Here is a 1,063,167-nt window from a genome sequence, read left to right as displayed (position 1 = left end):
TTCAAGCAAATCTGGGAAACAAGCCAGAAGAGTATACAATTATTGTAAGAGCTGTGGTATTCTAAGCATTCTGCACAAAACCACCCACCCAGTATACCAGAATCACTCCCATAGTGTTTAGCCTTAATGCAAAACCTTAATTCAATGCAGTAAGCAAATTCTGAATTACACCATTTGTAGCTGAAAATTCTGGGTTAGGACAATTCTCACAGTAAGTAACAGAGGTCATTGAATTTTGGCATCAACAATTTATGTGGTCAGAAACATGAAGTCAACATTTATGAAACATCTAGAATACAATGTATTGTACTTAGTAACTTCTGAGAAGCTAATCTAGAGTATTTAAGATAAATACATTTAGTTTCATCCTTACTATTCATCTGGTAGTTACTCCTTAGGTTAAAGAGTTAAAGTAGCAGGAAACTTGCAATGCTTCAGGCTTTCAAATAGAGAGGGAGACTGAAAATCCATTTTGGGTGTGAAAATTCCAGGAGTTTGAGAGTATGGCATTTACAGACAGGTTGGGCTGCTCTGTAGAGCAGTGGTTGAGGAACCGTTGGGATTCGGAGGTTGTTTGCAGCACCAGTGCACGAGCAAATGCTTGGGGTTCATGAAGAACAGGGACATGGTACCTGGCCCTGTGGCACCCTAATGGCAGGAAAGACCCTACCGTTTAAGGGTCTTGGATATCTAGAAAATATATTCCAGTATTAGAAACTTAAAACTGTTCCCTCAGGGCTTCCCTGGTGGCGCAGTGGTTGAGAATCTGCCTGCCAATGCAGGAGACACGGGTTCGAGCCGTGGTCTGGGAAGATCCCACATGCCGCGGAGCAACTAGGCCCGTGAGCCACAATTGCTGAGCCTGCGCGTCTGGAGGCTGTGCTCCGCAACAAGAGAGGCCGCGATAGTGAGAGGCCCGCGCACCGCGATGAAGAGTGGCCCCCGCTCGCTGCAACTACAGAAAGCCCTCGCACAGAAACGAAGACCCAACACAGCCATAAATAAATAAATAAATTAAATTTTAAAAAAAATCCTTATGTGATTTATAAAAAACAAAAACAAAAAAACTGTTCACTCAGGGAAGTAGATACAGTAATACATTTTTAAAAAATTTTTTAATTAATTAATTAATTTATTTTTAATAAATTTATTTATTTAGTTTTGGCTGTGCTGGGTCTTCGTTTCTGTGCGAGGGCTTTCTCTAGTTGCGGCAAGTGGGGGCCACTCTTCATCGCGGTGCGCGGGCCTCTCACTATCGCGGCCCCTCTTGTTGAGGAGCACAGGCTCCAGACGCGCAGGCTCAGTAGTTGTGGCTCACGGGCCCAGTTGCTCCGCGGCATGTGGGATCTTCCCAGACCGGGGCTCGAACCCGTGTCCCCTGCATTGGCAGGCAGATTCTCAACCACTGCGCCACCAGGGAAGCCCCAGTAATACATTTTTAAAAGATTTCTCTAGAAAATGGAGCATATTATTCATAATTCCATTTACAGAATCATCATTATAGCCATCAACTATTTCTATTTCATGACGCTTTTATAAAGACAAGTCATTAGGGGACACTAAATGGCTCCAAACAACTGCATTTTCACACTTCTTCCCTTGGCCCGAGACGTGGCCAGGCCCCTGCCTCTCTTTCCGTCCCTCTCTTCCACTTGAGAGAAACCACAGTGGTTTCTTTGCTATTTCTGGAACAAGCCAAGCGTGCCTTTCTTTTTTTTTTTTTTTTTTTAAGTAGACTTTTTTTTTTTAGAGCAGTATTAGGTTCATAGCAAACTGAGGAGAAAGTACAGAGATTTTCCATATGCTCCCTCCCCGCCACACACACAGCCTCCGCATGGACACATCATTATCACCCGAAGTCCATAGCTCATGTTAGGATTCACTCAGTGTTGTACATTCTTTGGGTTTGGACAAATGTATAATGACATGTAGCTACCATTATATTATCATGCAGAATAGTTTCACTGCCCTAAAACTCCTCTGTCTATTAATCCCTCCCTCCCTCCCTCCTAACCCCTGGCAAACACTGGTATCTTTCCTATCTCCAAAGTTTTGCCTTTTCCAGAATGTCATGTAGTTGGAAGCATACTAGCTAGCCTTTTCATATTGGCTTCTTTCATTCAGTAATATGCGTTCAGTTCAGCAGTACAGTCAGTTACCAGAAACCTGTACTTGTCAGAGTCTTTTCCATGGATTCCTTGAAGATGAAACCCTTTTATAGGAACATTTTTGCAAAAGCATCAGAGTACACCCAGAACTGTCTGTAAATGACAAAAGACTTAAAAATGACCACGGTTAAAGATTTGATGAAAGTTCATAATAATGCAATTGACAAGGAAATTTAGTTATTTCTGAGATATACATTTTAAAGTAATAACTAGAATTATGACTTATATTTATTTATTTATTTATTTTTGGCTGTGTTGGGTCTTCGTTTCTGTGTGAGGGCTTTCTCTAGTTGTGGCAAGCGGGGGCCACTCTTCATCGCGGTGCGCGGGCCTCTCACTATCGCGGCCTCTCTTGTTGCGGAGCACGGGCTCCAGACGCGCAGGCTCAGTAGTTGTGGCTCACGGGCCTAGTTGCTCCGTGGCATGTGGGATCTTCCCAGACCAGGGCTCGAACCCGTATCCCCTGCATTAGCAGGCAGATTCTCAACCACTGCGCCACCAGGGAAGCCCTAGAATTATAACATTATACCAGAACATATAAGATTTTTAGAAATTTCATGTAATGTCTGAAACATTTATATTAACATATTTCCATACAAATAACCCAAAGAAAGTTTAGCATTAGTTGTTTTTTGTTTCTTGGTTTGTTTTTTATACTGCAGGTTCTTATTAGTCATCAATTTTGTGCACATCACTGTATACACGTCAATCCCAATCGCCCAATTCAGCACACCACCATCCCCACCCCACTGTGGTTTTCCCCCCTTGGTGTCCATATGTCTGTTCTCTACATCTGTGTCTCAACTTCTGCCCTGCAAACCGGTTCATCTGTACCATTTCTCTAGGTTCCACATACATGCGTTAATATACGATATTTGTTTTTCTCTTTCTGACTTACTTCACTCTGTATGACAGTCTCTAGATCCACCCACATCTCAACAAATGACTCAATTTCGTCCCTTTTTATGGCTGAGTAATATTCCATCGTATATATGTACCACATTCTTCTTTATCCATTCATCTGTTGATGGGCATTTAGGTTGCTTCCATGACCTGACTATTGTAAATAGTGCTGCAATGAACATTGGGGTGCATGTGTCTTTTTGAATTATGGTTTTCTCTGGGTATATGCCCAGTAGTGGAATTGCTGGTATGGTAATCATATGGTAATTCTATTTTTAGTTTTTGAAGGAACCTCCATACTGTTCTCCATAGTGGCTGTATCAATTTACATTCCCACCAACAGTGCAAGAGGGTTCCCTTTTCTCCACACTCTCTCCAGCATTTGTTGTTTGTAGATTTTCTGATGATGCCCATTCTAACTGGTGTGAGGTGATACCTCATTGTAGTTTTGATTTGCATTTCTCTAATAATTAGTGATGTTGAGCCGCTTTTCATGTGCTTCTTGGCCATCTGTATGTCTTCTTTGGAGAAATGTCTATTTAGGTCTTCTGCCCATTTTTGGATTGGGTTGTTTGTTTCTTTAATATTGAGCTGCATGAGCTGTTTATATATTTTATTAATCCTTTGTCTGTTGATTCATTTACAAATACTTTCTCCCATTCTGAGGGTTGTCTTTTCGTCTTGTTTATGGTTTCCTTTGCTGTGCAAAAGCTTTGAAGTTTCATTAGGTCCCATTTGTTTATTTTTGTTTTTATTTTCATTACTCTAAGAGGTGGATCAAAAGAGATCTTGCTGTGATTTATGTCAAAGAGTGTTCTTCCTATGTTTTCCTCTAAGAGTTTTATACTATCTGGTCTTATATTTAGGTCTCGAATCCATTTTGAGTTTATTTTTGTGTATGGTGTTAGGGAGTGTTCTAATTTCATTCTTTTACATGTAGTTGTCCAGTTTTCCCAGCCCCACTTATTGAAGAGATTGTCTTTTCTCCATTGTATATATTTGCCTCCTTTGTCATAGATTAGTTGACCATAGGTGCGTGGGTTTATCTCTGGGCTTTCTATCTTGTTCCATTGATCTATGTTTCTGTTTTTGTGCCAGTACCATATTGTCTTGATTACTGTAGTTTTGTAATATAGTCTGAAGTCAGGGAGTCTAATTCCTCCAGCTCCGTTTTTTTCCCCTCAACACTGCTTTGGCTATTCGAGGTCTTTTGTGTCTGCATACAAATATTAAGATTTTTTGTTCTAGTTCCATAAAAAATGCCATTGGTAATTTGATAGGGATTGCATTGAATCTGTAGATTCCTATGGGTAGTATAGTCATTTTCACAATATTGATTCTTCCAATCCAAGAACATGGTATATCTCTCCATCTGTTGGTATCATCTTAATTTCTTTCAACAGTGTCTTATAGTTTTCTGCATACAGGTCTTTTGTGTCCCTAGGTAGGTTTATTCCTAGGTATTTTATTCTTTTTGTTGCAATGGTAAATGGGAGTGTTCCCTTAATTTCTCTTCCAGATTTTTCATCATTAGTGTATAGGAATGCAAGAGATTTCCGTGCATTAATTTTGTATACCAAATTCATTGATTAGCTCTAGTACTTTTCTGGTGGCATCTTTAGGATTCTCTATGTATAGTATCATGTCATCTGCAAACAGTGACAGCTTTACTTCCTCTTTTCCAGTTTGTATTCCTTTTTTTTCCTTTTCTTCTCTGATTGCCGTGGCTAGGACTTCCAAAACTATGTTGAATAATAGTGGTGAGAGTGGACATCCTTGTCTCATTCCTGATCTTAGAGGAAACGCTTTCAGTTTTTCACCATTGAGAATGATGTTTGCTGTGGGTTTGTCATATATGGCCTTTATTATGTTGAGGTAGGTTCCCTCTATGCCCACTTTCTGGAGAGTTTTTATGATAAATGGGTGTTGAATTTTGTCAAAAGCTTTTTCGGCATCTATTGAGATGATCATATGGTTTTTATTCTTCAATTTGTTGATATGGTGTATCACATTGATTGATTTGCGTATATTGAAGAATCCTTGCATTCCTGGGAGAAACCCCACTTGATCATGGTGTATGATCCTTTTAATGTGCTGCTGGATTGCGTTTGCTAGTATTTTGTAGAGGATTTTTGCATCTATGTTCATCAGTGATGTTGGCCTATAGTTTTCTTTTTTTGTAGTGTCTTTGTCTGGTTTTGGTATCAGGGTGATGATGGCCTCATAGAATGAGTTTGGGAGTGTTCCTTCCTCTGCAATTTTTTGGAAGAGTTTGGGAAGTATGGGTGTTAGCTCTTCTCTAAATGTTTGCTAGAATTCACCTGTGAAGCCATCTGGTCCTGGACTTTTGTTTGTTGGAAGATTTTTAATCACAGTTTCAATTTCGTTACTTGTGATTGGTCTGTTCATACTTTCTGTTTCTTCCTGGTTCAGTCTTGGAAGATTATACCTTTCTAAGAATTTGTCCACTTCTTCCAGGTTGTCCATTTTATTGGCATAGAGTTGCTTGTAGTAGTCTCTTAGGATGCTTTGTATTTCTGTGGTGTCTGTTGTAACTTCTCCTTTTTCATTTCTGATTTTATTGATTTGAGTGCTCTCCTTCTTTTTCTTGATGAGTCTGGCTAATGGTTTATCAATCTTGTTTATCTTCTCAGAGAACCAGCTATTAGTTTTATTGATCTTTGCTATTGTTTTCTTTGTTTCTATTTCATTTATTTCTGCTCTGATCTTTATGATTTCTCTCCTTCTGCTAACTTTGGGTTTTGTTTGTTCTTCTTTCTCTAGTTCCTTTAGGTGTAAGGTTAGATTGTTTATTTGAGATTTTTCTTGTTTCTTGAGGTAGGCTTGTATAGCTATAAACCTCCCTCTTAGAACTGCTTTTGCCGCATCCCATAGGTTTTGGATTGTCGTGTTTTCATTGTCATTTGTCTCTAGATATTTTGTGATTTCCTCTTTGATTTCTTCAGTGATCTCTTGGTTATTTAGTAACGTATTGTTTAGCCTCCATGTGTTTGTGCTTTTGACGTTTTTTCCCTGTAGTTGATTTCTAATCTCATAGCGATGTGGTCAGAAAAGATGCTTGATATGATTTCAGTTTTCTTAAATTTACTGAGGCTTGATTTGTGACCCAAGATGTGATCTATCCTGGAGAATGTTCCATGCGCACTTGAGAAGAAAGTGTAATCTGCTGTTTTTGGATGGAATATCCTATAAATATCAATTAAATCTATCTGGTCTATTGTGTCATTTAAAGCTTGTGTTTCCTTATTAATTTTCTGTTTGGATGATCTGTCCATTGGTGTAAGTGAGGTGTTATAGTCCCCCACTATTTTTGTGTTACTGTCAATTTCCTCTTTTATAGCTGTTAACATTTGCCTTATGTATTGAGGTGCTCCTATGTCCGGTGCATATATATTTATAATTGTTATATCTTCTTCTTGGATTGATCCCTTGATCATTATGTAGTGTCCATCCTTGTCTCTTGTAACATTCTTTATTTTAAAGTCTATTTTATCTGATATGAGTATTGTTACTCCAGCTTTCTTTTGACTTCCATTTGCATGGAATATCTTCTTCAATCCCCTCACTTTCAGTCTGTATGTGTCCCTAGCTCTGAAGTGGGTCTCTTGAAGACAGTATATATATGGGTCTTGTTTTTGTATCCATTCAGCAAGCCTGTGTCTTTTGGTTGGAGCATTTAATCCATTCATGTTTAAGGTAATTATCGATATGTATGTTCCTATTATCATTTTCTTAATTGTTTTGGGTTTGTTTTTGTAGGTCCTTTTCTTCTCTTGTGTTTCCCACTTAGAGAAGTTCCTTTAGCATTTGTTGTCGAGCTGGTTTGGTGGTGCTGAATTCTCTTAGCTTTTGCTTGTGTGTAAAGATTTTGATTTCTCCATCGAATCTAAATGAGATCCTTGCCGGGTAGAGTAATCTTGGTTGTAGGTTCTTCCCTTTCATCACTTTAAGGGTATCATGCCACTCCCTTCTGGCTTGTAGAGTTTCTGCTGAGAAATCAGCTGTTAACCTCCTGGGAGTTCCCTTGTATATTATTTGTCATTTTTCCCTTGCTGCTTTCAATAATTTTTCTTTATCTTTAATTTTTGCCAATTTGATTACTATGTGTCTCGGCACGTTTCTCCTTGGGTTTATCCTGTATGGGACTTCTTCCAAGCCCCACACTCTTTTTAAAATACGTTTTGGATGTCTCTCACAGAATTCCTGTCAGTTTGTCTTTCCTTCTTTGCTTCCTTCCATCAAGCAAGTAGGTACTAGGATATAAAGAAGACACCTGCTTCATCCTTCAGGGAGCTGGTGGATGAACTTGGAATGAAAGCCATATGCTATGAGCTATGGTTAGGATGTATGCAGGAAATTATGGAACTTAGCAGATCTTGGAGGGATGTGGGGTGGTAGTTAGGGAAGTCTTTCTGAAGCAAATGGTGCTTGCTTTGATTAATTCAGACCAAAGTGGGTTGGGAAGAGTGTAGAGAATGACTTTTATTCCAGGAGGATTAACAGAACTCAGAAACCTAAGGAGCCAATCTGCCTCCTTCATTTGTTATACCAGTACATGTCTGCTATGTGTGGGCCACTCACTGTGTTAGTGGTAACCAAGATGGACATGGTCCAGTGGAACTTAGAATTGAGAGGAGCCTGGGTAACCAAGTGGATAGAGGGGTCATTTGCTGAGATGAGACATACATGAGGGCAGTTTTGACTTGGGAAGATGAGAGTGTAGTTTCAGATACTGAGTTTGAGGTGCCTACAGGACACCCAGGTGGAAATGTTCAGTAGGCAGTTGCACAAAAAGGTCTGGAACCCAGAGAGAGATGAAGGATGCAGACTTGGAGTCAGGAGTCACCAGTTCATAGGTGGTAATTGAGGAGCTGTGAAATGGGAAATTACCATAGTGAGAGAGTGTAGACAAGAGATAGGAACTGTAGCCAACCACAGATAACCTCCTTCAAACACCCCTTTTCTTCTGCATGCCTGAGAAGGAGGGATCAGATAGGTAACAGGAAATTCAGGAGAGTCATGTCTTAGGAAATAGAAAAAAATTCACAGAAGAGAGGGAAAAAGTCACATTGGCAAACGGAAATGAAGAACATCCATTTGGATATAGCCACAGAGGTCATTCAATGGGGTCACAGTATCCAAACCCTGCTGGCTGACCCCAGACCTGCCCCCTCCTGGGTTTTCCTCCTCTGGTGATGGTGTTAGAGTACAGAGATACTCCCAAGATGGAAACTTCAGTTACCCTTAACTCCTGTTGCTCCTTCCTCTCTCACCTGTATCCTGAGGTTAGCCCCTCTCCTCCATCTATTCCACCACCACCTGAGTTTAGGCTCATTTCTTACTATAATGGACTGTTGCAAATGCCCTAGTATTCTTTACTTTCCACTTTAGCCATCCTAGCTTTCCCACTGTTTCCTCAACAGGCTATGTGCCTGTCAAGACTTGGGACTTTTACACGGGCTCTTTCCTCTGCCTGGAGCACCCACCTCTCTTAGTCTGTTTGGCAAAACTGTTGGTCATACTTTGAAATCCTGTTAACCTTCCCCCAAGAAGCTTCTCTTGGCAAACCTGGCAGAATAATTTATTCCTTCCCTTGTGTTCTCACAGCATTCTGTTCATATCTGTTTCATGGCATCTATCCCATCGTGTTGTGGATTTGTTACCAATCTTCCCCCTTTGCATGGATTTCGGAGTGAAAATTCCAAGAGTTTGAGGTGATGGTTCTTACAGAGTGACATTATCCTTGGTTCACACCTATATTCTCTGTGGCTATCCTAATGGCAGGAATACAGGAGGTGCTGAAGTAGTTCATGTTGGAAGTCAACAAATATGTAGCAGCTATAGGAAATATAAGCATGTTACAAAGTGGACATTAGCCAACTTTGGGAGAAGAATCAAAGGAGATGTTTGGGATAAATACAGTGAGTTTCAGTTCCTGGATATGGAAGTAGGAAGAGTCTTCCATTTTCATCCTTTAGCTCAGAAAAGAAAAAAGTCATTTCTAAAGTTAGACTATATGAGATCAAGAAGAGAAGAGGAACAGAAAAAAGAAAAAAAGCATCCTGTTGAGAGAAGCCCTTGATTTCCTCAGACGAGGGTGGCTTTCCCTGGAGCAGCTGTGTCCTTCTCTCTTGCCTATTAATTCTGATGAAGCCTTTATCTCATTACTATTTCAGAACTGCATTCATCTACCTTTGCCTGGAGGTCAGAAATTGCAGGAGACTCTAAAATTCAGAGAAGTAAACCAACAAGCAAACCTAAAAGAAGAAACTGCCAAACAAAACGTAAGTGAAAATTTATTCAGGATCAGTTTTCACAATATCTTAACAACTCCCCCAAGACACCTATCAAAACACACTAACAAATGTCTCTAAGACGAGGAATTGAGTTGGAAGGGAAATGAATATGCATGCAACAGACAGAACATTCATCACCCTGAGAACTTAATATAGCATTCTAGGAGAGCATTGCCATTTACAATACAATCTAAGGGTAAAACTATGTGCTAATCCAGTAATCTGACTTACGTGAGGTGGGTTCAGAGCAGACCTATTATTTAAATGTGAAAGATAGATGCTTAAATATGAGAGAAAAATAACATTTTAAGTAAGAAGTCATCAATTCAAATGCCCATGTGGGAAAGAGAAGTAACATAAATGGGACTGGTGGGGACGGGGGGGGTGGTGAGTGGTAGGAAGTTGGGGGCCTGTGGTGAAATGAAGAGAGTTCGTCCCATCTAAAGGGGACATTGACACTCAGCACTGTCCCCTGGGGACAAGCCGGAATATGGGCCCTGTATTGCCATATGCCTTAATTTTTCTAAGAAACCAGAAACCCTGATTTGTATGTAAAATGTCCTGATTCTGAAAACATTATGTGAGTCTGATAACATGTTTCCATGGGCAACATTTGCTCTATTGGCTTCAATTTGCAGCACCTGTTTCGAAAGTCCAAGTTACTTCTTACCTGCCTGAATCCTGGAGGGAGAAAGAATATCTGAGCCCTGTGAAGCAAAGCTGTAGCATGAACTATACTTCTCCTGGAACATATAGGTATGTATTTATATCTGTATCCGTGTGTGTGTGTGTGTGTGTGTATACAGCTGACTCTTAAACAGCACAGGTTTTAACTGCAAGGGTCCATTTGTGCATGGATTTTTTTCCAATAAATATAGTACCTGTATTTTCATTTTAAAGATCTTTATTTTTTAAATTTTGTATTGAAGTATAGTTAATTTACAATGTCGTGTTAGTTTCTAACGTACAGCAAAGTGTTTTAGTTATATATATATATATATATATATATGTTTTTTTCATATTCTTTTCCATTACCGTTTCTTATAGGACGTTGAATATAGTTCCCTGTATTATACAAGAGGACCTTGTTGTTTATCTATTTTAGACATAGTAGTTTGTATCCACTAATCCCAAACTCCTAATTTACCCCTCCACCACCCCCTTCCCACTTTGGTCGCCATAAGTTTGTTTTTTATGACCATTTTACAGATCTCTAAATGAAGTATGGGGACAAGTTTGTTTTCAGTTAGAAATCACAGCATCTGGAATCAACCGAACTAGGGTTTGAGTCCTGATTCTATCCAAACTGTTTCAACTTTCTGCCCCTGGGTGAGACATTTATCAATTCCTTTGTTTTTGAGGCAGAGATAGCAGTACTTGGATTAATGATTGCATGGGGTTTCAGCGCCCCTAACCCCCATGTTATTCAAGGGTCAACTATGTGTGTGTGTGTGTGTGTGTATACATGTATATACACAAACACACATATGTAGGTATATGTAAATATGTACGTATAAAATGTCAAGTGCTGATTTTATATAAAACATTGTGTTAATTACATTACAAACATTATCACATTTAATATTCATCTAAAAGGGTTGTTTTGAGGGTTGTTATTCCCAAATTATAAAGGAGGAAATTGAGACTCAGAGAATACATGACTTTCCTAAGGTCAAAAAGCTGGTAAGTGGAGGCATGGGATTAAATCCAGGTTTGCGGAATGCCACGCCTCTGCTCCCAGTCACCACACTGGACTTCCTCTCATATGAAGGAGACATAAAGGAACAGAGGTGCTGCTTGAGGTTTTGGTTTTTATTTTGTTTTTGTTTTAAGTCTTTTGAATAACTCATCTAATTCAAAACTCAACAACATAAAATATACAGTGGAAAGTCTTGCCCATATACTGTCCTCTCTACTTCCAACCCTCTCCACTATCCCTGTCCAAAAGCAAAAGCTTTTATAATTTCTTGTTATCATTCAAGAGTTTCCTTACACAAATATATTTATCCCTCCTCCTCCTTTACACAAAGGTGGCATATTACATACATTGTAAAGCAACTTTTTTAAACAACATATCTTAGACATATATCCATGTCAGGATACGGAGAGTGTCCTCATTCTCTTTTAATATACTATAACATCACACTATATGGATGTACCATAATGTATTGAAACATTCCGTTCCCTATTGGATGGATGTTTCTGGGTACTATTTTGACCAGACTACCTGACTGAATTCTCTTATTGCTTATAGTAATTTTTCTATTGATTGTTTTGGGTTTTCCTGGTGTATAATATCATTTCCAATTTTATACTCCTAATTTCCTTTTCTTGTACTGCATCATTGGCTATTACCAGACCTGAGTTTTTAAAGGAGTAGGGCTTAGTCATAGAGAGGATTGGCATTCCAGGTAGGAAGAACATCAAAGACCCAAAGATGTAAAACACCATGGTGGGAGCTGAGAAACACAAGAAGTAAGTAATAATAACACAAGGTGAGGTGTAGAAGGACTTAAGGAAAAAACATGCTGTAAGGAGATTGGACTGGACGAGGATGAGAGGTATTTGAAATGAGGGAAATGAAAAGACCAGGCAGTAAGACGGTTCCATTGAAGGGTGGTGAGCCTGATGCTAGAAGCTCCCGAGGGAACTATTGAATGATTCCAGGTGGAACATGATAAACATGAACAATGTCAGGGAGGAGAGTGAGTAGAAGATGATAAGAACAATACTACTTAGAAGGTAAAGCTGGCAAGCCTGAGACAGAGGCATGGAGGACAAGAATCTGGACAGGCAGATGGTGTCCCTACGTAGGGTAAAGAATGCAGGAGGCAGAGGAACACGTTTTGGGAGGAGGAGAAGTGTGACTTGCAAAATGATGATCTTGAAGTGTACTTCAGTAAACAAAGGGAAGGTACTATGTTAGCCCAACTTTGAATTGCCTGATGGGCTTGTTGGTCTCGTGTTTGGTAAACGGTAGCGCTTGGACCTAAACCCAGCTTTCTTAATGCCAGGATCAGCAACCGTGCCACTGCGCACGCTGCTTTCAAAATCAGCAGAGCATGCAAAAGAGCAGAATTGAAAACAAGCACAGCTGGTTGAAAGGAGGCAGCGAACTTCAGGAGAGAACAGTGGTGGAAGCCGTGCTAGCTAGCCGGACTGGGTCCCCCCAAATAGCAGAACCCTAACAAGTGGGGCTTTGACCCCCATTGTTGGAGACTACAAATGGAAAATAATAATCTTTTTAAGATTATACACATTTTAAGTTATCCCCCAACACCACCTCTGTGGGGAAATTTATTCTACCATGAGCCCTGAGAGGCCCTGTGCATTCTTGCTGGGTGTGGCAAGAAGGCAGGGCCACGCTTCTCCTGGGTCTTTTCTCAGGGTTGTGTCTGCGAAGGGCAACCTTGAGGAATGAGATAATGTGTCCCCCTGGGACAAAGGGGGGGCTGTTTACTGCTGGCTCTAAAACACTGGACTCCCCAAGCTCAGCGTCCTCTCCTGTAACGCAACTCACTGCATGCGCAGGTGGCCATCCCAGGCCCCCTATGTTACCCCCAGGGGACTTGCCGGTGGCAAGAGGAGTCCATGCCAATGTGGCAGTGGTCATGCTGTGCCATGAGTGTGGTCATGCTGTGCCATGAGTGTTAAAGTCCCTTCTCTCTGAATAACAAGTCGATGTCTTCTGCCAGCATTCGTGAAATAGTAACAGGCTAATTTATTAGCTTAAAAATAGGATAAAATCAAATCCCAGATCCTGGACATCCCCACCCCTGCCAATTTTTATTTTATACTGTAGTATAGTTGATTTACAGTGTTGTGTTAGTTTCAGGTGTACAACAAAGTGATTCAGTTCTACATATATTTATACTTACTCTTCTTCAGATTCTTTTCCCGTTTAATTGAGTAGAGTTCTCTGTGCTATACAGTAGGTCTTGTTGATTATCTATTTTCTATATAGTAGTGTGTGTATGTCCATCCCAAACTCCTAATTTATCCCTCCCCCCCCACCCTTTTCCATTTGGTAACCAGAAGTTTGTTTTCTCTGTCTGTGAATCTGTTTCTGTTTTGTAAATAAGTTCATTTGTATCTTTTCTTTTTTTTGGATCTTAGCTCCCTGACCAGGGATCAGACCCGTGCCCCCTGCGTTGGGAGCGTGGAGTCTTTTTTGGGGGGGCGGGGCACACAGCGTGGCCTGCGGAACTTCCCCAACTAGGGATCGAACCCACCCACCCTGTAGTGGAAGTGCAGAGTCTTAACCACTGGACCACCAGGGAAGTCCCTGTATCATTTTTTTTAGATCCCATATATAAGTGATATCATATGATATTTGTCTTTCTCTTTCTGACTTACTTCACTTAGTATGATAATCTCTAGGTCCGTCCATGTTGCTGCAGGTGGCATTATTTCATTCTTTTTTATGGCTGAATAATATTACATTGTGTATATGTACCACATCTTCTTTATCCAAATTACCTTCTTTAAGCTAATTGATTATTAAAATAGGATAAAATCAAATCCCAGACCCTGACCATCCCCTCCCCTGCCAATTTTGAGTCATGGCACTCAGTTTGCCTTCTGCAGCTCCTGGGACCCCCCTTAGCAGCCAAGAGATGGTCTGGAGGGAAAAACAAGGTCAGGGAGCCCACTGGCCTGGGCCCTTTTGTGCTTGAGCAGGGACCCTCCTCCCACCCTCATTGTCTCTTCATGATGTGACAGGATGTCACAGTTTGTGGTACCCTCATTACTAATGTTCACTCTCTGAAGCGGAGAGTGAGGTTAGCTTGTTCAGGGTCTTTCTGAAAGCTCAGCGTTGAATTTCCACTCATCCATTTCTGTACTTCTCTGTCCAGTTTACTGGTTGTGTCCTCACCCTGATCTTTCACCTTGCCACCTGCCTTGGTCCATAGCCCAGAATCACAGGAGCTGATAGGAGCAGAGAAAGCAGCCATCTGAGAGGAAATGCAGAATCAACTCTTGATGAAAATAGCAATCCTTTTGTTGCTTTCTCATTACTTTTATAATATTTTTCCATGGTAGGTAATCCTTTGCTTTGGCCTAAGACCCAAAAGGCCTCTCCCACAACCAGAGGAGAAAGAGTAAATCAGAAATAACCCAGATCATACCAGGCTTGGTTTATCATCACCTGGTAGTTCAGAAAACCTCAGGCCTTGAACTTGAATTAAGCTGATCCCAGATTGCCAGCACTCCCCAGAAACAAACAAAAGTCTTTTTCTGAGGAAGATTAACACAAGTCTAGGCTTCAAAATATTTCCATAACTTATTTTTCATATACAACCCCACCTCTCAATGATTTGCCAGAAACATGAGGAGACAAGGCCCTGAGTAAGAACCAACAGAAACAACAGACAACAGATCCACAGGGAATCTCGCTATTGGAATCATCAGACACAGACTGTACAACACAGCGTTCCCCGCAGAAATGCTCAAGCTTGGCTGATGTCATGTTAATGTAGCAGAGACTTTCTCACAGAGCCAGTCACTTGTCCTCTCCTCTCCAGCCCTTCCCATCTCCTTCTAAGAGCTCCCTCCCTCATTTTATCTTTTCCAGAAACTTCTCTCATTCCCCAAAGACATCTTCTCTTCTTTTTTGTCAAGGTTCTTAGATTTGCCCATAGTGGTTAAACAGGCAGGCTCTGGAAACAGCCTGCCTGGAATTCACTCCTGGCTCCACAATTTACCCAGGGCAAGTTACTCAACCTTTAAGCCTCAATTCCACATCTATAATCTGCACCTACCTCATAGGGTTGTTATGCGGGTTAAATTAATTGACATAGGCAGTGTATATAAGAGGGCATGGAGTTAGACAGTGTTCAATAACTATTAGCTATTAACACTCCAAATCACTAGGCTTACTGTTAGGGTTATATAGTCAGGGCACATGAACAACTGCTTCCCTACCTGAAGCTTCTATTATGGGTTTCACTTCCCCTTGGGCTTCAGTCATGTCAATCCCCCATGACCACCGGCCCCAGGGATCCACTTTCTCTCTAAAGCTATGGCATAAGCTTGGACAGAAATCCACTCACCCCACCCAACATCGTAACACCAGTGTCACATGTAGGGGTTTCAAATGTCTTTCTTAATTTATCAAAATACTGAAAGAAAACAAAAGAGAAAGTATATGAAACATGTACACCCTCTGGCTTACATGGTAGAGGTCTCTATTCCTACCATAACTCAGCCTCCAGCCTGCCTGGCCTTGTTCCACTCTGCTCCCCACCTCAGTATTTTTCTCGCAGCTTCTAAAGGGTGTTGGGAGGTGCTCATGGGCTCCTCTCCCTGACCCTTCACTCTCTACCTCTCAGCCCGCCTCCCTCCATCTAGGAGAAACCGTGGGGCCTACCACACGAGAGCCGCCATTAGGCGTCTCGATTCTTCTGCAACTGAGGCTGAAGAATGAGTCTAATTGGTTTCTGGTAGAAATGACTTCACCCTCAGGTGGGCCTTGGCTCCTCTGTACAAGGAAGAGACCATCCCCATGATGGGTCAAATGTTATAAGAGCACCGAGCAGGTCTGGGACATGTTTGCCCTCAGGTGCCCCCCTGGCCAGTCCCCTGCTTTGCTCTGTGTCCTGGGGCCTGACCGCTCCTGGGTGCATTTCCCAGACTCCCCTGTCAGCGGATGTCCGGCTGGACTTGGCCATGGGAGGTGCTGGAGGGAGACTGGAGTGGGCGGAAGGGAAAAGCTAGAGTCTATCCGCCCCGCTATTCCCGGGATGCTCGGGCAGCAGCTGCACCTCTTCTTCAGCCAGTTTTCCCGACAAGCCCACCATTCCCAGTTTCTACAGGTGAAATTGGCCTCTGAGTTCCAGTGATCTGGCCTCTTCTCTTTGACCCTCTAGACTTGGCAAGGAAGTGGTTTCCTGCTGTTGCTAATTTCTAGGTTGCCTCTCTGTCCTCAGTTTGGCTTTTTGACTTTTTCTGTCACCTACATAACAAATTACATGCATTAAATCCCCCTGTTTCAAGTAGTCATAGTGGTTTCTGCTTTGCTGGTGGGAACCGTACTGATACAAAGGTCTTAATAACATAATCACGGAATTTATATAGGAAGGATCAAACACATATGATACCATGGGCTGTGTGTTCTGTTAAGTTCTATCTTAAAACACCTCTGAAAAATCTGCTTCCCTTTCCTGATTTCTTTTTATTGCCCAGCCTCTCAAAAGTGTACCCCCTCACCACCACCACATCATCTTAGCCAACTTAAAAGATGCCCTGTGCCCTGGGAGGGTGGAGAACAGTCAGGAGCATGACAGGAACCAGGTGTTCCTTTCCTTACCCAATGTACTAGTGATGTAGGGAAGAAACCAAGCTTCATTTCCTCTCTTCAGTACTTTTCAGCTCACTGTTAAATCTCCCGGCTTCGTACCTGTCCTCATCTTCTACCACCCCTTTAGAGTAGCTGACCAGGAACTTCTTACATTGTGCAGATCAACTGACTTCCACAGCACTGGGTTGCCCAAATTTCCTCTTCCATCAGTATTTCTCTTCATACTCCTTCAGCAACTTTTTTTCAGGGGGCTTCACACGTCGTGGTTTCAGCTCTTAAATATATATGAAATCTCAAACTCATACTTCCAGCCTTGCTTGTCTTCTAGGCAGACAGTTGGAAGGCAAGAATGAATGAGGCCCCTAAGGAGTCATGAACACAGGGGTGAGCATCCAGTAACAGATTTTGCAAGTTATTGGAAACAGAGAGCCAGTACATATAAACCATCACGAATGCATGAGAATGTCTGGTGCCCTGTGAGATATCCTAATGACAAAAGCTCTGTTTTAATGAAGACAATTTGAATTAATCTGATTCTTGATATCTGGAATTGCAATTTGAAATTACAGAAATATTCAGGCAATTAGGAGCAGTAACTAAAAGGGAGAAGCTGCACTGAAAGAGGCTTTGAACAAACAAAAGTTAAAATTAAGTTGAGTTATGCAGTGAGAGAAACTAGTAGTAATCAGAGCTGTTAGGTAGAAGAGAAGTTACACAATACACACAGTGAGGAAGCCAATTAACAGAAGGAAGAGAAGCAAGAAGACACACAAGGAAATGCAGAAACCATGATAGTAGCTGAGTCCATTAACGACTGTGTCCAAATGACCATCCTAGATATTCTACTGCTCGGGTCTGTAAAAGCCCCAGAATCCAGGTCTAAACTCCATCTGGCCTTGCTGGATCTTCTTTTCCCAGGAAGCTGTCTACATAGCTAAGAATCCCATTTTTCCTCATTCCAATAATAACCTCCCGGTACTTGAGACAACTTGAAGGGTCTTCTACTCTTTGCAACCAAAGTATCTTAAATTAAATATCCATATAAAAATATGAAAAAAAAACAAATTAGGAAGGAAACATAATATAAAGTAAGATGATAGAAGACAAAAACAGAAGTGGTTGAGAATTCTTGACCCTTTCCTCTCTCTGCACCTGGGTGATTGCCTCCTCCTCCAAGAATTTAGCTCCAAGTTCTGAGTTACTGACCAGCAGCCCTATGGTTCCTCCTCAGAGTTCTATCCTGTGTTCCAGACTCTATAGCTAATTGCCTGTCAGACAACTCCACCCAGATATCCTCCAAGTGCTTCAAATGCAACCTCTCCAAAATTTCCAAAGTCAGTTTCTCCTACAGTACTTATCATGTCAATGAATGGAACCCATCATCCTTCCAGTTTCCGAAATTCGGGAAAACGGAATGGGTGAGTAAAGAGGAAGTTGGTATTAGCCTGGATGCAGTCTCCTTCGTCTCCCGTATCCAATCAATCATAAAGTCCTGATGATTTTACTTTATTGGTATCTTTAGAATCAGTCCAATTTTTTTCATCTTAAATGCTACTCCATCATTCTCTCCTACTGAAATATTGTAACAACCTCTAATTGGTCCCTTTGCGTCTAGGCTAGCCCGGATCCTATCCATTCCTCCACGCTATCATCAAAGGAATCACTCAAAAGCAGATCCAGTCATATCACTGAACAGCTTAATAAAAAAAAAAAAAAAAAAAAAAAGAATGAATGAGGACGTGTTTCACGGGCCCTGCCCATGGGTGGCCCAGCCGATGCACAGAGGGATCAGGTGCTGGTTTTGTTCTGCCATATCCTCATATTTACGTCCTGTCCATTCAACCAAACTGAAACCCTTGAAGCCTTCTTTGGAACTAATATGATGAGCAATATAGAATTGTTCTTGAGTGGGCGGAGCATGTTAGGGTTAATCCTGCCTTTTCTTTTTATCTCTGCATCCAAACCCCTGGCTTTTCAACCCCTCCATCAACCAGTCCCACCTACCTCTCAGCCTCCTGTTGCAGCCTCCAAAGTCCAAACCTTCACTCTGGTCAGGCTGGTCTCTTTACTGACCACCTTCACAAGGAAGGATCACCCCAAACCCCTCCCTTGGACTGAGAAATCACAAAGCAGAGTGAGGTGAGAGAATGGAGTCTGGGGTCAGACTGCCTGGGTTCAGACCCCTGTTCTATCTCTTACTGATATTGAACAAATTACCACTCTCTGTGCTCTGGTATCCTCAGCTGTAAAGTGGGGGACATAATAATATCTAGATCATAGGGTTGTTGTAAGGAATAAGTGACTAATATGTGTAAAGTACTTAGAACTTTCCCGGCACTTGGGTCACGTGATTGGAAAATCAGGCAGCGAGGAACTACGTCACCTGTTTCTCTGCCACAGCTCGGCTATGGCACCATGTAGTCATCAAACAGAAAATGACTTTCTAATTTTAACCAATATTTTATATTTTATTCCAATTGCATAGAAGTGCAAATTGCTGCAAGTTTTAGGAAAAAATTGCTCTGCTTGCAGAAGGATTCTTTTTTCCTCCCTCCTCCCACCCAAATTCTATCCCATTCTTTAAGAGCCAGCATAAGTCCCGTTTCCATGAAACACTTTTCTGTTGCTTCAACCTACACCAGATTCTCATTTCTGGACAGGTTTATATGGTAGGTCCACACCATACAGGTTAGGATTGAATTGCTTTTATGGATCAGTATGTTCTGTTGGGGTCTCCAAGGGGGTCCCCTCAATAAATAGCTGTCCAGTTCTCAGACTGAGTTCTGAACAAATGGAGACCTAGACCAAATGGTTGGCTGGCAGAATCCAGTCATCACCTGTATTGTTGACCGAGCTAAGTTGGAGGATGTGCTATAGAGTGAGGGTCAAATGAGCCTGTACCTGCATTAAAAAGCTGCACCACTTCCTCATGGGGTTGCCCCCAAGGTCACCCCACTCCAACTGAGTCACTCCACTTCTCGCGGGGAGGACAAGAATATGAGTGGCCCTGGATATGTTTCAGGAAAAGTCCTCCCCTTGCAAACCAAGAAGTGGGGAAAGACCCACCCCTCTAACAAGGTCTTCCCATGTAAATCATAAACTCTTTGTGGGCAGGGTCTGGATCTTAAGCTTCTGATGCATTCTGTGTAATACTGAGAAGGATGGGCACATAAGAGCTGTGCAATAATAGTAATTCCAGGATCTGTTCTAATCACTTCCCACATATGAACTTAATCAATCCTTAGAACAACGCTACGAAGCAGCTGGTATTAACACTGCTGTTTTCTTGATGAGAAAACTGAGTCATAGAGCTGAACCCAGCCTGGCTTCAGAGTTCTTGCTTTTAACCACTAGCTGACACTGCCCTGATTGAATTTCAAGGGCAATAGTGCTGGTAGAAGTGGAGATTCTGAGAGTTCAGGAGCTAGATGGGAGCAGCTTCGTTAATGTCCAGTTAAGGGAAGTTCTGTATCAACTAATGCTTAGAGACAATCATTGGAGAAGATTATATGGCCCAATTCCTGTTTTCTAAACTGTCAGAGACTACCAGAAATCCTGTGAAACAATCAGTTATGTACTACAACATGAACTTGGAAAGAAGTCTGTTAATTCATCCTACTGAACTAATTTTTTTATGTAATACTTAGTCATGAGTGCAAAAATGAATCAAAGTGGTCACCTTTGATTGAAAAAGAAAATAGTTTCTGGCTCTGATTCTTTTGTTGCTCATATGATTAAACTGCAATTTGTTTTATAATAGATAAGGAGCTTTTCCTTCATTTCATTGTTTTATAGGATGGTGTGAAAGTTAAAACCCTATCCAAATATTAATTATATTTGACCCCATGGTTTTACATTCTAGGTATTTCTGTGATTTCAGTCTGAATCCAAGTAAAAAAATAAATGTCCTTCACGCGTTTTACCCGTTTACCACGAGAGGGCACTATCTAGTCTTTTATCTCTGAAACAAGCCCTAAGTGTTCTGCTTTGTTTCCCACATGTTTCTCACATATAGGAGGAGCCATAAAAGGCTGTTATCAATCTGTCTCAGACTTATTATCGGGAAATCATTTAAAGTAGGAATAAATTTCAAGTCAAGCCCGCTGATATGCTTTATTTGGTGGAGACAACTATTGATTTGGGGCCTATTATGGCCTAGCACAGAAGTGCTAGGTGCTTTAGATACATTACTTCTGAATCTCACATTACCCTCCTTTTACAGATGAGGAAATCGAAGCTCAGGAAAGTCATATAACTTCCCCAAGGTCACACAATTGCACAACAATGACTCAGTTTAGGCTCTGAACCTAAATCAGGATTGAATACAAAAGGAAAACTTCCATGATGCCACTGACTGATTTCCTGAACTGAGGCCCAGAGAGTTTCATCCACCTGGCGGTTCACTCTGATGATGGGAAGTTATAAGGAGTTGAAGATAAATGATAGTAACAACTCAAAATGTAATTTATAGCTAACAGATTCTAACAAAACAGCCATGGAGATGCGCTACACCCTTTGTTTTAAATTCCACACAATCTGTCCCCACCCTGCTTGCTTGAATGTAATTAGTGGGATCGTTTAAGGGGCCAGATAAAACAAGGCAGTTTATTTCATAAAGGAATCGTGTTTCTGCCTTAGACCTGACCTTCTGCTGACCTTCATCAGCTACTCTTTCTTGGGTGATCAAGATACAAGTGTAAATGCCTAGGAAAGGGACCATTTTTAGTGGTGACATCTATGGGTCTTGATAGTACAATTTCTGTTATGAAGCAGTACTGTAATGACTTCCTATTTTTCCACAAACATGGGTGCATTTGACAGTGATGTGCATTAAATTTATCTCACACTAAATAATGACTCCATTGAAATTGATCAGGCATGCACTTTATAATCATTTCCGGTATTGTCCTGAATCTAAACCTGTTCACTAAGATCATAATGAGCTTAGAATTATTATAACGCCCTTGCATTTCCTGGTCTAGGTGCTGTTTAATAAGGTGCTTATATTATTTTCTATGAGGAGAGGGAAAATGAAATTTCAGTCCTGACTGTACCAATTATATATAGAAAAAGGCATCCGGAGTCATCCTGTATGAAGCACATCCTACCCAGAGATAAAACTACTTAAACCTTAATCTTCAAGGAAAAGAATAAAGAGCACACACTATCAGTGAGAGTTGTTTTGTATACAGGGCCAAGAATTAACATTTTTGTTCTGTAACCTTAGGCTACCAAGCCATTCCATATTTAGCCTGTGAAATGTAACATCATAGAGCTAAAAAATCTGAAGAAAAAAAGTACAAGGAAACACTATACATTCCACACACATTCCAAACACATTTCAATTGAGTTAGACATCAGGCACTTTCAGTCTAGAAATGTTTTCAGCTGGGATCAGGTTTTTAATTCCCCCTTCTCCTCTGGAATCTTGGAGCAGCTGTCGTTTCCCAAATGAGCTTGTTAGTGTAGATTTGTTTTTTTAAATTACTACTTTATTCTAATGACAAATAAGCTAGTTAATTCCATTAACTGAGAGCCTCTGAAAGGAAGCAGTAGCATCTAAGGATTTTTTATTATTGAAATATAGTTGATGTACAATATTGTTAGTTTCAGGTGTACTACACAGCGATTTGACATTTGCGTATATTACAAAACGATCACCATGATAAGTCTAGTAACCCTCTGTCCCCATACAAAATTATTACAATATTATTGATCATATTCCTTATGCTGTATATGATATCCCTGTGGCTTATTTATCTTATAACTGCAGGTGTGTTCTTCTTAATCCCCTTCACCCTCTGGCAATCTAAAAAACAAACAAAAACAGACTCATAAACACAGCATCTAAGGATTTTAAGATCTGTCTGTAGAAGCATGGCCTGCCGTACAGAGCTGTTCTATCACAATATCAGCGCAAGAAGTAGACCCAAGTGTGCATGTGAAACAGACCCAATTGTGGTCTATTTTGGTCACTGGCATTCCGGGGCCTCAGGCCCCTCTCCTGGGCCTGAGATTCATTCTTCCTTATTCAAGGCAGCAACAGCTGCGTTCAACAGAAGCAAGATCCAAATCACAGCAGATCAGGTGACTCAAAGTTTTCATTCTGATGAGATGAGAATGCAAACTAGCTCAGTGATTCCTGGGGAACTCTGCATCACTTTTAAAGCTTCAAGTTCAATGATCATAAGTGGAATGAGTGGAATATGAATAAGGGAATGTGATTTTAATTGCATGTTTTATTTTGAAATGATTGAAGATTCACATGCAGGTGTAAAAAGTAGTTCTCCTGTACCCTTTTCCTGTTTACCTCTGGACATCTTGCCGGACTCTAGCACAATGCCACAGTCAAGATACAGAGCTGAATATAATTTCCTAGGAAAGTAATACTCCGGGAATCAGACCCGTGGCCTCTTTATCTACGATCCGTCAGTGGCATCAGGGACACTATGGGAGAAGACAGGAGTAGTTTCTCTCAGATATCATCCTTAAAACCTAAGTATACCCCAACCTTTGCAGTTATTTTAAATCACTTCTAAGAGGGAGCTGGTCATGAGCACATCTAATTCTTGTCTGCTGAACACCTTTCACTTTTGCCCTTGCAGAGCCACTTTCCAACCTCCTCCGCCCTGCCTTGTGCCGCCGGGGGCAGCCAGCAGGGAGCTGACTTGTGTGGGCTGCACCAACGGACTCCTGGACCATGTGGCTCCCAGGTGGGTTTGGCGGAAACCCAGAGGGCAGGAGGAGAGTGAAGCCAGCATGTATGCCCTTGGCCCTGCCAAGCGTCCTTGGAGCGCTGGGTCCCTCTCGGAAGGCCACGGCTCCTGATGGGCAGCTTTCTGCACAAAGATCCTCCCCTGCGTGCCCTCCCTGCCCTCACCCCTGCAGGCCTGGTGGCAGGTCCCTATTGGTGCTCCCCCCATCCCTGACCACAGTTCTGTCAAGAGTCCCTTCATCCAGCGTTTTCTGTCTCTCCCCTTGAGTCTGTCGTCTGTTTTCTCCCGAGACCCCAACCGTTACATTCAGCGACCACCATGTTCTTCCTATTTATCTCCTCCTCCTTGCTTTATGGACACCAATCTCCCTGGTTTTTCTACTCAGAGATGTAGAGGAAGTCAAGAGTGACACCCCAGGAAACCCCAACATTTAAAAGGAGAGCAGTGGTAACGAAGAGAATAGGGTGCATGGCGGATACTCCCAGACCCTCAAACTCTGAGTCCTAGCTTACCAGCACCTTTTTTGTGCTCCAGAAGCTTCTTTCTGGAGGCCCACAGAAGCCCCACACTAAACACTTCACAGCATTCACCATGATGAGCCGCCCAGATCCCTCCTGAGGAACAAAGGACTGAATCACCCAGCGGGTGAGAATATTGTTGGTAAACAGCCTCCAGCGGACTGCCCTCTTTGGGGGCTGCCTTAGCTGAAGAAAAAGGCCTCATCCAAGTCATCCTCCTTCGAGGAGCGGCCTGCACCCCAGGACTAGTCAGCGAGTCAGATATAAAGGCCTGGCCTCCTTGGCCCAACTCAGGACAACTCTTATTCCTTATCTATGGGCACATGATCTCAAAACTAGCAACTTAAAACAACACTTATTATCTCACATTTCTGGAGGCTGGGAATGCAGGAGGGCCTTAGGTTCTGTCTCAGGATTTCCCACGAGGCCGCAGTCATCTGAAGGGCCCACTTCACTGTTGGCAGAGGGCTTCGGTGTCTCCCTACCTGGGTCCCTCCTCCGGGTTGCTCACGACACGGCAGTGACTGCTGCGTCAGAATCCCCTTTCCCATGGAGAGTGGGCTTCCTTAGTGATTTCAGCCCAATGCTCTAACTCTCTGGCCCCCTCAGTTCTTAGAACAGTTACTTCCAGCTGTTAAAACAATGACTTCCTACCCCCAGGATTCAGTGATCTTGTCTCAAAGCTCTAGTTTCATCCCCAATCACTGTCTCTCTTCTCTCCCATCTCCTCTCCTGACCCTGCAGCAGAACAGGGCTGTGGATGCGGTCTGGCCCCCACACCCCTGCCCATGTCTTTGCATCACAAAGATGTCCTTTGCTCTGGTAGAGCTCAGGAGGGAGGGTTAAGGAAGGGAGAGGGGCCTTGCGGGACCCAGCTTGCTGTCCTGGTGCTCAGTGTGGGCACATGGAGGCTGACAGCTTCATCTGCCGAGGAATTTGCTCCCAAGCAGCAGCTCTGGGTGTTAGGGGTCCCTCATGAGAGAGCTTCATTCTCAGCTTCAGGCCCAGCCCCTGAGCTGGCAGCCATATATCCCTTTCCTCTTTGCTGTGACTTTCCCAGGTAAGAACAACGCTCCAAATGTGATCTACTCACCACAGCCAACTCCTGCGTCTTCAGGCACATGTGGGATCCATCTTCCAAACCGCTTGGGGTTTGAGTGGGGACGGTCTTGGCCCTGCTTCACCCGGCACCCCCGCACCGTAGCATCTCTTCCCCAATGTGCATTTCCTCCACCCTGGTAGCACGGGGGCTGGACAGTAAGCCTGTGCCCTCTAACTGTCCAGACAGGGGCGGGCACAAGCAGAGACCCACACACCTGTGAGCGGTTCTCTTGTCAGCTCCTTCCCGCAGCTCTGAGGATGAGAGGCAGCCCAGAGCCACCCTGCCCTGTTCTGGAAAATAAGCAGTTCTACATGAGTAACGTACTTCTACAAAAGGCAACAGCCTTCTCCCTTTCAACCTCATCTTATATTAGGGTGTGAGGTGGTGGTGCTTATTCTGCCTCCTGGTTTCCCTTAGCAAGCCCTGCTGAGGATGTATGGCCCTAACAGCTGTGATTCTAGGAATTTAGAATGTGGGGTATTTAGCTCATTTGATCCTCAGCTGTGAGCTTTAGGACAGCCTTAGTCACCAATACTTAGCAGCTGTCACCCATGTTTAAAATTAATCATCTTTCTCCCAGCCACACTCTGATGCCTGTTACTTATTTTGGTAAAAGTTATCACTGTCCTTCCTGTAGGGTGATCAACTGCCCTGGGACGAGGGAGCATCCGTACTGAAAGCATGATACTCCAGGGAAATTAGAAAGGTCAGTCGCCTTACTTCCCATGTCAATGACTCCAACCAGAACCTGTGAGTAATTCAATTCCTCCCTGTCTTCACGGCCCCTGCTCTGTTACTTAGTGGTGTTGTTCCTCTACCTTTAATAGCCCGAGTATCTATGCCCCCTTTTTCCATTCTGCAACCGTCTCATGCTACTGATTCTCAACTTCGTGTCTCACCAGAATCACCTGGGACAATTTATAACTACTGATATCTGGATTCCATCTCCAGAGATTCTGATTCAAATGGTCTGGGGTGGGCCCTGGACAGTTACCGGGCAATGCTTGTGTGCATTCTCCCAACTGAATGACTGCTAATCTGCATGATCTTCCCTACTCCAGAGTTTCCCCCTCTAATCCATCCTTCACGCTGCAGCCAGAATTATCTTTCTAAAACACAAAGCTGACCATGTCAGAGCCCGACATAAAACTACGCTCTGGGCCCCCCCCTCCCCATTGCTTTCAGGATAAAGCCTGAACTGCTCAGCATGACAGAAGGGGAGCAGAGCATGGGAGATGGCAGCTGGAGAGGGAGGCAGGGCCCGATCGTGCAGTACCTGGACCCTTTGGCTGAACTACTTGCATCGTTTCTGTGCACATCCACCACACTTTATGGCAAGACCATCTTTTGCTCATTGAAAAACTATTTAGTGAGCACCTACTAAGTGTGAGGCAGTAGAGATCAATGATGAATAAATCAATCACAGTCACAGACCTTCTCCTCCAGAGCTGGTAGGCTAGATCTCTACAGGGACCACAGCCCAGGGAGAACGGACTACACCCTTACCTTGTAACCTGAATATGCTTTGACTCTAGCACCTGTCACCTTTATTATTCATATGTATGTAACTTTCTAAAAGCCATAGCATCCGTGCCTTGAGGTCAAGAATTATACTGTTTTCATCGTTTTATCTACAACACCAAGCAGAGTGCTCAGTATGTACTAAATGCTCCATAAGCGGTTTGCTGAATGAAGACGAGGAGCAATGGTTGCGTCTGACTTCCCCCAGAAGTACTTGAGAGTCTTGGATTTCACTCCCTTCGTCTGTTAAGAATCTCACAGTTCTGTGCTTTCGGCTAGAATGAATTAATTACGGAAGAATAAGTCATGTATTCAAAATTGTCTAATTTGTCAAACAGGCCTCGTGTGCGCCTGGAAGCAGGAATCCTCTCTCACAGGGGAAGTGAAGAGGTGACAGAGCTGCTCTTCCTATGGCTCCTAAAAATAAAACAAACCCTGGGTCATTGGTTAGCGTCGCAGTGGGGATGAGTTATAGTAGGGCCTTTGACTAAGGATACTGGCACGTTCAAAGACAATCTGAAGGTAAAAGAGGAATGGTCCTTTTCATGGTAGAATGACAGGGGTGGTGAAGCTTGTTTTTTTTTTTTAAAGGGAACGCTATTTATTTATTTATTTATTTTTGGCTGCATTGGGCCTTCGTTTCCGTGCGAGGGCTTTCTCTAGTTGCGGCAAGCGGGGACCACTCTTCATTGCGGTGCGCGGGCCTCTCACTATGGCAGCCTCTCTTGTTGTGGAGCACAGGCTCCAGACGCGCAGGCTCAGTAGTTGTGGCTCACGGGCCCAGCCGCTCCGCGGCACGTGGGATCTTCCCAGACCAGGGCTCGAACCCGTGTCCCCTGCATTGGCAGGCAGATTCTCAACCACTGCGCCACCAGGGAAGCCCGTGAAGCTTGTTTTTGGTCAGACATTTTAGCCCCTAACTACTCTAATTAGCTCTGAGCCAGAGCACTGCAGAAAGCCACAGAAGGCTGTTCGGGGCTCCACTGAGCCCCCGAGAGAACTCCCGCTCAGCTCGCCGGTGAGAAGTCTCTGATCCTGCAACTCAGACTGGTAAGACTCAGCCTCCACAATGCTTCCCAGGAACAGGAAGAGCCATTTCTGCCTCTTCAATGCGTCCTCCCAATTTGTCCGTTACTCTGGAATAGACTACGTCATCAGTGGGTTGTACTCAGCTCAAACATCTCAGTGCCAAAGCTATCCTCTTTTCTCCACAGGCAGGGCTACACACGAGCTTCACAGCCAGCCTTCAGCTCTAAAGACCAACTCAGTCTCTCACACTGATCTTCCAAGTCTCTTTTAGTCACATACTTGGTTTCTCTGGTCCTTCACAGAAAGGACCAGAGAAACTCTTGCTAATAATTGGTTCTGACCCCTATTTGGTTTATTTGCATTTGCATGCTCTTCCAACAATCACTAATTTAAAAACTACAGCAGCCCAGCAGGGTACTACCAATAACAGTGTTACTCCTCCCTCCACCTGGTGTCAGTGTATTATTTCCCTAGGTTACTGGTGAAGTGGAGTGATCAGCCATCCTGGTTGGCCTGGGACAGAGGGGTCTTAGTACAGGGCAAACTGGGACAGCTGGTCATCCCACATCAGGCAGCTGGCCTGTAACATCCAAGGAATAATACAGGCACTAAAGGTTCTAGATCAAAAGGCAGGAGGGAGTAAATGCTAGAGAGAAAATGAAAGAAAGAGAAGTAGATGGACAGAAAGTAAGCACAGGGGAAATGAAGGTACTTGGGGAAGAAGAAAATACAAGAAGAAAACTTAAAATAGGAGAAGACAGAACCCTAGGAAAATTAAACCTTCCATGTATAGAGAACTATACTTGAGAACCACTGCAGAAAGAATAAAATGGTAAATAGAAGGACAAGCATTATTCATGCCATGTTGATGAGCGGTAAGTAGGAAGGGAATGAAGAATAAGACTTGTTAAAGAATATCTTTTTACACATGGTTGTTTCTTTTCTTTCAGAATGTCCCTTCTGAAAGGAACAGTACTCTCTCTCCTGGTGTTACATATAAAACATAGCATTATATAATCTTTGAAGAAAATAAGAACAGGAATAAATCAGTTTAAAAATAATTGCTTGTATGAAAGTAATTTTCCCTTATCCCTCAAGAGGGAGATGTTATCATCTGCTGGAAAATTACCAGGTCAGCCTATAGTTAGTCTAGCTCCTTGGGATATTGATAATTTTGTTAAGTTAACAAATGTTAATGGAGTGTCTAAATGAAGTGTAGAGTTCCATTTAAAATTCTATACAGTGGTTGTCCTGTTTCCAGGGTTTGTTTTGTGTATTGTGTTGGCTCAAACACTGTGGGATGTTTATCATCCTTGGTTCCAGGGCATTAAGTGCTTGGAGACCCCCAGGCATAATGACAATCCCTGGTTGAGAACCATTTCCAAACTTGCCCCATCATAAATGTCTCAGGGGACACCAATCAGTTACAGGTTCAAGGGCTCGCCACCCCCTCTCTGAATCAGTATCGCTATTGGAGGAACCCGGAAATCTGTATGTTTAACAAGAGCCCCAGGTGACTCTTAAAACCAGACAAACTTAGAAAACAATGGCTCTGCATCCCTTTCCCCTGATTTGTCAATGTGATCCCAAGAGCTTTTGGTCAGCCAGGAGTTTGCCACGATCTGAGGTCACCTGATAAGCTCCCTCCTAGTCTCTGCAATGCCAGAGAATAAGGACAAAAGAGAAATTTAGGTCATTAAATAGGATTGACAGGTAGGAGAGGACTGATAAAGAAGTATGCTCAGTAGGTCGTCTTAACTAGAAATGTTTCACATGGAAATATTGTATCCAAAAGCTTGATGTTCCCTAAATGACTTTTTATTCGTTGTACTAAAAAGATTATTCTACAAGTCATTTCTTATTGTGACAAAGCTTCTTATCTTGCCACAGTGCACTTTTGAAGAAATATGTACTTACATACTACTTCACAGAGCAATGTGAGGTTTTTCAAGACTTGGTGTCAGTAAGCAAAAAAATAGACTTGTAGAATTTTAGAAATAACCGAGTAGACCTTAAAAATGGACAGTGATGCTGACCTACTAATGAAGCATTTTTTTTTTTTGTTATATGTTTTAGTCTTTTTATAAAGCGTAAAGTCGAGATGTGTCTAATTAACCTATGTAGAAAACATGTCCATGAGAATATGCTTAAAGATATTTGTAATACATAAAATAATGGCTATAATTTATGGATACCAGGCATTATATAAGTACCTGACCTCTTATAGGGTGACCAGCCATCCTAGTCTGCCCAGAATATCTCAGCTTTAGCACTGAAAGTCTTGTGTCCCAAGAAACCCCTCAGGCCTGGGCAAAAACCAGGCCTGTTGGTCACCCTATATCTTCATCTCATTTAATCTTCAAAACACATGTGATCAGTACTATAATTATCCCCATTTTACAGGTGAGGAAACTGAAGCATAGAGGGGTTAAGCAAACTGACCAAAATGACCAGATTATAAAGTTGCAAAGTTGGTACTCAAACCCCCGTCTGTCTATATTTGTTTGCTTTCAAAGTCTACTTTCCTAATTACTCTGTTTTTTTTGCCATGAAGTTACAATCCTTAGAGGTTTAGTTATTTCTTCCTTGTCCCAAGAATAAAGTTTATTCATAGACTTAGCACCAAAAGAGCCTATTTAGAATTTCCTGGCAAATTTAAAAAAATCAGTTCCACAAGAAATTAATTGTATCCCATTTGATAGCAACTGAAAATTAAAGCCACACTGAGTTCTCCAAGACTTTGAGCGTTTCTTGGAGAATATTTGAGAATACTGGGCTTGAGGAGATGAAACAAGAGCACAGGGAAATTCCACCCTTTCAAAGCGTAGTGTTTCAGGAGAATAGTATGTGCTTGGCAGCTGCTTTGAAGAGCCTGACACCCCCAGTGTAGCATTTCACAGAGGGACATGATGGTGGCTGTCCCATCCAGTCATATCCACCAGGGGAAGTGAGGAAAGGAGACATGCTTTCCTGGCCTGCCGTTCGGCCAAAACAGCTCATTTGATCTCCCCCACTAATAAACTCTGAGCTTAAATGAAGTTCTGGGCTGCGTCTACAGTTCAAATTGGAAAATAATTTGCAATGCACTGAAAACTAGGCTTTTAGAAATAAAAGTGATCTGTGCTCATTGCATTTTATAGCTCATAACCTCTTAGGATTTTGGGTCCTAAAAATGCTGATTTCTTCAGAATAATCCAATAGAATCGAGATGGGACATGTTCATTGAAAGAGTAGAACACTTTTGCCTATGCTGAACCATCCTTGTGACTCTGGAATAAATCCACCTTGATCATGGTGTATGATCCTTTTTATGTATTGTTGGATTTGCTTTGCTAATATTTTGTTGAGGATTTTTGCATCTATATTCATTAAAGATATTGGCCTGTAATTTTCTTTTTTTGTAGTGTCCTTGTCTGGTTTTGGTTTCAGGATAATGGCCTTGTGAAATGAATTTGGGAGTGTTCCTTCCTCTTCAATTTTTTTGAACAGTTTGAGAAGGATAGTATAAGTTCTTCTTTATATGTTTGGTAGAATTCTCTTGTGAAGCCGTCTGGTCCTGAACTATTGTTTGCTAGGAGTTTTTCTTATTACAGTTTCGATTTAGCTTCTAATGATCAGTCTGTTCAAATTGTCTGTTTCTTCTTGACTCCTTCTTGGTAGGCTGTATTTTTTTCTAGAAATTTGTCCATTTCTTCCTGGTTGTTCACTTTATTAGCAAATACTTGTTCATAGTAATCTCTTGTGATCCTTTGTATTCCTGTGATGTTGGTTCCAGCTTCTCCTTTTTCATTTCTGATTTTACTGATTTGGACTCTCTTTTTTTCTTGATGAATCTGACTAAAAGTTTATCAATTTTGTTTACCTTTTCAAAAAGAAGCTCTTGGTTTCATTTGATATTTTCTATTTTTTTAATCTCTATTTTATTTATTTCCTCACTTTATTATTTCTTTCATTCTGCTGACTTTGGGCTTTGTTTGTTCTTCTTTTTCTAATTCTTTTAGGTGACAGGTTAGGTTGTTTATTTGAGATTTTTCTTTTTTCTTGAGGAAGGCCTGTATCACTATGAACTTCCCTCTTAGAACTGCTTTTGCTGCATCCCATAGATTTTGTAAGGTTGTGTTTTCATTGTTGTTTGTCTTGAGGTATTGTCTGATTTCCTCTTTGATTTCATCTTTGACCCACTGGTTTTTTAGCAGCATGTTATTTAATCTCCTTGTGATCATTTTTTTCCCCTGTTTTTCTTTCTGTGGTTGATTTCTAGTTTCACACCATTGTGGTCAGAAAAGATGCTTGAAATAATTTCTATCCTCTTAAATTTGTTGAGGCTTGTTTGGTATACTAATATGTGGTCAATCCTAGGAAATGTTCCATGCATGCTTGAAAAGAATGTGTATTCTGTTTTTTTTTTTTTTTTGTTTTTTAGATGTACTGTCCTATAGGTATAAATTCAGTCCAACTATTCTATTGTGTCATTTAGGATCTCTGTTGCCTTATTGATTTTCTGTCTGGAAAAGCTGTCCATTGATATCAGAGGAGTACTAAAGTCTCCTATTATAATTGTATTCCTGTCAATTTCTCCCTTTATATCTGTTAGTATTTGTTTTGCTCCTATACTGGGTGCATGTATGTCAATGAGTGTAATATCCTCTTCTTGTATTGATCACTTTTATTATGTAATGCCCTTCTTTGTCTTTTGTTATAGCTTTCCTTTTAAAGTCTATTTTGTCTGATACAAGTATTGCTACTCCTGCTTTCTTTTTGTTTCCATTTGCATGAAATATCTTTTTCCATCCCCTCACTTTCAGTCTGTGTGTGTCTTTTACCCTGAAGTGAGTCTCTCATAGGCAGCATATTGGAGGATCTTGTTTTTTTATCCAGTCAGCCATCCTATGTCTATAGATTGGAACATTTAGTCCATTGACATTTAAAGTAATTATCGATAGGTATGCACTTATTTACTCAGCTGGAACTGGGGATCGCAGTATATGTGGGGGAATCTTTCTTGCAGCCTTGGTTGTGTAGGAGTTCTGCCAGTTTCCAGTTAGTTTTCTGTGAGAATTGTTCCACATGCAGATATATATTTGATATGTCTATGGTGGGAGGTGAGCTCCATGTCTTCTTACTCCACCACCTTGATCCCTCTCCTCTTTTGGCATTTTTAAACTTAACCTTTGATTCTTCTCGGCATACAGTAAGTTTTGGCATATCCATATTATGAAGTACAATACTGCCATTAGAATCAGGTCCTAAACAAAAACTTATTGACATGGAGATATGCCCACTGAAAATAAAGGTGGGAATTTTATATACCTTTTGTAACTTGCTTTCCCTCCTTAAATTTAGTGAGCATTTTTCCACTTCACTCAATATTTTTCTGGAAGATGATTTTTATTGACAGTATAGTGTTTTGTAATATGGATAGACTTTAGTTTGCTTAACAAATTTCTTAAATTTTCAATACTTCAAAGTAAAGAATGCCTCACAAATTTTTGTGCAAGTTTTTATTGTATCATTAGAGTAAATTCTTTAATTCTTGCTCTTCTACTTCTAAAATTATATTGAGCCTTAACATACTATCTGGCAGAAAGATTGTGCTAATTTATGGTACAAATCAGCAACAAAGAGGTATTGTTTACCATACTCAGCAACACTGAATATCATCATACTTTTTAGTCTCAAACATAGACTAGACAGAATCCAAAAAATTGCAAATATTCCTTAATTTATAAAAATTTCCTTTTATGTTCTCCTATTTTTTTGTGGTCTTTCTGTTTGTTTGTTTGTTTAAAGATGCCTTTTTTGTGCCAAAGGAAGAATATATAGGTGGATACATCATTCAGAGTTCCGAGGGGAAACAAAAAGCATACTTAGCTTGGATTTTTTAAAAATATATAATAAAGTGATTATTTACAGAGATGTGGGCAGGGCTGAGGGACCAACAAAAATGTTGAGACACTGTGATATTGGGATTTCTAGTAAGAAATATATAGTTGGTCTTAGTCTCCATTTCTGTTACAGAGCTCCTAAAATCCTTGGAGTTTCCTAAGTGGGGAGAGTGACAGAATCGTCTTCTGTTAGGCTAATGGTGACTTTTGGAAAGCCCCTTGGTAACCTAGGATGGGGGCTGGTTGCCAGGGGAGCCAATCATGTGGTTAGAGGTTTGGAAAATTTTCAGTCCTTATCCCTGGAAGAGGAAAGGGGCTAGAAATTGAATTCAATCACCAATGGCCAAGGATTTAATTAATCATACCTATGTAATGAAACCTCCATAAAAACCCAAAAGGAAGGGGTTCAGAGAGTTTCCAGGTTGGTGAACGTGTGAAGATTCGAGGAGAGAGGCACTCAGAGAAAGTATGGAGGCTCCTCACCCTTTCCCCATACGTTGTACTATGCATCTCTTCCATCTGCCTCTTCCTGAGTTATATACCCTTTTATAATAAACTAGTAATCTAATAAGTAAAATGTTTCTCTGAGTTCTCTGAGCTGCTCCAGCAAATTAATCCAACCCAAGGAAGGGGTCATTGGAATCGCCAGTCTATAGGCAGTTGATCAGAAACACAGGTAATAACCTGGGCTTGCAACTGATGTCTGAAGTTGGGGTTAGGGGAGCAATCTTGTTGGACTGACCCCTTAACTTGTAGGATCTATGGGTAGATAGTGTCAGAACTGAGTTGAATTTTAGGATACCAAGCTGGTATGGCAGAATTGCTTGGTGATATGGGAAAAACTCCCACACATCAGAATTGATGCAGACTTATAGGCATCCAGAGACCAGTAACAATGGGAAGTCATTACCCCCTTGAGCCTGAGGAACAGGGAAAAGGAAACAGAACTATTGGTCCATTGTGGGCTGGAGCCAGAGGAGAGAGGGAAGCCTCATCAGAGCTGCTGACAGACGGAGGCAACCTCTGCCAGAACCTGGAATAGAAACAGCAAGAGTCAAAGAACAAAAATACTCCAATCTGTCTGTCATTCCACAGGCTGCTGTCTTGCTGGTGCCGTCAGTTGGGTAAATCAAACTTGAAACCAGAGAGCAGTCTCCTGGGGGCACAGAACAGGGCAGTGAAAGGTGAGAGAATAAAGAATAACCAGCACAGTGGATATTTATGGCATTTTTTTGTTTTTTACATTTAGTACTTTTAAAATTCACTTGTAATTTTTCTTTTTGATTATAGTGTGTAATAGGGATAAGCTTTTAATTTAATTTTTCTAGATAACTACCCAGTTATCTTAGGTGCATATATTGAATCATACTCCTATTTATTTTATCAGCTACCGTTATCAAACTAAATTTTTATAATGGGATTCCGTTCAGTGTTTCCTACTCTGTTCCATTGATTAATTTATTCTTGTGCAATAACACAGTGTTTTAATTATTGTAGCGTGACAGTATGTTTTAACATTTGGTAGCACAGCTCCCAAGTGTTCTTAAGTTCTGATGAAAATTATTGGGAAAGAATAGCCTTGAAAACTGAGGGGAAATGTCAAATATAAAAAGCTTTGTTATTCAGATATGTTTTGAAATGGATACTGCTAAGTGGTATGTGCAAATTCTAATTCTCTAATATGGGATCTTAGTATATATTACTAGATAATACAAGGAGGTTTTTTTTTTTTTCTGTTTCGTTATATTCATCAGTTTGTTTTATTTTTTAGATGCCACATATAAGTGATAACATACAGTATTTGTCTTTCTCTATCTGACTTATTTCACTAAGAATAGTACCCTCCAGGTCTATCCATGTTATAAATTGCAAAATTTCATTCTTTTTTATGGCTGAGTAGTATTCCACTGTGTATATATACCACATCTTCTCTATCCTCTCATCTGTTGATTGACACTTAGATTGCTACCATTCTTGGCTGTTGTAAATAATGCTGCTGTGAACATTAGGGTGCATGTATCTTTTCAAACTAGTGTTTTTGTTTTTGTTGAATATATACCCAGAAGTAGAATCGCTGTATCATATGGTAATTCTATTTTTAGTTTTTTGAGGAACATCTGTACTGTTTTCCACAGTAGCTGCACCAATTTGCATTCCCACCAACAGTGTACACATCCTCGCCAACATTTGTTATTTGTGATCTTTTTGATGATAGACATTCTGACAGGTGTGAGGTGATATCCCATTGTGGTTTTGATTTGCATTTCCCTGATGATTAGCAATGTTAAGCATCTTTTCATGTGCCTGTTGGCCATCTGTATGTCTTCTTTGGGAAAGTGTCTATTCAGGTGCTGTTTTTTTCCCGTTCTACAGAATTTATTAGGTTTATAACTGGACGAAGTCACACATGTACAAAATGAAGCTCACACTATCCCAAAGCAGAGTAGGAATTGAGGGGTGGGTATCCATTACTGGCCTTTGGGGGAGCTCTAAGGTGAGGGGCAGCCAATCCTCCCACTCCAGAGAGATGTGGCCACAGGGGAGGGGAGCAGATGGGGCCCACCTGGCTTTGGTCGCAGAACTCAGAGCCTGACATTGGGCTGGGGCAGGCAGATGCATGGAGGAGCAGGAGCCTCAGAAACCACCCTGCCCAGGGAGCCCCGCTTGCAATGTGGTTGGTCCAGACCTAGACTCGGGCTGGTGCAAATGGAAGGCAGCAAAGCAGGAGGGAGGAGACACTGATGTGTGGTGGTGGAGGGCACCCAGACCTGTGGAAGAGGGGGGTGCGGAGGCAGGCTAGCTGCCACTAGGCAGCTGGCAGCGGGTCTCATAAATGCCGCTGCGGCCAATGTAGTGCACCCATTTGATGACATCGTGGTCGCTGTAATCCAGCTTCGGTTCAAACACCTTCAAGTAGAGCACCCTGAGGCCAGAAGGCGCGAATGGCACCTCAAAGGTCATTGAAATGGGGGGGTCGAGCCCACCTCTTCTTGTTGTTGGTGGGCAGAAGCTCAATCTTAGCACTGATCTGCTATTTCTTCATGACTTCCATGCACTTGATCTTCCACATGATGGCGTTCTCGCTGGCCTTGTACTTGGCCTTCCCCTTCATACAGATCACCTGCACCCCACTGGTGTTCAGTGGGGTTGGGATCCTCACCTCAATCTTCTGAGCCAGTAGTGAGGGCTTGAAGTTGGACTTAATGACCACCTTGACCTCCAGCTTGGTGCGTCCCACTTCCCGAACTAGCGGGATCACTCGGAAAGGAAGGGTGATGTCCTTGGTGGTGCCATACCTCATGACCTCAAATTCTTCATCTGGTGGGATGAAGCTGATGCTGCGCTCCGAGTCAAACTTGCTGAGTCACACACACTGGTGGAAGGTGCTGTCGTCAATGGCAGTTGATTGCTTCCCGCTCTTGCTTGTTTCATCAGCTGTGCCTTTGCCCTGCTTCTCAATGACAGTCTTGTCATTCATCCCAAACTTGCACTCGGGCATGCTACTCGGGTTAGCTCTTCATCACCACCCGGCCTGACACATGGGCACTCAGCTGCTGCCCCTGTGGAATCATGAGGAGGTTCACACTCTTCAGTACATCCAGGAAGAGCTCGTTCTGGCGATACTTGATGCCCTCCCGCTGCCAGACAATCTGCCCAGTCACCTGGCTGGTGATCTGAGACTGCTCTTTTTTGTCTCATGCTGGCTCTTGATGCCCTGCTGGGTGATGAAGGTTTTCAGCGTGCCTGTCTCTGAGTTCTCTGGGTAGCCAAAGTCTAGGATCTCATCCAGCAGCTGATATATGAGCACAAGATTGTTCTTGACGTTCTCTTCGCTGATCTTGCCAAAGTAGGCAGCCATTATGTCACACATCTTACAGAGGAATTCGAAGACCATGGCAGCATTGACTGCTTGGTGACAGTTGCCAGCCAGATGTTGGACCACTTAACATGAAAGAAACTGGTGCGAGCAATGTTGGTGACGGGGCTGCGTACCTGCTGCCGGGCATGGATAACATTGACCCGAAAGGCAACCGCTGCGTTCCTCCCAATGTCATCTCGGTAGACTTGGGAGATGAGCACCTCCCCCTTGTGATTATAGATGAATAAGCCTCCAGTCATGGCGGCAGCTCAGTCTCCACGGCCCATCACTCTGAGAACAGACCTGCTGTCCGCGGCTCCCTGCTCGGCCGGCCTGGCCACTCTTCGGATCCCAAGATGTCCACCCGCCCCCTGCTCGCCTGCCCGCTGTCTCGGCTTTCACTGCAGTCTCTATTCAGGTCTTCTGCCCATTTTTAATTGGGTTGTTCGGGGGATTTTTTTGATATTGAGTTGTATGAGCTGTTTATACATTTTGGATATTAACCCCTTAGTGGTCATATCATTTGCAAATATTTTCTCCAATTGAGTAGGTTGTCTATTCATTTTGTCAATGATTTCTTTTGCTGTGCAAAAGCTTTTAATTAGCTCCCATTTGTTTAGTTTTGCTTTTGTTTCCTTCCTTAGGAGATTGTTCATATATATTCTCAAATAGAAAATATACACATGGATTATTTTCATATATACATAGTGCATTTAAGAAAAGTTACTACATACTGGGTCATGAAGATCTCAACAAATTACAAAGAATGGTATCATAGAGACCATTTTATCTTACCACAATATGTTTTTTTGTATTTGTCCTTGAAGTTAGAAAACATTAATAAACAGGATTTTATAAATATATACATGCAAACATACATGCTCTTATATATTAAACGATGCTAAGGAAATATAGAAGAAAATAGTTACTTAGAATCATTTACTTTTCAAATTTAAAATACTGTCTCTGTTATTTTGTGGAGAACATCTAGCCAACTCAATTGCTAACACAGAGTTATTTTCAAAATATAATGTCTAAGCTATAAGTCAGCATACTGAACCAACATTTTAATTCTTCTTTCCAACTAATAATTTGAGAGCCTCTAAAGAGAAGAGTGGTCATTATTGAAAGATTGATTTTTCTTAAGCTTGAGTAAATGATTATTAGGTATTTTGGATTTTTTTTTTTTTACCTGAAGTTGTTATTTGTATTTTTTGAAATCACTCTTTGGGTGTGCTAAGGCCCATTAACAGCAATTTTCAGATCATCACAAGTAGGTGAGAAATAAGATAAGGGCAGTTTGGACTTGGGGAGATCAGTGGAATCAAAATCTTCTGGACTTCCAGGATTGGTCCACTATCTTCAGAAAAAGAAAAATCCAGAGAAGTTTAAGAGGACTGACTTTGCACCTAAGCAGATTAAAAATTAGGTCAAAATATAAGGTGATATTACAGTCCATAGTTTGAAGGCAGTGTAGATGCTGTAAGACTCTGTGATTTGCCTGGCACCCTCTTCCTGCAGTTCTGGATCTGAGGTTGTTGTGGCTACAGACCCTGTGTACCTTCTCACCTGTCTTTTTTTTGAAAGTATCCCCTGCCTCCCAGACCGTGATGCTGCCGCCTTTGCCAGAGCCTTTGCCTAGCCTCCTTAGGTAGCTAGAGTCCAAGTGGAATCCCCGAGGCTGCACTCCTCACCCTGACTGAGCCCTAATCATGCCGAGTCATCCTTTTGCTCCCAGCCTGGATGAAATGTCACACCGTGGGGCATGGGGTCTGATTTTCTGAGCAGCCACTAAGGGGTTGGATGATATAACTCAGAGTGTAGGAAAGTCTACTCCCTGTGAGTTGAACCTTGACTGATGAGATACAGGATATAGTACGGAATGGGGCAGACAAATTCCCTTTCCTTTCTTCCCTGTGGATTGCTCTAAGATTTGATTTCTTCCTGAAAATTTTCTGGAGAAGTTCCAGATGCTGAGCCAACATCCCTGCCCAGAGGCAGAGTCTCTTTGTAGTTCATTGTGAAACAGTGGCCAGCATGGCAACACATCGCATCACTTTGTTTCCCATTTTTTCTTGCTTCCTTCCCCTTATTTCCTCACCTTTACCATCCTGGGCTTGCACGCCCCAAATAAACTGTCGGCTCTTCAATCCTTGTCTCAGGCTGTATTTCGTAGAAAAGCTTTCCTAAGAGAGAGCTATGGCAACAGTCCTCACTTTACTGAAGTGCTGGAGTTTGCCCCTGGACCCCAGGAATCACTCTCCACTTTTCTCTGCCCTGGGAGGTTGTTGAACTGTATCTACAGGAAGCCCACACCCTCTGGCTACCAGATAAGTCCAGCCAATGGGGTGCCCTGGTAGGAGACTGGAGGGAGAAAGTATTTATTCTCCCGGTGCCTATGAGGTCACCTTGGCCTGGTTGTGTCCCTCAAATGAAAGTTACAGCTGATGGTCTCCTCTATCTGACTTTCTTTTTAATTTCTGAGACCTGCTTCCTCCTCTCATCCCTCCGGACCAGGGGACCTAAGAGCTCCACAATGCTACCCTCAGGTTATGACACTGCCTTGTAGCTCCTCTCCACTCTGCTCTCTCCTTTGTAATTAATCTCTTTATAAATAAATTATTCTAATTTGAATTATTCAAATTTAACAGTGCCATCTGCTTCCTGTTGGAGCCAGTAGTGAAAAGGAATGGTTAAATTATAATACTGTTTATCTGTGTTGCAATAGTGCATAGCCATTACAAATCAGTTCATGTTTGCTAGCAAAAGAAAGTAATGTACTATTTTTTTTAAATCACTTAAGAAGTAAAGCAGGGGAAGGGATAAACTGGGAGATTGGGATTGACATATACACACTACTGTATATAAAATATATAACTAATAAGGACCTACTGTATAGCATGGGGAACTCTATTCAATACTCTGTAATGGCCTATATGGGGAAAAAAGTCTAAAAAAGAGTGGATATATGTATATGTATAACTGATTCACTTTGCTGTACAGCAGAAACTAACACAACATTGTAAATCAACTATACTCCAACAAAAATTTTTTAAAAAATAAGAGAAGAAGAAGAAGAAGTCAATCAATCAGGGTTCTGGCAAAAACAAACAAACAAACAAAACCAGCCAGAATTCCATCTCCTGTGTTGATGAAAACAATCAATAAAAAAATCTATAATAGGAATAGAAAAGAGTTTTATTTGAGCCAAACTGAGGACTATAGCCTGGAAGACAGCTTCTCAGATAACCACTCCAGAGAACTGCTCCAGAGAAGCACGGATTTCAACACAGTTTTATATCTTGTCAGAACCAAGAACATCAAATAAGTCAGGAATCCATTCCTTCAAGGTTTCAGAAAAACAGATACATAGCGAGTCAGTATGGCCTTGGCACCTGGGAAGGGAGTCTTATCATCAAAGGAGTTCCAGCACTGGCAGGCCAGGAAGGGAGGCATTTGATCTTTATGTTTAACATGGACATTCTTTACTTCTAGTCAATGTGCCTTTTTCTTTAATAATTAAAGTGGATGTACAATGTACACCTGATAGGCTACAAACAGGCTGTTTTAGTTAGCAGTTAAAATTCAGGTAAACTGATGTATTAGCCAGAATGACTTCACCATACCTCAATATGTGAAAATTTCTTTTATCTCCTGAAAAGGACTTTAATGAAGGAATCACTTATGGGAGAGCAGGCAAAGTAAAGGGAATCAGTAGAAGTTCGTGAAGCACCAGGAACAAGAAAAGGCAGAGAACACCACCACCCACAAGTGCTGAAGGGGCAAAAGGATTACAATGCCGGCGTCCAAGTCCTGGAGGAGAGGCTGTCTCTCCAGAGTTCCTGTCCTGGGGGGATGCAGGTCCTGCCACAGCCTCCGTCTACAGCAGGCTGGCAATGGGGAAAGAAATGCCCTGACTTTTCTCCCCTCCTGCCCACCGACCACCTCTCTCCAGCCCCTCACTGCAGTCAATGCCTTCCATTGGCTGAACCCAGTTGGCCCATAGGGGTCAGCCTGCTTGGGCTCAGACTGGGGCTAAGAAGGGCAGAGGATGGGTCTGGGTTAGTGGGAGGTGGGGAGGGCAACAGACAAGAACCAGTATGATCAGGATATCAAACTCCTTGCAAAGACCCATATATATGCTGTCTACAAGAGACCCACTTCAGACCTAGGGCCACATACAGACTGAGAGTGAGGGGATGGAAAAAGATATTGCATGCAAATGGAAATCAAAAGAAAGCTGGAGTAACAATTCTCATATCAGACAAAATAGACTTTAAAATAAAGACTATTACAAGAGACAAAGAAGGACACTACATAATGATCAAGGGATCAATCCAAGAAGAAGATATAACAGTGTAAATATTTATGCATCCAACATAGGAGTACCACAATATATAAGGCAAATGCTAACAGCCATAAAAGGGGAAATCAAGAGTAACACAATCATAGTAGAGGACTTTAACACCCCACTTTCACCAATGGACAGATCATCCAAAATGAAAATAAATAAGGAAACACAAGCTTTAAATGATACATTAAACAAGATGGGCTTAATTGACATTTATAGGACATTCCATCCAAAAACAACAGAACACACTTTCTTCTCAAGTGCTCATGGAACATTCTCCAGGACAGATGTTATCTTGGGTCACAAATCAAGCCTTAGTAAATTTAAGAAAATTGAAATCGTATCAAGTATCTTTTCTGACCACAACGCTATAAGACTAGATATCAATTCCAAGAAAAAATCTGTAAAAAGTACAAACACATGGAGGCTAAACAGTGCACTACTAAATAACCAAAAGATCACTGAAGAAATCAAAGAGAAAATCAAAAAATACCTAGAAACAAATGACAATGAAAACATGACAACCCAAAACCTATGGGATGCAGCAAAAGCAGTTCTGAGAGGGAAGTTTATAGCAATACAATCCTACCTCAAGAAACAAGAAACATCTCAAATAAACAACCTAACCTTACACCTAAGCAATTAGAGAAAGAACAACCAAAAAAACCCCAAAGTTAGCAGAAGGAAAGAAATAATAAAGATCAGATCAGAAATAAATGAAAAAGAAATGAAGGAGACAATAGCAAAGATCAATAAAACTAAAAGCTGGTTCTTTGAGAAGATAAACAAAATTGATAAACCATTAGCCAGACTCATCAAGATAAAAAGGGAGAAGACTCAAATCAATAGAATTAGAAATGAAAAGAAGTAACAACTGACTTTGCAGAAATACAAAGGATCATGAGAGATTACTACAAGCAACTATATGCCAATAAAATGGACAACCTGGAAGAAAGGGACAAATTCTTAGAAAAGCACAACCTTCCGAGACAGAACCAGGAAGAAACAGAAAATATAAACAGACCAATCAGAAGCACTGAAATTGAAACTGTGATTTAAAATCTTCCAAAAAACAAAAGCCCAGGACAGATGGCTCCACAGGTGAATTCTATCAAACATTTAGAGAAGAGCTAACACCTATCCTTCTCAAACTCTTCCAAAATATAGCAGAGGGAGGAACACTCTCAAACTCATTCTACGAGGCCACCATCACCCTGATACCAAAACCAGACAAAGATGTCACAAAAAAAGAAAACTACAGTCCAATATCACTGATGAACATAAATGCAAAAAACCTCAACAAAATACCAGCAAACAAAATCCAACAGCACATTAAAAGGATCATACACCATGATCAAGTGGGGTTTATCCCAGGAATGCAAGGATTCTTCAATATATGCAAATCAATCAATGTGATAAACCATACTAACAAACTGAAAGAGAAAAACCATATGATAATCTCAATAGATGCAGAAAAAGCTTTCGACAAAATTCAACACCCATTTATGATAAAAACGCTCCAGAAAGTGGGCATAGAAGGAACTTACCTCAAAAAAAAGGCCATATATGACAAACCCACAGCCAACATCGTTCTCAATGGTGAAAAACTGAAACCATTTCCTCTATGATCAGGAACAAGACAAGGTTGCCCACTCTCACCACTATTATTCAACATAGTTTCGGAAGTGTTAGCCACAGCAATCAGAGAAGAAAAAGAAATAAAAGGAATACAAATCATAAAAGAAGAAGTAAAACTGTCACTATTTGCAGATGACATGATACTATACACAGAGAATCCTAAAGATGCTACCAGGACACTACTAGAGCTAATCAATGAATTTGGTAAAGTAGTAGGATACTAAATTAATGCACAGAAATCTCTTGCAATCCTATACACTAATGATGAAAAATCTGAAAGAGAAATTAAGGAAACACTCCTATGTACCATTGCAACAGAAAGAATAAAATACCTAGGAATAAACCTACCTAAGGAGACAAAAGACTTGTATGCAGAAAACTATAAGACACTGATGAAAGAAATCAAAGATGATACAAATAGATGGAGATATATACCATGTTCTTGGATTGGAAGAATCAACATTGTGAAAATGACTATGCTACACAAAGCAATCTGCAGATTCAATGTAATCCCTATCAAACTACCAATGGCATTTTTCACAGAACTAGAACAAAAAATTTCACAATTTGTATGGAAACACAAAAGACCCCAAATAGCCAAAGCAATCTTGAGAAAGAAAAACGGAGCTGGAGGAATCAGGCTCCTGGACTTCAGACTATACCTCAAAGCTACAGTAATCAAGACAGTATGGTACTGGCACAAAAACTGAAATATAGATCAATGGAACAGAATAGAAAGCCCAGAGATAAACCCATGCACATATGGTCACCTTATCTTTGATCAAGGAGGCAAGAATATACAATGGAGAAAAGACAGCCTCTTCAATAAGTGGTTCTGGGAAAACTGGACAGCTACGTGTAAAAGAATGAAATTAGAACACTCCCTAACACCATACACAAAAATAAACCCAAAATGGATTAAAGACCTAAATGTAAGGTCAGACACTATAAAACTCTTAGAGGAAAACATAGGCAGAACACTCTATGACATAAATCACAGCAAGATCCTTTTTTACCAACCTCCTGTAGAAATGGAAATAGAAACAAAAATAAACAAATGGGACCTAATGGAACTTCAAAGCTTTTGCACAGCAAAGGAAACCATAAACAAGACAAAAAGACAACCCTCAGAATGGGAGAAAATATTTGCAAGTGAAGCAACTGACAAAGGATTAATCTCCAAAATATACAAGCAGCTCATGCAGCTCAATATCAAAATAACAAACAACCCAATCCAAAAATGGGCAGAAGACCTAAATAGACATTTCTTCAAAGAAGATATACAGATTGCCAACACACACATGAAAGGATGCTCAACATCACTAATCATTAGAGAAATGCAAATCAAAACTACAGTGAGGTATCACCTCACACCGGTCAGAATGGCCATCATCAAAAAATCTACAAACAATAAATGCTGGAGAGGGTGTGGAGAAAAAGGAACCCTCTTGCACTGTTGATGGGAATGTAAATTGATACAGCCACTATGGAGAACAGTATGGGAGTTCCTTAAAAAACTAAAAATAGAACTACCATATGACCCAGCATCCCATTACTGGGCATATACCCTGAGAAAACCATAATTCAAGAAGAGTCATGTACCACAATGTTCATTGCAGCTCTATTTACAATAGCCAGGACATGGAAGCAACCTAGGTGTCCATTGACAGATGAATGGATAAAGAAGATGTGGCACATATATACAATGGAATATTACTCAGCCATAAAAAGAAACGAAATTGAGTTATTTGTAATGAGGTGGATGGAGTTAGAGTCTGTCATACAGAGTGAAGTAAGTCAGAAAGAGAAAAACAAATACCATATGCTAACACATATATATGGAATCTAAAAAAAAAAAAAAAGGTTCTGAAGAATGTAGGAGCATGACAGGAATAAAGACACAGGCGTAGAGAATGGATTTGAGGACACGGGGAGGGGGAAGGGTAAGCTGGGACGAAGTGAGAGAGTGTCATGGACATATATACACTACCAAATGTCAAATAGATAGCTAGTGGGAAGCAGCTGCATAGCACAGGGAGATCAGCTCGGTGCTTCATGTCCAACTAGAGGGGTGGGATAGGGAGGGTGGGAGGGAAATGCAAGAGGGAAGAGATATGGGGATATATGTATACGTATAGCTGATTCACTTTGTTATACAGCAGAAACTAATATACAATTGTAAAGCAATTTTACTCCAATAAAGATGTTAAGAAACAAAACAAAACAAAAACTCCTTGCAAATATAGTCCTAATTTTGTGAAGAGTGATACATGTATTTATGTGTAAGAGAAGATTGAATTAGGAATTAAAAGTAGCTCTCTCATGGTCGTAGAAGAATATTAATGGGTTTTTTTTTCTTTTTTTTTCACCACTTCTATCCCCAACCTATAACCACAAGCATTTATACTTTAGAGCAGTATTTAAAGTAAGGAATGGTGAAGATTAGTTGAAAATGTTATCAACCAATAAATGGTTTTTATTTTTGATAATGTTTGATCTATTTTCCAAATCAAAAAACTGGCTGTGTATTACTTTGAAATTTATCTTAGAAAAAAGAAATGCTAATTGAATGATGTGTTTATTTTAATTTTAATTTTTAAACATTTCCTCAGTGGCTCCTGGTGGTAAGAATTTCACTTTCTGAACTTTCTCAGAAGATCTCATCTAGAGTAAGATCAAGGCCACATGAGAGGGGTTTTTGTGTTTGTTTCTCAAAGCACTAGTTCATGTTCACTCTATTCTGTCCAGCAATGGGGAAGAATAATGTGGGACAAATGGTATCTCAGTTCTAATCATATTAGTAGATGCAATCCCATTAATTACCATTAACTTTGTTATGTAGCAGAGGTGGTCTGTAATATTCACTTTGTCAAACAAAATTTGTGATTCTAGAGTTGCATGCACAAACATCACTGCATGGGCCGTAACCTCATATGAACATGAAGCTTCAAAACCCTTTCAATTTAATTAGACCGTAAACAAACATCTCTGTTTTCAAAACCACTTGCATGACTGTCCGATTTATTTTTCGGTTGTTTCATGTCTCTCGTGTTTGCATGTGAACTACGAATAAAGCGCCATAGAGGAGTTCAGCAGTATTGTCAGCAGTCAATAGCTACCCTGGTGTCTTCCACACCCGAATTCCTCTTCTATTCATAGCGCTGTCCTCAGCCTCACATGGGGTATGGGGTAAAAGCAGCTACTTCCTCAAAGAAATATTTCATATGTACAGAATGAGATAGCAAATCTTTGGAATGTCACATACCAGCTGTTGAACACAATATTCCTAACCACCAGTGTGTCAGGCGCTCCCTTGGGCCAAAGCAGCAGTAGGGGGAAATAGAAGCAGCCCCTGTGCTGTAAAAACTCAGACTCCCATGTAAGTTCGGGCCTCCGAACTTCCACTGCCTGCCAGGCTATTTAAAGCTAAGGATTATGCAGTGAGGACAGATGCAGTCCATTTTGCCATCTTCCGAAATCTAAAATTTTAAGTAACATTTAAAAAGCATAGTTTAAAATTTTTTGAATTCAATAATTGTACTTTTTAAAGTGGTTTCCTAAACTCAATTTATGAGTAAGAGTTAATACATCTTAATGTTTCATAAATATCCACAGAACATACGCTGTGCTTTAGAAAACACTGCAGATAAGATCCAGTTTGGCTTAAAAAAAAAAAAAAAGAGGTACGTATTTGCAACTTTAAAAAATCAGATTTATATCTGAAAATTCCAACATAAGTTTAAGGCAGTAACAAATGTAGTGAATCATAAATATATTTCAGACCCAGTTTTCAAATACTATATTTTAACCTTCAGACTCTATGTTTACGAAGTTCCACTCCACTGTAATAAAATACACTGAGAATAAAAGCTTATCAAGAGAAGGGGATCACAGCTCTTTTCAGCGATATAAAGTTTTCATAAAATGGATAAGAATTTCTTAAATTAGTGTGGCTCTTTTGCCATCAATTGTTAAAAATGCAGCTTCTCTGGCATTGTTGGAGTAACGAAGAAATAATTCTGAGTCGTCTCTGCTATCAGACTATGGTCTCCTAAACTGTCAATGTTTCTCAGGTGTAAGAATAGCAACAACTTGAGCTGTAGGAACATATTTAACAATTTTCCTTTCTGAGTAAAAGTAACAAAGACAACCTCAATATGCCAGGAACTATGTCTATATTTTTAATCTTCATAAAAATCATTTCAAATGTAGGTAATACACACATTCTCGTGATACCATGGGCTGAACTAGACTCTTCCTCGTGCTGCATGAACAGGCACCGATAAGATATCACTTGGTCCCAACTGAATCCTTTACTTCCACCACCAGAATTCCATCGTGACACAGGATGGCAGACAAATCTTTGGTTTCAATGCCGTCGGGCAGTTTATACTGTCGGGTGAAGCTTCTTGAGATAAAACCGTGCTCGTCCATTCTGGTTCCATGTTGAGCCTTAATCAGCAGCCAGCCTTCGAAGGTCTGAATGATGATATCTTCGGGTTGGAACTGGACCACGTCCAGCAGGACCTGGAAGCGGGATTTGTCTCTCTGGGGCGGCATCTCTGCGGTGTCCACCGGCGCAGCCTGGGCCACCCTGGCTTTCCCCAGGTCCACGGTGGTTGGCCCGGGCAGTTCATATAAAGCGTGATCCAGCCTGCAGTCTTCCAAACCTCGAGCTTCAAACTCCTCCTCGTATCGCACTGGAGTCTCTATGAGATGCCTCAAGATGATTTTTGCCATAGTGGAGGCAAAGCCAGCATCGAACGCCTTCCGCCCCGGCTACGTTGTCCGCGTTGAACCCTCGCGGTTGCCTACTGACAAGAGGATCTGTTGGAGCCGCTCTTCGCTTATAACCCTGCGCAGATGCAACCCTTTAATTAGGCCTGAATCACAGCGCCCGCCGCACACTCCCTCTTGTGTTTTCACTCCTGCCGACAATGCACGGCTATTTTTAGAGCGTGTTTCGAAGTTGCTTTTAGCACACAGCCTGCTCGAGCTGCCGAGTCAAGGATTGCCCTTACATTCTCAGTTATCCTTGGCAAGTGTGTCTGCCTTGCTTACCCCCAGAGAAAAAGAGAATCAGAAACAGTGTTTGAGAAATATCTGAGGGAGTGCTCTGTCCTCGTGAACTACAGTGATCTAGCGGATCAGAACAGCCCAGAGACGTGCACTCTCGTCTTATGATATGAGCTAAAACTGCATTAATTCTAGTCGCCAAGTGCAAAGCTGGGGGGAGGTGAATTTAGCTGTAACTGATTAGGAATTAAGATACACACGCACACACATTCAAATATCAAACATTCAACAAACCCTCAACCCTCTGTCCTATACATTTACTTTCACTTCATCCTTTAATCTTTTATACTTAAGGGACATCTGAGCCACGCCATCTGGGTTTATTACATTTGACTCATCAAAAATGAGATCCTAGGACTAAACCAGACAATGATGTCGAACCTCAGGTGGGAGTTGGACAGGCATAGAATGGGGCATCTTAGCAAGGAAAATAGAGCCCCGGGGGAGAGAAAATGTTAAAGCTTTGAACTATTTGATACTAAAGCCCAGAAAACTAAGGATTAATCTAGTTGCAGCTCTGCTGTTTCATTGGCAAAAATAAATAACATATAATTTCTTAACTGTAATACCTTAACATTAAACTTACATTGAAAAAGCATGCGGCAACTCTTTATCCACTGCTATAGAAGGATCTCCAAGACATGTTAGGTATGAAAGAAAAGTCCAGAACAGCATATTATACACGACAATTTATCTTTTTTATAAGTAGGTATTTGCTTGTACAAATAGAATCTCTCTGAAAGCTGTGTCATGGGGAATGGCAGGTACCTCCTGAGAGGGTAACAGAGTGATCAAGAGGCAGGGGCTGGGGGGAGGCTTGCTTAGCACTATAGACACATTTGTGCTTTTCATTTCTGCAGTGTGTATGCAATGCGCATACACTCAAGAAGGTTCTAAACATAGAAAACTTCCTCTCCGCAGAGGTTAGTATTTTCTAGAATGGGTAGACTCCGGAATACCTTTCCTTAAAACGCATATCCGTTTTCTTAGAATGAAAAAAAAAAATCTACAAAAAATTAAAAATCTGAAAACAGAAGGGAACCATTTCCTTTAGTTCTTTTCTATTACTCTAGAAATCTGTGTGGACATTTTGGTATATATTTAAGAACATGCCCTAATCACGTTCACACTCAGCTTTTTTGACCTTCATTTCGTAGGTTGGTGACCCTCAAGGGAAAAATGTACTCTTTGAGAGGTTAATGTCCTCTAGCTCATAAAATATTGAGAGCTGTTTTCCTCAGTGCCTCTCTGAGTGGTAAGTCAAAAACAGAACTCACTGCCAGTGGCAGGAAATAGATAAGGTACTAAGGATTTGGCTTTAAATTCCTAGAAAGAGTCCCAGCAAAACTGAGAAGAAGATACAGAGATCTTTCCATATACTCCCTGCCCCTACACATGCATAACCTCCCCTATCAACATCCCCGCCAGAGCGGTACCTTTGTTACAACTGATGAATCTACATTAACACATTATAATCACCCAAAGACAATAATTTCCATCTGGCCTCACTCTTTGTGTTGCCCATTCTATGCATTTGCACAAAGGTATAATTGCATGTATCCACCAAAATAGTATCATACAGAGTGGTTTCATTGCCCTAAAAATCCTTTGTGCTCCACCTATTCATCTCCCCTCCCCCCAACCCCTGTTCTAAAAAACTGCTGTAAAAAAATGTCTATTTAAAAACCTAAAACTAAAACTCCTCTAAAAAATAAACTCTGTTAAAAACTAAATACTGGAAAGATGCTGGTAGGGTGGACAGAGAAAAACATGTCCAGTTAGTCTTATAGTTTCTTTTTTTTTTTTTTATTAATTAATTTTTTTTTTATATTTATTTTTGGCTGTGTTGGGTCTTCGTTTCTGTGCGAGGGCTTTCTCTAGTTGCGGCAAATGAGGGCCGCTCTTCATCGTGGTGCGCGGGCCTCTCACTATCGCGGCCTCTCTTGTTGCGGAGCACAGGCTCCAGATGCGCAGGCTCAGTAGTTGTGGCTCACGGGCCTAGGTGCTCCGCGGCATGTGGGATCTTCCCAGACCAGGGCTCGAACCCGTGTGCCCTGCATCGGCAGGCAGATTCTCAACCACTGCGCCACCAGGGAAGCCCAGTCTTATAGTTTCTTGCCTCCAGGGGTCTCTAAAATGGGTGAGGAGCAGATATGAGCGGTGTTTCCATGTTGCTGTTTCTGTGTTTCTGTGTGAGTTGCTGAGGTTAAAAAGGAGTATTCACATTTCCCACAAAAACACCCGAGATTTCTACTGTTTTCCCAAAACTGCCCTTTGACCCTAATCCTACACCGGAACTGCCTTCCTCCTCATAACTACCTTGACCCTTTTGGAGAATCTCCCAGGCTTCTGATCTGGTCTCCCTACCCCCACTCTTACCCTACTGTCCATCCTCCCCATTGTAAGCAGAGCCACTGTTCCAAAGCATAGGATAGAGTATGTCACTCCCTTGCTTAAAAATCCCAACCAGAAGCTTCTCCTTGTAACCAGAATGAAATCCAAAATCCTGACCACGGCCTTCAAGAACCTATTTCTCGGCCCCTGCTGACCTCCTCCCCGCCTCTCTCCCCGGATCCTATATGATTCAGCCGCACTGGCCTCCTGTCTGTCCTCGAATACTCCAAGCTTTTTTCTTCCTCAGGCCCTTTGCACTTGGAGTCCCTTTTGCTTTGAAAGCTCCACCCTCAGAATGGCAGAAGCCATTCAGGATTCAGATCAGTTGTCATCTCTTCAGGCAGGTCTTTCCTGATCATCTAGCCAGAGTCTTCCTCCTGTCACTTCCCTATTTTATCTCCATCGCCATTATCAGCATCTAAAACTATCTTACTTCTGGCTTCCCTGGTGGGCCAGAGGTTAAGACTCCGTGCTCTCACTGCAGGGGCCACGGGTTTGGTCCCTGGCCGGGGAACTGAGATCCCACATATAAGCTATGTGGTGGAACACCCCCACCCCAGAAAAAAACCAGAATCCAAACAAAGTCTTGGGGACTTCCCTGGCTATCCAGTGGTTAAGACTCCGCGCTCGCACTGCAGGGGGCTCGGGTTCCATCCATGGTTAGGGAACTAAGATCCCACATGCCCCGCAGCCAAAAAAAAAAAAAAACAAAAACAAACAAAAAAACTATCTTACTTCTGGATTTAAATTCCAGCTGGGGAAGACAGACAATGGCACTTTGAGGTCAGAAACGTAGGGTTCACTGCTGTAGCCCCAGCGCCTAAGACAGTGCCTGGAAAGTGTTAGGAAAAAGAAAAAATCCAACTGCTACAAATTTTGTGCTTTTCATTCAGCTGGCCCTCGATGTCACTTGGCCATCCTTCTGCGTATTTTGATCAGCTTCTCCTATTTCTCCAGAGTGAAGATGGCAAACCTCTTCCTCTCCTCAGGCCTTCCCTGTGCCCCGGGTCTCTCTCTCCCAGCTGAGCGGACTTGCCTCCACGTTCACGCCCAGACGTCTGAGCGGGGAGAAGCTGGCTGTGCTCCCACCCCCTCTGCTCGGGATTCCCTTGTCCCCTCCATCCTCCTCTGGGCTTCTGTCCAACCACTTACCCCTTTCTCGATGTTCTCTAGTCTCTCGGTGTCCACAGCCTCCTCTCCATCAGCCTAAAGTCCGGTGTGCCCCATCTTCCTAAAACAAAACAAGACCTTCTAGACCTTATGTCATCCCCTAGCTAATTATTCTATCCCCTCCCAGCCCAGCTCCTTGAATGGTAGCCTGTATTCAAGGGTCAATCTCCACGTTGCTGCAAAATAAGTCTGCCCTCAATGAGGTCAAAGTCAGCCTCGTTGCTAAATCTATACTTTAACCTTATTTTCCTTAACCTCTTCAGCATTTGACATAAGCCTCTTATCAGGAAAGATTGTGAACTATTTTTGTCTTAGTGCTGTCAGGAGGACAAGTAGAGTTTTCTCTTATCCTATTCCATGCATTCTCAATGGGGCAAAAATTTGTTCTTATGGAGCAAAAAAAAAAAAAAAAAAAAAACCATATTATCTAAGATTTTATTTTGAATTTTATTTATTTTTTTATACAGCAGGTTCTTATTAGTTATCTATTTTATACATATCATATTATCTAAGATTATACCAAATCTTAGCTATAGATAATGGATTATGACTCTCCAAAGGGTCCAAGTACATAACAGACATAAAGAATATCTGTGGTATTCAAATTTCATCAGGGAGAGGGAGGAAAAATCAGGTGAAAAATGTCTTGAAAGACTCCTGGGGGTGGAGGGATGGAGCAATAATAAAAAAAAAGGTGAGAGACACAGTTCTAGTCAGCTTCATGAATTGCTCATCCAGACCCCAATGGCCCAGGGGCTCATTTGGGGGATTTCAGTAGCAACTAAGCTTGGGGTCTGAGAAGGTTCCCTAAAGAGAGTGGTATCTTAGTCTGGATAAGCTGACAGAGGGGGACAAATGGAGCTTTGGAAAGGGAAGGGGGATTTGAGGGTTCCCAGCAATAAAATGGCACATTCCAGGGCCTGGAGCCAGAAAGGAACCTGTGATTGGAGGACAAAAGGACGAGGTGTAGCCACAGTGCAGACCACAGAGTAGGAAGCAGGAGAAATGAGGCTGGAGAGGTGAGCCTTGTACGTCATTTTTATTTTCAGATATCTACCAGTTGCTCTAAGAGTGATACCAGAATCCTTGTTTTAGAGTAAACACTAATCTTTCTCCTTGTAATCAAAAGGCCTATTGAAGTTTTTGGGGTTTTTTTTCCAAATTAAAGTTTAAATTCTGTTCTGAAATATAGAAGCTAACTTCATGAAGACCCAGATCAGTGAGTTTTTTACTTTTCTGACTATACCCACAATAAGAAACATACTCAGCACCACCAGTGAACACACATATACACATACTGCGTACAAAACCCTTAGCTTTACTACGTGTGATGCACTCTGATGGTCTCTGTTTAATTCCGTTTAGTTTAACAGTGAGCCTTGCAACTCACTAAATTGATTTCACAGCCCACAGTTTGGGAAACACTTAGTTAACTTTTTCCATTATTAAGTAAGGTAGTTTATCATCTTTGTGGGGTGAGTTACCCCTCTACGGGGAGACTGTGATGGTCTAGACTGGTTTTTCTTCTGCAGCTGCAGTGAGACATTGAGTAGGTAGGAAAGCAAGAGGTGTAGTGAGACCAGACAGCATGGCTTGTGTCAAGGGCTGAGAGGTTAAGGGAGATAAGGATGGAAGCACAGACTTAGCAGTGAGGGTGTCTTTGACTTAGGGAGAGTCAGAGGCAAAGTTGGGCAGAGGTTGGACTGCAGTTGGTTGGGGAGTGCATATTGCAATTTCAAGGAGCTGGGTGGGAGGGGATGGAAAAGATTCACTAGAGGCTGACATGAGGTCTGGAAGGCTTGTTTTGTTTTAATAAGATGTTTTTAAGAAAAGTGACTGTTAGTTTGATGGAAAGGAGAGAACTGGTTAACAAGGGGCCCCGAGGGGCCATGGTTGATCGAGTCTGAGAGCTAGATGGCCAATATCCTGCTTTAAATAGTCCTTTTAAACAAAGTAATTTCCTTATGTCATCCTCAAATCATGAATAAGATTTTTGTTCACCATTTCAGCCTGGTGTCAACTAGCCTTTGGGGGAATTAAGCAAGGGATTGTACCAGGCTTTAGGGAAATAAGTGCAAAGGGCCTCCAGTACCTGAGGAAGAAGTAATGAGACAGAAGCAGATGATAGCAGCAGTCTGGAAAGAGATAAAAGTGACAACCAAGTTAGAACGTAGACATCTGCCTAAGGGAATCCTAAAAATATTTGAATGATAATTTGATTGGACCTTGCTGCAATCTTGGAGGCCAGAGTCAGCTCTGGAATGTTAGCCTTACGGCCATGAAGGAGATCACATTTTAGATAGAAGCCATAAGTGCAAACACATTTTAACAGGGTTGAGAGGATGGAGGAGGTCATCTTCCCGAGACACCACTTCCATCACATCACCCTTTCTTAGGTCAAATACTAGCAGTGGTTCTAGGCTTTCTCACATGAAAACTGTTTGGTTGTACATTCTGATCTCGACTATTCTTTCTAAATCTACCTTTATGGAATTTCCTCCATCATATATTCCTAACTCTTTGGTCTGGGGGTCATATTCCCCACCAATATGACCAAAAAGGTAGATGTGGAAGCCATATTTTCTGGGGCTACACTGTATGATCCCTGTCCTCTAGACTCACTGTTCTGCTGTCCTCCAAACACTCCTGCTTCTCTCTTTTTCCCCCTCATGCTATTTCTTGTAGTCAGGATGCTACAGTAGGCTGAAGAATATCCCCCCCCACAAAAAAAAAAGATGCCCGTGCCCTAAACCCTGGAATCTACAAATGTTCCCTTATATGGCAAAGATTTTACAGATGTGATTAAGGATCTTGAGATGAGATTTCCCTGGATTATCTGGATGAGCCCCAAATGTCATCACAAGAGAAAGAAGGCAGAGGGAGATTTAGCACACACAGAGGAGAAGGCAGTATGAAGACAAAGCAAAGAGAGATTTGAAGATGCTGGTCTTGAAGACTGGAGTGATGGGGCCACAAACCGAGGAATTCCAGCAGCCACTCTAAACTGGAAGAGGCAAGATTCTCCCGTGGAGCCTCCAGATGCAGCTCGTCCTGTTGACTCCTTGATTTTGGACTGCTGGCCTCCAGAACTGTGAGAGAATAAGAGTCCATTGGGTCAAGTCATGCAGTTTGTGGTAACTTGTTACAACAGTCATGAAACTAATACAGATGCCCTCATGCTACTTCTGATGCTCAAAATCTGTCCTTCCCTTAAGGCTCAACTCCACGCTCCTTCTGCCTGTGAGTGCCCGTATTGCTTCAGTTGAAAGCAATTTCCCTCTACTTGCTGGGTATGAGGTTCACCTGGCACCTTATAAAACCCCTGGATCTAATTTTATGCATTATTAAGCAAGGATAGAGCAGGTGTTCAACAAGTGGTGAATGAGAAAAGCTTTGAAAGATTCTACTAGTTCAATTGATTCATAACGTACTTGTGAAGCTTCAGGTCCATAACTCTGAACTTGTAAGTTGCTTCCTGGTGGCAGTGTTGCAGTCAGGTTCATCTGGCACTGCCCATGGGGGACCAGGAGTGAGCCCACACTGTGTTCACTCTGCCTTCCCTGAGTCCTTCCTGTGGGGTTCACCAAGGCACCCACATTCAGGATTGGCCCTGCTCCTGCTCCCGAGTCCATTATAACCAATGACTCATTAACAGCCTCAGCTGCTATCACAGGGATGCACATCAAAGCTGACCTTCCCAGGGCCTGTAGCATAGCCAACAACCGGGAGTCTGCCTGTCCTCCTGAGTCTCCAACCAGATTTCAAATTAGAGTTGGAATCAGCCGGCTCTTGGAGTTGGCCCAATTCGTAAAGCTGAACATTGGCCAAGATTTTCTCCTCCCTTTGCTTTGCTCCCCTGCCAAGTTCCACAGGCCCTCTTCAGGCCTGGATCCTGTTCTGGATCTCAGCCGGTGTCTGGGTCCAGGGGACCCATGGAGAACCCACCCTGTTCATTCTGTAGGCATGGGTCCTAGTTCCTATGCCCTCACCTGCTAGCTAGACTCATACCAGGCTGTCTAAATTCTGGCTTAAAACAGCACATGGGATCCTCACCTACCATGGAAAGATGGTCTGTAACCATCGCTCAAGCAGCTATGCCTTTTGACTTAGTGGTGGAGCCTGCAGTGCCACCGGCGAGAGCAACCAGGTAGCTTCCTATTTACCCTGCCTCGCCCTCCTTTTCCTGACATGGATTTTCCGAGCACCAGTGGACCTCACTCCTGAACTTGGTGCCAAGTCTCTGTAATTGGGCCCAGCACATCTCCAACAGATCCACTGCTTCATGGTGCTTAAGAATATAAACTAAGCATGTATTCTTTGGCACATTGCTTCACCTGAGTATGTTTCAATTTCCTCATCTCTAAAATGGGCAGAATTAACAGAACATACCTGCCAGGGACGTTGGGAAGATTGGATCTGATTCTGGCCATAAAGCATTTTCACTATAAGGCATTGTGCAACGTGATCAATAAATAGAAGTGTTTCTGGTGGTCTCTCCAAATCATAAGCAGACTGGACACTTGAAGTTATTTGCTGTCTATCAAAAACGTTAATCCTTTTTCTCAGCTACTCTTTGGAATTCTCATGAAAAAGCATATAAATCTAATTTTCTAGGGCAATACAAGTTACTGAAACCCAGATGGTATTTAAATGGAATACATTATAAAATCTTGGAAACAGAGGAATGCTTTTGACTGTCACTCAGTGTTTGGTGCAAGGTTTCTCCCTCCAAAATAGGACCAAACCAAGCAGCTATCTTGGCTCATGTTAATACTAGGGGTGGTTTCATATTTTCATGTGATAACTGCCCTCTGGTGGGAGAGATTAGAATTATACTCATAAGAGACTAATAATAACTGAAATTCTAAATGAGCAACTCTTAGTCCTCTTGCCTTTTGACTCTGTATTCCAAATAAAGGTCCTCCTACACTGAGCCCATTTATTTGTCCTAACCCTTGCAGCTTTTAGATCATTTGTATTGGGGTAGGGGGCGGGATAAGGATTGGGAAATTTTTGAAGAATAAATTTTAAACCCTTGCTTTCTGATTGAAAACTACCAAGCGTAAACTATGCTAGTTCTATATAAAAGTACCTAAAGAGGCATCGTAACGGTGTGATTAAAGGAACAGTTTTCTTTTAAATGAATTTATTTATTTGTTTGTTTGTTTATTTATTTATTTATGGCTGTGGTGGGTCTTCGTTACTGTGCACAGGCTTTCTCTAGTTGCAGCAAGCGGGGGCTACTCTTCGTTTCAGTGTGCAAGCTTCTCATTGTGGTGGCTTCTCTTGTTGCAGAGCATGGGCTCTAGGTGCGCAGGCTTCAGTAGTTGTGGCACGTGGGCTCAGTAGTTGCGGCTCGTGGGCTCTAGAGCACAGGCTCAGTAGTTGTGGTGCACGGGCTTAGTTGCTCCGCAGCATGTGGGATCTTCCTGGACCAGGGATCGAACCTGTGTCCCCTGCATTGGCAGGCGGATTCTTAACCACTGTGCCACCAGGGAAGTCCTGAAGGAACAGTTTTTAGGGACATAAAGACCTAAATTTGAACCCTCACTCTGCCCTTTACTATCTGCTTGACATAGGGCAAGTCACAACCTCTCTGAGGCTTAATTTCTTCTTTGCCAGGAAAATGGGGAAAATACATATGTCTCTTAGGGTTGTTGTGAGGATTAGAAAAGAGATATAAGACACTTAGACTAGAACCTGGCACATAGAAAGTCTTCAGTAAATATTAGATATTATTATTTGTAATACACAATAGGATTAAAGTTCTTTGGAGAAAAAACTGACCCATTTCAACTCAGTAGTGGCTATTTTAAAAGAATAGCATGTGGCATTGCTCATGTTTCTTTAAACATTAATCAAGGCCTTGGCAAATGTGAGATGTTACTGGGTAACTATACAAGCCACTAATTCTGTGCAGGTAAGGTTCAGACCAAGCCAGACCCTGGGAGGAATGTATTAAAGCTTCCCTATCATGCCAGAGTGTCTTTATCAGCTATGATCAAATGATTTTTTTTCTTTTTCCACAATTTGCTTTTAAGCCCTTTGGTGGTATTAACATTACTTTTTAGTTGCTGAACTACTAAGCTTGAGAAACTCAAGTCTGCTTTTTTAACCTGAGGGAAATTCCAAGGAAATATACCTTGCTCACAACCGGTTCTTAGCAGGGGGTGGGGGAATGGGTGAGGGTGTTATGAGTTATTTCTTCCACAACATAGTTTAACTGAGAGGTCAGATAAGGATGTCAGGTTAAAGAAAATGCAGGATTGGAGATAGTGGGGCAGAGAGTAGAGTGAAGGACCAGCAGTCAGGGGCAGAGAAAGAAGCCGGGAGTCCTAACCAGCTCTGTAACCCCAGGTAGCTCATCATCACATCCATGAACCTCAGTTCTCAGCTGGAAAAGTGAAAAAAGGACTGAACTAAATTTATAAGGTCCCTTTTGAGTTAAAAAGAAAAAAGATGGAGAAGAAAAGAAGACACACTTAGGTATGATGCTGATTCCATACAGCCTGCTGAAGCGTTCTCCAAAACATTATCATTTTCTTTTTTTGTGCACCCACTTCCCAGCCCTGGCAACTCCCTTTCTGTCCATTTCACACTCATGACCTGGCAGCTACCATGTGGCCCGATTCCCAGGCCAGGTGAGTGGACCCAGGGTGGACCCCTGACAAGAGCTGAGCCAATCAGATTTTTTAGGGGACGGGGAATTGGGATTCTGAGACATCAGGCCCTGTTGGCCCTTGGGCTGAGGTGTGCATGGCGTTGAAATGGCATTTCCTGCCATGACAGGGCCAAAGCAGAGAGGACCAGTCCTCGCGTTCGCCTCACTCTCCTTTCCCTGTGGGGAATTGCACTGAAGGGTGCTCACGCAGCCTCAGCGAGAATATTTGTCTTGGAATTAGGAATTCCCTAGAAACCAAAAAATTGCTTAGAACCAATTCCCAAGCCACTTTCTGCCCTTGTACTTTGGCAAACAACACTTGTATCATTTGGATAAAATTCTCTTTATTTCTAGAGCTAGTGTGAGCAGGTTTCTGTTAGCCTTTACAAAGCAGATACCTATTGGCAAAGGAGCTTTGAGGAGTTTATTCTGGGGCTCAAGACCCCAATGAATCCATGACTTGAAGGACTAACTCCAAGAAGGGGTATTTCAGACACAGTCCAAGCTATTAGAGACATATTTGGGGGCAGAAGGATCTTCTTATGGTTCCTCAAACCCATAAGCATCTTCCTGTGCTATTTTCCTGGCCTTGATGGGAATTCCAGAGGAACATACTTGACTAGACTTTCTATGTTGCTTGCAAAACAAACAACAACTAGGATCTAAGGTGAAAGATCTTGCAGGTGAAAAAAAAAACTCAAGTTGGTATTTTTATAGCCTAGACTCAGAAAGTCCTCTTTGGAGGTCCTTTTGGAGGAAGAATGAAGGCTTACCCAACTGATGCAATCTACTCACATGCTCATGTGGCCCACCCATTCAAACCGCAGGAGAGGCCATGTTGCATGACGGTCAAGAGCATAAGCTACAGAGCCAGTTGCCTGAGTTCAAATCCTGACTCCACCTCTGACCTGGACATGTAACTTAGTATCCACCTCATTGAGTTCTTCGAACATCAGATGAGTTCATATATAGAGCATCTAGTACCAGCCACTGTTCTAAGTAGTTTTACATAAAAATAAAAGGTGGCCTGTGTGCATATAAAGTGCTCAGTTTTTTGGTCACAGGAGGAACTAGAGAGACAGCTAAGAAACTGGGTGCGTGGATTGTCTACATGTGCGGAAGCCATGCTTAGTGTTTTGATAGTAATTCCAGTGGGAATTAATTAAAATTCATATTAGAAACTCACCACCCACAGCAATTGGTCAGTAATAGTCAAAAGGCAAAACAAACTCCAGTTGTTTCTTTACCTCTATATATGTCAGCGGGAATCCTCACAGCGGACACTATTCTGAAGATGTCTTTTTCTAAGCCCCAGAGCAAGATGCACTATCTCATGGCCAGCTCATGGGCTTCATAGCTTGAAGGAAGCAAAGTCAATAGGCTTGTCTCCTTGAGTGAAATGTTATGTCAGGACACCAGCACAGGGCAAATACTCAAGGGTTGATTTCTTTCTTTCCTTCTACAAAACATTAACTTTACTGTGTCACCACATCTCATTGCAACAATCTAGCCATCTCTTAAGCACCTCCTTGTGATAACATCATGGTAGTTACAGGATGTGCTTTTATGGAATGTATTACTTTCATTTCTCACAACACTATACGATACTTTCCCCAACCCCTGAAAAGTGTAGACTTCGATACTCTACTGCCTTCAAGACTGTAACCTCCAAGGAACCTATCTTTACAACTTCACTGCCTGCATCTCCTCCTTCCTACCCTTCCCACAAACACACACACACACACACACACACACACACACCGCTTGACATTTACCCACTGAAACTTTTTCCCAGATTTCCAAAACACTGTCCCGGGTCATTGCCTTACATGTGTCAGTCAAGTTCCCAGCAGGAAATGTGGCATCTGCAAGCTGAGTCATTTAAGGAGAGTTCAAAAAATAGACTGCTACAGAGGTGGGCAGAATTGAGGAAAAGTATAGAGTAATGCAATGCCCCCAGGGCTACCAGAGCAGAAAGTTATTACAACCTTTAGGAATAGTCTTAGTTTTGATTTGCCATGACAAGGAAACATTTGATTTCTTGATGGCTGTGGCAGCCACAGAAGTGTACCATTCAATTTCCCCTCCAAGACAGAGCTGGGAGATGCAAGTGTGGAGTTAGCTGATGACTTCCAGAAGTGAGAACTGTGAGAGCCTTCAGCTTTTGAGCTGAGGCCGCACTTGTTCTAGGCAACCCCTCCCCCATGACTAAGCATCATGGGGGCTCTAGAGCCTGGATGTTTCTGTTAACACGGATCTCTTACAGATCATCTTCGCTCTGGAGCCCCCATCATGTCTGCATCCTGGTCTGAGGCTCTCCCTGCCTGATCCTGTTTCCTCCCCACTTTCCTATGGCAGGGGTCAGATCTACATCATGCTGTGAAAGCTTTCCCTGTCCAATCCCCCTTCCTCTTCCTTTTCTCCTTCACAGGAATTTCATCTCAACAAACTGCTTACGCTCCTAACTCCATCTAAATCTCTGCTTCCCAGAGGACGCAATTAACTCAGTGGCCATACTTGGCCATCCATGGGGGTTGAAGAGAAGAGGAAACCAGTCTATGTAGAGATTGGGTGGGGGCGGTATTGTTGGTTTCCCTCTACCTGTTTCCACTTCCTTCCGGAGATCTGACTTCTTTTTCATCCATGACTTCCATGGGACCCTATTAATAAATTATCTTTTCTTGAGTTAACGTAGGCTTTTACTCTTTTGCCACAAGAACAAGTAATTCATAGATTTTTTACATCATCTTCAAAGAAAGGGGAGAGTCAGGGCCACAAAACCACCATCCTCATTATACCCCTTACATAGCTCTACCAATACTCACCCCCAGCCCACCCGCCATCCACAACATTAAGTCTGAAAGGGATGGAAAATCACCAAGAAAATTCCCCAAGACAACGTGGAAAAAGGGAGCCGGGGCAGGAGATCATTAACACTAATTGAGAAAATCCTCTTATTCTATGGAGGAAATGGGCATTTCTGCTAAATTAACCAAAAAAGAAAAATATGTAAAGGTATAACTTTGAAGCAATTAAAAATAAACTGTTTTTTTTGTTTGTTTGTTTGTTTTTAATGTGCTTCACTGGCTCTGTAAGCAGTAGAGGGAATAAACTACAGAATATATTTCCATGTTTGGTGGCCTCTAATGTTCAAATATATTTTAGCAACATATATTAATTGAATACCTACTATGTGCCAGGTCTGGAAAAAGCACTGGCTATACAAAGATAAAAGACTCATTTCTTAAAATCTCAGATAAGTGCAGGAGACAAATAATGAAAAAGAAAACTAGAGATAAACACTCAGAATAAAATTTCCTTGACTTGGTTTGTACCATTTTTTAGTAAAGAAAGGCAGTAGCCAGGGACAAGAGAAGTTTTCCAGTTACTGAAGCTTTGGAGCAATAAGAAAATAAAACATTTTTCAAAGAAGAATGGGAATTCTTTGAAAATTAGGCACATTTTGAAATGACGAAGAAGAATCATATACTAAATGTAACTACTGAGATCTATCAAGAGAAGAATGAAAAAGATCGGGTATCAATGTCAGCAGGAAATTATCCTGAGCCGTGTCTCCTAAGAGCACCAGCTCCAAGCCTGGTCTAAATTCCTCCTGAGAAGTGTACGTGGGCTGCACCACTGGTCAGGTTACCTTGGAAACTGAGCCCTCTACGGACCTCTCCATATCAATTCCTTCCAGCCTTACTACCGGAGACACAATCTGGCCACCGTGATCTACCTCCTCTGTTTGAATTCCATCTCAATTTCTTTTGATTAGTGTGGTAGTCAGCCACCAAAATGGCTCTCAGAGATCCTTGACTGCTGATAATCTGTCACATTCAATCCAGCTGCCTTGCGTAACTAAGAGCGCATTGCAGAAATGACAGTGTGTGATTTCCGAGGCTAGATTACAAGCGGTGATGAGGCTTTCACCTTACTCTCTCTTCAGTTGCTCCCTGTGAGGGAATCCTGCCACCGTCCCACATTGGGAGGAACTGAGACCTCCTTTCAACAACCATCACCATGTGGATGAACCGTTTTGGAAGAGAATCCTCCAGCCCCAGTGAAGTCTCCAGACGACTGCAGCCCTGATCGCACCTTACCTGCAACCTCATGAGAGAACCTGAGACAGAACCACCCAGCTAAGCCACTATGGAACTTCTGACCCACAGACACTGGATAATAAGTGTTTTAAACCACTGAGTGTTGAAATAATTTGTTGCAATTAATAATTACAGGAGTCTGGGTGTTTTAGTTTTGTATCATGATTACTTTTGCTTTCCTTCTATCTATCCATCAAATATGCTGTAATAAAAATATTTTTAGAACTCATTCTTCATATAATACTGGAAAGATCTATTCATTTCTTTTTTTTAAATTTTTTTATTGAAGTATAGGTGATTTACAATCTATTCATTTCTGAGATCACACAACGTATCTTTCTATTCGTGTTTGCCTCAGAAAGATTAAAGAGCCACAGTAGGTAATCAGCAACTCCACAGAGGGACTCTCAAGTGATCAAAGAAGAATGACAGCCAGAGCCCACCGGCATTCATCCCGGTCACCTAGAGGAGCAGAAATTAACAAGGCACCTCAGTCAAGGCCAATCTGCAGACAAAACAAAAGCTTTCCTGTTTAGGAAAGTCATGTTTCCAGGTTACACTGCCCAGAAGGAACTGGCCTCAAAAATCAGGTTTGGTTTAAGAATTGGCAAATTAAATGAAGGATGCAAAAGCAGGAGATTCATCATATGGGGCAATCATTATGGAGGCAAGGCCAGACTCTTCCAGCCAAGAGGAAGGTGGCTGTGTTCTACCCAAATTCTGCTTCCACCTCTGCCTGGCCCTACAACATTAGCCCAACCTGGCAGAGATGTCTGTCCCTACTGGTAACCCAGCCTAAACTTCTCTAGGCAAGATTCCTCAATTCCAGCCTCATCCTCTGATCGTTATGATAACCCTGAATCAGGGATCTCCAATCAGGAAAACCTGTGCTTGTTTCTGAGGCCTAGAGGCCCAGCATATCTTTTAGCTACTTTTATCAGTAATCTGGCAAATCAGGGTCCTGCCCTGAGCTCCTTTAATGCCTCAATCCTGGCTTCTCTGAGCTCTAACTAGGGCTTTGCAGCCCACAGCACAGGAGAAAGTCAGGAATTCTAAGAGCCCATGTTGAGCCCATGCACCTCAAGGCCAGAGCTCTGGGTCATCCCAGACCTTGTAGAAGAGGATCTCTTCACACTTTTCTCCCTGTTCTTCATTTTGTCTGATTCTTTATTCAAATACTTAGGTCAGAGACAACCTCCTGCTCCCTTTGTGGGGTGGGGGTAAAACACTGAAATAATAGAGTTTTTTGCAAGGAATCTGACCTACCAGGTTACATATTACAGTTACACTTATGTGTATACATGTAAACAGATCTACATACATGTACACACATATATATCTGAGTGTGTAGATATGTATGGGTGTGTGTAAATGCACAGAGGAAGTAAGTTTAAAGAAGAAAATTAGTGTCGTTCCTGATACTCAGGGTCTTGGTTTATCTCATCTGTAAAATGGGCATAAAACAGGCCATATCACAGAGGGTTGTTTCGAGAATTCATTGAGATGTCTAATAACAAAGGGCCTGGCATATATTGGTTGCAGAGTAAATAAAATCATGTTAGTATTGTTAAAATAAATCTAGCCACCTCTCCTTTCACATCTTGTGTCATGGGAAGGGGTTTTTTGTTGCTGTCCTGAGAGTGCTGAACAAACAAAGCCTGCACAGCCAGCCCCTGACTACCTTCCCAGAATCATCTACTTAAAACATAAGAGGTTTGTATAATTTGTCTCAGTAACGATAATACCTAATGCTCTATGGCCCTCAAAATGTCTCTGGCACTGTTCTTAGGATATTATATCAGCTCATTTAATCATCACTCGAATCCTATAAAGACATTTTATTATTACCTAATTTGAGGAAATGAAACAAGGGCACAGAGAGGTTAAGTAATTGGCCCAACACACACAGCTGAAAAGGGACAGAGTAGAATTTGGATCCTTACAGACAGGTCTGTCTGTGCTAGAAATAGCATATGACAGGAAACACTCTGCTCTGGAGAAGCAGTTGCTCACATGTACAAAGAGGAGCGTACAATTATGTTCACCACAGTACCGATAAGTGAAATCTTAGAAATCGTCTAAGTGCCTATCACTAGGGAACTGATGACATTTGTCAGGGTACATTCATACTGTGGAATAGCATGCTGAATTTTTTGGTTTACTTTGGTTTGGTTTGGTTTTTAATGTGAATGTTGTGGAACAATGTTCCAGACATATTGGGTGAAAATTTAAGTGGCAGAATATGTGCAATATGACACCATTTATTTAAGATGTGAAAAAGCTCCATATTTTCAATAGATACTTAACTGTGTAATTATAGATACATAAAATGCAAAAGTATTTTAAAGATCTGAAAATGGAGGCCAAGTTACAGCGAATTTTGGTGTTTCTGCATGTTTAAATTTTTTTAACAATGGGAATCCCTTAGTCTCTTACCTGTGTATTTATTTATTTATTTATTATTGAAGTATAGTTGGTGTACAATATTATATGTTACAGGTGTACAATATACTGATTCACAGTTTTTAAAGCTTATACCCCATTGATCATTATTATAAAATATTGGCTATATTCCCTGTGTTGTACAATATATCCTTGTAACTTATTTTATACATAACAGATCGTACCTCTTAATCCCCTACCCCTATCTTGCCCCTCCCCCTTCCCTCTCCCCACTGGTAACCACTAGTTTGTTCTCTATATCTGTGAGTCTGCTTCTTTTTTGTTATATTTACTAGTTTGTTGTATTTTTTACATTCCACATATAAGTTATCCGTGTACTTAAATGATTCATGTCTATACTTTTATTTAATAATATGAAATAGGCATTTCTCTTCACTTCTTTTTACGTCTTTCAGTTTGTCCATCTTGGAAAAACGGGTTCCCCTGTGCTGTGCTTCCACCTATCATCCCTGGAACATTGGCTATCTGTTTCTGCAGTAATCAGCTTTGGAAAATGGGTCCCTGTTCCCATGCCTTCCTGATACCCCATATTTGAGTCCATATATTTGTGGACTTAAACTCTAACATCCTAACTTGTCTTTCTTCCTGGGCTACAGACAAGAAACTGTCTAGGAAAATATGTAGGCTTGAGGGAGAGATGAGTATCTCTGATATCAAACCACCTGAAAACCTGACTTAAAAAGTTAACTTATGGGTGCTTCCCTGGTGGCTCAGTGGTTGAGAATCTGCCTGCCAATGCAGGGGACATGGGTTCGAGCCGTGGTCTGGGAAGATCCCACATGCCGCGGAGCAACTAGGCCCGTGAGCCACAACTACTGAGCCTGCGCGTCTGGAGCTTGTGCTCCGCAACAAGAGAGGCCGCGACACTGAGAGGCCCGCGCACCGCAATGAAGAGTGGCCCCCGCACGCCGCAAGTCGAAAAAGCCCTCGCACAGAAACGAAGACCCAATGCAGCCAAAAATAAAATAATTAATTAATTAATTAATTAAAAGAAAAAAAAATTTTTTTTTAATTTAAAAAAAAAGTTAACTTATGTATGTTGGTGGACACATACTAAGAATGCAATAAATGTAAATTATGATTACATGGAACTAATTAAAAATACTTGTGCAATAATAAAATCAATAAAATGGTAATTTCCATACTGTTTCTCCTTAGCAACTTCATGTCATTGAAGGGCATTAAACTCTCAAAACGGCCTAAAGACTTAAATATAAGACATGATACCACAAAACTTCTGGAAGAGAACATAGGCAAAATATTCTCTGACATAAATTGTACCAATGTTTTCTTAGGTCAGTCTCCCAAGGCAATAGAAATAAAAGCAAAAATAAACAAATGGGACCTAATCAAACTTATAAGCTTTTGCACAGCAAAGAAAACCATAAAAAAAAAGAAAAAACCTACAGACTGGGAGAAAATATTTGCAAATGATACGACCAACAAGGGATTAATTTCCAAAATATACAAACAGCTCATACAACTCAATAACAAAAAAGTAAACAACCCAATCAAAAAATGGGCAGAAGACCTAAATAGAGATTTCTCCAAAGAAGACATACAGATGGCCAATAGGCACATGAAAAGATACTCAACACTGCCAATTGTTAGAGAAATGCAAGTCCAAACTACAATGAGGTACCACCTCACACTAGTCAGAATGGCCATCATTAAAAAGTCTACAAATAACAAATGTCAGAGAGGGTGCGATGAAAAGGGAACTTTTTGCTCTGTTGTTAAGAATGTAAACTGATACAGCCACTATGGAGAACAGTATGGAGGTTCCTTTAAAAACTGAAAATAGTGTTGCCTTATGATCCAGCAGTCCCACTCCTAAGCATATATCTGGAGAAAACTATAATTCAAAAAGATACATGCACCCCTATGTTCACAGCAGCACTATTTACAATAGCCAAGACATGGACAGATGAATAAAGATGCCATATATATGTATGTATATATATATATAAATAAATTAAAACATATATATATATATATATATATATATCTCGAATGGAATATTACTCAGCCATTAAAAAGAATGAAATAGGGACTTCCCTGGTGGCACAGTGGTTAAGAATCTGCCTGCCAATGCAGGGGACACGGGTTCGAGCCCCAGTCCAGGAAGATCCCACATGCCACGGAGCAAGCAAGCCCATGCGCCACAACTACTGAGCCTGTGCTCTAGAGCCCGTGAGCCACAACTACTGAAGCCCACACACCTAGAGCCTGTGGTCCGCAACAAGAGAAGCCACCACAATGAGAAGCCTGCGCACCACAGCAAGGAGTAACCCCTGCTCACCACAACTAGAGAAAGCCCTCATGCAGCAACAAAGACCCAACGCAGCCAAAAATAAAAATTAATTAATTTTAAAAAAGAATGAAAAAATGCCATTTGCAGCAATATGGATGGACCTGGAGATTATCATACTAACTGAAGTAAGTCAGACAGAGACAGACAAATATCATATGATATCAGTTATATGTGGAATCTAAAATATGACACAAATGAACTTATTTATGAAACAGAAACAGACTCACAGACATAGAAAACAAGCCTATGGTTACCAAAGGGAAAGAGAGTGGGAGAGGGATAAATTAGGAGTTTGGGATTAGCACCAGATACAAAAAAAAAAAAAAAAGGCATGAAACCCAACGGCTTTCCCATCTAATTCTATGAATTGTTGATGTCTGCTCCCACTTGGTTGGAGAGTGGGAACATAAGAACATCAGGGGATATTTTTACTGGGCTTTACTTTCTTGATTTAAACACACATGAATGTCCCAAACCCATGAGTGGCTGCTTGCAGGCTGTCTGTCCCTCCCATCCACTCTGGAGTCCTTTGAGATGCTATTCAGGTTGTCCTCTGCTAACTCTGTCCCTTGATGGGACCCCTGGGGGGTTTCCTGACCCCATGTCTCTTCACTATCACCTCCCTATTTCCTATGTAGGGGAACCTTGCATGTTTTGATTGTCCTTCTTTTCCTCTTGGGTTAAACTGCTTAGGCTAAAGTTGTATCAGTATGGAGATCTTTCTTTTAGTCCCTTTCCACTTCTACTTCTGGCTTTTCAACTCACATTCTTCCATTTATTTTGTTTCATTTATTATAATGTCAACAAAAAATTAATCAGTAGACAATCTAAAAAAGAGAAGGAAAATTTTATTTGACCCAACCTGAGGATTATAACCTGGGAGACAGTCTTTCAGAAAGCTCTGAGGACTATTCCAAAGAGGTAAGGGGAGAGGCCAGTATATATGTGATTTTGACAAAAGGGTACATGCAATCGGGCACACATCTTGGTAGAAGGTTACTGCATTCGCAAGGAACAGATATCTTAGTTAATGGCTTTAGTGCTTTTCTAAGTATGGGAAGATGCAAGAAACTGGATTCCTAACACTTTTTCCTGAAAACACCTAACTATCTGAGGGCCAGTTCTGCTGTTTTCCTAGAGCACAAAGTGTATCATCCTGATCTTCACCCTGAATCCCTTTCTGGGTTACTGTAGGTCAGCAACTGCATTGACCAATGACTTGATTCTTATGGAACTGGATGGTGGACAACATTCTTTATTTTACAATCCTTTCCCTTTCAGTCTTAATTTTGACCAAGGTTTGGGAGGCATTTTGTTATGGGTTTGTGCCATTGTGCTAAGAATGTTCATTCCCAGGTCAGGCAAGGATTTTATCAGTAGGCCACTCAATGTGCTATTATTGGACTAAGCCCTGTTAACAGTAGCCAAAATCCTGTGGACTGCCTGTCTTACTAGTCTGTTATGGTCCAGGAAATTGTTCCCTCTTGTTGCTTCTTTCCATACCTAGAGTTACACTATTACATTCGTTGATCTTACAGAACTATATATTTGGTCAATCATTTCAAGTCACCTAGTCATCATTATTTTTATCAGAGACTCAGTCACACATTTGGTAATGCAAGAAACAATAATCTTGTAAAATAGGCAGAATACAAGCAATATAGCTAGTAACATTAATAAAGTCATAAGTAAGTATTTAAACTAAGAACTTCCATTAGATGTGGTCCAGTATCTCCCTAGATAGTCTGCCAAGTCTTTTCTGCACCAATTGCTGTCTTTAAGGGAAATGATATATTATCATTGTATAAAGTTCACCAAAGATGTGTGCATGTGTGGTGGATCATCGTGATCCCTTACAGGAGTGAGAAAGGAATGTTATCTCCTAAGGAGTTACATGGCTGGTGCCGGAAGAAGAAAATTCAATCTTTATGGTTAGATAGGTATTTCTGCCATGCGGAGGTCTGGTTAATGCATAATGCAGATTCACAATGCACACTAGAGGGGAGGAAGGAGGTCCAAATGGGCAAAGAAAAACTTTATGTTTAAATTTTTCTTGTCTTGCCTTAAAATATGAATTTTTTCATCACTAACAAATCGATTATTTTCTTCTTTCTTATGGCTATGTTTATTAGTAGCATAGAAGGATTAGAAGTGCCTGAGCCATCAACACGTAATGGGATGAATTGTTTTGAAAATGTCTAGAATTTTTCTTTACATTCTTAAATATTTCTAAGACTCTGAACTCCTTCAAATTAAACCTGCTTTAGTTCAACAGTGGGATCTTTGGCCAATTAGTTGACAGACTTTCCATTAGCATGAATTTGTTTTATTTAGGTAATAGTATTAACAATTTTGTTGTGAAATAATAATTTCATACACACATATATATGTGTATATATATACACTCATCTCTGCTCCTGTTTCCTGACACAGACCTCCTAAAACCCTTGTAAATTTCTAAGTGATAAGAGCACTAGAACGATCTTTTGTTCTGTTGAGGTGACTCTGGACAGCCTTCTGGATGGCTCCTGGATGGGGCTGGTCACCAGAAACTCCAAGCCATAATTAGAAGCTTGGAATTTTCAGCTCCCCCTCACACATATACTCTTTCAGAGAGGGGAGAGGGGCTGGAAATGGAATTAATAATTGATCATGCCCACATGAGGAAGGCTTCATAAAATTTCCATTGTATGGGGTTCAGTGGGCTTCTAGGTAGGGGAACACAGCCACGTACCAGGAAGGTGATGCACCTCAGCTCCACAGGGACAGAAGCTCCAGTGTTATGACCCTCCCAGACCTTCCCCTATGTAGTTCTTCATCAGGCTGTTTATCTGCTCATCCTTTAATAAACTATAAACATAGGTAACTATTTCCCTGAGTTCTGTGAGCCGCTCTGGCAATTAATCGAATCCAAGGGAGGAGAAAGTCATGGGAACTTTTGATTTGTAGCCAAGTCAGACAGAGCTGTGGGTAACCTGGGAACCTACTACTTGATACTGACATTTGAAGTGGAGTTGGGGGGCAGCCTCGTGGGACAGAGTCCTTAACCTATGGGGTCTGACACTATCTCTAGGCAGAGAGTATCAGAATTGAGTTAAATTATAAAACACCCAGCTTGTATCACAGAATTGCTTGGTATGGGGAAAAAAACCCACACATTTGGTGACTAGAAGTGTCAGAAGTGAAGTACTCTGAGTGTAGTAATCATGTGAGAATAAAGGGAAAACTGAAGAGGGAAGACTGGGTTTTTGTAACTCATCAGTTTTACTGTATCCTGTTACATATGTGAAGTATTTCAGCCACTTTGAGGTAAACGAGTTTTTGTACCCTGGACTTTGTTATATTAGAACTTGAAATATATTGTGAAATAGACACATTGCTTCTAATTAATTGTATTAGATAATTGAGTAAATGAATAACATTATAGAAGGTATTCGATTTATAAATAACCTAGGTACTAAATGCTTGGTTATATGTAATTTAACAAGGGTTAACTCTTCCTACCTTAAAAATTAATAGAATGTTAGTAAAATTGACATTTAAGGTGTCAGGCTGCTCTAACAGAATACCATAGACTGGATGGCTTAAACAATAAACATTTATTTTGCACAGTTCTGGAGGCTGGGAAGTCTAAGATCAAGGTGCCAGCAGATTCAATGTCTGGTGAGGACTCACTTTTCACTTTGTTCTCACATGGTAGAAGGGGCACAGGCACTCTCTGGGGTCTTTTATAAGGGCACTAATCCTATTCATGAAGGCTCCACCCTTACGACCTAATCACCTCGCAAAGGCCCCACCTCCAAATACCATCACATTGGAGATAGGTTTCAACATGAATTTTGGGGACACAAACATTCTATCCATTGCATAAGGATCCTTGATTCATAAAGTACAGTAATTTCATGTGTTTTAATCTAGGTAATGTCAGAGGTTTGGTTTTATAGAAGCAGATGCTGAGACAGAGTCTGGGGTACAAGGTGTTGATTGGGGATCAAGACCTGTGGAAGGAAGATGAAACAGGATTGGGCAGAGGGAGAAGTCAAACAATGATGCAGACTTGACAAAGCCTGGACCAACCCACTCAGGAGCTCTGGAGCAAATATTTACTGTTAGGATTGACGAGAGGATGGGTCCTTTATACCCACCTTGCTCAGCCACTGGATGGGTTGCTCATGGAAGGGTAAGGAGGCTCTTTGCAGCTGAGGCAGAGTCTGGAGAAGCAGACAGCTGAAGACAGTCTGCTATCACATTTCTTGCATCTGGGCAGCAGGTCCTACCTTAAAAGGGGATCTGGGTGGTGGTGGTCTATAATACGTGGCATTTTCAAAATTATGTTCTAGAGCACCAGCCTTCTGCAAGATATACTAACAGTATCCCAAATGTATCTGTCCATGAAGTGCCCATTCATATTCCCTTATCATGGAAGTCAGACTACCTACATGAGCATAGTCTCTGGGAAGTAATCTTGCAGTAATCAAACCCGTTTGACATTATCTAACACATTGGTTACCACTCATTTAACCATAGAACACTTTTGGGGACACTAATGATTCTTGCAACACCAAAAGAAAAATGCTGTCCAGCACAATAGACTTAGTGTGTATCTAGGCTTTTATTTGGATTGAAACCTCAATTCTTTCTAATAATGGGGATAATTCCATGGTTAAGAAGGAAGTCAAAGCTTTGTTTTATATATCCTCTAAACCTCTAAAGAGAAGTATGGCTTATATTTTCTCCCATCTGAATTTTTTTTAAGTAAAGTGGTAGTGGGACTTCCCTGGTGGCACAGTGGTTGAGAATCTGCCTGCCATTGTAGGGGACAGGGGTTCAATCCCTGGTCCAGGAAGATCCCACATGCTGTGGAGCAACTAAGCCCATGCAGCACAACTACTGAGCCTGTGCTCTAGAGCCCGTGAGCCACAACTACTGAGCCCACATGCCACAACTACTGAGCCCACACAGCACAACTACTGAAGCCTGCACGCTCTAGGGCCCATGTGCTGCAACTACTGAACCTGTGTGCTGCAACTACTGAAGTCTGCACTCCTAGAGCCCATGCTCCGCAACAAGAGAAGCCACTGCAATGAGAAGCCTGCGCACCGCAACGAAGAGTAGCCCCCACTTGCTGCAACTAGAGAATGCCCACGCGCAGCAACAAAGACCCAATGCAGCAAAAAAAAAAAAAAAAAGTGGTAGTAAATTAAAATGAGTTGGCTAACACCGCTTTCTATAACTAATCATCATAATTATAGCTACTGACTAAAACTTGGAGCTCAGGAAGAAAGCCCCCATGAAAATAAACCAGACACCCAGTAGAGCTGCCCAAACCCACACAAATGAGTTGGTTCCACATGGGATCATCATAATCATGCATGATATTCACTGCTGTTAGCTAAAGGATTAAAGGGAAGTTAATCACCATTTATTCAGCTTGCTGGAAGTTGATTTCTTTTGTGCCTCTGATCTGCAGTTGGAGAGTGCTAAAAGCAGAAAGAACAGGAGTTAACAGAAAGAGAGACAGATTTTATGACTTTCATTTAGTGAAATTGCTGAGGACATGATATTTTTCTGATTGCAACCGGAATATTCCAGGCCTCCTATATTCAAGTCTCATCCTTATGCTGCCAAGCTTACCCTTCTCATTTTGCTGGCTCACCGGCCCCAACCTACCCCTACAGGACGTGAGTCTTGAGCAAACCTAATACCCCTTGGACTCTCCCACAACCACCTTGGAGAAGTGAGTGGTGGTGGGCAGGTTCCCTTTTGCCCTTCCTAGCTCTGTTTGCTGCTTCCAGCTTCTTCAGGGAGGCCTCTCCCACTGCCAGAGCCCTCCTGAGTTCCCAGAGCTGCAAATCCCTCCACGTGCTAAAGGGATATGTGGCTTCTGGCTCTTCTTTCTCCCTAGACACTGTACAAGTCACAGCACAGAAACAGAGAAAACATCTCTCCAGCTGTGTCACACTTGGCCCTCTAAAGTTATAGATGCAGTGCTTCATACCCCAAGTCTCAAATCCCTAATATCAACAGCTACTTCAACTGCCACTGACTACCTGGAAACACAGGAATCAGAGCTAGTCCCTGATGTCAGGCTGGGAAACAGGGAAATGAAGAAGGTAGTAATCTTGCCCTATTACCCCCTCAGAGAAACGTCTTCTTTCCCCTTCTTTCTCCATGCAAATCACTCATGTAATTTGAGGCTGTGGGACCAGCAGTAGCCCAAGCAGAAGCATAGTGGAAAAGCTGTACCCCTGACCAAGTGGTTCAAAAAGAGTTTTTTCTACCATATGATCCAGCAATCCTTCTTCTGGGTGTACACCCAAAGGAAATGAAATCAGTACCTCATCTGAGCTCCCATGTTCATTGCAGCATTATTCACAATAGCCAAGGTATGGTCGACAATGAATGGATAAAGAAATTTTAGTATGTTACGTGTACAATGGAATATTATTCAGCCTCAGAAAAGAAGGAGATCCCGGCATTTGCAACAACATAGATGAACCTGGAGGGCATTACGCTACATGAAATAAACCAGACACAGAAAGAAAAAAAACTGCCTGACCTCACTTATAAGTAGATTTCAGGTCCTCTCACCATACACACACACACACACACACACACACATACACACAAAAAATGGTAACTATGTGAGATAAACCAATTAGCTTGACTATAGTAATCATTTCACTCTGTATAATAAACCATCATGTTGTACACCTTAAATATATGATTTTGTTTTATTTTTTTAAAAAACAATCTCATCTCAATGGGAAGGAAAATCAAACTTTTTTCTTTCCAGAGATTCAAAGTTGTTTCCAGTGTCACTGGGAGCAAGGATGGATCTTCCAGGCATGTCAGCCCAATGTTTCTGTTGATACCGTCCTGCTGAGGTCTGTCCATGAAGAACATGGGAAATTCGGGGGATGATGAACCACGTGCTTACTGTGGAGAGGATTACAAACCCACACATGGTGACAGCAACTCCGGATGCCCTGATCCCATCTTCCTTCCTATCATGAGACACAGCTGGTAGGAAAAGTGGGTGGGGAAAACACATTTTTCAAAGCTTCAAAAGATTAACATGCTACCTTTTTTTTTTTAATTTTTATTTTTTAAAGATCTTTGTAAGTATTCAAGTCCGTTCAAATCCAAGGAATTTTTATTTATTTATTTATTTATTTATTTATTTTTAATTTATTTCTGGCTGTGTTGGGTCTTCGTTGCTGCGTGCGGGGAGCAGAGGCTACTCTTCGCTGTGGTGCGTGGGTTTCTCATTGCAGTGGCTTCTCTTGTTGCGGAGCATGGGCTCTAGGCGCACGGGCTTCAGTAGTTGTGGCACGTGGGCTCAGTAGTTGTGGCTTGCGGGCTCTAGAGCACAGGCCCCGTAGTTGTGGCTCACAGGCTTAGTCGCTCCGTGGCATGTGGGATCTTCCCGGACTAGGGCTCGAACCTGTGTCCCCTGTATTGGCAGGCGGATTCTTAACCACTGCGCCACCAGGGAAGTCCCCATATTTTTAAATTGCACTATTCTTAGAAAAGAATATTTGTTTATGCTTCTTGGGAAGAAGACAATAACTAATGCTGACACGGCCCAGGCCAGAACTCAGCTGCAAACAATTCCCTCGGTGATGATGGGCTCTGCTTCTCTGCCTGAGGGCGTTCTCTGGGTGAGGGGGCACCTTTGTGCAGGGCTGCCTAGAGATGCAAGGGAATTAACACCCCGGCATCTACCGTCAACCACAGAGGGGCAGGAGTTTGTAGATAAATAGCCCAACTTTCTCTTCTCGGCAGGACAATTCTGCAATTCTGAGGTATGTTCTGCGAAGTTTCTCAGTCACCCCCAAGAGGATGACACTCCAGTGCCCACAGCAGTAACCTGCTCGTAAATGCATTGTATATATTTGGGGTTTTTTTTTCCCGTCTCTGTCTCACCCACTCCATCACCATTTTTCCTGGGGTCACCTCTCAAATTAATAACCTCCACCCAAATCTTCATTTTAGGGTCCGCTTTTAGGGGACCCCAAAGACAGAAACCATATATAGAAATCTGGGATTTTATTTCACATTTTTACATGCAGTCCTGCTGACCTCCTGCTTCTGAAAGGTTTTAACAGCATCAGCATTAGATTTACCAACCTCTGGAAAAATTCCACTGTCCTTTCACAGACCAGGAAAAAGTAGTGGATTGACTAGCTCAGAATGACCTTCAGCTGACAGTAGTGGGGAAAGATGGTAAGACCTCTCTCTAAAGAGAGGGAGGTGGTTTAACAAAATGCCCTTAGGCAGTAGAACCCTGGAGATCCTGGAAGGACAGGAGGAGATGGGACCTTCTTCTAGTCCTTATGGATGAATCCAATTCAGCTAATGTCTTGTAGTTTATGGGCAGTTGCTTAACATCATGGGAAGATATGGAAAAAAGAATTCAGCAGCCATTAAAAAGAGAGGAAGGTTGCCTTTTGCAAACCTGTTGCAGAAAGCAGCAGAGGAGGGAGCAATAGAAAAGGATCAGACAAACCAGGCCACGTGGGAGCACCTTGGAGAAGCTACCTGTAGTCACTGTGGGATCTCCTCCTTAGAATGCAGCCTGCGAATCCTCACTATTCAGTGCAACCAAGAGAGGAGGCCCCTCTGGAATCAGAAGGCCACTGGAGGAAGACCTAGGGGTCAGTGCTTTGCCACCAGAGCTGTGAAGATGGGCTTAAGAACATCAGCTCTAGCTGCTTAGGTGATCCACTTGCAGGACTTGAAGACACCCAAGAAAGATGGGGCAGATCTGGAAGAGAGCCCAGAGCTTGGGCAGGCAGAGCTGCAGCTACATTTGCAAAGGGAATCAGAAGCCTCAGCGTGGGTCCTGCTCTGAGCCTGGGGGGCCTGGAAGTCTAGAGGAGCCGTCACCCAGTCCTGAAAGGGGAAAGCCCCAAGACTGAGGGCAGTAGACCTGGCCACCATTATTTTTTTAACTGTCATTGAGAGGAAGACCAACCATTATGTGGGAAAATCAGTGCTGCCCTGGATGATTCAGAAGCTAAAAGCTTCTCATTCGGCATGAAGAATACCAGGTAGGGCCAATACACACCCACCTGCTCAACTTTGAATAAGATGCTAAAATGGATACCTGTTGCTTTTTTCTTCCTCATGAGCTGCGAGGGCCCTGAATGTGCCAGATATCTTTGGTTTGTCCCTCCTTCCTGCTCCTGCCGGGACTGAGCAGCAGGCATTCCATCAACAGGCATCCAGGCTCTCTGGCTTCCACCTGGGTTCAGCCAATGGGAGCCGCTGGCGGGAGATCAGAGAGAGAGAGAGAGGAGCAGGGAGGAAGGCTGGGCTCTTGGTTCCCCGGCTCCGTCTCTGCAAGGTCACCCGGGCTGGCTGCGCACCTCACCGAGCATCACTGCCTCTTCGAAGGGGGCCTGCTCAGCAGGACCCCCTCCTTCCAGGCTTGAATCTCCTCTCCCTCCCCTTGTCTGGTCGGGCCTTGGGGTGGGGCGGGGGAAACGACCCTGTTGCTGCTGGTACTGTGGTTCTCATGCATCCCGCCCACTCCTATGTATTTGGTCCTTTCGTGAACAAGTCCTCTTTGGATTATCTTAATTTGATATACCATCTGTGTCCCGCTGGGGACCCGGCTGCTACAGTGGCGGCGACTGGTGGGGAAAGGATGAACTAGCAAGGGTGGCCACAGGGACATGATCGGGGTAGAGAGACACGGCACCTTGTCCACACCTGGGCTTCTCAGAGTCCTTAGAGCTGCAGACAACTCCATGTCAGACCCAAAGCAAGGACCTGGGACATGGGCCTAAGCGGCAGCTCTGAAAAGGCTTTTCCCTCCAGATGGTGGAAGTGGGAGAGGTGAGAGCAATGCCAAACCTGCGGAGCAACAGGGTGGGCCCGGAGATAAGAATGGAGGAATCAACCCAGCCAGGTGGCCAGACCTCAGCTCCAAACAGGCTGCTCATGAGAGCCAACAAACTCATCCCGGTCTTGCCATACCTTCCTCTTGTACACACACACACACACACACACACACACACACACACACACACCTTACCCGGGATCAGGAGGACCCGTGAAGGGCTCAGTGTAGGAACAAAATGGCCCAGGGTAGGGGTCAGCTTCTCACAGGGGAAGCTGTGAACTTTCCTCGTAAGGAGACTCACACGGTCTTGGAGATTGGGAGAGTCTGCGAGCCGCTGACTGCGCAAAGGAAATGCCCCGGGTCCAGCTGAGGAGCAGCACGGTGCCCGAGTTATGGACTATCCATCTAGGCGTCCTCTGCGAGGAAAGCCATAGGGGGTGGAGAATACACCAGAGGGGCACTGAAGGACTCACTAGTGGGACGAGTATAGCCGGGAGGGAAGGCTGAGTTGAGTCTGGCCATGGGACTGTGGGTCCACTTCCCGGGCAGGTATTTGCATGAGTGGATCTCACAGAGGGGAGGGAGGTCCTGAGAGAAGGATATTTGATGGTACAGGGACCCTGGGGGAGAGACAGGATAGTGGTGAGTTCATTCTGGCATCTGGTGCCCAGCCCAGCATCACGGACCAGGTCGGAACTCCACGGAGAGTGGCAGTCAGCCCATTTGTGGCCCAATAAGGACTGACAGGCATGACTTTCCATTTAGCATCTGGAAGCTCTTGCAGCCCGAGACTCAGCACCCTGGGCAGGGCAGCAGTGTCCAAGAGGTCACACATGACAAATGCGCAAAACAGAACCCACCCAAGGCAGCCCAGCAGACACAGGCTGATTTGTGAACAAATGAGACACTGCCTAGGGTTCCCTCAGAAGGTTTGGAAGAGGGGGGCTCTTTGGGGGATAAAGACTTCCCTTAGTGAACAAGTAAGAATAATGATTCAACAAATAGCGGGTATAAATGATAACAAAACCAGTTCCCATAGGCTGCTGATACTTAGACATGCCATGTGAGAAAGGGGTTGCTTCCTTTTAGCCCTTCTAGCACATTGGCATGGATAGAAAATAATTGGGGAGAAAGGCATGATGGAAAAGAAATACGTAATAATAACTCAGATCTTTTCGAATGATAGGTGAAGTGAGTGGGGTCCTAAGGGAAAGCCCCTGTAATGGGCCGCTCCAAAGGCACCGAACTTCCGAGGATTCTCATTAAGAGGAGCTCATCAAGAACTTCAGCTATTCTAGCTTCCAGGCACGGAGCCTCCACTAACACTGAAGGGGGAAAGGTAAGTAGCCCAATCACTTGTTACCCTATAATTGCTGTAGACAAAAGTTCATTTTTCTAAAACTTTGCTGCCAGTTTCTACCAAGCACACAGAGAATATAACTGACCTCCAAATCAAAAGTTTACTGCCGTGCCATTTTTTAAAATCATGTCTAGTGTGGTTTCCCATTTCTATTACTCCTGTTTTGGAGCTCTGTGAGAGAATGAAGTCTTCTCAGTGGCTAAAAATAATGTTGTAGTAATAATAGCAGCTAACTTCTGAGTGCGTCATACGTGCTAGCCATATACAAAGCTCTTTATTTGCAGCTCTCTTATTTAATCGTCACAACAACCCTATGAGTATGACTATGACCAAGCCCATTTTCCAGATTAGAAAACTGAGGCATGGGGAATTGAAATCGCTTGCTTATAGGTAGGGAGCTGGGATATGAATGGTGGAGCCCTAGAGTCCAAGCTCTTAACCACTGGGCTACATACATGGTGGAGCTGTCTGCTCCCCACACCCCGCCACCTCACTGAGATTAGAGGACTATGTCTGGAAGCGTTATGATGATGGGGAAAATTCATGGAAACTTTTGGAAGTAAATAAGGGAGAGTATAAATTAAAAATGCACACACAAAACCAATTTTAATCTAGCAAAGGCTGGTTGGAAACCTTTTAGAAGAGCCCTCATTTCATGCCTCTGTGGTTGCAGTTCCTGAACTAACACAGGTGCCCCAGGTGAAGAAAAGCCCACCAGAGCAGATGCCTCCAGAACTTATGACTTCCATTCTCAATATATTTAAATGTCATTTCATTGCTTTGTCTGGAACAAAATGTATTTACACCTTGGAGTCTAGCACACAATATGAACTATTAAAAGAGTAATTAAGACCCGTTGTGATCGATGTAAACAAATATTGAATCATGTTGTACATCTGAAACTAATGTCATATGTCAATTATACTTCAATTAAAAGAAACCAGTTTTGACCAGTTAAGCGAGGGAAACCACCAAGAAAACATGTGAAAATACTTAAGCCTGTAGCAAGGCCAGAAGTATGCTGTGAGGCATAACGAACAAAGTCAAAACTTTGTTTAAACCGGTTCTTCTCCAATTCTCCTTTTTTGAATTTGACAGAAAATAGTAAAAGAAATATGAAATTAATAATAGATGTTTTGTGGACATAAAAATCTAAATTTACCTCAAATCATTATCACTAGGAGTAAAACATACCTACGGGGCAACAGTACCGTTTTCTCAGAATTAAGTGCAAATTTGGAAATATTCCTTTCCTCCAATTGTGGCAGAAGAGAAAAAAGAGAGTGACTTGTTGTCAAGAGTCCTGTATCATATTTCTGAAATACAGCCTTAACTTCTCTGCTTTGGTTCTTTGATCTCCTAGACTCCATTTCCCCTGTAACCATTCTGCATCTTCCCTTCTGCTTATGCACCATCGCCCTGCCAAAGGGAGCAATGAATTGGTGAAGATTTAAAGATTACATTCTTCTTTCTATCTCATTCATATTAAATACTGAGCTAACAAATTGTACAGTAAGTGATTTATAAAGAAAGAACTAGGTTGAATTTAATAAAGAATCAGTTCATGACCAGAAAAGAAAAAACTAGAGATATTAATAGCATATTTAACCATAAATTTTAATCAAAATATTAACGCCCAGAAAATATAGATGGCATCTAGATCATATAGGTTTGCCTGATTATTTACATAGGAACAACCAGGATATTAATTTATGATATAGGCCTTCTTTTTTTTTTAATAAATTTATTTTTTTTAATTTATTTATTTTTGGTTGCATTGGGTCTTCGTTGCTGTGCACGGGCTTTCTCTAGTTGCGGTGAGCGGGGGTTATTCCTCGTTGCAGTGCGTGGGTTTCTCATTGTGGTGGCTTCTCTTGTTGCGGAGCACAGGCTCTAGGCGTGCAGGCTTCAGTAGTTGTGGCATGCAGGCTCAGTAGTTGTGGCTCATGGGCTCTAGAGCGCAGGCTCAGTAGTTGTGGCGCACGGGCTTAGTTGCTCTGCGGCATGTGGGATCTTCCTGGACCAGGGCCCGAACCCGTATCCCCTGCATTGGCAGGCAGATTCTTAACCTCTGTGCCACCAGGGAAGCCCTATGATATAGGCCTTCTGAAGTTTGCTTTCCTGGAAGTATCATAAGGCGTCTTAGATGGACTTTTATAAGGCTGTCCTGGAGGTTAGACACTTAACCAAGCTGAAAAATCTCCCTCCTCCAGATTTCACTGGCAACACCCATATTGTGAGCAAATTCCTCTGTTCCTCTGTTCTTCAGGTCCCCCAAATATCCCAAACTTCCTGGCCTGCCCAGAAGTGGCCTTCCTTAACTCTCCTGAAGGCTAGGTCCTGTAAGCTGGGTAACAGACCAGTTTTTTGGGGAGGACTACTTTAGTTCCTCAGAAGTCTCTGGTCATATCTGGTTAAATGGCATCTCTCCCAAATAGGACATTACAGGCAAGACCTTGATTGCATAATTAATTTTTCCAGCTATGGGCTGGTAAAAGGAGGCCAGATTCTTGTTGAACCTTTGCAAATAACTCTATTGCTGTGAAAAGTAAGGATACTCACTAATATTTTCTGAATTCAAGTCGTAGGAGGGAGGGGAGTTCAGTGAAAAAATATACCATTTAAAAATGTTTTATTTCATTTTGTAAAAGCAAAGTCTACTAAATTGTTATGGGATACAGACAGATTAAGAGGTAAGGGCTTTTTTTTATATCCAGAAAGTATGACGTTAAAACAATATCAGTGATATTCCAAACATATAACCACATCATGCCTCAGGAGTTCATTTGTCCCAGGTAATTAATTCTTGTTCTATTGTAGCTCGGGTTAGCAGTTTTATCACACCATCTATTCTCAAATAAAGAGTTCTGGAAATCTCAACTCAGTCTTCAGTGATAGACTAAAAGCTGTCTAAGCAATGCCAACAGGAGTCTACTGCCAAAAGTCTGTTCTTTGAAGTATCATTAATTTAAAGTACCTGGTAGAGTCTTTTTCTGTGGGATTCTGAGACAGTATTGTTTGAAGACACAAACTCTGATCTGTAGCTGATTGCAGAACCTTCAGGAAAGCGTTAGAGTAAAACACAATCTATTTGTAGATGATAAAGACTTACAACAGCTGTGGTAAATGTATTATTGACGGTTTTCAAAGTAAAAGGTCTGATGAGAGTTTATAACAAGAATATTGCAACTGATAGGTAAATTTGGTTGTTTTTGTGGCATGTAAAATAAAGATAATGAAGTCATTTCAAAAACATTTTAGATAAAATGTCTATAAGAACAATAATTAGTCAATTTTCAAAGTCAGTATATGTTTTATCTGATTCGTAAAAATGGATGAATCTCATTTTTACATATAATAATCTTGAGACATAAGGTACATAACATACCAAGGACATACCCAGCATTTTCTAAGACTCTCTGGAGAGTATATCAAGAAAATCAAGTAAAGAGAGTCAGTAAGTCTGGAGTAAGTCCTAAACATCTATATTTTCATAAAACTTCTTAGGTAAGTCAATTAAAAACCACTGGCCAAAAAGATGCTAGATTCAAATTAAAGAAGTAAGGTTGCAACCAAGTTTTAAATAATAAGTGAAATTATGACTGATAACCCTGTAGTGCTGTCAACCAACATCACCAGACAGGGAACCACCACAACTCTGATAAATATAGAAAACCTCATCAGAACTATTTCATATTATTTCAGTGTTTTCCCTAAGGTTCAAACATATGATTGAAAATGAGGGCATTGACATTTCTCCAAGGACTTCCTGTGAAATACAACATTTCTAAAGTATTATATTGATAACAGTTTACTTATACAAATTTAATAGATTCAACCTACAGTTAAAAAGAAAAGCATGATTCTTTCATAAATAATTATTAATTATTAATGAATAATAACATTGAAAGCCAATCACTCTGGAATTGCTCATATCTGCTTAATAATAAAAACAAAGTTCATTGTATGTTTCATTGGTATGTTGGAAAATGTATACAACACATAAAGTGAGGTATCGCATTAGAGAAGGGTGCAGAATTGCCACTAGAGGGCACTGTAAACAGATTACAGAACGAACCTCTGTCTTTTCGTGATACGGAGCGTGACTGCATTTGTCTTATAAAATCTCAAACCATTAGTAACAAAAGTGAGAAAGTACCTCTCTTTGAGACTTGGAAAATGTGCACTCTCATATCTCGTTGCCACACTAGCTTCATGGATATTATGCAGGGGATTTCTGCTGGGGTGGAAGTGCAGAAGGTAAGGTTAGAAGGCTGCTCTGGTCCATTGCTAAACTAGACCCTTCACGTCAGATTCATTTATTTCAATAGCTTTTCAAATGTTTTGTTATACAACATTAAATTAAAGAATAAACGCATCTATGTACTCCTCCCAAGGTTTAATAGGGAGATATAGGTACTTGCTTCGGATGTTTTCAAGAAACCGAAAACAGTACAGGTAGAGGCGAAGCCTTTTTTAACCCCCTCCCAGTTCCATTTGCTTCCCTCCCTCCTTATATGGAACAATTCCAGAACAAACCACTATTCTGAAACTGTGTCCATCCCACCCTGTGTTTAATACCTATATTACATATAAGGAATATACCATTCATATTCTATTGTTGTGTTCCAGGGGGCACTATTCCTTCCCTACCTTTGTATTCTTGTCTTTATTCCTGCTACTGGGTTAGAAAATACGTTTTCTTCCTCTTCTTTTAGTATTGTATTTTCAGGCCAGTATACATGCTACATTTAAGGACCTTAGAATCTTAAATCTGATCCTCCCAAATCCCATACTTCATGTCATCTATCATATTGTTCTTTTTTTACCATCATTGCCCATCACCCGTTAATATTTGATCCCATATTTCTGAGTTTTGGTAGTGGGAGGAGCATCTGTCTGCATTAGTTCAGATTATCATGCTGCTGGAAGTCCACAAAAAACCTTCTAATTGGTCTTCCTTCCAATTCATTTAACCACTATTATCAGATTAAATTTTTTTTATATTTATACTTAATTTAATTTAATTAATTTATTTATTTATTTATGGCTGTGTTGGGTCTTCGTTTCTGTGCAAGGGCTTTCTCTAGCTGCGGCAAGCGGGGGCCACTCTTCATCGCGGTGCGCGGGCCTCTCACTATTGCAGCCTCTCTTGCTACGGAGCACAGGCTCCAGACGCGCAGGCTCAGCAATTGTGGCTCACGGGCCCAGCCGCTCCGCGGCATGTGGGATCTTCCCAGACCAGGGCTCGAACCCGTGTCCCCTGCATCGGCAGGCAGACTCTCAACCACTGCGCCACCAGGGAAGCCCTAAATTTTTAAAATTGAGGTATAATTGATTTATAATATGTTAGTTTCAGGTGTACAACATAGTGATTCTATATTTTTATAGATTATACTCCATTTAAAGTTATTACAAAATATTGGCTGTATTCCCTGTGCTGTACAAGATATCCTTGTAGCTAATTTACTTTATACATAGTAGTTCGTATCTCTTAATCCCTTATCCACTATATTGCCCGTCCCCCCACCCATCTCCCCACTGGTAACCACTAGTTTGTTCTCTATATCTGTGAGTCTGTGTTTTGTGTCTGTTAATATTTGCTTTATGTATGTAGGTGCCCTATGTTGGGTGCATATATATTTATGATTGTTATGTCTTCTTCTTGTATTGATCCCTTGATCATTATGTAATGTTCTTCTTTTTCTCTTGTTACAGTCTTTGTTTTAAAGTCTATTTTAAAACAAGATCTATTTTGTCTGATATAAGTATTGCTACCCTGGCTTTCTTTTGATTTCCATTTGCATGGAATACCTTTAAGTCTTTTAAGTCTTTTAAGTCAGTAATCCTAAAGAGCCTTTGGCCTGCTGGTGTGCTGGCTGGGTCCTGACAAGGCAGACTGTGGAGCTGCGGTGGTCCTGGAGGCTGTGTCCACCCACTGGTAGGTGAGGCTGTGGTCCAGGAGATCCTGGAGTGGGTGCCCACCCACTGGTGGGTGAAGCCAGGGGTGGGTGAAGATCTGCAGGTGGGTTTGATCCAGGCTTCTTTCAAATTACTGCTTCTGCCCTGGGTCCCGTAGCGTGTGAGATTTTGTGTACGCTGTTTAAGAGTGGAGTCCCTATTTCCCACAGCCTTCTGGGACTTCCAAAAGCAAGCCCTGCTGGCCTTCAAAGCCAAATGTTCTAGGGACTCAAATTCCCCTTGTAGGACCCCCCAGACTGGGGAACCTGATGTAGAGCTCAGACCCCCTAGCTCCTTGAGGAGAATCTCTGCAATTGTAATTATTCTCCTGTTTGTGAGTTTCTCACTGGTGGCATGGGCCTTGACTACACTGAGAATTCGCTCCTCCTAGCCATCTCATTGTGGTTCCTTTTTTATATCTTTAATTGTAGAAGATCTTTTCTGGTAGATTCCGGTTTTTCTCATCAGTAGTTGCTCTGTAAATAGTTGTTGTTTTGGTGTGCCCATGAGAGGAGGTGAGCTCAGACTTCTCCCTCTGAAGTCTTCCTACTCCACCATCTTGGCCCAGATCCTCTACTGTATATATCACTATCAGATTAATTTTTTAAAAAATATATACCTATATTGTATTTATCGTATTCTTAGTATGTAATAAATATATCATTATTAGGAATGAAGTAGACTTTTCAACAAATACATGAAAAAGTGTACTTAAAAAAATCAAGTCAGACCATTGTTATATCCAAAACACCCAAACTCCAGATGAATTAAAGTATTGAAAGTAAAATACGTAAACAAGTGAACAATAAACAAATGAATTAAAAATGTAGAAAACACTGATCTCAGATCAGAAAGAGTTTTTCGAGCCTTCTAGTTCCTGAAAATTATATTACGAGGAAAACACTGATAAATTTGTTAGATTAAAATTTTGAAACTATTTTGATGTTAAAATACCATAGAAAACACTTGAACATTCAGAAACATATTTAAAATAAAAGTGACAAAGAAAGAGGATGTAGAAACATGACTGAAGCCCAGACACTGGGCAGTGGAGTACAAGTTATAGAAATAACTGACTGGCAAGTATTTTGTTGATAGCATACTATAACTAAGCACCAGGATTTACAGAAAAGCCTTAATTTCAATTTATATAGGACTTACAATTGGCAGGTTTTACACTACACTGATAGTTTTCTCAATATGGACACATCTATGACATGTGCATAATTTCATCACCCTGAGTTATATTAAATCATGGCTAAAATCCCATAAATTCTATCAGATTAATTTTTGCAAAGCATTGCTTTCTTTCATTATACCTATGAGCTCTATATTACTTTCTAGATCAAGTGCCCACTGATAATGTTTGAAACCATATAGTTTGTCCTATCATGTTTTTTTCTAACTTCTCTCACTGTTTCCAGACTTCACATGTTTCCCTAATTTAGATCATGACCCTTCCTCACTGGCCTGCAATACCTTCTGTGTTCATTTCTACATCTGTGCTTTTCATTATCTTTGTAAGCAAGTTTTCTCTTCTTTTTCTCTATCCAAATCAGGTCATTCCTCCTAAATCCACTTAGGGACCCATTTGTGAGAAAGTCTTATGCCAACTACACCATTTCTATCTTTGTCTCTTGCCTCATCTCTTAAAACTCTAAAAGTCTATCACACAATTTAACATTGATCATACACCCTCTCAAGCCCTCTGTATTCCTTAAAGGATCATTTCCTCTTGGTTGGAAAGTAGGGTTGGTTGTTTATTGGCTCTTTCATTTAACTGACAGATGCAATAGCATTTATTAATTTGAATTTGACTTCAAAACACCTTAGTGATTAAATGCAAAGCATTCGTATCCTATGTGTAGAGACTTTGCTGGGCTAGTTTTATGAAAGAGATTTTATTAAACCAGTACCCCGTTTCTTATTATTTAACATCACTGTTACAGTCATACAAGTATTTAATGAGAATGTATGTGCAGGTCTTTGTGCCACACATCATGGGGAAATGCAGAGACATATGATACAAAAGCTTACCTACCCACTAGAAGTCATGCACAAGAGATGGTAGACTGGACTGCCTGAGTTCAAATCTCAGTTCCACCACCTATTGGCTATAAGACTTCGAAAGTTCCTCTCCATGCTCTAGTTTATTATGGGAAAAAAGTGGCAAATGGCAACGTTCTGAAGCAGCGTTCACTGGGAAACACTAGAAGATAGGGAAACGACTGGGTGTATGGGTCTCTAGTTACTCATTCTAGGACAGCACACAGCAATCTGGCAGATTTGGATTTCAGATTTCAGGAGAGGGGCCCTGTACTTACTACTGGGTTGTGGAGCTTTTGAGCTGCATGATCAGGAAAGCTCAGGCTCCTCTCTGGAGTCATCAGGGCCCAGAATTACAGAAGCAGTACGGTGGGGTGGGCTCTTGCCTCCAGTTCTGTCCTTCCAGCTCAGCATTGGTGATTGAGGGTAGCACTAGTTGTTCTGTCTGCAAGATCAGGGAACTGGGGTACAAGCCAGTGGCAGGATCCATCACCTCAACCTTCATGGTCGGGGAAGCACCAGCTCTTCCTAGTAAGAAGAGGGGGTGAAGGGCAAGACGTGTGTTTATCTATGGTCCATGGTTTAAGGCAATCAGTCCTGATCAGTTTCCATAGAAATCTGCAGTAAGCCAGCACCTTTCTTCTGTAAGATCAGCCTGTAGTGGATCAGTTTTACATAAGTCATTCTTACCTCTGATTGTCCTCATCTGTGACAGAGGAATAATAACAGTACCTACCTTCATGGAACTAGTGTGAGTTTAAATGAGTTAAATATAGTATGTATAAAAGAGTAACTGGCACATACTAAGGGCTCAATAAGCAGCCCTTATTAAATGTGCATGTAATTATAACACAAGTGCATTTCAAGTGATACCATGCTATAGGAGTTCAGAGTGAGTCACTAACTAGAATTTCCAGAAATGATAATCTACATCAATCCGTAGTTTGCCTCCTCTCAGATCTCTCATATCTTGTGGTCAGCCTCCCTGTCTGGATTCTGCACTCTGCCTTTTTCTCCCTGCTTGTTTTGATCCCTGGACCCTAAGACCTGTTCATATCTGGACCTCACTTCTGCCTGTGAGCTAGCTGGTCTGGATGGCCAAACACTGCCTGACTCTTCCTTACTGGTGGACATCCCAGACCTCCTGGAGCTTTAGCTCCACCCAAGGTCCTGCTGCTATTTGCCTTCCCACACCTTATGGCCTCTCATTCACGCTAGATTGAACTTCACTGAGAGTCAGCCATTTATTCAGGCTTTGTCCTTCAGCCTCTCTCCCTCTGAAGCTCTGTCCTTTACCTTCCTCTCTCCTTTATGAAAGTCATTTTTTAACTTTTAAAAAAATTGAAGTATAGTTGCTGTACAATATTATATTTATGTTACAGGTGTACAATATACTGATCCACAGTTTTTAAAGCTTATACCCCATTTATAGTTATTATAAAATATTGACTATATTCCCCATGTTGTACAATATATCTTTGTAGCTTATTTTGTACCTAATAGTTTGTACCTATTACTCCCCTACCCCTATATTGCCCCTCCCCCCTTCCCTTTCCCCACTGGTAACCACTAGTTTGTTCTCTATATCTGTGAGTCTGCTTCTTTTCTGTTACAATCACTAATTTGTTGTATTTTTTAGATTCCATATATAAGTGATATCATACAGTATTTGTCTTTCTTTGTCTGACTTATTTCACTTAGCATAATGCCCTCCAAGTCCATTCATGTTGCTGCAAATGGCAAAATTCTTTTTCATGGCTGAGTAGTATTCCATTGTATATATATGCACCATACCTTCTTTATCCATTCGTCTGTTGATGGACACTTAGGTTGCCTCCATATCTTGGCAATTGCAAATCATGCTGCTATGAACTTTGGGGTGCATGTATCTTTTTGAATTAGTGGTTTTGCTTTTTTTCAGATATATACCCAGGAGTGAAATTGCTGGGTCATGTGGTAGTTCTATTTTTAGTTTTTGAGGAACCTCCATACTGTTTTCCGCAGTGGCTGTACCAATTTACACTCCCACCAACAATGTACGAGGGTTCCCTTTTCTCCACATCCTCACCAACATTTGTTATTTGTGTTCTTTTTGATGATAGCCATTCTGACAAGTGTGAGGCAATATGTCATTGTGATTTTGATTTGCATTTCCCTGATGATTAGCAATGTCGAGCATCTTTTCACGTACCTGTTCGCCATCTGTATGACTTCTTTGGAAAAATGTCTATTCAGGTCTTCTGTCCATTTTTAATTAGGTTGTTTGTTTTTTTGGTGTTGAGTTGTATGAGCTGTTTATATATGCTGAATAGTAATCCCTTATTGGTCATATCATTTGCAAATATTTTCTCCCATTCAGTAGATTGTCTGTTTTGTCGATGATTTCCTTTGTTGTGCCAAAGCTTTTAAATTTAATTAGGTCCCATTTGTTTATTTTTGCTTTTATTCATTTACTTTAGGAGATGGAGCCAAAAATATTGCTGCAATTTATGTCAGAGTGTTCTATGTTTTCCTCTAGGAGTTTTATAGTATCTTGTCTTACATTTAGGTCTTTAATCTATTTTGAGTTTATTTTTGTATATGGTATTAGAGAATGTTCTAACTTCATTCTGTTACATGTAGCTGTCCAGTTTTCCCAATACCACTTATTGAAGAGACTGTTTTTTCTCCATTGTATAGTCTTGCCTCTTTTGTCGTTGATTAACTGACCATATATGAAGGTCATTTTTGACAGTTAAATCAGGTGTGTCTTAATCAGTTCAGGCCGCTATAACAAAATACCATAAACTGGGTGGCTCAGACAACAAACATGTATTTCTCACTGTTCTGGAGGCTGGGAGAGCCAAGATCAAGGTGCTGGTAGATTATATGTCTGGTGAGAGTCCTCTTCCTGGTTTGCACATGGTTGCCTTCTTGCCATGTCCTCATATGATCAAGAGAGATCATCTCTCTCATGTCTCTTCTCAGATCCCATCATGAGGGCTCTGCCTCACGACCTAGTTACCTCCAAAGGCCCCACCTCCAAACAGCATCACACTGGGGCTTAGGGCTTCAATGTGTGAATTTGGGGGGCGGGGAACATACCTTCAATCCATAACAAGGCTCTACCACCTGATATAACTTCTGTTCTGACTTCTTCTAGTTTCTCAATCTTGTCCCCTCTCACAGCATTTCTTCTGTGAATGATAGAACCAGATCATATCATATTTTAGAGGAGACCATGAGGCATACAATAGGTGCTCAAGGATGAATAAAACAAAAACCCTTGCTATCAAGGAACTTTCCTTGCAGGAGAGACAAAATATGTGATATGTTTATTTATAATAGAAGTGTATGTAGGGTAGCCAGTAAATATGATTATCATTGAGAAAGAGATGTCTGGGTCAAAATTCAATTTTTGGCATCTACTGTATGCCAGATGCTGGGTTTGGGAAAAGAGAGAAAGGACTGTTTCTTCAGGCATGACACAATTGGAGCTTGAGTGCACAAAGCTGGTAGCAATAAAGAAAATCCTATCAACTTGTTTCCATATTTGCTTCAAATATCTATTCTATTTATCTACCTATCTTGTTGAACCAGTTCAAAGTAAATGAGTCATCATGACACTTCATCCCTTAGTACTTCAATGTGCATTTCCAAAAAAAAAAAAAAAAGCAAAACTAAGGGCATTCTCTTATAGAACCACAACACTATTATCATCTAGCAATTAACAAGAATTGTCTACTCTACTCCCCAGCTGTGCTTTATTGTGCCTTCACTCCCCACCTGCAGATGCATTATCCACCTTCTGCGCTCTGAGCCCCAAGAGGCTGATTTGTACATACTGCCACAGCCAGGCTTCCAGTCGGGTTCAGCCAATGGGAGGTGCCCACAGGCACCAGAGGACAACAGAAGCACCAGTAGGAGATGAGTGTGCAAAATAAGCTGGAATATTTTTCTCTGCTCCGCGCTGCCAGGTTGCTGATCTGGCATTGGCTGCACCTACCACTGTATCTCCTGTGAAGCAGCATTCCCTTCCAGGGCCCCAGCCATGACTGGGCTCTCCTAACTACACCCATACCTGCTCATTAAGGTCTAAGAGAGGCTGGCAATGACTTCCCTATTAACCCTGGGTTCCTTGGCATCTTTTGTTGGTTCCTTTAGCCCTGATCACGCCTCTCAATGGTCTTGTCACTAAGTGCTTCATGAGTAAGTTCTTTTGAGTTTGTGGTCTGTTTCCTGCAAGGACCCTTCTTGACATTTGAATAACCCATATTCAAATGTCACCATTGGTTGAAACTGTTTTTAAAGATTTTTTTATAACCAAAATCCAATTAAGTATCCTGTACTGAACTTGGTTCTGCCTCTTTATTTCTTAACCTAGCAACTACTTCCTTTTTTCTTTCCTTTGACTTTTTTAAAAGAGACCAGACCAGTTGTCTTCTGCAAGTCCCACATTCTGAATATATCCCATTGTTTTCTCACAGTGTCACTTAATTTGTGCTTCTCCCCTTTGTATTACTTTAACTTAAATCTAATCAAGCCTTCAGATCCAACTTCCATTTAAACACTGTTGGTTAGAATACAGGTGATGACATATAATTTAAGGGCGTTATCTCAGGAGTCATGTGGCATCATTAATAGTGGGACAATTGGATAGTAAATTTAATTACCAAGTGATAATAGCCATATTTGTCTATTGTAAAAGGCACTCCACCCCAATTGCTATTAGCAAGTCATCTGTGGGGTGATACTTTGGTACCATGTGAATACCTATTTCTCTGTCAACTCAACCCTTCTGCTAATAGTTTTAGCATTCATTATTGATTCTTGCCTGCATCAATTATTTCATTATGTCTTGCAAACCTATTATTTTCTATTCTAATCATCACTTCTACATTTATTAGCTAGTATTCTTCTATAAATAAGAACTTTAATGACAGGTATTTTTTCTTTTTCCTGACTACAGTTGCTACAATAAAAGCAGAATAAACCTAAGTGATTTCCCCTTCAATTATTTACTCTAAAATCAGATAATCAATATGATACTATTACTAGTATAAACACTATACTGTATTTCATTAATGAGTTCTCAGAATTCTGTACTATTAAGCTTGAACTGGTTATCAGGAAAATTGAATGCTAAACCTTCTGATACACAATATATTCAATTCCATCTGCCTTCTTACTTTTAATGATTGCTTCAGAGTTTCCTGCCCCAGCCCTGGTCATCCATACAGTTTTAGCACTAATAGACACAGACTTTGCATAGCACAAACCGTAGGAACAAAAACCATTGTCCATAGCTGGCAATTATACCACAATTAGATTGCACTTCTCATAGGAGCACTCAAGATGCATTCAAAAGGGCTATTATCTCTCTTCTGTGTTATCTATTAGTTGCACAAATCTTTGATCACAAAACCTTGAAGCTTTGCTCTACTGTGACATTGCTTTCTCTACACGTATACTGAAATAAGCCATTTTGCTCCTCTACATGCTTCTGTCTGGAAGAAATAATGGATTTTTTAGAACTAGGCAGTGAGACTTCTAGGTTCTGTTTGGATTTTCATAAGCGATCTTTGGGGGCTGGCCTTTGGTTATCTGAGCGCACATTTGGATGTCTCCATCACTCCCTGTGCTGTCACAGGTACTTGCTGCAGGTAGCAGCAGCTGGTTACCAAGCTTCCTGTCGGGAATACTCACTGCTCTTCATCTGTATGGCCCTGGGCTTTTTTTCTGCAGCGCCCCCTCTTAGTAGCTGTGCCTTAATCATAAACATCAAAGCAGAAGGAGAGAACCAGTCTGAAAAAAAGGCTAACATGGCCATCATCAATTAATAAAGTCCTTCTCCAATAAGACTAACAAAACTTAACTGAAATTTCTAACATCCTGTGGTTCATCACAAATGAAGCCTCCCTTGCTAGTTGATGAAATCTTTATCATCATTGAGAAAACATAGAGTGATGCATATATGCCAAAAGCCTTTAAGGATGTACTAACAAAATTATGATATGGTCTGTCTGGTCATTGGCTTCTTTGCTCTTAGATCCATTCTTTGCTACCCCCACCCCCGCCCCCAGGTCTGCTCTAGGTTACAGGGACCGTCCCCTGCAAACACCAGTTCCCAGTGTATGCATTTTCTATTGCTGTATGACAAAGTACCACAAACTTAGTGGTTTAAAATAACAGCTAGTTATTATCTCCTAGTTCTGTTGTTCAGAGCTTGGGTGAATTTGGCTGGCTGTCTGCTCAGGACCTCACAAGACCACATGGAGATGGCCGCTGGGCTCTTACCTGTAGGCTCTGGGGAAGCAGCTACTTCCTAGCTCCTTCAGGTTGCTGGTCCAATTCATTTCCTTGCAGCTAGAGGACTCAGGTCCCTTTTCCTTACTGGCTGTCGGTGGGAGGCTAGACCTTGCTCAGTCACTGCCTGGGAAGAATAGCATAACTAGGGCTCAAGTTGAGGCGAAGCAGGAGGAAGCTAACTCCTTGAGGTTGTTGGACAATAATCCTCAGAACCGGGCATTATTCCTTTCTTGCAGGAGGATCTGAGCCAGGGTTTGACAAACTGCAGCCTGAGGGCCAAGTCCAGCCGGCCACCTGTTTTTGCACAGCCCTGGGACCTAAAAATGGTTTTTCCTTTTTTAATGGTTACATTTTAAATGTTACTCAAGTAGCTACATAATGTCTTGATTATTTTGCGGCTTACACCCCAAAGGCTAAAATATTTACTATCTGGCCCTTTACAGAAAGAAGTAGTGGGTCCATGAATTCTATCTAGATTATACTTCAAACCTGGCAGGTCAGAAGAGAGGGCTTGGGGGAGGGGAGTTCTAATAGTGGGGAAGGAAGGAGGTAGAAGATACCCCACATGGAAAAGAACCAAATCTCATGGGATCATGAGAGCAGAGCAGGTCTAAAAAGTGAGACTGTAAATCTCCCTGGAATGGAGTATAATTTTTTAAGTCTTTGCTAATTTGTTGTAAGAAAAATGCTCTCCTTTAAATTTGCATATCATTTGGTTACTAATAAAGTTGGAGTTGGATTATTTTCATATGTTAATTTGAAGAATTGCAAACGACTGCCACAAATAAAATGAACAGATTTCTGAACCAAGGATGCAACCAAAATAGTTAATATCTATAAAGCTAAAATAATCTATAAAATGGAAAACATATTAACGTTCCAACCAAAAAAGGAGCAAATGTTTACTCTTTTAAATGTGTTAATATTCAAAAATAAAAATAACTTTTGAAGCATAACTTCTGAGTCCAAAATTCCATAGCTGGGCATTTGGAAATACTTAGGGTAGTTTCGTAGTACTTGCTACCAGTCTACTTCCCTATCAATTTAGCTAAAACAAATAATTTTATTCCTAAGACTCATGTTATCAAAGAAGCAGAAAAAAATTTTTTTCATAGGGAAAATGGAATCAAGACTACTGAGTTTAGATTTGCAATAAGGATATTTTCTCTTGAAGGAATTGCAAACGTTTTATCAATATTAGTGCAGAGTTAGAAAACCTGTCTGATTGCATCTAGCTCTTGTTCAAGAGTAATATCTCCTTTCATGACCAGAATATGATCTTTAGATATCATTCTCCACTAAAAGAAGCTCCTTTAGGAAGTAGTTGATTTCAAGCCCACATCAGGACATTTACAAAATGAGTCAGATAGGTTTTTGTGCTAGAAAGCAAGGAAACAATCAAACTCTGAAGAGGTCGTGTCAAAAGTACACAATCACTAAACTGAAAAGGCTCCTGTTGCAAAGTTGGGACAATTCGAGTAAAAAAGCATGACATCGGTGATATAAAAATTCAGTAGTTTACAATGACATTCATGGAAGGACTCACTGGTCACCATCTGAGTTGGCAGGGTTACCAACTCTTTGCTCTCAAAATTGATAAAAGAGTCAAGACTTCACTTTTCCTGAACGAGCTGTGTTTCAGCTCATCCAAGAGTTGATGAGGTCAAGTTCTTCACAAAAAGAATTCTAGCTAATAATTACAGAAGGAATGATAGACTTAGAAATTTTCTATTTTTCAATCTCGGTGAAACAATGGATCTAGGAAGTGATCAGTGGTTGATAAATCATTAAGTGCTAAGTTGCCGGGGACTTTATAACAGAGGGATCCGCTTGCCACCTCCTAATACACTAAACAATCTTGGCATCACTAAAATTAGGCCTCAACATTGTGTTTCAAGATATGAGGCAACAGGAACCATACAGCTCCGTTTATGACGTATTCTTACCAATAAAATTGAACCTGAACCTAAACCAAGTTTCCAGGTCTAACAATCAGTTTACCAGTAATAAATATGGAGAATAGAGGAACTGCTTAAACATCATGAGAAAGCAATCAGCCAAATTCAAAATGTGGCATATTCTGTAATATAGAGGACTGGTTTCTCCAACAAATGAATTGTATCAAAAATGGGCAGAAGGTATAGAATAAAAGGTGTAGTCAATAAACAACCAAATGCAATGTTTGGAACTTGTTTGGATCCTAATTTGAAAAAAACAGCTATAAACAGCATTTGAGGTTCTCAGAAATTTTTAACATGGGCTGACTATTAGGTGAAATGAAGAAACCACTGTTAATTCTGTTAAGTCTGATCTGATCAAGACATGGTAATTGTATGAGGAGAAAAAAACTGGTCCTTAGTTAGAAATGCTCCAGCCCGTGTAAATGTTTCCAATGAGGCCTCTCCAGAATAGGGAAGAAATCTCATGGGCTTTCAATCAGGAATTTTCAGTCTGAAACCACACTTGTTTCCTTGATGCAACATACCTCCTAAGTGACTGGCAATCTGGGGAGTGAAGAATGTGTTGCAGAAGTTACATTGGTGAATACGTGATTTTTACCAGCACATCGGTGGAGGCAATCAGGGTGAGGTTTCTTACGTTTAGGGAGAAAGTCTTAGAAATCTAGGAAGACTTTAGGAAAAAACCTGAAGTCTACACAGTGAGGACCTTCAATAAAGCAGTGGTTCTTGAAACCCCTAACCAACCACCAAGTTTTCTATTATATTAAACTATCTGATGAAACAGTGAGTATAGATGAAGATGCTTCAAAGATGCATCCCTCTGCATTAAAACCCCGTATCAGGTTGCTAACATTGATGCAAGTGTTCTGTGCTGGCAGTGAGTGCCCCAAGGTCCCACATCCCTGGGAAGAAGCCTGAGCCCCAAAATTTAAGGCTGCAAAGGACCGGCTGTGATGTTAGGTGCAAACGCTGATAGAGATTCAGATGTGCTTCTGTTTCTATTTGTATTGTTATTGGGTTTTTTAGTTTCTAATTATAATGTTTTCTAGCACCAACTGCATTTCTCCCATAAGCCCTATTTTTGTTTCACTATTTTGACAACTGTGAGGTTTATTTAGGAATGCATATGCATTATAGCAAAAATAACTGTTCAGGCATACCTTACTTTATTGTGCTTCACAGATATTGCCTTTTTTTTTTCCAGTTGAAGGCTTGCGATAATACTGCATCGAGCAAGTCTGTCGGCGCCATTTTTTCCAACAGTATTTGCTCACTTTGTGTCCCTTTTTGGTAATTCTCACAATATTTCAAACTTTTTCATTATTATTACACTTGTTATGGTGTTCTTGCATCAGCGATCTCTGATGTTACTATTGTGATTGTTTTGGGGCACCATGAATCCTACCCACATAAGACAAAATTTAACCAATAAACATTGTGTGTGTTCTGACAGCTCCACCAACGAGTCATTCCCCCATCTCCCTCCCTCTCCTTGGGCCTCCCTATACCCTGAGACATAACGATATTGAAATTAGGCCAGTTAATAATTCTACAATGGCCTCTAAGTGTTCAAGTGAAAGAAGAGTCACTTTAAATCAAAAGCTAGAAATGATTAAGCTTATTGAGAAAGGCATGCTGAAAGCCTAGATAGGCTGAAAGCTAGGTCTCTTATGCCAAACAGTTAGCAAAGTTGTGAATGCAAAGGGAAAGTTCTTGAAGGAAATTAAAAGTGCTACCCAGTGAACACACGAATGATAAGAAAGCAAAATAGCCCTATTACTGATATGGAGAAAGTTGCAGTGGTCTGGAGAGATCAAACCAGCCACAACATTCCCTTGAGCCAAAGCCTAATCCAGAGCAAGGCCCTAACTCTCTTCAATTCTATGAAGGCTGAAAGAGGTAAGGAAGCTGCAGAAGAAAAGTTCAAACCTAAGGTTGGTTCATGAAGTTGAAAGAAAGAACCATCTCCATAACATAAAAGTGCAAGGTGAAGCGGCAAGTGCTGATATAGAAGCTGCAGCAAGATATCCAGAAGACCTAGTTAAGATCATTAATGAAGGTGGCTACATTGCATAACAGATTTTCAATGTAGATGAAACAGCCTTATCTTGGAAGATGCCATAGCCAAAGAGCAGAAGTCAATGTCTGGCTTCAAATCTTCAAAGGACAGGCTGACTCTTGTTAGGGGCTAATGCAGCTGGTGACTTTAAGTTGAAGCCAATGCTCGTTTAGCATTCCCAAAATCCTAGGGCCCTTAAAAATTATGCTGTATCTATTCTTCCTGTGCTCTATAAATGGAATGACAAAATCTGGATGACACACATTTATTTACAACACAGTTTACTGAATGTTTTAAGCCCACTGTTGAGACCTACTGCTCAGAAAAAAAGATACCTTTTGAAATATGACTACTCACTGACAGTGTACCTTGTCACCCAAGAGCTCTGATAGAGATGTACAATGAGATTAATGTTGTTTTCATGACTGATAACACAGCATCCATTCTGTAGCCCATGGATCAAGCAGTCATTTGGACTTTCAAGCCTTATTATTTAAGAAATACATTTTGTAAGGCTATAGCTTCCATAGGTAGTGATGCCTCTGAAGGATCTGAGCAAAAACCTTCTGGAAAGGATTCACCATTCTAGCTGCCATTAAGAACATGTGTGATTCATGGGAAGATATCAAAATATTAACATTAACAGGAGTTTTGAGACATTGATTCCAATGCTCATGGATGACTTTGAGGGGTTCAAGACTTGATGGAGGAAGTCCCTTCAGATGTGGTGGAAATAGCAAGAGAACTAGAATTAGAAGTGGAGCCTGAAGACGTGACTGAACTGCTGCAATCTCATGATGAAACTTTAACAGATGGGGAGTTGCTTTTTATGAATGAGCAAAGAAAGTATTTTTCTGAGATGGAATCTACTCCTGGTGAAGATGCTGTGAAGATTGTTGAAATGACTACAAAAGACTTGGAATATTACATAAACTTAGTTGATACACCAGCAACAGGGTTTGAGAGATTGACTCCAATTTTGAAAGTTCTACTGAGGGGCAAATGCCATCAAATAGCATTGCATGTTACAGAGAAATCGTTTATGAAAGAAAGAGTCAATCAGTGCAGCAAACCTCACTGCTGTATTATTTTAAGAAATCACCACAGTCACCCCAACCATCAGCAACCACTGCCCTGATCTGTCAGCAGCCATCAACATCGAGGCAAGACCCTCCACCAGCAAGATGACAACTCTCTCAAGGCTCAGCTGATGGGTAGAATTTTTCAGCAATAAATTATTTTAAAATTAAGGTATGTACACTGTTTTTTTAGAAATAATGCTATTGCACACTTCATAGACTACAGTATAGTAGAAACATAATTTTTGTATGCACTGGAAAACCAAAAATTTCATGGTGACTCACTTTATTACGATATTCACTTAATTGCAGTGGCCTGGAACCAAACCTGCAAGGCATGCCTGTATACCAGAGTTGAAATGTTGACCACTTACTAGAAACCTGATGTTGAAAAAGCCACTAAATTTCTCTGGACTGCCTGGCTTTTCAGTTTCACAAATGGGAATACCCATTAACTCTAAGGATGTGAAGGTTGTGTGTGCAAAGCCCCTAACGTGTCATCAAGCACATAGGAGGCACTGAATAAATAGTGGCTGTTATTATCCAGGTATAAGCTTTGATTGTCTACCTACCACCTCTCAGCCAGGCAGCTCAAAAGTAACCAGGCCAACCAGACTGCAGAGATTCCCACACAAACACCCAGTGATTTATCCTAGGCCTCTTCCCCAGCTCTGCCAAGCCACAGGAACACAACAGCCTTTCATTGTCTCTTCCTCTGGTCTGCAGGTTAAACCCTAAATGGAGCCACACCCTGAACCATCGTCCTGATTGTTACAGACAAGCTGAGCTAAGTTCATAAAACTCTGAGTTCCTGCTTCTTGCAATGGTAGCTTTGGTTGGTATTTGGTATGTTGAAAAGCAGTCCTGGGAGTTGACCAGTGGCTTTTCCAAGCATCCCATTGCTGGTCTGTGATAAACCAGGACTTGACATAGTTCCTCAGAGGAAATCCAACTTCAGATTCCAGTGACCAGGGCCTCAGTATCCATCTCCCCACCCCTGTGCCCTCCTCATTGCTTCTGGCTGCAAAAGCTTGGTCAAAGGGAACCCCAAAGGGAATCCTTTCCACAAAAAATCTTCTGCCAGAGGAAAAAGCTCTAAAAGGAATCTGGTCAGAAACTCTAAGAGCCCTTTGTCCCTATCCAATATGGCTGTCCATATACACTTGGTCAGATCTGAGGAAAGTTTAAAAACACAGTGCTGAACCGAAAATAGAGCTCTGATCTCTCCTCATGGCAGCTCTCCTAAGACTCAAGAACAAACTGCTGGGAATGAGGCCTGGGGGCTTCCCCTGTGAGACTTCTCAGGTTCCTACCCTCTCTCCCCTCTATGAGCCTAGGGAAGGACCAGCCTGTTTAATGATGCCTCTCTCCCCCGCTCAGCCCCTTCTGACTCCGGGCACCCCCCAGACTGCATCCATTACGAGATCCCACTGAAGGTCCTTTTCAGAATGATGGTGCAGTCCAGGAAGGGAAAAGGAGAAAAAGAGAAGTGAGTGAAAGAAGTAGGAGAAAGAAAAGTAGGAAGAATGCTCAAGTGCTAAGAAACAACAAAGAATTTATTCATGTCTGGAGCTGTCACATATTGATATTACCATCATATATTTCCTAATATAAAAAAAGTCTGAAAATATTCAGAAAAAAATTACAGGGGATGGGGGAATGGGAGAAATGAATGAAGGTAGTCAAAAGGTACAAACTTCCAGTTATAAGTCCAGGCATATAACATACAGCATGGTGACTCTAGTTAACAATACCATATTGTAGAGTATTTGAAAGTTACTAAGAGGGAAGATATTGCAGGGCTATATATCCTGAAAGGATTCACAGTTTTGTTGTGAAAATTTGCCTTTTGGGGCTTTTGTTTTCCATGAATATGCATGAATTATGAGGGTAGAAATTTTTTGACCAACTAGGAGATCTTCAGGGTTATTTAGGTATCAACCTGCCTCACTCTCCTTATTTTTCCAAATGCAGTTGATCATCTAGACATTTAATGTTAATGAATGAAGTGACATTCAGTGCCGTTGCTGTTGTCCCTGTAGAATTGACTGCTACCTACACAGAGCTTTCTTTCCAGACAGTGTAACCTTCCCATAGAATGCACTAACAGAACAGACAGATCTCCAGCTGTTTCTCACAAAGTGCTTCCAGACTTGTATCCTCAGAGAGAGTGCCTTGCTTTCAAGAAGTCTGAGAACACACTCTTACATGTTCTAGAAGGGAAGACTTGAAAATATAGGAGCAGCTTGTTTTCCAAAAGAAAGAAAAACAGATGTCTGGCTGATTGGACAAATTAGTTCTAGGTAGAAAAAAGAATGTGAAAAGCAGATGATGAATTATGATCACTGTGTATATGCTTCATGGAAGGAAAGTGTAACTATTAGAGTCAGATCATTTAAAAATTCATTGGTTTTCACCAACCTTCTCTACAAGAGTAAGTGGCAAAATGCAATATTAAAATTCATGCAAGAGCTTAGAAAAATAGATAAAACATGGACAAATAGAAGTTATGAGTGACAATTTCTATCCTCAGCGTCTAGAGCCCATTTGGGAGTTTTAAGGATACCTTCACAAAACTAAACCTTAAAAGAAGAGAATTTCCACCAACCTACTAAGCTCTTTCAAAAACTAAAGGAAATCGAGTTTATTGCTTAGAGTTTTGGATAAATTCTAAGAATATTCGGATCACTAAAATTAAAGCCAGCCCAACGTAAACGTTTCATAAAAAACCTCAATTCGTATTGTTTCTAAATTAAATCAAATAAAATGTTCAAGTTGATTTTGTCTACTTAGAATTGTCTAAAATAAAGGAAAAGTGTGAGCAATATCTCTTAGGGATACTGCCAGGTTCAAGTTTTCACTTCTGTCAAAAGGATTCTACTGAAAGAAAAGGAACAGCCTTCTTTGCTCTTTCATGCATGAAGAGCTTGCTCTGAAGATATAGATATCAACTATCTATCCAAGCAAATGTAAAAATTGCTCTTCTGTGAGACCTTATGGTGTTTAAGTACACTGAATGCATTGGAGGTGTGTATCAATTATCTATTGCTAAATTAAAAATGACCCCCAAATTTAAGAACTGAAAACAACATGTAAACATTATCCCATACAGTTTCTAGGGTCAGGAATCCAGGATAGTTCTGAGTCATGAGATTATAGTCAAGCAGTCAGCTGGGGGCTGAAGACTTCTGAGGGCTCGACTGGAGCTGGAGTATCTGCTCAAGCTTATTCCTGTGGTTGTTGACAGGCCTCAGTTCCTCATCCCTTGGGATTCTCTATAGGACTGTTCATTGCATGGCTGCTGGCTTCCCTCAGAGATCAATCCTGATACAGTGTGGGAGGGGGCTCTACAAGGGTGTGAATACCAGGAGGAGACCACCTTGGAGGCTGGCTCTCACCATCTGCCATCTGGGCCCCAATGATTCATGTCTCCCCTCACATATAAAATATGCTCATCCCATCCCAAGACCCCTAAAATTCTCATCCCATTACAGCATCAACTCAAAGTCCAGAATCACGTCATCTAAATTAGGTCCAGGTTCATGTAAGTCTCCTCAGGTAGAGTGCCTTGTGTATGGTTCCTTGAGTACTGTTTCTCTTAATCTAAAAGCCTGTGAATTAAAGAGGTAAGTCATCTGCCCTCCTCACAGCCAACATACAGTGGTGGACCAGGCATAGGATAAACTCCACAGACATCACTATTTAAAAAAGGAGGAGAGAGTGTCATGGACATATATACACTACCAAATGTAAAATAGGTAGCTAGTGGGAAGCAGCCGCATAGCACAGGGAGATCAGCTCGGTGCTTTGTGACCACCTAGAGGGGTGGGATGGGGAGGGTGGGAGGGAGGGAGATGCAAGAGGGAAGAGATATGGGAACATATTGTATATGTATAACTGATTCACTTTGTTATAAAGCAGAAGCTAACACACCATTGTAAGGCAATTATACTTCAATAAAGATGTTTAAAAAAAAAAAAAAAAAAAAGGAGGAAATGGGAGGCACACAGGAGTCCCCATATCATCTCTGAAATCCAGCCAGGCAAATGTTGGAAGCTCCTTAGGACTATTCCTACCCAGGAATGATTCTCCACGGTTCTTGGTTATACTTTCTGAGCCATCCTTTCTTTTTCATGAAACTTGGTACATGTATAAAGCTGAATAAGTTTCCAAACCTGCAGTAGAATGGGGGGTGGGGGGAAAAAGCCTCTTTTCATTTGATGCTCTTTCCGTTCCTTTCAGTTCTAGTTGGCAATGTTTCTGCCAATATAATTCTTTAAAAATTTTTGCAAAACTGCTGGAAGTTTTATCAGGTCCGTTCCATTAGACAACAGTCATGCTCACAGGTCTCTTTGAGATGATCCCTTTCTCCATCTTGTGATTCTGCTGAGAAGCAATGCTCTTAATACTCAGATGCGCTATTGTTTGAGAGGATCTGTGAGCCTCACCCTAAAAAACTTCAGAAGGCCTTTTATATGACTAACCTGGTACTCTGATGTGCCACTTTTGATCTTTCTGAGGTCATAACAAAGGATTTTTAGAGTCACACTTTCAGCTTCTTCTTTAGACCGTGATGGTGCCCTGGATTTGACCTTTGCTCTGAAGACCTTTCTTAATTTTAGCATTGTTAGCCGCTGGTAGAGGCTGGTATCTTTACAACTAGTGAGTCCTGGCTCCTTTTGCTTAATAGTTCTTCCTTTAGCTTCTCTCTCTCCTATTGCATTTTATGATAAAAAGCTAGAAGAAACCAGGTGGATCTTCAACATTCTGGCTAGAAATCTCCTGGGTTAGATCGCCCAGTTTATTGGATACACTTTCTACCTTCACATTGCTAAAGACAATGAGGTTGCTAAATTTTCTGCCAGTACATAGTAAGGATTCACTGTCCTCCAGTTTTCAGTAAGGTTTTCCTCACTTTCTTTTAAATCCCAATCAGCAGGCTGCTCAAAATCCTCCTAACAGTCTATTCAAGGCTATTTGGGCTTTCACTAATGCATTCTTTAAAATCCTTCCAGCTACCGCCCACTGCCCAGTTCCTAAGCCATGCCTAAATTTTAGGTATTTGTTACAGTAGCATCTCACTTCCAGGTACTAAAATCTATATCGTTATCTATTGCAGAATAACAAATTACTCCCAAAATTTAGCGGCTTAAAGCAACAAATATTTATTAGCGGCTTAAAGCAACAAATATTAAAATGGCTCATGGTCTCTTGTGAGGTTGCAGTCAAGTTGTCAGCCAGGGCTACCATCTTCTGAAGGCTTAAGTGGGGCTAAAGGTCCCACTTCCAGTCTCACTCACATGGCTGTTTGTCACGTGGGCCTCTCCAAAGGACTGCTCACCACACGACAGCTGGCTGCCCCAGTCAGTGATCTAGGAGAGAGAGAGAGCCCACAGTGTCTTTTATAACCTAATATCAGATGTGACATAGCATCACATCTGACACATTGGAACTACGTGGGAGGGTGTGAATACCTGAAGTTGGGATTTTGGAGGCAATCACAGGGTATAATTAGAAAAAAATACTCCTATTTTTTTCCTTCCCAGAACCAATTGAAAAGTAGTTGCTATGCAAGAATTAAGCAGAGATCAAAATATTAATATTGTCATCCATAGAAGCTGAATTAGAGGAGGTGGCTTAGATGTGTGGCCACAGTGAGCTTCACTAGTGGACCTCAGAATTAGACGGACCCACCCAGAAAGAAAGGGACATCTTGCCTTCCCCAGGTCAGCTTATCACGTAATCAGCAAAACAAAAAGCCCAGTTTCTGTGGCTTGGGGAAACCTAAGAGAGTGAAAAAGCACACAGTCAGAGTGAGGAAAAGGAAGCAGACAGAGTGGGGGAAAGGACATGTGGGATCCTGGAGGACAGAAATGAAAGCATCCACTGTGGGCTTCTCCGGGGGACTCCGCTCACAGGGCCTCAGAGAACAGTTTCAGGAGGCCCTTGTGCAACACATCTACCAAAACCTGCCCTGCCTCTTTTTTTTTTTTTTTTTTTTTTAATTCTTATTGGAGTATAGTTGATTTACAATGTTGTGTTAGTTTCTGCTATACATCAAAGTGAATCAATTATACATACACATATATCCACCCTTTTTTAGATTCTTTTCCCATATGGGTCATTACAAAGAGTACTGAGTAGAGCTCCCCGTGCTATACAGTAGGTCCTTATTAGTTATGTATTTGATATATAGTAGTGTGTATATGTCAGTCCCAATCTCCCAATTTATCCCTCCCCCCCTTCGCCCTTGGTAACCATAAGTTTGTTTTCTACATCTGTGACTATTTCTGTTTTGTAAATAAGTTCATTTGTATCATTTTTTTAGATTCCACACATAAATGATATCATATGATATTTGTCTTTCTCTGTCTGACTTGCTTCACTTAGTATGATGATATCTAGGGTTAGGTTTATTACTCAGCCATAAAGAAGAATGAAATAATGCCATTGGCAGCAACAGGGATGGATTATCATACTAAGTGCCCTGCCTGTTCTTCATCAGCTCAGAGCAGGTCTAACACAGTAGTTCTCACACTTGCCTTCAGATTGGTGGGCCCTACACCTGGACAATTTGCATTTCTTTACAAGTCCCCAGGTAATGCTGATGCAGCTGACCTGAGAACAGACTTGGAGAACGTCTAACACTGGTCTAACGTAGGCCAAGTGCCCAGGACGTATAGGTGCTTTATATGCACTTCATGTCTCATTCACATGCTTATTAATCTTCATAACAGTGTAAAATAGATTTCATTAACCCTTTCCCTGCCTTAGATGGACAAAGAGACTAAGGCACAGAAGGGAAACATTTGGCCAAGTTTACCTCCTGCTGGCCATGCAGACCCAATTTTCAAACCCAGATCTGACTCCAAAGCCTGGGATCTTTCTTCTACACCAGTTTGCCCAAATATTGGTGAGAACCGGGATGTAGCCTGAGGCTAAACAGTAATTTGCTTTCCACTAACTCTGCTTCTTATCTTCTTGACCTGTGGTCTCAAGCACAATTTTCTCCATTTTCTTTGTCGAAATTAATTGTATACTAGGCAATTTGGTCCATGTCCATGTATGTGAATCTTAGAGGTGGATTAATATGTTCACCTTTAAGGATACAGATTAAGACTATCAATTTACAATGTCCTAGCATTCTAACAGGTCCATCAAAGATGTTAGCAAGTGGCCAGCACAACAAATCTCTGGCCGTTTGCCCTCCAGGTCCACCCTCCACCCTCTCACAGCCCAGGAGGTGGACCACCGTGAACTACAACAGGCTCCCTCGCCCTCAGGCTTTCAGATGAGTCCATCCTCCCCAGCAGTGAGGAGAGGGAGGAAGGAGATTTCCCCAGCTCCCTCCCTGTAGGGTCACTTGGACAGGCTGCATTCTTCCACAGAGGACTCCAGCCTTCAAAGCAGATGCTCTGAGTGACCTTTGCCTTCCAGGTTTCAGGAACTCCTTCCTCCCCTGTCCCTTTAGGCCTAGGGACAGTAATAGCTCTCAGAGTCCCGCACTGTCCACACCTTTGTAAACAATCCCCTCATTACCACCTCTCTGAACTATACTAATTTGTGCTTGTTCCTGCTGGGACCATCGGTGAACACTGATTTAGGTACATTTACAGTTTTGCTTTCTGGGAGCTAGCCCAGGCTCCGGTCATCCTCCTAGAAGCCAGCAACTTTCCAGGATTCCTCCTACTGCCCACACCGCTACTCTTGGTTTAAAGGTGTAAAACCCCACCTCTGGCCCTCCTGTGTCCTGCCCTGTAGGTAGACCAAATGGCAAGAGGCCACTTGGCAGGTTCTGCTGGCAAAATTCCTGTCACCAAAATTGCTGCTGCATTTCAGAACACAATTTTCTCCCTTGGACTAGGCATTTATTCCAATAGGAGGTAAATTATCCCTGGAAGAAAGCTAGAGATAAAGTTGGCAGTCAAAGACATCTGTGTTAAATGAGTTTCAGATGTTTTCTGTTTTGGCAGCTAGCTGCAAGCCTGGGTTGAGAAAGGGGAAAATAAAATTCATCTAGATTCTAGATTTTAGAACAATGATTCTCAAGGTGTGTGGGAAGGGTGGTTTACATTGTCTCCTGGAAGGCATTTTGGAAATTGTGGGGAGTCTTTGATTGTGGGCCGTGGTCCAGGGATGCTAGCCTGCCCGTGATTAAGAGATGGTCCCGTACAACAGATACTAACCCCGCAGGACTTGAATGTCCTGAGAATGTTTACGTTGCTGAAAAACCTGTTTGTAATTATCTAGGTGAAAGACTTGTGTTATCTTTTACGTGGAAGGAAGGAAGGGAGGGAGGGAGGGAGGAAGGAAGGAAGGAAGAATTTGTATATGGCTTTAATATTTACTCAAATTTCCCAGAATGCAACTACCACATAAATTAAGGAACTATTTTACATTGTTTTGTTTGGATTTTACAAAATTGGTCATGATTTGGAAAAACAACACAACTATCTGCATTTGTATCTGTAGTTTCCAAAGTGATTCTACAAAAATATCCAAGTGCCTTACAGGTGACTTCATTATGTCTTCCAGGGCAGTTGAGCCCTACTGTACACACTGAAATGTATAGAGAAAATCTCCCTACATACAACTTAAAAATATGTGTGTAATATGATACACTAATGGAAATATAAAAGATACAAAGAAAGTAGTTATATTATAAATGTTTCATTTGAGATCATCAATGGAGTATAGCAAAGTACTTTAGAAATGGGTGTTGCATCTGATAAATGTGAGACCTACAGATCTCACAGCAAGGTGTTCTGATGACTGAGGATGTCCACTGAAGGAAAAATCCCTCTTTGGGAGAAATTACCATGAAACAAGCCATATGAAGAGAACTAGAAGGAAGCTTAGGTGTCTAAGCTACACCCTGGGCCTTATCCTTACTGATAATACTATTTTTCTTTTAACTACCAATTCCTTTCATCTCCCTTTATCATCTGGCATGTAGAAGATACTCAGTGAATGTCAAAAAGAGTCACTCAACAAAAATCCCCTTTAATAAATTAAAGATACTATCATTTATTTCTTGAAACACTGATCAAACAAGCAACAGTGATTTGTAACTTCCATGCAAAGAGATTCTGTAATAATTTATCACATTTTGTAACTTTAGTGAGTGTTATTTCCTAAATAACTTCAAATCTAAATTTGTAGTGTGATTTGCCTGATGAAAGTTTATCTGGCCAAACTGATGGCCTCAAGGGCCTGAAGAAATCAGAAGCTGATATATTTTGTTATGGACATTATATTTCACTCGACAAATTAGGAAACATCTTGGGCATTTTTTAATGCCCTGAGTGGAATGATAGAGATCAGCAAATCATCTGGAAACAGAGCTCCTTTATTAAAAAGAAAACTCAATGAATGCTGTACCCTAAGCCCCACTCCCTTCCCCTGACATACTCCTCCTATTCATGCTTTAGGTCTCAAGACCTTTCCTGACACCCCAAGTTGAGGGTAGAAGTCCTTCATCAGCTCCCATAGCATTTAACACACTATCACAGAAGTTACAACAAGGGTAACTGTTTAATTACTTATTCACTTTTCCAACTAGAATCCAAGCTCTGAGTGGGCAGGGATCAAACTTATTCATTGTTGTGTCTCATACCCAGCACACAGTAGGTCATCAGTGCTTAGTCAGTCATTCAACAAGTTAATTAAGTGCTTAGCGTACTGCCAAATGGCAGTGTTGGCTTCTGTATTGTTCCACTGGGCAGTCAAGAAGGACAGGATGCACCTTTAAGCCTCCTGTGGTTCCCACTGAACACCATCAGACTCAAGTTCTGTGCTTTCTACACCTCCTCCTGCAGGCTCCAAGGCTCTTGTGTTTCGTCTATCAACTTCACCACCAATTAAGTTGGAGTGACAAGGTGTGGGAAGCTCTGTTCTTAGTCATTTGTTTGATTGTTCAGTTGTGCTAAAATTTTAGCATGCTGGGCCTTGCCTCCAGAGTTTCTAATTCACGAGTTTTAGGAGGAGGGGCGGCAAGAATCTGCATTACTAACAAGTCCCCAAGTGATACTGGTACTGCTGATCAAAAGACAATACTTTGAGAATCACTGGCTGAGTAAGAAGTTTCAGCCACTGTTATCCCCACACCAGATCTTTAAAGACATCTCCAATTTTGAATTTAAAAAATGTGTCCCTTGCTGTGAAAGAGTTGTAGATAGCAAGAAGTAGGCAGAGAGAATACTGAATACCAAAAGCCTCCTGAATATATTCCAAACACCTTAGGATGAACCTGGTTCTGGCTTTTTGGTTAGGCTAGGGAAGAGGGAGAGAATCAGAATAGAGAATCAGAGAGAATCAGAAGGCCACTTCCCATGGAGAAGCCAAGCTGAGACCTGGCAAGATAGAAGATGATGGGCCAGTAAAAGTTTCTAGGATCTGGGGCCTCAGTCATCTTTGTGTAGGTCTGCCCACAGCAACCATAGCCACCTGTTATCTCTGCTTGAATGAGGACCTCACAATCCTAACAGCCTTAGCTTAATCTGAAGATATTCCAATGCACCTGTGTTTTAGTCTGTGCAGGCTGCTATAACAAAACACTATAGACTGAGTGGCTTAGAAACAACAGACATTTATTTCTCACAGTTTTGGAGTCCAGATCAAGGCACTGGCGGATTTGCTATCTGCCCATTTCCTGGTTTATAGATGGCTATCTTCTTGCTGAACCTCACATGGTGGAAGGGGGCAAGGGAACTCTCTGGGACCTCTTTTATAAGGGCACTAATCCTGTTCATGAAGCTTCTCACCTTATGACCTAGTCACCTCCCAAAGATTCCCAAATATCATATTGAGTGTTAGAATTTAATATATGAAACTAGCAGGGGTCAGGGAGAGACATAAGCATTCAGTCTATAGAAAATCTATTTTTCAAAACCTTTGTTATTTAGTTCAAATTTAACAGTTAGCATTTATTATCTATTACCTAATAGGAGCAAAGTTTCTGACAAGATGTGGAGTTGAAATATGTATTTTTTAGCTGTCTTGCAATATGTGTGCTTTTTCTTAAATAAGTGAGCTCCTTAAAATTACTGATCAGATAATTAACTCTTGCCGTATTTGCCTAAGCAGCTACTTTTTTTTTTTTTTTTTTTTTTTCCTGTATGTCCTTTTTCTTTTGGAGAGAAGGAAAAAAAAAACTTTTTCCTCTATCCTTATATTCAGTACCTGGGACCCTGCAAATGAAATTGACAAAAGACAGATTAACAGGGGAAAAAAACATACAAATTTTATTTGATGTTAACACATTTATGCAGCATGGGAGGGCTTCACAAAAAAGAAATGAAAAAACCCAAAGTAGTGATTAGACCTGAGAGTTTACATACCATTATATCAAAGAGCAATAGATTATAGAGATGTGACAAGACAAAGGAAAGGAGTTTGGCCTTTTATGGGCAGCAAATATGGGGAAGCTAAATAGACGTGGGAAACTAATAGAAGATGAGGGTTATTTCAGTAAGGTTTGTTTATGCAGATTCAGGTTGGTGCCATCTCCAGTGATGAGATATCTCCTCTTCCTGGTACAGGAGAGAGGAAGGAGGACATCTTCACAAAGGGAAATTTGTGCCCTAATTTTAGACAGAAAAGGAGAAGGTAGAGAGCTTTTCCTGTGTCTGTTGTTTATCCGCTCCCTGTAGCTCAAAATAATCCTTATGCCAAAGTGGCATATTTTGAGCTTGCATATTCTAATCATTTTCACTTTCTACAATGTAAGATCCCTTAGAAAAGGTAAGGATCTCCAAAATAGAGTTGATCCAAAACTAAATGTCTTCCTCTTTCCCATACATGACAAGGCCCAAATAGTGGCCTGAAATAGAAAAGACATTGATCTTTATTAAAATTAAGAATTATTTCCTGCTCCCCTGAGTTTGGGGCCAATATCCACACCTACTGCACACACAAGCTTAATAACCGTTAGTTATAATGTTGATACCATAGAGTTTAAGTTGTAACTTTTTTTTTCTTTAATCACCAAAGTCTTATCATTCAAGTATTCTTTGGAAGGTAACCAACCAACTGTTCTTTATTTCTTGATGAAACATTTTGAGCATCCAGACTATGTATAATGAACACCTGTGAACCCACCATTCTGCTAGATAAATAAAACGTTTTAGATATTTTTTAAACCTTTTGTGACTTTTTCTCCTGAATCTCATTTCATTCCCTGAAGTATATGAAACAATAAATGTTTTTTATAACTATCTACATATGTAAGCCCCTAAAAACAATAAGTAGTATTATTTTGCTTATTTTAAGCCTTACGTAAATAGCATATTGGATATCCTTCTGCAACTAGGTTTTTACCCAGCATTATTTGAGACATATTCATACTGATATCCACAGTTTTAATTCATTAATATGTAGAACTATACCACAACATGCTTAGTATTTTTCCAATTTATAGCAATTTTGTTTACATCCTTGCTTCTATAAGGAATACTCAATGGATATTTCTATAAATATCTCCTTGCATGCATGTGCAAAACTTTCTCTAGAATACATGCTCCAAATCACATTGCTGGACTAAAGGATATGCACACCTTCAACTTTTCAAGATATTGTCAAATTACTTTCCAAAGAGGTTGTTCCAATTTCATTCCCATTAGCAGTGTTTGACAGCTCCCATTGTTCTCATGATATCATCAATATTTATACTTTTTGCTAATTTGATGGGTGTGAAATAGTATATTACTTTAAAAATAAATTTTCCTGATTGTTGGAGAGGCTGAGCATCTTTTCACATGTTTATTGGAAACTACAGTGCCCTTTTCTGTGAAGAATAGCTTGTTTGCATTGTTTGCCCATTTTTCTTTAGGTCTCCTTGCTTTGAAAGAGCCTTCAATTTTATCACTGTGTGTTGAAAATATATTTCCCAGTCTGAGATTTTTTGTTTAATTTTGTTTTTCTCTCTTAATATATAGAAGTTTTACACCTTGTGCAGGCAACTTTCAGTGACTTCTCTTGGTGTTTCTGTTTTATCTTTTGACCTAAGGGTTGGAGGATAATTTATATCCTACAATTTTTCTAAAAGTTTTACTTTTCACATTTAGGTCTTTAATCTTCTTGGAATTGACTTATTTATTGGTGTGAGGTAGGGATCTAATTTTATTTTATTTTTTATGTATAGATAAGCATTTTTCTGGTAAGATTTAACAAGCAGTCCTTTTCCCCACTGATTTGTAATATCATGTCTGTCATGTCAGATGTATAGAGATGTATGGAGTCCGGTGCTGGGCTCCGTTCTGTTCCATTGGTCCATTGTCTGTTATCATATTTTAAAATGATGGTAAATAAAGCAAACCAGTAAAGTGATCCTCCTCCTCTCCACCTTCTTGTTGGTCTTTAACATTTTGACCACAGGTAGTCCTTCATTCTCCCATATTTTGACTACATGCAGTCTTTTGTTTTCCCATATAAATAAAATATCAATTAGTCAAGTTCAGCCTTAAAACTGAATAGATTTTTTTTTAATAAATGTATTTATTTATTTATTTTTGGCTGTGTTGGGTCTTTGTTGCTGCACGGGGGCTACTCTTCGTTGCGGTGCATGGGCTTCTCATTGTGGTGGCTTCTCTTGTTGCGGAGCACGGACTCAAGGTGCGTGGGTTTCAGTAGTTGTGGTGCGCGGGCTCAGTGGTTGCGGCTCATGGGCTCTAGAGTGCAGCCTCAGTAGTTGTGGCACACGGGCTTAGTTGCTCTGCGGCATGTGGGATCCTCCTGGCCCAGGGCTAGAACCCGTGTCCCCTGCATTGGCAGGCGGATTCTTAACCACTGAGCCACCAGGGAAGCCCAAAACTGAATAGTTTTTAAAAACTGAATACTTGCACCTATTTTACTCAGTTTGAGGCATACGCTAGCTAGAAGAAATGCACATTTATTTGAAGCTTTAAAAGTCCTGAGAACAACTGTCCAGACACTTCCTGGAACCATTTCTGTGGTGGCTTTAGAGAGAATGGCTTGGCCAAAACTTTGTTTTCCTAATCCCAGGGAAGATACAAACTCAGCAGTTGTGTGGTGCTCCAAGTGATTTGCCCAAAGACCTCCCACTGATATCTCCATGAACTTGCAGCTTGGATTACTCAGTGAGGTCACCCCATGCAGGTTTATGGGCAGATGGCCAAACCTTGACACAAGGCTGCAGTCAGATCCCCAAACAAGTACATACACGTGAGCCTCCTCCTTGCCTATAGCTTGAACCCACAGTCATTATCAATTAGAAACAACTCCAAAGAAGAGTATCTCTAATCAACCTGGCTTAATGTTTTTGAACACTTAATCTTCAGATAAGTTTTAGGACAGACAATATTTGTAAAACGCCTATATCCATATGTAATTTTCTAATGCATCAAGCTGAAGTAACAAGTGCCCTATTTGCCTTATAAAACTCTAACCTTAGTATAATTTGCAGCTAAGTCTAAAATTGGAAGAGAACTTAACAATAATGTAGGTCAGTGGCATTTCCCAGCCTTGACTGTGCTTTAGAATTACTTGGGTAGTTTTTAAAACGGCTTAATACCCCAGCTGCACAATAAATTAGATTGGAATGAAAGACACAAGTATCAGTATTTTTAAAGCTGATTGAGTGATTTTGTTGTGTAGCCAATGTTGAAAACCATTGACTTAGTTCAAACCTTTAGCACTTCAAGAAAATGAGACTTTGAGAGGTTAAGTGACTTTTAATCATGTCCTAAATTTACACTGTCCAATATGGTAGGCTTAGCCATATATGGCTTTTACAATTTAAATTTATTGGAATTAAATAAAATTAAAAATTGAGTTCCTCAGACACACTAGCCACTTTTCAGGTGCTCAATACCCACATGTGGCTAGTAGCTACCATATTGGACAACATAGATAACAGAAATTTCCATCATTGTAGAAAGTTCTCTTGGTCATTGCTGTAACAGAAATAATTCCACATGTATTTTTAACGTCCTTCTTTGAAACATGGCAAAAGATCATCTTGTACCTAGCTGTGAGTTGGATTTTATTTCTGTCTAGTCATTTGGTAACTTCAGAAGCATTTTAAACTATTATTACAGAATGATTAGTATAATAAAATAGTTTTTAAACAAGTATAACAACATTAGCATGTATACCTGTGAGGCACCTAATACCACAATAAAAGCAACAGCTTCTTGGGCAAATATAGAAAGTGATTTAAATCCGAGACACCCACTCCATCTCCACCCCCAAATCAATGGATAATGATCCACGAGGCCAATTTTTTTCCTTGATTGACAAGGAAAGCATATGGGGGAAGGGAGAATGGAGAACTACAATTTCCCAATGACTAGTTTGTTGAACTCAGAGCCAACTCATAAGCTTGTCTAGGCACTGTCTTGGCCCAAGCAGAGTATAAAGGAAGTTGGTAGAGAACAGTCTTCTCCTCCTTAAAGACTGAAAACAAAACACATATGAGAACTAAGCTGAAGTTCTATAATAGGATTTATTACTAACACTGTCTTTTTAAAAAATATTATCAGACAGATTTTTATCACCTAAAGCTTCTTGAGCTCTTATAGTAAACATACCATGGAACAGATCTCATAAAGCAGGCCTTGATGTTAAAGAGATTCAAATCTATTTGTTGGTTGTATTTTTGTTGCTGCAAGCATCTAGAAAAATACCAACATTTATTAACTTTGTTTTTTCAGTTGTGTTATGAAATTGAAACTTAATACCACTGTACCAGAATACATTGTTCCCGGTCTTGTGGCTTAAATTTTGTATTCCCAAGTGCATTATATCAAGCAGTGAGATAGCCATGCCCAGGTCTAAACAAGAGGGAGACAGAAAGCCAATAGTACAACAAAGAGCCAACTTCAGTGATTACAGCATGCTAGGTACTGTTCTGAGCATTTTACATAGATTACATCATTTAATTCTCACAACAACTCACAATGAGATAAGTGCTATTATTACCCTCATTTTACAGATGAAGAACCTGAAGGACCAAGAAATTAAGTAATTTGCTCAAGGGCAAACAGCTAGTCAGTGGTAGAATTGAACTTCCAACCTTGGCAGTCTAACTCTAAAGCCCAACATCTTTTTTTTTTTTTAATACATCTTTATTGGAGTATAATTGCTTTACAATATTGTGTTAGTTTCTGCTGTATAACAAAATGAATCAGCTATATGCATACATATATCCCCATATCCCCTCCCTCTGTGCCTCCCTCCCACCCTCCCTATCTGACCCCTCTAGGTCGTCACAAAGCACCGAGCTGATCTCCCTGTGCTATGCAGCGGCTTCCCACTAGCAATCTACTTTACATTTGGTAGTGTATATATGTCAATGCTACTCTCTTACTGAGTCTCTGCCTCCCCTTCCCCCACTGTGTCCTCAAGTCCATTCTCTACATCTGCATCTTTATTTCTGCCCTACCACTAGGTTCATCTGTACCATTTTTCTAGATTCCATATATATGCGTTAGCATATGATATTTGTTTTTCTCTTTCTGACTTACTTCACTCTGTATGACAGACTCTAGGTCCATCCACCTCGCTACAAATAACTCAATTTCGTTCTTTCTTATGGCTGAGTAATATTCCATTGTATATATGTGCCACATCTTCTTTATCCATTTGTCTGTTGATGGACATTTAGGTTGTTTCCCTGTCCTGGCCATTGTAAATAGTGCTGCAGTGAAGATTGTGGTACATGTATCTTTTTGAATTATGGTTTTCTCAGGGTATATGCCCAGTAGTGGGATTGCTGGGTCATATGGTGGTTCTATTTTTAGTTTTCTAAGGAATCTCCATACTGTTCTCCATAGTGGCTGTATCAATTTACATTCCCACCAACAGTGCAAGAGGGTTCCCTTTTCTCCACACCCTCTCCAGCATATATTGTTGCTAGACTTTGATCGTGGCCGTTCTGACTGGTGTGAGGTGATACCTCATTATGGTTTTGATTTGCATTTCTCTAATGATTAGTGATGTTGAGCATCTTTCATGTGTGTGTTGGCCATCTGTATACCTTCTTTGAAGAAATGTCTATTTATGTTTTCTGCCCATTTTTTGATTGGGTTGTTTGGTTTTTATTGATATTGAGCTGCATGAGCTGCTTGTATATTTTGGAGATTAATCCTTTGTCAGTTGCTTCATTTGCAAATATTTTCTTCCATTCTGAGGGTTGTCTTTTCGTCTTGTTTATGGTTTCCTTTGCTGTGCAAAAGCTTTTAAGTTTCATTAGGTCCCATTTGTTTATTTTTGTTTTTATTTCCATTTCTCTAAGAGGTGGGTCAAAAAGGATCTTGCTGTGATTTATGTCATAGAGTGTTCTGCCTATGTTTTCCTCTAAGAGTTTGAGAGTGTCTGGCCTTACATTTAGGTCTTTATTCCATTTTGAGTTTATTTTTGTGTATGGTGTTAGGGAGTGTTCTAATTTCATTCTTTTACATGTAGCTGTCCAGTTTTCCCAGCACCACTTATTGAAGAGGCTGTCTTTTCTCCATTGTATATTCTTGCCTCCTTGATCAAAGATAAGGTGACCATATGTGCGTGGGTTTATTTCTGGGCTTTCTATCCTGTTCCATTGATCTATATTTCTGTTTTTGTGTCAGTACCATACTGTCTTGATTACTGTAGCTTTGTAATATAGTCTGAAGACTGGGAGCCTGATTCCTCCAGCTCCGTTTTTCTTTCTCAAGATTGCTTTGGCTATTCAGGGTCTTTTGTGTTTCCATACAAATTGTAAAATTGTTTGTTCTAGTTCTGTGAAAAATGCCATTGGTAATTAGATAAGGATTACATTGAATCTGTAGATTGCTTTGGGTAGTAGAGTCATTTTCACAATGTCAATTCTTCCAATCCAAGAACATGGTGTATCTCTCCATCTGTTTGATTTCTTGATTTCTCCACCTTTGATTTCTTTCATAGTGTCTTATAATTTTCTGCATACAGGTCTTTTGTCTCCTTAAGTAGGTTTATTCCTAGGTATTTTATTCTTTTTGTTGCAATGGTAAATGGGAGGGTTTCCTTAATTTCTCTGTCTGTTTTTTTGTTGTTAGTGTATAGGAATGCAAGAGATTTCTGTGCATTAATTTTGTATCTTGCTACTTTACCAAATTCATTGATTAGCTCTAGTAGTTTTCTGGTGGCATCTTTAGAATTTTCTATGTATAGTATCATGTCATCTGCAAACAGTGACAGTTTTACTTCTTTTCCAATTTGGATTCCTTTTATTTCTTTTTCTTCTCTGATTGCTGTGGCTAAACCTTCCAAAACGATGTTGAATAATAGTGGTGAGAGTGGGCAACCTTGTCTTGTTCCTGATCTTAGAGGAAATGGTTTCAGTTTTTCACCGTTGAGAATGATGTTGGCTGTGGCTTTGTCATATATGGCCTTTATTTTGTTGAAGTAGGTTGCCTCTATGCCCACTTTCTGGAGAGTTTTTATCATAAATGGGTGTTGAATTTTGTCAAAAGCTTTTTCTGCATCTATTGAGATTATCATAAGGTTTTTATCCTTCAGTTTGTTAATATGGTGTATCACATTGGTTGATTTGCATATATTGAAGAATCCTTGCATTCCTGGGATAAACCCTTCTTGATCATGGTGTATGATCCTTTCAATGTGCTGCTGGATTCTGTTTGCTAGTATTTTGTTGAGGATTTTTGCACCTATGTTCCTCAGTGATATTGGCCTGTAATTTTCTTTTTTTGTAACATCTTTGTCTGGTTCTGGTATCAGAGTTATGGTGGCCTTGTAGAATGAGTTTGGGAGTGATCCTCCCTCTGCTATATTTTGGAAGAGTTTGAGGAGGATAGGTGTTAGCTGTTCTCTCAGTGTTTGCTAGAATTCACCCGTAAAGCCACCTGACCCTGTAGAGCCCAACATCTTAATTGCTCTGCTCTATTATCAACATGTACTTACTTCACAGTCATGGTTTTGGCTTATCAAGGTCAAGATCAGAGACACTGGACTGAACTGGTCCACTTGATTGGGAAAAAGGACCTCAGGGTGGCAAGGTGAAAATGCAAGCATGTGTGGCCTTAACCCCAGGTTTCCCAAGATTGCTTTATTGGGGAGACCCCTCATCTTCACTTTGACAGTTATCCCCTCTACTCCCTGACACTACACACCCACATGGCTTTGCAAGGGCAACAGTACTAGCTGCAACAAAAACTATTACCAGAGTCGAGGAAAGAAAAAGGGAGGGGCTCAAAATAAACAGCAGTAGCTACAGATGCTCCTCCAGTGGTTACACAATAGTCCCTGGTGTCTGGGCCCTGGATAGACTCGGGGGAGTAAGGTTTCCTGGCTCCCGGCAGGAGGCTGAGATGGACAGATATCAGCATTAATTAGACCATTATATAAAACATCACCTTTCTTAAGGCCATATTCTCTCCTCCGTAACCTTGACAAAGCTCAGCATGTTTCCACATTTCATCCAGGAATATAAACAAGAAACACAGTCTGTCCCAGTGTTGCTAGTTTTCCAGCCTGAGTGAGCCGAATTATTTTCTCCCCCAGACAGCAGCGTGGTGTTCTTCTGGGCAGCAGAGTGTTCTTTGGGTCTTTCATACCCTCTGTGTTTCTTTGCTTATTGTGCTACAAACAAATGCAACTCTCCCGTACAGCCTTGCCTTAAGCCCTTTGGACTTGTCCCACCCTCCTAGAGATTCTATATATGTGTGTGTGTGTGTGTGTGTGTGTGTGTGTGTGTGTGTGTGTGTAATAAGCTTCATTATTTAGAGAAGTTTTAGGTTCACAGCGAAACTGAGCAGCAAGTACAGAGGTTTCACATATATCCCATTTCCCCACACCCACACAGCTTCACCCACTGTCAGCTTCCCCATCAAAGTGGGGCATTTGCTACAACTGATAAACCTACACTGACACATCATAATCACTCAAAGTCCGTGGTTTACATAACAGTTCCCTTTTTATGGGTGTTGTACATTTTACGGGTTTTGACAAATGTATAATGACCTGTATCCATCACTATAGGATCATTCAGTTATTTTTAAAAGGTATCATGTCTATACTTCACTCCTGTGACGCCCCACCTGCTTTTTCGACAATTCAGAGACGGTCCCATTGTTTCTGGGAAGCTTATAGGCTGATTCTCGCCGTGAATTCACTCCCAAGGCCTTTGCACTTGGCTTGACAATGAGTGACAGCACAGGAGGCTGGGACTTCAAGACGCTTCTCAGGCAGCCTAGGAGCCAGAATCTTGCAGTTGCCTTGGCAACGATTGAAGTTTCTTGTCCTGGGCTGAAATGCGTGATGTCTCTACATTTGTGAAAAGTCTATTTTACACTCTCAGTCTGCCTGGGGCATAAATATGCCAGGAATGGAACCCTCAGGATTGGATTTCCTTTTTCTGATTTTGAAACAGAGGGGAAAATATCTACAATAGGAAGTGAACAGGAGGCCTGCACACAACTCATACTGGGTATCGGGTTCAAATATTCCAACACAGCCACAGTCTAAGCTGGTCAAAGTGTTAAGCTTGCACAGGATTTTGTTTCAAATGCCGCAATATTTTTTAGGCCATTATCGATAGAAAGAATTGAACTCCTTTTGCTGGGACTTCCTGTGCCATCACTTGTATTTTTAAACCCTAACACAGAGAGTTTTGAAAGAGGAAAAAGTTTAACATCCTTTAGTGACTGCATATTTAATTATGCCTAATATATCTGTGGTGTTATTTAAAGAACTCAGAGCACTCTCCAAATGTGAGTTGTTCTAGCCTAAAACACTTAGGAAGCCCAAAAGCCTTGAATTAGACAACAGACATTCTCTCCATTTCAGCTTTCTTCTCTAGTTGATGCTTCTGTTTGAGCTCAAAGAGTTGCAATTTCCTTGATTATCTCTCCTTCAAAATTCTCCAGACCGTTGCTTATCGCAAAGCCCAAATGCCTGCCTATCCCAGTTACAGGTATGTAAATAACATTTAATCTTTCTTCCTTCCTTTGAAGAGTGAAGTATGTGATCTCTAACAAACATCCGTCAGATTTTATTTTAGAACTAGGAGAATAACTGGCTTTCCTGCAGCAACAAGATTCACATATTTCTACTCTCCTGTAACCTGAAACACTAGGGGTGGCCACATACCCAAGTGGTTATGTGACCTGGGCCAGAGCGGCTGGGCCAGCAGTCAGACAAAGGAGAGCACTTGGTACTAAGTCAGTCTATGAGCCTCTCCCAATTCTAACATCCAGGTCAGGTCAGACCTGCTCCTGCCCATCTTTTGGAATCAAGGGAAAGAAAGATTATAGACTAAGCACTTTTTATGCTTTTCCTCCCTTCCCCTAGCAGAGGATGTCAGGGGCAATAGGACAGTGGGGAATAACGTCAGAAGTGCCCTCAGTTGGCAGCAACAAAGGGCTGTGTTGAAAGCAGGTTAAGCACCAAGGGAGACATGTGATCACATCTAGAGCAGACTCTGCTCACTGCCCTCACACCTCTGTCCTGGTCTGAGAGGAGGAAACTTGTTATCTGTTATCTTTTGGGACTCTATACATAATAGATGCTTGAGAAAGGATTCAATGCCATGAAGGGTTGTACACGGAGGAAGGAACAGAGGAAACCTGGTTCTTGACTTTAAGGAGCTTCCAAGATGGCTCTGGCATGTTTGTCTCCCAACACACACACTATGATTAGAGTACGTACAGGCAACAAGCTATTCAGAGGGAGGGGTGACTGATTCCAGAGAGGGTGGAGGGTAGACTCAGCGAGGAAATCCTCCCAGAGATAATGCTCAAATTAGGATCTGAAGGAGGAACAGAGATTGGCCTTGTTGAAAATAAAGGCAGGAGAGGCATTCTACCCAAAAGATAGTCAGGAGTCAGATACAAAAGACCAAGGGACCACGTATTATATGATTCCATTTAGGTGAAATGTCCAGAAAAGGCAAATTTATCAAAATAGAAAGTAGATGGGGCTTCCCTGGTGGCGCAGTGGTTGAGGATCTGCCTGCCGATGCAGGGGACACGGGTTCGAGCCCTGGTCTGGGAAGATCCCACATGCCATGGAGCAACTAGGCCCGTGAGCCACGACTACTGAGCCTGCGTCTGGAGCTTGTGATCCGCAACAAGAGAGGCCCACTCACCGTGATGAAGAGTGGCCCCTGCTCGCCGCAACTAGAGAAAGCCCTCGCACAGAAACAAAGACCCAACACAGCCAAAAATAAATTTTAAAAAATAAAATTAAAAAAAAAAAAGAAAGTAGATTAGTAGTTACCTGGGGCTGGAAGTGGGAATGGGGACTAATTACCAATGGACACGAGGAATCTTACCAGGGGAATAAAGTGTTCTACAACCGGACTGTGGTGATTGCACCTCTCAGTAAAGTTAGCAGAAATCACTGAATTGTACACTTGAAATGGATGAATTCTATGACATGTAAAATATACCTCAATAAAGCTGTTGTTTTTTTTTAAAAAAAAAAAAAAAAGGGCGGGAACTCGTCATCCCACTTGTACAATCTGTGCTGAAAAATAAAAGCATTCACGGTAAGGGTTAAAAAAAAGATAAAACGTCATCCCATGGTTAATGTTTAAATACCAGTACCTGTAAAACAGTCAGCACAGAATCTGGCACGTGTGAACACTCAAGCAGTTTCCTGTTATTATAACACCTAAATATCAGCCACTGTAAACACTAAAAGGAAATGCAATAAAATGTATTTTTTGATGCATATATATTTTATATAGGTCAGATCATCTTGTATAAGATATCTATAAGATACCTATGTAAGTTATGTCAATATAAGATAGTGTATCTATATAAGATATCCTGTATCCCACTTTTACTCTATTTATCATACTTTCTATATAAGTTTTTCTTAGGCATTCCATGATGACACAGAGTACACCATATGGCTAAACATAATTTAAACCTTCACTGATGGATATGTAGTTTTCAAGTTTTGCCTTATAAATAACTTTAATGAACCTCTTTTCCCTTAAGTCTTAGGGTATTCACAGAGATGACTGGAAGTATGTGTAAAATAGAATTACAGGGTCCAAGCATACGTGCACGGTTAGTGCTGCTCCTGCTACATGTGGCCAGATTGCTTCCCTGAAAGTGCCATTTATGCTGCCACCGACACCATATGAAATACTGATCTTACCACACAGTGGCATTGAATGCTATTTTTAAATCTTGGTTAATCTGACAGGTGAAAAGTGGTATTGTTTCTTTCACTTGAAGTCTCTGTGGTTGGTTACTAGTGAGTCTGAACATCTTCCCTGTGTTTATTAAGCATATATTATTTCTGTGAATTGTTGGCTTGCGGCTTTTATGCCTACTTGTCTTTTGGGATTTCAGTGTTTCTTACGGTCTTGTATATGTGAATTCTCCTTTAAGGACTTGAACTCTCCTTTGTCTTATTTTTCTCCCAGGTATCTGTGTTTTCTTTCATTTTATTAACAGTGGATTGAAGTTCTAAATGCTCATAGAATTAAGGTCACTTTTTAAAGCAGATTTGTAGAAGATTCAGAAATAGGCATGGGGGTAGGGGTGGAGGGAAGGAGAGAATACCGCATTCTTTGCCTGCTTTATAATTTAGCCTGAGTGTACAAGTCTGTGCCTGCCTCTGATCCCCACCGTTCCCTTCATGGTCACAGTTTACCCGTCACGGTTCAGCAACAACTTCCTAACCCAACTATCGACTGTCAAAGCACCAACAGCCCTCTGGACCTCAGGACTGACTTAGGATTAAATTGAAGTCCAAGAGTTGTGTAACATTGTCCTTATATTAAATTTTTTCTCAGAGCTCCTAGCACCAAAAGATCAAATCACAGGTCGGTAATATCTCTTTGATCAGTAAGCAACTTAATAAGAACTTTATTACTCTCCCTCTAGATCAACCTAAGAGTAGAAATGTCAGATAATCACTAAGGAATTTGTCAAGCCGATCTATCCAATAGGTGTAAACCAAGAGGGTTACCATCGTTCATTATGAAACATTCATACTTGCTGTATTGGTTTCTATCGTTGGTAAGAATTCACTATTCTAGACCTATGTTCTCTCAAAACTGAATCTTGAGAACCTCTTCCTAAAAATGACATGTTAACATGGAGGGAAAATGTTCACTTTTTAGAAATCAGTGTTAGAAAATAGTAAAGATATTTGAGAATATCCTTAAATATGCAATTTGTTAGGTTAAAAATAATGGGAAAACTGATCTTCAAAGGTGATACTAGCTGTGTGACTTTGGGAAAATTACTTTGTTTCTGAATCTGTCCTCTTCTATAAAATAGAAAAAAAAAAATCTTTACTCCAGTCCTATGCTATAGTATAAATTGTAAATCATTAAGCCCATCATACTCAGATATTCTTTGATTCTTAGGCCAAGGAAATTAACTGGTAGGTCAAGTGGCTTAATTCCTTGATGACTCCATTTAGGCAGAAGAATGAAGGACTATTACTTGCTGTTTGTTGCTCAAATCAGGGTGCTAGGTACTTTTACCTTCGTATTAAACCTGCAGAACACCTGCTGCTGCTCCCATTGCAATGATGAGGAAACTGAGGCTTGAAGAAATTATCCTGCTTTCCTCACAGTGACAGATGCTTACCTGTGACTCATTTCTGGTGTTTCTTCCATTTAATTAATGCCTAATTTGTTGGACTTGTCAACCAGTGCCCTACATGACATGTCCATTTTGATAGCTAATAGGCATATCAGACAAAATGAAAACAAGCTCCTGACATGGCCCTCAAAACATGCCCTTCCCACAATCTTTCCCACTCAGTAAATGACAACTTCATTATTCCAGGGCTCAAACCAAAAACCTCAGAGTTGTTTTCAACTCCCTCAAACCCCATTCCGATCTTTAAAAAAAAAACTGCCAACTCCATCTTCAAAGCATATCCAGAATCTGGACCACTTCTTACATTTTCACACCAGCATCGTGGCTGAAGCCACCCATGACTCTCACCTATATTGTTAAAATATGCTCCTAAGTGGTTCATTTCTGCCCTTTTCCCTCTTTAGCCTATTTGCACAGAGCTGCCAGAATGATCCTGCTAAAATGAAGGTCTGATCCCATGGTTTTCCTGTTCAAAACCTGCCAATGATTTCCTGTGTGACTCAGAGTAAGAGCCAAAGACCCACAGTGGCTTCAAGGCTTCACACAACCTGCCTCTCCATACAGCTGACCACACTTTCTAAACTTCCCTCTGTTGCCATGCTGTGCCCTCGGACAGGGCTGCTCTAACTCCAGATTCCACCATGGCTCACTCCCTCGCTTCCTTCTGGCTTTTATTCAAAAGCTACCTTCTCCACGAGGGCATCCTTCACCACCCTATCTAAACTTTCAACCATTCAATCACTCACATCCTCATTCCTGCTTCATTTGTTTCTTTCATGCGTATCACCAATAAACTACATGTTTTACTTCTTTGTCTCTTGTCTCTAGAATATAATCTCCACGGGGCCAGGGATTTCGGTCTGTTCATCCTCTGTTGTATTCCCAGTGCCTAATGCATGGTGGGTATACCATAAATATTTGTTGAATAAGTGAATGCGTTTGTAACTGACATCTGCGTTGCTCCACTTGTGTGGTGTCCTCCATCTCACATGAGATCCTCCTTTGCTGACACTAACTTTTCTTCACATCACTTGTGCCTTTATCAGGTGGCACAGGACTTCCTTAAAGTTTCCCTTGCCTCTCTCCAGGCTTTTTTCTAGATCTTCTTGACCAGTTCTGGGTCACATGACAATCCCTAGTTCAATCACTGGCAGAAAGGAACAGGACCACCACAACTGTCATTGTTTAATCATGACTTATTCCCTGCGCCTGGGCAGATGGCTGCTGGAATGAAATTAGTTTAATAAGAAGAAGGGGATGATTTTATATAGGAAAATAAGTGCCTGCCAAATCCATGAATCACAGTTTCATGTCGGTGATCACATTTGAGCTTCAGCATCCTTATGAGGAAGGGTAAGCACGTATCCTGACCATTTTTACAGAAGTGAAAACAAAGACATGGAGAGGTTCTCAACATGCCAAGGGCACACAGTATTTCAGAGGCAGGCCCAGCGTGGTCAACCCAGGTTCTGGGTTCTGGAGAAGCAGGGTGGTTGAGAGAAGCAGAGTCGAGCAGGAATCAGAGACCCAGAAATTCGTTTTCACTCCACACAAAAAACTATATGACCTTCAGTGGTTAAGAATCCGCCTTCCAATGCAGGGGACACAGGTTCGACCCCTGGTCAGGGAACTAAGATCCCATATACTGCGGGGCAACTAAGCCCGTGCTCTGCAACAAAGAGCCCACCAGCCGCAATGAAAGGTCCCACATGCCACAACTAAGACCCGATGCAGTCAAATTAAGAAAACAAAACAAAACTATATGACCTCAAACAGCTGTTTTGATCACTCGGGGCCTCAGTTTCTTCATCTATAAAATGACAATAACATCTGTTTCTTGTTCTGGAACTGTGCATAGGCTGATTAATCATTAAGGTTCTCTTCTTATCTATTAAACTCCAGCTCAGGCAGAGAAACAAGAGTGAGTTATTGGACTTCGAACCCTGCAGAGCCAGAAGAGAAGAATTAGATTTCTTCGTAATGATATATTTTTAAACCCCTTTTGTTCTGAAAATAAATATATAGATGAACTTTAAAAACCTAGTCTGTTCCCGAGGCTTGCCCCTGCATTGCATCTTTAAATCTTTATAATTCTGGCTTTGACATTTCAGGAACACGGGCTTCCTCAGCAGGTTGTCTATTCCTCATTCAGAGATCAAGTCCCCGTGAATCCACAGTTGGAAGGTTCCTTTGCAGAGGCCCTTCATGCAGGACATCGCAGAGGCCTTTGTAGCTTGAGAGTGATGAAATCCTGAAACCTTGCTGGCCAGGGTCCCAGTGCATACCACTGCCGGGCTGCCATTCTTCTAAATTCAGCTTCAGGCTTCTCACTCCCATGCATAATTCACATAATTCACATATGTCACCTGCCTGAGAGGTTCAAGTGTTTCTGCTAAAGGAGTGGCTTTGTGAGGGCAATAGGAGGAAAATGGTTATTTAATAATTTACTGACCATTACATTTCAAGATCTATACCCATGTGATGCATTTTCCAACCTTCTAACTCCATAGATCTAGAGCTTTTCCCTTTCTGCAGTGTCAAAGTTAGTATTTAATAATTACTTCCTTTTGGATAGAAATCTAAGCTGTTCTACGTATTATCTTACGTGATTTTACAATTAAGAAAAAATAGGTAACTTGCACAAGGTTGTTTAGCTGGTTAAGAACAGAGTTGAGACTGGATCCTAGGGCCGCCAGGCTGCCTGGGAAGTGTCATACCAAGTGTTACAATTTTCATACTTTCAAAATAGACATTTCTTTGTACACTTATTTGTACCTTAAATCACCCACTGTTAGAATTTTAGGGTACATCATTTCTGAAAAACAGGGATAGGGAATCTTACTTGAAGAAAGCCGCTTACAAATTTATTGCTTAAGCCAGGCTTAAGTAATTGGCAACGTTTTCTGTAAAGATAGTAAGTATTTTAGGCTTTGTGGGCCAGATAATTTCCATTGCAACAACTCAACTCTGCCATGGCTGTGAAAAGGCAGCCACAGACAATATGTAAACAAATCAGCATGGCTGTGTTTCAAGAAAACTTTACAAGAACGGGTGGTATGCTACCTTTGGCCCCTGGGCTATTGTTTGCTGACCTCTGACTGAGGCTGTGGTGCTATTAGGGCTGTGCACGTTTTTACACTTTAAAAGGCATTAATAGAAATATTTGTCTCTGATTTTCTGAGTCAGCTGGGAAGGTGAAATTTGTTTCACAAAATATTCATCCCGGCGCTCCAGAAAAGTCTCCACACATTTACCTCACCGATATATTCCACAAACTTGACTGAAACATCATAGATTCAAAGAGTGTTAGTGCACAGGCATATCTGAGATAATTTCATCTAAGCCCTCATTGTATAGATGGGGAAACAACTTCTCATGCAAAAGAAGTACAAGTATAATTTGGAAAACCAATAATTGATGAGTATAGAACTTAATGTGTGGTTGAAATATTGCTATTTCTTTGCCAAAGAATAAACTGTATTATATGTATAATCAACTATATAATATATATATATATATATATATAATTTATATATATATATAAATATATAAAATGCATCCTGATAACTTCCTGTCTTACCTTAGTCATATTACAGAGAGTTTGTTGTTCCTACAATACATTGTAAAGTCTTTTAAAAATATCAGACAGAAAACTATAAAAAGCTGTCTTATGTTCCTAGACTTGAGCAAATGTCTTTTCACAATGTCGCTCTTCTGTATCCTTTCATTATTGGCCAAGACAATCAAAGGCCTTTTGTTTTGCCGTAGCCTCCCGCAAGATACCCGTGGACCAGGTGTCAAGGTCACAATAGAATGCAGGTGGCACACTCAAATCAAGATCATTTAAAGGAGTGAGGAGAGTTAGGGAATCACAAGGGGCAGGGCAGTCATCCAACGGTAGAATCAGTGAGGCTGCTACCACTCCGAGACCCAAAAGGATGAGTAGAGCAAACACGGGAACCCGCAGTCACAAAAGAAGGCTCTTAAAGACAACAATGGTACCCAGTCTCGGACATAACTAGCCTGTGCCAGACGGTTGTCAGCTTGGTGCCTCGGCTCCTGTGGAAGGCTGGGACCCTGTTCCCCAGAATCCCCTTCCCAGGATGGTTCCAGGTTAGAGTTGACCAAGGAGAGGAACTTGCACAAGATTTGGAAGGTGAACATGAAGGAAAGCCCGTCACTTTTGGAAGGTCACGTTGGTCGGACACGATGACACAGAGACGTATCCGTCCCTGGCAGGCCCCAGCTGGTCCTCTCTGCCTTCCTTCTCATATTCCCAGTGGCAGACGCTGCTCACCAACCCAGCCTCAAGCCCCCCGTCAGGCGCATGGCGGCAGCTTCCACAGACTTCACAGACCCTTTTCTGGGTCCCACTTTGACAACCGCACATGCACAGCTGCTTCTCAGGCTTTTCTGCGAGCTCCATGGTGCTGAGAACTCCTGTTCCCGTGCACCTGGCTAAAATGACCACGATTATTTTTGTCTGACCCTCTGATTCTCCTGCCAGACCGTCACATCCCAGCTCCTCCCACAGTCTGTGGAAGCTCTAACTTTTGTTTGAAACCCTTTCTTCCTGCCTTATTGGTAGTGATGATCTTTTTCTGAGTCAATTCTGGGTATACAGCCCTAGGCTACCTCGCAGGAAGGGAGCCAGGTGAGAAAATACTCTGACCCCGCTCCCCTGCCTCCTTCCAGACTTCTGCCAGAACTCTCTATTCCCGACCTCCTGGTGCAGACCAAGCGGTCAGCCTCCAGAACAGAGAGCTGGGTGCAGGGGGAAGATAGGGGACCAGAGGGGCAAAGGGGGTATCTCTGGCACAGGCCATAAAATAGTTAATGTTGGATCAAATTTCCAAGAAAACTTGAGAACTTCTTACAACTTCAGCTCTAAATATGTAGAAAAAGGTAAGGTTAATGACCTTCTCTGTACTCTCCTTTGAAATTAAAAAAATAGTGTAAGTCTTCAAAATGAGCATCAATGAAAAAGTAAGAAACTGAAAAACAATGCATGTGCTGAATGGCTCCTTTGTTTTAATGGAACTGAATTACGTTTAGACTCCTCTTATAAAAAAGATTCTACATAGAATAATGTTCTCTATGAACCACCTGTGCTTTGCCTTTATGGAGGAGAGAAGAAAAACTGATCCTGAATTTTTATAAAGAAATTTAGACACTAAAATAAGCTACTTGTTCCAAGGGCAATTAAAGTAATGATTCATTCAGTGGAGAATTCTAGCAAAGCTTGCTGAGTCTTCATTTCTTTCTATTAGGAACCCTATTGGGAACCAAGAGAATTCTCTAGAGCAGTGCTGTTGGATAGCAACATAACACAAGCCACATACATAATTTAAAATTCTCTAGAAACCACATTTTAAAAAATAAAAATAGGTAAAATTAATTTTAATAATGTGTTTTTATGTTACCCAATATATCAAAACTACTATTTCAACATGTGATCAATTACAATCATTAATGAAGTATCTCACATTCTTCTTTTTGTGTTGCGTCTTTGAAATCCTAGGTATATTTTTCATATACAGCACAACTCAATTCATGTTTCCAGTACTCAATAGCCACGTGTGGTTGGTGGCTACTGTATTGGGCAGCACAGCTCTAGAGCGTGTCCTAAGATTGGTTAAGAGTTTATCTCATGTAGGGACTTCCCTGGTGGTCCAGTGGTTAAGAATCCACCTTCCAATGCAGGGGACATGGGTTTGATCCCTCACTGGGGAACTAAGATCCCATATGCTGTGGGGCAACTAAGCCCACGGGCCACAACTGCTGAGACCATGTACCACAACTGGAGAGCTCGCGTGTTCTGGAGTCCATGCACCACAACTAGAGAGAAGCCCACACGCCGCAACAAAGAGCCTGTGTGCTGCAACACAAGATCCCACGTGCTGCAATTATGACCCAATGCAGCCAGAAATAAATTAATAAATTAATATTTTTTAAAATCCTTTAAAAAAAAGAGCTTGTCTCATATAGAGAAATGTAGTATAACATGAAAGAAGAGGGGCTACTATCTGCCTGTGTTATTCACCAATGTTTCCAGTTCTTCTTTCCTTGGGTGTATATGAGGATTGCCTTCCACACCCCGTTGTAACTGAGCAAGGCCAGATGATGTGCTTTGGCCAATGAAATGAGAGGAGTGATGCATCACTTCCAGTCAGCAGTATTGAAGAGCCTGTGTGTGGGGACTTCCCTGGTGGCACAGTGGTTGGGAGTCCACCTGCCAATGCAGGGGACACGGGTTCAAGCCCTGGTCCCGGAGGATCCCACATGCCGTGGAGCAACTAAGCCCGTGCACCACAGCTGCTGAGCCTGTGCTCTAGAGCCCGCGAGCCACAACTGTTGAGCCCACGTGCCACAACTACTGAAGCCCTGGTGCCTGGAGCTCGTGCTTCACAGCAGGAGAGGCCACCACAATGAGAGGCCCGCGCACCACAACGAAGAGTAGCCCCCGATCACCGCAACTGGAGAAAGACCACGCACAGCCACAGAGACCCAATGCAGCCACAAATTTAAAAACTTAAACTTATAAAAATAAAAAAAAAAACACAAAGAGCTGGTGTGTGCTACTCTGTGCCCTCTCTTCTCTTGCCATGTTGATTGTGGACACTGGTGTTGATATGGAGGTGCCCTGACATTGAAGCCGAAGCCACCTGAAATGCTAAGGCAACAGTTGGAGGACAGCTGCCCTATGTGATTGGGATGGTGACGTTTGTCCCACTAAGGCCCTGCTTCTCTCAAGTGGCCCTCTCCAGATTCTGATAACAGCTCCTCCCTCTTGCTCTTTCAACCTAGGAGTGGTAACCACTGTCTGATGTTGCTAGCCCTGATGTTCTGCTTTTCCTGAGCCTTGCCCACATCTTTGTAAACTGTCCCTTTATTAACCTCTCCTCAATTACCCTGTTGATTGTGCCGTCTGTTTCCTGTGGTGGTTCTGATTGATATAGTACGCTACATCGGCCAAGTGTGAAGTGTGCCTAAAGACAGAATAAAATGAGTACATTCAAGAAATAATTCCTTGAATGTGTGTAAATCAATTTTCAAAGCACCAGTCAAAAGTGTTTCCCTTACTAACCTCTCTTATTATAGAAAAGATCCTCTTTCTCCTCCTTAAGTGAAAATGTGTGCTCATTGCCTATAGTAATTTGTGTTTATGTGTTTAAGAAATCTGTTTGCTTGAACTTGGTTGGTCTTCATTCTTTCTTTAGATATGTTCCAAGCATATACGTACAAACTTATGTTTGTCAGAAATAGCAGCAAATCAAAAATAACTAGAAATTGTGTTTCAATGCCATCCTCAAACAAGGATTTTCTGAGTTCCTACCAAGGCTTCAGTTCTTACCAAGAGGCCTGAGGCTTGTGAGTTATTGTTATGTTACTTGTTCACTATAGAAAGATCAGAAAGATACAGATAAGCACAAAGAACGTAAAAAGAACTCATCACTCAAAGCTAATCACCACTACTGTATGTAATTCCAAATTTTAAAAAATTGAATTTTATTGTCCGAACAGAATCTTTTAATTTGTGTTTTTGACTAAAGTTTGGACTTATTTCATTATCAATAAATATATTTTTATACCATTATTATTTATAGGAACTGCATTGTTACTATATCCCTTTCCATTTTATTGGCTCTTTAGGTCAATGCCAGTTTTTCAATATTCAAATAATACTATGAACTTCTTTGTATTTTTAGGTATTTGGCGAAGTTTTCTGCAAATAAATTCTTGGAAGTGGGAAAGCACATTTTAGAAAGGTATTTTAAGGCTTCAGATAGATTTCCAATCTGCCCTGCAGATAACAACTGATTATTTTATACTCCTAATAGGCATGTAAGAGATTACTCTGTATTCCCACATGGACACCTTGCCAACACTGAGTATTACCTCTGATTTTGTCTCTTTGATAGAAAATAAATGGTAGTTCATTTTTAATTTGCATTTCTGTAGTTACAGTGAGATAAAACATATTCCCACATTTCAGACTATTGGATTTCTCTACTCACGCATGGCTAGTCTTTGCAATTTCTCCACTTTACTTACTAGTGAATGTTTAGACTTATAAAGCTCTCTAAATGCTAACATTTGAGTGCTTTTGTTAGGCTAGTTCCTGACATAAACTGTTTCTTATCATATCCCCTACAATCCTATGGTGTTGATACAATTTTTGTCATTATAAGTGAAGAAACCAAAACTTCAAAGAGTTGAGTAAGTTAATCAGGATGACTTAGTTATTATGAAAGATGATCCTCGTGCTATCCCCCAACTCCCTTGTCCCTCTAGTGCACCCAGACTCTAACAACTATGGTTGTTGGTAGCTGCACCCTTCTCTGGAAAATTATCCTCAGCCAAAGGGAGCCTGTCCCAAATGTCAGGATGGCCTGCAACCAGTGATGGACCAATGTGGAGGGGATACAAAGGCTCTGAACCCTTGCCTTAAGGCCAGAAAGCTCTGCGGTACCATGTTTGCTCCAGGTCTTCCTGTGGGGTTGGGCTGAGGTGAGGCTTTACCTGGACCCTCATCTTTGCTTGGATTCTTCCCCTGGCTTATCCTGCTTCTCTCATTCCTCCAGGTTTCACTGAAGAGGATGTCCTTAATAAGTCACCTGTATAAGAATCTAGGGAACACAACCTAGGACAGCTGGTAAGTGGAACATTTCATATTCAAACCCAAGTAATCTGGCTCTAGAATCTGCACATGCAATCAACAGAGCACACCAGGTTCCTGTCAAAGACACCAGCTCGGACATCATAAAATAGCAGACACTTTTTCCTGATTTGTCATTTGCCTTTTAACTTTATGGTATTCACCACAGAGAAGTATTAAATGTATGTAGACAAATATATTGATCTTTTCCATTGTGATTTCTATTTCTAATGCCAGGTTCATCCATCCTGAGTTTTCAGCTACATATTATTCTTGATCTTTTCTGATTTCATTTATTTATATTTATTTTTTAAATCATATGGTGAGGTGGATACTTATATCACAATCATTCTAGCACCATTAAGAACTCCACCATTAACTCACTAATTTGAAATGCTACATTTATCACATTTACCTGTATATGCTCCCTTGAGCTTGTTTTTTTGGTTTTCTATTCTTTTCTGCCAATTTCTATATTAAAGTGCCAGCCCAAAAAATTTTAAGTTTTTTTTAACTGAAATTTTTGGGGATATTTTGTTCAGATAAACTTTGAACTTAGACCAGTTTAAAAATAATGAAAAATTCATTGAGCTGTACACTTATACATACATTTGGTATGTATGTTACTAGTCAATAAAAATTTTACCAAAAATAACTTTGGCATTTTACTTGGAATTTCACTGTTTATTGAACATTTTGGAGAGAATTGGCATCTTATAACATTGAAGAATTCTTTAAAATCACATGCTACTTCTCCATTTATTCAAGTACTTTTATGATCCTCAGTAAAGTTGCATAGTTTTTTTATGCTTCATATGCCTTAAATTTATTCTTAGATTTTGTTGTGGTTTATATAATTGGAAATACTGTTTTTTAAAAAAATTATTACTAATATATAGAAGTTATTGATTATTTACTTTATAAGTAAGATCTTATCAGTACAAATAGTGTCAAAGAACTGCTTAGATTGTAGTTTAAAATATCACTGGTAAATAATTTTCCATCTTGGGATATTCAATTTAATTATAATGCTTCATAGATGTATTTACCGTATGTTCAGTTTATTAATAACTGAATTTATGCTATGGTTTGGGAGCAAGACCAATAGTCTCTCTTAGGTAGAAAGCCAGGTTCTTCTGTTCTAATTTATTGGGCATCTGCTCTGATGGTTGACCAAACTGTTAACTTTCCACATGATCCCTAGTCCCACCCACTGAAGTGCAATTTGAAATATGCCATACTGTTCTCAGCTTCTAGGGTTATTCTAATGAATCATAAAAGAAAACTAACAAGAAAAATATTTATTGATGGGTGGTATGCCAGATACTTAGTATATATTACCTTAGTATTCACAATAACTTTTCATTCATTCATTCAAGACTCTTATTAAACACCTACCATGTGCCCTGCTCTCAGCTTAGAGTTTAGTGGTATAGAAAGACAAGAGAATGGTTATAACACTATGTGATAGTAGAAACACATTGTTATAAGAGCTCATAGAAGGGATGCCTAATCCAGATCTGAATTTCAGGAAATTTTCAGGATGTGAGCTCAAAATTGAGGGGTGAATGAGAACTGGAGTTATGATAAAGTTAGTAGAAGAAAGGAACTTTTCTTCTTCATAGAAGGGAATGTACCAGGCAGTGGGACCAAATTTACAAATTAAGGATGTAGTGAAGCAGGGGAAGGAAAGTAATAAGATTTCAGCATCCCCAGAGTTTCCAAATTAGGGTTCTGATCTTAGAGTGCTGTTAAGAATTTGGCCGGTGCTATTTAGCAAGACAGTTATCTAAGCAATAGTGGTCTCAGATCACTGATTATGAGCAAAAAGTTATTTTCTTAAAGCAGATTTTATTGCTCTCTATATACTGGGAGGCAAGCCTTCTTTTACTGGAAGTTAGCTCTCCTAAAGAGAGAACAAAATAAATGCTGTATACTAAGGTCTACTGAAATCTTTAACAGCCTCATGGTCCACAAGACACCATAGGCAATGAATCAACTGCTTTGCTACTACACACTGAGAACACTGGCATTCCAGCTCAGGATCTCTGAATCATTACTGTTCCCTACCTCAGCTTTACCCAGCTAATTCTATATTTTAAGGTTTATTATTTTAACACCCCACTCTTGATATTGTTGACATCTTCCCTTCCCCCTAAAGGGATACCTAAAATTAACCATGGTATATAAATGGAATAACCAAACTGAAAACTGAAGGGAAAGTTGGAGCCAGGCTTCAGGAACCTACCAGAACCAAGGACTTGAATTTCATTATACTTGTCTTTCCCTTATTCCTCCTCTTAGGACAGACACCAGGTTTGCTTCCACATGATCAAGATATGACTACATCTTTCAAGCTTTAAACCTTACAGCTTTAGCTACTTACAAGGCACCAACTTGGTCCCCTACTCCCAATTCCCAAAGTCCCCAGGAAAAAGGCCTTTAGCTCAGCTTAGATTAGGTACCCAACCCTGGTCCAGTCAACTACAGTCAGAGAGACAGGGTTCTTTTATACAGTATAGCTGCTTCTGTGCTAACCATGTGGGAGGGGAGTATAGTTCTCTGAAAAGCAGGAGCTTGGGGGTTGGAGATTGGGGAGTATAAAAGAGATAGACAGATATCACCACCACATTTAATAAGTACACTAAGCAGCCACTTACATAATGAGATTTTATCATTCAATATCCATAAAATGTCCCCCTCCAACCAATTTCCCAGAGCCAAAATTATACCCTTATGGCAAGATAATCTGTCTCCTGAAACTTCAGCTAAAAAGCAAAATGACCTCTGTTACTTCTCTGACTTCACCTTGTCCCCCGCCCCCTTATTTATTGCACTCCAATCAATGGACTGTCTGTTTTTCAAGCTCACCCTAATAATTGCCCCCTTAGGACTTTTAGAATTATTGTTTGCTCTGTCTAAAGTACCTGCCTCCCAGATCTTTGTATGGCTGGCTCCATCATGGTCAATGTCATTTGAGTGAGTGCTTCTATAACTATACAATTTGAAGTACTCCTCCAATATATTTCTTTTCCCAACAGCATTTATCAATATCTGAACATTTCTGGTACATTTTTTTTCTTGTTATCTATAACAAGCAGCAAGCTGTAGAATACCCAGTTAAAAGTTACAGAAATTAGAGTTTATTTTCTCACTTAATGAAAGTGTTCAGAGGTAGGTAGTTTTGTGGTGGGTTATGTATTGCTAGTTCAACAATGTCATCAAGAACCCAGAATTGGGTCTTTTTGCTCTGCCATCTTGAAAGTGTTGTCCATGTGGTCTCTCATGGCTTCAAGACAGGTCTAGAATTGCATCATATCGCAAAGTAGGATAGAAGGAGTGGGAAATTCTTGCACATCTAAGGGGGAGAAAACCTGTCCAAGAAGCCTCCAGCATACTTTCACTAAAGTTGCAAAGGCCAGAATTGGGTTATATAGCCAAACCTTAGCTTCCAGGGAGGCTGAGAAAGCAAGTATCTGGCATTTCAGCTTCTGTCCATCATGGAGGTGAGTTCTGACAGCAAGGCTAATGGGGAGGGCAATGGCCATCGGGCAGGTAGAAAGCAAGGTCCATGATACGGTCTTTCTCTATGTCTTTATCTGAAGAATGAAAATTTCACAAGAGCAGGCACCTAGCCCCAAGCCACCTCCGTCTGCAAACTTACCAGATCTGTGACATTTAAATTACCTTAACTGTCTAAGCCCTTGAGTTTTATTCCATTACTTACAAACAAAAGCATTCTAAGTGATAACCTAGCACAATCTGATAAGCCAATACAACCCAGCCAATCTTTAGGCAGCACTAATAGGCCAGCATAGTGCCTAGGGCCTATGATACTTGTAGGGACCCATGCAAATGTTTTCATTTTCATTTTTCTTAAAGTTAGAGGGAAAAAATTATAATCCAATCTGAATTTTGTTTCTCTTCCTACCAATGAAGTTATGAAATATAATTTTTAATATTTTTTATGGAGGAGGGGGCCCACAAAGGTAAAAAAAAAAGTGCCTAGGGTTTTCGAAAGTTATAATGCAGTCCTGTTTTCATGAACCCTGATTAGTTTATAAAATTATCATCCTGGGAAGTCAATGTAGGACCCTCCGGAAGTGAGAATGATAGTACGGGATTTTGATAGTGGAGGGAAATTCAGGAAAATAGTCATATGAGTCATATGATTTTTCAGAAATACGGTCCTAGCCAGGGTACTCTAATGGGGAGTCCTGAAAACCCAGGGGTGAGCACAATGCTTCTGGGAACCCAGAGAGTGAGAAATTATGGGAATGTGGGAACACGGGTCATGGAGGAGAAGGCAAGAAGCTGAGAATGGATAAAAGGGCATAAATATAAGTAATTTCCATGTATCAGCAATGGCCTTGGCTATAAGTTCTGCAGCGACATTTTAGCTGGGGGCTAAGGCGGCTATTCCAAGATCCCAACATTTTTCCCACTTTGAAACAAGCTGGCAGACTACGCTTTCTGAAATCAGTCTGTTGTCAACATCTGGGTTAGACTGCTTTATATTGCTTTATATTATGAGTTACTGTGTCCTATCCCTTTCCTTATTGTACTTTCAGGGTCTACATGTGATAAAGTTAAAGGAACAAAAAAGAACCCCACCAGATTAGAGATTCCTAGCTCTGCTTTTGTTACTCCTGGGAGTGTCTGGTTATTCAAAATAAGGCAAAAGAAAAATGTTTTAGGTCTTTAGTCACTTTAACTTAAATGTGGGCAGGGAACTCTCTGGCAGTTCAGTGGTTAGGACTCCGCCTCTCACTACCAAGTGGCCGGGTTCAATCCCTGGTCAGGGAACTAAGATCCCACAACCCCACAGTGCAGCCAAAAAATAATAAATAAATAAAATAAATAAATAAAATAAAATAAATAAAATGCAGGTGGGAAACACAAGACTAGGACAGAAGACCCAGATCCCTCTGCTGACTTGCCTTGCATGAGCTTCTTGGCCACCCTTGATTCTGCAACTGGTCAGTGAGAGGGTTTGAAGAGATCATCTCTAGGGTCCCTTCTAGCTCCAATATTATACTAATTTTGCATATTATACAGCAAGAGAGTAGTTGTGCAGAATCAAACCCAAAACAAAAGAGTCATAGCTCTGGGAAGCCCGCAAGGCACTGGGAAGCACAGCAGTTCCTTCTGTGTCATTGGGCTGTGGGCAGCCCTCCTTTGGGACCGCCCATGAAATCCAGTAGCACTGAACCCAGCAGCGTTGGCAAAAGGCTGCATGTGATGATCATCTGGTGTCCTTACCTGGCTGCTCACTATGAAAATCAGTGTGTGCAGCAGGTGGAGTTGAACTACACTGGCTGAAACCATCACATCTTAGGAAAAACACCCCTCCCCGCCCCCATATCACTGCTGTCTCCCTCCTGATGTACTCAGACCACCAGAAGTTCCCCGCTGCCTCAATCTGTCCAAAAAGGATATCAGACTAAAGATCTGGTGCCCCTATTTTACTGTTTAAAAATTGATGATTTTTCTGGAAATGGATAGTGGTGATGATTGCACAACACTGTGAATTTACTTAATGCCACTGAATTGTGGACATAAAAATCACACAATGGCAAAAAAAACAATGATTCAAAATATCAATGATTCATTCCTGTTTTTTAACTTTCTCAGCCCATTTGCTATCAAAATACTTACTGTGTGTTTTTCTTAGAAGTCTCGTTGGCCATACCTCCCAGAAGTGTTGGAAATGCAGTACTAGATGCCCCTTTTGACTTCATGTTAAGCAAGAACCATTTGTTGCTCTTGACAACAACCACTCTGCGTGGAAGTGAGAGGCTGGCAAGGACTACTCTCCACAGGGATGTTTACAGCTAATCTTCATGTTCTAATTTTGATGCCATTGTAGTGACTTTGTTACCAGGCTCCTTTGTTCTGTATACAAGCAACTGCTCATTGAACTTGATGCTCTTTCCACATTACTTTCCCAGCCTTCAGAATAGAAACCAAACCTCATTCTCCTTTAGCTTATATTTTTATTGTTAAATGGAACATATGGAAAAGTGCATAGTAACAGATGTATACTGTAATGAATAGTTACCAGTATTGAAGAAAGAGAAAATTGCCATGCCCTAGAAGCTCACTGTGTGTCTCTTACCCTTCCCAACTTCCTCTCCTCCCAGGAGTAAATCTTTGATGACCATAAAAGTAAAAAAACTTCTTTGTCCTTCTGTTTAATTTCAACACTTCTGAATACTTCACCTAACATAATTCCTGAACTTTACAAATTAAATCATGGTGTTGGATTCAGCTTATTCATTTACCCTGCTCATAACATAATAGGACTTTCTTGTTCATTCATTCTCCTTTTGTGATCTCTTTAGAGAGACCTCTACTATCTCAAGTACTGTATCAGTGCTAAGAGATTAATTACCTCCTAGTACTTCATTATTAAAAACTCTGTCTCCTTCTTCTGTTACACAGATTCAGCTGAGCAGGAAATGAGAAGTGCCCATGCCCAGGGGTGACATTCAGAATTGTTAATGAGTCAGCAGAGGCACCCATCAATCAAAACAGACAATAGCAAGAAGGCAGGTCACTAGTTTGACTGAACATCAACCCTGCCTGAGCCTTTACTCTTCCCTCTGCCTGGATTCACCTGTCCTTCGAGGTCTAGACCAGGGTCCAAATCCCAGCTCAGTCCCAAACTTAACAGCGTAAGTTGGGCAAGTGACAAACTCTTAGTTTTCTTATTTGTAAAGGAGGAGATTGGTTTAGGATATTTCTGAGGATTCTTCTAAATCTAAAGTTTTGTGACAGGGAGAGTTTTATCTGTATGTGTTGTTATGACACTCATCACTCTCTATTCTACATCCCAGGTGTGTTCAAGTGGACACTCAACAAAACTAAGCAGCAAGAGGTCAGGATCTGGGATTGATTCACCTTTGGGTCCTTGGAAGGTTTAATTCATATACTATATCTGTTAAATAAGTGTCCAATGAGTTAAATTTCAATTCTATGATGCCATTCCCAACTACTCTGATCTGTTTTTTCCTGCAATTCTCTATCAGTCACTTGGCTTTTAATCTTGGACTTCCTCTTACTTTTTCATTGAATATGAGGTTGAAAACTTAAATTCTTAATCTCATTTCTATAAGGAAGACAATAGATTCTCCAGGAAGCCTTCACCCTGTCCATAGCAATATCGGAAACTGGACTTCAGGGATGTTCTGTGTTTATTGAATAAATAGTTGGCACTCTACCACAAAACCATGATTCCTTCACCTAGAAGGACATTGAGCACTGTCTTAGTCCATCTGGGCTGCTATAACAAAGTACCATAGACTGGGTGGCTTAAACAACAGACTTTTATTTCTCACAGTTCTATAGGCTTGGAAGATCAAGGTACAGGGAAATTCAGTGTCTGGTGAGGGCTCTCTTCCTGGTTCATAGATGGCCACCTTTTCACAATGTCCTCACATGGCAGAAAGGGTGAGGGAGCTCTCCAGGATCTCTTTTATTATAAGGGCACTAATCCCATTCATGAGGACTCCACCCTCATGACCTAATCACTTCCCAAAGGCCTCACCTCCTAACACCACCACATTAGGGGTTAAGATTTCAACGTATGAATTTGGAAGGGACACAAATGTCCAAGCACAAACATAGCAAGCACTGCTACCACTCTATGTGATTTAAGATAGGGGGCCTACTTGGTTTTTCCATTTCAGGGCTCCACAGTGTGGACCTTCAACTTGTCAGTCTGGGCGGTGTGGTGGAAGTATCATTACAGTAAGTCCCCTACATACGAACAAGTTCTGATCTGAAAGCACATTCGTAAGTCCAATTTGTTCATTAAGTCCAACAAAGTTAGCCTAGGTACCCAACTAACACAGTCAGCTATATAGTACTGTACTGTAATAGGTTTATAATACTTTTCACATAAATAATACATAAAAAACAAACACAAAAAATAAAGAAAACATTTTTAATCTTACAGTACATTACCTTGGAAAGTACAATAGTACAGTACAACAGCTGGCATACAGGGGCTGGCATCAAGTGAACAGGCAAGAAGAGTTACTGACTGGAGGAGGGAGAGGAGGTGGGAGATGGTAGATCTGAAGGATTGTCAGCAATAGGAGACAGAGGGCAAGCTGCAATTTCACTCACGCCTCACATTGATGTAACACACGTTCGCATCTTTGATAGTTCGCAACTTGAAGGTTCGTATGTAGGGTCTTACTGTACGCTAACAGTGTCCGTGCGGTGTGGGTGGGAGTTTTTTTTCATTAGCAGAACTCAAAATAATTTCAACTCCATGTTGAGAAAATATTGTCAGAAGTTCTAAGCTTTCCTTGGTGTGAAAGTGTGAAAGGCTTCTCACTTTTCAGGCTTATCATGATGCCTAGCACTGCCTGACTCAAGTGCCGGCACCTTTTGGTATCTGTGGAGCGAATAAAAAGTTAATCAGTCTGATGAGGCAGCTGGATGCCTGCTCTGGCCAACACTAGACTATTTATGCAAATTAAAAACAGAAGTCTATAAATTGACCCCAGCTGTACTACCTCTAAGGACTCCGAGTTGGACTCTCAAGTATTTTTAAAGTCAGTCATTTTTCCATGCCTGCATTTTGTTTTACCATAACACATATGCAGCAAGAATTTTTCTGTGAACTTTAAAAATAGATGTAATTATGTCCTTAAGCTAGTTAGGTCTCTCCTTCAGTATTACTGTTGTGATAACTTCAATCTATGGGATTTTTTTTCTAGCCCCTCTCATTATGCCTGAAGTATTTTGTTCTTTGTGCTAAAACTTGTAGGGGAGATAGTAGTCAAGATATTTAATCAAAGAGAAAGGAATGAAGGAGTAAGCCATCACTCTTTCCTGGGTTGTTTGTTTAGGCTTAGCTTGGTTTGCTTTATTATTATTATTATTTATTATTTTTATTTTTGGCTGCATTGGGTCTTCGTTGCTGGGCACAGGCTTTCTCTAGTTGTGGTGAGCTGGGGCTACTCTTCGTTGCGGTGCGCGGGCTTCTTAATGCGGTGACTTCTCTTGTGGAGCACAGGCTCTAGGTGCAAGGGCTCCAGCAGTTGTGGTGCACAGGCTCAGTAGTTGTGGCTCGCGGGCTGTAGAGTGCAGGCTCAGTAGTTGTGGCTCATGGGCTTAGTTGTTCCGCGGCATATGGGATCTTCCCTGACCAGGGCTCAAACCCGTGTCCCCTGCATTGGCAGGCGGATTCTTAACCACTGCACCACCAGGGAAGTCCTTGGTTTGTTTTTAAAGTCACCTTGGTGCTAAGACATATAGGATAACAGGAACGAGGACATAATATGGAAGCATCCATCTATAGCAAATTAAACTAAAAATAATGCACTAACCAAGGGTTCTAGGGAGAAATCTGCACTTAGAGGTGTATAGGGGCAATAAATGTGGGGCACCTTTTCCTATTCTTCCTTGAGATAAATAGGCCAGTGATGTTTGATGCCAAGAAGCTGACTGTGGCCTAAACTGTAGCCCTGGCGGAAATTACATCTTCCCGGAGAAGTTACAAAAGCAATACATGTTCATTTGTAGACAATTTGGAAGATATCAAAAGGCATAAAACAAAAACAAAAAACTTTTTAAATTAAAAATTAAATAGACAGACATCATGTCTATGCCCTCTGTTCAGATTACTGTTCAGCCCCTTCTAAGGACTTTTTAAAGAAAAATGTGCCATGCAGATGGAGACTAACTTAGAAGGTCCAAGGAGAGTGGAGATTGGGTGGGAAGACTCCAGGATGCAGAAAATGTGTGACAAGTGGCTCTCTACAGTCCATCCCCATCTTTCCTGGGAGCAGGCCCTGACAGTGACCTAACAGCAGAGCCGCCGTACACTTGACCTGCGTCACCGGCCAGTCCCACACCTTGCAAATCCAGGGCCCTGCTTTTTGGCATCTTAAGGCAGACAGAAGATTCTACCAGGAAAGTCATAGCAATCCCAGCTCTCCCTTGTCTCCATCTCCCGCAGACCAGGCACTCCTTCGGCAGTGAGTCCTGCCAAACTCAGGATAAGCTTCTAAGACATTGAAGGAACACAGTCCCTGCTCTCCATTCAAGAGACATTTCCTGTCCATTCAGCCAACACCTCCAGCCACTGGCCAGACCCAAAGTCCTCCTACAGGTCAGACTCATGTAAAGATGAGACAGGATCTGCCATGGCCAATACTGCAAAACAAAAACAAAACCAAAATCAAAATGTGGTTCAACATAAGTAATGCTGAGAAGTGCCAAGTGACAACATCACTGTCTCTGAAGGAACAAACCAAGACTGAGAGATTTCACTGTGATGTGGCTTGAAGCCTCCTTGGGGTCAAGAGAAGAAGCAGAGAGGGACTTCCCTGGTGGCGCAGTGGTTAAGAATCCACCCGCCAATGCAGGGGACATGGGTTTGAGAAGATCCCGCATGCCGTGGAGCAACTAAGCCTGTGCACCAGAAATACTGAGCCTGTACTCTAGAGCCCACGAGCCACAACTACTGAGCCCGCCCACCTAGAGCCTGTGCTCCACCACAAGAGAAGCCACCACAATGAGAAGCCTGCCCACCACAACGAAGAGTAGCCCCTGCTCGCTGCAACTAGAGAGAGCCCACGTGCAACAACGAAGACCCAACACAGCCAAAAATAAATAAATAAATTTTTAAAAAAGAGAGAGAGGGAGCAGAGAAGTTGCAGAGTGCGACCACGGGGACACCTCACTCCCAGATCTTTACTGTGAGAAAGGGCAGCTAGGAGTTTCTTACACCAGCATCTCAGTAGACTTATGCTTTCACTAAAGGAAGGGACTGCATAAGAGCAGGGGTCAAAGGCGGTGGAGGGTGTTGACGGCTAAGGAAGCATTCCCATTCCTCACGGGGAAAGGTAATCTCAGGGACTCAGGCCTGCAGACTTCTGACCCTCTCCAGGTGTCCCCATCCCCCAGCTCAGGAGAAGACTCTTTGGTCACCAGTGGTCCTAAAGGCCCAGGTAAATTACATGAGTAAGTGGCACAAACGCCCACGGCTGCCATACAGCCTTCTCCCTCGTAACATGTACCTAGAACCTCATGGGGGGTACTCGATGGCTAGTTGACCAAAGAAGAAAAAAATTTTAGATAATTCTGCATGATTTTCCAACACCACCCAAAAGCGGATGAGTGCAGCACTACGGCCCTACCCAAGGTGGCTCTGAAGGATAGTATTTAAAGAAAGTCCAGCCCCTAGTGGGCAGAACTTTGAGCAGTGCATCTGGTTGCTCATTTTGTCTGGAAGGAGAGATGGCTAGTGGTATAGATCTATGCTGATTATGGGCAGTCGCTAATGGTTTAGGTGGATAGTCAGAGAGTGGAAAGGAATAAGATTGGAAAATTGCTGACAAAGAATTCTGGGGGCTTCCCTGTTGGCACAGTGGTTAAGAATCCGCCTGCCAATGCAGGGGACACAGGTTCGAGCCCTGGTCCGGGAAGATCCCACATGCCACGGAGCAACTAAGCCCGTGAGCCACAACTACTGAGCCCGTGTGCCCCAACTACTGAAGCTTGCGTGCCTAGAGCCCATGCTCTGCAACAAGAGAAGCCACTGCAATGAGAAGCCCGCGCACCACAATGAAAAGTAGCCCCGCTCGCCACAACTAGAGAAAGCCCGGGCGCAGCAACAAAGACCCAACACAGCCAAAAATAAATAAAATAAAAATAAATAAATTTATTTAAAAAAAATTAAAAAAAAAAGTATGGGAAACTAGGATGTGACCAGACAGCATTCGCACAGAGTGTGAAGATATTTCTGTCTCGTGCCAGTGCTCCTCAAAGAGCAAGTTCAGAAGCAGAGGATTTTAATAATCAGGTGGGCAAGGTGGCCTGCTTCGGGGATGCCAGTCACTCCTTCCCCATCCAGCTATCCTTTCCCTTGCTCAATGAGCTCTGAACCATATAAGGATGAAGTTTATGCATGGGCTCACAGCATGTATCTCTTCTCAGCGGGCTGATCTGGCTATAGCTGCTGTTGAGTGCCCAATCAGCCACCAGCAGAAACCAACACTGAGTCCTGATCTGGCACCATTCCCTGGGGCAGCAGTGGGGAAGGGGAGAACTAGCTAACCATCTGGGGGCAGATTGATTACGTTGGATCACTTCCACCATAGAAGTAGCAGCACTTTGTTCTCAGTGGAATGGATACCCACCCTGGATAGGGATTTGCCTTCCCTGCCTTCAGTATACTTGAACTCACTCACTTCTTCCAGCTCCTACCAGGTCCTTCAGCTCCTTCAAATCCTGGGCCAAAGGCATGTGTAGCTCTGTGGTGAAAGGTGCCAACTTCTCCTGCAAGTCACAAACAGATTCAGAGTTGGAGATGGTGAGAGACACGTGTGGATTCCAAACCCAGGCTTTGGAAGAGTGTTTAATGAAGGGATTATTTACATTGGTGTGGTCAGGGGTAGGAGAATCAACAAGAGATGGAGAAGTACCAGAAACTAGCCACAGAGGAAGCCATTACCACCTCATGCTTGAAGGGACAAAGGACCGGACCGATGTTACTATAGTCCAGTGCGAGTCTGAGCCAGGCAAGGAGGCTACCAACAAGAGCTGTAAGTGTAGAGGAAGACAGCCACTGCCACACTATGCCACAGCAGGAGCAGTGGGCGGGAATGACACAACCCCCCTTCGGCTCCCATCTCCTTCAGCTGATGCTTCCCTTTGGCAAGAAAGCCTGGGTAATGCCGTCAGTAGGAGTGAGTAGACCAGGGCTGAGAATGGAAGTGAGGGAGGGGGAGACGGGCAAACTGAGATAACACCTACATTCAGGAAAAAAGGCATTTAGGGCTTCTAACGGACTAGCGGTCTATAGCAATGCCTACCGTGCTATGGGAATCGGAGAGTGAACATAGGAGGGTAAATTAATTTTTAGCCAGTGTCTAGCTGGAGCCGTTCATTTGCAGGATCGATAATAAATATCCCTGCAGTGTCCCCCAGCTAAGGAATACAAGTTATTGCAGACCCCGCATTGATAAAATTGTTCAATTTTCACTCCTTTAAGGAAATTGGAACCCAGAACCATTAAGCTTGTGAGTGGGAAGAGAATTTAGGTCAGTTAGTTCAGGCTCTTCCTACTCTATCGTGATCTTTCTGAAACTCAGGAGAATAGGCAGTATGTATATATGTATGCATGTATTTATGGCATGAATGCTGCTGAGGCCTGAAGTTTTCCCATTTGCACATTTACTCCACTTTTTTTAAAAAATTGTGATATAATCGGCATATAACATTGTATTGGCTTCAGGTGTACAGCATAATGATTCCATATTTGTATATATTGCACAATGATCACCACAATAGGTCTAGTTAACATATATCACTGTGTATAGTTATAAATTTTTTATCTTGTGAGGAGAACTTTTAAGATCTACTCTCTTAGCAACTTTCAAATATACAATACAGTGTCATTAACTGTAGTTGCCAGGCTGTACATTCCATCTCTGTGACTTATTTATTTTAAACCGGAAGTTTGTACCTTTTGAACCCCTTCACCCATTTCACCCACCCCGCCTCTGACAACCACCAAACTGTTCTCTGTGTCTATGAGTTCGGTGGGTTTTGCAGGGGAGGTTAGTTAGTTTAGATTTCACATATAAGTAAGATCATATCATATTTATTTTTCTTTGTCTGACTTATTTCACTTAGCCTAATGTCATCAAGGGCCATTGATGTTGTTGCAAATGGCAAGATTTCCTTCTTTTTTATGGCTCAATAATATTCCATTATAGGTATGTATATCACACTTTCTTACATATTCATCAATGGACACTTAAGTTCCTTCCATGTCTTAGCTATTGTAAATCATGCTGCAGTGAACAGCATTTAAGTATTGATACTTTCCAAGTACTTAAAAATTGAATTAACTCATAAGACCTGAAACCATAAAACTCCTAGAAGAACATAGGGGGAAAGTTTCTTGACATTGGTCTTGGCAGTGATTTTTTTGGATATGACACACGCACAATGGAATAGTACTTAGCCTTGAGAACGAAGGAAATTCTGCCATTCATAACAACATGGATGGACCTTGAGGACATTAGGCTGAGTGAAATAAGGCAGACAGAGAAAGACAAATCCTGCATTATGTCACTTATATGTGGAATCTAAAAACATCAAAATCACAGAAACAGAGAGTAGAATGGTAGTTGCCAGGGGCTGAGGGGAGGGGAAATGAGATGTTAGTCAAAGGGTACAAACTTTCAGTTATAAGTTTCGGGGATCTAACTTACAGCATAATGACTATAGTTAACAATATTGTATTGTATACTTGAAAGAGTATACAATATAACAACAAAATGGTAATTATGTGAGGTAAAGGATGTGTTAACTAACATTATTGTGCAAACATTTCACAATATATATGTGCATCAAATTATCACATTGTACACCTTAAACTTACACAATGTTTTTTTTTTTTTTAATGGTTGGTTGCATTATTTATTTATTTATTTGAGTTTTTTTATATATTTTTTTTAATTTTTGGCTGTGTTGGGTCTTCGTTTCTGTGCGAGGGCTTCCTCTAGTTGCGGCAAGCAGGGGCCACTCTTCATTGTGGTGCGCAGGCCTCTTCACTATCACGGCCTCTCTTGTTGCGGAGCACAGGCTCCAGATGCACAGGCTCAGTAGTTGTGGCTCATGGGCCTAGTTGCTCCACGGCATGTGGGATCTTCCCAGACCAGGGCTCGAACCCGTGTCCCCTGCATTAGCAGGCAGATTCTCAACCACTGCGCCACCAGGGAAGCCCTTACACAATGTTTTATGTCAATTATATCTCAATAAATCAGGGGGGCGGTAAATGGAATTAACTCTTGTGAAATACCATATAACAGGATATAACATGATACTCAGTCCAGTTATTAAGGTAAAATAGGCAGCAAAATCCACACCAAGGAAAGGGTTCTTAAAGCTTTTTAATCATGATCCCCAAGGCTCATTCTTAGCTCTCTTCCTGCCTTGCATCAGCCCTCATGAGCGGTTAATCCTGCAGGCGGTTCTCATTACAAACAGCTGTACTGAGTGGAGCTCCAGTGCTCGGGAGATTGCCTTGCAATGCTTGCAAGTCTTGACTCCTCTTTTCTCACTCTCAGGTTTCACAAATGATGATTTAATCCTCCAGATACAAAGGGCAAGGCCAGCTCCTAACCTCCCCTGCACTCTGCAAGAGTGTGTTCTGCCATCTACCAACTGCTTATCTCATCTGGATACAATATTAGACAGTGGAGGCATCCTCAAGATTCTGGAACCATCTTTGCCTCCTGTCTTCTTTGTTCCCTACAATCTTATCCCTTAAAGACCTCCTGTTTTTTTCCTTAGCAGTTGCTGCCTTCTTCTACTCATGTTTATTACCCTGGTCTAGAGCTTTACCTATTCGTTCTTAGATGGGCCTCAATACCTTTTAACTGAGCTATCTGCTTCTAGACTCTTCCCTTACATTCTACTGTGTTTTCTAGGAACCAATACTGCTTTTAGAACAGCCCCTGAGGAAACTATTACAGGGTCCTGTCAGAGCCTGATCTCCTCAATCATGGAATCCAAGCCCCCTTCAGTCAGCCACATCTTATCTGGACAGGGTACTCTCACAACCTGTTTTTGCCATTCCAGTCAGGCTGGCTCCTTAAAGGCCATGTTCCATCCTGCCTTTTCAAGTCGCTTAGAATGTCCCACCCCCTCCTCTAAACCAAGTTCTCTATCTCAAGGTCTTCTGTGTTCCACCTCTTTAGCAGTGTTTGAATTTTAGGCCTCAAAGATATTTTATTTTTATTGCACAGCCTAGATCTTAATTGCCCTTCTTCTAGGACCCAACTAATCCTTAACAAATATGGGTGACAATATTGCCTTGAGTGCTTACTATGTGCCAAATACCATTTGAAGTGCTTTATAGCTTTTACATGTATTAACAAATTTAATCCAAGCAACTCTGTGGGGGTAGTTTTTATTATCAGCATTGAACAGATGAGAAAATTAAGGAAGGCATGGAAAATTTAAATAATTTGCCCCAAGTCAGCCAGCCAATAAAAGGTGAATTGTGAGTTTGAACTTACATGGAATTTGTCTCCCAAATCCAAGTTATTGGGCATTCTCTCAAAAGCAGGATATGGGCCTTCTATCAGGAGATGAGCCCACAGCATATCTTAGTGTTTACTGTTTTCTCCCAAGTAGTTGATGCTATGGGTCAGATGCAAATGTATGCATCAAGAATTAAACCACCCTATTTTATGAGGCATGGGAGTGAAAACTATCACAATTTCATATAAAATCTCACACCTGTGGTTCTTCTAATAGAAACCCTTTCTGAGCAAAAGCATATTCAGGTAGTGTAAGCATTTTGTCTCCTAGGGGATTGCTTTAGCTTTTGGTCATTTGATAAGTTGCCTACACCGCGGGACTGATTTAACTTGCTTAATTTTGTACTTGTCAAACCCAGTGAACATGATGAATCTTTCTGAGTTACAGATATATCGAAAACATCTGTTAATTTACTAAAAATGCACCATGGCCTGAATTGTCCCTTACAAAAGCAGGATCTTGTTCAACTGTGAACAGATTTCTGTTCCTTTCTCAAGGGTTATATCTGTGATGTTGTGAAGGCTGGGACATCACTCATTATCAGCTTCCACGTTTAAACATGTCATGATTGCCCTTCTTGCTTTTCTCAATACAAGGGCTGTTTTAGTCTTTTATAAAATGTTGCCTATCATTTCTGATATGGTACAAAATAGCATGACCCAGCAGCGACCATTTCTGTTTTAAAATTCAGACAGTGATACAAAGTGTTGTTTACTGTCAGTCTGTGATGCATTCTGTGCAAAATAACAGGAAATTTTAGTTACTCAAATGGAACCACCAAAGAAAAGGTAAGATTTGAGGAGACTACTACCACTACTCAACCCTGAAAAATATTTAAAAAACATACTAAAGTGACCAACCCTATCATCCTAGACTCAAGACAAAGGCCTTTTTCTTTAGTAAATCTTAATAGAGGCTTTCCTGTATGAAAATGGGCTTGTGTTGTCACATGCATTTCTTGGATTCACATATTCTTAAACATTTCAAGAATAATTTATCAAGTTTTAGGATTGTGGTGTGTCAAAACGTTTTCATAAAATGTTGTTTGATATCCTGAGAACTGAATATTTTGTTATTGCTTTGTGCACAGTAAAATGCCCTGTGAACAATACCACTCATATCCGTGACTGATGTTCCTGTATACATCCAGTAATTGTAGCCTTTTCCTGAGAGATTTGGGCAAAGAAATAGAGCCCCACCCATCACAATAACCAAGCATCTAATGACTGTTAGTGATTTCTCATAAGAATGCTGAGGCTGAGAGAAAAATTACAATACTCAATTTCTTAATTTTGAATAAAAGCTGCACATGGTTTCAATATGATTATAATTTCCTTTGCTTACTATAAATTGTTGACTTACTGAAGTGTTCCTCTGTGGAAAAACAAAATTGCTTATCCTGCTATGACATGAGGGAGTTATCTGAGCCTCTAGCCTTCCTATTGAAGAGGATCATATCTGGTCTCTAAAACTTTTAAAAAGGGTATAAACTGAGTCCTCACTTAACATTAGTGAATCAAGATTCAGGACTATCATGGACCAGGCAACATTTGTTACTTTTCTTCTTTTCCTTCCTAAAAATTGGGGAGCAGTGAGGATTACTGGCATAAGACAAAAGTAGATATTTTTCCTTGATAAGTTGAATCAAAGCATTGGTTACATCTTAGTACTTTGTATGTGCTCTGGAACATTTGATCTAGTAGTCTAGACATTATCAAAGTAGTATGTCATATGGAGAACATTTATAAAAATAAGTTACTATGAATTTGAGACTGAAAGTTGTTCTTCCAACACAGCTCTTTCCTATAATAATTTACTGGTATTTCACTTTAACACAATGAGAGCTCCTCCTAGTTGTATGCTCACAATAGACATGTTGGTTACAAAGAGAAGTGCAGTAATCCTGCACTTCTGTGCATGGGCACCTGGCACAGAGAGACACAGTCTTATGTTCACTGTATAGCACACAAGCTTTTGTTCACCCACTGGAGTGCAAACATGGTTTTCACTGATGGAAGTGGGCCAATGGGACAAGCAGCCAAATAAAATGTGTTTGAGTTGCAGCTTAGGGTCTTCTGATGCACTTGACAGCTTTCACATAAATGACACAAAATACTGAGCTTCATGGCACATAAAGCCAGCCTGCTTTTACCAGACTGCCCAGCCTAACAATTTCTTTTGTTTCAATTTTGAGCCACAATAGAGAAAGCCAAAGAAGAATCAACAAAAGCCATCTCATCTTCTCATTGCCTTTAGTTTACCCTTTTGCTTAGTTTCTTTCATTTCATCAACATTTTAAAGATGACATTGCAACTCCAAAGTTGAGTAATTTTCCTGAGATCCTAAGTGGTTGGTGGTGGAAACAGGATTCTTCCCCTTCTCCAGACTAAGTCAAAGGCACGGTCTATGAAGTACACAATGCTTCCCACAAGACTTTCAGGACAGAGAAGGATAACAGCCAGCACCTGAGTGTTCAATGCATTGTTATTTAATCCTCACAACAACCTTGAGGCAGTTACCTATATTTTATCTCCATTTTAAAGATGAGGAAACTGTGTATCAGAGATTAAGTATGCTTCTCGAGGGCACACAGCTAATAAAGTGCCTGGGATTGAAATTTATTTCGTGTATATGCTACTAAAGTTTGATCTTAACCACTTAGCTAACTGAATCAGAATTATATGAAATAACTGCCCCATAGCATGTAATGATGGTGGCATAAGTCAGTCATTGTTCTTTGGACTCTTTGAAATCCCATGAAGCCATACCATGCCTTGTTCCACAATTTCTTTCAGCTCTTATTAATAAAAGTGGCAAAACCGCTCAGACTACAAGGTTATGATGCCCTTTATAATGCCAGAATAACTTCTACCAATACCAAATGTCCTTCCGTTTTCCAAACTATTTCCTTGGAGGCAGCTTGAGCTGCAGAAAGACAAGATATATCATCTAGCATGGTGTTCTTCCTCTGTTTCTGCCAGGAGGTCCAGGGCTAACTACACATGCACACCACTGGTCAACCATGATGTGTGCTAGAACATACACAAGCAAAGAGTGAACAAAAAGAGACCACAGTCAAACAAACATGTCCCAGAACTCACTCAGCTTAGGATGGCACTGAAGGGTGTTCATCGACAGAGAATTTACAAAGAGTGATTCTATGAGGTGTCTCCTCCTGCTCTCATTAGCTCGGGTCTTCAACACCACCTAAGTGCACACACACACAAAAAAGACCACAGCAACATTATAGATTCCAATTTGAAGGAAAACCTCTCAAAGACAAAGCATTATAATGTATCAGTCTGTGTGCAGCATTAAACGCAATGTGCAGGCACAGGTCATGACAAAGAGGGAGGGAAGGCGCTGCAAAAGCTTGGCTCTCATGAATCCCCTAGCTCCTTAGATAGCTGTTAATTAATTAATAGTTAAGTAATTAATAATTTTTATGTAAGTTTTCTTTGGAATGCCTTCTTTTCCTTCTAAGAAAAGATGACCTGGGATTTAAATAATTGATTTTAAAAGTAAGTGCTTCTGGGGCTGGACTTGCCTGGTGGTGCAGTGGTTAAGAATCTGCCTGCCAATGCAGGGTACACAGGTTTGAGCCCTGGTCTGGGAAGATCCCACATGCTTCGGAGCAACTAAGCCTGTGCGCCACAGCTACTGAGCCTGCGCTCTAGAGCCTGTGAGCCACAACTACTGAGCCCACGTGCCACAACTAGTGAAGCCCCTGCACCTAGAGCCCGTGCTCCGCAACAAGAGAAGCCACCGCAATGAGAAGCCCACGCACGCGATGAAGAGTAGCCCCTGGAGGCCCTGCTCGCCTCAACGAGAGAAAGCCTGAATGCAGCAACGAAGACCCAATGCAGCCAAAAATAAATAAATTATTTATTTATTTTTTAAAAAGTAAGTGCTTCTGGGCTATTTAACTTAAAAATAACTTATTTTGAAAGAAAAATTAAGTCACAACTGTTTTCTCTTTTCCTTTGTTTTATTATAGCCTATGGAGGCTGTTACGGAGTGGCAAGACACACTGGGGGGTAAAAAGCAGAAAAGGAGACCAGGATTGTGCTGTGGTCAATTCATTTGAAAGGAGCATAAATGGGCGTTCACCATCTCCATCAGTCTGCCAAAGAGAATCTTGAACTTACAAGTCCAATATCCTATTCCATCCTCTCCAAAAATTCTTTCTTGCTGTTTAAGGGACAGAGTCAACACACATTAAAGGAATGGTGGTAAGGGAAGAAAGAAGCCAGGGAGACATGTTCTGTATTGGCACAAGAATAAAGAGATCAATGAAACAGAGGAGAACTCAGAGACAGATCCATCAATAAGAGGCATTTAATGCAGGTTAAAGGTGATACTACCACCCATCAGTGGGGAAAAGAATGAGTTGTTTAGCAGATAGTATTAGAAACCTGGTTGACTAGATAAATACAGATAAATCTCAACCTAACACCACACACAAAAGATCAATTCCAAATGGATAAAAGAGCCCAAAGTGAAAGGTACGGCTGTGAAGTCATTGAAGATGTAGACTCCTGCCTTTGTGGCCGGAAAGAAGTTATTAACTGCGAAAGCACCAGTCCTAAGGCCCAAAGTTGGTGGATCTGATTACATCAAATGTTTGTTCCATCAGGGACATCATAGACAAAGTTGCAAGATGACAATGTAGAAGATACATGTTAGGAACATTAGAATGATTGCCTATTATGGGAAGTGGTTATGGAGGGAAAGGGAGTAAATAAATCAAGAGAGGGACCCTGACTGGACCAGTAATGATAGTATAAGATGCCATGAGCTGAGGAATCTGGTCCACTCAACTCTCTGCACATGGAGTATCATGATAATGGTGTGTTAGAAGAACCTCAGGCATTTTGTGAACAGAGGCTTCTAAATAGCTGAGAGGTAAGAGGTAATGAGAAGGGTATTGTCACAAGTGTTGCTCTTGATCATGCTTTGGGCATTTAATATTCAAGACAAGTTGAGAATGGTCTCCCCTTTCAAATACCTTAGGCTATTGAATCAGGCTCCCTTAAACATGACACATTTTAGGCACATGGACCATCCCTTGCCCCTACTACCAATTTCTTTTGGGTTATGTAACTGGCACATACACATGTGCCAGGCACTGAAGTATGCTCTGAGGCTGCGCAAACCACTAAGACACTGTGTCCTTCCCTCAAGGAACTCAGCCTAGTGGGAGAGAGAACAGAAACGGTAGCAGCATCCAACAGTTACATAACATTGACTATGTGCCAGGCACTGTTCTAAGTGCATAACATTAACTCTTAATCCTAATAACTCAGTGATGTAGGCATTTGTTTCCTTACCTTTAAAACGGGGTAAATAAGTTACAGAAAAGTTGCATAACATGCCTGAAGTTACAGAACTAGAAAGAGATAAAGCCAAGATTCAAACCCAGGCAGACTGGCTATAGCATCTATACTGTTAACAACTATACACAAAACAGTATGATAAATGCCAGCATATAAATATGCGTAAGTGCTTCATTCACTCTCTACAGATTAAGGGTAGTTAAGGAGTATTACTATTTGATGTCCTCTGTGATTTTGAGGGTTATTATTTTGAATCTATAAATCAGTTTGAGAAGTCACATCTCTACAACAGTCTTCACATCCATGAACATCATATGTATTCAAGTTTTAAATTTCTCTCAAAATCTTACAGTTGTGAGACAGGTTGGGAGGAGCCGGGAACAAAAGCAGGGTACTATGCATGAACCCTGCACACAGCACCATGAAGGGGGGGCGGGCAAGCTACCCCTCCGATGCAACCCCTGGACCCACCCCTACCCTCACTCCATATGGGGAACCAGCTCACCCCCGGCCTCAGGGAGTGAGCAAGGGAAAATGCTACTTGTTTTTTTCCCTCGTGCTACAGCATGAGTCCTAATAAAGCTTTGCCTGAATTTCTTATCTGACCTCTTATCAATTCTATTGATTAGGGAGTCCAAGAACCCTGGTTGGTATCAGTTGTAAGAACTATTCTTAGGTGCTTTTAAGAGGTCTATTTTCAAGGTTATTTTTATTTTTAAAAATATTTATTTATTTATTTTGGTTGCCCCAGGTCTTAGTTGTGGCATGCAGGATCTTTAGTTGCAACATGTGGACTTCTTAGTTGCAGCATGCAGACTCTTAGTTGAGGCATGCATGCGGGATCTAGTTCCCCGAACTGGATCGAACCCAGGTCCCCTGCATTGGGAGCAGGGAGTCTTACCCACTGGACCACCAGGGAAGTCCCTAAAGGTTATATTTAAATACATCTCCTAACTTTGTTGCTAAGTACCTAGAAACACAATTTTATATTGATTTTTAAGGAGTAACAAGATTTTATTTTCACTTTAGTAATTGATATGTAGCTTTGTGTTTTACCCACAGCCGCAATCTGCAGATGAGCAGTTTCTTTCTTTCCATCTTTATTGTTTATACTTTTTGTCTGGACAGCATTCTATCCAGGACCTTTGGTAAAACGTAGCACAGAAGCAGTGATAACTGGCACCCTTGTCTTTTTCCTGACTTTAAAGCAAAGACTTTTAAATGTTTTATCATTAAATATGTTTGCGTAAGTTTTTTGTAAATATCCTTCACAATAAATAAATTCCCTTTTATTCTTAGATTGCCAGCCGGTTATATTGTTATGGGCTGAATTGCCCACTCCCAACCCCAAATTCCTATGTCCAAGCTCTAACTCCCAGTACCTCAGAAAGTGATTGGATATGCAGATAGGGCCTTTAAGAAGGAAGTTAAATTAAAATGAGGCGTTCAGGGTGGATCCTAATCCAATCTGATGGAACCCTTATAAAGACAGGAGATCAGGACACAGGGAAGAGACCCACATCAGGGGTGTGTGTGAGCAGAGGAGAGACCATGTGAGGACAGGGAGAAGGCAGCCATCTACCAGGTACAGAGAGAGGTCCCAGGAGAAACCAACTCTGGAACAGTTCCAAGGTTGGAATTTTTTCTTCCTGGAATGTTTGGTAGAACTTGATGGTAAACCGTCTGGCACAGTGCTTCTGTGGGAAGGTTTTAACATTGTTGTTTCCTTAATGGTAATATGTCTTTTTTTCACTCATTGTTTTGGGCATTTGTGGGCTTTTCAGTCTGGAAGTGCATAGTCTGGGCTGTGAAATGTTTGCTAGAATTATTTGATACTTTCTTCCCACCACTGCCATTGTTTTTCTTGGTCTGTCTAGAAATATCTAATTGGGTATTAGGCCTCAGGGTTGATATGCTAATTTTCTTTGTTCAACTGCTTCTCATTTGTCTTTTTGGTGATTTCTTCAGCTTTCTTCCAGCTCTGCTGAATTTACTCTTGGCCTTTAGGTTTTACCTGGTGTCTCTGAGGCCGAGCCCTCTCCAGTTTAACCTCAGGAGTAAACTTTCGCTCTGGTCTTTGTTTAGGGCACCAGTGGGGTGGTGAGCTGACTTTCTGGAGTGCGGCAGGTTGGTGGGCTCAAGTGAGCTTTTTAAGACTCACAGCTGTTTTGTGTTTTCAGTCTTTCAGTTCAGAATCAGGTGCTGCTTATTCCTGAGCTGGTGGGAGTTCCACAGCAGGAATCGGCTTGCTTCTTGCTGGCTTTCCCCACTCTAGAGCTTAGGTGTCAGCTTTTCCTCTGTTCTGCCATGTTAATTGCCACTTCTCTATCCACTATCTATTTTACAAAATAGCTGCTCTCTCCTAAGTTGGTGTATCTAATTCTGTCTTTGTGGATCTCTTATTCCTTTACTGGCAAGTGGAGGTGGGGGAGTTGGTCTTATTACTTCTACAGCAGTCTAAGGGGGAAAGGGATATTCTGCAATTAGGGAAGGAAATTCCACACCTCAACAACTTAATATGTGGTATTGAGAACGTCATTTCATCTGTGATTTTGCTGTGAGATTTAATGGTGTCAGGTGGATTTGTCAATTTTTCTCTCTACTCTCAGGGCTGACCACCTCAGGAGGTACTACAAGGTATGCTCAGGCAGTGACACAATGACAACACGGTTGGTTGTAGTAAATAGTGAAGTCCATACACTTAGCAACCCACCAGTCTTTAATGGTGTGAGGGCTACCCACAACGTACCAAGCCAGGCTGTTTAGGGAGGTTCAGACACACCCTTGTGGCTGATACGGAGATGCAACATTCAATACAGGACTTGCCCAGTTGCCTGGCGTGTGATTAGCTGACAGTCTCCATCTGTCAGCTCTTTCAGGCTCTGCTTCAGCCTTGGAACCTAGGTTGTACTTTTCCTGGGCTTCTCTCTTCTTGGGGTTGCCCTCACCCAATGACTAAGCAAGGTGGTGGTACAAGGGTCTAGCCATTTCTGCCCAGCATGAACTCTTCTCCCGGGCAATTTTTGCTTGGGAGTTCCCAGCAAGGCTGGTACAGACTTTGTCAGGTGTGTACAGTGTTCTTTGGTACCCTCCCCCTAGCCCTGCCCAGTCCTGCAACTGTTTTCTATCACAGGTATTATATCTTAATAACCCTTTTGCGTTTCTAACTCTGTCCCAGCATTTGCTTCCCTGAGGGCCTCAACCTGCACCAACATGAAACACAGTTCCTACAAAGTCAGGTGGGAAGAGAAGAAATTCAGAAAAATGAAACAATGAGAACAGTGTATATCATTGACAAGAATGATATGAACTGCCAACCATGAGTCTGTAAAAGCTACGACTGAGCTTTTCAGGTCACAGGTCTCATGAGAGAAGGACGGAAGTCATGTCAGTTTGGTTTCCAGAGTTTGTAAAACAGGTTTGTTTTTCTGTTTTTTTTAAGAAATAGCTAGATCTTTGTAACATGATTAGGGTCCCTAGGAAATTAATATATTACATTTCATTACCTTGGACTCTAGGTTCTAATATGTTCTTTGTTGATTTGGGTGCACTAAGGAAATGTTATAATTAATTTAGGGAAAAAGGACATTGGGTGACATTAAGTATTCCCACCCAAAACCATAAGTAAAGCATTTACTATGATATCGGCCATATAAGTGCTGTATTAGTGCTAGTTGTTGTTATTATTATCTTGGTTATTTCCATATGTTTGGATCTTGTTTTATGTTTTTCAGTAAGATTTTGTAAATTTTAAGATGTAAGTTATGTGCCTTTCTTCTTAAATTTATTCCAAAGCATTAAAAAAAAAAGAAAGAAAGAACATGTTATCTGTTTTGTTAAAACAGATTTCTAATCCAATGCAAATTGGTTATTAAAGCCAAATTGATCTTCCAATATGAGTAAGCAAGTGGCTCATCTCAGTCTCGAAAACACCTTTATTTTTCAAAGGGCATTACTTAACCCTCTGAAATAAACCACTATCAAGGAACAATGAGTATTTTACAGTTGAAGATACATAGCTGATTCTTCTGGTTTATCATCTTGATTTTTTTTTTTTTTTTTTTTTTTTTAATAATCTGGCTACCAAGGAGGGCTTAGGATCTTGGTTATTCAAAGACTTTCAAAGAACTTAGCATACTATTGTTTCATGCAGGATAAAGCAATTCAGACGTTTCTTCCCACAGAAGGTTCAAAACCAACATAAACATTGTGCAATTAAAATATGTTCAGAGATTTTACCCTTTCAACATTCTATCTAGAATAAAAAAATGGACTAATGGAGTTCAAAAGATGTGGTGAGTGAAGGACTAATCAGACAATGAGAAGCAGATAAAATTCCTTATAAGAACTCAGTTAAAATGTTAAAGGGAGGAAATAGCATTCATATTTGACCAGTTCTAGAAAAACTTGTCTAAAACTATTACTGTGAAGTAGAAAGTTTAGCTATTGGTGAGGAAAAAAAAGAAATGAGAGGAACAGGTCTGAAGAAAAAGTTAATATTGATCATCAAAAAATGGAAACCAAGGGCTTCCCTGGTGGCGCAGTGGTTGAGAATCTGCCTGCCAATGCAGGGGACACGGGTTCGAGCCCTGGTCTGGGAAGATCCCACATGCCACGGAGCAACTGGGCCCGTGAGCCACAATTACTGAGCCTGCGCGTCTGGAGCCTGTGCTCTGCAACAAGAGAGGCCGCGATGGTGAGAGGCCCGCGCACCGCAATGAAGAGTGGTCCCCACTTGCCGCAACTAGAGAAAGCCCTCGCACAGAAACGAAGACTCAACACAGTCATAAATAAATAAAAGAACGTGAATTTCTTTAAAAAAAAAAGCAAACTGGGCTATTCATTTCAGTAACAGTCAAGTGGTCTTAGTTTGCATTCAATTTCCAATCAGTTTCTCAATCTATTAAAAAAAAAAAAAAAAAGGAAACCAAAAGTATAATAAAGGAACAGCATTATTCATAATAGCTGAAATGTGGAAACAACCCAAATGTCCATAAATGGGTGAAGGGATAAATGGAGGGTGGTATATCCATACGATGGAATATTATCTGGCCATAGAAAGGAATGTACATGCTACAACATGGATGAACCTTTAAAAAATTATGTAAAGTGAAAAAAGCTAGTCACAAAAGACTATGTACTACATCACAATTCCATTCATATGAAATTCCAGAAGAGAGAAATCTATAGAGACAGAAAGTGGATTATGGTTTCTGGGGGGTAGGAGGTGGAAGGTGATAGCTAAAAGGTTCAGAATTTCTTTTAGAGGTGATGAAAATGTTATAAAATTGACTGATGGCTGTACAAATCTGTAAATATACTAAAAACCACTTAATTGTACACTTTAAATAGGTGGATTGTAAAACTGTATCTCAATGAGGCTATCTTTTAAAAAGTATGATAGAGGAAGATGACACGGTTTGGGAAGATAAACTTAAAATGCCAGATGAGAAGTAACAACTACAGAAAGAGAGTTGAAAAAGACCATAAGGCTGCATCAAAAAGTTTTAAATAATTAAATTCTTTATGAAGTTGATAGTTTATTCCAAATATTCTGGTTTCTTAGGCATTAGTAAATTATGCTTGTCACTTTAGATTTTCATGGAAGTATTTGTGTTTTCTGCATAAGATCAGTGTGGTAGGTTGCATAATGGCTCCAAAGATATAAGGTTCTAATGCCTGGAAACTGTGAATGTTACCTTATAAGGCAAAAGTGACTTTGCTGGTGTGATAAATTAAGGATTTTGAGATGGGAAGCTTATCCTGGATTATCTGGGTAGGCCCTAAGTGCAATCACGATTGTCCTTATAAAAGTGAGGCAGAGGGGACTTCCCTGGTGGCACAGTGGTTAAGAATCCGCCTGCCAATGCAGGGGACACGGGATCGAGCCCTGGTCTGGGAGGATCCCACATGCCGCGGAGCAGCTAAGCCCGTGCGCCACAACTACTGAGCCTGCGCTCTAGAGCCTGCAGACCACAACTACTGAAGCCTGCGTGCCTAGAGCCCGTGTTACGCAACAAGAGAAGCCACCGCAACGAGAAGCCCGTGCACCGCAACAAAGAGTAACCCCCACTTGCCATAACTAGAGAAAGCCTGCGCGGCAACAAAGACTGAACACAGTCAAAAATTTAAAAAATAATTAATTTAAAAAAAGTGAGGCAGAAGGAGATTAGATTACAGAAGTGGAGAAGGCAATGTGACCACAGAAGCAGAGATTGGAGTGATATGGCCACAAGCCAAGGATGCTACCAGAAGCTGGAAGAGACAAGGAAGGAATTCTCCTTTGGCACTTACAGGAGGAACCAGTCCTGCCAACATAAGATTTTAGCCCAGTAAGACTCAGTTAGGACTTCTGGCTTGTAGAACAGGAAGAGAATACATTTGTGTTTTCATTAAGTTTGTGCTAACTTGTTATAGTGTCAGTAGGAAACTAAAACAATCAGCAGTGCAGTACTGGAGGTATTGGGAGGGGTTTGTATAGATTCGTATTTGAGGTTTGAATAGTGGTTGCTTGTGAGGTCTAGTTATCTTTTCCTGGTATAATTATTTACCACTTTAAGTGGTGACTTTTTTTCTTTTCCCACACTGCGCAACACGTGGGATCTTAGTTCCCCAACCAGGGAATCGAACCCATGCCCCCTGCTTTGGAAGTGCACCGTCTTAACCACTGGACTGCCAGGGAAGTCTCTGATTCTTCATTGTTTTTTTTTTTACATCTTTATTGAAGTATAATTGCTTTACAATGGTGTGTTAGTTTCTGCTGTATAACAAAGTGAATCAGCTATACACATACATATATCATCATAGCTCCTCCCACTTGCTTCTCCCTCCCATCCTCCCTATCCCACCCCTCTAGTTGGATGCAAAGCACGGAGCTGATCTCCCTGTGCTATGTGGCTGCTTCCCATTAGCTATCTATTTGACATTTGGTAGTGTATATATGACCATGCCACTGTCTCACTTTGCCCCAGCTTACCCTTCCCCCTCCCCATGTCATCAAGTCCATTCTCTATGTCTCTGTCTTTATTCCTGTCCTGCCCCTCGGTTCTTCAGAACCATTTTTTTTTTTTTTTAGATTCCATATATATGTGTTAGCATACTGTATTTGTTTTTCTCTTTCTGACTTACTTCACTCTGTATAACAGACGCTAGGTCCATCCACCTCACTACAAATAACTCAGTTTCATTTCCTTTTATGGCTGAGTAATATTCCATTGTATATATGTGCCACATCTTCTTTATCCATTCATCTGCCAATGGACACTTAGGTTGCTTCCATGTCCTGGCTATTGTAAATAGTGCTGCAATGACCATTGTGCTACTTGACTCTTTTTGAATTATGGTTTTCTCAGGGTATATGCCCAGTAGTGGGATTGCTGGGTCGTACGGTAGTTCTTTTTTTAGTTTTTTAAGGAAACTCCATATTGTTCTCTATAGTGGCTGTATCAATTTACATTCCCATCAACAGTGCAAGAGGGTTCCCTTTTCTCCACACCCTCTCCAGCATTTGTTGTTTGTAGATTTTTTGATGATGGCCATTCTGACTGGTGTGAGGTGATACCTCATTGTAGTTTTGATGTGCATTTCTCTGTTATAATTATAATATATATTATATAATATATATTATTAAATATATATTATATATTATATTATATATTAATATATATATATTATAACATATATTATATATATTGAGCATCCTTTCATGTGTTTGTTTGCAATCTGTAAATCTTCTTTGGAGAAATGTCTATTTATTTACTCAGCCCAGTTTTTGATTGGGTTGTTTGTTTTTTTGATATTGAGCTGCATGAGCTGCTTGTATATTTTGGAGATTAACCCTTTGGCGGTTGTTTCATTTGCAAATATTTTCTCCCATTCTGAGGGTTGTCTTTTCATCTTGTTTATGGTTTCCTTTGCTGTGCAAAACCTTTTAAGTTTCATTAGGTCTCATTTGTTTAATTTTGTTTTTATTTCCATTTCTCTGGGAGGTGGGTCAAAAAGGATCTTGTTGTGAGTTATGTCATAGAGTGTTCTGCCTATGTTTTCCTCTAAGAGTTTGATAGTGTCTGGCCTTACATTTAGGTCTTTAATCCATTTTGAGTTTATTTTTGTGTATGGTGTTAGGGACTGTTCTAATTTCATTCTTTTGCATGTAGCTGTCCATGTAGTTTTCCCAGCACCACTTATTGAAGAGGCTGTCTTTTCTCCATTGTATATTCTTGACTCCTTTATCAAAGATAAAGTAACCATATGTGTGTGGGTTTATCGCTGGACTTTCTATCCTGTTCCATTGATCTATATTTGTTTTTGTGCCAGTACCATACTGTCTTGATTACTGTAGTTTGTAGTATAGTCTGAAGTCCGGGAGCCTGATTCCCCCAGCTCCGTTTTTCTTTCTCAAGACTGCTTTGGCTATTCGGGGTCTTTTGTGTTTCCCTACAAATTGTGAAATTTTTTGTTCTAGTTCTGTGAAAAATGCCACCGGCAGTTTGATAGGGATTGCATTGAATCTGTAGATTGCTTTGGGTAGTAGAGTCATTTTCACAATTTTGATTCTTCCAGTTCAAGAACATGGTATATCTCTCCATCTGTTTGTGTCATCTTTAATTTCTTTCATCAGTGTCTTTTAGTTTTCTGCATACAGGTCTTTTGTCTCCTTAGGTAGGTTTACTCCTAGGTATTTTATTCTTTTTGTTGCAATGGTAAATGGGAGTGTTTTCCTTAATTTCTCTTTCAGATTTTTCATCATTAGTGTACAGGAATGCAAGAGATTTCTGTGCGTTAATTTTGTATCCTGCTACTTCACCAAATTCATTGATTAGCTCTAGTAGTGTCCTGGTAGCATCTTTAGGATTCTCTATGTATAGTGTCATGTCATCTGCAAACAGTGACAGTTTTACTTCTTCTTTTCCAATTTGAATTTCTTTTCTTTCTTTTTCTTCTCTGATCGCTGTGGCTAAACCTTCCAAAACTATGTTGAATAACAGTGGTGAGAGTGGGCAACCTTGTCTTGTTCCTGATCTTAGAAGAAACGGTTTCAGTTTTTCACCATTGAGAACGATGTTGGCTGTGGGTTTGTCATATATGGCCTTTATTATGTTGAGGTAAGTTCCCTCTATGCCCATTTTCTGGAGGGTTTTTATCATAAATGGGTGTTGAATTTTGTCAAAAGCTTTTTCTGCATCTATTGAGATGATCATATGGTTATTCTCCTTCAGTTTGTTAGTATGGTTTATCACATTGATTGATTTGCATATATTGAAGAATCCTTGCATTCCTGGAATAAACCCCACTTGATCATGGTATATGACCCTTTTAATGTGCTGTTGCATTCTGTTTGCTAATATTTTGTTGAGGATTTTTGTATCTATGTTCATCAGTGCTATTGGCCTGTAGTTTTCTTTTTTTGTGACATCTTTGTGTGGTTTACGTATCAGGGTGATGGTGGCCTCATAGAATGAGTATGGGAGTGTTCTTCCCTCTGCTATATTTTGGAAGAGTTTGAGAAGGATAGGTGTTAGCTCTTCTCTAAATGTTTGATAGAATTCACCTGTGAAGCCATCTGTCCTGGGCTTTTGTTTTTTGGAAGATTTTTAATCACAGTTTCAATTTCAGTGCTTGTGATTGTTCTGTTTATATTTCATATTTCTTCCTGGTTCAGTCTCAGAAGGTTGTGCTTTTCTAAGAATTTGTCCATTTCTTTCAGGTTGCCCATTTTACTGGCATATAGTTGCTGATCATCTCTCATGATCGTTTGTATTTCTGCACTGTCAGTTATTACTTCTCCTTTTTCATTTCTAATTCTATTGATTTGAGTCTTCTCCCTTTTTTTTTCTTGATGAGTCTGGCTAATGGTTTATCAGTTTTGTTTATCATCTCTAAGAAGCAGCTTTTAGTTTTATTGCTCTTTGTTATTGTTTCCTTCATTTATTTTTCATTTATTTCTGATCTGATCTTTATGATTTCTTTCCTTCTGCTAACTTTGGGGATTTTTTGTTCTTCTTTCTCTAACTGCTTTAGGTGTAAGATTAGGTTGTTTGTTTGAGATGTTTCTTGTTTTGTGAGGTAGGCTTGTATTGCTATAAACTTCCCTCTTCGAACTGCTTTTGCTGCATCCCATAGGTTTTGGTTTGTCGTGTTTTCATTGTCATTTGTTTCTAGGTATTTTTTGATTTCCTCTTTGATTTCTTCAGTGATCTCTTGGTTATTTAGTAGCATATTGTTTAGCCTCCATGTGTTTGTATTTTTTACAGTTTTTTTCCCCCTGTAATTGATATCTAGTCTCATAGCATTGTGGTCAGAAAAGATACTTGATACGATTTCAATTTTCTTAAATTTACCAAGGCTTGATACCTGACCCAGGATATGATCTATGCTGGAGAATGTTCCATGAGCACTTGAGAAGAAACTATGTTCTGTTGTTTTTGGATAGAATTTCCTCTAAATATCAATTAAGCCCATCTTGTTTAATGTATCATTTACAGCTTGTGTTTCCTTATTTATTTTCATTTTGGATAATCTGTCCATTCGTGAAAGTGGAGTGTTAAAGTCCCCTACTATGATTGTCTTGGCACGTTTCTCCTTGGATTTATCCTGTATGGGACTCTCTGTGCTTCCTGGACTTGATTGACTATTTCCTTTCCCATATTAGGGAAGTTTTCAACTCTAATCTCTTCAAATATTTTCTCAGTCCCTTTCTTTTTGTCTTCTTCTTCTGGGACCCCTATAATTTGAATGTTGGTGCTTTTAATGTTGTCTCAGAGGTCTCTGAGACTGTCCTCAATTCTTTTCATTCTTTTTTCTTTATTCTGCTCTACAGTAGTTATTTCCACTATTTTATCTTCCATGCCACTTTATCTGTTCTTCTGCCTCAGTTATTCTGCTATTGATTCCTTCTAGAGAATTTTTAATTTCCTTTATTGTGTTGTTCATCATTGTTTGTTTGCTCTTTAGTTCTTCTAGGCCCTTGTTAAACGTTTCTTGTATTTTCTCCATTCTATTTCCAAGATTTTGGATCATCTTTACTATCATTACTCTGAATTCTTTTTTAGGTCGACTGCCTATTTCATCTTCATTTGTTTGGTCTGGTGGGTTTTTACTTTGCTCCTTCATCTGCTGCATATTTCTCTGTCTTCTCATTTTGCTTAACTTACTGTGTTTGGGGTCTCCTTTTCGCAGGCTGCAGGTTCATAGTTCCCGTTGTTTTTGGTGTCTGCCCCCAGTGGCTAAGGTTGGTTCAGTGGGTTGTGTAGGCTTCCTGATGGAGGGGACTGGTGCCTGTGTTCTGGTGGATGAGGCTGGATCTTGTCTTTCTGGTGGCCAGGACCACGTCCTGTGGTGTGTTTTGCGGTGTCTGTGAACTTAGTACAATTTTAGGCAGCCTCTCTGCTAATGGGTGGGGTTGTGTTCTCTTCTTGCTAGTTGTTTGGCATGGGGTGTCCAGCACTGTAGCTTGCTGGTCATTGAGTGGAGCTGGGTCTTAGTGTTGAGATGAAGATCTCTGGGAGAGCTTTTGCCGTTTGATGTTACATGGGGCTGGGAGGTCTCTGGTGGACCAATGTCCTGAACTCGGGTCTGCCACCTAAGAGGCTCAGGCCTGACACCCGGCCAGAGCACCAAGATCCTGTCAGCCACACGGCTCAGAAGAAAAGGGAGAAGAAAAAGAAAGAAAAAAAAAAGAAAAAAAAATACAGTTATTAAAATAAAAAAATATTAAAAATTTAAAAATTAAAAAGTAATTGAAAGAAAGAAGAGAGCAACCAAACCAATAAACAAATCCACCAATGATAACCAGCGCTAAAAACTATACTAAAAACAACAACAACAACAAAAAAAAACAATGGACAGACAGAACCCTAGGACAAATGGTAAAAGCCAAGCTATACACACACAATTGCACAAAGAAGCATACACATACACCCTCACTAAAAGAGAAAAAGGAAAAAAAAAATATGTATATAAAAAAAAAAGGAAGAGAGCAACCAAATCAGAAAACAAATCTACCAATGATAAGGTCTAAATAGTAAACTAGGGTAAACATAAAACCAGAAACAAATTAGATGCAGAAAGCAAACCCCAAGTCTACAGTTGCTCCCAAAATCCACCGCCTCAATTTTGGGATGATTCATTGTCTATTCAGGTATTCCACAGATGCAGGGTACATCAAGTTGATTGTGGAGATTTAATCTGCTGCTCCTGAGGCTGCTGGGCGAAATTTCCCTTTCTCTTCCTTTTTTTTTTCTAATTTTAAAGAAATTTATTTATTTTATTTATTTATTTTTGGCTGTGTTGGGTCTTTGTTGCTGCGTGCGGGGTTTCTCTAGTTGCGGCGTGTGGGGGCTACTCTTCGTTGCAGTGTGCGGGTTTCCCATTGCGGTGGCTTCTCTTGTTGAGGAGCACGCGTTCTAGGTGTGTGGGCTTCAGTAGTTGTGGCATGTGGGTTCAGTAGTTGTGGCTTGTGGGCTCTAGAGCGCAGGCTCAGTAGTTGTGGCACACGGGCTTAGTTGCTCCGCGGCACGTGGGATCTTCCCGGATCAGGGATCGAACCCATGTCCCCTGCATTGGCAGGTGGATTCTTAACCACTGTGCCACTAAGGAAGCCCCACTTTCTCTTCTTTGTTCGCACAGCTCCTCGGGTTCAGCTTTGGATTTGGCCCTGCCTCTACATGTAGGTCTCCTGAGGGCGTCTGTTCCCGCCCAGACAGGATGGGGTGAAAGGAGCAGCTGATTAGGGGGCTCTGGCTCACACAGGCCGGGGGGAAGGAGAGGTACGGAATGCAGGACACACCTGTGGCGAAATGTTGCAACAGCCTGGGGCGCGCTGTGTTCTCCCGGGGGAGTTGTCCTGGATCACAGGACCCTGGCAGCGGTGGGCTGCACAGGCTCCCGGGAGGGGAGGTGTGGATAGTGACCTGTGCTCGCACACAGGCTTCTTGGTGGCGGCAGCAGCAGCCTTAGCATTTCATGCCCGTCTCTGGTGTCCACGCTGATAGCCGTGGCTCGTGCCCTTCTCTGGAGCTCGTTTAGGTGGTGCTCTGAATCCCCTCTCCTCACACACCCCGAAACAATGGTCTCTTGCCTCTTAGGCAGTTCCAGGCTTTTTCCCGGACTCCCTCCTGGCTAGACATGGTGCACTAACCCCTTTAGCCTGTGTTCATGCAGCCAACCCCAGTCCTCTCCCTGGGATCTGTCCTCCGAAGCCCGAGCCTCAGCTCCCAGCCCCCCGCCCGTCCTGGCTGGTGAGCAGACAAGCCTCTAGGGCTGGTGAGTGCTGGTCGGCGCCAATCCTCTGTGCGGGAATCTCTCTGCTTTGCCCTCCGCACCCCTGTTGCTGTGCTCTCCTCCGTGGCTCTGAAGTTTCCCCCCAACCACCCCCGTCTCCACCAGTGAAGGGGCTTCCTAGTGTGTGGAAACCTTTCCTCCTTCACAGCTCCCTCCCACTGGTGCAGGTCCCGTCCCTATTCTTTTGTCTCTGTTTTTGCTTTTTTCGTTTGCCCTACCCAGGTACGTGAGGAGCTTCTTGCCTCCTAGGAAGTCTGAGGTCTTCTGCCAGCGTTCAGTACGTGTTCTGTAGGAGTTGCTCCACATGTCGATGTATTTTTGATGTATTTGTGGGGAGGAAGGTGATCTCCACGTCTTACTCCTCTGCCGTTGTGAAGGTCCCCCCTGATTCTTCATTTTAAATGCCTGATCTTGCTTTAATACTCCAAGACCCAGCAAATACTTTTTGGAAGAGGTGAGTTATCTTTTTAGAATAAGTCCTTGCTCTCCCAACTTCATTCTGATGTCTTCCGTTCATGAACCAAGTTCTGTTAACAGCTTCCTGTGGGGTCACCCCACTCTGAGGTTCATCTTTCAGGACACAGTGGTACTAGGAAGGGTTAGGAAGCAGAGAAAGGGGAGTAGACTAACTTAGAGATGAGGGGTCAAGGCCACCACTTGAGGGGGAAAGGGCTGAGAGAATTTTAAAGTCACAGGAGTTACTGGAGGCAGTAAATGTTCAATGTGTTCAGTGACCACTGGAGAATTCAGTGTCTGGACACCTTTACTTTTTCTGAAAAAGGAGTGTCCATGGCCTAAGCGTTATTCTTATAAAAGATACCACCTCTCAGCTATTAAGGAATAATATACCCAATCAATCAAGGCAAGAATGCAGCAAGATAAGCACTCCCTACTTTGGAGTTGGGGTAGGGGAAAGGAGACCAGAAGGTAGTGCAAAAATGAGTATTAAAAATGCTCATATACTTTTTGTACCAGTCATTGCATTGCAAGAAATTATGTCTAGGATAAAGAGATGTGAGTGATTTTATAAGCAAACATTCCCTGCAATGTTTATAGCAGTAATATCTAAGAGGATTTGTCAACATAGTACATTTATACAATAGTCTTATATAGCCATTAAACATTTATAGAGTTTCATGATATGGTGAATGTAATATATGAAGTGAGTGTGCATGATAAAACTAGTAAAGACAGTATTCTTCTGTAGGTTATTATATATCAAAGAAATGAACAGCAACAAAAAAAAGTAGATGGGAATAGCCACTGATATATTGGTTACTCTGGATGGTAGAATTTGGGAGACCAAGTTGCAAAAATGCATTTGTTTTTGTTTCCTACAAGTAACACTTTAACAAAAATTTACTTGAACTCTGGCTAGCTAGCCATATTTATGGAATTGTGGAGTACAGATTGTCAAAAGAATTGCTCCTTGCTCTTGACAAGCAGCAGTGATGGCCTCTTTCTTCAGAACCTGTGTAGTAATGAAACTGCCTCATGAGTTTATACATGTTTTTTTAGGCATCTGGAAGAGGGTCCTTTATACTGAGAGCAAAGGCAGTACTACCTTAAGGAGATCCTTATTCTACACTGCAGCCTGTTGCTTGGCGTATAGTGAGGTAGGTTGAATGCATTCATTCTAACTTCTCCACACTTTTTTTAAAAGCATGCATTGGGGTGATTACTGCTGCCAACTATCACCTAAGACCACAGCTTCATGTAGCAGGCAGTGTATTATCTGTTCATACCAATATAAATTAGCCTCTTTCTTCTGCACAAGGGTGCACACATAACTCCCCAGAAGATTAACAATCGGGAAAATGTGCTCCACATGGAGTTCTGAAGCTTCAGGTTTTTACAAGGATCCTTTTCCAAAAGACAAGATTCTTTTAATACATCACACTGAACACAAAGTTTTCCTTGGTGCCAGTTAGAATGAATATGCAAACGGTGTGGAACAGGGTGAGAACTACAGTGTAGCCTTTGGAACTTTTCCTTGAAAAGTTCATTTCCCTGCTTACTCATTCTTAGAGGTAGCATGAACTATGTTTATCCTGATGACCTTCTGTTGAGGATTCTTTTTCTTTACTAAGGTTAGCTTTTAAAGAAAGGCAGAAGCCAACTGCTCCTGAATGGTCATCTTCCCTTGCATAGAAACTCACAGGCCTTTCAAGAGCCTCACTTGACAGTAGTCAAGACATCACTTATCAGTAAGACAGTGGACCAAAAGGTGTCTCTTTGCTAACTCAAACCCTTTATCTTATTTGTGATATGCTAATTCATAGAGAGAAAGGAAAAAAATCAAACACTTCCTTGTCTATTTGAATTACTTTTGCTAGCAGGTTTGAGAGGCCTTTAACTTCCGCAATTAGTTTCAACCAATTGTGCTGTAGGTTTGTGGTAGATCATCACCTCCAGAATCCAGGTCAAAATCTCTTCTAAACCTACACGTGTCCTAACCTAAACCAAACATCATGTCAATACCAAATTAAAATAGGATCTAATGGCTTGATGCTATTGAGTCTAGTTAGCTCCTGCATAGGCAAAAACTCACTGTAATTTCTTCAAAGTATAATTTATTTACACACACACTTGTCTGTAAATTGATTAACAAAATCAAGCTCTCTACTAAGTGTGTGTATACTTATAGGCTTTTAATTCCTTCAAAAAACCTTCTGGCTATAGTTATTCTCATTTTGCAGCTGAGGCAACAGGTTCAGAGAGATGAGTTCCCCTAAATCATGTGGCTCACCAATCTGGAGCCCCCTCTAAAGGGCTACCCTCCCTTCTGGGTTATCTGCATATCTAGGGTGAATTCCATTGTTATCTCACAGAACTGTTTTGGCAGCCCCAGGTAAGCTTATTTTATGGAAATTTGTTCCTGAAGATACAAAAGAGTCAGGTGCTAAGTTGGGGGAAAATAAAAATTCAACCCCTAAAACAACATTTATACAGGCAGGCAGCCTCTTCAGAAAGATAGCTGATGAAGTTTGACTCTTGAAAGGTTATTGTATGGAAGCCTTAATTATTAACACCGGTGAGAGCAATCCCTCGTCCTCCTCAAACGCTGAGGGGTGGGCAAGCACACTTCAGTCACCTGAGCCTGATAAGACAGGTGTGTCTGGCATTGCTAGTTGTTCATAGCTTAAATCTTCAAAACCTAGAGGCTTGGGTGATCTTATCCTGATTCTTGTCTGATTCAGGCTTTTTCGCTCTCAGCCGAATGCAATATTGAAACCCCAATGCTAATTTCCACATTATTTACCAGGAAATACACATCTCAAGTGCACCTGCTTATAGATACCTTTAATTCTTATAATGACATCGGGTCACAAACAGTATTACTCGGGTCTTTTCAGATCGCTTATTGTATTGCTCATTTTCTTCAGGGGCAATAGATTTGTGCACAGCGTAGGACACAAAGCACGCAAAGAACTGACCAGCTGATGCTTCCCGAGAGTCTCAAGTCTACAACCGACTTATGCAGAGTCCCTCAACTTTTTTTCTTTTCCTTTCACGTCGGTGGGGAGTGGCTTCTTCTGGGGCAATCTAGCGTCTTGATAAAAGGGCCTCTCCTGGGTTACCTCTGGCCGAGCTGGGCTTCTGTATACCCCCAGGGACATCAGGCTGGAGCTGTCCGCCTTCGCTTCACATCCTGAAGGAGGGGCGGGGCCGCCCCCGAGTCACATGCTTGCTTGTTCAGAGTACCCTCTTACACATTCCAACCACCCCTGCCCTGCAGTCTCGAGGCCACAGGGCCTTCAGGAAATCGCTCCGGAGAGGGGCATCGAGTATCTGTGGCTACTACACCTCCCACGTTTCAGCGCGAGCTTTCTACTGGGTGATGGGAGGAGACACTAAGGCTCTCTCGCACTGGTGCACAGTTCGGTTCCGATTTACCCAACTTGGAGACCACGGAGGCACACAGAATTCGGGCGGCAACAGCACCGGCTGATTTTCCACCCTTCCCCCTGCGCCCTTCCGCCCGCGTCGCCCTAGCCCCCGCCCCCTCGTCCCTCCTCACAGGAACCAGCTGCCCGGCAGCTCCCGCGCTTCTCCCCAGCCACCCCCCCGGTGGCCTGCCTTTTATAGGCGCTGCAGCCAATGAGCGCTCTCTTTTCCTTCTGCCCGCCCACCCGGCCAATCGCCGCGCCCCTTGTGTAATCTTCGGCTCCTCGGGTGCTCTCGGCTATTTTCGTTGTTGCTGGCTTTTTCAGGGGCTGTTCGCTCGCAGCCGGAGACGCTGCTTTTTTTTTCCGGGTTCGGAGCCGTTCCGGATGCTCTAGGCTGCCGGATGTCTGATCTCCGGATAACTGAGGCGTTTCTGTACATGGATTATCTGGTAGGTGCGGGGCAGGGGTGGCGTGTCGCCTCTCGGACCCCGATGTGCCCGATGTCCCTCCGCCTGGAGGAACAGCCTTTTTGCTTTCTTTCTTTGGGATGGGATGCCTTTGGGGTTCTTTCTCCCGGAGCAAGCTCTAGAGCTGTGCCGGGACTCGGAGGGGCGGCAGCCGAGACGGCGGGGCCGCAGCTCCGAGGGGGTGGTGGAGCTGACAGGTAAAGGTGCGGCCCGGGCCAGCTGTGCTGTGGGGCGAGGGGCGCGTGGGCGCTCCCGGAGAGATGGGGCCGCGGCGGCTGGGCGTCCCCTGCCCGCGTTCGGGTTCCTTGCTTCCTTCTGCGCTCCCGCAGAGGACTTTTCTTTCCCGGGAAGCAGGAGTTTCCCCCTCTCCCTTTAGCAGAACTCCAGGTACTATTAAAGAGCCATAACCAGAATGGCTTACTAAGTGCCCGGCAGCTCCGGTCATTTGGTTGTTATTAGATCTCTAAAGCTATGACCTCGGTCGCCGCGAGGTTTTAAAAGCACATTACCATAAAGTAGACGGGACTAATCTACATCGCAGCCTGGGTAGAAGGGATTGGGTAGGGGCAGGCATTGCCTCACCGTTCCTAACTTGGATGCACGCCGCTTTTACCCTGTGCACGAATTGGATCCCACCTGTGCTTTTTAGGCCAGGTTTATGCTGAGAAGTTTAGGTGGGAAAAGTGTCAGCACAATGCTGGGACTGAACATTACTTTAAAAAGCACTTGTTTTGTGTGTGTGTGTGTGTAATTATGCAAGCACCATGTATTGTTCCAGAAATTATTTCCCCAGAGCTGCATGTTTGTGTTCACGGGGATCCTCATTGACCCTGGCTGTGTTCGATCCTAAACAATTACCAGGTTTACCTTGTTAGCCGCAACCGCTATTGCAATGCAGAGTTGAAGTAGATGGTTAAAAACATTGACCGTCCTGTCCTCTTGTTGAACCCATGCAGTTGGTTTCTGACTGCAGATTGGCCTGGCAGAGATTTGCCAGTGCCTTCTAGGAATTACACTTAATTCTGTACTAAGAAAGACTGTGAATGCTTTCATAGTCAAGAAACGCTGGACGAGGACTGGTTTTGTAATGTTATTTTGTATTTGGGCTTATTTCCCCTAAAGGTTCCTGGTTTGGTGGTCTTGTGGGGAGGGGTGGTTACTGCAGTTAATGCATGACCTTGTGAATCGAGGGGAGTCAAAAATTCTGAGTTCAAATTCTGTTTTGTTCATTTGTTGATGTCAGTAACTTCCTCTGTCTTTGTGATAAAGGGACATTATCTGCCCATAACGGGAGCCTGTTAAGGGGGTTATCTGATTAGGAGGTTCTTTAAAATACAAAGTGCCATGTAGGTTAAGAGAGTTGTTGGATGTTTCTTAAAGATTATTTTCTGAATCAAATAACTGATTGTTTTGTAGCTTGTCTTATCACATACAGTACCATGGCTTTGTCTTGCAGTCTGCCTGAATTAAAGCCAAAGTTTGTTGAGGATAATTACCTAATTGGAAGGGGCTGCCCTTACCTATATTATTGAAAGCTAATTTTGGATTCTTAAGTAGTTTCTAAAAAGGAACTCAAGTAGTTCTGGTATTTTATTATTTTATTTACTGGGTGAGTTTTAAATTTGCAAATTGCATGGGGAAAAAAAATTGGAAGACTCTGTTTAATTACTCAGGTTAATTTCCTGATGGAGAGTCTTAAGGGTGGGTGGAGGAATGTTTGTGGGCCCTGGATTACCTTAAAAGCAGATTATTTCTTTGTCAGTTTCCTAACAGTTTTGTATCAGAATAAGGTGGATAGGGTTTTCATTGATTTCAGTTTAGGGAAATAATGGTAACTTGCTTATCCTAAATAATTATATGTATCGCCCTGTGTCCAATCTTTATTTGTTGAATTGAATGAATATGAGACAGAAGGGACAATTCTTCTTTCCTCTCCAGCTTCTAAAGTAAGACAAGATAAAATCTGTTTGGATTAGGTGTTTTGGTCTGGGGAATGCAAAATGTATCTTTTACTCTTAACTTTAAGATTATCAAGATATTATTTGTTTAGGCTGGGTGGCCATTTAAATATAAAAAATCTTGGTTTTCCGGTTGATGAGGGAATCTGCTTGGCAGGCCACATACCTTTTTCGCGTTTTCAGGATGGGCTTTAGAGGCCATGTGCACACCTGTCAGGTCTGTAGGTAAAGATTCTGCTGCTGTTCAAAGGGCAGTACCAGCATCTTTCTTTCTGTCTCTCTTCTTACAGGTAGAATTAGTAAGACAATGTGTGGAGCTTTTTGAATAAGGTAGGAGAAAATAGTAAAGTTATAATGAAAAACGTGTCTACCATGTTTTCCTGGAAGGTTGGATAAGATCAACTTCTAGATTCCTTTCGGTTTAATATTCTTTGTGTACCGATTCATGTTGATTGGCCTGGATTTTACCTTTTCCCCCCTTCTGCCATCAAAATAACAGCAATAAAATTTGTTATGCTTTGTGTAATGCTGTTGATGATTACATGAGACAATGGAGGGAAAGTGATTTATAAACAGCATGTTGCTTTTCAGATGTAGAATGTTAATATAATGTGGTTATGTTGCTGATATTATTATACCTCCTGTGGAATGGCTATTACCGTTCAGTGGTAAATAATGGGCTACCTTTTAATTTTTATTTTATTTTGTTTAAGTTTTTTTTTTTTTTGATGTGGACCATTTTTAAAGTCTTTATTGAATTTGTTACAGTATTGCTTCCGTTTTATGTTTTGGTTTTTTGGCCCCAAGGCACGTGGGATCTTAGCTCCCCTACCAGGGATCGAACCCGTACCCCCTGCTTTGGAAGGCGACGTCTTAACCACTGGACCGCCAGGGAAGTCCCTGGACTACCTTTTAATTAGTCTCAGTATATGGAAAGATTTAGAGTGTCATCAGCAAGCAGGAAGTCACAAGACTCTCTTGAGGATAGCTTAATACCTATAAAAATAAAACCATCTTCGGATATTTTCTTTAATCCATTTAACAAATATTTATGGGACCCCTGCTTTGCGCATGACCCTGAAACTCAGAGCTGATGAGCCCCCAGCTGGGATCCCCTTGGCTGTAGGGCTGGCAGGCAGGTGGCTCTACAGGAACCTGTGGCAGGACAGTTGGGTAGACACAGGAGGAAGAGGCTGCCTCTGATGTGCTCCTTGGCTTGCTGGTAGATTTCTCTCTGCTGCTTGGTTTGCTGGTAGGTTTCTCTTTCATGTGTTTTTCTTTGTTTCACTGTGAACTAAAATGCAAAGCTAGGCCTGAAAATGTGACAACTAAATGTGCTTCATTAGTCTTGGATGCTAATTGTCAGATAATGATCATTGCACGTCTGTATTGGGTTTGGGATATAATAAGGCCAGGGTTCTAGTTTTCTTCCTTGTATAGGTTGATGAATCTGGTCTAGTTTCTTGGTCACAGGCTATACCTGTCATTATAAAAATATGTGTCAATGGGGAAGATCAGGTGAGAGAAGGTAGGTGGATCAGCACAAATCCATCACCATTTGCAGGATGCAAACCAAGCAATCAACCAACCAGGAACAGAAACTCTTGATGTACACGGAGCTCTCAGGTTCTACTAAGTTGTAAGTGAGCCCATTCAAAAAGAGGCATGAAGGCACAGTTGTGACTTCATCTGATGTTCTATTGTCTTAAAAGTGTGCTGTTTTTGACCATGAATGACTATGAACATTATAACTTGTATGTTCTGACTATGTACAAAATAATGACATAGGCCACATATTTTTAAATTTTAACTGCAACTGGATTAGTCAGTAACGTAAATATTCTTTTATTAACAAATCATAAGATAAAAATACTGGGAACACAATAAACAGTTCTCTTATCAAAAAAGTTTAAAAAATATCCAGACCATGAAGCAGGAACTGCGATATAAAGCAGTAGTTCTGGTTCTCGACCTTCTATTGTTCCAGACTTGTAGAACGAGTCCCGAGAGAGGACACATGGGGAAGTGACTCCTGCCCTCTGGGAGCTTGCATTCTGAAGGACGCCTAAGCCAGCTGCTTGTAGGCATGCTGGGGGGAGAGGGAATTAAGCATAGGAGTTATGAGGGTAAGATCAGTTAACATTTATTGAGCACTTGCTATGGTGCCAGATAATGTAAGTGCTTTCCACGTGTAATGCATTAAACCAAGGCTCAGAGAGGTTGTGTAATTTCCCCAAGTTCACACAGCTAACAAGTAATAAGCTGGGATTGTGACCCCAGAGCCCTCCCTCTTCACTGCGTTCCTTCCAGCTTGGTGTTAAAGCTGTTGGAATGCAGTTGAAATTTCTACAGTGTATTTCATGTAAATACCTTGCTGCTTCTTGAGTCAAGAAATCAGGTGCCAGGAGCAGGCTGACTGATGTTCCCACGCGCTCAAGGACTTGGCTCTGCTACATGACTGTTAAGGAGAAGCCTGGATAGAAAGAACTGTGTTGTGTCCTGAGCCTCCCGCCCTGTAATGTCCTGACCCTGGGCACTGAGGTGACCTTCACCATCCAGTGTTTCATCAAGTGACCACAAATGGGTTTCCAGGCACCCTGGTACTCCGCCCCCTAGTGTCACTTCAAGGGCACCTTCAGGGCCACAAGCCCCAGTCATCTTTTGAAGACTCAAAAGTCCCTGAGACTCAGAATCTATTTGGCAGTTTATTTGAAGTCTGCTCTGCTCCTTCACCAAGTGCTGATGGGAAGTGGGTCTGTGCCCAGCAGACACTAGGCCCCAACTAGCCTTTTGCTTACGGATTTCAGTTGGGCAAAGTCTCCTGATGACATGAATTCTAAAGCGTTTGTTTTTGAGGTAGACTAGAAGGAAGAAAAGATTTTTAGGGAATGTCTGGCAACTGCGTTTTGGTTAACAAATGCTGATACTTCTCACAAATTGAGTTAATGATGGGCTTTTGTTTTGGAGCCTGCAGTCCCTCAGTTATGCTGTGCTCTGCCCAGGCCTCTCCCTAAATCCTTCTGGTGTTTGGTTGAATCTGAGAAGCCCAGTTCTTGTTGACCCTCACTTCTGAGTATCAGCAAAGAGTTTGAGCACATTTACTTTTGGCAGGGCTGGCTTCGTGGGCATGTGGCTTAGAAGGGCCCCCATGCTTGGCTTAATGCTCTGTGGTTACCATCTTGAAACTCTTAATCTTGGGCGCTTTGCAAACGTTTTCGTCACTGCATCTGTCACATATATCAGTACAGGGTCCCTGACTATCTTGATCATCCTTTTATCACCAGAATTGAGTCTGGAGCCCGGTAAATAAGGAGCTATGTACCAAGTACTGTGCAAAGTGTTTCACTTGCATCACCCAATTTAATCCTCCCAACAGTCCTGTTAACCAGATACTACTGACTTAGGCGCAAGACATACTGACTTAGAAAAGAGGGAGCTTAAGGCTTTGTGAGGTGGAGTAATGGCCAGGATCACGTAACCAGTGGAGTGTCAGGGCAAGGGTACGAGCCTAGCTCGGTGGATTCCAAGCCCACGCATGTAAGCATGGTTCAGTACTGCCAACCTAGCAATAATTAATAGTTGTTGAGAGGATGAGTGAGTGGGGCCATATTTCAGGCACAGGGCTGGAAATTGAGAGGTCGCTTGATTGCTGCTGTCACGTGGGAGAAGTCCTCCTGAGAGCTCAGAGACAGCCCCGCTTCAGTCGGGGAAGTACATGTGTTTGTACCTTAAGGTGAGAGAGTTGGCTCACTGATTTTGCTTTCGTTTGTTTACCCTCTCTCTCCTTCACCCTGTGCATAAGCATTAGCACTCTGCTCTTTGACTCACAGCCAAAAGCACATGATTTTAACAGTAACTAAATAGGGACTAAAAGTTGGATTTGCAGGACCATCTCATTTATCAGGTTCCTTTGTACCTAGCTTTGCTGGGAATGGTTCTGACTTCTGGATTGCTTCTCTCAGGGTTGAGGACTTAGATCCTAGCAGCTGTGGCCATGTCTCCCCCAGAGGGATTCCTGGGGGTTCTTTTTTCAACAAGATAGCTGCTTCTCTGGAGGAAGCAGATGACAGTCTGGAGCCATCCCAGGACCATTGATTGAGGCGCAGAAGGCCTGCACCTGTTCCTAATCAATCTGCACATGGAGTCAGGAGCTAAAGCAAAATACAGTTCTTTCAAAGTTTTATTTTTAATAAATACAAGTATTTAGAAAAAGTACAGAAAATAAGAAAACACATTTCTGTGTACCTACCTCCCTGATTGAAGTTGTTAGCATTTTGCCATTTTAACTTCAAAACTCTGGTGCTCTTTTAAAAAAAAAAGAAAGAAACTTTAAGGCGAAAGCCTTCTCCTCTTCCATGCTTTCTTCCTCTGTCCTTCTCAGTGGTGACAACTATCCCAAAGCTAGTGGGTATCATTCTCATGTGTGTTTTTTGCATTTTTATTATATTTGCATGTATGCATAAACAATATAGAGTATTGTTCTGTGTGTGTTAATTTTAAAGGAATTGTAGCAGACCATCCTTATCTTCTTGAAACTTGTTTTATTTCTCTAATGTTTTTAAGGTTAACAAATGTTATTGTATGTATCTGTAGATATTTGTTTTATAGTTCTAGTTTGGATATTACCATTTCTGGTTTTATATGTAGAGATCTTATTTGGATTTTGTGAGAAGCTCAAAGAAAAGAATAGGTGTTGGTTTTGAGGCATGATTTTGCGTGTGTGTGTTTACTTGTTTTTAGTACCACACAATGAATCATATAAATTGTTTAATGAAATTTTATGTGAATATCAGTCTTTTATGATTCAGTTTGTTTTACAGTTTAGAGCAGTCATTTTTTAATCATATTAACACATGTACATATATATTCTTGCCTGTGTAAGGAATGAGATTATTTTGGTAACATATTTATTATTAAAGTAAAAGCTTAGTGAGGAAATTTGGAAAACACAGCCAAGCACAATGGAAAAAAATATATATCTGTAATCCAAGCAACCCACAGAGATCCGATTAATATTTTTCAATCCTGAATTATAATGAAGATATAGTTTTATAACTTGCTTTTTACACTTATGTTTAAGTTTCTCTTCTGCAACATTAATTTTCTGCATTATACCTGTAAACCATAATTTTCTTAACTAATCACCTTTTCATTGAATATTTTATGTTTGTTTCAATTTTTGTTTTATTTTGTTAATGTTTGTTATAAATAATGCTGCAATGGACATTCCATATAAACTCTTGGATTTTTTATGATAATGTATTTTCTATGGTTTCAAAAAGAATTTTCAATGCCAAGTAAGTTTGGAAACTGGGTCAAACAAAGTTAAACAAGTTTCTTTATTGTACAGCCTTTAGTATGCAAATGTACATGGTGGATCTCAAAAAGGGAGATTATTACACGCAGTGTTTCTAATCCTTTGGAGTATTTTTATGATCATGTTCTAGTAGATTTTATGCAGGGTCAAAAGGTACCCGCATTTTAAAGCTTTGACTTACGGATTAAATAAGTTAATAAACCGTGCCTGGATATAATCAGCTGCTGTTTGTTAAGTCAAAGTTATGTAATAGTAAAGATGGGGATAATGATGATAATTAATATTGATTGAGAATTTACTCTGTCCTAGATTCGGCAGGAAGCGCTTAATATACATTCACCATTTGTTTGGTCTTTTCAGCGACCCTCTGAGAGGTGTAGCAACTTGTATTCTTGTTTTATGGTTGACGAAACTGAGGGTCAGGAGAAATTGAGTAATCCCAGCTGCCTCAGTTGTTATGAGGGTTGGTGACACATCCATAATCTTAATCTGTACGTGTTTTATTTTGTGGTAGAGAAGAAAAAGTTTGAAGTCCTGTATTTGATTCCTAGATATTCCACCTGTTACCTGAGTAATGCGAGTTGTTTTCCAAATGTCAGTCCATAGAAAAAAGGAAAAGTCAGAGTGTTACAAAGTCATTGTACATTTAATTTATAGTCTTAAAAATATGAGATTATATCTTTCCAACTTTTTGTAGATATTAGAATATGCTGTCTATTCTGATGATAGTGAACGATAGTATCTCTCTCTCTCTCTCAAAATGTTATTACCTGTCAGAATAAAAAGATGACAATCCTTATCCATCCTCAAGTTTGTATGTATGTATATATTTAGAATGTACTTATTTCTAAAACCCCAAATACTGGGAACCTGGTCTAAGACAAATAAATCGAACTACGATTTCCTCATTTGAAAAATTCAGAGAGCATCAGAGCCTCTGTGATGACTATTGATTATTAAGTGTTTTTTTAAAAAAATCGCGTTATAATTTCTATACCGATTGGTGTAGAAGTCCACATGACTCAATATAATGGCATTAACGGAAGGCGGGCAAGTGTAGATAAAGCGAGTCTCTCTCTTTCTCCTTGTGTATGTCTTGGATTCTGCCCTCCCCCCGCCCTTCAGTGACACCGTGGGGATTTTTATACTCTCCAGAAATGGCAGTGTACAATTTTTGTGAAATAATGTAACTAAACATTATGTCGGAGCACATACTTCCTTGTACATTTTAAGAGCTGGGCACAAAAGATTTGTCCTTGACCTTGGATAAAACACGTTTTTTTGTCTGTTTTGCAAATTACTCATATTAGGACTTCTAGTCCCAAAAAGAATACTAAAGTTAATTTTTACTGTCACTTAATTTTTATTTCCTTTTTTCTTCTCTGATTCAGGTATTTTTAAAGATAGTAATTATGATTAGTAAATGAGAATCTTATTTGCAAAAAAACTTGAACATGGGGCTGTAAGGGTTGAATGAGAATGTTTATACTGTACTTCATGAACATAAGGTGTTACATAAAGCTAAGGTGCACTTATTTTTTTCTAATCAAATTTTTTATTCACCAAATTATTGTCTTCTTTTTAATTGAAGTGTAATTTGCATACAGTAATGTGTACAGCCTTAAAGGTACAGCTAGATGAATTTATATGTACCTGTGTCTTGTAACCACCCCAGGTGGAGATGTAAAACCTTTCTAATACCCCAGAAGGCTCTCTGTGTTCCTTCCCAGGCAGTATTGACATAGATTTGTTTTGCCTGATTTTGAACTTAATGTAAATGGAATCACAGCTATGTATTCTTTTGCGTGTGATTTCTTTCACTCAGCATGCCTGTGTAATCCATCCATGTTGCGTGAATCAGTAGTTTGTTCCTTTTAGTTGCAATGCAATATTGTATGAATATACTATTACTAATCTATCCATTCTATTGTTGTTGGGCATTTAGGTTGTTTCCAGTTTGGGGATATTTGGAATAAAGCTGCTACAGACATTCTTGTGCATGGTTTTGGTGGAAATAAACACTCATTTCTGTTGGGTAACGTAGAATTTCAGGTTCACAGGGCATACATATGTTTAGATTTACTAAATACCGCCAAACTTTTTCCAAAGTGGTTGTACCAATTAGACTTGTACCAGTAGTGTAAGAGTTCCAGTTATTCTGTATCCTCACCAAGTCTTTACATTGTCAGTCCTTTACTTATTCTGATGAGTGTGTACGCTAAAGAAATGTAAAGTTGCCCAGAGCTACATCCGTGTGTTCAGGCATGAGAACAATATAATACAAGAGGATTATAAGGCAGATTTTTTTAATTTGGAGAAATTACTTGGCCATAGTCTGAAATTCCTACATTATTTAGTTGTGTGATTCATTTGAAAATCCTGAAACGCTGAAGAGGTACTATGGAGGTTGGTTGACCTGATTGTATTCCTGGCTTTGAAACAACTAAGTGTGAGGTTTGGGCAAACCAGTCAATGTTATTGTCTTAAATTTCTTCATCTATAAAAAGGTGGGATTAATTAGATAATCCTAAATGTTTCTTTTATTTCAAAATTTTTCTCAGTCATCTTGTATCCTTCTTGGAATAACTTTCTTCTTTTTTCCATTCTTTCTAATTCTTTAAGTGATCATAAATTTGCCTTTACATAATTATCATTCATTCACTCAAACAGCTCCAATTTTTTATAAGCCTTCTAGTTTCTGGTGCTGTCCTGGGCACTAGGGATATACAAGTGAATCAGACATTGGCCTACCCTCAAGGAACTTATAATCTTGTAGAGATGAAAAATAAGCAGTTATGTTTTGGAGTGGCATATTCTATTCAGAGGGAAGTAAAGGTTACTAATGGGGTATATGAAAGGGAAACTTAGACTTGAGGGCCAAGGAGAGCTTTTCAGAGGAGCCATTTTTAACCTGCAACATTGTAGTTGAGTAGAGTTGGCCCAGTGACAGGCAGGGCCAGGACCAGGGCCAGGGCGAAGGAACAGCTTGTGCAGAGACTTGGAGGTGAGTAACTCCGTCGCTTCAAGGAACTCCAAGGGCTCAGTGTGGCTGGAGCAGAGTCAGGAACAGTGTCTACACTTGAGCCGCAGAGTCCCTCTACAGTCACATCGTGAGAACCTTTAAAGTTTGCCTAGAGTGACGTGGTCAGATCTGGCTGCGCTGTGGAGAAGGATTGGAAAGGGCAGCCAGACTGGAGGAAGGAGACCAGTTAAGAGGATGCTGTCCTGATTCAGTAATGAAATGATGGTATTCACAGCCAGGTAGGGGCAGGAAGGATGCAGAAAAGTAGGTGGATTTAAGCAACATTTTGCGAATTGCCAGGATTTTGGAACTGGATGTAGGAGATGAGAACAAAGGAGATTTTTGGGATCATTTTCAGGTTTTTGGTTTGAGCATCATTCTGGTTATCCATTCCTGAATAACAAACTACCTTAACACAGTGGCTTAATAACGGTCATTTATTTTACTCATGAATCTGGAGGTAAATTGGGTTCAGCTAGGCTGTTCTTGTTTTTCCCTTTTAAAAAAATTTTTATTGAAATACAGTTGATTTTGCAGTATCGTGTTAGTTTCAGGTATACAGCAAAGTGATTCAGTTATATATATAAGTTTATTCTTTTTTTAGATTATTTTCCATTATAGGTTATTTATAAGATAACAGTTCACCCTTTTGAAGTGTACAATTCAGTGGTTTTTAATATATTCATGAAGTTGTGCAACCATCAACCCCATCTAATTCCAGAACGTTTTTATCACCCCAGAAAGAAATCTGTACCCTCTAGCAGTCACTCCCCATTTTGCCCTCTCCCTAGGCCCTGGCAATCACTAATCTACTTTATGTCTCTCTATGGATTTGTCTATCCTGACATTTATTTACATTTCATATAAAGGGAATCATATAATATGTAGCTTTTTGCATCTGGCTTCTTTCATTTGGCATAAAGTTTTTAAGATTCATCTATGTTTTAATAAATATCAGTACTTCATTTTTTTCTATTGCCTAATAATATTCTGTTGTATGGGTATGCCACATTTTACTGGTCCATTTATCAACTTATGGACATTGGGTTGTTTCCACTATTAGGCTATTATGTTGCTATGAATGCTCATGTGCAAGTTTTTGTGGGGACATATCTTTTCAGTTCTCTTGGGATATACCTAGAGTGGAATTGCTGGGTCACATGGTAACTCTAGGCTTAACTTTTTAAGGAACTGCCAACCTGTTTCCCAAAGTGTCTACATCATTTTACCATCTCACCGCCAGTATACGGGGATCCAGTTTCTCTACATCTTTGCCAAATCTTGCTATTGTCTGTCTCTTTGAGTATAAGCTAGATTGTTCTTGCTCAGGATTCCTTATTAAGTTACCATCAGAGGGCAGCTGGGGGCCTCTCGTGGCTTCTTCGTACACTGGTCTGGCATCTGGGCTGGGAACATGCAAATCTGGGGGCTGGAAAAGTGTGAACTCCTGCGGCATCTCTCTTCGCGCAGTCTTTCTGCATGAGGACTCGGGAGCGGCGCTGCTTACATCCAGCTGGAAGGCTCACAGAGTGCAGGTACCAAGAGAAACTGATGGAAGCTGCTGGTCTTTCTAACCTGACCTCAGCAGTCATGCAGCATCACTTGTACCGCACCTGTTCATCAAGGCAGTCACAAAGGCACGCTTCGGGCCAAGGGCAGGAGACAGACACCACCTCTGGGTGGGAGGAAGTCAGAGGGTTTACGGGCATGTTTTAGGACCACGACAGGCATCAGGGAGGCTCAATGGGTCATGTACTGTGGTAGGTGACACTTGAAGGAATAGCACATGGAGAGGGAAAATGAGGACTTTGAGTCTGGAGTTTGCACTGCTTGTGGGAAGTCCAAGTTGAGATTTCATGTGAGTAGATGGGAGCTCAGAGGTGAGCCTTGGATGAGTAGTTAAAAATAATATTGTTACTCGCCATATATATGTACACTATATTATTAAATCACCATGTGGGAGGCATAGTGCTACGTATTTTTCATGCATGATTTATTACTATTGGGGTGGCCAAAAAGTTTGTTCGGGTTTTTCCGTAAGATGTAACAGAAAAACCCGAACGAACTTTTGGGCCAACCCAATATCCTTTTAGAGATTAGAAAACTGAGGCTTAGAGAAATTGTGTCATGCCTGTGATGTGATGTGTTCAGCCAGAATCTGAACCCAGGTCTGGCTAACGTCCGACCACTAACGTCTGACCATCCTAAACCACTTAGATGGTAACTGAAGCCAAGGTCACGTCCACGTCTGAGCTCGCCCAGGGAGGGTTGTGCTGAGTGGGGAGGGGAGAACCCGAGGAAGCCCAGTGCCTCGGTCAGGGCCGGCACATAGTAGGCACGCAGTTTTTGTGGGATCAGCCAAAGGAAAGTAATCTCAAGAGGGAAAGAGAGCTGCAAGGTTGGGAGAAAACCTGGAGAGTGTCCCGTTGAGCAGGCTGAGAAGGGAGACTTTCCAGGAGGAGGAAGTGGCCAGTTGTGTTAACTGTGGCCCAGAGATCCTGGAAGATAATGGCTGCACCGTGGGCGCTGGATTCGCGTCAATGGTGACCTTGACCAGAGGCTCTCAGAGGCCTGGTGGGAAGTGAGGAAATGATGCCGCTGCAGTTGAGACTGTCTAGAAATTTCACCATGAGCGAGAAGAAGGCTAAGGCTGGAACTGGAGGGGGAGGGGACACTGAGTGGCGGCTTTCCTTTCTAAAGGGGACCGAACTTGAGATGATTAAATGCCGATGAAGTGGAACGTGATGTCGTCTTGCTGAGCGTGACTGAAACATGGTGGCGGAGGGGTTTGAGCTGAAGTAGCTGCAATGAAGAATGAGGGCCATGATGACCAGGGACACAGACTTTGTAGCTGTTTGGGTGTTGGTTTCAAGAAGGTGGGCAGTTAGATCGATAAAGATTGGGATTTTTCCAAGGTGAGTCAATGGGTGGTTAATGGGGTAGAGGAATTTAGGACACTGGCAAGAGGATGGCTGAAGTGATAGACCGTCGTGAGCTCTGAGTTAGTGGAAAGGAAGGAAGGGTGAGTAGAAAGTAGAGGATGCAAGGATGGGTGGTCCTGATGCGGATGAACAGCGGGAGTACTGGAGTTATTTGGAGTAACTGTTCAGAAAACTGGAGGGAGAGAAAGCTCATTGCAGGAGACAGTAGGGTGTATGAATTTAAGATTGCAGAGCGGCTCTCGGAGGGGAGTCTCCAGTGCGTGGCTGTGCATGGCCGCGGGAAGGGTGGGGAGCTTAAGATGTAGAAGAGGAAACACAGCGCAGGTGCTGGATATAGCATCCTTGTGGTTGGCGAAGTCAGCAGGGCCAGGGCAGGACTTGGGCTGGAGCAAAAGGCTGAGGCAGATTCAGAAATCCTCAGTGAAAGAGGGGAAGGTTGGCCAATGTCCTTGACAAGGAGAGGCACACAGCGCTAGATATTAGAGCTCATTGCTCAGAGTCTTGAAAGGAGTAGGGGAGGAGGAGTGCCCTGGAGATCCTCGAAGGTGACCTTGAGGGACTGAGTTAGGCCACAAGGTGGGGGGGCATTTAACGAAGTTCTGTGGGTGTAGAGGAGTTTGTTTCACGGTTGAGCGCTGCAGGCTTTGGGCTGAACCTGGCTGCCTGGCTCTACCATTCTAGCTTTGGCAAAGTTACTTAACTTCTCAACGCCTCACCTTCTTCCTCTGTAAAGTGGGGATAGTAAGAGTAACTACCTCTTGGGTTTGTTGTGAGGATTAACTAAAATAATACATGTATTCTAGAACAGTGCCTGACACCTCTTTCTCTGCCACCCCCCTTACTGTCATCATAGCAACAACAACGAAAACCCCTTCACAGCGTTTATATTGGCAGGCACTTTCTAAGGACCCTATGAGGTAGGTATCATTTCTATTTTTCAGATGTTAAAACTGAGACATGGAAAGATTAAGCAACTTGTTGAAGGAAATACAGCTAGGAAGTGGCAGAGTCAGGCTTTGAACCCAGGAAGTCTTGCTTCAAAGCCCTCCCTCCTAACCAACATGCATAATTAATGCATATTAACTACACCACATCCCGACCTGTACCACCACGACGCCCAGGGCAGAGGGCTCTGTGGAGAGACTGGGGGGGGAATGGACTTGCGCGAGGCTGGCTTGCTGGAGAGGAGACACAGAGCAGCGTGGGGTAAGGGTAACCGTGATCTGGAAGATGGTGCAGTCAGGCGGATGTTTTCCCAGAATAATTTGATCTAGCAGCTCCCTGGTCAAGGAGATGGGAGAAGGGAGGCCCAAGTTGGTTGTGTTGCAAGGAGGGAGTCCTAGTTCAGATAAATAAACCCACAGCTCAAGTACGTGATTCTTAAGACCCTCAGCCTACTTTTCCGCTAAGAGCGGTTGTACTTGCAAAGGAGTCCTGGTCCCCAGTGAGTGAGGGGACGGGGCTCTCTCAAGGGACGCACTGTGGACATCTGTCTCTCTCACACGGGCTGCATCTCCTTGGAGGGCGCCTGGAGTTTGGGTCCCTCAAAGCCCCTGGCACCAGTCTCCCAGGGCAGAGAACTGGTGGTTCGAGCTGCCGAGTCCAGAAGCTGACGAGGATAGCCCAGACCTTTCCACTGGACCGAAAGCCAGTCACAGGCAGCTTGTTGGGACCAGGAGTTGGTTTTGTGAAGGCAGCCTGCTTAGGGCTGTTTTGTCAGGGCAGCCTGTGAGCTAACCTGCATGTGACATGTCCGGAACAATCGCATAGTAATCCGGATGCACTGTTAATAAAGCTGCAAAGACGTGTGTGAGCCTGGCTTCTGTCTAGTTAAAGTGATCACAGAGCATGCTATAAAAATAATTTTTGGTTGGAGAGTTCACCTTTTCCCTCCTACTCTAATTTAAGACTTCTCTCTTGCAGTCTTCCACTGCCAGAACTGAATTGAGGCTCCTTCCAGGGCTGCTCCTGGGGGTGCCGTAGACAGTTAAGCTCACGGGACACCACACGGAGATGCCCGGCCAAGGGGGCAAGCACAGCCCCTGCAGTCCAGCCCCTTCCCAGCTTGCCAGGGTCCCCGTTGTGCACTGGCACAGAGGTGCTAATGGGCCAGCTACAGCCCTGCCTCAGGCCTTGGTTCCTGTCTCTGTTACCGGACAAAGCACAGTGTGTCACAGTGCAGGGCTGGGCTGTGGGCCTCTTTGTGTCCCCAGAGCCCGACATAGGTACACAAGATAGCTGCTAAGTCAGTGGTTGGGCTGAGAGGCTGCACAGATTAATATTTAAGGGCACTGACCTTGGGGTCGGACTCCCTGCATTTGCATTCTAGCTCTGTCACTTACCTGCTGTGCAGCCTCTGTGCCTGTTTCCTCATATGCGAAATGGGCATAATAGTACCTACCACTCAGAGTTGAGTTAAAATATATAAAGCATTCAGTAGAGAGACTAGTACCATGAGCATGATAAAAGTGTTTGCTATTATTGAATTGGAACTTTCTTTGTAAAACAAGGATTTATGGTACTATTGTCACCAAAAAGTTCCCACTCTGATTCTATTCATTTTTCCAATACCAGCTTTTCAAAAATCTTTCTGCCTCCACCTAATAAACATAGTACGGAGTAACTAGGTAATGATATTGCAGCTGCTTGTTGATGGGTTAAGTGGCAGCTATTTCTGATTTATAGGGGTGAAAGGTCCTGGCATGGCAGAGGGTGGCCCACATCTCTTCAGGCCAATTCTGCCTACAGCTGTTACATAAGTTTGGCCAAATGAGCCAACTTACTTTAAACTAAGTGGGCAAGTTTTCTGAGGTCCTACTGTAGAATTACACTCTTGTTTGGAACTTTCAACTTCTCTTTTGTTGGAATCAAACAGTTTGAGAGTCAAGTTTCTGCTTGTGAGAACTTTTTTCCTAGGATGTGATTGGCCAGCTCTCTTCTCCCTTCTTCCCTTACGAATGTTTCCTGAGAGGCAGCATGTTGTAGACCAGTGGTCCCCAACCTTTTTGGCACCAGGGACTGGTTTCATGGAAGACAGTTTTTCCACGGATGGGTCAGGCGGTGCAGGAGCTGCCCTCGCTTGCCCTGCCGCTTCTCGCGGGGGCGATCCCGCCGGCCGAGCGCCTCAACCACTGGCCCAACTGCATCCTGCTGGCCATGTTCCTCATCTACTACGTGCAACGGGCCTTGATTTTCCCCTTTTCAGATCCGAGTTGGAAAGCCCACACATTGTACACCTTTATATTGGCATTCGTGTTCTGCACCTATAACTGGCTACTTGCAGAGTAGATACCTGAGCCAATATGCAGTGCATGCTGGCGACTGGCTCCCTGACCCCTGATTTCTAACAGGTTTTGTCTTGTGGTTGATAGGCATGCTGATAAACATCCATTCAGATCACGTCCTAAGGAATTTCAGGAAACCAGGGGAGACTGGATATAAAATACCAAGGAGGGGCTTGTTTTAATACATCACTGCAGGCAGCTACTTCAGGCAGTAATGCTAGCGATGGGGAGCGTCCAATGAGGCTTTGCTTACTCGCCCGCCGCTCACCTCCTGCTGTGCGGTCCGGTTCCTAACAGTGGGCCCAGGGTTGGAGACCCCTGTTATAGACGGCAGAGCAGTGAGCTGATTTATTGGATAATGTCGTCATTTTGAATGTTTCCTGAATGTCATTGTGCTAGATGTAGAGAGCCTCTTGTGATGATTGAAGTTCTTTTCCTCTCTGCTTTATTTCACATAGAAATATTGTACATCTATGTTGTTCACCAGTAATATTTCTCGTAATGTAACATGATTTTCCCCATGATGTGTTGGGTTTTCGAGATGCGTGTTTTAAAGACCGCGTCATTGAGATAGGATTATTTGGTCATTCCTGGGCTTCCTTTGGGTTTCCTGACTTTTTCAGGGCCCCTGTGAGCTGGCCCTGGGCTGTGGGCAGGATTACAGTACGTCATGAGCCTGAAGGGGAGCTGTCCTCTATCATTTCTGTGGATTCAGGCTGCAATTTTTTTGCAGCCTGAGTGTGTGGGAAGTAGATTCCTGTGCTAGTGATGTTTTACTTTTCTCCCAAATACGACTTTATTTGGGGGGAATGCCTAACTTTATTGGTCATCTTTGAAAATACCCATAGGTGGATATTTTCCATATCTTGACTTCTAAGTACTCACTTCTTACTGAACTTTATTGTAAATAATTATGTGAGTTTAATATCCACTTTGAATAGTTTCAGAAAACGGACTCAGTAAAAATTTTCTCTTTTGATTCCCATGTCAAGAAGTGAGATCTTCAGCTCCTGATTTTAAAGCTCTTCAAATCAGATTCTTTGTTACCTAGGAGAGCCACAAGTATAATGAAACAAGTTGCTAAAAATGTTGAAATTATAAAGAGCTGTGTAAGAAGTGATGCATATTTTAATTCTTTGTACAAAAGTTGTCTTGAATAAACAGACGTAAAAATGCATGATTGTGAAGAAATCATGGGGATAAGAATCAAGATTTAACAAGCTCATTGATGGTTTGAATCTCTCATCTGTTTTAAAGCAATTCTCTTTTTCCCAAATCCAGAGTGCTTAAGAGTTCATCTCTGAGGCAAAGATCATTTATCCCAATTGCTTTATATTATTGCAGTGAGTGACTTTAAAACAACAGCAGTGAACAGCAAATGAATATTCTTTTAAGAGTGGGTATGGGTGCAGATATAAACAACAAACTAGTGGTTACCAGTGGGGAGAGGGAAGGAGGCGAGGGGCAAGATAGTAGGGGATTAAGAGGTACAAACTATTATGTATAAAATAAGCTACAAGCATATATTATACAACATGGGAAATATAGCCAATATTTTATAATAATTACAAGTGGAGTATAACCTTTAAAAATTATGAATCACTATATTGTACACATGTAACTTATGTAATATTGTACATCAACTATACTTCAATTTAAAAAGTCTCACGTTAAATCAAAATAAAGAACTTTCAATTTAAAAAAAGTGGGTGGGTAGCATTTTCCTGGGTATTCAAAATTAGCAAGGACTTTTGTTTACTCAACAACATTTCAATCAGTGTTGATCTGCTTGAAATGAAACATAGTAACTTTAGGTCCTCTATTTTAATTCAGATGTACATCCCTGTGTTCAAATACCTAGTTACAGCAAGAAGAGGATCTGCTAGGTTTTAAAATAATTTTTTGAAAGGTATATGTCAGAATAGTTTCGGGAAAAGAAAAGCCCTACTCTCCTTCCCTTCCCCCGTATCTTCTCTTTCCTCTTCCTATCTAACTTTCCTCACTCCACAAATACTTATTTTTTTTAACAGTAATTTTATTAATCTCTTTAATTATTATAATTAACACAATAACAAATTGCCATAATTTGCTAAGTTACAGTTTTTAGCAAACGGAAGACAGGTAGGCAAGATAGAACAAGATCTCTTCCTATGTCAGTCATCCATCCAGGGCATGCCAGTGTAGTAGTAACCGTGCATCAAATGCTGACTTAACCCAAACTTTTGGTCACTCAGATAAAAAAGCACCAACAGAAGTAAAATTCACAGTGAGCCTCTCTGACTCTCAGACAAGCAACTTTCTGGCCAGGTACACCTTCTAGAACACAGGGGCCCAAATCAGTCAAGACTTGCTCAGATTTTTGAGTTTTCCAGAGGAGATCCTAAATATTTGTTTTATGGTTTCAAGTAATTAGTCAGTCAGAAAAAGGGCCAAAGATTATTTGATCATAAAAATTTCCCTGCGAAAGCATTCCATTTTTAGTTAAAATGAAGCACAACCACCATCAGAAAATGTTACTAAAACGCTAAGAGACTCTAAAAACCACTAACATGGAGAATACAGTTTCTACATGAAAACTCGTTGGGGGGAGCCGTGGTTGGGAAGGTGAGCCAGGAGAAGTGTGGGAGGGAGCTGACAGGGTGCCCCGGGGGCCTGGGGTGCAGGGGCAGGAGGGCCTGCTCCTTGCCCAAAGGTGGCATTTGGACAACATACAGGACACAGCATCAGGTGTGTCCTGAAGGCCCCTGCCACCTAGCATCCTTAGCAATCATAAGACTCTCTCCACTTCCTCTTTCAGTTCCCACCTCTATAAATGTGGCAGCAACAGAGGCAGTGCCTTCCCAGGAGAGGTGGGGTCTTTACCATGTGTTCGTTAGATTTTCACAGAAGGGTCAAGAGATTCAACAGCCTTCTAGTGGGGAGATTTCTTTTACATATCTGGCAATAAGTAGTACATTTTATTACTGCCATTTATCTCCATGGAATTTTTGAGTGCATCTAAAATAAGAAATTCTGCTTCAAGTTATAGTTTTGAAATACTGAGAGGTACTTAAAAAGAGCCTTACAAAAAAATTCTAATTCTACCTAGAAGAAGGTAGAAAAACCAACCCAGGCCAGAGACTCCTGATGGCTCATGGCGAGTCGCCCAAGACAGGAGGGGTGCCCTGCAGCACCTTTGTGTTCCTAGCCCAGGGCCTCCAATAAGTCCCTTTTGTGGGGGACACAGCAGACTGCTCCTTAAGAATGCCCCCAGTGCTCTGTCCTTCCAGTGAAGTCACCTGGTGGACCAGGCTGCAGCCAGCAGGTGCCAGAGGCCCTTTGCACCAGCCTCTGCTGGGCGCCCCCTTTCTCTGTGCACAACTTCTCTGCCTGCCCAGCACCCAACAGTGAGAGGCTGTGGGTACACTGTGGGTACCCAGGCCTCTCCGACCTAGTGGGATGAAAGGGACACAAAGACAGAACATGCCTCCATGGGGAGGAGGGGGCGACAAAGCCTTTGACCTTAAACCCATTGCTGTAGGGGGTTGTGTAAACGGTACAGAAACGTTTTGGTCCATAGAGGCAAACCCAGAATCAGAGGAGGATCAGCCGCAATTACAGAGTTCCGGATTCCCGACCTGGTATGCAGCATCATAGTTCAACCTGCAATTTCAGTTTGATTAGACTGTTATTAGGTAGCTTACAAATTTGCTAGGGGAAAAAACCCCTTGAGCAATCTTGAAAAAGATGTGAAATAGCAGGAAAATTACAGAGACATAAATTTATTTATATAATCCCAAGAGAAACATCATCGAAAAGCTTCAAGTTGAAGATAATTCCATTGACAATGAACTTAAAACAGAAACAGAATCATAATTTTTCTGAATTTTGGATAATCTTCAAATATCTCATGGTACCCCTGGTGGTGCTGCTGAGCCCTGGTGAACAGGACACAGAAGGTGAACAGAGCGAAAGCCCAGCCTTGAATGGACCAGCTGGCGAGGGCGTAGACGCATCACTGGATGACTTCGTGGAAGTAGCTGCCTGCAGTGATGTATTAAAACAAGCCCCTCCTTGGTATTTTATATCCAGTCTCCCCTGGTTTCCTGAAATTCCTTAGGACGTGATCTGAATGGATGTTTATCAGCATGCCTATCAACCACAAGACAAAACCTGTTAGAAATCAGGGGTCAGGGAGCCAGTCGCCAGCATGCACTGCATATTGGCTCAGGTATCTACTCTGCAAGTAGCCAGTTATAGGTGCAGAACACGAATGCCAATATAAAGGCGTACAATGGTGTGGGCTTTCCAACTCGGATCTGAAAAGGGGGAAATCAAGGCCCGTTGCACGTAGTGGACGAGGAACATGGCCAGCAGGATGCAGTTGGGCCAGTGGTTGAGGCGCTCGGCCGGCGGGATGGGCCCGGCGAGGAGCGGCGGGGCCAGCGAGGCAGCTCTTGCACCGCCCAGGCGGCCTGCGCGGGCAGCCGGAAGGCGGAGCGCGCTAACGCGTAGCGCCCTAGGGCGAGCCCAGCAGCTTCGGCAGCACGTAGCACAGGAAGCCCGGGGCGCACTCCAGGTAGGCGAGCGCGTTCAGCAGGAACGGCTCAGCCAGCTCCACTGCGGGGCAGCTGTTCCTGCTGAACGCGCTCGCCTACCAGGAGCGGCAGGCGTGCTCCGGGGCCCGGCCGCGACGGGGCCACTTATAGGGCCGCTCTGGGAGGTGGGGCGGGAGGCGCGGTTACCTGAGGTCTGCACCGCCCCCAAAGCCCCGTGGCTGAATCCGCCCCGCACTGGCGGCCCCGAAGCAGCCCAGGAATACTTACTGAGCAAGGCTTAATTTCGTAGGGACGTGGGCATCGTAGACAATACAGGGATGAATCCTTTAGCTACTGCACTATAGCCCGTAACATTGAAAGTAACACAGTCCTTTGCTTGTGGAAAAACACTGGATGATGGATTAGAACAGGGTGGACACACTTTTTCTGTAAAGGGCCAGCTAGAATATTTTAGGCTCTGCAGACCGTACGGTCTCTGTCTCAGCTACTCACCTCTGCCGTTGTTGCACAAAAGCAGCCATAGATGGACGTGGCTGTGTTCCACTAAAACTTTATTTGCAAAAAGCAGGCGGTGAGCCAGATTTGGCCCATGGATTGTAGATTGCCAACCGCTGGACTGGTAAAGTAGGATTTACTTCTTTGAAGAAGAGAGGCAGTATTTCACTATTTTTCACTGACATCAGAGTTTTGGTTTTTGTACTTGCAGGATACCTTTAAAGAAGGAGGCAGTGTGATCAGTGGCTTAGGTTATTAGAAGGATGTAAATAATATCCTGTATTGAGTCTCCAGAAGGCAGACTACAATGAGAGGGTCAAAATTATAGGAACGTAGGTATTGGTGCAGGGTAAGGAGGAACTTTCTTGTAAGATTTATTCATCTGCCTTGAATAGGAAATGACAAAGTAGAAGCTGTTCCCCACCTGTCAGGGACATTATGGAAGGGATTCATGCACTGTGTAAGAAGGAAAGGAGAGGCAAGGTTCCTCTCAACTTTCTGCCTGCTTACCAGTTGGTCCTAATATATCAAGCAATTTCGCCTCACTTTACCGTGAGTTACTTAAAATCATTGTGATGTAGGGGTGGATTTCATTTAATCTTGGAATTCTTTTTTTTCCAACCAATTTTATGCAGAACTCAGATATACAAAACAAATGTGATATTTTATTATATGTGATTTTTACAAATTTATGCTCATGATATTTACTTATGTGCTTTATAGCTGTTTTACATATTATCATTGAGGACAATGAAGCTGTTTTGATAAACACAGAACTGAATTTAGATGTAGGTGAGTGTCATTTCGATCCATTTAGATGAATGAGAACTGAAGGTTCATCTTCTAGTTCATTCAGTTACACATTTTGTTTTTTTGTGTGAGGTTAAGGAAGAACAAGATTCTAATAGAATCATAGCTGCAAGTGTTACAGATATTAAAGTAGCTCAATTCTAAATTACTCTTCAATCAGAAGGCAGAATATAGATTTTATTCTGAGTCTACCTCCCCCCCCTGCCCGCCAAAAAAAGATCACTCTGGCAGCACAAGTTAATGTGTGGGCATTCTCCAGTGTGTTAAAATTTCATGTACAGTATATTTGAATATGTATTTTTTTTCATTTCAGTCTCTAAGATAATAAAAATTCAGTTTCGTTTAAAAAAATATTTCTCAAATATCCAGCTGCCTTTTTGGAACCGTATCTGGGGAGCAGGGTTTGAAAACCACAGGTTTAGAATCAGACGTGGGCGGAAATCTAAATTCTGCTACTTACTTGCCACATGCTGGTAACCCTCAGTTTTCCACCTGAAAGATAGGCCTAGAAATACCCACCTTGCTCTAGTTGTGAGGACTGAGTGAGCGTGTAAAACACCCAGCACAGAGTAGTCTCCTAATAAATGTCTTCTTTTTTTTTTTTCTTTCCTGTGACTTAAAACATAATCACAGCCCTTCTTTTAAATTATATTGTGTGTGGCTGCATTCGATTTCAATAGGTATGGTTTCATTTGCCTTTACTAGAAATTTTCACCATCTTAAAGGAACGCTTGACTGACTAGGATCTCTGCCTGCAGAAATGCCAATTGCTCCCCCAAAAGGAGTGGGTTTGGGTGGGCCCCTCACCCTGTTGTGGTTGTGATTCCATCTTCTGGCCTGCGAGTGAAGAGGAGTTTGGAGCGATCCACCCTCCCAGGTGGAGGATAAGAATTTAAGAGGCTTGCTTATTCACACAATCAGAAACAAGGGCAGTGAGTGTGCACGCTTTCCTTATTAGATTTTTACGCCAACTGCCCCATCTCTGTCTGGTCTCTTTAGAAATTAGCAGTAAAAGCCATGTACCAGAAGGGCCCGTGTGCACACCTTTGGAGAAGCAAGGATGTGAACAGCTAGGAAATGAGGGAGGGCTTGTGCCACTTGGCAGCCAGACTGTAGGGATAAGGAGAAAATCCACAAGACTCAGGAAAAGTAGTGTCCCTTGAAAAAGGAAAGAGAAATAGGCTGAGTCCTTAGGAACCAAAAGTAGTGAGATCCCAGCAAGCCAAGCTGGGCACGGGTAGCCTTGGGATTTCACAGAAAACCCCCAGTAGTTCCCTGACCATTTCAACTGGGGTCATTTGTCTTCAGCAAGTGAAAGTGCTGTGGCTGTTCATATAAGTTTCAGGTTTACGGGTCTCAGGTGCTGAGTGGCCCAAGGAAATTGGTCCTGAAGCCAGGGCCCAGAGGGCAGCCAGACAAGATGCTGGGGGCCTGGGAGGTTGTGGTAGTGAAGTCGAGTTTCATTTAAAATTACTCTTAAACTAATCAGTGGTCTTAAGCAGGAGGTGATAGGACCTGATCTACGTTTTGAAATCTTGCTCTGGCTGCTGCAGGGAGCCTGGATTATACAGGGCGGGAGGGCAGCTGGGAGGAGGACCTGTTGGTGAAACTCATCCATGTCCTAGATGTGGGTGGCTTGGTCTGGGCGTCAGCGAGTTAGGATGCCTTCTCCTTGCCAAGCCCCCGAAGCTTGCTTACTTAATCCAGTAAGGTTAGTGGTATTAGGAGTAGTCCTTTCTTTTCGTGCCTGAGAACCAGCTGTTGCAGTTCAGGGCGGCTAAGTTTTATATGGTCACACCCTGAACGACTTGAACCCAGGTCAGTCTAAACTCAAAGCTCACACTTCCCTTTCTTCCCTTGCCACAGTCAGAAAAACCAGAGGGCAAGTCCAGATTGTCCAAGTCATAAACCAATAGGAGGTTTTTTGATCCTTTAAACAATTGAACCACATTCTCCTGTAACCAGTGTTTCTTTCTGGGCGGTACAATAATTTTTATAAGTTAAGATGGTGCTATTGATCTAGAAAAAGGGCATGACCATTTAAATATTTTGAGGACTTTAAATATAGGTTTGACAATATAAGCATCATGCTCAAGGTAGAGGCTTAAAAATGTTCAAAGACACAATCCCTAAATGACAGTTTCTAAGGTTTTCTAACCAGAAGGGCAGTGCTGAAAAGTTGTTATTCATTTGATTATATCCAAAAGGAGAGAGAGGGAAAACGAGGATAACTCCATGTTCTGGAGAATTAAAAAATATAATTTTCCTTATGATTCTAAATAATGGTGCTCCTGAGTGTCTAGTGAGCAATGCATTACAAACTGGATGCCTATCATTATAAAACAACATCCATGAAACATTAATAATATTGAATATTAAAATGTGATAATTGAATAATAAATTTTTACATAAGGCAGACTAAAACCTCTTCGGTTTAAACGTAGATGTAAATTGCCTAGGTGGACAGTAATATGAGGTCTGGCTAAAATGAATGGGTTTCCCTTTTGCCTCTGGTTCTGGGTCTGTGTGGGCAAAGTGCTGGGAGCTAAGCCCTATGCTTTGGGATGTTTCTTCCTTTGGGGAGTCTCAGGCTTAGCGTCCTGGTTTTCAGTGATTGCAACGAGAAGTCACATTTCTAATGTGGAGGCCGCAGGAAGAGACACCAGGAGTACGAAATAAGGCCAGAATCAAGGGTGTCCAGAGAAGCTGATGGCAGAGTGCATCTCCTGGGGCCTCCAGTGTCCTCGGCCCCTTAGTGCAGATGCTCTGTGCTCTGGAACACAAGCACACAATTAAAAAAATTAAAAAAATAAGCAAACACCAATTGGGAGCTTACTGTGTTTTTGCTTATAACTCACTTAATCCTCATAGAACCCTCTAAAATAGGTAGTACTGTTATCTTCACTTTACAAATAACAAATTAAGATGCAAAGAGGTTAAGTACCTCACCCAGGGCCCCAGAAATAGTAAGTTGTATGGTCGGGATTTGATTCAAGGAAGTCTGACACCCAACTCTGTGCTCTTAATGGCTGCCTGATGGCTTCTTTTTTTTTTTTAACAACTGATCTTACATTAGACTTCATTGTATACGTTGAGTCAGAAGAGGGCTGTTTTCTAATTCTTTTATTTATTTATTTATTTTTGGCTGCATTGGGTCTTCGTTTCTGTGCGAGGGCTTTCTCCAGTCGCGGCAAGCAGGGGCTACTCTTCATCGCGGTGCGCGGGCCTCACTATCGCGGCCTCTCCCGTTGCGGAGCACGGGCTCCAGACGCGCAGGCTCAGTAGTTGTGGCTCACGGGCTCAGTTGCTCCGCAGCATGTGGGATCCTCCCAGACCAGGGCTCGAACCCGTGTCCCCTGCATTGACAGGCAGACTCTCAACCACTGCGCCACCAGGGAAGTCCCCTGATGGCTTCTTAATATCTGTGAACTGTTGAATTGAGTGTCTGGTGCTTTGACTTTTCAGGATAGAATACTGCATTTGCTTATGCCGGGGATTTTCAGAGTTAAGTTGCTGAAAGCTTTTCTGGGATCCCTTATTTTATTGTCTGTAATATTGTTAGAATTACCACATTTGCTTTCAAAATTAGTAGTACTCCCAATCTACTGCCTCCTGAACATTCTATTCATTTATTTTATTTTTCTTCATAGCACTTATCACCATCTACCTTGATTTATTTTTGCTTTTGCCTGCCACCCCTGACTAGAGCGCAGGCTTCTGAGCCTTGTGTACTGCTTAGTCTCCAGCAAGGAGAACCCTGCCTGGCACAAAGGAGCTGCTCAGTACAGATATGAAGATTCATGTCAAGTACATTGGTGCCTTCATCTTGGCCATCTAAAATCCTTGAGCCTTTCAAAAGGCTTGCCGCTCCATTCCACCCTTACTGCATGGGGCAGTGAAACATCTCAGGGGCATCAGGAGCCTGGAAGTTGTAATACTAAGGCTGAGCTCTTCTAATTGTCATGTGTATGGAAAATTCTTTTGCTTAAAGTTAATGAGAAGGACCTCTTACCACCTTAAAGAAAAGACCTCTTTCCACCTTAAAAAATATACTTCATGTCTCCCAGCATCCTCTGTACTCTTAAAAATCTATTCCACTCCTTACAAATCAGAATTTGGCAGACCTCTGCCATGCATGAGGGGGCTGGTGCCTGTGTTCAGTTTCTGGTGCCCAGATACCTTTTCCTAGGTACTTAGAGTAGAATACTCTAGCTGGGAAAAGGCTTTTCTGTCTAGAAGGTCACAGGGACTTGTCAAAAGTGTTATTTGTGGTAGGTCAGAGATACTGCATTCAGCATGGGTTTTTATTGGCCTTTAGTAGTCAGAATATTTGTTGAACTCTGAAATACTTGTGAACCTGCTTTACAGTTTGTTTGACTTCATTTGCCTTCATTTGTTCTTAACGATTAAAAGTATGGGCTCTCAAGTCCAAAAGATTTAGGTTCAAATCCAGGTTCTGTCACATTACTAGCTGGTATCTGTTTCCCCATCTCTAAATTGAGGATAATAATACCACTGTAAATCAGAACACATCACTCTTCCATTTAACCGTTTTAAGGGACTATCCCTCTTGCTGAGATGACGTTGTCTCAACCACTGTATCAATTAGGATTGGAATTGTTTGGAAAATAGTGGCTTTGACAAGATAGATTTTTTAAAAAATAAAATTTTATTTATTTATTTATTTATTTATGGCTGCATTGGGTCTTTGTTGCTGCATGCAGGCTTTCTCTTGTTGTGGTGAGCAGGGGTTACTCTTCGTTGTGGTATGTGGGCTTCTTGTTGCGGTGGCTTCTCGTTGTGGAGCATGGGCTCTAAGAGTGTGGACTTCAGTAGTTGTGGTGCATGGACTCAGTAGTTGTGGTGCACGGGCTTAGTTGCTCTGTGGCATGTGGGATCTTCCCGGACCAGGGATCAAACCCCTGTCTCCTGCATTGGCAGGCAGATTCTTAACCACTGCGCTACCAGGGAAGTCCCGACAAGATAGATTCTTTTTCCCCCCCTTAGGTAGGTAACTCCAGAAGTCATTAGGTCCCCAAGATGCTTTTGCTTTTGTGTGTGGACTCTAAACTCATGGTTCAAAATTGCTGCCAGAGCTCCTGCCACCACTTCTGCATTCCAGGCAGCAGGACAGAGAAAGGGCAGAAGAGTGTACTTCCCTCATGGGAGACTTTTGGGACTTTCTGATTATATTTAATTGACCAGAACTTGGTCACATTGCTATACCTAGCTGCAAAGGAACCTGGCGAATATATCATTTTTTCACTTAGAAACAGAATTCTCTGCAACTACATTCAGCCATTCCTCACATACCTGTATCTCTCTGGGTCCACTTCTCTTGAGATTACTAGCAAGGGTATTCTTCTCTGCTTTGTATATCTTTTCTGTATAGTTTCCTTTATTCATACTTTCGGCTTCCTCATACATTTAGGTTCCTATGATTCTTCATGGTCATGAAGTTACTTAATGCCTTTGTTTTTTGTGTTCTCTCAGTTTCACTTCCTACTGCTAACTGCTTCATCTTCTCAGTACTTTTCCATTCATATTTTGGAGAGCGAGAATGATTGGTCTAGGCTAGCCTAGCTCTTCCTGCTGGGCCCCTCCGTGGTTATTGGCCAGCTGGAGGACGGACGGCCCACTAATTTAATCAGCTGTGGTGATCTTGCTTATGGGTCTTTTTATCTGCAAGCGTGTGCAGGCAGAGCAGGCTTTATAATGTGACCAGCATGCTTGCTCCTTCACAAATGGAACTTCCTTTGGCAGGGAGTTAGAGATAAATCTTAAAATGATAAACCTTAAAATTAAAAATCTTAACATGAATGAATTTTAGATAGTGTGTAGACAGTCAACAAATATCAGTAACTGACATCTGATTGAGAAGTGATTATTTAAAAGTACAGGAGGGTATTTAAGGCACACACCAGTATTCCTCAAATGCTTGCGTATCCTGTGATATTTCTTGCTTTTATTCATGCTGTCACTTTTATCTGGAATGATCTTTTCCTCTTCCGTTACTCCCTTTCTCCTAGCTAACTCCCAATCTTTTAAGACTATTTGGGGATCCCCCCCTACAAAGTCTTTCTGACACTCCTGTAATGGGTTCGGTGCTCCTACTCAGGTTCTCTAAAACTCTTTGTGCATACCTCTTATTATGCTGGACATGTTTATCATGCCATTCTCTGTCACAGGTCTGTTAAATAACTGCTCTCTCCTGAGCTGGAAGACTGTTGATGCCAGGGTTGGTCTTATTTATCGTTGTATGTCTAATATCTGCTTGCCTAGCAATGCCTGACACATTAGTGATGCTCAGCAAAATTTTTTTCTTTTTCTTGGATTGAAATTTTTTTTTATCCTCAGTTCATGACAAAAAGTAAAAGGAATAAATCTGCCAAGGTAAATTGAACTAATTATTTTAATCTGGTAAATTAGAAGGGCATTTCTTTCCTGCTTCCAATACTTCTTTAATCAGAATTTTCAGAAAGAGAACTGTTCTTATCTTCAGTATTGAGCCAAGATTCTGCTCTTGTTTAGAAATTACACATGACTTTTAGTGCCGTTTTGCAGAAGATTGGCTAAAATTTTGCCGGCATGAGATCTATAGATTCCGATATGACTGTTTATGCTTGTGTTTGATTCTTTTTGCTAGGTGACTTTTCAAATCTCTGAGATTATTTCTGCTAGATGTCTTTTCAAATATTTGCATTTGAATTTCACAAAGAGATCATGTGCTGAAGATATTATTTTTTAACAGGTGAGGGCAGTGATTCCTTTTTGGATTAACTGGTTGAACCCTTACATACTTCATCCCTGGACAGTTGTAGATTGCTTGGGAAGTATAGATGCTCTTGGGATGATGGTGGTACCGTTACAATTGAAAACATTTTGGAAAATGCCGAAAGACCAGTTTTGCTAGTTTTGCTTTAGACGGAAATGTTTCTTTCCAGGTTGATTATCACTATCCTTTTTCCTAGCCTGAGGAAGCTATAACATAGACGTTGAGGAGCAAACTCCTCCACGTTTTGTAAACAAAAATTCATTTTATTTTGTAAATACAAGTTTGAGTTTTTTAGAAAAGTTAACTTATTTCCCAATGGGAAAAGTAACCTTTCAAGTGTGCCAAGGGAGTTGTTAAATAATGCACTGTTAATGTTTTCAGCGGCTACGCTAAAAGAAGGCGATGCGGGTTCTGAAGTCGGTGGCGTTCTCAAGGGTTTGTTTCTGTGTCTGGAGGAGTGACTACAGCATAATGACAGATGTAATCTTTACTCAGAGACGATTCCACCCACTCAGGACTCTGGAGCACCTACGCACCTTGGAACGCACTGAATTGATTTCTCCACAGTTTCCCAAATCCTGCACCTTTGCCTCCAGCCCACTTGTTTTGGGATGCTGTCAAGAGAAAATGCTAGATCTTAGCTTTACTTGGGAGTAGGTGATCCAGGCATGGGCCTCATTTGAAGGTGATTTACTGCTCTCCCTACCCCCGTCTTGTCACCCCAGTTCTGACACATACTCGCGGTACTCAGAAGCGTTGACTTGGCTATATTAACCTTTTATTTTCATCACACGCAAAATTACAGAGGAGAAAATAAGGAAACATGACTGTCACCTTGCCCTATATCAGAATGAGGGATTGCATGGCACATCAAAATATTCTAAAAACAGCTCCTTTAGAAAAAGAAAATTAATGTGTTTTTTCATCCCCTGATGGAACGGAAATTTGTTATGCCTTGAAATCAAGTTTTTTTCCAGACTGTGTAGTATTTTCTGCTGTCTTGTTGAAGATTTTTTTCTCCTTTATTTTCATGCTTACCTTTTGAAATTTCTTAGGGAAAACAACAGTAAAATGTAAGTAATCATATTAATTTCAAATTGAGTATTCGTTTTCTCTTTCTCGGGATTAGACTTTTTTTTCTGTAGCCCTGTCTTAACAGATTTTAACCCATCTGTGACTTGTTCTTGACAGCACTTCTTTTTTGCACTTTCATCAGATGAGGCAGCAAAGAAGGTGAGATTATTCTGAAGGTTATTGCTTTTGAAATAATATCCTTTCGTTCTTCCTCAGGCGAGTCTAGATGGAGATTTATGAATGCTGATATAGAGGCTACTGGGTCAGAGTTTATCTAGGGTAGAGATCCATTCTTTCCTTGGGGATGATTACTCATCTTTCATTCCAAGCTATGCGTTCTGTCTCCTGGGTTTTTAAAATGGGTTCTTGCCAATAGAGCATCTATATACGGAAAGAATATGAACTAATCATTTAAAATTTATAACCATTTCCTATAGCGTGACCCAAAGAAGTTTCGTCATGCTTTTAAATATCTCTTTTTATTCGACTCCCTCTAATGAGAGTAAAGAAGGCCGTTCCTGAGAACATTACTGTTAGAATGAATTTGGAGTTTGAGCAATAGATGTGCTGCTTGGTTTGAGGTCAGATGTTCAGGGATAAGGCAGTATTTGTAAAGATTAGAGGTTAGAGAGAAGGAGGAAATACGGCTAGTGAGAAAAAAATTACACAAAATAAGTTGAGGGTTTTCAAGGGTAATAATTTTGGCAATCGCAGTAACAGTACTTGTACATTTTGGGACTGTGAAAAGGAAGGATTGGAAAGTAGGTTTTTAGTAACTGAAGAATAAATACGTCTCCCCCCTTTAAAAGATCAAGCTCTTTTTAAGATTAAGCTCTTAAAAAGAGCTCTAATGACAAATGCTGGGGCTCTTTCTTGTAAGGCCCCGGGGAAACCTGCTTGTTAAAACTGAGTATTTCTCAGAGTATTGCTCTGTACCAGTTAGGGTTAGTCGGTTGAGAGAGACACACAGTCTTTAAGCAAGTTAGAGGTTTATTTCTGTTTCACGTACACAGTCTGGAGGAGGCTGGTATGGCAGCTCCACTGCCCTTTGAGTCTCCAGGCTTGCTCATCCTTGGGCTTTACTTCCCGTGTCCACTGTTCTCGGGGCTCCTCCCAATCCAAGGCCCCTGCTGGGGCTACATGAAGTCTCAATTGCAGAAAAAGAAGTAGGAAAGGCAGAAGAGTAAAAGGGTCCTTCTCAGAGTCAGTTCACTTTACACATCTCATTACAGAGAACTGAGTCACGCCCCAGCTCCAAGGATGGCGGGGAAATAGACTCTTTTGTTCCAGGTGACATAAAATAAGATAGTTATCTTTCACTTGGGGAAAATAACCTTTCCAGCTTACTGGGAGAGTTGTTAAATAATTCATTTTGTACAAAAGTAAAAATCAGGGTAATTTCCAAAGGTAGAAGGGAGAATAAACATTGGGCAAGGTAATGAGTATTCTGTCATTCAACTCTGAGGAGGCCAGTGGCCTTGCCCTGGGGTGTTTCCAGTAGTGTATTTTATGCAGAATAAAGAAACCCAATAGTGCCATGGTGGTAATGATACCTTAATAATAGAAATGATCCCCAGTATTAAATCGTCAGCCATTCATTTGAACAGTAGCACCTGGAACTTTTTGAAAGTTTAGAGTTTAAGAACTTTGCACAACAAATTACCTCATGAGTTTAGTTTTTCCATTGCTGTAATTTTTAATTTTGAATGTCCATGCAATAGCCTTGGCTTTCAATATTTTCCTTACCAATTCCTTTAATCATACAGAATTAGTTTCTTATGGCTATCTGAAGAGGCTGGATCATTTTGCAGAATCAGTCTGATATGAGTTTTTGGCCTTCTCTTCCAAAAGAACATCTCTTTGGAAGCCTTTTGGCTACCATGGGAATCGGGGATCTTGTGTCTCTGCTTCCTTGGTGCAGCGGATACAACCATGATTGCCAGATTTGGGCATTATAAACTTCACGGAGAAGCTTTTGCTTGCCAACAGTAAACCATAATAACAGTGTTGGACTGTATCAAGTTAGAGTTGTTTTGACTACATACCGATTTAATGTGCTAAAAATATTCCTCCAGTTAAAGAAAAGACAATAAATCAATACCTGTGTTTGGTATACATGGTATTGTGAGTGGAAATGAGTTTTAGGAGTCTGAACTTGATTTGGGAATGAGAAGTTGTGAACTCTAATTTGAGTCATTGATATTCTGAGACCAAGGACCTCAGTCTTCTCTTTAAATTCAGCCCATTCAAAACTTTTAGTATATAACCACGAGCTTTTACTTTTTTTTTTTTTTTTTTTACAAAGGTTACTTTTCTGTAAGCATTGTAGACATTTATGATCTAGTAAGAATTGAACTAAAAAAAAAATAAGTGCTTATAAAACTACTTCTAGCAGTCAAAGAATTAATCACTGAAAATTAGATATTAGAGCAGGATTTAAAGAAATGAAATCAAACCAATACAATAAATCACATTCCTTAAATTATGCTATTGAATTAGAGATTGAAGTATCTGCTTTATAGTCCCATGATAAAGCACTATGCTACACACTTTATTATCTCTGTTTTATTTGAGCTGGCCTAGAAAAAGCAGAGAGAAGGGAAAAAATTAAGCCACTTGCTCATAAAGCAGGTGTCAAAAGACAACAGATTCTCTTTAGAGAGACAAGAGGGGAGAAGTCAGTTCTATGGGACAAACATTTAGTTGTAATCTCTTATTTTAATCTTGTAGAGAATGTCTGAATGTATCCAGATCTCATTTGCTGTCTGTAGAATTGGCATTTACACGGTAAGCAATGTATATTTTTTCGGTACCAAGTATCATGAAAATATAAATGAAGGACCGAGCCCTGGAGAGTGTATGGAGCTATGGGAATTGTCCTCCTCTGCTGGTGGGAGTGTACATTTATACAGCCACTTTGGAAAACAATAAAGTTGAGTACCAGAAAGTTCTATGACCCGAGCAAATCTACTCCTAGGTGTGTACTTCAGAGAAATTGTTGTGTAATTATAAGAAGACCTGTGCAGGGAAAGTTCCAGCAGAAGTATTCATAAAAGGAAAATATTAGAAATAATGTAAATGTCCATCAGTAATAGATTGGATTAATAAATTGTGGCATTTTAATTAATTTCATAGGCTACCATACAGCAGCAAACATTATAAACTAAAAGTAATCTATATGAACTACAGCTATAATACACAGTGGTTACATTTTGCAAATATAATGTTGATTAAAGAACAAATCACAGGAAAATACATGCAGTATGATTTGATTTCTACAAAGTTTGAAAACGGCAACACTAGCAATACATTGTTTTAAGGTTACATAAGTAGACAGATAAATTATAAAGAAATGTAAAAATTCAGATGTCGTTACCTCTAGGGCAGCAGTTCTCTACGGGGGACGATTTTGCCCTCCAGGGGCTATGTGGCAATGGCTGGAGACGTTTCTGGTTGCTTCTCCTGAGGGTGGTGGTGGCATGCTACTGGCGTCCACTGGGCGGAGGCCAGGGTGTTGCTAAACATCCAGCAATAAATACACTGGGTAAGCACTTAGTAGTTATCTGGCCCAGAATGTCAGCAGGGCTGAGGCTGAGAAATTCTGCTCTAGGAAAGTAGAGGCGAGGAAAAGGCTTTAAAAGTTTTAGTGATGTTCTGCTTCTTAACTTGAATGGTGGGCACATGGTGTTGGCTTTATAGTTACTCTTTAAACAACATATTTGCTTCATATACTTTTTTGTATGTATGATATACTTCACAACACAAAAATATAGAAAATGTTAGTGTGTTTTGGAATTTTTTTTTTTTTTTTTTTACAGGAGTCTGTCAGTTGACTCCAGTGCCATGAGCCAGCCCATTTCGTAATTCAGAAATATAGGGGTGTGTCTACGTAGATGACCATTAAGGAACTTTTCTAATGTAAAGACTCAGTGACAAAGTATCTTGACTTTTTCCCTTTGAAGGCCTAGGGAGGGGATTCTGAGAGTGAACAGGAAATGGAATGATGTTTACTTTTGAAGACCAAATTATTTTCTGTGGAAGGGTTTAAAAAGACTTAAGGTGATTTTGTTTCTCATTCACCTTGCACAGAGGAGTGTGAATATGTGTGCACAAGAAGTTTAAGGAAATTGTTTAGAATGAATGGAGCAAGAGCTCTGAGTAACGGATATGACCACAGACTGCCTAGCTGTGCTTGTCCTTGTATCTTCCACAGCATCTGGCACACGGTAGGTGCTCAGTAGCCATCTGTTCAGTTACATTGGTGTGAACACCGTTTTCAGTTTTGCCTTAGTTTGAACTTAAAAAAAGCACATTTTCTTTATTCCTTTTCTCACTTGTGTTAGCTGCTTGTCTCAGCTGAGTATCTTTTTATGTATTTTAAGTTTTCCCTCAAGATGCTGGATTTTGTATATGATATTTGCCATCTCAAAACAAAATTGGGTGATATTTATCCCCAGTTAGATGAATAGATTACTTGGGGCTAGACATGTTTTCTGTTGTTTATCTGAAGTTACTTTGTTAGTATTTTTGTTGTTGTTGTTGATGGGGGGGGGGGGTCCTCTGGGAAGCAGACACCAAATTGGAATTAGGAGTGCCGGAGAAAAATTAGAGAAATGTCAGTGAAGGATGAGGAGGAGGGAACAGGAGGGAGTAGGGAGAGCCTTCAGACCATGCTGCGTGTCCGAGTCCTGTGGAAGGAGAGCGGGAAGGAGGACGACCAGGGTGGAGGAGCTTTACACTGCAGTGCGGTTCCGCGGAAGTCTTGCTTGGGCTGGCGGGACCTCCTTGAGCAAAGCTGCCCGTTTGAGGGGTCCCGTGATGCTCAGGAAAGGCCCGACTCCAGGACCTCCGAGTGCCCGGGCCCTGGCTGGCAGCAGCCCAGCAGAAGTACCGCCTCAGCACGAACGCCTGCAGCTGTGGCCGCTCGAGGCTGTCGGCCGGCTGTGCTTCTCTAGACGGGAGATCTGAGTGTGGACACCACGGGGAGTCAGGACAACAGTGTATTTACCACTAGAACCTGAGAACACCGGGACTGTTGATGTCAGGGATTGGTGCTTGGTCATCCTCGATTACCTAGCACTTAGCCTGCGCCTGGGATCGTGCAGGTGCTCGTCTCTGCTTCTTTAATGAAGAAGCTCTTGCTGTGGACTGATTCCAAGGCAGATGAAAATTGTCCCTAAAGGAGAGCACTGTGGAGAGATTTGTCCTCCTACCCGAATTCACGTGTCGAAGCCCTAACCCGCAGTGTGATGGTGTTTGGAGATGGGGCCTTTGGGAGGAAATTAGGTTTAGATACAGTCGTGAGGGGGTGGGGTCCTTGTGAGGCGATTAGCCCTTAGAAGAGACATCAGAGGGTTTGCTCTCTCTCTTTCCCTGTGCTGTGAATCAGGAAGGCAGCCTTCCATGAGCCAGGGAAAGAGCTCTTACCAGAATCCAACTGTGCTGGCACCCTGATCTCGGACTTCTAACTCTAAAACTGTGAGAAATATCTGTCGTTTAAGCCACCCATTCTATCATAATTTGTTATAGCAGCCCAAGCAGACTAAAACAGGGAGGGGAAAAAAAAAATCTTGTGAATTGTAAATAAAGAACATAAACACACATGAAAAACTTAGTAGTACCCGTCGAAAAGAAACGCTAAGTTTTAAGTAAAACAAAGTAGAGGAGGAAACTAAAGATTATGGGTGAATGTCTGAGATGATGGTGATAGGTAGTTGACATGACTTTTATTTCTATATGCCTCTAACATTGCTAAGAAGCAGCTGATTAAGCACTTAACTAAGGAGAGAAAAGCCGTACTTCTTACGTATTTGGGATCCGTAATCTGAAATGAGCCAAGACCAAAATGGAATGTATATAGGACAGACACGCTGAAAACTTCCAAAGTATAAAAGTAAATGTGTTGGGCTTCCCTGGTGGCGCAGTGGTTAAGAATCCGCCTGCCAACGCAGGGGACACGGCTTCGAGCCCTGGTCTGGGAAGATTCCACATGCCACGGAGCAACTAAGCCCGTGCGCCACAACTACTGAGCCTGTGCTGTAGAGCCCACGAGCCACAACTACTGAGCCCGCGTGCCTTAACTGCTGAAGCCTGCACACCTAGAGCCCATGCTCCCCAACAAGAGAAGCCGCCACAATGAGAAGCCTGCGCACCGCAACAAAGAGTAGCCCCTGCTCGCCGCAACTAGAGAAAAGCCTGCTCGCAGCAACAAAGACCCAACACAGCCAAAAATAAATAAATAAAATAAAGAAATTTATTAAAAAAAAAAAAAAGTAAATGTGTTGTATGCAGATGAGTGCATACTGAACCTTAAATATTAAACAGTTTAATAAAAACCATTACTCAGAGAAAACAAAGGCTGTCCTTTGCATGACATCTACTTTTCTTTCCAGTGTTTGGAGGGGACAGAGCTTTCTCTAGACATCGAAAGGAAATGATGCTTGTTTAGAGTGCCTTAACTCAGGAAGCTGAAGAAAACAAATCCTACCTCAGTTTTCTAGGCAGGGATCTCAAGGCGTGGGTAGAGAAACTTACGCACTATCAGTGATGGAGTGATAGCCGCTCCCGAACCCAAATGCTAGGACAAATTGAAACAGAGCAAAACAGAAAAAGGTCTTTAGATGAAGCATCTGCTCTGAGGAGATAACTCCCTTTCCTGTGCCATGTAGCACAGGACAGAGTGTGTGTTCTCTCAAATGTGATACCGTGACGTCTTACAAAGAGGTAATTTAGTTTTTGAAACAAAAGAAGACCTGTTATGTGAATCTAGACTATTTTGGGTATTAAACAACATTCACTGGGTTCTGGTCGGGAAGAAGAAGGGGAAGTAAGTCCAGGCCAAGAGTTTACATCACAATTGTGGGTCTATGGTTTTTTTGAAATTCGAGCAATGGCAACAGGCCATACTTGAGAAAGTGATCTTGAAATGAACCTTTGGCAGTCAGGTGTGGATTAACTCTGGGCTAGAGGGCATGCTAGGGCATAGTTTAGGACTTCCCTTTGGAATGTCAGGGTAAATGCCCTCAAAGGGACTTGCAGTTGTTCCCAGATGTCTCTGAGTTGGGAACTGTTACTGTTATCAGAGCCAGAGCACTGTGGTGGACAACCAGCTGGTGGTGGCTAGAAGCGGGGTGAGGGTTGGAGTGGTCATTTGAGCATCTGGCCACCTTCCTTTTTGGAGTGCGAACCCCCTTGGTCAAAACTGAAAGCTCGGAGGCCGAGATGAATGAAGCCAGGCCAGTTAATCTTGCCTCCTCCAGGATGGTACTGTTTGAAGCACACGGACCCTCTGGGCTGATTGTTGCCTCTCCGTACCCAACCCCTGCGTGAACTAAAATTCGATCTAGTGATGAATGAGATTTGAACTAAATAATAGCAGTAAAATATTGTGTGTGGCTAGTGATTTTGGTTAATAATAAGAGCTTTAAATACTCTTTAAATTCTTCTTTTGACTTTGCAGAAAAATGCTGTTTTACTAGCAGAGAAAACATACATCCTTTAGAACAATAACAGCGTTTGTGAAAATGGCATGTAGATTCATCCTGAGATATAGATGCATTCAGTAGTGGGTAGTGATTATCCTTTTACCTAGCTGTAGCATTTGCTTGTACCTGCCACACAATGCTCATATTCAACTTCTGTGACTTTTTTTTTTTAAGGAGGGGGCAGGGAGGGCTACCTATTAGAATAAATGGCACAACAGTTATATATCATTATTAATAATACTATTAGTAATATTGTATATTATTAAAACTTATTTTAATCTAGCTCTCTAAGTCTGAACAAATCCTGCCCTACACTTTGAGTTTTTACAACATATAGTGCTACTTGTAAGGACACTCTATTTGTTTCCTTTTGCTGCTGAGACAAATTACCACAAATTTAGTAGCTTAAAGCAACATGTATTTATTCTCTTATCATTCTGAAGGTCAGAAGTCTGAAGTGGGTCTCGCTGGGCTAAAACCAAGATGTTGGCGGGGCTGCGTTCTTTCTGGAGGCTCTAGAGGACAGTCTGATCCTTACCTTTGGCGGCTGCCTGTATTCCTTTGCTCTTGGCCCCCTTCTAGCAGTGGCATCACTTCAGCTTCTCCATTTGTCACATCTCTGTTTCTGTCATCACATCTTCTCTAACACGTCTAATAATCCTCTCTCTCTCTTTATAAGGACACTAGTACTTAAACTGGGCACACCTGGATAATCCAGGCCACCCTTCCCATTCCCATCTCAAGATCCTTAACTTAATCAAACCTATGAGGCCTCCTTTTTGCCACGTAAGGGAACATAGTCATGGGTTTTGAGGATTAGGGCATGGACATCTCATGCAGGAGGGGAAGGGAAGCAGCGTGCTGTGTACCACAGGCACGAAAGAAGAAAGTATAGAGGACGCAGTAAAATCTGTCATCATTCCTGGAGGGAAAGGAAATCAAGGTAGGCAAGTCCTGATGCCGGGTTTAGGATGTTATTGTCAGTAAAACACCAAGGTTAAATAAATATGTGTCAGACAGACTGGCAGTCCCGCCTATGGGCTCTGCAAGTCTTTGCTCTGGGAACAAACTAAAGAGCAGCTTTAATACCTGACCATGTGGAGAGGAGTGGTGTTGACTGTCCCTGTTTTTTGTGCTCCTTGAAGGCTCCAGCTTAAATATTTATTGTAAATTGTGTGGGATGCTGAGATGTCTGCAGTCCTAATACAGAAATGAAAAGCTCCAAGACAAAGGGAGGCACACGTTAATTGAAGAAATTCAGCATAATTGGAGACCTTAATGGAACGCAAATGAATTAAGTTATTGGTTTGGCTGTTTTAGTGAAGATCAAAATAACAGTGGCTTAAGCAGAGTTAAGTTTCTGTTTCATATCAGATTCTAAGCTGGTAGTCAGTTTGGAATCTAGCCCTTTGCTCCATGAGTCCTTTAGGGACTCGGGCTCCTTCTAGCATGTTCTTCCATTGCCGAGTTTATTCTGCTCCTGTGCAGGTTGAAGACAGCTCACCACTCCCGTGTCTGTCTGTTAGTCGTTCGGGAAAGAGGAACGGAGGTCAAGCAGTTCCCTTTCTGGGTATGACCTGGAAGTTCTACACACTTCCCCTCACCTCCCACGTCCCGGAAGTTGAGTCACATGACTGTGTCACTGCAGGAGAGGCTTGGACATGGGGGCTCTGGTGAGGAGCTAAGACTCTGGGGGTTCTGTTCCTAACGGGGAGAAGAGAATGGACATTAGGGGACAGTTTGCTGTCTCATGAGGAAATAAGCTAAGGCAAATTGATCTGCGCCTCGGCTTCAGACAGGGCGGTACACCCTGAGGAAGGTGTGGAGGAGAGTCTGCATTGCCGGTAGCCATTGCCAGTGCACACGGTGAATGAGCACCTAGTGGGGCAACAAGAGTGATCTTGTGTTTGTGACAAGTCCGCCTTCTGGTTGGATGGATAACTGAAGCTTTATGGGCCAAGATCAAGTCTAGTATTTTATTTACAAATATCAGCATATTATATGTACTTTCGTGCACAGACACATGTGGTTAGTGTACATTTGTATTTTGACAGTTTTACTTTGAAGGGTGTAAGTGGAAGGTTATATGCTTTATAACCTAGGAGGTGAGAGTTGATGATTGCTTGCTTTCTTTAGTAAACAAAATAATGTGGTCAAGTAGAGCAAGAATGTCTGGCTAATGTTGCTAACTTTCCTGGCAGGGGGATTTAGTTTGAGGTTTAATGAACTTGTTGAGAGCCACAAATATCCATCCTACTCTCTGTTTATACAGTAAGAGAGTTACACCATGAAATGTGTGAGATTGACAGGAATGCCTTGCTTTTTTTTTTTTTTTTTTTTTTTTAGTCATCTTTTGAAATTGGAGCCCATATAAGAACAAGATAAAATCTGTTTGGTTTAGGTGTTTTATTCTGGGGAATGTAGAATGTATCCTTTCCTCTCACCATCAAGGGTTGTCTGCTGCAGACCTTTGTGACTCCAGCACAGCTCCACTCGGGTGGCCCTTCACGCTGAGTCTGACCCAGACTGACCCCGCTCTCTTTCCACCCCAAACCCGCTCATGGCCCTTGCTTCCTTTCTCCGTGACTGGCGCAGCAGCCCATCCAGCGGCCGCGCCAGGAGCTGAACTCAGTCCTCAACTCTCCTTGGCCTCATCACCTTATCGGTCCCCGGGGTTGGACCTCTCCCATCCTAGTCATCTCTCCTCTTTGCTGCCATTACCCAGGTTCTAGCACCACCATTTTTTGCCTGGAAAACCCTAACGGTCTCCTCCTAGCTGGTCATCCCTTTCCAATCTTGCCCCCTCTCAGTCCACTTCTCCCTTCTGTAATCAGCATAACTGTGAAATGCATATCTGCTTATGCTGTAAACGTCTCAGTAGCCTCGCATTGCTCTTAAGTTAAAGCCCAGAATCCTTAACAAAGTTTATAAGGTGCCCTGCATGGGTTGGCCCTGCTTGTCCATTTAGCCTTCTCTCTCTAGCTCCTCTTCCACCTCCAGCATTGTGTATTCCAGGCATACTCATCTGTCTTCAGCCCTTGGTCTGTTCTCTTTTGTACTTCCAGCACTTTGTACGTGCTATCCTCTCATCCTGGAATGGTGAGCTGTCACCTCTTCGGGGAAGCCCTCCATGACCTCCAATACCTGGATTAAATGCTCTTTCTAAGGTGTCCCTTTCTTTGCACTCTAGAGTCTTTCACCAGCCAAAGTACCTGTATTTCACAGTCTTAGAATTTCCTGTTAATTTCCCTCTAATTGTAAGCTCACCGAGGGCGATGACCCTGTCATTCTGTTTCTCCCTTTACCCCCAGCATCTGATGACTCTTTACCACCAACATCATTATTTATCACCACTGACATTTACTGAGCACTTACTAAGTGTGCTAAGGCCTTTATAGGTGAAATCATTTAATTCTCTACAATCTTGTGAAGAAGGCGCTATTATTATCCTCATTTGATAGAGAGACAACAGGGGCATAGTGTGCTTAAATGTATTTTCCACATGGTGGAGACAGGATTTGGAGCTAGAATTTGAGTGGATTTATGCTGAATTCTAAACCCTTACCCAACACACTTTACTACCCTCCAGGCAGTAGATGTTCAATATGACTTTGTTGAATTTAGAGTAGTTTCTTAATATTTTATTTTCTTTTTTTTTTTTTGTCTTTTATTCAAAGACATTTCTGAAAGGGCCAGGCCAGTTATTTTGCAGAACGTGTTTCAGTTTAGACCTGTGTAACTGTTCCATCATTATTAGACTCATGTTAAAAAATTTTGGCAGGAATATTATGGAGGTGACATCGTATCCTCATTGCATCTTATTAGGGGTACATGAGGCCAATTTATCTTATCATTGGTGATTGATATATTTTTTAAAATTTATAATTAACCTAAATATGGGGCTGATATTTTCTGGCTTTACCCAGAATTCACAGACTATACCCTATTTAGAGGCTATAGTATCCTTTATGCATTTATGACATAATCTATATTATATCTTTTCATTATAACTTTGTACCGTATTTTGAGGTCAGGCAAAGGACTATCTAAATTCAATATGGCTTGCTGAAGTTTCAGAAATTTTTTTTTTTGACTTGGGATATTTTGATCTAGATGGAGCCTTAGAGAGCGTTTTCCTTCATTTGGGTTACAGTGTTAATAAACAATATAGTCTATTCCAGGTTGTTCTCTTGGTTAGGCTGTTGTGCAGTTGAAAGCAGAGTCAAGAGTTCAGCTTTCAGGGTGTGCTCTGTTTGCTGTAGATGCCCCTTCTCACTCTGCTAGCTGCCTTCACTTTCAAGGCTTAACGGTATGAAATAGTGGCTATAACTGCAAGTCTACTATCACGAGTGGAGAAGAAATTCTAATTATATATTCTCTGTTAACTCAGCTTTATTTATGAAGTATAATATTTCTCATTTCTTGACTGTAGATATCCTGATTTAAAAGGCAACACAAAAAAGAGGCAGTAGAAAATTGACTGGTTACATGGGGATCATTCTTTACAAAGGCCTTTTGGAAAGCTTCGTTTGGTTATTATCAATTGTAGCTGTGTGGTTAGGTGGAGGGGCTCTGTTCTTGATAAACGTGTAGAATCATTTAACTTAGGAACTTAGAATGTTTAATATTTCCCAATATAAATGACATGGTGGTCCTTAACAAGAGTGTGTCTGGTTGATGGAAATTTCCACCCTAGGAAATGCGTATTTTTATGTTGTCTCTTTTCACGGATGGTTGACTTTGTTTTTGTTTTTTTTTTTAAAGTTTTTTCTGTTTTTCTTCTTCTTCTTTTTTTAATATTTATTTATTTATTTGTCTGTGCCGGGTCTTAGTTGCGGCAGGCGGGATCTTAGTTCCGGCATGTGGGATCTAGTTTCCTGACCAGGGATGGAACCCGGGCCCACTGCATTGGGAGCACGGAGTCTTAACCATTGGACCACCAGGGAAGTCCTGACTTTGATTTCTTGACAAATGTTTAGTGTTTAGTCCTTAGGACTAGTACTTTTGTCTTGATAGGGAAAATAACTTGTTTTTGTCAAGGATTAAAAATTATTTTAGAATGCAGTCACTATCAAGGATATAGTTTACTTATATGCAATATAATTTGGGAACACAATTGTGTTTTAGAATTTAAGCAGAGCAAATAGATTAATATTATGTATATAGAGAAGAATATAATTGACCCTGGTGATCATTTGGTCTTTGCTTTGTAGAACTCAAGTTTATTTAAACATTGACTTAGAATATTATACAAAGTGAATCTGAATGAGAGGCTTTATGCTTATTGTATATTGGAGAATCAGTCTGTGTCCTCTGTATTCCTTTGAGTTTAGCTAGGGCTCTGGCGTGTAGTTGGTGCTCAATAACTATGCATTAACTGAATAGGTATATGGTTCTTTGGGTTGGGGAGAAGAGAGAGCTTTGTCCAGACTCCAGGAGGCTCAGGCAGCTCTGGCTATAGCACCAATCACACATTTCACAGATTGTGTACTCTGACTTGGAAGGTCCATGAAGGCAGGGAGTCTTACTTGTTTCGTTCACTGTTGTACCTCCAGTACCTAGATAAGTGCCTGACATGTTGCAGGCACTCAGAGAATATTTTTGGAGTGAATGAATGCATGAGCAGAGCTCCAATCAGTGGGTTGGAATTGGTAATACCTGCCCCTGGGATACACAAAGACATTCTAAGAGGTATGCTAGCATTGAGATGATTGTTAAGGAAATCAGTGTCCATCTGTATAAATTCTTCTATCACCCCCGCTTTCACAACTACCCTACTTCCAGTTAAGAGAGAAGCCACTGCTCTCACTTCTGAGTCTTTTCATGGTGCGTTGGCCTCAGATATAAAAACCTGCAGGGCACAAAACAAAGGAAAAATTCAAAATATGGTGTTGAGGAAGTGAACAACTCTAATATGACCAGTTAAGTCATTTTCAGTTCTTTGCTTTCAACAAAATGGTAGGTAAATACACTCAAATTGTCAGCTGGTCACTAAAAATTACATTGATAAGTCACAGTATGATTCTGGGTTCTGACCAGTGGGCGAGGAAGCATGCATTCATCTTATTATTTTATACTCCATGATTAAAATACTGCCTTTTCCCTTTAGTCTTTATCTTTTAAAAATTGTGGTTCCTTTTTTTCTGTCATTGCTGTGGAGGTAGAAAAATTTTTTAACAAAATATGCTTCATTATATTTGAATGCTCTCTAGTCTTGTTTTATTTGTTAACAGTGACAATGGTAGGTTAACTGGGACATTTCAACTACCATTCTTCAGCTTTATCTGGTACAGGTTCAGAATGCAAACTACTAGTTATAGTTGGGTTATCACAAAATCGTTAATATTAGAATTTTTTTGTGCTTTTATTTTTTATAAATGCATAATTCACTTTAGCCTATGATTAATGTTTAAAAAAAAACCAAAAAAACACAGTGCTATGCCATTGGTCCTGTAATCTCTGCCTTAACATTTCCCCAGCAATTGTAGGCAACAGTGTGGAAAATTTGCTATATTGTTATCCTGTTTTTCCACCCCATCACATGAATTCAACCTAGAGGAAAAGATAAGCCAGAAGTTTTACTGCCCAATGACTCCCGTTATGTCCATTATGTTCCCAAATGCTACTTTCTGTTGCTGGTGCCGGGCAAGAGGAATTAAAGTGCCTGTTCATTTCGCTGAATTTCATCATCTAATTTCCTGTCTAAACTTTTGATTTGAAAGGATCACAAAGTGAATTTTGCGTGTGTGTGTTGGGGGAGGGGGAAGTAAGCTAATGTAGAACTTTGATAAAACTTTTAACAGATTTAGAATTTAAAAAATGTTCATTTTAATGAGCTCACATGAAGAGTACAAGAAGGGACTCTCAGCTTTGCTGGCAGGAGGGAAAGATCAGTATACCATTATTTTACTTATTAGAGATAGGAGAAAATAATTGCTGTCATGGGAAGAAAGAACAAAACCTAGCAATCTAGACATGGAATATGAAATAGGAATATGGTTATTAACGAAGGAATGAAAATAGATTACTGGGGTTTGGTCATGTTTTAGGAAAGAGACAGTTTTTCGGTACTAGTCCTTTGAGAGTCTAAAAATCAATGCCATAAGGGCAGGCAGATTTGTGGATTGCAAAGGCAGGTTCTGATTTAGGCCCTGCTGTTTACTTGAATAATGTTGGGCAAAATATTTTATAATCTGGGCCTTGCTATTCTCTTCTGAAAATGATAAGTTTGAGTGAAATTCTCACTAAAAATCACCCCTAATTCTGCTTCTTGTGAATCCAGCCTCATTTGTAAAGCAGCATCAAAACCAGAAGCTTAGATGGTGGCTTAAATCTTAGGGAAAAAAAAAAAAAAGGTTGTTGAAGAGAGGCAGGAATATCCATTTAAATTTAGGATTGTGTGTGGGAGATGGATGTTTTATGTATAGAAAGGTTTGTTGGAAAATAGATTTCTTAAATGAAAGAGGTTGAGATAGCAGATCCTGAAACGAAATGGCCCTTAACATGCATGTAAGCTTTCATCTCAGAGTACACATTCTTCTATTGACTTAATGATTTTCAGGGGAGACCTTGTATTGAAAACATGCAATATCATGGATAAATGTAGCACATTAAGTATTAATTTAATTTATTACACTATTAATTTAAACATAGCACATTAACCTCTGGGACACATTAATGTGAAACCTCAATTTGATTGGGAATCCAATTAACTAGAGTCTCATTGGAATTTTTGCTTGTTCATTCCTAGATGATAAAAGCAAATGACTTCCTGTTTTCCCTAAAAAGAGGTGGTAGTAATGGGGTGTGTGTGTGTATGTGTGTGTGTGTATAAGAGAGAGAAGGGGGGGGGGTCCAGCTTTTTAACCTGTGTAACAGGTAAATATGGGATATTCACTTACCTGTCCTGAACCTGTTTTGTGCTATGTAAAAGAGAACTAGAGTGGATATTCTCTAAGGATATTTTCAGTGCATATGCTGTATGATTACAAATGTAATAAATTAAAACCCAGTGTATTGAAGTTCTTTGGTTTTTTTGCATATTTAGTACCAATATTTCCATAACCAACATAGGACCAGTTCAATTTGACAAATATCTATTGAGTATCTACTGTATGTCAATTAAAGTGCTAGACTCTAGAGGTAAGACAGCATCCTGACCCTTTGAGGGAACTACTGATATTGGAGGATGGAGGGAATGAAAAGTGCCCACTGAAATGAGAAGGTAGATTGAGACCGAAAAACTAGGCAGCTCCATATAATCAATGGCTCAGTTTCTTATAGGATAACTTACAGGGCGGGGTTTGGATCAGGTGGGCAGTGATTGGAGGCATTCGCAGCTGCACTCTGCACCGCCGAGGGGGCACTGGGACAATTTTAAAGTTAACCCAGGGTATGGGGGTACGTGCTAGGAAACTGGAAGTGCATCCCTAAGTCAAGGTGTATGAATGTGTAACTAGTCTTGTGGGTGCTGAGAGTATGTCAGTGAAGGTCTTCATCATTGTTTGGGGACTAACAGAGCATAGAGGCCACTTGGTCGTAATGTTTATTAAACAGTATCTATTAACTATAAAGCCCTTGACAACAGAGAAGTGATTTACCTCAGGGTACAGCCCTAGGTAGGGTCAGTGGAAGGACAGGAGGAAGTGTATGGGTCCTAGACGGTGTCAGTTGTGCTAACAGCCATACAACTGATTATTCTGGAAGGCCCTTCTGGGTTAGCTTGATAAATTTGAACATGGTGGGACATCTTATCAAATCTAACTTGTTAAATCATGTGGTCCAACTGGATTGTGAACCATAAACACTAGGCATTTTGAAATAACAATGAGGTCTATTAATGGGTGTAGTTGGCAAGAAGCAAGTGTTACCTCCCACACGTCATCACGGTCCAGGCATTCTCCCACAGGATGGATGTGACTGGCAATGCTGTGTTGTTAATGACCCAGTGACACCGTGATGCGCTCCTGTTGGGTCCATAGGGAAGTCATGTTGGAGTTACCTTCTGACCTGGGAAACACTGTTTTCCCTCTGCAGCCCCTCACTCCCAGCACATGAGAGCAGGTCTTGCTTCCTATGGCCTGTCACCCTCCAGGAGGTGAGATGAGAAGCAGGCGAAACTTTTTTCTTTGGCTCATACTGCTAAGGCCTATGCAGAGAAACCCAGGGTTTACTCATTAACTAGGCTGCTTTCCAAGTACTGGGCTTGGGTGATTTGGGGGAATTGGGGAGTGTCATTAATTGATGACTCAGATTGGGATACATTGAAAAGTGATGATTATATGATTGGGGGCACATTTCTTCATCTCTCCTGAGCTTGGCATCCCCATTTGTAAAACAAGGGGTTTGACCATGGCACCTGCAAGTTTCGTCCAACTCTATGATTCTGTGTCCAGAAGGATGACCCTTGAGTCATTGTCAGAGTCTCAGGTTTGACAACAACCTGAGTTTCATCCTGTTTAGAGCACCCTGCCCCTCTAAGACAGGGAAAATACTCTGTGCATTTTATAAGGAGTTTTCTCAAATATGGGTTGAAATCAGGAGGATTTTTATTTCTTAAGTAGTAAGTCAGCTTAACCAGAGCCCTGTTGTTCTTTTGTCATTTGTGTCTACTTCGAGACTTGTTTGAGTCTTTAATTAGTTCCTGGGCTTCCAAAGGTGAGAGACCAGACTCAGAAGAAGCAGATAGTACCTTTACACATCTCTAAAGAAAACAATTTGGAGTTCTGGAATTCATTGTAATGAATCTGATGTCAAAGAGGGAGTGGTAGTTTGGTATCTGTGTAGTTATGACCATGAAGATAAAACTGCATGGGTTGTGAGAGCGCCAGCTATCCTGAGATAAGGATGGGACCATGGGAATTGGGGTTGGAGGAACCACACTTGCTCTTCTTCCCTTTCTGTGTAGAGAAACGTGGTTTGTCTTGTACCTCTGGGCAGCTCTGGGTGGGGGTGGGAAGAGTGTAGGGAGAAGAGTGCAGAACACAGGGTGCACATTCAGAAGGGGCGACATTAAGGGTGGCCATACCGGGCATCTCGCGGTGGGATGGCTGAGGGAGTGCGTTAGGCCTTTCCTCCCCTCCAGGTCTTGAGCAAAGGTTTGTGTCAAACTTGAAAACTAACACATGTTGGTTCATTTGGGGAAATGATTTCAGACTGCAGAATAAATTCTAGCACTTGTCACAGTTTTGTGTGTCTGTAGTAACTGAGTCACTTGTACCAGTCAAGGGGGTGGAAACTCTAAGGGTGTTCTGGGTAGACAGCCTTTTCTGTGATTTTTTTTTTTTTTTCTGGTTAATGTTTGGTATCTGCATTACAGTCTGGTTGCTGGCCTGGAGTGAGAAAGCATTTTGCTAACTAAAAGTAATGTTGTAATTATGATGTTGTTAAGAACATATTATAATGTTATACACTACTGATTGTTCTGTTTGTCAGAGAGCAGATTACTCGGTTATTCTATATGTTTGTTTTTTCTCTGAGATAAGATTTATTGTAGTCATTTGCCCCCCTTGCAGTGTATAAGATACAGTTGATTTTTGAATGTCTGGCTATGTATAACCTCTTAACTATGAAAGCCTGTTAAGATCCTGGGCCGTTTAGATTTAGATTAGGTCTCAGTCACCTCTAACCTATGTTTAGATTTCCCTTTCAGTCCATTTCAGAGAATTTCAACTAATATCAGTGTTGGGAAGGAGGAGATGTGTAGGGTAAGTGAATCAACAGAAATATTGAGTTGCTGCAAAATCACATTTTTAATCCTGGAAAGAAATGATTTAGGATGATCAGTAGTTTTTTAGTTTACTTAGGTATCTATGCCTCTTGCATGAATAATCAGGAACTGATAACAGAACTGTTTGACAGGAGCCAACCCCAAGGTTAAGAGTGTGTATGTGCGTGTGTGTGTGTATGTGCATGTGCGTGTGTGTGCATGTGTGTGTGTGTGTGTGTGTGTGTGTGTGTGTTGGCGGTGGTGGTAGGGGAGTGTGGCCCTGCCTGTTCAGATGTGTGAGTACTCACTGGGTCGCGCCAGGCTTTCTGCTCCTTGTTTAGATTCGTGATGGGTGTGGGGTTGGCTCTGAGCTAGCCCAGTTGCACTCTGTTAGGCTTCCTCTGTATGATCGCCCCATCCCTTGTAGGCCACCCTGGCCTGAACTCACAGCTGAGAGCAGAGCTTGGCAGGAGTCGGGGACTGTGTCTCCACTGGAAATTGAGGGTTGAGGTCGCTGCCTGGCCTGAGTATAGTATTGCCATTCCCCTTTGGACTGGTCTGTATGGTTCTTTATGTCTCAAAAGATGTGTGCCCTGCGGAGTCCGTGACAGCTACCTCTGGCCTCATGGCCTTCCCATCCTACCGCCGTGCCACCCTCTACCCACCTCATCTTGGCCCAAGGGGGCTCTGGGTGGGTCCTTTGGGCCTGCGGTCCTGATGCTTCTCAGCAGCTCTGGCTTGATCACTGACTCTTAGGGTGAACCTGGGCTTTGCATCTCAAGCCCCCTGTCCCTCCACTCCACTTCTGATCTGAGTGGCTTTCCTTTGTTCCAGAGGATCTTGAGCTGCCTTGGAGACTCTGGCCCAAGCCAGAGTTCAAGTGCCGTGGGAGTTTGTGTATTCTGGAGCTATTCTGGGAATAGTGTGGGAATTATGTTTGGATTTAGGATCAGTTTGTGATCCAGGACTTCCAAGAGAAGGTAGATGCTCCTAGAGCATACCTCTTTAAAAATTTGTAATTATTCTTTTCCCAACATCCCAATTTTCTCTTTAATTGTAAGCGGCTTCAGATCCTTTTTGTTTTAAATGGGGCTAGCTAGAAATAATACATGAATATAAGATAAAAGTTTGATGCCCCTCTGTGAGTATCCATCTGCGGTAGGAGGATGGGTTGATTTCTGAAGTGCGTTAAGCACCAGCAGCCTGTGGTTCTGACATTCTGGCTGACTTAGCTGATGTCTACAAACAGTTCCCCTACCTCCACAGAAGTATGTTTTGCAAATACAAGGTGTTATTATTCTGGCAGCAAATAATGTAAGTCAATACTCCTGAGTTTATATACAGCTCTGAAAAGAAACCAATGGGAGAGAAGAAACCAACAATTGTGGTCTGAAAACAAGTACCTTTCCTTGTTTTGCTGGAGGCCCTTACTTTATGTGGGCTTAGAAAGGGGGCAGGTTTTTACAAACAGGAAACCAGTAGCCTCTTCACTGCCAAGCAACCAGATACTTGGGTTATTTCTTACCAAAAATTTTTATATTTCTTTTTAATTTTGAAATTAAATACATGATTATTACAAATATGAATCAGACAGCTTAGCTGCTTATTTATGTTGAAGTTGGCTCCACACGGTCACTGGTCCTGACCCTGGCTCATGGCCCCTTAGATCCAAAGCCTACAAGGATGATTTTAGTGCCCAAATAAGAATTCCTAACAGAGAGGAATTTGGCCCAGTTATTTTCTAGCTCAGGTCACAAGTCGGGTGTTGGCTGAGTCCCTCCTGGGTGAAGGACTTGCCTGTGGATCAGTCTGCTGGGCCTTGGTTTGGGGTGGGATTGCCCTAATGGGGTTATGGACAGGATAGGCAGTAACTCATTTCTAATATAAACATCTATGATTAGTTCTGTAATATAAGTTCCTAGATGTGAAATTACTGAGTCAAAGGTATGGACCATTTGAAGGTTTTTCCCTCCCCAGTACGTTTTACTAGTGTCCTTCCAGAAACATACACTTCGCACTTCAGCGAGGCATGCAAAGGATGGCTCTCTCGTAGGCCTTATCTCAAGTCTAGGTACTATAATTTAAGGGAAACAAAACAAAATCTTTACACCTAAGATAAAATTGTGTTAATTTTTAAAATATCTTTTATCAAACTAATAGTGATTTTTAATTTGCACTTTTACTAGTGAGTTGAATTTTTCCATGCATTTATAGGGTGATTAGCATATTTTAAAGTCTTTACATCACCTTTTGTTTCTGTCACATTTCTTTTTAACATCTGTTAAAAGATAAACTGAGGCACATTAAAAACTTGAAGAGTTTATTTGAGCGCTTACTGATTTGAATTGGGCAGCACCAAACCAGAAGTGGTTAGGAGCTCTCCACCAACAGGGACTGGGGGAAGGCTTTTATCGAAAAGAGGCAGAAGCAAAACAAGGAAATGATTTGATTGGCTATAGTTTAAGTGGTTACATTTTTTCGGAAAACCTGGTTGACTGATTATGATCAGCTGACCTTAGGTTTTGATTTTGAAGCATTTCAGGCTTAGGTTTGCTTATGGAGGCTACTCAGGCATTTAAGCCACCTCAGTCTAATGGCTCCCTTGTTTAAGTAATTCAACACTTCCCTTGCCAGCCATTAAAACAGAGAGTAAGTGCAAGAATAAGAAAAATGATTTGGATTAGAGTTTGGAAAATTATCTAAAGTAATTATATATGGGTCCATGTCAGTAGCTAGTCTTTTCCTGGGAACATAAATTCCTAGAATTGAAGATTCGAGTAGTGAAAACAAGGTTACAAGGTCCTGCCCATAATTGGCTCAAGATCATGGTTCACTTTTCTTTCCAGATCCTGTCTCTAAACGGACATGATAGAAACACATGCAAATCATGACAGGGCTGGGGTGAGGATTTTGAAAGGCAGGCAAAGAGTTGTGCAAGACTGGAGAGGAACTTGAATGTTGCTAGTGTTCAGAATAGAAAGAAGAGCACAACGTGCGCTAATGCAAAAAGCATCCTGTACTAAGATGATTTGCAAATGACAAGTTCCTATTACATTTTGCAGAAACAATCAATTTTGTGACAACACTTAAGTCACCCCGTCTGACCCCCAACCCCTGCCATCTTGATCTTTTCCAGATGAGGAAAGCAAGGCCATGCAGGCCAAGTAACTTAAGGACATACGTATCTGTTCACATGTCTCCATCCTCAGGACGAACTACTAAGTACCTACTATGTGTCAAACACCAAGCTAGGCACTGTGGATCAGAAATATTTTGCAAGGACCTTTCATGCAAAACCATCATGAGGGTCTTTGTGATTTAGAACCATTGTACTAAAAGATGCTGTTACTTTTCTCCTGTCAAGTTCTTTGTAACTTATATGTTAAGATTAGTCAGAAACAAAAATACAGACTCCATACTATTGCTCTAATTGGACCTCAAACTCATTTAGTAGTAACAGAGCCCCTAGAAGTTATGACATTCTTTCTGTGACACTTCAGAATGTTGGGGGTGGGGGGAAGCTTCAAATAACTAATTATATAATCTTATATTAAATCAGATTCCTTATATAACAGAGGCTGGTGTAGACATGCTATACAGCAAGTACCTAAGGTTAAAAAAGGTAAGCACATCTTGAACAATCTTGTTAACTTTTCCCCTCTGCTAGTTGGCAAGGGATCTTCATGATCTGATTTTGGGTAGCAGAATACCTCTCTTCAAGACACAGAGCATCACTGTTCCCTGGGAACAGTGTTTGACAATCCCTAATTTAATCCACAGGAGACTTTAAAAAAAAAAAATTGGTAGAAAATTTGTACACGATTGTCTAGTTTTTCTGACTGTATTCCCCCCCACGCCCCGGCCCTTCCCCTAGTCTCCATCTCCCAATACTAGATTGACCTGTTTCTTAAGAAATGTGTTGGTGATCTTAAAAGACTATCAAAATTTGGGAAGTTCTTTTAGCTTAAAGATTTGCCAGAATTTGGGGGAAGTTCTTTTATCGTAGAAAAGTACTGATAATCTCACTGTTTGCTTAACCTTATACAATTACTTATAATGTGTCCTACTTTTAAACAAACTGATTCCTTATCTAAATTATATAATTAACTATAACTTTAACATCAGCCTACTTCAGTTTTCTCTTGTGGCTTGGCAAAGAACCTGCTTGTATTGAGTTGAATGAACTTAGATTTTCATCTGGTGATACTTTGTTTTTAATCAATCAGTTCTTAACCTTCTTAAGGACCCTCCCCACTGCCCCTCCTGGTGTTGATTATGTTGATTACGTGGGCACTGCTCTTGGTACCATGTGGGAGTGGGTGTGACCCAGCTCTCTCATCCATCATGTCACTCTGACCAATCCTGATTGACCCTCATCCCCTGACAGGGAGCCTGTCAGTGGCCAAACTGGTGGAGAAGGCTTAAACTTGGTTCAAAGGATGGTGTCTTTGTTGAAGCTTTGTTTACTAGAACCTCAGCAAGTTCAGGGAGCAAAATAGGTGAGTTTCTAAGCAGCAAAATGTATTCCTTCTGAAGAGCAACATAAAGCATCTAAAAACCTGGACTTTAGAACTTTCCTGATGCTCTTTTGCAACTGAAAGGGTTTGAAGAAATGAACTGTTTCTTTACACAAAGTGACTTAACTGATGCGAGTCTCTTCTGTAAAGAAAAATTTTCTTAACTACCAGACTAGTACATCTTTTGCCTGGAGTGGTGGCAGAAACCTTTTATTGAATGTTCAGAGCGCTTAGGAGTTTCTTAGCACGTTTGTCACCTGGTTAGTTTGGTTTCTGAGATCTGCCCGATGCCTCAGACAGTTGTGTCAGTTCCTCCAAGGGCTGTAGCTTCTCAGCACTAGCCTGCATTTTGATGATAATGTGGAGTACCATTTGTTTTGTTCCAATATGGAGAAATTCAGAGAATTATAAGTTACTATTCATCAGATAGTTGCATGGGCCAGCTCTTTGCATGCATACAATTACAAACCATCAGTGTGCACTTAAATGAAACAATGGGTAGAAGTTACCCTCTGCTGCTTCAGTGGTTGTCAGTGTTGACCCGCTGTTGGAATTGCACGAGTAGCTTTAAAAAAGGCGGGTGGCCAGATTCACCCGCAGAGATTCTGACATAATCAGTCTGCGGTGTGAGCGAGGCATTGGCGGGGGTAGGGGGGGGGCGTTTAAATGTTTCCCCAGATGATTCTAATGTGCAGACAAGCTTGAGAACCACTGCTTTAGAGTTGATTGTATTCTTAACTGGGGTCACTCTGGGTTTACCTTATTATGTTACAGGTGTTCTTAACCAGGAAAGCGTGGTAGACACGAAGGAACACGATAAAAAATCTCATTGTTAGAATTCCTATCCCTGGAGATTCTGAATCAGTGGGTCTGAGGTATTTAGGAAAAGCTTCTCAGGTGATCCTGAGAACATCCCTTTTAAGAGCCACAGTTGTAAGTATAAAATTTTAAAACTTTAGAAACATATTAGGGTGCACATAAGATGCCATAGAAATTTCAACCGTAAAGTTTATCCGAGGTCTGTCTCAGTTTTGTTTTGCCATCTCTGGGTGCTGCAGTGAAAACATCACAGACTTGTATTGATCAGTGTTAATAGTCCATTATTTTGGAGTTTGGCTTTCCTTAGTGTGATTATGTATGTGAAAAAGCATCCTCAGCAAAGCATGGGTTAATTAAGTGAAAATACTTAAATGTCTATCAGAAGCCTATAGATGTTTATCTTTTTTACTTCAGTTCAGAGCATGCTTAAGAGTCTTTTTGGCCACCTTAGAACTTCTGAAGTATGTGTTTTGTCATAAAAAGTGCCAGGCACTAATTAAAGCCTTACATCATTGTTTGCTTTTCTTCTTTTCTTGCCTAAATTGGGAGGGGGTTTTAAGTGAATCACTTCCTAGGCTTCTGTGCAAATTGGCAGTGTTAGGTTTCTTTAGCTTTCTCAAGCTGTGGTCAATAATTTGGAAAAAAGAATGATTTAACTTAATATAGCCTTTGGTTGGAACCGTCTTTGAAGGTAGATTACTAAGTATAGTAAAACTAAGCTACTTCCAACCCTGACAAAGTTAGAGCTTGTCTTTTATAATTTGTTTCATTTCAGAGAGTGAACTGTGTTTCAGCTAGGCTGGAATCGTGGCCCCAGTGACCTTTTGTGTGCCCGCTTGTAATTCTGGAGCTCTCCAGAGCAACCTTGGCCTTGGACCCTAGCAGAGGGACGTCCAGCCTGCTCCACAGCCAGTGTGGCTCTCTCGCCAGTACCTCTGGACCCTGCTCCATCTCCAGTGGTCCCTCAGTAACCCTAGCCAGCTCTCCATCTGAGATCTTTTTGGCCCCTCTGTACCACCCATGTCCCTACATTGCTCCCCCTTCCACCATCATTTCTCTCCCCAAGATCCCCAGGGTCACAAGCCCTCTTCTGCTTAGGGACCTTCATGTCTCCTCCTCAGAAGTTACTGGACCTTGTTCTTTCCACTTCAGAGACCGCAAAATCAGGCATTTTACTTACTTGAATCAAACTTGTTTCTCATCCTGATGATGATTTCGAAAAGCTGATCTCTTTTCTGTTGTCCAGTGATTTTAGCCCCACCCACACCTGCTGCTTTTATTTTTCTGATCAGCTAGGAACCCCCATGGCCAGTCATCAGATATATTTTCCACAGGTCCAGTCCGCAATCCTGGCCACTCCAACTCTGTTTTGCTCCTGGCAGACGGCCAAGTGCTGCTTGCCAGAAACCACGGGCTGGGTCTGATATAGACTGATGATTTACAAGCTCCGCTGGGCCCTCTGTAGCCCCTAGACAACGAGGGCTTGCCTTCTTTCCCCTGCAGCTGTTAAAGATCTTTTCTTACTATCTGTGAACTTCAACCACATTCCTTCCTCCTTTATGCTCAGGAAGCAAGCGGCCTCACAGACTCCTTCACTGAGAAACTAGAGACAGGAATCCTTCCGTTTTCCTCTCCTCCAAATGTTCCTGTATATTGTTGCCTATCTCTCCCCTTCACCACTCCCTTCCCTGGCTGATTGGCTAACCGTGCTCTTCCAGTTCCCTCTTGAACTTTTTCTCTGTTATCTTCATATCCTCATATCTTTCCTGAGTCTTATCTATTGACTGCAGTCTCTCCTATTCTAAAATACTCTTCCCTGCTGTTTCTCTGCACTGCCCACCTAACTCTTTCTTCCTTTTACTGAAAGACTTCTGAGAGATTAGTCCATTGATGGTTCCACTTCGACTTCTCCTTTAGCCAATTGCAACTGGACCATGGCTTTCCCACCCCTGTCCAGCTAATCTTTTATGTGTCCACTTCTTTTCAGCCCCTATTCTGTTTGCCAGCATTTGACACTGTTGAGCACCTCTCCTTTGGCTTCCACAGTACAACTGTCCTCATTTCCCTCCTAATTCTTAGATTGCCTTTTCTCTGTCTCCTCCACTGGTTGCTTTTCTGTCACTCATTCTTTTTTTAAAAAAATAAATTTATTTATTTTATTTATTTATTTTTGGCTGCATTGGGTCTTTGTTGCAGTGTGCAGGCTTCTCATTGCAGTGGCTTCTCTTGTTGGGGAGCACGGGCTGTAGGCACGTGGGCTTCCGTAGTTGTAGCATGCAGGCTCAGCAGTTGTGGCTCGCGGGCTCTAGAGTGCAGGCTCAGTAGTTGTGGCGCATGGGCTTTGTTGCTCTACGGCAACTTCCCGGACTAGGGATAGAACCCATGTCCCCTGCATTGGCAGGTGGATTCTTAACCACTGCACCACCAGGGAAGTCCTGTCACTCATTCTTTAAGTATAACCAGTCCTCCAGTGTTCCATGCTTGGCCTTTTTCTCTTGTCATCCTGACTTAGGGTATGAATTCATCTAATCCCATGACTTATTTCCTTTGAACAGTCATTAAGTTCAACATATACCCAACCAGTACCAGGTACTCAGGATTCAGAAATGAACAAGGCAAACTCACTGCCTTTGAGAAGTTCCACAAATATTTACAGAGCACGCAGTATGTGCCAAACACTGTTGTAATGAGTCACACGCAATCCCTGGTTTCATGGAGCTTACATTCTAGTGGGAGAAGCCCACAAGTAGCAAGTAAACAAGTAAATGCAGGAATATCAGATAGTGATAAAAGCGCTGATGATTATAAAGCAGTGAGAAAAAGAGTGTGTGGGGTGGGGGACATCAGAGAAATTCTACAGTAAGAGCCGGAAGAAGATGCAGGAGTAAACCAAGCAACGATAGAGGAGGCAAATTAGTTAATCTGTGTCTCAGTTTCCTTGTCTATAAAATGGAGAAAATAACACACCTACCTCCATAGGGGTGTTTTGAGTAGTAGAAGAGGTAATACTATACATGTGAAGTACTTCATACAATGTCTGCCTTGTCCTCTGTCTCTGTCTCTCTGTCTTTCTCTCTCTCTCTCTCTCTCTCTCTCTCTCTCTCTCTCACTCTCTCACACACACACACACACACACACACACACACTATATCTGTATGTCTTCCACTTCTCGAACTCGGCAGGGCCAATGAGCATCTTGTAACAATTAAGACTAGAAAAGATAGACCAGGAATTTGACTTTTAAGAATGGATAAGAAATGAGAGTAATTATAGGCGTTGATTTGAAGGAAGAATTGGTAGTTTTTTGGATGTGTTCTAAAAGGATTGTTTTAACATTTTTGAAATGAAGCATTTAAGTATCTTTCTTGAAGCAGGGTTAATAGTCTTCATGTCTTATATATCCAAAAATGAATGAGATTAATGTTTAGGATATAAGTAATATACATGTTGATCTTTCTTCTTAAATGGGGGTTTAAGCAGTCTGGCAATTAGACCCGATGCATAAACTTTCTTGGGTGGCTTCCATTTACTCCTCCTCAAAGTTCCCACCATCTCTCTCATGGAATTAAGGCTTGTGTTTTGTCTTTCTTAGGGTGGAAACACTTCAAAATTAAAAGCTTTTTTTTTTTTTTTAAATAAATCTGCATTGTCTTCCACATTTCCCACTAGATCTAAGAAAAGCTAGTTTTAGTTTGGCTGTTTTTTTTCCCTTGACCTGGAGAGAGCCTTACTTACAACATTTCATTTTTAGTAATTCACAATGTCCTGAGAAGTAATTATTATACAGCTAGAATCTGGACCATGGGTCAAGGAGGGAAGACTTTCACCTGGACTTTGCGACTAGCAAGTTACACGGCACGCAGGACCACTTTTTTTGACCTGCAGTTTCTTATCCGTGCAATGAACAGATGAATGAGGGTCTGGATGATCTGTATGGGCTTGTGCTAACAGTCAGTGAAGTTTATAACTAGAAAATGTTTAAGTTTTCATGAGCATTCTTGGCAAACAGGTCAGTGAGGTTGATTGTCCCAAAGTGGCTGGGCATGCCCTCTTACAATTCTTTATTAATTTGTTACTAGCGGACATTGCTTGAACCTTGGTAATGGGAAACTGTTGATTACCAGGTAGGATATCATCTGTAGGGTTTTCAAATGAGCAAGTAAAACTTCTGAGAAATGTGGTGTGTATGTTTAGTATTAGGAAATGTTGAATGAGTAGATTGGCAGAGTGTGAAGTGCTGAAAAGCAGAGGCACGAGGGTTTTTTTTTTTTCCCCAAGACAGTTCTTAATCCTATAAACTCTCTAGTTTCATTCTACTGTGGTTGTCATCAGACTTCACTTCTCACAATTTTTCAGTGTATCCTACATATCAGGACTGCAAGAAGGGATGAATGAGAGATGGTTTCCAGGAGCAACAGACACATAAGTAATTTCAGGATAGTGTAATAAATGCTAAGATAGAAGTATGGGCAGGGTAGGGGGGCGTGGTGATGGTGGGAGAGGGGGAGCTGGACCTTGAGGCCTGAGGTTCAGAGAAGGTTGCTTGGAGATGCTGATGGAGCTGAGGTTTGAAATGTATTCAGAGGCTGCCTGGTAAAAACCACTGGAAAGCTCGTTCCCCTGAGAGGACTATAGCATAAGCAGAGGCACAGCCTGCTGTATGGAGGGAACTATGGGCAATTCGGTATTACTCGATGTGAAGTGCACGGCAGGAAGTATCTATCCACAGAGGGCCGCAGGGAGAGACCAGCCTGGAGAAGAGTGGCGTAGCTAAGAGCACTGACTCTGGAATTAGATTTCCTAGGTTCAATTCTCACCTACTTTCCCAAGTTATCTAGTAACTTTCCCAAGTTATCTAGTAACTTTCCCAAGTTACTTAACTTCCCTGTTCCGTGGTTCCTTCATTCATACAATGGGGATAATAATAACATCTACCTCATAGAATCATTGTCAGCCTTAATATACATCATGTGTTTTGAATAGTCCCTGACAATAAGCTCTACATATGTGCCACTAAGGTTGTCATTACTTGGGAGGTATCGGGGTCTGTTCAGTGGTTTCACTGCCTCCTCTAAACGCATCAGTCGCTTTGCATTTTAGCCAGATTGGGGTGGGGGGAGGTTGGCTGTAGGGTAGGGCTAAGTTTTGAGGCAGGGAGATCTCTAGGAGGTACTTCGGCAGTCTGGGTGTGAGACGGAGAGGACTTTGTACTAGGGCCTACGTGGCAGGGATTAAGCAAACTGAGTCAGGAAATTTGTAAGAGGTAAAAATGATAAAAAGTTGTGTTGAGATGAGTGTTAGGTAGGATTCCCTGACTCTGGCTCAGTAACTTGGATGTGTGGTGCTGTGAACTGAAATGTAGAATACAGGAGGAAGAACGGGTTTGGGAAGGTTAGTTGTGGGCATGTTGATTTTGAGGCGTCTATGGAATGTCCATGTAGATGTGTACAGTGGACAATTTGCAGTGAGAATTGGAAGCCTGGGGAAGAGGTCAGGGCTAGATCAAGAGATTTGGGAGTGGGAGCTTAAAGGTCATTTTTAAATGTAGGAGGTGGAAGAGGTCGGTAGAGGGAGTGTGTAGATGAGAAGCGCCTCAGAGAAGACCTTGGGACCAGTAATGGCTGGGGAGGAGGAGATCATCAAGGAGATGGGAAAGGATTGGCCAATGAAATAGGAGATGGAAGAGAGTAACAGCTTGGGAGAAACGGAGATTTGTTTTAGGAACAGTGAGTAGTCTTCAGTGTGCAGATGCAGAACATCCAGTAAGAAAACGGGTGAAAATTTTCAGGCCGTTGAGGTTGGCAGTGTAGAGATGGATCTTAAACCATCTTTTCCTGTAGGGTTCCTAGAGAACCTCCATTTTTGATGGTGTAACCATAGGGGTAAATTACTTCCTTACCATCAGCTCTGTGTTCCCTTTCTTGTTCCTGTCTTTTTTGCCAAATGTGCCCAGGTGCTTCAGGGGCCCACTTCCAAAGCCAGGAGTCTTGTCTTCTATCCTGTAAAGCCCCATCATCTTTATCTTTTCTCTCTCATATTCACAAACTCTCATGCCCCAATTATGGCAGTTCTGCTATTGTTAGGTTTTCCTTTTATTTCATTTTACTTTGTTTTGTCTCTGATTTGAGATCTTCATTTTCTTGACTGCCCAACCTGACAAACATTTGAATCATATGTTGATATTGGGTAAAAATGTTACATTCACACCCCAAATATACTACGACTGTGATAATTATTTCTCACATAGTCTCAAGTAGTCCATTTTTCAGATTGTGCAGAGGAATTTATGGCTTAATTTAAAAAAAAATAAGGAAGGACTATTAATGTTTCTCACAACCTGCCTTTGTTTCTAAACATGTTTAGTTTTTTTGTTTTTTTTTTTTCCTTTCCTCCCCTTCTTTGTGTTTTGGAGTTTCAAAGCAGGGTTTGGCAGAGGAAATGGGACAGTGACGTTTTGTTTTTTGTTTTGAAGTTTTTGAGTTTAGCAGACTGTGTGTTCATAGGGTGTGAATTGCAGGATGTAGTTCTGGGGTCCTCCCTACCAGCAGACCCCACATCAGGGTTATTCTGGGAAATCTTATCCAGGGCTAGCTATAAAATACAGGGCTGAACTTTGTCAAAAGGCTAAACAGGAAACAGATATAAATAACTATTCAATCTTAATTCAGCCCTAGCTACTTTCTCACACATATTTGATAATGTATTTTTAAAAGCATTTTTCTTAAAAAAAAAAAAAAGCAAACCTTTAATTCCTTAATTTCCAAGTCACTTTTTTTTTTTTTTTTTTTATAAATTTATTTATTTATTTATTTATTTATTTATTTATTTATGGCTGTATTGGATCTTCGTTTCTGTGCAAGGGCTTTCTCTAGTTGTGGCAAGCGGGGGCCACTCTTCATCGCTGTGCGCGGGCCTCTCACTGTCACGGCCTCTCTTGTTGCGGAGCACAGGCTTCAGACGCGCAGGCTCAGTAGTTGTGGCTCACGGGCTTAGTTGCTCCGTGGCATGTGGGATCTTCCCAGACCAGGGCTCGAACCCGTGTCCCCTGCATTGGCAGGCAGATTCTCAACCACTGCGCCACCAGGGAAGCCCCCAAGTCACTTTTAATGGGAACCTCTTTTCACCTTTATGTCTACTCAGTGATACCCTCCCTTTAGCAGGGGGAAAAGATGAACATTTAACAACATCCAAGATACAAAAGAAATTTTTGAGACCATGAAAACACAAAAATACTTCTCATCTAAATTATTTGTCTTCTAGATTTTGTTCCTTTGTATGGTCTTTGAATGCTGTTAAAGAACTATAAAGTTTTAGCAAAGTTAGCAGAGCAGACAGTCTATTTGGTTTGAAAGAGCATTTCTCAACCTTTTCTTCATTATTTTCCCCCTCCTCAAGAGCCTTTGTATACTTTTTTTCCCTTAATACCACAGATATTGTATATGAGTTTATGTGCTGTATGTATATCTTTGCTTTGTAGGTCAAAAGAGTGAGATTTTTTTTGCCAGCCCCCGCCCCAGGAATCCCTTGCACCCCTTTGGGGGGCAGTATTACCCCACTGAAAATGCATGATTTAAAAGGACAGAGGAAACATGTTTAAATACTTAGGTAATTCGGTTATAATCTAAACCAGGTGTAACTTGCTTGAATTACATTTATGAGACCAGTATTACTGAAAAGCTTTCTTTCCTGGATCATCCTCTTCTTTTTCAGACGCACAGATTTTCCCTAGCTTCAAAGAAGGACCAGAGTTCTATACTAATAGATGATAGGAAGACCTCTATTTTAACTATGATGATTTATTTTAGGATGATATGAGTAATCTGAGAGTACAAGAGATTGTTTTAGGGCTCACTATTGATTTTTTTCAGCTGTTGACTGGCTTGTATCAGACATTTTCTATATATAAGCCTAGGCTTGATAGCAGATGCCAAAAGAGTATTTAAGACATGCTCCCTGGCTCCAAAGACCTTGTGACCTTGTTGGACAAAATGAATACAGAGAGGGAAATATTATCATAGTTGTTTTTTTTTTTTATCATAGTTTAATTATCACAGAATTTAAATAGTAGTAGAATAGATAGTACATAATACATTGCCAGATGAGAATTAGTATAAAAGGGGGGAATGCTGTGGCTGTTTAGACAAAGGTGAGATGTCTAGACTAGAGTGGTCCATGAAGATACTACCCAGGGAGAGAGCTGGGGCTGGAAGGTTATTAATTAGAATCATGTGATTAGGAGAAAGCACCAGGGTGAGCCAAAAAAAGGGCAGGCAGGCCAAAGATATGTATTAGGGAGGAAGCCAGCTTGATTGTTCTGGCGGGTGTGTGTCGGACAGGGGTGTGGGAGATATGAATGCAGAAATCTGATAGGGACAGATTGACCACAAAGTTTTCTATGTGAATACCTCCATTATCTGCAAAGTTTAATTTTTCCCATGTCATCTAAATATCTTCTTCCATGAAGATGGCTGGAAGTTATTCACATGGTCCCTGATATCTCTTTTTTAGGTCTTCAGTTGCTTTTAGTACACAAAGGACTTTGTGGTCACTCTGAATCCAAGGATTCAGGCAAAAGAATTTGAGCGTTAGGCTGTATTCGATGGGGCGTCTGATAGTTTCGGAAGATTCTTCAGGCCATAGTGTGCAAGCATGTATAAGTGATAGGGGTGGCAAGAAGACAGAAGCCAGTTCACTGAGAAAACAGTTGCCAAGTGGGAGGTGATGAGTGCCTGAACTGGGAGACAACATTGTGGATGAGAGAAAAGTTACCTCTTTGGCAATGGTAGCAGGGATAGAGAAAAGGGGGCAGATTCAAAAAACATGTAAAAGTCGCCAGCTTTGTTTGTTTGTAGGAGGAGGTTGGGGAGGTTAGTTTGGACATGTTGAGTTCGAGGCATCCATGGGATGTCTATGTGGGTGTGTGCATCAGACGGTTTGCTCTGGAGTCTGAAGCTTGGAGGAGAGGTTGGGGCTACAGCAGGAGATCTGGGAGTGGCAGGTGAGAGGCCATGGTTAAATGTTGGAAGTGGATGAGCTCACTGGAAGGAGTGTGTAGATGAGAAGAACGTTGGCCAAAGGGGAGATTCTGGGACCAGTAATGATTTTGGGGGAGGGGAGGCAGGTTTGAAAGAACAGGCTGGATCCTATTTCTAATTGGATGTGGAAGGCAAAGACTGAAGTTTTCGAGTTAGGTAATTGGTTGAATGATATCATTATTAACTATTAACTTGTGACTCTTAAAACCGGCTGGGTTACTTTGTTCAACATCCATTCAGCCTCTGGGAACTTATATCTTATTGGCCAGCCCCGTGATTTCTAGAATTTCAAGGGAGGGGGGTGGGTGTCTATTGATTTCTCTAGAAATTTTTGGATAACTGTCTTTTTATACCTGTCTCTGGGTTGTAAGATCTGGAGGGTTGGTTTCACATCTCATGCAGCATGTAAAAGCAGTGCCCACCTAGTGTGGCATCTGCCTTGTTCGCGCTCAAGAAAAATTTGTTTGATATATGAATGAGTGATCGGAGTCAGATGTATCAGAAAATCCAAGCAAATTAAGACTGAGGAAAAGACCTTTGAATTTGAGGAGTTGCAGATCATAATGATCTTCAAGAAGCCAGTTTCAGATTAGAGAAAACAAACAAACAATAAGGGGAAGCAGAAGGGTTTGTGGAGTCTATCTGGAGAGAACTACTTTAATCTGACAGAGAAAAAGAACAGGAGGAGTAAGTAAAGGCCATTTTATTAGTTTCAAAACAGTGAGCGTAGATCTTGTACACCTGTTAACTTTGAATGAGTGTAAAATAAGAAAACTTGGCTGAGGAAATGGCCCCTTAAAGAACCCCTAAACTTTCTAGGACATGCCTGTTGTTTCTGGGACATTGTTATGATTTAAGGGATTAAGGCTCAGAAATCTCTCAATTACCCTTCCCCCAGGGGGGACATTAAAATGAAGAGCTGAGAAGCGATTGCTGGGCTGACAATCCACTTGACCTAGTTTACATTCCACATGAATTGATACAATATTACCAGAAAGAGTCTCATCATAGAATTAATAGAACAGTCATGGAAGGACTTCAGAAAGCCAGAGGCTCTTTTCACGGTGTCTGCTCAGGACCCAGGAGGCTCCTTAGAACGTACAGAGTAGCCAGTCAGCAGCTTCAGCACCTAAGCCCAGATCCTCTGGCTTGTGTTCCGTTCTTTTGTCACTACGTCACCTTATCTCTTTGAAAAGATTTGAAAATTTAGGATTTTGTTTATTAAAAAAAAGTTTCTTTGCTCATTTAATCTGAAGAAAGAATTAAATTTTTTGTCGTTTAATTTTTTCCCTTAATTTCAAAAAGGCAAGAGAGGTATGACTATTTCTTTGACCACGTACTATTCCAGAGGGTTCTTTTACATCATTTCTCCTCAGATTCAGTGACTGCTTGTTATGCATCCTGAATTACTCGCTTCTTTTGAATATCATATAACATGCTTAAAGATTTCTTTTAGAGTTTATTTGAGAGAGACTGAGTAAAGGGATAGGACACTCTGAAAGGTATATTTATAGAAAGATAGCAGAAGGGAAGATTGAAGTTAGTGAAAGGCAGCCTCAAACATAAAACACGTAGGCAGAAGGAAATTCCGCTACTCCCGAATTAAATCTGGGTCCATAAAGAAAATTTATTTGGACTCATTAGAGCATTTTCTTTATTCATTTTCAAAGTAGAATGCATTGAAAGTTAATATTGAGATTGATAATAGCATTTACTGAAATTACATTTTTCATTTCAAAATTTTAAATTGTAAAAATACTAAAAACACCAGCAGTGCTATAATTTTTAATTCTGATGGTTCACCTTCTGATGATATTTTTATGGCTGCCTTTTTCTTTGTTGAAATGATGTGTGGAATTAGAGAAATCATGAACAGAGGAAAATGATGGGGAGGGACAGGGCTGGGCAGAGGCAGATAATGTTCACCCTGAACTCAGTTTCCAGAGCCTGATAGGAGGGTTTTTCTATCAAATTCCATCTCTGATTCAGAAGCCCATTACTCTTCTTATAACAGGAAGTGATGGTATTGCTGCTAGCCTAGATTATTTCTTAGATTGACCTTTATTGTGTTTGATTTTGTGATCCCAGCTTAAAAAAAAAAAAAACTCTTGGGTGTAGGCAGGAGCGAATTCTTTCCCATGTTTTAGGGAGTGGTATTAAAATACATTTATTTTGTTCAATGGTTCTGTTTCACACTTCCTTACAGATAAAGACCCTTTCTTTCTGTGTGGTTGTGATGTTGAGTTTGGGTGTGCCTTGCTCTAATGATATTTGACGTGAGAAAGTTGATAAAAATTCATGAAACTACTTGTGACACAGGACCATGAAGTACGTTAATTTGTCAGTTATTTTTATGCAGACTGGTCTTGTTTCCCTAACATTCACAGTATAGGTAGGTGGCGTTTTTGTTTTGTAAAATCTTCTGTAAATTATTAGATGGGTGAAATCTAGAGTTTTTCCCTTATAAGGATAATATTTTAGGAAATCCTTATAGAAGAATAAATGTGTATTGCTGAAGGGAACTTCCAGTCATTTAATTCTGTTGTCATTTTGTGGAAACTAAGGCCTAGAGAGGGAAGATGACTTGTCCAAGATTTAAGAGTGAGAGATTTGGGCCTAACTTCTCAGCTATCTGCTTTTTGACCATTGGTCAAATTCTAGCCCACATTTGTCCATCCTTACTTCGCACACTGTCAGTTCTTAGCCTGTGTGTCAAACATGTGGCCCACTGGCCTCTAATGTATTTTGCTTGGCCTACATACTGTTTACAGTTTCTTAAAATTTGTTGTCAACATTTAAGATAAAAGATTTCCACATACAATTTCAACTTCTGGCTTCCTTTGGAAAACTAGAGAATGGGAAGGCTGATAAAGTTGGGTTCCCATTCGTGAGTGACTGCTGCCCCCTTTGGATGGAACTCAGACCTTCAGGTGCATCACATGGTCATCAATCACCATTTCTTTGTGCCCCTCATTGTCTGTCTCTGCAAGCATTTCAGTTTGGAACCTTCTTCTAGTCCTAATGAGATTTAGTTCCTAGTTATTTCCCACCTGCCATGGTCTCTGATGTGTATTATATCTTCATTTAAGTTCTTGCCTGCAGATAGAGGCTGTCTTTTATTTTCATATATCTTTCTGTTGCCATAGTGGCCCACCCACTCTATTCCCATAGTCTAGAGGATAGTAAATGATCAATAAAGACTTAGACCATAGAGCAGAGGACCTCAAGTTTTTCTATAATGGGCCAGATAGTAATTATTTTAGTTTTTGTAGGCTCTCTGGTCTCTTGCAGTCATTCAACTCTGCTATTGTACCGTGAAAGCAGCCAAGGCAAAACCAAATAAATGGGCATGGCTCTATGTAGTCCAATGAAACTTTATCAACAAAGACAGCAGACCAGATTTGGCCCAGGGGCTGTAATTCAGTGACCCCTGGAATTTTAGTATTATAAGAAAGCTCAAACACTTCACTCTCAGTTACCACGTCTGAGTTTTTCTATTTATACTACACATTTATTGTTGAACCTTTTCAATAGTCCCCGTTTTTTATGAATCTCAACTGCTGCCTAGACTAGCAAAGATTTAATTACAAAACAGTCTCTGTTTAAGAGAAGAATAAGAGGGTGGATAATTTCAGGTTGTCAGCTTGAATATGCTTTATTTGTATTTATTACAGATAACAATTGAGTTGTCCAAGATTACATGTACTCATGACAGTCTAAATCTAGGTTTAGTGGCACATTTTCAGAAGTTCTATGATGCATATTTTCTCAAAAGATACTACCAGGACAATTTAATGATACTAATCATAGTTTTACAGAAATGAGTTGTCATACAGTCTATAATGGCCTGCCACCTATTTAATATTTCTGAACCTATCCCTAAGCAGGTAATAATATTCTACTACTGTTAATACTTAGAAACATGCTCTTAAAATAGCTAAATGATTAAACATTTCTTTGCTGCCATGTTTGCAAGGGGATATTTTTTCGTACTGTGAAGGGCACTCACTTTTAAGTTTGTAAGGTTGTGTGCCTCTAGGGATTTGGATCCAGGGCTTCATTTATATACTAAATATATTGAAAAGGTATGGGCAAATAGATTTTTCCACCCTTGGGATGGTTATAGTCTTACTTTCATTGGAAAGCTCTGAGGGGAGTGTATTAGAATTCTTGGTTGCGGCCAGAAACTTCAAGCTGGCCTAGGATAATAGGGTAACTGGATTCAGGCTATCTGGATTCAGAGGCACAAGCAAGGTTGTCAGAGGTGACTTGCATACCCCCCTTTTCAGCTCTGCTTTACTCTGTGTTGGCTTCATCTTCAGGCAGGACCTCCCCTCCTGGTGGCAAAATGGCTGCCAGAAGCTCTACAGTGAGCAGCCCTTTCCAAGAAAACACTTGTTTCTAATAATTCCAACAAAAGTCCTATTCCAGACTCTCATTTCCTCTCATTGTCCTACTGAGGTTATGTGTCCATCCATGAACCAGACCCATGGCCAGGAAGATGTGAGGCTGTGGTTGGCCAAGCCTGTATCTGTGGAGCTGGAGGTGGGCTCAGCTCCACCCAAACTATACAGACTGTGTGTGGGGAAGTGGTTCTCCATGATAAATCAAGGCACTCTTGCCAGAAGAAGGGTATAGAAGATGTTTCCCAATGCAGGATTTAAAAAATATTTCCATATATATTCCTCAAAAAGTCATCATTACTATTATTATTGTTATTTTACCATCTAGCTTTTTAATCCTTCTGGATTTAACATGTGATTTTGAAGTCAATATGGCATTTTCTCAGTTAGATTGTGTGTTCATTGAGATCAACTTTTTTGTATCCTCCCCCATTCTGCCATCTTAATACAGAGTCTGGGTTCAGTAAGTACTTAGGCTCATAGAATTTTAGAACTGGAAGGAATCTCTCAGTCATTTCTCTGGCAAATATTATTTCTAGCCTGACAGCTTCAGTTTATAGATGAGGACACCAACTCATTGAAAGGCTATGTGACTTGTTCAAGGGATAGGACTCATTAATGCAGGTGTTGGGACTCAAACCCAATTCTCCTAGTTTTTGTGACAACAGGACTAAAGCCTGGTTCATAGATTGATTGAAGGAACCAAATAATGAATTCCTTTGGAAGGTCAAAGAAGCCTTTGATAGCAAATCAGTAACAGTAAAAACTCCTTGAATTATTTTCAAAGTTTGGAAATCTAGAAGCATATTTTATCATAGTATGAAACTCAGCAAATCAGTTGGTCAAAAGGTCGGAAAGGAAGGATGAGACCCATAGGACAGAGGTGAGTTGAGTGCTGTTGTCTGAGCATGCCTGGAGGAGGGTCTGTGCAAAATAGAGAAGCAAGGGAGAATCTGAGAAATGCTCAGAGCGGGATGGGGATGGAAACTGGTGGCCAACCAGGCTCTCAGGAAGGTTTAGAGGATGTTGGCTTTGTCCTCTGCGTGCCTGATTACATGTGACTCTGTGCTGACGTGGTAGCGGCGTCAGGAGGAGGAAGGCACCCACCTATCTCTGACCTTGAGCTCTGCCCCTGTGCTGTGAAACCTTGAGGGGCTTCAGGTGGGGGCATGGCGGCCTGGCACACCCCTCCACCCACCTGCAGGGACTGCAGCCCAATGAGGTGAGTGTGGCTGTTTCAAATGAGAGAGGAGCGCATGTCACAGCAAAACAGGGAGGAGGAAGCAGGCCCAGCCGCCGTGCAGAGACAGTCCTCATGTGCGCCCTGAGCCTGAACCTTGGAGAAGTTTTTCCCACGGAGATTGATGATAGGACTGACAGAATGAGAAATATGATAAGTGGGGACTAGAAAATGATCTTTGAGGAACGTATGTGTGACTCTGGGCCCGTCGGGTTTTAAGAAATGGTGGACCACCCAACTAACACCCTTTCTGTTTATTTGTGTCTTCAGTTCCTTTCATCAAGGTCTTATTTTCAGAAGAGATCTTTCACCTCCTTTGTTAAATTTATGGATAAGTTTTTTATTGTTTTTGATGCTATCATAAATGGGATCAATTTATTTCTTTTTCAGAAAATTCATTGTAGGTGGATAGAAATGCTACTGATTTTTGTAGGTTAATTTTGTACCCTGCAACTGATTCATTGATTACATCTACCAGTGTTTTTGGTTGAGTTTTTAGGATTTTCTATATGTTAAAATCATGTCATCTACAAATAGATTATACTTTTTTCCTCTCTAAGTCAGATATCATTTGTTTTTTTTTTTTTCCTTTCTTGCCTGCTTGCTCTAGCTAGGACTTTAGTACTATGTTGAACAGGAGTGGTGAGATTGGGAATCTTTGTCTTGATCTTAGAGGAAAAGCTTCCAACCTTTCACCATTGAGTATGATGTTAGCTATGGACTTGTCATATGACCTTCATTATGTTGAGATGTGTTCCTTCTATGGCTAATTTAAGAGTTTTTATTATGAATGGATGTTGAATTTTGTCGAATGCTTTTTTCTTTATCTATTGAGATGATGATATGATTCTTTTGTTCTGTTAATGTGACGTATCACATTGATTTTGTGTTTGTTGAACCATCTTTGCATCCCAGGGGTAAATCCCAGTTGATCATGATGAGCGATTGTTTTCATATGCTGCTGAATTTGGTTTGCTAGTCTTTTATTGAGAATTTTTGTACTATCCCTATATTCATCAGGGATATTGACCTATAGTTTTATTTTCTAGTAGTGTCCTTTTCTGTGTTTTGGTATCCAGATAATACTGGTCTCATAAAATGAGTTTGGGAGTATTCCCTTCTCTGATTTTCTTTGGAATGAGTTTCAGAAGGATTGGTGTTAGTTCTTCTTTAAATGTTTAGTAAAATTCACCAGTGAAGCCATCTGGTCCTGAGATGCAGGAGATTTTGATGACTAATTCAATTTTCTAAGGAGAAAATTTAATAAGGTTTTTTCCAGTTTCAAGGTGTGTTCACATTTTCTTAACCTTGGTGCTTGCAGTGTAGCTTGTCTATGCATTCCGGTATTACATAAGAAATCTGATTTAACATAAAGTTAAATAATTAGTTATTTTAAGATGACCCAAACTAATACATTTGAGTCATTACAAAAAGAAAGCAGCAAATTATATAATAATACTATTATTCTGCCATTTATTGATTATTATTTGAGAAGCATATTAAAAATCATGTGATCGTAAGGAAAAACCCAACCCGTGAGGTAAGTATAATTATCTCTATAGGTGAGGAAATAAGACAAAAAAGCCAAGTATAGCACATTTAGAAGGAATATCTAAATCTCTACAGTGGTTCATTTCCTTATGATTCTGAATAATAATGTAGGATGATATTTTTACTGACACAACCATTGGGCGAATTGTATTTAGATGGCCAGACATGGTTACTGTCGGTTTTGCAGGCTTATTTTTAATAGATTAATCAAGGGTTGGAACTTTGAACATCATTATGTAATATTAAGTATCACCAGTAATTCAGAAGTTTGAAGACTTTGTTAATGTGACTGAATATTTATTATCGGATTACTGATGGGACTGGTTGGTATTTAACTAGTATTGCTGACCTGAAAAGAAGAAGGCTTGTTGCAAAAGGCCAACATCTAGCTGTTTAGATTGGTAGTTCTTAATTGTGTTATTATAGTAAGTGTTGGGTTTTCTATCAGAGGTGAGTACTTTAAGAGAAACACTAACTTCCTAGAAGAGCATTAAAATGCTACCCCAGATAGCTTGTGGTGGAGAAAAAAGGCCCATAAAAGCTTTCTAAGTCCATACGAAGTCAATAAAATGTTAATGACTGTAGACAACACTGAAGAAACCGATTTTAGTTAGGTGTGTAAAATAAAATTTGGAATGTGCTTATTAAAAAAGTTACCTAAATGCTGGCATTTATTATTTGTAAGTGTGGGGTTTGGAGAGTGGTAACTAATAATTGATGACATTTTGAATTTTAAGGAAAAATACTGAGTTAGAGAAAATGAATGTTAACAATGTTGTCTTCATGGTTTGAACTATTTCAAAGGAATTCACAGAATGGCAGTAGCATTTTATAGGGGCAGGAAAGCGAACCCTAGAGGAAGTAGAAAGTAAAATGATAAAAGGCAATAGGCACTTTTTCACTCTAACTCCAGAGAGAGGCATTTCCCTCTATTTCATATGCTTACATCAAAACAGGATTTTCAAGTTACTCTACTGTGTCCTTCCCTTCCTTCCTTGAAAGTGAGTTGTCGTATAAGCAGCGTAGGTCTAGTTTGTATACACTGCAAGTGCCTAGAATCCAACCCAGGTGGTTCTGATTCAATGATCCTGGGTCAGGTGGGATCCAGAGATTTGCCATTTTTAAACATTGCCCAGGTTGGAAACCACGGGATAAATTCACAACTCAGTACCACGTCTAACCAGTACCTTGAGAGGATTTCCAATTATGACAGGGAATCGCATTGTTAAAGCCCGTTTTTAACTTGTTCAATCAGTCTACAAACATTTTCTGAGCGTCTGCACTGTGCTAGGCATTTTGCTAGGCATTTCTAGTGAGCTAGAGAGTTTCTAGTCTAGTTGGCAGGGAGAGCAGGGGTGGTGTTGGCAAACACAGTGCAGTGTGTTAGATGTTGTAGAAAGGATATAAATAGGTGGTCATTTAAGTGTGGTTGAGGGATACCTAATGTACCCCAGAGTAGGGCTTTTTGATGCTATTTAATTTTGCAGAAGAGTCCCTGATTCTATACATAGGTATGGTCATATATGTGCTTTTGGTAAGTATTTATTTTTGGATTTAAAGTAAATTAAAAATGAGAATTTAATGACATCTTTTGAGATAATTGAGATGCTTGAAAATGTTGCAAAGCAGTGAAAATCATGGGTGCTCAAATCAGTTAGAGTTAGGTTCTGCTCTCCAGTGTACAGCAGCATAAATAAGCTAGAAAGTTATTTCTGTAAACAAATTTGGAGGTAAATAGTCTAATATGGTGGCCCCTGTTCTTTCAGGATCCAGCCTGTTTCTATTTTGTTGCTTTATCTGCCAAAGCGTGGCATATACCTCATTGTCCGAAACGGCTGCTTGAGCTCAAGCCATCATGCCCACGTTTCAGACAGTGGGAAGAAGGGCAAAGAATAGTCTGCCCCCTTTCTTTAAGGAAACATCCTAGGATTTCATCCTAGTTTTGCTTCCATATTTCAGAACTTATGATCATACATAACTACAAGTAAGGCTAGAAAGTACAGCATTTTCCCCACAGGGCCACGTACACAGTTCTCTTACTAAGGAAGGAGAGGAAAATAAATATTGTGAAACCCCTGACAGTCTCTGCTACAGGGACACAGACTCCCTATGCCCCAGAGAAACCAAGGACTTTGAGAGCATTTTTTTCCAGGTGATTCTTTACCCATGTAAGTCTTAAGTATATTACCTTATCTGCACTAATACTGGGGGTAGAAGAGAAATATTCAATAGATACATGCCAGTATTTTACTGTAGAAGGGGTATTTGAACTGTACTTTGCACATGCCATTTTTTAATTATAAAGATTAATGTCTTGGATAATAGAGTTAGTTGCTTCTAGATTATAGTATATGAAAAAAATTCTCAGAAAAAAAAAATGGCATGAATCAAAGCCTTTTCCTTTGTCACTGCCCCAAGTTAATTCAGTTTCTTACGGAATGCTAGTGCTAGTGATTCCTTCAAATGTTACAAATTGACCTAAATGTTGTTTCCACCAGGGAAGGTGCTATAGGATGGAGCAAAACACCTCTGATCTTGGGGTTAGAAGACCTTGATTTGAGTCCTGACTCTGCCCCTTATTACCTTCATCATGTTAGAAGAATTATTGATGGCCTAGTTCACCATCTATAAAAGTTAGCACCACAGTATTTTACCTTGGAATTATTGCTGTGGATTAGATTGGATAGCTGTAACACTTGCATTTTTAAATTAGTTAATTTTATCTCTGTCATTTGCTAGTCGTAAATATCTGGCCCCAAATCCCAGACAGTTATAGTCAGTCTCTTCTGGGTTAAGCCTTTCATATCTCTAAGAATACCTTTTTGGCTCTTGAAATGTGTTGATTACTTTATTCTTTATTACAGCAAGCTGATGTGTTTCTTTTTGGAAAGCTTTTTTTTTTTAAATAAATTTATTTATTTTCTTTTATTTATTTTTGGCTGAGTTGTGTCTTTGTTACTGTGTGTGGGCTTTCTCCAGTTGCAGCGAGCGGGGGCTACTCTTCGTTGTGGTGAGCGGGCTTCTCATTGCAGTGGCTTCTCTTGTTGCGGAGCACGGGCTCTAGGCGCACAGGCCTCGTTAGTTGTGGCTCGCGGGCTCTAGAGCGCAGGCTCAGTGGCGCACGGGCCCAGTTGCTCCGCGACATGTGGGCTCTTCCTGGAGCAGGGCTCAAAACCCGTCCCCTGCATTGGCAGGTGGATTCCTAACCACTGCGCCACCAGGGAAGCCCTGGAAAGCTTTTTTTTTTTATTTAGCATTTACTCAAGGTTTTTCTTGTTTTTTGAAATAACGATTGGTCTGTGAAGTTGGCTTTATGTCAGGGTCGAATTGTTGAGTTGGCGCTGCTGAAGAATATGAACTTAAGAACACTTTAGAGATAACCGCTTATTCTCATGCCCCACGTTCCTGAAAAGGACTCTAGTCGGGTAACATGGGAAGAATGGAGCGTCCTTTGAGCTTAAGTTCAGTCTTCCGTCTTGTGTTGCAGGCTGGTCAGGAAGTCAGGAAGGGGACGTTTACTGTCAGCTTCCTCAGTGTTCTAACAGTTCCTGGGTTCTTGGCTCTTGTTATTGTTTTGTTTTTGTTTGCTTGTTTTGTTTTTGTTTGTTTTAGAGCCAGGGTTGGGGTTAAAAGTATTTCAGGCTCGGACTTTGGAGCTGGCAGTGCTGGGCACTGGGAAAGCGGTCACATGCAGTGCTTCCAGGGCAAAAAGAGCCACTCACCCCCGAATCTGGGCTTACCTTTGGCCATGAGAGATTCAGTGACCAGGTTGCTCCCTTTTCTTGCATTCCCGTTTTGGTTTTCAATTTTGTTAACCTTACAGGTGAGGTAACCATAATGACAGGAAGGGTGTTGGGATTTGGTAATATGGAAAGAATGGCCGGATGCTTTCCTTTCATCCTTGAATGCTTTTCCACACCCCTAAGAATATAAAGATGATATCCTCCTCTCCCTCCTCCCCCTCCTCCTCCCCTCCCCCTCCTCCTCCTCTAGGTACTCTTGTGGGTTTATTTTTTACATTTAAAATTTGAATCCAGTTGGAATTTAGTTCAGAGTAAGCTGTGAGGCAACTTTGCTTTTTTCCCTCATGGTTTGTCCATTACTCAGCCCCATTTGCTGAATTATCCACCTGTTTCCCACTGTTTGTTTCCCATAGATGGAAAAAGAATTTTTTATTAAAAATGTACTTTTGAAGACTTGGCACATTCAGGACAAATCCTGCAAAAGATCACCTCCGTTTCTCTTAATCAGCTAATGTGGTACCCTCAGATGGCAACGGTCTTAAAAACAGTTTACATTTGGTGTGCCGGGTTTCCAATTGTAGTATTTGTGATGAATTTTTATTTTTGAGAGTTGTATTATTTAAAGTTTTGTGTATACAAAGAAACCTTATTAATAATTCTGTCATGCTATTCTAAATTGACAGTACTAGTTTATATCAAATGCTTCTGCTTTGTAATCAGTTTGCATATACACTAAGATGTGTTTTCAAAACCCTTGTTTTTCTGTTTATATTGATCCACGTGTTGAATCATATGTCACTGGCACACTGGTTGAGTTCTGATAAATGTATGCTGTTCTGATATTGTAGGATACTCCTCTACTGATAGGGAGAGTAGGAAGAGAGGGAAAGGAGGCAAACAATGAATTCCCTTTTAATTATGCAGGTGTCCTGGAAGTTGCACACATCACTTCCACTTCCATTCCATTGGCGCCATGTGGCCACATTTGGCTGCAAGGGAGACTGGAAGCTGCATTCTCCAGTTAAGTGACCACGTGGCCAGTTAAATTTTTTTAGTAAGGAAGATTCTAGGGTTCAACATGCTCTGGTGGGGCACTTTTCAGCTCGGGGAATATCTGAAAATAAGGTGAAGTATAACTTGCCTGCCTCTGCTCTCAAAAAATGCTAGATGCTACTTGTCATAATAAAGGATCTCACTTAAGCAGGATAGAGGCGTTTCCTGTGCACGTCTGAGTAGTCTTAAACGCCTTCAGAGAAAACTGGTTAGTGATGGCCCTGCTCTTTTGACTCCAGTCTTAGTATTTCAACAGAAAGCTATTGCTCTTCGGTTATTAGGAAAGGGCTTCAAATGGAGGAGACGCCACACTTTTACTGCATTTGTATGACGAGTGGGGTGGACAGTGTTCGAATCCCTTGTACTTCTCACAAATACCACTCTTGAAAGGTAATGAATTTGTGTCAATCCCCCCGAGTCCTTTGGTTGATCCTCTACCCTTAGTTTTAGTTCTAATGACGTATTACGTGTTTTCTCACACACATTCTCTTGCCCTTTTTGCTACTTTTTGGGTCCTTTTGGTCATTTTCTTGTAGAGCACATTTTTAAGCCTGTTTTTACCTTGTATCATCGTGACCCAGGCCAATGGTAAGGGAACCTTATAAACGAGCAGTTCCCCCTGTAACTTGAATACACAATTTGGACACGATTGACTATTGAATCCTGGTTCACATACTGACCACTCTTAGCCTCACTGTTTTTTAAACTTGCTCTGCCTGTGCTCAGAAAACCACAACATTGAAATGTGTTTGAGGCAATTTAGTTGACTAATAGGAAGTTGTACTTCTTTGAGCACAGGCAGAGGATCTTAGTGAAATGAGACAAATGTTTCAACATAAATAATAATTGGAGTAGGTTTACAAAATAAGAGATTAGAGAGTTTTAATTAGTTTGAAGAAAAGAGTGGTTTTGCTTAAATGGATATATCCAGTGGGCCATACATGATTACAGAGTGAAACACTGGCATATTATAACAGCTCAGTAGCATTTCATATAAGTGATGACAACAGAAATTTATTCTTGGCCGGTCTTCTCCAAGTTGCTGGCTTGGAGATATTGTGTGTTCGGATAAAAAGGGCTGTTGGAGCAAATACATCACTTGTCTTTTTTGTACCTGATGCTCATATTGTAATGGGAAGAGTATACTCCTTAGTGGCGGTGGTTTGGTAATACCACTGATTTTTTTGTTGTTGTTTTCAATCAACCCTACTAATGTCAGTTGAGGTTAATGATGCCAGTGAATTACTCACTTAAAGTACTGTGCTCACCAGGCTGCTATGGTGAGGCTAGGTCTATAAAAACTCAAAGCTAGAAAATGATTTCATGACCGTGATGGTATCTCAGCACTTCATGGGTCATAGAATTTGAGACTTAAAAAAGGAACATCATGATCATCTGGTCAGATAATATCAGTTGCAAAGGAGTAACTATCCTTGCCAGAGTTTTGAAAAGTGGCAGAGAGGATTATTTATACCACCACAGCTTGTCATCATCCAAGGAATCAGACATCATGTGTTTTATTGATAAAGGCATTAAAAAACAAAAACAAACCCTTTTCCCAATACTGGTCTCATGATTTAAAAAACAGTGAGATCAACTTTCTCATTACTACTTAAACCTTCTAATACCCTAGTTGATGAAATAACTAGTTATTTCCATTCCATGAGATGCTTTGACTTAATTGTTAATCTTCGTACCTTACTAAAAGTTCCCTATTTGATTATTTTGAATTAAAAAATGCTCATAACATTTAAGCAGTATAGAAGTAGAGTAAAAAGCTCCTCCATTACTTTTTCCATTAATGCATATATCTGTTCAGAAATAGTTTAGTAAACTATTAACATATATCTGTGCTCAAACATGAGTGCATGTGTGTACGTTTTTAAGAACATAAGTTGGATCACATACCACCCATTCTGTAACTTCATTTTTTAAACTTAATTATATATTTTGGAGATCGTTCCATTTCATTACATTATTTTTAACTGTATAAAGTGTAAGGTTGTGCATATTTTCACTCTTGTTTTCAGAAAAAGATGCAAAGAATTAAATCCTTTTAACATTAATATACAAAGTTAAATAAAGATATACCTCACGTATTTGTTCTCATCCTTCAGAGGGCCCATTTCAGATTTTTGGCAGGTCATTGGAATGCCGAGGTTGTGACTTGAGAGCAGTTTTAATATCTGGAGATTGAACTAATCATAATAATCCCAGCTTTATCCATCAATGTTAAATGTTTCTAAATATTTAAAGTTATTATTATTATTATTTTTTGGGGGGTGCATATATCTTTTCAAATTAGTGTTTTTGTTTTTTTCCGATATATACCCAAAAATGGATTGCTGTGTCATGTGGTAGTTCTTTTTTTTTTTTTTTTAACATCTTTATTGGAGTATAATTGCTTTACCATGTTGTGTCAGTTTCTGCTGTATAATAAAGTGAATCAGCTATATGTATACATATATCCCCATATTCCTTCCCACCGTCCCTATCCCACCCCTCTAGGTGATCACAAACCACCGAGCTGATCTCCCTGTGCTATGCAGCTGCTTCCCACTAGTTATTTATTTTACATTTGGTAGTGTATATATGTCAATGCTACTCCCTCACTTTGTCCCAGCTTACCCTTCCCCCTCCCCATGTCCTCAAGTCCATTCTCTACATCTTTGTCTGTCTTTATTCCTGTCTGCCTGTCTGCCCCCTAGGTTCATCAGAACCACCTTTTTTTTTTTAGATTCTATATATATGTGTCAGCATACGGTATTTATTTTTCTCTTTCTGACTTATTAAAGTTATTATTAATTAATAAATAATACATAATTTAAATAGATTATTTTTATATGTATAATGTGTAATCGACTCATAAGATTTTAAGAAAGAAGCTTGTTTTTTACTAAGCATGTAGCAATGTGACCTCAGGTTCACATTTGCATTTAGTTATTAAGTCTGAACCAAATCTGGTTTCACATTTTCTTAGTTCTTTTTAAAACATGTCCTCAAAAAATTAAAGCTAATACTTTTCCTATGCTCATATAGTACTATTTTATTATCTGAATTTCCTGGAATGAGGCCAGAACTCTTCCAAATAAACTTCTTTTGTGTTCTATGAGCTTACGTGTCCACTAGGGGGTGCATTTTACTCTTTTTTGAATAAAGAAGTTTGTCTGCTATAATTGTGTTCTCAGTTTCATGGAGCTGTGTTAACAACTATCAGAAAACAAATTCCTCAAAATTCTTAAACATGGATGGTAGAAAACTATCATGTAAAAATCTGACTCCTGAATATTAAACAACTATATGGCTATTCAAATAGTGGCCTTGACAGTGAATGCTATAGTAGGGCACCAGGAGGAAGCACCATGGGGTAGGGAAGCTTCATGGACCATATAGGACCTGCTGTGGCATTGAAAAACCAGCCAAAGTCAAATAGGGCAATACAGTTGTTCTCAAACTTTTTGGTCTTAGGACCTCTTTACACTACTAAAAATTATTAAGGCCCCTAAAGAGTTTTGTTTATGTGGGCTATAGCTCTCAATATTTAACAGATTAACAAAAGAAACAGATGCTCTGAAAATATTTATTTACCAATTCATTTAAAAATAACAGTAAAAAACTATTACCTATTCATATGAATAACATTTTTTCAATAAAAATAGCTATTTTCCAAAACAAAAAACTTAGCAAGAAGTGTGGTATTACATATATACAATGGAATATTACTCAGCCATAAAAAGAAACGAAATTGAGTTATTTGTAGTGAGGTGGATGGAGTTAGAGTCTGTCATACAGAGTGAAGTAAGTCAGAAAGAGAAAAACAAATACAGTATGCTACCACATATATATGGACTCTAAGGAAAAAAAAAAAAAGATCATGAAGAGCCTAGTGGCAAGACGGGGAAAAAAGACACAGACCTACTAGAGAATGGGCTTGAGGATATGGGGAGGGGGAAGGGTAAGCTGGGACAAAGTTAGAGAGTGGCATGGACATATATACACTACCAAACATAAAATAGATGGCTAGTGGGAAGCAACCGCATAGCACAGGGAGATCAGCTCGGTGCTTTGTGACCACCTAGAGGGGTGGGATAGGGAGGGTAGGAGGGAGGGAGATGCAAGAGGGAAGAGATATGGGAACATATGTATATGTATAACTGATTCACTTTGTTATAAAGCAGAAACTAACACATCATTGTAAAGCAATTATACTCCAATAAAGATGTTAAAAAAAAAACCTAAATAATAACCTTCAATTGTGAATGTCAACATATTGTATATATATTTTATAATCTAAAATTAAAATTATAAAATGTGGAAAAAAAAAAAGAAGTGTGGTATTTTAAATTTTTGCAGATCTCTTTAATGACTGCCTTAACAGAAGACAGCTAGATTCTCATATCTGCTTCTGCATTTAATCTGTTGCTTTGAAGTATGTAAAAAAAAAAAATCAGCCTCATGTAGACATGAAGTTGGAAAAGGAAGGAGTATTTCGATATCATTTCTAATAATTGTGCATATTCTGTGATTCTGTACCCAAACTCTCAAATGCTAGTTTCTTAAAGGTTAGTTGCAATGTGGAGCCTGAAACCAGTGAACTTATTCTAGTCTATTTTGTTGAAAATCCACTGGTCTGTCTTGAACTTTGAAAGGATCTCTTACCCATGCATGATTTTGGTTCATTGAGTTAGGTGAATCTTCCAAATGATGACATAATATAAGAAAAATTACATTTGTTAATATCACTACTGATCTCATCAGAAAAGGTTTCGGTATTGGGAATTTATCAAGTTCATGGTGGCAGATACAGGTTTTCCAAAAATTTAATCTTCATTTGAAAGCTTAAATTTTATTACTGACAACAAATACTAACAGTTGTTTTACTTGAATTGACAGGCTTACTTTATTTATTGTTGAGAAAATATTTGTGAAATATGCAAGTGTGAATAATTATAGTTTGTTAGTGATTTTTTTTTCAGTAGAAATGGGATTCCATGAAAGAAAAAAGCCTTTTCAGTTCATAAGTAACTTTTCGTGCTACAACCCTCATACTTCAATATACAGCAAAAATGCTCTATGTGTATTTCCCATTTCATCACAGAATAATAAAAAGAAAGGTAGTAATGAAGATAATACATAATAATTAAATGTAATAATAAAAAAGTTACATGTGTGTAAAAAATCCTTTCAAAGTCTAAGACCAATGAATTTAATAAAGTCAATGTTTACTGCTTCATAGGCTATTCCTAATTCAAACTGCCATCACTTTTACCAGTGCATAGCAGTGAAAAATACAGTGGCTGCTGTAGAGTTTGGTGCCACTGCCATGATTTGTGCTAAGAGGCCAGCAGTTTCACTCACTCTTGATTTTGCACCGTCAGTGCAAATGTGAACACAGCGCAAGAGGTAAATAAGTCTTAGTATTATGAAAGTAATATTTCATAATAGTATTATTAGGAAAATAGCTTGGACCTAGGGCAGGGAGCTGAACAGGGACCTGAGAGGAGACTCTGCAGTTGTTGGTTCTTATGGGAATAGAAGGGAATCAGCATAGAAAAGAATGTGTCTTGAAGGTGGAGTGGACCATCCAGGTACTTTAACGCAAATTCAGAGCCTCTCTTTTGTGGTTTTCATTAAGCACTCCCTCTCTTCCCACTCCAACCGTGTTTCTCTCACACTTCTGCCCATTGCTTCTTCTATTTTTACCCCCAAAGGCAATATAGGGCTCTGCTTTTTCTACGCAGGGCTTAAAATATAAACATTAGGGTCTTCTTTTTTTTTTTTTTAAGTTTTATTTCATATTGGAGTACAGTTGATTTACAATGTTGTGTTAGTTTCAGGTGCACAGCAAAGGGATTTGGTTATACATATACATATATCTATCCTTTTTCAGATTCTTTTCCCATATAGGTTATTACAGAGTATTGAGTAGAGTTCCCTGTGCTATACAGTAGGTCCTTATTGATTATCTGTTTTATATATAGCAGTGTGTATATGTTAATCCCAGTCTCTGAATTTATTCCTCCCCCCACCTTTCCCTTTTGGTAATCATAAGTTTGTTAACATTAGGGTCTTGAGGCCCAGCAGAGGGTGGCTTCAGATGCCAAGCTGAGGACTGGACTTTCTTCTGTAGATAGTGAGGAGCCCCCCTTACTCTGGTCCCTCCTTTCCTCCCTCCCTCCTTCCCTCCCTCTCTCCCTCTCTCCCTGTCTGCCTTTCTTGCTCCCTTCCTGAGAATGACACTGGACAATGATATCTATTGAAAGTGTACCATCTGGTGTATGTTACAGATCCAACAATGAATGAGGCATAGTACGTGACTTCATGGATAAGTAAGGGACACAGGCACATGTCATCAGTGTTCTGGGAACACATGGTGGGGGGTCCCTAATCCCAGAGGGAGAATGGGGTTGCAGGTCAGGGCAGACTTTCTCGAGGAACAAAGGTTATGTAGGCTGAGGTTAAAGGATGAGATGGGAGTAAGGAAAGGAGGAGGAAGACAAGAGGGTCCCAGTGAGGGAGTAAATTGGGCAAAGGCACGGAGGTAAGGCCACAGTGAGTAGCTGGTGTGGTTGGAGTGTAGACTGCCAAGGGGACAGGTCTTCACTTGAGATTAGAGAGGGATGTTATGGGCTGAATTGTGTGCCTCCCTCCCCCCTAATTCATATGTTGGAGTTTTAAACCCCAGTACCTCAGAATGTGATTGTATTTGGAGACAGGGCCAATGAGGAGGTAACTGAGGTTAAGTGAGGTCATAAGGATGGGGCTCCGATCTGATACAATTAGTGCCCTCATAAGAAGAGATGCCAGAAGGCAGAGAGAGATAGCTAGCTCTCTCATGCGCTCCCCCTCCCCCTCTCTGAGCAAATGGCCACATGGGGACAACGTGACTGTCTGCAAGCCAGGAAGGGAGTCCTCACCAGTAACCAAACCCCACTTGAATGTTCATTTCGGACTGTCCAGCCTGCAGAACTGTGAGAGAGAAATGTCTGTTGTTCAAGCTGCCCAGTCTATGGTATTTTATAATGGGAGCATGAGCTGGCTAAGTCAAGGAGGCCCTGGCCAGAGAACTGGAAGGACTCTGTCAGCCTTGTTCAGGAGTTTGATTTTTATTCTGAGCGTTGCGGGGAGACATGGAAATGTGGTAAGCAGCAGAATGGAATGGGCTGCGAGTGTGCAGGTTAGTGTCATCAGAGAGATGGACGTGAATGAGCTGGTCAGCGTGGCAGCAGTGGGCAGTGGGATTGAAAGAAACCATTGGTTTCAAGCAACGGTTTCATCATCATGGAGACAGAAATCGGTGATTGGCCGTGTGAGTGAAGGAGGATGAGGAGTCAGGGACTTCGGGTTTCTAGCGTGGGCAGCGGGTGGATCGTGGGTGACAATTGTTCACGGAACTGGGGAGCCCAGGAGAGTAGCAAGTTCATAAGAGGAAAGGAGGTGTGTAGCTTTGGACGTGGTGAGTTTAAAGTGTCTGTGGGGTATCGGGTGGAGGTGTTTCCCAAGCAGTTGGGTTACACAGGCCTGGAGACCCGGGGACAGGAGGGAAGGAGGGAGAGAGGGAGGGAGAGAGGAAGGCACTGCTGAGGTGAGTTACCTAAGGAAGGCAACCTTCCAAGGCAAGATGGTTCTAGTGTCCGTGGCCAAGTCACTTCAGCCCTTTGAGTGTTTCGTTCCTCTCCTGTAAAGTATAAATAGTATTTTCCTTGCCTGCCTCCTCAAGCTGTTCTGTCGCTCAAAATAAAACCGAAATGAGAAAATGTAGTGAAAGCACATTTGTAACTGCAAAGGACTGTACACATTTGAGTATTTACTTCACTGGGATTAAAACGGAAAATGCTTGACATACGAGAACAAGTACGAGGCACTAGGGAGTAAAGGCCCAGATGAGGGACAGAGGGAAGGGACAGGGTCACAGAGAGGACTTGGTGGTACCACAGAGGGAAGGGAAGGGAAGGGTTCAGAGGATGCCTTTTCCAAGTCTAGCTGGCTGGGGAGAGAAACAGGAATATCAAGAGAAGGAACTGGTTGGTTGGAAAGGTAACCTTTTTTTTTTTTTTTTTTTTTAGTTTATTTTTGGCTGCGTTGGGTCTTCATTGCTCTGCACAGGCTTTCTCTAGTTGTGGCAAGTGGGGGCTACTCCTTGTTGCGTTGCGCGGGCTTCTCATTGCGGTGGCTTCTCTTGTGGCAGAGCACGGGCTGTAGGCTCCTGGGCTTCAGTAGTTGCGGCACGTGGGCTCAGTAGTTATGGCTCGCAGGCTCAGTAGTTGTGGCGCACGGGTTTAGTTACTCCGCGGCACGTGGGATCTTCCCAGACCAGGGCTCAAACTCATGTCCCCTCCATTGGCGGAAAGATTCTTAACTACTGCGCCACCAGGGAAGTCCCTGGAAAGGTAACTTTTTAAGAAACAGTCACGTTGCATTTGAGGAGACGATATTGAGACATCTGGGGGCAAGTATCCAATAGATGGTTGGGCAATGCCAGTCAGGGTATCTCCTCCTTGCTGCTTTGTGCCCTTGCGGTTCACCTCCCCTTTTGTTTTCCGTAAGGTTTAAATACAGCACGACTCAGAAGTGTTTACTGGCCAGCACAGCGTGCAGTGTAGGAAATGGAGTCTGAAATGCCTTCAGGAGGGTCACACACGTTCCTGTTCCCCACAGTTCTCATGGGTCCCTCTTATCCTTTACTCTCTGTTACTGCTGCTTCACAGACGCTGTGAAGGTATTGGAGTTTATGAACCCAGGTTTACTGTGGACAACTTGGCCTAAAAGGGAAAAGGGTGAGGTGGGAGTGAGGATGGGGTGTCAGAGCCACTTTAGACTGTGTTACAGAGGGAGCCTCTGGGGGGTGGAGGATTTATCCCTGGGGTCAGAGGAGGATGGACTTAAGTTTTCTCTCTCTACCGCGGAGAGCGGCAGGATTTGGGGCAAGTGCCTAACCCACGGAAACCCAGTTCCTCACCAGTAAGATGCACCTCCTTCAAGGTTGCTGTCGAAGCAAAACAGCATTTGAGCATGCGTAGCGCAGTGTACGGTAGGCATGCTCTCAGCAAATGTGGACACATCTCTGTGCTAGATTTTGATGGGAATCTGGGGTTGAGAATTTAAAATAATCCAGCAATTCATGCAGAACTGTCAGGAGTTAGTCAGGCTCTTTTGTTTTTATGTTTTGTTTTTGTTTTTAATGCAAACTGTTTCTATTTATTCAGCTCTCCTAAGTGAGATTCCATTTAGAAGGTGTGTGACAGGGCTTCCCTGGTGGCGCAGTGGTTGAGAATCTGCCTGCCAATGCAGGGGACACGGGTTCGAGCCCTGGTCTGGGAAGATCCCACATGCCGCGGAGCAACTGGGCCCGTGAGCCACAACTACTGAGCCTGCGCGTCTGGAGCCTGTGCTCCGCAACAAAGAGAGGCCGCGACAGTGAGAGGCCCGCGCACCGCGATGAAGAGTGGCCCCCGCTCGCCGCAGCTAGAGAAAGCCCTCGCACAGAAACGAAGACCCAACATACCCAAAAATTAATCAATCAATCAATAAATTTATAAAAAAAAAAAAAGAGATCTGAAAAAATGTAAACAACGCCTCCCTTCTCACTAGTTTTAAAAAAAAAAAAAAAAAAAGAAGGTGTGTGACATATACTTAACAGTATTGATACTTCCCCAAGCTTTCATCAGTATTGACCAAATACCACTAGGATATTTCAAAGGGGAAAGCTAGGACGAGGTCCTAGAACTCTTCTTGGCGATGTAAATGCTTTATGAGCATCATTCAGCCCCCTTGGGTCTTTTATTAAGTGATTAAACCCACTTGTCTGGACTTAGAAATGCTATACTTCCAGCCCAACCGCCACTCTACCTCAGGAGTTCTTGTCAAAGGCTACTCTACCAATGAGGAGGGCTTAGATGCCTGTTTTGCTTTGCACGTGTGTGTGTGTGTGTGTGTGTGTGTGTTGGGAGAAGGGGAGGGACTCAGACAGATTCTGGCTGACACAAGATGCCCCAAGGAGTCTCTGTTTTCCAAATAATTATTTCCCAAGGGTAAGTCAATGAAAAAGAGACTGCTAGGTGCCTCCTTCCAGCTGCTGGTTCTACTGGGGTGAAGGGAGAGGGGGTAGGGCTGTAGAAGGTTGAAGGAGGGTAGATTAAGGAGGCTTCTCACTAAGAAATCTCTTCCAAAAGCCATGTAGGCATGGTGGGGCCTTTCCTGCCAGCTGTGTTGTAAGTTGAGTTTATCTGGCTTTTTCTGAAGCCTCCTCTTTCCATTAGACCTTTGTTGATGTGGTCCCGGATCCCGCTCAGAGGAAACCTGTCCATTTCCAAGGTCACTTTGTCTTGAGGCAGCTTTCACCTCTACCACTAGGAGTTACCTACCCCTAACCCTTTCTTTATAAAGTAGTTTCTGCAGAGTAGGATGCTTAAGAATTCCCTGGGAAGCTTTGGAAAATGCAGGATATAGGGCTTACCTCTAAAGATTTTGATTTAAAAGGTCTAGGATAGAGTCTGATTCTGATGGACGCATTCCAGGTCAGTGGTTCTGCACCCTGGCTGCACCCAAGAATCACCTGGGAGCTTTAAAAAAGTATCAGTGCCTAGCTCTATCCTTACGACTGTAATTTAATTATTTAGGATAGCAATAGGTACACATAGACACCTAGCCACAGTAGTTCATAATTCAGCATGAAGGACCCAGGTCAGTATATCTCAAACTAAGATCTTGGTGCCTGGTCTTTACAACTGTCTCAGTACTTTTTTTCTTATATTTCATTCCATTTTCTACCAGACCTTCATATGTCTCCGACAGAGGGAATTTTGATATGTGAACTTTCTTCCTTCATCTTTCTTAATTCATTGTCTCAGGTTCTGCTGTAGAGTACCACAGGATCTCCTATAGTGTGTCCTTCACCCTGCCACCCACCAGGGGGCAGGCACACGCAGTCAGATACTTGGGATATTACCTTCTCTTGGTGTATGTTGTAGCTGGTAGAGAAAAAAATATATTTTAAAGAAGAAAGGAAAGACAAACCTATTAATAGAAAAGAGATACTATTATGACTTGAGATCCTTAGCTGCCATGACAGGTTTTCGCTGCTGCCTGCGGATTTTTTTCTAGAAAGGTCATAGTTGGGTGGTCCAGTCTAAGGGATGCTTCACTATGGTTAAAGTCTTGTCCAAACTCGAGGAGTGTTCAGTGAATTGAGACAACTTGGTAGAACAGTGAAGAGTAAGAAGATCTGTGTGTGACCACTGATAACCAAGGTGACAAGAGGGGCCGTTGGGTTCCAAGAGTGTCACATATTCCCCCCTACCCCCAAAGACGGGTGGGAATAAGCCCCTCAAAAACATCTTTAACTGCTTCTCCCAACAGTAAACAGGTTATTTTTAGGGATGGTACATTTGCTGCTTTTGAAGTAATACTTCGATGTGCCCCTTCTAAAATGCACAGATCATTGAAAGGAGATTGGGGAATAAGGAAAACAAACCTCTTTACTGAAGGGTTCTTAGAATCCTTAAAATGGGGTCCGTGGTACTAGTGAAGTTTTCATCCTGATTCCAGAAATTCATTAAGGGGAATATTTTTCTATACACTGAAGAGAAGGTGTGTTGATATTTAAATGGCCTGGAGGAAGAGGATGAACAAATAAGTGACTTATTTGGGGGAAGAGATTAGACCTCTTCAGTTGGCTATAAGTTTATATTGTAAAATCTGAGAAAGACGTCAAGAAACTGTAATGGGGGAGGTGAGAGTGACACTTTATAGCCTTTATTCGTTGACTTTCTCTTTTGTTGGTGTCTTGGGCTAGCGTCCCTTTGGTATTCAGGGACGTTGAACGTAAGGAGCATTCCTGGGTATCAGCAGTGTATCTGCTGGCTCAGTTGCTAAGCTCTTACCCCTCAGCCCCTTCCTGCCCTTCCGGATGGGAGTGCACTTCTCTCTTCCAGGTGCTCCGTAGTAGCTTCTGCCCCTGCAGCTCCTGGAGCTAGAGGGAGACTGCATGCCTGGAGGAGGAAGGAGGGACTGGTCCTCCGTCCTGTTTTCTTGCTGTCTCACTAAGAGCCACCTCAGTAATGGCCCTCTGCCTTAGCAGCGGTGGTTGGCTTATGTCCAGCTCTTTAGCAGCTGGACGTAAGCTCTGTTCTCAGAACTAGTCTTATTGTACTCCCTGAGAGCTGGGCAAGGCCCCTTCATCAGAGGTCTCACCCCCAGCTCCGCAAGGTCCCTCCTCCAGGCTGTGAGGCACCAGCACCAGGGAACATGCCCCTCCTCAGAGTGGTACCCTGCTTCCTGGACTGTCACCTGTGACCCAAATGTCCTCCTCTGGGCTTTCTCAGTTCTTCCATCCCTGTTTAACTCGTTCTTCATATGACATTCTCTCTGTCAAAATGAGCATGGTTTCTGTTCTTCTGACAGCTTTTTCAACAGGTTAAAGTTTTAATTGGTCCTAATTCTGTATTTATTTTGATTTCAAGCTCTTCTCAAAATAGCTTTGTGTGTAATAACTTTCTAATTATACATTTTCTCTCTGGTCCCTTTCATTGATTGAACCAAGGTTGGAATTATCACCAGAGAGCAAAAAGGATCTATCTGTTAAAGAAGACCAATTACAGTCTAATAAGCTGCTGGACATGAGCTATGATGCTTAATGAACTTCTGTAACTCACAATCTGAATTTTGGAAAAAGAATTTAAATGGATTACTTTCTTCAAACTATGTGTTTCTAAACATGTAAAGTAAATACTTAGAACAGTGAGTACATAAAGGTTTTCCAGATATTTGTACCACGAGTAAGCAGGGTGGAGAGAAACGCCAGGATGTTATTAGCAAGCAGATGAAATCCAAATGTTACAAAAAAAACAACAAAAAAGAATGATGGATTCTGAAGGTGAAGAGAGGAAGGAATGGAAAAGTGGCATTTATTTGTCTGTAAAATTGAAATGAAACCAAAAAATCCTGCTAGAAAAGATTGTGTTTGAGGAACTGCAGTCTCTGGGGAGACTCCTTCTTCCCTATTGTCGTCATACAGTTCACAAATGTGAAGTGCACAATTCACTGGTGTCTGGACTACTCACAGAGCTGTGTAAATCACCACGGAGTGAGACACTTCTGCATATACAGTGCCTTAATCTAGCTTTCCACCCTATCTTTATTCACAAAAGATGAGATTTGCCCAGTTTTCTGAGTAAATGAACCTATTTGAGATAACTCTGAATATTGGACCTATTGTGCCCTGTGCTTTAGTGCAGAATTTCGTGATTTAGTCACCCTTTTGGATCAGCACTTCTGTTGACCAGCAGTGTGTGTCTCAGGGAGCCTTGTCAGATCGCTGCATTCTGGGATACAGTATGGCCTGTCGCAGAATGGTTTGCCAGGGTTAGCCAACACTGGCTGGCTTTCTATGAATATTTTCCCCCCTTCCTTCTTTTATAGAGTTCAGAGGTTATATGAGGCAGAAACTGGAAGCAGAATATGTTTGGAACCAGATGCCCTTGGAAATGAGCCCTCTGATAACTTCTTCTTTAATTTCCGTATAAGGTGTCCAGGGTTCTCTGGTGCCACAGACATATGGGCTCCAAGTTTCTCCCTCAGCCTCTGTCTTAGCTCTGGGTTGGTCTGAGAAGATGTTGTGATGTTTCCTGACTTATTATCTCCTGCTTCTGCTGGTCCATGTTCCTTCTCAGAAAAGGAGTTATTCTGAAGAAAGTTTTATCTCCTTCTACACACCCAGGGACTACCTCCCATTCTGTACCCCACAGCTCTGAAGTGGCGATTCTATCTTTCTAGGTTTCAGTGCTTCAGGCAGCATGATTTAGTGGAAAGTGCTGAACTCTCCAAGACTCAGTGACTTTGAGCAAGTTGCCTCCATGTTTTCATTTACAGAAAGATGCTGAGTCTTCCTGGCCTCCCAGAGTACCTGTGAGTATTAAGAAAGGCAATAGCTTTGAAAGGGCTGAGGGAACGCAATGAAGGTTCGCTCAGTCTTGGTCACACCGCCTCGCCAGGTGTGGGAGGTCACGCAGAAGTGCACATTGCTCCAGCAGGCTGCCGAGGACCCTGTTGTCAGCACCCTCATTCTTCGCTGGTGCTCGAAGGGAGAAGATGAGCTCGACAGCTTGGCCTCAGGGCTGCAGAACCAATGTTCTTTTCCTCAGTTATTGTAGGTAATCTTGCCATGTTGTCTGAGATAGGTGGAGGCAAAGAAGAAAAAGATCCTTGAGGTCTTGCTTCAGTTGAAGGCATGTGAATGTGGAATGGCTTTTCCTGATGTGGTTCTGATTTAAGTTAGAAAGATTTTATTGATGTTAATTTAAAAAAAATTTTTTTTTAATTTATTTATTTTTGGCTGCGCACGGGCTTTCTCTAGTTGCGGCGCGCAGGGGGCTATTCTTCGTTGTGGTGCGTGGACTTCTCATTGCAGTGGCTTCTCTTGCTGTGGAGCTCGGGCTCTAGGCGCACGGGCTTCAGTAGTTGTGGCTCGCGGGCTCTAGAGCACAGGCTCAGTAGTTGTGGCGCACGGGCTTAGTTGCTTTGCGGTATGTGGGATCTTCCCGGACTAGGGCTCAAACTCGTATCCCCTGCATTGGCAGGTGGATTCTTAACCACTGTGCCACCAGAGAAGCCCCACGTTAATTTTTTTAAACCTTCTAAACAGACAAAAATCAATGTATTATCTAGTGAAACATTCTTAAAGTCTTTTGAAATAATCTATTCAGAAAATTTTATTTCTTCTATTTCTCCTATTTTCTCCTCCTTTGGATTTGTTTCAAGGTTCCTCCTTTCACCCCAGTTGGTCTTGTGACATTATCACAGGTAAACTCAGTGTCAGGTTTCATGCCTGGCCTTTGAATTCTGAGAGTTTCTCCATTCCTCTTAATCAGCCAGCTTCAGCCTTTTGTATGGCTTGGAATTGCCTCATTTCTGAGGATTCAGACTCTGAGCTCTCATTCTGGTCTCACTTACTAATTCTGTCCTTTCACCTACTAATTCCTTCTCTCCCTCTAAACTTCCCATTCTTCTTCTTAAATCCAATAAATGAGCATTTTCCACCTGTCTTTTTTTTCTCATCTCTCACTTCCTTCCTTCTCTTAATGTTCCCTTGGGTCTTGAGGTCCAGTGTTCACTATCTCAGTCCTTTGTTTACTGGCGTCCTTAGAATCCCTTGCCCTTTAACCTTCTCTCCACTCACTGTTCTGTCATCTCCCTGCCTTTCCCCCACCCCACCCTATTTCTTCCTACCAGACCCATGGAGGAAGTCACATTTCTGGGCCGAATGCTCCTAGTATAGATGCATGCCTCCTGCCTCTGCTGGAACCTCAGTGGTCCTGAGAAAGTCCTATTAGTTTTAGATCCTTCTCTCTGGGATCCCATTCCCATCGGTTTTCCTTACTTTGATAGTAATCTTGCCTTCTTTTTTCAGTGAGAAGGTTGATGTTGATCACACGGAATTTCCTCAGCTCTCCTTTACACCTTGCCACTTATCCATATTTTTTACACATTTCTCACTTTCTTCTTTACTCTTTTCCAAGGCCAGCCTCTCTTCTTGGGCACCCATTCATCTTCTGCAGGGCCTCATGCAGTTAACTCTGCCCCCTCTTCTCTGTCTTACTCTCTCTCTTTCCTAGACTCTCTTCCCTTCATTCTTTGAATCACATGACTTTCCTGAAGCCTTATCTTCACAAGGGCTTCTCATTCCCTTCGTCACACATTTCTCAGGAGACCTGTGTCTTCTCGCTACTACATTCTTCACCACCTTAGCCCTCTGGCCAAGGGACATCTTCTTCTGCTCTTCTACTGGAAGTGTTCTCAAGTCAGCAAGGACCACTTTCCTGGTTACCAAAGAATCTACTTCACCACCTTTGACGTAGTTCCACTCCAGCATGTCTTGGATGGTTAGTGTTTATGCTGAATGGATGAATAAAGGGAACTTAACTTTTCTCCCTTGGTCTCCATGGTATGGTACCATCTTTTTCACTTGCAGTCTCTCTGACCGCTCCTTTTCAGTCTCTTTTTTCCACCTGGCTCTTAAATTTTGTTTCCCCAGCTTGACAGAATGATGAAAATGGAGGGATTCTTAATTGAGGGGATCTTAGTTGTGCCAAATCCTGTCCTTTGTGTGCTTAAACTATTGACTTTTCTAATCTTTATGACACGATAGGAAGTATTTTTTTAAGTCCCATTTTTAGAGGAGAAAAGTTAAACTTAAGAGAATTTAAGAAACTTGCCCACGTTAATGTTAGTCAGTGGAAGAGCAGGGGTTTGAATCCTGTTTGGTTCTGATGCCTGTCCTTTTCCCGCAGGACTCGGGTGGGAAGCACCTTTGTGTTTTCACAGTGCCCAGCCTGGTCCTTGCAGTATATACGAAGTGCCTGTTAAATATTTGAGGAGCAAATCTGTGACATTGTCTGTTCCTATGGCTTTGATCGTTTTGTTTCATTTTCCCTTTAAAAAATATTGACTTAAAAATCACAAAAAGTAGCATGTGCTTGTTGATAAACATTCAGACAATGAAATCGTGTTCTAAAAGTAAAAAAAAAAAAAAAATTCCCTCCCTCCCCTTCTCACCGCTCCCACTCTCAAGGGGTGGGGACAGCTATCATTTTTACACTGATGATGACCACGTTTTCAATTTCAGTCCCTAGATCCCTCTTGAGTTTCACAATCTAATCTCTGTTGAGCCCAGATGCTGATTTATAGCTATTTACAGTTTTCCATATAATTGTTTGTATTCATGCGTTTGAGCCATTTGAATTTCTTTTGGAGAGTGGCAAATGTGAAATCAATCAATCAACTAATTAATCTCATTCCGCCCACTGGCTCTATTTACACATCTGTCCTGCTGGCCCCTCATATTCTTCGAAATTAAACTCCTTTCCTTTCTTTCCTCCTTCAGCTCCATTTCCTGTGCCTTATCTCAGTTAGTTTCCATACCATCTCCCTGGCATCCCTGTTTCAACTCTCTTCGAGTCCCCGTCGAATCAGATGGCAGGTCCTTTCAGCTGCGGAGGGTCACTGCAGTGCGTTCCCACTGCCGCTCTTGGAGTTCAGCCGGCATGGAGAGTTACCTTGCCCTCCTGGTGATCTTCTTGCTTTCCTTCTACCTCCATTCTGCTGAGACTGAACCTCCTAAAACCTAAAGGTCATTGTGTCCCTTCATTGTGTTGCACAAACACAACTTTTTACCCTAATGCAGTTTAAGTTCTGGCTGCATCTGTTTCTGGACCCTGCCCTGAAACTGTATTCTTCCACACGTATTTATGCTTTACTGTTTACTCCAAATGTACCCAACATTCAAGGCACCCCCCCCCAAATGCTACAGCATTCCTGTAGCCCTCTCCCAAGATGCCCCCAATTCTCAAGTCCAGAGAAGCTCTTCCCTTCTCCCGTGCTTTTATAGTTGCTATTTATTCTCAGTATTAGCATTTGGTCCATCTTGCCTAGTGTTAAGTTTGTAATTTAGATCTGTTGCCTCATTAGATAATAACTTTTTTTTTAAAGGACTGTGTTGCAGATATTTTTATGCTCTCTAATTTGTACATAACTAAGTTCTCAAGTAAATGCTATTTGGATGTTTTCCTGAAACTTTGAGACCTTAACATTGATTGAGTCTGTTATTTTCATATTTAGATAATGCTGTTGGCAAGCTTATATCTGAAAGCCCTAATAATCTATACAATGGAAGTTTATACTTAGTGATCTAAATACATTCATATCAGTTATCAATCAACCTATATACCTTTTCATATCTCTAAAGTGACCTATTTAAGATGCTTTGGAATTGCATTAAGATTCAGCCTACCATGCCCTCTGACTGTGTATGAACTCTAAAATGCCTGAAGAAAGTTACCATTAAAGTATTGAAACTATCCATTAATTAAGAATTTAAATTCTTTAATCTGTGTTTTAATAAATCTTAGCGTAAGCATCTCCTACAGGGTCTTTTTAACCAAGCCGTTTTGAATATAAAATTAAGTGATTTATATTTTATTTTTAAAACTAAGTAGTTTTTTAAAATGGTGGAAGGATGACTTACTGTCCTCATGCAAAGAGGATAGAGGACATTTACCCTACCATAGTCACTGTCTTTTGATAACATAATGCATGATAATTTCAAGGCCCCACTTGACTCCCAAATGACCCATCTCCTCTCATGAAGTATATATAGGCTAAGGCTTGATAAAAGAAAGGGGAAGGTTTTTCCGATTTTCCACTAGTGCCCTCCAATTTTATCCCACTATGAATGGGTGGGTGAAAAGTTTCCTATAGCTCCTTGTCTTTGGGACGATAAGAAGGAGAAGCAGTGAGAGGCTGAAAAAGAAGTACATATCCTGCCCCTCTTGTGCCCTCCATTCTCTACCTTCGAACTGTACAAATACTTTAATACCATTTAAGGTGATGATTTTACGTGCTTGTAAGACAAACATAGCTTTGATTTATTACTGTCCAGCAGTGTCAGTGTTAACTTAGAGGAGAAGCTCCTGGAACAGCACGATGACTGTTGTAGGACAAGCATCATAGTGTCCGAATAGGTGGCTTAAAGATTTTTGGTGTTTTGGTTGTGTTTGGTTTTTGACGGGGTGAGCCCTAGCCAAACCATTTACTGAGCTGAACATCAGATTTGAGGGTTAGGGGGAGCTTTTCTTTGAAGTGTGGTACCACTTTGTTGCTACCCTCTATTTCTAAATCTTTTAGGTAAAAAATAATCAGTATCACTTTTTTGAATAAAATGACAAGAAGCTGACTTAATTTTGCTGTCTCTTTAAGTTAAATTTTTGCTCAAAGGACAGCTCTAGTAACTGTATTGTGCCTTTTTAGAAATCTGAGAATCATTGGGGTTAAGGAGGAACTTGCTTACTTATCCTTTCAGGATGGATCTTCCAGTTCAGCGCGGCTCATTTTTACTTCCCATCCTCTAGTATTTAAGGTTTGTGTTTAGAATTTATTTTGTTTATGCTCATTTGGCACAGGAGAAGTATTTTCCAAGTCACTTGAATTTCTCCTGCCTTTTCATTGTTCAGAATTGTTCCAAACTTCTAAATGAAACCCTTACTGAGGAGGCGTGAGCGTGTGTGTGTGTGTGTGTGTGTGTGTGTGTGTGTGTTTCTGGGCAAACAACATAAAAATTACTTCTCTGGACCCCCATGACATTTTTTTGGGGGGAGGGGCCCTGTTTTAAGCTTGACAGATAGTTTATTCTTATTAAATATGTTTCATTTATATCTTGTTCTTTGTATGAAATTCAGCTTAAGAAGACTGGGATTGTTTTGGATATATTTTTTCTTAAACCAGCTGGACTCTTATTAACTCTTGTTTGAAGATGTGTGTGTGTGTGTGTATTTGCATGTGTTTGTGGGAGGTGTGTGTGTATACATACACCAGCTTCTTCCTTGAGTGGTTTTTCAATTGTAAGATTTGAAAGAAAGAAAAGAAAAGAGAAAGAAAAGGAAAGAGAGATGCCGTAAGTAAGAGGACAAAGGAATACTCTCTTAACTAGACTGGAATTGAAGTTTGTGTTTCATTTAAAATGACAAATCAGCAAATCCCTCTTCAGCACTGTTGCATCAAGGTGAATTTTTCCTTCATTCTGGGCTTTGGAGTGTTTGTCTGGACATCTTCCCAGGAAAGCCCCTGTGTAAAACCCGCATTAAAGCAAAGCCATCATAAAATCATTTCATTTCCATAACACTTGTCTTCTGACCTACGTGAAATGTACCACAACTCTTGAGGTGCGTATTTTGGGTCTTAAACAAGAAAACAAACCCTGAATACAAAATTACCATGTATGCCAAACTGTGATACAAAAATGAAGATAAAAAGTAGAGATTCTTTCCTTCCATATGGTGAAGCAATTTGGGGAAAGAAATTGGACTTTGGGCAGGAAGACAATGTCGGATTTTTGGGGGGCAGCTGGAGAGTGCATTTCAATGCCCTGAATATGCGGAATTTTATTCAGAATTAAAGAAAAAAGAAGACACCTGTCTACTGATTTCACTCCTAGGACTTATCAATCTTAGTGCTGGGGCTGGAGTCGGCACTGTGGATCTCACCAAAGCAGGGCGGGTGTTTCAGGCAGACTTGTGTGGTTTATTGGCCACCATTAGTTAGTTCCCCAAACTAAACAGAGAATCATAAATTATGGGACGTGCAGTTGTTTCTTATCTCTTGCTGGAGGCCATTGCTAATTTCAGAGCGAAATGAAATGGGGCTCACTCTTTTGTGTAATTACAGAGTAAACCCCATTTAATTGCGCTAGTAAACAAACATGTAGCAAAGTGGAACTGGTCTGCAGTTCCCTGACGGCTGCGCTTTAAGGCCCTGGGGACCTAGGGTGCCTTGAAATGCAGGATGGGGTGAAGGTGCTGAGTATTGTATTAAAAAATCAAGCAAGAAGGAAGTTTCTAACTTAAGGCCACTAATATCTGAATTCCATGCCAGAAAATGTCAAGGTAATGAAACATGTCAAACAGAAAGTTCGGTGCAGACGCGCTCCAGGGGAAAATCCAGCTGAATCAAGTTCAGTAGCAGATTCCACTTAGATAAACCATTGACTCTGGAAAGCTCTACATCTCCTGGAGAAGCTTCTCCCTGTTTTTCCTCCTTTCATCCATAGCAAAAGCAAACAGTGAAGGCGAGGGAAAGATAAAGAAATCATGTTCATACTCTGGGTCAATTTCTAAGCCAATTTTGACCTTTATAGTAAACTGTTTTCCACATCTGCCGACCACAAATGTCTACATATGGTAACAGGTAACTTACGATAGTACCATATAATCTGCAAGACATAAATAACTAGGCATTGTAATTATATGGCAGTTACCATACAGTTGCGGTAGTTATATGGTTATTAGTACCCCATAGAATAAGGTGATAGTATTTTTCTTTTTATAATCTAGTATAGGAATTTCTTCTTTCCATACTTTGAAAGGTCATAAATAATTTTGGTATGTTCTGACATTCAGTGAAGGCACTGTAAAGAAAAGTGGTTATTCCTCCAAGATGCCTGGGAAGTTATCCTCTTCATGACGAAATGTTAAATATGGAAGGATTAATTTTGTGTTAAGTTCTTGATTTTGCTAGACGGTCACCCATAATTCTGGGGAAAAAACACACAGTCAGTATGGAGAAATGAATTTTTGGCCATGATATTTCTAATGCAGTTTTTGGAAATTCTTAAAAATCACATTATGAAATATTAGTAGTTACCATTAACATTCTTTTTCTTTTCCTTTCTTCCCCTTCCCTCTTCATTGCTTCAGCTTTTCTCCTTTTCCCTCTCCCTCTTTCCGTTTTCCTCTCTCTTCTTTCTTTTTCTTCCTTCGTTCCTTTTTCCTTTTCTTCCTTTCTGTGACTACTGCCTTTTTTCCACAGATAATTAGTATAATATAGACTATATTGGTTTAAAAACAAAACCAAGACTTTAAAAAAGTCCCAAAATAACTTGTTTAATTAATAGGCAATTTTAAAACTTAAGAGTTCCCTGCCTCTCCTGTGGCGATTATCTTGGTTCCTGGTTCTAGTTTTTAAAACAGGGAAAGTTTTAGGCCTTCCTGGTTCAACTCACATTGTCCACAGCACACCTCACTGTCTCTACCAAAGAGGAGCATTGAATTTGAAATTTGATGCATTTTAGTCTTCTTTTTTTTCCCTTCCTCTCTGATCCTCTATATATGGCTTCTTTGCAAAACAGTTTTGTGCAAGCAGACATGACTTAACTCCATTGCCTACATAGAGAACTATTCAACTTTACTTTTATGTGTTTTGAATACTGCCTCATCTGAGACTGTGACAGCAATAAAGTATGCATGGCCAACCTTATTTTAATAGCGCAAGAGAGCTGCTTTTAATTAATAAGTGGATCTCTTTATGTCTGGGGTTTTCAGTTTATTTTGTGGTTCTTTGGAGTTCTGCAATTATGTGGCCTAAAAGGGCTATGTTAGTGGAGACTAAATCCTTTTAAAAATCAGTCATTTACGTGTTTTGTGTCTGTAATCTGTGTTTTCAGATTACAGTCTTTAAGAAAAGGGGGAAAAAAACCCCAGCAGTAGCAGTTTTTCTCTAGAATGTTAAAATCTGTAACCCATAAATGTATATATTTTAGCAGTCATTAATGGAATGCCGTCTCCTTGTACAGTGATAGAAGACTGGCCATCCTCTTGAGTTAGTACATCATATGGGTCCAAGTTGCTTTAAAGAATCCTCATGTTATGTTATTTCCCCACTTGACATCTAGTTTTAAACCACTAAAAAATTGGTAGAGCTTTGTATAAAGCATCTACTAGGTATCTTTTTGAGCACGATAAAAGGTGTGCAAAAGCTCTTGCATGCTGGTGATGGCCACTGTAGTCTTGTCTGATATGCATGGGTTTTGATTTAGGTTGTCAAATCTAGGATTTCAGCACTCACCACGGCTTGTGCACCGTGCTCCCTCCTAGAGGAATCCAGAGTCAGACTTGGACCCATAGTGACCCCAAATAAAGTGACTGATTCCTTGGTAGTAATATGGAATGCTTTTAAATGCTTTTATGATTGACATATGAATGCCGACATCCAGGCTTGCTTATGCTGGTTTGTGATCGCTTTCTTTAGAAGGAATATTCTATCTACTTCTGCATGAGGGATAAGGGAGAGGATATTTTGTGGCATTGAAAAGAATTAGCAGTAGGAGCATGAACACTCCGTAAGTACAGGCACAAACATCTCCTTGGCCGGGTATTAGTCACTGGATTAGTCTGTGGGTCACTATATTTTAAAATTTAAAGAATTAACCAAAAAATGACGGCTCTTTACACATCGAAAGGAAAACAAGAAGATGTTATCTTTTTAAAGTCAGAGGTAAAACTGTGAGCCATCTAACTTTTCCGATTTCTTTTTGGTTCCCTGCGCAAAGCGTCTCTTGAAGGCTTTCTCGGGTCAGCTGTAACGGGAGGCTGCTCTGGGGGACACGGGCGCTCCGCGGGCACTGTTATGCAGTTGGCAGTAGATGGCAGTACTGTTCCACTGCAGTATTTAAAAATCACAGCAAATACTGCCCAACATTTCATCCCCAGTCTAACTTTGAAAATGCTTGATTAGCTACATTAAGCAATGTTTGGGTGGTTTTTTTTTTTTTTCCCCCTTTTAAACTTACAGAATTATAGCGACAGTCTGAAAGAAAGCCATTACTGGTAGACAACACGATGATCAGTTGTAATTTAGTCAGTGCAACATGGGGAATGGCATATAGGTTTTTAACTATTTTTGTAACAACAGCCTATATAAATGTATAAAATGGTTAACCAGAAGGATTATAATTTCTCACTTATTTTGTCTCGATTTTTTTTCTCCTTAATTTTATCTAGGGTAACATCTGATCATTATGGTGGATCATCTGAGATGTGCATTTGTGTGTACATGTTATTTCTTTTTATTCCTGTGGGTCTACACATATGCCTTGCAAATGAAATACTTTTTAATCCTGTTAAGGGATCGTGGTGTATATTAACTAACTTGTAGACCAAAATAGCTAATATCTTTACAGTTTTTATTTATTTGGAAGTTCAGGGAATGAGGCTGTCTTTGGGGAAGGGTAGGCTACCTTCTCATATTAGGTTTTTCGTACGTCCCTTATGGAAACATGCACTACAGAAAAATAAGCTGTTCTTCTATTTTTCTTTGTGATCCAGATTATGTTGTATTGGTTACCTCTCTCTCTTTCAGGTTGAATAGAAAATAACAATATATGATCATCTTATAAATGAAAACTTGCACAGTCGATTGGCAGTTAATATATTTCCTGAATTTTTAAAATTTTAAGAGATTTTTAGGGAAGATTCCATATACTATGAGGATGAAATTAGTAGTTTTTTTCTTTTTAAGAAACAAAAGCATTATGTTACTAATATTCCATTTGAGAAGAAAATAAATGTATTTTGTTTTGTGAAATACTTTGGGAGAAGTCTTCAATTTCAAACTGAACTGAATTTAAGAAAACTATGGCTTTGCTGTTTATCTTACATTTTCTCATTTTTTAAAAACTGAATTTGTATCTAGAATTGTAAAATGAATAATGATAGACTTAATCTGGCTTTTTTTTTTTTAAACTTCAAGACATTTTAAAAAGTAGAATGTAATGCTTCTTCTCTATTATCTTTAAAGGCTTTAGCAGGTAGAGTAGAAAAAGAAAACATCTCTGTGCTGCTGAGTATGTGTTCTGTTTCAGTTATTGTTTTATGCTTAGCTCGTGTGGATACATCAGTTGTCTTAACTACTACATAAACTTGAAAGTTGCCACATGGGCCACAACCTGTGATAGCAAGTAATTCCTGGCAGGTTTTCTTATTATCTTCTTAACCCCATGACATGATCAGTACATTTTAAAGCTTCATTTATGGGGTGTGTGTGTGTGTACATACACACACATGCTTACACACAGGATGTAGAAACAACTATAACTGCTGTAAAAGAAAATATGTTGCTGGGAATTTGTGTGTAACTTATGCTAAAGTATGTGAAAATTGGAGACATAACATATTTAGTGTCTCCCAGCAAACAGATGAATGTAGTAATAACAAATTCGTAAGATAGTTTTAGCCCCTTTCTTCCACCAGATACGAGCCAGCCAAGAAGCAAATAAATCAGTTTCTCATAGGAGTACACAGTGGAGTGAAACTCTGGGTGTAGGCAGAACTTCCTATCTCCCTGGGAAGTTTGGCTCACAGGGTGGCGGGGATTAAACAGTGCCTGGATGGTTTGCGATTGAAGTGGTGCTGTTGAGTGATACATTTTGAAAGAGTAGCTTAAAGTTTTGAAGGAGTAACATATTGTCTGAAAAAATCCTGTCGGAGAGAATTCTCAAATTCTTGAAGACCAGACGGGTTCATTTCTGCCTTGTTAAATACCTCGGGAGAAGTCAGGATTCTTTCCATTTGACTTGCAATAGAGATTTCTCAAGCAATGTTTCTCTCCAGCCAGCTATAGGATGAGAAAGGACAAAAAAATTGGCTTTGTTTCTATTTTATGCACAGCCAGACTTGCTCTTATGTTTGTAACATTTAAAGGAGTTCAATAGGAGGCCCTTTATTCTTTGATCTAATGCCACAGTGCTGTTTAATGAGAAAGGTTTTTAATATTGTGTGCGATAATGAAAATTTCTGCCAGCTCAGACCAATATAATATAATATTAGATTTACACCTTGGATCCCTTCTTTTATTTCTTGTCCTGAATCTGCCGTGCCCACCCCCCAACCCCTCCCCGGCTGAAACAGGTAATTACAAAGGTCCTCAGATCAATTTTTGTAAAGGGGCACCCTGACGGGTACCATGACTGAAGTGTGACATGAGCCTTTTCCAATACAATGGGTGGCCTAACATTCCTCCGGACGCCCAAGCTCATTAAATATTCGGTTCCTTTTTTCCCCCCTCTCCCCCCTCCATGCACTTAGCTTGAGTCTCACTAAGTCTGGGGTTTCTTCACTGAAGACTTAGGAAAATTGCTTCGAGTTCTCAGATTGAATTTTTTATGTGTATGACTTCATGATAGCATTAGCATGTGCTTTGATCCATGTGTGAATGGCGCTGGGTCGGCGCTTATTGCCATATCCAGATGGTGTTACAGGGAACAAACAGTTGTGTTTTAGGATTTCTCAATAGACTGTCTAGACTGGCCGTGCAGCAGACAGATACAGCCACCCATCAAATTAGCGTTTGTCAGATTTATGGTAATGGTTCACCAAAGCCTTCCTGTCATTGACATTAAGATTTACACCTCCAAAGTTATTTTGTCTTCCACAGAATATAGCTTGTGATTGCTCGGATTTAAAATAAAAAGTTTAAGACTGAAAAGTCTTTCTGAATGTGAGCTGTTTCTGAATGAAAAGAAAAATATAAAAGGAATTAAACAGTGGCTGCGGCTTAGGGGCTGTATTGATTAGGGAAAGGCACACTCTCCATCCCCCCGACACCCACCCCCCCACCCCCCCGCCCCAACAAGTAATAAGAAGGATGTTCTGTTCAGGTTGGTGTCTCCCATTTGCCCTTGTTGGAAAGAAAAACATGTATGTGGGTGACTCTAGCCAGATTTTGCCCTTTCATGTTCTTACTCTGGAGTAACGTGATCTGCTGCCCCAACGCGGTGGGAATAACCTTTTGACAGGCAGTATGTCCATTCTTGGTGGAAATGTTTTCCCAAGTCTGGCCAGGCTGCCTTTGATCATACCTCCTTCCAAGGTGGGGTCACAGCTACTATGCCATACTAGAGTCATCGGTTCCTGCGTGGAAAGTGAGAGACATGAGGGTTTAGAATAAATAAATAAATATGACCCAAACCCTCCGAAATTCTCAATCACACTGATGTCATGGAGCTGGAAGGACGGAAATGCCCACATGGAGTGTTCAGGACATTTCGGGTTAAGCTTCGTGTGTGTCTTTTTGCGTAAATGGGTTAAGGCGATGTATTCTGCACATTTTCATCCAAAGCACTTGCAGGCATGAGGGTTGACTCCATCCTGGACGTGCTGAGGCATGTCTGAAAATGTGTTTTCTTATTGTATGCTGGTGTAAATGACAAATGGTGACGAGGCTGGGGGTTGATTAAAACGCCGAGACGGCCATGGGAGACAATATATAGGGAAGCAGGCTTTGCAGAGGTGAAAAGCTCCAGCATTTTTCAAAGGAGGTTCTTTCATCTGTCTGAGAATGGGCATTTGGGGAAACCCCTGCTAACCCCTTTGGTATGTCAGGACTGAGAACTGCTGCCTGTTCTATTCCAGGGCAGAACCCTTGCAGAATTCTCACTCCCAGGGTATCTCTTATCTACTCCGGTGGCAGGCGAGATGTGATATCCACTGCTGAATAAAGCATTCTCTAATTGAGTACTGGACTGAAGGCTTCCTGTGAACCTCCAGGAGCCCCTGCATCTCAGTGGTGGTAGCTTTCCCCTCCTTCCCTCCCTCCCTTCTTCCCTCTCTCCTTCCCCCACCGCCTTTGCTCTTGCCACACAGTAATCATTTGAGAGGCTCTTCGGGGCTCTTTGTAAAGGCTTCTTGCTCATGTATGTGTTCAAATTTAGTGATAAGTGTATTTTACCAGTTGTAACAAAAAATGATGTACTTAGTGCTCAAATAAATTACATAGCAACAAAGTACATTCTCTCCAGTATAATAAAGTAATGGAATTTTCAGTTTTGCCCATTTTCAAGCCTTTGAATGTTGAATTAAATGCACGAAATAAAAATACTCTTCTATATTAATTTCTTTGAGTGTTTGAGCATTCACTTAGTTTACAGTATATTTTTTAAATGAATTATGACCAATTTATTGAGAAGAATTTGCTTATCTCTGTTTTATGGATTTAAAACTAGAAGACCCCCCACCACCACAGTGGGAACATCATGCTAAACAGAATTTTCCTCCAAAACTTCTTCTTTTCCTTTTCCCACTGTTTCTGCCTCCCCTTTTTCCTCTGTTTTCTTCCTGTTTTGCTCAAATGGCTAAAAGGATTCCTTCTGCAAAGCATATTTCTTAAGGAACCTCAATGATTTTTTTACTTTGTTTTGATTAATTTCCAAATCATTGTTAAAACAGTGATCATTTGAGCAGTGTCTCCAGTAAATCTAATTACTACCACCTTGTCTTTGGCAGTGCTTACTCGGGGCTGTGGCAATGGAAGGGTTACTGGGCGTTTCCTAAGTTAGTAGTCGCACTAGAACAGTTACCATTTTTGACTTGAGAACTATTTTAAGGCTGCAAGAAACAGTATAATTTTTACAAGACACATTTATAGTGTTTTAAAAAAGTTAACTACCCTTCTTACACGTGTGTTTTTTTTGAAATTGGAAGGGTTGGATGGAATGCCAGTCTTCCAACAACGTGTGAAAGTTATTTGAATAAAATTCCTTTTCTTTAGTTTGACTCTACTTTCTCTGGGAATCCTCCACATTTGTAATTTGGGCTTTACTGTTTTCAGAATGAAATTTTGATATATACTTTATGCTACATTTGCTTGCTCAGACAACATATTTAAAGCATTCGTATGTTGTTAGAACTTGGGATGTTAGACCTTAGTGAACATCTCCTTGAACAACCTCATTTTTCCAGTTGTGGAAACAGAGGCGTGGCTATGTTAAGTGTTTTTGCTCAGGACAAAGCCCGGCTGCCATTCAGGTTTCTCACTCCCTACTTTCCCATTTAATCACTACTTTTAGGGAGTTAGAGGTAGGTTCACTCTTACTTGGTTATTTTACACACCTCCACCCCCCGTCAATCATGCTTCATCCTTCTCAATCTCTATTTGACAATTAGTTCAGAGCTAAGAGAGTGCATTTCATTTCCTCTTAGCCGGTTATACCAATAGAAAAAATAGTCAATTGCGACAGATACTGGTAACTGTATACCCAATAACCATTTATGCATTCTTGCTAAAAGAACCCTAGTTTTAGTTGAGTTAGCAATGTGTCTAGGCCTAGCCAATGAATCGTGTTTTGTCTAAGATGCTTATGACTCTGGTGTTGTGTCCTGTCTGTATTGCTGACCAATGATCAGGGTGCGGTGGGGTGGGTGGGGTCTGCTTGAGGTGCTTTGGGAAAACTTTTGCTTTCTTGTGAAAAGAGACAGATGGGGTTGACTCAATCTTCCTCCCCATCCCTTCCCCCCCCGGACCCCCCCATTGCTCTTCCTCTCACCTTGAACATGGATTTGACATCTGGAGCTGCTGTAGCCTTCTTGCTACCTTGGAGGAAGGGCCAGCTTTTTTTTTTTTTTTTTTTTTTTTTTTTGAGTGAGTCCTATTTGTTTAAACCAGGGGTTGACATTTTGATTAAACCAGTGGTTGGCAAATTATGACCTGTGGGCTGGCTGCCTATTTTTGTAAATGAAGTGTTACTGGGACATAGCCACACTCATTTGTTTGATATTGTCTGTGGCTGCTTTCATGCTACCAGGACAGAGTTGAGTAGTTGCAACAGAGATACTTTGGCCCATAGCCTAAAATATTGACTCTCTGGCCCTTTAAGTTTGCTGACCCTTGTTTTAAAGCACCATAAAGTGAGTTTGCTGTTACTTGCAGCCAAACACATTCCTAAAGTCAACCAATAATCATGATCCCTGATTTGTGACTTAGCATTTCCACCTGCTCAAATTACCCTTGTCTGGTTAAGCAGGTTTGCTGCAGATGAGTATATTCCTCATCTGTCCACTAATCGTGATGTCCTTCCTAAACTATCTGATTATCTTTGTTCTTATATATATATTTTTAAAGATGAGAATGTAAACATGTTTCATTTAAGTGCCACCTAAAACTCATGTCAGCTCTTTGATGTTCCAATAGTCTAACTGTCTAAGGCATTACTTTCTGGGGCATAGAGAAGGAAAATTGCCAGGGCTCTCAGTGCATGGGGTCTGTTGATGGATCTTAAAGTCTTAACTGGTAGAACAGCTCCCATCTCCCCCCACAACTTGTTGCCTTTTGTGATTTAGAAGGACCAGGGAAAACTGACAGTAACACCCACTCTGTGACCACATGTACTACTTGGTACACACCAAACAAGTCACTAACCTGATATGGGAAGATAAATTGGAAACACTTTTCTGGTTTTAGTAACAGCTATAATTGGGCAGCCTGTCTTTTGAACAATAAAGAGAACCCTCTTTGATTTTGGAGGAAGGTAGAACATTCCCTTATGTGTGAATTCAAAGATAAACAAAAGATACCTAATGACAATGTGTGTCTTTTCATGCTGGTTGTAAAAGTATCAGATAAAACTTGTCCTGCTTTTGCACATTGTGTAACATAATGTTGCAGACAGAGCACTACATTGGGTTCTAGGAGACTGAATTAACCACGAGTTAACTTCTGTATGCCACAGTTTTGCATCAACAAGGAAAGGAGGTTGGACTTTATGGCATTTGAGGTCTCCTCCTTTTCTAAGATGGTTATACTTCTAGGAATTCTTCATGGTGGCTGGAACCCACTTGAGGATTAATCAGTTCAAACAACAAAACAGCAATAACAAAACTCTCCTTGGAAAATTGAGGTACCGGTCAGAATGGCCTTTTAAGGTCAGGTATCCTTCAGTGTCAGAATAATTTTCTGGGTATGGAAACTTCTGGGTGAATTTGGGTTCTGTAATAGCAATTTGCAATGCTGTATGTTGATAATCAAATACAATATATTTCACAATATATTTGTTATTTTAAAAAAATAACATATTTAGTTCCTTCAAACTACTATCTTCAAAGTATAGATTTCCAAGGAAATAATTAGAAGTAAATTAGTTGGAAAGTAAGAGTGGATTCCAGTGAAAATAGATAATATTAATCCATTATTATTTTTATCAAAATTCTCTTGCCTTGTTTAAGAAATTACAGTTCATGAAAGACAAAATTTTAACTTGATTGGGGAATTTTATAATAACAATGTCGGTGTCACAGAATCTTAACTGCTGTTTTGAAGTGGGTATGTTCAAACATTTCTTGCTTTTTAGTAATAACTGCTTAATAACAATGAAAAAGCTTGTTTTTGTGAATTATGCTTATTATACTTACTTCTTTGGCTTTTTATTTTGCATGGAAGACATAAAGGAATAAAAATTTTGGTATTGTGTTCAAGCTAAATATTAAGACACAAAGAACAAATTACCTTATTTCTACCACTTATTCCCTTTTTTCCTTTTTCAAAGAACTGTCTCTAGCTATTCTGGAAAGTATGTTCTAATTAACACTATAATGCTCTAACTCACTGTGTATCTTTATATTTTGAATAGAAAATTGTGATGTAATAAAGATAGCTGCTTCACTTCTTTGAGAGAAAAGGTGAGTTATGAATAAATACAAATTTAAAAGTAAGAAAGGCTGCCAGTTTAAAAGACTCTGGAAGAATGTTGACTTTGCAAATAACTGTTCACAAATTAGCCTTTTTATACAGCATGTCTGGCCAGTGTCTAGGTACTGACAAATGATGCTAGGTGAATGATTTTCTTCATTAAACGTGCTTTCAACTAAAGAAAGCCTCGAAATTGTCATTTTAAAAGAATGACATGACCTGTGTTCTAAAATACAGGCACACATATTTTTCTAATAATGGATACGGAAGTGAGTATTGAATTCCACATCTCTTACTTTTTTATTACTTAGTTTTAATTTATATCAGTGTTCTATATGAACAATTTGTAAAGGGTCAAATAATTTTGTAAAGGTGTTATGAAAACCAGTGGTGACTTCTTTCCTTCCCCTACCAATTCCCTCTAACCTCTCTGTAGCTTTCTCTACTTTTAACTGTTTAGCTTTTTTCCACCTTTTTTTTTTTTATATATATATTTACTTCCGTCGTTGTAAATGATGTACTTATATGGCAGCTTCTTGACTTTTCTATTTTAGGTATCATCTCTTGGCCTCCCCCTTGGGAAGATGTGGATTTAGCTCTTTTTCCTCTCCCTCCCATGCGCCTTCAATATACCCCCTTACCCTTCCAGTTAATGTCATGGTTTTGGGTAGATCCACAAGTTCACAGCATTTATGCCTTTGTAAATGCCGTTCATAGCTGTCATGTAGTATGTGATGATTGTTTTTCCTTCTTGTTCAACCCTCCTTTTCCCAGAGCTGGTAATCGTTGTGTTCTTTCACTTAGTTTGCTAAATCCTCATCAGTTCATTCCCAGGTATTACCCACAGCTGTGTAAATCGCCTTTTAACCATATCAAACAGGTATGGCATACAGTTCTACCGGTTCGTCTTCTTGTTGACATTTCTCCCAGAGCTTTGGATCTGCTCCCCTCTGGACTGGCTACTGTCCAGGTCGCTGCATGGCTGTCACCCCCTCCCTAATCCTGTGCATTATCATGGGGAGTCCCTTCTCGTCCTGAGGATCCCTGCTGGCTTTCAAGTCTCCCACTTCTTAGCTTACTCCAGGGTGCATGAGAGGTCAATTTTTGGACTCTTGGCTTATCAGACTCATGATTGATGGTCTAGTTGGTGTTGAATTCTAGGTTGGAAATGATTTTCCCTTGTAGTTTTGAAAGCATCGCTCCATTGGCTTCTAAGCCTCCAGTGTTGCCCTCCAGAGGAGAACTCTGTATCTGATCTGTTTTTTTGTGGTGGTGATTTTTGTTGTTGTTGTTTTTTGTGTGTTTGCCTTTTAATCCTGTTTGGAAACTCCAGTCTTCCGAAATTTCGCGGTGCCCTTTGGTGACTGTTTTTCATTACCGAATGTGCTAGGCCCTTTAAATTTGAAAACTCAAATACTTAAGTTCTGTGAAACTGCCTTGAATTTTTTTTCCCCCTCTTTGTTGGCCCTCCTGGAGTGATCCTCTAATTTTTATCACTTTTATCTTGTATTTTTCATCGCTTTGTCCTTTTGCACTCTTCTCTGGGAGATTTTCTCAAATTTACCTTTTAAGTCTTTTATTGAGTTTTAAATTTCCGTTTACCCATATTTTTTCCCTATTTCAAGAGCTCTATTTTGTAGCATCCTGTTGCTATTCTTCTTTTGTGAATGCAGTATCTTTTAACTTTAGGCTTTAAAAAATATTAATAATATGTATATACTTATTTTCATCTCCTTGTATAGCTCTGTTTATCCTATCATAAGTTGCTTTTTTTTTTTCCCTGTTAGTTAGGTTTCTTTCATATTAATGGTTTTTCTTAGATGCCTGACAATTCTTGTGTGTCTGCTTATCTCTAAAAATGGAGCATTATAGAGCTAATTCAGAGTTCTCTGTGCATGGGTGGGATTTGTCTACTGTGGATGTCACCCCAGGGGTATTTGGTTGTTTTTTTGCGGGGAGGCCCCAACAATCACAACTTTAGCTCTTCTCTCTTGGACTGATACTCCCAAAAGGGATGTTGTAAGCTTCTACCTAAAGAATATAAGTCTGGTTCTCAGTGCCCTGGGAGGCATGTGGGGCAAAGGGCTTGGGGATTTCAGTATTCACTATGTTAAAGTTTCACTTGATTCTCTTTTTCTGCACATGGCCCTGCTGTAAACTGTACCTGGTGATTTTCACTTCAGATGCCATGTTTCATTCTTTCCAGGGAATGAATATATAGTCTTCTACTCGGGTGGGCAGGCAATGTGAAATGGGGGAAAGGCTGTAGAACTCTCAGTGATTCTTTAAAGGGCTTTGAGCCAATCCCCCTGTTTTTAGCCCTACCTTTACTCCCGTTTATATGGGATCTCAGATTCTACCAATTCCTGAGCTTCTTGGGAGTTCTAGGGGCAAACTGGGTTGTGTCTCTCCTTCTCCCCACTGCTTGTTTAGATTAAATTCTTCTGGTCTGCTGGATCACAGTTACCACTCATTCTTCTGCTTCCTGGCTTCCAAAATGTTGTAGTTATTTTCTGTGTCTAAGTGTGTTTATATCTTTCTTTTTAAAACATCTCTCTTTTAATCATTTTAGTGCAGTTTCAGGAGAAGGTGGAACTAAATGACTGCATTCAACCTGCCCCTTTAATCAGAAGTCTTTTCTCTCTTTTCTAATCATTGTTCACCTTCTCAACAGGCAGTGTGGTCGAAAAGTACATGTGCAGTGTGGGCAATTTCACTCAGCAGAAGACTGAATAGAGGCATACTCTGTGTGTGTTTAGATGCTTGTGCCCTGCACATTTTTAGGAAGGAGTAACATTGGGGGCGAAGTGTCTCTTTCAGAAGGGTTTTAAGTGCAGGTGCATTCTTTTCTTCTTCTCTTACTTTCCCTGTGCACACAGATACCACCCCACCCCCGGAATATTGAAAGGAACTTTGGAAGTAGGAGTGTATCACATCCTGTGCACGCACTGAACAGTGGCTTTTGAGTCCCTGTATCTTCTCATCATGTGGTACAGGGCACTAAGAGCCATATACCTGAAAATTTGGACCACCTTCCTCCAATTTCCCCTCCCCTAGCCTAGATATTTTTAGAGTATTTACCAGTGTTCATGTTCTCCTTTATCCCCCAGGAAATTCTGAATTTGAGGAAAAGGACAAGTACGTTAATAGTGATCAGGTAACTCTAGTGGCTGTTTCTGGAGGCTCTCTTTGTTCTTATCCATGCCTTTGACAGGAAGTTCATGGAGGGCAGGGATATGCCTTTCCTGTATTCAGTTCTCCACAGCAAAGTGTCAGTTACTTAACAGTTACTTAAATATAGTGGCACTCAAATAAGGTTTATTGGACAATTAATGATACACCAGATACCAGGGTTCAGTTTCTCATTGTGTCCCAGGTGTAATAATAGGTTAAGTGGCACACCGCTCAACTCCTAGAAGATTACACCCTGTAGTCTAAGTCCTGCCCTTCAGTACCTGTCAGATGGGCCAGTTGGTGAGGATGGACAGTCATTCTGGGGCATCTGGTATTTTGGGATCCAGGGGCAGTCCCTGAACTTTTGTCTTATTTGGAAGGAACCACATAGTACAACTTTTTTACCCCCTGTGTTTTACCCTCCAGTGCAGTAGTTCATTTTTTCTGAAAGCAGATTAAGACCTGTGTTCAAATTCCAGATCGTGTTAGCTGTGTAATCTTTGGCAAGTGAGGCCTCTGAGCTGCAGCCTCCATCCTTCCCGTCACAGGGACGGATTCAAGTGCGTACCTCCCAGGGGAGCTGCGAGGATTAAATGCGATAATCCTCCTAAAGTGCTTGGAAAGTCCTTCACCCAGAGTGAGGGCTCTTCACACCGTAGCAGTTGTTAGGATTTTTCAGGAGTTTGCAATCAGGGAAGTTAGAAAAGTGCAAGGGAATTGATAGCAAAGATGATTATAAGTAAATGACTCTACATTTGTCCAGGTACTTCCATGAAAAATCGTGTGCAGACTACATGAATACAGGGATTCTGAGTGTTAACTACTAAATAATGAGTTTTGTTTGCTCTAAAATAGGCAAAATGTTCAGAATCGCCGCTTTAATTATGGCCTTTGATCCACAATACTAAGGGAACTTTCAGGTTTTAAGTCTTAAGTTTTCAAATCTTATTCTGTATCTGAAGTATAAAAAGGTAGAAAAAAAAAAAAGGAACAAAACTTGACTTGAAACTTTTTTACCGTTATCAAAAATTTAGGGTGTGTGCATTATTTTTAGTTTCTAGGAAGACTAGGTATTGGGTAATTTATCTGGGATTTTAAGAAGACCACAGTCTGGAGATAGTTTAATTGGCAAGGGGATAATGGAAATTCATGTTTAGGTAATACAGGTACTGAGAGCAATTCAAAGCAGTGTACATCTGCCAAAATCTTAGCTCATTTATGACAGTTTAAGACTAAGTTAAGTTCTCAGAAGAAGTGTTGAGCAAGAAAGAAAAGTGAAAGGCCTAACTCTTGAACACATGGGCAGTGCAGAATTTCTGCAAGTCTGTGGGAATTATAGTGAATAGAATGGAGTCGGGCATAGATAATAGTTGTATGTGATTTGTTTTTCATCATAAGCTTTCATAGCTGTGAATAGAAAAGTTCAGTCTTTAGTTTTTTCTTTTCACCCTCACTGTTAATAATATAATTATCACAATCGGACATTTTGTGGTTTGGTTAACATTTGAAAACTATACAGACATTGATTTACTTCTCAAAATGAAAATTGTATATATCAACAATATACCCTTTACCACTCAGCTTTCCAGAGTTGCTTAGGTAGTAGCTTCTGGATTTTTCAATTTTGCAGTAACTATAATATTAAAAACAAATCCCCCCCCACCCCCCAGGCCAGTGTGTGTGTGTGTGTGTGTGTGTGTGTTTGCATGCATGCGTGCGCACGCAAATGTGGGGCTTTATTTTGCCAATGTGGACATTAGGAAAACAATGCTTATGGACCGTCACTCAAGTTTATTTCCTGACAGAAAAGACTTCCACCACCGCCCGCACCCAGTAGCAAGATTATAATCTTTGAATAAATAATCCTTTTAAATTGAATAAAGATAAATTTATGAAAAAACAACTATTTTGCTCAGTTCACAGTGGATCACTGAAAACTTACTTACTGATTGATCAACAGTAGTCCACAAACCAGTTCTAGGGAACATTCATTTGTGCATTGAATGATCATAGTTGATGGTTCTACACATACGTAAAAATTGCCATGATTCAAATTATCTTCAAGAGTCTTAAAATCAGTGTTACTGAGGGTAAGTAGAGGCTTGTGTGAATGACACAGAGATCACCCAAAAATATCATTTCATAGAATTGGCTATGTGCAAATCATTGGATATTTGCTTATATATACAGTCTTATTATATTAGGAAATAGGAACAAGATACTATTTTAACTTGTTCTTCAGGGAACGAATAAAATGATGTTGAACAGTCAGTTGTCCTGAATCTATTCTTTCGAGTAAGAGTTGTGATGCTAGGAAATATTTGGAAAAGTCATCCTCTGACACCCACCACTCCCCCACCCTCCGCCTCAGAATCATTTATCAAGTGCCTCTCATGTACGTTCCACTCTAACAAAACATCAATCCAGCATCACTGGGAATGACAGATCTACATACTTTGAAGTTCATTGGCAACCAATTCGATGTAAAGCTTTAAAGATTTTTAGCACATATTTAATCTTTGCAAGTAGAGTATGCTGAAGATAATAAACAATTATCATTTCTTTACTATGGTGCAAGGTTGGTGTAAGAAAAAGTGTAATACTTTGAAATGAGCAAAAAGACTTTTGGATATCCTTTCAATCTGATGCTGTCATGTCTGGGGATTATTCGATCTATAGGGCCTGCGTCTTTGTCTTTGACTAGACTGTTTTATACCTCTGTAGAACTAGAAGTTAACTTGTAGAAAATTGAAAGCAGTGCAAATAATTCTTGTCCATAGAAATGCAAATTAGTTATGTCCTGGGGAATGCAATTGACCAGTGTTTGCACATTGGTTTCAACATTCCTTTGCTACATTAAAAATGTGATTCTTTGTCTTCTCCTTTGAACTGGTTATAACATCTTTTTCGGTTCCCCCATTAATTAATGAGTTAAATGGAATCTTTGAGACACTTTATTTTATATCTGTATGACAGTCATGATTTTACCTTTTTTGAAAAATTCTTTTATATAGGGATGGCTTTAGGAGATTTTTAGTAATGCACGGCTGTTGCTGCAGCTTTTATGTGAGTTTCTATACTGGTGTTCTTGCCTCAAGTCTTGGGGTTGTATTCTTACTCATTTTTCAGACCCTTACTGCCAACAACCAGTGTTTGCTGTTGATTCTGAGGTGATACGGTCGAGGGGAAAAGATTAGTTTATGAATCAGATGGGAGATTGTGTTCTCTTCCCACTCTTGGTGTATATCCCCTTTTTCTGATTCTGGACAAGTTAATTTAGCTTCAAGGAGTCCAAGCTTCCTCTTCTGTAAGCGTCAGACCGTCTATCAAAGTGCTGGGTACAGGGCTGGCACTTGGTAAACACTCAGTGAATGTGTGTTACCTTTTCTCTCCTGTTTTTTGAAGGTATGGGTCTCTAACCTCTTCTTGTCCTTCACCCTCTTGGTTTTAATCTGCTGAGGCCTAGAAACCTAGATAAGCTAATCTATTAGAATTATATCTAAAACAAACGTCATTAGATTGTGACCTAGAGCCTGAGGAATTTTACTATGAATGAATTGCATAAACTTTATAGTTGTTAAACTTTGGCATGTCTGCCTTGACTACCCAGATGCCTTTTCCCCCCTTCTGTATTCTTGGCATTGTATAGTTGAAGTTGATGGTTAAGTGATCAGGAGAAGTTAGATGTTACTCTATTTGGTTCTGAAATATATTAAACCTTTTTGTATCTGATTCATTAAGGAAAATTATATTTTCTCTTGATTGGTATTAATGCATTAAAGTTAATTTGTATCCCCTGAGGTTTGTATCAACAAGTGAGAGTTGTGTGTATATAAAAGAGGTAGAAAAAGAGACAGGAAGAAGAGTAAGTTATATATGGGGGAGGAGGGGCTTGCTGTGGATTCAGGAGAGCCAGATGAGCGAGAAAACCTAGGATTATTTGGAAGATGTTTGTGCCCAGTGTTCCTGCATGAGGTGAATGTCCATGGTAAATAGGGAACCTCCTGAAACCATGGCAGAGAATGGGGACTTTTCACATGAACATTTCCTCTCCTTAGAATGGAAAACTGCTGCTTCTCTACAACTTCTGCTACATTGATTTTTCTTTTAATACATTTATTTTATTTTATTTTATTTATTTTTGGCTGTGTTGGGTCTTCTTTGCTGCGCGCAAGCTTTCTCTAGTTGTGGCGAGCAGGGGTTGCTCTTCATTGTGTTGCGCAGGCTTCTCATTGTGGTGGCTTCACTTGTTGCGGAGCACGAGCTCTAGGCACGTGGGCTTCAGTAGTTGTGGCACACGGGCTCAGTAGTTGTGGCTCGTGGGCTCTAGAGCGCAGGCTCAGTAGTTGTGGTGCACGAGCTTAGTTGCTCCGCAGCATGTGGGATCTTCCTGGACCAGGGATTGAACCTGTGTCCCCTGCATTGGCAGGCAGATTCTTAACCACTGCACCACCAGGGAAGTCCCTGGTACATTGATTTTTAAATCAGAACTATGTTAAGGCATTTTTTTTTCCTGTTGACTTTCATTCATGAAAGCTGATATTTCAGGAACTAATTTGAGTTTAGAAGACCTTAAAGATAGGGGGGAAAACCCCCAAATATAGACCCTCAATACTTGAAGGATAATTACATTAAAATGGTCTTTTCTATAATTTAAAGGAGCTGGATCATTATTAATTTTCAGCATCTCACTTGTAGTAGTTTTCTGTTGCTGCTGTAACAGATTATCATACACTTAGAGGTTTAAAACAACATACATTGTTTAGAGTTCTGAAGGTTAGACATCCGAAATGAGTCTCCCCAGGGTAAAATCCAGGTGTGAGCAGAGCAGCATTCCTTTCGGGAGGCTCTAGGGGAGAATCTGTTTTCTAGCCTTTTCCAGCATCTAGACGCTGCCTGAACTGCTTGACTGTTGGCCCTTTTCGTCTTCAAAGGCAGCAGTGACTAGTCAGTCTTTCTCACAGCGCCATCTCTCTGATTCTCATGCTTCTGCCTCCCCCTCCCCTGTTTAAGGACCGTTGTGATTACATTGGGTCCACCTGGAGGAATACAGCATAATCTCTTTAAGGTCAGCTGATTAGCAACCTTAATTCCCTCCTTTCTGTGTAACATAACTTTCACAGGTTCCAGAGATTAGGAGGTGGATCGATTTGGGGGAAGCCATTAACCTCCTTACCACACCACTGTCTCACACGAATATAGTTTTTCTGCCTTGATTCTTATATAATATGGCAGGGTGCTACTTTGTTGTACCTGCCTAAAACATAAGTTAAACAATAAAATTTTTAAGGAGATGGGACTCGTTAAACTTGGGCTAAAGAGCCCTCATTCATGTGACTTTAAAAATCTCAACTTTATAATTCATTTGTACCATACATCCTAGCTGGTACCATGTTTTGGGTCGTGAGGGAATTTCTATTTGCTTTGAATTTCTCACTCATTGAATATCTTACTCACCTGGTTTTAATCCGTATGTGTGTGTGTGTGATGTTAAATTTCTGGCTTGAAGTTTTCTAAGGAGTCCCAGTTACTAAGATGAGAAGATCGGGCAGATGGCCTGTTGTGACTTGGGGTTACCTCAGACTCTGAAAGCACAAAAGCTTGCCTCTTCCATGAAGAGGTGGTGGGTGGAGAGATGTTGAGTTAGAATGAATCAGTTTGAGTTTCTTCTTTCTAAAGTTAAGACTAAGGCCATACTTTGGTGTTCTCTTTGGTAAGCCACAGATATGAATCGAAGATGAAACCAAGGAAAGCTGTTGAGGAGATGAGAATTGCTCAACATTTATTTGGCGCCTGTTGAATCTGAGACATTTGAGTGGAGACAAAGGACATAGATGTTGTACGTCCCACGATCTTCCAACTGAGCTGCAAAAAAAGTGGTGAAAGTAAATCCGATGAGTCGGGAAGGGTAGGATTATTGTTGTTATATTGTGATGTTTAAATAAAATAACCCGGTGAGAAGAATCACCATAGAAGTATAATTGTGGTTCAGTTTTTTTAGTTGTTACTTTGGCTTGTGTGTGAGAGTGTGACGAGAGGAATAAAACTGCATAAAAAGTTTGTCATGAACAGTTGACGTGCTTATTGCAAAAGCGAAACGTATTTTCTGTGGCACCTAATGATGTGTGGACAGAGCAGCACTGACTTCTCCCCAGCTCTGGTACAGGAAACCCTTTTAGGGAGTTGGTGTATAATTGTATCAACTACTTTTTGAGAGAGAGGATCTTTCTGTAGCCTTTCTCGTGTAATTTTGAGCACCCTAAATCGGTTTGTAAACACTTGTTGTTTCTCCAGCCTGTTTCTTAATGTAAGTCATGACATAAGTTTTTCCTTCTCTAGGGTTTTCATGTCTTGGCTGTCTCTCAAAGCTCGACGTAAGCAAATTTGGAGGCAGTGCCTCTGATGAGGGCCTGTCATTTTCATACGCCATTATGCTCTGTGTGTTCTAAGCCTTTTAAAATAGCTGAATGTTTTAAATAAGTGAATGAGCTGCTGTTGTTTGGACTTGCATCCCCTGACCCCCAGCGTTGAAGTCCTGATTGAATCTTGTTGGTGCAAAACATCCAGACCTTTTTTATGTACTACTCTAGACGGATTGCTTGTAAGAAATGTAGGCAGGTAAAAGGATTAGTTTTAATTATGTTCAGAGCTAGTGTGATCATGAAGCAGGGGGATCCCCTCCCATTCAGGGGCTTTTCTGTGACACCGGCCTGAAGACATTTACCTGAAAAGCGTGTTAAAAGAGCAGTCATTTAAAGTTCTTTCCTTGGCATTCACGAGATGTTTCTCATTACCTGGAGGACACCCAGGCAAGTTCGTACTGCCTCTCTACCATGAATCGCCAGATTAGTGTTTCCTCAACTTTTCCTCCTGTCTTCCACTTCCAATTCCTGATTCTTCCATCAGCAAATTTTCAGAGTGGTCTTTCAGAGTGAGGCAAAGTTGGGATTCAGTTGAATTGCTCCATGTACATTAATGTATAGAGAGATAAGAAGGAATTAGTCATCTAAAGGGAATTGGCTGAGGACCTAGGAATGATCTGCCCTAGTTATTTCTTCTGTTTGCTACTCTCTGGAACACAAACTGAATTCAGTTATTGGAGAGTGAGATGGGGTGAGACCCAGGCATGATCCTTTCCAATTTTGTGCTTGTTTTCTTTCCATTTTCTATCATTTTAAAAAACTTAATAAAAATAAATTTTAAAAGTCTTTTAGAGAGCTTACACACTGCAAAGCGAGGCCAGGAGTATGATAATCAACTACTTTGTTTTTATTTCTTTGTTCATCTATATTCAAAGTGGAAATTCCTATGATTTCGAAAGAATGTTTAACTTCTTTGTCTTTGGAATTCAGACTATATAATTCTAACAGTTGAAGCTTGTTTACCTGATTAAGGGATATAGGCCTGAGAAGGAAATGTGGTCTGTGATATTTTAACCTTTGACCTGAGTACTGCTTGACTTTTTATTGCCAAAGATTTCTTTGGAAAAGGAGTTATGAAAATGTCCCCCTATTCTTAAAGATTCAAATTTAAATTTTAAAAAGATAAAATGATTTTAAATTGAACAGGAGTGAGTTCAAGTCTAAGAAAAGGAACTGAGTTCTTTTAAATATGTACTCAGATATACTTGTCCTCCTCAGTTTTAGTCTTGGGCCAGCCAAAATACTCTGCCCTTTTTAACTTCAACAAGTAAGTTGTGTACCGCCTGCTAACTTCTCTTGGACCATTCTGGTGAGCTACATACTCTAAGTTTTTTAATGAATTCTGCTTAAAAAAATAAAAAAGCTTTGGATCGTATGAACGTGCAGAGTATCCTATGACCTAAGAATTCATGATTTTGAACAATAAAGAAAAATGTCACCTCTAACCAGTTGAGATATTGAAAGGGAGCTGCATCAAAATGAGGGCTGGGACACCATGGTTTGGGGTACTCTCAGAGCTCTCTGCTTCTCTGGGTGGGTTATTAGGCTCTACCTCAGAGGTATATAACATTTTGTTCTTGCTGTTGAAAGGTGTTCAAACAATCTGGGCTCTGCTAATATACTTCAGTCTAATGTGTTTTAAGTAAAAAAAATAAATAAAGAAAGAATAAAACAGCAGAAAACCAATAACACCACCAATATTAAAGGAAGTGCAAATCTTACAAGTCACAGAGAACTGAAACCAACACATTTGTTTCCCTCAAATATTAGCCCACCACCTGGAGCAGGTGTTTTTTCTGCTTGAGAATCAGTACATATTCACTGGTATGTTCTGTGGAGTTTAAAGTTTTCACCCTTTATTGTAAAATTCACATGAGTGAAAATATAGTAGGACTGATGATTTTGATTTCCTTTTCTTCCTCCATTCCTCATCCCAAGGAGGTTTAGGTAGGTAACCAATAACTCTAACATAAATAAGTGTTCACATTTCTGTTGAGAGTTCTGTTTCAGTTGGATATACTTAAATCCTTCATAAGTCATAATTCAATATATCTCCCTGCAGCCATTACATAATTTTATATTTTAATAAAGAATAATAAAGAAGTAGCATGACTGTATAAATACCAAAACCTTAAATAACAACCAAAAGTTAGTGTTTTCTATTTTGCTTATGCCAAGAACAGAAATCTTAATTGTTTAATAAAGTAAGCTTGAAGTAGCATGATATAATATTAATAGCTACAGTTATAATTGTCCTAGTTCCGGCTGCTATAATGAAGTACCATAGACTGGGTGGCTTAAATAAAACACATTTATTTTTCATAGTTCTGGAGGCTGGGAAGTTCAAGATGATGAAGGTGCTGGGAGATTCAGTGTCTGGTGAGGGCCTGGTTCCTAGTTCATAGACACATGGTGGACATGAGGAGAGTTCTGTGCCATCTCTTTTATGAGGGCACTAATCCCATCCTTGAGGGTTCCACCCTTCACCTAATCACCTCTCCCAGGTCCCACCTCCTAATACTATCACATTAGGGCTTAGCATTTCAAGACCTGAATTTGGAGGGGGTGGGCATAAGCATTCAGCCCTTAACAGTAATAATTAGCACTTACTTATTGCTTTATTGCCAAGGTAGTATTCTAAGCATTTTATATTATAACCAGTTTGTTCTTGAAAACAACTATATTATTGTCACATTATTGAGATAAGGAAACTGAGTCCCAGAGAGGTTATGTGATTTGACACAGGTGGCTCAGCTAGTAAGTAATGGAGCTGGGAATCAAACCCAGAAGTCTGGCTCTAGAGTTTGAGCTATCAACTTCTAAATAGTGGGAAAAATTATAGTTTACGTTACCCTGTCTGCTACCAAGCAAAGTTGCAATCTTTTTTATTAACATACTTCAGTATCTTGGGGTTTCTGTCCTTTCATCTATAGAGTGACACTTTTGGACTCTGTAAGATACTCTTTAAGGTCTTTATAGCTCTAAAAGTCTAAATTCTATACAGTTTAAAATTCACCATGTATCAGCCCCCAGTTAGAGACTAGTTAAATTTTGGGATGATCATACAGTGAAATTCTATACTGATATTAAAAAGAATCAGAACTTGCAGAGATCAGACAGCAGAAGCAAGAAGAACTACAATCCTGCAGCCTGTGAAACAAAAACCACATTCACAGAAAGACAGATAAGATGAAAAGGCAGAGGGCTATGTACCAGATGAAGGAACAATATAAAACCCCAGAAAAACAACTAAATGAAGTGGAGTAGGCAACCTTCCAGAAAAAGAATTCAGAATAATGATAGTGAAGATAATCCAGGATCTCGGAAAAAGAATGGAGGCAAAGATCGAGAAGATGCAAGAAATGGTTAACAAAGACCTAGAAGAATTAAAGAACAAACAAACAGGGATGAACAATACAATAACTGAAATGAAAACTACACTAGAAGGAATCAATAGCAGAATAACTGAGGCAGAAGAATGGATAAGTGACCTGGAAGACAGAATGGTGGAATTCACTGCTGCGGAACAGAATAAAGAAAAAAGAATGAAAAGAAATGAAGACAGCCTAAGAGACCTCTGGGACACCATTAAATGCAACAACATTCGCATTATAGGGGTCCCAGAAGGAGAAGAGAGAGAGAAAGGACCCGAGAAAATATTTGAAGAGATTATAGTTGAAAACTTCCCTAACATGGGAAAGGAAATAGCCACCCAAGTCCAGGAAGCGCAGAGAGTCCCAGGCAGGATAAATCCAAGGAGAAACATGCCGAGACACATAGTAATCAAATTGGCAAAAATTAAAGAAAGAGAAAAATTATTGAAAACAACAAGGGAAAAATGACAAATAACATACAAGGGAACTCCCATAAGGTTAACAGCTGATTTCTCAGCAGAAACTCTACAAGCCAGAAGGGAGTGGCATGACATATTTAAAGCGATGAGAGGGAAGAATCTACAACCAAGATTACTCTACCCAGCAAGGATCTCATTCAGATTAGATGGAGAAATCAAAAGCGTTACAGACAAGCAAAAGCTAAGAGACTTCAGCACCACCAAACCAGCTCTACAACAAATGCTAAAGAAACTTCTCTAAGTGGGAAACACAAGAGAAGAAAAGGACCTACAAAAACAAACCCATAACATAACAATTAAGAAGATGGTAATAGGAACATACATTTCAATATTACCTTAAACGTGAGTGGATTAAATGCTCCAACCAAAAGACACAGGCTCACTGAACGGGTACCAAAACAAGACCCATATATATGCTGTCTACAAGAGACCCACTTCAGACCTAGGGATACATACAGACTGAAAGTGAGGGGATGGAAAAAGATATTCCATGCAAATGGAAATCAAAAGAAAGGTGGAGTAGCAATGCTCATATCAGATAAAATAGACTTTAAAATAAAGAATGTTACAAGAGACAAGGAAGGACACTACATAATGATCAAGGGATCAATTATAGAAGAAGATATAACAATTATAAATATATATGCACCCAACATAGGAGCACCTCAATACATAAGGCAACTGCTAACAGCTATAAAAGAGGAAATCGACAGTAACACAATAATGGTGGGGGACTTTAACACCTCACTTACACCAATGGACAGATCATCCAAACAGAAAATTAATAAGGAAACAGAAGCTTTAAATGACACAATAGACCAGATAGATTTAATTGATATTTATAGGACATTCCATCCAAAAACAGCAGATTACACTTTCTTCTCAAGTGTGCATGGAACATTCTCCAGGATAGATCACATCTTGGGTCACAAATCAAGCCTCAGTAAATTTAAGAAAACTGAAATCATATCAAGCATCTTTTCTGACCACAATGCTATGAGATTAGAAATCAGTTACAGGGGGAAAAAAAACCCGTAAAAAACACAACCACATGGAGGCTAAACAATGCATTACTAAATAACCAAGAGCACTGAAAAAATCAAAGAGGAAATCAAAAAATACCTAGAGACAAATGACAATGAAAACACGACGATCCAAAACCTATGGGATGCAGCAAAAGCAGTTCTAAGAGGGAAGTTTATAGCTATACAAGCCTACCTCAAGAAACAAGAAAAATCTCAAATAAACAATCTAAGCTTACACCTTAAGGAACTAGAGAAAGAAGAACAAACAATACTCAAACTTAGTAGAAGGAAAGAAATCATAAAGATCAGAGCAGAAATAAATGAAATAGAAACAAAGAAAACAATAGGAAAGATCAATAAAACTAAAAGCTGGTTCTTTGAGAAGATAAACAAAATTGATAAACCATTAGCCAGACTCATCAAGAAAAAGAGGGAGAGGACTCAAATCAATAAAAGTAGAAATGAAAAAGGAGAAGTTACAACAGACACTGCAGGAATACAAAGCATCCTAAGAGACTGCTACAGGCAACTCTATGCCAGTAAAATGGACAACCTGGAAGAAATGGGCAAATTCTTAGAGAAGTATAACCTTCCAAGACTGAACCAGGAAGAAATAGAAAATATGAACAGACCAATCACAAGTGATGAAATTGAAACCATGATTAAAAATATTCCAACAAACAAAAGTCCAGGCCTAGATGGCTTCACAGGTGAATTCTATCAAACATTTAGAGAAGAGCTAACACCCATCCTTCTCAAACTCTTCCAAAAAACTGCAGAGGAAGGAACACTCCCAAACTCATTCTATGAGGCCACCATCACCCTGATACCAAAACCAGACAAAGATACTACAAAAAAGAAAATTACAGACCAATATCACTGATGAATATAGATGCAAAAATCCTCAACAAAATACAAGCAAACAGAATCCAACAACACATTAAAAGGATCATACACCATGATCATGTGGGATTTATCCCAGGGATGCAAAGATTCTTCAATTGATATGCAAATCAATCAATGTGATACACCATATTAACAAATTAAAGAATAAAAACCATATGATCATATCAGTAGCTGCAGGAAAAGCTTTTGACAGAAATCAGCATCCAGTTATGATATACATTCTCCAGAAAGTGGGCATAGAGGGAACCTACCTCAACATAATAAAGGCCATATATGACAAACCCACAGCAAATATCATTCTCAATGGTGAAAAACTGAAAGTATTTCCTCTAAGATCAAGACAAGGATGTCCACTCTCACCACTATTATTCAACATAGTTTTGGAAGTCTTAGCCACGGCAATCAGAGAATAAAAAGAAATAAAAGGAATATAAATTGGAAAAGAAGAAGTAAAATGATCACTGTTTGCAGATGACATGATGCTACACCTAGAGAATCCTAAAGATGCCACCAGAAAACTACTAGAGCTAATCAATGAATTTGGTAAAGTTGCAGAATACAAAATTAATGCACAGAAATCTCTTGCATTCCTATACACTAATGATGAAAAATTCGAAAGAGAAATTAAGGAAACACTCCCATTTACCACTGCAGCAAAAAGAATAAAATACCTAGGAATAAACCTGCCTAGGGAGACAAAAGACCTGTATGCAGAAAAGTATAAGACACTGATGAAAGAAATTAAAGATGATACCAACAGATGGAGAGATATACCATGTTCTTGGATTGGAAGAATCAATATTATGAAAATGACTATACTACCCAAAGCAATCTACAGATTCCATGCAATCCCTATCAAATTACCAATGGCATTTTTTACGTAACTAGAACAAATCATCTTAAAATTTGTATGGAGACACAAAAGACTCTGAATAGCCAAAGCAGTCTTGAGGGAAAAACACGGAGCTGGAGGAATCAGACTCCCTGACTTCAGACTATACTACTAAGATTGTACTACAGTAATCAAGACAGTATGGTACTGGCACAAAAACAGAAATATAAATCAGTGGAACAGGATAGAAAGCCCAGAGATAAACCCATGCACCTATGGTCAACCAATCTATGACAAAGGAGGCAAGGATATATAATGGAGAGAAGACAGCCTCTTCAATAAGTGGTGCTGGGAAAACTGGACAGCTACATGTAAAAGAATGAAATTAGAACACTCCCTAACACCATACACAAAAATAAACTCAAAATGGATTAGAGACCTAAATGTAAGACTGGACACTATAATACTCTTAGAGGAAAACATAGGAAGAACACTCTTTGACATAAATCACAGCCAGATCATTTTTGATCCACCTCCTAGAGTAATGGAAATAAAAACAAAAATAAGCAAATGGGACCTAATGAAACTGAAAAGCTTTTGCAAAGCAAGGGAAACTACAAACAAGACAAAAAGACAAACCTCAGAATGGGAGAAAATATTTGCAAATGAATCAATGGCCAAAGGATTTATCTCCAAAATATATAAACTGCTCATGCAGCTCAGCATTACAAAAACAAACAACCCCATCCAAAAGTGGGCAGAAGACCTAAATGGACATTTCTCCAAAGAAGACATACAGATGGCCAAGAAGCACATGAAAAGCTGCTCAACATCAGTAATTATTAGAGAAATATAAATCAAAACTATAATAAGGTATCACCTCACACCAGTTAGAATGAGCATCATCAGAAAATCTACAAACAACAAATGCTGGAGAGGGTGTGGAGAAAAGGGAACCCTCTTGCACCGCTGGTGGGAATGTAAATTGATACAGCCACTATGGAGAACAGTATGGAGGTTCCTTAAAAAACTAAAAATAGAATTACCATATGACCCAGCAATCCCACTACTGAGCATATACCCAGAGAAAACCATAATTCAAAAAGACACGTGCACCCCAATGTTCATTGCAGCACTATTTACAATAGCCAGGTCATGGAAGCAACCTAAATGCCCATCGACAGACGAATGGAAAAGAAATGTGGTACATATATACAATGGAATATTACTCAGCCGTAAAAAGGAAGGAAATTGAGTCATTTGTTGAGATGTGGATGGATCTACAGACTGTCATAGAGAGTGAAGTAAGTCAGAAAGAGAAAAATAAATACCGTATATTAACGCATGTATGTGGAACCTAGAAAAATGGTACCAATGAAGTGGTTTGCAGGGCAGAAATTGAGACACAGATGTAGAGAACAAAGGTATGGACACCAAGGGGGGAAAGTGGCAGGGGGAGGGGGTGGTGGTGTGATGAATTGGGAGATTGGGATTGACATATATACACAAATATGTATAAAATGGATAACTAATAAGAACCTGTTGTATAAAAAAATAAATAAATAAAATTCAAAAAATAAAAAAAAGAATCAGTACTCTATTATGACACAGAGCATTGTCTGTGATAAATCAGAAAAACGATGAGCTCGTTGTATAATTAGGCATACAGTGATCCCTCTTGTATGCAATTCATTTCCTCTGTTTTAAAAAAGAGGAAAAAAGATGCATATAAAGTAGTATATGCGTAAAATAGTTGAAGAACTGACCATCAATAATCTCTAGGAGGTTAGAATAATGCGGAAATTACACATTTTCCCTTATACATTTGATTGATTGAATTATTTGCAAGGATTACTTTAAACATCAGAAAAAATAGAGAAGAAAATAAAATTAAGTATACATCTGTATGTGTCTGTAACTGGACTACAGATAACAGAAGTTTTCCGGAAATATGCGGGTTGGGCCAACTTTTTGATTAATGAAGATAGAAAATTATTTCCTTCTCTAGCCTGTGAGGAGTTGTTGTTTTTGTAGCTATTTAAATCATCATGATATTTTGTATCCTTTTATTCTTATGTTTGCTCTTTGCATGATTCCTTATGAGTAAAAACAAGACAAAAGTTGGGTTCATTTTATTGCACATTTTCATTGATGATTGTCTGAATGCAGGATTTTAATTACCCTTTCTGTTGAAAATGACCCTCTCCTGCATCTTGCTACCCAGATATAACTGCACAGGTTGCTTGATTTTGAGAGGAACACTCCAATTTTGAGGACTGGGGAGAGGGTTGTTATAAGGGAGTGTAGCTGAGTCAAGACTCCTGGTTCCAGAAGCTTTCAAGCAGTGTTATCTTTGTTTGTCCTTATTTAAATAGAATAATTCAGACAATGTGTGGTTTTCATTCTTACTCCCAGAGAGCAGTCAGCATGTAAGTGTGTCTAGCTCATTTAAAATTTTATTTTTAAAAAATAAACATCTCTGCATCTGTTATTTTTCCAGGATGCTTTTCAAAGTCTAAGACAAGGAATATCTTCTTCAAATCTTTCTGAAACACGTTAGAGAATTATTGATTAGAATATGGGTAGCTGAGTAGAGAATCTACCTCAAAAAAAATGAGACTAAAACCATATTTTCCATTACTCTAACCTAATGATTCTGGACTATTTTAATGGATGTATTCAATTTGCTTGAGACCAGCCATGATTAATTTTATCCATTGATTTACACATTTCACAAACATACTATGTGTCAGGCATGATGATACAAAGTTGAATAAAGAATGATTTAGAGTTAATATGTAATGGGGAAGACAGACATTCAGTATGCACTTTGGCTCTAGTGCAATGTAGTAAGTAGAACGTTAGCAACATGAACCAAATACTATGAGAATACGGAGTATAATGTAAGCCTAGAGGGAGGGAGGAGGAGTTAGGGAAACCTGGGCCTTGAGAATTGAGAACGATTATTGCCTCTTGGACAAAAGGAATATGGATTTATTTCCTGAGTAAATAAACATCCTTAGTGTCTCTAGAGGGGTCTCCATATCATTCAATCCACTAGTAGAGAGAGATCGGGATACCCTACTCTCGAGGCCAGCCCTTTGGGATTCTGAATAGCATGACTAGGTGTCCCTTTGGGAAGTTTGTTCAGCTAAGAGTAAAACTCTCTTGTGGTATGAGCTAGATAAAAGATGATTCATTTTGTGTGCATGATGGGTCAGGTATGCTGAAGCAGATTCTTTCCAGGTTTTGGCCTTCCAAACGGTGTTTAATCTATAAATATCAGAGATTAAAAGTACAAAACTGTGTAGTCATTCTATTTTCTGTTACCTACCCCCTCTTCCTACTTTGCCATAAAGGTATATAGGGCTTTTTTTTTTTTTTTTTTTGGCCAGGTCAAAGATTTTTATTAGGATGAGATTAGAGAAAGATTTTTCATTTTAGGTGGCTGGAAAGTACATCCAGCTGAAAACCATCAACCATTTAGGCTACATGCTTCATTTGAGTTGTGTTTCTGGACGCAAGTCAAGTATGACAACTGTGAGTTTCATAACTTTCTCTAACTTGATTCAAAAACGTTTTGGGGCCAAAATACTTCTTGAGGTCTTTTCTGTCCTCTCCTGGCAAGGCCCTATGGAGGTTATCAAGGTCAAGATTATATTGCTGGGTCTCAGAAAGTTGCAGAAGAGATGAGGAGCTCTGAGGCTGAGGCTTGCATCATCATTTACCCTTGCTGGTGTTCTCCCAGTCATGACTTACCACTTCTTGTTCAAGATGAACGTCTCATTGGGTCCTTGCCTCTGACAAGGAGAAACTAATAATTTACGTTACGTATTTTGTCTGCTTGTTAGCAATGCTCAGGTTCCTTCGTTGGAGTTATGGCTTTTAGACCATGTAGAGTAAGTTCTGAAGGGAAAATATGTTGTTGAAGAAGGCTGAGTGGACAAGAAGGAACTATGGAAAGCAATGGTCAGTGAGAGTAATTCCAGTGAGTGGCAGTCAGAACTCTACAGTGTTCATGACCATAGTCTCCCAGGGGACACTCAAACCCAGATGGTATTTTGGGATCTTTTTATTTACAGTATTATTATTCATAGTATCTCAGCCCCAGAGTATTCAGTTTGTCTTTTTAAAAATTCAATAATGGTTATTAAGGTTAAAAATTGATTTTATAACCATATATCTGAGCAGTTTATAATAGGGCCATATGAGCTCCTTGAGTGAATCAACAAGTATCTGATTGAGCACCTGTGATGTGCTTGGTACAGTATTTATGTTGAAGTAGTGACAGTTCTGTCAAGAAATAATGGCTTTATTGCAAAACAATAGGTATAGAGAACATGAAATATTTAAGAGGTAGAATCAACATGAGTATGGGGCCTTTATGAATTGTGAGCAGTGTGAGAGAGAAAGGATCTAGGATGTTAAGAGGATTTTAGCTTTAAATGCTGGGTTGGATGATGATGACATTTACTAAAGTAGGGAATACAGAAAGGAGGGACAAACGGGTGGGAGGATTGGTAGTGACTTTGGGTTTTTGTTAGTTTGAGTACCTAAGGGATATCTAGGTGTAGATATCTAACAGGAAGTTTAGACACACTGCTTGGTTTCTCCAGAAAGAGGCTGAAGCTGGACATGGGATTGAGAAATCATCAATGTAGTCAAAGCAATGAGAACGGAAGGTTGGCTCAGGTGAAGCATGCCAAGTGAGGAGGTCGTTGGACATAAGGACGTACCCTGGATTTCCACCTCCACCACTTCATTACAATTGTGCTTGTCAAGATTACCAGCATCCTCCATATTCCCAAATACAGTGGTTATCTGTGTGTTCTGATCCTCACGTAACTACTTAGAAGCATTCATCTTAGTTGATGATCTCCTCCCTCTAGAAGCACTCGACTTTTCTTGATTTCTGTTACACTGTGTTTCCTAGCTTTTTCCCTATCAGGCTGGTTGGTTTCTCCTCTGGTGCCCAACCTATAAAGGTTGGACAACTCTGGGACTCTGCCTCAGCCTCCCCCTGTCTGTCACTGCCGTGAACTTAGTGTTGTAGTTCTAGAGGAGGACTAAGCTTGGTGAGAGTCAGATAAAAGTTGTAAGATATGCCAAAACCAATAGGTGATTTAACAGAATGTGTTCCTTCCACCCAAGAAAAATATGGATAGAATATAGAATTGTATCAACCTCAATCCAAAAAGAGGTTAGAAAGTAATCCAGTATGGTTGTGAAGAAGCCATGGAAACCATTCGACCAATTAGTTTGAAAATATTTATTGGGTGTATATTTTATGCCAGGCCATGTTCTAGTTGCTGGGGATGCATCAGTCAAAATCCTGCAAAAATTCCTGCCCTCATGAGACTTACATTCTTATGAGGGGACACAGGCAGTAAACCAATGCATGAGTAAGTTATTGAATAGGTAAGAAGATGGTAAGTGCTGTGGAAAGACATAAAACATATAAGGGGTATAGGGAATGTCGTGAGGCAGGGAGGATGCAGTTTTAGAATAGAGTGATCAGGGTAAGTCTCACTGAAAAGGTGACGTGTGAGCAAAGACCCAAACAAGATAAAGGAGTGAGTCTGTGTGTGTCTAGGGCAAGCGATTTCTAGACAGAGGAAATGGCAAGTGCAAAAGCTCTGAAGTAGGACTGTCCCTAGCATGGTCCAGGAACAAGAAGGAGCAACTGACTGAGGGAGGAAATCATAGTAGGTGTTGCCATAGAAACAGTTGGGGGGTGGGGTGGGAGGGAGGTTGTGGCAGGTTTTATGGGACCTCGTAATCTGTTATAAGGGCTGTGGTTTTTCTATCCTGAGTGAGATAGGCTGGCCTTTGGAGGATTTTGCATGGAAAATAGATGTGACCTGACACATTTTAACAGGATCACTCTGACTACTGTGTTGTAAATAGACTATAGGGAGGTTAGAGAGGAAGCAGGGAGCCAGTTGTGAGGCTCTTGCCGTAATCCAGGCAAGATGACAGTAGCTTAGACAGAGTGGGAAGGGCAGAGGTGGTTAAGAAGTAGTTGGATTCTGGAAATATTTTGAAGCTATTGCTGACAGGGTTTCCTGATGGATTGAATGTGTGGTTTAAGAGAAAAGGAGTTGCCAAGGATCATTCTGGGTTTTTGGCCTGAGCAACTGAAAAAAAAAAATGGAGTTGCTGTTAACTGAGCTGAGGAAAAAGTTTAGGGATGAGTTATGAGTTGTGTTTTGGGTATGTTAGGTTCAAGATGCCGACTCAGTATCCCGGAGGAGGAATGTGGAGAAGGCATTTGCATATATGCGTTTAGAGGTCCATGGTACAGATATAAATTTAGGAGTTAAAAGCATCTAGAGAGATTTGAAAGCATGAGACTGGAGGTAGTCAGCACGTAAGTGAGTGTAGGTAGAAGAGGCTTTAGGTCATCCCAAGTATTCCGATGGTAAGAGGCTGATGAGATTAAGAAACTGAAAAGGAACCCCCTTCCCAGTGAAATAAGAGAGAATCCAGAAATGCGTGGTGTCTAGAAGTTTAGTGAGAAAGCTTTTTAAAGGAGGCAGTGGTAATCGTGTTAACGGAAAGGACCTGTAAGACAAGGGCTGAGATTTGACCATTGGATCTAGTAGTGTAGACATCACTGATGACTGACAAGGAGAGAGCCTGTTAGGAGTGGGTTCAGGAGAGAAAGGGAAGAGGGGAAATAGAGATGATGTTTTCAAGGAGCTTTGAAAGCAGAGAAAGGGAGGAAGAAGTGGGGCGAGGTTAGCCCGACCTGTTAATTGATGTGCTTTTTATAGCCATATAATTTGAGTATTAAGTTGTTAGAAGTTGTGCTAAAATTGAGGAGTGAACATATTTAAAGTATAATTAATTGCTAGTAGTAGTTGATTTTCAATATTGTGTACTTTGTTTTCTAAATCTTTAATTTATCCTTTTGAAATCTCATTGTCAATTGAAGTAAAATAGATATTGAGGCTTTTAAAATTGAAGTATAATTGACATTAGTTTCAGGTGTACAACATAATGATTTGACATTTGTATACACTGAATATTGGGGCTTTTAATGAAAGTGTTGTAGAAAGTTCTCAAGCTGAGATTCAGTCAAATATTCGAGGTTGCGGTTCAAACTGCTGCTGAAGCCATATCCTGTGTCAAGTCAAAGATTATCACACTATTTAGTGCTGTCTTTAGGATGTCCTCTTTTAACTCTTCTTGCCTTTCCATCAGTCTTTGAAAGTTTGAAGTACCTACATTAATCTAAATTGGATGTGATTTAGAGAATATCTCTTGCCACTATTTGATCAAATTTTATTTGATGTCTTTTTATTATCTCCTTCATTCTCTTCTCATTTCTTTCAGTGAAGGACTGGATGTGGCTTATAATACAAACATGTAATAAAACGTAAGAAGTAATATGGGATTTAACATTGTATAATACATCATTTCAAAAATCTCATGTTTTAAGGTTCCGTATCTTTTATCCTTCTTTGTGGGCAGAGAGAGATTTGCAAATTGTAAGAAACTGTAAAATATGAAAACATTAATAGGCTCGAAGAGAGAGCTATGGTTTTTATTGTATAGTTGCTTTGAAAGTCTTGCATGTTAAGAAAATCTCAAGGCAATTTTTGTTCTTTACCCCACTGCCCCCAGATTACATGACAATGAGGTCTAATTTTAATAGATGCAGAACTTGTTATGACCGAAATTCTTTGTTTCAGGTTTTTACGAGAATACTCGCGTTTTTCTGGTGATACCTTATTCCCCTTGTGTGGTTCCCAAATGAGCCCTGATCATCTCAAATACTTCTTATGTACTCTTTTGGTGATGAATATTTTATCTCTGCCAACACAGTCTCTAATTTGTCCATGAAAAATTCCCTTGAGGACCTTCATAGCCACTATTTTTGTAATTATAAAATCGATTCTAACACTCAGTTCAAATAGTCATGAGTATATGCCCTTTCTTCCTTTTGGAGAGCCATGACGGGGATAATCTGTTCAGGTGTAGTCATAATTCCTTGGATGAATGTCATAAAATTTCCACAGAGTCACCAAATAAATGAGGCATAATGTCCTATTTTTAAACATATGCCTTTAATCCTTTCCCTTCCAACCTCATTCCCCCTACTGTTTTTGGTTTTTTGTTTTTGATTTATATTTTAACATGCTTGTTTACTGTAACCCTTCAGATTTTGTTTTTTTGGGAAAGCTGAATTTGTCGGCCAAAGACTATGATTTTTTAAATTATTTGTTGACCATAAATATGATTGCTCTGGTTTTTCTGTTTTGGGTTTTGGTATTTTTTACGTGTTCCTGATGAGTAGTTTTTTGTTGTTGTAACAGTTGCTTCACAATTACGGTGTAATGTGCAAATTAGAAAAGAGAGACTTGAAGGATTATACATTGCTTAGATAAATATGTAGAAAACCAGAGTAGTCTGATTTAAAAAAAAAAAAAAAAGAAAAGCCCAGTCATATATCCTTAGGGAGTTTATATCTATGTTTCTAGTAACAAGCAATAGCACAGTCTACCTGATTGAGTTTTTGTTCTTAATTAACAAAAGCTAGGTGCTACACACACCTCCAAGTATGTCCTGCCCCATTTTCCTCCTACAAGATATTAAAGTTGAAAGGAAAGCAAGAATATGCAAGTTTAGACATAAGAGCTGTCAGGCATCAGCTTCCTACACAGACACAGCCAGTTCCCATCTTCTTACATGTAATAATTTATTGGTAGAAGTATGAAAAGAAAGAAGAGAATGCATGTGGAATAGGAGAGCTGAGTATTAAATAATAGTAGACAAGTGGGACACTGAGAGGGTAAAACATTTTGCTCAGGAAAATCCCGGCTTAGATTTTTCGACTAGCTTTCATCTTGCCCTCTGCCCAGGACTCTGGCATATTCCATCAGAATAAGTCCATGGAATTGGAAGATCAACAAATATTGTTCTGTCTATTTTATGTTTTGAAATTGTAATAGTAGAGAAAGTCTATTGTCTTTTGGGCCAAAGGACAAAATGTATAGTTGATATTGTTTATGGCTGCCCTGTAAGTGAATAGTCTATTTAGGGACAAATCCCACAAGAGCTTGGGGTCAGGGCTCCCTTCTTTCATTGCTGAAGGTAGGGGTCAGCTATTTCTTTCTTAACTGCCTGGCAGCCAGGGCCCCAGCGTGAAACCAAGGCTTGGCCAATTGGATGCTCCAGCTTGATGGTCCGTGGTACTGGGTTGGAGTAGTCAGAGGTCATTCTCATGCTGCAGTGGAGTTCAGTACAGGGTGCCAAGCAGTTAGTACAAGTGGTGACTCCTGTACTAACGGCTGCTGCGGTGTTACAGCGGGCTGCCTTGGTTCTTGCATTTTTTTAGTCTTCTCATCTGTTCTGTGAATTATCAGTATCCTTCCAATAAATCACTTTTCTGGTATTTGCAAGCAGAACCTTCTCTGGTACCAAAGAAAAAGGAGGACACCCATTTTAAAAAACACCTATGATGTTCAAATATCATATTTTCCTGGTTCGAAAGTGCCTCTTTAATAAAACACACCTTTAAGTAACTCTCTGATTAATTCCAGCTTATAAAGTGAGAAGATGGCTTGAACTACCACTGCTGCCAGCTCAGCTGTGGATCTGAAATATCCAGCTGTGCCCTCTCTGCCTCTCTCATCACCAATAACAGACTTTGCAATCAGAGTCTGTCTGACACGTGTGTTGATGTGTGAGGTGAGATAGCGTCTAGTTCACTGTATTGGCTCTTCCACATTAGACCAGAGTAAACATTTGTCTTTGTCAGCAGTTAAAGCAACATGATTTGAGGATGCACAGGGATCACAGATACTACCACCCCCCCCTCCCCTTGCCACCATTATGCTTTTGTCTAGGTCTGCATAGACATAGCAGGAGATTCATAATCAAAGAGAATTGATTTAACTGCTAAGATAGACCAGTCGTGTTTAAAAGCTGTTTCTCCTCTCAGGGGAAGAAAAAATACAGTGATGGTCCCACTCTACATCATATTATGCTCTCTTTTAATAGTTCTTATTATAGCAAACCAAAAGGACTGTCTCTGTATGATTACCCACCACTGGTATTTGGCTTATCAGGTCAGATCTTTGACCAAATGGGCAATAAAATAAATCCAGACCCTGAGTTATCTTGCACTGTGCACTGTGAGAAGAGTCCTGATGGGTGGTCACAAAGTCAATTTTTTAGGAAAACACTTTTCTAAGTGGAAAAAATCTAATAACCACAATCATGGTGATAACAATACCTATTGATTACTGAACACTGTTCTGAGCATTTGATACATAGTACCTCATTTACTGCTCCCAACAATCCTATGAGATGATCCGTGCTTTCTAGATTAGGAAACAGGTGTTGGTGAAGTAACTTCTCCAGATCACAGTAAGGTTGGATCTCAGGCTTGTCTGACCATGCACTTAATCAAAGCCACGTACTGAATCACTGAGGAGCTCATTCTACCACGTGGTGGATGCTGTGTCAGACACTCAGGTTCCAAAATTAAATCAGAAGTGGAGCCTGCATTGAAGTGCTCCAAGTCCAAGTGGGGGAAGAAGGACTGTAGATCACCTTTACTTGACAGAGTGATGAGCGTTAGGACAGTGGAACAGAAAAGGTGCTAAGCGAGTTTGAAGAAGGTCATCTCAATCAGACTGAGGGCCACAGAAGTCTTCCTGGAAGAAATGATCATTGAGCTGAATTTTGAAGGATGACCAGGTGCCAGCCAGAGGGAGATAGTGGAGAATGATGTATAGGCAGAGGGTCAGCCCCTTTGATGACGTGGATCATGAAGGAGACCAGATCAGGAACTGCACATAGGTCTGTATGGTTGGCATGAGGGCCATGTATATGGTGGGAAAATAAAAACAAATTATTATACAGATATTATAATTATAAATATTATATATTATAATTATAAACTTAAAATAATTATATTTTAAGTTTCACATGTTGAACCCCAGTTTGGGTGCTTTGTAAACATTATGAACATTATCTTATGTAATCCCTCTAACAACCATCAGAGGCCAGAAATGAAGGCAAAGGCCAGATCATAAAGAGCCTATCTGCTTAGATAAGAAGTTTAGTCATTTTCCTGACAGCTATGGGTAGCCATGGAAAGATTTTAAATCATGGGAATGACTTGATGTGTTTTAGGAAGATCATTATTAGCATTTTGGAGACTGAATTGGAGTCGGGTAAGACCTGAAGTAAGGACACCAGTTAGGAAAGACAGTGTGTTTTCCAGGAGACAGTGGTGACGTGCTGTCGGAGACTTTAGGAATGGGGAGATGGTAGAGACCAAATGGGTGGATTTAGGGGAATTGGTGACTGAGAGGCTATGTGAGGCTGAGCTCCATCTTCATGGAACCTGAAGATTGTTAAGTGAAGGAATGCCCTGTGGTCCAAAAATATGGAATTAGGATTTTCACTGTTAGGGTCTACAAGGAAAACAACTTTAGTTTGATTTGTTTTTCTCTCAGCCGTTCCAAAGCTCCCCATCTCCAGTTCCAAAAAGCACCAAGAACAGAGAGAATCTGCTTTGCTGGGATCTTTCCTGGGAGATTTTAGATGATCCATCCACTGGAAGATCTACCTAGGGAGTCTAGCTCTTTTTAAATGTTTCCATTCCCTGATTTTTCCTAAGTGTACAAAGTATAGAAAAATGCCATTGTTAAGGAATAGTAAAAGTGTTTAAGTATTTTTATGCCCGACTTTCTGTTTAGAAACATTATATTCAGAAAGTGACCAAAAAAGAGGTTCAATACAAAATGTATTAATCTCTTTCACGTTCAACTAAATTTGTATTTCTTTGCTCTTTAGGGAAAAAAATAATGAATGGCCTGAAACTGACCCAGGTGAAGCCCTGATTTGGATACGTTTATGAATATTCATTTAGCTTGCTTCTCATTACAGACAGTCATGCCTGGGGAATTTACTGCTAGTTTTACTGGATAATTCTGTCATTATAAAAATTAGATATTCCATCTAGTCATGATAAGAGAAAAATTACATCTTAAAAATAAGAAAGACGTTTATTTTCTACTTAGCTTCCTCCTTGAGTTTCTTCATTTTTATTTAAAAAAAAAAAAAAATCTTATCCCCCTGATCTATTTCCAATACGAGAAGACCTGAAATTTTGGATTGCTAGAATATAGGAGAATCTCGAATTAGAGTCTCTTTAAATCTAATTATCAGATACGTGCCTTAACTTTTAAAACCCCACTTGTGGCTCATCTGGAAATACACGTACCAGGACTCATGAATGCCACTGATCAGGATGACTGAGGCACAGACCGGGAGCCACGTGGGCCCCTGGTCTGGTTCAGCGCCGCGGCACTCTCTTCCATTCAAAGTCTCAAATGTCTGCCCCTCTGCAAAGCCGTGAGGCCAATGTCTGTAGCTGCTAAGCATGAAATCCCCTGCTTCTGTTTGTTTCTTTTGTTGCCACGAGTTAATAGGGACAGAGACAGGAGACAGCCCAGAACAAAGCAGAAATAATGGAGTATTTCACCCCAAAAAGGAATGTGGATTGAGAAATACAAAGGGTAAGGCAAAGACAGACTTAGTGTCCTGAGGCAGTGTGATGTATTGGCCAGAAGCCTCAGCCCTGGGACAATCTGTGAGCTCAGAGCAGCCCACATGGCCGAAAGGTTTGACCCATCTTCTGTAAAAACAATTTATTGTTTTTCCCACTAGGGTCTTAAAGGGCCACAGGATTTTTCACCTCAAAAAGTGGATTGCTCTTGTAACCTGGGGAGGAGTCGTCTGCTGGGATCCGCCTGGTGATCAAGGGCCTCTTCACAGTACACTATTGCCCTGCTGATTATTTCTGTAGCTGAGGTGCCATTTGGAATTTATATTCTTTTCACTTCTTTGCAAGACCTACTAAATAATCCAAGACATCAGAGCATTTTTGAAATTCATTTTTCTTCTTGCAGATGGAAAGAAAGGATTAGCTAAAAGCTTGCATGTTCATATAGACCATCTCTTTGACATGGATTTCCACACAGCCCAGTTTATTTATGTATTTTCTCCCATACTCTTCCCTGACACATATTATTTTGTTTAGTATTTGCTTATTTATTTATTTACTTTATTGAGGTACAGTTTACATGCACACATTTTAAAGGGGAAAACTTGAGGACTGTTCCCTTAGAGGTTTTTTCTCCCCTTATTTACCATGTTTAGAATCAGAAATCTGTGCAGCTAGCTTCTCTTCATAGACAAGCTTTGTCCTTTCCAGAGGACAAAAAAGGGTTAAATGGAAGAAGCAAACAGCGGGAAAGAGAAGCCAGCAGCCCTTCAGTATCCCCTTGTCTCCCAGCCCAGCCGGCCGCCCTCCTCCTTCCCTGCTCCCTAAGTCCGCCCCAAAGGAACCCAGTTCCTCTAACTGTCCAGGGAGAAAGATGCAGGTTGTCTGCCCGGAATGAAAGACCATGAGCTGGACGGTGCAGGGAAGGAAGCAGTACCGAGACTTGCATCTTCCCCTTCCTCTGCCAGGCATCTGTCCAGTTACACAGGCAGCCTTGTTAAAGCCCCCCTTCACTCCCTCGAGACAACACCCCGCTTCCGAGGCTCTGAGCCCTGACTCCAGATGTGGCTGTACCAAGGCCGAGAGGACATGAGTAAGAGGTCTGGAGCCAAATAGCCCGGGTTGGAGCCCCAGCTCTGGCCCTTACTCTGTACCTTACAAACTCTGGCATATGTTCGTATCTGTACATTGCCCTCTAAGAAGAATGCCCCAAACGTCGCCTCTACGTGACACACTCTCAGGTGTCAGAGGCTTTTCATTCCCATCACTCAGAAAATTGCTCTGGAGCCAGACTGCCAGGGTTCAAATCCTGGTTCCACTTAACAAGTTTAACTTCTTTGGGCCTCAATTTCCCAGTCTTGAAATGGGAAGTGCGAAGTATCGATGCTTTTCTCATTGGGTTGTTCTTATAAGTGAATTAACACACACAAATCATTTATATCTTGTGCTTCATAGTACTGACCGTCTTGGGGTTTTGTTTTTGTGTTATTAGGACCCGATTCTTCCTCGTGTCTTTTCCAGAGCTTAAGCAGCTCTTACAAGCCCTATAAACATGTTTGGTTGTCTTTTCAAAAGACAGACCCATATTTGACTGTTATAGACTTGGAGAATATTTTAAATCTTGTAGTTTTGGATATTAATATGCTTCTTAATGTTTTATTCAGTGAACATGTTTAGTGTTAGAAAACATTCTAGAAATTGACTTCCTTTCATCCTTGTGAGAGTTGGTGAGGTTCGGAATATATAGGTGCCTATTTTTGGTTTTGAGAGCAAACCACCTAAGAAATATATCCACTTCAAGTCATGGCTGACTTCTCTTGCTTTTAGGTACCAACTAACTGGTTTTTTGTTAATCTGACAAGTATTTATTGAGCACAGTGCCAGGCCTCACCTGAGGACTCCAGGGAAAGACCTGGTCATCCGCCATAGGAAAACTCCGGTTTTTGTTTGGCAAGACCCGTATTTAAATAAGGAAGAGGTAGTATGGGGCTCGGGCAGTGACTGTATAGCTGCGGGAAGCCCCGACACTGACTGAAGAAAATTTTCCAGCAACTCTACAGAGCCTCAATCAAATTGAAATCATGCACAGAATAAGATCATGTATTCATGATGAAAAACAGAGCATCAATTGAAACAGATGCCACGTCCCCAAAGGCTAGGGATTTAGCGAGACGGAATGGTAGGAGATGCGGGCAATGCAGGGGCCAGTGCCAGAGGGGGAAGATTTCGAGCAGGACTCTGTCTAGAATGGTGAATTGTATGACAGCTTTGCTCCTCTGCTTTGGTGCCTGGCCACCCTTGGTAGCTGTAAAATTAAACTTTTTGAACCAACAGTCAGACCAAGGATGAATATGTCTTTGGGTCAGTGTGCATAATTCTGTCATCTGATAATTCTTACGGTCAGTAAAGAATACACGTGGCATAATACTCACTGCAGTGCTAGAAGCACGTTAAAGGACCAAAGAGTGGAAGAAAGGAATAGTTCTCGCCGGGGGAATGGGAGACTTTCCGGAGGAGGTGCCATCTGAGCAGAACTTTGAATGGGAATTTGCCAGGTGGAAAAGAGAGGGGAGAGCCTTTCCCTGTGAGTGCACGGGACCTGGGTGGCACAGAAACACGAAGTGCTCGGACTGTTTGAGGGACTAGAGTGATCCGGAGGGTGGCTGGCATCATTAAGGCGGAGATGTAGAGGGAAGTGCGATATACACTCAGGTGCTTCCTTGGTGCTTTACAGCGTCAGTTTGTTGAGGAGTTATTCACTGAGTCCTGCTGTGGGCAGCGCTCGACAGACCTACCGATGTCCGGCGCTGTCCCCGACAGAAATGGGGACATTTTAAGACAATCTTGCTGCCTTGGTGCTAGACCACCAGACTGAAATACTTGCAATTTAATCTTTTGCTTATTTTTTTTTCCTGATACATGTGATCATCCTCCTTGAAGCAAATATTCCTCAGGTTTTGCTTGGGCTTTTTGGCTAATCCACCTTTCAGCTAAGGGTTATACAATTTGTCCAAAGTCTACGACACAGAGTTACTACTGGTGATTCCGGTCTTGGCCCTCTCTCAAGACATTGGCACACTGTTTCCTCACATACAATGTTGGTAGAAGCTTGTGGATGCATGCTGGGGGGGGGGCGGGTAACATCCTGCATCCTGATGTGATAAGAGAGAGACATTGGGTTCTTTTGGAAAGGAACAAGTCATAACGGACCCTATGTGAAAAGACCTGTGAACTAACGCAGTCGAGGCAACAGAGGCTGTGACCTTGGTTGTCTGACGCCATCCTCCCTTGCCCCCCACCCCCCATAGTTACCCTGTTCTCTATTGCCTGCTGCAAGTGAAGGTTAAGGGTTGTGTGTCTTTAGTGTCTTGGGTTGGACTGGGATGGGTTGGACTGGGAGGGGTTGGACTGGGATGGGTTGGACTGGGAGGGGTTGGAGCATGTGGTGGCTGCTGAGTGCCGATGGAAGGGAAGTACCACAGTCTGAGCTGCATGGTGGGCTGCCAGGCCCTCGCCCAAGAAAGCTAACAATCACCTAAGATCCCTTAGGAAGATGAGCGCTTATTTACCTGTGTGGTACGCTTCTCGTAGCATAATGCACTGAACTGATGCCTCATAATGTCCTCCTAAAGAAAGGAAGTGGCCGATAGTGTTAAAACATTACTGGTTAATCACGGGGAGACCGAAGCCGCCGAGGTCTACGGGCCTGCACGGAGTCATACAATGCCTCAGTGTCTGGCCTGGGAATGAAGCCTGAGTTTGCCGCTTGCTGTCAGGACGGCCGACGGCATTGTGTTTAGCATTGTACACCAGTGAAAGGGGCTTACCCTTAACAATGCACGAGCTGCTGTAGGAGACAGACACAATGAACTTTGGTACAGTATAGTCTAGAGGCCAAAATGAGTAATTTTAAGTAAATTGACTATGAGATCCAAAGCTTCATTAAGTTTTAAAACGAAAACCAAGTGAAAACTCTGTACAGTTTTTAGGAACTGACTCCAAAAACATGAACATTCTTCCCCCATTTGAAGTAGCATAGTTTTAAGAGTCTTATTTTGTGGCTCGAATCTGACATTACCCCTGTTAACCATAGGATTTATTTATTTCAAATAAATACTCCAAGAGTCTGTGACTTATTTCAAAGATGCTGCCTTAGAATAATTGTCAGTCTAACCTTTATGCTTTTTATGTTCCAAAATGTCTCATTCTTAAAGACTGTGGTTTGCGGGGGAGGGGGAAGGGGGGCTTTTGTTTTATTCAGATTTGGTTTAGTTTGGGTTCTTTCAGAACAGTTGAAATATAGAGCCTGAAATTCAGGAAAGAGAGTGGGGAAGAGGGGAGATGTCATGTTAGGTGCCTTTACCATCTGCATGATTGGAACTCTGGGGTAGAGATGGTGTCACTGGGGAGAACAGAGGGAGAGGAGATAAAAGGCGAGAGTGGAGTAGAACGTCACTGCTAAATTGCCTTTTATGTCAGACATGTCGTAGGTGACCTAGAATAAATGAGCAGGTGATGTAGATATTATTGGGCTTGGCTGCAAAGTTTTTACACTCTGGAGTTTAAAAAAAACATGAAAATGAAATTCTGGAACTTTTGGCCAAAATATGTTGAGTAATATTGCCATATGACTGATTGAAACTGGGCAATATATAGCAATCAGTCACCTGCAATTTCATCTTGTATTTAAGATTGATGATAGTTTGGGCCAGGGTAGTTGAACGGGTCTCTTTCCAGGAGCTAGCCCAAGGGAGTTCTGGCAGAGGAGCTGAGCGTGGGTGGCAGCGTCCAGAGCAGGAAAAGGGTCTCTCCCCTCTTCCCCCAACAAAGATCACAGCAGCCCAGTAAGAGAAACCACTGTGTGACTGGTACTGTTGTCTGTCATGGTTGAACCTGGCAGAGCTCTTCTTAGTGAATAGCTGCTAGCCAGTCTTTGAGGGAATACGTACATACATACATCTGTCTCTCAGGAAAACTCTAATCATGAGTCCAGGAGACTTGTTTCTTTTATGGGTAAGAAAAAGTTTGCAAAGAGTCAGACATTATCAGCCAGCCTTCATATGAATCTGGGATGAGATGTATTGGCATCTAGAATGCTTTTTATTGTCATAGTCATTAATCTTGTAGGAGAGGCAAAATGGAGCTCAAGTAAGGCCAGAGAAGAGTCACTAATATGATGGAGGAGTGGGAGGGGTTGCTATATGAAGGCAGACTGAAATAATTAGGACTCCTCAGGCTCTAAACAACGGAGAAGAAATATGATTAGAGTTTAATAAATCCATGAAGAATATGGATTAGATAATCATAGAATTTACCAGAAGTAGGCAGAGCCCCTTAAAAGCCGAGGAAAAGTGAATTTAGGACAAAAAGAAGGTCTTTCATACCAAGAAAGTAGGTCGTGCACATCAAAACCACTCTTTTGGGAACTGCGCTAAAACTTCTGGCATTGCAGAGAAGTGAAAAAGTCAAGCGTTTCTCTTATTTTAACACTATTTTCTTGAAGCATGGGGGACCCAGAGAGAGCATAGATCAAGCTTCCTACTAGCCTTTACATTTTCTTTTCTCTTTTCTTAGGCGAAATTTAAATATCATTCATTCGTCATTCAACAGTTATTCACTGAGGGTGGCTTCTATGCCGTGTTCTCTGCTAAGCACTGTGGATACTAGGATGAAGATGGACAGATATGGTTCCCACAGTCTGGTGATGAATGAGAAACTGTAATAGTCTGTGTGCTGAATTCACAAAAGTGCTGTGAGAGCTTGACATGAATTGCTAATGTACTCTTAGCATCAGAGCAGGCGGCCCTCAGGAAGGGGTGCTCTAACTGGGACCCGAAAGCCAATGAAGCATTCGCTATGCCAAGAGGTGGGGGGAAGAGAGAGCAGCATATGTTGAATGCCTTGAGGTGCCAGGGGGTCAGCGTGGCTGGAGGTGGGAGGGTGAGAGGGAGAGTAAGAGGAGAATCATGGAGGTGAGGCTGGAGGGGTGGGTGGAAGAGATCATGGAAGGCCTTGTAGACCATGATGATCATAATGGAGGCCGTGTGGAGAATAGAGGGGGCAACAGTGAATGTACTGGGACCCATTGGAGTATGTTGATGTTGTCCAGGCAGCGGTGGCCTGGGCTGGAGAGAGGCAGACAGATTCTAGACCTGTTTCAGAGGTCCTATGGACTGGACTTGTCAATTGACTAACGTGGATATGAGAAGTGAGGGTGAGAAATAATCAAGCTTGATTTATGAGAGTATGACAGCCAGTTAGGCCTCACATTTCATCAGAGTAAGAAGAATTAGCACAGACATTTTATAGGTCTCTTCTCTCATGATCTCCAAAGGACCCAGAAGTCAATAGGTCTGCCTCCCTCTTCCCTCTCTGTCTCCCTCTTCCCTCTCTGTCTCCCTCTTCCCTCTCTGTCTCCCTCTTCCTCTGTTGAATCTTTCAGGTCCTAAATGCTTCAGACTCTACAAGCTGGCACATAGATGGCCCCTAATAAGTGGATGTCAAATAAGTAGAAAGACCAAAAACTGCACGAATGGCTTCCAGCCTCCCAAATCCCCTTGTCTTTAACCCTTGCAGAGCAAACAGCAGTTCATAGTACCCTGAGGTCAGTTGACCTGAAGCAAGATTTAGCAAGGGTCAAGATGGCAGTGATATCCACAGGAATTCTATTTAATGATTTTTAAAAGCATTTTATTTTGAAATAATGTCAAAGCCCTGTAAGACTAGTACACGGAACTTTCCTGTAGACTCTACTCAGGTTCCCCAGTCATTAACATTTTACCATGATTGCTTTATCACATTCCTCGCCATCTAGGCGTAGAGATGGTGATGGAGATAGAGATTTAGAAATGTTCTTAGCCAGTTAATTGCAGATGTCAGGACTCTTCATCTCTAAGTACTTTAGTATGTGTTTTCTCAGGACAATGATATTCCTCATGTAACCACAGTCTGCTGATTAAATTCAGAAAATTTAACCTTAAGTGATACTGTCATTGCAGGCTCTAATATTCAGTCTCTATTCAGCTGTCACCTGTTGTCCCAACAATTGTCGTTTATGGTGTTCTTTCCCCCGCCCAATCCAGGATCCAATCCAGGAGGCATGGCATTCGTTATGTCTCTTTAGTCTTCTTTAACCTGGAACAGGTCCTCAGTCTTTCTTTGACATTTTAGAGAAGAGCAGGCTGGTTGTGCTGCAGAATGTTCCTCACAGTGGTGTCGTCTGGTTTTCTCGTGCTTGGATGCAGGTGGTGCATTTTTGGCAGAAAAGCTGCACAGTGACGTGGCACCCCTCGCGGTGACCCCGTCTCAGCAGGAGGGGAGCCGGCAAGTCCGAGTGGGTCTCATTCCTAGGATGTTAACTTTGATTGCTTAGTCAAGGCAGTGTCCTCCTGGTCTCTCACTCTAAAGGTCCCTTTCCTCCTTGGAGTCAATAGGTTATTTAATTACCTCTCAGTACATAGTCATTTGAAATGTGCCTAAGCTTTGTGCCTACAGTCATGCTTAAAAGAGCCGCGTTTCCCCTCTCTCGGCAGTGTTTTAGAGCACTCTGCTGCAAGGGACCACCACCTGCACGCCCAGAGTATGACCTGGTCTGCATAGGCCTCACGGGCTCTGGCAAGACCAGCCTGCTGTCCAAGCTCTGCAGTGAAAGCCCCGACAGCGTCGTGTCGACCACAGGTGGGTACAGCGCCGGGTCCTCGCCCGTTTCTTCCTCACCCCCGAGATGCTCTCGTTTCCTGTGCTGTTGGTGGGATCCCCTCATTTCACTGAAATGCTTCAGTCAGTTTATTATTTATTTTTAGATACTCTATTTTTCAAACTATATTTAAGGGGGGCTTTAATAGCATCAAATTGCTGCACCCTTCATCCCCCTAGTTTTGGTCATTTCAGCGCCACTGAATAAATCAAGCCAGGAGGATGTTGATAGAAACTAACCTTGCAACCTGGAATTCCAGTACTGTGACCGATGGGTTCATCTCAGGCCCATTGAGCGTCCTCCTCCCGTGAAGTGTCACTCTAGCCTACTCGTGTTGGTCACACGCTCCCTACAGGGTACAAGTGAGCGTCTGAATCTTCTTCCCTGGAAGGTGGTGGGCACAGGGACCGTTGATCAGGTTTACCACGTTGTTCCCTGAGGTGGCCAAGAAAAGTCAGTCTAGGCAGTGGTTCTCAGTCAGGGCAGATTTTGCTCTCCAGGGGACATATGGCAACGTCTGGAGACATTTTGGTTCTTACAGCTTGGGGAGGGTGCTACTGACTTCTTTTGAGTAGAGGCCAGGAATGCTGCTAAACATCCTACACTGCACAGGACGGGCCCCCTCCATAAGGAATCATCTGGCCCAGAGTATCAGAGTGCTACCAATAACTTCTCTCACTCCCCAAAAGTGTCCTCTCTTTCCTCTGAAAATGAAGCAGGAAAGACAAGTGTTAACTAGAGAAAATTATGGGAGGTGAGAACCAGAGCTGCTGTGGGAGAACTGACAGGGAAGGAGTGGGCTGAGACATTGTCGGGGAAACTTAAAAAGATTGTTCATTTAGACAGCTTTCTTTTTTGAACACCTACCATGTGCTAGGTCCAGTGTTAGAAGCTGGGGATAAGCAGTGATCCCAGCACTACAGGAGACTCAGGCTATGGGCCACACAGACATTAAGCTTGTGTCCAGAAATACACAAAGGAGGAGGAGCAATCAGAAGAAAGAAGATTTGGGGACAGAGGGGAAGCTTGTGTGAAGGCAGAGGGGCCTGAAACAGGTCGCTACCTCCTGGGAACCACATTTCCAAGTGGCTGCGACACATGGTTAGTAGAATGCCAGGAGATAGGCAGTGGCCAAATCTTGGCAAAACCTTTTATACCACACTCAGGAATTTGAGCTTTGTAGATAGCACAGAGACATCGGCACATATTTTAAGCAAAGAGAAACTATGTGATAAAATATCCGTTTGAGAAAGATCACGCTAGCCATGATGCTGAGGCTGAACTATGAAAGCTCCATTAACCATTAACGAAGACAGTGATGGGAGGGAGGGGGGTAGGGGGAGGGAGGGAGAATAGAGGGAGAGGGAGGAGGGAGGGAGGGGGAGAAGGGAGGGAATAGATAGGATACTTATTGGAGGGCTGGTATTGACAGAGCTTGCTGGCCAGTTGGGTTTGGAGGATGAGGGAGAGAGAGAGAGAAGCCAAGGGTGACTCGGGTCCTGGCTTAGGTGAAGGGTATATGATGGAACCATTGACTAGGATTTCCTGTAAGTAGGAAAAATATTGATGACCAAGAGCCTTACCTCATTTCAGGCCGGGTTTTGCCACCAAATAAGTTAGGGGAAGAGTGCAGGCTTTGAAAGCTTTTCAGAGTTTAGAATTGTAGATAAGAAACCGCGGACCTGTGAAGAAACAGGGACGTAGCTTGATTAAAGGATGAGGAAAAGCGTGAGGGGTTCACGATGACTGGTGAGGCCACAGGGAGGATGAACTGAGCTCAGGTGTGGTCTGTTGCAGGAAGCCATTTCTAACTACCTTCCTTTCCCCCACATGGAACTGAGAACTCCCTGCTCTCCCACTGTGAAGTGTGTATCTCTCTACCATTTAGTGCCTGCAACACCGCTGTTGACACATTTGTCTCCCCAGCCTAAGGGGCAGATAGAGCATCTTATTTAGCTTGTGCATCCAGATCCTGGCACACGGTTTGGGCATAGCTAAGATGCTTGTTGAGTGAATAAGCCTGCAACAGTAAATTGAATCCATATGTTTTTACATAAAATATCGTACCTCTCTGAACCTCATAACTGCTTTTTATGGCAGGTAAGATTCTTTTTCCATATTCTGTCTTTAAATCATCTGAGGCTCAAAGGTATGGTGATACGGCTGTTTTCACACAGCTAATGACAGAGGTAGGATGCCGGTGCAGGTCTTCAAATGAAGGTGGTTAGTGGTACCCAAGCTTTAGAATTTCTGATGAGAGTATTATTTGCTGGTTGTCTGTAAAACTGTGGACGTCTTCTGAGGAATGTGTTATGTAATATGCAAACTTTATTAACTTAACAATTCTTTTAAAGCAAAATAACTTCCCTCAAAATATGTATGAGTAATACAAGTATACCGTTCTTCACTTATCAGAGGTATAAATGAGAAGCACTATTGCTAGAAGCACAGTTTTGAATTACAATGTACAAAATTATCTGTAAATAATTTTATAATTTATTATTTGTAAATTGCAATTCAATATGTTCTATATTTGCTTTTATTCAATTTTTAAATAATATGTTTTCCTCTTACTGGAACCATTGGTAACATTGTGTGCTAATTGATTTTCTGATGGATTAGTAAGTTGGCTGACATTTTGGATATCAAGCTTCTATGAGTCGTCATTGTCCTGAACCAGGCACAGTGCCTTTTTGGAGACCTGTTTGGAGGTCTCAGCTATCAAGAAGTTTACACCTGGGGTAGGATTACAATGATAAACAGTTTAAATTTATTGAATGTTTAATATATGCCAGGAGCTAACACAGAATAAGTGCTATACTTGATGGTATAAATATGAAAGTTAAAAGAGTGATCGTTTCTAATCTATGGGATCAAAGAAGGTCTCATTCAAATAGGGCCTCATATGATGGGGAGAATCTAAGGAATGGGGTGAGGAGAGTAAGGATAGAAAGCATAGGCTGTATTTGGAGAACAGTTCGGGATCTTACTGGGTTGAGGCCCAAGATGTGGAGGTATAGCATGAGTTGTGACCCAAAGCTGGAGACTAGAGAAGCTATTGAGAGAGACCTGTAACATGGAGAGGTGATCCATCGGGGCTGTGGGGAATGGAGAGTTAGAGGCAGATGTCATTAATCCTATAAAAGTGTCAAAGATATTGGGAAATAGAGAGGAAAGGAAAAGAACCAAATATGACTTCTAGCTGGTGACTGAGTGAATTATAAAAAGTGGGAAGAAGGTGACAGACAGTTTTAAGATACAAGATAATGAGCTTAGTTTTGGACATGCTAATTTTGAGGTGTTGGCAGGACTTTCAACAGTGATCCAAATGCCAAAAGACAGGCTGACTAAAGAGAGTTTATAGCAAGAGATCTAGATTTGAGATACAACTGAATTATTGATTTACATGAGATTGTTGAGGGATGATGGGCAGAGAGGGAGGAGAAGAGTGCTAAGCACCAACTATATTTCATTCACTCTTTCTGCATTTATTGAATGCCGGTTACGTGATTGACACTGATTTAGGCACTGAGGGTGCGTCAGTGAACAAAATAGACAAATATCCTTGCCCTTTGGAGCTTACATTCTAGCATCTGCATTAAACAGGGAATCTAAACCAAGCAGTTCTATATAGTATCATATAAGTCAAATGTGAACAATAGATCAAAGGAACCAGAATTAAATAATATAAACAGAAGTCTAAAACCTGAGAGGAGGCCATGGATGTGGTGACCCTTAATGACCAATGGTAGACCAGTTTCAGCAGAGTGTTGAGGTAGAAACTAACATGAACCATGAGAGGGTGGTGAGCATGCAGAGGGAATGAGGCACAGACTGTCCGTTTTACTCCTTGGGCCCCTGGCTAAGATTGCACATAGATTACTCTTTTAAGAAGGTAGACAGAAACACAGAAAGCAGTGGTAAAGGAGTTTATTTTTGCAAGGAAAGGTGCCATGTGAGCATGCTAGTGGGCAGAGGTGTAAGGGTGGTGATCAGGAAGAAGGAGACACCAAAGATGTTCAATAGAGGGCAGGGAGTGCAAGAATGAGTGAAGACTTCTGATTCTGGTCAAGACAGAGTAACTAGAACTGGCTTACCCTCCCACCTGAAATAACCAAAAGGGGGGAACAAAAAACAGAGAAGATATATAACACAGTTTTTAAGAAAGTAAATATCAAGCAACAAGGGTTAGTCATCCCTGAGAGATGAGAAACAAATGAGATGAGCCCCACAGTTGCCCCAGCCTACTGCCTCAAGACTATTCCCAGGCTGTGGCACAGCTCCAGTGGGAAATGAGGTGGAGCTCAGTGGACTCCCTGCATTGAGGGGATTGAGCTGAGAGCTGGAGAGACTAGGGCAGCTAGAGTTCCTAGGACACAGTACTGGAGAGGAGAGAGTTGTACAGAGAGAGAACCCTAGAGATCTGTAGAGGGTCTCCTTTGAGTATGTGTCATAGTATTCATTGCATGCGCATGAGGAAACTACTCAAGGCTAGCAAAAGAACCATCTGAAAGGGCTAGAGGGAACAGTGCCTGGTGTTCACACAGGACTGAGAGTTATGCCTGTTACCACAAGCCAGATTGGAAAAGTCACAATTCACGAGGTAGTGGGTCGAGTACTAAGGAAGGTTTTGCCTTAGGAATCAGCTCTAAGCTGAGCACTGCCCTAGACCCATGTAGCAAATCATATTAATAAGACAAAAGGCTCAGACAGTTTCCTAGAAACTTTAAGACACCCCAGAACAAAGCTGTGTAAGATTTACAGAAAACAAAATTATCCAGCACTTAACAAGGTAAAATTCACAATGCCTGACATTTAATCAAAAATTACCAGGCATGCAGAGAGGCAGGAAGACATGATTCATAATGAGAAGAATAATCTGTGAATTGAAACTGACTCATAACTGTCACAAAGATTAGAATTAACAAAGAAGGACATTAAAACTGTTATTATAAAAGTGTAGACATGCAAAATTTCTAAAAAAACCATATAAAAATTTTAGTGGTGAACACTACAATATATGAGGTGAAATATATACCAGATAGGATTAATGACAGATTAGACATTGCAGAAAAAAGATTAATGACCTTGAAGGGCATTAACATTTGGGACTACTCACAGTAGAGAGAGAGGAGAAAATGGAAAATGCAAAGAGCAATAGTGACCTGTGGGACAACTCCAAGTCACCTAACATATGGCAACACCTAACATTTGAATCTGTCAAGGTGAGGGGGTGGAGAAAGGGACAGAAAAAAAATATTTGAAGAAATGATGGCTGAAATGTTTTCAAACTTGAAGATAAACAACAAATCCAAGAAGCTCATTGAACCCCAAGCACAAGAGATCTGAACAAAACTACACCAAGTCACATCCTAATAAAATGACTAAAGCCAGTGATAAGAGTGTGATGGTTAATTTTATGTGTCAACTTGGCTGGGCCACAGTGCCCAGATACGTAGTCAAACATTGTTTTGGATGTTTCTGTGAGTGCGTTTTTATATGAGATTAAGATATAAATCAGCAGCCTTTGAGTAAATTTCTTTATATAATGTGGTTGGGCCTCATCTAACCAGTTGAAGGCTTGAATAGAATGAAAGACTGACTTCCCCAGAGCAAGAAGGAAATCTGCACTGGGTGGTCTTGGGACTTGAACTGCAGCATCGGCTCTTTCCTGGGTCTCCAGTCTACTGACCCACCCTGCAAATTTTGGACTTGCCAGCCTCCATAGTATTATGAATCAATTCCTTGAAACATTTTTGTATGTATACACACACATCCTATTGGTTCTGTTTCTCTGGAGAATGCCGAGTAATACAAAAAGGAAATCTTAAAAACAGAGAAAATATGTTACACAGAAACAAAGATAAGAGTGACATCAGATTTCTCACTGCAAACAATGCAAGGGAGAAGGCAGTGGAGCGCACCTTTAAAGTACTGAAGGGAAAAATAATTATCAGCCTATATCCAACAGAAGTATCTTTCAAAAAGAAACTCAAAATAAAGCCTTTTTCAGACATTAAAAAAGTGAAAGAATTTATTGCTAGCAGACCAAAGTTATAAGAAAATGCTAAAGGAAGTTTTTCAGGCAGGAGAAAAATGATTCCAGATGGAAATCTGGATCTATACAAAGCAAAGTAACAGAATGGTGACTACATGGATAATTATATAAGATTTAGTTCTTATTTAAATCTCTTTATAATTGTTTAAATAAAAACAGTATACTGTGGGATTTATAACATGTAAAAGTAAAATGCATGAGAACAATAGAATAAAAGTCATAGGGGGAAAAGGGAAGTATACTATTGTTAGGTTCTTATATGTGAAGTAGTTTAATAACACTTGAAGGTAGACTATAAGCTAAAGATACACTATAAACCCTAAAGCAGCCACTAAAATAACAAAACAAAGTGTGAGAACCAATAAGGCAGCAAATGAGATAAGATGGAACTATAAAAAATAATTAATCAAAAAGAAGGCAGGAAAAAAGGGAACAAGAATATATGGGACAAATAGAAAACAAGTAGCAAGGTGATAACACTCAAACCTGACCATCAGTCATCAAATTAAATGCAAATGGTCTAGACTCCTCAATTAAGAGACTGAGAATATGATTAGATTAAAAAAACAAGACCCAACTATATGCTGACTTTAAATATAAAGACACAAATAGGTTAAGAGTAAGAAGATGGAAAAAGACATGTTATCCCAATAGGCATAAGAAAGAGTCAAAAGAAAGTTGGAGCGGCTATATTAACATCAGACAAGGTAGACTTTGGAGCAAAGAATAATACTGGGGATAAAGAAGTTCATTTCATAATGATGAAAGAGTCTTTGAATCAGAGGACATAACAATGCTAAACATTTATGTACGTAATAACAACTTCAAAAATACACATAGCAAAAACTGACAAAACCCACAATTGTAGTCAGAGATTTCAGTACTCTCAATTATTGATAGAACACGTAGGAAGAAAATAGAGGTAGTAGACTTGAACAACACTGTCAGCCACCCTGACCTGATTAACGTGTATAGAACCCTCTACACAACAGCAGCAGAGAACCTTCTCAAGTGCATTTGGAACATTTACCAAATAAGACCATATTTGAGGACATAAAACAAGTTTCAATAAATTTAAAAGTATTCAAACCACAGACCACATGGAATTGAATTAGAAATCAACACCATCTCTGGAAAAGTCCCCAAATATTTGGAAACTAAAGTACTTCTAAATAACCCATGGATCAAATAAGAAATCAAAAGAGAAATTGTAAAGTATTTTATACTGAATGAAAATACAACACATCAGAATTTGTGGGATGTCTCTAAAGCAGGACTGTGGGGGAAATTCATAGCTCTGAACCCCTGGATTAGGAAAGAAGGCCCTCAAATCAGTGACCTCAGCCTCCACCTTAAGGAACTAAACGAGAAGGACTGATCAAACCCAAAGTAAGCAAAAGAAAGGAAATAATAAGGATCAAAGTGGAAATCAGTGGAATAGAAAAACAGTAGAGAAAACTCATTAGATCAAAAGCTGGTTCTTTGAGAAGATCAATAAAGCTTAAGAAACTCTAGCCAAACTGATCAGGGAAAAAAAATCAAAGATGACACTAATTTATAGTATCAGGAATGAGAGAGGTTACATCAATATAGAGTCTATAGATATTAAAAGGATAATAGAATATTATGAACAACTTCATACCAGTAAATTTGACAGCTTAAATGGATGAATTACTTGAAAGACAAGTTATCAAAGCTCATTCAAGAAGAAATAGAAAGCCCAGATGTATAGTTATTAAAGAAATCGAAATTATAGTTTTAAAAAGAAAAGAACTTGAGGTTTAGTTGGCTTCACTGGTGAATTCTATCAAACATCTGAAAGAAGTAATAATGCCACTGCTACACAATATCTTTCAGAAAATTGAAGGAGGAGGGAAGACTTCCCAACTCCTTCTATAAGACCAGCAAGTTTAATGTCAAAACCAGATAAAGACATTGCAAAAAAACTACGTACCATATCCCTCATGAACATAGATACCAAAAATATAAACAAAAATCTAGCAAATCAAATCTTAAAGTAGTATATTTTTAATAGGATAATGTGTCATGACCAAGTAACATTTATCCCAGGAATACAGGGTTGGTTTCACATTCAAAAATCAATAAATTTAATTTACAATATTAAACTAAGAAAAGAAAACCATGTGATCATCTCAAGAGATGCAAGCAAACAAACAAAAAACACTGATTTCTGATAAAAACTCTCACCAAAATAGGAACAGAGGGAATTTCCTCAACTGTTAATGGTCATCTATGAAAAACAGAATTTATTCCTGGTCTGATCAGTAATAAGACATGGATGTCTGTTCTCACCACTTCTCAACAGTGTTCAACATTGTAGTAAAGATTCTGGCCAGTGCATCAGGCAAGAAAAAGAAATAAAAGGCTTCCAGATTGGAAAGGAATAAGTAAAACTTTCTTGGTTTACTGATGACAGGATTATCTATGTAGAAAATTTGATGGGATCTACAACTTTATACCAACAAATTAGTGATGGCTAATGTGAATTTAGAGCTGATAATTTTGGAGATTTGAAAATTTGGAGGATAGCTTTGATCATTAGTTTGGAGAATGTTGTCTATAAGAGTAGAAGCAGATAGAGCGGTGGACAAATGTGTTGAATTCATTCAGATAGATAAGCAAATGCCCTGAAAGTTGGTAGATGGAAATGCAAAGGTCGACACAGAAACAGATGTCACAACTTTAGCTGGGAAGTTATTAAGAGGTGAGTATGGTAAAGCGGTAAAAACATTATAAGGAAGCAAAGCTTGTCCTGGCTGGCCCTGATGAGGGAAGGAAAGCTCTGTTTGCTAGTATAAGAAGGAAGGAAAAGCATGTAAGAAAATGTTGGAGGCTAGAGAAGACTTTTCTTAACAAAGGTGAGGTTCCCTGTGATTCATTGAGAGGGCTCTGCAAGGATAAAGGCAGGGCAGAGTTGGGCATGAGGTGCAAAGAGAAGAGAAGGGGTAGATGCTTGTTGGTTGAGTCTGTATGTTTATTGTAGCTAATGAAGGTGGGCAAGAGGTTGGAGAAACTAATTACTGGTGACAGAGGAGGGGTGGAGGCAGAGGAGAACCAAGCAGGCTGATTTTAGTTATCAGTGGACCCACAAAACCCATTCCTCACCAGAGTTCCAGATAAACATTGCCGGCCTGTTCAAACTCAACTGCTGGCTCCTTTTTGTTGTGTATGTATGCAGCTGAAGAAGAACAAAGGAGGTAGAAGGAAGGTCCTAAAATAAATGACAAAACCCAATGGCAAGAAAAAGTAACTAGAAGAAATGAGGAGGTCAGAAAGCCACATGTGCATGTGAACATTCAATGTGAGGACGGGAGAATAGCTGAAGGAGGTCCTATGGAGAATAATGTACAAAGTGAAGGAGCAAGGGAGCTTAGTATATAAAAGTTTAGAAAGACTGGAAAGCTAAGATTAAGATGACAAATATAAGTAAAAGCAATGCTGTTGAGAAGTATTTCTATCAGATATTACAGATAAGAGTTTATGACAGTCCCATTTAGAGAATTCAGTCACATTCACAAGTAGTATCTAGAATCTAATTGATTAATTAAGCTAAGTCCACAAAGAGGTATTCAAGAAAAGAATTAATGGCAAACAAATAAATGGAAAGGTTTGGCTTTACCAGAAGTTCAACTTTACTAGAAAATAAATAAGAAAATGTTAATTTTATACCTAAATTTACCAAAATGTGTGTTGTCCATTTTTTTTTGAAAGAAGTTATTCATATAAATTAAAGGTTACCAAAATATTTACATCCCTTGGCCTAATAAGCGTGTCACTAAGAATTTACATTAAGTGTGTAATTTCAAAGAAACTGTAGGAACAAACTGATTCCTTGCAACATTTTGTATAACTAAAACTTTAAAGTAATTTAAATGTCCTATATCAAGGGAGTTTGTTAATTAACTCGTGGTACATCAGTTGAAATGATCATATATTGGAAAACACATACAATCTTCTGTAAAGGAAAATTAAATTTACATTCATTTTGAAAATTAAACCTTGCAAAACTATGCTTTTGAATCAAAAATGGGGGAAAAAAACCTGTAAAAAATAACTATGGGCTTTGTTGGTATGGTCGAATTATGTGTGAAATTTTATTCTCTTAAATTATTTCTCTATTTTATAACGTTTTGATTATATAAAGCCAATTAAAATGAAATATTTGTTGGAAGAGTTTGGAACAGTTGAAAAGATAGACTGAAAATTAGTTTCTTAAAATGAAAACATGACACAAGAAGGGTATGTCTATCCATTTCAGCAAGGCAAGAATGTCAGCCTTTTTCTTCAGAGGTAAAGGGAATCCAAACTTTATTGGATTGTTAACTTCAGCAGTCTTTTACTTTGACATAATTTTTAAAAGATACTTAAATTTTCAAAACTCAAAGGGCCAAGAAATCCTGAAAAGAGCAGGTCTTGCTGATAGAGGAAAAAAATTGAGTAGCTTACACCTTGGTCTAGAAACAAAAGTGAATTTTGCCCAGAGTGAATTCCTTGACTGTATGTGCCCAAAGAATTTGTTGATAAAAGGGATTGTTAACCTGTAGATTACACAATATTCACTTTTTTTCTTTTTAAACCAGAGGAATGGAGTCTAAAGGTTTAGGATAATATATTGTAACATAGAGAACAATCTAGAGAAAATTGAATACTTGGAATTGAAAAAGGTTGAAAAATCTCTTCTAGGGATATATATTACTATGTTTGAAAATTTGTCAAGTGATATGTCGGTCAGTTAAAATAGAAAACAATTATGGTAATTTGAAAGAAATACAGAAAAGTTTATGAAAATTTGAATCAGACATTTTAATAACTTTAGTATTAGCTGCATACACGTTAAGAAGAAATAAGTTAGAAAGTCAGATTTGGTATCTGCTAAAGAATTGTGTTTTATAAATGCTGGTAGATTAAATTTCCTTTTATGATGTTGAAATGATATTTAGAAGAATTTCGCTAGACCATTGTCCAAACATCACAAAACTACCGCATAAATCACGTCCTTGGTCCAAGTCAAGGCCACCAGATCTGTGGAACGTCTTTCCCTTTAGCAGTTCTTAGAGTGACCCAGGGATGTCAGAAGCACACAGCGAGTACCTGTGTACATGTGTGCAGACTTGTGTATGTGTTGCAGGGGAAGGGGGGAGGTTGGTCTGTAGGTCCAAGCGAAATTGTCATGTGTTCCACACAATGAATAAAAATAGACTAACCTCCCTCTGAAACCTAATTTTGTTACGATTCCAGTAATGCTTTCCCCGCATAAAAAATTTCAAATCCATCTCCCTTGTATCACAGGCTTTTTTGGATTTAAGGACTAAAAGACAAAAACTGAATGTCTATGCAAACAATTATTTCCCCAAAGAGTTACTAAGTCATATATTTATTAAAATTTGTGGGGTTAAATCTTAGGGGAGGTTTCAGTCTTACTAATGTAGCTTAAATAGGCCAGGAAAAAATGACTACGTAACTTAGGCTTCAGCCATCAAATTGTTTGAATGGAGTCGGGAGACCTACCCCTGAGGCCTTCAGCCAAAAACTGGAGGCCATTGATGGTTGACTCAGTTGTTACAATATAAATAATGGAATCCTAACATTAGAGGAAACTTTAGAAAGCTAATCTAGTCCACTCATTTTGCAGATGAGGGATTCAAAGTCAAGAAAAAAGTAGCTGGTAAGAAGTCTAAGAGCTGTGATAGGGTTTCTAGGACAGTGCTCTTGTTCCATCAGCTCACTGACTTCCTGCAAAGAGCATCGGAGGATGCTTATTTTTTCGAAGAAGCAACAGAGCAAGCGCACTGTCATGGCTGAGTCAGTTGGACATTTTCCCTCCCCTCCTGAGTTCCTGGTTTTATTAATAACGTCTTTAAAAAAGTACTCTCTAAACTCATACTATTACTTTTATTCCGTTAATAAGGCAATGTAGTATAGACCTGAGAACACAAGAATCAAAATAGATTCCTTGTGTTGGATTATTTATAAATAGGAGGGAAAATAATTAGTGGGATTATTAGGTATGTGTGTATTTTTTCCAATCAGCTCCACTGTTATTTAGGTTCAAAATTGGAAATTTTGAATCCATCATCTTGTTGGGATGTGGAAGAGGTGCTATAGTGTGGAGCTCTGGTGGACTCAGGTGATGAGATCTGAGTTCAGGTTTTAAATACAGCATTTAGTAGTTTTGGCCAGGTACTTAACCCTTCTAGACTTCACTTGCTTCCTGGAACAGTAGTTATTCATTAAGTTAAGGATTGTCGTAACAGCTAAAATACAGTCGTCGCTTGGTATATGAGGGGGACTGGTGACCACCTCCCCCTGCAACAGATACCAAAATTTGAGGATGCTCAAGTCCTTTATATAAAAATACAGTATTTGCATGTAACCTACACACATCCTCCCATATGTTTCAAATCATCTCTAGATTACCAATAATACCTAATACAATGTAAATACAATGTAAATGGCCTGGGCACAGCAAATTCAAGTTTTGCTTCTTGGAATTTTCTGGAAATTTTTTTCCCAAATATTTTTGATCTGTTTGGTTGAATATGTGGATGCAGAACCCTTGGATATGGAGGGCTGACTAAATATAAACCCTTAGCACAGATCTTTAAACAAATATTGAGATCCTATTATGACCAAGCACTGGCATACAAGATGCACTGTACACTGTATCTCTATTACGAATCCTTGCAGTCTAGCTGGGGAACAAACATAAAACAAGTAAGTAAACTGATATGTAATTAGAACTGTGAAAGTCACGTAGGAGAAGTGCTGAGTGCCCCAAGCACACAGATCCAAAAAAATCAATCTATTTCAGGAACACCAGAGAAGGCCTGCCTGACAAAGTGAAGTTCTAATACCACCTGAAGGATAAAGAGTTTGCCAGAAGGGCAAAGAACACACACTTTTGGAGCAGTAGGTGCAAAGGCCCTGAGATGTAATGAACATGGCTTGTTTTAGGAACTGAAGAATATAAATGAGGGGGAAATGGTACAAAATAAGCCTAAGGAAGGAAAGAGGAACCAGATCAGGTAGGGCCTTGTTAGGTGTTTCAAACTATACCTTGAGTAGTGAGAAGGTATCAGACCCTTTTAAGTAGGGGAATGATGTAAACAGAAGTGCATTTCAGGAAATCACTTCTGCTAATGTGTGGGGATGATTGAGGAGGCCAGTAATAGATGCAGAGTTTAGTTTGGAGGCTCACCACGTGGTGATGGTGGTGGCTTGACCACAGTTGTGCTGTGAGGATGAAGAGAGGTAGGCATTTTTGAGAACTATTTAGCAGGTGAAATTGAAAGGCTTTGGGGATTGGTTGATTGATTGAAAGGGAAAGAAGTGTTAAGGAGGACCACAAATATTTAGTCTATAGAAGTCCTCAATAAATGTTTGTTTTGATTGCTTCTTCAGCAACTCTTATTTTTACCACTGCTTTCATAATATATCTGAATTTGAGGCCACACATGATTTTGATTGGGAGAAAGCATTCAGTGATTATTTGATGACCATTAGTATTCTGAATTTTTAGTTTTATTTATTTAAAAACAAAACACTTTATAGCACTGATTACGGTCTGTTTTCATTTACAGCTGAGGAAACTGAGGCACAGAGGAATTAAGTAACTTGCTCAGAGTCAGACAGTTAATAATGGTAGAGCCAGAATTTGAACCCAGACATTCTTACTGTAGAGCCCATGCAATCCAGTGATTTTCATTCCTCAAAGCAACCCTTTGAGAAAGGTATTTTGATGGATTGACCTTTGTAGCCCTACTAAATATTAATTCCCCTTCTTGACCTCATCCAACTCAATGTAAAGGAATAAAATACAATTGATCTGATGGTTGCCCTTCTTGATTGCCCTTCTGGTGAACTGAAAATGTGTCTTTACATTTTAAGTCTTTTTAATCCTTGCAAACAGTTAGAATGACTAAAATAGAAAAATATTGTTTCTCTTCCATGAATAGTACATTCTCTTATTTTCTGGACTGATTATCTAGGCTTCATCCTCTGAACATTAATTACCACAGCTATATTGTAAAAATAATACAAAGACAGCAAAGTGGAAGACTGCATATACCTTTGCAGTATAAATCTAGCCACACATGTTCTGTGTGAAGAGAAAACATTTATGAGTGTTCTGCAGGAACATTTATATGCCTATAAATAACATTGCTAGGTTACTTTGCTTAGAGTGAACATTGGAGGACATTTTTGTAGTCAATTTATTATGAAGTCTGTGTAAGGATTCAAAATGGGAACTGTCATATAATCTGCCTGTTAGATCAATAAATTTCAAAAGTCGTATTTTGCATATGGGTGTGATAATTTCCAGAAAGATATTTCTTCCCTCTGGGTGCCTGCATATTGTCAGCTTTTAAGAATCAAAGCAGATGAAATATTGCTGATGTGCTCATAACTATTTCTTTTTCAAAGTTGGGGTTTGTCCCATTTCTCTGGAAAATCCATACTTGGGTTGTCCTGAACCTAACCACTAATAGACTGTTTAGCACTTACATAGCGTTTCCGTTTTCAGGATTTCACAATCATTGCCTTTTAATCCATGTAACACCCCTGTGAGGTAGGTAGATACAGTCAAGCATCCAAGTCTCCTGTGGGCGAATTTCAGTGCCAGCAGGAGTATTGTGATTGGCACTGAGTTTCCGTAATTTCCCAGAGGCCAGACACCTGGAGAGGCTTTCCTGCAGACCCAGGTATATGCCAGTATGTCAGCCACATGAAGCTGCCTCCTACTCCTCCTGCTATTTTACTAAGATTCAGTGACTGCATGCACCGTTAATCATAGGGCTATGCCCACTGTGTCAGTCTGTATTAAACCCACATAGGAAGGGTATGTTTTGGAAGGTTCTCAGAGAGCCCAATGAACATTTACGTTCTGTACAACAAATTTCAACAGTTTACACTTCCATCGCTCCAACAACGGTACTTTTCATTCAGTGATAACATTTATGGCTCCAACTAAATACTTAGATTAATAAATGAGCACCATCATTTCTGTCTTGAGTCTGTAATATATTCAGGCAGGCAGAAGATATGTGTACGTAATGATTAAATCATCAACAACATGGCATCCATTGAAATATAACATCGGCAGTCTTATATTTTGTGCTTATTTGTACCAGGCACTGTGATAAAGATAACACGTGCATTATCGCATCCTCATAACAACTTTGTGACATAGATACTATCATTCCCAGTTTACAGACAATGAAAGCCAAGGCTGGTAAGTTGCCCACAGTCATAGAGCTTATTAAAACCTAGTTCTGTCTGACTCCAAAGTCACTTTTTAACCATTACATGATATTCACTGCCTTAAGTAGAAGGTAATATATAAAATCTTAGAGCTCTGGGACAGTATACAACAGAGGAGTGGTAATAATAGGCTGGAGTAGAATAAGGCACATTTTAACGTGTTTTTTAATAAAGTAAAGCAAAACCATGTAAAAGAATTGTTCTTATACACATCGTATTTTATATCTTTTTACCTTTCTAGGCACCCATCATAACTTGCTTCAGTGAAAGTATTTGTATGTTTTCCCTTTCACCCTGTTGATAATTTCTTAAAAAGGGGACCGTGTCTTATTTATCTTGTAATTGTACATATCAAATAATGCTTAAAACCTTAAATTGATTGGGTGCTCGGAAATTACTGAATAAATTAACTATTAATAATAGTAGAGCTTTTAATTGAAAAAGAAGTACCTTTATATGCAAAGTATTCAAGTGAAACAAATGAAACTCCCTTCTATTTAAGACCTCCAGATACCCAGTTCTACCAAGAGTCATTACATGTTCCAGTTTCTTGTGGATCATTTCAGAAATATTTAGTGTATATATTTGTGTGTGTGTCTGTGTATAGGTAAATGCACTCTCACATATGTCACACCTGAATTGATTGACTTAGATGATGATAATTAAGTCCTAAATACAGAATTAATCATAGTACTATACTCTGAATATACTTTTATAATAGAAGTCATTTATTACATGCATTATAAAATGCATAAATGGGTAATTATGATTATACTTTTAAGAAAAATTTATGTATGACTTTAACCACGTCCTTGAAAGAAAACACTGACATAAATACTATGTAATTCAATATAAGATGGTTATAATTTTGATACCTTAGTCTCTAGGGTTGCTAAATTACATGTGAAGGAAGATTAACCTTAGGAATTAGATGCAAAGGTCCTGATAGATTTAATATTTTCTTTGAAGTTTCTCTATACTTCCAAGTGTCTTTCTCGCAACTGATAAAATTTACAAAGTGGCATTATGTATTAAAGAATGAGGCAATAATGTGAAGAAGAGGGTTATATTTTGCTGTAACATACAACTTTTGCAAAATGGTAGAAGATAATACTGGGTTAACCGTTTATCTTGGAAATTATGTGTTTCTGGTGTAAATATGAGCTATGAAAAATAACTCTTAATCTGCCTAAAAAAGAGCATTTGAGCATTTTATACATTTTTAAAACTTAAGTTGCTAATTCTTTGTTTTCTGTTTTCTAATTGTAGGTTTTAGTATAAAAGCAGTGCCATTCCAGAATGCCATCTTGAATGTAAAAGAACTTGGAGGTATATCATTTAAGATCACTTCTATGTCTGGCTCTAGCTTTTACTAAGTTCATATTAATGTGTTACATATAATTAAAACATAATGATGATGTATTATTCTCGGAGGTGATTCATTTTTACCTTTTCTCTTGATAATACATTTCCTTGAAATATTTCCTTTTCTTTATATATATTTTAAAGGTAGTTGAAGAGTTCTAAGTAACATAAACTTTGTTTTCTTTTGTGTGGATTAAAGAACTACACTACTAATGCCATTTCATACACTGTACTCTTTGGTTTTACTTAGCTAATGAAATTTATTCTTCAATGAACAAAATGAAGAGAGTTTTAATATAATCATAAAAAATAAGCTATATGTTATACAGGGCAAAGAACTGTATTTTAGAGTAGTTTGTATTCATACTGCAGGTTTTATTGTATTAGATCTTTTTAGAATGTATTTGTTCCAATAATAAATCTTTGCCAATAGGTTCTTTGCTGGTCAAGCACATTTATTGGCTAGGCTGCACCCTAAACTATACATCACTCAGTCTTTCATTACACTCTCTGTCTGAGGTTTTTTTTTTGGTTGTGTTTTATGTCAGTCAGGGTCTTAATCCATGTAAATAGGTTATCAAAGAAATCAGTCAATTCAGTGAACCTACTAAATTCTCTAATGCCACAGGAAAATGGTAAGTGCTCTGGAGTTCAGTATAATATTGGTGAGTTTAATGAAAGAAAGTTCTCTTCCATCTCTTTAATCACTTTGTGATATTGACCTTACCCTGTTTTTTTTTTTAAGCTCATTCTGTGACCTATTTTTAGATTGATGAAATTGACACAAACCTTATGCCATCATAATAGTGTTCGATGCCTTCTTATTTTTATCTAATGATATATTGGCTGATCTTTTCAGGTGTGTGTTTTAAAGAGCTATATCCAGAACAAGTATACTTCTGTCAGTCTGTTTTATAGCTACCTTTGACTTTTACAGCATTAATATTTAAAATGAACCATGGTTGATAAATTCTGGTTTTTCTTTGATGTTGGTTTGGTCATTTTGACTGCAAAAATTATAAAACGTGAATGTTCTTGTAATAGAATAATTTTTCTATGCAAAAATTTTAAGACTCTTCTTTTAGATTGAATATTTTAATATTACTTTGTGGCTTCAGAGGACATAGTGTAAACATCCATGGAATCAAAATGAATAGTTTGAGAATTCTATTATTTTTGAATATGGTTGATACGTAGTAATTGTATTATTACTAGGCTAGATGCAAAGTTTTTATTGAATACCCTCCAGGTATACAAAACTGTTGATTAATTGATAAGGTGTTTATTATTGATACTTAGTTGGATGATATAAATAATGGATGTATCTGGACAATTTTTAAAAAGTGGAATTTATAACCTTGACTCTGTGCCATTGAAAATCAGTACAATTCAAAAGATCAAATTAGAGGACGGGGTGTATAAGGTGGGAATCTGTCTGTTCCCAGGCAAGGTTTAATTTTGCTGAAAGAACTGTGTGTACCCTGGCAATTGTTGAAATGGAAATTACAATGGAGAGGATACCATAGAGTTTGGTGGAAATGCTTTAGTTTGTGCCTCTTCTGTGATGTAATAGTTGAGAGATGTAGGTATAAGATAGAGCTTCAGGGATTGGGACCTATACATTAGTTTCAGGCTAGTGATGTGTGGTGTTTGGCGGGTGGTAATGAAGAGCAAATTCCTAGCTTAAGCACAGATTCTTCTTCCCCTGAAGTTTAATAGCTGTTTTCAGTTGAGAGACTGTCTCAAGGAGAAGGTGATTTTCTGAGTAGAATCTAATTGTGTATCCTGTGTTGTGTGCTCAGAGGCAAGCAGTGGAGGGAGTTCAATCCTTGACTTTTTACTCACTAATTCCTTTATCCAACAAATATTTTTTGAGGACCTACTCTGCATGGGGTAGGACTGGGCCCTAAGTCAAGTCTCACCCAAGAATGCATGAAAAGTAGACTAACAGACAGAGAGTATAGCTTTCCTAGGATTTAGAGTAAATCTTACATACCAAGAGGCTCGTCCCAATATAAGATATGTGGCATTTAGGGAGAATTATGACCTCCTAAAATCAAATTGTTTGAGAGGAGGTTGCTTGACCCAAGAATTTCTAAGTTCAAGAGGAAAGAGTTGAGAATTTTAAGATCAGTGTGTGAAGATGTGAAACAGCTATTTACCAGTAGAGAGTTAACTCAGAAGACAGGTTAATCAGAGTTCAATCAGGTTGTCAATCCAGGGGAAAACTATGAAATCAAGGGAGAAACTCAAGAAGATAGGTATAAAGGTAGGCAGATACTAAGGGCCCGAACTGTGCTGAAGTGCAGAATGCTCAGAAAGTTCTGCTTATCCTAGGGTTAATTCCCAAGATTGGCACGGCCCCTGTTCCTCCCTTCTAATTCCTTCTTTACCCTTTTCAGATGGTTCCAAGACTTTCCATCACCCCCTTATCAACCTTAAGTTACATTTCTCACTTCTTCAAAATAGGAAGAGGCATGAACTTGTGTTCCTTATCTAGTAAGAAGAAATGGTTTAGAATGAAATAACAGTGACTAATGGAGTTAAATTAAATGAAAGTCACTTTTGGTAGATCTTAATAACAAACTGTGTTTGCACACACACTGATAGATGTTTGTGTGTTTGTATATATGTACTACATAATTTGTGTTATGTATATATAGAAATAATTCTATGTTCTTATCAAATTTCTCTTCTATGAGGGTATTTCTTATATCTTCCTCCTAAAAATGGCTATACATCTTGTTCACATCAATTTTCTCATATGGTCTTTTCCTGTTGTTCATGCAGTCATTCTAGCACAATTATTTGTGTGTCAAGCATGATTCTAGGGGCTGGAAATAAATGATATTTAAAACACATCCCCTGTCTTCAAGGCACTCATGGTTCAGGGATGGAGACATGCATGAAAAGAAATATTTGAAATTAATTTTTGAAAATGATGAAATTAAGGGGCAAGTAAGAATAAAGTAAGGGATGACACAAAGAGAGATATAGTTAGTCCAGCCCAGTGATATGATGGGTGAGTCCTGTTTTCACTGTTTTGAGAATGACTTGCTCTCCGCAGCTTACCTGTCATACTCATCAGGCTGTACCGATTACTCCTGTCTTTATGTGAAATTAGAACTCTAAAATTTCTTGTATTTTCTCTCCCCACACATTCTCATTTAATCTTTGCAACTTCATGCCTAGAGAATAGATGCTATTATTATCTCACAGATAATGAGACACAGGACACCTAGACACAGATCAAGTGGCTTGATCAAAGTTATTTGGAGGAGGTGTGGAAGTTGATCTGAGTGCTTGCGCTTAATCAGCATACTCTATACATAAAGCATTTTACCCAGCGCCCAGCACAAGAGAAGTGCTCCCGTGTGTTGTCTGCTGATGCTTTTATCATTATTATAAGAACAATTTGAAGTCTTCACATGTTTGCATTATTTTCATTAACACTATACTGATTAAACATGAACCTCTTGCTCTCTGCTGAAAAATTCTAGGACGTCATCCCTTATTATTGCCGCCGCTTTTATCATTCGTTTTCTGTCTTACTCCTTTATTTACAGGTCTTTCTTTTTTTTTATTATTTTTATTTTTAAATTAATTTTTATTGGAGTACAGTTGATTTATAATCTTATGTTAGTTTCTGCTGTACAGCAAAGTGAATCAGTTATACATATGCATACATCCATTCTTTCTTAGATTCTATTCCCATATAGATCATTACAGAGTATTGAGTAGAGTTCCCTGTGCTATACAGTAGGTTCTTTTTTTTTTTTTTTTTTTTTTTTGGCTGCGTTGGGTCTTTGTTGCTGCGCGCGGGCTTTCTCTAGTTGTGTGGAGCTACTCTTCCTTGCAATGTGCGGGCTTCTCATTGCGGTGGCTTCTCTTGTTGCAGAGCACGGGCTCTAGGTGCGCGGGCTTCAGTAGTTGTGGCGTGCAGGCTTCAGTAGTTGTGGCTCGCGGGCTCAACAGTTGTGGCTCGCCTGCTCTAGAGTGCAGCCTCAGTAGTTGTGGCACACGGGCTTAGTTGCTCCGCGGCATGTGGGATCTTCCCAGACCAGGGCTCGAACCCGTGTCCCCTGCATTGGCAGGCCGATGCTTAACCAATGAGCCACCAGGGAAGCCCCTATTCAGTAGGTTCTTATTTAGAAGTCTTTCAAGTCAAACTCTTCTTCAGTTATGGTCTGACTCCAGTGCCCTCAGCACTCCAGTGCTTCCCTCTTCTGATTTCTTCAAGACTGCCTTCTGAAGCAGAGTCTTACCTTATTCTAGATAGTTTCCAAAACTTACAGAATCTTCCATAAACATGTCATTTTGATATTCTTTTTATTTTTTCTAATTCAGTCAGTCAACAAATATTTACTGAGTACATATTATATGCTCAGGCTGAGTTCTAGAAAATGGTGGTGGTTATACTGTTAAGACAAGCATAGTCCCTGAATAGACTGGCTAATGGACACAAGGGGAGACTCTTGACGTCTACTTAACTTCTCTCCTTGATTAAAGCCAAATATGACTTCTTATAGGCCTAAAACGAATTTCTAGGTTAATCCCTTCCATACTTGAAGGGATTTATTTTTAATAGCATACAGCAAGGCTGAGTGTTAGTTTCCATCCTGACGAAGGACATTCTGTAGTATCGCTCAATGAACTTTTTTTTTTCCCTGCATATTCTTGAATTTGGAAAGGTTTTTTTTGGTGTGTGTTTGAAACTAATCTAAATCCTTTCTCTTTTAACTTTAATTAATTACTCTGCTCGTCTTGCTCTGTTATTTTTATTTTTCTGGATGTTGTGCAAGACACCGAGCAGGATGCTGGATAGGCAGATTAATCTTTCGAAGGATTTTCCTTCCTCCTGGTGACTTGTTTCAAAGCCCAGTCATCCTGCATGCTTCCAGGCAAGTCTACTTTCCTGTATCTCTGTTGCCTTATCTGTAAAATGTAGTAATAATAGTCCCTACATCATATAATCCTTGTGAGGACTAAATTAGTCAACGTAGGTCAAGTACTTAGAGACCACTTGGCCCATAGCTAACATTTTTGGAAGATTTTGCTTTTATTATAATTATATCCTCACTCCCTCATACCCCTCAAAAACACCTTTCAATAAAGCCTTTTTCCCCCAAGGTCTCTGAAAACAACACAGATCACATATTGATTGCTTTTTCTTTTTGTGGTCATGCCTCCCTCCCTCGTAGACAAGGTGATCTTTTCCTTCATTGCATTATACCTATTTAACCTGAAAAGTCACTGGGAAGGGACCTCACCTCATTGGGGTCTTGGGTAGCTGCCCAGCATATTTTTTGGCACTACATGTGTGTTAGTAGTAAATGTTTTTGTCCCTTTCCACCTAATCACCTTTCTTTCTGTTTTCAGATTCCACCTGAAAAATCTCTTGTTTGTCATAGTACCTCTTAATTGCTTTCATTCTGTTTGGCTTATGTATTTTAACCACATTACTAAGGTAAGTGAAGCATCTGGCATTTAACTGAGTTGGAAGCAGTGGTCACACTGCAGTGACATCACAGCTCTGATAATTTTTCTTCTTAGAAATGTCCAGTTCTTAAATCTACGAACAGATTTTTATGCATTCATAGGTGGCTCTCTCTTGATTTTGAAATTTCATTTACAAATTGATAGAATCCAGAGAGGAAAATTTCATTTCTTAACACGTTTCGTTTGTTACCACTTATTGATAGGCATCCAGACATCATCATGTTCCTTTTTCTTTCTCGAACTGAATTCTGGAACCATGGTTGGTTTGGCCAAGTGACTTGTTTTCTTCCCTTAACATTCTAAGGAGTTATGTCTGAATTGTTTCCCCACCCCCTATCCTGGCCACCATCCCCACCCAATATACTCTTTGGCAGTCTTGTCTTCCCAGTTGACTTTGGGGAAGCAAAGAAATGTTAAAAAGCAGTTAGCTGTCTTTTACACTTCAGTATTCATTGCTGCTAGTTGTCAATCAAAAGGGAAGTTCATGAGGATTTTTGTTTGCACTTTCTTTTCTTTTCTTTAGAGGAAGGAGGTGAGGGTCGTATGGAAAGTGCAAGTTGTGTTCATTTACCCATTTACTTCAGCCCATGCAATAGTGACTGAATGATTTTTAAGGATTGTCAGCTAAGCCATTTTTTAAAGGTTGCTTCTTTCAGCAGCCAAGCTGTTATATGAAACAGATGTTGACTCTGTCCTGTTTCTTTGTTTGCCTGGAGGAATACGCCTCCTCATAGTAAAAGGTGCTGTTTCTTTGTATGCTGCTAGTTATCTTCGGGTGCTGTTAATCTGTCCAGGTTATTTGCATTTCTTAATTTCTCCAGAAACTGTACAGGGCAGACTTCTTAACAGGCAGCCCAGGGGGCACTGCTGCCTGCTTCTTGTAATTCCTGCTTTTTGTACCCAGGCCGTTTGATGTCTTTTGCCAAAATAAAGTTTTCTTCCTTCAGAATCTTTTATTAAAACTTACTTTGGAGGGAATAATAGCTCTTTAATTTTGATCTGATACATTCTCACTGTCCTTTGTATATTATGATTATTCCCTCTATATGGCCACTACTGCCTCCTATTAAAAAAATAATGCAGCTAAATACCTATGAATTTAGTGTACTCACTGGCTCTGAAGGTCATGCTATACAACAAAGACAGAGGAGGAAACACGACAATATAAACCAATATATTGGTTGTATATTAGAAAAAGAATGAGTATAAGCAGACAGACTTGAAGAGGTTATTGTGGCCACATTGCTGTAAGGGACAAGTGGAATTGCCTACATTCTTTGCTGGTATAGGAGAAAGCAACTTGCCATTCGAAAACTGTTTTAGACATCTCCACGTGGGTTTCTATGGGAAAAGAGGCAAGAAACCATGACCCTGGCAAAGGAACATGGCAGCACAGAGGGGGGGCCCAAGTGCGGCCAGGTCCACAGAATACCTTAGGACCGTGCTTTGAGCTGAGTGACAGTCAGCTACATACAAGTAAATGTGCATGTTCTGTATCTGTTGTATAATTATAAGGAAAAAATGTGGTTCAGCAAGTAGACTGTAGCCTCAAGACACTCTGTCCCCCTCTGCATTTGAACTTCTTGTTGTTGTTTTCTTATCTGTAAAATGTAAGTTTTAATAAATCATCACTATTTATTTCCCAAGGGATTGGGCTGGAAAAGAAAAGTTCAGTTGCCTAAAGTACCTCAGAAGAGATGCTTTAAGAATAGACAGTGGTATTCCCACTAACTCTTTTTTTATAGTTGTGGATCCAGTGTAATATGTAATATTGAATGATCGAAACATCTTGATATAGTATTGTTTCCTTATCTAGGAAAAGAACCAGACCTTTCTGGAATGGGGACAGCCAGTTAACTCCTGGCTCTCTGAGCTGTGTACTTTCTCACTTAGGCTTAGGCTTTACTAGGGGAAATGATATTGGTATAAAGCCAAGTCACTTGGATGTGAGTTAAAAGGCCACAGCTATCTGAATTGGTTGAACAGGATCCCAGGGTGGTGGTGTTCAAGCGTTTTTTACACTTGCTAAGGGAAAACTGAGCCAAACAGTCAACAGAGCCAAATAAGTGAATCTAGGGGCCCAGAAATCTGTTACTGGCTGATGTAGACCTGACCTTAATTTTTGTTTTCTTCTGGAGAAGTGCCCTAGGAAATTTTTAAAAATCTGTCTTTCCCAGTCATAGTTTAGTATAGCACTTAACGATTTGCTTTATAAGACTCTGTGTGTATATAGAACGTTCTAGAAACTAGTGTCCCAGACTTTTAAACCTCCCAACCCCTGGCAGTAGGGTTCTCATGTGCCTCTGAGGTTGCTGCCTCACCACTGTTTCCTCTTTAGGGGCAATCAGGTCATTTCATGTCTTCTCACTCTGCCCAGCTTCCTCACAGAACATTTGTGTTGGGTTCTTAGCTTAACTTCTTATCCCTCACAGGGGAATAGGTATTTCTGTTTCTCCCAGGGGTTGCCATAATAGCAACTAATTTTCACTGTGTATTTGGTTTCAGTGTGATATTGCAGCAACAGCACTGGAAGTCAAGAGACTAGTATTTTCCTCTAAAAAACAAGCCAGGGGACATTAGGCAAGGCATTTAACTTCTCCATTGCTGCTTTCTTTTCTAGCAGCTGAAGATGCTGATAGCTGTTCTCCTCTTTGGTATAGCATAACTAGTTTATTTTTTATATAAAAACTTACAGTATCTACTTCGCATCAACCTCTGGGAACCATAGAGGCAGTCTCTAACAACTGTGCAGGACTATAAAGGATTATTTCCTCTATTTTCCTTTATCCCTGACTTTGTCAATTCTTTAGTTTTATTTTGTACAGTAGGCATTTTAATAAATCTCAAAGTTTTCTTTTTGTGTGGGTAGTGTGAGGCAGACCCAACATCCATAAAATAACAACTAATACTGACTTAACAAAGTTGCTATGACTGTGGTCTTTACTTTGAGAAGCACTATAGTCTGGTATGGGAAGTACTATAACAGTACAACATGCAGTTAGGATCATACAGAAAGGACAAGACATCACACAAAGTCTAGGGAAAGGAACAGAAGAGATGAAAGTCATGGAGGTGGCAGTGGGCTTGGTTCAGTCTTGTCCTAGTATAAACCAAGCCTACTGTCACCTCTTTGACTTTTGTCCCATCTGTTCCTAGGCTGTCTTTCCCCCTGTCATGTCTTCTTTGTCCTTTCTATACGATCCTAGTTGAATCGTGTACTCAATACTGGTATTTACCATACTAGACTGTAAAGTTATGAAGAACTGAAAAGCACAACATAGTCTTAAAGGTTTGTTGTATGTTGTATAAAATATATCCATAGTTCTAAGCTGGAGGGAAATTTGCCAAATTGTGCCCCAAGATGCTAGAGTAACGTTAGATGCTTCAGAGGCAAAATGTTTTGTTGTTGTTGCTGAATTCATTTCAGTGAATAGTTAATTAATACTAACTACATGCTGGGCCCTGAGGATACAATTTCTGCTCTGCCATACAACCCCACCCTACACACACACACACACACACACTCACTCACTCCTCTGAGCCCAATTCTTTGGGTATTTTCGTGGGAGAGTGATGTTGGCCATAACAATTACGGAAGTTCTCAGAAAAATTAAATAGCTTTACTATGTTCCTATAATTGGAATAGCAACTTGACAGTTGTTGAAGAGGTAATATGTTTGTAGCTATTCATCACTTATCAGACTGGATTGATTCTCTGACGTATGCTGGAGCCAGATGAAATAGAACTGGTTAGATTTGTTTTTGAGGTGTCACAAATTTGTGACTTTTTAATTTTTTAAGATCCAAAGTATTGTCTAAAGACTCTATTGATGATGCTTGATCATTTTAATCTTGAAATTTACTGATATTTATGGCATTGTTGTGAGAGGTAATAATGTGAAGAACTTACCATATAAAGTTAATTATTATTTTTAACACAGTTACGGGAAGCTCTTATGATTGAGAATTGAAGGTTGATTTTTTTTACTGTGTCTATTCTCCCTCCCTTGCCAAAATCTCATGAAATGACAATAATATCAGAAAACAAACAAACAGTAATAAATCTATTACAAAGATAGATTTAAATCTATAATAGAAAAAGGAAAGCAAGACAAAGCTTGAGGTACAGACAATGGAAACATGAAATAGAAGGGGAATTCATCAGGATTATTAATCAGGGAGCTTATCAAAGTTATTAATTGGGGCTTTACATTTGGAGCTATGCCTTTATTTTTCTTTTCTTCTTGTGTTAGATAGTGGATAGCAGCTGTGTTTACCCACAAACTAAATCCTTGAGTGTGGGTGCTAGACTCAGGCAGGGCAGTGCTCCAGTAATGTACTGACTGCCAGGTGGGTTAGAAAGCCCACACACAAGGGAGACAAGCCACTTGTCTGTCCCTGTTAATCACTGGAAACAGGCAATGGTAAACAAAAGAGCTGGCAAACAGATTTTCAAACAAAGGATAAGGATATAATCATGACACACCACAGTATGAGGAAAACCAACACCATGAAAGAAAGACACCCAATCAAAAGTCAGAAGAAAAGATGTCCAAGGATCTAGAGGTAACAGAGTGATCAGAAGAGGACATTCAGAGAGATGGAGGAATGTTTTGTATTTATGACAAAGAATGTAACACAGAACATGGGAAATTAAAATTTAACTTAAAAATTTAAAATGAAAATGGCAGTTGATATAACTCATATGTAAATTAGTGAAACTAAGGACTGAGCAAGGGAATGTCCTCAGAATGCCTTCTCAAAGGAATACTTTGTAAGTATGAAAGAAAATTTAAGAGACAAAGGGAATAGTTACAGAAGTTCCAACATCTCTCTATGAAGCATGAGCTCTAAAAGGAGAGTAAAGAGAAACTGGAGAATAAAATAATTTAAAAAACAATAGAAAAAGAGCCTCTAATATGAAAAAGAGAACTGAGATTTAGTGAGCCCTCTGAGTGCCAAGAAAAGACCCATACCTAGACATACTGTGAAGGAGAAACCATTCATTGTCATCATAGAAACACACATAATAAAATAGCATTATTTCTGATTTCAGCATGGGAGATGGCAGAGTTAGGTAAAGAGAAAAAACCATTAAAGTATATTCTTTATGTATTTAGAGTAAGATTATAATTAACAAAGAAAAATTGAAGTTTAAATATATATCTTTAAAATTAATTTAAAATTATATATCTTTAGGTCCTATTTGTTTATTTTTGTTTTTATTTCCATTTCTCTAGGAGGTGGGTCAAAAAGGATCTTGCTGTGATTTATGCCATAGAGTGTTCTGCCTATGTTTTCCTCTAAGAGTTTTATAGTGTCTGGCCTTACATTTAGGTCTTTAATCCATTTTGAGTTTATTTTTGTGTATGGTGTTAGGGAGTGTTCTAATTTCATTCCTTTACATGTAGCTGTCCAGTTTTCCCAGGACCACTTATTGAAGGGGCTGTATATATATATATACACCCATCTCACACTTTTTTTTTTTATATATATAAGTCCATGCCACTTTTGCAATTCGTCCCAGCTTACCCTTCCCCCCGCCCCCGTGTCCTCAAGTCCATTCTCTACGTCTGTGTCTTTATTCCTGTTCTGCCCCTAGGTTCTTCAGAACCATTTTTTTTTAGATTCTATATATATGTGTTAGCATATGGTATTTGTTTTTCTCTTTCTGACTTCACTCTGTATGACAGGCTCTAGGTCCATCCACCTCACTACAAGTAACTCAATTTCATTTCCTTTTATGGTGAAGTAATATTCCATTGTATATATGTGCCACATCTTTATCCATTCATCTGTCGATGGACACTTAGGTTGCTTCCATGTCCTGGCTATTGTAAATGGAGCTGCAATGAGCATTGTGGTACATGGCTCTTTCTGAATTATGGTTTTCTCAGGGTATATGCCCAGTAGTGGGATTGCTGGGTCATATGGTAGTTCTATTTTTAGTTTTTTAAGGAGCCTCCATACTGTTCTCCATAGTGGCTCTATCAATTTACATTTCCACCAACAGTGCAAGAGGGTTCCCTTTTCTCCACACCCTCTCCAGCATTTATTGTTTGTAGAGTTTTTGATGATGGCCATTCTGACTGGTGTGAGGTGATACCTCATTGTAATTTTGATTTGCATTTCTCTAATGATTAGTGATGTTGAGCATCCTTTCATGTGTTTGTTGGCAATCTGTATATATATATACATCTTTAAAAAATTTTTATCTTTAAAAATTAATTAAAAATTAACACTCTAACAATAAAAGGATGATATATACATAAATACGTTTTTTTAAATGTCTGAAAGTTTACATATTCAACTAATATAATAAGTTATGTTAGAGAGTGGAGTGAGAGTTTACTGGGTCCCAGTAGAATTGTTGCTTTTTAGTATTGTGTGTATTTTTTTCATGAGAACTTTCTTTTTTAATTTACGAAATAAATTCACTCCAAGGAGAGAAAGCAAAGAAGATTTGATAAATTCAGCAAAATGCAAGAATGGGGAAAAAAATAACAAAACAAAATAATGAACAAAAAGTTATGATAGGGCTTCCCTGGTGGCACAGTGGTTGAGAGTCTGCCTGCTAATGCAGGGGACACGGGTTCGAGCCCTGGTCTGGGAAGATCCCACATGCTGCGGAGCAACTAGGCCCGTGAGCCACAATTACTGAGCCTGCGCGTCTGGAGCCTGTGCTCCGCAACAAGAGAGGCCGCGATAGTGAGAGGCCCGCGCACCGCGATGAGGAGTGGCCCCCACTTGCCGCAACTGGAGAAAGCCCTCGCACAGAAACGAAGACCCAACACAGCCACAAATAAATAAATAAATAATTTAAAAAAATAAAAAAGTTATGATAAATAGAAAATATCTATATATACATTTGTAATTGCAATAACTGTAAATAGATTAAATTCCCCATTTATAAAATGGGTGGCATAAAAACACTGAGTATAAAATATTCAGCTGTATCTGATGATGAGAGACACTTCTACAATAAAAAGATGCAGTAACGTAAAAATAAAGGAATATAAAAGATACCCTAAAAAAAGGCCATTGAAAGTACTGGAAGCAATATTAGTATCAGATGAAATGAAATTCAAAGCAAAGAACATAAATGAGATTAATGATATTTTATATTGGTATACTAAAATAACTGAGTATTGACCTTAACATATTTAACTGCATAATTCTAAAACTAAGAAAAATGTAAGAAATGTAAGAAAAAGTCAACTGATCCATAATTAGTAGAAGAATTTAGCCATACTTTATTCAGAAGACAGCAGACCAAGTAAATAAAAGCATGTAATGCATTTAAAAAGCCAATTAACAAACTTAATCTAATTGACAATTATATAATTTTATACTCAAACAGAAAATACACATTCTTTTGATATACACATAAAATTTTTACATGCATGACCATGTATAATGTGTTTTCTGACCAAAATCCATTAAGATTAGAAATAGCAAATAGACAAAAATAATGATATATGACACAAGATTTAGAAGTACTTGAACCGTATACCATGCACAAAAATTTAAATCGAAATGGATCCTAGACCTAAATATGAGACCTAAACCTATAAAGCTTCCAGAAGAAAACATAGGAGAAAATCTTTGTGACCTTGGGTTCTGCAAAGATTTCTTAGATAAGACACCAAAAGCATAATCCATAAAAAGAAAATTGGTATGTTGGATTTCATAATACTTAAACTTCTGCTTTTTGAAAGACACTGTTAGTGAAAAGACAAGTCATAGGCTAGGTAAACATTATTTGGAAATCATATATCTGATAAAGAACTTCAATCCAGAATATATAGAGAATACTGAGAATTTAATAATAAAAGAAACAATACTCTTAAAAAATGGGCAACAGATTTGAATAGATACCTCATCAAAGAAAATATAAAGAAAGTAAATAAGGACATGCAAAGATGCTTAGCGTTATTAGTCATTAGGGAAATACAAATTAAAATCATCACACACGTATTAAAATATTTAAAATTAAAAAGCCTGACTATAGTGCTCGCTTCGGCAGCACATATACTAAAATTGGAACGATACAGAGAAGATTAGCATGGCCCCTGCGCAAGGATGACATGCAAATTCGTGAAGCGTTCCATATTAAAAAAAAAAAAAAAAAAAAAAGCCTGACTATATCAAATATTGACAAGGATGTAGAAGAACTGGAACTCTCATTCACTGCCAGTAGAGATGTGAAATGATACAACCACTTTGGAGAACAGTGTGGCAGTCTCTTAAGGTAAATGCAAACCAATCTAATAAGCCGTTCCACTCTTAGGAGAAATGAAAACTTGTATTTACTCAAAATCCTGTACCTAAATGTTCACAGCAACATTATTTGTAATAGGACAAAACTGGAAACAACCCAAATGTCATCAGCTGGTGAATGGATAAACAAATTGTTGTATATCCATACAATGAAGTGGTAATTTAGCAATAAAAAAAGAATGAGCTATTGGCACATGCCACAACGTGGATGAATCTTGAAATAATTATACAGAGTGAAAGAAGCCAGACAAAATGGAGCATTTTGAGTAGAGTAGTATTCCCATACTGGAATAAATTTATATCCTGTTTATATAAGGTTCTAGAAAATGCAAACTAATATTTAGTGACAGAAGGTATTTCAGTGATTGCCTGAGGGATAGGGGCAGGAGACAAGAGGAGGGGTGGAATGGCAGGATTAAAAGGGTCATGAGAGAATTTGGGGTGGGGTGATGTATACATTTATTATCTTGATTTTGGTGATGGTATTCATAGATGCATACATTTGTCGAAACTTATCAAATTGTATACTTTAAATATGTGTACTTTATTATATGTCAATTATACCACAGTAAGACTATTAAAAATACTTTATACCTTTAGAAATTAAAAGATATTCTTTCAATCATCTCAGGTTAAAAATCATTGAAAGTATGTTTTGTGAAGGACTTATGGCCCTTTTCTTGGATTGCTTTCCAGTAAAGAATTATTTTAAATAGGCTAAGTTAACGTCCATGGTTTAAAAAAAGATAAGTGCGACTGGTAAAAGACTTAGAAAGAAAAATATCAATTTCTGGATAATCATATATAGCTGAATTGTTAAGATTAAATATATAAGTGCTTAAAACTCTAAGATCAAGATGTTATCAAATCCATCAATTTAATGTGCTGATTTTTAAAATCACAGTGCTAATAAAAGAAGACAGATTGATCTGTCTGTCCACAGCAGCCCTCAATTAATCAAACAAGTACTATGACACGTACATTATACAAAGAGAGAGATTCCTCAGAATAAACCAGTGTGGTTCATTCCATAGGAATACTCAAAACCATAGTTATAAAATATTCTCTTCTCAATCTGAGCAGTTATAGTTATGAAAAATATTCATGTAGGTGATTCTGAATTTGGCAAGATGCAGGTCTTAGAGAAAGTTGGAGGCTGAGGGGAAAAACCAATAATAATAACACTAAAGTGAACAAATATATTAGAAAGCATCTGATTCCAAACCACATTAGAATAATGTGTGTGTGTAAAATACCTTTTTTTGGTTCAGGAATCTTCCCTGTTTCAATTTATCTTCTTAAGCTGATTTTATGCTCTCCAGACTGCACCTCTGGTTAAAATGTTTTAACCAGACCTTGTTTTTGCATAAAAAGGAATGTATTTTTCATTTGCTTTTTTCCTTGTTTCATTTCTGCAAGTCTCAGCAAAATGCCTGGTTGAGATTGATGTGGGTATGTTTATCTACAGTAATCTATACATGATATGGTAAGATGGTAGAACATAATATATTTTCTCTCTCTGGACTTTAACATCAATGATCCCAAAAGTTATTTGGAGTGGGAGCCACCACTGCCGCATTCTTTTTCTTTAAAGTGATGGTGAATTTTAAATTTGGGGTGCATAATTATAAAACCTCTTTATCTTAAAACCATAGTTGGTGGTACAACCAGGGCTGATGATGGGCTTACCATATTGTTAAACAGTCCACACTTCAGGGCACAGAGGCAGAGTGCCAATCTTTGGCTCAGTTTTCTTTTTCTTCCAAAGTCCACGAAGTAGATTTCAATGTCAATAACTTTTTCCTCTTACTAATTAGATTAAATCTCAGTAAGTGAGGATGGATCTAATATTAGCTGGGAAGTGAAAAATGCAGAGGCAACTTCTTAGGAACATAGTTGTCAGGGCTCTAAATGTAGATGATAGATGCATTTATTTTTTTTAAATGTGGGCTGTCTTTGATAGTTACTCGTTTTTATATAGCTGTCTATTTTTGCAAATATTTATCAAGATGTGGGGCTGTTGTCTCTTCTTAAGCAGATGAAAATCTGTTTAAATGGTAATGTGTTAAGATCCAAAATTATTATACCTTAAATCTAGAGTCTGGAAAATTACCTAAAGATTTTGGGTGTATCTCTGGACAGTCTTAAAACAAAATTTCCTAGTCATTTTAGATTCTGTGTGTGTCCATAAAAAGTCATAAGAGGCTCAGGCTGTGAAACACTGAAAACATTTGACTGTGTAGTCTTCTTAGTTCTGGGTGAGAATGATGACAGGCATCAGAAGCTGAAATTTGGGAAATGAAATGTCGATTACTCTCCATCCTCCAAAACTGGTTAATATAGATTGGTTTTCTAACGGTACCATCAAAAGTTTGTTTTCTCTTTCTGAGTATATTATGTGTGTTACTTGTCATGAAGTTTAGTTAAACTCTGAACGCTACAGATTTGGATGAGGACTCAAAAAAAAAAAATCAAATGAATTACACCGGGAGATTTTTGACGTGTACCAGGAATCATATTGTGGATAAAAGACAGAGCAATACTGAACACAAGAACCTTTTTATTAGGTGAAGCTACTTTTAAAAATTTCTTCAAAGTTGCTTTCTTTATTTCTTCAAATCTTTGAAAGGGCCCATGTATGCAAGGAAGCTGATAGGAACAACCCCACATCAGTCCCATGCTTCTACCTAAAATGAAGGAATAACAATTCAGGGCGAAATACATGAGAATAACAAATATCTCAGATGAGGTCCAGATACCTAGGTTGAAGCCTCTTGTGTTCTACATATTTAATTAGTATCAGCCTTTGCCACGGCCCGTGTGTTTTTGTTTGTTTCAAGCAACTTTGTCTCTCCTCTTTTTAAGGTTAAATGCTTTCTCCTAGTCCTGTCCTAGGCAGATTTGATGTTTTGATGCTTTGAGCTTTGGAACTTCTCCTTCATAGTGGCCCTTTTTGTTTCAGGTATTAAACATCTTCTTGACCTCTACATAGGACCCTAACTGTTCCCTAGTCCTGTTACTTCCTGGAACTAAAACAACATACAACTTTCTGCTTGGGTGAACCTTCCCACCCCTTATCTTCTCTCTCCTTCAGGTTTCTGAATTTTGTTTCTCTTCAGGTCAGTAGAGAAAAAAGGAAAAAGGAAACAACGACATCAAGAAACTATACGTGTCACTTTCCCTTGATGTTTTTCATTCTAGTCTAAAAGAGATTATAATATAATTGTTTGGGGGCTCTCTGTTCCATCTAATTCTGCCCTTTTCTGAACTGATCAGCTCAATTTGAGTCTAAAGGTATACAAAAATTTTTTTTCTTCTTGCATTAGAGAATGAGAGTGTGAATTTAACAAGTCTTGAAAGTTTTTCTCTACCAAAGCTAATGGTCAGAGACTAATGGTCAACCTCCTCCCCTAATCTTCAAGACAGGATTTAATAAAATGAGACCATTTGAAAACAATGTTAGATAAGATGGTTTTCCTCTTAGTAATAGATAAAAGGAAAATCTTTTTGCATTGCCTTATGCAGGAAGCACTGAGTACTACCCAGATTTAAAGGACCTAAATAGTTAGATTATTTGCATGCAGTATACTGTTGAAAAGAGTTCTCTACTAAAAGTGGTACTGGGTATTTAATATGAGTTTGATACCACCATGACATCTTACCACCATTATCATCTCTGGACACTGTGCTTTTGCAGAAATCAGTAGGTTGTTAGTTATCTGTCCTTTAAAATATTACTAAAAGCTTGCTGTTTTAAGACATGTATGGTTGTACTCTGCTTTAAGAAAACCCTATGTTTAAAAATATAGATTTACACATTAGTAGGTTTTATTAAGTCATTTGTAGTATTATGAAAGAATTATTGGTTTTGTAAAAGGTTGCACTCCAAATTTTCTTTAAATATTGAAGTCCTGATATATCTTAAGTTATTTGACTTAGCTAAATATTGTCAAGACCATTTCTAAGGCATAAGTTAATTCTAAAGTTCTCTTTCGTCTAAGTCTTAGTCGGTGCAATGTTCTGTTTATTTCCTCATCCTACTTTCTAAAAAAAGTGTTCTCTTAAAAGGATGCTTGTCCATTTTATTCAAAATCCTTGAAATCTACCACGTGCAACTATCATATACAACTTTAACTTCAGGTTAAATTACTTTGGGAAAATTCTCCAAAGACTGTTATGAAATCAAAACCTTACATACTCCTTCATTCGTCATCTGGGACAAAACGTCTCTGTGAAAGAGGACAGGAGAGCAAAGAAATAATGAGTACAAAAGAAGGAAATCTAGTAAGTAAGAGAGCATAGAAACTATTGAGATGAAGCTTTTGTTCTCGTATCTTTATATCTCAATACCTTGATGACTATCCTAGTCTCATCTTGATTCGTTAATCAGAGGAGCTAAATTCTTAACCTTGATTTGACAGTATGCCTATTAACATTTTTATTTGTACTGTTGGTTTTTAAGTTTTGTCTCTTTTTTTTTTTTTACGGCTTTTCTCTCAAATAGGCTAGGCTGGGGTACCATTTTAAAGGGAAGTCAACTGAGAACTGGGAATTATGTGTGGCTTGCCAGATGATGCAGTATAAAGCCCTATAGCAGTACAGCGTAAGACCCAAGGCAGAAAGGAAGGACTCTCAAAGGATTGCGTCCCTCTTGTGTAGCGTCGCTCCCTGGGAAACTTGTCCAGGGAGTTCAATGGGGCAGGTCACAAGAACACAGGGGAGGCAAGCGGAGGACACAAGGGGGCAAGTACAGGACAGCCATGTGTATCCCTTGGCCCATGGGCTGACTATATGAAACCTGCTTTGGGACTGGAAAATGCCTGACATGGCTAACCTAGAATATATCACTTTGCTGGTTCCTGGCACCATCCTTGCTTTTAATGTGCAATGGACGCTATTGCGCTGTTCGAACATTGTTGCAGCTTGCTGACCTAGGGGAGCCTGAAGCAAAAAAAGTTATCTACTGCAGTTCTAAATCAAGTTTTAAAACAACAAAACAGTTTAATAATCTGTAGCTGGAAGGGAAATGTTTGGAGCCGTGTAACTGGCAGGCAGGAGTGTAGCGACTGAAGAAGAGATGATTCTTGGGCCGGTTTTGGACACAAACTGAACTAAACTAAAAGAAGCCCAGGCAGACTCTTCTGTCTGGCTTCCCAGTTAAGTCAGAGGGGACAGTCCTGGCAGTACTATGGATTTGTATGCTGGGATAGATATAAACAGCAAAACTCTCAGTCCTGTGACTATAAAAAGAAATATTTTTTATGATGTATTCGTTGTTTAAGAGCAGACTCTGAGTTTTGTTTAACGTTTATTCCTGCGCAGCTCAACAACCAGAATTCTATCTGCTTGGGTGCTTAAGCTCTTTCAGATGTTTTTATTGTGTAACATTTTTCTCCCGATTCTTCTTTTATTGTATGTTTTTTTTTTCTACAATCTGTTAAAAGATCAGTTTGTGTGAATCTTAACACTGTGATGCTATTTCATGGTTTAATTTGAATGTGAGTTGTTGCACCTGGAAACATATGATTAATGGCACAAACTTGTTTGTCGCAGAAACAGCTGATATTTTACATTTAGTCAAGATGCATTGAAAAATTGACTTGCTTACATTGCACTGGACGTAAAGTCACATTTCAACGCACTTTTGACTTCTGCTTGGAATTTGAATTAATCTTAAATGTGTAGGTGTGCATCTCTGGTGATGTAACTGGCTATTGAAGGTATTTGAAGGACGGTTTGAAAAATTGCATATTAAATATATGTTGCTCTTTAGTTGATGAGCTAAAGATTTTTTTTTTTTTGGCTGGGAAGGTTGTTCTAAATCAGTCAATGAATCTGGGAATCAGTGTAAAAAAGAGGGAGGGTATGGTTATAGAGTTTAGAAATTCATTCCTCTTGACTGCCTGTGTATTTTTATATACTTTTACAGTGTACCTACGTAATAGAGTGATGCCTCTGGTCTCCCCTACCTGCTGGCATGTTGGAGAGTCCAACCCACACGAGGCATGGCAGTGTCTTACAGATGATCTGCCATCGCTCTGGGTTATGGGTGCATTTGCTGCAGTAGCCCCAGCCATCCTTCTCAAGAGCAGTGTCAGAAAAGTTGTGTATGCAACTTCCTTCAGAAATGTGTCTCACAAGTCATTTGAGGCTTGTTACGGCATTCTGCCTTCCAGCTTTCATCTTATAAAATAACATGAAACCGTACATGTTAAATCAGGGGTTACTTAGTCAAACTTGTTACACCAGATAGGAATTTGCTCTTTTCAAATCCCTGAGGTATGGCTGTACCGTCTCAAATTGAGTGCTTCCATGCTGAGAAAGTCAGTCTCAGAAAGCATGTTAATATTTCACACTTGAAGAGTTTTAATTATTACAATTAATTATAATTTACTAAAATCTAACTTTCTGCTTCTTTGCGAAAATGGACCCAGTTCAGCTTTGTGGAACCATACTCAACAAATAATATATCCTCCCTAGACAGTAAGTCAGAAGCATGAAACTTGCTGTCATATACTCTGAAGGATCATTTTCCAAGCTAAATCTCTTTCATGTCTTTAACTATTTCCCACATCCTGTGGTCTCCAGGTCCATCACCATCCTAGTTGCCTGCTTTTGGACAAGTGTTAAATTGTGACTAGTCCTTGTAAAACATGTATCCAGAAGCACGATGCTCTAGATATGGTCTGACCTGTGACACTCTCACCTGTCTCCTTCAGGCACAGTATTTCTGTCAAAGCCAACGATACCTGCCACAGCACCCCACTGGTTCATACTGGGTTCGCTGTCAAGATACCCAGCTGTTTTTTTGTGTGTGTTTTTGTGTGTGTGTGTGTGTGTGTTTAATTTTTATTTATTTATTTATTTATTTTTGGCTGTATTGGGTCTTCGTTTCTGTGCGAGGGCTTTCTCTAGTTGCGGCGAGCAGGGGCCACTCTTCATCGCGGTGCGCGGGCCTCTCACTATCGCGGCCTCTCTTGTTGCGGAGCACAGGCTCCAGACGCGCAGGCTCAGTAGTTGCGGCTCATGGGCCCAGCTGCTCCGCGGCATGTGGGATCTTCCCAGACCACGGCTCGAAACCGTGTTCCCTGCATTGGCAGGCAGATTCCCAACCACTGTGCCACCAGGGAAGCCCAACCCAGCTGTTTTAAGTCAAGTTTCTTCTGTTTTTAATGCACAGTTGATTTTTTTTTTATAATTCCAAGTTCCGGACATTACTTATATCTCTATTAAATTTCACTCTGTAAGCACTGGCTCATAGTTCCAGCTTGTCAAGGGCTTTTTGACTTTTTTTATTCTGTCATCAAAAATATTAGCAATTTCTTTCAGCTTTGTGCCATCTGTAAATCTTGAAATGATACCTTCAAAGTTTTTATTCAATTAAAACTTACAGACATGTATCAAATTGTCTACTCTGTGCCAGTCTCATGCTCCCTGCTAGGGATAACAAGATGACTAGTAATCATTCCTTCAGGGAGTTCACAGGCTATAGGGAGTAGTAGACATGTAATTATATAACTATAATGCAGTGTGATAATTGCTATAATAGAGTTATGTGTAAAATGCTGTGAGAACCAACGTTGGTTGCAAATCATAGAAGACCCAACCCTTTCCATGCTGGCACAGATCCATGAATTTTAGGGTATGGCTGTTCAATCAGTTACCAGGCTGCCTAATTACTGTCATCTGGTTTACTTTTCTCTTTATTGCCCAAGGATACAACAAGAGACTTGTTAAATATTTTGCTGAAATGAGGTATTCCCAAAATGTATCAACCTGGCAAGCCAGTCCAAAAGGAACTGAGAATTATTTTGAAAGACTTATTCTTAGTGACCCCATGATGGCTCATGATGATCCCATTTTAAAAAACTCAAGTGATATTTGCCTATCCCCAGTCTTCTGGTAACTTTCCCATTCTCCATGGTTACATAGCAATGCTTAGAGTAGTTTTACGATGGTATCTGAGTTTTTCTGCTATCTTGGTATGTAATCTGTCTGGATCTGGAGACTTGAATTAACTTAAAGATGCTTGAAGCATGCTTTCCTACCTTCAAATTTACCTTTCTCTTAACTCTTTCCAGATTGAACATCATTCTTTTTATGCCCTCTGTTTTTGTTTGTTTGTTTATTTTGCTTCTTTGTTCTTCTTAACAGTTTTGCAAGGATAAATTCATTTTAGCCTTTAATCTTCTTTCCCCTTCTTATAGTTTCATCCTTCCTTTATCTACCTTCTTCTTTAAGATGACTGGTCATGGACTGGTTTTTCTCCTCCTCCTCTCCTCCAATTATTATATTAAAATCCTGAAGTTTAGCATAATTGACCATTTTTGCTATTATGGTCTCTAGGATAACATCAACCATTTCTTCTTTGATGGTCACAATTAAATGTAGAGACTTGAACTCATTGTTCTCTCATACTTCTTTGCTGTGACATTGTCAACTGAATAAGGTAGAAATTTATCAGAACAGAAGACTTTATAGCAGCCATGTGTTTAATGGCGCCTGGCTCTGATAGCATGACTGATAATAGGAACATACTTGCTACCGAGACTGGGCAAGTATTTCGAGATGAACTATAATTTTAGTTTGCATTTTTTTGGATAACTCAGATTAATATTTTTTATGTTTGTAGGTGCCTTTAAATTTTCTCTGTTTATCATTTTGCCATTAAAATATGGCTATTTTTATATATTCCAGGTGAATTTTGGGTTGAAAGATTCCCTTGAGATTTTTTTTTTTTAAATGCATTTTAAATTTATTTATTTATTTATTTTTGGCTGTGTTGGGTCTTCGTTTCTGTGTGAGGGCTTTCTCTAGTTGCGGCGAGCGGGGGCCACTCTTCATCGCGGTGCGCGGGCCTCTCACTGTCGCGGCCTCTCTTGTTGCGGAGCACAAGCTCCAGACGCGCAGGCTCAGTAATTGTGGCTCACGGGCCTAGTTGCTCTGCGGCATGTGGGATCTTCCCAGACCAGGGCTCGAACCCATGTCCCCTGCACTGGCAGGCAGACTCTCAACCACTGCGCTACCAGGGAAGCCCTTCCCTTGAAATTTTGATTGGTAATGCATTAAACTCATTAGTGAATTTGGAAAATTGAAATATTTATTATATTTAGTCTTTCCTTCTAGAAACATGATATGATGCTTCATTTATACAAACATGTTGTGTGTGTGTGTGTGTGTGTGAGATTCATACACATTTTGGGATTTTTTTTCCCAAATAAGCATATTTTATTGTTATTGAATTAATTTTTAAATTTTCAAAAAATTTATTTATTTTATTTATTTATTTTTGGCTGTGTTGGGTCTTCGTTGATGCGTGCGGGCTTTCTCTAGTTGCGGCGAGCGGGGACTACTCATGGTTTTGGTGCGCGGGCTTCTCAATCTCTTATTGCGGAGCACGGGCTCTGCGTGCCCAGGCTTCAGTAGGTGTGGCTCTCAGGCTCTAGAGCGCAGGCTCAGTAGTTGTGGCGCACGGGCCTAGTTGCTCCGTGGCATGTGAGATTCTCCTGGATCAGGGCTCGAGCCCGTGTCCCCTGCATTGGCAGGCAGATGCTTAACCGCTGTGCCACCAGGGAAGTCCCAAAGATATTTTAAAACATTTTAATTTTGTTTCTAATCACCTCATGGAGCCATATTATTAGTTCTAAGCTTTCCAGTTAATTCTCTAGGATTTGTAGGTATGCAGTAATCATCTGCAAATAACGACTATTTTGTCTCTTTTCCAGTGGTTGTTATGTCTTTTACATCAGTTTTCTGCCCTATTTTATTGGCTACAACTTTAAGAGCAATGCTACATAAGTCTGGTGATAGAGGAGCCACATTAATTTTTATATCCTCTGCACCTAGTATAGTACTTGGCACATAAAAGGTACTCAGAAAATGTTTGCTGGAGTACATTTACTTAAATTAAGCTGTCAAAGAGCTTTAATTATAGTTATCAAACTAAAAAACTGTGTGTATGAATAACAATGTACAAAATAGAAAGCTACACATGACATGAAAAACTACAGATAATAGGGGAGTTCCCTGGTGGCCTAGTGGTTAGGATTCTGGGCTTTCACTGCTGTGGCCCAGGTTCAGTCCCTGGTCAGGGAACTGAGATCCCGCCAGCCGCACTGCGTGGCCCACAAACAAACAAACAAAAACTACAGATAATAAACTACTTTGGCTCTTCAGTGAGAAAAAAAAGATTATGTACAAATGCAGTAAAAGGAATGATTGTGGCACAGGTGGCATATAATACAGGACTTGTGGATGGATTATACTTGGAGATATGAAGATAGGGAGAAAGGAAATTCCCAGAAGAGGGACAGGTCATTAGCAGAGATGGCCACATTTGGGAAATATGATGGGTTTAAGGCAAAAAATGTGAGCAGGGCATTTTGGCTGCTGTACAGTTCCCATAAACGGTGTGGAAGGATTCAAGGTTACGAAGGTTAATGGGGTCAAACCACCAGGATCCTTGAATGGCAAGATAAACTCTTTTTCACCAGTGCTTCCCAAGGTATTTCACATCATCAGAGACGTGGAAAATGATAATATTTTTATGGTATATTGGGATAAACAGAAACTGTGTACTGATAGAGGTGATGACAAGAAATGGGGGATTATGCCACAAGCCTCACTAGACACCCCAATGGCTATAATGTTTCAGCACATCTGTCATCCTTTCTGAGGGACATCCATCTTAGGAAGGAGGTAAGATTTTATCAAGGCATATTTTCTCTTTCATTTCAATTTAAAGATGTTTTGAGCTTTATGTCAAGCAAGCCACCTCTTCCCCTCCACACACATAGACTCTTTTTTACATGTAACACATATATTTCCAGTTCCCCATTCAAGTATCAAGAGTCCCATTTATTTTCTTTTCTGTCAAAACTATGGCTTTTAATTGTAAGAAGAGATGACAATCTACCCCTGTCCCAGGTTCCTGAATTTCCTACCCAGATTGTGGTATACCAAAGATCAATTCTCAATTTCTTGGTGTGTGTGTCGTTACACTTGTTTTATCTGACTTGCTTTTGATTTTGTGATCCTTTTGAAGAATAATTATATCTCAGTACTAATGCAGCTGAATTTTGACATGAAATTCTCTCAAGATTACCTGTGGTTCCCCCAAGAAGTAAACATACCATCTCTGACAATTCTTTCAGGAAACTAGTATATGGCTCTGAAATAATAATTAATCAAATTGTTATACTTCCAGTCTGAAAGAGCTACTGTAGACTGTAAACAAAATTACCTTAACAGATGATTTTTCTTTAGAAAGGACTTCCCTTGATTAAAGAAACAAGTTTAAAATACACAGTACCGTAATTTGATTTGCCTTTTTTTCCCCTTTAATTGTTGTTGATCTCGTCTTCTCTTTTTTCTTTTTTTAATTTCTTGATTTAGTCTCTTTTGTAACTATTTCTCTTTGCTACTGTCCACGTGCCTGTCTCTGGTGGATTCTGTCTCTCCTCCGTCTCCCACATAATGATTTACTGCTTCTAATATGCTCTGAGCAGGGAGCCAAGAAACTAACTGTGATCACATTTTTTTCTAGGCAAGATTTTTGTGTGGACCTGAGGGACCTTTTAGAGTGTTAAGCATGTGAGCTTTAAGATGTTAATTTGAGGACATTTCTGTTGGCTGCCCCATGGCTCCTAGTTTTTAGTTGTGTTCTGGATGGTTGAGGCATCCTATAAATCCTATAAATGTTTAAATATACTGTACGAACAGTCATATGTCTTGAGACTGCAAGGAGGGGCTTTGTTTTGTTTTTAGTGCAGTGATAATGACACTGGAAATAAAATTATTTTATTTACAACTCATTGAAAAGAAATTTAACTTTCCAATTTTTATTACTACCTTACGAATCAGAAGAGTAAATATGCTCTTATGGGAAATACACATGTTGCTAAGAAGTAAGTTAAAGCCTAAATAACATAGTGTCATAAAGATATTATCAACTCAGTGACCTGTTGGATTATGAGCTCATGAGTCAGGCAGGGGCCGTGTCCAGCTAGTTCACCACTGTATTCCCATTGTCCCGGGTTGATTCTGGTGCATGGAAGTCACTCAGTAAATATTTGATAGTTGATTGAGTGAATGAGCAGTATAAATCAGACGACTATTTTTAATTCAGCAGACATGAATTGAGTGAAGATTATATGCCTGTTCCAGTGCTAGCTCACTGAAAATATCCGGAAGAATTGGTCTCAAAACGTTAAGTACAGAGAGGTATCAGCATAGAGCAGTCATAAAAAATTGAACATGTTAAATACACAAGCATTGTTACAAGTGTCCTAACATCAAAGGGATATACAGGTTGCTCTAGGATCACAAAGGATGGAGAAAGCAATTTTGTTAAAATGAAATTAAAGAAGTCCTCACAATGAGATGATGTTTGGGTCTAGACTTGAAATATGCATTGGGTTTTTCTAGGTGTGCCATAGGTGGAACAGAGAAAGAACAGCCAGAGGAAAAATGCATGGTGGCGTTTCAAAGCGTCCAAGAGCTTGGCAGTTACACTGGGATGGGGATGGGGGGGGGGTAAATGTGGGTGATTGATGATTGATTATTAGGAATAAGGGGTAAGGCGTTAAGAATGACTCTTCAGATTCTTAGTTTGGTTGGCTGCCAGTACCCAAACAGGGAATCTAGGAGACTGGTTTGGAAAAGAATGCATGGTAAGAATGAGTTCATTGGGAGACAAGTTGAGTTTAAAATACCTGGGAAACATCTAGAAGGGAATATATGATAGACTGTAAGAAATAAGAATATTGGTGCTTAGGAGAAAATTAGATGAGAGCATTTGAACTGATGGTTTTCAGGGTATTAGAGGTAGCTGAAACCATGTGACTGAAGGTGTTCCGAAGGAGGATGTGGAAAGTGAGAAGAAAGAATTCTGGGGAGTTTCATTTCCTTGTCTGGGTAGTGTGGTACAGCACAGCGCATGGCAAGCCATAAGCTTTCAGAGCAGTTGGTGTTGGTGGTGTTATTTTAAAATCCTGCCTGTGAAAGAAGCATTTTGAGAATGTAGTAGATGCTGTTTACTAAAGCAATAATGACTTGCAAGTAAGACCTAAGGTAAGTTTTTCCCCTTTAGTTCATTAGTCCACATTTTGGAATTTTCTGCCTGGCTACAAATTCATTTTTTTTTTTTTAATTTTATTTATTTATTTATTTATTTATTTTTGGCTGTGTTGGGTCTTCGTTTCTGCGCAAGGGCTTTCTCTAGTTGCGGCAAGCGGGGGCCACTCCTCATCGCAGTGCACGGGCCTCTCACTGTCGCGGCCTCTCTTGTTGTGGAGCACAGGCTCCAGACGGGCAGGCTCAGTAATTGTGGCTCACGGGCCTAGTTGCTCTGCGGCATGTGGAATCCTCCCAGACCAGGGCTCGAACCCGTATCCCCTGCATTGGCAGGCAGACTCTCAACCACTGCGCCACCAGGGAAGCCCTACAAATTCATTTTTAACTTCACATTAGTTACCTATTACTGTGTAGCAATTTACTATAACTTAGAGACTTTAAAAAAACCACGCTTTTTCCTCAGTAAGTTAAACATAAGATTATTATATGACCCAGCAATTCCACTCCTAGGTATATACTCAAAGGAACTGAAAACAGGTGTTCAAACAAAAACTTGTACATCAGTATTCATAGCAGCTCTATTCACAGTAGCTAGAAGTTAGGAACCACCAAAATATCCAACAGCAGATGAATGGATAAATAGAATGTGGTATATCAATATAATGGAATATTAGCCATAAAAGGATCCTCTTCTAAGCTAAAGTTTTTGTTTGCAGATTTCAATTCCTGGGATATGGTTAGTCTGAGGGCGTCGGTTCCTGGCCAGCTTTTGGCCAGAGGATGTCCTCAGTTGCTTGTCACATGGGCCTCTCCAACATGGCAGTTTGTTTCACTGAAGTGTCCCAACCAAGAAGGTTAATCTGCTATTAAGACAGAAACTATAATCTTTTGTAACCTGATCATGGAGGTGACATCCTATCACCTCTGCCACATTCTGTGAGTTAGAAGTGAAGCACTAGACCAGCCCATATTCCAAGACCGGAGATTACACAAAGGTGACAATACCAGAAGGTGGGGATCTTGCAGGCCATCTTGGAGCCTGCCTGCCACAAACGTTAAGGGGTTACCCTTAATGTTTCTGTGAGGCTTTGGCTGTTTACGTAGGGACAACCATATGCTGTTCCTGACAGAACCCTCTTCATGTAAATCCAAAAATCATGTATTGAGTATCTATGACTTCATTATGGCAAGTGTAAAGAAAGAGAAAATGTGGTCTCTGGCTTTATGGAAATGTAAAATATGGGTCATTTCTCTTAATGCTTCCTATTGTTGTACAGAAATAGTTGCTTAGACATTCATTATTTACAAGGATGTATGACCTTAGATTGATTTGTGTGCTAAGAGACTGTGTTCGTGCATGTGTATGTGTGCCTATTTGATGAAATGACCTGATTCTTGAGGTTTATAGCAAGACCATTATTTTTCTGATTAAGAGAGAGAGAAATCTTGAAGGATACAAACCAAAGAATCAAGGTGGAAGGGATACTATGTTTTTCTTTCCTAAGTTTAAAAAAAAAATGGCTTAGCCATTTTCTTATAGGAGACATTATTCAGAATAGCAACAAGTCTATGATAAATGTGTTGAAAATAATTTTTTTTAAGGACCCTGATCCTGTGTCAGATTGGCATACTATTATGCATGTCTACCCTTTAATTGTTTTCACTTATATAGAATAAGAAGGGCATGAAAGGAGTGATGTGTCCTCGTTAGTCAGCTATGAATATAAGTCCCAAGCTAATGTCAGAGCTTTAAGAAAATTCAGCATGGTGGGACTGTACTGGATACCTAAGAAATATTTCTTTTCATGTAGTCTGTTCTCTGTCCTCAGGCAAATATAGTCTTTAACTATCCCCATCTAAATAAAACAGTAGTAGGCTTAGGATCATTTAAATTGCACTGTCTCTTTTCTTTTGAGTGTGTTCTCCATGGGAAACTACTTAGAAGTGAAATGCTTGACCTCAGGCAATGTTTCAAACTCTTTTGTCTTCTCTTTGACTAGTGCACTAATTCCTAATCTTTTTATGCTGTGACACTATTTTGTGTAACCCTCTGTTCCCATACACGCTTACATTTTAAAGTTAATTAAAATTAATTTCATTTTGAGAGCTCCACTTGCCTCTCGAGATAATTGGAGACATCCCATAGCATGAAAAACAGAAGGTTGGCAATTATTGATTTAGTAATATAGTTACATGTGAAGAAATCTGTTTAATAGTATATATGACGTGGTAGGCTAGTCTTGTTTTAATATATAGTAATTGTTACTATATTTTAAACTGTGTTAAAATATGAGACTGCTTATATTCACATCTATGGGCAAATAACCTACATATTCATTCTTTCATCCACTTATTAATTGACTTAATCAACAAATCTTGAGCACCTGCCTGGTGCCAGAGTCTGTCCAGACCCCTGGAGACACAGTGGTGAACCTGCCTAGCGAGGAGGAGCTTGGGGATTTTTCGCAAAGTTGATTTGTAGAGCTATGTACGTAGTACCTTGTGAAAATGGTGTCTTTACATAAAAGCTATGGAAAAACTGTGAGAAAGTGGGTTATAAACAGTTGTAAGAATGCCTGAGGAAAGGAGCCCATTTTGTGCTGAGATTTGTTTGCCTTTTTCCTATTCATAATCCAACTACATTTTATTTAAAAGGAGTCCTCGTCAGAGTAAAAGACAGAAAGAGCACTTGCCTACAAATGGCAGCCCCTCCCTTAACTCCTACATACTTCCTGAGCTCTCACTAGTGTAGCCACATGAGCCACTGGAAGTATCATTGGAGTGCAGCGATATGTGATCATCTATGCCTTTATAGCAAAAGGGAGGGACATGTACAGGGTAGTAATAGCTTTCTGTGTGTGTGTGTGTATTCCATACATCAACCTTGTAGACAACATCAACTCACACACGAGCTCACTTTGTATTGGTGATCAATTTGGGGTTTTTCATATAAAATATATGAAAGTGTCACCTTAATGTTAAGTTGATTAATCACACTGTTGTGCTGAAAATCTAACTGAAGGAATGTGCACTTTCATCTGAACAGGAGAAACCTCTTTTTTTGGTGTTGGGGAGAAGAAATCTGGACAGCCATTGGCGAGGAAGAAATTGAGGAATATAAAGTACTAGGGGCTGCAGGAAGGGTCGGATATAGCATAAAGTTACTAGAAAAAAGGAAAGTATCCCTCCCCAATAAAAACTTGGTTTATTTTTATAAAATTGGGTATATTGGAAATTGCAGAGGAATCTATTATCCTTCTTTGCCTGTTTCTTTCAGCACTTTTACTACCAGATCTTAGAACTCAGGTTAGTTCCATAGTCCAATAAGTTATAGGCTTAAATGGTGGCCAAATAATAATAGTAACAATAATAAGAATATAATAGTTAACACTTAGTGAACATTTGGCATATTCCAAGCACGATGTCAAACGAGTTATCTCATTTAATCTCTAGAGTCCTATGAGGTACCTAAGTATTATTTTCTCCCTTTCATTGAAAGGGAAACCCAGGCTTAGAACAATTAAGCTGATTATCCAAGGTCACTATGATGACATGTGGCAGAACTGGGTTTCGAACCCAGTGACTTCAGAGTCCATGCTGGTAGTCATTCTACTGTCGTATTCTCTGTCAGAGCTGGCCTGCCTGTCAGGACTGAACCCAACACCAGTGCATTGCCTTGTTTTCAAGGAAAATTGTGTACCAAAAATCTGAAAAAAATTGGAACCTTCTGAAAGTTTTGGAACATATCTCATCCCTAAGATGACAGCTGTCCATATTTATTTATGATTTGTAAAGTACATTGATCCAATTGATCCAATTGCATAATTCAAATTATAATGTACAGATCTTCCTCGATTTACGATAGGGTTATGTCCCAATAAACCCATTGTAGATTGAAAATAATTTTGTCAAAAATGTGTTTAATACACCTACCAAACAGCACGGCTTAGCCTAGCTTACCTTAAATGTGCTTAGAACATATACGTTAGCCAGCAGTTGGGCAAAATCATCCAACAGAAAGCCTATTTTATAATAAAGAAGGGAACATCTCATGTAACTTATTGAATACTGTACTGAAAGTGAAAAGCAGAATGCTTATCTGGGTACAGAATGGTTGTAAGCGTATCAGTTGTTTACCCTCGTGATCACGCGGCTGACTGTTAGCCAAGGCTCATTACTGCTGCCCAGCATCACGAAGAAAGTATCATAGGGCATGTCACCAGCCCGGGAACAGATGAAAATTAAAAATTAAGGTATGATTTCTACTGAATGTATATCACTATCGCAACATTGTAAAGTTGAAAAATTGTAAGCTTAACCATAGTAAGTTGAGGACCATCCGCATGTTAGCTTTTGTGCATTACTAAACACTGCCCAGAAAGTCTCGACTGTTCCCTTGCCATTCCCTATTTTATGCTTAAGCCTAAACATGGATCTTGGCTATACCTCTGTAATCAGTAGGGTGACAACTAATAGAACCAACAGAATAGTCCACAAAGGAAAACTTCACTGTCCCTTTGATAAGCATTTCCATTAAGAATGACAGAGAGTGTCAAGAAAGGGTAGATGTGGGTGGGATCAAATAAGTATTGTAGACCAGGCAGAATTCTCTTAAGGTTTTATTACATGAGTAGGTTATATAGTAATAACTTGTTTTGGGTCAAATTAATCACAGAGAAATTACCGTTAGAGTGAGAAACTGATGTCTATCTTTGAGTGCCAAGGCTTATAATCTGTGACTCTAATTATTCTTTATTGTTATATAGGATGAGCCATTAGATGGTTTTAAGCTTTTTTCTGTGGGCTGTGAATTTGTGTTAATCTGGAACCTCATGTTATCTCTGTCAATTTTGTCATATAGTTGGTAAGTTAAAGTCTGCAGTAAAAAGAAATACTGCTAAGGGAGAAATGGCAAGCTGTGCTAGAATGCAATAGCATTTCCAAAGTATTAAAAGATCTTATTTCACCCTGAGTATGTAACAAACATCTTCCACTTCAGCCAGAAAATTCCTATTTGGCTTTCCCCAGTTGGTTGCTTTGGTCAATGGCAATTTCAACAAAATCGTTCCCATACTAGCTTTTCTACTCCAGCCACCAGAGTTTCCAGAATACTACAAATGTGCTTTACTTTTTGTGTTATGCCAATAGCTCAGGAATTTGCTGCTTTCTATTTGGAGCCGTGTAAATCGTGATCACCCTGGGGGTTGTGGATCTTCTAGGGAGTCAGCCCTTGGCTTTTACAGGAGCACAGAAGGGAACAATTTCCCAGAACTCTTCTCACAGTGTTTTCTTTCCATGCTTTCAGTTTCTCATGGCTGCTGGTTCTGTTGGGCATCAGGACAGGGTAAGGGATCACAAATAGGATAGGATCAAAAAGGATCACACTGAGCATAGGGTAATGCTCTTATTTTTTAGTACGGGGCTTAGCACATGCTGCATCATCGCTGCACATCTCCAAACACTAAAACAGAGCTCTGAGAAAGGCTAAGCAATAAGTAGAGTGAAGTTTTGTTGTGTATGTGTTTTTTTAAGTTTTTAATATCAGATGTTGGCTGAGAAATTTCTTGCAGAACTGGGTGTGTGCCATAAACATAAAAATGACATGCTGATAACTGTAAACCAACAAACTACCACCATCAACCAAAGAGATAAATTATTTCTGTATCATGGAGTGATTTTTTAGGTAAATTCTACATTCTGCATTTGAGAAATCTGAATAAATGTTTTATAAAAGGTTACTCAGTTCATTTAAAAAATACTGATTGAGTGCCCAGTATGTGTAAGACTTCATGTTGGATTCATTCAAAGTATGGAGTTAGTGAGACACATAAATGCGCAAAACTCCCATATGGCTCTTTCAGTCTAACCAGGAAGATGAAATATACATTCAGCTAACAATGAATGCTACAGGGTGGGAAGGGTTATGAACAGAAACAAGAGAAGTAACCTAAAACTTTCAGAGAAGTTATTTCCAGGTGGAAGATCACATAAGGCTTGGTGGAATAGGTGATGTTTGATCTGGCCCTTGAAGGGCATCTAGCAATTTAAATGAACAAGAGCTGAGGGGAGAACTGACATGGTTAGAAACTCCAGGCAGAGGGGATAACACAATCAAGGTGAAGGTGAAAAGCCTGAATCTGGTCCAGGAGAGCAAAAGTTGCATTTGTGGAGTGTACAGGAGAGTAATGGAGAAATGAGGTAGGAATGGCCAGTTGGAGCTACATCATGGAGAACTGCAAATGCTAAATCAAGGAGTTTGGGAATTTCAAGTTATAGGCATTTAATATTTTTGAGCGGAATGGTGATATAATCTGAGCTAGTTTTCTGAACCAGTATTAGTAATTTCATTGGATCACTGCCAGGACAGAAGTGAGGAGACCAGTTAGAATGCCATTCTGATGATCCAGACAGAAAGTGATGAGAGTGAGAACATAGGAGCAGGGCAGCCCTCGGATAGCGGGCATAATAGTCCTCAAGTACAGTTGTTAGGACTTGACTTGGAAGGTAATGATGTAAAACTGTGTTTAGAGTAACACAGACAGGCATCCAGGATGCTTGTTGAGGATAAGGAGAAAAGAGGGCAGTTGGTGTATCAGCTTGTATAGCGTTTAGAACTTTGTTTTGCCAAAGATAAGCTGAGGACAGACTGCCTCAGAATCTCCTGGGCTGCTCACTTTGTGAGAATCTTTCTAAGCATGGAAGCGTGTGACCACTGGGTTAGAATTCCAACACAGTGAGACCAAGGAGATTAGTATGACTCCTATATGGACCTCTTAATTTTGAGATTATGCTCCCAGCTCCGGCTGGCCTATCTTTGGATGGGAGACAGTCAGGGGAGAGTAAAGATAATTCAGTGTAACATCTTTATTTCTGTTGGAAAACAGCTCTGAATTTATGCCAAATTTTAGTAGATCTTAAAGAGACCATTAAGTTTCTTTTGCATATTAAAGATAATTGGTATCTACAATTCTTAAAACTTCTATGGGATCTCAGGTCCTTTATTCTCTTAGATTATTGAGACCTCAGAGGGTTTTTGTTTATATAGCTTATATGTATGTGTCGATATTTATATATATCAATATTTGCCATGTTAGGAATTAAAGCTGATAAATTTAAAAAATATTTTTCAATTCCTTTAAAAGTAACAATAAACCCATTACACATCAATATTAAAAAATGTTTTAATGTAAATTAACAGTTTCCAAAACAAACAAAAATATTTGAGAACAGTGGCAAATCTCCTTAATGTCTGGCTTAGTAGAAGAGGACCGGATTCTCATAGCAGCTTCTACATTTAGTCTGTTGCTATGTATTATTTGGGTTGGAGTGAAAAAATTCTAGCCTCACACAGATAAATTCAAAAAGGGAGACGTATCTTAATAGCCTGTTCGGATGATTGCTGATTGTCTTCTTTCATATGACACCGGAATTCTTTAACAAGTGGTAGTTTTTAAAGGTCATTTGCGATGTGGAATCTGAAAACCACATCCACGCACTTTTTGTATTCAGTTACGTAACATCCAATGATCAGTCTTGTGCTCTGAGTGTGGTTTTTTTTTAATCTATGCCTGTTTTTGTACCATCATGCATTGGTCATTTGGAAAATATTGATTCATTAAGTTAGGTAGATCTTCCAAATGTTGAAACATTTTATAATAAATATCTATTAATATCATCACCAATCTCATCATTGAGAAGCTGTCAAGATCTCAGTGATGCAAACATTTTCCCAAAATTCTAGTTTTGGCTTGAAAACAAATTTTACCACTGACAACAAATACTATCAGTTGTTTTCCTTGAAGTTACAGGCTTACATAATCATTTTTGAGAAAATGTCTATCAAATACTCAAGACTGAATATAATCATAGTTTGTCAGTTGAAATTTCAAGTAAAAATGGGATTCCAGCAAAATAAAAACGACCAGTTTAGCTCACAACTGAGTTGCACTGATGCGTAACCTCCAAACAACCATGTGCTTTGGTGTGTAGCAAAAATGCTTTTTGCCTGCTTCTCATTTAGTTTTTTTTTTAAAAAAAGACATGTTTAAGAGCTAATTTGATAAAACTAAGACTTTTTACTGCTTTATTAAGTTCATTCTTAGGTGACACTTGCTCCCCGCCCTGGCAAATACATGGTGGTCAAGGATACAGTGACTACTAGTTTGAAGCCAGCACTTCTGATCATGTTAGGTTACCCTCAAATTTATTCACCTTTGTTTTGCACCATTAGCAAAAATGTCAGTGTGGTGAAAATAGCAAATAACATCTTATTCTAAAAACAGTGTTGATTCCTGGATCTCCAGAAAGAGTCTTGAAGAACACTCTTTGAGAATGGGTACTTCTTCTGCCCAAAAGTATATGGATAATTACATAAACCAAGTCTTGGATATTTATTTACACATAATAATGATTGTATTTTGTGTGTGTGTGCTTTCTGCTCATGAGCCAACAGCTAGTCACATGGCCTAAATTGACATTTATATGCTATTTTGGGGGGTAGCTGAGGGAGGCTTTGTTGGTGTCCCCCATAACCCCATTTCCATGAGCACCAGACTGACTTTCAACAACTTAAACCTCTTGGAATTCTCTGTCTGGGAGTGTTCTCTGGCTGCTGAGTGCCTTGGGCAAAATCAAGTAAATTTAAATAAAATTAAAAATTCAGTTCTTCAGTTGCACTGACCACATTTCAAGTGCTCAATTGCCACATGTGGCTAGTGGCTACCATGTTGGAAAGCATAGATGTAGAATTTTTTTTTTTTTTTTCCATCACAAAAGGTCAGTAGGACATCACTGGTCTAGAGATAAGATTTTCCACAGGGAAAACTTGGAGCAACTGTTTTATTGTTGTAGTTGACTCCTGCATATTCCTGGTTTGTTTGTTTGTTTTTTAGCTCATCGGGTCCACCTTTCAAAGAGCAACTCTTTTAATGAACTTATTCATAGCATATTAATTTACCATGAGGGGACTAAGCATCTTTTTGGCTGCAAATAACAAAATAGTCTTCTAAAATTGGCTTGAATAATTGGCATGTACTGTGCTCACAGAATGAGTTCTTATAAGACAGAACTGGGGATAGGTTCTGCTGCTCAGCACCGTTCTCAAGGACCCAGGTTCTTTCTGTCTTTCTATTCTGATGTCCTCAGTATGTTGGTATGTCTCCTTTAAGGTTGCTAGGAGGCTAACACTGTTCAAAGCATCACCTGATCACCTAATGAAATCTAAACAGTAGAAGAAAGAGGAGGCTCTCTTTGGGCATCTATCTTTCTAATGAGGAGCAAAATCTTTTCCAAAAGCTCCCAGCAGACTTTTGTCGAGTCCTGTTTAACCAGAACTGAATCAGATGTCCATGCTGCAAGAGACAGAGGCTGGGAATACCAGTACCTGGCATTTTTAACCTCTATAATGGTAGACTGGCTCTGCTGGTAAAGAATGTGAGCCTTATGAACTGAAAGTTTGGTCTTGTTTTGTTTACTTCTGTGTCCCAGCACCTAAGACGATGCCTGGTGCTCAGTAGATATCTATTAGAGGAATGAATTAATGAATTAAAAAGTCCATGGTGTGCCATAGAAATGAACCTGCCCAATGAGGACATTATGCTCCTGTCTTCTATCACTGCTCTTGTGTGGTACCTTGAACCAGGCTATCCTAATTGATTGGCTCTCAGAATGAACCCTTAGATTCCCAAGACTTCCTTACAACCCTCAGTAAGGAGATCTCAGATCTTGGGTAATGAGGACATTCGGCAGCACCTTCCACCCAAGCTCTCTACTGTTTAGACCACCCCTTTGATTTTTAATCTAAATGAACAAAGTATAGATCAGGTTTGAGTTTGGTACTTATCCTGTTTATATAACAATTGTAATTTTAGGGACGCAGAGCACACAATTTCCAGTCATTAGAATAAGGGCAGGCTCAGACTGCTGTTAGATATGCTGTCCTGTGTGTGTTACCCCGTGTGGATTTGGTTTGTAGGTTGGGAATGCTGGGATGTGGGCAATCAAATAGGTGTTCCGAATTTCCCCAGTTAGGCTCACTTCTCAAAGCACCTGGCAGCTGGGTGGATGACACATCCCTTTCTCATCTGAAGTTGGTGAGTGAACTTAAGGCCCACTCAGCTGGACTGAACAGCTGTATCCCCCCCACCCCCAACCCCATTCCTGGTTTCCTCGGCCCTGATCTGGGTTGAGGCTGCTGCTGACTAAAGCTGTTGTGTGGGAGGCTGAACTGAAACTTACAATTCCAACCTCAGTGCTTGTGATGAAAGTCAGAAATGCTAAGATTGGGCCGATGACTGTGTAGCAGGAGATTGAAGAAAAGGGTCTTTGCAATATTAATAACATATTCATATATTATGTCATATACAGGGCATTTAAAAAAGTTACGGTATTTGGGTTTGTTTCATCCACCAACACAGTCCTGGGACTGTCATTTCATCTCACTAGGTTCCTTATGGGCTCCTAAATGTGACAGGTGAAAATAGTTTCTTGTTGAAAGAGGACTTCACAAGTTGGATTTCCAGTATGTCCCACATATTTCCAGTGAACAAGTTCCATTAAAACATGCATCTAGTATTCTTCTCCTTATACTTCACTCCCTGGATACCCTCCAATGCTATGACCATGTTTTTTTCCTCTCATACATTTGCAGACCTCATTGTAATCAGCATTACTTTACAGGCTTTGAGGGTTTGAGCTAAGAGGAATAATGACTTTCTAAATGCTTCTTGTAGGTCCTAGCTCAGTGACTTGTATAGAATAGACAATAATACTATTCGTTGAATTAATTGGTTGGGAAATGTTCTTGGACAGGTTCCCACTCTGAGCATTAATATATATAAGCACTTAGGTACCTTTTATTCTAACAGGTTCCCTTTTTCCCCCTCTTGGCTCATGTGGTAGTAGAGTTCTTTATTTAGCTTTGTCACCTTTCTGGTCGATGATCCTTCTATTTCAATCATAGTAGACCTAAATATATTCCTAGTTGCTTAGCCTTGGACACATTATATAATTGTTTTGTGTCTTGATTTCCTTATTGATAAAATGAGAGTGATAAAAGTACCTACCTCATAAGACTGTCATGGGCCAGTGACTTAATACATGTAAACACTTAGCACAACCAACATTTATTTCAGAACTGGAGTTGGTCAACCTCAACTGCTGGTTGGCTATGGATACAAAAGTTTGGCGAAATCAATGAAAGCATTCTGTGAGCACTAATGAGGTCTATAGAATTTATGATAAAGCATGTTGCATATATTCTTATTATATGAAAATTGTGTGCTACACATCCTTTATGTAGGTAAAATGTATAAAAAGCTTGTGTATGGATACATGTGCGCACAGCATTTTTGTTATTTTAAACATTTACCACCAGGTAACACTGTCCCTACTTTTGTTCTTCAAGCTTATGGATGTTTCTCTCCCATATGGATAATGTCTGGATGTAGCCTGTAGCAGATGTTGTTGGTACCCTACCCAGATCTCCTTTACTGGGCCAGTGCATCCATCTCCCAGCTGCTGCGGGTATTGGCTGCTAATGACTCACACCTGTACCCTTCTCCAGAGGCCTGCCCTTGGCTGACAGTAATTGCCTCAACCAAGTATGTTGGGGAGATTATGAGATCATGCCCCAGCCCCCCCTCCTGTTCCCCAGGGGTGGCTCATAGCCAATGACTGTTCAGGGGTATAACAGCCCAGCCCCCTTGCCTTTTGGATGGGGCAAATTCCGTGGTTCAGTCCACGTTCTAGAACTGCTCATTGGATCAGACTGAGGCTAGATTTCTGAAACCATATCTTTGTGTAGCTCCTTCCCCCATTCTGACTTGCTTCTTTCTCTCTTGTTTCTCCTGACAGCACTCTGTCTATACTCAAGTGTGTAAGAAATGCCGTCTCAGGCTCTGCATGTAGGGAACCTGACCTAAGATGTTGCTAATTTCAGTGCCCTATTGTTTTCTTAGTTCCACCATCACTTATGCAACTAATTCCCTATATTAAATAATCTCTGGCTTAAATTTCCTTTCTTTGTTTTGTTTTCTTGGTTGGACCCTGCCTGATTGGCATTAACCCTGCTCATATCCCCTGTCTTTACATATTTAAGGTTGCTCAACATCAAATGCCCTTGTTCTTATTATATACCTGGTTATTTCACATAGTATTTTGATGAATACCCCAGATTTTAGAATCTCAAAATAAGTGTCAAAGCCTGAGTCAGTTACACCTCCCTCTTAAGATTGTTGTAAGAATTGTATGAGCTATTTTTTTAAAAAATACTTAGCTCTGTGCCTGGAATGTAGAAGTTCTTAATAAATGGTAGATGTTTGGTTGATATTACTCTTTTAAGAGACTTGCCCAGTCTGGATAAGATGCCTCATCTCTTGTTCCCAGAGAACCCTAATAAGTTCCTCTATCACAGTGCTTTATTACTCTTCATTATAATCTTTTTTTTTTATTCTATTTCTCCCAGAAAAATATGAGCTTCTCAGTGTCATCTAGTGGTATATTGGCTCTCCAGGGGAAGAAAAGACCTGACAGATAGCTTTTGCTGATTTTTCTTGGTGAAAATACTCCTACCCTATCCATTTTTGAGCTACCAAAATGATGTCACTGAACAGTGTTGGGAAGAGACACACAATTGGCACACCAACTCCAGTCTCTACTCTGAATCCCTAACACTCAGCACAGTATATCCACCACTGGAGCGAGATGTTCAAGAGATGCCTAAAATATAGTTATTGAGTGGTCAGAACTTGATTATATGCCCTAAATTGGTGAAATTCCTTGATACCTAATTTTTGTTATGTAACCAATAACTTGTATTGGTTATATAACTTCCCGCCCCCCCAATACACACATACGCACAAAAATTGCCCATGCTATTCATGAATCAAAGAAAAGGAAGTATTCATCATGATGTAATGGGAAATACCCATGCCTTCCCTGGGCAAGTTGCCTACTAACTCAGACACAGATCTCAAGTTTGTGATTTGCTATACACATGAATGGAGCTTAGTCACTTCACCTCTCTTGGCCCCGGTTTCCTCAGAGTTGGAAGCCTAATGAGTGTATAATTTCATTTCCTCCTTCCCTCATTTTCCTCATTCCTGTATCACACTTTGAGTTGTACATTATGCTAGATATTGGAAATATGACAAGGAATAAGACTTGGCCCTGGCTGATGAGCATCTCAATATCTTTTTCTATGAACATCCCATCAGACTGAGGCCATGAGTGTGCTCATTGCCTAATGGTGTTAGGCAGATGTACCAAAGGCCAAGATTTCACTTCATTACAAACTTTAGCACTTTGACACATAAAGGTATTGTGCTAATAGTTTTAACTTTCTGAATAAATTAAACAAGGCTGTCCTGATCAGTGTAAGCAGTTCTCAGAAAATGTCAACAAGATAATGTTCATGGTATGGAGAGAACCCTTGGTGAACAGCTTGGTTATACTGCTGTCTGAGTTAGGCTCAAACTCAGTCTATAGAGAGGGTAGTTTTTTCAGGAGTATTAAGCAAAATCTGAAAACATTCTTTTGTGTTTAAGTCTAAGAAGTACTTATCCTGATTCTTTCTTCCATATTTTGATAAGAAAGGCATGAAGAATGACTCTTAAACTTTTGTGTTCTCCTTCAAGGCCATATCCACCCATTGGCTCTAATGCCTTTGTTCTCATCATCTGTGATCTCCGCACTTAATTTTTAAAGCCGCATTGGTTTCCAATAGGAAATTACTGTTGGGAACATTTTTCAGTTGCTGAAAGCTGTCTTTAAAAAGAGAATTTGTTTTGTTTTTGACAGGGGCTGATAATATCCGGAAATACTGGAGCCGCTACTACCAAGGATCTCAAGGGGTAATATTTGTATTAGACAGTGCCTCTTCGGAAGATGATTTAGAGACTGCTAGAAATGAACTGCACTCAGCTCTTCAGCACCCACAGTTATGCACTTTACCGTTTTTAATATTGGCCAATCATCAAGACAAGCCAGCCGCTCGATCAGTACAAGAGGTATGTCTCATTAAGGCGACAGCTCTTTGTCTGTCTTGTTTGTTGACTTTTGCTGCCATGTTGGAATTGGAAAAGATTCTTGTAATTGGAGATATGCTGGTTTTGCAACACGAAACTTAAGTTTTTTTAGAAAACAGAAAGCCTATATCAATCTGATAAAAATTATTATTCACACCCCTAACCCCACTTGGAGACCATAGATTTTTTTTTTTAACTGTTTAGCAAAAGTTAAAGGATTTATAGGAATATATTTCTCATCTATTTTAAAGGGCTAAAGGCCTGGTCATTTAACTTTTTTTTTTTTTACCTCGACAGCTTACTTAGTTAATTCTTCTTTTCAAGGAATGCGTCGTGCATATTACCATGCATCACTTGCCCTCAAATGTCATGTTCTTGTCCCTCTGAAATGCTCACTGTGGACGAGAAGCAATGGGTCCTATTCTGTAATCAGCCAGGCTGAAAATTGATGTCTTATCTTGCAGGTTCCATGCCAGCAAATACCTTTTAGTATGGACCCATTCTTTATCTTCCATATTTAATTTCATTTCTTAGCTTGTATCTTTCCTATAAAAGCATGAGACTAATTCTGGGCAGATAATCAGTGTCTCAGCAGAGTTTCTGATTCATGGTGCTAAAGTAATAAGATATGTGAATAGCTTTCAAAACTTAAATTATAGTGAATTTTAACCTTAAGAACAGTGAAATCAAAACTTTTGATGTATTCCTTTACACCTGTAACTTTCAGGATATGTTCCATTACTTCCCCCACGCCCCCCCCCCCCCTTCAAAAATTGTGTGCTTCTTTTAGTGACTTCGGAATAATAGGAACCACATTGCCCTTTAGTCTGAAAAATGGATGAGGAGCCAAGGACATAACATGTCCTAACTCCAGACTCTCTCCCACTTTGTGTGGGACCCGTGGGCAAATAGCTTTGTCCCTGTGCCTGTCTTCTCACCTGTAAAATGGGAATAATGTGATTTTTTAAAAATGAGAAGTGAGTGGGATTAATTTGAAGTGTAGGAGGTACTGTATGTAGAGAATTTTCATTTATTTTAGAAAAATAGTAAAGAAGGCAAGGATTTCTTATTAAATAGAGCTTACATGTATCTTTAGTTGCCTAACTCAGCATTAAGTAGTTAGCACCTTGTTCCTTTTTAGATTTTGTGAAATACCTTATGGATAACATTAAATGATTAAGATAAAAAGAGTAACAAATCTATTCAGACAGTCATCAATGTGCAGATCTTCAGCACTATAATTGGGTGCCTTCCTGATCTGTTCTTAAGAACTCAGATACATCTTTTAACTTCTTAGCACCAGTTTTTCTGTCTGTAAAATGCATATAATAGTGTATAATGATGGGTAGTTATGAATGTTAGATTATGTTTATAAGGTGCTTTGCTGAAAATGTATTGGTATTCTGAGATTCATTGTGGAAAATATAATTTTTTCTTTTTTTGCTTTTTAATTTAAGAAACTGTTTATATGTTTCCATAGACATCAAAAAAAGAAACTAATGAGTTCTTTAAACCTAATATATGACTCATGGTAATCCTCCATAGGAATTAAGGCCTGCTACATTGAATAAAGGAAGCTTTTAACAATTGATTGCTTTGGAGTATGCCATGTGGCTGTTGGCTGGCTGTCTCTCCTAGGAAAAGGGCAGCTATCTTTTTGTGATTCATCTTTTAGTAGGAAGAAGTTGTGAATGTAGAGTAATCATAGATATACTTTGAAAATTATTCTAAACTTGTATATACTGGAACATATGTGACTTTGACTTTCCTTTTTACTCATATCCATTTTAAATGAACTTTCCTCAAAATTTTGACTTGTGATGGAATTTGCAAATACCATTTTGAGGACTGCTCTATGTAAAGCATTTTCCCTATGATTATATAAACACGTACTGTTCCAGGTGCATGTTAACATTTTAGACTGCCCTAATTGAATTCATGGACAAATTCCATTGTAGATCTTGAACTTATTGAAACATAATGAAGTGCTTAAACTTACTTTGGATTTGGGAGAGAAAGAAATGGAAGCTTCCTATTTTCCCCATTCCTTGAACAACAGAGGTTTCTCAGTGTAGTTATTATGATGCTTTGCTGCAGTACTCCTAGGAATGTTTTAGGAATTAAATTAATACCTTATTGTTAGCATAAAAATGGAATTGTAAAATGGAATCTTAAACTTGTTTATAAATAGTAACCTCAAAATGGTTGGGAGTAGGCACGAGTAGAAGAGGAGATAGAAGATTGAGAAGTGAGCAAAGTTACGTGTTACTTGAAATGTGTTGAGAAGTCGTCATCTGTTTATTACTTTCTTTCCTGATCCTAAAGGTATTACGTGCTGTGTGCTGCTCTGTTGCGTATAAACATTTTTATTCATTTGTACCTGCTCGTTTGTGTGCACTTTGTGGAATTTCCAAATACTAAAAAGATGGTGTTTTACTCTGCAGAATACCTGTGAATTTTAGGTAAAATTCTGTTCTTTCAGAATCAGGGAAAACGCATTCAGTTTACCAAGAAGCACAGAACAATTCTTTGATGCAGTTAAGAAAAGACGAGGCATAGGGGCTCGTTGATTCTTCCCCTCCTCCCACTGAAATTATTACATTTTGTGCTTAATGCATTATGCAAAAAATTTGCAATTATTTATCCTGTCACTGGAGTAAAACTTTAAGAATTCATTTATCATTTAATGACGATATCAGGTTACCACTGAGCTTAGAAGCTGGTAGGAGCCGGTGAAATCCAAAGGAGAAAGCTGAATTATCGCTTGGATTCCAACAGAGGATGAAAATCATCAGGAAGTTATGTATTTAGTTCCCTCCTCTATGATGTGAGTTTTGCTAGGTTTGTGTTGAGAACTAAGTTAAGATAGGAACAATGGTTAAAATTACTATGTAACCCACTGACAGAGGGCAACATGCCCAATTATTTTGTTGCCCTTTTAGAAGGTAAGTGGAGTCTTGTGCATTGCATAGTTTCCCTTTCTGTGATATACCTACCTGGTAATGACCTATGTTTAACTTACCAGAATTTTAAGATTTTGTGCCTTGAGACTCGATAATAGAAACATGTTTTTTAACAAATAAGCTTTTTTTTTTTTTTTTTTTGTAATAACAAAACACTGGGAAAAAGAACACCCTTTACATACTGTCTGAAAGCCAAGCAGTTCTTGCAACAGATGTTTGTTGTATTCACTTTAGGGAAGTGTAGTTACCACAGTTTTCCAGAATTTACTCATATCAACTATTTTCCTCTGTAGAAAACATAATATAAAAATCTATAATTATGTCAAGTGACCCACTTGATTCATTAGGGAAAATTCTGTTCTAATATAAATGATAAAGCTTTCTAAAACAAGAATCATCTTAAGGGTAAATAGGTTGGTTTTTTATTTGTATTGAATTGTAATTGTATCTAATTTGTTTTACAGCTCCCACAGGAGAGCATACTTCAGTTCTGAAGTTATTTAATAGATCAGGAGGATTTTATGAGAAGTTAAGTTGATAGAGTAGCCAATAAAAGTAATCCTGTTTTCCCTTGACACAGTTGCTGATTGTGATTCTTTTACCTCCTAGCTTTTTCAAATCTTATTCTCATTTTATTGGGCATTACCATGTCTTATAAAATAACACATTTTGTCAACATGAAAGAAATAGTTTATCCTTTCAGCAATCTAATCTGATTTGATATTCATTCATCTCCTTAATCCAAAAGTATTTAACTTTTTTAGAAATAATACATCAAAAATACTGAGTTAACTTGAATATTTTATATTAAAGCCAATATTAAGAAATATGAAAGCTAACACAACATTGTAAATCAACTGTACTTCAATTTAAAAAATGTAAAAAAGGATGAAAACTGTGAAACATAGAATTTTGAAGTAGAATTATAAGGTCAGATGACACTATTTGGTTCCATGGCTCATTAATTGTAGCATAGGAAAATCCAGCTTGTAAATTAGGATGTCAGCATTAAAGTTGAAATTTGTAATCAGGCATTTCTCAGTTTTTGCTCAATTGTAATTTAGATCGTTATTGTGATGTACATAGAATGTGGTGTTCTATTTGAGAAGAATAGAAGAGTATTTGTGAGTATTTCTGTAATGATATAAACATTACTTTTTTAGACCATATTTTGTTTTGATTATCAATATTCATGTTTTTTGAATAGTACTTTCAGTATTCACCGTGTCGTGAATAGTTTATCTAGTTCTCACTTTTTAGTCTAGACATTTTCTGGAAGAGAGTGCTAATATATGTTTTATGTTATTTAACTATTACATTTAAGTATAATTACTTCTTGTTTATAGATAATTATTTCTACGTCGTGTACTTTTCCCCCTTCCTACAAAGGATCAGAGAGAGTTTTGCAAGACTGAAATTTTTGGACACTGTTTGTCTGTAAATAATCCGCTAGTTTAAATTTTCTATATTTACACTGCTTCACAGGAGAGCTGTTCTTTTCTGGTAGTTCTATGAAGTAATGAATGTCATCTCTGATTTTACATGACAAATCTTTTATTAGAAGTGCAAAGCAGTGTTTAAATCACATAAAATCTCAGCTTAATTTAATATTACTTTCTGTATATGGAGAGAAATGTGTGTGTTTGTGTGCGTGTGTGGTATAATCATTGTAAAGTGTCATATACTTTAAATCTTAAGAGTCTTCCAAATATCTTGACCTGCTTCTTGGCAGCATTTTAGAATACTGATTCGATTTCACATAGAACAGTGTACATACCTATTGTGTGAGCAGTTTGAAAACTCCCTCATGGGATGTATCCTAAAGTGATAGAAGAGGTACAACTTATTTTTTGTCCATTCCTTACAGATGTACTCCATTCTGTTACAGTTTAATCTTGGGGAAATAATGAGAGCATTTGGAAATCAGTTTTCCATTGAATGACTCAGTGATCTCTTGAAAGTGTTTATTCACTTGCAAGAGAAGCTGAAATCGCAATCATTTCAATAGTTAATTACAAAAGTGTCATTATTATAGAGCAACTTTTAGAGACTACTTGAAAGAGCCAGAATATTTTATTTATTGTACTTTTAAAAAATAAATTTATTTATTTACTTACTTATTTGTTTATTTATTTATTTATGGCTGCATTGGGTCTTTGTTGCTACGCGCGGGCTTCTCATTGCAGTGGCTTCTCTTGTTGTGGAGCACGGGCTCTAGGTGCGTGGGCTTCAGTACTTGTGGCACGCGGGCTCAGTAGTTGTGGCTCGTGGGCCCTAGAGCGCAGGCTCAGTAGTTGTGGAACACGGGCTTAGTTGCTCCGCAGCATGTGGGATCATCCTGGACCAGGGCTCGAACCCGTGTCTTCTGCATTGGCAGGCAGATTCTTAACCACTGTGCCACCAGGAAAGTCCCTTTATTGTATTTTGATGTGCTTTTTCTTTTTATATGCATTCCTTGAAAAAAAATTAATTTGTATATTTGATTTCATTGATTCTAAATCTAGCCATCTTGATCTCACCATTCTAGGGAACCCTGTATACCTGTGTTTCTTGCACCCACCAGGCAATATGATGAGAATATGCCCTGCCCACTGAAAACTAAAGAAATTCCCATTAACAAATATGTTACATAAGAAAGGTCCCTTCTATCAAGAAAATTGTTTAGGTGGGATAACAAAGTAATACATTTGAAAATATAAAGTGTATACGCAAAACGAATTCATTATGTTCTTTTATAAAACCCCCATTTCTTTCCACTTTCGTCCTTTATTCAGTCACATGCATATGTTCATTTTATGTAAAGCTGGCAAGTTTTGGAACCTCTTCCAATTCTTACTTTCCTCCTCCAGACAGTTTAGTGCCCAGCTCTCTCACCTGTAGTACTTTTCAGAATTCCCTGGTTGTTTACATCCCCACATCTCCTCCCTTCCTCCCTTCCTTCCTATCCCCCAACACAGACCGGAAAGAACAGACTTCCTTTCTGTTTTTCACGATACCCATATTAAAAATCAGTGTTATCTTCTAATTCCTTCTAGAATCAAATGAAACACCACAGATTTAACAGGTTAATGTGCTTGAGAATTGAATTCCCTTTTCTTTTCTCTGTCATTTCATCTACTACTCACTATTCCTGTCGCTGTAGGAAAACCACCTAAAGCTTATGTGTCGCAAGAAGTTTTCCTGGATACCAATGGCTGAGATAGATGCCCTCCTTGTGACTTCCCAAGGCATCCTGGTCTTATCCTAATCATAAAGATTAGAATTAATTGCCTATTAACTTTTCAGTCTACCCTTCAAGATTGCAAGCTACTTGCAGGACAGGAATTCTTGTTTATGTCTCTGTGCTCACTATATATTGTTTGAATGAGTACTACCTCTGAGTCTTTCTGTACATGCTTCCCTGTTGGCTTAATGCCATCAGCTTTGTCTAGATTTCCCTACTCTCCTTTTACTCAGTATGACTCATCTACTTCCATCCTTGAATATAAAAATTTTCCTTTTCCTCTGCATCAAACCCTGGCCTTTGAATATTGCTCACGAACCACATCTTCTATGAAACCTCACCACTCCAACCATGTTAATAGTGTTTAAAAGCTTCAATCTGTTAACTACCATATTTACAAGTTTGTTTTAATGTCTTTTTATGTACTTATATTTGTTCACTTGAGGACTTTGCTTACAACAGGTTACTATTTTCTTCCCAAGTCCCTCATAAAAAGTGAGGACATCCTGCCTGAATAATACTATTTTAATATGTTTTTATTATTAATTGCCTATCTTTTAAGCATATAGAGCTTATTTCACTTGCTAGCATCACAAACTATCTTTTACTGTTTATATTTCTCATGTGGAGACTGGTATGGTATATGGTGAAACTCTATGGGAACATAATTGAGATGATTTTAAAGCAATGTATTCAAGTTAAAACATAATAAAAAATGTATAAAAACAAATTTAGCTGTGTAAATTAATGAAAGTATTTATTACATTTGTGAAACTTAGAAGGATTTTTAAAATTCTTACATTTAACAGTTTTTCTTCCTATAAATATTTAAATATTTTACAATAATGAACCATAACTAATACAGTTAGAGTTTGATTTTATCCAAACAGTATTATTTTACTTCTTCGTTATTTGAAGCAATATGTATTTGATTGGTTGTACTGGTGAACTTCACCCTTTATATCTGTATTTCAGTTTTGTAGTTTGTAAAAATAAGTATTTGATTAACTCTCATTCAGCAAAGGCAGCAAATGATTCTGAGGCAAAAGTTTCCAGAATCATTTCCTTGGTTCTTAGTTTTATTTATTTATTTCATTTGCAAAGAAACTCAGTTACTACACATTCCATAGCTTACAAAGTTAATAAAACATTTGTCGAGTTAAATTTATTTGAAGATAGACACATACTTAATGCCAGTAAGGTGCTTTGAAGATAAAAAGCACAATAAGTGTTAGTTATTATCATTATGATAATTATTATCATTATTATTATTACATAGTGTCTGCTTAAAAATACCTTTGGTTACTCCGGAATGGCTACAACTAATGAGAGGGGTTAATCTGGACCCAGAACTAGGGATTTGAGACTTAATACACTAAAGGTTTTTTGTTTGTTTGTTTCCTAAATAGATCAAGAGATATGTTTGTTTGTTCTCTTCTCTAAAGAAAAATAAACTTCCTCTAGTGCAGAACCATCAGAACTCATTTTGAATAGTTTGAATATTTTCTTTATATAATCTCTCAAGAGATGTCTGAGGATAGGTTTTCTGAAAAGGGTCTAAAAACATAGGCATTGATTTCTAAATAGTCAGAGCCCTTTATCTCTTAACTATTTCTCAGTTGTGTAAGAGCTCAAATTTATAATTTGTATGTACTAAAAAAATAGAGCATGATTCTAGGAGGAAAATATGAGAGCTTAATTCTTATTACAAAAATGAAAAATTACGCCTTTGGGAAGTTACAAAAATAATAACTAATTACATAAATTAACTCCAGTGAGAGTATTTTACAGCGGATTCTTTAGATTATTCTTTAGAAAGAAGACTTCAAGATTAAGCTAAATTCCTTGCAAGATACTGCAAAGATTGCCATCCCATATCAGACATAAGGGAAGTAGTGAAACATTTTAACAGGCAGATGTATGAAAGTCACATGTATACCAAGCCTCATAATCAGAAAGACATTAGTGACATGTCTGAAGAAGACATTCCCTAATATTATTGCAAATTAAATAAGAAAAGACCTCAAGAGAATGAAAAGAGAAAAGGTGCCTGGAGCCAATGAATTACAATTGACAACCTAAAGGCACTTGAAGAACCAATTGCTAGAGTGATTGCAAAGCTATTCATAGTGTGCAGCAGACAGAGCACAGCCAAAAGCTGGAACAATGCCTCCAGTTCAGCAATATTGCTTCAAAAGAATGGAAAGAGGGGAACGGGAAGAGCCACTGACCCTGAGACCAATTTCCAGGCAGCTGCACAAACTATATACTGTAATTAAAGGTTTCGACCAGTAATCACAGCGAAGCCAGACTACAGAAAGTCTAGGGAAGCAGCAAGGTTTATAATGAGGCAGACATCCTTAACTTAAAACATGGAAAAAGCAGGTAAGAAAACCAGTCCATTTCTGGCAGTGACTTTGAAAAGCTCAGCTGTGGTAGCACAAATATGAAAATCATGTATTTTTAGACTTCCTCCTGTAAGAACAAAAGCACGTAACGAAAGATACCTGCTTTCATCTGTTGAGATGAATAGACTACTCTGCTGCTCAGAAACAGGCATTTTCTCCTTGCCACTTTAGTTTTTTTCTTTACCTATGAATTGCATGTGTCTTTGATGAAAACAATGAACTAGACGTGGGCAATGGTACAGACAATAGACTGAATGGTGCTTAGAAGTGGCCACTCTTCCAATGCTTCTGGGCTCTGGTAGAAATGAACTCATCCGCACCTGAGTAATTTGTCTATAGAACCTCTTCTCCCTTTTGTTCACTGGTGTCTAGACTCATTCTTTTTCTTTCTTTAGTAATATCTCTTTATGTAGAATTCCATATGCAGCCACAACTCTTATTTAAATATTCACATACCCAGTTTGAGTATTTGTTTCTTGAGAAAAGGGGCATCTAGTGGTTCGAATGCAGGTAAGGTACAGACTTTCAGTACAAACAAGAAGGTGTTCTTACAAGAGTTGAACAAGTAAAAATAGCATCTCAGTTTGCAGGCACCGCATAGTTCCTTCCAGACTGGGCCTATTAAGGCCTTTAACTTCTTTACTAGAAATTCTGAAATCCAAATTTCATATAAATCTTTCACCAAAAATTTTAAAAAAAGAACATCTACAAGTTTTCTACTCATATGTAAAGGAAAAGAGTCAAGTAGAATTTCATTTTGTTTTATTTAGGCTTACAATTAAACACATTCAAGTGTCTGAACTCATTAGTGTGTGTATAGACTGACTGAGTTTAGTTCATTCCACACCTGAAATAAGATTATGGAGCTTGAAAAGAATGCTTTGTAAAGACTGTTTTGACAGTAAATAGCTCCATAAAATAACTGGAATTGTTTTCATAAATGATAAGTAAAATCAATTGAGCCTTATGGGAAGAAGGTTCTATGTATGAACTGTGAAATAATTTGGATGTTGCATAGAATGATATAATTTTAACATGGAGAATTTGTAATATATTATTTATTTTTAGACTGTAGTTATGCCTGATAATTTGTCAAGCCAAAATAAGTCTTTACTGAAAGGGGGCCAGAGTGGAAAATCTGGGTAACTTGTGTGTAGTTTAGACAGGAGAACAAAGAAATAAATGAAAATAAGAGCTTGGCAGGGGAATCCTTAGAGAACAGCTGGTTGAAGATTACAATTGTTAACGGTGCTATAAAAGAAAGATATTCTGTCATCATGATCTAGCACATTGCGTTGAGGAGAAGATTGAGTAATCATTAGAGGGATCCTGAAAAAATAAACCAAAAAAGATCTTGAGATAGAGGTATAATCAATATGCAGTAAGTAGTATCATTGATACTGTTGTTATTGTTATTACTGTTATGCAAAAGCAGATGATCTGCCCAGACAAATGCCCCGATTTTCCAAAACATAAACACATAAATTCTTGAGAAAGAACACCTTTCTTTCTTGTTATATATAAAGATTTACATTTTACTCAGTTCTAATATAGTTTCATTTAAAATGGTACTTGTCAAACTTATTGGAAAGTGAAGTCTAAATATTTGAATTATTTATATGTGTAGGTAGAGATTCATAAGTGTAAAAATGCATGTTACTGCAGGTTTGGGGCAATAAAAAATGATACTGAATTTCCATATTTTTATCTTGACCTGATGTTTTTTCTTTAAAGCTCAAGTCTTGATATCTTTCTGTTTTTCCTTAATAATAGCTTTTAATGATTTTTATATTAATACGCAACCAAGCTCATTTTTTTTTAGGTGAAAAGGGAAAACAGACTTTTAACATGAGATCACTAGATTGCTTGAGCCTGTTATAGTTAACAGAAAATTTTTATTAATATAGCTATCTCTTTTACACTTTACAAATAGCTCTGTCTTTTTTTTTTTTTTTTTTTGTCTTTTAAACTTTATCAGCACAGTTTTCTGCCCTAGGGAAATACCATCTTTCTGTAATGATTCTCAATGTGCAATGCCCTTTAATTATTTAGAACATTAGTTTTAGCAGTGTTGATGCACAAAGTATAGAATATTTTGTTGAATCTGCACTAACTCCATATGAGGCTCTAGACATTGCTTTTTTTGGTAAAACACTAGATACAAATCTGTGTTTTTGTAGTTTCATCTGTTAAAAAGGGAATATAAAAATGGTAATTCCTTTAGTACTTGTTTACTTGTTCTTGTTTGGATTCTAGTTAGTCAAGATTTTGTCATATGGTTCTTTAGCCGTAGTAAAGCTGAACTGAAAAATGTGTGCTATTAAAAATGTCATATCTTTAAGATGTTTAAGCAAGAGATATGGCTGTAATTCCTGGATTTACTTACACTGAAATTATTTTTAGAACAGCAGCTCTTCTCCAGCTCAGTTTGAACACGAATATGGACAAGTTTATAAGGAGTTGTAGTTGAGATTACTTGACCCATTCTCTGTCAATTAAGATTATCTGACTAACATCCTATAGAAAATGTATGTCTATCATTTTCACTTGGATCTCCATGGAGTATTACATAATCTTTAAAAATCCATTTTAATTAATAATCTGATTAATAAAACCATATAGCATACTTTTAAGAGGGTACAAAAAAGTATACAGTGAAAAGTATTCTCTTTACTCCTCATGAGCCCTGTTCCACTCTAATCTATAACTCTCAGCCTTCAGCCAGCCTACATTATTATAAAACTTTGAATATCAAAAGGTTAGAAACACCAGCCTAATGCATTTTGCTTAACATAATGAAATATGGACTATACATTAATGAACATAATTATATTAAAGCTAGTACTTCTAATAGCAGTAAAATGTTACAATTATTTCAAGAAAATTAATTTTAATAGTTCATTCTCTAGATTATTACCATGAGTTTTAAGAGGTTTATTAAGTCAAATTAACAGAACTCCAATTCTGATTACATGAGAAAGATATATTTGATTGTATGAGGATATGTATCCAAGGAGTCATACTCAAATTATTTAAATTATGAAAATTTCAAACAGGGACTTCCCTGGTGGTGCAGTAGTTAAGAATCCACCTGCCAGTGCAGGGGACACGGGTTTGATCCCTGGTCCGGGAAGATCCCACATGCTGCGGAGCATCTAAGCCCATGTGCCACAACTACTGCAGCCCGCGTGCCTAGAGCCTGTGCTCCACAACAAAAGAAGCCACCGCAATGAGAAGCCCGCGCACCGTAATGAAGAGTAGCCCCCGCTCGCCGCAACTAGAGAAAGCCCGCGCACAGCAATGAAGACCCAACGCAGCCACAAATTAAAAAAAAAAAAGAAAATTTCAAACATACAGATAAGTACAGAAAATAATATAACAGAAAAAGGCATCCACCCAACACCCAGATTTAGCAAATATTAACATTTTTACCATATTTGTTTCAGAGCTTTTCTTTAAAGAAACAAATCATTAAAGATGCATTTAAAGGCCTATGCCCTCAGTTCTTCAGAAGTAAGTCTATGTTCCAAGGCATGACTGTGCCGTAGTTTTTATTCATTCATTCTCTTATTGATAAACTTTTAGGTTGTTTCTAGATTTTTGAGATTATAAACAAAGTTGTTGATGATTATCTTTGTATGTGTTTCCTTTTGTATTTTTGCAAGCATTTCTCAAGTATATAATGTAAAATTGGAATTACTGGGTCAGAGGACATACACATGTTTAACTTGAGGTGTATTTAACTTGGCATTTTGGGTTTGGAGATGACAAACAATAAGACTCTGAGGTCAGAATCTGGATTTAAATCCTGCTTACTGTTGACCAGCTGAGTCATATTGGGCAAATACTCAATACTTTAAGTCTGTTTCCTCATCTGTAAAATGGGGATTATCCTAGAACTTACCTCATAGCGAGCAGTGAGGATTAAACGAAGACTGAGCCCATAGAGAGTGCTCAGTCAGAATTAATTGTTGCGCCTTCCCCTCCTCCGGACGGCGATGTTATGAGGATTAAATGGCACTTATAACTGTGTCTGGTACAGTGGCCCGTCAACGCTCGTCAGATATGCAAAAATGAGACAGAAAACAGTCCATCTAGGCACAAATATTTATATGCTCTTTGAGGGTGCTCAAAGAATAAATTACAAATACCAAAAAAAAAAAAAAAACTGAAAGGAAAACAAAGAAGCAATGAGGACCTTATACAACCCTTACAATTTTCGTTAGATTAGTTATAAGCAATTAATTTATTTTACTTTCTTTCATATATACAGAGTTCTTGTCAGAAACTGCTTTTTTTTTAATTGTTACGCTAATAAAACATCCTTTCCTCTTTTGTTGTGATGAAACCAGAAAAATCAAATCTTTCGGTGATTTTCCCTTGCACAATTTGATACTAAAGCTTGTTCTTGATGATGTTCCAGATATATCATTCTGCCTTAATTTTTTAATATGTCAGTTTGGCAGTACTGTCAAGTTAGTAGCTTTGTCTTTAAAACAAACAAATACAAAAGCAAATGTAGAATGTTATACTTTGCCAAAGCATAAATATAAGGGAGTTGCTTGCGCTAGCTGTGGACCTACCTGCAGATCTCTAGGTTTCTGGCAGGCACCACAGAAGCCCAGAAATCTGCTTTTTATAGTGTGTCACTTGGTGTGTTCTCAGGATGTGATTGACAGGCTTGTTGTTTCCTCTCTTTGAAGGCCCAAGAGGTTACTCGGATTATTTTAGAGTGTTCGTCGCACCAATTCTTACTTTCAGATTTAAATAGAATCTTCTTAAGCCTTAAGGGTGGATTACTTTGCATTACTTTTATGGCTTTTCAATGTTTTTGGACCTATTTAAGAGCCCTCCTAAAAACGGGATTTCCTAGAGTGTGTTTTCTTTTGGGGGAAATTTTAAGGATTCCTTGTGGACTTTCCCAAAGCCCCAAATTTACCAACCAGAAGGGCCTGCTGGAAACAAGTTACTTAATAAAAAAAATGAAAACAGGGTGTATGAGGAGAAAACCTCACCGTATCTCTGTATTCCTTATAATAAATCAGACCTGTGTGTGTGTTTAACAAAAAGGAGGGTGTGCTTTCCCCCCCCCTTCATTCTCCGTTTCTTTTGATCATTGATCTGGGTGACCCCATGCTCAGGGTTTTTTTTCTTCATTTGACATGGACAGATTTTTGAAGTAGAGCTCTCCTTTGGGAAGGCCAGCCAGTTCCACTTGACTAACCTGTGATCTAATGACAGTAATGCAGGGTTACAGTGGCCATTTTGTGCGCTTTGAGGAGGATGGCCAGACAGAGTGGGAGAAAGGCCATGTCTGCGGAGAAAAAGAGAGGCAGGGTGATCGAACAGTGTGAAAAAGACTTGTTAGCCCACATTAGTTTGCCTGATTTACTTCACAACAGGTCAGGAAAGGCCAACAGCACGGTTGTCGTTAAATCACAAAGTTGGAAATCCCAGTATTAGAAAGCTTTCAGATCTCTGAGAGCTATTCATTCCGAAGTTGGTTTTAACCCACCTTTGAGCTGTACCAAACAGGGGAGCATCACACATTCCTTCAGTCTTACATATATTTATGAAATAATTCTGGGACTCTGGGTTCTTTTTTAATGCTGCTAGTTTTCAGCACCCTGTCATGGTTGGACCTTTGTGCAATGAGCTTGGATGTAAAAGAGAAGCCAAATGAAGAGCAAGTCGTTGCACTTTTTATGCCCTATGCTCGACCCTTAATGAGGTGCCCATGCATTTCATTTGGAGATGCTGCAAGAGTGCCTTGGTGAATTCCCATCCCGACAGCAGGACAAAGCTCTGAAATTTGTCCCTGCACGTCTACTCGGATGTGCATCTGTGCGTGTAAGCGTCCACGTGCTTGTGTGTCCTCCCCGTAGAGTACAGTCATTGTTAACTGAGAAAGCTAAATTAGGTTTCAACGTTTCCTCCACCTCAAGCTTAAACTGGTATATTTTACAGCTTACTGTTGTTTATGAAAGAAAATAGATGACTTATCAAAAAATAACCAAGTTCCTGGAACATGTTGCCAGCTTAAATGTTATTATAGGAAACCAAAAGTGATCTTTTTGAATTTTTAATATTTCCCTTCATATTCAAAAGGACTTTGGAATTGATATATTACCCCCCAAAATACAGTTAAAAGGTACATTAGATAGACCAAATTTAAGCCTAACGTTGTGACCAGCATATGAAGACCTATGTGTAGGGACTACAGTTGGCAAAAGGAAATTTTCCAAAAATGAAAGCTATCTTGGTTCAGAATTTGAAGCGTATTTTAGTTTTTTTAAATGTCATTAGTCATTTAACAAAACAACAATGTATTCATTCTCTCAACCAGTATTTTTTGCACGCTTGCTGTGTGGCCAAATACTGTCCAAGGAGATACAAAAATGAATAAAATATGGTCCCCTCCCTCAAGTCACCTACATATAACAAATCATTACAATATCATGGTAAGAGCCAATGGAAATATGTAAGGAGTATTATGGGATCACAGAGGAGAGACTGAAATCATTTGAAATAACATGTGTGTAGTACAAGGTATGTTTCACATACATTATCTCAGGTAATTCTCTCAACTGTCCTGGGGAAGCCTGGTGTTATATTACTTCCTTATCCATTTTATAAATGAGGGTTCCAGAAATGAAATGATAAATTACCCAAGATCCAGCTTGTGACCTGAACCCAAGTCTTTGGACTTCAACTCATCTGCTCTTTTCACTTCACCACGATAATCTCTTGTCATTGAATTTATGAAAAACAGAAACATTTTATTTGATTTTTAAGATACAACTTAATTTTCTTTTTTTCACTTTGAAGTCTTGAATCAACTTTTTCTCTTGAATGTTTCTTGCTACTTGGATAGGCCCCAGCTGCCAATTTGCAGATGGGCCCTTTTTACAAATGAGCTCAGTTGAAATGAGAGTAATATATTGAAGAAACTAAGCCAAGTATGTTTTTATATATTTGTGAAACAGAGTGACTATTGTATTCCAGTACTTGGGGGAGAAAGCCTGCTGATTTGGGCTTAACTTACTGTCCAGTCCATCTTTGTTTTTAGAAATAACACAAGACTGCATTAGAGAACGAATGACACTGAAAGCAATTTCTGCAGACACCCATCCTCCTCCCTAAGCTTTCCTGGCTGTAACCCACCTCTAGCAGCTTTCAGGCTCCATTCATTCATGTGTTTATATTCCTCAGTTTTATAAATGAGAGACAAGAAGGAGAAGGGAGGATCAAAAATGGTCTTTGGGGGCAGAAGGAACAAGTTAAGAAAAGGAGTGGAAATATAAAAACGTTATATTTTGGGAATCGTTAACTGTTCTAGAGAGATCAATACATTTTCTAAATGAAACCCTTTATATGCTTAGATGAGAAATAACCATCTAAAAGAGTTAAAAAGGTTTGCATTAGGTAATAGTTCCCTTTTTTGGTACCTCCTATTACATACTTCTACCGCGCAGGTGACGTGTGATGGAGGAAAGACAGGCTGGGATTTTAGATCAACTCATCTGATCTCAAAGTGGCAATAGATTCCTAAATTCTCTCTATCCTATAAAATGCTGTGGGCTCACGGAAGGATACAACACATTAGAAAATATTTCTTAGCTCTCAAAAAAGTTCTGAGTTTTAATTTTATACCACTGTTGTCTTCTTTGAATAATATCATTGCACCCTATCTCTATTACAGAAATCATTGATGTTCTTGTTAAGAAACTTGCTAAGCTACCTTTTATTGAGCCAGCAGATATTCCCTGGGAGAAGGAATCTCTGTTTTGATTACTGATGTATCTGTGGGTGCCTAGAACACCTCCTTCAAACATAGTAGGTGCTATAAATATTGTCAGATAAACAAATTTATTCAGTGCCTGTAATGGGCTAAACTGTATAGTGATCAATATACAGACCAAATCCCTGACATTGAGTAGTGTTCCAAGTGGACAGTTTTCAAAACTGTTTTCTTTATAGTGTAGTGACAGTAAATCACTTTTAGAGATAGATAAAATGAAAGATTTAGATGATGGTAAAAAATGATTATAGGGACTTCCCTGGTGGCGCAGTGGTTAAGAACCCGCCTGCCAATGCAGGGGATACGGGTTTGGGCCCTGGTCCGGGAAGATCCCACATTCCGCAGAGCAACTAAGCCGGTGCACCACAACTACTGAGCCTGCGCTCTAGAGCCCGTGCACCACAACTACTGAGCCCGCGTACCACAAGTACTAAAGCCTGCGCACCTAGAGCCTGTGCTCCGCAACAAGAGAAGCCACCACAGTGAGAAGCCTGCCCTCCGCAACAAAGAGTAGCCCCCGCTCGCCACAACTAGAGAAAGCCCGTGCACGGCAACGAAGACCCAACACAGCCAAAAATAAATAAATTTACTTTAAAAAAAAAAAAGATTATAATGCAGCATTCCTAAAAATGCTTGACAATTTTTATTCGGATATTTAAGAGAAAATAGGAATTGTTATTTAAAATACCCATCTGAATTATGTGCCCCGGTACTTTTTTTTTTTTTTTGGTTTGTTACTGCTATTTTATTTGCTGGGAATTTCAGTGTTTTATTCCTGAATTAAAAATGTTTAATATTGTCATGTTAAGACATAATTCAGATATTTCTGACAAAATTGATTTAGTAGAATTGTTTTTTTCTTCTCTACCCTTGAAGAAATGGAAGTATGTTTAATGTAGTGGAGAAACGTGGCAATTATTCAGGAGCTTTGAGTAGAAACCTTATAAGACCAGTCATGGTGGAACTCAGAAATTTGGTGAACATCAAGATTAACTGGTATGACATTTGCTAAGGCAGGTGGTAAATGTCAAAAAAGTATCTGCTTGCCCTGTATGGCATATATGCACCAAGTCTTGAAGAATCATTGGGTCGCTGGGGTAATCATCTGAAATGCCTTTCATCTGTTTCACTAATTGTTTCACAGACTAAACCCTGTATAGAAACCTTCCCTCTAAGACCACACTGAAAACACATCTGCACTTAAGGATGCAGATTTTTTTAAATGTATGTGTATATGTAACCATGGTAAGTTGATGTTTAAAATAATCTGTCTTTATAGCAGACTCTTTATGTTCATCAGGGTATATTTCCAACTTCCCTCCAATAGAGAAGTCACTTAGCTGTGTAATATTGATACTTAAAAGACTAAGTCATTTTTGCACATTTCCAGAAATCACTTTCCTATTTCAGAAGAGGTTGGATAACCCAAATCAGTCTTTAATCTAATTTAATTTAATTTATTTTTTTGACTGCGCCACACAGCTTGTGGGATCTTAGTTCCCCAACCAGGGATCGAACCTGGGCCCCCAGCAGTGGAGGCTCAGAGTTCTAACCACTGGACCGCCAGGGAAATCCCTCAAATGAGTCTTTTAAAGGGTAGAGGATGTGTAGGAAGCATGTTGTACTAGAGACCTTCACACACACACTTTCGGTCTTCGGTTTATGAGAATCAGAACATCCCCTACAGTAAATCCCAGCTCTTTATTAGGGAAAGATAGCCGTCAAATACAGAGTTGCTGAACATGTGCCAAAGTGTGTGGAGAAAGAGTCAGGAGGCCCCACAACAGGCTTCCCCTGGGGCAAATGCTGCCCAAGTGTTTTCAGTTCATGTTAGGCCAGGTTTGGGGTGCTAGTTTGGTTTTAATCTAAAGAACGCCCTGGCCCAGGCATTTGGCTCGATGCCAGGATGTCTTTTTCATGTTTGAGTTGAGCTATGGAGAATTCACCTTAGAACGGAGCAAACTCCCTAGACCAGACTTCTGTGAGCGTTCCACATTCAACAATAGACACTATTCTCAGTGATTACCAAGAATTCAATTACATGTCCTTTTCAGCACTAAAGGGCTGCATCTTTAACATCAAAGCATGGCTTTGTGTTTGTCCATCACTCATCCTTTATGAATACTTCCTTTATATCCCTACGTTTATATAAATATGTATGTGTATGGGGTATAATTATGAAGCAATAAGACTTTCAAAAAAATAACCCCAGTGTGTGTGACCGCTGTTCCCTTCTAAGCACAGAGACTTTTAATACGTATGACGTATTGTGTTGCCGGAAAAAGTGATAACAGTTGAAATGGTATAATTTGGATTTTATTTTCCTATTTAAAATAGATTTGAATATTCATGTTATTATTAGATTTAACAGAATAAAGATCTTTAGATCATCTGGATTAGGGTTATGTCTGAGACCTGGTCAAAGACATCTCTGGAAGCCAGCCCAGTAAAGGAGCAGAAACTCTGCTGTGGTCTGGTGCCTTAGCGACCTTCCCTTTAAGGAATAATGCAGAGACAAAGAGGTTGATACTCTCTACATCCAGGATTGCCATGAGAGGCTCTATTATTTCAACAGTGCCTCCTCCGTTGAATTGGTCTTCTGACTTCTGGCCTATGAGCCATACAAGAAAACCCTTATACGTGTTTTGCTTTTTTAAGAAAATATTCCTGCTTGGTCACCTATTTAATTATGAGTTTGTCTAAGTACTACGAGTGTGTGTTTCATCCATCCATTTGTTCTTTTATTCAGTATGTATGTACTGAGCACCTGCTTACATAGTCCAGGCAAAATTTACTCTTTAGATCCAAACATCTTCATTGCTGGAGGTATTGACAAGAATACGCCAAGGATTCTAAAGCCAAATGTCAAAAGAATTCCAAATAGGTTTTGGGCATCACTTGGAATAAATATATAGTATGAAGCTTCACAAAGAGACAACTCTCGTATGTCAGTTTTAGCCCTAAAAGTTCTGGGATAAACATGCATTGATTCCATATTCTAGTGTTATTTTTTTAAAAAAACTTTCAGTAGTCTGTCCATGAGCCACATGTAAGTAGCTGGAGGCAGGGGAGGGAGAGGAATGTACGGAAATGTGTCTGACTTGGGATGTCTCGTTTTCCAGAATCCCTGCCAAGGGCTGGCAAGCCCAGAAAGGCAGAGGCTGGCACCGTTCCCTGCGGCTCTCCGCCCTTCATGGCATACCCCATCAGACGCCTGTTCTAGGCGTGACCCAGATTCCCTAGCTGATGCCTGGGTCCAGCAGTGCCCATCATATTTTTTTTTCTGTTTCCTCATCTCTTTATCTCAAGTCTTGCTTAGCCATCAAGTTAAAGCAGTGCTCCAAAAGCCTGTGCCAAATTGTGTCTGCCCTTCTCAGTGGCACACACCCAACTGTCAGTTGACAGGTGGACACACCACCTGGGGAACTGTTATCTTCCCGCACCAGATGGAGTTTTACTGGTCCAGGAGAAGGCCCACAACTGGGTTGCTAGAACAGATGCTCTGCAGACAGTCTCTGGATCTCAGCTTTCCTCATCCTCCCCTTGTTCCACCTTCCCTCACCGCATGTGTAGATGTGAGTAGAGCTCTGTAGCATTCTAGGAGATTTCCAAACTTAAAATTTCTCTACTAACGTGATGTTTGAGGAGCAGTCTTCACCTCTAAAAACAGATGTAGAAGTATGGAATTTGAATAGTGATCTTAAAAAACATAAGTTATGAAAACATTTATATTAGCCTTTGCCAAAATGTTGTTTGGCTGGTGTTGGGAGTGTTGACACTTTAACTGGCTTTTTCACCTCTCAATAGAACAATTTGGATTTAAATCTACTTATGGTAAGTGGTCATACGGAAAAGTAGTACCTTCCAGATTTCCAAAGTGTGGAAGAAAAAATTTCCTCTGTGGTCTGATACATTTCCTTGTTTTACTGCAAATAATTGAAGAAATGTGAAAGTGGATTCCTTTGATTTCCAACCTAGTACTTAAAAATTTTAGAGGAAATTTAATCTAGTGAAAATTGTTTTTCAAATAAGAAAAAACCAATGTTTGCAGTCCTGACTTTCAGCTGTAAACCATCTGCATTATGACAAATGACTCATCAATTTTAGTAAAAGGAATCTAAATGTGCCATCTTGTTATAGCCCCTTGCAGTTGTGTTGCAAATATGTCTTGCAGCCTTATACCCTCATACAAAGGAGGTTACCATGGCAGACTTATTTTTAATCTCAGCATTTCAAGGATTTTGTAATTACCTTCCTTCCCCCCGCCCCCCCGCTCCTTCCTCTCTTCATCTTTCCCTCTGTCCTTCCTTTCATCCTTCCTTCCATTCTTTCTTCTCTTTTCCTTCCTTCCATTATTTTGAAATACTTTATAAAAAAATGTAAAAATGTATAGGACATATATATGTGGTTTAAAGCCAGTATCCCCGCTATCCACATTAAAGAATAGACCACCACCAGCGCCATATTCATCTTTGTGCCCCTCATTTGCGTGTGTCTCCCTAGCTCCCCATCCAGAAATAATCACTGTCTTGAATTTTGTGTTGCCTATTTCCTTGCTTTTTAGACTTCTGCCATGTATGTATGCATCTGTAAATAATGTATTACATAGTGGTGTGCCTATTTTGAACTTTATGTAGATTGAGAAACATATGTACTATGAGTATGTATGTACTATGAAACATATTCTGTGATTCTCTGTTGGTTCCTGATTATCTTTTTTGAGATGCATCCATGTTTATTGCTGAGGATGTGGTTCATTCCTCTTCACTGCTATCTAATAGTCTGTCGTATGAGTATATCACTGTTCATCCATTCTACTGTTGATGGACGTTTTCCGTTGTTGTTTGTGTTATTTGGATATTTTAAAAAACTGCTGCTGTGAACATTTCTCAGTGTGTCTGATGTATACGTACAAGCATTTCACAATAGTGTATACCTAAGAATGTAAGGACTTTTAAAGTACATGCATGTTCAACCTTATTAGGTACTGCCAAGATGTTTTCCAGAGTAGATAAAAATCCCTTTTGTTCATATCCCTGTCAGTATGTGGAGTTATCTGGCTTTTTACGTTTTGCCAGTCTTTGTGCATAATTTGACATTTTCTAACTGATCGTTGCTGTTCAATACAAGAAATTTACATATATATATTTTTGTAGCCAGTAAACTTGCTAGACTGTTCATCCTTATGATTTATCTGTATATTCTATGATTTTTCTGTGTGCATTAATTTCATCAGCAAATAAGTTTGTTTATTCCTTTCTTTCTTATTTCTATTCTGTTTTCTTGTCTTCCTGCATTGACTCAGGGCTCCAGGACAATTCTGAATAGAATTGGTGATGGCAAGTGTTTTTGTCTCTTTCTGGCTTATAAAGGGATGGCTTTGAAACACTTCTTCCTTAAGTATGATGTTTGCTACAGGCTATTTATTTATTTATGTAATTATTTAGAAAAATAACTTGAATCCAGTAAAAGATGAAGGGCATTCTTGTAAAAGATGTCCTTTTCTCTTATGTCCTTATGATGAATGGATGTGGAAATTTATCAAATGCTTTTTTCATAATTATTGGGAGGATTATGTGATTTTGTTCCCTATTAATAGTAACTTATTAATGTGGTAAATTACCTAAAATTTTTAACTAATATTTAATCACCCTTGCATAGTTAGGTGTGATGGCCACAGAAGAAATGTCAGAAGTTCTCTACTCTTAATTAACTTACAGTCTAATTGAAGAGACAAAACATGATTAAAGAAAAGTTAATAGATGCCAGAAGGGTATATTGTAATTATTTGCCACATTAATGGGGCTTTGAGTTCAGTTGGCAAAAACCTTTATGGGCTGTAGTGGGCTGAGCCAGCTTCCTGGAGGGGTCCTGGGGCTGGAGCTAGAAGAATGGCTATTGATCTTTTGTGACACTGAATAGCATTGCTTTGGTTTACCAAATTACATACCTACTTTTTGAGATTTTAACACTGATTTCAAGTAATCATTCATGTGGGGTCACTGCTGCTTAGAAAGATTGCATTTTACCTGACAAAATCACCCTTAGGATCTACCCTGTTCCCAGCAAATATTTTGCTGCTGCCTAGTTTTTAGGTCATTAGTACGATCCTGAATTTGCTGCTATAATATAAGCTTCGTAAATATTTGGACTTTTTTTTTTCCTTAATAAACTATTAGATTTTCAGGGCTGATTGGAAAAGAGGACTAATTAAGAATAATTTGATTAAACAAACCGTCATAAGGCACCTACAATATGAAAAGGACTCCACTTGGCTCCTGTGTAAATAACTAAGCATACTTGCCCTCAGGAAGCTTTGAACTGTCTACTAGGAGGCTTAAAATTCAGTGAGATTGTGCACTGTTGTCATTGAACATCAAGTAGTTAAGATTCTCATTTTTCTCTTATTGGGAATGATTTTTGCCTCAGTGATTTCAAGAGGGTTACTCTACCTCTGATCAGGCTGAGAAAATCATTTTCATGCTGGGTAATTGGGCCAAGACTGGAAGAGGCTTACTTTTCAAAGGCCAAAATAGGTTATCTTTTATTATTTTGTTTCAAAGTTTTACTTGTACACATATCTTTGTTTTTTTACTTAACATAGTCCTGCAGGTTTTTCTTTTACAGTTCTTTACATTTTCAGCCATTTTCATCACATGTACCTACCCCAGTTTTGACAATCGCATAAGACCTCTTCAGTCAGTGCTACTTCCTTCCCATTGTTTTCACCTTGATTTACTCATATCCGTCAGGAGAACTGGTAATTCCTCAGTTTTAGAATGAGTTGTTTTCTTCTCTTGGTCTTTCTGTGTTTTGCTCTATTATCTATTCTCATTCTTTATCACCTTTCCACATGCTTTCTGGCAACGGCCACATTAGTTGCAGTGTATCTGCCTTATTAACATGAACTGTTTAGTGGATGGTGCCTGAGATGCATATTTCTGTAGCTGTAAAATCAGTCAGCTAATATTCAGAAGACAGTATCATGATTATACTTACTAATATTTGGAGCCATTTAGTGTTGTTCCTGACAGCTGTAGGTGTAGTAACAGCGTTTCTGGCTTCCTCCGTTGTTGGCTTTGTAAACATGGTAAATGCCAACAGAAATGAGTCACATGTTTAAATTTTAGCAGACTGGAATGTTTGTGGTAAATGCAGTTGTGGCCTAGTATCTCTGCCGTTCCTTGTAGCTGTCCAAACCAGAGGTGCTACTTCCTGAAAGTAGAGAATTCAAAGAATCCAAGCATAACATGCTTTTGGTTTTTGCTCTTAAGGAGATTTGGGACTACAGACTGCTAAAGTAGCAAAATATCATGGTTTTGTTTGGAACCTGAGTCGTAGCCTCAAGTTGTCAGTAGTACCATCTAAGGTACCATCAACACCTTTCTTCTGCCCACCCAGTTTTAAAATGAAAATCATCTATTCATCCTGACTTGAACAAAATTTGAAAAAGATCAATGAAACTATAAAAATTATGTGGCTCTAAAATAAGTGTTGACTTTTCATATATAAATTCCTCATCCTTCCCTTATATCTTCATGTTTTGTCCTACTGTTTTCAAATCATTGTCATCTGCCTATAGGAATTTGAGTCTCATCTTTGTGAGAAGCAAAATCAAAGCCCAGAAAAATGAAGGCCCAATTCACTGTACATATCATTAGGCCTTATTTTTGCTTAATCCATTATGATTTCTTTTTGTTCCTAGTTTAGTGGACTGGTGTATGTTTTTATGGCCAATTGACATGCATGTTTCATGAAGAGTTAGGATTAACTAGTGATAAGTAGAGGGTGGGGAGCAGTAATATTAATCATTTCCCCATCCTGTCTGGGGAGGGGAGGTCATAAAATGCACTGCAGTCAAGGTCAACAGTCATCAGTTCAAGAAATCTCTTCAACTGAAAGCCTAATGAAATTTACATTTGAGGAATGTTCATTTAAGCCACTGCAAAATACATATGCATGAATTATACTTGTTTACTAGCCCATTCATTGCCTGTATGTTCTCTCAGGTTATGAAACCCCTCCCTAAAGCTCTTATGAGTAGGGTGAGGCTGTTTGCATTTACAGAATTTTAGAACTAAAGAGCCATAGAGGAGATTTTTGTTTAAAGCCTATAAATTCCAAAGAGATAATGTGTCTAAGTATTCATTAGACCTGACCCAGATTAGTCTGAAGTGTCCAGATGATAAGACTTATGTGTGGTACCCAGAGCCACAGGCCACTCAGGGGTGAGTACTGTTATTTATAAGCCTGCCTGCCCTGAGGCCTATCAGCCTCTTGTCTTTAATTCAAAGTCATGGTTACCGCCACTGGCACTGACCATTCTCATAGTGAAAATCTTTCAAAGAGAATAAAGGCAATTGGAAATGTTCCAAAGGCCAAGGACATCTTTTTTCTGTATCTAAGAGTACAAGTTAGAAACTGTTAGTCTAATAAGTTCTGCAGCAATTTACATGTGAATAGCTGAAGGGAATTATAAAATATTTTATATGCAGTTGCCAGATATTTTAAACCAATACTAATCAAATTATTTGTGGTAAAGAACTGATTCCCACCACCCCATCCCCAATCCAATGCTGACCGATACATTTGGTCTATATGTTCAGTGAGATGAAACCACTGACCATATATTTGTAAGTCACAGCCACGTCAAATGCCTTCAAAATTTTCTCAGTTCTTATTCTCTCTTTCTGTACTTACTACATCTGTGGACTGGTCTCATCCTCAGATTATACTTTAAATAACATTGCTCCAAACTGTAGCAAAGGGAAAGGAAATTAGATCAATAAAAGTAAAATAATAGAATAATAGATTTGATAAATAGAATTATGAGACTGGTTAAATATTATTAAGTAAAACCAAAGATTATTCTGTGATGTATTTTGATCCCTGATAATTTAGTAAGCACTCTGAAGATCAAGGGTTAAAACAATCCATTCTTTGTTGCTGTTCCCATATTCTATAGTGAATAGACAAGGTAGAAGTGTCACATTCAGTTCACCCAAAGTGAATGAATTAAGCATTGCCCAGAGTGTAGTATCCAAGATATGTTTGTTCTATAATTTCAATGAGTGGTTTCTCAAATTTCATGGTTGCTTTTATTAAAATTTGTGTATACATACGCTCAGACATTAGCCAAAGCAATAATATCTGAACCATAAAACAGCCTCACTAAGGATTCATAAATATGACCTCTCCCAATCATTTTCAAATCATGTTTGTCCCTTTAGCAGCTTCCAAGATGATGTTTTTCAACTCCCTTTACAACTCCCTAAAAATTTGCTTGGATGAGTGAAATCAGTTGCAGTCCTCTTAGCCAGAACATGGTGCCACACCCTTGGCAGGTAGGCAATGTTGTCTTCATGTGTTTGCAGAATTTCTGAGCATTACCACTTTGTCCTCCAGGGAGCACTCAGCCCTCCCCCGTCAGCTTGCAGTGCAGTAATGCCACAGACAGATCTAGCTCCGGAGGGGAAATGGCAGTGTCAGGGCTCCCCCCAACTTTGTGCATGCAGGATTCCTACAAGAACAATGGGAGTGAAAGTGGCAGTGAGATGGAAGGGTGGACACAGTGCTTGTTCTTTCTCCTGTGCTTTTCTCCTCAAAGGAAAAAAAAAAAAAGAATAAACTTAAATAGACCACTTTAAGTTACAGCCTCTGGATCTTTTCCAAAGAAAGTCAACACCACTTTTAGTGGCCCCAAAAGTATCCTACTCCTCCACCCCTCTGGGAGTGTGTCCAGATCTCTAAGATTAGATGAGCCCAAGAATAGTCTTACCCCACCCAGCCACTGTATCAGCAGTCATCTGTGGACTGAGAATCAGCTCCCATTCTGAAGCATTATGAAAGGTCTCCTGAAAGGCCTCAGACACCCCTTGTGGGTTTGGTCTCACAGGCTGAGAGTGCCAGGTTCACTCACTAAGGCTAATGGTACAAGAGCATTCCAAGTGTCTGTAGTGCCCTTTGCTCCTGGCCTGGCCCATTTCCAGTGGTCCTCCTGGGAGATTTCCTGATTCCCAGAAGGAGATGTAACTCCTCCTAAAGACTGGGGGACTCAGCCCCTTGGTTCCCATAGCACCCTGGCTACAGGATAAACACTAGCGATGTGGGGATTACTACCCCACATCCATCACTCAGTCCTCTTGTTGTCTGTATGATTCATTCCCACCAACCCTCACACTACTCCATTAAATGCAGCACGTGTTTAATAAATCTTTGTTGAATAATGAATGACTGACCAGAGTGATAAACCTTGTCTGAAGTATTGTTGCCCTTTGAAACAGGAAAAAAAAACAAACAAAACTCCCCTATTAAATAGTTCTCAAAGATCGTTAGCTATTTTGCAGAACTCATAGTTCTGTATGATTGTAGTCATTATTACAATTCTAATCAATGAGTTACTTCAGGAAGTTTTTGAGCTGAAAGTTTGGCAACTCAGAGATCCAATGTTTACCATGTACCTATTAATAGAATGAATGCATTTCTAGAAGCTTCTAAATAAGGAGAAATGATAGTTTCCCCTTGACCTTGGCTATAGCTGGAGATATTTTCTCATTAAAAACTTTTGACCTGAAGCAGCAATATGTGTCACATTTAAATATATCCAAATTCATTTCATCATCAGTGTCCATCCAAAGCACGTTTAGTTCTTGCACAACCACCCCTGCAATAAGTTAGTCAAATGAGTACTCAATCCCCATAGCATGGAATATTCAAGAAAAGCATTAAAAAATTAAAGTGTACCATTGACTCTATTCCAGTTGCATTAGGACTTCTCTCTGGTTCCATGAGTCTCAATTATTTAAGTGGCCACAGTGGCCCTATGGATTTGCTACACAAACACCCAGCAGAATATGTGAGCCTTTCTCTGTCCTTTCTTCCCCTTTGTAAATTGGAAGGCATTGCTCATGAACTACAATTCTTTGATTTGTTCCCTTGACAGTAGAAAGACAGCATGGTTATTTCGTCCTCGATAAATTAAGTCCCATTGTCAGGTATAACTACTGGGAAAAAGAAATGCACTGTGTGAAATTCTAACTTCTAGATGTAGCCCATTTGCTTACATAATCTCCTTTGTATTTCCCTCAGGTATTTTCACTCTCAAATATGGAGGTATATAGGCCTTCATCCATCTCTTAAGATTCTCCCATATTTTTAGAAAAGTAGCTGCTCATCCAAAGCTAGAAATAAAACGGCAGAATTACTTTGAATCTAGGTCTTTTAACATGTCCAATTCTTCAGCAACTCCTATTTCCTTAAGATACTACTTAATGAAAAAGTTTGATGAGATTTGCCAATTATGGAAAGATGATATTTGCACATAATATTTTTTTCCTCTCTAAATATTGAGCTTCAGAAGGAAGAACTAGGCAGCAACTGAAGCCTCAGCTCCCAACTCTGCGCGTTAAAGGTGCAAGAGCCATGTGCTGTCAGAGACCAACGGGAGAAAAACATAGGGGTTGGTATGAGGGCTGCCTTCTTCCTGTCTCAGCTGAGAGTAGTTGAGTAGATCATGTTTCTTTAGTGTATCAAGTTGGAAGAGCCACTGCAGTGAAAAGAGATGCTCTTTTTTATAATGATACAAAAATTTTTGTGAGGATATTTTTCCTTCCCAATATGCATGTCCGTCTGTACATACATGTGTATGTATTTGTGACTTTCGAACAGATATAACTTAGCATTATTGCTCATCACCTTGTGGTAGTTAAATTCTAAAGTCTGCCTGTAAGGAAAAAATCATAGAGCCTGAATATTCCCTTTGAAAATCTTTTAGGATTTCCATACAATTGTTTTGTATCCAATAGTGGAGCATTTTCCTGTTTCTTCCATTTTGCAGAAGATGCAGTAGTTGGCATTCAGGAGTCAGGGTGAATAAGAAATACTCAACTTTAAAGATTAGAAGCGCACACTGGGGTGGAGATGCTCACACCATGAGAAGCCCTGGAGAATTGGGACCGGTTGAGGGAACTCAGGTCTTTCTTCTGCAGAACAGAAATGCATCAAGGGAATGGTTGTCAGGGACTGCTTCATTTCTTTCTTTCTCAAGTTGAATATGTTTGTGATACAATCCCATCCTACTAGTTGCTCCTTGACTCATTAGTGGAACACACATAGAAACAATTCTTTCAGACAAATAAGCTAAATACTTTTAACTGCTTTTTAAACTTAGTTTAAAAATTTCAAACTAAGGCTAGGTAGCAATCACAAAAAAACAAATAACTAAACATACATAAACTTTATATAATATACACGTTCATGAATGACATAGGATGTATATTTTTTGACTTAAGCTATGGACTGAATTATGTCCCCTCAAAATCCATGCATTGAAGCCCTAACCCCTAACGTGACTGTATTTTAGGAGGTAATTAATGTTAAAGGAGGTCATAAGGGAGGTCCCCTAATCCAGTGGAATAGGTGGCCTTTTAAGAAGAGGAAGGGAGATCTCCACTCTCCCTACAGCAAGAAGGCAGCCATTTGCAAGCCAGGAAGAAAGCCTTCACCAGAAACTGACCATGGTGGCACCTTGATTCTTGGACTTTCCAGCCCCCAGAACTGTGAGAAATAAATTCCTGTTGTTTAAGCCACCCAGTCACTGATATTTTGTCATGGCAGCCCAGACAGACTAAAGCAGCTTACAGACTTGAAAATGGAAAAGCTTTCAGGTTGCCATCCTCTTCCAATTAGTAACATTCGTTCCATCTTCACTGCTCCTTTGTGACGCTTAAGGGACGTGGTGCTTCTACAGCACTCAGCTGAATTTGCTCTAATGAATAAACTTCTCAGGATTTTTCTTTTTTCACTCCTCGTTTGATATTTATATCTTTTGAATTTTGAACTGTTTTGAACATAAATATTTATTTGAAATTAAATACTTGGTTTTAACATGTTTCCACGATTATTTCAAGTGACGTTAAGGGGAAAAACAATACAAACCTTCAGGCCTCTTTTTTTCTTGGGGTTGGTGAGGACATGATTCAAGCAAAAATGATTTTATAGCCATATCTACATGCCTACTTAAAAAATCATTAAGGCTGAAAGAGAGGCTGAAATTGTCCACTTCCAAAGGCAGATTTGAAGAATCACGCATAAAGATGAAAAGCTTGACTAAGTAACTTGCGTCCAGCGCCCTTTGCATCCCGCAGCACTGAGTGAATTCTCTGCTTGGCAGTCATGGCCTTCACTTCTCCCCTCAGCTCTCCACCTCACTTTGGTGAAACATTTAAGCGTTTTTCGTCTTCAGGATTATTCCTGTTGTAGAGAGTACCTAAACCCGTCTCAACTGTAGAATTCCTGTGTCCTGTTTAATTGAAAACGATGATACCTTCCTAGAAGTACTTTGTGATTCCAAGGCGCCTAATACAGGGCCTTGTTCATAGAAGATGCTCATAGAAGGTTGTTTCTTAAAGGATTAAATAAATATACATTTTTAAATTAATTTTATTTTGAATTTTTGGTGTTCTAACACATTTTAGATCCCCGCCTATACCCTTGGCCCAATTTCCTACAGATTATCTGTCTAGCTACCTAATTCATTTAGAAAGAACATCTAGAAAGGGAGATTTTTTTTTTTTACATTTGTTTCTTCCCTCATCAACATTGCTTAATTTTCCTACGTTTAAAAATAAAAGGAGGGGTTATTTAAAATCAGTTTCAGAAAGTGTTGATATTATGTAGGTTTGCAAGTGAAAAGAATAATTTTCAGGCAGAGGAATTTTGCATTAGCACTTAATGTTCGGACCGATTTGCCTGTTGTTTGGTTCCCTTTTAAGATTCATGGTTATATTCAATTTTCTTTCAGTTCTTTATTCTGTGGTTATTGGGTTGGATGGTTTTGGTTCTGTTCAACAATGGATGCTTTGAGTAATGAACTTCAATGCATAATTATCCAATGAAATCATAGTGAAGTGATGAGATGACAAAAAGCCAACTTATTTTCAGGAACTAAAAATAATGCTAGAATATAGGCATTAATCCATACTTGAATGTTCCAGCATCTGACTTTATCCTGATCATTTTACATGTTCATATAAAGTATAATTTAAAATTATAAAGTTTTGAAATATTACTTGCTATTCAACTTTAAATATCATTTACATTTTGAAAGGTACTGAATTTGATATTTTAATGAAATCCATGAACTACTGAGTTCTTTTGCACTAAATAAGGTATTGATAGCAATCCATTTAAAAATCATGTTCCTCCTTTTTGTCACTTTAGTTAAGTGATACTTTACAATAAAACTTAATCATAATAAAAATTTTAAATGGTTAAGCTGATTTTCATGCTGTCAGCTTCACTCTGATAGTTTGCTTTTATGTAATCATTTTTCTTTATGATTTAATATTTTACATTCGCTAAAGCATTTTTGGTAGTTGGGAATGATGATCGTTCTAACTGTTTTGCTTAGGAAATGTGCATCAGTCTTACTTCAGTGAGAATAGTCATTCTAACTATTAGCATTAGGGAGGTCAGTAATTTTGGAGGAAACTTCTGTTTTATCTCATCTTGTGGGGAAGTGATAGGAGGAGGGTTGAATATTTGCAGTGGGCCCGTGCTTTTTATTTATGGAGTCCTAGTATACCTTCTTATATACGTCTAAATAGAAACGTACAATAAAACTCATTCAGAAGGAGAGTCAGTGAGCTTCAAGAGTATGTCGTTTGGCGATTTGAAGGTTTCCTGTGTGTGTGTTCATGTTGTTTCTTTACTTATGGTGTTGGCCAGTGAATTATGTACAGTGAGTGCAGCCATTTTACTGTCTGGCTCCTTAAGTACTGTACTCTTCACTGTTAGTCAAATCACCCTGTGGGGTGAGCACTATATATATTCTAATCAAAAGCTTTTCTGAGGATTTTGAGTTGATTGTGATATATTTGATGCTTAGGAGAAAATTGGGTTCAGCATCAAGAGAAAAACTCAACAATTTGGTCATTAGGGATAACTCACTGTGCTTGCCTTTTTAAAAATATATTAACCTTAAGAGGGCATCATAAATAATGGACAAATAAAATTAAATTCAAGAGAATTTTTTTTTAATAGACAGCCAATATTTTATTTTAAAAGATATATTTCTATTCACCTACTAATCAGTCTCCTTGAATTTGACTATTATTTATTTATTTATTTTAACATCTTTATTGGAGTATAATTGCTTTAGAATGGTGTGTTAGTTTCTGCTGTATAACAAAGTGAATCAGCTATACATATACATATTTCCCCATATCTCCTCCCTCTTGCGTCTCCCTCCCACCCTCCCTATCCCACCCCCTAGGTGGTCACAAAGCACCGAGCTGATCTCCCTGTGCTATGTGGCTGCTTCCCAGGAGCTCTCTATTTCACATTTGGTAGTGTACATATGTCCATGCCACTCTCTCAGTTCGTCCCAGCTTACCCTTCGGGCAGTCCCTTTAAGTACTGTAAATTCTATTGTTTCAGAGAAATAATTAGTTCAGAGTTTATTTAGATTCATTGTAATCACATTAGCATAATTCAAGAAGGACACTGTCATCATGTGGTTTTTCTTATAATGCTTTATTAATTACATGTTTTGAAAGGAATGGTTTCTCAGATTCCAGAATCTGCCAAAATGTTCACAAATGCATTGTAAAATGTCTTTTGAAATGCAGTTAAAAATCTGAGGTCAAGACTGACCCCTCTACCCACCCCTCTCCCACCTTGCTTTGGGGTAAAAACCTCACATCTTTGCTAAGTAACAGAAGACAGTCCACCTAGATTGATTGAGGTTTACACTTTAAAACAGAATGTTGGAAAAGAGTCTGAAGTTATCTACCCGTTTTCAGGGGTTGCTGTCTTATCAGTTGTTTTTTTACAGACCCAAGACATTACTGGAACATTTAACGTAAATGTTCAGATGTCTTTTTCCCTTGGAACGGTGAGTTTTCCCCGCATGATGTCTGATATAGGACACTAAATTCCTTCAGACCTTTTTAATACTTCACGCCTTGTTGTTTGGAAGGTAGATTGCTTTGCCCTGAGTTCGTTACATTTACTCAGTTTCTGAATTCATTTTTCTGGGGAATACTTCCGTGGAGTGGACGGCCACCATTCCAGTCTTTCTTCAGGGACTGACTTCCGAAAAGCTTAATGAACTGTCTAACAGGGTGAATTTCTATTTAAGCCCGATAAGACGCTTTTTAAGTTGCTTCTTCGAAGCCATGTTTTCTGTCTTATTTTCAAGACATTCCTACCACGTACTTCTTTTCTTTCAGTAGCAGGCATACTTAAATGGCACAGTTTGGGAAAACATCACTTTGTTCTTTGCATTCCATCTAAAAGAAGGTCAGAGTTTGAAGAACTCAAATAAATGAATGACAGGAAATTAACAGGCATAAGAAAAGTTTATCAGTACTCTTAATTTCTCCCTGTTGAGTTTGTATTTATTTGGGGTTACTTGAAACATCTCTAATAGCATAGAATATTTTATTGGAATAAGGATCAGTACTCCCTCAGCAGCTGCCAAGTGGAAGAGTCTTGCTAAGACACGTATTAGATGGCACTGAAGTAGTCCGATGGTTGGCTTCTTCATGAGAAGAGGAACCTTTCAAGGAGTAACCGTGATGTCTGCCTCCATGGATGTTTTGTGTGTAATCTGGAGGATTTACAAAAGATCACTCCTACCCAGTTAACACTGGGAATATTATTAGTTCATTCAGTTTCATCTTTTGAGTGTTGCAATTATGTATCTCTAGGATCTATTAGAACTTACCACCTTTTAACAAAGATGTCAACTAAAAATGTAATGCTTTGGCCTTGGGAAGATGATTTTTGCAAGATTCTTTTTTTCATTGTGGTTTAATTCTCTGGTGAGGATCACCTTCTCAAAGATAGTTTACGTGTGTTCTTTGTCACTGTTTCAAAGAGTTTATCACACAGGCTTTAATTTTAACATATATCGTGGTATGCATTAGTAATTTTCATCACATTACCTTCTGTACCGCCCTGATTTCTTCATTTGCTATTCAGTATTGGCCAGGCACTGTGCAAGGTGTTTGTTTAATCCTCATACCAACCCTGTGGTGTGTGTGTAAATATTACACAACACATACATATACTCTGATTCAGATATGTAATTTATTATGGATAGATATCAGAAAACTAATATAATATATTGAAAGACAAACTGCACTGTCATTGTACAAATCCAGGTCTGCTTGATTCCAGACCTCCTCCTCTTAGCTGGTGCATAATCTTCATTTTACCACATTTTATATGGTACTCAAGTTTTTACCTGACATTAAGCTTATAATTTAGATACAAGGTTAAGTAATTATGGCTTTAAAGCCCCTCGTAAAATATATTGTAGTTTATTTAGAAATAAATATACATTAGTAACCCAAACACTATTTTGTTCTAACTTCCGTTTGTTTTCTCATTTCGGCTGTCTTGTGAATAAAATCTTAAATGACCAGTATAGAAGAATCAAGAAAATCTCATATAATTCCATGCAAAAAAGCTTCATGTCTACTTGGAGAACACATCAGTCTCCTCAAGTTCCTTGTTTGGCTAGGGACAATAACAGAATCTTAAGGTTGGAAGAATCCCCTATATTTATTCTCCCTAACTTGGCAAAGATCATGAACATTGATTTTTACCATCTAAATTATAAATTCTCTTGATAACTTCGGGCCAGGAGACTTTAACTCATTTAAAAGCAGTGTGGTAGTATGGTAACCCATAACTTTTCTTGTTCTTCTGTATTCAGTGCTAAGAATCATTCTGTCAGGTCTGCTTTGGGTTTTTCTGAGAGTGTTTTCCTTCAGCCTGCTGGATCTTGGAATCTTCTGGTAGTTAGAATTCCACTTAACTTACCAGATCCACTTAATTTGTATTTCTAGTCCTTTTGTATCCCACAAAGACTTAAAACCGCTGGAGGTGTAAGGACTAAGAGACTAAAAAAAAATGGATACTTTGTGAAGGTTGCTAACATTGAGACATTGGATGGTGAATATGGACAAATAGACTCATTTAATTTAAAATTCTTCTTACCTTTTATCTGCTGATACATAACTTTTATTTGAGCATTTTTGTACCAGGTATACTTTTAAAATAAAGTTGTATAGTCAGATGGAAAAGATCAAAATTAAGAAGGCAGTGGATTTACTCTGTACCTGTAATATCATTTAATTAAAATCCCTTTGAATTGGTGAATGGTGGAAACTGACAACTCTGAAAACTTGTGCCTTTTCTTAACCACCTAGCAATTTGTCTTTTATCCCTCCAGTTGGAGAAAGACTTTTAAACTCATTAGATTTTAATACTCTCATGCATCAAACTTTACAAAAACAGAAAAGCAGGTACAAATTAAAACTTAACAAAATGTCTTTTCCTATTTGGATCCTTATCTTCTTTTTTCCTCTCCCCTCTTCTCAGTTGTTTTTAAGCTTTCTCTTGAATGTACAGTATTTTATTGGCAATCTGTGGTTTATGAACTGTATTATTCCTGGTCCGTCACCTTAAGGAGGAGAAGAGGAATAATAATGATCTTAGCTAGCATTTTGGAATATTCATTAAGAGTTAGGCAGTGAATTCTCACCACCACACAGTGACGTGTGGGTGCCACCCTCCTCATTCTACAGATTAGGCACGGGTTGTCAGCCGTGGACCTGGTGTTTGAATACCAATCTACGTGATTTAGAGACATACGATTTTTCCCCCATACCATTTGAGAACGTTATGATGTAGATCTGGCATACAGTAAAGATGCCAGTCAACAGTGAAATTGCCAACTTAGTGAGCTAGAGGAGAGGCTGACACAGAGTGTGAACATTCCTGTTATCGTCCTATGAATAAAATAGTTCCACTCTGGTTTTCCTCTGCTGCCAGCACAAATGAGACTGGAAGGCAACACCTGGAATGACGGGGACCCACCCAGTCTCCACGATATATCTTGGCATTCCTACTGAAGCTGTTAAGAAGCCTGGAATGTTCAGGGAACTAGCGAGCAGCACAGCAGTCAGGTTGAGTGCTGTGCTTACCGGGACTGCTGCAGTTCCCACCTGCCTGATACTCGCACATCCACTTGTAAAGTCGCTTGTCACTGCTAGTTTGAGCCACCTTCATGTCTCTTGGCTTTTCTTTTAATCAAGGGGACTGGAAGTAGGAAAATATTTCTTTAGGGTTTAAATGATGTCAGTAATTGGCAGTAGGCAAAAGGAAAATTTAATCTGAGATGATCAGAGAGTCATTGGTCTTCTCCTTTTATATGTAGACGCCATCGGACATTTTCCATTTGCTTTACCCAGATTGTTACATTGTTTACTACTCCAATTAGGGGGCAGCCATATTTTTATATGAAACCACTTTTTTCAACCAACTTCTAAAGTAAAATGTTAACACTCTTACTTGAGCTCTGGATTTTCGTATATCCCACAAAACACGAGTTTGCTTCAGAGTTTGAGTCTTCTTGTGTATGTGGTGAGAAGTTCAAAATTACCCCTTATTTATACAGCCTTTGGCAGTTTGGGCAATGTGTTTTGTCACCTGTTTGCTGTCTTATAAAGAGCTGGAAAGTTTATGAAGAAATAGAAAATATGACTTTGAGCCCTTGACATTTTAAAATAAATGTACATATTGTTAGTGACAGATTGCTAAACTTGGCTTTAGACACTTAGCTATGTTTCTTGCCAAAAGTAATCCAGATGTGCATAATTTACCCGGCTGCCATATGTGCACTGACATGTCTTTCTATAATCAACTGTCTGTTCAGTATGGTTACAGTTAAATGTTCTTTTTTATCAACAACCTTTGGAAATAACACTGACTTGATAACTTATTTTAAATTTAACAACTTCTCAAAAAGTAATGCACACCCAGTTTGGCTTTAAACCTAAGTGACCAGACATGTTGAGTATCTAGAAAAGACACTGGCAATCCAAATTCTCTGGGGCCCTATGTATTTCAAGGGGAAAATCTAGGATACCAATTTCAATGGGTGATTCTACTTTGCTGAGTTTCTGAGGAGTGTGGAATGGAAGGTATGCCACATTTAGGTTTGACAATTAAATATTGTCAAAACAGCAACAAATGAGTAACGTTTCTAATGAAGTAATTTGTTTTGGAAAGGAAGTGGGAAAAGGAAATCTTGATACGGTATGAAATAAGTATGTGGAAAGAGGGCATTTCATCTCTTCAACTAACTCATTTCTTCCGTGCTACGTGGGGGTCACGTTTGTGACTTTCACATGGGTTATGGAGCTGTACTGATTTCAAGCCATATCTTTCTGTTGAAGAAAGGCATTATTTTCTTGAAATTTTAGAAAATGTATGTACAATAGGAAATATTACTTACCTACTGCCATTCTTAAATTGATATTTAAATGTCAGTGTGGAGAAATTTACACCACATAATGATAGAGTTCCTTAATGATTGTACTACCCCTGAGAGATAGTTACCTTGAAACCATGTCCTTGTTATTTGTACTCGATGACACTGAGCCACCATCAAGTCTAGACAGGGGTTTTGTCAACCATGTGTGTCCTTGTTTGTGTTTGTCCACAGCTGCAATTAGGTTTTCACACTGTCCCCATCTGTGGAGGCTGTTTGCGCAGTGACCTTGGCCAGTTCAAAATCTGTTCAACCAAGCCCATGTGTAGAGAGAACTCGGAGGACAGATGGCAGGACCGATGATGGGGAACTGTTTTGTTAGTGATTGTGACTGATAGTAACCAGCCTATCCCATCCGCAGTATGATTTAAAAAGACATTCTGCATCCTATGACAGTAAAACAAAAACTGGCTCAGTGTCAGTGCAAATGTCCCAACAAAGAGAAGAGTGATGCGGTGGCAGTCTGGGAGGGGGAATCTATTTATTATTTTTGTAGCCAGTGTGTCGCTACTATTTTCTAATCAGCTACCACTTTCCCCGACATGATCCAGCAGGAAGTTCTGAATGCTAGGGCACCAAAAAAAAGAAACCGAAACAAAACAGAGAGGCCTATAGGAATTTCAGGTTTCCACTTGAATGCCGCAGCTTGTGTCTAGCTTTGGAAACAGTCTGCATTTGGGGGGGGGGCGGGGGAACCCAATCTGATTTAGACTGAACTGTAACTTTTACTTACCCTGCCTGAGCTCATTTGTCTATTCGCAGGCTTTTGTGATTCACAGCTCTTCTTTGCAAGTGGAGATGTTCAAGTTATATCTTCGACAAGCTGCCAATCATTTTTTTATGATTAAAAACATTTATTTTTTGGTATATCTAAAGATAATAGTTAACAGACATACACACACGTATAATCATACAGTTACATTTTAGAGGGAGATTGTTATTACTATCACTGTCATTATTAATCACCACCATCTATATTTGTTTGGCATTTCCTCATTAATTTTGAATTAATAAACGTTTCCCAAATTACAAAATACTTCTGAATATAGATAACTTAATTTTTCTTTTTTACTTTCAGTAAGTTTTAAAATGTCATGTTATTTCAAAGAGGCTCATGATTCTTTAAAAAATTATATGTTAATATAGCATTTTGAAAATAATAGTGATGACAACAACAATAGTAATTACAGCAAACACTTATTAAGCAGGTGTATTGTACGGGGTACTGTTCTAACCACTTTACATGGCTCACATTTAGTCTACCAACGACCTGATGACATGAGCGCCATGGTTGGCCTGAGTTTATAGATGAGGGTACCAGAGTCATACAGCTAGGAAATGGCAGAGCTGAGCTAAAAACCCAGAGAGGGTGGCTCTGGGACCCTTTTTTCCTAACGACTCTGCTGTTCTGTCTCTGAACAATAGCAATATTAACGTATCGCCCTTTCAAAGAGCCCGTCCAAGATGTCATTACAGTGAAATAGCATGATCCTGATAAACTTTTCCATTTTGTTGTAGGTAGGAAATCGCCGCAATTAGGACAAATATGCCTCAGAATCTCTTGTTTGCTTTGTTTAGGTTAGTGCCCCAGTCTGACAAATTTGCTGCCTATTATAGGATTTATGTCACCTGTTGAAGTCGCCCTGTAGAACTGGGACCCCTTCCACTGGAACCAGTGCCATGTAGTCATTCATTCTTCTAACAGCTTATGAATTAGAGATATAGAAACAGACAAAATACACGGTTTATCCCTGCAAGAAATTCACTTCAAATGGCTGTAATGGTCATAGTTGATTTTCCATAAATATTGGATGAATTGACTTTCTAGAGACCATTTCTGAGGTGCACGCTAATTGTGCATATCAATTTCTTGAATTGTATTTTTCTGGTTTTCAGTGTCAGTAGAACCCACTAATTGCATCTTACCTTGCTTAACATCTAAAACTTCTTGTTTTGTTTTAATTCATGTACTTCTCTTCCCACACTCTACCTCCACTCCCATTTTCTCTGCAGTTTGATAAAATAGAAAAAAAGACAGTTTGGAGTGAGGTGTCCTCAGTTCAAATCTTAGCTTTCCTACTTCTTAACTCTGTGACTGTAGCCAAATGCTCTGGCTCATGATTTCCTTGCCCTCTAGGCCTATATTGAAGATTAAGTCAGAAAACAAAGTGTCAGGACCTGGTCCTTGTCCTTGAAATGCTGACACTTTAGTGGAAGAGGTAGGTATACAAACAAATGTACCAGCAAGTGATAAGTATTATAGAGGCGGTATGTGCCACATGTGGTCAGAGCTTAGAGGCGGCTGATAAGTTTCCGTGAGTGAATGAATGTATGAGTAAAACTTAAGAAAGGGAATTGAAATATATAAGGCTTCTTGTCAGGAGGTTCAACACAACCCTGGTTAGCTCATGGAGTGATTTTATAAATGTCCACTCATTCACATATTATTTATTGAGTTCTACTGTATGGCAGGCCATGTGCAATTTACAGGAGATTACAAAGACCATGGTTCTCGCTCAAGGAAAAAAACTGAATTGTTCATTGTTCTGAATATTAAGTAAGAGCACTTGAGTTTTCTCTGGTCAAATGATGTAGTACAAATATTTGATAGACTGGGATTAGACCTTCCTTATAGCATCAATAAACCTATTTAAATGGGTACTTCGGATATTTTTATTTTAAAATCTCCTTTTTGATGTAAATGAACTAAGAAAAAGATGAGCATATAAACAGCTTGCATCTAGATGTGCATCCTTTCATGCCTGCAAGCAAGACATATATACTTACTTTTGTGAAACCTTTAATCAGATAATCTGTTAGCACAAGTAGTTTAGTTCACAAAATGAGTAGTCTTTAAAGAGAATTTCTACAAGTAGAAGTTTTATGCTTCCATTTTTCATCACACTGATGCAGATACTGGAGAAAATTGTCTGTAAAGAATCTCTCTTCCCATCTCTTCCTAAAATGCAGTGTAAATAGCAGCATATATTGTCAGTCTCAGTAACAATAACACGCATGAGGCACTACTTGCTCAGAGGAGTGAGAAAAATATTTTGATGTTTAGCAAATGCTATCCCAACAGTGCAAGGAATGCCAGTTTCCTGTTAGATGTTGAATCAGTCATTCCAATAGCAAGTAGTGATTGAGCAAACATGGCCAAATTTTCATCTATAAGTAGTTTATAGGTATCCTTTGTGGACGGGGTTTGCAGTAAATCTAAGAAATATTTAAAAGGAATTTGTTTAACAGACCCTACTCCAAAACCCAGCATCTGTCCCCCATATGTATAATAACCTTCTGTGTTGGTGATTATGATTTAGTTCCGGTGTTGCTTTCTTTTAGTGATAATTATTTTGTATTTGAAAAAAATTTATACTGTAAAACAATGTAACAAAAATGTGGAAAGTAGAGTAGAATCAAATTTCTAATCCCGACTCCCTACTATAGGGTTTTCCGATCTCTGCAATATTGACATTTGGGGCTGGATAATTCATTGTTTGGGGGGCTGTCTTGTATATTGTAGGATGTTTAGAAGCATCCCTCTAGCATCCCCTGAACTTTGACAACTGAAAATATCTCCCGATGTTGCCACAGGGCCCCTGAAGGGCAAAATTGCCTCTCCTGCATTTGAGACTTGCCCTAATACAAACCTATTATCAATCAGAGTGTTCTGTGTCAGTCTTTATACACACACACACACACACACACACACACACACACACACACACACACACACACACTTTTACAGAACTGTAGTGTGGGCATAATGCTGTATTCTGATTTTTTTAATCATATAACAGCTAAGCATTTTCTACTATTAACTAGGTGTCAAAATTATCACTTTTTAATTAGCCCCCTACTGAATTTTTTATGAATAACGTGGCAGATAACATCTTTGTGCATATACTTTTTCTACCTTAAATTTTCCTTTTAAAATGTGCACTACATTGCCTGTGAATTCTGTTCTTACTTTATCTGTTGGCACTGGGGACTTAGGCTCAGGTAAAATGGAACCAAAATGGCTCTATTCCTGGAAAATAAAGCATTACCCAAATTATCTATAAATTCTAAGGGAGTCTGTGCCCTTATAAGGTTAGAGTGTTCACACATGCTGCAAGGTGCCTTCTGGGTCCACCCCGCCTGCCCTTGCTCATGGAGGGCCCCTTTCCCCATCGTGTGCTTCTAGTTCCATGTGGCCTCTGACAGGAGAAAGTACCTAGGCTTTGGAAGTACCACGTCAGACAGACGTGGATTCATTCCTGCTCTGAACACTACTGGCTTTTTAATTTGGGGCAAATTACGTTCTGAAACCTTCTCCTTATCTATAAAAAAAAAAGAGAAAATACAGCCTATTATACAGAGCTATTGTGATACTTAGAAATACTGTTTTAAAACATCTAGCAGAAAAGCACTCAATAACTGATGGTTAGAAGTAGTAATAATAATAGTAGTGTGGCTTAATTTCCTTCTTGATCTAAACCAGAACTGCCCAAATATAATGCAGACCACAAAAGTGAGTCACAGATGATATGTAAATTTTCTAGTAGCCACATTAAAATCAATAAAAGAATAGGTGAAATTAATTTTAGTATTACATTTTAGTTAACTCAGTATTTCCAAATACTATCATTTCTACATGTAATCAGTATTAAAAATCATTAATGAGATGTTTTATATTCTAAGTGGTTGAAATGCAATGCCCATTTTGCGCTACCAGCTCAACTTGATTTCTGCCAGCCACGTTTCAGGTACTCTATAGCCAGCTGTAGCTAGTGGCTACCATATTGGATAACACAGCTCTAAGCAATACATGAAAGATGCCAGGCTAACACATGCATCAGTAGCAAATAAATTATTATCAAACATGATAGGAATGTCTCCCTTAAAAATGAAATAGTCTAGTTACCCTCCACTTTCCCTTTTTTTAAATAACAGGAGAGAAAAGTATTAAACTCCTGTATTTTACATTGAACTCCTCAACTTTGTTTAATATCGTGGTTGTCAGTAGAGATATCTTACAGGTACTATCATTTTAGTGTACATTATATCTTGCTGTTCAGTTCTGTGTTTGACTTATCCATTCAGCAAGTATTTATTGAGCACTTAATATGTGCTGGCACTGTGCTAATAAATACTTTCTTCCTTTAACTTTTTAGTACTCATGAAACTTCAGTGAGGGCAGTTCTAATATTATCCCCATTTACCAAGTGAGGAAATGAAGGCACAGATTAGTCAAATCACAGGCCTGGGATCACACATGCAGGGAGTGGAAGATTTGGGATATGAATTCAGGAAAATTGGTATATAGATTCACACTCTCAGTGAATGCGATGCTGGCTTTTCCTCAGTCATTCTTCTTAACACAATCCAGTTATTTTCACTTGTCCCATTGTAATACTCGGTCAACCTCAGGACTTGTTATTCCCAATAGATGGTCACATCTTCTCCTGGGTTTTCCTTAGTTGCCCTACTATGCTGAAAGCATTGTATTTGGTGGGGATGGGGGAGTGGGTAGAGGGCGGGAACTGGCAGAGGGGGTGAGTATGGGGATATAGCCCATGTTATTTGGTATGGATGATGCCCTTTGTATCCTTTTCTCCTCTTGAGGAATAATTCATGTTAGAAAACTTGTGGCACTTCTTTTTGACTTGCCCAGTCCAAGTTCAGGTTGGAGGAGGGGAAACAGATGGTAAAGAATAGTGCTTGGTGGTTACACAGCACCCATACGCTTTTGTGGGAGAAAGTGCTGTCTTTGAATTTCTGAAGAAAGTCAGAGAAAGAAATGTATTATGTGAGTCTGACTCATTGAGCAGAATGGGCAAGACAAATGGTGGGAAAACCAAAACCAACTTTTCTGTGACCTTATGTGAAGTTCTGCTTTGTGCCCTAAGAAAAATGTTAAAAATGATGTGGTCAGAGTAGGAGAGCTGCAGCCCAGAGACAGTATTGGAAGGAGAATTTCTAATTTTAAAAAGAAGCTTGCTAACCTCATAGCCGCCACTAACGGCCATATAAATATTAATAAAGCTTTAAACACCTCCAAAATTAGCTTTATTTTTAAATCAAAAGTGCAAGACAGGGAAGTGGTAATTTGTGTTAGTCCGGCAGACACAAAATTAATTGAGATAAAAACAAGAAGTAGCAGGCAAACCCTTTGGGTGAAAAAATAATGAGTTATGCTAACTCACTTAAGACAGTTTCGAGGGAAACATGATAACAAAAAATGAGTTCCCATTATTGAATCGGGAGTGGAGCTTGTCATGTGTGTCAGTGTTCGCCAACAACAAAGTCAGAAGTTGTAAAAGGAACTAAATACAGGTTTTGTGGCCTTCCTGCTGACCACCCTGCTGTGTGAGAAAGCCCCACGCATGTAAAGTTTTGGTTTCACCTCTCAGGTAACTGTACCAGGTGTGCTGCTTTATGTCAGTCTGCAAGTTGGACAGTCAGGCTGGCAGAATGAGTGGGGACATGATGTACACAGGGAAGCACAGGGATAAAGAAGTTCATTTGCACCTCCAAGTCTGGTATGTGTTTCCCAGATCAGTTTGGCAACACAGTGAAAACTGCACTGTCCTGATATTTCCTAGGAAATGTCTGTCTGTTACTCCACAGACCCCCTAATGTGTAGCCGGCCCATAGTCCTTCAGGGCATAAGCCAGTTGAACATGCAAGACTCGTGATGCCCTGCCTTCTGCAGGATTTTTATCAGCTGTTACTTGTTGTTTAGTTTTTTTTTTTTTCTCTTCCTGCCATCCTCTGCCTCATGTAGGAAAAAATTTCATTTGAAGTTGTGTAAAATGATTCTATTGTGGAAGGATTACTGTGAGAGCTGAGGAAATTAGATTGCACAACTAGGAATTTAAACAAACAAACAAAAAAAGCACCCTCAGAGGAACTACTTCTAGAAACTATAGACTGTTCGAGTCCTGGATTCCTGTACCTTTAGCTGCTACTAAAATTTGCATCTTCCAGTGGCCATTTTATTTCCTTCTTCCAAGTTCTTCTCATGGGCTTCCAGGTTTGACTGTTGTCATCTCTGTTTTTTTCATTCCGGAGCCCAACTTCTATTCTCTGTTAACTCAGCCTTCTTGCTGGATTTTTTTCCGGAATAGAGCCTGATAGAGTCTCACTTGTTAAGAAAATGTATGTTCATCATTATCAAAGGTCCAAAAGGTTGTGAGCATAGCCAGTGTTCTTTTCATGAATTAAAATCTGTTATAAATGTGTCTACACAAAATCACAGCTTTGAAAAGAACTTTTTAACTACCTCCAATATTTGATTAGAAGTAGAATATGAAATCCAAGCATTAGTTCTTCACAACCCCGTTTTTTCCCGTACTTTAATGGCTACTGTCCAAATCAGTAGTGCTGAAGGAGTCAGATAACTAACATGGATCCTTTAAAAAATTAACTCTACAGAGAGACAATGATTTATTCTCCAAAATAGGTGAGACATTTCTACAGAGCCCAAGTCTCCTTTCATTGTTCTGCTTTTCCACAAAACCTGGTTCCTGCTATCCCTCCTTAGAGGTAACTATTATTGAGACTTTAGTATCTATCTTTCCAAACCTTTCGGCATACTCTGTCACATTTTACATACATCCAGGGAAAATGGAATATTGTTTTCTGTCTCTGTGTTTTTGTATAAATGCTGTAATACCAATGAATTGTGGTCTTCTAACCAAGTGATGAATATGAACAAGTTCATGCCATTATTTAAATACAACTGGTTAAGCTGTCACTTGAAAATTAAAGTCCATGCACTATGTTGAATGCCAAATCTGAAAAAACACTGGAAGACCCGAAAGATCAGTTTTGGCTGATCTCACAACCTGTTCAAGGTTGTTTTACTTCACCGTGAAGATGGTGTAAGAAGGGGGCACCTGTACGGACAAGAGGCAGTTTCTCTAAATTTTCTAGTTCTTTGAGCCTTTAAGCCTGCCCCACTGTCATTCCTTAAGAGTAGCCGTATCCTGTCACTTGGCCATTTTAATAATTCCTGTGTTTCCATTAGGCTGAGACAACAGTGACCTTTATTTTGTACAAGTAAAACAGCAACTACAAGTATAAAATCAGCAAGAGTAGGAGGAATTATGTGAGTGGCTTGGAGATCATAGAGTTATATAACGCCTTTTCTTGAGGAGGTAGATCTTGTTTGTTTGTTTTAATTTTTATTGGAGTATAGTTGCTTTACATTGCTGTGTTAGCCTCTACTGCACAGCAAAATGAATCAGCCATACATATACACAGGTTTTGGACTGGATTTAAGGAAGGAATATGTCATGATGAATGTAAAGGGGTGTGCCATTAAAATTATTCCTTCAAATTGTATTCGGGACCCAATCACATCTCGCCAGCTGCCCTGCTCCCACCAGCATTTCTTGCATGCAACATTGATGGTGTCTGACCTTCTCCCTGATGCCCACCCCTTTACTCTTCTACGCTCTGCTTTCTCCAGGAAGCTTTTTTTTTTTTTTTTAACATCTTTATTGGAGTATAATTGCTTTACAGTGGTGTGTTAGTTTCTGCTTTATAACAAGGTGAATCCGCTTTTAAAAATGAGTCAGATCACAACGTCAACACTCTCCCGTGGCTCGCCATGGTAAGAGCAGAAGCTCTGTGTGGTCTGGGTTCTGTCATCTCCCTGACTTCATCTTCTAGCTTTTCACCTTTTGTTCCATCAACTCCAGCCACGCTGTCCTCTTCCTGCTCCTTGAACCTGACAAGTATAAGCTCAGCTGAGAGCTTCTGCTCCGGCAGTTCCCTATGCTCAGGCACCCCCATGGCTCGCTGCCTTGAGGAGCTTCCTCGGTGGTCACCTTATTGAAGAGGGCTTTCCTGAGGCCCCTGCCCCCAATCACTCTCTGGCTTCTTTACTGTTTTCCTCTTCACAGCACTTATTACCTTCTCGCATATCACATAGCATTTGTTAGTTTATTCCTTATCTCACCCCTATGAGAATGTTAAGCTCTTGAAGACTAAATAGCCAAAACTGAAAATAATAACCAAGTTTAAAGGTCTCCATTTTTTTTTTTGGTCCCTGTCAGCCAGAAAAATGCCTGGTATAAACTAGGGTTCAAGAAATATTTGTTTCATTAATAAATAACTCATGTAAAACAGCCAAGCTGAAAACTCTGAGGAAAAAATGAAGTGTGAGGGACCTTTTTAAAAATCAGTCTTTGTAAGTTTCCTGGTTCATTCCTAGGTTTGGGCACCAAAAAAAAAAAAAAAATTAGTCTTGACTAGCCTTGACTAGAACTAAGGGAACCAGTAAATAAGAGGAAAGGGAGGGAAAATGGCGCTGTGTATTTTTCACAGTTTCCCGGTATCTTCATATACTATGAAATTATAGGGATTGGGAGACCATCCTATGATTTAAATAGTGACATACAACTTCTGTCTGTCGGGTCCATTGCAATTTGAGTAGGCTACTGTTTCATTAATAATGAGAGATGAGCCCCTGTTTAGTAAATAACCAAACACAAAGGAAAAGAACATGCTGGCAATAAAATGTTCTTTTTAAACAATGGCATAGTTCTGTGTTAACACCTGTTTCATCGCCTTGAAATTTGTTGCCCATCTTCAGGTTTTCGTTTCTGAAGGAAAACTGTGTTGATAACCTTTTAGAGGCTTCAGAGAGAACATTGGTTTCCTTCGGATCTGCTCCAGGACTATCAGAGGGAGAATACTGGAAAGTGTAAAGACAAGCCAGTTAGAAGAGAGGGCAAGATGAACAATAATGTTTAGGTTTATAAACATCTCTTACTCCTAAAGATCCCCCAGTATTTTACCGACTGATATTTACAAGGTTCTGTTCTTACTTCAGGCTGACTGTAAACCACTTTTCCTAAAATTTAATCTCCCTTTTAAAATGATTTCTATCTTCTTTTTTGGTGAAACTGTACATTTCTTCATTCCAAAACTTTCTTTCTGCCACTTCATTAATTGGTCATTGCATCATTCCGGGTGTGTGTGCACATCACATTATCATCGTCATCGAAGGCCTACTACATAAGCATAGCTTCCCATTTCATCCTCAGAACTGTTCGGTGAGCTAGGTGTTTGTTATCCTCTTATACTCAGAGGAAATTGATGTTCAGAAAATTTAATAATCTGCCTAAGGACATTTAACTAGTAAGTGACAGAGCCGGACTCAAAGTCAGGTATGTTGTATGACACGGTACGTGAACTTTCCATCACACCACACTCCTTCCTCAGGAGGCCAAGTGGCCTCTGGCATCTCCCCAAAGCCCTCCAGTTATCAGTTTCTTCAGTTGAGGGATTTGACTCAGATGTTCTTTAAGGCCCCCCCCACTCTGTTTATGGCTTTTATTATTGGTAGTAATAATGGCTACCACTATTGGGTTAAATTCTTCACAAACATAGCTTACTAAAGTCAATAACCGTGTCAGTGTGATATTATTATCCCCAAGTTTCACATGGGATTTTGAGTGGCTAAGCCACTTGTCCAAGGCCACCAAGTTTTCAAATGCAGAACTCCTATGTGAACCCAAGTTTGGGATCCATAATAACACTGTATTATTATATACTGTTTCCACACTATCCCTTACTCCTTTTGTATAAGTGTAAACTTGACAAATGTGAGAAGACTCTACTCTTTTGCTAATTCAACAAATATTTTTGAAGAAGTGAGATAGATGAGGTTGATTGCAGCCTTTTGGCAAAGGGCCTTCTACACCAGATGAAAGCCTTTACCTTTTTTTCACTCAACATTGTCTTAGAGTTCACCCACATTGTTGTATATAGTTCATATTCTTCACTTTTGTGTAATATTTCATTGTGTGATTGTGTAAATAACTGCAATTTACTTATTCATGGATCTGTTCTGGGACATTTGTTTGTAGATTTTGCTCTTATAAACAGTACTATAATAAACTTTCTTATAAATTATCTACTGGTGCAAATCTCAGAAGACTGTATAAAGTACAGTGCTCTTTTTATAAAGCTCAAAACTGAGCAAAACTGTTAAAGGTATAGCAGCATGCATGTATGGTAAGACTATACCAAAGCAAGGAAAGAAGTAATAAACACAAAAGTCAGCACAGTGATTTTTGTAACGGGGAGGAAGGAGGCATGTAGACAGGAGAAGGGAGAGGGAGGGAGCACAGATAATGGATGCAAGTTTACAGGATAATGTTCTAGTTCTTGATTGGGTGGTATGTTCATAAGCATGTTCATATGTACATTCATAAATACATAGGTATTTATTATTTAAATAAATTTTCTATTTTAGAATAATTTTAGATTCACAAAATTGTTGCAAAGATAGTACAGAATGTTCTGTGTGTCCCATACTCAGTTTCCCTTATTGTTAACATCTTACCTGTGGTATACTTGTCACAGGGAATGAGCCAATATTGATACATTGTTATTAACTAAAGTTCATACTTTATTCAGACAGGTTTCCTTAGTTTTTACCTAATACCTTTTCTCATGATTAGACTTAGGAGGAAGCTCACAGTGGTAAAGTGCCACATCAAATCATGTCAAAGGTGCGTACTATTAACATGTCCTGCCATTGTTGATGTGAGCTTTGATCACCTGGCTGAGGTACTGTTTGTCAGGTTTCTCCACTGTGGTTATTCTTTTTCCCCCTTTTCATACTGTCCTCTTTGGAAGGAAGCCCCATGCGCAGCCGTGCTGAAGAAAGGAGGAGTTATACCCCATCTCCTTAAGAACGCAGCAGCATGGCTGGACCCAGAGGTTGGCATACTCAGTGAGGTAAAAGCCAGACCGAGAGACAAGCACCATGTGACATCACTTACATGTGGAATCTCAAAAACGGTACCAATGAACTTATCTACGAAACAGAAACAGAGCCACAGACAAAGAAAACAAACTCATGGTTTCCAGAGGGGAGAGGGGTGGGGAGGGGTAAATTAACCTAGACGCACTACTATATATAAAGTAGATAATCAAAAAGACCTACTCTATATATAGCACAGGGAATTATACTCAATATTTTGCAATAACCTATAAGGGAAAAGAATCTGAAAAAAAAAATATATATATATAGGTCTGAATCACTGTAGTGTACACCTGAAACTAACACAACATTGTAAATCAACTATATATACTTCAATGAAAAAAAAAAGAGAATGGAGTACCTACATAAATTATTCGGAATCCTTCTGCAAGAGAAATTTGTCTCCCTCATTTTTATCTATTCAATTATATCAGTATGGATATAATGATACATGGATATTCATGGATGTTCATACTTTGGATTACAATCCAACACTATTTTGTTGCTCAAACTGTTCCAGTTTGGGCCTTGGGGAGTCCTTTTATTTGGCTCTTTTTGTCCCTTCGACATACCCTGGTCATTGTGACGTTTTTTTGTTTTTTGGGGGGGTTTCTGGCACTTCCTGGCTCTCCAAGATGCTCCAGACTCATTTTGTATATTTCCTGCCCCAGCCCTGGAATCAGCCATTTCTCTAAGGAGCCCCTGGTTCCTTTCACTGGAGAGCAGATGCCAAGATCTGGACGCTCCACGAGCTCATTGCTGCTGGGGTATTGTTGCTTCTAAGCCCTCCAGTTGACAAAACGAGGCAATGTATATGTGTGTACTAACCCACACACATATATATATATCTGTAGATATTTTCATACATAACCTTCTGTATCTATAATAAACTAAATATGAGTTCACACTGATTCAGCTCTAATTCATTTCCATGTAAATCATGCTAGCCTTTTACCCTTGTTTATGTGTAGCCTCTATCTCCAACAGTGAGAAACCTAGCTCCCACCATCCATCATCAGTTTATGTAATTATTCTATTCTGTATACATGTATAGAGGTTTCAGATTTGTCCATCTACACCCCTGTGAGAAACAACTCTATCAACTAGAGTATAATTCTTATGTACAGTTCCTTTTGCTTTTAGTCTTACAGACTACTTATTTCCAAAGTTATTTAGTTCATCTTATGCCTCCACACCCTTTAATGAGGTTGTTTCATACATTTTTAATGCACTTAGATTCTTTTGTCACTCTCTGCATTCCATCCTAGGATCTCTTGACCTTCTAGTTGATTTTTTTAAATTTGCATACATTAAAATTTACTTCATGCTATAAAGCTCTATGGATTTTGACAAATAATGCCTTATTATCTAGATTTACAGTATCACACAGAATAGTCTCACCTTCATAAAAAATCCCCCATGTTTTATTTACTCAACTCTCCCATTTTTGAAGCCCTGGCAACCACTGATCGTTACTCTCTTTTTGCTTCTTCCAAAATATCACATAATTGGAATCATACAGTACATAGCCTTTTCAGACTGGCTTCTTTTATTTAGCAATATGCATTTAAGATTGACCCATGTCTTGTTGTGGTTTGATAGCTCATTTCTTTTTCTCACTGAATAATACTCCATTGTACGACTGTACAACAGTTAATCAATTCAGTTATCGAAGGACATCTTGGTTGCTTCCAGTTTTTACAATTGTACATAAAGTTGCTATAAACATTTGCATGTAGGCTTTTATAGGAACATAAGTTTTCACATCAGTTGAGTAATTGTCTAGGAGCATGATTGCTTGGTCTTATGTTAAGACTATATTTAATTTTGTAAGAAACTGCCAAACGGTCTTCCAAAATGATGGTACAATTGTGCATTCTCACCATCACTGAATGAGAACTACTTTTGCTTTGCATCTTCACCAGCAGTTGGTGGTGTTTGTGTTTTGGCTTTAGCCATTTTCATAAATGTGTAGTGCTATCTCCTTGTTGTTTTAATTTGCAACTCCCTAATGTCAAATTATGTTGAACACTTTTTACTATGCTTAGTTTCCTATTTGGTGAGGTACCATTCAGGTCTTCTGCCCGTTTTTTTTTTTAAATCACGTTGCTTTTTTTCTTTTTTTAAAAGACTCTATAATTTGTATATGTTGCATATGTTCTTTTGTGTGTGTCAGATAATGGGATAAAATATTAAAACAAAACAAGGGAGGAGGAAAAAACTTTGAGCTTCATGCTGTAGGTACAAGGGCTGATTAAATTAAGAATTCAGGCTTAACTTCAAACTCCTATTTGCTATTTATTAGTCTTGTGACTTTGGGAAAGTTACATAATCTCTTGGGGCCTCGAATTCTTCATACTGAAAATGAGAATGTTAATATCTACCTCACCTGTTTTTTTATGAGAATTTAATGAAAATGGCATAGTTAGGTAGAGATCAATAAGTAGAGACTTTACTTGTGAAGCACATAGGAGATGCTCAATAAATATGGTGGTTTCCATACCCCCAGCAATGGAGAGCTCATTCATTCATTAAACAAATATTTGTCAAGTGTTTTGTGCCAGGAACTGTTGTGTGTATTTGGGATACTTCCATGAATCGCCGTGTGGCAGGATTTATAGAAGTCCTTTAAACTGGATTGTGATATTTACTCATAATTTAGAAAATTAACTTGTAGGAAAAGACCAAAAGGAGAGAATTAAGGCAGTAGACTCTTCTAAAAGTTCAGATAAGAGATTATAAGAAGCTAAAAGATAGAATTGGGAATGGAAAAGGGGGGACAGCTGAAAAAGATGTCTCACAAGTAGAATCCAGTAGACCTGGAGATTACTAGGTAATTATGGGTAAAACAGAGAGTGTGTTAACAATGACTGACTTTTTCTGAAAGAGAGATTATAGAATACTGGTTTATAAAGGAACAAAATCACTTAGAATGTTTGGATAATCAGCACAGCTTGAAGCATACACATACACACACACACACTGTCCCGCACCGAAATTTCTTTTGTAAAACTCTTTAGTGGAGAAGTGCTGATTCCCTAGCAAAAACATCCAAAGAGGAAACTAAACTCTCAAGTCAAATGGGAAACCTTCAAGATTAATTTCCTGGACTCATTAGCCACCAAAACTTTTCTGCATTGGTTCTAATAATTGTACTGCTGAGCATTTTAAGAGACAGCACAGTACTCTTCCTTGTCTAATAAAGTTAGAATGTAAATTTTTGCTCAATGGCATGGTTAGGTCAGCAGCAAAAAGAACTGCACAATTTCATCTCCGATTCTAAGTTAAGCAGAGCCGAGAGATCATTGCCCTGTGTGTTTATAAGGAAGAGTTAAATCCCTCCCAGTGTAATGTAGCACAAGATCGAAGTAAACAGACTATGATTTCAGTGCTAGACACAGCCTTAAGGCAGAAGAAATTACACTGTCATACAGAGGATATGTAGCTGCTGCTATTTTGGTGCTTGAGTTCTTTGTTGTCACATAGTTGAAGGCAATCCAGATGAAGAAAAGTGTTAACCAACAAAAGAAGAAAATTTCCTGCACATGGCTACGGGGATGTGGGGGAAGAGGAAAGATGTAGCACTGTGCCGTCTGAACATACCAATAAAGGGGTCCATTCCAGTAATCGCTGGCTTCAACTTGTCTCCTCGTTCTTATTGGAAGCAAGTTGTTCACAAGGACAAAGTGCAAGCTAGAGTTTAAAAACGACGTTTCATTACACGGTTTATCTGCCCCTGTGGAATCTAAAAATCACCATTGTTTCTTTCATTGAATTAGCTTCCAGATGCTTATAAAATAAGCTTGGGAAAAAGTGGAACACCCACTTTCTTGGTATATCCAGTACCATGAGGGTATTATTTGAGATATTTTAGAAGCATTATAATATATGCCTCTGTATGTCTGTATCTTTAGAGGTATATATAGACATTATAGACAGTTACCTTTAAAATCAAAGGACTAATTCTGAACAGATTAGACCAAATATGTAAGTTTCACCACTCCAAATGGAAGGTAAAGATCAGAATATAAGATAGATTCTATATTCTCACCAATATGGGGATTCTGCCTGTTGTTGGGGGTATGTCTATTCCTGTTACGCATTCCAGAAATAGGAAAATAACTTCACATTGGGTTTGGAGACTCACTATACCCACTGTGAGACAGCCTGAGCTAGAATCCAATTGATCACCTGACCTCCATAAGTCCCTGCCCTGACTGGTGAGCCACAGAGATGTTTTGGTCTCTTGGAATCAGTGTTAGTTCAGAGCCACTGCCCAGTAATCTCTGAAAGGTCTTATATTTCCTTTTCCCCATTGCACAGTCACCCTGATAAAAGGCTAGTGGTTCCTTTGGGGAAGGCTGGGAGAAAGAAGAATACAGATATGATGCAATACAGAATTTTAATTGAAAGGTAATTGAGTATGAAAGTAGTAAATTATAAAAACCTGTGGGAAACAAAACTGAAATCATCTTTTCCAAAATAATTACTAAAAACAGGACATGTGAGCCAGTAGAGAAAGATGTAGGATAAATTTGGAAATTATCTTAGCATTTGAATGATGAGCAATGCTTGTATAACTTTAACATATCTGCAAATAAAAATTCAAACTCAATTATGTGATAAGGAATTAACTCAGGATAGCACAGTTAAATGCATGATCCAGGCCATTTCTGTGGTCTTCCATCACGGAAGACTTTATTCTTTCCTGGTGATCTAGTTTGCCTTCAGTGTTTACTGGTTGTAGAATGTTGTCTTTCCAGCAACTCTTCTTCAGTATTTTCTGAACAGCATCCCGTATTCTTTTGGGGCACTACCCCCTTCACAATTTTTTAAAATTCTGCTGTACTGTCAGTTTCATTACTCTACCTCCTGGCCACAAAGATGGCCAATCAGAATCCTTTCCTGAAAATTTATTCATAGATGTTGGGGGGGGGGGTCTTCACTTTCTCAGTGGTGGCTATAAGCTGTTTGCTCCCTTCTTCCTCCTTCCCTCACCGCCATGATGGAGGTAGACATTCAACACACAGTAGGAGAGATGGAGGCCAGCACAGAGAGAGAAACATGGCAGAGATACTGATTTTTTAATTTTGCTGTACTGGTATTAGTCTAACCCCAGTGATCTCTTTCACAGTTAGGTGAACCAATCAAACTCCTGTATATTTCTGAACCGTTTGTGAAACTACTCTTGACAGTTCTCTTCAATTCAGTCCCTCAACACCATCCGTCTAGACTATACTTTCTAGAATACTAAATTGTTCACATCACTCCTCATTCAAAAAATTCCATGTCCCCACTGGCAAGAGCATTGACTTTGTGAGTCAGAGTCTGAGGTTTTGGCTCCTTGGCTAATGAGCAGGTCTCTTCATCGCTGTGAGCCTCCTGACTCAAATACCTAGTTCTCTGGGTTACTGAGAGATGAAAACATGATCACAGAAACGTAAAGCGTTTGATGTAGTCCTGGGGCATGGTGAGCACTCCCCGAGAAAGGTCCAGACTCCCGCGTGTGGCTGTCCAGGCCCGCGCAGCTGGGCAGCCTCTGTGCCATCCTCCCCTCTGCTCCTCATCTCGCTAAACTCTGTTGCATCCAAACCGGCTTATCTGCTATTCCCCAATAAGCCATAGGTCCCCCGCTATGTGGTTTGTCTCCTGCCCTTTATCTACCTATCTAAATGTAGCCCAGTCTTTAAAAAGCAGTAAAATCAATCCCATCTCTTCTATGACTTTTTTGACTAACCATTTTAAAGTGATCATTTCCTTCTCCAAATTCCTGGAACACTCTGTTGCCTGTGTCTTTAATCTGGTGACTAATCCTATAATGCCTGGGTCTTCTCTGTTTTTCTTTCAAACTGTTATGTATTTTGCATTATTTTTTATGATGAAACTCTTTTATCCTTTTTTAAAATTTTTATTTATTTATTTATTTATGACTGTGTTGAGTCTTCGTTTCTGTGCGAGGGCTTTCTCTAGTTGCGGCAAGCGGGGGCCACTCTTCATCGCCGTGCGCGGGCCTCTCATTATCGCGGCCTCTCTTGTTGCGGAGCACAGGCTCCAGACGCGCAGGCTCAGTAATTGTGGCTCACGGGCCTAGTTGCTCCGCGGCATGTGGGATCCTCCCAGACCAGGGCTCGAACCCGTGTCCCCTGCATTGGCAGGCAGACTCCCAACCACTGTGCCACCAGGGAAGCCCCTTTTATCCTATTTTTAATCTAATCGTATGCTCCTTGTGGGTAAGACCTACTTCTTTTATTTCCTTTCATCCCTCAGGGAGCTTACTACCTAATAGTTACAAAATTCTATTTCATGAAATAAATAAATAAATAAAATTTCAATAGTATGAAAAAAAAAAGAATATTGGGTTTTAGTCATTCTTTCCTTTATAAATCTTTTATTCTCAATCCCCATGGAAACAGTGAACTATATGAAAGTTTAGATATTTCATACTGTTCTTTTGATTACAAATGTAATCTTACTCTAATAAGTACCCTTGTATGGGGAGAGAAGTCACTCATAGGTAATGCAGGAAATACCAGTCAAGTAGGAGAGAAAGAACTATACAACTTATTTGGGCCTAGAAAAGTGACTGTTCTTTTACTCTGTTTTTAGCGTTTCCTTCAAGTGAGTTAGCTCTTTTCATCCCAGTGAGGAATTACACAGAGAAATAGTGACTAAAATTCATTGCTTATTGTTGACTGGGAGGCAGATGCAGAAGAGTTTCTGAATATACAGCCTTGGCAGGCTCCACTCAGCTCCCACCCTATTTCTGTGACCTAAAGACTAAATAGCCGAAACTGAAATAATAACCAAGATAAGGTCGTTTCTTTTTTTTTTTTTTTCTCTTTGATTCTTGACTTATTTAGCCTAAAGTAAATGATCTCTATTTGACACATAATAAAATTGCCCTTGCATATTGCTTTAAACAATCTGTATCTGATAGGATGTACCTGATTTTATGCCTGTACTAAATGAATAGAATAGGATACAGAACTAGAAACTTAAGGAGAATTTAGGAGTTCGATTTAACAAATTTAGATAAAGGTTATGAAGAGGGAATAGTTCCTGGCCCCAATGCTTTTCCAGTCTAGATTTTCAAGCAATCGGCTTTGTTACGCAACTATAGTTAGACCTCATGGTGTGTCCAGTTATTAAAGATCTGCTTCGTGTTCTATGTCCAGGGAACTACTTTATACTACTGGTGTTGGGGATAGGAATGCCATAATCAGTGCAGGCAAGCGATGGTGAACCAGGCTTTCACTGGTTCCCAGCAGTTACGTTTCCAGGAACATGATGTAACTTGCTGAATAGCCAAATCCTTGAGCTAACATGTAGTGATATAACTGGGTTTACTGCAATCATTCTGAATTATTGAGGAAACTTCTAAAGTGTGTTCTTAGTCTGAAATTTGGCTTACCAAAATTTTGGCCAGAGAGGTGCATTTTAAAACAAACAAAACCAAAAAGGACATCTTAAATCCAAAATTGCCTTAAATTTGTTAAAAGTAGTTTAAAATAAAATTATGTGAAATTAAAAAGAATAGAAATTTGAAATTATCAAATGTCTTATTATGTGATATTAACTAATATTTGTGGAGATTAACAAATGTAATGTTAAAGATATTACTAACAAGATCTAGATCAGTATTTAAAAAATAACAATTTTCTCTAAAAATTGCATCTTTTCCCTCTCTTGAATTCAAAATGTAACTTGATTTGAGATGACCTGTTTCTAAATTCAAAATCAAAGCAGCTTGGGACTTACCTAGTGGCGCAGTGGTTTAGAATCTGGCTGCCAATGCAGGGGACATGGGTTGGAGCCCTGGATCCAGGAAGATCCCACATGCCACGGAGCAACTGGGCCCGTGCACCACCACTACTGAGCCTGCACTCTAGAACCCATGAGCCACAATTACTGAAGCCTGTGCGCCACAACTACTGAAGCCCGCACGCCTAGAGCCCGTGATCTGCAACAAGAGAAGCCACCGCAATGAGAAGCCCGTGCACCGCAACGAAGAGTAGCCCCCGCTCGCAGCAACTAGAGAAAAGCTGCGCGCGCAACAACGAAGACCCAATGCAGCCAAAAATAAATAAATAAATAATTTAATTTTTAAAAAAATCAAAGCAGCTTGGATAGGAAATTGCAGATTTGCAGCCTATCCAAATCATGTACTTGCAGGAAACTTTTATATGTCAAAGGCACATATTACTTGCTTAATACATTTCATGAATAAATCAGTGAATGAATGAATGAGTGAGTGAACCAGCTGTCAAGATGCAATGAGCATGACAATATAGAATTTACTGTTACTGAGAGACTAAATGATTTTAATTTTTCCAGGTTTCATAGTCACTGTTTATAAAGTAAAAATAATAGTTAGACCTTATTTGCAGTGCCGTTTTAAATGCAATAATATACGCAATATGTCTAACAGTACCTAGCCCATGGTGGTAAGTATTCCCTTTCTCCATGATGAAAATGTAGTCTTAATTTAAAAAAAAAAAAGAAATCTCCTTGCTAGAACCGAAGAAAGACTTTTGGAAGGTCAATCTAATTGGCGAACTCCTAATTTCCATGATTTTTACCATCTTGTCCATGGAGATCATTTCCTAAAGGAAATTTCTGTCCTTTAACTCGCTTCTTGATCAGTAACTCATATTTCTTTTTTTTTTCCTCACACACACACACTGTATTTTATTTTTACAAGAGATAAATAAACTGACACCAAGCATTGTAAATGGATGACCACAACAAAAGCAACAATGATTGCAATTACCAAACACGAAACACACTCATTCTATGTCATAATATTGACGTTCAGTCCAGTAATCCTCCACTGTAACAGCTCCTTTACTTTGCAGTGAAAATTGATTTGTACATTTTTTGCCTCTGAGTCCTTGTGGGATTTTTTTTTTTTTATTCAAACAGAAAGTCACAAAAATTATAATCATCCTCATCAGTTCACTCAGTCCCATGTAATTAATTTTTTTTTCATCTTGATCTTTTGTTAGCACTTTGATGAATTCATCAGTTTTCCATTAGAGTTCTGAAAATGCTTATTCATTCAGTTCAGCAGTATAGTCCGTTACCAGAAACCTGTACTTGTCAGAGTCTTTTCCATGAATTCCTTGAAGATGAAACCCTTTTATAGGAACATATTTGCAAAAGCATCAGAGTACACCCAGAACTGTCTGTAAATGACAAAAGACTTAAAAATGACCACAGTTAAAGATTTGATGAAAGTTCATAATAATGCAATTGACAAGGAAATTTAGTTATTTCTGAGATATACATTTTAAAGTAATAACTAGAATTATGACTTATAACATTATAACAGAACATGTAAGATTTTCAGAAATTTCATGTAATGTCTGAAACATTTATATTAACATATTTCCATACAAATAACCCAAAGAAAGTTTAGTATTAGTTGTTTTTTTTTGTTTGTTTGTTTTTATACTGCAGGTTCTTATTAGTCATCAATTTTATACACATCAGTGTATACATGTCAATCCCAATCGCCCATTTCAGCACACCACCATCCCCACCCCACTGCGGTTTTCCCCCCTTGGTGTCCATATGTTTGTTCTCTACATCTGTGTCTCAACTTCTGCCCTGCAAAGCAGTTCATCTGTACCATTTTTCTAGGTTCCACATATATGCGTTAATATATGATATTTGTTTTTCTCTTTCTGACTTACTTCACTCTGTATGACAGTATCTAGATCCATCCACGTCTCAACAAATGACTCAACTTCATTCCTTTTTATGGCGGAGTAATATTCCATTGTGTATATGTACCACATCTTCTTTATCCATTCGTCTGTCGATGGGCATTTAGGTTGCTTCCATGACCTGGCTATTGTAAAGAGTGCTGCAAGGAACATTGGGGTGCATGTGTCTTTTTGAATTATGGTTTTCTCTGGGTATATGCCCAGTAGTGGGATTGCTGGATCATATGGTACTTCTATTTTTAGTTTTTTAAGAAACCTCCATACTGTTCTCCATAGTGGCTGTATCAATTTACATTCCCACCAACAGTGCAAGAGGGTTCCCTTTTCTCCATACCCTCTCCAGCATTTGTTGTTTGTAGATTTTCTGATGATGCCCGTTCTAACTGGTGTGAGGTGATACCTCATTGTAGTTTTGATTTGCATTTCTCTAATAATTAGTGATGTTGAGCAGCTTTTCATGTGCTTCTTGGCCATCTGTATGTCTTCTTTGGAGAAATGTCTATTTAGGTCTTCGGCCCATTTTTGGATTGGGTTGTTTGTTTCTTTAATATTGAGCTGCATGAGTTGTTTATATATTTTGGAGATTAATCCTTTGTCTGTTGATTCATTTGCAAATATTTTCTCCCATTCTGAGGGTTGTCTTTTCATCTTGTTTATGGTTTCCTTTGCTGTACAAAAGCTTTGAAGTTTCATTAGGTCCCATTTGTTTATTTTTGTTTTTATTTCCATTACTCTAGGAGGTGGATCAAAAAACATCTTGCTGTGATTTATGTCAAAGGGTGTTCTTCCTATGTTTTCCTCTAAGAGTTTTATAGTGGCCGGTCTTACATTTAGGTCTCTAATCAATTTTGAGTTTATTTTTGTGTATGGTGTTAGGGAGTGTTCTAATTTCATTCTTTTACATGTAGCTGTCCAGTTTTCCCAGCACCACTTATTGAAGAGACTGTCTTTTCTCCATTGTATATCTTTGCCTCCTTTGTCATAGATTAGTTGATCATAGGTGCGTGGGTTTATCTCTGGGCTTTCTATCTCGTTCCATTCATCTATGTTTCTGTTTTTGTGCCAGTACCATATTGTCTTGATTACTCTAGCTTTGTAGTATAGTCTGAAGTCAGGGAGTCTGATTCCTCCAGCTCCTTTTTTTTCCCTCTAGACTGCTTTCACTATTTGGGGTCTTTTGTGTCTCCATACAAATTTTAAGATGATTTGTTCTAGTTCTGTAAAAAATACCATTGGTAATTTGATAGGGATTGCATTGAATCTTTAGATTGCTTTGGGTAGTGTAGTCATTTTCACAATATTGATTCTTGCAATCCAAGAACATGGTATATCTCTCCATCTGTTGATATCATCTTTAATTTCTTTCATCAGTGTCTTATAGTTTTCTGCATACAGGTCTTTTGTCTCCCTAGGTAGGTTTATTCCTAGGTATTTTATTCTTTTTGTTGCAATGGTAAATGGGAGTGTTTCCATAATTTCTCTTTCAGATTTTCCATCATTAGTGTATAGGAATGCAAGAGATTTCTGTGCATTAATTTTGTATCCTGTAACTTTACCAAATTCATTGATTAGCTCTAGTACTTTTCTGGTGGCATCTTTAGGATTCTCTGTGTATAGTATCATGTCATCTGCAAAGAGTGACAGTTTTACTTCCTCTTTTCCAATTTGTATTCCTTTTATTCCCTTTTCTTCTCTGATTGCCATGGCTAGGACTTCCAAAACTATGTCGAATAATAGTGGTGAGAGTGGAAATACTTGTCTTGTTCCTGATCTTAGAGGAAGTGCTTTCAGTTTTTCACCATTGAGAATGATATTTGCTGTGGGTTTGTCATATATGGCCTTTATTATGTTGAGGTAGGTTCCCTCTATGCCCACTTCCTGGAGAGTTTTTATCATAAATGGGTGTTGAATTTTGTCAAAAGCTTTTTCTGCATGTATTGAGATGATCATATGGTTTTTATTCTTCAGTTTGTTAATATGGTGTATCACATTGATTTGCATATATTGAAGACTCCTTGCATCCCTGGGATAAATCCCACTTGATCGTGGTGTATGATCCTTCTAATGTGTTGTTGGATTCTGTTTGCTAGTACTTTGTTGAGGATTTTTGCATCTATATTCATCAGTGATATTGGTCTGTAATATTCTTTTTTTGTAGTATCTTTGTCTGGTTTTGGTATCAGGGTAATGGGGGCCTCATAGAATGAGTTTGGGAGTGTTCCTTCCTTTGCAGTTTTTTGGAAGAGTTTGATAAGGATGGGTGTTAGCTCTTCTCTAAATGTTTGATAGAATTCACCTGTGAAGCCATCTGGGTCTGGACTTTTGTTTGTTGGAAGATTTTTAATCACAGTTTCAATTTCATTACTTGTGACTGGTCTGTTCATATTTTCTATTTCTTCCTGGTTCAGTGTTGGAAGGTTATACCTTTCTAAGAATTTGTCCATTTCTTCCAGGTTGTCCATTTTATTGGCATAGAGTTGCTTGTAGTAGTCTCTTAGGATGCTTTGTATTTCTGCAGTGTCTGTTGTAACTTCTCCTTTTTCATTTCTAATTTTATTGATTTGAGACCTCTCCCTCTTTTTCTTGATGAGTCTGGCTAAAGGTTTATCAATTTTGTTTATCTTCTCAAAGAACCAAGTTTTAGTTTTATTGTTGTTTGCTATTGTTTTCTTTGTTTCTATTTCATTTATTTCTTCTCTGATCTTTATGATTTCTTTCCTTCTACTAACTTTGGGTTTTGTTTGTTCTTCTTTCTCTAGTTCCTTTAGGTGTAAGGTTAGATTGTTTATTTGAGATTTTTCTTGTTTCTTGAGGTAGGCTTGTATAGTTATAAACTTCTGTCTTAGAACTGCTTTTGCTGCATCCCATAGGTTTTGGATCATCGTGTTTTCATTGTCATTTGTCTCTAGGTATTTTTTGATTTCCTCTTTGATTTCTTCAGTGATCTCTTGGATATTTAGTAACGTATTGTTTAGCCTCCATGTGTTTGTGTTTTTTACGTTTTTTTCCCTGTAATTCATTTCTAATCTCATAGCGTTGTGATCAGAAAAGATGCTTGATATGATTTCAATTTTCTTAAATTTACTGCGGTTTGATTTGTGACCCAAGATGTGATCTATCCTGGAGAATGTCCCATGAGCACTTGAGAAGAAAGTGTAATCTGCTGTTTTTGGATGGAATATCCTTTAAATATCAATTAAATCTATCTGGTCTATTGTGTCATTTAAAGCTTGTGTTTCCTTATTAATTTTCTGTTTGGATGATCTGTCCATTGGTGTAAGTGACATGTTAAAGTCCCCCACTACTATTGTGTTACTGTCGATTTCCTCTTTTATAGCTGTTAGCAGTTGCTTTATGTATTGAGGTGCTCCTATGTTGGGTGCATATAAATTTATAATTGTTATATCTTCTTCTTGGATTGATCCCTTGATCATTATGTAGTGTCCTTCCTTGTCTCTCGTAACATTCTTTATTTTAAAGTCTATTTTATCTGATATGAGTATAGCTACTCCAGCTTTCTTTTGATTTCCATTTGCATGGAATATCTTTTTCCATCCCCTCACTTTCAGTCTGTATGTGTCCCTAGGTCTGAATTGTGTCTCTTGTAGACAGCATATATATGGGTCTTGTTTTTGTATCCATTCAGCAAGCCTGTGTCTTTTGGTTGGAGCATTTAATCCATTCACGTTTAAGGTAATTATCTGTATGTATGTTCCTATTACCATTTTCTTGATTGTTTTGGGTTTGTCTTTGTAGGTCCTTTTCTTCTCTTGTGTTTCCCACTTAGAGAAGTTCCTTTAGCATTTGTTGTAGAGCTGGTTTGGTGGTGCTGAATTCTCTTAGCTTTTGCTTGTCTGTAAAGCTTTTGATTGCTCCATCGAATCTGAATGAGATCCTTGCCGGGTAGAGTAATCTTGGGTGTAGGTTCTTCCCTTTCATCACTTTAAGTATATCATGCCACTCCCTTCTGGCTTGTAGAGTTCCTGCTGAGAAATCAGCTATTAACCTTATGGGAGTTCCCTTGTATGTTATTTGTCGTTTTTCCCTTGCTGCTTTCAATAATTTTTCTTTGTCTTTAATTTTTGCCAGTTTGATTACTGTTTGTCTCGGCGTGTTTCTCCTTGGGTTTATCCTGTATGGGACTCACTGCGCTTCCTTGACTTGGGTGGCTATTTCCTTTACCATGTTAAGGAGGTCCTGGATCATCTTCACTATCATTATTCTGAATTATTTTTCTGGAAGGTTGCCTATCTCCACTTCATTTAGTTGTTTTTCTGGGGTTTTATCTTGTTCCTTCATCTGCTACATAGCCCTCTGCCATTTCATCTTGTCTGTCTTTCTGTGTATCTGGTTTTTGTTCCACAGGCTGCAGGATCAATAGCTCATATTTCTAATTCAAGGTTTATGAAAAATGTTGCTCAAAAATATAGGGACAATATTACTATGGTTACTATTACAGAATTGTCTTCAATATTGAACAGACCTAGAATTTCATAGATTACAAGTTTAAAATCAGTGACCACCATTCACGCAAACCTTTATTGAGTTTTAACTGTGCTAATTTTACATGTACCTGGCCCTGGGGAGCTAATTGTATATGAGAAAGACAGGTTTGTCTAATATTGGGTTGGCCAAAAATTTGTTCGGGTTTTTCCATGTTATGAAAAACCGAATGAATTTTTTGGTCAACCCAATATTTTAACAGGTATAAAGTACTAGAAGAGAGATATATATAGAATGGGAGCAGAGAGATGGCAAATAATTTACCTTTGGGAATTGAAGAAGCCTTCATAGAGAAGGTTGCATTTGTTTTAGAGTCCTGAGAGACGAACAGGCATTTGCCAGGAGGGAATGGGGAAGATGAGGATGGGTGTCTAAAGACAGGAAGGCAAGTACTATAAGTAGTGCTAGTAGACATACCATCATGCTTTTGTGTATCTGGAGCAGTGGTTTTCCAAAGAAAAATCTTTTTTAAAAGGAGACCATTCAGAATTCCACATGGAAAGAGAGAAAAGCAAAGCTGCCTTTCTGAAGCAGGGAGGACTGCCTGGAGTCATAGCTCTAGCTCAGTGGGCCACCCACGGTAGCAGTGGGGACACTTGGGAAGGAAGAAAAGCATGGCAGGAGACCATGTAGACCAGGCCTGGGGGCCAGAATTTGTCACTTTAGGTAGGGCTTTGTCCTCTGAGTGCTTGAGAATTATCAAACATTTTTAAGGAAGTGAGTAGCATCAACTCTATTAGAAAGAGAGCCCTGGGCACTCTGTAAATGGGTCAACATAGAGAGATCAGAGTAGAGACCTGTTGATTGGGTATTCCAGGAGTCCAGATATTAACGAAAGTGTTGGAACTAATTTGCATAGATCTGAGTTTTGATTTTGGCTCTTTCTCTGCCAAACTATATGACCTTTAATCACATAATCTTAGGTTTAAAAGGGTCATTCCATGTGTACTAATTGAACTGCCTTTCCAATTTAGATGTCCCTTTAACAATGCAACTAACAAATAATTAGGCCATTGTTTGACTTAGAACATTTACATGACATGAAGCACACTATATTGGGAAGAATCCCATTCTTTCTTGGTGGCCCTAATTGCATTTAAAACCAGAAAAACAAACAAACGAACAAAATCTTCCTTTAATTTCCAAGTACAGCAAATCTTCTGTTAAGGGATTTTACCAGACAGTCTTTGGATATTTATACATAGACCTTAAGTTCTTACTCACCTTTTCTTCTCCAAGCAAATCATTCAGAGTCCATGGGACATAAATTTCAGACTAGTTGCTTTCTTGGTTGCCCTCTGTAGATGCTCTGTATTCTGTGAACTGTTAAAATATGGAATCCAGAGCTGAAATACATTCATCAGAGGGGAGTTGAACAGTGTAGTATACAATGAATGGAGCTGATATCTCTCGATTTGGAAGTACTGCTTCTTAAAGAAGCATATGATTGCAGTCGTATTTTAATAGCCGGGTCATACTGTGGCTCATAGGGAGCCTGTAGTCAACTCAGACCCTGTATCCTTTAGTCTATTAACCCATCCTGTCCTCAGGCCCTCTAGCTTGACAATAAAGGTCACACCTGCCTCCTGTTTATGGTAATTATGGATAATATGATGTTAAATTAAATTTACAGGCAATGTTGTACTTGAAATTCAAGGTGACCTCGTTGTTGTGCAGATGTAGTTTTAAGAAAGACAAAAGAACCATTGACAAGAAAGTAATCTGTATCAAAAGCATATTAAATGGCCTTGGGAAAAAAATGTGTTTCCTAGGATTTTGCATTCTGTGACCCTACCTATTTCTGTTTTAGCAATAAAATATTTAACCTGACTATTCTATAAATAGATTTTCAATTTATATTGAAAATATACAATTTGATGAGAGTGAAGATGATTTTCCTGAGAGGCTAAGTTAATTGGTTTGTATACTTCTGTCTTGTATGTGTCTCAGTTTTTCCCTTGGCTTCTAAGACTTTGAGGGGACTGTTACTTCTCCAACAGAGTATTATCTTGGCTGACTTCAATAAAGGAGTGACCAAGTCTCCTCTACATTTTCTGGCAGTAATGTTGCAGTAATCGGAATAAAATAAGGTCCTAAGGAGAATCTGGCTCAGACAATAGGAGTTACAGAGTAAAAACAAACACAGATCCTTACTATTAGCCCTTTACATGCTGGGAGCCAAGCACTAGTTGACAATCACATTCCACTGCATTTTGTAAAACTGAGCAATTTCCCTGCATGATTTAAACAAGATCTTCCCACTTTTTATTGTATCGGTGGCATCCATGAGCTTTTAGAAGGTTTGTTGTGTTCTTTACAGGTAGTCTACAGAGTTACTGAACATCATTATAACACTGAAACTTTGTTGGATGTGCTGGTAAACTGTTTGGCTCTGAGGATTTAAAAAAAACGTTGCCGATACAGTCACCAGCTCTGCTGTGATCATTCTTATTCAAATACTGTTTCTTGTATCTTGTTCATACTTTGTGGGAACAACAGACATAGAATCCAAGCTTTTAGCTTCAATTTTTTTCATTATAAAACTAAAAAAAATATGAATCGCTGACAAAAATTATAAGTACTCTGAAAATTATAGCTCTATTGTCAAGATCTTATTGTCACTGTTATGTTCATAGACCTGGTATTTGGTTTTCTCATCTAACTAGAACTTTAGCTGTCTTTCATCTCTTTAAGTATGAACTTTCTTTCATTAAGAGAGAGACAAAGTGTATTACTGATATGCCCTCGGCCACTTTTAAAACATGATTAGCATCTGCATAATGCCATTAGCCAGGAAAAATGTACCTTTGGTGCCAGACAAGTCTAAATAAGATTTTAATGCATGATGAAATTTAAAGATAAGAAATATTGAAAAATAAAATTTTAAGTTTTGTCAAAGCTCTTCTGTGAATCACAGGAGAATAAATACAAAGAGGACTAAAGCTGATATTTGGTCAATGAGTTGAACATCCACTTTAAATGATCTGTATTTCTTGTTTGAACTTGGAATAAATGGGATACAGTTTCAACCATATAATCCTATAATTTTTCACGCATAGTTCATCGTGGTTTCCTCTCCAGTGGAAAGTAGCCTTGTGAATATTAAAATGTAAAAGTTAGAAAATATATTTTAAGTGAATTTCTATCCATTTCAACTGTATTTACTTATTTATTTACCTCTAAAAGAATTTAACAGTTCTTCTAAAGTGATCCTATCCTTTTTTTCACACATCAGTTTATATTATGTTCAATAGAAACCTCCTATACAAGAGATGAGTAATGGAAATATAGCATGCATAAGACTAAATACATTGTCTTACAGGATGTATATAAGCTCTTCTGCACTTTCTGTTTTTCTCTACTGTGGTTTCAATTTTCTTTTTTTTTCTTCTTCTTAGTCTGGTCTTTAATCTACTAATCTTTCTGGGCTTTCTTCCCTGCTCAAAAGCCTGAACCCCTAGAGACTAGGACAATCTTACTCTCTCCATCATATATCACAGGATACAATAAATGTTGGGTGTGTTTGTTTAGGTAGGTGGATGCCTGGTGGGTGGGTACAAGAACTGGGGGATGAGTAGGTGGGCAGATAGGTGTGTGCATGGAAGGGTAGAAGAGTGGTACTGTTCCCTACCACCATAATTGCTGGAATCCCAGAGACTTAATGATTGGTCTGTAATCTCTGGCAATTTTGGAACTTCAGGACAGCCTCAAAGAAGTTTATTGCATTTTAAAGTACACTTTGAGACTACAAGGCATGGATGAAGAATTTGGAGTATCTAATGTCTTAAAAGAAATTATAAAAGGCTTAGACTGTTAATTTCATGTCAGTAGAGCATCTTTGACTTTCCCCAAATGAATTTATAATTTAGAAATGGGGCGTGACTTTATGGCAATGATATGATTTCTCCAGACACAACAAACGTCTCAGTATCTGATTGTCCTCATTGAACATCTGTTGATGTGATTTATATGATTTTTTAAATAAATAAGACCAATCTGTTTTGTTTAATAAAAGTGATAATTATAAATATTGGTTTATCACTAATCTCATTTGTAAATTCATGGAGTGAGACAGAAAAATATGGAAGTCTTGTTTATGTAATTTCAACTTTGGTTTACTCCACTGTTTAATAATTCATTTGCCTGTAAGTATTTTGTTTGTTTTTTTCCAATGACTTTATACTGCTTTTTACTTGAATTTTGATGGACCCTTGGTGAACCTGGTAGTACTTCTGTTAGGGATATTATGTATGTTTTAACAGTTTGTTATAATCAGGTAAACTTCAGTTCAGCTTAAGACATTTGAGTTGTCAATTTGGAAATCCTTTGCCAAGCCCTCACAGGAGTATTGACAAAGATACACTTTAAAATAAATCTCCTTATATTTTGTCTAAACTACTAAGTACTAACTACATCTGTTCTGCACAGAATCAGATTAGGCCAGGAGAGTCTTATGTCTTCATTATGCCATTACTGCAGTGCATGGTGTTTGGATAAAAAATAATTTCCTGGTATCTCTAAGCAAGGTATCAATAAGGAAAAATTTTTTAGGAATGATAGCAATTTCATTACATTCACACGAGAGCCTCATACATGCTCTTGTCAAGATACTTATTGCTATAATCAGCCATAAAATTGCTGGGTATTAATTACATAGATACTACATATTCAGTTGGCTACTAAAGTATGATTGATTTGCATTACCAGATATTGATTAAACAATTAAAATAGATTATTAAATAAAAATTTTTTTCTGAGGTATGTAACAGTTTGAGAGTTAGGTTAGATGTTTACTCTCTTGATGAAAGGCCTATAATATTTGTGACATTTGGAAAGCCTCACATAAAAAATATTTGTGTTATTGCCAAAAAGCAATGGGAATAAATGATAGGTTTATTTTAGTTTGTTAGCATGCCACTATATCCCCTTGAGTTGCAAATATAATAAATTTGAGACTATAACAATTCTAATGAAATGGAGGTAAATACTGATGAAGTGTTTCAAGTGACCGTCATCCATTTTCAAGTGTACTTCAGCATCTCAGTATTAAATACCACAGTTGTCCTTAAGTTGACAATGGTTGCCAAGATGCCTGGGTCAAGTATGCTGAAATCTTTTAAATATATTGTAGAGCATATATTATTTTTTCTTGACAGGTGAAAACCCAATGATAATTAGAATGGAGGCATTAGACATTGCACAGATTATCTCTAGCTTTGCCTTTTCAGTTCAGTGGTTAGTTTTCAGTATCCAGGGAGAGATCAACTTAATGTATGTGAATAAAGAAACAGATTATTACTCTCTACATTTCATTTGTGCAAGTATTTACTACATTTCCCATATTGGTCATCATTCTTCACAAAAAAAATATGTAAACTTTTTCTTTGTTTTGGGAGATATTTCTAAGTTCAGTGTATTCTTAATAGAAGAATGAAAAGTAGAAAGTATAAGGACAAAACATTTCCTTGAGACTTAATAACTGTGTACTTTAAAAATAATTTTATTAATTTTTTGAAGTGATTGAGAAGTATGCATTTAGTACTTGGAGAGAGTACTTTATTTGTAGTTGAAAAAGAATGTGTCTTATTTCAAGGATAAAAACTTTAAATATTGTGTTCATATTTCTTTTTTTATTGTTTAGTGGACACAAGGTCATTTAAGATATTAGAATTTGAGTAACCTAAAAGTAGACCATTTTCTGGCAAATGAAAAGTTACTTATAAGACATTTACATTCCTTCCAGTTTTACTTGCAGTTTTAATTTTAAGAAGCAAAACAAGAAAATATATTCTTGCTTATAGATGATGAATCCTTTGTTTAAATTTCCATTTAAAAGGAGAATCGTCACTTTTGAACCTTGTGTCTTGGAATCTATTGGGATGTGCTGTAATTACTTATCTTTAAAACTCCACCTAAAGTCATTTTTGATATGTTAACTGCTATATGAAATGAAACACTAAGTCGATTTAATTTTGGAATTCAGATTTGTCTTGGCAAAATGCCCATTACATTTTTCAGACTATTTAAAACTTAGTAATAAATTCTGATTCTGAAATGACTGTGTTTTTATGAGCCTGAAAATAGAACTCCTTTCCCAGCTCTTTTACCCATCTGCCACGTTAATCATACAATTTTAACAGGTGCTTCTCACTTAGCTTACACAAAGTATAGATTTGAAGGAAAATAGAATCCTAGTCTTAGGTGCACCCTCAGAGTTCTTCTATATCTGGGTAAACAGTGAAAAAATGAGGTGTCTGCATCAGTCAGTATTGGAATATGTGGAAATGTGGCATTAGAAACTGGACTGTGTCTTCTAAGGTTTTGGGTTTTTTTCAAATAAAAAGTATTCTGACACTATGACTAGTGCCATACGTAAGACTATAAAGTGATTTATTGACTGAATTTTAATTGAAATTTTGAAAATGTTGCAAATAATGTGTAGTCACTTTAAAACATATAATTTACACAAGGCATATTTCATTTTGGGTTTTTAAAATTTTATCTATTTTAATTTATTTTATTTTTGGCTGCATTGGGTCTTTGTTGCTGTGTGCGGGCTTTCTCTAGTTGCAGCGAGCAGGGGCTACTCTTTGTTGCGGTGAGTTGGCTTCTCATTGTGGTGACTTCTCTTGTTGTGGAGCACAGGCTCTAGGTACGCAGGCTTCAGTAGTTGTGGCTCGCGGGCTCTAGAGCGCAGGCTCAGTAGCTGTGGCGCACAGGCTTAGTTGCTCTGCGGCATGTGGGTTCTTCCTGAAGCAGGGCTCGAACCCATGTCCCCTGCATTGGCAGGCAGATTCTTAACCACTGCACCACCAGGGAAGTCCCGGCATATTTCACTTTGAATAATTGGATGGCTTTCTTTGATTCCCAGAACTCTTTCTTATACCTAATCAGTATTGCTTTTACTTTACCCTCTGTATAGGTAAGTGGGAGAGACTTCAGTTAATTTTTTCCAAGTAATTTTTCTTAAATCAATATTTAGTGAATTTATATTTTTTTCTTAAATATTCAAATCATATTGACAGAGAAAATATTTATGACTTTCCTAAAACAAAAATTTGTTGGGAATAGACATTCATCTCTCAAATATTTAAAAGTGGGCTTTATCATTCCATTGTCTTTAGATATTTCTTAAAGATTGTGCAATTTACTAATGATGTGCTAGGTCCTGGATATTCATTTGTTTAGAAGATGAATGCAAATTTCATTTGACTCATCTTGATTTGGAGAAAATTAGGTATATACTCTTCAAAACAGTCATGTTTTCCCTTCTGTTACATTTCTGATGACCAAATATATCATAGTTATATCTAATGAATTTTGCTATTGCCTAAGGAAACCTACTATAAGGATATGTAATTCATTCTAAAATAATCAAGGACTTTTGTAATTAATTTTAAAATAAAATGAATCATCTTTTGGCTTACTTGTTATCCATTAATCCTGTATGGGAATTTGATTACTGTGTCTGTACAGTTTTTCCTCCAGACAGTTTCTTTATTTGATATCGTAACTACTCATCTGGGATTGAATTCTTAATATTTTACCATCGCAAGTTTAACGAAACTGTGAACTGATTTTATAAAGCTATCAAAAGGGCTTGCTTATAACTGAGGAGTGTGATTCATTATGTCTCAGAACTTGAAATATTTTTTAAAATTAATTAACTGACAGGGTTTTTTTTTTTTAAATAACTTAACCTGTTCATTTGGTATACGTATCTAACCTATGTTCTCAGGCTAAAAGTTGTTTTCTTTGAGGAATGCATGTGTTTTGACTTGTTAGAATTTCAGTGTTTAGATTAAATCATTCAAAAAGTATATTCTTTTTGAGTTGATTTTTATAAAGTTGTGTCTTTTCTGACCCATCAAATTAGGTTTTACTTTAGAAGTTTGTTATGCCGGCCTACAGCATACTGACATCCTTTTATTTTAACAAATCACTGTTATTCATGGTGGTAGAAGGGAGTAACACTAAATAGTTCCGTATTTGTTCTCTCCTGGTCTGTTGTCAAAATGAAGGTTCATGTAGTCAAGGTAGAGAGGTTAAGAGCATTAAGGTCCTTAGCCTGGGTATTATTTTTGTAACCTATTAATTTATTTTAGCAAGAGCTATACAGGCAGTTCTGATAGCATTGATTTATCTTTGTCACACTCATCCTAGGCATCAAATTAATCCACAGTGAAATGGGTTAACCCTCCAATTTTAGTGAAAACAACTAATGATTAAACCCTGATTCTACCTTCCCTCTTATGAAATGCTCTGGGATAGCAATGGCGAGACAACCTAAGACAGGCTACAAAGCTGCTATTTCTCAGTAGAACTAGAATAATATCTTAATTAAGATGCTGTTCTAAACTCTTATTTCTAAAGTATTTTCATAATGAAATATTCAACAACTCTAATAGAATTTCAATGCAACTATTTTGTTCAGTTGTTAAGCGTGTACTTTCTGAGCGCCATTGGTACAGTCTCTTGCCTGACAAAGCTATAGACTCCAAACTTCCACATTTGTAAAAATCACATACATGTGTGCACGTGTACAGACACCTCTACCTGAATCCAAATCAGGCTATCAAATAAAACATAAACCAAAAGTTTCAATTCAATCTGGCTAATCAACCCAGTGAAATAGAATGCAGTTTAAAAAAAAAAAAGGGTTGAAGATACTGACCATCCAGAAAATGTCAGGAACCACAACTTCAAGTTTACTTCTCGTTTACTTTACAAGTCAGGAATTTGAATAGCTCGTCATATATGATTAAAGTAATAACAAATATTCATACTCCTTAAGTTTAATTTTTGTGAAACATTAATTATTCCCAAACTTAAGCAGTTTCTTTTATCCTATCCTCTTATTTGCATTGTTAGAAATTTTTTGTTAGCAGTTATTTTTCTTTTTTACTTTTTTTAGTTGTCACTGTACTAGGCACTTAGTATGCCCTCAGTATAGATGTACCAAAAGAAACAAGGAATAAACAAATGTTTCAAAAGACCTAAGAAAAATTTAAAAGCTAGAAAAGCGTCTTTTAAATTCCTCACATTCTGAGGATAAAGCCTTCATGTATTCAATCCCCAGACTTGATAGAGAAGTAGTGGATTCTAGAGTTTATCTGTTCATATAGTCAGTATCATATGGAAAATGTCTTTCTTGTTAGCAAGTAGAAAGACCTCTCTACTTCAGTAATGCCAATCGTGTATTATATAACCATACATGATAAATTACTGGGACTTTGATGCATATATTTTCCTTCAAAGTTGGGTGTTTCACAGATTTTCCAAGCTTCTTTTTCCATTCCAATGTGGCTAGCCCAAGTTTGGCCATTGGTATTGCAAATCAAATGTGTGTGTGTATTGTGGGTAAGGGTCAGGGGGATGTCTAAGTAATGGGGAAAATGCATATAGTTTTTGCATTTTGCAAAGTCTGAAGGGAAAGACTTATTTCTTAGCTATGAAAACGTGAGCATGTCAGTCACTGATTCCATGAATGGTAATATATTTGGGAATTTGGTTTGTGAAGGAATGGAGCATTCAGATGTTTGTTTGTTTTTTTTTAACATCTTTATTGGAGTGTAATTGCTCTACAATGGTGTGTTAGTTTCTGCTTTATAACAAAGCGAATCAGCCATATGCATACATATATCCCCATATCTCCTCCCTCTTGTGTCTCCCTCCCACCCTCCCTATCCCACCCCTCTAGGTGGTCACAAAGCACCCAGCTGATCTCCCTGTGCTATGTGGCTGCTTCCCACTCAGATGGGTTTTTAAATGATGTAGCTCTGAATAAACTTTCCGTAAAATAACTTTCTTTCTTGAATGAACAATTTTACCAAGGCAACAAGTCACATGGTATGTTCCCCCAGAACATTGCCTCTAGAGCTTGGCAAATGTTATCTAGGATAGAAGGACAATCCTCTTTCTCACAAATGCCATGTGTTCTATCTTTAATGTTTCTGCCCAAGATAAAGCTTAAATGTTTTCTGTAAGACCTCTTCCCATCATGAAATAGAAAGTCGTCTATTCATCTACTTTGAATGAGTGGCCAAGATGACATTTGAGGTGGCGATTCCAGGAACTAGATGGCATTGCTTTAATGGTGTGAGCATGGGGTTATCTCTCCCAAGTGGTGCATAAGAGTCACTCACAGACATTAATTTTAGTCTAGATAGTCTTAAATGTCAGTTGCAATAAGTGGCTCATGATTATTGGAAAATTCTTTTTGTGTCAAAAATAAAGTTTTAACCTTTGTTAGCATAAGATTGGCCATGTCTCCCTACCATAGTCCCAAGCTCTGGGGACTGATTCCACACCCCTTGTTTCAGGGAGTTCATCTCATCACACACCATGTGTCATGGTAGCTTTCACAAATGTAGATTTAAGCTGTCTCTCTGTATCCGCCATTTGCATTCAGCTTAGTTTCCAGGTGGCTCCTCTTTTATGTCACACTGTTCTTAAATTTAACATGTCCCGAATCGTCCTAATCATTTTAACTTATCATTACTTCCCAGTTTTTCCATTACCTTGAATGGCACTTTCAACCACTTAAAGTGGTTCAAATATTAGAATTGATTTTACCCCTATTTTAGTGTTCTTTACCTTTTAGCCAGGTAGGAGATTATCTTTCTACTTATAATTCTTGTCTTGAAAGCATGTCACATCCCTGCTTAAGTCCATCTCAAGCCTTACTGTCATCCTGAGAGTCAAATCTAAACCCTTTACCGTGTGCTGTAAGGTTTTATATAATCTCACAACTGCTGTCTATCTACCTTTTTTCCTATCACACTGGTTCCGTCTCTGTTCTTCACAGAAATCAAGTTCATTGCTGCCTCAGGACCTTTGGACTTGCTATTAGTTCTTGGAATTGTCTTTCCTCAGATGTGTGTGTGTCTGGCTTCACCTCTCAGGTAGCTTTCTCACATGCACCAGTTCGTCCCTATCACATCGTTCTGTTGTAATGATTTCAAGATTTAAAAGACTATTCTTTATTCTGAGCTTGTCTTCTCCCAAAGTTTTTGTTAATGTCCTTTCTCTTAAGAAATGATAGTAGTAGTATGTGATAGTACAGTGTATCTCTGGGACAGTCCCCAACCTTTTACTTTACTTTTAAAAATGTTACTTCTCTCACTAAAAACACTGTGTTGAAGCCCTGCTATATCCCTGCCTCTTTGGCTTTCCTTGCTGCGTAGAAGTGGTTTTCTAGTTATGTTCTTCATTTTCCAAAACCTATTTAATTGGATTACCAGTAATCCATTGCTAGTATCATTTCACTGAATTGTGCTATAAAAATCCTGTGTACATGTGTGTTTATTATGTAAGTTTTATGTGCTTCATCTGTCAGCTTGTGTTTCTGGAGGATGGGGGCTCTCAATACTTCCAAACTGAGATGGTTAGCTCTTTGAGAGCTGGACTGTGTGACTCCTCTTTAGCGTGGTTCTCTAGGTATAGTGGTGGTGGTAGCTATTTTTATAAATTAACTATTTTCCAGGCCTTGTGCCAGGCTCTTAATAAACATGACCTCATTTAATCCTGACAACCCAATGAACTAGTTGCTATTATTACCCCCATTTTATATCTGAGAAAATTCCTTAAGGAAGTTGCCCAAGGTTATACAGCAAGCAAGAGACAAAGCCACGATTTGAACCCAGATGGTCTGGCTTGAGAACCTCCATCCTAAAACAACTATTTGATGCAGCCTACTCCATGCCCTATAAATTCTTAGTAATTCTCACTGACTATAGTCAGTAATTCTCACTGACTATACACTGACATCCAATCTACTCTTTGCTTTCAGAGGACTGAGTGCAGTTAAGTGTTGAGGAGACCGAATATTAAAAATCAGTCTGATATGTTGGTGAAAATCTAAAGAAACAAACTAACAGTTTATTAGGAACTTGGACAATATTGATGCATTTAATTTTTATTTATTTATTTAATTCACTAAGAAGAAGAGGCCCCTCAACCTAGTCTACTCTCATGAGGGTGGGTTGAAGAGGTAAATTCTGAATGGAAAAAGAGAAACATACCCCAATAAGTGAAAGAGCTTTTGAGACACTGGAGTTATTATGGGACTGAGTATTAGGAAAGGACTATGAAATTATAATATATGTGTCTATAAGGTATATTGCAAATGATTTAATTTTTGACGCAGAGCAGTTATGAAATTTGGAATGATTCATCATCATTTATATAAATTAATACTGCTCCTCCAGAATAGATATACTGGTTATTATTAACTGGTTGATACTGGAATAAGTATATTTTAATATACTTATTAATGATGACTACTTCTCTTCTCAAAGTGTTCAGTCCAATACGCAGGGGATGGTTTGTTCTTGTTGGATCTAAGGAGCCAGTCTTTAGTGCTTTGATTAAGAAATAGGTCATATAGGGCTTCCCTGGTGGCGCAGTGGTTAAGAATCTGCCTGCCAATGCAGGGGACACAGGTTCGGGCCCTGGTCCGGGAAGATCCCACATGCCGCGGAGCAACTAAGCCCATGTGCCACAACTACTGAGCCTGTGCTCTAGAGCCCGCGAGCCACAACTACTGAGCCCACGTGCTGCAACTACTGAAGCCTGCACTCCTAGAGCCCGTGCTCTGCAACAAGGGAAGCCACCCCAATGAGAAGCCCGTGCACCGCAATGAAGAGTAGCCCTCGCTCACCACAACTAGAGAAAGCCTGTGCACAGCAATGAAGACCCAATGCAGCCAAAAATTTTTTAAAAAGAAAGAAAAAGGTCATGTAGAATATTGAGGAGGGAAGGAGGAAAAGAAAACCTACCCCTTCTGCTGCAGATGGCCAGGTTAGGTGTGGTAGCTGGTACAAGCGTAGATCAAAATGGTGAAAGTAAAAACGAAACAAAATAAATGCCGTGCAACCAGATGCCAGACCATGCTTTCGTAATTAACAGTATTCTACAGTTTTATAGTTTAAAATTCTAGTTTAGCATTTCATTTTTCTACTATTCAATAAATAGTGTATTTAGACTTGTTGGTATTCATAGTAGACCTCTCAATTAATTCCCCTTTGGCAAATACCATATTCTGCTGTTTAGTTAACTGTGCTGGCCTCAAAGCCTCAGGGATTACACCTGAATTTCATTAGGGAAGTTTAAGTAATTAATATACGAAGGAATCTCACCATTCATAGTTGCCTTCAACTGGTTAAGACAAGATGAGATGCAGTTTTGTCAAAAACTTTCTAGAACCACAGCTTTATTGCTTATTTTTTTCTGGCAAGGTACTTGATCATATTGACTTTCAACACAGTCCTGGTGTCTATAAATACCAGGTGATTCGTTTTCTTTTTCCATTCTCTCCTGTTCACAGTTTAAAGTGCTACAAGCCAAAGGCACTCAAGTGACATTTTTTAAACACCCCAAACCCACTCATTTGAAATGAGTTGTAAGGGAGGAATAATAACAATACACTTTAGTTAGTCACAAATGAGGTCATATTCTAGATCCAGAAAAAAAACCTTAAGCTTAGTATCATTTCTATGGCTTGCAGAGCTATGGTTCGTATTGTCTTAAGAGAACTTTGCATCCAGTGGTAAGAAAAATCTGTCAGTAGGAACCATAGAAGATTCTTTATGGTAACCTTCTGGTAACTTAGTTCACGTGTTTGTCACAACCCTCAAATGCCCCATCCTTTCTCCTAAAATGGCTTATTCATTGGTGTCTCTCTTGTTGTTCTTTAGGAATAGGTGCTATTCCAAAAAGAATGGCATAATGACGGAGGCAACACTCATGGTGATGGTAGGTCTCAGCTGTACTCATGTCTTGCAGTCCCACTTAGCCTCTGTAAGGAAATCAGAAAGTTTACCCATAGAACCGCAAGAAAATTTCCTTTTGCCCTCTTGAATGTCAGATTCAGAATTTTAAAGTGAAAGTTTTATTGTTGTGTTGTGACATCATTTATTAGGTACACTTTGATTTTTTGTATCTGCTGAATATGACCTTTTTCATTTATGTACTCTGAAATTATTTATTGAGCACTTACTATGTGCCAAGCAATTTGGAACAAAGTTGTAAAATCTAAAAATTCAGCATAACTCTGGGACTAATACAAATTATAAGGTGATTATTTAACGTAGGAAATTATGCTAAATGGCTATAACCCTGGTACTGAAAATTTGTTTGAGTTTTCTTTCTTTTTGGAAATTATCCCATCAAGCCCTCTGCTTCTTGGTAGATGTTAAGATATCGTAGGAAGATGGTATTTCTAGTATTCCTACCAAAGAGGAATGTTAAGGACTAATAAGACCTACAGTTTGAGAAACTCTATAAATGTTTCTAAGAAAAAGTGCCAAGAAGATTTACACTATCCTGGTTTTTATGGCAAGTAAAATATTCCCAGAAATTAATTACTCTTGTAAGATGACACCAGTTAGCTTAAAACATTCAAAATTTCATCCTTGTCAGTTTATCCTTGGGAAATGGCTTTCTCACTGATGTGATCAGATTTTGTAATTATCAAAACAAACAAAAAACCTACCTGTAGTGTAGGATCTTTCACATGAAAACAAGGAAAGAGAAGTGATTATCACTCACATTGCTTTTATTCAGGAAGAACCACATGTGTTATGGTGCATGGCATTTTACAGTTTTGAAATCCTTGTTCATGAAAATGTGATCATGATATATTAGAAATTTGCCTCAGGTTCTATATCAGTTTAATGTCTTCTGTTCAAGGTTCCAATTAATTTTAAGAAATTGAATTAAATTCTGTTTCCTCACAGAATCTCCTTCTTCATAAGCCACGGTATAAGGTTTGCTGTACTTGGCATGCGGAATGCTTTCAATACATGACTGTTGTTTGCTTTTTTTCCCCCCCTCTTTGTCTCTCTATAATCATATCCTATGTGTGTGTTCAGCTAGCAGATATAAGAAAACTCAGGTGAAGGTGAACTGAAGTTTTCAGTTGCGACTCTCACGTTCCATTCGCTTCACAAAGAAAGGATTGTTCCATCCAAGGACCACTTCCATTTAGTGGCAGGAAAGTACTATCATGTTGTTCTGTAGATATCAAATCAGCCTGGGATTTAGCCCTTCTTTCCCTTTATCTTTATTGGTTTTAGGTTAAAACAAAAAGGAACAAAAAATTTATTTGAGAAAAATATGTGCACATAGCATAAACACATATGCCACAAATGCGCATATATAAACTACCTTTTTCATTTTTTGTTATCACTTTATGTTGATCCCTTTATGAAATGTTGGTTCATTTATCAATTTATTTAGTAAATACATATAAAAACAGATTTCCCTTCTTAAATGGCCTTTTTAAAAGGTTCTGGGTTTAATGTGTTACGCTTTATTCTCCGAGTATTTATATTCACTATAGATATACATATGTATGTGTTTGTGTATGTATTTTTTCTTGATACCACAAACTCTTAATCCAGATTATTGAGTAATGGAATGTTATTTTTAGCTGTTCTAGTTAAATATGAGTAACTAGGGAATTCCCTGGTGGGCTAGTGGTTAGTATTCTGGGCTTTCACTACCGTGACCCGGGTTCAATCCCTGGTCAGGGAAGTGAGATCCCACAGGCCATGTGGTGCAGCCAAAAAATAATAATAATAAATAAATAAATATGAGTAACTATATGTTGTTTAGATATAGGGAAATAGAGTTACATATTTCAATGAACATAAATACGTCCTTCTTGAATATTTGCAAAGTAACTCATAGATTTACTTAGGAATCCCCATTATACACATTATTTTATTCTTGGAAACATAATAATTATGTGAATTAATATCACACTGATCATAAAGTGACAAGTATAATTATAACAGCTTTAATTTTTAAAATTATCATTTTAATATGTCTTATAGAATTCGAAGTGTTGTGGGTAATTCCGACTTTACAGTACATGTTAGTCATGCATTAGTTTCTCTTCGTATATCTACAAAGGTACCATGACCTTCATATATCTTGATATTACATATTTTCCACTGATTTATTACACATTTGCCAATGATTTTTATTTCAAAATAATTCTAGATTCACAGGAAGTTACAAAAATAGTGCAAAGAGGTCCTATGTACCCTTCACCCAGTTTCCCCAGATGGTTACATTTTATAAAATTATAATACAATATCAAAACCAGGAAATTGACATTGATATTCTATGTGTATGTATTTCTATGTCTTTTTTTTTTGAACTGGTGTAGACTTGTGTAACTCCCACTTAAATCAAGAGCCAGATCTATTCCATCACCACAAAGATCTCCCTCGTGTTGCCCCTCCTGGGGGCATAGATCACCCTCTGTTTCCCAGCATTGATATGTTAGTGCTTAAGTCTGCCATTTTATATTTTGTTTTCTATTTTATCCCTCCGTTTCTGTTTCACTATTTCGTTTTTGCCGCCTTCCTGTAGGATACTTGAACATTGCTCACAATTCCATTTTTATTTATCTGTAGTGTTAAGTTTATCTATTTGTATAGCTTTTTTAGTGGTTCACAGTCTACTGGTGTCAACATTTTACTAATTTAAGTGAAGTATAGAAACTATCTCCCTGTATGTCCCTTTACCCTCCCCGTTTGTAATATAACCGTCTTAAATATTTCTTCTATTTTTTCAGGCTTATTTCTTTCTGTTGTTCAGACTGGGTAATTCCTATTGTTCAGTCTTTAGATTCTCTTTGTTTTCCCTCATCTGAGAATGTCTTGATTTCCCCTTCATTTCTGAAGGATATTTTTGCTAGATTACAGGATTCTAGCTTAACAGATCTTTTCTTTCAATGCTTGAAAGTGCTATGCCACTTCCTTTTAGCCTCCATGGTTTTTAATGAGAAATCTGCTGCCATTTATTTGTTCCCCTCCTTTAGTTAAGGTCTCATTTCTCTTGCTGCTTGAAAACTTTGTCTTTATTTTTCCGAAGTTTGAATGTCATGTGTCTTGGCATGGATTTCTTTGGGTATATCAACTGTTTGGGGTTCTCTCAGCTTCTTAAATCTGTAGGTTTATGTCTTTTGCCAAATTTAGGAAATTTTCAGACATTATTCTTAAAAAAAAAAATTTCAGCCCCCTCCACTTTCTCTTCTTTTTCTTCTGAAACGCCAGCGATAGTAACACCTGTTACTGTCCCACAGGTTCCTGAGGCTTTGTTCATTGGTTTCAGCCTGTGTTCACTTCGTTTTTCAGATTGGGAAATTTCTATTGTTCTGTCTTTGAGTTTACTGATTCTTTCCTCTGTTCTCCCCATCCTGCCATTGAGTCTACTTGCTGTGTTTTGTTGTTGTAGTTATTGTAATTTTTAGTTCTAAAATTTGTTTGGTTCTTCTGTGTTCTACTTGCCAATATTTTCTATTGTTTCATTAGTTTCAAGTGTCTTTATAATTGTTCATTAGTTCATTTTTATGGTGGCTGATTTAAAATCCTTGTCAGATGATTCTAACATCTGTGCCATCTTGGTCTTAATGACTTTTTTTTTTTTTTTTTGGCTACGTTGGGTCTTCACTGCTGTGCACGGGCTTTCTCTAGTTGCGGTGAGCGGGGGCTACTCTTCATTGCAGTGTGCGGGCTTCTCACTGCGGTGCCTTCTCTTGTTGCGGAGCATGGGCTCTAGGCACGCGGGCTTCTGTAGTTGTGGCACACAGGCTCAGTAGTTGTGGCTCGCGGGCTCTAGCGTGCAGGCTCAGTAGTTGTGGCTCGCGGGCTTAGTTGGGATTGAACCCGTGTCCCCTGCATCGGCAGGCGGATTCTTAACCACTGCACCACCAGGGAAGCCCTTAATGACTCTTGATTGTTCTTATTCAAGTTGAGATTTTCCTGGTTCTTGGTATGACAAGTGATTTTCTTTGAATCTTTGACTCTTTAGCCATTACTTTATGAGACCCTGGATCTTATGTAAATCTTCTGTTTAGTTCTGCAGATCTCCTCTGATACTGCTTACCTCTTTACTACTGGATGAGGTTGGAAATGCAGATTCCCTCCTAGGTCTCTGTTAACACCTAGGGGGTAGAAGTGGTTCCTCATGATTGTTCGGCAGGGGTGGGAGTTCAGGCTTCCCAGGAGACCTCTGCTGATACCACCCTCGCTGGGAGAGGTGGAGATTCTTTCTTACTGCTCTGCGGCCTCTACTGACTCTTCAGGGTTTGGCCTTGTCGTTGGGTGGTGAGCGTCCCGGCTCCACTAGGTCTGACACTGCCCCCACAGAGGGGGTTGCTTCTCATTGCCTCTGGTGGACGTCCATGTTCCCCATGTACTCTCCACTGACTTGGGGGAGGGGGAGACACCAATGATTTTTAAACACTAATTGTTCGTATTTTAGATGGATGATTCCAAATAACTTGAAAACTGTTTTTACTTTAGTTGTTTTTTTCAGTTGTATTTCATTTAACTCTAAAGATCGGTATATATTTAACTTTTGTCAGACTAGTTTTAACAAAGCTCAAAGCTTACATTTTTGCCTGGTGTTGTAGCATCACATTTGAGAACTGCTAATTTGCTTTTCAGATGTGAGAAGAAGAGAATAATTGCAAAGTGTGCTGTGGATGAGAGAGTTTAATGCTTTTCTAAGTATTTTGTGAAAAACAGTGAAATTTTAAGGCTGTGTTTTTTTTAAGGAGGTAGAGGACAGTGCTTAAACTCTTACTTGATTCTTCAATTTATGACAAGCCAATTAGAAATAGTAGTTTTTGTTCTAGATTTACAACAGAATTAATTGTATACGTTTGTGTAGGACTATGTTGGCATGAGCAATAGAATGTCATAATAGTTACATCTCTTTTTCACGTTTTTGGATACAATTTATTATATTTCTGGAATTATGTGTACATAGATGATCGAAACTTGAAATTTGAGAATTTGTGAACACACTCAGATTTAGGGAATTTAGTGGTTTAATGGCCCCAATATACTCAACAGTTGTTCAACATGATATTAATTGAGGGCCTATTAAGAAATCCTTCCCTAGGAATTCCCTGCCTGTCCAGTGGTTAGGACTCAGCTTTTTCACTATCATGGCTTGGGTTCAATCCCTGGTCAGGGAACTAAGATCCCGCAAGCCATGCAGCACTGCCAAAAAAAAAAAAAAAAAAAAAATCCTTCCCCAAAATAGTAGATTTATAGGTACAGCACTCTGCAGAGTTACTAAGCAGTACTTTGAGTTGCTATGAAGATTCTCAGGTCATTTGCAAAGAGAAAACTTCCAAAAGTAATAATGCAGAGCTTCTTAAAACAAGGAATACCAGGGAATTACTTTAGCCTTATCTCTAAGCAAATGTGAATCTACTAAAACAGTATGTAGTTTACTTACTGTTAACATATATGGATGAGGCCATAAATAAAATTACTAGTTAAATGTAAAAAATCACTGTTAGGTGACAAACTCATGTACTTCTCAATTGGATTAAGGACACAGCTTAAAAAATAAAATATCCTGTACAGGGTGTTTCAGAAAGTGTTTTACACTTTATAATCATAAATGCATCAATTTCATAAATTAAATTGATATACATATTTTTCATTAAATTTAGCAGTGAAGATACCAGAAGCATTTCACTGACCAAAAACTGTTAAGGAATAAAGAATGCAATAATACCAAATTAGTAAAGAATCTGATTTTGTTCCTTAATTTAGCCTACATACATTGTCTTAGTGTGCAAATCGTAGAAAAAAAATAACATTGGGAATGAGAATAGATTAATCACTCTGGGTGTTTAGTTCTGTTTTGTTAGAGAAAAGGGGAAACTTTCTTAACATGTTTGTTGCTTCTCTTCACCAACTTAGGGCTAGACTTTACGGTTTGTTTAGCTGTGAAGGGATGACAGACTTGGGGGATGGTGAAGGGAGCTTAGTTTTGGAATGTAAATACATGTAGAGCTCGCCTCCTTTTGTTTAGCATCTCTTTAAACTAAGACAAAAAAAATCAGTGAATGAATGAATAGCAGCATGGTGAAATACCTAAATGTTTGAGTTAAAATTTTTGGATGTTTGAAATCCTATTTGGATCCTTTTCCCAGATCACGGCACATTCATATGCACTCAGCAGGAAACTTCATGGAGATGCACATTTGGCCAGAAGGTCTTTGACGGTGCCTTTTTCTTAACTTGTGCCTTTTCTTCTTTAGAAAAAAGTAATGGCTTAAGTCTGACTGAAGAACAATCTTTTTTGTATGTTCCTTATAAGAATTTACTTATGGTTCACAGATTTTTACCCACCATCTATGTCTGCAATCCCTGGATTTAAAATAGCATATATCCTACTGCAGACTATAGGAAACGCCAAATTAAAGACTTAATGACATACTGCTGAAAAAGACAAAAGGCAACAAATTATAAATCAGTCCACTAACCCTCTAAAGTGAAACTCACAGGTAAAAAAAAATTGTGCATTTGAGCTATATATATATATATTTTTTTTTTTTTTTTTTTAAAGCCTTAGCGTTTTCATGCTCATGTGACAGGTAAACATAGTGGTAGAGTTGGGTTCGAATCCAGATATTTTTAAAAAAACAATAATGAACATGAGAAATGTGCTTCTTCAGTGGACAACAAGCCTAGTTATTACGTGAACATTTCAGCACTTATACATTCTGTTCATTTTAAAAATATTTGCCACTTTTTCTCGTTTTAGAATTATTCTGAGGATCATGCTCATTTATGGTGTTGGTCTGTGTAGGCGATGCAGTGGTTTATTAATTTTCCTCCTCAGGGTTGCCCTAGCCACCCTCAAGTCCATTCCAGTTTTCTTGACTTATAAGGAGTAAGAGTGTCTTTTGTCTCTTGCTGAGGTTCTGGGGAAGGCAGCAAGAACAAGAGGCTCCGGGGGTTAATGGAAGGGTTAGAGAACAGATGGAATGGGAAGGAAAAGGAGGCCTTTTAAAAACTAGTTTTCAAAAGACCCCAGTTACTGCTTGTGGCTCATTTTTCCAGCCATCCCTTTGGGAGGGTTTCTTTCACAAAGGCCCTGAGTCCCCCTTAAACTCTGGGAGAACGTGCTCCTTCTGGGTGGTGGTGTGGGAATGTCGACGTGGGCTGGTGACAATACAGCTGGTAGTGAAGTTACAGTAATAATAGCAGAGAGAATCCCGGCGCCACCACCCCGGAGAATTCTGAGGAGAGCTGCATTTGGTCCTGGAGGTGAGACAGCTCTGTGCCACGGTGCCTCTCGCCAGGAGGAGAGCCTCACAGATGTGTACATCTGTGAACGCTGGAACACACTCAGACCTCTCTCCACTTCATTGCAGTTCATTTGAAGTTAATTTTTTAAAAAATGACCTGGTCAGGGCGTACAAGCTTGCACGCACACACCATTTTGGGAAAATATGTGAACACACACACACACACACACACCATTTTGGGAAAATATGTCAAGCCTAAGCTCTCCCTTGTGCTCAAGGGTGTGCTTCTAAGGTCAAATGCATTGATGAAAATTCCATACTCATTACTCTCCTTCTTGTTGTTATGTTGTTTCCGTTCCAGCAAAGAGCTAGATGCAGCACAGGGCAGTGGAGACAAGAAGCAAATCACATGCCAGCATTTAAGGCAAAAGTAGAAGGAAGCTGTAGAATTGAAGTGCTGGCAAGTTCCCATTCTTGGCTGTTATCTTCACTTTTCCTTGATCTACAGTCATTTAAGGGGTTGGTTCATCCAACCATAAAATTGAACTCTTCATTCTAAGGTATTGGTTTTAAACAAGGAAGGGAGAGACAGGTGGCAATAAATGCAAAACATCGTGGAATATATTTTGAGAACATAGTTTAAAAGATATTAAATGCTGGGACTTTCCTGGTGGTCTAGTGGTTAGGACATGGCGCTTTCACTGCCGGGGTGTGGGTTCAATCCCTGGTCGGGGAACTAAGATCCCACAAGTTGCGTGGCATGGCCAAAAAAAAAAAAAAAAAGATATTAAAGGGCATGTGACTCATCAGAAAGGTAGGGAGAAAATATTCCATAGGTAAAGCGTAGCATAAAGAAGTTAACATAAAAAATAATGACCTGAGAAAATGAGATGGCAGTTGAGTGAAGTCTGTAGTGTGCTGTGGTCAGCTGCTCAGTATGCAGTGAAAGTGACCAGAGGAAGGACAAGATGGAAAGCCCTGATTTTATTGTGTTTGTAGCTCTCCTAGAGATGGATTAATTGACACGGGGAGAGGAGTCGGTGTTAAAGGCTAGGTGGCAGAACAGCTACATAATTTGCAGGCTAGGGCAACATGAAAATGTCAGGTCTTATGTTCAAAAATTAAGAATTTCAAAACAGCAATAGCAGATCATTAAACCAAGCACAGGAGCCTTCGTAGTGCAGGGCCCTCTGCAATGCACAGGTGGCGCCCCCGTGGAGCCGACCCTGCAGGGAAGGTGGTTGGTCATTCTCACAGCCCTACACTTGTCCTGTGATCTTAGGTATCACTTCCCCTCATCCACTGACTGCTTATTATATACTTGGAAGAAGCTCAAAGAAAGCAAGCTATGTATGTTATAGACACACACACCAAGCTTTTTGTTTTTCTCTAAATAAGTAAAATTAAGGTTTTGGTCAGAGTTGAAGGAAAACTAAATGTGTTATGACCCTCTGAATTTTTTACCATGTCAGTTGTAAAATGATTAATGCAACATTGTTAAAAAGCCTCCAAACTAAAATTCCGTGATTCTAATATCCATCATCATTTATATAAAGGTATAAAGTCTAAAATCCCGATCTAATGTTTAGCTTTAATAAAAGAGTAACTCACATATGGATGTTAGGGAGATACTTTGAAAATATTTAGTGTTAGATACAGCTTTTCAACTTAAATTTGTGGCTTACATACTTGTAACTTCGAAAATGAAGGTAAATTGGTTAGCTTTCTATAATCAATTTTCAGAGCTAATAGAGATATCTTAAAACTGAATAAAAGAAAGTAAGAAAAAGAAAAAAAGTGTGCTTTTTAAAAAACATATCATCCTATAGCCTGGGTTCAATGCCCCCGGTGAGTATTAAAGCAAGCCCTCAACCATTCAAGGCAAGAGTTAACTGCTGTCTTTAGTGCTAAGAAGGGGAGTGACCAAGTAAGAGTCAGTGAACTAAAATCGAAGCAGAAGAGACTTCAGCTGGATGCTTAGAAACATGGAACCCACAAAACAGTAAATACCATGATGAGGTGTATAGGCAAGTTATAGAACCCTTATTTCTGGAAATTTTCAGTATTTGCTTATGTAGAGAGATGGACAATATCTTCAGAGCTATGATTTGAACTGAAATATTTCAAGGACGTAATGTATGCATGTCATTTTAGGCATACATAGAAATAGTATATTTTAAATACATGGTTATTTTTACACAAAATGATGGTGTCTTATTAATAGTCCTCTAGAAATACTACTTTAAATGACAATATTTGGTCTAGTCTACAGTTGCTTCTTTAAGACCACAGCGAAAGCAAATCGTTTACACCTATTAGACCCACTGCCTGTGGTCGAGTGACTGCATTCAAGCTTCCCTTCCCAAATTCTCTAACTAAACAAGTCTTTTAACTTCTGTGTCTTAGGTTGTCTTAGGTTAAACGATTTCTTAGAAAAGAAGTTGAAAATGGGGCTCATGAGATTTCTCACTCCTACTGCCTTTCTAATCACCAGATCAAGTCTCTCTCACTCATGAAGAACATTATCTCCAATACTTACAACTTTGGGGGGGTCTTTAATTATTTTTTTTAAAACCCCTTTTCTGACAACAAAAGAAATGTGCTCATTTTTTAAAGTGTACCCATTACAGAAATAGGTCATATAGAAAATGGAATTTTCCTATAATCCAATTTGCTTAAGGTAATAATGATGAAGTTTGGTGAAACATTTAATTTTATATTTTTATAGTCTGTAAAGCAACACTGTTTTGAATTTCAGAGTATTGAATTCACAGTCTATATTTCTTCAGATTGAATATCTTATATGACAACTTTTGTCGAGATGACACTTATTTTCAAGCTAGAGTCCTGATCTTGTGTGGTTCACTCCTTAGTTTTTCAACCCTCTGCATGGGAATTTGTTTTGTGATTTGGCCTTTTATTATGTCTCTAGGACTTCTTAATATTAACCATAGACTTTGTTAGAGCTAATTTTTTTTTAATAATTTTACTGATTCTATGGAATTGTTTTGGGGATCAATAAACTAATATTTGAGATAATTCCTTCAGAGGCCAGTATCTTTCTTTGATGTCCTGAGTGTTGGACAATCTTGGGTCTAACATAGCAGGTTGTTATTTTTTTTTATTAGCCTGTGGTTATTCAGAGCCAAGTCTGGTGAATATATTTAATTATGTTGGAGCCCTTCCAAACTGAGTCAAAGGTGAGGCAAAATCTATTAGGTATTGAGGCTGTTTTTCTTGTGTGTCTTACCAACTGACCCTGTAGGTATTTCCAATGGAAGAATTTTTTTTTTAACAGGAAATAAAAATGTTTAGCTGTGACAGTATCAACTGAAATTCTGCCTACCTTGAGAATTTTTTAAGGCAATATTTTTGAGGTCTTAAATTTGTAGCTCTTTCATTGAAAAATGAGTCTTGTTATACTTTAGAATTTCTCATTGCTTTCACACTCATAATGTTAAGTGTTAAATGTAAGGTGATGATGATTATTATTCTGCATGGATTGTTTATCAACAAGTCTCCTCTTCAGGCTAATTTTGAGTCATGGTTAGTCTCTCCTCCAGGAAGAAATGAGGTGGGACCCTGTTTTCTGCTTTTCTGGAGGGCTTTCCTTTGACTCCAGGTCTTCTAAAAGGATGCAAATCACTTCAAAACAGTCATCACTCTCCCTCCCTTTGTGGCCTCCTGTGTTTGTCCTGATCTCCCCCTCCTGTCTTTTTTGTTTTGTTTTTTCCTCTGTAAAGGGAAAGTAAAGAGAATCTGCAGTCTGCCCTCCCACCCCCTCTCCTCCCTTTCTCTCCCCTACCCTGGAGGGTGGGCTGAGAAATAAGGAAGAACCTTCAATCCTGTCCTTTGTTAGGAACTCTGATGACTAAAACTGTTGGAACACGGCTAAAATGAGTTTTGGAGGCTTTCCCTACTTCCCCGGCCTGCCATTTCCATGGGTTACTGAGGACTGGCTCTTTTGCCAAACAAGGCTGATATTGAGCCTCAAATTTTGATCCGTTTTTCATCAAGTTTGATTTAATATAGAAGTTGCAAGATTTAGTAGTAAAGCAGTTATGGTTCTTATAGCAAACGTCAACTTCATGCATGCCGAATTCCATCTCTTGGGCTGAAGACAAAGCCGTTTGTGCAAAAGGTCCACAGCCCATTGAGTTGTAAGCAGTAATGCCAGCAGCAGCAAGAGAGCTATCTTTTTTGACCTGAAACAGTTATCCAGCAAATGTAATACAAAACCTTAAGTTTTATTTCCTTTAGAATGGGGGACATTGCATAACTAAATAAATTAGTAATGGAATAATATGCTTTTTTTAAAGCCTGCAAATCTATGTCTGAAATGAATAAAGTGATTGTTAGAAAATTTATAGCTTTTATGGAGAGGTGATGACTGGTAATTTTAGATTGACTGGTAGTTGAAAATGAGGGCAACAGACTTTTTTAAGTTACTGGGTCTGAGGCTCATGCTGGTACTGCTTGCTTCTTCCAGGTGTTTAAATTGAAAGCAACTTTGTGATCAGGCAGTTTAACAGTGATGGCGAACAGAAAAGTTCAAAGAGAACTTGCATTTAGACTGTCAAAGATTTGTGGGAATTCAGATATGTGTGCATATATATACATATATATATAATGCAGCACCTTTTGTATTTCACAAATTCTGATACAAGTTTTATTTATAACAAAACATGAATGCTATTGCTAGGAGAGAGGAATGAAAACTATCAGATCATTTTCAGAACCTTAAAATAACTTCCATAGAAATAACTTCTAATGTTTCATTCTCTTGCATTGAAATAAATTGTTTCTCAGACCTCCGATCAACCACAGGACAGAAATGACAATGTCAAAATACATAGCAGCGATGCTAAATTACTTCTAATTGATGATGACATTTTCTTTTATTAATATAAGCTTTAGCTTATATTAGGGGAGGAAAGAAGACTAAAATGTTAAAAGAAGAATTCTCTGGAGCAGTTTACAAACATTTGGGGGAAATGGAAAACAAAGATGAAGCACAGGGACTGGTAAAAGGTTTCAGTGTTACTCTTGTTCACATGATAGAGCAGCAGTCAAAATACACCCCTGTGATTTGTCGCATCTGGTAGAAATGCTGCAGTAGCTAAAGGGATGATCTCTGGCTTTGGTGAAGAAATGAGTAAACAAGACAGTGTAAAGAGAAAACCCTGGTTAGTAATCAGAGGCCACATTCCCCAACCCCTAAAACAAGTTTTAGCTTTGTATGATGCCAGAAGAGAGAGGCCAAAAGTCTGAGAGAACTTTTGTTATGAAGGGTGTTTGTTTTGTGTTCTTAAAAATTTGGATGACATAGCTCAGGACTCTGGATACAAAGGTTGGAGCCATCAGTGCAGTTTTAATAATCCACTTACTAGCAGCAATACGTTAGCACCTAACTGGATGGATCTAAAAATGCAATCCACATACACATTTCACATGTTTGATGTTTATCAGGACACACCTTCTTTTCCTCAGATACCTTCTCACCGTTCCTGTATTAGTAGGTTACTCATCTCTTCTCTCTCTTATATGAAGTGTTTTAAAGTTTTGCATGTGTGCCCAGAGGTCTTTTGGCGTTTAAACTAGTTTCTCAACATTAAAAAAAAAAAAAAAACTGTTTCTGAGTTATAGAAGTTATTTAGCTCCGCTGATGCATAAGGCTATGTCAGCTACAGGACTATCAAATAGAGCTGCTTTTGAAGACAGTAGAACTAAAGCGGGAGGCCAGTCTCAGCACTTTTCTGGGACTCACTGGGATACTGAAGGCTGGGTCTTCTGCAGAATTTAATCCTCTCCCTCCTGAGCATGAAGGTGTTTGTGTGTAATCTACACTTCCTCTTTCATATAGGAAAGGCAGGCAAGACCCCCAACATTGTAAACTGCTTTTGATTTGAAAGAATCTGAAGTAATAGAGGACTCTAGCTTACAGATATTCTTTTGGCTCATATGTGTGTTTCTCAGAAGGAATGTTCATAAGGAAAGTGGCAATGTTTTGCTTCAATGCTAATAAAATTTTCTGATTTCCTGTTCCATAGTTCTAAAGATTAAACATATTTTAAAAAATAATAACTTGAGTGTAACACACGTAAAATGAGAAATCATTATGTTATCTCCATATTTAAAAAGTAAAACAAAAGCAAAAACAAAACCTGATAACAGCATACCAAAAAGTTACTCTTACCTCTTCTTCTTTTCTTTGAAAATATCAACGTAAAAATATTTTATCTTTGGCCAAGACAAATGTCACTTTAGAGGGTATCAAAAGCTAAGATGAAGAGGAAGAAAATCAGTTGAAAGACGATTTGAATAAGATGAATATATTCAAATCTAGATGTTCTGTTACTTATATTCTAGGATAGTAAAGAAGTTGGCCAACTTTATTGAAACACCATTTGGTTATCTGTTTTGAAAACTGCAGGAGGGTTACAGAAATACATAAGATTGGATAAGAGCCCAAAGTGGACCAGTATTTTAACAGGGAGAATTGTGACCTGCAAACCACAGACCTGAATTGAACTTCTCTTTCTGAAGAAACAATATTTAAGAAATCAGCCTTAAAACACTCAGATGAAATCAAGCAACGCAAAAACAGCCCTAATTAGCAATCTGATTTTCAGAAGGGTAAAATTTTATCTCATTTAACTTTTCAATGGGCAATGCACTCACCTGGTACAAAATTCAAAAAAAAAGGGCACATGTGGTGAAAAGGGAACCTTTCTACTCCCCAGATTGCAGACAACAGTCTCATTTCAAGTAAGTTTAGGTGAGATAGATGATCGCATTTTATGAAATCAGTAAATGTTATTCATTTTGCCTCAACAAGCCTTTTTGATTCAGTTCTGCACGAAACATTAATTAAAATAGGAACAGTATGTTCTTGATCTCTGTTCTTCAAGCTGTTGGTTGCAATGGATTAGGGAGTCACGTAAAGGCTTTTGTGATTTTTCTGTTAAAACAAAAGGAGAGAAAGAAACTGAATTGAATAGAAAAATATCAAAATGTGTTATGGTAAGAGAACATTGTTTTGTAAAATTTTTTTCTTGTTATGCATGTATATTCACACATATGTACGTGTGTACTGGGTCTCAGTAGCAAAAGGACTTCTTATGGTGAATCTTGGTGAAAAACTTTGAAATCCTTTGTTTTGTTTTTATTTCAATTTTTTGAAATGGCTCTTTAGGTACTTTTGAGTACAGAACTATTTAAAGATTCATATCCATGGGTACATCTATGAAATGGCACCTCAGTTATAGTCCAGAAACAATGGTGGCCACAATTGTGAAGGAGAGCACGAACACGAAGACCGTTGATGGCACCAGGCTCCTGGATTCATTAACCTCTAAATGTAAAAGGATCGCGTGTACTTCGGAGATGCGCTCTAAAGAAATCAGTGAAATAGTCTTAAAAGTGGTAAGGCAAAATATGAGGAAGGCCCCTTATATCCTCCACCATGAGATGTATTGGACAGAAAACAATCTGGGGTCAGACTGGATCCTCTGAACAATTTAGCTCTTTGAGTCTTTGGAAACTAAAGAAGATGACAAAGGAGCAAATAGTGTTGGATATCAAAATGCATGATGGGACAGGCTGTCTTTCCCTTGCCACTCCCTACCTGTGTGGCATCTAATAGTTTGCTTAGCTTCATGGAGCCTTAGTTCCCATTATCTGTTTTAAAAACAAACCTACATTAGAAATAAAAACTAGAAAGAGAACACTTGTTTCTTAGAGTTGTTGTGAAGATTAAGTTAGCAGAAGACATCACACTCTAACCAGCACAGTGTAGGCCCTCAATAAAATGTGAATTTCTTTTTTCTATATATGAACTCATTGAAACAAAGTTCAGGTATAACCCATTCTACACACACACAGATACAGATGGACACCCATGTGCCCACATACAGAATTTTAACTGCCCAGCAACATTTATTGAATGTCCTCTAAATAAAGTACTACTAAACTCTCTGAAATAATTTACCAGTAAGTGCAAATGACTGTGGCAGAGAGGCAGTGACACATGAGTGGTTAACAGCATGGGCCCTGGAGCTTTGCCTCCCAGGCCACTGGGCAAGTTTATTCAACCACACCGGTCCTCAGTTTCTTCATCTGTAACATGATGATAGTAATATAACCACTTTATAGGTTTTTATGAGTGTGAGTTTGAAATGAATTCATACATGTAAAGTGCTGAGAATATTGCCAACACTAGGCAAAGTTAGTTTTCTGTATCACCTATGAGTACCGAAAAGATGGCAAGGAAGAGTGACCAGTGGGTTACTGAAAGAAGGTTGTCTATGAAAGTACAAAAGGGAGGCTTTAGTAAGATTTTGAGGCTAAAGAAAGACTAGCAGAAAAAGAGAGGTTGTTATTCACACTGTCTTATATTGTTTATAGATTCATTTTGATATTCCCCTTTTCATTTTCAGATCTACAAGTCTATATGTTTCTTGCATTTCAGTTTATTGGCTGACACAGTTTGGTTTCTGAAAGTTTTTTGTATTTGTTTTTGGTTTTTTTAATGAAATACTCTGAGTAGCTGCTTTTTTTTTTTTTTTAAGGGGAGGGGACACAGTAAAGATGTTTCTGAATTTTAGAAGTTTAGTTCCAGGCCAAAGGCAGTGTATGTGTTCTGACTGACATCCCGGCCTCTTTAGGGTAGAATATAAACACCACAGGTGAATTCTTTGGCAGCTTTAACCTGTTTCCATAGCTCAGGCGTTGTTTGGGGGAAAACAGTTTGATTTCTGAAGGGAATTTTCAAAATTCTCAGGCAAGACGTTCAGCACAGTCATGGATCTTCCTTTGCATATTCTTATTAAAATTTCTGTGTATAAAACTCCACACTATTGAGAAATGTCTGACTCATAAATATAACCATTTAGGGATGTGTGGGGGGTTACAGCATCGAGGTAACTATGGTGTTCCCATCGCCTAGGTTTCTTGCTAGAATCTGAAGCAGGCTGATACTCCTTCTTTCAATTATGCATAGTTATTCCATTATTGCATCCTCACCGTCACCCTTAGATAAGGCTTCAGTTGTCACGGCCACATATCCTGCACAACCCCTCCCCTGCCACCGTGGTGCTTTGCACTCGTAACTTCCGAAACGGACGCGTTCAGGAGCTGTGTCCTGAGTTACCCGGAGCTCGTTTGCCCATTCAGAATCTGTTTTAAAACCCATGCCCTCTGTCTGAGTGCTTCAGGTGCAAGCCCAGAGTTTTTACAGATGAAGTCCATTCCCAAAACAGGGCATTTTCCGTTGACTGCTTAGTGCCAATCCACTTTGTTCGATTTACATTGAACCCAGAAAATGACTATCTGAGGCCTGATTTAAAACCTATCTTTGGTCTTTCTTACAAAGCAGTATCCGACCGGTTAGTAGAAACTGACAAAGATACCCGGAATCATTTAGTAATGAGCATAGTTAGAAATTCAGAAACATGTATCCCTGAGCAGGAAAAAGAGACCTGTGAAGCAGAGCTTCTCAACTTTGTTGAAGAAATTTGCAAATATATGCATCTGTTAGTGATCAGGGTCCTGACTTAATAGGCAAGTTTAAAATTACTGATTACGCTGATGTGCTTCTGATTTCTTTTTGCAAAACAGATGAGTAGTTTTTATTCCAAAATTTGTTCCAAATCCTATTTTTTGGCAGTGTGCTAGGTTTAGTCACAGTGTGAATAAAGTATGCTCCCCGTGTCTTGATTACTCTGCCTAAAATATCTCAACACAGTGTACATTTAATCCTTAGATTATTATAGCTAATGTTAAACATCAACAACTTCTTACTTTAAGCTAATGAAAATGTTGTGACTGAGGCTCTTATTACCCTTATGACACCTTCCCAAATTCAAATTCATCTTGTCAATTCTCCACTGTTTTGAATACCAAATACCTACGCTGTTACTCTTCCTACTTCATTTCCTTTGCCCCTCCATCATTGCTTTTCAGTTGTATGTCCTTCCATTAATGTTTAGAGGACAACTGATGTCTCTCATCTTTGGATAAAAGACATCATTATTAAATTGGCTTTTGCTTTATTCTATGTGTGTCCTGGATCTCCCTTCCCTCTTAGTAGCCAAGGACACATTTCTGAGTTCTCTATCTCTATGCTTGCCAAAATGGGAAAAAGAAAATTGCTAAACCTGGAGTCTTGTGAGATACTTAAGCAATTTAATTCATATTTTTCATATAAGTGACTTTTTATCATCCAATCACTCCAACCACGGAAACTGTGAGTATATAGAGTCGTTTGCTCCTTGTGGTATCTATCTTGGGTGTAGTTACCTGTAATGAACTTGAATCATAGGATATAAATCATATCCTTATAAAGAGCTTTAAATGAGCCAGCATGAGAATCCAGCAATAGTACAAGGTGTAACAGTGCTAGGAATCAGAGATGGAAACTTGACCTCAGTTATTTGCCTCTGGACTGCCAGAGGCTGGTAGTTACATTTGCTCCCCCTGAGAGATAAACATTTGGGGATGTTCCCTCAGCCATTTGTTGACTCAAATTAAGAATTGCATGAAGCAGCGTTCAACCCTTAGGAAAAGTCAGTTGCCATGTTTTGGAATCTTAGATGCTGGAACAGTAAACTTCCAAAAAATGCTTTGATGCTCAGATTTAACAAAAAATTAAAAGGAAATAAAGCCCTTAAAAACAAATCTAGGACTTCCCTGGTGGCACAGTGGTTAAGAGTCTGCCTGCCAATGCAGGGGACACGGGTTTGACCCCTGGTCCGGGAAGATCCCACATGCTGTGGAGCAACTAAGCCCGTGCGCCACAACTACTGAGCCCACACGCCGCAACTACTGAATCCCGCGTGCCGCAACTACTGAGCCCACGTGCCGCAACTACTGAGCCCACGTGCTGCAACTACTGAAGCCCACATGCCTAGAGCCTGTGCTCCACAGCAAGAGAAGCCACCGCAATGAGAAGCCCGTGCACCACAACAAAGAGTAGCCCCCGCTCGCCACAACTAGGGAAAGCCTGCGCACAGCAACGAAGACCCAGCACAGCCAAAAATAATAATAATAAAATAAAACAAAAATAATTTTAAAAAAACAAATCTAATACCCTGCCACTTATTGTTTTATTAATACGAAGTGTTTTTTTCTTATGAGCAAGTAGGGAAGAAGTCATTATTTTTGTAGCCTTTTATAGAAAGAGAAGGTTGGTACTTTATAGTGTTCTGGGAACCACATAGATTTTATAATGTAGAACGATGCAGTTGTGATCATCATGGAAGAGTTAAGAATTATCTAATTGGGGTGGTGTGCTGACTTTACAAACAAGTTTCAAGTACCTTCAGTGTTCTTCGCACTGTTAGGCACTTGGATGTGGGGAGCTTGTGATACAGAGATGAAAATGATAGAGGCGCTCCCCTCAAAAGTGTGCATAATTTATTAAGGTCCACAATGCAAGGAAATGAATAATGGGGAGAGTGGAGTGGTGGTTGGAGGACCCAAACACGCAAAACCCATTTGGGGGCAAAAGGTGATAGGCAGGGCTGGCTGCATAGTTTGCAGGGCCCAGTAAAAAGGCAGATCCCTTTGTTCAAAAAGCAAGCCAAAAGAGCCATTAAAGGTACTAAAATATAAAGCTTTTTCCATCTTCTGTGTATCTCCCCTGCTCATGTGCCTGCTCCATTGTTCCATCAGACTTCATTTCCAAAACACAAGGTCAAAGATAAAATTAAGAATTTCAAGATGGCGACAGCAGAGCATTAAATTAAGTGCAGAGTGCTTCCAAGCCTGGGCCCCTTTTGACAGCAGGTCTGTGGCCAACTGCACAGGTCACACACCCACGAAGCCCACCATGAATGTGGGATTGCTATGAAATCTACTATGTCAGCACTAAATTCATGTTCAAGGAAGGGTTTATAGAGAGAAATTTGAAAATGTTTATACAAATCAAGACAGATATGTTTGGGTCAGATTATGGTTTATGTTTTTTTGGTTAGGCATAGGGCTGGGGAGTTTTTGTTTTCTATATGGGAGGAGAGACAATAGGGTATGAACAACTTAGAAGAAATAGCTGACTTGAAGAAACATGGTGATTGTTGTGTGCACGCAGGGAGGGGCTGAGTCATTTGTTAAACTTGAGCTGCAGGACTTGCCATCCAGAATCTTGGTGTGTGGAAATAGGGGCAGCCATTCTTAGGAGACTTTTTTCCTAATGGATTGATTTTCTTTTAAAATGGAAAACATATTATCTTCGTTTTTGCTTTAGAGGAGAGGGGAAAAGTGACTAGTCAGATCCCAGCTTGGTCTCTCCCAAGTAGGATGTGGGCTGTGGCAGCATCCAAGTCCTGGCATGGCTTCTTGCCTGCAATGTGGCATGGACTTAGGAGGGGGGCAGAACTGGTTTTAAGTCCCTGCTCTCCCATTTATTAGCTTGATGACCTTGTGGGTGGTATTTAACCTCTCTGGGTCTCTCTCACTTTCTATGTAAAATAAGAATGATCATTGGACTTGCCTCATAGAGCTAGGAGAATTAAATGAATTAATATGTGTAAAATGAACTAATACACGTAAAATGAGTTCATATATATAGTTATATGTATTTATATACATACACATATGTGTGTCTTAACATGTATTGCAGATGCTGGAAATAATATCTATACTATTCTGCTTACCGCTACTGCCACTTTCAGCTAACCTTCCCAGTGTCGCTTAGGAGAAGCAATATTCATCTTTAAATAAACTCCTGCATCTGTGTAACTTATAGCCCACTTGTAATGATTCATGTGAGAGGCAGTTCAATCACCTGTCACGTCAGATCTGCACTTCAGACTTGGATTCAAGGGACACATTTGAAACCCATCTGCTTATTTTTTCTACCCAAGGTGTGTTAAAATTTATTGTACATCTTTCTACATCAGTTGTCACGTCGGCAACTGTTTTCCTCAGTTTCAACTCTTCTGGAGGGGAGCAGTTTGTCTTTTTCAGTTAAAGTCTGACGGACCACCCCAGATGTGCCCCAGTTGTGGAGAGAATCCATCCAGGCACTGTGGCAGGCAGGCTTAGGGTCCCATTTCATTTTTCCAGATCACTGTCACCACCTCCACCACCACATGTAGCTAGATGATCAGAAGGACGTGTTTCAAAAGATTGAAAACCCCTACCTTAGATTTGGCATCTTCGTTTTCCATTGGGGATGCACGGTGATGAGAATTTGTAGCAGGCTCATTTCTTTTCCTTGGCCTGGAAGGCTGCTCAACCCTCCTCCAAACTCAAAAAGAAGAAAAAATAAAAGGAAAGAAAGAACGAATGTTTCTTGAGTCTCTCAGACCTCGGTCTACTGTGCAGCACCTCACTCCCTTTATTGCCAATTTTCTCAAAGGAAGATGCTCCTGGACCCCATATAGACATGAGGTGAAGCTGCTCCCTTAGAGGTCTTTAATGCTGACTGTCCAGTCTTATGGCTGCTTTTCTCTCGCAGCCCTGCTTGACTTCTCTGCTCCCAGTTATTTTTTTAATACTTCTTTCATTTCAATTTTCTCTTTGTTGGTTGATTTTGGCACTGCACGCCCCTACTTCTTTTCCTACATTTCTTCTCACCGTCTTCTTCACTCGGTTTTCTTGTCCTCTCTACCCCTGTAGGCATTTGGCGGGTTCGGTCCTGCAGCCTTCTCCTCCTTCTCTATTCTTTCTCCCTGGGAGCTTGCTTCCACTTCATGGCTCTACCTTTGACAACATCTTCACCTTGATGTCACTGACTCCCTCCTGACTCTAGATCCAAATGCTCATTTGACTGTGTTTCACATGAATGTCCTAATACTCCTTTAGTCCTGACATCCCCTTAATATCATCACGTTAAATAACTTCATTTTTCTAACTGGAGTTTTATTATTCTCTCTCATCTTACCCCATCCCTGCTGTTTTTGACATGACGCGCTCCCTCTCCTGGGTGGTGTTCTTTTTCTCCTGGGTACCAAACCCATCACCCATGTCCATCTCTCCTATCGGGCATGCGCAGGCACGATGCCCTTCCTTTCTGCATCTGCAGCATCTAGTACAGTTCCTGGAACACTAAGTGCTCATTGACTCGATTAATGAATATTGAGTGGCTTCCCTCCACTGCCCAGTCAGTTCTCAAGTTTAGTGGATTTTAAGTCAAAGATTATTTCATGCCTTCATCTCTTACATAAATATTCTACTTCTGTTCTTTTGCATCTCTAACCTGTCCTTTATATTTCTGCCCGTGTCATCCTCCTAAAACACTGAAGGCCCTTAATACATACAGGGCTGCGTCTCACTCATCTTTACATAACCCGAGTGCTGAACCGCAGTGCCTCGTGCACAGTAGCCACTTAAGAGGTAGGTTCAACTTAGCTGGAGCAGCACTAAGAAGGAAGGAAAGAGATGTGAGGGGGTGACAGACTGAAAGGAGGATTAGAAAGATAAAAGGAGAGAAACTAAAGGGCTGAGGCCAGCCAGTCTGTCTGTAAACATTCCATTCGTCTTGGTGTTAGATTGAATGAAAGCTGGTGCTTTTTTGCTGATGTCCCTGGATACGTTTTTCCCTCTTTGGAAAAGAAAGATACATTATTCAAGAGATGGGGAAAGGAGGGAGAAAGTGGGCTCAGTCCCCCACTCACAAATATGAAATCTTGTTCATAGAACATAGAATTGTGAAGCCAGAAAATGCCTGAGTGGAGCCCAGTTTCTTGTTCTACAGACAAGGAAACTGAGGCCGGGGAGGTTAAGTGGCTTAGCAGCTCGCTAATGGAAAAACCAGCAGTAAAACATGAGTCTCTTTATTCCTCTTCCAGCACATCCATCAATAAATCACATTATCTCTTTTCTAGGTGGCCAAGGCCAGTTCTTAAAGTGAAAGATTAGAACTACTAAGAGTCTAGGCCTTTAAAGACCCTTTGTTAATCACAAATTTTTGCGAGATTCACATCAGACTCTATTTAAAGAACTCAGCATGTTCAGAAACAGATTAGTGGTTTTCCATTTCTTTTTTTTAAGCAGAGATCCGCACCATCATCCTTGTTTTTATCTTCTTTTTAAAATAAAATTGTACTTAGTAGCATAATTAGGAAAACAGATTAAAGTGGAATTGTTATGGTTAAATAGGAGGTGAGGACCAATCCTAAGTCCTGCCTGACCATCAGCCTCCTGCCTCTTACCACAGTAATGGCTGAAGATCTGAAGAGCTGTTGAATTAGATGATCTCTGAAGTCCCTTCCATTTCTCACAGGCTGCGATGCTATGATTGTATAATCTGTTGCCATTTGGATCTTTATTGAAAATTCTCAGCTAATGAAGATTTAGGGAGAGAGAAAAAGAAGTGGTATGGGAAAGTGTGCTAGTCATCAGGAAGTAAATGGACCTTCCATTCGGTTCCATAAAGACAGCCAGGAAAGGGGACTTTTAAGAGGGCAACAAGGAGACTTTGCACCGTTTGGAGATTTTTGGACAATGTGGCCAGAGTGATAAACAAAGACAGCTGTTGGTGATGGGTATGTATCAAATAATGGAAAAATGAGGAATCTGAAGGAGAGGAGCTCAGATTCAGGAACTCTTCTTAGCTCAGGAAATGAAAAAAGAAGACTGAGATTATTTGGAGGAATTAGTTTGTAGGATGTTCATGAATTAGATTTACAGTGTAAAAGGCAGAACTTTGTTGAGTTGATTTCCTAGGTTGAGCAAAAATAATTGCCTTACAGCATCAGTTGGTCCAGTGGTAGATGGGAAGTTTATTGTTCACCATATTTGAAGTAGTAACGTTGGAAAGTGATCTCGCTGTACATTGCAGGAGAATCAAAATCTAGGTTGGTTAAAAAGTTGGGTTGATTTGAAAGCGTTTTTGAATAGCTGAAATTTCTTCATAATTTGTTTTTATAAGAGTAGGCTCATTTAGTAAACTTTAAGTTAATTGGTATATTTCCTTGGCTCGACCCAAGTTTTTATTATCAATTTGGTATTTTAATCAAATAAAACCTACAGCAAAGTTAGTCTGACACATTTATATATTCAGTCTTGACTCCTTAGAAGTGCCTTCCCTCAAAGGAGGCCTTTCTCAAACCCTAGGATTGATCTCCCCTGTACCCCTAAGACCTCTGGACAGACTGTAATCTATAGCATTTGCAACACAGTTTTGAAAAGATCTCTTCATTTGCCTATTCTGCCAGCACCTAGCACAGTGTCTGACACATATAGCAAAGGCTTAATAAATATTTGTTGAACTGCACAGAATGTGTGCAAGTCATTCAACATCCCTGAACTTCTCTTTCTTCCCATCTGCAAAAATGGGAAGATTAAAACCTGTCCTGCCCATCTCACAGGGTTATAGCTATGGGTAGTCTTGGTAGTAGTATGGGTAGTCTTGTTAAGGGTAGGAACTTTGTCTTACTCTCTGTATATGCCCATAGCACCCAAAAGAGGTCCTGGAATAATGCATCTTTATCGATTGTAATTAAAAGTTGATTCATAAGTGGAAAAATTCTGGATTCACAACAGAAATGATCATTAGGCACAAATGGCAAGCCATTCATTAACATCCCTCTTATACAGTGAATTTGAACATTTCTAGAGTCAGCTAAGTAAGTAAGGAAAGAGGAAGGAGGCAAATCAATACATTTTCTGAAAACATTACTTACAAATTCTCAAGCAAGATAACAACTAAGAGACGTCACTAAATGGGAGGGGCGTGGTTGAGTCTTAACCCTAATAAGGGAAAGCAGTGCTTATGTGACCACATCCCACTCCCAACCCCCATTGGCAAGTGTTGTTGAGGGCTGCCCAGTTTGCCTCTCCTCCTTCATCAATCATTAAAGAGACTACCCTGCACTGAATCAAGTCCCCCATCCCTCCACCTGCCATCTCCTGGGTGGTAGGAAAGGACAGGAGTATGGTTCCAAAAGACGTCAATAAATAAACTCTTCTATCTCAAGACAGTTTGCCAGCTATTTACCAGTACTTCTATCATTCTGAGCTTTGATTTCCTCCCCTATTTTCGAGAGGTAATAATGATTATTTCTTCACTGTGTAGCTGTAAGGATTACATGAGATGAGGAGTGTGAAAACTCCTTGTAAGAGCCAAAGCATTATTCATATATTATTGGATTTTTTTTTTTTTTCTTCACCAGAATTATCTCTAGGACATAGACATAGGTAGTATAACTGCTTTGGTGCCCCTGGCTTATCTAGGAATTTTCAGAAAGGCTGCAGAAAATTTTTCTGCTGAGTCTAATATCCCAGTTGACTCTCAAACTCTTTTTTGAAGGTAAATACTGGCTACTACAAGTGCTTTTTTATCCTTTTCTTCCTAGGTATATTTACATGCACCTAATTTAGATAGAAAATTTTAAGTGTTTTTCTTCCAGCTCTTCTTTCCTTTCACCCTGCCTTGAACAAAGTACATCAAGTAGAAGTGGTTTGGGGTTAATGAAAAATGCCAAAGGGGAAAAAATATCAATTTTTCAGAATATAATATAATTTGACTTAATCAGATTGCTTTCCTAATGTTTTGCTGTTGCATCAGAAATGTTCATGGGGCAGAATTAGAAACGAGGGGTAACTTGAGAGATGGGGTATCTCTGGCGGGAGGGGAGACCTGGGTGTGGTACCACAGCAGAGAACTTTGAGTAGCCAGGAGGCAGGGACGAGGTCACCCAAAAGCGTGAGCTTCTTATGCTTATTCCTCTAGACATACTGTTCAGGCTTATGTGCCTGTATGTCCTCCTCTGAGGAAGCCTTTGAGAATCACTGATAATGTATAATCCCCCTGGGAGATAAACCTCTTACAAATAAACTGAAAGATGAGGAAGTAAAGTTACATACAATTATTAAGAAACCACTCCCTCCCCCCCTTTTCAACCCCATAATGAAGCTTTAGCAGACTTCACCATTATTCTGGTTTTGTTTCTCTTTTCGGTAGGAACTCTTTGGGTCAGTGGTTTCCCACTGAAGGCAGTACTCTTCCTGCTTAGGGGACTTTTGGAAATGTATGGGACTGTTTTGATCATCACCATGACTGGGGAACACTACTGGCATTTTGTGGGGAAGGGCCAGGGATGCCGGGACAAGGCCAGTCCCACCACAAGGAAGAATTATCATATCACAAATGCCGATAGCACCCCATTGAGAAACACCCAGCATTTTGATGAAAACATCCTCTCCCTTTGCCATCTTTATTTCACTGATAAATTATGATAAGCTACACTCAAAGATGGCTGATCTGTAGCTATCTTGCGAATTTGGATATTACCAGAACTCTTTTCTCTGACATTGGAGGCTCAGCAGGTGTGTCTGCCAAAATACTGAAATATATGAGTAGTGAGGCATCAAATAGTTAAAGCAAATACTTTTATGTTTTATAAGGGAGCAGTATAATCATTTTTAAGACTATTGTATACCCCTCATGTACACAGATGTTTATAAATGCCATCTGAATTAAATGCAACTGGACACTCACATTTTAAAAATATTTCCGGTTACTTTTAAAGAATGGCATCAGTATAATACCTTTCAAATAGATAATTCTAAAAATTTTTACAGCAAGGCAACTGGTGTATGGTTCATGGTTAAAGTTGAGTTGGAGTTTTTAAATGCATCTTCACTGTTGGTGGTCTCAGCAAAGTCACTTCAGACATGGCAGGAGTGGGAGATGGGGAGAGAAGGAAAGACATTTTCATTTTCCTCATGTTAAATGTACATTATCAAGGTTCCAGTTTAAATGTGTCTGAGATAATTGGAGCCCCTAGGAGGCACTTTGCTAAGCAGCTAATTCAGCCCATCTTCCCCAGAGAGGATAATTGTTGTTAAAAAACAAAAAAGTAAAATGTGTTGTTTTCTCATGTAATTATGTAACTGACATCTTTATATAATAAAGATGGGTGGTCTGTCCCTGAAACACTTGGTTTGTTAGGAAACATTACAGTATCCACAAGTAATCACTTACTCCTAAATATTAGGAAAGAATTTGGTATTGTTACATTGCATCATTGCATTAGTCAGAAGCTAAACTTTCTAAATGAGCTTGGCACTAGAAAAGGCTTCTAGGTTTTTTGTTACTTTTTTTTGTTAAATGTCATTATGTGAGCTAAAGTATTCCTGAGATAGAATACTATGTATGACAGAATGTTTAAAAGTAACAAAATACAAATCTTGTTAAAGAAAAGAATAAGGGCCCCAGCACTGCTGTCTTTTCAGTGATTACAGGGTGATATCTTTAATGGTGTGGTTTTTTCCAGTCTCTTTCAGCACATTTCTGTTGTCCCCACTGGATTGGGTTAGGACCTATGAACTTCCTTGCCTCAGTGAACCACAAATATCTTGACCATGGACACACTGCCATTAGAATTAGTTCATTTCAATCCACGTTGGTAATAAGGCTCTGTGCCGTGCTGATTAAAAAATGCCACGCTTAACAAACTGAGTGCAGTTTTCCCTCTAATTCTGTTCTTCTGGGGCTACAGACTGCTTTGGTCCTACATCCCAGATTCAGCCAGGACCTGACTCTAATCATGAAGGTTGATTATTCCACCCAAGGGCATTCTTTTAAAATTGCTATTACCTAGGATTGTGTGGGAGGCTTTTGAAAGTAGCAGAGAGAGGAAAGGAAGGGCACAGATAAAACTGTGAAGAGGGAAGAGAAACCCAGAACAAAAGCAATATGAAATGAACATGCAGAAAGTTGAAATAGGCAGGACAGTAGTTGAATTTATGACTGGAGCTTGGTTTCAAAGGTATAAAAGGAAATCGTGAGATGATAGCAAAACTAGAATTCGTGGTTTATCCTCGGCAGCAAATGGAAATAAATAGGCTGTATGCAAAGGAAGGAAGAGGGTCAACATTTTGGTTCCAGGAATAGAGACTAGGACTGGGCTCATTCCGTCTTTAGCAACCTCTACTAGCGCTTGCTGGAGAGAAGTGTCTATTATTGAAATGGAAGATTTCTGCTTAACATTATCCTGAATTAGTGCTTTTAACATCTTTTTCACAAAGCAGTTGACACATTTGGTAATTTTTTCATGCACTATACTGTCCAGCCATTATGCCTGAATATGTAATATCTTACATTTTAGACATGTGGACACCCACAAAGGCAGATTCAGTAATAACACTGTTGGTACTCAACATTAGGTTATACTACGACACAAAACTTCAGGTATGTGAAAAAAATAGCATGTTTTCCTAGTATAAACTAAATCAAATCACTGGCCAGATACAAATTTATGGAAGTAAAGCTGAAATTTAATGGTATTTTGTCTTTAAATATATCAGGGTAGGAATTGTGATAAAGGGATTGTCTTTAAAAATGTGACCTAGCTGAGATGGCAGTGATTTTAACTGGGGACAAGATGTACATGGAAGCAACTACAGATTTCAGCTCTGTGCATGTGTGTATATTGAAAAGATACTGAAATCTCATGACATTCAGTCAGTTCAGGAAAATGGGAATAGCTGTGTCGCTGAACTTGTGGTTCCCAAACTGTTTGCCGGGGCACCCCAGGGTGCCACAGTCAATGCATAGGGGATATTTTATGGGATTTTTTTTTCTTTTCTTGAAGAAAGCACAGTAATATTTGATATCAGTCAGACACCCAATGAAATACTGGCTGAGATAGTTCACAGTTTCAACGTTAGATGGCGCTACTTTCCTTTTGATGTCATAGCTTTTTAAAGCTGGTTTTTTTTTGAGATTGAGGTGTCAAAAGGTAAATTCTGCGTGGTAATTAATGTGCAACAGAAAATGAAGGTGGCAGTATACAGTCTGATTCGAAGACTTGAAAGTTGTGTGCTGCCCAATAGGCATACACACCCTTTAGTAAGTAAGTGTGGCTATTTAAGAATAAAATTAAACTATACTGTTTTTCTTTTAATTTAGGAGTATTATTTTTTCAAAGTGCTACTATGTTGTTAGGACATGAATACTTAGTAGGTTATTTGACTCTAACTACTTAATAAATGAACTGTTAGGTATTTCTTTTGGCCTAGTGACAGTAGGAAAAAAATTACTGAAAGACTAAAGGATTCATTGATTCATTGATCCAAGAGGGTTTGGGAACCTCTGCTTAACTGTGAAACATTCCTCAGTTTCTTGGAGTTGAAGCAAATATGTCTGCAGCATATTTGCTTCAACACCAAGCAAATGTGGATTTTCAACACAGAAGCAAGCATAAGTTCCTCATTCTGTCCTGTCCATTCCCACCTGATCAGGGACAAGCTACAAAGCTGGGAAATTTATATATCCCTTCACTTCAATTCCTTTAAAATCAACTGTCAAAGAGCAGGTAGGGACACCATGCCCCGATGGCTTTCTGCTTAGATCTAATAGGATCTATTGTATATTCCCTACCAAGTAGAATAAATGAGTTCCTAAAATATGACCATAAAATGAATTTGAGTAAATTTAGTTAGATAATCCCATAGCTTCAGTTTCAAAAATGGAAGGTTTTTTTTTTGGGGTGGGGGGGTGGTAGGGGTGGGAGTGAAAGGAATTAGTCCCAGAATATATTAAAAGTTACACTTAAAAGAAGGAAATATTTTTAATTAAATACTCAAAGAAAAAAAAATGGTTTTGTTTTTTAGAAAGTTGTTCAAAATAAGCCACAACAAGCAAGCACATAATTACAAAACAAAACCAAAATATTGATGCAGCATATAAATTAAAGGTGATTTTTCAATTCATACAATAATTTTTCACTTGCAAAAACATTCATGACAGGGTCCCCTATGATATGAGCCTCCCCAGGCCATTTGAAGTATGATTCAATTTTTTTAAATTCTATTTGTATCCAGTTTTTTCAGAAGCAAAACTTTGGTTTTAAACAAGGTGCATCTGTTTCCAGAAAATGCTTTCCCATGGAGCTGTGTGTAGAAGGGTTATACTGCATCTGGACATCACGCTCGGCTCAAATCAAGATTCTCTTTGAACACACCAGGCTTAGGAGCTAAACTGTCTTGGCCGCTTGCTTGTGTTTGATCCTGTTGGGAATGAGGCTAATTGTTTAAGAATTTACATCCTGGTAGGGCTGTTAGCACTTTAAATTGATTTGGTGTTTTTAAAAAGTTATTTAAAACTTATTTATACTGAGGAACTTGACTTTCCATCATGAGCTAAAAAATTTGTGTTTCCAGATTTCACCTGGCTTATCATCTACATAGAAAACGTACTCTAAAAGTATCCTTTTACATCATGATTACAACAGGTTTTAAGTATTGTCTTTTCAGCAGGGTACATTTGTATCTGTGCTTTCTTTAAAACCTTTTTTTGCCTCGCAGAATACTCCTTACTGCCCTGTTTGTTCCTAATATAGTCTGCCAAAATAAAGTACCCTTAAAAATGTGTACATTTAAAGCGCCTTTTGCACAAGCATATGAAAACTCTTTATAAACATTAATTATTTCACACAATTCTGTGGAAGGAGTCACACATTTTTCCTTCTCTGAATAATGTTTTTGATCCTTTGGCATTGTGTACTAGTCTTCCTACAGAGGCAAGTTATTGTTGGTTTCTCAGGAGCAGAGAACCAAACCATGCACAGCTTTGTAAACCCCATATTGCTTACTGTCAAGCTTTGCAATCAGTAAGAGACACACACACATACACACACACACACACACACACATACACATGCTTCCTCAGTAAGGGTTTGTTTAGGATGAAGATGTCACACTTCATATTCAACAGTGGGTAGATAGATCTAAGTATTCTAGAAGTCTGTCTGATGCTCAGGATGAACTTTGACTCACATTCTAAGAGGAGCCTGGGATGAATCTTTTCTGTAAGGGAAAAATGTTTTTGAAATCCGAAGAAATGCTTTTTAGTCACTTGTGGGATAACCATACCTTAAATTTGGCAATAGGTATATTTAACACACCATCAGGGAGTCTCTTGAGAGTGTTCCATTAATTGTCTGTTATATGCCAGATAATTTAGAAGCATCTTTCATTCCTCAGTAGTTCTGCAATGTATGTTTTATTTTCCCCATTTTACAGAGGAGACTAATGAGAACCAGGGATATTTAGTGCTTTGCCTGCTGCTTGGTAGAACCAGAGTTCCAGCCCAGGTCTGACTGTGTAGTCTGGGCTCTTTTTCAATTATCCATTCCTCTTCCCAGATCCTGTTAGAACCACAAGGGCCATTTAAAGGTTATCTAGCCCATCAACCTTGTAGACGAGCAAACTAAAACTCAGAGAAACAAGTAACTTGTGCAAGGTCACCTACTGTTCAGTTCTTGTTGATACCTCAGAATAACCTTGAAACATGCTTCATAAACATTTCATGTTTATCTCAGCTGATTGGAGCCTTTCAAAAATTCACCACTCCTCCCAAAGGTTGAGATGCCAGCCATTATGCTTGGTAGTGTTTCTGGAATTGTGGGGAGCTCATCTATCAAGCAGCACCTCAGGGCTGGCATTAAGGTGCTCTCACCCTCTTTATCCTTAATGGCTTCTCTTCTTCAGCTGACTTTCACTTCATGTCCCTGCTACAATCTACCATTAAAATCCAGACACAGTTAGATGGTATGCTATAAAACTGTCTTTAGGAGATTATTCTGTTCATCTTAGGCACACAAAATGTGTCCCTTTAATAAATTTAAAATCTTGGTTCTATGCTAAGTGTAAGTTACCACCAAGTAAATATTAAATGAGCAGCTCATTCTTTTTTTCCTACTCCTGATGATGTATATTCCTAATCTTTTATCAGCTAATATTTCTTGAGCAACTGTCATGCACCAGGCACTACAGTAAAGCAACTTAAAACTCAACTCATTTAATTATTCTAAGAACCTGAAGTGGTAGCTATTGTTTTCAGTTTTATAGTTGAAAAAAACTTGGGCTCAGAGAGGTTAAATAATTTATGAAAGGACACAAAGCTCTCTTCTGAATGGAAGGAAAGTTGACTTTGGCCACCTATGAGCCACCTTTCTTCTTTAAAGGTTCATTAGCCACAAAATCTTTCGTCTCTTCTTCTTACTCTCTTTAAAGGTGTTAAGATGCTCAGAAAGATCCAGAAGGTGTGAGTGGGTCCTCAAAAGACAAGTGAAAAAGGTCTGGGACTGGGAATTCAATTAAAAGCTTAGAAGAAGCATTGGCTCTGGAAGGAAGATGGTGTGTGTGCGTGTGCATGTGTATATGTGTGTGTGTGTGTCTGTTCCTCAAGTTGGATGGAAGAAAAAGGCTAGATCTACATGAAGAGAAGACACGGATACAAGGAGCTCACACCAGATGGACTTAATTAAAAATTTGTCAGGGGACTTCCCTGATGGCCCAGTAGTTAAGAATCCGCCTGCCAATGCAGGGGACACGGGTTCGAGCCCTGGTCCGGGAAGATCCCACATGCCACGGAGCAGCTAAGCCCGTGCGCTGCAACTACTGAGCCTGTGCTCTAGACCCCGTGAGCCACAACTACTGAAGCCCGCGTGCCCAGAGCCCATGCTCCGCAACAAGAGAAACCACCGCAATGAGAAGCCTGCGCACCGCAACAAAGAGTAGCCCCCGCTCGCTGCAACTAGAGAAAGCCAGCGCGCAGCAATGAAGAACCAATGCAGCCAAATATAAATTAATTAATTAATTAATTGATTGATTGATTTTTAAAAAAATTGTCAGCCTGGTGACATAGTTTTGGAAGCAGTTCAATGTCTGTTTCTACATTTACAATTTTACACATAATCTCTAGTATAGTTCACTTTTAACCTACCTTCTAGGAAAGAGATGACCTTTTAAATTTTTATCTGTACCATATCTTGAAATTTTGTCATTCCTGCTTAAACCCCTCGGAGCTGCTTCCCACTGCCCCTGGGATAACTGCAGACTTCTTTTTAGGCATCTCCAATGCCCATTCTTAGTTCCCATCCTCTCTGTCCCTGAAGCCTTGGCCATTCCAACTCTTTCACTAATTTGTACTGTACTGCCCTCTCCCTTCTAATCTCTTCTTTCTTTAATCCGGTTCTTCTTTCTCCCTCTTACCGTGTATGAGCATTCCTCTCACCATGAGCGATTCCTAAGCTCTAGGCCTCAGTTCTCCTACTGTTTTTTCCTTCATACTTTGAAAAGTCTTCCAGTTTTATGACAAAGGTTATTGTCTCTATGTTCTTAATTCACAGCAATATCATCAGCTCTAGCCCCTCAACTGTACCCCTAAACTCTGTCCTCAGTATGTGTAGCCCATCTCCATTTGGACCCCTTGTAGCAGTGTTTGTCAAGCTTAAATGTATATGTGAATCATCTGGTGATCTCGTTAAAGTATGGAGTCTCATTCAAGAGGTCTGGGTAGGTGCTGAGATTCCACATTTCTAACACAGCTATATCAGCAGGTGATGCCGGTGCTGCTGGTCCAAGGGCCACACCTGGAGTAACAAGGTAGCGCTTGGGTCCGGACATGACCACAGTTCCCGTCTCAGCTTCTCCATTAGCATCCCAGAATTCCAAGGTCTACCTTTTCCACAAAGCCCTTCTAAATTATACGAACCTAAACACAAAATTCACATATATATTCTGTTAATCTATAGCCCCAATTCAGATTGAATTATATACGTTATTATTCATTATTGGTTCTCATGTCTCAATCCTGTCTCCTATTTTTTTAATTTTTTTTTTTAATTGCATAAGTGGCTTTCTCATTATGTTCTATTGGATGGCACTGGGTTAAACAATTGGGAACCCTGGGGGTGGATGAGTAAATTTCTAAAGAGTGGTTTTTTTTTTAATTTTATTTTTATTTTTATTTATTTTTGGTCGTGTTGGGTCTTCGTTTCTGTGCGAGGGCTTTCTCTAGTTGCGCCAAGCGGGGGCCACTCTTCATCACGGTGTGCGGGCCTCTCACTATCGTGGCCTCTCTTGTTGCGGAGCACAGGCTCCAGATGCGCAGGCTCAGTAGTTGTGGCTCACGGGCCCAGTTGCTCCACGGCATGTGGGATCTTCCCAGACCAGGGCTCGAACCCGTGTCCCCTGCATTGGCAGGCAGATTCTCAACCACTGCGCCACCAGGGAAGCCCTAAATTTTTTTAAAAGATCGATTTATTATTATTTTATTTATTTATTTATTTATTTATTTTTGGTTGCGTCAGGTTTTGGTTGCAGAATGTGGGATCTTCCTTGAGGCATGCGGGATCTTTTGTTGCAGTGCACGGGCTTCTCTCCAGTTGTGGCGTGCAGGTTTTCTCTTCTCTAGTTGCAGTGCAAGGGCTCCAGGGCGTGTGGACTCTGTAGTTGTGGCGTGCGGGCTCCAGAGCATGTGGGCTCTGTAGTTTGTGGCACGTGGGCTCTAGTTGAGGTGCATGAGCTCAGTAGTTGTGGCTCACGGGCTTAGTTGCCCAGCGGCATGTGGGATCTTAGTTCCCCAACCAGGGATTGAACCCACATCCCCTGCATTGTAAGGTGGATTCTTTACCACTGGACCACCAGGGAAGTCCCTTGTCTCCTATTAATGTGTAAGCTTAGTCAGTGACATAAGTCTATCCAAAGAAAATCAGCAAAGAATCATTGAAGTAGTTCTTTGGATCAGTCACTGTATATTTTTTCCTTTTGTGTTCTCCACGGTGCCCAACATTGAACTCGACATTCCTTAATACTCTCCACTCTTTGTTTATGATGGTCCCTCCTTTTGCTCCTGCAATCCCACCTGTGTAGACTCTCAGCCCCTATGAGGCAGGGCTCTGTTAGACTTGTTCAGTCTAGTACCTGAGACAGAACTTGGTACATAGTGGATATCTAATAATTTTTTTCAGTGACCAAATGATTGAATGAAAATTATAAAGTTCAAATTCCATCTCTGTGAAGCTATCCCTTCATTACCCCAAGTAAAAACAACCACTCCCTCTTCGAAACTCTCATGAGGACTTTGTGTTCCTCATGTAAACCTTCAGTGTTTCTGAAAGCGTAGTCAGAGACCACCTGCATTAGAGCCCTCTGGCGTGCTTGATAAAATGCAGATTCCTAGGCTCCGCTCCAGACCTGTGGAATCAAACTCTCTGGAGTGGAGCCTGGCAATCCACAGTTTTAGCGCTGATTGTAATGCACATTAACATTTGAAGACCTCTGATCTGAGCTCTTAGCTCTGTTAGAAGTGCTGAGGAAAAAGCAAAATAACAAAAGATTGTCAAAATAGAAAGAAAAGTAAATGTTCTCTCCCCAAATAATTATCAGTTACCTTTTTGGTTTATTTTTGCTGGTTTTCATTTTCTCTCTAGCAGTATTGTGTTTGTTTGTTCCAAAACCTTGCCTCAAGCCATTTGAAAGTTGAAGTCATGACCACTTGTCAGAATTTCAGAAGATAGACAAAAAAAACTCATTCAAGGTAAAAATACATGTTTCAGAGTTGGGGTTGAAGGAAGGTAGGCACTCTATTCTTTTTATTTTGAACTTCTGGCAGAATTTTATTTTATTTTATTTTAAAATTTATTTATTTATTTATTTATTTATTTTTGGCTGTGTTGGGTCTTCGTTTCTGTGCGAGGGCTTTCTCTAGTTGCGGCGAGTGGGGGCCACTCTTCATCGCGGTGCGCGGGCCTCTCACTATCGCGGCCTCTCTTGTTGTGGAGCACAGGCTCCAGACGCGCAGGCTCGGTAGTTGTGGCTCACGGGCCCAGCTGCTCCGCGGCATGTGGGATCTTCCCAGACCAGGGCTCAAACCCGTGTTCCCTGCATTGGCAGGCAGATTCTCAACCACTGCGCCACCAGGGAAGCCCCTGGCAGAATTTTAAATCGGGGAGAGAAAACAAGAAAGCACTGGCAAATTGGATGAGGACATGTGTTCTCTTAGTTCTGCGGTTCCAGGGGATTAGTGGTGATGAGATCCGAAGACTAGTCACACTGGGGGTCATCCCCAAGGCACAATGGAGAATTCCTGTGCCAGACACCAGCAACGGCCTTTGAATCTCTGAAGAGGAGAAATTGAAATCTGGGGGTCCTTTGGATTGGGGGATGACATGTTTCAGATCTTCTTGAGTATATGGGGACATCAGTTCTACCAATTACTCTACTTTTGTGTACGTTTGAAAATACTATAAAAAAGAATGATCTGAGCCTAACCTAATTGGAGATGGGGGAAGGGGTGGATGTAGGGGTGAGGATGTGGGGAAGACCTTCTCTTCTTGGAGGAGGGGAGTGGCGGAGAGGGTTGATTCATGCAGCGTTGGGAGCACCCTTGGAATTGTGAGGGTGACATTTACACTCACCCACTCTGTGTAAACAGATGGGCTAAAATATGGCTACATAGTTGTTCCTGGCTTGCCAATAACTTAGGTAGGAAGCTTTTTACATAAATGAATAGAAAGTCCCCTATTTAAAAGGCGATTCCCTTAACTAGATCCTACTTTAAAGGAAGCTGCATTGTACATGTGTGAGGAAAAATTAGCAGGACAAGTGGCCAGAATTAAAGGTCAAAGGAAGTGGCCTAGCTACGAGTTCAGTCCTTTCCAATTCTGAATTTTGCAAAGATTGCAAGAATCACTTAGACAATGAAGAAATAAGTGTTTAGGGAGGTTAGGCTTGACGGTCTAAATAGAAGTTTTCTCAGTAAATTGAAGGCAGAATAATCTAACATTAGCAAAGAGAAAAAGTTATAGATTAATACATAGGAAAATAATCAGAGCTGAAAGGTAGGTAAAATAGTGCATTTGGCTGGAAATGAAGTAAAAATGGAAAAAGCCAACTAACCCATAGTAGCTATGTAGAATAATTACAAAGAAGGTGATATACTGACCTCAAAAGAAAAAGGTAGAGGTAGTGGTTGTTGATGATGATAATGTTAATTGTAGGAAAAGAGGGAAGTGGAAATCCTAAAAGGCATCGCTGCGTTGACTAAATAGGCTTTGAGGCCTCACAAGGAACTTTTGCTGTTATCATTATTCTTGAGCCCACTGACTTGACTTGAATGACACCACTCCAGAACAGAGTGTCCAAAGAGGAGTTTACAGAATGAGAGAGAGAGAGAGAAAGAGAATACAAGGAAAAGGGAAAAGCAAGCAGGGTAAGGGGGCTGGAAGGAGAAGAGACCCAGAGTTGATCTTCATCAAGTAAGACCACACCAGGAATAGTTTGTTCAGTGTGAGCAGCTCAATTCCAGATGTGGAACAGCTGGAGAGAGTTCAGAGAACTCTCAGCGAGAGAATGAGACCGAACAAAGAACTGGAAAGCATGTAAAAGACAGCAGCCTTTGAGGATGAAGTCCATGATATGAATCCTGTTTCTAGTTTTTATGGCTGGGGCTAAGAAATATCAGAACTTCTTTTCTGTATAGTTCAATTTTCCCTTGATGTCCAAGGCAGTCATCCGCTAAATATGTGAGTACTTGCAAACAGACAGGAAGGAAAATGTGTGTACATAAGAGACACTCAGTAGTCTGGGTGGACCCAGAGCTTTACAGTTGAGATAAAGAGCAGTGAGGATAAGGAGGGTGTACATGAAACAGCAGGGAGATGACTGTCGGAGTGTGGGCTCTTCAAATGAGAGAACAGCCTATGGTGCGAGTGTTAGCAGTTTCATCCTTGGAGGCAAATAAAAAGTATGCCGAACTGGTCCTAGAAGTTTTATTGTTGGGAGTCGTCCTGAGTCTGGCAGAGAGCTGCGTGAGATTACCTAATGGGTCTCTTCTATCTCTTTTTCTGTGATTCATCCCCCCTAGCCTACAGCAGTCCATGGTTGAGTCACTGCCAAACACAGATGTCTCATTAAAAAGGGGAATTAAGGGCTATTAAAAAATGACTTGCTGCTAGGACCAGTTTACAATTACCATTGCCCTGGTCCAAGATGAAATGCAAATTGTCAAAATGGGGCAGTGGTAGGGAAATAGGAGTGAACCGGAGTACATCTCCTGGCATTCTTTTGAGAGAAAGGAACCCTGAAAGTGAAATTTCTGGGACACTGATTTAAGCAGCCTTCCTTCACCTGCTGTGGAAACCTGAGACCTCAAACTGAAAATTTCAGAAGTTCTTTATAAATCAGTGGCATCAATCTGGAGTGTGGATCTAGACAGTGAGTTCTCTGTGTTCCTTTAATATGCAGAAGGATTGAGTCAATTAATGATTTTTTAAAAGAACATTTATTTTAAAAATATACTTATATACAAAATGCACCCTGATAACTCAAGATGGGTATAGAAGTGTCTCCCGTGAGAACCTAAAAATTGCGTAAACAACAGTGATCACGGAAGTCTCTGTCTTAAGAAACATGACACTGTCCACTCCATGGTATGCCATCCTTATTGCAAACTGAGATAAATATGAAACGTTTATGGAGCACGTTTCAAGGTTTTTCCGAGGTATCAACAAGAACTGAACACATGGTGACCTTGCACAAGTTACTTGTCTCTCTGAGTTTTCCTTTGCTTGTCTGCAAGGTTGATGGGCTAGGTAACTGGCAGTTTATATAAGAAGAAACTGTGAGCTCGGAGAATTGCATTTTGTAGCTGGAGAGACCAGTTTGAAGCTATTTAATTAAGTCCTTCTTTTGTAATAGCTTGGCCATACTTCCCAGCAATCCTAAAAAATTAGGTCATTTTTTTCAGAGAATCTTATTGATCGCACCCACCCCCCCCCGCCCCGTGTACCTCAGAAATCCCTCACATATAGCCCTATGTGCTCTGTGTAAAATCATTAGCCCCAGCTCATTGAAACACTTTTGCCCACAGGCCATTTGGCCCCATGAAAATAAAAAAGGAGTGACTGAAAATCTGGGGACACTAAGCAGTGGGTAAAACCGAGGCATGTTTGGTCTAGTGCTAACTTTCATCCCATTCCTCCTGCCTGCAAAGTATCTGGGTTCTCCTCACCTCCTCACAGCTCCCCTGGTTCCAGAATTCCCCATAGAAATCCCATCCTACTCATAAACCCCAAGTAGTTTCTTCTTTCCTACAAAATAAGTCCAGGCTCCTAGCTTTGAAAATGCTCTATTATTTCTTCCAAGCGCTCTTATACAAACTGCAAATTAATGTTTTTCGAGTTTTCGAACTAGGAAGGAGTCCTAAATGGAGAGTGATGATTTTCCTCAGGATTGTGCTGAAATATACCACCTCTCACAGAATATCAGTTATGTGGAGACTCTTAGCAGAGCCCTGATGTGTATGTGCCCCAGAAAGACTCAGACACTGGAATTGCCACCGTTTCCCACCCTCATACGATGGCCAGCCTCCAGGGTACCTTCCAGCTTCCTCTACATCTAGTGTCGCACTGGGTTAAAAAAAAACCTAAGGAAGGTTGTCTTTAGGCAACAACAATGCCATTACTGTACAGTCTTTAATTTGTGTCAGTAATAGTTATTCTCTCATTTCTTCACTAGCATATTTAAAATTTACCCCCCCTCCAAAAAAAAACCCATAAGGAGTAGAAATTCTATGATTGTTTTGATTGTTTTTTCTGGATACAGCCTTTGCCTCTCCAGTTTCTTGGTCTGAGCCATTCTTCCCTGCCATGGTGACCCAACCAGGGGCCCCTCTGAGGGTGCTGGGGTCCATTTGAATGTATACCACTCCCCTAAGCAGCCTCATTCCTTCAGGAACCCTTCCTGGCTGAGGGTGTGGGACAATTTTAGGGGAAGCCTTTCAATGTGTTAGCCAGGGAAGTGATTTTGACGCAAACACAGTGCTTTGATTTGGGGTTTTCTTTTCTTTGAACGTTTGAAGTGAACATACTTTTAAGAAAGGAGACCAATGCTGTGTCTTAGTTCCTTGTTCTGCCTTCTCCCTTAAGTCTGAAGGCTTTTTGAATAACTCACAATCCTAAATTCTTAGCTCTATAGGATCAGAAGTGAATTAAAGGAAGTGAAGACAACTGAGGCTGAGCAGGTGGAAAGCAGTAAATTCTGATAATTTCTGACATCTCTCCATCCAGCTCCTTTAATTTAACCATTAATCTCTTCTGAAAAGAAAAACTTGTGTTTGTGTTCTGGGAAGACATGCCGTAATGCTCAAAATTAGGGCTTAAAATCAGGGCTTCAGCATCCAACAAACCTCTGTTTGAATCCTACCTTAGGACTCTTTCCTTATCCGTGAAATGGAGACCCAACACCAACCTAATAGCTTTGTCATAAGGAATAAAAAAGGGAGTGCAAATTAAGTACTTAACACATTGCTGGCACTGCTTGGATACTAGTTAAAAGAGTGACTGCAGATTGCTTTCAGACTACTAGGAAATAAGGAAATAGAAGATAGAGGTAGCGTAGATTGTATTCGAGTTGCTCACGTATGTTTTTGTAAAATGGATGCGTTGGAGAAGATAATCAAGGAAATGCAACAAGTAGGGTAATTTAGGAATTGTGTGTTTATTAGCCAGTGAAGTCAATAGCACCCTAAGGGATAGATTGTAGGTTCTCAACAGTAGTTGAAGAAAGAAACTAGAATCAAGACTTTAAACTGTGACGCTGAGGCAGAGCTGCCAAGTAGGTATTGAACAAATTATTTTAGCATCTCTTGCTGGAGAAAAATTCTCCAATTTTACGTGCATCTCACTTCCTAGGAGGCAGTGGTAGTATAGTGACAGAGGGGCTTTGGAATGAGGTTGGCCAGACTTCTCGCCCTGGCTCTGCTCTCAGAGGCTCCTCTGCTACAAACAGATGAAAAGAGGTGGGCTGTATTGTGAGGCTCAGTGATGACATATACTAAGGTCTGGAACAATGCCTGGCACCTAGGAAGTGATCAATAAACGGTAACTACTGTTACATATCACCATCTATGTTTTCTTCCCCTGTTGACCAATCCGCCCGCCTCTAGAAGTTCTAGGTGTTCCGAAAGGCTGGACCCAGAATGACACGTGGTGCTCAAGAAGTGACATGACTGCCAGAGTAAAGAGAGATTACTGATTGCCTTGATAGGAAGACAAAACCTCTTAATGCAGCCATGCCGGTGTGATTCAGGAAATTAATATTCTCCCCCTACATATTTAACCACTTACCATTTGTATAATACTTTCTATTTTATAAAACACTTTACCAACAAAAGAGATTTTTTATATATTTTATAAACACACTTTTATTACTCCCTTTGCAAAAAGTATAGAAATTTAACCTCAATTCATTGTGCTTCTGCCTCCTTTCATTATTTTGTGTGGCTTTCTACATGATCTGTACCTTGATGTACTTTGTTCCCTTCTCTCTGTAGAATATATTTTCTTGCACAAAAATTTGTGTCAAACTGGACTTTAACATTGCTCTTGCCTGAGATTTTTCCTTCAATTGCTGCAACAAATGGATGAAATAGGAAATAGTAAAACCAAAGCTTCTGTGAAGCTAAGGAGGTTTTGCAATATTTAGTCTTCAGAACACCAGGGTGGGTGTTAAGATTTAATGTCAGGAGTTTCTTGGTCTTATTGCAAACCAAGTGGTTGCCTGGGACTGAGGAGTTAAGTCTCACGTTACAGTCACCACTGTTTTCCAAATATATGTGAATACCGTGGGGTTTTTAAAAATACACATTCGTGGGAGAAAATATTTGCAAAAGGCACATTTGATAAAGGACTGTTATCTATACAAAGAGCCCTTTAAACTCAACAGTAGGAAAACAAACAACCCAATTAAAAATGGAGCATGGACCTGAACAGACACCTCTCCCAAGAAAATATGCAGATGGCAAATAAGCACATGCAAAGATGCCCCACATCATACATCATCAAGGAAATCCACATTAAAACACCAACAAGATACCACTGCACACCTGTTAGAATGGCCAAAATCTGGAACACTGATGATACCAAACGATGGTGAGGATGTAGAAAGATAGGAATTCTCATTCATTGCTGGTGGGAATGCAAAATGGTACAGCCACTTTAAAAGACAGTTTGGTGATTTCTTACAAAACTAAACATATTTGTAATATCTGATCCAGCAATCACGCTCCTTGGTATTTACCCAAAGGAGTTGAAAACTTATGTCCACACAAAAACCTGCACAGGGATGTTTGCAGCAGCTTTATCCCTAATTGACAAAACTTGGAAGCAACCAAGATGTCCTTCAGTAGGTGAATGGATAAACTGTGGTACATCCAGACAGTGTAATATTCAGTGCTAAAAAGAAATGAGCTATCAAGCCATGAAAAGACATGGAGGAGCCTTAAATGCTAAATACTAAGTGGGAGAAGCCAATCTGAAAAGAGTACATACTGTATGTTTCCAACTATATGACATTCTGAAAAAGGCAAAATTTGGGGGACAGTAAAAAGATCAGTGGTTGCCAGGAGTTAAGAGGGGAGAGGAGGGATGAATAGACAGAGCACAGAGGATATTTAGGGCAGTGCAAATACTCTGTATGACACCATGGTGATGAATACACATTATTATACATTTGTCCAAACCCATAGAATGTACAACAACAAGTGTGAACTGTAATGTAAACTCTGGACTTTGGGTGATTATGATGTGTCAGTGTAGGTTCATCCACTAATAAAGGTACCACTCTGGTGGGAGATGTTGATAACTGGAGAGGCGACGCATGTGCAGGGACAGTGGGAATATGGGAAATCTCTGTACCTCCTCCTCCATTTTGATGTGAACCTAAAACTATTCTAAAAGAATAAAGTCTTGATTTTTTAAAAAAAGTGAATAGCACACCCAAAATATGTAAATTCACATGCAAGCATTCCTGAATTGGCAGTAACTTTTGAGCATTCCATATTTTCTCTGGTTACAGATACTAAAAGACATGTCACTTATAAGATTTGATTGTTCACTAGGCTCCTTTCCCCCCAGCCCCCATCCCTGCCATTTTTTTTACACTGATATGTTTGGGAACTTGTGACCTAGGCCTTTGTTGATTTAAGCATTAGCTGGGAAGTAAAACCACTAGATAAAGTTTTTGTCTCTAGGATGGTTATGTGCTAGTGAGTCTTTCCTCCTATTCTGAGTGAAAAGCCTCAGACTTTCCACTTAAGTGGTACACTTTCTATCTTTCATCTAAAGAGCATAAAATACTTTCTAAAGCTCCACCTGGTGATAGGAGGGAAAAAAATGAGTAACGGGGAGGGGGAGGTGGTGAGACTTGCCCAAGGTCACACAGGGCACCAGTGGAAGCATTGGGTAGAGAGAACCAGATTCTCCTGACTTGGATTCATTGTTCTCAGACCCTGTTTCCAGAGACTTACTTGATAAGATTTTTCTGCTCTAATTTCATCATCAAAGAGCTTGAGTTTGAAATACTTATATTTTGTGCTGGTATCTTTCACAATATGATATCTTCTATCAGTGGGGTCAATCATTTGGGTTAATTTATCTTGGCAAAATTGTGTGGGCTGAAGCTCTGAGGTTATATTGATCTATATTCCATAAAAACTCAGATCAGGTGTTCATGACACAGATTTGATGGGGAAAACTTTCAGGTTAAATACGAATTAACCTGAAAAGTGAAGTTATTACTGACAGTCTTTTAGTTCCCCAGGTGGAAAAAATCATATGCAAAAGAATGCTATGCTAAATTACAAAACAGTTATTTGTGGGATACTTTCCTTGGCTATGTCTCGAATTTCCCAATATTCACATTGTAATTTGAAGAGAAACGTATACGAAAACTCTTTTATAAATATCTTGGTAATTAGTTTGTATTTGTCATAAAAATAAGAACAAATGAAATACTTACTATAACCCAGAGATCAGTCAAATCACTGCTGGGTGTAAATATTCCAGCAGAAAAAAATCCAAGAAGTTAGTCGCTACTGAAATCCATTGTCTTAGAAGGAGCTATTGGTCCAACACCTCTGTGCTGATAACTCCCACATCTATCTCCCTTCTGCTGTATACCTACAACTTTCCTCCTAGATACCGACATTTCTAAGTTGCCGTCACCACCTCAAGCTTATTAGCATGCCAGAAATTGAGCTCATCTGCTTTGGATGTGTTTCTCTTCCTGTTTGTTCCATTTCAGTGAATGATGCTTCAGTCTTCCAACTGGTCACTTGGATCACCTAGTCTAGTCTCTGGGGCTGCTTACCAGCTTTGCCCTTCCACATTTGCCCAAGTAATTTTTCTCTACCTGGAAATTTGATCATATCAAGTCCTCTGCTTAAAATTAAGTGGCCCCTCATAGCCATTAGTATCAAAGTTCAAATTCTTTGGTGCAGCACATAAGGCCCACAGCCACCTCCTCACTTATTTCTAGCCAGTCTGTCTCATAACGTGTGTCAGCCCTATGATATATAGCTTCCTAAACAGGTCATGTCATCACTCCACTCTTAGAGCATTTGCAAATGTTATTCTCTCTTACCTGCATGCCCTTCCTGTGTGCACCAGAGTCAGCTCTGGGGTGTTTTTTAACGTGGCACTTATCCAGCTACTTTCGTACTCTTTGGTTTGTGTATCTCCTCTGTCATCCCACCCGACTATACCCTCAGAGCAGGGATTATGTTTTATTTGTGTTTCTACTGGCCCAGTACTTGGGACATGGAAGGTGTTCACGTAATGTTTATTAATGGATGAAGGAAGAAAGGAATCAGGAAATCAATTCCTTCTAATAAACAGAACATTGATGGTACACAGGCTAAATCCAGGACATCTGAGTTTTCAGTACTAACGGGAGTCATGAGTCTATGGTGGTAGGTAGCTTTCCTTGATAAAAAGGTATGGCCTCTTAATTTCCTTTTTGCCATTTTTATAGTTACAGCTACACAGCCAGATGACCTATACAGAGCCAGGGATTCTGGCCAAACAGCTGTACTGATGTTCCTAGACCTATCAGCAGTCTTGGACAGGTCAGGTCAACATGTTCCACTCACCCACCCACCTGCAAACCCTGTGGATGGTTGTGTCTCATCTGGCTTTGTTCCTTCCCCAGAGGAGTCATATGGATACTCTTCCTTTAATTCCTTCCATTTTCAGACTCTTTCTCAATAGGACCCTTCATACTGCCATACCCCAGGAGCCTAGATGCCCCTAGTGTCTTTCTGTTCAGTAATGATTATGAAGTCACTAAATATTGCCGTGAGAGGGAACAGAATTAGACACTGAGCGTTTCACAGTCCTTTTCATGCTTATCCTTAGGATCCTGCATCATGTCCATGTCAAACACTAACCAAGGATTTAGGATGTCCCTAAAGGATGTGATCTTTGGGAACTTCTCAGAGGTGTAATGTGACAGGGGGGACCCTTTGCTAGTGCTCTGTAGGCAAGCTCTCTTTGAGAGCTGGTGAAACTGTGATCCTTCCAGCAATGGAGAGACACCAGATCAAGCCCCAGCTGGCTGAGACTAGAGGTGTTCTTAGTGACCATGCTAATTGAAAGCTGCTCACGCAGCATTTCTGCCTACCTCATTTCTCCTCCTCCTCCTCCCTCCTCTCTCCTCTCTCCTCTTCCCCCTCCCTCTCCCCCTCTCCCTCTTCCTCCTCTTCTCCTCTTATGAATTGATATGGGAGAAATATTTAGAGTGGGAAGGAGGAAAGATTGAGATTGTAGGAACAAGAATAAAAGAGATTACATTTTCAGGTTAGAGTAGAGGATGTTGCCTGCCTGGGAACCAAGCCCACAAAATCACCTTTCTCAACCCAATCAGAGCACCAGGGCTACTCTGATGCCTCATTCGTAGCTCCTTTGCTTGGACCTCTCTGAGGTACACACAACCAGCTGGCTTTCCCCACCTTCTGATGGCCCATTACCATCTCAGAGGTAGAAATAAAGTGGAGGAAGGCTTCATTTCAATAAAGAAAGCAGAAGAGCTTTGTTCCCCTGGATGTAGGATACATGCCCAGTGATCTTGATACATGCCCAAGGTCTCTCTTGGGATCCAACCAGGCTTTAATTAACTCTTGAATTATAGTTGCCTCAAATCCTGTGTACAAAGACAGAAACAAAATTGTTCAATCCATTAATAAACCAGACATTTAAGGTCTGTAAGGTCATAGCATTTTGTTCACTATTTTGTTAATGCCTAGAACAATGCTGTCACATTTAGTTGCTTAAATATTTATCAAGTGATTGAATTTATAAATTAATAAACAAATATACAGTGTTGTCTTATAATTTATTCTGCTAGGACAAATCTAGACAAGAGGATAGCCTACAAGTTGTGCCTGATACCTGATGCAGTAGCTTTCAGGATGCTGCCATTTTCTCTAATATCTCTGCTTTTGACCTCCACTCACAGATACCTTGTTTCCAAGCAGAAAACATTGGGCACAGAGGAACCTTCATTTGCTTTAAAAATAATTTGTATCTACTAATATGTGGAAGAAATTTTTCAAAGGGGCAGACATGCTTTGTATATTGCACCTTAGAGCTGATTATTGAGGAGAAATTTACCTAGTAACATTATAGAGCATCATTTTTCTTCTCTCAGATTAAGTCACAAGGAAAGAAGACTCAATTGGCAATCCCAGGCACTTACAACCACTTAGCTGCCAAGCCACTGACTTTGCTCATTTTTCTCATGGCTGGACCAACTTGGACAGCATGATAGCGTCTCAGGCGACTTGCCAAAAGATGGGTATGTGACAGTACTTTGCCGAAGAGCAATTTACAAATAAGTTGAAGAGTTTGATGTGTAATCACTCTCTATGGGAAAATAGAGTCTAGTTTGTACACAGTGTTATTTGTGTTGAATCAGTTTCCCAGACAGACCACAAAGGTCAGTTCTATCCACAACAGAGATAAAGATGTGCTAATTGTGCACCTGACTTCTAGATTCCTCCAAGATCTCCAAACTCTGGCGGGCGAGGTCTCTAACGGGACAGAGGCGTGTTCCCCAGGCTGGGGGGGACGTGAGGGGAGTCAAAGGAACAGGAGCTCTTTGGTGTTATCTCTTTCCGGCCCAGACTCCTTGCTACAGTTTCTCTTCTGCCAAAAAAGTGACATTTGTTTGTTTATTCAACAAATAATTCTTGAGTGGACACTATGTAATAAACACTTTGAGAATCTGTGAACAGTGCACAAAGCCAACAAAACTCCCTGCCCTCATGGAGCTTGTGTTGAGAGAGAGAATTCAGAAACAAATGAATAGTACACATTGGACGATTTATCACATATCAGGTATAAACAAAACATTATCAGATGGTAATCAAGAAGTCAAAAGGAGATAGTTCAAGAAGGAAGGGTGATAAAGCTGGGGTCTCAGAGCTTGCAGGGTGGATACTATTTTAAAAAGAGTGATCATTAACGCAAGCCTCCCTCAGAAGGGAACAATTGTGCAAAGCCTTAAGAAAGATGAGGTTCCATTGCCAAGCATCAGTGAGGTGCAGGCATGCCTGGAGTGTTTGAAGAACAAGGCCACTGTGGCTGGAAGGAGTGGACAGGGAAAGGGTAAGAGTAGATCATGTCTGGGAAATAAAAGGGGAGGAGCAGGGCTTACAGGACATGCCACGGCTTGGCTTTTACTCTCATTGAGATGGGAAGGCTTTGGAGTTCTGGAAGTAGAGGAGTGCCATGAACTGACATGCATACTAATAGGACACCTGGCTTGCCTTGGCTGCTGTAGACCAGAGGGGGACAAGGCTTAGAAGCAGGGAGACCAGTCAGCAGGCTATTGCAATAATCCAGACTGGAGTACGTAATCATGTTGGTGTAGACCAGGGTGGTAGCAATCAAGGTACTTTGAAGATGGAAGAGCCAAGAGAATTTCCTCAAGGATTAGATGTGTGGTTTGAGAGAAGAAGCAAGATGGCTTTGAGATTTGGGGAGGTGGGGAAAGGTGAGCAACTAGAAAATGAGGTTGTCCTTTTCAGATATTAGGAAATGCAAGTATGGGCTATGCCAAGTTGACTGTACCTGTTTGACATCAAAATGGGAATGCCAGTTAGGCAGCTGGAACCAAGATGGAGATGGCACCATGACATAAGAAGTGAGAGAAGGAGGAACTGGCAAAGATGACTAAGAAGGAGCAGCCAGTGGGGCAAGAGGAAAACAAGGAGAGGGAGCTAGAAGAAGCGGCACGTGGCAAGAGTGATTAAGTGAGCTTGAGGCTGCCCACAGTATTCCTGACACTGCTGCAGATGCAGCTTTGATGCAGTGAGAGGGAGGGGATACAAACCACAAAATGACCTAAATGCTGTTACTCCACATACATTGTATATACGTGGATGCATATCTTGTATGTCTGGGCAAGACTGAGTTACAATATGAAAATAATTATAACTCACATTTATGTCAAGATATTAAGTGACTTAACTGATTGATCTGAAAAGAAAAATGGTTATAACAACCTCATCATATTAATGGAGTAAAAGGCTGGCTATTTAAGAGTTTAAATTCTTCTATTAGTGTTATGTCTGTTGTGAAAACAACTAAAATAAAATAAATAATAAATTAAAATAACGTGTTATATTGGATTGTGAATTGTTAACTTCAGTATGTAATCCAAATAGTTCTATATTACCCTGAGTCTAGTTTCTAAACTAATTTTATTTCATTAATTTTGGAAAATAATGGACTTCCTAAGACGTGAGGATACAACTCATTCTGTACATACAGGGTTTTTCCCCCCATATATTTGCATTTTTTTGTACTAAAAATTGGGCTCTCGAGTTCAGTCCCAGCTCATAGCATAAAGAGTAAAGAATGGTTCTGATTTTAAAATTGAAGAGTATAGGAAATTAACAAAGAGAAAGAAGATTTAAACTTAAAAATTGAGTCTTTTGTGTAGCTTTACTAGTGTCAAGACTGTGATCGTTTTTAAGAATTGTGTTTTTTGTCTTAGTAGTTTTGGAATTATCAGAATGTGTTTTTTGCTGTAAAATTTGGACACTGAGTTGCATTTTGAACTTTTATTGCCAGCCATATCTTTTCAATTCTGCTCCTTTTCCATTAATAATTCCCTAAAGGGATGCTTTTTGGAAGAATTAAAGTATTTACTGTTTAACCTTATAATTATATAGCTTGTTTCAAAGTGAGCAATTTGATTGTGGTGTTGGGGAGAGTAACCATGGCTTATTCACAAAATTTGAACCTCAATTTTAATAAAATTTCAGATTCAACATAAAATTTTTAAGACTTTATCATTTGCCCACAAATACAAAAGGGAGAAATCATTAGAAATAGCTGAGTTATTTATTCATATTATAAATAACTATCATTTCAGTTTAGAATGCATTTTTTAAATGCCCCCTCCTAGAAACTAAAACATTATTTAACGTCAGTTAAGTCTTTGTGTATTTTTTGATACTAACATTTTTCAAAGCAAATTTATACCCACCATAAAATTTCAATTTCTGTTTATCTCTTGGACCTTTATACTTAGAGTTTTTTTGCACTCGGCTGTGCTTGTAAATTGCATTCCCTTAGCTGTCACTGTCATTTTCGTCACTAGTAAATAATATTTACTTAGCGCACTCATGCTTTTTCTACAGCTGTTTGTCCAAGTAACATTGCAGTTGCACAAACAAGCTGAATGTGATTCAGTAAAAAGCAGTTAAATATTTCCAGAAATTTCACTTCAGGTATTTTTAGGCCATTGCAAAACGAAACTAAAAACACCACCGCCAACAACAAACCTGGTCGCGTAGAACAGTCATTGAAACCAATCCCAGTAGATAACAGCTCAGAAGACATAGACCTTCACGTAGCTTTCATTCCTACTCACTCCCTTAATGCTGAAATTCCAGTACAATACTGGTATCAGAGGACGGGACCAGTTCTCATTTATAATGTACCTGTTGGAATACTTTCCTGTTTTATGTTCCACAGAAAATGCCTTGACCCATGATATCACTAAACCTTTAGAGTAATAAGTTATATGACAATGATCTTTGGCTTTAAATTCTCTAGAAGAAATAAATCATAGTTATAACATCTTATATTAGGTTGGACACATATGATATTGCCACAATTCAACTGTTTTTGACAATTAGGAAAATAAAAACCAGAAATGTGATGTGGTTCAACCTAATATTTGTATAATGCCATGTGGGATGAGCACAGGAGATAGCGGTCTCAGATTAGATGACTTGTTAAAGGTAATGTGGTTAGAAAAATAGCACAACTGGGACTTTAGAACCTGAGTTTTCTGGCTCAAAGTTTAGTATACTCTACTGTGCTTCTGGGGAACAGGTTAAAATTGTCACAATAATTGTGATGCTGAAAATAGGATCCAAAATAAGGAAACTATGTTTCTTTAGGGGAAAAACAAACTTTCAATGTGGTCAGGTTGATTAATCACTAGGAAATTAGAAAATGTGGGAAAAAAGTGCTTCATCTACTTCTTTACATTTGTGAGCCAAGAGATAAATATTTTCTGCATTTCCACTTTTTCTTTTAACATTAAAAAAATTATAGAAAATTTCGAGCATTCACAAAAGTAGAGAGAATATATAGTACAATGAACCTCAGGTACCCATCAGGTACCCATCACCCGGGTTCAACAGTCAACAACTCATAGTCAGTCTCATCTCATCTCTATGCCCAAGTACTTTCCTACCCAACCCTGGATTATTTTGAAGCCAATCTCAAACATCATGCTATTTCATCCATAAATCTTTCAGTATGTATAATAGATAATTCCCAATCCATCTTGGAGGCCGATTGGGTGACATGAATATTGTAATTGTTGATAAGCAAACAATTTAAAACCTTTACGAAATTGAGTAGAGCCTATGCAAAAACTGTTTAGAACTAAAAATTGCATCACATCAGCAAGGATTCAGTGACCAAATCTTCCCTTTCTGGCCTCTCTGCATCAGATACTAGCTGTAGGTATGCCAAGGCATGCATAAGGAGACTTGTTATTGAGCACGCTGTTTAGAAAGTGTGTGTGTACCAAACATGAAATCTAACATATTATCCAACTCAAGTAATGAAAGGCTCTTCGCTTTTTCTTTTTTTTATCACTTCATGTTGTATTTGTGTGTGGATGCATTTTTAAAGAAAAAAATGTGTATTAATCGATAAGATAATTTAGTCAGTAACTTCTGAACATATAGCCTAAATGGTATTGCTATGGAGATGACATTCATCGATTATGAATATTTTTGTTATTCTCTAAATTCTCTTGTCTAATTGGAAAACTGGTAAAATACTATCATTTTCCAGATAAAGTTCTTGGCAAGTTTTCTCTCTTTCAAACCCCCTAGGACAGTCCACAGCTCCATGAAAACATGAGTCAAATACATTACAAATTTCCCAAGGAGAATCTTCAACATCTTTTCCAGCTGTTTGGATAGTCTGTCTAACATCTGACCAAAGCCCTCATCTCCCAGTATTGTTCTGGGCTTTTACACTTTGATTTGTTCAATGTTATAATTTTAAAACTGAGCCAATAGTGTGAGACTTCACTTTTTCTTTAAGACTTTTAACTCTTATCACTTACAAAAATAACAATTATAATTTAAAGAGGGGGGAAAAAAGCACCAGCCACAAAAGATACTGTCTCCCTAGGTATTTCTCTTTGACAGTGCAAAATTCCTTCTTGATGCTATCAAACTTCTCTCTCTCTTTCTCTCTTTTTTCCTCCCTTAGGTAATTTTTCTATTATTTATAGAGCAAAATGTCTCCCAACTATAACATCACAAAGAACTAAACTTGTTTTGATTGATTAGTTTCAGGTTTTCTATTTTAAATGTCTTTTGGCGCTGGCCGGTGTGTTTCAATCTATTCAGAAGGAGTGCGTTTGTGATCATTCCAATTAATCCCTTGTCTGTTTTGTCTGGCATCTGTGTGAAACTAGTTATAATAACTTTAAGGTTTGGCAAGCTGGATAGTAAACTGCCCAAGGTGGGATGGAAAACTTTCAGGGCCCAATTAACAAAAGTCAATTTGTCTTCCAGCCTATCTACACAAAATCATCTGTTGCTTTAAGTTGTCTTTATAACCGTTAATAACGTTTGATGAGTAGTTCAGGGCAAGAAGGGGAAACAGCAACTGTGTCAGTAAGAACGGATTCCAGAGTTGAAGACCAAATTTCAACACATAAGTGTGGAGTACACACACACACACACACACACACACACACACACACAGAGTTATAAAGTTTGGAGTGAGGAGCAGAAGTAAGCTACAGAAAACCTGGACGTTTGTTCAAGCTATTATTAAAAGAGAAAGTGATTTCTGTTTCAGATGTATCCTAGAAGCTGAATTGTATGGATTTTTATACCTACCTGTGTACTCATCTGAAATTGGCAGTGATCATGATTCCAGTATACCATACAAACTATAATAAAACAACCCCATGGTTGTTGTTAAACATAATTTAATGTGTTTTTATTGTAACAGTTCTTTTTCTGTTTTCGTTGACTTATCTTTTATCTTTTTCCTTTTTAACTTAAAAACGGAAATTTATTTCAAACTTGTTGACTGCCACATTTGATGTCATTTTGGAGGGAGTTTCCCCTCAAGCTTCATCTATAGCCTGTGAGGTAGTGTACTGGAGGCATATTTGGACATGTATCACATTTTGGACTTAACTCTTCCAAGGTTTCCCTCACTTTTAGCTTGCAGTCACCTTTAAGTGTGCCAGGAGATGTACCATGATTGTGGAGGCATCAAACCACATTTTCATTTAGATATGCTCATGTAATAAGTGCCAAGTTTATCTTAATTTATGGTATTTTAAACGCCTAAGCCCGTTACCATCACAGCTTCTTGAATAAATATGAATCGTTTTTAACAGTAAAGTGTTTTAAGCTTTCATATTTTTATTACCGAAAAAGTTCTTGTATTTTCTTATTCCAGAATTCTTCCAGGCACTTGAGGAAAACTGTCAACTCATAAAATTCAGAGATCATTACCCCTTTGCATGTTTCATAGTGAGTTTTGTTAAGATTATTACATTCAAAGAAGAAATCTTTTTTTTTTTTTTTTTTAATATGAAGGATAATAGCACAGGGAACTCTATTCAATGCTCTACGGTGACCTAAATGGGAAGGAAATCCAAAAAAGAGGGGATATATGTATACGTATAGCTGATTCACTTCGCTATACAGTAGAAACTAACATAACATTGTAAAGCAACTATACTCCAATAAAAATTAAATTAAATTAAATTAAATTAAAATATGAAGCATAAAAGTGATGACTGGAAGTAGGCACAGGCCTGTTTTTATCTGCTTGATAATTCTACCTGATTCACCAGAGTTGTACCTAAATTAATTAACCTTTCCCTTTGTTCATGCTGCTTTCTCTTTGCTCCCGGCAAAATGTGCTGAAATCACTGTTGTCACATGTTTTTAATTTTTGAAAATCCATCCTTCTAAGATAGACATGGAAAGAAAAACTAACTGCACAGAACACCACATTAAGAGGAAAGTAGTTGAAGTTCTGCCATGAATAGTTACCAAAAAAAAAGTATGATACTATTTGGCCTCATCTCCCTAGCTAGGGAATTCAAATTGTTGAATACCTAATAGTACTTTTGTAAGTATTTCAGTTTTTAAAAAATATGCTGTGGTGGACAAAGCATGCCTGTTATGTAAACATATAGTTACTAAAGACACTAGCATATATGTGAGTATTTCAAAAGATATAAAATGTGCTCGGATAACAAAAAATGAAGTGTGTTTAAATGCTCTATATCAAGAGGTTGGCCCCTTTGAAAACTGCAGACTCCTTCAGATCAGGATGCTGTTAGTTGAGCAGGACACAGCAACATATGTTAAATACTGATTTCTGGCTACTTTCTTACTGAAATTAAATTATATCTTATTTGTCAAGATAATAAGTTTGTATTTGATTTGGCTCTGAAATTATATTATGTTTTAAGGTGTCTTAATGAAACGAGTCTCAGTGAAGATGTTTTCTATTGGGGGGGGTTGTTTCTTGCCCCCACTCTCCTCCAAATGTTCAAAATTAGTTTGATATTTTAAATTTCTATGTTTTAGTATGTGAGATTTTTAGATCATAAAATAGAAGACAAATTAAGAGCAAAAGATCAGCTATGCCAGCTTTTGCTGCTATTTTGTTGAGTAAGATATTAAGTAATCACTTGAAAACTGTATTAATTTATTCAGACAAATAGATTGTTTTTTGTAGAGTAACATATACCACGTGTAATTCCACTTCAGCATACTCAACGCTCTCCTATATTGAAGAGACAAAACCAAAACCCTAACCTCAGTGTGATGTCCTCAGCTAGCCACTCACGTCTATTTCGTCACCACCATACTTCTTGAAAACACTGTCTACACCGGCTGTCCCCACTCCCTCATCTTTCCATTTCGACCACTGCACAATAACTGCTTTTTACGGGATCACTTCTTTGTTAACCAAATTCAGTGGCACTTGCCAGGCCTTATCTTCTTTTTTCACCTTTTGTACCTTTTTTGTTATTATTTAGTCCCCACTTCTCTATCCTCCCCCCACTTCCTGGCTTCTGTGACACCAGTTCCACTGCCTCTCTGGTTACCTGTTTTGGGTCTCCTCCACTGCTTATTACAGTTGATGTTCCCCAAGATTCCGTCCCCTGGCTTCTTATCACTAAACAGCTCTCCCCAGGTGACCGTATGGCCGACGCTGGTGTCAGCTACTACTCATGCAGATGACCCGCCCACATCTGTCTACTGCATGGCAGATGTGTGTATCTGGTGCCCTGTGGATCCCACAGGTCTCTCAAAGTTAGATATATGAGACTGAATCCCTTTATCTACAGTGTTCTACCTACTCTTCTTGTTTTCCCAGTTTCAGTGAACAGCACCAGCATCCCACCAACCCAGATTCTGTGTTTGATTCCTGATTCCTTTGTCGCTGCCCCTCCCATACCCAGTTATTAAATCTTATCAAGTCCCTATAGCCTTCATATCGTCAAACCAGCCACTTTTCTCTCCATCTTCATTCCTAAAATCTGTCATCTGCTTTTGGCTCTTCCCATTTGGTTTGATCTTATCATTTATTATCTTTACATGTCTTTATTGTCATTTTAGTGTAATATTTCGAAAGAGAAGAGATAACTTGTGTGATGAATTCATCATGTTTAAGCAGCAGCCCAAACCAACTAGACAAAAATGTTAAAACTAAATAAACTGAAATTATACTAAAGAAAGACTGTTAACTAATATTTTGTCTATAACTTTGCAGATACTTCCATTCAAACATGTAGAATAATCTTTTTAAAAATGAGATTGTAATGTATGAACTGATTTATATTATTCCAATATAGCGTATGCATACTTCTTTGTTGATAATTATAGATCTGAGTATCAGTTTTTCATTGTATTACTATATGGCAGCAGCATAACTTATGGAGCCATTGCCTTATTGATCAATGTATAGAAATTTCCAATTTTTCATTATTACAAAGAAAGTTTTATTTATAAATCCTTCTATACTTGTCCATCTATTTTCTGAGGACAGGTTCCTACTACTACTAGAAGATTTGTCAGATTAAGGGGATGCATCGTTTTAGGGCTTTTAAAATAGATTACCAAAAAGCTATCCAGAGGGTTAAAACCAGTTTATATACTGTCCTTTGCAGAATATGAATTTGTCTGTATTCCCCACATCCACAGTATAATAACCATTCTTTTAATATTTTTAACTGATTGGATAAATGAAAAATGGTATCTCAGTTCATTTACTCTAATTTAAGACAAATTTCTAAAATGTTTGGTTATCTGGTTGCCAAATCCACAGTAGATCAGAAGCAGGAAATTGGAAGAAGAAAGATGAGTTGCTATAGTCAGATCCATTGGCAGCAGCGTCAAGTAATAGCAGACAGACTGAGGAAGGATACACGAAAACCAAAAATCAGAAATAGAATCCCAAACTGCGCAGTGCATGGCCCATTTAATTCAAGGCCCAGCAGCCCAACTCCCCTCTGTGGTCTCTAAGGCTTTCATCATATTTCAACACAATGTCCCCCATCTCAGCATTTTGAAATCCTACAAAGACAGTAAAACCTTGGCTCATAGAAATAGCAATTAATTAAATGTCAACTGTTGTCAATCAGTTGCAGATTGCTAAAATAATATTCTTTATTTAACCTCTTACAAAAATAAAGCCTTTAAACAAACTATTAGTTGCAAATTTTCAACTTTCCGCTTACCTCTTGCACTAAAATATTATAAATAAGTTTTGTCCTTTAACCATTATATCATTTGCTAAAACACTGAAGGGTATGCTAATAATATGTAAACAAGGAATATGTTCTAAGAAATCTTTTTGGCCTGGAGAAAAGAAAACTTCTGGCAGATGTGATACCCAGCTTTCAACTTGAAGGAACTACTGTGTGAAAATGTACTTATTTGTGTCTCTCTAGACTAGAGAATAGGTCGTGTGGGCAGAAGTTGAAGGCAGGTTTCTAACAATAAAAACTTTCTAATTCTGTCAAGGATTTTCTTATGAAATGTTTTTCAAACTTTTAAACCTCAAAAGAATCTTTGTGGTCAAAAATAACAACTTCTATGTTTTATAAATAACAAAACCAAAGCCCAGAATGGAGTAAGTGGCTACCACAGGAAGGGGAGTGGGACTTCAGCTCTCCCAACTTTTCTTCCAGTGCTTTTTTTTTTTTTTTTTTCTCTTTACTATAACAAGGTATGCTCATTGCAAGTTCTACATTGCTGGAGTGTTCCATCAGAATTCAATTTCTAATTCTCAAGAATGTCCTAGAAAGGATTGCTACATTCAGAGGAAGTAAGATTAGAGGACTGGGGAAATCCCCATTAGTTCAAAGATCTCCCCGATTTTGTTTTAAGTAACTGTTTCAAACCAGTATAGAAATACCTTTAGGTACCTTCCCAAGAGCATTAATACAAAAAAAAAAAAAAAAAAAAAAATTTAAGAAAAAAAGAAAATGACTTTACAGCGAAATATTACACTAATTGATTCTGGCAGAGGCCTTTCTGTGAAGTGAATATTCTATAAAAGGGATGACAAGTAAGTTTCAACTCCTGTCCAGGTGGAGGGAAGAAGGGGTAGCACTTGCTGAGAAGACTCTATGGGCATAGCTAGCCTCATTGGGGAACAAAGCCTCAGTCCTCTGCAGAATTTGCTTCAGCTGTGGTGGTGTACAGCTCTTGTATTCACCCACCCTCATCTGCAATCTTCAGATAAGAAGAGAAATTACAAGGTCAGATCTAGAAGAGCCTAGTAGTTAGAAGATTAAAAAATAAAGCAAGTTTCTGGCTGGGAAGAAATAACCATCTATTTCTGGGATTTACCTGGCAATCAGTTTTCAAAGATGTGAACAATTCAAGTTACATTTTAGAGTCAATTTTATATTCTTGAGTTTTTATTTTTTATGAATTGTTTTCCATGAAATTTACAAAATTGGGGGAAGAAATAAAGCTAAATCTTGCCTCTCCTGTCAGAAGACCCTGTGAGTTTCTGTGCTGGCTTCTATGGGAAAATGCTATTTTTCACCCAAAGCAAAGAGGTTAACTTAAATTCTTCAGTTCTAGAATAAGAGTTTCAAGATGTATTTTTACCATGCCAAGGTCTGCAAAAGTCTTGGAAAACCAAACCCGTAATGTGGAAATCTGACAAGCTTTCATTGTGATCTGCTTCTTTGGAGATAACATGTTCATTTTTCATTTGAGGGAGGGGATGAATGTGCTAATTAAGTAGTAAATTCCTATTGTCGAATTCTTCCCATCCTTTATTACCTTTTTTCTCTATATCCTTAGGGAAACGTTGTTCTTTCCTAATTTTTAGACTTACTCTTAATGCTCTGGTAATAGTGACTGTAGATTAATAGCAGCTCACATGTATGGAGCTGCAAGCACCAGGCTAAATGCTTTCTTTGTATTACCTCATTTAAAACAGAGAGTTAAGTACTTTGTCTAAAGTTGCATAATTTGTAAAGCAAAAGATGTAGCTTCACAGACCTCACTTTAACAACTTATTTAAGTAACTCTTTTAACCACTACCTTCTATTGTATCCTCTCTCATGATATCCTCAGGACAATTATCTTCATAATTTAAAATTTACCCTAAAACTTTCATATATCATTCTCACCTTTGATCGCATTTCAGTGAAACAGAAAAATGATGAGGATCTTTTCACATTACTTAACTTGAACACTTCTGTGAATTACTTCTCTTTACTTAGGAGGAAAATAGAATATACATTTGAGATATATTACTGGTCAGCCCTTGCATGGAGACAATAAATGGATGTTTTTGTTTTGAGATTTTTACAAGCTGATTCAGATGTATTTCAAAATGAAACTTACTGTTCAAAAACTGACACACACAACACACTCTTGTATGGTTCTAATTATGGATACTGGGCTGGCCTCCAGCTCCCAGAATTGTTCTTATGGAAGGTTCTATAGCAAAGAGTATGAATTGTTTTCCTAGTGAATTAATGTTTGGTAACATAGAGCTCTAAATATATTATGTTGTTGTTAATGGTAATTATTTATGTAGATCATAGTAATTCCAAAGACTAGAATACATAGTAAGTATAGTTTGTGTTTACGTCGTAGCTGTTAATTTCATATACTTTTTGATGAAAAAGTATTGTGGATATCCTGGTCACCAGATGTTTGCTAGAATACAAATTATGCAGTCATTTTAGGGAGCAATTTGTAAAAATTGAAAATCGTATTCCCTTTGACCTGATTCCCTTACCAGTAATTTTCCCAAGAGATAGACTTATAAAAGTACACTAAGCTATATATATATATATATATATACACACACACACACACACACACACACAAAGATGTTCACTGAAGTCTTGCTGATAATAGTAACAAACTGTGAACAACCTAAATATCTATCAGGAGTGAACTGCTTAAAATTACATTGCTTCTGTACAATAGAACACCTGAAAAAAAAAATATGGTCGATATCTGTGTGCTGCTATTAAAAGCCTTCAGGATAAAGGAAATAAGCAATTTTCAGAAGTCTGAGCAGTGTATATTGGTCTGTGCATGTTTTTCTGAAAATACAAACATATGTTAAATTAACACTACTAAAACATAAAAGATAATTTTTTTCTGGGAAGATACACAGAAATAAAAAAACACAATTAAGAATAATTAATTTTGCAGAGTGGGATGGGGATGATAGATGCTCATGAGGCTTTTACCTTCTGTTTTATGCCTTTCTCCACTGCTGGAATTTAATAAATCTCTGGATGTCTGCCCTTCCTTCCTTCCTTCCTTCCTCCCTCCCTCCCTCCCTCCCTCCTTCCCTCCCTCCCTCCCTCCCTCCCTCCCTTCCTTCCTTCTTTCCTTCCTTCCTTTCTCTTTGTCTCTCTCTCTTTCATTCCTTTCCCACTTTAGTTATTTAGATAATAGAACTAAGCACAATATTTTTCTCTCTCAAGCTTTTGTATATTACATGGAACAAGTAAACGTTATTCAAAATACAGTAAAAACCAATGGAAATGATTTTTTGTTGTTTTTAAGATCACACTACCTCCTTGAGGATATAATGATTTCTGAAGTCTGTAACTCTCCTTTTACTATTTTCTCTAGCCCAAACAGTGATTGAAAAATTTCAAGCCCGCTGAAACTATGCCATTTTAAACAGAAGCCATTATCTTATTGCCTGTTTGTCTTTGATATTCCCCAGTCCTTGCCTCGATATATTATACGTAGAGGACGAGCATAGGGCAGATGCCTAAAGCCCTACCATTTGGGCCATATGGTACTGGACAAGATACAAGAGACCCCTAACAAGAATGAGCCTCTTCGAGTTCCTGCAATGATGCATGCTTTTGGGGGAAGTTAAAAACCAGACAGCCCCAGGATCCTAGCCACAGTATTCCAGAAATGTGACCTGATGTCTTTTATTATGGGAGTATAAAAGACACAGAGGATTGAGAGTAGTGGAATATGCTCTGAGTTGGGAGTTTGGAGGCCTGGGGTCCAGCCCCAGCTCTGCCACTAGCCCTGGACAGGTCACTTAACCCTCACCCCCATGAAGAGGTGAAGTGACCACTTATCTTGGCAATAAAACAAATCAGACATACTGATTTTCATGATAAAAGTTGAGCCTTAACAACTTGATCACCTAGTGTATAAAGTGTCTTGTTCTCCCTTCATGTAGCAGTACAAAATTACTGCAAGAGAGGTCAACCTTGAACTGAATGCTCCTGTCAAAGCAATAGAGAAGAGAGGACAAGCCATCTCTATCTCATTAGGTGTTCTAAATTCTGTCCTTAGATTAAGTTAGAGCTTGAGAAGACTTTGTGCCCCAGCCTCATTGGGTTGGACTGCAAAACGCTTTCACTGAAGTACATTGACTTTTGTGTTGACCTTGAGCTGTCATCAAGGGCCATGATAAGAAAATCACTGTTAAGGATACATTGTTTCATTATGTTTTCCAATGTGCTTTTTAAAAAATGTTCAGATATAAAAATTCCCTTTAGAATTTGCACCAGGGAAATGTTTCTCTCTTCTGCCAGTTAGGCTTACTTCAGCTTGTAAGATAATGAGAAGATGGTATATACATTATACATACTCATATTACCCTGTCTGTACCAATTTTCACATCTTTAAGTTGAAGAAAATAATACCCATTTTAATCCCCTTTGACTTTCAAATTTATGCCTCCACTTAGACCTTTTCACTTAAACTCTAAACTCATCTCTCCATTTATCTACTCAAATATCCATTCATTCATTCAACAGATATTTATCAAGCATCTACTATGTGTCAGGCACTGCTCTAGGCACAGAGGATGCAGTGGAGATCAAGACAAGCAAAGGCCCTGACCTACTGGAACTTTCAGTGCAGTAAAAGAGGAAGATAGTAAGCAAGATAAAGTAAAATGCGTCATGTTTCCTTTTGTGTATGCCTTTTTAATATATCTTCTTAGTGGTTATTATGGGGATTATAATTCACACCCTAAATTTATAATAATCTACTTTGAATTAATACCTCAGTAACATGTAAAAACTCTGCTCCTGTGCAGCTCTGTCCTCCCCGCATCTATGTTGTTCTCACAAAGTACATTTATACATTGTGTCCATTAACATAGATTTTAAATTATTATTCTTTTATGCATTTGTCTTTTAATCATATAGGAGATAAAAAGAGGAGTTACAAACGAAAAATACAATAGTATTGGCTTTTGTATTTACCTATGTAGCTACCTTTATCAGAATTCTTTCTCTGTTATAGCTTTGAGTTACTGTCTAGTATCCTTTCATTTCAGTCTGAAGGACTTCCTGTAGCATTTCTTGTAGGGCAAGTCCCCTGACAAGGAACCACCTCAGTGTTTATCTGCTTCATTTTTGAAGATTAGTTTTGCTGGATGTAAAATTCTTGGTTAACAGTTTTCTTTTAGCACTTTAAAAATGTCATCCAACTTCTTTCTGACCTCCATGGTTTCTGATGAGAAATTTTCTGTTCATCTTATTGAAGGTCTCTTGTATGTGACAAGTTTCTTCTCTCTTGCTACTTTTAAGATTTTCTTTTTGACCTTGGTTTCCAAAAATTTGACTATTATGCCTTAGCGTGGGTCTCTTTGCATTGATTCTTCTAGGGTTTATTGAGCTGCTCGATTGTATAGATTTATGTCTTTTATCAAATTCTGGGAGTTTTCGGCTATTATTTCTTCAAATATTTTTTCTTCTCCTTTCCCTTTCTCCTCTTCTTCCAGAATTCCTGTTGCATGTGTTGGTACACTAATATAGTGTCCCATGGGTCTCTTACACTCTGTTTATTTTACATCATTCTTTTTTCTCTCTGTTCCTCAGACCAAATAACTTTAATTGGCCTATCTTGAAGTTTACTTGTTCTTTTTCTGCTTGCTCAGATCTGCTACTGAAACCCTCTAGTGAGTTTTTCATTTTAGTTATCGTACTTTTTGGCTCCCAAATCTCTGTTCCTTTTTTTGTAATTTCTGTCTCTTTATTGATACTCTTTATTTGTTCATACAACATTCTCTTGGTTTCCTTTAGCACTTTGTCCATGATTTCCTTTAGCTCTGTGAGCATATTTAAGACAATTGATTTAAAGGCTTTGTCTAGTAAGTCCAGTGTCTGTGTTCCTTGGAGTAAGTTTATTAATTTCTTCTGTGAATGGGCCATACTTTCCTGTTTCTTTACATGCTTTGTAATCTTTAATTGCAAACTGGGTATTTTGAATATTATAAAGTGGTAACTCTGGTAACCAGAGTCTTCCCCTACTTAGGGTTTGTTTTTGTTGTTTGCTGTAGGCTGTAGCTATTTGTTAGGTAACTTTTCCAAACTATTTTTGCATGAACTGTGTTCTTAGTCATATGTGGTCTCTGAATTCGCTGTTCCTTTAGCTTATGTCCCACTAGTATTTTGACAGAGATTTCTTTGACTACCAGAGGCCAAATGAGAGAGAGAAAGCGAGTGAAAATAGGAGGGAAAAAAAAAAACCCTCTTAGGTCTTTTCTGAGCATATGTGCTGCCCTGAGCATGTGCATGACTTTCTAAATTCCTGAATTTACAAGTGCTTTTGAATTCCCTGATTTCTCGAATAAACTCTCTCTAGCTTTTCCTCCCAGAATTTTGGCACTCCATTTTTGCACTCCTCAACTTAATCTTTTGCCACAGGTAGCTGCAGGCTTTTTCTTTGTCTTATAAAGAGTTCCACCCTGAGTGAGTTCTGAATTAGGTGATACAAAGACAAGCACCTTACATTAGTCCTTCAGGTAGTCCCTATATAAGTTAGAACAGACAAACACAATTCTTTACGAATAAGGTCTGCTCTGCTTCCTCCAGAACCAGGGACCAGAGTCCCAAACTGGGAACATGAACTGTCATCTTTAAGACCGCTGCTGAGTGCAGGAGAAGAATTGGCCAAAGACATACAAAAACACCACAATGCTTTCCTACCATTTTCAAATTGCCTTTCCATTCATTTAGCGTTTGCTTGGTTGCTGTAAACCTTTGTTTTCCAGAGCTCTGAAAAAGTGGATTCTGACAGTTTTTGCTTGATTTTTCAGTCTTCCCTTGGGGGCCAGGGCCCTTGGAGCTGCCTACTCTGCCATTTTTACTGATGTCATTTTCCTGCCCTACTTTAAAATATAAGTTTCAGACATGTATTTTATTTATCAAAACATTCTTTCTTAAACTGTAAAATATTTTCCAGTTTTAGAAGTTTTAATTGCAGTTGTAATCCTCATAATATTGCTGTAGGTTCACAAGGGCGTTTTGCAGACTATTTACATATTTATAAAGAAGAAGTGGTAAAGCACATTATATCAGCTTGGCACTAATATGATTAGATAGAAAATTTTACCCTTTTCAAAAAATCTAATTGTTGAATGAAGGAAATTGTTGGGCTGTCAGGAGTGAATGGAGGGATGTAGACACCTCTTCAGCTTTGCTGCTATTTCCTTTTGTATTATAATTCTTCGTTGAAAGCAGTTCTTCAAGTTCTCCATTCAGGGAGATCTGTAGGGCTAGGCCCAGTGTGTCACATGAAAGGTGCTCAGTAAATGTTTGTTAGATGAAGTTCACGTTAACTAGGACATTGCTATGGTGTGGAACAAAAGCAGAATATGTGCATTTCCATGCTGGAAGGAATATAGAGACTTTCACCCAAGGAATTATTTCTTAGGCAGGTTCCAGAAGATAGTGTTGGAACATGACACCTGTGTTGCCGAAGAGCAGGTGCAAAGTGAAAACACTGGAGTGCAGATCAGAAATTAGATTGATGTAGTTTCTATAAAGTAGTTTCCACTTTACAAACAATGCTTTTAAAAGGAATATGTTTTTTTTTCTATGTGAGGAACAGTGTTGTCTTAGTAAGCGATGTGTTGGAGGCTTTGGATAATAATGCCTGATTTTCCTGACTGAGATTTAACTAAGGCCATATATGTGAAACCCTTGACTTGAAGCCCTAACATGGTGTAAATTCTCAATAATGTAACCTCTTTACATGGGTCCTTAGAGTGGAATATGAGTTTTTACTCACTTTTCAGGCTATCAGCATTTGATGTGACAAGAAAGCTTTTTGGGGGCAAACATGTAGTGGTTGGGAAGCAGGGGAGGCAGAGTCATGATATGTAAGGAATGGACACTGATCCAGTGAGAAGTTGGGCTATGGAACATGGAAGTATTATTAGAAAATAATTACCTTATTCTTTTCCTATCATTGTAGTAATTAACTTATTCACCTCCAAATAATGAGAAATCAGTGTACAAATTCTGTGCCTTTGGCATAGGGCTTGGATCCCAAGCGAGAGGAATGTATTTCCAGACGATGAATAGAGAGAATATATCAATATGTAGCAAACTTACTGAAGTAACTGGGCCTCCCTTGCCTATTTTCATACCATCATCCTTTAAGTATGTTATCCAGACTCTAAAGGACCCCCAGCACTGGTTTCCCTAACATCAAAATAGTTCTACCACTTGGACGACCAAGAAGAAGCCCCCATGTCTTTCAGGAAAAAAAAAAAAAAAAAAAAAGTGGCAGCTGCTCTTGTGTAAGCAGGGAAGTCTCTAAACCAGTACCTACTCAACTAAAGATCTGAAATTAAATTATCTTAAATTTTGAAAGTGGATTTTGAAGCTGTTCTCATACCATATATTTAATGTGCATGTGCATGCGGGTAAAAGAAATCCAACACCATCTCAGAACTTAGTTTTAACCTTGAAGAAGAAAACCTGTGTTTTTAAGGATTCATAGATAATACATTAAAGCATAAGACTCTCACATAGTAACAGTTGTTGCTTGTGGGTTTGAATCGACGAATAGGCATATCATGATGGAGCAGAGACTTTTTTTTTTGTTCTTTCAATTTATTTGGTTGTCCCGGGTCTTAGTTGCGGCAAGCCGGCTCCTTACTTGCAGCTTGCCCGCTTCTTAGTTGCAGCAAGCGGGCTCCTTAGCTGTGGCATGTGAACTCTTAGTTGCGGCATGCAGGATCTAGTTCCCTGACCAGGGATTGAACCCAGGCCCCCTGCATTGGGAGCGTGGAGTCTTAACCACTGGACCACCAGGGAAGTCCCAGACCAGAGACTTTTTGGTATGTCCATATTAATTGTGATTATATAAACTGATTATTTCATTAAATGAGGAAAATGTAGTAGTACAGGGGATATTTGCTCTCACCTTCCCTTGGCTGATGCCTCCTCTTCCTCCAGGTGTCCGTGTGAAAAGAATACGATGCCCTCTGCCCCTGCCCATCCCCTTACCCCGCCCCCATACTAAAAAGGTCCTCCTGTGGCACCTCTTCATAGCACCTTGCCCATCAATAGCACTGACCATGACTACAATTAGTGAAAATTTTGTGTAATAAGTTGTCTAAGAAGTGTTTACCTCAATATACTCCCTGCTTGAAGAAGTAGTGATATCATTAGAAAGGGTGTTAAAGTACGCAAACAACCCAGATTATTTTCTTGTATAAAAAGCTCATTTTTATTTACAGCAAGTTTATAAATACATTTTAAGAGTCTATTCGCTCTCTACTCAGTAATAATAATAATAATCCCTGATGTTCGTATAGTGCTTTGTAGCTAGCAAGACACTGCATTATCTTCCTTAATTCCTCTGAAGTGGGTCGTATCTCCTTTGTTTTACAGATAAGAGACTGAGGCTCACTGAGGTTAAGTGACTTGCACAGGATCATGGAGCCCAATAATTGGCAAAACAAGGGCTCCGATCAGGCCCCGATTTTCTCTCTCTATCACAGCTGCATCTCTTAGGAATGGTCTAGTTCAGCATACATATAAATATTTATAAACATTATGTCATTGTTTCGAACTAGTAGGTCTTACTCTTTTGACTGTTTCATGGTACTGGAGCTGCAGAGCAAAGCAGACATTTGCAAAAGTTCAATCCACAGCCGTTTTATATTCCCTCTGCTTTGAAATTTTCATCCTTTGCTAGCAACAGCATACTTTTATAACAGTAAATAAAGAAAACATTTTCCTATTGTCATCTAAATGCTTAGCACACCTGGAGTTAACTTTTTGTAGACTTTCTACTTATACCATGAAATCACTGTATGGCTTCTTATTTGAATGTTTGATCATCTGACACCTAATAATAAAAAATTCATTGGCCCTATAATGAGTTTCATCTTTCTTAATGTTTAAAAATGTTTAGAAATTATTTCAAGTCTTAAACAAAAATCATAGTAGGATTAAATAAGCATTTCCCTTGGGAGATAAAGATTGAAATTTGAAAGTAAACCACTACTAACTTTAGGCCAATAAAAAAACTTTTCATGGAGATGATTTTTTTTTTCGCATTCATTTTCTTAAATGCAATACTAAAGCCAGGGAGTGTCATATAAAACAAGCCCAAAGCACTTTTTGTACCTAAGCTAAAAATTACTTCTGTGGCCTTTGACATACCAAGGGACTTCGCTATTATAAAGTAAACATAAGAGGGAATCTTTTCAACCTTCTAAAAATTTAAACATAGAAACTGGTTTTGGTCCGTGCAAAGACTAATTTTTTCACACACGGTTTCTAAAATCACAGCACAGATTGTCCAAAAAACATTTGTACTAATTGCTTTGTTTATGAAATAATTTGAGTTATCATTCCCAAAAGCATGAAATGTAAATGAATTTTTTTCTTTTATCCCATTCCTAGGAGAATAATAAAATTTTTATATATTGGGGCAGTTGGTAATGGAGAATCAATTGTTATAATTTTAAAGCATAACACTCAAAGGGAAAAGACTCATGGAAAAATTTATCCAAGTGTGTATATATTTATGTACTGATATTTTTAGTGATCACCGTATCAGAAGTATGTAGGGAAGGAGTGAGGTTTTCCAAAAAGTTGTATTAAGGTATTCTTGCATTATCTAGATGAGTGCTTTTTAAAATGTGGTCTATGGACTAGTGCTAATCCACAAAATGTTTGTACCAGTATGCCGCAAGAGAAGTACGGAAATTGAGAGCAAGCATTTGAGAAACCGGTAGCAATTTGACATCGCTACAGCATCCGACTACATGATTTTGTATTCTACAAAAGCATAAATTGATCCATGATGGATTAGAAAACAAATACAAAACAAATCAGATCCTTCACATATGATATTAGAAACTCTGAGGTAGCTCGGGGTTCACAAACTTTTTCTGGAAAGGGTCGGATAGTAAATAGTTTAGGCTTTGCAGGCCATACTCTCAAAGTCCCAACTACTCAACTCTGCTACACCCAAGTGCCATGAACAATACTGAACAGATGACTATGTGCCAATTAAACTCTATCTATGGTCATTGAGATTTTAATTTCATCTCATTTTCACCTGTCACAAAATACTATTAATATTTTTTTCCTCAACTACTTAGAAGTATAAAAACCATTCTTAACTCCTGTGGGCTATACAAAAACAGACAGTGGGTTAGATTTGGACCTTAGGCCCAGCTTGCTGACCCTGGAGCTAGATCACCATTCCAGCAATCTTTGGGAACAGATGCTGTCATTTCCTTGTCTCAGCCTTCCCCTCTCTCTCTGCAATTTTCATTGCTGCTTATTTCACTCTGCAGTTTGGGTTATTATTCAAGAATACCTTAGAGCACTCATGATGCTTAGAACATTATGTTTAATAAAGTCCAGAAGGAAAATGTTCCAAGTACCACTGTGGGAATAAATTTTAGGATTCCCTGTGACCTACTGGCTTTACATGAACTTTGCTTAAAAAAGTAATCCAAGAAGAGTGGGATGGAAGATCTCTTGATCAGATACATAAGCATAATAGTGGATTATTTTAATTTGTTGCCAGGAATGGATAATGATAGAGCAGTGAGTTAAAATCCTGCTTCATTCTTATCCTGAAATGGACTAATCATTGGTTTTGATGGTAATAAAATGACAGACGGCTGTGAGTAAATTGTGAGTTTAGCATCCAAAACAGAACTGCTCAGATTCCCTCTCTCTGTCTCAGGTCCTTTTTGTCTCATCTTGTTAAACAGAAACCCGGGTCCTATCTGCTCCCACAGCAGACCAACCACCACGAGGCCACTGTATTTCTCTTCTCAGAAATCTCCATTTGGCTTATCAGAAGTGGTTTGTTGGGACTTTCCTGGTGGTCCAGTGGCTAAGACTCTGCGCTCCCAATGCAGGGGGCCTGGGTTCAATCCTTGGTCAGGGAACTAGATCCCGCATGCCGCAACTAAGACCCGGCGCAGCCAAATAAATATTAAAAAAAAAAAACACCAAAAAAAGTGGTTTGTCCCTGACCATCTTGAGCACTACATACTTTTATATACTTGAGTAGTGCATACTTTTATTACTTGGTTGATCTTTCACATAATCAAGTGATAACATTCTTATTCTATGGTTATTATGGTTTTACTTATCATTAATTTTTCACATTAATGTAGCACCTTCTTCTCCATCTTATTTAAACAAAATTTGACAGTAAGTATCTGCATATGAACTAGGCAAGCCATTCTGAAATGTGTTGACATTGAGCAGAGGTGCTTAGCTTCTTTATTGATTCATTTGTTAGCCTTTAGTCCTAACTTCAGTTTGGTTTTTTTTTTTTTTTCTTTCCACTCTTCACATATGCAGCAGTCTTTTGGGAAGTGAGTTACTTGTAGTATATTTTGTAGTATTTCAAATGTGGGAAAACCTTTCATCAGGTTGATAAAGTTCAGTGTTCTGAGCTAATATGATAGAATCTCCTGTCAGACTATATGTTCCCTTTTTGTTCTATTTCAAATATAAGAGGTTAACTTTTGTATGCATGCCACAGCATTTTTGGACTGAGTCAAGTCTTCCAAAAAAGTGAGAACTATGAGACAAACCAGTATTCAAGGAAACATATCCTTGGAATATGAGCAAGCCCATTAATGCTGTATTTCTCTATTTAAAGTATGTTATGTCATACACATGCTGTCTTCCATGTCCGCATTTTAAGTGAGGAAGAAACTACGCCTCCTCATATTTGAGAACAAACTGCAAAAGTTTGTTCCCTGGTTGTGTTATAAATCCATAAAAAGATCCATTTTCAAACCCAGCAACTTTTTAAATAGGCAACTTCCTATTTTTCACTTGAAAATCAAAATCAGATTGTTCTAAGTGCTTTCTCCATCAGTCATATTTAATTACATAATGTCTTATTATTTTAGTGTATTCAGGGATAAAATGCCTGTTCTGTAGCAATTTGTATATTGAGTTGAGTTCTGGTTACATAACCAGTCTGTCAACAGCATGATGTAGAGGGCACTGATTTAGTTAGAAATTTAGAGTCCTCTTCCATTCTTTATCCTAGTGGGATTTAAATTTTTAAATTGTTGTTTGGCATGCATTGAAAGTTATTCATCCAGTGAATGTTTATCAAACACCTTCTATGTGGCAGGCAATATGTAGTTTTAGTTTATTTAGCAAGTTTTCTTTTAATAAATTTTTTTTTTCCTTTGAGTATTATTTGCAATCAGAGACACTTCTAAACTTAAAGAAGAACTTTTAAAGAAAGAGTAAATTCTCTTCAGAATGGCAGTGAAAGATGGGGTGTGTGTGTGTGTGTGTGTGTGTGTGGTTGTAAAAGTCTGAGTTTCAGGCCCTGTGCATTTCAGTTCTGGTAACATGTCTTGTTAAAGCCTTTAGCCCAGCACTTTTCAATGAATGGATGAACGGAGTTCTGATCAATGTGAGGGAATGATGAGTGAATTGTGGCTCACTTGTTGTGAATATTACCTACTCTGTGCTTCTAGAAAAGTATGTTAGCAAGTGTGTGGCTCTTAGTTAATGAAAATGTTAAAATATATAAAACCAAATTATCTTAATTGTTCTCTTAATTAAAATATATCCACTCAGAAGTAAGGACTCTTTTATTTTAGTAACTACAGCTGCTTTGGAAGTCTATTAGATAAAGGCTCCAGCAGCACAAACTAATAGTTTTGTGTTATCAGATTGCTTTCAGATTTCTCTTTTATATTCACTGAAGAAGAAGGAGTGGTATACAGGACTGAGTTTCTAATGCTCCTCTCCAAGAGAGCCACTCTTAGGCAAATACCAACTCTATGAGCCTACAAAATAGACATCAGGGCAAATTTTACAAAACCTACATTTACTGTTTACTTGTGTAGGGAGTCTTCTATAAGACCAAAGGAACCATAAAACGTTTTTACGTAAATGGTGATAGGAGTTAGGCAAAGAAAATTTGCTAATATTTGTTAAGGGACCTACCATTAAGTTTTAGTTCTATATTAAACATTATTGGTTTGTCATGATCTGTTCTCCATTCCTGAATTGCCTTCATCTCTATGTCATTATCTTATGTATTCACTGTCATTGTCTCAGGTTTCCAGGGGTTTTGGTATGTCAGTGATTCTTTCACCTGGGCTTATTCTGCTTCTTTTTTTGTTTGTTTATTAGTTCTGAGATTGTTTTGTTCATCATTTCCTTACTTCTGCAATCTCTTTTTTATCTCATTCTTTCAACTTATCTCATTACTGATGTCTCATTTAATTCATCTTTTCTTTTGTCCTGTAGCATAATATCCTCATGGAAATTTTGGGGGGGTGGGGTGGAGGGCTCTCTTTTCTTCCCAAGTGGATTCTTGCTTCCTTCCCACCACTCCCTCTTTCACTCATTCTTTCTTTGCTCCAGTAGTCCTGTTTACTTGTCCTACTCTTCTCTTTGTTAGACCTAAGTTTCATTTGAACAATTCAATTAAGGACTTCTCTTTGCTCTTTAGTGTTGGTGAATTGTCCTCATTTTCCTTTTTACTTTCTCTGATTAGAACTCTGTGCCTTGTCCCTGGAGCTTCATTCAGTTGAGGATTTGAGGAAACGAGGCCACATGCTAGGGAAGGGGTAGAGTGAGTTGAGCTGGGGCTTGTGCAGTTGGTTGTAGGATCTGGACTTGGCTCTTCCTCAGTAATTGTGTGAATTTGCCCTGCATCGAGGTTTGCTCTACGTACCCACAGATGAACCTCTTTACAGGAGGGAGGATATTTGGGGGCAGGGGGTGATGTCTTCTCTGGCTTTGGATTATTCCTCCAATTTAAGGAGGTAACAGCACCAAGAAGGTCAGCCCCTGGTGTTTCCTTCCCTTGCCAAACCCTACTTACCTCCCACAGATGTTTCTATCCTTTCCCAGCTAATGGAGAAAAAGGGAAACCTGTGAGCTTTAGCAATAGCATCATTAATCCACAGCACGGGAAGGAACTTCACCTGGGGTTCTTCTCCCCTCATTCTCGTTCTCTCCTCACCCTCAACACACACGTATTCAGATCTTATTTTTCTTCTCTTTGGCTAACCCCTTGTTTACTGCTTAAGGTACAATAAAAAGCTGATATAGATGAGTGCACCCATGTTAAGACAAACTCAGATTTAACACAATTGGCAATTGGCTATCCTCTTTCCTTCATCCCAGCCCTTGTCCTGATTTCATTAACTTCACAGTAATGAGATCCCGCATACATGATTGAATTTGTTAGACTCCTCCATGTAGTGTTATAATAAAGTTGGACTGTAATTAATTAGCTTTGCTTGATTATGACTCATATCCCTTTTCTTCTCCTCCTTTCTTCCCAGGCATGGAAAACCAAAATGGTGAGCCCTGATTTGCTTCTCTGTGTCTGAGGAGATCCTGTGATATCAGGGAGGGGTTTTCACTCTGGATGGATTTTTCCATCTTTTCCCCAGGTTGCCTAAATACCACTTCAGATCTGTTTTCCCCAAATTGGGGGCCGTTAATAATAGTTTTCAGGATTTTGTCCACCTAACTTTCCCATCTCCAACCTAATCCTTTCTTTTCTTGGAATCTTTTTATTCCTGGGTACCACTTTTTTTTTTCCCAAAATAAACAACTTTTTATTGAAGTATAGTTGATTTACAGTGTTGTTTGTTTCAGGTATACAGCAAAGTGATTCACTTATATATATCTTCTTTTTCAGCTTTTTTCCATTATAGGTTATTATAAGATATTGAATATAGTTCCATGCCTGGGCACCACTTTTAAAGATTAAGATATGGTGTTCTCCTTCCCTTGGTTGCCTTCTGCCAACACTTTTTTTCCTTTTTTTAAAAAAATAGTGATTTTAAATGTATTTCATTATGCTTTAGGGGAAAAATTCTATAATTTGACTTTATTCTGCCATCTTAGCCTAGAAGTTCTGTGCTAGGCACTTCTCATTTATTATCATATTCAGTCTTTACAGTGCTTCTTCAATATATCACAGCTAACATCATGTGTGATTAGTCACACATGAGGACACCGAGGTTTCAAAGAGTAAAGTTTCCCAATGTCACATGACTAACGGGTGGAAGATCAGGGTCCCATGCAGACCTGTCTGTCTCTAAAGCCTGTGGTCTTCCTGCTCCCACACTCTGCCTCCTCGCCCTGCTGTCTGATGCTGAGTATGTCAGCATCGCTTCTCTGGGCTTTTCTAATTCATCTACAAATTGAGGGGGGTGGCCTGCAAGGTCCTCCCTAGCTCTAAACCTCTATGTTTATGGTTAGTGGAATGAGAAGACTACATTTTACTTTAACATAAATTTATTTGACTTTACATTTAATAGGAATGGCTGTATATTTCAAGTTTAAATATATATTTACATATTTCTGCAGTCAGGAATTTCAGATTATATAAACCTTTTTGTTTTCTCAACTCATTTTTCAGGTGCTTTGGAATTTCACTGCTGTTCTTTTTAACATATGGTGTTTGCAAGAGTGAAGTTGGAAATTTTTATTCAAATGTTCATTTTTTTCCCCCTATATTATTCTGTCTCTGTTTAACCCTTCTTGGTGTGCTGAGAATGCCTGAATCGGAGGTAGTTTGAGGCAATGAAGCAAAACAAAATTAAATAATCCATTTGGTGGTTAAACCCTCAACCTTGACCTAAGCAAATTGAAGTAACAAAGCAAAGATGACATTAAGGAGACTACAAATCCCTGGTTCTAAGAGTTTATAATCCACAAGATAAACTGACTGATGTCAGTGTATGTCTAACTCACGTGTGCATACTCAATGAGCAGCAAGTATATCAGTGTTCACAGCTGCAAAGCAATAGTGGTGCAGAAACCAGGGTGACAGTGGAGATAGCAGTGGTCTCTTAGAACAGGAAGTGGAAAAGATGGGAGACAACAGTGGGCAGGATGGAGTTGCTTAGGAGTGAGGTCACAATTTGTATGTCCATGAGGCAGGACTTTGAAAATGGGTGAGTGGAGAAGAGAGGGCTGACCCTCCTTGGCCACTCCCAAGCCTATTTATTCTTGGCAAGTGCTCTTCAGCCCTGGGTCCGCAAGACTACCGCCTCCTGAGCTGTTGCCCAGGAGCCAACCTTCAACCTTTATTTCTCACCCCTTCCGTTCTAAGTGTCAATTCCAGCGCTAAGAAGGGAAACACAGAAGAATCAAACTCATCTCAGCTTTCCTCTGGATAATATAAGTTAATTGGACTCCTTCTAACCATGCTTTTCTCATCTCCATTTTGCTCATTTGATATTCTTTGAGCACCTTATATTTACGAGACATTTTGCTAGGCCCTAGGTATATAGTAATGAAGAAAAGAAATAGTACCTGAGCTGATGAATTTCTAGTAGGTGAATGAGAAAATTTAAAAGTCGAGAAGGGAATACAAATAATAAGCACAGAAATCAAGAAAAGGGTACGGTACTGGGAGAGAAAATAGCTGAGAGTGCAGCAGGGAGCTGTTCACTAGATGATGAGGTCATTTCTTTATTTCATCCCTTTCCTCATATATTCCAAGTCTCTTGCTCAAACTATTTGACCACTCCCTTCTGGACTTTTCCTAAAGCCTCATATCTAGGCTGTCTGTCTGTGGAATTGATAATATTTTAAAAATCCTTTTAGTTAAAACCCAAGTGTTTATTCAAGCCATGTTATGTGTCTGTCTCTGTGCTAGGCGTGCTGGTGTTTACCATGGAGATCTAAGGCACCGTAAGAGCCCTGGAAAGCTCCGTGTTCATTTTCTATCCATTACTCCCTGTGCCATGCCCTTCGTCATGATCTTTATCTCCCAGAGACCACAGAGCACGGGATCAGGAGTCGGGGTCGCCATCTTCCTTTTTCCTTACTGCCACTTCCAGAGCATCTCTCTTCCAATTAAAAATCCCAACTTCTTCATTTTATAAGCCAGCATACAATTCTACCTGCTACCCCTCTTGAGGCATTTTTTACAACCTCCTGTTCATTCTGCCCATCATTCATTGATGCTTTTGAGCACCTGGTTTGACTCTTCTTCCCATGGCTCCGTCTTTCATTCTTGGAAACTCCAGGTAGAAAGTTCATCCAGCCCCCTGGACTCTCAGTTCCTTGAGCTCCTTTTTTCTAAGTCTTTACTTTACTCTACCTCAGCCACCCTCTCTGAGGCCATTTTTTCCCAAACCTTGTCATCATGAGTAGCCACTCTACCTCTAAAATCTCATTATCAGGTGCTGTAGCTTTGACCATCACTTCCCATGTTTTCAACTTACTTACTCCACACCTGCGTATGAATAGTTGAGCATGACAGGGGGAAAAAATGGACAACAGTCCCAACTGGCCTCTCATTAAATTGGTAGCCAGAAGGCTCAAGTAGCCTCAGATTTCCTGGCAATCCTACTATTTTCCCTGGTCCGTTCTCCTGTCACAAACCTCTACCATCTCCTCCCCCTTCACAATGAATGACCTTGATTCCTATTTCACTGAGAAGATAGAAACCATCAGAAAAGAACCTTCATCTTCCCATGACCAAATCTACTAACGTGCTTTACCCACTGCCTTTCTGTGTATCTCTTTCACCTCCTGAGGTTACACTTTCTTTCTGGCATCACCAGTTTTTTCTCCTCTCTAGTGGATCATTCCAATCAGGATATAAACATGCTATTATATGGCCTATTAAATTTTTTTTGATCCTTTCTTTTCCACACCTCTGCCTCTCCTCCAACCAGCTCCTTTCTTGACTCTGCAAGCACACGCAGTAAAACTCCTAGAGAGAATATTTACTGTTTATCTGCTGCCTCTAGTTCGTCACCTCTCATTCCCTCTTCACGCCACACCAATCAGTCTTCTTGTGGCCAGACTCCTGAGCAGTCCACATTAGATCCATCATTTCCTGAAGCACTTTCTTCACCTCTTCATGTTGGAATGCAGACTTCAGGTCTTGGACCTCTTCTCCATCTACATTCCTGGGTGATCTCATCTTTCCTGTGGTTTTAAATACACTGATGATTTGTTCATTTATCTCTCTACTTAAAGCTCTCCATCAAGAGACTAGTCCCATGCTTCCTTAGCTTCCCCACTAGTATGTTTGATGGCATCTTACATTTAAGGCCAAAAGACTTCTTCACTTTTCCCTATCCCACCAAGCTCAAACCCAACTTCTCTTCCAGTGTTTTCATCTCAGTGAAAGTAGCATCTTTTCCAAACCCCCTCCCCATTTACCCAGTTCCGAGGCACCAGTTTCTCTCATCACCCACATGAGCAAGACCAGTTGGTTTTATCTTCAGAATATATCCCAAACCCGTCTACAGTGTTGCCACCCTAGTCCAAGCAACCATTCCTACCTGGATTCTTGTAACTGCTTCCCACCTGGTCTCTCTGCTTCCACTCTTGCCCTCTTACATTCAAACCACTGAAGCCCATGATCTTCCACTATGTCAACCAGATCCTGTCACTCCCCTTCTGAGAACCCTCCAGTGGTTTCTCGTCACATATAGAATAAATACCTGCCTTGATCCAGACTGTAAGTGAGCTCACCCTTGCCTAGCTCTCTAACTCCCTTTTCTTCTGCTTTCTGCATCATTTGCTAAGTTCCAGTTACATTCTCAGTCTAATACATGTTTTCTTTGATTGTTTTGCTACATAAAATTACATTTGAGTAAAGAAAGAAAACCTACCGTACAGGAGCACTCTTTTCCTTTTTTAATTTAATTTTTATTTTATATTGGAGTATAGTTGATTTACAATGTTGTGTTAGTTTCAGGTGTACAGAAAAGTGATTCAGTTATACATATACATACATCCATTGTTTTTTAGATTCTTTTCCCATATAGGTTATTACAGAATACTGAGTAGAGTCCCCTGAGCTATACAATAGGTCCCTGTTGGTTATCTATTTTATATATACTGTGTGTATGTTAATCCCAACCTCCTAATTTATCCCTCACCCTATGCATTTCCCCTTTGGTAACTGTAAGTTTCTTTTTGAAGTCTATGAGTCTGTTTCTGTTTTGTAAATAACTTCATTTGTATCATTTTTTTACATTCCACCTATGTGATATCATATGATATTTGTCTTTGTCTGACTTATTTCACTTAGTGTGATAATCTCTAGGTCCATCCATGTTGCTGCAAATAGCATTATTTCATTCTTTGAACCATAATTCGAAAAAATACATGCAACCTGATGTTCACTGCAGCACTATTTACAGTAGCCAAGACATGGAAGCAACCTAAATGTCCATCGACAGATGAACGGATAAAGATGTGGTACATATATACAATGAAATATTACTCAGCCATAGAGTAGCACATTTAACCTTATCTTCCTGTGAATCTCTTGCTTACTCCTGCTCAGGTTTCTGCTGGGACGTCACCTCCTCAGAAAAGGCTTCCTTGATACCCTCTCAAAAATAGCTGCCCTGGCCACTCCTGCCTCCAGAAATGCTCTGCTTTCTTACCGTGCTTTAATTTTCTTCAGAGCACTTACCATTTTATGAAATTATATTTTAAATACATTCCTTTTCAAAATGTATTTACGAGAGGTGGGCCTGGTCAGGATGTTTCCTGTGAGCATAACAAAGCTGGAACTTCAGTCTCAGAAATAAAGATCAAGCACACAGCACCTTCCAACAAGTCCCACGGAGGCTTGGGTGGCCCAGGAGAAGGTGGGTGTCTCAGGAGTTCATTATCTGGCTCCATGTGGCTGACAGGGTCTTGGTGCTCTGGCCAGGTGTCAGGCCTGAGCCTCTGAGGTGAGAGAGCCGAGCTCAGGACATTGGTCCACCAGCGACCTCCCAGCGCCATATAATATCAATCGGCGAGAGCGCTCCCAGAGATCTCCATCTCAACGCTAAGACCGAGCTCCACTCAATGACCAGCAAGCTCCAGTGCTGGACACCCCATGCCAAACAACTAGCAAGACAGGAACACAACCCCACCCATTAGCAGAGAGGCTGCCTAAAATCATAATAAGTTCACAGACACCCCAAAACACACCACCAGACGTGGTCCTGCCCACCAGAAAGACAAGATCCAGCCTCATCCACCAGAACACAGGCACCAGTCCCCTCCACCCCGAAGCCTACACAACCCACTGAACCAAACTTAGCCACTGGGGGCAGACACCAAAAACAACAGGAACTATGAACCTGTAGCCTGTGAAAAGCAGATCCCAAACACAGTAAGTTAAGCAAAATGAGAAGAAGGAGCAAGGTAAAAACCCACCAGACCAAACAATGAAGAGGAAATAGGCAGTCTACCTGAAAAAGAATTCAGAGTAACGGTAGTAAAGATGATCCAAAATCTTGGAAATAGAATGGAGAAAATACAAGAAACATTTAACAAGGACCTAGAAGAACTAAAGAGCAAACAAACAGTGATGAACAACACAATAAATGAAATTTAAAATTCTCTAGAAGGAATCAATAGCAGAATAACTGAGGCAGAAGAATGGATAAATGACCTGGAAGATAAAATAGTGAAAATAGCTACTGCAGAGCAGAATAAAGAAAAAAAGAATGAAAAGAATTGAGGACAGTCTTAGAGACCTCTGGGACAGCATTAAACACACCAACATTCAAATTATAGGAGTCCCAGAAGAAGAAGAGGAAAAAAAAGGGACTGAGAAAATATTGGAAGAGATTATAGTTGAAAACTTCCCTAATATGGGAAAGGAAATAGTCAAGGAGAATCCAAGGAGAAACACGCCAAGACACATATTAATCAAACTATCAAAAATCAAATACAAAGAAAAAATATTAAAAGCAGCAAGGGAAAAGCAACAAATAACATACAATGGAACCCCCATAAGGTTAACAGCTGATCTTTCAGGAGAAACTGTGCAAGCCAGAAGGGAGTGGTAGGACATATTTAAAGTGATGAAAGGGAAAAACCTACAGCCAAGATTACTCTACCCAGCAAGGATCTCATTCAGATTCGACAGAGAAATTAAAACCTTTACAGACAAGCAAAAGCTAAGAGAATTCAGCACCACCAAACCAGCTTTAGAACAAATGCTAAATGAACTTCTCTAGGCAGGAAACACAAGAGAAGGAAAAGACCAACAAAAACAAAAACAAAACCATTAAGAAAATGGTAATAGGAACATTCATATCGATAATTACCTTAAATGTAAATGGATTAAATGCTCCAACCAAAAGACATAGACTGGCTGAATGGATACAAAAATAAGACCCGCATATATGCTGTCTACAAGAGACCCACTTCAGACCTAGGGACACATACAGACTGAAAGTGAGGGGATGGAAAAAGATATTGCATGCAAATGGAAATCAAAAGAAAGCTGGAGTAGCAATTCTCATATCAGACAAAATAGACTTTAAAACAAAGACTATTACAAGAGACCAAGAAGGACACTACATAATGATCAAGGGATCAATCCAAGAAGAAGATATAACAATTGTAAATATTTATGCACCCAATATAGGAGCACCTCAATATATAAGGCAAATGCTAACAGCCATAAAAGGGGAAATCAACAGTAACACAGTAATACTAGAGGACTTTAACACCCCACTTTCACCAATGGACAGATCGTCCAAAATGAAAATAAATAAGGAAACAGAAGGCTTAAATGACACATTAAACAAGGTGGAATTAATTGATATTTATAGGACATTCCATCCAAAAACAGCAGAATACACTTTCTTCTCAAGTGCTCATGGAACATTCTCCAGGATAGATCACATCTTGGGTTACAAATCAAGGCTTGGTAAATTTAAGAAAATTGAAATCGTATCAAGTATCTTTTCCAACCACAACGCTATGAGACTAGATATCAAGTACAGGAAAAAATCTGTAAAAACTACAAACACATGGAGGTTAAACAATACACTACTTAATAACCAAGAAATCACTGAAGAAATCAAAGCAGAAATCAAAAAATACCTAGAAACAAATGACAGTAAAAACACGACAACCCAAAACTTATGGGATGCCGCAAAAGCAGTTCTAAGAGGGAAGTTTATAGCAATACAATCCTACCTCAAGAAACAAGAAAAATCTCAAATAAACAAGCTAACCTTACACCTAAAGCAATTAGAGAAAGATAACCAAAAAAAGTTAACAGAAGGAAAGAAATCATAAAGATCAGATCAGAAATAAATGAAAAAGAACTGAAGGAAACAATAGCCAAGACGAATAAAACTAAAAGCTGGTTCTTTGAGAAGATAAACAAAATGGATAAACCATTAGCCAGACTCCTCAAGAAAAAAAGGGAGAAGACTCAAATCAACAGAATTAGAAATGAAAAAGGAGAAGTAACAACTGACCCTGCAGAAATACAAAGGATCATGAGAGGTTACTACAAGCAACTGTATGCCAATAAACTGGACAACCTGGAAGAAATGGACACATTCTTAGAAAAGCACAACCTTCCGAGACTGAACCAGGAAGACATAGAAAAAATAAACAGACCAATCACAAGCACTGAAATTGAAACTGTGATTAAAAATTTTCCAACAAACAAAAGCCCAGGACCAGATGGCTTCACAGGCGAATTCTATCAAACATTTAGAGAAGAGCTAACACCTATCCTTCTCAAACTCTTCCAAAATATAGCAGAGGGAGGAACACTCCCAAACTCATTCTATGAAGCCACCATCACCCTGATACCAGAACCAGAAAAAGATGTCACAAAAAAAGAAAACTATAGGCCAATATCACTGATGAACATAGATGCAAAAATCCTCAACAAAATACTAATAAACAGAATCCAGCAGCACATTAAAAGGATCATACACCATGATCAACTGGGGTCTATCCCAGGAATGCAAGGATTGTTCAATATACACAAATCAATCAATGTGATAAACCATATTAACAAACTGAAGGAGAAAAACCATATGATCATCTCAATAGATGCAGAAAAAGCTTTCAACAAAATTCAACACCCATTTATGGTAAAAACCCTCCAGAAATTAGAAATAAAGGGACCTTACCTCAACATAATAAAGGCCATATATGACAAACCCACAGCCAACATCGTTCTCAATGGTGAAAAACTGAAACCACTTCCACTAAGATCAGGAACAAGACAAGGTGGTCCACTCTCACCACTATTATTCAACATAGTTTTGGAAGTTTTAGACACAGCAATCAGAGAAGAAAAAGAAATAAAAGGAATTCAAATCAGAAAAGAAGTAAAACTGTCACTGTTTGCAGATGACATGATACTATACATAGAGAATCCTAAAGATGCTACCAGAAAACTCCTAGAGCTAATCAATGAATTTGGTAAAGTAGCAGGATACAAAATTAATGCACAGAAGTCTCTTGCATTCCTATACACTAATGATGAAAAATCTGAAAGAGAAATTAAGGAAACTTTCCCATTTCCCATTGCAACAAAAAGAATAAAATACCTAGGAATAAACCTACCTAAGGAGACAAAAGACCTGTATGCAGAAAACTATAAGTCACTGATGAAAAAATTAAAGATGATACAAACAGATGGAGAGATATACCATGTTCCCTGGATTGGAAGAATAACATCATAAAAATGACTATGCTACCCAAAGCAGTATACAGAGTCGATGCACTCCCTATCAATCTACCAATGGCATTTTTCACAGAACTAAAAATTTAGAACAAAAAATTTCACAATTTGTATGGAAACACAAAAGACCCTGAATAGCCAAAGCAATCTTGAGAAAGAAAAACGGAGCTGGAGGAATCAGGCTCCCTGACTTCAGACTATACTACAAAGCTACAGTAATCAAGACAGTATGGTACTGGCAAAAAACAGAAATATAGATCAATGGAACAGGACAGAATGCCCAGAGGTAAACCCACGCCCATATGGTCACCTTATCTTTGATAAAGGAGGAAAGAATATACAATGGAGGAAAGACAGCCTCTATAATAAGTGGTGCTGGGAAAACTGGACAGCTACATGTAAAAGAATGAAATTAGAACACTCCCTAACACCGTATACAAAAATAAACTCAAAGTGGATTAAAGACCTTAATGTAAGGCCAGACACTATAAAACTCTTGGGGGAAAACATAGGCAGAACACTCTATGACATAAATCACAGCAAGACCCTTTGTGATCCACCTCCTAGAGAAATGGAAATAAAAACAAAAATAAACAAATGGGACCTAATGAAACTTAAAAGCTTTTGCACAGCAAAGGAAACCATAAACAAGACAAAAAGACAACCCTCAGAATGGGAGATAATATTTGCAAATGAAGCAACTGACAAAGGATTAATCTCCAAAATATACAAGCAGCTCATGTGGCTCAATATCAAAAAACAAACAACCCAATCCAAAAATGGGCAGAAGACCTAAATAGACATTTCTCCAAAGAAGATATACAGATTGTCAACAAACACATGAAAGGATACTCAACATCACTAATCATTAGAGAAATGCATGTCTAAACTACAGTGAGGTATCACCTCATACCAGTCAGAATGGCCATCATCAAAAAATCTACAAACAATAATTCTGGAGAGGGTGTGGAGAAAAGGGAACCCTCTTTTACCGTTGGTGGGAAAGTAAATTGATACAGCCACTATGGAGAACACTATGGAGGTTCCTTAAAACACTAAAAATAGAACTACCATACGACCCAGCAATCCCACTATTGGACATATACCCTGAGAAAACCATAATTCAAAAAGACACATGCACCCCAATGTTCATTGCAGCAGTATTTACAATAGCCAGGACATGGAAGCAACCTAAGTGTCTATCAACAGATGAATGGATAAAGAAGATGTGGCACATATATACAATGGAATATTACTCAGCCATAAAAAGAAACAAAATTGACCCAACACAGCCAAAAATAAATAAATAAATAAATAAAAATTAAAAAAAAAAAAAGAAACAAAATTGAGTTATTTGTAGTGAGGTGAATGGACCTAGAGTCTGTCATACAGAGTGAAGTAAGTCAGAAAGAGAAAAACAAATACCATATGCTAATACATATGTATGGAATTTAAAAAAAAAAAAGGTTCTGAAGAACCTAGGGGCAGGATAGGAATAAAGATGCAGGCGTAGAGAATGGACTTGAGGACACGGGGAGGGGGAATGGTAAGCTGGGACGAAATGAGAGAGTGGCATTGACATATATACACTACCAAATGTAAAACAGATAGCTAGTGGGAAGCAGTCGCATAGTACAGGGAGATCAGCTCGGTGGTTTGTGACCACCTAGAGGGGTGGGATAGGGAGGGTGGGAGGGAGATGCAAGACGGAGAGGATATGGGGATATATGTATACGTATAGCTGATTCACTTTGTTATACAACAGAAACTAACACACCATTGTAAAGCAATTATACTCCAATAAAGATGTTTAAAAAAAAATGTATTTACTTGCCATACATTCAGTCGTCCCAATAGAATGTCATCTCCAGGCTAGCAGGGACCCTGTCTGTGTTATGGCTGCACTGTGTCGCCAGTACTTACACAGTGCTATCACGCAATAGGCTCTCAATACATCTTTGTTTAGAGAGTTAGTAATTCTATCATCTCTCACTTAAAAGTTTTTTCTTAAAAAATAAGCTCTGATACACTGCAGTCACAAAAACCCTAAAATTCTAGTGTCTTCAAGCAACAAAGGTTTCTTTCTTATTCATGCTACCTTTCCATTACACCCAACAGGGGAGACCATGTGTTCTTTCATGATCACACAGAGACTCAGGCTGAGAGCATGACCACCAGCCTGAACATTGCCATTTGCCGTGGCAGAGGGCAAGGGAGAGCAGGGGTGGGAATAGGGGTCTTGCCCTGGCCATTAAATCCTCCAGTTAGCACTTCCACTCACTATTTCTTGATCAGTACTGGGTACACAGCCCCACCCAACTTCAGGGAACCAGGCAGTATGCAACTACCAGGTGTCCAGAAACAGAGCCAGAAATGTCAGGGAGTAGCAGTGACAATGACCACAATCATATTACAAAAAATATGCAAGCTACAGGAGGAAAAAAAGCCCATTTACTACCCTCTCATTTTGATATAACCTCAATCATCACTTTATACATTTTTCTTTTCTTTGTTTTTTAAATATTACACATACATTTTTCTTTCTTTTAGATCGTGAAGTCTGTAATTCACACATAAAATAACATAAGCAACTCTACAGTCTTAATGTTGATATTTTGCTATATTTATTTCATAGCTCAGTTATTTTTTAAGTTGAAACTTTATAAATAACTACTTGATTCTGTTCCCCTCCCTACCTCCTAAATGGTAACTGCTGTTTTGAAGTTGGGGTATATTATTTTGTTATCTTTCTGCAACTTGCCTTTAGTTCACATTTTTTAAACGCTGCATAAGTAATTCTTTGTGTGAAACTACCACAACTTCCACGTCTGCTTATATTGCTTTTATTCCTAATGCTATCTGTGGGCTACCTACCTTCTTTAATTACTTACTGTGTCCCAGGCCCTCTGCACATTTTTATATACCTGCACAAATCCTTCTCTCTTCATGTAAGTTACTCTCTACTTCTAAGATTATCTTGTCTGATATTTGACATAAGTAGTATATATACAGAGAGAGGCATCATGTTTCTATTGTATTGTTGGAAACCTTGAACATGTTTATCTGCGATACCACTCTGTCTTAGAGTTCAAACTCTCTGTGAACCACATCTGTGCAGTCCTCTCTCTTCAGTACCAGATGCAATTAGGCTCTAAGAGACAGTTGCTGGAGACAGTCAGAGGTGAGCATCCTGCATAGGAGTGGCCCACCCCCCCGCCCCCAAGTGGAAGCGAGATGAGGGAGCGAGAAAAAAAGGGAGAAGCCAGTGACAACGCAGAGAGGAACCACCAAATGTATAAGCTGTGCCTCATCGGGAACATGCATCTGGCCTGCTGTTATCTACTAGTTCAGACGTGAAGTAGACTTGGATTCTGTGGGTTCCTGTTATGGAGAATTGACCCAGGCAGAGATTCATTCTGCCGGAGCTATCGGAGTTTGTCATTTCTAGAGTTTTTTGGCAGAACCAGGAGTAGGCATCACTTACCTTCATGTACTTGGCTAAAATCCTTGAAAATCTTTTTTGACTCATAAGAAAACAATTTAAACCCAGTAATCCTTTGCTTCATTTATTTTTAATGACAAGCCCATTCTGTAGGGTTTTTCTGCATGAACTTACCCGACCTCCTTTAAAAGAAAACTCTACCTCGGATGTGGAATTTTATTTGTTCCATTCTGTTCTTCTCTAAGAACAGTAAGTTTTCCATATATTTCTGTATACATAATCCTTTTTTAAAGGGTCCTGGGCACATTTTATTGTGAATTTGGCAATGGCTTAATGAAGTGTAATGTTAGATTTCTTCATATTTTAAGTATTTTCTTTTAAAAAATCATACAGAAGTAAAGGGAAAGGAGAAGGAGGAAGAAAGGAAAAGAAGAATGACTAATGCTTTGGTTTAACAAATAAATAACATTAAGAAATAAACCACTGAGATTTTGTAAGGTAAAAAATCTGTCACATCTCATTATTATGAAAATAAGTAATAAAATATTCATCTCACAGGCAGTTCAAAGGAATCCCATTGACTAAACTTGGTAATTAATCGGTAACCTTTAATGATCAATATAATAAAGTTTTTTCTTGTAAAAGCCTGACCTAGTACAATTTTCAATGAAACAGTTTGCTTTTACAGAACAATAAAACTACAAGGACATCTTGAGAATTAAGTCAGCTGCATGATATGATTATTAAACTATTTGCTGTTAAATGTACATTCAAATTATTGGAAGTTCAAAAGAAATGACATCACATTAGAAATACTTTTTCTATTTTTCATATTAAACATAGACGTTCCAAAAGTTATGGGCATAAGTGAAGTGTGTGTGTTTCTCTTTCCTTTTTTTAAAATCCATCATTGTTCTCTGTTAAATGTAGAAGCATGACGTCTAACTTCTATATCTACGAAAGTTTAGAAATAACCTATGGACATTTAATGATACTAGACCATGCATAATGAGTGAATTCCTGTTAACTGCATTTCATACTGAGGAAAAGTTCTTCAAATATGTGTAAGTAACCCCCATCAGAGTAGCTGGCTTTTTCTTAGCCATCTTTGGCACTTTGATTCCTACCCTTGATCTCTTTCAAAGTTGATTTTATTAAATTGCTCAAAGGTAAAGAGAAAAGTTTTGAATTTTTTTTCTTTTAACAAATGCAAATCTGTTATGTCCCTGTGGGAATTAAGCAGTACCATAGCACTGGTTGGTCTGGCTTTAAAAATTAAGGCTTTTAATTGTTTTATTTTCAAGCAAAAATCAAAATGTTTGTTCTCTTTTCCGGATAAATCTCTGGGTAACATATCTAAATTACAGATTGCTATGCATATTTGTTAGAATTAGGGAGTACTTAATTTTAATATTTTATGATTATTAACCCATAGACCTCAAATGTGAGGGACTCATGAGTGATATAGTATCTAACTTTCTATTTGCAATACTGAACATTATGCCTGAGTATTTTCCTCAGTCCGAGAACCATGCTGGCTCCGTATCCATCATTTGTGTTATTAAAATAGCTTCATAAAATAGACAAGTAACAAGGATTTACCGTATAGCATAGGGAAATGTATTCAATATCTTGTAATAACCTATAATGAAAAATAATCTTATATGTATGTGTGTACGTGTGTGTGTGTGTATAAAACTGAATCACTTTGCTCTACACCTGAAACTAACACAACATTGTGAACCAACTATACTTTTAAAAAAATCCCTTCCTACTTGTGGTAAAGCCAATATATATTCTAGATGGAGAATTGAATGATACAGAAGATGGGCTTTCTAAGAAACACTCAGTATACATTTGAAGTATTTGGGTTCCCTAATCATTAAAATACATCGGTTATTTTGCTTAAAATCTTTTGAGAGAATTAGAAGCTTAAAGGGCTAGAATGCCTTTGGGATGGTTTTTACCCAGGTAATAATCTCCCAAACTTGTTTTGTCTTTGTTTAAATGACTGTGAAAGACAGGATATTTGTAGGAAGTAAATATAATTGATCAATTCATTCTTATGGCTTTCAAGCAGAATATTTTCTATAATGCCAGAAAAATTGCAAAGATGAAGCATGCATGCACTTTAAAGTCCAAAAGGTGAATATGTGAGCTAATGCAAAAAATGTAACTTTTAACACAGGGAAACACAGGAGGGAAGGCAACCTTACACAAGAGCAAACTTGTGAAGAGAAAAACTTTAACAGCATTAGTAACAAACTGATGTCAGTAAAATGAAAACTGATATACAAGCATTAACATGAAATATAAGACTGTGGGAAGATACAGGAGATAGGTAGTACTTTCATACGGAAAATTATTGGAAAACAGTAATTCCCTAAGTGAAAGGAAAGGTGAAGGTACTTGAATGAAAAATAACAATTTCCTTTTTATTCAGCATAACAATGAATGCATTTGGAGCTCTTCCTAAACCTAATCTGATTAACGATGCTTAATTTGGGTAGTTGAGGGAAGTGTATTCTGGAAGAAATGCAACCAAGATACCATTTGGGTGTGAGTCTAAGAGTCTTCACCGTAACTGACAGAGAGGAAATCTCTAATACATTAAAGAATTTTAGTGTAATTTTATGATGCTGGGAAATCTGTGTGGAAAATGGGAAAGATTCACATAACCATAGAAAAATAATGCTAATTCATCCTGATTAACTCTAAACACAGAACCAACGAACTGAGACTAACGTACGTGGTCAGACAACAAAGTGATGACTACTACAAATACCAATAAGAAGAATTTTTTTTTTTTTAATGTTTAAACAACCTGGTTAAGAGATGGTTGGAACATCTAGGACAAAAGCTTGTTGTGTGCAAAATAATGTAATGGTTATTGGTAAGAAAATGTATGCAGGCTGTTGTGGAAATATCTGATGTCTTAATTCTTTGTACAATAAAGTAAGAGTATCTACCCACTCATGCAGTGGGGAGGTCCCCTAAGGCAGTGGGCTCCAACCTTTTTGGCACCAGGGACCTGTTTCGTGGAAGACGATTTTTCCATGGACGGGGTCAGGGGGATGGTTCAGGCGGTAACGCGAGTGGTGGGGAGCGATGGGGAGCCGTAGATGAAGCTACGCTCACTCGCCTGCTGCGAGGCCTGGTTCCTAACAGGGCACGGACCGGTACCGGTCCAAGGCCTGGGGGTTGGGGACCCCTGCCCTAAGGTAAGTATGTAGTACTGCAGTTCAGTAGCTCACCAAGTGTTTTTGGTGTCACAGGCATTACAAGCCAGTTTACATTTTTTTATTTTTTATTTTTTTAACAGGATGTTAACCAAGGAGAGCTATGTGTAAACCACCTCTTGTAACTGGGGGGAAAAAAAGAAAGAAAGAAAAGAAAGAAAGAAAAATAAAATTTTTTAAAAGTTCTATTGGAAGAGACATACAAATGAGAGCAAAATTTGTGGGCTCTCCTAAGTTCTAAGTACCATATTATCTGAGGGTGTTTATCGTAATAATCTTCTGGATCGAGAGAAAATTATTTCTACTCTCATGAGAACAAATATGAACACTGATCTGACCTTGATATAAACGGCCCCAGGAATTGTTTACCCCCAAGTGGTGATGATATTGCTGTTGTACAGTTGTGTGCTGTGTGGACTGGGAAGGCCCTTAAAAGCTCCCGTGCTTTCTTTGCCCTTTCGTAGCCTACCCCTCACTGCATAGACGAGACATCCTTGCTGGTGGTGGTGTTATTTTGATAACTTATTTTGCACTTACATGAGGGTTTTTTCTCTTAAATATTGAAAGCTGTTTAAACTACTGAGCTAAGAGTTATCCTGGAAAAGAAAAACCAGTGTAAATGTGCTAGAAACCAAATGAGACTTTTTTTTAACCCCACGTCAGACTCTGTGTGTGTGTGTGTGTGTGTGTGTGTGTGTGTGTGTTGTACTGATTCCACGATAACCTTTTATCTCCTGGACACTTAATTTGTCATTTAGGACATCTGTGGTTAGGGATAGAAGGCCCATTTTGTAATTGGTCACCATGCCAGAGGCGAAAGCCATGCCATTAGCCTCCGCGGAGGGAGAGCTCTTGGCAGGGTTCACTGTCAGTGGGTGTTTTTTTCAGTTCTGTCAGGTCTCTGTTCCCTTGGGGGAATTTGTACCCAACGAGTATTGAGTTTTTTCTGTTGATTTTTTTCCAAAAGCATGTGTTTTCTGCATTCCAATTTTATGGTTCCCTGCGAAGGAGGAACATTTTCTTTCCTTATTTGGTTTGGATTTGATTAGCAATGTTTGGGATTAGTTTAGTCTTTTTAAAGCGAAACAAGTGAGGGGTAGCAGAGGGTGATCGAAACCACCCTGAGCAGGCAAGCAGAGTCCTGGTCCCAGCTTTTCCTCCAGCCAACCCCAGCAGAGAGGCTCACCTGCTTAACTGAGTCCCGACATTAGGTTGGACGCAGATGAAATGCATGGATAGATGAAAACATTGGGCACTCAACCTTTAATGAATTTCAAAATTCTATATTCCTTGTAATAATAATGATAGTAACAACAACAGTGCTAGCAGCTCTCAAGTACTTTTTAGATGTTCTTTGTAATTCCCATAACAAGCCTGAAAGATAGGTACATATTATTTTTCAGAGAAGGATGCAAAAGTTTGCTCATTATCATACAGGTAGCAAATGGCAAAGCCAAGATTGAGATTCAGGCTAGTCCACCTCCCTGAGGTTGCCCCAATACTCTGGTCGCTCAGGCTAGACAGTGGGGTAGTAGATGCACATAGGTTTTATTTGTTTGTTTTTAATTTTTATTTTATATTGGAGTATAGTTGATTAGCAATGTTGTGTTAGTTTCAGGTGTACATTAAAGTGATTCAGTTATACATATACATGTATCTATTCTTTTTTAAATTTTCTTCCCATTTAGGTTGTTACAGAATATTGAGCAGAGTTCCCTGTGCTATACAGTAGGTCCTTGTTGGTTATCTATTTTAAATATACTAGTGTGTACATGTCAATCCCAAACTCCCAATCTATCCCTTCCCCCTTGAGAACCATAAGTTTGTTCTCTGTCTGTGAGTCTGTTTCTGTTTGTAAATAAGTTCATTTGGATCATTTTTTCAAGATTCCGCATATAAGTATGATAATCTCCAGGTCCATCCATGTAGCGGCAAATGGCATTATTTCATTCTTTTTAATGGCTGAGTAATATTCCATTGTATATGACACATAGGTTTTAGAATCAGCTTAGCTTTAAAACTCAGCCTTATTCAAGCCATGTGACCTTAGGCAAATTGTCCACCCTTTCTCTAAGCATTGTTAAACTGTGATGTGAGCAAAATCACATCTACATCATAAAGTTGTTGAGGAGAAATGCACAGAAACATGTAAAGCACTCAAAATAGGCAAGTGTGAAGCAAATGGTAGCTTTTGACTTTGATGCTTATTTATAATCATTATTTCTAAGGTCTAACATGAAAATATTTATATAAAGAAATATTTTATATGATTATATTTTATATAAATATCAAGAAATATTATCTTATTAGGTCTTATATATGCATCTTGTTCTAAAAGCTAATTTTTTCCTAAACTTTTTTTTGTTGTTGTTAGTTTTCTTCCTCTTCTCTGAGATTACAAATAAATGTCTGAGATTATCTAGGATTTGTGGTGGTGTTACTGTTTGCTTTGGGGGAATATGGCTATCAAAATGCAAATCAGACATGAATAAATTCCCCACACACGGTCAATTGGCCCTCTGCACCCTCCAGATTTACCAAGGAATCCAGAAAACACTTAACCACATTCCAAAGGATTTCTCTCAACAACTCATGGAGAGCTTACTATCTGATGGGCACTACCCCAGGCACTGAGGTTTGGGATATTTCCAAATGTAAAGGTCCACCAACTGTGCTCAAACAAGAGAGTGATACAGCCTAGACCCCTCTAAAGAGGATAAGCTTGCGTTTGTACTCTTGAGTCAGCTAGTAGTTAAATAGGATTCTGCCAGTATTTATTTTCTTTTTTGTCAATAACCTGAAACTATTTAAATCAAAGACCTATCACTACTTCTATTCCTCACAAGTGTGGATCTCCTTATTAGCAGACACTGCTCCTGGATGAGAGGAGGTGTAAAGAAAACAATTCCTTCCGTCAGTGGGAAAATAATCCAAGAAAAAGTGTTAGGATGTGAGTGTGTTTACCAAGAAACAAGTAACACCCAAGGGACTACTATTATTTAATAGCTTTTCTACACTCGTTTAGTAAGTGGCTTAATTCTTTACTCGGACACTGGTCTGCATCCACTAAGTGGTAATAGTATCTTAATTGTGATCCACTTTCCCTTTTTATCCCTGTTCACTCTTCAGTTCCATGTCTTTATTAAGGACATTTCTGAAAAATGCCACCTCTGGGAAAGGGCTCTGGATTCACTCATGTGAGAACTCTTTTCTGCATAATTAGCCTAATTTTTAAAAATCGGATCATAGCCATCATTGTCCCAGTATGTTTTAACTCTGTGATGTTACCAGCTTGAATACTGAATTTGAGGCAGTCAACCTTCCTAAAGAAAGATGTATACTGTGCTTTATGCATCATCACTGAAAGAATTTTGCTTTGAAGCCTAGTGTGAACACTTAATTTTTATTTGCTATTATAAAAGAGTCTCTTTGAGCTGACAAATATGAAAATATGACTGTGATTTCGGCAGGAGTCCAGAAACTTTAGAGAGAATGATGCTTTTATCTTTTGAAAGTCTTTTGACTACTGCATTATTCTATTAATAGATGGAAAATGGGTAATAACATCCTTTAAGACCTTCTTCTATTGGAACTGGTCTTCCCACAAACTGTAGTGAAAAGATGTATGTGTCAAGTGGTAAGAGTTTAATGTACATTTATTTAAATCTCCCGTCTTTGGGCAGCCATTAAATTTATTTAAGAGCTCTATGTGGCCTGGTTTCCATTTTTTCTCCATTTATATACTGTCCTCCCTAGAATTTCAGTTAAATGATAAAAAAATTATACTTTTAAGTTGATGCGCAGTTGTGTACTAAGGTTTCTCATGAAATGACAGTAAGGAAGCCCTGAGCTAAGTGGCAGCTTCCCTGGCACCCAGGAATTCTGCATTTGTCTTTATAGAGTCTGCCAATGTGTCCATCTCCAGGTGCAGTGGCTTATAAAAGCAGTATGGCTCAGTATCTCCTGTTGGAACAAATAAAGGCTTAATGAAGGGTTAAGTGACACTCCAGAGGGAATATTTTCCTAGGCCAACTAAATGTACATACATACTGGTCTTAGGAAACATTTCTACGAACATCTATCAAAAGGGCTTTAATTAAATAACTATAATAATTTCAATGTTTATTTAAAACCCCAGGTGAAATCTTAATGATTTCCTTTTCATGAAAATTGTCAGAGTAAAAGAACATGCAATTATTTTACCAATCCTGACTGATTTTGAGTTCAAGCTTAAGGGATTCTGCCCACACAGCACTCATTTTTATAACTTTGGGAATCTTCATAATCTAGATTTAGCCCTTTGGGCATTGCTAGTTAAGCCAGATTTTGGAAATATCCTTCAACTGTTATTGTGAAAATATGCTATATCAACCACCATCTTCTAAAACTGAACTAAGCAACGTAGAAGAAAGCATAGATTCTCATTGGGAGAAATCCTTAAACTTGATGTATATTGAGAAGACTTTTGTTAGTGTTCATTCTAGTGCATTTGAATGCTTTTTCTTAACCTTCACTGATAAAAGGAAAGCTTTCTCCTGATGGTCAAGATCTGTGAGAGAATGCTATTCCAACTATACCCTCCCTATGTCCCATGTCCTTTTTCCTTCTAGATTCAATTAATCCTTTTTCTCAGGGGGTAATTCTACCCATGCCTCCATGCCCTGACTTTGGAAGATTGAGAGCATGAAGCAAAGGCAGGTAGGGTTATTGTTTTTGGAAAAGACCCTGAAGTTTGTCCCAAAAAGTAATGTCAAAAGAGTATAGCAGAGATGCTCGGTCCTCTTCTAAATAAAAGTTTTTCATTTGTTTCTTTGTTAGAAATTACAGCTTTGACTCTGTGATAACTATGACCTTAAGTTTCCGTGCTTCTATAAATCCTTTCAAATAAGCCCAGTTGTACCCAATAAATTTGGAGACATTTGGGAGACCAGAGGGATTTTAAGACAGGGCTCTATTTGCTAGAAGTGGATCAGAAATTGGTGGGGCTTTAAACGTCCTTTGCCCCAGCTCTTCTACGTTTTACGTGCAATTTCTTGAGCTCCTTCATCTTAGACAATCGCACATTTAGCCTCTATTTGCAATTCTTCGTTCCCTATGGCCTGCTTTGTGACTGCCAGCCACATGTTCCGATCTCAAAGGCTTCGTTAACTCCCTACTGACACTGCGTCCAGCGCGTTACCTATAACCAATATCACAGTGAATGATAAAGACCACAAACATTGGCTACAGCCTGCTTTCAGTTTCCAGATTTGGCTTTCACCCAGTACTTTTGATCAAGGCACAGAGTCTTCCAGAATGTTTATAATTTCGTAGCACCACTTCATTGGCGTAAATTTGTTCCTCAACCCAGATGGTGATCTGCTTACGAAGGTTTTTTCTTCCTTGCTTATTTGTAATTTCAAAGCCTGGGATTGGGAATAGTAGGTCCATTTTGTAACTGGTCTTTGTGCCAGAGGTAAAAGCCATTGGCAAAGCTCTTCAAAGAAGGGGGAGCTGTTGGAAGGGCCAGGGGCTAGTGGGAGGTACTCAGTTCCGTTTGGTTTATACTCCCTTGGGGGGATTTGTATCCAAAGCATTTAAGTTTAGTTTTCTACTGCCTCCTCTCACCCTCCCCAAAAGCATATGTTTTCTGCATTCTTTATCCTGGTTCTCTCTCAATAAGCAGAAGTTCCCTTCCTTATAAGGTTTAGATTTGTTTGAAAATGCTCACGGCTATGATTTTTTTTTTTGTTACGTTGCAATATACGGCCACCAGGGCCGCCCCTTCTTAGTTTATCAAGTAAATACAAACGCTAATGTACAAAACTGAATTTTGAGATCCAGCAAAGTGTGGACTAATCTCCAGAAACCATACATTATGTAAAATAATCATAAAGACAAGTGGCAGTCTAAGGCCAGTAAGCGAGTTAGGGTAAGCCTGACCCATCAAAAAGTATATTTTCCATTAACGAGCTGCTGTACCAAGTGTGCAGAGTACAGAAAATGTGTAAGAGGCAAGAGGTATAATTAGCCAACCTACAGGCTTATTTGGAAGACAGTTATTGGAACAAACAAACAAACACAAAACCTACCTACCGGGATGAGAAAAAGAAAGGCTTGTGGGGTAGAGTTAGAAGAAATGAAATGCCTGACTCCTGGTCATTCTCATTTTGTTTGGTTGTCATTGAGCTTTTATGCTGTTGAGGAAATTGCAACGTACTGTGTAGGAAAATGTATATAGCTTTTATATTATTTCTGTGATAAACGGTGGAAGAAAATAAAGGGGCCAAAGATGAGGGAGATGAGATTGGCACCAATAAAGGTATCTATTGCTACGGCTTACTTTAGCAGGAAGATCCAAATTGAGCATGGCTGCCTAGTGCCAAAACTATTCTCAAGTCTAAGATATGGTATAAAAATAAAAGTAAGCTCCCTAAAGATTTGTAGGAGACTACATCAAGCACATTACCTATCTTGATGGAATTAAATTACTTAATCCTTCATTAAATCTTAAATTATTTGTTTCAACAGAACAAATTGTATACTATATACACTTGAAGTGGTAGGAACATCATTCACATAATAATTTGTGTAGATGGCATCCTGGTGTCACACTGTACAAAACCTGTTGGGCTAGACGCAGCAACCCACACTGGAGGAAAGATTAAATTTGAGAGAATTTTCCCCCTAAGTTTTTCGTAATAATATAAGCCTGTTTGTCAATAGCATATATTAATAGCATATAACTTACATTAATATTTGTCCTCTTTGTAAGCCATGTAAAGCTGGGACTATCCATTTATGTTCATAAGGAATTGATTTTGAGACTATTTATAATCACAGTTTATGGTTTCTGGAAGCCTTAATCTATGACGGGTGTAAAGCCTTCCATGTTTATACTGTTCCCTTTACTCAGGTATTAGGAACAACATCATTTATTCTCATGGAACCCTTTTTAGGTAGAAATAAATAAAAGCATGGAGGGTGAATCTAGTGCCCAGAATTCCTGAAGGAATCTGTGACACCATCTTTCCGCTTATTTGCTTGTTTTTCAAAAAGATTTTTATTGAATTAAACTGGCATCAACATGGCTTATTTCCCTCTACCAGTTTATATCTCTTCTACGGGGAAACCACTTGAATGTGAAAGGTTTCAATGATGCTCTATGATACTGGATAATTTAAGAAACCAGTGAGCTCTTCTGTAGTTGTCTTATTCATAGGAGTGTCTTCTAGAGTCGGCACGTGCTTAAAAGTCGACCTAAGAAAATACTCCCCCAATATGTTGAGCAACCTAGAGTGTGTCCTTTACTGAGTCTTGAAATGAACTCTAATACCAAAAGCAATATCTTCTACCTCCTTTCTACTAAATGTATCTCTTGCATTTAGGAGAAGTGATGCCTATTTTCATGGAATATTCCATGAAATAAGTAGGCTTATTGAAACTTATGTGAATGTGGGGAAAGGTTTGTTGCCAAAGGATGGTAAATTTCATCTCTCTCAAAGGACCCTTTCCTTCTCAGGCTCTTTGAAGCCCTGAAGATATCTCTCAGATGATGGAGAAATGTCGGCAAGTTTGTAGCAACAGGAAGAGAAGCCGTAGGCTGCTTAGTGAAGATGGAGATCTCTAGATAACATTCAGTTTTAAGAGATACAACAATAAAAGGGGTCTGTCTCTTCTTTTCTTTCCCTTATTTTCTTTTCTTTTTTCTGGTAGCCAACACAGTATACATTGAGTGGGAAGAGGTCGCCTATGTGGGCATGTGATTTGTAGATTTATTATGAAAATATATTTTTTATTTTATTATTAAAAATTTAATTTGAGTAGTGCTGGCAATCCATCTTTATTTACACCAGGTTCTCCAGGTATTTAATATCATTGGTCTTTCATCTGAAACTCCCTGTGAAATTATTAGGCTCCCCATTACTCACAGTAAGTGGATCAGCCCATCCCAAGAACAGGGTGTAAAGAAAGAGAATACTTCACTTAGTAGCAAGTGTGTCCACTGTAAACTATCGTGTGATTTTTTTTCTTTCCTTCTATGCAATAGAAAAATATAAGCTCTGCTGTGCCTTTCTTTCTATTTGCACGCTGCCACACTTGTGCCTTGCAAGAGCTGCTTTGATTGAGAAGCCAGACCAGCATGTGCATCAGTCCCAATGATGGGATCCGCCCATTTATTGTAATCCACTGGGCCTTCCACCCTGACTCTCATGGCCAAGTTCCTCAATACTGCTATACATAAAATGTTTTGTTTTTTACAGTGCTCTCATATAAGAGAATTATCTTTTAGGATCTAAACTTCAAAAAGGGGAATTAATCTTGCACAGTGATAGAAAAGCTATTTTTTTAATTGTTACCTACTCCTGATTCAGTAGCTTGGTAAAAAAAACAAAACAAAACTCACAGTTATTATTTGCTAAAAAACATGTATAGTAAACTATAGTTTTATAGTTTCCAGAGTGCTCATTTTTTATAACAATTTTTGAGTGGCGTAAAGGGCATTCACAATTATGCTGACTTTTGTTTGACCCATAAAAGAAATACACATTCTGGTTGTGCTTTTCTCAAATGACTTCAACCACCAATACTTTACGTACCTCTTGACTTTTCAGGGCAAGACATTTCGTTTTAAAATACTTCCATGTAAGGAACAATAATATTTACCCTTACTTCCTCCCTCTGTCCCCCTTTCCTTCTATCTGACCAGTCTGCATATCGTTACGTATTCATTTTTTAAAACTTACTCCCCCATCTGGAATGCTTATCTAAACAAAGAATTAGATAACCCTGAGGAGTAAAGCTAAGAGAACAGTTTCCCTTTACCTGTATAAAAACTCTGAAGGTGATCTTTCTTGGGTATTCTGTATTTCTGTTTATAGAAGAAAAGAATGAAATTTCAGAAACAAAATTACAGTGCTTTTGCTAAAGCATAAATACATGGGCTCTCTCCAGATGGGCAAATTCATTAGTCCTAAAGCAGACATCCCAGTGATCATGGGGCTTTGGATGACACCATTTTTACAGTAGAAAGTCATTTCATTCTGAAGGGGGCCAAAGCAGCGGGCTTTGGTTACAGAAGTGAGTTATGTGGTATAGACATCTGGAGGTGAGGAAAGAGCGCAGAAAGTTTGCATGAACTTTGCTGAGCCTTATATGATATTCTTCTTGAACCAGTTAATCCTGGGAGCCATTTCCTGGAATAACAAAGTCCTTGGGATTTTTTTTTTCAAATACATCCATACTTACAGAGAGAGAGAGAGTATATGAATGAATACTAGTGATAATTTGTAGAATTTGGATAACTGGCTGTATTTGTTTGTAAAGTCCTCAAAGTTGAGTCTCAATTTATGCCTCATATTTCTAAAGGGTATTTAGCAAAGCCTCTTCCTCTCCTTAACCTGAAATGATTTGATGAATTTTAATCCATTATTATCCATGCTTCATAGGGGGTTTAGGGAATTAAAAGTGAAGAGAAAGATCTGAGGAGTCTCCTTTCTAGAGAGATCATGGCCAGAACAGTGACAATGATTTTCTACCCAAATGCTTACCTTTACCCTGCAACTAAAAAAAAAAAAAAATTTAATCCGAGTGCTGATCCTAAAATACTGCCCTCATTTAGTGTCTAAACTACTCAAGAAACCATCCATCCCTCCCCACCTCCTGGAGCCTTTTCTGGCATCCAGATGCCTCTGTTCAAATCTGACCTATAATCAAAGGCCCATCATGAACCCTGCCTCCTCCACGGAGACTCCAGGAACTTGAGTTACCATCAGGCCATCTCTGCGCTCATCGCGAGGGTAGAGCTGAATAACACGAGCTGACATTTATGCAGTGCCTCCTACACTCCCGGCACTAAGCTAAATGCTTCCCATGCAGCCTCTCACCTCGTCCACAGGATAACCTAAAGGCTAAGGGATGTTATTGTCACCATACAGATGAAGAAACTAAAGCTCAGGTGAGTTAAGAGACATACTCAAGGTCAAGTAGTTAGGAAAGGCAAAGCCAGAATTCGAGGGGCCAGGGGCCACCACTCTGTACACCACCTTGAGTTGCTGCCTCGTTCAAATCACAGATTTGGGGCTCTTGATGCTGTTTTCATCACACTATCCTTGGTCCTGCATCCTTTCCTTGTTACATGCTTTTAATTTCGAGTTTCCAAACACAACTACCAAGACTCTAAGTTCCATGTCCTTTTTTTGTCTATGCTCATTTTTCAGGAGCAGAACATGGTCCTACATGTGTGGTCCTAGATGTGTGTCATAGTACATGTGTGGTCAATGTTTGCTGAAGTTTATAAGATCCAATACCGTCAATTTTCCACTCAGGAACTGGTTAAGTGACTTGCATTTTGTCCCAAAGTTAGTAAGCACCATGAGAAACAAAATCTCCAAGAACAAAAAAAAAGTATCTGTAATTTAGGGCAAATGAGTAAGTTAAAACTTCAGAATTAAAAATAGACTTGAAAACTGATGCTTCAAAGGACACACTTTTTTTTTTTAATTTATTATTTATTTTTGGCTGTGTTGGGTCTTCGTTTCTGTGCAAGGGCTTTCTCTAGTTGCGGCAAGCGGGGGCCACTCTTCATCGCGGTGCACGGGCCTCTCACTATCGCGGCCTCTCTTGTTGCGGAGCACAGGCTCCAGACGTGCAGGCTCAGTAGTTGTGACTCACGGGCCTTGTTGCTCCGCGGCATGTGGGATCTTCCCAGACCAGGACTCGAACCCGTGTCCCCTGCATTGGCAGGCAGATTCTCAACCACTGCGCCACCAGGGAAGCCCAAGGACACAGATTTTATTAAAGGCAGTGGAAGGAGACTTTTGTGAAAAATGCTAAAAGACACTTATAAGCACTTTTTGAGGGATATGAAATTTTTATCATGTCTAATACATTTAACTTAACAGTTTCCTGATTTGAATATATTGCTTACTTTCTCCATAAATTCGTGGACACTGATTTGGGTATTTGGGGCTCACAATTTCATTGAATTTGATAAGAATTGGAAGAGAGGAAGTACACGAAGGAGAAAGAAAGGCACTTGGTGGGAGAAAACTGCAGCGCCCTGTGCCCCCCACAGGTGTTGCCATTATCCAGAGGCAGCTTGGGTGCCGTCCTGTGCTCAGGATGAGGGGCAGGGGTAGTTGCTGCGAGCAGCCTCCGAGTGGGAATGAGAAAAGGACAAGCAGTGTGGATTTGGCCATTAGTAGAAAGAAATTAGACTAAATGTTAGAAGGTCGGTTCATGTCCAGGACCTTCTTAAGATGACCTTGGGTTTAGTCGTTTCACCCAATTGGGTCTTGGTGTCCTTATCTGTAAAATGAGAGGGTTGAAATAGATGATATGGAAGTCCGCTTCTGGCTCTAAAATTCTGACTCTAACAGTATCTTTTTCATATCACTTCTTTGGAACGAATCTTATTTTCAATTCATCTAAACAGTTTTAAAATGCTGTTTAGAATAATTAAAGTAACACTAGGAAAGGCTAGAAAAGTAATCAACAAAATTGTGAATATCTCCCATAACGTCGTTTGTGTGACAATCTGCTAAAATTTTTTAAGCTAATAAAAGTAAAAGACAAATACCAAATGAAGGCTTTTTAAGAAAGCTAAGGAGACATAATGGCAACTTTCCAAAGGCTGCTAAAGCACTCCGTCTGCCTCTCCCAGCTGTTACTTCTCAAGGTGCTCCTGGGCCTTAGGAAATCTGACACAATGTCAGACAAATACCTTTCTCCCGACGCTTTTATTACCTCCTTTTCCTGAAAGTCATAATCTAACACCAGGAAGAGAAGTCATAGTCATGTCTCATGTATCTCTCAGGCCCTGCTTTCTAATTGAAAATTTTCATTCATGTATCTTTCAAAGAGGATCTTAAGCTTTAGTTGTAAGTGTTCAGATGTCTTTTCAATTTTATAATGTTTACCTAGTCTGGGAGAAAAAATAAAAAAGGTTCTTAAAAAATATTGTTTAAACAATAAAACTTGATACGTTTTTGGATATTGCAAGATTATTATTTTGATATGCCCAACAGTGGAGGTTACTAGTAAATGAGTTGCTTTAAATAAATCACCCTTCCTTGAAAAAGCTTTGTGCATTTGACAACTTTCAGGATGTATAATTCATCCCTAGCACTCAAAGATCATTTTACCAAGTAGCCTTTTACGAAGGGAGGGAGGAGGAGACAGCCTACCCCTCGGAACCAGCTGCATCATATTTTAAGCAGATGTAAAGTTATATGGTCTTCAAAATCAGATCACAAACACAAACTTGTGTTTCAAGCTGGGGAGATGATAGGATTTTTCTTCAGGCGTGGGGGTATTTGTTTGTGCTGAGTTATATGAATTTCATTCTGTCTCACCCTTACCAATGGCAGCTGATGAAGACCAGAACTTGAATGATGGATGGAGGGGTGGGGGGGTGGGGGGAAAGCACTCTGCAAAGCATGTTTGATCCTAAACTGGAAGTTACCTCTCTTCGCAAGACTTCATTAGGGCGTAGTTGTGATTGCATCCTCATCTCCAAAAGGCTGCCTTTTTTCTCGATCGTCAAAATAACTGCCAGTTTAACATACGTCATTTGTATTTTCTTTTTATAAGTTTTTCAGAACGTTGTCTGTATACACTGGGCATTCAGTAAATGTCAGTCAGTCAGCAGCTTTTATGGAGTGCCGCTTTATGGAGTGAAATGCTTATAAAGGAAAGTGAACATTGTCAAGGGAAGAGACAGTTTGCCGGTCGTTTTTCTCTTGTATTTCTGGTTTGGGATCTACACGGCTCAGTTGCCAGCAGAGGTGGAGAAGTGGCTGTCCTTTTCCTATGGAGTTGGTATTCACAAGTCTGAGCTTCCATCACCTACTCTAGGTCAAGGCACTCTTATATCAGTATGCCTCACTGCATACAGACGAGTTGTTAAAATATTGAAGTAGTGGCCCATGCCTGTAAGTGCCCCGCTGTTTTATCTACCTGCATTGGCCCCTCCCTGTGACCCGAGCTGCTTCACCATCCCACAGCCAAAGGGACAGATCCTGGCTTAGGAGGGAGCCTCTAGAAACGTGCTCCAGCACTACTGCCAGTGTCCATTCTGATTGGAGAATACCCTTCTTCAGTATTTGAAATAGTTCCCCTTCACTAGGCATCAGTTACACAGAAAGTTAGCGAAACTTCAAGAATGATTGCACAAAGTTATTATAGTCCTTGTCATCTAAAAAAATAAAACAGATTCAGGAGCTAACTGAACTACTACAACACAGTGATTCTCTTATGGTGAAATATCAGCTTCTTCTCCTGGCCCTAGGGCAGGGACTGGTTCTGGATGGTATTGCATCCCTGTTATTAAGCACAGGCAAAGGGACAGGAAATGTGAACTGAACTATATAGAGCTAAATATAGACTTAAGGCTTAAAGAAGGAAAGAACTGAAATGTGGACAAGGCCAAAAACTCAAACTAATGACACATCAGAAAAATTCGTCTTCTTCGTTACAAAGTGGCTAGCTGCTGGGGATCCATAATTAACCAACAAACCAAATGGGTCTACTTTACAAGTTAAGTAAAACAAGAAGTGGTTTGGGACTTCCCTGGTGGCGCAGTGGTTAAGAATCTGCCTGCCAATGCAGGGGACACGGGTTCGAGCCCTGGTCCGGGAAGATCCCACATGCCACGGAGCTACTGAGCCTGCGCTCTAGAGCCTGCGAGCTACAACTACTGAGCCCGCGAGCCACAACTACTGAAGCCCGCATGCCTAGAGCCCGTGCTCTGCAACAAAGAGAAGCCAACACAATGAGAAGCCCTTGCACTGCATCGAAGAGTAGCCCCCGCTCACCGCAACTAGAGAAAGCCTGTGTGCAGCAACAAAAACCCAACGCAGCCAAAAATAAATAAATAAATAAATAAAAATTAAAAAAAAAAAAAGTAGTGGTTTGGTGATCAGGCACTGATGGATTCACCTTGTCACTCAGGAATTCCTTGCTCTAAGAGTGTGCACTAACTTTTAATCTGTAGCACTGATATGTCCATAAAAATGAATTTTAGAACTGACTGGCTATTGAAGAAGAAGAAGAAACCTGAGTAGCACAATATAAGAAGCAGTGTGATGCGACACAGTAGTTTTCAAACTGTTTGTTCCTGGGAACTACCCCTTACTTCATCAGTCCTGCTTTTAATGTTTTATATACATTAACCTGTTGCTCCCTGAGTGAAATCACCTACAAAAATTAGTCCACGTGAACTTTTACTAGTCTCTTTAATTATAATTAATGGGAAAATAAAACACTTCTGTTACGAAACATAAGTTGAAGGTTAAAACAGGTACTGTCATAACGTGGGTTTGTGCTTACATAGTTATAACTGCTATTAGGGAGGCAGTTGACTACCTTGGGTAAGAACACGGGTTCCAGAGTTAGACTGACCTAGGGCTGCACATCAGTTTCATCACCTGGTAGCTCTTTGCCCTTGGACAAGTTGCTTACCTCTCTGAAACTCTGTTCCCCTATGAGTTTTAAATGCAGGTAATAATACTAGCTGACAGAGCTGTAGTGAGAGTAAATGAGGTAATATTTCTGTATCGGTTGGAGTAAATAGCACAAGTTGCTATCAAGTCTGCAGTCTCAATGCCTTGTTACTATAGTTTGTTTCTCGGTCACCTCACAGTTCTCTGTGGGTCAGTGGGGGCACTCTGCTCCATGTACTTATTCAAGGATCCTGATATTTTCCATCCCAGGCTGCTCTCTTCTAGGTCCTTGGGGCCCATGCTATTCAACGTCTTGTGGAAAAAGAGCAAGGATTATGCACAGAAAAGAGGGCAGTCACAAAGGTTTTGTTTGTTCCATGGGTGGAAGGGGTGCACATCCCCTGTGCTCCTACTCCCGGGACTCACCAGCCACACCCAGCATGGTGGAGGCTGTGGGGTGTGGTCTAGCCTTTGACATCGGAAGAAGATGGGGAGGACAGATATCATCGCGCGTTAATGGTTTCCGCCGGTTGTCTAAGACACTCAGCACAGTGCCTGGCACATAGTGAGTCGTCAGCTTATCTTTTTTTTTTTAAATCTCAAGAGCACCCAAGGAGCAACCACAATGCTCCTCGCCATTTTGCTCAGAGCCTATGCAAATTATCACAAACCCGTGGAAACACATACCTTGCGTCGGGGAGCCATTTCTGCATAAAATGACAACATAAATTGTGAAAGCCAGCTAACCAGAGATGTATACCAAGTTGAAGCCAAGAACAAAAACACAATGTGTGACCCTTTCATCATGTCCACAACTACACTCCAGCTTTGAATATGTGGGGAAAATAAGTTTATCAAGTTAGGCTATTTTTGGTAAAATAGCAAAAAAAAAAAAAAAAAAAAAAAAATTTATGAAAGCACTGGTAGAAAGGAAAGATTGGGGCTTTGCCATTTTTTTTTTTTTTTTTTTATTTACTTAACTAATTTATATTTTTAATTCTTCTGCTTGAGAAAAAAACAAATTGAGAAACTCCTAAGGGGGTGTGGGTGGGGAACAGAGTTTTTATATTTAGAAGACCCAGGTTCAAATCCCAGGTTTCTAGTAAGTAGTTATAAATTTCATTCTTAAAAGTATCCATTCTTGAGTACCTAATCTGGGCAGTCACTTACCTGTATTTGTACGCCAGCTGTACCAGAACTCTTCAAGGACAATTGTTTATCTCTACTTAAAAAATTGAAAGACATGAAGTGGCTTGTTCAAGAGTCTGTGTTTAAAAAGTGGCCAGACAGTGGTCTTTCTAGTTCAAGTGGCAGAGCGCTGATACGAGGAACAAAGGCGGTTGGTATAAGAAACAAGTGGGAATAAAATAAAATTCAAATCAAAAAAAAAAAAAGAAAGAAGTGGGATGATTCAAACACATGGTTTCCACAGCCCGGCATGGAGTAGGCCCTCCATAAACATCAGCCCCCTTTACCTCCTCTGCTCCCACCCCAGTGCCCTTCCACAGAAATATGCCAGCTGCCACGGTTCTTGGATCTGAAAATCCTAGCTGTTTATTAAAAGTGTACACACAATGTCCATCAATGGATGAATGGGTAAAGAAGATGTGGTATATGTACACAGTGGAATATTACTCAACCATAAAAAAGAATGAAATAATACCATTTGCAGCAACATGGATGGACCTAGAGATTATCATATTAAGTGAAGTAAGTCAGACAGAGAAAGACAAATATCATCTGATGTCACTTATACATGGAATCTAAAAATACGATACAAATGAACTTATTTAGAAACCAGAAGTAGACTCACAGACATAGAAAACAAGCTAATGGTTACCAAAGGGAAAAGGGGGTCAGAGAGGGATAAATTAGGAGTTTGGGATTAAAAGATACACACTACTATATATGAAATAGATAAACAGCAAGGACCTACTCAGTATCTCGTAATAACCTACAATGGAAAAGAATCTGAAAAAAGATAGATAGATAAACTGAATCACTTTGCTGTACATTTGAACCTAACACAACATTGTAAATTAACTATATTGCAATTTTAAAAAAAGAAGAAAGTGTACACGCACGTGTGCTACTCGAACCTTTCCTTCTTTTCTTCCCCCATCCTCTCTCGTTTTCCTCAATAGATGCTATTGTGAATACTCAGAGGTTCTGCAAACCATTCCACGTTCATTTCAGTGGCTTCCCGAATTCCTTCCAAGCTGAGGGGGTGTGATCACAGGAAGGCTTTTGCTATTTAGTACTCAGTATGTTGTATAACACCTTTGGCACACACCTCTTAGACTTACAATTTGGTACTTGAAGTTGTTAAAGAAAACTGCAGACTGCTGATCTTTGCAATATGGTTCCTGTTTTCACAGAGAATGGTGGTGATCTATAACAAAAGCCTTGATAAGGAGGTGTTTGAAGGGTATATTATGCCTTGTACTGTTGCCCAGTGAATGTTCATTCACACCTGGTGCTTTTAAGATAAACCATTAAAGTGTTCCTTCTCAACTGAGAACAAAACCAAGGGAAGGGGAAAAAAGCCCAATAAAAACCCAGAAGATATAAAATCAATTGCACATCTCCTATAGTAACTTAACTGTACAATTAGGTTATAGATTTGTGTTGATACTGTTAAAGTTTAAAGGACCTTCAAAAGGAATACATTTTTTTTCCGTACTGTCAATCTCACCATATTACACCTCTCAGCCTTCAATGTGTGGGTTCCAATCAGTTCCTCAAATGAAAACTGTATTTCAAAATTTCATCTGCTTTGTATACTTAACATTTTTTCAGATATTCAGACTCTTTGATTTCATTTGCTTAACATTTGTCATGGGCCTGTGTTGCTTACTGTTGCTTTTGAACCAGATTTTAAGAGCTTCATATTTATTAGTATGCAATCCCCTGCTTCTGTTTTTAAAAGCCTTGCTATCATCTTTGAAAATTACTGAAATTCTGCTGAGTTTGAAAAGCCTCTTCACTCCATGCCCCCCTAATCTAAATCACTCTCATTATCACATTTATGTAAATATTTTTGATATTACCCATTGCCAGATACCTTTAAAATGTCTGCTTTTTTCCAACTCAGTCTATCTTTTCCTTCTCTCGGCAAATTCTCTGCATTATTCCTTAATTCATCAGTAGTTATATACTTGGGTGTCTAGTGTTCTTGGCTGTGGTACAAATCGAAGCCTCAGCTATCTCATGGCCATATGTTCTTATTTCATATGCCATGTGATTTCTAAGAATGGGAAATTCAGAGCCTCTTTCCAGTCTCCATTGAAGATTGATAGCTTAGAATACGCAATTATCTGTAAGCACAATGCTGTCTTATGTCTTTTTACCAAAAGCATTTTGAGGAATTTAGCTTCAGTTTTGATTGCCAGTTCACTCCTGGCAGACTCATAAAATAAGAAGCAAAAGGTCCCCCTTCACTCCTCTGGTGAAGGAGTTTGATAAATGAGGGATTAGAGCAATGTGAATTCCTTCTAGAGGTAATGCAAAGAAGATATCCAGCAGCTTCTCCTGCGTATCAGAAAAGGTTCAACATAGCTGCTCTTCTCAAGTCAGGAACCTGAAGAGCGCTATTTTCTGGATCAATAAGGATTTGAGGATATAAACTAGTAGCATTTTTTAAAAAAGAGATCTGTTCGCTGGAATAGGAGGGAGAGGGTGGGGTTACTTTCTTCATTTGTGTGCTGTGTGAAGGCAGAGACTTTAGATTTTATGTGTTTGGTTAGTGCCCACAGAGTGTGTATAGACTCCTAATAAACACTGATGATAATGTTGTTGGAAAGTTCTCAGTTTGAGCTTCCATTTCTGAAGAATGAAGCCCTTGTCTGAAAGGTGTCTGTATCTTATCTCTACCAGGATCCCATACAGGCTTGGGCCTTTGGAGTCCTTCTCCATCAAATTGGCTATGTTCAAATTCCTAAGAGAATTGTTTGATGATTCAATCTATTGGTATGTTCCACTAATCTTCATATCTGAAGTGATATCAGAGCCACACTTAATGAGTTGCAGCTCTCAAATAAGTTGCTACATTGGACCTAAAAGGCTTTTCTCAGGCAAGTCCAGATATCCCCTTTCCCTTATCTGCTTACTTTCAGGGGCCTTCTACAGAACGAATGGCTGATCCTTTTCCGAAGGGACAGATTTTCCTATCTGATGCTTTTGTTCCCCAGAAAGAAAAGAAAGTGAAAACTGTTGTCTTCCCCTAGGATATTGATTCCAGAGCAAACTGGAGCTTTGTGGATTTCTTTTGTAGTGGTTGCCTTCATATAAATATGAATAGGTGATTCCTGAATATCAGAGGTTTGGGTTAGAGGTAAATCATCTCTTTGAAATGCAGAGCAAAATGAAATGGTAAGACATCATATGTTGGGATGTGTGAGTTTCCTAAATGACCCATCAGGACTTAATTTGTTCAATGTAGTGTCTTGTGTCTCCTTGTGATGTTAGCCGCCTTGGTAGAAATTATGTTGGGTCTTTACCAATCAGCTAGCCTTTTCCTGGTCTCAAAGGAAATTCCCTGTACCTTGATTGTTCTATTAGAATATTCCAGTTAGCCATGCATTTGCTGGGCAAGCTTAATACAAAGCCTTAAAAGATGTATCACCTACTTCTGTGATAGTAAAAACTTTCTGAAAAAAAATAATACTTTGTGTTCTAGAGCCTAATTTTCTATTTTTCTTTATTGCATTTTGACTCTTCACCTGGATACAGCACAGTAAAGTTTAAGGTAGTCTCTCAATTAAATCTGTTCTGAATGTTTTATGAGTAAGTTTTAGAATTTCTCCTTTGGAATAGGAGACACCAAATTGGGAAGAAATAGACCAGCCACATAGAGTCACTTGGCAGGTCAAAAGCCAACTTGAGAATAAAGGGATTTACCTTTCTTACTCAAAATTCAAAATATATGACATCCTGGTTGACACTGTTATTCCTGGATCAACATCATTCTAAAGAAAAAGAGTGAATGTGACAGGGGTGCATTTTTAAAATTTCTCCCTTTTAGTTTTTCCACTTTTACAACTAAAGTCAATGAATAGCGAGGCAGCAGGAATAGGGATTTCTTTTTGATTGGGTCGTAAAAGTAGGAGCTGTCAGGATGAATGGATAAAGGATCTGTGGTATATATATACAAATGGAATACTACTCAGACAAAAAAAGAATGAAAATTAATATATGGTATATCTGGAGAAACAGCAAGCACTTTGAGACTTAGATTCAAGTAGCATTGGGGCTCAGGTCGTTTAGTTAAAGGTATTTTTCTACCCAATTTAGATTGTGAATCCTGGGAGGACAGGGGCTGTGTTCTCCCTTGTTTGCATCCCATACAAGCTTTGCTCAGAGAAGGAGATCAAGAATGTAGGTGGATTTAAATTCAATGAACTACTATAGAGCTATAAATAATGTGTGTGTGTGTGTGTGTGTGTGTGTGTGTGTGTGTGTGTGTGTTCTAATTTCTCTCCCATTTCCTTGTCTTACCCACTCTCTGGTATATATGAATAATGAACCAATTAAAACACTCAACAGAAGGGAAGAGAAGGAGATAAGGAGAAAGAAGAAAAGTTTATGTTTGTTCAGTCTAAACCCTCAGGGCCCGTGACTTCATGGGGGTGGGTGGGAGGTTGTTTACAAGTACATATATAAATAAGCACACTTCAAGATAGTGTGAATGTTTGCAATGATACAGGGCAAATACCACTGGAATGATAAAAACAAGGGACTATAGGACCTCAGAAAAGGAAAATCTCTCCTTCAGTTCTTATGATTAGGGATTGAAAAAGTGGCTTTGGAGCTGGGTCTGAAGCACAATTAAAAGCAGAATTTTAGTAGTGGTGGTACTGGTCGTGGAATACTGCCAGGCACTATTCTAAATGTTTTATATAGCCTATTCATTTGAGCCTTGCAATGAACCCTGTGAGGTCAGTATTATTATAATTATTATTAGACCCATTTTCTAAATAAGGAAATTAAGGCCTAGAACAGTTAAAAAATTTATCCAAAGTCCAACAGCTGGTAAGTGGTAAAGCGGAGATTTAAACATAGGTGGTGCTGACTCCTGTCTAATTAACTATTATACTAAACTACCACCCACATGGAGACAGGGCAGAAGGCCTTCTAGGAGAAATACCTTGAGCAAAGAGCTCATTGATGGGAAGGGCAAGATATATTTAAGGAGTGGCTAAACCCAGTTTGGCTAGAAAGTTAGGGGCATGGGAACTTTTGAGTAGTGAGGGATGACCACCCTATTTTGGCTTGTAGACCTTCCATATATCTTCCCTGCTTCATCTTCCTAGTACTTTATATAATACCATAGTCTAACATACTATTTAGTATTTTACTGATTTATCACATTTACTGTCAGTCTCTTTCTACTAGAATGTAAGCAACTAGACATTTGGAATTTTTCTGTTTTGTTCACTACTGCATCTTTAGTTTCTGGAACAGTATCTGGCATATAGTAGGTCTCTAGTGAATATCTATTGAATGAATGAATGAATAAGTCAGATCCAGATCATAGAGAGTCCGCAACACTGTACTAATCTTTGACCCCTTGGGGACCCCATGGTATATAGGATGCCACCAATAAACTTTTACTGGTTCAATGTGTTTATCTGTCAATGCATTCAGTGCTGCCCTTTGAAGGAGTGGGTACCATGAAGAAGATAGTGAAGAAATATAAAGGTATTGAAAAGAATTCTATGGTCAGAAATGCTTTGTTCTACTTAGAATGCTTTCAAGGAGTAGCTGTCAATGTGGACTGATTTTTAAGGGACTTCAAGAGGTACTGCAACCAGATCTTATATCAGCCCTATTATAGGTGCCTAGAGTTACATACTGTTGGATTTCATTTTCTTTTATTAATCTCTGGTCTTTGGCGGAGACCCACATCTTTGGTGGTGGTGTGCTCTCAGTGTGCACCATGCTGACAGGAAGCACAGTCCTGTGCACAGGCTCTAGGGACAGACCACCACCTTCAGGTCCTGCCCTCACAGCCTGGACACATGACCTAACCTCTCCAAGCCTCAGTGTCCTGGCTTTGCAAAAGGGAATAATAATAGTAACTCCTTCAATGGGTTGACATGAGGGTTGATAAGCTAGCATAATTTTTTAAATCTTAAAAGAGTACTTGACATATAATAAGATATATAGAGATGGGGTTCCTAGGATTGCTGAAAAGAATTATTAAAAAGGAAGGTGAAAAAGGAGGAATAAAGGCAGATTGATTTTATTTATCTCAAAGAGTTTGGCTAAAGTACTATGGCTAAAGATACCTCATCTTTGCTGTTTTTAGACTTCTCTCTCTCTCATCCTGAAAGATTATTTTGGAGGGTGTTATTGGGTTCGATCCTGTGACATTAGAAATGCCAGATGACATCTGATCTCTGACCTAGATGATAATAAAAAGTTGACAGTACAGTTAAAATTCCAACACCCCCAAAAAATACCACAGGGGGAAAACTCTATGTAAGCACTACCTAAAAAAACAAGAGAAAAAACCTGAAAAATGATATGTTAAGCATCATTTGTTTTATACAGTAAAACAATTGAACAATTCCTTGGATTTCTCTGTAAGGGATCTGATCTGCTGAAGGATTTCTTCTTACCGTGATACATAAAATCCATTCTTAAAATGAATTAACTTCTGTTGAGGTTTCTTATACTGAGACAATTCTGATAAAATTGGAGTCTGTACTCCATGGTGATAGTGTTGACAGGTTTTTTTTTTTTTTTAACGTCTTTATTGGAGTATAATGGCTTTACAATGGTGTGTTAGTTTCTGCTGTATAACAAAGTGAATCTGCTATACATATACATATATCCCCATATCTCCTCCCTCTTGCGTCTCCCTCCCTCCCACCCTCCCTACCCCACCCCTCTAGGTGGTCACAAAGCACCGAGCTGATCTCCCTGTGCTATGTGGCTGCTTCCCACTAGCTATCTAGAAGCCCCTAAAACAGCAAGAATGACTTCAGACTGGTGACTTTCAATGAAGCTTGGTATGTTCTGTTAAGTAAGGAGATACTGATTGACTGTTGTTATTCAACTCCAGACAGAAATGTTACTTTATTTTTATTTGTGTATATAGTCCACTACTTCTGTCTTCAAAGAACTTAAAGGGACTCACATAAAAATAATAATAATTAAAAAATGAAATAGAAGATAAGGACAACGAAAAGGAAACTATAATAACGCCAATCATATGGGTCAAATTACTGCTTAAATTGGATTTTATATTTAGTGCTCTGAGTTTCTGAAAAACAAAAAGGTGGGGGAATCATGATCTGTGACATATTTCTCATTATTGGGAAAGAGGGAGGATGTGTCTTCCACAGGGAAGATAAAAGCTGTTCTAGCACAACTCTAAAAGACTTTTCTATGGGAGACAGTGATTTAATGAGTAATCTATGACAACCTTTTTTTTAGTAAATGTAGACCTGAAATTTTTGTGGCTTTTTCTTATGGTGACATTAAAGTTAAGACCCTAGTATTAAAATGCCGTGGAGTGGAGTGATTTTATAGCCTTCAGCAGGCTCTGCTTGAACTTCATTCAAAGATAGCATTAGACATCTGGTAAAGGAAGATGGATGGGCTGGTCCTTTAAATGATCTTCTCTAAATATTACTTCTCTGTAAAGGGGATCTGATGAAGAACAGAAAGTAGGAAGTTTTATTTCTTGTCCAGGACATGAAGCACTGGTACTACTGATTGTGGAAAATCCACATATGACCTTTGCAGCCTGGTGAGAGGGTGTCAGATTTTCAGTTGTGAAAGGTAAGAGTCCTGAGTGGTGTTTTTTGACTCCCTAGAAGGTCACCCACTTTCCAGAAGTGGACAAACTCTTATAATTTAAATAAATTGTCATTGATTTAAAATTTAAATCCCCAAAATGCTTTGATATGATAAAAATCCATATTTAACTGTGATGGTTAAAAAGCAGCTATATTTCAGAGAACAAACTAGTGGTTAGCAGTGGGGAGAGAGAGGGGAGGGGCAAGATAGGGGTAGGGGAGTGGGAGGTACAAACTATCAGGTGTAAGATGGGTTCAAGGGTGTATTGTACAGCACAGGCAATATAGCCAATATTTTGTAATAACAGTAAATGGAGTGTAACTTTTAAAAATTATATAAAAATTTTAAAAATACCCTCTTACGGAAGAAAAAGCAACTATATTTCTTTTTGTCACATGAGTAGATAACTATCATATGAGGAGAATTTTTATTGTTGGTATTGTTTTCTTCACATTCATACAACACGTGTTTTCTGAGCCTCTACTGTTAGCCAGGTTACCTTCCTGTATGTGTTTCTGCGTATAGGCATATTTTTATTTTCTTTTAAAAAATACCCTTTCTGCTCTGTGATTTGTTCATATGTATGTTTTTATTTTATTAGTTTTTTTTTTAAGTATAAGAACTGTAGGGGCTTTATTGTTTCAAGTCCAATAATTCAAGAGATATATTAAGAAAAAGTTAATAATCTTTACTCTCCATGACTCCCCAATGTATTATCCAGTGTTATCAGTTTGATGTGGCTTCTTCCATACTTTTCTCTATGCTCCAATAACTTTCTTAACCGTTCATATGATGTGTCTAAAACTTAAATGTATAATATTGGTGATTTTTTTTTAATGGAGTCATATTTATTGTGCTGGCAAGTAGGAGAAAATTTCCCCTAATTATAATTGAGTTTCTATGGAGTACTTATTTGCTTGTTTTTTGCAGGAGGAAGGTAGAGGAGGCATTATTCTTTCTATTATTCTCTAGAATAATTTAGAAGCTAAGGACCCCACCTTCGAACAGAACCTTTCCTATTCTAAACAGGACCAAACTTGATAGGATGTGATAAGCTTGTACTTTCCTGATTATGTTGACTTTCCCCTGATGTCAGCTTGTGTGTGTTTGTGTAATACAAGTTTAGATGTGCTCATTAATTTTGAGACTGGCTCCAGCATCGCAGTATCAGATCTAAATTCATTCTACACACCCTTCTCAAAATTCAGCACTTGAATATCCTTTCATTGAGCTTTTGTTAAACAGAGAAGTAATCTGCTTTATAGTATTACTTAGTGTCCATACAGAGTCCTAGGAACAGCACCACCCTAAAATTGCAAAAAGAAAGATTTAGGGTGATTGGGATTGACACGTATACACTGATGTGTATAAAATTGATGACTAATAAGAACCTGCTGTATAAAAAAATAAATAAAATTAAATTTAAAAAAGAAAGATTTAGCAAATCTGAATATATAAGTATATATCACTTTTATGCCTGTGATAATACTTGAGGATGATAAGTCTGAAACAAGGTGGATAAGTATTAAAAAAAAAAAAAAAGACTACTTTGTGGTAGAGCTTAAATAGCAATGGTATTTGAAACATTTCTAGATGCCCAAGACTTTCAAACAATCTCTGAAATACTACGCCCAGAGAGTCTTTCCCATGTTTAAGTTGTTAGTCATTGCTAGCCTTTACCCGAGAAAATCAAATACACACACATACTTTCCCAGAATTTTACTCTTAAACCAACCTGACGACCAGGAATTACAGATATGTGTTATGAGTCAGTAGATGAACATTGTTGCAAAGGATGTCTAAGAAAGCAAGCTGTAGTATTCTTGTTTCCATGTGGGGAAGTATGTGGAATGTGGAAGGTACAGGAACGTAGGGAAAAGAGTTCCAAGGTCTAGTGGCCATTAAGTAGTGAAGTGAAAAGTAAGACCTCTGCAAGGAGACTGTACTTCTTGCTAGTCTCAATGAAACTGTGTTAGGATGGCCATCCTTTCCTGGAAACTTAAAGTAACCTGAAGGAAGAGGCAGCGGCGTCATCGCATCCAGTTGGTTAATCCCTTCTCTGTCAATCACTTGCGTACGATCTGAATAGACTATAAATTCACATTTCTGGAGCCAAATGGTCAAAATAGCACTTTATATTCAGTGTGAAATTCTTAAAATGAAACCCAGCTGGCAGATGGGAAGGATTCTGGGGGTGGGGGGAAATGAGGAGGGGAATATTGGGTGTGCAAGGGTTCATGATTTTCTAGAGAGCTTTTTATGCTTTGTGCGGATGCAGTAAGATTTTTAAACATCTATGATGCAGCACGAGTGAATTTCTTAAACCTAAACTAAAATAGTCTAATTTATAGTGTTTCATAAAAACATAAAAGCCGTTAAAGATAGTTATGCAAGCCACTTCAAAGCCTTGCCTGTAAGGATAGAGTGATTTGCTGATTTGGGGAATTCTTTTCAATTATTTCATGAGTGCTAGTTAATAAATTTTGTCTTTCAGTGCTTTAAATAAGTCCTTGGCTTAATATCCTAAATAGAGAGAGAGAACAGCTAATTCACTTTCATTTCCATCTTGTGTTAAAAACTTCCACCCATTATGTGGTAATGTTTATCTGTTCTGTTTCCTTCTTTCTCCCCAGGTTGTGTAGGAACTATCCTATGTCCTGGTGATTTACAGGGTCAATAGTCATGTCAGAACCGGGCAAACTCCATTTCCAGAACACAGTGCTTTTAGTTACTGATCCAAGCCTTGCCATCCTTAGGCACCAGACATCTTTACAGTTTATCAAGTCAGGTTATCCCTTCTAAAAGCACCAAAATGCAGGTCCACCTGTGACCAGGTGACTACATACTTGGTGGCTGTGACTTCATATAAAAAGTCAGAGTTCAAATGTTTCAGCAGCTGCAAGAGAATTCAACTTGCCCATGTGTTTTACGCAAACCATGTGCTGCATCTAACTTACTAAGAAGTATGCAGGTTACATGTGCTGTATGACTGGATGAGAAGCTGGGGTCAAATAGGCAAGAATTTATTTCTCACATCCTTATTCCTCTGGAGTCACATCGTCTCTTCTTTTGGTGTGAAAGACTAGATGTCATAAACAGGCACCTAAAATTTACAAGCCCTATTTGGAGGACTCTGAAGTCTAGATCCCCTTATGTTAAATGTGATGAAGACAAGGTATCAGGTAATTCATTCACTAAAAATAGATTTGTGGACACAGAGAGGTAAAAGCCATTTACATGCATCATTTTATATTATTCTATCATTGACACTTACCTCCTAGTGAAAAATAGCACAAGCCATCATTTGTCAGGCATTGGCATTATATGATTTTTGTTTTTAAATACCATGATAGAATTGCCATCTGATGGAAACATCCATGTGATAAGGGTAGAAAGAAACAGATAATAATTTCAAGGTAAAATAGGACTATTGTGAAGAAGCACTAATATTGCCTATTCCCTAGAAAACTGTAAGTGTGTGATATAGTAGTCTAGGGCATGGCTAAGAGAAGGAAGGTCAGGGAAATTTTCCTGCTGGGTATGCTGTATAATTCTGTTTCTGCTTCTGAGTCTAGAAAATGGGAATACGTTCTATTTAGAAAATACTTTACAAGCGCATTCAAAATAATGTAATGTTTCTTAAAGAACAACTTTAACTTTTTATTTATAATTTATACTTTCTTATCAAAATTTCAGGTAATATAATATTAGTTTCAGGTGGACAGCATGGTGATTCAGTATTTTTATAATTTATACTCCATTCAAAGTTATTACAAGGTAATGGCTATAATTCCCTGTGCTATACAATATATCCTTGTTGCTTATCTATTTTATACATAGTAGTTTCTATTTCTTAATCCCATACCTGTGACGTGCCACTCCCCACTTCCCCTCTCCCCACTGATAACCACTAGTTTGTTTTCTGTATCTGTGAGTGTGTTTCTGTTTTGCTACATGCATTCAATTGTATTATTTTTTTAGATTTTACATATTAGTGATATCATATAGTATTTGTCTTTTTCTGACTTATTTCACTAAGCATAGTATTCTCTAGGTCCTTCCACATTGCTGTAAATGGAAGAATTTCATTCCTTTTTATGGCTGAATAATATTCCATTATACATGTATACTACATCTTTATTCATCCCTCTTGTAATGGACAGTTGGGTTGCTTCCATATATTGGGGGTTGTAAATAGTGCTGCTATGAACATTGGGGTGCATGTATCTTTTCGAATTAGTGTTTTCATTTTTTCCAGATATATGTGCAGTAGTGGAATTGGTGTGTCATATGGTAGTTTTATTTTTAGTTTTTTGAGGAACCTCCATGCTGCTTTCTGTAGTGGCTGCACCAATTTACATTCCTACCAGCAGTGTACAGGGGTTCCCTTTTCTCCACATCCTCACCAACATTTGTTATGTGTGTTCTTTTTGATGATAGCCATCACCAGTGTGAGGTGATATTTCATTGTTGTTTTGATTTGCATTTTCCTGATAATTAGCAATGTTGAGCATCTTTTCATGTGCCTGTTGGCCATCTGTATGTCTTATTTGGAGAAATGTCTGTTCAGGTCTTCTGTCCATTTTTTAATCAAGTTGGTTTTTTTTGATATTGAGTTGTGTGAGCTGTTTATATATTTTAGATATCAATTCCTCATTGGTAATATCACTTGCAAATATTTTCTCCCATTCCATAGTGTTGTCTTTTCATTGTGTCCATGGTTTCCCTTGCTGTGCAAAAGCTTTTAAGTTTAATTAGGCCCTATTTGTTTATTTTTGCTTTTATTTCTTTTGCCTTAGGAGACAGATCCAAAAGAATATTGCTACAGTTTCTGTCAAAGAGTGTTCTGCCTATGTTTTCTTCCAGGCGTTTTATATCTTCTGGTCTCACACTTAGGTCTTTAATCCATTTTGAGTTTACTTTTATATATGATGTGAGGAAATGTTCCAATCTCATTGTTTTACATGTAGCTGTCCAGTTTTCCCAGCACCTCTTTTTCAAGAGATTGTCTTTTCTCCATTGTATATTCTTGCCTCCTTTGTCATAGATTAATTGAGCATAGGTGCGTGGGTTTATTTCAGGGTTTTCTATCCTGTTCCATTGATTTGTGTGTCTGTTTTTTGTACCAGTACCATACTGTTTTAACTACTGAAGCTTTGTAGTATAGTCTGATACCTCCAGCTTTGTTCTTTTTTCTCAAGATTAGTTTGGCAATTCTGGGCCTTTTATGGTTTCATATAATTTTAGAATTATTTGTTCTAGTTCTGTGAAAAATGTCATGGGTATTTTGATGAGAGTTGCATTAAATCTCTAGATTGCTTTGGGTAATATGGCCATTTTAACAATATTAATTCTTCCTATCCAAGAGCATGGGATATCTTTCCAGTTCTTTGTACCACCTTTGATTTCCTTCATCAGTGTTTTATAGTTTTCAGAGTATAAGCTTCTCACCTCCTTGGTTAAGTTTATTCCTAGGTATTCTTTTTTTTTTTTTTTAAACATCTTTATTGGAGTATAATTGCTTTACAATGGTGTGTTAGTTTCTGCTGTATAACAGAGTGAATCAGTTTTACATATACATATGTCCACATACCTCTTCCCTCTTGTATCTCCCTCCCTCCCACCCTCCCTATCCCACCCCCCTAGGTGGTCACAAAGCACTGAGCTGATCTCCCTGTGCTATGTGGCTGCTTCCCACTAGCTATCTATTTTACGTTTGGTAGTGTTAGGTATTCCTTTTAATGTGACTTTAATCAGCATTTTTTTTTTTTTTTTTACTTTCTCAGGTAGTTCATTATTAGTGTATAGAAAAGCAACAGATATCTGTGTATTAATCTTGTATCCTGCAACTTTGCTGAATTCATTTATTGGTTCTAATAGTTTGGGGGTGGAGACTTTTGGGTTTTCTATATAAAGTATGGCATCTGCAGATAGTGACAGTTTTACCTCTTCCCTTCTAATTTGGATGACTTTTATTTCTTTTTCTTGTCTGATTGCTGTGACTAGGACTTCCAATACTATGTTAAATGGAAGTGGCAAGAGTGGGCATCCTTGTCTTGTTCCTGAATTTAGAGGAAAGGCTTTCAGCTTTTCATTATTGAGTATAATGTTAACTGTGGGTTTGTCATAAATGGCCTTTATTATGTTGAGATGTGTCCCTCCTATATCCACTTTGATGAGAGTTTTTATCATGACTGGATGTTGAATTTTGTCAAATGTTTTTTCTGCTTCTTTTGAGATGATTATGTGATTTTTATCCTTCCTTTTGCTAATGTGGTGTATCATATCAAGTGATTTGTGAATACTGAACTATTCTTGGATCCCTGGAATAAATCCAACGTGATGATGGCATATGATCATTTTTACATATTGTTGGATTCACTTTGCTAATATTTTGTTGAGGATTTTTGCATCTATATTTATCAAAGATATTGGCCTGTAATTTTCTTTTTTGTAATGTTTGTCTTATTTTGGTATCAGGGTAATGGTGGCCTCATAGAATGAATCTGTGAGTGTTCTGTCCTCTTCAATATTTGGAACAGTTTGAGAAGGATAGGTATTAGTTCTTCTTTATATGTCTGGTAGAATTCCCCTGTGAAGCTATTTGGTCCTGGACTTTAGTTTGCTGGATTTTTTTTTTTTTAACAAATTCAATTTCATTACTAGTGATTGGTCTGCTCAAACTGTTTCTTCCTGATTAAGTCTTGGCAGGTTGTATGTTTCTAGAAATTTGTCTATTTCTTCTAGGTTGTCCAATCTATTGACATATAACTGTTCACAGTATTTTATTATGATTTTTTGTATCTCTGTGATATCAGTTGTTATTTCTTCTCTTTCATTTCTTATTTGGTTTATTTGGATCCTCTCTCTTCTTGGTGAACCTGGCTAAATGTTTATCAATTTTATTTAGCTTTTCAAAAAACGAGCTCTTGGTTTCTTTGCCATTTCTATTGTTCTCTGATTTCTATTTTATGTATTTCCTCTCTGATCTTTATTATTTCCTTCCTTCTGCTGACTTTGGGCTTCGTTTGTTCTTTTTTAAAATTCCTTTAGTTGATAGGTTAGGTTGCTTATTTGAGATTTTTTTTGTTTCTTTAGTAAGGCCTACATCACTATAAACTTCACTCTTAGAACTGCTTTTATAGCATCCCATAGATTTTGAAGTATTGTGTTTTCACTTCATTTGTTTCAAGGTATTTTCTGACTTACACTTTGATTTCTTCATTGACCCATTGGTGTTTTAGTAGTGTGTTGTTTAGTCTCCACATGTTTATTTTTTCATTTTTCTTTCTGTAATTGATTTCCAGTTTCATGCCATTGTGGTCAGAAAAAAATGCTTGATATAATTTCTGTCCTCTTCAATTTATTGGGACTTCTTTTGTGACCTAGCATGTGATCTATCCTGGAGAACGTTCCATGTGCACTTGAAAAGAATGTGTATTCTGCTATTTTGAAATGTAATGTCTTGTAGATATCTATTAAGTCCAACTGGTCTATTGTGTCATTTAAAACCACTCTTGCCTTTTTGATTTTCTGTCTGGATATTCTTTCCATCAAGGTAAGTGAGGTGTTAAAGTTCCCCACTATTATTTTATTATTGTCAATTTCTCCCTTTATGTCTGTTTGTATTTGCTTTATGTACTTAGGTGCTCTTGTATTGGTTGCATATATATTAATGAGTATAATATCCTGTTCTTTTTTTTTTTTAAATTTTATTTATTTATTTATTTATTTATGGCTGTGTTGGGTCTTCGTTTCTGTGCGAGGGCCTTCTCTAGTTGCGGCAAGTGGGGGCCACTCTTCATCGCGGTGCATGGGCCTCTCACTATCGCGGCCTCTCTTGTTGCGGAGCACAGGCTCCAGACACGCAGGCTCAGTAGTCGTGGCTCACGGGCCCAGTTGCTCCGCAGCATGTGGAATCTTCCCAGACCAGGGCTCAAACCCGTGTCCCCTGCATTGGCAGGCAGATTCTCAACCACTGCGCCACCAGGGAAGCCCTCCTGTTCTTATATTGACCTCTTTATGCCCTCCTTTGTCTTTTGTTATAACCTTTGTTTTAAAGTCTATTTTGTCTGATATGAGTGTTGCTAACCCCACTTTCTTGTCGTTTCCATTTGCATGAAGTATCATTTTCCATCCCCTCAATTTCAGTGTGTGTGTGTGTCTTTAGCCACACAAGTGAGTCTCTTGTAGGCAGCATATTGAAGAGTCATGTTTTTTAATCCAAATAACCGGCCTATGTCTTTTGATTGGGGCATTTAGTCTATTGACATTTAAAGTAATTATTGATTAGTATGTACTTATTGCCATTTTATTACTTGTTTTCCAGTTGTTTTTGTAGTTCATCTCTGTTCATTTCTTCTTTTTGTTTCTTCCCTTGTGGTTTGATGATTTCTCTAGTAGTATGCTTGTGTTCCTTTCTTTTTAGTTTCTGTGTATCTATTGTAAGTTTTTGATTGGTGATTATTGTGGGTTTATATATGTTGACCTATAACTATATATACTTGTTTTAAACTGGCAGTCATTTAAGTTCAAACACATTTTAGAAGATCTACATTTTTACTCCCCTCCCTGACAGTTTGTACATTTGATGTCATATTTCACATCTTCATGCATATCCCTTAACTGTGTATTGTAGTTATAGTTGCTTTTACCATTTTTTGTCTTTTAGTCTTCATACTGGCTTAAATGGTTGATCCTCAGTCCTTACTATATATTTGCCTTTTCTAGTGGAACTTTCCCTTTCCTATATTCTTCCTTCTTTTCCACTTAGAGAAGACCCTTTAACATTTCTTTTAGGGAAGGTTAATATTGATGAACTCTTAGTTTTTTGTTTTTTTGATTTGTTTGTTTGTTTGTTTTGTCTGAGAAGTTCTTTCTCTCTCCTTCTGTTGTAAATGATAATTTTGCTGGGTAGACTATCCTAAGTTGCAAGTTTTGCCCTTTCAGCACTTTGAATATACCATAGCACTCCCTTCTGGCCTACAAAGTTTCTACAGAGAAATCAGCTGATACCCTTATGGGGGTTCCCTTGTAAATGACTCTTTTTCTCTTGCTACTTTTAGAATTCTCTATCTTTAAATTTTTCTATTTTAATTATGGTATGGGACCCTTTCTGCTTCCTGTAGGTAGGTATCTTTTTCTTTCTTGAGGTTTGGGAAGTTTTCAGCCATAATTTCCTCAGTTACATTTTTGATCCCATTCTCTCTCTTCTGTGATCCCTCTAATGCAAATGTTGATATGCTTAATGTTATCCCAGAGATCTCTTAAATTGCTTTCATGTTTTAAAATTTGTGTTTCTTTTTGCTGTTCTAATTGGGTGGTTTCCATTATTCTGTCTTCCAGATCATTTATGTGTTTTTCTGTATCAGTCTACTATTCATTCCTTCTAGTGTGTTTTTTATTTCAGCTACTGAATTCTTCATTTCTGAATGGATCTTGTTTACATTTTATAGTTCTTTGTTAAAGTGTTCACTGTATACATCAATTCTTTTCCCTAATTCAGTTAACATTTTTTATTACCAATGCTTTGAATTCTTTATCTGGTAAATTGTTTATTTGTTTTTTTTTTTTTTCAGGGGTTCTCTCTTGCTCTATCAATTGAGTAGTTCCTCTGCCTTTTCATTTTGCATAACTTTCTCTGTCTCTATGAATTTAGGTGAAACAGTTACCTATTGCATTCTTGAAGGGGTGTTCTTATGTGGGAGCATCTCTATGCCAATGACATGTGCCCAGTGCCTTTGATGGGAGAGCTGGATTTGACATGGAGGCAAGTCCTGTCTTTCCTCAGGGTGTGCTGGCAGCTGTCACCTTGGTACAGGGTGGAACTAGAGACAGAGGGGCTAGAGTTGGTGCCAGGTATGAGGCAAGATTTCCCCTCTGCTCAGTGGCCATCATCACCCTACAGGGCCAGGGTCTGATCCCAGGTTGCTGTAGCAGGAACCCTGAGTTTCACGCTCAAGCTGGTTCTGTTTCCTTTAAGCGTGTGTATTTTCCCTCTCCCCACACTGGGACCTTTGCCACAGAGGAGGGGAGTACTGAAGCAAGTGGAGCCCGTATGGGCCCTTGGCTCATGTCAGCTGCAGGCAGAAGTCTGATGCACTGCCTATACAGGCGCTGGCAGCTCCGCTCAGATGCAGCCTCAGGTGCAAGTTCCCTGTGTTCCTCACAGCGAACCACTGCCCCCAGCCTCCGCTGTCCAGGCCCTGTTGTGGGATTGCAGGTGGGGCCCACATGGACTCTCAGCCCTGTGAAGGGGAGTGAGCTGTGGTGGAGTGGCCATCAGAGATCTGGGCTGCTTCTGAGACACTGCTCAAGTAAGTGCCAACAATGACCACTGCCACACCACCCAGGCTCCACCCCAGACCCAGATGCCTCTGCATCCCAAGGTTGAGTCTTTTCTCCAGTTTTGACCATCCCAGATTCAGTGCCACACTGTGACATGGAGTGATCGGGGCCAGAGTTGGCTCAGCTTGGCCTGGGGCTCACAGCAAGGTAGTCGTGGGAAAGCCAGCATCCTAGAGCAGACTTCTCTCTGCCCTGCCCCAGGGGCAAGCCAGCGTGCACATGTTTCTCAGGAGTGGAGTTTAGGCTTCGCACAGCCCTTCTGTTAGTCTCAGTGGTCCTCAAAAAGCCAAGTGGACTTGTCTCCCCTGCATAGGACCCCAGGACTGGGGCACCCAATATGGCTCACTCCCCAGGGCAGGTGTCCACTCATGTAATGTTTTTTTCCTCTGAGTTCCCTCCCAGGGGCACAGGTACCAACCCAATCGTTTTCCTTCCCTTTCTACCCAATTTCGTGTATATCTTTCTTACAGCCTTAGTTGTACAGAGTCCTTCTGTCAGTTTCTGGTTAGTTTTCAGTAAGAATTGTGCCACATGTAGATATATTTTTGATGTGTTCATGGGGGGAGATGAACTCTATGACCTCTTACTGCACCATCTTGATCCAAACCCTCAATGTTTATTATTTTTTAAGGATACTGTATTTAATAATGAGGTATCCAGTTTTAACTATAATTTGCTTTCACAGATAAGACTGTTTCCACAGGAGACTGCAGGGTGTGGATGTGTGTGAGTATGGATTTGAGTATTTTAATTTTATTTATTTATACTCTACTTTCTTTCACAAGAGAATTTGAGGTGATAGACTCTAATATTGCTTCTGACAGTGGATATGATTTTATGTAACACTCTTCACTCAGACTGAAATGGGTGTTAATGACTTCCTCTCTGAGAAGGTTTTTGATTCAGACGGAATAAAAAGCGTGATTTGAAATGTACAGTGAGAAGCCCCCGTATCTGGCCTGATCTGAACTGATAGTTGAACAGTTAATCAAGAATTGGTTAAAGTGTCTTGACATTAAAAAATAAAATGTATACATACTCTAAATAATTTATTTTAACTTAAAACATACAGATGGTACTCATCTTTTGATATTGGGCCAAGGTCTTTTCTCTGAGTATGTAGCCACTAATTAGAGTTCTGTATCATATTTCTTGCATGCAACACAGCCATTACCTATGATTTTCAGCTCCTGTTTCTTTAAAGTAAAACCATAGTTAAAGACACTTGGGGAGCCATCTTCTCCTTTCCCTCCCAATCCTTTAGAGTCATCTTACCTAAATCTAATTCCACAGCAGTTTGTTTTTAGTGACTTATTTTTATAGATTTCTTTGAACCTATCCCATTTAGTTTTTCATAGAAATAGAAATTCTCTTTTCTAGTTCATATTTCATTCGTTGGTATCACATTTAATAACATTACTTAATGATAATAGCAAATCTGATTGCCTTGATGAGAATTATGAACAACTCAGGAGCAAAAATGAGCAGACAGGCCAGAGAGCAGTCCACCAGTCAAGAACATCAAGGGTGTAGCCTCATCATTTGGTGTTATATCCACCAGGTGTGGACGTTCACTGTGTAGGTAGCATTAATCTTTGTCTTGTATCAGTGTGATGAAGAGTCAGCTAATCCCAGACAATTAAGTGGAGGTTAATCAAGAGAGTTTTTAATTGTAACTATATGAAATTTTGTTTTGAAACCAGCTAGATATTTGTCTTCATCTGTGACTGCTTGATTTTTAACTCATATTACACCATTAGTCCCTCTTTTGGATCAGTTATGTGGCAGATGTTATTATTGCTGTCCTGCCTTCTTTTTCGTCATGGCACTTATTTTTACCTGACTTTACTTAGTTCCTTACATATTCACTTGATATCTGTCAGTTCCTTCCACTGCTGAGTAAGCTCCATGAGGTCTGGGACTTGTACTGTGCACCTTTGTATCCCCAGAAATCAAAACAGTGAATATGTAGTATGAGAGAAATGTGGCTGTTTCCTTCCAGCACTTGTTTTAGGCCAATTTGATGCTCTCACTTGTCCCCAAGATCTAGTGATTTCTACTTTGAACAAGAAAGAAGGACAGAGAGTACGTACCTTGGACTTTTGGTGCTCCTCCCTGAGGAGCTTTCCAATCCAGTTGCTAAATCTCCTGATTCCACGGAGGGAGCCTGATGGTTCATGCTGATAAACCATCGATTGAATCATTAACAGGGCTTTTGTGCTTTGATTTTTGCTTTAAAAATGTCAGTTCAGAGTAGAGTTTTTCCACCTCAACATTATTGACATTTGGGGATAGATAGCTCTTTGTTGGGGGGAAGGGGAAGCTGTCCTGTGCATTGTAGGATGTTTGGTAGCATCCCTGGCTGTTACCTACTAGATGCCCATAGCAACTACCCCCTTTGCCCACCCCGCCCACCCCCCAGTTGTGACAACCAAAAATATCTCAAGATGTTGCCAAATTTCTCCTGGGGGGGGGGGGGCGGAGCACAGGGCATAGTCACCTTGCCTCTTCTTCCCTGTGGAGAACTCAACTAGGACCCAAGTCCACACTAACAATGCTGTGGTAAATCCAGTCAGTGGCTTTTGAACCTTCATTTCTGGTGCTCTCTTTATGTCTGATTGTAATGTTCTCCAGACTTGTCTTTCACAGGCTTTATTCCGAGTTCAACTAGTCCTGTGTGGGGTTTTTTGGCTAAAATTCCTCAGGACAGATTACCACTCAGCTTTTCTTTCCTCAGGCTTCCTGCAAGCCTCTTTCCAAGCTCATATTTCTCAGTTGCCAGGATATTAGGCTCCTGACTATATTGCCAGCAGGAAGAGAAATTCTCTCCCCGTGACTAACAACATGGCAGTTTGTTACAAGGCCATTTGTTACCTGTTCCCCTTGCTCAGATATGTGACTGAGGCAGCTGTCAGCTTATTCTGCCTTTCCCCCCATCTCTCCACACCCTCCTCTTTTTCCTTTTCCTCCCAGTGTTCCCATGGTGGCTCCTTGCTGGAGCCAGAGGACAGACTGCTGACAGGAGCATCCCTTGGATATCTCTGCATCTGGACAGGGCCATTGGCACCCTCCATTGGTGGCTGAGCAGTGCGTGGCCTGCTGTATTTGTCTGTCTCCTGCTTAATGCCCAAGAATTTGAATCTGCTCCAACATCTAAATGTTGTCGTTGTTAGGACAGCATGCTGCCATAGTACCACAAGGCCAATATTAATGTTTATTTGGGTTCCATATATTAATATTTTGATTTGTTACTACTGCTGTTGCTTTCTGATGCCTCACAACTGTGACATTGAGATAGGGGACATATAGTCCATTATAAAAGCCAAATAAACTAGAATATATAAACTATATTTGAAAGATTTTTATATCTTTAACCATTGTAAATATAAATATATTTTTTTCCTAATGTTTTGTTGAGTCAAAGAATCCTTTGAGTTGGCCAACTGATAGTGGTTTGGTGAAGCACATTAAGGGTACCAATATTGAATAAGCAGGAAGAAGAGTTACACCCTGAAAAAATGAAGCATGTCCTCCCGGTTGTCTGATCATTGACTGAGGTGTATTTAAGGTATGCAGCCTTGTATAACAGGAAAAACTGAGTATGAGGCATGGCCAGAAACCAATTTTTAAATATACAAGAGTTTTTGAAGGAAAATTCGAAGTGTGAAATAATATAGTCATTGTCATTCATGTGTCAGCTAACATCAAGTTACCTCAAATGTTTTAGTAAAGTTAAGTCTTTGGGGGGTGAAATTTGATGTTCACTCCGAGGCACATGTTGGATTTGAAATATACCAGGCTTGGGGTCTTCTTTCTCTCATGCCATTCTGCAGAATCGTAGGCTTTGGTGGAAAACAGTGCAGTTCCGTAACACAAAAGCGTAAATTCTCAGATTGGTAGGTCCTTGGAGCACATCTGCCTGTCCCCGTCTAAGTGTTTAGCAAAGCAGAGGAGGAATAATCTAATTGGGTTGATCCATTTCAATTACTGAGGCAGACACCATTGTTGGTAATGGATGAGTTGTTCGGTTTTTTTTCCCAATACCTCTTAACCTCATAAACTATGGAATTCATATCTTCAACGTGTACTTTACAGTAGCAAGATATCTACCCCTCTTCCCACCCACTCAGCCATTTCAATATGCACAGTTAATGAGTATTAAGTTTAAAAAATAACCTTAAAAGAATCAATTTCATGGTGAATGCATCTAGTTAAGCAAGCCATTTAAACAACATTTTACTCGTGTGTAGCAGACCATTTTATAAGTTACTGATAGCTTTACAAGCCTGTGTTTCAGACAAGCTAATTGGCTGTCTCTGATGTGTTTGGGGCTTTCACTCATTAACTCTCCTTCCTGTCTAGTACATACTTGACTAGCTCTCATACATATAGGTAGGACTTTTTAAACAACCGTATTCTCTTGCCAGGAGAAAGATTTTCATAGATAGATTTCTTCCAACTTACGATATTTGCCTTCTTGAAATAAAAATAAATCATAATTGAGTATTATCCCCAAACATGGAAGATACAGAATCAAGTATAACACCCTAAGAATGCTTGGTATCCAAAATGAATGTTGTTTTGAAAGAATGGAATAAAGGGAGGAGAGAAGAGGGAAAAGAAAAAGTGGTTAGCTGTTGGAAGCTGGCTGCCTCTGTAATTAATGGCTATGTTATAGATGTAATTGAAAAGGCCGATGCCTGCACCTGCATGCAAAGACAAGTGTACTGATGCTTCTCTTTTTGCATGTGTCAATGCTTTCCATTCTCTGAGATAAGAATTAGCTGCTTTATGTGAACATAGATTAAAGGAATAGCTCAAAACATAAGTGTCCTATGGGTCTTGAGGTTTCTGGAGTGGTTCTGTTTTCCATGATAGGCTGTTTACTTTTCTGTTTGCAAACAATTCACTGCAGCTGCCTGTTGCCATATGTATATAATAGAGTTTAAATCAGCTAGGCCTATAGTTTCAAAACTGTTCATGAAATCCCACCTCCTATATGAAACCTTGGCCTAATTAATTGTGCAGAGTGGTAACTTCTCTCCAATATTCAGTTTCTCTCCTTTACTAACATTTTAATATGGGATGAAATATACTACATATTGTGTTGCCCTTTTCATTATAGTTTCATTGTACTGGGTATATTATGTCTGGCATTGTACTGGGTACATTAGAGAATACAAAATAATTTTTTCATTATTTGTGCCTTCAAGGAACTGAGGAGTCATACATATGAAAAAATTAGAGAATAATTATCCAAAATCTGTGTTATTTTAGTAAAACTAGAAGATCCTAGTGAATCTGGGTGAAAATGGAGTTCACCTTATACTTGTGGGCATGCTTCATCCCCAATGAGTCTGGATATCTTAACCCATTAATTTATATAATAATTATTGATAATGTCTGTTTCAAAGAGAAAGTAATGGCTCACATAAATGAATTCATAATTGCCAAAAAGTAGAAAAAGCGCAAATGTCCATCAACTGATGAACCTGGATAAATGAAATACAGCCTATCCATAAAATATAACATTATTCAGCCATAAAAAGGAATGAAGTACTGATACATGCTGCATGTGGTGAACCTTGAAAACATTATGCTAAGTAAAAGAAAGCAGGCACAATTTAATTTAAAATGTGTAAGCGATCAGAATTGGCCTCCTATGTAGAGAGATACGAGAGTTTAGTTAAACTTGTAAATAGTATTAGACTATCTCAGAACTTGAGAGTCAGTGAATATATAAATTTAATGGAAGAAAGTTTTAAGAATTCTTACTAGAAAATAAATAATTCCTAACTACTTCAGGATGTTTTGATTCTTAAGACAGTCTAAGAAAATTGAATATATTAAATTTATAAATGGAGTTTTGAAATGTTTGAGTGGTTAACTTAATTAAGTTTTTAAATGGACCTAAATAATTTTCAGCCCCCTGAATGTATTTGTTAAAACTTAACAGATGTATAGATAGAATATTAAGATTTTTAAGTTGAATATAATAGTTTCAGGAAAAACTAGGTTTCAGATACTATAAATTTAATAAATTGTATATCCCTTTTAAAACTGCAAAGTAACAATAACTGGTATTTCTGCGTACTAAAAGCCATCCTTAAGGACACCAAAACCCTCAAACTGACAGGTTACCCTGTACCCTGGAGTCCCTGTGGCCTTTAGGAAGTCTCCACATGGAAGAAACCCAGGCTGAACACAAGAAAAAAATAGGGCTTTGCTGAGAGATCTCCCTTCTGCCTGCTAGACCACAAGTGGGAACATCTGAAATTATAAGTGGGGCCTGGCCAGGTTGAAAAGCCAACTTCTCTGTCCCCCTAAAGTGTGAGGCAGAGCGGAGAGGAAGAGGGCTGGCAAGCCAGGTCACACGGAGGCCCCTGCCAAGGGCTTCTTGTGCCTCTGCTGGACAAAGCACGAAGCTGCAGCATGTGGTAGGCCAGGGTTTGGGAACTTTTTTTCTCTAAGAGGCCGGATAGTAACTCTTCTCGGCTTTGCAGGACACGCTGTCTCTGTGGCAATGACTCAATTTCGCCACTGTAGCATGAAAGCAGCCATAAATAAGTGAATAAGCATGACTAGGTTCCAATAAAACTTTATTTACGGGGAATTCATGGTGGCGTGGTGCTGAGGAGGCAACCAACAGTGGCTACCGTGCCTAAGGTCACTTCGACTTTGAAAAGTTTCTTCTATAACATTAAGGCTTCCCCTTGAGGTGATAGGAGGACATCTGCTGGGTCTTCAAAGATGTTCCTTTCCACCTGTGGATGGAAGCAATCTGGGGTGGGAAGCAGGAGCTGGAGCAAAGGCCCGTGTGCAGGCATCCCTGCAGGCTGCAGCGGGCCAGATAGAATAACTGGAGTAGAGGAGGGTGCCAGTGGGGAGACGGGGTGTATTTCACTGCCCCCTGAAAACAGGAAGCATCCATACCTAAGTCTGTGCCTTTCACAGTGATTGTCTGCTAAGCAAGCTTTGGGGCTAAGAGAATGAAACACCCCGCCATCCCCAGGTATATCAAAAAGAGAAAATAGGTATATGGATAATTTGTTCTGTAATTCCAGATTAGCAAATTAAGCAAAAATAGGAGTGCTTTTCAGATCCTAAATCTCACCACCAAAGCAAATGGGGTCATTTTATTTGGCTCTTCTGGAGCAGGCTAAATCCTCCTGTGCAGTGGAAGCCTGGGTTTCTATATAATTATTGTCACAACATACAGCATTCTATACACGTCGGAGGTTACTGCCTGGGCAAAAAGACTTCTAATAAGGGTGAGGCACAATCACACCTGCAATCATTTGTCTGGTTTTTAATTATTCCAAGGTCAGACAGGCTGCCCTCTGCTTAAGAAACAAGCCGTCTTATCAGAAGTACACTTTTATATTACACTTTTATATTACTGCTTTTATATTGAAAGCAGTCGTCCATTATAAATATATATCCCAAAGTAATACTACGTATTGGTTAACATCAAGTTGCCATTTTCTGGTCCCTATTAGTACTCAGTGAAAAGGTATAATATCTACTCTATGTTGTCATGTCTTTGTAACTGTGGCAAATTGGTTTTACTTGTATTATTTATTTCTGCCTTTAATGACATATTTAGTACCTTTCTAAGGATTTCAAAATCCTGCAAGCAGTACAATGAAAGGGGGAACAGCTGGTGCTGCTCTCTCTAGACTAACCTTTCTTTGAACAAGCTGCCAAGAATGCACGCCGAAGAATCTTAATGACGCCCAGCACTTTATCTCTGGACCCCGTCCTGGAGCCATGGCATGGGCAAAGTTCTCTCTGACTTTGTTGAGGGTTACCAAGTGAAGCCTGTTCCATGAGCTTCTGCAGTGAAGACAGCTAAGCTAGAGGGTCCCTTTGCAAACATCCATACAAGATGCATATACTCAGTGATGTGCTGGGAAGCATTTAACAGCCAGTTCTCTAGAAAGAAAAAGTCCTGGTTTGTTGCTCTTGCCGATTTCCGTGGTGTAAATACTCCAAACCATGGCCAATTGCACGACCTGTATGATTTGACATCCTTGTGTCTGGAATTGGAAAGAGAAGGCACACAGTCAGTATTTCAATACAAAGGTTTTCCGACCATGTAAATACAATAGGTGCATCTGCTGTAGCAACTACAGCAAGGAGCTAGGGTGTAGCTGAGCAAGGGCAGCTACAGTCATGGACAATATTGTGCAAAATTGCGCAGTCCAGGGCTTCCCTGGTGGCGCAGTGGTTGAGAATCTGCCTGCCAATGCAGGGGACATGGGTTCGAGCCCTGGTCTGGGAGGATCCCACATGCCGCGGAGCAACTAGGCCCGTGAGCCACAACTCCTGAGCCTGTGCGTCTGGAGCCTGTGCTCCGCAACAACAGAGGCCGCGATAATGAGAGGCCCGCGCACCATGATGAAGAGTGGCCCCCTCTTGCCACAACTAGAGAAAGCCCTCGCACAGAAATGAAGACCCAACACAGTCATAAATAAATAAATAAATAAATAAACAAACCCAAAAGTTAAAAAAAAAAAAAAAATTGCACAGTCCATTCAGGCTCTGTTAACATCCTCTTAATTGGAGCCCTGGGGTAGATTTATCATCCAGACGGTACTTTTTTTTTTTTTAATTGAACTACAGTTGATTTACAATGTTGTGTTAGCTTCAGGTGTACAGCAAAGTGATTCAGTTATATCTATATATTCTTTTTCAGATTATTTTCCATTATAGGTTATTACAAGATATCAAATATAGTTCTCTGTGCTATACAGTAGGTCCTTGTTGTTTATCTATTTTCTTTATAATAGTATGTATCTATTAATCCCAAACTTTTAATTTATCCCTCCTCCCCGACCATACCTTTATCAAAGAGTTAAGAACCAATATGAACCTGTCCCCAAAAAACATTATTCATACAGTTCTTTAAAGAGTACAAACCATGCAATGGACACATTGCTATGACAAGGAAGCCATATTGAATCCACTGAGTTCAAGAGAGTTAACTGAGTCGTGTTCTCTTGCATCATCCTCCGGCTTTCCCTTCTACCCATCAAGTCCACAACTGCAATTTTTCCTGGCTTTCTGAATTTTGTTGACGATCCTCACCCTGTAGTCTCTACCGTCTGTCTTATCTGTTGACCTGTCACTCTCGATTGGAAGGAGCCAAAGTTGTCAACCTAGACTCCGTGAGTCCTGATTCCTTCTCAAAAGATGAAGAAAGAAGGTGCCTTTATTCCTGAAGATTTTTTTTTTCAACAGTCTTCTACCAAGATACTTCTTATTCAAATTGACTTACATGATTTCAGAATTATTCTAAATAATAATATCCCTCTTTATGTGAATCAATTGCTTTTCCTACTTTCAGTTGAAGTATAGTCAGAGTGCTCTAAGTGAGTGAAAAAGCCTTTTGTAAACTCTACAGTACTGAACAGTCTTTCATGGCCACTAAAGAGCCCGGAGCAGGGTGGGGACTTGTAATCTTAACACACAAATGATGAAGACCGTCCCCTCATTGGGCTGTTGTTTCTGTTTTGTTTTGGTTTTACAGTATTCTCTCAAATCAGTGGAACCGCATACATTGGCAAGGGGAGCGCTGGCACAGGTAGCTCATTAGAGCATGTTCACGAGTCTCATTCAAGAGGTAGTGGTTGAATGAATGAAGCTGTAGGAAGCCAACTTTCAGGATGCAGATTTCCAAAACAGCTTATACTGATCCTCACTCCATCACAGCCACCCCCAAGCTTAAGAGAGGTCCGTTATAATCGGCTCGTTTTTTGCAGAGGGAATATACGTGTGTGTGTGTAGATGGGGATCTGGGGAAGATGGGGGAGGGGAGAAGATATCCAGCTTCTATCTCTAGTGGTGAATGTATGCAAAAATAAGCTCTTAGCCCCAGACAGGCTCAAGAGATACCTGCATCCACAGGGACAGGATCTGGACATGTGGTATTCTGGACATGTGAGGGGAGAGGGTGCTTTTAGTTATAGCAGTGACCGGTTGGTGCTGATGGCATTGCGTTCATTAGAACTAGGGGTGACATATTCTAGGGTACACAGCACAGTCCTGTGCATCCTAAAGAACTGTCAAAAATCACCTTTTTAATGTCTTGCCACACATTCATGTGGGTCAAAGCACTGTTTATAAATATCTGAGCTTGCAAAGCAACTCTATGTAACATGAAAACACTAAGTAACCCTTTGTGGAGCATTCTATCACCCGGCTCCCCAGAAGTGTTTAAAGGAAAACGAGGCCAACTCTGACCACACACTACTTACATGGTTTAATAACAAAAACAGAAAAAAACAAGCAGCTTATCATTATAAATAAAGTAAGATTTACAGATTTTTAAAAAGGAAAGACCTATCATTGCAGTTCAGAAACTATTTATGTGACTTCTAGAAATTTAGTCACAACAGGTTTGCAGGAATTAAAAATAAAATTTTTGAATGTGAAGTAAGGGCAAGATAGGAAAAACAGTGAGTATCATTACAACCCCATTAGGGGTCCTGTAAGTAGGAAAGAATTGTTTTGTTACTTCTCTACTCAAGGAAACATAAAGGACATCTCCTACCCAGTGAGTGGGTCTCCTATGCTATGTAATGTCTCACAGGTTCAACAGCTGCTACAAACATTATCAGCAATGAGATGGTGCCGATTTGTCTCTGTTATATTAGGACTTTACAGTAAATGCGATGTGTGGATAACAATGCAGTAATTCAAATCACCCCAAAGTTTTGTGAGTGAAGAAAGGGCTCTGATGACATAGCTAAAATAGGTTGGCAACTTATGGTGGCTTTGTTTTCCTATCTCTAGGGTGGATCAGTGGCCACTAACAAATGCCCACTCTCTGTGGCCACCCCAAAAATAGCTCGATGACCACAGGTTGCCAGGCAGCTGTATTCTGATGTCATTCCCCCAAGTGCCATCACCAGAGGCCAATGTGAAACAACCACCAGCTCCTAATTCCAGCAGTTTCCAGTTAGCCATTACATTTAAGTAGCTGATAAAGCAGTCAAGAGAGTTGGGTTCATTTCTCTTGAGTCATTTTTAAAATGTTTATCTGATAAGAAAATAACCTTTAAAAAATGATGTCGATCATAAAAAATAGATCCTTGCATCATAGACAGTTTTTTTAAACCTTAAAAATAATAAGGTTATTATATAAGCACATGTAAGCATATGATTTATGTTGGTCAAACTTAAACATCTTTCTTTAAAATTATACATCAGCATACAGAAGGACAGAGAAAGCAATTATGGACAAGTCAAGTGTGACAGTGGGTCATTTTTATTGTCGTAATTGAGGGGAGGCATTAAAATGTGAACTTCAGGTTAATATAAGAAAACAAAATAAAAAATGTTATCCTAAAGAAAAAAGTTCAAGGCAGAACATTAAGTCTTCATCTTCTCCTCTCTTGTATTGTACTCTTTGGCTTTAGAAACATAAAACTCTGGGTAATGAAAATCTATGTTCCTGCGGCAAACATAGTCACTTACTGTACTTGAGTATCATTGGAATGCCAAACTTGTTTTTAAAATGATATTATAAAGGTAGAGTGGTGTGGAATCATTTGGATACCAGTAGGGTGAATATGGCAGAATTAGGTACCCACTTAGGTTACAGATATGAAAATCTCAGGTTACCCAGCCGTATTTGCCAGCTTAACACCAATAGGCTCCTTTATCTGGTGACCACCCTGTAATTGAAGCTTCCATTTCCTTCTCATGTTTAATATTCATCAGGAACAACTTCTGAAACATAACTACCTTTGGACATCTTTCTTATCTTCCAAGTGTGCCTACGTCATAGACTATATTTTCAGTTGCCTAGTAACCAACCTGATGAGTGGCTAAAATCCTTACTGTGCTTTTGTGACTAATCCGTATTGCAAAATATCACAAGTTATGATATTTTGTGATTCTTTACATCTAACGTTGTTTTTAAATTAGCTGTCGATATGCTACTAGTATGAATTCCGTGAATTTTTAAGTAAACCATTCGGAGGAAGTAGTGTTAGTAATATGCACTTACTGTGTTAGTCTTTATTTTAATAGTATTGGATTTCTTGCCACTAGTCCTCTTCCCAGTTATTAGCAATACTTAAAATGCTGTCCTTTTAGATTCGAGGTTATAAAATGTGACAAGGGTACAAATTGCTTCATGTACCAGATTTGCATGTGACATGCTGTCCACTCTTGATGGGAGGCATCATTGATCAAATACTGGACTGTTTCATAAGCACAGGGTTCCCCATTTTTGCACTTAGTGGCACGATCTGAAACCTGTCTTTGTGGCAGAATCAAGGAGACTAGCATCTCGGGTTTTAAACTCTTTAGAGCAGCCACCTCCTTCTAGCTATAGATTTAAACATGTTCCCCACCTGTCGCTCCTGCCAGCTCTTCTCTCCCCCTGCTGGCCCACAGCTCCCTCGGTCCACTGACTGGCAGCCCCTCCCTTGGCGGGGCAAGGTTGGTCCTTGGTGCTGGTCGTTGCACAAGCAATTTCATATTCTTTTTTTTTTTTTTGACTCATCAATACTTTATTAAAAATTTTTTTTTTGCATTTTATTTTATTTTATTTTTTACACAGCAGGTCCTTACTAGTCATCAATTTTATACACATCAGTGTATACATGTCAATCCCAATCACCCAATTCATCACACTCCCATGCCCACCCCCCCACCACTTTCCCCCCCTTGGTGTCCATACATTTGTTCTTTACATCTGTGTCTCAATTTCTGCCCTGCAAACCAGTTCATCTGTACCATTTTTCTAGGTTCCACATATATGCGTTAATATACGATATTTGTTTTTCTCTTTCTGACTTACTTCACTCTGTATGACACTCTCTAGATCCATCCACGTCTCTACAAATGACCCAGTTTTGTTCCTTTTTATGGCTGAGTAATATTCCATTGTATATATGTACCACAACTTCTTTATCCATTCGTCTGTCGATGGGCATTTATAGGTTGCTTCCATGACCTGGCTATTGTAAAGAGTGCTGCAATGAACATTGGGGTGCATGTGTCTTTTTGAATTATGGTTTTCTCTGGGTATATGCCCAGTAGTGGGATTGCTGGGTCATATGGGAATTCTATTTTTAGTTTTTTAAGGAACCTCCATACTGTTCTCCATAGTGGCTGTATCAATTTACATTCCCACCAACAGTGCAAGAGGGTTCCCTTTTCTCCACACCCTCTCCAGCATTTGTTGTTTGTAGATTTTCTGATGATGCCCATTCTAACTGGTGTGAGGTGATACCTCATTGTAGTTTTGATTTGCATTTCTCTAATGATTAGTGATGTGAGCAGCTTTTCATGTGCTTCTTGGCCATCTGTATGTCTTCCTTGGAGAAATGTCTGTTTAGGTCTTCTACCCATTTTTGGACTGGGTTGTTTGTTTTTTTAATATTGAGATGCATGAGCTGTTTATATATTTTGGAGATTAGTCCTTTGTCCATTGATTCATTTGCAAATATTTTCTCCCATTCTGAGGGTTGTCTTTTCGTCTTGTTTATGGTTTCCTTTGCTGTACAAAAGCTTTGCAGTTTCATTAGGTCCCATTTGTTTATTTTTGTTTTTATTTCCATTACTCTAGGAGGTGGATCAAAAAAGATCTTGCTGTGATTTATGTCAAAGAGTGTTCTTCCTATGTTTTCTTCTAAGAGTTTTATAGTGGCCAGTCTTACATTTAGGTCTCGAATCCATTTTGAGTTTATTTTTGTGTATGGTGTTAGGGAGTGTTCTAATTTCATTCTTTTACATGTAGCTGTCCAGTTTTCCCAGCACTACTTATTGAAGAGACTGTCTTTTCTCCATTGTATATCTTTGCATCCTTTGTCATAGATTAGTTGACCATAGGTGCATGGGTTTATCTCTGGGCTTTCTATCTTGTTCCATTGATCTATGTTTCTGTTTTTGTGCCAATACCGTATTGTCTTGATTACTGTAGCTTTGTCATATAATCTGAAGTCAGGGAGTCTGATTCCTCCAGCTCCGTTTCTTTCCCTCAAGACTGCTTTGGCTATTTGGGGTCTTTTGTGTCTCCACACAAATTTTAAGATTTTTTGTTCTAGTTCCGTAAAACATACCATTGGTAATTTCATAGGGATTGCATTGAATCTGTAGATCGCTTTGGTTAGTATAGTCATTTTCACAATATTGATTCTTCCAATGCAAGAACATGGTATATCTCTCCATCTGTTGGTATCATCTTTAATTTCTTTCATCAGTGTCTTATAGTTTTCTGCATACAGGTCTTTTGTCTCCCTAGGTATTTTATTCTTTTTGTTGCAGTGGTAAATGGGAGTGTTTCCTTAATTTCTCTTTCAGATTTTTCATTGTTAGTGTATAGGAATGCAAGGGATTTCTGTGCATTAATTTTGTATCCTGCAACTTTACCAAATTCATGGATTAGCTCTAGTAGTTTTCTGGTGGCATCTTTAGGATTCTCTATGTATAGTATCATGTCATCTGCAAACAGTGACAGTTTTACTTCTTCGTTTCCAATTTGTATTCCTTTTATTTCTTTTTCTTCTCTGATTGCCATGGCTAAGACTTGCAAAACTATGTTGAATAATAGCGGTGAGAGTGGACATCCTTTTCTCGTTCCTGATCTTAGAGGAAATGCTTTCAGTTTTTCACCATTGAGAACGATGTTGGCTGTGGGTTTGTCATATATGGCCTTTCTTATGTTGAGGTAGGTTCCCTCTATGCCCACTTTCTGGAGAGTTTTTATCATAAATGGGTGTTGAATTTTGTCAAAAGCTTTTTCTGCATCTATTGAAATGATCATATGGTTTTTATTCTTCAGTTTGCTAATATGGTATATCACATTGATTGATTTGTGTATATTGAAGAATCCTTGCATCCCTGGGATAAATCCCACTTGATCATGGTGTATGATCCTTTTAATGTGTTGTTGGATTCCACTTGCTAGTACTTTGTTGAGGATTTTTGCATCTATATTCATCAGTGATATTGGTCTGTAATTTTCTTTTTTTGTAGTATCTTTGTCTGGTTTTGGTATCAGGGTGATGGTGGCCTCATAGAATGAGTTTGGGAGTGTTCCTTCCTCTGCAGTTTTTTGGAAGAGTTTGAGAAGGATGGGTGTTAGCTCTTCTCTAAATGTTTGATAGAATTCACCTGTGAAGCCATCTGGTCCTGGACTTTTGTTTGTTGGAAGATTTTTAATGACAGTTTCAATTTCATTACTTGTGATTGGTCTGTTCATATTTTCTGTTTCTTCCTGGTTCAGTCTTGAAAGGTTATACCTCTCTAAGAATTTGTCCATTTCTTCCAGGTTGTCCATTTTATTGGCATAGAGTTGCTTGTAGTAGTCTCTTAGGATGCTTTGTACTTCTGCAGTGTCTGTTGTAACTTCTCCTTTTTCATTTCTAATTTTATTGATTTGAGTCCTCTCCCTCTTTTTCTTGATGAGTCTGGCTAATGGTTTATCAATTTTGCTTATCTTCTCAAAGAACCAGGTTTTAGTTTTATTTTCTCTAGTTCCTTTAGGTGTAAGGTTAGATTGTTTATTTGAGATTTTTCTTGTTTCTTGAGGTAGGCTTGTATAGCTATAAACTTCCCTCTTAGAACTGCTTTTGCTGCATCCCATAGGTTTTGGATCATCGTGTTTTCATTGTCATTTGTCTCTAGGTATTTTTTGATTTCCTCTTTGATTTCTTCAGTGATCTCTTGGGTATTTAGTAACGTATTGTTTCGCCTCCATGTGTTTGTGTTTTTTACGTTTTTTTCCCTGTAATTCATTTCTAATCTCATAGCGTTGTGGTCCAAAAAGACGCTTGATATGATTTTAGTTTTCTTAAATTTACTGCGACTTGATTTGTGACCCAAGATGTGATCTATCCTGGAGAATGTTCCATGTGCACTTGAGAAGAAAGTGTAATCTGCTGTTTTTGGGTGGAATGTCCTATAAATATCAATTAAATCTATCTGGTCTATTGTGTCATTTAAAGCTTGTGTTTCCTTATAATCTTCTGTTTGGATGATCTGTCCATTGGTGTAAGTGACGTGTTAAAATCCCCCACTATTATTGTGTTAGTGTCAATTTCCTCTTTTATTGCTGTTAGCAGTTGCCTTATGTATTGAGGTGCTCCTATGTTGGGTGTATATGTATTTATAATTGTTATATCTTCTTCTTGGATTGATCCCTTGATCATTATGTAGTGTCCTTCCTTGTCTCTTGCAACATTCTTTATTTTAAAGTCTATTTTATCTGATATGAGTATTACTTCTCAGCTTTCTTTTGACTTCCATTTGCGTGGAATATCTTTTTCCATCCCCTCACTTTCAGTCTGTATGTGTCCCTAGTTCTGAAGTGGGTCTCTCGTAGATAGCATATAGATGGGTCTTGTTTTTGTATCCATTCAGCAAACCTGTGTCTTTTGGTTGGAGCATTTAACCCATTCACATTTAAGGTAATTATTGATATATACGTTCCTATGACCATTTTCTTAATTGTTTTGGGTTTGTTTTTGTAGGTTCTTTTCTTCTCTTGTGTTTCCCACTTAGAGAAGTTCCTTTCGCATTTGTTGTAGAGCTGGTTTGGTGGTGCTGAATTCTCTTAGCTTTTGCTTGTCTGTAAAGCTTTTGATTTCTCCATCGAATCTGAATGAGACCCTTGCCGGGTAGAGTAATCTTTTTTGTAGGTTCTTCCCTTTCATCACTTTAAGTATATCATGCCACTCCCTTCTGGCTTGTAAAGTTTCTGCTGAGAAATCAGCTGTTAACCTTATGGGAGTTCCCTTGTATGTTATTTGTTGTTTTTCCTTTGCTGCTTTCAATAATTTCTTTTTGTCTTTAATTTTTGCCAGTTTGATTACTGTTTGTCTCGGCGTGTTTCTCTTTGGGTTTATCCTGTATGGGACTCTCTGCACTTCCTGGACTTGGGTGGCTATTTCCTTTCCCATGTTAGGGAAGTTTTCGACTATAATCTCTTCAAATATTTTCTCTGGTCCTTTCTCTCTCTCTCCTCCTTCTGGGACCCCTGTAATGCAAATGTTATTGCATTTAATGTTGTCCCAGATGTCTGTTAGGCTGTCTTCATTTCTTTTCATTCTTTTTTCTTTATTCTGTTCCGCAGCAGTGAATTCCACCATTCTGTCTTCCAGGTCACTTATCCGTTCTTCTGCCTCAGTTATTCTGCTGTTGATTCCTTCTAGTTTAGTTTTCATTTCAGTTATTGTATTGTTGATCTCTGTTTGTTTGTTCTTTAATTCTTCTAGGTCTTTGTTAAACATTTCTTGCATTTTCTCGATCTTCGCCTCCATTCTTATTCCGAGGTCCTGGATCATCTTCACTATCATTATTCTGAACTCTTTTTCTGGAAGGTTGCCTATCTCCACTTCATTTAGTTGTTTTTCTGGGGGTTTATTTTGTTCCTTCATCTGGTACATAGCCCTCTGCCTTTTCGTCTTGTCTGTCTTTCTGTGAATGTGGTTTTTGTTCCACAGGCTGCAGGATTGTAGTTCTTCTTGCTTCTGCTGTCTGCCCTCTGGTGGATGAGGCTATCTAAGAGGCTTGTGCAAGTTTCCTGATGGGAGGGACTGGTGGTTGGTAGAGCTGACTGTTGCTCTGGTGGGCAGAGCTCAGTGAAACTTTAATCCGCTTGACTGCTGATGGGTGGGGCTGGGTTACCTCCCTGTTGGTTGTTTGGCCTGAAGCAACCCAACACTGGAGCCTACCTGGGCTCTTTGGTGGGGCTAATGGCGGACCCTAGGAGGGCTCACACCAAGGAGTACTTCCCAGAACTTCTGCTGCCAGTGTTCTTGTCCCCACGGTGAGCCACAGCCACTGCCCGCCTCTGCAGGAGACCCTCCAACACTAGCAGGTAGGTCTGGTTCAGTCTCCCCTGGGGTCACTGCTCCTTCCCCTGGGTCCTGATGCGCACACTACTTTGTGTGTGCCCTCCAAGAGTGGAGTCTCTGTTTACCCCAGTCCTGTCAAAGTCCTGCAATCAAATCCCGCTAGACTTCAAAATCTGATTCTCTAGGAATTCCTCCTCCCATTGCCGGGCCCCCAGGTTGGGAACCTGACGTGGGGCTCAGAACCTTCACTCCAGTGGGTGGACTTCTGTGGTATAAGTGTTCTCCAGTCTGTGAGTCACCCACCCAGCAGTTATGGGATTTGATTTTACTGTGATTGTGCCCCTCCTACCATCTCACTGTGGCTTCTCCTTTGTCTTTGGATGTGGGGTGTCTTTTTTGGTGAGTTCCAGTGTCTTCCTGTCGATGATTGTCCAGCAGCTAGTTGTGATTCTGGTGTTCTCGCAAGAGGGAGTGAGAGCACGTCCTTCTACTCCGCCATCTTGTTTCCTAATCTCATATTCTTTTTGAAGTAAGTCATTTTCAGAGCCCTGAAGAAAAGGAACTAAAAGAATGGAGTCTACATTTTCCATAAGGGAGAATCCTCTTAACAACATGATTTGTAAAATACCTTGCCCAAAAATTGTGCTGAAGTTGTGGACCCATTTTCTGGTCTGTAGGTGAGCTTTCCATTACTCTTCAGAATCAGAATTAATGAGAGTCCTTCCATTCTCAAGGGCTTCTTTTGTTTTTCAGGAGTGGTATTTATTTTGAATTTGCAGACATCTTTAGGAGTACTTCTGGTACACACTTGAACTGTAAAATGTTAGCATATTTGTGGTTCCTAAATTACCATAAAAACGTAGTGTTATTTATATCTTCTTACTCACATAAAAAATGTACACATACTAATACCACTTTGAATGGTGTATCTCTGCTGTTAACAATAGTCTGGTGCTTGTGATGAGAAAAGCAAAATGAAACCACATTTGGAAGTGGCATCAGATTGGGACACCTTTTTTTTCTGGGTCAGGTATTGACTAAGGTAAGACCTGGGGATTCTCCATGGCACATGAGATTTAACACAGTTCGTTGACCAAGAATGTCTTTGAACAATGCCTCTTCTGATGTTGCCACTCACTGTATTTGATGTTATGTAAACCCTGCTGGGGTATAAATACAATGTCCTTTTCTTGTGTGATGTAGTGTGTGTGTTTGTAGCCTCGTGAACTTTGTACTTTATCATACCGTTTGAGAGAAAATCAATACTTCTGAAAGCCATAATAATTTGATATTTATTCACAGTCAGGAGTTGGTAATCCTGGATGTTATTAGTCAGTATCCTAGCCTTGTACACAGTAAGAGTGACTTGTGACCTGTTATTAATCAAACAGATTTTTCAGATAGCAAATGCTCCACCTTACATACCAGTTATAAGGTCTTGATTTTCCCCTCCCTGAAAATTCAGGACTGGGAGAAAAAAAAAAGCTAGGAGACTTTATGTATGTACGTATATTTATATAAGTTTATATATGCAGATACATACACTTGGTTTCTATCCTCTTTCTTAGAAAACCACCTTCCCAGGTCTCAGAAATACATGCCAGAGACATGTATTTAAATGAGAGAGAGAAAGGATTATTTAAATTATTTTTTTGTTGTTGTGTGTGTATTTGATGGTCAAAATAATTGTCTTGTGTAATCGATAGTGTACATATTATTGGCCGTCACCAATTTAATAAGTTAACAAGGTAATGTAGTGAAAGCTACTCTGCTAGAGTTATTTTGATTGAATTGCAACTTTTTGGTGTCTGCAGTGTATTTTTGCCCTGTGCCATAGTACGTATAATTCTTTCTTAGACTTCGTCAGACCTCCCATGCCGTTAAGTGAATGGATGGAATGGTAGCTTGCAAGAGGGTCATTCACCCCTAAAAAAAACACTCCTGGGTCACAATATATAACCCACATTATAACCACAGCTGTGGATGGGATTTTAGCAAGTCCTGGCCATCATGGTTCATATAACTTCTTAAAATCCCCCTACTTCATTACTCACAAAATTTTGGTATGAGAAAGACTCTGATATGATTAATAACATATTTCTCTCCCCCTCTCCCCAATTAAGGTCAAAAAATATTTTGAACTTGAACCACTTGCACGCGGAAAACGCTGGATTCTGCAGCCCTGCTCGCTGGATGACATGGATGCACTGAAAGACAGCTTCTCTCAGCTGATAAATTTGTTAGAAGAAAAAGACCACGAAGCTGTAAGAATGTGAAATTTGGCGAAGAAAATGGGTTCCCACAAGGCCCTGAACCTATCATGTTAGTTTCTCCGTTTAATTTTATTTTGGTATCAAGACTGTAATGGCTTCAGTATCTGTTTTCTTCCAGTTATCTCAGACTCTCATCTCTCTATTAAAGTGAATATTCTGTAAATCAGGTGAATTATCATCGGCATTACCGTCAAGTATACACTACTGAGAGAGAATTTATTCTCTGTTTACCACTAATTATCTTCACCGCATGTCTCTTCCTTCTGTTGTTCTAAGCGTCTCTTCTCTACTGTGTGCTAAAATGGATGGAATTCGTGGTTCACAGAAATCACATCCCTTATGGAGGACTCAGGGAGACTGAGAACCTCGGCTCATTCACCCTGGGTTTGGGGTGGAGTACTGTGTGACTAGGGCTCCCCCATAATATGTGTATCATTTTCAAGATCTCTCGGGGGTTTTATTTTATCTTATTTGTAAGTTTTCTGTATACTGGCCTTACAGCGTATGGGAGAAAAATGAGCACCAAAAACTTCAATTAATCACCTTATCAGAAAGGAGTATCCTGCCATAGTAAAATTGACTTCGAAGAATTTAGACAAGTTGCCTACTCTTTTTTTTTTTTTTAATTACATCTGAAGTCTCCCTCAATCCCCTCTTTTAAGAGCAAAGACATTGTTTCTGTTTTCAAGAAGAGTTAGAGGAGATTTAGGCACAATGCATGCATCACTGATTACTATTCCATCAAGTCCTCAAATATTTTTTTAGTGGAAAAATTACCCAATGTAAAGTCGAGCTGCAGTGTAACATGTTTCTAAAAATCTTTTTCTAAAAATCTTATGTCTGATTGAAATAGAGAAAATAATTTTTAAAGTAGAGAAAAAATTTTTTAAACAGCCAAATGAAATATAGTTTATACTGGCTAGGGCTTAAGCTGGTGTGGATTTGACAAAGATAATAAAGGCAGAATCATCTGTGTATTCATTCAGTAAGTGCTAATGTCGTTGAATGGAGTCTGTTAATGCCCCATCCAATAATTAAAGGTCTATCAGTATTTCTCTTATAAACCTCTATTTTCAGGGGTTTCAGTATGCCCTTAAAAGTGTGCTGGGGCTGCAGCAAATAAATAATTTTAGGGCCTAGATTCAGTCTTTGGAACTAATTTTTTTTCATTTAGTTTAAATGATAAAATTATACAGATAAATGTACAGGTTTACTAAGTTTTGGCACCTTTGACCTTTTCTAAATCAGGAATAATCTATGGATATTGAGGTTAATGGATGAGATACTCTTTGGCACATTTTGTAGATTTTGGGCCACATAAAATACCAAGTGGCCAAATGATAGAAGACTGCTCCCTTCACCTGAGCAATAAAAACACGTTTGCAATTTTTAGGTAGCATTGACTGATTCCCAAATACCACACTCACACTGTATTACAGGGTGATGTAATACCTTGTAATTCTCCAGAAGTTATATGTCATTCAAATTTTGCTTTTGTGGTTTGATCTTGTAGGTGGATTTTAATGAAATCATTACCTTTGAAACAGCGAACACTTCTTTTAAGCTTTTTTTTTTTAATGGAGTGGATCAAAAAAGATTCATATTCAGATTTTATCTACGGCATCCTTGAATATTATCAACCTTATATAATCCGTGAGCAGCACAAAACTTTTACTCCGATGACCACTTACAAAAGTCCTGCTTTTATTTCGTCCTGTTGTGCTCGTCTTCTATGAAAAATAAATGATTATTAGGCATTGCTTTCTCTGCAAGTTCATTAAATGTAGAATGTTATCTTTTTAAGATACCGTGGCTGAGTGCTCCTAAGCCATCTGTTAAATGACTTCCCGTTGTCTGCGTGTGTGTTCATGTGTGCTCCAGGGATGGGCTTCTTCTCAGACCCACGACTGTCTGCAGTGTCTCAGCCGTCAGAATGAAAACATTATCAATCAGTACCCAACAACAGCTGTTTTTGACAAGTTTCTGTCTGACGCCTAATGCTTTACAACTGTCAATAAGGCTCCTTCTTTGTCTAGCAGTTCAGAGCTCACAGTCTTGCTGCTTCCGTGCGGCATCCTGTCCTTGTAACCCTAGAATTTGCCGTGTTTGGGAAATCCACGTGGGGGGAGGGGAGAGGGCTTGGACGGACATGGGTGGGTGGGTGGTGGGTGAACGTGTCTGTCGTATTCCTACTTGTAAAATGCCACAGGTGTCTTAGTTTGCATATTCAAATATTATATAGGAAAAACAGTCTGTTATGTATTTCTTCACTTAGCTTCTTGTTATATTTATGGAAGTTATCAGTTTTTGTACCTTCTTAGCTCAAGCAGTTGCCTTTTTGTAATGGCAATTAATTTATATGACAGAACTTTGTATCTCCTGTAGTTTACAGTATCAGTTGCTAATTAACTGCCATATTGCCCTGTCTTTCTATTTAAAAATTCTGTATCTATACTTAGAGGTTAACAGATTCATGTGGACAATTGCCAGGCAAGAAGAACTCGTATTGTCCGTGATTTATATATGATTTCCACTATCTTCAAATGAAAATAAACGCTGAGTAGAATTGATGTTTTCAGACTGACTCCTTCCAGCTTTAGCATTTGGGAGTCCCAGATTTCTGTTTACATTTGTGTTGCCTGTTTAAGTCTTCAAAATAAGTTCTGCTGCTCTTGGGTCAAAACAAATGATTAATTCGCATTTCCTTTGAAGCCACTGTGAAAACCTTAAGAGAAAAAAAAAGAAGAAAAGCACAAGTGTCTTTTCCAGTTGGTTTGTCTTCAGCAGCAATTTACTTTCATTGGAGCTATTCCTTCAGAATGGGTGAGCAGAGTCGAGACGTTAATGTCAAGTGTCATCCTTCAATCAAAGCATCATTTTATAATATTTGCTGTAAAAGCAACTTTCTAAGAGTGGCTCTTTGGTGCAATGAACTATGTCCTTCAATGGGGATTGTTGCCCTCAGGAAATAAGTAAATATTTTTAAGTGACTCAGGAGGAAATGCTGTGTACAATATTTACAGGTCCATCCTTAAGGATGAGAGTATTCCTTAAAAGAGAAAGAAAAATTAAAAGATAGATGGACGAAGAAGAGAAAGAAGGGGAGGGGAAAAAATACATAATAGAAGGATGAAAAATACAAATCCCAGCTCTTGTTTGGTCCAAATGCAACATTATCCTGACACATTATTTAACTACACGGAAAGCTTGCAACCTGCATTCCTAGTTTTGTTTCCAAGGTAGGCAATTAGCAGTTATCACGTTCCTAAGCATCTCAGACCTATCCAAGCAAATGTGGACAGAACTGTAAGATTTTGAAGCAAATGGGGTTTTCTTAATAATGTCCAGATGGAATATTCAGACTCGAGTGGAAACCTAATATTCATGCCTGGCTTTATCGTCTTTATAATTTTAGAGTGCATTTTCATTAACCTCTTGACCTAATGGTGGAAACAGAAAGGAAAAGATACGTGGAGGGGGCGGGAAGTGGGAGTTGCCCTTGGGGATCCCTCATTTTCAATGCATTTGGAAGGAAGAATAAAACTTTAGGAGAATGTAGATTCCCTGCCATCTCTTTCCCTTAGCCTGGGTCCTGGAGATCTGAAGTTCATGCTGTGAAATGCATTATCACATCATGTTGGGAATTCCTGGATCCCAAGGGTTCACAACTTTTGGTCACCACTGAGTCAGCATGATTAAATGATTTGCATCTCAGGGTTAAATGTTTTCCAGCTCAGATGCACAGAGTGACTGATGAGCCCATTTTGGCACCCTGCCCCACCCACCTTGTACTGATTTAGGAACATGAAAAGGATCCCTGTAAAGGCCCAGAAGCCTCAGATGGGATATCAGTTTCCCCTCCCCTTTCCCATATTCTCTGAATAAAAAACTTTCCTTCCACCTACTGTTTCATCGGAGCTGGAACTTCTGACTTCCCATCGTAGGGATTCATCTGTGTGTGACCTCTTCATAAAGTGGCTTTCTGTGAAAACCAATGCAAAGAGTTTAAAAGGCATCAAGAAGAATCCCTCCAACATACATGCTTCTTTCCTAACAAAACAGAGTGAAGTAAAAAGCGCATGATTCTTCTATCAGATTTTCTCTACATTCCCATCTTGCATTCCATCTCTGCTCCATGAGGCTGGCTCTGATCACTGGGTCCTGGTTTAGACAGGCCACCAAAGATGTTCTTAGGCTTAGCTCACCCCCACTTTTTTATCCTCTCTTCAAGTCCTCAGATTACAGGGAGTTCCCATGGGACATTCTATTTGAATAATCACTTTTTACAAGGAAATGTTTCAAGCTTTGTGGTTTAGAGCAACTTCACTTACCATATATACTTTGTGAGGTCACTGGTGCCCATTCTGGAGAATAAGGAAGGGGACTCCTCGATTTCATGCCTTGCTGGGATCAGCTTGGTTTATAACCCAGTCTGACTCCTGACCCCCTACTGCTCCAGTAGACATTTCCACAACTATGACCGACTTAGACACAGCCATCAAACTGCGCTTTAAAAAAATCCTCTGGGGGAAAAAAATGATCTGCAAACTACCAAAGAATGATGAATTCCTCTTTTTTCTTCTTTTTTTTGCTCAAAAATCTCTCCCTCTTATTCTGAAGCTCTCAAAATATTCTATAGAGATTGTTCATCCTGGTTCTTTTTAGCAGCAACATTCCAACCGTGGAGGTGCGTTGACAATATTGTCCCTGGAGAGGAAAGCCCAGCTCCAAGCACCAGGGACAAGGTACATATTGACAAATGAAAATAAGACTTGAATAAGCATCGGGTTCCCAGGTCTCCCTCAGTCCCCTGTTTCCTCATGGGATATAGGGAGGTGGGGGAAGTGGTGGTTTCAAAAAAGCCTAAGATCACTTACATCACAGGCAACCCTTCCAGAAGGTGTGAAATCCAGCCTAGAATGCCGCAACCTTTGCTGACAAGTGATTCATTGAGACAAAGGCTGGCGCTCCAGCATCAAAAAGATGTCAGACCAAACACCAAGTGCCTATAAATGATTGCTCTGCAAGCAGTGGAATGACTAGAAGACCTGGCCTGATGATGCCTCCACGTCTGGACAAGCTTACGGAAGACATAGGTGGGAGACGGGGGCAGGGGGGCGGGGGGGGGGAGCTCTCTTCAGATGGAGCCTGTGAAGAAGGCCGTTTCTGGAGAGAGAAGTGAAACCACGATCCTCACCTGAGAGGCTCACGTGGGGATGAATGATTTCTGGCTGGTTTATGTACAATATATGGAAAGGTCAATCAGAAAAATGTGTGTCAAGGGCACCTGAAGGCCAGACTAGTATGGTGTGATATTAAATCATTAGACATATAAATAGAGTAAATTAAAAATGAGGAGATTTGGTTGGAGCGGAAACTGCTCACCAAAAGGCAGAGACAGGAATGCAAACAGCAAGTCTGGCTGTCATTCTCTATCATCTGGAGCAAGTCAGGCTTGGCTCTGGACCTTCTCCAGTTGTTTTACAACTTTCTAGACATGGGGTGTTTCAACCCAACGCTTCTATTAAGCTGCTTCAACAGGATTTTTCAGATGACAGCTTGTCAAGACTCAACTTACCATGGTCTTTTTACAGGTTTATCTCACAATTGGAACTTTGGGTTTTGATAATTTTAGGCTTTTAATTTATTCGTGCATTTAGTATGTTTTTGTTGAACACCTACTGTGTCCTAGGTATTGTGTTAGATGCTTGGGATACAGTACTACACAGAGCAGTCTTAGTTCCTATCTTTGTAGGACTTTTACTCCTGTAGCATTTGGTTAAGTCGGGTTATTTCTATGACTCTAGAGAATGTTATTCTATTTGGGGGGCATTTTTATAGTAAAATTGCAATTTGAATCTCTAGATTTTTCAATATTTTTTCTTGGTCCTAATTTCTGGTTTTCAGCCCTCCTAATTTAAAATTGTCTTTTAAAGCTGTGTAGTTTCTTTTGAGACCATTAATAAAACTAGAAATCTAACACACACGTACACCGAAAAGGCTTTACCTCTTTTTAGTGTCTTTCTAAATAGAACTCTGTAAAGCTAACACCTTTTCTTCTGCTATTTTACCACTACAACAACGAAGCATGTGTCTAGCACACAAATCACTTCCAAAGTGCAAAACCAAACTCTTTCAATCACCTACTGTTCTTTTCATCTTTTCTGTATTCAAAGGGCTTTATCTTTTTCTCTAGAGCAGCTTGGTCTCGTGTTTCTGTCTGGTGATCTGATAAATGATCTATATTTGAAATGATGAATCTCCAAGCACAAAATTCTTCTTCAGTGGCAGTCTCTTGTGTTTTATACCAACTAACAGTAAAAGCCTCTGTCTTAAAAAAAAATTCCACAATTCACACACCCAGGCAGGAATTACCTGTAAGCTATACAACCCAGTGGATGTTTTACCCAGTTAGAAGCAGTAAGTTTCAACTGGGTTTCAGGCTGCTTTGTTTGCTTCTCATTGAAGATTGGAAACTTGGAGAGACCTCTTTAAAGGCATTATTTATTCCAAGATGATACTTGTGTAAGGTTGTTCCTTTAGGAGGAGTTAACACATTTTGGATTTAAAGCACTTTTGCAAAGTCTATACCAACACCATTTTCATTTCCCTGGACACCTGAAGTCCATACCATTCTTCCCTCACCAGCCCCAAGCCCCATGACAGATGTGCCTCTCAGAGAATTGCAACATCCCCTATAGTCTACCAGCCTGGGTAACCAGGTAGAATCACAAAAAGAAACAGAAACAGAATCCTTTCTATTTCTGTTCAGTTTGTTACTTTCAAGTCATCCCAAATTTTTAGGTAAAACAGCAAAATTCAGTGATTAGTTAAAATGTGTGGTTTATACTTTGAGGTTCTGCCCCTAGTGAAATAATGGATCTGGGCAGTGCTCGTCAGTGTCTGCTAACATCACAAAGAGGGAAATAACCAGGCATTATGTGCTTCCTGAGGGAGTATACAATACCACCGATGAAGTATTCTGACCCCCAAATTGAACCTGAGTCTGATCAGGTCTCTGGATCTAACTAACAATTTGCAGAAAATACAGGAACAGAGGTGTGATTTAATCACCTGTGGTGATTTAATGCAATAATTAGAATCCAGACTATTGGAAACTCAACTGGACAGATGAGTTGGTTTCTTAAATAAATGGCAGGAAGGAAAAAAGGAATAGAGGGAGGAAACCTATGGAGTGAGTCTTAAGAGCTCTATCAAACAATTGCAGACTATAGACCCTATCTGGTTTCTGGCTCAAACTACCAAAATGTAAAAAGATAAAATCAGAGACATTGAAGAAATTTAAACACTTACTAAATATATCATAAATTAAGGAAGCATTGATTACTAGGATATTTTAGGTACGATAATGGAATTGTGGTTGTGTATTTTTTAAAGGAGTCCTTATCTATCAGTGACATATGTTGAGATATTCATGGATGAATTCTTATGCTTGAAATTTATTTCAAAATAATCAATTGGGTGCAGAGAAGAACAGAAGTAGGCGAGGATATAGATGAAACAAGATTGGTGATGATTGTTGAAGCCAAATGATGGCAACATGGAGGTTCAGGATAACTTGCTGTCTGCCTCTGAATGTATAACTGACATTTCCCCAAGAAAAAGTGTTTGAAAGAGAGAAAGAAGGAAAAGAGAAAGTGAAGAGAGTGGGGGAAAAAAGCCACAGAATAGAAGATATTTGCAACACAAAACCAAGTCTGTTGCCAGAATAGATTCAGAACTACTCAAATCAAGAAGGAAAAAAAAACCAATCAACTTAATGGAAAAGTTAGCAAGAGCATTGTGAGATGTTACCATGAGTTAGCACTATCCACTCATCAGAATAGGTACCATTAAAGATAATACCAGGAAAAAGAAAATAAGAAAAAAAAAAATGTGTGTCAGTCTGGCATGTTAATCACCACTGAAAATTTGTGTCCTGATTCCAAGAAGGAAGTTTGTAGCCTAGTGACTAATCCCCTAGTTTTTGGAGTCAACCAGAACCAGCTAAGAGTTCCGTTCCACTCCTTGTTAGTCACATGACTCTGGAGAAATCATTTAACTGTGTTGTAGTTTCTCTACAGTTGAGGTAATATACCTACTTCAGAGGGCTATCATGAGGATTAGATAACATCATGTGTGGAAAATGCTTCTCGTGGTGCCTGGCACATAGGAAACATTCGATAAATAGTGGCAACTATGATTGCAGGAAGTATATTTGGAGAAATCTTCCCTTTGCATTTCTTAGGTAGAAAGCTCTGTAAGAGCTGAGGGAAGAGGAAGTTCCATAAAAGCCCGTCCTCACCTGGTCACGGAGTCTTTCTAGACTAGGTCAATGCACCTCCAGTGACCTCCATGGCCTCAGTCTTTCGTCATTCAACTGCCCATTCATTCATTTATTCATTCAACAACACTGACTGAGTGTATATTATGTGCAAGGCATTGGGCTATATGTACTGGAGAGAGGTAAAAACCAATTAAAAATATAATCTGTTATAGTGCTCAGAACTAAATATTTGCTAGTTAAATATTTATTCCTTCAGAAGTCACTGGGATTTTTTCGTACTTTCTGTGTCATCATTAGCTTATAATCACAGAAAGGCATTGCTTATGTGTGTTGCCTTTAACAGCGCTAAATACAGGAAAATTTCATGAATATTGCTGACTGGCTGACAATTTCAAGTTAGAGACGGGTTTTAAGTTTAATACATTATTTTCATAGGGCTGGGATTGTATAAAGGTGACCTTTACCATCAATGATTTAAAAAGTGACTCACTTTCATTGGGGAACATATAATGATTATATAAAGGAGAAAATAGAACATAACTATAACCCTAGAAAGAATCATAATAATGTTGTGATATGTAACCCTTTAATCTCTTTTCTATAATTTTACAAAATTGGGTCAGACTATGCATGCTGTTTTAGAACATGCTTTTTATTTACTAATATATAAGGAGCATTTTTCCATGTTGTTGGATTTTTTCCTAAAACATGATTTTTAATGGCTGCCTAGCACTTACAAATACCGTTATTTATCTCATTCCCTGTTAGATATTTGGATTTCTGTTTTAAATGTCTTTGTAGTAGAAAATTTGTGTACATTTCTTGATGACTTCCACAGCGAGCAAAATGACAGGGTTTGAAGTAGAATTACAGGGTCAAAAGGCATAAACACTTTTAAGGTTTTAAAACGTGTTCTCAAATTGCCCTCCCAAACTATATCAATCCACAACTCCAACCAGTGACTACAGGTCGGTTCCTATTTCTCTGTTACCTTGTGAATTGGGCTTTTGAATTATTTTAATCTATCCTGATTGAATAGGTAGAAAATGACATCTTGTTTTAATTTGCTATCGTGATAACTTGCATTTTAGCAAGACTTTAAATAAACAAAACAACTTTGGTCATCACTTTCTGGGGAAGTAGAAGAAGTGACCACTGTTTAATTCTGTTTGCTCAATTGTTTAACTCAAACACTTCCCTTCTACTTATTACATGATGTTGACCACGGGGAAGATACGCAATGTATATTATATATATTTTTGTGGGATGAAAAGATTTATAAATAAACACCATGTACTTATGATGAGTCCATTGTATAGAAATGTGAAAGGAGGGGCGGGAAGACATAGTAGAGGCACAAAAGAGGCAAGGATTGTATGTGTTACTCTCTTGCCCAGAAGGAAAGAATGAAAACACAAATGGAAAGGTAGGTTAAGGTCAGACTGTGGAGGGCCTTGAATGCCAGGGCAAAGAACTTGGGTGAAATCTAGTGGTCACTGGGGAGCCAATGAGTGTTTTTAAGAAGAGCAGCATAATCAAAACAGCTATTTAGGAAGAGTAACCTGGGGCGAGTGTGAGTCAGAAGAGGGAAGTTCTAAGATGGTTACAGGTAACATTGTGGAAGAAAAAATATGCTAAGATGAAAGATGTAGCAGGAAAACATTTGTCAATGGGAGCAACAAGTAAATTACTGAAGCCAAACTGAGGGCCTGAGGTAATGAAGAGAGAACTATAAAACCAGCCTTCTTACCTGTATTACCTGCTTCTCACCCCAGAACCCCACTGTCCACAACAGTGAAGACAAGATTGGATGCCTCCAAAGGTGGACTCGGTGAATTTCCCTGATGCAGATGGATGAGTAGAGGTTCTGCAGCGTGCTGCTCCCACCCAGCCACCTGTGGAAGATTTCCAAATATCAGAGGAGCTCCACAGGCCACACAGAAAGTGCTTTGCTGAACACACTCAAGTTGCCTCAGATAATAAGGTGTAACCAATAAACTCACCAACAAATCAGGGTGGCGCAGTTCCATTTCTGAGGCTGTATGGCTGGGCTGCTGTGGTAACTGGAACAATGTTTCATCCAACGACAGCTAGACGGCAAAAACTCTATTCTATTCTAGTCCCCATTCAGGTTTCACTTCCCAGGTGTGCAACTAGTGCACTCACACAGGGGCCCTTACTCGGAAGGGCCCTGTGCTTGACTTAATGCCCTGGTCTCACCATCTTGAAATTCTTAATAATCTTTGAACTTGTATTTTGTAAATGAGGTCCAATGGGATGATGGAGCCTGCGTGTGAGTAGAGGAGATACTGCAATGTGCGTGTCCTTGCCTGCCTGTTCATGTTGTAGTGTTTCTGATGCCCCATTAACATAGAATTCCAATGGACCCACAATGTGTGTGATCTCAAACCAAGTGCAAGGCAAGCATGTTCAGTTCATGACTGAGTGTGAGAGGGTACTGATATTTCTCAGAGGCCATGCTTTCCATCCAAACCTGAGCTTGCTTGAAATACAGGGAGAAGGCAAATGGCAGTCTAAGAAACAGCAGCAATCAAGGAACTCAAAGGAGAGGAATAATAATTTTTTCCCTCTATCTTTCTAGGTTCTTGGCTGAGACTGCCCGTGTAATAAAAGACAGATTAACAGGAGAGAAACAAACAAGGTTAATAACATATATACCTCCTGTATACATGGAAGATACCCAGGAAAACTGAATAACTCCCCTAAATGGCCCAAGCCACCACCTTAAATAACATCTCCAGGTAAAGACAAAAGAAGATGTTGGGGGGCAGTGGGAGGAAAGCCAGTTATGGAAGATTATCAAGCAAAGCACAGTTAACCAAGGGCATGGTTGGTATGCAGAGTTTAGTCAGTTGCCTTCTCCAATGATAAAGAGTTTCTGGAGGCTTAGTAATCCTGCTCCTTCTGGTACAGAGATGGAGACACCCTTCCTTAACGGACATTTTTCTTCTAAATGCAAATTTCTCTTACAAAAGGGTAACTTCTCACTTTTCAGACCTTCTCCTGTATCTGCTATTTCTTAAAAATAACCAGCCTAAAATAATCCTTATGCTGAAGAGATATATTTGGGGTGGCAAATTCTGCTCCCCTTCAAACCTTGTCATGTTTTTTTCTTACCTGTGTTACTTTCATGTCTTAGCCAACCAGTTACACTGAAAATAATGACACAGAAGGAAGAGGAAGACAGGGCAACCCATAGTCCCAGTTCTTTTCAGTCCTGTCTTGCTACTCATCAGTAGCAAAAGGTACAAAGTTGGTGGAATGTGTGTGTATCAAGAAGTGACATAAAAACAGGTGAGTTCATTTTGTGTAAAGCACAAGTGCATCGTCTGAGCTATGAAATACAAATTGTGTAATTTCAGTGATTCTGCAAACAAGTTAAAACTGGCACTCAAAGCTGGCATTGCATAATATAAAAATGCATGGTAAAATTTACGTTAATAATTTTAATTTTTAATTTTTGTTGACTTAGAATGACATTAAATGGCGAATACAGATCACCATGGCCAGTCAACATCAGGACCTTGGAAGAAAGGAAAAAGCTTTATATTAATGACATATTTCCCTACTCTTTGAACAAGGGGCCCTATATATTCATATTGCATTGGGCTCTCCAAGTTATGTAACCAGCCCTACCCTCAATACACATATAAGCTCTGAAATTAACTGGGTTTGAATTCCAATGTTGATACTTGCTGACCTCGGGCAAGTTGTTAATCTTTCTAAGGTTCAGTTTCCTCATCTGTAAAATGGGAATAATAACAGTTCATGTCATATAACCATAGGATCTTTATAAGGATGAAATGAAATACTATAAATAAAAAAATTAGCACCTTGCCTGCCACATAGCAGATGCTTAATAAATGTTAGCTATTACAGGATAAATTGTTAGTTACTGCAGTCACTCTTGTGCTCCACCATGTGGTGATGCTGATGGAGACTTACTCTGTGTGCTTTATTTGACCAGCCTCCAACTAGCTGACCCCCTTTCTCTGTGGCACATGCAAACTCCTCGAGGAAGCTTATGTCAGTCGTTCCTGAGTGGAAGACACTCTTATGAGGCTGAGTGCTGGTGAGTCACTGCCGTCTTTTGGATGGCTGACCCCAGATAGGGCTCCCATCCTTAATCCCATTAACTATAGCCAGGATAGCAGGGTTACGTGCTACAAATCATAAAAAACTCCTAGAAGAAGACCATGGGGTGCAACAGTCTCTTTGACGCTGCCAAGGAGGGGGCAATGTAATGAGTAGTCGCCTCGAGTTGTTCATCCAGGAAAAGGTCTGGCTGCCTTCTAATGTGGTCTTTGAAATGTTTGAAAGCCAAAAAAATAGGTCTTTTTGATCATTTGGTTATCTACTAGGGATCAGATAGATTCATAGGTACATTTCCTTTGACAGAACACAGCCCTGAAATCATAATCCTACCTTTGAATGCACAGAAAAAAATTATATACTTATATTGACATGACAGTCTACAACACTGAAAGCTTTACTCCAGCAGACATCCAACAGGGCTTCCGAGGGCGTGCTCTACAGACTGGTATAAAAATAAACCAGAAAAAAAAGAAAAAGAAACAAACCAGAATAGTCATACAAATGCAGATTCCTGGGCCGTGCTCCTAGATCAATTAAAATCAGAATATCTATGAGTCATGAATCTGCCTTTGAGTGTTTGTGGGCAGCAGAGGGCAGAAGAGGGTGAACAATGATAAAAAATGAATTAGGAATAAGGACATTTATTTTTCCCGGAGCTGTTAAACTCAACCTACATCAGGCATGTTCTTCCTAAAGTTGTGGTTGGCCGTTGCCCTGGAATATAAGCTTACAGGTTCTTTGTAGTCTGGGGGTTCTGAGTACCGAGTTACTGTGTCATCCTCTGTTGAGATATGAAGGAGCCTTCTAGAAGTGGGATGAGGTTCTGGATCTGAGAAAAAGGAGCAGGGTCAAAACTGAGGACTCTGAAGAAACCATTTGAAGACGTGTGAGGGAAGGTTTTGGTACGCTCTACACCAGCAGGCATCAAGCTACATTACACCTACACTTGGGTTATAGGAAGATGTTCCAGTGAGTACACGGCAGGGGAGTTTTATGGAAACCAATTTCCAGATCCTCATCTTACACAGGTGTTCGTTCCTAAAGCTGGTCTGCCTTAAATTGAGTCAGCTTCTGCTGCTTCACCTTCCCTTCCTTTTCACAGCACCCCTTCTCCCACTTTAGAAAAGAAAGGCAGACCTCTCATCATCTGGGACAGTTGGTTAGGCTTCCAGTGACCCAAGAGCTGAAAGGTGGGCAGGGTTAGAGAAGGAAAAGCAACTGGAGAAATGACTGCCGTGAAAAGAAATCAGTGCTTTAACCAAATGCCATGATGCACTGCAACAGCCTCCCAAACTTATCTTGCCTCCAAAGACCCCTGATAAACATGCCTTCTGCACTTACTCTGGCCAAATGATCCAAGTTGTCTGATCATCAAATAAAATCAAAGAACAAGGGATCAGAACTTTGAAATGCATTCCCTTTAGAATGCATCCATGACCCCACCTCCCTGCACTCTGCAGACGCTTGTCTCCTTAGCAGGGGTAGGGGCTGCTACCCCCCTTCAATACAGTACCTACAGTATGGGGCTGGAAAAGTCATCAAAAGCATTAAAGGTATTAGGGGTGTTTACTCCACATTCCTATCTAGTTGCTGCCCAATTAACATGATTTGCAGCTGAGAAAATAATACTCTCCGTCAGAGATAAATTGGCTCCCCAAACTGTGAAACAAAGGGAAGAGAGCCGCTGATGTTTATAGAAGTTATTGCAAACAAATGCACTTCAAAAGGAACTGTGGTGACAGATTCTGTTTCACAGGGTCCTCCCAATTCTTCTCAGCCTCCCGAGACCCTTCCTCAGACTCTGCCGGGTATTTTCACCACTGGCCTGCTGCTTTAAGATATAGTGCACTGTGTGCAATTACCCTAGTCTAGAGTCTAGACCTGTCCTGCCCAATACAGTAGCGACTGGGTACTTGAAAGGTGGCTGGTTTCAACCTAGGTGTGCTGTAAACATAAAATACACACCAAATTTCAAAGACTTAGTACCCCCAAAATGTAAACTATCATTGATAATTTTTATATTGATAACATGTTGAAACGATAATTTGGGGGATATATTGGGTTAAAACATTATTAAAAGTCATTTCACCTGTTTCTGTTTGTTTATTTAGTGTGGCTATCAGAAAATTTTAAATGACATATGTTCCTCACATTTGTGACTTGAATTATATTTCCAACAGACAGCATGTCTGTCTAGACTGTGGGTTCGGCAGCCTTGGGCGAAGGTTGATGGGAATGTGAAAGTCCAGTTCTGAGTGGTAAATGAAGTTGGGGAGATTTTGGGCTGGCAGTGACCCCTCTTGCCGAAAAGAGGTATATTTGTGACAACTGCAGCATGTGGAGCCCAGGCTAACAGATTGTAAACCTGCCTTCCTTCTGGTTCTAGTACTTACTTAACCTCAAAGGAACTTTAAATTTAAACCAAATGGCATGTGAGATTTTAGTAGACTGATGTACTGCTCTCCGTTCAGCCATTTGAGAAATCCTACTGAGGTCTCCATGCAGCTGAGTTCCAGTCACCACCATATCCCAATGGAAGTCTGGCACAGCACTAATGAGCTGATGAGATTTTTTTCTCACTTGTTTGATACTAAATAGGAAAGCCTTTTGAATTAAACGTTTACAGATAGTGTGAAAATTAGAAATGCGGGTTTTAGCTGAGCCAACGACAACAGATCCAAGACTGCAGTTGCCTGATGGTAAGAGAACAGTGCTTCTGGCTCCCATCACTAGCTCCATCACCAGCTTGGGTAAGTGGTGAATTACTTTTTTCCAGTGGTGAATTACTCAACACACGGGGTTCACTGGGTTTGTTCTACTGTGGGTACAGCTCTGTCCTAAACGCCATTATTTAAGATAACAACTTACTGCTCTAAGCCAAGAATTTAAAGCTTTTGGATTGTGAGGCTGATTCCATTTGTTTTGCTCAGAGGCTGTTGCCAGACCTCGGCATGGGTCCCTCAAATAACAACGGCAGCAGCAACAATAATAACAGCAAATATTTATTGAACACTTACTATGTGCTCTAAATATGTTAGGTCACTTAATCTTCAGCCCTATGTGACATAAAAGGTTTTTTGGTTTTGTTCTGGGGTTTTGTGTTTGTTTTTTAAGTTGCCCAAGGTTACATAGTAAGTGGTAGACCCAGTCTATTTGACCAGAGCCCACACTTAGAACCACTCTGCTATTCTTATGGAGAATAAATATTAAAATCTCAATAGCATCCTTCAGAAATAGCAAAATGATGAATCAGAACTTCTCCAGTCATTCAGGGGGCCGGGAACATATGTGTGAGCCAATGACCACAATGTAATTGCTTTCTATTACCATGATGCTTTTTGGATAAAAAGATGCTTCGTAAGAACTTAGTTCACACAGAACTACCTGAGAATAGCTTCCAGATTTTACTTTAGTAAAATCTTCCAAAATTGGAGGTAACATGGTGTAGACAAGACAAACTTTCTTTCACTGTGAAAGTCTTTCTTCAAATAAAATCTTACCCTTAGATTAAATTTTAAAACACCAATAAAAAGGGAACTGCTCAGACCTCCACAAGCTCATCCATCTGTACTGCACAATATGGCCCCAGGGCACCCACACAGCCTGTTAGGTGTGCAGAGCAATGTGGAACTACTGGAGAACCAGGTTAGGAGATCTGGATTTGAATTCTAGTTTTGCCACTTTCTACTCCTGTGAGCCTCTCTGAGCCTCCGGACAATTGTTGCTCCCATCAGGTAGCTGTGATTCTCCACAGTTCTCTAGAAAAAGAAAGTCGATCAGGTTGAGCTTTCCTAAAAAGAATCTTATCTCCATGGGTGCAGAAGGGAAGGTCTTGCCTTCCCAGGCTTCTCACCACACCTCCCTTTCTTGAATTGGTGCAAAGAGCCAATCCCTAAATTGAGTTTTCACCTCTGAAAGTGGCCTCACCAATTCCCCATGAGGCTGAGGTAGACCATGGCAAAGTTTCTCCAAATGACTCTTTCCTGACGGGAGGCACAGAACATTGGGAAGAGAATGGGGAAATCAGAGGCTGAGCAAGGATCTTAGAGATTTAAGAGGGACCTGTACACAAACCAAATGCACCATGGAGCTACACGCCATCCAAAGCTTTTGTAGCAAAGCACAGGAATTTCTTTTGCTCTCTTCCCCAGCCCCATACCTCCATTTCTTTCCTCAAATTCTCATGAGGCTATACCAGGAAAGGGATACTATGAAGTTTGGGGCTCCATGGAGAAAAGACACTTTTCTGAAAATCAGTGTTTCAATAGAAAGCACCTATGGATGGATGGTGAGTGAAAACAACATTTGAGAAGGCTTTTGAATCGCAGAGTATCTTCTCCTTAGCTGAGGAGCTTGTCGAAGAGAATGATTAGAGTAATCACAGGATTATCATTCTACTTCTCTTGTCCCTGTACAGTGTTGTCATATCTCGTCCGAACTAGAACAAGAAGGATTTGCTACAAAGTGCCTTCCATGTGGCATCATGCACAAGGCTGTCAGTGCTGCAAAAATAAGCAAGTAAAATCCAAAGACATGGCTCCTGATTTGAAGGGCTTGTTGGGAATTTAGACATAGAAAACTGAAACCATTCCGGGCAGTCAGAAAAGCTACTGATCAATCCCTAGGGTGGCTGTGCTATCATTGAGATGGGTCACATGCTCTGTTCCTCAGAAGGTTATCAGACTCTGGTAAAGAGATAAAGAGTTGTGTGGTGTGCATTAGGGGTACCAAAAGCATCTGTCTTCTTAGGGTACATGTGCTGACCCCTTCATGGATCCCCCTAGTTTCCCCTGGACTGGTCACCCTTTTTATGGATCTCATTAACCCTCCTGGGCCTGTCACATCTTCCTTTTCAAAGAATTGCTGATGGCCTTAGTACATATCTGTCTGGATGTGTTTTCATTAACTTACCTAAACCCGGAAGCTTTAACTTTCCAATAACTTACTAGGCTTGATGCAAATAGGGGGAAGAAAACTGTGTTAGCCTGTTGTCAATATGCCATGCTGAAAGCATTCCCCAACACGTGTCAGCTCTGCAGCTCACTTAACTTTTCCAGATGTGGCTGGATGGGCTGCCGAGTCGGTGACATTGCAGATGAATGGCCACAGTCCATATAGGTGGATGAACATGGGTACCTTTGATGTGATGGGGCGACTCTTCTCATCTATTAGCCAGAAGGAAAAGCCATTTTCTTCTGTTGAGCCCTCAGTTTATTCCCACCTCAAGGAGACCGTATAATTAGCGTATATCAACACTCAGAACCAGGGTCTGGGGCTCTCATTCCAACCCGCTGAAAGTGTAGCCAGCAGCCCCAGGGGAGTCAAAATAAAACTTATGCCAAGGAGATCTGTAGGCTGTTCTTTTACCAGGCATGATGTCCATATATGTAGGAAAAGGGTTACAGTTAATGTGTTTATCCAAACTTTCATCCCCAGTACACAAAGCAAGGCACCTATGTCCCTTACTCTCAGATACAGTTCATCCTCTCACAACCTGCATATAGAAATTTCAGAATATAATAGCTCTCATCCTCCAGGGAGGAAAACAATGATTGGAAATGCAAAGAAGAAAAAGAGCTGTTTAGCCTTCTATCTTCCTGGCAGAGGTAGTAAAAGAACTTTCTGGTTTTCTTCTTCAGCAGGATGCACAAAACTTTGGCATCACAGTAGCACTGGTTTAAAATATGCTTTGTTTTGAAGTATTTAGGCAAGTTATTGAACCTCCAGGAACCTTGGTTTGCTCATCTGGAAAATTGAGGTAATACCTTGCAGAGATATGGCAAGGGCAAAGACCACAAATGTAAAACCACAACATAATACTTGCCACATCATAGGTCTCAGTATTTACAGCCATTTGTAACAGTACAGTGGAAATCATTTTTTTCTTCTAGTTGGTACACAGTACATGAGGCTGGTAATTAATGAGCCCCTATGAGCCTGGACATTTAGAAGTTACATTTGGAGGCTGACAACAGGCTTAACACAGAAATTTGATAGGTCTAGTGACCAGCTTATTTGAGGAAAGTTATCTTGTCCCAGTCCTTTTCCAAGGTTGACAGCAAATTAAAATCTATATTTGCAAGCAATTGATTATGGAAGGTCAGTTGTTGAAAACAACTTTATACCTTTTTAAAAGATTCACTAAAGAGTTTTGGTTTTCTTTTTTCAGTTGGGTTTTTTTTTTTAATTAATTAATTTATTTATTTTTGGCTGTGTTGGGTCTTCGTTTCTGTGCGAGGGCTTTCTCTAGTTGCAGCAAGCGGGGGCCACTCTTCATCGCGGTGCGCGGGCCTCTCACTATCGCGGCCTCTCTTGTTGCGGAGCACAGGCTCCAGACGCGCAGGCTCAGTAGTTGTGGCTCACGGGCCTAGTTGCTCTGCGGCATGTGGGATCTTCCCAGACCAGGGCTCGAACCCGTGTCCCCTGCACAACTACTGCGCCACCAGGGAAGCCCTCAGTTGGGTTTTTTTTTAAGTGACAATCACTGCACCACCAGGGAAGCCCTCAGTTGGGTTTTTTTTAAGTGGCAATCTCCTCCCCCAAAGTGCATTACAATCTGAATATTATTTTATTTAGGGAATGTCAAGGGGTCCATGCAGTTCTTAGGACATACCTGCCATCTTTGAAAGCTGTGACTGGGTGAAGTTCATAAAGACCTAAAGGGTCAAAGTGGGAAAACAGTTTCAGAGGCAGGTGTAGTAAAATTACTTTTATCCTTGTGTTTCCCTGCAGAGGAGTGACTGGGCTTACCAGATAATATAGGTCCATGTCCAAAGCATTTTGTGTTTAACGTGGTGCTCTGGCAACATGGCTCCCAGACCCTTCAATCAGGTAATGATAGTTAATAGTTATACTTCTCTCCCTTAAATCATAGAATTACCGAACATAGAGTTGGAAGGAAATAGAGAACTGTAGCCTAACATCTTCATTTTATAAATTAGAAAGCTGACAGTGAGAGATTATGTTCTTGGCTCATCATTATTTGTTTCCTTCCAACCCTCACCCCACCCCATTGCCTGTGGGCTTGGCCACATGACCTGTGTTGGCCAACGGAATGTGGGTGGATGTGGCATTTGCTTCAGAGCAGAAATGTTAGATGCAATTGCATGGCTTGGTTGGGGTCCTCTTGTTTCAGTCCCCCCCGCCCATGAGAAGAGCATCTCCTGGCTGCACCTTCAGTCTGGGTTTTGGAATGAAGCAGAGTTGCCACCAATCTACATGAGCAAGAAATAAATGTTTGACTAAGTCTGTGAGTTATTAGCGTTGTTTGGTTTATAGCATAACTTAGTGAGAGCTGACTAATACAATGGCCCAGGAGGTTGAAGTGATTCGGCCAAAATCACACAGACACTTTGTTACACAGCCTGGGCTAAAAGACAAGTATTCTGTTTAGAAGTCTACTACACTTCGGCTTATCAAGTGCATGCCCAGAACCTGGTAGTGTTTGGCACAAGGTAAGTACTCAATAAATATTTTTCCATAGAAATGAATGAAGGAAGGAAATAACTGAAAGTTCTGTTGAACTGTTTCACTAGGTAGAATGGTATGTAGTTTAGTACTTCTATTACTATTAATACCAAGTATTTGGGGGCACCAGCTGAGGGTCTTTTGTGTATTATGTGCTCCAAAAGCACTACCTCTAGTTATGATGCATTCCTATTAGGCAGGTTTTTTGTTGTTTTTTTTTTAAAGTAGAGGGAAGGATTATTTATTTATTTATTTTTGGCTGTGTTGGGTCTTCGTTTCTGTGCTAGGGCTTTCTCTAGTTGCGGCAAGTGGGGGCCGCTCTTCATCGTGGTGCGCGGGCCTCTCACTGTCGCGGCCTCTCTTGTTGCGGAGCACAGGCTCCAGACGCGCAAGCTCAGTAGTTGTGGCTCACGGGCCTAGTTGCTCCGTGGCATGTGGGATCCTCCCAGACCAGGGCTCGAACCCGTGTCCCCTGCATTGGCAGGCAGATTCTCAACCACTGCGCCACCAGGGAAGCCCAGGCAGGTAGTTTTAGTCTTATTAATAGACAAGTAAACTGAGGCACAGAGAGATTAAGTAACTTGTCCAGTCACAGAACTAGTGACAGAAAGAGAAACAACTCCATTTGTTCTAACTCCAAAGCCCTAGTGTTTTCCATTGCTTCACAGTTTCTTTGCTGGAGATGGAAATTGTAATTTGGGTCGTTTACAAACAATTGAAATATGCAGCTTGTGTTATAGCATGGCCCCTATAAGGGGATAAGTTGGCAGAGCTTCTCACGCAGTGTGTGGCAGCCACTGACCTGCCAGTAGCAGGTCACACTGAGGCCTGAGAGGCAGGTTCCCTCAGTCCTCAGGGTATGGGGACGGTGTGTGGTCTGGGGCCAGCCCCCTTTGATGGAGAGCGGCCTCATTACTTTACCCCTGTAGGCCATGCAAATATGATTGTTTTCTATATGTGCCAGGACACAAAAAAGTTAGAAAAGCCCTGGGTGAGAATCAGTGGTTCCAGGTCAATCTAGCCACAGTGTGAGTGCATAGTTTTTAGAAAATTTTGTCAGCCAAATTTCTAATGGGGCCTGCTTTACTATTCTGTCACCCACATTTTCCATTTGTCCTAAATCTCTCTCTTTTCTTTTCTTTAATTGGAATTGTCTGGGAATCACCTTAAATCCGTTGTGGAATAAGTCAAAGAATCGGTGGATAGATGGATGGATGAAGTAACAGGGTCAAAAGCAATTGAGGCAAGTTTTGATTGCAATTAAAATGAGCTTCTTTAGATGGAAGCAACCCCACTGTCCATTGACAGATGAGTGGAGAAACAAAATGTGGTATACACACACAAAGGAATAGTATTCAGCCTTAAAAAATAAGGAAATCTTGTCACCTGCTACAACATGGATGAACATTGAGGACTTTATGTTCAGTGAAATAAGCCAGTCACAAAAAGACAAATATGCAAGATTCCACTTATATGACGTATCTAGAGTAAAGTCACAGAAACAGGAAGTAGAATAGTGGTTGCCAAGGGCTGGTGGGCAAGAGGGAGTGAGAGTTATTGTGTGATGGATTCAGAGTTTCAGTTTTGCAAGATGCAAAAGTTCAGGAGGTTGGTTGCACAACAATGTGAATATACTTAACACTACCGAACTGCACACTTAAAAATAGTTAAGAAAGTAAATTTTATGTTATGTGTATTTTACCACAATTAAAAAAAAAAGAGCATACAGTAAAAATGAGCCTCTTTATTCTGCACAGAGGCTTTGGTTATGCTGTTGCCTGATGTGGTGCTGCTGTGGTCTGGAAGTGTAGGAGGAGATACTATCTGACCACTAACTTGCTTCTTATGGAGTCACAAAATCCTGCTGGTTCTTTGTACATTATGTCCTCTGGTCAGGGCTGGCTACGTAATTTATGGAGCCCAGTGCAAAAGGAAAATCCAGGCCTCTTTGCTCAAAGTGCAGTGCTGTTAATGGTACTAAACTATGAAGATTTTCCTTTCTTCTGTGAACTCTCAGGTTGTTATAGGGGTTGTTTTTTGTGTTTTTTGGTTGTTGCGATTTTTGTTTCTGCTATTTTCTGTCATACTAAGTAAAGAAAAATTACAAATTAAAATATGACCATGAATTTTATACTGTGCAATGCCAGTTTTAAATGCAAATATGGGAGCATTTAACTTGTACGCAGAATCGCCAAAATTACACTTCAATTTCCATAGCTCCCCCATACACTCACATTTCATTCTCACCAGAACCATGGAAACTACACAAAACTAATTCACCTGTTTTTATTTCACTTTCTGATATGCACACATTCTACCAACACTCTGCTTTCATCTCACTGATGAGTAAAGGATTTTAAAAGACTATTAAAGAAGGATATGGATGAGTAAAGGAGACAAAACTATGGGTTGCCCTACCTTTCTCTGTCCTTCTATGTCATCATTTTCAGCATAAGACGTTGGCTAATACAGGGGAGTAACACGGGTAAGAAAGGATATGATAAAATTCCTTGGTCATGTTTCTTAGATGTGATTTCCTTCCTTCTGTGTTCTAACTCAGTTTCCACAGGAGGCCTGGCCTCTTGGGTTGTTAGTGCCTCCACTTACTCAGTTACAGAAGTAACACACTTCACCTGTGTTCCGTTTGCCTCTCACTGGACTCCCATGCATTTTGGTCCTCCTGGAATTCTGTGCTCATGAAGCATCTTGAATGTTCTATGCACATGGTAGCAAGGGCAGTGGACAAAGATTGCATATATATGCATACGTCCTCCACTCATGCATGTGGTCCATTGCCCCACTGGACTTCACTTATGAAACACAAGTTCAAATATAAAATTATTAGAAATTTCAAGACAGTGATAGCCAAGCACGAACCAAGTGCAGGACCCGTCAGCTTGTCGAGCCTTGTGTGACCACAGAGTTCACATGCCCGTGAAGCCAGCCTTGTCTCTGAGTCCATCCCTTCCCTCCCAGCCCCACAGCCACCATTCTAATTCCAACTCCCCTTACTCACAAGGATCGAGGAATTTTAAAACTTTTCCTGCCTTCTCTTCTAACTCATTGCCTTCTCTTCTCATTGCCTTCTCTTCTAACTCATCCCTTAAATTATTGCCAGTTTAACTTCCTGAAAGTGATACTTCCACACATCACCTCCCTGCTTCAGTCCTTCGATGGATTGTCTATGAGGCTCAAGTCCTTCATAAAAAATTCAGGGCCTTCCACATTCTAGCCTTAAGAGAAACGTTGACTCTCTTTTAAACATTACTTTTGGGGAATTCCCTGGCGGTCCACTGGTTAGGACTCCGCGCTTCCACTGCAGGGGGCATGGGTTCAATCCCTGGTGGGGGAACTAAGATCCCACATGCGGCTTGGAGCAGCCCAAAAAAAAAAAAATTAAAATTAAAAAAATATATATTACTTTTGTTCTTCTACCAAAAAAAATAAATCCCTCAGAGCACAAAGGTTGCATCTGTAATTTACTGGCTTTTCTATACTACCCTACATAGCACACTGCATTCGTTGCTCAGCAAATGCTTTTTATTGGTTAGGTTTATCGAGGTATAATTTACATATTTTAATATTCACTCTTTTAAGTGTACAGTTCAGTGAGTTTTGTAAATGCATATAGTTATGCAACTGCCACCACAGTCAAGATCTAGAACACTGCCTTCACCACAGAGGGTTCCTTTGTGCCCCTTTACAGTTCATTTCTTGCCCTACCCCTAGCTCCTTCCTGGCAACTGCTGATCTGATTTCTGTCCCTATAGTTTTGCCTTTTCCGGAATGTCATCTAAATGGAATCAAACAAAATGTAGGCTTTTGTGTCTGGCATCTTTCACTTAGCATAATGCAAAATTCATCCATATTGTTGTATATATCAGTAATGTGTTTCCATTGTGTGGATGCACCACAGTTTATTTATCGATTCACTAGTTGATGGGTATTTAGGCATTTCCCGTTTGGAGCTATTAACAAGGGTGATAGAAGCATTCATGAATAGGTCTTTGCTATAAATGTTAGCATACAGGTTATGTGGACACATGTTTTTCTTGGATAAATGCCCAGGAGTAGGATTGCTGGGTTGTATGGTGAGTGTGTGTTTAACTTTGTAAGAAACTGCTTAACTGTTTTCCAAAGGAGCTGTATCATTTTGGCGTTCCCACCAACAAACTAGATTTCTAGTTGCTCTGCATCCTTGCCAGAACCTGGTATTATCAGTCTTTTTAATTTAATTTAGCTATTCCAGTAGGTATGTTGTGGTATCTCCTTGTGGTTTAAATTTGCATTTCTCTTCCAACAAACATTAAGCATCTCTTATTGTGCTTATTTGCCATGGGAATGTCCTCATTGGTAAAACATCCAATTCTTTTACCTATTTTTTAAACATTAGGTTTTTCTTATTATTGAGCATATATGTGTATATTTGTATGTATGTATAATATATATATGTATGTATGTATACACACACACACACACACACACACACAGACAGAGAGAGACAGAAACAGTCTCTGGAATACATACATATTCCAGATATATCCTTTATCAACTATGTTTTGCAAATATTTTCTTCCGGTCTCTGGCTTATCTTTTCATTTTCTCAACAGTATGTTTCAAAGAGCAGAATTTTTAAATTTTGGTGAAGTCCAGTTTATCAATATTTTCTTTTCTGACCCAGGCTTTCTTTTACTTATTCAAGAAACTTTTGCCTGACCCACGGTCGTAAGGTTTTTTCTCCTATATTTTCTTCTAGAAAGTTTATAATGTTAGCTCTAGCACTTAGATCTGTGATCCATTTCTAGTTAATTTTTGAAGGAAACATTTATTATTTGATGTGTAACTATGTTGCCCAGAATACAACCACTGAAAATCTAACTCAGGAATAAAAAGACATAAGTCATAGAATGAAGACCAGGGCCCTGTAAGAAAGCTCGGAATTGTTTCTTAAAGGCCCTGAATAAGAACATTTTATATATACTTTTTTTTTTTTTAATTTATTTTTAGCTGTGTTGGGTCTTCGTTCCTGTGCGAGGGCTTTCTCTAGTTGTGGCGAGTGGGGGCCTCTCTTCACTGCGGTGTGCGGGCCTCTCACTATCGCGGCCTCTCTTGTTGCGGAGCACAGGCTCCAGACGCGCAGGCTCAGTAGCTGTGGCTCACGGGCCCAGTTGCTCCACGGCATGTGGGATCTTCCCAGACCAGGGCTCAAACCTGTGTCCCCTGCATTGGCAGGCAGATTCTCAACCACTGCGCCACCAGGGAAGCCCATATATATACTTTTTAAATTAGCACAGCTTTGCTATTTAAAGATTTGTGTTTCAATAAATTTTGAAATTCCGGGTCACAGACGCTATCAAGAGCAAAATCCTCAAGTGGGCTGGCAGATGAAGGACACCCCTCTGGATATTCTTGATTAACCTGCTGGATGTTGAGAAAACTCCAAACCTATTTTATTAGCTGTGAAATGGGTGTGATCATACTTGACATGAAGTTACATTATAGGCTCGCGTAATCTGAGTCAGAAACCGTGTAGAGGGTCCACAGGGATTCCCAAATTTAATTGTGATTATTGCTAATTATACTAATTCTCAATGAAAACTGCTACCAGCAAGCTTGCCCATGACATCGCTAATAAGGGGTCCATTGACTTGCATGTGTTGTGAGCATATTAATTGTAATTATTGCTTTGGCAGCTGCAATGTCTAACTCCATAGGTGTTTGTTCCATTAGTGATTCATTATTTCAAAGTATTCTGGCAATGATGAGTCTGTGTTACTGACCAAGGCCCTCCTGTGATGAAATGTGATTATTTTGTGGGATTTGTGACTCTTCTTTCATGACTCAACTCATTCTGCCCTCAACACATGGCACAGTGGTTTAAAACTGGAATGGGAGAAAATGATTTCAGTTCAACTACTGGGGTTTTTTCTTTTTTTTTTAACCCTGGGAGCAGGTGCCTTCCCATAAATATTTTTCTGAACTGGAAGTTACCATGGGAAGTGGGTGGGTGGTCTAGATATCAGACTAAGGGCCTGGCAGTCAGTGGTCTGGATCTATCTTTGTGTCTAAAGGCCCTGGGCAATGGCAATAAATACAGAAGTCCGAAGGAGTGATGTGGCCCTGAGCCTGAACTCAGCAAAAAGATAAAGAGAACTGCCTTCCAACAACTATTGTTAAACACTTAGCACTTTGTATTTGACATGCTTTCAACCTTTACTTACTCTCCACTGCAGCCCTGTGAGTTAGGGCAGGACTCTCACAGGGAGAAAAGGAGAAACCGGGAGGAGGTGATCAGGGCTTCCCTGTCCGCTGGGCCTTTTCAGCCGGTCTTTGATAACATTTTGAATTACGAGTTTTTAGGGGTTGGAAGCCCTTGCTCTTTCAGTAAAGTTTTTTCCCCTTAACCTTTTAGCATTAAAAACATTCAAAAGTAGAAAGAAACGTATAATAAACTCCCATGACTTCATCTTCAACTATTATAAAGTCATGACCAATCTAATTTTATCTATCTCCCACCCCTATCCCCCCACCCTGTTGAATTATTTTAGAGCAGATCCCAGATCTATCTTTTGATCTATAAATATTTTGATACCTGTCTCTAAAAGATAAGGATTTTCTTAAGACATAAATTATCACACCTAAAAGAAATTGTTAATAATTCCTTTATATCCAGTCAATTTCCCCAACTATCTCATAAATATTTTTTCTTCAGTTTTTTTTTTTATTATAACCAGAATTCAAATTAAATTCCATGAACTACAATTAGTTGATGTCTCTAAAGCGTCTTTTAATCTAGGGGTTTCCTGACTGTCTTGCTTTTGTTTTTTCTTGTAATTTATTTGTTTAAGAGACCAAATCATTTTTCTTGTAGGATTTTGTCCTTCATTTTGCTGATTGCATCCCCATACTATTTTTTTTTTAAAACTTTGTTTCTTGTATTGTCTGCAAATGGTGGTTGGATCTAGAGATTTGATCAGATTAGAATTTTTTTTCTAAGAGCACATCATAGTGCTGTATGTTTCTATCAAAAACTCATGATTGTCTCTCTTTTCATTGGTAGCCATTGATGATTGTTGTCTGGACCCATTCATTCATTAGGAGTATCAAAATGGTGATCTTCTATCACATATTAGCTAGAATACTTCCATAAAGAGAAAATTCCCCTCGCATACTTTTTGGTTACCCAGTGATATAGTTTGTATAGGAGAGGCAGAATGACTGCTTCATTTCCCCTATATATTATCAAAATATTGAGTTAGTTCTCTTATAGCTTCCCAAGCTATGCAGTTAAGTTTTTTAATTTTCCAAATTTCAATGTGATTTTATGGATTTAAACATGTTTATTTGTTTTACTTTATTGGATCTATTATCATTGTGGTTGCTCAAATGGGCCCATATTTGACCAATGGCACCCCTTTCAAATTGGCTTCTGAGTCTTTCTGACGTAGCCCTTGTATTGTTTCCTAGGGCTGCTATAACAGAGTATCACACACTGCGTGGCTTAAAACAATAGAAGCTTATTATATAGTTCTGAAGGTTAGAAGTCTGAAATAAAGATGTTAGCAGGATTGGTTTCTTCTGAAGGGAAAATCTGTTCCATGCCTCTTTCCTGGCTGCTGGCACTTGCCAGCAATCCTTGCTTTTCCTTGGTTTGCAGAAGTATCCCTCCAGTCTCTGCCTCCGCCATCACATAGTGTTCTCTCCCTGTCTGTAGCTATGTCTAAACTTCCCACTTTTATACAGATACCAGTCATTGGATTAGGGGTCACCCTAATCCAGTATCACCTCATTTTAAGTTGATTACATCTGCAAAGATCCTATTTCCAAATAAGGTCATATTCACAGGTACCAGAGGTTAGGCTTTGAACATATCTTTTGGGGGACAAAATTCAACACCCAATAACACCAATAGTCTTTGATAACTTTATTGCTTTCTGGTAAGACAAAATGTTGCAGACTCATTTTTTTACATTTCCCGTTGCAGGCCCAGAATCAGCTCTCACTCTTATAAGTTGGAAATGATGTTTAGGGACTACAATCTGAGTACTAGGAGTGTTCATTTTTACTGAGTTAGTCATTACTTCTAGGCCTTTTTAAAGGACAGAAATTGGAAATGCTTTTATATTTTAAAAAATAAAACACATTATAAATTTATAACTCTCACTTCCAATCCAATTTCCAGACTCCAAGATTTAACCCCATCAAACTATCACCTACTACTCCTTTTTCCCATGGGAAAGTCCTCGTTTTCAATGACACAATATAATTACTCTTTTACTTTATCCCATAATACACACACAGCTGTCTCAAAATAAAACTAACACTGCCACCAACAATGTGATCACTGAAACCGGTTTATGATTTTTAAAATTATTCTTGCAATTTTTTTTGTCCTCAGAGTACATTCCACTCAGGATGGATAGTGAATTTATTGCATTTTATTGTCATGTGAAACAGTTTTTCTATGTGTAGTTATGCCACCAACATGGTGCCCAGTTAGGTTCATTTATATCCATTTATTTTCAGTGCTTAAGAGCTGTCTTTTTAAATTAAATTTTGTTCTTATAAATATGTAGAATATTTTCAGAGCTTCAGGTTGTCTAATCTACAATGCAAAGTATAATCGCAGAAATCTACCTCTGTGCCTATTCTTTCTACCTTGTCTCCTCCTCCTTCAGAAGTAATCATTTAGGGACTTCCCTGGTGGTCCAGTGGTTAAGATGCCGCACTTCCAATGCGGGGGGTGTGGGTTCAAACCCTGGTCAGGGAACTAAAATCCCACATGCCGCAAGGCCAAAAAAAAAAAGAAAAAGAATAAAAAGAAGTAATCATTTAGACATTTTTATCCTTGCATTTTTGCATGTTGATCTTGTATTTTGCAAGCTTGTTGAAATCATTTATTAGTTCTGATAGTTTTTTAGTAGATTCCTTAGGATTTTCTAGGTATAAGATCATGCCATCTGTGAATAGAGATAGTTTTCATTGTTCCTTTCCAATCTGGATGATTTTTGTTTCTGTTTCTTACCTAATTGCCCTGGCTAGAATCTCCAGTACAATGTTGAATGAAAGTGGCAAGAGAGGACATTCTTGTCTTGTTCCTCATTTTAGGGGAAAAACCTTCATTCTTTCACTATTAAGTATAATGCTAGCTGCAGGTTTTTCATAGATGCTCTTTATCAGGTTGAGGAAGTTTCCTTCTGTTTCTAGTTTGTTGAATGTTTTTATCATGAAATAGTGTTGGATTTTGTCAAATGCTTTTCTACGTCTATTGAGACGGTAATATGTTTTTTGTATGTTTTATATTCTGTTGATATGATGTATTACGTTAATTGGTTTTCAGATGTTAAGCCAACCTTGCATTCCTGGGTTAAATTCCACTTGGTCAAGGTGAATAATTCTTTTTATATGTTGTTGGGTTGGTTTGCTACTACTTGTTGAGGATTTTTGTGTCTATATTCATAAGAGATACTTTTCTGCAGTGTTCTTTTCTTATGTCTTTGTATGGTTTTCATAGCATAGAATGAGTTGAAAAGTGTTCCTTCTAATTTTTTGGAATAGTAGTTCATTTTTTACTATACAAAAATATGTGCATATATATTTTGTGTGTGTTCTCATTATATTTTATAGCTTTATAGTAGCCCACTGAGTGGATATACCAATGTTTTTTCAACCAGCTCCTTATTGATAGACATCTGAATTGTCTTCAGTCCTTTGCTATTACAGCTCATATGGCACTGAATTACTCTAGTAATATGTCTTTTCATATGCCTCTCCATGTATGGTATAGATTCTCAGCAGTAAGATTGATGAGTCAAAGAGTAAACATGTGTGAACTTCGCTAGATATTGCCAAATTCCTTTCCTTAGAGCCTGAACCATTTTGCTTTATTTTTTCCCCACACTGTGCGGCTTGTGGGATCTTAGTTCCCCAACCGGGGACCAAACCTGGGCCTTCAGCAGTGACAGTGCAGAGTCCCAACAACTGGACCACCAGGGAGTTCCCACATTTTGTTACAAAAAAAGAATGACTATGCACAGCTTTACCAACAAAGTGGTTTTTTTTTTGCCATTCTGGTAGATAAGGAATAGTAACTCCATAGAGTTTTAATTTGCATTTATTTTATTATGAGTGAGTTTAAGCGACTTTTCATGTGGCTAAGGGCCATTTGTACATCTTTCTTTATGAACACTCTGTTCATATCTCTAGCCTATTTATCTATAAAGTAGTTGAACTTTTTCTTCTGTTTTTAGAAACTTTTTTATATTAGAATATTGAAATTTTTGCCTGTAGTTTAAATTGCAATTTTTTCCCAGAATAACACTTGTCTTTTTACTGTGCTTATGGTATTTTCTTCTCCCATGCAAAAGTTTTAATTTTCAGTGTTTATAATCGATCCTCTAGCTTTTATTTCTGAACCAAGCAGCAGCATAGGAACAATTTAGGGAGAAAGAACCCTGATCTGAGCAGCCCAAGTCCAAAGAAATCACTGGCTGAATGCCCAGAGACCTCAACCTAATGATTCCCCTCAGAGCCACTGATGTCCATGTTCCTCCTCCTACCATTTTAATGCAGTTATTACCAGATAAACCTTAGGTTTCTGAGTAACGCTCCCTCTTCTAACCTAGAATCTGTTTTCCTCACAGAGCTTTTGTGGACTTGGACGGATGAGAGCGATAATGTGGGTGTGTGGACAGGGAGGAGGATCCCAAGAGCACGAAAGCTCTGGATGAAGCTGAGGGGCCCCAAACAGTGCAAAACGTGGCTGACAAATGTATTTCCCTCTAAGGCCACTGCCACGAGAACAGAGAGATGTTTTCTTAAACTCATATTCCTCTTCTTGGAAGCTAATTGTGGCTTTTGCCAGGGCTTCTTTTGCAGGATAAAACAAACACTTCAGGTCTTGAAAGTGTCTGGGAAAGACTTTCACAGTTTTGTGGATAATGCTGTACTTCTTTCATTTTTACAGACTTACAGGCAGTAGGCATGGTAACTATTCATCATGTAAAGGTAACAGCCTAATAGTCTGCATTTCCGTCTTTTCCTGTGTCATTCCCTTGGCAGGTGAGTTCTGCCAGACTGATTGCACTTGTTTCACACATTTGGGTTCATGGCTTTATTTTTGCCTATCTTAAAAATTTTAAAATTCTTAAGTATTTGAAATATGACTTAAAAAAAAAAAACCCAGAAAGTGACGTAACAGTCACCACATACCTACCACCCATTCTTCAACCTGAATTCCTACATGAGGCATTTTTTAAAAATTAAACTTCAAATACTGGATTTGAACAACTCTCTGCATTACAAAAAGTTATATACATTTACATAAAATGTGACTATGCATGTAAACATGTAAATATACACTTTGTTTTCACCTGGGTTTGAGTAAAGTTGGGGCAGGGGTTGTTTTTAGGCTGCTCTTTCTACTCTGCTCCTGATAATTGGTTCCTGTCTTATATCCCTATAGAGCTTGTCCTTTCTCCTTCTTTACATGACTTGCAATAGAGGATACACTGGACCTAATTTCTTTCTTTAACTGTCCCCAAACTTGCAGTTGGTTTAGGAACTGGGCAGTCCTCAACACAGAACACAAAGAAAGGTCCTGTATCTGGTTATAACTTAGAAGTGGTCCCATTAACTTTAATATACCCCTTGCTACTGGGTTGTGTTGAACTTCCAGGAATCTGAGCTTTATCTCTAGATAGGAATTTAGATAGATAGTGTGCAAAAGTTAAGAGCATGTTACAATTCTGACAAATTAGTTCCTAATTATTTGGCTCCAGTCTCTGCCCATATTGCGTGCAGAGCAGGCCTTTACCAGGACACTTGGAGAGTTTTGTAGCTTAAACTGATTTAATTTAAAACAAGTGGATCCATGTGATTATCTTCAACCACAAATACGTAACATAATGTGTAATATATTTAAAAGGCAAGAGGAAATTTAGTAATGGAATTTCAAAACTGTTTGAAAGAAAGGGACTTTGAGGGGAAAGAAAGGAAGAAGTGAATTGGTGACGCCAGCTTGATTATTTTCAAATACCACAGCTGGACTTGGATTTGTACAATAAGAGTTGTGGTGTTGTAAAGGACACCAGCAGGAATCTAAGTGCTGATGGAGGAACAAATAACAAGGAATAAATGACAAGGCTTCAGATACCCAAAACACTGCAAAATGTGTGCACTCTTAATTTATTTTCTATAGGAAAATTTCCTGATTTACATACTCTATCAGGGAAATATCTAGGTAGAAATACAGTCTTTGTTGTGATCATTTTACTCATTTATTTAATTTTGATTACTGGCTATTCATGCACTCTATTGCTATTCCAACACATGTGCCTTCCACATAGACCAATCCTATAGTAGTTATAATAACAGCAAATACTCACTGAGCTCTGAATATGTCCTGAACATTGTTCTAAGCATTACCTCATTTAGTTCCTACAACAACCATATGGGGCTGATACTATTATGATCTTGCTCTTGCAAATTAGGAAGGAGCAGAGACGTTCACTTGCATAAGATGACACCTAGAATGTCATTCTTAACCATAATATGATACTGCCCTCCTAAGCATACCAAACATCTGGTGACAAATGCCTTGTGTAATGAAAGAACTTCTCAAGACCGGATGATTTTGAGTAAATATGCAGGACTAAATATTTCAGAACTACAAAAATAAATGAGATTCTCAATGAAGTGTGACAATAGGCTTTCAAAGCATTAGGTGTGTGAATTTTAGTACATCTGTTTGAAAACCAACCACATTTCTTCATAATCACACCCAGTGTAATAGATTATTAGGTTGAACTATACGAAAGTGCCTACAGTTGACTCTTTCTGACCTAGAAAAAATTGCTAAATTTCAAATGCTTCAATCTAATACTTTTGACACTATCGAAAAGATGATACTTCTTAGGGATCTGAGCTGTTTGTCCATCCATCAGCAATAGTTATTGAGGGTTAACTGTGCCAAACACCATGTCACATGGATCTTGCCCCCAAGAAATTCTCAGTTTTCAACAGGAGATGGACATGTATATATATAATTACAATGAAAATAAGATTATTGTGATCCTGAAGTTCTGCATAAAATGTCTTGGGGATATTCAGACAAGGACATGCACGTGAGCCCAGAGAAGGTAGGCAGGTCTTCACACAGAAGAGGAGGTCTGATTGGGATGTAATGGAGGAATAGAAGTTTGCCACTACTGCTGAAAAGGACATTAAAAACAACCAACAGATTTTAGCTTCCAATGATGAATCATATTCCTTTAGAATCGTTGGGTTTTCTTAGGGGCAGTATTGTAGACATGCCTGACCTACCTGCTTTCAAATCTGGGCTATGCCTCTTCAAAGCTTTATGTCTTGGGACAAGTTATTTCTTGCCTATAAGGTGGAAATATTAATACCTGCCTCATGAAATTATTTTGATCAATTGCATAGCATATGCTAAAAGCTCAGCAAAATCATACATGCACAGTACATAACCAATGGTGACTATTTTTATAATTGTTGCCTAGTTTACTTCTTTGTTAACCAGCACATCACTGGACCTACGTCAGGGAGGTGTCAGTAATATTTTCCATGAAAGCCATTGACCGTGTGGTTGGGGGATGGGTGCAGGTTTTGCTTTGGGTGGGTGATATATGACCTTGGAGAACTTGTGGCTTCTCATTAGGCCACAGTTTGGTGCAGAATTTACCCAGAAGTCCATGGTATCTGCTTGTCATCTTGCAAGTGTTTGAGTAAGCTTCAAGAGTAAACTTGTCAGCACACAAAAGTTCCCAGATGGCTTTTTCAAGGACTTATGATCTCTGCTGTCTTTGATTTGAATGCTCCCCAGAGATCTGAAAGCAGATTTCTTGTTGCATCCTTAAACATAGCTGTGCAAAATTGAGCAAATTATTGCGCAGTCAGCCTATCTTGTTTAACTACAGATGGACCCATGGCCGGAAGAGCAACTTCACATCTGATACCATTGACTGAGCCATGATCCACTGGCCTTGGGAGCTCTGCAAACCTCTCAGAAGAGCCTTGGAAGTGCTAGCCAGGTGTCCACCTGTGGTCAGTGGGAAGAAAAGTTCTAACTGCAGAATCTTGCCTGTGAAGTGGCTGCCAGATTTTGTCCTGCCGTGGTCAACTGTCTTGATTTTCGAGTAATTTTATTAGCTTCTCCCACAAGCTGTAATGGATTTGAGATGGCAGTTTAAGAGCTGGAAATATTGAGGTCCTGGAACACAAGCCCACAGTAAAGTCAGCCACGGTCAAACAAGGCTTAGTGCAACCTGCCTCCCTGGGCTGGCTTCCTGCAGAGAGTAGGAGTTAAAAGGAAGACTACCCAAGCCTCTGCATGGCGGGCCCTTAGCCACAGGAGGGAAAGAAAGGTCTGCATCTTAAGACCTGGGGTACAACAAAGAGTAGGGCTTGGCTATTAGAGACCCTGTTGTCTACGAAACATAAGTGGAGCCTCAATTCAGTCCATAAAATTCCTCACATTTTTTAATCTTGTCTCAGTGTTTTGCAAGCAGTATGCAAGAGTCATTGCTTACACCGTACAAAGGGTTAAACACAGATTTACTTGTGTTTTAGTTGTTCCAAAGCCTCTTCCCCTTATGGCTGTGTTCTGATATAAACTTGGTGCCATCCAAGGCAATAAATAGCAGAGGAGTTGGGGTAAATCCAGTGATTTTTCCACAGCATCTTTCAATGTAAGTATGTCAGATTTTTAAAAATAAAACTCCATAAACCACATCATCAGAGTCCTGGTGCCGTCCCTGGAGGTTTCATAGTTCCAAACGCTTGCCTTTTTGGACATTGTGCTGCTGTCGCCCTGGGGACTGGTTAGAGTGACTGAAAACACTCCTGGCACTGGATCACCTTGTGGCTGAGGTGAAATGGGGATCTTGTTTTCAAGAGGTTGGAGGAGAAGAACTCAGGGGAAAGGGCCCAACAGGGGGTGACTCGCTCTTTGGGACTTAGGAGAGATTGACCCTTGACCTTCCCAATCTTCAGACCTCAGAAGCTCCTTGCTGGTCACACACGTTCACATCCGTCCTGGCAGCCTGAACCCCCATGTCCTTGGAAATTCCTAGAAGTGTAAAGACAAAATCAGCCCCAGGATGTTGGCAGGGTTCAACATGTTACTAAAAATGGGCCTTTGTGGATGGAGACTTAGGAGTTTTAAGTGAAAAAAGAAAATTTAGGTAATTATCAGTGACTCCAATGACTTCAGTTGTTCTGAAATGGTTCATTACCAAAGACTGCAATCAGGTAACAGGAACATTGCTTCCCAGCGAGGGAGAAGGGCATCTCTCTGCAGCCCCTACTCCTCCCTCCCATCTCAGCCAAGAGTGTCACTTGGGAATTCCTCAGGAAACTATTCGTGGGGTTTTGCATTTACAAGCTCCGTAACTGTTCTCTGAATGCCACAACCCACATTCACAGAGATTCCCAGCTCCCTGCCTCCTCGCTGACTCTGGGTCCTTTCCCAAACACTGCATAATGGAACGGGGATGGAAGACAGTTTCTCTTCCAAAGTGCAGAGGCGGAAGGCTGGGTGACTGTGTTCCCTGAGCCTGGGTCTAACTCCAGCCCCCTGGCTGATACCTACGCTGGGTCAGCGTGCGAAGGCTAAGGTCTGGATGGGTCTGGGAGGCGGGGGCAGCTTTCTGTGACAGCCTCCCTTATTCATGGCCGGCCTTCTCTCGGCCAAAACTGTATTTCCTGGTACCTCTCTCGGGGCTGCAAAGGAGGAGCAGTTGGATCATTTGATTAGCTTTTTCCCAGAACAGGGACCCTCCCATCTCTGTTTACTTCCCTGTGAGTGAAGGACGAGGCCCAAGAATGGGGCGCCTGCTGGGGCTGCTCCTGAAACTGAAACAGCCCCAGAGTCAGCCTTGGTTTTGCTAAATGTATCAGTTCTCTCACATCAGGTAGACACCTGCTGACGCTTTCCCCCTCTCTACTCCGGGGGAAAACTACTTCCGGTGGTCCCACGGCAGCTCTCCCCACAGACAAAGGAAACTCTCCTTGCTCCTCATGGACCACCTGTCTGGGGTTTTTTTTTTTTTCAATTGTGGTTAAAAGAAAAACACACATCGCACACAATTTAGCATCTTAACCATGTTTCATTGTACAGTTCAGTAGTGTTAACTGTATTCACATTGTGTGTACCAGACTTCTAGGACATTTTCATCTTGCAAAATTGAAACACTCCTCATTGAACAACTCTCCATCTCTCCTTCCCCCAGACTCTGGCAGCCATCGTTCCACTCCCTCTGAGTTTACCAACTTTAGATATCTTACATAAGTGGAAACATACAATATTTGTCTTTTGGTGAGTAGTTTATTTCACTTATTAGAATGTCCTCAAAGTTTATATATGCAGCATGTGACAGGATTTCCTTCTTTTTCAGGGCTTAATAATATTCCATTTGCTTATCCATTCAGCTGTCAATGGACATCTCAGGTGCTTCCACCTTTTGGCCATTGTGAGTAATGCTGCAATGAACATGGGGGTGCAAATATCTCTTTGAGATCTTACTTTCAGTTCTTTCAGATGTATACCTGGAAGTGGGATTGCCAGATCAAAGACTTCAGGCTCCTGCCCTTGGATGCACTCCTTTCCATACAACCACCTTACATCCTTTCCATACCAACCACCTATGTCCATAAGTTGTAGAATGTTCTTTTCCCTCAAAATCAATCCCACTGGGCAAAGAACAAACAGGCTAGCCCTTGCCCCAGTTCCAAGTCAAAGAAGAATGCGGACTTTTCATTTTCAGTGTCTGATGCCCCACTCGGTTCTTGACATCAACAGGCAGAGGCACTCCCTCAGCTCAACCACCTTCCACCCTCATAGACCTTTCTGGCATCTCCAGCGTGCCCAGCCATGAAGGCCAAGGTTCCCCTGCTCTCTAGAGAGTCACTGTCATTCTCCTAGGACTGATCCCGGCTCCCCATCCTCATGCTTATGTTAAAGCCAGGCAGGCTCTCTTCCCTGTGGGGTGGTGGCTTGTTAAGTGCAGTTTGATCACTTCTGCTAGACAGGCTGGTAGTGGAGGAGGGATAGTGGTTTGGCCACCCACCCCGGCTGAAGAGCTCTGATCTTCTGCAAGGGGATCCCATCTCCTTAATGCTGCAGAAGAGGGAGGAAGACCTGCAGGGAAGCTGTAGGACCGTCCTTTACCCAACCCTAACACACACACACACGTGCACACGCATGCACACACACAGGCGTCAAGTGTTCCTGGCCACTCCAGCCTATGGTTCCCATTCCAATCATTTTTTTCCATTTCCAGCTTCAAACTTGAAATTTTGGGCTCCAGAAAGGAAGTGAAAGGTAACATTCCTTAAGAATGACGACTAAAAAAGTGTTCCAAATTTTGTCACTCTATTTTGTATTCACCTAATTTATTAAGGTCACTGCAGTCTTTATACGTAAGTAGAGAAGATTTCAGAACAACTAGAAACCCCCGAAATAGCTCCTCTACCAGTTTGCACTGGAGCAAAAGAATCATTTCTTTGGTTTCGTATTGCCCTCACTAGACTTTTTTAAAATGCAAATATGCTTAATAGGTGTAACAAATTGTCACTAACACTTTACTATAATTTAGTTTGTCAGATGGCTTTCCTCTGGGGAATGTGGAGGAGGCAAGAATGGGAGAAAAACACAGAAAGCAGAGTTGGGGAAACAGTGACAAATTTCATTTATTTCCCAAATTTTCCCCAGTATCAGCTCTGTGTATATTTCAGCCAGAATTTCACGAAGCTTTGTGTTTCAGCACTTGTCCACCTTAGGAAAAACTGAGTGAGCAAGTGAGCCAAATCATGTTTGACATCTCAATTTTACATGCTGGTACCATGTTATGAAATAGTGTATGGAAAGGAGGCATCCGCAAATGTTTATCTGTTTGTCTCTGGTCCTAATTAAGTCCGTGTGGATCCCATGTGCCTTCAGAGTATGGGGACCATGTTTCCATTATTGTTTTCTTTTGTTTTGTTCTGTTTTGTATTTTCCTTTAATGTGCTGCTTCAACTAGAGAAGGAACAAATCAATATTTGGATTTGGAGGTAAGTTACTGAGAGAGAATTGTTTGGGCCATAAACTGATGAGGGATTATATGAGCTCTTAAGTCATCAAAAAGAAATTTCCTGGTATTAGTTAAGACACTGTTGGATGAAAGAAGTAGAAATCAATTTGAACTAGCTGAAGCACAATGTAGGGGTTGTGGCTTAAGGATAAGGGGTGTCTCATGGAGCCCGAGGGCAGGAATGTAGCCCAACCTGAGGAACTGAGGTCTGAGAAACTTGTCGGCAACCCTGGAACAAACTCTGCCTCTCATTTCTGCTGCCCTCTGAACATCTGCTTCTCCTTTTCTCTCCCACTGCAGACCAGCTTTCTCTGCTTCTCCAGCCACATTGCGATATGGCTGCCCACAGCTTCCCATCGCCATATTATCCTCCCACACACATAAAGACTGACGAGCTATTAATTAGCCCCGGTTCTGGGGAGGGAAAGCCTGACTGGTCCAACTTGAATCAGAGTCTACGGTGGCCTAATGAACTACAGAAAAAGGGACAGGGTCACACGCTATGAATGCAGCTGCTGGGGCTCACCCCGCGCATGAGAGCTACTTTCTCAGAGCAAGGAGCCTGGTACACAGCCTGAGCAGTCAGTCCCTGTTCAAAAACCAAGCTATCCAGATTTTCTGGTTTTCCTGTTTGTAATCTGAAGGTCCCCGGGTCTCATCAGCTATGGACACAAATAGGAGTCATGTTCACAGCACCAAAAACATATAGGACCTCAAACTTGCACAAGTGCCACCAAGGGTTTTCCTGAGTGTCCATCTGAGCTTATGAAGGGTCCGCTCCAGCTGTGCCCCCCACTGCTCCCTAGGCACCTCAGTTCTCCATCAAGCATATGGTCTCTGCCGCTGTCTGCCGGGCACGTGACCAAAGCACACGCGCCAGACTGGATCCTTCACTGGGAGGCCCATAAATTCCTAGCTTATGGCTATTGCCCTGGTGTCACTGTTAATAGCACTCCCGTTTATTCTTTAAAGTGTCCCGGTTTGTATGATAAATTGTATGTCCTACCTGTTCCCTAACGCACTGGCTTTACAAGGCTCCAAGGCAAGGAGGGCTTTGTGAATCCTCTGTTAGAGAAGCTTCCAAACAGTGCAGTTTGTGTCCCCAACATTTTCTAGAGTGGCAGAGAAACCCAATTTGACCTAATTTTACCGAAGGCAGGGGGGTGTTTTTGACTGACATAATCAAACTAGGGAAAGGGCAGGGGGTAGAATCTGCCTCAGCAGCCACTACACTCAGAACCCCAAACCTCAGGGAACTCCTTCCTTCTCTTGCCACTTCTTGACTCTACTTCTTTTGATGTGTTAACTTTACTTCCTCAGATTTGTCCCCATGAGTTTGGAAACTTAGACACTGTCATCAGCTCTGGGCTTATTTCCACAAATCATCACAACCACAGAGAGGTCTGGTTGGGAAGATCCTGGGAAAGAGCCTTTGACTATGGTTGGGTCACATGCCCATCACTGGACCAATCACCGTGGCTAAGGGTGAGGAACTGTGGTTGGCAGCCCCTACCAGAATCCTACTAAAAGGATGGGAATCCTGTCCCAAGCAGGCAAAACAAGCGATGCCCACCCGTAGATCTCTTTCAGTGTTTAATACCAGCCTATTTTCACCAGAACTGAGACCTGAGTCCAACGTGGGCAGACCATGAAATAAACGTAGGTGGCCCCATATCCCTCCCTTTTGACACCTAAGATTTTCTGACAGAGGCCAGCTCCTCCGGATGCTTGTCCTCTTTACACACCCAGGAGGGTCCACAGTCCTTATGCATGTGGTTTGGTTAGGCTGCCCTGACTGTGGACATAGAACCCCAGCAGTGGACACAGCTGAGGCAGGAGCCTAAGGATATCATTATATATATTAGCAAAATCAAACAAGATTAGGGAAACACATACATGCATACCAGCCCAACCCTGATAAGTTCTTGAAATTAAACCATACAACTTCATAGACCTACAGCTTAGAAGCTTGGGTCCTGAAGACAACCCAGTGGGATTCATGGGAAAGAAGTCTCTTCCCCTCCCCCTCGTCCCACCCCACCTTCTCTCTGTGTACATGTGTGTGTTTCAGATACATCAAGGTGTTTATAAACCAGGACTTATATGGTACATTTACTGGCTTCAGGCCCAAATGTCATTCATGGAAGAGAAACAGATTTCTGCTCTGATAAGAATTTGAATATTATTTTCTCTGATCATGGGAAATTCCACTTTTTTTTTAGTATTGCTAATCAACCAAGAGACTCTGCCCCCATCCCCCAATTTGCATCAGTGCTTTGAATGATTCTCAGCAAAGTTGGGCAATTTCAGACTTGTTCAAGAATGGGTTGCAAGACCATGTGTGTTTCGATACCTACAATGGATCTACAGCCGGGCCTTTGTTCTGGTTGACCTTTAGGGTCCTTTCAACCCTCTGGTGCTGAGATTCGTGAGTACACAGATGAAGCCCATTCAGTTTGTATGTGAGATCCTCCTAGTTTTATCACCTCTCAAACACATTTGGGAAAGTCTTTACAAGTTAAGAGACTGATGTGAAACTTAGTGACATACCTTAAGAGAAAGTTTAAGTCTTAGACAGATAACCGAGGTGAACTGCTGAGTATCCGGAAGTTTTTAGAGGGGCGAGCATGATAGGTCTTCTATGTTTGGGAAACAGCCATCTATACAAGTTTGTGGGCAGGTGGGGTGTCCCCACAATGGGGAGCAGTGAGCCCCCATCAGCAAGGCCACCTGCATGCTCTGTACCCTTCTGGTCCAGACCCCAATGCCAAATCCAAAATGAGTCAGCAGACTGATTGGATGCACCATATGGGAAACCTCTTGGAAAACCATCGCTCTCCTGAAGGACACACACCAGGGCACAGCCAGTCTAAGGCTACACAGCTTCTGCCAAAAGATGATTTTGCCCCAGCTTTTTTTTTTTTTTTTTTAATTTATTTTTATTTATTTATGACTGTGTTGGGTTTTCGTTTCTGTGCGAGGGCTTTCTCTAGTTGTGGCAAGCGGGGGCCACTCTTCATCGTGGTGCGAGGGCCTCTCACTATCGCACCCTGTCTTGTTGTGGAGCACAGGCTCCAGACGCGCAGGCTCAGTAGTTGTGGCTCATGGGCCCAGTTGCTCCGCGGCATGTGGGATCTTCCTAGACCGGGGCTCGAACCCATGTCCCCTGCATTGGCAGGCAGATTCTCAACCACTGCGCCACCAGGGAAGCCCTTTGCCACAGCTTTTAAACATACGATGCAAGATATGTGCTGTGAAAAGTCCCCGCTTACAATTTAAGTACTTTTGTTCAGAGGGATACAAGGAAAGAAAACAACCACATAAGCCCTAACATAGGGCCTGTTTACAGCAATGGATTGGGAAGGTCCCACTCCTTTTACTACATCCCTGACCACTTGTAACCAGATCAATGACCTTAAAGGGGCTCTAGGTCTGCTTGATAATGAAAACAGTGCTATCTCCTATAATCAATTATATACAACAGTTATCCAACCTCCATTTTTCTGCACCATTCATCGTACTGACCTTGCACTTTTTAGTTTGCATTTTGAGAAGATGAATTTTTATGAAACTTACACCTATTGACTTTAAGGATGCTTCTAGGAAATCATTAAATATTTTAAAAACCAGAGAGGTCACTATACTTTGGCTCATTTTCCAAAGAGGAGCCCAAGTCTGAGAGAGACAGAAACCCAAGTCTAATTATATCTGTGGTGCCTGGGAGACATCCCCAGCTTAGATGAGTAAATGTGAAAAAAGAAAACAATCATGAGCAATTAGCTGGGTCTTGGCTAAACGTCAGCAGTGATTCTACTGTGAACACCCCGCCCTCCCTCCCCCCATCCCCTCGGCCACATTTCCAGTCAGGAAAGCAAAGAGGGCCTCTGATTCACGTTGTTTCTCTGGAATTAGTCTCGGCAGTCTTCTCCAGTGACTTCTTAAAAACCTGTCCCTTCTCTGGTCATTATTGTCTTTTCTCCCATTATTTTTAAAACCATTTTACTTGAAAACTGCTTGGCACTGAGCATCCCTTCTTTCAGTTAGAGCAGCTTCAAGTCCCCATTGGCCCACACACAATGCTGCCGGCTGAGCGTGAGTGAGTGTGAGGGGAAGATATTTCTTTTATTTTCTTTTAAAACTCTCCACATTTCTACTGCAAATGGGAACCAGCAGAGCTCTACCCAAGCCCGTCACATCTGGTGAAACCCTGTCAGAACGGACCGATGGGACAATCTGGGCGACTTCATGAGGGATTCTGGCTCTGCTGGAATCCTGGGCAGAGAAAAGAACCACAGCAGTGAGGGAGCTTGTCTGACTGGTTGTTTGAGTGCTGGCTTTTCCTGAAGGCCAGTGAGGATTGGCAACCCTGAGAGTTACCTCTGAGGAACTCTGGGCACCAGGCCGCTGCCCGGGGGCAGTCTCTTCTGTAGTTCCCATCTTGGCCCCAAAGGAGGACATTTTGCATGTTGGGAAGAGACCTTCTCTCTTCTCATCCCCCTTCTCTGATTGGTGAGCTGGGATGGAGAACAGGACACGTGTACTGCAACCCCTTCCTCTCTCACCTTCTTGAAAAGCCTCTTCAAGACCCGAGCTTTCTCTATTCTCCAGAAGATTCCTGGGGCTGGACTTCGCTTCGCAGAGGTGAGGCCTGCAGTTCCGGGTGGGAAATGTCAGGCAGGGTGGTGGGAGGAGTCTTAGGAGCCCACTGGGGCCTCCTCCTAGCTGTGCTCACCAGTCTAGACAAGATTTACCAGCAATAGGGCGGACGGTCTTGTCTCCAGCTCTGGGCCTCCTTTGTCTCTGTCTCAGTTGCCTTGGAGCTTGGCATGGAAAAGAAGGGAGGTGATTAATGGTCACTCCCAAACTCCAGCACTGCTCTCGGGAGTGAAAAGGAGGGGAGCCAGGGGACTCCTACAGGCATTCCCTGAAGAGACCAGGAGCACCTAAAAGGCCATGAAGTGCTGTGGGAAAGGAGTTGAGGACAAGTGTGAGGACTGAGGAAGGGGCACAGAAGGATACAGGAAAGCCAACTCATGTTTTCCTCCTAAGGAATTCCAATCAAAGAGTGAAGCAGAAAAACCTTGATATGTGGGACCAGCACCCCTCTTGAACTTTTTGAAAGAATGTTTTCAGGATTTGCTTCATGGCAAAGGTTGTGAAGAAGAATCCTCAGTCAGTGCGCCCTCGAATCATTACTAGAGGTTCCTGAGAAGGTCCTCGAAGTGGAATTTGGAATTTAACTAAAGTTTTCCAGATGAGACCTGCAGGAGAAGGAAGAGAATTTGGTGGAAAGTAGGCACAGGGAGCACTCTCATTCATTATAGGAGCTCATCCTCGGCCAGTAGTTCTTGATCCATTAGAATCACCTAGGGAGCTTCTAAGTGATCTCAATGCTTGAGTCTCTTCCCATATTATTCAAATCAGACACTCCGGGCATGTATCGCCCAAAACTTCCCAGATGATTCCGGTGTGCAACTGGGGCTGGGAAAGGGTATTCTAGTCTAAGGGAGCACCAGTAGTCTGTGCTCTGCCTTTGGAACAACCACAGGTGATGGGCAGGGGTGGGCATTATACACTCACTCTTCCCTATTGAATCTAAAGCTTTGCTACTCAAAGGGTGGCCCCTGGACCAGCTGCACCATCATTACCTAGGACCTCGTTCAAAAATGCAGAATCTTAGACCCCACCCTTGATCTAGACCTACTGAATCAGAATGGTAGTGGGGAAATGTTTCTTAAACTTAAATGTGCAGAGGAAACACCTGGAATCTGGTTAAAATCCAGAATCTGTTTTAGTAGGTCTGGGGTGCAGTCCAAGATCCTGCCTTTCTAACAAGCTCCCAAGTGATTCCAATGCTGCTGACCCAGGGACCACACTTCGAGTAGCAAAGAGGTAGAGGACTTGGAGCAGCGACAAATGGAAGATGCTCAAAGAGCAGTGCTCCAGCTTTGCACCGCTCTGTAGGAATGGTGCTGACAAAGTAGCATGGAGCATCTCCAGGGACATAAAAGAGACTGGGGAGTTTACAGCAGTGGCTGCCATTCCCAGGGCAGCCAACTGGTAATTGCCAGCCTCAGGGGATGCCATTGCTGGGAACTTCCAGGAACCACCAATTGGAGCTGGCATGAAAGGAAACTACAAGGGAAAGAGTCAAATTAACAAGACTGCTGAGCAAGTTGGAACTCTCTCCACATCCCAGCCCAAGTCACACTTGAGAATGAGGAAACTGGCCATTTTTATCACTTGCTGTCTGGAGGAAAGAACCAGTTTTTCCATACACTTCATGCTGAAATTAGAAAATAAGAATTTCCCATCAGGATCCCTTGTGGGGCTTGTGTATTCCTTTATGATACAAATATTTATTGAGCACATACTTTGTACCAGGCACTGTACTAAGACTTCGATTTGGAAATCTAGAAACTGAGTGAGGCTCCAGCCAGCTGTAGAGACCTAGCATTGCAACCCAGCGCTCACTGGAGAGGACTCTGTGGCCTGAGAGAAGAAATCTATGCTGGGATGGTGCCCATAAACATCTTAGCTATTATATAAATCCCAGGCCTAACATCAATTGATGTCAATTTCAGAAATAAGACCATATATGATTCATTTGGAATCTGCAATGGAAAAGCCAATGCTATTACTGGAAGGAATTGGACATCACTGAGCAGCTCTAGGATAAAGTCTAAGTACACAACATTTGGGAAGGAAATGGTGCCACGGAAGATACTGTATGACTGCAGTGACTGTACTGGGGCCGCAATACTAGAACCAATGGGAGAGTTTGGAAAGGGTTCAGTTCTGGGCAGAGAATGTAAGTGGGAGCTGAACCCTGGGCTGTCACCACCCCCCCCCCGACACACACACACACACACACACACAAAGAAAGACTTTGCCTGTGTCATTTGGGAGGTCCCTTCCAGTCCCACCCTTTGAACCAGCGTGCTCAGAGGAGGTATGGCTGGCCTCTGGAGCTCTCAGACACCCTGTGAACAATGTTCCTTGTGACTCGTGTCAGGCCCAGGGACCTCCTCTTTGAAGAGCTGTGCCCACCTGTTGTCAGGGCAGGATGATGTCTCAGTCAATGTGTACTCGAATGGCCCAGGGGCGGGGGCATATTGAAAAACATCAACTCTGACAGCTCAGCAGGGATAGGAGCACAACGGGGGCTTGTTATTAGCAGCAGCAATCACAAGCCCTGTGGGAAAGCCACTCTAATTTTCCCCCTTGCAAGACACCCTGGAGCCCATGGCTCACTGATGATAAATGACCTGCAGAGAGTTACAAGGTAGTGGATGTGGGTGGAGGAGAACAGAGTGTCTCTGACTTCAAGGACCCAAACTCTATTCAAAGCCTTGTGGAAGTGAAGTTAACGGGGAGGGAAATGAGAAGCGATTACCAAACAGAGAGAAACTACAGGGGAAAAAATTCTGTCATTATACTCGGGCGTGTGTATGCAAAAGGAAACGTGCAATCCTCTCCGTTTGAGGGGCCTCCATGTGTGGGACCCACACAAGAGACTGAGAAATTACAAAGGCAATGGAAGATTGGGTCCCCCGGCCAAAGGAGTGGGCTGTATCATTGTGGAAATAGGACAATTAAAATGGATCTACACAATAAGGCAAGTAACATAAGCAGGGAGGAAAGACGAAGGCTCGGAGGTGCTTGGAAAAGGATGTGGGTCGAAAGGAAGTTGATAGAAAGCCTCAGTAGGAGCATCAAGCCCAGAAAGGCACTCCTGCTGAGGCTGATTTAGGCAGGCTCACTGGGGCCAAGACAGAGCCCTCTGAAGGACCCCAAGGTCCTAGGACTAGAGAAAGTCGAGCATGAAATTCTCCCAGGCAAATCTGAATGGAAAGGGGAGAGGAGGAATAAGGGAAAGCTCCACTGTAAGATACAACGAGAAAGGAAAAGACAAGCAAAAGGACTGGGCCGAAACCAGGTGCATATATTGGAGCACAGTTGTGGGAACAATTGGGTAAAACGAGTTGAATTCCTTACCTTCAGTTTCTCCCCCTTTCCAAAGCATCCTACATCCCATTTCAGATTGTTCATGAGAAAACGTTTGGTTCCTGTCAGATACGCTCTCTAGCCAGTAGCAATTGCCTCTCTAAGCTTCCAAGTTGACAAACATATCTGTGAAGGATCAAGCAAGGACGAAAATGCATAGAATAAGATTCTTCTTCTTCAACAAGCAAACAAAACCAACCCTACTGCTGGAAGCTGAAACCGACTTTTAATATGGCCGATGGATCCAAAGTGGAAGGGAAATAATCCAGCAACGTATCCATGCGCGAACCGTGCTCCTTTTTGTGACATAAAGCAGCTCCGCACCTGAGAGAGAAGAGGAACATCCCGTGCGTTGTCCTCTCCTTCCCTGGTCCTCTTTGTTCAGAGACACAAGCTGCGTGCCCCCTGCGGAGCACGGAACCCACGTTCCTTCCATAGATGTGGGCTCCCTCCCCACGGTGACCTGCGTTCATTCAGGTAGGGTCCGCTGGGGACTGATGCTGGAGCATTAATGAGCGTTGCTGATTTAGGTCCCTCTCATACAGCACTGTAGTCGAGAAGAGAAAAACCTCAGGTAGCATGCTTGCAGGGGACCAGAGTTATTAATGTATTTAATTAGTTCAACATGTTAGAGATTAAGGCCTTGGAAGTAGGCAAAAAATTTACACTTCTTTCCAGGAAAGCCAACATGACAAACACCTATGAGTGACCAGGAATTGCGCCGTATGCTGTGCATATCTGTCTCCTTTCTGGTCACAGGCCAAAGGACCCACTTGAGTCTGGACACAGCCTGGACCAGCATAGCCTGCTAAATCTCTCAGGATGGAGCCAGGAGCCAGCTCCACAAGTTCCCCAGATAATTCTGATACCTTAAGAAGTAATGATTTAGAGAGACTGCATAATAATATTTAGAAATGACTTACTGTAAGAATAAATTTTTAGAAAATTGTTAACATCCTCAATAAACATGACCTTAATGAAATAAGATCAGAAAGTTATAGATGAATCCATTCTGAAGCGAGGGGCTCACAAGATGCAACCACCATATCACACACAACAACATAAAACAAAAATGCTGAGAAGAAAAGGGAGCTGGGAGTGGTTTTTTTAAAAAGCCCTGCAAGGAAGCAATACTTGCAATAGCACAATTAAAATCTACATCAGAGCTGTAAATAGCAGACCTGACAGGGTAGAATTTAAATCAGTGACTCCTCCAGAAGATAAAGACAAAAAAAAAAAAAGAAAAAGAAAAATGTTTTTAAATGAAACAAAGACGTGAATAAGAAGGTATTATTATTGGGAGGACAGAGAACCAATCTAAGAACCACAGATTTCCTGAAAAAGCAATTAGAGGAGCTAGAACAGAAGTGATAATCCAAATCATGATGAAAAAGAAAACTTTTCAGAGAAGGAAAGTGTCCTGAATTTGCAGATGGAAAAGACCCCTTGGTTCAGCCAAAAAGTATTCTAAATAATGTTCTCTCAAAACCCTGAATTTCAAGGATAAGTGGATAAATGTGCATGCAGCTAGCCAGAAAAACATACCCACAAATGAACAAAACCAGACAAGATTTCAACTTGCTTCTGCAACTGAAAATGCCAGAAAAACAATGGTGCTGTGTTTACAAGGTTTTGAAGTGAAAATTTATAAACTAGGAATACTGTACTCATATTGTTTTTCATGTGTGAAAACAACAGAAATGAATTTCTAGACATAGACAGATTCCAAAAATATACTTCCTATGTATTGCAGCTTGAGAAAGTTATTTGAAGAGGGACTCTGGCTGACTAAATGATGAATCAAAATTAATATCCGAGGAACAAAGTAAATCATAGTATAAAAGACTGGCAGGGAGAATTTAAATGGCAAAGAGTTAATCCTAAAAAATTATAAGTGTGTACCTGGATATTAATGTCAACAATAATTATTAACAATTCTGGAATCCTTAAAATGAAACACAGATATTACAATGGGAGAGAAGAACAATGACAAAGAAGGAACTTGGATGGAACAAAAATCAGGGAGCAAAAGAAAATTAATATATAAATTCTTAAGTGCTGTGATTAATTTTCATAGAAGATAAAAGAAAATATTCTGAGTATAATAGGGTGTTATAAAAATAGGGAAAGCTCCTGGAAATTAAAAAAGGATAGCTGAAATGAAAAACTCAGTAGAAGGAGTGAATAAAATTAATGAAAGCTCCCAGAAAGTAGGCTCAAAAGAAGATGTGGAAAATAGAAAAAGATAACAAGTTCTGGAAATTTGATTTATAACTAATAGGAGTTCCAGAAATCTTTTTTAAATGTAGAAAACATGGGGATAAAATATCCAAAGACATAAAGTAAGAAATGTTCCCAGAAATGAAAGATACAAGGCTCCAGATTAAAGGGCTCATACAGTAAATGAAAAAGAATCCACACTAGGGCAATCACAGTGAAATTTCAGAACAGCAGAGCTAAAGAAGACATCCTAAGACTGCTGGAGAGCAAAAACAGGCCACATGCAATATCAGAATGGGAGTGAGAATGATATCAGAATGTGCCAGAAGTAACATTGGAAACTGAGCAAAAAGGAAGCATCCCTTATAACGTAGAGGGGGCTTAATTTTCATCCTACAATTCTCTGCCCATTTTTTGTTTCCTCTGAGTTCCCATCCCTCTCTGTTGTAATATCTGTGTTTCATTTTAAATGAAACACCAGTCTCAGCTCTACAGCAGCTTAAGAATTATTATGAATTATTGTTGACACATATCCAGTTATACATTTACAACTATTTAGATTTAATTCTTGGCATCACCATTTTCAATTCTCCCTGCCAGTCTTTCATACTCAGATTTATTTGTTCTTGGGATGAAGATAGATTAATGCTATTTTCAAAGACTCAAAAAATTCACCACACTGCACCCTTTCTCAGGAAGCTTCTATAAAAGAATGTGCTCTACTAAAATGAGGAAGTAAGTCTATATGGAATAGTGCTTCCAGAAAACAAAAAGTGATTGCCCAAGTACAGATGACTAGGGATTAGTGAAGCCAGCCTTAGAGCACAGATCTTACAATTCCTAGTCCGATGGTGTTTCAACTATATTGGGATAACAGTAACTGGTACCACCACTACCCTATGTCTCCACCATCTACCCATAGAGCATCACTGTGGACCAAGGAGCCCAGAGGCAGTCATGGAAATGTCAGCTCCGTGCTCTCCCTTGATTGTCACTGACCTGTGTGTTGAACCCTATTGGTCAGCTCCACTCCGCCCAATGCTGACTCTCGGTGCAAAGGCTCTGGTATACTAAAGGATGCATGCTGGGAGAGAGCAAGGACCACACCAGCTTACTCACCACTTTGTGTCCAGTATCTAGTCCCAGCTTCTGGTGATGCTCAATCAACATGTATTGGACTTTCTGGAAGGGTATGCATTGAAATTGTGGTCATCGTTTTGACTGCAAGTATTTATTTACTTTTTTATTCATTCATTCATTTGATCTTTTCTTATGAATTCATAGGCTTATGAATTCTAGCATTCTGGCTGAGAGATGGAGGATTTCGGATGTAAACTTTTAGTGAATGGGAGCAAACTCGCCAACTGAGCCAAGCTGTCTTGCTCTCTTCTTTCCCCATCTAGGAAAGAAGCAGCAGCTCTGAGAGATGCGCGTTAAAGGATGTGAGCTGATGACAGAGCAGAGGAGGGGGACGGCTGGACCCAGCCTGGGAGCAGGTTCATATTGTCTCACTAAGGGCACACCTGATTTCACCTCTTCAGGACAAGTAGCTTCACTGAAGCAGGGATGTGGGTGGAAGGGAATAAACTTGACAAGGTGTGTCCAACCTGAGGAGGCCCTGGAGACAGACATGCGGGGGACGCATGGAAAGGTTAGAAAGTGATCACCCCAGAGCTAAGAAACCTGGGCAAGTGAGTCAAGGCATGGAGATGTAGTGAGGTTTGGCTTCTGGGGACTCAAAGCAGATGAGGTCACATAGAAAATTGACAGAAATCTGAGCATTGGCAGCTTGAAGGAGCTTAGAAGGGTGGGAAAGTCGGGCTCAACTGAGGTACCAAGGGACCCCCTCTGCACACTCTAATCCTTCCAGTGACCACTGCTATCTATCTTTGGAAAGTAACACAGATTTAACATCCTTGTTAAAGCTAAGCTTCAGCCTAGAAACGGAAGTTTGATATTGCGAATGAATGCTACTTAGTACATTATTCAGCCATAAAAAGAATGAAACTGCCATTTGCAGCAACATGGATGGACCGAGAGATTATCATACTAAGTAAGCCAGACAGAGAAAGACAAATATCATATGATATCGCTTATATGTGGAATCTAAAAAAAAAAAAAAAAAATGATACTAATGCTATTTAGTACAGTAGTTCTCAACCCTGGAGGCACATTGGAATAATCTGGAACATTAAAAAGAAAACAAAACAAATCACAGACCCAGGGCCCACCCAAGACCAATTAAATCAGGATTTCTGGGTATGCAGACCCGGCATTGGTGTAGGTTTAAAACCCACCCCAGCTGATCCTAATCCCCACTAATCTAATGGAAGGGAATTTGGAGGCAAGTTGGGGCCTTGCTACAAAAGTGTGGCATCTACAGACTGGAAGCTTGTTGGAAACACAGCATCTCAGGCCCCACCCCAGGCCTACGGGAACAGAATCTGCATTTTAGTAAGGTCTTCAGAGCATTTGTGGGCACTTTAAAGTTTGAGTATCATCGATAGAGGGAACAAACCATGCAAGTTCTCAGCTGTGACTTGTTAAAACAGCCAAAGAGTCAGAGAGCTAGAAGAGATCTTAGTCACTTAATTCAGAGATCCTAATCTCCCTACAGGTGCCAGAAAGAAAGGTGAAAGAGTCAGGGAAGTCTGTTACCCCAAGAGATCATACAGGTCTTGAAGACTCTAAACAAGGTAGGAGACAATAGGGAGTAGTGAGGACTGAGGGGAAGAGCACACAGCCTCACTAAGGAGGGAATCTGTGACTCAGCTCCAGCTGCAGTTCTGCCGCAGTGGCGACTTGACCCCAGCTGCAATTGCTCTGTGAAAATGTAGGCACCACGTTGCCAGATCTTCCAATTTTTAGGAAAAGATGAAATATAGATTTTAACATTATATCTCTTGATTTTTAAGTGTTGGCAACTAATTCATGTTAAAAAAATTTTTTTTCAACGTGCAAAGTACAACACACTGTAGGGCAGGCTATACCAGTGGAACACCACAAATCTATTCAAACCCTTTCGTGTTACAGATAAAGGAATTGAGTCTGGTTTTCTCATCCTCAAGTTCCAGGACAGAGTAACTCCATTTAAAAAATCATCTTAATTTCCCACTTTCGTTTTGTTTTGTTTTGTTTTGCTTTGTTTTAGGAAGTAGGGAGCTGCTGTCTTGGAGAGTTTTAGGGCCACTGCAGGTGGAAATGGCTCTGAGGGGGGCCAGGAGAAGTTTCTCTGGAAAGGCAATGAAGAAGCTCAGATTCAATCTCCAGACGCACTAAGTGTTTTTTAAGCCCTGTGAAATCTGCCAGGGGGTGCAACCAAAACCTTTCCATTGACATTTCCTTCAACACCGGGCTTGTTTTGGGAGTCTGGGCCAGGTGACAATGATGGCACCAAGAGCTTGTGTTCCCAATTGGAGTCAAAACATTTGCTGAGCAACCCCATAAATCGGCTAGACGAGAAAGTAAATAGGAAGGAGACACATGGGAAAGGTGAGGTGACCACCCGCCCTGGGTAAAAAGAGCGTTGGAGGGAAGCAGGCTACAAAGAGAAGGCACAGAGGATGCAGGATGGCTGAGCCAGCAGGCAGCTATTTTGCACCATTCATTCTTTCATTCTTCAACAGATATTTAGCGCCTACTATGTGCCAGGCACAGCTCTAGATGCTGAGAATACAATCGTGAGCTAGACCAAACATGTCCCTGCCCTCACAGAGCTCGCACCGTTTTTCACATCACACGTCCTCCATCCGTGCATCTTAATACCATTGCCTCCCATCTCCAGTCACAGCCAACAGCTTATTTTTTTTCCAACAGCCTATTTTTAAATCCTATCATTACAACATAGTCACATCTTGCGTCACGTTCACATAAAACCATCCTGGCTTTAGGGATCCTGACAGGCTTTGATCTTTTCAGAAGCTTGGGAAATTCAGAGGCCCTAATACCATCACTGACATCATTAGACCACACATGATCTGTGGGGTGGGAGTCTACTATGATCGGCATTTGCTTCAGATCGTAGACCCAGGAAAGGTGGAATATATCAAGGAATTTACTGTCTTGTCTCCACCATTTTAAATGGAAATTGTTGTTAGGTGTTTCATTCCAAATCTTCACCCTCTATGATTTTTAAATTTAACTCTGAAATGTTCTTGGAGTAGAAGTGGTTCTCTTTAGTCTTTGAACCTTCTTTTGGTTGGAGGTCTCATTTCATAGACGTATTAAAACATATTCATATGGTACATAATAACTTCATCCCAACTGCATGAACTCTTTAGCTTGTTAAAAAGGACAATAGCAGTTCCCATAAGAACTGGTATAATTATTGGTTTGTGTGATAGAATCTTTGTCGGGTTCATTTTCTTTATCAAGAAAGAATATGAAAAAAAAAAAAAAGAAAGAATATGGAGAAATGGTGATTTGTGACTGACTGGAAGCCTTGGTAAATTCCCATTGTTTACATCTGCAGAGGTAAATTTCTTTGGACAATGCTATTACTTATCATTGCATGGGTAAATATCCACATCTATACGGGCAGCAGTAAATTACTGAAATAATTCACCCACCGGGCATTAATAATAGATGTGGTTATTTTTTTCTGGAAATTTGCTTTATTTTTCCCTTTAGTATTTGATTTATTCAAGTTACTTTTAACCATAGTGCCAATAACAAAACTCTACCCTGTCTGCTGAATCTAATGTACCCACAAGGCCCAAAATGTCTATTAAATAAGGACTCATGATGTCAGCACATTGCTTCTCAAAGGGTTTGAGGTCTTGGAATTCATTCTTTATATGTTACCATTGCCTTACAAGGGAGATCAGTGCAAGCCTTTTCATTGCATGCCCCACTCCCGATCCTGTGCTTTCTCACATAAAACAGCGCTCACTCCTTCCTGGATCTCTGCCCACTCCCCTTCAGTCTCTTACCCAGCTTATTTCTTGCCCTCTTTTAGGGCTTTCTTATATGGAGATTATCCCAAAGAAATGCTACCAGTGCTTTGTTGGAGAGCAGAGATTTGGACCCAACCCATAGTTGTAGAACAGGTCAGGCACTGCTGGCCTTGTCTGCTGACAAGAACCACGGACCCAGGGATTGAAACAAGGTACATGCACCCACCAGGGCCTGGTCAGCTAAAGGGACAGGTATGAGACTACCTTCTGTCTCTGGCTCCGCTGGTGGCAGACTGGCCATGCTCAGTGTCTCGGCAGCCAGAAGCCGAGACCATCTGGACAGCCTTGGTTGGATTCCCTGACGACTGGCTGAGTCTACCGCTCACAACAGTGTCTCCAGGCAAAGTCAGGAGGCTGACGGTGGATTCCCAGGGGGCAGAGACGATCCCCTTGGTATCCTGCTTGGCGCAGAGCCTGTCCCATCAAGAGCCCTTAATGGGGATTTGCTGAACCTTTAACTGATTAAGCTCTCTGGTGCTTTTCCGTTTCTCCTGTCCACTCACACCTCTTCCTCCTAGCAACTTTTTGTTGTTGTTGTTTCTGAAGAGGAATAAAAATATTTAAGTAAGCAAGACTATCATTTTTTAAAACACAAGACAGATAACTGCCAGAGGGACCAGACCACTGAACTCTTTATCAATGCATCTTTCCCTGCAGGAAATGTTCGTGGTGCTGCAGAAACTTCTGATTGTATTGGGTATGCAACAGACATGCCCCAGGTTTTTCTTGTAAATAGACGTCTAACGTGTTCACGTGTGACCCTGTGCTTTAAGAAAGCTGGGCCCACCCTCATTCTTGATTAGTTTAAGTCGATCATGGTGAATCCATTCCCTTTGCCTATTGGTTTAGAAAAGGGCATGGTAACAACGATAGCCAATAAGATACAAAGGAAAGGTTTTTGAGAAGCGTGGGGAGGGGCTTGAGAAAGTCGTCCTTTCTACAAAGCCAGGTCGGTCTCGCTGTGGTCTTCACGCTTTGTTGTGTGAGGATGTTACGGATAGGGTTGTTGCCACCATCTTTTAACCATAATAAGGAGATGGGCTAGAGGACCAGAGCCAGCACCCCGAGGACGGCAGAACAGAATTACGAAAAGAATCTGGTATCCTTGCTGACGGTGTGGAGCCACTAGATGAACCGACCCTGCACCTGCCACTCCTCAGACCGCTCCTCCTGTGAGAAAATAACACCCTTATTATGGAAGCCAGTTTCAGTCAAGTCTTTTGTTAATTACAGCCAAAAAACTAAACACGAGAAAGCCAGCTCTGATCAGAAGGTTGCCAAGGGTGCAAGGACGGCAGAGTGAGGTGAGTCGATTGAATTCTTTAAATGGCATACAGTCCCGTGTCTGAGCATCTATTTTCCCCTGGGGACCAGACAAGCGAGTCCTCCAGCAAGCCGTCCCTTTCCCTAAACTCTGTGAGGTGAACACTGCCAAATTTTAACTCCCTTGTGGGGGGACTGAGGAATCTTTTGAGGTGGATTTAAGCCCTGGGAATAGAATAATTTCTCCCAGGCTTCTAAAGCCACAGTCTGTTGGGGACTCCCTCCTCGTCCAGTGGCGCCTGTGGTCTGGGTTCCCACAGACCTGTCCTCCCAGCTCTCCACACGGTGGGGTGGGAAGGGGGGGAAGGAGAGGTAGGTGGCGGGGGGGGGGGTGGCACTCAGGGGGCTGGCGGAGAAGCCCCCTCCCCACCCCAGGTCCGCCGTGGTGCTCTGTGCCCTGTACTGTCAGTAGCAACTTTACTTGCAAGAGGAAGCTCTCTTTGGGGAAAATTACTTCTTTTCTTTTGCTCTCTGACAAACTTCCTTCAAATTGGTCTCAGTGTGTTTAAAATTTTCATCACTACTATAAAGGAATCTGGTGGTTTCAGACCCTCTATCTGCAGTTCTAACTACCTCTGCATGCCTTCCTCCATATAGTATGCTTTTCAGGGTCATTTATGAGTTGCAGATGGGATAAGAGTAAAGTAGCCTTCCCAGGTGAATCTTGGTTGATGAATAACAGCTAACAGAAGACCAGGTAGGAAACAGGCTTAGGTGTCAGGATCTGAACGTGAGGGTGGTGGCACTTCTGGTGATGGGGTTGGTTTTTGAGCCTCCAGGTGGAGATGGCCCACCTAGACATGAAGAATGGAGTCAGCATATCACGCAGCAAGCAAAGACATGTATGTAAAGGCATCCAAAGAGGCAAAAAGAGTCCCCAGGTAATTACGTGTAGGCTCTACAAGGCACAATAAAGAAGGGTCCCTCAGAAGCCGGCTGGTCAGTTATGGAAGTGGGTACGGTAGGGAGCGATGCCAGCCCTGGGAGGTCACTGCTTTCTGGGCAGCAGTGATTAGTTTTTTTATTTGTCCTGTTCAGGGGGAGGGCAGAGATAGTTCAAGACAAAGGAGTCACTGCTCAGTGCTGAGTTTCAAAATAGAGTTCTTAAGTCTACAGAGGAGATAGTAGGGTAAAAGCCAGAGTGATTTTGATGTTTGATTCTCAGGAGGCAGCCTTTGTTGGGACTATTTCTGCTGGCATTCCAAAATCTAGCTTTTTATATCGAGAGCAAAGGTAGAGAACTGATCATGTAGCATTCATCAAACTTGGAGTAGGGAAGAATGCACGCTGACTGAAGTACAGGTGTTTGGTTTACACAAAAGAGGATAAAACCCCTCTCAGGGCAGGTGAAGAAGTAGGGGGAGGATGGAAAGAAGAGAGAAAATTTAGATGCTGGTTAACACAAGTATCTGCTCCCCGTCAACCACCTGATCCAACACACCCCAGGTGAAACCCTAGGGGTGAAAATAGAAACCATGGCAAATACTAGATTCTAGATATACTCACTCGACATACATTTACTGAGTGCCTTTGAAGGGCCTGGCACTGTTCTGGGTGCTTGAGATACACCATTAAACAAAACAGATGCCTGCCCTCCTGGAGCTTATATTCTAACCGAGGAAGACATGTAACCAACAGACATAATAAATTATCTTGTGTGATCTGGTGCTAAAAAGAAAAGTAAAGGAAGGTAAGGATTCAAAGCCAGATTGAAATTCAAAGCCTGGGCTTTTAGCCATTTCTTCATAATAGTTTTCTATTATAGTTTTTTGACCATGGGAAATCTGCAAAGAACCTGTTTTCATTAGTGATAATAAGCAACTGGGTCCGAACCCTTCCTGAGGCAAGGGAAACACACGTGGGTAATGTCTTGAACATAATGAGAATTATCCATGAAAATACTTAAAGCAGGGGAACAGGCCCCAGAGGAGGTCACAACTCAACAGTGCATCCTGGAGCCATCAATTCCCTCTATGGTCTAAACTCTGCTTTGGGAAAAGAAAAAGATACCCACAAATTAAATGCAAACTTCTGACAAAGCAGCCTGAAGAATGAGCAATGGTATGCATCTGATTTACACCCACGCCAGCTCCCTAGTGGGGGCCAACCCTCAGCTAGACCCAAGCTCCACTCGGTGGGGGGTTTGGGCATTTGCAAATGCAAACCCGCCAATGGCCTCTTGCCATCAGTCACTGCCTAGCACCGTAGGGGCTTCCCGAAACATTCATTTGTGTTTTCTTGTTCTCTTTTCTAAACTCACAACCAAGAAAATATTCAATAAGTAAAATTACCCATGACATATAATTTCATCCACATTTCTTACAAAGGTTGTCTCCTCCAGACTTCAACAACTAGTTGAAGCCATCAGGAAGGGATTACTGTTGTATGAAATGTGTAAACAATTGATTATATGAGAGTCTCATTAGTCTTGGCATCTGGCAGCCTCCCTTTGTGTCCCAGGGTTCATGCACACATGTGTGTGAGCATACACACACACACAAAATGTGGAAAAAGGGATCAGTAGATAGACAAGTGCCCCACACGGAGTATGGAGCATTGAAGGTATAATTGCAGAATTGAGATGTAAAATTTTTTCTACCTTTCTCAACTTTTGGGTGCCTCTATGTTGCTTTTCTTGACTGTACTTTTTTGTGATAAATACTCTTTTATATTGAGCGTTTTAGAATCAGTTCCATATAATTTGGGGATCAATTCTGCTGATTTTTCTCCTTTTATTTTGAAACTTGAAACTCCGTACTGAGATTGCATTCTACTTTTTGTTTATATTTGGTAATTCCATGTAAGTAAATATTTCCTTTCCAATCTGTATATCTTTTCTCTCTTCTCCTTGCTTTACTCCTCTGGTTAAAACTCCTAGTGCTATGTCAAATAAGAGTGGTAAGAGTGGACATCTTTGCCTTGTTCTTGATTTTAGGGGAAAAGTATTCAGTCTTTTACCATTAATTATAATGTTAGCTAAAAGGTTTTTTGTAGATTTTATCAAGATGAGGAAGTTCCCCTCTATTCTTTGTTTTCTGAGAGTTTTTATCATGAATGGGTACTGGATTTTGTGATTTGTTTTTTCTGCATCAATTGATAGGATAATATGATTCTTCTTCTTTAGATGGTTGGTATGGTAGATTACATTGATTGGCTTTTTAAGATATAATAAACATGCAATATAATTCACATATTTAAAGCATATAATTCCATGGATAACTTAATACATTTACAAGGTTTTGAGCCATCACCACTAATTCCAGAACATTTTAATTACTCCAAAAATAAACTCCATACACTTCAACAGTCACTCCCTTTCTCCTCATTCCCTAGTCCCTGGCAGCCACTAATCTGCTTTCTGATTTTATGTATTTGTGTATTCTGGATATTCATATAAATGGAATTACACAATATGTGGTAAATGGCACTTCTTTGCAATGGGCTGTCCTTCCTGTGTACATGTTACTCTGACCAAAATAGGCCCTATTAAATCAGTATTCCATAAGGAGACAGCTTTCCTGGGAACCTACTCCAAGTATAGTATAACTGCAATAATCAAGTAAGCTCACTGGGTACACACCACCATCACTTACAACAGCTGCAGAGATTCTTTCTTTCAGGACTTTGTGACGATACAAAAGGATTAAATGAGAATGACTAAACAGTGTATGAAATAAGACCTATGTGCAGTTTACTATATAGTAAACTTAAACATGTACGGTATGTTTATACAATAGGCTATAAATGATATACAGAGGGTTCTGGTAAGAGTTTCCAATTCTTCCTTGCTAGTTACTGGTGAAATCTTATCAAACATGGCTGAGAAATAATCTCTTTTCTGGACAAGTCGGGATTGTGACGATCTTCTTTGTTCCCCACACTGTCCTCATAACCCATCAATCTGCATTTGGAGTGTAGCTTCCTCCAATCAGGGCTTTTGACACCATGCAGGAAGACTTCTAATCCAATAGTTAGGAGGAGGGCTAATCATATAACTTTTTAAAATGAGTTCAAGATATCTCTTTGACATTATATTGATTATCTTTAGTCGACATAAGATAAGGATATGAAATTGCTGCTATTCAACTATTTCTGACATTTAAAATCGTGTTTTCATAGGATACAACTCAAAACAGGTATTCAGTTGAATGTGTGTCTTCTGATCAGGGTTCCAAACCATTTTTCTTGCATTAGCTGCACCCATAATGTATCACCTACAATTTTTGTTTTATTGAAACAGACCAAAACTTGAAGGCTCTGGAATCTGAGTACAGAATATATTTCTAGTTTTTTTTTTTCTCTCTCCCCACCACTCAGCTTGCAGGATCCTAGTTTCCCCAGTCAGGGATCAAACCCTGGCAGTGAAAGCGCCAAGTCCTAACCACTGGACCGCCAGGGAATTCCCGAGCAATTTTTTCTTTACAGACCTACTTTTTTTTTTTTTTTTTTAATAAGACACTGAGAGGATAGCTTTTTATTTTTATTTATTTATTTTTTTAAAATTTTATTTATTTATTTATTTATTTATTTATTTATTTATTTATTTATGGCTGTGTTGGGTCTTGGTTTCTGTGCAAGGGCTTTCTCTACTTGCGGCAAGTGGGGGCCACCCTTCATCGCGGTGCGCGGGCCTCTCACCATCGCGGCCTCTCTTGTTGCGGATGGAGCACAGGCTCCAGACGCGCAGGCTCAGCAATTGTGGCTCACGGGCCTAGTCGCTCCGTGGCATGTGGGATCTTCCCAGACCAGGGCTCGAACCCGTGTCCCCTGCACTGGCAGGCAGACTCTCAACCACTGCGCCACCAGGGAAGCCCCCAGACCTACTTTTGTTAAAGACTTCCAAGCTTCCAACCTGATTTTCATTGAAACAACTCATCTTGCTCTGATATTTCACTTGCATAATATTATTACAATAACAAGGACAAGACATAGAACTAGTCTAAAAATGGACTCCTAGTAAGCCTACAGCTCAGTTGGTACACCCAGAAGTAGAGATGTAGTAGAAAGAAGCCTACTAGCTGCTGGAGTTAAGAGAAGGAATGGAATATATATATTCCATATATTCCATATATATATGGTGTCATATACAGAGCTTTGACTTTTATACATATGTACAGCTACTCTATGGAGCTATGTAATCAGTAGGTTTCTGAATGGGTACATGTAAATTAAAATTCACAAGTCATTTTATATTTGAACTATATACAAGATCTCCTTTTAAAGGAAGGCTTTGCAGAATTCTTTTCTACTGTAACTAAGTTTCTCATCTCATAACTAGAAGAACTTTTACATACGGATTTTCTGAAGCAAATACCTAGAACTAATTCCAGGCAAAATTATGAAGTTGGCCAAAGTTAGGTACAGTTCATTTCTTCCTAATTACCCTCCTCCCTTTCCACTGGCCCTACTGGTCAGACCTGTCTCAGATGGATTTGCCAAGCCCCATCTTCTAAGGATAGAATGTGGTCCTCACAGAACCCTCTTTCTGCCTCTGCCCTGTCTCAGGGCCCTAAATATCTCCACTGTAAATTTGTCTACAGGTGTTAGGATATGCTGGCTTCTCTCCAGTCTCACCACCACCGCTTTGGTCCAGTCTTCCATTGTGTCCCATTTGGACTTCTGCAACAGCTTGCTACCCGTTTCTTGGAATCCTCTCTCACTCTGTCCAACGTTTTCTTCACAAAGCAGTCACAGTGGGTCTTCCTGAAGTACAGATATGATCATGTCCCTCTCCTTTTAAAGTCCTTCAGTGGCTTCCCATTCTCTTCCAATAGAGACCAACTTTTTACCAGTACCCTCAAAGCCTTGCTACCCTTCCACTCATCTGTGCCTCACCACTCTTCCCTTGCTTTCTGTGTTCTAGGAACTTTGTCTTCTTTCAGTTCCTCATGCATGATATGCTCTTCCCTCCCTCCAGGTCTTCTGTTCCTTCTTCCTGGAACATCACTAGCATCATCACTCAGCTGTATCCAGGGAGACGTTCTCTGACCCCCTGGCCCAAACTCCCACTGCACCCGGTAGCACCCCTTGTCGAATGTTCTTCAGACTTTAATTCCTAGTCCAACTCTGACACCCTCGCTAAGTTTCAAGATCCATGAGGGCAGGAACCGTGTTTGTTATGATCATTGCTGTATCCCCAGTACAGTATCTGGCACTCAGTGGATGCTAAGAATTATTTGTTGAATCAGTACATATATGTGGCACCCTTTTGAGGGTTATTTGTGTTTGCATGAGGACTCTGGATAACACAGAACCTTAACTTCAAAGCACCCAAGTAGGCCAGCTGGGCAGGGGAGCCTTTTTCATGAGCCTTTTTTCAGCCTACCAGATGACGTCATGTTGGGGAACTAAGAGCCTTATAGGCCACCAACCACACATTTTGAAGCCATCTCTTCTCAGTTATATGTCCCATCATATTTATTTCTCAGACTTGTCTCAAGATTCCTGATTCATTCTCTTGAGAAGGTTCTGGGGGATCTCATAATTTAAACTGCTTTTGCATTTGCTACCTGTAGGGCCAATTGACAATAAAACGATGTGGCAAAAAGACTGCTGTGGAGAAACCTCTCGAAGTCTGTCAGCAATTACTGCCACAGAGTGACTTCACTGTGTTTTCCATTTGGATGTCTTGACTCTTCATGAGTGTGGGGACCTTCACCTTTCATTCCAAAGGTGCCTTAGAACTTGGGTTTCCTGTTCTGTAGGCTCACCTTGTTCTTGTCCATAGCTGCACACCTGCTTCCACCCTCCCCCCAGAAGAGAGAAGGCCTTGTTTCAGAGATCTCAAACAAGAGGATTGAAAAATGTCCACAGCCAATCTCCAGAAAAATGACCTTTTCTGTCTAGTTGTCTCTCTCATTTCAGTTCCTTATGTTTATACATGAATTTCCTTCCTTCCTTTTTACTTCCTGATATTCTTGAAACTTGCACCCAATACCCTTCTGTCCTCTCTGGCCAACTACATCCCAGTCCCCTGAGAGCACAGCCATTCTTGGAAAGGATAAGGAAACACTGGTTTCCCATCTCCTCCCTTGGCACACAGACTGGCCTTCAATCCCAGGATCATTTCAGTCAGCTTTCGCCTTATGCTTTGACACTATGTGAGGCTGTGTCTTTAAAAGAGCAAGAAACTCACAAATAAAATGCAACCTCATCTTTGAAATGATTGTTGAAATGAGGTTGCTTTGGTATACTGAAGACATTTTCCACTTCATTTTCCATTTTAGGTCTCATCTGTAACTTCCTGTAACGTTTTTTTAAGCAGACACCCTTGGCCAGAGAGGAGAAGCTGGTAACTTAAAAATAGCCAGATATCTGGTGATATTTCAAAGGCATAATGGAGGACTATGACACATTGCTGTGGTGTTGGGCTCAGTTTATGTCTTCCATCTTCCTCAGGCGGACAGAAGAATTAGTCTGGTTTATGATGAGTTTTGTGTATGTTTATTGGAAAATGTTCTGCTTTAAAGAGACCTTTCACCCTAGCCAAATGCACATTGCAGGGAAGACACTCTGCATAGACCTGTGTGTGCTTGTAATGTGGCAAATGTCAGACATGGGAGTTTCATTTGTTCCCAGATGCCAGGCTGAGGACAATTAATATATAGTCTGTTGGCTTCAGTCAACCCTGGGCTATTCATCACTTACTCTTGACGATACACTCAGCCACGCTCATGGGTTTAGAAAACTCAGAACGTGATGAAAGGGTAAGGGCAAATATCTGAAATACACCAACAGAAGCCCAGTTCTGATTGGAGCCGTTGTTTAGGTTTACGACAAGCTCCTCATAAACCATTATGTTCAGAGTTTAATGTGTGTAAGTCTCATCAGAGGCTTCTTGCACAAGACCCAACCAGACCAGACACAGTTATTTCACACAGTAACCACAAAAACATTCCTATCTTTTAAATATAAGAAGCCAACCTATTGTAACCTCCTCAGTCGTTTTACTTATTCATTCTCCTTTGATGCTTGCACTTAACCTGAATGTTTTTTTTTTTTTTTTCCTCATGTGTTCAGTTTGACAAAACAGGAAGTAGAAAGCATCATTTGATCTTAAATCTCTTTTCCTGGCTAGAGACTTTAGATCTAGAACAACAGTTAAGCCCTATTTGTTTGGGACATGTAAGCAGGTTATTTGGTGCATTTAGGGATTATTAGCCCCCTTGCTTTTCCCTGTGCACATGTCTGCTGATAGAACTATGTCTCTGGAGATCCATTAGCTTAGCCATCAGATCAAGCAGGCACCCATGGTTTACGATTAGTAAGCAAGACCACGTAGGAAAAAAATCATGAAGAGCATGAAGGTGGTGCGTGTCTGCACTGAGTAGAACAGAACAGGACAGCCTGGCCAGGGAAGTCATAGCCGCCCTGGGTGTGGTGGGACTGATTATTTTGCGGCCAGAAAGTTCCCGGTGAAAGGCTTAAAGGAGAAATTCGATGCAGTTTCCTTTTGTCTGCCTCTCCAGTTGATGTCTACACAGAGCAAGCAGGGCTCCTCAAACATGCCAGTCCGTTTCAGATACACAAGATTAAGTAGCTAGTGACATTCAAGACCAGTCGGCCCACCCGGGAGGACTGAAGCCAGTGGAAAAGCTGTCAGATTTCTCCTTTTCTCCATTAATCTGGAAGCTTTTCAGTGGTGCCAGGTCGCATCTCCATCACACAAGCTGGGAAGAGTGTCCGGCAACTTTCTACACCCTGACCCCCGGCACCCAGAAGAGTAACCCCTTCACTGCTGAACTGGTCTCTCAGGACTTAGGGCTTTCTCTTCCGGGTCGGGAAGGGATCCTCCCCAGCCCCATTGCCTCCAGCACTGCAGGGACCTGGAAGCGATGGTGGGGTCCTTCTTCCTCCCGTGTGCGCAGCTGTGTGGCGGTGACACACGGTCTGTGCTGTCCCCAGAGGAGACAGGGCTCGGGGCAACTGCGGGAGGACTGAGGAAATGGGTGTCCCCTCAGTAGTCTGGAGGCTTGGCCTACTGGGCACGAAGGTCGTGGAAGGTGAAGAGAGGAAGCAGGGAAAGATGAGAGGAAAGAAGAAGAAAGACAGTGGAAATAAAGGGAAGCGAGGTCTGGATCTGTAACACTCCCTTCCCACGCCTCACTTCAAATCCCTTTGGAAGCAGGTGATGACCTGGGCAAGAGGTCACTAGCAAAGAGCAAAGGGAACCGTCTACCACACTGAAGCACAAGCTGATTCGGGGTTCCCAGAGCTGGCCGCTGGGGAGGACCGGGTGCTGTGCAGAGGCCACGAGGCGGGAGACCCAGACCCGGGAAGGGATCCCTGAGCACGGTGGGGTGGGCCTTGCCTCTGGCTTCCAGAGACCCGCCCTTGCCTTGGGAGATGGATGTCCAAGAACTGCTGGCTGCAGAGGGCCAGGGTCTTTTTTTTTTTTTTTTTTTAATTGAAGTATAGTTGATTTACAAGGTTGCTAGCTTCAGGTGTAGAGCAAAGTGATTCGGTTATACCTATATGTATATTCATTCTTTTTCAGATTCCTTTCTCACATAGGTTATCACAGAGCCTTTTCTGTGATGTTTATCTCACTGTCAGCCCCAGTGTGCCCCCAGCAACAATAGGTGTCTGAGAAAGCTGTGGGCCCAGCTCCTTCGGCTGGGGGTGATTTATGCCAGCAGGTATAGACTCATCTGTCTCAGAGACGAAACTCTGGCCTCCTCTGAGATCTTTCACAGCTCATATATTGGGTTGGCCAAAAAGTTCGCTTGGGTTTTTCCGTGGCCGTTTTGGCCAACCCAATTGTTTTTAACACACACGCAGTCTCGTTCGCAAAAACCCCTTTCTTGAGCAGTGTAGCTCATGCTCCGGATGGGTTATCTTGTTCTCATTAGTAGGTATATGCGTCCCCCAGCTCCCACCCTACCCCAGATGGCTGCTGGCAGCAAGGGCTCAGCCTTGTTCCCGTGTGCGGGGATTAGAAACGAGACCTCTGGATGACTTGCTTTAGGGCAACTTCCCACGCAGCCCCTGGACGCGTTTAAATAACTTTTGTTATGTCAAGGAAGTCACCCTCCGCATCAGTCCTGGCAAACCAGGCTGTCACCCAGAGTTAAGAGCACTTCTTAATTAGATTAAAATGTTAATGAGCATAAAACTATGCTAAGGTAGACTTGTGTTGTTATCAGTCTCACCGCAACTGGAGAGAACAGATGTGCCATTGTTGTGTATATTAATATCTCATCTCAAAGGGATATTAACCTCCTCCAAGGAAACAAACCATGGGTGTAATTATATCTACGCAGAATAGCATGCGTATTGAACACTACCTTTGTCAGTAGCATGCAAATACATTTATCCTAATTGACTGTGATTAAATAATTTGACAAAGGAACACCCACCAATAAAGAGTGCCCAGCATAGCACCATGCATGGGGCTGGCGCTCAGTAATTTGTAAATTTATTATGTGCGTGTTCTAACTAATGCATCTGGTATACAAAGCACTTAGGTATTTGTATCGAATGCAAATTCCTAGCACCAGCATGATCCGACCTCTAATATTACAGTTAAGAAAAAGATAAGGACTCCCAAGAAGGGAACTTAAGCCCCTGAGGGCAGGTGTTCTGTCTAGGAATTTAACAAACAGAGGCTTTGTGTGATCAGAGTCTCTCAAGGAAGGGCCAGCACTCAAGATTGTAATCACCCTGTCCGTCCAGGGTCCAGCCTGGGTAGCTGGGCCAGCAACTCATGCTTCTCGCCACCCCTCCTTAGCACCTGCCGAACTCTGAGGATGAGGAGGTCCCGAATAGGGAACTGGTGATGAATTGCATGAGAGCCTGGGAAGGGGGTGGCTTCCGGCCGCAGATGGCCAGCATGATAGGCGCTTTGGAGCAGCCTCCAGTGCTTTCTGCTTCCTTTAAGACTGTCAGCACGAATATTGCTCATGAGTTTTATTTCTGTTGTTGCGTTGTTGCTCGTAGCAATGCTCACTTATTTTTACTGTCTTCTATGTTTTATTATATAAATGCAAAATATATTCTAAAAAAAAAAAAAAGGAACTGACCACAGAGTCTTTGCACAGAATTTTAAGCCCAGACTGAAAATGGCATATTCTATTACCAATTTTTTAAAATATTTAAAAAATTTTCCAGCTTCATTGAGGAATGGTCGACAAATTAAAATTTTTATATACTTAAAAAAAAAAAGAAAAAACTGTCAGCACATCTTTGCACTCCCGCAGAATGAATTGGGTGAGCACTATGGAGAGAGGAATTGGAGAGGACTCCTTGGCTGTTCGTCCTTGGGGCAGCTACGGGGCCTGAAGTCTGCCTTGTGCAGAACTCCCAGCCTAGGGCTCCCTCGCACATTGTGCAGTGAGGACAATTGCGTCCTAACTGTACAGAGGAAAGAGAGAGCCCAGCTATTCCCTTCTACAGTTCCCTGCCTCGTCACAGGTCCACCTGGAAAGGCTGAGGTGTCACTCAGACTTGGAGCCCTTAGAGTAGCTGTTGGTTTGTGGGTCTCCCACACACCATCCACCAGAGGCCCCGTGAACATTGTCAGGCCCTTAGGATGGAAACTGGAAGAAAACGATGCTTTGCCTTGGAATCTTACTGTCATGGACAGTTTAGCTGCTGTTTCTTTATTATTATTATTTTAAATCTGCTATTAGGACTAACTAGATCTAGGTAAAAACACACTGTGGGGACTTCCCTGGTGGTGCAGTGGTTAGGAATCCACCTACCAATGCAGGGGACACGGGTTCGAGCTCTGGTCCGGGAAGATCCCACATGCCGTGGAGCAACTAAGCCTGTGCGCCTTGAGCCCGTGCTCCGCAGCAAGAGAAGCCACTGCAATGAGAAGCCCGCGCACCGCAACAAAGAGTAGCCCCCGCTCGCCGCAACGAGAGAAAGCCTGCGCGCAGCAACAAAGACCCAACGCAGCCAAAAATAAATGAATAAACAAGTAAATTTTTTTAAAAAGCACACTGTGTCTTCATTTCATCAAAAGGTAGATTTTCTTTGACAGATGGAAACAATTCTCACCTTTGAACTCTAGCACCTCCTCCCTTCTTTTCCATAGAGTCTTCTGGAGCAAAACCATAACTGAACATAAGAAGTGCAGTTATACTTTATAAAAGATAAGAAATTCTTATTACTGTTCCTTGATCACTCAGTATAGAATTTGTACATTGTCTGGACTCATGGGGATTTAAAATCAGTAAATCAGTGTTGTAGATTTCTCAGTGAATCACAAATTTATAATTTAACTTTATATCATGGAAGAGAAAAAAGTTGTAAGCAATTTAGACTTGGAAATAAAGTGGAAAATTCAGCAGCCTGGCATCACTTGTTTAAAACCCTTTCTATGATTGTAAAGAACCTGGACTTTTTTGAAACTTAACTCCCTACTCTCCATCCTATCTTGTTTTATTGTTCTTTCTTTCCTTTTTTCAACGGAGTATCATTGACATATAACATGTTCGTTTCAGGTGTGCAACATGATGATTCGATATTTGTACATATTGCAAGATGATCTCCACAATAAGTCTAGTTGATGTCCATCACCATACATAGTTACCATTTTTTTCTTCTTTTTCTTGTAATGAGAACTTTTAAGATAAACTCTTAGCAACTTTCAAATATGCAATATAGTATACAATAACTACAGCCTCCATGCTGTCCATTACATCCCCAGGACTTATTTATTTTATAACGGAAGTTTGTACCTTTTGACCCCCTTCACCTATTTTGCCCACCCCCACTTCCTGCCTCTGGCAACCACCAATCTGTTCTCTGCATCTATCAGTTCTTCTTTTTCTTAGATTCCACGTATAAGTGAGATGATACAGTATTTGTCTTTCTCTCTCTGACTTATTTCACTTAGTGTAATGCCCTCAAAGTCCATCCATGTTGTCCCAAATGGCAAGATCTCCTTTTTTATGGCTAAATAATATTCCATTTTGTGTATATACCACATCTTCTTTATCCATTCATCTGTTGATGGACACTTAGATTGTTTCCATATATCTTGGCTATTGTAAATAATGCTGCAATGAACATAAGGGCGCATATATCTTTTTGAGTTAGTGTTCTTGTTTTCTTTGGATAAATACCCAGAAGTGGAATTGCTGAATCATATAGTGGTTTTGTTTTTAATTTTTTGAGGTACCTACATACTGTTTTGCACAGTGGCTGTACCAATTTGCATTCCCACCAACGGTGCATGAGAGTTCCCTTTTCTCCACATCTTCCTGTGCTTTCAATAATAGCCATTCTATTAGGTGTGAGGTGGTATCTCATTGTGGTTTTGATTTGCATTTCCCTGATGATTAGTGATGTTGAGCACCTTTTGTGTTTCTGTCGACCATCTGTTTGTCGTCTTTGGGAAGATGTCTATTCAGACCCTCTGGCCATATTTTTTTCATAAATTTTATTTATTTATTTATTTATTTGGCTGCATTGGGTCTTCATTGCTGCGCACAGGCTTTCTCTAGCTGCGGCGAGCAGGGGCTACTCTTCGTTGCGGTGCACGTGCTTCTCACTGCGGTGGCTTCTCTTCTTGCAGAACATGGGCTCTAGGTACGCACGCTTCAGTAGTTGTGGCACGAGGGCTCCATAGTTGTGGAACGTGGGCTTAGTTGCTCCGCGGCATGTGGGATCTTCCCGGACCAGGGATCAAACTTGTGTCCCCTGCATTGGCAGGCAGATTCTTAACCACTGCGCTACCAGGGAAGTCCCCTCTGGCCATTTTTTAATAAGATTGATTTTTTTTTGCTATTGAGTTGTATATGTTCTTTATATTTTTTGGATATTAACCCCTTATCAGATATATGATTGCAAATATTTTCTTCCATTTGATAGGCTGCCTTTTCATTTTGTTGATGGTTTCTTTTGCTGTGCAGAAGCATTTTTAGTTGGATGTAGCTCTACTTGTTTATTTTCACTTTTGTTGACTTTGCTTTTGGTGTCAGATCCAAAAAGTCATCACCAAGACTGATGTCAAGGAGCTTAATACCTATATTTTCTTCTAGGGTTTTTATGGTTTCAGGTCTTACATTCAAGTCTTTAATCCATTTTGGGTTAATGTTTGTGCAGGGTGTAATACTGTAGCCCAGTTTCATTTTTTTGCGTGTGACTATCCAATTTTCCTAACACCTATTCTTTCCGCATTTTGTATTCTTGGCTTCCTTGTTGTAAATTGATTGTCTATATATGTGTGGGTTTATTTCTAGGGCTTCTATTCTGTGTCATTGATCTATTTGTTTTTATGCCAATACCATTCTGTTTTGGTTACTATAGCTTTGTAATATAGTTTGAAATCAGGAAGCATGATGATTTCAGTTCTTCTTTCTCAATATTGCTTTGGCTCTTCAGGGTTTTTTGTGATTCCATACAAGTTTTAGCATTGTTCGTACTAGTTCTGTGAAAAATGCCATTGGAATGTTGAAAGAGATTGCATTGAATCTGTAGATTGCTTTGGACAATATGGACACTTTAACAATATTAATTATTCCAACCCATAAGCATGGAATATCTTTCCATTTGTTTGTGTCTTCAAGTTCTTTCATCAGTGTCTCATCGTTTTCAATGATGAGTTGGTTAAATTCTCAGGTATTTAATTCTTTTTGAAGCAATTGTAAATGGAATAGTTTTCTAATTTTTCTTTCTTTCTCATTACACCTTACACCCTTCCTATAGTCTATCTTGTATGAGTAGAGACCCATTTTGCCAGATCCAGAGTCACCTTGATCCTTTATTTTATTTGCTGTCTTCATTCTTTATGTTATTTCAAGTGTGTGTCACTACCAAGCTACCCTTTCCACCTTCTCCTGATTGTAGTCACAGGGCTATCATTGTCAGGAAGAGCACCTAAGTTTTAATTACATTGAAACATGCAATAACATCCAGTTGGATAATACTCAATGAATCTCTACTATGAGTGGAGTTATTTTGCACTCATCTTTCCTGGTAGGCTCATCAGATAAATAGTGCCATTTAAAATAAAATGTGTTGGGGGCATTTGGAAACCATCCCTGCCCTCAGCATCTTCCAGGCCAAGCTTTGACTTCCATGATTTATCATATGTAAGTCAAGAGTTTCAACTGATGACTTGTTGGAACAGGAACAGATTAGGCAAGACTTCCAGAAAAAAGGTTCTGAGCACCCTGGAGGCTGGGGGCTAGGTCTGGGGTCCTCTGTGAGGGTACTTATAGAACTTAGATTCTTCATGGCTCACATGAAACATTACCTTTGTAGCCTACACACCTGTGTCTGCAATAGTGGCTCTTCAATTAAGAACCCAAGTTTGTTCAGGTGTTTGTTAGGTACCTCAAATTTACATGTCTGCCAAAAGGGCTTCTACCAAAAATCAGGATGAGGAACGGATATTTTTGAGAGATGCTTTAAGGCAATGAAGGCTATTTTCAACATTCCAAAAAGTGTGTTGGAAATGAAACATTCGTGATAAGGCTGCCTAGGCCATTACTCAATAAAAGTGTATTTATTTAATTTTCAGAAATCTTTCAAAATAACTGACTCACTTGGGATCTGGAAAAGTTAATAAAAGGGGTTGTGAGTGGTGAACAGCTTGAGAGGCCCAATCTGAAACACAGGCTGACTATGAGTCTGCAAGCGCCATCCCTGTATTAAGCACCTAGATCACCAGAAGACTATGTTCTTGGATTATATTTCTCCCAGAGAATCACCTTTACAGCATCAGGCTTTAAAAAAACTTCAGGCCCTTGGCAGTTCCCTGGAGCACTCCAGGTTGGCGTTCAGGTGCCGGAGACCGAGCAGTGACATCGTCTCCTATTCCCTGTGAGCCACTTGAGTCCCCACTGCAGTGGTGCTTCCACTAAAACATTGAAGTGATAAGGAGTAACAGACTACCAGCCAGGAAATGCCTCCAGTGGACATTTTCTAACAACAGCAGACTGAGCAAAAAGGGAGAGAAACGAAAACAAGGACCTGGAATGAAGTGGTCCCTTGGAGCTAACTCCCATCTTTCCCATCACTCCCAGCCCTTGTTGAAGAGCATCTGGCACCACTGAGCCTTCATATCAAAGGTGGGTCTTTTCGTCCCTAATCTGTACCTGAAGTTCACTTCTTTTCCTGAGAGGGGAAGCAAAACCTGTTAGGGAGCACAGGAGCCATCATTTCCGGCTGAATTAGGACCTCAAGGGGGAACCTCGGAAGAGCCAGCACACACCTGAGCCACAGCTGCCCCCAGCCTCTGGAGGAGACCCTCCAATACCAATAGCTGACACGGCTCTTGGCACCAACGATGTGTATTATGACAAAGGATGCCAGTGTGACGTGTCCGTGAAGGACCTCACCCCACCACTGAAAACTGTCATTTGGGTGATCAGGTCCCCACAGTGAGCCACAGCCACCCCCCACCTCTGCAGGAGACCCTCCAACACTAGCAGGGTCTTGGTGCTCCAGCTGGGTGTCAGGCCTGAGTCTCTTAGGTGGGAGAGCTGAGTTCAGGACAGTGGTCTGCCAGAGACCTCCTGGCCCCATGTAATATCAAACGGTGAAAGCTCTTCCAGAGATCTCCATTTCAACACTAAGACCCAGCTCTACTCAATGACCAGCAAGCTACAGTGCTGGACACCTTATGCCAAACAACTAGCAAGACAGGAACACAAACCCACCCATTAGAGGAGAGGCTGCCTAAAACAATAATTAGGGGGCTTCCCTGGTGGCGCAGTCGTTGAGAATCTGCCTGCCAATGCAGGGGACACGGGTTTGAGCCCCGGTCTGGGAAGATCCCACATGCTGCGGAGCAACTAGGCCTGTGAGCCACAATTACTGAGCCTGTGCATCTGGAGCCTGTGCTCCACAACAAGAGAGGCCGTGATAATGAGAGGCCCGTGCACCGTGATGAAGAGTGGCTCCCACTTGCCACAACTAGAGAAAGCCCTCACACAGAAACGAAGACCCAATGCAGCCATAAATAAATAAATAAAATTAAAAAAAACAAAACAAAACAATAAGTTCACAGACAACCCAAAACACACCACTGGACGCAGTCCTGCCCACCAGAAAGACAAGATCCAGCCTCATCCACCAGAACACAGGCACCAGTCCCCTCAACCAGGAAGCCTACACAACCCACTGAACCAACCTTACCCACTGGAGGAAGACACCAAAAACAGCGGTAACTATGAACCTGCAGCCGGGGGAAAGGAGACCCCAAACACAGTAAGTTAAGCAAAATAAGAAGACAGAGAAATACAACAGATGAAGGAGTAAGGTAAAAACCCACCAGACCAAACAAATGAAGAGGAAATAGTCTACCTGAAAAAGAATTCAGAGTAATGATAGTAAATATGATCCAAAATCTTGGAAATAGAATGGAGAATATACAAGAAACGTTTAACGAAGGCCTAGAAGAACTAAAGAGCAAACAAACAATGATGAACAACACAATAAATGAAATTAAAAATTCTCTAGAAGGAATCAATGGCAGAATAACAAAGGCAACAGAACGGATAAGTGACCTGGAAGATAAAATAGGGGAAATAACTACCACAGAGCAGAATAAAGAAAAAAGAATGAAAAGAATTGAGGACAGTCCCAGAGACCTCTGGGACAACATTAAGCGCACCAACATTCGAGTTAATAGGGGTCCCAGAAGAAGAGAAAAAGAAAGGGACTGAGAAAATATTTGAAAAGATTAGAGTTGAAAACTTCCCTAATATGGGAAAGGAAATAGCCAATCAAGTCCTGGAAGCGCAGAGAGTCCCATACAGGATAAATCCAAGGACAAACACGCCAAGACACATATTAATCAAACTATCAAAAATTAAATACAAAGAAAAAATATTAAAAGCAGCAAGGGAAAAGCAACAAATAACATACAAGGGAATCTCCATAAGGTTAACAGCGGATTTCTCAGTGGAAACTCTGCAAGCCAGAAGGGTGTGGCAGGACATATTTAAAGTGATGAAAGGGGAAAACCTACAACCAAGATTACCAAGATTACTCTACCCAGCAAGGATCTCATTCACATTCAACAGAGAAATTAAAACCTTTATGGACAAGCAAGAACTAAGAGAATCCAGCACCACCAAACCAGCTTTACAACAAATGCTAAAGGAACTTCTCTAGGCAGGAAACTGGAGAGAAGGAAAAGACCTACAATAACAAACCCGAAACAATTAAGAAAATGGTAATAGGAACGTACATATTGATGATTACCTTAAATGTAAATGGATTAAATGCTCCAACCAAAAGACATAGACTGGCTGAATGGATACAAAAAAAAAAAAAACCATCTATATGCTGTCTACAAGAGACCCACTTCGGACCTAGGGACACATACAGACTGAAAGTGAGGGGATGGAAAAAGATATTACATGCAAATGGAAATCAAAAGAAAGCTGGAGTAGCAATTCTCATATCAGACAAAATAGACTTTAAAATAAAAACTATCAAGGGATCAATCCCAGAAGAAGATGTAACAATTGTAAATATTTATGCACCCAACATAGGAGCACCTCAATATATAAGGCAAATGCTAACAGCCATAAAAAGGGAAATCGACAGTAACACAATTATAGTAGGGGACATTAACACCCCACTTTCACCAATGGACAGATTGTCCAAAATGAAAAAATATAAGGAAACACAAGCTTTAAATGATACATTGAACAAGATGGAATTAATTGATATTTATATACATTAAACAAGATGGACTTAATTGATATTTATAGGACATTCCATCCAAAAACAACAGAATACACTTTCTTCTCAAGTGCTCATGGAACATTCTCCAGGATAGATCATATCTTGGGTCAAAAATCAAGCCTTGGTAAATTAAAGAATATTGAAATAATATCAAGTATCTTTTCCGACTATAATGCTGTGAGACTAGATATCAATTACAGGAAAAAAATCTGTAAAAAATACAAACACATGGAGCCTAAACCATACACTACTAAATAACCAAGAGACCACTGAAGAAATCAAAGAGGAAATCAAAAAATACCTAAAACAAATGACAATGAAACACAACGACCCAAAACCTATGGGATGCAGCAAAAGCAGTTCGAAGAGGGAAGTTTATAACAGTACAATCCCACCTCAAGAAACAAGAAACATTTCAAATAAACAATCTAACTTACACCTAAAGCAATTAGAGAAAGATAACAAAGAAAACCCCAAAGTTAACAGAAGGAAAGAAATCATAAAGATCATATCAGAAATAAATGAAAAAGAAATGAAGGAAACAATAGCCAAGATGAATAAAACTAAAAGCTGGTTCTTTGAGAAGATAAGCAAAATTGATAAACCATTAGCCAGACTCCTTAAGAAAAAAAGGGAGAAGACTCAAATCAACAGAATTAGAAATGAAAAAGGAGAAGTAAAAACTGACACTGCAGAAAATACAAAGGATCATGAGAGATTACTGCAAGCAACTGTATGCCAATAAACTGGACAACCTGGAAGTAATGGACAAATTCTTAGAAAAGCACAACCTTCTGAAACTGAACCAGGAAGATATAGAAAACATAAACCGACCAATCACAAGCACTGAAATTGAAACTGTGATTAAAAATCTTCCAACAAAAGCCCAGGACCAGATGGCTTCACAGGTGAATTTTATCAAACATTTAGAGAAAAGCTAACACCTATCCTACTCAACTCTTCCAAAATATAGCAGAGGGAGGAACACTCCCAAACTCATTCTATGAAGCCACCATCACCCTGATACCAGAACCAGGCAAAGTTGTCACAAAAAAAAGAAAACTACAGGCCAGTATCACTGATGAACATAGGTATAAAAATCCTCAACAAAATGCTAACAGAATCCAGCAGCACATTAAAAGGATCATACACCATGATCAACTGGGGTCTATCCCAGGAATGCAAGGATTCTTCAATATACGCAAATCAATCAATGTGATAAACCATATTAACAAATTGAAGGATAAAAACCATATGATCATCTCAATAGATGCAGAAAAAACTTTCAACAAAATTCAACACCCATTTATGAGAAAAACCCTCCAGAAAGTAGACACAGAGGGAACTTACCTCAACATAATAAAGACCATATATGACAAACCCACAGCCAACATCGTTCTCAATAGTGAAAAACTGAAACCATTTCCACTAAGATCAGGAACAAGACAAGGTTGTCCAGCCTCACCACTATGATTAAACATAGTTTTGGAAGTTTTAGCCACAGCAATCAGAGAAGAGAAAGAAACAAAAGGAATCCAAATCAGAAAAGAAGAAGTAAAACTGTCACTCTTTGCAGATGACATGATACTATACATAGAGAATCCTAAAGATGCTACCTGAAAACTACTAGAGCTAATCAATGAATTTGGTGAAGTAGCAGGATACAAAATTAATGCACAGAAATCTCTTGCATTCCTATACACTAATGATGAAAAATCTGAAAGAGAAATTAAGGAAACACTCCCATTTACCATTACAACAAAAAGAATAAAATACCTAGGAATAAACCTACCTAAGGAGACAAAAGACCTGTATGCAGAAAACTATATGGTACTGATGAAAGAAATTAAAGATGATACAAACAGATGGAGAGATATACTATATTCTTGGATTGGGAGAATCAATATTGTGAAAATGACTACACGACCTAAAGCAATCTACAGATTCAGCGCAATCCCTATCAAACTACCAATGGCATTTTTCACAGAACTAGAACTAAAAATTTCACAATTTGTATAGAAACACAAAAGACCCCGAATAGCCAAAGCAATCTTGAGAAAGAAAAATGGAGCTGGAAGAATCAGGCTCCCAGACTTCAGACTAAACTACAAAGCTACAGTAATCAAGACAGTATGGTACTGGCACAAAAACAGAAATATAGTTCAATGGAACAGTATAGAAAGCCCAGAGGTAAACCCATGCACATATGGTCACCTTATCTTTGAGAAGGGAGGCAAGAATATACAGTGGAGAAAAGACAGCCTCTTCAATAAGTGGTGCTGAGAAAACTGGACAGCTTCATGTAAAAGAATGAAATTAGAACACTTCCTAACACCATACACAAAAATAAACCCAAAATGGATTAAAGACCTAAATGTAAGGCCAGACACTATCAAACTCTTAGAGGAAAACATAGGCAGAACACTCTATGACATAAATCACAGCAAGATCCTTTTTGACCCACCTCCTAGAGAAATGGAAATAAAAACAAAAATAAACAAATGGGACCTAATGAAACTTCAAAGCTTTTGCACAGCAAAGGAAACCATAAACAAGACGAAAGGACCACCCTCGGATTGGGAGAAAACATTTGCAAACGAAGCAACTGACAAAGGTTTAATCTCCAAAATATACAAACAGCACATGCAGCTCAATATGAAAAAAACAAAGAACCCAATCCAAAAATGGGCAGAAGACCTAAATAGACATTTCTCCAAAGAAGATATACAGATTGCCAACAAACACATGAAAGGATGCTCAACATCACTACTCATTAGAGAAATGCAAATCAAAACTACAATGAGGTATCACCTCACACAGGTCAGAATGGCCACCATCAAAAAATCTACAAACAATGATTCTGGAAAGGGTGTGGAGAAAAGGGAACCCTCTTGTATTGTTGGTGGGAAAGTAAATTGATACAACCACGATGGAGAACAGTATGGAGGTTCCTTAAAAAACTAAAAATAGAACTACCATCTGACCCAGCAATCTCACTACTGGGCATATGGCCTAAGAAAACCATAATTCAAAAAGAGTCATGTACCACAATGTTCATTGCAGCACTATTTACAATAACCAGGACATGGAAGCAACCTAAGTGTCCATTGACAGATGAATGGATAAAGAAGATGTGGCACATATATAGAATGGAATATTACTCAGCCATAAAAAGAAATGAAATTGAGTTATTTGCAGTGAGGTGGATGGACCTAGAGACTGTCATACAGAGTGAGGTAAGAAAGAAAAACAAATACTGTATGCTAACACATATATCTGGAATCTAAAAAAAAAAATAAGGTTCTGAAGAACGTAGGGGCAGGACAAGAATAAAGATGCAGGTGTAGAGAATGGACTTGAGGACGTGGGGAGTGGGAAGGGCAAGCTGGAAGGAAGTAGGAGAGTGACGTCGACATATATACACTACCAAATGTAAAAGAGCTAGCTAGGGGGAAGCAGCCGCGTAGCACAGGCAGATCAGCTTGGTTCTTTGTGACCACCTAGAGGAGTGGGATGGGGGGGTGGGAGGGACACGCAAGAGGGAGGGGATATGGGGATATATGTATATGTATAGCTGATTCACTTTGTTATACAGCAGAAACTAACACACCATTGTAAAGCAATTATACTCCAATAAAGATGTTAAAAAAATTAAAAAAAAACTTCAGATAGGCTGCTGGCGTGGCAGGGAGGCAATACAAGAAAGCCATCACCCTCTCTCCCTATATACGTTAGTGTGTGTATGTATTCAGAACTTCTGTGATCATATCGCTACTGCATCTGTCATACACAGACTGGTGATAAATTTCAGGTTTAGTTCAGGGGCAAGAAAAAGTTTGTCTAGTCTCGTAAGCCGATTGCTATGTTCCTTCTAGCTAGCAAGAATTCTGTAACCCACTGGATTTCCCCTTAGATTTGAGCCCATTAACATCCAAGACCAAGATCTGGGCTTCGTTACTGTTTTCTTTTTTTTTTTTTTTTGGCCAGAGCTTCTTGGTATGATTTTTTTCCCCTTTAAACTTACTATTTGTTTTTTTCCTGTGTTTATAGTTTTTGGTTTTACTGCACCTAAGCATTTATCCTAAGCAATCTCAAATCCTTTCAGGAAGTAGGTGAATTTAAAAATTATGTGAAGTAGCTTGATATCATTTTGGTCATGGGCTCCGAAGTCATGCCCAGGTACTGACATATTCGTTCCAGTGCTTGAAGTGACCTTACCAATAGACATCATGCTGTCTCTCATGTAAGTGGAGTGAATGTACAGGAAGTATCTGGATGAAAATGGAAACATGTTGAAACCACTTCTTTTGCTTTAATTCCCCCCCACCAAAAAAAAATCTAAGACAACATGACCCTGTCCTGTGTGCATTAGGTGAGCCAGACAACCTTCCGCAGGAGGCCCACACACAGGAGGGCCTTTGGTTTAGTCCTGGAACTGCTGCCAGCCGATGAGGGGCCTTACCTCCTTTGGCAATTCTGCTTCTCTGTCTCACTTCCTGACCCAGACTTCTGTTCAGAAAGGAATCCCTTATTCCTGCTTGCTTCCCAACAGGCTGCTCTGCCTGCTCAACTGTTGAAAGATGTAAGGCTTTGTGATTTGCTGCATCTCGGGGCATCTCTGAGGCTGTTCTTCTGACCACCCTGCTTGCAGCGGCCCTGCTTCCTCTCCCCTCCAGCCGCTGTTCTGCTGTCCTGCTGTCATCCCCGCCGTACACAGCCAGACGAGCAGTCTCTTTGCAGTGAGCGTCCATCCTTTCAGTGTCGGTAGGCTGGCTGCATTCCAGGACCTGGGTAGACCGATACAAGAGAGCAAGCTTGGGAACCGAATGTTGGCAGCGGGATGGCATCAACACAGAGCCCTTCACTAGTGACCATCAAGGGAGGGTGATAGGAGCATCTCCCTCCATGGATGACCTTTTAATTCTCAGTCTCTGTAAGTGCTTTGCCATCGGGGAACCTTGTGTGACAGTGTCCTCTAAAGGCACATGTTTTCTTCAAGAGTCTGTTGTTTGCAGACTCAGAATGTTCTTACTAGCCCTACAAGCCTGTGGCTCCTGGCAACCTGGACCCAGACCCTAGATATTCCAAAAACAGCGATTATAGAACTAAGAAAGCAAAGAAGCTGATACCGACAAAGCAGACAGTTTGAGGTACGTGTTAAGCTTCAGAGTAAGGAATGTGGATAGCAGAGAAGAAAGATGGCAACTTAAGCTTTCCTAGCCTGTCTGTCAGGACGAACTGAGAGTGATGACATTCCTTTCTTTACGAAACTGGCACAAGGAAAATTTTGGAGGGGAAACTGGAAGCTACGTCACAGATCCTGGGCTGGAGTAGGAGCTCAGAGCCTGTAATCCCAGGACTTTCTGCAAGTGAGAGGCAGAGAAGGCATTTTGGTAGTGCCTGTTCACAGAAGACAGGAATGAGGAACAGAACAGGGCATGGTGAGATACATGCAATTGACGCTTGTCATTTTTTGGCTACTGTAGGACATGAACCACCTTTCTGTGTTTGAGGAATTCGCTTCCTGAAGGCTGGAAGACCCCATTTGCGAGCCCTCGTTGCAGCAGGAGTTTGGGTGTGTGACCTGGGGTAGGTTCCTAAGATGCATCCTCCCACCTTTTGAACAGAAAACCAGAGTCACAAAGATGCAGAAGCAGGAAGACACCACTTGGTGACGGTGGTAGCAGTAGCACCAACATCCACTTTCTGTGTTCCCTGGGGGCGGCAGGAGGGTCTCGGTGGACCGAGTTTATGCTCCTGCCTGCTCCGAGCCCAGCGTTCTTGACGAGGTTGTCGGTTCCCTCGTATCCTTTGAAAACAGTTCCTTTTCTGCTTAAGTCAGCCATAGTTCCTGTCGCTTGCAAAGTGAGGCTTCGGGTGAGGTGACACCAGCACTCCTCACCTCACATATACAACGGTTTGAATCAAATTCTGATTTACAACATTGGGCTCTTGATGTGCACATCCCGGCTCTGAGGTCCAGCCTGGTCTGTTTGAAGGGAAAGAGAGAGGGGTGAAGCAGAAGACTGGGTGGAGGCGGGGACACGTGTTCTGGTCAGAGAACAAGAAAGTGGCAGGACTACTCAGGGTCCAACCCAGGGAGGGCTTGAGAAAGTTGGGGGCTGTGGGCCTGGCTGGGGGGCAAGTTCCCGGCTGTCAGATTCAGGAGGTTGGGGGTGAGGGATTACCCTCAGGAGGCCCACACTGGTTGAATGGGCCAACCCTGGGTTAATAGAGAAAAGCAGACCACTTCTCTAGATGAAGAAAGAAATGTGTTAAAATCCTTCACCCTAGTAGAGAAAGGCAAAACTCTATAAAAGAACATATTCTCTTCTTCCCTCCACTTAAGGGATTAAAATTGGTGACTGGGGTTTAGCACATTAAAGCAGAAGTCACGCAATCCTCCACTGAGAGAATCTTCCCAACTCCCCTTCAATCCAGAGCTGCCTGTGTGCACGCATTGGGACCTAAACAATCTAATAGTGCCAGATGACTCCCAGGGAGGCAAATTAATTAGCCATTTCTCCAAAGGTATTATATTCCAGTTGGGGTTAAAAGTCAGGGAAGTTCTCTGGCATAGTAGGGAGCCAAGGAGGCAAGGCTTTGTTGAATTGGGAACTGGCTCAAATTATGGCACAGCCTGCAGGCTGAGCTACATTTGGGAGTTTGGTTTTAGACTAGGGATAGGCGCTTGGCTACCCAGTAACTTGAATGAATCCTCTAGCTACATATTCAGCCCTCCCGTATTTAGAAGAGTGGCCCAGGCTTTTGGGAGAGCATGACAGGGACTTAACGGCTTTTCTAGAGGAGGGTAGATGAATTTGTTCATCCCTTCATCCATTCGCCTACTCATTAAATAAATATTAAACACTTTATGTGCCAGGCACTGTGCCTGGACCTTTCTCCCTGTGATAATTGAGATAATTTTCGTATTTAACCCACATAATAACCCTGAGATAGGTACGTTGGCTATCCCCATTTTACAGATAAGGAAATGGAAGCAATTTGTCCAAAGAGAGGCATAGCTGTTGCTGGCATTGTCAGTGCTTCTTTGTGGGAGATCTCTGCCTCACAAGAGGGAGTTTGACTGGTGGAAAAAGAAGGCCCCCCTATATACTTCCTTGGTCATCAGTAAGGATCGGGGTTGGTTTTGCGTTCCTAAAAAGTCACATGAAGTTCTTGGGCACTTCCAAAGAGGCAGCCTGTCAAGTAAAAGAGAGGATGTGGGGTTGTGTGGAGTACGGATGGAGTAATCTTCACCAAACGATGGGAATATACCAGCTCATAAGGATTTGCCCGCTGAGCTTCAAGTCTACCTGAATACCTTTCCCCCTCTCTAAAGGGATGAAAACATATAAATGGAACTCTCTTGATGTTCTTAAGTGAAATAAATGATGCTATGAAACAGCAGATGTATATGAGCATTTTCTTTCCAGTGAAGAGCTCCAGAAATATTGTCTTCACTTAACATAGTTGTATAAATATGTGCTGGTAGAATTTTTTTCTAAGCCAGATACCCTGAAGTATTTTGGTTGTCCATCTCCAACTTCCTTGCTCCTGGACAATGTTGACCTCTGGGTTACTTTGGCTGTTTATGTTCACCTGAAATTATGTTTTTGCAGTTTCTTTTATTATAGTTTGGCTGCATTGCCTGTCCAGTGATAGACGTGATGTTCTTACTGGAACTAATATAAGTTATGGCCCTAGGACCAGCAAAATCCACTCCTGTTTTTTTCCCCACAGACTTCTTCCTAGAGGAGAGAAAGGAATTGTTGTTGTAGTTTGTTTGTGTTTAACGACCAGTGCTTGTTCACATATACTTAGGTTCATAAATTTGTTCATCATTACTACCTGCTCCTTCCTCCTTGGTTCAATTTCCTTCTTAGAGAAAGACATGCATTAGTGGTTCTTTTGGAAAACAGTTCTCAAACTTTGCCTGAAAGTGTATTCATTTCACTTCAGTCTTGAATGAAAGTGTATTCATTTCACTTCAGTCAGAATTTTTAGATTAATATATTTCATCAGCATTTTAAAGATATTATTCCCTTATCTCCTGGCTTTTCATTATGAGCACATCCATATCAGTGATCTGTGGTGTGTGTGTGTGTGTATAGAAATTCACCATGCCTAGGTTGTAGAAATATTGCTATAACAGGAGTTTCAGTTTCCAGGACTCCTTTTAACAGTAACTTCTCATGGAAGCTCTCCCCTAGATCCTTAGGCAAATTTCTTGCTACTTCTCTAGGTTAGTGGATAGACCTCTTCTGATCATTCTTTGCCAGAGAAGGCAGCCTTTCCAGGGTTGAAGGGTTTCAGTTCTAGACCTCTATCATTTGCAAGTTCATGGTCCCAGGTATTCCCACATGGGCATTAACACCACCTCATCCCAGCCATGACCAACAACTCTAGCTAAGTTCCTCTTTCATTTCTGGCTCAGAATTTACTTTGCTCCTCCTCACTCAACTAGGTAGTTAATATTTTTGTTTTCTGGTTTTATTTTTTTTGGCTTGATTATATGTTTATAGTTGAAGAGGAGTTTATATTACCTCAATCCATATGTTGTGGAAACTGAAAATTCCATAATTGAGTTTGTATGAGTCTTACCTCTTCCTCATACCTATTATCCAAACTATTCCTGAAATTCCTAAATCTCTATGAAGTATTTCTAGGTTGTTCAAAGGGGACATAATAATAATAAGTCACTAATAATTAGTGAGCATTATGGACCAGGCCCTAGTCTAAGCACTATACATAGTCCATGTAAAAAAATTCTACCAGAGAATTAAAAATTCTCTTATTCATACTGTTATTATCCTGTTTTTCAGATGAAGACAGTGAGTCAATGGAAGGACAGACAACTTTTCCAGGGTCGCACAGCTACTGAGTGACGGCAGCTGGTATTCAAATCCAGGTCTGTGTGATGCCAGAGCTTATGATCTTAACCATGGGGCTTTGTTGCCTGGTGCCCTGTCTATGCCTTGTTAGACTGGCCATAGCTTTTCTCCCTTCTCTCAGCCAACTCACCCTTGCTCTACTCTATGCTCCTATGATCCCCTATGGTCATTGCTCCACTCCATGATCTCCACAGAGGAGATTCCTAGTGTGCTTTTGTGTTTGCTTTTTTTCTCTTTGATAAAAATGAGAAAATTAGAGATGATCTTTAACGTTCTTTCCAACTCGGACACTCTATATTGTGGTTTATCATCCATCTACTTGCTCACTTAAAATTTTTCCCACTTATCCTTAGTGTGATTGCCTTTTTTTTTCTTTTCTTTTTTGCTTCTTGGATTGTAAACTTATGAGGTGCTGGGATGACAGGGAAAAGCTGGGAAAGTTCTGTACTCATGAGAGCATGATAACTAGGGCTGAGCAAGACTGCAAGCCCATTGATGAGATAAATGAAATGGGTTGAAGTTGAAGTTCTTATGTAAGCCACATCTGCCCTTAAAGTTCTAAGCAAAGTTGGATACTCTTTATGGGTGGGGTTGAAGATGAAGATGAGAGTAGAAGAAACTTCAGAGAGCATATGCCTTTTTCTAAGCACTTCTTCCCAGTAAGTGTTTAGGCACAACAGAGAAGGCAGCTTAGAAAATCTTGGGAAACAATAGGTTTATGTGGAAATAATTTGGAAGTTATTTTTTATGTATGTATTATTATTTTATTAATAATTATATATTATTATTATTATTATGTATTATTTTTATGTATAATCATGCCACCTATCAACTAGATACTAAGCTCTCTTTTTATTCAATAGCATCCTAATTTGGGCCATTCATATGGGATGTTTTGGGGAACTAAATGAAGCATGTGTAGCTGTCCACTTTGTGAGATTCAGTCTAAATTAGCAGTGTGCATGGACAATAGAAAACAAGAAAACTTTCTGTGTGTAGCAGCCTGTGGTGATGAGAACATGTGGCACGTGAAATAACACAAAAATATTACTATAGCTTTGAGAGAATAAACACTACTTATTCTTTTCAATATCATGGGTATTTTCCTCTCCCATTACTAAGGAAACTTTTCTTTTCCCTGGAAAATAGACGTAATTCTTTTTTCTTTGATTTAAGTCTATTTCTAAGACATTGGAAGTAAGATCAAGATTTAGTTTCATAAGAACATAGCAGGCAGGGCTTTAAGCATTTAATAAGCATCTCAAACCTAAATACTCTTGTTATTGTAGCTCTGTTGTGAACTGAATTGTGTTCCCACCCCCTAAATTCATATGTTGAAGCTCTAACTCTCAGTGTGACTGCATTTGGAGATACGGCCTTTAAGGAGGTAATTATGGATAAGATGAGGTCATAAGGATGGGGCCGTGATCCAACAGGACTGATGTCCTTCTAAGAAGAGAAAAAGACACCATGAGCCCATGCACAGGGAAAAGGCCATGTGAGGGCATGGTGAGAAAGCAGCCATCTGCAAGCTAAGGAGAGAGATCTCACCAGAAACCAACCCCACAGGCACCTTGATCTTGGACTTCCAGCCTCTAGAACTAATAGAAAATAAATTTCTGCCATGCCACCCAGTCTGTGGTATTTTGTTATAGGACCCCTAGCTGACTAATACAAGCCCCTTTCCTTTTCATTCCAAAGGATTTTATCAATTAATGCATAACATTTTACCTAAATAAGCAAAATACAATTCAAGCAAGTAAACACTGAAAAGGAACTGCTCCACCAATCAGCCTGAACTATTCATACCACAGATTTGCTCTTGTGACAGAATGTATCAACACTGTAGCCAGATATGCTGAAAAGCACTTCAGTTATTCCTCTATTTTAAAAATCACATGGAAAGCCTTCTTCACTGAGCAAGTATTATTCTAAAAGGGTTAAAATGATAAATTTAAACAATTTTCAACATTTGTAGAAATTAAAATAATAAGTCACTGAGAATCGTTTAACAAATTAAAAAAAATTTTTTTAATTTAATTTTTATTTATTTATTTATTTTTGGCTGTGTTGGGTCTTCATTGCTGCGCGTGGGCTTTCTCTAGTTGCGGTGAGCGGGGGCCACTCTTCATCGCGGTGCGCGTGCTTCTCATTGCAGTGGCTTCTCTTGTTGTGGAGCACGGGCTTTAGGCACACAGGCTTCAGTAGTTGTGGCTCGCGGGCTCTAGAGCGCAGGCTCTGTAGTTGTGGTGCACGGGCTTAGTTGCTCTGCAGCATATGGGATCTTCCCAGACCAGGGCTCGAACCCATGTCCCCTGCATTGGCAGGCGGATTCTTAACCACTGCACCACCAGGGAAGTCCTAAAATTTTATAAAAACAGGTGGGTGTTCTTTTCTTCATGTAGGGACTGGTCCATTGTACCAGTGAGGAAAGCTGCTTTTAAGTGCATATATTTGAATAGTAACTTTTTGAGCAAGAACCCGATTTCTAACTTGTCCTTGGTCATGGACATCAGATCTAACATATGTATAGACATTTATATTTCCCCTCCCAATATCGGAGACATTTAGATTCTGTCCAGTCAGTTTACCACTAAGGGACTTTTTTCACCATAGGTCAACACTTGCCTATTCTTCAGAATGTTGAACCATTCCAACTCCCCACCCCTGCCCCAGGGAATGTGATTTGCTTTTCATTAAGTATAGCCAGGAAAATAAAAACTCTAATTTCTTTGTTCTAAGACCAGAATGGGACTTGGTGCTGGTTCTGTGTAGCTAGAATTGAATACTTGCCGATAACTCGTTCTTAGTAAATTATCTGTGGGGTAGATGTACTTCCATGTGGGAACACCACATTTGCATGAAGGAGGAAATGCTTTCCTTTTTGTAAAGAACAGGAAGATTCCATCTTAATCAGAAATTGTCTTCAGCTTGGGGTTGCTTTTTCCCATCAGCTCTCTGCGCTGGTTAGTGCCCTGTGGCGGGAGCTACCGTCTGTCCCAACCGTGCTCCTACTTCTCCTCATTTGCACTCTACCTCCTGATCCCCCTGGTTGTGCCTCGGCTTCTCCTTGAGGGCTGGCTCTCAGTAACTCTGTCATAGTTCTCTTTATTGCTTCTGAGACACCTACAAGATGCTCCTGGATCAAGAATTCACAAGACTAACTGATATAATCCTTGACTCCAAGGGCGGATGGGTTACACCTAATGGTCTCCAAGGCCTGAGCCAATTGGAAAAAAAATGACATTTCTGACCTTTTGGAGTGTTTCTACTCTCCAGGGGACTGACCAGTCCGATGACACGGTCTGCCTCTTGCCTCTGTAATTTGTTCACAATGCAGTATCACCAAATCTAGCTTGGAGGTGGCCACCCTTTCCTCGGAGAAAGGTCTTTTATTTTGCTTTGTGACACACCGCCTATGGCGGGGGGTGAGTTTGAACACACGTTCTAAATAAACACAGATAACTAGTTCTATATAATAAGTAGAAACTAGATTTTCCATCAACATTCATGAATAAGGGGACAGATGTGTGGTATGATTTGCAAAGTGTTTTAAAAATCTGCTTAAACAAATTGCCTACACCCCTAAACATGCCGCTCTGCTTACCCCAGTGCCTGAAATTCCACCGTGAGTTATTAGCTTAGGAAACAGATTGGACTGTCAGAAGCCAGCCCAGGCTGGGGTACTTTGGACTGTTAAGATTGACCGGAAAGTGGCTGAGCAGATGTTTTTTGTTTTTTGTTTTCCTGGTGAGAGGGGTTGGAATAAGGTTAGTTTGGGGAGAAAGTAGGTAGGTAGGTAGGTAAGTGGTAAAGAGAAGGGAAGGCTGACAAAAGAGAAGATGAAAGGGTGTCACCAGGGCTAGATTATGATCTTTCAGAGGCTTAAGCACTGGAAATAAAAGTAAAAACAATATTTGACTGTAAAACACAAACATATGTATGCTGAAATTAAAATGTCTATACATTTCTATAAATATTTCTATATATTTTCTATAAAATTACTGTTTCTATATATCCCGATTGCAACATTCTGGATAAGTTCATCAGAGCTGAACTTATTTCATTTTCCCTGGCCCTCCCTGGCTGATGCCCTGTTCAGGACTGGGTCTGCCTGGTTGACATTCCTGAAGGGGGAGTATGTCTGCTGATGTGCAGGGCCACGGCTTAGGGTTGCACAGGCTGTGCACTGCACAACAGCAGGGGGCCCCAGTCACAAAGAGCCTATGATGAGAATGGCTGCCCCTGGAGCTATGCAACTCGCGGCCCCTGGGAAACAGGCACTGTTGGAGAATGACTAGTGCTAAACAAAGCATGGCCAGAGGACTCTGCCTGGAATCACATGTTAAAATGCAGATTCCTACAGCATGAGACAGGGTAGAGGGATAGGAGAGCTGGAATTTCTATTTTAAAATAAACATTACAGTTAATTCTTGAGCATACTGGCAAAACATGCTAACTACCTTTAGGTGAAGTTACTGTATGCTGCTTCCCCTCTGCCTCTAAGGAAAGCTCCAAATGAGAGAGGCCTGAGCTTCTGCTCTGAAGGGCAGGTCAGGCATGGCCTGCCCCAGCATCTGGTCAACCCACTGCAGCCGTTGGACGTTCTGTCCTAAGCCACGGAAGCATGGAGCCCTTGTCAAAGACGTGTCAGCAGAAGCTCTGGAAAACAGGGTTTCCAGATCTGGGCCTCAGTTCCAGTTCTGTCACTAATTAGCTGTGTGTACTAGTTAAAGTCATAATTTTTTTCTAGACAAGTTTTCTTGTATGCTTGATGAGGGCATAAGTCAGAATACATTTTCCAGACCTTGATCTAAGCCATCTCTTTTTTATAAGTTATGAGAGTGAAAAAAGCACATGGTACAGGTCCACAATTCAGAAACTCCTGGGGCCAAATAGGTTTTGAAATTTAGAATTTGTTGTTGTTTTGAAGTGTAATAGGATGCATATATTATATATTACATAGTACCTTCAGTAGGGTCTGGGGGCAGCATCCAGAAATCAAATACATTCATTATTCCTGAAGCAAAATGTGTGAATATTTGCACTAGAGGAATCTTTCTATGTGGGGTTGGTGAGATGAGTTACAGAGAATGAAACGTTAGGGTTTGGCAGAGGGCACTGGTCAGACCGTTTTCACCTAGTGTTCGTGCCCCCGGTCCTGTTCCAGGCATAATGTTCCATCTCTCCTCCCTCCCCTCTGTCTCTGTGCTTGAATCTCTCCCTCTGTAAAGCTAAGAAAGTCATTCTACCTGCTGATAAAATTGCGTAAATAAAAGCAAATTGAATTTTTCAGAAAAAGGATTCTTATTATTTTCCTGAAAGGTTAGCTTATTTTGCCACTAATTTTAGCCTATATGGGTTACTAAGAAGAGTTAAGCAAAGCAGGGGCCTGGGGGGACCTCCCTTTGCACTTAAAGTATGTGTTTGTTGCGAGTGAATCCAGATTCAACAATTCTAGAATGAAACAGAAACGCTTAGTTTCCATGAACTCACTCACTCACCTTCCCCACAGGCCAGGAAATTCTGCTTATGATATTGAAAGAGTGCTGGCCAGAGAGGTTTGCCCTCCTCCTGATCCTAAACTGGGCTATGATTCTCTGGGGCCACGGAAGCAAATCACTGGTTCTAGAATTGAAACTCTGCAAAAGCAGCATAACTCAGCTTCAAGCCGCAACTCTAAGTAGAAGCTACAAGCTAAGCTAAACTATGAGTGGCACAGAAACGTTCGATAATTTTTCAGTCTCATTGAGACGGTGTTTCTTTTCAATTTGGTACTTACGTGACAAAAATGCAATTCTCAAGTTAAATTATTTGTAACCATCAGTGTCAGATGTTTACAGCACGATCTAATGCTTCTGCCACCTAGGTCCCAGTTAACATTTGCTGGAGTCTTTCAAATTTATCATGAAAAGTATTATTCGTGAATGGTTATATTTTATCAGGGAATGAGGATTGGTATAGGAAGGGGAGACTGAAATGACAGTTTTCTTTTCTTTTTAGTAGTAAATTCCAGAGAACTCACTTACCTTCTCACCACTGCCAGACATGACAAGACTTCTAAAATGGAAAAAATTCTCTCTGTGGTTTCAGAGCAGCCATTCTTAACTCTCCTTCACTGACTAACTTAATTAGATTTTCCTTAAAAAGAATTGCTCTGGGCTAAATATTTGCATGCTAAGTTTCAGCCTTGAGCATATTTTCACTGTGAAATTATTAACCTCTGAGAAAACTAATAGAATCTTAATTATACTGACACTACCAGGAAATGCCATAATAGTCTTTGATCCTGCTTTCTATTTGTCACTTTGTTGGTTTTGGTTTATATTTATTTCAACCAAGATCATTAAATCAGAACCTTGTGAACACCCCACTCACAAAAAACCACAGTCACAACATAGGTAAAGAATCTTTCATGCAGTGATACTAAAATGCTCTATAAATAAATTTTAAAACTTTGAAGTTCCTCAATTTATCCATCACTGAAAGATATTTCCTAGTGAAGTGGAAAAATTATCAAATTACCATTTTTTAGGATACTTGGGTGGGGTAGTGATTTAAAAAAAAAACAGTAACTCTGATTTTGAAAATCATTCTTTGCTTTTTTTTTTTTTAATGGCCACAGCTGGGCAAATCTGCTCATGAAATTCCTCTAAACAATTGCATGACTTTGGGTAAGCCAGTGACCTTAGATTTCTATCGTGAAGGTGTTTTCCAGTTCTAACAGGTGACCATGGAGCTATGGTACTGTTTTATATCTTTCCACCTCTAGGATTGGGCTGTATAGATCCTGAAGAAGAAAATCTGTGTAATCCTACTTATAGTAGATGTTTCCCTTCTTTTGTGAAAGTCTTTATGGTGGTACCACCATGATGTACTCTTGCTAAAAATGTTGAACCTGAATATTACCCAACCTAAGGTCAAATCTCAGTTTATAAGAAATATGGAAAACCAAGGAAGGAAATAAACATCAACATTTGGAAGCAATGAGACAAATCCAGAATGTGGACAGTCTATTTGAAAACTGACCTGGACTTTTCAATAATTCATAATACACATAACATAAATTTTATGCTCATTACATTTTATTCTGCTTCCTATGTAGATACAGAACAAGTACCATTATAACTTGTGGTTCTGGAAACAAGTGGTTTCCTTGAGACCCTTTCAAGAAATCTATTAAGTCAAACTCTTTTCATAATAAAAATATTATTTGCCTTTTTCACTGTGTTGTTATTTGCACTGATGGTACAAAAACAATGGAGGGAAATTGCTGTTTGACAAAGTGTTAAAATAGATTTCCCATATAGTGAAGCATATTCAAACATTGTTACAATTAGCAATTTTTTTAAACACTTTTTGTACCATCTGTAAATAAAATAAAATTATATATTTTCTTTTCCATTTTTAAAGTAAGCATGTATTCTTAAAATTACAAAAAATAACAGAAAAGAAATCATCTGTTAGACTAAATTCTCTAAAAACTGACTCAGATTCACAGTGATAAGCAGAAGAAAATTATGAAATCAATTTGTACTGCAACTTCCATTTTTTTCAAGAAAAGATAGAATGATTGGCAAAGGAATTAGTCTAATTATGCTTCAAAGAATGTCAGTTTAGTTACGGTTTTTCTTTAAAATTTTAATTCAGTTTATTTAAACTAAAAAAAGAAAAACATTTCACCCATTTCTCCCACCCCTTTCCCCCAGCCTCTTGCAACCACCAATTTCTTTTCTGTATCTTTGGGTTTTGTTTGGTTTTGTTTTCAGCTTTCATATATAAGAGAGATCATACAGTTTTTTTCTCTGACTTATTTTACTTAGCATAATACCCTTGAAATCCAACCGTGTTGTCAGTGGCAAGATTTCTTTCTTTTTGATGGCTGAGTAGTATTCCTCTGTGTGTGTGTGTGTGTGTGTGTGTGTATTGCAATTTCTTTATCTATTCATCCATTGTTGGATACTTAGGGTGTTTCCATATCTTGGCTATTGTGAATAATGTTGCAGTGAACATGGGGATACATATCTTTTCTCTTTTTTTTTTGCCTATTAAGTGTTTTATTTTATAAAATTATATTCTATTGGCTGAAGATCAAAAGTTCAGTTTTACCATTATTTCTAACAATTTTATAGAGTTAATTTAATTAAAAATATGCTACTTTTTATATTCCTTTTTATGGTTTTTTTTTTTGATATGGACCATTTTTAAAGTCTTTATTGAATTTGTTGCAACATTGCTTCTGTTTTATGTTCTGTTTTTTTTTGGCTGTGAGGCCCTGTGCTATACAGTAGGTCCTTGTTGGTTATCTATTTTATATATAGTAGAATGTATCTGTTAATCCCAAATTCCCAATTTATCCCTCCACTCCCTTTCCCTTTTGGTAACCATAAGTTTGTTTTCTATGTGTCTATTTCTGTTTTGTAAATAAGTTCATTTGTAATTTTTTTACATTACACATGTAAGAGATATCATATATTTGTCTTTCCACCTGTTTGTGTCATCTTCAATTTCTTTCATCAGTGTCTCATACTTTTCAGAGTACAGGTCTTTTGCCTCCTTAGGTAGGTTTATTCCTATGTATTTTATTCTTTTTGATGTGATGATAAACGGGATTGTTTTCTTTATTTCTCTTTCTGATATTTCGTAGTTAGTGTATAGAAATGCAACAGATTTCTGTATATTAATCTTGTATCCTTCAACTTTACCAAATTCATTGATGCGCTCTAGTAGTTTTCTGGTAGTATCTTTAGGATTTTCTATGTACAGTACCATATCATCTGCAAACAGTGACAGTTTTACTTTTTCCTTTCCAATTTGGATTCCTTTATTTGTTTTTCTGATTGCTGTGGCTCGGACTTCCAAAACTATGTTGAATAAAAGTGACAAGTGTGGGCATCCTTGTCTTGTCCCTGATCTTAGAGGAAATGCTTTCAGCCTTTCACCATTGACTATGATGTTAGCTGTGGGTTGGTCACATATGGCCTTTATTATGTTGAGGTAGGTTCCCTCTATGCCTGCTTTCTGGAGAGTTTTTAATCATAAATGGATGTTGAATTTTATCAAAAGATATTTTCTGCATCTATTGAGATGATCATATGGTTTTTATTCTTCAGTTTGTTAATGTGGTATATCATGTTGGTTGATTTATGGATACTGAAAAATACTTGCATCCCTGGGATAAATCTCACTTGTGCACGATGTATAATCCTTTTAATGTATTGTTGAATTCTGTTTGCTAGTATTTTGTTGAGGATTTTTGCATCTATGTTCATCAGTGATATTGGTCTGTAATTTTCTTTTTTTGTGATATCTTTGTCTGGTTTTGGTATCAGGATGATTGTGACTTCATAGAATGAGTTTGGAAGTGTTCTTTCCTCTGCAGTTTTTTGGAATAGTTTCAGAAGGACAAGTGTTAGCTCTTCTCCAAATGTTTGGTAGTATTCACCTGTGAAGCCATCTGGTCCTGGACTTTTGTTTTTTGGGAGTTTTTAATTACTGCTTCAATTTCAGTACTGGTAATTGCTCTGTTCATATTTTCTATTTCTTCCTGGTTCAGTCTTGGGAGATTGTACCTTTCTAAGAATTTGTCCATTTCTTCTTGGTTGTCCATTTTATAGGCATATAGTTGCTTGCAGTAGTCTCTTATGATCCTTTGCATTTCTGTGGTGTTGTTTATAACTTCATTTTTCATTTCTGATTTTATTGATTTCAGCCCTCTCCCTTTTTTTCTTAATGATTCTGGCTAAAGGTTTATCAGTTTTATTTCTCTTTTCAAAGAACTAGCTTTTAGTTTCATTGATCTTTTCTATTGCTTTTTAAAAATTTTTAAATAATTTTAAACTTACACAGAAGCTGCAAGAATAACATTAATACAAAGGATATCCATATATTCATTATGTAAATTCAACTGATTAACATTTTATCCCGTTTTGTTTATCACTTCCTCCTTCCCTGTACACACATACACACACACACACACACACACACACACACACACACACAGGCATATGGTTGTGTATGTGTAAGGGATGGCAAGGGAGGAAGAAAGAGATTGGTTGATTGTTTCTGAACCTTCATTCCTAAGTAGTTCAATCTGTATTCCCCACAAATATGGATATTCTCTTTCACTACCATAGTACATATGTCAACATTAGTAAATTTAAACTTAATTAAAATATTTTTACCTAATCTATCTGTATTCCAGTTCTATCAAATTGATAATAATACCCTTTATAATATTTTTCACATTTTTCTAGTTCCTTAAGATAGAAAGTTAGGTTATTGATTTGAGATATTTCTACTTTTGTAATGTAGGCATTTATAGCTATAAATTTCCCTTTGAACTCTGTGTTAGCTGCCTCCCATACATTTGCCACACTGTGTTTTTATTTTTATTCAGCTCCAAATGTTTTCTAATTTCCCTTGTTCTGTTTTTGATCTATGGGTTATTTAAATGTGTGTTGTTTAATTTCCACATATTTGTGGATTTCCCAAATTTTCTTGTGCTGTTGATTTGTAATTTAATTCCACTGTGGTCAAACAACATTCTTGGTATGGTTTCAATCCTTTTAAATTGAGTCTTGTTTTATGGCCTAACATATGGTCTATCTTGGAAGATATTCCATGTGCACTTGACTAGAATTTGCATTCTATTGTTGTTGGTAAAGTGTTATACAGATGTTAGTTAGGTCTGGTTGGTTGATAATGTTGTTCAAGTCTTTTATATCCTTGCTAATTCTCTGTCTTGTTGTTCTACCCGTTATCAAGATTAAAGTATTGAAGTCTCCAAATATTGTTGAATTATCTATTTTTCCCTTCAATTCTGTCAGCTTTTGCTTCATGTATTTTAGATCTTTGTTGTCAGACAAATAATATATATTTGTTGTTTTATCTTCCCAATTAATTGATCCTTTATAAAATGTTTTTCTTTTTCTCTAGTAACAGTTTTCACCTTAAAGTCTATTTTGTCTGAGAGTTGGATAGCCAATCCAGTTCACTTATACCTACTGTTTACTTGGTATTTCTTTTTTCATTTCTTTGGTTTCAAACTGCATGTATTTTTAAAGCTGAAGTGTGTCTTTTATAACATCATATAGTTGGAACCTGTTTTTTTATTCAGTCTGATAATCTCTGCTTTTTCTTTAGAGTGTTTAACTCATTCACATTTTCTTTAATTGGGATATAGTTGTTTTACTAACTCATTCACATTTAATGCTATTATTGACATAGTTGGATTTATGTATGCCATTTTGCTATTTGTTTTCTGTAATTCTCATGTCTTTTTGTTCCTCTATCCCTCCTTTATTGCTTTCTTTTATATTATGTGGTTATTTTCTAGTGTACCATTTTAATTCATTTATTCATTTAAAAAACATATTCTGACTCATTTTGTTAATGGTTGCTCTATGGCTCTGCCATATATTTTACTTACAAAATACTTTACTTATTTATCATTCTGGTACTCCTCACTTCTTTCCATAGATTCAAGTTACTGACCAGTGTCATTTCCTTGCTCCAGTGTAACTTCATTCTCTGCCCCCTCCTTTGTTCTATTTTGTCATATATATTACATCTTTACACAATGCCAAAAATACAATTTTATAATTTTTGTCTTCATATTAAAAATCAGTTAAGATAAAAAGGGAGAAAAAAATTATACTGCATTTTGTAATTACTTTCAAAATTACCTTTACTGGTGCTCTTTGTTACTTTGTGTAGATTTGAAATACAATCTGGCGTCACTTCCTTTCAGCCTGGGGAACTGTCTAATATTTGTTTCTTATTTTTGAGGCAAAAAATGTTTATTAACTTCAGAATTGAGTTTAGTTTTGTTTTCTGGTGTTTTTCCAGTTTTATGGAGATTTAATTGACATATGGCACTATATAACTGTAAGGCATATAGCATGATGATTTGACTTACACGTATTGTGAAATGATCACCACAATAAGTTTAGTTAACATTCATCATCTCATATAGATACCAAAAACGGAGGAAAAAAGTATTTTTTCCTTGTGATGAGGACTCAGGATTAACTCTCTTAACAACTTACATGTGTATCACATAGGAGTGTTAACTATAGTCATAATGTTATATGTTACATCCATAGTACTTATTTATCTTATAACTGGAAGTTTGTACCTTTTGACCACCTTCAGCAATTCCCTCTACACTGTGCCTCTGGTAACCAGAAAATCTGATCTTTCTTTCTATGAGTTTGGTTTGTCTGTCTGTCTTTCTTTTTTAAAGATTCCACATTTAAGTGAGATCATAAAGTAAGTATATGTCTTTCTCTGTCTGACTCATTTCACTTAGCATAATACCCTCAAGGTTAATCCTTGGCACAAATGGCAGGATTTCCCCCCTTTTTATGGCTGAATAATATTCCATTGTGTATATATCCCACCAGTTCTTTATCCATTCATCCATCTATGGACACTTAGGTTGCTTCCATGTCTTGGCTATTGTAAATAGTGCTGCTATGAACATTGGGGTGCATGTATCTTTTCAAATTAGAGTTTTCTCTGGATATATGCCCAGGAGTGGTATTGGAGGATCATATGGAAACTCTATTTTTAGTGTTTTGAGGAGCCTCCATACTATTCTCCATAGTGGCTGCACCAATTACAATCCCACCAACAGTGCACAAGGGTTTTCTTTTCTCCACATCCTTGCCAGAATTTATCTCATGCATTTTTGATGCTAAGTATTCCAACAAGCATGAGTTGTTACCTCATTGTGGTTTTGATTTGCATTTCCCTCATGTCCAGTGATGTTGGGCATCCTTTTATGTACTCATTGTCCATTCATATATCTTTGGGAAAATGTCTGTTCAGGGCCTTTGCCCATTTTTTAATTGGATTATTGGGGGGGGGGTTGTTTGTTTTGTTACTATTGAGTTGTATGAGTTCTTTATATATTTTGGATATTAACCCTTCAGACATATAGTTTACAAATGTATTTTTTTCCCATTCCTTAGGTCGACTTTTCATTTTTCTGATCATTTCTTCTGCTGTGCAGAAGCTTTTCAGTTTGATATAGTCCCACTTGTTTATTTTAGATTTTGTCACTTGTGCTTTACGTATCATATCCAAAAATTTGTTGCCAAGACCTATGTCAAGGAGCTTTTCCCCTATGTTTTCTTCTGGGAGTTTTATGGTTTATGGTTTTGTGAGTGATGTAAGACAAGTGTATAGTTTTATTCTTTTATACATGACTATCCAATTTTCCCAGCACCATTTATTGAATAGACTGTCTTTTCTCCACTGAATATTCTTGGATCCCTTGTCAAATATTGGTTGACCATATAGGCCTGGGTTTATTTCTCGTCTCTAAATTCTGTTCCATTGGTTTGTCTGTTTTTATGCCAGTATCATAGTGTTTTAATTACTCTAGCTTTATAATACAGCTAGAATGAAACCAGGACCTGTGATGCCTCCCTCTTTGTTTTCTTTCTCAGGATTGCTTTGACTATTGAGGGTCTTTTGTGATTCCATATACATTTTAGGATTGTTTTTCTACTTTTGTAAAAAATGCCATTGGAATCTTGATAGGGATTGTAGAATCTATAGATGACTTTTGGTAGAATTAACATTTTAATAATTTTAATTCTTCCAGTCCATGAACACAGGATACCTTTCCATTTATTTTCATCTACTTTAATTTATTTCATCAACATCTTGTAGTTTTCACTGTACAGATCTTTCACCTCCTTGGTTAAATTTATTTCTAAGTATTTAATTTTTTTGATGCTATTGTAAAAGAGTTAATTTTACTTCTTTTTCAGATAATTTGTTGTTAGCATATAGAAATGCTACAATTTTTGCATGTTAATTTTGTATCCTGTAACTTTACTGAATTCATTTGTTAGACCTAACAGTTTTCTGGTGGTATCTTTGGGGTTTTATATATATATAATCATGTCCTCTGGAAATAGAGACAATATTACTATTTCCTTTTCAATTCTGATATCTTTTATGTCTTTTTCTTGCTGATTGCTCTAGCTAAGACTTCTAGTACTATGTTAAATGTGATGAGAGAGGGCACCCTTTTCTTGTTCCTGATCTTAGAGGAAAATGCCTTCAACCTTTCGCCATTGAGTACGATGGTACCTGTGGGCTTGTCACATGTGGCCCTTATTTATGTTGAGTTATATTCCTTCCATTCCTAATTTGGTAAGAGGTTTTTGTTTTATCATGAACGAATGTTGAATTTTGTCAAATGCTTTTTCTGTGTCTATTGGGGTGACCACATAATTTTTTTCTTTCATTGTATTAATGTGATGTATCACATTGATTGATTTGTGTATGTTGAACCATCCTTGCATCCCAGGGATAAATTCCATTTGATCATGGTGAATGACCCTTTTAATCTGCTGCTGAATTTGGTTTGTTAGAATTTTATAGAGAATTTTTTCACCTATATTCATTAGGGATATTGGCCTGTAGTTTTCTTTTCTGGTAGTATCCTTATCTGGCTTTTGGTATTAGGGTAATGCTGGCCTCATAAAATGAGTTTGGGAGTGTTCCCTCCTCTTTGATTTTTTGGAAGAGTTTGAGAAGGATTGGCATTAATTCTTCTCTAAATCTTTTGTAAAATTCACCAATGGAATGTTCTGATCCTGGGCTTTTTTTCCTTGGGAGATTTTTGATTACTGATTCAACCTCCTTACTAATAATTGGCCTGTCCAGATTTTCTATTTCTTCCTGATTTAGTTTTGGTAGCTTGTATGTTTCTAAGAATTTTTCCATTTCTTCCAGGTTGTCTAGTTTGTTGGCATATAGTTGTTCATAGTTGCCTCTTTTGTATAACTGTGGTATCAGTTGTAATGCCTCCTTCTTCATTTATCATTTTGTTGATTTGGGTCCTCTCTCTTTTTCCCTTGGTTAGCCTAGCTAAAAGTTTGTCAATTTTATCTTTTCGAAGAACCAACTCTTAGTCTTGTTAGTATTTTCTATTGTTTTCCTGTTCTCTATTTCATTTATTTCTGCCCTAAAATTTATTATTTCCTTTCTTCTACTAACCTTGGGTTCAGTTTGTTCTTATTCTTCTAGTTCCCAAGCCAGAGTTAGGTTGTTTATTTGAGATCTTTCTTGTTCCTTAATGGAGGCATTTATCGCTATGGACTTCCCTCTTAGAACTGCTTTTGCTGCATCCCCAAAGATTTGGTATGTTGTGTTTCCATTTCCATTAGTCTCAAGATACTTTTTTATTCCCCTTTAATTTTTTAAAAAAATTTGTTGTTTGTTCAGGAGAGTCTTGTTTATTTCCATGTATTCTTAAATGTTCCCATTTTCCTTTTATTATTGATTTCTTGTTTCATACCATTATGGTCTGAGAACATACTTGGTATGATTTCAATCTTCCTGAATTTACTAAGACTTGTTTTGTGGCTTGACATATGGTCTATCCTAGAAAATGTTCCTTGTGCAGTTGAGAAGAATGTGTCTTCTGCTGTTGTTGGATGGAATATTCTGTATATATCCTTTAGGTGTGTATATATCCTTTAGGTCCATGTAATCTACAGTGTTCATATTTGCTTTTCCCTAATTGATTGCATATCTCTTTGGATGATCTATTCATTGTTGAGAGTGGGTTATTAAAGTCCCCAACTATTATTGTATTGCTGTTTATTTCTCCTTTTAGCTATGTTAGTTTTTGCTTTATACAGCTGACCCTTGAACAACATGGGTTTGAACTGCGAGGGTCTATTTACACGCAGATTTTTTTCAATAGTAATACTACAGTACTACAGTATCTGCAGTTGGTTGAATACATGGATATGGAACTGTCAATATGGAGGAATCATGGATACAGAGGAACTACTTATATGGAGGGCCATCTATAAATTGTACATGGATTTTCAACTGCATGGCGGGTCTAACCCCTATGTAGTTCAAGGACCAAATGTATATTTAAATGCTCCAAGTTGGACACATAAATATTTAAAACTGTCATATATTTTTGATAGATGACCCCTTTATCATTATATAGTGACCTTCTTTGTCCCTTTTTGCCATTTTTAAAGTCTATTTTGTCTAAGTATAGCTACTCTTGCTTTTTTTAGGTTACTATTTCTTTTTTTAATTAATTAATTAATTTATTTATTTATTTATTTATGGCTGTGTTGGGTCTTCGTTTCTGTGCAAGGGCTTCCTCCAGTTGCGGCAAGCGGGGGCCACTCTTCATCGCGGTGTGCGGGCCTCTCGCTATTGCGACCTCTCTTGTTGCGGAGCACGGGCTCCAGACATGCAGGCTCAGTAATTGTGGCTCATGGGCCTAGTTGCTCCGCTGCATGTGGGATCTTCCCAGACCAGGGCTCGGACCCGTGTCCCCTGCATTGGCAGGCAGATTCTTAACCACTGCGCCACCAGAGAAGCCTGGTTACTATTTCTTGAAATATTTTTCTATCCCTTCACTCTCAGTCTCAAAATACTGTATCTTTAAAGCTAAAGTAAGTCTCTTGTAGGCAGCATATCATAAGATCTTCCTGTTTAATCCATTCAGCCATTTTATGTCCTTTGATTGGAGAATTTAATCCATTTATATTTAATGTAATTATTGATAGGTAGGGACTTACTTTTGCCATTTCATAATTGTTTTCTGGCCATTTTATAGATTCATTATTCCTTGTTTCTTATCTTTCTATCTCTTTTTTGTGTTTTGATATATTTTGCTATCACTATGCTTGAATTATTTATCATGTTCTTTTCTGTAATTACTACAGATTTTTCCTGTATGATTATCATGAGGTTTACATAAAATATTTTAAAATTATAGCACCCTATTTTAAACTGATAACAATCTTTGACTTCAGTAAGATTCCTAAACTATACTAACTTCTCCCCCTCACATTTTAGGTTATTGATGTTAGCGTTTACATATTTTTTATATTGTGTAACTAATATCAGATTTTTGTATTTATGGTTATGTTTCTTTTTAACTTCTAAACTTTAGTTTTAAATGAATTATGCACCACCATTACTATATTATAGAATCTAACTTTGACTATATATTTACCATTACCAGTGAGTTTTATGCTACCTTTTTATGTTTTTATGATGTTAATTAGTGTCCTTTTACTTCCACACAACACCCTTTAACATTTCTTGTAAGGCAGGTCTAGTGGTGATGAACTCCCTCAGTTTTAGTTTTTTTGGAAAGTCTTTCTCTCCTTTATTTCCAAAGGACATCTTTGCTGAGAACAGAATTCTTCATTGACATTTTTCCCCCCAATATTTTGAATATGTCATCCTGTTCTCTCATGGCCCAAAACATTTCTCTTGAGAAAGCTACCCATAGTCTTATGGGTGTCCTATTATACTAATTTTCTCTCTTTTGCTGCTTTCAAAATTCTTTCTTTGTCTTTTTACTTTTGATAATTTAATTATAATGTATCTCAATGTAGTCCTATTTGGGTTGAACTTATTTGGAATTCTTTGGTCCTCATGGATCTTGGTGTCCATTTCTCTTCCCAGGTTTGAGATATTTTCATCCATTTTTGCTGTAAGTATACTTTCTCTCCTGTTCTGTTTCTCTTCTCCTTCTGGAATTCCCATAATGTGGATATTATTTCTTTTGATTGTGTCCTGTACGTCCTACAGGCTTTCTTCACTCTTTTTTATTCTTTTTTCTGTGTGGTCCTCTGACTGGATAATTTCCAATGTCCTTTCTCTAGATCATTAATTCTTTCTTCTGCATGGCTGAGTCTGATTTTGAAGCACTTTATTGAATTCTTTGGTTCAGTCATCATCTTTTCCAGCTCTAAGATTTGTTTGTTTTTGCTTTAATGGTTTCTATTTCTTTTTGAACTCATTTTGTTCATGCATTGTTTTCCTAATTTTATTTTGTTGTCTGTGTGTTGTTGTAGTTCACTAAACTTCTTCAAGAGGATTATTCTCAGTTCTTTGTCTGACAGTTCATAGATTTCCATTTCTTTAGGGTCAGTTATTGGAGCTTTATTTGATTTCTTTGGTGGTGTGATGTTTACCAGATTTTTTCGTGATCCTTGATTCCTTACATTGTGTTTCACATTTCAGTGAGGGGGTCTCCTCTTCCAGACTTTATAGGTTTCCTTTGGCAGAGACAGTTCTTCACCAGTCAGTTCAGTTTGGGTTTCTGGATGTGTCTGCTGGTAAAGTCCTTGGCAGGAGGGGGCTTGCTATCAGGGTCTATTTTGGGGTGAGATCACTGCCCAAGCTCTGAGGTTAGGAAGGAGGTGCCACTGGCTGAGAACAGTTGGATAGGACTGCTGGTTTATTTCCTTGGCTAAGCAAGGCTGTAGGATGGTCTTTGCAGTTGCCTGGGTTCTTTGGTCAGGCTTGCTAGATGGTCAGGACTGGGTACTACCTTCAGCAGTAAAGTACTATGAATTAGCTTCTCTGTCCTGATGGGGTAGCAGGACAGGCCCCAGGGCCTATCCAGCCCATTGTTCGGAGACCCAAATTAGGCAAAACTGTGCACTGAGTTCTCTGGCCAAAGAGGACCACCAGTTTTGCGCAGACAGGGAAATCCATGGGCTATGTTCTCTTGTTAAAGTTTCACTGTAAGCAGGGCTATTAGATGGGCTACATAGCTTCCCAAGTACCCTGGTTAGGTTCCCTGCTTGAGCAAGCTGAAAACTATATTCAGTAATGGGTGGGGCTACACATTAGTTTCCTAGCCAGGCACAGCAGGGGAAACAGCTCCAATTCAGAAAGGTTTTTTGTTTGTGGTCTTGACTCAAGCTGACCAATGCCCCAAGTAATCTGGCCAAACGAGGGCACTGGTTTGGCTCTGCAGACTATCAGTTCTGCCTGCTGAACTCCCTGCTTGAGCATTGCTGGGCTATAGAGTTTTCCAGCTGTTCTGGACAGGCTTTCCGGTTGGCCAGGTCTAGGAGCTTCACTCAGCAGTGTGTAGGCCTATGAATTAGCTTCCCTGCCTGGGTGGATTAAGGGAACCCTCTAAGCCCAGCACTGGCTTTGCTCTGCGGGTAATCAGCTCTGCCTGCCAGACTCTCTGCTTGAGTGTTACTGGGCTATGTAGCTTCCAGGTGTTCTTGCCAGCCTTTCTAGTCAGATGGAGCCAGGAGCTACACTCAGCAGTTAGCAGGGTTATGACTTAGCTCCACTGGCTGGGTGGAAGCAGACCAAGCTCCAGGGCTAGCAAGTCTCTTCATTTGGGGACCCAAATCAGGCAGACCAGAACCCTGCTGAGTTCCCTGGTCAGACTGTGTCACTGACTTGGTTCTACAGATGAACAAAGCCACTAGCTGGGACCACTACCTGGGTGCTATAGGTAGAAACTTGATCTGCCAAGATCCAAGTGCTGCTTGTTACAAGCCCCTCCCCACTTCTCCATCACCATCAGATTCCCAGTGGTCAAGACCCACAGATTCCCCCATAATCTTTATGAGACAGTACTGGAGTGAGGTCTCCCAAGAAGTGATCCACGGTGCTAGGGTAGCTGGATGTCAACCCTACACTCTCTTTTCCCACTGGAGGAGCCATAGGTTGAGGGGAGACCTCTCAGCATGGTTCTGCACCAGCCTGGGAAAGGAGCAGTGTGGTCAGCATGTAACCCTCCTATTACCTTTCTAATGCTGTCCATCTTTTTCTCTGTGATGCAGGGGGTGCTTCAACCTCACCACTGTGTTCTAGGATTTCTCAGTGGTGTCTTGTCCATGAATATTTGTTAGTTGTTTTTCCTGTGAAGCAGAGCAAAGTCAAGAATAACCTATGCTCCCATCATTGTGACATTACTTCCTCTAATATTTCTTTTAAAGCACATCTGATAGCAATGGATTCTGTGTCTTTGTTTATCTGGGAATATCTTTGTTTTCATATTTGGAAGATGGTTTTGCTGTATGTAGGATTTTTTTTTTCTCTCAGCACATTAAATATGTCATTCCACTGTATTATGGCCTCCATAAGTTGTTTTATTTTTTTAAATAGGAAATCAGCTGTTAATCTTATTGTGGTCTCTTTGTATCTGATGTATTGTCTCTTGGTCTCATGGTTTCTCTTTTTGTCTTTCAACAATGGCCTATGATGTGTCTAAGTTTGATTTTGTTTTGTTTTTTTCCTTTTCTATCCTACTTGGATTTTGTTGAGCTTCTTGTTGTTTAGATTGGTTTTTTAATCAAATTTGAGAAATGATCAGCCATTATTATTTTGAATATTTTTCTCTGCTATTGTGGTAGGTAAAATAATGCACCCTCCAACCACTACCACCCCACAGACATCCATGTCATAATCTATGGAACCTATGAATATATTACCTCACATGGAAAAGGAGACTTTGCCGATGTGATCAAAATTAAAGACCTTGAGATGAGGAGATTATTTTAGATTATTCAGATGGGCCCAACCTAATAACAAGTGCCAAAAAGAACCTTTCCTGGCTGAGGTCAATGTTGGAATGAGATGTGACTACAAAAGATGATCAGAGAGATGCAATGTTGCTGGCTTTCAAGAGGATGGGGGCCATCAGTTGAGAAATGTGGGCATCCGTAGAGGCTGGGAAAGGAAAGGAAACAGATTTTCCCCTAGAGTCTCCAGAAAGGAATGCAGCCCTGCCAACACCTTGATTAGCCCATTGAGACCCATGTTAGACTCTAACCTCCAGAATTATAAAATAGTGAGTCAGTGAATGAGTGAGTGAATGAATGAATGAATAAAAGTCTGTGTTGTTTTAAGCCACTAAGTTTGTGGTAATTTGTTGTGGCACCAATAGTAAACCAATATTGCTCCTTTCTCTTCTTCTGGTACTTCCATTATGTATATATTGATATGCTTAATGGTGACTCACAGATCTCTGATTTTTTTTCATTCTTTTTAATTTCTGCTCTTCAAATTGGATAATCTCTATTAATCTATCTTCAAGTTCCCTGATCTCTTCTGCCAGCTAAAATCTAGTTTTGAGCCCCTCTAGTGAGTTTTTCATTTTAGTTATTGTACTTTTTAATTCTAGTATTTCTGCTTAATTTTTTAAAAATAATTCTATCTCTATTAATATTCTCTATTTGGTGAGTCATTGTTATCATACTTTCATTTAATGGATTAAATATGGATTCCTTTTATTTTTGGAGCATATTTGTAGTAGTTGCTTTGAGGTGCACCCAAAAGTAATATTTATTGACTGATTTTTTCCCCTGTGTGTGGGGCATACTTCCCTGTTTCTTTTCATGTCTCATAATTTTTGTTGTTGTTTAACTGGATATTTCAGATAATATAGCAACTCTCAGTTCTTAATCTGTGTCCGCACTCCAGGCTTGTTGCCATTTTTTGTTTCTTTCTTTAGTGATTTGATTGAACAAACTTTGTGAAGTCTGTTTCCTCTGCAGTGTGCAGTCTCTGATGTATGTCACTACTCGTTTGTTTTCCTTCTTTATTTTTAGGCTTCCTAGGCATCACTCCTGAGTCAGCATAGCTCAGTGTTCAATGATTGATCAGAGGTTGTTTTAAGCCCCCTGAGCCTTTAATGCCTCCACTTTTTGTTGGTGGATCTGTGTATAGTGTTGGGAATGCTTTCAAAGTTCAGGAGTCAAAGTTACAAGTCTGCCCCATGTTCAGTCAGGAACTAGCAACCTCTCTTGTTACTTAGATGCAGTCTTGCTCATATATACAACTTTTCAAATGACCAGGGATGCCTGTGGTCTTAGCAAGGCCTTTTTTTTTTGGCTATCTCTTTCCCTGGATCTCCCTCTTAAATTTCTGATACAGTAAGTCCCCTACATATGAACAAGTTCTGTTCCGATAGCACGTTCATTTGTCCAATTTGTTCATAAGTCCAACAAAGTTAGCCTAGGTACCCAACTAACACAATCGGCTATATAGTACTGTACTGTAATAGGCTTATAACACTTTTCACACAAATAATACATAAAAAACGAACACAAAAAATAAACATTGTTAATCTTACAGTACAGTACCGTGAAAACTACAGTAGTACAGTACAACAGCTGGCATACAGGGGCTGGCATCAAGTGAACAGGCAAGAAGAGTTATTGATGGGAGGAGGGAGAGGAGGTGGGAGATGGTAGAGCTGAAGGATTGTCAGCAATAGGAGATGGAGGGCAAGCTGCAATTTCACTCATGCCTGACGTTGATGGCATAGGTTCTGGTTCCTTGCTGGATTCAATTCTATCTACCCTCTTGAAAAAATGATCCAATGATGTCTGGGTAGCAGCTCTTTTTTTCTCGTCATAGATGACACGGTAGCACTGGATTGCATTCTGAATGGCTGCTGCAGTCCTTTGTGTACCGTTCTATGTTTGGGTCCTGTGCCTTGAAAACTAACAGTGCCTCCTCAAATGAAGAAAATTCCCTTGCCATTTCCTGCGTCGTGAATCTCTTCGGTTCGTCAGTTACTTCTTCTTCCTCTTGTCGCTCACTTTCTCAATTATTTTCACTTTTGTTTCCATCATTATCGTTTGGCGCTTCTTAGCAGTACCAGCTACATCACCACTACTTTTACACTTGCTTCCAGACATCCTGGGCTTGAAATAAAGATACTGTACTACTGTACTCTATACAGTACTGTGTGGTAAAGTACACAAAAGCACAACCACTATGTAGAGGATGCACGCACGTGACAATGTACGCCAGACACGTGAACTAGCTTATGTGATTAAACATGCAAACGCATGTTCACATCTTTGAACGTTTGCAGCTTGGAGGTTCGTATGTAGGGGACTTATGTAATGCCATTTTGTTTACCATTACTAGTAGTACAGAGACAGTAACCTTCCTTGATTGTTTGGCACTGATATCTACTGTTTTTGACAATGTTCCTGGATATGGCTTTTTCCATGTTCATCTCCAAGTAAAGTAAGCCTCTTCAGGCAGGGCCAAGCAGCTACCAGTCCTCATGACGTGCTATGCCCACTCTGAGCACAACCTCCACAACACAAGGCCAGAGCCCTGGGGGTGCGGATAGGAGCTACTGGTCCTCCCTAGCTACCCCATCCTTTCCTGAAGTGGAATCTATGTCCCAAATTGGGAGCTGGTGAGGGAGGATGGGAGCTATCAGTTCTCATGGGCTGCCCTACCTTCACAGTATAGAATTTCTAAAACATAGCGATGAAGAGAATGGGAGCATCCCCTGGCTGAAATGACATAGACTCCCACATTTCTTACAGAGATGCATAGATTTTCTTAAGCAAATTCTTCTCAATTGATTATATGCCCTTTGGTCAAATTCCAGAGACATTTAGAAAATATTAATTAATTTATGTATTTATCCAGTTTTATCACTGTTTCTCTGAGGAGAGAATCTATCAAGCTTTTCATGTAGACATTTCAGCAGTCCCACTGCCTAATCAAATCTTGACTATGATGGTTGCAAACTGCTGATCTTCCAACTCCAGCAGCGTTCTCTTCAAATTTACCACTCAGCACTTGGCATTCTACTATAAGCAAGAGCCCTTCCTTCTCCTCCATTATTTATCTATATTAATTATCAGTATGGATTCATGAGTTACTATTCTTTTTCCTAATGGTTTATACTTTATTACTGTACTTAGTAATTTTTCTGCTCAGTTTGTCCAGTTTTGATCAGTGGGAGGTCCCTTCAAGCTGAATTCTGTATTTTGGGCATCATTTGGTTGTAATGTTTTCTCACTTTCTGGGATAGCAAGATGTTCTAGATTCATCTTGTACTTACCCTGTCCCAGTGCTGGACTTAGTCATTTTTCTGAGAAGCCCTAGTATATTTCATTAAGAAATGTTATTACAGACCAAAATCTTGATGCTAAGTGTAAATATACACACATATATGTATACGTAAATATACATGCACAAACATACATATTTTAGAAATCATGTTTGCATCAATATCTCTTATTCATCCCACAAAGTTATTTCTTGCCTTTCCTCATTCTATATTTGTATGTCCTTTCTTCTTCAATGAAAACAACATAAGTATATTTATCCATTTGCTCACTATTCTAATACATCCAAATTTGTTTCAAAATTTCATTGCCCATACCACTATGTAAAACAACCATATCAAAAAAAGATCTATTTGTTTGCAATTTGTTCCTACCATTCCACCCCATCCAAGAATGTGGGTATATCGTCAAAAACTATGTTCAGAGTAACTTAGATAAGTTCTTTCTTTTTTTCCCTTTTAGTGTAGTTACGGTATTCATTTACCCCTTGTAGGTAAAGTACTTCATTTTTTCCCAGTTTTCTCTCCTTTTTATACAAAAGGATGTGTGTGTATGTGTATACATGTATATGGAAATATATATATACACATACATATATAGGTTATTAATCACAGCCTTAATTATACAAGATATTATTTTGTACTTATTGTTTCAGTAAACAATGTCTCCTAGAAATCACTCCATATCAGTTCATACAAATACTCCTCACTCTTCTTAACAGCTGTATTATACCCAATTGTGTGAATGTTCCATATGTCATTCATTTAATTTCCTATACCTGGATATTTATGTAGTTTCTAATATTTTAAAATTACAAATTAGGCTGGGATTAATAACCTTGGGCATATGTATTTTTATATTTGTTGCAGCATATCTTCAAGATAAATTTTCAGAAGTGTGATTACTGGATCACATGAATACTTATATAGTTTGTTAGATATTGCTGAATTCCTCCCCATAGGGGTTGTACCATTTAACATTCCCTTCAGCAGTGTAAGAGTGCCTGTTTCTCCACAGCCTCAACAAAGTAAATTAGCAAGCTTTGGCTTTTGCCTATCAGATGGGTGAAACAGACTATCACAGGGTGCTTTTAATTAGCATTTCCCCTTATTATGCTTGAACTTACATTTCTACATATGTTTCAGGGCCATTTTTGTCTCTGTGAATTGTCTATTCATGACTTTTGCACGTTTTTCTATAGGATTTTTAGTCCTTTCCCCCTTCAGTTCTTAAAAGTCCTTAGTATAGTTGGGAGTAGCTGTTAACTGTGATATGTTTGCAAATATCTTCTCCCAATTGATTTGTCTTAAACACTGCTTATGGTTTCTTATCATCCCAAAGATTTGTATTTTTTACATAGTCAAATTTATCAAACATTTCTTGTATTGCATCTGGATTTTAGTTATAATTAATAAGAATTGATTCATAGCTAAAAAACTTTTTTCTACTGAAGAAAGAAAAAAGAGAAATTCACCCATGTTTTCTTCTAGAACTATTTCCTCCCTCCCTCCCTTCCTCCCTCCCTCCCTCCCTCCCTTCCAGATCTCTGAACCATTTGGAGTTTATTCTTATGTATGGCATGAGGAATGGATAGTTTTCTTCAGTTGTCCCAATACCATTTATTAAAAACATCATCTTTGTCCCAACTGATGTGAGATATCACCTTTATCATATACTAAACTTCTATATGTAGTTGATCTATTTCTGGACTTTTTACTCTATCCCATTGTCATGTTGATTCATGTTCAGTACCAAATTGTTTTAATACAGACTTTCTCATATGTTTAACTATCTAGAAGGGGTAGACCCCACTCAGAGTTTCGTTTTATTTTATTTTCAGTGTTCCCCTAGCTATTCTTTTGTGTTTGTATTTACATACAAACATTAGGATGAAATTACCTAGATCCATATACAAATTTATTGGAATTTATAATGAGATTACATTAAATGCATAAATTAAGTAAAACGGACATCTTCATGATGTTGAGATGTCCTATCATAGACAAAGGATATCTTCTCATTTGTTTAAGTGTATTTTTCTGTCTTTCAGGAATGTTTTATAAATTGTAGAAAACAAACTTATGGTTACCAAAGGGGAATGGGGGGAGGGATAAATTGGGAGATTGGGACTGACATATACACACTACTATATGTAAAATAGATAACTAATAAGAACCTACTGTACAGCACAGGAAACTCTACTCAATACTCTGTAATGACCTATATGGGAAAAAAATCTAAAAAAGAGTGGATATATGTATATGTATAACTGATTCACCTTGCTGCACAGCAGAAACTAACACAACATTGTAAATCAACTATACTCCAATAAAAATTAACTTTAAAAAATTGTTCATAGTAGTCTCTTATGACCCTTTGCATTTCTGTGGCATCAGTTGTAACATCTCCTTTTATTTCTAATTTTATTATTTGAGTCCCCTCTTTTTGTTGGTGAGTCTAGCTAAAGGTTTGTCAATTTTCTTTATCTTTTCAAAGACCAGCTGTTAGTTTTGTTGTTCTTTTCTATTGTGCTTTTGGTCTCTATTTCATTCATTTCCACTCTGATCTTTGTTATTTCTTTTCATTCTACTAACTATGGGATTCATTTTTTTTCTTCTTCTAGTTCCTTGAGGTATAAAGTTAGGTTGGCATTTTTGAGATTCCTTCTTGTTTCTTGATGTAGACATTTATCACTATGAACTTCCTTCTTAGAGCTGCTTTTGCTGCATCCCATAAGTTTTGGTATATTATATTTCCATTTTCATTGTCTTAAGGTATTTTTTAATTTCTCACTTGATTTCATTTTGACCCATTTGTTTTTAGTAGAATGTTGTTTAATCTCCGCGTATTTGTGAATTTTCTAGTTTTCTTCTTGTAATTAATTTCTATTTTCATACCATTGTGTTCAGAAAAGGTATCTGATATCTTCTTAAATTTATTAAAACTTGTTTTATGGCCTAACATATGACCTATCCCAAAGAGCATTCCATGTGCACTTGAGATGAATATATATTCTGTTGCCTTTTCATGAAATGTTAAGTCCATCTGGTCTAATGTGTTGTTTAAGGCCAACGTGTTTTTTCATGGATTTTCTGTCTGGATGATCTATCCATTGATGTCAGTGGGGTATTAAAGTCCCCTACTATTATTGTGTTGCTGTCTATTTTTTCCTTTACATCTGTTAATATTTGCTTTATGTATTTAGGTGCTCCTATGTTGGGTGTGCAAATATTTACAAATGTTATATCCTGTTGTTGAATTGACCCCTTTATCATTATGAAATGCCCTTCTTTGTCTCTTATTACGGTGTTCATTTTAAAGTCTATTTTGTCTAATATAAGTATAGCAATTTCAGCTTTCTTTTGGTTTCCGTTTGCATGGAGTATCTTTTTCTATCCCTTCATATTCAGTCCGTGTGTGTCCTTACCTCTGAAGTGAGTCTCCAATAGGAAACATATATATGGGTCTTGTTCTTTTTCTTTTTTTTTTTTTCAAATACAAGCCCATTTATTTAAAGCTAGGTTAACTCTTGTTTTGGTTTTGGTTGTTTTTTTTTTTTTTTACATTCAGCCACTGTCTTTTGATTGGAGAGTTTAGTCCATTCACATTGAAAGTAATTATTGACAGGTATGAACTTAATTGCCATTTTATTTATTTTCTTGCTGTTTTGTATTTACTTTGTTCTTTTCTGTTGCCTCTTCCTTTATGGTTTAATCACTTTCTTAAGTGGCATGCTTAGATTCCTCTCTCTTTTTGTGCATCTCCTATGGGTTTTTGCTTTGTGGTTACCATAGGATCTATATATAATAACTTATAACAGTCTATTTTAAGTTGATAACAACTTTAAGTTTGATCACATTCTAAATCTGTACATTTTTACTCTTCCTCCCTCATTTTATATATTTTTGATGTCACATTTTACATCTTTTTATCTTTTGTAGTCCTTAACTAATTATTGTAGTTATAGTTATTTTTACTACTTTTGTCTTTTAACATTCATACTAGCTTCATAAGTGATTAATCCACCTCCTTTACTATACATTTACCTTTACCAGTGGGATTTAAACTTTTATATATTTTCCTATTACTAATTAGCACTCTTTATTTCAGCTTAAAGAAGTCCTTTTATCATTTCTTTTAAGGCTGATTTAGTAGTGATAAACTCCCTTAGCTTTTTCTTGTCTGGAAAACTCTTTAACCCTCTTTCAATTCTGAATGACAACTTTGTTGAGTAGAGTATTCTTGGTTGGAAATTTTTGTTTGTTTTCCTCTCAGCACTATGAATATATCATGCCACTCCCTTCTCGCTTGCAAAGTTTCTGCTGAAAAACCTGCTTCTAATCTTATGGGGGTTCCCTTGTATGTAATGATTGTTATTCTCTTGCTGCTTTCTCTCTTTGTCTTTAACTTTTTTTTTTTAGTATCCTCTAATTTTTAAAATGCTTTTTATTGGTAATAACTTTTTTCATTTCCAATTTATTTGCATTCAAGTAGGAAATGTCTTTAACTTTTGACATCTTAATTTTAATGTGTCTTGGTGTGAGTCTCTCTGGGTTCATCTTATTTGTAACTCTCCAGGCTTCCTGGATCTGGATGTCTGTTTTCTTCCCCACATTAGGGAAATTTTTAGCTATTATTTTTTCAAATAAGCTTTCTGCCTTTTTCTCTCAATTTTCTCCTTCTAGGACCCGTATACTGTGAATACTATTTTGCTTGTTGTTGTCCTGTAAGTCCCTTAGGCTGTCTTCACTTTTTAAAATTCTTTTTCTCTTTTTGCTGCACTGATTGGGTGAATTCCTCTACCCTGGCTTGGAGGTCATTGATCCTTTCTTTTGTTTCATGTAGTCTGCTGTTGAACCCCTCTACTGTAATTTTCAGTTCAGTTATTGTATTTTCATATTGGTGACTTCTACTGGCACTTGTTAATATTATCTATTTCTTTGTAGAAGTTCTCACTGTGTTCATCTGTTCTTCTCCCAAGTTTGCTCTTTATCTTTATGGTCATTATTTTGAACTCTTTATCTGGTAAATCACTTATCTCTGTTTCATTAAGGACTTTTTCAAAGGTTTAATTTTGTTCTTTTGCTTGCAACGTATCCTCTGTTTCTTCATTTTCTATGTTGGTTTCTTTGCATTAAATAAAACAGCCACCTCTCCTAGTCTTGAAGGAAGTGGCCTTGTGTAGGAGATTAATCTCATTGTTTAACCTTGCCTTAGCTCTTTGTTGTCTGTCAAACCTTTGTGGTTGTCCAAGTAGCCTATTTTATTTTGAATGGCTCCCAGTAGTTGACATGTGCCAAGACTTATTTTTTTTATATGATTTACATTTTGGCATTTGGATATTGTTGTTTTCTTCTTTGGAATTCTCTCCATATACTTCTTTGAGTGGTATAACCTAAAGCAAAATGCAATGTGTATTTGATCCTTTGGAAATTTAACTGAAGCAATTCTTCACTTACCTCAATTTATCCTTTGTTTAATACACAGTGAAATTGCATTAGGTACTCCCCAGGGTACTTCCACACTGTTACATACTTACTTAATACCTATTCATCTTATGGTTCTCTATATCCTTCATCTCCTTCTCATTGTTAGCAATTTTCTTCTTTCTTATGTAAAGATCAATCATCCCCTGTCTTGCAAATTTATATTTCCCAAGTGTACTGCACTGTGTCCTCTTAGGTGAATTGCCATCTTTAAAAGACTTAAAGCATGCTTTAATTGTGGTATATATTACTTTAGACTCACATGGAAATCCCTTTGTAAAAATCATATGATTGTTACATGTCCAAAATATTTCCTCCATTTTAAGAATTGTAAATCTATATTGATCCCAAAAACTTGGCCTCTGTACACCGATGCCAAATTGAATCTCAGAGACAGAGTTTTGGGTGAAGTAGAAAAGAATAGCTTTATTGCTTTGCAAGGCAAAGGGGGACACCATGCGCTTGTGCCTCAAAAACTGTGTGTCCCAACCTGAGAGGATTTGGTGAGGAGTTTTATAGCAGTGGTTCAAGGGCAGGGTTGCTGATAAGGATCAAGGTGTGTGTATTCATAATGAAAAATGTCAGCAGATATTACATTGTAATCTACTATTGTTGGTGATTTTCTCTAGACATGGATATTCATTAAAGAGTAAATTTGAGTTAGATATTAACAACAAAATTAACTATGCTTTATCACTCTGTACTCACATACATTGTTTCCATTTCTTACCCATAAAACCATTAATTAGTTCAAGTATTCACAAGTCTGCTAAGTCCTGTTTATTCTCCATTATAAGTACAACTTTAAAAGAAACTGTTCATTATTTTTTTTTAATTTATTAATTAATTTATTTTTGGCTGCATTGTGTTTGTTGCTGTGCACGGGCTTTCTCTAGCTGTGGTGAGTGGGGGCTACTCTTCATTGTGGTGTGAGGGCTTCTCATTGCGGTGGCTTCTCTTGTTGCAGAGCACAGGCTCTAGGCATGCAGGCTTCAGTAGTTGTGGCATGCAGGCTCAGTAGTTGTGGCTCACAGGCTCCAGAGCGCAGGCTCAGTAGTTGTAGTACATGGGCTTAGTTGCTCTGCGGCCTGTGGGATCTTCCCGGACCAGGGATTGAACCCATGTCCCCTGCAATGGCAGGCAGATTCTTAACCACTGTGCCTCCAGGGAAGTCCGTCTGTTCATTATTTTATCTAAGTTCTATTTATATCTGTAGGCATCCTGCTTTATCTTTCTCACATTATGATTAAAGTTTAAAAAAATTACTTAAATAGAGATCCTAGCAGGCACACATAAATTTAGCCATATGCCTGGCCACAAATAATATTTAATGAATGATGTGAATTTTCATGAAGGAGAGTGCCCAACATTTATCAAGTATATACTAAGTGCTTATTTATTCAATCACACTTGATAAGGACACTAAGGTATTAGAGAGGTCAAGTACAAGTGGCACATCTGACACTTGATCTAACGGTTGTCGTACTAAAGAATACTGCGCTTTAGTTTCTCTTCCAAAGGGGATATTAAATCCAATAAGTTTAATTATTTATTTACTTTATTTACTTATTTTAAACTTTTCTTGGCTCAAGCAGGCCTAACTCCATCATAGGTCATAATGGGCATGTGATTGTTCTAGGGAACCATTCAAAAGGAGAGACAGTTATGAAACCTCATTGTGATTAAAAGACTGATTTTTGTCAACTTGTATGTTACTCCCTCTTCCACAACTTTAAATTATATCTACTATTATCTCTGAAGGCCCTTCTAAACTAATCTTTCTTGTTAATACCAATAACTATGTACTGCTAAACAAACTTGACAGATTGACAGTTTAAAGAGTGAGGTGGTTCTGGGATATTTTTCATGGCTTTATTATCCCATGTTTTGGATTATCTGGGTGAGTCCTAAATGTAATCACTAGTGTCCTTATAAGAGAAAGGCAGAGGGAAATTTGACCTGAGGGGAAGAAGGTAATACCTAATGCAAGATGTTACTGGCAGGACTTCCCTGGTGCTCCAGTGGTTAAGACGACACACTTCCAATGCTGGGGGTGTGGGTTTGATTCCTGGTCGGGGAACCAAGATCTCACATGCTGCACGGAGCGACCAAAAAGAAAAAAAAATGTTACTGGTTTTGGAAATGAAGAAGGGGCTGCAAGTCAAGCAAGGCAAGGAATGTAGCTCTGGAATCTGGAAAAGGCAAGGAAATGGATTCTCTCCTAGATCCTCTGGAAGGAGTGCCCTGACCACACCTTAATTATGGCCCAGGGAAACTGATTTTGATCTTCTGATCTCAAAAATTGTAGAAATAATGTGTGTTGTTTTAAGCCACCAAATTTGTGATAATTTGTCACAGAAACCGTAAGAAACTAATACAAAGAATAAACCTTTTATTTACTACTAGAACCACACTTTCTTAATGAAATTGCATCTAATTTTATTCAATTTCCATTTCTGATATTCTAGTAATTTTGGTGCTAAGCACATAGCAACGTCTAAGGAGGTATGTAGCTGTTGAGCTTAGAGACAATTTTTTTCATTTAAAAAATCCTTTATTGGCCTCCTCAATTCCTTATCTATCACCTCTTCCTTTTTGTTTACTGAAAATACTTTCCCTAAGGAACTGTCCTTGACCCTCCTCTCTGTTCTTCATAATCTTATACTCACTACTCTATTCATTGCCAGAGCTATCATTATTACAGTCCAGCCAGTGCTCTTGGCCCATCTGCTAAGCTCCAGACCCGCATTTCCAATGGTGGGCTGTGAATCTTTGATAGCTATCTTTGATAGCTCGTTGGCATCCTGCATTCACTATAACTAAAACTGAATTCATCTTCCCACACATAGAGTTATAAACAGAAAACCAAGTAACACCAGAAATGAATGTTTCATCAAATAAGGCATGTTAAGAATTTTGTTTTGTTTTGTTTTACACAATAATGGAAAACTAGAGAAGTATCTAATTTTTTGGTTTTTGCAGATGTCAATTTTGAGTAATATTTCTTCCAATATTTCTTCACTTTGCCTTGTTCCACATGGGCCATCCTACTGATGGTGCAAATGCTGCAGGAATGGTAAATCTGACTTTTAGATTATTCTGTATATGAATTTTAACACATTGATCTTCTCAGTCATCAAAAACTTTATAGTTGTTTTCCTGTTTAACCATTATAAGCCGTATCAAATGCTCATGGACCATGCACGTTGTAAGTGCTGCTCTGACATCACACTGAGGTTTGTCTTTATGTTTAAATCAATTTTTATTGAGGTATAATTTACATTCACTAAGATGTACCAAATTTAAGTATAGAACTGATATGTAGTACGTCCTAAGGTATACTAAGAAAAAAACACAGCAAGGTACAAAAGAGTAAATATAGTATGCTTCCTTTTGTGTAAGAAAGGAGAAATATGAATATGTACATTTGCTTAATTTCCAAAATGAAACATAGCTAAGATAAATCAGAAAGTAATAAAATTGGTTACTACAGAGGGTGGGTAAGAATGGGACTCCTTCAACTTTTTAGTACAATTTTGATTTTTGAACCAGGTTAAAATTTTACATGTTTAAAAAATAAGAAGAAAGAAAAAATGCTATACATGAATACAAAGGAACAAATGAACCGAACTGTATATGAAAATAGATAATATAAAGAGTTAATTCAAGGAACTTGGGAAACAGTGCCCTGACTCTATCTCTTCTTTTTTCTGAAGACAAGAAGAATTGTGAAGAAATCTTGAACTTTACCTTGTAGTTTGTTACTGGTGGTATTAGTGATTTCAAAACCATTTTGTGTGTATTGTAGGATAGAGTAAAAGAGTAATACACTGATGTTAGGAACCAGGATTCTCATTGTGAGAGAAGGGTGATAAAATATTAAATGGCGGTGAGGGGGAGTAGAGAAGAGAGATGCAGAGAAAGAGCTCTGAGCTAGTAGTGGACTGGAATTGGAGGTTATCAAGATATAAAATATGAGCATGTGTGTAAACTCTGCCCACTTACATGGGTCTATACAGTACCCTAAATTTTTTTTTATTGAAGTATAATTTATAAATTTGTGTTAATTTTTGCTGTACAGCAAAGTGACTCAGTTACAGGATATTGAATATAGTTCCCTGTGCTATTCAGTAGGACCTTGTTGTTTATCCATTCTATATATACTAGTTTTCATCTACTAATCCCAAACTCCCAATCCTTCCCTCCCCCACGGCAACCAAAAGTCTGTTCTCTAGTTCTGTGAGTCTCTTTCTGTTTCATAGATATGTTCATTTGTGTCATATTTTAGATTCCACATATAAGTGATATATGGTATTTGTCTTTCTTTCTGACTTAATTTGCTTAGTATGATAATCTCTAGGTCCATCCATGTTGCTACAAATGGCATTATCTCATTCTTTTTTTATGGCTGAGTAATATTCCATTGTATTTATATACCACATCTTCTTTATCCATTCATCTGTTGATGGACATTTAGGTTGTTTCATGTCTTGTCTATTGTAAATAGGGCTGCTATGAACATAGGGGTGATATCCTAACCTTGATTTCTAAATATTACTTTCCGCTACAAGGAAACAGGGCTCCTTGGAGAAATGACTGATTCCAGGTCTGAGGGGGGAATGTACAAGGTAAACCTAAAATATATTGTTCCAGATATCAAGGAAGTGTTAAAAAGGGGGTAAAGATATGCCAAAAGGGACAGAGGAGCCAGCTTGAGGGAGCTCCCAAAGGTGAAATCTGGGACATTAAATATAATGAGAATAATGAATACTAAATAAAAAAGAATCCATAAATCAACAACAGTAATTAATAACAACAGCAAACCAGTGGGGCCAGCTAGTAAATGGAGAATTGACAGAACTAGAAAATTACCATTTGCAGTCTCTGGTGTAATACCTGATTCAGGTAAGGACAGTCCAAAAATGCTTACACAGTTTGGTAAAGTTTTCTTGGGAAACAGGATTTATGCAACCTCAAAGTATCAACCCATAGATTATGTACTAATTAAGAGATAAAAGTACTTTGTGATGGAGACTCTGGCATGTACCACCTTAACCAAGTGATTACACTAACATCACCAATAATTGGACAGTGATTTTATGTGCCACCAGGGCTGATTCTTTGAGAAAAACAAAAAATTACTAATTATTGGTGATATTAAGTTTGATCACTTGGTTGAGGTGGTACATGCCAGATTTCTCCATCATAATGTACTTTTATCTCTTTTAGTTAGTACATAACATATGGGTTGACACTTTGAGACTGCATAAATCTGTTTCCCAACAAAATTTCACCATTGTTTTAGCATTCTTTGGATTATTATCAGGAATGTTTAACTTTAATCTCATCATGAGGAAACAATGAGAGAAAGCTAAATTATGGAACAATTTTTGAGGACTAGCCTGAATTCTTCGAAAACACCCAATGGAATAACAAAAAAGCAACAAAAAAGCAGGTGAACTGTTCAAGATCAAGGAGACTAAATTTAATATATAATTATTGATTGGATCCTGGACTGAAATAAATCAGTGTAAAGAACAATATTGGGGCAACCTGGCAAAGCCTGAATATGGACAATTGTTGAACTATCAACAGTCAAACTTTTTTAAATTGTGACAATATTGTGGTAATATAGAATAATGTCTTTTTTCTAAAGAGATATTTCCCTAAGTATTTAGAGATGATATGATACCTGCACCTTACTTTTAAATGAAGATTGTGGGGAGGAAGGGAGGGAGAATACATGTGACAAAATATTAACTAGTAAATTTAAGTGAAGGGTATATGAGTGTTCATTTTTAACCTTTTTTTTCTTATAATAAAAATTTATGGAAAATCCCACTGAAAAGGAAAAAAATTAAAAATATAATCAGTGATCTTTAGATTAGGAGAAAATCTATTACAGTATAATTTATTATTATGGTCACATACCATTGTTGGCAGGCTTTGGTCACAAAATCATCATCATGAGCTTCCTACAATAAATGACATCTCCTGGACTTATTCTTGTTAAACTGACAACTGGAGAGACACCGGAGCTTCTCATTAGGTTCCCAGAGTTGCCATATATTCCAGCATTCAGTTTCCTCAACCTAGATCTACCCCTAACCAGGATCCAAAGCACAGGCGTAATCATGTCTACATCTATGGGTAATCAATTAAATCACAATTCGAAAATCTATTTTTTTCTAATTTCGTGATTTAATCTTCATTACCCATGTAGGTTTAATATTTATCTTCCAAAAAACCCACTTTAATTAACTTTTCCTCAGTTTTCGAGAATATATGGGAGATTATTTTAACAATATTTAAGATAAAACAAGATTGTTTTATAAAATTTTAAAAAAGTCTGAGTTCTAAAATTTAAAAAATCCATTTAAAATTAACTCGAGTGGTCAGTATAATTCTTAGATGAGTGTAAATAACATCAGCTTTTGAACAGCTATTGAATAGAGTCCCAGTAAATATCCACTAACAGTTTCAAAGACATATCAACTGAAAACTAGCAGAGAATGAGACAGACCAGGTTTGGTTTGTATTCAGAATCACTGAAACAGTCAAACTAACCATTGTTTATTGTGCTTTCCCACGAGTGAGCCTTTGTAGAAGACATTGAGAAAGAAATTTCAATACTTGCAGTTTTAGTCATTTGCAGTCTGGCTAGGGAGGTAAGAGTTATATGTTTTTAAATATAAAAGCAAGATACTGGGAAAATCAAAACGTTGAAAAACAGGTTTAAATTGTGTATTACATGCCACAATATAAAAAATGTCTTGGGAAAACACGATATAGTCAGTGAAAAAAAGGGTTTGATACCAATGCAATTTTGTTTTTCTAAAAAACGTATAATGTTATTGCATTTTGTTTTATAAAAGCAACATATGTGTATGAAGAAAACAAATACCAGAAACATACACACCAATTGTATAACAATCATTATCTTGGAGTGGTGGAATTTGTGATTATATTCTTTATGATTTCTATATCAAATATTTTTGCAACACTTTTATAACCAAAGCACAAATATTGTAAAGAAATAATTTAAAGACATCATTAAAAATACAAAGCAGTATAAACTTTAAGCACCAAACTGCCCTGAAAGTTAGTTCTACAACACCAACTTCATACGGCTGGAGTGCTCCAGGGTATCCTCCTAGCCCACACGATGTGTAACACAGTGCCCTGTGCATGACAGAGTAAGTTAAGGGCTTAATAAAGTCACTCTGGTTATATTAATTTTCACCTACCCCATTAGGTAGCTACCCCCATTTTGGAGATGAGGAAACTGAGAAATTTAATTAACTTTATAAAGATCACCAAGCTAGTAAATGGCTGAACCAGAATTCAAGTCCAAGTAGTCTAACTCAATCTTTACTCATACTAAATAATTAGCAATTGCTGGCAGAATATAAGCTTCCTCTGTAGGTCTATAACACAAGAGCAGGGCGACCTTGTCAGTCTTGTCACTATGTCACTATGTCACTATGGTTTACAACCAACAACTGGATAACTTAAACCTGGGGTTCAGATTCAGTCAATAAAGGTAAAAACTTTATACCCACAATGAAAATGATGGTACTAAAAATTTTAAATTAAAATAGTGTAAAAGAGTAAGATAAATGATGTTAAAAGTCATTAAAACATGTTTGTTATTGACACTCTATTTCAGGACTATTGGCGAAGTACTTGGTTTTTGACTTAGAAAATTTACGTCACAGGATCCTTTAGCATCCTTTAGCATAAGACAGATACTATAAAAATGAGAGCTGTCTAGGGTATTTTCTTTCTTTTTGGATCTGTCATACTTACCCCAAAAGGCAAAACACTATTAAAAAAAAAAAGGGGGTCTCCTTTATGCTAGTCTTATAGAAATAAATTGTTATGAATTATATGAAATACGAACATAAAAGTCACTGTATCAGCAGCTCCTATAGAATGATGAGAGATGGAAACAACCCAGAAACAGTTGGGCATTGACTTATTATATAAATAAGGACCAGATATTACAGAAGAAAAGAATACTGAATTTTCAACAGATGTATGAGGTGGCCCATGAAGTTAGTTCTACCAGAGTAACAATAGAAATAAAAAGTGTTATATTTTATGTTAAAAACCAAAGTAAGGTGGAATGCTAAATCATTTTTTGAAGAAAACTTGCTTGTATTGCCTTACTGTATGGGATGTAAGTAGGTTTTATTTTGTTTTAACTGAAATTTAAACTCATACTCACTGAAACATCTGTGGAACTTCTTAACAGCTATATTTTATCATTTTGTAGAGTTTACCATTTACTTAAAATTCTAAAATAGCAGTAATTAAAATGTATAATTTTTCAAGTAAAGCTCAAGATGGCAAGATATGAATTGTAGTGTAAAAAGATATATTTATAATTATGTATATTTACTTATACAAATCATATATCTTTACAGTAATATATTCAAAAAGCATATTGAAAGTTAAATAAATGTGAAAGACCCAAGAATCCCTTCTCCCACAACCAGTGGTAACCAGTAAAATCATGTTAGTAGTTTCTCATATATTTTTCCCAAAATATTCTAGATGCATATATGTTAGCACCTGCTGCCCCACCTCACCCCAGATATTATCTACTACTCTGTTTTTTCACTTAGCACTATATCTTGAATATCATTTCAAACAGCTCATACAGATTATTTCTTGTTCTTTATAATAGCTGTATAACACTCCATTTAACTTCATTCCCCTTTTAATAGACATTTAGATTGTTTCAACTTATTAGCTATTAGAAACAATTCTGTAGTATCCTTGTACATTCACTTCTGTGTACATCCATAGGCTATTTGCCTAGAAGAGGATTTTTAAAATTAAGTGGAATGTGCAGTTAACATTTTGAAAAGAGACTACTAATATGCTCTCCAAAGACAATATCATACAGATTTTTACTCTGACGTGTTTTCTTTGTTGGGCTAGGTCAATGTGCTATGAGTGTTTTTATGAAATGTGATTGTGAGAGACTGTATATTTAGTATATAATTTTTGAAACACTGAAGAATGTATTAGCAATCCAAAGAAATCATCTGCCATTAATCAATCCTATTTCTCTGTAACTAAAGTAATTAACAGTATGGGCTTTGAAGACAGACAGACTTGTGTTCAAGTGCCAGCTTTCACTTGTGTGATTTTGAGCATGTTATTTAGTCACTTTAAGCCTTGATTTATGTCTTTGCAAAATGGGGAAAATAGTGAATTACTATGAAGATTAGTATACAGTGTTTATTGAGGTACCCGACAAGAGTGTGTGCTTGGTAACTCATACTGTATGACCTAAATGATTGGCACATAACAAAAGCATATATCTATATTTTCTAAAAATAACAGTGAATACTAGTCATCTCTAACAAACAAAGAACTGGTTTTTATTTTCTGAGTCTTTTAATTCACAAGAATATAAAATCTTTACCTGAACCTCACAATCATGAAGCGTTGATTTGTGGGCAGCATTTAGTATGGAACACAATTCATTCAGGCTCAAAGAAACTTAGAGAATATTTCTAATTAAAGAAGAGAATTTCAATAATAAGGAGATTTGGGTTTAGGTTTATCAGATTGCAATGTAATCATGAATTTCTTTACCTATGACAAAAGGAAAATTTCTAAGACAGCATTTTGATAATGATGGCTGGTAGTTTATAAACACTATTAACTTGAGAATGGTCATAAAAAGCAAGTATAAAACTTCAATACTGCAGATTTCAAGTATTCCTTTTAATAGATTTTTAAATGCCGAAATTTCCTAGAGGTATGATCACCTGAAAACGTCTCTCTATAAAGGAAATTATAACAAGTTTAATTTGAGACATCAAAAAACATTTTAAATGACACCACAAAATGTATCTGTAGTTTAAAGGTCAAATTTATTAGGAGAGTGAGGTGTAATATACACGGACTATAAATACTGAACAGCTGACTTTATTCACGGTCAAGCAGAGATATAATCCGTGCCAACCTATTTTGTGGATACTCTTGTTCTTTTGTTCCAAGAAAAGTTTGCGCCATAAGACTTGGACTTTGGTTTCGGAACCCTTCTCTCTTCAACATCATAGCTCCATCCTAGAAAACAAAACCAAAAATAAACACACGAGAACAGAATTAAAGAGGATACCTGAGGAACACAGTGAGCAGAGGCTAACTTTCATAAATTTAATGTTCATTTATCAGGAGTATGTGTCAACACATTTGAAATATAAATACTTAGTAATACGTTCCCTTGTAATCCTGTGTGACGAGAGGGTCTAAAGTATTGCCTGAAGATGATTTACCATATCTTAAAGGTGTAAGCCATGATTTAATTTCTCCTTGCTGAATATTACTTGTTCAAATATCCATTAGTTATGTATTATGTAAAAATTTCCATTCCTTTTTGTGGTTTAATATGTGATTTCTTTAGCTGTAATGAGCAACACTGAACAGTATAACCCATCCCACTGCTTTCTAAGAGCTGGTGCCTTTACAACAGTTTGGAGCTCACTTGAAGTGATACAGAGAAACATGTACAGAACTATCTATATAAATCAGAGTCAGGGGAGACCATAAGAGATTACTTGGTTGAGCTCCCTGGAGTTTGACAGGCTGATTAAACTCAAAAAGTTTTTCAACATTTGTTTCAAGGGCTGTCTACGTTAGAATCCCACTGAAGTATCTGATAACAGTGCAAATTCTTAGGCCTGACCAGAGATCCATTGGATCAGAATCTCTTGTGGGGACCTGGGAATCTGTACTTAATTATGCATAGAAATTTGAGTGCCACTGGTCTAAGCTGTCTGTTCCCTTCTGAGAGTTTATACCTTCTCTCCAAAGCCCTTCTCAGTGTTTTACAGTTTTCTTTTTTTGTTTTTTGTTTTTTCTTAAATTTTATTTATTTATTTTTGGCTGCCTTGGGTCTTCGTTGCTGTGCGCGGGCTTTCTCTAGTTGCAGCGAGCGGGGGCTATTCTTCATTGAGGCACACGGGCTTCTCATAGCGGTGGCTTCTCTTGTTGTGGAGCACGGGCTCTAGGCACGCGGGCTTCAGTAGTTGTGGCACGTGGGCTCAGTAGTTGTGGCTCGCGGGCTCTAGAGCGCAGGCTCAGTAGTTGTGGTGCACAGGCTTAGTTGCTCCGTGGCATGTGGCATCTTCCCGGACCAGGGCTCGAACCCATGTCCCCTGCATTGGCAGGCGGATTCTTAACCACTGTGCCACCAGGGAAGTCCCCTGTTTTACAGTTTTGAAAGCTGGACTTACCTCTGTCGGCACCTTCTGCTTTAAGTACAGCTCTCCAGCTCTTCTAAGATGTGGAGACACACCGAATGAACGCACTCCTCCTTGGAAGTATAATTAAGTCAGTCATACTTTTATTCCCTAGTCCAAGCAACCTGTCTGTATAACTCACTTTTCCTCATTAGATCCATTTTCCATCTCTGTAATTTGTCATTCTTCTCTTCTGGAACTTTCTTCAAATAACTCATCTTGAAACATTTGATTCATGCTGAATCATGCAGTCATATATAAAATGTCCAAACTGAATACTGTAGTCTAATTAAGTAAGCTTCTTGATCTTGTGAGTTGTTATGAATTCTAGTGCCTCTAGGTGAGTATAGTATTTGCTACCACAAAGCTTACATTTCAACAAGCCTTTTAGAATTCAATTTTGCCATAAGAGTGAAGCCTATGAAATTCAAATCATCAAAGTATACTGCTAGTATGCCTATTTCAGTGCCCAAAAAGGGGAAATAATTAATAACTCCACTGCTAGAACACTATCTTCAAAGAAAGCCCATTTGCTATAAGGAAATGGAGGAGGAATGCAAATGAAACAAATGGTTTAAAATACATCTTACTTTCACAGAACCCAAAATACTGGCATATTAACAAGTGGTTATTGGAATTTCAAAAAATTTACTAAAGAGCATAAGAATAGTACCTACTTTATAGGTTGTCGTGAGGATTAAGCAAGCTAATTCATGTAAAGTCCTGGCATTTATTAAGTTCTATGAGAAAGGTATTTTTCTAAAACCTTTATATGAATTAATACTAGTTCTTTTATATAACTGAGGAAACTGAGGCACAGAATGGTTAGGTAACTAGCACAAGGTCACTCAGCTAGGAAAGGGCAGAAGCAGGATTTGAACACAGTCTGATTCTGGAGCCTGTGCCTTAACTATACTCTATTGTTTCTTGTGGTTTATAGTAAGCACTTGATAAACGTTAAGCTATTATTTCTCCCTCAAGTTTGATTTGCAAATTCCTAGCAACTTATTTTCTATATGAAGTATTAATGTGAATAAAATTTGTCATATTGGAACCCATTAATTTTGAATTTATGATGCTTTGAATCTAGTTAGGCATAATTTGGCCTAGTTATTAACTACAGAAGGGGTTTTGGTAAGCAAATTAATACTGTGAACTAAGCATAATTTTAACATTATAAACTTCTCAAGCATTTCCTACATTAATCAGCAAGTGGTGCTGATAATTATAAAATACTCAATTCAGTAAAGCAGGTATAACAATAATATTTACTGAGCATTTGTTATACATTTAACAAATACTGTCAGTTGCCTTCTCTGTGTCAGGAACTGTTTAGACACCAGAGGTAAAGCAGTAAACAAAAAATCCCAAACTTCTTCAAGTCAGTAGGGGAGGAGAAGTTAATAAGTAAATACATAGTATATTACGTGCTAATATAGTAAAACGTACAATTAAAAATATATATTATATACTAATGAGTACTAAAGAGAAAACATTTTAGAGAGGGCAGATAGGGGCACCTTCCGTCCCTGAGAAGATCACATTTGAGCAAAGACATAAAGGACATCAGAGAGTTTAGTCATGTGGATGTCTGGAAAGAGAGCTTGAAGGCAAAAGGAACACAAGTACAAAGACCTCCATTCAGGAATGCGCCTGGTATTCTGTGTTCTAGGTCCTGCACTGAGTTTTAAAATTGAGTTCATAGGTTGCCTGGCTTATGAGGTAGGCATTATAAATACCCTGATTTTATATCTAATTATGAGGAAAAATAGAGAATATAGACAAGCAGCCTAAAGCCACATGGCTAATAAGTGGCAAAGCCTGGATTTTAATTCAGGTTAAGTCTATGTACCTAACCACCTCATAATAAAATGGCATTTCCCTGTAACTGCAATTTTTATCTATTTCACCCATCTCCTTTCAATCTGTGTGATTCCCTAACTTTTTTTTCCTGTTTATTTTTGTAAATGAGTGGAAAAGACCGTTTTAAGAATCCCTGGAAAGTAAGGCTACGTCCTCCATATGTCCCCCCATAGTTGTGAAGAAAGGAAATCGTTTCTAGTGTGGATTCTATGTCTGGTTATTGTAATGATTACTGGTAAGTTACCCAAGACTCTGTGATCTTTTCTTGCCAAATGATGGGTGAGAGGACTTACGTTCCCTCCCCCTCTGCCTCCCTACACACACTCTCCAGCCCAATAAAGACACTAAGAGGAACTGAAGAAGAAATGAGAAAGCACTTAGAAATATTTAGGAATCGGTATTATAAACACACACACATACTTGATAATCACTCTCATTTACACAGTTAATCCTTCAACCACGAGAGAGAAAAAGAATTTTTTTTTACTGCATCAGAATGCAGACATAGTTCTATTATCTGTTCTGTCCATGGAGTCTGAAAACACTGTCAGGGTCACTGCAATGTGAGAAGACTGGGGTTTTGTACACATAAAAGAACAACTGGTTTGGGTTTTCTCCTGGTAACTAAGGAGTGAGCTGACTCTTGGGAATTGTGAGCCAGATTATAGTTGCTGTTGATAGTGATAACAACAATAAATAGAAGTATCATTATAGGGATTGGAATGTGGACGGGCAAAGCACCCTGTGAAACAAACAGAAACACCCATGGAAGAAACCCGCGTTTGCTAACGGCATCCGTCTCTATGCTATTACTTTCTACTTTATCACAGCCACCAGTGATTTTTCTGCGGAAAACTCTGTTCCCAAAGCGACACAAGCAACTGTGTTTCTCTGATTAAGTAAAAGCAAAGAAGGGTATGAGGAAGTCTAATGACAATTCACAATAGAGACTGAAACTCAAGTCAGAGTCTACGTAAATCTCCCCTTGGATTTTTCAGCAGTTTTCTACTATGTAGGACTGACGTTACAATGAAAATTTGCCCTTTTCTGGAACCCTGTTAAGAACCTGACCACATTTCCAAGCATCCCTCTACAAAGTGTTTACCTTACAGTGCCTGGATGAACAAACTTACTGGTCCCACTAAAAACTTCATACCACAATCTTTCCCAAATTATTTTTTGTAGCAATATAAAGGCTACTGGGGCAAGCTGTAGCTTTAACTAAAAAGACAAGATACCTACAAGGGTAAAAGCACTTGAAGGGACATGGAACATTTGTACTTAATGAGTATGTTACATGAACTGTACTCATCTTTTCTACTTCCTATTTGAAACTTGTTCTTAGAAGGATAGAAGATAATATAACCTGCGGGAAATAAAACATAGACCTTTAAGAATGGAATCTTATTTGTGAAATGTTTAAATTTCCACAGGAATTTCTTTTTCAACCTGAAAATTTTTTTTTTAAAGAAATAACTCAAACTTGAGTTTTTGAATGAGATTATGAAAGTGAGAACGCTTGCACTCTCTGAAGAATGCTTGTATAAAATCAAGGTGTAGTCTATGACAATGGTTTCATGTGTTGTTGTTCTGTTGTTCTGGTTGTTCTGAAAACCAGCCCTTGCTCCTCCCAGCTGTGCAACAGAAGAAGATCAAAGCAACTGAGTCTAAGGCAGCTGCCCAGGGATGGGGTAAAGCTCCTAGGGCTGCCGTCACTTCCCACTGAGGAGAGCAGCCATATGGCATGGATTAACCACAAATCCAACCAACGGCACCCAAATGATGAGAAGCTGACTCCCTTTGCTGTTTCACACACTGGAATGCTTTCACAAAGATATTTTGAACTTTAAGCCCTAGTATCAGAGAAATACCTCTGGCAAATGCTCCAATAAACTTAAAATGTGATCTGTGATATCCCATGCTCAATTTCTTTTTCAGAAACATGCCCATTTATTTTGTTGACCTCCAGATTGTGGCTGGGATATTCTACTTCCTATGATATGAATGTTTGGTGTAACCTTTTTAAATACTACCAAAAAACAAAAACAGAAAAGCCTCTGAACAAAACGAGACCCCAATAATTTATGAATTCCATGTATGAGACAAAAGAAAATCCCATTCATTTAAATTTACAGAACCATTTTATTTATGGTTCAGTAATGCAGAAATACAGAGAAACATTCATCAGTGTTTTTACTGCTTGTGAAATGTTACCTCTAGTAACCTTGGTTCAAGTCCTGTTAAAGGTCTTTCTCCTCCAATAACCTAATCGCAAACTCTGATATTTGGAAGTGAAGGGTTTAATGATTTTTCCTACTGTCCATTTGTGTACAAAGTAAGAACGATCACATAATTTGGCACAAACTGACATACCTGGCAGTCACTGCTAACAGAGGCATGGGATCAGAATAGCAAAGACTTTGAGAGGTATGCTGATACTTAGAAAGTTTCAAGATTCCCCACCAGGCCATGGACCCATACTATGCGCCTAGGTAAAAGCAAAGCATAAACTTAAAATATAATTTAAGGAAGGAAGGGGAGGAGGAAGAAAAGTAGCTTTACAGGCACTCATTTTAAAAGTACCTCGGGACTTCCCTGGTGGTCCAGTGGTTAAGCCTCTGCGCTTCCACAGTAGGAAGCGCCGGTTTGATCCCTGGTCGGGGAAATAAATAAGATCCTGCATGCCGCGTGATGTGGCCAAAAAAAAAAAAAGTAACTCTATTTGAAATTCTCACGTATCTAACATTTTGGGGGAGAGGAAGAGGTTCAGAATAATTTTAAAATATCTTAGATCTTCTTTTAGAAAATATTATAGAGGAGAAATGTATTTTGGATACACTGGCAAAGCAATTCTTTCCATGAAAATTATATAACATGGATTAGCAACACCCTACACCTGCCACAGCTGCAAGACCAAAAAAAAAACAAACAAACCTTTGATATGATAGTTAATGCCCCCTTAAATTTTATCTGTTCAAATAATATAGTTGCTATACAGTATTATTATTTTGGAGCCACATTATTCAGAATTTGCCACAAAACAAACTCGTTTGTGTTCCAAAAGTACATTTGAAAATCAGTCATTAGAAATTTACAACACATTTTTCTAGAGAACGAAACTATACAACAAAGGTAGATGTTCAAAAATCACTCAGATTTTGACATAATTGATCTGGGTGTGGTCTGTGTGTAGGGATCTCCAGAATCCTGTAGATTTCCAGAATCCTATATAACCCAAAATATACTAGAACCTCATTAAGCCACCATGTATAACACTATCTCTATGAGAAAAATTATTTCAGACTTCCAACAGGGAATCTAAGGAATTCATGTCTGTCTGTCTTTCTGTCTTTCTCCTTAGCAGCCAAACTGAACATTTCCCTAGCCACAAGACAGTCAGTACTGGGACTGGGGATTGGGAAGAAAGAATTCTGTAGAAAAAAAATTTGGTGCTTCAGTAGAGACTATGCAGTGTTTATAGAACAACAGATCATAGCTCTGTTTATCTTCTTTGAGTTACTTTGCAATTCCAAACGTTGTATGTACAAATAATCTTCATTATTCGCAGATTCTGTATTTTCAAATTCGCCTACTCACTAAAATTCATTTGTAAACCCAAAATGAATACTTGGGATGCTTCCATGGTCATTCATGCCATGCACAGAGCAATGAAAATTTTGAGTCACCCAACACACATGCTCCAGCTGAGATCAAACAAGGTAATGCTCTGCCTTCTTGTTTCAGCTCTCACACTGTAAACAAGTATCCTTTTTGTAGTCTATTCACAGCCACGTTTTTTGCATGTTTGTGCTTCTTACTGGTAATTTCACTGTTTAAAATGACCCCCAAGGGTAGTGGTTTAGTGCTGTTTAGTGTTTCTAAGTGCAAGAAGGCTGTGATGTGCCAACTTGTGTTAGATAAGCGTCATTCAGGCATAAGGTATAATGCTGTTGGCCATGAGTTCAATGTTCATGAATCAACAAAATACATTAAATAAGGTACTTTTAAACAGAAACACACATAAAAACAAGATGGTGTATTGACTGGCTGACAAAATTTTGTGATCAGAGTCTCACAGGAATCATTTTCCCTAGGAGCAATATTTCAGTATTCATTAATTTAGTGTTTGTGGTGACTTTATAAAACATAACTACCATGAATAATGAGAATCAACTGTACTTGATGGGTATATAAATTCTGTCCTGCCTGGTGACTCCCTAGGCCTTGGAAAAACCAGTTTTGTCTCTATTTGCAATTCATCTCATTCTTTCTACATAAATTTGTGTTGTACTGACTTTTCCTTTGAACTGGTTATAACGCCTGCCTGGTTCCCTTATTTTGTGAGTAAAATAAATTCTTCAACACATGTTCACTTATATCTATGTTAAATCATAATCTCATCTTTTTCAGGATATTCTTTTAACAATTTTGGAGGTCCTACTGAGATGCCCAATAGGTTCACCAACCAAAACCAAGTAAACTTCTTCACCAGAAGTTGTGTACCTTATTTTAAGTTCAGGCATATCTTTTCTTGGCTTCTGAAAGTAAGAGAGAGAACTTTGCTGATTCTCATTTTTCAAATTTCAATGTTGTTCTCTACTAATTTGGGGAACTGATTTTAAGGTCTGATCATTTAATGATTCCTTTAAAATGGATTAGTGGGGACTTCCCTGGTGGCTCAGTGGTTAAGAATCTGCCTGCCAATGTAGGGGACACGGGTTTGATCCCTGGTCTGGGAAGATCCCATACGCCATGGAGCAACTAAGCCCATGCACCGCAACTACTGAGCCCCTGTGCTGCAACTACTGAAGCCCACGTGCCTAGAGCCCATGCTCCGCAACAAGAGAAGCCACCACAATGAGAAGCCCACGCACCACAACAAAGAGTAGCCCCCGCTCACCACAACTAGAGAAAGCCCGCACACAGCAACAAAGACCCAACGCAGCCAAAAATAAATAAAAAATAATAATAAAAAAAATCTTTTTAATTAATTAAAAAAAAATAAAATAGATTAATGGCTTTAGAAATCCATTCTCAGATGAGAAAAGACAGAAAATCTGGTTTGTTAGTCCTTTCTATTTGAGGTCAAATAAATGAAAAAAGTTGTAATCACTAAGTAGAGAACAGCTCTTTAGTGTGGACCAGTGAATATTAAAATTCTATGTGTACTATTAACACATGGCTGAAATTTCAGAATTGAAATTATAAGTTCTTTATGTGACTATGTGTCTGTCTACATAACCTATTAATTCAGAAATGCCTTTACTTCTCATTATGTGTGTGGCTAATGTTTTTCTACCTCCAGATGGAATTAATGAATTAGACTATAAAATATCTTTAAGGGGCTCTGTTCTGACTGGGTATAGAGAAAATATGTGCTTGTATAAGTGGAATATTCCTAAAATGAGGAAAGTGAATTTCTAATACCTTGAATGTGCTAGGTTTAAAAAGTATTCTTATAGGACCTAACAAACATTTAAGAATTCAAATTCAGGTAATATAGGTAAATTTTGGCAAATGGCAAATTTAATTTTTGTTTAATAAAAACAGCTATGTTTTCTCTAATATATCAGTGTTAAATATAACACAAGCATAGATTTTTATTCTACCTGAATACGTTCTTTCTAAACTTATACAAGTTTTCTGATCAAATAAGCTACCATTACTTCTGTTCAATGTTTTACAATCCTGCAAAATGTAAATTTGTTTATCTACAATGATTAGTTATTCTAACAATTTTATTTCAACACTAATTACATTTTGCAATATGTCACCTTTAAAATTAATTTCCAGGATCTTTAGGTAACCTAAAACCTTAAATGATATTAATGAATATTTATTAGATACCTAGATAATTTCTACAATAAAATACTGAACAATTGATTACTAAGCAAAAATCTAAATTTATGTACTTTTGCTTCTTTTATATGCTACAGGGAGGCTGTATCTTTGGTTTGTTAAAGGACACGTTCATTTCTGCCACTTGGATAAGTTGGACTATAAGGAATGCACGCAGAAGATGGCTTACTAGGAGGATGCGGAATTTGCGTCTCCTCACAACTAGGGCACCTACCAGGCACCAGTGGGGGAACACGGTCACCTAAGGGGACGGGAGGAACCCCCAGCGACCGGGTACGATGTGGGGAGTGAAGGGGGAGGAGAAGTGGAGGGGGGATGGGACTGGCACCCCTGAGGGGTGGTTGGGGGAGGGGAAGGGATCCCATGCCTGAAGGGGGAAATTGGTGAACCATTAGTAGGGCAGAGGATCAAAAGGGAGCATGGCCAGATTTCCCCTGCCCACCTGGATCCCCAGGAACCTGTTGAGATCCTGGGCCGAATTCTCTGCGCAACTAGGCCCCCTCCAGCTGCCTGGGTCCTGAGGGAACGGGAGGGGGGGAAGGGGGTGCAAAAGTAAAGGTCGGACCTCTGGGACCGGCACCCCTGAGGGGTGGCTGGGGGAGAGGAGTTCCTACACCCAGTGGGACCCACCCACAGTTAGAGGTCCAGTGGCGACAGGGGAGACCCTGGGGGAGATGGTGGGGGAGGAGTGCAAAGGAATGTAAGGGAACACAGCCAGGGCTTTCCCTTGCCACTTAGGCACCAGGAAGCCTGTTGGGTTCCTGGGCCTAATCCTCTGCCCTCAGAGCCCCCCTCCTGCTGTGCAGAGCCCAAGCCCACCCCTACACCCCCACCCAGGGCCCTACCTCTACACTCGGAGAACCCCTCCAACGCGCTGGGCCTAAACCCCACCCACACACCCTCATCCAGGGCCTTACCTCCAAACCCCAGAACTCCACACTCAAGAGGCCCTTCCTTTCCACTTGCTGCCTCTCCCCTTCCCGGCAGGTCCTAAGCAGAGGCCCTGCCCCATGCTTAAACATCGCCCCACCTAGGCCACGCCCCCAGGGCCCTTCCCAGCTATGTGGGTACTGAGCCTAGGACCTGCCCCACCCTAAACCCTGCCCCTGCCTAAGTTCCACCCCCTGCCTAAGCTCCGCCCTCATAGCCAAGGGTTTTTTCTTTTCTTTTCTTTTTTCCTCTTTTAGATTGGAGGTCTGTTTTACCTTGTTGATTCATTGTTGTTCATTCTTTTATATCTTTATTTTTCCTATTCTTTTATTTTTCTAATTTTATTTTATTCTTTATACTTTGTAAATGATCTCTCCTTTTGGCTTGTTCCCCACGCCCCCCCCCTTTTTTGTTGTTTTCTTTTTTTCTGCTGTGGTTTTATTTTACCTTGTTGCAGTTGTTTCAATTATAGTTTTATTTTTCCTAATATATTTTTTATCTTTCTAATTTTATTTTCTTTTTTATTCTTTGACATTGTACTGCTCCTTGTTTCCCTCCCTCCCTCCCTCCTTCCTTCCTTCCTTTTTTTTTTATTGTGGCATAAAGCTTGCGGGATCTTGGTTCCCAGGCCGGAGGTCAGGCTTGAGCTCCTTTGGTGGGAGATCCGAGTAAAAACCACTGGACTAACAGAGAACCTCAGACCCCAGGGAATCTCAGTCAGAGTGAGGCCTCCTGGAGGTCCTAATCTCAGCACTAAGAACCAGCTCTATCTAACTAACTACCTGCAAACTCCAGTGCTGGACGTCTCAGGCCAAACAACCAGTAAGAGAAGAATACAGCACCACCAATCAAAACAAACAAACAAAATGAAACGACAAAAAAATATGTTACAGACGAATGAGCAAGGTAAAAACCTCCAAGACCAAATAAATGAAGACGAAATAGGCAACCTACTTGAAAAAGAATTCAGAGTAATGACAGTAAAGATGAGCCAAAATGTCAGAAACAGAATGGAGAAAATACAAGAAACATTTAACAAGGGCCTAGAAGAACTAAAGAGCAAACAAACAGTGATGAACAACACAATTACTGAAATTAAGAATACTCTAGAAGGAATCAATAACAGAATAACTGAGGCAGAAGAATGAATAAGTGAGCAGGAAGATAAAATGGTGGAAATAACTGCCAGGGAGCAGAATAAAGAAAAAAGAATGAAAAGAATTGAACACAATTTCAGAGACCTCTGGGAGAGCAGTAAATGCACCAACATTTGAATTATAGGGTTCTCAGAAGGAGAAGAGAAAAAGAAAGGGACTGATAAAATATTTGACGAGATTATAGTTGAAAACTTCCCTAATATGGGAAAGGAAATAGCCAATCAAGTCCAAGAAGCGCAGAGAGTCCCATACAGGATAAATCCAAGGATAAACGAGCCAACACACATATTAATCAAACTATCAAAAATTAAATACACAGAAAAAATATTAAAAACAGCAAGAAGAACAACAAATGACCTACAAGGGAATCCCCATAAAGTTAACAACTGATTTTTGAGCAGAGACTCTGCGGGCCAGAAGGGAGTGGCAGGACGTATTTAAAGTGATGAAAGGGAAAAAGCTACAACCAAGATTACTCTACCCAGAAAAGGTCTCATTCAGATTCGATGGAGAAATTAAAACCTTTACAGATAAGCAAAAGTTAAGAGAATTCAGCACCACCAAACCAGCTTTACAACAAATGCTGAAGGAACTTCTCTAGGCAGGAAACACAAGAGAAAGAAAAGACCTACAATAAAAAACCCAAAACAATTAAGAAAATGGTAATAGGAACATACATATGGATAATTACCTTAAATGTAAATGGTTAAATGCTCCAACCAAAAGACACAGACTGGCTGAATGGATACAAAAACAAGACCCATATATACGCTGTCTACAAGAGACCCACTTCAGACCTAGGAAAACATACAGACTGAAAGTGAGGGGATGGAAAAAGATATTCCATGAAAATGGAAATCAAAAGAAAGCTGGAGTAGCAATTCTCATATCAGACAAAATAGACTTTAAAATAAAGACTATTACAAGAGGCTAAGAAGGACACTACATAATGATCAAGGGATCAATCCCAAAAGAAGATATAACAAATGTAAATATTTATGCACCCAACATAGGAGCACCTCAATAAATAAGGCAAATGCTAACAGCCATAAAAGGGGAAATAGACAGTAACACAATAGTAGGGGACTTTCACACCCCGCTTTCACCAATGGACAGATAATCCAAAATGAAAATAAATAAGCAAACACAAGCTTTCAATGACACATTAAACAAGATGGACTTAACTGATATTTATAGGACATTCCATCCAAAAACAACAGAATACACTTTCTTCTCAAGTGCTCGTGGAACATTCTCCAGGGTAGATCATAGCTTGGGACACAAATCAAGCCTTGGTAAATTTAAGAAACTTGAAATCAAGTATCTTTTCTGACTACAACACTATGAGACTTGATATCAATTACAGGAAAAAAACTGTAAAAAAATACAAACACATGGAGGCTAAACAACACACTACTAAATAACCAAGAGATCACTGAAGAAATCAAAGAGGAAATCAAAAAATATCTAGAAACAAATGACAATGAAAACACGATAACCCAAAACCTATGGGATGCAGCAAAAGCAGTTCTAAGAGAGAGTTTATAGCAATACAATCCTACCTCAAGAAACAAGAAACATCTCAAACAAACAACCTAAACTTACACCTAAAGCAATTAGAGAAAGAACAACAAAAAACCCCCAAAGTTAGCAGAAGGAAAGAAATCATAAAGATCAGATCAGAAATAAATGAAAAAGAAATGAAGGAAACAATAGCCAAGATGAATAAAACTAAAAGCTGGTTCTTTGAGAAGATAAACAAAATTGATAAACCATTAGCCAGACTCATCAAGGAAAAAAGGAAGAAGACTCAAATCAACAGAATTAGAAATGAAAAAGAAGTAACAACTGACACTGCAGAAATACAAAGGATCATTAGAGATTACAATAAGCAACTATATGCCAAGAAAATGGACAATCTGGAAGAAATGGACAAATTCTTAGAAAAGCACAACCTTCCGAGACTGAACCAGGAAGAAATAGAAAATATAAACAGACCAATCACAAGCACTGAAATTGAAACTGATTAAAAATCTTCCAACAGGGCTCGCCTGGTGGCGCAGTGGTTGAGAATCTGCCTGCCAATGCAGGGGACACGGGTTCGAGCCCTGGTCTGAGAAGATCCCACATGCTGCGGAGCAACTAGGCCCATGAGCCACAACTACTGAGCCTCCGCGTCTGGAGACTGTACTCCGCAACAAGAGAGGCCACGATAGTGAGAGGCCTGCGCGCCACGATGAAGAGTGGCCCCCGCTTGCCACAATTAGAGAAAGCCCTCGCACAGAAACAAAGACCCAACACAGCCAAAAATAAAAAAAACAAAAAAATTTAAAAAAGCAATATTTTTTTTAAAAAAAATCTTCCAACAAACAAAAGCCCAGGACCAGATGGCTTCACAGGCGAATTCTATCAAACATTTAGAGAAGAGCTAACACCTATCCTTCTCAAACTCTTCCAAAATATAGCAGAGGGAGGAACACTCCCAAACTCATTCTATGAGGCCACCATCACCCTGATACCAAAACCAGACAAAGATGTCACAAAGAAAGAAAACTACAGGCCAATATCACTGATAAACATAGATGCAAAAATGCTCAACAAAATACTAGCAGACAGAATCCGACAGCACATTAAAAGGATTATACACCATGATAAAGTGGGGTGTATCCCAGGAATGCAAGGATTCTTCAATACATGCAAATCAATGTGATACATCATATTAACAAACTGAATATAAAAACCATATGATCATCTCAATAGATGGAGAAAAAGCTTTTGACAAAATTCAACACCCATTTATGATAAAAAAACTCTCTAGAAAGTAGGCATACAGGGAACCTACTTTGACATAATAAAGGCCATATATGATAAACCTACAGCCAACATCATTCTCAATGGTGAAAAACTGAAACCATTTCCACTAAGATCAGGAAAAAGACAAGGTTGCCCACTCTCACCGCTATTATTCAACATAGTTTTGGAAGTTTTAGCCACTGCAGTCAGAGAAGAAAAAGAATCCAAGTCGGAAAAGAAGAAGTAAAACTGTCACTGTTTGCAGATGACATGATACTATACATAGAGAATCCTAAAGATGCTACCAGAAAACTACTAGACCTAATCAGTGAATGTGGTAAAGTAGCAGGATACAAAATTAATGCACAGAAATCTCTTGCATTCCTATATAGTAATGATGAAAAATCTGAAAGAGAAATTAAGGAAACACTCCCATTTACCATTACAACAAAAAGAATAAAATACCTAGGAATAAACCTACCTAAGGAGACAAAAGACCTGTATGCAGAAAACTATACGGTACTGATGAAAGAAATTAAAGATGATACAAACAGATGGAGAGATATACTATATTCTTGGATTGGGAGAATCAATATTGTGAAAATGACTATATTACCTAAAGCAATCTACAGATTCAGCGCAATCCCTATCAAACTACCAATGGCATTTTTCACAGAACTAGAACTAAAAATTTCACAATTTGTATGGAAACACAAAATACCCCGAATAGCCAAAGCCATCTTCAGAAAGAAAAACGGAGCTGGAAGAATCAGGCTCCCGGACTTCAGACTAAACTACAAAGTTACAGTAATCAAGACAGTACGGTACTGGCACAAAAACAGAAATACAGATCAATGGAACAGGATAGAAAGCCCAGAGACAAACCCACACACATATGGTCACCTTATCTTTGATAAAGGAGGCAAGAATATACAATGGAGAAAACACAGCCTCTTCAATAAGTGGTGCTGGGAAAACTGGACAGCTACATGTAAAAGAATGAAATTAGAACACTTCTAACACCATACACAAAAATAAACTCAAAATGGATTAAAGACCTAAATGTAAGGCCAGACACTCTAAAACTCTTAGAGGAAAAAACAGGCAGAACACTCCATGACATAAATCACAGCAAGATCCTTTTTCACCCACCTCCTAGAGAAATGGAAATAAAAACAAAAATAAACAACTGGGACCTAATGAAACTTAAAAGCTTTTGCACAGCAAAGGAAACCATAAACAAGATGAAAAGACAACCCTCAGAATGGGAGAAAATATTTCAAATGAAGCAACTGACAAAGGATTGATCTCCAAAATATACAAGCAGCTCATGCAGCTCAATATCAACAAAACAAACAACCCAATCCAAAAATGGGCAGAAGACCTAAATAGACATTTTCCCAAAGATATACAGCTTGCAGCAAACACATGAAAGGATGCTCAACATCACTAATCATTAGAGAAATGCAAATCAAAACTACAATGAGGTATCACCCCACACCAGTCAGAATGGCCATGAAAAAATTTACAAACAATAAATGCTGGAGAGGGTGTGGAGAAAAGGGAACCCTCTTGCACTGTTGGTGGGAATTTAAATTGATACAGCCACTATGGAGAACAGTATGGAAGTTCCTTAAAAAACTAAAAATAGAACTACCATATGACCCAGCAGTCCCACTACTGGGCATATACCCTGAGAAAACCATAATTCAAAAAGACTCATGTACCACAGTTTTCACTGCAGCACTATTTACAATAGCCAGGACATGGAAGCAACCTAAGTGTCCATTGACAGATGCATGGATAAAGAAGATGTGGCACATATATAGAATGGAATATTACTCAGCCATAAAAAGAAATGAAATTGAGTTATTTGTAGTGAGGTGGATGGACCTAGAGTCTGTCATACAGAGTGCAGTAAGTCAGAAAGAGAAAAACAAATACTGTATGCTAACACATATATGTGGAGTCTTAAAAAAAAAATTGTTCTGATGAACCTAGGGGCAGGACAGGAATAAAGACACAGACGTAGAGAATGGACTTGAGGACACGGGGAGGGGGAAGGGTAAGCTGGGATGAAGTGAGAGAGTGGCATGGACATATATACACTACCAAACGTAAAATAGATAGCTAGTGGGAAGCAGCCGCATAGCACAGGGAGATCAGCTCGGTGCTTTGTGACCACCTAGAGGGGTGGGATAGGGAGGGTGGGAGAGAGATGCAAGAGGGAGGGGATATGGGGATATATGTATGCATATAGCTGATTCACTTCGTTATACAGCAGAAACTAACACAACACTGTAAAGCAATTATACTCCAATAAAGATGTTAAAAAAAAAAAAAGAATGCACACAGTTGTAGAAGTTGTGTTATGTGTATTAATGACCTTTGCTTGTCTACTAAAATGCTGGTGTGCAAGAGTTTTCAACTTATGTCTGTTTTCTCTATGAAATCAAAGTAACTTTCATCAAAAGATAGAATTAATATACACAAATGAAATTCCACTGGGAGTGATGGTGGCAAAGGGTATAAATTTGTATGCAAGGTTATGAGATGTGTTTTTGTTTACCAAGGGGAAAAGGGAATAGTTAGGTCCTAAAGTAAAATGGCTGTTCCAGAATGAGAAAGAGAATCATGAAGGACAAAACCTGAATGGGTACAGAAAGTTATGTAAGATTTGGAAAAAGTAAATTTTATTTGCCTTAGATTACAGTATGTCTGGAAAATAAGTCTGAAAAGCTATGATATGTGTTAAAATCCTTGCAAAGTCTGCTCCATTTTGATGGGCTTGTTTTATTAGTTTACTGTTTATTGCCTTCACCTACAAAATGAAGGGTTATTCTTTTTGTCTAATCTGCCAGATTGCAAAGATTCTGTGGCTTAAGAGAATAACTTTATATGCTTTATGTTGACTTTAAGTACTTGATGATTTATGTAAGAGCTCAGGTTCTTCACAGTTATGCTAACTTCTATGTTTATAAGTTTAATTGTCACTTTGACATGAGCAGTCAAATACTGTTTCTCAGGCACCTATGATTCTATTTCCTAAATGTTCAAATCTATTGAAAATGTTTTATTTTTGCCTCCCACAAATCAAATCCTAAATGTAAAATAAAATATTCAGCGTATCTTTGCACCTAAAACTATCTTTGTGATTTTCCACAGGCCCTCTGGGGAATCTCAAAGATGTGTGCTTTCAACTTTGTAAAAAGAGAAGTGCTAGAAACAATTAGATTTATTTGATATGTTACTATTGATGAGCTACATTGGAAGAGCTGTCAAGTCAGAAGAGACGCTTAACCATCCTGAGGTTAAATCTGTATGGCTAAAATGTTATTAATGTAAGTATTTCACAAATTGTATGCTATATGCTAAGTATAGAGATTTGTCAATACCCTCACTGTCTATGATAGGTTTTATTTATCTGATCTCTGGTGCTGCTTTGCCTGATATCAGAAAACGGTATAGGTTATCAGTCACAATTTCAGTTAATTTTAAAAACATTAACTTGGTTGCATCTTTACTTCTTTAGTTTAGATCTTTTATCTTTAGGCCACTATATGTCAACTAGGAATCCATACCGCATATCTATGGAGTTTTATTAATATACAGATGTTCAGGACCTACCTTAGACTTATTGGATTTTTTTACTTGATATATTTTTTGACATATTCTTACTATATGTTTGGTATAGTCATGGTATATTATGTCTCAGGAATACTTTGTCTTAATATTTTTTTCTCTGTAAAGAGTACATTCATCTATTTTCATAAATTAGATGAACAGTCACTGTCTTCTTTGAAAATAGGCTTACCTAATTGTGTACAGATATTTTGTCTGTAACATTTTTTGGAATGCCTTTAAATTGCATTATTCTTGTTATTAACTCCTATCATATATTTCACTTTTGAAATTTATCTGTAGTGTTAACTACATCCATTTTAAGTCTTTAATCATTTATGGAAAGATTGTTAAATTTTACTCTACTGCTTCCCTAAGGGTTCCTGCAAACAGCTACAGGCAGAGAGCTTTATCTTCAACAATGAAAGACTGTCTCAAAGCCCTGTGAAGAATATGTATAGGCTTCTGATGGCATCACTTAAACAATTATAAGACCGTATCAGTGGACTCAGTCAAAATTTCCAGAACTCTAGTTAAGAAGCAGATACATTTATGATCCAGCGAAACAAGAATTAGTTATACAGGACTGAAAAAATTGATGAGAGATAATTCTATGGTTTGGGGGAGAATATTTTTGATATTGTTTTAACGTTCTATTTTCTAGACATATCAGGAAGTTCTTTCCCTCTCCTCTTGAGGTATCTATAACTCATTACAATTTAACAGAAACAATGGTTATGCAACCAAGACCTTACCTGGAATGACATATTATTTGAGAATGATGCTCATTTACTCAGGTATGACCAGACATTTGTAAGGAACTAAAGTTGACTTTATGGAGCCAGTGCTTCCAAAGTCCTTCCATGGCACTAGGGCTTATGAAGTTCCCTAAGGTATTAAGGAAACTTAGGATATTTTGGGGACCTTGAGAAGGGAGGAATTTGCCCAATTTAATAGGTACTGCAGGAGAAATCTGGTGGCAAGTTATTGGCTTGGCTTCCTAGTCTTAAAAGGGTTTGAAAAATCCAATTTGAGATTCCTTATGAAATTTTCAGCAAAGCAAACGTAAGAAAGCTTATGTGGTAAAGAGGAGTAGAATATGCCATTCCAAAATATGCCTCTTTGGCAATAAGGATTATCTTGAGCTGGTTATTTTTAAGAAACAGTAAACACAGGAAATCTCTGAAAACAGAGAAGTTGCCCTTTTCTGAGGGACATTTACATTTATAAGGGAAATTTCCATTTGTAAGGTGTCTCCTTCTCTGTAGCAGGAGGAGAAAGGATGACTAAAACTCTAGAAACTTATCAATGGAGAAGGCTTGAACTTAAATCTGCATAACAACCATACCCTTGTTTATGATACTTTGCCTGATAACCTCCCATAACTCACTCCCCACCCACAATATCTCTTGTCTTTAACTGAAGACAGTATTTAAGGACTAAGAATTAAATTGACATGAGATAGATGAACAGGAGAAAATCAAACAGAAGTTTCATAACATATATACATAGGAGAAACCCAGCAGAAGTAAGTAATTAAAAACTGCCAAAGCCCTCACCTTAAATACCATCCTCAGCTAAAGACAAAAGAGAACACTGAGGATAAGGAAAGTCAATTTTGTGAGATCACCAGGAAAAAAACAGTAAACAAGGGTGAGATTGTTATGCAGATTTAAGTCATTGCCTTCTCCACTGATAAGAGTTTCCGGAGATAAGGTCATCCCCCTCTTTCAGGTACATCCAGGGAGATACACTTAGAAATCGAGATTTCCCTTATAAATGTAAATGCTTATTACAAAAGGGTAACTCCTACTTTCCTCCAAGTATGCAGTTTCTTAGAAAATAATCAGCTTAAAATAATTAATATGCCAAAGAAACATATTTTGGGGTGGCAAATTCTGCTCCCCTACAGAGTAAAATAAATCCTTTAACAAGCATTTTATGTCTATATGAGAGTCATAATTCTTACTTTTGTTTTGAAAGTTGTCTTTTCTTGTTCGTTTTATTTTTTTGAAAGTTGTTTTTTTAATAATAGATATATGGATGTGAGGTTGAGACCCTCATTACAAGGTTTAAATTAGGCGGAAATCCAGACCTTGCTGATGGTGTCCACTTCTGGGGTAATTCTACGTTCTGGGCTGCAACTCCAATTATCTCTTTATTTTCCTGAATCCAGGGCCTAACCTGTCTGCTTCCTTAGTTGCTTCCACTTCTATTACTTCAGAGGTGGGTTTTCCTCCCCAAGAGACCACTACAGCAGTTTCAATGCTTATTCTCTGTCCTCCTATTCCTGAAGGAAACCCTCCTCTATTTTGAGAATTTCAAAGAGTTTTTACAGCTAACAGCAATGAGAAAAACACAGGGGGTAAAATGACATACCAGAGGAAACTCACAAAGTTTCAAATCAGATCAAATGGGGGTGGGGGGGGAAGCCATTCTGGTTCCATTAGCATGTAAATGGTAGTAGATCCTAGCTTGCTATGGAAATTTTCCACAGCTTCTACCTCCTCTCTCAAGGATGCAGCTTCCTTCTCCTCCCCCACCCTTTGACTCCAACATGAAACAAGAAAAGACAAAAGCCACACGGGTGAGAAAGGTGGGTCTTTTCTGTACGCAAAGAACTAAAATAAGGTTCATCTACATTTCAGAGGACACCTCAGATAACCTTTCTTTGTAAAAAGAAAAGGCATCTTTGAAGAGTTCCTCTGGAATATATGCTGCATTCAAAGGGGGACCTTTAGGATGAGGAGGATGAGGCCCTGGAGTTAAAACCCAAAGACACAGGGGTATTTGTAATTTACTTTGTGTATGTTGGGGGAGGGAGAAGTAAGAGGTGGGAAGCAGGGGGAAAAAGAAGCCATGGGAAAGCATTCAGCCTTTTCTTCTGTCCCACTCCCCAGTTCACAGAACCAGCCTTCCACAGGAAGTGAGGTATGGTGAGAAGGGAGACCTAGGCAAAAAAGAGGAGCAGAGAGGTAGTTGCCGGAATTATCAATAGCAGGAAGAAGAAAACTTTTAGTCTTAGAGATGAGGGCATTCTTAGGTAAAAAGATGGACTTACTTACACAATGCCTTATTTGATTAAGAAATTGAAAATAGGTGATTAACATGGGTTTTATGATGTAATACAGGTCTCTTTTAGCTATTTTATTTCACTATTATATGTAATGTAAGAGTTTACACTTATCCTTGATTGATATTGGGTAAGAGTGTCTGAAGAACAGAACTGCATTTCTTTTAATTTTAAAAAAATTTTTATTTTATTTTTTGGTCAAGCAGTGCAACTTGTGGGATCTTAGTTCCCCAACCAGGGATTGAACCCAGGCCCCCGGCAGTGAAAGTGCTGAGTCCTAACCACTGGACTACCAGGGAATTCCCTCCATTTCTTAAGTAATAAAATGTGAACTTTTCAAAATTGGGTAAGTTTTCCTGTTTTTTTTTATATTCACCATAGAATATATATTAATGAAATACTTAGAATATGGGTATAATGAATGTCTTGTATAGCTTGAAGTATTCTAGATTAGTGCTGTCCAACAGAAACATAATGTGAACCATACATATGATTTTAAATTATCTAGGAGCAACATTTAAAAAAATGACTAAAAAGAAACAGGTAAGCCTTTAGTCATTTTTTTTTCTAGCCCAATACATATCTGAAATATTATCATTTTAATATGTAATCAATATAAAAATTAGATATTTAATGCTTTTTTTATACTAAGTCGCTGAAATCCAATGTATATTTTACACTTAACAGCACACCTCAATTCCAACTAAACACATTTCAAGTGCTACACAGCCACGTGTGCCTACCATACTGGACAGTGCACATCTAGATGACTGATTTTTTAAGATCTACCAGCAGCATAGAATCATAGAGGAAACACTGCACTTGGAACCTAGAAACTTGGGCCCTATCAACTGGGAGCTATGTGATGGATACTGATCTTGTTTTATTAACTTCTCTAGGTCTTAGTATCCTTTAAAAAGAAAAGTTTAGAACAAATAGCATACAGTTTGGAAATAACTCTAAAGTTATGAAATAATCATCTTAAGTACACTGGAATATACTTTAGGGTACTAACTCTTAAACTAAGGATAAGCTTCAAATTAACTTCACAGAAAAACGTTTATTGGTTGCATTTTACAAACACACTAAAATATAAGAAATTGCTAATCATTCTACTATAATTTTGTTTCTTCAGGTTTCTAGTTAGAGGGAATTAACAGTTCTTCTAAAAGATAGAACAAGTAGCCAAATTAATTTTAAGTGACTTAAGGAAAAGTTTAAAACGTGATCTGGAGAATAATTTATAACATCACTAAATATACTGTTGAATTTACCAATTTTTATCGAGCACATCAAAAGATGAAGATGAATGAGACTGGGTGTTTTCCCTGGTAGGTGCTTATAATTCAGTAAGCAGGGTAAAGTATTACAGTTTGAGTAAGAGGACTATGCCTTATTAACTAATGATCCCCAGAACCTAGCCACCACTGCTGGCATACGACAGGGTACTTAACATATGTATGACTGAATGCAATACAAAAGAAGTAAAATACAATACCATACTATAAGAGCTGTAAGACAGGAACAAATCATTGTGGAAGTTAAAAGGAAGAGAGAGCACATCTATTTGGAGGTGGGAGATGGAGGTGGGAAAGGGAAATAAGAAAAGGGATCAGGAAGGAGATAACATTTAAAATGTATTTTGAAGACTAGGTTGGAGCTCACAGGCAGGAAAAAAGAAGAGAAAGGGAACAGAATGAGGAAGAGGTTATAGAAGGAAGAAACTAAAGCAGGCTTGGGGATAAGGGCAGGAAGAAGAGCTGAGGCATAGTAAGATAAAGTTAGGTTAGTACTTGAGTGATAATTCAAGTTCTTCACAATATAAGCACTAACTTATCAGTTGAGAAGTATATCTATTAAGCACAGGCCTTTTGAAGTGTCTGAATAAAGAGTATTTTGGATTTATAAAAATGTCAGGGAAGAAAGGGTCTCAGTATTGAGGGAATACAAATAATTGTTTAGACGAGGGGTCAGGAAATATTTTCTGTAAGTGGCCAAGTAGAAAATAGTTTTAGACTTTGGGGGCCATAAGGTCTCTATTACAACTATTTAATTCTACTATTATAGCTGAAAAGAGGTCATAGACACTACATGAATGAACATACCTGTGTTCAAATAAAACTTACCCCCTTATAAGTATGTGGCCTTGTTAATGTTATAATATCTCTAAAACCTTAGCTTCCTTGAACTGTAAAATGGGAATAACTGTTCTTGCTTCATAGAGTTGTAGTGAGAATTTAAATTAGAATGAAAAGCACTTAGCATAGTGACTAGCTCATGATTTGGTGTTTATGAATGTTAGCTTTTGTTATGATGATACCCATTAACTGAGTCTGATATATAGGCATTAAAAATGTTTTCTAGAAAGCAACTGAATCTGTAAATCTTGTTCTTCATTGTACTGATTCTCTACAGTACAATCTTTTGTGTCAAGGGAAATGATGGTCATGACTTTTTTAGAAAACCATTTAAAAGTAAGGGAAATTAGAATACTTAAGGAGGAGATGAAAGGTAGATTATTTTCGAAACAGTTCCCTTAGTGTACAAATTATCTTTTTTTTGTGTGGTAGTTACCTTAACCTCCTATTTCTAGACACTATTGAAAGGCAAACTAATGCTCATAACTGGATTGCCAGATTTTACTATCAACACAGAATTATCTATATCAACAAAAACAAATGTTTCCTTCTAGAGCATATGATGAATAAGGCACTGGGTTAGACAGTAAAGAAATAAAGATATATATGAGCTGGTTCATGGGCTTGACATCCTTAAGTCTATAGTTTTTGATCATTACTCAATCCAACTTATTTTAAAGATGAAGAAACATGTTTATCAATGGCTATAGTGAAACATGACTTGCTCAAGCTCTCCTGTGGGGCAGACAATTACAGAATGAGAATCCTAGTTTCTAGCCTCTTAATCCAATAGTCTTTCATGTTAGTGCTTCTGAACCATTTCTTTTTATTGCCTTAACCTACCAGAACACTGGTTCACATAACCTTCAATAGCACTAGCTTACAAAAAAATGATATTTGGTGTGGAGGGGAAGTGGGCATCCGTTTGTATGCCCCCCACCGCTATGCACCTACCCAAGAGAGCAAAATCAAGATAGAGGGCATGCTGGGCAATTTGGAAAAGATCCTCCACGCCATGATTCTGTACCATTTCAATGGTGTTTGTTTAGACTTGCTGCCATGATAGCTGTAGAAACAGGACTTATCTATTTAAAGACATATAATGCTAAATGTTAAATAAATGAGGAATGAGGAATAATCATTGAGGACTTCCCCAGGAGATGAAAGTGGCTTCAAATTCTTGAGTAGAGGAAAATATTTTAGAAAGTCAATAATTTCACCACATAGCAAGTGTCCATTATATAGGTTTTGTGTTATGTTGCTTTGTTTCCAGTATGTACCTAACTCTTGCTACATTGTAGGTTAGAATTCCTGATCCACTGTTTTTCTGTTTTTGTTTTTTTTATTTTATCTTGGACGTGCCACATGGCTTGCAGAATCTCAGTTCCCCAACCAGAGACTGAACCCGAGCCACAGCAGTGGAAGTGCCAAATCCTAACCACTCAACCACCAGGGAACTCACCTGATCCACCGGTAGCTTACAGTTTTATAAGGTAATATCCTCTAAACTTTTTCAAGTTTTTACTGTCTATTGACTTTGATAATGTTCCTCAATTTTCATTCTGGTGTTGGGGGTAGAAATCAGAATGGAAAGGAACTTGATTTTAACAGCAGCAGTGGTTAGTTCACACCTGCAAATCACATGGCAACTATAGTCAGGCAGTCCTTGTGCCCACTCAGAGACTAGTCAGCAATAAGAGTTTAATTAGATTTCCTGTCATTAAACTCACAGTACAGACATTTTTGAAGTGTCAGACATGAAATACGGTAGGCTGCAAAGATGAAAAACATTAATAGAACTGTTGCTGATAAGCTATATTACAGTTTAATTTAAAAAAGAACAATGTAAATGTTAAATCATAATAATATTTTAAAGACTATAACCACTTTGAGAACAAATATGTAATTCAGAAATTTGGAAATTGCCAAGAAAGTATTAATAAGGAATTATGCTTAAGAAATCTTTTTTTTTTAATTTCAAAAGTCTACTACTAATAAAATAAACTGATATACTATTACATACTTACTTAACTATGTTCTAAGCACTTTAATTAACCCATTCAATCCTCACAATTTCCATTGTACTTCCATTTCCTCCTGTACAGAGTCAAACAGTGATCCGACATGGATTCAAACCCAGGCAGTTTGGCTTTAGACTCTTAATCATAAGGTATATAATATGAACTTAGGATGAAAAGCAAATATTTCAGATAATAATAATCTTTACAGTGCTTTCACGTTTATATTAAATGTTAGATAATGCTAATAATCTTTTACACTTATGTATTGCCTTATAGTATAACATACTTAAATGGACAGTACGTCATTCAAATAGATAGCTAAATTAGATTCAAATTCAATTTGACCAACTAGAACAACAGAATGCATTAGATACAAATGCATAGTACTGCATTAAAATCCGAGAGAAACAGCAGAAATAACAGATGGAGAGGGAGGTAAGGAACAGGACTAATAGTTACCAAACGAACGTCTATTATGTATCAAATACTGGACTAAGTACACCTTAAGGTAAGTACCATTATTTCAACAACGAAGAATCATTAAGTCCATGATGAAATTAATCCAAAATCATGTAGCTTCAAGTGGCATAATAAGGATTAGAATTCAGAATGGTCTGCCTCCAAAGCCTCCTTTCACTACTGTGTTGCATGGCTTAACAGCAGAAAATGAGAAAAAAAGACATTCTGTAGTTTTGTTGAAAGCAAGACCAACATAGGCCAATAGTTTTAGGTGGCTACAGTAGTTTTGAGGTATAATATACTCTGAGGCTTTATTAATATAATTGTAGACATGAGATTATGCTTGGTACTAGGCCCAACATATCAATAAAAGTGGCAAATGTAGATATTTAGGCTTGCATGAAATTTTAGAGGAAATGTGATAATGATAACTATTTTCAAATAATTGAAAAGCTATTAGGTAAAGTAACAGACATGAGATTTTGGCTCAAAGTAAGAAATAATAACCAGATGTCAAAACTGGAATAGGTTGCCTTATGAGATGTTTAATTGGAGTTTAAAAACCTAATGTTAATGATTTTGCAGAGGAATTCATAAGCAAGATAGGAATTAGACAAATAGTTTTATTCCCTGTCTCTACTTCAAATTTAGAGCAGATTGACTTATATGTTACATGTGCATTTACTTTTAGATTTTTTTTTGGAGGGGTATGTTCTCATGTTGTAAAAAAAAAAAAAATCTAAAAACCACTGGATTAGATACATTGAGAGATTTCATTCAACTTAATGCCAGTTAGGGATATAGAATCTGATTAAGGTTAAGAACGTAAAATAATATCTTGATTTTATTTGTCAAAGCAAAACAAAAACAAACCAAACTCACCATTTTTTTCTGCAAAGGCAATTGCGTCGTCTTTAGTACTGAAATTTAGAACCATGTTGGACAACGGATCAGCCCTGTAAGAAACAATTTTTTTCCAGGATTTAATATTAACCTCAGGCTGAAAATTACTTATTTTGAATCATTTCTTTAAAACTGTTAAATGTTTGAATATGTTTTTCTGTGTTAAATTTGATTTTTCTAACATGTATTGTCAAATTAAAAAATTTAAAATTGCAGAGATATTCAGCAATCTTTAATCTCAAATAAAATCATTATTTATTAAACTTAAAAAAAAACTAGAGAATGAGAATCCTCTTAGGTTTTTCTTTAAACCTTACAAATTCATCAAAATGAGAAGGAACATGGCCAAAATGGTGGACTAGGAAGACCCTGAGCTCACCTCTCTCACAGACACACCAAAATTACAATTATTTACACAGCAACTATTGAGAAAAACTGGAATCTAGTGGAAAAGATCTTCTATAACTAAAGATATAAAGAAGGAACCACAATGAGACAGGTGGGAGAGGGAGACCCCTACCCATGGTGGGCTACCCACAAAGAGAAGGATAATTACAATTGTAGAGGTTCTGCCCAAGGAGCAATGGGTCTAAGCCCCACATCGGGCTCCCAAGCCCAGGGATCCTGCACTGGGAAGACGAGCCCCCAGAACATTTGGCTTTAGCCAATGGGCCTTACTTTCAGGAGACCCAGAGGGCTGTGGGAAATAGAGACTAACTCTTAAAAAGTTCACACAAAATCTCACATACTTTGGGACCCAGGGCAGAAGAGTAATTTGAAGGCAGCCTGGGTCAGACTCACCTGCTTATCTCTGAGAGTCTCCAGAAGAGGCAGGAGGCAACTGTAGCCTGGGGATGTAGAAAACTGGCAACAGCCATTTTGGGGAGCTCATTCTACCACAAGGACAGTGGCAAGTGCCATTTTGGAACCCTCCCAATAGCTTATTAATTACCACTGGAACCCACAAGGCTGTAGGCACCAATCGTGAGGTGCCTCAGGCCAAGCAATTAACAGGGTGGGAACACAGCTCTACCCACCAGCAGGCAGCCTGCCTTAAGAACTTCTGAGCCCATAGTCGCCCCGGGACACAGCCCTCTCCACCAGAGGGCCCTGCAGCCAGAGACCCCAGGACCACAGCAGACCCTCAACCTGCCATAGAGGACCCAGCCTACCCACCAACAGGGAGTACCAGCCCTGGGACCCCATAGGCCCTGGCTCTGTGGACCATCAGGACAACACCAGCTCTGAGACACCGTGGATCGTGGATCCCTCACCTCCCTCAGCTGTCCTGGTACCACCCAGCAGTGGACAACAGCAGTTCAGCAGGAACCCCCAGGATTCTGCAGCCAGAGATCCCAGGACCCAGCTCTGCCTACCAGTGAGCCAGGACTAGCCCCAGAACCCCTTGGCCTTGGCCCCACTCACCATTCATTCAACACCAGCTCTAGGAACCCTGGGCCCTGCAGCAAGAGACCACAGGACTTAGCTTCATGCAACAGTGGGAGGACATTAGCCCCGGAACCAGACCCTGCCCACCAGCAGGTGGTCCCAACCCCAGGACCACTGCAGCCCCACAGCCTGCTTTATCTAGGATCCAGCCAACACACCAGGAGGTTGACACCAGAACTGAGACATCTTGGACTACTAAACCAGCTGACCTGGAGTCCAGCCCCACTCACCATGAGGCCAGCACTAGTGTTGGGACACCACAGAACCCACAGCCAGCCATGTCAGGAAATGACCCCACCGACCAGTAGGCTGACACTAGATCCAGGAACCCAGCTCTGCCAACTAGTGAGCCAGCACTAGCCCTGTGACACCCTGGGTTTCTGCAGCCAGCCTCCTCCACACGAGGTAAGGCCTAGCAAACAACTGGACCAGGGGCCAGCCACATCTATCTGACTGCCCACAGTAGTCAACCTGCCACAACAGAAGGACCCATGCAGCCCACACAAGCGGCACCCCTAGCGCATATAGCTTTGGTGACAAGAGGGGAGTGTGCTGCTAGGACACATAGGACATCTACAAAAGGCCACTTTTTGAATGTTGGGAAACAAAACTAACCTGCCAGATACATAGAAATAAAAAGAGCAAATCAGGCAAAATGAGGCAAGAGAATCAGTTCCAAACGAGGGAACAAGATAAAACACCAGAAGAACTAAGTGAAGTGGAGATACCCGATAAAGTGTTAAAAGTAATGATTGTAGAGATCAAAAAAATCAGGATAAAAATGGATGACACAGTGAGAAGTTTAACAAAAAGAAGATATAAAGAAACCAAACAGAGTTGAAGACTACAGTAACTGAAATAAAAAGTATACCAGAAGGAATCAACAGATGATGCAGAGGAATGAATCAGTGAGCTGGAAGTCGTAGTAGTGGAAGTCACCGAAGCTAAAAAACAAAGAAAAAAAAAAAGAAAAGAAGAAGAAGAAATGAGGACAGATTAAGAGACCTCTGGGACAACATCAAGCATACTAACATTTGCATTATAGGAGTCCCAGAAGAAGAAAGGAGAAAAAAAGGGGTAGAGAACATATTTGAAAACATAATAGTTGAAATCTCTAACCTGGGAAAAAGAAACAGACATCCAGGTCCAGGATGCATAGCAAGTCCCAAATAAGATCACCCCAAAGAGGACCAGAGCAAGACACATTGTAATTAAAATGGCAAAAATTAAAGATAGAGAATATTAAAAATTAAGAGGGAAAGCAACAAGTTACTTACAAGGGAACTCCCCATAAGGCTATCAGCTGACTTTTCAGTGGTAACTCTGCAGGCCAGAAGGGAATGGCATAATATATTTTAAATAATACAAGTAAAAAAACCTACAAACAAAAATACTCTACCCAGCAAGGCTTTCATTCAGATTTGGTGGAGAAATCAAAAGTTTTACAGACAAGCAAAAGCTAAGAGATTAGCACCACCAAATCAGCTTTACAGGAAATGTTAAAGGTAGTAAATCAACCATGTAGAAAGCTACTAGGAAGATTAAAAGACAAAAGTAGTAAAATCATATATGTCCTCATAAGCAGTTAAAAGATATACATAACAAAGATGTAAAATATGATGTCAAAAACTGTATTCTTAGGGGGAGGGAAGTAAAAATGCAGCGTTGTTAAAATGAGTTTGAAATTAAGAAAGCAACTTAAAATAATCACACACACACATATAAATTGCTATATATAAACCTCATGGTAACCACAAACCAAAAATCTATAATAATACACAAAAAAGAGAAAGTAATCCAAATATAAGATAGTCATCAAATCCCAAGGGAAGAGAACAAAATAAAAAGAAAGGAACAAAAACTATAAAACAATCCAAAACAATTAACAAAATGGCAATAAGTATATACCTATCAATAATTACTTTAAATGTAAATGCTCCCATCAAAAGACACAGAGCAGCTGAATGGATATAAAAACAAGACTCATATATATGCTGCCTACAGGAGACTCACTTTGGACCTAAAGACACACTGAAAGTCAGGTGATGGAAAAAGGTATTCTTTGAAAATGGAAATGAAAAGAAAGCTGGGGTAGCAATACTTATATTAAAACAACAACAACAAACCAGACTTTAAAACAAAGACTGCAACAATAGACAGAGAAGGACATTACATAATGATCAAGGCATCAATCCAAGAAGGAAATATAACAATTGTAAATATATATGCACCCAACATAAGAGCACCTAAATACATAAGCAAAATTAACAGACATAAAAAAAGAAATTGACAGTAACACAATAATAGAAGGGGACTTTAACACTCCTTCTATCAATGAACAGATCATCCAGGCAGAAAATCAATAAGGAAACACTGGCTTAAATGACAAAACAAATGGCCTTAAAAGTTATACATTTGTATAAAACTATATATATATATATATATATATATATATATATATATATATATATATATATCCAACAACATTCCAAACACAAGCAACAGAATACAAATTCTCAAGTGCACATGGAACATTCTCCAGAATAGATCACATGCTAGGCCACAAAACAAGTCTTAGTAAACTTCAGAAAATTGAAATCATATCAGTCATCTTTTCCAACCAAAACACTATGAGACTAGAAATTAACTTCAAGAAAAAAGCTGCAAAAAAACAAACACATGGAGGTTAAACAATATGCTACTAAACAACAATGATCCAAAATCTATAGGATGCAGCAAAAGCCACTCCAGGAGATAAGTTTAAGGTGATACAAGCCAAACTCAGGAAACAAGAAAAATCTCAACAACCTCACCTTATACCTAAAGGAACTAGAAAAAGAACAAATAAAACCCAACATTAGTAGAAGGAAAGAAATAAAGATGATAGCAGAAATAAATGACAGAAACTAAAAAAACAATACAGAAGATCAATGAAACTAAGAGCTGATTCTTTGAAAAGATAAACAGAACTGATAAACCTTTAGGCAGACTCAGCAAGAAACAGAGGGCCCAAATCAACAAAATTAGAAATGAAAAAGGAGAAGTTACAGGCTGCACCAGAGAAACACAAGGAATCATAAGAGATTACTATGAACAACTATATGCCAATAAAATGGACAATCTAGAAGAAACGGACAAATTCCTAGAAATGTACACTCCCCTAAGACTGAACCAGAAAGATATAGAAAATATAAACAGACCAATTACCAGTGATGAAATTGAATCAGTAATTTAAAAACTCCCAACAAAAGGAAGCCCAGGACCAGATGGCTTCACAGTTTAATTCCACCAAACATTTAGAGAAGTTAACATTTACCCTTGTCAAACTATTTCAAAAAATTGCAGAGGGAAGAGCACTTCTGAACTCATTCTACAAGGTCAGCATCTTCCTGATACCAAAACTAGACAAAGATATCACATAAAAAAGGAAACTACAGGCCAATATCACTGATGAACATAGATGTAAAAATCTTCAACAAAATATTGGCAAACCAAATTCAACAACACATTAAAAGGTTCATCTACCATGATCAAATGGGATTTTTCCCAGTGGTGCAAGGATGATTTTATATCTGCAAATCAGTCAGTGTGATACACCACATTAACAAACTGAAGAATAAGAACCATATGATCATCTCAATAGATGCAGAAAAAGCTTCTGATAAAATCCAACATCCATTTATGTTAAAAACTCTCCACAAAGTGGGTTCAGAGGGAACATACCTCAACACAGTAAAGGTCACATATGATAAACCCAGAGCTAACATTACAGTCAATGGTGAAAAGCTGAAAGTATTCCCTCTAAGATCAGCAACAAGTCAAGGATGCCCCCTCTCACCACCTGTATTCAACATAGTACTGAAACTCCTAGCTATAGCAATCAGACAAGAAGGAATAAAAGGAATTCAACTTGAAAAAAGAGGAAGTAAAACTTTCACTGTTTTGCAGATGACATGATACCATATATAGAAAATCCTAAAGACACCACCAAAAAACTACAAGAGCTCATCAATGAATTTGGTAAAGTTGCAGGATACAAAATTAATATACAGAAATCTGTTGCATTTCTATACACTAATTATCAGAATGGGAAATTAAGAAAAAATCCCATTTACCATTGCATCAAAAAGAATAAAATACCTAGGAATAAATCTAACAAAAGAGGTAAAAAGCCTGGACTTGAAAAACTGTAAGACTCCGATGAAAGAAACTGAAGACAACACAAACAGATGGAAAGATATACCATGTTTATGGATTGGAAGAATTAATATTGTTAAAATGATCATACTACTCAAGGCAATCTACAGACTCAATGTAATCGCTATTAAAATACCAATGGCATTTTCACAAAACTAGAACAGATAATTCTAAAATCTGTATGGAAACACAAAAGATCCTAAATAGCCAAAGCAATCTTGAGAAAGAACAGAGCTGGAGGTATCATGCTCTCTGACTTCAGATTTTTCTACAAAGCTACAGTAATCAAAACAGTATGGTACTGACATAAAAACAGACATATAGATCAATGGAACAGACTACAGAACCCTGAAATAAACCCCATGCACTAATGGCCAATCAATCTATGACAAATGAGGTAAGAGTATACAATGGAGAAAAAAACAGTCTTTTCAACAAATGGCGCCGGGAAAACTGGACAGCTACATGTAAAAGAATGGGATTAGAACATTTCCTCATACCATATACAAAAATAAACTCAAAATAGATTAAAGACCTGAATGTAAGATGAGGAACCATAAAACTCCTAGAAGAAAACATAGGCAGAACACTCTTTGACATAATTCACAGCAATATTCTTTTAGATCTTTCTCCTAGGGCAAAGGAAATGAAAGCAAAAGTAAACCAATGGTACCTAATCAGATTAAAAGCTTTTGCACAGCAAAAAAAAAAAAAACACTGACAAAATGAAAAGATAACCTACTGAATAGAAGAAAATATGTGCAAATTATATGACTAATATATCTAAAATATATAAACAGCTCATACAACTCAATATCAAAAAAACAAACAACCTATCAAAAATATACAGAAGACCTGAATAGATATTTTTCCAAAGACATACATACAGATGGCCAATAGCCACATGAAAAGATGTTAAATATCCCTAATTATTATAGAAATGTAAATCAACACCACAGTGTGATATCACCTCATACCTGTCAGATGGCTGTCATCAAAAGGCCACAATAACAAACGTTAGCAGGGATGTAGAGAAAAGGGAACCCGTGAGCACTGATGGTGGGATTGTAAATTGGTGCAGTCACTATTGAAAACAGTATGGAGGTTCCTCAAAAAAACTAAAAACAGAACTACCATATGACCCAGCAATTCCACTCCTGGGCATATATCCAGAAAAAAATGAAAACACTAATTTGAAAAGATACATGCACCCCAAAGTCCACAGCAGCATTATTTACAGATGCCAAGATATGGAAGCAACCTAAATGTCCATCAACAGACGAATTGATAAAGATGATGTGGTATTCATATACAATGGAATACTACTCAGCCACAAAAAAAGAATGAAATTTTGTCATTTACAACAACATGGATAGACCCAGAGGGTATTATGCTTAGTGAAATAAATCAGACAGAGAAAGACAAATACATATATATGTTATCCCTTATATGTGGAATCTAAAAAAATAAAACAAATGAATAAATATAACAAAACAGAAACAGACTCATAGACAACAAACCAGTGGTTCCAGTGCGGAGAGGGAAGAGGGGGTAAGATAGAGGTAGAGGAGTAAGAGGTACAAGCTACTATGTACTAAATATATAAGCTGCAAGGATATATTGTAGGGACTTCCCTGGTGGTCCAGTGGTTAAGAATCCACCTGCCAATGCAGGGGACACGGGTTGGATCCCTGGTCCAGGAAGATCCCACAGGCCACGGAGCAACTAAGCCTGTGCACCACAACTACTGAGCCTGTGACGTAGAGCCCACGAGCTGCAACCACTGAGCCCATGTGCCACAACTACTGAAGCCCACAAGCTCTAGAGCCCAAGCGCTGCAACTACTGAGCCTGCATGCTGCAACTACTGAAGCCCACGTGCCTAGAGTCCGTGCTCTGCAGCAAGAGAAGCCACAGCAATGAGAAGCCCGCACACTGCAAGGAAGAACAGCCCCCACTCACCACAACTAGAGAAAGCACCTGCGCAGGTACGAAGACCTAGCGCAGCCATAAATAAATACATACATACATACATACATACATACATACATACATACATAAATAAATAATTTTAAAAAGGATATATTGTAGAGCACAGGAAATATAGCCAATATTTTATAATAACTTTAAATGGAGTAAGCTGTAAAATTTTGAATCACTGTGCTGTACACCTGAAACTAATATAATATTGTACATCAACTATACCTCAATTTAAAAAATTTAGTATCAAGAAAATTGCTGAGTACAACAGTTACTACTACTACCATTACTGCCTCCCTGCCCCAAAGAGATGGCAACAACACCTACTCTTCTTAATGAACCTTCATCATTATGGAGAATACTCTTTAGAATACATCATACTGACAATACTCTTTTCAGCTTTCGGCCACTTTAAAAAAATAATGCTCTAAGATCTGACATCTAATTGAGTTCTTCAAACTAGGATAGTGGTAATGTTTACAAATCTACATAGACTCTTTACAAAATAACCATATAATTTCAGAAATGTCACTTTTATTAGCATGTTTATTAAAAGGCTGTGTTGCTACAAATATTTATTTTGAATCTCTAAGCCAAGGATAGTATTCTGTGAAACATCGTTTAGATACATGGAATAAAAAATATAGAAAAGAAGGTTCAGAAAGTAATTCGGATAGTGTAAAGATATGAGATATACACAGAAGAGAATACATGGGAAATAGCACTCACTGAAGTGAAGATTCACAAGTTGTACAAAATGGTTACTATTCTGGGACTCCCGTAAGATCCCTATATGCCAGATCAGTCTTCCTAAGTTCAACTCCCAAATTCACTGTCCAACTCAAAAACTTTGAAAAAATGGAACCACAGTGGATTTGATCCAAGTTTATACAATTTTTCCCCTGAAGGTGCTCTCTAGTTCAGACAGCGAGGAGCATCAAGCACTCAAGCAGAAAGCCATAGTCTTGTAAGCACAAGAAGTCTGGAGATGGAATTTAGTATTCCCAGTGAAGCTGGAAATTTAGGAGCAAAAACAGTAAAAAGGAGGAATCCCCAGAACAGAGAACTTTTGAATTGCACATGAATGGACAAGGCTTTAAAACAATAGCTGAGAAGGCTGAGAGAACCCAACAGAGATTTCAGCAACTGTCCACTTGCTACAGTGGAGACTGAGTTTGGAGTTCCACAGAGTTAGAAGGAGTTAGTAAACACCTTGTGCTTTCCATCAAAACCTCAGAAAGGCCATGCCTTTTTATTTTCCCAGATTATGTTGCAGGATTAAGAAGAGGGGTAAAACTGCAACAGACCTACCCTAATAAAGCATAAAATATATCTTCCACAAGTTCAAGGTTTTCTATCAGTAATTTAACTGTCATTAACTATATAAGCATAAGGGATGGAGAATTAATAGATTGTTGATATTTCTTAATATAAATTGGTTTATTAACTGATAATTAATGTTTCAGGGGTTAATTAGCATATTATTAGTATGAAGTCATACATTCACCAAAAGATATGTACAAGAATTTTCATTTTAGTATTATGCATAATAACCCCAAATGAAAACTACCCGATGCCATCAATAGATAGTGCAATGGATGAACCTTGTGTATAGATGAACACATTAAAAGATCATGTGACTTAAAAAATGAGTAATCTTAACATTTCAACCACTGGGTATAGACAAAGTTATTCCTTATAAATTTCTTTAGTCTCTATGAGTGTGTGATTTACAACAACACTCCATATATTACATGAAACATAAAATCTAAAGATACCAGAACACCTGAAAAACCATGCCTATGTATCATTCTGCCAAATAAGATATAATTCTATTTAAACTGCAACATGGCAGATATTTTAAACAAAAATTCTCCCAGGTACATCGTCAGGAAAAGATGTTAAGTGTCATACTTTTCTAAAATGAGACATAATTTAAACTGATAACTACCTTCAACTGGAGACTGAACACATATAATGTTCCAGTAGTCTCAGTAAGAGAGATAATATTCTTGAATATCTAGCTATTTTCTCTAGTAGCAGCTTCTTTCATTCAACTAGAGGCAGTCCTGCTCTTTAACATTTGGGCCTTATCCACCATAGAGATTCAGGTCACTGATTTCATTAGTGCCACAGAATTTATGACTACTTTATTCCAATGCCTGTAAATTTATTAATCACAAAATCTCAGGAACTTACAAGTTTCCCTCAAAATAGCCAATTTCTAAACTTATCTAATCTCTTCTTATAAATAACAAAAAAATACTTTATAAGTAAGTTTTATTTTATAAACAAGTAAAAGTGTCACTAAATTATTAACACTATTCATACAGTGTATCTTAAACTAATATATATAGCTTGGGGACCTTGCTAAGAGTGCTCACAATGTCAGCCATTTTTATCCAATAAATAGTACTCTGAAAAAGACTGTTTTTATGGTTTATTTTGCTGGGCCACACTTATATGAACATTATATATATGTTATATATATGTAATATATACATCTATATCATCAAACATAGTGATATCTACACAAATTATCTCAAAAGGTATTGTCATAAAGCATTCTGGGGACTTCCCTGGTGGCACAGTGGTTAAGAATCTGCCTGCCAATGCAGGGGACACGGGTTCGAGCCCTAGTCCGGGAAGATTCCACATGCCGTGGAGCAACTAAGCCCGTGTGCCACAACTACTGAGCCTGTGCTCTAGAGCCCATGAGCCACAACTACTGAGCCCACGTGCTGCAACTACTGAAGCCCATGCACCTAGAGCCCGTGCTCCACAGCAAGAGAAGCCACCCCTATAAGAAGCATGCGCACCGCAACGAAGAGTAGCCCCCGCTCGCCGCAACTAGAGAAAACCTGCGTGCAGCAACGAGGACCCAACACAGCCAAAAATAAATAAATTTTAAGAAAAAAAAGCATTCTGTACACAGAAGAGTCTGAAAACTAGTGTACTTAAAAGGAAAATCTACACAGAAAAAGAGAGCTGAAAATAATATTCAAATAAACCAAAGTACTCACGTTGATACCCAACCCATCAAAGGATTTTCCCATCTCTCTCTGGTATCAAACTCCATCTTCCATTTCTTCGTGTTGTTTACTCCAGACTGCATGTTATTGCGAGCAGGAACAAAGATCCTGACTTTTCTAGTTTTGATATGCTCTTCTGGAACACCCGTTAAAGTAGTAATATCCTACAGAAAAACAAGCAAACGTGTTTCTAACAGCCCACATACACCCTAATGCGTTTTTGTTGCTTTTTGTATCTTGCAATTCTATTCATACTTATTTATAAATTTTTTTAAGCTTCTGACTTAATTCACTACTTTGTTATTTTACCATGTAAACTGCTATTTTGATATTTGGAAAAGATATATTGGGGGAGTGTTAGGGTACAGTGGGGAAGGGTTCATAAAAAAAAAATTAGGTCCCTTCTGTACAACAAAGCACTGGTAATTTCTGAAGATTTTGCTGGTAGAAAAGCCTGTATACAATAGACTGTTATTTCATAAGCAAGTAACTAATTACCTGCTAATTAGGTAGCAGAGAAAGAATGTAAAGGGATATTAAAAATAATAATATAAAAAGTGACTAAATTTTAAATAGAAAAAAAAATCTATTACCAATGGTTTCTATGTCAAACTGCTTACAACAAGGCATTCCCTTCAGAGGAAGGCCTGACCCTGTTTGTAAACAATTAAAATCAATTAACAACTTTAACTAGCATTTTGATTTATCTCCCTTTGGTGAAACCTATTGAAGAGAAAGTGCATCAGATAGATGTCAAATCTATTCTGCAAAGCACAGCCAAAAAATTTGCACAATTTTTGCAGAAACGTGAGATGAAAACAATGGTAACTTTCTTGACTCTTTTTCTATATTTCTATCCAGTAACAAATGCTCAACTGATGAATGCATACAATTTTGATGCCCTAAATTAGATATATTTATCAATTTATAATAGCAATCAGGACGCAAAATAACAAAGTAATTCAGAATTTAAGTCTCCATTTAGTAATGGTAAAATACTTTATCAACGTAAGAACATAGTAGGGCCAACTATATTATTCTTATAAATGAAGCATTTTAAAATCATGGTTCACTTACTAAGGTAAATTTTAACTGGTTAAAAACAACAGGTTTAACCTGGAAATGAGTATACCAAACTTGTGAAAACTAGAAAATATAGCCCATTTTGTCAATTTTAATTTCCCTGTAATATGTCCTCTAATGAAGGCTAACGTTTATTTGTGGTTCCACTCTAATCAATGCTTTGGACCAAAGAATTAGTGTAAGTACTTAATTGCAATAGGTACTGGGAAAAAACTAAATGTATTTCTGACTCGACTAGTCTCTCTACCCACAGATTAAAAAACCAATTCTTTAAAGTTATTTTAGCTGGCAACTATACCTTTCCACCTGTACCAATAATTAGGTGTGGTTACTTTGTCACAGCTTGTCTGTTTGGAGAAACTACTGAAATGATCCATACAAATATTTACACAAAAATGTACTTCTAGTATATGCCTACATTTTTAAAAAGTTTCTTTGCTTATAGGATAAAATAAAAACAAAACAAGTACAATTGGTACATAATTTTTAAAGACATGAATATAAGTTTTAATTAGTAACTTCTAATTGTCAAGTTAAACCTCAAAGAAAAGTAATTTCAGGTATTATTATATTTAATGACTTTCTAAAGCATATTCTTCTACTCAAGAGCTTGAAAGAGACTCAGCTCCTGGGAAATCCTTAATATTTATTTCCCCCTTTGAATTCACTACAGTATTTGTAATCTTTCATATTAACTTATTATTTAATACCATTTATCTTCATATTAATATGTCCTATTTCTTCAGTTATAGTCGAAGCGAAGTATAAACAAACAATATAAGTGTATTACAAAATTACGGGGTGAGGCATCCTTGTCAAACTCCATAGCAACCCCTCCATTCTAAGCTGAGATCATAAAAACTGGAGCTGTAAGTTAGCTATTCTTTTAATTAAGACTTATAGAAAAGGAAATATATTAATCTCCTAATACCAGTTACCTCAGAAAGATGAGATCATAGGAAACAGACTTACTTTTTCTTAATAAATGTCTATATTGTGTGCATATGCCAAAGTAATTTGAAAACCAATAAAGCTTTAATAAAACGGAAAGAGTATCTCTTGATTTGTACTATCAAAGCAGAAAGGGATAGAATGATTTTTTAATGATGGAAAACCTCTTTAAAATCAGTGGCTACAAAATATTGCTAAGCTCCTAGCTGCCAGTGCTTCCATGCTCCCTCAAATTACGGCAATTATTTACTGATATCTTCCCCCAATAAAGCTGGCATTCGAACAAATGAGTTTCCAAATTTTGAAGCCCAAGTTGTTCTGACATAGAATCCCTGTCTTTGCCTGCAGAAGACACGTAAGGTACTGCAGCCGAGTTGAACCGCTGCCAAAGACAGAATAAAAAGGCTTGGCATCTCTCACATACTTGACACCTAAAGGGCACAGAAGCTCTAAAATTCCTAGTCCCTCTAGGCACACTCTCAGTCTAGACAAACTGATTTCTCACACTTTTTAAATGCATCACAACACTCTATTGTTATCATTTCATCCACACAGCTTCAGCTAGTGACAGAAGAACATGTCCTTTAAGCGACATTTCAATGGGCTAAAGCTCCCATTCCAAGATTCCATTAAAACAATGTAATACTTGAAAAGAACTATGAGGCACTATGTTGAACTTTTTACTTGTGTCTTCAATGCTTTGCTTTCCTCAAAGTTGTCACTCACCTACCTGTGACTCAACTTTTGAAAATAAATAAATAAATAAATAATCTGCAAACTACTTAAACTATATTGAACTAATGATATTCTCTCTAGATTTCTACTTCTCTGTTGCAATATGGATCATCTGTGATTATTTAAAAAACCCATTTACAAAAGATAGAAATGCTCTGAAGATGCCAGTGTTGCCTTTTACAGATTTCTCATTTGATTGGTAAAATAGGCAATTTATAAATAATAATTCATACATTTTCTATGACTACAAAAAAGTTAAATCACATAAGATACGAGAAGCCTTCAAGTTGGCACCTGAAGAACCTCAAGACTCACCAGTTAATAATTATCTATAAATTCTAATAAAACAAGTAACCCTATAGATAATATATACAGACTTACTGAATTTTAAAACTTAATTTTAAACAGTTGGGTCAAGCCTGAAACCTATATTTATATTATTAAAGAATGTCACTATCTTAATAAAGTTTTGGAAACACAATCTTATGTACAATATGCTGTTTTAAGAAACAGTAACTAATTAGCTCATCATGATTCACAGATTAAAGGGCATTCAAATTTAAAAATCTGCTACTGAAAAGAAGCATATCATAGTTCCAAAGTTCTACTCTTTCAGTACCATCTCTTCCACAATTTAAATTCTAGAAGAGCTGATAGCTGACCTTCCATTTCACAAGTCTAGTTTAGTTAAATGGAAGAGGAATTTAAAAAATCATTAAGAAAGTATATGCCAGTATATGTAAATGAACTTTATTTTTTCAAACACCAATTTCCATTATAAAATATTAGTTTTCCATACAAAAACTGTATGACTCGGTTATCAACTGTCCCCATTTATCTTGTGTGAATTCAACTTTTTTTTTTTTAAACAAAGGAAGCAGGGAACAAGCAATGGGAAGTTGGTGTCAAAATGCAGAAAAACCTCCCAGCAAGCTTCTTGCAACCACCCAGGATTTAGAGTCTTGCTGGCCGCTCTCTTTTCAATACCAGAATTTCACACATTTCAATGACTATTATGACTTCAAAGAATCAAATTTTCATCATTGTCCGTCATCTGCCAGTTGATTTGTATAAAGGAGTTCTTCTGCATGCACTCCAAACAAAAGCCTCCTTACTTTTGTGGCTATATATCAAGTTTAAAAGTTTTGTTTGTGACAGTTGTGTCTTTGGTAAATTAGGGTAACACTGAAGGAGTGCAGCTGCTCTGCAGGAACCTCCTTTTTGGCACCATTTCACTTAAATAAAAACTGAATAATTAGCTTCTGCCTTTATTAAACCACAAAAATGCCACTGGCCTTAGTAATTACTTCCGGTTGCCCCACCCACTTAACCTTAATACTTTACACTTGTCATAAAGAGAAATTAATGAAAAAGGTTTTCACCACTTTGGATGAATTTTTGATAGATCTCTCAGTACACCCAGAACAGCCAAAATTTTTACCAGGCTTTTTGGTAATAAGTTGACTAAATTGCATGTTATTATGGATCAATGTTGAAAAGTTTTAATAGAGTACATATTGGAACATTAAGTACAAATATTGCTCATAGAAACTTGTTCTATTGCAGGCTATTAGTTACCAATTATGTGTTTAAATTTATTTTAGGGCTAAAACTGATCTAAATTTGATGATTGTGTTTATATTCTACTTCAACCATGAAAGATGTTAAAAGGAAAACAATCCTGGATCTGTAATAAAAACTTCCTTTCAAGTGCCCTACAGAAACTTAACACAAGAAACTCATTAAGTGGTCTCATAAGTAATGAAGGACATTTTACAAAATAAATTTTACAGTTTGAAAATTAACAAAGAGTTGGCAGATAGCATAACCATATGTATTTACTTACCATGGAAGAACTTTAAACATTTCTAAAAAGTTAGTGGCCACAGCGATTCAAGATACAATCAAAACTGTAAAAATACATTAGAAGTGTGCCAGCAGAACCAATTTTTGTTTGTTTGTTAAAGCAACATATTGATGTAGGAGTCTAACCAGGTAATGAAACAAGTGTTGAAATATGATATCCATTATATCTTGCATATTGGGCAAAGTTACCATGAAACCGAAAGTTAAGTTTTAAATGGAATGTTGTTAAGATATTAACAACGGATCAAGCAAATGATGCAGCTAATCATATAAAGAGCAAAAAAACTAAGAATTAGAGGCATGTGTCTCAATCTCAAACTATTTTGAGATCTCAAACTATATTACTCCTAGATCCTTCTGAGCAGGAGAGGGTAGAGCAATGGCTAAAAGCAAAGGGCTGAGTCAAAACTGGGTTAGAATCGCAACTTATGTTGGGTAAATTAATAGACTTCTCCTAAATCATCATATATAAGGATCAATTAAACAAAGTAAAATGAGGACTAAATAATGTATGTAAAGTGCTTGGGCAATAAAGAGATGTCCCATGTATATTTAATGTCTACTATGTATTAGACAATGGACACAATGCTCAATAGTATAGACATGATTTCCATTCTCATGAAAAGTACTATTTGACTTTTCAAAAAGGACAGAGTGAACAAGTAACGGGAGGCTGTTGTTAAGATGAAAAAAACTCCCATCTTCTTTGAAGAATATGAGTTAGTAAATAAAATACAACAAAAGGAACAAGGTACAATTTACCTTTGTTCGTTTCAATTCAAATTGACAGATCCTACCTATGCCAAGTTATCTATGCCAGGGACTGAAGAGAATATAAAAATAAGACTTTAATCCTAAATTTTAAAAGTTTATAATCTGTGTACCCATAAGGAGGGGGGGATAACTAAATAATCATTACTGTAAAATACAGTATTAGTTAAGATTCAGATAATCTTGAAGAACCCAAGCTCCACCGTTTGCAACCTATGCGGTACTGACAAGTTGCTTAAACTCTGTCAGTTTCCTCCTTTAAAAAAATGCACTACAAGGAATTCCCTGGCAGTCCAGTGTTTAGGACTCTGCGCTTTCACTGCCGAGGGCGCGGGTTCAATCCCTGGTGGAGAAACTAAGACCCCACAAGCCCTGCAGCTCGGCCAAAAAAAAAAAAAAAAAAAAAGCACTACAAAACCTACCTCATAGCAGTGTTTGGAAGGATTAAGTCAGGATATGAAGTAAAATGTGATAAACGCCATGGGGGTCAAATAAAAGAAAGATTGCATTTGGTTTTAAAGGTGCAAAAGTATCAGAAAATACTTTTTCTGACTAAAGAGGGAGACAGAAGATGATTCTTTCAGGATACTTATGATTTTAAGAAGATACAGTTAAAACGTTATAAAAAAATTAAAGAAAAATTTAAAAAATATATCCATATGTTTAAAACCCTAGCAACTGATTTTCTTATGTATATTACCTACCAATAATTATCTATATACATATCCACTGTATATAGTTATAATAATAATAAAGTTATTTTGCATTATTGTTAAGTATCACATCACTTACTTTTTTCTCCATGTAGTTACCCAGTTTTCATATTTCTTGTTTTAATGGTCTCATTGATAATCTATGAAGTTGATATGCCACAATTTCTTAGCCAATTCCTTATTATTGAAAAATCAAATTGTTTTGTTATTATTTCTTTTAAAGTACAGTTTACTGCAATGAAAATCTCAGTAGCCTAATTCTTTAAGGTTAGTCACTGAGGGTAATGCTAACTGGATCAAAGGTTATAATAATTTCCATGGTTCCTGATATTATCAAATTGCTTTCCAAAGGGGTGGTAAATTTTTTATATTGTCAACCACATGTGGGCCAATTTCCATTTATGCTCTAACGGCACAGAGAAACAGGTATATATTAATTGGATTGAATTTATTTAGTGTGTATTCTTCCATACAAAACTATAAAGGAGATGAGTTTGATTTTTGACTTGTAGAAACATTATCCTCAAAATTGACCCTAATGATATTACTTTATAGGAGCTGATACCAGTAGAAACAGGTGGGAAAAGGTAACACCTAAAATCTAATTAACTGTTCAAACTATAACTCTGGAACATCATAGAGATGTATAATCTTTTTGTAATGGTGTAAGGATGGTGAATATTTTCATATTCTGAAATACTGTACATAGTTATAGTACATGATTTGACATATGGCATTGCCAAATCAAGTCTACTAAACAACTATTTTAAGACAGAATGCTACAATTTTTTTTTTTTTTTTTGGCTATGCCACGTGGCTTGTAGGATCTCAGTCCCCAACTAGGAATTGAACCCGCCCACGGCAGTGAAAGCCTGGAATCCTAACCACTAGGCAACCAGGGAACTCCCCTGGAATTCTATAATTTAAAAAAGATTATACAGAAATAAACTTTTCCCCCCAAATCAGGAAAAGTCTTCCATTGGAAGACTTCCTTCATTTTTATAAGGAAACACTTGAAACAATCTTCATTTTCTACTAACTTTGAAACAACTGAAAGTTACTTAAAAAAAAATGCTTAATAAATAAATGAACAGTCAATACTGCCTCATTGAAAACCAGTATGCTTCACTGAAGTATTCTGAAAGTTATTAAGCTAATAATTTTTTAAACTTAAGAGAAAGATATAACGTATTAATAATGATCAACTTTTTAATACATAAAACCTTCTCCCCTTCTGCTTTTTAATCCAATGTTCCAGAATTTTTTTGATTTTTAAATCACTAACTCATGTAGCTATATTAGGTCACATAATAGCTTTTTCAGAAGCTGAAATAAAGGGAAAAAAATTTTGGACACAGAACACTTGGAACTTATATAGCATGTTACATTTTTAAAAGATCCAATCTGTTATTTCTTAATCAAAGTCTTCCTCATATCCTGGTAATAAATTAAAAAGTTGACATACACACAACATAAATTAAGAATTATGAGAACAAAAGCCACAACACCAGAGAACTAAATACGAAATAACTGTTGAATAAACATGAGGGCAAAGGAAAAGAAGGTAAACAAACATCCGGAAATCAAGTGATGGTTTAAGCAATAAATGAAATTAGTTAAATCTGGAAAGGAAGCTGAAAATAATGAATCTAAAGCTGAATGTTTCTAGCTTAATAAAGCAATACTCGAGGCAATGCTGTGAAAGTCAAACTAGATTTCAAGGAGGCACAAAATGTATAAGACAATCCCTCGTTAATTTAGTGTAAGAATAGAAGTTAAGCTATGCAATAGAAGTCTCCTTTCTGACTTAGGAACTGATAGTTGTTCAGTTAACTGAAAATATTAGTGAAAATAGAGGATCGTTAAGTAAATACACACATGCACGCATACACAGCCACACTTTAAACACTGTATTATAACTTAAAAAGCATACATGTACATTCTTTCAATAATCTTCTGATATAGGGCCAGTACCTTTCCTTTGAGTGTAAGTCCAGTGGTAAGAATTCCAAGTGTCGTTTCTTCCATAAACTACCAAGAAACTGCATATCTACAATTTATAGTTTTGGTTTTTTAAATGGGAAGTGAGAATACAAAGACACTTGTGAAACGTGAGTCCAAAATCTGTCTAGATTTGCTTTTACATCACAACCTTTTATATAATTGTTTCACCTCCACCTAATTTGACAAAGATCGTGTTAGAAATTCACCTTTATTGTCTTTTCAAAGTATTCAAAACAACTGTCATATAAAGAACTCTTTGTCCCCCATATAGCAACATTCAGACTGTAGTATCCAATTAAATTATGTAATTACAATGGCAAGTAAAACTGGCATAGAAAGGTGTGGAAACAAGCACAGCTGAGTCTTGGTAAACATGACTCATTACTGAGAGCTGAAGTCTGGTAGTATACTAAAATGAAACCTAAATTAAGCCATAGTATGTAGTGTGTTGGTAAGGATGTTTTATAGAAAGAACTGAGAGCATCAATAACAGAGCAAATTGTTAAAGGTTGGTTTAAAAAATTAAAGATTCATTAAAGCCATTATTGTAAAAGACTGTCACAAGGTAGTATATGGATTTTCATTGGGATCCATGATGGAGTAACACTTACCAGACTACCACTGTTGCCATGTAAAACTATAAAACTGGGAAAGTTAAGCAACTTTTTTCAGATATTAGACAACTGGATAATAGGCAGCATCATACTGTCATCCCTGAAAGAAGGAAAATTCATGTTGTAGTCCTACAAATGTCCCAGCTTTATGCCTGGAGGCACATTCCAGACCATGATGGAGCCCAAGCAGAACACCGGAGTCTCACTGAGCTGAGAAGGTAGGGATTAGAGTTCAGGGCTACTAACATTTGTGAGGCAGAGTTCTGAAGAGGAACAATTAGGCAAGAAAAATAAATTTAAGGCATCCAGATTGGAAAGAAAGAAGTAAAATTATCTTTGTTCACAGATTTGTAAGATTCTACACACAATCACAAAACCTGCTAGAGCTAATGAACAAGTCAGCAAAGTGGCAGGATAAAAAAAAAAAATCAACACACAACAAATATCAGTTGTGTTTCTATACACTAACAATGAACAATATGAAAATGAAATAAAGAAAATAATTCGAATTTAGAAGATATATACACCCCTATGTTCATTGCAGCATTATTTACAATAACCAAGATATAAAAACAACCTAAGCATCTACTGATAGCTGAATGGATAAAGAAGATGTATGTATAAATACAATGGGATATTACTCGGCCCTAAAAAAGAATGAAATCTTGCCATTTGCAACAACATGGATGGACCTAGAGGGTATTATGCTAAGTGAAATAAGTCAGACAGAAACAGACAAATATTATATGATTTCGTTTATATGTAGAATCTAAAAAGCAAAACAGAAACAGACTCATAGACACAGGAAATAAACTGGTGGTTACCCGAGGGAGGAGTGGTTGGAAGGTGGACAAAATAGGTGAAGGGGATTAAGAGGTACAAACTTTCAGATATAAAATAAATAAGTCAGGGAGATGTAATGTTCACCATACGGAATATAGTCAATAATAACTACTATAACTGTATGGTAACAGATAGTAACTGGATTTATCATAGTAAAAAAAAAAAAAAGGTGGGGGGGGGGGGAATGTGCCAAGACCATTTCAATGGGGAAAGCACCAACAAATGGTGCTGGAAAAACTGCATACCCAAATGCCAAAGAATAAAATTGGATCCTTTACTTTATACCATATACAAAAGTTAGCTCAAAATGGACCAAAGACCTAAATGTAAAAGCTTAAAACTATAAAACTCCTAAGTTTTGTGCACCAAAGGACATATATCTGATAAAGGATTAATATCCAGACTATATAAAGAACTCCTACAACTCAACAAGAAAATGTGCAAAGTACTTGAATAGACATTTCTCCAAAGAAGATATGCAAATGGCCAATGAATGCATGAAAAAATGCTCAATATCACTAGTCATTAAGAAAATGCAAATCAAAACCACAATGAGATACCATTTCACACCCATTAGGATGGCTATTATCTAAAACATGGAAAGTAAGTGCTGGTGGGGATGTAGAGAAATTGGAACCCTTGGGTATTGCTGGTGGGAATGTGAAAATGGTACAGTCACTCTGGAAAACAGTATAGTAGTTCTTCAAAATGTTAAACATAGAATTACCATATAATCCAAACAATTCCACTTCCATGTATATACCCAAAAGAACTGAAAGCAGGGACTACAACAGATATTTGTACATCCATGTATATGGCAGCATTATTCACAACACGCAAAGGTGGAAACAACCCAAATGTCCATCAATGGATGAATGGATAAACAAAATATGGCACATATATACAACATAACCTTAACAAGGAATGAAGTTCTGACACATGCTACAACATGGATGAACCTTGAAAACATTATGCTAAATGAAATAAGCCAGTCACAAAAGGACAAATATTGTATGATTCTGCTTATATCATACATTATTTGGCAAATTCATAGAGACAGAAGGTATAATAAAGGTAACCAGGGACTAGGAGGAGGAGGTAATGGGGAATTATTGTTTAATGGGTTCGCAGTTTCTGTTTGGGGTCATGAAAACGTTCTGGAAATGGATAATGGTGATGGTTGCACAATACTGTGAATGTGCTTAATACCACTGAATTGTACACTTAAAAGTGGTTAAAATGGTGAATTTTGTGTTAGGTATATTTACTACAATTTTTTTTTTTTTAAGAAAATGGAATGATATCTTTAAAGTGCTAAAATAAAAACCGTCAATCTAGAATTCTATATCCAATGAAAAGGTTGTTATGGACTGAATGTCCATAACATTCAGCGTCCCCCTGCCCTTCAATTCATACACTGAACCCTTAACCCCAAATATCATGGTATTTGGAGACAAGGCCTTTGGGAGGTAATTAGGGTTAGGTGGGTCATGATGTGGGGTCCTTATGACGGGATTAGTGCCTTTATAAGAAGAGACACCAGGGTGAATCCTCTTTCTCTTTCTTCCCTGCCATGTGAAGATTCAGTGAGAAGGCAGCCATCTACAAGCCAGGGAGACAGTCCTAACCAGAAACCAACCACACAGGCACCTGGATCTTGGACATCTAGCCTCCAGAACTATGAGAAAATTAATTTCTGCTGTTTAATCCATTCAGCCTATGGTATTTTGTTATGGTAGCCTGAGCTAAGACAAAGTATTTCAAAAGCAAAGGCAAAATAAAGGCATTTCCAGATAAACAAAAGCTAAGAGTTTTTGTCCCAAAAGATCTGCACTACAAACAATGTTAAATGAAGTTCTTCAGGCTGAAGGAAAGAGACACCAGATGGAAATCTGTATCTATAAAGAGGAATGAAGAATACCAGAAATGGTAAATTTTTAAGTAAATATAAAATATTTTTCTTCTTGTTTCTTTAATTTCTTTAAAAGATAACTGATTATCTGAAGCAATATTAACAATTTACTATGAGGTTTACAAAATATGTGGAAGTGAAATCTATGTCAACATTAACACAAAGGACTAGAGAGACAGATGGAAGCACTGATTCAAGATTCTTATGTTACATGTAAAGTGATATATTATTAGTTCATGGGAGACTGTACAAAGTTAAGAATGCATGTTGTATTCCCTAAAGCAACCACTAAAAAAATAAAAGAGATACAGCTAAAACATCAACAGAGAATATAAAATGGGTTTCCAAAAATGTACTCAATCCAAAACGAAGATGAGAAAGGTAGGCAGGAGGAGAGGAGAAAAGAAATCAAACGGGAATTAAAAAGCAGAGATTGTCAAACTAGATGAAACAAAAGCAAGAGCTTTTTTTTTTACACTGGCAAAAAATAACTATTTATTAAAGTAGATACAGAACACTTGTTTTCTCAGATTTTAATACTGCTTTACATATTGTGTTTGTGAAACAGTCCCTATTATAATATGTTTATAAACCCAAATTTCAACTGATTACAGATTTATTTTTCACTTGTCAAACACATAGTTGATAATCTTGAGAGGAAAATACATCAAAGGAATTTATACAATTATAGAAGTTCTTTTTATACATGTCTCATGGAAGATACATTTATTTATTACTTTTTAGATTCAAACCGGTTGATAAACTTCTTGTGGCTGAGGTCCTTCATTTTATTTTTTGTGATAAGAAAATCCAAAATTATTAATGTTGAATTTCTCATTGTACAGTCATCTAAAAACACAGTAAAAAAAACTTGTAAAGATTGTAGATTGGTTAACTTAGGTGTTTTCTAGTGGCTTATTATCTAATTAACTGACTGCTGGGGATATCTGCTGGAGAAGGAAAAAAACAATCTGGAGAAAATTCTCCCATTTATTTATATCTGATAAACAAATAAAATGAAAACACAAAGAACAAAGAGCTGCAAAGCCACATGATGCTATTTCTGGCCTAGTCCATTAGGTCCTGATGAACATTTAAAGTGTTTTCTTTTTCATAAAGGTAAAAATCTGAAAAGAAAGACACATTGTAGGGACTTCCCTGGTGGCGCAGTGGTTACGAATCTGCCTGCCAATGTAGAGGACACGGGGTTGAGCCCTGGTCCGGGAAGGTCCCACATGCCACGGAGCAACTAAGCCCGTGTGAAGCCACAGCTGCTGAGCTTGCGCTCTAGAGCCCGCGAGCCACAACTACTGAGCCCACGTGCCACAACTACTGAAGCCCACATGCCTAGAGCCTGTGCTCTGCAACAAAGAGAAGCCACCACAATGAGAAGCCCACACACCACAACAAAGAGTAGCCCCCGCTCACCGCAACTAGAGATAGCCTGCACACAGCAACAAAGACCCAATGCAGCCAAAACATAAATAAATTAATTTAAAAAAAAAAAAGAGAAAGATACATTGTATATGTTTTTTCCCAAAATAGATTTTACAAAAATAGATACACATAATATATAGAAGCTGAAATTATTCAAAACCAATAAACAAAACACCACAGAAGAGTAAGTGGGTGCAGCATAGAGTTTATAAAATGTCCCCATAGCAGTTAAGGGGCTTCCCCCTCCTTTACCCGTTTCATGATTTTACAATCACACCTAAGTATCATCAAGCCTGAAATAAAGGCACTACTGACATCAGGTAGTGCAAAGAGCTCAGATATTTCTTTAAGTATAAAATATTTTAAATGAGTAGATGAAAATGCAAAATGGCACATTTTATCAACTCATAAATATGTGCAAGGTGCAAACTTTAACTTTACCTTGGATTAAAGACCTAAATGTAAGGCCAGACACTATAAAACTCTTAGAGGAAAACATAGGCAGAACACTCTTTGACATAAATCACAGAAAGATCCTTTTTGACCCACCTTGTGGAGAAATGGAAATAAAAACAAAAATAAACAAATGGGACCTAATGAAACAAAAGCTTTTGCACAGCAAAGGAAAATATAAACAAGACGAAAAGACAACCCTCAGAATGGGAGAAAATATTTGCAAATGAAACAACTGACAAAGGATTAATCTCCAAAATTTACAAGCAACTCATGCAGCTCAATATCAAAAAACAAACAACCCAATCCAAAAATGGGCAGAAGACCTAAATAGACATTTCTCCAAAGAAGATATACAGATTGCCAACAAACAAATGAAAGAATGCTCAACATCACTAATCATTAGAGAAATGCAAATCAAAACTACAATGAGGTATATCACCTCACACCAGTCAGAATGGCCATCATCAAAAAATCTACAAACAAGAAATGCTGGAGAGGGTGTGGAAAAAAGGGCTTCTTGCACTGTTGGTGGGAATGTAAATTGATACAACCACTAGGGAGAACAGTATGGAGGTTCCTTAAGAAACTAAAAAAATAACTACCATATGACCCAGCAATCCCACTACTGGGCATATACCCTGAGAAAACTATAATTCAAAAAGAGTCATGTACCACAATGTTCATTGCAGCTCTATTTACAATAGCCAGGACATGGAAGCAACCTAAGTGTCCATCGACAGATGAATGGATAAAAAAGATGTGGCACATATATACAATGGAATATTACTCAGCCATAAAAAGAAATGAAATTGAGTTATATGTAGTGAGGTGGATGGACCTAGAGTCTGTCATACAGAGTGAAGTAAGTCAGAAAGAGAAAAACAAATACCATATGCTAACACATATATATGGAATCTGAAAAAAAAAGGTTCTGAAGAACATAGGGGCAGGACAGGAATAAAGACGCAGATGTAGAGAACGGACTCGAGGACACGGGACGTGGGAAGGGTAAGCTGGGACGAAGTGAGAGAGTGGCATGGACATATATACACTACCAAATGTAGAATAGATAGCCAGTGGGAAGCAGCCACATGGCACAGGGAGATCACCTCGGTGCTTTGTGTCCACCTAGAGGGGTGGGATAGGGAGGATGGGAGGGAGACGCAAGAGGGAGGAGATACGGGGATATATATATATATATATATATATATATATATATATGTTATTTTTTTTCTTAATTAAAAAAAGAAAAAATAAATTTAAAAAAACCAAACTTTAAATATAAGCTCACATGGGCTTCCCTGGTGGCGCAGTGGTTGAGAATCTGCCTGCCAATGCAGGGGACACGGGTTCGAGCCCTGGTCTGGGAAGATCCCACATGCCGCAGAGCAACTAGGCCCGTGAGCCACAACTACTGAGCCTGTGCGTCTGGAGCCTGTGCTCCGTGACAAGAGAGGCCGCGACAGTGAGAGGCCCGCGCACCGGGATGAAGAGTGGCCCCCACTTGCCGCAACTAGAGAAAGCCCTCGCACAGAAACGAAGACCCAACACAGCCCCCAAAAATAAATAAATAAATAAAAACATGTCAATTCATTAAAAAAAAAAATATATATATATATATATATAAGCTCACAAATAGGTTAAAAGTAAAAAGGTGGAATAAGATGCACCATGCAAAACTAAGAATAAGAAAATGGAAGCAGCTATATTAATGTCATCAGAGTAGACTTCAGAACAAGGATTAGCACCAGGATAAAGAGGGATGTTACATAAGGATAAAAACATCATTTCATCAAGAACACATAACAATCTTCAATGTTTATGTACCTAATAGGAGAGCTTCAAAATCATTAAAGCAAAAAAGTGATCCAACTAACAGAAAAAACAAGTTATATTTTGAGATGTTAACACTTCTCTCTCAGTAACTGACAGAAGACAAAGACAAAAGTATCAGTAAGGATAAAGAAAACTTGAACAGTGCTATTAACCAACCTAAAACTTAACTGAAATTTACAGATCACCAAACCATAAAACTAAAAAAATACACATTCTTTCCAAATGTACATGAAACATTAATCAAAAAAAAGACCATATTCTGAGCCATAAAAATAAAAAGTCAAAAAAAATTTCAAAATTGAAATCATAAAGAGTGTGTTATTGACTACAATAAAATTAAATTAGAAATCAGAAATAATGTAGTTCACGAAATAAATGATGAAGATAATACTGTAGATATATTAGTGGATGATCACCTTGCATTGTTCTGGAAGGCTTTGTAATAAGAAAGAATATAGACTGACACATAAGATCTGGAGAATATTTCTCAGATACATTCTTTATATAACAAACCCTGTTACAATGCATTATAAAAAATAGTAATAGCAGTAATACTAATTGCTATGCAGTGGCCTAATATTTTACATTTATTTATGATATAAATTTATCAACCTGCACACCCACAAACTGATAGTACAGTGATAGCTAAGTTCATAATGCTGATCCTCAGGATGTATTAAGCTTTGAAGTACTTTCTAATTCAATGGTACATCATTTAAGTACTATGCGTTTTTACTGTTTTCTAATTCTTAGATGTATAGTGTTTATCTGTTGTACAGAACTTGTTAAACCCCGTGTGTCAGAGTTTGAAAGGCATCTATAGAACTGGATAATGTATACTAGAAAAAAATACAGCCCATGAAGAGCCATATCTCTAAAATTATATATAGTTAATTAGTAAAAACCTCTCAAGAAGGTTATTAATTATCTTTAGGTATCAAAAATATTTAAAATATTAATACTAAATAAGCCCTTTGATTTAGTAATCCCACTTCAAAGAATCAATCCTAAAATAAAGATGTTATCAAAGATTAGACTTAGGAATAGAGATATTCATTCTAACATTGTGTATAATTGCAAAAAATTGTAAACAACCTGCAGTATAACAAGAGAAGTTATTAGGTATAGCCATATAATGCGAGATTATATATCCATTTACAATCATTCTTTTGAATAATTTTAAAGACAAAGATATTCACAACATAATGCAAATAAAGTGAAAAAACAGGACATCAAACTATAAAGCATAATCTGTGTTTTATATAAGTATGTTGGCTGTTGCCGTGTTTAAATATTCATATAAAAAAGAAGTAAATTCACCAAGACTATGACAGTAAAGGTGATTTTAAATTTTTTATGTTACTATTTCCAAGTTAATGTTTCTACAATGTACATGTTTATAAAAATCAGTAAAAAAAATTTTTAATTACATACAGTTTAATGACCAAATATAAAGTTTAATAGCATGAATAATGCCTTCAAAAACTTCTTTGGAGTAATACAGTTTAAAATTCACACCATTAAAAATAGGTTATAAATGACTAAAGAAATTTCTCATGGGAATGATAATCATACAGCAATACATCTACACAACTGATCAGCAGAAACTATGTAAAGAAAAATAGTAATATCACAGATGATTTAGTAAAATGCCATAGGCTATAAGCAAAGGCAAGTTACATGACAAAAATCATTAAATACCAACTCGACATACATTGACATACACAAATGAACACACTTCACTAATGTAAGACCACTGTAATTGAGACCAATATTTTGCACCAAGATCCCCAAAAACTCAATACCTGAATAGCAAATTGACTTAGAACAGTAGTCTTCTCAATTAATTCAGATTCAACTAAGGATAAGGGTTATAATTTCAGTTTGCTTTTCTTTTCAGACTAATAACTCCAAACAGGAAAAAAAAAGGGGGGGAGACTTTTACTGAATGATGAAATAAACAAGATGTTGTGTTCTCCTATTGTTTAATGTAGGTATTCTCAATTAACTTTCAAACCAACTCTAAGGACTTCCCTGGTGGTGTGGTGGTTAGGAATCTGCTTGCCAATGCAGGGGACACGGGTTCGAGCCCTGGTCCGGGAAGACACCACATGCCACGCAGCAGCTAAGCCCATGTGCCACAACTACTGAGCCTGCGCTCTAGAGCCTGTGAGCCACAACTACTGAAGCCCACGTGCCTAGAGCCCATGCTCCACAAGAGAAGTCACCGCAATGAGAAGCCTGTGTACCGCAACAAAGAGAAACCCCCTCTCACCACAACTAGAGAAAGCCCATGCGCAGCAACGAAGACCCAAGGCAGCCAAAAATAAAGAAATAAATTAATTAATTAAAACAAAAAAAATAACTCTAAAACTGTTTTCACTTTATGTTTTCACTCACAGAGGTTAAATAACATGCTCAAGGTCACACGGCTAAAAGAAGGGATTTAAAGATCTAATGCTATATCTATAAATAAGTCCATGGTCTTTCTAGTATCCCAAGTTTCTCACTAGATTGAAAATTTCAAGTAATATAATGTACAAGTCATGGTATTTCTTCTTACAGTTAGTAAATGTCTTCAAAAGTCCTGTATATTCCCAAAGGGGGAAATAAGACAATGAAAGAAAAATGCAATTAGAGGGTAGAGTCATCTCTGTCTCTCCTCTCTATATCTGATGTAGCTCTTCCATCATTTTGGAAGAAGGAGAGGGAAAAAGAAACAAAGAAAGAAGAAAAAGGGCAAAAGGCACATAAGTGTGGAGAAAGGAGAGCAAGAGAGGAAGAACAACAAGGGGAACAGAAGAGACACATAAGAGTGAAAAAAAGAAAAGAATAATGATAGCCAAAGAATTGGCCAGAGAGTCACAGCCAGACAGAGACAGAGGTGGAAAGTGCAGAGGAGGAGAAAGAAAAAGCCATTGAAAGGGGGGGACAGTATGGGGGTAGGAGGAAACACAAGCAGCCAGAAAGAGAAAGAGAGACAGATGACTATCAGCTACATAGTCAGCAAAAGAGGAACAGACAGTCACAGAGACAGAGGGAAAAAGCCATACAAACAGTGGGTAATACAAACATATCTGGGGCTTTGTCAGCACCTAATCTGGTGGACAGCAGCTCAGACAATTTCTTATCTTTCTTCACCCTGATGACAAATCTCCACTATTTCCCCGCCCCTTTTGGGGGGGGTGGGGGGTGGAGGGGAGTCAGCGTAGGAGGGCCATGGAGAGTGGAAAATTAGAGGAAGAAGATGAATTTATTACTCCAGGTCACAATATGACCTTTATAAAAAAGCAATTTCAAATTCAGAAGATTCTTTAATAGACAAATCAGTGAATTGTTATACCATATGTAAAATCTAAAATGCACAGACAAAAACTGTGGTCCTTTTTAAAAAGCAGCTGTTAAAAATTCAATTGCTTGTAGAAAACTTTGTGAAAACTATAAAAATTTCATGAATGTCCAAAAAAGGCATATGAGTAAATAAAAATAGCAACAAACAAATCACTTCCTTTAAGCTTCTTTGAAGTGACCTTTAACCATAATAGCTAAGTAATTCTCAAGCTTTTTTGAGCAGTAAATCAGATCAAATCACTTTCCTACTTAAAACCCTATAATGGCTTCCCATTAAAATTAGGATAAAATTCACACTTGTTACCATGGACCTAAAATCTTACCTAATCCAGCTCCTTCCTACCTCTCTGACCTCACTTCCTATCACTCTCCCCCTTTCTTACTATGTCACATAGCTTTCCTTCTCTTCTTTGACTACTACCACCAGCTAGTTAACACTTTAGGGCATTACCCTTTTCCTCTACCTGGTATGCTCTTACGCTGGCTTCTCACATAGCTGGCTCCTTCTCATCATTCAAATCTTAGTTCATATTTCGTATCTTCTCAAAGTGTCTTTCCTTGATTGCCCTATAAATAACCCTTATTCTACCCAAACCCCCAGGTATTCTCTATCCTATCACCTTGCTTTTTTTTTTTCTATAACATTCATCAGTCTATGCAAGTATTTTAATCATTTAGAAATAAAGTTGGCATATGCTTACACATGAAAATATTGACATAAGCTCTAAGGGCAATGATGCTGTTCCTTATTTACTGTTATATCCCCAGGGCCTAGAATATGGTACATAGCAGGTGCTCAAATAATTGAATGAACAAATGAAAAAGTACAATATGATTTTATATTATAAATAAAGGATGAGTAAAAAAAAAATCCCTTGAAGGATCTTCACAAACAGCTACAGATTGTCATAGTTGAAAACTCCCAGCCTTAGAGGAATTTTAGTCTCCAAACACTCTAGGCACATGCCACACCAGCCATGGTATGTATGTTTTATACATTATAAAGCTTACTAAAACAGGAACCTTATTTTAATTTTTTGGATGTCAAATTTCTAACTACTGAATTACGCTTAAAAATCTTTTTAATTGATAGATTTTAATTATAACAATACATATTCAGTAGTCATTGTAACAGATGCAAATCAGTACACTAATCAGATCCTCAATTCTTGAATTTAAATTAGCATTCTCAGCCCAACATTTTGGTATATTTGTGTCCTATATGTTGCCTAGAGAAAGCCAAGATCATTTTTTATACCTATTTTATTGGAAGCATTAAAATTAAAAAAAGACCCTCATTAACTAACATGCAATAAACTCAAAGTTGAAACAAATAAAATATTAAACATGAAACAGGAACTGAACAAAATGCCTATTCACACATATCCTGAAAAGTATGCCTAATAAAGAGTTTTGTGGACACATAGTACACTGCAAGCAGTAAAGCTTCCATATCACTACCCCACATTTTAAGCCTCCTCATCTTGTAAAACATGAATGATATTTGCAAGCTTTCAAGTGGCATCCTAAAGAGTAAAATCAGAGCACAGATTAAGTCATATAAGATTAGAAAGCCTGAACACAGAAACAGATTCGATGTTTGCTAGTCTCAAATTCCAAGGTCTGCATTTTCCTTTCCTTTGCTCGAATTCTATTCCCGGAGATACATGCTATAAAAAGAAAAAATAATTGTCACTAAAAGATGTTACTCCTATTTTCTTCATTTCCTCTCGTTCCTGCCTTCATTAAGAACTTACTATAAGATGATGGACATGAGGCTTTTAACAAGTTTAATATGGGTATTTGGAATTAATTTTTGAAATTATCTGGCAAGCTGGCCAATGAAAAAAGCTATAACTCTAAAAACAAAATATTCTCTTTCTACTACCAAAGAAACAAACAGCAACAACAAAATCCCACCTACACTCAAATACAGTATAAAATAAAGCATTATATATCTACATACTCTGATATAAACTTTGATGATTAGTTTATATTCAGTTAAATAAATAAAATTAGACAACCAATTTTCAAGAGGATAATATACAGCATATGACTTTGAATTCATTTTTTAAAAAAGGTAATGTATTTTCACATATAAATTGTATAATCTCTAAAATATGGCCAAAAAAATCTTAATGTAAAATCCAAACAAGTAAAATATTATCAATTCTACTTTATTGAGGGCCAAAGCTCCTACATAATAACATGCAAGAATTTTAAATTCTTGAAAGCAAGTGTCAAGTACTATACACAATTTCCATACACAGCAGGTAGCAAAGCAAGAAAAGAACTGACACAGTTACTCTCCTTAAAAGAGACATACAATAGAGAACTGTTATACAGCGCTAGCATACTACAGATCTATGCATTAAAGATGTTGTGGCTATTAACAGTTTAAACCTTTACTGTATTTTACTAATTGGTACATAGAACTTTAAAGCTTTTGAAAGATAAAACATTCCAGTCAGTTCAATTCTCCAGCATTGTTCAAGTATTCCAAGTAGGAACAAAGAGGAAAATAAATCTGCTTTAATTGCTGAAGAATCACAGATAATAGAGATGGTTGAATACTTCAGAGGAAAGATCTTTTGTTCCTTAAACAATTTTAATAAAGAAAGATCATTCTCTATTTAAGTTTAAATGGTTCCTGTCTGCATATTAAAACTATTATAACATTCATTTCCTCTGTATTTAGTTAGTACAAGTTTTATATAGCTTGACAGTCTGAAAATAACTTACTTTAATTGGGAGTATATTTTAGAACACAAAGTTCTGTATTTATCAATATAATTTTATTTAAAATAACTGTATATAATAATTGATCTGACTTGTTTTAATCAGTGTTAAATGTAAGAGTTAAGCGAAGTTGTTTTAAAACTAATGATATGTCATTAATAAGAGTAGAAATATTTCTATTTAAATGATCGATTAATTCTATTAATTTAATAGAATTCAGTAATTTAAGAGCATGTTTTACCCATAAACATAAAACAAGCTATTTTACTATAAATTCAAATGTTGAGGTATATTATGTCATGTAACAGGAATATTATATACAATTTAATAATCTTCTAAACATGTAAGCAATCACTTACTATAGGGATTAATGCTACTGGTACATAATACATTTACTGATTAACCTATAACCGAAAGTGCAGAAGGAAACACATTTATTTCTAGCTAATAAGTCTTAACATTTTCATTACTTGAATTTTTTATATTTTCCAAAATCAATGCCCTCCCACCCTCCACACACACACACACACCAGTACTTGAAAAAAGGCCAATTAAAGAATGGCCATTTCACTATAAAATTTACACTACCAAAATCATTAGTCATTACTTCTTCCTTAGAATTTTAAGCAATAGTATTGCTACAATCTTAAAAGCTATTCACCAATTTTCTTCAGTAGTTCGTGGGTAACGTAAAACCAACAGAGAGCAGTACATTGTAAAAAACTACTGCTGTTTTTAAGACCTAAAACTATATTGCAAACTAACATTTATATTTAGTCAACACTTTTCTCTTTTTAATAGTCTCACCTAAATACAAGAATATAAATAAGCATCTGCAAAGTAAAAAACATGAAAAAACATTATTCCATATTTAGTGAAAGTCTTAAAGAAAAAAAACTTTCATGCTAAACTGCCACCATGGAAGGTTCTCAAAGGCTGCTATTCTTTGATGTAAAATGAAATACTACTTAGTGAATAAAACATAAAAAACTCCTGTCTACCCTTCAAAGAGACATATCCTTTGACCCGGTACTCCAGACTAAAGCCTTGAAATTTTTGCACAAGAATGCTGCGTGAGGAAAGTCCAGACAAAACAGACACTTGAGATGCTAGAAGGCTGTATAACCCCAATCGCAGACACTACTCCTTCCAATAATCTAGCAGAGATAGCGCTGCCGTACACCAAAAGAAAGTAATCTCACCAAAAGAAAACTGACCCCTTTAAAAAAAAAAAAAAAAAGCAAGCAGTCAAAGCAAATATAAGCCTTTAACTTAGGTTTATCTTTTTGTGCAGGTCACCTCTTAATGACCGATTTTTAATTCAAGTTTCCAGACTTATAAAAAGTTTTCATCTATAAACTTTTAGTACTGTAGGAGGCAAAAACAACATAAAACAAATACTGGTGCTGCAAATACGGTTTTATTTTGAAAGACTTGCAAAAATCATTCATTTTTAAAATTTCTTACAGTAATACAAGCAATGAAAAAATTTAAAACCTATTAAAGTGACAATAAATTTATATTAAATAACTTGCTGCTTGCAGACATTCTAAAACAGCAATATTTGTTGGCTCAATGTGTTAATAACATGTGCTTAATCAAGTAGCAATTACTTATTGCAAGTATCAACAAGTAACAAACCTTTAACTGCTGTGTGATTGCTATTTGGAAGTAACTGTCAAACAGGGAAACAAAAAATTGGCAACATTCAAAACACTGACTCTACTTATTTTACATGCACACCTAATTTTTAAATAAAGATATTAATACAGGCTACTTAAAATATCCAAAATATTAGGATTTTACATTAATAGTGTGTACTATCATGTAATTTTTCAAAAATAAAAAAAAAAGTTTAGAAATCGTAGCCATCCTTCACACTCCACGCCACAGATTTGAGATTTACAGATAGCTAAAAAAAAAGTTTCCTTTCTCACATGCATGTATGTTGAGACTGCATGTATAACTAAGTGTAACACCTTTATAAGATTTAAGACAGGTGGTGCTTAATATTTTTTAGATAAAATAACCAAGTACCTAAATGAAAACAAACCACTGAACGTATCAATATAAACACTGAAGGACAGTGCCTGGCACACTTAAGTGCTCAGTAAGTATTTACTGAATAAATAAATGAAGAATGAAGGAAAGATGGCATATAACATAATTTTATGGAAGTAATATACTAATGTCAAACTATTAAGGCTTATTTCACATTATTTTTATTAATAAACTGAAATAATTCTTATTTTATCAGGGTAGTTTTTTATTTTTGTGTGTTAAAAGATTAACTATAGCAGTTGATAGCTAATATAAGGTAATTGTGAAAAACAGGAATTAGTATTTTTAAAATACTTAATACAAATGGTTAAAAAGCAAATCAAAAATGTACCTATGCAGGTCTAAGTTATGCTTTAGTTGCTTTGTGGGGGAGCCTTTACTCAAACTCTTCAAAGAGTACTGAAAATTTAACTTCTCTCTTTTGTATAATACAAGTGAATATAAGAAGACAATGTGTTCATTGGACTTGCGTATTCATCAAATGTACTGAAAGGAGACTGGGGTGGGGTGGCATAAAGAAAAAAAAGTTACTCTCTTAATAAGCACAAAGGCAAAGACATTCTTCACCCAACCTCCATGGCACAGCAGCTCCTGCCACAAAAAACAAGGGCCTAGCAAACAACCATTTGTTAGCTTTCCTTGTTATCTGAAGGAAGTATCACATATTTGAAAATAATAATGGTGCAACCCATGAAAGTTGCATCACGCAAAAGTTTTTTTTTTAAACACTGTGCTTCTACATAAATCAACAAGATTATTTTAAGACACTGTCATCACCTCTTTTGATATTTAACATTTTATTAGTTGCAAGAATAAATGAAAAGGATAGTTAGCAATTTATACACAACAAACAAGAGAGAAGATATTAAGAATGACTGAAAAAAAAAAAAAAAAGAATGACTGATTAAAAATTTACCATGTGCTCTGATATAAAATTCATTATTAGCAGTCATCCAGGAATTACTACAATTTTATTCTCTGAAGATTTGTTTTCTAACAATGTGAACACTATGTATAGTTCTAAAATGACAGAATAGAATTCTTTACACTAGAAAATGCTAAGCAGACTTTACCCCTCTACATTCTATTCCTAAAAAAAGCGATAGGATACAAGTTGTCAATATACAACTGATGCGCAGAATAAAACATTTTTTTTTGTGTGGTATCGACATCCACAAAACACTATAAAAATTCCTTTAATTTGTTATGTTATATATATTAAATTCTGCCTGTCAGATGTAACAGTAAAAAAAGAAAGAAAGAAAATTAAAGTTTACTTGGTGACATGCCCCTAGAGCTAATCTAATAACAGTTTAAAATAATAAGCATTATAGGGAGTTCCCTGGTGGTCCAGTGGTTGAGAACCCACCTTTCAACGCAGGGGACACGGATTTGATCCCTGGTTGGGGAACTAAGATCCCACACGCCGCAGGGCAAATAAGCCCGCATGCTGCAACTACTGAGCCCGTGCGCCACAATGAAAGATCCTGTGTGCCACAACTAAGGCCTGATGCAGCCAAAAATAAATAAATATTTTTTAAAATAATAATAATAAGCAGTATATACTTAAGATGAAAGAAATGAAACATGACAGGACAAATAAAAAAGGGTCTGAGGTTCTAGCTCTCCATGAAATCCACATGAGGAAGAAGTATGAGGACCTAAGTTTTACGTTGCCTTACTAGACTGCTAAGATTAAAAAGAACAGAGGTAATAATCCCCACCATATCCTGCACCATACATCTGAAGTATCATGAGAAATCCTGGCAACAGCATTTTAAAAGGGATTCAGTCAAACTGGAAGGTAATCAAGATGATGAATTAACTGAAACTCATGTAAAATGAACCAAAGCCCTGGGGATGTTTAAGCCAAAAAAGAGAAGACTTAGGAGAATGATTCTCAAACATTTTGGTCTCAAGACTCCTTTACACTCTTAAGTATTATTGGGACCCCAGTGAGATTTTGCTTATATGAGATATACCTATAGATATTAATCATATAAGAAATTAAAATGGAGAAAAATTTAAACATAAACTTAGTTTAAAATAATAATAAACCGATTATATACTAATATAAATAACACTATAAAAAATATTTCAAAAACTAAAAATTTGAGAAGAGTAGCACTTTTGAAATCTCTAATGTCTAGCTTAACAGAAGACAACTGAATTCTAACTTCTGTTCTTACATTCAAACTGTTGGCTAAGTTGTCTTGCTTACTATATATGAAGAGAACTCATCCTCGCACAGATATGTAATTAGAGAAGGGAGCAATATTTTAATAACCTTAATATTTTCATTCTCTCATTAAATCCATGGTTGGTTCTTGCACTTTAATTGAAAATTTTACCAGGACTTCCCTGGTGGCGCAGTGGTTAAGAATCCGTCTGCCAATGCAGGGGACATGGGTTCGATCCTGGCCCGGGAAGATCCCACATGCCACAGAGCGACTAAGCCCGTGCGTCACAACTACTGAGCTAGCGTTCTAGAGCCTGCGAGCCACAGCCACTGAAGCCCGTGTGCCACAACTACTGAAGCCTGCGTGCCTAAAGCCCATGCTGTGCAACGAGAAGCCACCACAATGAGAAGCCCACACACCACAACGAAGAGTAGCCCCGGCTTGCCATAACTAGAGAAAGCCCGTGCGCAGCAAAGAAGATCCTACGCAGCCAAAATAAATAAATAAATTTATTTAAAAAAAAAAAAAAGAAGAAAAAGAAAGTTTTACCCATTCATGATTTTATAACCATCATATGTTAGTTACAGAAAATACTGGTTCACAGAAGTATGCAGATCTTCCAAATGTTAACATATTTCATTACACAGTCTTTTAAAAGTCACATTCATTAATATCACTACCAATCCCATTAGAACAGTCTTTAAGTACTGGGAAGTTGTCGTGCTCATTCAGATCAGTGGCAGAATCAAGTTCTACAAAAATTCTAATTTTCACTCGAAAGCTTGAAGTTTATCATGGGCAACACTTCCTGTAAGTGACAGGTTTATTTCTGAAAAGATGTCTGCCACGTACTGAATACTGAATAACCATAATGTGTCTGTCATCTGTTATTGTTTTTTTCACCTAAAAGGTGTTCCATGAAGAAAAGGACTAGGTTCAGTTTGCAACAGCAACTCAACCATACAAGTGTTTTTCCTTGATACAACTGTACTTCGGTATGCCGAAGAGTTTTATGCATACTTCTGTTTTGCTACATGGAACATAAAAAAGATGTACATGCAGAATTGAGATTTTTAAAAATTAATAATTTTCACTGCTTCATCAAAGACATTAAGTGAAACTAGCTTCTTTTTTAAGAAACCTCGAATGCAGGGAAGTGAAGGATACAATGACAGGTCGCACAGTTAGGGCCACTGCCTTGATTTACACTAAGGTGCTAACAGTTTTGCCACAGTTGCTTTTGTAACATACGTGTCAAAGTCAACACAGTGAAAAGGGCAAATAAAGTCTTTGTATAATTATGAAAATAGTTTGACTCTGTGGACCTTCTACAAGGGTCTTGCTCCCTCAGCCCCCCACCACTCTTTGAGAACCACTGATTTAGGACCAAAGAGCTGTTTTCAAATATACAGAAAGCTATCATGTAGAAAATGGCATGCCCCATGTATTATTAGGGCAGATCTTTTTTTTTTTAAATAAATTTATTTATTTTATTTATTTTATTTTTGGCTGCATTGGGTCTTCGTTGCTGCATGTGGGCTTTTCTCTGGTTGTGGTGAGCAGGGACTACTCTTCGTTGTGGTGCACAGGCTTCTCACTGCAGTGGCTTCTCTTGTTGCAGAGCACGGGCTCTAGGCACGTGGGCTCAGTCGTTGTGGCATGCGGGCTCAGTAGCTGTGGCTCTCGGGCTCTAGAGCACAGGCTCAGTAGTTGTGGAGCACGGACTTAGCTGCTCCACGGCATGTGGGATCTTCCCAGGCCAGGGATCAAATCCGTGTCCCCCGCATTGGCAGGCAGATTCTTAACCACTGTGCCACCAGAGAAGCCCAAGGGCAGATCTTGAACCAATGGACATTATTTATAAAGAAACAGCTTAGCACCAAATTAAGAAACAACCTTTTCCCTTTAAAAAAACTGATGAACAGTAAAATCCATCCTTTATAGTGTACAGTTCTGTTTTTTTCTAACAAATGCATCACAAAAAATATCGGTTTTGACAAAAAAATCAACGCCACAATCAAGATATAGAACAGTTCCATCACCCGCTAAAATTTTCTAATGCCCTTTATAGTTAATTCCTCCTCCCACATCCAATCCTGAAAACCATTCATCAGTTTTTTGTCCCTAGAGTTTTGCCTGTTCTAAAATGTCAAATGAATGAAATCACACAGTATGTACGTAGCCTTGGAGTCTGGCTTCTTATTAGCATAAAGCATGCTAATAAGCATGCTAATAAGAAGCATGCTTGTTCCTAATCAGTGTGCAGAAATCCACTGACAGAGTGTTTCCAGTTACTGGAATTATTAATAAAGCTATTAAAAACATTTACATGCAGGATTTTGTGTGAACATAGATTTCATTTCACTTCGGTAAATATTCAGAAGTGAGACTACTGGATTATATGGTAAGCATATGTTTATAAAAAACTGCCACACTATTTTCCAAAATAGTTGTACCATTCTGCATTCCTATGAGAGTTCTAGTAGCTCTGCATCCTTGCTAGCATTTGGTATGGTCAGGTTTTTTAAGCCATTCAAATAAGTGTGTAGTGGGAGCTCACTGTAGTTTTAATATGCAATTTCATAATCACTAATGATGTTAAGCATCTTTTCATGTGTTTATTTCCCATCTGAGTATCTTCTGGGTGAAGTGTCTGCTCATTTTTATTTGAGTTAATATTATTTAGTTATAAGTGGTGTTTATTTTTGGATATAATTCCTTTATCAGATACATGTTTTGCAAATATTTTCTCCCAATCTATGGCTTGTCTTTTCATTCTTTTAACAATGTCTTTCAAAGTAATTTGAAAGAAAATTTTATTTGTGAGGAAGTCCAACTTCATAATTTTTTTAAAAATAAATTATGCTTTGGTGTTACAGCTGAAAAACATTTATCCAAACCAAAGTTACAAAGATTTTCTCCTACATTTTCTTCTAGAAGTTTTACAATTTTCAGTTTTATATTTCGGACTATGAGTTTACATCTAGGGCTTTGAGTTAATTCTTAAGTATGGTGCAAGGTATGAATGAAGTTTTTTGTTGTTTTTTGGTTTTTTGCATTTGGATATACAATTATTCCACCTTCATTTGTTTTAAAGACTATTTTTTTCTCCATAAGAAACACGCTTCTAATAATTATGACTGATCAGTAACATAAAGAGCAGCCTCAAAAGAAATGAGAATCAGCTGGAAATTTTTAAAACAGAAGTTTAAGAACCAGTTGTTCAGTCCAATAAAAAAAGGGCAGAACATTAAATTATCCTTCCAACTCTCACTCTATGAAGTCCCCAGAGGGGGATGTTCTTAGGGAAGACTTACAGGTCTTCTTCCCTCATGTTCTCAACCCTCACCCTCCAGCAGTTCAGCTTTTATCTAGTTTATTACTAACTGAATTCCCACATAAGATTTCTCTTGAATAGAAGGTTAAACAATTTTTTAGATGAAAAACAACCTGATGCAGTAATATAACTAGGAAACATCTAAAGTTATCCTTTGGTTTTAAATTCCTAAGATCCATTTTCTAAAACTAGAATAACCACTGAACTTGGTCCCCAACTAAGTTTAGTCCATATGCTTAATCACTGGGCTTTAATAGGCATACCTGTATTAATTTTAAAAATATATTATATAACAGTGTTCAATAGAAATCTTAATAGCTAGTTCCCTTACCTTCCAATTAAGATTCAAGCTTCTATCCAATTTCAGATACAAATATAACAGTAGTCTATAACAGCAGTGTTGAGTAATTAATAAAAATGGTATACTAAGTTAACAAATGGGTTTACCTTATATAATACTGACATTAAAATGCTGTTTCCACATCTCCTTTTATTTATTTATTTTTAATTTATTTATTTTTGGCTATGTTGGGTCTTCGTTTCTGTGCGAGGGCTTTCTCTAGTTGCGGCGAGCGGGGGCCACTCTTCATCGCAGTGCACGGGCCTCTCACTGTGGCGGCCTCTCTTGTTGCAGAACACAAGCTCCAGACGCGCAGGCTCAGTAGTTGTGGCTCACGGGCCCAGTTGCTCCGCGGCATGTGGGATCTTCCCAGACCAGGGCTCAAACCCGTGTCCCCTGCATTGGCAGGCAGATTCTCAACCACTGCACCACCAGGGAAGCCCCACATCTCCTTTTAAAACACTCATGAGGATTTACTTCACATTTTGAAATATTTTTATCGTTAATGTTGATATATACATTTTTAGAATCATTTTTTGTTCAAAATGCAAGCATAATCAACTCCAATTGCTCAATATTTCTGGAAGTACCCTTCAGCCCCTGGTCTTGTCATTATGCTACTTATTAAACTCTCCATCCAACAGTGTGTAGGAACAAGAAGACATGAAACCCCTACTGGCATTATGTTACCTATCTGATTATTTAATACTTTCATTTTAATATAAAACTAAATGAATGGCAAAAACTTAGGTTTGAAAATTACCTATGGGTTTCAGTTATCCATATTAAGTATCACTTCAAGAACTATGAATAATTATACATAAGACTTCAACTGATTTCAACTGGAATATCACACTGACATTTTGACTACTATACTTCAAGAAAGACATAACAAAGCTAGGGAAAATCTAAAAAGGGCAACAAAATTCATTAAAACTATACAACTGATTTTAGGGGATATCATTAAAAGCACAAAATTCAAAGCAGTCTGTATACCTCTCTGGTATGCTTCATAGCACCTTTTTAGAGCAATAGATTGCTGTCTGACTTATTCATTTTGCAAACTGAATAGTAAGAAAAGAACTTAGAAGTGCTACTAACAAACTCTCTAAAATTTGAAACTTTATTATAGAGAGTAAACCTCATAATACTGGAACAAGAAAGTAATCTCTTGGGGCTTAAAAGAGATGGTCATTGGAAAAGGTAAAATAATAGTACCCTCATTAATTAATGAACATGTGGCATGTGTAAATCCTCCTACTCTCACACACACACCTGTCTCATTTCTCTTATACTTGACTAAGCAAGTGACATTTGGTTTTTTTGTTTGGTTTTTTTGGGGGTTTTTTGGCTGAGCCACGTGGCATGCAAGATCTTAGTTCCCCAACCAGGGACAGAACCTGGGCCCTCTGCAGTGGAAGCATGGAGTCCTAACCACTGGACCATCAGGGAATTCCCAGCAAGTGACATTTGATTAACACTTGATGAACAGGTAGATAGAGCTAGGGAATTGGTAAAAAGCAGCTGGGCATAATTAACTGAAATCTGAATGCCCTGAAGCAGGAAAGAAGAACAAGTTCCAGGCGTGGTGTGGCTGAAGCACAGAGTGTAAAAGACAGTGTAAAAGTGTAAAAGATAAACTTAGAAAGGTTGGAGTTAAATCACACAAGACCTCAAAGGCCATGATAGGATTTTAATGTTTACTCTCAGGTCAGTAAAAAAACACCAAAGGATTTTACACAGAAGAATGACACAACCAGCATTTTAAAAAGACTATTCTGGTTATCTGTGGAAAATGAATTAGAGGAAGATTAAAGTATCTATGGAGATTAAGAAACATTGCAGCAATCTAGGTGAAAAATGATGGTAGCCTTGACTAGGATGATGGCAAGGTCAGGAGGCGGATCTAAGAGATAATTTAAAGACAAAACCAACCAGTCTTAGGCATAACCAGCCTTCCAAATTGTCTGTACTTATCTATTTATTTATCTGTTTATATCTTTAATGGTGCAAACAGAAACTTAAGTGTGACCCATTATTTAAATTATGTTTACAGGTTCAAAATTAAGTGACAAAAGAATGTACAATTAGAAAGGGAGTAGTTAAGAAACATACTCATCTATCTGATAATTGTAAACCAGATATAAAATGAAAAGCAGGTTTATATGATTACACATTTTTACTAGAAGTCTTAGAAACTTTACAAAATTTATGTCATTGTACAATATAAGCATAAATAACAAGTTACATCTAAAGTAACACCACAAAAAAAATAAAAAATAAAGTAACACCACACACTGAAAAATTCTGTAAGTGATGATTACCAAAATTCTATTATCTGCTGCTGATTAACAGAAGAACCTTATTCATTTATTGGTAGTTGTAATCTCTCATGCATAATGCAGAAATAGGATGTGTGTGTGTACACACACATATATACACACAGTAACAATTACAATAATTGGTTCCAGAAAAACCCAATATACTTAATTTTAGATAGTACTGGTAAGTTCTTACAACTTAAATAGGAGTGTAACTGAGAAAATTAAAAACAATATATTCATTACAAAAATAAAAATATTGATTTCTACTTATAAATGCCACAAAAATGGAAGCCGTTTGTAATTTTAATGTTTGTATATGATTTAATATTTGTGTAAAATGCTTAACACAAATTATCTTTTTGTAATGATTATTTCTTCTTAAAATTTATATATACTTTTCCTAGAAGAACCCAGAACACCATCTGAAAAATCTGTTGTACAAAAATAACCCTGAAGGCAGAATCCTAGCAGTGTATAGTAGAGAATTCTTACCAATTTTTCATCAACCGTTATGAGTTGCGTGTCTCGAGTTTGGTCCTGTGCCAACCTCCATGTGGAAGTGCTCAGCAACCTGCAGTGAAAGACTTTAAGTTAAAAAGTGATCCATGCAATGAGAAAAGAGAGGCAGACAAATCTTACAGAAACCAGCTACTTTAACAGTATCTGTCTTATAAAACAAAAAGAATAGAAAGAAATAGAAGAGGGCACAAAAATCCTTTTTCTCCCCAATTAGTTCTGTCTGCTGAGTTTTTGGCAGACTCTCACTTGACAGTTCACAACAGGCTGTACTTTATGGCAGTCTATAGGCTCTCTGTCATAGAAGGGCTGCCAGTGACAAGAACTGTTCTGCTCTCTATGAATGCACACTGGCTAGTTTGTCACTACAAGGAAGAAAAATGCAAAGCTATATCAACACTTCTGGAATGCTGATTCCTAAATGATGGCATCAGAAAGAAAAAGAAAAATCTCCATCATATTCTTAATGGACTAAAGTAAAAGTTGTAGAATTTAATTACATAATGTTAACAAGAAGTTCCTTCACTCTAATTTCAAAACAAAAGTTTAAATAGGAATGATTTGCATGATCATTTAAACCAATGTTATTGGTTTAATCCTGTGACCCATTCACAGAATTGAATAAAGTCTGAATAGCTGAAATAGAAATATTAAGTCAGAAATAAAATCAGCACAGAATCTAACTCCTTTGTATTAGCATGGTCCCACTCTCACCCCAAGGAAATTATGAAAAGCTAACAGATTTTTTTTATTTCATGTACACACTGTAGTTTATACTAATGAATGCAATAGCCATCGATGATTGTGACAATTTAGCATTTTAGAATTTTCCAAAATATTAAACCATCCTATGTAGATTTCTCTTTAGAAAGTAAGTTAGTATACACAATTGACTTGAGTTTCCAAACCAACTGAATATAGAGTATTCAATTCTTTTATTTAATGCAATATAATCACCAATAATTCATGCAAAACTTCATGCCAATGTTCCATTTTCAATAGCTACACTGTACACAGCTTTATAGAAAATCTACCCACTAATAACATAAAGATAACTCATAATACAAAAGGCTTTGTTTCATCAACATACATTGTTTAAAAATATCAATTATTTCCCCTAATTAATACAATTCATTATCACTATAAATACCTTGCTCAGAAATATATCCACACAAAATACATCTACATGGATATTATTTTAAATTATTTATACAAACAGTTAAAATATATGTTCTAGTTGTTATAATACTAAAGAAGTATAATTAAGTACCTTTTAAAATCTATTTACTCTGGAAATCACTAAGAGCAATAATATGACAATAAGAACATTTTGAGTACTTATAACTAAATCCATATATTGCAAGAAAAAAGTGAGGCAATATAAGGGAACTCAGGAAAACTTGAAATATTAGAAGTATTAGAAAATGTAGGGACTTCCCTCGTGGTCCAGTGGGTAAGAATCTGCCTTCCAATGCAGGGGACGTGGCTTTGATCCCTGGTCGGGGAACTAAGATCCCACATACCGCAGGGCAACTAAGCCCACACGCCACAACTACTGAGCCCGCACGCTCTAGAGCCAGTGGGCCACAACTACTGAGCTCACACACCACAACTAGAGAGCCCACGCACCACAACTACTGAGCCTGCATGCTCTAGAGCCCCCGCACTGCAACAAAAGATCCCTCATGCCACAACTAAGACCCGACACAGCCAAATAAATTAAATAAATAAATATTTTAAAAGGAAAAGAAAATATAGCTATATTTCAAGAAAATGGAACTACCTAATTCCTTTAACGAATAGAAGTGTTAGATCAAAATAGTGGAAATTAGGTTAAAACTCTGTAATCCACGAAATGTGTAATTTAAAATTATACAGTAGGTTTGATTGATTTAAACAATTTTCTTTCAAATTGTATGTTAAAATCTTATTGTACATTAGTTGTAACCCAAAGTAAATTTTTTAAAATGTTAAAGTATATATACTTTAATGATAGATATATTTTAATAATTTTAGATTGATCTCCAACTAATCATAAGAATGAAGCTGTATGTCATTTTCTGTAAACAGATAACTATTATAAACAAATACACAGATGAAAAATTATGCTTATATTTTTATCAGCCTGTATGTAAAAGGCAACACAATAAAGACAAAAGATGTTAAGTAAAATAATATTACCAGAAAGAGTTAAAAATCAAAATAAAAATTTTTTGTAAGAAAAGGATAGGCTAGAATGCAAAGAAATTATAAGTAGAAATTCTTATTTATTATTTGAAACAATATATTCACATATAATTTATTTCAGAAAAATTTGCCTAAGTAAAAAACACACAATGTATATATGTATGTGTATATATATGTGCATATGGGTTATATATATTAAGTCATGTGCTAAGTAGCTACTCCTGAAACACAGAGACAGCAATTCTTAAAAAACAAACCTCAGATGTGGAGAAAAATTTTCCTCCAATTATAGTTAAGGTAGAAACAGAGATCTAGAGTCAATTACGAACACAGCATTTAATTAATTATACCTACAAAATACAATCTACAGTTAATTTTAGATTAAATGTGAACTATATAGCAAATATCTTTTTGTTTATTAGCCTGTAAAGAACACCACAACAGTGAAGTGGAAGAAGTAAAGAAAATATTTTTAGTCATATTAGAGTATAAAAACGTTACTAAACAAAATATAAAACCTAGAAAGTATAAAGTAAAAAATGACAGAAGCTACTACATAAATACTTCTAAACCAAAATACAATAAATTAAGAATAAGACAGGTAACAAACAAGAAATCTTTACAACACAAAACAGTAAAGGATCAGTATCCAAAACAGGTAGGGAATTCCCTGGCGGTCCAGTGGTTAGGATTCAGTGCTTTCAGGGCTGGGGTCCCAGGTTTGATCCCACAAGCTGCGCAACAGGGCCAAAAAAAAAAAAAAAAGGTAAAAGAGCTCCTACAAATTGGTACATAGGAATAATGAGTTTCAAAGGAGGGAGTCAAACAAGAAAAAAAGAAACAACCCAATTACAAATGGGAAAAGAATTTGAAGCCACATTTATCTAAAGATCTACAAATAACCAATAAGCACATGAAAAGATGCTCAACATTACTAATCACTAGGGAAATGCAAGTCAAACCAAACCCACAAGGAGATATCACTTCATACCCATTAGGATGGTTACGAAAAAATAAGCATTGGTGGAATATGTAGAAATTGGAACCCTTCTGCATTGCTGGTGGGAATGTAAAATGCAGTTGCTGTGGAAAACAGTATGGCAATTCCTAAAAAAACTAAACAGAATTAACAAGTAATCCAGCAATTCCACTTATGGGTATATACCCAAAATAACTGAAAGGAGGGACTCAAACAGATATTTGTAATATTCATAGCAGCATTATTAGCAACAGCCCAAAGCAAAAACGGTCAAATACTAATAATCATATTTTATTGGGCCATGTATCATAATACTAGAAGTTAAGTGTACATACAGAAATGACTAATATGTAATGATTAGTAAATAAATGATAATTTTATTTTGCTATTTAGTACCCTTTTTTTTTTTTGGCTGCGTTGGGTCTTAGTTGTAGCACACGGGATCTTCATTGAGGCGTGCGGGATCTTTCGTCTCCACACACGGGCTCTTCGTTATTGCGCACAGGCTTCTCTCTAGTGTGGCGTGCAGGTTTTCTCTTCCCTAGTTACAGTGTGCAGGCTTCAGGGCGCATGGGCTCTGTAGTTTGCAGCACATGGGCTCTCTCACTGAGGCGCGTGAGCTCAGTAGTTGTGGCACGCGAGCTTAGTTGCCCTGAGGCATGTGGGATCTTAATTCCCAGACCAGGGATCAAACCCACGTCCCCTGCATTGGAAGGTGGATTCTTTACCACTGGACCACCAAAGAAGTCCCTAGTACCCATTTTTGAGAAACTTAGAAATTTTGTTTGCTTCATGAACTTGCCTTGCTATCCACCCATTTGTTTTAACTGGTCTGTTCACATTTCCAAGTTTCTTAAGTGTCAATCTTAATTCTGAGCCCAAAGGATAAACTATGAGGGCTGTGACTGTTACTAATCAATTATTATTAGAGTATACAAACAATTTATTCTATTTTGTTTTTTTGTATAAGTTTCCTGTAAGACAATGAGGTATCCTGGAAATGGATATTAAGAGATCTTATTTCTAACTCTGAATTCTACTACTTACTGTTGTGTCTATGAGCAAATCACTTAACGTCTCTGCATCTCAATTTCATTTTTGTAAATGTGTAAAATGAGGACTTGTTTCTCTCTTTTTTTTCTACTGAAGAGTCTATGTGATTCTAATAAGTGGAACTGATTATAGTTCTAGCTTGTTTTAATAATCCCCTATGAAAATGCTATGTAATGACTACTCAACTCATAATCTGATTTTCTTTAAAAATCTAAGGAGTTACAACTTTCAAAAGCATATACACATTTGTTTATCCATTCATTTCATGATGAACATTTGGGTTGTTTCTGCTAAAGATATTCATGTGCAGTTTTTGTGAGGGCATAAGTCTGCAACTCTTTGGGTAAATACCTAGGAACACAACTCATGGCTTATATGTTAAGACTATGCTTAGCTTTGTAAAAAACTGCCACACTGTCTCCCAAAGTGGGTGTTCCATTTTGCATTCCCACCAGCAATAAATGAGTCTTCCTGTTCTCTTCATTCTCACAAGTGTTTGGTGTTGTCAGTTTCTTGGATTTTACCTATTTTAATAGGTGTGTAGTGGCATCTCATTGTTGTTTTAATTTTCAATTCCCTAATGACATATGATGTTGAGGCACATTTTCATATGCTTATTTTCCATTTACATATCTTCTTTGATGAGGTATCTGTTCAGATCTTTTGCCTATTTTTAAATTGAATTTTATTTCCTTATTGTTGAATTTTGAATTCTTTGTATATTGTAGATAAAAATTATTTATCAGATGTGTTTTGCAAATATTGTCTCCAACTCTGTGCTTTTCTTTCTCTTAAAGTGTCTTTCAAAGAGCAGAAGCTTTTAATTTTAATGAAGTCCAACTCATCTATATTTTTCTTTCATGGATGGTGTTTTTCATGTTGTATCTAAAAACTCAGCACCAAACCAAGGTACCTAGATTTTCTCTTATGTTATGTTCTAGAAGTTTGATAGTTTTGCTTCTTACATTTAGATCCATGATCCATTTTGAGTTAATTTTTGTGAAAGGTGTAAGGTCAATGTGTAGATTCTTTTTTTTTTTTTTGGCATGTGGTTATATTCCAGTTCCACTTATTAAAAAGATTATCTTTTCTCCACTGGATTGCCTTTGCTCCTTCCTCCAAGATCAGTTACCTATATTTGACTAGTCTATTTCTGGACTATCAATTCTATCCATTGATTTATTTGCTGATCACTGTCTTGATTATTGCAGCTGTACACTAAATCTTGAAGTCAGTTAGTGTCAGTCCTCTTTGTTATTCTTCTTCACTATTATATTGAATATTTTGGGCCTTTTGCCTTCCAGTATAGAATCAGTTTCTTGACATCTGCAAAGTAGCTTGCTGGGGTTTTGATTGGAACTGTGCTGAATCTATATATCAAGTTGGGAGGAAATGACATTTTAACAATATTGAATCTTCCTATCCATGTATATTTATTAGGATCTTCTTCGATTTTTTTTCATCAAAGTTTTGTGGTTTTCCACATAGACGTCTTGCAAATACTGTTTTTAATACTTCAAAATATACTCTTCAAAAAGTCTTAATGGTGAAAAGATAAAAAGAAATCATTTGCACTAGAAAATAGTATCTGAATAAGAATCATATTGCTGACTCCAAGTACTAACACTATTCTCCCTTTGAAGCAAGTTAACTTTATCAACTAAGAATAGTAAAACTCCCATATTGTTGTAGCAGTTTGAAAACATGGCTCCAAATTCCTTTGACACTCCTCCTTCCCATGAGGGGCTGGAGGTCTATGTTCCCTATTCCTAGAATCTAGTCCTGTGACACCTTGATCAATATAATACGGAAGTGAGGCTATGCGTGTTTCCAGGCTCATACCTTAAAAAACTAACAGTTTCCACTTCTTGTCTCTTAGAACATTGTTTCTTGGGATATTCTCTCTTGGAACCCAGCCACCATGTTGTGAGGAAGTCCAGCCTGCCCCACAAAGACCCATGTGAAGAGGAATCAATAGCCAATACCACTTTGCTAGCCAAGTGGGTGAGCTATTAGACATGAATCCTCTAGCCCAAGTTGAGCCATCCCAGCAGACACCACCTGCAGCAGAGATAAGCTTCCCTGCCAGCCCTGCCCAAATTTCAGATTTTTGAGTAAAACAAATGACTGTTGCTGTTTCAAACAACTGAATATTGGGGTAGTTTGTGTTCAACTATAGATAACAAAAACATCCCTACAAATAACTGAATATGGTTTTATAAACATTAAAATTAAACCAGGGGCTTCCCTGGTGGCGCAGTGGTTGAGAATCTGCCTGCTAATGCAGGGGACACAGGTTCGAGCCCTGGTCTGGGAAGATCCCACATGCCATGGAGCAACTAGGCCCGTGAGCCACAACTACTGAGCCTGCGCGTCTGGAGCTTGTGCTCCGCAACAAGAGAGGCCGCGATAGTGAGAGGCCCGCGCACCGCGATGAAGAGTGGCCCCCGCTTGCCACAACTAGAGAAAGCCCTCGCACAGAAACGAAGACCCAACACAGCCAAAATAAATAAATAAATAAATAAACCTTATTAAAAAAAAAAAAAAATTTAAACCAGTAACTTCTAGGGACCAGAAATGATCTGCTGGACTTATAGACAAAGTAAAATTCCTAATCCTATAAAAATTATTAATGAATCAATGAGTCCTCAGTCTTTTGACTAAAACCAATTATGCTTGTTGTCAATTTACTGCAAACTGAATTAACCCAAATTCACATTAAATCAGAAAGTGTTCAGTTCCATACTAAAACATAAGGAAATATTACTAAAAGTTCTAGCAGAAATAATAAGATAATAATATATCCATATACTTTGTGCCACAATAACTATCTCAAGCTTAAAATATGTTGATATTTGGGTCAGTCACCTTCAAGTTGATGATCTTAAAGCTCTTCAAAATCTTAAATCTATAGAGAAAATTTAAACTGTCTTCATCATACTGTACTCACTAGACAGAAGCAAGAAAGAACTAATTGTTAACAGAAAAAATAAAGATGGGAGGTCAAGGGCTTCCCTGGTGGTGCAGTGGTTAAGAATCCACCTGCCAATGCAGGGGACACGAGTTCGAGCCCTGGTCCGGGAAGATCCCACATGCCGCGGAGCAGCTAAGGCCATGCGCCACAACTACTGAGCCCACGTGCCACAACTACAAGCCCACGCACCTAGAGCCCATGCTCCACAACAGAAGCTACTGTAATGAGAAGCCCTCGCACCGCAACAAAGAGTAGCCCCCGCTTGCCGCAACTAGAGAAAGCCCGCGCACAGCAATGAAGACCCAATGCAGCCTAAATAAATAAATAAATAAATAAAATTTTTTTTTAAAAGAGAAAAGATGGGAGGTCAGGAGACCATCTTAATATTCTGGGAAAATATGTAGAGTAAAAGGAAAGGCAAAGATCCTATAAATTTGGTTAATGCAGTGGAAATAACAGTGATGACAGTTTATAATCTATTCACAAATTAGTTATTTAATTCTAAATCAGATTTATTGCAATAATTTCTAATCTTTACCTAAGTACTTAATATTATCTTAAAATGTTCAACTGGTCAAGTCAGTAAAAATTATAATATCCTGCTCATAGATATTTTCCCTTTCTTCTGAGCCAGGTAGCACTTGTAGCAGGATCTAATAGCTATTGTGCCTCTGGACACAGCTCAAGCCAAAACCTTAAAGTAATCCTTTGAGAGTCATCCAACAGACTAAGGAGATTTGTGCAAGAGGGATAAGAGTAATTATGCTCACATACCAGACTTTGGAATGGAACTGAAGAGTAATAAGGAGGAGAATGTGGGCAAGGTTTCACAGGGTGGTAACAAAGAAACTGGAGGGCATGATGGAAAATGTAAAGGAGAAAGAAATACACCCAAGTTTATACCAACAGGATATCAAAATAAATATACATGAGCTTAAAACAAAGAGAATAAGAGATATAGATGTCATGGTGATGATAATTATATTACAAAACACAACAAATATATGAAAAGTCCATATTTAGGAAGGTCAAATCATTGAGCTACACTGGCCATTAAAAAATAACTTTACTGGTTTGGAACGCCTTCAAGGAAGGAATTGAGTTGCTGTACTTTGTCATGCCTTGTAAATAATTGGAAGCTAATTTACCATAAAGATGTCAGTTATTAATCTACAAATTAAATATAACAATACTAAACATCCTAGCAGAATTTTTATAAAATTAGATGATCCTCATCAGGAAGAAAAAATTCACAAAAATAACCAAGAAAATTTTGAAAAACAACTACAGGCATACCTCAGAGATATTACAGGTTCAGTTCCAGACTACTGCAATAAAGCAAATATAGCAATAAAGCAAGTCACAAATGTTTTGGTTTCCCAGAGCATATGATAGTTATATTTATACTACACTGTGATCTATTAAGTGTGCAATAGCATTGTATCTTTTTTTTAAAAAGTACATACCTTTATTTTAAAATAACTTTATTGCTAAAAAATGCAACCATCATCTGAGCCTTCAGCAAATCATAATCTTTTTGCAATAGTAAATCAAAGATCACTGATCACCATAAAAAATGTAATGATAATGAAAGAGTTTGAAATATTGTGAGAATTACCAAAAGTGACACAGAGACACAAAATGAGCAAATGCTGCTGGAAAAATGGTGCTGACAGACTCAATACAGGGTTCCCACAAACCTTCAATTTGTAAAAAATGCAGTACCTGCAAAGCACAATAAAGTGAAGCACAATAAAACAAGGTATGCCTGTATAAGGCAGGATTTGCCTTGCCAATTAATATGCTACAGTAATTAAAATATCATGGTATTAGCACAGGCACAGACACATAGATCAAATAAATAGTTCAGATCAGAGTACAAAACCAAATTATGTAGATCTGTAAATTTACTATATAAGTGCAATTTCACTTATCAGTGGTGAAAAGCTAGAATATTCAATAAATGAAACTGAGACAACTGGCTATCCTTTCACGGAAGAAAAATGTTTCAATATTCTTATAAAATAGTTACAGCATACACCAAGGAATTTCAGATGGATTAATACACACACACACACTGTGTTGTGTGTGTAATTACTGGGATAAAACATAAGAGTTTTTTAATCAAGACACAATATCCACAAACTGTGAAAGAAAAATAACTTCTGAACAACAGAAGGCACTATACACTAAATTAAAATAAAGGAAATATCAGAGATAATAAGTACAATACACAGAGTAAATAAAAGACTAATATCTAGAATATATAAATGATTCTTAGGAATCAAGACAAAAATCACCCCAAAAAACGGAGGAGTAAAGCACAGGATATGAATATAGTAGACATTAATACCAACTATGTTGCTAATCACCTTTAATGAGAATGGTCTAAACACACCAACTAGAAGAGAAAATATGTCACAGTGATGAAAAAAACCCAGGACCAAACTATATGCTTCCTGAAAGAAACCCATTTTAAATATAAAGACACAAACAGATTAAACATAAAGAGATGGAAGAAGATATATTGATACCATACTAACAGCAATCAAATCTTATTGCAGTAGCTATATTAATCTCAAAGCAAATTTCAGAACAAGGAAAATTATCAGAAATAAAGAAGGGTATTACATCATCATAAAGGGGTCAATTCTCCAAGAAAACATTAACAATCCTAAAGGTATATATGCCATACAAGAGCATGTCAAAATATGTGAGGCAAAAACTGAAAGAACTGCAAGGAGAAACAAAGAAATCCATTAGTATAGTTGGAAACTTCAATACTCTTTTAATAGTAATTGACAGAGCCAGTAGGCAGAATATCAGTAAGGATACAGTTGAACTGAACAGCCCCATCAATCAACTGGATTTAACTGACATTTATGGAACGCTTCATCCAACAACAGCAGAATACACATTCTTAAGTTCACATGGAACATTCACCAAGATAGACCATGTTCTGGGCCATAATACATACCTTAACAAAGTTTAAAAAAACAGAAATCACACTATGTATGCTCTCAGTCAACAATGGAATTAAATTAGAAATCAGTAACAGAAAATTAGAAAATCCCTAATTACAGGTGACCCTTGAACAACATGGGTTTGAATTGCACAGGTCCACTTACACGTGGATTTTTTCAATAAATACATACATGTACTATAAATGTATTTTCTCTTCCTTATGATTTCCTTAGTAACATTTTCATTTCTTTAGCTTACTGTATTGTAAGAATACAGTCTAATATATATACAATATACAAAATACCCGTTAATAAACTGTTTATATTATTGGTAAGGTTTCCGGGCAATAGGCTATTTGCAGGCTACTAAGTTTAGGGGGAGTCAAAGTTACACATGAATTTTCAAATTTGGGTGGGGTGGCACCACTAACCCCTGTGTTGTTCAAGGATAAATTGTATTTGAAGATTAAACACCACACTTCTAAATAACTTATGGGTCAAAGAGGAATTCTCAAGACAAATTTTAAAATATTTTGAACTAAATGGAAATACAACATTTCAAATTTTGTGGGATACAGTAAATGCAGTGTTTAGAAATTTATAGCACTGAATGCATATATTAGAAAAAAGGGAAAGTGAAGTTCAATAATCTAAGTTTCCAGCATAGGAAACTATAGAAAAGAGAGCAATATAAACCTAAGGCGAGCAAAAGAAAAAAAAATAATAAAAATTAAGCAGAAAGCAATGAAATTGGAAATGGGCAATTGGAAAAGAAAAATCAACAAAACAAAAAACTGTTGTTTGAAAAAAAATCAGTAGAATTGATAAATCTCTAGCCAGGCTAAACAAGAAAAAAGAGAGAAGGGAATTCCCTGGCACTCCAGTGGTTAGGACTCCATGCTATCAATGCCGAGGGCATGGGTTCAATCCCTGGTTGAGGAACTAAGATTCTGCAAGCCGCATGGCCAAAAAAATAAAAAACAGAGAAGACACAAATTACCAATCTCAAAAACAAAAGAGGTATCATCACTACTGATTCCATGGACATTAAAAAGATAATAAAGAAATATTATGAACAACTCTATGCCCACAAATATGATAACTTAGATGAAATGGACTAATTATTTGACAAACACAAACTACCAAAACTCACGTGAGGAGAAATAATCTGAATAAGCCTACAGCTAGTAAAGAAACTGAATCAAATCAAGAAGAAATGATACTAATTCTCTACAACCTCTTGCAGAAAACAAAAGCAAGGGAGCATGTCTGTCCTAACTTATTCTATGAGACTAGCATTACCTTAATGCTCAAACCAGATAAAGACATTTAAAAAAAGGAAAACTACAGACCAATATCTCTTATGAACATAAGATGCAAAAATCCTCAACAAAATATTAGCATATCAAATCCAACAATGTATAAAAAGATTTATACACCATGACCAAATGGGATTTATTCCACATATGCAAGGCTGATTCAGTATTTGAAAGTCAATTAATGTAATCCAGTACATCAACAAGCTATAAAAGAAAAATCACATGACCAAATTAATTGTCACATAAAAGCCATCTGAAAAAAATCCAAGACCCATTCATGCTAAAAACTCTTAGCAATCTAGGAATAAAAGGTAACTTCCACAATCGGATAAAAAACATATACATAAAATCTACAACTAACATTTACAATACATTACAAATAACAGTTACAACTAACTACTTAACGGTGAGTAACTAGACACTTTCCCTAAGACTGGAAAAAAGGCAAGGATATCTCCTCTTGCTACTCCTATTCAACATTGTATAGAAGTTCTAGCTAAAGCAACAGAACAAGAAAATGAAATGAAAAGTATGCCTATTAGGAAGAAACGCATTAAACTGTCCTAGTTTGCAGATGACATCATTGTCTATATAGAAAAATCCAAAAGAATGGACAAAAAAACACCTGGAACTAAAAAGTAATTGTAACAGCAATTTGCAGGATACAATGTTAACATACAAAAGTCAACTGCTTTCCTATATAGCCAGCAAAAAACACAGTATCATTTACATTAGCACCAAAAAATAAATAATATTTAGGGGTAAGTCTAACAAAACATCTATATGAAGAATATTAAAAAACTCTGAGGAAAGAAATCGCAAAACATCTAATAAATGAAGGGCTATTCCATGTTTATGGATAGGAAGACTCAATACTGTTAAGATGTCAGTCCTCCCCAAGTTGATCTACAGACCAGCACATCCAAATCAAGAATCCAAAACGTTATTTTGAGGATATCACAAAGCTGATTCTAAATTCATATAGATGGACAAAAGACCCAAAATAGCATGATACTGTAAAAGAATAACAAAGTCAGAGGACTGACACTGACCTCAGATTCACTACACATATCAGTAATCAAAACAATGTAGTACTGGCAAAAGAACAGACAAATAGATCAATGAAACACAACTGACAGCACAGAAATAGACTACTCAAATACAGTCAACTGATCTTTGGGAAAGAAGCAAAGGCAATCCAATGGAAAAAAGACAACCTTTTAATAAGTGGAACTGGAACATTGCCACATGCAAAAAAAATGAATCTACACACCGACCTTACACCTTTTACAAAAATTAACTCAAAAACAGATCATAGATCTAAATGTAAGAAACAAAATTATCAAACTTCTAGAACATAAGAGAAAAGTCTAGGTGACCTTGGTTTGGTGCTGAGTTTTTATATACAATACCAAAAGCACAATCCATGAAAGAAAAAATAGATGACTTATACTTCATTAAAATTAAAAGCTTCTGCTTTGTGAAAGACACTTTTTTTAAAAAATAAATTTACTTATTTTATTTATTTATTTTTGGCTGCACTGAGTCTTCGTTGCTACACGTGGGCTTTCTCTAGTTGCAGTAAGTGGGGGCCACTCTTCATTGCGGTGCGCGGGCTTCTCATTGCGGTGGCTCCTCTTGTTGCAGAGCACGGGCTCTAGGCACACGGGCTTCAGTAGTTGCAGCATGTGGGCTCAGTAGTTGTGGTGCACTGGCTTAGTTGCTCCACGGCATGTGGGATCTTCCCGGACCAGAGCTCGAACCCGTATCCCCTGCATTGGCAGGTGGATTCTTAACCACTGCGCCACCAGGGAAGCCGTGAAAGACACTTTAAGGAATGAAAAGACAAGCACAGAGTGGGAGAAAACATTTGCAAAACACATATCTGATAAATAACTTTTATTTACAATATATAAAGAACTCTTAAAATTCCAACAATAAGAAAACCCAATCAAAAGGGAGCAAAAGACCTGAACAGACACCTCACCAAAGAAGATATATAGATGGCAAAGAAGCATATGAAAGTGCCTCAACATCATATGTCATCAGGGAATTGAAAATTAAGACAAAAATGAGATGCCACTACATAGTAATCAGAATAACTAAAATCCAAAAAACTGACACCAAATACTGATAAGCATGTGGAGCAAGAAGACATCTCATTCACGCTGGTAGGAATGCAAAATGGTATGTAGAGCCACTTTAGAAGACAGTTTGGCAGCTTTGTACCAAGCTAAACAGTCTCAACATACAATCCAGCAACTGTGTTACTAGGGTTTACCCAATTGAACTGAAATCATATGTCCACACAAAATCTGCACAAGAATGTTTATCACAGCTTTATTCATAATTGCCAAAAACTGGAAACCACCAAGATGTCATCTTCAATAGGTAAACTGGTGAACTGTGGTAGAACCATACAATGGAATGTAATTTAGTAAGGAAAAGAAATGGGCTGGAGAAAATATTTGCAAATCACTTATGTGACAAGGTATATGTAGAATATATAGAGAACTAGTTAAAGTCAACAACAAAACAACAACCAACTCAATTCAAAAATGCACAAAAGGGGCTTCCCTGGTGGCGCAGTGGTTGAGAATCTGCCTGCCAATGCAGGGGACACGGGTTCGAGCCCTGGTCTGGGAAGATCCCACATGCCGCGGAGCAACTAGGCCCGTGAGCCACAACTACTGAGCCTGCGCGTCTGGAGCCTGTGCTCCCAATAAGAGAGCCCGCGATAGTGAGAGACCCGCGCACCGCGATGAAGAGTGGCCCCCACTTGCCACAACTAGAGAAAGCCCTCTCACAGAAACGAACACCCAACACAGCCAAAAATAAATAAATAAAATCAAAAAATAAAAAAAATGAACAAAGGACTTAAATAGACATCTCTCCAAAGGAGGTATACAAATGACCAATAGGCACATGAAAAGATCTTCAACATCACTAATTATGAAGGAAATGTAAATCAAAACCAAGAGATACTACATCTTACTCATTAGGATAGCAAAAGGGGCAAGGGAGGGAGAGAGGAAGAAAGGAGCAAGTGTTGGCAAGGATATGGAGAAACTGAAACCACCAGTTAGAATGTAAAATGGTGTAGGTGTTATGGAAAACAGTATGACAATTCCTCGAAAAGTTAAAAATAGAATTACCATATCATCAGGCAATTCTACTTTGGCTATTATCCAAAATAATTGAAAGCAGGGACTCAACTAGGTATTTGTTCACCAAATGTTAATAGCAGTATTATTTACAGTAGCCAAAAAGTGAAAAAAATCAAGTGTCCACTGGTGGATAAATGGATTAAAAACAATGTGGTATATACGTACAATGAAATTTTATTCAGCCTTGAAAAGCAAGAAAACTCTGACATATGCTACAACAGGGATGAAACGTGAAGAAATGCTAAGTGAAATAAGCCCGTCAGAGAAGGACAAACAGTGCATGATTTCTACTCACATGAAGTACCGAAAGTAGTCAAATTCACAGACAGAAAGTAGAATGGTGGGTGCCAGGGGCAAGTGGCAGAGGATAATGGTGAGTTATTGTTTAACTGGTACAGAGTTTCAGTTTTGGAAGATGACAAAAAGTTCCAGAGCTATATGGTGGTGACGGTTTCACAATAATATGAATGTACTTAATGTCACTGAACTACACTTTAAAATGGTTCAAATGGTAAATTTTGTGTTATGTGTATTTTACAATTAAAAAAAAAAAGACTATGCCTTGTGAAGAAACTGCTGAACCCTGGTTTATACTACCAATAAAGAGAAACATACAAACAAAAGTTTGTCAAAGCCAAAGATTTATAGCTTTGCCTAGAAAAAGCCTCTCCATGTATGTATGCAGAAGTACTCTCTATATATTTATCACTCATGTCTCTACAAATTTTTAGAAGACTAAATTGAAAATGTTAAGCTTCAATATGATTATTCATTTGTATTGCCTCATGTAGCATATTTTTAAAAATTATTCACTTTTTATAAACTTCTAGTGTGTGTCTATTGAATAAAAATTAAGTAATACTTTGCTACCATACCTAATACCAATTACCACCTTTGTGATTTTTCAGACCATTGCATTGTCACCACTGTTTTGCATAAAAAATAGTTGATAATTTTGAATTATTTCACTAAGATTTATGTTACAAATAAGCAAATAACAGTAAATATTTTAAAATATATTTATAAAAATTTAATGGACAAATACAAGGAAAAGCTAGCCCAGATGAAATACTTGACTCCTCCAGTAAAATAAGTAACTACTGAACATTCTCAGTTATTTAACTAGTTCATCTTTTAGCATCTAGATCCTTAATTTAATCACAATAGTATTACTTCAAAGGTACTTAGCATCCTTTTGGGAATAAAAAAAATGATTCTACGAATCAACCATGCATAATTCTCTATGTTCCTCATAACGCCTGTTTGTTAGTTATCACGGCAGTGCACCAATATTCCAGTTCTCCTTCCAAACTTATGGTGAGTGTACACTTCACTGCCATCTCTGAAGTTGGTGTGGGCATGTGACTTACTTTAGCCAATGAGGTCTAAGTTACAGTATCCAGCAGAAGCTTTAAAAATCAGTGTGTAATTACCTATCTCTTTTCCTCTGTCAGAATGATGGTTAGTCTGGGTACCCAAGTGAGGACAAACAGAGGAGTAGAGCTCCCAGCTGTCCCACAGGGACATGCAGCATGAACAAGAAACGAATCTTTGTCATTTTTTTTTTTAATTATTATTTTTTTTTAATGCTATTCTTGTCTGCTTACATTCTTTTTTTTTTTTTTTTAATGTATGTATGTATGTATGGCTGTGTTGGGTCTTCGTTTCTGTGCGAGGGCTTTCTCTAGTTGTGGCAAGCGGGGGCCACTCTTCATAGCGGTGCGGGGGCCACTCTTCATCGTGGTGCGCGGGCCTCTCACTATCGCGGCCTCTCGTTGCCGAGCACAGGCTCCAGACGCGCAGGCTCAGTAATTGTGGCTCACGGGCCGAGTTGCTCCACGGCATGTGGGATCTTCCCAGACCAGGGCTCGAACCCGCGTCCCCTGCATTGGCAGGCAGATTCTCAACCACTGCGCCACCAGGGAAGCCCGAATCTTTGTCATTTTAAGCCACAGAAGTTTTGGGGTTTAGTATCCTGGTAGCTTGATAAAAAATTCTCTATTCAATAATTTTCTAAGGAATGCCATATGAGAACGTAAGTTATATGGTATCTGTTTTACATTGCTTGTTTGAGGTTAGAAGTGTTATAGATGGAGAGTTACTATTTTCAAGCGAAGCAAGATGTCACTTTAAAAAACTACATTTTTGGTCTTTAAGGTCAACATGATTTATTTTCTTGTGCCTCCAAAGCTCAGAAGGGGTCAAAAAGTTGTTATATGATTTGCTTCACACCATCTTTAATGCTACTGCTTCACCATAGACAGCTCATCTAACTTTTTTTGAAAAAGGCTATGTATTTTATCTTCATTTATCTTCACTTTGAACTATTCGAACTTGTTGCTTATTTGCTTCAATTTAAGAATCTTTACTTTAAAACTTTTAACTGCTATAAAACGATCGGGGATTGGTTTGAATCATATGTAGAAATTATAACACATGATAGTTGAACAGCATAGCATTCATTATCTAGCAATGTTACACCAAAGAGAAAGCTAGTTGGTAGGTATTGCTTACTCTTCATTTCAAAGATGGAGTGTATGTCCATCAGGAAATCTGGTACACTTGGGCACACTATTTCTTAAAGGCTGATGATTACATGATTAAGAATAATTACAAATACATTGAGAAGAAAAAAAATCACTAACATTCATATTTGTTTCATTTTTTTAAGTGGAAAATGGTCACACAGTGACTTCAGAGTTGGTCAGAGCCATGTTAAAATTCCATATCTGCCACTTAAGAGCAAAACAATCCTAAACAAATTACTTCACAACTCTGCACTTCAGTTTCCTCATCTGCAAAAATAAGGATAATAATACCTCACAGGATGACTGTCAGAATTAAATAACATGTTAAATAATTGACATGGAGGGTCTGGTGTAGAAAGAAAGAAATGTTCTTTCCTTTCCCTCCAATAACAAATAAAACCAGTTCGTTTAGTGGCAAGAGAGGAAAGGGAACCCTACAAAGGATTAACAAACACATATTTCCCAGATTTTCTCTAAGAAATGTAAACAACTAACTTCTTTTTCTAATTAACCACAAAATACTACAAAATCCATTACTCTATTTCTGTCCTTATTCCCTCTCACCAGGACTAATACATCCAACACTTAACTGGCCTCCCTGCTTCTAGTCTTATCTTCCTTAAAGGCGTCTTCCACATCATCAGTGAATTACATCCTATCATGCCACTCCTTTGCTTAAAATCCTTCATTGACTGGTAGTAGTTTACTTTTAAAAATGGAAGTATTTAGTGATGGAGTACCACAATATTTATAATTTACTTTCAAATAGATTAGATAATAAAGACTATATGTATGTGCATTTTGCTCATATACATATATATGCATATATAATCATACATGTATTTTACTTATCTATATACATATAATACATAAATGCAAAATGAACAAAAAACAGCAAAATATTTACAATGTTAGATTTAAGTGGTAGGTTTATGGATTCATTATACTCTCTCTTGCATGTGTGAAGATTTTTATAAAAAGTTGTAAAATTGAAAACAAAATGGAAAATATTATAATATTATAATTAGCATGCTTCATCTATGGAAAAATCGAAAAGAAATAAGAATGTATTTGCTTGAATATGCATAGACAAATTCCAAGCATAAGAAACTGATAACAATGATTTCTTGGGGGTGGGGGTGGGGAGAGCAGTGGTAAATGGGGAACGGAGATGAGAGGAAGACCCTTACATGCTATTTATTTTATATACACAGAACTCTGAGACTGCATTATCAATTCAAAATATTACATTGGAAAATAGTGTTGACCATATTTTTACTCAATGCATATGGTTACTGTGAGGATTAAATGAGACAACATATATAAAGCCTTAGTAAGTGCTTGGCACTTGGTCAAGGATCAATAAATGTTTTAGCTAAGTCTAGTTGTTGAAGTAAGAAAAAAAAAATCTTGGCAATTCCCTGGCGGTCCAGTGGTTAGGACCCTGTACTCTCATTGCCAAGGGCCCAGGTTCAATTCCTGCTTGGGGAACTAAAAATCCTGTAAGCCATGTGGCACAGCCAAAAAAAAAAAAAAAAAGAAAACTTCAGTATTAATAATACCATCTAATGTATACAACTTAATTTTAATCTACACCCTAGGGATGGTTAGTTATACACTCCAGAAGTGGCTACTTACAGACATGAATTTCAAAAATGATTATCAAAATTTATAACAAAGGAATTTTTTTGACTGGCATAAATCAAGACTGAAATTATTTTTCCTTGATGAAATGGTGGTACTTGAAATTTATGACTGTCTACAAAAACTGCGTTTGCACCACTGAACAAGGTTTAAAATTTAGCAAGCTCAGTAGCCTAGACTTTTAGAACAACACTCAAGGTCTAAGGCTCCATTTGCACCTAGGATCTCCCACTGTTGCCTGACTTGACCAGTCTTGCCATCAGACTACTGCTATTGTTTATCTTTAGTGAACTAAGATTCTCATCATAAGGCCTATGAACTACCTCTTCATAGTGAACCCTACTACCTAACCTGACTGGACAGCAGACCATTCCTATCCTAAGAATTTGTTATCGTCTACCTTTAGTCAACCAAGGTATAACCTCATAGAAATACTGAGAAGATTAAATGAGATATAAATGATAAATGCTTAGCACAGCTAATTCTAAGATATAAATTCAACTACCAAAAAAAGTTCAGATTTAAAATTAACTAAACAACAATTCATTATCCTAAACTGCTATGGTATATGTTTGCTACCCATGACCTGTTTCAGAACAATCATTTTTTGAAATCAGGCAGAAACCAAGGAAAAATTTAGTAATAAATTACTGTAACTAGAGATGAGTTGTTAATAAAAGAAAAACTGAAAATATCTTGTACTAGTTAGCAATGCCATACTAGTTTAAAATACAGTACATTTTTAAAATAATGCATGTCTGTAAATTTAACAGATGTATTAACTTGTTTAAATAAATTCAAATAGAATTTTTTGAAGTAATATGAAATACAATCTAGACTTTATCACCTCATAAACATTAACAAAACAAAATACATATGCATAAAAGCACAAAAGGCCACACAGAAGTGAAGATACACACACAGACACACACTAAACTTCATAGTGGTTAGCTTAATGAAAATAAATAACCTGTTTGTTACTCAATTAAGAGTTTTACAGGTCTTCATACCATTTAAGAAAAACTCAGGGACTTCCCTGGTGGTGCAGTGGTTAAGAATCTGCTTGCCAATGCAGGGGACACGGGTTCGAGCTCTGGTCTGGAAAGATGCCACATGCCACGGAGCAACTAAGGCCATGCGCCACAACTACTGAGCCTGCGCTCTAGAGCCCGTGAGCTACAACTACTGAGCCTGCATGCTGCAACTACTGAAGCCTGTGTGCCTAGAGCCCTGCTCTGCAACAAGAGAAGCCACCGCAATGAGAAGCCCGCGCACCACAACAAAGAGTAGCCCCTGCTCGCTGCAACTAGAGAAAGCCTGCGTGCAGCAATGAAGACTCAATGCAGCTAAAACTAAGTTAATTAATTAATTAATTAATTATTTTTAAAAAAGAAAGAAAAACTCAGCATTCACTATAAGATTTATGCAGGAGACCTGGTATAAATCTTGGTGTGGTCAAGACGGCGAAGTAGGATGACGCTGAACTTACCTCCTCCCATGAGCACACCATCTATGAGAACAACCTGAAGACTAGCAGAAAAGACTTTCCACAGCTAAAGACATAAAGAAGGAAACAGAATGAGATGGGTAAGCGGGGCAGAGATGTGGTATAGTCAAGACCTATACTAGCAGATAGGCAACCCACAAATGGGAGGACAATCACAATTGCAGAGGTTCTCCCCAAGGAGCAAGAGGTCCAAGCCCCATATGGGGCTCCCCAGCCCAGAGGTCCTGCACCAGGAAGAGGAGAACAGCTGGCTGTGAAGGCCAAGGGGGCTTGAGTACAAGAGAGCCAGAGGGCTCTAGGAAACAGAGATTCCGCTCTTAAGTGGCGCATATAAAATCTCACACACTCCAAGTCCCACTGCAGAGGCAGTAATTTGAATGGAGCCTGGGTCAGACCTACTTATTGATTTTGGAACACCTCCCAGAGAGGCAGTAGGCAATTGAGACTCCCCCTGGGGACACAGAGGCTGGCAGCAGCCATTTTGGGGAGCTCATCCTACCATGAGGACACTGGTGTTGTCAAGTACCATTTTAGAGTCCTCTCGCTAGCTGATTAGTGCTGGGGGCTTACTGGCCCACAAGTGGGCCAGCACCAGCTTGAGGTCGCCTTGGGCCTCACAGCCAGCCACCCTAGGCCCTGACCCTGTCCACCAGCAGGCTGGCACCAACCCTGGAAGCCCCCCGTTAGTTGTACAGCCAGCTGTACCAGGACCCGACCCGGCCCACAAGCAGGCCAGCAGCCACCAAAAAAGGCAGGGCCTCACAGCCAACCAGGTTGGGGGCTAGCCCTGCTTACCAGTGTACCCCCAGTAGTTGGTCCCACAACAGAAGGGTCCACGCAGTCCACATAGGGGGCAGCCCTAGAGCTTATAGGTCTGGTGACCAGAGTGGAGTGTGCTGCTGGGCCCCATAGGATGTAACCTATATGCTTAGTTCTCCAAGCTCAGGAAATGTAATCAACCTATCTAACACATAGAAATAGACACAGAAATTTAGGCAAAATGAGGAGAAAGAGGAATATGTTCCAAACGAAGGAACAAGATCAAAACCCCAGAAGAACAACTAAGTGAGGTAGAGATCAGCAATCTACCTGATAAAGAGTTCAAGGTAATGATCATAAAGATGCTCAACAAACTTCTGAGAAGAATGAAAGAAGTGAGAAGTTTAACAAAGACATAGAAAATATAAAGGAAAACCAAACAGAGCCAAAGAATACAATAACTGAAATTAAAAATAAACTAGAAGGAATCAACAGATGATACAGAAGAACAGAGCATGGACCTGGAAGAGAAGTAGAATTAACCCAAGCTGACCAGAAAAAAGAATTTTTAAAAAACGAGATAGTTTAAGAGACCTCAATATCAAGCATACTAATACAGTATAGAGGTCGCAGAACAAGAAGAGAGAAAGCGGCTGAGAATTTATTTGAAAAAATAAAAGCTAAAAACTTCTCTAAACTGGGGAAGGAAACAGACATGCAGGTCCAGGAAGCACAAAAAGTCCCAAACAAGATGAACCCAAAAAGATCCACACCAAGACACATTATAATTAAATGGCAAAAACTAAAAACAAAGAATCTTAAAAAGCAGCAAGACAAAAGCAACTAGGTAAGTATAACAGAATTCCCATAAGACTATGAGCTGACTTTTCAGCACAAACTTTGCAGGCTAGGAGGGAGTAGCACGATACATTCAAAATGATGAAAAGAATAAACCTACAACCAAGAATACTCTATCCGGCAAGGCTGCCATTCAGATATGAAAGAGAGACAAAGACAGACAAGGAAAGCTAAAGGTTTCAGCACCACAAAACAGGTGCTTCAAAATAAGTGTTAAAGGATGTAAAAGGAGATGGAAAAAGGTATTCTATGTAAACAAAAATGAAAAGAAAGCTGGGGTATCAGTACTTGCATCAGACGAAATAGACTTTATAACAAAGACTGTAACAAGAGACAAAGAAGGACATTTTATAATGATCAAGGAATCAATGCAACAAGAAAAAAAACAATTGTAAATATATATGCCTCTGAGACAGGTACACATAAATACATAAAGCAAATACTAACAAACATAAAGAAATTGACAGTAATGCAAAAATAGTAGGGGACTTTAACACGCCACTTACGTCAGTGGACAGATCATCCAGATAGAAAATCAATAAAGAAACACTGGCCTTAAACAACTTGTGAGACCATACTCACTTAATACAGATATACATATAGAACACTCCATCCAAAAGCAGCAGAATACACATTCTTGTCAAGTGCACATGAAACATTCATCAGGATGGATCACATACTAGGCCACAAAACAAGTCTCAATAAATTTAAGAAGACTTAACTCATATCAAGTATCATTTCCGATCACAATGCTATGAGATTGTGGTCAGAAAACTGTAAGAAAAAGACTGCAAAAAAACAGAAACACATGGATACTAAATATGTTACTAAACAACCAAAGGGTCATGGAAAAATCAAAGATGAAATCAAGAAAGATATGAAAAAGGAAACACAATGATCCAAAATCTATGGGATGCAGTAAAAGCAATTCTAAGAGGGAAATTTATAGCAATACAAGCCTACCTCAGGAAAGAAGAAAAATCTCAAATAAACAATCTAACTTTACACCTAAATGAACTAGAAAAAACAGAACAAACAAAACCCAAAGTTAGTAGAAGGAAAGATACACTAAAAATTAGGGCAGAAATAAATGAAATAAAGACCAGAAAAAAAAAAAAAAAAGCCCAGTAGAAAAGATCAATGAAACTAAGAGCTGGTTCTTTGAAAAGATAAGCAAAATTGATAAAGCTGTAGCCAGACTCGTCAAAAAAAAAAAGAGGAGGCACAAATAAAGAAAACCAGAAATGAAAGTTACAACTGACACAAAAAAAATTAACAAGGATCATAAGCGATTACTATGAACAATTATACTCCAATAAAATGAATAACCTGGAAGAAATGAATAAATTCCTAGAAACGTACAATCTTACAAGACTGAATGAGAAAAACAGAAAATATGAACAGACCAAATAATAGTAATGGAATTGAATAAGTAAAAAAAACTCCCAACGAATGAAAGTCCATGACCAGACAGCTTCACAGGTGAATCCTACTAGATATTTAAAGCAAAGTTAACACCCATCCTTCTCAAACTATTTCAGAAATTGAAAAGGGAAGAATACACCCAAACTCATTCTATGAGGCAAGCATCACCCCAATATCAAAACCAATAAAGACATCACAAAAAAGGAAACTACAGGCCCAAATCACTGATGAAATAGAAGAAAAAATCCTCAGCAAAATATTAGCAAACAGAATTCAACAATACATTAAAAGTATCATACACCATGACCAAGTGGGCTTTATCCCAGGAATGCAAGAATAGTTCAGTATCTGCCAATCAATCAGCGTGATACACCATATTAACAAACTGAAGAAGAAAAATTGCAGAAAAGAGCATTTGACAAAATCAGTATTCATTTATGATAAAAATTCTCAACAAAGTGGGTGTAGAGGGAAAATACCTCAACATAATAAATCCATATATGACAAACCTACAACCCACCTCATACTCAACGGTGAAAAGTTGAAAGCATTTCCTCTAAGATCAGGAACAAGAAAAGGATGCCAACTCTCACCACTTTTATTCAACATAGTACTGTAAGTCCTAGCCATATCAATCAGGCAAGAAAAAGAAATAAAAGGAATCCAAATTGGAAAGGAAATGTAAAACTGCCACTGCTTGAGGATGACATGATACTATAAATTGAAAATCCTAAAGATGTCACCAAAAAGCTATTAGAACTAATAAATGAATCAGTAAAGCTGCAGGACAAAAAATTAATATATAGCAATCTCTTGTGTTTCTATACACTAAAAACAAACTATCAGAAAGAGATATTAAAACAAAATTCCATTCACAATTATGGCATAAAGAATAAAATACCTAGGAATAAATCTAACCAAGTAGGTAAAAGACCAATACTTGAAAAACTATAAGACGCTGATGAAAGAAACTGAAGATGACACAAATAAATGAAAAGATATACTGTGCTCATGGATTGGAAGAATTAATATTGTTAAAATGACCATACTACTGATGGCAATCTAATACAGATTCAATGAAATCTCTATCAAAATACCAATGGCATTTTTCACAGAACTAGAACAAATAATTCTAAAATTCATAGGGAAACACAAAAGACCCCAACTGGCCAAAACAATCTTGAGAAAGAACAAAGTTGGAGGCATCATGTTCCCTGATTTCAAACTATATTACAAAGTTACAGTAATCAAACAGAATGGTACTGGCATAAAAACAGATCAATGGAACAGAATAGAGAGCCCAGAAAGAAACCAACACTTTGGTAAATTATTCTACAAAAAAGGAAGCAAGAATACACAATGGAGGAAAGACAGCCTCTTAAATAAATGATGTTGGGAAAACTGGACAGCCACATGCAAAAGAATCAAACTAGACTACATTCTCACACCATATACAAAAATAAACTCAAAATGGATTAAAGAGTTAAATGTAAGACCAGACAGCATAAAAATCCTAGAAGAAAACATAGGCAGTATGCTGTTTAACACTGGTGTTAGCAATATTTTTTTTTGGATATGTGTCCAAAGGCAAGGGAAACAAAAGCAAAACAAAAATAAACAAATGGGATTACATCAAACTAAAAAGCTTTTGTACAGCAAAGGATGCTGTCAACAAAATGAGAAGGCAACCTACTGAATGGGAGAAGATATTTGCTTACAAAATATCTGATACGAGGTTAATATCCAAATATGTACAAAGAACTCATACAACTCAACATCAAACAAACAAACAACCCAATTAAAAGACGGACAGAGGGCCTGAATAGACATTTTTCCGAAGATACACAGATGGCCAAAAGACACATGAAAAGATGCTCAGTATCACTAATCATCAGGGAAATGCAAATCAAACCACAATGAGATATCACAAATTTCAGAATAGCTATTATCAAAAAGATAACAAATAACAAGCGTTAGGGAGGATGTTGAGAAAAGGGAACACTTGTGCACTATCAGCGGAAATGTAAATTGGTACAGTCACTATGGAAAACAGTATGGAAGTTCCCCCCCCCCCCCGCCAAATTTAAAAACAGAACTATCATATGGTCCAGCAATTCTGCATCTGGGTATTTTTCTGAAGAAAACAAAAACTAATTCAAAAAGATATTTGCACCCCTATGTTCACCATAGCACTATTTACAATAGCCAAGATAAGGAAGCAAACTAAGTGTCCATCCATAGATGAATGAATAAAGAAGATATAGTGTATATAAACAATGGACTATTACTCAACCATAAACAAGAATGAAATCTTGCCATTTGAGACAATACAGATGAATCTAGAGAATAGTATACTTAGTGAAATAAGCCAGGCAGAGAAGGACAAATACTGTATGATTTCACTTATATGTGGAATCTAAAAAAACAAAACAAACAAACATAACAAAACAGAAACAGATTCATAGATGCAGAGAACAAACCAGTAGTTTCTAGGTGGGAGGGGATGAGGAGGATGAGACAAATAGGTAAGAAATATTTAAGAGGTATAAATGACCAGTTATAAAATAAGTAAGTCATATGGATGTAATGTACAGTTTAGGGGGTATAGTCAGTAATACTGTAATAACTTTGTATGGTGACAGATGATAACTAGACTTACTGTACTAATCATTTTGTAATGTATAAAAATACTGAATCACTATGTTGTACATCTGAAACTAATATAACAAGTCAATTATACTTCAACAAAAAAAGAAAACATTTTTTCTTAATTTATCCAAATCCAAAAAATAATAGACTAGACCTAAAAAGAGTACTTAGAACTCTCAACGATTTCCCTAAATAAATTACTTAACTAAATGCTTAAGTCTATGACTTTTACACAAGAAGTATTTTCAGAACTGTATATGCAATTTCATTTCAATCACAAAACTGACATAGTCAATAAGAAAATGAGATATGGGGGTGGAGTCAAGATGGTGGTGTGGGAAGACACCAAGTTAGCATCTCCCCACAACTAGGGCGCCTGCTGGCTGCTAGTGGGGGACCCTGACGCCCAAGGAGATGGAAGGAACCCCCAAGTGAACTGGTAGAACATGGGGGGATGGGGCGGGTAGGAGAAGTGGAGGCCAGACAGGATTGGGGCCCCTGAGGCCAGGGAGATCAGGATAGGTAGCTGGGAGGGGCCCTCAGGGAGGAGCAGGAGAGGAACGCAGGTCATTTGCCCTGCCCATGCGGCCTGGGGAGGCTGCTGAGTTCCCAGGCCAGTCCCCTGCCCTCCAAGGCCCCCCTCACCCCGGCCACATTGGTCCTGGGGGCACAGGAGGAAGTGCAGGGATATCAGGAGAGGCAGGCAGGAGGAGCCATCCAGGAGGAGCAGGAGAGAAGCGGAGGGCATTTGCCCCGACCACTCAAGCACAGGAAACATGCTGGGCTCCAAGGTGAGGTTCCCCCCACCTCTGAGACCAGGGGTGGGGGGCGCACCTGGGCCCCTCCCATTCTTTGAGCCTAAGCCCCACCCCCCACAGCCCCCAGGGCCTTTTCCAGCCCTGTGGGTCCTAAGCATAGGCCTCACTGACTGCCCAAACCTCACCCTTGCTTAGGCCCCGCCCTCCACAGCCAAGGCCTCCCCCCCCTTTTTTTTCCTTTTTTATTCTCTTCTCCCTCCTCCTCTTTTTTACTACTGTGGTACTGTTGTGCCTTCCAGTTGCTGATTCACGTATATTTTTATTTTTATATTCTTTCTAATATATCTGTTAGTTACCTAGTCTAATTTTATTTTTTACTTTGTTATTGTTCTCTATTTTTTTTTTTTTGCCACCCCACGCAGCTTGTGGGATCTTACTTCACGAGCCAGGGGTTGGCCCGAGGCTCCTGCGGTGGGAACTCCATGTCAGAACCACTGGACTAGCAGAGAATCTCAGACCCCAGGGAATATTCATCAGAGTGAGGTCTCACAGAGGTCCTGATATCAGCACCAAGACCCAGCTCTACCCAACAGCCTACAAACTCCAATAATGAAATTGAAACCATAATTTAAAATCTTCCAACAAACAGAAGTCCAGGACCAGATGGCTTCACAGGTAAATTCTATGAAACACTTAGAGAAGAGCTAACACCAATCCTTCTCAAACTCTTCCAAAAATTGCAGAGGGAGAAACACTTCCAAATTCATTCTATGAAGTCATCACGCTGACATCAAAACATATAACAAAAAATGAAAATTATACACCAATATCACTAATGAACATAGATGCAAAAATCCTCAACAAAATACTAGCAAACAGAATCCTACAACACATCAAAAGGATCACACACCATGATCAAATGGAATTTATCCCAGGTATGCAAGGATTTTTCAATATATGCAAATCAATCATTGTGATACACCACATTAACAAATTAAGTAATAAAAACCATATGATCATCTCAACAGATGCATAAAAAGCTTCTGACAAAATTCAACACCGACTTGTGATAAAAACTCTCCAGAAAATGGGCATAGAGGGAACCTACCTCAACATAATAAAGGCCATATATGACAAACTCACAGCAAACATCATACTCAATGGTGAAAAACTGAAAGCATTTCCACTAAGATCAGGAACAAGACAAGGATGTCGACTCTCGCCACTGTTATTCAACATAGCTTTGGAAGTCCTAACCACGACAATCAGAGGAGAAAAAGAAAAGGAATACAAATTGGAAAAGAAGATGTAAAACTGTCACTGTTTGTAAATGACATGGTTACTATACATAGAAAATCCTAAAGATGCCACCAGAAAACTACTAGAACTAACCAATGAATTTGGTAAGGTTGCAGGATATGAAATTAATGCACAGAAATCTCTGGCATTCTTACACACCAACAACCAAAAATGAGAAAGAGAAATTAAGGAACCAATCCCATTTACCATTGCAACAGAAATAAAATACCTCAGAATAAACCTGCATAAGGAGGCGAAAGACTTGTACTCAGAAAACTATAAAGCACTGATGAAAGAAATCAAAGATGACATAAACAGATGGAGAAATATACCATGTTATTGGATTGGAAGAATCAATATTGTGAAAATGACTATCCTACCCAAAACAATCTACAGATTCAATGCAATCCCTATCAAACTACCAATGGCATTCTTCACAGAATCAGAACAAAAAATTTTGCAATTCATATGGAAACACAAAAGGCCCCAAATACTCAAAGCAATCTTGAGAAAGAAAAACGGAGCTGGAGGAATCAGGCTCCTCGACTTCAAACTATACCACAAAGCTACAGTAATCAAGACAGTATGATACTGGCACAAAAACAGAAATATAGATCAATGGAACAGGATAGAAAGCCCAGAGATAAACCCATGCACATATGGTCACCTTATCTTTGAGAAAGGAGGCAAGAATATACAATGGAGAAAAGACAGTCTCTTCAATAAGTGGTGCTGCGAAAACTGGACAGCTACATGTAAAAGAATGAAGTTAGAACACTCCCTAACACCATACACAAAAATAAACTCAAAATGGACTAAAGACCTAAATGCAAGGCCAGACACTATAAAACTCTTAGAGGAAATCATAGGCAGAACACTCTATGACATAAATCACAGCAAGATCCTTTTTGACCCACCTCCTAGAGAAATGGAAATAAAAACAAAAATAAACAAATGGGACCTAACTTAAAAGCTTTTGCACAGCAAAGGAAACCATATGTAAGACGAAAAGACAATCCTCAGAATGGGAGAAAATATTTGCAAATGAAGCAACTGACAAAAGATTAATCTCTAAAATACACAAGCAGCTCATGCAGCTCAATATCAAAAAAACAAACAACCCAATCCAAAAATGGGCAGAAGACCTAAATAGATATTTCTCCAAAGAAGATAAACAGATTGCCAACAAATACATGAAAGGATGCTCAACATCACTAATCATTAGAGAAATGCAAATCAAAACTACAATGAGGTATCACCTCACACTGGTCAGAATGGCCATCATCAGAAAATCTAGAAACAAATGCTGGAAAGGATGTGGTGAAAAGGGAACCCTCCCACACTGTTGGTGGGAATGTAAATTGATACAGCCAGTATGGAAAACACTATGGAGGTTCCTTAAAAAGCTAAAAATAGGGCTTCCCAGGTGGCGCAGTGGTTGAGAGTTCCCCTGCCAATGCAGGGGATGCGGGTTCGGGCCCTGGTCTGGGAGGATCCCACATGCCGCGGAGCGACTGGGCCCGTGAGCCACAATTGCTGAGCCTGCGCGTCTGGAGCCTGTGCTCCGCGGCGGGAGGGGCCGCGACGGTGGGAGGCCCGCGCGCCGCGATGAGGAGTGGCCCCCGCTTGCCGCAAATGGAGAGAGCCCTGGCACAGAAATGAGGACCCAACACAGCCATAAATATAAAAATAAATAAATAAATTTTTTAAAAAAGCTAAAAATAGAACTACCATATTACCCAGCAATCCCACTACTTGGCATATACCCTGAGAAAACCGTAATTCGAAAAGAGTCATGTACCACAATGTTCACTGCAGCACTATTTACAATAGCCAGGACATGGAACCAACCTAAATGTCCATCAACAGATGAATGGATAAAGAAGACGTGGCACATATATACAATGGAATATTACTCAGCCATAAAAAGAAATGAAATTGGGTTATTTGTAGTGAGGGCCTAGAGTCTGCCACACAGAGTGATGTAAGTCAGAAAGTGAAAAACAAATACTGTATTCTAACACATATATATGGAATCTAAAAAATAAAAAAAGGTATTGATGAACCTAGTTGCAGGGCAGGAATAAAGATGTAGACATAGAGAACAGACTCGATGACACAGGGTGGGAAAGGAAAGCTGGGGTGAAGTGAGAGTAGCATCGACATATATACACTACCGAATGTAAAATAGTTAGCTAGTGGGAAGCAGCAGCATAGCACAGGGAGATCAGCTCAGTGCTTTGCGATGACCTAGAGGGGTAGGATAGGCAGGATGGGAGGGAGGCTCAAGAGGGAGGGGATATGGGGACATATATATGCATATGGCTGATTCACTTTAGTGTACAACGGAAACTAACACAGTATTGTGAAGCAATTATACTCCAATAAAGATCTATTTTAAAAAAAAAGAAATGAGACATGAGCGAAATTTCCATAGACTTTTCATAATAACATTCTCTTTTAAAAATATTCACCTAAAGATTTTTTAAATTGAACAGTGTATTAGTTCCAGATGTACAACATAATGATTTGATATTTGCATATACTGTGAAATGATCAGCAGAAATAAGTCGAGTTAACACCATCACCATAGTTACAAATCCTTTTCCTTACGATAAGAACTTTTAAGTTTTACTCTCTTAGCAACTTTCAAATATGCAATATAGTGTTAACAACAGTCACAATGCCATACCTGGCCCAAGGCTTGCAGGATCTTAGTTCGCCGACCAGGGATCAAACCTGGGCCCCCAGCAGTGAAAGCACTGAGTCCTAACCATGGGACAGCCAGGGAATTCCCAAAGAGGTTTTAACTTTAAAATATTTTTGGTTATGCTGACATATATCCAGACAATAAAATACTCTGAAGAGAAGTTTGAAACATCACATGAGAGATAGTACTTATCAACTACAAAACAGTGTATCTGTGTTCAAAAAGCCCAGCTGAACTCTATTGACCATATATACTTAAGAATGTATACCAAGATTCTAATTCCTATTCTCAATTCATCAAACATCTACTGAAGCGTCTACTTGATCTTCTGCACAATGCTAGACCCAGTAGCTGGTTTTAAAGATTTTACTGGTAGGAAGGCAAACACATAAACAGTAATTTCAATGTCACTGCTTTGAATGTTAGTGGTAATTACTATGATAAAGATATATCAAGGTGCTTTTCTACGAATAAAGGAAAAACTGTCCATTGGGGAGTGGGAGATGTAGTGGGATATGGCAGGGTTGTCAGGAAAAACTTCCTCAACAATGTTTCCCATGATGTCCAGATACTTTTGTTTTCATTGAGCATCCAATGTTATAGGCTTGAGAAGGGAATTACAAAAGGTTTAGCATATTACTTTGATTAATTCACACATTTAGTGCCTATTGTGTGTGGTACAGTCTTGGCAAATATGTTCATAGTTTATTTCTAAATTAGGTATAGTACCACAAAGCCAGTAGTTTAAATAGTGGCTGAAAACTCATCTATACTTTATTTTCCCAAAAATGCTTATTTTTCCACCAGTGCTTCTTATTTTACCTCCTCCCAACTCCTTTCCAGTAAATTAAATGAAATGGTAACATTTACTCATATCTACAGTATTCGAAAATCCTTTAAACCAGGGGTCCCCAACCCCTGGGCCACAGACCAATACCAGTCTGCGGCCTGTTAGGAACCGGGCCACACAGCAGGAGGTGAGCGGCAGGCAAGCGAGTGAAGCTTCATCTGCCGCTCCCCACAGCTCGCGTTAGCACCTGAACTATCTCTCGTGTTACCACCTGAACCATCCCTCCTTCCCCATCCGTGGAAAAACTGTCTTCCATAAAACCAGTCCCTGGTGCCAAAAAGGTTGGGGACCGCTGCTTTAAACACTAATAGATTCCATACTTGCTTTTCTTTCTAAAATAAATAGAACTGAACAAATTTAACTAAGTAAAATCATGTGGTTTGCTTAGTGTGGACTATAACAGAAGAAAGTTATTCTCAGTCTCAAGTCAGGATTTATTCTGTATATTGTGTACTGTGCCACTCCAATATCTACAGTATAATAGTTACAGAGCTATTTATACAGAAAAAATTACTACTGGCAATTATTTAAATTTGCAGTACATTTCCATCTTTTCCATTCTGTCTTTGATGGAAAACTTTGGAGTCATAGTGAAGACCCAATTCACCAAAAAGCTGTCTTTCTGACAGAATTCCACTTACACGTTTTAGTAAATATTTCCATAGGATAAAGTTTGAAACAAGGATATCACAAAAAAAGAAAATTACAGGTCAATATCACTGATGAACATAGATGCATAAATCCTCAACAAAATACTAGCAAGCTGAATCCAACAATACATTAAAAGGATCATACACCATGATGAAATGGGATTCATCCCAGAGATGCAAGGATTTTTCAATATCCACAAATCAATCAGTGTGATATACCACATCAGCAAACTGAAGAATAAAACCACATGGTCATCTCAATAGTTGCAGAAAAAGCTTTTGATAAAATTCAACATCCATTTACGATAAAAACTCTCCAGACATAGAGGGAACCTACCTCAATATAATACAGGCCATATATGACAAACCCACAGCTAACATCATACTCAACGGTGAAAAGCTGAAAGCATTTCCTCTAAGATCAGGAACAAGACAACGATGTCCACTCTTGCCACTTTTATTCAACATAGTTTTGGAAGTCCTAGCTACAGCAATCAGAGAAGAGAAACAAAAGGAATCCAAATTGGAAAGAAAAAAGTAAAACTGCCACTGTTTGCAGATGACATGATACTATACACAGAAAATCCTAAAGATGCCACCAGAAAACTACTAGAACTCATCAGTGAATTCAGTAAAATTGTAGAACACAAAATTAAATTACATAAATCTTTTGCATTTGTATACAGTAACCAACAAAATATCAGAAAGAGAAATTAAGGAAACAATCCCATCTACCATCACATCAGAAAAAATAAAATACCTAGGAATAAACCTACCCAAGGAGGCAAAAGCCTTGTACTCCAAAAACTGTAAGATGCTGCTGAAAGAAATTGAAGATAACACAAACAGATGGGAAGATATACCTGTGTTCTTGGATTGGAAGACTCAATATTATTAAAATGAGCATTCTACCCAAGGCAGTCTACAGATTCAATGCAATCCTATCAGTTTACCAATGGCATTTTTCACAGAACTGAAAGAAAAAAATTTTTTAATTTGTATGGAAACACAAAAGACCCTGAATAGCCAAAACAATCTTGAGAAAGAAGAATGGAGCTGAAGGGATCATGCTTCCTGACTTCAGACTATACTACAAAGCTACAGTAATCAGAACAGTATGGTACTGGCACAAAAACAGACATACAGATCAATGGAACAAGGCAGAAAGCCCAGAAATAAACCCACACACTTATGGTCAATTAATCCATGACAAAGGAGGCAAGAATATACAAAGGAGAAAAGACAGTCTTTCAATAAGTGGTGCTGGGAAAACTGGACAGCTATTTGCAAAAGAATGAAATTAGAACATTCTCTAACACCAAATAAAAAAATAAAACTCAAAATGGATTAAAAACCTACATGTAAGACTGGATACTATAAAACCCGTAGTGGAAAACAGGCAGAACTCTCTTTGACATAAACCACAGCAATATTTTTTTTTGATCTGTCTCCTACAGTAATGGAAACAAAAGCAAAAATAAACAAATGAAACCTAATTGAACTTAAACGCTTTTGCACAGCAAAGAAAATCATAATCAAAACAAAAAGACAGCCTACAGAATGGGAGAAAATATTTGCAAACAATGCATCAAAAACGGATTAATTTCCAAAATATATAAACAGCTCATGCAGCTCAATATCAAAAAAACAAACAACCCAATCAAAAAATGGGCAGAAGACCTAAATAGACATTTCTCCAAAGAAAACATACAGATGGCCAACAGGCACAGAAAATGATGCTCAACATCATTAATTTTTAGAGAAATGCAAATCAAAACTACAATGAGTTATCATCTCACACCAGTCAGAATGGCCATCATTAAAAAGTCTACAAATAATAAATGCTGGAGAGGGTGTGGAGAAAAGGGAACCCTCCTACACTGTTGGTGGGAATGTAAATTGATGCAGCCACTATGGAAAACAATATGGAGGTTGCTTAAAAAACTGAAAATAGAGTTACCATATGATCCAGCAAGCCCACTCCTGGGTATATATCTGAAGAAAACACTAATTCAAAAAGATACATGCACCCCAATGTTCGTAACAGCATTATTTACCATAGCCAAGACACAGAATCAACCTAAATGTCCACTGATGAATGGATAAAGAAGATGTGGCATGCGTGCTCACACACACACACACACACACACACACACACACACACATATATATACACAATGGAATATTACTCGGCCATAAAAAAGAATGAAATAATGTCATTTGCAGCAATATGGATGGACCAAGAGATTATCATACTGAATAACTCAGAGAAAGACAAATACCATATGACATCACTTATATGTGGAATCTAAGAAAATGACACAAATGAGCTTATTTACAAAACAGAAATAAACTCACAGACATAGAAAACAAACTTATGGTTACCAAAGGGGAAAGGGAGGGAGGGACAAATGAGGAATTTGGGACCAACAGATACACACTACTATATATAAAACAGATAAACAACAAGGACCTACTGTATAGCACAGGGAACTATATTCATTACCTTGTAATAACATATAATGAAAAAGAATCGATATATACGTATAACTGAATCACTCTGCTGTACATCTGAAACACTGTAAATAACTATACTTCAATTTTCGAAAAAGGATTAAGAAAAGATAAAGTCTGCAATATGCAATACTATTGTTCAATATAAGGAAGAAGCAGGACACATCATAAAATGAAAAAAAAGTCATCATTTTCCAGTAATCTATAACAACATTGCCCATGATGCTTACATTTAAAACCCAAATAGTTATTTCATAAGGAAAACAAAAATCTAAAATGCTACCCTGCTTAAGGAGATGCTGCTATGAAATATCTTAAATTTTCTATACTATTGCATAATCAAATGAGCCCACAGATGTTTAGTGAGTATCTAAGTTCTGTGTTGCACTGTGAAAGGAAAAAGGTGAAGAAAATAGTTCCTTCTCTCAAAGAACTTAAGACTATTGGGAAACACAGACAAGGAAATAGGCAATCATAATGAAGCATAACTATTACTAGAAAGAGGTAAGACATAAGAACAAGGCACTCTAAGACCACACAAAATTGGTATTTAACCTCAGCTTGTGAATTCAAATAATGCTCCTTAGAGAAAGTGATGGTTAAAGTGCCACCTGAAGGATAAATAGACCTTAAATAGGCAAAGTGTGTTGAGGTGGGGTTAAGGGAAGGGAAGGACAGAGGGGAAAGCAGAAAAAACACTCTAGGCAGACAGAACCATAATCACATAGGAGAGAGTAAGAGAGCATACAAATGTCAGGAGTCAGGGATAGCAAGTAGTTCGGAAACACCAAAATATAATTTGCATATGGCTGGAGATTGGGCCAGAAGGGAACTGAGGAGAGGATGAATGCCAAAAAATGAACAGAAGATGTGAGCAGGGAATATGAAGGCCTCTGTGGCATGTTGAGAAGTTTGGACTTTATCCTCCAGGCAACATGGAGAACAAATTAATACCAATGGCAAGCAGACCAGTTAGGAGGCTGGATGATAGTAACTGCAGTTGCAGTAAGGATGAAATTGAATGAGAGTTAGGAAAATGAATACTAGGATTGAATGACATTGACAGGAGGCCTAAGAGAGGGAGGAGACAAGAATGATACATAGGTTTCTGGCTCAGATAACTGGCTGGGTGTTGGTGACAGTAACTAAGAGGGAGAATGAATGAAGTGGTGGAAGAGATGATCATTATCAAATTGTTTCAGATATGCTGTGGTTAAGATGCCTGTGGAAAATCCAAGTGGTTAGTTCTAAGGGTCTAGAATTCAAGAAATAGATGCAGAGTCATATCGTAGATGGAAAGTAGGTCCTAAAGTCAGTGTGTTATGCAAAAACTGCAAACAGTAAAAATTATCTTTGGAAATTCGTTAGGAAGCCCTCTCACCCCACAGTGGAGACCCATATACCATCTCTTAATAAGCCAGTCCTCTAGCACTGGGACAAACTGCTGTTTCTTTGGTTGAGTACTAAATGATCACTAACTAGAACATGAAAGATCCAACTTGAATTTTTAAATGCTTTTAAAACATTTTCTACTCTTATTTGCCATGTATATGGGTTGACTTTCTTCTGTGAAGAGTGTATATGATGCAAATGAACTATATACGTTTAAGCTTTCGTATAAATAGATGGTAACTGAAGTCACAGTAGATAATGAGATACAGGAAGAGTGTACTAGTTTCCTATTGCTGCTGTAACAAATTACCACAAAGTTGGTGGGTTAAAACAACAGAAATTTACTCTCTTACAGTTTTGGAGGTCAGAAGTCCAAAATGAATCTCACAGGGCTAATATCAATGTGTCAGCAAGGCTGGTTCCTTCCGAAGGTGCCAGGGGAGAATCTGTTCCTTGTCTTTTCCAGCTCTTACAGGCTGCCTTACCATGTGGTCAAATCACTCTGGTCTCTGCCTCCATGGTGATATTTCCTTCTCCTCTGACTCCTCCTGTGTCTTTCTTATGTGAACCATTTTGATTACATCAGGCCCAATAGGATAACTTCCCATCTCAAGAGCCTCAATTTAATCATACCTAGAAAGTCACTTTTGCATCCAAGGTAATAGTAATATTCACATGTTCTGAGGATTAAGACGTGGACATTTTGGGGACTTCCCTGGTGGTGCAATGGTTAAGACTCCATGCTCCCAATGCAGGGGGCTTGGATTCGATACCTTGTCAGGGAACTAGATCCCACATGCATGCCGCAACTAAGAGTTCGCATGCCACAACTAAGGAGCCCACCTGCCGCAACTAAGGACCCAGCGAGCTGCAACTAAGACCCAGCACAACCTAAATAAATAAATATTTAAAAAAAAAAAAAAAAAAAAGACATGGAGATTTTAGGCCGAATGGGTATCATTCAGCCTATCACAGAGAGTATGCAAAGAATAAAGGTATTGGTAATTCTTAAATTGAATGGTGAGTCCACATCAATTCATTTTGCCATTATGCTTCCTAACATACATATGTTACATACATTCATGTGTATATAAAATATTATATAACGTAAAACACTTTTAAAAGAGTAAAGAACTATAAATCAAACTGAGAAACACTAGCAGTTCAAGGAATGGGCAAAAGATGATGGGCATTCAAAGGGAACTGAGGAGGAAAGCCAAAATAGAAGTGAAAGGAAGAATCTTTCAAGAATGAGAAAGTCATCCTTTTGTATTGCAACGGTCATGTAAGATACGGACTGAGAAGAGCCTATTCATTTAGCAACAGGTTCACTGTCGACCTTGATGAAAGCTATTTCAGTGGAATGGTGGATACAAAAATAGATTACACTGAGCTGAGGAGTGCATGGGAGGTCACGATCTGGAAAAAGCCAGGTGCAGATAAATCTTTTAAATACTAGTGAATAAAATACTGTAAATAAACAGACAAAATCTAAGATGCTCTAATAATCCAGGAAGAGGAACTAGAATATAGGTAAGATTTATGAAAGGAGGGGGGAAAAGATGTGGGGAAGAAAGAAAGGAATAAGAACTAAAAGAAAGAAGTCACAAAAGAAAGAATAATAATGATGATGTTAATGACGATGATAATTTTGTTGTTACAATTTATTAGGCCTTAGCATATGCTGCGCACTGCCCCAAGCACTTTATATACTTTATGAAACAGATTATTATGTCCAATTTACAGAACAGAAAACAGGCACAAAGTAGACACAGAGCAAGAAATGTCAGAGGTGGCACTCAAATGTCGGTAAAGTTGACTCTAAAACATGTGCTCCTAACTGCTGTATTAACTGATGTGATGGCTCCAATAGAGTATTTCAAGTACAAAAAAGCTAAGAATGGCAGAATTAGCCAGAAGCTAATTAGCTAAGAAACTAAGAATTAGCCTGGCAGCATGGCTAATATCGGGAGTTAATAGAAAATCTCTGGAAAGCAGTTCTTCCCAAGCTAGAGTCAAGGACACTAAGTAAAGAGATTTGAAGGGAGTTGGCCACATCAACAGTTTGAACTCAAAACCAAAAGATTAAATTGGGGACCAAAATAAAAACTTGAGCCCTAAAGAGGGGCCATTTACAAGCAGTAACTAAGATGTACTTAAACCATTAACTTCAGCAGCAGCAGAATACCAATGTTTTAAGTCTCAACTGAAGGAAAAGAAAACTGAAATTTGTGAAATAACCCCAGATGCACACTGTATCCATACCACTACTAACTGTGCACTAACATGGTATGCTGAAACACGTTAATAAGATGGACAGCAAGGCTACCACCAAGGTAATCAGAGAAGACAGTGGGACAGGAGCAAGAGCCTAAAAGATAGCAGTAGAAAAAAGTTCTCAAAACTCCCATTAAATCATTTAGACAGTGTCAGTGAAAGGAAAATATATGCTCACCCAGAGAATGAGATCAACTAGGTTACTGGCCACTAGTACCTGTTACATTCTCAAATTCAAAGAAAACTCTGTAGGTTGTTGACCTTTGTCTGCTGGGATGTTACAGTCACTGGTCAACTGGTACACAATACGGGAGTATTATGCCATCATGAATTCTTTAAACATGGAATTGTTCTCTTCCCTAGAGAACTTCTATTATTATTTACAGTTAAATGAGTTGTAAGACCTCAGTGTCCTGATCCTTTGTCATGTCCTTCAGAATATTGGTGAATAAAGCAAATTCTAATAAATATGAGTTATTTACAACCCTAGGAATAGATTAAACTATAATATAATTATCAATAGACCACCTAAAATGAGATCATTCACTTTCATGAAATGAAATAACATACATAAAGCAATTACCACAGTGCCTAAGTGTTCAATAAATTATAGATATTAGAATTCTTGGGACTTCCCTGGTGGTCCAGTGGTTAAGACTCTGCACTCCCAATGCAGGGGGTCCAGGTTCGATCCCTGGTCGGGGAACTAAAATCCCACATACTACAACTAAGCCTGCACGCCGCAACTACTGAGCCCACAAGCCGCAACCAGAGAAGCCCACGCACCGCAACGAAGACCCAGTATAGCCAAAAATAAATAAATAAATTAAAATGTTATAAAACTTTAAAAAAAAAATAAGAAGAATTCTTATTAGCAACTCCCCTCCCCCCAAAAAAGGTTGCAGAGACTCTTGAGTTATAAGGAAGCCTATAACTGATACCTTTGGTGCTCACATTACATTCCTTTGGCCCATTTTTCTTTTCAGTCACAGCTATAGAAGCTCAGACTCGGGTCATCATCCAGTATCCCACCTGAAGTGAACCCATTATGCCTGAGGGTCTTCAGGAGCACTAGTATAGCTCAGAGTACAGAGGAGTTAACACCTTCAACCAAAGGGAAATGAGAACCAGTAGATAAATGTTCAAGCCTTCCAGCTTTCAAATGGATAATACTGAAAGGCATTCTGTATGCTTAGGAGATTCCAGTGGAACTGAGCCTCTTACTGCTTACTCACTGCAGCAATCTCAATTATCCCCCTTTTCCTTCCTTCCCTGTCTCACTCCAGAGCTCCTCACTTCTAGTTCCTATGTCAACTCTCAAATAAACGACCTATACCCATGTCTTGGTCTCATACTCTTCTTTGGGAAATGCCAATCTAAGACAAAGCCCATGCACAAGATCCTAAGAAATGATCACCTATCCTTGGATTGAACACTTTTACCCTAACACAGTCATCCTCAGAGCAGATGTTCCAAGGGCATACATCCTATTAAAGTGTAGAATTGCAGTCTTGGAGACTAGAAAAGAACTACAAGTATTTATCGAATGAGTGAGCAAACTTAGCAAGCAAAACCCCAGAGTTCTTTAAGAAAAAGGTAAGAGATCAGTCTATACAATATATACAAACATTATTTGTTCCCTAAAGATACTGCAATATAAAATATTTCTGGTTCTTGGGACTTCCCTGGTAGCGCAGTGGTTAAGAATCCGCCTGCCAATGCAGGGGACATGGGTTCGATCCCTGGTCCGGGAAGATCCCACATGTCGCAGAGCAACTAAGCCCGCGCGCCACAACTACTGAGCCTGTGCTCTAGAGCCCGCACACCACAACTACTGAAGCCCGCGCGCCTAGAGCTTGTGCTCTGCAACAAGAGAAGCCACTGCAATGGGAAGCCCTCGCACAGCAACGAAGAGTAGCCCCCTCTCGCAGCAATTACAGAAAGCCCGCGCATAGCAACGAAGACCCAACGCAACCAAAAAATAAAAAATAAATGAATAAATAAAATATTCCTGGTTCTTAATTTTTGTTCAAGGGGCCCAGCTTTCATTACAACCGACTTCCAGAGTTTCTATAACCTATATGCATATGATACAACAGCATAAGTACAATTACAAACAATGGCTATATCATAGTAAACCCTTAGTCTGTTTAATCTGACTCAATTGAGTATTCCCCCAAGACTTTTTAAATAAATTTATTTATTTTATTTATTTATTTTTGGCTGCAATGGGTCTTCGTTGCTACGCGCAGACTTTCTCTAGTTGCGGCGAGCGGGGGGCTACTCTTCGTTGTGGTGCACGGGCTTCTCACTGTGGTGGCTTCTCTTGTTGCAGAGCACATGGGCTCTAGGTGTGTGGGCTTCAGTGGTTGTGGCATGCGGGGTCAGTAGTTGTGGCTCACGGGCTCTAGAGCGCAGGCTTAGTAGTTGTGGCATATGGGCTTAGTTGCTCCACAGCATGTGGGATCCTCCCGGACCAGGGCTCGAACCCGTGTCCCATACATTGGCAGGCGGGCTCTTAACCACTGTGCCACCAGGGAAGCCCTCCCCCAAGATTTTTAAAACTTGGTACCAAAGAAAGGGATTTTCAGTCCCTCCCTCATGATAAAGCTATGAGATATAAGCCTGAAAAAAACTTCAGTTTTTCAGTGTTAAATAGCTGAACACTATTATGTTCCATCAGCTGTGATATCTGCCACATCAAAGAAAACAAGTTGAAGTAGTAGCTGACAAATGGCAGAGACAAATTAGAGAGAGAGCCTAGTAGCTTTCTAGCTCTGACCCCTGGGACCAGTTAGCAGTACCCTTGCCCTTTTCATTGCTTGATAATACCAATATAAACCAATTTCATCTTCTTGTCTATGCTAGTCGTTTGAGTTTCTAGGTTTCTGTCACTTGCAACTGAGAACAGTCTACACAAGAGCTAGTATAAACAAAACGTCGTATAAGATCTAATGCTCTCTATGGAAGGGCTACAAAGCCTGGGATCCATGAATCCCCTGGAAATGTAACTCTTGATTTTATATATTTGAGTGTATACATCTCTAGAAGGAAGTCACCAACACTTCCATCAGTTACTCAAAATAAATCTCTGACTCCTACACCCTCTCAAAGAAATTAAGATTTATTGGTTGGTGGTCTAATACAGTGACTCAATGTATTTTCCTGCCCATTTACATGGGCAATAAATTTCCGTCTTTTATTAAATGTCATAATTTTCAACCAAGGGCACATGTATTTTCTTTGAAACCCTTCCTCTGGCCCATTTCTAAGATTCTTCCTCCTACCACAGTTGAGAATCAACAGTTTAGAATCTGATTCTATGAAGAACTTTTTGGGGGTCACCTTTTAGATCTTTTAAATCTATTCAGATGTGCTAAAATGCAAGAAATATTAGAATTTAGCTTTTAAATAATTCATCCTAGGCTGGCTGGCCCTGGTAAGATGTAGTAAGCACACTCTATCCTGTCTCCCCCACTGAATACAACCATAAATTCTGGACACAATGCTTGGAAAAGCTATTTGAACACTGAAAAATAAATAGCAAGCAGATCAGGGAAGATTACCAGAATTCAAAGTATCACTCAACCAGAGACGAGTTTACCATATTTTTTCCCTCCAGTAGCCCTTGCCTGAACTTAATGCAACTGGAAACCTAGAAACGAGCACTCCTGGAGGAGAAGCATTCTGTCCCAAGAAGCTAGAAAGGGAACTAACAGAAATGTTTGAGTGGGAAATCACCCATTTTTTTCTCTTTTCTTTGTTTTCTCATGCACCAAGCGGTAGGCAATCCTACAGCTTCCACACATGGAAACCTGCAAGAGCCAAGAACTAGAGGGAAGGAAACCTTCTTCTCCATTCATTGAAGTTGTGATTTTAAGAAGGTAGGACCAACACCTACTGCTTTTTTGGTTTTTTTCTCTCTCTGTCTTCCCATCCCTTAGCCCCTGATGCAAATGTAACTGTAGGACTGCACTACAGAACAAGGTAGCAAGAGCCACAAGTTTCTAGATGGAAACTAAAAAGGGAAACCCCATGGAATCGGGTCTTCAGAACATAATGGACTTAAACTAGAAATCAGAAACAGAAAGATGAGAGGAAAAATCTCCAAATTCTTGGAAATTAAAACATTTCTAAATAATCCATGCATCAAAAAGGAAGTCTGGAGGGAAATAAGATATTTTGAACCAAAAGATAATAAAATACAACATATCAAAATTTGTGGGATGGAACTAAAGCAATTCAAAAGAAAACAGAAGATGAAGAAGTCCTTCCTAGCTCATGTTATGAGTCCAGTATTATACCCTGATATCAAAACAAAAATAGAACATAAAAAGAAAACTACAACCAATATCCTTCATAGATATAGATGTAAAAATCCTCAACAAAGTATTAGCAAATCAAACACAGAAGTATATAAAAAGAATTAAATAACACAACCAAGTGGGATTTATCCTGAGAATGCAAGGCTGCTTCAGTATTTGAAAAATCAACATAATTCAACATATTGACAGGCTAAAGAAGAAAAACCATAATAATATATCAATTGATACAGAAAAGGCATTAGATAAAATATAACATCCATTCATGATTAAAAACTATTAGCGGGGGCTTCCCTGGTGGCGCAGTGGGTGAGAATCTGCCTGCCAATGCAGGGGACACGGGTTCAAGCCCTGGTGTGGGAAGATCCCACATGCCGCGGAGCAACTAGGCCCATGAGCCACAACTACTGAGCCTGCGTGTCTAGAGCCCGTGCTCTGCAACAAGAGAGGCCACGATAGTGAGAGACCGGCACATCGCGATGAAGAGTGGCCCCCGCTTGCCCCAACTAGAGAAAGCCCTCGCACAGAAATGAAGACCCAACATAGCCAAAATAAATTAATTAATTAATTAAAAAAAAAAAAAAACTATTAGCAATCTAGGAGTAGAAACTTCCTCAATCTGATAAAAGGCATTTCTACCAAAAAAATCTTTAGCTAACATTATATTTAACGGTGAAAAACTGAAAGCTTTCCCTTAAGATCAGTAAATGGCAAGAATGTCTACTGTCATCACCCTTGTTTAACACTTCTGGAAACCAAAAAGAAACAAAGGTATAGAGATTGGACAGAATAAATAAACTGTCCTTACTCACATACTACATGATTACCTACTTAAAAAATCCCCAAGAATCTACAAAATACATAAAAAACTAACAAATGAATATAGCAAGGTTGCCTGCAAAGTCAAACACACAAAAATCAGTCCTATTTCTATATATGGCAATGTACAATTACAAACTGAAATTTTAAAAAACAAGGCTATTTACCATAGCTCCCCCAAACTGAGATATGTAGGCATAAATCTAACAGAACATACAGGATCTGCAGATTCAAAACTACGAAACACTGATGAAAGAAATCAATAAATAAATGAAGAGACGTCCATATATATGGACTGGAAGGCTCAGCACAGTAAAAATGACAACTCTCTTCAAATTAGTCTATAGATCTAAAATAACACCAACCAAAACCTCAGAAGGATTTTTCAGAGATATGGATAAAAATGATTCTAAAATTTAGACAAAATGGCCAAGGAACTAGAATAGCTAAAAAATTTTTGAAAAACAAGAATGAAATTGGAAGAATCACAACTCCTCAATTACAATACATTAACTATAAAGCTATAGTAATCAAGACTATGTGGTATTGGCAAACGGATTTAGATCAATGGAACAGACCCAGACAAATATAGTCAACTGATTACTGACAAAGGCCCCAAAGCAATTCAGTGGTAAAAGAATAGTCTTTACAATAAATGGTGTTGGAACAAATATACGTCCATATGCAAAAAAAAATTAAGCTCAACTTAAATCTCACACTTTATATAAAAATTCACTCAACATGGATCATAGATCTGAATAAAAAGATTTCAAAACTTCAAGAAGAAAACAGAGGAAAAAATCTTCATGTCCTGGGGTTAGGCAAAGAGTTCTTTGATATGACAACAAAAGTACAGTCCATAAGAGAAAAAAACTGGTGAACTTTATCAATATTAAAAATTTTTACTCTCTGAAAGATACTGTTAAAAGAATGAAAAGAAAAGCTACAGATGGGGAGAAAATATTTGCAAACTACATATCTAACAAAGATCTTATATTCAGAATATTTTAAGAATTCTCAAAGCTCAACAATAAGAAAATAAACAACCCAACTTAAAAATTGGCAAAAGACATAACAGACACTTCACCTCAATATTATTAGCCATTAGGGAAATACATATTAAAACCACATGAGTTATCCATGATGGAAATGCAAATCAAAACCACCAGATACCACTTCATACTCACTAGGATGGTTATAATAAAGATGGTAATAACGGGTGTTGGCAAGCCTGTGAAGCCAATGGAACCCTCATTCACTGCTGGTGGGAATGTAAAGTGGTGCAGAAACTTTGGAAAGAGTCTGGCAGTTACTCAGAGGGCTAAACACAGAGTTATCATATTGTCCAGCAATTCAACCCCTCCGTATATACCTAAAAGAATGAAAACCTGTGTCACACAAAAACCTGTACAAAAATGTTCACAGAACGTTATTCATACTAGCCAAAAAGTGAAAACAGCCCCACTGTCCATCAACTTGTGGATAAAGTGTGATATGTCCATTCAATAGAACATTATTCATCAATAAAAAAGAATCAAGTATTGATACATGCTACAACTTGGTTAAACCTTGAAAACATTGAGAAGCCAGTCACAAAAGATCACATATGATTCTCTTTGTATGAAATGTCCAGAGTAGGCAAACCTAAAAGACAGAAAGCAGATTGGTGGTTGCCTAGGGCTAGGGGAAGGGAGAAACAGGGAGTGACAGCTAACGAGCACAGGATTTTTTCTTGGAGTGACAGAAATATTCTAAAATTGACTGTGAATGGTTGCACAACTCTGTGAATATACTAAAAACCATCAAATCATACATTTTATATGAATGAATTATATGGTAATTATATCTCAATCAAGTTGTTATAAAAAACACAATGGGGGCTTCCCTGGTGGCGCAGTGGTTGAGAGTCTGCCTGCTAATGCAGGGGACACGGGTTCGAGCCCTGGTCTGGGAAGATCTCACATGCTGTGGAGCAACTAGGCCCGTGAGCCACAATACTGAGCCTGCGCATCTGGAGCCTGTGCTCCGCAACAAGAGAGGCCGCGATAGTGAGAGGCCCGCGCACCGCGATGAAGAGTGGCCCCCGCTTGCCACAACTAGAGAAAGCCCTCGCACAGAAACGAAGACCCAACACAACCAAAAAAATAATAATAAATAAATAAATAAAAACTGACGTTAGAAAGAATAAAGCTTGATTGTTAAAAAAAAAAAACACATTGAATTATCGTTAGACACCAATTAAAATGGCTAAATTTAAAAATACTGACAATACCAATGTTAATAAGGATGCAGAGCAACTAAATTTCCATACATTGCTGCTGGAATAGCAAAATGGTATGACTACTCTGAAAAATAGTTTTGCAGTACCTTATAAAGTTGAAGTATATTACCTACGGCCCAGAAATCTCCCTCCTGGGTATCTACTCTAGAGAAATGAAATCATGTTTACATAAAATTCTGTACACAGATGTTTAAAGTGGCTCTATTTACCACGGTCAAAAACTGGAAAAAACTGAAATGTTCTTCAAGGGGTAAATGGATAAACTGTGGTATATCCAAACAATGGAATATGATTTAGCAATAAAGAGAATGAACTATTGATACACACAACTTAGAAGAATCTCAAAGGCATTATGTTAAGTGAAAGAAACCAATCTTCACAAGGTTGTATACCATATGGTTCCATTTATATTACAGTCTCAACATTACAAAACTATGGAGATGAAGAAAAGATTATTTGTTGCCAGAGATTATAAGGGTAGGGAGGGACTCTTTTGGGGTGGAGTCTTTTGGGGTGAAGTCCTTTGGTATTCTGTACCCTGATTATTGAGATGGTTACACAAATCTATACATTTGTTAAAATTCTAAAAACTGTTCACCAAAAGGAAAATAGTGGATTTTTCTTTATAATTTTAAAAATTAAAAAATGTTAAATCCAATTGAGAGTCAATGCTTTTCTTTAATTTGGTTTAAATTCACTAGACTACCACTTCTGATCATCTCATTTAGTTTAAAATACAGTATATAGTTCAAAGAAAGATACTGAAAAAATGAAATTCATCCTAAGGAGTACCAAGAGGTAATAAATCTGGTCATTAATTAGGGGTAAACAAACTAGACATGCTAAGCCTGGAGCACAGACTCAGAAGGAGAATGACCAATGACAAATGTCTTCAATTATCTGAAGAGCTGACATGTGCACGAGAGTTAGAATTTTTCCATATAATATTAAAGAGAAACTTCATTTACCAGTGAGCCTAAAAATATAGAGGGTTTTCTAGGGCTACCAGTAATTCACCATATATTCCTCAACTGCTAGATAATCAAGAAGCAGGAAGTTCTGGAGATCCTTGCATTAAACAAAGGGTCAGACAGGATGATCCAAGAGTTTTCTTCCACCTCAAACATTATATGAATCTATGAATTATAACTTCTACAGTTAACCTACCAAAGTAGAAGACACCGAACATCTAAAAAGGTATCCCTTCCTGCCAAAATATCACCTTTCATTGCATAAAAATATTAAATAGCACTCTAAGTTACAAATTTTTAAAAAGACCAAATAAATTCAAAATCTTAACAAAAGCTTATTAAGACCCATTTTATTTCTCCAAATCTCATTTGTACTAAGGATATTAAAATTAAATTCAAATTACTAATGTCTAATTAAATCTAATTTCATTAGACTTAAGAGACAAAAGTTATAAATATAAATTTCATGCAAACTTCTATAAGTATATTGAAGAAATTTCTTGAAAAAGAAGTACTCTTTCCACACAAAGGGTGGTAGTCCTCAAAAGAGCCAAAACATCTGTATTCACTTTAAAGCTCATCAAGACAGACTGACATTTTTAGGAGAAGCATATGGCTTGCTGAACAGTCATCTAGAACAGGATCTTTTGTCTAGTAAACCCTATTCAAGGACCATTTACTTATGTATGGAGTGGCTGACTAAAGAAAAGAACATATTTTTAAGTCCTAGAAAACACAAAGAAATAAACTCCTCATCTAGCTATGTTAAGGATACAGCAAAACACATTAGAAAAGCAGCCAGATCTTTACTTCAGAGACAGTGCTCTCAACATCTGAAATAATTCTAAGAAATCACTGAAACAAAAGAACTCTAGAAAAGCTTTCTTAGAGAACTATATCCAGCCAAAGACCACCTCCCTAAAAAAGGCATTTCCATTTTAAAGGATAAAACACTTTCTTCTTAAAACTCTGAAGGGCAGAGTTCAACAGCTGCGCTATATTAAACCTGAGCCCTTCCAAAAGGAAGAACAAGAGTCTCTGGAGAGCGAGTAACATGGCCTGCTTTCTCCAAAATTATCAAAATGCCTGCTTTGCCTCAAAGGAAAGTTTCTCCAAGAAAAAGCCTCTATACTATACATGGGTGAAAAACAAAACTTAGATTAGGAAAACATGCAAAAATAGAAGCATTTGTTTCTGGAAATCTCCTCCACCTAAGGCAAAATGCATTTTGAAGTCCTTCAAGACATAGCATGGAAACTATTAAACAAAAAAAACCAAAAACAGTAGTTTTCAGCCCTAGCTTCCCTTCAGAATCACTATAGAGCTAGGTCTCAACCTAAATTTACTGAACCAATATATACTGGGACCAAGGCATCTGAATTATTTATGCACACAGCAAGTGATTCTGATGCACAGCAAGGGTTTAAAAACAACTGAACTGGAGCATGATCCCATAGAGGAAAAATTAAGTCTAGTGAGTAAAGACAAGAAGGAAAAGCCACATTTGAGCAACTAACTAGTTCTAAAGAACCTAAGGTTGTATACACCTACTAAAATACTCAGTAACAAACAGAGAATTTGAAACAGAAATTCTGAATTGTTCTCATGCCATTACTTAAAGGACAAAAGTCTTAGAACAGTTTGCTAAAATATCCAAATATTTAGATGAAAGTTGTTATGAAGAATGTGATCACTGCAAAGGTTCCATCAGGGTCTCTGGATACTGCAAACTGAAAAAAAGAAAAGTTATAATAAGAGCTCATGTATTATATGTATTATCTGTCAACCTTTAAAAAGTTCAAGGCTTTAATCACAACAAAGTAAATTTCAGCCATTATCAAAGCTTTATTAAGCCTACTTCATTTTATACAAAATTCTACCAGGTTTTACTTGCTTGGTATTCAAATCCATGATAAACAAAAAGTGGCAGTGGAACTGCTAAAGGGGAGCAGACCAGTCAAGGAAGGATACAAAAACACTATTAAAAAGTAGACACAAGAACTCAGAAAGCACAACAGACACTTGATAGTTTTTAAAGGCAGCAGAATACGGTAACTCTATTTCCTAATGATCACTAGAGTAAAGAAAAAGAAAAATATGTTCAGTATATCTTGTTTAATACATACCTTACATGTATTTTGTTTAAGAGGGTAAGAAAGTATAATAATCAAGTTACCTATACAAAGTCTCTCATCAAAAATAATTACAAAATTTAGGGGAAAAAATCCTTACCACAAAAATAACCACAAAAAACCCTAATTCCTCAATTGGAGACTCTAGCTGTATAAAAGGAATGATGGAATGAAAGTAAAGAGCATCAGATAGTCTTTTAAATAAAGAATATACCTTGAGGGGAGGGACAGACTGGGAGTTTGGGACTGACATGTACACACTGCTATATTTAAAATAGATAACCAACAAGGGCCTACGGTATAGCACTGGGAACTCTGCCCAATATTCTGTAATAACCTAAATGGGAAAAGAATTTGAAAAAGAATAGATATATGTATATGTATAACTGAATCACTTTGCTATACACCTGAAACTAATAGAACATTGTTAAACAACTATACTCCAACATAAAATAATATATATATATATATATATATATATATATATATATATATATATATATACCTTGCTAAAAGGAAAACAGATAAGACACTGAGGTTTTAATTTACTATTATCAGACATAATATTTCTCTCTGCAGAAGTCAACATATTCCTTTAAATTGCTAAGTCAGACTATTTCCTAGTAATGTAAAATTAAAATGTTTCTTTGTCTGAAAAATGAGAATAAAAACATGTGAGTTGTAGGATTACTGTGAGAAATGGGATAACAAAGGTAACGTCCTTGGCACAGTGGCTAATACACAGTGAGAAATAAATGTTAGCTGCCATTATTAATTTGTACTCAGAATAAACATCATAAAAATGATTCTCAGTATTCACCAAAGGATATATTTTAGAAGCTTTTCCATTTGAAATGGTCTTATTCTGCATTCACCCCACACCCAGAGACCTCTCTAAAATGTATTATACAGGAATCAAGTTGCCCCATCTTTCTTCATTAAGTCCCATGTATTATCAACTTTTAAAAACTTCATGTAAAGTAGCTTGCACACAGCAAGTCTAATAATCACATTTAGCTACTATTATTCCTAAAGAGCTCTCATGTTCTGTGAGTACCCTTTCTCAAATTAAATTCATTTCCACCTCTGTTTTAAATTTGAAAACAAAAGAGGAATCAGGACACTTGTCAAAGAAGTGCTTGAGTACAAAAAAAAATCTATTTAGGGACTTTCCTGGTGGCGCAGTGGTTAAGAATCCGCCTGCCAATGCAGGGGACACAGGTTCAATCCCTGGTCCAGGAAGATCCCACATGCCGCAGAGCAACTAAGCCCGTGCGCCACAACTACTGAGCCTGCAGTCTAGAGCCCATGAGCCACAACTACTGAGCCCACATGCCACAACTACTGAAGCCCGTGCACCTAGGGCCTGTGCTCCACAACAAGAGAAGGCACCACAATGAGAAGCTCGTGCACCACAACGACGAGTAGCCTCCACTCGCCACAACCAGAGAAAAGCCCGCGCGCAGCAACAAAAACCCAACATAGCCAAAAATAAATAAACTTATTAAAGAAAAAAAAACCTGCTCATTTTCAAGTGTGTGTGTGCATGTTCACTTGTGTGTAGAAGAGTCAGTATAGGTTGTTATGCTGAGGCAGCCAACAATCCAAACAACTTCGTGGCTTATAACAAAGTTTGTTTCTTAGTCACTTTACATTTTATATAACCTATAAGAATCAGCTTCTGCTTTCCTCCATGTTATCTTTATTCCAGGATCTAGGCTGAAAGAAAAGACCCCACCAGGGACAGCAGAGGAAAAAATGATATGGCAAAACATGGGATAGCTCTTGGAGCTTCTGCTTGACATGGTATAACATTCCTGGTTAACATTTCATTGGTCAAGGGACTTTCCTGGTGCTCCAGTGGTTAAGAATCTGCCTTCCAATGCAGATTACACGGGTTCGATCCCTGGTCCGGAACTAAGATCTCACATGCCGCGGGGCAACTAATCCCACGTGCGGCAACTACTGAGCCCACGTGCCACAACTAGAGAGCCCATGCGCTACAACTACAGAGCCCATGCCCTCTGGAGCCCATGCGCCACAACTAGAGAGAAGGCCATGCACCACAACTAGAGAGAAGCCCGCGCACCACAACTAGAGAGGAGCGAGCCCACGCGCCGCAATGAAAGATCCCCCGTGCCACAACTAAGACCCGATGCAGCCAAAAATAAATAAATAATTAATTTTTTTAAAAAAAGGCGGGGAGAGGAGATGGTCCCCTTGAAAAAAAAAAATTCATTGGTCAAAACAAGTCACTTGGCCAGTGGGGTGGTGATGTATAATCCTGTCACAGGGAATGGAAATTAATATTATAAATAATAATACCATCTACCACGATATCCACCATCGAGACTAAAGAAAAGAAAAATATTCAGGCTATTCAAACCAATAATAAAATCAGCATTTATTTAGGTAAGGTTTACTATGTGCCAAGACATTATTCTAATATTTACTAGTGTTAAAATATTTAAATCAACAAAGATGTCTGCTACTGATGAAAACAGACCAACTAATTATGGGTATTTTTTAATGAGGAAAATAAGCAAAACAATGAAACCTATTAGAAAACACATTAGAAACATTGAAAGCTCACAAAACTTGGCTTTGATATGTTCCAGACAGCAAAACGTAGCTGCCCTTCAGGGGAATTTGTTTATCCACCTTATCTGAAGCAGAAGCCAACCTACTGATTTTAAATGTCCTAAATGTTTTTCAAATTAGGGCTGAGACAGTTTCTTAGCAAGGTGTAATACACACAGAACTCTTATCAAATTTAGTGCCTCTTACTCATTGAAGGTTCCTGCAGACTCATATTCCTACTGGCTTATCTAACGCTGAAAAAGGAAACATAGCAACAAAATACAGCCAGAGACTGGAGCACAAAATAGGCCTCACAAAAAGGTCCCATACACTCAGTCCCCACCAGTATTAATTAACACCCTCTGAAGACCCTAAGGAGCTATGTTTGAGGTAAACACAAGACTCAGTCCAATTGAGAAGTGATAGAACAGGGCTAGGTGAGGTAAGTATGCATGAATAGGTTAAAGAAAACAAAAACAAAAACACTGTATCACATGTCCTGAGTCCCAAGTATTGCTATTTTGAAATAGAGTGCCATTTTATCTGATTTTAGATTAATATCCTAAATAGTTAAACTTACCCTGGACAATCCCTTAGGAAAGTCAGGGAAACTAAGAATAAATGTAGGCCATATATCCCGGGTTGTCCCCGCTCTCCTTCAGCCCAGGGAAGTAAGAAGCATGGGGAAACAGACTCACTCTAAAGCAAGATCTCAGCAACTAGATCAGCTGAATCAACTACACTGTTTAAACAATTTTTCCTCTTTCTTGTGTGTACACATTGTTGGGTTTTTTGGTTTGCTCTTTGGTTTTTTTACTGATATACTAAAGTTAAATTCATGTAAGTTAATGTAGCAGTTAACTGCTTCTTTCCTTCTGCCGATAGTTCCTTTTCTTCAATATTTGTATTTGTTCACTACTCCCTTCCTTATCAAGGGCCTTACTGATTCTATCCCCCTTCATTTCACTCAAGTGATCTGAAATGTCACATCATTTGCAAATATTTTCTAAGCAATACAATAAAATGAATTTTAGATGCAGATGTCCCCATTAATTGGTTCTCTTTCCACGCTCTACCTTTTCAGATCCTCATTACTCTCAAAACATAATGTGAAGAGAGTGCTTAAGGACGAAAAGCAAATAATATCTAAGAGAGACGTGCCATAAATTTCTCTCAAGGTGAAGTGAACAACATAAGCTCTTCGGGTAAAAAAGGTGGTAAAGAAAGCAAATAAATGTATCGTTTCACTTGAGCTTAAAATTCGTTTTCCTTGGCTTTCAAGTTTTTTAAAGTCTGAAACAAAGGTCATCTTACATGATTTAAAATTTTATTTTCAAATCTCTTTTAACACATTTGCAAGCAGAAACTCTTTAAATGTGGATAAGTAGTACTAATTACCAAAGTTTCCAAAATCTAGTATCTTAACTTCGACAACTATAAATTGCTAACAAAATGGCTGTGACTTAGACATACATCCATGTTTTGATTAGCCATGGACCCTTCAAATTTGTTCTCAGTTCTAGGAATACCGTGAACTTCTCGGGAATGCAAAATTAATGCCCATAGTATCTAGGAGAATAAGAACTAACCTTGGTCACCTCTATTCTAGACCTAAGTCAACCAGTGGAGTATGTCACCTTAGAGAAATACTCATGGGTAGAACAGTTAACTGTTGTTGTACAGACTTACCTTTCCCCAATCTTAGCATTCTTATTTTTCAACGACACTATATTATGTATACATCGCTCTATTATTGCCTTCGAGACTTTTCATAAGCCACTGACATCATCTTTCCCATCCATCATCCACTATTTAAAACCTTAAAAAAACTTACCTCCAAAAATCCTTTCTAATTAATTCTAGTTCTAACTCTCTGTATTCCCTTTATGTTTAACATAACACTAAACTAATTAGCGTTTCACTAGACGCTCTTTTCAATTTTTAACCACTCCCATTCCTCCCACCCCTTCACATCTGTCCATCCAGTCTTTCCATCGCTGTTCTAAGCACTCATGTAGAAGATACTGAACATAAGCCCTGGTTAGTATTTATACTAACAAGCTGTGAAGATAGCAATGGAACAAAATAATTCTTCGCAGACAAAAATGCTAGAATGTGTGTGCGCGCGCGTGCGCGCTCATGCTGTTGTGTTAGTACTATAATAAAGTCAGGAAAATTCAGAAAAATAGGGAAATGGAGGGTTAAGTAACGCGGTCGAAAAAGAAATCACCATCACAAAAATGCTTCAAGGCAAAACAATGAACGACAACAATCTCTGAATTACTGTATTACTGTGAGGCTTTAATAAAATTCTGGATGGGAAAACTCCCGGCATTACCACCAGTCTTTTAAAAATTACTTTCCAGTACTACTAGTAGTGATATTTTTACTAACGTTGAATTCCAACCAAGTTTTCCTCCCAAGCAGCCTGATAAATAAAACAGTCTTTCAGTGCAGAAACCCAATCAATATCACCTAAAGCCGTGGAAGGGGAGGGAGTGATTTAACCCTCCAGTAAAGACTGGAGTGATGGGCAAACAGGTAAAAAATGGAGGGGTGCGGAAAGTGGGGAGAAAAATGAGTGAGACTCCGCCCCCTCTCTCTGGGGGCTCGGCTCTTAGCTCCGGAGACAGCCCCACTCCACATACCCCTCACAGCAGCAGTCCAAGTTTCCAAGAAACCAGAGGTACTCCTCCCCCCTCCCCGCATTCACGCCCCCGCTGGCCTGGCCAAGCTTCCCCAGGTCGCAGCTAGTCCCAAATCCGCCCGCCCTCTCCCGAGCAAAGGGTCAGCAGAGGACGTTTTCCCGAGGCCTTCTCCGGGACCCAGCAGCAGAGACCTCCGCAAAAGTGGAGAGACCCAAGAAGCTTGAAGAAGCCTCACAATGCTGTTACCTGGTCGGAACCTTGGAAACGGAAACGGCAGCTACAGCCGCTGCCCTTCTCCCCCGCAACGCTTGCCTCAGCGCCACTGACATTGAGACCGCCGCCATCTTGCTGCAGGCAAACACTAGGACGGATCACCGCAAGGGACAAACTTCCTTCGTTTTCAAGCCAATGGAACCGCAATGCAACGGAGTGGGTTTTTTGGGTTAATTTTATCCTTGTTTGGTGTTTTGTTAAATAATGGAGTTTAGAAAAGAGGGGAAACGTTTGGTTGAAAGAGATAAGAAGGAAAGTGGACGGAAGAAAAATGCAGAAGTGCATTAAGTGTAAAGATCATCCTCATAAAGTAAAATCCTTTTTTGTTGTTAAGGACTGGTTACTTAGCAGTTAATGAAGAGACCAAAAGAAAACACTTGAAAGTTTAAACACCTGCAACTCATAATTTTTTCAAAGGACTCAATATTTAGGGCTGAGGCCACTGGAAGAGCCAGAGGGCTCGTTGGGTTCTTGAGAACCTTAAGTAGTACTTTTCCAAAGTGTTGCCAGATTAAGTTTGCAAGACCTCAGGAAAGGGCTGTATTCAGTTTGGTGTTCTGTAGTTGATAGTTATAATGATCATATTTTCCAAATGAAAAATCTAGACACATGGCCTGGCAAAGGATTATATTTTTGATGTGTGTATTTATATGAAAAACTAACGGAACATAATATTTTATATCACTCTTTTCCCAGTAAATCCTGAATGTGTGATCATAATCCATAGATACCAGACATATAAAACAAAAATTATCTTCTGAGGCGATTGTTGGAAACATGTTTGTATTGTGGGCTACTGACCTTAAGAACAATGATTAACTGTGGCTTATAAAATGAAAAGCAGACTACTTTGTGGGGTTTGTTATTTAAAAGATTTTTTTTTAGAGTTAGAACGTTGCTGCTTTTAAAATTAAGCAAGTTAAAACGTAACCTTTATTAAAAGAATAGGATTAACAGGAGGTTGGGGAATGCCTTGGTTTTGCATTAAGGCCAATTAAAGGAAAACTCAATGCATAGGGAAAAGGGGAAAAGAAAGAGATTGAGCACCATAGCACCTAGCACCAAAGAGAGAGAAAGCCATGTCCAGGAAAAGAGGAAATGCACAGAAAGATGAAAGAAGAGATGTCTCAGAGGGAATTTTCTTTTAAACTTTTAATTTTGAAATAGATTTCACAGGAAGTTGCAAAAACAGTACAGAGAGATCTTGTGTACCCTTTACCCAGTTTCCCCCATTGATTACATCTTATATAATTGCTGTACAGTATCTAAGCTAGGAAACCGACATTGATATAAAGTGTTTATATGGTCCTATGTCATTCTATCACATGTGTCAATTCATGAAACCACGAACACAATCGAGATACAGACCTATTCCATCACCACAAAAATTTCCCCTGGTGCTACTCTGTCACAGTAGTACCCACCTCCCAACCCCTGGCCACCACTACTGTTTCCATTTTTATAATTTTGTATTTCAAGAATGTTATATAATGGAATCTTGCAGTATATGACTTTTTGAAATTGGCTTCTTTCACTCAGCATAATGCCATTGAGATCCATCCAAGTTATTGCATTTAACAATAGTTCATCCCTTTTTATTGCTGAGTAGTGTTCCATGGTGTATTAGTCCAGATGCTGCCAAAAAACAAAACTAATAGTATATATATCTGAACTACCACAATTTGATTAACCATTCACCTGTTGCAGAATATTTTGGTTGTTTCCCATTTGGGGCTATTACAAATAAAACTGCTATGAGCAATCATGTACAGGTTTGTGTGTGGACATAAATTTTCATTTCTCTGGGATAAATGCTCAAAAGTGCAATGTATATTTAGTTTTTAAAGAAAACTGCTAAACTATTTTCCAGAAAAGCTGTACCATTTTTCATCCCCACCAGCAATGTATGAGATCCAGTTTCTCCGTATCCCTGCCAGCATTTGGTATTGTCACTATTTTTAATTTCAGTTCACCTAACATAAATAATAGGTGTGTAGTGATATGTCATCATGGTCTTAATTTGTATTCCTCTAATGGCTAATGATGTTGAATATCTTTTCATGTGCTTATTTGCCTTTATGAATATTCTATTCAGTTAAATGTCTCATTTTGCCCATTTTCTAGTTGCATTATTTGTTTTTTACTGTTACATTTTGTCTTTATATATTCCAGATATGAGTCTTTCATTAGATATGTGGTTCACAAATATTTTTTCCTATCTGTAGCTTGTCTTTTCATCCTCTTTACAGGGTGTGTTGCTAAGTAAATGTTTTTAATGTTGATGAAGTCCAGTTTAGTCATTTTTAAACTTATGGATTATGCTTTCTTTTGCTTCCGTGTTTCACTTATTTATTTTTGTTGCATTATAATTAACATATAATATTATGTTAGTTTCAAGTGTGTAACATAGTAATTCGATACTTTTGTACGTTATGAAATGATTATAGCAAGAAGACCGCTTAACATCTGTCACTGTACAAAGTTGTTAGAATATTATTGACCAAATTCCCTATGTGTACATTATATCCTGACTTAGTTATTTTATAGCTGGAAGTTTGTACCTCTTAATCCCCTTCACCTATTTTGTCTGTTCACTCTCCCCACTCCCTTTTGGCAAGCACCAGTTTGTTCTCTGTATCTATGAGTCTGTTTTTGTTTTGTTTTGTTTGTGCATTTGTTTTGTATTTTAGATTACACATGTAAGTGAAATCACATAGTATTTGTTTTTCTCTGTCTGACTTATTTCACTTAGCATAATACCCTCCAGGTCCATCCATGTTATTGCAAATGGCAAGATTTCATTATTGTTTATGGCTGAGTAATATTCCATTGTGTATATATAGACCACATCTTCTTTATCCATTCATCTATGGATGGCCACATACGTTGCTTTCATGTCTTGCTTATTGTAAATCTTGCTGCAGTGAACATGGGGTGCATGTATCTTTTCAAATTAGCACTTTAATTTTCTTTGGATAAATACCCAGAAGTTGAATTGCTGGATCATATGGTAGTTCTATCTTTAGTTTCTTGAGGAACCTCCATACTGTTTTCCATGGCTTTCTAATTTACACTCCCACCAGCAGTGCACAAAGATTCCCTTTTCTTCATACCCATGCCGACACGTTGTTTCTTGTTCTTTTATGTGGATTGTGCTTTTGGTGTATTGTCTAGGTACTGTTCACCAACCCTAGGTCCTGAAGATTTTCTCCTATGTTTTCTTCTAAAGGTTTTTTAGCTTCGCCTTTTACATTTAAGTCTATGATCCTCTCTGAGTTCATTTTTGAGTTAAGTTTTTAGTTAATAAGGTGTGAATTGTAGGTCAAAGTTCAGTTTTTTACCTGTGGATATCGAATTGTTTCAGCAATATATGTTGAAAAGACTGTTCTTCTCTCATCGAATTGCTTTTGTACCTTTGTCAAAAAATCAGTTGGCCGTGCTTATGTGTGGCTATTTCTGGGTTCTCTATTTGGGGGGATTTTAAGGCCAAGGTGGCTTTGATTTTAGATTAAATTTTTATAAATATGTTTTCTTTTTTAAGGAGAAACTTACGATCCGTCCGAATGTTCATAAGGACAACTTACTATAGCCCTGCTTCTAGTCCTATTGATCGAAAGCCAACCTCTCCACGTACCACCTACTCCAGTCCCTTCCTTCTATGAGCTTGCAGTCCTCAGCAAAACCCCACTGTCTGCGTTTTTTGCCTTTTTACTCAGCCCATGATCCAAAACCAGCACTGCCAATAATATACTCCTATAGAATCTCTGGTTTTACTGACCTGCTGCTGGATTCCCTCATCCGCCCATACATGAGTTCTTTCTGACCTCACATACAGGATATAAGTCTGAGAATGGAACAGAAATAACTGGCTGTGTGCATTTCTTTAAAACAATTTCACCTAAACTATAGACTACCACTAAGCTTAATAGAATGTCTAGGTCCAAATACCATCTTATTATTGCAATAGGAGTATTAAAATATGAATTGATGGTAACTTTTGTTGGCATCTCATGCATGGTGACCAGAATTCTCCTGAGCTGGGGCTTCCCTGGTGGTGCAGTGGTTGAGAATCCGCCTGCCAATGCAGGGGACATGGGTTCAAGCCCTGGTCTGGGAAGATCCCACATGCCGCGGAGCAACTGGGCCCGTGAGCCACAACTACTGAGCCTGCGTGTCTGGAGCCTGTGCTCCGCAACAGGAGAGGCCACGATGGTGAGAGGCCCGCGCACCGCGATGAAGAGTGGCCCCCGCTCACCACAACTAGAGAAAGCCCTCGCACAGAAACGAAGACCCAACACAACCAAAAATAAATAAATAAATAAATAAATTTATTTAAAAAAAAAAAAAAAAAAAAAGAATTCTCCTGAGCTGCTCATCATTGCTAAACAAAATAGCAACCTAAAACACGTGTTTTACTACCAGCGAGTATGCACTATCTAACCTTATCTGACTCCTCAATAGGTTGGCATAGCTTTTAACTCAATGTCTTTTACTTCATTTCCCAAATGATATTCTGGGGAGAATACTAGTTGTGGAAGACTTTAACAGATGCTCCTAAAAATTGATCCCATGCTATTAATATTCCAGACTTGGATATTCATAATATCTTTGGAGTCACTTTTATCCTCCGGCTTTATTGAGATATGAGTGGCGTACAACGTTGTATAAGTTCAAGGTATACGTTGTGACGATTCGATATACACATATATTGCAAAACAGTTACCACAATAGTGAATACATGTATCACTTCACACGGTTACCTTTGTGTATGTGTGTGTGCTGAGAACTTTTAAGAACTTCTCTCTTCGCAACTTTCAAGTATATAATACAATATCATTCATTATGGTCACAAGGCTGTACATTACATCCCCAGAACTTAATCATTTTATAACTGGAAGTTTACTTTGTACCCTTTGAATACCTTCATCCATTCCCACCCTCACCCCCATTCTCACCAGCCCCACCTTGCCCCTGGAAACCACCTATCTACTCTGTTTCTGAGTTCGGTATTTTTTGTTTTTGTTTTTGTTTTATTTTTATCTTTTTTTTTTTTTTTTGTCTGTGCTGTGTGGGATCTTAGTTCCCGACCAGGGATCGGACCCCTGCCCCCTGCATTTGGAACGTGGAGTGTTAACCAATGAACCAACAGGGAAGTCCCTTGGTTTTTTTAGATTCCACATATAAGTGATTTCATACAGTATTTATCTTACTCCGTCTGACTTATTTCACATAGCATAATGCCCTCAAGTTTCATCCATGTTGTCACAAATGGCAATAAATTTAAAAGTTTCCATCTTTTTATGGCTGAATAATATTCCATTGTGTATGTGTGTGTGTGCGTGTATCACATTTTTTTATCCTTTCATTCATTGGTGAACACTTAGGTTGCTTCCATGTCATGGCTATTATAAATAATTCTGCAATAGATATGAGGGTGCAGATATCTCTCCAACATAGTGTTTCATTTGCTTCAGATATAGCCCAGAAGTGGAATTGCTGGATCACGTGGTAACACTGGAGGCATTCTTAATTCCTCTCTTTCTTTTACCTTTCAGCTCAATCTTTTTTCTTAATTTATTTATTTATTTATTTATTTATTTTTGGCTGCATTGGGTCTTCACTGCTGCGCATGGGCTTTCTCTAGTTGCAGCGAGTGGGGGCTACTCTTCATTGCGGTGCGCAGACTTCTCATCATGGCGGCTTCTCTTGTTGCAGAGCACGGGCTCTAGGGTGCGCAGGCTCAGTAGTTGTGGCTCGCGGGCTCTAGAGCGCAGGCTCAGTAGTTGTTGTGCACGGGCTTAGCTGCTTCGCGGCAACTAAGGGCTCGAACCCGTGTCCCCTGCATTGGCAGGCAGATTCTTAACCACTGCGCCACCAGGGAAGTCCCTCAATCTTTAAAATGTATCCAGAATTGGACTATTTTTCCTTCCTCTACATTAATACTCTGATCCAAGCCACCATCACCTCTTTCATGGATTCTTGCACGAGGCTTCTAATTGCTTCCACATAGCAATCAAAGCTATTGAAACAAAAGTCAGATCATGCCATTCTTCTGTTCAGAACCCTTCAGGGACTTCTTATCTCAATTAGAGTAAAAACCAAGGCCTTATTATAACATATAAAGCCCTGTATACTAGGAACCCTAAAGTCTCTCTGACCTCACTTCTTACTGCTGTCCCTTCACTCACTGCATTCTAGACCCACTGGCCTCCTTGATATTCTCAGAATACACCAGGCCCACTTCTATCTCAAGGCCTTTGTGCTTGCTGTTCTCTGTGGCTAGAATGCTGTTCCCTGTATCTGGAATAATCTTATCTCTCTCTTTCTCTCTCTCTCTCTCTCCCCTTCTTCATGTTTTGCTCACATGTGACCTTCTCAGTGAGGTCCTTCCTGACCACCCTGTCTAAACTTTTCACCCCCACCCCAACGCTTTCTATACGTCTTCCCCACTTTATTTTTCCTCCTTACCATTTTTGTAAGTTTCAGCACTTTATGAACTTCTTATGATAAATATGAATTATAAAATATGGGAGAAAATCCTCCAGTAAAGAAGGTCAGTCTCCTTCCACTGATGGTGGCAAACTTTTTCTTACCTTCACAGTACTGTTTCTGGGAACAATTATTCTATTTCTGCAATTAATCAAATGAAGATATTTTTACTTAGCTTACAATAATTAGTGAACTATATAATTTTACTCTCCCTTGTACCTGGAGATCTGCAATGGCCCCTACTGGGTTACCACATTCATTCTGGCCTCCAATGTATAACCACTCTGGAATTGAACACATGTCATGTCACCTGTATAAATCCCTCCAGTGGCTTACCATTGTCCTCAGGATAAAGACAAAATCCCTTCACCTGATCTGACAGGCTCCACATGGTCTGTCTCCCACCTTCCTTCCTCTTTAGCCCACTGACTGGCTTTCTGTAATGCCCCAGAGCCTTTCACAAATGGTCATCTACTAGAGTGCTCTTCCTTGCCTCTTCTCTAGTCATCCTCCTTGCCCTTCAGATCACAGCCTGAGAGTCACTCCCTGCAGTAGAAAATGTAGGTATCTTATAAGCATTTCCCACCTCCCCCTTCCTTGATGATAGAGCCTGATTCCTACTATAGAGACTAAAACATGTTGTATACTTGCTTTCCCATCAACTTGCAGCTAGCACATGGACATGTCCAAGGCCAAGGGATCTTAAATTCCTTCTGGGAAAAAAAGGCTTCTGAGAAAAAGAGACACGCAATGGGAAAGGTCTCTTATCCTGCATTTGGATGCAGTTGAATGAGGACATAATGCCTAGAGCCATGGCATCTCAGCAAAAGGAGACAGATAAGAGCCTAGTCAACAAGAAAGGATGCAAGAGCAGAGAAAGGGAAAAAGCCTAGGGCTTTAATGGCATTGTTGAGCTTCTGAATCAACCCTGATCAAAACACCTCCAGTCTTCTTGTTATATGAAATAAACTGGCTTAATTGTTTAAGCCTACATCTGTTAGATATCCTACAACCAAAAATATTGTTACTGATGCTCTTACACAAGAATTACTTCTCTGACTTCCCTGACCATGTCAATTCCTCTTTTTATAGACCCACCTAGCACCATATCTTTCTCCTTCAGAGCACCTCCCATGCTGTGATTTGTTTTTTTCCTTTTCTATCTAATGCATTTTTTAAAACATCTTTATTGGAGTATAATTGCTTTACAATGGTGTGTTAGCTTCTGCTGTATAACAAAGTGAATCAGCTATACATATACATATAACCCCATTTCTCCTCCCTCTTGCGTCTCCCTCCCACCCTCCCAATCCCACCCCTCTAGGTGGATACAAAGCACCGAGCTGATCTCCCTGTGCTAGGCGGCTGCTTCCCATTAGCTATCTATTTTACATTTGGTAGTGTATATATGTCCCTGTCACTCTCTCACTTCGTCTCAGTTTACCCTTCCCCCTCCCTGTGTCCTCAAGTCCATTCTCTACGTCTGCGTCTTTATTCCTGTCCTGTCGCTAGGTTCTTCAGAACCTTTTTGTTTTTTCCATATATCTGTGTTAGCATACAGTATTTGTTTTTCTCTTTCTGACTTACTTAACTCTGTATGACAGTCTCTAGGTCCATCCACCTCACTACAAATAACTCAATTTCGTTTCTTTTTATGGCTGAGTAATATTCCATTGTATATATGTGCCACATCTTCTTTATCCATTCATCTGTCGATGGACACTTAGGTTGCTTCCATGTCCTGACTATTGTAAGTAGAGCTGCAATGAACATTGTGGTACATGACTCTTTTTGAACCATGGTTTTCTCAGGGTATGTGCCCAGTAGTGAGATTGCTGGGTCATATGGTAGTTCTATTTTTAGTTTTTTAAGGAACTTCTATACTGTTCTCCATAGTGGTTGTATCAATTTACATTCCCACCAGCAGTGCAAGAGGGTTCCCTTTTCTCCACACCCTCTCCAGCATTTATTGTTTGTAGACTTTTTGATGATGGCCATTCTGACCGGTGTGAAGTGATACCTCATTGTAATTTTGATTTGCATTTCTCTAATGATTAGTGATATTGAGCATCCTTTCATGTGTTTGTTGTCAATCTGTATACCTTCTTTGGAGAAATGTCTGTTTAGGTCTTCTGTCCATTTTTGGATTGGATTGCATGCTGTGATTTTAATGCAATGTAATCATCTCTTTCTCTAGCATGTAAAGTAAGTTCTCTGAGGACAAGGGTCATATCTGTTTTTGCTAATCATTTTGCCAGTACCTAGCCTAGTTCCTGACACACAGTAGGACCCAAAGAAAGCGTAGAATACATGAATGAATGAGTGAATGAATGAATGAAGGTAATTGGAACTTTAAAAATATCAAAAATCTAATAAATAAATAATAAATTTTTAAAATACATATCAAAAATCAGGGGAGAGAGCCTTTTCTTTTTGCTATTTTTGCTCATAAAAAGCTTGTACAAATTGCTTTTAAGGGATTTTTCACTCAGGTCTACAGATCTTATTGGTTTCTAATATTTCATCTTTGATCAAGTGCCATTTCCTGAAGACCTTCGTGGGATGTTAGGGGTAGGGGCCCAGTGTTGCTGGCAAAAGACCTGAAACCATAAATCTACCATTTATTAGGCTTGCATTTAAAAAAAGAATTTTAATAACCCCTTTCATTTCCTTATTTCTCACATTTCAAATACAGGATATAGGCCTGAACTTGGAACACAAATAATTTGCTGTGTGCATTTATTTTTTTAACAATTTCACCCAAACTATAGGTTCTACCACTAGGCTTAATAAGTATCTAGGTCCAAATACTATCTTATTATTTCAAATAGGAGTATTAAAATATGAATTGATTTTACTTTTTGCTTGCATTTCAAGCATGATGGCCAAAAGAAACATTTAGTTTAGTCTTTCTGAGGCCATGTGAAATTTACAGTGGATCTGAAGTTGTCTGGTTTTAATTTTTTCCCTTTACACATGGGTCTTCAATAAAGCATCCAGAAGAAAATAAATTAAAACCAGACATTTCTATCAGAAGTTTCACATGCAATCACTATAGACATGAAAAAATTCCACCATCATTTATTGGCTACAAACTAATATTTTAAATCACATTTTATTTCTCACTGCTAATTTAATTGAAAATCTTGAATTAATACCTTATCATCTTATAAAATTATTATGACATCTGGCAGGGTTGCTGAGGCTTTGGCAACAAATGAAATAATTTCTACCTATAGAGAAGAAATACCACTTGAAATTATTTTTGGAAATTAAAGGGTACAAATAATCAAAATTCAAAAAAATTGGAGGAATTTTCCCACATAAATTTGATCACATGCCCCATCACAATCTGGAGTTCCAATCCTAAATTTTCAAGTGTTTATGGGTCATTCTCAAACTTAACATGTAGAAAACCAAACAAATTGTATTTCTTCCCTTTCTTTCACCCAGAGCAAATCTGTCTGTCCCATCCAGTATTCTCTGTCTTGGCAAAATACTCCTATCTTTCTTCCAATATAGGATGTCATCAACTGTAAAGTGCATCGTTATTTTCTGTACTATTAAGTACAAAAAAATGCAACAATTAAACCATGACACAATACCAACTATATTATATATCCTGATTTCAGAGAGGTAAAATGTGGGGAAATGCACATTTTAGAAGCAAAGGAATATAGTAATTGCCTAACCTATTTCCTCCTCTTTTTCATTAGTAATAGAAGCCATTATTTATTGGTCTCTGGAATAAAGATTTTATTTTATTGCTAGGAATAGCCATGTAACAAGTTCTGACCAAAGAAACGTAAGAAAAAAGTATCATGTGACAATTTCTGGGAAACCTCCTTTAAACATAGATAGTAGTTGCACCTCTTTGCCCCGCCCTCCCCCATTTTCTTTATTTCTTCTGTCATCCTGCTATGTAGATGCAAATGCGAAGACTCAGACCATGAAAACAAGAGCCCTATGATGAGCAAATAATGAGGTGGACGGAGCCTGGATACTCCAGCCATCCTTTGATTCCATAAGAACTGCCGATCCATTGATCCTATCACCACTCCCTTGATGGTGGGTCTCCCCCCTTACCCAGATTAAGTTCCACGGCCAATTATTATGAACATTTCCTTGCTTACACTCATAACTCCCTTGCCCCTCTCTCTATTTCTTGTAATCAGCAAAACTGCCACCTAAGTTAAATTCACCTGTCTTTCTATCCTGCCCCTGCACACAACTGAACACAACTGGGGAAAAGCACCAACCTATACTGATTTGTCTCACTTTATCACAAACCTCAAGTTGGCTCTTAATGTTACTTGCCAATCATATTAAACTTTCTTATGTTCTATATTCATGTATTCCTAACCCATTTAATCTTTTACACCTTCTTCTTTCTCCTCAAACCTCTGTTACCTCTTCTCCTATCCTCACTTCTTGCTGGTGACTTTCCTGCTTCACTGAGAAATTTCATTAATCAGAAGAGCCATTCTCCAGATACCCATCAACATATCACTTATCAGCAGCTGCACCTACATACTCTGCCTTCCCTTGGTTATCATGGATGAACTATCCCTGCCCCTATCTAAAGGTGATCCTCGACTTGTGCACTAGATCCATCCTGAAACACCTACCTGAGGACATTGCCCCAGTAATTCTGTCTCTTCTCTTCCACACCATAAATATTTCACTATATCCTGGAACATCCTTCTCAGTTCACAAGCATGTCGTCATTTCTCCCATTTTCAAAAACAACACTTATCTTGACTCAATTTATCCCACCAACTACTGCCACATCTCTGAAACAATTTTCTAAATAGTTGTCTCTATACACTGTCTGCAATTCTCCTATTCTCTCAATGCTTTGATTCCACTAAAACTGTTCTGTCAAAATCACCAATATCCTCCATGTTGCTAAGGCCAATTATCAATTCTCAGACTTCATGTCATTTGACACAATTGACTTCTCATTCCTCAATACACTTGCTTCACTTGCTTTCCAGGACACCATACTGTCCTGGTTTTCCTCCCACTTCATTTATATGCTCTTTCTCAGACTCCAGTTCCTGATTCCTCCTTCTCTCCCAAACTTGTTAATGTTGGGGTGTTCTAGGTCTCAATCATCGGTCTTCTTTTCTTCTCCCTTGACAACCTCATTCAGTCCCATAGCTTTTAAATGTCATCTATTTACCAATAGCTCCCACACCTTTATCTCCAGCTTAGTCTTTTATCATGAATTAAAGATTTGTATTTCCACTTATTTACTTGATTTTCTCACTTAGGTGTTTAATAGATATCACCAGCTAAAAATGTCCAAAACTGAATTCTTGATCTGCCCCCCAAATCTGATAGCCTTCCCCATCCTAACTAATGTCAACCTTATTCTTTTAGTTGTTCAAGCTGAAAACTATGGAGTTATCCTTAACTCCCTTCTCTCTCTTTGGAACACTAGTTCTGAAACATCTTGGAATATTTCTGAAAGATGATTCCATACTACAGAGTGGCCACAAAGTCCCTCTACATGAGATTCAACAACAGTTGAACAACTGTTCAATGTCCATTGACATTGGAAGAGGTCCAGAAGAACCTAAGGAAAATAAATTTGTGTAGCTATTAGAGAAACACAGGCAGATAACTTCTCACTGCCATGCCAGAAGACTTCTGGTCACTTTGTATATCCCGAGCTAGACATTGCAACATCATTACAGTCCTCCTTCACTCCTCTCTTTCTCTCTCACCCTAATAAATTCCTTTGGCTCTGCCTTCAACTATAACTATAATATAATCACTTCTCACTACCTCTATTGCTAGCTCACAGGTCCAAGCTACCATCATCTCTTGCCTAGAATGCTGCTAGAGTCTTTGAGCATCACTTCCTTTTGTCTCTGTCCCCTATAGTATATTCTCAACACAGTTGCCACAATGGTCCTTTTAAAATATAAGGCAATTCATGATACGCCCTTGATCGAAACCCTCCATCAGAGATGATCGGGCTCCATTACCTCTCCTACCTCACCTACTAGTATTCTCTCTTTCACTCTGCTCTTTTCTTCAACATACCAGGCATTTTCTCACCATAGGACCTTTGCGTTGATTGTTCCTTCTGCCTGGAATACACTCCCCCCCACATATCAACATGGCTAACTCCCTCCTCTCATAAATCTTTGATCAAATGTCACCTTTCAAGGAGGCTTTCCTTGACATACATATCAGTCAATGTCCTGCCAGGAAAACAGAAACCACTGTTTCAAACAGAGGAAATTTAATTCAGGGAATTGTTTACACAGGTGATGGAATTGCTGAGGAGCCAAACAAGGGAGATTATGAGACAAGTCAGATATCAGAATCAGCAGGAGCTGCTGTCACCCCTAGGGCTAAGGACCACAGGGAGTAAGTGGTGTGACCAGAGCTCCAAAGCTGGGGTGATCCATGGGCTTTGAAACCATAGCAAAGGAGGCTGAGTAGGAGCTGGGACCAGGGAGGGAGAGATAATCCAACAGGAACTGGAACAGAATGATGGAAAAAGTGCCAGACATCACCCCCCAAGCTGGAGAGGGGAGGCAGATAAATGTCCAACTTGCCCTCCAGTCTGCCAGTACCTCCCATTAACTGAACCCACCTGGAAGCTCGAAGTCAAGAGAACCTGGGAGAGGTTGTTCCTTATGAAATGGCAGAGCAGGGAAGTCAAGGAATAAATCTAAGAGAAGCTGGAAAAAGTTCAGCATACCACACTTCTAAAATTTCAAGATCCAAAGCCCCACATCTACCACACACTCTCCCTTACCCTGCTCTATGGTCTTGTCTATCAGGATTCCTAGTTGGAAGCAACAGAAACCTATTGTGACTTCAGAAGAGGAAATTGTTGAAAACATATTGGGTAGCAGATAGAATCACAGGAGGCCTGGAGAACTGAGCTCAATTACAAAAGGGCAACAGCACAGGAGGCTAGGCAGAAAGCAGGACCAAAGCAAAACATGCCGCAGAAACTAGCCCACTGAGGACCCTACCATGACCATGATAGATACAGATGCACAGCTGTTTTGTATATCATTGGATACTAGATCCCACTGCTGGAACCATGGCCACTGCTGTTCATGAAAACTGGGTATCATTACCATTAGTACTGCCCCCTGTCTCTGTAATGGATTCTCCACTGCCCTGGGCTCTTCGTATCAATGACTTCCTCTCCAAAATCCAGGGCAAATGTGTCTGAATGCCTGAATCTGAGTCACATGCTTATATCCTAGCTGCACAGAGGGCTGGGAAAGGGTGTGTGATATTTTCAGATTTCTTGGTGAAAGGCAGTCTCCACCTTTCATCAATATTCAGAAGGTAGTAATTTCCCAAACATACAAAGGAGATTTACAGCCTGGGCAGCCAAAACAATTATAAGCATTCATTGTATCTTTGTATGTATCCAAAACTACTGTGAATTTTTTCTCTTGGATACCCTTTATACTATCTTATCCTTTTAGAAATGTCTAGTGCAACCTTCAAGATCCAACTTAGTTTCATTTTTCATTTGAAGTCACCCCTCCCCCCACCATGCAAAGGGTAGACAACAGTCTTTCTTTATGCCACCACTGTACCTTGTACAAATTTCTGCTATGGCACTACTAAAAATTAAAAAGTAAATCTTACAAACCTACTATGTACTGGATAATGTGCTAAGTGCTTTACATGTTTCATTTAATCTTAATCAGCCCTTTGAAGTACTACATTTTCTTTGTGTTGCATGTGAGAATATTGCACTTTACAGAGGACAAAGTAATTTGCACAACCTGGATACTACTAGAAAGTGACAAAAACAACATATGAAGCCTAGTCCATCACATCCCAGAAACTAAATTCTTTTTTTTTAACATCTTTATTGGAGTATAATTGTTTTACAATGTTGTGTTAGCTGCTGCTATATAACAAAGTGAATCAGCTATACATATACATATATCCCCATATCTCCTCCCTCTTGCATCTCCCTCACACCCTCCCTAACCCACCCCTCTAGGTGGATACAAAGGACCAAGCTGATCTCCCTGTGCTATGTGGCTGCTTCCCACTAGCTATCTATTTTACATTTGGTAGTGTATATATGTCCATGCCACTCTCTTACTTCATCCCAGCTTACCCCTCCCCCTCCCTGCATCCTCAAGTCCATTCTCTACATCTGTGTCTTTATTCCTGTCCTGTCGCTAGGTTCTTCAGAACCATTTTTTTTTTTTTTTTAGATTCCATATATATGTGTTAGCATACAGTATTTGTTTTTCTCTTTCTGTCTTACTTCACTCTGTATGACAGACTCTAGGTCCATCCACCTCACTACATATAACTCAATTTCGTTTCTTTTTATGGCTGAGTAATATTCCATTGTATATCTGTGCCACATCTTCTTTATCCATGCATCTGTCAATGGACACTTAGGTTGCTTCCATGTCCTGGCTATTGTAAGTAGTACTGCAATGAACATTGTGGTACGTGACTCTTATTGAATTATGGTTTTCTCAGGGTATGTGCCCAGTAGTGGGATTGCTGGGTTGTATGGTAGTTCTATTTTTAGTTTTTTAAGGAGCCTCCATACTGTTCTCCATAGTAGCTGTATCAATTTACATTCCTACCAACAGTGCAAGAGGGTTCCCTTTTCCCCACCCCCTCTCCAGCACTTTTTGTTTGTAGATTTTTTGATGATGGGCATTCTGACCAGTGAAAGGTAATACCTCATTGTAATTTTGATTTGCATTTCTCTAATGATTAATGATGTTGAGCATCCTTTCATGTATTTGTTGGCAATTATATATCTTCTTTGGAGAAATGTCTATTTAGGGCTTCTGTGCATTTTTGGATTGGGTTGTTTGTTTTTTTGTAATTGAGCTGCATGAACTGCTTGTATATTTTGGAGACCAATCCTTTGTCAGTTGCTTCATTTGCAAGTATTTTCTCCCATTCTGAGGGTTGCCTTTTTGTCTTAAGTTTTCCTTCACTGTGCAAAAGATTTTAAGTTTCATTAGGTCCCATTTGTTTATTTCTATTTTTACTTCCATTTCTCTAGGAGGTAGGTCAAACAGGATCTTGCTGTGATTTATGTCATAGAGTGTTCTGCCTGTTTTCTTCTAAGAGTTTGATAGTGTCTGGCCTTACATTTAGGTCTTTAATCCATTTTGAGTTTATTTTTGTGTGTGGTGTTAGGAAGTGTTCTAATTTCATTCTTTTACATGTAGCTGTCCAGTTTTCCCAGCACCACTTATTGAAGAGGCTGTCTTTTCTCCATTGTATATTCTTGCCTCCTTTATCAAAGATAAGGTGACCATATGTGCATGGGTTTATCTCTGGGCTTTCTATCCTGTTCCATTGATGTATATTTCTGTTTTTGTGCCAGTACCATACTCTCTTGATTACTGTAGCTTTGTAGTATAGTCTGAAGTCAGGGAACCTGATTCCTCCAGCTCTGTTTTTCTTTCTCAAGATTGTTTTGGCTATTCGGGGTCTTTTGTGTTTCCATACAAATTGTGAAATTTTTTATTGTAGTTCTGTGAAAAATGACATTCATTGTTTGATAGGGCTTGCATTGAATCTGTAGATTGCTTTGGGTAGTATAGTCATTTCCACAATATTGATTCTTCCAATCCAAGAACATAGTATATCTCTCCATCTATTTGTATCATCTTTAATTTCTTTCATCAGTGTCTTATAGTTTTCTGCATACAGGTCTTTTGTCTCCTTAGATAGGTTTATTCCTAGGTATTTTATTCTTTCTGTTACAATGGGAAATGGGAGTGTTTCCTTAATTTCTCTTTCAGATTTTTCATCATTAGTATATAAGAATGCAAGAGATCTCTGTGCATTAATTTTGTATCCTGCAACTTTACCAAATTCATTGATTAGCTCTAGTAGTTTTCTGGTAGCATCTTTAGGATTCTCTATGTATAGTATCATGTCATCTGCAAACAGTGACAGTTTTACTTCTTCTTTTCCAATTTGGATTCCCTTAATTTCTTTTTCTTCTCTGATTGCTTTGGCTAAAACTTCCAAAACTATGTCGGATAATAGTGGTGAGAGTGGGCAACCTTGTTTTGTTCCTGATCTTAGTGGAAATGGTTTCAATTTTTCACCATTGAGGACGATGTTGACTGTGCGTTTGTCTTATATGGCCTTTATTATGTTGAGGTAGGTTCCCTCTATGCCTACTTTCTGGAGGGTTTTTATCATAAATGGGTGTTGAATTTTGTCAAAAGCTTTTGCTGCATCTATTGAGATGATCATATGGTTTTTCTCCTTCAATTTGTTAGTATGGTTTATCACATTGACCGACTTGTGTATATTGAAGAATCCTTGCATTCCTGGGATAAAACCCACTTGATCATGGTTTATGATCCTTTTAATGTGCTGTTGGATTCTGTTTGCTAGTATTTTATTGATGATTTTTGCATCTATGTTCATCAGTGATATTGGCCTGTAGTTTTCTTTCTTTGTGACATCTTTGTCTGGTTTTGGTATGAGGGTGATGGCGGCCTCGTAGAATGAGTTTGGGAGTGTTCCTCCCTCTGCTATATTTTGGAAGAGTTTGAGAAGGATAGGTGTTAGCTCTTCTGTAAATGTTTGATAGAATTCGCCTGTGAAGCCCTCTGGTCCTGGGCTTTTGTTTGTTGGAAGATTTTTAATCACAGTCTCAATTTCTGTGCTTGTGATTGGTCTGTTTATATTTTCTATTTCTTTCTGGTTCACTCTTGGAAGGTTGTGCTTTTCTAAGAATGCGTCCATTTCTTCCACGTTGTCCATTTTATTAGCATATAGTTGCTTGTAGTAATCTCTCATCATCCTTTGTATTTCTGCAGTGTCAGTTGTTACTTCTCCTTTTTCATTTCCAATTCTATTGATTTGAATCCTCTCCCTTTTTTCCCTTGATGAGCCTGGCTAATGGTTTATCAATTTTGTTTATCTTCTCAGAGAACCAGCTTTTAGTTTTATTGATCTTTGCTATTGTTTCCTTCGTTTCTTTTCCATTTATTTCTGATCTGATCTTTATGATTCTTTCCTTCTGCTAACTTTGGGGTTTTTTTGTTCTTCTTTCTCTAATTGCTTTAGGTGTAAGATTAGGTTGTTTATTTGAGATGTTTCTTGTTTCTTGAGGTAGGATTGTTGTTGCTATAAACTTCCCTCTTTGAACTGCTTTTGCTGCATCCCATAGGTTTTGGGTCATTGGGTTTTCATTGTCATTTGTTTCTAGGTATTTTTTAATTTCCTCTTTGATTTCTTCAGTGATCTCTTGGTTATTTAGCAGTGTATTCTTTAGCCTCCATGTGTTTGTATTTTTTACAGATCTTTTCCTGTAATTGATATCTAGTCTCATAGTGTTGTGGTCGGAAAATATACTTGATACAATTTCAATTTTCTTAAATTTACCAAGGCTTGATTTGTGACCCAAGCTATGATCTATCCTGGAGAATGTTCCATGAACACTTGAGAAAATAGTGTATTCTGTTGTTTTTGGATGGACTGTCCTATAAATGTTATGCTCAATTCCTATGTAGTATTTTCCTAGTACCAAATTCCTATAAAAGAAGAATCAGATTGGTCCATCTTGGGTCAGATCTCCATCCCTGCCGATCAGCTGGACTGGGTGGCCATGTTACATGGACTAGAGATGGCTGCCTGTGCCCATCCCTTCAGAAGAGACAAATTCTAAAGGAAAGTGTGGGAGCCAGGTAGATATCCCAACTTTTGCCTAAGAAATATAGGCTTTATTTTCCTCCTGAACCCATAAAAGAAAATAAAAACTTAAAAATATTTTTTTACAATATATACAATTCATTTTCTTGATCATAACTAAGACTGACTGTATAGTAATTTGTGAATCAGATAGCATTTATCTCTGATACATTTAATTTCCTTGTGTTAGTTAAAGTAATGCTGACTGCTTTAACAAATAAACCCTAAGTTCTCAGAAGCTCATCAAAATAAAAGTTTATTTCTCACATATCAGTAAAATAAGGTGTTCCCAGTCAGACCAGGGACCCAGGCTCCACTCTTCTCAAGATCTGTAGGGAACTTTGCCTTCAATAGGTGGATGAGAAAAGATACCATGCAGAAAATGTGGAAAGTTTTTAATGGATCAGACTTGGAAGTGGCATACATCACTTTTCCCACATTCCATTGGTCATAATTCAGTCATACAGTTACACTTAACTGCAAGGGGAATTCTGGGAATACTATCATATCTATGTGCTCTGAAGGAAAAGGAAGTGGACTTTGGTTAACACATAAATATCTCTAGCCCAGTCTGCTCTTCTTTTTTTTTTTTTTAATTTGCCAGAGTTCCCTGTATGTTTTTTCTTTTTATTTATTTATTTATTTATTTGCTGCTTTGGGTTCTTCGTTGCTGCGTGTGGGCTTTCTCTAGTTGTGGCGAGTGGGGGCTACTGTTCATTGAGGTGCGTGGGGTTCTCACTGTGGTGGCTCCTCTTGTTGCGGAGCACGGGCTCTAGGCGCGCCGGCTTCACTAGTTACAACACTGCAGGCTCAGTAGTTGTGGTGCACTGGCTGTGTTGCTCCGCAGCATGTGGGATCTACCCAGACCAGGGATCGAACCCGTGTCCCCTGCATTGGCAGGCGGATTCTCAACCACTGCGCCACCAGGGAAGCCCCCCAGTCTTCTCTTCTGATCACCAAATATCTATTCTCCATAGATACATCTGAAGTATGCCCTTCTTGGGAACTGCCCAGTTTTTACTGCTTGCTCTCAATGTGCAAGTTTGGGCTTTTAATTGTGTTTGATAGTTCAATTCCTTCAAAATCATAGTAGATTTCTGATTGATGTATTTTTAGTTCCATATGTCAGTAATCACACCTAAGGGTCCTTCCTAGACATAACTCTCAAGCCTCATTTATTTTTTGTCTCCTTGCCTCTTATGATAAATACTGTTTCAGTTAAATGCAGCTACTAAGTGACCCAACCTGGTTCCTTGTGGAGCAGATAATACAACCATCCCTCTGAGCTATTTCACAATTGCACAATCATGAGTAGATAAATGGTTGTGTTTTAATCTGATAATTTTGGGATTGTTACACAGCAGCAGATAACTACATAATGCAATGCCTTTTTTTCCTCTTATCTAGCCAGCTACCTTCAGGGCACCTGAACTTTGGTTAGGAAGACTACATCTGTAATCTGATTTTTGCCAAAATGAGTCATAATAATACTATTAATATTTAGGCAGAAACAAGAGGCATAAACCATGACTATCCTGGGAAAACTGGAACATATAGTTGCTGTGTAGCCCTTTTGTGCTGAAAACTTTTTTTTCAGTCTTTTTTCCTATTCCATAGGATTTAGAAGCAGTTGACTTTTCCAATCCTTCGAGGAACTAAGTTTCTGGACTGTCTTTATTCCCTTTCATCTCTGTTTGGAAACTGTGATTTTTTTTCCCGAGTACATCAGTTTCTTGTGATAGCTTGCTGAAAGCAGTTACCCCTACTTTTTCCAGTCACTTCCACTAGTGCTACAGGTTCAGAGGTTATATGGTCTTCCTCTTGTAATAGGGAAGAACTTTTTGTATTCTATTACAAGTTAATCACTAAGTGGATGTTGCCTATAAGCTTAAATTATACATAATGGCCCATCTCTGGGAACCCTGCCTCCCAGGTAATGAACATTAAGCTAAAATACCTTTGTTTATTTCACAGGAAACATCTTGACCAAACCCACCTGTGAATGACTACAAGGAGGAAGAAATTAACATATCCCCTCCAGAGGCTGACCAGAACCAGGAAATGTTTGACTTTACACCTTCCCTTTTAGTATAAAAGAAGCCTGAATTCTAACTCAGGCAAGATGTGTCTTTGTGGCACGAGTCCATCATCTTTTTGGTTTGCTGGCTTTCCGAATAAAGTCGCAATTCCTTGCCCTAACAACTCATCTCTCCATGTACTGGCCTGACATGTGGGGAGCGGTAACACTTTAAACTATCATTGAAGACAGTTTTATCATAGGTTTTGCTTCTAGGCATTATGATTCTCTATCTTTCCAGCCTCCAATATCAGTTTCCTTACTGCTTGATGCTCAACCACTAAACCAATGTCACAAATGTGGAGTTGTCATATTCAGCCGTACTCCACTTCCAGTATGAAAAGTGCAATGGCTTAAAAAACAATATTTATTTCTTTATTAAAAACAATAAATATTTCTTCATATATTTATTTCTAACTCATGTAAAGTCCAATAAAAGTATTCTTGATTGGTGTGGAGTTTTCCTGTAAGCAGTGTTTCTAGAATGGAGGCTAGTTCTATCTTGTGGGTCTGCCCTCTTCATCATAAGTTTTCAACGTCACCATGCTCTGAGTCAGACTGGCAGGTGGAGAAAGGGTATAAAAGATCATACGTGGGAGACTTTCATGGGCCAGGCCTGGCAGTGAAGCACATCCTGTTAGCTAAATACATCCTACAGCTGAAACACAGTCAAATAATTACACCTAACTGCAAGGGAGGCAGGGATGTATGGCCTAGCTTTGAGCCCCAGGGAAAAAAAAGTTTTTTGAAAAGCCAGGCTGTCTCTGCTATACCAGTTCACAGAGTGACAACATATTCATAGTTTTCCATTTTTCACCCTTTAGGAATAAAGGCAAATTTGTGGATAATGTATAGGTCAATAATCTAAAACACGTTGTGCATTGGACTTCGGTAGTTTATTTTCTCTCTGCATTTAAATATGTATGTGGCTGATATTCTTGGAATACCCCTCTAACCAAATAACATGCACTATATAGATTTCATTCTTGCAAGGCCAAGAAACTGATCAGTCTTGTTATCTAGTCTCCCCTGCTCAGCTCTTCCTCTGGAACTATTGAAAGACAAATCGACAGCGTACCATCTTTCAAATCTTCTTTGGAGCTAAATGTGGTATTTCAATAAACTTCCTTATTGGTTTGCAGGCTAACTGTTGAGTAAGACGAAGACATAATAAAATAAGTCACTATTCAGTATAGAATCAGAAATCATCTGGTCCACTTTGTTTAATTTTCAGATGATTATTTTGTGTTTATTCTACCATCCTCTCTGTGGATGCTGGCAGTTAATAAGCATGAAAAGAATATTTTCAAGAAATGCAAAAGAAATTTCAGTGCTGGGCAATGGAGAGTTGACTAAACAAAATAAAATAAGATCTATAAACATTTTTATAGTTAATTCAGTTTTGAAAAATTGCTTTCAAATTCTGTCACCATTATTTGTAGAATTTTTTAAATGGAGATGATAAAAGCTGTCAACAGTTTTCCAAACAGATTAGACTTGTCTTTTTAAACTCTTAAAATCTAATCATGAGCGAATCTAGCGATTTTGTTTGCTGAGTCTTCTTTTTTTCTCATTGCTCGAGAGTTTCACTAGGACTGTACCTCCATTCAGGCATTAAAGAATTGGGCAAGAGGAGTCAATAGATTATATTACCAGAAGGAATATTAATTTCTGGAAGACAGCAAGATTCCAAAGCTTGCCTTGAAATCATCAGTTAGTCACGTGGCCCAATTGCAACAATTGAGGAAAGCAGGATGGAGCTATCCCATGCCACTAAAAGGCTTAGCATACTAATGGCCCTTTGACACTACCAGCCATTCAGAAATCAGACTTTGTCATGCTGAAGAATAGACCACTCACCCCCAACAGGAAGCATTGGGGAGGCAAACGTGACAGTAATTCCCTGTCAGATAAAACTGAGGTATTGTTTTGGATCCCATCATATGTGAAAGGAATTACCCAGTCATAAATTTAAAATTTTCTTTCTTTACCTGTTAGTCACTCTGTATTAGAGTTAAGTATCTGTGACAGGTTAAGTTTAACAATTTTGAGAATCTAGGTGTTTTTGAACAGGTTGTGGAAATTGGGATATGACCACCTGCTGTATTTTGATAATCTAAGTATTGCTAAAGATTACACATGCAGCTATCAAAGAGAAAAACTAAGCAAGGCTCAAATATTTTCTATCTTTTCTTAGCTAGAAGACATAAGGTAGTGTGAGAAAATAAAGCAAAGTAGAGAATAATCTGCTTTAGAGTTATTTTTCTCTGTATTTACATAGCTTTAAATGACCTCGTATTAACATGCAACAAAACACTAGAAACAATTCAAAGGAAAGCCAGCATAAAACCCCAGTAATGGTCCATGGAATCTTGGGGAGGTGGGGAACTCACACATTAACACATCAAAACTAATTTGAAGAGGATTTAATTGATCCGTGGGCTGTCAAAGGAAGACTTCAGCTTGTAAATAACAAGTGGTTGTCTGCTCATTACATTTTTTCTTTAGAAAATACCATAGAGAGATGTAATCTTAGTGTTTTATCTGTTTATATTTATTTATTATTTCCCACCTTAACTATGTGTTCCGCACCTTATTTTGCCCAGTTATCTTTTGTTTGAATCATTTTTCAAAGGGGGAAATATTTATTTCAGGGAGATTGTCTCTTGTTCCATGAAAGAGGAAAAAACAGGTTCAAATCAGGGAGACTTCATCAAAGAGAGTTGTAATCCCTATTGTGTCTGTGTATTCTTCCCATCAGTTTAGAGAATGTGATAAATATCTCTTTGAATCAAGCGTTGGCATTTACTTTTCCTGGCTCCAATGATTTAAATGTGATGCAAAAATAAGATATTCAGATACAGTAATTTACTACATTGAGTTTCTTTTTAATGTAAAAAACTACTTGTAGCTCTTTTTAAAATGCCCCTTTTTGTTAGAAGTAGATTTTTTTTTCCTGTAACTTTTATTTTATAACACTATGTTTTGGGGGTAAAAGGAAAATAAAATAAGATCATTCTTTGTGACCCAACACGTTTCACTGAACCCAAGAAATGAATAATTGCAAAAGAAAAAGAAGCCTTTTAAGTTTCATTTAACATTGAAAACCGTCCCAGACCTTGTCAGCTCCAGCAACATTCTCTTGCAAAAAGACATTATTTTAAAGTTTTGAACAGGAACTGGTTTATAACAACATAGAATTTATTTTTCTTGATTGCTCAACTACCAAAAATTCAAAAAAAGATTAATTTTTAAATTGTAATTTGGTTGTCCTGATCTTCTTGCCAAGCTTCCACATGGTTTTAATTTCATCAGTTGGTATCTTTATTACTCCATGCCTCCCTCTTATTGAGATACACTGGGTAATTATATTTCTCCTTTGTAAACAAGAAGAGTGATAAATAAATTTGGAATTATTAAATGCTTATCAACAGTTTTTCTTTTTCTTAAGTTCAAGGATTGTCAGAACAGTTTTCTTAAGAGAGAAAAATAGCACATTTTAAACGATAACATTATTATCCAGAGGATAGATACGTACTATAAATTTTCTTTTGTTGTCCTGGAAGAGGAGAAAAAAACAGTTTATTTTCAAATTAAATTTGACATTGTGAGTGGCTTATGAACATCTGGGGCTTATTCATTTTCTAATAAGCATCTGTAAACATTTTAAATTTTACAAAACATATGTAGTAAAGGTATAATATTGTCAGAATACTAATAAGAGTATTACACACACAAAAAAACCTTTTGAAATAAAAACTTTATTTCAGCTTTATCCGATTTTTTGATGTGCTGATATGAGTACTTAGTATGTCTTACTTTATTACCAGTCCCTAGTTCACTTTTTTAAATACGATTTTAGTTTTTAGGACTTGAAAGTTAAAGAGAACTGGTAAAATGAACAACGTTTTTTAAAGTAACAGTACGGTCCAATGCGTCCTATGACATTTGCATCACGTGTTTTCTTCACCGTTCTGTGATTTCCATCAAGTGCTGAGACACCCTGCGCAAAGTTGGAGGCTTATTTCGCAAGAGCAGCTGGTCTGTCAGTGATACTGATTTTAGGAGCTGAGCGCTTTCTAGACTGAACTCCTCTCTGCTGGGATGTTACTTCGCCCCCGCACACTCAGCCCATCAGGCACTAAAACCGCAAGAAAAAACGTGACCAGCTTTTTCATGGAGTATCATTTTTACTCTAGGATAAATAAATTTAAACCTCATTTTGCACTGAAATTACAGATATATTATGGATACAATGCAAAATTCTCATGATTTTTTGGATCAAATGTAAGACTTTAAAGAAATTTCAAGATTATGAAGGCCTTCCAGATTCTTTTCTCCGCAGTTAAGGTGCCCAAGTAGAGAAGTGTGAAAAACACTGAATTAACACACAAAAATGGGCAATCTTGTTTTTCCTTTTCCTAACTTTATGGTAGTGCGTATATACACCATTATCTTCAATGAGTTTTCCTCATCCAAAGTCTTCAATCTCTGAAAACCCCCGGGCTCTGAAGTCAGGGCTTTTGAACTAGAGAAGACCTGGAACAGCAGCATGAATTCTATTGAAATCCAAATTGAGTGATGAATGGTATTTCAAGGATAGTTGCCTCACTGAGTCACATGTAGGGAAGTAATTATAGGTTTTCTTCTCTGTTTATTTCCTTTTTTAAAAAAGTGAGAATATTTTTCTACTTCTAACTATATTTGTTTCAAAATGTATATAGAAAAAGAAAAAGAAGGAACTAAAATTCACCTCAGGTCTTATCACCCTGAGATTAACCCTGTTCATTTAACAAAATATGTATTCGATGCTCACTGTATGACAGAGACATCTTTCTACACACACACACACACACACACACACACAATTTTACATAAATAGGGACATACCATACCTGCTATTCTATTACTTGCTTCTTTAGAATAAAAAATACATCGCAGACAACAAATATCTATATCACCATTTTTAATAGTTGTCTAGTATTTCTCTATGCAGTGCTAGACTAGTTACTTGACCATTGTTATGGCCTTTCTCAGTTCTCATCCCTACACCAATTCTTGAGACTGAAATTTTCTCAAGTTTACTCCAAAAATGAATATTTCTGTCATTTAGTGATTTTTCGACTGACGAATGCAAAAGGCAGTCCTTGTACATGTTTATGAGTTTATATATTCTCATATGTATGTCTGTTTGAAATACATATGTATGCTTGACATGTATTTATTTTTGCCTTATTTATTTTTGTCTCTGCATTTAAAATTATTTCCTTCACAGGTTATAAGAAAACGCACATGTCTACCAATTTCATCAAATAATAGGTTATTTGCAAATCAAGCCTACGTAAGTTCCCTGCTGATAACATAGTCATTTCCTTTGAAAGATGTCTTTCAGAACTGTAACCGCTGTCCTGAGAATGAATACACCTAACTGGATCTTAATTCTCAGTATAGTTGCACAACTTCGGCAAGTATTTCTTGGTTTTTCTTGTCCTTTTCTATGTGCTTCATCTTCTCATGGAGTTAGTCACCCAAACTAAATTTCCTCTGGGGAAACTGTATGCACATTTTCTGCATAATCTCTTGAGGTTAAAAGCTTTGAGGATCTTTGTACATAATGGAAGAGGACAGTCCTTTTACTACAGTTGTCTTAATCCTTAAGATGTTTTGTGTGTCCTGAATGGGAAGCCATCATTTCTTCTAAGGCTTCCTGAGACAGGATCTGCAAGATATTTGCCTGTCGGTGATTTTATTGAGTAATGCATTGAATAGACAAAGTTAATTATTACTAAATAACCGTATACTAAATAAGTTCTCTGTAACTATATTTTAAGGTTATTTGGTGCCCTCAGGTTATATCTAATGGTATGTGATAACATTTCATAATGAAAAAGGCACTTGTCTTGTTGAAGTAAGTGATTTCTTCAGTTGATGAGGTGGGTTGAATACATTACTTCTAGCTGGATTTGGTACATTAAAAATTTTTTTATTATAGGGGGAATTTTTTTCATATTTTACATATACATAACCTTTTGCTTAATTATTTTGTTATCAATATCTGGATATTAAATCGTAATTCATACAGGAAACTTTTATTTTAAAAAATCATAAAATAATGTTGTGTTGTATGTAGCTAGATTTAACATAGACTCAAAGGAACAGTCTCTCCTTTGTTTCTTTAATTGTTCCCAAAAGAAAATTCTTAGACTCACATCTCTCCTCCATTTACTTAACCTGCAGTACTTTGTCAAATATAATTGATATATTTAAGAACATGGAAGCCCAATGGAGATACAGGATTTCTCTTTCTAGAATACTTTTTTTTCCCCCACATGAAGCCTTGTTTTATTTTTAAAAAATTTTTAAATAGATGTTTATTGCAGTATAATTGCTTCACAATACTGTGTTAGTTTCTGTCATATGCATACATATATACCCATATCCCCTCCCTCTTGAGCCTCCTTCCCACCCTCCCTATCCCATCCCTCTAGGTGGTCACAAAACACCGAACTGATCTCCCTGTGCTATGCTGCTGCTTCCCCCTAGCTATTTTACATTTGGTAGTGTATATATGTTGATGCTACTCTCACTTCACCTTAACTTCCCCTCCCCCCAGCCCCCCTGTCCTCAAGTCCATTCTCTATGTCTATGCCTTTATTCCTGCCCTGCCACTAGGTTCATCAGTACCATTTTTTTTTTTTTTTAGATTCCATACGTATGTGTTAGCATACAGTATTTGTTTTTCTCTTTCTGACTTACTTCGCCTGTATGACAGACTCTAGGTACATCCACATCACTAAAAATAACTCAATTTTGTTTCTTTTTATGGCTGAGTAATATTCCATTGTATATATGTGCCACATCTTCTTTATCCATTCATCTGTCGAACTGGACAGCTACACGTAAAAGAATGAAATTAGAACACTCCCTAACACCATACATAAAAATAAACTCAAAATGGATTAAAGACCTAAATGTAACACCAGACACTATAAAACTCTTAGAGGAAAATATAGGAAAAACACTCTTTGACATAAACCACAGCAAGATCTTTTTTGACCCACCTCCTAGAGAAACGGAAATAAAAACAAAAATAAACAAATGGGACCTAATGAAACTTAAAAGCTTTTGCACAGCAAAGGAAACCATAAACACGACAAAAAGACAACGCTTAGAATGAGAGAAAATATTTGCAAATGAAACAATGGACAAAGGATTAATCTCCAAAATATACAAACAGCTCATGGAGCTCAATATCAAAAAAACAAACAATTCAATTAAAAAATGGACGGAAGACATTTCACCAAGGAAGACATACAGATGGCCAAGAGGCACATGAAAAGATGCTCAACATCACTAATTATTAGAGAAATGAAAATCAAAGCTATAATGAGTTATCACCTCACACGGGTCAGAATGGCCATTATCAAAAAATCTACAAACAATAAATGCTGGAAAGGGTGTGGTGAAAAAGGAACCCTCCTGCATTGTTGGTGGGAAAGTAAATTGATACAACCACAATGGAGAATGGAGGTTCCTTAAAAAACTAAAAATTTAGTTTTAAATTTTTAAAAGACCCAGCAATCCCACTACTGGGCATATACCCTGAGAAAACCATAATCCAAAAAGAGACATGCACCACAATGTTCATTGCAGCACTATTTACAATAGCCAGGACATAGAATCCTTTTTTTTTTTTTTTTAGAATACGTTTTTTAAAAAAAGGGACCTTTACATTTCCCTAGAGCAGCTGCTTGCCTTCAGGTGATAAAATAAACAAGGTGACTTTTTGGGTCACCTTTAGCCTCATAATAGGGCCATTCCAGCTACACTTATCTCTCTCTTATTTTAAAATTTCTCCAGAGATAAATGAACCCTGGAATATTTGGGTGTATAATCACAAATCTCAAAAGTTTGACTTCCAGAATCCATTTTTTATTGCCTTGCTTTGGCTCCTGAGGTATAGCCAAATAGGCTTTTAAATATTTTGGAAAGTAATTCGCAAGTCTTCTATGGCTGGTCATATATTCTTTCATTGTGAATCAAGCTCCAATCCACATTTCATATGATTAAACTTGAAAATAGACTTAAATGATTATTAAAGTAATGCATGCTCATCCTAAAATATTTTAAAATCCTAGGCAAATTTAAATAAGAATGTCCATAATGTTACTATCCAGAGATAACTATGACAGGCATTTGATGCATCTTTTCTAGTCTTTTCTCCATATGTATATAAATGTATATACATATATAAATTTGAATCTTCTGTTTGTCCATATTTAAATATATTTGTCTAAGACAAATTCCTAGATGTGAGATTACTAGATAAGAGTATGAAAAAATTTTTTTAAATATTTATTTATTTATTTGGCTGTGCGGGGTCTTAGCTGCAGCAGGTGGGATCTTTGTTGCCGTGTGCTGGATCTTTAGTTGCAGCACGCGAACTCTTTAGTTGCGGCACGTGGGTCTAGTTCCCTGACCAGGGATGGAACCCGGGCCCCCTGCATTGGGAGCGTGGCGTCTTAGTCACTGGACCACCGGGGAAGTCCAAGAGTATGAATATATTTAATGGCCTTAATTCATACTACTACATTGTTTTGAACAGATTTATACCAATTTATAGCCTCACCAGCTGTGGATGTGTATGCATACTGTTTTTTGTCTCTTTTGCTTGCACTGAATGTTCATTCTATTTAAAGCTTTGCTAATTTGATAGGTGTAGTGAGACTGAATGGTAGACACCCCAAAAGATAAATCTACATCCTAATATTCACAGCCTGAGTATTACCTTACATGGCAAAAGATGTGATTAAGTTAAAGATTTTGAGAGGAGGTTTTATCCTGGATTATGCAGGGGGCCCTAAATGCAATCACATGTATTTTTTTTTTTTTGGCTGCGTTGGGTCTTTGTTGCTGTGTGCGGGATTTCTCTAGTTGTGGTGAGCGGGGGCTACTCTTCGTTGTGGTGTGAGAGCTTCTCATTGCAGTGGCTTCTCTTGTTGCGGAACACAGGCTCTAGGCACGTGGGCTTCAGTAGTTGTGGCACGTGGGCTCAGTAGTTGTGGCTCACGGGCTTAGTTGCTCCATGGCATGTGGGATCTTCCTGGACCAGGGATCAAACCCGTGTCCCCTGCATTGGCAGGCAGATTCTTAACCACTGTGCCACCAGGGAAGTCCCAATCGCATGTAATTTTAAAAGAGAGAGGCAGAGGAAGTTTTGAGGCAGACACTCAGAGAAGAAGACAATGTGAAGACAGAGGCAGAGATGGGATGGTGGGGACGCAAGCCAGAGATGCCATGCTGGCAGTCCCCAGAAGAGGGAAGAGGTAAAGAACAGATTTTCCCTGGAGTCTGTAGAGGGAATGTGGTCCTGCCAATACCCTGATTTCAGATTTTTGGGCTCCATAACTGCGAGAGAATAAATTGCTGTTGTTTTAAGCCACCAAGTTGTGGTGATTTCTTAGAGAAAAAAGTGCAAGAAGTGAATACAACTGGTCAAAGTTCTATTTCAGTGTTGCTTTAACCTGCATTTCCCTCACCAGACACATGGTTATTTAAAATTTTATTTATCTAGTGAATAATAAGGTTGGATGAAGCTAGGACAGAAAGCAGAAAGGTAAAAAAAACCAGTTTGGAGGCTGCTGCAATATTTTCGAAGAGAAAAATACCCTGGCTTGAGATAAGATAGTGGAGTGAGAATGAAGGGCACAGATTGGAGAGGTGGTTAAAGTTTTACAAGGACAAGACTTAGCGATTGCATAAGATTGTAGAGAGGGTGGAGATGAGGGTAATGGACAACCAGGTAGATGACTGAGATAGAAAATGCTGGAGGGGAAGAAGCAGGTTTGGAGGAAAAGTAAGGAATTCAGTTAGGAAGACTTAAGGTGCCTGTGAGACATGTGGGTGAAAATGTCTCCTGGGCTGTTGGGTACACAGGCCTAGAGCTTAGGACAGAGATCGTGGCTATAGCAGTGCATTCGGAAGCCACCAGCATTTTGAAGCTATTGACATGTGTGAGTCTTTTCTAGATAGAGTATTCAGGGTACAAAACAAACAAGATCTGGGACCAAACCCTGAGGAACAGCGTAAGTGCATGGTCAGAGAAAGAGTCTTTCAAATGTGATTGAGAAGAAGCTGCGAGAGTAACAGGGAAGAATCAGAGGTTGTTTTTTAAGGACAGAATGATCAATGTCATTGAGCCAACAGAGTCCAGATTTTAGTACCTCCCAAATCTGCCTCAGCTTTCAGACTGAGGCCAAGCTCTTCCTGGACAGCCCACAGCAAACGATGGAGCTTAACGAGAACATTGAGTAAGTAAGGACTTCTGCCCAGCCCAGGGCTCCTTTAAGGAGCAATTTTTGCCCCAGGACTTCTTGTTGGATTGACCAAGAATTTTTCAGATTTGCATCACCACCTGAAGGCCTTCTATGCTCAAATCCTGCTTCCTCCCCTTTCATATTTCACAGGTGCTATTCCCAAAGAAACCTCTTGCACTGTTCACTCTGTCCACTTCTGACACTGTGATCTTGCAGGAGAAGTTTCCATGGAATTAGAGGAAGTTGAGGAATAAATGCCCAGTAAAGTTTGAGACTCAATGGTGAAGAGGAAGAGGGAGGGAAGAAACGAGTGGGACTCGAGCCATTGGGGACTTCACTTTAATAATAGACAGGCATGGGGACTTCCCTGGTGGTCCAGTGGTTAGGACCCTGAGCTTCCACTGCAGGGGGCCCAGGTTTGATCCCTGGTTGGGGAACTAAGAGCCTGCATGCTGTGCGGTGTGACAAAAAAAAAAAAGAAGAAGAAGAAAGAAAAAAGAATTGACAGTCATGAAATATTTCGATCTGGTAACTTGAGTGAGTGGAAAGGGTGATAGCCCAAGATCCCTGAGAAAAATGAAAGGATGGAATCCTGAGCTTAATAGCCAGAGGAATTCAGCTGAGACAAAACGAGAAATCACTCTCCCTCTGTGAGAGGAGGGAAGGAAGAAAGGACTGCATATAAGTTTGCAGATATAGTAGCAGGTGAGACCATGTGCTGAGAGGGAAGGAAGAGGTGATAGAGTGTGTCCAAGGACAATAGAGATGGTTTGATGTTAACTGTAGTGAAGGATGGTTAATGGTGAAACACTGGAAGCATTCCAGTTTAAGCCAGGATTCGATAGAGATATTCACTATTACCACTTGTATCAGTAATGTTCCCAGCCAGAGACAGATGACACAATCAAGTCGGGGTACCGAGAGGAGAGGGGCTATTGATAAAGTTTTGGCAGCATATAAGGGAAATTGGAAGATCTAGTGCAACACCCCAGGATTAGTAACCCAGGACGCTGTTATCACTCCCAGGACCGAAGTAGGAAAAAGAGGAAAGTTACTGGAACTCAGTAACTTAGAAACTTAAAAAGCTGAGTGGAGAGGCTGGTTTTTAGGAACAGGGACTTTTGATAGGATGAGAGACACCTCCATTCATAGGGACCCACAAGTGGGGAGCTAGGAGAATAAATACTTAGACCTCACAATCCCTAATCCTTCCCTTTTCTTTGTTGGCCAAACCCATCCAAAAGCCAGAGAGCAAAGGAACAGAGTAGGGTGGGGAAGAATGAATTTGGAGGATTATAATATACCTTACCACAGGTAAAAATGTACCATAAAGCTACCAAAAAAGAAAAACAGTGCATTATTGGCTCAGAAATAGGTTATAGAAAAAGCTGGTCAGTCTAAAAATAGGACCAAGTTAATATATGACATTCATTATATGGTAAAGGTGTATTCAAACTAGTGGCACAAAAGATGAATTATTCATCAAATAATATTTTTGAACAGTTGGCTAGTGATTTAGAAAAGATAAGTTAAATCCCTACTTTTAGATACCTGTAAACTTTAAGATAAATCAATGATTTAAATGTAAAAGAACTTGAAGGGAATCTAAGTGTATATATTTATATTTTGTTGTTTGGAAATTATCACAGGAACTGGAAACTACATTATAATTTAAAACTTCTTTAGGGCAAAGAATACCATAAATGAGCTAAAAGATTCATTAAAAAATTAGGAAAAATTCATAACACATGTCAAAAAATTAATAGCCATAATGTACAAATGAATAAATCTATAAAAAATTAACAATTCAACAGGAAAAAAATCTGTGATAGGTTTTAACAGGCCAATGATATATGAAGAAACACATTGGTAAATAAATATAAAAATACTTCTGGCTTTATTAATAATCAAAGACATGAGCTAAAAACAACTGTGAAAGGGACTTCCCTGGCGGTCCAGTGGTTAAGACTCCATGCTTCCACTGCAGGTAGCGCAAGCTCTATCCCTGGTTGGGGAACTAGGATCCCTCATGCTGTGTGGCCAAAAAATTAAAAAAAAAAAAAAAAAATCTACTAAAAAAAAACAAACACAACTGTGAAATATAATTTCCGTATCTATAAAGTTGTGAAAGATCGAAATGACCCATTGTTGTAGGAAGTGAAGGGAAACAGACCCTCTAATTTACTGTGGGTATATAAATCAATACAACTTTTCTACAAGGCAATTTGACACGCTGTATCAAAATATAAAATGTATATACCTTTTGAACCACCAATCTCAATTCTAGAATTTATTGTAAGGAGTAATTGCACAAATGCAAAATGTTGTATCTGTTAGGATGTCCATTTCTGGCTTTCTTTATTTTAGCCCCCTCCCAATCCATTAATATGGAACTAGACAGAAAAATTAAGATATAATCCTACGGTGGAATACTCTGTGGCCATTAAAATTAATCTATGTTTCTATATTAATTCATGTGAAAATATATGCACAAGATCTATCAGTGAAAAAGATAGCATGTATAGAATAATCCCATTGATTTAAAATTGATTACTAAGCATAATAATCTGGAATCACAGTATTTGGAAAGATAGTCACAAAATTGTTAGCCGCAGTTATCATTTTTTGGGTATTTTGGATACTTTTATTCTTATTTGGCTTTTTCTGTGCTGTATGAATTTTTATTTTTTATTTTAATTAATTTTATTTTATTTTTGAATTTTTAAAGTGAATATGTGTAATTTTACAAAATATATGTATTTTGTAGATACTTGTAAGTATAGTAATTACTTAAAGTACAGCTTTTTTTTTTTTTTTTTTTTTTTTTTTAAATCCATTTATTTATTTTTGGCTGTGTTGGGTCTTCGTCACTGTGCGAGGGCCCTCTCCAGCTGCGGCAAGCGGGGGCCACTCCCCATAGCGGTGCACGGGCCTCTCACCATCGCGGCCTCTCCCGTTGCAGAGCACAGGCTCCAGACGCGCAGGCTCAGCAGTTGTGGCCCACGGGCCTAGTTGCTCCGCGGCATGTGGGATCCTCCCAGACCAGGGCTCGAACCCATGTCCTCTGCACCGGCAGGCAGATTCTCAACCGCTGCGCCACCAGGGAAGCCCCAAAGTACAGCTTTTTAAAAACATATTATAAAGGAAGAAATGAAATAGTTTATGTGAAGGTTAGAAGCAATTGTTATATAGAGAATTACAGGATTTCAGCAAATCCTTGACAGTGCAGGTAAAACTGGAACTCATGCATTTATGTCCCCGACGTTAGTGATGATCTCCAGTAGAGCTCAGTGGCTCTATAGTCTGTCTTCTAAACGCTCTCCTTCGAATATCAAGAGCCAATCTCATGAACTCAGATTATAGAGTTTTACCGTCATGCATAGTGTAAGGAGCATGCAGAACATGATGGATAGGAAAGACCTTTCAGACAGGAATAGGAAAGAGAAAGTTTTACATGATAAGAGAAAACGAGACAGATTAGGAGGGCTGCAACCTGAGAGAAGATAAGCATAATTGAATTCTGGAATAGGAATTTGATGAGCCATCATTCTCAGCCTTGGGCAAAGGAGGGTGTAGCAAGATGATAGTAACCCCAGATAGCTTGAGGGAGAATTTGAGAACATCCAGGCTTGTAATCAGCCTCATGGCTTTATCTATCATAGCTCTGGAATGATAAATTAACAAGGACACTGGGAGGATTCTAGAGCAATGGGCCTGAGATACAGTATTATTCAAAGCCTATGACCTTCATATGCTACTTTTTTTTTTTTTTTTGGCTGCACCATGCGGCATACAGGATCTTAGTTCCCCAACCAGGGATGGAACCCGCGAATGGAGTCTTAACCACTGGACCACCAGGGAAGTCCTATATGCTATTAAATGGTAGGAAGCAGAGATGCTGCAAGGACTGTAAACATTCTACACCCAATTCGAATGTGGGCATGTGTTGGGGGGAGTTTACCACACCACCAAGCAAACAATTCTCGGACCCCAGCTGCGTGTCCTACAATTCAGCTCCATTCTGACACTATCTACCTGGAGACAGTGTCAGATTCCACAGGTTAAGGGTTCATTTCTACAAGACTGTCCCTCACACCAACTCTCTGCCTAACTTCAGATGCCAATCGCAAGTCCAGATTGTCATCTGTACTTCTGACTATAAATCAGAGGTTCCCATGACCACCCCCGCCCCACCGTCGTGTTCAATTAATTTGCTAGAGCAGCACATGAAACTCGGAGAAGCATTTTTCTTACTAGATTACTGGTTTATTATAAAATGATGTAATTTAGGAATAACCAGATGGACGAAATGCATAGGGAAAGTTATGGGGAAATGGCTCGGAGAGCCCATGCCCTCTCTGAGCCCACTACGCTTTCCAAATCTCCACCTGTTCACCAACCCAGAAGGTTTTTAAACCCTGTCCTTTGGGGCTTTAGTGGATGCTTCATTACACAGGCATGATTGATTCAATCATTAGTCATTGGTGATTGATTCAAATTCCAGCCTCTAGGGGAAGGTCAGCGGGGTGGGACTGAGAATTCCAACCCTCTACTCACAAGGTTGGTTCCCGGGCAACCAGCCCCACCCTTCAGTGCTTTCCCCAAGTCACCTCATTAACATAACAAGACACACCTGTATCTGCTCTCGTCAGAGGAAATTCCAAGGGTTTTAGGAGCTCTGTGCCAGAAACAGGACAAAGAACAAATACGTATTTCTTATTATAAATCACAATATCACAGACTGAAAGATCAAAGTGGCTTGGGCTGGGAAAAGAAAGCTGTAGTTGGTGAAGGACTTACACCTGGAGGATTGTCCCGGCGATGGGCCCAGTAACCGTCATTAGTAGTTACCGTGCAGGACGAGACAGTCCTCAGCAGATGCCAGGGCTGACGACTGAGGACACAGAGTCGCCGCACTACACTGGAGGAAGGAGAAGACCCAGAGCGGCCCAGTCCAATGGAACTATAATGCAAGCTACACATACAATTTACAGTTTTCGAGCGGCCACGTTAAAAAAGTTAAAAATAGGTGAAATTAATTTGAATAGTTAACATATTTATTTAACCCAATATAAGCCCAAATATTTTCATTTTAACTTGAAATCAATATAAAATATTAAGGAGATAGTTTATATATATGCTTTTGGGTACTACACCTTGGAAAGCCAGTACGTATTTTACATTTACCCCACAGCTCCATGTGGCCCATCCGCATTTCCAGTGCTCAGTAGCCACCCATGGCTAGTGACTATTGTATTGGATGGCACAGATCAAGAGCATAGGAGGTAGACTAAAGGCCCTTCTTCCCGCCATCATTAATCCATAGAAGCTTCCTTCTCTACTCAGCAACAATCTTGGCAAGGAAGAGGGGGGAGAGGAGACCCCTCTGGCTGTAAGAAATGTCTTTGATAGGAAGTTTAAATTATGGATTGATTAAGAGACTTTTAACTGGAGGTAACAGTTAATTTTTTTTTTTTTTTAAGCAAGAGAATTTTATTTCTCACAGTTCTAGAGGATGAGAAGTCCAAGATTAAGGCCCTGACAAATCCAGTGCCTGGTGTGAGCCCACTGCCTGGTTCATAAATGGCCATCTCTTTGCTGTGTCCTCACATGGTGAAAGGAGCAGGGAGCTCTCTGGGTCTCTTTTTTTTTTTTTTTTAATTGGGGTATAGTTGTTTTACAATGATGTTTCTACTGTACAGTGAAGTGTACAGCAGGCTCTTATTAGTTATCTATTTTATACATATTAGTGTATGTGTGTCAATCTCAGTCTCCCAATTCATCCCAACCCCCCCTCCCCCCACCCCCTGTTTCCCCCCTTGGTGTCCATACGTTTGTTCTCTCCATCTGTCTCTATTTCTGCCCTGCAAACCAGTTCATCTGTACCATTTTTCTAGATTCCACATATATGCGTTAATATACGATATTTGTTTTTCTCTTTCTGACTTACTTCACTCTGTATGACCCTCTCTAGGTCCATCCACATCTCTACAAATGACCCAATTTCGTTCCTTTTTATGGCCGAGTAATATTCTATTGTCCTCTGACAGACGTGGTAACAGAACCCTGCATGGATGAAGGCCAGATTGCAGCTGTGTGCCGTGAGTGCCTGCAGGCTTTGGAGTTTCTGCCTTCGAACCAAGTTATTCATAGAGACATCAAGAGTGACAACATCCTGTTGGGAATGGATGGCTCTGTCAAGCTAACTGATTTTGGATTCTGTGGCCAGATCACCCCAGAGCAGAGCAAACGGAGCACCATGGTGGGAACACCGTACTGGATGGCACCAGAGGTTGTGACATGGAAGGCCTATGGGCCTAAGGTTGACGTTGGTCCCTGGGCATCATGGCCATCGAAATGATTGAAGGGGAGCCCCCATACCTCAATGAAAGTCCTCTGAGAGCCTTGTACCTCATCGCCACCAATGGGACCCCGGAGCTTCAGAACCCAGAGAAGCTGTCAGCTATCTTCCAAGACTTTCTGAACCGCTGTCTTGAAATGGATGTGGAGAAGAGAGGTTCAGCTAAAGAGATGCTGCAGCATCAGTTCCTGAAGATTGCCAAGCCCCTCTCCAGCCTCACTCCACTGATTGCTGCAGCAAAGGAGGCAACCAAGAACAATCACTAAAACCACATCCCCCCAGCCTCTTTGTGCCAAGGCTTCTGTGAAATAAATGCTCATTTTGGAAAAAAAAGAGAAAAAAAAAAGAAGATGTGGTATATGTACCACATCTTCTTTATCCGTTCTTCTGTTGATGGACATTTAGGTTGCTTCCATAACCTGGCTGTTGTAAATAGTGCTGCAGTGAACATTGGAGTGCATGTGCCTTTTTGAATTATGGTTTTCTAATTTTATCTAGAGACTAAGTTTTTCTTCAATTATCAGTGGCAGTGGGGAACTCAAGGACAAGATGAGATTATTTGCAATAAAGAAATGTATAATCTGCTGTACATCTAAGTAGTATTGGGTACATTTCAACCCATATTACAAAAGTTTGGAGAATTGTTTTTACTGTCTGGGAACCTAGACCTTATTAAGCATATTGAAAAAGTAAGTCACTATTCATCTCACTGGATTTAGGCATGGTTCTACAGCAAGTAAGGCAGTATTGCTTGAACCCTTCAGATGCTTGTAACCTAAAGCCAAGACTACATAACACTGGTCATTAAAAGCAAGTCATGATCTTTGGGAATGGGGTTCCTTGGGGGACAGAAGTTGCATAACTAATATGATTTCAAACAGCACTAATGCAATGCTTTAGAAAAGCTCTTCTCTAAGCTGTTTTTACTACGGTGTTGTACCCACCAGGCTGGCTCTCTCTTCTCTGCCTTTACTTTCCATGTTCCCTGTCTAAAATACCTCTACCCTCCGTTCTGATACCTGATTCTATCCACACTTCACAAACCAATGTATGTTCTATCCTTGCCATGAATCATGCTGGGACTTGTTCAATTTAAATAAAATTTATTGTGTGGTTCACATTAAGTGGCTTAGCTCTTAATTATATACTCTTTTGTATTATTTTCTAGTTGTTTTCTTTGTGAATTTCTCATCTCACCAATGAATTCTTGATCTACTATGGGAAGAAACTTTTCTTTCTTTTATATATCTGATGCATTCAAAAAGTGCTGGGCTTGAGATTAATCCTCAAAATATACTTGTTGCTTGAATTGAATCAACTAAATAGTCTGTGATGATTCAATTTGAAAATTAAAGTAGCCAAATGTAGTCATACTCTCTTAGCATAGAGATGCATTTACAGAATGGGGAGTGCTAACTGCAAACAGATAATTATATGGAATTAATATTCTGGGCATTGCAGAGACAATTTTGATTCTATCTTCTTTGAGTATCCTGAGTTGAGAAAAGCTCCTGACTTATATTCTTCCAACCATTATTCATAAAACTGTTGATCATTTCTTCTTAGCTGCAGTGAGAAAAAAAAATGATCACCATCCGTAAATGGTTCTGCTATTTGTCATTTATTTCTTCCACTAGTTCCTAAAATGTGCTCTTCCTCCTCAAGTATTTTAATATCCAAATGAGTACAGCTCTGGTAGGTATATTTCTCCTGATGAGTCAATGGGATCACTTCCAGTACTACAATGTGCACATCTTTTATCAATGACAATGGGCTGAAACTATTCACCAGAATATGAAATAAAGGCTCACTCCCAATTTTTGGCTTCACTTTTCTTTTGGCCACACCACACAGCTTGCAAGATCTTAATTCCCCAACCAGGGATTGAACCCGGGCCAAGGCAGTGAAAGCACCAAGTCCTAACCACTGGACTGCCAGGGAATTCCTGTCTTCACTTTTACCATGCTCAAGAAAAGAAAGAGTTTGGCATGCCCACGCAAATGGAGGCAAAGTAAGTAGGGCATATGATGATGTATTACAATTGACTCATCAGGAGAAATATGCCTACCAAAGCAATATTCCATGTGTTTTACACACACACACACACACACACACACACACACACACAAACACATACACACACACACACATACACACACAAGTTTTAATATGAAATACTTCAGAGACAACAGTGCTATAATACATCAGTGCTACTCAAAGCAGTGCTCAAGGAAGTATGCGTCTAATACTCTGGGGAGTCGTTTAAGTCCTTCTGGCACATTGTAAGATAATAAAGATATCTAAATAAGTTTATAGCCTCAGTTCTGATTTTGGATGACTTCACAAAACCTTGAGTTTATCATTTGTTTTTAATCATAGCCCTTTAACATTTGTCAGGCACATGGCTTTTTCTCTTGTTTCATCTTGAGAATTTTGATGTTGATATTCTGTCATTTAAAATCATCTTTATGCTGTTAATTTTTGTGTGTGTGCTGAAATAATAATTCTTTGACCAGAAAGGCTTGTACACTTTAGATGGGGAATTCAGTTCAAAGGGAACTATGCTTGTTCAAAGAAATACTTTAGTAATTGTGATATCTATAGATCCATAGAGTTAGAACTTCTCAGAGGCTTCAAGGAGTTATTTCAAAGCTGAGTAATTTCTTTTAAATGTGTTTTTAAAAATATTTATTTCTTTATTTTGGCTGCGCTGGGTCTTAGTTGTGGCGTTCGGACTTCTTAGTTGCGGCATGCACGCGGGATCTAGTTCCCTGACCAAGGATCAAACCCGGGCCCCCTGCATTGGGAGCGTGGAGTCTTACTCACTGGACCACTAGAGAAGTCCCTAAAAGCTGAATAATTTCTTTATGTGGGTTCAACAATGGGGAATAATATGCGCTAGTAGATTAGGCAGGTAGATGGCAATGTTTTGGAGTGAAGAACTATATGCAAAAAAATATATAATAATGGATTATGTTAAAACTATTAACATAATAATTAATTATGTTATGCAGCTATTCATTTCACAATATCTGTTGAGGGTTTACTATGTGCCAGCACTTTCTTAAATGGTAGGTGAGCTGTGACGAGCAAGACAGACATTGTTGCTAGGGAATTACCTGGTGGTCCAGTGTTAGGACTCTGCGTTTCCACTGCAGGGGGCAGGGGTTGGATCCCTGGTCGGGGAACTAAGATCCCCACATGCTGCGTGGCAAAGCCAAAAAAAAAAAAAGACATTGTTCCTAAACTTGGGAGTTGAGAATTTAGCAGATACTAATATATTGATAATTGAATGGAGAAATGAAGTTCTTACTCTTATCTTAGGTGACCGGCAGTTTGCTGGTACATGCAATGTTCCTTAGAGTGCGGCAAATAAAACATCAATTTAGTTTCCTTTTTCAAATTCCATGTAAATGGAAATGAAGTTTGAGTCAGGTACATTACATCTCATAATATTACATCCCATAACATTTAGCTTCACAACAAAGGAAGCATAAAATCTCAAGTCCTTGGCTAGTTTAGGGGTTTAAAGTGCAGACTGATGGCTTGAAGGTTTGTTTAGATTCCTTTTCAGTCTAAATAATGTTTTATAAGACGCTTCTCTTTTTTTAAGCAGTCAAAATTAGGCTTGGGGAAAGTGCATACTCCTTTTCATATCTCATCCTTCACACATTTCTAGAAATATTAGATAAACTTTTAAGTACTGAGAAAACATGAGATTTTTTTTTTTAAGTCTTGATTCTTTGATACCCTCGGACAACTAAAATATTGACTAGGGTCAAATATGAGGTTGAGGGAGCATGTTATGTCCATACAGCAAATAGATAACAAGTATCTCTTAAGAGTGTTGCTAGTTTTATAATCTTCTTTATAGTCCAGATAAACTGTGGATATGACCTTCATTTGAATCTGAAGCATGTTGCAAGTCAGCACAGAGAACAAATGTAAACATTTAGAATTTTTTAAAGAAAAATTGCCACGTTTGCAAAAGTTATTGTTTTGAAGTTTTTTTGTTTTTAAATAATGCTCTATGTAGAATCAAATCTTTTTTTTTCTTTTTTTTTAAAAATTAATTAGTTAATTTATTTATTTTTGACTGCATTGGGTCTTCCTTGCTGCACTCGGGCATTCTTTAGTTGCGTCAAGTGGGGGCTACTCTTCGTCGCGGTGCGTGGGCTTCTCACTGCGGTGGCTTCTCTTGTTGCGGAGCAACACGCGGACTTCAGTAGTTGTGGCACGTGGGCTCAGTAGTTGTGGCTCGCGGGCTCTAGAGCGCAGGCTCAGTAGTTGTGGTGCACGGGCTTAGTTGCTCCGCAGCATGTGGGATCTTCCTGGACCAGGGCTCAAACATGTGTCCCCTGCATTGGCAGGCGGATTCTTAACCACTGCACCACCAGCGAAGCCCTTAGAATCAAATCTTGAAAAAAATAAAGAAGGCAAATGGAAGGAACATCAGTAAGGGTATAATAAAAAATAAATGAACATCAACTGTTTGTCCTTACCAAAGGCAAGTGGATCTGAGTCTAATAAGCAATGCTCTCCAGTCAATGAAAATGAAATGGCATAAATCACGACCTAGGTGTGGAAAGAAAACACAAAGGAGAATAAGGAGACTTTACAAGAAAGACCTCACTCTTTAATATATTTACCTTGTTTCTACTTTCTCCAAAGAGAACAACCAAGGAGTTTCTTCAGCATCTTAGAGCATGGCTGGCATGGGAAGCAGCAATCCCCATGTAGGCAGAACACAAGGAGGCTGTGGGGTTTCCTCAAATAACCTAAAGCAGAAGCCAACAGTGGTCATGTCCCTCCTCTCCCCTCTTTCTCTTCCCTCTTCCTCAATCCCTCTTTCCCAATTCTGTGGACAATAGAATTTTTAAAATTGAAATTTGATGGTATCCTTGACCTGTTTGAATTTCTTAATGGTTTGCGATTGCTCTTCTGATAAAATTTAAAATCCTACAAATTTCTGCATGATCTGGCACTCACCTCTCCAGCTTCATTTTCTACCTTTCTGTGCCTTCCCCACTGAGTTTCAAACTCAATGACCTGCTTGCTGTTTGTCAAATAAACCAAGCTCTGTGATCCTTCAGAGTATCACTGTTTCCGTCTGTGTGGGAAAATCTTCATTACCACCCCCAGCCCTCCCCAGGCTACCACTGCCAGCTACTTCCTCCTCAACCTTCAAGTCTCAGCTTTAGTGGCTCGCCAGCCTAGGTTAGACAACATATTATTATTATTATTATTATTTTAATTAATTTATTTATTTTTGGCTGCGTGGGGTCTTAGTTGCGGCACGCAGGATCATTCATTGAGGGGCACAGGCCCTTCATTGCGGCGCGCATGCTTCTCTCTAGTTGTGGTGCACAGGCTCCAGAGCGCATGGGCTCTGTAGTTGTGGTGCGTGGGCTTACTTGCCCCACAGCATGTGGGATCTTAATTCAAAGACCAGGGATCGAACTGTCGTCCCCTGCATTGCAAGACGGATTCTTAACCAATGGACCACAAGGGAAGTCCCTAGGCTACATATTATTACAGTATCCTATACTTTGCCTTTGCACATACTACTTGTATAAGTGAAACTACTCAAATCAATAGTAATTTTAATAGAAGCATGATGAATTATTTATTGCCTATCTTTTTTTTTTTTTTTTTTAATGTTTTGGCTGCACAGCACAGTATGTGGGATCTTAGTTCCCCAACCAGGGATTGAACCTGTGCCCCCTGCATTGGAAGCACAGAGTGTTAACCACTGGACCGCCAGGGAAGTCCCTATTGTCTCTTTCTCACTAGATTTTAAGCTCCATGAGGGCAGGGATTGTGCCTATCTTGTTTATTACTGAATTCTACATACCTGACACTGTGCCTGACTCAGAGTTGGTGCTTAATCAATATCTCTGAAATGAATGAGGCTCTGTTGTAGTTATGAGAGGGCTCAGTGGGAAACCTTGTCATTGATTGTTCACCTTGAACCAGGTGAACATGGTTTTTGCTTCATCTAAAAGTTCAAATCTAAATCACCTAAGAAAGTGAATAATGTAGATTTTACTGAATGCTTTCAGGGGAGCTGAAGAAGAGAATGACATCACATACCACACAGCAAAGTTTTACTGAACATTCCTATTAGACTTTTCTATTCTTCCCCTCAAAGTTCCTTTTTAGTGCGTTGTCTTCCCCGTTACCTTTCAAGAACCCTGTCCAGCTTTACAGACTCAGCTTTCACCACTCTGATTTCACCAAGCCAACAGAGATCTTTCTCTATTCCTTTTCTAATGTGGAACATTATAGCCTTCATCCTTCTATAAGCTTGCAAGAACTGACATAAATACCACAAACTGGGTGTTTTAAAGAACAGAAATTTATTGTCTCACAGTTCTAGAGGCTAGAACTCCAAGATCAAGGTATGGGTAGGACTGGTTCCTTCTCAGGGCTGTGATGGGGAATCTGTTCCATGGATCTCATTTCTGGTGGTTTGCTGGCTATCTTTGACATTCCTTGTCTTGTAGAAGCATTACCCTAATCTCAGCTTTCACCTTCACATGGCGTTCTCCCGGTGTGCATCTCCATCCAAATTTCCCTTTTTATGAGGACTCAAGTCATATTGAATTAGGGTCCACCCTAAATGGACTCATCTTAACTAATTACATTTGCAGTGACCCTATTTCCAAATAAGGTCACATTCTGAGCTATTGAGAGTAGAACTTCTACATATTAATTTTCAGAGGACACAATTCAACTCATAACAAGCCTCCTGCTCCTCATCCCTCTCTATAAGAAAAAACTCTTTTTTTGACTCTATCTTCCCTATAAAAGGGGTTGGAGGGAATTACAGGTGAGGGGAATTGTTTATAGTGAATATATTTTATCTGTCCAAAATAATTTCCTCTTACAAGTGACTGCAAAACTAAGAAATTAGTCAATCTTTTCTGTGGATTTATCTTCCAAAAATATAGATCAGGTGACATCATTCTCTTGCTCAAAGGCTGAGGGTAGACAATATCTTATCTCTCTTGGTGGCCACTGCATCTCTAGTACCTGGATCATGGCTAGTTACATATTAGGTACTTATAGATATTTGTTGAATGCAATTGAAAAACTTTAATGGCTGCTTTTCACTTGCAGAACAAAGACCAAATTCATCAGCCTAGCCCACAGCAATTTGACTGCAACTTATCTTTCTAGCTTATCCTACCATTCCACACCTTACAATTATATACCTTTAGCCATAAAAACCATTCTACAGGGCCTCTCTGAGTACACTCTTCACTTTCATGCCCATTCTTTAACTCAACCTTTTCCCTTTGCCTGGAATGTGTTTCTACCTTCTAGCTAGCCAGCCTTTAAGGCCCAGCTCAGACTGTCTCCACCTCTTCTGATGATAAGCCTTTTTCCTCTAGGTAGAATTGATCTCTTTTCAGATAGCCTCATAGTACTTTGTATTCTTTTCACAGTAGAACTCATGGTAGAATTATTTTGAATTGTGTCTATCTCCTAAGTAGATTAAAATTCTTATAGGATCAAGGATATGTCCTATTCATGTTGTTATCACTCACAAAGTCAGGCACACCTCTTTGTACTATGAGTATCACCCAGCACAATTTTAATTAGTGAGTTTTAAAATTAAATGCAATTGATTTTGGACTTCTTCCCCTAGGTTAGCTTTTTCTTTTTCTTTTTTTTTTTTTCCAGTACAAGGACTCCTTTGTAATCATACTTTTGGGATTTTTCTGAAAAACTGCATAATGACAAAAAAGCTACGATAAATTTAATAGTATTTTAAAATAAATTTGTGTTCTACTTACCACCAAAGCATCTACAGACATAGGGAAAAAATGGTTGTTCATCTGTTACCAGACATATTATAATGTTTGGTGCGTATGTGGATTTGTGAAAAGTCAGTGGCTTACAAATTGCAAACAGTTTTCTAGAAAATAAGGGCCCATTGCAGATTTTTGATTGGGTAATGACAAAGGAAACTTAAACCACATAAAAATGAGATTACTTTTTTTCAAAATATTCTGCCTTGCATTCATACCTTTATTCATTCAATGAATATTTGTTCAGTTCTAGTTATGTGCTAGACAACATCCTAGGTGTTGGCATACAAGAGGGACCAAGGTGGTGTCAGTGGAGGTGATGAGAAGTGGTTGGATACTGGACATATTGTGAAAGTAGAGCCAACAGGATTTACAGACAGATTAGATGTAGTGTGTATGAAAGAAAAGAGTCAAGGATGATTCCAAGGTTTCTGACTGGAGCAATTGGAAGAAAGGGGTTTGAGGATAGAGGGCAATCAGGATTTTTCTTTTGGACATATTAAATTTGAGATGATTATGAGTCAAGAGAAGATATCTTTAGACATATGCTAATGTGGGTACCTGTTCAACGAGGATAAACACAATTAGAGGTGTGCTAGAGCTGGTGCATACCAGCTCATGAGAGCTGATTGTAATATTTTCAGGAATTTTGTAAGCCAATTGTTAGACGTTAACAAGCTGTTATTCAAAATTAAGCTATGTAAGTATAGGTGTATTAGTTAAATTATAGCAGAACAAAAGTAATACATATTTTAAAACCCATCACTTCCTAATCATTTTACTATTATCTATAATGATGAGGTTAATTCTCTTGTATCTGTTCAGTAAAAATACTATAGAATGGTGCGTATCTCTCTTCCCAGCTCTGGGTTCAGTGGCATCACATTGGTAGCTTGAAACTGACTATGATACAATGATCAGCAAATGCCACCAAGCAGGGCTTTTTCTCCCTGGAAAACTTATTGTTAAATCACACTTCCCAGTACACCACTGAAAAATCCTCATGAAAGCAAATTGTCTCTTCACCCTCCTATATCCTTATGTCATCATCATCATCACATTTGTTCTTACCTTTTCTGCTATATAAGTGAAAACAAACAAATAAATCAAGAAGGTGAACAGTAAATAAAAGGTGAAGGAAAAATAAAGTGTTGATGAATAGCTAGCACAGGATACCCAAAACAAGAAAGGTCTTAAAAAATAGCCTAAGTTGTGGTACATCTATGTCTTTTAACACTTTATCTTCTTTTTTAAAAAAATGAGCCAGCTCTATACTGATATGGAACAATCTATATCTTATAAGATATAAAAAGTGGACAAAGCAAACTGCACAAAAAAATTTCAGTATGGCATCTTTTATGCAGAACAAAACAAAACAAAAATACAGGTATATGCTTGCTTATGCACTGAGTATTTCTGAAAAATATACAGGAAACTGGTACCATTCATTGCTTCAGAGGAGGGGAACTTGGTGACCAGGATATAGGGGTGGGAGAGAAACATTCTATTCCCTAGATATCTTTTTGTTCCCTTTGAATTTACTAACACGTGTATGCATTTCTTATTCGAATCAAACACACATGCCTTTTTTTAAAAAAAGTGCATAAGTGGTTTTAAGAACATGATGTACAAATAACCTTCAACCTAGGGTGGGTGGGAGGAGAAGCAAAGCTCTTCCACTTTAACTTTGTACCAATTTTGTCTCTTTTAAACCAATTGTATTTCTTTATAAATGGCATTAACATTTATAAGGAAATCTTCTGTGATATGCAGCTTCTAAATATAAAAGATTTTTGGTTAACAATTGTAACCTATAAACTTCAGGTTATGTTAATCTCCAGGCATGTTTAAGAAACTGTATGTGTTAGAATATTTGTTATACAAAATTACATTTATTCACTTAAAGTAATAAATACGTTTGTCTTAGTAATTTGAATTTATTTAACCTACTTGTGGTAATTAATACATTGACTATGACCTCACTGGTTTTTTTTTTTTTAATTCACGTTCTTTTATTTATTTATTTATTTATTTATGGCTGTGTTGGGTCTTCGTTTCTGTGCGAGGGCTTTCTCTAGTTGCGGCAAGTGGGGACCACTCTTCATCGCGGTGCGCGGGCCTCTCACCATCGCGGCCTCTCTTGTTGCGGAGCACAGGCTCCAGACGCGCAGGCTCAGCAATTGTGGCTCACGGGCCCAGTTGCTCCGTGGCATGTGGGATCCTCCCAGACCAGGGCTCGAACCCGTGTCCCCTGCATTGGCAGGCAGACTCTCAACCACTGCGCCACCAGGGAAGCCCTCACTGGTTTTATTATAATGATTCTTTCCATTATTTAAATAGGATAAGCTCCTTTGTTGATCCAAAAATGTAGCAGATTCTGAGTCTAGGCTTTTCTCCTCAGTTGAGCAAGGAAACAAAGCAGTGCTTACAGCAGACTCATTATCAAAAACACAATTGAAAAACTTGTGCTTTCAAACAGATTGGTGCCGTGGTCCTGGACACAAGTCTGAACAGAGGGTGGTGGGATAGATTGCTTTAGCCCTAAAACTGGAGTGTGCTGATATAACAAGTGAAGAGGACTCAGGAAACCTCTTTTGGTTTTCAGTGGAAGTTGCCTGTCTTTGCTGCTATTCCAATTTGAGTGTCAAACTGCTGTATTCACTGAATTATGTACCCTAAAAATGCACACATTCACGTGTATTGGGTAAGGATCCGAAGTTTAGAAGCAGTGCTAGCAAAAGCAGTGTTTTTCAATGAAATGAGGCAGATCAAACTGAGAAGCAGTCATATCAGGCTGTGCCAGAGAAACTCTTCTCTTCCTGAGTGTTTTCTTCCCCCCTTCTCCTATATGAATTCAGGATTGATCAACCAAAAATCAGGTCTGAATAGGAAGTCTTAGAAGACTCCTGTGTCTGTCAGGTTGAGGCAGGAAGAGAGAATCCATGCCCGGTCCCTGGCCTGAGAGTTTGATCAGAACCTTCACACAGGATAGGACTCCTATCAGTGGTGTTGCAGGGGTAAGGGAATAAGCAAGCAATGGCACCTAGACAAGTAAAAATAGGAAGACCTTACTTTCCTTAGAGAAGAACGAGAGCAAGAAATAGAGTTTCTGGACTCAAAGGGAACTGGAAATGTATAGATTGGGCCGCCCTGCTTCTCCTGGATGGTCATGGAGGGAAGCAGCAACTACCAGAGAGTTGGTGCTGAAACAGGGAGCAAGCAAGGAACCCTTACCCCACATCTCTTTCCTCCCATCCTCTGCTTTTTTCTCATTGACCTGGCCAGACCTAGAGGGAAACCAGCCCCCACGGGGGCATTCTGTAGGGCTCAGCCTTCGAGGACACAGAGCAGGGGAGAAGAGGATGGAGAATGGGTGGGAGTGGAAGTGCAAAAAGAATAATCAGCACACTTAGTGTTGCCTGCCTTAAAATCCTCCGGGCAAATTCCAAGATGGAGCAAAAAGTGGATGTGTTTCTTGTGACAGGTAAGCTGTTAGTAACCTTTGTCTGTCCAAACCCCAACTAGCTTTGGGTGATTATGGGAACCCTATATGAATTGAAGTAGAGTTTTAAGGGAAGATTCTCTCATTATATGTGCATATGCATCATTGCCTTAGTACGTTGTATATCATATTTTGAGATATATAATTAATATTCTAGATAAACAAGAAAGTGTTTGCATACATTCTCAAGTCCATCTCCCCAAAGGAATCGAATGATCAAATTAAAATCTTTAAAAAAAAAAAGCACACACCCAACTGTAACTAAAGAATAAGAATCTGAGTTAAGATTGGAGGATTTTACGAAGGATCAAGATCGTATAAAGGAGAAAAGACATAGTTAACTCTTTCCTTCTTTCACATTCTGAAAGGGAAAGCTGCAATTTTAAAACCGTAATTCGTGAAAAACAATTTAATTTAATTTAATTAAAGAAAACTAGCATTCAGATGGTAGAGTCTAATTTTCCACTGAATTTCTAAGTGGAAAATAAAGCATATTTATTTGCGGAGTGAAAATTTTTCTTAAGGAATAATTTGCTCTAATCAGAAAGAATGAGTGTGCATAAATATATTTGCCAAAAAAGTTGCAAGCTTTTCATTTCCAAGATGAAGTATAATAAGCAACACTAAAATATGACTACAGATTAAACTCTTGTATACTAATAATTCTCTTTTCTAGCATCACTTTACACCCAAAAGGGGAAAAAATTAACTTCTGTGCTGATAGAAATTGGCAGCACATCAATAAAAACATGTGATAACATAATTATTTGCCTTAAGACTGTTTGTGTTAGCAGCCAGGTGGAACCAAAATTATTCTCTCTTTGGGTAAAGTTTTTATATGAATTTATTAATTATTGTTCTTTTAATTTTATCTTAAATGTTTTCAGTGAAAAGTAGGATATGATAAGACTGGGATTTTTATCATTTACCAAGTCTAGAATTTTCTTAGTAATGTTAAAAGAAACTTGCATTGGTAAATTAAGTCTTTTTTTCCCATAGAATTCTGACTCCATTTCTCACCATCTCTATGGCAATAAAACTGGGATGAAAGTATGGAGTATTATTAATTCATGAAAAGATTTCTACTGAAGCTAAAATGACTAAATTTTCTAGAGTTATAATTTCAATACTTGGTTTATATTTACCACCATCAAAACTGATATTTAAGGGCATAGAAATCTAGAGTAAATATGAGTACACAACTAGAATGTGTTAAGATGTAATAATGTGTATCTTTTAAAATCAATTCTTGTAAAACTAAAACAATTTTATTTTATTTACTCTTTAATTTTATTTATTTAATTTATTTATTTTTGGTTGTGCCAGGTCTTAGTTGTGGCTCGTGGGCTCCTTAGTTGTGGCATGCATGTGGGATCTAGTTCCCTGACCAGGGATCGAACCCGAGTCCCCTGCATTGGGAGGCAGATTCTTCTTCTTTTTTTTCTTTTTTAAATAAATTTATTTATTTATTTATTTATTTATGGCTGCGTTGGGTCTTTGTTGCTGCGTGCAGGCTTTCTCTAGTTGCGGCGAGCGGGGGCTACTCTTTGTTGCAGTGTGCAGGCTTCTAATTGCGGTGGCTTCTCTTGTTGCAGAGCACAGGCTCTAGGCACACGGGCTTAGTTGCTCCGCGGCATGTGGGATCTTCCAGGACCAGGGCTCGAACCCTTGTCTCCTGCATTGGCAGGCGGATTCTTAGCCACTGCGCCACCAAGGAAGTCCCTGGGAGGCAGATTCTTAACCACTGCACCACCAGGCAAGTCCCTAAAACAATTTTAAAAGTAAGAAAAACTATGAAATTCTTCCATTTAAATTATCTTGGAAGTTATTTTTAAAAAACCCAGCTTCATTGAGATAAAATTCATATACCATACAATTCATTTATTTAAAGTGTACAATTCAGTGGTGTTTATATATTCAGAGTTTTGCAATCATCACCACAATCAATTTTAGCACATATTCATCCCTTCAAAAAAAAATCCTGTACCCACTAGCAGTCAGCCCCCCCCCCCCCCAATTTATGTCCCATTCCCCCAGTCCTGGACAACCACTAATCCTTCTGTCTCTATATAGTTATCTATTCTGGACATCTTGGCTAATTTTTTTTTTTTTTTTTTTTTTTACAGGGACAAGAATGTAGGGTTTATTGGTGGGCATGGGTAGGGAGGGGGCAGCGCCAAGGCTCTCACGAGTGCAGGGCCCGCCATTTGTCCAGGGGGCCACGATTAGGGATGTACTTGACCCCACAGCCATCTGGGATGAGCCGCTTTTCTGCCACCATGTTTTCAAATTCATCTGCGTTAAACTTAGTAAATCCCCACTTCTTGGAGATGTGGATCTTCTGGCGGCCAGGGAACTTGAACTTGGCCCTGCGGAGGGCCTCAATCACATGCTCCTTGTTCTGCAGCTTGGTGCAGATGGATATTATGACCTGGCCAATGTGGACCCTGGCCACTGTGCCCTGGGGCTTTCCAAAGGCACCACGCATACCTCTCTGGAGCCTAGACTGGGGACAGCATGCCAGTCGTTAATGTCCACTGGAAAGGGCTGTCTCCAAGGTCCCTTAGGGCAACCCATACAGGCAACAGGCTGCATGCACTACTGAGGAGGCTGCTGTCTGCAGCCTCTGTGCACCGGGCCCCCACGGGGAGAAGAGCACAGTCGGCTTAACTGTATCTTGGCTAATTCTTAAAGGTGCAATATTTCTCTGACAAATTCTGAATTTTATATTGATTTATTATATATAGACATAAATCTGTTTCTGTTTTCTTTCTAATTAATTATTGGAACTTTGTGTTAATTTAATACTGAGGTCATATATAAGATTTTTGAAAAAATTATAGTTGATTCCCAACTATAAATAAATGATACCTGTGGGGTTTTGTTGAGGTGTAATTCTGACCCATAAAATGGAAAGCACTTCAGGAGAATTTTAAACAGATTAAAAATCAGTAAATCAAATAAAACAACTTTCAAAATGTTGATTTAGTTTATATTCATTCCCTCTGCCCCTGGATATTGGTGAAGGGAAATGTGTATCTTGATCTGGTCCTTTTTCTTTTGTCACCTAGATCTCTGTCCCATGTCATCAGTGTTGGAGATTGGACATTCCCATATAAGGATCTTTGCTAATGTCAGAGAATTCTTAGTTTTCTACCAGTCTTTGCTTGAGGTTGAGTTCAGACTCCTCAGTCACATATTTCTAAGTATGAGCTCCTGCTCTGGTCCACTAGAGGCTGGAGAACAGAAAGCTTTCCCTTGCAAAACATTCTGCTAAATGCTGATTGCTGTTCATTATTTGGGAAATTGCTTCTCTGTCTGATGTTGTTGTTCTCTGTTCTATTTCTCTGCCCTCCCCATGTTCCTCTGAATTGTGTTGGTATAACGCAGAGTGTTTGGCAGCAGCCATTTTATTGGGTGGAGTATCTGACTGGTAGTAGATTGGGAACAGCTTCCTGGTTGTTGAGTGCTTCTGAGAAAATACTCTTGAACCTTGCTGATGTTGATGAATTCTATACTTTCCCTCTGGCTTCAGCCACTTGCAGTTCTACTTTTAACAACTTTATAACTATCTTTGTTTAGATTATCTCGTGATATTTACCTGTCATTGTGGCTGCCAAGATCTCTGGGACACTCCCTCTACTTTATACTTCTCTATGCTGAATTATACTTTCCCAATTTAAAATTTAACCCTGCATTTCCCAGCTTCCCTTGTTGGGGACTTAGTTTCACCAATCAGATTTATTCCTATAAGATTCTGGTTTGGAAGGAATCTGTGTGAGGAAACAAGCAGGGTGAGGGGCATCCCTTTGTTAGGGGCGGTAGGTAAAGGGGCAATTTCCTGATTGTAGAACAAAAGGTATGATCTGAAGCTCAATCAAATGTCAGGGCTGGTCATAGCAATCTTCAGTCACCAGCATTTGGATTGCAGTGAAAACCATGACAATCTGATGATATTGGAATATTGTGGAATACATAGAAGACGGTGCAGACTGAAAAGCAAGGGAGTGGAGGATGGAACTCTTGGCCAACCAAGGGCAGTCAGATCAGGTAGATGAGTGAAACAAACCAGGTGAAGGACAACAGGCGACATGGGAGGTGCAGTGAACTAGGGGGCATGTACCCATCTAAAGAAAGAGTTGCTGATGTCTGCTCTGCTCCTGGTGATTGTGCCTGTGTGGGATCACAGGCCCAGTGATATCTGGTTCTCAGATTTTTCAAGAGAAAGTAGAAATCCAGATTTTGGGGTGGGATTTCCTAATTTTAAAATATTGTTAACTAATTCAAAATTATTTTACAGGTGTGGGTGATCAAATAAAATATAAATTGGATACAGTCCATAGGTTGCCAGCTTTTGATCCTACTTTACTGGTGAGAAGAACACGACGCATAAGGAAGTCCCATAAGAATGGTGCGATAACGGGTGGGGGAAATTAAAAAACTAGGGGAATTGAGAAGAGCAGAGTCCGGTTGATAATGTACAAACCAAAGAGTGATTCATTAGGTAAGGATGGAGTCATCCATTGTGTCCATTGTACTGGGAGTTTGGAAGTCATTGATAATGTTTGCCAAACATCTTTAGATGAAGAATAGGAGGAAAGACCACATTGAAGAAGGTTGAGGAATGAGGGAGAGGTGAGCTAGTGGAGATAGAATGGAGATTACGCCACAGGTTGTGTCTAGAGGAAAACACAAGAAGGCTTTTTTTTTTTTAAAGGGCTAGCCAAGGCTGAAGCATTTGTGTGTGTGTGTGTGTGTGTGTGTGTGTGTGTGTATTGAATTAGGCAAACTTTACTAATTATTTCAATTTTTCTATCCTTATTTAAAAACATTTTTATGAAACATATTTATAGGCTCAGGTTAATAAAACCACCATAGAGGGAAAAATTTTAAATGATGGAGGGAAAGCTCTGTTCATAGAGTGAATTTCTGGAAGAGATGGGAGGGGGTGTGGTGGAAAACAGAGAAATGAAAATGAGATTCTTTGAGGTTGGAGGGAAGGTTGTTACAAATTGTATGGAATAGGGCAAACTTATGGCAGTGGAGGAAGCTGACATAATTCTTTCCTGATGGCAGCAATTATCTAGTTGAGTAGGTGAGATAAAGTTCACTGAAAGTGAGGAGAGTAGGAGTGGTTTGGAAGTGCTGGAGAGGGAAATGGGAAAAGACAGATGTATAAAATGTTGCTCTTAAAGAACCCAACTGAGATTAGATTCCGTACTTGTGTAAGGTCACGCAGTGGTACTTTTTGAGGATTTCATCTTTGCTCAGCAGCATAGGTATAGCTGTAGAGAAGGTGGATTTCACGGATCCATAGTTAGGATTTTGGCCAGAGAGTGTGGGGAAATGGACAGGAATTCATAGAACCGAGGTTCTAGTGAGAGAATCATTGAGGTGATTGAGGTAGGAAAAGATATGAGGCCAGGAGGAATAGAATGTCAAAAAATTGTGAGAGAGGCCCTTTCACTCTTGGTTCAGCCTATGGACATTGGGATGTGGTTGTCTCTGGATGCATTCCTAGGAGGATATCACTTATTATAGTTTCGAGCCTGCACGTCTATTCCATCTGGTTGCTTAGATCTCCCTGTTCTTAGAAGAGGTGGATCAAATGAGTAGCAGTTTTGGCTTCCTGACCAGTGGATGAAGCTGGAAGTTCTACTCTCTAAGAAGATGATGTAGAACTCCTGGAAGAAGTTGTAGACAAGTGCTAGGGAAGGGAAGTGGAACAAATGTCAATTTAAGGGAGGACCAGGGTTGGAATTTCACTACTCTTCATTTAAAATTCATGTCTCTTCTTGATAAACTTACCACTCAATACATATGCCTGGAAGGGATGGTAAAGGCAAGTCCACAACTCCTAGCCAGTCCAGCTTAAGTCTCATTGGGAAGATCTCCCTTAAGATAGTGAAGGCTGAGAATATTCTTAGGAAAAATGTGTCTTGTGATGTCTATGGCCAAGTACCTTTACCACCAGCAGGTACACTCCTGCAAATGAGGCCAATTATGCATGGGAATTCTGGCCAGGTCAGGCTGGCAGAACAGAGTTGAACACGGTTTCTCTGTAGCCCTACCAGAGACCCATGTATGGGTATTCTGGCTGCCTTTGGAACATCAGGGAGCCAGGGCTCACTCAGAGCTTGAATTGATTCCAGGGCAGTAGTTCTCAAACTTTAGCATGCACAGGAATCACCTGGAAAGCTTGTTAAACCATAGATTCTTGGACCCCAGGTGAATTTTGTTCAGTGGTTCTGGGGTAGTGCTCAAAAAGTTGTATTTCTCACAAGCTCCCAGGTAATTCTGATGCTGCTGGTCCAGGCACTACACCTTGAGTAGCACTGTTTATATTTGGGAATTTTATTGACTGTGTCCTGGTTCTGCATAGCTAATAAAGTGCCCTCCATCTTTTTGATAACTTTTCCTGGGTCACTGGGTCTACAAAAGACTCTAGGAGTTTCAAGTATTGGTAGCCTTTTGAGTAATCCAATTCTTCCCTTGTCATTGGCCCATAAGTCCACAGCAATCTCAAGAAACTATAGAGATTGGCCTGTGCCTTGGTCTTTCACTGCCACCACTGTTTATGGGATGCATCATGACCAGGAAATCACCCCATCAATTTTTCTTTTTTTCGTGCCAGAAAAGATAGAGATCTATCAAGATCTCTTAGAACTCGAATAGATGTACAGCTCCTCTGATTCACCAGGATTGTGACTTTGCTTCTGATTTCTTGCTTGCCCCAAGTCCCTGAGAAAAGCTTATACTTATTCTTTAGCCAGAGACCTGAGTCCTTAGGGAATTAATACAAGAGACTTTTGGTGGCAGTATATCTGGCTCCCGACTGTACCAGCTGGTTCCAGGGCCATATTCTTAAAATAGAAAAATAAATTATAGCTCTGCCAGGACTACATTTGGTGTAATCCAGAGAATATGTGTTTAAGTGTCTGAAGGAATCAGCCACAGGAATCTTGATGGTACCAGCCAAGATATCTGAGGTCCAAGGGTGGCAAAACCCAGGGACCATCCTGTACTCATGGGGGGATTCCAGCTAAATAGAAGCTGGGATTTGGACATGTCCGGGCAGGTCTGCTGAATACTCAGGGCAGGCATGCCTGGAGTCTATTTACATGACAACTTTTGGCTGAAGAATGATTGTTTGTTGATCTGAATGGAAAGTGGAATGGGAAGAAGAGAAATGTGTCTGTCTTAGGATGCAGGTTTTGAAAAATGTTTTTTAATAAATGAGTTTATAAATTAAATAATATATCACCTTTTTGTATTTGGTAATTGTACAATTTACATTAGGATTTTTGCTAGTTTGGAAATAATTTATTACTATCTTTAGAAACCTATAGCCCTCATGTAGGAAATCCTATCAAAATTAAAGACAGATTTAATCTAGTTTACTACCAGGGATTGTGTTGGGTGTGTGAATGAAAAGACAAAATGCATGTCTTGTGGCTTTGGAAATGTTGTTGGGTGACTGATTTTTTTCTAAATTTCCATGAAAAATAATGTATCTCAATTTGTTATTTGAACTGTGAACTTTTGCTATAGCACCTAGAACTTCCTGAAGCTCTGTTTTAAATATTAACGTGGCTAAAATAGTTTAAAATTTAAAATAAATTGTTTACACTTGTGCTTCTGGTCTTGATTAGTGTCACTCCTTATTCATTGCATTTTCAAGGTAGAGGCTGGTTGATGAGCTACAATTCCACTCTTTCTTTTTCTTTCTTTCTTCTTTTTTTTTTTTTTTTGTCCGGGCCATGCAGCCTGCAGTGGAAGAGCAGAGTCTTAACCACTTGACCACCAGGGAAGTCCTCTCTTTTCTTTAGTTAATAACAATTATTACAGTCCTAGAGGACACTTATTCACTGGCTGTTTTTTACGTGCAAGGCACAGATCTAAGCACTTTACACATTTTATTTCTTTTAATCTTCAGAACATTGTTATGAGGGAGACACTTTTATTATCCTGGTTACATACATGGGAAAACTAAGGCCTAGAGAGGTTAAATTCCTTGTCTAATTAATATATAGCAAGCAGTGGGGAGAACTGGGGTTTTGGTGTTTGAAGTGTTTTAGCAAAGCTACTAATTACTCTAAATTTTAAGATGGTTATGGAAAAGAAAAGGCTGTTTCTCAGTTCAGGTATGGTTTAGGTGTCAGAAATTCTCTCATTGCCAATTTTGATTCTTTAGCCCTTGCAAAGTCACCGGAATTATTTTCCAGTCTTTTGGTCATACAAAATGATTTTTTAAATGACTCTATTTCAGTTGCTTTCCTAGAGATTGGGAAAAGCAGTCTACTGTGCACCTCTCCTTGAGAATGACTTTTTAAATCTTTAAACTTTTTATTTGGATATGATTCCAAACTTACAGAAAAGTTGCAAAAATAAAGATAGTATTAAAGATACCCATACACCTTTTACTCAAATTCACTTATTGTTAATTAACATTTTACTTCTTTTATCATTTGTGTGCTCTCTCTGATTACATATGGGGGAAAAAAAAACCTATATAAAGCTATATTTTTTCTTTCTAAATCACTTAAGGGTAAATTATATACATTTTTATCTTTCCCCCTAAATACTTCAGTGTGTCTTTCCTAAGTATAGGAATATTCTCCGCATGTGTATTACAGTAATCAATTTCAGTAAATTTGATTTGATACAATGCTTTAACCTATGGACAGTATTCTAATTTTGTCAATTGGACAATAATGTTATATACAGGGCTTTCCCCCTTGGGTACAGGATCCAGTCTAAGGCCAGGTACTACACTGAGCTGCATTGTTTGAGAATGATTCTAATTATGCCAGATTTTATTTTTGCTATACCCATACAGCATGTAAAAATCTTAATTGAAGTGGACCTCTGATGAAAATTAGACCCCTGATAGATTTTTCATTATTACTTGATATTTTGCAATTCCTAATGATGATTAGGATGAACTCATACTAATTAAAGCTAGTTACTAGCAACTGTTTCTATTAATTACATTATATACCTAAACGAATTAGATTCTTTTGAGTCATAGCTGAAATTCTAACAGTAGCCTAATGGTATTAATCTAATTTTAATTTTAAAAGAGACTTCTATTTTTTGGCACTAATTAGCCTAACGCAGGATTACTGGAAAAGTCGGAAACCCCAAGAAGGAAAATGAGATACTGCCTGGTGTTTGAGAGGAATGATTGATGCTGACAAGTATGAAATAAAAATAAAAATTGTAAATAAATAATCCGGATGTTGTTTAAAAGGCAAGCTGTTGATTTTATCACTCCCCCTTGCCAAGACACACATTGGTGCCTGTTAAATTTGACGTTTTTACTCTGATGTCAATGGCAGCTTTAAAGCATCAGTAGCATCCCAGGATGAGGTAATAAATCTGTTCCAGGAAGGGATGTGAAACCATGTCTGCCTGCTGTTTCCTTCCCCAAGAGCCCAGCCCTAGTGGCAAGCCAGCAGGTCCCGGGCACTACAGAAGTTACCATCCTTGTCTTTCCTCGGTTAATGGTGGCCTGTTTGTCTTCTGCACCTCTTTCCCCCCTTTCTCTGGGAACCGGGGGCAGAGGGCTAATGAACCCGATAGGCTCCTAATCATTATACAAACTCTGCCCGCCCAAGAGGCCCCTCTGCCTTCAACAAATTTCTCATTTGGTGACCACAGTTGAGAGCCAACAGTCTCCTATAGTCATTTTTAATAATTATTTATATTAAAGAGGGTTTTCACAAAAGGGATAAACTTTTGAAAAGAACTTGGGTCACAGTCTTTGAAAGAAAGAACATATTTGCTTAGCAGTTTGCAATATTGACTGTTGTTTGCACTTGCCCTCCTACAGTCCCAATCCTCACTTCTTTGCATCTTGTACTTGATATTTTTTAATATACTTAGGCAATGAATTAGCACACAATGACTTGGAAACTTGTGATTATCTAGTTACGTATCACTATGTAGTACAATGTATTACAGGGACCACCAATTGATGCCCCAGATGCCAATCTGAGACTCTGATAGTGTGACTTGGCTGTCTAATGTAAACTGCAAAATATTAATACATGTCCTCTTACCTTGAAAGTGTCGTTATTAACTCTCCATGAACCATGGACATCATTGTGGAAATCCACCCCTGCCCCACCCTTACTTCACCAAGTCTCTAGAATTCCAACACTATACTGCCTTTATTTCTGTAGTTGATATTCTTACTTCTAGGATGTGCTGTCATATATTAGTCTATTTTCACTTTTCCTTGTGATGTGCTTTGTTTTTTAAAGACCTAAGATCCACTGTATTTAGATGAGGAAAGATAAAGGGCACCTCTGGCTATGGAGATGAGTTTGGAACAAGGATAGCTAAGAAGATGGTGTTTTTAAAGAGGAAACTTTAGGCTTGGTACATTGCAGGGAAGAACATCTACAGAGTCCTCCAGGGCTGAGTGGTAGGTATGCCATCACTCCTACAAAGGGGTGTCTGGACCTCCGATTTCTTTATCTCTTGAGCTCCACTGAGGTGATCTGTAATTTACCTTGGAGTTCCTACTGCCCTGGCCACTTAATTTCAGTGATAACTCTATTTCCCAGCAAATGTATCATATACATTTTTACTCAAAAGCCCACATAACTTCTTTTACATCATCAGCAATTGAGACCATTGGCTTTTTAAAATTTTTTTATTTTTTCACTCATCATTTATTTACAAATACACATTATAACTTTTATATACATTGCACATTTACATGGTAGAAAAGTACAAAACTATATATTTAAATGAATTTATATTTAACTTGCCATGTTTGAAAATATAAAATTGCATCAGAAAAAAGTATTATGAAAAGCAAGAAACTTGAACTGATAAAGCTTTGATATAACTTTTCATGACACATTGGGTGAAAAGGACTAATTTAAAAGGTACAGCAGACTAGCTTAAAGGAAACACCTAACAAAAGGTTGAATGTGTAGCATTCCCCTTCCTTCAGGCTCCTGACACCCATATCACTCAATTTCTTTGGATCTGTAACATCTTAAAAGTACATTATTAGAAACCACCCAACATTGCTATCAGCCCCTCTCACAAATGTCTTCATCACAACAAGAGAACGGAAGTAGGAATTCCCTCAAAGATGTATCCTCTGTACCTTCTATCTGAGTCAGAGTTATAATGCCTTTTGGTCAGTCAAGATTCCTTGTAAACAAAACCCGAGGGATCATGTATGTACAGAACAGGCAGCAGAGAATCCAATAAATAAACATGACAGAAACTGACATGCAAGTTTGTTATAATGGAAAAGAGTCTAACAACAGTGAAATGAAGGGAGACAGATGAGTGAGTGAATAGTAAGGAATGGACTTAAATGGTTTACAAGGGAAAAAAAAAGCTTTTACTTTACAAGCAAGAGACCTCACAATAAATAACAACTGCTCTTCCTTTCACGAATAAATTTCTTCAAAAACAAGGTGTACAGTCAACCAGACATTTTATGTATAAATTATAAAACATGACACAGTATAAATAAATGTCTACAAGTCTCAACTATGGGCCTCATCCAGTAGACCTCACAATGACTGCCTCTCCGGGTCCAGTGAGTAACAAGGTGGCCTGGGAGAGAGCTTTAGGACAAAGGTCCTTTATGTATAGTTTTCCCCCCAAATAAATAAGCATACACTTATTTACAGTATGGACAATATATTTTTTCTTTTTCTTTTCTTTTCTTTTTTTTTTTTTTTTTTGCCCAAAGGCTATGTCAACACTGAACATTGGTGGAGGGTTTACCACTCTAGAATGGAAGATATAGGAAAGCTGTAGTCCTGGTCTTCATCTTCCTCCTCTTCCTCGGTGTCTTCCGAAATGGCTAGATGGGGGAATACAGGGGAGCTGCTGTTTAAATATGGACAACAACAGCGCAGAAGCAGCTCAGTGTACGTTTTCAAAGCCCTCTGAAACAGCCATATTACAGCGTTGCATTTTTATGTGACTTGCAGTAAGATGCTTTTTGTTTTGTTTTGTTTTGTTTTTGGCATCTGCTGTTATGCAATAAGTTTAAAAAAAAACTTAAAAAAAAAAACCATTATCTATGAAGTCAAAAACTGCAGAAAGTTCTGAAGAATCAATGGCTCAGGTTTTACAGGCAGATTCCTGAAATTAGATAAAAAGCGCTCTTGTGTTCTAGGTATAACTGCTTTGGGTCCTTAATTCAGAGTTAGTAGAGGCAGCTGTGCAAAGCAGCAGCCCATGTGTGATAACAGAAAGCTGTCTTTGAAAAAGAAAAAAAAACAACCTTTGAAGCAGTTAGTTTAGATTCAAGTGTTAATAAAGCAAACAGCAAAGCACACTACTAAAGCAAAAGAAATTAGGGGCAAATGACTGGAAATAGGTTTTTAGAGGCGACCCCCTGGATGATCATCAGACAAATCCTAAAAGCCCAGAAACATTCCAGGCAATTTTTCTGCGGATCGCCGAACTGCTGGTAAAATTTAGCAGCTACCTAACTTAAACAGAAGTGGGCTTATACGGGGAGGTTTTCGTGCTTTTTACGTCTCCATTCCCTAGGGCTTGCCTGGGAAAGCCTTAAATTGCAGCAAGGTTAGAAACTGCACTTACAGTTGCAAGATCCGGAGTGCTTCACTTCCAGCAGCACGCCTGAGGAGCAGGCTGCTTCCTTCATGGCACACTCGCTGGCGTAGGTGGCATTGTCACTGGCACAGACTGGCTCCTCAGACTTACTCTCAGGGCACAGCTCATCGCAGAGGGAACACCGGCCTCTGCCAACCTTGAAATCCCATAAACACTTTTTTCCACCAGTGCACTGGATATCCTCACAGGACTTTGCTTCTAGGATATAATACACCTGTGATGAGTAAATCCATTTCCCCCTTGCCCCCTTTCTCTCGTCTCCTATCAATAAATGTAAACATATAACATATCTTATTACTACTCACTCATGGGGGTAATGGAGATATTGTGCAAAAATGCTCTATAATAAAACCAAAACACACACACACACACACACACACACACACACCAGTTTCCTACATACTATATTAGTACATGAAAATACTGTAGCATTTTTTTGGAACAGAATTTCACAGTATCCTTGAGTTAAATATGTATTTGATTATTTCCCACAAGTGGGATCTTTTAAAAAAAGAAACAATTCTATCAGTTATCAGAATCTGATAACAGATTTTAGGAACTGTTAAGTAATTATTTCTTGCTTCCAGCAAGTCTAGCGCTTAAAAAAAATGTGTAAAATTGAGTGAGTTCTTTGGTTTCTAAGGAGGAAAATTGTTTCCTGTGTCTTGCTGGCATTTCAATATATATGCCAATGCTTCCGGAAGACAATGTTTTCTTAAGGAATGCTGTGGTCATGACAGTTTACCCAAACCGGAGAGTATTTCTCTCTTTGGTGAAGCTATGTGTTTGGGGAGGCTTTGGCCTTATTTATTGGTTAACCTCATAGTTTTAACACCAGTTCGAGCCTCTTTCTCTTTTCGTATTTTTTCTTTTCCTTCCTCAATCCAGAATACCTACTGATACACTTTCCCTCATAGGCCAATCCAATAGACCTGCCCAGTAGGCAGGTAGCCTTTCTCAGGTGACAGGCACTGGAGTAGGTTACTCCATCATTCCCACAGAGATACTGTTCAGAGGAGGTGGGCTCTGGGCAAATGCGGTTACATGTCACACAGTAGGCATTATTAGTCTGGTCCACCACGCATGTGGAGCTGCCTGGACAGAAAACATCCCGACAGGTCTCTGAAACAAAGAGGGAAACACACATTAATAGGCACCTTCTGGTCCTTAGGGACTGAGCATTTGATAGTATCAAGGAAATCATGAAGCATCCAGCTTTCAGAAACGTACTCTGGGAGCCCTGTGGTTTTCAAAAGAAAACTATGACTCTAGGTTGGTCCTTCAGTGTTTTAAGGAATCTCTAGAAGTTAGAAAGGGTTCCTTTATTTGGTATCATCATTATTGTTATTAGGCTATTACTGCAGACTACACCATCCCCCGGGGGTCTTGCAGTGGGTCTATCTCAGGTAGGAAGCCGGGGGAGGGGCCGGGTAGGACCTACTTTTACATTTGCCCTGGTACTGGACTTCCAGTTCTGGCTGCTCTTTACATCTGGCCTTGAGGAGTGCACATTCGTTGCGGTAGGTTTTTCCGTCCAGCCCACAGACTGGGCCTTTCCAGGTGATGTTAGAACAATCTGGGGCACAGACACAGCGGGGTTTGTTCTTCTTGTTCATTCGGCATTTTTTCCCGGGCCCACAGTCCACGTTCTCGCACGTTTCTAGCAGTTGGAAAGATGCAGGGATTAAAACCGGGGCCAGGCACCGTGCAGGTCAGCCAGGAGGGCTGCGGGTGCCCCGCGCAATCGTGCTGCCAGGAGTCCGAGCCCCAGGGGCTCTCACCCAGAAGTTGAGGAGGGGCAGGTGTGGGGGACAGTGGGCTGCCTCCCATACCCACATCTCTCTCAAAGTGCACGGGTTGGCTGGCTTCACCACCACATTTGGCTAAGAAGTCCGAGAACCTCTGTCGACCTTGTTTTGCCTGTAGTATGTGACACCCAAGATTCAACCCGAATGGCTTACCAGGGCTGGGGGTAGTTAGGTGGATCCCACGAACAAAGCTCTCCCAGTCCCAAACCCCAGCTGGGCACTGGGAGGGTAAGACGCCCTCTATTGAGGGCCTACAAATTGGGGAGGAAGAGCCCTACCTTTACAGGGGATGCAGTTGGGGGCGCCCCCATTGAAAATCATCCACTTGAAGAGCGTGTTGTCATTTACGTCCTCTTCGGTCCATGAGGTGCTCAGGCGGCCGGTGCTGCAGCACTCCTCCTTGGTCAGTTCTGTCTTGTACAGGACCTGGCAGCGGCCGTTCTTTGCTTGGCGGAGCCAGCAGTTCCCAGCTGCGGGGAGACAGGGGCGGGGAGGTGGGCGAGTGAGCAGTGGCGGGGTAGGGGGAGAGAGGCGGCGAGCCGGCAAGGGAAGGAGACGCGGCGGGGATGGGGAGGGAGTGAGCGTGGAGGAGGAGAGACGGGAGAGAAAAGCAGAAAAGCAGGAAACAAATCGGAGGGAGTGAAGGGGTGGAGAAAGAGGGGGGAAAAGCCAGATTGAAGAGGTGGGAGGTGGGCGAGGGGGAGGGAAGGCGAGAGCGAGAAGCCAGAGCGCCCCAGCCATATCAATGTCAGTTACCAGTGACCCAGACACAACACGTGCAGCTTGCATTGACTTTTACTAGACTGTTTACTTTTATTCGTCCCATTTCATAACCTGCAGCGACTCGAAGAGCAGATTAAAGAACCTGACAAAAACAGGATGCGACGGGTGTTTTTACATGTTGCATTCATGTAGGCGGTACGAGTATTATTTGTGACAGGGGTTAAGAAAGTAGGAGAACTTGAGAGAGAGAGAAAGAAAAAGAAAGGGGGAGACAGAGAGAGACCGAGACAGACAGACAGACAGACAGACACACACACACACACACACGAACAGATCAAGCAAAAGGCACTTGTGAAAAATGAAAGCAAAAAAGCAACCCGGCCCTGCCCGGCGCTGCCCCGCGCGGCCTCGAGGCGCAGCCCGCCCGACGGGCCGTTTTGCAATCCGCCAGACCCAGAGGACGCCCGCGGCCACCGCGATCTTTCGAAATCTCCCAGGGCTGCTTTCCCCGGCACCCCAGCAGCGCCTCGTCCCGAAAGGCGGGCAACTCAGAGTAGTGCGTCGCAGACGGCTAGGGACAGTGCCCGGGGGACAGTTTACAACACACACAAAATGTTAACGCTAAAGCCAGGAAAGTTACAAGTCTGCCTCAAGAAAAGAGTGTGGGGGGGGGGGGGGAAACAAAAGGGGGGGGAACTTCCTACTGTTTCATGGTTTTATATACATGTATGTGTGTATACACACACCCCTATCTCATACCTACCAAGAAATCTTTGCAAGTAATTTTCCCCCCTTCCTCCTTTTTAATGTTCGGATCTTGGTCAGGAAGATTTCTCATGAATCATCCATATAACTTTAACGATAATTGGATCGCAAACTGCTCTTATTATTTTAAAAAATTCTGCCCAAAGACTAATTGAAATAAACAAATCTAATTTTAAAAAACTTTAGAAATTTGCATCTCAGAATTTAAACCAATTGTGGGCTCCTCAGTGTTCTACAGAAAGTTAACAGTCAGAGGAATGAGGCAAAGGGGAAAAAACTGTAAACTACTCAAAAGAGTCCGGGGCAATAATTTTTTTTTTTTTTTTTTTGCGGGGTTGTGGGGAGGGGGTTGGAAGAAGCATCCACTAGGCAGAAAGCGACTTCCCTCTAAAATTTTCGGCACCCACATTTCCAAGTTTGGGCAAAGTTTCTGAAACCACGTCCCCCAGCCACCGAAGAAATTTCAGTATTCCCCCCTCCCCACCCAGTCATTTTTTTAAGGTATCCAAAAGACGTAGGAAGGAGGGAGGTTAGATTGCAAATGGGTCGACTGAAATCTCCAGGCTACTGATGCTTGCCCCCTTCCTCAGAGCCAAACAGGGGAGATAACATCTGAACTCATTATGTCCAGAACTTGGAGCATCTAACCCTACCTACGGAGAGAGACTCCAGCTCACTCCCTTTCCTTTTAAAGGATAACCGCGCTCCAAACTCGGCTTCAGGTCCTAAAATGTCCCTGCCTTTAGTTTTCCCACTCCTCTCCATCCCGGACTCGCTAAGTTGGTCCAACATCTTCCGAGAGCAGCGTTGCTCAGAACAGACCCAGTGGAGACGACCGAAAAGTACAAACCCCTGCCCTTCGCCGAACCTCCCAGCGCATCCCCCCTCGCTTACCCTGGGCACTGCGGTCCTCCATGAACTGGCAGAGCAGCAGCAGCAGGAGGCAGAGCCCGCCGGGCTGGTGCCTGGGACGGACCATCCTGGGGGCAGGCGCGGGGCGAGGAGCGCGGCGGCGCGGGGAGCGGGCGCGGCGGCGGGTGGCTCGGGCAAGCGGCGCGCGTCGCAGAGGCGAGCGGCGGAGGGCGCAGCGATCCCGGCGCAGCCCCGCGCTCGCCGCCGGCCGCCCGCGCGATTCAATGGACGTCAGAAGCCGGGCGCAGCCGCGCTTTAAATCTAGACGGGGGTCTCCGCGGTTTGCGGTGGGCGGTCTCCCAGTGTGTGGGGCAGTGGGAGGGCGGCCGCGAGCGAGGGTGTGCGCGGCTCCTTGGGGGTGGGGAGCTTCTAAAAGTTCAGTGTGAATCAGGTGACATTTCCCACCTTCTGGAAACGCTTCCCAATTATCTGGTGGAGGTGCCCGAAATCAAAGCTGCAGGAGGGGAATCGCCGAGTTCTTATTTGCGTAGGAGCGAGAGGGAGGGGGCAGGCGACCGGGGCGGGGGAGTGGGGAAGAACACCCACTTCAAGTCCTGCACGCCGCCGCTCGCTGGTAGCGCCGGCGCGCCGGGGGTGGCGTGTGTGTGTGTGTGTGTGTGTGTGTGTGTGTGTGTGTGTGAGTGAGAGAGAGAGAGAGAGAGAGAGAGAGCGTGTGTCTGTGTGTGTCGGGGGGGGGGGGGCGCGCGCTGGGGCTCTGGAGGCGGCGGCGGGCGGAGCGGAGCTGGGCGGCGGGGCGGCAGTTGGTCTCCGCACCGGCGCTCCTCCGCTCCAGGAAGACTTTGCAAAACGCCCGGAGAGCCCCGAGCTGCTGAAATACCCCGCCTGAGGTCGGGTCGCTGCCGTTTTAGGCCCCCGCAGTCTGGGCGCGGGACCCCGCGACGTTTTGTGTCTGGGTCTGCGCGTGCCGAGCGCTGCGGCCACCCGGAGCCCAGAGGTGTGGCTGGGAACCCCGGCCCCGGCACCTTCTACCCCGGCTGAGCCGGGCCGAAACGCGGCCCTGGGTCTCGACGAGTCACAAGAGAACAAAAATGTTGAACACCTCAGCCCCAGCCTCCCCACCCACCCCCTGCCCCGTCACAGTCTCGACCCTCTCGTTTTCTTTTCTCCCCTTTCACTTCGCCGCTTCTGGAGTCGGAACCCGGAGTGGGGGCGCCGACGCAGGCGGTCTACCCCCCTTTCCCGGCTCGGAGGCTCCCCAGTTTCTGTCCTGTGTGTCTCTGTCTCTCCCAGTCTCCTTCTCAGCATCCCTCTCTCTCTCTCTCTCTCTCTTTCCCTCTTTCTCTCTCTCCGTTCGCGGAATAAAAAAGATTGCAACATCGATAATGAACTTCTGTAGCCTCAGTTTATTAAGCACAGTGCCTGGCATTCTTCGCTGAAAGTTGGCGGGTCTCTCATTTATAACATTTTTGGCACCGCTGAATGAAACTGAGGAGGCGATATTTCCTTTTATATAAAACGATTACTTCACGGAAAATGCTATATTGTTTATTCCAAAGCTGCCTTTTAAATTTCTATTCTTTTCGCTTCTGGAGCCCGAAGGACAACAGACAGCGAAGTATGCAGACAAAATTCTTGGACATTCGCAGGTCACTGGGATTTGTTCTCCTACGGATTTCAAATCCGCCCCTCTTCACGCCCCCAACCTCCCCCCGCCAGATCGCCACCCCCCACGCCTCCTCTCGTCCTCCCACCCCCCATCTTCCACCACCCCCTCCCACCCCCTCCACAACTGCAAATAACTCAGTGATAACAGATTTTTTTCCACCAACTGCAGGAGATAGTGCTAATCTTTTAATAAAAGATCCCATTACAATGGGATCTGTCTGGACAGACTATAATAGATCCCGAAATACAGCCGTGCTAATATTAGAAGACAGTTGTTTGGGTGCCTCTCAGACGGGCCCAAGCCCCCCTTTGAAAGTGGGCATGAATCACAAAGCCCCGCGGCCGCCGCACCTGCACCGCGCGCATTCGGTGCAGCAGGCTGGTAAAAACGGGTGACCTCGCCGCTGCTTTTCGCTTTATAATTACCGTCCTGAGGACGGGAGGGGAGGGGCGCGGGCGGTCGGGGCGGGGTGGCGCTGGCTTTTGCTCACTTCAGACGGCTCTGGGGGCTCCACATCCTTCTTAATCTTTCGGATTTATTCTTCCTCTCTCTCTCTGTCTTCCCTCTTCTCTCTTTCCCTCCCGTCCGCCCAACCCTTCTCTTTTCTCTTTGCCTCCCTCTTCCCCGACTCTGCTCGTACTCTCCCCCCTTCTCCCTCCCCTCTTGCTTTTCCAGTCTTCCCTCCAATGCAGCATTAATGTAGAGTTGTTTAGTGCCCTCTAATGGCCGACGACATTAACAATTAATAGCAAACTGTCCCCTTTGCAGGAGCCGACACTTCATGGCAGAGTTCCAAAGTTGAATTTATTTCTTTATTCAGGCAGATGGATATAGTGCTTATGTAGTAATGTGCTGAGGGAAAGTTTGTTTTCTCCCTTTCAAATCCTCTTTCCCAGGGAAAACTTAGTTGAAGGAAAGGGAAAAGCTAACAATTATTGTTACTCGACCTTTTTTTGGAGGGGGGGTATAGATTTGTCTTTTAATAGCAGCAAGAGACACAGTTGTTTTATCAAAGTTTATCAAACGTGTATCTAGGGTTGGAAAATAAATTCAGTATTCTAAATACACAAATTATCTTAGATGGTAGGTGGTTGGATTTCATGGCAGTGTTACCAATAGCCATTAAACATTTTAAGACCCAAATGTGATTATATGATTTTATATTGTCCCCAGTTTAAATACATTTATTGGTCCTGAGTCTTCTGTAGCCTCTGGAAGCTGAAATTTCTCACTTTAGGACCATACAAAACATTTAAATTTTGCTCATGCCTAGTTGTATATGAAGTCATCTTGCCTAGAGGAATGTGGGGTCGTATATTAATGCATGGTTTATTTTCTCAATACTTTTGGGAAGATTGTTTTAAAGACCATAAAATCCTCATATTTTATAACCATATAGCAATGAAAATAGTGATGTAACCTGCATGTTCTCATTATGATTTAACTTATTCATTTGCATGTGCACCTAGAATATATTGATATAAAAAGAGCATACCCGATATGACTTTGGGGGGGTGGGCGGTCCATGTGGCTAAATGAAAATTAGAATAAAGGCAATTTTGAGGGTTTAATCAAAAGAATATTTTATCTGGACTTTTGAGTTTTTGGTTTATTCAGATAGTTATTTTAGTTTGTGTATATAGAAACAACTCATGTCACAGAACTTTCTGAATTAACTTAATCCAAGGTATGACTGCACAATTACAGTATGATGGGTAAAAAGTAAAAATTCTGTTGCTATTTTATTCTCTGTCTACATAATGCCAAGTGCTCAGACCAGTCATTCGACTAAATTGACTGCATTGACTAGTTGCTTTGGCATCATGTGATTGTCTAGGCTAGGCCAAAGCAGACACAGTAGCTCTCATTGTAAAAATGCCACCACTCACAGGAGTGACCCAGAGTACCAGAGGAGTACCAGAGGCAGACCCAATACAGGATTACTTTTCTCTGCAGAGAGGGTGGCTCTGAGGGGTCAGGGTTGAGGTCACAGGCAAACACACTGTGGAAAACATAAGTGCTGTGTTGCTTTTGCCTTTGTGAATAAGCAGTTTGGTGTTTGTTTAGTGATACAAGCTCATCCTGTTTTTCAGCTGCACCTTGGATAGTATTGATCTGTTTGGGAAAATGTCTGCCCTGAATCGGCACAGATCAGTCATCAGGATTCTTGTTGGCCTGGGTTGTTTTCTGGCCAATCTGAGGAAATGAGACACAGGTCAATATTGGTCTCATATGGGCCTCCTGTGAGCATCAGCAAGAGATCCATCCAATTTCTGGGGTATGAAATGGTATCACACCTGTTCAGTGACATCACAGAAAAACAGCTGCTATTTCTTTTATTGTTTTATCTCCTGTAAATGTTAAATATTGGGTTTGTAGATGTCTAAATGTCAAGGGGACATTTTAAAATAAAAATGCCTTCTTTCATTTTTGTTATATGCTTCCAAGTTGGACTTCTTATTTTTTTCCTTTCTGCTCTGCCAAAAAAGTAAATGTAAATTATGAGAAACACAATAGGACCACTTTGTAACTGACTTTCTGGGCAGCACACAAAAAGACTGCTGTTCTCTGATTGTTTTTTTGTCAGCTTCAAAAGCTATCTTCCTTCTAACGTTTATAAATTTAAAATATTAGAGTTTAGCAAATGATTCAATCTAGCTCCCAAGATACCTATTTGAAATCATATGACATGGTTGTTTGAACCAGAACTGACCTGGTTAAATTTTAGTCCCTAAAAAAAGAATATGGAAGGGGTGGGTGAGGTTACATATGGACAATTTGGAAGTCAGGAAGTGAGTAGCTGTTACTTTTTTGCCTTAAAATTAAATGTCAAACTTTTTTGAAGTTAGGTATTTTCCAAAATGATACTAAGATTTCAAATGCAAATAATCAATCTTGATTAAGCAACAGAATTTAAGCACTGGAGAAATACGCTGAAGTGTTTTTAAAATCAGATTTTGTTCTTCTAGGTACAAAACCGATTACTTAATGCGTCATAGTCTTTGGTGTTGTGTAACTTCATGGGCTAGATGAGGATTGGGTGGGGGGTAATAGTTCTGTATTGGCTGAATTGTTGCAGAACTAAAAAGTTAAGAAATGTGAGTACATAAAAGCAATGTTTATCCAAGAGGTCCAAACCATCAGTTGATTAAGTTTTTAAAAATGTCATTAGAATATATGTCTTTTTAAAATATAGTACTAAGAAAACAACCAATTGATTACCTGAACTTTTCTCTTTTCAATGGTGCTTTTATGTTATATAGAGTCAGTCAATCATGGACAGCCCTTTTCTTTTTCTTTTTCTTTTTTAAAAATTTATTTATTTGTTTTTGGCTGTATTGGGTCTTTGTTGCTGCGCGCGGGCTTTCTCTAGTGGCAGCGAGCAGGGGCTACTCTTAGCTGAAGTGCACAGGCTTCTCGTTGTGGTGTCTTCTCTTGTTGCAGAGCACAGTCTCCAGGCACATGGGCTTCAGTAGTTGTGGCACATGGGCTTAGTTGCTCCACGGCATGTGAGATCCTCCTGGACCAGGGATTGAACCCATGTCGCCTGCATTGGCAGGTGATTCTTAACTACTGCGCCACCAGGGAAGTCCCTATAGATTTTTAATTAATCATCTTTCCTCAAAGGGGAATTCATTCCAAATCTAATTTGCACTTTGCCTTTGTACTTTATAAGTGTGGATCTATTTCTGGGTTCTCTGCTTTGTTCCACTAATCTATTTGTTGATTCTATGTCAGTCTCACATTATCTTGACTACTGGGACTTTATAATAAGTAAGGAAGTCAGGTAGTGTAATTCCTCCAACTTTATTTTTTTTCAAGATTGCTTTGGATATTCTAGTTGCATTTCCATATAAATTTTAGAATCCACTTGTTGAATTCTATAAATACACACAAAAAGCTTGATGGGATTATGATTGGGATAGATCAATTTGGGGATAATTGAAATTTTAAGGATATTGAGTCTTCAAAACCATGAACATGGTATATCTTTCCATTTACTTAGGTTTTCTTTAATTTCTTCTCAACTGTGGTTTGTAGATCCATTTTGTATTTTAACTGTCATTGAAAAACATGCTGAAGTAGGATAATAAATGCAGTTTCCAGCTCTTTATCTCAGAGGAACTCGATGAATTATAAAGATTTCCTGGTGCAGGATTATAAATGTTTTCATACTCCCTAAGGCGATTATCTATGGTCAGTCAAAAAGAATGTATTGAGCACACTTTTCAGGAGTGGTGTGCTAACTCATCAAAATCTCTTGCATGCATTCTTTTGTTGTTTCTTTCAGACCACAGATAATCCTTTGAATGAATAATTTCTGTCACCATGAAATTTATACCCCGTGAGAGTTTAAAATTATCCTTTATTGGTTAGTGTTTTGTTGAGTAGTATTTCATAATTTTCACGTGACTAGATTCCTACTCAAAACAATCCATCATCATGCTTAAGTTTTGAGAGGTGGAAATATGCAGTTCCCATTGTGCCAACATTTAGGTGGCAGTTACTTTCTGCTTGTGTTCTTTATTGGAGAGTTATGTCATCTTTTCATTTGTCATTGCTCTTCCTGATTCATTCATCCTCCCTGTGGTTTCCTTTCCTCTTATATCTCATTTTCCATCCACCAGAAGGATTAGCACTATAACCCAAAACTGTACCTTTTGCAGCATATATTGGCTTATTTTTTTCACGTAAATGCTACATTCAAAAGTAAACTATACTTTGTATTGTTTATCCAACAGTACTATTAAATATTTAACAATGGGTTGAGGTCAAATTGTGATGACACAACATGTGGAAATACAGAACAGATGATGCATTAAGTGTTGAAATAAATTATTTCAACACATGGCGAGCCTTACTCTTTTTTTGGACTAGAATAGGAATATGTATATTATAAAGACTAGTAGATGAATGACTTAGAGGTAGTTTTGGTCAGTGTGTGCTTAATCTCCAATAAATAGTCATTCTTTTAGCAATATAAAATTGTTAGTATGTATAGGAGGCTCATTTATTTGCTTTTCCAATACATTAGTTAAATGAGTCTTCTGAACTGGCCTCAGTGTGATTTCCTCGCAAATAAGGATATGAAAATCATCAACAGGAACCATGTGTTAATGGCTCACATGCTGGGCAGATGGAAACATAGTGGAGAAGAACTATTTAGTTGAGATCATTTTGGCCCCAAGACTTCTAATCTTTGCTTTAATAGAAAACATTGCTTTGGCCAGCCAAATGACACAACCATCACACTGTCAACATTTTCATCTTTGCCAGAGCACCAGATTTCCTGAAGAAACCTTTAGGCAGTGATTCCTAACTTTTTCTTATTTGCAGTCCATCTGAGAAGCTGTTGAAAGATATGAACCATCTCCCCAGAATAGTGCACAGACACAAATACATATACACCTGCACAAAGTTTTGCATTCATTTTTAGGAAGGTCCTAAGCATTTCGAAATCCATGCATGGATCCTTGCAGGGTTCCATGGACCCCAGATCAAGACCCCTGATTCTGAAAGATACAATTGCTAGGTGTTCCGATTATTCTGCCAATACACTCCAATCTGTCTACTTGCTTTGTAAGAACCATTCAGATCTCAGTTAGAGTGTCCTCCCTAGAATAATTCCATATATTAGTGTGTTTTACAAAATTAACCAATGTCACCAATAGAGCAATTGTCTTGAGAGCGTTCAAAACACACCCACCCACCCACCCACACACACACACACACACACATACTGATATGCATCTATCTATTATTTTGTCCTTTAATAATAGCTACCATGTATTGAGTACCTATTCCATGCCAGGAACATGAAATATATCATCTCTATTTTCTTAGCTACCTTTCCAGATAGATATTATTATCACCATTTCCTAGATCTCTCCACAAAATTGGACAAAGCTGAGCCAGGAAAACTTTATAGCTTAGCATTTAGGAAGGGATTGTACTTTAGGTATTCCAGGGGGTAATGAGCAAAAGAAACAGCTCTGTAATTACTACTATATTCTAAACAACATAACATACTTTTACAGATAATGTTTTTCTACTGTTATGCATAAAATCTGCAGTTTTGAGGCACACAAAATATGCTAGCACAAATAGCCCATAGTCTTTCTGTGGCTTAATTTTCAACGTAATTTCAATAAATATTTATTAAATATCTATGATATTCTCCAGACTCTGTGATAGAGATAGAGAAGGAAACAAGGCAAATCTAGTTGCAGCTTTCTTAGAACTTTTGAGATAACAGAGAAGGTAGATATTAAATAAGTGCATATAATAAACTGTGATGAGGATGGCCAGGTAAGGTCTTCCTAATGAAGTGACATTTAGCTGAGACCTTATGTTTGAGAGTTAGCCAGGAGAAGGTGGTGCTTGGAGAGATGGTGGAAGAGTATTTGTGAAGCCCAGGAGGCAAAACAGAAATCATTTGAGGAACCAAAAGATGTTTAGTAATGACCAAAGCACTTACTTTGAGAGGAAAAGTGGAAACTGAGGAATGGGAGAAGTTGATGGTGCAGATTATATAAGCTCTTATAAAAACCATGGGTTCATTGGTTTTCCAGAGGAAATCCATGGGAATATTATAATTGGGGGGGGGGGCATGAGCCATTTTTCACTTAGAAATGCTCTCTTTGCCTGAACTGTGGAGATAGATTTGCAAGGCACTAGCATTGGTGAAAGGCTATCTTTTAGGATGCCATCCCAGTAGCAGAACTCTATCAGGGGGTGACACTTGGGTTGAAGAGGAGGATAGATTCAAGAGACAAGAGGTAGAATTGATAGTTCTGTTCATTGATTGAATGAGGGGGATGAGGGAAAAGGAGGAGACGAGGATGACTCTTGGGTTTCTGGTATGAATAAGTGAGTGGGTGGTGGTATCATTTCCTGAGGTAAACAATAACAGAGGAAGAGCAGGTTTCTGTTTGGGACTTGTCTTTAAGGAGCCTGTGGGAATTCAAGAAATTTTGAATGCCTTGAATTGCCAGGGTCATCTTTATGAATAAATCGATTACGGTTAACACAAGACAGTCTTCTTTTCTGACCCTGGAAACAGGCACATCTACCTAGATATGACCAGTTACAACCAAGAATACAAAACACTTTGGGATGAACTAACCAAACAAATGAATGAGAATGGGCGGTTGTTTCATAAACCAGTTCCAAGAAAATATTCCCCTATGTACTTTCTAAGCACTAACTTTAAAGTATAGCAGCAACTCAATATATAAAACTTACATGAGGATAGGATGAAAGGGGCCCAAGCACTCTCTTAAGATATACAACCATGTGGGAATCTTTGTCTTGTGTAAACCGATTCTAGTCTCTAGAAGGCATTGCCATTCAGGATCTAGTTCCTGGAGAGGGGAAAGAATGAGTAGAAGATGAGCAATCCATCTTCAGCTACCTTGGACATTTATTCATACATTAAACAATATTTATTTCATAAACAGAATTAATTGAGTACAACTGAGTAACAATTGATAGCAAAACCATTAGATGAATGACTGATGGGGAATTGACATTTATGTCAATATGTGTACATCCTCACCAATATTTGGGTTGTTTCCAGTCTTTAGCTATTATGAATAATACTGCTGTGAACATACTCATACAAGTTTTTGTGTGTCATATGTTTTCATTTACCTTGAGTACCTAGGAATATCACATATAAATATACTTAGAAGTGGGACTTCCCTGGAGGTCCAGTGTTTAAGAATCCATGCTTCCACTGCAGGGGGCACTGGTGTGGCCAAAACAAAACAAAACAAACAAAATGTATACATAGACGTGAAATTACTGGATCGTAAGATAACTGCATGTTAAACTTTTTGAGATACTACCAAATTGTTTTCCAAACAGTACTTTGGAAACTGTTCATATCATTTTATATTTCACCAGCAACGTATGAGTGTTCTAATTTCTCCACATTTTTGGCAATACTTGCTATTAACTGTCTTTTTGATTATAGCCATCTTAATAGATGTGAAGTGGTGGCTCATGTTTTTTTTTTTTTCAAAAGTAATAAATTCTACTTGAAGCTAAAGTCATATAAAGAGATTTTGTAATGAGGAAACAAATGACAGAAGCCTGTACATTTCAAGTAAAGAAATTCAAACGCACACAGAGAACTTTTGTACTCATGCATGCAACTGAGGAAAGTAGCTTATAGAACCTGCAGCACAACATAAATGATCAATTAAGGAAGAGAACACATTTCCCAGGTAGAGTGAAAAACTGTGAGATTACAAGAAGGCAGCTCCCCATCAACACAGAAAGATCTAAGTCTTGCTACTAAAGCACTGGGTGGAATGGGGGGAGAGAGGGGAAGAGTAAATTCCCAAAGCTGAAGGTCATTTGATTTTGTGTCTAGGGCATAATTCCTCATGTCCTGCTTCCCTCTCTTTGTGGCTTTGAGTCACATTTTCCAATTCAGTTTTAACATTACATTAATTTAATTTTTTATTTTGTGACTTTTTTTTTCAAAATTAATTAATTTATTTATTTGTTTTTATTTTTGGCTGTGTTGGGTCTTCGTTGCTGCGCGCGGGCTTTCTGTAGTTGCAGTGAGCAGGGGCTACTCTTCGTTGCGGTGTGCGGGCTCCTCATTGTGGTGGTTTCTCTTGTTGTGGAGCATGGGCTCTAGGCGTGCGGGCTTCAGTAGTTGTAGCACTGGGGCTCAGTAGTTGTGGTTCGTGGGCTCTAGAGCGCAGGTTCAGTAGTTGTGGCACACGGGCTTAGTTGCTCCGCGGCATGTGGGATCTTCCCGGGCCAGAGATTGAACCCGCGTCCCCTTCATTGGCAGGTGGATTCTTAACCATTGCGCCACCAGGGAAGCCCTATTTTGTGATTTTTAACTTAAATTTTTATTTTATAGTTTTCATGGTGCCATGAAAATCTTGATTTCTTGTATCATTAATAAATCACTTATCTTCCTTTTTCTATGTTTTAAAGGATATGGTTTCAAAACCTTACTTTTTAATGTTATAAAAGATTTTAAAACCTTTTTAAAAAATGTTTTCTCTCAGAATTTGTTCTTTAGATTTTGGCCTTCTTTGTGGAGAGAAAGTTCTTTTTCATCAGGCTGCATTTGGAAAAAAGAAGAGAGAATTTACTGAAGCAGAAACACAAGGGAAGGGTATGTCTTGGTAACTTAGCAAAACACAAAACTTTTTTTTTCCCTGAGTACTAAAGTAATAAAGAACATTTGGAAAATACAGTAAAGGAGAAAATTGAAATCATGTGTTTCCTTACCATCCAGATAATGATTATTAATGCTTTGGTGTATATTCATCCAGATTTTTTTCTATGTATAAAAGCAACGATTCAGAGGAGCACCAATACCAGTCCGTTTGGGCAAGCAGAACCTTGCCAACAAAGATGTAGGTATTCTGGAAATATTTCTTACTTTTCAGGATTCCTGCCAACATGCAGAGTCTATCTCTGGGAAGGAAGACTGGTAGGATGTAGACAGGGTTCAGGGTTCTCAGCTTGCAGATTGAGTTTCAAGCAAGGTTCCAGATCTCTTTGCCAAGGAAGAAGATACAGGGGACTGGATGCAAGGCTCCTGGGTCCAGGGAAACTGACCTGTTGCCAAGCTCTTTAAGAATGGTAAGGTTATGGCTACTCTGTACCTCTTTTTCCTGTTAGGACTATCTCAGGAAAGAGGATAGACTTGGCCTCTATTGAAGGAGCTCATCAGAGGCTCTGACACCTTGGGTTCTGAGGAAGACAAAGGCAGGCAACCAAGGCAAAGACTAACATTGTGCAGGTTGAAAATGAGTCTTATTTCTGACTATAATACACATTTTCTGAAAGAAGTCTTTAAAAATATGTTTTAATATGGTATCTTTTTTCTTGGCTCAAGCTACTAGTGGGCTTAGTTGAATATTTAAACGTATCATAGAGCTTGCTCATAGAGTATATTATGTTAATGAAAATTTTAATGGAAGAAGCAGAAAATTGTATTGCATTATGGAAAGCAATTAGGGATATTCAAGGAATGTGTATTTTTGTTGCCCTTACAATAGCTAGACAGCCTTTAGCGTTCAGCCAAAGTTTTTTTTTTTTTCCCTAGAAAGTTTTAATAAGATACAAGCTATACATCAGTAGAGTGCTTGGTCCAATCGTGCGTTTTCAATAAATATTAAACACTAACAACAACTGTGAAGTTTCCTGTGTTATGTCTGTCTCAGAAAGGACTTCTTCAGCAGAGCTACAGTTTAAGGATAGTCTGGGGCTGCAAGAAAGAGAGAGGTAGAAACTTCGCCCACAGCCCAATCCCACACACCAATGTGTCAGAACAAAAAGATCAGTATATGGTGGTAACTTCTGCGGTCCTCCCAGCACACTGAGATGCCTTTTCTTGCTATTGGCCCTTTATGAATAAGGAGTTGAATCAGCCTGTGATAAGGCAACTGAGAAGCGCTGGCATTTTGAAAAGGATAACCTGTGAGTATGGTCTTGGGTTTTACTTACATATTTACATCTCCCCAGGTCTAGCTGCAACTTGAGAAGAAGCTGGAAATAAGGAGATAAGTATTCTTTGGCCCAAATGAAGGGCAGAAGTCAGTTTCCCCTCTGATCTGCAGTCTGGATCTCGTATCTGTGAGCTGAATCTCTACTGCATGAGGGATGAGTGCAGATTGTGCAACAGAGGGTCCCTGTGTGCATCTGACAGGAGAAGTTTGTTCTGAGTGTCATAGTGTTGTTTTCATCTTGATAGACTAGTACAGTCTGGGTGAAATGGTAGGGGAGGGTGCTGGGGAAAGGAGAAATGCCCAGGTAGCTGAACAATGAAAGCTTATATGCTACCCGGACAGAAAGGAAAGGGAGAACACAGATGGCTCAGTGAAACCACTGGTTAGCAGAGGCAATGAGAATGCAGAGTGCGGATTTCAGGAAGGATAACATTTGTGAAGGCTGAATATAATCACGGGGATCAGAGCCATACACTGGAAAAGTGATGGGAAATACAGTAATACGTCTATTAACCGCAGCGCCATCACCATCAATCATCTTTAGTCTATGATGAGAATTCAAAACTCAAGAGAGGCTTGTCTTGGCCTGTGCTTCTACTTCACATTAAGTATTTATTTTTGTCCTTGGTATTAGGAGATACTGCTGCTGACAGCATTACTATTAATGTGTGTGAGTGGGGCTCAAAGCTGACCAATTAATGATGCACAGTTCAATCCTGTCTAAGTACACATGTAGACAGGCTGTCTATCACCATTGCTGGCTTTCCCTCTTCACCTCTGGGGCTGCATGAAGTCTCAGTTAACATAGAGCTTCTCCAGGTTTGAAGAATGCAGCACCGATCTGCTGACTGCTATGGTTTCCCAGAGTCAGAGGATATGCTGCATAGCTAACTGTTGAGGTTCTACACATTCTTCCCACTTTTCTTCTGTTGACCCTGCTTCTAATCAAGCCCCTTTGGCTTGTGGTGGGTGCAGCTGCTGTGGTTTAGTGCACATGTCCAGAGGCAGAGATTCAATGAGCAGAGCTAAGATGCTGATGGAGTGACTATACTTTGGATCTTTGTTTTCGGCACCCTTGAGTTTCCACTGATGTTAATTATGGCCCATGGGTGACGCTGTGGAGACTGCTGGAGGAAGCAGGTGGGAATCCAAGTTACCGTCGTTCTTCCTCTGGAGAGATATATACAGTGCAGAGGTTTACTTTGGCTGATTGCCTGACGCCATGTCTTGGTCTTTTGGGGGGATGTCCACCAGAAGAGAGCTTTTTTGAACAAGCATCCTGATTTTCTTTTTTTTTTAATTTTATAAATTTAGTTTATTTATTTATTTTGGCTGCATTGGGTCTTCGTTGCTGCATGCAGGCTCCCTCTAGTTGCAGTGAGCAGGAGCTACTCTTCATTGCAGTGTGCGGGCTTCTCATTGCAGTGGCTTCTCTTGTTGCGGAGCTTGGGCTCTAGAGCACAGGCTCAGTAGTTGTGGTGCATTGGCTTAGTTGCTCCGCGGCATGTGGGATCTTCCCGGACCAGGGCTCGAACCCGTGTCCCCTGCATTTGCAGGTGGATTCTTAACCACTGTGCCACCAGGGAAGCCCCTGATTTTTTTTTTAAGGCTGCCCTTGCATCTCTGAACAACAAGTTGCCTAGGAGATGGCATTTGCATTTAGTTCTCCCCAATGGATTTCTGGAAGTTTCCTCTGTGAGGATGGCAACACCACCTCAGGCTTTGGATTACATTTTTGCATTGATATGATTTTGCATCATCTAGGACAGAATTCCATGGAATCACTGTATTTTCTTGTGTTTTGGGCTTAGAAGTACAGTCAATGAATATAGAGAAGCTCCTGAATGATTGCACCAATGTTGCATGATCCTGCCTTCTGTGCTGGCTTGATTTTTAAGAGGATGCTGGGCATAGTCTGATTCTGGCTTTTAGAATCACGGTTTTGTCTAGCACACTGCACAAATAGATGTACCCAAATTCAACTGGTGGTGAAGAGCAGATTTCATAGCTTTAGTAAAGTCTGCCACCAAATCTAACATGCTGGCTTCATCATTATTTTAGGAGTTCATGGAAATCTTCTTGTCAAGATACCTACTTGTTAAGACTCTGGTGTAAGGGTCCAAGTTAGGCTCACAAATACATTGAACCAATAATATCAAAGATGCGGAAATGAAGTGGGTCAGGATTAAGTTCAAATTCAGGAATTAAGTTCTGTGCTTTTTGAGGATCATCTCTGATACCACAGAACTTGACTCTCTTGCTTCACTGACGAAAAAAGCCTCTCTGTATACAGGTGTGACATTTGGACACTTGTTTTCATTTCCATATTCTATATTTTGATTCTTATCGAAACTACTCTTTTTAAAATATGTTTATATGGCTTGGTCGAAATAAAAATAAAAGAGATGAAGTATAGATATATACTTCCTATATAGATATAGGAAGATTTCTATTATTTATTAAGTAGAGTGGTTGATAAAAAATGATTTATGGGTGTAAAAATTAGAGAAAGTATATATTTAACATACAAAGCATTTAGTGGACATAGAAATGAGTGTTTTATACATTATGAAATAAATTGAAATATTGGGGGATTAAGGAAGGATTTGCCTTTTTACTTTTAGGTATTTAAATTTTTGTAATCAATATATTAATTTTGCAGATAAAAACATACATATGTTTATCGGTCAACTCTGGTTACTTTGAGGAGAACCCCAGCCCTCTCTAAAGTGAAGCAGCATTTTTATGGATACTTAGGTGCCTTATGATAAAAGATATATGCAGGCAGACTCTTGGTCAGATGTGAGAACTCTGAGTATTGGGGTTCAGCAATCCTCAGAGATAAAATTGAAGAGAATAAACACTGAGTTAAATATTTGAATAACGAATGAAGGTTGCGCGTGCCCATAAATATGGAGCTATTCACTTTATTATGCACAGCTACTGTGACTGATGCTTTTGACAAATAAGGGAACAAAAGAAAAGTTAGATGTGATCTCGTTTCTTAAATATTGTCTAATTAAGGTAGAGAGTGAAGACCTGATCAGCAATGGACTAATCCCAAAGCAACCTAAAAGCAAGTTAATGACCATGCGGTACACATGGTATACATAATTTCTAAAGGAATTCAAGATAGGAAATTATTTTGTGTGGATCTGTTTAGCCGATAACAATCATTATGTTTCCAGGAAAGGATCATTTGAAATGAACAAATCCAATTCAAAAAATAAATATAAAGATGAATAAATCATACTTAGTGTTCCCCAGAAGATAATAATTTTTATAATCTTTATAGATAAAATGCTACTGAAGGATGGAGGGATCAGTAATTAAATTTTCTGAAGACGTCAGAGAAGTGGTCATAATATATGGAAAAGACCTCAAAAGAGAATTCTTTTATTACGAGAAGAATGGAGACATGGATATTCCAGGCAAAAGAAGAAGAAATAGCACAAATTTATGAGACGTCTAGGATTGTGAGGCAGGTACTGTAGCTGATGAGTCTGGAAAGATTAAATTGTGCGGGTCCTAGAATGACATATTAAGGCATTTAAACTTGATCCTGTAAACAATGTAGAGCCATTAAAGGCAGTATGTCAGGACTAGATCTGTAATTGTTACTATGACATACCTAATAAAATATAATTCAGAAATTAAAACAAGTTCCGCCTGCGCAGGTGCAGTCTTGCCTCAAGGCGGAGGATGCGCGCGCAGTGACTCCCCACTTCCGCCTTCAGCGGAAGTTTCTGCGGGGCGGCTGCGGAGGATGCGAAGGTGGGCTTTCCAGCCCGGTGGATCTGAGGGCCGGACTGTGGCCCTGTAAAGCATGATACCCTCAGTCCAGACCATGGCAGAAGTATCGAAGCGTTCAAATTCTGCCCCGACTGTGGAGAACCTTTACCTACAGAGGAGCGTGAGGGGTCCCAGACTTCTGTGTCAGACCGCTGGACGCATGCTTCTGAGGCTCAAGGAGAGAGCCGAATGCCTGTTCTAAAAACCTCTTGCAAGAAAGTGAAATGGGCCAGCTCTGTCACCTCTCTCCCATTAACCACCTTCTCAGACCGTGACAGTTCTGGGTCTGAAAACACCTCCAGTCCCAATGAGAGACTCAAAGGAACCTGGTGCAGACTCCAACCTTCCCAAGCGGCCTGCGTACGACCAGGTGAAGCCCGGTAACCGCCACGCTAGAGGCCTTGCCCACGGGGACGGTGCTGACACGCAAAAGTGGGCAGCACTGGAAGCTGGGATCCCTCCGGACCAGGGATGACCAGGGCATTCTCTATGAAGGTACACTGTTCACAAGCGGCAGGTGTTGGGCTGGGCGGGGCGGGGCCATCTTCGAGCCAGGGCAAGGGGAGGGGGACCCCTTTCTGAGAATGGGAATGAAAGCCATATCCCAGTTAAAGACCCGCCTCTAGGCAACCTCTTAGACGCAGGACTGCAAACCTACCCACCTACAGGGGCCAGGCAGGTAGAGTAAATGAGTGCTGGAGTCTGAGAGTGGGCCATTGGGGGTGATGGGGACTGTGGCCTAATGGAGAGCGTGTGCCCTGTGCAAAGAGGGCACGCTTCTTCAGTTCCACCTACTGTTGTCGTGTTGGAGCGCAGGCCCCAGTGTGGCTGGTTGATAACGGATGATGATCGTTGTAGCCACCCTGCAGAGATAGGATGGACCCCCATCCCACCCCCAATTTGGTTTGGATGTAAAGACTGATGATTTCAAACACAGAACAAGAGGGTGTGAAATATTTATTGCTCGCAAAATTGAGGTCTCTGGGGAGAGCAGTTCTGAAATGCCTTGAGAGAACAGGGAAGGAGACCGGTCTGGTTTTTATTGTGGTTAAGGGCTGGGGCTGAGGTGAGGGTTCCAGCACATGGGCCAGGGCCTCACATAGTTTGAATCTTCCACAGGCACCAAAGAAGGGAGCACCCAGGCTTTCTTACCAGCTTGCCCAGATGTGGGTGGGTGGGGAAGAGGGAGGGCCAGGCTTAAAAGCTATCAGTAGTCAGACATTAAAAAAAAGGAGTCATTTTATTACAATGAAGAAAATAATAACTGTGCTGGAAGTCTTAGTATTAATCATACTTAGCATTTATTGAGTGCTTACTCAAGGCCAGGCCTTGTTCTAAGCGTTTTACGTGTGTTTTTTTTTCTTTTGAACAATTTTTAAATTGAGATAAAATTCATATAACATGAAATGCACCATTTTAAAGTGCCTAGGCTTCCCTGGTGGCGCAGTGGTTGAGAGTCTGCCTGCCAATGCAGGGGACACGGGTTCGAGCCCTGGTCTGGGAAGATCCCACATGCTGCGGAGCAACTAGGCCCGTGAGCCACAACTACTGAGCCTGCGCGTCTGGAGCCTGCGCTCCGCAACAAGAGAGGCCGCGATAGTGAGAGGCCCGCGCACCGCGATGAAGAGTGGCCCCCACTTGCCGCAACTGGAGAAAGCCCTCGCACAGAAACGAAGACCCAACACAGCCATAAATAAATAAATAAATAAACAAACTCAAAGTTTAAAAAAAATAAATAAATAAAGTGCCTAATTCAGTGGGTTTTCGAGTATTCACAGTGTTGTGCAACTATCACCGCTATCTAATTCCAGAACATTTCCATCATCTTAAAAGGAAGCCCTGTGACTTTTAGCAGTTACTTCCTATTCCCCCTTCTCCCTAGCCCTGGGCAACCACTAATCTACTTTCCATCTCCATTTGCCTGTTCTAGACATTTCATGTAAATGGAATCATACAATAAAAACAAACAAAAAAACCCCAACAGTTCAGATGGCAAGCCTATGGAATAAGTTCATAGCTTCTCAAGCAGGTGCTGTTGACATTTCAGGCCTGTCTATTTAGTCACACAACATATGATTATGACCAAAAGACATTATAATGTATACAGTCTTTGGCACACTAAACCCTTTCCTATACAGTGCTAAAACAATAAAATAGAAAAATTAAATAATTTTCTTTACAGTTATAGCTTTTCAGTAAATGTTGTACAAAAAGAGAAAACCCCCAAAGCAGTAACAAAAAACAAAACGAAAAGCATAAGGAATAAGAAATTCACAGTTTTACTTAAAAGCTTTTGTTGGCTTCCCAGTACTATTATTACTGCTGCTACAAACAATTGCTACTTACCTTTTATTGAGTGCCTGCTATGGGCCAGATTGTTTTGTTCTGTTTCAGAGGTTTTTAAGAAATTTTTTATTCTGGAAAGAACACTTAACATGAGATTTACCCTTTTAACGAATTTTAAAGTGTATAGTATATTATTGCTGACTATAGGTACAGTGTTGTACAGTAGATCTCTAGGGCTTATTCATCCTGCCTGACTGAAACTTTATGCCCATTGATTAGTTAACTCCCTATTTCCACCTTGCTCTTACCGCTGGCAACCACTGTTCTGCTCTTTGATTTTATGAATTTGACTATTTTAGATATCTCATATAAGTGGGATCACGTAGTATTTGTCCTTTTGTGACTGGTTTATTATACTTAGTATAATGTCCTTAAGGTTCATTCATGTTGTTGCATACTGTGGAATTTCCTTCTTTCATTAAGGCTGAATAGTATTCCATACCACAGTTTCTTTATCCATTCATCTGTCTTGAGGACATTTAGGTTGTTTTCACATCTTGACTATTGTGAATAGTGCTGCAGTGAACATAAGAGTGCTAATATCTCTTTGAGATCCTGATTTCAGTTCTTTTGGAAAAATACCCAGAAGTGGGATTGCCAGATCCTATGGTAGTTTTATTTTTAATTTTTTGAGGAACTTCTTTTTTTTTTAAATTAATTAATTAATTAATTTATGGCTGTGTTGGGTCTTCGTTTCTGTGCGAGGGCTTTCTCCAGTTGCGGCAAGTGGGGGCCACTCTTCATTGCGGTGCGCGGGCCTCTCACTATCGCGGCCTCTCTTGTTGCGGAGCACAGGCTCCAGACGCGCAGGCTCAGTAATTGTGGCTCACGGGCCTAGTTGCTCCGCGGCATGTGGGATCTTCCCAGACCAGGGCTCGAACCCGTGTCCCCTGCACTGGCAGGCAGATTCTCAACCACTGCACCACCAGGGAAGCCCCTGAGGAACTTCTATACTGTTTTCCATAGCGGCTGCACCATTTTACGTTACCACCGATAGTGTGCAAGGGCTCCAATTTCTCCACATCCTCACCAACCCTTCTATTTATTTATGTGTGTATGTAATAGTCATCCTGAGAGGTATGAGGTGATATCCCTTATGGTTTTGATTTGCAATTCCCAGATGATTAGTGATGTTGAACATTATTTCATATACCTATTGGCTATCTGTATGTCTTCTTTGGAGAAATATCTATGCAAGATCTTAGGCCTTTTTTTTTTTTTTTTTTTGGGCCACGCCGCATGGCATGTGAGATCTTAGTTCCCCGACTAGGGAACGAACCGGCGCCCCCTGCTGTGGAAGCTCGGAGTCTTAACCACTGGACCGCCAGGGAAGTCCCTCTTAGCCCATTTTTAATTGCATTGTTAGTTTTTTAAATTATTGAGTTGTAGAAGTTCCTTATATAATTTGGATATTAACCCCTTATCAGATAGATGGTTTGCAAATATTTTTTCCTATCACGTAGGTTACCTTTTCACTCTGTTGATTGTTTACTGTGTAGAACCTTTTTAGTTTGATGTAGTCCCACTTGGTCATTTATTTATTTATTTATTTTTGTTGCCTGTGCTTTTGGTGTCAAATCATTGCCAAGACCAATGTCATGAAGCTTTTCTCCTATGTTTTCTTTTAAGAGTTTTACAGTTTTGGGTCTTATGTTGAAGTCTTTAATCTGTTTTGAGTTGATTTTTTGTGTATGGTGTAAGATAAGCATCCAATTTCAGTCTTTTACATGTGGATATTCAGTTTTCCCAAAACCATTTGTTGAGGAGACTGTTCTTTTGCCATTGTGTATTCTTGACTTCCTTATTGAATATCAGTTGACCATACGTGTGTGGATTTATTTCTGGGCTCTCTCTATTTTGTTCTATTTGTTTACATGTCTGTCTTTATGCCACTACCATTACTGTACTTTATAATACATTTTGAAATCAGGAAGTGTGGTACTTCCAGTTTTGTTGTTCTTTCTCAAGATTGATTTGGCTATTTGTAGTCTTTTGTGGTTCCATATGAATTGTAGAACATTCTTCTATTTCTTTAAAACATGCCATTGGGATTTTGATAGGGATTGCATTGAATCTGTAGATCGCTTTGAATAGTATGGACATTTTGACCATATTAAGTCTATATATTATTCTTAATGCTTTACGTATAGTAACATTTGAAACTTTTTCTAATTCTAGTTTTTACTTTTTAAAAACTTTATTTTAGAGTAGATTTAGATTAATAGAAAAGTTGCAAAGATAGTATAGAAAGTTCCATATACCCCACACTCAATTTCTTCTGTTATTAACATCTTACATTAGTATTACATTTGCATAATTAATGAATCTATATTAAACCTTATTATTAACAAAAGTCTATACTTTGTTTGAATTTCCTTAGTTTCTACCTAATTTTTTTTTGTTCTAGAATCCATCCAGTATACCATATTACCACTAGGCTCCTATCTGCTGTGACAGTTTATAGTAGTGTTCTTACTCATCACAATAATTCCATGTGGTAGGACTATTATTATTTACTTATTTTTTTAAAAAATAAATAAATATTTATTTATTTAGCTGTGTTGCATCTTAGTTGTGGCATGTGGGATCTAGTTGCCTGACCAGGGATCAAACCTGGGTCCCCTGCATTGGGAGCGTGGAGTCTTAGCCACGGGACCACCAGGGAAGTCTCTATCATTTATTTTTAAAGGTGAGAAAACTAAGACTAGGGTCACACAGAAAAGGGAGTCAACTCTGGAAATCTGGGTCAGAGTCCTCACTCTCAACCACTGCACTGCATTGCTTCTAACATATTAGGTACTCAGTAAAAGGTAAACAAATGCACAGCTGCACACCTGGATCATGATCTAAGGGAGCATGTGGTAAATGCTTTAGAGCTCCCGAAGGTAAAGGTTATTTGTAAGAGTTTAGTGAAATTTGTGTAAGATTTCAACAATGAGATGAAGTTTGAGCTAGGCCCTGAGAACTGGGAGAAATAATTGTATAATACGTTATAGTTCCTTTCAAATATGTTAGAATCCCTGTCCCAGCTCATTTTTATAACATCTCCAAGGATAGATGAATGGTTTTGCTTTGGAGTAAAAAGCGTGGGGATAAAAAGTGTGGGGTCATGGTTTAAACTTTCAGTGTCTAACCAAAGTCATGTTATAGGATTTCATTTTACTTCCAAGAGGCCAAAACATTTTAAAAGTACAATGGTTTTTAACCTATGAATGTTTAGTTTCAGAATTAGTTTGATCACAGTCCCAAACTCTTTCCCAACCAATTTAAGATGAGGATGGAGTCAATTTTGTTTGATTAATGCATTGTGGATTCTTTTACATCATTCTGGCACATAAGAAGTAATGAATAAATATTTGTTGAATGAGTGAATGAACCCTGATTCAATTCAAAGAGATATTAAAGATTTCTTGATTTTCTGTTGACAGGTGGAGGCTACACAGGGTTTCCTGTCTCAAATGAACACACTATTAGAGAATCTTAGCATCTTTTAAGACTTGCACTCATTCAAACTCCCTGGAGTCTGTAAAAAGGGGGGACAGAAATGTCCCAGAGAGTCTTTGCTCTTCCTACCAGCTCCGCTAAGCAGAACCGTAAGTCCCTGAATTTGTAAAGAATAATGTTCTAGGAGTACGTTTTATTAATGTTTACAGCTTTTCTAAAAAGTAAAGAGTAGGTCTTAGAATATCAAGTTTATTTATTTGAAATGAACTCTATTGAGAAATTGTTTTAAAATGACAACCAGCAGCTTTCCTTTGTATTAATTAACTGTGTTCACATGGGACAACAATTAAATGATTCATGATTGGCTTTATAAAGTATTGACTTTTTAAAAAAAGGGCATTCTGCTTCAGAGGAGAATGTGATACGTATGTCACATATTTGATCTTTAGAGATTTTTGGATAATAACCAGAATTTTCAAATTTGGAACATGGTACTTATATCAATGACTGGTAGGCCTGAAAATGCTTCCTTTGGAATTATGACCCCTTCCCTACTGCGGTCTCTTTCCTCCCAACTTGGAAATGTTTCTAAAGGGGTAACTAGCCAATTAGAAATAGTTCTGGCAGATTAAATCTAACCCTGCAGGAACCTGGAAAACTGCTCTCTAATGGAGCTTATTGAAATTTAGGACTGGAGGGTTCCAATAGAGAAGTGTCTTAGGGTCAAGGGTTGTATGAAATTCCATATTGTTTCTCAAATTTCTTGAAAGCATTGATGGAAATGGCAGTTTAGAATGGAAAGAGTAAAGGTCAAATGTGACCTATAGAATATGCATTTATTGTTTTATTATTCTTTCTTTTTGATTATCAGCTCATGTTAGTAAGGCCTGTGTTTTCAAGGTAGTTATAAATGCATAAAAAAGATGTTATAACCCAAAATAAAATTGAAAAAATCAAAATTAAAAGGTGTAGGCAGAATAATTAAACCTATGAAGAATAGAGGTGTGGTCATTTACTTTGTGGTGACTGGTTTTCATGTTTGATTTTGACTGCGACTTTGAGGAAAAAGGCAACATCTTTAAATTTAAACTTAATATATTCCATTTTCTGTATAATTATATTTCTCTGTGGGTAGCTTGGAAATGTTCAGATGTTCTGTGAATTTATCCTGGCGATCAAGGCAAGTATGTATCGGTCATGAGAGGGAAGCTCCAAGGATCCCTACCTTATGTGTAGGGGAATAGTTATCTCTTACAGGGTTTGATTTGAGCCCTGTTTATAAGATGAATGATGTTGAATGAGAGAGCACCAAAGATGATGATCTGCATTTCAAATATCCGTTGTCTTGCCAGCATTCCACCATTGGAGATACATATCTTTAGCTGTAAATACTTCTAGTCAGGAGTTCTTTGTTAAAACCTAAGCCATTATCAATGAATACTTTAATTACCAATAAACACCATAATGCAGTATTTCTCCATTGGTGGACCATCTGCATCAGAATCACCTGGAGGGTCTGTTAAGAACACTGATTTGGGGGTCCCACTCCAGACCAGTTTGGTCAGAATCACTGGGTGGGAAGATGGATGAGCCGGGTGAATCTTATACCTAGTGAAGTTCTAGAATCAATGAAATAAGTTGAAAGCCCTCAGAACAAAACTCTTTAGAATACAGGGTAGGCATCTGAGGAGGCGGAAAGAATATGCCAAGATGAAGGAGAGAGCAGAGATGGGGCAAATGGGAGACACCAAAGCTGAGCTTTGGCCTCTTCATGATTCTGTCCAGGGCCAGTCCCCAGAAAAGTTAGTGTTGCAGTTGTCAGTGGCTCTATGACTAATCTCCCTCATCAGGAAAATGGGAGACATGAAAACCTTCTTTTGGCAAAGTTAGGACTAGCCCACAAGAAAGTCTGAAATACAAAGAATTCTCAGAGATAAACTCCCTCAACTTAACTGAGCCCCTCGGGGTAGAGGCTTTTCGTTTGTGCTGGCCCCAGTGACATGTGGTGCAGATCCAGATACGTCCTGGGTCTTGTGATCACAGTCTTTCTTTTGAAAACAGTTGCTGACAATCTGTCACTCCTTTGTGTTAGAGCTCAGCCTGTTTGAAAATGCAGGGTATCAGCTGCTGTTGCTGTAGGTCCATTTCTATTTTCCAGCAGGTGGGTGTGCCTGTTTCTTTCCTTTCATCTCCATCCAGGCTTTCTTCTTTCAGGCACTTTCCGGTTTGTCAAGCCAAGTATGCCTGTCATGTTGGAACCCAGCCCTGGGACACTCACCAACTTCTCTTTGTGTTAGTATCTCCCTTGACTATGTTTCTACTCTTTCTTATCTTCCTAAAGCCCATCAGTCCATTCACATGTTCACCTATACATCCTATTCTCTTTATTGTGGGTACTCAAAAACTGCCAGTTAACCTTGTAGTCTCACCTTTTCTGTGTTTTTGCTTCATCTAGACTTGCCTTGTGCTTTTTCCCTGGGTCATTTTGGCCTATCCTTATCTCTTCTTCCCGTTATTTTCTATATCAAGTCATACTAAGTACTTCAGTAGCTTCCCTGAACAGAAATATTAGGGTTCAGTAGAAAGAGAATGGGTTTCAGACTCAAGGCTAGGATTGGAATCCTCTCTTGGCTGCTTATTGGTAGCTCTGAAAACAATAATTTTCTCATAGAGTTCTGAAAATTTAATTAGATAATGTAGAAATATGCCAAGCACAGCACCCTTAACAATAAGTGTTCAATTCATGGTAGCCATTATTATTTATACATTAATATTTTTTTATTGAAGTATAGTTGATTTACAGTATTTCAGGTGTACAGCAAAGTGATTCAGTTATATATATATGTTTATATACATATATATGTATTCTTTTTCAGATTTTTTTCCATTATAGGTTATTGTAAGATATTGAATATAGTTCCCTGTGTTATATAATTAGGTCCTTGTTGTTTATTCATATTATTTTTGTATGAAAACTTTCCATTTTACTGTAGTACAGTGCTTTTTCTTCCTTTGTGTTTGTGTAGATTTTCTTGGGTTTGGGGTTCCAAGAGAAGTAGGAGATTAGGATATATAGTCTTTAACCATGTGAACCAAGAATAAAGGGACTGATGAGCAGGAGGAAGGTATCATTTGCCTACTCACAGGCAGAGGTTTCTCTTAGGGCCAGGCCCCTGGTTGTCTTTGCCTGAGTGTTCAAGACGTTCTTTCTTTAATTAAGCACAAGCCATCCCCAGAGGTCCTTGACTGGAGGGCACATGGTTTCCTCCTGTTGAGTTAAAGCCTTGGAGTCCCAACAGGATCTGTCCAGTGGGGCCATGGAGCCCCCACCATATTCTGGGTTTTTGTTGTGTCCTGGCTCTGGTGCCAGCACAATTCTCCAGCCTCCTAGTATGCTTTCCCATTGCTGTTAATTTCTGTTATTCTCCCCTTCTGGAGGCTGTCTTTTCATTTTAAGATTTTTTTTTTTTTTATAAATTTATTTACTTATTTATTTTTGGCTGTGTTGGGTCTTCGTTTCTGTGCGAGGGCTTTCTCTAGTTGTGGCAAGCGGGGGCCACTCTTCATCGCGGTGCGCGGGCCTCTCACTGTTTCGGCCTCTCTTGTTGCGGAGCACAGGCTCCAGACGCGCAGGCTCAGTTGTTGTGGCTCACGGGCCTAGCCGCTCCGCGGCATGTGGGATCTTCCCGGACCGGGGCACGAACCCGTGTTCCCTGCACTGGCAGGCGGATTCCTAACCACTGCGCCACCAGGGAAGCCCTGTCTTTTCATTTTATTGATTGTTTCTTTTGCTAAGCAGAAGCTGTTTAGTTTTTTTAAATTGAAATATAGTTGATTTATAGTATTAGTTTCAGGTGTACAACATAGTGATTCAATATTTTTGTAGATTATACTCCATTTAAAGTTATTACAAAACAATGGCTATCCTTCCCTGTGCTGTACAATATATCCTTGATGCTTATTTATTTTATACATAGTAGTTTATATCTCTTAATTCTCTAGCCTTATCTTGCCCCTCCCCCTTTCCCTCACCCCACTGATAACAAGTAGCTTGTTTTCTGTATCTGTGAGTCTGTTTCTGTTTTGTTATATACATTCGTTTTATTTTTTAGGTTCCACATATAAATGATAACAGAGTATTTGTCTTTCTCTGTCTGACTTATTTCACTAAGCCTAATACTCTCTAGGTCCATCCAGAAGCTGTTTAGTTTGATGTAGTCCCATTTGTTGAAATAAACCAATGCATATACAGTCAATTAATATCTGACAAGAGAGCCAAGAATACTCAGCGGGGTAAGGATAGTCTCTTCAATACATGGTATTGAAAAACTGGATAATCGCATGCAGAAGAATGAAATTGCACTTCTGTCTCACACCCCTCACAAAAATTAACTCAAAATGTATCAAAAACTTAAACATAAGACCTGAAATTGTAGAACTCCTAAAAGAAATCATAGTGTAAAAGTTCCTTAACTTTGGTTTTAGCAATGATGTTTTGGATATGACACTAAAAGCACAAGCAACAAAAGCAAAAATAAATAAGAAAAATATTTCTTAAAACTCTTAAGTTTTCTACCAGAGTAGACAGTACAGGCCTTTCCTTTCTACTTCTTACTTCTCCCCCAAACATCCCAGTAAAGCTGAAATAAGTATATCTGAAAGCCAATCAACCAACCAACCAACCAAAGAAACAAAATATCCAACCTCCTCTTCAAATTCCTAAAACTGTCCAAAAGCCAAAAAGTGCCCCCTGCCATCCCACTTTTTGCTCTGCTAGACTCTATTCATCCATTCTTGGACTGTGCTTGAATTTCCCTTTTACATCATCTTGCCCAGCACTGACAGTTCTGTCCCTGTGTTTCTAGCCACTGTCCCAAACGCTACTTCTCCTCAGGACACTCAAAGACTTATCGTTTGTGCTTCATTTGATGCAGATCACATACTGCTTAGTAGCTGGGTTTTTGTTGTTGTTGTTGTTAGCAAGATTGTATGCTTCTTGAAGGCGCAGCCCCCTGTACCCTCTATGGAAGGCACAATGATTTCCAAAAAGCAGCTGCTCAATAAAAATTTATTGACTGGTTATTGATTTTTGCTTTAGTTATATTTCACAGTTTTCTTGCTTGCCAAGTCCTGCTTCTAGCCAACATGGGATTATGTGTGGCACCTGAGGACAAAGATGGCATGGAGAACTAAAAATCTAGAGATAATCATACAAGCTCACTTAGAACAAAGGGTTTAATTATTCCCCTATCAACTGAGCCTTTTATCTGAGCTGAGTTGCCATAAGCAACAAATTGGTGAGTTTCATTCACTCTGCTTGCTTTTGCTACCGTGAATAGCATAAGGAACACAAGTCAGAGTGAAGGAGAAGCAGAGGATCTGCACAGGATAGGTAGCTTTTGTCTGGTTATGTTGGCCAGAGAGCTACATGTGTTAAGCGCATCACTGAACAAGTGTTTGACCTTTCTGTGCAGGGAAATAAGCATCTGACAATTTGTTTCATGATAAACTAGAACTAGTCTGGGAATGATACTTTCTAATGCCCACTTTTCCTTATTTATGAACCAAAAGACTAAGTGGTGCTGTCCCTGGAGATGGAGATGGCCAAGGGAATAGAGATAAAAAAGTGGATGGGGACTTCCCAGTGTGGTTTTTTATTGCTGCCAAATGGGGGCTCTTTCTCGTCCTTCCTGTACTCTCAATACCTCCTACCCCTGGAGGGTCAACAGCCAGAGGAAGCTGGTGACCAGCGGTAAAATAAAGCCTGTTGGCATGCTGAAAGGGTATCATTTCTACCTCCCGGAAACTTCTTGAATCCATCCATCTCTTTCCATCTCCACCATCACCTCCATAGCAGGGTTTATATTCAAAATATTTAATAACTAATATGGCACAAGGCACTGACCTATCAGGATGGAGCCTGACTGGTTATAAATAACCAAAAATAGTCATACTGGTCACCCTTCCTCTTGGGAATCTAAGGTCCAGTTGCCTCTGGCCTGGGCCCTGTAAAGGCCTCCTAAGTGGACCCTCTGGTGTACCCTAATCTACTGCACAATAGCCAGAGTGATGTTTTTCAAGTGCAAATTGTATTTGTTCTCCTTCCTCCCCTCACTTCTTAAAACCCTTCCATGGCCCTCCATAGCTCTTAAGATAAAGAGAACTTCTTTCACTTGGCTTTTTAAGCCTCACATAATTTGTCCCCTATTTCTCTGTAATATGATTGATAGCCTATTTCCTACACAAAACCGTAAGCTCAATGAGAGTAGGGACTATAATTGTTTTTTCCCTGCAGTTATTTCCCCAATGACTAACTGATATAGTTAGTCACTAACACAGAGCAGGAGCTCATTAAATATTCTTTGAATGAATAAGTAGATCATGAAACAATCCCAGCTTTTCCAACGTGTATCTTCATATCTAGTCCACGATTTTTATTGTATATATATGTGAATACGTTTTTAATAAACAGTTTCATAGAAGATACTTGTTCATATTTCTTGTACTGTTGAACAACAACAGCATTCTCCTAATGGTAGATGTCAGGCATCTGGGAGCTATCTGAGGCGAGGCTGCCCTCTTTGCCCTCCCTCCTCCTCCCCACTGTCTAAATAGTCATGTGGCACTATAGTTCTATTTCCCAAATGATTCTCCCAAGTGATCGCTCCTCTCCAACTCCTGGCTATGCTGTGGTCCAGCTCATCGTTTCTTGCAGTTACTTCTAACCTGGTTTCTCTACTTTATTTCTTACTCTCCTTCAGTCCATCTTCTGCAGAGCTGTTAGGGGAAACTTTCTAAAACTCAAACCTAATCATATCCTTCTCTTGCCGTAAAATTCTTTAGGGTATCCCACAGAGGATCAGGTCTTAGCACAACATATAAAACCCTTAGTAATTTGAAACCTGTCTACTCTTTGAGACCTATTCATTTAACAAATAGTTACTGAACACCTACTGTATGCCGGAGGATCTGTTGGAAATATTATGGTAAATGAAGAGTACTTCCTTTGTCCTTGTCTAATGGTGGATTCACCCCTTGGAACAATCATACATAGCTACTATTTGTGGATCCCAGAATCTACCACACCCTCATATTTCTTTGTCATGGCTGGGGTTCCCTTCTATTCCTCACCTCTACCCACATCCACTGGACATACTCCTATTTATTTTTCAGGACTTAATTTAAGGACCATTCTTTTGGGGGGGACACTTAGTCTGATCACCTTCCATCCCCCAAGAATTACAGTTCTTTCACTGTCCGCCTTCTATCAGAGTACTGGTTACACTGTTTATATTTCCTTATCTTTCTCCACACTAGTCTATAAATTCCACATCGCGTGACATTTTGTCTTAGTCATCATGGTCTCTCCAGAGAATAGAAGGGTACATGTTAAGAGGTAAGCAGCCATTCAGTAATGTTTGTTGACTAAGAAAATTTTTCTTGGAATGTGAGATCCAAGAAGATATGGTAATATATATTTAATCTGTATCATAAAATTTTGAGATCTTAAGAAATCATAATTTATTATAGTAATTTGTTGATATATTTAAAAATTTATTTAAATTTTATTCAATATCCTTTGTTTAAGTGGAATCCAATTGTAAGCTGACCCCTTATAAAGCTTATTATCATCTATGATAATTAAAATGTATACCTTGAATGATATACACACAGCTATTGCAAATCTCAGCAGTAAAATTTTCATTTGACTCTTTCCTGCTTTGACTTATGATGGACTTTGGCATAGTCTGGTAACACAAACATTGATATATTCCCTTCTGGAATTTGCCAGATTTTCTTCCTATTGATGGGGATAGACATTTTAGCAGTTCGTTTTCAAGCTAGATTTCCCAGCCATTTCTTTTTCCCCAGGACACCTATTTTTATTTCCATCTCTTGGTTATTCTTTTTTTTTAAAAATTTTTGTTAGAGTATAGTTGATTTACAATGTTGTGTTAGTTTCAGGTGTACAGCAAAGTGAATCAGTTATACGTATACATATATCCACTCTTTTTAAGATTGTTTTCCCATATAGCTCAATATAGAGTATTGAGTAGAGTTCCCTGTGCTATACAGTAGGTCCTAATTAGTTATCTGTTTTATATATAGTAGTGTGTATATGTCAATCCCAATCTCCCAATTTATCCCCCCCCTCCTTTTCCCCCCTGGTAACCATAAGTTTGTTTTCTACATCTGTGACTCTGTTTCTGTTTTGTAAACACTTTCATTTGTACCATTAAAAAAAAAAAATTATTTATTTGGCTGCGTTGGGTCTTAGTTGCGGCACGTGGGATCTTCGTTGTGGCATGTGGGACCTTTTGTTGCAGTGTGTGGGCTTTTTGTTGTGGCATGTGGGCGGGCTTCTCTCCAGTTGTGGTGTGTGGGCTCAGTAGTGGCGGTGCACGGGCTCAGTTGCCCCGCAGCATGTGGGATCTTAGTTCCCTGACCAGGGTTTGAACCCGTGTCCCCTACATTGGAAGGCAGATTCTTAACCACTGGACCACCAGGGAAGTCCCTCATTTGTACCATTTTTTTTTTAGATTCCACATATAAGCGATATCATATGATATGTGTGTTTCTTTGTCTGACTTACTTTGTATGACAGTCTCTTTTGGTTATTCTTAAGCATAAAGTTAATATTAACTACTTCTAGTGACAGCAGACCCTGGTTAGAGCTCTCTGGGGTATGACGGTTCCAGTGGAGGGTTGTCTGAGATGAGACTACTAGGGATTGGTCTTGTCAGTGCACAAATATTTATTAAGCACCTGCTCTGTGCTCAACTCTCCAATAAGGTATAATTATTTCTGTCCTGTTCACCACTGTATTTCCAATGACTAATAAATGCTTGATGAATATGTTTTAAATGAATAAATTTTTGGAAAATATGGAGCCTGTTCTTAGTGGAGTTGAGAAGAAGAATAGGGAGAGAACTATCAGTTATGTTCCTACTCTGTACCAGGCCCTATGTTCACACTTTTCACACCTTGTAAGTTTTACAAAAGCCCTTTGAGGTAGCTGGGCTTATTTCATTTTCCATGCATTCCTTGTTTTCCCAATTGCAAGCTAAGGAGTAAAATAGTAATCACATAAATAATATCATTGTACTCCTAGCTCTGTACTTAAGCTGTCTCTATTGACAGACCTTAGCTCTTCCAAAGCCCACTCGGTTATTACGGAAAATGTCTGGGGGTGTCCTGTATGTACTCATGAGAATAACTTTTGCATTTACTGCTGGCCTTCCATTTGCCACATTGTGTCTACCATTTTCTGCCTCCCCTGGTCTGCTGCTATGGATTTTTCTGCCTGCTGATGTCTCCAGGGATTGAGCTGTGCAAGCCCTTGGGGCACTGATGCTGCTTCACTGTTACATCATGACCTATTTTGTGTACTGATGTAGCAGTGTCATGGATCTGGGAGAAAAACAACCTGGTGACCAGACGATCTTTCTCCAGCAGAGGACAAAGAATCTGGAGGGAAGGGCTGACATGGGCAGGGCACTCATCTGATGTGCTCTTAACATGTGGTGTGGCAGTCAGAAGCATGGAAAGTGTTGGAGGCATTGTGGCTGGAGCTTCAGGCTAGAGAGTCCACTGTCTGGCTCAGTCCACCCATAATAGTGTTTTCTGTTAAGACAAATCTTCCAACCCTATGGGAGAAGGCGAGAGGTAGGAGAGGTTTGGGATCTGATGAGAAATGCCTCTGGGGAACAAGTAGCATGCCTCTCTTTGTAGAGACCCACCAAGATTTAACTAAGGGGAGGCAAAAAAAGAACACAAAAAATTAACCTGGTAAATACTATTAGCCTTTTCTTCTTTCTCTACCTTTGAAGGAGGAAGAGTCCTCTTTGCTTCAGTAGTCCCAGGGACTGGGATTTTGTTCTGGTTAATGTCTGGGGTATAATATTGGAAGGAGCCCCAAAAGTCTAAATTGATATCCAAGAGACAGGGTAGAGAGCTATTCAGGAAGAATAATAGATTGAGAGGGAAGGGAATATGAGAGAAATAAAACAGAAGTGTGGGCTAGAGTTTTAAGGGTAGAGAATCTAAGTGAGAGGGAGAGAGAAGAGTGATTACTAAGCAGCTGTTATAAAAGACCTCAGAGATGATGATGGAAAAAGAGGATCTTTATGATATTTCCTGTCTGTGAAAAATCTTGGCAAGTTCCCTGGCGGTCCAGTGGTTAGGACTTGCACTTTGCACTGCCATGGCCCGGGTTCAGTCCCTGGTCAGGAAACTAAGGTCCCCCACAAGCTGTGCGGTGTGGCCAACTACAAAAAACAAAAATGAAAACAAAAGCACTTCAGTAAAAATTTAAGATATTTTAAAGTGTATGTTGGGTTTTAAACTTATGCTTCTGTTGGATACAGCACTGATATAAGACTGGCCATGAGAGTGGTTCAGCTTTGTGTTACTGTCTTATTGGAGAGCCAAAATGAAGCCGTGAAACCACTGGCAAACAGAGTGATGGATTGTGAGGTGCAGACAGTATGTGTTTCCAGAGATCAGACAAAGCAGGAATCAGTGTGGGCTGTGGTTGTTGGTGAAGGTCTCAAAGAGCTTAATGGAACGTAGCTGGGACTCAGATCTCAAAAAATATATAGCACTTGAATAGATGGAGAGAAGGAAGGACATTTTAGCCAGTGGGAATATATTTAAGTAAAGGCATGAGGTAGGAATGAACATCGTATTATCTAAGGGGGTTTGGTCAGGAGTTCAGCCTAAGGGAAAGAAAAAGAAGAGTGATGAGTAGCAACTGGGAGTTAGAATGTATCAGTAAAGTGGGGTCAGTTTATGGAGGATTTTAGAGGCTACACAAAGAGGTTGTTCTTAATTTATAAAGGACAACAGATATATTCTGTAGAGTGATGAAAACTAGCGTTTTAAAAAGCCTCATCTGAAGGAAGTGATCGAAATGGAGAAAGCCTGGAGACTTTTTGTTTTAAATCCATGTGTGAAGCATTTAGGTTTGGACTTGGTGGAGAGGAAATGTTGAAAGGACAAATCATAGGACTCGTAACTGATATTCAGGACAGATGTGAGATCAGAATCGAATATAATTCTAATTTTTCTAGTCTAGAGGTTTTGGAGAATTATGGCTTCATTCATTTCTCCATTTATCTTTTCACTTATTTGAGAAATACTTATTGAGTACCTACTATGTTCTCCATACTGGGATACAGTGAAAAGAGACATTGAAAACTCCCTGACCTCATGGAGCTTACATTCAAGAGAGGGAGAAACCGATAATTAAAAATATGAACAAGTAAAATATATAGCGTATTAGCTGCTGATAAATTCTTTGAAGAAAAATAAAGCAGAGAAGGGGAATAATGAATTAGGGGTAGGTAAAGAGGTTACACTGATAAATAACTGAAGTGGAGGTGTTGGAAAAGGAGCTAGTTGTCAGGGAAAGGTGGGATTTGGACACTTTTGTGGCATTATTTTCTAAGAAACGTAGGTCAATAATTCTTACAGGAGGTATGATTGCGAATGTAGATTTGGGAGCCACTAGCATAGCTGCAGTAATTGAGGCTTTTATCTTAGGCGAACTCTTTAAAAAGCAGGATTTGATGAAAGCCTGAGGTCTCAATCCTGGAGGCTGACCATTTTTTAGGAGAATTCCTTGGGAAGAGGAATAAGACCCAGGGAGGGAGGAACAGTATTCACATGTTACCAGGATTAGAAAGAGAGGCAGGAAAGGAAGGGAACTTGCTTTTTAAAGTTGTTTTTATTGTTCTTATGTGGGTGATAACTGAAAGGTACAAGCTTATCAAAAGTGTGTTCCAGTATACACAGTATTCATCACCCTCTGGTAATGTCTTAAGGCAGTTATGCAAATATCTGGAAGACTGTTGACTGAAAGGGCAATGAACCAGTTTGTTGCCCAGAAATGGATAAATAAGTAAAATTCATTTTTATCTTAACACCAAAATGCACCATTAAAATGACAGTGCCTTGATTAATGAGTACCTTATGAGTACTAAAGACTTTGTAGATGTGTTTGTTTCACAACTAACCCATCCTCTCATCCTCTGTAAAACTGTTACAATGTGTGTCTCGATGCCATAGCCCCGATCTTGAGATTTGACAGTCTAGCATGAACAGCACCAATGTGGCAGGACATGAAAGCCTTTTTAGACAGGGAAAACCAGTAAGCAAGTATAATGCATGAAACAGAAAGTAAATAAATAGGTGACTAATACTGAGGTCTGAAGGGAATGGCCTACCAATTAGGCAGCAGCTTCTCACCATTTTACAAAGTGATATTACTAATCCCTTCCTATAAAGTCAAGGCTGCTAATGTACCTGTTATTTTTTTCCTCCACGTTAGAATCTTTTTCTTTTTAATTTAAAAGTTTACTAAAATAGACAAATGAAGCAAAGAATGCTCTGACTCTGAGGGATTGAGTTATGAGTCTTTATCTGTGAACTGTAAAGGCATCTTCTGCTGACACTCCCGTGTGAACTTGCAGGCTGGTATGATAAACAGCGGTGATGCAAGAACAGCGTAACTCAGGAGACTTTAAATGATTGTGATCTACATCTCACATTATAAAAAATTTAAATATTAATGATCTCTTTTTAAAGTCAGTATGTTTTCAACTGCATGGACATTTAATAAGAAAAAATGAATAACATTTAATATTGATCAAAAGCCCCTAAGCCACGAATTTAAAAAATTAATTTACTACCTCTTTGTTCTGTTCATTAACTTGTAGGGGATTTAAAATAATCACGAATGATGGCAGTGATTGCAAGAAAAGTTCCTTATCTTATAATAATGCCACATGAAATTCTTAGAGGCCAAATATATTTGTTTCTATCCTTATGTTACACAGACCATCTTTCAGTAATGGAAAGAAGCAAGGGATCAACTTTAGTTCTGATGCTTACAAATGATGACTCATCTCCAGTTTGGGAACCTGGAATGGTCGAATAGTATTATCTTTGATTTGCAAGCTCAGGTTTTGCTATTGGAAGCAAATGCTTCCATTCCAACCTTCTCCTCTGCTCTTTTTTCCTATAAAGTTCAAGACTGAAAGAAAGTAAATATTTTTCCACTTGAACATTTTTTATTTTTCTATAGATACTAAGCATACTATCATCATTCTTGAACTAAAAGTGACAGATGTTTGAAGACAGTATGATGTCATTGATTTTAGTTGCCTGATTTAGTTTTGTCAGACTAGATATTTCTGTTACTAAAGTTGATTTGTTTTTTTTTTTTTTTAAAGAAAACGTTTTTAATCTTACAGTACAGTACCTTGAAAAGTACAGTAGTACAGTACAACAGCTGGCATACAGGGGTTGGCATCGAGTGAACAGGCAAGAAGAGTTACTGACTGGAGGAGGGAGAGGAGGTGGGAGATGGCAGAGCTGAAGGATCATTAGCGGTAGGAGACGGAGGGCAAGCTGCAGTTTCACTCACGCCTTACATGATTGGACATGCAAATGCACATTCGCATCTTTGAAAGTTTGCAACTTGGAGGTTCGTATGTAGGGGACTTACTGTATAGTTCCCTGTGCTATATAGTAGGTCCTTGTTGTTTATCTATTTCATACCTAGTAGTGTGTATTTGTTAATCCCAAACTCCTAATTTATCTCCCCCCATCCTCCGCTATCCACTTTAGTAACTGTAAGTTTGTTTTCTAGGTCTGTGAGTCTAACTCCGTTTTGTAAATAAGTTCATTTGTATCATTTTTTTAGATTTTACATATGAGTGACAACTTACAACATTTGTCTTTATCTGACTTACTTCACTTAATATGATAATCTCTAGGTCCATCCATGTTGCTGCAAATGGCATTATTTCATTTTTTTCTTATAGCTGAGTAATATTCCATTGTGTGTGTATATGTGTGCAAATATATATTACACACACACACACACACACGCACACACACAAACACACCACATCTTCTTTATCCATTCATCTGTTGTTGAACATTTGGATTGCTTCCATGTCTTGGCTATTGTAAATAGTGCTACTATGAATACTGGGGTGCATGTGTCTTTTCAAATTAGAATTTTCTCCAGATATATGCCTGGGGGTAGGATTGCTGGATGATATGGTAACTTTTAGTTTTTTAAGGAACCCCCATACTGTTTTCCACAGTGACTGCACCAATTTACATTCCCACCAACAGTGTAGGAGGCTTCCATTTTTTCCATACCCTCTCCTGCATTTATTATTTGTAGACTTTTTAGTGATGGCCATTCTGACTGGTGTGAGTTGATACCTTGTTGTAGTTTTGATTTGCATTTTTTCCAATATTTAGTGATGTTGAGCATCTTTTCTGTTTTTTTTTTTGTGTAATAAATATTTGAATGATTTACTGCATGAATATGGAGGAATCAATATACAAGAAAGTAAACATGACATTTTAATAAAGAAAAACGTGAGGAGACTGAAAAGAATAACACACTAAAATAGCTATAAGTAGAATATATTACCCTATTGAAATACAAGGACTTTTATATCAATAGAAAAAAGTACAGATGTACTGTTTCCAAGACATGGCTCTTCAGACAAAACTGGAAAAGCAGTGTTGTAAGTATAGGATAGGACTGCTATCCCATGCCATGAAAATCAACAGAAAAGAGAAAACATTAACTAGGAGAAAAGAATGTTATCTTTTTTTTTTTTTTTTTTAATACAGCAGGTTCTTATTAGTCATCAGTTTTATACACATCAGTGTATACATGTCAATCCCAATCGCCCAGTTCATCACACCACCACCCCCTCCCCCCGCGGCTTTCCTCCCTTGGTGTCCATACATTTGTTCTGTACATCTGTGTCTCAGTTTCTGCCCTGCAAACCAGTTCATCTGTACCATTTTTCTAGGTTCCACAAATATGCGTTAATATACAATATTTGTTTTTCTCTTTCTGACTTACTTCACTCTGTATGACAGTCTCTAGATCCATCCACGTCTCTACAAATGACCCAATTTTGTTCCTTTTTATGGCTGAGTAATATTCCATTGTATATATGTACCACATCTTCTTTATCCATTCATCTGTCGATGGGCATTTAGGTTGCTTCCATGACCTGGCTATTGTAAATAGTGCTGCAATGAGCATTGGGGTGCATGTGTCTTTTTGAATTGTGGTTTTCTCTGGGTATATGCCCAGTAGTGGGATTGCTGGATAATATGGTAATTCTATTTTTAGTTTTTTAAGGAGCCTCCATACTGTTCTCCATAGTGGCTGTATCAGTTTACATTCCCACCAACAGTGCAAGAGGGTTCCCTTTTCTCCACACCCTCTCCAGCATTTGTTGTTTGTAGATTTTCTAATGAAGCCCATTCTAACTGGTGTGAGGTGATACCTCATTGTACTTTTGATTTTCATTTCTCTAATAATTAGTGATGTTGAGCAGCTTTTCATGTGCTTCTTGGCCATCTGTATGTCTTCCTTGGAGAAATGTCTATTTAGGTCTTCTGCCCATTTTTGGATTGGATTGTTTTTTTTGTAATATTGAGGTGCATGAGCTGTTTATATATTTTGGAGATTAATCCTTTGTCTGTTGATTCGTTTGCAAATATTTTCTCCCATTCTGAGGGTTGTCTTTTCGTCTTGTTTATGGTTTCCTTTGCTGTGCAAAAGCTTTTAAGTTTAATTAGGTCCCATTTGTTTATTTTTGTTTTAATTTCCATTACTTTAGGAGGTGGATCTAAAAAGATCTTGCTGTGATTTATGTCGAAGAGTGTTCTTCCTATGTTTTCCTCTAAGAGTTTCATAGTGTCTGGTCTTACATTTAGGTCTCTAATCCATTTTGAGTTTATTTTTGTGTATGGTGTTAGGGAGTGTTCTAATTTCATTCTTTTACATGTAGCTCTCCAGTTTTCCCAACACCACTTATTGAAGAGACTGTCTTTTCTCCATTGTATATCTTTGCGTTCTTTGTCATAGATTAGTTGACCATAGGTGCATGGGTTTATCTCTGGGCTTTCTATCTTGTTCCATTGATCTATGTTTCTGTTTTTGTGCCAATACCATATTGTCTTGATTACTGTAGCTTTGTCATATAATCTGAAGTCAGGGAGTCTGATTCCTCCAGCTCCGTTTCTTTCCCTCAAGACTGCTTTGGCTATTTGGGGTCTTTTGTGTCTCCATACAAATTTTAAGATTTTTTGTTCAAGTTCCGTAAAACATGCCATTGGTAATTTCATAGGGATTGCATTGAATCTGTAGATCGCTTTGGTTAGTATAGTCATTTTCACAATATTGATTCTTCCAATGCAAGAACATGGTATATCTCTCCATCTGTTGGTATCATCTTTAATTTCTTTCATCAGTGTCTTATAGTTTTCTGCATACAGGTCTTTTGTCTCCCTAGGTATTTTATTCTTTTTGTTGCAGTGGTAAATGGGAGTGTTTCCTTAATTTCTCTTTCAGATATTTCATCATTAGTGTATAGGAATGCAAGAGATTTGTGTGTATTAATTTTGTATCCTGCAACTTTACCAAATTCATGGATTAGCTCTAGTAGTTTTCTGGTGGCATCTTTAGGATTCTCTATGTATAGTATCATGTCATCTGCAAACAGTGACAGTTTTACTTCTTTTCCAATTTGTATTCCTTTTATTTGTTTTTCTTCTCTGATTGCCGAGGCTAGGACTTCCAAAACTATGTTGAATAATAGTGGTGAGAGTGGACATCCTTGTCTTATTCCTGATCTTAGAGGAAATGGTTTCAGTTTTTCACCATTGAGAATGATGTTTGCTGTGGGTTTGTCGTATATGGCCTTTATTATGTTGAGGTAGGTTCCCTCTAAGCCCACTTTCTGGAGAGTTTTTATCATAAATGAGTATTGAATTTTGTCAAAAGCTTTTTCTGCATCTATTGAGATGATCATATGGTTTTTATTCTTCAATTTGTTAATATGGTGTATCACATTGATTGATTTGCATATATTGAAGAATCCTTGCATCCCTGGGATAAATCCCACTTGATCGTGGTGTATGATCCTTTTAATGTGTTGTTGGATTCTGTTTGCTAGTATTTTGTTGAGGATTTTTGCATCTATATTCATCAGTGATATTGGTCTGTAATTTTCTTTTTTTTGTAGTATCTTTGTCTGTTTTTGGTATCAGGGTGATGGTGGCCTCCTAGAATGAGTTTGGGAGTGTTCCTTCCTCTGCAATTTTTTGGAAGAGTTTGAGAAAGATGGGTGTTAGCTCTTCTCTAAATGTTTGATAGAATTCATCTGTGAAGCCATCTGGTCCTGGACTTTTGTTTGTTGGAAGATTTTTAATCACCATTTCAATTTCATTATTTGTGATTGGTCTGTTCATGTTTTCTATTTCTTCCTGGTTCAGTCTTGGAAGGTTATACCTTTCTAAGAATTTGTCCATTTCTTCCAGGTTGTCCATTTTATTGGCATAGAGTTGCTTGTAGTAGTCTCTTAGGATGCTTTTTATTTCTTCAGTGTCTGTGTAACTTCTCCTTTTTCATTTCTAATTTTATTGATTTGAGTCCTCTCCCTCTTTTTCTTGATGAGTCTGGCTAATGGTTTATCAATTTTGTTTATCTTCTCAAAGAACCAGGTTTTAGTTTTAGTGATCTTTGCTATTGTTTTCTTTGTTTCTATTTCATTTATTTCTGCTCTGATCTTTATGATTTCTTTCCTTCTGCTAACTTTGGGTTTTGTTTGTTCTTCTTTCTCTCATTCCTTTAGGTGTAAGGTTAGATTATTTATTTGAGATTTTTCTTGTTTCTTGAGGTAGGCTTGTATAGCTATAAACTTCCCTCTTAGAACTGCTTTTGCCACATCCAGTAGGTTTTGGATCATCGTGTTTTCATTGTCATTTGTCTCTAGGTATTTTGTGATTTCCTCTTTGATTTCTTCAGTGATCTCTTGGTTATTTAGTAATGTAGTGATTAGCCTCCATGTGTTTGTGTTTTTTACATTTTTTCCCCCTATAATTCATTTCTAATCTCAGCGTTGTGGTCAGAAAAGATGCTTGATATGATTTCAATTTTCTTAAATTTACTGAGGCTTGATTTGTGACCCAAGATGTGATCTATCCTGGAGAATGTTCTGTGCACACTTGAGAAGGAAGCGTAATATGCTGTTTTTGGATGGAATGTCCAATAAATATCAAATAAATCTCTCTGGTCTATTGTGTCATTTAAAGCTTCTGTTTCCTTATTTATTTTCATTTTGGATGATCTGTCCATTGGTGTAAGTGAGGTGTTAAAGGCCCCCACTATTATTGTGTTACTGTCAATTTCCTCTTTTACAGCTATTAGCAGTTGCCTTATGTATTGAGTTGCTCCTATGTTGGGTGCATATAAATTTATAATTGTTATATCTTCTTCTTGGATTGATCCCTTGATCATTATGTAGTGTCCTTCCTTGTCTCTTGTAACATTCTTTATTTTAAAGTCTATTTTATCTGATATGAGTATTGCTACTCCAGTTTTCTTTTGATTTCCATTTGCATGGAATATCTTTTTCCATCCCCTCACTTTCAGTCTGTATGTGTCCCTAGGTCTGAAGTGGGTCCCTTGTAGACAGCATATATATGGGTCTTGTTTTTGTATCCATTCAGCAAGCCTGTGTCTTTTGGTTGGAGCATTTAATCCATTCACGTTTAAGGTAATTATCGATATGTATGTTCCTATGACCATTTTCTTAATTGTTTTGGGTTTGTTTTTGTAGGTCCTTTTCTTCTCTTGTGTTTCCCACTTAGAGAAGTTCCTTTCGCGTTTGTTGTAGAGCTGGTTTGGTGGTGCTGAATTCTCTTAGCTTTTGCTTGTCTGTATAGCTTTTGATTTCTCCATCGAATCTGAATGAGATCCTTGCCGGGTAGAGTAATCTTGGTTGTAGATTCTTCCCTTTCATCACTTTAAGTATATCATGCCACTCCCTTCTGGCTTGTAGAGTTTCTGCTGAGAAATCAGCTGTAAACCTTATGGGAGGGAGTTCCCTTGTATGTTATTTGTCGTTTTTCCCTTGCAACTTTCAGTAAGTTTTCTTTGTCTTTAATTTTTGCCAATTTGATTACTATGTGTCTCGGCGTGTTTCTCCTTGGGTTTATCCTGTATGGGACTCGCTGCGCTTCCTGGACTTGGGTGGCTATTTCCTTTCCCGTGTTAGGGAAGTTTTCGACTCTAATCTCTTCAAATATTTTCTGGGGTCCTTTCTCTCTCTCTTCTCCTTCTGGGACCCCTATAATGCGAATGTTGTTGCGTTTAATGTTGCCCCAGAGGTCTCTTAGGCTGTCTTCATTTCTTTTCATTCTTTTTTCTTTATTGTGTTCTGCAGCAGTGAATTCCACCATTTCGTCTTCCAGGTCACTTATCTGTTCTTCTGCCTCAGTTATTCTGCTATTGATTCCTTCTAGTGTAGTTTTCATTTCAGTTATTGTATTGTTGATCTCTGTTTGTTTGTTCTTCAATTCTTCTAGGTCTTTGTTAAACATTTCTTGCATGTTCTCGATCTTTGCCTCCATTGTTTTTCCGAGGTCCTGGATCATCTTCACTATCATTATTCTGAATTCTTTTTCTGTAAGGTTGCCTATCTCCACTTCATTTATTTGTTTTTCTGGGGTTTTATCTTGTTCCTTCATCTGGTACATAGCCCTCTGCCTTTTCATCTTGTCTGTCTTTGTGTGAATGTGGTTTTTGTTCCACAGGCTGCAGGATTGTAGTTCTTCTTGCTTCTTCTGTGTGCCCTTTGGTGGATGAGGCTATCTAAGAGGCTTGTGCAAGTTTCCTGATGGGAGGGACTGGTGGTGGGTAGAGCTGGGTGTTGCTCTGGTTTGCAGAGCTCAGTAAAACTTTAATCCGCTTGACTGCTGATTGGTGGGGCTGAGTTCCCTCCCTGTTGGTTGTTTGGCCTGAGGCAACCCAACACTGGAGCCTACCTGGGCTCTTTGGTGGGGCTAATGGAAGACTCTGGGAGGGCTTACTCCAAGGAGTACTTCTCAGAACTTGTGCTGTCAGTGTTCTTGTCCCCACACTGAGCCACAGCCACCCCCCGCCTCTGCAGGAGCCCCTCCAACACTAGCAGGTAGGTCTGGTTCAGTCCCCTGGGTTCACTGCTTCTTCCCCTGGGTCCCGATGTGCACAGTACTTTGTGTGTGCCCTCCAAGAGTGGAGTCTGTGTTTCCCCCAGTCCTGTCAAAGTCCTGCCATCAAATCCCACTACCTTCAAAGCCTGATTCTCTAGGAATTCCTCCTCCCGTTGCCGGAGCCCCAGGTTGGGAAGCCTGACGTGGGGCTCTGAACCTTCACTCCAGTGGGTGGACTTCTGTGGATAAGTGTTCTCCAGTCTGTGAGTCACTCACCCAGCAGTTATGGGATTTGATTTTGCTGTGATTGCGCCCCTCCTACCGTCTCATTGTGGCTTCTCCTTTGTCTTTGGATGTGGGGTATCTCATTTGGTGAGTTCCAGTGTCTTCCTGTTGATGATTGTCCAGCAGCTAGTTGTGATTCTGGTGTTCTCACAAGAGGGAGTGAAAGCACGTCCTTCTACTCTGCCATCTTGGTTCAGCAGAAAAAGAACGATTTGGTTTTTTGTTTTTTGTTGTTTTCTGTATTGTGAGAAAGGAATGTTTACTTTCATAAAGTATTTAAAAATATTCAAAAATTAACATATATTAATGTTAATACCAATACACGTCTTAGTATAATATTTAAAATAGCTTAAATGTTGTTTTAGTTACTAAATTCTATGCTCCTATAATTTATAAACACAACAAAGCAAAGCCGAGGAAACAGTAGTTAAATTGATTTTCATAATCCTTCTTCCATAGGATCATCTGGAATGTATTAAACACATCTTCCCTTTACCTTACCGTAAAATCTAAGGGGAAATAAATATTTTTACAGAAGTGAGTCAATCACATTTGAAGTTAGTGAAATTGAGGGCACAGTGAGATTTCTTTCTTCATTAAAGTAACTCCAAAGATACTTTACTGCATGGTTTATTCTGGCCAAATAAAAAGAGAAATTGGGACCAAGATGCAAGAAAAGTATGTGTTGTGTACAATATCTGTGTTGGGATATGATTTGAAAGACTGAGAAAAAACTTTACATATATTCCAACATATCACATATCTTTACACATTATTAACATCTTAAAAAGCTGGACATAAAACAGTGTGAAAGCCAACATTATGTCATGAGGAGCAGAAAAGAGAAGAAACAGACATTATAAACTTTCTTATATGCTTTATACCAAAATCCTTAAAAAAATAAACTGGAATGTGGCTTGCAGCCATAGGTGCAAAATAGATTATAAATTAATTTGGAAGCAGGTGTTTCCATGGTTGTTGGAAAAACAATGCCAACTGAACATTTCCATAGCATTAAAAGAGCAGACTATGGTTATACTTACAACAGGCAAGAAAGAGAAATAAGATCATAATGCTGGAACATATTCCTCACTCTCTGAAACAAAACCTGGAGCCATAAATGCTGCAGCTGGAAGAGTTTTGTAGGAGTTTTGATCTTGGTGGGCGAATTCAGCATTAACATCTTTAACTCAGACACATAGCTTGCAGTAAAATCCATATCCACAAGGTATTTTCTATTCCCAACTGTGAAGTTTCTGCTCTTTCTTTTTCTTTGAAGAAGAAATAAACAAAGACCAAAAATTATTGGATTCGTTAAACTTCAATTTGTCATTTCTTGGAGCAAGTGAAGTTGCAAAACAGAAAATCTCAAGCTAGCCATATATATAGTTATGGTATTATAATACTTTATACTCACTAGCACAGAATCCCATTCTATTGTTGAGCTGTGTTGAAGAATAACAATGTCTGTGCTTCCATGGGCAATATTTTCCTCTGATAAGAGTTGTGTTTCCAATTGATCACAGAGTCCATCTACCAGTTTTCCTATGCTGAATTCTGGCAGTTCCCACCACCTTATTTTCAGTTTAGGGCAAAGAAAAAGATCTGATTCGGGACTCATTTGTCATTTAAAATCCCTGGCCTTGGCTGAATGACAATTGTGACCTCTCTCCACTCTATCCTCCATAGAACTTGGACATGTTGTGGGATATATATACAAATTACAGAAATTTACCTGGCCCTCCTAATAGCCACTTGCTTGATTATTAATGGGATTGTCAGATAGTACATTTGATTTCATAATTAAAATATGCATACACATTTAATATAAAGTATATATTTGAATATATGCATACAAATACTAAAGATGTAAAGAAATAAATACAGTTGATTTTTTTCATGCTTTAGTGGTAATTTTAATCTCTGCTTGTATTTTCATTAACTTAAAACTACTAGGCAAGAAATAAATGACTCATGTACAAACAGTTAATCTCCCACCATTCTCCTCAAGTTGAGTAATCATCTGTTGATTTGTCTGGTTATTTAGGTTTGGTTGAATCATATGGCATTGTTATTTCCATAGGAGAAAAACAATTGAATATTAGCAGCAGCAAGTGATTCAACCTAATAGATTCAAGTTCAGTCACCAGTCATGTATTTCCCTTTGTTGGTTCCAGCTAATAATATTAGGACCAGGAATCTTTCCCCCAAGCACTTCTATTGGAGAGACTCAGCTTTACCCCACTAATTTACCATATGCCCTTGTTTCCTCTTTAAGAGGCCCATTTTCTCCGCCTTCATGTTCCTTTTCCTTTCTTCTGTTGTTTCTGCAGAGAGAGAGAGAGAGAGTGAGCGAGCGAGAGACGGAATAAAGAAAGATGCAGAGCGATGAGGTGTGGTTCTTCCCCAAATCCTCCTAAAGATTCTAAACTCAAAAATGTTTGGTTATAAGTAGATTTTTGTAGAAACTGGTAAACAGACTGGGCCTTCTTCCTGGTTTGATGTGTGGAAGCATAGAGGCAGAAGCTCAAGGAAGCCAGTCCTGAGCACTCACAAGAATCACGGGGAAGATTCTGCTTTTCATCGTCCCTATAGAATTCGGGTCTGTCCAAGTTTAAATAGATCTCCAAGTTCCCTATTTGACATCTGTGTTTCATTTGGGGTCCTGTCCAGTATCGTTTGAATTAAGGGGCAGAGCTGAACCAGGAGTACAGCCTTGTAATGACTTCCAAACTGTGGCAGTACACTGTGCAGGGCGATTAGGGATTTGTTGGATTAGCTAAAAATTTTGATGATTTTGGGAATTCCATTGAAATTTAGAGAAAAGTTATGGAAACCATTCTGAGATAGGCAGTACAGCCTTTGGGGAAAGTACACTGTTTAATATTGGCTATTTCAGAAAGAAGGTAGGTATGTGTTGAATCACAAACAAGATGGGTGGTAACATCTGTCAGTATAAGAACATACATAGGACTTCCTGGTATGCAGTGTCATTTTGTTAATGGAGAGAAGAGACATTTTGTGGCAAATGCCTGCTAGCAGGAAAAACCGTTGCTTTTCCAGAAATTCAGGTCAGGAAATGGGAAAGAAGTCAAAGAGGTGAACTGCTGCAGCACTATGGGCAAAGGAGCTCCTATAAACACCTAACCCTTTCTTGTATATGGCTGAGGCTCTAGAGGGAGGTGCTGCAGAGGGCAGGGTGCCCACTTAATAATATCCAGGGTGGTCTCTGACTCTGAGTATGAAGAAAATGTGGCACAAGGTTTAGATTAGGAGTTTCACCCCCTTCTTGGGGCTCCCTTAAGCCTAGTGCTGTTGACTGTATCGACAATAGTGCTACATTCACAGACTTCTCTCCAGGTTTCTTGGAGACCTCTGAAACCTGCTAGACCTGCCAGAGAAGACCTTGTCTGTTTGGGCTGAGTTGGCGAGACCCCTCAAATGAATAAAGAGGCAAAGCTGGAAGAGGATTCCAATAAGACCTTTAGAGCCTGGATTTCTCTAAGGCCAGAGGAGAAGAATGGGGGAAGTTAGGGGCTGTGTGGTGAAGTAGGTGTGGTGTGAAGGGGAACGGAGTGCTAAGTAGTCATCATGCTTTGTCTTCTCCTTACCTTTTCCTTTGGGGGAGAACTTGGTAAAAACTGAAAGACTGCAAATGTTCCCCTTTTCACCTTCACTTAGGGGGAATTTTAATAAGGTGGAGAAAATTATATTCACTAGAATTCACTTAGACAAACATCCTGTTTAGGAAAATGTGTGGGGTTTAGAGCAAGATTCCAACGATATGTGTGGAACTCTTTTGAGCTAGATAAGCAAAGAACTTTCTCACTTCTTGGAGGGGAGGAAAGGAGAGACTAGTACTGGTGGATCCACCCAAATGACGGAAAGTCACATGTTCTATAATGCAACTCTCTTCATGACTGTGTAACAAGGTAATAAATTCAAGAAATGCTTGAGCAGGAGTGGATTTTTGGTGGCAGCCAATGCGGAGACTCTGTGTGGAATTATGGGAGCACTTGGACCTGGAGCGCATGAAGCCAGGGAGAAGGATGAGAAAACTGGACATTACCTGTAATGTTCTGCACTCTCACAGTCTGTATAATTGGCAGCCAAGTTTAACCAGATTTGTGATGTATATGTGTGTGTGTGTGTGTGTGTGTGTGTGTATGTGTGTATGTGTATGTGTGTGGTCACCTAGCTAAATAAAAGGAGTCATGTCTTCCTGGGAATCTTCCTGCACCAGGACTGTATGTTCCCATGGAAGCACTTTACACACTGTTTTGTAATTATCCTTCTGACTGCTTTTTTTCCCCAGACACAGACACTTCCAATCCACTGAGTTATCACAGTTTCCTCATTCAAAGGTGTCCTTGTCTTGCTGTTTTCATAGGAAGTCCATGTAGATGAGGCAAAATTCTTTCAAATAATTTTAACCTTGTCCCCGTCAGATGGATCTAAGAAGACCAAAAGAAAAAGGGAGGAGGGGGGAACCCCCTTGTGAATCCTCTGTGACTGCCATACTCTTGCTTTCACATCTTTGTTTATCTTAGCCTCTTGCCTAAATGCCTTTCTTTCACCCAAATCTTATCCATCCTTCAAGTCCTAGCTAAAGGCACATGTCCTCCTGAACTTTTCTCTGATCTTTCCAGTCCTGGCTGATCTCCTTTCTAGTGTTTATCTTGTCTTTAACTCCACTGCATCCTCTTTGAGGATGAGGCATGTTTTATGCTTCTAAAACTTCTGCAGTACTTAGCACAATGGTGAGTGCATAGCAAGCATCTCATTTAAACACATTTCTTACTAACCGTGTGCAGATGTGGTCTACTGATTAAAGATGTAAGCCCCTAGAGGGCAGAACCTAGGGCTTCTGGGTGTTTTTTTTGTTTTTTTTTTTTAAACAGGGCTTCACACATTTTAGGCTGTTTGGCTATATTGAACAATGAAGGCCATGAGAGTACTAGAAACCTCATTAAAAGTTTACATGGGATGCATGCTTAGCTCTGATACTTTATGATGGATGGGAAACAGCAATGAGCTGTTCTGTAGGTGTACGCCCAGTGGCCAGACATGCCAGGAGAGCAATTATTACAGTTATTACCTACTGAGATTTTAACTGATTTTCCTTTGTGCAAATATTGCCATAAAGCTAAGGAACCCAACATCTTGACTTTGAATTCATCCTGAATTAAATAATGAATTATTATTGCTAGAAAAGACATAAGAGCAAAGTATAGGTAGAAAATCAGCAACCATTGGTCAATAGTAAGACTGGAAAAATGGAATTAAGCCAGAGTCTCTTTACTTACTTAAAGAGCTCATACCTTTCTTAAAGCCTTGTGTTATTAATAATGATAATAAGAAACTTTGTCAGCTACTTGGATCCAGAGAGCATTGCAAGACCAACAGAAATGATTTCAGGGAGCCAAGTCTTCAGGGTTTGCATAATTACTAAACACTGTACTTCTCAACTTTCATAAGACATGTCCATCTTCAAAATTTATTTATGAGATAAACAATTGAGCCTGAAAATTTGATGCTGACATTTCCTGCCTATTGTGGACCTCTATAGAGTTGTCTTAATCACATTTTCAGTAGTGTCCAAGAATGACATTCTTCTGACTCCTTTTAAGCAGCGACTGCGGAAATTTCTAGTGTAAGCAATTGCCTCAGTTTTGGTAGTCATTTCCTTGGGGGCATACAGTTGTGCCTCTTTCACTTGTGGAGTAGGTCCTGCAGAATGGAGGAGTCACATCCTTCCCTCAGTCTTCCTCCATGCCGTCAAGACTATGGAAGGTTTGACTTCATGAAAAGCCTTTATATATCCTAGGCAAAGGATATTCTTTTTCATCCTTGTAAAAGTGGTCTTGCCCAGGGAGTCACATAGAGAAGGGTTGGGTGAGGCAGGAATGAACTGACTCATTGATATATCTCCCATGAACTCTGGATTGCTTTAGAGCGATGAAATGAGCAGTTGAACGATTGTCTAAATTCCGAGGCAGAGAACTGGCTTAAGAACAACAAACACAGTTTGGGCCTGCATAAGATAGAGGGCTTTCTAGGGGATCAGAAGAAACCTGTTTTGCACAGGTGTTACTCTAATTGTGATCCAGAGCTATGGAGAATTTCAGTGTGCTGCGGTTCCTGCATTGAGACCACAGCTGTTATAATTCAAGTCCCTCTGCACCCTGCGTGGTGGTTTTGCATTGTTGCATAGGTCCATAATAGGATGCACATAGAAAAATAAAACAAGATATCAAGGCTTGTGCTTGGTTCCAGTGAATGGGGGTAGCTTTGCTCCCACAGTTAGGTTTTGATCTGTCTAAAAGGCCTTTGGAGAGGCAAATGTACAAACTGAAAACTTCTTCCAGTATATAGAATCACTTGTTTTAGCGCTTACAAATGAGGATTGCACATGCTTTTATTTTAAGTTGCAGTGGAAGGCAAAATTAAAGGAAAAAAACCCAAACCTCTGGTGTTCCAGAGACTGACAACCAGGTCAATAGGATATAAGTTTCTGTTAATAGGGTTTTTTGGTGTCATTGCTCGTAAAAGTTGATTTGATCCTGAATGTTAGTGTTCTGGATGTAAAAAATATTACATATATATGTATATATATATTTTTTATGACTCTTGCAGTAAGAATGGAAAGTGTCCATTCCTTTTCATTAATGAAGTCACTTGATTGTGTGTGGGTCATTTAGTGGTCTGCTTTTAAATTGGTGGGTGTGAGTTTCCTTGAGGGTTGTCATCCTATATATTGTTGGCACAATATTGTGAAGCATGGGGCCCAGCAGAGTAGACCAGTTTTAAGATGGTATGTTTGGTTTGCTGCACTTTCTGGGATGAGGCAATAAGGTACTTCATCTCTGTGAAATTAACCTTTTAAAAAATGTTAACAAATAACTTTTCCTTGGTTATTCAGAACTCCTTATTGAGCTATCAGTACCATTGCTTTTAAATTTTGAAAATCTTGTTACACTATCCTGGGTGACATTGTCTCCAGTCTTAAACTGTCTTGGATGTTCTTACCTCCCCAACTTTCTACACAGCTTTTCTTTTCTCTCTCAACTCTGTATAAATTGCTTCACAGTCACCTTCCCATATAGCTACATTTCAGGGCTTTTTTGCTCCCATTCCCATAGCCCCTTATATATTTTATTGGTAAAGGGATTATAAATTCTTCAAAGGTTAGGAACTGCTATATGTTTACCTCTGTATCTCTATTAATCTGAATGTATGTATTAACTCAAAGATTATTACCCACCTCTTACTTCTTTCACATACCTTTGCTTCTTTTCTTAATATGCCCTCTTTTTATCATCCCACTGATATAGTACTTTGTTAATAACTTTAAGGCAGTGGTCCTCAACCTTAACTACATATTGGGATCATTTGGATAGCCTAAAAAAATACTGATAGCTGGGTCCTATCCACAGGAATTCTGATTGAATTGGTCTGCAGTGTGGCCTGGGCTTTGAGGTTTTATTAAAAGCTCCCTAGGTGATCCTAATATCCGGCCAAGGTTGAGGGCCACTGCTCTTGTGCCCTGTCAGTTCCAATCGTGAATTTGACTTTACTTGGGTTTGTACTCTATGCAAATGTCTAGCGCTTTAATCTTTGCAATGATGTTTAAAATGATGATGATGATAATAGTAAAAATGATAACTAACAATAATAACTAACTGTTATTGATCACTTCTTGCCAGGCACTAAATATTTTATAGTTTATTTTACTTTTACAAAAATAATGAGATAAGAAATAGTATTATTCCCATTTTACAGATTAGGAAATTTAGACATAGGGAAGTTAAATAAATTCTCCTAAGTCACATAATTAGTAAATGACAGAGCTGAGATTTGTGCTCAGGCAGGTTAACCTCCAGAGTCAGCACTTGCAATCACATTATGCTGTTGTCTGTCACACCTTCTTCTTGGGATAATGACTCCTGATTAATGGGGATTTCCAATTTCTAGAAAAAAATTGCTAGCCAGTCACATAGTATTTTCCCTGTTACTTTCATCTACTTACTCTGCCCTGCGAGGTATGATGAGGAAGAAATTTCTTCTAAAGAGGGACCAGGCAGATCAAAATATAGGAGAAAAACATGCTGCAGAGCCACAGAAACATCTAATCCAGTGTTTTCAACTGTGGTACTGTTGACCAGTAGAATGCCCCCATCAGTTGTGACAATCAAAAATGTTTCAGACATTGCCAAATGTCCCCTCCTTGAGAACCACCACTCTAATTAAACAGCTTTCAAGCCAGTAATAGTAATTAAACTTGGAGTAATAAGATGTTTTGATTGATGGTGACAACTTATTTCAAAACAAACATATCATAATTTATTTATTCAAATGAAAGTGTTTCTACCCAAGTAATCTACTGGGAAGATGACACTCTTATTCCAACAATGCTGCTGTTGTTCAAAACATTTAAAAAATTGTCTTCAGACCTTGTAGTACAACTTAAAAATACTACCCAGCATAATAAATCATCCTTTGCCTGGTGAATTTAATATTTAGAAATCTCTAAAAGATATTTAAAGCCAAGTCTGGTGAGTAGGGTGTGTTGATGAAGATGAACTGTAGAGTTTTTTTGTAACTCTAACAACGTGATCTTTCTTGTATGGCTCATAAACTGTCTTTGACAGCCATTAAATAAGAAGAATTCAAACTAATGTTCTGATTAGTGATGCTCTTTGTAGAAGTCCTTCCAGAACTTCTCCTCTGAAGGATAGTACTATATAACAACACTGTATAATGCTCATTTTTGTTTGAAAATAAATTTCATTTCCTAAGCATCATATATCACGCATGTACTAAGAATTTTCATGAGTGAGCAAGTCGTAGTACTAGAGAATAGTGGGAACGCTTCCTAAAGGAAGTTAGTCTTGAAAGAAGGAAAAGCCAAGGACTGGCTGAGAAAAGTTGGGGAAACAATTCAGGTAGGGGCAGTAATTGTGCAAAGCTTGGAGGTGGGAGGGAGCTAGTCATGAATTAAGGATGGTGAGCAGGTGCACTTAACTAGATTGGAGAGTGTGAGTCGAGGCCTGTGGTCTTAATCCTGGCCACATTATCAACATCACCTGAGAAGTTTATAAAAAGCGAAAGCTGCCTGAATCCCACACTGGGCCTTTAAATAAGACACCACTGCTGTGGTGTCCTGAGTCTCTGTGTTTTGTTTTGAAAATCTTCACAAGATATCTTAATGCATATACATGTTTGAGAATCAGTTTAATAAGACATATACTTGGTTGAGTAAAGGGAGCCTGCAATCCGTGTTTTCCATGCTCACAAAGTGATAGTGGACCAGGTCAAGCTTCTTAACAGGGCAGTAAGAACCTCATGCAGTTTTGTAGATACCAAGGTGATGATACCAACTTAATATAAAAGAAGCCAAAAGAGGTTAAATAACTTGTCCAAGTTCATCTAGCCAGTAAGTGCAAAGCTGAGGCGTAATTCTCAAGTCTTTTGATTTCAACTCCCACATGGACAGATCAGAGAAAGAATTAGGGACTTTGTTGGAGAATAGGAGTGCGAGAGAGATTAAAATAATAATGGAAGGTGTCTATACCTTTAGAGGGCCTTAGAGAGCAGGAGGGAAGAAAATGAAAATTGAATATCCACCATGTGCCAGGCTGTATCTCATTTACTCTTTCCAGTACCCCAGCAGGGTAGCAGCAGTGCATGCAAGGGTGCTGAGGCTCAGAGTGGTCAATAACTTGTCTGATGCCACACAGATAGGAAGTGATATTCAGACCACACTTTGGAGCTGGCTCTGGAGCTCATCATGCTCTTTTTATTACCTCATTTGGCCCCTTATCTGAGAGTAATGGTTCTTTACTGAGGACAGTTTTGCCCCCCAGGGACATATGGCAATGTCTAGAGACATTTTGGGTTGTTACAATCATGGGGTAGGTGGGGGCTTCTACTGCTATCTAGTAAGTAGAGGCCAGATATGCTTCTCAATAATGTGTAGAACAGCCACAAAGAATTATCCAGCTCAAAGTGGCAATAGTGTTGAGATTGAGAAACCTTGATGTAGGAGGATGGTTGTAGCTCAGGAAGTTGGCAATGAAATACAAGTTTATGGGTAAGATGATGAAGTGACTTCAAACAGTCATGTATTAGTTAGGTGTTCAGTTAAATCTAGCTGTCTCATCTCCTTCCACCTGAGAGTTACTTGAGGCTGAGGCATTGCTCATTGTATTCTAGTAACTGACATCATGCCTTAACTGACTGCTTCTTTACATGAGCCCTCCTTCAAGACCCCACATGGATTTACCACAAGAACAGTTAGTTTCTACCCACCTATTAAGGTGAAGGAGTTTTTCTCCCCCATTTTTTTTCTTTTTTCTCCTGTTTATTATTATTATTATTACTATTATTATTAATTTTTTCCTTCTTTATGGCCCATTGAGTTCTTGGCAGATTTGTTATACATTTGCTCCAAGGTTCTGTTTTTAGCCTTTTGTTTGAGGGAGGTGGATCCTTGTTTACCAGGACTCAAGTGGAAACGTCCAAGCGCAGAGACCACAATAAGGCAGCCATTTTTAGTCACTTTCCACCTGGGCTGAATCTGAGCCAGAAGATAAGAGGCAAAACGTTTCCCATTATCAGACCCCTAAGCCATGTACTCCTCTGATTTCTCCCACCGATATTCTTGTTCCAACGCCAGTAAGCCCACATACTCTATTTGTGGTGGCTTGAAGCCAAAATCCAGGTGTGATATTCCAAAGCATTCTTGCAGAGGAGTTTTCAGCTGGTATTTTGTTTACCTGCATTTTTGGCCAGTCTCAATCCTTCGGGAGCCAAAAGCTTACAGAACTGAAACATCTCAAGCTTTTACCATACCTGTGTGTAAAATATGTGTGAACACAGACTTTACACAGTGTGTCTGTGGCCTTCGGTGACCCCTTCTTTGCCTATTTCTTTCTTTAGGAAATTCCAAGAGGTTGTGGAAACACCTCTTATTTAGCTACTGCTGATTGGAAATCTGGTACCCTCACAAAGTGCTCTGAGGTCCTTGGCAGAAAAAAAACCCTCTAAAATCAAGGTATGTTGTTCCTGGGATTATTTCCTATTTTTTAGTAGAAGACTCTTCTCGAATGTTCATCTTAAGGCAGCGCTGGAGGAAAATCATAATACATAAACTAGCCATAAATGAGTTCTTCCACTCTGTCCATTCTAGGAAAAGACTTAAATGTAATATAGGTTTGGATTTTTGGTGTGTTTGGCTTTGGGATCGCCCTCCTCTTTGACTTCTTTGGGGCCATTGTGTTGTTCTGCTTACTTTGGGGCTTAGATGTGTGTGTTCTGGCTGGCTCTGTGACTTCCCCCTTTGCTCACCTCTGCTACTGCTCTAGCCTTTATCTCTGATGTCTGCCTTGGCCTCTGGTATGCAGGGCAGTGGGACAGGTGGAGGGTCATGAGTTAGTAGACGGTGAATTATGGCAGAGCGCCTGCAGGAAAGTTCTGCTCTTATTACTTTTATTGTTGACACATAGACTCTCTCAGTCTTATTTCTTTTATCTGTAAAATGGGGATAATACTCTCTGGCCTCTTCATCCCACACCTGAATCAGGACTTTGCCTTGTTCACCATATCTAGGTTAAGGCTTGGTGCCTAGTAACCACACAATAAATATATGTTGAATAAATGAATAAACATCATATAAAATTCTCCAATTCTGAATGAATTTAAGATATTGCTTTCTGGGAGAGGAGGTTGTACTTTAATCTGTTTTTATTAAACATAAGATAAAATAAAAATGTTTGACAATATTTCTGGCTTGACTTGTTTCTGGCCCTGGGCCATAGAACTATCAGACGAGCACAAGGAATCAGATTATCATAGATTTTTCCATATCAGTACTTACGGGCCTTTCAGAGAACACAGTGTTTTTTCCTAGGCATGGTTTTAGTGGAAAGTGATTATTACTATTTGTTATGTACTTTTAAAGGGAAAATCATTGCATAGACGCTTCATCTAGATTATTTGAATCTCAGTTTTTAAGATTTATGTGAAGAAGATATAGGATGTATGTAGATTTAGTGGATTTCTTAGTCCACTGCACTGTATATTGCCCAGAGACTTCAAAGCAGGGAGACCCCTGGTCTTGGCTTTCAGCTTGGGGAGGGTGAAGGCATCTACAGTCTTGATTCATAGGCATGATATACCCACACATGCATAGACACATGTATACACACATTATCAGGACAGTAGCAGCTCATTTGATGGCTAACCTTGTTGGAAAAGTGAAACTTGAGTGCGTGCTTTTGCCTTTTGTTAAGATTCCTTGTTGCTCTCATGTTGAATCTTACATAACTAGAGCTTACGTATGTCTTTGTTTAAATTACTCAGTGGTAATTTTCCTTCTTTGAACACTCCTATTATTAAAATTTGAAATGTTAGGACATTTTTGCCATTGGTAATCTGTCTGATCCTTTAGCTAAAAACATCAAGACCACTTGAAACTTGGACTTTTTAGATTTGAATTTTTTAGAGATTTTAGACTTTAAACTTTAGATTTTTGAAAGACAATGAGGTGTATTTACTAGGTTATGTAACACTGTCATCTGGGTCTGGACCAGCATCCATAGTGAGTCAAGTTTTTGCAGTGAAATGCATGATATGTATACCAAGAGGGACAAATCAAGAATGTAAATAGCCTCGTGGAAATTCAGGTCAGATTTTTGCCACCATATGAGTTTTCAGATCGAGCTAGGTTTGTCACCAAAAGAGTTTAGGAAAAAAAAAACCTTTTGCTTTTTAGAAACTTTTGGTTATCTGAGTTATAGAAAAAGGGTTGTCTAATAATTGTAGACACAATTATTAATTAGCTTTATTTTTTTGGATTTCATTAAGAAGAGAGAAACCTCATTTTATCCAGAGCCTTGTGGAGGGAGGCAGGTGGCTTGCCTTGGGGTCCATTGTCCTCTACAGAAAGCCTACAGTGTTTCTGCTCAGAGTCATTTGAAAATCAGCTCAATGTATTACTTTGTGCAGGCTGTTAAAATGGCTTGGATTCCACTAGAGGGCAGTTGGGCCTTATCTCAGTGGACTTTATGGTTATCAGATCTGGTACCGTCAAACTGGGTAATTTTCGCCATTGACCAACACTCATTTATGTTTCTATTCAGCATCTGTCTGTCCCACTTCCATCACCTACACTTCTATATGTCACACTTATTCCCACACTTATATCCAGCCTAGGCCGTTCTTCTGAACTCTTACTCAGCATTTTCTTGTTGGCTGTTTTAAAGACCATTGAATCTAGACATGTTGAAGGTTGACCTCAAGAACTCCACTGCCTATTATCCACCCCCAATTCTCTTCTTCCTGTGCTCCTTGGCTCAGGGAAAGTCACCCCTGTCTATTTGCTTATGCAACCCTTGGAACCTAGGCTTCATCCTTGATACTCCCTTTTCCTACATAATTCCTCATCAGAGCCCCTCCATTTTACTTGCCAAATGTCTCTCAAGGTCTTTCTACTTTTGTATGTCTCCACTCCTAGCTACCACCTTCTTTTATTTGGCTACTAGCCACCTAACTGGTCTTCTAGCTCTAGGCTTGTCTTTCTCTCTTCTTCCAAATTTCTCTTTTATCCTCTGCTTTTCCTTCTGCCAACTCTAGACCTTTCAGTCAATCTCAGCTTCTGTCCTCACACTTGTATATTTCTATCCATTATGAAATGCTGTTTTTCAAAAATGTGAAAGCCCAGTACACTGAGGATGAAGGTAGTAAGACTCAATTTCCCAAGAGAGTAAAGGGAGGTCATATATACAAGTAGTCCTCACTTTGCATGGTTCCTTATATGTATGAATTTCAGTTAGCACAAGTTAGTTAAATAACACCAGTCCAACACCAGTTTCCCAACAACACAGTACAAATTTTAGATCTCTATTTAGTCACTTCCTTTAGAGAAACGTTCCCCTTGGAGATTTAAGAACATTTTAAAGGCACTCGTAGCTCTCTGTATTTTTTTTCCATGGCACTTATCATAGTTTGTAATTATCTATTTCCTCCTACCTTTCCTCCTTCTCTCCCTCCCTCCCTTCCTTTCTTTCTTCCTTCTGTAAATTAGCTTATTTTTGTCTGCCTTGTTCTTACATTAAAGGGCTGTGAGGTTATACTATCTTCAGCTTGTAACAGTGACTGGGAATTCTCAGTTAATAAAGGCGGAATGAATGAATGAATGGATAAGTGAACAAAAACAGGCCCCATTTATTTTTTCTTATCTACCAGAATCTCGAAAGGTTTTGGTTGAAATAGATTTTACACCTCAGCCCTAGCAATGAAGAGGGAGATATTTGCATTTTAATAAGAAACTAAGAAAGACAGAAAGAAAGGAATTTTAGCGTGGACTTTAGTTTATAGCATACCCTCGTAAAATATTCATTGAATGGATGACAAATCTCTGGTGCTGGAATTGATATGAAGGACATATTTAGGGAAACTGAGTCTTTCCAGTACCTTAAAAAGAATTATTTGAACAATTCAGGATTATGTATAAGAGAAAGTTAAAAAAAATTGCTCATAATGCATCTTGCTCCCTCTTTTCTATTTTCTTTTATTACTTAAGTAATACATTGATACAGTCTTGTTTTAGATTCCAAACCTTACAGTTGTTTGAAAAAATGAAGAATAAAAGATGAAAAACTCTTTCTACTATCATTTCCATTCCCCTCCCAGAGGAAACCATTATCAAATCAGATGTACATTTTCTCTACTACCCCCTCTACGCATCTCATAGCTGTATATGTGCATGTACTCACATTAAAAAAAAAAAAATGGAAGAGAGAGAAAAACCACTGAGAAGGCATGAGGGCCACATGGTGGGGGCCACCATGTGAGGCAAAGCAGTCAGTAAAAACACCCTAGTAGGACTGTTAAGGAGAAGAAGAATAACATAGTTAGCCCCAAATTGATGTGCTATAGTGCCCCCTTTCTCTGTGCCCAACCCAAAGCACTCTTCAATAAAGTCTACTTCACACATATATGTGGACATACAAACAGAGCAAAACAAAACAAAAACCACCAAAAACCCAAAGGCAAAAAGAAAAAAGACCAAAATGAGATCATGTTGTAGGGGAGGAAAAATAATTTCCCCTCTACTCTTCTAGGTTTTTGGCTGAGACCCTCCTGTAATAAAATGATAGACTAATAAGAGAAAAACAAATAGAAGTTTAATAATGTGTATACCTCCTGTGTACATGGGAGACATCCAAGAAGACTGAGTAACTCACTGAAATGGCCCAAGCCACCACCTTAAATACTATCTCCACCTAAAGACAAAAGAAAGAAAGATGTGGGGTGGAGGCAGTGGGGGAGGCCAGTTAGGGGAGGTTACCAGGAAAATCACAGTAAAAACAAGAGTATGGTTGTCTAGAGATTTAAATTCAATCTCCTCTTCCTGGTACAGAGAGGGCAACACCCTTAACAAATGGAGATATCTTTTATAAATGTAAATGTCATTGGTAGTTTGATATACCCTGAGAAAACCATAATTCAAAAGGACACACGTACCCCAATGTTCATTGCAACACTATTTACAATAGCCAGGACATGGAAACAACCTAAATGCCCATCGACAGATGAATGGATAAAGAAGATGTGTAAAATATATACAATGGAATATTACTCAGCAATAAAAAGGAACGAAATTGGGTCATTTGTAGAGATGTGGATGGACCTAGAGTCTGTCATACAGAGTGAAGTAAGCCAGAAAGAGAAAAACAAATATTGTATATTAACACATATATGTGGAATCTAGAAAAATGATACAGATGAACCTATTTGTAGGTCAGGAATAGAGACACAGACATAGAGACCAGACATGTGGACATGGGGGTGGGGAAGGGGAGGGTGGGATGAATTGGGAGATTAGGTTTGACATAAATACACTACCATGTGTAAAATATATAGCTAGTGGGAACCAGATGTATTGCACAGGGAGCTTAGCTCGGTGCTCTGTGATGACCTAGATGGGTGGGATAGGGGGTGGTGGGAGGGAGGTCCAAGAGAGAAGGGATATAGGGTATACATATAGCTGATTCACTTCATTGTACAGCAGAAACTAGCACAACATTGTAAAGCAATTTTACTCCAGTAAAAAAAAAAAAATGTAAATGTCTTACCAAAGGGTAACTTCTACTTGGTTTTCAGAGCTTCTCCCATGTCTGCTGTTTTTTTTAAAAATAACCAGTTCAAAAAAATCCTTATGCCATAGAGGCATATTTTGGGGTGGCATATTCTGCTCCTCCAGTGTTTTTCTTTTTGTTCTGTAACTACGCTCTTCTTAATGAGACTCAGAAGTCTTTCAACATGAAAGACATAAGTTTACCTTATTCGTCTTGATGTTGTCACAGTGCTTCATAATATGGATGTATTAATACTATCATTAATTTACCATTCCTCTATTAACGGAAATACAGCTTCTCCATTTTTTTCAATTACAAACTATGCTTTGTTGAACCTCCTACTTTTGTGCACATATTGAGTCTTCTGTGTGGGTTTCTCAAAGTGGAATTGCTACATCAAAGAGTTAGCACATTCTACATTTTGATAGATATTGTCAAATTGAATCAAGCACACTATTTGAGTGTGCTTGTCTCCACTTGTCAAGACATAATTTTTAAATAATTATTTAAAATAAATAATGTCGTAAAGAAGAGTGACGTCCAATGAGCAGGGTTTGGAGGGTGGTGTGATGAAAATGTTCTAAATATTCTAAAGTTGATAGTGGTGATGGTTGAACATCTCTAAATATACTAAAAGCTACTGAATTGGACAGTTTAAGTAGATGTATGGTAATGTGGATTATATCTCAATAAAGTTGTTTTTTAAAAAGCTCTAAAAAAATAAATAAAAAATAAATAAAATAAATAATGTCATCTGATGGATGAAAAATGTTGTTTCATGTTTCAACAACAATGTTCATTGTTGTTTCGGTGTGCATTTCCCTGATATATAATGTGGATGAGAACCTTTCAGTTTGTTTAGTGGATATATACATATATGTATGTATCAATTACATCTTTTGCCCATTTTTATAAACTTTTGATTTTTCATTTAGAAGAGCTTTCATAGTCATTTGTTTAATCTTGTCAACAAGCATTTATCAACTACAGGCACTGTACAGGCATAATGCTAGGTGCTGGGATTTCAGAGAATACCACACAATATACAATATACACTACCTGCTCTCTTAAGCGTGGGTGGGTTGGAGGAAATACAGACTTTCAAAGAAAATAAATGCAATAAGCTGTTAAAACTGTCATGTTAGACAGACTGCCTATTTACGAATAACTTGGTTGTGGGCAGTTGCTTATAAGTCATCTCAGAGGGAGAAAAATTGAAACTGGCATAACAGTTCATCTCTATAGTAGCAAATTCACAATGTATTGAAAGTTGCTTACTATTTTTTAGCTTGCTGTTCTACCCTTAAATGAGACTTTTTACATATTTAACTCAGCAGTTATTGCTTATGCTATATTAGTTCTGAAGGCCAGAGAACTAAGAATAAAGGCTCTTTGAAGTAATTTAATGTTTCAATATAGTTTTTTTTCTGTATCTTTAATTGCAATGATGTTCTCACTCAACTAGATCAGAGTCCTTTGATAGCTTCCATGACCTTCCACTGTACACATTTAAGCGGAAATACAAACAGATAGAGCCACACAGACACAGCTGAGCCAAGTGGCATTATGAGAAAGTACTAGACAGGATGCTGGTGACTGGAATGCTGTTGAAGAGGACAGGCCAGCTGGGGAGGCCCACAGTCATGAGATCTCTATTTGCCAGTTAAAGCAAAGCAGATTTAATACATCAGTGCTGCAGTTCATTAAGAACCATAGACACCTGAGTAAGTTAGTAAGATAGTAAGTGCCTTACTTATGTCCAGGGAGAGGGTTAATGTTTGTATATCCTTATGGAAAATTGTAAAACTCATCATTTTTGTACAAAAGTTACCAACAATTAATTCTCTTCAAGTGAAAAGCTGGACCAGTGGTTCAAATTTACTGAGAGTGAGCTTGAAACTGAGAAGGACCCTGTGGGGCTCTTGGGCATGCCTTTTTTGTCCCCCCATTTCTTGTAGGCAAGACTCCAGCCTCCATGACCTTCCCTGAGTTCCAAAGGGCAGATTTGAACAGTTGCTAATCAAGGGAGGAGCAGCCAAGAAACCACCTGAGGCAAGATTAAAGGGACCAGAGAAGCTCATCGAGATTAGGCGACAAGACCACCTGAGACGAGATTAAGGCATCACAGGCCCTGCACACACCCTAATCTTGCCAGCAACCCCACCCTTGAACTATTGCCATAAAGCTCTTCATCAAATCCTCCCAGGTTGGGACACATAGTTTTCGAGGGCAGGAGCCCTCTGGGGCCCCCTTTGCCTGGCAAAGCAATAAAGCTATTCTTTTCTACTTCACCCAAAACTCTGTCCCCGAGATTTGATTCGGCCCTGGTGCAGAGGCCGAGCTTTTGGCATCAAGCTCCCTGTGGATTTGGGAAGGCAGAATAGTAGGTAGTCTTATTTCTTTTTAAGTACAATCCCAGTTAGATTGACCAGAAAGAAGATAGGAGGTGGGCAGAATTATTGATCAGGTCAGTACAGAGAAAGTGCATGATGCCTCCTTCCGGGCTCTGTAACTGTGTGTTTGGGGGAGGGTGTCAGAAATATGATAAACCATGAAATATGATAGTACATGCAATAGCTTGTAAATTGTGTGACATTAGTCACAGTTATATTATTTTCCGTAAAAATATAAATCCCAACCACGGGCTTTGATGTTCAGTTATAGAATGAGTTTATAAGCAGCAATCTGGAACAGAACTTGCCTCGAAGCTGTGTTTGTATAGCAAATATCTTATTTTTGTTAAGATTGTATGTGGGTTGGTAGGAAAGGCAGCAATGTAGATTATAGGTCACTACAACACCACATGTACCCTCACCCCTGAAGAGATCCCATGGAAGCACCACTGAACCTCACAAATATTTTGTCAGGATAGACACTGAAAACAGAGATAAACTCTGACCGTCATCTTGGGGTCTACCATTACCAAGTCACATTGAGTGTGGGGTGGTGAAAGAGGGGGAGGGACTGAGAGGGAGACAAAAGCCACAGGCAAATGTTTTTTTCTCACCTGAGGATACTGGTAGAGACTATAGGAGAGATAAAACCCCTCAGATATGAAATTTACCACCTGGCATGAGAGCTATATTAGCTGAACCTGTAGAGGAGGTCTTCCCTTAATTTGATTTAGGTTTCTATAGTGTGGAGGATCTGGAATAGCTTTCAGGGAGCATTTGTCATTCTTATCTCCTTGTTTCCAGATCCCCTAGCTGGGGAAGGCATTTTTTTCACATTCTTCTGAGTTCAAAGAGCTTACTGAACAACAGACACTCAATATTGTTGCTTCAATATTATTCCATTATTTATCACACTAGAGCCCATTTGTTTTCACAACACTTAACTAGATTTCCCGGAAATGGAAAAGCCATTTGCTTTTTTATGGATTTACTATCAGTCTGAAACCCAAGACCCTTTCCAATATTTTAATACAAACCAGTCTTACTGACTTAAGTTAAAGGAATGTGTTCAAAGTAGAAATAACACTGATAAAAGAGACTGTCGATATGTCCTGGATAGCACCCAGTCTGACAGCATGACATTTTGGTGGAAGTGACTAAGACATGTTATTAAAAGGAGGTTTTTCTTTCGTGAAATATTTAAAGCATAATTTGCTTTTCACTTGGCAGAATAACAACAACAACAACAACAACAACAAAAGAAACCATGTGGCCATTTTTCACTTTGCAAAGCATTCTTTGCAGATGCTAGTTGTTCTTGGATGGCTTCAGTGCACAGACACCATATTCATCTTTTGAATGTTCTCCACCAGGTCCAAGTGGCTGATTGATCCCAGGAATGGGTGAGGCACATCATGCCTTACAGAGGGTTTGGTATTTTATTTGTCTGTAATGTGGCATGCTCAGGAACATATCTGCCTGAAGACTTTCTTTTCGCTGAATCTAGAACCTTGCAGGACTGCAGCATTCTATGTTTCTAATGTAAATTTGGCAGCAGTACCTAGTGCAATGCCTGGTACATAGTGCAATGCCTGGCACATAGTAGGTGCTGAATGAATGCCCTGAGACAGAGGGTCTAGCTGTTACTCACAACCTAGAAGTGTACTGAAATTCTTGTATTGATTTCTACAACAGCCTTAAACCATGGCCCCGTTTTCGGCTCTATTACCGTTTTGGGCAGGACAATTCTTTGTTGTAGGGGCCGTCCTGTGCATTGTAGGGGGTTTAGCAGCATCCCTGGCCTCTGCGCATTAGATGCTAGTTGCATTCCCCAGATGGGAAAACCAAAAATGTCTTCAGACATTGACAAAGTTTCCCTGGGGTGCAAAAGTTGGAGCTGCTGCCCTAAACTAAGCATACTTGTGTGGAACAGATCTGGTTTTAGGCAAGAGTTGAGTCAGCAGTACTAAATAATGAAATACGATATGAGCGCCCTGGAAATGCCCTTTTGACCAATAATACCTCCCCTGACTGCAGCATCTTCTAGGAAGGCTGACCATAAACATGTTAGCTGGGATAGTTACAGAAGGTTGAGAGCAAATGACTGGGCAGTCAGCCAGGGAAATGGTTCTTTTTTGATTTAAAGAAAAGGACAGTCACTTAGGAGTCATGCAGTCACTTGTAAAAAGCAGGTGTCCAAGAGGTAATGTGATGTATTGGGAGAAAAATGGAAAGGAAATCAGGAGACTTGCACTCTAATCCTGAGTTGGCTCCTGACCAGCTGTGTCTCACAGAGGAACTCTCTTTACTTGGCTGATAACAAGGGGGCTAAACTAAGTGACCCATGAGGTTCTTCCTACACCTCAGGTGTGAAGAAATTATGGATTTGTTTATCCGTTGAATAGCCTGTTATTACCTATTTTTGCAGAAGAGGAGTGGGGCTTTGAACGAATGCAATGTAGGAATCAGGGAGGTGTTAAATAGGAGTATAGGAAGATCAGTAACGGGGGGTGGGGGATGACAGAATCTAATATGAGGGTAATGGAGTTTGTGCTAAATGGAAGTCAGAATGTACAAGGAAGACCCAGAAGCCATGCGGTTTTGCTTGTGTGTGTGTGTGTGTGTGTGTGTGTGTGTGTGTGTGTGTGTGTAGGTTGATAGTTGGGGTGCTGAGTCGGCCACAGCTAGCAAGCTAGTCAGTTTCCACATGGCTCCTTAGGGAGGAGAGTTTACTCAGAAGAACAGTCTCTCTTGCCAAATATGAAAACCACCATCATAGGTTACTGACAGCAATGGGCACTCTTGGATGTGTATGAAAGCTGTCACTGGAGCATTCAGCTGATTCGACTGCATTACCTATTTTGCAGATGTACATGTCAAAACAGTCCATAAATATTATGTCTTGTGGAAACCAATGTCATGATTCATTGACTAAAAAAAGTAAAATGGCCTAAAAGATTCTGATATGCAATAATACAGAAACCAGGGTAGGACAAATCTGGCTGGAATTTGAATGTTTGAAGAGTTTTTCAGCCATTTTGGGTTTGATAAAAGAGCAAACTCATTTTATGAAGCAGTCTTACCCTTATTTCTAAACACGATGTGTATTTGAAAGGAAATTCAATCCATATGCTTTTGATTAATCATCAAAATATTATTTCTTAAGAGTTGTTTGATGTCTAAGAAGTATTTAAGCCCTTTGAATAATTTAGAAGAAATATATATGTATATATTTTCTCTTTAAAACAGGAAATCACTTTTTAAAGAGTTTAAATGAGTTTGGACACAAATGAGATTCAGACTTGAAATCCTGACCCTGTGTGATTAGGGAAGGTTTGAAACTTGCCAGGATAGACTCTGCCATTCCTCCCTAAATGTCAGTACCTTCTAATATTATATTGTCAGCAGACTAAAATATTTTGTTATAGTTTTGTCCAACAGAGTAAAATATTTTGTTATAGTTTTCTCCCAAGTCATAGGGTTCATAACCTCAGTAAACTTTGACTCTCTTCTCTCTCCTTTGCATTGGGCTTTGTATCAGGTAAGTCACTAAATTCTCTACCTCTTTTAATCTGCCTCTTTCTCTTGGATTTCTGTTGCCTTCAGCCCTTTCAGGCTTCTGTCACCTCAGGTCTAGATCACAGCATTTATCATCTAGCTGGGTGCCTCCCTCTGTCTAGTCTCTCCTGGCACCAATCAGATGTATATGTTGCTGCCTTTTAATCCTCACCAAAATCTCCTCATTAAATCTTGCCTAAAATTCTCACTTTCCTATTAGAGAACTGTCAGTGTTTCCTAAAGCCCATGAATACTTTAATATGCGTTCAGCGCTTCTCTGCATTCACTGGCCCCAGCGTACTTTTTTTAAAAAAAATTTTTGGCTGAGTTGAGTTTTCATTGCTGCACACAGGCTTTCTCTAGTCGCGGCGAGCAGGGGCTACTCTTCGTTGCAGTGTGCGGGCTTCTCATTGCGGTGGCTTCTCTTGTTGCAGAGCACTGGCTCTAGGCGTGCAGGCTCGGTAGTTGCGGCTCACAGGATCAGTTGCTCCACGGCATGTGGGATCTTCCCGGACCAGGGATCAAACCTGTGTCCCCTGCACTGACAGGCAGATTCTTAACCACTGCGCCACCAGGGAAGTACCCCAGCGTACTTTTCAAACCCATCAGCCAGTACTGACCAGTAGAGAATCTCTTCTCAGGGTGGCTTGGTTACTTTGTGAAACACAAGATTTGGAGGTAGGTCTGAGATGTCCTTTCTCCTTTTCCTCTTACTCATTCAATGAGAACCAATCCTAGTCTCAACTCCTTTCTGGTGACTCCTGCCTGTACTGTTACTCCCTCCTTAGAGTTCATCACTCTCTCTTGCACCACTTGTCTTTCTGAGTTGGTGTCTGATCTGATGCTACTGCGTAGAATTCCTTCACTTCATAGGGGTCTATGCCTTGCCTCCTTATCTAGATGAGAGACTTGGTTCTATAGTGGTGATTCTCCAAGTATAGTTCCTGGACCATAGTAACAGTATCATCTGAGAATTTGTTAGAACTGTAATTTCTTTGGCCCTACCAAGGGCTGCTGAATCAGAAATTCTAGGTGTGGGTCCCAGCTGTATTTTAACAAGCCTTCCGGGTGATTGGATTGCATGCTCAAATTTGAGAACCACTGTTTTAAAGGAAAAGACAAATCTTGTACTTCTTTGTGTCCTGCACAATGCCAGGACAGAGCTGAAATACAGAAGTTATTAAAATTCTAGATAACTTGAATTTTGAGACAAGTTCTCAACGACATGCAAAGAAGAGAATGAAAACACAAGATTTTTTTAAATGAAATTTTAAGAAATAAAAAGCTACTATTTCTTACAGATTGTCATGGAGGATTAAATAGTTTGCAAGTTTATTAATAATCCTTTTAATGAGAATTTCTTCATTTTTCCTTTTTAAAGGATTTTAGTGTTGTTTAGCATTGAGTAATCAGATGATAGAATTCAGTACACTATGTTCCCAGTGTTTTTGAAACTCTAAATCTGTAGTTTATAGATGAGTTTTTTCTTTGGAGGTTGGGTGCTTGATGGCCATATGTGAGCCTAGAGAATAATTTCCTTTTCTCCTATTTTTCCTTAAAATCCTTTATTATAGCTTAGAACTCTCATGCGGAGGTGAATGTTGCTACATAATAAAAAAGTAGTGATATACAGAAAAATCAACCCTTTGTGTATGTCTATATGTCACCAGGGAAAAAATAAATTTAACTTATCGTTTCTCAGGAAGTGTAAATGTTGCATTCTCCTCTGTCCTCCTCCAATCAATTTATGCACAGCACCACAGTTTATAGGCTTCATTGCCGTGGTGAGCCTTAACCCAGTCATATTTTTTCTGTACTCCCCAAGAAAGTTGTACAATCAGGGATGAACCCTATAAAGTGCCTGGGTCTGGCAGGCCTGCCTATTGGGCAAGCCCACAATTGCACCAAGCCAGTTTGACAACACTGGTACACATGAGCCCAGGCAGATGACGGAGGAGCCAAGGGCTACCTCAGTTTCCATTGGTAACAACCAGTGAGCCTGGCTTTTGATTAGAGGCAGCAACCGGTTAGTCAGCCTAGCACTGAAGAAAACATTTGTGATTTGGAGTCAGACAGACCTGGATTTGAAGTCCACCTCTCTATCTCTGACTAGCCATTTGCCTCCTATTTTTTCTTTTCTTTTGGAATGAGGTTCTTAGTATCTGTCCTGCAGGGTTGTTGAAGAAGGTATGGCTAATGTATGTAGAGTGCGTGGCTCAATTTGGAGGCTCAGTAAATGGAGTTATTATTGTTAGTCTCTCATAATTACTGTTTGTAATTTTTAATTTTTAATCTTAAATACATAACTCGAATGAAGTCATCCCCTGCCTGGCTTTTTTGCTTTCAGAGAGCTCTGCTTCTAATTGTTCTTGTCTAACAGTGACTGTGTTACATTGATTTAAAGTGTGTTGAACAATATTTTTTTTTTTTTTTTTTTTTTTGCTTTTTCTTTGCTCCTCTTTACTGAAATTGTACCTATTGAGTTTCTAGAAAGCAGGTGGGTAACTAATCAGTGCTATCATTTATTCAGAAATCTAGTCTGTCTGGACCTTCCTTCTCTTATTGAACTGGTATTTATTGGATGCTTACTCTCTGGCAGGCTCTGAAGATACACAAGTGTGCACGGGGATTAGAGCGTGGTCTATTTAATTTCAGCCAATAGAGAGCAGAAGTAAGAACTTGTGACTAGAATTATCCTATTGTCTGTATTGTCCCTACAAACTTGGATTTCGGAGTTGTGGAAGCAGGTATATGCCTACATGGTGAGATTTTCCAGGACTTAATTCAAGGCATTTCCCCCATCTGTTTGTAGTATACCTGATGTTTCCACCACTAGAGTTCGTGCTTATCAAGGACTAGCTCTTTTAAAGTCTGATGAAGGAGAGTGTGAGCTGGGAATAATACTTACCCCCTGTAGCATTCTCTGAACACATTAATAAAAATTAGCTTACCAGATCGGCAAAGCTACACTTAGTAAAGAATAGAGAAGTAAGAGGATAAACACACTAAAAATTTGCTTTGGTTGGGGAGGCCATCTGGAGAGGATGGCCAGGACAAATGCAGGCTGGCAGGCCAGTGTGGGAGGCCTTGGGCAGTTAGGGTATGTGGTAACCTCCAAGATGGCCCCCAGTGGTTCTCATTTCCTGTTAGTCACACTTGTGTCGTTTCTACCACTTTGAGTGAGGTTAATTTGTAGCCAATAGGACATTATGGAAATGACTCCCAAAGCTAGGTCACATTGAGGCTTCTGCATTACTCACTCTTAAATCAATCATTCTGGGGAAAGCCAGCTGCCATGTTGTGAGGATACTCAAGCAGCTTTATAGAGAATTTCTTATGGTGAAGAACTGAGGCCTTCTGCCAACAATCAGCACAAATTAGCTGGGTATATGCATGAAGCATGTTGGAAGTGGATTCTGCAGCCTAAATGAAGCCTTGAGAAGACTGTTGACTCCAATGTCATGAGATACCTGCAGGCAGAACTACCCAGCTAATGCACATTCAAATTCCCGGCCTACAGAAACTCTGTGAAGTAATAAATACTTATTGTTTTAAACCACTAAGTTTTGGGGTAAGTTGTTAAACAGCAATAGATAACTAACACAGGGCCCAGCATATGGCGCTAGATTCCTGGAAGAAAAGAACAAAGTTGAGGGAGATACTGAAAGGGAACATCAGAAAGGTCAAAGGCAGACACTTGTTTACACTTCATAAAGGGTATATAGAGATGGAGCTGGGAATGGTGGTGGGGGAGGAGAAATTGAATTTAATACTCAATTCCCACAGTACATGGAAGAAAAAAAAAAAGGCTAAAGGATGGACATTAGTTTGGGAAGGATGCCTGAATATGAAAACTTGCAAATGGATCTATCTTTCAACACTATGTGAAGTTTTGAAAATTGATTTTTACTTGAGCAACTCTTGGATTTCATCAAACAGTATGATCATAGTATTAGAGGTAAAAAAATTTCTAGAGATCCTTTAGGCCTTCTTTTTTTTTTCCCATACAAGACACTAGTTAAAGCCACCAAAGGCTATCTCACCTTTTAAAAGCCAACATGCCAATGAAAGCAGCAGTTTCCAAAGCCTGGCAAAAGGTTTCACATTCATTTAAACAAAAGGGGCTCTTTCTAAAATTATCTACAACTATATTAAACTATGGATCAATTTTGTAACACCAGGAAGGACTTAAGTGACATATGAGCATTTAGGTAAGAAGGCTTTGTATTAGAGATTAAAAAACAATTTTTTTTTTTAGACAAATTACTTTCTTTCTAAGTGGTTTTATAACTGTCAGTGTTTTCTGTGTTTTTAGTTGGGGAAAAGGATGAGGTTCTTTGGAGAGGGGCAAGGCAGGAAATCAGTAATGATTCATACCATTTTTTCACATGCTTCTCTGACGAGTTTTAATCACAAATCTGGGTCCACTTGTGTAACAAAAACATTAAAAGAGGGTGTTTTAAACTGTGTCTTTTTATTAATCATGTATTTGGTCTTGTAAACAATACACGCAAGTACATCCTTGTTACGTCATTTGGAAACAGTGATTAACTAACTAGCTGTTTAACTAGGAGACAAGAGTATCTTGCAGTTTTATATGTAGTTCTGAAATAGCTGTGTGTTTTCTTTTGTGCTATTTAATTTGACTTAGGCAAATATTTTAAATTTTAGAATGTCTTTAATTGATTTTTAATTTTAATGATCCTTTCTATCTTCCTAATGGCAATTTCTAAGACTCTGAAGATAGTTTTCTATGCCACAAAAGCCTTTTGAAAGAAGGGCATGTTTATTTGTAAGAAATATACTTTGTTATTTCTAAGTCCCTTTGATATCACTGAAAATGGTTTTACTTTAGTTTTCCCTTCAGCCTCATTCCTTTTCCCCTTTGTTTCTATTGGGATGAGGTAATCCTGGGTTTGTAGAGTCTTTTGTGATGGAAAGGATTATGACCACACAGACACAGCATAATATTTACTAGGAATAAGAGAAAAAGAAATATCAATAGTGCTGCTCACCAAGCATTTGAAAATGCTTGAATCCTTCATTTCCAGAGAGAAAAATGCCAGTTAGCATGTTCATTATTAAATTTGGGTGACTGAAGCATAGTATGTACACATAAATTGTGAACCAAAATTGAGTGGGAAGAGAGGAGTGAAATTTAAAAATTAGTTATGACAAGTGGATGAGGTGGTCTGAAGTTAAGGAGGCCAGCTGCATTAACAATGCACTAATGTAGTGCAGGACATTCATAAGTGGAGTAAGAAGGTTCTGTGGCGCTGGGCAAGCTCGACAGATGGGTAGGGGCACATGTGAATACAGTAGCTAGCTCAGTAGTTGTAGCCGAGATTCTAGAGCAGGACTTAGAGACCTTTTTCTATAAAGGACCAGATAGTAAATATTTTAAGCTTGGGGGCCATAAGGTTTCTGTCACAACTGCTCAACTGTGCAGTTGCAGTAGAAAGCTGCCATAGCACATAAATGAATGGACATAATTGTGTTCCAGTAAAACTTTATTTACAAAAACAGGCAGCAGACAAGATTTGGCCTGTGGACTGTAGTTTGCCAGTTCCTGTTCTATAGTGTGTAATTTTTCTTATTTGCTTGTTTGTAGATCAATGCATTACATAATGTTTGAAGCCATTTATAAGAATTTATATAACACTAAATGCTTAAAAATGCATATGACAGATTAGAGGGTCACTGGGACCTGCTGAGATTTTGTGGGTAGGAATAAAGTCAGCTCCAGTGTACACTAGATTGAGTGCACCCATTGCTAGCACCAGGGAATAACTTGGGAGCAAAACCACTGTCTGTGGACCATTCTGTTTCCCTTTCACTGAATATTTAACATAGCCTGTGCCGAGGACCTACTTAGATGCCCTTCCTATTGACATTGGTGGAAGCCTTCCAGGTCCAGTAGCCAGCATCTCTCCCAGTGATCATTCAGAGAGATTATGCTCAATTCCCATTTGACTTTAGGCAAAGAAACCCCTCTTTTCAATGGCTTAGAATACTCTTAGATGCCCTGAGAAGGAAGGTGGGGCCCTCAACACCTAAAGGGGTGATGGTGGGGAAGGAAAATCTCTTGCATCTATACTGGGGTGTGACTAAACAGGGCTAACTCAACCCCTGCATCCCTCACCAAGTGGAATGGGAATAAAACATGCCCTCTATATATGTATATGTCCTTTGACCCTATAATGCCACTTGCCAGGAACCTATCCTAAGAAAAATTTTAGAGTAGCTGGTAAAGATTTATATATAATATTTGAATTTCAGCCTGATTTATTAAATAAAAAATTGGAAAGAAGTTAAATATCCAACAGCAGGAGAATAGGTAAACACATTATGCTGTATATGAGGTGAAATAATATATTGTCTTTTAAAACTGTTTTTGAAGATAATTTTATGACAGGCAAATGCTCAATATATTTTTAAGTGAATATAGCAGAATAAAGTGTGATCCTAATTTTGTTGAAAAAATATAGCAAAAAGTATAGAAGAAAATACACCATACAGGAGACTGTTAACTATTTACCCAAATCCCTTCTTTACTTCTTCCTGGTATATAGCCACACTACATTTCCTAGCCTTCCTTGCAGTTATGTGTGACCATGTGATTAAGTTCTCTCCAAAGGAATGTGCAATAAATGATGTATTCCACTTTCAGGGCTAACTTATAAAAATCTCCCACATGTTTCTCCTGCTTTTTTCTTTTTAACTACCTTCAGTTGACTAGAATGTCAATACTCAGGGCAACTTTGGAAGTCACATGTTGAAAATGGCAGCATGTCCATCAGCTTAGGTTCATGAGTGAACATGAAGAGGTGAGTTGCCCTGCTGACCTGAGTACTCATCTAGAACTGTCACTTGGAAGAAATACATGCCTGTGATGTTCAGCTAACCATGGTGGTGCCTGATAGGAGAACAGATGTGTGGAAATCCATGTAATACACCCACTGGGGACTTCCAGAAACATTTGGTTGGGGGCAGAAATGGCATGTTTTATAGGAACCCAAAGACTTTCATTAATAAATAGAAGTATAAACTAGTAAAATTTTAGTTACTGTTCAAGTTACCCCATTTGTATCCACATGGTGATGAGGTCTGAGGAAGCTTGAGCTATATGTAGTCTTAAAAATTTTATACTTAAGCATATGTTACATTTTTTAATTGGGAGAGGCAGTGAAAAATACAAATGTATACATGATAAAATGGGAAAATGTAAGTAAATTAAAAATATGGGCCAAGGAAAGCATAAATTAATGTGAAAGATAAAGAACCAATGAAGATACAACATACAAGCCATTGTGTCCTACACAGTTTCTGAAAATTGAGTGTAAGTTAACTGATCTTCTTGTCAACCAAAGTGATTAGTTAGATGATTAATACATCAGTTTCTTATATGTGCAAATGTTTCCTTTGATGATTAGTTCTGAAATTTCTCAGTGAAATTGCTCAGTGAAAAGCAATCTGAAATTGCTTCAAATAGGAAACAATGTCCTCAGCAATAGCCCTAAGAAAATATCAGAATGGGATTTACAGTGCTGCCTCTAGATTAACTAAAAGGACACTGAATCAAAACAAACCTTAGGAAAGAAAATAAAAAGTGAGAGTGCGAGGTACAGCTTGAAAGTAGGACATGGGATGTGATGGCCTACGCTTGATCCAGGAAGTAAAACTGTGTCTGGAGAAATGGTGGGAAATTCTGCCCTTTAAATAGTCCTTCATTAATATCTTTGAGGCTTTTTTTTTTTTTAAAGTCAGTTTATAATGCCCAAATATAAGGTGCTTTAAAAAAATTTTTTAATTGAATGTAGTTGATTTACAGTGTTGTGTTAGCTTCTGGTGTACAGCAAAGTGATTCAGTTATACATATATATATATTCTTTTTCATATTTTTTTCCATTATGGTTTATGACAGGATATTGAATGTAATTCCCTGTGCTCTACAGTAGGACCTTGTTGCTTATCTACTTTATATATAATAGTTTGTATCTGCTAACCCCAAATTCCTAATATATCCGTCTCCCACCCCTTTCCCCTTTGGTCACCACAAATTTGTTTTCTGTGTCTGTGAGTCTGTTTTTGTTTTGTGAATAAGTTCATTTGTATCGTATTTTAGATTCCACATATAACTGATATCATGTGGTATTTGTCTTTCTCTTTCTGAATACTTCACTCAGTATGATAATCTCTAGACCCATCCATGGTGCTGTAAATGGCATTATTTCATTCTTTTTTATGGCTGAGTAGTATTCCATTGTATATATATATACCACATCTTCTTTATCCATTCATCTGTCGATGGACATTTAGGTTGCTTCCATGTCTTGGCTATTGTAAATAATGCTGCTATGAACATTGGGGTGCATGTAGCTTTTCAAATTAGAGTTTTCTCTGGATATATGCCCAGGAGTGGGATTGCTGGATCATATGGCAACTCTATTTTTAGTTTTTTAAGGAACCTCCATACAGTTATCCATGGTGGCTGCAGCAATTTACATTCCCACGGATAGTGTGGGAGGGTTCCCTTTACTTCACACCCTCTCCAGCATTTGTTATTTGTAGACTTTTTGATGATGGCCATTCTGACCGGTGTGAGGTGATACCTCACTGTAGTTTAGATTTGCATTTCTGTAGTAATTAGTGATTTTGAGCATCTTTTCATGTGCCTATGGCCATCTGTATGTCTTGTTTGGAGAAATATCTATTTAGCTCTTCTGTCCATTTTTTGATTGGGTTATTGTTGTTTTGTTACTGACTTGTATGAGCTGTTTGTATATTTTGGAAATTAAGCCCTTGTCAGTTGCATCATTTGTGAATATTTTCTCCCAGTCTGTAGGTTGTCTTTTCACTGTTTATGGTTCTCTTTGCTGCTCAAAAGTTTGTAAATTTGATTAGGTCCCATTTGTTTATTTTTGCTTTTCTTTCTATTGCCTTTGGAGATTGACATAAGAAAACGTTGCTATGATTTATGTGAGAGAACGTTTTGCCTATGTTCTCTTCTAGGAGTTTTATGGTGTCCAGTCTTATATTTAAGTCTTTAAGCTATGTTGAGTTCATTTTTGTGTATGGTGTGAGGGAGTGTTATAACTTCGTTGATTTACATGCAGCTGTCCAGCCTTCCCAACACTACTTGCTGAAGAGACTGTCTTTCCTCCATTGTATATTCTTCCCTCCTTTGTTGAAGATTAATTGGCCATAGGTATGTGGGTTTATTTCTGGGTTCTCCATTCTGTTCAGTTGATTGATATGTCTGCTTTTGTGCCAATACCATGCTGTTGTTTTTTTTTTTAAACAACTTTATTGGAGTATAATTGCTTTACAATGGTGTGTTAGTTTCTGCTTTGTAACAAAGTGAATCTGCTATACATATACATATATCCCCATATGTCCTCCCTCTTGCGTCTCCCTCCCACCCTCCCTATCCCACCCCTCTAGGTGGTCACAAAGCACCGAGCTGATCTCCCTGTGCTGTGTGGCTGCTTCCCACTAGCTATCTGTTTTACATTTGGTAGTGTATATATGTCTATGCCACTCTCTCACTTCGTCCCAGCTTACTCCCCGACCCTGTGTCCTCAAGTCCATTCTCTATGTCTGCGTCTTTATTCCTGTGCTGCCCTTAGGTTCTTCAGAACCATTTTTTTTTTTTAGATTCCATATATATGTGTTAGCATATGGTATTTGTTTTTCTCTTTCTGACTTACTTCACTCTGTGTGACAGACTCTAGGTCCATCCACCTCACTACAAATAGCTCAATTTTGTTTCCTTTTATGGCTAAGTAATATTCCATTGTATGTATGTGCCACATCTTCTTTACCCATTCATCTGTCGATGGACACTTAGGTTGCTTCCGTGTCCTGGCTATTGTAAATAGAGCTGCAATGAACATTGTGGTACATGACTGTTTTTGAATTATGGCTTTCTCAGGGTATGCGCCCAGTAGTGGGATTGCTGGGTTGTATGGTAGTTCTATTTTTAGTTTTTTAAGGAAGCTCCATATTGCTCTCCATAGTGGCTGTATCAATTTACATTCCCACCAACAGTGCAAGAGGGTTCCCTTTTCTCCACACCCTCTCCAGCATTTACTGTTTGTACATTTTTTGATGATGGCCATTCTGACTGGTGTGAGTTGATACCTCATTGTAGTTTTGATTTGCATTTCTCTAATGACTAGTGATGTTGAGCATTCTTTCATGTGTTTGTTGGCTATCTGTATATCTTCTTTGGAGAAATGTCTATTTAGGTCTTCTGCCCATTTTGGGATTGGATAGTTTTTTTTTTTTGATATTGAGCTGCATGAGCTGCTTGTAAGTTTGGAGATTAATCCTTTGTCAGTTGCTTCATTTGCAAATATTTTCTCCTATTCTGAGGGTTGTCTTTTCAGCTTGTTTATGGTTTCCTTTGCTGTGCAAAAGCTTTTGTTTCATTAGGTCCTACTTGTTTATTTTTGTTTTTATTTCCATTTGTCTAGGAGGTGGGTCAAAAAGGATCTTGCTGTGATTTATGTCAAAGAGTGTTCTGCCTATGTTTTCCTCTAAGAATTTTATAGTGTCTGTCCTTACATTTAGGTCTTTAATCCATTTTGAGTTTATTTTTATGTATGGTGTTAGGGACTGTTCTAATTTCATTGTTTTACATGTAGCTGTCCAGTTTTTCCCAGCACCACTTATTGAAGAGGCTGTCTTTTCTCCATTGTATATTCTTGCCTCCTTGATCAAAGATAAGGTGACCATATGTGCGTGGGTTTATCTCTGGGCTTTCTATCCTGTTCCATTGATGTATATTTCTGTTTTTGTGCCAGTACCATAGTGTCTTGATTACTGTAGCTTTGTAGTATAGTCTGAAGTCTGGGAGCCTGGTTCTTCCAGCTCCGTTTTTCTTTCTCAAGATTGCTTTGGCTATTCAGGGTCTTTTGTGTTTCCATACAAATTGTGAAATTTTTACTTCTAGTTCTGTGAAAAATGCCATTGGTAGTTTGATAGGGATTGCATTGAATCTGTAGATTGCTTTAATGTAGTCATTTTCACAATGTTGATTCTTGCAATCCAAGAACATGGTATATCTCTCCATCTGTTCGTATCATCTTTAATTTCTTTCATCAGTGTCTTATAGTTTTCTGCATACAGGTCTTTTGTCTCTTTAGGTAGGTTTATTCCTAGGTATTTTATTCTTTCTGTTGCAGTGGGAAATGGGAGTGTTTCCTTAATTTCTCTTTCAGATTTTTCATCATTAGTGTATAGGAATGCAAGAGATTTCTATGCATTAATTTTGTATCCTGCTACTTTACCGAATCCATTGATTAGCTCTAGTAGTTTTCTGGTAGCGTCTTTAGGATTCTGTATGTATAGTATCATGTCATCTGCAAAGAGTGACAGTTTTACTTCTTCTTTTCCGATTTGGATTCCTTTTATTTCTTTTTTTTCTCTGATTGCTTTGACTAAAACTTCCAAAACTATGTTGAATAATAGTGGTGAGAGTGGGCAACCTTATCTTGCTCCTGATCTTAGTGGAAATGGTTTCAGTTTTTCACCATTGAGAATGATGTTGGCTGTGGGTTTGTCATATATGGCCTTTATTATGTTGAGGTAAGTTCCCTCTATGCCTACTTTCTGGAGGGTTTTTATCATAAATGGGTGTTGAACTTTGTCGAAAGCCTTTTCTGCATCTGTTGAGATGATTGTATTGTTTTTCTCCTTCAATTTGTTAATATGGTGTATCACATTGATTTGCATATATTGAAGAATCCTTGCATTCCTGGGATAAACCCCACTTGATCATGGTGTATGATCCTTTTAATGAACTGTTGGATTCTGTTTGCTAGTAGTTTGTTAAGGATTTTTGCATCTATGTTCATCAGTGATATTGGCCTGTAGTTTTCTTTCTTTGTGACATCTTTGTCTGGTTTTGGTATGAGGGTGATGGCGGCCTCGTAGAATGAGTTTGGGAGTGTTCCTCCCTCTGCTATATTTTGGAAGAGTTTGAGAAGGATAGGTGTTAGCTCATCTGTAAATATTTTATAGAATTTGCCTGTGAAGCCATCTGGTCCTGGGCTTTTGTTTGTTGGAAGAGTTTTAATCAGTCTCAATTTCAGTGCTTGTGATTGGTCTGTTTATATTTTCTATTTCTTCCTGGTTCAGTCTCGGAAGGTTGTGCTTTTTTAAGAATTTGTCCATTTCTTCCAGGTTGTCCATTTTATTGGCATACAGCTGCTTGTAGTAATCTCTCATGATCCTTTGTATTTCTGCAGTGTCAGTTGTTACTTCTCCTTTTTCATTTCTAATTCTGTTGATTTGAGTCTTCTCCCTTTTTTCCTTGATGAGTCTGGCTAATGGTTTATCAATTTTGTTTATCTTCGCAAAGAACCAGCTTTTAGTTTTATTGATCTTGGCTACTGTTTTCCTCATTTCTTTTTCATTTATTTCTGATCTGATCTTTATGATTTCTTTCCTTCTGCTAACTTTGGGTTCTTTTGTCTTCTTTCTCTAATTGCTTTAGGTGTAAGGTTAGGTTGTTTATTTGAGATGTTTCTTGTTTCTTGAGGTAGGCTTGTATAGCTATAAACTTCCTTCTTAGAACTGCTTTTGCTGCATCCCATAGGTTTTGGGTTGTCGTGTTTTCATTGTCATTTGTTTCTAGGTATTTTTTGATTTCCTCTTTGATTTTTTCAGTGATCACTTGGTTATTAAGTAGTGTATTGTTTAGCCTCCATGTGTTTGTATTTTTTACATATTTTTTCCCTGTAATTGATATCTAGTCTCATAGTGTTGTGGTCAGAAAAGATACTTGATATGATTTCAGTTTTCTTAAATTTACTAAGGCTTGAATTGTGACCCAAGCTATGATCTATCCTGGAAAATGTTCCATGAACACTTGAGAAGAAAGTATATTCTCTTGTTTTTGGATGGAATGTCCTATAAATATCCATTAAGTCCATCTTGTTTGATGTATCATTTAAAGCTTGTCTTTCCTTATTTATTTTCATTTTGGATGATCTGTCCTTTGGTGAAAGTGGGGTGTTAAAGTCTCCTAGTATGATTGTGTTACTGTCAATTTCCCCTTTTGTGGATGTTAGCATTTGCCTTATGTATTGAGGTGCTCCTATGTTTACCACGCTGTTTTGGTTACTGTAGTTTTGTAGTATTGTCTGAAATCTGGGAGGGTTATCGCTCCAGCTTTGGCAATTCTGGGTCTTCTATGGTTCCATATAAATTTTAGCATTATTTGTTCTAGTTCTGTGAAAATGCCAAATTAGTAATTTGTTAGGGATTGCGTTAAATCTATAGATTGCTTTGGGTAGTATGGCCATTTTAACAATATTAATGCTTCCAGTCTGAGAGCATGGAGTATCTTTCCATTTCTTATATCATCTTCAATTTTCTCTATCAATGTTGTATAGTTCTCAGCAGATACATCTTTCTCCTTCTTGGTCAGGTTTATTCCTAAGTATTTTATTTTTTTGATGTGATTTTAAAAGGGAGTTTTTTTTAACTTTCCCTTCCTGATATTTCATTGTTAGTGTAAAGAAATGCAACTGATTTCTGTATGCTAATCTTGTATCCTGCTACCTTGCTGAATTCACTTATCAGTTCTAGTAGTTTTTGTGTGGAGTCTATATATAGTATCATGTCATCTGCCTGTAATGACAGTTTTATCTCTTCCCTTTCAATTTGGATAACTTTTATTTCTTTTTCTTGTCTGACTGCTGTCGCTAGGACTTTCAATACTATGTTGAATAGAAGTTGTGAGATTGGGCATCCTTGTCTTGTTCTAGATTTTAGCAGGAAGGCTTTCAGCTTTTCACTGTTGAGTATTGTGTTGGCTGTGGGTTTGTCATAAATAGCTTTTATTGTGTTGAGATATGTTCCCTCTATACCCACTTTGATAAGAGTTTTTTTTATCATGAATGGATGCTGAATTTTTTTTTTTTTAAACAACAGCTCCTGTTTATTTATTTATTTATTTATTTTTAAATTTATGGCTGTGTTGGGTCTTCGTTTCTGCATGAGGGTCTTCTCTAGTTGCAGCAAATGGGGGCCACTCTTCATCGCGGTGCACGGGCCTCTCACTATCGTGGCCTCTTCTGTTGCGGAGCACAGGCTCCAGACGCGCAGGCTCAGCAATTGTGGCTCACGGGCCTAGTCGCTCCGCAGCATGTGGGATCCTCCCAGACCAGGGCTCGAACCCGTGTCCCCTGCATTGGCAGGCAGATTCTCAACCACTGTGCCACCAGGGAAGCCCTGGATGCTGAATTTCATCAAATACTTTTTCTGCATTTATTGAGATGATCATTTGGTTTTTGTCTTTTCTTTTGTTAATGTGGTATATCACATTGATTGATTTGTGTATGTTGAACCATCCTTGTGACCCTGGGATGATTTCAGCCTTGTTGAATTCATGATGTGTGATCTTTTTTATGTGCTGTTGGATTTGATTTGCTGATATTTTGTTTAGAATTTTTTGCATCTATATTCATCAAAGGTATTTGCCTGTAATTTTCTTTTTTGGTAGTGTCTTTGGTGTTGATATCAGGGTGATGATGGCTTCATAGAATGACTTTCGAAGTGTTCCCTCCTCTTTAGTCTTTTGGAGGAGTTTGAGAAGGATTAGTATAGGTTCTTCTTTGTGTGTTTGGTAGAATTCCTCAATGAAGCCATTTTGTGAGGCTTTTTAAAGTTGGGCAGCAGGTGATTTTCAAGAGCTTTCCCAGAAACTTCTGTAAACTCTCATCTTTTTCCATTTGTCCACATGTCTGTCTGCAATGATTGCTAGAAAATATTGGCTCTCCTTTCTTGCCTTTTTAGTCTTGCAGTAGGACCTCTTACTGACAGAATTTAACCCAGAACCGTAATTAAAAGGGACTCTGGGAAATGTATTTTTGGGCTTTTCCCTTGTGATAGTAAGGACTTAGAAAGAGGAAGCTCTTTCTGATGTTGAGTGGATAACAGACCATTTGGCACACTGTTGAATATTATGTGTTAGATCTCCTATGTGGTAAGTCAACAAATAGACAAACCAAATTGCCAACAATAGGTAATTCTAATATTATTTGTTTAAAAATCACATTAAAAACAAAATTACATGTGGAAATATTTGTATGTAAATATGAAGGAAAAAAGATATAGATCAATCTGAGAATTAAAAGTACATCAGGGGGCAGGAGTGGGATTTTATAGGACCAAGAGAGACTTGTATATTACCTACATTATCTGATATTTAAAAAAATGAATTTCTGTATATTACTTCTTTAATTAAAAAGAAAAAATAAATGGAATTGTCTTGGGATAATTAGTACCCTAACGTAATAGTTTAAACTAATTTCTATGATATGGTATTCTGGATAGCTCTGAAGGTAAATGGTAGAAAACTTGAATTCTAGTTCAATTTCTGCATTAGCAGAAAACTGTATAACTGTATAGGTAATTTTATATTCCTAGGCCTCTGTTTTCCCAGTTGTGAAACAAGGAGGTTGGGTTACATGATTTCTAAGATCTCTCTGAGCACTGATAGCTTGTAATTCTAGGATTTATTGGAGAGAAATATTAGAAGCATGGAACAGTTCTAGGTGTGGGGAAGAGAAGACACTGCAATGCTGGTCTCTGGGAAGCAGGAGGAACTGCCTGAGGCTACTCAAGATTCAGAAAATAAAAGTTGGCAGTTGAAGGTAACTTGTGTCTACATTAAAACTTCACTGAAGTTCAGCTGTCTTCCTATGAGACATTTGAAGTTACAAAGAGAAATTTGTTTTTATGTCTGTGAACAGGGCTTATATTCAGTCAGTTTGCAACAAAATTGCTCTATGGTTTATTTTTGGAGGTCATCCTTTCCGATTGTTTAGGTCTTTTCTGTTTGGATTTGTTGACTTTTAATCCTACCCATACATCATACTTGCACATCTAAAGAGATGTAGTCCTTTCTTATTTCTATTAGGAAGAATCTGGATGTGAAGTCTTGAGGTTTCACCGTTTTATGCTGAATTTTGCAAACAATTCGCATCAGAGCTGAGGATCTACCCTTTCAGGGACTGAAAGACTGAAAGTGAAGGTGAATGTCCTTTAAGTAAAAGTGAAACTAGACGTCTGTTTACACAGCCAAGGAGAATAAATACATAAAGACCAAACAGCATAACAATTGGAGAAAGCCTATTAGTAAAAATCTTATTAGCAAAATTAGATATAAAACCTAAGTTTTCTATTATTTGTTATAATAATAATATGCATTCATATAATTTTTTGGGTAGTATTATTAACTTCTAACATTTATTAGACATCATTTATATGCTCGATACTGAATGCTAGTAAACAGAGTCTTTCAGAGATACTGATTCTAAAAATTTCCAAGAAAAATACTTAGAAAGATTGATAACACAGGCATAGGGGTGAAAAAGGAATTTTGTATATTCATGAATGGGAATAGTCAATATTGAATTAAGCTGTTAATTCTCCCCCAGTTGATTTATAAAGTCATCTCAAACCCAGTCAAAATATCAGTAGGCTTTTTGTTTTGTTTTTAGGCAATCTGATTCTAAACTTTATGTGGAAATGCAAAGAATCTAGAGAAACCAAAAAGATTTTAAAAAATAGCAACAAAATTGGAAGACCAGCACTACCTAATTTCAAGACTTATGATGAAGCACTGGTAACCAAGAAAATATGGTATTAGTGTAAAAATAGACCAATAAATCAATGGAACAGAATAAAAAGTCCACAAATGGACCCATGCATATATGGCCAACTAATTTTCAGAAAAGGTTTCAAAGTAGTCCAGTGGGGGAAAGAATGATCTTTTCAGCAAATGGTGGTAGAGCAATTGGATAGATGTGTATAGAGAAATAAACCTCTACCCTTACCTAACATCATATACAAAAATTAACTCAAAATGGATCAGAGACCTAAATATAAGAGCTAAAACTATAAAATTCGTAAAGGCGAACATGTAAGAAAATCTAATGAAACATTTCAGATGGTAAACTTCTTGAGGCTATAAGGACCCATACCACCATTCATCATTTATCTCTCTCTCCTCAGCACCTAGCACAGTGCCTGGCTGTAGAAGATATCCAAGGACTGCAGGAACTAAGATTTAGATTTTTTTTCTCTTGTACGTCACATCTCCAGTATATTCCCTCAGGGTTGGGCTTCACTCCTTTCATACTGTACTGGTGGAGAATGGGGAGCTCCATAGCCTCAACGCCAATGGGAAGTTCCCTGATGCCCCTCTCCTTGGGATTTTCTCAGAGCACTTCTGAACTGAAAGAATGGGACTCTTAATCTTGACTCATAGTTTGGTATTGCCTCAGCTCCTAGTTGATCCTATTCTAGATTGGATCTGGTGATTGTGTTGCTCCCTGGCCACCCAGGTTGAGGCCCTGAGAGAACATAGAGAGTCAGAGTGCTGAGGTTTATCAGTGAGAGGGTGGCTTAGCCCAGGGTAGGCGTTATTCCAAAGGAATATATGGAAAGGCACTTAAATCACCATAAACAAGTAAAATATTTATTTTTAAAGTATGCACAGGAAGGATGTGATGCTATTTTTATAAGAAGGGCAGAATTTCTTCACTTCCTGTTCTCTGAATTAGAGGTCTCCAATTTACTTTGCTCATAGCCTAGACAAGCCCTAGGAAGAAATACTGCAACTGAGAATTTTTTTGTCTTTCCTTTTTTAAAGTCTCACCATTGTGCTGTTTTCTTAGCACTAGTGACATCTTCACTTAAAACTTTAGCTGATCTAAAAAGAAGATGAAAAGAACCACGAAAACCCCCAAACAATGAACAAAATAGCAATAAGTACATACGTATCAATAATTATTTTAAATGTAAATAGACTAAATGCTGTAATCAAAAGACATAGAGTGGCTGAATGGGTACAGAAACAAGATACACACACATGCTCATACTGCCTATAAGAGACTCATTTTATATCTAAAGACACATATAGACTGAAAGTGAAGGCATGGAAAAAGATATTCCATGCAAACAGAAACAAAAAGAAAGCTGGGGTAGCAATACTATATCAGAAAAAAATAGACTTTAAAACAAAGACTATAACAAGAAACAAAGAAGTACACTACATAATGATAAAAGGATCATGTAAACAAGAAGATATAAATAACAATTATAAATATATATGCACCCAACATAGAAGCACCTAAATACATAAAGCAAATGTTAATAGACATCATGGGAGAAATTGACAGTAACAAAATAATAGTGGGGGACTTTAATACCCTACTTACATCAATGGACAGATCATCCAGACAGAAAAACAATGAGGAAACACTGGCCTTAAATGACACATTAGACCGGGTGGACTTAATAGATATATATAAAAAACATTCCATCACAAACCAGCAGAATATACATCCTTTTCAAGTGCACATGGAACGTTCTCCAGAAGAGATCACATGCTAGGACACCAAATAGCTCAGTAAATTTTAGAAGATTGAAATCATATCAGTCATCTTTTCTGACCACAATGCTCTGAGACTAGACATCAGGTAGAAGAAAAACACTGCAAAAACTCAATAACTTGGAGGCTAAACAATATGCTACTAAACAACCAATGGGTCACTGAAGAAATCAAAGAAGAAATAAAAAAATACCTGGAGACAAATAAAGATGAAAACACAGTGATCCAAAATCTATGGGATGCAGCAGAAGAAGTTTTAAGGGGGAAGTTTAAGGTGATACAAGCCTACCTCAGGAAACAACAAAAATCTCAAGTAAACAACCTAAAGGAACTAGAGAAAGAACAAACAGAGCCCAAAATAAGTAGAAGGAAAGAAATCACAAAGATCAGAGCAGAAATAAATGACATAGAGACTAAAAAACAATAGAAAAGATCACTGAAAAGGAGCTGGTTCTTTGAAAAGATAAAGAAAATTGATGAACCTTTAGCCAGACTCATCAGGAAAAAAGAGAGAGCCCAAATCAGTAAAATCAGAAATGAAAAAGGAGAAGTTACAACTGACACCAGAGAAATATAAAGGGTCATAAGGTATTACTGGGAATAATTTTATGCCAATAAAAAGGACAACCTAGAAGAAATGGACAAATTTCTAGAAATGTATAATCTCCCAAGACTAAATCAAGAGGAAATATAAATTATGAGCAGACCAATTACCAGTAATTTAAAAAATTACCAACAGACAAAAGTACAGGGCTAGATGGCTTCACAGGTTAATTCTACCAAAAATTTAGAGAAGAGTTAACATCTATCCTTCTCAAATTATTCCAAAGTACTGCAGAGGAAGGAATGCTTCCAAACTCATTCTCTGAGGCCAGCATTAACTTGATAGCAAAAACAGACAAAGATAGCACAAAAAGGGAAAATTATAGGCCAGTATCACTGGTGGACATAGATGCAAAAATCCTCAACAAAATATTAGCAAACCATATCCAACAATACATTAAAAAGATCATATAACATGATCAAGTGGGGTTTATCCCGGGAATGCAAGGATGGTTCAGTATCCACGAATCAATCAGTGTGATACACCACGTTAACAAATTGAAGAATAAAAATCATATGATCATCTCAATAGATGCAAAAAAAGAAGTGTTTGACACAATTCCACATCCATTTATGGTAAACACTCTCAACAAAGTGGGTATAGAGGGAACATACCTCCACATGATAAAGGCCATATCACAAGCCCACTGCTAACATCCTACTCAGTGGTGAAAAGCTGAAAGCATTTCCTCTAAGATCAGGAACAAGACAAGGATGCTTACTTTCACCATTTTTATTCAACATAGTAATGGAAGTCCTAGCCAGAGCCATCACACAAGAAAATGAAGTAAAAGGAATCCAACTGAAAAGGAAGAAGTAAAACTGTCACTGTTTGCAGATGACATGATACTATACATAGAGAATCCTAAAGATACCACCAAAAAACTACTAGAACTCATCAATGAAGTCAGTAAGTTGTAGGTTATGAAATTAATATACAGGAATCTGTTGTGTTTCTATACACTAACAACAAAGTAACAGAAAGAGAAATTAAGAAAACCATCCCATTCATAATCACATCAAAAAGAATAAAACACCTGAGAATAAATCAGACTAAGGAGACAGAAGACCTGTACTTGGACAACTATAAGGTACTGATGAAAGAAATTGAAGATGACACAAATAGGTAGAAAGATATACCATGCTCATGGATTAGAAGAATTAATAATGTTGAAATGACTATGCTGCGAAAGGCAATCTATAGATTCAGTGCAATCCCTTTCAAAATACCAATGGCTTTTTTCACAGAACTAGAACAAATAATTCTAAAATTTGTATGGAAACACAAAAGACCCTGAATAGCCAAATCTTAAGAAAGAGCAAAACAGGAGGTATCATGCTCCCTTATTTGAAACTATACTACGAAGTTACAGTAATCAAAATAGTATGGTACTGGGACAAAAATAGACGTATAGATCAGTGGAACCAAATAGAGAGCCCATAAGTGAACACACGCTTATATGGGCAAATAACCTATTACAAAGGAGGTTAGGAATATATAATGGAGAAAACACCTCTTCAATGGTGTTGGGAAAACTGGACAGCTACATGCAAAAAAATCAAACTGGATTACTTTCTCACACTATATTAAAAAAAATTGTTTTAATTGACTTAAAGACTTAAATGTAAGACCTGAAACCATAACACATCTAAAAGAAAACACAGGCAGTAGGCTTTTTGACATCAGTCTTAGCAATATTTTTTTGAATGTGTCTCCCCAGGCAAGGAAACAAAAGCAAAAATAAACAAATGGGACTACACCAAACTAAAAAGCTTTTTCACAGTGAAGGAAAGTATCAACAAAATGAAAAGGAAGCCTATTGAATGGGAGAAGATATTTGCAAACAGTATATCTGGCAAGGGATTAATGTTCAAAATATACAAAGAACTCATACAACTCAACCTCAAACAAACAAATAACCTGATTAAAAAATAGACAGAGACCCTTAATAGACATTTTTCCAAACAAGGCATACAGATTGACAACAGGCATATGAAAAGATTGGCTCAGTATCACTAATCATCAGGCAAATGCAAATAGAAATTACAATGAAATATCACCTCATACCTGTCAGAATGACTATTATCAAAAAGACAGCAATGGCTTCCCTGGTGGCGCAGTGGTTGAGGAATCTGCCTGCCAATGCAGGGGACACGGGTTCCAGCCCTGGTCTGGGAAGATCCCACATGCCGCGGAGCAACTAGGCCCGTGAGCCACAAATACTGAGCCTGCACGTCTGGAGCCTGTGCTCCGCAACAACAGAGGCCGCGATAGTGAGAGGCCCGCGAACCGCGATGAGGAGTGGCCCCCGCTCGCCGCAACGAAGACCCAACACAGCCAAAAATAAATAAATAAATTAATTAATTTAAAAAAAAATAGAAACACTCCTTTAAAAAAAAAAAAAAAAAAAAAGACAGCAAGGGCTTCCCTGGTGGCGCAGTGGTTGAGAATCTGCCTGCCAATGCAGGGGACACGAGTTCGAGCCCTGGTCTGGGAAGATCCCACATGCCGCAGAGCAACTAGGCCTGTGAGCCACAACTATTGAGCCTGCGTGTCTGGAGCCTGTGCTCCGCAACAAGAGAGGCCGTGATGGTGAGAGGCCTGCGCACCGGGATGAAGAGTGGCCCCCGCTCACCGCAACTAGAGAAAGCCCTCGCACAGAAACGAAGACCCAACACAGCCAAAAATAAGTAAATAAATAAATAAATAAATAAAATTAAAAAAAAAAAAAAGACAGCAAATAACAAGTGTTGCCGAGGATGTTGAGAAAAGGGAACCCTTGTGCACTGTTGGTGGGAATGTAAATTGGTACAGCCACTATGGAAAACAGTATGGAAATTCCTCAAAAAATTGAAAATAGAACTACCATATGATCCAGCAATTCCACTTCTGAGTATTTATCCAAAGAAAGAAAAAATGCTAATTTGAAAAGATATATGCCCCCCCCATGTTCATTGCAACATTTTTTACAATAGCCAAGATATGGAAGCAACCTAAGTGCCCATCAGTAGATGAATGGATAAAGAAGATGTGGTATATATATACAATGAAATATTGCTCATTCATAAAAAAGAATGAAATCTTGCTCTTTGTGACAACATGGATGGACATAGATGGTATTATGTTAAGTGAAATAAGTCAGACAGAGAAAGACAAAGACTATGATTTCACTTATATGTGGAATCTAAGAAAGAAAACAAATGAATAAACATAGCAAAACAGAAACAGAGTCATAGATACAGAGAACAAACAGGTGGTTGCTGGAGGGGAGGGAGGTAGGAGGAAGGAGACAAATAGGTGAAGGGGGGTTAAGAGGTCCAAACTTTCAGTTACAGAATAAATGAGTCACAGGTGTGGAATGTATAGTGTGGGGAATATAGTCAATAATTATGTAATATCTTTGTATGGTGACAGATGACAATTAGACTTTTGATCATTTTGAAATATATATAAATATCAAAACACTATGTTGTGCACCATAAACTAACATACTATTGTAGGTCAATTATACTTCAAAAACAAGTAAACACATGAATCAACTCATAGAAAAAGAGATGAGATTTGTGGCCATCAGAGGTGGGGGTGGGGGAGGGGAATTAGATGAAGGTAGTCAAAAGGTACAAACTTCCAGTTATAAGATAAATAAGTATGAGAGATGTAATATACAACATGATAAAGATAACACTGCTGTACATTATAAATAAAAGTTATTAAGAGAGTAAACCCCAAGAGCTCTTATCACAAGGAAAAAATATTTTCTGTTTCTTTAATGTATTTATATGAGATGATGGATGTTCACTAAACCTATTGTGGTCATCATTTCATGATGTATATAAGCCAAATCATTATGTTGTACACTTTAAACTTATACATTGGTTATGTCAATCATATCTCTGGAAAAACAAAACAAAACTTTAGCTCATGTAGTCTATGGCAGAGTCCTTGGACTCTGGGGAGCTGTTGTCATTTAGTAACAAAAGTCCTACTCTCAACAAGAATATGTTTGTGGTTTTGACTTGTTAGAAGTGAATGATTGGGGCTTCCCTGGTGGTGCAGTGGTTAAGAATACACCTGCCCATGCAGGGGACACGGGTTCAAGTCCTGGTCCGAGAAGATCCCACACGCCGCAGAGCAACTAAGCCCGTGCACCACAACTACTGAGCCTGCACTCTAGAGCCCACGAACCACAACTACTGAGCCCACGTTCCACAGCTACTGAAGCCCGCACACCTAGAGCCCATGCTCCACAACAAGAGAAACCACTGCAATGAGAAGCCTGCGCACCACAATGAAGAGTAGCCCCTGCTCGCCGTAACTAGAGAAAGCCCGCGCACAGCAATGAAGACCCAACACAGCCAAAAATAAATAAATAAAATAAATAAATTTATAAAAAAAAAAAGAAGTAATGATTGGAAGTTGAGGATGGTTGCTTGGTCAGAGAAGCCTAAAGAGCACGCCTGTACATCTATGAACTTCAGATTGATGCCCTCTTATTAGAGTTCTAAACTTCACATCCTTTGCCTTGATAGTTTTTCATTCCCTTCTCTTGTGGTTCATTCATTGTTTTGTTTTATGTCAGCAGGTGCTTTACTTCCAGGGATACCTTTTTTTCCTTTATGGAATACCAAAAGAGTACTGCCAGATAAGTACTCTTTAATTCAGGTCAAGATTATTCTAAAACCAGAGGAGTTCATCCAGAAGAGGGTCTCCTGCAGGATCTAGAGTTCTTGTAAACACCCTTCTCCCATGCCTTGGCACTTTGATAATCCCACTCCATGTGTCCTAATGCTTACATATGACAATCATTTAAGCAAGAACATTGATAGTTATTAGGTTGTTATAAACCTTGGTAACTAAGTAATTTAGTCCCTTCTTTCTCTAAAATTACTGCATGTATCTACTTGGACATTGTATAAAAACTTATTTTGGGAGTTAAATTAGCAAAAATTATCTTCAAGCTGGAGGGTTGTATATATATATATAATTTCTTTACAGAGACTGAGTTTGTAAAACTATTTTTGCCTCTGACTATTTTTGCCTTCCCTTACTACCTGCTACTCTAGATGATTTGAGAATAACTGGTCCTTGACTGAGGGACAGTCATTGAGGCAACAGCTGAAGGAACTTCTGGTTTGTACTATGGGAGTTTATGGTTTTCTAAAAATTTCAGAGTATCTATAAGAAGAGCTAGCTTTTTATTTCAAGCACAATAATGTCAATATATTTTGTAACATCTCATTTTACCGCTTTTCACCAAACCAGGTTTCCTGATAGTGTGGTTGACATTTATTTCCCCTCATCCTTTGTGTGACATAAGTAAAGTAGGAAAATGAACAAAAAGTCAAGCAGAAGAAAGGCCTGGAACGTCTTCTCCAATGACCAAAAGTTGATGAACATTTCTTCTGTAGATTTCAAAGAACTAAGATTTGGACTGCTACCATGTTCTCTGCTACTGCTACAACACTGAGGTGTTCATGTATGCTGTTTTTAAAAAATCACTGCTTAGAAAGCAATGTGTGTTGATAGGCTCTAGTATGACCTTGGAGAATGCCACCTGAAGTTCATGGTGGCTTTTGTGTGCCTGACTTGTCTTCAGTATTGGAGTTTCACCTTAGTGTGCTTGGACTGCCAAAACAAAATACCATAGACTGGGTGACTTAAACAACAGACACTTACTTCTCAAAGTTACAGAGGCTGGAAGTCCAAGATCAATGTGCTGGCAGATTTGGATTTTGGTAAAGGCCCTTTTCCTGGATTGCGGATGGCTATCTTCTTGCTGTACCCTCACATGGTAGAGAGAGAAAGAGGGCTCTGGTTTCTTCCTTTTTTTTTTTAAAAGGGTACTAATCCCATCATGGGAGTTCTATCCTCATGATCTCATATAAACTTAATTACCCCAAAGGCCCCACCTCCAAATACCATTACATTGGGGATTAGAACTTCAACATCTGGATTTTGGGGTGAAGCACACATTTAGTCCATAGCACACCTCTTGCCCTTAGTTGCATGTGGAGTCTTCCAGTGACTTCACTGGATATAAAGCATAAGAACTTGAATAAGAGTTCAGTTGTGCTGTATTATTGGTCCCCAAGAGTAGAGGGTCTTGTAAATTTCAATTCTTATGAATTTGCCCTCAAGGGAAAATTGTATAATTGTGATTAAAATCTGGCATCCAAAGAGGCCCATGTTAAGCATTCCTCATATTTATCGGGGATACCCTGAATAGCACATTGGCAAGAATACTTTTTTTAAAAAAACTATGTCAGGCTGGAAGGATTTTAACATCTACTTTTTGATATAAACAGGTTTTATCCAGCACTTACCAACAACTTGACCTACATTTCGTGTGGTACAACAAAAAATTTCAGTGAAAGATAGAAGCCAAGAGTGCTGGATTTAAAGCTAGAAATATTCAAGAGAGGGGGGTGTTTATAGGTGCTTCTTTCTGTTTACCATCTTATAATGGATGTAGTACCAATGAAGATTCTAGGATTTTATTTCAGCCCACATTTAAAATGTTCTGAATAAACGCATGTGGTTTATTTTCACAGTGTTTACCGAGCACAGTTAAACAGCATTCGACGTCTAGGGTTAACCTCAAAATATTATGCATTTTACTGAAGTAGAGTGTAATCTGAGCAGCGCTGGACAGTAGGTGCATTTATTCTGTGCTTTTTTATTCAGTCAGTTCCATTAACTCTACTGAAACCTCACTCTTTAGTTCAGTGATAACTACTTGTAATAAATGATATTTATTGTCCCTCATCTTTCTATTTGGGTGGAGGACAGATATTGTCAGATACTTTGAAAGCCTTTTAGGAAAATAAGGAAGAAGGAGATTTCTTTTCCTTCTAATAATGCAACAGTTTAAGGATGTAGGCTACGTTCCTTAAGCCAGTGATCAGGTATGCCGAGTTGGAGACAGGGATGACTTTGTTGATCCGTGGTCTGTTGCTTACCTCAAGGCCTAGGGAGGTAAGCCCAAGGCTAAGGGCTAGGGGTAATATTTCCCCAACGTTTCCTCAGAGTAGGAAGCAATTGTATGTTGCCTGGTCCTGGCTCTAAGACTGGAGGAGACACTGCTTTCTCATAGAGATGTGGAGCCTTTCTTCACAGGATTCAAATTCTATCGTAATATTCTCTAGTCAAAATCACAGAAACCTTTTATCTAAGCCCTTTCTTGTTGATTGGGGACAGTTTCTTCCTCTATTCCTTTTAGCATTGACCTTCCTTTGAAATATATAAGGACTCTGTTTTGACTTTAGAACTAGGAAGAAGTGGAGACAGAGTAACAGAGGAACAAATTCCTAAATAACAGAGAAGAAACTTCCTTTTAAAAACCTGAATTTAAAACATCCTCTTGAGCTTTTGGATACGGCATTTTTGAGTTACCTAAACACATTTACTAGTCCCACTTGCTATGAACAGAGTCACTAGTAGGCATTTCTGGATAGATCCATTTCCTCCTCTTTTGCCATATCACCAGGCCACAAGAGTTCTTGTAGTCTTGTTACTTAAAAATTAACGCACAAAAACTAATTCTTATAAAATCTATTAGAAAAAAATTAGAGAACCCACAGCTGATTAAATATCTCTTTAGATTAATCTATAAGAATTTAGGTTCATGTAATTATGCATGTTAATTTATATAAGGATTAGTATTTATAGCATTAAATATATATTGACTGACTCAAGTGCAAAACCAGTCTTACAGCAAACTAAACCTTTCTTGGAGATGTTTTCAGATGTACCTCTGAATCCTCTGCCTAGTAATTTTTACTTAAATGCATGTGTGATGGTTAATTTTATGTGTCAACTTGCCTGGGTTAAGGGATGCTCTGATAGCTGGTAAAACATTTTTCTGGTGTGTCTATGAGGGTGTTTCTGGAAGCGATTAACATTTCAATTGGTAGACTAAGTAAAGAAGATACTTCACAACAATGTGGGTGGGCATGATCCAATCCACTGACAGCCTGAATAGAACAAAAAAGACAGAGGAAGGGTGAATGTGCTGTCTGCTTAAGCTGGGATATTCATCTTCTCCTGCCCTTGGGCATTGGAACTTCTGGTTCTCAGGCCTTTGGACATGGACTGAATTACACCACTAGCTTTCCTCGTTCTTCAAATTGTACAGGCAGATTGTGGGATGTCTCAGCTTCCATTATTGTGTGAACCTATTCCTATAATAAATCTCTCTCTCTGTGTATATATATGCACACTAATATATGCTGTATTATCTCTCTATATATGTATCTCTCTATATATAGACTAATATATACTGTATTAAGGTTCTCTAGAGAATATCCTATTGGTTCTGTTTTTTGAAGAACCCTAATACAGCATATAAGATATAAACAAAATTACTGAATCTTAAACCCTCATCTTAGTCACGTGCACTGGTTTATTCTCATTCCTCTTCTACTGAAAAGGTTAAATGTGGGACAGTGAAGTAAGACACAGTCTGATTGTGATTTTAGTAATTGTTTATATGTTTATTGGAAATATATCCAATTGGAACAACCTAAAAGTTCAACACTAGCACATTGGTTAGATAAAGATTATCAATATAATATTGAACTATACAATGAACATTATTAAAAATGTGTTGCAAATAAATACTTACTGGAGATGGCATGTGAAGGGCTTTCAGTGGGCACTGGCAATCCCTACAGTCATGGAGACACGGTGGCCCTGAGGTATGAGCAACATAGCCTTTCAGTGAGGATTATTAACCTGAAGTTATAGTCCTCAGTCTCAGTTAATCTGTTTTCTTCACCAGAGTATCCTCACATTTCTTAGCCCAGGATGACCTGCTGGAGTAAACACAAAATCTGGATTAGATAGTTCTTGGGTTGAGTTGTAGAGTTTAAGCATGAACATTTCAGAGCAGTTAGGGCCAGATTCCCATCAAAAGCAACCCCTTGGGAATTTGGAGTACTCAAGTATTAGCCAAGTTAGGGTCTAGTTCAATATTCTTCTGAAATGACACACTGGAATTATTCAGTCAGAGGGAGCTATGGAATGTACCCCACCACGTGATCAGAAAGCCCTGGACTATAAACAATGGAGCTGTTAAGATGCCAAATGGAGATCAGTGACACTTTACATGCTATCATCTTTGTGGCCTCACAACAAACATTGTATTCATTAAAACTTTGCCCTTGGGGTACCTTGACCTAAGTCAATGATGGTTTAAAATACTAGACTAAATCATTTCTAATTCCTTTGGCTTTTATTAGAGTAAAGTTAATCATGATAGACTCATTGGTGTTAATGCCAATGTTATAAGTGCTTTATCAGATTTCTCCACACAATTCATTATGAATTTTTCAGGAGATTCCCAGATGTCCCTGGGATGGAGTTAAGGTAAACATGAACTGGTTCCCCAAGGTTATGATTAGAGCAGTTTGAGCCAATCTGACAAAGCCTCATGTGCCTTTAAGTATAAAGCACCTGCCAAGCCACATGTGCACCAGACCACTGGAATTCCTTGGCATTGTTTTCCTGAGAAGGAGGCTTGGGTAGTGGAACGCTCACCAAACCACTCAATATTTCTTTCTTTTTGTTTTAAAAATAGAAATTCTTACAAAATAAGCCTCATCTCTGGTTTCCAAACCATAAAATTCTGAATTGGGGGCTTTCAGGAATCCACTGTATTTCTGAATGAAATGTCGCTAAGTCCCATCATCATTTTCAACTCTTGCACTCTCTGCAGAGAATTCTGATGGTCTACTGGTACAACCATTTCACTTAGTGAAGTTACTGATGTAGAATTAAGGAGAAAGATACAGCACCTTTTCTTTATTTGGGCTACAAGAATTAATTGGCATTTTCCAGGCTTTCTTTTTTTTTACTTGATGGAACAGTAGATATGACACGCAACTGCTCTGTTTCATTTCAGTGAGCAGACTCTGTGAGGAAGAACACACTTAAAATAACATTCCATGGAATGGAAAAATTAGTCTCCCCTTGATACAAGTATAGTTACAAAGACCTTATAACCTATCAAGCCTAAGACTTCGGAAAGATAATTTATTGAGTCTTGTTTACTAAAGATTCTGGAATTACTTCATATCAGTTAGGGTCGGTCAGTTGCTTTAACAAACAGACCCCAAAATGTATAATGGTTCAAATATAATACAAGTTTATTTCTTGCCCATATACAAGTGCTGGGCAAGTGAGTAGGTGGGCAGTATCCCTCCCTCACCCAGTCATTCAGGAATCTAGGTTGTTGGCAGCCTTGCCAGCTTCAGCATGTGGTTGCCCCAGGGTGCCTCCATTAGGGGACAAGAGAGCAAGATACAGATTTTGCATCTCTTTCATTTTCCCTCTCAAGCCATAAGGCAACTTTATACAAATTTGTGTGGGCATAGCTGGGCTCTGGGTCCCTTTCACTACATATATGTTCAAATACTGCTTTACTCTTTACCATTATACTATTGAAAGGTAATGCATACAGGCTTGTAAACTACAAAGAATTATCTGATTGTAATTAGGATGAGTGTTAGCATTAGACCCGAAACATTTGGTTGTATTGCTGGGCTAAATCAGAAAAATCACAGTTTACTGATTGTAATTCCATTTTACTAAGTAATAATATATATTGATGTATAAAATATGTATAGGTAAAGGCATAAATCCTCATTGTGCAGCTTGATGTATTTTCACAAAAATGAACATCAAGAAATGTAACATAACCCACATTCAGACAGTTCTCTTGTGCTTGTTCCTAATCATTACCCCCTCCCTTTTCCCCAGAGATAACTTAAAATTCATATAAATGGACTTATATAGTACAAAAAATTTTTTCTATGAGATTAATGTATATTGTGTGTGGCAGCAATGTGTTCATTTTTATTATTGTATAGGATTCCATTGTATGAATATGCAACAATATATCTATTTACTCTTCAAGGACATTTTGATTGTTTCCAGTTTTCAGCTATTATGAATAACACTGCTATGAACACTCTTGTATGTGTCCTTTTGTTTGCATATGCGCACATTTCTGTTCAGTATTTACCAAAGAATGAAATTTCTATGTTATTGACTAGATATGTATTCTCTTTCAGTAGATACAGCTAAACCATTTTCAAAGTGGCTGGAACAACTCACTTTCTCAGCAGCAGTGTATTGGAGTTCCAGTTCCTCCACATCCTAGCCAGCACTTACTATTGTTAGTCTTCTTACTTTTAGCCACTCTGTAGTTTCAGATTTTCCTGATGATTAATGAACTTGAGAGCCCTTTCATATGTTTATTAGTCATTGGATATCCAGTTGACCTAACATTATATATTGAAAAGACCCATTTTTCAACACTTATAGCAGAGCAATGGTGTTTTGCCCAGATTCCCATTTACCAAGCCAGTGCACCCATGCCCCCAGATGCTGTGAGTGACAACTGCTAGCAATTCATGCTGCCCACCTTCTTCAGAGAATTGGTCCTCTTCTAATGAGGCTATCTCCCCTGGGCAGTTATATATCCTCTGGGGATGTTCCTCAGCTAGTGAATGACTAATGTGAGGGTGCAAAAGCCTGGCCTCCTTGCCTCAAGAAAGGTCAATCTGTTGTGTGTTTTATGCTTCTGAGCTTCCTCCTGTGGATTAATTTGTAGCCAGCTAACCCTTGTTTGGCTCTTTCTCCTTTCCAATTCTGCCTCATTCTCTTCCTATATAGAATTTTTTCCAAAGTGCACGCTCCCAATAAATCATGTATACTATAAACCCTCTCTCAGGTTTTGCTTCCAGGGAACCCAACCTAATAACAGTTGTTTCTAGAAGTGCTCGTGGGGAGCAGACTCTAAGAATGAGACCCCAGGTTGTGTCACTTTCTGGCAGTATAACAGAACACCTCATCATCAGTTCTGATAGTCTGTTATGATATGTAATAGAAGTGCAATTGCTGAGGCTTCACCTCTGGTGAACTGGGATTGATACAGTGGAAGAATCTGTTCTGGTTTGTATATACAATATTTCTGGCATGTGGGCGGTAGCAGAGAAAGAATAATTACAAGGACTGTGAAATTGGGTGGCTATTGTTGATTGCCACTGAAAATAGAAAGTCATAGGCTCAGGACAGTCAATCACAAATTTAAAGCAAAGTGTGAAAGTTAGGGGGCATCTTAACCTTCAGAGTGACCTCATTTCCTGCCAGTGGAGCAGAGGTAGAGATGAAGATCAGGCACAGGACCTAATTTTTTAAGCATGGCAGAACTTTGGAAAAGGCTGAATTCTCAGTTTAGCCCCATCTTCTATGCTAAAGATAAGTCCCTGGTAGAGAAGGAGTGAGACCCTAAGACCTGATATGAAGTTGTCTTGGTAGATGAACTTGAGCACCCAGATTCCCTTGTGCTCTCCGGGTTTTCAGAAGTGGCACCAACTCTCCATTGTAGGAAAATACAGTCTCCCTTTCTTGAGGACTATGAGGCAGGTAGCAATATTATGTTGGTTTTCCTCAGGATCTGCCCTCAATTCACCTCCTGACTGCCAGAGCAATACTACTGTTCAATTTCATCATGAACCAGCTAGGCATGTCCTGAGAAAACTAATGGAAGCAATGATTAGATGTTAAAAGGGTGTCAGTACCTAACTATTATGTTCTGATAGGAATTAGGAGAGTGTTCCTTGGAATAGATCCTGGGGATGTTGGATCAAGGGTGGAGGAGTAATATATGGAGGAGTATGAAGGGTGATTTTTCAACATGAGACTGCTGTCCCATGATACAGAATTTAACATATAAATTCTAATATGTGAGATATTCAGATATCTTAGATACTTCTGAGATAATTGTAATAAACTGCTGGATTGCTCTTGGAACCCTATGGAAGGTTATGGCCCACATTGAAACTGCCATGGCAGACAGTGGAGGAATGAATCAAAAAGTTCAGAGACTCTATACTGGCAAATTTAATAACTTAGTGCAGTTGACCAATTTCTTAAAAGACACAATCTATCAAAATTTACACAAGGAAAAATAGCTAATCTGAATAGGCCTATATCTAGTAAAGAAATTGAATTGATAATTAATAACCTTACAAAAGAGAAAGCACCAGACCCAGGTGATTTCACTGGTGGAGTCTATCAGATATTTAAGGACGAAATGATATCAGTTCTCTACAATCTCTTCCAGAAAACTGGAGCAGAGAGAACACTTTCTAACTCATTCTATGAGGCTAGCATTACCTAATACCAAAACCAGGCAAAGACATTATAAGAAAGAAAGCTACAGACCAATATCTCAACAGTGTATTAGCAGATCAATTTAAGAATTTTGGACCACATCCAAGTGGGATTTATTGCAGTTGTGCAAGGTTGGTTCAACATTTGAAAATTAATTAATGAAATTCATCACTTCAGTGGGCTAAAGAAGAAAAATTATGTGGTCATATCAATAGATGCAGAAAAATCATTTGACAAAATCCAACACCCATTCATGATAAAAACTCTTAGCAAACTAGAAATAGAGGGATACTTCCTCGACTTGATAAAGAACATCTACAAAAACCCTACAGCTAATAATTAATGATGAGAAACTAGATACGTTTCTCCTAAAATTAGGAACAAGGCAGGGATGTCCCCCCTCTCACTCTTATTCAGTATTGTATTGGAAGTCCTGGCTAATGTAATAAGACAAATAAATAATTAACAGACAAATAAATGAATAAATAATTTACATATTGGGAGGGAAGAAACAAAACTATCTTTGTTCGCAAGTGATATGATAGTCTTTGCAGAATATCCCAAACAACTGATAACAAATACTCTTGGAACTAATAAATGATTAAAGCAAGGTCATAGGGTACAGGTTAATATACAAGAATCAATTGCTTTCCTAGGTATCAGCGATGGACAGTTGGAATTTGAAATTAAAAGCACAACACCAGTTACCTTATAACAAAAATTTAATGTTTAGGTATAAATCTAACAAAATATATACAGGACCTATAGGAGGAAAACTATAAAACTCTGATAAAAGAAATCAAAGAAGAGCTAGATAAATGTAGAGATATTCCATGTTTATTGATAGGAAGACTCAATATTGTTAAGAAGTCAGTTCTTCCAAACTTGACCTGTAGATTCAATGCAGTCCCAATCAGGATCCCAGCAAGTTTAGTGGATATTGAAAAACTGATTATAAAGTTATATGGAGGGGCTTCCCTAGTGTCACAGTGGTTACGACTCTGCCTGCCAAAGCAGGGGACATGGGTTTGAGCCCTGGTCCAGGAAGATCCCACATGCCACGGAGCAACTAAGCCCGCGAGCCACAACTACTGAAGCTCGCGGGCCTAGAGCCCGTGCTCCGCAGCAAGAGAAGCCACCACAGTGAGAAGCCCGCACACTGGAATGAAGAGCAGCCCCTGCTCGCCGCAACTAGAGAAAGCCCGCACGCAGCAATGAAGACCCAACACAGCCAAAAATAAATAAATTAAAAATAAATAAGTAAGTTATACGGAAAGGCAAGAGACTCAGAATAGCCAACACAATATTGAGGAAGAACAAAGTCTGAAGACTGACATTACCTGACTTAAAAACATATGATGAAGCTACAATAATTAAGACAGTGTGGTATTAGAAAAAGAATAGACAAGTAGATCAATGGAACAGAATAGAGAGCCCAGAAATATAGTTAACTGACCTTTGATGAAGGATCAAAGGCAATTTGAAGGAGAAAGGATAGTTTTTTCAACAAATAGTGTTGGAACAACTGGACATCCATATGCAAAACAATATAGGCACAGACGTTACGCCTTTCACAAAAATTAACTCAAAATGGATCATAGGCCTAAATTAAAATGTAAAACTGCAAAACTTGTAGAGGATAATATAGGAGAAAATCTAGGTGACCTTGGATTTGGTGATGACTTTTTAGATATATAACCAAAAGCATGATACATGAGAGAAAAAAAAAAAGTTGGAATACACTAAAACAACTTCTCTGTGAAAGATACTGTTAAGAGAATGAAAAGACAAGCCACAGACTATGAGAAAATATTTTTAGAACACATATCTGAAAAAAGACTTGTATCCAAAATATACAAAGAACACTTAAAACTCAACAATAAGAAAACAAACAACTCAATTTATAAATGGGCCTAAGATTTGGAAGATCCCTCACCAGAGGCAATATACAGATGGCATATAAGCATATGAAAAAATGCTCAACATATGTCACTAAATTTATGCAAATTAAACAGTAATATACCACTATATTACTATATACCTATTAAAATGGTAAGAATCCAAAACACGGACAACACCAAATGCTGGCAAGGATGTGTGGAACAACAGAAACTCTTATTCATTGCTGCTGAGAATGAAATGTGGTACAGCCATTATAGAAGACAGTGTGATAGTTTTTTACAAAGTTTAACATAGTCTTGCCTTATGATCCAGTTATTGCACTCTGAGATATTTACCCAAGTGAGTTGAAAACTTATATCCACACAAAAACCTGCACATGAATGTTTATAACAGCTTTATTCATAATTTCTCAAAACTGAGCCACCAAGATGTCCTTCAGTAGGTGTATAGATGAACAAACTGTGGGACAGCATACCTATTCAGTGATAAAGAGGAATGAGCTATCACACTATGAAGAGACATGAATGCATCTTAAATGCATATTGCTAAGTGAAAGAAGTGAGTGTGAAAAGGCTACATACTGTACGGTTCGAATTATATGACGTCTTGGAAAAGGCAAAACTAGAGATAATAAACAGATCAGTGGTTGCCAGGAGTTTAGGGTTGGGGTTGAACAGGTAAAGTATAAGGATTTTTAGGGGGTGAAACTATTTTCTATAATACTGTAATGGTGAATACATGACACTATGCATTTGTCGAAACCCATAGAACTTTATAGCATGAAGAGTGAAACAATGTATACAATGAAAAAAGTCATTTGGAAAGTTGGAAGATCCCAGATGTAATACAGAAAATGACAAACCAATCTAATTGCTTTGCAAATGTATGAAACACTCTCACCAGAGCAAGTGGGGGAAACAGTGCTGACCTAACTAACTTTGGAAATGAGTGTAGTTTGCCAGAAAGGACTGTACTAAGCTGCTTACTCTAGTTGATAAAATTATTTCTCAGGGGTACAGGTTAACAATTCTGCAACTACTATATATGTATATTAGAGTTTAACAAATACATGACAGATGGTGGGAACAAGGTGTGTTGCTGTTGGAGGTTACAGATAAGCAAGGGAAGGAGACTGGAATTATTCATGGGTAATGGCCTAGAACTGGAGACACTGGTGTGAACTCATGTTTAGCTTAGTATATATACAGATGGTTACATATAGAAATATTTACAGTTATGTGTATATACATACAGGTTACTCTAGACACATATTTCCTTACTCTGTCAGTTGAGAGGTCCTAGAAGCAAAGTTATCTCAGTAGCAGTGAGCACATCTATCACCCAGATGTTGGTTTCTAATATAATTTTCCAGTAAGAGGAACCAGGGTTCCTTGCAGAAATGGCTGGCTCTAGGACTGGGGCAAGAAATACACAAGATAAGCTTTGGAGTATCTTGCAGTGCTAGAAAGTAAGGAAGTTCTCAGAGTATTAAAAAACCACAATGATAAGGGTCTGTCAAGGGACTTACCTGGTAGCGCAGTGGTTAGGAATCCGCCTGCCAATGCAGGGGACATGGGTTTGATCCCTGGCCCAGGAAGATCCCACATGCCGCAGAGCAACTAAGCCTGTGCGCCACAGCTACTGGAGTCCGTGCTCCGAAACAAGAGAGAGGCCACTGTAATGAGAAGCCCATGCACTGCAATGAAGAGTAGCCCCCGCTCACTGCAACTAGAGAAAGCCAGAAAGCCCGCGTGCAGCAACAAAGACCCAACGCAGCCAAAAAAAAAAGGGTCTGTCAAAGGGACATAAGAACAAACTGAAAGAGCTGCCAGTGGCCAAAACTGGAATAATTTGGGCAGCAAAATAAAGTAGAAATGCATTATAACACCAAGTATGAAATAAATATCTGCGAGTCCATACTGATATAAGCAAATGACTGAATAAGTAAATAAATGGGAGAAGGGGCAAATCTCCTCTGCAGAAAAATTCCAAATAATTTCTGTACGTACTCCACCATCAAGGAGTTGGAGGATAACACCTTTGTCCTTTGGTTTGGAATGCATATAATGACTTCCTTCTGAAAGTACAATATGCAAAGGGGGAAAAGAGTATCTTTAGTGGAGAATCCTGACAAACACTATCTCAGGCAAGTGATAAGGTTAACATCAACAGTGAAAGTCATGTTGATAGTATGTACCTTCAATATGATGTGATGAGAATGGCACTTCAACTTAGTGGTTTTCCTCCTCAAAACCCCTAACCCCCATGTAATCATGAGAGAAACATCAGACAGATCTCCACTGATAAAACAGTCTGCAAAATACTTTACCAGTATTCCTCAAAACTGTCAAGATAACCAAAGCCAAGAGTCTCAGAAAGTGTCACAGCTGAGAGGAGTCTTGGGAGACCTGATGACTAAATGTAATATGGTGTTCTGGAACAGAAAAAGGACATTAGGTAAAAAGTAAGGAAATCTGAATAGTATGGACTTTAGTTAATAATAATATATCAATATGGCTCACTAATTATTACAGCTGTAGCATAGAGTTTTAAAATGTTAATAGGGAGAACTGGGTGTGGAGTATATGAGAACTTGCTGTACTATCTTTACAATTTTTATGTAAATCTAAAACTATTCTAAAAATAAAAAAGTTTTTTAGAAGTAAAAAACTGAAATCTCCTTGGTTAGAATTTCTTTAGTGACATTTTAATATTGAATAAATCAAATCCCTTGTCTCCAGAAGGTGAAAATGTTAATGGGCTCAACACTCCAATTAAAAGGCAGAGATTACCAGAATAAATTTAAAAAGCAAGTTCTTTTAGAAACTCACCCACTTAAATACAAATACTAGATAAGTTGGGAAAGTAAGTGGATAGAAAAAGATATGTGATGCAAACAGTAAAAAGAAGGCCCCTTGAGCGATTATGTTAATATCAAATAAAATGAACCTTGAAACAAGGAATATAACCAGTCTAACCAGTATAATTAGCTAGTACTTCCAGTAAGATAGTGAATAGGAGGGTGGAAAGAGGATATCCTTACCTTGATCCTTATCTTAAGAAGAAAGCATCCAGTTCCTCACAAATAAGTATAAAGTTAGCTTTAGTTTTTGGTAGATGTTCTTTATCAAATTGAGGAAGTTCCTCCTCCATTTCTCATTTTCTTTGAGTTTTTATTATGGATTTTGTGAAATGCTTTTTCTGTGAGTTGATATAATCATTTGATTTTTCAACTTTAGCCTATTGGTGTGGTGGTACATTAATTTATTTTTGAGTGTTGAATCAGCCTTGCACACTTGATATAAATTCTACTTTGTTGTGTCATATAATTCTTATATATTATTAGATATGATTTGCTAATATTTTTTGAGCATTTTTATATCTATATTCATAAGATATATTGGTCTGTAGCTTTCCTTACTTATAATGTCTTTATCTACCTTTGGTATTAGGGTAATACTGGCATTACAGAATGAGTTAGGAAGTGTTCCCTCTGCTTTTACTCTTTGAAAGTAATTGTGAAGAATTGGTATCATTTCTTCATTAAATGTTTGATAGAATTCACCAGTAAAACAATCTTAGCCTGGGGTATTTTCTTTTTTGGAAGTTTATTAATTGTTTATTTCAATTTAGTAGATGTAGGGATATTCAGGTTATCTATTTTTGTGTGTTTTGATAGTTTTGTATCTTTCAAGGAATTGGTCAGTTTCACCTGAGTTATCAAATTCGTGGGCATAGAGTTGTTTGTAGTATTCCTTTATTACCCTTTATTACTAATCCATGGGATTAGTAATGAGGACTCCTACTTCATTTCTGATATTGGTTATTTGTGTCTTCTCTCTGTAAACCCGGCTATAGGTTTGTCGATTTAATTGATCTTTTCAAAGATCCAGCTTTCGGTTTCACTAATTGTCTCTGTTATTTTCTTGTTCTCAATTTCATTGATTTATGCTCTAATTTTATTATTTTCTTTTGCTTGATTTAGGCTTAAGTTGTTCTTCTTTCATTCCCTAGTTTCTTAAAGAGGTGCTTAAGTTATTGATTTTAGATCTTTTTTCTTTTTATGGCGTTTAATGCACTAGGTTTCTTTCTAAGCACTGCTGTTATTATATCCCACAAATTTTGAAAAGTTGAATTTTTATTTCCATTTTGTTCAATATTTTTAATTTCTCTTGAGATTTCTTCTTTAAGCCATGTGTTATTTAGAAGTATGTTTTCCAGTTTCCAAATATTTGGGTATTTTCCAGCTGTCTTTCTGTTGTTGATTTCTACTCTATCCATTGTAGTCTGAGAACATACTTTGTATGATTTTTATTCTTTTTAGCATGTTAAGGTGTACTTAATGGCTCAGAATGTGATCTGTCTTGCTGAAAATTGCATGTAAGCTTGTAAAGAATGTATTTTGTTGTTGTTGGATGGAATATTCTATAGATGTCAGTTAGATACAGCTGATTGATAGTGCTGTTGAGTTCAACTATGTCCTTACTGATTTTCTGCCTGCTGGATCTATCAGTTATTGACAGAGGGGTATTAAAGTCTCCAGCTATAACAGTGGATTTGTTGATTTCTCCTTGCTGCTTTATCAGTTTTTGCTGCATGTATTTTGACACTCTGTTGTTAGGTGTGTACATGTTTAGGATTATGTCTTCTTGGAGAATTGATCCCTTTTTATTGTGTAATGTCCATTTTTTCCCTGATAATTTTCCTTGCTCTGAAATCAACTTACCTTACCTAAGATAGGTATTCCAGCTTGTTTTGATTAGTGTTAGTGTGATATATCTTTCCCTATCTTTTTACTTGTCACCTGAGTCTTTATATTTGTAGTGGGTTTTGTGTGACAGCATATCGTTGGATCTTGGGTTTTTTTTTTTTATATACTCGGACAGTTGTTTTTTAATTGGTATATAGATGCCATTCATGTTCAAAGTGACTACTGATGTAGATGAATTAATATCTACTATGTTTGCAACCATTTTCTATTTATTGCATTTGTTCTTTGTTTCCCTCTTCCCCTGATTTAAACTTATTATTTTATATGATTCTCTTCTGTATTCTATTTCAGTAAACTAATTATACTTCTTTCGAAAAAAATTTGAGTTGTTGCCCTAGCGTTTACAATAGATACATTTTAAACTAATCTAAGCCCACCTCACGTGTGGTGCAGGGGTAGTACAGGTACCTTATAACTGTGCTTCCAGTTTTCCTCTTCAGTTGCCTGTGACATTGGGATCATTCATTTCACTTATCAATATGCTATAATCATCCAATAGATTGTTACTATTATTAATTTAAACAGCTATCTTTTAGATTAAGAATAAGAAAAATAAATTTTACTTTCACTTATTCTTTTGCTGATCTTCTTTTTCTTGTCTAGATCCAACTTTCTGACCTATATAATTTTCCTTCTGCCTAAAGAACTACTTTTAACATGTCTTTTAAGGAGGTCTGTTGTTATTGAATTTCCTCAGCTTTTGTTTTCTTCTGAGAAAATCTTTATTTCTCCTTCACTTTTGAAGGATAATAACTTTGCTGGATGTAGAAGTCTACATTGGTAGTTTTATTTTTCTCAACACTAAAGATTTCACTCCACTCTCTTATTAAGATAATTTATGAGGAGTCTACTGTAATTCTTGTCCTTGTTCCTCTAGAGATAAGGTGTTTTTTTTCTCCTCTGGCTTCTTTCAAGGTTTTCTCTTTGTCTTTGGTTTTTTGTAGTTGAATATGATAGCCTAGGGGTGTGTGTGTGTGTGTGTGTGTGTGTGTGTGTGTGTATGTGTTGATAGTTATCCTGCTTGAAGTTGTCTGAGCTTCCTAGATCTGTGGTTTGGTGTCTGTCATAGTTTTGGGAGTTCTTAGCCATTATTATTTCAAATAATTCTTCTGCTCTTTTCTCTCTTTCTTATATTCCTATTATGCATTTGTGACACCTTTTGCAATTATCCTGCAGTTCTTGGATTTTCTGTTCTTTTTTTTTGTTGTTGTTCTTTTTTCTACTCATGTTTCAGTTTGTGAAATTTATATTGATAGATAGATCTTCAAGCTCACTGATTTTTTTCCCCATGGCCATGTTGAGTCTACTGATGAACCCATCAAAGGCATTCTTTGTTTCTGTTAGAATGTTTTTTCTTTTTTTTTTTTTATTTCTAACATCTCTTTTTGAGTCTTTCTTAGAGTTTCCCTCTTTCTGCTTTTTCCATGTAAAGCCCTTAACATATTACTCATAGTTATTTTAAATTCCTTGTCTCATAATTCCAAAATCTGTGTCATATCTGAATCTGATTCTGGTGCTTGGTTTGTCTTTATGGACTGTGTTTTTCTCTTGCCTTTTAGGCATGACTTGTAGTTTTATTCTTGAAATCTAGACATAATGCATGGGGTAATAGGAAATGAGCCTTTTAATGTGAGGTTTTTTGTTAATCTGGCTTAGAGTTGGGTTGCGTTTAATGTTTACTGTAGTTGTAGGTGCCAGAGGCTTTTAATTCCCCTTATGTCTTTGACTTTGTCTCTCCTATTGCCTTTAGGGTTCCCTCAGAACTTCCCATAGACTCCTTAGATAAAGTCTCAATCTTGCAGCTCTTTGAGCTGAATTCACTAATATACTGGAGCCTGGTGGCATGGTGGAAAGATGTGAAGGAGAAGTAGCATTTTATAATCTTGAAATTAAATCTCCTTCCTTTAGTGCATCTATGTCACTGGGCTGTAACCTTCACAAATTGTTCTCCAGTGGTATAGCCCTACTTGAATTCCCTTCCCTAGATGTAGCATCTATTTTCTTGAGGCCATGGCCTGTTTTGACTGCCCTTTTTTTCCACCTTAGTGGGGACTGGAAGGATAGAAGGGACTATATTAGGAGGAATGTAGTTACCCCAGATGGGATAAAGATCTAGGAAAGGCTTTTCGCATGGAAGTAGACCTTTGTTATGGAGAAGGCTCTGAGCATATTTCATAATGATTAGTCTTACCCCATTCCCACCTGCCACAGCCATGAAGAGATCTTTTTGGGATCCTTGCTGTGATAACCTGGTGGGGTTCCTAGAGGTAAAGCCCATGAAAATTTGGAGGCACCTCTAAGATGAGGCTTTCAGGGGACTTTTACTGTTATGGTAGTCCACACTCAGCCTCCAGCAGTTCATCTAAATTTCCTTTTAAGTGTTTCTACGAGTTTATGGCTCCAGTGGCTTCTGCTCCAGGTAGTCAGTTCTCAGTTGTGACTTTCAGGATTCTTCTGTCTTTCCAGATTTTGGGGTATTGGTGGTTTGCCTTGCAAGTTTAGTTCTCTGATGGTCCAAGAAAAGTCATTGATTTTCAAGTTGTTCACCTTTTTCTTGATATAATGGCAGCAGTGTGGACTTTCAAGCTCTTTACATGTTGGAGCTGAAACTATAAATTGTTAAATGACATTTAATATAATTATTGATGTGATTAGATTTAGGCCTACCAGTTTATTAATTGTTTGATGTTGCCGCCTCTTTTTTTTTTTTAATAATATTTTATCCTTTAGAGCATTTTTAGGTTCACAGCAAAACTGAACAGAATGCACAGAGATTTCTCATATATCCCGTCCTCACACAAGCATAGCCTCGTCCATTATCAACATCCTCAACCAGAGTGGTACATTTGTTACAATTGATGAACCTACATGGACACATTATTATCACCCAAAGTTCATATTTTATGTTAGGGTTCATTCACTCTTGGTGTTTTGACAAGTGTATAATGACATGTGTCTCCCACTGTAGTATCATACAGAATAGTTTAACAGTCCTAAAATTCCTCTGTGCTTTACTGCTTTTGTTTTTCACTTCCCCTCCCCCCTTTTTTACCTTCAATTTGATTACTTACATATTTTTAGAATTGTGTTTTTAATTTATTATATTGACTTTTAGCTATACTTTTCTTTTTTGTGGTTGTTGTAAGGGATTACAATATACATTTTAAACTTTTTACCATCTTCTTTGATTTAGTATTGTGTAACTTCAGGTAATGATATAGATTCATTGTAATGATATAGATCCATTTACTGTCACTTCAGGTCTGTTGGTAGTTGATTCTCTTAGTTGTCTTTCTTCTGAAATGTCTTTATTTTACCTTCATTCTTGAAAGATTCTTTGCTGTATATAGAATTCTTGGTTGAGAGTTCTTTTGCTTTCAATATTTCAAAGATCTTGTTCCATTGTCTTTTGTCTTCCACAGTTTTGGATGAGAAGTAAGAATAATCTGGATTTTCTAAGGCTGCTTTCAGTATTTTCCCTTTGTATTTGATTTTCAGCACTTTGACTCTAATGTGCTGGCTCTTGGTTTTCTTTGCATTTGTCCTGTTAGAATTAATGATTTCTTAAATCTGTGGACTTACGTCTCTCATCAAATTTGAGAAGTTTTCAACTATTATTTTTTCAAATATTTTTTCTGCTCTAGTTCCCTTCTCCTTTCTTTAATATGAGCTTGTGATTTTTTTTTCTTTAGCTTGTTGATGTGGAGGATTATATTAATTAATTTTTAAATGTTGGACCAACCTTGCATACCTGGTGTGGTTTGTAGTTCTTCAAATTCACTATCTTCAATTTCACTAACACTATTCTCTACCATTTTAATTTTATTATAAGCCAATCTTGTGTATTTTTATTTTAGATACTGTGTTTTTCAGTCCAAGAATTTCTTTTTTTTTTTTTAATAGTTTCTGTTTCCTGAGATTTTTATCCTTTCATTAATTTGGAGTGTATTTTCCTTTACCTTTTTGGGCATTGTTAGTCTTTATATTACTCATTTGATAATTCCAACATCTGGTTCAGCTCAGGGTTGGTTTCTGTTTATTGTCTTTTCCCTTGAGAATGGGTCAGATTTCCCTGGTTCTTCATATGTTAAGTAATTTTGGTTTATATCCTGAATACCATGAACATTATATTGTGTATACTCTGAATTCTGTTATATTTCTCCAAATATTATTCATGTTTCTATGTTAGCAGACAGTTTACTTGGTTAGATGCATGTAATCAATTCATTTAAGGCTCCATTTTAGGGACTTCCCTGGTGGTCCAGTGGTTAAGAATCTGCCTTCCAATGCAGGGGACGTGCGTTTGATCCCTGGTCGGGAAACTAAGAGCCCACATGCTGCGGGGCAACTAAGCCCATGCGCTGCAACTACTGAGCCCATGCGCTCTGCAGCCCACGCGCCACAACTAGAGAGAAGCCCACGTACTGCAACGAAGAGGCTGTGTATCCCAACAAAAGATCCCGCATGCTGCAATGAAGATCCCGTGTGCTGCACCTGAGACCTGATGCAGCCAAAAATAAATAAATAAATAAATGTTAAAAAAAGACTCCATTTTATTGGTGTTCTCAATAAACTTTGAGAATAACTTTGTCCTTCCTGTGATATGTGGCAGATCATGAGTTTTATTCTTTTAGCTTCAGCTGCAAATTGCTTTGAGTCTGCCATGCACATGCATAGTTCAGAGGTCAGCAAAAGACTAGGGCAAGTTTATATACAGACTTTGGGGTACCCCTTCTTTCAGTCTCTTCTTTCCAGGATTTCCCCTTTATTTTCAAGTGTCTTTGGTTGCTTTGGCTCTGTCCTCTGGTTCTTCAGACCAGAAAGAGGGTTTTCTAACAAAGTTTTAGCCACTCTGTAATATACCATGACAGCAACCTGTTCTCAGAGTAAAACCACACAAATAGAAGACTCACCCTGTACTGTTCCTCTCTTCCAAATTCTAACACCTTTCCAATATCTGGTCTTATTAACTCTGCAGAGCTTTGAGGTAGTTGTTTTTTTTTTTTGTTTTCATCCTTCATTTATATTTGTTATTTTCAGGTACTTTTGTACGCTATGAATGTATTCCATCATACAGAAAACAGAACACTCTCAGCCTCTGGCTTCTACTGCCAGAGTCTCTACTATGTACCACAGCTCAGTGACTTCCAATGAAACAGTGCTTAATTTCTGAAATTCCATTGCCTTACCAATAAAATGGAGTCTTAAGTGAATTGAGACATGTAAAATGATGGGCAGCAAAAATAAATATTGATTTTATTTTTTCCCATATTTCCTTCTCCTCTTTCATAGTGAGGTTTGGTCTCTAATCCTGGATTGTCCATGTTCAAAATCCAGCCTGAAACCATATTTCTGGCAGTATGTCTAGAGTAGAGACTCTAACTCTTTTGATTCTACTCTATTTAGGTGAGACCTGCCCCAGCATCCTCAGGTAGTGGGAATAAGTAAGACAGGAAGAAGTTCTCTTAAGACAGTAACTTAAAACTGAACAGCAAACTTCTCTTTTCTTATAAATCCTTTGGTTATTCTCACCACTCTCCCAGTATTAGGCAGTTTTAGTAGATCATTCTTTCTATCAGAACTTCTCTGTGTTGCTCTGCTCCCTTTTCTTCAGATTTTCTCTAGCTAGTTCACTGACCTTTCAAAAGTATTATTCATTTCATTTGCAAAGGAGTTTAGTTATGATCTTGTCTTATTCCCAGTTAATACTCCAAAAGCTTTTTTTTCCCCACAAATAAAATAGCCATCAAGTGTTGGGTTAATTGAACACGGCTGTACTCCAATGAAGAATACTGTGACCAGCTCTTAAGCTAGGATTTTTGTTGCTGTTTTTTTTTAATTCCCATTACATTCACTCTACTAGGGAGTGAAAATGATGTATACAGCCTTACAAAATCTTTGCAATTCTGAAATCCAAAAAGCTCTGAAAACTGAACTTTTTTCTGGAAGTTTGGTGCAGATTCATTTGGATGCAGAAACTAACTGCAACTAATGTGAGGCTTTTCAGAGTCTTTAATTATCAATTTAGTGTAAGCATTCATGCATGTCACTGCAGAAATATTGATGTGCTCAATTATGGGCCATTGTTCCAGATTCTGACATTGGTGTTCCATTATATATATATGGCACCATACCTGTATTACCTATCTAAAATTTGAAAATTTATGAATTCTAAAACACATCTTTCCCTAAAAGTTTTGGATGAGGGATTGCAGACCTATATTAGAGAAAAATGCTTTAGAACATGTTCATGTCTTATATTTTATATTGGAAAATTATATTCCATAAAAGCAATTATTTGGAGGTATATTTACCATGGAGTTAACTAAACAACTCACTAGAAATTAAATTCAAACATAATGAAACTAAGCTAACATTAATTTATATTTAAATGGCAAGAAAAGCAGCACTTAAAAAACCACAACCTACTTGTCAGCAACATACGCTGATTGCCGAAACTGCAGGAATTCTAACTTTCTGCACGTCTGCATGCAAAGTAGAAAAATTTCAACATTTCCAAAAATTGAATGATAGTCAGACTTGATAGAAAAAAAAGGTCCTCAGAAAGCCGTTAAGCATGAGTTAATGTTAACTATGAATATATAATTTCAGTATCTTTGATTAGTCCTTTTACTAGTTATAAGGTAATGCCTCTTAGTCATAAGGTGTGTAAAAATGGAAGTCAAAAGAATTTATCTTCTCACTCTTAATACGGGATTTTCATTTTTATGGTTTATTCTTGACTCATTAGAATTATCTGGTAGGCCAGGAACCATACTATAAAAGTCATCTATCTAGAATCATAGTTATCATGTTGAAGAGGTGGTGGTATTTGATGGTTGGATTGAATAAGGATGGTAAGAATAAACGTTTCCAACATAACACAGTCATTGTAAACCTCAGAGTAGGTATAAGCAATGAAATGTCTACTTTGTGGACATTCATGGAATTAACATTAACAAATATAAGGAATATACTCTCTGTGATTGTGCTTTGATGCACTTAACAAGGCCCACAAAACCACCCCAGTTTTCCCACTGTTTTATCACAATTACAGATGGACATTTTAAAATGGTGAAGGAAGGTAAGTTACATTGTAGCAACAAGGATAGGTCAGAACTCTTGAGTTGTTTTGGGTAAATGGATCCATGGTTAGAACTTTGTAACTTTATAGTATAAAATAAGCCTAATGAATTTTTTATTTTGAGGATTAGGGAGGAGAGAATTTTAATCCAAATAAAAATTTCAGTAAAATTGTGCAATTACTATTTAAACCTCTAAGCTTGAAATTATATTGACACATCTTTGGGGCCCTGACTTAAATCACCATTGCTCTTGGTTAGATGTGTGTGTATATATATATATATATATATTTTTTTTTTTTAGAAGAAAAGATTGACGAGTTTTTATTTATTCAAAGGGACATTTCCAGGTGCATAAAGAAGCCAAAAGTTAGTGTTGTTAAAAAAAAAGAAAATCAAACATCTGCTAATCAAGTGATACATTTAATGAAAACCACCTAAGATAGTAAAGGAGACATGAGCTAACTGCAGAGAATTTCTGTTGTAGAATACCTCCCCTCCACTACCACGCTGGACACCACTGCAGGGCAAGTCATGGCCGGTGAAGCAGTGGAGCTGGAGGTGAGGAAGCTCATTGGCCAGATGCACTGAACTCAATGAGGCACGTGGAGATGAGGAACTTGCAGATGTAATATCCCACCTAGATGGATGTGGTTTGGAACCCGTGCTTTGCTGCAAGGGCTGGTAACCCTAGGGCAAGTTATCCAATATCCCCCAAGCAGCCTCATTTGGATCATGTCTGGTTAGACCCTCCTTATTCCAAAAGCAAAAACCAAACCAAAACAAACAAACGAAAAACTCCCCCTGAAGACAATTAAATCAGTCCCTACAGTCTCACTTTCTCTTCCTTTCTTCAACCCTTTTACAAAGGATAATACAGGGGCGACAGTTCTGAGCTCTCAGGAAATAGGGTCTTAGATGCTTTTGGAGGTTGAGAGACTAGAACGGCAGTCTAGAAATTCCTTTCATCTTATGGCACTGATTTAGTTTAGACTTGATTTCTCCTCCTCTCGCTCCACCCGTGCTCTCTCACCCCCAGATGGACATATTGGCATCAAATAGCTCTAGCTTTCAATCTGTACTGGGATTTGCCAGCAGAAGAGACATTGGTCGTTGTCATCCTTAAGTTCCCACTCCACCACCAGTTTTATAGAGGGGTATTCACTCTTCACAGGTAGTTTATTCAGGTAGCTATAGGTCTTGTCTTTTACAGTGGGGCAGCTGATTCCACTCTTAAAACCATCAGGCTCAGGAATAGGAAAGGGAATTGCGACGCCCATCACAATGCCATGCACCACAGCTTTGCTACTTTGAGACTGAGTGCTACTGGTGAACGTGACATTGACACTGTAAGTCTGTCCTTTGTGCAGTTGGCAGGGCTGGGTGGAGCATGGGTTCACATTCACTCCCTTTATAACTCCGACCCCAGAACCGCAGTCCTTGAAATGCACCGGCTTGGCCAGGGCGGAGGCGCTGAGTGCCAGGAACAGGAACGCGGCGCCCAAGAAACGCATCGCAGCTAAGACTGCAAGCTCAAGGGAAAGAGATGTATATATTTTTATTTTTCTTGGTTTTCTTGGATTAAAGAGCTGTATAAGGCTTGATCTTTCATTATTTTCTTGGTTACTCTCTCAGGTTTCTTTTCTCAGATATTTAATGGCTGGCTCTTTTTGTTCAGGCGTTAGTTTAAATATCACCATCACTTTCTTTCCCTGATTATTCCCTTGTTTTATTTTCATCACACTTTTTTTCATAACACTTAAAACTGTGTTAAATGTTTATTTCTAGTCTCTCCTCATACCCTGCCCCATGTAGGCTCCAGGAGGGCAGTAACCTTGTGCCCTCTACTAAACTGCTAGTGCAAGAACAGTGTCTAACACAGAAGAGGCACTTAATAAATATTTGTTGAATAAATGAATTAATGTGTGAATGAACAGATCAGAGTCAGAGTGCAGGAAAATTACAAATAATTGCAATGGGTGAAAATACCAGTTTCACTGTTAGTTAACTATATCTTGGATATTTCAAATGTCCAATATACATTTATAATTGAAGTGTTTAGATTTTAGCTTAAAGACTTTAAAGCTGGGAGTGATCCTCAAAACACTAAAAATAGAACTACCATTTGATCCAGCAATTCCACTCCTGGGTGTATATCCAAAGAAAATAAAAATACTAATTCAAAAAGATACATGTACCCAAATGTTCATGGCAGTATTATTTACTATAGCCAAGATATGGAAGCATCCTAAGTGTCCAGCAGCAGATGAATGGTTAAAGAAGATGTGGTATGTATGTGTGTATACAGACACACACACACACAAGGGAATACTACTCAGCCATAAAAAAGAATAAAATTTTGCCATTTGCAGCAACATGGATGGACTTGGAGGGCATTATGCTAAGTGAAATAAGTCAGAGAAAGACAAGTACTGTATGTTATCACTTGTATGTGGAATCTAAAAAATAAAACAAAGGAATGAATATAACAAAACAGAAATAGACTCAGCTACAGAGAACAAACTAGTGGTTACCAGTGGGGAAAGGGAAAGAGGGAGGGGCAAGGTAAGGGTAGGGGATTAGGAGGTACAAACTACTATGTATAAAATAAATAAGCTACCAGGATATATTGTACAGCACAGGGTATTAAAAAAAAAAACCTGGAGTGAATAATGAAAGTACTGCCCTCTAGCAATGTCTCAAAAATCGCTGTGATTCTTTAAAATGCTTACCTCTAACAGTACACATCTAAAAATGGCAGTCAACTTATTAGCATAGCATTCAGAGATATGAAGCCTAGTGATTCCCAAGGCTGGCAAAGTCTTTATTCCTTCTCTCCTTTTTCTGATTCCTCACTACAGAAGGCTGGATAAAGTTGAACTGTGTTCCTGGTGAGTCTGGCCAGGGTTGGGCTGATGTCCTGTGGGTTAGGACAACTCATGCCAGAATCAAGAAGTAGAATATTTTTGATTTTAAAGGATAAATATGAGCTTCAAGAATAAAAATGGTAGTATATTGGGTAAAAAATGGAATAGGAATAGGAAATAAAACCAAGGCCAGTAACAGAGTAAGGTGGTCCAAGAAAATTGTGACAAGAGTCTATGACTCATTGCTTCTGTCCACTAAACTATACGATGCATCGGGAGATTGACCCCCTGTGAAGGAACAGATTTGAGTAAGGCATAAAGGTAGATATATTGGAAAGAACACTAAACTTGTCCTCTAGTCCTTAAGATATACAGTCTGAGGAAATGATCTAACTTGTTTGAGTATGTTTCCACATTCATAATATGCAAATATATACTTCAAAGTGTGTGTGTGAAAATTAAAATTAATTTCTCCTGGTACCTAGAGGATTTGTTAAGTTTGTTGAAATGTTATGAATGCTATATCAATATTTAAGGTCTACTCACCTTTTGAAAAGCCATAAACTTGGAATATAGCCAAGGGTATTGAGATAGCAATCTTAAGGTTCATTATTATTCAAACATGTATTGAGCACTAGTTTGTGTAAAGTACCTTACGAAGTGCTCATGACTCAAAGATAAAAGGAATATAATCTAATAGAGAAATTAAGATATGTATAATGCTGTCATTAAAAAAAATATCTTCCAGCTATAATGCTGTAAATAACTGCAATTTAAAATAGAAAGTGATTAGTACAAGAAGAGAAGATAAAAGTGCCATAAGCATTAGAAGACAAAGTGAGAATGTTCATCTGAGGCTATGTGGAAACACAGGGAAGGCAAAATGGAGAGTGAAATGTGGATGACATTTCTTTTACAAATCAATGTGGCACAGGTATATTCTAAATGATAGTTTTATGTGCATATTTTTTCTGATCTTTCACTCTAACATTTCAAAATTTGTTTTCCTGTAGTTGTATAATGAATTTAAAAATTTTCTTTCTCTTCTTAAAAAATAATTTTTGCCATTTACACTCTATAATGTAGCTGTTAAACCTGTGATGATGTGTAAGGAGATCTGGGTGAGCCCAGAATAGTCTTAACAATAGATTAAATTGAGTGGCTTCAATTCTTCTGATAGAAAATGTGAGATTGTCACACTTGAGAACTAGTTTGTCAGCAACATAAACAGTTGGCCTTGGGAACATCTCGTTCTAAAGCAAATGCTCAGAGTATCTTGATTTAAGCAAATTTACTTAGAAAGTGAGTGGGGTCGAATTTTATGCAACTGTTTGATTAAGTTTGACATTATTGTGAGAGGGATACTTACTAAAAAGTAAGGCTGCAACAGACAGAGAAGTTCCAGAAGAGAGATTTTTTTAAAATATAGAACATGGAAACCATTTGAAAGTAAAAGTTAGTGAAGTCATGGAAATTGTTAACCTTTGGAAGACAATTTCAAATTCTGTTCAGGAAAAAGTCATGTACAGCTCAACTACCTCTCTGGGATTTGAATTTCAACCCCTCTTACTTAGTTGCTTTCGGCTCCCCACAAATATTGTTTACTATCCAAAAATCTTCTTGGACTGAAAAAATATCACAGTCCTGACTTCCTATAATTACAGCTTGTACCATCATTTACATGAAAAAGTTATACAAAAATTGAATTACTTGGAGTGGGGGAGGCTAGTCTGAATTGTTGAAAAGTTCAAACATTAGAGTTAGAGAAAAGCATCATTATTTTTCAAAGGCACGGAATAATTTGAATTACCTGTAAACAAAGCTTTGTTAAGGCAAGAGAAGGCCTGCTGTGTTTTGGTGAATAGATAAGATGGCATTTGAAATAACACATTAATTGTTTACATACAAATGAATGCTGTTACATAGTGCTTGAAAACAGTTTGTTCTCTTAAGTAGGTCAAGCATACCCCCATGAAACCTTGTTTACATCAGAGAGATTTAACTAACTTAAGTTGCTTTCTTTACAAATATTGCAAAGGAAGCCAAAGTCAGATATCACAAATTCCAAATTAATGGAGTTCAAATTGATGAGAGGGTGTTGCCTTTTACTTATGTGTTAAAGTTTATGATATTTTGCTATTCTTAATCAGTTGATAATCTGAATGTATCCACTGGTTGAAAACAATTGTATAGAATATTTGGAATACTTTACTAAAAAAAACTTCAGATGTAATATGGATGCAAGATTCTGGATCATGGCCTCACTCCATCAACCTATAGCTTAATTCTCCCATATTTTAAAGGCATGAACACTCAGCTGTGAGATGTAATGGGCAGAGGTGCTGGAATACTCAGGTCACCACCATGTTGTGTTTTTGACATCTCTGCCCCACCTATATGCCTGAGCTTACTCAAAAGGCAAACAATGGGAGAAACAAGCCAACGTTGAAGTTCCTTTATATTCTTTTACCCTCACTTCACCTCTGTGAATGACCTTAAAAATTACTCTAGGTAATGCCAGCCATGCTCTTTGCAATCTGTTTCCCTGAGGACACTTGTCACAAAACAGGTCTGCAGTGCATGCTGTCTTCCTTGGAAATTTTCCTTTGAGTTTTTTCCTTTTCTTTTCTTTTCTTTTTTCATCTTTGCCTGAATCTGACGGGATGAATCCTCATTGCCAGGATTAGTAGAAGCCAAACTGTAATCTCTCTTCTAGTACAACACATACAATAACAATATTGTAGCTTTGAGCCAGAATTTGAACCGTCTTGATTTATTAAAAAAAGAAAAAGAAAAATTGTTGACTTAAAGATGAACTAGAACTTTATTTTCAGACCAAAGAATAAAATGAAATCAATCCCTTCGGTTTTTCTTTTCTTTACTTCTTTTCTTGGGGGTGACTTCATTATTAAATAAAACCACTTTATAAGTGAAACAAAACCCATGTACAAATGACTGAAATAAACGAAACAAGATTTATCTTCTTTCTTTTTTCACCCAAGGAATTGTTTCTGAAGATCTGAAGACTTAAACATGATTCCCTAAAATAACCAGCTAGCAGTTCTGCAAAACAGAAAGCAAAATAAATACATCTTCTTAGAAGTCAGTTATAATTTCCCTTCTGACTTTTTTTTCTCTTTTGCTTACATGCTCCCTAACCCCTATCCTTCTCTGTCCCTGTTCCACATCCTTTGGAGCCAAGGATCTGGAAAAAAAAAAGTTGCCTGGTAAAGCATCTGGTCTACCCTCTCCTTGGCAGCTGACACTGCCACTTGAAATATTTCTCATACAGATAATTTCAGGAAACTGCTGAATTAATGCCTTAAGATGACATTGATCCATAAGAGATCCCTAATAATTGCTGCTAATAGGTCTGGTTTTGTGGTGGATTTAATGTATTAGAAATAAGTTGTACCTAAATTTGAAGAGAACAGTTCAGGTTGACCTGATTTCCTTTGGTTTCTTTTCAAAGAAATGGTAGTTTACATCCTAGAAAGTTTATAGTTTTCTTACATTAATGGACTTTTAGGTTATACTTGGTATTTAACTATGAGCCTGTCCCTGGTGCCATGACCTTTATGGCCAATATGGACAAATTAAGCCCTTTGTTTAATTATCCTCTAGTTAAAAATTTAGAGGGACTGATGTCTTGATAGTAGAATGATCTTACTTTCTGATTTCAGGTGACAATGGATTTAGGTCTAGCAAGACCTTTGTCTGAGGCTTGTAATCTTGATGAGTTTTTCTATGTCTTCGCTGATCTATGTTTTTCTTCCTTTTGAGACCAGTGATGTCTGACCACTGGTTCACAAGATTAGGTTCTAATGCTTGCATCTAACTCCAACTCCCGACTTAGAGTTATTTCTCTGCATAAACTGGGTAACACGGTGTACCTTACTGAAGGTGGACAAAATTGAGAAGAAATTTGCTTCTGGTCAAACCTGTGATACTTCCTTCTCAGAGGACCTTTCAAGTAGGTTTATTTATGAGTTCAGATTTTAGATAATCAGCCTCACTAAGAGATCAAGAAAATCAAATTTTTTTTTTGTCCCTGCTTCAACCCTAGAATTATCCTTTTCTCCAAAGAGTTCTGGTTCTTTTTATGGAGGATGGCATTAGAAACTGCCATCCTGGGTACTGAGTGGTAGAGCACAGTTTTGACATTTTATTTTAGAAGCTGACCTAGAAGGACTCTGGCATGGTGGTAGTACTGAGCCACATCAGTTCATGTAACTTTTATTCCTCCTGAATAACTTGATTCCAATGTCTATTTTGAATCTTCTAGAAAAAAATTAAAAACTTAATATTTAGGGAGGAGAGTGCCTCTGTTAAAAAATCCATAGCAGGTATATGCCACACATCCTTTCTGACTGATGGCAGTGTGTACTTTTTTGATTGATGTAACATATCTACCTTGATAAATTCCCTCTCATCAGTTAAAACCTGTACTAAGTTATACTAAAGCCACTAATGAATTGTTGTTTTTTCTGTAATGAGGAGATGGTGTAATTTTTTGCATATATATAAATAGGTGCTTTAAGTAATGAAATAGACTTCCATCTCTCCCAACCCAGCTTAAGAAATAAGACTTTTCAGATACTACTCCCTTCGTCCTTGACAGAGGTAACCATGATATTAAGTTTTTATGCATGTTTTTATATTTTGCTAACTTTGCATGTGTCTTAAACAATATGTAATATTGTTTTGTATATTTTAACTTTATATAAATGTTCACATACCATATACAGCTTCACCCTTTTATTCTACTTAACTATATATTTTTGATATTTTTCCATGTTGTATTAGTTTATTCATTTTCATTGCTATAATTTAATTGTATGAAAGTAGTGTAATTTTTTCATTCATTCTCTTGTTGATGATGCTCATTAAGGATGTTTCTAATTTTTTTTTTTTTTAATTAATACAAGCACTGGTGTAGTGAACAACCTTGGGGAAAAAATTCTTAGTTTGAATTAGCATACCAAAGTATTTCCTCATTGTTGCTGTCATTAAGCATATGTGTAATGTTGAAAATGCGTTGCTGATTTCACGATTTCTATATTATTCTGATGTAAGTAGTCTTGTTTAATGAGATCCTCGGTATTGATAATTTTTCGTTCTTTCAGATATGGAGATAAAATGGTGGTCAAGTCACAATCTTGACATTTAAATCGCTTACCTTATTGTAGGGTTTTTCAAGCTGCCAGTCAAAAAACATTAGTTTGCAATAAAATCTTATTAGTGGGATACATACACACGCATGCACGCACACACGCACACACACACACATTTATACATGTACACATATGTATTTATCGTTGGTCCTCATTATTTGTGGATTTTGTATTTGTGAATTTGCTTACTCCCTAAAATTTGTCTGTAACCCCAAAACCAATACTAATGCTGCATTTGCAATCATTTGCAGACATGCAGAGAGCATCAAAAATTTTGAATCTGCCAATGGCACATGGTCCTGACTGAGATCAAACAAGGCAATACTCTACCTTTATAGTCTACCTTTTTGTTTCAGCTCTCATACTGTAAGAGAGCTGTAAGTATCCTTTTTGCAGTCTAGTTAGTCTCATCTTTTTTGCATTTTCTTTGGTGATTTCAGTGTTTCAAATGGCCCCCAAGCATAGTGTTGAAGTGCTGTTTAGTGTTCCTGAGGCAAGAAGGCTGTGGTGTGCCTTATGGAGAAAATATATGTCTTGGATAAGCTCTGTCCAGGCGTGAGTCATAGTGCTGTCTGCCTGAGTTCAGTGTTAATGAATCAACAATATCTGTTAAATTAGATGTCTTTTAAGACAGACATACATAAAATAAGGTTGTGTACTGATTGGTTGATGAAAATCAACCAATGTGTACCAAGGGAACTTAATGTTGTATTTTCCCTGGAAACAGTGGCTTAGTGTTTGCTAATTCATTGTTCGCAGTGACATTACAGAACACTTTATAGAATTGACTATATAGTTTATAACAGAAAATATCAGAATATATTTCACATTGTGGGTAAAAGTTCTATTATCTGACATTTTGTTTCATATATATGTGTATATATGTGAATACATATGTCTGTGTGGTCTGAGTAATTACGTAAAACTATGCAAAAATTATGTAAAGTAGATTTCTTACTCTTGCTCATGGTAGAATGTTTCAAGCCACTGATCTGTGATAATTTTGGGTGATAGAATTTAAGTTTAAGTTTTGATTGATTGTGTACATTGATGAAACTAGAGGTCGGCTAGGTTGATTTGTATAAGTCATTTAATGAGAAGTATACATTGCAAAATTCTAAATAATTTTCTATAAATAATAGCTCCCTTTTCAAGAGATCCAGAAAAATTATTAAATCTATAAACAGTCCTCAATTCAACTAAATTTCTTTGGGATCTGCAGCAGCTCAGGCTGGTATATCTTAAAGCTTCTAAATTTCTAAAGTGTCAGGGTCACACCAGGATTTCACTGCAGGTCTGTAGTGCTCCAAGTCAAAGGGACATATAGTACTCCTGGTAGGAACTAGAAAGAGTCTTTCCACTTGATTTCTTATGCATGAATACAACCCTGGAAAAACACAATCAAGGAAAAGAGAATGGGAAGATTATATGAGCTACTTGAGAACAGTCTACTTGATGCTGATGATTGGCAGTGCTCTGGTGAGGTTGTTAGTGAGTGTTTGGAGCATATCAAATGTTATTCATTTCAACACTTGGAGTCAGTAAAACTTAAATTATGTAAACATTCTTTGGATCTTATCATTGAATCTCATGTTTCCTTATTATCTCCTCTTTAATATCCAATACTAATAGCCATTAAAAGAGGGTTTGTTGTAAACCACTGCAATAGAAAGTCTAATGTCTTTAGATTGCCCTAATAAAGACTGAAAAATAATCTTTAAAACTGGCACTGTGGATGTAATGGAAACAGACATGACTTGAAATTTGTATGTGAACAGTTGCATCCTCTTACATCACCTAGACCTGCTTTATTCATAATGTGTTTCAGTCCATCAGAAAAGCAATGCCAAAATATTAACAATGCAAGCTTTTGAAGGCTTGCTTCACTGTATTACACTGTATCATCTTTGGCTTAATCTTTAAAGTTTAGTTTTTATGTTTCTTCTTAGGTAGAAAATTCTTTCCCTGAGGGGATGTCATTCACACCATCAGTGGGTAGGTGCTAAGGGATGCAGTAGACTCTAAATTATATTTAGCCAGTTTTATTGCCCTTTCTGCTGGAATTCCTGCACCTTCTCTGGTCTCAATTGGTCCTTGATGACATTTGGCTCTTAATTGGTCTCCACTAAGATGGGGAGCAGCCCATTTTAGTGCTATTTTAACATTAGGTTGTAGTCCACAGAGTCCTTGCAGTCTAGTAAAAACCAACTGAGCTTCTCTTAAAACCAATTTCCTCACTGGAAGGTTTCAAGTAATTTCCATAGACTTATACTTGGGTCCCCCAAGTTCTTTTGGGAGATAAACCTTTCTGAGTCAGTGGCTCTAGTTAAAGGTTGTATATTTCAAGCAGGTGCCTCTCAATCTAAAGAACTGTGGCTAGAGTAAAGAATGATTTTGAAATTTCCATTTTTAACTCTTCCTGTCTGGCTGCCTTACTTACCAGATAGCTTAAATGTATTGCTGTGTCACTGTTGTGCATTGACTCAGCTACACTCTGACCTTAGATTTACCTCAAAGCACTCAAGCCAAAGGAAGTAGTTAAGTAGGAGCTAGAGCAAACAAATAGACCCACATGCCGTATATGTTTACTATAATCACCTGCTTAAATGGAGGCACTGGTGATGCAGCTAGGAATTCTTTCTGCATTAATAAAAGAGAGATTTCTGATGATATATAATAGCAAAAATAATGCTGGCTAGGAACAGTGGCTGCCTCAGGCAAACTGGGTATCTAGAGTAAAGGGGGAGGGAGGAAGGGGGAGACATATTTCACTGAACACACTTTTGGACTTTGTGCAATGTTTGTGTATTATCTATTCAAAAATAAAAAATACGAAAGAGGTAGCTATAAATAAAGACAAAGAGAAGGGAGAGGACAAAGTAATTCTGCCTAATTACTTTGACTAAAAAGGAAGCATGGGAATACTGGTTTTTAGGAGAGATTTTTTTTTGTTGTTATTGTGGTTTGGCTTCTGACGTGTTTGCAGCTTTTCAGAACTTAAGGTAAACGTCTGGGTGGATACTTGGATGAACTTTTCTGCAGATACAATTTAAGGCAAGAACTTGGCTTTTGCTCACATGCAATATCAAGCATGTGCCATTTTGGATCTCAGGTTTCAGTGGACATTTATCATAGAATCAAAGAGTAAAAAGGATGCTAAAGACCATCATTTAGAATTAATATATATCTTTCTTCCCCTTTTTACAAATAAGAAAGCTGATGCTGAGGAGCCACACCAAGAAACATTCAAGGTTACGGAGGCCTTCAAGAGCTGGGTGTGATGCCGTGTCAGGGGCTCTTTCCCCTATATAGTTGTACCTGGTGACTTACTTGAATAGAAGATAGTTGGTGAATGCAAGCATACTTAAAGGCAGAATTTGTTGTCAGTGTTGGGGAAGCCCAAAGATTGTGATAAAGTGTTTTAAGTTAATAGAAGAAGTCATACTGAAGATAATGGGACAATGTAAAATGCAGTTCAACTTCATTTTACCACTGGGGTGGAAATTTATACGGGAATGGACAGATTTTATGCAGTCATGGACATCCTTATAGTCTTGCACCCAGTGTGAGAATTACTAATTTTGCTTTCTTTGTCCATGTGTGTTTGCTTTTGTGCCCCCAGGAAAGTGGGAATAGAAACAACAAGACCTTTCTAGGAGTGCAGGCTAGATGGCTTGCTCTTCCAAGACCTCCAAGGAGCAGGATATTGGAGAAATCCTATATTAGAATGGAATTTTAGGTGATTAAAATTCAAAAGATCTTGTGAGGGTGGGTCAAGAAGCATGTGAGAGAAGGCAATTGTGTTGTTCATTGTAGATACCAGTTCTTAAGATAGGAATCTTAACCGAAAGGGGAGTGGGCCGCTCTAAGAGGGACGTTCACTATTGGAGCTGTGTTAGATTGTGCTGAAGGAAGGGGTTGTGGTCTGGACCAGAAGTGACTTGACTTGTCTATTTTACCTGTATTTTGCAAGGACCTCTGAAGTCATCTTCCTGACCCTGTGCTCTTGTCACTGCAACCCATCTGGAAGGCAGCTGTGCTCACCACTGTACCACCAATGTGCAACCCATCTGCAAGTGGCTGGTAGAATACACTTTAGGAAATGCATTTCTGCTCTAGTCAGTATTAAAGTCCTATAATGGCTCCTCATTGCTTTTGGTGTAAAGTTAAAATTCCTTAATGAGACTTGCAAAGGCCTTTACAAGTCGAGCCCTGTCAGCATCCCAGCCCCACTGTCCTCCATTCACCAGCAAGCCTGTAAGTCCAGCTTCTCTGAACTGCTTGCAATGCCTTGGACATACCGTGGTCTATCACGTCTCTGGAACCTGGTTACCTGCAATTGTAAGATGCCTCCCCTTCCTTTTTTTACAACCCATTTCTTACTTGTGCTTGGTGTTTCAGTTCAAGCACCATTTCATCTATTATTTATTCATCAAGCATTATTGTCACTGGGGATTTAAAGATGAGTAAAACATGGTCCCTGCTCTGGAGGAGCTTTCAGCCTGTGGGTGGTAGATATTTAAACAAATGAGCTAGTTACAGACCTATGCACAGGTCACAGTAAGGTATACAAGAGGAACAGAAGTATTCTTTGTTCCCTCCATGATGCCAAAGGCCCCCTACTAGTACTCTCATAGTCGTTAAGCCACTAAACCTGCATACACACATATCATTTGAATCCTAATCATTGGCTCATTTTCTTTTCGAATGGGAACTACCTCATTGATTTCTAAATCTTCAGCTCCTGCTACATTATTGGCTTGTGGTAGGTACCTCAAGAATGTTTTCTTCCTAAGTGAATAAGTGTAGGAGTGATTACACCCACAGGAAGTGTTGGAACTCTGTGTAATCCAGCCAGTGGTAGAGAGCTGGACCAATAAAGGTCATGGAGAATCAGGCCCAGAATCTGTGGCATAGCAGGCCAAATCTACCCATAAGCTCAAATTATGAGGGACAAAAATTCAAGGGTCTGCAGAGGAAGCCATTCTGCAGAGAAGAGAATAGAGCAGATGTCAGAAAGAAGTAGAAACAAGAAACCCTACAGGCAGGAAAGAAGGGGAGGGAGAGAGGTGCTGGTTGTCTCTGAAGAGTCAGGAGAGCCAGTCCCATCCAACCCAGCTGAACTTCATTTCTGGGAGAGCTCCGTGTGCCTAACAAGATGTCATGTTTCCCCTCCCTCACACCTTCCCTACTCTTTTATTTATTTAATTTTTAGTGAGCTTAATTAAATTTTTGTTCCATGCGACCCCAAGGCATTTGACTACATGTTATTAATATATTGAGATTTTTAGAACAGCATAGCAATAATCAACACATAATTCATGAACTTGTGAGGATACTTTTCCCCGCTGACTATAGTTCAATCAGCTGTCACATATTTACATTTAAAAAACATTTCTGGATAAATTAAACAATTTTGAAGAGTTTGTTAGTCTTGTTATTTGAAAATGAGAATGACCTAGACTACTATGGCCAAGATAAGGAATGAAATGAATCAATTATTTGCATGGTAAATGGCAATATAACCCAAGAACATTTGGAAAGACTTTGAGTGTAAGCCATAAGAATAAAGTGACCTATTATAATAACAAGGTCAGATGTATAGGGATATTAGTAAAACCAAGAAATTACTGATATTTTTGAAGAAAGAAAATAAATTTTGACTGATTATCTTAGAATTCAGGTTTAGAATAAACAAACATAAATTCATCAGTTATGTCAAACTTTTCTAATTATTCCAAGCTAAAATAATTTGGAGGTTTTTTTTTTTTAATTTTTTTTAATTTTATTATTTATTTATTATTTATTTTTGGCTGTGTTGGGTCTTCGTTTCTGTGCGAGGGCTCCCTCCAGTTGCAGCAAGCGGGAGCCACCCCTCATCGCGGTGCGCGGGCCTCTCACCATCGCGGCCTCTCTTAGTTGCGGAGCACAGGCTCCAGACGCGCAGGCTCAGCAATTGTGGCTCATGGGCCCAGCCGCTCCGCGGCATGTGGGATCCTCCCAGACCAGGGCTCGAACCCGTGTCCCCTGCATTAGCAGGCAGACTCTCAACCACTGCGCCACCAGGGAAGCCCCTGGAGGTATTTTTAAAACTTCTAAATTTGTATAAGTATATACAAGAAAAAGAAATCTGTGTTTCCTTCTTTTAGGAAACATATAACCTACATGCTATGCTTAATTGCAGAAACTTCATATCCTATGTTCTAGTACATCTATCCTTTTAAGAAGGAATGAGAGGCTTGAAGAATGAATAGAGCATATTTCCCACTCTCGTGGCTATGTTGATGAACCTCTCACAATTTGTATTTGACTGGGTCAGATTTGAACTCCCTACCATACAAAGCAGACAGGAAAGCCTCATATATGTGGGATACTAGGCTAGTCCCAGGGACAGTAGACCTTTGTTGTCCCTTCTAGGTCCAAGACCTGACTTGGAATTTTCAAGCAGTGCACAATCTTAACATTCAGGGCAGTAAAAATAGCTGTGACTAATTTGATTATATGTAGGACATTAATGATTACAAACATTTATTAATAATATATGCTTCATGCTAGTAATTAATATTTAAGGAAGTAGTTTATATATCCCAACTTGCAGAGGAAGAAAACCAAGGCCCATGTAAAGGAATTATACTCCAATAAAGATGTTAAAAAAAAAGAAAAAAGATGCTCAGGTTGAGAAAAATTTTAAAAAAGAAAAAAGATAGAAAACCAAGGCCCAAAAAGAATCTTAGAGTTGGGCTTTTAAATCTTATTTTTTGCATTTCAGTTAGTCTATTGATTATTTACTCAGTGCTTCCAAACTGATGTGCTTAAAATCAATTTCAAATTCTAACACTTTGGTTGAAATTCACCTTGAAAACTATGGTATACTGTTGGAGGAAGGCTGTTGGTATGCTGTTGGATGAGATCTGAAGGAGAAAGGTGGCAGTGGTGTGCAAGGTCTGGGAAGAGAGTGTGCCATTGACCAGCACTTCCTCCTTTCTTGGTCCTCCACACTCCTTTGGTGACAGATGGCCCCAGTGAAGGTCTGCATTCTCAAACATCCATTGGTTTTGGCTTGAAGATTCTCTTTTCCACAGAGCTTGTTGAATTTTTCTTGCCCAGTCATAGAAAGAGGAGGTGTATTATATGTTCTTTTTTTTTTTTCCTGGAAGAAACTAATAATTCATATAGTGTGCAAGCCTTCAACCAAGAGTTACATCATTTAAAAGGGAGGGATACCATATATTCACGTTGAGCTTTCTTCTGTGATCTAAATCATATTCTGTCCATATTGACTTTCATATGAATGCTCAAGTTAAGGAAGAAGGCTGAAAATGTCCTAGCACTTTTGCAAAAATAACTCAAATTAACTGTTAAAAATGAGACAGACATCATTTGAACATTTGATATTATAGAGTTATTGTTAATTGTTTTAGTTGGCATAATGATATTGGCTATTTTAAAAGTGTAATTATTAGATAGAGATGCTGGAATGTTTGTGGATGACATAATATGATATCTGAGATTTGCTTTGAAATAATGTGGAAGGGAGAAGTAGATGGGGGCATGGGTGAACTAAGATTTAACCATTGATTGATACTTGTTGAATCTGAGTCCTGGGTATATAGGAGTTCATTATTAATTCTGTCTACTTTTGTTAGCATTTAAAACTTTCTGTAATAAAAAGCTAAAAGATAAAGTCAGAGTTTTAAAAGGCTCTATAGGTAACATGCGATTTTCTTCTCCCTGCTGTCAAGTCAGGTCTCGGACCCAGTAAATGTAGGTTGAATAGAGAGAAGAACAAGACCAGGCTGGTTACTGGAGGGTGTAATTGTTTGTGTGTTTTTTGTGTGTGTGTAGCCATGTGTTTAGTCACATGTGTATATAGATCATTGATTAAGTGAAAATTTTAAAATACATATCACAGCTTAATTGTGTATATTAAAATTAACATACTGTTTTTAGATTAATGTATTGAATTAACGCTTCTTGTTCATTTTGTAGTTATGTGCAACTGTATAATAGCACTTGAGATGTGGAAATATCTTTAGTTCACGTATTTATTAGCTGTTCCATCAGCAAGTTTGCAGGTAAACGTTATTACTTTTGCTTAATCACTGAAAAGAAGTTTTAAGAAAGACTGAATAATTTTCCTAACATTCACTGAGTTAGTAGGATAAGCAGAAAATGAAACACTGTTAGTGATATTTTTAGTTTTCAGTTTACTAATCTTCATGTTATCCTAACATTCTCATGAGTTTTAGTCACAATTTTTGTTTTTTACTATAACAAAATCAAATACTTTAAAACTTAGGCATCATGGAACAAGTTCAGATAATGAAGTGCCAGCTGGATTTTGGCACCATTCCTTGCATATTTGTCATCAAGAGTCAAAAGTAATAAGGAAGAAATTAGGCAGATAAAAGCAGTTTGGTTTCGCAGGAACGGAATTGACGTACAGTCAGTGCTGTGGAATTCGGAATTCTGCCATTACAACTACCATTACCATCCTTTCTAATCAGTTTCAGCAGATACGTTGGGTTGAATTAACATCCGGAAATCCTCTACTACAATGAAACTCAACATTTCTGCTTAAGTCTACAATGTTTAGTCATAGCTCATGTTTATTCTTTTTACGTTCTGAAACTATTATACATGGCCTGTCATTGAATTACTTTCAATTAGTGTTCCCTTGTTGAGTTTTGCCAGGAAGGCTGCCCAATCTTTTGACCAACTTAATATGGAGTTAGGAGGCATTTTGGAGAGAGTGCTGTACTTCTTTTTATAACAGTGTTTTCAAAGGCAAAGTTTTAACCCAAATTCTCTTTGCCCGCCTCTCTGATTTCACTGACTTTAGTAAAAGATGATACTTTTTTTAAGATAATTTATCTGTTATGTTTAACCACCAAATACACCTCCTTTTTAGATTTTAGTTGGAGTAACTCTCTATTACTTCTCCCAATTTCTTAGATATGATTAAGCAGAGCACATTTTATAGCTATTTATGTGGACTTGGAGGGAGTTCACAATTTCTGTTAAGGGAGAGTTACTACTTTGCCTAGAATAGATGTGGAACATGTATAGTACATTTGAGATGTCCGTGGGCTAGAATGAGGAGCCCCCAAATAGGTGGCAGAGTTGATAGCTGTTATCTTCCTACATATAGTTTGTTTATTTCTCTCTGTTTGTGCCTAATTCACCCTTTCAGCACCAAGTTGACAAAAGATTCCATAGGGATAGTCTTTTTTGATGTCAGTGGGTAGAGTTGTGGGCAACAAACAGAGATGGAGGCAACAAACAAAATCCAAGGATAATTTTTGCTTGTGATAACTTTTAAGTGATCTTGAAGATATGATACCAGTTTCTATACCGTGGTAACCTATGCAGTTGTTCTAGTCAGTTTGCTGGTGACAACATTCCAAATGTCATGGACAAGTTGCACTTCTGTGCCTTTTCCTGAATCCAGATGATTGGTTTCGAAACTGGGGAGTTTCTGCCATCTTCAATGAAAGAGGCTAAGGAAAAAGGAAAAGTATTATAATAATGACACACCATGGTCACATTATTCTTCTCTGGCCACTGAAGAGCACATTATAATAATGGAGGTATTAATTCCTGCTTGTCACACCATGAAACAAAGATACAATAATGATCAGGGTTCTAAATGGCAAATTTCACTCTGGTAAGTAAATTACTCTGCAAGCATTAACCCTTAAAGAAGCACAGAAGGGATAAAAGCAAGAACAGGGAAATTTTCACAGTGTACCTAAGGTCATGTAGACAATTGCTTGAATTTAATTGTCCTCCATTTGCCCTGTAATAGACTGAGACCCTCATTTGTGTGTCAGTTGGAACCACCAAGTAACAGTTTCTCTGTAGCATGGAGCCAGGTGACAGCATGACCAGTAGTTTTTAGTGGTGATGTTACTATTAGAAGTCAGATCCCACCACAAAAATATACTCCAGTAAGATATCAGTAGGAATAGAAATCCAAGAACTGTTCTTTTCCGAAGTTGTTCTCTTAGAATTAGTTGGGTCTTTTTGATGTGAAAGGATCAATACATTTTAGAAAATGCCTAACTTTCTATTGAATAATTCATTTGATGCATGATAAAGTTGGTTCAGAAAAGTCTGGAGTTGCCATCTATATAGCTTTCACCCAAATGATGAGGAATAAAACAGAATAACCACTGCCCTAGGTGCCCAAACACATAAGTTATTCATGGGAGTTCTCAGCAGTCACCATGGAAAATAAAAAAACAAAACCCAAAAACCACTTTTTGCACAATTCTTGACCAAGCATTGAAAAGCATGATATGAAATGCTTATGAAACACCTTACAGACACATATTAACATTCTTATTAACCTGATCTTGGCTCAATAAACTTGTGCCACAAAGAAATATGACATCTGTGGAACATATAAGCTCAGTAGTTGGGTCGCAAAAATACTAAACAGAGACCTAAAGTCACTTGGAAATGTTTACTTTTATTTAAAAACAGAATTCTCAAGTGCCTCTCTGCTTTCTGGTTTCATCCAGGACAAGAATGAAAATACTGAAATGTGGCAGGATTTCTAACAGAATGAAAGCCAAGAAACACTGAAAACACAGTCTTGAGATTTCCGGTTTAATTTCCAGGACAAAGAGATTCATTGTCAGTTTATAGCATCTCTGCTACATAGATACCTGGATCAGCAAAAGCTATTTGACCTCTCTGGGGTCACCCGGTGCCCCATTTTAGCTCTGATTTTGCACTGCTCTTCCCAGTAGTGTTCTGGGATGAGGCCAGCCTCTCTTTACCACAGTGGCTCCTAAGCATTCCCAGAGGAAGAAATGGAAAATATTTGGGATTTTTCTTCTATACTTTCACATTAGTTTATTCTCAGAGCACTTACCATTTGTGTTTTGAGCCACATGTTGGGTAAAGAAATATGGAAGAAACGTTTAACTACTTTTTTCCCTAAAGAGCATTATCGTATTTTTGTTAGTATAGTGTTTTGTTTTGCTTTGACACATGGCTTCTGTAAAAATTTCAGTCAGTCTTACTCTTTGAATTTAAGTACCCAATTCAAGGGAATAAAAACAAACACCAAAGCATGACTTTTTCGTATTATGAATGTAGTTGCTTTCCATATCAGTCTTTTTATGATATTAGTCAACTCATTAGCTTATATCTATTATATGTAACACAAAAGAATGTATCAATTTTGCAAATTTATGACAAAATTCATCAGTACTCTGGATTTCACTTAGCACTATTTTTCACAAATGCCATTTCCTTTTCTTGCAACCTTACTTCATTCTTATGCTCGAGTGTGGGAATAAGTTAAGAAAGGCAAGCTTTTGTTAACAACTAGTACTTTCATATCACCTTGGCATAGACAATTACATGAAATAAGACAAAGAAGGAACTGCAGAGGGAAACAGAGGTTATTAAATTTGGTTAAGGGATGGCAACATGTTCTCTGCTGTCCTGATTTGTTTTGGGCCAGAATGCACTGAACAGATGTTATTGATTTATTGCTAAAAGTTGTTTCTGGCTATGTCCTGACATATCACTGTATCTTATGATACTTCGCTGTATCTTTCATACCCATTTATTTTTTAACATTCCCATAGCCACCACCCTGTGTCAACTTTTCGCACCTTACACTTTAAAAATCAGCTATAGCCTCCTAACTAGAAATTGCAAGCTCAGGTGACTGTCCACAAGAACAGAAGGATTAAGCTGGGAACAAGCTGACCTGAGAGAGGCTGGGCTCAGCAGATAAAACCCCTTTTGGGATCAACTTACTGTCCATTGGACTTCCAGTTGAACCACCACTGCTGAGTGGCTCTACACCCATTGTATTTTACTGCCTGCACCACTGCCTCCCACCAGATTCCTCCAGTGACTCAGCCACTAAACTGAAAGCTCCTGGTTTTCCTCCAGTTTGGCAGGTAGGAATGACTGTTCTTTCATGTTCCACCCTGGCCTCTGTCCCTGGTTTTCGCTCTTCATTTATATTTCCCAGTCTCCTTCAGCTCTGCATCTTCTTTAAACAACCAGCACTTTACAACATGGGACTTCAGTTTTCCATGACAATTAACAGTGAAAATTATGGCAGAATATGGTTCCTCTTGATACTCAGGTATCAGCCACCAAGGGAACTGTTCTGGTAATTTGTCTTCTCTGTACAATGCTTGTTCTCTTTTCAGAGATATTCACCAGTTATGTTTTGATAAATGCGAATTGGTCTCTCTATTGGAAGGGAAGGTGAATTGTACTAAAGAATACTTTTTTATCTGGTGAATTATCAGAATGGATGAGGAGGTTTCTAGATTAGAAGAATCTGCCAGGTTACATGACATCTTTTAGTGCACTGGCTTTTTATGTTCTGGCACACTTCAAAGAGACAAAGTCAGCTCATAACACATCAGTACTCTATTGCCATTCATTCCATGGCCTTGCCTCCTTTATTTTTGGGTTTTCTGATTGATCACTGAAGGAAGCATGTTGTACAGTAAGTGATATCTTGATCTTTGGCTCTTTGGCTAACTCTTTTCTGTGCTAGGTGTTCTGCTCTGCTCCTAGTTTCATACTAATCTTTGCTTTTTCCTTCTGGTATCTTTTGATACCAGATAAGCCATAGACATGACAGTCCTTTAGGCACAAATTGCCAAAGTCATCTTGCTTTTAACTTTGCCCTATTTCAGCTTGCCCTCGATCCTTGACTTATCTCCCAGTTTTGACCTATCTGCTATTCTTGGACATATCAGCTAATTGTGCTTTTCCCAGCTCTGTCTCCCTTTGTGGTTGAAACTCATTCCTCGGGCGCTTTTCAATCTCAGTCACATGGGGTGGGATTTCCTCTTGCCCTGTCCCCAGCTCTTGAGACCCTAAAACTTGATAAGTCTTACTTTTCTGGCCCAGAGGATATTCATCTTCCAGTAAGGGCCTTCTGATAGGAAACACTGATAACTCTTCATTTACCTCTCCAAATTCATTCTTTGCCCTTCTCTGCCCAGCTTTGTTTCTCAAGAGCTGGACCTCATTATGGGCTGTACCACCTAAGCTCTCATGCCTTGTGGTTTCCGTTTGGGTTCAGCAGTGCTGGAGATTAGCAGACACGAGATAAGGAAAGATGGAGTTTTATTTTCTCTGCTTCTCCTTTACCTGTAGTCACAGCTATTTTTAATTAGTTGGCACTGCTCTTATGGCTCTGGTTCTCACTGGGTAACATGATCATCTTTTTGTCTCATTTAGTGTAGAGGGAGTAAAAGCTTTCTAGTAGCTAGTCCTTGCATGTTTCACCATCCCTCATTGGTAACTTAATCTCACCCACAGTTTTGTAAATTGTTGCATCATTATACTTTTTTTAATTAGTCATTTGATTGTACCATCTGTTTCTTGCGGGATCCCTGACTGATACATGGGTGTTGAGAAGACACAAAGTGTGTGTACTTGATGGTAATAGGTCTTTGTGAATGTGACTGCCCTTTGGGGGATAGTGATGTGAAGGTCACAATATATGTCTCAGAGTTATATGTACATTCATCATAGGCAGGTGGAAAAACAGGAACTGCGAGGAGAGGATTGTTTGAGGAATATAGAGAGTTAGGATTTTCTCTCTGAGGGGATGAAATATTAAGATGGGTACACTTGAATAGCCTTCTACTCTTCTGCTGTTAGTAATTTAGGGAATAGGCACAGTGACGGCCATAGAATAGCCATAGGGAAGGTTAGAGCAAAAGCTGAGCGTGTGTGCATGAATCAGCCGGTCCACGCAGAGAGGACTTGGACTGCTTTCCTCCTTTGGAGGTAATGAATGTCTGCCATACTGGAGTCAACTAATGAATTAAGTGTAAAACTGCATAACTTTGGGGATTAGCTTTTTCCTCTCCTGAGGCAGAAAAAGAGCAGTGGGCAAAGCTCTATCAGCATCTCAGCTGGGGAGTGGGTAAGAGCATTTTAGCTGAATAGCACATGGAGGATGTAACAGAGTCTTTTTATTTTTTTTTTCCCACAAAGGTTGTTTTATTGAGGTTGTAATGAGAAATTTATTCATTCAGATGGCTTTTGTATGGTCTTAATTTTCATAATAAAAAATTTGGTAGCTGAACTTAGGAAATGTGAACATGGTACTCTTTCATACTTGAGAAAATGAAAAAGATGAGAAAGTTACAGTAAAGTGTGTTACAAATTTGTCTGAACTTACTGGGCATCACTGTATCCACCTATGACAGAAAAAACAGGGGAAGAGGGTCATCAAACTCATTAATATAACTGATGATGCACAGATTTCCATTAAATTGGTTTTAATTTCTGAGTTATCCCTATCAACAGTTTACCTTATTCCAAAGCTTCATGTTTATTACCGAAGAATCAGAGAGTTTAAAAACTGGAAGGGAATCTTAAAGATGCCCAGGCCTAACTATTTATTTTTCCCATAATCAAACCAATACCTGGAGAGGTGATGAGACTTGAATCTGCAGTCTTGTTCCATGTGAGCAGTCAATGGCACCCCTTTGTTTTTAAGATAAAAATCAAAACTCCTTAACTGGAAACACAAGGACCCCGATGATCCTGCCTGAACACCCCACCACTGCCTGTTCCCTTTCAGTCTGACTAAGAGTTAGGAGGATTTCTCCAGTCAGTTCAAATATCACCTCCTCAGCAAAGGTTTCTCCAACGTCTCTCTTTCTTTTCCCTCTCACACTGAATGATAAATCCCAAGAAAACAGGCTTATTCTTGTCTGTATCCCCAGTGTTTGCATACTGCTTTGCCTGTAGTAGATGCTCAAGAAATATTTTTTTAGTTGATAGTTGAAATAACTGTATGACATTTGAGTAATTTAACATCATTTGGACAGACATCAGTCTGATTCTCTCCTCATTCTTGTCCCTTTAGCCAAACTTTTATCTATGTCCTCTAATTTCCTAATAACTTTTAACTCTGTCCTGCTTTCTTTATCCCACTTGCCATTGCTATATTTTAGATAGGGAGTGGCTCACTTCTGTGTGATTGTGAACATCCCTTAACTGACGTCCACATTTCTGTTTTTGACCTCCTTCAGAGTTCTGCCACCTATCTTTTATAATAGATCTAGAAGCCTACAACTTCTCATCACCTCCTTTGCTGCTCCCCTGCTTTGAATTGTTGTCACCTCTTGAACAGAGTCATTTTTGATGGTGCTATAGACTTTAGTGGCTTTGTGTTTTATAGGCTGAGCAGGAAAAAGTGCCCATGGGCATGCATCTAGTGAAGAGTAATGACAAAAGATGCTGGGTCTTTCAAGAGCTGTGAGGCTATAGGAACGACAGAAAAAGTGGGGCTAGTAAGAAGCTGAATCATCCTGATGTGCCCTCACTTTTTAGGGAGGCCTCCTTAGTGACATAGCAACGGTGCTACATTCAAAGTTCAATTCAACCCCGAATGTGGGTTAGCAGATTACTGCCTTAGTCCACTGGGCTATAATCCTAACTTATCTCTGAACCTTTAAAGCGATCAGATTGCAGAAAATTTGGGGTATTCAATCACTGTTTGCAGACTCTGGTATTTTTGTCAAAAACATTGAACTATACAGCCAAATTTAAGTGGGGAGTGTGGGAATTATCTGGTAAATTATTCTGTGCCAACAGTTAAATGGGATCATTCTGGACCCAAGTTGATTTTTTTTGGCCTATTCAGCCAATCTGAATTGGCTGTCTGTGACAGACCAGATTTAACAGATCACGGGCTTTTAGACAAGGGACTATCGTTAGCAGAATGACATAGAGTCATTTTTAGGGAAATCATGAAATCCCTTCTGTTTCAGCTGGAGTTAAAAAGGAAGGGTGAAGAACAATATACATGTAACTTTTTTTTGGCACTAAGTGCTTAAATACTGATTGAAAATTAGTGTTAAAAAAAGAAGTTCCATGTTCTAAAGTTTTAGGTCATAGAGAAAAATTAATAACAGTAAATATTCATCTTTTGACCTATGTCAATAGAAATGGCTGATGATACAGACTCATTTCACCCGATTTCCATTCTGTGTTCATTGAGCAGAGATAATTTCAGACAAGTCTCCCTGTCTTTGCCCTGAATTAAATCTCTACCTTCTGTGTTTCTCCAGTTCTTCCCTACTCAGTAAAGAACCACACAACCCACACTCATAGTGAACAAAGCTATTATTTAATGGAATCTTTCCACTGTGAAACCAAATTATTTTAATTGGCTTAAAATAATACTAAATGCTGAAAGCCAAGTACATGACCTCTGGACTTGCTGGTGTTTAAGATATCATACTCTTCATACTTTCTAGTGAGAGTCTCAGACCCGTCTCTGAAGAAGGGCCAAATGTAAATAAATTCATAGTGTTTAGATTAAGGTTTTGCCAATGTATATTATGTCTCATATAAGCTCTTATTATATAACTTCCTTCTTTGGGTTGTACAGAGTTCTTGTTTGTTGACATTCAGGTTGTGTCTAAAAAGTGTATTTTTGATTTATCCTACTCACCTAGGCAGAGTGCCCTGGACCTTAGGGGATCTGGTTTATAATTCGTGGTTTATTTTTTGTGGTTGTATATTTCCTACATTTTGTTCATGTGCCCTTGGACTTCTTAGGGAAAGCTTGACAGCTCATTTTTATAAATCAATAAATAAGTAAGTAATACATCATGGATCAAAGGCCACAGCAGCAGCACCGTAGGGGGAATTATATTGTCCTAGGCACTTATGTACTTATAATGATGATATCCTTGGACCCAAGGCCTAACACATTTTTCATTAGAACTATTAGATTCCATACAAGATCAACAATTACAAACATTCTAGTGAAGACGATTAAAATTCAACAGGCTTCTTTTACAAGCTTCAGAGTTTAGTATTCTTATGTCTTCCTCTTTGGCCTGACTTATTTCTGTATTTCAGAATTCCCTTGTTTGACTTCCAAAAGCTACTCTATTAATACCTCTTAAACCCAGAGGCATAACTGAAGAAGAATGAAAACTTGGAATTCTCGAATCTTTAATGGACCTTTCAGGAGCCAGTTCCAGCTTTGGAATTCCATCCAGGAGCAAGCATGCCTATCACTCCACTTGCTCCAGGTTTAACTTTAGAACCTCTAGTCCAAGAGGGGATTTTATCTCTTGTAAAATCCATCAAGTTTCCTTTGGGAAGAAAGGAATGAGCTTGAAGAGGGGGTTACTCCTCAGGAGCTGTAACCTAAAATGTACCTGCTGCATATGTAGATATTCATCTGCTGTATTTAGCACCGTCTCCCAGACCCCAACACAGTGCCCCAGCACAGAGGAGGACTCACACATGATTTGTTGAATCCATGAATGAATAAATACAATTTTTAAAAGCTGGTAGAAAACCCAACAATTTAATAGATAGTCTTACATCTCTGACTTACACATGTATCACCTATACTTCAAAGCAAAACAAAGGGACATTTTATGAATAAAAGAAAATACAGGAAGATTGAAAAAAAGAGAGGCAAAGGGGAAAAGAGAGAAGAAACAAGACTACAGCACTTTATTCTGATAATGTGTTTGAATATTTTGGTATGCTAGTTGCTTAGTTTTCTGTCTAATTGTCTTGTTTTGGCCTTTTCTTCCTGTTTTGTGGTCAAGTACTGGGCAGACTTAACCAAAATTGTGATCATTGAAATTTGTTCTAAAAGCATCTTCATCCCTTTCATTGTTTTATTCCCAAATAGTTAGGTTAGTAATATCAACAGCAATAAAAATAGCTCACACATTTTAAAAAATTTAGAGCACTTTTAAAATTTAATGTACTTATTAATATGTTTGGGTCTACATGTACCATAATATATTTGTGTTCTATTTGCCTTTCTATTCTGTTTCCTGTTTTTCCCCCTTTCTTTTTGATTAAGCATTTTTTTCCCATTTTTTCCTTTCTACTGACTTCTATGTTACACTCTTTTTACTATTATTATTAATAGTAATGTTAGTAACAGTGACAATGTTATTGTTATTACTATTAATGTTATGTTAACATTAGATTTACCCAGATACTTTTCATTTTTTTTTTCATTTCTTTCTTTTTTTAAATTGAAGTATAGTTGATTTACAGTGTTGTGTTAATTTCTGCTGTACAGCAAAGTGACTCAGTTATACATACATACACATTCTTTTTTATATTCTTTTCCATTATGGTTTATTACAGGATATTGAATATAGTTCCCTGTGCTATACAGTAGGACCTTGTTGTTTATCCGTTCTGTGTACAATAATTTGCATCTGCTAACCCCAAACTCCCAATCCATCTCTCTCCCACCCCCCTCTCCCTCTTGGCGACCACAAGCCTGTTTTCTATGTCTGTGAGTCTGTTTCTGTTTCATAGATAATTTGTTTGTGTCATATTTTAGATTCCACATATAAGTGATATCATATGGTATTTGTCTTTCTCTGTCTGACTTACTTCACTTAGTATGATAATCTCCAGGTCCATCCATGTTGCTGCAAAGGGCATTATTTCATTCTTTTTTATGGCTGAGAAGTATTCCATTGTATATATGTACCACGTCTTCTTTATCCATTCATCTGTCGATGGACATTTCGGTTGCTTCCACATCTTGGCTATTATAAATAGTGCTGCTATGAACATAGGGGCGCGTGTGTCTTTTTGAATTATAGTTCTGTCCAGATATATGTCCAGGAGTGGGATTGCTGGATCATATGGCAACTCTACTTTTAGTTTTCTGAGGAACCTCCATACTGTTTTCCACAGAGGCTGCACCGACTTACCTTCTCACCAACAGAGTAGGAGGGTTCCCTTTTTTCCACACCCACTCCAGCATTTGTTATTTGTAGACTTTTTAACGATGGCCATTCTGACCAGTACCTCACTGTAGTTTTGATTTGAATTTCTCTAATAATTAGCAATGTTGAGCATCTTTTCTAGCACCTGTTGGCCATCTGTATGTCTTCTTTGGTAGCTCACACATTGGGAAGCCTTACTTTGTGCCAGGCATTAGCCTAAGGGTGCTGTATGCAGAACTGCACGGCATCTTCATGACTACCCTATAAAGTAGATGCCATGATATCTTGCATTCTTCAGACAAGGAGACTGTGATGAGGAGGTGGAAAAGAGTTAAGTTCCTTTGCCCGAGGTCACGCAGCACCCATGTAGCAGATTTGAAACCGGGCAGCCTTTCCCCACACCCTCTTGCTGGGTGCCCAGTGTCTTCAGTGCGTCCTCTTGGTGCACTCAGCCCTCATCACAGTGCTCACTCTAGCTGTGAAGCCTCAGGAGTCCTACGGTGTACCCGGATGGACTTTCCTCATCTCATTCTCTTCAAAACTTGAGTTGCTGTGTGTTCTTCAGAGCCCTCCTCTGAGAAATAAATCCTTGCTAATGGATTAAGAGCTGAGACTGAGTCAATTTGTTGTTATTCCAAGGAAATTCATTTATATATTTAACAGAGGCTCCCTAAAGATTGTGCTTCACCCAGAGGAGTGACTACAATATTGAGAAGTTCTGACAGTTGGTAAATCTTTGGGGGAGGGATACTAATTTGGTCCAGGCTGACTTTTCAGTGCCCTTCACATCACATTAAAAAAGCAGATGCCGTTTCGGCATATGTTCTGGAAAGATGTGACGAGGGAGAAAGTGTTGCATGTTCCTTTATTATTTATAAGTAATTCTAGTCAGGCTCATTCATATGTATGTACTCATTTCCCCTTTTGGCTGTGAGAGCACCCAGGGAAGTTTGCCTGTATCCTTTGGGGTTTCTTGGGAAAGAGGGCAGTTTGACGCCGGAAAAAGAGAGACTGCATTGCCCTTTCTGATCGACATTTGCACTGATGCAGCAAGCAAACAAGTTTCTCTGTGGGTGGGTGTGTTCTAAATCAATTCAGAATTCTTTCTTTAGTGATATTGTTTGTTGTGGTATATGTATGTGGATAGAGAAGAGGAGAGAGAAGGGGAGAGAGATAGAGAGACAGAGAGAGACTATGAATAAAACCCTGGATTAAATTTGGAATTGAGTTTAAATTTGTGCCTTTCTATGAGATATATGGGAAATAAAAATTTCAATCTTGAATTAACTGATTTCAACTCTAACTGTGTATATATAGAGTCCAGTAGTCATGATAGGAAGCTCAGAAATAAAGCACAAACGGTGGAAAGAACAATGGTCTTTTAAGTCGGAAGGCCTGGGTTCTTGGACTCACCCTGCTGGATCTTAGCTGTGAGAACTGGGGCCAGTTAACTCTCGTCTCTGATACTCAGGAGACCCTCTTGGTTTGGACATGTTATAATTCTATGATTCAGTGATTTAAATCTTTGCCATTTGTAAACCTTTACTTCAAGGACCTCACCAGCTGTCTTAGGTTGAGTTCCCAAGAAGCAGACCCTGAGACAAAGATTCCTATGCAAGTGATTTTTAAAGGAGGTGTCACAGGGAAGATCAGTAAATGAATGGGAAGCAGGACAGGAAGAGTAGAAAGCAAAACAAAGGTTCCCCTTCGGCAAAGTCCTGTAGAATGTCTATCAGTCTTACCCACAAGGGAGCTCTGGAGTGTTAATTGTGCCTCAGAAGTGTCATTACATGAGGCAAGGGAGCTGGCTTTTCTACCCCTGTCACTTGTTAAGGGCCACCTTGTTTCCCCTGCTCCCTCTCTACTCAATTCCCTGAACTTCTGGTTTCTCCCAGGCATGAATGCAAAGGGACTCTAGTGGACTGAGGGCAGTTTTCCTAAAAAGAGTGAGTGCTGGCTGCTGGAAGTGAAAACATACCCAAAAGGGAATGGTGCACAAACATGGTGGAAAGAGATCTGAGGAGAGCTGGGTGGGGCACCATTCTGCTCCACCCTACCATACTTTGTGAAAATGGCTAAGTTCCTGTCAACTTATATTTACATGGGGAGAAGAAAGATGGTAAATTAGACTTAGAAAGCAGCCACTCTCTTTCCAGGACTCACCAGTGAAGCCAAATGTCATTGTCAAACCAAAGCGACTCTTATCCTCAAATGTGATTGCTAACAAAGTTTCAGGAGATACGGGAAAGGCACCAAGATTATCTAATACGATGTAGAACTTAGATTCCCTCTGAGGTCGGTATAACATTTTTTATATAAGGCAGGGACAGCCTTAGGACAAAAGTTGTCTGCTCTGTGTGTGGTGTCCAGGATATTATAAATGAGTATACTCTAAAAAGTAATCACATGAAGGGTAAAAATGAACTGAGAAAAGGTAACTGGGGGAATCTATGCATATGCAAATATTCTTAAAAGCAAAGATATTTATGTTCAGTTTTCAGGCAATGGTTTTATTCTTTCCTCAGAGATACTTATTATGTTTTTTAATGAGTTACTCATTTTCTTTCAAAACACCTACATACTTAAAATGTTTTCTTTATGAATCAATTTTTTATTTGACAGAAGTGAAGATACTTGTGCCCATAAAAAATGCCATGTGTTTTTGAAGTGTTAGAAAAAACAGCTCTTTGGCACTAAACAAAGCTGAGGCAGGAATGTAGGAGAGCAGCTGCAGAATGACAGAAAAAATGTAAGATAATGAGACATGTGAGAGAATGTATAATTTAATGTGAAGCTTGAAGCAAATGGCGGGAGGAGGAACATAAATGAGAAAACAGTTAAAAATAGTGACTAAAATGACTTTAAACCCAATAAAACATAAAATGAATCAATTAGTGCCTAAACGATACAGAGGAGGCATGATGCTGTGAAAGAGTCTGGAAAAGGCTGACAGATTTTTAGTCTATGAATTTAAATTCATAGGACCAACAATTTCTCTGCCTAGAGAGATTTATCTGCTGTTTTTTCTTCTTATACTAGTTGACAAAATGACTTCCTTTCTTTTCCACTTTCTGAGATGTGAATCAATCTGTTATAAAAGCCTTAGTTTTCAGTTTTCTGAAAACATTCCACAAGATGTATGATAAAATGTGTTCAAGTTTTAGAAAATTCTTGTAACTCCCGCCAAACTGTGGCTCTTTCTGTATATGGATATTAGAGGTGCTTCTTAGGAATTGATCAGAGTTGGCTCATTGTGGGAGGTTGATGGAATTCTGGGGAATGATGGCAAGTAGCAAGTGGCTCTCTATGATGTCTTTTTACTTCTTCCTGGTTTTTATATTGTATATGAGCCTGAGTATTAGATCCTGTAACAATAACATTCAGAGTCTCTGCAGTGAGTGCTTACTCCATGGGAAGTTATGGAAAGCTTTTAAGAACCTTGAAAGCCTTTAAGAACAGGCTGACTATATCTGTCTTACTGGAACGGTTTACCTGAAGCTTATGTTCATGAAGTTGAAGCTTGGACGACTTCTAGAAACCCTTCTTGTTTCTAGGAAAATAGAGTGTTCCCCATAACAAGTGCTCATTCAATGCTGGTTGAATATATGAAGGGATAAAATAGTATGAAAATGAGGTTCATGGGTAGTTATGCTAACAAAATGACGTTTTCACCTTAGAATATAAATAAGAAGTCTTTTATTTTTAACTAAAGTCCAGTCTAGCAAATATCTTTCTCACGCTTAGTTTTTTACATTTTCAAGATTCTGTCAATTCATTTTCTAATAGATGTATGCTTCTAATGGGTTAGTGTATCAGTTTTTCTTCAGTTTTCCTCCAAATTGATGGTATGTGTAATAATCAACTTAGCACTGAGGAAGTATGATAGATGAATGTTTCATTATAAGAGTTTTGAAAATTTTCTCATATTATCTCATCCATTGCAAGAATATACTTTGTGGAGAAGTCCATACCAGAATTTTGTGAGCAGCTATGGTCTTCTATTCCTATCTATTCATATTAAGGTAATATTTCTAAAATATGGTCTATGAACTCACTACCTCAGAATCACCTTGAATGCTTGTAAAAATTCAGATTCCTGGGCTTCAAAACAAACCAGTGAAATAGAATTTTAGGGCCTAGGCTCTGAAATCTTCATTTTTTCCAAGCTCTCAAGGTAATTCTTGTGAAAAGTTGAGAACCACTGGCCTGAAGTATAGGGTGTACCCCAGGCAGAATCGTGCAGTAGGCTTTGTCTTCAGAGATGTTTGACTGTTCCTCCCCGTTCCTCCCCTGCCTCCAGCACCTGTGGTGGTTATTTCAGTCCTCCAAAATGTATTTTATTATGAATTTACACTAATGCATCCATGACTTGATTTGTTGACCGTCCTAGATTGTGTATTTTAAAAACAGGACTGATGAGGATGGTACAGTAGGCCTAAAAGTGACTGGCTGTCTAATGGTGGACTTTTAGCCACTGGAACAAAGGATTTGTCTGCAGGGAGGGGAAGCCTCCTCGGCAACCATCCATCGCATCACTAATGCAACAGCCAGCCAGCCATTCACCTGCTTACCAGGTGGCCCTTTTAAAGTCACTTCGTGCGAGGTCCCAGGACACAGGAGTCTGAGTAGGGATGAGGCAAAACCAACTGCAGTCTTTTCTTTCCCACTGTCCCTTTAAAAGTATTTAATTAGGGAAAATTCTTTTCCTGCCCCAGATGAAAACTTGTGCAGTTCCATGACATTTTGGTCCTTTAAAGTAAAAGAATGCATTCTCAATGGAGTCATTCACTGTGTCTGGTTTCATGTAATAATCAAAACTTTGAACTTGATTTAAAACTCAATCTTCCCTTTTCCCCAGCTAGGCTTTGCTTTGGGCTGTCTGCTCACAGTGGCCTTTCTCCCTCTTCTCCCACATCTGGCATTTCTCTTCATCTCCTAGCTTGATAACTACCAATTTCTTATCCTGCCAGGATTGAACTAAGGGGACATGGAAGGGCAAGAGAGACAGGAAAGTTCTTACTTGATTGGTACTACTTAGGATGGTCTGACGTTCTTCAGTCAGTTCTTCAGAAACTGCCACTGAGCACATGTGATGGCATATCTTGTGGTATGAGTGATGCATTTTTCTCAAGTTGGCCCATGTTTTTCTGTCCTCCCTCCTTCTTTCCCTCCCTCCTTTCTTATCTTTCTCTGCCTTTTCTTTTTCCTTTTTTTTTTTTTTTTAACCTTTTTTCTTTGCTGGATCACTCCACACAGATTAAGGTGTGATCCTCTTAAGCAGTTTTTAAGTGGTTTCAAATCAAATCAAAGGCTCCCTTCCTTTTATGTTTACACACATGCCTCCTTTTCCCTCAGCAAATCCTGGGAATGCAGGCAGATTACATAGTACAAAGCACACTCTCTTTGCCTTGGACTAGCTAGCCAGCTGTTTCAGTTATCTATTGCTGTGTAACAAACAACTCATACAGTGGTTCAAAATAACCGTGATTTATTATTTCTAATGGTTTTGAGTTGATTGGGTGGTTTCTTTGCCTGTTTTGCCTGGGTTTACTCATGAGCTGCATTCAGCTGGAGGGTTGGCTGGGCCAGAAGACCCAAGATGGCCTCATTCGTACATCTAACAGGTGATGCTGGCTGCTGCCTGGGATGTCTCTCTTTGTCTCAACCCACCTCACCCACCTGCCAGTGTCGTTCAGCAAGTGAGATTGACTTCCTAAGTGGTAGGCTCGGTACAGTGCCTCAAGAGACAACAGTAGAAGTTGCAAAGCCTCTTAAGGCTTAGACTTCTAAGTCACATAACATCACTGTTTTACATTTTATTGGTCAAAGCAAGTCCAAGGCCAGCCTAGATTCAAGGGGTAAGGAAATAGAAACCATGTCTTGATGGAGGAAGTGACAAAATCACAATGCAAAAGAGCTTAAATATCAAGATGAGAGGAATTTGTGGTCATATTTTGCAATCTACCACACTGACTTTTTAGAGTTTTTCAGTTTATGTCAAATATCAGTTCACTGTGTCTCTGTTACTGCAGAAAACATATATCAAGCTCTCTGAGTGGTTCCACTGAAGAAAATTCCTCATCCTGGGTTTGAGAGCAGGCAAAACAAGGTACAACAGGACACACAGAACAGTTCATTCCAAAGAAATCCTCCTTATAAACATCTTCCTAATTTTTGATACGCTTATTCTTTTATACCATCAGCATGAATGAGCATCATGTAACATGTTTATGGATGACTCCTTTGTAAATTCTTTATGTAGTCTCAGACCTCCTTTGAAATGCAATATTTATTGTATTTTGGTGCCTTCACCCAAACTTTATTTTAACATTTTCTTGTACTTATTTGAAAAAGATTTCCAAAGTGAGCTTCTCTAACTTCTGAGCAAATAGTAACGACTAGGGCAGCTTTGGAGTCATATGGGCCAGAGTTTGACTCACAGATTTGCCACTTACTTCTGTCTGATCCTTACATGATCACCTGTGCAATGGGACTAATAAGACATACCTCATGCAAGGCTTAAGCTCATTTTGACAGTCTCATTCCTCTTTGCCAGTGATTTGTCTCCAGCCCTGTGTGACCCGGTTCTGGCTTATCACATGTAAGGTGAAGTCTGCGAGGGGTTTCCAAGAGAGATATAAAAGATGAGGTCTTTTCCTTTGATCCTTTTTCCTCCGTTTCTTAGTTTGGATACTATTATATGATACCAAGAGCTAAGGCAGTCATCTTGTGACTAACCGGTGACAAGCCTAAGGACAAAAGGCCATTTCACTGAGAACAGTGGAGAGGTGTGATTGGCAGAAGATCCTGGCTGAGCCACTGAACTAACCCTAAAATGCCACTCCTGGGATTCTTGTTATGTGATAGAGTTAACTATCTTTATTGTTTTGTTACTGATGGTTGGGTATTTTACTTGCGGCCAAAGCATACTAATTGATATAGTGGTTGTTATTGGATGTAGGAAAGGGATTAGTACCCAAGATGAGTTAAAAAATAAGTAAAAAAAGACTGAGAGAGTTAAAATGACTAAGCCATTCTGTCAGTCAGTAGCTGATAGGAACCCTGAGACTCTGACCTCCACCTTCTAGGTCATTTCCAGTCAGCAAATATTTATTGAGCATCTACTAAATGCAAGTCCCTAGAAGGCACCTTCTCCATCTCTGGGCCTGAATATCAGGAGGCAGCCTAATGTGGGGAAAACAAGGTGGCAAAGTGAAAAGAACACAAGTATCAGATCCAGAGACAGGCCAATGTGATTTGGGTCAAGTCTCCTTCCTCTTCTGAGCCAGATGCAGGTGTGCTGACCTAGCACAGTTGTGACAAGGATAAAATGAAAAATTAAGCAAGGTAATTCCTATGAATCCTGTCTCAAGGTTGAGTCCATACTAGCCTTCTTAAGATGTTGGCAAAGTGTTTGGACTGCTATTGGTTTCCCAAAGACTGTTGAAGGAGGACACAATTCCTCTGAAAGGCAATTTGGAGTCTTGGAGCAAGAAGATAAGCTAAACCAAGTCTGTCTGGGGAAGTCTCTATCCCAAGTGCAAACTCAAGGGCCAGAGGCCAGCTCTAGTTGATGATAAGAGTGGTAGGTGGGACTGAAGGGGGTGTTTGGAAACTAGTGTGAGTAAGATTTCAGGAAGATGGCTGCAAACAACCTCAGGGTGTCTCTGGCCTGCCTGGATGTGTGGGTGTAGAAAGCCGGCAACCCAGATGTAGAGTTTTCAAGTGTGCACAGGGTGCTTTGAGCAGAGAAGCTCAAGAAGCTTTCTCCTGGAACTGATCCAGATGTCAGAAAATCCTTCCTCCTCCTTCTCCCCATTGTTGTAAAAATCTCTACTGGGAAATAGGAGCATGTTCTGGGTATCAAGGAGGTTGAAATAGGCTTCATGCCCGGGTAGAGCAGAGTTAGTCTTTGGATGGGCGGGAACTGTGTCAGCCTGCAGAGAACTGACCCAGGGAACTTGGGTGGCAAGGATTAGTAAGAATCTGTGGAAGATTGGGCTCCCTGAAAACAGATCTGAGCTAGAGATTTGCATGCAGGAGATTCACTGGGAGTGCTTTCAGGAGCGCTATCTGTAAAGGAGTGAGGGAAGCAGGATTGGTAAGGGGAGGAGGTACGCTTCAGCACAGTGGCAACAGAGGCCTCAGCCAAGGCAGGCAGAGCTCTGGAACTGTGAGCACCCTGGAGGAAAGGGGCCCTTGCTGTAACCAAGCATTGGATACAGGCTGTCTGAGGAGGGGGTACAACCTTGGGTAAGGCAGCTTTCTTTGGCTGAGCACAAATCTCAGAGAGGAACCCAGCTCTGAGCCATTGGCAACCAGCGTTCCCTACAGCTAGAAGAAGGAGTGAGTTAGTCTTGAGGGGGGGGATCTGGCATATCTTAGCATTCACTATAAAACCCAACTCTTGCCTCCTGCTAGCCAATGTGACCCGATACAAGGGCTTCATAACTCCTCTCAGCCCAGTCTGTCTTAAGCCATGTAAATTTGTATCAATATGTAGTTGTTGATTAAAAAAATGTTCACAGTGTTTTTGTTTGCAAGTTTCTGAGTACTTGGCCTGTCTGTCTGTAATTAGTATCTCTTACTGTTTTAGGAAGGGATTCTGCCCCAGATATGGTCCTGAGGGCGCACCCACCCCCAGCCAGCCCCCAGCAAAAGGGAAAAGCAAGAAGAACTCTATGGTAAGTGTTCTACAATAACCATACCCAGAGCTCTCCTTTAGAAGCGCATGTCTGTCAATGTCAGTCAGATATGGGGGAGGATATTCAATCTCACCCTACTTATAAGTAGGGAAAATTTATCACTACTTCTTAGTAGACCCTACTCCTTATTAAAGTAAGGAAACTTGGCCTTTATGTGATCTTGACGCACATTTGCAAAATGGCCAAAATTTTATTACATTATCTTAAAAAGGTATGTGTTAAAAGCCTCAGGTCAAATTCTGTCCCTCTCTTCCAGCTGTCACAATAATAATCAGTAAATGCAACATATGATACAATTGGTCTCTAAGATTGGTATTAACTATTATATTGATGTTAGCACCCGAGATAAACATTTAATGAGTGACTACTATGCGACCTATAGTAAACACTTTCTATGTATTTTAATACAGGCACCAGCTCTACCAATTAGATACAGTTATATCCTCAGTTCATACATGATGATATTGAAAGGTGGAGATGAGGTGATTTGCCCAAGCTTACGCAGCTAGTAAGTGGCAGAGCTGTGGTTGGAACCTAGGTAGTCGAATGTCAAAGCTTGAGAATTTTCCTTCTACAGCACACTGATGATCATCCAGTCCTATCCCTCAAGAGGCTAATGAGCAGGATATGAGTAAACATCTGAGATCTAGAAAATAAAATTCTATTACACTTAAGGAAATTAAAAATAAGGAAATAATCTTAAGGTTTTTTTTTTAAGTGCATAGGATCAGTATTTGAAGATCATTCACACATCAGCTGCTTCCCATTTCAATTGTAGTTTGATATCATGGGTGATTGTTCAGTGCAAACCCTCCATCTGAGGCAGATCAGACAGAGTCCTAACAGTAATAACCTTTAAATCAAGTAAGTTTACTCCAAATGTTCCCAACATAGCCCAAAGCCAGAAAAGTTCACAGCTCTACATTAAAATGTTAGAAAAAGATCACGTTGCAGCAGCTGCTTATGTGGATTACCTAGTCTAGCCGTTCTGCTAAGACTTAAAAAAACCTGTCTGAGTTGCAGGAAGAAAAAAAAGCAAGCCTCTAAAATATCAAGTTGGTGCCTGTTGGTAGAGCTGTGATTTCCCATTTGTTGCCCCAGAAGACTCAGGTGTATCTGAAATAAAAAGTCAAGATGTTTTTCCAGACTCTAAGGCTGTGGAGGGTTTGGTTTTGTTTCTGTACTTCCCCCCACCATGTCCTATGCTGTTTCCAGAATCATTGGCTTCCCTTGACAATTTTTTTAATCCTTGAAATGTTTCACAGCAATCCAAAGCACATTAGGAACTCTCAGTTCCTAATGCTGTGAGAACTCTCCCTTCTCAAAGCAATTTTATGCAACTTCTTTTAATACTTTACAAAGAAATAAGGTCAAATGGACTTGGCCTCTACCAGTGTCTTCTGACTAAAGGCCAGTGATACTATTACTGTGCGTGTGTGTGCTCGCGCGCGCGCACGTGCACACCTGACCCTTTGGAAATTTAATGCATCTTAACACTGATTAAGATTTTTATCTTCAAGCAAGAAGAAACTTTTGGAAATGATGGCTATATTCATTTTCTCAATTGTGGTGATGGCTTTATGAGTGTACACATATGGCAAAACTTACCATGTTATGTAATTAAATCATATGCAGTTTTTTGTGTGCCATTTATACCTCAAGAAGAGTATTATTCTGAGATGGTCCCTAAAATAAGTCATGTGGGAAAAATAAATCAACCTCTGTGTGAGAGTAAACAAAATCCTGTCCCCTCTTGGGATCTTTCAGAGGTGTAGAAAATCATGTTTTTAAGACATAGTGAATTTAGGCAGGATTTAATAAACTTATAAGAAAAGTTACTGCAGGTTTGTTGCTTTAGACCTAATTTTTGCATAATATCATATTATATTTGAAACTCAAATTAGAGCTACCAACCTGAACAAAAGACCTGGGAAAAAATATCTCTGTGCTTCTTTTGAGAAATGTCATAGTCTGAGAAAATAAATCGGGATAACTGTGGAAAAAATAAGATTTTTATCTACAGAACATCAAAGCATGGTCTGTAAAGCATGGTATGATCTCCGTTTTACAGAAGGGGATACTGAAGTACAATCCTAGAAAGGCCCTCGCAACAAGATTAGAAACTGCGGTGAGGATTTTCAGTTATCAAGTTAACTATCTCTTCCGGAGCTCCTTACGTTCCCCTTTCTCTCCACAGTGCTGCTTTTAGCAGCATTGGTTTCTTGCCTTTCCTTGTTACTGTGGTTATTGTTGGGGTCAATCACAGTCAGAAAAATGATGAAAGTAGATCGTACAATAGCATATTTCTTTGTGTGGTGATGTTAAAGACCTGGTTTCTGACATCATTCATTTAGTTCCAGTATAATCATCTAGACTCAGAGGTGGAAATGATATTCTTTTCAGGGTTCAGAGATTTGCTGAGAGGGGAGAGAGTGTTAGAGTATAAGGGTTCTGCCCCGCACTACAACCTTTTTCATCACACGGAACAAAGTAAAAGTTAAATTGTCAATCTAGTTTGAGGATGTTTATGAAAAGTTCTGAATTACCTATAAAGTGTCTGTGAATCTGAAACAGAGAGATCATGTTTCTCATCTTGTTGCTTGCAAGTTCAGAGTATTTAGCTTCTGCTGTGAAATGTTTTCTCAACTTGAAATACCAGGGTTCCTCACGCATGGAGAGAAGTGGCATAAAAATGCACACAACTGATGTCACATCAAGAAAGGCCAATGAAATTCATGGTGTTGCTCCTGGAAGATAAACAGACTAAAAATAATCAGTATGGTAGACCTCTTGGTTTACCCTTTGCATAGTTTATTGGCTAAGATTTTCTTGGGCCACATGCAGCTTACACCTGAACTACAGTGGTTAACCAAACAGGGTTTGAGTTTTCAGACTTAGCAGGGACTTGGAGGTGATCATTCCAGTGTCATTGTTCAAGGATGTCAATGAGAAATAAGGATCCTTCTTTTTTCTTGTTTCTTGTTCTACCATCCTTAATATATGGCTTTCATCCTCATGGACTTAAGTTCTACTTCTAGGAATTATGTTCAAATTTCAGACTAAGGACAAAAGCAAAAAACAAAAGGCACATGTGAGCTTACTCTGTCTCTTTTTAATAATAATAATAGTAATAATAGCAACAACAACAATTTAAAAAACATTTTCCAGAATCTCATGTAATAGAGTTGCTTTTATGTCTCGTTGGCCAGAACTGGGTCACATAACCACAGCTAGCTACAGGGAGTTGAAGGAAGTATTTTAAAGTGGTAATATAGCCACTCTGAATTTTTGATTTTTGTTAGTAAGGAAAAAGTATAGAATAGTTGTTGGGTGGGAAAGGAAAATTAGGAATAGGATTAATGCCTGTGGGAAGGAAAGGACATACCTTTTTTTTTTTTTTTTTTTTAACATTATACTTCACGTGTTATATAAATTCAAATAGTCCATCTTCTACAAAGTTTCTCTTCACTCTCATTTGTTTTCTCTGGATTCCTATGGTACTTTGTCCTTTACTTTAAATAGAGTGTCATCGATCCCATTGTATTCATGCCTATTTTCTTCATTTAGACAGTGAGCTCCTTGAGGATAGAGACCTAGTCTAATTTACCTTTGTAATCTCATCATTTACTACTGTGACCGGCACACTAGTAGGAAATAAAAGGTTACTTGAATAAATATAAGGACAAGGTAAGCGGTGGTAGGTCGTGATCCCTAGGAAATGGACTCTGAGATTCTGGGGTGTATATACATGCCTCTTTCTGAGATTTCCTCGAATCCAGTCTCACATTCTTTCTCCTTATAAGCACTTGAGCAGTCACAAATTCTTTCCCCCACCTGTCCTTCTCAACCTAAGATTCTGCATATACTCTTACCTTGGGCCAGTTTCTTTCTACTCAAAGTGGGTGACCAGCACTGCCTGAAATCCTGTCCTTTGGAAGGATTACTCCCCACTTTGAGTAAGGTATGAGCTCAAGCAATAACCCAGTGTTGACTTGTACCACACACCAAGCTGACTCCTCTGTCAATAAAGTTCATTTGTTTCCTTCTCAAAAGGGATCCCCACTCCTAATGCAGCCAAAGGTGTAAGCTGAGGGACAGGCTTGGGTGCAAAAATTGTGGATGACATGGGGTCTGGCTGTTTGTTGAGGCAGTTTACTTGTACTTTCTGGCCCTGCTTGTGCCTGGTCTCTAATGTTCCACTTCTATCTTATGACTTTGATTTGACTGGTCTGAAAGAACAAATGTGGCCTACTTTTGTAAATAAAGGTTTATTGTAATACAGCCACACCTATTCACTATCTACTGTTTATGTCTATGTCTGCTTTCATGTTACTGATGCAACAGCAGAGGTGAGTAGATGTGATAGCAGCCCCATGGCCCAGAAAACCTAAAATATTTACTATCTGGCCTTTTATAGAAAAAGCCAGCTGATTCCTGGCTCAGGGAAATTTGGGAATTCAAGATTTTTTTATTGGAGTATAGTTGATATACAATATTATATGTTACAGGTGTACAGTGTAGTGATTCACAATTTTTGAAGGTTATATTCCATTTATAGTTATTATAAAATATTTGCTATATTCCCTGTGTTGTACAATATGTCCTTGTAGCTTATTTTATATCTAATAGTTTGTACTTCTTAATTCCCTACCTCTATATTGCCCCTCCCCCTCCCGTCTCCCCACTGGTAACCACTAGTTTGTTCTCTGTATCTGTGAGTGCTTCTTTTTTTGTTATATTCACTAGTTTGTTGTATTTTTTAAATTCACATATAAGTGATATTATACAGCATTTGTCTTTCTCTGTCTGACCTATTTCACTTAGCATAATGCCCTCCAAGTCCATCCATGTCACTGCAAATGGCAAAATTTTTATTCTTTTTTATCACTGAGTAATATTTCAGTGTGTGTGTGTGTGTGTGTGTGTGTGTGTGTGTGTGTGTGTATGGCACATCTTCTTTATCCATTCACCTATTGATGGACACTTAGATTGCTTCCATATCTTGGTAATTATAATAATGTTGCTATGAACATTGGGGGTGCATGTCTCTTTTCAGAGATTTTTGACCAAATCTACTCAAATGTTCTCATCTCAGTTTTCGGGGTTCCATTTTTTCCCAATCAGGACCTTGGCCTTGGTAAAACAGGCCTGCTAAAGCTGAGAATTCAGCTTTCTTAGTACCTGTGCTCCTGCAGTCATTAAGTACTGAGTTTGATCCTCAGTCTTTTCTGCCCTTCGGCTGTAGGAGATGAGAATCTCTTTGTAAGCCAAAATGCCCCATCTTTCACATTTCACCTTATATTGGTGATTAATCACCCTCAGCCTTCCATTGTCTTTCTCCAGGGTATCAGTGGTCCAGAGCAACAGCCATCCAGTTTCATAGTCCTTGTGAACCTCTCAAATGCCTTAGGTGTTATATTTGTTAGTGCATTTCCTTCTCCCAATATCCTGACCCAGTTCATACTCAGGGCTTCCTTCATGGGTTTGCAACCTGTGGAGTTGCACGGGGCCCTGTGCTTAGAAATGTCCCACACCTGGTTTAATACTATGCTGTCACCATCTTGAAATTCTTAATAATTTTATCTTTGCACTGTATTTTGTAAGTGAAGTCTGATGGGGCAGTGGAACCTGTGCATGAACAGCGGAGATAGGTGCACCATGCGTGTCCACCATTCTGTGCCATTCCATTAGTGCAAAGCATTTGCTGTGCTCCATGAACTCAGAATTCTCCAGCATACGTGGGAGTTCAGGGAGATGCAAAGCAAGGAAAAGGTAAGTAAGACTGTAGCTGAGTGAGAGGTGGGGACCGGGATGATGCAAGGAAAGAGAAAGATAGGACATAATTTCTTTTCTTTTCAGTCATTCTTTACTCATCAGTAAGCCAAAGGTAGTGTTGGTAGAATGTGTGTATTAAGAAGTGAAACTAACAGTTGGGTTATTTTTGTGCTGTTTTTCCACTGTTCTGCTAAGAACGAAGTATATATTCGAGTGTAAGCTAGGAGCTATGAATTGTGTCATTTCTATGATTCTGCATACGAGGTAAATAATCTTATATCTGCATTTAAAACTGATATTGCACAATATAAAGATAAGTGGTAGGACTCAAGTTAATAATTAAAAATTTTAATCGACAACAGTAGATAGCAAATTAAAATCCCATGAGAAGTCAGAGACTGCAGAAGAAAGGGAAAAACTTTATAAAGAATCTCTGGCAGCATTGTTTATTCCTGGTTTTTTTTTTTTTCCTTGAACAAGGGGCCCCACATTTTAATTTTGCACTGGGTCCTGCAAATTACATAGGTGGTCCTTTCACCACTGTGAAGTTATTTTGCAGTTGAATTACATGCTAAGGGCAATCAGTGCACCACCTACCACTAGTCTTCATTGCTGGCCAGTCAGTGAGGGATCCAGCTCCAAAATCTCCTTTCAGAGTCTAGTTCCCAGGACAGCATCTGGGAGCTGTCTGAGGTTTGGTTCCCCACGAGGAAAGCTCTGAGATGGAGATTTGCTCATAGGTGCTGCCAGGTATGATTTCAGAAATATCTGCATAGAGGTGAGGGAAGAAGGGAGGCAGAGGGAGAGGTTGCATTGTAACGCAATTGTGACAGGAGCTTCAGATGATCTTATGGGGAGTTCTGGAGCTGGGATGGACCTTTGGAGTTGTTCCAGTTGAGGCCAGGGGCCTGGACCTTTCTCCCCTCATGTTGATCAGGCATTGGATGCAGGCTGCGCCCAGGGAGTGGGTCATTCTCCCTCAGCTGAGGGCAGTTCCTGGAGAAGCGTTTAGTTGTTAGTCCCAGCAGCTAACACGCACAGCAGCAGGAGGATGAGCAACTCCTAAAGGGGGTCTGGGCAGCTCAGAGTAGTGTCCACTGAGCAAGGCCCACGAAACAGCCCCAAACAGGAGGACATCAACAGATTCCAAAAGAAACAAAGATTCCCTCTGTCTTCCAGTTTTTAAAAAGTCAGACAGTGTAGAGCAGACAAGAAGAATGCTGCTGTCACATTCACCATATAATTACTTCAGTGGTTTAACTATGAGTATTAAAATAACGAGTCAGGCCGATATCAGTTTTAGTACAAGAAAACTATTACTTAAAAAAAAAATTCCCTCCCCACCACCTTTCCTTCAGGCTCAAAGCCTATTCTATCCAGAGTCTTGACTTATGGAGAAATGTGGAAACTAGCATACTCTTACTAAAAGTGTTACCCTTGGGCTTCCCTGGTGGTGCAGTGGTTAAGAATCCGCCTGCCAGTGCAGGGGACACTGGTTCGAGCCCTGGTCCGGGAAGATCCCACATGCCGCGGAGCAACTAAGCCCGTGCGCCACAACTACTGAGCCTGTGCTCTAGAGCCCACGAGCCACAACTACTGAGCTCGCGTGCTGCAACTACTGAAGCCCGCGTGGCTAGAGCCCATGCTCCACAACAAGAGAATCCACCGCAATGAGAAGCCCAAGCACTGCAACTAAGAGGAGCCCACACTCGCCACAACTAGAGGAGGCTTGCGCGCAGCAGCGAGGACCTGACACAGCCAAAAATGAATAAATAAAATAAATAAATTTAAAAAAGAAAGTGTTACCCTTGTAGCTCTATTACACTAGGAAAGAACTCAGACATATCAACTGCATAAGACAAGTGTTAGGGCCCACAGTCCAAACCTTACAAAACTGTCTGCAGTGTATAGCACAGTTTTAGAATTAAAAATAAAATGTTTCCCTTATGATTGATGAGATTACATAGGGGCTGGGTTGAGATGGCATGTGCATGTGTGTGAGTATATTGGTTGGGGGTAGAGTGGAAGGGACACACTTTACAAGTTTGAACTGGGTAAGCCCAAAGGGATCATGCTTGGCCTAGGTCCCAGGGTACAAGTTTGTACTGGACCATGAAAGATGATTCTTGGTCGTGTGTGTGTGACACCTGGTGTAGAGGCTGAAAGGAAGGCATGCCTTGTCAGGGATTTTCCCAGATGCTTTCTGGATTTCTCCACCATTGTCAGCAGCGCCTCCTTTTAGACATACAAATCATGTATACCATGCATTGCCAGGGCACCACTGGTTCTGGGAGTAGCCTGCTAATTGTTCTTTTTCACTGGTATAATCCTGGGGAAAGGGAAAGATCGGCAAGAAATCAACTTTTACAAGAACTCTATTTCTTGGTTTGAAGGAAAAAAATCAGGTCCTTTGGGCATTGGATAGAATATCCAAGGTTATGGGGAGAGGCAGGCTCTGTCTGTCTGTTGGCCTAACTGTCCTGCTCAGGGTAGTAAGGTCAGAAGAAGCCAAACTTTCAGGGGAATAGAGGAAAGCTCAAAGCTCTAGCCATGGATAGGAGAGACAGCTTGAACTTCTCAGGCCCCCTTTACCTTGCTGCTCTTCCTCTTTCTTTTTTCTTCCTAAAACAGCAAGTTTTAGGAAGAAGAGGGTAAGAGGGTACCTCTAGGGTACCCTCTGCCTGTATTGAGGTTCCCAGTTGCTTCTCTGTAGACAAAGGTCTCTGGTTGTGCCAATGTCATTGACGCTCCGCTTTGTTTGAGGAAGTACTGCTTCCATGTCTGTGCACCCAGGCACTGCTAGGAGAAGACGCTCCATTTCCTCAGACACAGGTTTCTCCACAGCTGATCACTCTCGGCCACCTTGTTCCAGTACTTGTTAACTTGGGAGACCTGTAGTACGCTGAATGCATCCAGCAATGAAGAGAGTCTCAACATTGGCATGTCAGGCAACAGGTCCCCCATCTTCTGCATCCCGAGCCCGAATATGGGCAGGCTGGTGGGGGTGTTGGAGAATGATATTTAACCACCAGTTATAATCTTGATAAAGGAACAGAGTAGCACTCATTTTGGACTTTGCGGTTGGCTTGTTCCATATAGTTAGGTAGAGCATGGATTGCCATTAAATGAATTTGAAATAGAGGAGAAGTGTTTCATGAGGTAGGGAGAGATGCTGACACATTCTTGCTGCATTTTGAAAGACCAAACTTGGACTAAAGTCTTATCATCATAAGCAGAGCAGATTGTCCATTAGGGTATCTACTGGAAGACAGTACCTCAGAAACTCCCCCAGGGCTTACATACATCTTCAAACAAAATTCTGATTCCGGAGATTAAAATTCTCATAAAAGAGGAAAAGATCTCACAAATACCTCCTTGAGAAGGCATTCGGCCACTGTACTTTTTCCTTATCAGTTACTGTCCCCCCTCACCCCTCTCGCCGTCTAGTTTTTCTAGCTCCTAGGAAACAAAATTGTCATAGCATTCAAGATACCTTCTCTTCTCATAAAACAATAATCACACTGTAAACCCCAAGAATGCTGCAATAGGTGTCTCTGGTTCTTTACTAATGCCGCTAGTATTTGTCTAGCCTTAGAAAAGCTTTTGGCTCAGTGTCCTACTCATATTTTTGGGCTATAGCTTGCTAGAATTGTCAGGACAAGTAAAACATTTCCCTTTCAGCATTCATTACAAGAAAAAAAAAGTCCTATTGTATTTCTTAAAAGTGACTTGTGACTCATCTCCTTTTTTGGGATAGAGATATTTATAGCTTGAGATTTGGTTAGTGGTATACTTTTTGGTTGTGAAAAGTAATGCAAATGATTAGAGACTGAGAGATGCTGAAAATGGTATGAGTTTTATTCATTCATTTGCCACACCTACAGGATGCAGAAGAACTGTCTAGAAATGTTTTAATGAATAAATCTTATGCGCTCTTAGTATAACTCCCGAATTTAAGATTGAACTCTAAATTCCAGGTGCAGTTCATATTGAGGCAAAGGAATAAATTGCCACATTAGTGCAGACTTACTTTGACTAATATTTTTTCATTTTCTTAAAAAAATGAAAATAGCTTTATTGTTTCTTTATAATTGTTAGTAAATGTTTATATTCTTAAATTATATTTACAGGCAGGAAAAAAGCCAGTCACACATGCTATTGCAAACATTTCAGAAAAGACAGTGACATATAAGGAAAAAACCATAAATGTTCATAATCTCACCATCCAGGGGTAATCGGCATTACGTTAGTAGTTTTTAGCCTTACAGTGTATTTTTGTATTTATACATACGAAGGTATAACTTGCCAGCATGGGATTGTATGGTATATGGTGTGCGGCTTGCTTTTTTTATTCCTCAGTAAATGAGCCTCATCGTTTTTAGGGAATAGATAGATACACTTGTGAAATACATCTCTCTTTAGGCTGCTTGCTATGGCAAAAGTGGAACCATTTCATAGCAAATGAATTATTCATCATTTTCTTAGCAGTTTGATGGAAAGACTGGATAGGCAGAGGAAACAGCAAATTTTTGCTTTGAACTTCTTCTTGCTTAATTATATTAAAGGAATATTTCTGGGGACAAAGGGTTTTTTGACTGTCATAGAGCCAAACAGAATGATCAAGAACTGTCAAAAGGCCTCTCAGGGTATAATAGTTCGTGGGTTTCCTGGGGGACTTGCTGGGGCCTCTTAGGAAATAATAGGGTGTATTTCTCCACAAACATTAGTCTGAGTCTTCTGTTTGTTAGAAGAGCATATGAAATGTATCTGTGAACTTTTTGTTTTTGGATTGCCAAAAGTCTAAATCTAACACTATAATGTTACCGACTTCCAGATCTTTCCCTTTCATTTTTATTTCTAGCTGTGTATAGAACCCAAACTGAATGAAGGCTAGGAATGGGGGTGGGAGGGTTATAAATACATTATGTTTGAAAGTTCTTGCCTTATGTAGACAAGGTCAAAGTTCATTTTAGTCAAAATGTAGTTAGCTTGTTTTTTCCCACCTTGAATCACGGTGTTGCTTGTGTAAACAAAAGGAGATTACACAGTGAAATTAGAATCCAGTAAAAACTTACCTGTTTGGGGCTTTGTAAGACATAGTCGTCCAAACTTGTCAAGTACTACCAAAGGTGAGAAATCTAAGTTGGTTGAAATTTGGCTGTGTTTCCGGAGCCTGAACTGGATTAGTAAGTGAGTACCTGGACTCAGTCATGATGTGAATGTTCAACAGCACTTACAGGGTGTGACTGCACTGTGTCACTGCACATGTGCACGTGGCCTTCCAAGTTGATCCAAAGGGATGCCTCTTTGCTTTTTCATGGTCACCTCCCATATTTCTGAAGTGAAGCTTATAACCCAGAGAGGATAAAATTCCTGGGAAAATAGTTGAAAGACTTTGAAATTACCAGCAGTCTTGGCTTATGCTATCACATGACTCTGAAAGCCTTTTGCTGATAGAGTCACAGGGCTGGAAATGATGGAAAGAGGTCACTTAGTTCATTTTCCTGCCCAAGGCAGAACTATAAGTGTACACTGGTGGTCTTGCTTCTTGTTAAAATGGTGTGTTTTTTTTGTTTTTTTGTTTTTAACAAGAAAACACCTTTTTTTCTCAGTAATTACTAACTTGTGTTTACTTTTGTTTTAGTCACAGTAACTTTGTCTCAGGTTTGTTGGAGAACAAAAAGAGTTACCAGATACTGAGTGATTAGGTTTCTCATAGAATTAGTTTGTACCACTGATGAAATTAAGTAGTCAAAATGATCTAATACGATAAAAGCAAGTTAAGGTAGTTATAAGTACACACACACACACACACACACACACACATACACGTTATATTACTAATGCCACGAGTAATGGCATATTGTCACAGACATATTTTCGAAAATCAGTTTTTCAGTAATTAAGTTAAAGTTTGGGAAAAAGTGTATGAAAATCTCCTGGAGCATTTTGGCACATCCAGAGCTCTTGCCCTACATTCAACTGTGAAAACAATCAACTTTTCACATATTTCTCATTCATAAAAACAACCAATTCTGGAAGAAAGAAATGGAATTCATAACATTTTTTGAGGCTTTCCTAAGTTGAATTCATAGTTTAAAAAAAAAACAAAAAACTTTTATGCTTTGCTTCTTCTATTTCTGCCTCCAAAATATACTTCGAACAAAAAGTCTCATGCAAATCAATGCCAGATTTTCTGGTCACTTGGAATGAACCGCAGACCAAAATAAACTCACATATAAGCACTACCCACAAGAAGATTACAGCTGCATTATACATAAACAGTTAAAAAGCAAGTTAAAAGTTAACGTAAGACTCTTGCAGATGGTGCATAATGGATTACCAGATAGTGATAAGGACAACTGCTTGAGGCCAAAGGGGGAAGAATATCAGTCATATCATCTCTACGATAAAAGTGAGTCAGAATAGACAACCTTTAGGGACCCCTTCAGGTTATAATTGAATGATACTCACCGATTCACAGTCAGTGTGATGTGGCATGACTGGATTCACTCAAGTTATAATTCTCTCTTTGGAGTTACGGAGAAAACATAAAGAAAAGTCTCTTTCTTTAGGAGTGTATTGCCTTTACTGTTTATTGTTGCTGCTATGAGAGACAGACATATAAAGATATAAATAATGTACAGAATTTATCTTGATACTGTGTCTTTACATACAGCCAACCATGAAGCCCATACTCAGTAAAAATAAGCACAGAGTTTTCAACCCCCTTTGGAGGTAGCCGTCTTGGCCCACTTGTTCCCTTCTACCTTTGCTCTTCATGACCTGTTTCATCACTGCTCACTATATCACCCTTGCTCTGATCTTTTTGGATTTATCTCCATGTGATTGCCTTTGAACTTGGTGGCAACTTTGGCTTTGATAATTTTAACTCTGGGTAGTCTCTAGGGCACATCTGCTACTGGCTTTTGGCTTTTCTGACTATTGAACCCTCTGTCTTGTCATCAAATCCTCCCTAGTCTCAGAACCTACAGGGCTGTGTTTGGATTATATTTTGAAGGATGAACTGAATTCACAAAAGATAAAGTGGAAGAACATTCCAAACCAAGGCAATAACATATTCAAAGGTAAAAAATGCTGAAAGAAGTTGGCACATTCACTATGCTGTGATGGTATATTCAGATATTAGATCATCTTCAGAGGGACTTCTGTGGCTCCATATACAATTTGATGGCTTGACTCTTGGCAGAACTCATAAAGGGAGAGCCTAGTAGTGGGCATTTGATTTTATGGAATAATTATCTGGGCAGAGAACATATATTGTAAATCATCTACATATACCAAGGTGAAGTGAGTGTGGATGAAGTCACCAAAGGAGAGTGTGCAAAGTAAAGTAAGAAGAGAAGTCAGGAAAGCGGCTGAGGAACATAAATGTCGAGGCAATTGAAGCTTATCATCAACTAGGATATGGCACCAGTGTGAGCCTCATTGGTTAGCAGGGACATCACTAGAATTTGACATTGAAACAGGAGGTAGGGTACGTTCACAAAGAGATGTTTAGTTTTGATTGACAATATTTATCATTAATAGTACCATTAGTAAAGGTGAGGCATAATTACAAAGTGATGCCAGATGGACAAATGGTAGCATTTAAAAAAGATCTTTCATGGGATACCTCAAAGAGTGACATTCCTAATTTACAAACTGGCAGTAAGATCCAAAGTAGAGATAATGAGATACTCAGGGAAACGTTCAGATGAACAATATGCTAAATCATGTTTTGCTATTTTTTTTTCAAATTCTCACATTTGGACTTCAGTACATATATTGCCATATTTTCTTTTTTTAGGCTGTTCTTTTTCCATAGGGCTATGGATCCCTAAAATTTATATTCTCACTCTAGGTTGGAGATAATGGCAGTCAGAAACTGTTAGATAAGATCAATTAGTCAGTTTACTCAGGCAAGGAGTGGGGTTAAACTTGGGTGTGCCACTAAAATGGACCTCATCCGATAATACGATGCCTCACTGCCAAACTTCATGAATCTCCAAAGCTCTCTCTAGTCTACAGGGCATTCTTTGATTGTCTCTAATTCTTGCACAAAAACAAACACACAAACAAACAATATGGAAATATACTCATTTCTTTTCTTCCAATATACGTAAGCTTTTTGCTTCTTCATTGACAGCTGGTTGGCCTCCTGAGACATGGTTCTGAGCAATATCCAGAAACAAGATTAGTGCCTGAGGAGGAACATTGTGAAATCAGTAAGAAAGCAACCTTGCTGATCCAAAGGAGCAAAATAGTTCTTTGGTTGGTGAGTGTTCCAAGCAAAAATGCTTAAAGGGTCCGGAGAGTTCTACTTCTCACCTGACTCAGGGTCAGTTAAATTTCATTTCTGTTGAGTCTTGGATCATGAATGGGTGAAACTGTTGCTCACTGTAGGGCAGCTCACTCATTTCCTTTGTTACATGCTCTTGTTTTGCCATGAACACTAAGTGACCTCAAACACATTTTTTTCTAAAATTGTAGCAACAAGGGACTTGAAAAAAAATGAAACTCATGAGACAGCTATCTCTCTTGGCTCCTGAAAAGGCTGCTTCTTAGTCGCCCCAGGAAAGATGAAATGATGTTACTGACCCCATTTCTCAACAATGATAAATGGATTGCTTCGGCAATAAATGCAAGGATACTGGCTAAGAATGCTTTCAGAGCTTTATTTTTGCCTTATATGTTTATCATGGATTCAACCAATTAAAAGCTGAACCAAACTAGAGCTCAAAACATCACTTTTTCTTAAATGTTGCAAGGATTTCAAATATAAAATCACTAAAGACCTCATATGCACATTGAATGTCTCTTCCCCTCCCCCAAGTTCCATGTAAATAAAGTATATTTCTTGCATTCTACCATTAACTGTGCCAGATTATCAAGTTTTCTCCTGAACAAAGTTTGGATGCTTTCATTACAATTTCCTTGTAATATAATTATGACATTTTGAAGGAAATAAGAAGTCATCAGGAAACATTTAAAAAGATTACTGGCAAAGATATCTGCCTAATTCTGGAAGAAATCAGGTTTAGATTAAGCAACAGAAATGATAGAAAGAACTATATCTCTTATTTGGTAATTCGGAGAGACAAGGAATCTTTACTCCCTGCAAAAGGCAAACAAAATCCTCCATCTCTAAAAAAATCATTAAATAAAAGTTCTTTATGGTGGCAGGTGGCGCTGATAGAAAGCCTCAGGAATTTTTTTGTTTGTTTATTTTTGTGTTGATTTATAGCTTGCATTTTTTCAAAAATGATTTCAGGTTACCAAGAGAATATGCTTGAAAGATTCAAAAGGTTGTTACAGAAAAGATCAACGTATGTGACTTAGCATTTGTGGTTCTGAAATAGATATGAACTTTTCTTAATGTGATAATTTGAAGGAAAATTCCTTTCTATATTTATTTTTCTATCTACCTACTTTGGTGTTTATTTAATAAATATTTATTTATTTATTTTTTAAGATTTATTTTATTTTTTTTGATGTGGACCATTTTTAAAGTCTTTATTGAATTTGTTACAATATTGCTTCTGTTTCATGTTTTGAGTTTTTTTTGGCCACAGGGCATGTGGGATCTTAGCTCCCCGACCAGGGATCGAACCTGCACTCCCTGCATTGGAAGGCGAAGTGTTAACCACTGGACCACCAAGGAAATCCCAACAAATATTTATTGATTATGTTCTTTGCACAGTTTGAAGCACTGGGGACCAAAGAAAGTGTAAGATTGAGGTGAGCCTTCAGCTGTTGTATGTGGGAGATGAGTTGAGTGGTCTCCACTTTGCTGAAAATTCGCATAATTATTATTTATGATCAAAGAGAAAATTGTTCTCATAATCATCAGATGTTTGTTTCACTAGACCAGTGTTTCCCCAAACTTGGCTAATCATCAAATCATCAGAGACACTTGAAAAACATAACTATTCCTAGCCCTCATCCTTGAATCTTTAATTCAAGGCCTGGCTGGTGGGGATGGGAATCTCTAGTTTTAACAGACAGCCAGGTGAGTTGGCTACTTAGCAAAGTGTCAACTACATGGTATAAGAGTATAAACTCTGTCCAGGCAGGGACCACGTCTTATTTACCTTGGTGTTTAGTGCTTAGCATCGTGCTGGGCACATAAGAGGCACTCGATAAATGTTTGTTAAACAGAACAGTAGACATCTCCACAAATAGCCTTTCTGGAAGGCCTCACTTCTTGTTATAGTTCTAACTTCATGCTGTCTGTGCTCTTCATTCCTTGATGCTTTTCCCACATGGTATAAATACTCCTCTCTGCTCACCAACTCTTAGCATCGTCATGTCATCTTTCATCTTGATCAAAAACATCAGTTTGAATAGAAAATTAATTACCCATCAGGATATTACTCATTTCTTTTGGCCTTCAGCCGGAGGATCTTTATGTAGCATATCAGTGTCTACAGACCTGGGTGTAGATTGGCATTAAGAATGTTATAACTTGTGTTTATGTAATATCTTTCTCTTAGGACTGAAATCATTCTTCAGGCATTATTTAGCAAGTACAATCTATTCATCCCTCTGTAGGTGCGTATGTTGTCCTAAGGATGCCTTACACATGAGTCTAGTTGATTGGACCACCAAGAATTTAGTGGCAATGATTCTTCCACCTGGCTGCTGGGCCTCAGGGTGCCTGAAAAAGGTGTGTCCCAACAAGCAAAGGCATCTCCCCTTCAGACAGGCAATAGTTTGACACTTAGTTTATAACTAGGTGTTACCTTACCTGGAGGGGTGAAACAAGGCTGGGGCAGGCCAAGGGAGGAGTGTCTTGGCAAAGAGGATGTGGTCAATGGTAGAAGCTTGTGACAGACTGACCTGAATCTTAGATGGGAAGACAGGAAGAATCTGATCCAACAGGTCAGAACTGACAACTGGTAGAAAGTGAAATTGAAGATTGGCATGCTGAAGAGATTTCCCTGAGGTCACTGACTAGTTGACACAACCATGGATAAAACTGAACTTTGACCTAAAATCCAGTCACCAGACCACATCCTGTAGATACTCAACATCCTCGAAGGTCTAATCAGTCAACTAACTTGTCTGGGCAAGGCTAATTGAAAGTTAGTCTTCTGAGAAGTCCCCCTATCCCGCCATTGAGCCCTAGATTCTAGGAGAAAAATTCCTGAGGTTATTCATCCCATTGCTTCTTGGAACACATACATGGAAGAACATGTCTTAGTCAAGATAAATTTCCTTAGACAATTATCAAGCACTGATACTCTTACTGACAAGGCATGTATTTCTATACTGTTGGTTAGTAACTGATACCAGCTAGCATCAGATAATATTACATCAAATTTCTCTTCATTTGTGGTTAGACTTTTGCATATTCTGAGAAGACAGGTATGAATCACAGGTATTCAGCTATCTAACAAGTTCCCAGTATTTGCCAATCTCTGTAGGAACTTGAAGTTTTCCCAGTTGGCTTAGAGCCAGTGGGCCCTGCAGGCACTGTAAGGTGCTTATGGAAACCCAGTGTGTGCAGATTACTTCCAGGGTCGCTGAACCTCAGGGATGATAAATGCTTTATGGAGTAAAGAATGCTAAGAAGACGTTTAGTCCTCTCCTCCACGACTCTAGCTGCCCCCCAGATGTAAATCTTACTCAGTATTTTAATTGAACTTGTTAACCCCTTATTAAGGTTGTGACTTATGGCGTGAGAATTAGCTATTTCAGGGAGTTTATAATTTTCCCTTCAGAAACAGAAATCTAATGACATAATCATTGAAGAGGATTTTTCTAGAATGGAAAATGGGAAGTCTCATTTTCAGTACAAGGGGAGAGTTAAATGCTGCATGTAGCAGAGTGACAATCCCATCTATCATTTTGACTCATTACATGATGTTGTATGAGCTCTTTTACTCCTTTCCCTGGTCTCTGATAAACCTTAGGAAAAGCCTGTTATAGAGTCCAGGCTTCATGAAGCTACATTTGTTAAGTACCTCCTAACAGCAGGAAATTTATTCCTCATTACACCTCTGTAGGATAGATATTTTCACTGCCATTTTACCACAAAAACTAAGCCTGAGAGACATTAAATAATTTTCTAAGATCACACAGTTATCAAGAGGCAGTGGTAGGCCTTGAATCTTATCCGTGTCTGCCTGGCTTCAGAACCCAAGCAGCATGACTTGTAACAGGAGGTTGGGGAAATAGATGAGTTGAAAGACCATAGTTTTTGGCTTGGCTTCACAACCAAGTGTGTGGATATATGAAATTTTATTCTTTCCAGTATCTGTGCTCATCTGTACACTGCTAGCTCTCATTTTATTCCACAGATTAATTTGTGAGGGGCCTATTGATAGCTCTGGTACCAAAGTTTCGACCGCAATGAGAGACCCAAGGATGTCAAGGAAAAAACTCAAAGCAGCCATATTCAGTTACGGAAGACAGAGACGAAGAGGTTTGACACAGGGGACACTCTCTGAAAGTGAATGTTTAGGTAACTGCCCGTCTGGCCCTTGCATTTTGTCTTCTAAACTCCTGTGTTTAGTGGTTGGGTGTAGTTCCAAGGGTTGTTCTGTCTTTCTAAAGCCTTTAGAGAATTTCCTGGCCTGCCTTGTTGGAGTCAAACAGTGGTTTAAGGCAGTGGCTAATTAAAGAACTGCTGGTGATCCCTTTTAAGGTTTTCTAAACTATTAAGTGTTCTGAGAACTAGGGTAAAACGTGCTCTAAAGATTTAAGATTTCACCTTTGTAGAACTATATGACCTGAAAATATAAACTTTATAAAAAAATAAATCAGAAAAGTCACTGTATAAGTTAGCTTCTCTGAATAAAAGAGTAATTTCTGCTTTTCATTTTACTTGGGATGTTTTCTAGTGGATCCAAAATAGGATTTAATCTTCAGAAACTTGTTTTTCACCTAGTTTTAATGGGCCATACCTGTCTCCTACAGCATCCCACAGTGGCCAGGGTCTGATGTTGTCTGTTAGAAGATTTATGTTTTTGTCTGGGTTCTCCCATTAGTTAGCTGTGTGTCCTTGAGCAAGTCTCCTAACCTTTCTGAGTTTCATTATTTGTAAATGAGGACACTGGGGTCTTTGACATCTTATAATCTCTGCCAGGTCTATATTCCGTGATCTTATGGTATACCATTTGGTTTCTGGTTTAAAAAAAATCCCTAAACTAATGATTTACCTATAGAATTATAATGTTACATTTATGATTACTATTAACAATTCCTTCTTAATTGTTTTCTAAATGCTATGATATGAATTTATGAGTCATTGGGAAGAGCTCAGGAAATAGAACCTTACATACACATTTTTATTTAAGGGGAAGAGTATGTGTTTCCAAGTATTTTAATGAAGAATCAAATGTTGAACTTGTCCGTTTAGCTGTTTAACTCATCCAAAGAGATACATGGGCTGTGGGAAGCTGGGAGTGGCTTTAATTTTATTCAGGAACAAACATTTTATTTCATGATATTTTAGTGTTGGAATTGTAATCATGTCTGTGTTCTAGTCTACTTTTCTTTCTGGCCAAATAAGCAGATACGTTGTTTTACATAGTAAGGGTGTTGATGGTTTTTGAAAGGTAAACAATCTGATTTTTGAGCAGATTGTTTTTTATGGGTCAGCACTTTTGTGACTGTAACAGACTGTGACTGATTAAGACAAATGGTTGTTGGATGACTTGAAGGAAGGAGAGGTTTATTCAATGAGCAACTAGAGAGGGTAATAATTCTGGCTTTTGAGAGCAGCAGGAGTCTCTAGCCATCGAACACAAATTCTAGCTATAGACACCAAGGCTTGGCAATATCAAGTCTCATTTGGAAAACTTTTTTCTTACACTGGGACATGTCAGATTCCCAGTTGAAAAGGAGGTCTACTGAAGATACCCTAATTAAAGATAATTCTGATAAGACTAAAGAGACATGATAACTAAATGCAAGGAATGGTCTTAGATTGAATTCTGGACTGAAAAAAATTGTGTAAAGAACGTCACTGGGACAAATGGCAAAACTGGATTTTTGACTCTGGATTAGAAAATAAAATGATAACTAAATTCTGATTTTAGTTATCATACTGTGGTTATGTCAGAGAATGCTTTTGTTCTTAGGAAGTATAGATGGAAGTATTTAGGAGGAAAGGGGCATGATGTATACAACCTATTGTTAAACTGTTCATAAAGAATAATATACATACATAGGATAGTAACTCATAAAGCAATTTCGCTTGCAACTTCTTTTGTAAGTTTGAAAGTAAAATGTTACCATAAAGAGAAAAAACTTGCCTGATTTTTCAGAATTGGGGGAAATGTTAACAAATTCATCACATTCCCTTTGGCCAGGACCAGCAAGCTGGTGAACTTCTAAACTTAGAAATTCAAGGATTTAGATGAAAATAAAAGCCTTAAGCTTATTGGTACCATGAAACCATAAGCCTTGCCCTCTCTCCTTACTTAATATCGCAACCTGTTCTTTTGTATCATTATCCTTTGTCCTGGATCAGTCTGGGTAAGAGCTTGAGTTAATCAGTTCCACTCTTTCAGAAAGTCTTTGTAATACCTTGACCTAAGTCAGAAGAAATATGTGTAAAATCTCCCCAGGAACTGGGGAAGACTTCAGTATTTTTCAAGCTAGTGGGCCTTTTTTGTTGTAAGCCAAGGACTGTAGATTATATTTCACATCTCTCTCACCCAGCTTAGTCTCTTCTCCCTTTTCTCACTATAAAGGGAAAAACCCCGAAATCCTGGCTTTTGTGAAGCCGTTCGTGTGTGTGTATGGTGGTGCAGTTTCAACCACCCCAATCACCAGGAACAATAATGCACAATTAATATTGTGCAACAGTCTGTTGCCCTCCTAAGGGTCAAATTAAAATTGACGCATCTAATCATGTTTTCACTGAGACTCATGCAAGTTGCTGGGAGAAGGCATCGGTGGGCTATAGAAAGAGGGCAACCCGTTAGGGTCTTTTATTTTAACAGGAGTATTTGTTTTTACATGTGGCTTTTCATTGCTCCTGGAGTATTAACAACATAATGCTGAAGATACCAGGCTCATATTTGCAATTCCCACCCAAAGAGCTACCTTTGATCTCATCTGGAGTTCATATTCTGGGAGTCTTGGGGAATAAAAGTCTTTTCTTGCTACTTCATGGCTGTAAAAGCATGTCTGATTTGGGGGCTTCACATAAGCTGTCTGTGAAGTAGAGGCTGCTTTGAAAGAATCTGGTCAGCTGTAACATTCCTGGAGGAGCAGGGTGTTCAGAGAACACGATTCTTCTTCGAAACAAAGATCCTCATCAGAGTTGTGAGGCCGAAGGAGGTTAGAAGGATACTTTTGCCTTCAGGGTGTCCCATCTCAGCCTCTGGGTACTAGTCTGGGCAGGTAACCAGGCTGAGCAGGCTGTGCGTTAGCTGACACCTTCAGGATGAACAGACAGGGAGAAACTTGTAGTCATTTTTCTTGGCAGAAGCCACAACCCAGCCCAAGTTAATTATGTCTGAGGAGAAGAATAGTGTCTGGGCACCTGCAATTTTCAATTTGGTACCTCATTTTCCAGTGCCAAGTATTCTATCAAGCCATTCACATGTGTCTTCACAAAGTCCCTTCCTGGTTTCTCATCAGACAATGGGAACTCTGAGTTTAGAAACTTCTCTGTGATTGTCACTGTTTACTGAGAACTTCATATGTGCCAGAGCTGATTAAATAGCTCTACATACATCCTGTCTTTTAATCTTGATAACAACCCTTTGAAGGAGGTATTATTATTGCTCCCACTTAGTAGTTGAGAAAACTGAAGCTTAGAGAATATCTTGCCCCAAATCACATGACTGAATATTGTGGAACTGGTGCTTCGCATCAAGCCTGCCAGACTGAAACACTCAAGATTTATATAAAGTTCTGTCTAGGA

General features: G+C 39.0%; 6 protein-coding genes, 1 long non-coding RNA gene, 3 other non-coding genes and 2 pseudogenes across 19 annotated transcripts; 4 read left to right on the top strand and 8 right to left on the bottom strand.

The window, feature by feature from the left end:
* Positions 1–36,255: 36,255 nt before the first annotated feature.
* LOC132363330 (AP-2 complex subunit mu-like) lies at positions 36,256–37,627 on the bottom strand (annotated as a pseudogene).
* A 9,838-nt stretch (positions 37,628–47,465) lies between these two features.
* HSPB3 (heat shock protein family B (small) member 3) lies at positions 47,466–48,227 on the bottom strand. The gene has a single exon (XM_059919288.1). It carries the CDS (start codon positions 48,045–48,047, stop codon positions 47,598–47,600), a length of 450 nt encoding a protein of 149 aa, XP_059775271.1. The 5' UTR covers positions 48,048–48,227; the 3' UTR covers positions 47,466–47,597.
* Positions 48,228–50,441: 2,214 nt separating this feature from the next.
* Positions 50,442–54,983, bottom strand: LOC132363607 (uncharacterized). The gene is made up of 3 exons (XR_009502621.1): positions 54,926–54,983; positions 51,930–52,008; positions 50,442–50,514 (listed from the first exon to the last, which is right to left on the bottom strand). It is a non-coding gene; the product is annotated as an uncharacterized LOC132363607 (long non-coding RNA).
* Positions 54,984–170,223: 115,240 nt separating this feature from the next.
* ARL15 (ADP ribosylation factor like GTPase 15) lies at positions 170,224–665,090 on the top strand. Of its 5 annotated transcripts, none has more exons than XR_009502620.1 (7): positions 170,224–170,353; positions 312,190–312,334; positions 328,963–329,022; positions 369,709–369,917; positions 586,284–586,482; positions 597,323–597,482; positions 665,041–665,090. XR_009502620.1 is itself a non-coding variant. In XM_059919286.1 (6 exons), the coding sequence occupies exons 1-5, from the start codon at positions 170,306–170,308 to the stop codon at positions 586,434–586,436; spliced, it is 615 nt and encodes a 204-aa protein (XP_059775269.1). In that variant the 5' UTR covers positions 170,224–170,305; the 3' UTR covers positions 586,437–586,482; positions 588,238–588,552. The 5 variants fall into 5 exon arrangements, 3 of the variants coding, with proteins under 3 accessions (XP_059775269.1, XP_059775268.1, XP_059775270.1); XR_009502619.1 differs by lacking the exon at positions 665,041–665,090 and adding an exon at positions 597,881–597,909; XM_059919286.1 differs by lacking the exons at positions 597,323–597,482; positions 665,041–665,090 and adding an exon at positions 588,238–588,552.
* On the top strand, positions 342,568–342,674 carry LOC132364253 (U6 spliceosomal RNA). Its single transcript, XR_009502792.1, has one exon. It is a non-coding gene; the product is annotated as a U6 spliceosomal RNA (small nuclear RNA).
* A 42,369-nt stretch (positions 665,091–707,459) lies between the features above and the next one.
* NDUFS4 (NADH:ubiquinone oxidoreductase subunit S4) lies at positions 707,460–830,977 on the bottom strand. 4 transcript variants are annotated; one of them, XM_059916369.1, is made up of 6 exons: positions 830,854–830,977; positions 776,369–776,447; positions 744,315–744,487; positions 733,646–733,719; positions 708,844–708,923; positions 707,460–707,674 (listed from the first exon to the last, which is right to left on the bottom strand). In XM_059916369.1, exons 1-6 carry the CDS (start codon positions 830,949–830,951, stop codon positions 707,534–707,536), a joined length of 645 nt encoding a protein of 214 aa, XP_059772352.1. In that variant the 5' UTR covers positions 830,952–830,977; the 3' UTR covers positions 707,460–707,533. The 4 variants fall into 4 exon arrangements, with proteins under 4 accessions (XP_059772352.1, XP_059772354.1, XP_059772353.1 ...); XM_059916370.1 differs by lacking the exons at positions 707,460–707,674; positions 708,844–708,923 and adding exons at positions 713,271–713,365; positions 732,014–732,055; XM_059916372.1 differs by lacking the exons at positions 707,460–707,674; positions 708,844–708,923 and adding exons at positions 715,234–715,250; positions 732,014–732,055.
* On the top strand, positions 815,488–815,560 carry TRNAG-CCC (transfer RNA glycine (anticodon CCC)). Its single transcript has one exon. It is a non-coding gene; the product is annotated as a tRNA-Gly (tRNA).
* A 35,300-nt stretch (positions 830,978–866,277) lies between the features above and the next one.
* Positions 866,278–868,139, top strand: LOC132363329 (serine/threonine-protein kinase PAK 1-like; annotated as a pseudogene).
* A 13,118-nt stretch (positions 868,140–881,257) lies between these two features.
* LOC132363604 (large ribosomal subunit protein uL16-like) lies at positions 881,258–881,634 on the bottom strand. The gene has a single exon (XM_059919284.1). It carries the CDS (start codon positions 881,622–881,624, stop codon positions 881,322–881,324), a length of 303 nt encoding a protein of 100 aa, XP_059775267.1. The 5' UTR covers positions 881,625–881,634; the 3' UTR covers positions 881,258–881,321.
* Positions 881,635–881,681: 47 nt separating this feature from the next.
* Positions 881,682–881,812, bottom strand: LOC132364203 (small nucleolar RNA SNORA70). The gene has a single exon (XR_009502750.1). It is a non-coding gene; the product is annotated as a small nucleolar RNA SNORA70 (small nucleolar RNA).
* An 8,114-nt stretch (positions 881,813–889,926) lies between these two features.
* On the bottom strand, positions 889,927–896,094 carry FST (follistatin). 3 transcript variants are annotated; one of them, XM_059919281.1, is made up of 6 exons: positions 895,951–896,094; positions 893,847–894,038; positions 893,202–893,420; positions 892,658–892,882; positions 891,728–891,958; positions 889,927–890,978 (listed from the first exon to the last, which is right to left on the bottom strand). In XM_059919281.1, the coding sequence occupies exons 1-6, from the start codon at positions 896,033–896,035 to the stop codon at positions 890,896–890,898; spliced, it is 1,035 nt and encodes a 344-aa protein (XP_059775264.1). In that variant the 5' UTR covers positions 896,036–896,094; the 3' UTR covers positions 889,927–890,895. The 3 variants fall into 3 exon arrangements, with proteins under 3 accessions (XP_059775264.1, XP_059775265.1, XP_059775266.1); XM_059919282.1 differs by having other exon boundaries at positions 891,728–891,955; XM_059919283.1 differs by lacking the exon at positions 889,927–890,978 and adding an exon at positions 891,215–891,262.
* Positions 896,095–1,006,886: 110,792 nt separating this feature from the next.
* Positions 1,006,887–1,007,541, bottom strand: LOC132363602 (NPC intracellular cholesterol transporter 2-like). Its single transcript, XM_059919280.1, has one exon. It carries the CDS (start codon positions 1,007,529–1,007,531, stop codon positions 1,007,082–1,007,084), a length of 450 nt encoding a protein of 149 aa, XP_059775263.1. The 5' UTR covers positions 1,007,532–1,007,541; the 3' UTR covers positions 1,006,887–1,007,081.
* Positions 1,007,542–1,063,167: the final 55,626 nt, after the last annotated feature.

Source organism: Balaenoptera ricei, chromosome 3, assembly GCF_028023285.1.
Source record: "Balaenoptera ricei isolate mBalRic1 chromosome 3, mBalRic1.hap2, whole genome shotgun sequence".
Classification (NCBI taxonomy): Eukaryota; Metazoa; Chordata; class Mammalia; order Artiodactyla; family Balaenopteridae; genus Balaenoptera; species Balaenoptera ricei.
The sequence above is the reverse complement of the archived record's forward strand: the minus strand, read 5'-3'. Positions and strand labels throughout refer to the sequence as shown.

Excerpts from the sequence above, each read along its gene's own strand:
- HSPB3 (XM_059919288.1), bottom strand. The coding sequence starts at position 48,047 with ATGGCAAAAATCATCTTGAGGCATCTCATAGAGACTCCAGTGCGATAC.
- ARL15 (XM_059919286.1), top strand. The coding sequence starts at position 170,306 with ATGTCTGATCTCCGGATAACTGAGGCGTTTCTGTACATGGATTATCTG. Across the intron at positions 170,354-312,189 it reads TTCTGTACATGGATTATCTG|TGTTTTAGAGCACTCTGCTG; the intron begins GTAGGTGCGGGG and ends CTCTCTCGGCAG. Across the intron at positions 369,918-586,283 it reads CCGCTCGATCAGTACAAGAG|GTCAAAAAATATTTTGAACT; the intron begins GTATGTCTCATT and ends TCCCCAATTAAG.
- NDUFS4 (XM_059916369.1), bottom strand. The coding sequence starts at position 830,951 with ATGGCGGCGGTCTCAATGTCAGTGGCGCTGAGGCAAGCGTTGCGGGGG. Across the intron at positions 776,448-830,853 it reads GTTTCCAAGGTTCCGACCAG|GTTGCTGAGCACTTCCACAT; the intron begins GTAACAGCATTG and ends CTTTCACTGCAG. Across the intron at positions 707,675-708,843 it reads AGCAGAAGGTGCCGACAGAG|GATGGAGCTATGATGTTGAA; the intron begins GTAAGTCCAGCT and ends TTTGTTTTCTAG.
- LOC132363604 (XM_059919284.1), bottom strand. The coding sequence starts at position 881,624 with ATGCGTGGTGCCTTTGGAAAGCCCCAGGGCACAGTGGCCAGGGTCCAC.
- FST (XM_059919281.1), bottom strand. The coding sequence starts at position 896,035 with ATGGTCCGTCCCAGGCACCAGCCCGGCGGGCTCTGCCTCCTGCTGCTG. Across the intron at positions 891,959-892,657 it reads CTATGAGGGAAAGTGTATCA|AAGCAAAGTCCTGTGAGGAT; the intron begins GTAGGTATTCTG and ends ATTATATCCTAG. Across the intron at positions 890,979-891,727 it reads GCACTCCGGATCTTGCAACT|CCATTTCGGAAGACACCGAG; the intron begins GTAAGTGCAGTT and ends TCCCCCATCTAG.
- LOC132363602 (XM_059919280.1), bottom strand. The coding sequence starts at position 1,007,531 with ATGCGTTTCTTGGGCGCCGCGTTCCTGTTCCTGGCACTCAGCGCCTCC.